General features: G+C 36.8%; 2 protein-coding genes, 2 non-coding genes and 2 pseudogenes across 8 annotated transcripts; 4 read left to right on the top strand and 2 right to left on the bottom strand.

Annotated features, from left to right (window-relative positions):
- Positions 1 to 1,233: 1,233 nt before the first annotated feature.
- FGF14 (fibroblast growth factor 14) lies at positions 1,234 to 892,315 on the bottom strand. Of its 2 annotated transcripts, none has more exons than XM_090258946.1 (5): positions 891,742 to 892,315; positions 191,943 to 192,053; positions 188,092 to 188,195; positions 6,477 to 6,675; positions 1,234 to 2,334 (listed from the first exon to the last, which is right to left on the bottom strand). In XM_090258946.1, exons 1-5 carry the CDS (start codon positions 891,947 to 891,949, stop codon positions 2,198 to 2,200), a joined length of 759 nt encoding a protein of 252 aa, XP_090115072.1. In that variant the 5' UTR covers positions 891,950 to 892,315; the 3' UTR covers positions 1,234 to 2,197. The 2 variants fall into 2 exon arrangements, with proteins under 2 accessions (XP_090115072.1, XP_090115073.1); XM_090258947.1 differs by lacking the exon at positions 891,742 to 892,315 and adding an exon at positions 252,596 to 252,788.
- Positions 350,174 to 350,304, bottom strand: LOC149996256 (small nucleolar RNA SNORA18). Its single transcript, XR_016507541.1, has one exon. It is a non-coding gene; the product is annotated as a small nucleolar RNA SNORA18 (small nucleolar RNA).
- On the top strand, positions 774,280 to 774,709 carry LOC149996257 (NADH dehydrogenase [ubiquinone] 1 alpha subcomplex subunit 5 pseudogene; annotated as a pseudogene).
- Positions 892,316 to 936,681: 44,366 nt separating the features above from the next.
- LOC149996258 (U6 spliceosomal RNA) lies at positions 936,682 to 936,788 on the top strand. Its single transcript, XR_016507574.1, has one exon. It is a non-coding gene; the product is annotated as a U6 spliceosomal RNA (small nuclear RNA).
- A 100,459-nt stretch (positions 936,789 to 1,037,247) lies between these two features.
- Positions 1,037,248 to 1,136,461, top strand: TPP2 (tripeptidyl peptidase 2). Of its 4 annotated transcripts, none has more exons than XM_090258926.1 (30): positions 1,037,253 to 1,037,506; positions 1,042,756 to 1,042,884; positions 1,058,375 to 1,058,470; positions 1,060,167 to 1,060,271; positions 1,062,863 to 1,062,987; positions 1,067,673 to 1,067,836; positions 1,073,609 to 1,073,763; positions 1,074,343 to 1,074,419; positions 1,076,373 to 1,076,500; positions 1,079,087 to 1,079,186; positions 1,091,198 to 1,091,346; positions 1,094,761 to 1,094,876; positions 1,095,393 to 1,095,561; positions 1,096,247 to 1,096,404; positions 1,096,704 to 1,096,780; positions 1,099,065 to 1,099,171; positions 1,100,843 to 1,100,997; positions 1,102,430 to 1,102,546; positions 1,104,756 to 1,104,856; positions 1,105,455 to 1,105,551; positions 1,106,798 to 1,106,935; positions 1,108,277 to 1,108,521; positions 1,108,777 to 1,108,855; positions 1,110,708 to 1,110,746; positions 1,118,670 to 1,118,821; positions 1,128,575 to 1,128,671; positions 1,129,652 to 1,129,782; positions 1,132,050 to 1,132,257; positions 1,132,819 to 1,132,897; positions 1,134,142 to 1,134,250. In XM_090258926.1, exons 1-30 carry the CDS (start codon positions 1,037,342 to 1,037,344, stop codon positions 1,134,177 to 1,134,179), a joined length of 3,696 nt encoding a protein of 1,231 aa, XP_090115052.1. In that variant the 5' UTR covers positions 1,037,253 to 1,037,341; the 3' UTR covers positions 1,134,180 to 1,134,250. The 4 variants fall into 4 exon arrangements, with proteins under 4 accessions (XP_090115053.1, XP_090115052.1, XP_090115050.1 ...); XM_090258924.1 differs by lacking the exon at positions 1,132,819 to 1,132,897 and adding an exon at positions 1,136,279 to 1,136,461 and having other exon boundaries at positions 1,037,256 to 1,037,506; positions 1,134,142 to 1,134,261; XM_090258925.1 differs by lacking the exons at positions 1,110,708 to 1,110,746; positions 1,132,819 to 1,132,897 and adding an exon at positions 1,136,279 to 1,136,461 and having other exon boundaries at positions 1,037,257 to 1,037,506; positions 1,134,142 to 1,134,261.
- LOC149996260 (protein mago nashi homolog 2 pseudogene) lies at positions 1,087,898 to 1,088,333 on the top strand (annotated as a pseudogene).
- Positions 1,136,462 to 1,153,433: the final 16,972 nt, after the last annotated feature.

Below are 1,153,433 nucleotides of genomic sequence, written 5' to 3' on the forward strand. Positions count from 1 at the left end.
TGGGATAAGCAGTGTCTGTAAGCCCATTTACTTGGAATTTCAAGTTAAATCATTCATAGTTTGCCACATGTTATGGATTATATGTCTTCCCTAAATAATTAGTTTTGAAAGTAATCTAATGTATTTTAACCAATCCTGTTAAAAACCAATAGGCTTCTATATAATGTAACAAAAAACCAAGAATGGTCCAAGGAATAATTTTGTTGCATTTGTATTTTAGTATTATCAACAATAAATATACTCAAACATTATGCTAATGTTTTATTTATTAAAATGGAATCCAATATGAAAATTAAATAAGCATAAACAATTAAATTCATACTAAATCTTTAATCAGCTAAGCAGGTCAAGATTTTTAAATGCTGGGCAAGGACTGTCATGGAGAATTAGAAAAGCAGTGACAAAATAATTTCTCAGTAAATATAATGCAGATGTGCATAAATGGTGACTGGGTCATCCTTCCACGTGGAATTAAGAACAAGAGGCCAGTATAATGATCCTACATATAGTTTTCTATAAATGAGGTTCAGTTTGATCTCAACACTTCCGAGGACAAAACATTGAATTTAATTAAGTATACACAGAATTAACAAAGTATTTCCAAACAGTTCAGTATTAAACATTTTGAAACTCTTTATTTCCAGTATTGAACATTTTACATGGTTTCTTCACTGTATAGTCTCAACTATTCATGGTCTTTCTTGGAAGCTGTCTTCCCTAAGCTCAGAGTTATTTAAAATGAATTTAAGAAAGCAAATACAACAAAATCAAGTTGGTTGAATGGGCTGAAAATCTGAATTTGAACATGTTGGTCTGCCTTTAATTTTATCTAGAATAATTCAACAGACTGCATTCTGAGATCATGGCAAGGCACCTCTATCCCAGTCACTGGGCAGCCTGGGCCCCAAGAAGCTGAGTTAGAGGTATAGACTGGTGAAATACACAGTACCTGACTCAGTATGCTGAGCTAAAAAAAACCTTTTTCTTAATGTGTCCAGTTTTAAAACTTGTCATTAAACACCAAAAAATATTAAAGTCAAATTTATAACTAAGGTTTGGATTGCTGCTGCAGAAAAGAATACAGCTGCCTTGCCCATGCTCTGCTGAGTGTGAGTGGAACACAGCCAAAACCCGGGATGGCATTAAGTTTGGTTCATTAAAAATAGGAAGGATTATATCTGAAATGTATTTAGGTAGCACAACTCTTGTTGGTTGTAATTACTGATATTTTTCTTTTTTCTTTTTTCCAAATAATGAGGAATAGTAGATGAAAAATGAACCTTAATCAGGCCTACAAGGCCTACAGAGTTCTTTGGACCCACTTTCTCAAAAACCAGTGGGTCTTGCTCGCTGGGCAAGGCAAATGTTACCATTACCAGTAAGCTTGTGATATGTATAAAACACACACACACACACACAAAGAAACTATAGAGGGATGTCAAACACATATCATAGAGAACATCCCATGGATAGTGCTTGACCCATTTCTCACCCTGGCAACGCTGACCTCAGGAGCACAGTACCTGCCACTGAATAGAGCATATATGTGTGTTTATTTGCTAATGTGAACCAGAGACACCACTCTTAATCTTCATGATACAATTTGTAATAATAGGTTTAGAAGGCTTCCTGATTCCCTGATTGCTCTCTGAACTAAACCAACTGAAACATTTAAGGTTTAGAGAAACACAATCCCTGCAAAAGGTCACAGACAGTGGAGCAAGCAGCCTGTAAAAACAGGAAGGAGAGAAATCCATAAGAGCACAGGTTTACAGCTTCTACCTAGAAATTACTCAGTATCTGTGTGCTACAAAATTGAACTTAAACATAGAAGTTGCTAAAACAGGACTCAAAAAGGATTACAGGTAGCTGTCAGCAGGCAAGTTATCGAGTGTACGTTTGAAGTATATCATTCACATGAAGTGTCACAGTCACAGAAAAGGTATTAAAAAGGCATTCCATATCTGATAGGGCATTCCATGGTCTGAGTTTAGCTGGTTATCCAGGAGTCTCCTTGTTGTGGGAGGTGAAACAGGTTGAGATTTATCCATTTTCAACTAAGGAGTTTGAAACAGTAATGAGCAAGCATCCACTTACTTCCAGCTGCTCCTCAGCCACGGGAGCAGAAATGTCTGGCAAGGATAAATCACTCAACTGTGCTCAAGATGAGTAAGTCACAACACCTGTGAGGATCTGGCTATGTTGTCTTACTTTTGTTGACTGGTTTGCCTCCATTCATTATTGCAGATGCACTTGTGCTTTTACTTGGCGTCACCCCGGCCTTTGGGACTGTTTCTCCAACATCATGCAAAGATGGTTCTCGGTACATGGCAACTAGTGACAGGATGGAGGACATGTAGAAAGGAGGAAAAGGAAATGTTACCTAGTTTGGTTCGAGAATCCATATATGTGCAGATCTCAGCATTTTGCTCAGTCTCATTTCCCTGAAGTAAAGCAATCCCATTAAAAGGTACTCCTGTTTTAAAGTAATACCTTTACGCCCCCAAATGGTTTATATAACTAAAATATGTACATAGGTGTGCACGGACATATGTATAAGAGAGGTGGTATAAATGGGAGCTATGGCTTCTTTAAAAATGTGACAATTCACACACACACACACACACACACACACACACACACACACAAAGGAAGTAGAGAATGGCAAGCACAAACCGAATTCTCTCTGTACAGCAAGAAAAACTCAGATTTACCTTTTACTGTACACTGTCAACACTTGAACCACTCATTCATATTCATCTTCTCAAGTACTTACACCCTAGATTATAAAATTATTTTTCTCTCAAGTGGCTCAAAAGCAACTAGTGTCAACTTCAAAGCTATACGAAGCAATAACCAAGAATCTGCTTTCCCTGAGCCAGGGCCATCGGAAGATCATTGTGTAAATTTCCTCTCCAGAGATTATGAAGAGAGACCCTTAAATAACTGAAGGCAACTGTGTGGTATTTTCTATTTATTTTATGCTTCATTTTCTGATATGTTATTAAAAATCTAATAACTGATGTCATACAAAGCAGAAGCACACAATGGCAAGAGAGCAAGTGGGACTGACATCTGGTAAGCTCTGAGAAACTGCCTGGACAGTGTCTGACCACACAACCAATACGAATTAATATGGCTCGTTAGAAAATTATTCTCAGGAATTGTAGGAAAAAAACATTTAAGAGTGTCTGATGCTTGAAAAAGAGTAGTTGGTTAAAATCATCTGCCATCATAAACACATGTGTATTAGAACTGTCCAATCTGCTTTTGACTCTTTTGAAAGTTTATTATAAAGCAAGTCCTAGAATAACATCATTTGGCCAAGTTCATTGTATTATAATGCTTAAGAAAAAACCCCTGATTCTTAGATGGGACCACTGTGTGTGTGGAGTTTACATATATTTACATTTCTGTGTGTTTTTTCTCCAGGTACTCCGGTTCCCTCCCGCATACCAAAGATGTGCGCGTGAGGTGGATTGGCACATCTACATGTCCCAGTTCGAGAGAGTGTGGAGTAGGTATGAGTGCACCCTGTGATGAAAGGTGTGTGTTCCATCTTGGGCCTGGTGCTGCAGGGAGAGGCTCCAACCACCCTCAACCCAGAAGTGGAATGAGTGCTTCAGAAAGTAATTAACTTACTTGATTTTATTCATCTTTCTTTATGTATGTACAGCTCACATTCATTTCAGTGTTTAATTTTAAAAGTGTTATGAGTATTTAGAAGTTTGGTGATATTTTTGTGACCAGAAATATACAGTAAGAACTTATTTATATCAATTAGCTTAAAATTGGGTTCATTAGACTTTGTTTTGCTTAAAGTTGCAGTTCTGAGACCCATAGATAACATTAAGTGAGAACTTACTATACTTTATGAAGAGAACTTGTGTATAGTTAGGATGAACTACCATATATTGTACATTCTCCATATTCAAGGTGGTAGAATTTTAACTTTTGTATTGATGAATCATGTGATTTTCAGAAGCACATATATTTGTAAGTGCTTGTGTACATCAAACTTATATTAAATGACTTGGCAAGGTGGTGAAAGGGATTAATCCATATCCTTGAAACACTTTCCAATCTCTTAGTCCCACTACTAATTCAATTAGGAGACAAAAATCAGAACATTAACTTTGATTGTCTAGTATGAAGTTGTATAAGAGATATGAATGCCCAGGGCATCAATAATTAATCAGGTAGCTAATTTGTCCTAACATTTTCAATGATATAATTTATAACCTGTATGGGTTTTGAAAGCATGTAATTAATTTGTTTTATCAATTTCACTATATGATAACCTATGTCATTACAATACCTCTAATTTTTTTAAGAGTATTTCTATCTGCTAATTATTTGAAAATACGGTTTCTCTCTTCCTCATTTATACATAAACACAACACACACACAACAGTTCAGTGTGTGATTGAAATACCAAGTGATATTATTGCAGCACACATTTAGAGTCTCAGATATTTATTTTTTTTAAAGGGTCTCATTGCTAACTTCCCATTTTTAAAAAATAATTTATTCAGTTGTTTATTTATTTACTTATTTTTAGAGAGAGGGGAAAGGAGAAAGAGAGGGAGAGAAACATCACTGTGTGGTTGCCTCTCACTTGCACCCCCAACTGGGTACCTGACATGCAACCTAGTTATGTGCCCTGACAGGGAATTGAACCAGCGACACTGGGCTCACAAGCTGACGCTCAACCAATGAGCCACAGCAACCAGGGCTTCAGATATTTCTTATTGGACATACCAAATAGCTGGTTTCCATCTTTTGCTTCAGTCAAGATAGACATAAAGGGCTATTTGGTTTTCACTACATTTATGTAGCTAAGAGATAAAGTTTTAGAAATTCAGTCAATTCTTATGTGTCCATATTAAAAAATTAATGTAATGAGACAAAGTGAGATAGCAAATAAAGATTTCTTTAGAGCTACTTGCATTTGAATATTGGTTAATCTGATGCTTTCAAAATTCATTTAAAAGAATATAAAGCATATCAGAGAGGTTTTATTTTAGAAAAACAGAGAAACCCTCTAATCCCTAATTTATTCTCTAATTTTTCCTACAATTTATCATACAATGAGAATAATTTACTCATATTTTGTACTCTGGCATGAGTTTTATTTATTTTATTCTCTAATTTTTCTCTAATTTATTCTCTAATTTTTCCTACAATTTATCATACAATGAGAATAATTTACTCATATTTTGTACTCTGGCATGAGTTTTATTTTCCTAGATAGGTTAATTGTTTGGGTTTCAATGACTTGTTCTATAGGGATATTTAGTAAAGGGTGAGAAGAAGTCAATATCATTGATATTATAAAAACGGTTTTAGTCAACAAGAGTGGGTTTCCAAACTTAGGCAAACTGAAAGCTAAATTATAAATTCACCATATAATGAATATTTAACTTTCAATACTTCAAATTATCTTATTCTTATACAGAGAATGTGGATTATAAAACCAATGTCGATATTTTCTGATTGTTAAGGCTTTCCTGTAGAAATAAAAAACAAATAGAAAATCAAACTGTCTAAACTACCTTGAACTGTTTTTTAGTTATTGCAGATTTAATTTTCTGTGAAAAAGAAAAAAAAGTATTGAAATAGAAAACACTATTGAAAAGTCTCATTATCAATTTTTTGTAATTCTCAAGAAAATTTATTAGATAAAAGTAAATGACACTTTTGGCTGAATCCTTGATGAGAAAGGTGCAGATACTTCTGATTAACAAAAGTTTGTAACCTGCTCTCTGAGAATCTGATCGAAGTAAATGACTTAATTGTTTACAGGTGAATGTAAAAGAAGGTAATGCCACAACTAAGAATACTAAACAATTATGTAGTTTGGAAGGGAGATATGTAAATCAACAAATTCTTTAAGTGACAGGTTATTAACTCTTCATTTCCTGTAAGTACAATAATTCACAAGTATATGATTACTTTAAGCTAGATAACATCAAAATTGGCAAATATACTTACTCCATAACACAACTAAGTTTTTCTAATGTATCTATTGTCACAGTCACTGATTTGTATGTCATTACAAATTTAAAATTTTTTAAAGTAAATTAATCAAATTTTTCTAAGGACTAGAGAAGTTGGGGCAATGAGGATTTGACACATTACAAGGAGGTAAGAGGGAGTTTTCCTAGCATTTTTTAAATTACTGGAATATATATGTGTGTGTAATCTATCAACTTGTGTATATAAATTTGTGTATACACACACACACACACACACACATATATATATATATATATACAGAGATACACATATATACAAGAAAGTGTCCATATCTCAAATGTACAATGTAACTAGACATCTGTGCAACCACCATCCAGATCAAGATAAAGAATAATTCCAGCATTCCATGAGGATTCCTTATGGCCAAAGCACAGTTATCAATATGACAAATAAATGTATAATAAATTTGGTAAGGATAATGCACACATAACACTCACCTTCCAATGGCTTGGGTAGAAAATGAGCTGCTGGTTTTGTTTTCTTTACTCTGTTTCCTTTCATAGCTTGCCCTTCTTTATTCAATCCCAAAAACCAGGCTCTACCAGATTCCTGTTGTCTGTACAGCATAGATGAGTAGATTACATAATAGTTTTCAAAAACAGATTCTTTAAACTTGCATTCAGGGGTAAAAAGTTCCTGTTGAGAGAAAAGGGAAAAAAGAAAGTTAAAGGAAAGAATTATGGTTTTTCTTCCTTCCTCCAGAACCTTATCCACCATGGTGAAGGAGTCAGCTCTTGGGCAGGAATGACCAGACACTTCTTCCTGCATGCATTAATTGTCCATACACTTTTATTCAATATACAATGAATGTAGAATCTGCTATTATTGGGGATATACTTACAAGCAAAGGTATAGATGTTCTTTAATAAGAAACTAGAAGACATAACCAGACTCAAAATCCTTTTACTTAAACTAAAACAATGTAATTGGAGTATAACCAGAAAGAGAACTTATAAAGTAGTATTGTACTTACAACGCACTAAACAAAAATCAAATATATTTTTATGGTATTTGCTAATCTGTTTTCAATATTTTTCATAGTAATAGTATATGATACCCTCACAGTTGCTAGTTGTTCATTAGATCACTGATGTTATAAAGTGATACAAGACAAACTGAAACCCTAAAGTAAAACCATGACAGTCAGCTGGCACATCAACTAGACACTAGAGCTGAGGCCAAGAGTTGTGTTACCTGGTCATAGTGACAGAAGCTGAAAATAATGACTTAATTTCATGGTTTAGAGTCCCACTAGAACTCTTGAAGAAAAATATCAAAAGCTGCCCTGACTGAAGTCCACACTGCATTTTTGGGAAGAGAATGAGTTAAATGCCATGACTCTCAAAGCCATGACCTATACTGATTAATGAGTAGTACAAATCTTTACTACTTTATGGATTATATCATTAATAACACAAATATTCATAGATGACTTTTACATACTTCTGAGATTTAACCTATAAAGGCATTTCTGATAGACCTCTATTAAAATTAATTTAAAAATTCAACTTCTTTAGTTAAAGAGCACGAAAGCCCCTTAACTTGTTTTTATGGCTATTTTAAATAGACTCAACAAGGTAATAATATATATTGCAAAAGGGAGCTTTATAGTCATTACTCTTTTTAAAAATATCACTGTAGACTGATAGCTGTGGGGGGGGGGGTATGAAAGAAGGTGAAAGGAGTAGCCAAAGAACATATATGCATAACCTATAGACACAGACAGACAATAGTGTGGTGATGGCCAGACAGAAAGGGGGGGTGGGTGCTGGATAGAGGTGGGCACGGTGAGGAAATGGGGATATCTGGTAATAGTATCAACAATAAAAATGAATTTAAAAATAAAAAATAAAATAAATAAAAATAAAACAAAAATATTACTGTACTTGAAAATAATTTACCTTAATATATTTTTTATGACTGCAGAAATAATAACTTTTCTTTTTTAACAGAAAGCAATTTTTATACACATTCTGAAAAACATATCCTTTAGGATCTAAAAATTAAAATGTTTAAGAGTTGAAGTTATGCTAACTATAATTAGGAATATGACATTATTGCCAGTAAAACTTTCTTTCAATATTTCCCATGAGAGTGTGTGAATTATCAAATAGTGTCTCTTCTCTTGAAGGTTATAATTTATTCAGAGTACCCCATAACTTTAAGCAATTCACTGAAAGCTAATACTTTTCCAAGAGGAACAGGTTTTGTTAATGGCAGATGCTTTTCATGACAAAAATGATGGATCCAATGATTCACTTGATATTAAAATAACCAAAAGACAGGCTTAGACTCCTTCTAAAGAAATTTATGTTGACCTTCATTTCTTCTAGATGATTCTATCTCAGGCTTAATGAAGATCTCATCTAAATAAATGTTCTGGCCTTCCACTAAGTTTTACTTCTCCAAATGCCATCTTATTAGTTCTCTCACTAATAATTAACAATCTCACTGAGTTAATCTCCAGAGGAAAAAACTAATAAAAGGGTGATTGTTCATACATTTGTGGTGAAAGAAAAAATAAAATGCTGTAAATCTAGCTTATCTTTAAAAGACTAATAAATACAATATACTGGTTGAAAGCATACCTTCTAGGATAAACAAATGAAACATATTTTTATTGAGCTATACCAAGGCATCCAAGGATATTACTTATTAGTTCAAACCTATCTCACATACAGCTGGAGTAGGATTGGTGAAAGCTGATGCAGGCTGAGGTCACTCATAGATCAGAGGATCACACATCTGCCTTCAAAGATACAAGGTCTTTGCCACCACTGAATCTCATAGATCTCCTACCACATAAGTTCATACTATGAAGAAAGGGAGTCAAAGCAGATAAATCTAAGAAGCAGAGAGAAACAAGAAGAGTTACCTAAAATGGGGAGACAGAGAAACAACCCCTAATAGAAAGGAAAGGAGGGGTCCCCAAAAAGAATGCCAAATTAAATATAGGCAAGCAAACTATCAGATATCGAGTTCAAAATAATGGTTATAAGGATGCTCAGTGAACTCAGAGAGAACTACAAAAACTCTAAGGAAGCTACAGGGAATTTATTGCAAACTACACCAGCATGAAAAACAACATAGATACTATCAATAAGAGCAAGGAGGAAATGAAGAATACAATATCTGAAATGAAGAACACAGTAGAAGGAATTAAAAACAGGCTAGAAGAAGCAGAGGTTTGAATCAGCAAGCTGAAGGGAAAAAAATAGAAAAAAAAATTCAGACAGAGCAACAAAACAAAAAAGATTAAAAAAGAATGGACAGTTTAAGGGAGCTACAAGACAAAATGAAACACAATGATATCCATATCATAGGGGTACCTGAAGGAGAAGAGGAACAAGGGATAGAAAAACTTTTGAAAAAGTAATGACAGAAAGCTTCCCTAAATTGATGAGAGAAAAAGTAACTCAGTCCAGGAAACATAGAAGATGCCCATTAGGATGAACCCAAAGAGACCCCCTCTAAGACACATCATGATTAAAATGGAAATATTTAAAGACAAAGAGAGAATCTTAAAGGCAGCAAGAGAGAAATAGCTAGTAACACACAAGAGAGCTTATATAAAGTTATCAGCTGATTAGTCAACAGAACCATTACAAACCAGTAGGGAACATCAATAAAAATCCAAGTAATGAAAAACAAAGGCCTACAACCAAGACTGCTTTATGCAACAAGGCTCTCATTTAAGATGGAAGATGAAATAAGAAGCTTCACACACACACACACACACACACACACACACACACACACACACACACACAAAAGGCTAAAAGAATACATCTGTACCAAACCAGCATTGCAAGAGATGCTAAAGAGATTGTTTTAAGGAGATGAAGAAAAAGAGAGAGAGAGAGAGATGAAAACAGGCACAAAGGAAAAAATCGTAATGAATAAGTATCTATCAATAATAATCTTATATGTATGTAAATAAATTGAATGCTCCAAAGGACATAGGGTAGCTGAGTGGATTAAAAAAACAGGTCCCGCATATACGCTGTCTACAAGAGACCCACCACAAAACAAGAGACCTACACAGACTGAAAGTGAGAAACAGAAAAAACATTACATGCAGAAGGGGAAAAAAAAAGCTGTGGTAGCAGTACTTATATCACAAAAATAGCCTTCAAAACAAAGGTCAATAAAAGAGGCAAAAAAAAAAATCACTACTTAATACTTAAGAAAACAATCCATCACCAATATATAACCCTTGTAGACATATACTCACCCTACATAATAGCACCCAAATATATAAAGAAAATCTTGGAAGACTTTAAGAAAGAAAATGATTGCAACACATTCATTGTAGGGGATTTTAACTCCCCAATGTCAATAATAATTATATATTCCAAGCAAAGAGTCAACAAGGATATTGTAGCATTGAAACATTCTAGATCAAATGAACTTAATTGATATATACAAAAACGTTCACCACAAAGAAGCAAAATATATACATGCTTCTAAAATGCACATGGAACATTTGCAAAGATAGGCTATATGGTAAAATTAAAAAAAAGCCTCAACAAATTCAAGAAAATTAAAATCATATCAAGTGTCTTCTCAGATTACAACTGCTTGAAACTAGAAACCAACCTCAAAGAAAATAAAAAATCAAAAATATTAAAATTCATGAAGACTGAATAACATGTTATTATATATTGAATGGGTTAACAATGAGATCAAGGTAGAAATCAAAATATTCTGGAAACAAATGACAATGAACACACAACAGCCCCAAATCTATGGGACACAGCAAAGGCAGTTTGAGAGAGAAGTTCGTAGCAATACAGGCCCACCTAAAAAAAGAAAAATCTGAAATAAACAACCTAACCCTACATCTACAAGAACTAGAGGAACAACAACAAACAAAGCCCAGAGCAAGTACAAAGAAGGGAATAATCAAGATCAGAGCAGAATTAAATTACAGGAAGACTAAAAGACCAATCAAATAATCAATAAATTCAGGAGCCAGTTCTTTGAAAAGATAAGCAAAATTGACAAACCTTTAACCAGATTCATTGAGAAAGAAAAAAAGAGAGAGAGGACCCAAATAAATTAAATCAGAAATGAAACAGAAGTCAGAACCGATACCACATAAATGTGAAGGATTGTAAAAAATTACTATGAACAACTATATGACAGGAAACTTCACAACATGGATAAAATGGATAAATTTCTGGAAACATAAACCTCCAAAACTTAATCAAGAAGAAGCAGAAAGCCTGAACAGACTGAAAACAACTAGTGAAATTAAAGCAGTAATCAAAAAACTCTGAACACACAAAATTCCTGGACTGGACAGCTTTACAGGTGAATGTTACCAAAAATATAGGAAAAAGCCAACTCTTATCCTTCTTAAAGTATTCTGAAAAATTAAAGAGAGGGAAGACTCCTAAAAGCCTTTTAAGAGGCCAGTATTATCCTAATCCCAAAACCAAGTAAAAACACAACAAAGAAAAACTACAGGCCAATATCACTGATGGACATAGATTCTAAAATCCTCAATAAAATATTGGTAAACAAGATCCAGCAACACATCAAAAATATCATACAACATGATCAAGTAAGATTCATCCCAGAGATGCAAGGATGGTATAATATTTGCAAATCAATAAATGTAACATACCACATAAACAAAATGAAAGACAAAAATTACAGTCATGTTATTAGATGCTGAAAAGCATTTTAAAAAGTACAGAACCCATTTATGTTAAAAACATTCAGCAAAATGAGAACAGAGAGAGCATACTTCAGCATAATAAAGACCATATAGGAGAAACCTACAGCCAACATAATACTCAAGAAGAAAAAAATAAAAACTTTCTCCCTAAGATCAGGAAAAAGACAAGAGTGTCTGCTTTCACCACTTTTATGCAACACAGTACTGGAAGTTCTAGCCACAGTGATCAGACAAGAATAAGATATAAAATGGATCTAAAATGAAAAGGAGGAAGTAAAACTGTCATTTGCAGATGACATGATAGGGTATATAGAGAACCCTAAAAGGCTCCACCAAAAAAAGTTCTACCTAATAAGTGATTTCGGCAAAATAGTGGGATACAGAGTTGATATTTAGAAATTGAAGGAATTTTTCTATACAACACTGAAAGTCAGAAACAGAATCTAGGATAAAACCCATTTACTATAGCAACAAGAAAAATAACATACCTAGGAATAAACTTAACCAAGGAACTAAAGAACACTGAAGAAAGAAATTAAGGAAGATACAACTAAATGGAACTTATACCATGTTCATGGATTAGAAGAATTAACATCACTAAAATACCCATACTACTCAAAGCAATCTATAGTTTCAATGCAACCCCTATTAAAAATCCAATAACGTATTGAGCAGATTTAAAACAAGTACTTCAAAAGTGTATATGGAACAACAACAACAACAACAACAACAACAAAAACCCTGAATAGCCTCATCGATCTTGGGGAAAACAAACAAAATAAGAAGGATTACAATACCTGATACCAAACTATATTACAGAACCACTGTAACCAAAACAGTCTGGTACTGGTGTTAGAACAGAACATAGATTAATGGAACAGAATAGAGAGTTCAGAAATAAACCCATGTCTCTATCTTCAATTAATATTTGACAAAGTGAGAAAGAGCACAATAAAATTGAGTAAAAATAGCCCCTTCAACAAGTGATGTTGAGAGAACTGGAATGGTACATGCAAAGAAAATGAAACTAGACCACCAATTTATATCATACACCAGAATAAACTATAAATGGAACTAGAACACCAATTTATATCATACACCATAATAAATTCTAAATGGATAAAATACTTAAACATAAGCTGTTGACACCATAAAAGTCCCAGAAGAAAACATAGGCAGTGAAATGTCAGATCCTACACAGCAATATTTTCACTGATATATCTCCTAGCCAAGGGAAAGAAAAGAAACAATAAACAAATGGGACTCGTCGTCGGCAGCCAATAAGAGGACACCAGAAATTTACATTCACCATGTGTAAACAAAAGCCAGGAATGGGACCAAAGAAGAATTATAGAGGGGCTCAGCATTCAGAACTCTTTTCTATAAAATATTTTGACTCTTTTCTAGTTAAATCTTCTTATATAGTTTTTTAATGTAAGTAGAGCGGGGGTGACAATTTGTAATGTACATGGAAAGAGAGATTCCTATATCAGGAAGGAGTTGCAAGGCATGACCTCTAAGGAAAAAATGACTATATTATAAAAGCTATGAAAGAATTAACTTAATATATGTATATGTATATATATTCTCTCTCTCTCTCCCTTTCTGTGTGTGTGTGTGTTATATTCATTTACTTAGAGTGCCCAGAACCAAACTTAATAGAAGAGATCAACGAGAGAAATATGTTATTTTAAAATAAAACAAATGGGACTATGTCAAACTAAAAGCTTCTACTCAGCTAAAGAAAACAACAACATAATGAAAATAGAACCAACTATATGGGAAAACATATTTGCCAATGATACCTCAGAAAAGAGTTTGATATCCAAAATATATAAAGAACTCATATGACTCAACACCAGGAAGATAAACAAATAACCCAATTCAAAAATGGGCAAAGAACCTGAACAGACACTTCTCTAAAGAGGACATATAAATGGCCCATAGATATATGAAAGAATACTCAACATCATTAGCTATCAGAGAGATGTATATTAAAACCACAATGAGATATCCCTTCACACTGGTCATAATGGCCATTGTTAAAAATCAACAAACAAGAAGTGCTGGTGAGGATGTAAAGGGAAATCTAGTGCTCTGTTGGTAGGATTGCAGATTGGTGTAGCCACTGTGGAAAACAGTGTGAAATTTCCTCACAAAACTGAAAATGGAACTGCCTTTTGATCCAGTGATTCCACTGCTGGGATTATACCTTAAGAATCCTGAAACACCAATTCAGCAGTGCTATTTACAACATCCAAGTGCTGAAAACAACCTAAGTGCCCATAAGTAGATGAGTGGATCAAAAAACTGTGGTACATTTACACAATGGAATACTATGCAGCAGAAAGAATGAACTTCTGCCTTTCAAGACAGGGATGGTAGGAACTGGAGATTATTATGCTAAGAAAAGAAGCTAGGTGTTGAAAGATGAATACCATATGATCTCACCTATAAGAGAAACCTAATTGAACAAAACAAACGAAAGAGCAAAATAGAACCAGAGGCATGGAGACAAGGAACAGACTTACAGTGACCGGAGAAGAAGAGGGAAGGGGAAGGGGAATAATCAGGGTAAGAAAGGGAAGGGTCTAGTCAAGGAACAGGTAGAATTATGACACATTATAAATTGAGTTCTGAACTTCTTGGTAGCCCAGACAAAAAGAGAATGCTATAGGTTTTAAAAATTATAAAAGAAAGAAAATATTTTCTTTTCCTTGGCACTAACTTCAAAAATGCGTTTTTTTGCAAGGAAAAAGTGACATTGACCAAGATAAACAAAAAACGTTCTTTACAATAATTGTACAATTAATGACTTTAGATTTTTTTTTTAGTATAATATATTAATTTGTTGTTACAGTAGTCCCAATTATTTTCCCTTTGCCCCCCTCCACCCAGTATCTCCCTTCTCTTCAGCAATTCCACCCCCACACTTAGTTCATGTCCATGGGTCGTGCATATAAGTTCTTTGGCTTTACCCTTTCCTATATTATTCTTAACTTCACCCTGTCTATTTTGTACCAATTATGCTTGTGATCCCTGCACCTTTTCTCCATTTCTCCCCTTTCCCCCTCCCAGCTGATAACCCTTCAAATGATCCCTATACCTATGATTCTGTTCCTATTCTGGTTTGCTTAGTTGCACTTTGCTTTTATTTTTTAGATTTGGTTGTTGATAGTTGTGAGTTTGTTGTCATTTTAATGGTCATAATTTTTATCTTTTTTTCTTAAGTAATCCCTTTGACATTTCATATAATAATGGCTTGGTAATGATGAGCTTTACCTTGTCTGGGAAGCACTTTATCTCCCCTTCCATTCTAAAGGATAGCTTTTCTGGATAGAGTAATCTGGTTGTAGGTCCTTGCTTTTCATCACATTGAATACTTCTTGCCAGTCCCTTCTTGCCTGCAAAGTCTCTTTTGAGAAATCAGCTGAGGGTCTAATAGGTACCCTTTGCAGGTAACTCCCTGTTTTTCTTTTGCTGCTTTTAAGATTTTCTCTTTATCTTGAACCTTTGTCATTTTAATGATGATGTTTCTTGGCGTGGTCCTCCCTGGGTCTAGCTTGTTTGGGACTCTCTGTGTTTCCTGGACTTGTATGTCTATTTCTTTTGCCAAATTTGGGACGTTTTCCTTCATTATTTCTTCACATAAGCTTTCAATTTCTTGTTCTTCCTCTTCCCCTTCTGGCACTTTATGGTTTGGATGTTGGCACATTTAAAGTTGTCCCAGAGGTTTCTCTCCTCATTTTAAAAAATTATTGTTTCCTCATTCTGCACTAGTTGACTGTTTTTTTCTTCCTTATGCTTCAAATCATTGATTTGAACCTGGTTTCCTTCCCTGCACCATTGGTTTTGTGAGGATTTTTCCTCATTTCATTTAGCATAGCCTTCACTTCTTCCCTTCTGCATTTGCAATACTTAAGCCTATCTGTCAAGACTGTGAGCATCTTCATCACTGGTATTTTGAACTCTTTGTTAGCTTCACTATCTCCTCATATATTAGGTTGGCTATCTCCTCATCGCTTAGTTCTCCCACTGGAACCTTGATCTGTTCCTTCTTTTGGGCCATATCTCTCTGTTTACTCATCTTGACAGGCTCCTGTATTTGTTTGCCTCTGTGTCTGAGGTAGAGCTGTTGCAACTGTTATATTGTAAGGGGCAGAGCCTTAGGTATTGGTCAGTACAGGGCAACCTGTTTCACCATGTTGTGGTGCTATGTGTGGGGGAAGGGTCTGAGGGGGATCAATGCTGCCTGCTCAGCACTCAGACCTCTTCCAGGCACTTCTCCTGCATCCCGTAGGGACTGGTGCCTTTGCAGCTGCTGCCCCAGCCATCATTCCTAGAATGGGCGTGTCTGTGGATGTTCCAGGAATGCAGGACTCTGCTGAGAAACTGGCAACTCCCACCTCCACCCCAACTCCCACTGATTTGTATAGTCAGAAGCAATGAGGCTTTATTTTCCCTGGCACTGGAACCGTGAGCTGTGTGGTCTGGTCTGGTGCTTGGAGCACTCCCTAGGTGTCCCTCCCTACTTTTTAAAACATGTGATTGCACTTTCTGCCAACCTGCTGCTGCCACCACCACACTGTGTCCTCTCTGCTCCAGCTCCACCCCTCCTACCTAGCTGGATGATTATTTCTTCTTTATATCTTCGTTTGTTGGACTTCCATGTAGCTTGATTTTCTGGAACTTCTGGTTGTCTCTAGTTTTGAGGTAGTTGTATTCCTTCTTAGTTGTGGAGGGAGACACAGTGTGTCTGTCTAGGTCTCCATCTTGGCCTGAAGTCCCTAATGACTTTAGTTTTGTGTTTAAGTTGAACAATATGGTTTAGGTAGAGAGATGAAATAAAAAGTTCCTTAGGTGGGACTTGAAGTAATAATAATTGATGAGAGCCCCAGGGATCATGTACATAGCAAGGACCACAAACTCAGTGTCTTACACTGACCAGGCAGGTCAAGAGTGAATCAAAGTGGTGTAATCATAGTACCCTTATGAGAATGAATGTCCCCTTACTGAGCTCAGTGGAAGAGACAGAAAGAATAGTAGAAAGGATGGTAAAAGGAGAAGGTAGCTGTTCCTTACATGACTTTCATATGAAAATGAAAGCATTAGACCTTTAGTAGAACTGAAGAAAGTAAGATATCCAGGTTTCTACGTAACATCCCCTTTTAATTGTGATGATTATTTCTTGTTTTTTAAAATTTTATTTTTATTTTTTAAAGTATATTTTATTGATTATGCTATATGGTAGCCCAAATATTTTTCTCCTTGCCACCCTCTGCCCAGTACCTCCCTTCCCTCCAGCAGTTCCCCTCTCCCTGAATTCATGTCCATGGGTCGTGCATATAAGTTCTTTAGATTCTCCATTTACTTTACTATTCTTAATGTCCCCTTATTTTGTACCTACCAGTTATGCTACTTGATCCCTGCACCTTTTCTCCCATTTTCCCCCTTTCCCCTTTCCATTGATAATCCTCCATAAGATCTCCATATCTGTGATTTTGTTTCTATTTTAGTTCTTTGCTTAGTTTGTTTTTGTTTTATTTTTTTAGATTCATTTGCTGATAGTCATGAGTTTGTTGACATTTTAATGTTTATAGTTTTGATCTTTTTCTTTTCCTTAAATGTGTCTCTTTAACATTTCATATAATAAGGGCTTGGTGATGATGAACTCCTTTAGCTTTACCTTGTCTGGAAAGCACTTTATCTGCCCTTCCATTCTAAATGGTAGCTTTGCTGGGTAGAATAATCTTGGTTGTAGGTCCTTGCTTTTCATTACTTTGAATACTTTTTGCCAGCCCTTTCTAGACTGTAAAGTTTATTTTGAGAAATCAGCAGACAGTATTATGAGACCTTCTTTGTCAATAATTCTTTTCTCTTGCTGTTTTTAAGATTCTCTCTTTATCTTTAACCTTTAGCATTTTAATTATGATGTGTCTTGGTGTGGTCCTCTTTGGGTCTAGCTTCTTTTGGACTCTTTGTGCTTCCTGGACTTGTATGTGTATTTCCTTTGCCAAATTTGGGAAATTTTCCTTCATTATTTTTCCACATAAGTTTTCAATTTCTTGCTCTCCCTCTTCTCCTTCTGACACCTGTGTGATTCATATGTTGGTACTTCTAAAGTTGTCCCAGAAGTTCCTAAGCTTTTCCTCATTAAAAAAAAAAAATTATGTCTTTGTTCTGTACCGTTTGACTGTTTGTTTCTTCTTTATGTACCAAGTCATTGGACCCTGACTCCTTCACCACTGGTTTCCTCTGGGTTTTTCTTCATTTCACTTAATATAGCCTTCACTTCTTCCCTAATGCATTTGCTGTACTCAATCATTTCTGTGAGCATTGTTATCACCAGTGTTTTGAACTTTGTGTCTGTTAGATTGGCTTTCTCTTCATCACTTAGTTCTCCCTCTAGAGCCTTGATCTTCTCCCTCTTTTGGCCCATATTTCTCTATCTCTTCAACTTGACACACTCCTGTGTTTGCCTCTGTATATTAGGTAGAGCTGTCACACCTGCTATGTTGTAAAGGGGAGCCTTAGGTATTCATCAGTGCTGGGTGACTGGTGTCACAGCTTTGTGGTGCTGTATGTGAGGGAGGAGTCAGAGAGGGAAAAATGCCACTTGCTTGGCACTCACCCTTTTTCCAGTCATTCACCTGCTTCCAATATGTGACTGGCATCACTTTAGTTATTGTCCTGGTGATGGCTCCCAGAGTGGGTGGGTTTTCATACATTCTAGGACTGTGAGGGCCCTCTAAAAGACTTTCCTAAGATATCACCAGTTTATTCCACCGACCCAACCCCCACTTGTTTTCACAGTCAGAAAAAATGAAGTTTTATTTTCCCGGCACTGGAACAGTGAGCTGTGTGGTCTGGCCACAGCTGCAGCCACCACATGATGTCCTCTCCACTCCAGCTCCCCATCTCTGACCCTCCTACCCACATGGATGAATATTACTTCTTTATATCTTGTTTGTTGGACTTCCATGCAGTTCAATTATCTGATAGTTCTGGCTGTTTTGTTTGTTTTTGAGGTAAATATAATTCTACTTATTGTTGTGGAAGGAAGAGAAGTGTGTCTACCTATGTCTCCATCTTGGCTGGCAGTAAACTTTATTTTTATTGTTTACCTTATTACAGATGTCTCTATTTTCCCCCTTGGCCCTTCTCTACCCAGGCCTTGCCCCTACTTGCCCCAGGTTATTACCACACTGTTGTCTATGTCTATGGGTTATGCATATAGTATGAACCAGGGGGCTAATATGGGGTTTGTGAGCCCCCAGTTTGAGAAGTCCAATGTAGAGTGGCAAGAAAAATACTAAAAAAGAAAGAACTACAGGTGGCTAATCAAAGCATCCTTAACCTCACTTAAGGTTTTTATACACTTGAGTAATACGATGATTGTGTCAGCAAAACACACAAAATAAGCAGTGAAAATATATGAGACTGTTCATTAAAATTTAAGCTTAAAGTAAAGCTATTTGAAACCGTGAAAGAAATAGATAAGTAGTTGATGACTCTTCTCATCTTGCCTCTCTATTTGGAACCACCAACACCAAAACAACAAATTCAACAACAGATGAGTTACAGCAGAACCTTAAATATTAATTTGTATCCTTGACAAACTAATCAAAACATAGAATAGGAAAACACAACAATTAAACAGAAACTTCATATCTCTTTTTATGTTGTGGTGGTTTTTGAAATGAAAGGACCATCTGTGGGGGTCTTACTGTCTTAACAGTAGCAGCAGAATTCTTCTTCTAAGGAAAATGTCTTTGTTTAGAAGAACCATTTGTGTACACAGCTAGGCTTCCAGGTTCAGGATAAATAAAAAAAAAAAGTTGGAGGGAAAAAAAAGTCCCAAGTTTCTTAAATTATAACAAATGAATTAGCCATGAACCCAGTTAACTCAGCATAACTATTACCTAAGAACTAAAAGTGACATTGAGAATCTAACTTAGTGGTTGGCAAACTGTAGCCTGGGGGTCAAATACAGTTGCCACCTGTTTTTGTAAATTCACACCAAAAAGTTAACAAGTGAGTTGTTGATAGAGAAACTTTATGGTCTGCAAATCATAAAATGGTTACTGCATGATCCTTTGCCAAAAAACATTTGCCAACCCTATTGTAAGGTAAATTTTGAGGGCTTTCCAACATTGGTAATTAGGAGAGAGATTGTCAATCTAATTCCAAAATTCCAAATAGCTAAGAATTCCCAGATTAAACTTGGATTTCACGTATTTTCATACATATATATGTATATAATTTGAGTCAAGGTTTTCATCAGAATTTCATCCCTGAAAAGCCTTTATAGTGTTATGAGCCTGGGCTTCCAGTAAGAATACACAAGTAGCATTCCAAAAATTCCATTTATGTAGTTAATGCATTATCTTTGGTGTTACCTGTGACTAAATTAAAATTGTATTTGGTTAATATATGCGAGTGTGCCTTGCAACAGCATCAGCATCACTGTTTCAAAGGAAAAACAAAATATAGGCATTCCACACAAATTTACAGCATTTACTAGAATACAACATAATTCCAAAATAAATGTAAAAAGGGGATAGAATAATGATATTAGGATATCATACATAACAAATAACATATAATAAATCCACAATAAGTAAGATGTTAGCTTCTATATTTTAGAGTCATTAAAAAATTCAGTCCCTTTATGTCATCAATAATGATTTCACCCTGGATTTATTATGAATATTTCTCCACCACCTTAAATTGAGTAGAGAAGTCTCAAATTCCAAGTTCTTACTTGAAGAATAGTAAATCACAAAGATTTTTTTGCAAATATTATATAAGGTAATAGAGGTGCAAAATGATTTGTAAAATATAAGTTGAATTACAAACTATAGCTATATTTATAAACTGAATTGAATCAAAAAGTACCACTCAACCACTCAGATGTAAATTGCTATTATGACCAGAGTAGTAGTTATTTAATTTTTCTTAACAGGTTTCAACTTAATTACACATAACTTTAGGTGGGAATCCCAATGATTCACTTAAACCATAATCTCTTTGTAGATGTAGTCTACTAGAGTTAATCCTGAAATCAGCAGAGACTTATCCCACTTTCCCTCATCTTTTTTAGTAATTTTTAAAATAATTCATGGCCTTTAATGATACTGTTAAGACACTTCCAATTTTCTTAAAAAATACAGAGCATTCTTAAGATTACGTATAAAGGAAAGAAAATTCTGACCTTTTAGAAGATTTTATTGTTATAAACTTTTAAACAAAAAAAAATTTATACTTAATACTCAAAGGTAAAAAATTTAGTTGTCTAATGTGTCTTACTTATCTAAACATAATCAAATATTTATAATATTGGGCTGTAACTAAAGCCCTCAGGAAGAAAAATAGTAAATTGTTTGTGTATATGCTTCAAACTAAAGTATAAATATTATGTGTTTAAGAGACCACTTTTATTTAATTACAGGACCCAGTAATTTTAACTATATTCTCACTAACAAAACAATTTCTAGAGTACTTATATATAAAGGGCCAAAGCCTGTTACTTAACTAATTTCTAGGGAAGAAAGATTTTAAATGAATGTGGTTTTTTTGTCAGTAAAAATATTATTTAACATTTAGAGATATTACAGATTTACAAGTAAATACACACATATATATCTTTAGACATATTATTTTATTTATGAAATATATTTTAAATTTAATATGTGGTATTTAATATGTACTTTATTTTTATGATTATTGACACAGCTTTTAAAATTGTGGCAACTACATTATCATAATGACTAAATAATATTTTATTTTATTAACATAAAGATATATATTTTATATATTTTATTTTATTTTTTTTGTTTTGTACATTTTTTTTCAGATTTAATGTGTTTTATTGATTAAAATATTACATTTGTGCCAATTTCCCTTCCCTCTGCTCCCCTCCACCCGGTGGCCCCCCTCCCTCCAGTTGTCCCCCCCTTTTAGATTATGTCCATTAGTTGTGCATACAGTTCCTCCCAACCTCTCTCCGTCTATTCCATTCCCTCCTACCATGATCCCCAATTCCTATATCATCTCCCTCCCTCTCCCCACTCCCCCTCCCTGTTGACCTCCCCCCAATATGCTTCCCGTACCCACAGTTCCTTTTCCACTCTCGTTGCCTGTTTAGTTTGCCTTTGTTTCATCTCCCTAGCTTCTGTTTTTTAAACCAGTCCCTTTAACATCTCATATAAGAGTGGTTTGGATCTAATGAACTCTTTCAATTTTATTTTGTCCTGGAAACACTTTCTCTGTCCTTTTATTCTGAATGACAATTTCGCTGGATAGAGTATTCGTGGTTGTAGGTTTTGGATTTTCATTACTTTGAATATTTCTTGCCAGTCCCTTCTTGCCTGTAGGGTTTCCCTTGAGAAGTCAGCTGATAGTCTAATTGGGACCCCTTTGTACATAATTCTTTTCTTCTCTCTTGCTGCTTTTAAGATTCTCTCTTTATCTTTAATTTTTGACATTTTGATTATAATGTGTCTTGGAGTGGTTCTCCCTGGGTCCAGTCTCTTGGGAACTCTCCTTGCTTCCTGGACCTGCAAGTCTATTCCCTTCCCCAAGTCTGGGAAGTTCTCCTTTATTATATTTTCACTCAATTTTTCAAGTTCTAGTTCATCTTCCTCACTCTCTGGCAAACCAATGCTTCTTATGTTGGGCCTTTTATAGCTGTCCCAGAGGTTTCTGATCCTCTCATTGTTGCTTCCCATTTCCTCTCACTACATGGGTTAACTGCTTGTTCCTTCTCCATATTCCAGTTTGTTGAAATGAACTCTGGATTTGTTTTCCTCACCTTCTGTCTCGTATGCGGTTTTGTTCCTTTCGTTATGAAAGTTTTTCACTTCTTTCTTATCTTTTTCCTGCTCTTTTGTGAATTCTGTAAGCCACCTGCTAACAATGGCCCAGAACTGAGCCTCTGACAGGTTTCTTATCTGTTCATCTGTCAGGTTCTCTATCTGTTGTCTGGTGAGCTATGCTACCGGGATTTCTATAGTTGTCTGCCTCATTTTGACAGATACGTTTTGTTTTCTTGAGCCGGCTGTCGGGGGCAGTGCCTGTGTACGCGTCACAAATCAGCGACCCGGCGCCTGCCTGCGACCTATTTCGCAGCCCTGTGGCGCTTTCTTTCTTTGGGGGCGGGGGTCCAAGATGGATTCACACAGTTATTCAGCTAGGAGACCGGGATCCGTCCTCCCGCCCCCCTGGGCCTCACTGTTCAAGGCGATGCGGTGGCTGCTCTCCCCAGCGCTGGAGTCGCGCACTGCCAGGGGCCGCCCGCAGCCGGGATTTCTTGCCGCCCCGCCGGGTCTCAGGTGCGATCGCAAACAGCTCTGTCCTCTTTAACTCTTACCTGCCCAAATGTCACCGCTGGTTTATAACTTCAAATGTTGGGCTTCCGTGTAGTTTTATTTTCTGGAATTTCTAGTTATCCTTTGTTTTGAAGTGGTTGTATTCCTCTCTAGTTGTAGAGGGAGACCTAGCGTGTCCGTCTAAGCCTCCATCTTGGCCGGAAGTCTATATTTTATATATTTTAATACATCTCATATATACATATATATATAAAATCTTTAAATATACATTATTTATTAAGGGTACAATAGCAACTTTTTCACCTGGTCACTCTTTAGAGCTGCATAATCACAGGCCTCTTCTCAGACCTACTAATTCTGAATTTGCATTTTAACAAAACCCCAGGTGGTTTGTATGCACATTACAGTTTGGAAGCATTGGCACATGTTCCTGTTACCATACAGAACAAATTAATATATGATCACAGAATTTTTGGTGCTATCCATAACTTGCTACTTTTCTTAATATTGGTTTAAAATGTGTTAAACTAAGAAAATTGAAACAAATGAAACTGTCAAGTACTTACAGTAATATTTGAGAAATTTTAAGATTATAAATAAAAACATACGTCAACTGGCAGGGTAATGTTAAATCTGTTTTCTCTAGAGCATAGACTTGTATAAATTGCTGAAATAATAATGTTTATAACAGGGAAAGATGGTACCTGGTCTATAAATACTAGCAGAAATATCACAAAGAAACACACAGGAAGATTTTGATATAACTGTATACCATCTCCATTGTATGTAGAGTCATATATTAAATCTATAAAAATTTGTCTAAAAGAGAAATGTAAAACTGATAATGCTAGTGCTTTATGGGAAAGGAATCAGATTGAATGTATCTAATAAACTCCAGAAAAAAGTGCTGTCATGAGTTTTAAATTTTTTTCTGGATAATCCAAATGAATAATCTAATTATGTAACAGATACACCCAGTGATATACAGAGTTTCATGATCTGACAAGTACTCAGAGACTTCATCAAAGTAGAGATTAGTGATGTCGTCTTGAAGTCAGATTATCTATAGTTCCTCATCCTTCATTTTAAGGGTTTTCAGATCGTTAGTGATTTGTACTTTTGTTACAGCACAAAAGTCACATTAAGCCAATTACATATATATTTACTAACCAGATAATATCAGTGAACATTTCAACATTTTAGAAATGGGATTATCTCGCTCAAGAGATAAATAGTAAAATATATTACATAGTCTCCATTATAGTATTATTTGACAAACGGTCCATGAACCTGGCCCTGTTTACAAATTATTCTTGTTTACAATGAAACAAGTGCAGAAATTGAGCAAAAACATTTATAAACTTCTACAGCAATTTAATAGTATTTATATGTGTTAAATATAAAAATAAAAAAAATCTAGGGTTTTACTCTGTATTTTTAAAAATACTTTCCTAGTAATTTAATATTATTAGATTTTATAAAAACATATCTATGCAAAAATATTGGAAATTAAAAAAATACTCTTCACTATAAACAGTCTAGGGGACACTGTTCTGTTATATACAAGAGTGAATATAAATCTAATTAAAGGAGAAGCAAAGTGAGAATTAGTAATAATTATTATTTACTTGTTTATCAGTGAAGTTGCTAGTCACAACATTAAGTGTTCTACATGCATCATCTCATTTTTTTCTTTATAACAGTCCATGATGCTACAAAGTTAATTATCTTGATGAGAGTTTTTATAGCTAGTAAATGGCAGAGCAGCTTTTCGATCTCAGGCTATCTGAGTCCATGGCCTGGATTCTTAATCACTAGCTATCCCACTGTTCATCCCAAGAGGTTCTAAAATAGAATCAAAGAGAAGAATGTGAATTTATAACAGCTAGAGGAACGACATGGGACGTTAAAGTTCCAAAACAAAATTTCTGCTTCAATGAATGACACTTAAGAAAGGAGTGAAAAGGATTATCATATCTATTTGGATAAAGTATTTAAAAATTGTAAGTCTTAGCATTTATTTTATTTTTTAGCCTTATTTCATTACTTTTCCCTAATATCTACTGAATGTTAAATTTGGAACAGGACTTGACCCGGTATGATGGTCTATCTGGTCTAGTTCTGTCAGACATTACATGTATCAGAAATAGAAGAAAGAAATACAGAGATATATTATTTTAAAAATTAGTGCATAATCAATGGGTTCTAAGGCAGTTGGGGGAAACAACAATGAAAAACGGTGTCACCAGACACCAGAGTTGGTACTAATGGTGGCTGTGATGGAGGAGTGAGGCAAGCAAGAAGTTCAACTAAGGCATTCCTGAATGAAACAAATGCTGCAGAAAATATTCAGCCCTCTTGTATAAGCTAGACAAATATATCACTTGTGCTAGCAAACATTTTCAATTAATTACACTAGAAGCTTTGTTGACCAAAACAAGAGCAGAATTTACAGTGTAAAAATTGAATTTTTTAAGTTTATGCAGTTAAAATAGATCAATTCAGTATCATGTCATGACCTATCAAAACCTACTCTAGTTGCTTTATCTTTCTTTATCAGTATTTTCTTTCAGCTACTTGTACTTCTCAGCCCATGTTATCTTAAGTTATTGAATATCAAATGACAAATATTTAGCTGTGACTTTAACTATGCTAGATGTTATGTGTGAAAATGTTCTTGTTTTCATCAGTTTTTTTTCCACTTAACTCTTTGAACTATATTTTAATACTATTCCTGCAATTTTATATACTTGTCTTCTTAGGCCTATTTCTATATGCATCATCAAGCTTTTTCTACTTTCCTTTATTTAAACCTCATTCTAAATTAGACATTAAACATTTTTTGTATTAAGCCTATGTGTTATAGATGTTTCATAATAAAATGTAACCAGTCAAAACCACTTACTTATATAAAGAACAAACCAAAATCAAACAGATCAAAAGTGTCTTTACCCAACCTTTAAAATGCAAGCTTCCATAGAAAAATAAAGGAAGCTATATAAGCAGATTCTACAATTGAATGGTATTTGTTTGTATGAAGCTTTATTATTTTCAAAGACTATTGACATATTTTTCTTGATTCAATAATGCTATTAAAAATGCTTTAAGAAGATAAATAGAATTACCACATGTCATCGATGATGATTTTCAGTCTCAGAGAACACAAGTCCTAAGAAGCGATGGATTAAGATGTTTTTAAATATTTCTCTGAATGTGATATTTTACCTATACTATGCTACTATTTAGCACATAGTTATTAGTTATAACAGTGTTGAAAATAGAACCAAATAAAAAAGGTCCATTTTTTTCCCAAAACATCAAAGAAATCATCTTACTCGAATAAGAGGAAAGTCAACAATAAATGTGTGGAACACAGAGAAGTGCACATGGTGCTAAAATTAACACCTGAGGATTGTTATCTTGATTTTGCTTTATTGGTTAGAAACATGTTGGCCATGATTTCTCAAATTCTGATAACAATTTGTTTGATAATTCCAAAGGTCAACACAAAAGGACAAATATTGAACATGAAAGAAAGAAGCCAAGAAAATAAGAAAAGAGGAAATAGCAATACCCTTTGGGGAAGAAGAACAGCTACGAGAGAAAGATGTCAACCTGTTGGCTCAATAACTTGGTGAAGCTGAAGCCCCTAATGTTCATTTCTACTACGAACTTAATTACCTCTAAATTATCCCTGGATTATTTTAATGTTATATTATGAAATATTATAGGCATTGATGAATACATTGTCTCAGTTTCTAGGTTGTTGGTTGAGAATATGACACTATGAAATGAGAAGAATTATTTTATTTAAAATCAGTAAAAAAAAAAAAAGTACCATCACAAATACTAAACTTTCTGCCCCAGACATAAGATAATAAATTTTATTTGAATATTTTATTTGAGTTATATTTGAAAAATAAAATTTGAATACTATCAGCACATGGAAAACAATTTTTCACTTATCCTATAAGTAATGGTGTCTAAAATTCATGCATTCATTTATATAATAAATATTTAATGAGCTTTTAGTATTTGCCAGTCATTACGGCGCACCTGAAGCCAAGCTGTATTGACTCCGTCTTTCCCTTGGACCCTTCAGCTGCGAAGAGAGGGAGGGTCTGCTGCATAGGCAACAGCAGACCCTCCATATCACCCTGCCCAGGCTCTGTAGCTTCAGCTTCACTGGAGAGGACACTCCAGCATCATCGCAAGATGTCGATTCAACATGGGAGGAGACAGATACCATGTCACTCCCGAGTCAGACTGCACAGCCATTCTCGGCGGTGCAGATAGACTCTTAAGAAGCTACACCATCGTCTCTCGAGACGGACGGCTGCCGACGATTCTTAATCTTGAGACATAACAATGAGCAAAAATTGATATAATATGTCCTCTCTTGGAGTATACAGTAGGGGAGACAGACATTAACATTAATGATCATATCATTACAAAATAAGACATGTTCTCTGAAAGGAATGATTTCTATAAGAAAATATAACAAACAAATGTGACTAAATCTGGATTGGTAAGGAAAAACATTAAATTCTGATCTGAGGTCTTGAACATCAGTATGTGTTAACTAGGCTTAGAGCAGGATGAAGCATATCTCTAAAAAGGATAATATCATTTGCCAAGTCTCTGGGGCAGGAGTAGGTACAGATCATTTGAAGGACAAAAGGAAACAGTGACATTGTAATGCAGAGTGTGAAGGAGACAGCAAACAGGAGTTGAGATCTGAATGTTAGGTTTGAGCCAAACTAGGTTGTCATTTTAAAGACAATGGGAAGACATCAAAAGTTTTTTATGCAAGAGCATGTCATAATCAGGTAGGCATTTGAAAAGACCACTCCAGCTAATTATGAAGAAGGAGAAATAAGAGTTAGTCTGGATACAAGAATGCTAGTATAATTACTGTAATACCCTGGACTTTGGCAGTGGAGATGGAGAGAAAAGGGCATACTGGAGAAATATTTAGGAGGTTAAATAGTCAGTGCTATGTAATTGTATATGGCAGCTAAGAAATAAAGAGTATCAAGTGCAATGTGTAGGTTTCTTGCTTGTGGAACTGGATGGCATTTGGTATGTGTTCATTGCTATTTGTGAAAGGTCAAATATTGCAGTTTTGTATTCTTGGGCAAAGTAACCTTTCATGTATAACAAGTTTACACAGTGCTTTCTGTCCTTTTATAACATATTATTTTAAATATCCATAGGGTAGTTTTCCACAGTGTTTTATTTTCAATTTTATCCTGAAGTAGCCTGTTTTGTGCCTGTATATATTTTTAATTCCAGATTACTTTTTAAAAATGTATTTGTTCCTAGAACAAAAACAAATCACAGTTGAGGAACTATTATTAGTTGCAGAGCAAATAAAATTGGATGAGAAAATACTGGAATTTGGTGGAAATAGTTTCTTAAATTCTTTATCATTTTTTAAAAGTCCCAGTCAGTAAACAAAGTGGTCCCCAGATTAACACTAAAACATCATATCATGATGGCCACTATAGACTTCCCAGTCAAGGGAGAGAATTGCAAAATGTTTATCTCACAAGTTTACTACAATAGGAAACTATTCAATTTCCAGTCACTTCAGTTAAATACATAAGAATGATCCAAAAACTTTGTCAAAAGAAGTGTATTTTGTGACATTTTCAGAAAAAATATGAAGCACAGTTATTCTTACTGATGCCAGAGCAAGGTATTAGAGGTAGGATCCTATTTTTTTTTCTTAGTAGGTGTTATTTATCCATCATATATGAATTTATATTTATCTAACCCTTTTAAAAATAATTTTCACTTTTATGTTCTATTACTGTAAAACAACACATATTCAATCCCTGTTCTCTGCATTGGCCTGTATACTCTGATCCTTACTTCCTATATTTATCTTTCTTGATTGAATTGTGTAAACTTTCAGATCTAGTTTCATAGATTAGTTCTTTCATTCACTCAATCAGTCCAATTTGCTCTTGCAACTAAACAGATCAACCAAACGGTAGGCCCTCTGCGGATGAAAACTAAAAATAAATTAGCAAGTATCACCACATCTTCTTACAAAGCACCAATGAGCTCGCCCTTGGAGAATTGTGTGGTCCCTGAGTCATTACACTTTTTAGGATAATATGTATCTGCAGAGGAAGAAAACTAAATTAATCCAGAGTCAGAAAGTTGTTGGAACTAGGAGGTCAATAAACACTAATGTGGTTGCATTAAAGTCATCAAGAGAGAAAATTACAGATGAAAACCAATGATCATTGAGCCCAGCTCACCCAAAGTGTAGTTAAGGCTAAGAATTTGGAAGCTAAATAGACATGGATTTGCATCCCACTCTGGCCTCTTATAATAATGATCTTGGAAAAGTCATCTAACTTTCAAAATAAAATAGTTATTTCTGCAAAATTGTTGGATTTAACAAGAATTTTGGTACAAAGTGCACTCAATAAATTTTAGCTATTGTTCTTATGAAAAGACTAAAAATGAAGAGAATTCCAATGTCTAACAGAACTCCCCAAAATGAAGAAACTATATAAGCAGGTCCTACAATACTCCTAGTTATTATATTCATTGAATAAAGTGAATTTAAATCTGTTTATCAATCATGTAATTCCATAAATAGAAACAAATGCAAAGAGAAAACTAATTTAAAAAATGAGTGGGAGTGACAGGAGAGCAGGGGAAGTGGAAGTCACTAGGAGGGAGTGTTAACAAGTAAGACATTGGATAGTCTTAAAATTGGTGAGTACTAGAGGGGAAATGGTTCAATGGAGGGTGCCAAAGAGACTATAAAAAATAACTTGTAAAGAGCACCTGGTACATGGCATCTGAGGATACTACTGAGAAACTGGTCAGATTTGGCCTCTGTTACTGATTTCGCCCTAGAAAAGGACAATAGAGGGAGAGATTGGCAGAAGGAAGTATAAATGACCTTTCAGTAGTAACCTGTATTTTATGATTGGGTATCAATTTCAGTTAATGAGGCAAAGCTCACATTTGTGTTTAAATTTCTTGCAATTTTGATCTGATAATATTGATTTCATGCCCCATCCCTAATAATTTTAACCTAAGCAAGTCTTTTTGTATAAAACAATATTCTGTGTTTTGCCAGTCTGGCAAATGGACAGGCATATGGTAGAATAAAGGGAAATTGTGGGTCAGCTCAGCAGTGTCATTATAGTGTATACAAGACAAACATATTGAATATGAAACTAGCTTTGAGTAGCATATGGAGAATTAAGCTTACAGCAAATACTGAAAGACTTAGTTTTGTTTCTATTTTTCCAATGCTATCCAATCCATTCATTTATTTGACAAATATTTGACAAATGTATGTCTCCTCTTTGCTACACATGTACTAGGTACTGGGTGCAGGAAAAGAGGTAACATGTAATCCCTGCCCTCTAAGAATTTCAGTTTCATTTTAGTGAAGGAAACCAATATCACATTGCAATCACAATACAGACTCAGTGCTATTCTGGGGACATTAGAATGAGTGTCTAGAGGGAATAGCTATGTCTGCCTAGAGAAATGGGAAATAATTTTTAATTTTACACTTTTTGTTTTAAATTTTTAAAATTATTTTATTATGATAAAATACAAATAAAATTTATCATTTTGACCATTTTAAAATGTACAGTTCACTAGCATTAAGTACATTCACATTGTGTAACCATTAACATTATTCATTCCAGAGTTTTTCATCATCCCAAACAGAAATTTATATGTACTATTTAATTAGGGCTTGAAAGGTAAGTTGGATTTTGTGAGGTGAAGGGAAAAGAGTAAGACATTCCATTTGAAAGGAAAAGAACTGCATAAGAAGCTCTCTGAGGTAAGAGTGGTTGGAAGTTTACATACTGTGTGATTTCAACTCTATGATATTCTTGAAAGGGAAAATTATGGAGGTAGTACAGAGATTAGTGGCTGAAAGAAGCTGTAGGGTGAGGAGTGACTAGGTGGAGCCCTGGGTATTTTTAGGGCAGTGAAACTATCTGTATAATATTACAGTGGTAGATATATGTTATTATACATTTGTCAAAATTCATAGAATGTACAACAACAAAAGTGAACTCTAATGTAAACTACAGACTTTAGTTAATAATAGTGTATCAATACTGGTTCATCAATTGTGATGTTTGTTAATAAGAGAGAAATGGTGGGTGATGATGGTGGCAAGGGACATATGCGAACTCTCTACTTTCTGTTCAATTTTTCTGTAAACCTAAAACTGCTATGAAAATAAAGTCTTTAAGTTAATAAAGTCTATTAATTTAAAATAGTTTTAAAAAGAACTTGACTTATGGTGGAGGAAGATTTTAGTTCAGAGGTGGAGATGTTGCAAGCTCTGTATAGGTCCCTTCATCAATGTCAATAAACCACAGTAGAGATTCTTAGCACTTATGCATTAAGGAAGATGCATATATTAACAGTTGCCAAGAACAATATTTGAAAGCCCAGGTTAATGAGTCAAAAATGAAACCTCTATACAAGGTTGAGCAAACAACAGCCTGTACACAGGCCAAATCCAGCTTGACAACTATTTATGGAAATAAAGTTTTATTGGAACACAGCCAAGCTCATTAATTTACCTATTATCTAAGGATACTTTTGAGCAATAACAGCAGTAACTTACAAGCAACTGAGACCATATGACCTACAAGCCTAAAAATCTTCACCTGGCCCTTGACAGAAAAGTTGGCCAACCCCTACACTGGTCTCTGAATTGAGGCTGGCTGAATATAGCTTTCATGGTATTCCTTCATTTTAGAATAAATAATATGGAGCTACAGAAACCTCCTCTTAAAAAAAATAACCATCTGTGGACAGATTCCTCTGAGAATATCTGGATTTGGAGATGTGTTCTGGAGATCTATAGAAGTGTTCATTTTGATTTATTAAATAGCCCAATTATGAAACAGATTGAGCAGCATTCTACACTATATATTTTGTTTCTATTTTAATTATTATATGGATATACTTTAACTGTTATCAGTAAATTCATAGAGGAATATTTCAAATGAAATCTGTAATTAAAAAAGTATCAATAATTAAAAAGAAAAATAGAAACTGAAGCATTTGCTTTTGCTTAACCAGAAACAACATTCATAAGACAGATTTATATCATGTTTATCCTTTCAATGGTCTCATACATGGCTTAGAGAAATAAAAATGAGATAATTAGAATTTTATGTAAATAAGAAAATAAATACCTGTCAATAGTAACCTTAAATGTAAATGGATTAAATGCTCCAATCAAAAGACATAGGGTAGCAGATTCTATACGAAAACATGACCCACATATATGCTGTCTACAAGAGACAAAAGATCTACACAGACTGAAAGTGAAGGAATAGAAAAAAGTATTCCAAGCAAATGGGCATGAAAAAATAATTTAAAAAATATTTAATACAAATTTTTAAATTAGTTCCACAAAGTACAAAAGGAAAAACAGTAATTTCCATGTATAAAATACTGAACTAGTCTTGTTGTTAATGAATAATGATACAAAAGTGATCCCGTGAATAATTAAAAGTGTTTGGTAGAGTCAATGTCTGTCATTTTAGAATGCAGAAATGGACTGTCTAAATTGTAGTAGTTTCAATAGTAAATTTTGAATTTATCTGTCTTGTAAAAAGTCTCTAGAGGTCAGTGACTGATTTCACCAAGGACTCGTTCTCTCTTTCTCTTTTGTTTTCACCATCCTAAGTATTTTGACAATTTTCTCTCACAAAGTAGTTGGAGCTCCAATCATCACATTTTCAAAGAACAGCATCCCAATTAAGATAGAGGGAGGGAAGAGCTTTTCCTTTTTTTTTTTTAGGGAGGAAATATTTATTATTTTTGAAGTTGGAAATATTATTTATTTTATTGGTCAGAATAGGGGCACATACATACACCTAGAATAACTGCTGGTTAAATTGAATGGGGCTGCTATAATATGTGTGCAAAATTTAAGCCTTAAACCAAGTATTGTTAGTTTCCTTGATTAGAGCATATGTCACTCGAATAAAAGTGGGACTCTGTAATTGAAAAAAAGTTACTTTGGAATTTACGTAACATTAAAGTAAACTAAACTTTTATTTATCTTATAACATTTTAAATATATGATTGATACCTATTTAATGGCATGATTTTATTATATATAACTCAATTTTAAACCAATGGCATGCTAATGCAACTCAGTAATACAATGTATTATGTATGTGCAAACACATATATACACATATACCATATGTATTTGAACATACATACATGTATCATACATAGGGTTTGAACTGTAATAAAGGAGGAAATAAATTCCATTTTATTTATAATTTTTGACTTAAAATTCTAAAGCATTTAAAAACATATTGCTTTTATTTCTTTCAATTTTGTGATTTGCAAGTCTTTATTTTTGCAAGCTTAATTTTAAAGATGATCTTTACTGGTGGTTTAAGATATTCTGTGACAACATAGAATACTCTTTCTAAATACTATTCTTAGATCTATTTATATAAAAGATATGACAGAAAAAAAGTTCTATTATGAAGTTATAACCAGAACCACTCATACAATTTAACAAAACAAGCATTGTTAGAAAACAAAAACAAACTATTTTCATGCCTGACAGATATGGCCATATAATTATGATTTATTATGGATTAAACTATTTGTTTGTGTTCCAACTTATTCCCAGTGTGATATTTGGTGATGGTGCCTTTAGGAGGTAATTAAGTCATGCAGGTGAAGCACTCATAAAAGCGATTAGTGTATAAGGGGCCACAGAACTACTTCACTGCCCTTCTGCCAAATGAAGATGCAAGGATACCACGCAGTCTGCAACCCAGAAAAGTGCTCTCACTAGGACCCTACTATGTTGGGAACCTGATCTTGGACTTCCCGTCTCCAAAACTGTAAAAAATAGATTTCTGTTGTTTATAAGCCTCCCGGTCTTGATACTTTGGTATAGCAGCCAAAACAAAGAATGGAAACACTTATTTATTCTCCTTTCAAACAGTTTTGGAGTAGACTCTTTCAAACTAAATATTTTAGTTAGTGCGTTGGTATTAAATGGATTTTTCTTTTTCCAATACTTATTGAAATTTAATGCCATTATACAATATGCAGAATTCATCAGGATAGTAGATATTAATAAACTTAACAGTTAGAGACCTAGGAAATTAAGAAAATTCACTTAGGTCATCCAGGTAAGGGATTGACCAACTTATTGTTTTGTAAAACACTGGGTAGTAAATACCATATTTCAGGCTTTCTGGACCATATGGTTTCTGCTGGAACTACTCAACTCTGTTATAGTATGAAAGCTGTCACAGATAATAGCTGTGTTCTAAGAAAATTTAATTTATGGACACTGAAATTTAAATTTTGTATTATTTCATGTATCATAAAACATTATTCTTCAATTTTTACAATAAAAATTTAGAAACCATTCTTAGCTCTTAAGCTATACAAAAGCAGAAAGGTTTCTACCAACCCCTCATCCAGGTATTTCATATCAGAAGGACCTCGTCGGCAGCCGTCCGTCTCGAGAGACGATGGCGTAGCTTCCTGAGAGTCTATCTGCACCGCCGAGAATGGCTGTGCAGTCCGATTCGGGAGTGACAATCCCTGCCGCACTTGGTACAGGTGAAGGCAGATGGCTGTTGTTGCTGCTGCTGACGCTGCTTCCGCCTCGATCTTTTCTGGACCGCCTCCTCGTTGCGCGCAGCCTCCGCGCGTGACGTACCTTGCCTGACCGCGAGCCTCCAGGCTAGGCGGTCGTCTGCTTGAACTTCCCATGTGTTGAGATTGATGGAGCATTGTGTCATGTCCTTTTTGCAGATGTCTTTGAACCGCAGTTTTGGGCGCCCTGTCATCCTCTTGCCTTCTGCTAGCTCGCCGTAGAGGAGGTCTTTGGGGATACGGCCTGCATCCATTCTTTTGACATGGCCGAGCCACCTGAGGCGTCTCTCGCTAAGAACTGCATGCAAACTGCTCATATTGGCTCGCTTCAGCACCTCGGTGTTGGGGACCTTATCCTGCCAGGCGACATGCAGGACGCGTCGCAGGCACCTCATGTGGAAGCTGTTGAGTTTCCTTTCGTGCCTTGCGTAGGTGGTCCATGTCTCGCTGCCATAGAGGAGAGTGCTGAGTACGCAGGCTTGGTAGATGCGCAGTCTGGTTTTCTCAGTGAGGCTGGAATTGTTCCACGCTCGCCGGTTCAGTCTGGCCATAACTGTGGCTGCCCTGGCGATTCTCCGGTTGACCTCCAAGTCGACTGACAGAGAGCTCGAGATGGTGGACCCGAGGTAAGTGAAGTCGTTGACAACCTCCAGGGTGTATCCGTCGATGGTGATGCATGGGGGAGTCCCCGTGCCTTGAGCCATAACATTCATCTTCGTCAGGCTGATGGCTAGTCCGAACTCATTGCATGCGTGGGAAAGGCAAGTGACTAGCTGCTGGAGTCCCTCTTCGGAGTGTGATGTCAAAGCTGCGTCGTCGGCGAAGAGCATCTCACGGATGAGCACCTCTTTGACTTTGGTCTTGGCTCGTAGATGGGCCAGGTTGTAGAGCTTGCCATCGGATCTGGTGTGAATGAAGACACCCTCGCTGCAGTCCTTAAAGGCGTATTGGAGGAGCATGGAGAAGAAGATTCCGAACAGCGTAGGCGCGAGGACGCAGCCCTGCTTTACTCCGCTGCTGACTGGGAAGGCCTCAGAGGTTGCGCCGTTGTAGGACACCGTGCTGTGCATGTTGTCGTGAAAGGACATGACCACAGCAAGCAGATGTGGTGGACAGCCAATCTTCCGTAGCAAGCTGAAGAGTCCGCTTCGACTGACCAGATCAAACGCCTTCGTGAGGTCGATAAAGGCGAGGTAGAGTGGTTTATGCTGCTCGTGACACTTCTCCTGCAGCTGGCGTAGGGAGAAGATCATGTCCACTGTTGATCGGCCAGGTCTGAAGCCACACTGGGACTCTGGGTAGACGCGGGAAGCAAGGGTCTGCAGGCGGGCAAGAGCGACCCGGGCGAATACTTTGCCGACGACGCTGAGGAGAGAGATGCCCCGGTAGTTGTTGCAGTCGCTGCGGTCTCCTTTGTTCTTGTACATGGTGATAATGTTGGCGTCTCTCATATCCTGGGGGATGTAACCCTCCTTCCAGCAGAGACAGAGTAGATGGTGGAGCGGCTGTAGCAGGACTGGTTTCCCGCTCTTTAGGATTTCTGGAGGGATTCCGTCGCTTCCTGGTGCTTTCCCGCAAGCAAGGTGGTCGATGGCTTTGCCGAGCTCTGCTGCAGTAGGTGGGGTGTCTAGCTCCTCCATGACTGGTAGGTCTGGGATGGCTTTAAGAGCAGTGTCTGTTACGGTGTTCTTCGTTGCGTACAGCTCGAGGTAGTGCTCGGTCCACCGCCGCATTTGCTGTTCCTGGTCAGTGATGACCTCACCTGTCTTGGACTTAAGGGGGGCGATCTTGGAGGGGATTGGGCCTGTTGCCTTCTTGATACCCTCATACATTCCTCGTGCGTTGCCTATATCGGTGGCTTCCTGAATGCTTCTGCACAGGTATAGCCAATAGGTGTTGGCACAGTGGCGGGCGGTCTTCTGGACTTTGTTCCTGGCAGCCCGTAGAGCTTGAAGTGTACTGGGAGTGGGCGTGACCTTGTAAGCCAGTAGGGCCTTCCTCTTAGCCTCGATCACGGGTTCCATTTCTTCCCAGTGAGCCTCGTACCAGTCAGCGTTCTTCCGCTCTTTCTTCCCGTAAGCAATAATGGCGGAGTTGTATATGGCGTCGCGGAGACGTGGCCAATTGGATTCGATAATGTCATCTGCTGCCACTCCCTCGCCGAGTGCATCTTCCATCTTGTTGATGAATTGCTGGGTCTTAACTGGGTTGCTGGCACAACTGGTGTTGATGCGTGGGCGACCCTTCATCTTGGAGTGGTGCAACCTCTTCGGCATTATGCGCACCTTGCTTACCACAAGGGCATGGTCCGTGTCGCAGTCTGCACTGTGGTAGCTACGGGTGAGGAGGGTGCTGCCAATATCCGTTCTTCTGGTGATGACGAGGTCAAGCTGGTGCCAGTGACGGGAGCGGGGGTGCCTCCATGACACCTGGTGGATCTCTTTGCACTTGAAGAATGTGTTTGTCACGCACAGGCCATGGTGACACAAAAGCTCAAGCAGTCGCTGACCATTCTCATTGATCTTTCCTCTCCCAAAGTTTCCAAGGCAGGTGGGCCAGGCCATGTGGTCGGCTCCTACTCTTGCGTTGAAGTCTCCAAGGAGATAGAGAGCGTTACTTCTGGGAATCTTGGATAACGCTTCGTCCAGTGCATGGTAGAACTGTTCTTTCTCTTCAGTGGTGGCGCAGAGGGTTGGGGCATACGCGCTAAGAATGCTGACTGGGCCGAAAGTTGTTGACAATCGGAGGGTAAGTAATCTCTCTGTGCCTCCTGTGGGTGGCTCTATGGAGTTAACAAGCGTGTTCTTCACAGCGAACCCAACACCGTGCTGTCTTGGTTGGTCCGGAGACTTCCCTTGCCAGTAGAAGGTGTAGTTGGTTTCTCTGATAGTTCCGTTGTCGGCCAACCGGGTCTCCTGTAGAGCCGCAATGTCGATGTTTAGTCGTGCCAGTTCCCTATCGATGACAGCGGTTTTCCTGGCACCCTTGATCCACGGAAGGTCTGCAGTAAGTCTGGGGCACATGGTCCTGATGTTCCAGCTAGCGAGGCGAAGAGCCGGAGGCTTCTTTCTTGTTGTTTGCTTGGAATTAACTGGTGCGGGTGTTTTGTGGCCCACTTTTCGAGAGGCGCCTCTCTGATCCCCACGCACCCAGTGGGGCAGGCGAGCCATGGCGAGACGGTAGCTGTCCAGTGAGGTGCGATGACCTCTCCCACCGTCAGAGGAGACCCCTGGCACTCGTTTCCTTCGCCAATCGGATGAGCTTATAACCGGTATCTGTCTCCTCCCGTGTTGAGTCGACATCTTGCGATGACGCTGGAGTGTCCTCTCAAGTGAAACTGAAGCTACAGAGCCTGGGCAGGGTGATATGGAGGGTCTGCTGTTGCCCATGCAGCAGACCCCCCCTCTCTTCGCAGCTGAAGGGTCCAAGGGAAAGACAAAGTCAATACAGCTTGGCTTCAAGTGCGCCGCAGGAGTTGCCGGTGTTGACTACAATGTCAAACCGCCTTAGGGACTCCGGCTCCGGATTTTCTGTCGGGGTTTACTCCCTTAGCCTTTCCCCTGAAGAGGTATGCCGCAAGGCAGCGGAGGTTTTTTGGAGTCAGAGTTTTCCTTCTCTGATTTTAGAGATGTCCTTCCTCTTTCCTCCTTTACAGTCTTGAGGGCAGCATTTACAGGCTAAAATAGAAAACTGGCAGTGTAACCTTCTAAGCAGATACTACCAATACCCTGCTTGGGTATACTCACCCAACAATAAACATCTCTTAAAGGACCTAATTTGTCAATAATTTAAGTCTGTTCTGTTCACAGCCATTGATAATTTTTTAATATGGGAGAAGCTTGCTGACCCCTGACCACTCTGTTTAATGTTACAACCCACTTAAATCCTCCTCAGTACACCCCAAACTCTTACCCCACTCTCTTCATTTTTATTTCTCTCTTTACATTTTTTTTTGTTTAATTCCCACTCTAATGTAGCCTCCATGAAAGAAAGGATCTTTGTTTTATTCCCTTATGTATCCCAAGTGTGTAGAAGAGCACCTGGCACATAGTAAGAGCCCTATAAACATCACTGTAAACATCAGGCAGGGATGATGATTGGAAGACCATCCTATTTTGGGAGAACATTACAGAGTATGGTTGTTACAGAATGGGGGTCCAAAAACCCCCAGAGCTTGCGGCTGGGGGATGAAGAAAAGGAAGCAGCTTTTAGGATGTCTTTGCATGCCTGGGGCTAGTGACTGGTAACTTTGTTGCGCAAATGGCTTTTGATGATTCCAGGGCCCAGGAAGATGGGAGGGGTCTTGGACCATGGGGTGGTATTGAAAGAATTTACAGAGCTTGCCTAAGGTTCTGTTAATGGTCAGAACTGGTTACCACACCCATGAGTCAGAGAACACAGTCGGGGATTTTAAAAAGCAACTGCAGACATTTTAGCGGAGCTCTCCATGCTGTTTTAAGAAGGACCCTCACCATACAGCTTGGTGAAGAGGTTCTCCATGCTGCTTTGAGAGGGAAACACCATGCGGCTTTGAGAAGGCAGTTTACAAGGAGGCTGAGAATCCACACGGTTCTGCATTGGAAGCTGGCGGGCACCACAACACAGAAAGACCTCCCCAATCAGAATTGAATGATTGGCAACTACCAGTAAAGCTGAACTGTGTCTAGGAAGTAGGGAAACAGTATTTCTAACTTTTCTAAAACTAGCCTGGTTTGGTAGGGGAAGGCAGAACTATGTGTTTGTGGGTGTTTTAAAGGACATAAGACTTAACAGCAGAAATCCGCAAATAATCTAAATCTATATAACTGTTAAATAAACAGTTCTTTTTCTTCTCACTAAACTCTGGTATTGAGAGTTAAAATTCTGGCGGCGGGCAATCGGGCCCCTAACTAAACAGCCCATGGGTTCTGTTTCAATTGAAGCAGCCCAGGAGTTCTGTTACATGGTGACCATGCACTCCAGTGCCTGAAATCATCCTGTTTCTTTGGCTTTTGTCCCAGTTAGGTTACTTTTACTCTTAACCATGTCCCAGTTTGTGGCTGAATGCTATGATCATTCCAGCTTAGAAATGGGTTAAGTGTCTCCTAGGCCATTTACCTACTTCCCTGAGCTGCACAGCCTCATGACCCAGGACCTCACTCAGGCTCTGAGGCTGGCAGTGGCTAGTACAGGCTGCTGCCTTCTAGAGAGTCAGCATTTCAGTGCAGATGGCTGAAGACACGGGCAATCTGCACACACGTCCGTCCTCCTGCCTCAAGGTAGCCATGAATCAGGTGAAATAAATAAGCAGAGAAAAACCTGCTGCTTCTTTGTTGCCAAGAGTTATAACAGAGTTCTGCCTAAAAGATATCTTTCCCTAATTCTCTCTCATTTTTAGTGTTTTTAATGCTTTTAAGCCACATAGTTAGAGTGCACTTTTATTCTAATGATAAAAATGAAGTTGCCTTTTCTACAAAAATTTGACATTGCCTATGATTTTAGTTTTATAAATGGAGAAACTGAAAATCCAAAGTGGCACTACTGATAAGGAGAAAGATAATAGTTTTAACCTGTTGAAGATCAGTAACCAATTCTTTTCATTTACCTATTATAAACTAGGGTTAAAATGTGAAGTGCAATGCTCTTTTAAGAGAAATGGAAATTAAAGTACTCAGATAAAAAGATATTCTATATATCACACCAGCATTGTTGGAAATAACAGAGAAAATATATATCTAAGTATATATAGGAATATATATATATATATATATATATATATAACAAATACTATAGAACTATTACTGCTTATAGAAATCATTAAAATCATTGGAAACATAAGTAGTCAAAACTATTTTTTAGGTTTGTCCACTAATAATACAGAGAAAACATTCTATTAATATTTGGAATAAACTTATATGTAGTTTTTTTCCTCACAAACATGAACAAAATAAGAATCAAATGAAACTTGACAATGCTTACTCCACACTCCTGGCTTCTTAACCCTCATCTCTTCTAGCTAGCTTTCTTTATGTCTTACAATTGTCTCTTAAACTTCACCTTAAAAATGAAGAATAAAAACATTTGGCTAAAAATAAATAAATGAAGCCTTAAACTTTCAAGGAATTTAGAAAAATTGGAGCAACCTAATCTTAAACTGGGAAGAGAATTAAAGAACCTTCTTTATAAATGACTCATGGACATGGACAACGGGGAGGGATATGATTACGGGAGAAGGGGTGGGTTGGGTGGGGGAGAGAAATTAGAGGAAAAGGGGACAACTGTAATTGGAAAGCCAAAATAAAAAAATAAAAAAATAAAAAGAACCTTCTTGATTAGTTGTACAAGAACTGTCAAATGTTAGCAGGTGAGAGACAATTAGTCATATTAGTCATATAGTTTAGTCATAGGTTACAATTGGAAGGAAAATCTGAAGTAATTAAACTGCATGTTCTTTTCTAACTCCTAATTTGCAGATGAGAATTTAGTTGCACGTCATCACTAGGCTGGAGGGTTATAAGATATACTTAGCCCTGGCCAGGTGGCTCTATTGGTTGGAGCGTCATCATGTACACCAAAAGGTTGTGGGTTCAATTCCTGGTCACAGCACATACCTAGGTTGTGGGTTTGATCCCTGACCTGGGTGCATATGGGAGGCAACTGATCGATGTCTCTATCACATTGATGTCTTCCTGTCTCTCTCTCTCTCCCTTCATCTTTCTTTAAGATCCATAAGTATATGCTTGGGTGAGGATTTAAAATAAAAAAGAGTGTATGCTTACACATAACCCCACATAATTTTCAAGAATGTCTTTTATAGTTTTAAAATGAGTTATTTAATTAATGAAAAAAAAATGCCTACTCTTAAACATAGAAGTAAATGTTAACAGCTGAATAGTGTATTAACTAGAGAATTGCAAAGTTACCACAGTAGTTCTTAGCAATTCTATATAAAAACATATGCAACTGTACATAGATACTATTTTAGTATAAAGTTACAGCAAAATTTTTTTTCTGAAAAGAAAGGTTTCAGTTCAGGCTGTGACCTGTTCCTTCAAGAATATAACAATAATAAAACTACCCATCTTTCCTTTTGCTAAAGGAATTTTCTAGTCGTGAATTTAGATGTAAGTTAAACACTAATTCAGACTAATTCATGCCACAGAAAACCCTTTTTAATTTAATATGTGTGCATTTTATAAGATGCTGTTTTTTTCCAGGTTCCTAGGGATGGATAACTATGAAGATCTGTATCTGAGACCCCAAGTTTAATTACTATACTCTCCTTTTGCATGAGGTTAATTGATTTTCTTCTGGCAGGATAGCTATCCTGTGTTCTAGAAACATTCTTTACAATACTCTAAGAATATAAGCAAATTTCAGTACAACCTACATGTTTTAATATAATTAGAACTATCTTATGCTATGCTTTTATATATGTTAAGTTATTAAAAAGCAAAATAGAAAATATCTAGTATCTAAAGCATGTGGAATACATAAATACTATTTGAATTCTTTGGGCTGCAAAACGTTAATTGTACATGCTAGAAAAAGGTATTTACCAAGATGGTATTTAAAATATCATTAGATTCTGATGTTTAATTAATAAATTTTTAGCAATTATAAATTTACAAATATTTCACTTCTTGAATCTAAACTTTGAAAAAGAAACCCAATCTGGATTTTCTTAGGATTTGATTGAAATTGATCTCTTTCATTATGGTCTGAATGAACATCCTGATAGCGTCCTTGTTCTCTGGTATATAGAGAATTTGTTTGTCTTACTTTTAAATTACAAAATGAAACTTAACAATATCCTGCATCCTTTTGTTTTATTTTGTTTTTATAAATCAAACAGAGTTCTCTTTTTTCACATTTTCAGTTGTGTCTTTTCCCTGGGAGGTGGTGAGGGGTGTTTCAGAAGGGACATTGGAGAAGAATTGAAATAGATACAAAATTTGTTTAAAATTATACCTGCAATTATTAATAAAAAGTCTACCCCAAAGTACAAATTGAGATTATGCAACAGCTCAGCTTTAAATGTCCTCACCAAACAACTAGGTTACTTAGTAAAAGGCGGTAATTCAAGTCTGAGTTGGCCTAAGCAATACGTACCTTCGGCATCGCCTCACCTTGACTAAATGATAGCACAATTTAATCTTGAGAAGGCTGTGGAAGATGCCCTTAGTATATCTGCACCCTGACTTAGATAAAAGTCACCCTCTAGTGGGGTTGACGTATTTCAATCTCAGTCTCCACACTTGGAGAAGAAATGTCACTGCACATCCATTTGAGTTGGAAATAATTGATTTTGAAAATCATAGGCAAATCCATATCCAGAGATTTTTACTTGGATGTTAATGATAAAGAGGGAGAGATTATTGTACTTATTCCCAAGAAACTGGTCCCCACCTAGGAGTAAGACATTGAAAGATCCACTAAGCTTAGTAATGCCATGCTGAAGTCAAGTAATCTGTGAATGTCTTAAAATGGCTTTAAATAATAGTAAAAAACTAGATGGCTTGGTTCTAATTGTTAAAATGAAAAATTAAAAGAAAAAGATAATTTCCCTTGTTAAGTACCATAATTTTACAACATCTGGATCCCTTCTATAACCTTTATATGAAACTTGGAACATGACTGCTTATACTATAGGCAAACTATGGATTTACCTAAAATTAAGCAATTAGACAATTGGAAGAGCTTTAGAAAATTAAACATAGTCTCAATGATATTCTTACTATGTATTGAACACTTACCTTGGGCCAAGTGCTTTTTGGCCCATTAGCTTAGTTTAACAACAATAGAAAATAATATGAATAATAACTATAAAGTGTGGATAATGATGATGATAATGATGATCACTATTATCACTATGTTACAGAAAAGGAAACTTGGAGCAGCAGTCTCAAACTTTGACATGCATCAGAACCACATAGAAAGCTAGTTACTACATAGGTCTGGGGTGTTTCAGTTAAAAATTCACATTTCTAACATGTTCTTGGGTGATGCTGATGCTGCTTGCCTTGGACCACATTAGAAAGTTACTCCAGTAATTGAGAATACATATATGACTTTGCAAAGGCAATTCCTTCAGCATAGATGTGATAAGTGCATAGTAGCAGCTTAATATATTTTAGCTTTCTTCTCTTGTAGACCATGAAGATGTAATAACTATAAAGACAAAGTAACCACAAAGACAGCAGTGAAATCATTGCAGGGGCTTTGCACAAAGGAATCTAAAGCTAACAATTTTCCCCATTCCTGTATCTAGTTGTTGAACTCCCTAGTGCTCGGTGTGACTGGCAACAAGTTGGGAAGTTAGGGAAAGGATGCAATGCCCTACCAGAATATAGATGCTTGAATGGAGTATAGGTCAATGGTTCTTAAAATTCAGCATGCATCTATATCTAGCCTCCCCCCCCCATTTTGATTCAGCAATTCTGAGTTGGGATTAAGGGATCCGTTTTAATAAGCAGATGATTCAGATGTAGGCAGTATTCCAATGTGCTTTGAGACACTCTGACTTACAGATTTAACAGATGTCAGGTTGCTTCTGATATGAGAATAACAATAACAATGACAATAATCACAATAGTGAATTTTCTACCAGGGCTGTAATTTTGAGCCAAATCTTGTTTTAAGCTGCCTGGTCATGCTCTCCCCAAGCCTTAAGACTGCCTTATGAGTCAAGTGAAAACAGAGTTATATGCAGAAGTGTACAGATGTGTACTGGGCACTGGTAATATTGACTACTCCAGATATGGAAGGAATCTCAAGATGGGTTAGAGGTAGGGACCCATCTGTTCCCTCTTCACACCCCTTCTCCCACTTCTAACTGCTAGGGCACTGCACATAATCTAGGGTTACCAGTCAAGTGTTCTCACATGGGAGTCTGAATCTAGAGGGAATGAAGTACAAACCAAGTATATTAGAGCCTGAGTAGAAAATGAAATCACAAATCAAAGTGTGACTGTGATTGGGGTGGCTAAGGACCATATCATCAATGTGCAGTAAGTGGTCAGTGGAAATGGTATCAATGGTACATCACAGGCAGAATGCGTCTGACCAGACTGTACTTCTCTTGCTTCCCATCAAAGCTTGGTTATCCAGCATGTCTGTTAGTGCTCAGTAAGCTGTCAATACAGTTCTATAATTCTTAACCTCTGATCCCTAGGTGGGAGTGGCAGGTTGACATTATTCAATGAATAATTTTCACATCTATTTCAATTTTACATAGGACCTTTCTATTGGTGTTAATTTTGAGGAAATTATCTAATCTTTTGGGTCTAAGGTTGCTCAACTGTAAAATTAAAAGGAAAGGCACACCGATCTCTAAGGCATTTCCAAGTCCTCAGATTCTGTTCTATTTTGCCTTAGAATAAATGTCCTTGAATGGGAACTATTACTGTGGAGCAAAGAGAATCAGATTTAATATCTAGCTCTTTTCAAAAGAAGAAGAAATGAAATTTAGATAAATGAAAGGGTCACCCTGGAAGTTTCAGAGGCTGCTCCTTTCTATTATATACTAAATTTAGTGGCAGTTAAATAACCTAATAAACTCTTAAGATGAAAAAGGATTTTCCAACTGACAGTGGAATCTCATATCAATTTATCGAATACCAACCCTCAAATCCACCAAAAATAGGGGTGACTCCTTTTTTTTTTTTTTTGCACAGATTACAGCACTAGCAACTCATGAGAAGATCTACATTTTTTAGTCAAGGCAGTGTAACAAAGTGTCCTTATATGAAACTTTTTTTGACAGAGAAAAATTTGAGTGAAATATGAAGCAGTTCTGAGAATTAAAGGCAAGACTCTTCCAATTAAATTCATTGCAACCTTTTCAGTTCCTGGAGTCTTGGAAATAAATTATATCTATATGGGGCTTACTCTATGTTCACCGCTTCTTGTCTAGCTTCTACCCTCCATTAAAAACACCTTTATCTAAGACCTCAAGTTGTCTGTTGCCATAATTACCTATCAACATCTATTGTTGTCTATTCACATAATTTCCAGATTCACAAAGACTGTTACAGAGAGAGTTAAGGTGGCAGCAAAATATATGAGAAAGAAGCATAACGTGCACTTTTAAAATGGCTTTCCAGTGTGCTCAAAGTACTGTTTTGCTGTTCCCTTGATCAAAAGCCATTAGTGGCTCCTCACAATTTAAAGTATAAAATTTAAATATCTCTTGACATGCGATGTGATAAAATTGCCTTAACCAACCATCTTGTCCATCCATGTATTTATTCAATAGCTAACAGGTAGTTACTGAACACCTTTGTGTGTTAATTGCCTGGTAATATTATTTTTCTTTAATTCTTTCTAACATACACTCACACCCCAGCAAAATGTCACTTTCTCATTACCATGTTTCCCATGACCTGAAATGTGCTGTTATTCTTTTTACCTTCAACACTGGTAAATCCTCCAAGCCTCAAATCATGCCACTTACTGCATGAATTCCTCTACAATGTCCATACTATAAGGAACACTTCACTGTATTTTCCTGATAGTGGTCTTATAATTGTATTATAATAATGGGGGGGGTGAAAAAAGTGAAAGGACTTAGCAAAAACAGCAACTCATAGACACAGGTAACAGTTTGGTGATACCAGAGGAAAGGGTTTGGGGGAGGTATAAGAGAGTAAAAGGAAATAATTGGTGATGGAAGAAGAAAAAATAGACCTTGTAACTATTCCACTTATTCCAGTGTATATTGTGAGCAAAAATTTAGAATTGATTTTTAAAGGAAATGTTCTGTGAGTAAATACAAATAGTCATCCTTAAAACCTGAAATGTGTACACCTAAAGAAATCATTTCAGACTTTCAAATTTCTTCCTAGAGGATTACCAAATTGTGAGTAAGAGTCATAATGTATGTACAACATGAGACATTTGACTAGGGAATATATCAGCTAGAAGTTAGCAGTAACTTACATGGTTGTATCTAAATAATTTTGAATCTGTGTCAACCTGAGCAAAGTTTATGGTGGTTTACCTTTATCCTTCATTTTTGTTCTAATCTTCATTAACACTTGTCCTAGTGAGTATGAGATATTTGGCAAATTGAAGATATCATAGAACTAAGAGGTTCAGTACATATACAGGATGGGCATAAATAGGTTTACAGTTGTGAATACATGAAACCATTTATTCTTGTATCATTATTTAATATTGCATTATTTTCTATACAAACAACTGTAAACTTACTTTTTTTTAACTCTGTATTGAATGATAGTCTAAATCTAAAAAAAATCTAAGACATTGGGAGTGCTAAGTTAGATATAATAAAATGAGTTTCAGTGAGGATAAAGTTCTGCCCTTGGGTCTAAGTTCACTGTTCACAGTGCCTGATGGCATACTCATGGAGCAGTAGATCTTAAAAACATTAGAGGCATGTAGTTGAGAGTAGGTCCAATGACCCAACAGAGGGATATGACTGCCAAGTCAACAAAATTCAGCCTTAGGCTCTACCTGTAACAAATACTATTAAGACTGTATTTCTCTGAGCACTCATTGACTAGAAGAGCTACTTGGGAAATAGATTGGCAATTGCTATGTTAGCTGAGCAAGCCTGCTTAGAAATTGCTTCTTAGTAATATCTAAAGTTGTTCCTCACTTAACTCATTACTTCTTAGGATATGACAGAGTTCAATGAGAAGAATGAAACCTATATTTTTTAATTAATGATACTTGTGTTCAATGGATAATTTAATCTATATGTACTCATTTATATTTAGGCACTTGTGAAAAGAATGACTCCATTAAATTCTTTACCAATTGGTTTAGTTCACATCTATCCTCTTTTCCTTGGTCCTCAGTTCCTCACTCAGAGAAGACAATAGATGATGTGAAACTAACATGGGCATAAGAGAGAAGATGACATTCTCATTTCATGCAGCTTTAACAGTGAGAATCATTGAATAAGACTCATCTTGTAACAACTTTTGTCCTAATATAAGGAAGAATCTTCTGCCTGAAATAGAGCATATAGTTATGGAAGTTCATCATTAGAAGGGAGAAAACCATGTGTTATTAATGTGTCAGAAAAAAAGAGATCAATCATTTGATGGATGGTTTTTGTAGGTCATGTTATGTATGGGCTGATTGCTTGTATTCCCCCCAAATTCATATACTGACATTCTAATCCCCAATGTGATAATATATGTGAAGGTGGAAACTTTAGGAAGTAATTAGGTTTAGATGAGGTCATATGGGTGCGACCCTCATAATGGGATTAGTGTCCTTAAAATAAAAGGAAGAGACATGAGAACTATATCCATGCACATGGAAAGATGGGGAAAGGCAGCCATCTGCAAGCCAGGAAGAGTCTCACAAGGAACCAATTATGCTGTCATCCTTATCTTGTACTTAAACCCTCAAGAACTGTGGGAAATAAATTTCTGTTTTTTAAGCCATACAATATATGGTACTTTGTTATAGCATCTTGAGCTAAGACAAGAAGACTTTGGGCTCTCTCCTGATGCCTTTGTCATTTTAATATCAACAGAAGCAAAAAGAAAAAAAATGCCTATGTTAACAAAATGCTACTATAATTTATTTTTTCTTTAAATGTTACTATTTCAACTGTATTATAGTAATCTCCACAAAATACAATTTTATAAGTTTTATTTTACTTCAACTGCCAAAAAATTAATTACAGTCAATTCACTGGGAATTAATATAAGGTTCTAGGTGATCTAGAGCTCTGATAGTTCTCTGCATTCACCTTGAATCAAATCCTATTTAGCCCATGTTGTCTTCCAGGGCTCAAAGGTCTCTTTGTACTTTACCCTGCATTCTAAGGACTTCTCCACCATGGGGCCTCTGCATTTGCAATTTCCTCTTCCCAGAATGCTCTAGCCCTCATATCTATAAGACCCTCACTTTCTTAATGTTTCTGCTTAAATGTCCCCTTATTAGAGAGATTTTCAAGATCACCTTTTATAAAACAGACCCATCCTTTCACATTTTATATGCCCTCTCTTGCTCACTTTGCTTTATTTTTCTCTTGCCAATAACCACCGTGTTTTTATTTATTTCTTTAGTATCTGTCTCTTTCCACTAGAATTTAAGCTTTAAGAGAGCACAGACTGACTTATTCACTAGTATTGTCAACACCTAGAATAATCCTTACCTTAATTTAAAAGTTTTTTATTTTTAATTCCAAGCCAACATGCTCGATATTTTGTAGAAAGTGTTAAAAAATAGTGTAAGTTCACCCAAACTCCCATTAAGAATTTAGGCCTTGGATAAATTTCTAATATAGTAATCTCATTGTCAGACCAAAATATAAATTTAGCATATTCCTTTTCCAATACTGTTTATAAACAATGGTTATAAGTCCAAAGATTTTAAACTAGAAACATTCATTATATATAAACAACCAAATACTGGTGTATGAATCCGTGTTTAATTTATATTAAAAATAATTTTAACTCAAATAATACATTTTGTAAATCTCTAAACAAGCAGATTTTATAAAAGAAGACATAAAGCAAAGTCCTTGCTCTAATTTAAATAATGTTTAAAAACGAAGTAAAATAAGATGACATACAGATTTTCTAGCTAATTGAAAAACTCTTAAGAGAAAGTCATAGTATCGTATATGTTGTACATCGGGATATTTTTAAAGCCCAAATGACTAGTGCCTGTTACTTGTCCAGCCGGGGGAGAGATCAAAGCTTGGAACATGCTTGACCAAGAGTTCTCTCTAACAAGAGTCCTTTTAGTGTCCTGAACTTTGCAGGAAGTCTGATGGCAGACAGATGCTTATTTAGGTTTCTTGGTGAACTTCATAGCAATGAAATACCTCATTATTTCTCACTGCCTGCAAATGAGTGGACATTTGTCTGCAAATATTCAGTTCACAACCACAAGACTTTAATCATAATTAAAGACTCTCATCTCTGTAGAAATAAGCCAATAGAAGAATCCTAGTCTGAGAGAGGGTGTGGGAAGTAAGAGGGAAAGGGAGAGGAAGAGAGAGAGAGAGAGGAAGGGAGAGAGAGAGAGGGAGAGACACAGAGAGAGACAGAGACAGAGAGAGATTCTGCCAAAGAATTAGAATTGGGGAGAAACCTTTGATTCTGCTAATTTCAATTTACATTTTTAACACAAACAATATGTACTGATGATCTGTATAGGAAGCAATACCAGGTACTGTATTATACTATAGATTGGTCCACAGTGAGAAGACGTGTAAACTTGAAGCCAAAACCCAAATGTTGTGCCATTTTGTCCAATCCCTAATTATAATCTTAAACTTGTTTTGAAAAAGCTTAGAAAGATATGTGTTTACTTCAAAGAGGGTTAATTACAGAGTGCTACATAAAATCTCACCCAGTAATGCAATGTTTTGAAATAGCATGCCCTAATACCAAATACAGAGAAGGAAAACTCTGACTCCAAAAAACCTCCGCTGCCTTGCGGCATACCTCTTCAGGGGAAAGGCTAGGGGAGTAAACCCCGACAGAAAATCCGGAGCCGGAGTCCCTAAGGCGGTTTGACGTTGTAGTCAACACCGGCAACTCCTGCGGCGCACCTGAAGCCAAGCTGTATTGACTCCGTCTTTCCCTTGGACCCTTCAGCTGCGAAGAGAGGGGGGGTCTGCTGCATGGGCAACAGCAGACCCTCCATATCACCCTGCCCAGGCTCTGTAGCTTCAGCTTCACTGGAGAGGACACTCCAGCATCATCGCAAGATTCAACACGGGAGGAGACAGATACCGTGTCACTCCCGAGTCGGACTGCACAGCCATTCTCGGTGGTGCAGATAGACTCTTAAGAAGCTACACCATCGTCTCTCGAGACGGACGGCTGCCGACGAATACCAAATAGGTGATATTTGCTTTCAGCTGGATAAATTTTTCAGTGCATACTTCTAACCACAGTATAGGAAATCCAGACTTTCAGACTGAGTTTAAGGTCCTAAACAATAAACTTACTAATTATTATACCAAAATAGCTTTTTTTGAGCATTACACTCAAGTAAAAGCAAGTATCATTGTCCTTTTCACTCCATGTGGTTTAAGCTATCCATTTAGAAACTAAAAAGAAATATAATCTTAGGTAAAATATATAAACTTAATATCAACTTAGTCAGCTCTTCTTCATCTGCATTATTATATGAGTGAGGAAATTTTAAAAACCACAAAATGAAAAACAGCTGGACCATAAGGCATTATTGTAAATGATGCTCCCCTAGTCAAATGGAGATAACTATAGTGCTGTCAAAATAACTTTAACATTTTTTACACTTTAATACCTGTGCACTTTTATATACACTTAAATACCTGTTGGGAATATGAAATATGCCAGTTTCATTAAACTACATGGTATTAGCAATTGTCACATTTCATTTTCACAGATCTGTATCATGTCAAATCCTACCTCCTGCCTTGTTATATTTTTCCTCTTACCCTGAGGGATATTTTTATGCTAGTCAAGGAGTTGTATTTTGGCAGGATGCTGACACAGCCATAGGGAGTATCTGCTGGTGCCAAACACACACTCCGACTCCAGCCTTTAGCCTTCATCCCATAATGAAAAGGTCAGTGGCCATCTTTTAGACTACCAACTGCCATTTCTTTGTCTCCTCAAAAGGAAAGTCAAATATAGGGCATAGAGTATACTGAAAGTTTGCAAAATGTGCAGAAGTAAGAGTGTTTGGCCTAATGAGTTTGGTTAGGTTAGAAGTTGAGAGAATAAAGAGAGGAAATGGAAGGCACAGAACAAAGACCTATAATTACAGCTATAAAAAATTACTTTACCTGTCATAAAATAAATGACCCATAATATTCGCCAGCCAGTCATCCCTAACAGTGGCAAGGCTAACAAAAAGGGAGGGAGAACTTTCTGCATCACTGATTATTATAGAAAGGTTAGTTGACTCAACTTGACCCAATATACCACTATTAATATGTAATCTGCCCAACCTATTGGATTTAACAATATTTTACTGGCCTATGTCTTCTTTCCTTTAAAAAAAGTATGTTACTTCAATTATAAGATTTAGATTGGGATGGTGAAGGAGCTTTGTGTGCATGTAAAGACACCAGATGTGAAATTTGATCCCATATCTATGAATTCCCATTTACTCTCTAGTTTTTATTTGGGGTAAGGTGCTTAACCTCCCAAAGCAGTGGCAGACAAAGATGGGAAACTAGAAAAGCTCTGTCTCATGGGAATTTTTATTTTTTGTCACTGACAATGTTTAGAATCGGTAATCAATACAAAGCACAGTACATTTCAGTTGGTTTCACTATTACTCTTCCTTAATTCTCTACAGACAATGCACTCTCCTGATGCATGAACCCTGGGACTGCTTCCACAGATGAGGGACCATGCTACCTCCCCTTAGTGGGTCTCTAAGCTGTCCATAAGCTTCAGTTCTATAATTTGTATAAGACAAATTCAGTACCTGCCCCTATGCCCTTACCGAATTGTGAAGATCCAAGGTAATAAGGGGTGAGAAAGTGTTTCATAATTGTTAAGCAAATTTTAGCAGTTCAGCTCTTATTATTTTTAGGTGTAGAACAGAGTAAATATGACAAAAAAACTGAAACCTCACCTTTGCTGCTGGTTTAGAACAATCTTCTAGCCCACAAATATGTAACAATAAAATGAGAGTAACTTAAGACCCAACTTTTTCATCTCCTTGCTTATTTTTTTAAGTATATTTTATTGAGTATGTTGTTACAGTAGTCCCAATTTTTTTCCATTTGCTCCTCTCTACCCAGTACTCCCCCTTCCTTCCAGCTATCCCATCCCCCTTAGTTCATGTCCATTGGTCATGCATATAAGTTCTTTGGCTTCATTCTTTCCTATATTATTTTTAACTTCCCCCTGTCTATTTTGTACCAACCAATTATGCTTCTTAATCTCTGCACCATTTTCCCCTTTCTCCCCCTCCCCCTCCCAGCTGATAACCCTCCAAATGATCCCCCTACCTATGATTCTGTTTCTATTCTTGTTTGCTTAGCTGGATTTTGTTTTTATTTTTCTAGGTTCTGTTGCTGATAGTTGTGAATTTGTTGTGATTTTAATGGTCATAATTTTGATCTTCTTTTTCTTAAGTAAGTCCCTTTGACATTTCATATAATAATGGCTTGGTGATGATGAACTCCTTCAGCTTTACCTTGTCTGGGAAGCACTTTATCTTCTCTTCCATTCTAAATGATAGCTTTGCTGGATAGAGTAGTCTTGGTTGTTAGTTCTTGCTTTTCATCACCTTGAATACTTCTTGCCAGCCCTTTTTTTCCTGTAAAGTTTCTTTTGAGAAATCAGCTGATAGTCTCATAGGCACCCCTTTGTAGGTAACTCTCTGTTTTTCTTTTGCTGCTTTTAAGATTCTCTCTTTATCTTGAACCTTTGGCATTTTAATGATGACGTGTCTTGGTGTGGTCCTTTTTGGATCTAGCTTGTTTGGGACTCTCTGTGCTTCCTGTACTTGTATGTCTATTTCCTTTGCCAAATTTGGGGAGTTTTTCTTCATTATTTTCTCATATAAACTTTCAATTTCTTGCTTTTCCTCTTCTCTTTCTGGCACCACTATGGTTCAGATGTCGGCACATTTAAAGTTGTCCCAGAGGTTCCTAAGCTCCTCTTCATTTTTTTTCCATCCTTGTTTCCTCATTCTGTATTGGTTGACTGTTTTATTCTTCCTTATGTTCCAAATCATTGATTTGAACCCCAGCTTCCTTCCCACCACCAATGGTTTTATGTAGATCTTCCTTTGTTTCATTTAGCATAGCCTTTACTTCTTCCCTGATGCATATGTCATACTTAAGTATATCTGTCAAGCCTGTTAGCATTTTTATCACCAGTGTTTTGAACTCTATGTCTGTTAGGATGGCTATCTCCTCATCTGTTAGATTGGCTATCTCCTTGTTGCTTAGTTTTCCCACTGGAACCTAGATCCATCCCCTCTTTTGGGCCATACTTCTCTGTCTCCTCATCTTGACAGGTGCCTGGGTTTGTTTGTCTCTGTGTCTTAGGTAGAGCTGTTGCACCTGTTACTTTGTAAGGGGCAGAGCCCTAGGTATCCATCAGTACAGGGTGACTTGTTTCACCACGTTGTCCTCCTTGCTTATTTTAAAGCAAAACATCTCAACATGGGCACTACTGACAATTTGGACCAGATACATCTTTACTGAGGGAGTTATTGTTTGAATTGCAGACTATTTAGCAGCATTCCTGGCCTCAGATGAGATGCCATCAGTGGCCACTCCCAAAATTGTGCCAATCAAAACTTTTTCCAAACATTGGCTAAGATTTCCTATAGTTCAAAATCACCCCAGGTTAATAACTGTTCTAAAGTAATGTCACTCTGTGACAGAAGATGGTTTGATTTTGGGTGGTAGTCACACTGTGCATTATACAGATCTTGTGTTATAGAAATGTATACTTAAAATTTATATAATTCTGTTAACCAATGTCAACCCAGTAAATTTAATAACAAATTTAGAAAAGAATGAAATGGGCCAAGGTAGAGAGGTACTCTAGTAGAGAATCCACACATTTTTCAAAGTATGTAATTATTTCCAAATAATCTCAATTTTATTTTTTAAGCAACTACTCCTCCATTTTTAAACTGCTTATATGGAGTTTAATTTGACCTTGAATGGGAATTAGCATTTTAATATACCACTAAGTGACAGTGATACAACTGGTTTCAATATAATTACTCATAGACAGTAATCTTTCCTATCTAGATTCTCTATGTATCTTCCCTAAAATAATGCATCATGCACACAATATGTAATTGGCATTTTGTGAGCCAGATGATCTCAGCGATCCATTTTGGTTTAGTTCATACATTCTAAAACCTATATATGAAAGAAGTAGCAAAGGATGGCTTAGGTCAGTATGACCAAGCAGTTGACTACATGATATTACTATGCTTCTGGCATAGAATACATTTTAATTCCATTTTTTTTCCTCCCTTGTTCATATTTCACTTATTGGAAAATTTTAAGGTAATAAAATTTGAGTTGATTTAAGCAACTCACACAAGACAAAAAAGAAAAGGAAATAATTTGAAAATTCCTTGTACATGCCAATTACATGCAGACCGTGACTTGGGCAGAGCTATTAACTTTTGAAGATTCTAAATGATGTGATTCAACAACTGAAAACATTGGACAAGCACCACAGATTAGGCCATAGATTAGGATAATGCTAGTAAAAATATGCATTGCTGTGAACTCTCAGACTGTGCTGGAAAACAAGGATACTCATTAAGATCTTCATGTAAACTAGGTAAACATTTCAGAAATGGTCTTTATTGTATGTTTCCACTTTTTCTGCTACAATCTATATTTGCTAAGTAAATATTTTATCCTACATATTCCTAAGTTGTGGAATTTAAGGTTACATAGCTGGATCAACATATAAGTCAAATCCTTTTTGTGCACATATAGAAAAAAGCCTTTTATTCCTTGAACAAATATGTGGAGATGGTATTTCCAAAAATCATGAACCTCAGTAATTGGGAAAATAGGCCTCAATAGTCATCAATCCTGACTTATATTTTTATAACCAAAACTGTACTAGCCAACCTTTGCCTTGTTGCTGTATTTAGGTGAATTGCCATATATCCTTCTCTATCATTCCCTCTGTCTTCCTTTCTTCCAAAACTTACCATGCAGGGGCTTGCATGAGCCAGAAAGCATTCTAGGTCTTCATGCACAGATGCTAATAAGACACTCCCCCTGTCCTGTAGGTTTTCACAGACTATGGGAAAAAGCAGATATATAACATATTTTGCAACATGTTGTTAGAGATTTTATGACAGAAGTAAGCAAAACATACAAAATATATGCAGAAGACATGGGATGGGGAAGTTTTAAGAAGGCTATTGGACTACATCAAAACTTGCAGAGAAACTAAGTAATGTAAGAACTGCAATGGGTTCAGCATTGTCCTTAAAATTTCATGTCCATGTGAAATTCACAATATGATTTGACTTTGAAGCAGGGTCTTTGTTATTAGCTAAGTTAAATACAGGTTACACTGGACTAGGGTGTAATAACTGACATCTCTATAAGGAGAGGACACTTTTAGACCTAGAGAAACACAGAGGGGACAATACTATGTGACAATGGATCCATAGATTGAGTTACTGCATCTACAAGCAAAGTATGGCCAGAAACTACTATAAACTAAGAGAGAGGCTTCCTCAAAACCACTAGAAAGAACCAACCTTAATTTCAGATTTCTGGTCTCCAAACCTGTGAGAAAATGAGTTCTTGTTGTTTTCAGCTACCGAACTGGTGGTTATATTTTACAGAAGACTTAGGAAACTAATATAAGGACTAAGATGCACTTCCTCTCTAGTAATTCTGTAAAGTAGTATTGTCAATAAAAGAATTTACCTATATTATACATTGGTAAGCTAGAAATACAATTTATCACTCTCCTGGACTTTTGTCAATCTTTCAATTTATATCAACAGGAGGTAAAATAATAGCTTTCCTAAAGCAGCTTAAATTATAGCCAACTTTAATTATCTCTTTGTTCCAAAATTTTTTCTAGCCACCTATGTGATGATGAATATAGACTATGATTAATGTTTATAAAAACACAGACTGTTCTATTGTATGGAGCCATAATTTGCTACCATTACTGCATTTAAGAATCACCATAGAAGTTGTTTTAAATACTATTGAAACTAGAATGCTGGCCCCTAGAGGTTCTGATTTAATTGTACTGGCACGATACCAGATCATACTTTTTTTAAAGCTCCCTAAGATTTCAGAAGTGTGGTGCATGTTGAAAATAATCGATATAGAGCAAAGTTTTACTAGAAGCCAATAATGTTAAATGATTCCCAGAAGACACTGAGTTGAAAATACAAAAAATAAACTTTGTGTTTATGTTTTACTATATCTCTGTTTTTATAAACTCATGCAATATTTTATTCTTATCTAATTTCAATAGAAACTGAGGAAAGTAAAAGATCATCAAATGTGAGCTGAATCAGTGAGAAAGCAATACCTCATTGGCTTAGAGGAAGGACAGACCACAAGGTGAGGGTAGAGAAAATGGTCTTCCCAGAGTAGCAGAAAAAAAAGGGGTGAGAAATGGAAGACAATAAAACCATTATTATCTTTTGGAACAAAACACTTCAGAATAAGCAACTAAACAAAAGGAAAATAATAATTATTTTTCTTAAAATGATTATATTATCTTTTACATTTATCAGTGTATATTTAAATGTAATGATCTTGTTACACAAATGAGGTACTTTGAATACAAAATTGAGAGTATATCTTGACAGCCTAAAATGTCTCTCATTTTTCTGTTTGATGCCCATATTAACATTTTATTGTTTACAAAAGTTATAGGAATCAGTGTTGTTTCTAATATAAACATTTAATTGAACCATAAAAATCAACAAATTGCAAACATTTCAGTGTGAACAGGGAAGTCTCTAATGACATAAAATATTTGTTACTTTTAGAACTGTACATTCTTTTTTTTTAATTTAATTTTTTTTTCATAATTTTTTTATTATTGATTATGCTGTTACAGTTGTCCCAATTTCCTTCACCCCTGCTCCCCCCTCCCTCCAGTTGTCTCCCCCCTTAGTCCATACCCCATTGGTCCTGCATATAGTTTTTTTCAACATCTTCCTGTCCACTCCACTCCCTCCCACTATGCTTCCCAATTCCTGAACCACCTCTCTCCCTCTCCCCCATCCCCTCCCCGCTGACCTCCCCCAGATATGCTCCCCTTACCTATAATTTTTTTTCCTTCTAGTTGCCTACCTAATTTGCCCTTGCCTCAGTTCCCTAGCTTCTGCTGTAGGTTGTTGTAATATAGTTTTCATTTTAATGTTCATTGTCTGATCCTCCTTCTTCTAAACAAGTCCCTTTAACATCTCATATAACAGCAGTTTGGACCTAACAAACTCCTTCAGTCTTACTTTGTCCTGGAAACACTTTCTCTGCCCTTCTATCCTGAATGAGAACTTTGCTGGATAGAGTAATTGTGGTTGTAGGTTCTTGATTTTCATTACTTTGAATATTTCTTGCCAGTCCCTTCTTGCCTGTAAAGTCTCCTTTGAGAAATCCACTGATAGTCTAATTGGGACCTCTTTGTACATGGTTCTTCTCTTCTCTCTTGCTACTTTTAAGATTCTCTCTTTATCTTTAATTTTTGACAATTTGATTATAATGTGTCTTGGTGTGGTCCTCCCTGGGTCCAGCCTATCTGGAACTCTCTGTGCTTCCTGAACATGCAAGTTCACCTCCTTCCCCAAGTTAGGGAAGTTCTGCTTCATTATTTTTTCACATAATTTTCCAATCTCTAATTCTTCTTCTTCACCCTCTGGCAATCCGATAACCCGAATGTTTGTTCTCTTATAGCTGTCCCAGAGGTTTCTGAGCCTCTTGTCATATTTCTCATTCTTTGTTTCCTCTTTCCACACTGGTTGACTATTTGTTCCTTCCCTATGTTCCAATTTGTTGATTTGATCCATGGCTTTCCCTTCCTCAACACTTGTTTTGTATGTATTTTTGTTCATTTCAGTGGGGCTAGCCTTCCTTCCTTCCCCGTCTTGATTCAGCTCTGCTGTTAGGTCTGTAAGCTGTCTTATAACTATGGCTCTAAACTGAGCTTCTGAAAGATTCCTTATTTGTTCCTCGGTCAAGGCTTTTATTTGTTTTTTCATTAGCTGTGTGATTGGTATTTCAATTATTAATTCTGCCATTCTGACCGTTTTGTTTATCTTTCCCTCTTGGGTGGGGTGCTGTCACACCTCCTACGCTGTATTGGGCGGAGCCCTGTGTGCTCATCCCAACCTGGCTACCTTTCTCACCACCCTGTGGCACTTTGCATGGGGGCGGGGGTCCAAGATGGGTTCCCGCTGTTACTCTCTGCTGGTAAACAGAGCTGCCTCCCAACAGGGTCCGCCCTCTTCGCTGTTGGAATCCAGAGCTGAAGGATTCAGTCTGCAACCAGGGCAGGCCCCTAGGTGCCTCTCTCCTCCCCCCAAACACAGGCATCTGCTCACCAGGTCCAGCTGTTTGCTGCTTCAACTGCCGCCTCAGGCACAGTTCGATATCTCTCAGCTGTGGGCTCACACTTTCTAGCCGTCTGGACAATCACCACTTGTTTATGATGTCATATGCTGGACTTACATGTAGCTTTATTTTCAGGAACTTCTTATTATTTTTAGTTTTGCACTAGCTGTAATCTTTTTAAGTTGTAGAGGGAGACAGAGTGCATCGGTCTATGCTTCTATCTAGGCCGGAAGTAGAACTGTACATTCTTAAAAGTCATTTTACTCAAAGAAAAATTTGAATCAGGTATAAAAATGTGATGAGTATACACCTAAAATATTAGAAAGATGTTTCAAAAAGTACATTTTTATCAATGTTTTTATTCCATTCATGGTGGTGGAACCATTTAGAAGTGGTTTGATCTGACCATAACTTTTGTACAAGCCAGTTGCTATGGACTAATGTGTACTGACACATTCAGCATTAGTAATATTGGGAATTTCCTCATCTTTTCTATGTATTTGCATCTCCATCATATCACAGTGCATATTAGTAAAACTTACAAGTACTTAAATACATTAATGGGATAATGCGTATTATTTTATAATTGGGATTTATTGAAAGTTTGAGTAACACATGACAGGTTGAATTTTACTTGATAATTAGCAAAATAACTATAATATTTTTTAAAGAATTAGCCTGAAATACTCGTGGCACTCCTATTGCCTAACCTGGTAGTTGAGTAGTTAAATTATTAGTAAGACTAAGCATATCTCTCTAATTATTTTCTTGTATGAAATTTCCATAACTACTATAAAAATGTAAACCATATGTTGTATTGATAAGTAATTACTATTAAATAGCATAGTCTAAAATACCAAGTAAGAAGCTTCAAAAACTAAAATGGTTTAATATAATGATTAGATATTAAACCTGATGCTTTAAAAAAATTTTTGTTTATGTTTTGGAGAACACCACACTTCTAAACAACTCAATTAATGGTATTCAGATATATATATATATATCTATATAGATATATATATATCAATGTTCCAGAAACATTATTTGGAATCAAATAATGACAAAGAATTGGCTATTTAGGAACTTACTGGGAAAAATACAAGAATAATAAGTAGTGACATTTAAAACCATATGGAAAATTAAAATGAAAGAATGCATTAGTAGTATTTTCAATCTGTCTTATCGTTAATATGAGAATGGTTTCTGTGACATCAATGTAACCTGGCAGCCAATGAGAGTGAACTGGAATGTGCATGCGTGAACAATGACAGCTTCACTATACTAGTCATAAGGGGGCAACAGACCTGTTGAGTGAGCATATGTACTCTGTGGCCATCACATTTAAAATGACTAAGCAAGCAAGACAGAGGAAGATGGTGGACAAGTGAGAAGAGGCTGCCCAGAGATTGGTCTATAGTTTTAGCTAAATGTGGACAGAGCATCTCAGTTAATATCTGGATACTGTTCAGAGTTGAACCTTGGCTCTGCTGGCAGTAGAGGAGGCTGCCTCTGAGCAACCTGTCTGGTGAGGTTTGTGGAGGAGACATAGGAGAGACATGAGTTCTGACTGGCTTTGCTCCCTGGGCAGCGGCTGGCAGAGCATAAAATTTTTTCAATGCCCCTGGGTCTCCCCTGAGAGAAATTGGAGGTGGAGATTCAGGCTGTGTCCACTGGCAGAGCCAGATGTCGGCCAGGTGGCATCTGGCTCTGGGAGGCTGGGAGAAGCGCTCTTTTATTTTTTTTTAATTTATTGATTGTTTTTTGCATATTGGGGAGAAAAGGCTAGCGCGGGGTGAGATCTGTGAGGAGCACACGCTCAGGAGCCCACTCACAAGGGTGCGCTCAACCCCTCGCCACTGCCCCAGCCCAAGTGCCCATCCAGGACAGCAGAATGCCCCTGCCCACCTACTGGTGCAGGGGAATGCCCCCAGTCAGGGCACCTGCCCGCTGGCACAGGGGAATGAACCCTGACCCTCATACCCACCAGAAGCCCCAGACTGCCTGCCAACTGTCAGGCAAAAGCACACTTGCCATGCTCGGCCTGGGCTGCAGCTGAAAGAGGGTGAAGTTAACTAGAGGAACTTTGAAAAATGCTGGGCGTTGGTTCTTGAGAAAGAGCTAGGGGAGCAGCAAACCAGGTCCCAGAGCAGAATCAACCACAGTGCTATGGGAGAAATCTCATAAGCAGACTACTCTTTTCCAAGAGGCATCAGCCAGAGGCAGATCAACAACTGTCTGAAGTGGGAAGAGTGACTCTCAGTCAGCTAATTTAAGGGAAGAACCCATCAAAGAGCAACACAACAATAACCAAAACCAAAATACTACAAGAGAGTCCAAATAAAAGGCATAAAGGGCATCTCAAGAGCATAAAATTAAGGGGATCAAGGAGTCTGCACCACTGAATCACACAGGATTCTTACCACAGAAGGACATACCACAAGGGCAGAAAATAAAAGCAGGTCAATCTCAGGAGCAGAAACTAACAAGAACAGCCACCTAAAAATGGGGAGGTGAAGAAACAGCAACCCACTAAAAAGAAAGGAGGAATTCCCAGAAGGAAGGATAAATAAAATAGAGGCAAGCAAACTATCAGACATGGAATTCAAAACAATGGTAATGAGGACGGTCAATGAACTGAACAAACTCAAAGAAAATTAAACCGAACTTCAGGGGAACTATAACAAACTCCAGGGAAGCTATAAGGAACATACTGAGAACTACACCAGCATGAAAAAGGATGTAAAAGCTATCAGTAAGAACCAGGAAGAAATGAAGAACACAATTTCTGAACTGAAGAACACAGTAGAAGCAATCAAAAGCAGGCTAAATGAAGCAGAGAATTAGAATATTGAGTTAGAGAACTACTTAGAAAAAAATTCCCACACAATGCAAAAAAATGAAAAAAAGATTTAAAAAGAATGAAGAAGGTTTAAGAGAACTGCAGGACAACATAAAACACAATAATATCTATATCATAGGGATCCCAGAAGGAGAAGAAGAAGAGCAAGGGATAGAAAACCTGAATGAAAAAGGAATGATAGAAAACTTCCCTAACATGAGGAGAGAAAATGTCTCACAAGTACAAGAAAAACAGAGGCTCCCAATGAGGCACATCATAATTAAAATGGCAACATTCAAAGACAAAGAGAGAATCCTAAAGGCAACAAAAGAAAAACAGCAAATAACATCCAAAGGAGCTCCAATAAGGCTATCAGCAGATTACTCAACAGAAACACTAAAGCCAGAAGGGAATGGCAAAAAACATTTCAAGCAATGAAAAACAAAGGCCCACAACCAAGACTACTCTACCCAGCAAGGCTCTCTTTCAAAATAGTAGGTGACATAAGGAGTTTCCCAGGCAAAGGAAGACTAAAAGAATACATCCCCACCAAACCAGTATTACAAGAGATGCGAAAGGGCCTGCTTTAATAAAAAGAAGAAAAAGAGAGAGGGAGAAGAACACAGGTACAAATGGAAATGAATACATACCTGTCAATAATAACCTTGAGTGTAAATGGATTAAATGCTCCAATAAAAAGATATACGGTAGTGGAATCGATACAAAAACATGATCCACATACATGTTGTCAACAGGAGACACCTCAAAATAAAAGATCTTCACAGACTGAAAGGGAAGGGATGAAAAAAAGTATTACAAGAAAATGAACATAAAAAAAACTGAGGTAGCAATACTTCTATCAGACAAAACAGATTTCACAGCAAAGGACATAAAAGAAGACAAAGAAGGACATTTCATAATACTTAGGGGAACAATCCATCAAGGAGATACAACTCTGGTAAACATATATGCACCCAACATAGGAGAACCCAAATATATAAGGAAAATCTTGGAAGACTACAAGAAGGATATCAGCAGCAACACACTCACAGTAGGGGAATTTATCACCCACTCTCAACAATAGACAGATCTTTAAAGCAAAGAAACAGCAAGGATATGGAGGCATTGAACAATACTCTAGGTCAAATGGACTTAGTTGATATATACAGAACTTTTCACCAAAAGAAGCAAAATATATATTCTTTTCAAGTGCACATGGAATATTTTCAAAGATAAACCACGTGGTTAGACAGAAAACAAGCCTCAACAAATTTAAGAAGATTGAAATTATTTTAAGCATCTTCTCAGATTACAATGTCTTGAATCTGGAAATCAACCTCAAGGAAAAAACACAAAGACAATCAAACTCATGGAAAATGGATAATATGCTACTAAATAGTGAATGGGTTAACAATGCATTCAAGGAAGAAATCACAAAATTTCTGGAAACAAATGATAATGAACACACAACAGCTTAAAACCTATGGGACACAGTAAAAGCAATCCTGAGAGGAAAGTTCATAGTAATACAGGACTACCTAAAAAGTGTAGAAGAATCTCAAATAAAAAATCTAACCCTACAGCTACAAGAACTAGAAGAACAAAAACAAACAAGCCAAGAGTGACTAGAAGGAAAAAAATCATCAAGATCAGAGAAGAATTAAATGACATAGAGACTAAACAAATAATTCAAAATATCAATAAAACCAAGAGCTGGTTATTTGAGAAGATAAACAAAATTGACAAGCCTTTAGCCAGGCTTATTAAGAAAAAAAAAAAAGAGAGTGGACCCAAATAAACAGAATCAGAATCAAAAGAGGAAAAAAATCACAACTGATATCACAAGAATACAGAGGATTATAAGAAATTGCTACAAACAACGGTATGGCAAAAAACTTGACAACTTAGGTGAAATGGACAAATTTATATAAACATATAATATTCCAAAACTGAATCAAGAAAAAGCAGAAAGCCTCAACAGACTAATAATGAATATTGAAATTGAATCAGTAATAAAAAAATCTCCCGGCACACAAATGTACTGGAATGGATGGCTTCACAGGTGAATTCTACAAAACATTTAGGGAAGAACTAACTCCTACCCTTCTCAAACTATTTCAAAAAGTCCAAGAAGAGGGAAGACTCCAAAGCTATCTCTATGAAGCCAGTATTACCTTAATTTCAAAACCAGGTCAAGACACAACGGAAAAAGAAAACTACAGGCCAATATCACTGATGAACATAGATGCTAAAATTCTCAACAAATGTTGACAAACTGGATCCAGCAACACATTAGAAAGATCATACACCACAATCATGTGGTACTCATTCAGAGATGCAAGGATGGTTTTATATTTGCAAATTAATAAACTTAATACACCACATAAACAAAATAAAAGACTAAAGTCACATGATCATATCAACACATGCTGAAAAAAACTTTGATAAAGTACAACACTCATTATGATGAAAACACTCAGCAAAATGGGAATAGAGGGAGCGTACCTCAACATAATAAAAGTCATATATGAGAAACCTGAAGACAACATCATATTCAATGGACAAATACTGAAAGCATTCTTTCTGAGATGAGGAACAAGACAAGGATGTCCACTATCTCCACTCCTATTCAACATATCTTGGAAGTTGTAGCCACAACAATCAGACAAGAAAAAGAAATAAAAGGCATCCACATTGGAAAAGAGGAAGTAAAACTGTCATTATTTGCAGATGACATGATAGTGTACAGAGAAAACCCTATAGACCCCGTGAAATAACTATTCATCATAATAATTAAATTTGGCAAAATAGCAGGGTACAAGGTCAATATTCAAAAATCAAAGGAATTTCTGTACACCAACAATAAATATCAGAGATAGAAACTAAAAAAAAATTCCATTTACTATAGCAACAAGAAAATAAAGTACCTAGGAATAAACTTAACCAAGGATGTAACAGAACTGTACTCAGAAAACCACATAACACTGAAGAAAGAAATTAAGAAAGATACAAATAAATGGAAGCATATACCCTATTAATGGATGGGAAAAATCAACATTATTAAAATGTCCATACTACCCAAAGCAATTTATAGATTCAATGCAATTCCTATTAAAATACCCATGACATCTTTCACAAACCTAGAACAAATACTTCAAAAATTTATATAAAACCCCAAGTGACCCTGAATAGTTAACAGCAAATTGAGGCAGAAGAACACAGTAGGAGGAATCACAATACCTGACATTAAACTATACTACAAAGCCACTGTAATCAGAACAGTCTGGTATTGGCATAAGAACAGATGCATAGATCAATGGGACAGAGTAGATAGCCCAGAAAAAACTCAGGTCTGTATGGCCAACTAATATTTGATAAAGGGGGAAGGAACACAAAATGGAGTGAGAAGAGCTTCTTCAACAAATGGTGCTGGGAGAACTGGACAGAGATGTTCAAAAAATGAAACTAGATCACTAACTAGATTATACCGCACACCAAAATAAACTCAATATGTATCAAAGTCTTAAATTTAAGCCAAGACACCATAAAAATTCTAGAGGAAAACAGGCAGGGAAATTTCAGATATCCCACATAACAATATTTTCACTGATATATCTCCAAAGCAAGGGAAATAAAGAAAAGAATAAACCAATGGGACTATATCAAACTAAAGAGTTTCTGTCCAGCAAAAGAAAACATCAACAAGATCAAAAAGGAAAATATATGGGAAAACATATTTGCCAATGATTTCTCAGATAACGGATTGATCTCCAAAACATATAAAGAACTTACAGGTCTCAAATCCAAGAAGACAGACAACCCAATGAAAAATTGGGCAAAGACCCTGAACAAACACTTCTCCAAAGGAGACATACAGAGGGTCCATAGACATATGAAAGTATGATAGACATCACTAGCTATAAGAGAGATGCAAATAAAAAACACAGTGAGACTTCCAGCCAATATGGAGTCCTAGATAGACATGCTGTGTCTCCCTCCACAACTAAGAAGGAATACAACTACCTCAAAACTACAGACAACCAGAAATTCCAGAAAATCGAGCTGCATGGAAGTCCAACAAACAAAGATATAAAAAAGAAATATTCGTCCAGACAAGTAGGAGGGGCGGAGCCCGGGTGGAGAGGAGTGGTGTGGTGGCAGCAGCAGCAGTGGCAGCAGCAGACTGGCGGAAAGTGCAGTCACACATTTTAAAAAGTCGGGAGGCACATCTGGGGAGCGCTCCCAGCAACAGACCAGATGGTGTAGCTCATGGTCCCAGTGCCTGGGGAAATAAAGCCCCATTGCTTCTGACTGTTTAAACAAGTGGGGGTTGGGGAAGATGAAGAAACTGCTGGTCTCTCAGCAGAGTACACTTGTGTAGAGGGCTCCCATGGTCCTAGAATGTCCATAGTCCCACTTGCTCTGGGAACAACGGCCATGGCAACAGCTAGAGAGGTGCCAGTCTCATACAGAACTGGGAGAAGTGCTTGGATAAAGGGTGAGTACTGAGCAAGCGGCATTGTTCCCTCTTTGACCCCTCCCTCACATACAGTGCCACAATGTGGTGAAATGGGTTGCCCTATACTGACGAATACCTAAGGCTCCACCCCTTACAATGTAAGAAATGTGACAGCTCTACCTAAGGCATAGAAACAAATAAACACAGGAGCCTGTCAAGATGAGGAGACAGAGAAGTAAGGCCCAAAATGGGGAACAGATCAAGGTTTCAGTGGGAGAACTAAACAATGAGGTGATAGTTAACCTAATAGACATAGAGTTCAAAATACTGTTGATAAAGATGCTCACAGGCTTGACAAATATTCTTAAGTATGGCAAATGCATGAGGGTAGAAGTGAAGGCTATGCTAAATGAAATGAAGGAAAATCCACACAAACTCAATGGTGAAGGGAAGGAAACCAGGGTTCAAACCAATGATTTGAAAAATAAGGAAGAAAAAAGTCAACTAGTACAGAATGAATAAACAAGAATTGAAAAAAATGAGGAGAGGAACCTCTGGGACAACTTTGACTGTGCCAACATCCAAACCATATGGTGCCAGAAATAGAAGAAGAAGAGCAAGAAATTGAAAGCTTATGTGAGAAAATAATGAATGAAAAACCACAATGAGATACCACTTTACACCCGTCAGAATGGCCATCATCAACAAATCAACAAACAATGAATACTGCCGAGGATGTGGAGAAAAGGAAACCCAAGTGCACTGTTGGTGGGAATGCAGACTGGTCCAGCCACTATGGAAAACAGTATGGAATTTCCTAAAAAAACTAAAAATGGAACTGCCTTTTGAACCAGTGGTTCCATTGCTAGGATTATGCCCAAAGAATCCTGAAACCCTAATTCAAAAGGACTTATTCACCCCCATGTTCATAGCAGTGCTATTTACAATAGCCAAGTGCTGGAAACAGCCTAAGTGCCCATCTATAGATGAGTGGATCAAAAAACCATGGTACATTTATGCAATGGAATACTATGCAGCAGAAGGAATAAAGGAACTCCTACCATTTGCGATAACATGGATGGAACTAGAGAGAATTATGCTTAGTGAAATAAGCCAGGCAACAAAAGAAAATACTATATGATATCACCTAATACAGGAAACTAATGAACAACACGAAGAAATGTTCAAAATTAAACCAGAGGCATGTAAACAAGGAACGAACTAACACCAGGCAAGGGGGGAGGGAGTGTAGGGGGGGTAAGTAGGGAAAGGGTTTAGTAAAGGAACTAGTATAAATAACCCATGGACATTTATAACAAGGTGGGGATTGACTGTGGGAGGAGACGTGGGCTGGGTTGGGGGGAGCAATGGGGAAAAAAGTCGGACAACTGTAATAGAAAAGCAATAAATAAATAAATATATAAATAAAATGTCTGAGCAATTAATGCTATGGATCTGCATAAAATTTTGTGTTAAGCTGAAACATTCCTCCTTGGAAACTATTTGGATGATTCAGAAGGCCATGGCTATGGGCAACGAGTGACTGGCAACTTCATGATGACAGCACACCCACTCATACATCATGTCTCGTGCAGATGTCTTTGGTGAAACATCAAATCACCCAGGTGACTCAGTCCCCCTATAGCCCGGATTTGGCACTTTGCATTTTCTGGTTTTTCCAAAACTAAAATCACCTTTGAAAGGAAAGACATTTCATATCATTGGTGAGATTCAGGAAACTATGATGGGGAAACTGATGGCAATTGGGAGGAGTGTGTGAGGTACCAAGGTGACTTCTTTGAAGAGCACTGAGTCATCATTGTCTTACGTACATTTGTATGTCTTGTTTCTTCTTTAATATATCTCTATTTTTCATATTATGTGGCTGGATACTTTGTGAACATAGGTCTTGTTTGTGCATATCTGTGTGTGTGTGTGTACATGTGTACATGGCTCTCTGAAGTTCCATAAAACTACAGTTGAAAAACTTGACAAAGTTTTACCTGAAAATGTTCTGTCAGCCCATTCCCTAAATTCACAGATCAAATAATTGGGCTATATTTTATATGGGGGACATAATAAATACTCCATACTACAACAACCCTGACTAAGTAAAAAGGAAGGCATTTATTTTTAAAGTCCAAAATTCTAAATAAATATAATTTCATTGAGGCTCTCTATGCCATGTTAAAAGGCTGCATTTTGTTGGCATAGAAAAATGTACACATAGTAAAATTGGTTCACATATATTATGAATATTAAATGTTTTTATATTTATTTTTAACCTACAGATAATGAGAAGAAATTGCTTATATCAGGTAAATACTTAAAAAAAGGGGGGGAGCCATTTCTCACACTAAATAATTAAAGCTAACAAAATGCAAAATTAACTTTTCATCATGTGTCTTGTTAACCTCGGTGTACTTGCTAAGGTTTTCTTAAACCCTCTTTGTGCATTGTGCATTGTGCATGGAGAGGTCAAATACTAATGAAATATGCTACCAGCAGAAGCCAAGTCCATAGAGGTTCGAATCTTTCCACATGGTGAGAAAATATGAATATCCATGCTAATTTGCACCAAAATATTTATGCACTTTTAAGTATTTTCTAAAATTTCTTGAATCCAATTTATACAAACTTAAAAAAACAACTTTAAAAAATTCTTACATTGTTAAATACTTGAACCACTTTATATTTGCATATATATTTATTAAAAAACAACACCTTTAAACAGATGCTTTTTGATGCCTGCCTTTAATACATTACAATAAAATACAGTAAAATAAAAATAAAATACTCGAATATATCAGCATTCACATTCCCAATAAAGAAAAGGCACTGTTGGAACGGGGCATGGATTTATGTGCTGACAAGAACACTGGGTAAGCTCTCTAGCCTGGAGACAGTCTAGCAACATTATGACAAGCCTTCAAAGAAATATGAAACTGAAAAGTGACAGAGGAAATTTTAACTGCAAAATCTAAAAGCTAATTCATTGCCAGTTGTTATTTAATCCATCGCAGTTTCATATAATTAACACAAAGTTATCTTTAAAGGAAGAAATGAAATATTTCCAATATTGCTCTTTATAAACGTGCATTCGGAGTAGTCTGTCTTTAATATTTTTTTTATATTTTATTTATTTATTTTTAGAGAGAGGGGAAGGGAAGGAAAGAGAGAGGGAGGGAAACATGGATGTGTGAGAGAGCTATCCATTGGTTGCCTCATGCACACCTCCAAGTGGGGACCTGGCCTGCAACCCAGGCACGTGCCTTGATTGGGAATCAAACCAATGAATATTCGGTTTACAGGCTGGCACTCAATTCACTGAGCCACACAGGTCAGAGCATAAGTACTCTGTGTTTAAACCAAAGTATTAGGATACAACTTTCTATGTAAAGAAAATGCTCATTACCTTTTGTGGTGGGTGGCCCTTTATTTTCTCTTTTCTTTGGTTTCTATAATTATCATTTATCTCTACCTGAAAGTGGGTGAAATTTTTATTAATTAAATTTCAAATTGCTCTTACCGACAAGTCTAAGACAATGACAGGAATAAATTGTAGCACATATTGCAACCAAAATAGAGTTGATGTAAAATAGATACATTATGTGACTTAATGAAGTACTATTTAAAAAAAACAATCCAGAAATTACTCAAGCTCAAAGATGTAAATAAATTGTAGCATTAAATTATAGTTAGAAAATAAGAATTGACTTTTACTAGGCTGTTGTTTGAAAGAGGCCTGTGAGGGGTACCAGCTGTAATCAAAGATCATTTTCTTACAGAAAAAGGGGACTATAAGAGAACCCAAATTATAGATCATTTCTAAATAGCTTATTTGGCTTATTTATAATAAGTCTATTCATTGTTGGTTTCTAAATATATTATATTTTTTATTGTTTATGCTATTACAGTTGTCCCACTTTGTCCCCCTTCCACCCAGCCTGCACAAAACTTCCATAATCTGTCACCTCATCATTGTCCATGTCCATGGGTCCTTTGTATATGTTCTTTTACTAACCCCTTTACCTTCTTTCAGTCAGTCCCCACCTCCCTTCTCTCCACTGACAGCTTTCAGACTCTCCCATGATTCTCTGCCTATTTTGCTTATTAGTTTATTTTTTTCATTAGTTTCCTCATATAAATAACACCAAGAAGACAAATAATACAATTAAAAATGGACAAAGGATCAGATCCAAGATGGCGGAGGAGTAAGTGGAAGCTACACTAACCTCCTCCCAGGACCAGTCTGGATTTACAACTTAATTTTGGAGAAATCATCTGGAATAACCAACGGAACACTAGCTGGAAAGAAGTCTTATAACCACGGAGAGACAGTAAAGGCCGCTACATCACAACGTGACCGGTAGGGAGTGCGGAGACGCGGAAGGGCTGGCTGGGCTCACACGGGTAGCTGCTGAAGGGACTGAGAAACAGCTCAGCAGCCGGGGATTCCCCCTGAGAAGGGCAGGGTCTAAACCCCCAGCTGGGCTTCCCAGCCTACAGCGACAGAGTGGAAAGTAAAATAGTATCAGCTGTGAAAAGCGAAAAGCCACAGGCTTTCTTGCTAGCCGGAGAGAAACAGCAGGAGAAAAAGAGCTCTTAAGTGGATCACATACAAAAATATTTTGGCCACCACTTACCCTGGGCTCAAGCAGAGGGAAGGCAGAGAGGGCTGGAGACACTTGGGGAGAATTTGGCACGGTGGCTTTGAGGGGAGAACTGGAGGAGCAGCTGACTGGGTCCCAGTGCTGACTCATCCCCAGTACTGCGGGTAGACCATTCCCCTCCAAGTGGCGTCAGCCTGAGGGGAAGCAAAAGCCCTGCCTACAGGAATTAAGCTGCCACACCCACGGTCCTTAAGCCTGACAGCTAATCACAGATTGAATAGATTAACAATCAAAGAAGACAGACAACAGCAGTAGATCCCTGGAAGTCTCCAACAGGCTGCCTAGGGCCAGACTGGTACATGATCTGACGTCACCAGAGGCAGATCCAGGAAGTGCAGATCATTCCAAGAAGCACCAACAAACAATAGGAGTCAAAAAAATGGGGAGACAGAGAAACAACCTCCCATCAAAAGGAAAGGTAGAATCCCCAGAAAGAGTGCTAAATGAAATAGAGGGGAGCGAACTATCAGATATGGAATTCAAAACATGGATTATGGAGAAGCTGAATGAGCTCAGTGGAAACTTCAAAGAACTCCAGAAAAACTACAAGGAACTCACAGAAAATTACGTGAGCATGAAAAAGGACATAGAAGCTATCAATAAGAGCCAGGAGGAAATGAAAAATACGATCTCTGAATTGAAGAACACAGTAGAAGGAATTAAAAGCAGGCTAGAGGAAGCAGAAGATCGGATCAGCGAGCTGGAGGACAACCTACACAAAAACTCCCAGACAATGCAACAAAATGAAAAAAGACTGAACAAGACTGAAGAGGTTCTAAGACAGCTGCAGGACAACATGAAACGTAATAATATCCGTATCATAGGAATTCCAGAAGGAGAAGAAGAAGAGCAAGGGATAGAAAACCTCTTTGAAAAACTAATGACAGAAAACTTTCCTAACATGACGAGAGAAAGAGTCACGCAAGTCCAGGAAGCACAGAGGGTCCCAATGAAGATGAACCCCAACAGGCCCACCTCAAGACACATCATAATTAAAATGGCAACATTCAAAGACAAAGAGAGGATCCTAAAAGCAGCAAGAGAAAAACAACTAATAACATACAAGGGTACTCCAATAAGGCTATCATCAGATTTCTCAGCAGAAACACTACAAGCCAGAAGGGAATGGCAAAAAAGTATTCCAAGCAATGAAAAACAAAGGCCTACAACCTAGAATACTATACCCAGCAAAGCTCTCATTCAAAATGGAGGGTGAAATAAGGAGCTTCCAAGACAAAAGAAGGCTAAAAGAATACATCTCCACCAAACCAGCAATGCAAGAGATGCTAAAAGGTCTGCTCTAAGAAGATAAAGAAACAGAGAGAGACAGAGAAGAACACGAGTACAAAGGGGAAAAATGACAATGAATAAGTACTTATCGGTAATAACCTTAAATGTAAATGGATTAAACGCTCCAATTAAAAGACATAGGGTAGCTGAATGGATTAGAAAGAATGACCCACATATATGCTGTCTACAAGAGACCCACCTTAGAACAAAAGATCTACACAGACTGAAAGTAAAGGGATGGAAAAATGTATTCCAAGCAAATGGACATGAAAAAAAAGCTGGGGTAGCAATACTTATATCAGACAAAACAGATTTCACAGCAAAGTCCATAAAAAGAGACAAAGAAGGGCATTTCATAATACTTAAGGGAAAAATCCATCAAGAAGATATAACCCTTATAAATATATATGCACCAAACTTAGGAGCACCCAAATATGTAAGGAAACTTTTGAAAGACTCCAAGAAAGATATAGACAACAACACACTCATAGTAGGGGACTTTAACACCCCATTGTCAACAATGGACAGATCTTCGAAGCAAAGAAACACCAAAGATATGGAGGCACTGAACAACACTCTAGATCAAATGGACTTAGTCGATATATATAGAAGTTTTCACCCCAAAGAAGCAAAATATACATACTTCTCAAGTGCACATGGAACATTTTCAAAGATAGACCACATGGTAGGACACAAAACAAGCCTTAACAAATTCAAGAAAATTGAAATTATATCAAGCATCTTCTCAGATCACAATGGCTTAAAATTGGAAATCAACCTCAAGGAAAAAATTCAAAAACATTCAAACTCATGGAGAATGAATAACATGCTATTAAATAATGAATGGGTTAACAATGACATCAAGGAAGAAATCAAAAAGTTTCTGGAAACTAATGATAATGAACACACAACAACCCAAAACCTATGGGATACAGCGAAAGCAGTCCTAAGAGGAAAGTTCATAGCAATACAGGCCTACCTAAAAAAGTTAGAGGAATATCTAATAAAAAATTTAACCCTACAGCTACAAGATCTAGAGGAAGAACAACAAGCAAAGCCCAGATCAAGTAGAAGGAAGGAAATCATCAAGATCAGAGCAGAATTAAATGACATAGAGTCTAAACTAACAATTCAAAAGATCAACAAAAGTAGGAGCTGGTTCTTTGAAAAAATAAACAAAATTGACAAGCCTTTAAGCAGGCTCATCAAGAAAAAAAGAGAGAGGACCCAAATAAATAAAATCAGAAATGAAAGAGGAGAAATCACAACTGATACCACAGAAATACAAAGAATTATAAGAAATTATTACGAACAACTGTATGGCAAGAAATTTGACAACCTGGAGGAAATGGACAGATGCCTGGAAAACTATAGTCTTCCCAAACTGAATCAAGAAGAAGCAGAAAGTCTGAATAGACCAATAACAGCTAGTGAAATTGAAGCAGTAATCAAAAAACTCCCAGCACACAAAAGCCCTGGACCGGATGGCTTCACAAGTGAATTCTACAAAACATTTAGGAAAGAACTAACTCCTATCCTTCTCAGACTATTCCAAAAGATACAAGAAGAGGGAAGACTGCCAAACTCATTCTATGAAGCCAGTATAACCCTAATTCCAAAACCAAGTCAAGACACAACAAAGAAAGAAAACTACAGGCCAATATCGCTGATGAACATAGATGCTAAAATCCTCAAAAAAATATTGGCAAACCGGATCCAGCAACACATTAGAAAGATCATACACCACGATCAAGTAGGATTCATCCCAGGGATGCAAGGATGGTTTAACAGTCGTAAATCAATAAACGTAATACACCACATAAACAAAATGAAAGACAAAAACCACATGATCATATCAATAGATGCAGAAAAAGCATTTGATAAAGTACAATACCCATTTATGATAAAAACTCTCAGCAAAATGGGAATAGAGGGAGCATACCTCAACATAATAAAGGCCATATATGAGAAACCTGAAGCCAACATCATACTCAATGGGCAAAAACTGAGAGCATTCCCCCTGAGATCAGGAACAAGACAAGGATGTCCGCTCTCCCCACTCCTATTCAACATAGTCTTGGAAGTTCTAGCCACCGCAATCAGACAAGAAAGAGAAATAAAAGGCATCCAAATTGGAAAAGAGGAAGTAAAACTGTCATTATTTGCAGATGACATGATAGTGTACATAGAAAACCCTATAGACTCCACAAAAAAACTACTCGACCTAATAAGTGAATTTGGCAAAATAGCAGGATACAAAGTCAATATTAAGAAATCAAAGGCATTTTTATACACCAACAATAAAAACTCAGAGATAGAAACTGAAAGAAAAATTCAATTTACCATAGCAACAAGAAAAATAAAATACCTAGGAATAAACTTAACCAAGGAGGTAAAAGACCTGTACTCAGAAAACTACATAACATTGAAGAAAGAAATTAAAGAAGATACAAATAAATGGAAGCATATACCATGCTCATGGATGGGAAGAATCAACATCATTAAAATGTCCATACTACCCAAAGCAATTTATAGATTCAATGCAATCCCTATTAAAATACCAGCAACATATTTCACAGACCTAGAACAAATACTTCAAAAATTTATATGGAACCAAAAAAGAGCCCGAATAGCCACAGCAATTTTGAGGAAGAAGAACACAGTAGGAGGAATCACAATACCTGATATCAAACTATACTACAAGGCCACGGTAATCAAAACAGTCTGGTACTGGCATAAAAACAGACATATAGATCAATGGAACAGAATAGAGAGCCCAGAAATAAACCCAGGTTCATATGGTCAACTAATATTTGACAAAGGGGGAAAGAACATCAAATGGAGTGAAAAGAGCCTCTTCAACAAATGGTGTTGGGAGAACTGGACAGGGACATGCAAAAAAATGAAACTAGACCACCAACTTACACCATACACCAGAATAAACTCAAAATGGATCAAAGACTTAAATGTAAGCCGTGATACCATAAAAGTCCTAGAGGAAAAAATAGGCAGGAAAATTTCAGATATCCCACGTAGCAACATTTTCACTGATATATCTCCTAAGGCAAGGGAAATAAAGGAAAGAATAAACAAATGGGACTACATCAAACTAAAAAGTTTCTGCTCAGCTAAAGAAAACATCAGCAAGATGAAAAGGAAACCAACCATATGGGAAAATATATTCGCCAATGACATCTCAGACAAGGGATTGATCTCCAAAATATATAAAGAACTCATACGACTCAACACCAAGAAGACAGACAACCCATTTAAAAAATGGGCAAAGGACCTGAACAAACACTTCTCCAAAGAAGACATACAGAGGGCCCATAGACATATGAAAATATGCTCAACATCACTAGCCATCAGAGAGATGCAAATAAAAACCACAATGAGATACCACCTCACACCAGTAAGAATGGCCATAATCAACAAATCAACAAACAACTTGTGCTGGAGAGGATGCGGAGAAACGGGAACCCTGGTGCATTGCTGGTGGGAATGCAGACTGGTGCAGTCACTATGGAAAACAGTTTGGAATTTCCTCAAAAAACTAAAAATGGAACTGCCTTTTGAACCAGCAATTCCATTACTGGGATTATATCCGAAAAATCCTGAAACACCAATTCAAAAGAACCTATGCACTCCAATGTTCATAGCAGCACTATTTACAATAGCCAAGTGCTGGAAACAACCTAAATGCCCATCTGTAGATGAGTGGATCAAAAAACTGTGGTACATTTACACAATGGAGTTCTATGTAGCAGAAAGAAAGAAGGAACTTCTACCATTTGCAACAACATGGATGGAACTAGAGAGAATTATGCTTAGCGAAATAAGCCAGGCAACGAAAGAAAAATACGTTATGCTGTCACCTATTACAGGAAACTAATGAACAACACAAACAAATGAGCAAAATTGAACCAGAGGTATGTAAACAAGGAGTAGACTAACAGTAACAAGGGGGGAGGGGGGAGGGAGAAAAGGGGGTAAGAAGGGGAAGTGTAAAATCAAAGAACATGTATAAATGACCCACAGACATGGGCAACTGAGTGGGGACTGAATGTGGGGGAAGGGAGGGGCAGGATACAGGGAAGCAAGAGGGGAAAAAAAAAAAAAGTGAGACAACTGTAATGGAAAAACAAAAAAAAAAAATTTTTTTAGTGGGGGAAAATGAAAATATGAAGAATGGAAATGCCAGTTCAGTGAATATTAGGACAAAGATTTTCCTTCACGTTGTATATTTTTCTCCCTATTTGATCTCTCCAGAGTTTGGCATTCTAAACAAGTAAGTAATGACTTAAGTTTCTTTGCATGGACCTAATAAGACCAGTTGTTAATAGAGGTTCCTTTTTCTGAACAAGCCTTTGACTGGAATGTCAAGCCTAAAGGAGACATGCTTGGGCTCATGTTGTTACCAAAAAGCCCTAAGGAACTGGGAATGACTTTCAAAGGTAATAAAAGCCCGCGAAATAAAAGGCCTGCTGCCATGGTTGGTTGTGCGGTCCACAGCAATCTCTCCAGGGAAGGAACGAAGGTTGTTTTCCTGAAAGATGGCTAGAAGGGACCTTAAGGCACAATGGAAAACCAGAAAGACTTGGAAAGGACAGGTGTGTACAGGCAAAGATGAATGCCAGGTATGTGGCCCAGCTTCTGTGCACTGAAGAGCAGACTGAGGGCCACCCTAAATGTTCCTTGGGTAAGTTCCAGCAAAACAGAACTAAAGATCATAAGTGATCATTTGCTGCTCTTGTTATGCTTATGCAAATGAACAGGATAAATTAAAAATGGACTTAATGTAGTCCCTTTAAAGACAAGGAGAGTAATCTTAGGGAGAAAAATCAGTATTCAAGGAAAATCACAATGATCAGTGGCAGACTGTAAAGTAGGGCAGCTAACCGTCTTTAAAGTTTCTTCTCATTTAAAAAATGGTTTCACTTGAAAATTAAACCATATCTGTGATATCACCAAAGAGATTCAAGTTGCAGGCAAGTAGAATGTCAAGTGCCTTGCAACTGTATGTCTTCCCAATAAGACAGTCTTACAGATTTAGAGACTTTTTTGTTGGTTATGTTACATAAATTAACATGTGTTTTCTGTTTTCAAAGGGCATAAGCCTATGACCGCATTACCTGAGTGATTGTCTGTACGCATAAGCCTCACTTAATCCTCTCTGCAGCGCTGCCTCCGGAGACTCAACAGTTTGGCTGAACTAAATGGCTGAGTTGGTGAAGAATGGGGTGGTCTGTGGGCTTCACTTTAAAACTGAATTCTCTTTTCTATCCTAATGGCTTGGACAGAAAGGGCCCAGAGGTCTGAGAGGGGGGAAACATAAACTATTTCCCTCAGCCCAAACTAAATAAAATGGGCAAAAGGGTTTTGGACAGGAGAGATGTGCCTAGCACACCTTCCTCCAAAGAAGCCCTTTTTTTTTTTTTTTTTCCTAATGTGGAACATTGAAAAATTAATCCCTGCCTTTTGCCACCTAGTAGTTATGGATTGAATGATGCTTTTTAACCCTTTTTGCCAAATCTGTTGCCCCCAGAACACAACAAGGATGCCAGCCTGCTAAACCAAGCACGCCGTTGTCCGGAGACAGCCAACTGACCTGGAGTCTGCACAATCCTTCCCCATGTGGGAAGGCCACCCTCCCCTCCACACCCCCACTGTTATTAGGGATTTCTGGACCCAAGGGTAGGTAGGACGACGACCATGTCCAGCTTGAAGCAGCTAGAGGAGCCTGAGACCTTCGCCCATTGTCCTTTACAAGATTACAAAGGGTCTTAATATCTGAGAGGGAGGGATAGTTATTTTTTACGAACCATGGGTATGGACTTGGGGGGGGATGCTGGGGGAGGGAGATACTGGGTGGAGGGGAGTAAAGGGGAAAAAATTGGAACTACTGTAACAACATAATCAATAAAATATACTTAAAAAAAAAAAAAAGAAATGTCACAAGGAAACTCGGTAAAAAAAAAAAAAAAAAAAAATGGACAAAGGATCTAAACAGACACTTCTCTGTGGGGGATATACAAATGGCCCATAAACATATGAAAAACTGTCTAGCCATCACTAGTCATCAGAGAGATGCAAATTAAGACCAGAATGAGATACCACCTCACACCTGCCAAAATAGCTATCATTAATAAATCAACAAACAAGTGCTGACGAGGATGTGGAGAAAAGGAAACCCTAGTGCACTGTTGCTACATATGTGGACTGGTTCAGTCACTGTGGAAAACAGTATGAAATTTTCTCAAAAAAAAAAAAAAAACCTAAAAATGGAACTACATTTTGACCCAGCAATTTCACTGCTGGGACAATATACCTGAAGAACCCCAAAACACCAATTCAAAAGAATTATGCTAAGTGAAATAAGCCAGCCAGTGAAAGACAAATATCATATGAACCAAATAGTTTTTTAAAAATAGGTAGCTGAAGAGCCTATTAGGTACTTCATGGATCCATTGTCTTAGAGTAAAGCAAGTTTGACAACTATTAAACTTTAACTGATCATTTTGTATGCTTTTTGGATCAGTATTTGCTTCCTTCCATTAGTGGTTGGGGCATGATGCTCATCAGTTCATGTTGGTGTATATTCTGCATTTTCTTCTCTCCCCAGCCAGAAAAAAAGGATTTTAAAACTCAGTATATCCCTTTAAAACATATTGGTTCATGAAACTTTTAATGCAGGACATCCGTTAAAAATTTTCAGCCTGGTTTTTCATATCACAGATGAGTAATCAGGTGCTCTGGGAGAGGATGCCATCTGCCCAAGGTCACTTAGCTAATATAAAATCTAATCTGCAACTAAGGACAAGTATATGCTCTTTATTTCAAACCAAACACTTGTGGATATTTTTGCCAGTGATATGGTTGAACACAATTTCATAAAATTTGCAGATGAATAGAAACTGAGAGAAAGAACTAATATTCTAGAGATGATCAAATGGGAGATTTTAAAATGTTGGCAAGTTAGAGTAATGGGAAGAAAATGATAAATTAAAACTTGGTAGAAATCTATGTAAATTTATATTTGGTATACTTCCTGTCTTTCTAAAAAAATCACTATATAAAATTCTATTTAGGAAATAATAATAATTATGCATTAATAGATAATATGACAGATTATATAGATATATAATGCATATACATGTAAACATACAAATAATGCAGTTACGTGGAACAATTCTCTGATTCAAAATTTCATTTTGGCGTTTATGTAAACTTAGTTGTCAAATACATTAACCTGCAGAAGACTCTTTGGAAGTTGATGAACTTTGAATCTTTATCAAATAAAAAAAAAAAAGTGTACATTTTTAGAAAAACGTTTGGCCCAAAAATAATATAAAGAAAAGCTTTTCCCTTTTAAATAGCTGCTATTTTTACAAATGGAACAAAATCAACTTCTTCATAAGGAGAAAACACTCTTGTGAAGAGCTGAGAAATTCTGGGAGGCTGGGGAGGGAGCTAGAGAAATTTGAGTTGCCAAGTAGTTTTCTCTTACATTTCAGCAACACATTTTAGGGGGGAAAAAGAGGTGCATTTAGACTTATTTCCTTGCACCTGTGGAGATTAGTATAACAAAGAGTGAAGTCTTAAGGGAGAATGATGACATTCAGAAAAAAGTGTGATTTTGCCTAAAGGATTTCATGGAAATCAACAGGTAATGTAAAATGAAATTGGAAATGCAAAGAGACTTTGTTCCCCTTGATGCCAGGATGCCCTTTCATTTGATATTAACAGGCATGGAGCCAAGGTGGAAAAGCATCTTTACCCTTTATAATTATTTGTTGCTACCAATTGTACATATGAGCTAGAATGCTCAAGCCACATACACAGACTTCTCAATTAGAAACAGTATATTTTTGTAGAGGAATTATAAATTATATCACATGGAAATATTTTCCCAAGATAAAGGAAATTTCATAAGAGCAATATGAAACTCCTTGAAATTAAAAACCAGCCCAGTCAATAGGGACTATCTTTTGAAGTTCTAGTTTCTTATTTACATGACACGCATAGCAGTTCCATTAATATACATGGAAATTACACCCAGGTGTCAAGATGTCTCAGGCTTTCAACTGTTCCCATTATTATCAGTGGGAATATCAGAGGGCAGTTTTCCTTCTGCATGATTTTTTTCTCTGAATGAAAGATTGTTATTTAACTGCATTTGTTGATTAATCGGTCGGAATGTGAAGACATTAAAAAGAAGAACAGGGCTCCAGAAAAGTGGCTTTTCTGTGAAACACAAAAAGAAAAATTGTTTGGTATTATGTCAATAATTCAAGCCACAATTATTAGGATTCATCTCTCAAGGGTATAGTCTAGGGAGCACACAGATAAGAATCAGAGTTTATTTTCCTGAAGATTGCCATTCAGGGACTCCACTTTCAGTTCAATAAATCCCTTCCCAGTCTATACAGCTCAGTTTCAGATCTCAGCTGGCAAAAGGCAGCTTTCAAGCTGACCTCTTCAAAATGTAGAAAGCCACGGTCCTGATATGGTCACTGAAAGCTGGGAAGAGCTGAAGGAAATTCTCACCGCTGAACAAAAACCACACTTCTTCAAATCACATCTCAATGTCAAACTCTGATCACACAGGATGCATTCTAAAGCTAAGCTTACATCTAAAGCTATGCTTCTGTGAACCTCCACTCCTCCCTCAGTAATTTCTATGTTATACAAAGCCTCAAAAGGTACACCACTCCTCCTACTGAATTATCAGTCATTAGAGGCCAAAGAACAAAGGCCAGTGACAAAACACCAGACTCAGAGTTCTTCCCCAATACAGCTCAATGCCCAGGTCTTTGCAAGTCTTTCAGAATATGGCCATAGGTTCTAATCCTGCCCAGAGAGTTTGCATGGCCCTTTCCGTCCACAGACAGGCATAGCAACTTAGCCAAGCTTGGAGGAAAAAGTGATAAAAACAAGGAAGAAGTGTTTGTATTGGTTCATGAGTCACTGTATGCCACAATTAATTTAAAACAACAAGCAGAATAAAATAAGTATCTTGATTTCTGAAGGGAGAGTACTGACACCATGAATGTCAGTCATCTCACCTTAGAACAACCCAGTCTTACAAATTCTTTTCTCCTGGTAATTGTCTCATCTCTAAATCTAACTCCTAATTTCCTAAAACATAGCACCACTGGTTTTGTACCCCTTTTACACTGAGATTTCTCTTGATGATTGCAGAAACCTGCTTTGTTACAAAAATGATTTGTTCTGCACTGGTGAAAAAAGGAGTAGTCATTAAAAATGGTTATTTGTTTAAGTGCCAGTCTTTGTCAGTCTTTGTAACATAACAATTGGCAAAATTAAGAAATTGATGTAAGAGACCTAGCATAACCATGTTAAAGACCAGGGCAGTCACCACAGAGCCAGGTTAACATCTGAATCTTACAGGCACTGCTTGCTTTGAGGCTGCCTTTCCATTTTATCTCTAACTGCGAAGGAGAATGACTTCCTGAGGGAAGACTTTGTAATTGCAAATGCATAAACATCTGGGATTCAAATCTCTTTCAATTACCTTAATGATCTACTATGTGTAGGAGAAAGTTCTGAGTTTAAAATAACATTAATTTAATCTCAAGGTCAGAGAGAGAGAAATTTTAAACTTTCTCTAAATCCCAAATGTCTTTTAAAACTCCAGAGGGTAAAAATCTACATGCATACAGTAATGAAATTCTGATTAGACATGCAAAGGGAAGCATATCTTTGAGCTATTTTGTGAGGTAGCTGATAAATCAAATGGCTATGATTCTTGCTTCAATAAATCAGGCAAAGCAAAATCCAGGCTGCCAAATTATTTACTTAAGAAGTGGCTGTATTATGTTATTCTATGCAATAGTAATTGTTTATCCACACATAAGATTATTGCTCAAATATAGTTAAATTCTGCGGGCTTTTCCTTTGAAATATCACCCTCAGTTTTCTGATCTAATGATGTCGTTGTCATCAGCTATGCCAAACTATTGTCTACTTCCTGCCAATATTACCCACACTATGTGAATATTAATTGTAGCATCATTTCCAGCATGGTTCTCCTTGTGTAAGTTGTCCATCTACAAGAGAGATTTCAAGCCTTCATCACATAGCCTAAGCTTGCAGTCAATGCTCTTTTGCACAATTCCTATAGGTAGCCTCTTCATACAGGTAGGCAGACCTCCTTGCTGATTCACTGACATTGACATAGCTGATTCATTGACTCGAGCCTTTACATCTACTATGCTATGTTCTCTGACCAGAATGCTCTCCTTCTTCCCTGCTTGCCATTATCAGATGCTCATCATTCCAATGGTCCAGTTCAAGTTCAACTCTATCTATGAACCACAGCTCTTCTGACCCTCACAAATCCTCCCTTCTCTGTAAAGTATTTATAGACTGTGTTATGGGTTTCGAATACAGTTACATGTTTTTGTGAATTTGTGTGAGTAAATGTGTATCTATAGTAGACACAAGTAGTAATTTCTTAAAGTGGCTTATAGTATTTTTATTTTTTTCAAACAATCTGAAACCAATTTGTGAATTCTTCTTTACACATTAAATATTCCCAACACCATGGATTAGTTCTATTCTACTGCCAATTAACAAAAATAAATGACTAAAAAGTCAAAATATGTCAAAACATCATATTTTCCTCTTGTCCTGGCACCCTAATTTTGAAGTACCTCTCCCAGTTATCTCAGTCCCTTATCTTTATGTGACATTAAAGAATTGTAAATGGGCCAGAGGTTGCAGCTGGGACAAAAGTTGGGTAGAGAGTGATGTCATTTGTACATATCAACAATAAAAATTTCCTCCTAATTTAGAAATAGAAAACCTAATATGTAAAGTCACTGACAGGTTCAGTTTCTCATAGTTTTAATCTATTTAATGACTAAGAAAACTATTAAAGAAATAGCAAGTGATGAAATAATGTACCTCAACAATGTTTTTAAATTAAAAATTGGGCTTAAGTTAATATTAACTCCATTTTTGAAATATTTATGTTTTTCATAAATATAAAACTTAAACATAAAAGGCATCAAAATAATTGCATTTGCATGTATCTAATATGAAGTTAAATTAGTACATATTTGGAGTTTAAACTATTAACCCGAATATTCCACTGAAGACACTTCTATTATTATTATCGTACTCTTTTAATGTCTAATATAATTTAACACATTTAATGTTCTCTAATAGTAATTTGATGATTATATTAATTTAAAAAAGTTATCAGGTTCTTTTATAGCAAACAGTAATGTTAAGGAGGAGCAGTGAGATAAATTACTTGAGCTATGTTTTTCACTACTAAAAAATTGAGGGGGTGCAAATTTAAAGTAGTATCTCTTTAGTTTCAAAAAGTTTAATGCTCTGGAAAACCTTTCTACTCCACTCTTCTATGGTAACTTATCAAGGGCATAGACTTTGGACCTCAATAAATCTGAGTTCAGGTGTTGGCACAGCTACTTATTAACTGAGTGGCATTGGGCAATTCACTTAATCTTGGAGCTTCAATTTTTGTATCTGAAATGAATAAGCTAGTGGTGGTTCAATATCTACTATTTAAAGTTAAGATAAAGCTAAGATAAGTAATTATTAGTAATTTGTCCCAGGTGTTTGATAGAAAGAATTACCTCTGCTAACTAAAGGGAAACAAGTTGTTAAAGACCACAAAATCTGTGGAGTTATGAAGGTATCCTTGGTTCTTTTGTTACCCTCTGTCTTTGGAAATAGTTGTCACAGCATCTCAGCAGCCAGAAATATTGCTGCTGATTTTGTGGTTTTCCAGTAGACACTTGTGAAATAGCATATGCTCTCACTTTTTAAAAGAAATTCTTAAAATATTTTTTAAAAATGAATTCATTATGTGAATACCAATCTACAACTTAGAGTCTTTGCTACTTTTCTTAAACATGAATTCAGTCTTCATCATTAACTGATAAAAACTGGTGTCTTTGTCTAAATAATAAAACTGTATAATGACATATACTGGGATATTTATGTATGGTCGTTTGTCTCTTTTAAGTAGCTTAAGGGAAAGATGTGGTGCCCTGGAAATTTGTTTTTCTTTTATTTAACTTTCCTAAACCCTTTAAACTAGTGTTTTTTTTCCTACTTTCAGACTTGGAAAGACCTTTGCTACAGTTCACCAAGAACAGAACTCATAGTACAGCACTGATACACAGGCTACGGAGTAGGGGAGGAAGTAAGAGACTCATAGAAGCACAATTTACCATAAGCATTACTTTAAATTTAGGAACTCTAATTTTCCTCCAAAGAACATAATGTTACCCCCTGTGTTCTTGCTGTTGCTCCTATTTTCCACACAGTGTCATCTCATGGATCTTACACTTGCCATCCATTCCACATGTGTTCTCTCCCCAGTCATCACCCCAAGGCTCTCTCTCTCTCTCTCTCTCTCTCATTTCATTTGTCTTGTCACTTGAGTGTTGCATATAAAATAGAGCCACTCCCACACAAATCTTGTCATTCTCTTACAGTGCTTTATTTTACTTCAAAGAATTGATCACTGCCTGGAGTTATATATAGTTTTGATTTATTTATTTTCTCTTCCACTACTCCATGACCCTTAAGAATATTAAAATTTGTTTATCTCTCTGTCTCTCTCTGATATATTCTTAGCATCAGGAACATGGCTAATCATGATAGAAACTCCAAAATTAAATGAATAAATTAATGAATGACTATTGTACATAAATATTGAGTAGTGGTCTTTTAACACTGTATTTTATAAAAAAAAGTAGGGAAGAGTCAGAAACTAGTCGGCAGCCGTCCGTCTCGAGAGACGATGGTGTAGCTTCTTAAGAGTCTATCTGCACCGCCGAGAATGGCTGTGCAGTCCAACTCGGGAGTGACACGGTATCTGTCTCCTCCCGTGTTGAATCGACATCTTGTGATGACGCTGGAGTGTCCTCTCCAGTGAAGCTGAAGCTACAGAGCCTGGGCAGGGTGATATGGAGGGTCTGCTGTTGCCCATGCAGCAGACCCCCCCTCTCTTCGCAGCTGAAGGATCCAAGGGAAAGACGGAGTCAATACAGCTTGGCTTCAGGTGCGCCGCAGGAGTTGCCGGTGTTGACTACAACGTCAAACCGCCTTAGGGACTCCGGCTCCGGATTTTCTGTCAGGGTTTACCCCCTTAGCCGTTCCCCTGAAGAGGTATGCCGCAAGGCAGCGGAGGTTTTTTGGAGTCAGAGTTTTCCTTCTCTGATGTGCCCTGACTGGAAGATCGAACCAGCGACACTTAGCTCGTAGGCCGACGCTCAATCCACTGAGCCAAACCAGCCAGGGGCAGTCAGAAACTAGTATTTACTAGCTATGCTGGAGACTTGGCATAGTCTCTTTATCTGTATTATAAGGGTATACACTTAGCAAGTGACTGTCAGAATTTGAGTCCTATGTGAAATAAGTAAAGGTATTAAGAAAAAGAAAAACCTTATGGTTTTTAAATTCAAAATTTGATCATTTTGTCTGTATGTTTTACACAGATATAGATACAAAATAAGTTTTAAAGAACCTTAGAGAAATTGGCAGGCTATTTTTTAGTTAAGTGGTTAACATTACAAGGTAACTCTGACTCAGAAGCTGGGATAAGAGAGCAATAATTAAATGAATGTTTATATAAGAGAACCAAAAGAACCAAACAAGCAAGTGAATCAATAAAACTTGGTATTTCTCATTCTTTTCTGGCTTTACTTCTTCCCATTTTTCCTTGAATGTAGGTATCCCTTAAGATTCAATATGCATTCTTCTCAATCTATAACTTTCCTTTACAGAATTCATTCTTTTTTACAGCTTCACAACCTTAATTCTGTATTTCTATGACAACTTCCACTTGAAATCCAGCTCTATCCCCTAATATCTTGTGACCATTCTCCCACTGAGTGCTAGCCATTATGCGCCCAAACATTGTTTCTCCATGTCCTCTACTGACACCTTGTCCTAAATTTTCTCTACCAATGCCATCATAATCCAGTTGCTAAGGATTAGCCATATTTAACTACTTAAGCAAAGAGTAGTTATATTTAATCAACTGTTATTTGAAGTATGCCTATGCCCTGTATTTATCTCATGTTTACTATTTTAACTGCAATATCATATTTCAAATCTATGTGGATTCACATGGATTACTAAATAGGTTCTTAATTTATTTCTCTGTTTTCCATGTCTCCCTGTTAAAATTCATCCTGCACATCACTGCAAATTAATATTCTTTAACATTTTCTGAACAAGTTACTATCTGCAGTTTAAAGTTTGCACACTGTAGCTTGGAAGTAGCCATCTACAATGTGATCCCAATATGCTCTTTCATCCTAACTCTATTACTTAATATCCTGCAGTTCAGGGAAGTCTTCTAAATAGCCCTATTCATCTTTGTTGGCAGGACTTTTTTTTCACACTCTGAACATTTCTTGGAATACAGTTCTTTCTTCTCTCCATTTGTTCAAATCCATCAAGGCTCAGCTTATGATTAACTGTCATGAATACTTTTTTGTTTGGCTTGCCACAGGACTCAACTCCAGGAGATACCATTAGCATATTTGTGCTTCAGGATATACATTTCTTTTTTATTCTTAGTCATTAGCTTTCTTTCTTTGTAACCTTTAATCTTATGTAATATTTATTTATTTTTTATTTTTTATTTCTTTTATTTTTTGGTTTTTCAATTACAGTTGTCCCATTTTTCCCCCATTGCTCCCCCCACCCAGGCCATCCCTGCTCCCACAATCATATCCCTCCCGGTTGTCCATGTCCATGAGTCATTTATACATGTTCCTTGACTAGACTCTTCCCTTACTTATCCCCCTTCTCTCCCTCCCCACTCCCCCCAATAGACTACTGTCCTACTCTTTGTCCTATTTAGTTCATTTGTGTGTGTTGATTTTTAGTTTCCTGTATTAGGTGATATCATATGGTATTTTTATTTCTTTGCCTGGCTTATTTCACTAAGCATAATTCTCTCTAGTTCCATCCATGTTGTCACAAATGGCAGGAGTTCCTTCTTTCTTTCTGCTACATAGTATTCCATTGTGTAAATGTACTACAGTTTTTTGATCCACTCATCTACAGATGGGCACTTAGGCTGTTTCCAGCACTTAGCTATTTATTGTAAACAAGGCTGCTATGAACATAGGGGTGAATAAGTTCTTTTGAATTAAGGTTTTAGTATTTTTTGAGTATAATCCTAGCAGTGGAATCACTGGTTCAAAAGGCAGTTTCATTTTTAGTTTTTTGAGGTAATTTCATACTGTTTTCCATAGTGGCTGCACTAGTCTGCATTCCCACCAACAATACAGTAAGGTTCCCGTTTCTCCAAATCCTCGCCAGCATTTGTTGTTTGTTGATTTGTTGATGATGGCCGTTCTGACAGGTGTAAAGTGGTATCTCTTTGTGGTTTTTATTTGCATCTCTCTGATGGCCAATGATGTTGAGCATTTTTTTATGTGCCTATGAACCTTCTGTATGTTCTCTTCGGAGAAGTGTTTGTTCAAGTCCTTTGCCTATTTTTTAAATTGGGTTGTTTGTTTTCTTGATGTTGAGTCGTATAACCTCTTTATATATTTTGGAGATCAGTCCCCTGTCTGTGATATCATTGGCAAATATGTTTTCCCATATGGTTGGTTTCCTTTTCATCTTGCTGATGTTTTCTTTTGCTGAGCAGAAACTCTTTAGTTTGATGTAGTCCCATTTGTTTATTTTTTCCTTTATTTCTCTTGCCTTAGGAGATGTATTCGTGAAGATATTGTTACGTGGGATATCTGGAATTTTCCTTCCTATGTTTTCCTCTAGGACTTTTATGGTGTCGCGGCTTATATTTAAGTCTGATCCATCTTGAGTTTATTCTCGTGTGTGGTGTAAGTTGGTGATCTAGTTTCATTTTTTTTTTTTTTTTTGCATGTCCCTGTTCAGTTCTCCCAGCACCATTCGTTAAAGAGGCTCTTCTCACTCCATTTTATATTCCTTCCACCTTTATCAAATATTAGTTGACCATAGAGGCCTGGGTTTATTTCCGGGCTCTCTATTCTGTTCCACTGATCTATATGTCTGTTCTTATGCCAGTACCAGACTGTTTTGATCACAGTGGCTTTGTACTATTGTTTGATGTCTGGTATCGTGATTCCTCCTGCTGTGTTCTTCTGTTTCAAGATTGCTTTTGCTATTCGGGGTCTTTTTTGGTTCCATATGAATTCTTGGAGGATTTGTTCTAGGTCAGTGAAATATGTCATTGGTATTTTAATAAGGATTGCATTGAATCTGTAAATTGCTTTGGGTACTAAGTCCATTTTGATGATGTTGATTCTTCCCATCCAAGAACATGGTATCTGCTTCCATTTATTTGTATCTTCCTTAATTTCTCTCTTCATTGTTGTGTAATTTTCAGAGTACAGGTCTTTTATCTCTTTGGTTAAGTTTATTCTTAGGTATTTTATTTTCCTTGTTGCTATAGTAAATGGTATTTTCTTTTTCGCCTCTGTCTCCGATATTTTATTGTTTGTGTACAGAAATCCCTTAGATTTCTGTATGTTTATTTTGTACCCTGCTAATTTGCCAAATTCACTTATTATATCAAGTAGTCTTTTAGTGGAGTTTATAGGGTTTTCTAGGTATACTATCATGTCGTCTGCAAATAGTGATAGTTTACTTCTTCTTTCCCAATTTGGATGCCTTTTATTTCTTTGACTTGTCTGATTGCTGTGGCTAGGACTTCCAAACACTATGTTGAATAGAAGTGCAGAGAGTGGACAGCCTTGTCTAGTTCCTGATTAAAGGGGGAATGATTTCAGTTTTTGTCCATTGAGTATGATGTTGGATTCGGGCTTCTCATATATAGCCTTAATTATGTTAAGGTATGCTCCCTCTATTCCCATTTTGCTGAGTGTTTTCATCATAAATGGGTGTTGTACTTTATCAAATGCTTTTTCTGCATCTATAGATATGATCATGTGATTTTTGTCTTTCATTTTGTTTAGGTGATGTATTATATTTATTGATTTTTGAATATTAAACCATCCTTGCATCTCTGGGATGAATCCCACTTGATCATGGTGTATGATCTTTTTGATGTATTGCTGGATCCTGTTTGCCAAAATTTTATAGAGGATTTTAACATCTATGTTCATCAGTGATATTGGCCTGCAGTTTTATTTCTTTGTTGTATCTTGACCTGGTTTTGGGATGAGGGTAATACTGGCTTCATAGAAAGAATTTGGGATTTTTCCCTCTCCTTGGATTTTTTGGAATAGTTTGAGGAGGGTAGGAGTTAGTTCTTCCCTAAATGTTTTGTAAAATTCACCTGTGAAGCCATCCGGTCCAGGGCTTTTGTGTGCAGGGAGATTTTTGATTACTGTTTTAATTTCCTTCTTTGCTATTGGTCTGTTGAGACTTTCTACTTCTTCTTGATTCGGTTTTGGAAGGTTATATGTTTCTAGAAATTTGTCCGTTTCTTCTAGGTTGTCAAATCTTTTGCCATACTGTTGTCTGTAGTAATTTCTTACAATTGTTTGTATTTCTGAGGTGTCAGTCGTGATTTCTCCTCTTTCATTTCTGATTTTGTTTATTTGGGTCTCCTTTCTTTTTTTCTTGATGAGCCTGGCTAGAGGCTTATCGATTTTGTTTATTTTTTTGAAGAACCAGCTCCTAGTTTTGTTGATTTTTTGGATTGTTTGTTTAGTTTCTATGTCGTTTAATTCTGCTTTGATCTTGATGATTTCCTTTCTTCTTATTGCCCTCGGCTTTGTTTGTTGTTGTTCTAGTTCTTGTAGCTTTAGGGTTAGATTTTTTTTTGAGCTTCTTCTATCCTTTTCAGATATGCCTGTATTGCTATGAACTTCCCTCTTAGGACTGCTTTTGCTGTGTCCCATAGGTTTGGGGCTGTTGTGTGTTCATTGTCATTAGTTTCTAGAAATTTCTTGATTTCTTCTTTGATGTCATTGTTAACCCATTCATTATTTAATAGTGTGTTATTCATTCTCCATGAGTTTGAGTGTCTTTGATTTTTTTCTCTGAGGTTGATTTTGAGTTTCAAGGCATTGTGGTCTGAAAAGATGCTTGATATGATTTCAATTTTCTTGAATTTGTTGAGGCTTGTTTTGTGTCCTATTATGTGGTCTATCTTTGAAAATGTCCCATGTGCCTTTGTAAAAAATGTACATTTTGCTTCTTTGGGGTGAAAAGTTTTATATATATCAGTTAAGTCCATGTGGTTTAGTGTGTTGTTCAATGCCTGTATATCCTTGGTGTTTTTTTCCTTGATGATCTGTTTATTGTTGATAATGGAGTGTTGAAGTCCCCTACTATGAGTGTGTTGTTGTTAATATTCTTCTTGTGGTCTTCTAGTATTTGCTTTATGTATTTGGGTGCCCCTATGTTGGGTGCATATATGTTTATCAGTGTTATATCTTCTTGATGGGTTGTTCCCTTAAGTATTATGAAATGTCCTTCTTTATCTCTTTTTATTGCCCTTGCTTTGAAATCCGTTTTGTCTGATATGAGGACTGCTATCCCAGCTTTTTTTCAGGTCCGTTTGCTTGGAATATTTTTTTATATCCCTTTACTTTCAGTCTATGTAAATCTTTTGTTTTGAGGTGTGTTTCTTGTAGACAGCAAATATGTGGGTTCTGTTTTCTTATCCATTCCGTTACCCTATGTCTTTTAATGGGAGCATTTAATCCATTTACATTTAAGGTTATTTATTATTGACATGTATTTATTCATTTCCGTTTGTACTTCTGTTCCTCTATGGTTTTTTTTTTTTTCTCTTCCTTTTTCTTAGAATATTCCCTTTAGCATCTCTTGCAATGCTGGTTTGGTGAAGATGTATTCTTTTAGTCTTCCTTTGTCTGAGAAACTCCTTATTTCACCTTCTGTTTTGAAAGAGAGCCTTGCTGGGTAAAGTATTCTTGGTTGTAGGCCTCTGTTTTTCATTGCTTGAAATATTTTTGACCATTCCCTTCTGGCTTGTAATGTTTCTGTTGAGAAATCGGTCGATAGCCTTATTGGAGCTGCCTTGTATGTTATTTGCTGTTTTTCTCTTGCTGCTTTTAGGATTCTCTCTTTGTCTTGGAATGTTGCCATTTTAACTATGATGTGCCTTGGAGTGGGTTTTGGGGGGTTTCTCTTTATTGGAACTCTGTGTGCTTCCTGAACTTGCATAACTTTTTCTCTCATCAAGTTGGGAAAATTTTCTGTCACTATTTCTCCTATCAGTTTATCTATTCCTTGTTCTTCTGATCACTCTTTAATTCCGATTACTCTTATATTGTTCTTCCTTATGCTATCCTGTAACTCCCTTACCTATTCTTCGTACTTTTTAAATCTTTTTTCATTTTGCTGTATCATCTGAGAATTTTTTCCTACATTATCTTCTAACTCACTAATACGATTCTCTGCTTTGTTTAGTCTGCTTTTGGCTGATTCTACTGTGTTTTTCAGTTCAGAGATTGCATTCTTCATTTCTTCCTGGTTCTTGTTGATAGTTTCTATGGCTTTTTTTATGCTGGTGTAGTTCTCTGCAAGTTCCCTGTAATTTTCTTGGAGCTGTTGGTAACTTTCTTCGAGGCTGTCATAGTTGTTTTTAAGGTTGTCGAGTATATCGAGCTTCTTCACCACCATTGTTTTGAATTCCGTGTCTGACATTTGGGCTATGTCTATTTCATCTACCTCTCTTTCTGGGGATTCCTCTTTTCTTTTCATTGAGAGGCTGTTTCTGCATCTTACCATGTTAGATTCTTCTTATTTGTTTTTGTTATTTGGATTTGTCTGCTTTGCCTTCCCACCTTTGTGGTATGAGATTCTTTATGGGAGATCTGGGGGTTTTCAGTGGTGCAGTCTCTTTGATCTCCTGAGCCTGATGTTCTTGGGGTACCTTTTATGTTGTTTGTTTATGCTGTCTGGTTATATTTCAGGTGCTTTTTGTTAGGATCTTCCTTCTGGCTAGTTGATTGAGGGTCACTCTATCCACTTTATCTTGAATTCTTTTTTGGAGATGTCAGTTCAGCCTTTGTGTGTTGTCTTGTTTTTCTGTATCCACAGCTGATCTAATGAGGTGGGTCGGAGGTTCCTGTTCCTTGCAGCAGTGGGCCCCCGCATGGCGCATTCCTTAGGTGCCTGTTGGAGCTAGCTGAGGTGTCCTTGCAGGCACGCCTGTGAGCCCGTAAGGTGGCCAGAGAGCTTGCCTCAGGCCTGCCGCGCAGCGTTCTGGGAGTTTCCGAAGATGGCTGGGGAGCTAGCCTCAGGCTTGCAGCACTGTGCTCTGGGAGTTGGTCTCTCGCCTGCCAGTGCTGGGCCCCAGACACTCGTACACAGTGGAAGTGAGCGATTGGTGCCTATTGATGTCGGCGAGGTGTTTCTGCACTTGCGTGCCCGTGTTAGCCCAAGGCGGCAGGGAAGCTAGCCTCCAGCCTGCCACGCAGCACTCGGACAGTTGGTCTCTCACCTCTTAGGGTGGAGCCCCAAACACTTGTGCTCAGTAGAAGTGAGTGTCTGTGAGTCGCTGCTGCCTGCTGTTCTGGCGCTGCAGCCGCCCACCATTCCCGCACCCACACGAGCAGAGCCTGAGCAAAAGCTTTGTGCTCCGGCCTGGCACTCAGGCCTGGCGCCCACAGGAGCTGGCCAGGGGCGACTGCGCATAGTGTTCTGCGTATCCAGTGGGCCTTCCCTGCGCCCGTTGGGGCACTGATCTCAGGTCTGTTAGGGTGTATCCGAGGGGCACCTGGACTCACAGCCCTGCGCACCTGGGCAAGTGAATGAGGGCACTTCTTTATGTGCGCCCTCAACCCAAGGGGAGGGTGGGGAGTGGGCGAGCTCACTTCTGCACCTGCACTCCTCAGGAATGTCCTATCACCCCCAAACTTTCCTCCCCTCTCTGCAGTTCACAAGAGAAAAATACAAAGGAAAAATTACAATTTCATTTGCTCAGCAGCACGCTGTCTCCCGTCTTCCAGAGCCAATGCCACCTGGTTGAGTCCCGTCTCTGCCAGCAGGCAGAGATCTGCTTTCCTCCTGGCTCCCCTCTGGGGAAGCCTGTGGTCGCCAAAAAGCCCTTGTGTCCTTTCAGCCACAGCTCAGGCAGCCACCCCAGTCAGGAATCCCGTTTTGTCCTTTTTTCTTCCGCTATCCTCACTAAACAGGTTGTGCCCAGATGGATTTTCTCTAATCCAGCAGTGCCAAGGCTCAACTCCTGCCAGTGTCCAGCTGCTCACTGAGATGTTCTGTCTGCAATTAGTCCAAACTACAGACGGGTCTCGGGAGCCTAAGAGTGCAGCCTCCCCTCACTCCTCTGCCATCTTCGACCTAATCTTATGTAATAATTAATTAATGTCATACTGAGGATTCTTTTATCTTTTCAATGCTTGACTTGTATCACATCCTGAATATAATCTTTCCATTCCCCATCTATTTGTTCATTCCTATCTAATCTTTCCCTTCTTCTACTTGCCAAATACTGCCCTGGATTTTAGGGGTCAGCATATATTTATTAAACATCTGCTTCATGCTTTGGATTGTTTAAGGCAATGAGTATATATTATTAAACAAATCTGACTGATCTTTGCTTTGGTGTGAAAAAAAATGTATCACTGACATCATTGTACGTTAGTATATGCACTCTACAGGACCAAGTCCTGATGTGAGGAAGGCATACCACATAGCAGAGGAGCTGAACAGTGGTCAAATAGGGTCATGAAAGGTCTAAGTATCTATTTTATAAATAGTCCTCAGGATCTCCTCTAGCTTTACTCAAAATGTTCTCCATAAACAGGAGTGACAGGCTCAACATCTGTCAAAATTTGTTCATTTTCCTTCATTGCCTCCTAAATGATCTTTATATTTGAGCAGATTAACAAGTGCAGTTATTACATCCTCCACATAAAAATACACCTCTCCCTAGATTATGTATACAATGTGCACATGCTTGTGAAATTCATATATCTTTACTTTTAATTTTTTAATTATGTATAGATATGTAAACTACTCAATGCAGGGAGCATAGCTTCTCTCTGCTTTGAAAGACACATTTGCAATGGAGTCAGCAATATCAGTTCATGACAGCCTCTACATTAATATTCAAAGTTTCAAAGGCCAGCTTCCCTCACAGGCTAAAAGAAAGAATAATCAATCAAAAATACAAAGTAAAACAATATTTTTTCTGAGTACTAGGCAATTTGATATATAGTTTTTTGCAGTTCTAAATGTTATTGCAAGTCGTTCTTGATGTTAGTTCAGTAACAGGGCACTGTAACTAAATATACCTATATTTAAACTTAAAAAATACATGTATTGCAACTCTATTCAATTGTTATGGTATCTGGCTTGGTAGTATTATATGTGTTAAGAGGGTTTCTTCTTACTTTCATGAATTTTTTCTGGCTCTTTTCTAAGGGGTAGAAAGAATCAAGGGTAAAAGATTTAAGTTAATTTATAGGACTTTTTGTTTGGCTTTCAGTATTATCCTAATGTTCTAATATTAACACGTAGGAAATCATGCTACCCATTCTTGAGAACATAGGTCAACTGCAAATGTTACTGAAATTTTATTATTACCAACCATGGTACTATCCTAGACAAACATTAAGTTCCTAAAGACCCTTCTCAGCCATCTGGCACATTCCTGGGTTGGTATCCAATATCCTGGCTGATATAACCAGTCACTGGATGTCATTCTTATGCTATACCACCGGACAGGACTGGCTGGAATAACTGACGCCAGTGCATCTATCACTGGCCTGGCATCCTGGTACCAAGGCATTGCTCCATGGCTCAGATAATGTCTTTTACCCCATTTTATGGAATTATAAAAGTATTGGTATTCACTAAGTATTATGAACTTTCTGTTCTATTTATTTACCCATTTATCTCTAAGAATAGGGCTTTTACACATGAAATATTTAACTATTTCCATATAGAGAGTTTCATTGATTCTCACTATGAAGATAAATCACTTTATCTATCAAATTTCTGGGATTGCTATAAAGTACCACAAACTGGGTGGCCTAAACAACAAAAACATATTTCCTCACAGTTCTCGTCGTCGTCGTCGTCATCGTCGTCAGCAGCCGTCCGTCTCGAGAGACGATGGTGTAGCTTCTTAAGAGTCTATCTGCACCGCCGAGAATGGCTGTGCAGTCTGACTCGGGAGTGACACGGTATCTGTCTCCTCCCATGTTGAATCGACATCTTGCGATGACGCTGGAGTGTCCTCTCCAGTGGAGCTGAAGCTACAGAGCCTGGGCAGGGTGATATGGAGGGTCTGCTGTTGCCCATGCAGCAGACCCCCCCTCTCTTCGCAGCTGAAGGATCCAAGGGAAAGACGGAGTCAATACAGTTTGGCTTCAGGTGCGCCGCAGGAGTTGCCGGTGTTGACTACAACGTCAAACCGCCTTAGGGACTCCGGCTCCGGATTTTCTGTCGGGGTTTACTCCCTTAGCCTTTCCCCTGAAGAGGTATGCCGCAAGGCAGCGGAGGTTTTTTGGAGTCAGAGTTTTCCTTCTCTGTATTATCCTTAGTATTTTTGTGACCACTGATAGCCCAAGTCATGTTGTTATTTAATCTTGTTTCACCTGCCAATATACAATGTTTCATCTTCAACATGATGTTGTATACTATCTAAAAATCAGAATCCAGAGCTAATTCTGCTCTTTTTCCTCCAAGTGAACATTAAAAATATAGAATAATAAAAACATAGAATAATAAAAAAACACTGGAATATAATTTAGAAAATGCAACATCCTGTGTTACTAATTAATGGTGTATCCTTCAACATAATTGTCCAAGAGTATATTGTAAAACTAAGCATAATATTTTCCCTAACTTTCTAATACTAATAATGTTCTAATAAAGAAAGTTAGAATCTGTATAATTGTCCTCTGAAGGTCATAAAACATTATTCAAACACTATACTGGATAACTATTACTATCTATTTTTGTGATGAATATTGCATAAGTGAATGTAAATTCAATTAGCTGCTCTCCCCATGTATTTTCATAGCTCTCTCAACTTACCTTTCTTATAGTGCCCATTATACTATACTTTAATTAAAGTCACTAATCTGTTTTCCTACTAAACTATAAACCTCTGGAGAACAGAGACAGAATCAAGGATACAGGGAGTATTTTGATGGTTGACAAATGGAAAGCGGGATGGGGAACAAGTGAAGAGGTGAGGGGATTAAAAAGTACAAATAGGTAGTTACAGAATAGCTGTAGGGATGTAAAGTACAGAATAGAAAATAGAGTAACCAAAGAACTTATATACATTACATATAGACATGAACAATGGTGTGAGGATTGCCTGAGGGTGAACGGGGGTGCTGCTGCATGGAGAGGAGCAAAAGGGGTGAAAAGTGGGACAACTGTAATAGCATAATAAATGTAGTAAAAAAAGAAACAGAAAAGAGAAAATGATCATATCAACAAGCAAATCTGCTCCTTCAATATATTACCCTATATGGTTCTCAGTAGGAACTCTTTGCTTTCTGATTATTGACTGCATCTCCTCAGAACACGTCAGCCTGATTTTCATTCTGGGTAGCAAACATCATGTCCTCCTTGCTTCCTCCTCCTGAGACAACGCAGGGCCTCCATTCACTTACAGTGGTTGTCTAAGCACTCTTCCAACACTGTTATACTGTAACCCACAGTGTATTGTATTGTCATTGTTCTTAGTATTTTCACTGCATTGTTCACCTCTGCCCTCTGAGAATATTAAATCACACAGAAATGTCTGGCTCTTTCCAATTACCTTTTGTTTTTTTCCCCCCTAAATCACAGGGGCAGTTCTGCTGTCATGTAGAACATGTGAACTGCAGGCACTCTCGTGTAGGGTGCCTTAAGATTTGGGAAAATCACCCAACCAATTTGAGGTTGCCAAAATATCTGCCTTCTGATTTCCCATCAGCCTGCCATGGTCATATCGGGGCAATTAACTGGTAATTAGGACTCTAAACGGGAAAATTAATTTGGGGGATTGTAATCACCATCCTTCCTCCAGGAAATCTACAGATGTGCATAAGCACTGAGGAAAATTCTGAAATATTTGCTAGTGTAATAAAAAGTAGCAGTCTTGAGATGGAATGCCTAATTAACTAATTATGAACCCAAAGCATGTAGTTATCAGAGAGAACTAATCATTTTAACGTAACTTGAACATTACATGCTTGCCTTTTTTGCTTACTTTGAATGTGACTAAATTTAAAACCAAATACGAAGGGAAAGAGATGTAAACACTTAATTGGATTTTTAAAGTGCATTTTCCATATTTTGTATTTATAATATCAACCAGAAGGTTTTGCTTTAACTTCTAGAAGTATCAACAGCCCCATCTAGTTAAGAGTTTTGGATATTCCTTCACCTTTAAAATTTTTTTCTCCAGGATGCTCCCTGATTTGAGGAAAATACATAGTCTTTCATTGTAATCTGTGCATTTTTGACCATACATTTTTAATATATTTATTATATATTTTTTTCTTCTATAGAAGGACCTAAAATTTGGTTTGACTTTCTCCCCATATACATCCTTTATTAGGGATTTATTCATTACTATATGTTCAATCACCATAATGCACAAATATCTATGATTTCAGATCTCCCTACTTCTCTTTTACTGTGATATAGTTGATCATGCTTAGGATTTCCTCCATTCTAATATTTCAGTATCTAGAATTCAGTGTGTCTGCAATGAGGCTAGCTTTCTTAAGAAATCATTTCTTCTAATTTGTATGCTTCCCATCAATAACATTGATTCTCTGCATCTCCAATTGTATAATTTTATAATCCATTGGGAGTTTTTTCCTACCTGTCTAGCTTCTGATCCTCAATAGGCACCCAGCACCAAATATTATTTCCTTTCAATTTATGAAAGTATCAGCTTTTTGGAGTTTCACAGGTGCCCTCGTGCCCTATTTTCTGATCTCCATGTTAGTCTTGTAAGGCTTGATGAAATGTTTCTTTCTATACATTTTGGGGGGGGGTTTATGGCTAGTAATATATATTGTAAAACCTCCCCCCCCTTACCTCTTATTTGAGCTTAAACTAGATGTTAAATGTATTCTGATTTTTGAGCCTTACATTCTGCCTCCTGGGCCCCATCTCCATTATCTTCTCTTAAAATTTACTCATTTTTTTCCCTAGATAAAGGTCTAATTCTAACATTTTCCTGTAGTTATCCCCGAATCTCATTTTTTACCTTTATTACTTTTATTTTTTTTACATTACTGTTCAGTCCCCTTATATCCCCTTCCCCCAGCAATTACCACACTGTTGTTCATGTCTATGAGTCATTTTTCCTTTTTGCTCAGTTTCTTCACCACCTAACTTTCCCCCACTTCCACTAGCTGTCATCCTGTGCTCCATCTATGAGTCTGCCCCCATTTTCCTTGTTGGTTCAGTTTATTAATTAGATTTCACATATGAGTGAAATCATATGGTATTTGTTTTTCTCTGACTGGCTTATTTTACTAAGCACAATATTCTCTGAGTCTATCCATACTGTTGCAAAGGGTAAAATTTTCTTCTTTTTTTATGGCTGAGTAGCATTCCATTGTGTATATGTCCCATAGCTGTTTTATCCCCTCAGCTACTGATGGAGGTCTAGGCTGCTTCCATATCTTGGCAATTTTAAATAGTGCTGCAATGAAGACATAGGGTAACTGAATGTATAAGAAAACAAGACGTACATATATGTTGCCTCCAAGAGACCCATCTCAGACCAAAAGATGCACACAGACTAAAAGTAAAGGCATAGAAAAAGATATTTCATGCAAATGGAAAAGAAAAAAAGCTGTAGTAGAGAGGCTGGAAGATAGTGGCAGAGTAGTTAGCAGCCCTGCCTACTTGCTCTCATTCCAACTGGAGTAAAAACATAGAGTGGAGAGTGAGTGAGAACAGCTGTGAGCAAGTGCAAACATGAACAAGAGCTGCAGGCACTGCATAGGAGTGAGCAAAAATCGGAGGCCTGTGGATCCACTAGGACTGCCGACTCCAGCACTTCTGGCTTCACAGTGTAGGGGCAGTTGCCAATTGGCTCAGGAGTCATGAGTTACTGGTGCAGAGAGAGAAGGCCTGGGAGATATGAGCCTAGAAAATGCATGGCCAATGAGAGCAGGCCCAACCTAGGCTGAAGATCTCTGAAGGGAGCAGGGTCAGCACTCTGCCACCTTCCTCTATTACTGTATCATGATAAGGCTCTCTTCCCAGCCCCACCCAGGAAGGATCCAGTAAGAAACTTTGTATGAAACTGTTGGAGGCTCAGGAAGGTGGAAACCAGCCCTGACCATAAGACTGTTATTTAGGGGGAGAGGGAGTGAATGAAGAATGGGGCCTCCAGAGACTGGTACTGCAGTGTAGGGACCACAGAGACATTTTTAAAAGGAGAACTGAGGCAAGATCTAAAACTTGACAGGGACAGGGCTCACACGCCTGTGAATTGGCACAGAGGCTCTGCTCAACAAAAATTCAGAGGGCTAGAGTGCACTTCTGGACCAGTGGGTGGGACTTGGACCAGAGTGGCTCAGAGTTTTGGGATATTCAGAGGGAAGAGTTTGGTAGACCCTCCAATAAGAGAGCAGCAGGCTTAGGGAAGCAGGAGCTGTATGCCTTGGTCTTGAAGTATCCAGATAGATCCCCTCACAGACAGGTGAAACCAGTCCCCATCTGTGGGATTCCAGGATCTGCAGATCAGCAAGTCCTGGCTCAGGAGTATTCTGCTGGGAATATTTCTGCAGGGAAAAGAAGAAAAATTTCTTAAAAGGCCCTTCACCAGACACTAGGAGCTACACAGTTCCTCAGGCTCTGCTCTACTAAACCCAACAGAGAAGAGAGAAGAGACGGGTGCAAAAAGGCAGAAACTTCTCCCCTGTATAGCTTTTTAACATTCATATATTGCCTTTCAAGTTTGGGCTTAATACATCACCAGGTTTTAACAAATGGTGCTGGGAGAACTAGACAGGGACGTGCAAAAAAATGAAACTAGAGCACCAACTTACACCACACACGAGAATAAACTCAAGATGGATCAAAGACTTAAATGTAAGCCATGACACCATAAGAGTCCTAGAGGAAAACATAGGCAGGAAAATTTCAGATATCCCACATAACAATATTTTCACGAATACATCTCCTAAGGCTAGAGAAATAAAGAAAAAAGTAAACAAACAGAACCACATCAAACTAAAGAGTTTTTGCTCAGCAAAAGAAAACATCAGCAAGATGAAAAGGAAACCAACCATATGGGAAAACATATTTGCCAATGATATCTCAGACAGGGGACTGATCTCCAAAATATATAAAGAGCTTATATGACTCAACATCAAGAAAACAGACAACCCAATTAAAAAATGGGCAAAGAAACTGAACAAACAATTCTCTGAACAGACTGAAGGTCACCCCAAATATTCCTTGGGTAAGTTCCAGCAAAGCAGAACTAAAGATCATAAGTGATCATTTGCTGCTCTTGTTATGTTTATGCAAACGAACAGGATAAATTAAAAATGGACTTAATGTAGTCCCTTTAAAGACAAGGAGGGTAACCTTAGGGAGAAAAATTATTATTCAAGGAAAACCACAATGATCAGTAGTAGAGTATAAAACAGGGCAACTAACCGTCTTAAAAGTTTCTTCTCCAGATTTAGAGACTTGTTTGCGGGTTATGTTACATAAATTAACACGTGTTTTTTGTTTTCAAAGGACATAAGCCTATGATCGCATTACCTGAGTGATTATCTGTACGCATAAGCCTCATTTAATCCTCTCTGCAGCGCTGCCTCCTGAGACTCAACGGTTTGGCTGAACTAAATGGCTGGGTTGGGGAAGAATGGGGTGGTCTGTGGGCTTCACTTTAAAACGGGTTTCTCTTTTCTATCCTAATGGCTTGGACAGAAAAGGCCCAGAGGTCTGAGAGGGGGAAAAACCTAAACTATTTACCTCAGCCCAAACTAAGTATAATGGGCAAAAGGGTTTTGGACAGGCGAGATGTGCCTAGCACACCTTCTTACAAAGAAACTTTTTTTTTTTCCCTAATATGGAACATTGAAAAATTAATCCCTGCCTTTTGTCATCTAGTAGTTATAGATTGAATGATGTCTTTTAACCCTTTTTGCCAAATCTGTTGCCCTCAGAACACAACAAGGACACCAGCCTGTTGAACCAAGCACGCCGTTGACCAGAGGCAGCCAACTGACCTGGAGTCTGCACGATCCTTCCCCATGTGGGAAGACCACCCTCCCCTCCACACCCCCACTCTTATTAGGGTTTTCTGGACCCAAGGGTAGGTAGGACGACGACCATGTCCAGCTTGAAGCAGCTAGAGGAGCTTGAGACCTTCGCCCATTGTCCTTTACAAGATTACAAAGGGTCCTAATATTTGAGAGGGGGGGGATAGTTAATTTTTACGAACCAGGGGTATGGACTTGGGGGGGATTGCTGGGGGAGGGGGGTGCTGGGGGGAGGGGAACAAGGGGGAGAAAATTGGAACTGTTGTAACAATATAATCAATAAAAAACATTAAAAAAAAAAACAATTCTCTGAAGAGGACATACAGAAGATCCTTAGATGCATGAAAGAATGCCCAACATCACTAGTCATCAGAGAGATGCAAAGAAAAACCGCAAAGAGATACCACTTTACACCAGTCAGAATGGCCATCATCAACAAATCAACAAGTGCTGGCAAGGATGTGGAGAAACGGGAACCCTACTGCATTGTTGGTGGGAATGCAGACTGGTGCAGCCACTTTGGAAAACAGATGGAATTACCTCAAAAAAACTAAAAATGAAACTGCCTTTTGAATCAGCAATTCCACTGCTAGGATTATACCCCCAAAATCCCAAAACACTAATTCAAAAGATCTTATGCACCCCTATTTTTATAGCAGCACTGTTTACAATAGCTAAGTGCTGGAAACAGCCTAAGTGCCCATCTGTAGATGAGTGGATCAAAAAACTGTGGTACATTTATACAATGGAATACTATGTAGCAGAGAGAAAGAAGAAACTCCTGCCATTTGCAACAACATGGATGGAACTAGAGAGAATTATGCTTAGTGAAATAAGCCAGGCAAAGAAAGGAAAATACCATATATCACCTAATACAGGAAACTAAAGAACAACATAAACAAATGAACTAAATAGGACAAGGAGCAGAATAACAGTCAATGGGGGGGAGAGGGGAGAGAGAGAAGGGGGATAAGTAAGGGAAGGGTTTAGTCAAGGAACGTGTATAAATGACTCATGGACATGGACAACGGGGAGGGATATGATTGTGGAAGAAGGAGTGGGCTGGGTGGGGGAGAGCAATGAGGGAATAATGGGACATCTGTAATTGAAAAATCAAAAAATAAAATTAAAAAAATACACACTAAGTTTTATATTATAGTTTATTTCAAACCTTATATATTGTTCTTCCCTTCTCTTACTCCATTTTACCTTCTTCCTTTCTCTTCTTGTCTTGGATTGAAATTCTATTATCTCTCACTAGCTATGACTTGTTTCCATTCTGCACTCTTATGATTTCTACACCTTCTAATCTCTCAAAACCATTTGTGATTGCCATTAGCCATCTCAAGTTCTCTTTCCATTCTTAAAATATTTTTATTCTCTCTCTACCTTTTTCAAACTTCCTCAGAAGTTATGGATAAGGTGGTTGTTGACACGTTATTTTTTCAAGCTTATATCTAAATAGTTACTATTTTTGTATTTCAAATCACAAATTTTATCATTCCTACTCCATCTTGCCTTCCTTCTGCCCTTTCTATTTTTTTTTTCAAATGTAAATATTTCCCTGTCTTAGCATGGTTTCCATTCCTCACTTTCAATATTTCTTCTCCCTTTATCCTCTCTTCCCTCTTATCCCCAACCCAACTAAATAAATCTTAGCTCATTTGTTGTGGTAGATCTTCCTCTTCAGTTAGGTCACTATTATTTGTTTTGAATATATATAATTTTTATTGTAATTTTTTCTTTTCTTTCTCTCACTATATATACATTTATATATTTTTTTAAAAATTTCAATCCTTATTATTTTTGTGTGTGTATATATATATATTTTTGAAGGTTACTTCATACAGTAAGGAAAGAATCCTTCAGGGAGATATAACCCTTGTAAACATATATGCACCCAACATAGGAGCACCCAAATATATAAAGAAGATCTTGGAGGACTTCAAGAAACATAGATATATACATCAACATCTTTATAATAGGGGATTTTAGCACTTCACTGTCAACAATGGGTAGATCTTCTAAAAAAATCAAGAGAGATGTCATGGCACTGAATGACACTCTAGATCAACAGGACTTAATTGATATATACAAAATCTTTCACCCTAAGGAAACAAAACACACATTCATTTCAAATGCTCATGGGACATTCTCAAAAACAGACCTCATGGTAGAACACTAAACAAGCTTCAATAAATTCAAGAAAATTGAAATCACATCAAGTATTCTCTCAGATGACAATGACTTGAAGCTAGAAATCAACCTCAAGGAAAAAATTCAGAAACATTCTAATTTGAGGAGACTGGATAACATGCTATTAAACAAAGAAGGGGTTAATAATATGATCAAGGAAGAAATCAAAAATTTCTAGAAACAAAAATGAACACACAACAGCCAAAAATCTATGGAACACAGAAAAGGCAGTCCTGAGAGGGAAGTTCATAGCAGCAATACAGGCCTACCTAAAAAAGATAGAAAATTTTCAAATAAATAGCCTAACCCTATATCTACAAAAGCTACCAGAAAAGCAACAAACAAAACCCAAAGCAAGTACAAGGGAGGAAATAATTAATATCAGAGCAGGATTAAATGACATAGAGACTAAAAGGACAATTAAGAGGATCAATAGATCCAGGAGCTAGGTCTTTGAAAAGATAAACAAAACTGACAAGCAATTAACCAAGCTCATCAAGAAAAAGAGAAAGAGAACCCCAAAAATGAAATTAGAAATGAAAGAGGAGAAATTGCAACCAATACCACAAAAATACAAAGGATTGTAAGAAATTACTATAAACAACTATATGCCAAAAAATTGACAACCTGGGTGAAATGAACAAATTTCTAGAAACATATAATCTTCCAAAATTGAATGAAGAAGAAACAGAAAGCCTAGTCTAAAAACAGCTAGTGAAATTGAAGCAATAATCAGGAAACTCCTGGCACACAACAGCCCTTGACTAGACAGCTTTACAGGTGAATTTTACCAAAGATTTAGGGAAGAGCTAACTCCTATCCTTCTCAAACTATTCTGAAAAATTCAAGAAGAGGGAATATTCCCAAACTCTTTTTATTAGACCAGTGTTATCCTAATTCCATAATTAAGTCAAGGCACAACAAAGAAAGAAAACTGCAGGCAATATAACTGATAAATATAAATGCTAAAACCCTCACCAAATATTGGAAAACCAGATCCAGTAATACATTAAGAAAATTGTATACTATGATCAAGTGGGATTCATCCCAGGGATTCAAGAATGGTATATTTACAAATCAATAAATGTGATAACATAAATGAAATGAAAGACAAAAATTATATGATCACATCAATAGATGCTGAAAAGCATTTGATAAAGTACAGCATCCATTTACGATAAAAATGCTCAGTAATGTGGAGGAGAGGGAGGATACCTCAAAATAATAAAGGCTATATATGAAAAGTCTACAGCCAAAATCATACTCAATGGGCCAAAACTAAAATCTTTCACCCTAAGTTCAGCCACAAGACAAGTGTGCTTACTTTCACCACTTCTGTTCAACATAGTATCAGAATTTCTAGCCACACTGATCAGACAAAAAAAAAAAGAAAAGAAAAGAAAAGCATCCAAAGTGGAAAGGAGGGAGTAAAACTATCACTGTTTGCAGATGACATGAGTGTACATAGAAAACCCTTTAGGCTCCACCAAAAGACTACTTGACCTAATAGGGATTTTGGCAAAATAGCAGTATATAAAGTCAATATTCAAAAATCAGAGGTATTTTTGTATACCAACAATTAAATATCAGAAACAAAAACTAGGAAAAAAACCCCATTTACTATAGTAACAAGAAAAATAAAATACCTAGGAATAAACTTAACCAAGGAGGTAAAAGAACTGTACTCAGTAAACTACACAACACCATAGGAAGAAATGAAGAAAGACACAAATAAATGGAAGCATATACTGTGTTCATGATGGGAAGAATTAACATCATTAAAATGTCCATACAACCCAAAGGAATCTATGAATACAATGCAATTCAAATTAAAATACCAATGACATATTTCAAAGATATAGAACAAATATTTTAAAAAATTATATGAACCATTATCAACTCTGAATAGCCTCAGCAATTTTGAGAAACAAGAAAAAAAGTAGAAAGGATGAAATACCTTGTATCAAATTATATTACAAGATCACTCTAATCAAAACAGTATAGTACTGGCATAAAAACAGACACATAGATCAATGGAACAGAATAGAAAGCCCAGAAATAAATCCAAGTCTTTAAGGTCAATTAATATTTGACAAAGAGGGCAAGATCATAAAATAAAGTAAAAATAACCCCAACAAATGGTGTTGGGAGAACTAGAAAGGGACATGCAAAAAAATAAAAATAAATCATCAAATTACACCATACACCAGAACAAACTCAAAATGGATAAAAGACTTAAGTTACAACACAATAAAAAGTCCTAAAGGAATACATAAGCAGTAAAATTTCAGATATTCCAGGCAGTAATATTTTTATTGATATATATTCTATGGCAGGGGATATAAAGGAAAGAGTAAACAAATAAGACTACATCAAATTAAGAAGCTTTTGCACAGCTGAAGAAAACATCAGCAAAATGAAAAGGAATCCAACCTTATGGGGATATGTATTTGCCAATATTACCTTGGACAAGGGTTTGATCTCCAAAATTTATAAAGAACACATATGAGTCAGCATCAGGAAAACACATGATACAATTAAAAAATGGGGAAAGGAGCTGAACAGACACTTCTCCAAAGCGGATATACAGAGGGCCCACAGACACATGAAAGGGCCAACAGGGTGGGGATTGACTGTGGAAATGCGGGGGGGGCAGGGCCTGAAAGAGTAATCGGGGAAAAATTGAGACAACTGTAATAGAAATTAAAAAAAAAAAAAAAGGAGAAGGATCCAAGATGGCAGAGGATTAAGTGGAAGCTACACTAACCTCCTCCCAGAACCAGTCTGGATTTACAACTCAACTTTGGAGAAATCACCTGGAATAACCAACCGAACACTAGCTTGAAAGAAGTCTTATAACTACAGAGAGACAGAAAAGGCCACTACATCACAACTTGACCGGTAGGGAGTGCGGAGACGTGGAAGGGCTGACTGGGCTCCCATGGGTGGCAGCTGAGGGGACTGAAAAACAGCTCAGCAGCCAGGGGTTCCACCTGAGAAGGGCAGGGTCTAAACCTCCAGTTGGGCTTCCCAGCCTAAAGCAACAGAGTGGAAAGTAAAAAAGTATCAGTTGTGAAAAGCAAAAAGCCACAGGGTTTCTTGCTAGCTGGAGAGAAACAGCAGGAGAAAGAGAGCTCTTTCGTGGATCACATATGAAAACATTTTGGCCCCCACTTACCCTGAGCTCAAGCAGAGAAAAGGCAGAGAGGACCGAAGACACTAGGGGAGAGTTTGGTGTGGTGGCTTTGAGGGGAGAACTGGGGGAGCACCCGACCCGGTCCCAGGGCTGACTCATCTCCAGTACTGTAGGCAGACCATTCCCCTCCAAGTGGCATCAGCCTGAGGGGAAGCAAAAGCCCTGCCTACAGGAATTAAGCTGCCACACCCATGGTCCTTAAGCCTGATGGCTAGGGCCAGACTGGTACATGATCGGATGCCACCAGGGGCAGATCCAGGAAGTGCAAATCATTCTAAGAAGCACTAACAAACAATAGGAGTCACAAAAGTGGGGAGACAGAGAAACAACCCCCCATCGAAAGGAAGGGTAGAATCCCCAGAAAGAGTGCTAAATGAAATAGAGGGGAGCAAACTATCAGATATAAAATTCAAAACATGGATTATGGAGAAGGTCAATGAGCTCAGCGGAAACTACAAAGAACTCCAGAATAACTACAAGGAACTTACTGAGAATTAAACCAGCATGAAAAAGGACATAGAAGCTATCAATAAGAGCCAGGAGGAAATGAAGAATTCGATCTCTGAATTGAAGAACACAATAGAAGGAATTAAAAGCAGGCTAGAGAAAGCAGAAGATCGGATCAGCAAGCTGGAGGGCAATGTAGACAAAAACTCACAGACAGTGCAACAAAATGAAAAAAGACTGAACAAGTCTGAAGAGGTTCTAAGACAGTTGCAGGACAACATGTAACATAATAATATCCATATCATAGGAATTCCAGAAAAAGAAGAAGAAGAGCAAGGGATGGAAAACTTCTTTGAAAACCTAATGACAGAAAACTTCCCTAACATGAGGAGAGAAAGAGTTACGCAAGTCCAGGAAGCACAGAGGATCCCAATGAAGATGAACCCCAACAGGCCCACTTCAAGACACATCGTAATTAAAATGGCAACATTCAAAGACAAAGAGAGAATCCTAAAAGCAGAAAGAAAGATACAACTAATAACATACAAGGGAGCTCCAATAAGGCTATCATCAGATTTCTCAGCAGAAATACTATAAACCAGAAGGAAATGTCAAAAAATATTCCAAGCAATGAAAAACAAAGGCCTACAACCAAGAATACTGTACCCAGCAAGGCTCTCATTCAAAATGGAAGGTGAAATAAGGAGTTTCCAAGACAAAAGAAGGCTAAAAGAGTACATCTCCACCAAACCAGCATTGCAAAAGATGCTAAAGAGTCTGCTTTAAGAAGATGAAGAAACAGAGAGAGACAGAGAGGAACACAAGTACAAAGGGGGGAAATGACAATGAATAAGTACTTATCGATAATAACCTTAAATGTAAATTGATTAAATGCTCCAATCAAAAGACCTAGGGTAGCTGAATGGATTAGAAAGCATGACCAACATATATGCTGTGTACAAGAGACCCACCTTAGAACAAAAGATCTACACAGACTGAAAGTTAAGGGATTGAAAAAAGTATTTCAAGCAAATAGTCATGAAAAAAAAGCTGGGGTAGCAATACTTATATCAGATGAAACAGATTTCACAGCAAAGGTCATAAAAAGAGACAAAGAAGGACATTTCATAATACTTAAGGGAAAAATCCATCAAGAAGATATAACCCTTATAAATATATATGCACCCAACTTAGGAGCACCCAAATATGTAAGGAAAATTTTGAAAGACTCCAAGAAAGATATAGACAGCAACACACTCATAGTAGGGGACTTTAACACCCCATTGTTAACAATGGACAGATCTTCGAAGCAAAGAAACACCAAAGATATTGAGGCACTGAACAACACTCTAGATCAAATGGGCTTAGTCGATATATATATAGAACTTTTCACCCCAAAGAAGCAAAATATACATTCTTCTCAAGTGCACATGGGATAATTCTAAAATAGACCACATGGTAGGACACAAAACAAGCCTCAACAAATTCAAGAAAATTGAAATTATATCAAGCATCTTCTCAGATCACAATGGCTTAAAATTGGAAATCAATCTCAAGGAAAAAACTCAAGCACATTCAAACTCATGGAGAATGAATAACATGCTATGAATGGGTTAACAATGACATCAAAGAAGAAATCAAAAAGTTTCTGGAAACTAATAATAATGAACATACAACAATTCAAAACCTATGGGATACAGCAAAAGTAGCCCTGAGTTGAATATGCCCATAGGACAAGAAAGATTTTGCTCTGAAAAGGCTAATAGAATTTGTGAATAATATACATCTTGCAAGTTGTCGTTTTAAGTGTTGTGTGGATATACTTAAGGCCTGTGTTTGCTTGTTTCTAAGGAAGGGTTGTTAAAATATGTGTCTGTTGAAATAACTAAAATATGGATTTAGGTAGAGCTGTGTGTGTGTTAGACTTATGACTGTGTGTTTGGAGTAAATAGAAAGGAATTCAGCATTACCAATGACTTTTTTGTAAAATTTTGTGCTAACTTCAATTTTGAAGTTTATTTCCTAAAACTAGTTACAATAACCTGCTATATGACAAAGATATTGTTAATAAGAGCATTAATTACCTGGTTAAAGAATTGATCTGAGGAAAAGATTGTCTTCTACAGATAAAAACAAAATCATTATTTACTGTATATGAAAAACTTCCATTGAATTTTTAATGCAACATGAGTATACAAAATGGTTATACGTCTACTCAAATCTCAATGTTATTTGGATTTCTCTTTTACTCAAGTCCATTTGGAGATGGAAGACTGGAGACATTTTTCCCTATCTGATATTTCTCATTTCACACTCAAGCTGTTCTCTTTAATATCTTCTTTGTTTTTTATATCTGAAGTTTCTTAGGCTATATGAGCCCAAAGGATAGAGAAGTAACATCAATGCCTTGGCGTGACATTGATGTGATGTCTCCTAAGTCTCCCTTCTCTTCTTTCCAAATTCAGTTGTTCTCTCACTAAGCAAAGTGGTGCCTGCAAGCAGTGAAGGCACATGTGCTGCTGAGGCAATTTGCTACAGCAAAACATATCTTTTCAGAGTTTGGTGCTGAGAGGGAAAAATAGATATGGAGCAAAGAAACATGGCTTCTGGTCATTTTGAATAAAGTGTGGCACTGACAGAAACACTGAGCAGTCAAATGTTTGAAGAAAAATTGATAAATATATGGCATGTATGTATTATTCTGTAATAACCATTACTTTTTTTTATACTTTGATTTCAGAATTTTGATTCTGCTGTACCTGGAAGAGCCCTTTCCACTCCCTTCCCAAAGTGAACTATTCTTAGGATAACAAGAAGTCTATCTAAAGCAAGAAGAAAAGTGAGAGGATAAATGATATATTAAAACTTGAGAAAATAAGACATTTACAAAAATCTTTAGAGAATAAATCAAGGGAAATAAAACACCTAAGAATGATCTGAATTGTCAACAGTAATAATTTCATGGAAGTTACAATGGGAATTATATATTAATATATATAGAAACACACATTTGGGTATTATCAGCCTTAGTATCTACTGCAGGGAATTGTATTGCCTTGTAGATAAACAAGATAGAATAAGTGTCTATTTTTTTCAGGATGCTGTCTGTCTAGCCCTCCACAGACATTAAAGCAGTGCTATAAGGTAATAGGCTTTTATTTGAATGAATTAGTATCTTAGGTTTTACTGACAAAAAGTGAGTCTTGAATAAAAACTGAGTATATTAAAAATAGCCATGGGTTTTACATTAGCTGAAAATTTTCTTATTTTCTTATGGAACTACCTTCTTCATTATTAAATGGTTTTCAAATTAACTTTTGATTCAAAGACTATTTCATCTCCTCAAAAATGATTCAGAAATATAAAATGTAAAAACTAATAAGAATTGAACTATTCATCTAATTTAATTGCTAACTATAAAAAATCATTATAGAGACCTGTCTGTAGTTTGGACTAATTGCAGACAGAACATCTCAGTGAGCAGCTGGACACTGGCAGGAGTTGAGCCTTGGCACCGCTGGATTAGAGAAAACCATCTGGGAGCCACCTGTTTGGTGAGGATAGTGGAGGAAAAAGGGACGAGAAGGGATTTCTGACTGGGGTGGCTCCCGAGCTGCAGCTGGAAGTACACAAAGACTTTTTAGCAACCACAGGCTTTCACAGAGAAGAATTGGGAGGAGTGGATCTCTGCCCACTGGCAGAGCCAGGAGTGGGCCAGGTGGCATCTGGCACTGAAAGACAAGAAACACTGTACTGCTGTGCATGTGAGAACATGATTTTCCTTTATATTTTTCTCTTTTGTACTGCGGAGAGGGGAGGAAAGGTTGGGGGTGATAGGACATTCTTGAGGAGTGCAGGTGCAGAAGTGCCCTCGCCCACTCCCCAACCCTCCCCTTGGGTAGCATGGGCACACACAGGGAAGTGCCCTCATACACTGGCCCAGGTGCATGGCCACGTCGCCTGCTGCACATCCCGGTGCCCCTTGGACACACCCCAACAGACATAAGATCAGTGCCCCAACTGGTGCAGAGAGGGCCCGCTTGGCATACAGAAGACTGTGCACAGAAACCCCTGGCCAGCCCCAATGGGCACCAGACCAGAGCACAGCCCACTTGTGCTAGCTCTGCTCATGCCCGCCCAGGCGGGTGCGGGAATGGCGGGCGGCTGCGGCGACTCACAGATGGTCACTTCCACCATGCACAAGTTTCCTGGGCCCCACCCCAAGGGGCGAGAAACCGAATCCTGGGGCTCCGCTTGGCAGGCCTGAGGCTATCGCACAGGCCACCTTGCACGTGCACGTGCTCGTGCACATAAGCACCCCGGCCTGCTTCAAACAGGTACGATGGGTGCACAGGAGTAACCGGGGCATGCGATCAAGACCGCACACAGGAGCACACCACTGCTGCAAGGATCAGGAACCTCTGGCACGTCTCATTAGACCAGCTGTGGATCCAGAAAAAGAAGATGACACACAAAGACTGAACTGAGTAAAAACTTTCCTTTTGTATTTTTTAAAATTTTTTATTTCTATTTTAGTTATTTTATTTGTACTTTATTTTATTTTAATTTTTTAATTTATTTTAATTTTTACTTTTATCTAAAAAAACTTTTTAAAAACTATCTCTTTACTTTGTTTCATACCATCACTCCTTCCCATCCTTCCTCTTTAATTTTTGTTTATTTGTTTGTCTATTTTGTTTAGCTGCACTTTCACACTAAATAAATAGAATATAACTACTATATAAATCTAATACTATACAATTCCACTTCCTTACTATATTCTATATTCTTCCCTCTTTTTCTTTTATTATTATTAACATGCAATGTAAATATTACCTACTGTCTTGCATAGGCTCAACACTACTTACTACTATTACTAATCTATCATCCCCTCTCTCAAATATCATATTTTTCCTCTTTAAAAACAACTCTTATCTATTCTTTCTACAGTATAAAACCCCTAACCTCTCTACGTTTATATTAACACTGGCTCATTTGCTGACGATAGCAAAATAGAGGTTGGGCGATATTTTTGAGGGTGTGGGTTTCCTGCCTGGGCTGTGTGTTTATGTTTCTAACAGCATCTCCACAGAACTCAAGACAAAGTGGACAGCGTGGCTCTCAATCAACTAGCCAGAGTGAAGATCCCACCAAAGAGCATCTGAAATATAACCAGACAGAATAAACAAACAACATAAAGGGTACCCCAAGAACATCAGGCTCAGGAGATCAAAAAGACTGCACCACTGAAACCCCCAGATCTCCTATAAAGAAGTTCATACCACAGAGGTGGGAAGTCACAGCAGACAAATCCAAAAAACAAAAACAAACAAGAATAATCCAACATGGTAAGACGCAGAAACAACCTCTCAATGAAAAGAAAAGTGGAATCCCCAAAAAGAGAGATAGATGGAATAGATATAGCCCAAATGTCAGACATGGAATTCAAAACAACAATGGTGAAGGAGCTCAATATACTTGACAACCTCAAAAACAACTGTGACAACCTCTAAGGAAGTTACCAACAGCTCCAAGAAAATTTCAGGGAACTTACGGAGAACAACACTAGCATAAAAAAGGACATAGAAACTATTAACAAGAACCAGGAAGAAATGAAGAATACAATCTCTGAACTGAAAAACACAGTAGAATCAATCAAAAGCAGGCTAAACGAAGCAGAGGATCAGATCAGTGAGTTAGAGGACAATGTAGAAAAACATTCCCAGACAATACAACAAAATGAAAAAAGATTGAAAATGAACAAAGAAGATGTAAGGGAATTACAGGATAGCGTGAGGAAAAATAATATCCAAATCATCGGAATAAAAGAGGGAGAAGAAGAAGAACAAGGAGTAGAAAACCTGATAAGAGAAGTAATGACAGAAAATTTTCCCAACCTGATGAGAGAAAAGTTATGCAAGTTCAAAGACAGAGACTCCCAATGAAGAGGAATCCAAAAAAATCCCACTCCGACACATCATAATTAAAATGGCAACATTCAAAGACAAAGAGAGAATCCTAAAAGCAGCAAGAGGAAAAGAGCAAATAACATACAAGGGAGCTCCGATAACGCTATTGACCGATTTCTTAACAGAAACACTACGAGCCAGAAGGAAATGGTCAAAAATATTTCAAGCAATGAAAAGCAAAGGCCTACAACCAAGACTACTCTACCCAGCAAGACTCTCATTCAAAATGGAAGGTGAAATAAGGAGTTTCCCAGACAAAGAAAGACTAAAAGAATATATCTCCACCAAACCAGCATTTCAAGAGATTCTAAAAAGAATGTTTTAAGAAAAAGAAGAAAAAAAAAGGAGAGAAACACAGGTACAAAAGGAAATGAATAAATACATGTCAATAATAACCTTAAATGTAAATGGATTAAATGCTCCAATTAAAAGACATAGGGTAAAAGAATGGATAAGAAAACAGGACCCACATATTTGCTGTCTACAAGAAATACACCTCAAAACAAAAGATTTACACAGACTGAAAATAGAGAGATACAAAAAAGTATTTCAAACAAATGGACATGACAAAAAAAGCTGGGGTAGCAGTACTCATATCAGACAAAACGGATTTCAAAGCAAGGGCAATAAAAAGAGATAAAGAAGGACATTTCATAATACTTAAGGAAACAATCCATCAAGAAGATATAACACTGATAAACATATATGCACCCAACATAGGAGCACCCAAATACATAAAGCGAATACTAAAAGACCACAAGAAGAATATTAACAGCAAAACACTCATAGTATGGGACTTTAAAACTTCATTATCAACAATAGACAGATCTTTGAAGCAAAACACCACCAAGTATATACAGGCATTGAACAACACACTAAACCACATGGACTTAACTGATATATATAAAACTTTTCAACCCAAAGAAGCAACATATACATTTTTTTTCAAATGCACATGGGACATTTTCAAAGATAGGCCACATAATAGGACACAAAACAAGTCTCAACAAATTCAAAAAAATTGAAATCATATCAAGCATCTTTTCAGACCACAATGCCTCGAAACTAAAAATCACCTCAGAGAAAAAAATCAAAGACATCCAAACTCATGGAGAATGAATAAAATGCTATTAAATAATGAATGGGTTAACAATGACATCAAAAAAGAAATCAAGAAATTTCTGGAAACTAAATATAATGAACACACAACAGCCCAAAACCTATGAGATACAGCAAAAGCAGTCCTAAGAGGGAAGTTCATAGCAATACAGTCATATCTGAAAATGATTGAAGAATCTCAAATAAAAAATCTAACCCTAAAGCTACAAGAACTAGAACAACAACAAGAAGCAAAGTGTAGGGCAAGAAGAAGGAAGGAAATCATCAAGATCAGAGCAGAATTAAATGACATAGAGCCCAAACAAACAATTCAAAAGAAAAACAAAACTAGGAGCTGGTTCTTTGAAAAAATAAACAAAATCGACAAGCCTTTAGCCAGGCTCATCAAGAAAAAGAAAGAGAAGACCGAAATAAACAAAATCAGAAACGAAAAAGGAGAAATCATGACTGATACCACAGAAATACAAACAACTGTATGGCAAGAAATTTGACAACCTAGAAATAATGAACAAATTTCTAGAAACATATAACCTTCCAAAACTGAATCAAGGAGAAGTAGAAAGTCTCAACAGACCAATAACAAAGAAGGAAATTGAAACGGTAATCAAAAATCTCCCTGTACACAAAAGCCCTGGACTGGATGGCTTCACAGGCGAATTTTACAAAACATTTAGGGAAGAACTAACTCCTACCCTCCTCAAACTATTCCAAAAAATTCAAGAAGAGGGAAAAATCTCAAACTCTTTCTATGAAACGAGTATTACCCAAATTCAAAAACCAGGTTAAGACACAACAAAGAAAGAAAACTACAGGCCAATTTCACTGATGAACATAGATGCTAAAATCCTCAACAAAATATTGGCAAACATGATCCAGCAATACATCACAATGATCATACACCACGATCAAGTGGAATTCATCCCAGGGATGCAAGGATGGTTTAATATTCAAAAATCAATAAACATAATAAACCAAACAAAATGAAAGACAAAAATCACATGATCATATCTATAGATGCAGAAAAAGCATTTGATAAAGTACAGCACCTATTTATGATGAAAACACTCAGCGAAATAGGAATAGAGGGAGCATACCTTAACATAATTAATGCTATATATGAAAAACCTGAAGCCAACATCATACTCAGTAGACAAAAACTGAAAGCATTTCCTCTGAAATCAGGAACAAGATAAGGATGTCCATTCTCTTCACTCTTATTCGACACAGTCTTTGAAGTTCTAGCCACAGCAATCAGACAAGAAAAAGAAATAAAAGGCATTCAAATTGGGAAAGAAGAAGGAAAACTATCATTATATGCAGATGACATGATAGTATACATAGAAACCCCTATGAACTCCACTAAAAGACTACTCGATATAATAAGTGAATTTGGCAAAATAGCAGGGTACAAAATAAGTATACAGAAATCTAAGGCATTTCTGTACACGAACAATAAAATATCAGAGACAGAGACAAAAAAGAAAATACCATTTACTATAGCAACAAGAAAAATAAAGTATCTAAGCATAAACTTAACCAAGGAGGTAAAAGGCTGTACTCTGAAAAGTACATAACATTGAAAAAAGAAATTAAGAAAGATACAAGCAAATTGAAGCAAATACCATGTTCTTGGATGAGAAGAATCAACATCATCAAAATGGCCATACTACCCAAAGCAATTTGCAGGTTCAGTGCAGTCCCTATTAAAATACCCATGACATATTTCACAGACCTAGAACAAATACTCCAAAAATTCATATGGAACCAAAAAAGACCCTGAATAGCCAAAACAATCTTGAGACAGAAGAACACAGCAAAAGGAATCACAATACCAGACATCAAACAATACTACATAGCCACTGTGATCAACAGTCTGATACTGGCATAAGAACAGGCATATAAATCAATGGAACAGAATAGAGAGTCCAGAAATAAATCCAGGACTATAAGGTCAACTAATGTTTGATTAAAAATGAAGGAACATAAAATGGAGTAAGAAGAGTCTCTTCAACAAATGGTGCTCGGAGAACTGGATAGGGACATTCAAAAAAATGAAACTAGACCACCAACTTACACCACATATGAGAATAAACTCAAGATGAATCAAAGATTTAAATGTAAGCCATGATATCATAAAAGTCCTAGAGGAAAACATAGGCAGGAAAATTTCAGATATCCCACGTAGCAACATTTTCACTGCTACATCTCCTAAGGCTAGAGAAATAAAGAAAAAAGTAAACAAATGAGACTACATCAAACTAAAGAGTTTCTCCTCAGCAAAAGAAAACATCAGCAATATCAAAAGGAAACCAACCATATGGTAAAACATATTTGCCAATGATATCTCAGACAGGGGACTGATTTCCAAAATATATAAAGAGCTTATATGACTCAACATCAAGAAGACAGACAACCCAATTAAAAAATGGATAAAGGAACTGAACAAACACTTCTCCAAAGAGGACATACAGAAGATCCATAGACACATGAAAAAATGCTCAACATCACTAGCCATCACAGAGATGCAAATAAAAACCACAAAGATATACCACTTTACACCTGTCAGAATTGCCATCATCAACAAATCAACAAACAACAAGTGCTGGTGAGGATGTGGAGAAACAGGAACCCTACTGTATTGTTGGTGGGAATGCAGACTGGTGCAGCCACGATGGAAAACAGTATGGAATTTCCTCAAAAAGCTAAAAATGGAACTGCCTTTTGAACCAGCGATTCCACTGCTAGGATTATACCCCCAAAATTCTAAAACCCTAATTTAAAAGAACTTATGCACCCCTATTTTCATAGCAGCACTGTTTACAATAGCTAACGGCTGGAAACAGCCTAAGTGCCCATTTGTAGATGAGTGGATCAAAAAACTATGGTACATTTACACAATGGAATACTATGTAGCAGAGAGAAAGAAGGAACTCCTGCCATTTGGATGGAACTAGAGAGAATTATGCTGAGTGAAATAAGCCAGGCAAAGAAAGGAAAATACCATATGATATCACCTAATACAGGAAACTAAAGAACAACATAAACAAATGAACTAAATGGGACAAAGAGCAGAATACCAGTCAATAGTGGGGAGGGAGAGAAGGGGAGTAAGTAAGGGAAGGGTTTAGTCAAGGCACTTGTATAAATGACTCATGGACATGGACAACAGGGAGGGATATGATTATGGGAGAAGGGGTGGGCTGGGTGGGGGAGAACAATGGGGGAAAAATGGGACAACTGCAATTGAAAAACCTAAAAATAAAATTTAAAAATAAAATCATTATAATTTATGTATGCAATAATGTGATAATTAGGTACTGTATATAATAATAATAGGTATATATTATAAGAATCCTAATGTGTATCCTAACCTAAAAATACCTAGCCAACATTGCATTCGTGTAACAATCTAGTGCTCAATCATCCCTTAATAAGTACAGCAACTACACATAAAACTTCTTTTGACCATATATAAAAAATATTTTCACCTATAAAATGATATATACTTCACCAAAACTAGATCAGATTTATCAACAATCTCTATAGCTTGTGAGCATTTCTGTCTGGCATATTTTGGTGATGTAGATGGCAAGATATTTTGACAAAGAGCAGCTCCACTGCATTGTATATAATTTTCAACCTCCTTCTTGAGAGCTTTGGATATAGAGTTAGCACCTTAATAGGGCACCTTTCACCACCATAATCAAAGGGTGAAACAGCCTGAACTTTCACAAATATTTACTTAATGATGAAACTGCCTGGAGGATGGGCTGTTAAAGAGTTTTAGAAAATATGACATAATACTCTGGCATAGTTCCCTTAAAAGATACATCAAAACAGGGTACCTGTGTCTCAGTAAGAGACAGTGTCTTAGTTCATTCTGGCTGCTATAATGGAATTCCATAGATACACATTTATAATTTCTCACAGTTCTGGAGGCTGTAAAGTCCAAGATCAAGATGTGGGCAGATTCAATGTCTAGTGAGGGCTTTCTGGTTCATAGACTGCTAACTTCTTGATGTTTTCTTTCTTGGTGGAAGGGGCAAGGGAATTTGGGGGGATCTCATCTGCAAGTACACTAATCCCATCCATGAGGGCTTCACCCTCCTAGCTTAATTACTTTACAAAGGCCTTAGCTGTAAATATCAGCACATTAGGTATGATGTTAGGATTTAACATGTGAGTGTTGGAGGGGACACAAACATTCAGTCTAGAGAAGACATAAGCTGACTCTCAAAAAGCACATATCTGAATGCTACTTCCAAAAACTCTTGGGCTCTGTTATCATTGATATTAAATGCATAATTATTTTGCTCATGTGACTGAGGTCTGAACATAACATAAAGTCTGAATGGAACATGAGGTCTTTGTCTACAAGGAAAACTATAAATAACCATGTAGAGTTCATACAACAAAGAGTCTTATGCTGCATTCAGAGCATAGAATATATAATAATTTATTAAATATTTACATATTTAACATCCAGTAAATGCAGGGGTCAACAAACTTTTTTCTCTAAAGAGTTGGATAGTAAATATTTTGGGCTTTCTGGGACATAAAGTTTATGTCACAACTTTTCAACTTTGCTGCTTTAACATTAAAGCAGCCATTGATAAATAATATATAAATAAGTGTGGCCATTTTTCAATAGAACTTTATTTATAAAATTGAAGGACTTTCTGAGTTTGGCCAGAGAATCATATCTTGCCAACACCTGCTTTATAGTATCAAAGAAATAAAGGGGCAATATGGTGAGGTTTGGATGTTCTTGAAAGCTTGCTCTGACTGAAATGTTCAGTGGGTTAATTAGAAGACAACTTGAAAAAAACAGTTAAGGACTAATTTGCAATAGAGACCTTAGAAAGAATAAAGATTGACTTGGATATGTTATCTTGTTGGTGGCAGAAATGGAGAGTAGTTCATGTATTTAAGAGCTATGAAGTTGGTAGAATATGTATATAAAACATGGTAAACAACTGACTCTATGTTCTGTAGATGTGTCCCCCTGGATGGCACCCAGGCTTCTGGCATTAGGAATTGGGTAGATGTTGCTGCATTTACCAAACCAGGAAATGCTGGAGAAAGCTAGGTTTGGGGCAGAAGAACATTAATTAAGTCTAACACATATTGCATTTCAGATGTATATGAGGCATTGATGTAGAACTTTTGAGTAGGCAGTTGAATTAACATACAAGTCTGGAATTTAGAAAAGAGACTAAACTAGAAATATAATTATAGAAGCTATTGGCATTTAGATGGAAATTTCAACCATGAAACTAAATGAGTAAAATTAGGAAGAGAGTAAGATCAAGCCCTAGGAACCATAATATAGTCTAACATTACAAGAAGGAATTATCCTGCTTCCTACACAACTATTCAATGTCTCACTGGACACTTGTATTGATTTAAAATTTACTTACAGAAAAACTGTACTTAAATCACAACTCCATTTTACACACACACACACACACACACACACACAAATTCACCTATTTAGGGTGATTTTTCTTTCTCTGAAATAAAATACAATTTATAGCTTTCCATGTGAGCTTTTCTATCCAGTCTAACATATCCCTCTAAATTCAGGAAAAGGCAGAGGAAATAATAAAGAGAAAAAAATAGAATGAATGCTACAAAAAAATAATATAAAAATTGAAGGAAAAGATGTTCCATGACCTTATTCTAAACTTTCTCCCAACAGCACATCACTTTTAGTGAAATAGCCCTTAATATTGAACATAAACATATATTTTTTATCATATCCTGTGATATAACCACTACTCATTCTCATTGTGATTTTTGAGGAAAACCAGAATTGCATTAACATTTTAAATTTTAGTACACACCCATAAATTGATCATTAGCTACTCTGCTGAGCAGAATCAGTTTCTACCTTAGAATAAAAAGTTAGTAGGCTCAATGGCTTCATAACATTATGTTTTTTCATGGAATGCAATGAAAATTATTTACCTTACATATTCTCTCTGAAAGCTAAAGGCTATTTCAAAGCAATATGATATACATACTCAAAAACTACCTCCTATTAAGCAGGCTTTTTCTTCTTCTTCTTCTTTTTGGTACTATATGTGCACTTTTCTGTGTTGGGCTTTGAACTAAAGTATCATTTTTTCCTCTAGCATTTTATAGTTTGGAAAAAAGAAAACCGAGGACTGTGCAATGAGTAGGTACATAAGAAAAATAATTGCTAAATATACATAATTTTTTAAACTGGAAAGGCATGCTAATTTTATATCACTTTCAAACAAAGGAATGAGTGGAAATAAACTGGCTAGAATCACAGGTTTGAATTGAAGGTAGTTTGGAGAGATTGTCACTTGATTCCAATGCAGGGAGATATTGCAATTATTCTGAGATAATTTTGTTTTTAATAACTTCCACAATAATATATCATAGAAGTAAGAAAAATGCTAAATTTTCAGGTTCTCAGCTGGGTTTTATGTGGGACAGTGATAATGATTTGTCACAATTCTGGTTATGATCAGAAGTAGTTTGTGTCTGGCAATTCATTCTGAATGAAAAATGTAATGGTTTAAAGGTTGGAGCAGTTAAAAAGTTGTAAATAATCGCTAATGAGCAAGAAATATGCTTGACAGCATTCTCCTTCATGGAGTTTAACAATGTGTATTATATCTACTACATACAATATGTGTTCATGGAATGAATAAAATAAATTAATAAAGAATTAAAAAATAAATAGCAAACAGCAGCTGAGAGCTCAAAGATTTGCAGTATATTACAGGTAGTTAAATAAGAGAATGCCATTTATTTATGATTTGTGACTCTACTAAATATATTTGTGTCTGTTTTTCTCTACCACTCATGTTGTCCTTCTCTTTTTCCTTTTCTTTCATGTTTCTCTCTTTCTGTGTTTCTTTAATTATAAGATATCTCCATTAATTAGTCATTATTTAGAAATAGTGATGCATTAATCATTTTAATCTAATATAAATTGTGGAATCTCATTCTTAATTTTACAAGACTGTTAATTTAATGTTTTCTGCATCTTTGGAAATTACAATAAGAAATTCACTTGATATTCCTTAATAATTTATAAGAAATACTGTCTCTACCCCAAATCTAGAGTATGATATATCAGAATGAACTATTATTAATGAAAATATGGCTTGGTGGTTATAACTTGACACTACTCTCTTGTTGGAAGACATGATTCTGCAACACACCTACTATGAATTGGAAATACCTACAGAGCAGTAGGTATCTAAATAGATAAGACATTGAGCTAATTTATTACTTTATAAATTTTTCCAGGTAAAGGTTTTATACATATACTGAGATTGGTGATGTCTGAATATTAGACAACTAAAAAACTCATGTTATTCTTTAGTACTTTATATTAATATAGGGAAAACATCCATAAAATATAAGAATTTAGTACATGATGCAATTCACATTTTTTTATTTTCTTATATCACTTGAAAATCATATTTGGGTCCTTGCATATAATTCCTAGGTACTCTGTTCATCAACTCATATTACTCTCTTCCACTCTAATTAGTAACCAGAGCGTTGAGAACATTTGAGTGTATGTGTTAAAACTCCCTGGAGTTCTTTGCTTTCAATAAGTTGGAAAATTTATCTAGTGCTATTTTACTTGAGTATATGCCCTGTATTAAAAGTGTGAAAGTGGCATCTATTTTTTTCAAAATTCAGGCAAATATTTCATCTGTTTTATATATTTTACAGTAAAATAATATGTCAAGATGAATTGATAAAAGTGCATATATCTAGAAAAATATAGAAAAAAAACAGTTTGGATTCTAGAATTTTATTATTGTTTTCAAAAAAGATGATTAAAAATCTTTAACCATATGCATTTTTACTGATGGCCAAAAACCACCACAGCAGTCTATAGCCTCATGTCATTTATAGATGTCATTGCATATACCTGGCTGTCCCAGGTGCAAGTTATGAAAAGCTTATCATAAAACATAAAACCCTCAAAACTTACAATAGTGAAACAGGACTTTACTTGTCTATTCTAATTCACTATTATATCAGTATCAGTTGTCCTACAAATGAACACAGAGGACTGTAACCAATTAAGATGACCCAAAATAGTAATACTAAACAGAGAAGCATAACAGTTCATAACAATGCCACATTTTAGATTCATTCAACATGTATTAAGGATCTTAATATAACAGAACATAAAAAATTCATCCAGAGTTCTCTAGAACTCTTATGATTTTTAATTCCTAAAGACCAGGTAGGTTAATTCTTGGGAAAATCAACCATGATGTTGATTGATAGCTGTGAATTTATTAAATAGAGCTGGCTATCCTATTAACTTATCTATTCCTCACAACAGCTCTATAAGATGTTTCAAGTAATTCATATTTTGTAGAGGAAGAGACTCCCTAGGTTATGCAGCTAGAGAACTGGCTGAGTTTGTATTTGAATTGAATTTGATCTCTTAACTACTTGAGATTGTAAGTTTCTTGAAAACAGAATCCACATCTTAATCATTTTTGTTTCTTATTGTATTTACAAATTAGTAGGCTTTTGGTCCTTGTACACCATTGTACTAAGACATGATTTCAAAAATCTCACTTCATTATTGCCTCCAAAATGTTCACTTATAATACTGTTCCGTCCTTCCTAAAATTTATTTCAAATAGACAATACTAAAATTTACATTATACACTGTTACTTGCATTTGATAAAGCTCTCTAACTGGGCTATCTAACAACACTGGTGCCCATACAGTTGCTCTCATGCTCTTTAGTTTAGAAATCTGCTTAATTGGTTGATCACTCTTTTTGGGAGGCATCCACATCACTTCAGCCCTTTCTCATTCTGCTTTTTTTCAGTGTCGGTCTTACCACCTTCTCTTCACATTCCACATGCTCAACCATTGTGGAGATCGTTAATGAACCCTCAAAGGGACTAGTTCACAATCTATTCCTACAGAAACAAAGACTTGTTTTATAGTTTCAAAATATCCTGTTCTTTACTATTTCTAGCCTTCTTGGATTTTCAGAGAAGTTTCTGAATCTTTTCCTTTTGGGATGAGATACTGAAGTGCAAAATTAGAAGAGCCTGGGCCATCTTTTGACTGTTGTGATCTTGGGAATAGCAATTAATATCTATGATCTTCATGTTTTCATTCATAAAATCAAAGGACTGGCCTAAATATTTCAGCTTATCTTTTAGGTCTAAAGTTTGAAGGTTTCTATCAACTAATTTTGTTAATACTTGAATTATATAGTAAGCAAATTTCAGTGATTTAATTTCATGAATTAAGGAATGATATGAAAACGGTCCCAGAGACTTTCAGATTTGGTTCCAAAGGATTTATCACTAACCAGTCATATAACTTATGTTAAACCACTTCAACTTTATCTAAATTCTTTCACTTATAATAAGAGTGATTATGAGACACACTATTTCCCCAGTAGGGTTGCTCTCTGGAAAATAATTTAGCATTCTAAGTTACTTAACGATATTTCAAGATAAACGCTCTTTAAATTATTACTCAAATCATCATCACTTAATTGCTAAATTTTAGATTTTGTAGGGTTTCTAGAGCTGATGTTTTTAAACTGAGGACCACAGACTCCCAAGCAGTTAGTGAACAGAATTCAGAGGACTTGCAAACTAAAATGAAAACTAATGTATTTTTTTATTAGCCCATTACTGAACCTTAGCATTTCTTCCCATTATGAACATAAGTAGCAAACTACAGTGGTATTATCAATATTGAATATTTTTTTATTAATAGAAATTATAGGTACTATCATATTATATTTAGTATTTGCAGATATCTTAAAATATTTATATTTATTATTACTTAGATTTGCCACTAGACCTTATTTAATATGGTAACTTGAAAAGGCACTTTACAGGGTAGGACCAAAGTAGGTTTACAGCTGTTTGTGTGGAAAATAATGAAATAATTAATCAGTAATAATACAAAAATAAACTGTTTCACCTACTCACAACTGTAAACCTACTTTTGCCCCACCCTGTATATCACTATATCATTTGTATATTTTGAAAACTGTATTTCAATATAACTGCTTTCCTTAGCAATCCTATGAACTTCAATTTTTCCTTACAATGGGTCCTAAAATTTCAACAGACTTGCAACGGGGAGAGTTCCATAGCAAAAACATTTCTAATTTGCGGGTGAAAAGAGATGTTGTAACATCTACACAGTAGCACATAAAGATTGCAGCAGAAACTCTGCCTATACCCAGATTTCCTGAATGTCAGACTAGCTAGTGTTCTTTCTCCCATGCCATGTCTTCTCACTAAGTCATCACTACAATGCCCTTGGGCTTTGAATCTTAAACATTATTTAGGCAAGAAAAAAAATGATTTCAAACTGACCCAGTATAAAATCTTCTAGAAATAGATCTATTTGAAATTAAAAAAGGATTTCAGGTATTTGAATTTCATTTCCTCTATCAGAAAAATGTAGGTAGGCAAGTTGCTGCTTCAGAATTGTACTGAGGCACTTGTTCCTTAAACAGCATCAACAGAATTTTATGGGGAATCAGAGGGGCTGAAACAATAATTGGGCTTAATTTAAATGTCCACTGAGAGAACTGTAATGATGATTTAGTCAGAAGACATGGCATGGGAGAAAGGACACTAACTAGTCTGACATTCAGGAAATCTGGTTACAGGCAGAGGTTCTGCTGTTGCCTGTGTGTGCTACTGTGTAGATGTTACCACATCTCTTTTCACCTGCAAATTAGAAATGTTTTTGCTATGAACCTCTCCCCTTTGGAAGTCTGTTGAAACTTTTGGACCCATTCTAAGGAAAAACATTTTGAAATTCCCAAAATAGACATTCATAGAATTGCTAAGGCAGCAAAAGATATTTTAAAGGTCTAAGGGCCTAGTACTGAAATAGTTAAAGAATTTATTCATCAAACAGATTCTGTGCATATCATAAACTATGTCAGATGGAAGTATGAGTGTTTCCATTTATTTATAATGGAAGACAGTTAATCCTTACAGGACACACAAGTGGAGAGACAACAAAAGATTTTCTAAAAATGTTGTTCCCAGTCCAGAAACATAGTTACCACCTGGGACTGGGTAGAAATGCAGAATCTTAATTCTAGTCCCAGAACCCCTGAATCATTAAACATTAACATTTAAGAAACATTGTCCAAAGAACAGTGGAGTTGGGGACAAAAGGGGGAGGAGATATTTAACAAAAATATGCAAGACAGAACCATGCAAAAACAGCTTTGGAGATACTTAAAAAATTATATCTTCGCATTTCCAATAGCTTTTTTTTGAAGCAGTATTTGTATACCATAAAATTTACCCATTAATGATACAATTCCATAAGTTTTAGTAAATTTGTACAATTGTGCTTTCATATAACCACAATTCAGTTTTAGAATGCTTCCATCATCCCCCCAAATTCCCTCATGCCTCTTTGTAATCAATCCTCCCTGGATAACTACTTACATGCTTTCAGTGGTTATAATTCTGTCTTTTGTAGAAATTTCATATAAACTGGTCATACAATATTTAGGATTTTGTTGTCTGACTTTTTTCACCTTGCATGTTGTTTTTAAGGTTTACCTAATGGCAATCAGTAATGTATTCCTTTTTATTGTTGGATAATATTCCCTGTATAGACATACCACATTTTAATTATGTATTTACCAGTTAATTTATATTTAGGTTGTTTCCAGTTTGGAGTTAACTATAATACAATGAATACTTGCATATACATGTTTGTGTCTCCACAATGGTTTTGATAACTATCAATCAACAATCCAATTTACAAGTAATATGAAAGTAAAAACAAAAAAATAAAAGATCTAAATAAACTTATTAGTCTCCTTCACAGTTTGTGCCAATAAAGTAGGTATCTTTTCATATGAAGAGAGAACCCCATACTGTCAAGTGGTGGAAAGAATGAAGTTATTGCGTGACTGTACAAAAAGGTTAGAGGAAGATTGACATTGCTTCTAGATCTGGATACTAATATTTGGACTGATGGAAAGGAGAAAAAAGTGGGAACCTACATTAAGCAACCATGTCTGGGTAAAAATCAAACAATTAGATTGGATTGTTGGAGAGGTAAAAGGGTGGACTGAATTTTAAGAATCAAATAACATATTTGTGAAAGACAATAGAGAAAAAGCACTTAGGAGGTAATTTTAAGATCAAAGTTAGGCTTACTGAAAGTTTCCAAGTCTTGGGTCTTTAAAGAATGCTCATTGACTGAACAATATGGCATTTCCAGTAGGCTAATTACAGAGAATGTCCATCAGCTCACAGATGCTCATTTGAAATTCTTTCATGAAGCTGCAGCTACTAAGAATGTGTCTCAGGTATTTCAGGCTGCACTTAATTAACCTTATCTTTTAAGAAGGACTAGAGACAAGAGGAGAACAGATCCAGGGTTTTGGCAAAAGAAGATAAATGAGACCAAGTAAGAAATATCACAATGTTAATCCCTTCCCTTCATTGATTTAAAAGGGATGTGTTTGTCTGCTATCCTGCTTACCCAAGACAGTTACAGCTGAAGGAAGATGTGATGCAGCTATTTTTTCTAATAAGGAACTAGATGTGAGATGTGGGATGCAAAGTTTCAACATGCCTGAGTATGCATAAGTCAAGAAAGACATGGGAAGAAACAAGGAGTAGAGAGCTGACAAATGGGTGGTGGGTTATTAGCCAGAAATGAGATAAGATCTTTTACCTACAGACAATAACATTTTTTTTTAAATTTAAAATCACAGGCAAATTCAAACACTGTTCTGGCATTAATGCAAAAGTTAGAAAAAAATTAGCTTGCCCGAAATCTAAAGAGAGATTCAAAGTTTGAACGTTTTATTTAACATTTACCTCTTTGATTTTTGGAACATCTTGTTCTATCTGCCCTACCTAACGTGGTGAAAGACAGAGATTAAAAATACACTTAAAAGTGAAATAATATAATTAACAAATAACATAATATAAATTTATTCCCTACAATATAATTATCTGGGTCACCATCTTGATCTAAGTTATTTATTAAAATAAAATTATGTAAAAAGCCCTATAACTAGAGATATCTAAAACAATTACAGAGCATAAAAAGTACTTTAGTTTGACTGGAAAAAAAATTCAGTTTATCTTATCATGATTTTTGCATATTTTAAATAAAAATATGTTGTTTTTGTACTTCATTAACCGTTTTATACCTCCATGCATAAGTATTCTATTATATAGATGTCTGATTACAAAATTATAGATTAAAACAAGGAAATCAAACATATAATTTATAATATTTATTTTTATCATAAAACAAAACTCATACATATTGATAATAGAAAGTATATTTAAAATAATCCTTATTCCTGTAAGATAAACACTGTTAACATGGGGAAATTTTCACTATTGTAATGTTAAGCATAATTATTCCTTTGCTGAATTCAACTTCTTTATCAATTTTTACTAAATGGACAGGTTTTGAAAACTACATAAAATAATTTTATCTTCTTTAAAACAAAACATGTTTAAGACCACATCTCAAATGCCTCTTCTTCTCATCTTTAAATAATTTTTTAAGAGGACAAACCAAGCATTCTATTTAGATTGTTCTGAGGACTTTAAGTGGCTATTTCCAAAAATGGTCATGAGTTTATCTATGGTTATATCTTCTCTAATGGTCATAGTGCCTGATTGTTCAAAGATATTCTGGAATACTTTCAACATTCAGGCCATACTCACTTCATTTAACATTCTAGTTTCTCCCCCCACCCCCCAATCTTAGCATGTTTTTTCTGTTTTTTTCCTTTAATAAATGGATGTGACATTATTTTTCTAATTAATTAATTAACCAACCAAAAAGCTTTGAGTATCTGAGACATAAAGAAGTGAAGAAAAACACCAAATAAACCTTAGATACCAGATATTCTCTAAAATGTAAATACTCGTTACTTATTTGGGACATTTTATACACATTTAAAAGAGACCGTCTTTACTCCATTGTGTGTTCCTGCCTCCTTAATTGACCATAAAGTTGTGGGTTTATTTCTGGGCTCGCTGTTCTGTTCCATTGATCTATATGCCTGTTCTTACGCCAGTACCAAGGTGTTTTGATTACACAGGTAGCATAGTTTAATATCAGGTATTGTAATACCTTGAACTTTGTTCTTATTTCTTGATTGCTGAAGCTATTGGTTCCATATAATTTTCTGGAATATTTGTTTTAGATCTGTAAAATATGCCATGGTATTCTAAAACTTCTTTGGACAGTAATATTCCTGGACCAAACCCAAACTCAGCAATTCTAATAAAGAAATCATTCCCAACTGTTGGGAACAAGGACATAGTGACTCCCAAACCAGTAAAAAGTCATTGGTAACAAAGGGCAAATGTAATTAAAGGGTCTTAAGGGCAAATGTAATTAAAGGATCTCTGAGAAGGGAGTAGACAGCATTAGCATATTCACAAATCACAATAGGGGCATTTAGATGAACTCTGGAGTATGCAGTCATGGAGAAACGGGGAAGAAGGAGAGGGGAGGGGAAACTAGCTGCATTAGGGCGGGGAAGCTAATCGCTCTCACTTTAGGGTGGCAATTTCAGGGTGGGGAAGCCAAGACTATAAAACCAGGTTCCTTTGTCTATTTGGGGCGCACATTCTTCTGGCTGTGAGGGTGTGCCCGGCTCTGCAGACTTGTGAATAAAGGCCTCGCTTTACTGCTCAAGTCCTGTGTCCCGGTTTTTATTGTGAGCATTTCTCACACAACCACATGATTAATTTATTTATCAGTGTTGGCTCTTCCAAAGAATTTGAGCTTGAATGCCTGCCAAAACAGGGTCTTCCCTTTGTAGGGGCACCAAATATTCCCTGTAAAAAGTTTCAATATGTAAGTATGTAAGGGCTTTAAATGTTCTTTGTAAGAAGTAGCAAGGACTTAATAAAAGGCCTTGGAAAAAAGAATGTAAAAGGAAGTGTTATGGCAATTAGTAATTTACAAGCTAAAAGGACCTCAGCCCCTATCACCTTCCATTTACTTGTGTCTGGTTTATAACATTTGTGAATGTTGTGCTTTGCAGAATGTCTAGCCCTTTGAAAATAAATTGCTTCACAGGGAGTTCATCCTTGGCTGAAAAGTTATGCTGCCTCCGGAGATAACCTTATAGCCTTGTGAATTTCTGTTCCTGTTACTGCCAAGACATTCCTGCAGTCCTACCCAGCCCCCTTTTTCTAAGGCTGTTTCCCACCAAAGAAGAAACAAAGAGACTGCACCAGTATGAAAACCCAGCATTTAGACTCCATTGTAGGTTGGAGCATGTTAGAGACCAGCTCAGGGTCTGCCCAACTCCTGACCATCATTAAAAATCTTTTGCTTACTTTATACACCACTTCAGAGTGTTCAATCTCACCTATGTAGCCGTAACATTTTGGAGGCCCCAGCGAGATGCCTCTGTAAAGCGGTGCCGCCTTCGGTGAGCCCCCGGGGCTTCATGCAGTCCTGTGTGTCTAGCTGACATGTGGCAGGACAGCGGCTGCAAGCTTTGGTTGGGAGCAATTCCCTGCACCTTCAGGAGACACTCGGGAGCTGCTAGAAGCCCTGACAGCCCAATCCAGAGTAAGCAAAGGACAGCGGACAGCCTCAGCGACAGGTGAGTGGCAACCCATTTGGGCAGCGAACTTGGGCCACTGCCATTGAGACTTGGTCTCTTTTGTCCTCTGGATGCAGAGGTACATATTCCCAAACAGGGAATTTGTTGAAGCCAGCTCAGCTAGCTTCATTTGGATTGTATAGAGCTCTTTTGGTTTGGGGTTGTGCTGCCTGTAGCCTACACTGTTTGTCTAATCTCAGAAGCCTAGGTGGGGTTTGGGTGGGATTGTTTAACCTCTGATTGAATGTTAAGGTTAAAGTTAAAAAAAGTTATTTCCTCCTTTTTGTGTGACTCCACAAACTTCAGTCTATGGAGTCTCTGAGTGGGCTCTAGCCTCGCAGGAGGAGAGGCCAAGCGGGCATTTGTTTGGCTTCCTTTGGGGGCTCCCAGCCTGTGTTTGTCTGCGCTGTGAGGGGGAAATTACTCTTGTGCCTTGTGTTCCAGATCCTAATTGTAATCCAAATTAAGTGCATGTTTGTAGCAATCACCTTAGCCAACATAAGGGGACACCAGTCTAAGCCTGCACCACAGTTCTTGACTGTGTGCTCCGGAATTTCCCCAAGTTCCTGGGACAAAACCCCTCCATGAACGCTGGCATCCTGAAAACATTATGTAGGTCAGAGTGGCCTGCTTTCGGGGTTGGATAGCCACCCCCCTTGGGAGTACTTTAAATCTAAATATTATAAGTGTAAAATGGTGTCTCTCGGGAAGCAAAAATGCAACAAGCAGAAGGGAGAGGGTTATTGGGGAAGTAGCAAGGCAGGAGGGAGCCATGCCTTGAGAGAGTGGCTCCTGCTCTGCACTTCTAAGGGAAAAGTGTTTTTTTAAGAAGAAAAAAGAAAAAAGGTATTATCTTGCAAATGGCTAGTCAAGGCCAAACAAATGTGGGTTAGTTTAACATATTCTGTAATCTGGGAAGGCCCCTGGTTCCCAGCTCAAATCGCTATCTCTCAAACAGCTGCAGTCGTGGGAGAGGGGGGTGGGAAACATAAAAACAAAGGCTATCAACATGGGCAGTGTCACAGAAAAAAAGCCTAGGACCCTCTGTGCTATTTCCCTCTGCCTTGTAGCCCTGGCCAGAGGGATGAGGCTCCTTAAAAATTTCCCCAGAGAAATTGCTTGCAGCATTTCTTTCCACCCCAGGTAACTTCTAGCAATTCAGTTTGCATCTGAATACTCCCTGCTAGAGGTGCAAGGAGGGGCAATGTTAAATTTGCTAGCGAAGGGGCTGTCTAATCCCCTTGCTACAGGTTACAGAAACAGCAGAATGTCTGTCTCTCTAACATGGAGGGAAAAAAAAAGTGACACTTTTAAAACTCAGGCCGCTCTTCTTCAAACTGGTGCAAGCTGCTTGGGTGCCAATCAACAACACCTCTAAAGCTGTAACTAAAGGACCCTCAATCTCCTCACTGCTTCAGCAGGGGGAATATGCCTATATCTTAAGGAAAAGTGTTGTTACATATGAATAAAACTAATGTCCATTCTAGGCATTCTCTTCAATAGAAAAGAAAAAGGAATAATCAGGTGGGCTGCTATAAGAATATAAAAAAAGCAAGCATCCTCCTGGTCAGGGAATTGTCCTGGCCAAACAAAAGGTTCCCAATATAAATCCCAAATAGAATAGTAATAGGCCAAATAAAACAATTGATAATCTTCTCAGGAAAGCTCAGAAGTGTATGTTAGAAAAAAAAGAAGAAGCAGGAACTTCAAAAAGCTGCATGATATCTCTGCAAATCTAGGAATTTTAGCTGCCAGATACTAAGTTTAAGTATAATCCTTCACCATGTGGAAAAAAAACAAGAATTAGAAGCTTGTTATGGTTAAATCTGAATGGGTAAAATATATAGAAAGTTTATAAATGTTGCAGAAGGTCTGTGGAAAGTTGTAATAATAAAAAAAAAAAAAAGAAAGGAAACCAGGGAAAGTGTAAAGCATGTAAATGCAAAGGTTTGTTAAAAGTTTATAAAGGTTAGAAAAAAATTGTATGGTTTTAATAATGAAAAGTATAAGACATGAAAATGCAATTTTACTAAATATTAAAAGGACAAGAATTTTCCTTCAGACTGTATATTTTTCTCCCTACCTAATCCTTCCAAAATTTGGCAATTTGAAAAAGTAAGTAATAACATTAGGTTTCTTTGCATAAAACTAAGACCAGTAGTAAATAAAGTTATTGTTAACCAAGACTTTGACTGGAATGACATGCCCGAAGGAGGCATGCTTAGGCTCTGGTTGTTACCAGAAAGCCCTAAGGAACTGGATTTAACTTTTGAAGCTAAGAAAAACCCATGAGAAAAAGGCCTGACACCTTGGTTGGTTGTGCAGTTCATGGTAATCTTTCCAGGGAAGAAACGAAGGTTGCTTTCCTGAAAAATAGCTAGAAGGAACCTCAAGGCACAAAGGAAAATCCAAAGGACTTGGAAAAAGCATGTGTTTACAGGCAAGGCTGAATGGCAGGTGTGTGGCTCAGCTTCTGTGCCCTAATGGGCAGACTAACAGTCAGCATGAAGGTTCCTTGTATAAGTTCCAGCAAAGCAGATTTAAAGATCATGTGTGACCAATCACTGCTCTTGTTGTGTTTATGCAAATAAACAGGCTAAATTAAAATTGGACTTGATACAGTCCCTTTAATAACAAGGAGGGTAATCTTAAAGAGAAAAATCATGACTCAAGGAAAATGACAATGCTCAATGGTAGACTAAACTAGTGCAGCAAACTATCTATAAAGTTTTCATTTAAAGTTCGTTTTCATTTGAAAGTTAAACCAGATCTATAACATTATCAAAGATGCTTAATTTACAGGCAAGAAGAATGTCAAGTGCCTCACAACTAAATGTCTTACTAATAAAACAGTCTCTTAAATTTAAAGACTAGTTTGTAAATTATGTAGTGTAAATTAACATGTGTGTTCTTTCTGTTTTCATAGGGCATAAGCCTATGATCTCATTACCTGAGTAATTGTCTGTACTTATAGGCCTCACTTAAGAAGCCCAACTGCAGCGCTGCCTCCTAAGACTCGATGGTTTGGCTGAACTAAGTGGTTGTGTTGGTAAAGTATGGGGTGGTCTATAGGCTTCACTTTAAAACTGGTTTTTCTCTTTTCTATCCTAATAACTTGGACAAAAAGGGCTTAGAGGTCTGAGAAAGGGGAAACCTAAAATATTTCCCTCAGCCCTAGCTAAGTATAGTGAGCAAAAGGGTTTTGGACAGGTGTGACATGCCCTGCACACCTTCCTCCAAAAAAGCCATTACTTTTCCTAATGTAGGACATTGAAAAATTAATCCCTGCCTTTTGTCATATAGTGGTTGTAGGTTAAATTATGCCTTTTACCCCTGTTGCCAAATCTGTTTCCCCCAGAATATGACAAGGATGCCAACTTGTCCAACAGTGCCAGCCCTTGGAAACCAAGCATGCCACTGCCTGGGGACAGCCAACTGACCTGGACTCTGCAAAATCCTTCCCCATAAGGGAGGGCCACACTCCCTTCCACCCCCACTCGTATTAGAAATTCCTAGACTCAAGTGTAGGTAAGACGATGACCATGTTCAGCTTGAAGCAGCTAGAAGAACACGAGACCTTTGCCCATTGTCCTCTTATAAAATAAAAAGTCTTAAGTCTAAGAAGGGGAATTATACAGGGGCTTCAACCATTCCTTATAAGAAAAGAAAAAATACTGGGAATTAGGCTAATTCCTCCCAAGTATACTGCACTACACTGAGAAAAGGGTAAGGCAAAAATAAGTAAAGTGCCATAAAATTTTCCATCATTTTGAATGTAGCGCTTTCTTAGTTGGGCATTTTCTTAATTGCTATTAATCTTTGACTAGTTTTCAAAGCTATAAAACTTATTTTAGTCAGTTCCTAGTTGTTAATTTAATGTTTCCATAAGGGTCTGGGAATTTGTTTTCCACCATCTTGCTAACATTCCATTTGCTCTTCTTATTAATCATTGAATCTACAATGCATGGCACATAACAAGTGCTTAACAAATATCTGCTAAATTAAATTGTAAGTATTTGCTTTAGGTCTATAAAATATGTTGCTGGTATTTTAATAGAAATTGCATTGAATCTATAAATTGCTTTAAGTAATATAGACATTTTAGTAATGTTAATTCTTCCCATCCATAAATGTGGTATATGCTTCCATTTATTTGTATCTTTCTTAATTTCTTTCTTCAGGGTCGTGTAGTTTGCCGAGTGCAGGTCTTTTGCCTCTGGTTAAGTTTATCCCTGAATACTCTTGTTTTTCTTGTTGCTATAGTAAATGGGATTTTTTCTCTTTTTTTTTTTTCTGGTTTGTATCTCTAATGTTTTATTGTTGGTATATAGAAACGCTTTTAATTTCTGAATATTAAATTTGTGCCCTACTATTTTGTCAAATTCACTTATTAGGTCAAGTAGTTTTTTCGTGAAGTCTGTAAGGTTTTCTATGTATACTATTGTGTCGTCTGCAAGTGGTAACAGTTTTGTCTTCCTTACCAATTTGAATGCCTTTTATTTCTTCTTGTCTAATTGTGTGGTTAGAACTTCCAACACTAGAGAAACAAGATGGCGGAGGAGTAGGTGGAAGCTACACTAACTTCCTCCTAGAACTAGTCTGGATTTACAATGTAATTTTGGAGAAATCATCTGGAATAACCAACCGAACACCAGCTGACCGGTAGGGAGTACGGAGACGCGGAAGGGGCTGGCTGGCATCACACGGGTAGCAGCTGAAGGGACTGAGAAACAGATCAGCAGCTGGGGATTCCCCCTGAGAAGGGCAGGGTCTAAATCCCCAGCTGAGCTTCCCAGCCTATAGCAACAGATGGAAAGTAAAATAGTATCCAGCTGAGAAAAGCGAAAAGCCACAGGGTTTCTTGCTAGCCGGAGAGAAACAGCAGGAGAAAAAGAGCTCTTAAGTGGATCACATATGAAAATATTCTGCCCCCACTTACCCTGGGCACAAGCAGAGGGAAGACAGAGAGGACTGGAAATGCTTGGGGAGAGTTTGGTGTGGTGGCTTTGAGGGGAGAGCTGGGGAAGCGGCTGGCCGGGTCCCAGTGCTGACTCATCCCCACACTGCAGGCAGACCATACCGGCCAAGTGGTGTCAGCCTGAGGGGAAGCAAAGGCCCTGCCTACAGGAATTAAGCTGCCACACCCACGGTCCTTAAGCCTGACAGCTAATCACAGATTGAATAGATTAACAACTAAAGAAGCCAGACAAAGGCAGTAGATCACTGGAAGTCTCCAACAGGCTGCCTAGGCCCAGACTGGTACAGGATCTGACGCCACCAGGGGCAGATCCAGGAAGTGCAGATCATTCTAAGAAGCACCAACAAACAATAGGAGTCACAAAAATGGGGAGACAGAGAAACAACCCCCCATCAGAAGGAAAGATAGAGTCCCCAGAAAGAGTGCTAAATGAAATAGAGGGGAGCCAACTATCAGATATGGAATTGAAAGCATGGATTATGGAGAAGCTCAATGAGCTCAGCAGAAACTACAAAGAACTCCAGAAAAACTGCAGTGAACTCCAGAAGAACTATAAGGAACTTACTGAGAATTATACCAGCATCAAAAAGGACATGGAAGCTATCAATAAGAGCCAGGAGGAAATGAAGAATACAATCTCTGAATTGAAGAACACAGTAGAAGGAATTAAAAACAGGCTAGAGGAAGCAGAAGATCAGATCAGCGAGCTGGAAGACAATGTAGACAAAAACTCACAGACAGTGCAACGAAATGAAAAAAGACTGAACAAGACTGAAGAGGCTCTAAGACAGCTGCAGGACAACATGAAACGTAATAATATCCGTAACATAGGAATTCCAGAAGGAGAAGAAGAAGAGCAAGGGATAGAAAACCTCTTTGAAAAACTAATGACAGAAAACTTCCCTAACATGAGGAGAGAAAGAATCATGCAAGTCCAGGAAGCACAGAGGGTCCCAATGAAGATGAACCCCAACAGGTCCACTTCAAGACACATCATAATTAAAATGCCAACATTCAAAGACAAAGAGAGAATCCTAAAAGCAGCAAGAGAGAAACAACTAATAACATACAAGGGAGCTCCAATAAGGCTATCATCAGATTACTCAGCAGAAACACTACAAGCCAGAAGGGAATGGCAAAAAATATTCCAAGCAATGAAAAACAAAAACCTACAACCAAGAATACTCTACCCAGCAAGGCTCTCATTCAAAATGGAAGGTGAAATAAGGAGTTTCCAAGACAAAAGAAGGCTAAAAGAATACATCTACACCAAACCAGCATTGCAAGAGATGCTAAAGGGTCTGCTTTAAGAAGATGAAGAAACAGAAAGAGACAGAGAGGAACATGAGTACAAAGGGGGAAAATGACAATGAATAAGTACTGAAAGAAAGAAGGAACTTCTACCATTTGCAACAACATGATTGGAACTAGAGAGAATTATGCTTAGCGAAATAAGCCAGGCAACAAAAGAAAATTACCTTATGCTATCACCTGTTAAAGGAAACTAATGAACAACACAAACAAATGAACAAAATTGAACCAGAGGTATGTAAACAAGGAATAAACTAACAGTAACAAAGTGGGAGATGAGAGGGAGAGAAGGGGTAAGAAGGGGAAGGGTCTAGTCAAAGAACATGTATAAATGACCCATGGACATGGACAACTGGGTGGAGACTGAATGTGGAAGAAGGGGAGGGGGCAGAGTGTGGGGAAGCAAGAGGGAGAAAAAAGTGAGACAACTGTAATGGAAAAAAAAACAAACAGAAAATTTTTTAGTGGGGGGAAAAATAAAAATATAAAGAATAGAAATGCAAGTTCAGTGAATATTAGAAGGACAAGGATTTTCCTTCACACTGTATATTTTTCTCCCTATCTGATCCCTCCAGAATTTGGCATAAATTTTCTTTGCATAAAACTAATAAGACCAGTTGTTAATAGAAGTTGTTTTTTTTTTCTTTTTTAACTAAGACTTTGACTGGAATGTCATGCTTAAAGGAGACATGCTTGGGCTTTGGTTGTTACCAAAAAGCCCTGAGCAACTGGGACTGACTTTCAAAGGTAATAAAAGTCCACGAGATAAAAGGCCTGGTACCTTGGATGGATGAGTGGTCCATAGCAATCTTTCCAGGGAAGGAATGAAGGTTGTTTTCCTGAAAGTTGGCTAGAAGGGACCTTAAGGCACAATGGAAAACCAGGAGGACTTGGAAAAGACAGGTGTTTACAGGCAAGGCTGAATGCCTGGTATGTGGATCTGCTGTGCCTTGAAGGGGAGGCTGAAGGTCACCCTAAATGTTCCTTGGGTAAGTTCCAGCAAAGCAGAACTAAAGATCATAAGTGATCATTTGCTGCTCTTGTTGTATTTATGCAAATGAACAGGATAAATTAAAAATGGACTTAATGCAGTCCCTTTAATGACAAGGAGGGTAATCTTAGGGAGAAAAATCACGATTCAAAGACGATCACAATGCCCAGTGGTAGACTATAAAGTAGTGCAACTAACCGTCTTTAAAGTTTCTTTTCATTTCAAATTTGTTTTCAATTGAAAGTTAAACTATGTCTGTGGCGTTATCAAAGATGTTTAATATACAGGCAAGAAGAATGTCAAATGCCTTGCAACTGGATGTATTTCCGATAAGACAGTCCTACAGATTTAGAGACTTGTATGTGGGTTATGTTACATAAATTAACATGTGTTTTCTGTTTTCAAAGGGCATAAGCCAATGATCTCATTACCTGAGTGATTGTATGTATAGGCCTCACTTAATCCTGTCTGCATTGCTGCCTCCTGAGACTCAATGGTTTGGCTGAACTAAGTGGCAGGGTTGGTGAAGAACGGGGTGGTCTGTGGGCTTCACTTTAAAACAGGTTTCTCTTTTCTATCCTAAAGGCTTGGACAGAAAGAGCCCAGAGGCCTGAGAGGGGGGAAACCTAAAATATTTCCCTCAGTCCAAACTAAGTATAATGGGCAAAAGTGTTTTGGACAGGTGAGATGTACCTGGCATACTTTCCTCCAAAGAAGCCCTTATTTTCCCTAATGTGGGACATTGAAAAATTAATACCTGTCTTTTGTCGTCTAGTGGTTACGGATTGAATGATGTCCTTTAACCCTGTTGCCCCCAGAATACAACAAGGATGCCAGCCTGTTAAATCAAGCATGCCATTGTCCAGAGACAGCCAACCAACCTGGAGTCTGCACGATCCTTCCCCTTGTGGGAAGGTCACCCTCCCCTCCACACCCCCACTCTTATTAGGGATTTCTTGACCCAAGGGTAGGTAGGACGACGACCATGTCCAGCTTGAAGCAGCTAGAGGAGCTCGAGACCTTCATCCATTGTCCTTTATAAGATTGTAAAGGGTCTTAAGTCTGAGAGGGAGGGATTGTTATTTTTTATCGTTAAAATATTTAACTAATTAATTATTTATTTTTTAAAAAGAAGAAGAAGAATATATGAAAGGGTGAGGCAGGAGAACTGTATGTATGACCCATGGGCATGGACTTGGAGAGGGGATTGTTGGGGAAGGGGGGTGCTGGGTGGAGGAGAGCAAAGGGGAAAAAATGGGAACTATTGTAACAATATAATCAATAAAATATACTTAAAAAAAAAAGAACTTCCAACACTGTTTAAAAAAAGGAAAAAAAGTGGACATCCTTGTCTTGTTCCTAATCTCAGAAGGAATGCTCTCAGTTTTTGTCCATTAAGTATAATGTTGGCCTCAAGTTTCTTGTATATGGCCTTTATTATTTCAAGTATGCTCCCTCTATTCCCATTTTGCTAAGTGTTTTCATCATAAATGGGTGTTGTACTTTATTGAATGTCATTTCAGCATCTATTAATATAATCATGTGGTTTTTGTCTTTCATTTTGTTATATAGTGTATTACATTTACTAATTTGTGAATATTAAACCATCTTTGCATTCCTGGGATAAATCCCACGTAATCATAATGTATAAGCTTTTTAATGTGTTACTAAATCTGGTTTGCCAACATTCTATTAAGCATTTTAGCATCTATGTTCATCAGTAATATTGGCTTGTAGTTTTCTTTCTTTGTTGTGTCTTGACCTAGTTTTGGAATTAGGGTAATACTAGCTTCATAGAAAAAGTGTAAAAGTTAGTTCTTCTCTAAATGTTTTGTAAGATTCACCCATAAAGCTATCCAATCTTTTGTGTGCTGGCAGTTTTTTTTGGTTACTTTTTAAATTTCACTCTTTGTTATCAGTCTGTTCAGGCTTTCTACTTCTTAATTCTGTTTTGGAAAATTATATGTTTCTAGAAATTTGTCCATTTCATCTAGGTTGTCAAGTTTCTTGCCATATAGTTGTTTATAGTAATTTCTTACAATCCTTTGTATTTCTGTGTCATCGGTCATAATATCTCCTCTTTTGTTTCTAATTTTGTTTATTTGGGTTATTTTTTTCTTAATAAGTCTAGAACAAGCCCCTGCTTTTGTTAATCTTTTAAGTTGTTTGTTTAGTCTCAGTGTCATTTAATTCTGCTCTAATCTTAATAATTTCCTTCCTTCTACGTGCTCTGGGCTTTGTTTATTATTGTTGTTCTAGTTCTTGTAGCTGTGGGGTTAAATTTTTATTTAAAGCTATTCTATCCTCTTTGGGTAGGTCTGTATTGCTATGGACTTTCCTCTCAAAACTGCTTTTGCTGTGTCCCATTGGTTTTGGGCTGTTGTATACTCATTATCATTTGTTTCCGGAAACTTCTTAATTTCTTTCTTGCAGCTCCTGAAAGCTAGCATTACAAATACCCAACTCCTTATCCTTTCTACTAAGCCCCTCCTGAAAACCAGGGTTTAAAAACCCTACTTATAGTCCCTAGACATCCCTAATAGGCTTAGTCTAGGGAATAGAGGGGTGGTTATGTAGGGGCACCAAATATTCCCTGTAAAAAGTTTCAATATGTAAGTATGTAAGGGCTTTAAATGTTCTTTGTAAGAAGTAGCAAGGACTTAATAAAAGGCCTTGGAAAAAGGAATGTAAGAAGGAGCGTTATAGCAATTAGTGATTTACAAGCTAAAAGGACCTCAGCCTTTATCACCTTCCATTTACTTGTGTCTGGTTTATAACATTTGTGAATGTTGTGCTTTGCAGAATGTCTAGCCCTTTGAAAATAAATTGCTTCACAGGGAGTTCATCCTTGGCTGAAAAGTTATGCTGCCTCCGGAGATAACCTTATAGCCTTGTGAACTTCTGTTCCTGTTACTGCCAAGACATTCCTGCAGTCCTACCCAGCCCCCTTTTTCTAAGGCTGTTTCCCACCAAAGAAGAAACAGACTGCACCAATATAAAAACCCAGCGTTGGACTCCATTGTAGGTTGGAGCATGTTAGAGACCAGCTCAGGATCTGCCCAACTCCTGGTCATCATTAAAAATCCTTTGCTTACTTTATATACCGCTTCAGAGTGTTCAATCTCACCTATGTAGTTGTAACACCTTTGCTACACAGGATTTTTGAACAATGCACTTCATCCTAACTTCTGTTAGTCTCGCAGCTTTCTTATAATGGTGAAAGGCCACTGAAAAAGATATACTCATATATATGTATGCTACACTCAACCAAAAATGAAGCAAATAAGAAATCTTTATTAGATTGTAACATTAACTTAAAATATTTCTGGCTTATTTTGGGTTTTATAAGTATATTATAAGTGTTTTGATGATTTAGAGTTTTATAAATACATATTAATATGTGTCGTAGGCAGAATTGCAATCCATCAGTAGTATTTCCCAATAAATTATGTTTCAAATTCTTTTAGAATAAAGTCTTTCAGAGAGTAACACAACTTAATTAATTAAAGATGGACAAAAATATATTTTACCAAAAGAAGCACAATATGAGCCTTTCAAATATAATGATCTTATATAAAGCTTAAAACTACCAGATTTGTTTTTATCAAGGATTTTTAGTCTACCTATTGTTCCCAACTTCAGCTTGTCTGGGCATTATCCTTCTGTTACTCCAGATTAAAAAAAAACAAAACCCAAAAAACCCAAAAACTTCTTTATCTATTTCTTTAGCTCTTTATCTGTAAGGCTTACCCCTGCTCCTGACTGGTCTTGAGCAGTTAACTATTTTTAAAAAATAACAAAAAGTGATGACTATTTGTTGAGTACTTACACCAAGTGCTTTGAATGCATTTGTCATAATATCAGGCCCATAAAGTAGTGAATATTTATTATAAATAGAGAGGAGAGAAAACCAAAACTTATAGTGTTTGGGAGCTCATCTGGTACTACAAGGTTTTTACATTAATTGGGATACTATATTCATCGTCGGCAGCCGTCCGTCTCGAGAGACGATGGTGTAGCTTCTTAAGAGTCCATCTGCACCGCCGAGAATGGCTGTGCAGTCCGACTCGGGAGTGACACGGTATCTGTCTCCTCCCGTGTTGAATCGACATCTTGCAATGACGCTGGAGTGTCCTCTCCAGTGGAGCTGAAGCTACAGAGCCTGGGCAGGGTGATATGGAGGGTCTGCTGTTGCCCATGCAGCAGACCCCCCCTCTCTTCGCAGCTGAAGGGTCCAAGGGAAAGACGGAGTCAATACAGCTTGGCTTCAGGTGCGCCGCAGGAGTTGCCGGTGTTGACTACAACGTCAAACCGCCTTAGGGACTCCGGCTCCGGATTTTCTGTCAGGGTTTACTCCCTTAGCCTTTCCCCTGAAGAGATATGCCGCAAGGCAGCGGAGGTTACTATATTAATTGGTGGCAAATTAAATTGTTTAGAGAAGATCAAAAAGAAGAGGGTGGAAATATAGAGAAACAGTCAAAATCTTTCCTTTATAGGGAGTTATTATTCTTATGAAAAATAGAATAGACTCAACTGAAAGATCCAGAAGGGTTGTATGTATTACCCCAGAGATCTATTATGATAGCCATGTGTAGAAATGGAAGGGCTTGCATCAAAATTAGGTCCACAGACTTGGGGTAAAGAGGAGAGGAATTCATGTATTAGGAAAGCAATAACTATCTTCCTATTATTATAATCAACATATTAATGTTAAATCTTTACCTATATTGCTGACAAGTAGGAAATGAATAATATGGTATAATTCTGGTATTTAGAATAAGAAAGTAAAATTCATTCTTTCAAGTAATAACTGCATCACCAATTACCTGCATAATTTTAATTCTGGCATTGAAAACTATGCAGGAATCTTCATTTATTCTAGTATTGTTGCCCCATTCATTCCCAAACTATTATAATAATAGATTTTTAGAATTTTTGTGAAGATACATGATAGATAAACTACAAGTCTTATAAGAAAGAAAACATGCCTTTATATCTTTTATCTTGGGGTTTTAAATCCACATTTTTATAGACATTAATGTCTCCCTCTGATGAAGAAGGCCCCCATTGATGTACGTACAAGGCACGAATTTATAATTACAAAAAAAGTAAAGTACTTGACCCTCAGTTTTTCACTTATTTTTATCATCTAACACCTAGGACTTTTTGGCCAATCAACTTTCCCTAGCTATTTCTTGTCTGACAGCAGGTGAAAGATTTAAGATGAGAATTAATTACACCATTAGAAATGTATGTACATGGATAAAGGAGGTATAGCAATCTATAGTGACTGGGAAAAATAAATTTTTTAGTCATGTTTATACCCCATTTTTCTTCTCTATCAAATTATAACATCAATATTAAATATTGCTTTTAATATAAAAGCATCCACATGTTTCCATGTATGTCTATATTATATACACATGAGTACATATACACACATATAAAAAACAGACACAACTAGATACACAAATCTACACATGCAGACACACATACACATACAAATATATGTGCGTGCACATACACACACACACACACACACCAGCTCAAGGTATAAAGCATTTTTAACTCCTCAGTAGACTCACTGTGCCTACTCGTAAACAATAATTTCTCTCCAAAAGTAATCGCTATTGTCACCTGGATCTTCAGAGGCTAGATTTTCCTGTTTTTCATTTTCATGGATTTTTGAATCAGTCAGCATGTATCCTTTAAGTTTTGGATTTCTTTGTTCCTTATTATTTCTGTGATATCTGTCCATATCCCAGGGCATTGAGTTTCATTGTGTGGTATTCCACAATATGAAAATATTATAACATGTATATGTTCTATTAGTGACGGACATTTAGGTTGTTCTAGTTTGGAGCTACTATAAATAATGCTGCTATTAACATATTTATGCATGTCTTTTTAGTAGAAACAAACACTCATTTCTCTTGGATATAAGCCAGGAATGAAATTACTATTTTTTAAAGAATATATGTAATGTTTGAATCAGTAGACCTTGTCAAAAATTTTTCCTAAATGGTTGTACCAAATGGCATCACAGTAGAAATATAAAAAAATATTTTCTTTTTTTCCCTTATTTTTGTTCTACATCATTGTCAACACTAGGTATTTTCAATCATTTTTATTTTAGCCATTCTGGTAGGTTCTGGGGGCATTACTTAGTCATTTTAGTTTACATTGCTCTGATAATTAATGATGTTGAAACTTTTTTATAAACTCATTGACTATTTGGATAACCTCATTCGTGAAAGACTATTTCACCTTATTTTCCCATTTTTTGAGTAATATGTCAATCATTTTCTCATTATTTCATATGAATTATTTATATATTCTGCACATGAGTTTTTATCAGATATAAGTGTTTTAGATGCCTTCTTCCAGTCTGTAGCTTCTTTCTCAGTCTGAATAATGTTGTCTTATAATAAATATGTTTTTGGTTTTAAGAAAGTTCAATGGATTGGTGATATCTTAAGAAGTTAATGCTATTTATATAGTGTAAGGAAACGTCTATTTCAGATCAAGATAAGTCTCTTATGCTTATACAAATATTTTCTTTTTTTATCTTTTTCATTTTGGTATTTTTAAGTATATTCATACATACACTTAAAATTAATATACATATGGTATGAATCAGGGATTAGGGTTTATTTTTCCCATATAAACTATTGACTCAAAATTTTTTTATTAAAAAGATTATCTTATTCCCACTGAATTGCATTGATAACCCTATAATAATTGATAAAACTCTATATTTGTGCAATTTGATATCACTTTTCTGTTCCATTATTCATTGCATATTCTTGCACCAAAAGTGTAAATTGTCTTACTACAATATTTTAATAGTAAATACTGAAATCTGTAGTACAAATCCTCTATATTTATTCTTCAATAACATTGATTTTTTTTATGACTTTTAGAATCAGCTATAAATTTCTTCAGAATTCCTATCTGGGTTTTGATTTGGCCCATAATAAATCTGGTTGGGGGATATATGGCACCTTAAGAGTACTGAGTCTTCCTGTTTATCATCATGATTTTTTCATCTTTATTTGGGCCTATCAGCAATGTATTATAGTTTTTCAGGAGTGAGGTCTAGAATATTTTAGTTAGATTTATTCCTAGACATCTGATGGTATTTTTGGGTATTGCAACTGACATTAAAACATTTCATCATGGGGATTCTGGATGCAAGATGGCGTAGGAATAAGTGGAAGCTGCACTAACCTCTTCCCAGTCTGGACTTACAAATTAATTGTGGAGAAATCATCTGGAATAACTAACTGAACACTAGCTGGAGAGAAGTCTTATAACCACAGAGAGACAGAAAAGGCCGTTTCATCACAACGTGACTGAATACAACAAGGATGTCAGCCTGTTAAAACAAGCACGCCATTGTGCGGGGACAGCCAGCTGACCTAGAGTCTGCAAGATCCTTCACCATGGGGGAAGGCCACCCTCCCCACTACACACCCACTTATGTTAGGGATTTCTGGCCCCAACGGTAGGTAGGATGATGACCATGTCTAGCTTGAAGCAGCTAGAGGAGCACGAGACCTTCACTCATTGTCCTTTATAAGATTATAATGGGTCTTAAGTCTGAGGGGGGAATTGTTATTTTTTATTGTTATAAAAAATAATTAATTAATTTAAAAAGTTTCATCACGTATTGGTCCATTGCTTTTATATAAGAGAGGATATTTTTGTATAACAACTTTGAATTCAATTTATTTATTAATTGTAATAGAGGGGTTTTAGAACCTTTTGGATTTTTTATAGTCACATTCATATCATTAAGAATAATGACAGCTTAAGAACATGTATAAATGACCCATGGACATGGAGAACTGGTTGGGGTCTGACTGTGGGAGAAGGGGTGGGCAGGGTGTGGGAAGGAATAGAAAAAAAAGTGGGACAACTGTAATAGGAAAACAAACAAACAAAAAATTTTAGTGGGGGGAAAAATGAAAGCAAAATAAAAAAAATAAATGAGTCAGCAAATCACACACACCCCAAAAAAATCTCACATGTAGGAAAGTGAACAAAATAAAATTTAAAGTATGGAAATGCAATTTGAGTGAATACTAGAAGGACAAGGATTTTCCTTCACACTGCACATTTTTCTCCTTACTTGATCCCTCCAGAATTTGGCATTCTGAAGAAGTAATGACATAAGGTTCTTTGCATAAAACTAATAAGACCAGTTGTTAATAGAGGTTTTGTTGACCATGACTTTGACTGGAATGTCATGCTTGGGCTCTGGTTTTTACCAAAACCCCCGTGGAACTGGGATTGACTTTCAGAGGTAATAAAGCCCACGAAAAAAAAGACTTGGTACCTTGGTTCATTGTGCGGTCCATGGCAATCTTTCCAAAAAAGGAATGAAGGTTGCTTTCCTGAAAGATGGCTTGAAGGGACCTTAAGGCACAATGGAAAACCTGAAGGGCTTGGAAAAGGCAGGTGTTTACAGGCAATGCTGAATGGCAGGTATGAGGCTAAGCTCCAGTGCCCTGTAAAGCAGACTGAAAGTCACCCTAAAGGTTCCTTGTGTAAGTTCCAGCAAAACAGATGTAAAGATCATATGTAATCATTTGCTGCTCTTGCTGTGTTTATGCAAACGAACAGGATAAATTAAAATTGGACTTAATTTGGTCCCTTTAATGACAAGGAGGGTAATGTTAAGGAGAAGAATCACAATTCAAGGAAAATCACAATCCTCAGTGTTAGACTATAAAGTAGTGCAGCTAACTGTCTTTAAAGTTTCTTTTCATTTAAAGTTTGTTTTCATTTGGAAGTTAAACTAGGTCTGTGACATCATCAAGATGATTAATTTACAGGCAAAAAGAATGTCAAATGCTTTGCAACTGGATGTCTTTCCAATAAGACAGTTTTGCAGATTTAGAGACTGGTTTGTGGGTTATGTTGTGTAAATTAACATGTCCGTTCTGTTTTCATAGGGATTAAACCCATGATCTCATTGTCTGAGTGATTGTCTGTATGTATAGGCCTCACTTAATCCTGTCTGCATTGCTGCCTCCTGAGACTCAATGGTTTGGCTAAACTAAGTGGCTGAGTTGGTGAAGCATGGGATGGTCTGTGGGCTTTACTTTAAAACTGTTTTCTGTTTTCTATCTTAATGGCTTTGACATAAAGGACCCAGAAGTCTGAGAGAGGGAAAACCTAAAATATTCCCCTCAGCCCAAACTAAGTATAGTGGGCAAAAAGGTTTTGGACAGGTGTGACATGCCTAGCATACCTTCCTCCAAAGAAGTCTTTTTTTCCCCTAATGTGGGACATTAAAAAATTAATCCCTGCCTTTTGTCATCTAGTGTTTATAGATTGAATGATTCCTTTTAACCCTGTTGCCAAATCTGTTGTCCCCAGAATACAAAAAGAATGCTAGCCTGTTAAACCAAACATGCCATTGTCCAGGGACAGCCAACCCACCTGGGGTCTGCAAGATCCTTCCCAATATGGGAAGGCCACCCTCCCCGCTACACCCCCACTCTTACTAGGGATTTCTGGATCCAAAGGCAGGTAGGACAATGACCATGTCCAGCTTGAAGCAGCTAGAGGACCATGAGGCCTTTGACCATTGTCTTTTATAAGATTATAAAGGGTCTTAAGTCTGAGTGGGGGAAATTGTTATAAAGAATTAATTAATTTTTTAAAAAAGAATAATATAGGAAAGGATGAAGCCACAGAACTTATATGCATGACCCCTGGACATGTACTAAGGAGGGTGGAATTGCTGGGAGAAGGCGGCTACTGGGAGGAGGGGAGCAAAGGGGGAAAAATTGGAACTATTGTAACAACATAATCAATAAAATATACTTAAAAAATTATCAGAAGCCACATGGTCTGAAAGGGTGTAGATGGAAGTCAGCGGGGAGGTCTGAGGTGTAAGGGAGAAGCCATGTGGTTTGGAGAGAGTCCACCATGAGGTCTGGAGTAAGAAAGAGGAGATCCACTGGGAAACCTGCCTGGAGAACGTGACAGCACAGCTCACGAGGCTGGAATTGTGGAGACCTGCCTAACCAAGCATTGATTAGTCAGAGGGAGATGCCTGAAATGTTGAACTGTGACCAAGAATACAGAGCCATGGACTTCTGCTTTTCTGAAAGACAGTACCTCTGGTTGGCATATTATGTTCTGAAACTGGCCTGGATTGACAGGGGGAGGCAGTACAAATGTTTTGGAGGGTGTTTTAAAGGGAGTGGGACATAACAGTATAAATTTGCCATTATTGTGAATCTGTAAAACTTTCAAATAAACCCCCTTTCCTTTCCACAAAAAAAAAAAAAAGAATAATGACAGCTTATTTCTACTTTCTAATATTTATAACATAAATGTCTTTTTCTTCCCTTCAGCTACTGGCCAAAACTGCCAGTACAATGTTGAGTAAAAAAGATATTAGACAGACTTATTTTTTCCCAATCTCTATGCAAAGTATTGAATGCTTCTTTATTGAATGGGATGTTAGCTGTAGATTTTATGTATAAACATTTTACCATAAGAAAGTTATTACTCTTTATGGACAGAGATCTTTTATTTTTATTATAATATATAGCTGTCTTTTGATGTTATTTTCAATTATATACCTGTGTTTCTGTTTTACTGATATACTTTTAACAATTTTATTGAGGTATAATTTACATGCCATAAAATTCACCCATTTAGGATACAACAGTTTTTAACATACTTAGAGATACATGCATCCATTGCCACAGTTAATTTTATACTATTTTCATCACCTAAAAAATACCCTACACTCCAGTTATTGACTCCCTATTTTTCCAACCTCTTACTCCAGCCCTAAGCAACTACTTATCTACTTTCTGTTTTCATAATATCCCTTTTGTGGATTTTCATGTAAATTGAATCATATGTCTTTTGTGAATGGCTTCGTTCACATAGCATGATTTTATTCAAGGTTCATCCATTCTGTAGCATATTTTATGGCTAGATAATATTTCATTGTATGAATATACTATATTCTGTTTATCAGTTCAGGCCTTAATGGACATTTGGGTTGTTTTCATCTTTTGGGCACTATGAATAATGCTGCTATAAACATTTGTGTACAACTTTTTTGTGTGATCATATATTAGTATATCTGTTTGGTATAGGTCTATGAATAAATTTTTTTAGTCACATAGTTACTCCATATTTAATTATTTAAAAAAACTGCCTTCTGTTTTAAAAGGGGGTGCTCTTTATGCTATTGCTATTATATTGTCATTATATATTGACATATATATTCTATATATAAACTTCATGAGATATTATTACTCTTGTTTTAAATAATCAGTATTGTATTATATGTAGGTATATTTAACATTTGATGTTCTTCATAAGTCTTTGTTGTTTTTCATGCCTCTATCCTATTCTGTCCTCCCATTTGGTGATGACTTTATTTTTTCTTGAAGATTTCCTATAATAAACTTCGTAGTATGGCTTTGCTGGTAAATAAGTCACCCATATCATTTGCCCAAAAACTTATTTCAATTTATTTTTAAGGAAATTTTTGCTCATTATATAATTCTACATTGACTTTTAACATGTTATAGATGATTATTTTCATTCTCAATTCTAAGTTTTCTAATGAGAAGTCACCCTAACTTCTTTTTGTTAATCTGTTGTCCTTTTACTTTTCTGACTATTTTTAGAAATTTTTGTTTGCTTTGGTTTTCAACATTTTGAACATGATGGACTTAGGTAAGTTTGTTTGTTTGTTTGTTTTATATTTATACTTCTTGGGGCCCTGAACTTCTTACATCAAACTTCTTGTATCTTGTATTTGTTTTTACACAAGTTTTTGAAAATGCTCAGCTATGATACCTGCAATTATTACCTCTCCATTCTTTCTTTCCTCTTTTGAGTTGATGCCACTAAGTGTTTTGTTTGGTCATCTGTTTCTCCACTAAATAATCATTTTGATATTAAAATCATAAAATAAATTTAGAATTTAAGCAATTCTGAATCTGTAACTTGTTATTTTGTATCTATAATTTAAATCTTTCACTATAGTTAAAAAACTAAAATAGATTTTGGTAATGCTTTTCATACCTACATATTATGGTATATAATAGTCATCACTATGGTTAATCCTGCAGGAAAATCCACTCTGATATGAGCATGTATCCTGAATCAGATTCTGAGTTATAAATACTATTTGAATGCATTTTGAGTTAAAAATACTATCAGAATGCATTGTTTACCAATGGAACCTAAAATAGTTGAACAGATGCTATTAGAATACTGTGAGAAGGTATCATGCAAGTGTCACAAGCTCTTTGTAAGGTGGTCATCAATGTAACTTGAGATAGTGCCATCCAAGAAATCAGTCACACTAGGACTATCCCATGAGGACTGTAAAGTACTTAAAAGAAGAATTAAACATTTCCTAAAATAGAAATAAAATTCTAAAAATAAGAATTGTATCACATATACCCCTAAAAGGTAACATGAAGTCTTCTAAAAAAGAGTTGATAAGGCTATGGCATTCAATATATGCCTTTATCATATATTTGTAAGGTATATCTTGTTTATCAAGTGATAATCCAGTATGCATTGAGCGTCGGCCTGCGAGCTAAGTGCCGCTGGTTCGATCTTCCAGTCAGGGCACATCAGAGAAGGAAAACTCTGACTCCAAAAAACCTCCGCTGCCTTGCGGCGTACCTCTTCAGGGGAAAGGCTAAGGGAGTAAACCCCGACAGAAAATACGGAGCCGGAGTCCCTAAGGCGGTTTGACGATGTAGTAAACACCGGCAACTCCTGCGGCGCACCTGAAGCCAAGCTGTATTGACTCCGTCTTTCCCTTGGATCCTTCAGCTGCGAAGAGAGGGGGGGTCTGCTGCATGGGCAACAGCAGACCCTCCATATCACCCTGCCCAGGCTCTGTAGCTTCAGCTTCACTGGAGAGGACACTCCAGCGTCATCACAAGATGTCGATTCAACACGGGAGGAGACAGATACTGTGTCACTCCCGAGTCGGACTGCACAGCCATTCTCGGCGGTGCAGATAGACTTTTAAGAAGCTACACCATCGTCTCTCGAGACGGACGGCTGCCGACGACGATATGTGTTTGCATATATATATTTGTAAAGCTTACCTATCATTTAAATCTGCCTCTGTTTTCTTTTGAAATAAAGTAGAAGAGACATTATATATTTAAAAATTAGAAAGACTTTTTTTTTCTCAGTTAAAACATACAAACCTGGATATACAGGGTGACGCAAAAGTAGGTTTAAAGGTGATTGAACAGAAAATAATATAATAACTATTAAGTAATAATACAAGAATTAACTGTATTTCACATACTCACAACTGTAAATCTACCTTTTTCCCACCCTGTATTCATTTTCCAGCCATTCCTTTCTGCCATTACCTCAATGTTCCAATAATTCAGTACTCTTTCATCACTAAACTCTTCCCTTCTCACACAGAAACACCTGACAATAAAGCTTTATACTCAGGCACATTCAATGGAAATTTACTTGGGCTGGATCTTATTTAATTCATTTGTATAATCCTATTGCTAAATATCCATGTTGACATGCATCAAATTCTGAGCAGCCAGATCATAAACAGACAAACATTAAAAATAGCTCTGCTATTTAAATTACAGGCTTTTGTTGGTTAATTAATATTTATTTAAGTGAATTCATAAACTCAATCCTTCCATATTCCATATGCAAGGCTCTCAAAACTTTTTAGGGAAAATATAATATATGGAATAGAAAGAACACAGAATCATATATTAGTTTAAAATAAAAATAAATAAGAATGTCATATTTGCTCATGTAGTAAAATATATTAATTGGTAGTCTTAACTCACATGATAAACATAATTTGATGACAGATAAATGAGCCTGATAATTGGTGTAACTAATAATTTTAAATTATTTTAATTTAGTCTATGTTTAAAAGTAAGTGTGAAACTTTCAGGTAACTGAATCCTTCAAATATTTCTGCAACATGTTTATGAGATTTTAACTGGCTAATGTGAAGTAATACTAACTTTTCTGAGATGTATCACTTCGTAAGAATTTAGCTTAAGAAACAACTGTTTCTGTATTTGTAGCAATAACTTCTAATTAAAGATGTCTTAGATACAAGGGTAGCCTAATTTGTGAACATTTATTAAAACAGTAAAGTTTATTTATAAGAAATAAAATATTTATATGGCAATTTATATTCTTAATAAAGTAGTAATTTATAATCTTAAGCAATTTTGGGGGACTCTGCTCTGTAACACCACTATAAGCCACTTATTAATTATTGAACAATTCCTGGAGCTATTTCAAAGACTCCAAAAATAAAATAGACTCTTTTGGCAAGAAGGTAAGAGAATGTTTGCCTCATTATAACTGTTTCTGAGTTCACATGGTAATCAATGTTATCATGAAGTTTCCACACTGAGAACTGAAAAGATATCTGGAATTCTTTTAATAAAGCACTGTACACTACCACGTGGCCAACAATGACTTATAGATTAAATCCATCATAATCATGCTATCCCAAATGGATAGATTTAATCCATGGATTAATTCAATTCCTTACATGCTCTAATTTTATTCCAATTATGTTTGCTGGGTTGAGATAAAAATATCTCTGACTTTAAAACAGAAGGAATGCATTTTAAAGAACTCTCTGCTGATTTGCTTTTATTGCATTTATTTTTATACACACACTCAGCATGAGAAAGCCAGAAATGAAGCCCCACCCTCACTCTCTCACACTTTTCTTGTTTTCTTATTAGAAACTTTTTACCAGCATTACACTGATGGCAAACTTAAGTCAAGATCATTGAAACTCATTTGTGGTCTCTGCCCTGATCTGCAATGTTGTGTTTCTGGTGCTTCCAAATTCAAACCTTTGCTATGTATCCCTGATATAAGACACATCTAATTGCAGGTAAGTAATGACATCCAGGTTAAAAAAAGCAGAATCAAGGAATAATGTTATTCCCATTGTAAGAAACAAGGAAATAGACTCCCAAACCAGTAGAAAATCATTAGTAACAAAGGACAAATTAATTAGAGGGTCTTAAGGGCAAATGTAATTAGAGGGTCTCAAGGGAAAATGTAATTAGAGGATCTCTGAGAAGGAAGTTGGCAGCATTAGCATATTTACAGATCACAAAAGGGACATTTAGATAATGGAGTTAGATTGTAACTTCAGAGTATCCAGCATGGAGAAATGGGGAAGGAAAGAAAGAGGGAAGGGGCCTTTGGATGCATTAGGGATAAAATCAGCCAGCTCACTCTTTTTGGACACACATTCTCTTGGCTGAGGGTGTGCCCAATTCTGCAGACTCGTGAATAAATGCCTTGCTTTGATGCTCAAGTCCTGTGTCTCAGTTTTTATTGTAAGCATTTCTCACATCATCCAAAAATCTTCAGAGAAAGCACAAATAAAGTAAGTTGAAAAAAGAACCAGCAAGCTTACCACCAGCCTGCTTATTATACATCCCTGTGGGGGAAATACCTTTAAAATGCATATTTCAGGGAGCAAGGAGATATAAACTTTGATGGAATCTGTGTGAAAGTAGTTCTATTCAATATTATAAGGTGTTATAATAGGGTCATCCTGTGTATAATTTATAAAGAAATGCCCATCACAATATGAAACAATAAAAATTACATAATTGCAAACAATGAAAGTCTAAATAATTTTAATAGTGATTTAAAAGGTAGTGGGTTATATTTCTTGTACCAATTAAGAGTACATTAGCCAGTCATCATTGCCAAACCCTCTTCAGAGTGTTTTGTTCTTCAATTGTTCTGAAGGTATTGGGAATAAATAAGAGTCTATCCTACTTGAAACCTATTTCCAGTATCATAAAAAAAAATACAACTTGTTCTTTAGGGAAATAGATGACACAGGATGAAGTAAACAATAGGATTTGGGGGATTGGAAGAATTTCAGAAATAACTGATTTGGCTGAATAATCCTATCTCAAATGACCCTCTAGAGGATAAGACTCCGAAAACTTAACATTTAGTTAACCACTTCTATGATGCAAAATTTTAAGACATTATTCTATTCAACCTTCATAACAAATATATGAGGTGGAAACTTTATCTCCATTCTGCAGGCATTTTTAGACTCAAAATAGTTAAGTGACATTTCCATGATCTTTAATATAATAAGTACTAAGAAGTAACATGCCTTAGAATCAAACCAGGTTTATGGATTTCAAAGCCTTTGTCTTTCTCATTATAGCACAAGGCACTGAATGAAGAAAAATGGTGGTCCTTATTTCCATCTCTTACTCCCTGGGAGATGTTGGGCAAACTACCAAATCTCCTTGAGCATTACTTCCCTTACATGTAAAATTCATATAATAAAGTACTATTCCTCACTACTGCAGAGTTGTCATGTCTGAAATTTAAAAAAAGCCATAGTTGAAACCTGAGAAAGCAAAAGTCAGCTGTATAGAAGTATAGTGTCAACATTTAATTTTTCCTTCACATAGTTATCACCATAATTAAAAACATTTTTGAAGAGGCTCTTATAGTTATCTAGGAACTAGGGAGGAACCAGCACTAAGAGAGAAGTTGCTATAATGAAAGATAGAAGAGAGAGAGAAGCAGAGATTTTACATCAGTACCAACTAGAGGTAGACGCTTCATCACTTGTCATGTACCCTGGGAAGTGTTCGTCCCTAAAGGGTCCAAATTTTAAAGCTGCAGGAAATGATTCCAACATGAAACAATGAGGCGTAAATTCAGAAGATGGTTTCAGTTTTTTGTTTTAGATGGCTGAAAAGACAAATTATCATATGAGATTAAAAGCATTATCTCTAGAAGTGGACCACCTGAGTTTGAATCCTTCCTGCACCACTTCCTAGCTGTTTGACTAGGCAAGTCACATACTCTCTGTGACTCATTTTCCTAATTTATAGCATCAGGACAAAACTAGTCATCGTCATCTGTATTAATCTCTATCACTGGGACATGGACTTGGTGGCTTGATAAAGTACAAGTTTATCTTACAGTTTTTTAGTTTAGAAGTCTGATAAGGGTTTTACTGACTAAAATCAAGGTGTTAGCAGTGTGGTTTTACTTTCTGGAGACTCTAGGGGAATATTATCTTCTTATTGCCTTTTCCAGCCTCTAGAAGCTATCTGCACTCCTGGGCTTGTGGCCTCTTCAAAGCCAGTAATGACAGTCAAGTCCTTATCACATTGTATATATAACTTTGCTCCCCTCTTCTGCCTATCTTTTCCACTTTTAATGATTCTAGTGCTTATTCCACATAGATAATCTAAAATAACCACATCTCAGGCTCCTTAATCACACATGCTAAGTTTCTTTCACCACATAAGATAACATAGTCAGAAATCTTGAAAGTTAGAATGTGAACATCTGAGGGGCCTGCATTATTCTGACTACCTCACCATCTCATATAGTTTTGTGAGAATTGATGAGATTATATATGCCAGGCATTTAGAAGAGAGATAGATATGTTAAGTGCTATATATGTTATTATTGAATTTTCATGAGAGAGAGAGAGAGAGTTATAGGATATTCATTCATTTAACCACATGTTCTATAAATACTTTGTGAATACTTCCTATTGAAAAACTCAGGATCATTATGGGTAAGATCTGAATTCATAAACACTGCCACGTATGCATAGGGAGAGTATATAGGTTAAAGTCCAACCTAGCATCCTAGCTAACTAAAAAGTGAATTTTTTAGCATATATACATTGGCTTTGGTATCCCAAGAATTTTTTGGGTTTGGGAATTCATTCATTCATTTACTCATTAATAAGCACGTCTTTATTTACTGTGTTGAGATCTTTGTTTTGATTCACCTGTTATTAAGCTAGAAAGTTAAAAGATCAATTTCTGGATTCAAATAAAGGAGACTGTCAACACACTCTGCTGCTCACCTTGAATAGATTGACTGGTCTGTGCTGGAGTTAAGTCTGTAGGATTATGGAGAAATGGGTAGCAATCCAGTGCTGTTGTAGAAGGCTTGGTAAAAATTGTCCAATGTAGGGCATGACAGTGCTTGATTGGGCAATACAGTAAGTTGTATAATGGCTATTACAGAATCACAGATATCGGGTCCTAACCTCTGAAACTTATATATATCACTTTATAATGAAAAAAAAAAAAAGACTTTGCAGACGTGATTAAGTAAAGGGTCTTGACATGAAGAGATTATCCTGTATCACCTGCATAAGACCTGTGGTAAAGCATATGTCTCCTGTAAAAGACAGGCAGAAGGAAACATAATATACACAGAAGAAGAAGGAGCAATGTGACCATGGAGGTAAAATTTGGGGCCACAGGGATGCTGGCAACCACCAGAAATCAGAGGTAGCAAGGAAAAATGAATTATTCTCTAGATACTCCAGAAGGAGCATGGCCTGGGAATACTTTGATTTTAGCTCATTGAAACTTATATTGCACTTCTGGCCTCCAAAACTGTGAGAGAATAAATGCCTGTTGTTTTAAGTGCACATGTTTGTGGTAATTTGTTACTACAGCCACAGGAAACTAATACCAGCTGTATTGATCAGATGGTGAATTTAGATATTCATAGGGAAGGAAATCACCAAATCTAGGAATAAAAAAGTTGAGTTAGTAATTTCTCAATAAATTTTTCAGACCAGCTAGACTTTATAAAGGAAGAGGCAGAACAAGAGGAAGTAGAATGAGCTACAGAATGCTTTGGATTTTTTTAACCAGAAAAATTGAAAGAACTGAAGAGCAGAATAGAGTAGAATGAAGAAGACTTAGATGGCAGGTCAGAATGAAATAATACCACCCTCCCCTTCTATTGTGCACCTTGAAAATGGGACTACTTCTCCATGATAATGACATTATGAAGAGAAAAAGTGCATACACCTTTTAAATGAACAGTAAGATATGGTACCACAAGAGTTCCCGAGGACCTGTTTGTAGAAATGGTGTGGGATTAGTTTGTATCACAAAAATTAAGATAAAAAAGAAATATTAGAGTTGTTCATAAAAGGTATTCTATATTCTCCTAAAGAATTTCTTGATGTCGCTGTTCCCCTATGGTTTTCCCACAAATTCTGGTCAATTCTGTGTAAGTAAGTAAATGATACTTTGTTTAACCTCATTGGCACTATTGCCACGATGGTACCACAGGCCAGGGAAGCACCTGTTACTAGGAGTCTAACCTAGTAGTCCAAAGCAGACATTGTTTTTCAATTCTTGCTCTCCCTTAAGATAGCTGTGTCAAGCCAGTTTGGGTAGGATGTAGAATCCTTTAACACAGTACACAGACCCTGTTTTTATAGCTTCCCAAATAGGCATGGCATTAAAAACTTGTTTCCAAAGACTAAATATCCATGATTATTTTCATAAAAATATTATTCAGAATGAAAGCATTTTTGTGATAAATGCCTAAAAAAGACAGATATTGAGCAAGTCCACTGCTCTTTTATATTACTTTCCTTTTTAACTTGTGAGGGAAAAGAAGCAGGATTCCCATTTAAGCAACATTATCAACTGTATTGATTGAATGGTTACTATAGTCACAACCTATTGAATGCTTAAGGATTAAGAAATGAAGAAGTAGAGTTCTTGTCCTTCAGAAAAACATTCTGTCTATCAGTTTTGTTAATTTATAACTAGAGAACTTAAAATTTCTTACAAGTTATTCAGACATAACATGCTTTCATTTTGAAAAAGGACTATATATAAATATTGCTAAATATGTATCTATATATAAATGATATGTGCATATATATATCAATATACACATAGTCATATGCCACTTAAAAGTAGGGTATGTCGTTATGAGAAATGTGTCATTAGGTGATTTCATCATTATTTGAACATCAGACAGCATACTTATGCAAGCCTAATGGTATAGCCTACTAATGTAATTATATGTGCTACAGTTTTATATGACTGGCAGTTTAGTAGGTTTGTTCACAACAGTTATGTGAGTCATTCATTACACTATGATACTACAATGTCACTAGGTGATATACATTCTTCAGTTCCATGATAATCTTATGAGACCACTATCATATTTCATGGGGCCATCCTTGACCAAAATGTTGTTATGTGGCACATGACTGTATATACTACATAATAATATGTAATACATGCATCTATATGAGTATATATCAGTAGAAGAAACTGTAGACTATTTGCTTTATGTTGGCTTGTCTACATACTCTTTAAATCTGTAAGGAATTCATCAATAACACTGGTTTAATGACAATTCAGCATCTTGCCAATTGCCATTAAAATTCAAATCCTGTTGTTGTGTATTTTATTTAATCGTAGACTTGAGTAACTAAACTTAGGCTAAATGGAGAAGTTAGCAAACCTCTTAGGCTGATGAATACACGTTGTTATATCTTGATATAAATCCAAGAAACTTAATAGAATGTTCTCCCAAACAAGATCACAGTCTTAATTCATATGTATTCAAAAAAGAACTTCACAACTAATTCATCAAACCAATAATATATTCCCCTAGTGATCAAACAGTTACCTCTAAGTGAGTGTATGACACACAAGTTGAAAGATATAAAATAGCAGAACTGGAACTGAAATGTGAGTGTTCCTAGATAATTTTGATCTGTAGATAGCACATCTTTATCTGATATAAACTATCTCTGGCTTTGCATACTCACTTATTCTAGTGAGCAATGGCTTATTATCATATTATAGTGTAGATCTCTGGATACTTTTCATATTTGCATCACCTCAAAGCACTGTTATAATCTAAATGTTTGAGACTGTGATACATTAAAAACGTCTCCTTTCACAAAAAAATGAGACATTACATATCAAACAATAATTAAGGAGCTGACAAATGTGGGGATTTATGACCATAAATAGGCACCACCTGAAAAAACAAATACAGGCTTTTCATTAATTCAATATCAACTCATTAAATGAGGTAAAAAGGTTTTTCCATATATCCTCTTAAATGTACTAAGTAATAGGAAGTATGTGTTATTTTCAACACTAAAGTATCCTGAGTATCATTTGTCATGAAGTAGGACCTCAAAGAAAGATCTGGAGAAAGAACTGAGTACTTATAAATCTCCATTCTCAACAGAACAAGACAAAACAGAGCTGGAAATTATTGTAGAAGGCAGATAGTCACTCAAAATTTCCTAGATGTCAATGGTGACAAGCTGCAAATATCTATGAGAATTAGGGATGTGTTAGGTACCCAATCATACTCATTAAAATATCCTGGTAGCCCTGGCTGGTTTATCTCAATGGATTGAGTGCTGACCAGCAAACCAAAGGGTTGCCAGTTTGATTCGCAGCCATGGCACATGCCTGGGTTGTGGGCCAGGTCCCCATTTGGGGACATGTGAGAGGCAACCACAAATTAATGTTTCTCTCCCTCTTTCTTTCTCTCTCTCTGGAAATAAATAAATAAATACTTTAAATATATATATATATATATATATATTCTTATACCACAACTTTCTTGCTAATCTTGGTCAAGCCAAAGTACATATGTAGCATTTCTATAAGTAGTACTCATATTTATAAGCTACACATGGAATAGACAGAAAATATTGGCTGCTGGTTCCAAAGGGAGAATAAAAGTTTAACTATAATGGTATATATACATTTGGAAGCAAGAGAATAAGTTTTAATTCCAGCAAAGAATTGCATTTTAAGTCATTTATGATAACTTATATATTCGGCTTATTGTTTCAAAATAAGAAATCTTCGAAGATCCAATATGGCAGAGTAGTAAGTGAGATCTGCACTGAACTTCTCCCAAGAGCAGTCTGGAATTTCAGCTGAATTACAGTGAGGTCATCTGGAATGACCGACTGAGTGGTGGATGGGGAGAAGCCTTATAACTATGGAGAGACAGAATAAGCCACTTCATCACAGTGTGACTGGTATGGAATGTGAAGGAGATGCAAGAGGGCTGGGTGGGCTCCCATGGATGGCACCTGAAGTGTTGGAGAAATTATTCAGCAGTCAGGAGCTTTCCCCTGAAAAACGTAGGATCTAATCTCCATGCTGGGCTCCACAGCCTATAGCACCAGAGCCAGAGAAACACCCAGATAACTTGTGAAAAGTGGCAGGATTTCTGTCAGCCAGGGAAAGATAGCTGAAGACATGGAAAGCCTTTTAAAGGGTTAAAGCACAAAATTTCATTTGCAGCCACTTACCTTGGGTTCAGGCAAATGGGGACAGAGTGGACTAGAGATGCTTGGAGAGAGTTTGGGGACAAGGTTTTGGGAGAGAACGGAGGGAGTGGCCAATGACTCATTCTCCATACTGCAGAAGCCTTCTTGCTAAGGCAGATGACTCCCCTCCACATGGCATCTGCCTGAGGGGAAGCAATAGCCCCGCCCACAGGAACTATTCTGCCATACCCTGTGGTGTTTAAGCTTGACTGCTGATTAAAAACTGAAGGAGACAGCCACAGACTGTGGATCAGTGATAGACTTGAACAGGCTGCCTAGATACAGACTGGTGCATGATCTGACATCAGCAGGGATAGATTCAGAAAGAGAAAACAATGATAAAACTATATTCTACTGAGACAAATTCCACCATGGTCTTCTTAAAGATTTGTGTTATTTTCTCTCCTTACAGCTTTTTAACATCCATTTCTTGTCCTTCAAATTTGTGCCTGTTAGGTCACTAGTTTTTATATTATACTTTATTTCTAATCTTATATTTTGCTGCTCCCTTCCCTTAATCCATTTTATGTTCTTCTTTCCTCTAATTTTCATTTCAAATTTTATTTACTCTCTTGTTATGACTTGTTTCTGTTCTGCACTCATACTAATCTACCACTCTCCAGGTCCTCAGAACCACTTTTCTTGTCATTAATCATCTCATATTCTTTTTCCTGTTCTTAAAATACCCTTATTCTCTCTTCATCTTTATCAATATTTGCTAATTATGTGTGGAAATGGTGGTTGCTGTTGTATGTCTTCAATTTTATTTCTAGATCTTCACTATTTCTGTATTTCAAATCTCAAAATTTACCTTTCCCCCCTCCTACTCCATTTTGCCTTCCTCCTGCCTTTTTTTTTTCCATTTTAAATTTTAATTTTTCCCTATCTTAGCCTGGTTTCCATTCCTTACTCTTAGTATTCCTTCTCCCTTTATCCTCTGAAAATCACTTCTACTTCCTCTAGAAATATCTTAAGCTTTCCTTTCATTCTCTTTTCCTTTTATTCCCATCCCACTTATATTACTTTTTGCTCTGTTGTTGATATTGCTGTGGTGGATAGCTTTACTCAATTTGGCACTTATGTTTTTTCTTTTTCCCCCATTTTTTCTCTCTCATTACACACACACACACACACACACACACACACACACGATCTTTAAATTTCTGTTTTAACCTAAATTCTTCCTTCCCTTTTTTACTTATGATGTAAATTTTATTTCCTTTCTCTTTTGACTCTATTTCCTACTCTTACAATTATTCTTACTTCTGCCCCCTCAAGATCATCTTTCTTTCAGTTAGTCATCTCATATTCATTTTTCATTTCTTATAATACTCTTAATCCCTTTACTTCTTTGTTAATATTGGCTCATTTGCTGTTGATAGTGTGGATGTGGGTGGGTGGATATTCACTGATGTAGGTTTGTTTCCTGGGCTATTTGGTTTTGTTCTGGCAGCACCTGTACAACAACATACAAAATGTAGTTGGTGGATTGATTCTCAGCCATCCATCTGGAGGGAAGGACCCACCAAAGAGTGACTTAACAACAACCAAAACCCAATTACAACCAGAGAGCCTACATAAAGGCATAAAGGGCATACCATGAGCATTACAGTCAGGAGATCAAGGAGACTGCACACTAAGACCCATAGTTTTCCTGCCTCAGAAGGTCATACTATGAAAATAGGGAGTCAAAGCAGATCAATCAAATCTCAAGTAAGTAACCCAACCCTAAATCTACAAGAACTAGAGTAACAACAAAAAACAAAGTCCAGAGTAAGTAGAAATCAGGAAATAATAAAGATCAGAGAAAAATTAAATGATATAGATACTTAAAGAACAATTCAAAGGGTCAATGAATCCAGGACCTGGCCCTCTGAAAAAATAAACAGAATTGACAAACTTTTAAGCAGACTAATTAAGAAAAAAAAGAGAGGACCCAAGTAAATAAAATCAGAGATGAAAGAGGAGACATTACAGTCAATACTGTAGAAATAAAAAGGATTGTATTGTAAAATGGACAAATTTATAGAAATATATAATCTTCCAAAACTGAATCAAGAAGCAGCATAAATCCTAAATAGACCAATAACAACTAGTGAAATTGAAGGAGTAATAAAAAAATTTCTGGCACACAAAAGCCCTGAGCTGGATGACTTCACAGGTGAATTTTACTAAACATTTAGAGAAGAACTAACTCCTATCCTTCTCAAACTATTTCAAAAAATTCAAGAGGAGAGAAGACTCAACAAAGAAAGGAAACTACAGGCCAATATTGCTCATGACTATAGATGCTAAGCAAACTGGATCCAGCAATACATTAAAAATATCATACTCCATGATCAAGTGGGATTCCTCTCAGGGATACAAGGATGCTATAATATTCATAAATCAGTAAGCACCACATAAATGTAATGAAAGACAAAAATCACATGATCATATCAATAGAGGCTGAAAAGCACTTGAGAAACTACAACACCTATTTATGATGAAAACGTTCAGCAAAGTAGGAATACAGGGAGGATACCTCATAATAATAAAGGCCAAATATGAGGAACATATAGCCAAAATCACACTTAACAAGCAAAAACTAAAAGCTTTGCCCATAAGATCAGTAATAAGATGAGTGTACCTGATTCACTACTCTTGTTCAATATAGTATTGGAAGTTCTAGCCACAGATATCAGACAAGAAAAAGAAATAAAAGTCAGTCAAATTGGAAAGGAGGCAGTTAAACTGTCATTATTTACAGATGACATGATAGTGTACATAGAAAACCCCATAGAATCCATTGAAACGTACTCACCCTTATAACAGAATATGGCGAAATAGTGGGATACAACACAATATTCAGAAATTGAAGGCATTTTTGTACAACAAAAATAAAATATCAAAAACAGAATCTATGAAAAAAATTCTCATTACTATAGCAACAAGAAAAATATAGGATTTCCAACCAAGACAGAGGCCTAGACAGACACACTGTGTCTCCCTCCACAACTATGAAGGAATACAACCGTTACAGCTGCTTGGTGATTTACAAGCTGAGAAACCCTGGCCCTGCTCCTTCCCATAGTCCCTACCTCCACTTCTATGTCATTGTAACTTGTTTATAACTCTTGTAAAGTTATGTCTTACAGCATGTCTAGCCTTTTTGCAAAGGTAATTGCTTTACAGAGAATTCAACCATGGTTAAGAGGTTGCAGCTGCAGGTAGAGATAACCTTATGGCCTTGTTAATTTCTGTTCCTTTTACTGCCAAGACGTTCCCGCAGCCCTGCCCAGCCCCTGCTTCCCAAAAGCCATCTCCTGCCGGAGAAGAAGCAGAGCCCTAATAAAACCCTATCCCAACTTCATTCGTGGTCAGTGCTTTGTCAGAGACTCAGGTCTCAGCCCAGCCACCAGAAATAAACTCTTTTGCTTACTTTATTCACTGCCTCAGAGTGTTTAGTCTTGCTTGTGTAGCCACAACACAACTACCTCAAAACTGGAGACAACCAGAAATTTCAGAAAATCGAACTGCATGGAATTCCAACAAACAAAGGTATAAAGAAATACTCATCCAGATAGGTAGGAGGGGCCAGGCTGGAGTGGTGAGGACGTGGTGTGGTGGTGGCAGCAACAGTGGCAGCAGCAGTGGTGGCAACAGCACACCATTGGAAAGTGCAGTCACACGTTTTAAAAAGTAGATAAGAATACCTGAAGAATGCTCCCAGCATCAGATCAGACCTTGAAGCTCACTGCTCCAGCACCAGGGAAAATAAAGCCTCATTGCTTCTCACTGTGCAAACAAGTGGGGGTTGAGGTGGAGGAAGAAACTGCCAGCCTCTTAGTAGAGTCCACTTGTTCAAAGGGGCCTCATGGACCTAGAACATCTGCAGACACATCCACTCTAGGAATGATGGCCCGGGCAACAGCTAGAGAGGTGCCAGTCCCATATGGAAGTGGCAGAAGTGCCTGGAAAAGAGGCGAGTGCTCAGAAAATGGCATTGTTCCCTCCCAAAGCCCTCCCCTACATACAGCACCACAACGTGGTGAAATGGGTCGCCCTGTACTAACAAATATCTAAGGCTCCACCACTACAATGTAACAGGTGAGACAGCTCTACCTATGACACAGAGGCAAACAAACACAGGAGCCTATCAAGATGAGGAGACAGAGTAGTATGACCCAAAAGAGGGAACAGATGAAGGTTCCAGTGGGAGAACTAATCGATGAGCAGATAGCCAACCTAACAGACAAGGAGATAAGATAGCCAATCTAACATATGTAGGATTCAAAACATTGGTGATAAAGATGTTCACAGGCTTGACAGATATGCTTAAGTATGGCAAAAACAAAAGGGAAGAAGTGAAGGCTTTGCTAAATAAAATGAAGGAAAGTCCACACAAACCAACAGTGAAGGGAAGAAAACCAGGGTTCAAATGAATGATATGGAACACAAGGAAAAAAAAAAAAAGTCAACTGGTACAGAATAAGAAAACAAGAATTGAAAAAAATGAGTAGAGGCTTAGGAACTTCTGGGACAACTTTAAATGTGCCAACATCTGAATCAGAGGTGTGCCGGAAGGAGAAGAGAAAGAGCAAGAAATAAAAAGCTTATGTGAAGAAATAATGAAGGACCATTTCCCAAATTTGGTGAAGAATATAGACATACAAGTCCAGGAAGCACAGAGTCCCAAGCAAGCTAGCCCCAAGGAGGGCCACACCAAGACACATCATCATTAAAATGCCAAAGGTTCAAGATAAAGAGAGAATCTTAAAAGGAACAAGAGAAAAGCAGAGAGTTGCCTACAAAGGGGTACCTATAATGCTATCAGCTTATTTCTCAAAAGAAACTTTACAGGCAAAAAGGGACTGGCAAGAAGTATTCAATGTGATGAAAAGCAAGATCTTACAAAAAAGATTACTCTGTCCAGCTAAGCTATTAATTTGGAATGGAAGGGCAGAGTAAGTGCTTCCCAGATAAGGTAAAGCTAAAGAATTTTATCATTATCAAGCCAATATTATATGAAATGTCAAAGGGACTTAAGAAAAAGATCAAAATAATGAACATTAAAATGACAACTATCAACAACTGAATCTAAAAAATGGAAACAAAATCCAACTAAGCAAACCAGAATAGGAACAGAATAATAGGCATGGGGACCATTAGGAGTGTTATCAGCTGGGAGGGGGAGGGGGGAGAAATGCGGAAATGGCACAAGGATTAAGAAGCATAAGTGGTTGGTACAAAGAAGACAGGGGGAAGTTAAGAATAATATAAGAAAGGGTGAAGCCAAAGAACTTATATGCACAACCCGTGGACATGAACTAAGGAAGGTGGGATTGCTGGAGGGAAGGGAGGTGCTGCATGGAGCGGAGCAAAGGGAAAAGAAACTGGGACTATTGTAACAACATAATCAATAAAATACAATAAAAAATAAAAATGCAAAATAAACTATAAAAAAATACAGCACCTAGGAATAAACTTAAACAAGGAGTTAAAAGACCTGTACCTGGAAAATTACAGAACATTGAAAAAAATAATTCAGGAAGATACAAATGTTTGTGGACTGGAAGAATTAACATCTTTAAAATGCCCATACTACCCAAATCAATCTCTAGGTTCAATGCGATCTCTATTAAAATACAAATGATGTATTTCACATACCTAGAAAAAATACTTTAAAAATTAATATTGAACCAAAAATTACCTCAAATAGCCTCAGTGATCTCAAGAAAGAACAAAGTAAAAGGGATCACAATACCTGAAATAAATTATACTACAAGACCACTCTAATCAAAACAACCTGGTACTTGCATAATAACAGACACACAGATCAATGGAACAGAATAGAAAGCCCAGAAATAAACCTTGGTTTCTATGATCCATTAACATGTAATGAAGGGGGCCAGTGCATAAAATGGAGTAAAAATAGCCTCTTCAACTAATGGTGTTGGGAGAACTGGACTGGTACATGCAAGGAAATGAAACTAGACCATTAACTTAATGCCACACACTAGAATAAACTCAAAATGGACAAAAGACTTAAACATAAGCAATGAAACCATAAAAGCCCTAGTGGAAAACATAGGCAGCAAAATTTCAGATATCCTATGCAGCAATATTTTTGCTGATACATCCTCTAGACCAAGACAATGAAGGAAAGAATAAGCAAATGGGACTACATAAAATTAAAAAGCTTTTGCACAGCTAAAGAAAAAATCAGCAAAATGAAAAGGGAACCAATGGTATGGGAAAACAAATTTTCCAATGATACCTTGGACAAGAGTTTCATCTTTAAAATATATAAAGAACTTATATGAATCAAACCAGGAAGTCAAACAATCCAAGGAAAAAATGTGTAAAGGACCTGAATACACATTTCTCCAAGGAAGACATGCAGAGGGCCCACAGACATACGAAGGGATGCGCAACATGACAAGTCATTATCGAGATGCAAATTAAAACCACAATGAGATAACACCTCACATTGGTTGGAATGGCTATCAGTAACAAATCAACAAACAATAAGTGCTGTTGAAGATGTGGAGGAAAGAAAACCCTAGTGCCTTGCTGGTAGGAATGCCTACTGGTGTAGCCACTGTGGAAAACAGTATAGAATTTTCTCAGAAAAACTAAAAATGGACCTTTCCTTGACTCAGCAATTACACTGCACGAATTATACGTAAGGAATCCTGAAACACCAATTCAAAAGAACCTATGCACCCTTACATTCATAGCAGCATTATTTATAATAGCAAAGGGCTAGAAACAGCTTAAGTGCCCATCAGTAAATGAGTGGATAAAAAATGGAATACTACGCAGCAGAGAGAAGGAATGGACCCTTGTCTTTCATAACAGCATGGATGGAACTATAGAGTATTATTCTAAGTGAAATAAGCCAGGTGGTAAAAGACAGATGCCATATGATCTCATCCATAAGTGAACCAAATGAACAAAAGAAACAAATGGGCAAAATATAACTGAAGGCATGGAAACAAGGAACAGACATTAACAGTGACTAGAGGAGAGTGGGCAGGGGGAAAATGGGGGGAAGAAAGGAAAGGGTCTTGACTTCCGACTAAGAAGGAGGCTTAAGACAGTCACACTGTGTCTCCCCCCACAATTAAGAAGGAATACAACTACCTCAAAATGGGAGACAACCAGAAGTTCCAGAAAATCAAGCTGCATGGAAGTCCAACAACAGAGATATAAATAAGAAATACTCATCCCGGCAGGTAGGAGGGGTGGAGCTGGGGCAGAAAGAATGCAGTGTGGTGGCAGCAGTGGCAGGCTAGCAGAAAGTATGAACAAACATTTTTTTAAGTCAAGAGGGAGACCTGGGGAGCACTCCCAGCCCCAGACCAGACCGCACAGCTCCTGTTCCAGAACTGAGGACAATAAAACCTCATTGCTTCTGACTATGCAAACCAGTGGGGGTTGGAGCAGAAAGAGAAATGCCAGTCTCTCAGCAGTCTGCTTGTTTAAAGGAAAGAGCCTCCATGGTCCTAGAAATCCAGTGGCCCACCTACTCTGGGCACAATGGCCAGGGCAACTGCTAGAGAGGCGCCAGGCCCATAGGGAAGTGGCAGAAGTGCCTAGAAAAGGGACAAGTGCTGAGCAAATGGCATTGTTCTCTCTGAGATCTCTCCCTACACACAGCACCACAACATGATGAAAGGGATCGCCCTGTACTGATGGATACCTAAGGCTCTGCCCCTTACAATGTAACAGGTGTGACAGCCCTACCCAAGACACAGAGGCAAACAAACACAGGAGCCTTTCAAGATGAGCAGATAGAGAGGTATGACCCAAAATAGGGAATGGATCAAGGTTCCAGTGGGAGAACTAAGTGATGAGGAGATAGCCAACCTAACAAACAAGAAGGTAGTCAACCTAACAAATGCAGAGTTCAAAACACTGGCAATAAAGATGCTCCAGGCTTGACAGATATGCTTAAGTATGGCAAACACATAAGAGAAGAAGTAAAGGCTATGCTAAATGAGCAAAGGAAAAGCCACACAATACCAACGGTGAAGAGAAGAAAACTGAAGTTCAAATCAATGATTTGGAACATAAGGAAGAAAAAAGTCAACCAGTACAGAATGAGAAAACAAGAATTGGAAAAAAATGAGGGGAGGCTTAGAAACTTCTGGGACAACTTTAAACGTGCCAACATTCGAATCATAGGGGTGACAGAAGTAGATGAGGAAGAGCAAGAAACTGAAAGCTTATGTGAAGAAATAATGAAGGAAAACTTCCTAAATTTGGTGAAGGAAATAGACATACAAGTCCAGGAAGCATGGAGAGTCCCAAACAAGCTAGACCAAAAGAGGACCACACCAAGACACATCATCATTAAAATGCCAAAGGTTCAAGATAAAGAGAGAATCTTAAAAGGAACAAGAGAAAAGCAGAGAGTTACCTACAAAAGGGTGTCTATAAGACTTTCAGCTTATTTCTCAAAAGAAACTTTACAGGCAAGAAGGGACTGGCAAGAAGTATTCAATGTGATGAAAAGCAAGGACGTACAACCAAGACTACTCTATCCAGCAAAGCTATCATTTAGAATGGTAAGGCAGATAAAGTGTTTCCCAGAAAAGGTAAAGCTAAAGAAGTTTATCATCATCAAGCCATTATTATATGAAATGTTAAGGGGACTTATTTAAGTAAAATAAAATCAACACTATAAACATTAAAATGACAACAAACTCAAAACTATCAACAACTGAATCTAAAAAATGAAAACAAAAACAAACTAAGCAAACAAACAGATTAGGAACAGAATCATAGTGTGGGGATCATTTGCAGGATTACCAGCTGGGAGGGGATGGGGGAGAATTGAGCAAATGGTGCAGGAACGAAGAAACATAATTGGTTGCTACAAAATAGACAGGGAGAAGTTAATCATATAGGACAAGGTGAAGCCAAAGAACTCATATGCACGATCCATGGACATGAACTAATGGGGTTGGGATTGCTGGAGGGAAAAGGGGTACTTAGAAGAAGGGAGCAAAGGGAAAAGAAATTGGGACAACTGTAACAACATAATAAAATATACTTAAAAAAAAAGAAAGGGAAATGTCTTGTCAAGTATAAAGGATCCATGGACATGGACCACAGGGTAGAGATTGACTCTGGGTGCTGGAGGTGGTTGGGGAAGGGGAGAAAAATGCGGAAAAATTGAGACAACTGTAAAAGAAATATTAAAAAGAAAAAAAAAGAGCGAAAAACACTTAGGATTAAACAAAACATAAGAATGCTTCAAATTTGCCTTTTAGATTGATACATTGTAATTTGGATATAAATTGTTCTGAAGATAAAAATATAGTGTTGCTTCTATTCAACATTTTTAGTGGTTCGTGTGTACATGTGTATGATTTATTTTGTCTTTTGCAAAATCTTCAATGTTATAGAAACTACTTCTAGATTAACCCCATTCAGTCAATTTAGACAACAAACTTTTTGGCTCCAAGGGAATCCTAAGCATTTTAAAACCAAATATGACTATGTAGAGACATGATGAAGTTTTTCAAACTTATAAAAATGGGATAGAATGAGACAAAGACTATGAAAGGAGCAACAAAATAAAAATGTTCAATATTCTTTCAGTATATCATAAACCCGCTAACTTGGTGATAAACTTTACTACTTCAATTCAAATTTTCCTTCAGTTTGCTGTTTCTCCCTCTCCATCTATGCACACATACCACTCTACACTAGTATCTAAGTGTCATAAGGACAATGATATATGCCTATTTTCATCACTATTGTATGTATCTTCAACATGAAGAACAATGCATGGGACATAGTAATGATATAAATAAATAAAATATAAACTACTTGTTGAAGTGAATGAATGAAGAAATATATTATTGTTTAAAGTCAGATTTGAACATGCAAAGTGTACATGTTGAATTTCAAAAATATGTATGTTTCATTCATGTTGATTCAATAAAAGGGACAAGAACTTCCCTTGACTTGCTTAACTTCCTGTGACATAAAATGTATTCTGAAAGCTTTAATATTTCTTTCTTTGTGGTACCTAGTTAATGGAATGTTGTTTTTTTTAATTATAAAAAGAATTTTGCCTAATTAGTTTCTTAGGATAACAATGGATGGATTTTAATTTTAATCATGCTCCACTTATCAAATTACTTAATCTCCCCCCACCCCCTCTCTCTCATCTTAATGCAAGCTACTCTCAAGACAATCAGTCCTATTTTTGACTGATCTTGTATTTCACATTCTCATTTCTTGGGATCCTGGGGTGAGGAAACAGTCATGCTAAGTGTATATATTGCCAAAATGAATCGTATTCTGAAAATCTTGTGGACATTTATGGTTGCCCAAATAGAATGTTTCTTTATGATCATAGACAGTCTTAATTATCAGCTAAGTTAAAACTTCTATGACCAATAACTCGGTCCTCTCTATTTATTTTGATTGAATAAATTAGGCATATCAAATAGCTTTTATTTAAAATACTGACAGGTTGTATTTATGAGAACTGTGTGAACTTTTATATGTTTTAGAACAAAAGAATCTCATTTAAACCAGAAGAACCCATAAAACACTAACAAGCCTTATTTTGGTGGTTCATCAATTTCTTTGCAGTAAGATCAAATATCTGAACTCACATATTTATCAATAAAAATAAACACTTAATATAAAAATCATGCAGTGAAAGTCAATACAGATTCCTATGAGTGTACTGTAAACTATCAAAGTTAATTAGAGATCTAAAGATTATTCCCTATTTATTGCCAGCTGAGAGACCAGTAAAATTATTTAGGTTTCAAACACGTGCCAGCCTTACATTTCAGAAAAATTTGAAACAAAATATTCAGCTATAGCCTCCTAATGTTTTTTAAGAAAATAAGTAGTATAGCTCTTTACCATATTTTAAAAGAACACCACATTATTTCATCATTACATACTTAAAAAGGAATATTAACAGTAACATTATATAAAATACACACAATCTAAATTATCGCATTTAATCAAATATTTATTTTAAAGAAATATGTATTCTAATAGGAATTGTTTTAAAACACTGTGGCTTTTAAAATATTCTAATATGTATTTTCCTAACTGTAACACTCAAAAGACCTTATTTGTAGAAAGGTGGACAAAGAAGGAATTTTTAAACTACCCCCACTCCCATCACCAAAACAAACAATCCCCACAACACACATACTAAATCATTATCTTGATTTCCAAGTTTTTTTAGGTTCCTGAATTATTTAATCGTCCTAAACTATAAAATCAACAGAAAACTCTTTGAAGCACTGTCTATATATAAATTGTTTGGGAGTATAAAATTAATGTGTTGGAGATATTCAAGTGAAAAATCACTCATTTTTGATATGGAAATAACCTTATGCATGAAATTTCCTCATTTGGCAAAAATATAAACAACATTGACTAAAATTTGGATAGCACTTCACAAATTATAGAGTACCAGCAAGTATTGGTTTATCTAAATTATAACCCTAGAGACAGGTATTAAAAACTACCATTTCATATATGAAAAAAGCTTCAATGAGAAACTTAACTAGAGAGTAATTAACTTAAAATTTCTGAGATAGAGTTTAAGAAGCTTACACCTACACCTCAGTGATTGATAAAACACTGCTAAGTTATTTAGTAGCATATGCAAAATTACAACACACTTCTGTTCTTTCACATTACTATAATCCAAATGGAGAAACCAATGGAAACAAGAATGCTTAGTATATGCTTGAACTTACACATACTGAATAAACATGGATAGTAGTTAAATAAGAAGCAAAAATACAGCACCATACATATTTATACCTTAATGCAAATCATGGAAGCAAGAGCAAAATAACATAATAAATAGCATCAAAAATTTTTGAAAGAAAATATTACATAGAAAAATCAAGGGTTATCAAATTTAGCATATGCATGTATTTTATGTAGTGTTTCTTAAAATTTTAACTACAGTATTATAAATTTTACTGTATTTGAGGATTCCCTGGGTTGTTTTAAGAAATTCCAATACCCACGCAGAACCCAAAGCAAGTTAATCAGAGTGTCAGGAAGGAGCCAAACATCAGTATTTTTTTAAAGTATTTTTTCTCAGAGATTAAATCAGATTATTTAAATGTATGTATTTTGAAGGAAAATTTAAAATTTTTATATAATTACCCCAGTGTATTTTGAAATACAAGGTCTGGAAAAAGTCCACCCATTATTAATATAATAACAGTTTGCATGACATCAGTGTAACCTGGTAGCCAAGGAGAGTGGACTGGAATGTGCATGTGTGAACAATGATGACTTCACTGTACTAGTCAGTGGGGGTGGTAGATGCTTTTGAGTGAGCATGTGTACTGTGTGGCCATCGCATTCAATGTCTGAACCTGTGTAGAGCAATGAATCTGCATCAAAGCTTGCATTAAACTTGAACATTCCTTGGCAGAAACTATTGGGATGATTCAGAAAGTCCCAGCTATGGGCAACTGGTGATTGGTAGCTTCATTACTACAAGCTCCCACTCATGTATCATGTCTTGTGCAGTTTTTTGGTGAAAAGTCAAATCTCCTAGGTGAATCAACCCAGATTTGGCATCCTGTGACTTCTGGCTTTTTGCAAAATTAAAATCACCTTTAAAAGGGAAGAAATTTCAGACCCTGAGTGAGATTCAGGAAAATATGATAAAACATCTGATGGTGACTGGAAGAACTGTGTGAGGTCCCAAGGTGCCTACTTTGAAGAGGACTGAAGTGTCATTGTCCTATGTACAATGTTTCTTGTATCTTATATTTTCTTCAATAAATTTCTCTATTTTTCATATTACATGGCTAACTACCTTCTGGACAGACCTTGTAAATTTTAATTTTCCCTAATGCAAACCTAATACTAACTCTGTTTATATTAAAATATATATAGAAGAAGACGTGGTGCCATGTAAAACAGACCAAAAAAAAAAAAAGGCTTCACATAAATACTCTCTGGCATAAGATGAACTTAAACTAAGCAGGCAATTCAGAAAAACCAGGCTTTCATTAGAAGCAGGAACTAGTGTAAATGATTTTTACTTGGTTAACACTCCCAAATAATGATATTTATTTTATTTTGTTGTTGTTCAATTACAGTTACCCCAATATTTTCCTAATTGCTCTCCCCTGCCCCACCCACACTTCCACTACCATAGTCAATTCCCACCCTCTTGTTCTTGTTCATGGGTCCTTTATATTTGTTCCTTGATTAGACTTTTCCCTTTCTTTCCCCTGTTATCCTCCAGGTCCCCGCTCCCCCCAACTCTGGTCACTGTTTCTTTGTTCCATGTCATTGGTTCTGTTTTTCTTGTTTGTTTTTGTTCCTTAGGTTCAACTTATAGGTGAGATCATATGGTATTTGTCTTTCACTGCCTGCATTATTTCACTTAACATAATACTGTCCGGTTCCAAATAATAAAGTTGAAGAATTTCCAGGAAAAAATTCCAAGGGTCTGTATTACACTGGGGAACATCATTTTTGTTGAGTTAGATCTGACACTTATTTTTGATTAACTTTCTGCATCTGAATCAAAAAATGACAGTTTTTTTCTATCACGTCCACTTTTAAGGTACAGGATAGCCTCCCTTTGTCACAAAAAGCATACAAAGTGTACATACAAAGGAAAATAAAGAAAAAAATTACCTGAATAAATGTTTATTTAGAGTTATTTTATTCATATTAAGGTTATATATTGTTACTGTAAGTCAAATTGTGTACAAATAGTAAAGTTCTGCTATCAAACATACATATTAAGGTATTTTATCTCTCAAACGACAGGCTAGGAAATGCCAAAAGGAGATACTTAAAACAGTCTGCTTCAGTTGGCAAAGCTTTAGCAAATTGCTTCATGAGACCCAGTTTTATGTGCAGAGGTGGGAATATAATGTTCTTTCTGTCAACAGGTGGCTCATGTAGAATGTTTGGATCACCAAGTTTGAGGTCAGATCTTGAAGGCCAGTTTGACTCCACCCAATGCTTCTCATGAGCTCTGCTGTCCCATATACACAGAAAACAGGCATACTGGGTGTATCTGCATTGCTGACCAAGAAGGAAGCAGACCATTTGAAGGTCAACACAGACAATCCAATTGTGCTTGAGATATTATAACAGATCAATGACTCTCTTTATGTCTTTATATTCTTCATGAAAACAAACTGAATGGTCAATAGGAACTGCACCAACTAAATTGCCATTGTGGAGGAGTACACACTTCAAGCTCCACTTTGAGCTATTGATGAACAGTCGCCATTCAGTTGCATTATAGATTGGAATTCCTAATCCCTCCATTAAACCATGTATATTATGGCAATACACAAAGCCACCGTCACTTTGAAAGTACTGCAGAAATGCACTTTCTCTTGATTGAAGGTAGGATACTTTTGCTCCTTTTTCGAGCAAGTTTTCCTCATACAGTCTTGATGCTAGGAGTTCTGAAGCATTTTTGGATAGTCCTAAATCTAATGTCAAATCATTCAACCCATGCTGATCAAATCCCTTATGAACTGAGTCATCTTCAATTTCAAAATCTTCATTGTTGTTGTCACTTAGTTCTTCACCATACTTCTGTTTTTAGAAAGAGAGTAGTTCAATGAAAACTGGCACTGGGATTTCAGCTGAATGAGGCACTGGGTGTATAGCCAATGGTAGACTAGGATACTCTATTTTACATTTGTTTTTCTTGATATACCCTGACATATTCACTATACAAAAGTAACAGTCATTTGAATAATTTCTGGGCTTTCACCAAACCATAGGTATACCAAATGGCAGTTTATCACGTGTCCCCTTCATCCACATTTGTAAATTCTCAACACACTGCTTGCACACCTTGTGAGGGGCTGAAGACTTATCTTGATCACCAAGTTTTACTTTAAAATATGCAAAAGAGGCTTGCCTGACAAATGCGCTGATGTTTGTCCTTTGACTGGGAATGGTGAAACTGTCAGATATAACATAATGAATCAGGGTTGTTTAGGCACTTATGATGAGAAACAGCAGAGGGAGACATTATCTGCAGGAAAAGGAATAAGTACATATATAAATAAAAAGAATAAATTCTGCTAACTCCTTGTACACAGACAACAACTCAGACTACACTTCAGAATACAATTCACTATATAGAGTGGCACACAACCTCTCACCACACTCTCTCATGTGTAACTGAATAGCCTAGACAAGTATGAACCTGTTGTTGGTCTTCAAGGTCATCCCCCACCCCTCTCCACTGCAGGGAGGTTTGTTCTCAGCCAATAGGAGAGCACTAGTGTTTCTCTTGATTCAGGCTTGATCTAGCCTGGAGTGGTCACATTAAGATAAGCTGTAGAGAAAAAACTTGATGTGACAGAAGAAAATTAATTGCAGTTTTGAGATCAGCATGCCTATTTAAGTCTACAACAGCTAAAAAGTAGAAGTCGTCAGGAATTTTGTTAAAATTGTTTCCCTGTGTTATCAACAAGGCAGAAACATATTTTTCAATGGTTTTCAAAGATTTCTTTTTTTGACTTGTCTACTGTTAAAGCCATAGAAGAGGAAACCCAGGGTATCTATTAGAATTACCTAGGTAACTTTGAAAATTATCAATGCAAGTGACCATATCCCTTCCCAGACCAATTCTATCAGATTTTCAGGCAATAAAGCAAGGTATAAATATATTTTAAAAGTTGCTCATGTTGCAGCCAAGCCTGAAATCCAATATTTTAGAGTAATACAAAAGATATAATATTAATAATGGTCTATATTTAAAATAAACAGAACCTAAATACTTTAATGTTTTTCTATTTCTCTGCATTGTGCAGTATCCAATGAAACCTATAATCATAGTATTTCAAACACTTTATAAAGTTTAAATTGAATGCAAATATAGGGTTTTTAATTTTTTAATTCATTCTACTAATAAAGGCCCATGTAATACCATGTTAAATTTAATTTGTAACCCACATACAAATGTTATTTATAGAAAAGCCTTATTTTTTTTGTAAAGGAAATAAAAATTCACTATATGAAGAATATATTTAGAAATAAAGAAAAAGATAGAATCCTGACAATCAGATAAAAGGTAAAATTAAGGTAAAATTCAACTAGCAGTGATACCAGCGTAAAAAAGCTCAGACAGAGCAAAATATAATTTCAAGGATGTCTCAAAATCATAATTTGGATATAAAGCTCCAGCAAAGGGTTTTTTTTTTTCTACTGAATTTTCCCAATTGTTGTCTTTTACTCTTTAAGCAAATTATAATTCATGGAATGTTAAAGAAAACCTCAGAAATATACCACATGATTTAGAATATCAATCCCTCCATGTATACAGACTCAAAATGAATTAAAAAAATTTTTTTAAGTATGAAAAACCCAGTATACAGTCTTTCTTCACCCTAGAGGTGCCCTTGCCTAAAGATTTTAAATGAGAATCTACTCTCCTGGAGGGTAGGGAGAGAAAATAAAATCAATTCTACTCAGGAATAACAACTGATATGTTTTTGTGTGCCATTAACACTGGTAGTTTAATAAATACTTGTGATTCAATGCTCAATGAGAAAAAATTCTCCTGAAATGTAAATAACAGTTTAATTAATTTCAATGTAAAGTGGATACTTGTTGATATATCTGCTTAGAGAAAAAGTGTTGATCATATCTATTTAAGAAGGGATTCTAATGTTTTAAATTGTGAAGCAATTTAAATAATTGTGCAGTTCCTTTACTCTATCCTTCTATTCAATTAACAAAAGTTAATGTGGTCATTTTATACAGGTCATTTGTGGAGAAGCAATTTCCAATTTCTTATTGTTTATTTTATTATTTGAAGACTTCTTTTTACTTTTCATTACTTCAGATCTTAAGTATCTTAAGTGTCAATTATTTTATTTTCCTCACTATTTAAAATATTTATAAATGTCTTTTAAGTTATATGCAATAATGCTCTTATCAACTAATATAATAATACACTTTCTAGTAATGTTACAGGTTCATTATATAAATTTGATTTACAAGATGCACATTTATAATGCACATTTATTTATTGATAGTCAAAGGATGCACAGAAGGATATTATTGAAATAATACTGAAAAATTCATGGATTTAAGTCAAAGAATTTTCTATTTGCATTTAAATCTTTCATTCATAGTAGCAAGTAGATAAAACAGAGATAATAACATACATAGAACAGAGCATGTTTCTGTAAAATAGCTTATACATTCTGTTACCACAACATAACTATTCAAACCTACATATATCCAGAGACAATCAAGAATATGTGCTTTATGTTTTAACAAATATTTAAACCATAGTTTAGTAGTTTTAAAGTTGTTATCTCTATAGAAAGGATGGATTCATATGAAAATGTCATTATCAGGGCATTTATCATTTGAATCTCATTGTAATAAGAAGTTTACCCTTTCAAGTGTGGGATTGTTTATGACTTCAAGTGTGTGGTTCAAACAGAAATACTCCTTGGGAAATATAATGGATTAGTTTATAATTTTCAGTATGGATACTATAAAATTAGAGATCCATAAAATTTGTAAACACAATGCATCCTGTTGGTATTTGGGATAAAAATGGGTATCTTTGTCATTGTAATAGTTATCTTTTGATTTGAAAAATAATCTCATGTGGCATATACAATAGGGACCAATAATAAAGGGATATTTACATTGCTTATTTTATTATTTGGAACCTTCACACAATGTTTTTCACTTAGAATACACTGTGAGCACAGCATATAAGGACAGTGATTTACCAGGAAATACCCCATTGGACCACTGATTGAACTAGATTAGAGATACTTTTATGTTAGTTTCAAGAAATCAAAGATCTGTATGACTGTTTTTATAAAAGCTAAACTCTTTCTAAGTCAAAGACTTATTAGTTATTCTATTTTAAATTAGATGTTAGCAAATAGATTTGTTCTTAAACATAACTTGCTATTAAGCATCCATATTATTTACTCTTAAGCATATTGCAAAATTCTATCATGTTAAGTGCAAACAAATTGAGCATATTCCCATGAAGTCATGAAACCTAAGACAGAACAGATGTTCAGAGAGAGAAGGCAGTTGCCAGTATTTGCAGAACATTGGAACAGTGAGGACTGTCCCTAGAATTAGTGGTTAAGACATCAATAGTAACCCTAGAGTAGTTTCAGGGAGTCCAGGTTCTCATGACTTCTCCTCTGCAGTACACAAATTATCATTTTTATCAATTCTCTCTTTGAATCACACCTCACTTTCTGTTGAACCAGTGGATATGTTCATCATCAGAGGGTCCATGAGTCAGAAATGCAAGAATTTCTGCTTCTTTCAGATCTTTTTTGTCCCTCTGACTCTTTCTACTGGGACTCCAGGAGTGCACTTTTTTTTTTTTGTATGTGAAAAGAATACTCACTGTACTCATTTATGTAAACCATGTAATTATTGGAAGGAATATAACTGAGTGTACATGTAATTAATTATATATCAATGTTTAAATATTTCAAGTTTTTAAAATATATATGTTTTTTAAAGTATATTTTATTGATTATGTTGTTACAGTAGTTCCATTTCTTTTCCCCTTTACCTATGATTCTGTTCCTATTCTGGTTTGCTTAGCTGGATTTTGTTTTTATTTTTTAGATTCATTTGTTGAATGTTGTGAGTTTCTTGTCATTTTAGTGTTCATAGTTTTGATCTTCTTTTTCTTAAATAAGTCCCTTTGACATTTCACATAATAATGGCTTGGTGATGATGAACTCCTTTAGCTTCACCTTGTCTGGGAAGCACTTCATCTGCCCTTCCATTCCAAATGATAATTGTGCTTGATAGAGTAATCCTGGTTGCAGGTTGCCTTTCATCACATTGAATACTGCTTGCCAGTCCCTTCCTGCCTACAAAGCGTCCTCAACTCTCTGCCTCACTCTTGCTTCCCCCAGGGCTCTCTCTTTATCTTTTACCTTTGGCATCTTGATCATGATCCATCCTGGTGCGGTCCCTCTGGGTCCAGCTCGCCCGGGACCCTCCGTGCTTCCTGGACCTATATGTCCATCTCCTTCATAAAATTTGGGAAGTTTTCCTCAATTTTTTTTCAATTCTTGCTTCCTCATTCTGGTTGACTTTTTTTCTTCCTTATCTTCCAAATCATTGATTTGAACCCTGATTTCCTTTCCTTTACCACTGGTTTTGTGTGGATTTTCCTTCGTTTTACTTAGCATAGCCTTCACTTCTTCTCTTATACATTTGCCGTACTCAAGCACATCTGTCAAGCCTGTGAGCCTCTTTATCACCAGTGCTTTGAATTCTGAATCTGTTAGGTTGGCTATCTCCTCATCGCTTAGTTCTCCCACTAGAATCTTGATCCATTCCCCCTTTTGGGCCATACTTCTCTGTCTCCTTATTCTGACACTCTCCTGTGTTTGTTTGCCTCCACATCCCAGGTAGAGCCATCACTCCTGTTACATTGTAAGGGGCAGAGCCTTAGGGATTTGACAGTACAGGGAGACCTGTTTCACCATGTTGTGGCACTGTGTGTGGGGGAGAGGTCAAAGAGGGAACAGTGCCGCCTGCCCAGCACTCACCCCTTTTCCAGGCACCTCTCCCACTTCCACACTGGATTGGCGCCCTTCCAACTGCTGCCCTGGCTGCTGTTCCCAGAGTGGGTGGATCTGCGAGCATTCTAGGACCATGAGGGCCCTTTAAACAAGCAGACTATGCTGAGAGACTGGCAGTTTCTTCCTCACCCCAATCTCCACTGGTCTGTATAGTCAGAAGCAATAAGGCTTGATTTTCCCTGGTGCTGGAACTGTGAGCTGCAAGGTCTAGTGAGGAGCTGGGAGCACTCCCCAGGTGTTCCTCCTGATTTTTTAAAACATGTGACTGCACTTTCCACTGGCCTGCCGCTGCCACCTCTGCTGCCGCCACCACACTACATCCTCTCCACTCTGGCTCCGCCCCTCCTACCTGTTTGGATGAGTATTTCTCCTTTATATCTTTGTTTGCTGCACTTCCATGCAGTTTTATTTTCTGGAAATTCTGGTTGTTTCTAGTTTTGAGGTAGTTGCATTCCTTCTTAGTTGTGGAGGGAGATGCACTATCTGTCTATGCCTCCATCTTGGCCGGAAGTCTCTTTGTGGTTTAATATATATCTTTTGAGGTCTATCTAGAAGGTATCCAGTAATGTAATATGAAAAATAGAGACCTTTATTGAATACACAAGATACAAAAAAATGTACATAGGGCAATCATGCTTTGGTCCCCTTCAAAGTAGGCACCTTGGGACCTCACATAGTTCTCCCAGTTGTCATCAGCTGTCCTGATGTATTTTCCAGAATCTCATTAAGAGTCTGAAATTTCTTCCATTTCAAAGGTGATTTTAATTTTGGGAAAAGCTATAAGTTGCAGGATGGCAAATCTAGGCACTTAGTGAAGCTGAGTCATGTGTTTGATCTGATGTTTCACCAAAGAACTCTGAATGAAATGTAATGCATGAGCATGTGCATTGTCACGATGAAGCTGCCAATCACCAGTTGCCCATAGCTGGCACTTTCTGAATCATTTCAATAATTTCTGCCAATGAATATTCAAGCTTAATGCAAACTTTGATGCATATTTGTTGCTCTACAGGCTCAGTAATTTTGAATGTGATGGCCACATAGTACACATGCTTATTCAAGGGCACCTACCACCTCCACTGACTAGTACAGTGAAGTTGTCATTGTTCACGCATGCACATTCAGTCCACTCCACTTGGCTACCATGTTTCATTGATGTCATGCAAACCATTCTTAATATATTAGCAATGGTTGGACTTTTTCTGGACAGACCTCATATTGCTCTTATTATGTAGTCTTAGGCTTATAGCTAACCTTTCTGAGGATCCTTAGACGCTAAGTGATTGAGGAAAAAAATTATATTCTGATGGGTGCTAAATTTCTTCTGTCACTTTCCCAATATTGTTCCTTGCCCTCAGAAAACAGGCATCCATGGTTGTTGGTATGGCATTCTTTTTTCATCTTTGTGCCTCTTCTCTCTCTCTACTCTCTTAATTATTTTTATTTTTATTTTTTATTGTTTTTCTATAGCAATTGTTCCATTTCCCTCCCATTGCTCTCTCCTGCCCCACTCACCTCCTTTCTTGCTTATCAGCACATTAGCAATTCTTTTCATAAGGCTGACCTTCACCTGTCAGTGTTATTACCTGTGAAATATTAGTCTTACAAATGGTAAATGGTGAAATAAAGATGCTTCTCTAGGAAGAACTCCATAGGGTAGGAATGCTGATAAATTCAATAGGTCAAAATTTAGACCCAGAGAAGTGGGTGGGTGAATAAGTGTCAGAGCATGTTCAGGAAGCCTAAGGGTGATTGCTACTGGATGACTGGATAGGAGATGTTGAAAATACTCTGTAAAAGGAAAAGGGCTATAAAAGAGAATTATTTGAGTGTAAAATTAAATTGTGTTCATTTGTATACCATGTGAGGAAAGGACAGAGTTGAGAAAAAGAAGAAAACAGAGGTCAAGTAGGTCATGACAATGTGGTTTGAACTGCAACAAGCATCACTAAGCAAGTTTTATCACAGTTTATTATTCTGACTGAAGCATTGTTTATTTTCACCACATCATGCTTGTCAATACTTAATTTAATTACAGAACACTTTAAATATAATTATACTTGGGGTGACCACATAATGAATCCTTCAAATTCAGAAAAAAAGTTAGCATTAAAGAGGTCTATTAATGTTTATAACAGAACAGTTTATCTAAACCAGAACTGTTCTGAGAAAACTAAAACAAATAGTCATCTTAATTACTATTTATCTACATGGATACATACATATTATTGAGACTTTCAACAATAAATATGCATTATATATCTATAATATGCTGGGTATACAATGTTGGAACTGGCATTAGGGGTGATCAGATTCTAAAATTAGCAAATAAGGCAGAAAATAATTTTATTCAAAATTATTCTTAAGTACTTCTTAGGGCTATAACATTTTTGGAAATTAATATAACATTTTGATATATTTTCAATAGAGTCCGTGTTTCCTCCACACTAAAAACCAGTCATTCCACCTCTCTCTTCATTGTGCACCAGACAGCTTGCATTTGAACCAATGTATATTATAGTTTCATATTGTTACATATATTGTACACGATGAGCTATATTTCCTGGGAAGATACATTATGAGAGATCACAGAGTTAATTCTAAGAGAAGAAAAGCAGACCAACATACCCCAAGTATATTCACACTGTGCACATACACACATGTTCCAGCACTGCTTGTTAGATTCTAAGTCACTAAGTATGGGAACTTAGCTTAAGTTAATAATGATGCAAGACTATGCATAAAGTTGAATAATATGTAGTTAACCTGAGTAGTTCAATTTTAATTACAGAAAGATATGGTATGGCAAATGTCTTTATTATAAAACATAATGAAAAAGAGGATCATGCATCTAGATAGTATAAGAAAATATGGAAGAAATAATGGCTGAATTGATTGCAGGAAGATCAACAAATGTGACCTTAGTCCCAATATATGACCAACGAGTGGACATTTTTCTAACAGAGCAAATGAGTAGTGGCTTGGATAGGGGAAAAAAAGTATATTGAGAGACAGTAAATTTCATTAAAAAAAGAGCTCTCTCAAAATCTGGGATTTACAATAAAAACATCAGACATAACAAATAAGGAAAATAATGACAGTTATCTATATCTATAATTTTAAAACTATTATGAGAAAGAAAAGATCCTAATAAGAAACTCATAAAATTATAGTGCCCTATTATAAAGGCCTGTCATGGACAGACAAGAAAATAATTTATATTAAGTGAGTGTAAAGGGACAGAGTTAGTTTCAAAGATATGTCTTTTCTACTATGAACATAATTTTGCATGTCTTTGAAGTCTATTATGATAAATATCAGGACTTAAAATGAAACCACTAAAATAAAACATCCTTAAAAACATGAAAAATAAACCATAAAAAGATTGCTGCATTGGTGACATTCATGGGTTTACTAAACTAGGATGGCTGGACACATAACAAGACCAGTGTTATCAGTGATTTTTGACATTATATAACCTATATATGTCTCACTCTACCAAGATGTATTCACTGTACTTTCAACCTCACTAAAAAAGCAACACTCCTTGAAACTAGCTTGAAGACTTTGCATCACTGCTTCCCACTGAAACCTTTTTGCTTTGAAGCCCTGGTGACTAAAGGACATATATTTAAATCCATTTATCATAATAACCACTTATTCACAGGCTCTAAGCCTTTTATTTAACACATTTCACAGTCCTCCTCTCTCATAGAATGGCTGAGTTACTTTTAAAAAATTATTTGGAATATGGAAAAATAGAATAGTCAATTTTATGGTATTCTGGGTTTAGCATATGAAGATCTTTTGTGTTTCTCCTTTATAATCCCAAACATTAAGTGATAAAATGCAATCATTACATGCATTCTCAATGTGCACTCTCATTGACTTTTGATTTAGGAAGAATATAATTTGCTTCAATCATGTGCAGCTATGTGTTTGGAAGATATTCCCACAGAGATAGGTACCCATATATTCTTGAACATACTTGGCAAATTCAAGACAATTACTCAGAATACAGAGTTATGATGTTGGAAATCTGTAAGTATTGCAAGTGCCAGAGACCAACATTCCCACCTCCTTTTCATTCCATAAATTTACAGAAATGGATTTAGATCAAGAAGAGTCTTTCATTTGGGCTGATTCTTTCTAGTATTTGGTACAGCAATGGTAAATCTTCATGATCTACTTAAAATGAAATCCCAGCCTAGAAGGACTTGGCTTACAAGGTATTTTTCACCATGTATCTTTTAGAACTTTGTAAATGGCATGCCATGGAACAGCAATGCAGAAAATAGAAATGAAGTACATTTACAAAGAACATATTTATGCAATAATAAATATACTTTAGGACTTAGTGATATTTTTAAATATCTGAGATATGAGAAATTATTATGTCACTTGTAACTAACACAATTTTAACTGATAAAAGCAAAATTTCTTTAAAAAGCTAATGTTAGTTGAAATTTAGATGTTTTGGATTTTTTAATAGTCATCACAACAGCATAAACAGCCTGTTGCATGTTGAAAGCAGTTAATCCAAGACCTAAATGTTTTGCTTAATAAGTCTCCATGTGCACATAACTTGCAAAACAAAAAATAACAGCTCTAATCTGACATAAAAATTTAGGTAGCCATTCCCCTAATTATAACAGCTGTATAGGAAGTATTGCTGCTGGCATGGAAAAAACAGACTTCTAAAGTGGCTGTTACAAAGACACATATGAAAGTGAATAATTAACTTGAAAATATCCAGCAGCAGAAACTAATTATGACTTGGGGGTAGTGGTGAAAGTCACAGGGAAACAGAGAAACCACATTAAAGGCATGCTGAGAGAGAAATAAAATCAAGGATGCATAGGAGAATAAGGTGACCATGTGAAGGGATAACTTGAGAAAGAATCTGATACTCATAAACAAATGTCTGTAATCAAAGAAAGAATGTCATCAGAGACATTAATGAGGAAAAAATAGCATATGGGTGTTGAAACGTTACTCCTTGTTTTGGGATGTGGGGGGAAGAAAGTCAATAGATCAGAAAGGCTTCATAGATTAGATTGGCAGACAGCTTTGACTTCCAGGGCCAGGAGTCTTGGCTGTCCTTCACAGGGGGCAGTGCTGGTGGTAGAGGTCAGTGTACAGATGTGATAGCGTAAATAGTGAACATGTTTGTTCAAAATGCCAACAATCTGGTCAGTATACAACTGTGTATATATTTCCAACATTTCTCCACACCACTCTGTGAAGCTCACTGAAATCCTATGGACTGCCACTTTATCTAATAGGAGTTGTATCTATTTTATTAAGTAAACACACTTCATTAGTAATGCTGTCATGACACCTAAGACAAAACTAGAAGTTAAAAAGAAAGGATTACTAAAAATTAACTAATGGTACAAGAAAAATGATACAAAAGTATATAACTTAAAGTAATCCTTTTTTCTTTTGCAAATATTATGATTATTTTGAAAATGTATCAGTGTCTGGAGAACCACAAAGGATATAAAAGCAGACATTTGCACAGATAAAGTGTATGACAAGTAAACTTATAAGTGGTCTTAAGAGGAAGGAAAATGGAAATAGTTTGAAATATTATCAGGGTTTCCTCCCCACTCTCCTTTAAATTTATAGGAAGTTGAGCTGAACCTTACATAGGTGTTTTTCCTTTTCATTTTTTTCAATATTTTCCACAAAGAAAACATTAATATTTTACTCATCTTGGCAATCTGGATGGTCAGAAATTTCCTTAATTTTTAGACATACATTAAATAGAGTAAAAACAATTTTATTCTCCTTCATTATGACAGAATTACAATTAAGAAAAAACATACTGGAACCAACCTTATAGTTAAATATGAATAAAATACTTTTCTCATGCTACATACAGATCAGCCACTTAAATACTAGTATTTCCTTGTCACATTATTTCTCTCATTTAAATAAGAATAGAAATGAGTAACTTTTAAACAAATAATCACTGTTAGGAAGACCCAGAAATATATCACAATTAAATAAGTTTTATTTTAAAAATCACCAATGTAATAAAAATACAAATATCTTTTCATTAAAATAAGTTAGTCTTCTCCAAGTGAAGTGATGAAATGGCATAGGACACACACAAGTTGAAATAAAACTTTTCCTAAAATAATCATGAAAACAAAGTTATGTTCTCTTTAAAATCTTAAAAAGACATAGATTGAACCCATTTAACTAGTTTTCAAGTAGATAAATTTAAAAGCAGTAACAAGTAATCCTTAGAATCATTCTTAAACTTTGTAGTTTTATTATCTATTTATTTATACTATATTGACATTTTATCTACTTTCAAAACAAAAACAGATAATATGGACATGTCATTTTATAATATCTGCTTTCACAAAAAAATTTTCTGGTTATTTCAGTGACAGAGCAAAAGCAATTTGACATTAACTGGAATATCTTAGTAATAACAATTGTAATCATGAGATAAAGAAAATCTGAGGTCTACCGATGAAGTGAACTGAGTTGTAAATCTTTTAAAAATGAAATAAAATTTAATAATTTTAAAAGTACACTTTACTTTTTGCAACAGCATGGATGAATCTGCAAAGTATTATGCTAAATGAAATAAGCCAGTTAGAGAAAGACAAATACCATATGATTTCCCTTATCTGTGGAGTCTATTGTAGAAAATAAACTAACAAAACAGAAACAGTTTTATAGATGGAGAAAAATCTGACAGCTGTCAGAGGGGAGAGGATTGCAAGGGGAGAGGGTTGCAGGTGAAGGGATTAAGCCAAAACAACAACAAAAACCTCATGGACACAGACCACAGCATAGTGATTATCAGACAGAAAGGGGACTGGGGGGAGGTGGAATAGGGCAAAGTGGGGATAAAGGGTTATGGAAGGAGGCGGTTTTTTGGAATCAGAGTTTTCCTTCTCTGATGTGCCCTGACTGGAAGATCAAACCAGCGACACTTAGCTCGCAGGCCGACGCTCAATCCACTGAGCCAAACCAGCCAGGGTACCATTGATCTATATGTCTGTTCTTATGCCAGTACCAGACTGTTTTGATCACAGTGGCTTTGTAGTATTGTTTGATATCTGATATTGTGATTCCTCCTGCTGTGTTCTTCTGTCTCAAGATTGCTTTTGCTATTCAGGGTCTTTTTTGGTTCCATATGAATTTTTGGAGCATTTGTTCTAGGTCTGTGAAACCTGTCATTGGTATTTTAATAAGAATTGCATTAAATCTGTAAATTGCTTTGGGTAGTATGACCATTTTGATGATGTTAAAATAGAATGTCAATATTTTCAGTTGAATAAATGCTCATCATTCTTTCAATAATACTATAACTTCAAAAACACTGGAAATAATCTAAGGGCATAAAAAAGAAGAAACATTAAAAATTATCATTAAAAGAATGATGTTGCCAAATTTTAGTATAATTCTCTCTAGTTCCATCCATGTTGTTGCAAATGGTAGAAGTTCCTTCTTTCTTTCTGCTACATAGTACTCCATTGTGTAAATGTACCACAGTTTTTTGATCCACTCATCTACAGATGGGCGCTTAGTTTGTTTCCAGCACTTGGCTATTGTAAATAATGCTGCTATGAACATAGGGGTGCATACGTTCTTTTGAATTGGTTGTACAAGATTTTTTGGATATAATCTTAGCAATGGAATTGCTGGTTCAAAAGGTAGTTCCATTTTTAGTTTTTTTGAGGAAATTCCAAACTGTTTTCCATAGTGGCTGCACCAGTCTGCATTCCCACCAGCAGTGCACCAGGGTTTCCATTTCTCTGCATCCTCTCCAGCACAAGTTGTTTGTTGATTTGTTGATGATGGCCATTCTTACTGGTGTGAGGTGGTATCTCATTGTGGTTTTTATTTCAATCTCTCTGATGGTTAGTGATGTTGAGCATTCTTTCATGTATCTATGGACCCTCTGTATGGCCTCTTTGGAGAAGTGTTTGTTCAGGTTCTTTACTCATTTTTTAATTGGGTTGTGTAGACACCTCTCCAAAGAGGACATACAGAGGGTCCAAGAATGTTCAACATTACCAGCCATCAGAGAGAACCAAACTAAAACCACAATGAGATACCACTTAACACTGGTCAGAATGGCCATAATCAACAAATCAACAAAGAACAAGTGCTGGTGAGGATGTAGAGAAATAGAAACCCGAGTGCACTGTTGATGGGAATGCGACTGGTGCAGCCACTATGAAAAACAGAATGAAATTTCCTCAAAAAACTAAAAATGAAGCTGCCTTTTGATCAAGCAATACATTGTATTATGGCCTAAGAATCCTGAAACACCAATTCAAAAGAAATTATGCACCCCGTTGTTCATAGCAGCACTATTCACAATAGCCTAGTGCTGGAAACAGCCTAAGTGCCCATCTCTATATGAGTGGATTAAAAAATAGTGGTGCATTTACACAATGAATTACTATGCAGCCAAAAGAAAGAAGGAACTCCTACCATTTGTGACAACATGGATGGAACTAGAGAGAATTATACTTAGTGAAATAAGCCAGGCAGCGGAAGACAAATATCATATGATATAACCTAACCCAAGACACTAATGAACAACACAAACAAATGAGCAAAACTGTACCAGAGGCAAGTAAACAAGGAACAGACTGTAAGTGATTAGTGGGGAGTAGAGATGGGAGAAGAGGGGAATGAAGGGGAAGGGTTTAGTTAAGGAACTAGTATAAATTACCCATGGACATGGACAATGGGGTAACAAGGTGGGGATGGACTGTGGGAGAAGGGGTGGGCAGGGTGGGGGGAGTAATTGGAGAAAAAGTGGGACAATTGTAGTAGAAAAAAACAATAAATAAAAAACAGGAAAAAGAAAGAGAAAACTGTAAAAACAAAACAAAACTATTCCCTTTAATATTTTCTTTTTTTCTATTTAGAAATCATGTTACTTCTTTTTACTTTTTTTAAATAATATTTTACAAGACACTCTCTAAATACATTTCTAAATAGAAATAAAAACACTATATTGACTTCAACTCTCTCAAAATTACTCAATTTTCTATGAACTGAGTCACTTTTTAAAATATGCAAATACACAATTTTAAGAAGTAATATCACTTTTCTGCTTGATATACTGATATTAACAGAATGATGAATAATGAATAAACAGTTCCTACAATTCTGCAGTCAAGACCAAAAATGGCACAGTCAATATACACAGAGCTTTCTTATTTTGCTATTGCTGCTATTGTTTTACAAACATTGAATGAAGGACCAATAACTTAGGCACATTACTTACTGATGGGTAGAGGTAACCTTCTCCATTCATGGCTATGTACAACCCTGTCTTCACTCCCTGGATGGCAACAACACGCAGTCCCACTGGTATGAGGTTGAACAGTGCTGGAAAGATAAACATGGTCTATCACAAATAGGCAGAAAGAAACAAAGCACTACCATTGCTTTTCTCTCTCTCATTTATTTTATTTAAAAACATCATCTTTGTTACAAACTTATGAGAAGCTCCAATTAACTAAGTTTATTTCTTAAATTAACAACTTTCTGCTATGAATGAAATTAGCACTTGAACTTCAGTTTGTATATCTTCTTAGCAGTCTTCTTAGAGCATTTTGAAGAGCTGGTGGAAAAATGAACAGAATAAAGCTTGCCATCATACTTCTAGTATCATGATCTCTGACACAACTTGATACCAAAAGTAATCAGCTGTGAAGATTCTCAAAGAGTAGAATTTTAAAAGCCCAAGTTGACTGTTTATTCTGGTCTTTCATGCAGAAAGTGTGCTTTATTGTTATAATGGAGGACAGTCCAGAGTTAAAAAGGTAATTCCAAAACTCAATTACTCTTGCTGAACCAACATGATATGATAACAGAGCCCAGAAAAGACATGCATCTGCTAATGTGCTAAATTTAGAAAGAACTAATCAAACTGAATGCAATGCAAATTATAGAAAGGTGATTTTATTTATTAATATTTCATAAAACTAGAGTGCAAATTAAAATACAAGAGGGAAAAGTACTCAATTTTACCTGCCATAAAGAAAAAAATAATTTATGTTTTCATGTTTTATTTCTTATTGACCAAAAATATTTTTATATATTTTTCACATAGTGCAGATAACAATGTTATATTGATTTTTTAAAAAGTCTTAACATCTCTTTGACACATTTCCATGCCAGTTTCATGTTGACTGTTTAATAGGTATTCTAGCATTATCTTTAGTAAAACTTGATGATTTGGCAGACTTTATTACTGATATATTTATGAGACTATTAATTATCCCCGGTGTGGTTGTCTGCTCCCATTCAAGTTCTTTTTAAATTCACATCTAATTCTGAGCAATAGGCCAGTGCACAATAGGCAATGCAGCACTATAACGTTGAAGTAAATGTATAAATAAAATATTTTCAGGTTTAGGCATCAACTGTATTTCACAAAAGACAAATAATTTTTTAAAATGTGGGCAATTTTGACTTCAATCTATGGGTCTACTCAGTAGATGGCTAAAAATGGACTTTATAAATTGTGTTTAATTGTCAGGCATGTATTTTCTTTGATTAGGGTGGAGAAAGTTAACAGGTAGTACATTATATGTCATTGATCCCAGTACCCAAAGATGTCTGTGCTATACACATGAAGAAAGGAAAATGGCAGGCCATGGCTATAGATAATTACCTCTAGAAGGATACTCTCATAGATGAGTAGGTAGATAATTAGATTTCATGTTGCAAACTAACATTGAATTGCCTCTGTAGGATTCTAGGGGGGGCTTATGATATCTTTATGGAGGAATGAGGTTTATGTCTGCTTATCTCTATTATTTAATGTTAAATATGAGTGTGGAATTGATGATTACTATGAGGTACTGTGCCATTGTAACTCAGTATTTCTTCTTTCTAGAAGAAAACCATTAGCCATTTTTCACTCTGTCTAGAAGATCTGAACTATTCCACACTTTGAAAGGATAAGCACCAGGATAATTCATGATTTATGTGCAAAACGTGTTTGGAGAAAACATATTTGTATATCTGTTCATGCAAACTAGTCTAACCTAACCTATTTAAACTTAAGTATTCTAAACTTTATACCCCATAATGGTATAATTCTAGAAAATAAGTGCACCAAGAATTCACCAAAATAATTGGGTATGGGAAAGATAAAAATTATAGAAGATAGTATAAAATGACGACACTAAATAAAAACATACTGAGTTTTTCTTCCAGGGTTTTTTTTGGGATCTGGATTATAAATATAAGTTATTATGATTTATAAAATGATAATAAGTGAATACAATACTCATTGTCATGTGGAAGTCCATTCAGAGCTGACCATGATGAAGCAATGATGCTAATTAAAGCCACAGATCCCCACATTAATTAAAACATCACTATTTATTCATTTTTTTGTATTTTACATAATTATAAAGCAATGTCACAAAGCTTAGGGGAGTAAGCATAATGAAGAAATTCATGCTATTTTGTTTATTCTATATTCTAGTTCTCCACATAATAGTAATTTTCAATCCTGGCTGTACTTTAAAATTAGCACAACCATCCCCAATCCCAGACTAAATCAGAATATCAGGAAGTGGGTTTAGAGCATAAGAACAGTTTTTGAATGGTCCTAAAGTCTAGCCAAGATGAGAATCACTGTTCAAAGGTTTGTGGGGTGGTGGTAACTGTGAGCTATTGGCAATTTGACACATCAGACTGTTATGTTGAGAATTTCTAAGGTGTTAGGAATTGGTTTGTTTGAGATTTAACATTGCTATAGTCACTAGCATAATGACATTTCTCTAGTTCTATTCTGCTTACATTATCTGTTAAGTCTGATAACTGAAACAATGGAGTTTAGCAGCACAGAAAAATCTCATGGCATCCCCAAAAGCAAACTGAGGAAAAGAAAACCACTCCCTAATCAAAAACCACAGTTCATGATAATGCTGATGTTTAGTTAATAGAGGGGAAGCACTACAAATTTTAAAGAAGTTACCCCTGAAAATGTGTGTAAATCATGATGTAACTAGGATGTTCACTTCATTTCATGAAAGATCTTTCCAGAGTATACAGAAGCCAGTGATAAGCAATCAACTTGCTACAGCATCCTCTCTATTAGGACAATTATTGATCATCAACTATTTTCTTGCCATTTTTCCTCCAAGAGATTTCTAAATCTTGGGCTGGTAATACTGGGAAGACATCTCTATTGGGTTCACCTGCCTGCTGGTCTTTTTCCTCTTCTGAACTCATCTAAAATTTTTGACAAATGCAGCTTATCAGGGTGGTTCTGACTTTATCTAGTTCTAGATAATTTCATATAGAGTAGTGAGATATATGTTGAACTCAAATCATAAAGATTTGAAGGTTTAGCCTCAGGTTTGTTATTTGGTAACTTTTGGGTGTCATCAGGAAAACTTTTAGGTTATTTTTCCTACTTATAGATGACATCCTTGTTTTGTGTTCAGAGATTATCAAAAACTAAAACATGTTGTTGAACAATTATATCACACCCTCAAACCACAGGGACAGTGGTCTAATTAGAACATACCAGTATCTCTAATGATTGCTCTTATTTAACAATACTTTTCTGTGTTAATAATTTTCTTAAGATTCATAAGACTACTGTAATGAACCAGAGAAAAATATCTTAAAACATAGAAACTGTACATTTTAATTCAAAAGGTGATAGTACAGTAGTCCCTCTCTATATCATGGTTCACTTATCGTGGTCTCACTGTATCGCGGAATTTTAAAAAATATTATATTTAATTATTTATCGCAGATTTTTCACTATGTTGCAGGATTTTGCGGTACTGTATATGTTAAAGTTACGTAGATTTAAGAGTGTAGAATATGTTTAAGAACATAAATAGTGTTTATAAAAGTGTGGAAAATGTTAATAAGGGAGTGAGGAAGGTTAATAAGGGACTGGGAACAGTTTATAAGTGTGTGCGAAGGGTTTATAAAGCTTAAAATATATATAAATACTAAAATAAATGTAAGGTTCTTACTTTGTGGATTTTCACCTATCGTGGGGGGGGGGGTGTTCTAGAACATAATACCCTTGATAAGTGAGGGAATATTGTATCTTCTAGCAACCATGTCAACTGGAGGCCTGAGGTTGTCACTTACTAGAATTAGTGCTGTCATCCTTGGTTCCATCGAGAGCTCCATCAGGGTGCATTTGCAAGTAGTAGCCTTGCCTGCAGTATAACCTGGTCACTATACCCTTGAGCTGGGGATCTGAAAGGTAAACACAGTTATCATAAGCCTCACATGTATCACAATAAAAATTCTTTTCTGTTTTATATTCTTTCTTTTTCAGAAATGAGGGCATTTTATACCAGTACAATCTTTTTTCTTGTGTCTCCCAGATTTCCCTGTATTTATCAAACCTGAAGTATACTAATCATAGGAGATGAAGAAAATGCTGTTGTAAGCAGCATCTGTCAACTGCATAAAATAGTCATTTTATGAAACTAATATGTGCATATTTAAATTATTAGTTAAAACAGTTAAACTACTTAATAAATTAATTTAATTAATACTGAAGTTCTAACCTAATTAATTTAATAGTTTAAGCTAATATCGTTTAGGAAGGCAGTACAAGAGTTTTACAAACTTCTGGTTCAAACGAACTATATTAAAGGCTTCTTAATAGATTTAAAAAATTAATTTAGAACTAATCCCCAAATATGAAACTCCTGTATTGAAAAAATTCATGCTAACATTTTGATGAACATTCTTAGAAAAAGCCCCAATATGGAGAATGTTTCCTTGATGTCTAAAGGGTCACCGTAACTTGCATGGAGGGATATTTGGTACTTATGTATTGTCCATAGGAAAATGAGCAAACTGACTTATGAACTTAGGTGAGACCCAATAACAAATCTACATTGTGAGGTCAGCTTTGACTACAAGCTAGACAAATCAGACAAATTAAATAGATAATCCTATTTATTTATAGAACTAAAAAGGAGAGTAAAATTATATAATGTGGATTTTGATTCTTGGCCAAAAGGTCTTAGGGTAGAAGACAATGAAAATTTATTAAAACAGAAAGGGAAATTATATAATAACAGACTTCTCATTTAATGATTCATTGAAAAGAAAACCACCATAATGATCCAGTGCTTCACAAAGAGCCAGTTGTACCTTTGAAAATAAATATTTGCATGTGGCTTTTCAAAGGCCATCCCCAGTTCATGATTAGATTTGATGTGGGATATCATAATCTTTGCCATGGCAATTGGTATATCCACAATTGCTGAATGGACATGCAAATCTGATCATGATGTCAAAACAGTAGAATGTTACAGAATGATGAAGTCTAACATCTTGTAATTGATAGAAAAATTGTGGTCACCTTTCTAAGTCAAATCCCCTTCCATAACCCCCACTGAGGCGATATACACAAAATACAATATATATGTTTATAACATAGTGCTATACACCTGAAACTTACATAATTATATTAACCATGTCACCCAAATAAATTCAATAAAAATAATAATCCTTGCTATATTACAGGTTAAAATTTGTGAACTTGTAAAAAGGTGAACACAAAATACACAGATGCAAAAACAATAGAAAAAGACTGTTCAAAACCTGAATATTCTTAGCCTTTGTTTAGTCCTCTAAAAATTAAAAAGAATGCTAATATCTGTTTCATTGTACATCTGATAAAACTAATAACTTAAAAATGACTCCATGGCACACAGATTTTCTTCAAAAGTAGTATAGTATTGTAGAAAATGTGAAAAAATAATGCATGAATAGCACAGCATCACATCAGTGTGATTAAACATCAGAACATAGGTGTTTTTAGAAGGCTAGGATTTTAAAAACAAACATCTACATGATTAATAGATTGTGTTACATATGTTGCTAATTCTGTAGTATATAACTTTAAAAGTCACATCATTCCAAGATATGCATTAGTGAAAAAAATTACTCTTTTACCTTAGTCTGCCCATCACTCAGTAAAACTTGACCGGGCAATCAGCCCTCTAACTACTAAGGATTTCTTTTTTTAGGTTTGCTGCATCAGATTTGTGCTAGTCACTGAAAATGGAGCACAGAAAAGAAGAGAACAAAAGTAAAAAGTCAGAGGAAGGGGGAAAAATTCTTAATTGCCATGAAATAAAAAAATTTTAGACATTGACAAATTTTCTACAAAACCATTATGTCCTGAGTCACATACTTTAAATAATCATGTATTTTAACTACTATATCTTCTGAACTAGAATTAACTATGTCAGAAAAGTCAATAGAAGATGCAAGTTCCCACACACTTATACAAAGAGAAGCCTTCTTTTATGTTTCTTTCCTACTGTCAGAAAAAAAAAAAAACCCTAAGAGATAATAAGTATCAATGAAAATGTGGAGAAAAGGGAACCCTCATACACTTTTGGTAGAAATGTAAACTGGTGAAGCCACTGTGGAAAAAAGTATGGATGTTCTTCAAAGAATTAAAAGTTTTACTACCACATAATCTAGCAATTCCACTTCTGTGTATTTTTCTGAAGAAAATGAAATCAGTATATCAAAGAGCTATCTGCATACCCATGCTTATGGATTGCATTATTATTCACAATATCCAAGATATGAAAACAACCTGTGTCCACCAAACAGTAAATAAAGAAAAATATGGTATGTGTGTATGTGTGTATACACACCCACAATGAAATATTATTAAGCTTTAAAAAGAAGGAAATCCAGCCATTTGTGACAACATGCATGAACTTGGGGCCATCGTGTTAAGAGAGCCCTACTTGACTACACCTCATTTCTGATAAGAAAGTTTAAGTAAAACAAGAAATTGTGTTTTTTGAGCTTTAATTTAATTTTAAGGAAACAAAACCAAGTTAATTTCTATTTATCTAGTTTCATATTATTTTTAGAAACCATAATAATATTGACTGTGTTCTTCTCAGGTGTCAGGCACTGTTCTAAGCACATTACAGGATTAACTCATTGCATTATCACTGCAAATTACACAATAGGAAGCCCTTTTTGAAGATGAGGAAATGGAATCATAGAGCAATGAAGTAATATAATGAAGAACACATAACTAATATATGCAAATCTAGGGCTTAACATGATCCTGCCCTCTTAACTACTACCCTATATAGCTTCTAGAAATTGAACAATTGAAATAAACCATCTTAAAAACCTAAAATAAAACACAAACCAATCAGTTAGTTTTCTTAAACTAGGTTTGTAAAGATCAACCATATCTGCATCTAAACCCAAAAACTGCATAAATGAAGAAGAATCTGTGATATTAAGCAATAACATTAAATCAGAAAAGAGCTAAGTTCTTAAAAATCTATTCTAAGATATTCCCCCTTTGCCACTGGCTGCATTTCCAATAAATATCTCTACCCATGAAAGCCTCATCCAAATTGCAAATATAATACCTCTGGTATCATTTTCACTCTCATCTCCACCAACTCCATCCAAAAAGTATTTCTACCCCAGATATGACTACTCATATTAACAGTATCCGTCCTTTAAAGATGAACACCATGCTTACCTTTTTTATTCCACCTAATGAGTTGCCCAATTCCTACAGATCCTGTGTTCCCAATCTCCTTCATTCTTTTCCCTTTTTTCCATTTTCATTGCTGGCAGTAGTTAAGCCCCTCAGGGCCTCTTCTATATAGTCTTCTTATCTGCACTGTGCCTGTTCCAATCCATCAGATTCAGAAATACACAGGAACTCTTTGTTGCAGCCTAAATTACTCACAGGCCCTGCAGCAGTGGGGCCCCAATTAATCCACCTGGCTTTGTTTTCTACTGCTCCCATACCATTCCTTGCTTGTAGCCCAACCTGTGTCAATGAGGCCTGCTTACAAATATTCTATAATATCCCACATTTATTCTGTTCCCTTAACCTTACCTGTCCCAAATACTCCTACCTGCATAAAAATGCCTTTGCACATCTGTGCACACACAACCACATAAATACATCTTTGTTTAGTTAACTCTTTTTCCTCTTTCTCAAATTCAGCTCCATTAACATTTCCTCTAGTGCACTTTCTTAACACCTCAGACAAGGTAAGATTCCTCTTTGAATGCTATTATGGCAGAATTTTTCATAGGTATGACTTATTTTTTAAACATCAAATTTATTCCAATTTGAAATGTTTTTAATACAAGATACATAACATAATACAACCTATATCCAAAATATTAAATAAATATTTTGCTTTATAATTCACAATTTTAATTCCACACTTATTTGTTCAATTATGTAATTGATGTCCGTCTACAAATTGGGCTATAAGTTTCAAGAAGAAAATTAAAAGGTATGATATTGCTCACCATTACATCTCCAGAGTCTAGATAAGTAGGAACTATGCAATATGTGTTTCTAAGATGAATTCTGACAGGAGGTAATTTATAATTTCACATATTTCTGGTAGGAGTAAAAACTGGAACAAGGAAACCAAGATGGCAATGACAATGAAGCCTTAAAAATGTTCATGATTTTTGATCATATAATTGTGTTTTCCAGACTTCTCACATAAAAATAAATCATCAGTGTTAAAAAGTTTTATGTGATAATATATATGTACATCACATGGGCATGACTGTGTAAAAAATATTAACCATATCAAAAAATACATGGAGAAAAGACATCAAACTGTTAACTACAACTGTATTTTGATAGTTGAAACACTTACTTTTCAACATACTATTTGCAAAATTCCCTATGACAAAATGCTAATTTTATAATGAAAATGAAGAAATGTTAACAAATTAATCTAGAAATGAATAAAAATATCATCTCATAGATACTTGCAAATAATAGTGCATACATATATGCAAATAACCTAAAAACACATTATGGTTATAGAATAACTGCTCCAAATGTCAAAGATTCAATTTATCAGTTTCTTACTGTACATGGTCACAATCCATGAAAACCTTCACCATGATAATTTATTATTTCTAAAATCGGCCCTACCAGGAAAAGATTTTGTATTCAATATACAGATATATTCCCAAATTCTACAACTCAGACTTTAAATTAATAGTTAAGGAGTGAATAAATATCTGAAGTTCCACACCTTTATTTAAATTAGCCGTGTAAACTCAAAAAATATTTTTTAATTTATGAAATTGCTAGAGTTCTTCATTCACTTCCAAAACACTTATGAATTTAATATATAAACACTGCTTTAAAAAAAACAAAGCAAAAAAAAAACAAGAACTTAGGTTGTTTGGAGATCCAGGAAGTGCAGATCATTCTAAGAAGCACCAACAAACAATAGGAGTCACAAAAATGGGGAGAGAGAGAAACAACCCCCCATCAAAAGGAAAGGTAGAATCCTCAGAAAAAGTGCTAAATAAAATAGAGAGGAACGAACTATCAGATATGGAATTCAAAACATGGATTATGGAGAAGCTCAATGAGCTCAGCAGAAACTACAAGGAACTCCAGAAAAAGTACAAGGAACTTACTGAGAATTACACCAGCATGAAAAAGGACATGGAAGCTATCAGTAAGAGCCAGGAGGAAATGAAGAATACAATCTCTGAATTGAAGAACACAGTAGAGGAAATTAAAAACAAGCTAGAGGAAGCAGAAGATCAGATCAGTGAGCTGGAAGACAATGTAGACAAAAACTCCCAGACAGTGCAACAAAATGAAAAAAGACTGAACAAGACTGAAGAGGCTCTAAGACAGCTGCAGGACAACATGAAACGTAATAATACCCATATCATAGAAATTCCAGAAGGAGAAGAAGAGCAAGGGATAGAAAACCTCTTTGAAAAACTAATGACAGAAACTTCCCTAACATGAAGAGAGAAAGAGTCATGAAAGTCCAGAAAACACCGAGGGTCCCAATGAAGATGAACCCCAACAGGCCCACTTCAAGACACATCATAATTAAAATGGAAACATTCAAAGACAAAGAGAGAATCCTAAAAGCAGCAAGAGAGAAACAACTAATAACATACAAGGGAGCTCCAATAAGGCTATCATCAGATTTCTCAGCAGAAACACTACAAGCCAGAAGGAAATGGAAAAAATATTCCAAGCAATGAAAAACAAAGGACTACAACCAAGAATACTCTACTAAGCAAGACTCTCATTCAAAATGGAAGGTGAAATAAGGAGTTTCCAATACATCTCCACCAAACCAGCACTGCAAGAGATGCTAAAGGGTCTGCTTTAAGAAGATGAAGAAACAGAGAGAGACAGAGAGGAACATGAGTACAAAGGGGGAAAATGACCATGAATAAGTACTGAAAGAAAGAAGGAACTTCTACCATTTGCAACAACATGGATGGAACTGGAGAGAATTTTGCTTAGCGAAATAAGCCAGGCAACGAAATAAAAATACCTTATGCTATCATCTATTACAGGATACTAATGAACAATACAAACAAGTGAGCAAAATTGAACCAGAGGTATGTAAACAAGGACTAAACTAACAGTAACAAAGAGGGAGATGGGAGGGAGAGAGAGAAAGGGGTAAGAACGGGAAGAATCTAGTCAAAGAACATGTATAAATGACCCATGGACATGGACAACTGGGTGGGGATGAATGTGGGAGAAGGGGGGGCAGGATGCATGAAAGTAAAAGGGGGAAAAAAGTGGGACAACTGTAATGGAAAAACAACAACAAAAAATTTTAGTGGGGGAAAAAATGAAAATATAAAGAATAGAAATGCAAGTTCAGTGAATATTAGACGGATAAGGATTTGCCTTCACACTGTATACCTTTCTCCCTATTTGATCCCTCCAGAGTTTGATATTCTAAAGAAGTAAGTAATGACATAAGTTTCTTTGCATAAAACTAATAAGATCAGTTGTTAATAGAGATTTTTTTGACTAAGACATTGACTGGAATGTCATGCCTAAAGGAGACATGCTTGGGCTCTGGTTGTTACCAAAAAGCCCTGAGGAACTGGGATTGATTTTCAAAGGTAATAAAAGCCCATGAGATAAAAGGCCTGGTACCTTGGTTGGTTGCACGGTCCATGGCAATCTTTCCAGGGAAAGAATGAAAGTTGTTTTCCTGAAATATGGCTGGAAGAGACCTTAAGGCACAATGGAAAACCAAAAGAACTTGGAAAAGACAGGTGTTTACAGGCAAGGCTGAATGCCAGGTATGTGGTTCTGCTTCTGTGCCCTGAAGGGCAGACTGAAGGTCACCCTAAATGTTCCTTGGGTAAGTTCCAGTGAAGTAGAACTAAAGATCATAAGTGATCATTTGCTGCTCTTGTTGTGTTTATGCAAATGAACAGGATAAATTAAAAATGGACTTAATGCAGTCCCTTTAATGACAAGGAGGGTAATCTTGGGGAGAAAAATCATGATTCAAGGAAAATCACAATGCTCAGTGGTAGACTATAAAGTAGTGGAGCTAACCATTTTTAAAGTTTCTTTTCATTTAAAACTTGTTTTCATTTGAAAGTTAAACTATGTCTGTGGCATTATCAAAGATGTTTAATTTACAGGCATGAAGAATGTCAAATGCCTTGCAACTGGATGTCTTTCCAATAAGACAGTTTTACAGATTTAGAGACTTGTTTGTGGGTTATGTTACATAATTTAACATGTGTTTTCTGTTTTCAAAGGGCATAAGCCAATGATCTCATTACCTGAGTGATTGTATGTACGTATAGGCCTCACTTAACCCTGTCTGCATTGCTGCCTCCTGAGACTCAATGGCTTGGCTGTACTAAGTGGCTGGGTTGGTGAAGAATGGGGTGGTCTATGGGCTTCACTTAAAAACAGGTTTCTCTTTTCTGTCCTAATGGCTTGGATCGAAAGGGCCCAGAGGTCTGAGAGGGGGGAAACCTAAAATATTTCCCTCAGCCCAAACTAAGTATAATGGGCAAAAGGGTTTTCGACAGGTGAGATGTACCTGGCACACCTTCCTCCAAAGAAGCACTTCTTTTCCCTAATGTGGGACATTGAAAAATTAATACCTGCCTTATGCCATCTAGTGGTTATAGATTGAATGATGCCTTTTAATCCTGTTGCTAAATCTGTTGCCTCCAGAATACAACAAGGATGCCAGCCTGTTAAATCAAGCATGCCATTATCCAGGGACAGCCAACTGACCTGGAGTCTGCACGATCCTTCCCCATGTGGGAAGGCCACCCTTCCCTCCACACCGCCACTCTTATTAGGGATTTCTGGACCCAAGGGTAGGTAGGACAACGTCCATGTCCAGGTTGAAGCAGCTAGAGGAGCTCGAGACCTTCGCCCATTGTCCTTTATAAGATTATAAAGGGTCTTAAGTCTGAGAGGGAGGGATTGTTATTTTTTATTGTTAAAAATAATTATTATAAAAATAAATAAATAAATAATTATTTTTAAAAAAGAAGAAGAAGAATATATGAAAGGGTGAGACAGGACAGCTTGTATGTACAACCCATGGGCATGAACTTGTGGGGGGAGGATTGTTAGGGGAGGGGCGGTGCTGGGTGGAGGGGAGCAAAGGAAAAATAAATTGAACGATTGTAACAATATAATCAATAAAATATACTAAAAAAAACACTTAGGTTGTTTGAATTTAATTTTCTATCTTGTTTTTCTTTTATTTTCTATTTCCTGTGCCTGCACATTTTACTAAAAATATTTTGAGGATACTGTTTGTGTGAAACTCTGTTCCTTGCTCTCTGATATTAATTAAAATAGAAACAATGAAAACTAATGTGTATGCAAACCAAAAATAAGTGCTTCATAGTATATTAGTCTCAATGCTCAGAACTGAAAGAAATGCAAATCAGTCCAACTGTCTTCAGATACGGGGAAAAAATGCCCAACATTTTAAATTAAAACAACCATTCTTTCAGAAATGGGTTTATTTAAATCAATCATTGGTACAACATGTTTTCATCCAATATGCAATACTAACAAAAGAGAGAAATCAGGACCAGCTGTAGGATGATATATACATTTTAATCATTATTTAAATTGAAAAATGTACAGTATGCATGTATTTTTATATAGCAAATACATAAATACATACATAGTATGCATAGTATGTTTATTTACATACAAATCTTGGTGTAGGTTCTTGATGTCACTTTTCTGTTACTTATGGAAAATTATATGTTTTTTACAGGGTAAAAACAACTTTTAGAGTATACATTTTTGTGGTTTATCTGAATAAATTTGGCACTCCTAGTTGCAGAAAGTAGTATTGTGAATAATTTACTCAAAGCCAAGTTATCATATAATTAAATCATACAAATAAACCATGCCCATGAACTCTTCCAAAAGGCTGAGAAAAAGGGTGGGTTGGAGCACTAATGAAACTGATCAATGAAACTAAAAGAATCTAAAAATTCACCATATTAAAAAATAATTATTTAGGATGCTATTTAGTTTCTTCCAGGGATCGACCTTATGTTACCTTGAGAACTCCATATGTCTAGGAAGTTAGTTTGGCCATTTCAAATGGTTGCCCATCTCACCACCTCAATTCAATGCATTATCATGCTTGTTAAATTTTAATTGCTGATTCAACAACCCAGAATAGTCTCTACACCCTCGATTACCAGAATCCTATGTCGATAGGCACTAAGGATAAAATCTTACATTAAAAAAATAAAAACAGTTCTTTCCCTCAAATGGCTTGTTCTCTATTAAAGAGATTGGGAGAACCTATAAACCTGTGATACAGCTTTATGCCAATTAATCATGTGTTAAATTATTGATTTTATACATCTTCTTCCTTTTAAATACATTATAAATCCCTTGATGAGCTGCATCATATATTACTGAAAGTAGCTTATCACTATGTTTTGCACAAATATGCTCAACAAATACTTATTGAATTATATTCATTTTTTAAAATATTTTAAAAGTCTATATATAAGACTTAAAAGGCATTCAATTCAAAATGCACTTTTAAATGCCTTAATTTAAGAATTAGAGAAGCTGAAAATGCATGATATAAAGACAATTGTGGGTTTTGACATGAAAACACCAATACTTTTTTCTTCTCTTCTGGCCAAAAAAAAAAATTTCATTTAGGTAAAGTATTAAAAAAACAGTGAGTAAAACCTCTTCTTGTGAAAAATGTTTCAGAAGGTCACTAAAAGGAAGGTAGACAAGTAAATATCTTGCTTAATATTTGCCATAAGTTCCAAGGAGCAGGCAGACCTAAGAGTGGTATCTTGGGATTCCTAACCCAGGGTTGAACTCTTTGCTAGTTTTATAAATACATATTAAAGATCTACAGGCTACGGATGAAGCAAATATTTTGAGTTCAGTTAGAAAAGCACCTCTTTTCAGTAATACTTTCCAACAACTTTCTCTAATTGTAAGATTCTAACATATTAAAGACACTTTAGAGCTATTATCCCCACATAATCAAGAATTAGACAATAAAATTGCAAAACTGTTGGATCTATTGTTCTAATGTATTTATTCACCACATACAACGATGAATAATTCAATCATAAAACTTTGTGTACTTCAGTCCACTAATTTATTCCATCTAAATTGTAAATATTTAAAATTAAATTTGTTAATTACATAATTGCAAAGGTAATATACAAAATTCTTGTAAATAATTAAGAAAAATATGTGTCCTTTAGTGACAACATTTGGGATCCAAGTCAATTCATTGTTATTATTACACTTAGAAAAATATTTCCTGATAATATCCTGTATCAGGGATTCCTAATTTATAAGCAACTTTATTTGCTCTGTGCCAGAACACCTAAGTACATTTGCAAAGAAGCACTATGCTCTGTCTCATTTAGTGTGCTGATGTGTCACTGCATGGCATCTGCTGCATTTATGATATGAGCACATTATTCATGTTCAGATTCCTCATTAATATGTCAATGACACCAAATATTAAAAAGAAACAATATTATTTTGAATATATTTTGTATCTTCTTCATATTAGCATAAATATTAGGAGTGACTATACTGCCAGATAACAGAGCATAATATCTCCTAGATTGCTAAGTAAATAGACAAGCATTTTATTTACATTTTCAAATGCTATTACCATAGAAAGAGCAGAATCTGAAGTACATTAGTATAATTGCTATCTAGATATTATTATTTTTAACTCTAGGTTTTCCATTTGGTATTTGTGTTCCTAGTGTTGTTTTCAGATAAGCTCAAAAGAGGATTCAAAATCTTAGCAATATATTTGCACTAAACATATACAACTAAATATTAAATTATCAGAATATTTTGTACTTATTTAGCCAGTCTATAAATGTTTAGTAACAATCTTCTTTCTATTGTCTATTACAGAATTACTTTTACTACTAAGAAATCCACTATGGTAATAACTACTGCAGACCTCTTTTTTAATAACTGATTCTGAAAGAAAACTATACCATCTCAAAACACTCACAAGTTCTATGTTTAACTTGTGATATCATGTCACAATAAAGAAACACATGCACACATGCATAGCCAACAAATAGCGAAAATGAAGACAAAGTATTTACTTTGCCATATAAGTAACCAAAATTATATCCTTTAATTTTCATAGATCATCCTATGTATATATGATGGAATACTACTCAGCCATAAGAAAAGATGAAGTACTGCCAGTTGTGACAACATGGATGAACATTGAGAATATCATGCCAAGCCAAATAAGTCAGACAGAAAAAGTTAGGAACCATATGATTTTACACATATGTGGGCTATAAAAGTGAAAAAAACAAATGAGCAAACAAAAAAATCAAGCAAAACTCATAGACATAGACAACAGTATGATAGTTACTGAGGGAAGAAAGTTAGGGATAGTAAAGAGTAAATGAGGTCAAATGTATGGTAATGGAAGATATTTTACTTCAGATGATGAGCACACAATGCGATATACAGATAATACATCATAAAATATACACTTGAAATCTATATATTCTTCTTAACCAGTGTCACCTCAATAAATTTAATTGAAAAAAATAAAAATATACTATTCTTTTCCTTCTTATTGTTCAACACAAAAGCCATTTATACTAATACAAAATATAACTCCATATTAATTATACTTCTCATAACTGAATGACTTGAAGAATAAAGGGTCAAGAGTATTATCACTATTTGTTAATATTTTGTAGTCAAATACTACCATAATAAGCAAATTTCAATGCTGGGACTATGACTGAAAAAGACTGTGAATGTTACAAGGGTAATACACTATAATCTGAGAGAGCTCAATAATAATGCAAATTTTCAAGATGGAGTAAGAGAGACCAGCAAGTCCCACTCACATAAAATTAGCTAATTGAATTTTTTTAGAATAGTAGCCATCAGGAAATGAAGGACAGTTGTATCTGAGAAATGAGGAAAAACTGATGTGAGCCCTACTCTTGACTGAGTATAAAGCCTTGACAGAGATTCCAAGACATGATGAAGGAGAGAACCCCAGTGAACTCTCTAAACTGAGAAAATGGAATGGAGATTCCCAGGAGACCAAGGTAGACAGTGTACAGGGTACGTGAGAAGAGAGAATTGTAGAGATAGATAACTTTTAGGACCTTCAGAAGATTCCCTTGAGTATTCAGCTGTGTACTGATCAGCAATTTATGTAAGGAAATCACTCCAGGCTGGAGAAGACCACCTGAGAGAATTAGAGTTTAGAGCACTTCTTCAAAGACACACAGGACTTGAAATAGTATCTGTTACCACTAGTAAAATGAAGAAATAAATAATTCATGGGGCTTAGTGCAGAGTAAAAATAAGAGTCTTGCATCAGATGCGAAATAATTAGCTTTAGTATGATCATTAATTTAGTCTCACCTAACAAATTCTGAAAGAACTAAAAAGAGTACATATACTATTTCCATGTAGGTTAGTTGCATCCCAGAATAAGCTCAAGAATATATATAGAAATACAAAAATATCAAGCCCCCAACAAAATAAAATTCAAAATATTTTGAATCCAACAAATAATTTCCTGGCATAAAAAAGAAGCAGGGAGATGTGACCAGTAACAAGGTAGACAATCAATGAGTCAAAGTGACCTAGAACTGATCCACATATTAGAATATTAGACAAGGACATGCAAACAGTCATAACAGCTATATTCTATGCATTCAGAAGGTTAAGTACAGACATAGAAAATACAAAGAAGGCCCAAAATCAGCTTCTGTAGATGAAAATCACAATTTACTCAATGAAAAATGTACCTTGGGTAAGATAGATTGCTGATTAGAAATTGAAAAATGCAAGTGGTTCTATTTTGTCCATTAGTTTATTTTGTTCATTATATTCCTCTTATAGTTGAGAACATATGGTATTTGTTTTTCACCAACTGGCTTATTTCATTTAACATAATATTCTCCAGTTCCATCCATGCTGTCACAAAAGGTAGAAGTTCCTTCTTTCTGCTGCATAATATTCCATTGTGTAAATGTACCACAGTTTTATCGATCCACTCATTTACTGATGTGCACTTAGGCTGTTTTTAGCACTTGGCTATTGTAAACAGTGCTGTTATGAACATAGGGGTGCATAAAAATAGAAGCATGGGCACAGAAATAGGGAACAGACTGAAAGTGACCTGAGAGGAGGTGGTGGAAAGAAGGGGAAGGGACAAGACAAAGAACATGTATGGATGACCTATGGTCATGGGCAACAGTGTGGGAGTGGGGAGTGGGATGAGCAGAGGAGGGCAAAGGGGGAAAATTGGGACAACTGTAATAGAATAAAAATAAAATAAATGACTTAAGAAAAGAAAAATGCAAGTGGTAAACTTAAAGACACAGCAATAGAAATGGTTCCAAAAGAAACCCACAGAGAAGGGAGAATTAAAAAAATTAACAGAGCCTCAGTGAACTGTGGAATAACTTCAGGTGATTAAATATATATATTTAATTGGAGTCTCCAAAGAGAGTGTTAAGAGGACAAGATAAAACATATTTGAAAAAATAATGGCTGAATAATTTCCAAATTTGTAAAAACCATAAAACCAAAGATCTAAATAGGTTAACAAACTCTGTATAAAAAGAACATGAAGAAAACTACACCAAGACACATCATATTGAAAATACTCAAAAGCAGTGATAAAGAGACAATCTCTTCTTTTCCCCACAACAGAAAATTTCACTCTGTGTGTGTGTAGGAAAAAATATTTGATGGCAGATATCTTGTTTGTGACAATTGAAACAAGAAAACAATGAAGCAATATCATTGATATACTGAAAAAAAAAAGTCCTTTAGGTGACCTAAAAAGGGGACCATATCTTTCAAAAACAGAGCTACAATAATAGTATATCATCAGATAATAAATGTCAAAAGAAGTCCTTCAAGAACAAAGAAAATGTTACCCCAGATAAAAATATGGATCTAAACCAAGAAACAAAGAACCCTGGAGGTGGTCAATACACAAGCCAATACATACATATATTTTCTAATTACTTATATATGTTTAAAAGGTAATTGACTGTTGGGCAGGGATGGGTGGAGCAATGGGGCAAACTGGGACAGCTATAATAGAAAAACAGTAAATAAATTAAAATTTAAAAAAGAAAAAAGTATTTGAATAAAAAATAATAACTATATAATGTGGGTTTTATAAAACACATAAAGTAAAATGTCTGAACAATAATATAAAATAGGAGGGGATAAATGGAATACTATATGAGACTTTCCAGAAAGTGTCCAGCCATATAATATGAAAAATACAGACATTTATTGAAGAAGATACAAGACACAAAAACATTGTACATTGAACAATGATGCTTCAGTCCCCTTCAAAGCAGGCACCTTGGGACCTCACACAGTTCTCCCAATCATCATCAGCTTCCTGTCGTATTTTCCCGAATCTCATTCTTGGTCTGAAATTTCTTGTCTTTCAAAGGTGATTTTAGTTTTGGGAAAAGCCAGAAGTAGCAGGGCACCAAATCTGCACTATAAGAGAGGCTGATCATCTAGGTAATTTGATCTTTCACCAAGAAATAACTGCACAAAACATGATACATGAGTAAATGTGTTGTTGTGATGAAGCTTCCTTCTCAATTATCCGAATAGATTTCCCTCAAGGAAGTTCAAGCTTAATGCAAAATTTGATGCAGATTTATTGCTCTCCCCGCTCAGTAATTTTAAATGAGATGGCCACACAGTATACATGCTCACTCTATGGCATCTATTGCCCTTGCTGACTAGTATAGCAAAATCATTACTGTCCACACTTGCACATTCTAGTCCACTATCCTTGGCTGCCAGATTACATTGATGTCACATAAACATTTCTCATTATATTTACAAAGGTTAGAATTTTTCTGGATAAACCTTTTATGTACTCAAGCGCATACTATATATGCAATTAGAAAGGCCCCATTCTTAGTTTAATGGCCTGCTGACACTATCTTGAAATTCTTTTATAAACATTTATTTATCATTTATTTATTTATTTAGAGAGAGAGCAGGGAGTGAGAAAGACAGGGAGAGAAACATTGATGTGAGAAATATTGATCAGTTGCCGATCTCACATGTGCCCTAGACATGTACCCTAGCTGGCAATTAAACTGGAGACATTTTGCTTTGCTGGATGATGCTCAACCAACTGAACCACATGGGTCAGGGTGTAAAATTCTTAATAATTTTTCAAAATTATTAAATTTTCATTTTGCCCTGGTCTCCTAGATTTTTATATACCTGGTCTTGTTCTTAAACATGACACCAAAACCATGATCCACTGAAGAAAAAAGTTGATAAACTAAACTTTATAAAAATACAAAACTTATTTTCAAAAGAAATTGTTAAGAGACAAAAAGACAAGTCACAGACTAAGTGAAAATATTTGCTCATTTTATATCTGATTAAAGGCTTATATCCGCTAATATATAAAGACTTAAAACTCAATAACAAGAAAACAAACACAGAATGATGATGGTTTCTTATGTCAAAACTCATAAAATTGCAACTTCCAGCGAAGATGGAGGTGGAAGGAAGAAACAGTCAACCAGTGCAGAGTAAGGAAGCAAGAATCAAAAAAAAACTGAGGAAAACTTGCCAAATTTTGTGAAGAAGATGGCCATACAGGTCAGGGAAGCACGGAGGGTCCCAGGTGAGCTGGACCCAGTGGGGAACACACCAGGACACATCATGATTGAGATGCCAAAAGTAAAAGATAAAGACAAAGTCCTGGGGGCAGCAAGAGAGAAGCAGACAGTTGCCTACAGAGGGTGTCTATAGGACTATCAGATGATTTCTCAGAGGACAATGCAGGCAGGCAGGAACTGGCAAGCAGTATTTAATGTGATGAAAAGCAACCTACAACCAAGATTACTCTATCCAGAAAAGCTATCATTTGGAATGGAAGGGCAGATGAAGTGCTTCCCAGACAAGGTGAAGCTAAAGGGGTTCATCATTACCAAGCCATTATTATATGAAGTGTCAAAGGGACTTACTTAAGAAAAAGAAGATCAAAACTATGAACACTAAAATGACAACAAACTCACAACTATCAACTACCAGATCTACAATATAAAGACAAAATCTAACTAAGCAAACCAGAATAGGAACAGAATTAGAGGTATGGGGATCATTTGGAGGGTTATCAGCTTGGAATGAGGAGGTAGAGAAATGGGGAAATGGTGCAGGGACTAAGACACATAATTGGTTGGTACATAATAGACAGGGGGATGTTAAGAATAATATAGGAAAGGGTGAAGCCAAAGAACTTATATGCACGACCCATGGACATGAATTAAGGGGAGTGGGATTGCTGCAGGGAAGGGGGGTACTGGGCAGAGAGGAGCAAAGGGGAAAAAATTGGAACTATGGTAACAACATAATCAATAAAATATGCTTTAAAAAACCTCATAAAATTGTACAATTAAATATGTACAGAATATATCATGACAGTTATACTTTAATGGAACTATTAGGATTAAAATGGATAGGAAACTATAACAATACTAAAAATAATAAATATTAATAAAGGACAACATAGATTTTTGGGCAGAAGATCTAAAGATGAATAAAAATGGATCATTTCATAGTGGTAAAATGGTCAATTCATTAAGAATACATAACAATTCTAGATGTTTGTGCATCTACTGACAAAGCTTCAATTACATAAAGCAAAAATTGATAGAACTTCAGGGAAAAATAGAAAAAGCTAAAATTATAGTTAGATATTGGAACTCTGCTCAAAAAATTATCTAACAAATAGAAAATCCATTAGGATATAGAAAAATGTCTAAGGCTTGCAGTATCATATTGAATATGTTAAATTTATATGCTCAGTTAAATTTCTACAAAGTGTAATTCACTTCTCCTTTCAGAAACTAGAAATGGGATTTCCTAAATGCGAGGAATCTGAAAAACAATTCCTATTGACCTATTCACAGAATTTTTGCAGCCACTCAAACCTATAGCAGGCCATATAAATTTGCTCTGCAGCTATAAATGCATTATCTAAAATTGGGGATTAGCATTACAAAATCTATGAAGTTAAAGAATCAAGGGCATCTTCTGAAATTAAAATGTATTTTTGTTTAATAAAATCCAGTATCAAAGGCCGTTCGGTGAAAGTTATACTGTAATCAGAATATATCATATTGCATTAACCATAAAAAATGAATTATGACAGATGTGTATTTTTATTTGTTTTTGTAACAGAAATTGTAGAGCGTATACTGGTCCCTTTGCATGACAAAAAAAAAAAAAAAATTTCAATTTTTTTTAGCACACATTTGTTTTTGGGTTAGCAAGCATTTCCATAGAGGTAGTATAAGAAAATCATCAAGATATTGAAATTAAGAAAAAAATTGCATGTGACAATAATCAATACATTCTCCAGCATTCTCCAGAGTTGAGGCTCATACATTTGAGAAATAGTATTTTTCAGAGCAAGTATAAAACTCATCATGCCTGTTCACATCTAAAATGGCACAGAGACCTCCAACTAATGGGCAGTCAGCTTAGTAAATAGTTGGTAGTGGTACTGACAAATTCTTTTTTTGCATTCAATAAATATTATTATTATTTTTATTACAGTTGTCCCATTTTTCCTTCCATTGCTCTCCACTACCCTACCCACAACCACCCTCACAGTCAATCCCCACACTGTTGTCCATGTACCCGGGTCATTTATACTATTTTCTAAACTAGACCCTTCCCTTTCTCCCCCCCCCCTTCTCCCCTCTGGTCACTGTCAGTCCATTCCTTGTTTACATGCCACTGGTTCTATTTTGCTCTTTTGTTTGTTTTGTTCATTAGTTTCCTGTATTAGGTGAGATCATCTTTCACCATCTGGCTTATTTCAATAAGCATAACACTCTCCAGTTCCATATATGTTGTTGCAAAATGTAGGAGTTCCTTCTTTCTCTCTGTTGCATAGTATTCCATTGTGTAAATGTACCACAGTTTTTTAATCCACTCATCCACTAAAGGACACTTAGGCTGTTTCCAAAACTGGTCCATTGTAAATAGCTCTGCTACAAACATAGGGGTGCATAGGTTCTTTTGAGTTGGTGTTTCAAGATACTTCTGGTATAATCCTAGCAGTGGAATCACTGGATCAAAAGAGAGTTATATTTTTAGTTTTTTGAGGAAATTCCATATTTTTTTCCACGGTAGCTACACCAGTCTGCATTCTCACCAATAGTACACCAGGGTTCCCTTTTCTCTACAACCTCACCAGCATTTGTTCTTTGTTGATTTGTTTAAAATGGCCATTCTGACCAGTGTGAGGTGGTATATCATTGTGGTTTTAATTTGCATCTCTCTGATGGCTAGTGAGGTTGAGCATCTTTTCATATGCTTACAAGCCCTTTGTATGTCCTCTTTGGAGAAGTGTTTGTTCAGGTCCTTTGCCCATTTTTTAATTGGGTTGTCTGTCTTCTTGGTGTTGAATCATATAAGTTCTTTATATATTTGGAGATCAAACCTTTGTTTGAAGTATCATCGGCAAATATGTTCTCTCATATGGCTGGTTCCCTTTTCATCTTACTTTTGTTTTTTCTCGCTGAGCAGAAACTCTAGTTTGATGAAGAACCATTTGTTTATTCTTTCCTTTATTTCCCTTGCCCTAGGAGATATATTGGTAAATGTATTGTTTGTGAGATATCCAAAAATTTACTGCTTATGTTTTCCTTTAGGACTTTTATGGAGTCATGGATTACATCTCAGTATTATATATAGCTTGAGTTTATTCTGGTGTATTGTGTAAGTTGGTGCTCTAGTTTCTTTTCTTTTTTTTTTTTTTTGCATGTCCTTGTCCAGTTTTCCCAACACCATTTGTGAAGATGCTATTTTCACTCTATTGTATGCTCCTTCCTCCTTTGTCAAATATTAATTGACCATAAGACCTGGGTTTATTTCTGGGATCTCTATGCTGTTCCATTAATCTATATGGCAGTTCTTATGCCAGGACCAGACTGTTTTGATTATAGTAGACTTGCAGTTTAATATCAGGTATTGTGATTCCTCCTGCCGTGTCCTTCTTCATCAAGATTTCTGTGGGTTTTTGGGGTCTTTTTTTGGTTCCATATAAATTTTTGAGGTATTTTTTCTATGTCTGTGAAATATGTCATTGGTATTTTAATAGGGATTGCATTGAGTCTATAAATTGCTTTGGGTTGTATGGACATTTTAATGATGTTGATTTTTCCCATTCATGACCATGGTATATGCTTCCATTTATTTGTATATTCCTTAATTTCTTTCTTTAGTGTTCTGTACTTCTTTGAGTACAGGTCTTTTATATCCTTGGTTAAGTTTATTCCTAAGTACTTTATTTTTCTTGTTGCTACAGTAAATGGGATTTTTTTCAGTTTCTATCTCTGATATTTCATTTTTTGTGTACAAAAATGCCTTCGATTTATGAATATTGACTTTGTATCTTACTATATTTCTAAATTCACTTATTAGGTTGAGTAGGTTTTTGTGGCATCTATAAGGTTTTCTATGTATACTATCATGTCTGCATATAATGACAGTTTTACTCTTCTTTTCCAATTTGGATGCCTTTTTTTTTCTTTTCTGATTGGTGTGGCTAGGACTTCCAAGACTATGTGGAATAGAAGTGGAGAGAGAGAGGACATCCTTGTCTTGTTCCTGATCTTAGGGGAAAATCTTTTAGTTTATGCCCATTGAATATGATGGTGGCTGCATGTTTCTCATATATGACCTTTATTACATTGAGGTATTCTCCCTTTATTCCCACTTTGATGAGTGTTTTCATCATAAATGGGTGTTGTACTTTATCAAATAATTTTTCAGCATCTATCGATATAATCATGTGATTTTTGTCCTTCATTTTGTTTATGTGGTGTATTATGTTTATTGATTTGTGAATATTAAACTATCCTCGCATCCCTGAAATGAATCCCACTGGATCATGGTGTATGATCTTTTTAATGTGTTGCTGGATTGATTTGCCAATATTTTGTTAAGGATTTTAGCATCTATGTTCATCAATGATATTGACCTGTAGTTCTCTTCTTTATTGTGTCTTGACCTGGTTTTGGAATTAGGGTAATACTGACCTTGTAGAAAGAGTTTGGGAATCTTCCTTCTCTTTGGATATCTTTAAATAGCTTCAGAAGGAGATGAGTTAGTTCTTCCTTTAATGTTTGGTAACATTTGCCTGTGAAGACATCCAGTCTGTGGCTTTTGTTTGCTAGGAGTTTTTGGATTACTGCTTCGATTTCACTAGTTGTTATTGGTCTCCTCAGGCTTTCTGCTTCTTCTTGTTTCAGTTTTGGAAAATTATATGTTTCCAGAAATTTGTCCATTTCACCCAGGTTGTCAAATTTCTTGTCATATAGTTGTTTATAGTAATTTCTTAAAGTCCTTTGTATTTCTGTGATACTGATTGTGATTCCTCCTCTTTCATTTCTGATTTTGTTTATTTGGGTCCTCTCTCTTTTCTTGATGAATCTAGTTAAAAGCTTGTCAATTTTGTTTATCTTTTTAAAGAAACAGATCCTGGTTTTGTTCATCTTTTGAATTGTTTGTTTAGTTAATTCTGCTTTGATATTGATGATTTACTCCCTTCTACTCACTCTGGGCTTTGTTGTTGTTCTTCTAGCTTTTGTAGCTGTAGACTTAGATTCTTTATTTGAGATTAGGTAGGCCTGTATTGCCCAGAACTTCCCTTTTGGGACTGCCTTTGCTGTGTCCCATAGGTTTTGGGCTGTTGCATGTTCATTATCATTTGTTTCCAGGAACTTTTTAATTTGTTCCTTGATCTCATTGTTAATCCATTCATTATTTAATAACATGTTATTCATTCTCCATGTATTTGAATATTTTTGATTTTTTTTCTTGAGGTTAGTTTTCAGTTTCAAGCCAATTTGATCTAAGAAGATGCTTGATATAATTTCAATTTTCTTGAATTTGTTGAGGGTACTGACAAATTCTTAAAGGCTAGTTCCATTTAAAGATGGTGCAAGTATCTGAAGGCTATTCCCATCTATGTTTCCATCTCAAACATTTGTCTTTCAAATGCTTCTAGGAAAAGACAAGAGTCATGACCAATGCCACTCATCCAGAACCTCCAGAGCAGCAGGTAAGAAGCAGGAAAAAGAAGATATTCAGGAATGCCTATTTGTCACAGGAGACATGGACCCTTTCAACTAGAAGGGGAACATATTTATGTGAGAGGTTATGAAGAGAAAAAACAAAAAACTGGATATTGATTAAGAAGTTTCATATAGAATGATGTAAAATCCAGTCTGTAATTCAAAATTCATTTGTGGCCAGGTATATATATAGACATACATACATTGAAAACCAAAACATTCTGTATATTTTATCACCAGGAATCAGTGCATCTCCACCATTTTTATTTTTGGTTAAAAATAAATGGCTGATCATAAAAAATGTCCTCAAAAATTCTTAATGGCAATTTAATCACAAAAATTCAACAATATGGCAATAGGAATAATTTCACATTGGAAAAAAGGAGGAAAAATTCTTCCCATGTTCTGTTTAAAAGTATTTTTAAAAGCCAGCATACTTAACTTGCTTATTGACCAAGCATTTCTTAAACCTGTACTTTGTCCTAGGATCCTCTCTAATAACTGAGAGAAATTTATAGCCAAGTCAGATTGTTGTCCATTATTCTCAGCACCAGTAAGCTAAGAGTATGATGTGGGTCCTAAAACATGGTTACATAAATGGAAAAATAGCATCCAATATTAATTATAATGATAGTAAGAATAATTGTCATGTCTTGGGCATATGCTTAGGGCCAGGAACTACTCAAAAAAAAAAAAAACCAGAAAGTTCTTTATCTGCATTAACTCATTTGATCTTAGAGCAACTTTTTTGAGATAGATGGCATTATTATTTCCTCTTTACACCCAAGGAAACTGAGGTACATAGTGATATGTTACTTGCCTAATGTAACACACAAAGGAAATGATGGCGCTTGTGTTTACCAGGCTCTGGCTGAGGATCCCAGTGTACACAGACCACAATAAAGCCACAATGACTCATTAAAAGTACACAATGAGTTGGGGACAAAGACAGATTAGAGGAGTGCAATTAACACAATGTGTCATGGAAAAATTGTGTTAGAGAATGGGTAATCTGAAGGCGAAATGTATTCATTTTCCAATATTTATGAGGCTGGTATAAAAACAGAGTCAAATTAAATTTTGCTTTGGATTACAGAAAAAGAGCAAATAATTACAGCGACACCAGTACTAAATATAAACAAAGAAAGTGATTGCCATCTCTTTTGTCACTATTATATTCCAGGTGTTTAGAACAGTGCTTGGCATGGTATAGGCACTCAATATGTAAATAATTAATATTTGAATACATGAATTAATAAGGACAAAAACATTTCACCCTCTTAGCCGTCCAGTGTAACAAAAGATCAAATTTCCCACAAAGTCATGGTTCCCCGCCACTAAAAGTGTTCAGGAAGAGGTTGAATGGTTAGTTATTAAGAGGACTATGAAAATAATTGCTGATTTTTGGTCTAATTTCAGACTTACTTTGAAAAAATTACCTGAAGATACAAAACAAATATGGCAAAAAGCCAACTGTCCCTCCTCTCTCATACAGTGAAGTGTGGCAAGCACTGCTCCTTTCCTCTCCCTATGGTTGGGCCATGAACAGTTAGGAGTGAAGGAGAGTGGGCATAAGTGAGAAAGCTGGGAGGATAAAGGGAAACTTCCTTACTTGTTTGCTAAAGGAAAAAACACAGATCTTGCTTAATAGGACAAAGGTTTAAAAAGAGGAACTCTATAGCAATTGAAAGACTGAGAAGTTTTTATTCCTCACAAAGCAAACTGAGGTGTGGACCTGTAAATAAGCAAGGCATAATTTAAAAGTAGCAATGTGGACTTCCGGTCAAGATGGAGGCACAGACAGACATGCTGCATCTCCCTCCACAACTAAGAAGGAATACAACTACCTCAAAACTAGAAAAAAACAGAAGTTCCAGAATATTAAAGTGCATGGAAGTCCAGCAAATGAAGATAAAAAAAAAAGAAGAAATACTCATCCAGACAGGTAGGAGGGGTGGAGACAGGGCAGAGAGGACATGGTGTGGTGGTGACAACAGTGGCAACAGCAGCAGGCTGGCGGAAAGCACAGTTGCACATTTTAAAAAGTCAGGAGGGACACCTGGGGAGCGTTCCCAGCCCCTCACCAGACCGCCCAACTCACTGTCCCAGCACCGGGGAAAATCAAGTCTCATTGCTTTTGACTGTGCAAACTAGTGGGAGTTGGGACAGAGGCAGAAACTGCCAGTCTCTCAGCAGAGTCCACCTGTTTAAAGTGCCCCCACAGACCTAGAATATCCGCAGACCCACCCACTCTGGGAACGACGGCTAGGGTAGCAGCTAAAGGAGCGGCAGTCCAGTGCAGAAGTGGGAGAAGTGCCTGGAAAAGGGGCGAGTGCTGGGCAAGTGACTTTGTTCCTTCTCAAACCCCTCCCCCACAAACAGCACCACAACGTGGTGAAATAGGGCACCCTTTACTGACGAATACCTAAGGCTCCGCCCCTTACAACATAGTAGGAGTGACAGCTCTCCCTGGGACATGGAAGCAAACAAACACAGGAGACTTCTGGCCAAGATGGAGGCCTAGACTGACACAATCCATCTCCCTCCACAACTATGAAGGAATACAACTACCAAAAAACCAGAAATAACCAGAAGTTCCAGAAAATAAATGGAAGTCCAACATATGAAGTTATAAAGAAGTGGTGCTCATCCGGACAGGTAGGAGGGGCGAAGCCGGGGAGGAGAGTTCAGACTGTGGTGTCCGCGGCGACAGTAGCAGCAATGGAGGCAGGACAGCGGTAAGCACAGACACCTATATTTAGGGGGGGGAGAGAAGCACCTGGGGAGCACCCCTGGCTGCAGACCAGACCTGTCAGCTTGTGATTCCAAAGCCGGGGAAGGCAGACCTCCATTGCCTTGGACTGTGAGGCCCGGAGTGGGTGGGGATGGAGGAGGAGGCTCCCAGTCTCTCAGCGGAGAGTAAACCGCAGGAATCTATCTTGGACCCCCACCCCCACAGAAAATGCCACAGCGTGGTGAGACGGGTTGCCCGGTTGTGACAAGTGCACAGGGCTCCACCCCCTATAGTGTAGGAGGTGTGATAGCCCTGCCCAGGAAGCAAAGGTAAACACAAAATGGTCAGGATGGCACAGATCACGATAGAGATCCCAGTGACACAGCTGACCAGACAGCAAATATCTAATCTAACAAAGCAGCAGACAGAAAATCTGTCTGAGGCTCAGTTCAGAGCTTTGGTTATAAAAATGCTTACAGACCCCAAAGCAGGTATTAAACAAGATGGGGAAGGAAAGAAGGCTAGTCCTGCTGAAATGAACAAAAACACATACAAAACTAGTGGTGAGGGCAAGAAAACCAGGGATTAAATCAACAAATCAGAACATAGGGAAGGAACAATCAGTCAACCAGTGCAGAAAGAGGAAATGAGAAGTGAGGAAAATGAGGAGAGGCTCAGAAACTTATCAGACAGCTATAAGCAGGCCAACATCTGAATCACAGGGCTGCCAGAAAGTGAAGAAGAACTAGAAATTGAAAAATTATGTGAAAAAATAATGAAACAGAACTTCCCTAACTTGGGGAAGAAAATAGACTTACAGGTCCAGGAAGCACAGAGTTCCAAATAAACTGGACCCAGGGAGAACCACACCAAGATATATTATAATCAAAATGTCAAAAATTAAGGATCAAGAGAGAATTTAAAAGCAGCAATAGAGAAGAAGAGAATTACATACAAAGGGGTCCCAATAAGACTGTCAGCTGATTTCTCAAAAGAAACTGTGCAGGCAAGAAGGGACTGGCAAGAAATATTCAAAGTCATGAAAAGCAAAAACCTACAACTATGGTTACTCTATCTAGCGAAGCTGTCATTCAGGATAGAAAGGCAGAGAAAGTGCTTCCAGTACTAAGTAAAACAGAAGAAGTTCATCATATCCAACCCACTGTTATATGAAATGTTAAAGGGACTTGTTTAGGAGAAGGAGATCAAACCTATGAACATTAAAATAAAAACTGTATTGCAACAGCCAACAACATAAGCTAGAGAATTCAAACAAAGGCAGACTAAGTAGGCAATGAAAGTGGGAAAAGAATTATAGGTATGGGGAACATTTTGGGGGGGAGGTCAGTGGAGAAGGGGAAAGGGGAGGCAGGTGGTACAGGAATTAAGAAGCATAGTAGGAGGAAGTGGAGTAGATAGGAAGATGTAGAGAAGAACTATATGCACAACCAATGGGCATGGACTAAGGGGGTTGGACAACTGGAGGGAGAGGGGTCACTGAGTGGAGGGAAAAAAGGGAAAAGGAATTGGGACAACTGTAATAGCATAAACAATAAAACATATAAAAATTTTTTGAAAACAAACAAGCAAACAAAAAAGTAGCACTATCTACTCAAGCCTAGGAGAAAATTTGCAGTTGACTATGTATTCATTTTTTCTCTATTTTATTTTCTTACATTTTACTTTATTCAAAAATATATAGTTACATAGACACAGAGTGCTAATTTAATAAGGAATTTTGTTGTTTGGACATGTTTTCAGGGTTCAGAGTGGTGGGAGGAAGAGAAGTGGGGGTACGCTGCCTCACCCGACTTCTTCCAAATGTACACTGATGTCCTGAATCTTGATTTCCTCTGCTCAAATAAGAATTGTGGTTTGTGGCTTTGGTATCTGATTCATACCTTAATTTCTAAAAATGAAACAAAAAACCCGGGAAACGCTTATGTAGACAGCAGATTTTGGCATACTCTTTTAGAAATGGCAGAGAACTGTTTATTCCTTACCCCCATAGGTTCTATGCTCTCATCCACCCTCCAGCTCTGTTCAGTACATTAAGTTCTTGATCCAAAAGCCTTTCTGACCTGTAGCTGATCTAGAACTGGAAAAAAAATCACAATGTCCCAGAGAAGAACCAGAGAGGCCAGTGTAGCCTGAACCAACAGAGGAGGACAATATCTGGAAGGTTTGCAGTCACACCTCAGTGAGTCTGGTTTCAAAAGACAAAAACAGCAAGAGAAAAGGGAAAAGCAAAACTTTAAAACACTGCATTCAGAAACATCACTCAATGATATTCATGTCCATACCTGTCCTTTCTTTTTCATTTATAATATAATTTGGTAAGTTCTAGAAATTCCAATATTTGTACCAATTTAAAAATCTCAGTTCAGTAGTTCAGCACATGTATATAAAATGAATTAAAAACTTCTTTTAATTCAGTGCCTGCACAAAAGACAGTGTTAAGGTCCGAAACTACCAGGAATTTTAAAGTATTTTATTCCTTAAGAAATTTAGTTTTCTGTGGACTTTAAGTAGGATTCAATTTTTTAAAAAAAGCAGATCAATAATAATAAGAGACTTAAACACTCATTTATAGACTGTCACTGGCCAAAAAAGTTGGCCATTCTTCATAACTAACTGAAAAAATGTATGGTATAGATATTTATGCATGGTAAGAGCTGTCATTCTAATCCAGGTGGTTAATAGAAAACTTCACAGAGTAAATGAGATGTAAGCCAAGTCAGAGACAGTCAAGATATAGATGATGGAATGAGAAAATATTTTCAGGTAAGGGAAATGTCCTAATGGGGGAAGTAGTTTCTGAAGACATTTTGACTGACAGAATGAGTTACAGGGTTTAGGGGTAATGGTATATAAGGCTGAAGGCAGTCTATAGGTAGCTCAGGGCAAACATGAAACTCAAGCTAAGCAGTTGGCACATTAAACAGTGGAGTGACAGGAAGCATGTTTTCTCTTTTTTTCTGAATTGAGAACAGATCTGATTGTGTGACATTTTAGAAAACACCGTCAATTCCGAACTATTACTCTAAATACAATGAATGCTATCTAAAATGAATAAAATTTTTTAACCTTAGAAATTTGGAAATTTCCGAATTTCCAAATCCAAACTTCTAAGCTTTGTTGTGGAGAATTTTAGTATTGGTGTGTGTGTGTGTGTGTGTGTGTGTGTGTGTGTGTGAGAGAGAGAGAGAGAGAGAGAGAGAGAGAGAGAGAGAGAGAAAGAGAGAGAGAGAGATGAAATTTAATGACTTGATATAGTCTAGCATTGGAAGGCTTTTTAAATGCTGTGACTTCAGGTGATTCAAGATTATTGCTACTGACATTTCCACTAGGGATTGATTTAAATAATATAAGGGAAGCTTAGTGTGTTGTTTTATGAAGGGAGGATATGTTATAAGATCATCAATAGAAAGAACAAGCTTTAAATTCTTATCAACACTTTTCTGTGATGTGCTCATGCAGCTAAACAAATTAGTATCTCCCTGATCAAGTTAAAGGAAGACAACTTTAAAAGGCCATGTTTCCTTTTTGAGATTACTTTCTGATAAAAAAGAGCAACCAAAAAATCATTCTGTAAAAAATAATGATATAAACAGAACACCTTTAAATGGGGCTGAAGCTCCAGAACTGCTTTCCACAATTTATCCTTTCATATCGAACCTTTGGAATGTCAAACCAGGGCAAAAATACCTTTGGATTGGACCTAAAGCAACATTGTGACTAAAAGAATTGTTTGCAAAGATAACAAGAAAGTAGTTATTTTGACTACTGGATTGATGGCAACCAGAGTGAAAATTAAAAATACACTTTAAAATAAACATCACTATCTTATGCTAACTGCACAATAGAAATGTCTTTCTTCTATTGATGTAATTGGCCCCCTTTCCTTTCTCATCAACACACCTTGCCTTTATCTCCTAATTGGAACACTATTTGGGCTTCTGGCTGAATCAGTGTGTTCATATAACTATTCTCTTTGATCTGAAATGAATGCTTATTGCCTCTCACTTTGAAAGGCCTTTTATTTTTAGATTAACACTTCAAAGAGATTTATGTTTCTTACTTATGTGCAATAGTGTGAAAGCCTCAAAGGGACTACTGATTAAAAAATAATGTTTAACTGTCATGATTATTGACTTAGTATAGAAACAGATGAGAAAATCTGAGATACAATTTCCACCTCCCTGGAAAGCTGTTGTCTTTCTTTATGTACTAACATATTTGAAGAAATGAATTTCATGTAAATTTTCTGTCTCAACATCAGTAATATAATGTATTCTCCAGGGTTCAAAGTTCAAAGAAATTATAGAATTCTTATACACACAAACTTAATAATAGATTTATAAGTAAATATAAGAGACACAACTGACCATGTTTATAAAACTACAGTTGAATAAATCTATCCATTTCCATGTTGGAAAGTAAATTATAAACTGTGGTTCAAAAGCTAAATGTTAAGTTGGAGTTTCATTACATAAAAGAAAGGAAAATAGAGCTTCAGTATATGTATATGTGACCTGGAAATTTTAATGAATATTACCTATTTCAATCTATAACCAGACCCATGTAATACACAAAAAAACTTTAATCAGAGAACATATATCATTGTCTGTTGTCCAGTTAGTGAGAGAGAGAGCTGATTCTAAGTGTGGCATATTTTGGGCCCTGAGAGTGTCTTTGCTTTGTGGTGCTGATTTGCCTACACATACTCATATTTATCATATGCATATTTATTCAAATTATTTCCTATACCTTTAAACCTGTAGAAGTACTGCCGTACATCAAGGCCTTACCTACATATTCCACTGTTTATGAAATGTACTTTTATCCATCCTGTGGGGAACTAATCTTTGTTTCCTTGATTATATATTTTACTAAACCATCTTTGTTGAATTTTAAAGCTCAATTTATTTAGACAATACAAAGCAAAACAGAAAAAAACACATAACTTTTCCATAGTGAAAATGTTATAATTAAGTTCTGATATAAACCTTGACTTCTGCTCAGGCCTGAACAGAAAGTAAGAAGTGCTTGCTTATGTGCAGATTTCAGTGCCTCTTTTGGGAGGAGGTCTGGGACATTCTTGTGCAAGGGCTTTGTTTCTATCCTCATTAGCTCAAATCTGTGGAATACCAACAAGTTCTATTTGCAAAAAGCATTTCCTAGCTTACCTGATAAAACATTGATCTTGCGAATGGACTAATGTTGAGTTCTCAGGGCTTTTTAATAAAACTGTCTGCTTTGTTCTGCAGTATGCCAGGGAGAGCCTTTTGGTGACTTCTGTTCATATAAGTCTCCTGATTCAAAAGAGATCTGTACTTCATAAAGTCACCCAAGAGAGGCAAAGCTTTAAACAAAATCAAAACTTAAAAAAAAAAAAAAAAGAGCCCTCAAACTTCAGAGGGGACAACATAAAATAGGTTATAATAATACAAGTTTAACAACAATGCTCTACTCTCACACAGACAACACTGGAACAAAATGTTCCCCAGTCAAAGACCAGAGTTTATGTCTCTATATATTCATGAAAGCATACCAGAGCAATGGGGAAGCCTGTAACCAATTTCTTTGACCATGCCTTACACACTACAAGAGAGGTCCATGCCTCTCTGAGTGTCCTCTACTCAGACACCTGCAGTTCTCACTCTACACATAAAGGGATTTGGGGCAGAGGGAAAATAATTGGATTTGGGGCAAAGGAGGATAGACTCAGGTACTCTCTCTACAGTTTGCTTTATTGGATAAGTGCCAAAACTTTCAGAGAATGTTTTTGTATCTGCATGAAGACAATTGGAGTAATGTCTACCTATCAAAGCAAGACCAATGAGATCACATATGTACTGGTTTGAGGACCATACTTGACACTTAAGAGAAGCTAAGCAGGGGTAAAATTTCTCACCTCTACTTTTTATTTTCACCGCTCCTTTCATAGGAATTTAAATTAGTATCCCTAATCTCCAAATCTTGGTGGAAATTGGAAACAATATACAGTTGGATGGGTAGTTTGTGTGGGAGACTCTCTAGTCTCTTTTCTGTGCCTCTTCCTTTACAAAAGCCCCTCTGTTCACCACCTTACAGACACCTGGACCTGCATAAGTCTCTCAACCACCCTTCTCTCCAGCTGTGTGAAAAGTAACCCTATTCTAGTTACTCATAGGGAATACTAAGTGGGTTCCTTTGTTTCCCAGCATTCAGAGAGGAGCATCCCAGAAGAACAAGCCATAGCAGCCTACTTCCAAAAAGTACTCAGGTCTAGAAATAGCAGTATACTTTCTTCTCTCTTATTCTTCTGTGAACCCCACAGAGAGATCAGCCCTCATGTTTTGCTCCATATCTTCCAAAATGTAATAGATGTGGTGATGTTAATCATTTAGCTATCATTCAGTATGTATCAAGCACAATACTGGGTTTTATAAGCATTACTTGACATACTCTTCAGAAAAGCCATAAAAATTAATTATGACTACTCTAATTTTATTTTTTAAATGTATTTGAGACTTAACAAAATAAAGAATTTGATAATGTTTCCACAGTAAATTGTAAATCTAGGCTTTAATCCCTGTTTTCAAAGCTTCTAAATGTAGTGGAAAATAATTATAGACTTTTTATTTATTTCACCAGCTACAGAGAAATCTTCTAATTAATGCTTCTGATGAGTTGTATTAGAAATAAAGGGAAAATATGTGGGATGACAGCTACACGTGTAAGTGCAGAGCCCAAGAGTATGTATGTCAGAGGTAAAAAGACTGAGACATGAATAAAGAAAAAGAAAGTTACCCAATGATCTCATATGACTTACAGCATAATTGTTAATAGTATCAATGGTTAAAGTTTAAGATATTTAGAGTTTGCATAGCAGGGAAAAGAAAATAATAAGGAAATGGACAGCTCATAGTTAATATATCGGCAGCCGTCCGTCTCGAGAGACGATGGTGTAGCTTCTTAAGAGTGTATCTGCACCGCCGAGAATGGCTGTGCAGTCCGACTCGGGAGTGACACGGTATCTGTCTCCTCCCGTGTTGGATCGACATCTTGCGATGACGCTGGAGTGTCCTCTCCAGTGAAGCTGAAGCTACAGAGCCTGGGCAGGGTGATATGGAGGGTCTGCTGTTGCCCATGCAGCAGACCCCCCCTCTCTTCGCAGCTGAAGGGTCCAAGGGAAAGACGGAGTCAATACAGCTTGGCTTCAGGTGTGCCGCAGGAGTTGCCGGTGTTGACTACAACGTCAAACCGCCTTAGGGACTCCGGCTCCGGATTTTCTGTCGGGGTTTACTCCCTTAGCCTTTCCCCTGAAGAGGTATGCCGCAAGGCAGTGGAGGTTTTTTTTTTGGAGTCAGAGTTTTCCTTCTCTGATGTGCCCTGACTGGAAGATCGAACCAACGACACTTAGCTCGCAGGCCGACGCTCAATCCACTGCAAAACAGGTTCCTTTTTACATTTCTTTGTTACTAAAAAATGTGTACCTTATTAAAACTCATAATTTTCCCTTAAGTGCTATATATTACATAAACACTTTTGATTAAAGATTTCCATAAAAGTTCTCTTTGTAAATTCTTTAAAAATTCTTGTATAAACAATGAAAAATGGTCCTTACCCTAATTGTTTAGCAATTAACAACATATATTATTTGGGCATCAGAAAATGTTAGTAAAAGCTAATTAATATCAAGACATTCTTAACTAGATAATTCTCTTAATAGCAGAAAGGAAGTGCCTATGCTTTACAATTATGTGGGCCATTGAACATGTGAAGTAAAATGAATTGAACTTGTTATGACTCACTACAGTAATCCCCCAAACCCCAATCCCAGTGTTACCTGGTTTCAGGGAAAATGAATTTGCAGAAAAAAATGAGGCAGTTTGTTCCCAAACCTCTGAACTTCCCAGAAACAAAATAGACAGTTTGACAGTTGACTGGCCTTACCCCACTCTTGCAAAAAACACTGGGGCATCATCCATTTATTGACTGTGTGATTTGAGGTCAGTCATAGTCTTCAAAATATCTCTCTAAAAATACTTGGCCAACCAATTTCATACCTTATTTTAAAGAAGTGAGGAGCAAAACCAAGGAATGAGGTTGCAATGGTGGGTAACAGACTGTCCAAATCTTAAGAGGTCTGGTTATGTCAAAATGAATTTTATCCTAATACTTGGGTAGATCAACATTAAAGTAGGCAAGTGACAAGATCCCGTAGAGATGCTTAAAGTATTGTCTGGTCACTGAACTGTTGGATATGATGCATGCAGTTAAAATACTATCTCTGTGACCATTCTATATCTGGCAGGGCCTTTCTTGGAGGTGGGGGCAGTGGGATGGTGATGAATGCACAGATGTGAGAACTATGTAGGAGATAAAAATAAGATGAATTTTAACAGAGGCCTCTTCCCTGCACTGGCTGCCTGCTTTTTAAAGTCAGTCTCTGCATCTTTTCAAATGGCTATTTCTTATGCACTCAGTCAACACCTCTCCATCTAATACCTCCTTTCCCAGCTATTTCTGATTCCCTGCACCCAGAACTGCATGAAGTCAGCTTGCATTACATTCTCATATTACCTTATGACCAAGTTCTGAGGTTGCACCGATCGTGTTGCATTGTGATTATCTGTTCATGGAACTGTCTTGCTGTGGTCAACAGTATAATGTTTCCCCAAAGATATCCACATCCTATCTCCTGAAACCTGTGAACATGTTACCTTATATAGTAGAAGAGCCTTTGCATGTGTTATATTAAGGACCTTACTATGGTCGCCTGGCAGGATAAGGTCCCCAACACCGAGGTGCTGAAGCGAGCCAACATGAGCAGTTTGCATGCAGTTCTTAGCGAGAGACGCCTCAGGTGGCTCGGCCATGTCAAAAGAATGGATGCAGGCCGTATCCCCAAAGACCTCCTCTACGGCGAGCTAGCAGAAGGCAAGAGGATGACAGGGCGCCCAAAACTGCGGTTCAAAGACATCTGCAAAAAGGACATGACACAATGCTCCATCAATCTCAACACATGGGAAGTTCAAGCAGACGACCGCCTAGCCTGGAGGCTCGCGGTCAGGCAAGGTACCTCACGTGCAGAGGCTGCGCGCAACGAGGAGGCGGTCCAGAAAAGATCAAGGCGGAAGCAGCGTCAACAGCAGCAACAACGGCCATCTGCCTTCACCTGTAACAAGTGTGGCAGGGATTGTCACTCCCGAGTCGGACTGCACAGCCATTCTCGGCGGTGCAGATAGACTCTCAAGAAGCTACGCCATCGTCTCTCGAGATGGACGGCTGCCGACGACGACTATGGTGAGATTATCCTGGATTATGGGGCTGGGTCCAGTGTAATCACTAGGGTCCTCAAAAGGAAGGAAAGTGTATGAGAGATCACTGAGGAATAATTATCACACAGATGGCTTTGTGAGTGGAGGAGCAACCATGTCCCAAGGAATCCAGAGGGCCTCTATAAGTTGGAAAAGGCAAAGCAATGGATTCTCTTCTAGAGCTTCCAGAAAGGAATGCAGTCCTACTGACATCGTGATTTTAGCCCAGCAAGAGCTTTGACAGAATTCTAACACACAGAACCTTATAATAACATATTTGTGGTGTTTTAAATCACTTAATTTGTAGTAATTTATTATAGTAGCAATAAGAAACTAATACTAAAGCTCGCACTAGACTATGAGCATCTCAAGGAGAGGAACTATATCTTTGCCTCCCAGAGGCATCACAAGGGTAGGTAGACCCTTTGGTTTGTGAAAGCACTTTCACTGAATACCACAGCGTATCCCCATCTTTCCAGTCATGTCCTTGTAGAAATATGCAAAAACGTATAAGAAAGAGTGTTAATCACAACAGGTTTCTCCCTCATTTGGAATGGCCTTGTACAGTTTTAAGTGATTTTATAAACCTTAAATCAATTGATATTTGCTAATGTAGCTAACTTTGGATTGTATTCACATTAAAATTAAAATAGAACAATGAAAATGCTGCATGAGTGTAATTAAACTTTAAATTTGCGGGCTGGGAGGAAGATGGCGGAGGAGTGAGGGGAGTCTGCACTCTCAGGCTCCCGAGACCAGTCTGTAGTTTGGACTAATTGCAGACAGAACATCTCAGTGAGCAGCTGGACACTGGCAGGAGTCCAGCCTTGGCACTGCTGGATTAGAGAAAAACCATCTGGGAAAAACGTGTTTAGTGAGGATAGCAGAAGAAAAAGGGATGAAACGGGATTCCTGACTGGGGTGGCTGCCTGAGCTGCGGCTGGAAGGACACAAAGACTTTTTGGTGACCACAGGCTTCCCCAGAGGGGAGTCAGGAGGAAAGCGGATCTCTGCCCGCTGGCAGAGATGGGACTCGACCAGGTGGCATTGACGCTGGAAGACAGGAGACCGCGTGCTGTTGTACAAGTGAAACATAATTTTTCCTTTGTATTTTTCTCTTGTGAACTGCGGAGAGGGGGTGAAAGTTTGGGGGTGATAGGACATTCTTGAGAAGCGCAGGCACAGAAGTGCGCTCGCCCACTCCCCAACTCTCCCCTTGGGTTACGCGGGCGCGCATAGTGAAGTGCCCTCATTCACTGGCCCAGGTGTACAGGGCCGTGCATCCAGGTGCCCCTCGGACACACCCCAACAGACATAAGATCAGCGCCCCAACGGGTGCAGAAAGGGCCCACTGGACACGCAGAAGACTGTGCGCAGTTGCCCCTGGCCAGCTCCAGTGGGCGTCAGGCCAGAGTGCCAGGCTGGAGCGCAGAACACTTGCTCAGGCTCTGTTCCTGCCCACCCAGGCGGGCGCAGGACCGGTGGGAGGCTGCGTTGTGGCAACAGCAGGAAGCAATGACTCACGGACACTCACTTCTTCTGAGCACAAGTGTCCAGGGCCCCACCCTAAGAGGGGAGAGACCAACTCCCAGAGCGCAGCGCAGCAGGCCTGAGGCTAGCTCCCTGGCCGCCTTGGGCGCGCAAGGGTGTGCACAGGTGTGTGAGCGCAAAAGCACCCGCCAATCGCTTCCTTCCACTGTGCACAGTGTCTGGGTCCCAGCAGTGGGAGGCAAGAGACCAACTCCGGGAGAGCAGCTTGGAAGGCTCTCGGGCACTTTGCACGCATGGGCACCTCAGCTAGCTCCAATGGGTGCCAAAGGAATGCGCTGTGCCGGCCACTGTGCGCACACCGCTGCTGCAAGGAATAGGAACCTCTGACCCGCCACATTAGACCAGCTGTGGACGCAGAAAAATAAGAGGACACACAAAGGCTGAACTGAGTAAAAACATTCCTTTTTTTCTTTCTTTCTCCTTTTTCTTTTTCTTCCTGAAGAGAAAAAAAAATTATATCTCTAATTTGTTTCATACAATCTCTCCTTCTCATCCTTCCTCTTTAATTGTTGTTTATATGTTTGTGGGTCTAGTTTAGCCTCCATTTCACTCTAAATAAATAGAATATAAATACTATATAAATCCAATACTATACAATTCCATTTTCTTACTATATTCTGCACTCTTCCCTTTTTTCTTCTACAGTTATTAACATACAATGTAAATATTACCTACTCTCTTGCACAGTCTCAACTATTATTAATCTATTATCCCCTCTCTCAAAAATAATATTTTTCCTCCCTAAAAACAACTCACCTATTTTTCCTATAGTATAAAAGCTCTAATCTCTCTACATTTATATTAATACTGGCTTATTGGCTGACGATAGCGGGATACAGGGTGGAGGATATTTTTGAGGGTGCGGGTCTCCTGCCTGGGCTGTGTGTTTATGTTTTTAATAGCACCTCCACAAAAGAACTCAAGACAAAGTGGTTAGAGTGACTCCCAATCAACTAGCCAGAAGGAAGGCCCTAATAAAGAGCATCTGAAATATAACCAGACAGCATAAACAAATGACATAAAGGGTACCCCAAGAACATCAGGCTCAGGAGATCAGAGAGACTGCACCACTGAAACCCCCAGATCTCCCATAAAGAATCTCATACCACAAAGGTGGGAAGGCAAAGCAGACAAACCCAAAAAACAAACATAAACAAGAGGAATCCAACATGGTAAGATGCAGAAACAACCTCTCAATGAAAAGAAAAGAGGAATCCCCAGAAAGAGAGGTAGATGGAATAGACATAGCCCAAATGTCAGACACGGAATTCAAAACAATGGTGGTGAATAAGCTCAGTATACTCGACAACCTTAAAAACAACTATGACAGCCTCGAAGGAAGTTACCAACAGCTCCAAGAAAATTACAGGAAACTTGCAGAGAACGATACCAGCATAAAAAAAGACATAGAAGCTATCAACAAGAACCAGGAAGAAATGAAGAATGCAATCTCTGAACTGAAAAACACAGTAGAATCAGTCAAAAGCAGACTAAACGAAGTAGAGGATCGTATTAGTGAGTTAGAAGATAATGTAGAAAAAAATTTTCAGACAATACAGCAAAATAAGAAAAGATTGAAAAAGTATGAAGAAGAGGTAAGGGAATTACAGGATAACATAAGGAAGAACAATATAAGAGTAATTTGGAATCAAAGAGGGATCAGAAGAACAAGAAATAGATAAACTGATAGGAGAAATAATGACAGAAAATTTTCCCAACCTGATGAGAAAAAAAGTTATGCAAGGCCAGGAAGCACAGAGAGTTACAATGAAGAGGAACCCCTAAAAACCCACTCCAAGCCACATCATAGGTAAAATGGCAACACTCTAAGACAAAGAGAGAATCCTAAAAGCAGCAAGAGAAAAACAGCAAATAATTACAAGGGAGCTCCAATAATGCTCTCGGCCAATTTCTCAACAGAAACACTACAAGCCAGAAGGGAATGGTCAAAAATATTTCAAGCAATGAAAAACAAAGGCCTACAACAAAAAATACCCTACCCAGAAAGGCTGTCATTCAAAATAGAAGGTGAAATAAGGAGTTTCTCAGACAAAGGAAGACTGAAAGAATACATCTCCACCAAACCAGCATTGCAAGAGATGCTAAAGGGAATGTTCTAAGAAAAAGGAAGAGTTTATTCTCGTGTGTGGTGTAAGTTGGTGGTCTAATTTCATTTTTTTGCACGTCCCTGTCCAGTTCTCCCAGCACCATTTGTTAAAGAGGCTCTTCTAATTCCATTTTATGTTCCTTCCTCCTTTATCAAAGATTAGCTGACCATAGAGGCCTGGGTTTATTTCTGGGCTCTCTATTCTGTTCCACTGATCTATATGTCTGTTCTTATGCCAGTACCAGACTGTTTTGATCACAGTGGCTTTGTAGTATTGTTTGATGTCTGGTATCGTGATTCCTCCTGCTGTGTTCTTCCATCTCAAGATTGCTTTTGCTATTCGGGGTCTTTTTTGGTTCCATATGAATTTTTGGAGGATTTGTTCTAGGTCAGTGAAATATGTCATTGGTATTTTAATAGGGATTGCATTGAATCTGTAAATTGCTTTGGGTGGTATGGCCATTTTAATGATGTTGATTCTTCTCATCCAAGAACATGGTATTTGCTTCCATATATTTGTATCTTCCTTAATTTCTTTCTTCAATGTTGTGTAATTTTCAGTGTACAGGTCTTTTATCTCTTTGGTTAAGTTTATTCCTAGGTACTTTATTTTTCTTGTTGCTATAGTAAATGGTATTTTCCTTTTTGTCTCTGTCTATGATATTTTATTGTTGGTGTACAGAAATGCCTTAGATTTCTGTATATTTATTTTGTACCCTACTATTTTGCCAAATTCACTTATTATATCGAGTATTCTTTTAGTGGAGTTTATAGGGTTTTCTAGGTATACTATCATGTCATCTGCATATAGTGATAGTTTTATTTCTTCTTTCCCAATTTGGATGCCTTTTATTTCTTTTTCATGTCTGATTGCTGTGGCTAGGACTACCAACACTATGTTGAATAGAAGTGGAGAGAGTGGACAGCCTTGTCTAGTTACTGATTTCAGGGAAAATGCTTTCAGTTTTTGACCATTGAGTATGATGTTGGCTTCAGGCTTCTCATATATAGCCTTAATGACATTAAGGTATGCTCCCTCTATTCCCATTTTGCTGAGTGTTTTCATCACAAATGGGTGTTGTACTTTATCAAATGCTTTTTCTGCATCTATTGATATGATCATGTGATTTTTGTCTTTCATTTTGTTTAGGTGATGTATTATATTTATTGATTTGTGAATATTAAACCATCCTTGTATCCCTGGGATGAATCCCACTTGATCGTGGTGTATGATCTTTTTGATCTATTGCTGGATCCTGTTTGCCAATGTTTTATTGAGGATTTCAGCATCTATGTTCATCCGTGATATTGGCCTGTAGTTTTCTTTCTTTGTTGTGTCTTGACCTGGTTTTGGGATGAGGGTAATACTGGCTTCATAGAAAGAGTTTGGGATTTTTCCCTCTTCTTGGATTTTTTGGAATAGTTTGAGGAGGGTACGAGTTAGTTCTTCCCTAAATGTTTTGTAAAATTTGCCTGTGAAGCCATCCGGTCCAGGGCTTTTGTGTGCAGGGAGATTTTTGATTACTGTTTTAATTTCCTTCTTTGTTATTGGTCGATTGAGACTTTCTACTTCTTCTTGATTCAGTTTTGGAAGGTTATATGTTTCTAGAAATTTGTCCATTTCTTCTAGGTTGTCAAATTTCTTGCCATACAGTTGTTTGTAGTAATTTCTTACAATTGTTTGTATTTCTGTGGTATCAGTCGTGATTTCTCCTCTTTCATTTCTGATTTTGTTTCTTTGGGTGTTCTCTCTTTTTTTCTTGATGAGCCTGGCTAGAGGCTTGTCGATTTTGTTTATTTTTTCAAAGAACCAGCTCCTAGTTTTGTTGATTTTTTTGGTTTGTTTAGTCTCTATGTCATTTAATTCTGCTCTGATCTTGATGATTTCCTTTCTTCTTTTTGCCCTAGGCTTTGTTTGTTGTTGTTGTTCTAGTTCTTGTAACTTTAGGATTTAACTTTTTATTTGAGTTTCTTCTATCCTTTTCAGATATGCCTGTATTGCTATGAACTTCCCTCTTAGGACTGCTTTTGCTGTGTCCCATAGGTTTTGGGCTGTTGTGTGTTCATTGTCATTAGTTTCTATAAATTTCTTGATTTCTTCTTTGATGTAACTGTTAACCGATTCATTGTTTGATAGCGTGTTATTCATTCTCCATGAGTTTGGGTGTCTTTGATTTTTTTCTCTGAGGTTGATTTCTAGTGTCAAGGCATTGTGGTCTGAAAAGATGCTTGATATACTATCAATTTTCTTGAATTTCTTGAGGCTTGTTTTGTGTCCTATTATGTGGTCTATCTCTGAAAATGTCCCCATGTGCATTTGAAAAGAATGTATATTTTGCTTCTTTGGGGTGAGAAGTTCTATATATATCAGTTAAGTCCATGTGGTTTAGTGTGTTGTTCAATGCCTGTATATCCTTGGTGTTTCTTTGCTTTGATGATCTGTCTATTGTTGATAATGATGTGTTGAAGTCCCCTACTATGAATGTGTTGTTAATGTCCTTCTTGTGGTCTTCTAGTATTTGCTTTATGTATTTGGGTGCTCCTATGTTGGGTGCATATATGTTTATCAGTGTTATATCTTCTTGATGAATTGTTCCTTTAAGTATTATGGAATGTCCTTCTTTGTCTCTTTTTATTGCCCTTTCTTTGAAATCCGTTTTGTCTGATATGAGGACTGCTACCCCAGCTTTTTTTTTTCAGGTCCATTTACTTGGAATATTTTTTTATATCCCTTTACTTTCAGTCTATGTAAATCTTTTATTTTGAGGTGTATTTCTTGTAGACAGCAAATGTGTGGGTCCTGTTTTCTTATCCATTCCATTACCCTATGTCTTTTAATTGGAACATTTAATCCATTTACATTTAAGGTTATTATTGTCATGTATTTATTCATTTCCCTTTGTACCTCTGTTTCTCTACTCTTTTTTTCTCTTCCTTTTTCTTTTTTTTTTTTAAGTTTTAATTTTTTTTTTTTTTTGGTTTCTCAATTACAGTTGTCCCATTTTTTCCCCATTGCTCCCCCCTCCCAGCCCATCCCTTCTCCCACAATCATGTCCTTCCCCTTTGTCCATGTCCTTGACTAGACCCTTCCCTTACTTATCCCCCTTCTCTCCCTCCCCCTCCCCCCTACTGACTACTATTCTAGTCTTTGCCTATTTAGTTCATTTGTTTGTGTTGCTCTTTAGTTTCCTGTATTCGGTGATATCATATGCTATTTTGCTTTCTTTGCTTGGCTTATTTCGCTAAGCATAATTCTCTCTAGTTCCATCCATGTTGTCGCAAATGGCAGGAGTTCCTTCTTTTTTTTCTGCTACATAGTATTCCATTGTGTAGATGTACCACAGTTTTTTGATCCACTCATCTACAGATGGGCACTTAGGCTGTTTCCAGCACTTAGCTATTGTAAACAGGGCTGCTATGAACATAGAGGTGCATAGGTTTTTTTGAATTAGGGTTTTAGGATTTTTCGGGTATAATCCTAGCAGTGGAATCACTGGTTCAAAAGGCAGTTCCATTTTTAGTTTTTTCAGGTAATTCCATACTGTTTTCCATAGTGGCTGCACCAGTCTGCATTCCCACCAACAGTGCAGTAGAGTTCCTGTTTCTCCACATTCTCGCCAGCATTTGTTGTTTGTTGATTTGTTGATGATGGCCTTTCTGACAGGTGTAAAGTGGTATCTTATAGTTGTTTTTACTTGCATCTCTCTGATGGCCAATGATGTTGAGCATTTTTTCATGTGTCTATGGACCTTCTGTATGTCCTCTTCGGAGAAGTGTTTGTTCACGTCCTTTGCCAACAATAAAATATCAGAGACAGAGGCAAAAAAGAAAATACCATTTACTATAGCAACAAGAAAAATAAAGTACCTAGGAATAAACTTAACCAAAGAGATAAAAGACTTGTACACTGAAAATTATGCAACATTGAAGAAAGAAATTAAGGAAGATACAAATAAATGGAAGCAAATACCATGTTCTTGGATGGATTCAATCCCTATTAAAATACCAATGACATATTTCACTGACCTAGAACAAATCCTCCAAAAATTCATATGGAACCAAAAAAGACCCCGAATAGCAAAAGCAATCTTGAAACAGAAGAACACAGCAGGAAGAATCATGATACCAGACAATACTACAAAGGCACTGTGATCAGAACAGTCTGGTACTGGCATAAGAACAGACATATAGATCAGTGGAACAGAATAGAGAGCCCAGAAATAAACCCAGGCCTCTATGGTCAACTAATCTTTGATAAAGGAGGAAGGAACATAAAATGGAATTAGAAGAGCCTCTTTAACAAATGGTGCTGGGAGAACTGGACAGGGACATGCAAAAAAATTAAACTAGACCACCAACTTACACCACTAACAAGAATAAACTCAAGATCGATCAGAGACTTAAATGTAAGCTGTGACACCATAAAAGTCCTAGAGGAAAACACAGGCAGGAAAATTTCAGATATCCTACATAACAATATCTTCATGGATACATCTCTTAAGGCAAGAGAAATAAAGGAAAGAATAAAGAAATGGGACTACATCAAACTAAAGAGTTTCTGCTCAGCAAAAGAAAACATCAGCAAGATGAAAAGGAAACCAACCATATGGGAAAACATATTTGCCAATGATATCACAGACAGGGGACTGATCTCCAAAATATATAAAGAGCTTGTACGACTCAACATCAAGAAAACAAATAACCCAATTTAAAAATGGGCAAAGGACTTGACCAAACACTTCTCCGAAGAGGACATACAGAAGGTCCATAGACACATGAAAAAATGCTCAACATCATTGGCCATCAGAAAGATGCAAACAAAAACCACAATGGTATACCACTTTACACCAGTCAGAATGGCCATCATCAACAAATCAACAAACAACAAGTGCTGGCGAGGATGTGGAGAAATGGGAACCCTACTGCACTGTTGGTGGGAATGCAGACTAGTGCAGCCACTGTGGAAAACAGTATGGAATTACCTGAAAAAACTAAAAATGGAACTGCCTTTTGAACCAGCGATTCCACTGCTAGGATTATACCTGAAAAATCCTAAAACCCTAATTCAAAAAAACTTATGCACCCCTATGTTCATAGCAGCACGGTTTACAATACTAAGTACTGGAAACAGCCTAAGTGCCCATCTGTAGATGAGTGGATCAAAAAACTGGTGTATTTACACAATGGAATACTATTTAGCAGAGAAAAAGAAGGAACTCCTGCCATTTGAAACAACATGGATGGAACTAGAGAGAATTATGCTTAGTGAAATTAGCCAGGCAAAGAAAGCAAAATACCATATGATATCACCTAATACAGGAAGCTAAAGAACAACACAAAGAAATGAACTAAATAGAACAAAGAGTAGAATAGTAGTCAATAGGGGGGAGAGGGGAGGGAGAGAAGGGGGATAAGTAAGGGAAGGGTCTAGTCAAAGAACATGTATAAATGACTCATGGACAACAGGGAGGGATATGATGTGAGAGAAGGGGTGGGCTGGGTGTGGGGGGAGCAATGGGGAAAAAATGGGACAAGTGTAATTGAAAAACCAAAAAAAAAAAAAAAAACCTTTAAATTTGCTCTTGTGTGATTATTGTAATGAAAATTTGTTTTGTTTGCTGGACTGCTAATTGAAGAAACACCAGCTTTGTGGGCCATAGACATAAAATAGTCATAGTAGACAATTTCTTAGAGATTTTATATTAGTGCAGCAAGCCTGAGTTTTCATAGGAATTAATTGAGACCCATCTTTGTCTAAAGTATATGACAGCTGGATCAGACACAAAGTCCTGCCCCACACCCAGAGCTACTACCATGAAGTTGTAAGAAATGCTTATTCCCATCTTCTATCTATGTCAAAATGCTGTTTAGTCCTGGCTTCTGTCGCTCAGTGGATTGAGCATCAGCCTGCGAGCCAAGTGTCACTAGTTCGATTCCCAGTCAGGGCACATGACTAGGTTGCATGTCAGGTCCCCAGTTGGGGGCACAAGTGAGAAGCAACCACAGAGCGATGTTTCTCTCCCTCTCTTTCTCCTTTCCCCTCTCTCTCTCCTTTCCCCTCTCTCTAAAAATAAATTTTAAAAAAAGTATTTTTAAAATGCTGTTTATGACACATTATATTGCTCACATATACCTGTTGACAAACTCTGTTATGAATTAACTTAGAGTGAGTATCAGTTGGGGAACTGAGCTTCTCAAACTTTGTACAATGGTTTTGGATATTTAACAAGTTTTTTCTTCACTTTAAATTTTTTTAAAAGAAGAAGATAGGAAAATGGGGATAAATTATACTTAATAATAATGGTGTCACTAATCAAGACTGTCAAATATATTGGTGCTTCTTTACTCTAGTAGTAGTCAGCTTTTAGTTTTGCTTTTCCAGAACAATTTGCATTTGTATTATTGAGAGCCTACTATGGAAAAAAGAAAAATATTAACACTGCTGTAAACAAAGACAACAAAGTAAATTAGATGATAAAACTTATTTTCCCCTTTAAGAGACACAGAATACTTATTATTAATTATAGAACTTTTTTCAAATCATTAAATATGAAACTTTAAAAAATTATTTCTTTAAAATATCTTTGATAATTTAACTTTTCAGACTCAGTTAATATTAATATCTACCTCTAGAGTTCCTTAAATCAAGGTCTAAATGTACTTCATTTTGTCATAATTTTTATGTGGGTATAGGCTTTAGAAATCTTATGCCATTAATCTTCTAATGACTGCTTGAGAAGGATTGTTTTACTACTTTCAAAGAATATGGTCATTTTTTTAAATCTACTGGATTTTCAACATTTTGAAGTTTGATAATGTACTTTCAAATGCCTGGAGTCCTTTAAAAATGCAAAGAAGGGTCATCAATAACAGTACGTAATAGTATTAGGTGAAGCATTTTATGCATTTCTTATCCATTTTCCCTTTATTTTCTCCCCTGTTCATTTATTCAAAGTTGGCTTTGCACAATACAAATGTCTTGTTCTTATTATGGACATAGATATAACATAATCTTTCACTTTAGGCAAAGAATCATTCAAATTTGTAAAAGCTTTTAAAGATGGGTGAAAAATAATTACTCTTATTGGAAGAGACAGAAAGATACAAACATAGATGTACCAGAGAATTAACTTAAGCAAATTAAAGTGTAGAGTAAAAATATATTAACTCTACTGATGTTGAGCATTCTTTCATATGCCTATGGACCCTCTTCATGTCCTCTTTGGAGAAGTGTCTGATCAGGTCCTTTGTCCTTTTTTTAATTGGATTATCTGTCTTCTTGGTGTTGAGTTGTATAAGTTCTTTATATATGCTCGAGATCAAACCCTTGTTTGAGGTATCATTTGCAAATATGTTTTCCCATGTGGTTGGTTCCCTTTTCATCTTGCTGATGTTTCCTTTTGCTGAGCAGAAACTCTTTAGTTTGATGTAGCCCCATTTGTTTATTCTCTCCTTTATTTCCCTTGCCCTAGAAGATATATCAGCAAAAATATTGCTATGTAGGATATAAGTGAACTTGGTGAAATAGCAGGGTACAAAGTCAATATTCAGAAATTGGAGGCATTTCTGTACACCAACAATAAAATATCAGAGATAGAAACTAGAAAAAAATTGCATTTACTATAGCAACAAGAAAAATAAAGTACTTAAGAATAAACTTAACCGAGGAGATAAAAGACCTGTACTCGGAAAACTACAGAACACTGAAGGAAGAAATTAAGGAAGTTACAAATAAGTGGAAGCATATACCATGTACATGGATGGGAAGAATCAACATCATTAAAATGCCCATACTACCTAAAGTAATTTATAGATTCAAGGCAATCCTTATTAAAATACCAATGGCATATTTCACAAGCCTAGAACAAATATTTCAAAAATTTATATGGAATGAATAAATACCCTGAATAGCCGCAGAAATCTTGAGGAAGTAAACATAGTAGGAGGAATCACAATACCTGACATCAAACTATACTACAAAGCCACTGTAATCAAGACAGTCTGGGGAAGGAATATGGCAGAGGAACCAGTGGAGGCTACACTCACAAATTCCTGAAAACAGTCTGGAGTTTTGGCTAATTGTGAACAAAGCATCTCAGTTACCATCTGGATACTGGCGGGAGTTGAGCCTTGGGGCGGCTGTCAGCAGAGGAGACCTCCTGGGAGTGACCTGTCTAATGAGGATCACAGAGGAGACCCAGGATAGAGGGGAGTTCTGCTAGCTTGGCTCACAGGGCAGTGGCTGGCTATGCAGAGAGATTTTTCAATGACACTGGGCTTCCCCTGAGGGGAATCAGGAGTGGAGATCAAGGCTGTGCTGGCTGGCAGAGATGAGGTAAGGAGCAGCGTATTTTTTGTGTGTGTTTTTTCTTTCCTTTCCTTTCCTTTACTTTTATTTTTATTTTTATTTTTTTTTGTGTGTGTTTTTCTATTTTTGTTTTTTGGTTTGATTACTTTTTTTGCTGACTAGAGAAGAAAGACTAAGGGCGGGGCAAGATTTCTGAGGAGGGCACACACAGGACCATTCCCTGCCTTCCTGCCCCAGCAGCGCCCACGAACAGGTGCATTCAGCCAACCCATCTACCCTCTCCTAGCTGAGTGCACTCTTGGGGGTGCATTTGGCCCCCGCCCACCCCCGGCTGCATGCTCACAGGGGCGCATTATCCTGCCCCTGGCTGTGCTCTCATGGGGGCACACTCTGCCATCCCTGAGCTGAGCACACTTGTGGGAGCACATTCGGCAATCCCTGAGCTAAGCACATGCATGTGTGGGGGGGTGCATTTGGCACACCAGGCGGCACATGTGTGGGGGCGCATGCGGCCTGCCTTCCCTGGCTGCAGCCGGATGAGGATGAAGTGAACTAGAGATGCTTTGGAAGAGTTCTGGGCACTGGTTTTGGAGAAAGAACTGTGGTAGCAGTGGACAGGATTCCAGTGCAGACTCATCCCCAGTGCTGTGGGAGAAATCACTTAAGCAGACTACTCCCCTCCAAGTGGCAGCAGCCCCTCCCAGAGAACTTACTCAGCCCTGCCTCTCCCATAGTGCTTATCCTGACTGCAGATTACAGAGTAACTAGAGAAAAACACAACTGAAATAGATATGTATAGGAAGCAGAACACTAGTATGCTTGAATAGACTGCCTAGATCCAGAGTGGGATATCAGGGACAGATCCAGAAAAACAAGAAAGTAGAAAAATAAACAGATTCTACAGAGACCAATCCCACTGAGATCTTCTATAGGAGTTTCCTGTCTCTTGCTCTCTATACACCCTTATTAATACTGGATCATTTGCAGTTGATACAGTAATAGAGGGTGGGAGATATCTTTGAGATCATGGGATTCTTGCCTGGACTTGCAGCTCTGTTTTAGCAGCAGCTCAACAACTGTTTATAAGATGAGGTGGGCGGAGTGACTCTCAGTCAGTTAATTGGAGGGAAGGACCCACCAAAGAGTAACACAACAACAACCAAAACCAAAATACCACCAGAGTCCAAAAAAAAAGGCATAAAGATTCATCCCAAGAGCATAAACTGCAGGAGATTAAAGAACATGCACCGCTGAATCCTACAGGATTCCTGCCACAGAAGGTCACACCACAAAGGCAGGAAATATAAGGAGATCAACCTAAGAAGCAGAAACAAAGAAAATCCATCTAAAATGGAGAGATGCAGAAACAATACCCCATCAAAAGGAAAGAAGGAATTCCCAGAGGGAAGGATAGATAAAATAGAGGTAAGCAAACTATCAGACATGGAATTCAAAACAATGGTAATGAGGAAGTTCAATGAACTCGAAAAACTCAAAGAAAACTACAACAAACTCCAGGGAACTACAAAGAACTCCAAGGAAACTACAAAAAACTTCAGGGAAACTACAAAGAACTACAAGGACACTAAAAGGAACTTACTGAGAACTACACCACCATTAAAAAGAACATAGAAACTATCATAAGAGACAGGAAGAAATGAAGAATACAGTTTTTGAACTGAAGAACACAGTAGAAGGAATCAAAAGCAGGCTAAATGAAGCAGAGGATTATATCAGTGAGCTAGAGGACAACATAATAAAAAAATACCCAGACAGTGAAAAAATATTTAAAAACTTTTAAAAAATGAAGAGGGTTTAAGAGAGCTGCAGGACAACATAAAATGCAATAATATCCATATCACAGGGATACCAGAAGAAGAAGAGGAGCAAGGATAGAAAACCTGATTGAAGAAGTAATGACAGAAAACTTCCCTGACTTGAGGAGAAAAAAAGTCTCACAAGTACAGGAAGCACAGAGAATTTCAATGAAGAAAAATCCAAGGAAGCCCATTCCAAGCACATCATAATTGAAATGGCAATATTCAAGACAAAGAGAGAATTCTAAAAGCAGAAAGAGAAAAACAGAAAATAACATACAAGGGATCCCTAATAAGGTTATCAGCAGATTTCTCAACATAAACACTACAAGCCAAAAGGGAATGGCAAAAAAATTTTAAGCAATGAAAAACAAAGGCCTACAACCAAGAAACTCTGCTCAGCAAGGCTCTCATTAAAAATAGAAGGTGAAATAAGGAGTTTCCCAGACAAAAAAAAGACTAAAGAATACATCTCCACCAAACCAGCATTGCAAAAGATGCTAAATGGAATGTTTTAAGAAGAAGAAACATAGAGAGGGAGAGGAACACAGGTACAAAGGGAAAAAGTCACAATGAATAAATACCAATCAATAATAACCCTTAATGTAAATGGATTAAATGCTTCAATGAATAGACATAGGGTAGCAGACTAGATACAAAAACATGACCCCCATATATGCTGTCTACAAGACACAGCCTCAAAACAAAAGAGCTACACAGACTGAAAGTGAAGGGATGGAAAAAAAGTATTCCAAGCAAATGGACATGAAAAAAAAGCTGGGGTAGTAATACTTTCATCAGACAAAACAGATTTAACATCAAAGGCCATAAAAAGAGACAAAGAATGATAGTTCATAATACTTAAGGGAATAATCCACCAAGAAGATATAACTCTGGTAAACATGTGTGCACCCAACATGGGAGCACCCAAGTATATATGGAAAATCTTGGAAGACTATAGGAAGGATATTGACAGCACCATACTCATAACAGGGTACTTTAAAACCCCATTGTCAACAATGGACAGATCTTCAAAGCAAAGAAACACCAAAGATATTAAGGCATTGAACAACACTCAAGACCAAATGGACTTAATTGATATATATATATAGAACCTCTCACCCCAAAGAAACATAATATACATTCTTTTCAAGTGCACATGGAACATTTTAAAAAACAGACCACATAGTAGGACACAAAACAAGCCTCAACAGATTTAAGAAAATTGAAATTATATCAAGCATCTTCTCAGATCACAATGCCTTGAAACTGGAAATCAACATCAAGGTAAACACTCAAAGACATTGAAACTCATGGAGAATAAATAACATGCTATTTAAATAATGAATTGGTTAACAATGGTATCAAGGAAACAAATGATGATGAATACACAGCAGCCCCAAACATGTGAGACACAGCAAAGGCATTCCTGAGAGGGAAGTTCATAGCAATACAGGGCTACCTAAAAAGATAGAAGAATTTCAAATAAAAAATCTAACACTGCAGCTACAAGAACTAGAGGAACAAAAACAAACAAAGCCCAGGGCCAGTCACTATGGAAAAGTATATAGAATTTCCTCAAAAAGCTACAAATGTAACTGTCTTTTGATCTAGCAATTCTATTGTTAGGATTATACCCAAAGAATCCTAAAACACCAATTCAAAAGAACCTATACACCCCGATGTTCATAGCAGCACTATTTATAATAGCCAAGTGCTGGAAACAGCCTAAGTGCCCATCCATACATGAATGGATCCAAAAACTGTGGTACTGTACATTTACACAATGGAATACCATGCAGCAGAAAGAAAGAAGGAACTCCTACCATTTGCAACAACATGTATGCAACTAGATAGAATCATGCTTAGTGAAATAAGCCAAACAATGAAAGACAAATACCATATATTACCTAATACAATAAACTAATGAACAACAGAAACAAACAAGCAAAGTTGAACTAGAGGAATGTAAACAAGGAGCAGACTAACAGTAACTAGGGTGAAGGGAGGGTTAGAGATGGAGTATAAGAAGGGGAAGGATCTAGTCAAGGAACTAGTATGAATGAACCATGGACATTGACAACAGGGTGAGGATTGACTGTGGGAGAAGGGGTGGGTGGGGTCAGGGCAGCAACGGGGGAAAATGTGAGACAACTCTAATAAAAAAATTTTTTTAAAAAGCCTGGTGCTGGCATAAGAACAGACATATAGATCAATGGAACAGAATAGAGAGCCCAGAAATAAACCTAGGTTTATTTGGACAACTAATATTTGACAAATGGGGAAGAAACATAAAATGGAGTGAGAAGAACATAAAATGGTGCTGGGAGAACTAGGCAGGGACATGCAAAAAAATGAAACTAGGTCACCAACTTACACCACACACCAGAATAAACTCAAGATGGATAAAAGACTTAAATGAAAACTGTGACACCATAACAGTCCTGGAGGAAAATATAGGCAGGGAAATTTCAGAGGTATCCACTTATTAACAGACATACTTGAGTTTATGCAGCTATTGAGAACTCAGACAGTAAGAGGCACAGTGAGGCCTAGGGTTTCTTACTTCCGAATCTACACTTTCACCATTACCCCAGTGCACTATGGAGAGTGGGTGTGTTTTGTGGAGTGTTGGGCTCTACAAGGATAATGGTATATAATAGCAATGGAAGTGTGTGAGAGAGGTAGCGCGGGTGAGATTTGGGTATTTCCTTTAATTCACATTTTAAGAAAAAAATATCAATCAATGGGACAAACTCAGAAGACCATAAACATTTGTAAGGGAAAACAGAAAAAAGGGAACAGCAATATGAAGCAAACCAACTATGACAGCATTTCAGTTAATGTTAAAAAACTTTGAGGATGCAAAGTGTTGCTGTTATCTTTTTTAAAAAATGAACCAATAAGAATATTTATGTAAAAATGAATGTGTCTAGGTAGATTGTGCTGAGATAATCTCTTGCTACTACTATCATAGGACAAAAGAAAAACCCATGCAGATATGAAATTTTTACCTTTAGGCTAATTTGTTGGTGTAGAAGTTGCTAAAAATGCTTAATATTGTACTGTGAGTCTCAGTCTTACTTAACTATACCACAATAAACCACCAAGAAAGTAAAAAATGCTAACAGTCATGGGAGCATTTGGGTATCAGGGACATTGCTAATGATAAAAATTGCATCAGATCAGTAGCAGTAGCATGGGAAGAGAAAATGTTTGCTTATTATTGTTATTTTCTTGAAACTTTAGTAATTTTTATTGCTTTTATAATTTTCCAAAATGTAAAGGCTTTGGGCTAAATAAATAAAAGTTCCACAAACATAAAATACATGAAGTCTTATAGGAAAACCTCAGCATTGCTACACACTCTATGATGGCTTACTCCAAAAAGAAAATCTAAGTGATTATGGGATGATTGTGACTGAGTTCTGCCATTATATACAGCTTGTTGAATTTGTGTCCAAATTATTGGAAGGAAATGGAAAATATATGCATAGCCAATGACATCACTTTTATGTCAGATGGTCCATGAGTGCAATATTGTTGGTCACAGTGGCTGCTGAAGCACCCTTGTTCTATCATAAAGGAGGCTGCAGAATAAACAGAGGCAAATTTTGTATTTGAAATTCTAGCCCACCCCAGATATGAACCCAGCAAACACTGGAATACAGTGTTGAATTTTATTATTATGTAGGGTCTACTTAGTTAATTTTTAAAATGTACACCCTGTGTCAGTTAGACCTGCAATTAAATACTATTTTTTGCCAAGTGCAAATCACTGAGAAAATTATTTCAGTCCCTCTCATATATGAAAATGAAAACAATGTCACCTACTTCCTGTGACTGGAAGAAGGAAGAGAAGTGCCATATAATGCCTCTAATCCTAGAAGATGCAGTGAAGATGTTTGTTTACTTTCCTTACATTTTTCCTTTTATTTTTGAGGTGTGAAGCCAAAGCACATATGTCTGCATTGCAGACTTGCCCTATTTCCTCATCCCTCCATCCCTCCATACAAGTTCGATCCCATCCCCAGAGAGTAGGGATACAGCAGATGAATTCAGTCTTCTATACCAGGGTTGGTCTCAGCATAAAATTCTCTTTGCGAAAACAGCAGTCATCTCATTTGATGGAGTAAGGATGATGTAATTATTGAACAATCTAAGCCACAGAAATGATTAAGGTGCTGGTGACATTTACTTATGCAGAAAGATTAATGGAGTTAAACAACGTTGAGTTTGGTGTATGGTAAGGAGGATAAGAAGTCATGAACAAATATTTAAAGGGCATAATGTAGCTAAGGCTAGGCTGGAATTATTTACAGAGATTTAAAGAGGTAAAATGAGGCATGTGGTAGATTAAACAGACATTAAGCAATAAGATTCTGACTATTTTGAAGTCCTTTTCATAAGGAAAAAAATTATTGGATCTGGAGAAAACAAATAATTGCCCACCAAAATTCAAGAGATCCCTGAAAAAAAAGGAGCATATTCATGGATTAGCCACTGAACCATGTGGTTACAAATCACCCTGGAGAACAAAAACCAGGAGAGATGTCAGAACTCTGTCTATAAATTTTTTCTTAAGCTCCAATTGCTAGTGCTTCATCATTTCTCACTCATCAGAAGCTCAGAAGATTTTTAAAAATCAAAAAGGCAAATGTAAAAACTTAACTATGTTACCAGAGTTCATTATCAGGTACCTACAAAGTATGTCCAGAAAATATACAGTGATGTAATAAGAAAAATAGAAACATTTATTGAAGAAGATACAAAATACAAGAAACACTGTACATAGAACAATGATGCCTCAATCCCCTTCAAAGTAGGCACTTTCAGGGACATCACACGGCTCTCCCAGCGTATTTTCTATAGTTCAAAACATTCTGCAAAATCCTTTGTTGGAATCATCATCAGTGCCCTATTGTATTTTTGTGATTCTCATTGATGGTCTGAAATTTCTTCTCTTTCAAAGGTGATTTTTAGTTTTGGGAAAAGCCAGAAGTTGCAAGGTACCAAATCTGGCCTGAAGGGGGCTCAGTCACCTGGGTGATTTGATGTTTTGCCATGAAACCTTGCCAGGAAACATGGTACATGAGCAGATGTGTTGTTGTGATGAAGTGGCCAATTACAGTGGTCGTTTTTTGTTGTATTGCATCTTTCAACCGATTAAGATATTGAGGTAGTACTCCTTATTAATTGTTTGTCCTGGAGGGGCACACTTGTGATGGGCAACACTTTCTCAATCAAAAAACACAGTTAACATGCTCTTAAGCTTGCTGTGACTTTGCTGCACCTTCCTTGGAGAACCAGGTGAATTTCATTGGGACAACAGGGCCTTTGTTTCAGGATTATAGCCATAAACCCATGGTCCATGTATAGTTTTGACCTTCTTGAGGAGGTTTAAATTAAGTCATTAGCAACTGCACCATGATGTTTCTTCTTCTCTGGTAGCAGAAGCCATGAAATAAAATTTGCCATGACATGTTTCCTGCCAAGATACTGCATCAAAATCTCAGATACAGTAGTTTTTGGAATCCCCATATCAGCTTCTAGTTCTCACACTGTCAGTTGCTGATCTTTGTGGATTGCAGCCCATACATGTTCAACATCCTCAGGTGTTCTGGTTGTTGCAGGGCTTCCAAAATGTAAATCACTTTCAAAATATTCTCAACCATCTTTGAAGCATTTGTGCAACAGTTTTATTTGAGCTGAGCTAATTGCACCATCCCTGAAAGCCTTCTGAATCATTTGAATTGTTTCTGGGGAAGAGTGTTTAAGCTTAATGCAAAATTTGATGCATATTTATTATTCTACTTACTCAGTCATTTTGAATACGATGCTCCCACTGACTAGTACGGTGAAGTCATCATTGTTCACATGTGTGCATTCCAGTCCACTCTCCTTGGCTGCCAGGTTACATCCATGTCACACATTGTTCTTATTATATTAATGATGGTTTGACTTTTCCAGACAGACCTCATATATCAATGGTCCACTTGATGTTATTATTAAGAACTTAAAGTAGTTCTAACTCATGTGTATGTGTGCTTTTACTTCAGCCAAAATCAGCTGTATAGGTGGAGGCACAAAGTAGATTGGCCATTTGGTTAGCCAATTAGCTTTACCATGTAAGATAACAACAACAGCAAAAAAACCATTACATCAATAAAATATTCTAGTAACATATAACTAGATTCGTCAGGCTGTCCCAGAGTTAAATATTCATCTGTGTGGAATTTCTACAAAGTGTACGATATAATTCACAAACAACTTATATGTGGCTATATTATGTCCTGATATCAGTATTAAGAACAAGATCTAATAACTCACTAGAAGAGGACTCTAAACCAATGTGTTAATTCAAAAGCAGCATACAATGCACAGTATCCTGATTTCTAACAATCTGTAATTTTTGTGATTAATTTATAACCTTAATGATTTGCTTATACAATGCAGCCAGTAACAAATGTAACATAAGGCATCTTATTATAAATGGGAAATGTCTAAAATACATAGTCATGAAAAATTAATGAAAGACCTAACAATGAAATTCATTGCATGCTAATGAAAGCATTTTAAATCCTTTCAGATTTTTGGATCTATGTTGTAATTTATTAATAAGGTAATATCAACATTTGTCACATTCAAACACATGTTGGAAAACCAAAGTAACATTTTTATGTCAAAAAAGGCTTGGTAAAATTTAGCACTTTTTTAGCTCTTCTCCCAAATTCCAAAAATATGTCTCTTTTGAAACAAACGTTCTCATACTCTCAATTAAATTAAAAAAAAAAAAACTCTATTGCATGCATCTAATCAACAGATATATGTTAAACATCTACTTTCCTTGAAGTAACATATCTTCTATTAATGATGAGTTCACAATGTCATAAAGAATTGAAAGAGTGTAAAGTAGCGAGAGAACAGAAAATTTAAGCACATATTGTTTTTGAACTTTTGTTGTGTAACTTGCTAGGTTTAGTAGTCTAAAAATATATAAACTTTTTGAGCCCCATTTTCCTTTGCTGTGAAATGGTGGTAAGTCTCAACTAATTGAGATGATCAAAAATATGTGGTAACTGATAAGTGGTTTTGGTTAAAAGCAAGGACTGTGGGGTCAACAGGTAACCTGCGTTTTAATCTCAGTCCCACCCTTTGAAGTTCAATGGACTTAGGCAATTTATTCAATCTTTTTGTTGTTGTCCATTTTAGATTCCTCATTTATAAAATGGATGGATGGATAACATTAGTGTATCATTCATTAATAGTTAATTTAATGTATCAATGGATGGATTCTGTAGTGGACCTACTACATATGTTTGTTGTGAGGATAAAATAGTACTCAATGGTATAGAGGCTGGCACAGTCATGTAAATTAGTTGTGAGACACATTAATAAGAACTCAGCCAATCATAGCTATTGCAATCTGCCCACTGATCTCAACTGTCACTCTATACTACTTCTACATGTAAATCCTGAGAAATACAGGATTTTTCCTTCACTCAACAAATGCTTATGGAGTGTTAGTTATATGTCAGGCACTGGTGAGACACTGACTTTGAAGTGGTTGTCTGCCATCACCATTCTATATGGGTCCCTATTAAACCTGATATCAAAGAACTATAAAAGCAAAGGATGAAGCATATATTACACACACACACACACACATACACATTTCAGACAATATAGCTTTATAAAAAGTCTTTTCCCTGAATGAGAAAATAGTAATTACCATTAAATGATTTTTTAAAAAGTATCTAGATTCCTGCTAATACTGCCTACTATAGTCCTTTCACCCACAATAAATTGTGACATACGTAGGTAATACGACTGTCTTTGTTTTCTAGTCATGTCAACAAATGTTACTCACTTTAAATTGCATCATCCCCTCCCCCAGAACTGTCTCCTATGTGTTTCAGTTTACCATTATATTTTTGTTTTTGTGTTTTTAGCTCTTAATTGGTAAAATGACAATACCTAAAACATCATCTACAACTAATATCAAAACACACAGTCATTTCCAGCTGAAGTTTCTCACCATTTGGGTAAAAATTAATATAAAGTATACCTAGGAATAAACCTAGATTTCCAGAATTAAATGGATAAATCAGACTGAAAAATACTGCATCTACATTATCCTGTAAGTTTTTGCCACTATTTCTAAATTAAATAAATAAAATTTAGAAGGTATCATTTTACACTGAAGATAGGGAGAGTCATGTCTATTTGAAAAAAATTCTTATGGTAACATTATATAGAACAAAGTTATTAACAGAAAAAAAAACAGAATTTGGGGGCTAAACATAAAGCTATACTAATAATTCTACTAATACAAAATATAAAGTGAATCCTGTAACTGATACTGGTAACCAAGACAGTGGTTTGGGGGGAGTTGGTGCTTCTATAATTTTATATTAGAAAATGCCAAAGGTTATCTTTACCAGCTAACAATACTGTTTTCTCAATATATGTAAACAATTAAATCTATGAATTTATCTCAACCCAAAGCAAACCATTTTACTTAACCTTACATCATACCTAACCTACTATGATATTTTACACTTTACTTATCACACAACTTCTGAAGTTACCACATCACTGTGGCAATAACCATTTTCAGAAGCCTATAGAAAATGTGGAATATTGAAATCATAAAAATTAAGCCTCATGAAAAATACATAAGCAATGGCAATGTTTTTTAAAAATCTTTAGCATTACTTTATTTACCAGTATTCCTGTACAGTGTCTCACTTAGAAACCCTGCATTTAACAAAATATGCTTGTTAAAATATTGGGCCTTTCAATTTAAAAAATATTTAATTTTACCTTACATTAATACAAATAATAAAACTCTGATTATTAAAAAAGTATTATCAAAATATATGTAGGAAGACTCTTACAAAATGCCTTTAGAAAACTAAAAGAATAGACTTCCAAAAGAAAACAAGAATGATCCTTTGGGGAAAAATATTCTCTTGTCTTATTTTGACCTAAACAGTCAAAATAAGCCTGTGGTCATTGTATTTTCACATGGTAAGTCTCTGAAGAAGTAGCAGAAGGAAAGGTGGCCTTTAAAAATATTTTATTTATTTATTTATTTTTAAAGAGAGGGAAGGGAGAGAGAGAGGGAGAGAAATATCAACATATGGTTGTTTCTCACACACCCCTAAAAGGGGACCTGGCCCGCAACCCAGGCATGTGCCCTGACTGGGAATCGAACTAGCAACCCTTTGATTCACAGGCTGGTGCTGAAGCCTCTGAGCCACACCATCCAGGGCAGAAAAATGTCCTTTTGAGGACTCTTTTCTGTTGATTATTCTCTGAGGGGTGGACAAGTCTTTCCTTATACAGTACTTTATAGGAAGGACGATGACTTCTCTTAAGCTCACTGATGGGTTTCACTAGTATACTGGAGCAAAGCAGTTTTGCTTTTATTGGTGTACATGCACTTATGCTTTTTATAGTACAGAATAACTTGAAAACAAATTTTAAGTAGCTCATTTTTTCATTCCTTACTTCTTATAACACCCTGTAATTTATTTATGGTAAAATGTGTTAGTGAGAAACATACACAATTACTGATCAAACATATATGATACATGAGAGCATGGTTCCTACGACAGCAGGAAAAAAAAAAAAAAGGAAAAATAGATTGCAAGAGCGATTGCATTAGCCATACTGAAGATTTTAAAATGTTATTATCCTACAGGCAATAAAGGTATTGTTTGGATTAAAAACTAATAATAAAAATATAACACTTTTAGGATAACATGTTCATTATACATCACCGCATGCAGTTTCTATTTTAGTTTCATTTTTGTTTATGATTCAAATGATAAAAGTATTTGTGAATTGTTTATTGCCTTGTGCCTTATTTGTTTAGCTAAATTAGAAGGTATTTAAATATCTATTATTACAAATTAGTTAAGCCTTAAAATAAAGTTGATTATATTCTTCCATTTTTGAGAATAACTCTCAAATATTAACTTTATAATTCTTTAAAACTCTGGTAACTTATATGTATGTTTTTATGGAAAGCAAAAAATATATAAAATTTAAAAGATACATTTCTAAAATGGTTAGTTAGAGCACTATGGTTCGAGGACTTTTTTTTAGCTTTAGACCTGTTGACCTTCCTTATTTCATTTCAACGCAAGGTCAATGATGAGTGTCCAGAGCATGGAAGACACTGTATCAATGTTTGAGAGTCCATAAAGTGCAGAAAACAGACTTTTCTCCTAACTACAACCTATTGAATATGCATACTGGATTAAACAACACTAGTGAGGTATAAAACGCCACAAGAGTAACATTTTACTTATCTTCAATGAGGAGATAGCATTTTCCCCAAGCTTTAAGAAATGTGGATAGTTTCAACTGGTAAAAATGGGAGACAGAAGATTTTATGCATAAAATAAAGCACAAACAAAAGCACAGGGATTTGGAAGCATGTGGCTACTTGGGGAACTCTGAATGGTGTTTATAGTCTATAGAGGTAGGAAATGATAGAGGGAAATTAATCTTTTAAGGTGAGATAGAGTTGTGGTGCCCACAAACCACAAAAGGCCATCTTGCAAATTCCTGTCCTTTATAAGAAGACAAAATGTTACAACTTGTATTCAACTGGTACAAAAGTCACTTTTATAGGGATCAGAGATGATCAGAGTGGGGGATAGTGCTCTACCCAAAAAGGTATAAGTAAATATATCATACTCTTCACATTAAATTAATTATTACTTAAGATTTAAAAGAAATATACTCTACATTTAAGAAATGTGTATTACCCTTCTCAAACCCACAAAATATGAAACTACCCTTTATTCTGTTTGCCAATGTGTCAAATATATTTGTATTTATGTGGCAAAATGTAAACTTCAGTCAAAATAGTGTATAAGGTAGAACAAGTGTACTTAGTTTCTATACCTCCTTCGCTTCTCCCAACAGGTTAAGATTTTGCCCACATTAGGGTCTTCACATACACACACACATACACACACACACATTAATCAAAATCTTTGGATCCCTCTCAGATATCAGCCCTCAATCTGTAACTCACAATGTGGTTCACCCTAACTACATGATCTAATTAAGTCCCTGTCTCCATGGACCTCAACCTTAGCCTTTTTAATGCTCTTATGCTTCACAGGACTTTGAGTTTTATAATTTCTTTCTTTCCATGTTCAATGACTTTCTACCACATAGTTGTAAGCTCCACGACAGAAGGAACTTCATCTGTTCTATTCACTGCTCTACATAAAATACCTGAAACAGAATCTGACATACTATAAACATTCAATAACTTTGTCAAAATAATTTTCAAATATGAAGACATATAGAGCTGTCACACCTACACATTTTATCTTTAAATTTACAGAACAGAATTTTTAAATTTTTTGGTGGTTATTCCTATGCAAAGAATGAGCATTGTAAAAAAAGGTAAATATGCATTAAAATTTTATTAAAATAGTATTTAATAAACCATTGAAATAATTATATAGTGACATATAACATAAATTCATGTAACTATATTAATATATAATTTACATACTAAAGTGTTAATATTTAATTTGCTTAATTTAATCACAATAAATTAATTTTTCTGAGACTCAAGAGATATATCTACATTTTTCTTCACTAAAAATATATTTATTTATATATTAAAAATATAAGGAGAATAAAAGAAGAAATTTTGATGAAATTGCCTTCTAGCCTATCTTCTTTGCCATTCTCTCATCAAAAATAAGGGAAAAAGAGTGACCTCAAATATAATTATATTACAGATTATTGAGGCATGCATATCACTTTGAACTCATGAATATCAACAAAGCAGGCAGGGTTGAAATGGTGAAACAGACTGTTAGGGAACTCAAATGTCTTTCTATATCTGGGAAAATGTATAACCTCTTCTTAAAATTCAAAAATGTAAAGCAAACCTTCATTCATTACTCAGTATGACACAAAATGTTTATTATACATATTCATAAAAATATATTGTGTGTATTTAAACACAGTAAGTTTTAATAATTGTCTAGAAGACAACATATTTAGTTATTTCAAGTAAATGACAAATTTGTAGTTCTACATATGTAATACAATTTTATGTTTCTTAAAACAGCCACTCTGATTTTTTCTCAGATATTTTCTTCTTAAGCTTGATTCTAAGAGCAAGTAATCTCCAATTTTTAATTGTCACATAATAAGCTGTTGTGATTTAAAAGTATTTAGCTTTAACCTTTTTAAAAAATGAGCATTAAAACTTTTGGTCATAAATCTGTGGAACACTTACATAGATTTGCATGTGTAGCATATGCTTCTGTCTCCTGTCTTTGGAACAACAGGACACTTAAAACAAATACAGCTGCGCACTGAGAATACAATGTGCTGGGCAAACATATACTCCTATTTATGTAAATACATCCTTTGATGTTTTCTGATGAGCCCACATGGTTACAAAAAGCAAGCAATCCCCGTTTTTCCCACAGAACACCCCACATTCTCTCAAAGAAACTGCTCATAGCAACTCAATGTGGAGACAAGCAGAGACGAACAAAAGCCACTGGGCTCTGGCTCTTTAGTGAATTGCTTTCTCAGACACTGACATTTTAAAGGAAGCAAAAGAAGGTTATGCTGGGCACTAGTTTCTTGGGAGGAAAAAAAAAATATATATATATATATATATTTACAGTAAGGCAGCTACTGTAGTCGTCCATATGTGGTAACTGTTTGGTTTGCCTCATGTAGCTCCTGAGTCCTTGAATTAAAAATGATACATTTTGGGGATATATACTTCACAAAACCCCCAAATAAGACTCATTCTGCCATAGCCTGTGTCTTTCTGTGCCTCTGAAGATATTCCCCAAGGACTTCGAAATGCTAAATGCTGCAGGCTAAGCAGCTTTCCCTAAATCTCAGTTGAACTAGCCCTTACACACACACCCTCCACACACTACTTACACTCTACTGAAGGCAGTGAGGAGATCACTACATTTCACCGAAGTCTAGGAGCCAGGGAAGTCTCCAGAAGACCTGGGAGGCCAACTGAGACCAGACACAAAGAAATTTCTGACACTTCCAATCAGACTGAAAACTGTCAGTGAAACCCCGAGGTGTTGCAGAGATCTTTGCCCAGTATTCTGGAGTCAGACTCTATCCCTGGAGGAAGCCAAGACCCTCTGAGTAGAAATATTTTCTCTGGAACCCAGCACACATGAGACTCAAGAGCCAAGAGGCAGCGGTGGGAGCTGGCCAACTTGCCAGCTTCGGGCAGGGTTGAGTTTTCAGGGGCTACAGGTTGCCTCAGAACAGGTTCCCAGCTCCCGCGGTGGGCAGGCGCTCGCGGCGCTAGTAAGGGAGACTTTGGGGATGGCGGTGGATACTGGGAGACTGAGGGAGGAAAAGGGGAGCCCAAAGAGGCCCATGCAGGCAGGGAGATCCGAGGATGCACCTCCCAACAGTGACCCACACAGACCTTGGCGTCGCAACCTGCGCTTCTTGAGACCGAAGATGCGCACTTTGGAGAAGATATCCACCAGGTTGCCATTGCAGAGTCCGCGGTTCTTGCTAGGGCTGCTCCGCCTCCGACTGGCAGAGGGCCGGTCCCAGTGCTGCTCCCGCGCCTGCCGCTTCTGGCGAATCAAGCCACTGGCGATAGCCGCGGCCATGGTGGCCCCGGAATGGGTCCGGGGGAGGTCAGGGGCAGAGGGAAGAGGAGCTAGGGGCACGAGAGAGGGAAGAGGCTCCGTGACCCGGGGCTCGCTCCCAGGAAGGCGAATGGGGGAAGCCGGAGGGGCTGGGGAGAGGAGTGGGGGCTCTCAGTCCCGACTGGGATCCATCGTTCTCTTCGCGGATCGCGGGCCAGGTGCGCAGATGCGCCCCAGGCGCGGCTGGATGAGCCCGGGAACCTTAGGTCGTGTCCGCTGCCTTCCGGTCCAGTCGGAGCCTGGAATGGGGTTGGGGCTGCGGGCGCCGCAGGTCACTACGCGACGCTGGAGCCCTCTTGGGGGCCGCCACCACCCCTAGCGCTGCGTTTTTGCCCTGCCCGCTTTCTCAGCAGTTGGTAGAACTGGCTGCCTTCTTCCAGGGCAGGGATGGAAGGCAGGTCCCGGGTTGGACCTGGCGCGTCAGTCTGACCAGTTAGCACTGGGCAAGACTCAGCACCTGGCTGGAGCTGCCCCGCTGTCGCCGCCCGCTCTTGAATTTTTGCCGGTGATTGTCAAGTGCCTTGGAAATAAGCATCTGGAGAGAGCAATCTTCTCTTTGGAGATCTCTAATCAAAGCATTTCATTCCCACCCCACTACATTCCCCTCACGTCCCCCTCCTCTGTCTCTCTTCAGAAAGATTTAAAAAACGTGTGTGTGTGTGTGTGTATACCCACACATACATATAATATTTTTAAAATATTATCATTAATAATAAAGACATCTAAAATGGATTGCAGAGATTGGGTGGCTAAGAGGTTGAAACAAAGCAGATGGAACTGAAGGACTATCGCTGCACTTTTTCTTAGATGAAACTCGTAGGCCTCTGAGGCATCCGTGGCCTAGCTGGGGCTTCTAGATCTTAATGTGTCTCCGGGTCCACAGAAACTCTAAGATGCGGTTGGAGGATGAGGTGGTTTCCGCCCTCCCGGCTAATCCCTTAGGCACCAAAGCCACCCCACCCTGGGAAAGGAGGAGGAGGAAGGAGGGAGGCAAGGAGGGAAGAGAATGTGTCCTGAGGAGGGAGGTGCCTCCAATCCTTACCTACTGCACTCAAACTTGTCGGAATATCCCTTCTGCTGCCACGAAGAGTGGGCTTGGTATTTTGAATCGGCAGCACAGAGCAAAAAGGAGGATGGAGGGGAAGGTGACAAGATGTGGCAACGTGATTTGGAAAGAACCCTTCCCAAATTTGCTCTCCAGCAGTTGGAGGAAGAGATACAGCCACTGTAGCTGCCATAAAACAGCAGCTGGATAGGATAAATGACCAATGGAATATTGAAGAAGTCACAGCAGAAATATTAAGGGTTGGGGAGGATGTCACAGTATTCCAATGACAATAAAAAGCAGTCAGACTGAGAAAGAGTCTAAACTGAGTTTATCAACTTTGGCATCCGTGGGTAGAGAAGCTTTGTCGAAGGGCAAAGTGAAGCCATAAATACTATGTTTGAAATTCAGATACAACAGTGCTGCCTCTTCTCCTTGATATCCTATCTGTGCCTTGACAGTGTTCTGTCTTGGATAACTGAAAATATGAGGCCCAGGAAGAAGGGATCATGTGGAGTGCAACCTAGGAAGGAAGTTCGGGAGAAAAAACAAAACAAAACACTTCACGCTTGGATGAAACAGATCCGTGGTTTATAGGATACAGTGCAAATGACAGACTGAGTGTAGCTTTTGCTAGTGTGGTTTACCTTTCCCTCTGCCTTTTAGCTGTTTTGCTTATCATTACAAGACAGTAAAGAAAAGAAATGCCCAACCTATACTTATTTGGTAATCACACTTGTAACAATCACTTATCTGGTGACTGCTTTACAGCTGGAGTGAAGAAGCACACTCTAAAAGCAACCCTGGGAGCAGTTTTTCTTTGTCTCAGGAATAAGCAGTAAAGCACTACAAAGACTTGCAACAAGGCCAGCGAAAGAAATTCAGCCAAGGGCTGATTACAAAGAGGCTAGACACTTTCTGCTCTACAGAAATTTTCCCACAATCTTTCCATGTAAGAGATTATTGCTAGGCTGTTATTTGTTCTATTCACTCCATATTTGCTAACAAGTCTCTTTGGGGAAGAGAATTTAATGTAAAGGGAGTATGTGGATTTGAGTCCAAAGCAGTTAGAACAATGTATATCATATTCAACATTCTTGCCTTGCTATATCTATAATATAATAACAATTATTAAAAGGAACATGAAGGATTAATTTTCCAGAAATTTACAATCTCTAATCATCCATGAGATAGTAAAAGTAAGAAAAAGGGGTGTGTTAACTATTTTGCTCTATCTCTACCACTTTAATTGCTCTTTTACATGTCTTTGTTCTTTTATGCTGTGTTGCCATTTTCTTTCTTTTTTTTTTCTTTTCTACTCAGAACTTAATAGTTCTCCGCCATTTTCTTGATTAAGAAGGAAAGAACATCTGCAGACATAGATACATCTAATAAAAGTCTATTAAAGTATGACTTTAAAACAAATTCACTAAAATAAGTCCCATTGAACATGAAGAGTAGCTACTCCTGCCTTCCATTATTGAAGACAGGCCGTTTGGACATTTCAGGTGTTATGGTTTGGAATATCCAAATGACTTTACAATAAAAGCAAACATATTTACTCAAAGATACTAGTGATTTTTTCAAAGAAATATAGTACAACTTCCTCAATCAACTTATCCTAGTTTGTTTTGCAAGGTGTTGTTTTTTTTTTTTTTTTTTTTTTGTCTTTATATGGATCTATTACATTAATTTAAACACAGTGACATTAAGATTAGCATTATTATAACTGTGTGAATTGTTTCTTTTCCAGGCATTTTCTTATGCTGAAGTCTTATCCCCAATTCTTTGGTTTGGAAAATTGGGGAGGTTAGTTTTTTGTCTCCTTCATTGTTCCGGCAACCTACAGACAGGCTGCGATTCAGTACCATGGACAGGGATCCTGCCCAAGCTGTGGCTCTCACAGCGGAAGCAAGTTCCCCTGAGTGCAGGAGCACTCTCTTGAGTCGCTCTCATACTGTCCACCCTTAAGAGCGCTATCTACCTTTTCTCCCTTGTTTTTCAGAGTGGAAAGAAAATTAATTCTCACTGCTTCCGCTGACCTTAGTAACACACATCTTGGATTATAAAGCTTTTCAGCTTTTTGAAAACCGATAAATACTACTTCTTTCCTGATGTATTCCTACCACTGGCGCAGCGCCTGAAACAGTTAACAACTCAGTCTCAGGGCTTCCATTCATACTGTGAATTTCACAAGCCTTGAATGGTTGTTTCTACGCTACGTGCTTTCCTGTTTTGGTTTCCTGATTTTAAGGGAGCTTGAGGTAGGGGCAACATTAGAATAATCAAGGTCATTTAGCTTAATCCCTGCGTTTTCCTTTTCCCTTCCCAAAATTTTATTTAGTTGTTTACAGAGAGGGGGTAAGCTAACGAAAACGCAAGAGAGCCATCTGCTGTTTTAAGCTGTGAAAAAGCATGTGCAGAACTAAAGTGAAAAGCCATTCAGGGCCGGTGAACACAAATCCGCGCTTTATTGTGATTTAGAAAATAACTTCTCACTCATGAGAAGTTCCTCAAAGTTGTTAATTTCACTTTTGACTGTATAAAAACAAACAAAAAATGAAGTCTTGCCCCGGTAGAGTGGCTCCTGACCAACCTGTTAGGAGTCTGAACTCTTATTCAGACAGTCTTGGTTCACGTCTTCATTTTGCTACTATCTGGCTATATAATAAAACAACTTCATCAAGTGTCTTATTCTCTCTCAACTTAAACGTCCTTATCCTAAATTAGAGATCCTGATAGAATCTCCTTTTCAACTCTTGTAACATCAAATTTAGTAAATCAATGTAGACCTAGTACAGTGTCTGGCACATCCTAAGTGCTCAAAAATGACAGCTATTATTTTCGTTATCTTTCAGATCACTTATTTCTATCTTGTAAGTTATTTTCCTTTCTGTGGTTTTTCAGAATCAAAATATATGTATTCTCGTGTATATTTCCTCACCTCCTAAATAGATACTTTGGCAAGAGTTTTAAAAATCAGAAATGTAAAAATTATTTTAAGTTTTGCTGAAAGAAGTCCAAGTTGAAACCTTAGTTTGTAATTGACTAAATTTGTGAATTCAGCCTTATAAGTCTATTTCCCTACTCATCAAATATTAATAATAAAAACATTTTCCTTCCTGACCTGGCCTGTGTGGCTTAGTTGGTGTGGAGTGTCATTCCATAAACTGAAAAGTTGTGGGTTCAATTCCCAGTCAGCTCACATGTCTAGGTTGCAGGTTCAGTCCTCGTCCTAGTGCATGCAAGAGGCAATCAATTGATGGATTGATGCTTCTCTCCCTCTTTCCCTCTTCTTCTTTTCTCCTCTCTCTAAAATCAATAAGTATGTCTTTGGGTGAGAATTAGAAAAAAAAAACACGTTTTTCTTCCTTACAGGGATTAATACGTGCACATACAAGAAAACAGGTCCAAACTGTAAGGTACCACAAAAGCATCAGTTCATTGGAAACTGATTATTTGACCACTTCTCTGTGTTTTCAGGTCTCCTGAAGATGTCATGCCCATTGGCCCCTCTACTTTACATATGCTGTTCTCTCTGCCTGGACATTGTAATTACCCCTTGTCCATACTCCTCTTGGTAATACAAAACTGACTAAAACCACAATTGGAGTAAGGTAAACATAGGCTTGACTGTATGTCTCTGAGCAATTTATATAAGCCTAAGCCTCAATTTCCTGCTCTGTAAAACTATCATAATAATATAATAAAGCTATTATGATGATTAAATGAGAACATTTATGTAAAACACTTAAAGAAGTGCCTGCCACATAGTGCTAATTCAATAAATGATAGCTACTGGTAATCACTTAACTCCTCATCATTCAGGCCTTCATTTTTTCAATGACCAAGTCTTTCATTGATAGCTCTGTGAAGATGTCTGAAGCTGTCTAGTGAGCATTTCATGCTTAACATGGGAAAAATAAATTCTAATTATAAATTCTCATTCTTCTTTCTCAGACCTGGTCTCTTCACTCTTCCCTATCTCTGGAATGACAGCTCCATTCTTCTTGTCCCTCAAGGCCCAAAACATTGACAATTTATTGATCTCATTTCTTTCTTTAATATTCCATATGTAATTTCTCAACAAAATCTATTCACTCTATCTTCATAATAAATTTAAAATATAATTGTTTCTCACTGTCTCCACTGCTACCTACTACTGTCATCATCTGGACTATTACAATAGCTACCTGATTGGTCTCTTGGGATCTAACCTTGCTCTTCTTTGATATACTCTCAAAACTGTGGCTAACATGTTAAAGGTATAAATAAGATTACAAGGGACCAAAAAGAAAAATAAAACAGAATTTATTTATTAAAAAATTGTGTATTCAGTCTTACATGTCACCTTAAAAATACTCTCCATTTGATGCATTACACATATTGAAACATTTTTTTCCATTGCTCAAAACAATTTTTGGACTAGTTGGTATTGATCCCTTGTATTGCTTATGTTGTTTATTTGTTTCACCTCTTCCACATCAGCAAAACGTTTCCCATTGAGGACTTTTTTCATCCAGGGAAACAACAACAACAAAGTCTCTCAGTGCAAGATTGGTGAACAGGAAGGGTGGGCATGGGGGCCATGCCATTTTTTGGTCAAAAGCTGTTGAACACTCAGCATGGTGTGGGCAGGTGTGTTCTCAAAACACCTATCATAAAATGGGCAAACACATTGAAAGAGTGTTCAGAAAAATTTCACTGAAGCATAACATAGTCTCTCACAACAATGCCAGATGGTACACTGATACAGATGTGTTCCTAGAACACGAACACTCACTTAGCAGGGAAAGCCTGTGCTACGCAGGAACTGGACTCCAGAACATAATTCAAAATTCCACACTTTGATAGAAACCTAAGACCTCATAGGTGCCTACAATGCCCAATATAATTTCTATTTCATTTGTGCTTTCATTTGGTATCAGAAATCTCTACTTCTTTCTTTATTCACCAGTTACTATTTCTCAGACAAACTGGCATGCTCCTATGGCAGGACATTTATACTTGATCTTCTAGCAGATTCTCTCACTCCTTCAGTTCTTTGCTCACATATTATCTGCTCATTTGAGATCTTCTCTAAAAAATCTACTTAAAATCCCAACCTCCAAACACAATCTCTTCTTCCTTTCCTGTTTTCTGGTTCTACTTAGCACTTCAAACTTTTAAAAATTCATTTCATTTTTAAAAAAAATTTATCTGGTCTATCTCGCTCTCTTAACATATAAGCCTTTGTCTAGTGCCACATGCCCAGTGCTTAAAATAGTGTCAGGTAGAGTAGCTACTCAAAAATTTTTTTTTGTTGATAACATTAAATTGTATATATAGACATAAAGACAGTTAATACCAAATAAGAGGAACAGAAAATCCTGCTTAGCCAAGTCTTTCAAGGACAAATTACTCTATGGTGCTTGATCTCTTTAAGTACTAAGACATCTGAAATTCTATTTGAATTATACACAATCTCAACTCCATAAATAGGACATAGAGAGTACTTCAGTCATTGCTTGATGACTTAGACTCAACCTAACAAGACATGCAGTTTGAGTTCTGAATTCCAGGGCCAAGGGCAGTGATTTTCAACCTTTTTTTAATCTCATGACACGTGTAAACTAATTACTAAAACTCTGTGGCACACCACAAAATGAATTATAGTTTTTGCCAATCTTATTTTTAAAAGTTAGTATAAGTTTGATTTATTCACACTAGACAGCTATTTTTGTGTTGGATATTGTCATTTTTTATTTAACAGTCTAAGAGAAAAGAGTTCAGTTACCCCTGACTAATTAGCCAGATAATGTATTTTAAAATTTATTGCAGCACACTGGTTGAAAATAGCTGTCCTAGGGGCTCCCTGAAAGATGTGAGACTAATTCCACCTCAATTAGACAGGACTATATTACTGACCTTTGTCATGCATCCCCCACACCCTGTTTCTCCCTTGCTTTCAGGTTGCCAGTTGACAATATGCCCCTCTTCAAATTTGTCACATTGAATCTATCATAAACTGAAAACTGATGAATATACTTATTAGAATTATCTATAAATATGAAAGGAACTGAGTATATAAACAAATATAGCCTTACTGATATTGATTTAATTATTAAAGAAGCCTTTTTCCCATTGCCCCCTTAGTTTTTGTTATGCTCCAATGGATTTTGTTGCATAGATTGCTTAAGTTCCAAATAGATAAGTTTCTGCATGGCTTACCAAAAACGAGTACACAATTTTGTGTTTATTTCAACTTTAAATAAACAAAAAGACCAAAGAACATATTTTGTGACATTGATGTTTATATCAAATGCTATCACTTCTTATTTTTCACAAAATAACAATCTTATTTTTTCTTTTATTTCTGCCATTGCCACAGGCATTATTTAACCTTAACCAAATTCATCAAATCTAAGAAATCATTTAAGATACATCATTATTTTAGGTAGGACAAGAAAAAAAAAAACCCATTTTATTAAATGATTTTATATCATAGATTATGAGATCTATGGTATACTGATTCCAGAGATGTTTACACATAACATTTATTTGCATCTTATAATTAATGAAATTAGAATTTTTAAGTCTATAAATGGAAATTGTACTCTTATTAACTGTTTTACTCTATTTTCTTAGATCTCTCACATGTTTAATATTTTAAGTGCCTCAGAGCATCTGAATTCTAAAACATCTTTAGTTTTGTGATTGTTGTTGTCCTGTTGTTAATTCGTTTATCTTTCAGTGGTTCTAAGTTGAAGAGATACATAGGGTGGAAAAAATATTCCCCAAATGTTTCCTGTTTGCTTATTTGATCATCTCCATACAGTGAGTGACTCACTCCATTTTGTCACATGGTCTTTTTTGTGAATCACTTTTGAACACTTTAAACATCTCTTAAATTAAGGATAAAGCATGAGGGTGCAACCTTTTTTTTCTCAGAAAAAAATATTATAGACTAATTTGGTGCTAGCTGGAGCAGGGTTTTTAGGATAATTGGCATTTATGTCTTTATCCATTTTTCTGGATAAATGGGTTTTATTTAGAAGTGGATGAGGTAATTCTGGGAATGTAGGCAATATTGATTTTCATTTTTCTCTCATTTGGGAAAACATCAAAAAGAAATGTTAAGTTGTACTTTGAACAAAATTTCAGCTAATTACAGTTCAAATTCAAAATTATATTTTTACAGTTCAAATTCAAATCATATTATATTTTCATTACAGTTCAAATTTAAAATAATTTTATATTTTTCCTCTGATGGTATTATTGATCTTTAGAGTCAAAGGATAATCTAAATAAATGTTAACATATTTTAAATTATATTTTTAGGATGTGATTGTATTAATGGTATAATGGTCTTATTAATTAACTTTGATGTTCATTTTTATAAGGCAACAGATTTCAATCTATTTTTTTAATCTGGAAGGAATTTTATTGCTGCTTAATATTTTGATTCAATAAAGAAAAAGTGCAAACTATTGGTATCAAAAACTTGTGAACATTCTTCCCTATATAAGTAATACTAGACGGATAATAGCAGCTGGCTTAGCTTTACAAATCTAGTGTATTTTTTAATTAGCTAATATGTTGAAAAAATATTCTCAGTGGCTTCCAGCCTTCTATATTAAAATGAACCTAAAATGTGCATAACATTCATTTCAGAGCTGTGAATATTGACTTATATTTTTATACTCTATTATCAGCAGTGGGAGATGATAACATCTATTTAAATGATATATCAGTGAGTTGGCTGTTTAAAGACTATTGAATATTTCAACAAATTTTTACTTAATTTCCATAAAAGTCTGAGAAATGAATGTTCATTTTATAGCTTCAATGCAAAGATTCTGTGGCACCTATGATATAATTTTAGCAATATTGAACACTGTGACCAATTTCTATTTAATGATTACTATAATGACTACTTTCATAACAACTAATTGTTCTGGATTAATTATGTTCTTTGTATTCAGTAAATATGAGTTAAACGTGTATGAAACATATGCATCTGCACATACTCACATAAACACATGCATGCACAAAACAGATAACTAAATTCTTGATTCTGGCACAGATAATTGTAAAACATTAGTGATTTCCAAAGAAAATTGACTCCCAAGAGTCTTACAAATCTATTTTCATTACCACCTAAGAGTATAGGTTACTGGGACTCAAGGGAACGATATAAGGATCTGATTTTTCAGTTCTTATACACAAAGTAAAGACTAGGCTCATGAATATGGCATTAATTTATAACAACATCACATCTCTTAATTAAAGTGTATGACCTGGAAGTCCATCAGGAATTATTGTATTCTTCACACCTCAAAAATCTCTTGACAACTCAGAGATCACTTTGTTCTAAATTTTGGCACCAATTCTTTTCTTAGTGTTCAGAGTTGTTCTGAAAAAGTTGCTATTAATCTGTTTCTGATCTTGTAATCTACTTCTAAAAGATGTACATGAAAGTAATTTGCAAAGTGCAATGCACTTTAAAGGTGTTATTATTATAAATTAATGTCATATTCCCGAGCCTAGTCCCTACTTTGTAGGTAAGAACTGAAAATTATATCCTTAAGTGTTCCCAAATCCCAGTAACCTACAAGATGTTTCCCATTGCTTCTGTAACAAATTACCACAAATGTAGTTGCTTAAAACAATACATTTATTCTCTTACAGTTCTGTAGGTAATAAGTCCCAAATAAGTTTCACTGGGTTTTGGTCACGATATCTGCAGTGCTTGTTCCTTTTGGAAGTTCTGAGAAAAGAATCAGTTTAATTTTCCTTTCTTTTCTATTCTTTTATTTTCTGTTCTTTCCTTTTCTTTTTTCTTTTCTTTTCTTTTCTTTTTTTCTTTTCTCTTCTTTTCTTTTTTCTTTTCCTTGGCTCATGGCCTTTTTATCACAGCATTCTAAACTCTTGTTTCTATGTTCACATCTCCTACTACTGATTCTGATCCTTCTGTCTCCCTCTAGTATGAACCCTAGTGGTTACATTGGATATACCTAGATAATTAATGATCACCTCCCTATCTCTAAATCTCTAATTTAACAACATGTGCAAAAGCTTACCATGTCAACTAACATATTCACAGGCTGCTTGAATTAGGACTTGGACATCTTTGGAGGCTATAATACTGTCTACCATATCTACCTTATATCTAAAGCACATGGAAGTAGAGCCTTGCTTAGCCTTTGACAATCACCCACTCAACCCAACTACCATAGTTAGGATAATTGCTCCAAAATGTCAGTTTAAATCAGAATCCACTTTCCTGCAAATATATACATTTTAACAGCAGCTTCTTACTTGGTTGAATCTCTAGATCACTATCTGCTTCTGCATTCCCATTGCTTTACTCCCCGCTCTGAAAGATGTCTTATTATTGGCTAGGTCTCTCTGATATCACATGCTACCTGAATTTCTCAACTTTAATTATTGCATCTCTCAGAAAGAAATGTACAGTAATTCACAATAGTTGTAGAAACAGCCATTTTTCTCCCCTGTGAGTTATGAGGATGCATTTTCTGAGTCCCACATAAATCCATGAAGGATTTAATTTATTGAGTTTATAGCATGCCTTTCATGAGATTTAGGACCATAGAATTGAGCTGAATACAACTAAAGTTAGATACGTGATGCTGTATGAGATGATATTTGGGGCCTAAGGCTATCACCAAATGAAGGAAATAGATTCTGAATGTCTTTTCTTCCCCCATTCCATTTTCATTCTTATGTAACTGTAGAAGTGGTAGATAATTGCTGTTCCCTTTTAGAAATTTATGCTAGCTCCTTAAGTAAGAATTTGCCTTAACTGTAGATTTAACACTTAGTACAAATTAAAGTAGAAGATATTTAAATGAATCAGAAATATTTTTCACTGAGTTTGATGTGAACAGAGGAGGAGGAATCTCAGCAAAAGAATAATTTCAGTCATAACATCATGGAGAGTTTTACATAAACAAATATTAGGGCCCTGGTCTCTAAATTTCTCTTTGCTCCTCCTTTGTCCTTTTTGCCCTTTCATGTTGTCACTTACTTCACCTTCCTCTTGGTCCCTCTAGAGATTTGGAACTGGTTTTCAGAGATGAGAGTACCTAATGGTTGTAAAAAAATCTTTGGCTGTGAGTTAAGAAGAGTTGGTATTCTATTTTTCAGATAGATATATATACAGATATATAGGTATAACTGCATAGACATATAAATTTGAAATAGCAAGATCTTTAAATACATAGATCTCTCCCCAGTCAGTAGGAATAAAGTTTCCAAACAGAATTATTCTTTCCCAGATGCCTAACTGATGCAGTCAGCTGGGCTAAGGAGAGAATAGCTTTGGCCACGCTCATAAGCTTGTGTTCCTCTCTCCATAAAATGCACGTAGTGACCCTTTCAAAAGATTTAGTTCTGGCAGGACAAGTCTCAGGGATTTCTTACTACAAACAGGAGACAGCACTTTAACATATCTTTTTACTATAAAGTTTCAAGTTTAGCCCTTAATGTCCTCCTACAAGAGTCAGAGCAGATGTTCAAATGCTGCCTTATACTTTTCAGGCTTACTTAGGCAGAGATAAACCAGGTGTCCTGATTCCCAGACCTTTGTTGTAGCTTCCATTTCATTACTGAGAAGTCCTCCTATACTTGTAGTTTGAAGAGACAGTCTACCATCCCTCAATAAATTCATGCCATCTACTCCAAGCTTCTCAAGCTCCTCTGGAATTATCTGTTTGGTTCCTAAAAACTCCCAGACACCCCAGCTCTTGGCACAGTTGACAGACCATAAGTCCTCAATCAGTGGTTGTGGAAAGAAGGAAGAGAATAAGAAAGAAATAGCCTTGGTTTCTAGACTTTAGATCTCTTTAATTCTTCACCCAACAATAAAATATACCTACCCTTGGTCCCATTTCCCAGGTAACACTGTAACTGTGGGGGTGGAAGGGGCAGTCTTCAGATCCCTGATTTTGGCTAATCTCAATAAACTGGAAAATTATTAATAAGTACATAAGAATCATATTTCATTTCTCAATTCTAATTATTTATGGATGTCAACTGAAGTCTAATTTGTTACATTATATTATTGTTCCTTATCTTTAAAAATTAGAACAGGAAGTAACCTTAAGAATGATCTAATTTAATAATCACATTTTACTCATCAATACACTCAACCTAAAGAGTTAATTTATTTACTAAGTTAATTAATAAGCTAACAGGAAGCAGCTCCAGGTCTGGATTCCTCGTCTGCTGATATCATATGCAAGGGCTTCTTGATTATACCTCTCACTTTCTTAGAAGAGCTTGGCTACACTAGAGAAGAGCGCTCACTATATTGTTCCCAGAGCAATTCTGGAACACAATTATTCTTCTCCCTTCTCATTTAACATAGCCTTTTTCTTTTCCTATGTATAATATATACTATTTTTATATAACCTGAGTTGTCTATACTTTATTGCTTCTATTGTTTGGAAAACATTTTCCTTTGTTTAATATATTTATTAAAAGTTACATTTCATAAGGCATATATCTTAGTTTATATGACCAGCCTTCATTCATTCATTCATTCATTTGTTCATTCATTCACAGAATTAAAAAATCTATTGACCACTAACTCTCCATCAATATGCTTGACCCAGTACTCAGACTTCAATAAGTAATTCTACCCTCAAGCAGCTCAGAGTACATGTTATTGCTACATACATATGTCAGACTAATTGTTACAGGTGTGGAGTATAAAAGTAACTCAGGAGTGAAAAGAAGGGTCAGTTCTACCTGGTGTGGGTCAGAAAAGGTGTCCTGGAAACAAGTAATACTTCAAGCAAAGATTGAAAAGATGGTAGGTATTTACAAGATAGACAAAAGGAATGATGGGATTTCAGAGAGAAAACATAAAATGAGAGAAACCCCCAAGACACAGCTTAATGTGTAAAGGTAACCGAAAACAGTTTTGTCACCAAAAACACCCAATCTTCATGGAGTACAAAGAACCTCAGATTGTGACCATGTTGGAAATCATATTCCATTGGGAGGAATTTGCACCAGCTTTATAACCAAGAGAGTAAATAAATGTTATGCAATAATTCACTGAAACATATTTTCAATATGACCCACTTACCTGGGTATTTTCATGTCATCTCACTATTCTCACATAGCTTTCCCCCATGCTTTTCTATTACTCTGAGAGGCAGGATCATTGGAGTTAAAATGTACACAAAATAAGATTTATGTTTGATATATCATTAAATATATATTGTACTTTTCCCCCAATTCTTTGCAAGGAGTATTGCTACCTTCATAATCATAAAAAGTTATATTTTTTAAACAGAGAAGCTGATTTAGAAGAAACAGGGAGAAAACACATATATAAAGGAGGAAGTATTTATGTTTAGCTATGGATGTCCATTAGCTGATTAGATTATTCTTTCTTCTAAATTTCACATAATCCTGTTACATCTTTTAAAAGCATATTCTATTTATGTGGTATCAAAAGCATTGTATTTAGAATTCTTAAATATCAAAAACTATCCTTTTACCTTTCTATGTTGAGATATGAAATATTACTGTTCCAATAAGATTATTATAATAATATAACAAAAACAATAAAATAATTTTTCCTTGAAAAACAAGATTGCAATCTTATAGGTAACCTTCAATATGGCTTTTTAGAATATGGGTAATATAACTTATGGGTTGAGGGTATTTAAAAGTTTAGTATCATAAAGAATAAAGTTAATTTCCTGCAATAAAGTATTAGTCTCTTTATGACCATACCCTGACTCTTAGGTTGATGACCTGATTTTATTTATAAAACACTCATGTTCCTATAGTCCACTATTAATGTTGTACAGATAATCAGAGCTATACATCTCTGTCACTGATATACTCAGTTCTCATGATGCTTTCTGTATGGTTATGCAATCACACAGATTTTTTTTTGTTGTTTATTTTTTATTTTTAGAGAGAGGGGAAAGGAGAAAGAGAGGGAGAGAAACATCACTGTGTGGTTGCCTCTCACTCGCGCCCCCAAATGGGGACCTGACATGCAACCTAGTCATGTTCCCTGACTAGGAATCAAACCAGCGACACTTGGCTCGCAGGCCGACGCTCAATCCACTGAGCCACAGCAGCCAGGGCTCAGATTTTTTTTTAACTTATTTTTTACCTTAGAGAGAGTCACTTGCAAAGTTTCCTCCAATTTTCCTGGCTAGTTGGTTTGAACAGTTCAATTTCATTTTTTTCACAGATATAACTTATTTTATTCTTTGACAGTCCTTGCACATTCAGTCTAGATTAAAACTCACATGCAGCTAAATAAGTATTGCTAAATCCTCTGGGTCTGTGAAGGAAAAGAAAAATAATGGCTTCTGTGCAGAGTGCCAGAGACTAGTTTGTTAGATTCATATTTACTCTTCTGCTCAGAATTTCCATAGAATGGGACTTTATATTCATCTAGTGCTATTTTGTTCTAATGATGCTGTTAGAGGAGGTCTGATTTCCTCTTATATTCTCCAATGATTTAGGATCCAACAGGTCCAGTGGCACCCTCTCCTTTTCAGATGATTCTCTTTAGAAGGCTCTTCTCAGGATTGGTTTTAAAGCCTGATTTTGCATTGCCCACTAAAACAAAATGTTTCCCTCTTCCATATGACAGTATTTAAGTATTTTATCACAACACATACCCTCTATTTATTTCTGTCCCTCTAGTTTCAATACATTTAAATGGCATTGACCTATCCATGAGAACTATCAACAAAGTCACACAAAATCTGTAGGCTTTTTAACTGTTTGTGTATAGACGTTTTCTACTTGTTTCTAGAATTCAAATGAACTCTTGCACTCTCAACTTCTCTTCTTCCTTTCTCTTGCCTTCTTGAGTCCTTATGCCCCACCCTCATGTTGTCTCAGACGACACACTTTGATGTTCTTTTTAGATGCAAATATTGAGACCTTAAAATGAAGCTGCATTTATTTCAATTCTCTTAAAATTTTGGCTGGCTGCTCACTTTACTTCTCTGCCATGTTGGAAAGATGGAGATTTTCAGCTTCACTAAATCAGGGAACTTGTCTATTTTATCACTGCTCATACAATATGCCCCCAAAGCCTAGTATTACCCTTGGCCCCAGAAGTGATTCAGTGACTGGTTGTTGCACAACTTTGGAAGGTTAATTTCCTCTGAGCAAGTTGGGCAGGGTATAATGACCATATGAATCCCTCAGTTCAGAATTTTGAACTTCAGAGACAAGCAAGGTAAATATCTCAATGGGTATGTACCTTTTGTACCTTTCACTGGGCTAAATGGCTAATGAACATTATTGACTGATCCTGAACTTTCTCATTGAATGATGCCTTCTTTACATTATTTTTTATTATAAATTAGTGTATTATTTTAGTCTAGTCAAGCTCCACACCTGCTGCTCATTGAGAATCACAATTTATAAAAAGAATTTCTGGGGGTGGGTACGTACTAAGCATGAAAGCCTTCTCCAAAAGTTCTCTAAAATCAATTAAAAGTTAAGATATGTCAATGGTTAGAAAATTATATTAAAAATAAGAGTATAGCTATGCAAAGATGCTGTGGACACATGATTGCTTTCATGTGCCAACTTGTAGCTTTGCTCTGTAATTTTTCTCTTAACATATGGTAAACAAAGTCCTTTAGTGGATGTTAGTTGGGCCCTTATTTTGAGCCCATTATATAAAAAGAAGGATGTTCTTTTCATCGTTTTAAAAAGAAAATTATAAATAGATAAAATAGACACTATTATCACAAAATTTCATGAGAATAGTTATGGGAAAGCTTTGATTCTTGGATCTCATGTTGAGTTGAATTAGGCCATGGATAAGTTTTCTAAAATAATGCATTCACATATGAAGTTATTTGTCAATCAGTTACCCTTACTTTTGTGAAGCTTCTTTTTTTTTTAAGTAGAGTGAATTTTTTTTTTAGCAAAGCATTTCAGAATTCTAAGGACAAGAAGCAGGTTCTAAAATTTCATATCAGGACATTTTCTTTTTGCTTCAGTGTTTAACACAGGGGACATATTTAGAGGGAATAGACACTCTCAATCAAATGACTTTGAGGTCAAATTTGGTGAGGTATAAGATAGAGGCAGAGAGGAAGGTGGAACAACTAACCAGCTACATTGACACCTGAAGTCTTGTTTTCTCTCACTTGTTTATTTCCTTTTTTATAAACAACCATTTTTAGCCTTAATTTTTTACTATATCTATCCCTATATCTCCTGATAACTAATGGCTGATAACTAATAACACTGGTGATATTTTCTGTATTTTCTTATTACCATTTTAAAAGTGGAGTTGAATTATTGTTATCCCACAAAATATATTCTAAAGTAGATTAAAGCAAACCAAAATTAATGATGTCATTTTTCCTTAAAACATAATTTGTATGTGTTAATTGTCAGATCCCTTTATATTTGTATCTCTAACCTCTCATTGTTCATAGAACAAATGCTATAACAGCAATAAATAAAAAATTGTTCACTATAAAATTCTCTTTCATGAATATATTTGTTGAATTAAATTAATGTTATTAATTATCTATCAGTATATTTACCTAATTAATTTGTGATTATAATTTTACATTATTATACTAATCTTTTCAATTTAGGTAACTGAATATTAGTCTTATTATTGCTTCTCTGTACACAAATATGCAAACTACATATATATACATACACATACTTTAATTTGTTTTTTACAAGTAAGACTTAGAGTAGAAAACACATTTTAATTTCACAACTAATTTACTTTAGATTATCATTGTTAGTGGAATATGAAACTATAAACTGCTCTATCCAACTTGACTTTTCCAATAACCAAGGGAAGATAAAAAATATTTTAAGTACTTACTAGTTTCAAACTTAATTTGTTTTATTACGAAGGCAAGAAAGTAGATCTTGAGTAAGTCAATGATACACATATTGGAAATGTTCAATATATATTTCAATCTTCAAGAAAGGAGATACCAAGGAGTACAGTAACTATAAAACCATTGCTGTAATTTCCCACACATGCAACACAGGTTACAGCTTATATAGAGAAACAAGTTCCAAGTATTCAAGCTGGGTTCAGAGAAGGTGCTCAAGATATAATTGAGAGCACTTTCTGGGTACTGGGATGTTCCAAATAATTTCAGGATATCTATATTTTATATGCTACCATAAAGCCTTTGAGTATATGGATCATAAAAGCTATGGGTTGTTCTGAAAGAAATTGGTGTGCCTCAGCATTTGATAGTGCTGATGTGTAATCTGCATTATCGACAAGAAGCCACTGTAAGGACAGAATATGAGGAAACAGAATGGTTTTCTGTAGGCAAAATTGTCAGAGAACGGTGCATTTTATTTCCTTTTGTTTAATCTGTGTGAAGAACATATCATATAAAAAACTGGACTAGAGTCTGAAGGTGGACAGAAAATTGGTGGAATAAAGATCAGTAATAAGATAGATAGATTACACCATCTTACTGACAGAAAGAAGCAATAAGTTGAAATAACTTCTGATGAAAGTGAAAGAAGAAAGTACCAAAGCAAGACTGCATCTGAACAGCAAAAAGACAAAAATTATAACAACAGAAGAAACACAAAATTTTAATACAGACAAAAAGACACTGAAATTGTTAAAGATTGTGCTTACTTTGGTTCAGTCAATTCAAATGGAGACTGCAGCGAAGAAATCAAGAGAAGGCTGAGATTCTGAAGGGCAGCAACAGAATTAGGAAAGATCACCAATAGCAAAGATCTATCATTAGATATCAAGGTTAAGATTACCTACACCCTCGTATTCCCAATTACTATATATGAAGTTGGAAGTTGGGCAGTGAAGAAGGCTGATAGGGAAAAAATTGATTCACTTGAAAGATGCTTTTGCAGGAGGGTTCTACAGATACCCTGCACTTCCAGAAAGATGACAAAGCAAGTCCTAGAAAAGATGAGGCCTAAAACATTGCTAGAGGCAAAAATAACAAAATTGAAGCTGTCCTACTTTGGACACATCATGAGCAGGCAAAGTTCTTTGGAAGACATTACTGCTGAGAAAAATAGAAGGTAGAAAGAAAAGAGAAAGACCAAATATGGCACAACTGACTCCATAAAAGAAGCCATAGGCATGAGTCTACAGCTGAGCAGGGCAGGTAAGGACAGGACATAGTGAACATCACTCATAGAGTCACCAGGAGTCAGAACAGACTCAACAGCATATAACACACACATTATGCTCCAATAAAGTAATATTAGAAGAACAAAACAATAACAAAATCATATATTTAAATGAACCTATAACCCTGTGAACAATTACAGTGCACAGAGGTTCTCTGAAAGTCCATACTGCCCCATAATCTGAACTTTCTTGTTGCACCCTAAGTCATCTTTACAAGGCTTCTTCATTGTCTCCATTAAAGACTTTTTGATAGTACATTGAGATTTGGGGGATATAATGTTCTTCTGCTATAGACTGTCAACTGGTTGGGTAGTTTCAGAGTCCAAGATGTAGCAAAGAAAACTCAGTACTAGATTTGTTTTAGACTCATGAACATATAAAGAACTATATCTGCAGCTATAGATATGGTATATTAGAGTCAACAAGAAGAAAAGGCAGTTATTCTAAAGAATACATTTTAGTAAAACATTTTCTACTAAACTTGAAACGATAACTGAAGTTCATCACTTTCTACAATTAGGCTTAGGCAAACTGTGACTGAGTTGATGTGAAACCAAATTCTTCTTTTCACTGCTTCAGGGCTGCATCCAGCAGCCTCTTGGACTCCTGATATTTACTGTTGAAAGCTCACTAACCAGGTAAAGTTGCCCTTTCACACCATACCAACAGACCTGCTGTGTTCTTCTCAGTACTGATACCCTAGGCTCCCCCAACCACAACCCCAATACCCACACAACATATACAAAATCCAGAATGTATACAGATGACTGTCCAGAAAATTGTCTCTTTTCTCCATAGGGCTTATAATCTGTCATCTAACTATTGTGACCAGTTAACCTGAGAATGCATTAAATATATTCTCTTTTATATTTGAATAAGATGTTTTAATTCTTAATAAAATATTTTTAAACATAATGTTTAATCTTGAAAGAATAAGATATTGGTAGACTTGTAGAGATTAGTTAATGAGGTTTTGAAGGCTGAATGGTGGTGGTGGTGTAAAGGGTCATTCAGGGTCTCAAACACCTCATATAATCTAAGATTTATTGAGTGCCACAGTATTAGACCCTTAACAGACATTATCTCTTTTAATCCTTGGAACAACCTTATGAAAGAGAAATTCCTTTCAATTATCTAGATAGGGAGGGCAAATATACTCTGGGCTCAGAGCATCAATAATCTTCTGAGACAAGATCAAAGCTGTTACTAAATGTCCAAATTATGAAGGCTATAAGCATTTATGTGGTCCAGAAATAAAAAGAATTTCCCAGTGTATTTGTTTGGAATGCTACTTATAAGATTACTTAATAAAAATAGTTGAGTTTTGAGGGATTCTCAATCCTTCCACATGCCTCCAAGATCCCCAAATGCGATGTTTCGAGCCATGTCCCATTTCTGACACAGTGCTGAGTAATACATAATTTCCAGAACCCAAGTATCATCCTTTGAAATATAAGAATTAGGCCATTGTGGATACCAAAATGTAAGCATTTCAGGGGCATTTCAACTATTTGTAGAAGTCATAGAATAAAATATTTTAATTAGTGTCTCATCCAAAATAATCTAGGGCCATCATGCCAAGTTAGAGTCAGAAATCTATTCTAGGGGAGTTTAACTGCTCTTGTCCTGTAGCTCTCCTGTTTTCCAGAGCAAAGTGAGTCATGTTCTTTGTTTACCATAAGTATAGTCTCCCCTCTACTTAGTATATGCAGGAAATTGTCCAGGATATTTGTTGAAAGAATAAATAGATGATTGAACGAGAGAATATGCCCAGAATGCATGGTTGAATCAGTTGCTACAAAATTTACTCTCCACGGGATGTTTACAAATATATGTTCTTTTTCTCGATGGGAAAAACTAGTAAGTATAGAGGAGTAACTGGGCTCAAAAAGGCCAGATTAAAGGGTGGAGATGAGGATTCCTGGAACACCAACAGAATGAAGACTGTTTTATAAAACTTGAAGCGTAAATTTCTCTTGCTAGAAAGGATGGAACAAATTTGCCTTAGCCCTGAAAGACATTTGGGAAGCCCTGAAATCTTTTGTCACTATAGATGAAATTCTATCTTTGCACCTACCTCCTTGAATGGATTAATGGAACCAACCGAGGATAAAGAAAGTATTAGGACAATTATTCACTTATTTGTCATTAATATGCAAGCTCTTTGTTACGGACTGTATTATGTTTAGCCAAGAACCATATATTGAAGCCATAATGCATAGTACCTCAGAATGTGAATATATTTGGAGATAGAGTTTTTAAAAAGGTAATTAAGTTAAAATCAGACGCTTAGTGTGTACCCTCATCCAGTATGACTGGTGTTATTGTAAAGAGATAAAATTTGGACACACAGAAAGACACCAGTGATGTTTGTCCAGAGGAAAGACCAAGGGAGCACACTGAAAAGGTGGTTATCTGCAAGCCAAGGAAAGAGGCTTTAGAAGAAATCAAAACTTCTAATATCTTGATATTGGATTCCTGGTTTCCAGAGCTGTGAGAAGATAATTTTTGTGGTTTAAGCCATCTAGTCTGTTCTGTTTTGTTATGGCCACCTGCAAAACTAAGACACTATTGAAAACAAACTTATACTTCTGTTAAAAGAAAACACTCCGTAATAAAAAAGCCTAGTCTTCACACTGGTGATACTACTTAGACTAGCAATCACTTTGTGCACACTTTCTGACAAAGTGCGCCTGAGGCTAGATCTTTCACTGGTTCTACCAGCAAGGTACTACTGTGTTGACATCAGTGAGTGTAAAAATAATCAATTCACCGGGTTTTCACTTGTGACTTTGAAGGCTGGTCTTGGAAACCACATTCATTTGTGAACATAAAGCATCATCCTCACAGAGCCAGAGATCACTTTCAGCTACTTGTTAAATGCACGGCAATGAAATTCATAGGTATATAGAGAGACTCATTGTGTGTATTTGTCAGGAATAATTTTTATTAACCCAGAACTGTTCGATTTAATCAAGATGAACACCTGTAAGAAATGTATTCATGAAATTGATGCTTATAATTATTTCCTCTGCACGTATCTCTTGGGTTAATATTAGATATGAACATAGGAAGAATATTTATTTAGGTCCTAATAAAATTTACTACTAAAATAACATCATGGAATGTTTCTATTAATTAAAAATATCAAAAAGAAAATCCTACTCAAATAAAACTATTTATTTTTTACCAATAAGTATTATATAACTTATTTTCCTTTAAAATTTGTCCCCTTGGAATCTCAAAGCTAAATGAATTTTTCAAATATAATTGGTAACTTTGGCCTAGATTTCTGGTACGTTTCTCTTCCTAAATGACTTTTTAAATTTAATCTTTAGTCATGAAACTAATAAATATGCTAAACTATGATTTTTTCCTATGAGCTTCTTCAATTTTTTTTCTGGAATTAAATAGGACATAAATAATGAATAAAAAGTATCTCTCCAAAAAAAAAAGGAGCATTGATTCTCCACTGGGATGATTTTACCTTCTACCCCAGAACTTATTTGACAAAGTATGAAAACATTTTTAGTTGTTACATTTGGGAGCTGATGGTTGCTATTGGTATCTACTGGATAGAGGCCAAGGATTCTGCTAAACATCTTATATTACTTCCCACAGCAACAATTTATCCACTTAAAATATCAATAGCTGCCTTACAGCTAGCATATTTTCAGCATTAGACATACTTCATAAAGTCATGGTTGATCAATGAATGCTTGAATGGATTCTGGTAAGTTTTGGGTTCTTGATCAATCTCTAACTTTTCCCATGCTATACTTTCCAGTTCTAGAGAAGTAATTCCTTCTTATAATTCTGTGCATTTCATAGACATTTTTGCTTTGGCCTCTTTTTTTCTGATTATTTGTGGCAGAGTTTCTCCAGTCCTTCTGGAAATAGCTTTAAAGTTATCAGCAGCATCAATATACATACTCATTGAAAGATGATGATAAATGCCATGAAGTGGTTGCTGGCTTACTAAACAATCTTAGTTCATCACTTCCTTTATTTTTGTCTGACTTTCCATGATCCCAAGAGTGAAAGCACGTCTCCTCTCTACATTACTTCTGATTTGTAAGCCCAACTCTTACTTTGATTACATGACCTAAAATACACAACTAGCCACTGTTAGATTTGCATCTTGAGTAATAAAGCTTGGTAAAATTCTCTTCCCATGTACTTCCATCTTTTTCCTTGTTCCTGATTTATGGACTGAAAATGCCAATCAGTTTTATACAACTGCACTATCCATCTGAAATAATTTCTATGTGAGGAGGATTAAATGTGTGTGTGGTTTATTATTTGTATTTAATCTAGTTCCTGGAGAAAAAATCTGTCGGGTTTAAAGGTCACCAAACACTCTTATTAAATAGAGATGGGGCAAAGACTGGCATGCTTCGGAAGGAAATAATATGAAGAGAAGTGTCAGAAAGTAAAAGAACCATGAGCTCTAAGTGAAGAGGGAAAAAGGGTTGTGGAGGAGAGAAGCAATGTTGCACAGTGATATAGTATAGCAGACACAACAAGGTAATTCAAAGAGCTCTGGCATAGAATGCAGAATTCCTGGGTTCTTTTCCTCCTTAAATTGGCTAAGTGGCCTTGGCCAAGTCACTTAACCTCTCTAAATCTGTAAAATAAAGGACTTAGCATGAATGATCTTAATTAAAGTCCCTCAAGGCAGTGAATACTTAGTTCTATCTGTGCCTTGAGTTGGTTATGAAGAAACACAGGAATCAAGAGAAGTATGGCCCAAAAGCAGAGAAGGATCAAGGTTCCAGTGGGAGAACTAAGCATTGAGGAGATAGCCAAACTCACAGATGGGAAGAGAGGCAACCTAACAGATGCAGAGTTCAAAACACTGATGATAAAGATGCTCACAGGCTTGACAGTTATGCTTGAGTATGACAAATGCATAAGGGAAGAAGTGAAGGCTACACTAAATGAAACAAAGGATAATACACACAAAACCAATGGTGAAGGGAAGGAAACCAGGGTTCAAATCAATGATTTGGAACATAAGAAATAAAAAATGAGTCAACCAGTACCAAATGAGGAAACAGAACTTGAAAAAAATGAGGAGAGGCTTAAGAACCTCTGGGACAATTTTAAACATGACAACATCCAAACCATAGGGGTGCCAGAAGGAGAAGAGAAAAAGCAAGAAATTAAAAGCTTATGTGAGAAAATAATGAAGGAAAACTTGCCAAATTTGGTGAAGGAAATAGACATATAAGTCCATGAACACAGAGAGTCCCAAACAAGCTAGACCTAAAACAGACCACATCAAGACACATCATAATTAAAATGCTAAATGTTAAAAGCAGCAAGAGGAAAGCAGAGAGTTATCTACAAAGCGGTGCCTATAAGACTATCAGCTGATTTTTCAAAAGAAACTTTGCAGGCAAGAAAGGCTTGGCAAGAAGTATTCAAGGTGATGAAAAGCAAGGACTTACAACCAAGATTACTCTATCCAGCAAAGTTATCGTTTAGAATGGAAAGGCAGATAAAGTGCTTCTCAGACATGGTAAAGCTAAAGGAGTTCATCATCGCCAAGCCATTATTATATGAAGTGTCAAAGGGACTTACTTAAGAAAAAGAAGATCAAAATTATGAACATTAAAATGACAACAAACTCACACTTATGAACCTCTGAATCTAAAAAATAAAAACAAAATCTAAGTAAACCAGAATAGAAACAGAATCATAGGTATGGGGATCATTTCGAGAGTTATCAGCTGGGAGGAGGAAGGGGGAGAAATTTGGAAATGGTGCAGGGATTAAGAATAATAATTGGCTGGTACAAAATAGGGGGATGTTAAGAATAGTATAGGAAAGGGTGAAGCCAAAGAACTTCCATGCACAACCCATGGACGTGAACTAAGGAAGGATGGGATTGCTGGAGGGAAGGGGGGTACTGGGTAGAGGGGAGCAAAGGGAAAAATATTGGGACAACGTAACAGCATAATCAATAAAACGTACTTAAAAATAAATAAAATAACTAAAAAGACTGATAATAACCAAGTGCTGGCCAGGGTGGGTCGCAACTGAAGCTCATATATCATTGATGGGAATGTAAAATAGTACAACAACAGTGGAAACAGTTTGACAAAAGAAAAAAGAAAAAGAAAAAGAAACAGGAATCAGCTTGTCTAAAAGAGCTGGCTTTTACATATAGGCTAAAATGAGAAGACTAGTTTAAAAAAGTGCTTGAGAGGGTGAAACAACATTACCTCTTTCTCTGGAATTACATAGGGGAGGCAGCAGTTAGGGAGAAAGAGAGGCACAGATTTCAATGGAGCTATATTTCTCCAGTGAGAGATGAATGAATCAAGTCTTCTCTATGCTCCCTTCTCTTTTCTCCTTTCCAAAGGTGAAATGGAAAACAGTAGAGGGAGATAGTGTTGCCTACTTTCTATTCCTCCAACAAACAAAGTTTGTGTTCATCTTGAGGCTTCTATACAAACCTGAAATTCATGGTAGGGCCTGCTCTTTCTTGTCATTCAGGTTTCTACTCCAGTATCATCTCATGAGAGAGACTTCCTTATCCATCCAATCAAAAGTAAGTACTGTCTCTGTTTAGAGTCCATCCTTTTTTGTCTGCTGATATCTGATATCTTTTCTCAGTAAGATAGCTCATCTTAATATTTGTCATTATGTACTTTTGATTTCTCTCCCTCCATGAGAATAGAGAACTTGTAGGTCTTGTTCATTGCTCTGTTTCCAGCCCCTGATATAGAGAAAAATTTGGTAAATATTTGTTGAGTGAATACATGAATAAATGCATAAGAAATGCAGCAAATAAAACTTTCATATGCGAAGATCTAAAAGATAGGAAATGGAAACAGACTGTGGTAAAAACATAAAGTCCTAGGGAGATAAGGCTGCCGGTGGGAGGTGCCTATGAGACTAGAAGGAACAGAAATTAATCTTGCATGAGACCTGAAGAGTCATGGAAGAATAACCTTGTTAATTGATATTGTCAACCTACCTAATCCTGGTAGCTATAAGTAAACAGCTTCAAATCTCAAAAACTTGAATTAATTACAAAACAACCAGAGACAGGGTAGCAACATTTCCATATAACTGAACAATCTTTAACAGTATCTTCACATAGGACGCATGATCCTTGTAATAACTGTAACTACTCGATCTCAAAGCTAATAAACACTCAAATTCTACACTGGCTTTTAACTATCCAAGCTAGACTCTATAACTAGAATAAATCACTATTTGCTGATTTCCATAAATTATTCAAATACGATAAGACCATTTTATCCATGCAAACTAATCATTTTTCCAATAGAAAAAAAAAATCCTCTACCTCTTACCACAACTACAAATTTAAGGAGAATTAAAAAAAAAAACACACAAAAACAAAAATATCTATCCTCAGTTTTAATAAGTCATCTGTTAGTTAAAATTTTCTGGGCCCTCTGCTGTCTGTTTTTGGCATCGAAACACTAAGCTTTTCTAAAGCACACAGAAATCTTTGAAAAGAGGCCATTTCCACTTAGGCTTTTATCCAATTGTCCAATTAAACAAATTCAATTCTTAGATGACAAAAAAGTTCTTCAAAGATATAGCAAACTAAATTGTCCTTAATTATTTTGCATAAATTAAGGAAAAATGTTTTTTTTCAATTGTCTTCTACTCTTCCTTTCCCAAACTCATGATAAATGCCCTGAAAAGGATAAACCCAAGTAAATTTTTGGTGAAGTATTTAAAATGATGAAAAATCATTTGGATCACCATTAAATAATAATTGATTTTGTTATTTGGTAACATTAAATATACTAAAGTTCTTTGTATAAAATTATATTTTCTGTCCTCTTACTATATAAAAGCTAACAACTTAAAATCAAAACTGTCACTATGTCTGTATTCATTAACTGATTATTGAACTAAAAAAAGACAAAAATTTTTTTAACCATAGTGGTATCCTTTCAAGATTTATGCCTTAAAACACTTACCTGACAATGTATCCTGGCAAAGATAAAATGTTATTCCTCGTATACAATGACTGTGTAAAGAATGTGCAATTATCTGATTTGCCAGCAGTGGACACTGTTACTCTATTTATCACCATAGAGTGACTTGGGAAAAACCTGCTTAATATCTCAGGAAATGTCTGCCCTTTATTCCCTTAAATAAGTAGGAGTCAGTAACATTGGTAACTTTTCTGGAAAAATAATAAAATCAATTTTGTAAAAAAAATCAGTGTTATTCTTGGGTACCCAAGAATTACTAAGAAATAAATATTTACATTAAAAATATGGTTTTCAGGCCCTGGCTGCTGTGGCTCAGTGGATTGAGCATCAGCCTGCGAACCAAGTGTCGCTGGTTCGATTCCCAGTCAGGGCATATGGTTAAGTTGCACATCAGGTCCCCAGATGGGGGTGTGAGTGAAAGGCAACCACACAGTGATGTTTCTCTCCCTCTCTTTCTCCTTTCCCCTCTCTCTAAAAATAAGTAAATAATAAACCAAAACAAACAAATAAATAAATAAAATTATAAAAAAATATGGTTCTCATTAGATGCTATTTTTTAGCATATGAAACGTAGTTATTAGCTACAGAATATCCAATCATCACTCTCAAGTGGATCTTATGTGTATACAGAAGACCTCTCTCTTAGGAAATGTTGTAAAAAAATACACTGCACTATAACTGAAAATAAATAAATTAATAAGAAATATACTATCCTGACAACCAGTGACCTCAATCTCAGCCCTGGGTTCCCAGGAACTAGCTCTGGAACTCTAGATAGATCATTTGTCTCCCCTTATCTTGGTCATCTCACACTTATACAGGAACTACCTTATCTAGCAATTGCCAAGAACTCCTACATTGATGTCTATGCTTCTTTGACTCTCTCAGGGTAAACTAGTGCAAATAGCCCATGCTACACTCTCAAAACCCAATATAGGTGTTATTTGTTTAATCTCCATCCAGGAAAAAATGCCTTCATAAAACAGTTATTCTTTCTGTGATGAAACCAGAAACATAAGCTCCATTCCTGGGTAAGAATAATTGAAATAAACCTTCCGAGCTGATAAAAATCAGGCAATGGGCTCAAAATAGAAAGCCACTTCCTCTCCACTGTCTACCTTGCCCTGCAAGGAGTGTATGTTGCCACATCAGAGAGTTTACATTGCACTAAGAGTTTACTTTCTATTATATATTATCATTATTCCCATTTTATAGATGATGAAACTGAGGCACAGAAGATCAATATATACTCCATGGATAATAGCTACTAAGTTCTAGGTCTGACTCATGAATCAAGGCAGTCTAACTCGAAATTCTATGCCATTAAAACAACCAGATCTACTTTTCTGGGTTTCATCCTGACTCTCAGTACAGTATCTGCATATGTCCACTACCATTGACTAGATTGGTGGAAAGACCACTGGTTCTCAACTCTGGGTTATTTCTCACTACCAAGGACATTTGGCATTATCTGGAGACTAGGTTGTCACAATGGAAGGAGAGGTGCTACCGAGATCTAATGAATAGAAGTCAGAGATGCTGCTACACATTTTATTGATATAATGCTCAGGAAGCCCCTCACAACAATTACCCTGCTGAAAATATCAACAGTATCGAGCTTAAGAAAGAGTTCTCTAGAGTAAGAGAAGCTGGATTTGAATCTTACCTATGCCACTTACTAGTTTTATGAGTGAGCCATTTGCTTAAGCTCCCTGAATCTGTCAGTCTCCTCACTTAAAAATTGAAAAAAAAAATGTTACAATTATGTTTGTGAAAAGGACTGTATCCTTTTCAACTGAGAATTTATTTATGTATTTTTGAAGACAGTCCCATAAAAACAGCAGAGGGTTTGGAGTCAAAGTGATATAAGTCCTTAAACAAATCCTCCAAGCCCATTTTCTTTATCCATTGAAAGATGTGGTGGGGAATTTCTTCTACTCTACGCATTTTCCTTAGAATTAAATGAAGATTGTAAAGATTTTCTTATAATATTTGACAAATAATATATCCCTAAAATTGTTAATTTCTACTCTCCAAAGTAAGCATGTATATATTGTTTACTTTCTGTGTGCAAACCTCACTCTCTACAAGCCACATTCCTTCTTTTCTAAGTCAAACCCAATTTTGTTTAGGTATCTATCCTTAGCTCAGGCAGCCAAGTGTTTCAGGAAATGACTGAACTCCGCAAAATTCAGAAATGAGCCTCCATTAAGTTGAGTGACAGAACTAACATCAGTCATATGACCTATTTCTGACCAGAATACTCAGGGGACTTTGGAGAACCAGGTTTACATTTATTAGTAGTCTTAGGAAGAGAAAATCTCATTTTCCCCCCTGGATGTTACTTCTGTTTATGGAGCCAGAAATTTCTGTAGATATTTTGCTACCAACTGAACAAATGACAGAACAGGAAATTGGGCAAATCTGAAGGATGCAGTTTGAGAACATAGTTGAACTACTGAGTCAGCCATATTGACTGCATTTACTTTGGACTTAATACAGTGCTCAAAAATAAATTTTTGTTTTGTTTAAGTCAGTTTGATTCAGAGTTTCTGTCATGTGCAATCAAAAAACATCCAAACAAATGCAAGTGAGGCCTGGGACCCTGCCTCTGTGCCACAGTCTACCAGTATCATTGCCTTCACATAGGTTTCATCCCCTTTCCTGCAATAATTTTATGTGGCCAACTAGTTTAACAGTTATTAAATAATGGAAATGGAGTAAAGCAATAGTGAGTAATTCTTTGCTCCTGTACTCATTTACTTGTTGTTTATAAATTGTGGCAAAAATATACAAAACATACAATTTAGCACTTAAACCATTTTTAAGTGTGCAGTTCAATGGCTTTAGGCATATTCACACTGCTTTCTAAACAGTACAAGCATCCATCACTAGAATTTTTTCATCTTGCAAAAATCAAACTATGGGTCCATTAAATTCCCCATTCCCCCTACCTCAGGCTTAGGCAACCACTATTCTACTGTCTTTAAGAATTTTACTACAATAGGTACCTTAAGTAAGTAGAATTATTCACTATCAGTCCTTTTGTGACTGACTTACTTCACTTAGTAATATCTTTTTATGCAGTTACAACCTTAAAATACCTTTTACCTCTGAAAGAAATGCTAGTTAAACAATGTCTTTTCTCTCAGCAGGTTTTGTTCTTGGATACCCAATTCAACTTTAAAAATAGGTTGGATCATAAAATTAAACACATGTAGGTCATGCCTTTAAGGAATTTTCAAACTAGTGGGAGAAGCAAAGATCTGCATAGGTAGAAAGAAAATGATTAATTAAAATAGCCAAACTAAAACATGGCTTGATTGCAGAAAAAGAAAGGGTTTATTCCTGACAGAGAAAAGAGTTGAATTCTTCTTTGAAAGTAGGTTTTCAATATGCAAAACACATCTAATCCTGTTAAAGTCAGAGTGAAGAATGAAGACTTTAACTAAAGGTTGTACAGTAATAGCATGGATTTTGGACAAAATACTTGGTGCAAAGGAGTATAGTAGCATAAACAGCTCTTTGATATCATGTCATAGAAATACTTATAGTTCATGCAAAGAAAAGACATGATTCTTCATTAAGAAAAAGATGCAAAAATTGCCTAAGTATGTGCCAAAATATTACATTAAGCTGATCTGATGCATATTGTAAAACATAGTTATACAAGTAAAGAGCTGTCATCAGCAACACAGAGTACAAGTTATTAGGCTTTACTAGTCTAAGAAGAGGGTAATTAAAGTCCAAGCATAGATCATGGCAGTGGTTTTCCCTGTACTCATAATCTTTAATTATACATCTTTAGAAATTATATTAATAAGAATATCATTACTTGTATGTATTAAATGGAGACTGGAAGCTAAGAAACATTAAGAAATGAGGTAGAAGAATTAGGCTCATATTTTCTAAGAAGATGAATATCCCTTTTCTTTAAAATAGATGAATGTCAACATTTAGTCATCTTTTTATGAATGCTCAAACTTGTTTTTCAAACGGGATAATTTCAAGACTTCAAATTTCACCAATATACAATTTGGTATCACCCACAAATAAAACCAAGAATTTTAATCAGAATTCCAGTTTGGAAATCAATTAAGTATGTAACCCTGTCCTAAGAATAATATGGTGCATCATTATCATTATTCACTTATCAGTACTGTTCTTAATAATAGCATTAATAACACAGATTTAATTTTAATACCTGAAGGACAATAAAATTACATATTAAATTTCTTTGAATCACCTATTAAATTTTTGACACTGACCAATATATCAAATTTACAACTTACATCATAGAGTTTTCTAGCTATATCAACAAACATACTCCACTTTGATAACTTGTGCTTTATAAATTTGATATAATTTATTTAACTAAACCTAGTCAATATTACTAAGGTGCCTACTCAAACATTGGATGATATTTTGTGCATATTTTTATTATATCCTTAAATTAAGCACACAAACTATATATTATTATTCCATTTCACAGATAAGAAGATTAAGAATGAGATGATAACTTGTCCATAATTATAAAATAATAAATAGTATAATTGAGACAGGCTTTTCACTGAAAATTCGATATGAGTTTGTTTGCCACACTATATGATCATCAGATGTTTTCCCTTGTTGTATGCCATGAAGTTAGATTTTAAAAACAGGGCTTCTCTAGACTCTTCTTTAATGCATTATTCCTCCTGCCTTCATATCTAGCACTTCACCACCCCACCCTTTTTACTTTCCTTCATTTTATGACTATTGTCTAAAAGAACTAAGTGCAAACCAAATAATAAAATTTGTTCTAGGTTGGTTTGTCTATGGTATAAGAGTAATAAATTTAAATGATGAAATTACATAATTGGCAAAAATAAATTCCATGGTTGTTTCCATAGACAGTTAAAGTTATTATGTCAAGTACTTGCCTCCATGTTGTTCTAGCTCTATTTTATTTCCTGGCATGTCAACAAACACTCAAGTTTCTTGAGTAGACAGGATTAGCATAACCTCTGCCAGATTTTTGGTCTCTGAGGTTTGTACAATGCATACAAAGATAACGTTCTCAGTGGAGTAGGTAGAAGAACCTTAATTAAAACACGCAGAAGAATCATTGCAATTGTATTTTATTGAACAGTGTCCTGTCATTTAGAGAAGTCTGTCACCATCTCAGAACTCCTTTTTCCTACTTTTACTTGTTCTGTTTCCGAGATTGAAAACCGTCTTTTCTTCAGATTAATCTGTAAACAAATAATTTTATATTCTCCTTTTTCTATTTACTTTTTGTCTTTTTAATTCATTCCACTACCTACATATAGTTGTCAACTCTCTCTACTCAATCAGGATGGTCAACTGAGTACCCTAAGTGTCTGCCTTACCCAACAGGAAATCTGGCTGTCATCCAGGCCCAGCAGAGATGAATGAACCTGACAGCAAAGTGACAGATGAGTGCACTATTGAAGTTCAACTAGGTGATGTCATATTTACCCCTGGATTCCCCTTTATCTAAATGCTCAATTCATTGCTGTAGATGCCATGAGATGTTGTTTGGTCAGTTACTGGCTTGCCAGACCTTCCTGATTTTTATTATGAATTTTGGATCAAGATATCTGTGTTTCAACCAATAAAGACTAACTGAGCTTGGGTGAATAATTAGGGAATGCTCTAGTAATTTCTGTGGTCAAAATTCTTTCTATTACAGTAATGTGGCTTGTAAGAAGACAGGCCTTTTCTAATTTCTTGAAGAAGCAGGTAAAAGCAAGGCTAGATTAGGTTTTACTGCTCAATGCTTAGCATTGATAGCATTCCTATAAAATTGAATGTGTCAGCTAATTATGAGGGAGCAGATGATGTCAGACCCAATCTTTGTGGACTGTCAAGGCCCAGGACAGTCTACCCCAAGATATTCCTTAGTAGTATTTTTTATTTCCAACTAAAGTAACCTGAGAAGAAGGGGGAGCAAGAAGAGCTCTCTAACTTTCTTCTGTTCCCCTAAAAGCAGGAAGTAGGTGCACTTTCTGCTTCTGAAGTTCTGAGTGACAAGCTTATCACAAGACTTATAAAATCCAGAGTCAAAAAGTATGTATAAGCAAACCTTGTAACATCTTTACTAATTTACTACCGAAGTCCAAACTTTGTTGAGATTCCTCACTAATCAACACCCAAACCTTGCTTAGATTCCTTTCTAATGAGCCCAACTTTCTTTGTCCTGTAAATTTCTCACAAATGTATTGTTTCTTTGTCTAAAATGTATAAAAAGATAGTTTGATCATTTCATTGAGCCTCATTTTATGATTTGGGCATCATATAATGAGTCTCCTGTGCACACATAGTAAAACTTGATTTTCTCCTGTTAATGCTCATTCTGTAATTTTAATAATTCTACCATCCAGAAAAACTTAATGGCATAGATAAAAGTTTTTCCATCCACAACAGTACCACAAGGAATGCCTGATTGGGCCTGACCTTGACTCAGCTAGACCATTAATTGTTCTCCTTAGTAACATTAGTCAGTCTGTAAATATTTGTGGAGCCTCAATGATATATGTGGCACTGGGGAGGGCTTAGCAGTAGAAAAAGTTTAAGTTATAATTTAAGCTTGCATGAAACTAAAACTGAGAATGAGAAAGACTAATGGTTTTCATACATCTATTAACTGTAGACCACTTTCTTCAATAAATAGTTATTGGGAGTCAAACGTAAAACAGAGACACTGAGCTATGCTCCCATGGTCCCTGTGAGGACTTAGCAGAACTGTTTAGAATTGAAACTATGTGTGTATGCATATGCACGGGTGTGTTTGCACATGCATAGTCCATAAGGCAGCAAATTTTAAGTATAATGAAACAGTGGTACACATTTTAATAGCTGTGGAAGATCAGAGGCTAGAGAAAATAAGGACTGAGAGTGGCTGTTAGGCTTCTCAGCTACATATCATTTGGCTTGAGTCCCCAAAAAAATATTTAGTATTCAAATAGCTTCTGCCATGAAGAATAGTGGTTTAGGCAGAAGAAATAGTTAGTCAACTTGGTCCCTTGTTGACTAATCACCCTTGACTCTTTAAATTAAATGTGAAATAAGGATTGTTTCCAAAATAAAAATTAAAGAAAAACTCTTGCTCTGGCCTTTATCAACCATTGAGCTAACATTTTTAAGTTCTTTCATTTGGACAAAACTGCCACCTGACCTGTGGCCTCTAGCTCTTATGTAGAAAATGCTGCTTCAGACATTTTTAGTTAGAGGCTGTGGGTAGATCTAGCAACCCATATTAGCAAGATCAGAGTTCACTGCACCCAGATCATTTTTATTTTGGATGTCTAAAATTTGCAGCAATACTCCAATGTTTTTTCCACACTTTTCGGGCATGTCCTTGAACTGGCAGACAACTGCCTAGAAACAAATCTACACTGCAAATGATTTAGCTTCTAAAATGCTATTCTAATGTGGCTTCAGTGGTTCTCACAAGTATCAGGTCCACACCTCCTTCTTGACTGTGACTATGCTTTATGGCTTGCTCTCTTAGTCATAGAAAAGCTGCCTTCTTGTGAAGCTACAAAAGATTACAAGGCCATTAAGACAAAAAAAATATCTGTAAAAGGATTTATTATACTGCCTCATGTCAATAAAATAAAAGAATGGCTTAAAATATTATAAAATATACACCTATTTATATTTTAGTTTTATGTGCTTTAATGACAGATAGTACTGAATGTGCATCACAGACTACCTTCAAATTCAAGTCTCTTGAAAAGAAGGATGAGACATAAGCAACAAGTATTGAGCAGACATTATCTGGAAAATTCATTTCATGGTATTTTCTGTGGTAAAAATTACTTTTATGGCATATGGATTTCTGAAATGACTGCTTCAGAATTAAGACCTTTTCCACTCAAATAACAGAAAAACACATTTGATTTAAGAATATTTGCATAGATACTTGATAGAGCTATTTGCTACCAAAGTTAACTTTTATTCATTAACTGAATATTTATACCAAATTAAACCTCATATTGGCATTTAAACTAAAGAGAGTCACTGCCTATAACTATCCATGTAAAACAGAGGGTCAAGAAACAATTCCTTAATTTTATTTTTGTTTTTCATTCAGGTACTTGGCAAATAGGTTCCTTGGTAAAAACCCAGAGGGAAATGCAAGGAAGAAATTAAATATATTTAATATATTTAATATAATATTAAATATGTAATAATATTGTAACTTTATCATTTTAAACTGTTTCATATCTTCTTTTCAACGCCCTGAAACTCATCACCCTGAGGGAAGAAGTCAATTCCACTAATTTCCCAGATATGAGAAAAATTGCATGAAAGATTTCTATCTAGCAAATGGCCCATTGATTCACAAATACATGTGACAAATTTTGTTGTTAATATGAATTCTGAAACTCAGATATAGATCTTAACTGTTAATGGCTCACTTTATTCATACATACAGCTACACCTATGGTATTTCACAGTATTTTTTAACACTTTTCCAATTTTAGAATACATTATTATGTTATAGTAGTACACACTTTTTGAAGAAAATAGAGAAAATCTGAATTTTCCCAATAGCTATATTAGAAAGTAATTATTCTGTAAGGTGGAATGTTCAAGGCCTGAAATTTATTAGGAGATTGGCAGTTTATTGCTGAATTCTCCATGCATCAGCTAGATTCCTTTGATCTAACCTTTAATTTGTACAAAATAAAACAAGAAAGCCCAAACTATATACCTTCTAGAGTTGATGAGATAAAAGATATAATATTCATGTGCTGTTTAAATAGTAAAACAACATACAGAGTAGCTATTATAATTATTATTTGATTTACAAAAGGAGCCTCAATTGGTGGCCCTTAAAAGCAAAGGTTCCTGATGCACTTTACATATTATTTATTTTACCAACCCCAAAAAATGCAGAAATGGAATTTTAACACCAATATTTAAGACTATAAAGAAATAGGTGGCTGAGATGCTTCTGATGAAAGAGAAAAAGAAATAAAATAGACCTCCTCTGTTCTTGTGGTCTGTCTCTCTGTTATCAGTAAACGAAGAATAGAGTGCTTAGTTGAAAGGGGACATAAAGCACACACACATCACCTCTCACCCTCCTCGATTACCCACGATAGCTAACAAGCTCTGACTAACACACCATCACATGTACTAGAGGAGATAAGTCGTAACAAGGTAAGCATAATGGAAATATATATTTTATTATTTCATTTTTAGATGTAGAAAATTAAACTATTCCTAAAATTACACATTTAATTGAGAGACTGACACCATAGCTAAATGTAATCAATATATTCATGATAATCAAGATGATAAGTTGAACTATAATGAGGAATTTGCAATCATGAATGCTGATGGTTTCCAAGCTGTAAAGAACATATAGAACTCCAAGGAGAAATACATGCCTAGAATTTCCATTCAGGTACTCAAATTTGCAATTAAATATGACAAATAAATGCAAAATAAATTAATAAACAAACGATATATAAATCATTAGAATCCAAGATGGCAGAGGAGTAAGTGGAAGCTACACTAACCTCCTCCCAGGACCAGTCTGGACTTACAACTTCATTGTGGAGAAATCTTGAATAACCAACTGAACACTAGCTGGAGAGAAGTCTTATAACCATGGAGAGACAAAAAAGGCCGCTTCATCACAACGTGACTGGTAGGAAGTGTGGAGACGTGAAAGGGCTGGCTGGGCTCCAATGAGTCACAGCTGAAGGGACTGAGAAACAGCTCAGCAGCTGGGGTACCCCTTAAAAAGCGTAAGCTCTAAACCCCCAGCTGTGGAAAGTAAAATACTATCCAGCTGTGAAAAGCAAAAAGCCACAGGGTTTCTTGTTGGCCTAAGAAAAATAGCTGAAGAAAAAGAACTCTTAAGTGGATCATGTGTGAAAATATTTTGGCACCCACGTAACCTGGGCTCAAGCAGAGGGAGGGCAGAGAGGACTAGAGATGCTTGGGGAGAATTTGGGGCAGTGGCTTTGAGGGAGAACTAAGGGAGCAGCTGAATGGGTTCCAAGCTGACTCATTCCCCATACTGCAGGCAGACCACTCCCCTCCAAGTGGCATCAGCCTGAGGGGAAGAATAAGCCTCACCTACAGAAATTAAGCTGCCACACCCTCGGTCCTTAAGCCTGATGTCTGATGACAGATTGAATAGATTAACAACTAAAGGAGACAAACAAAGGCAGTAGATCTCTGGTAGTCTCTAATAGGCTGCCAAGGCCAGACTGGTACATGATCTGATGCCAGCAGGGGCAGGTCCAAGAAGTGCAGATCAATCTAACAGGCAGCAACAAACAAGATCACAAAGATGGCGAGAGAAACAACCCCTCATCGAAAGAAAAGGAAGAATCCCCAGAAAGAGCACTAAATGAAATAGAGGGAAGCAGACTATCAGACATGGAATTTACAACATGGATTATAGGGAAGCTCAATGAGATCGGCGAGCTTAAAGAAAACTACAAAGAACTCCAGGGAAACTACAAGGAACTTACTGAGAATTACACTAGCATGAAAAAGGACATAAAACCTATCAATAAGAGCAAGGAGGATGACATCAAGGAAGAAATAAAAAACTTTCTGGAAACGAATTATAATAAACACACAACAACCCAAAACTTATGGGATTCAGTAAAAGCAGTCCTGAGAGGAAAGGTCATAGCAATACAAGCCTACCTAAAAAAGATAGAAGAATCTCTAGTAAAAAATTTAACCCTCCAGCTACAAGAACTAGAGGAAGAACAACAGACAAAGCCCAGAGTGAGTAGAAGGACGGAAATCATCAAGATCAGAGCAGAAATGAATGACATAGAGACTAAACAAACAATTCAAAAGATCAACAAAAGTAGGAGCTGGTTCTTTGAAAAGATAAACAAAATTGACAAGCCTTTAACCAGGCTCATCAAGAATAAAAGAGAGAAAACTCAAATAAATAAAACCAGAAATGAAAGAGGAGAAATCAAAACCGACACCACAGAAATACAAAGGATTGTAAGAAATTATTATGAACAATTGTATGGCAAGAAATTTGACAACTTAGAGGAAATGAACAAATTTCTGGAAACATATAATCTTCCAAAACTGAATCAAGAAGAAGCAGAAATCATGAATAGACCAATAACAACTAGTGAAATTGATGTAGTAATCAAAATAATCCCGGCACACAAAAGCCCTAGACGGGATGGCTTCACAGGCGAATTTTACAAAACATTAAAGGAAAGAACTAACTCCTATCCTCCTCAGACCATTTCAAAAAATCCAAGAGAGGAAGACTCCCAAACTCGTTCTATGAAGCCAGTATTACCCTAATTCCAAAACCAGGACAAGACACAACAAAAAAAGAAAACTACCGGCCAATACCGCTGATGAACATAGATGCTAAAATCCTCAACAAAACATTGGCAAACCGGATCCACGAACACATTAGAAAATTATACACCACGATCAAGTGGGATTCACCCCCGGGATGCAAGGATGGTTTAATATTCGCAAAACAATAAGCATAATACACCACATAAACAAAATGAAAGACAAAAACCACATGATCATATCAATAGATGCAGAAAAAGCATTTTATAAAGTACAACACAAATTTATGATGAAAACTCTCAGCAAAATAGGAATAGAGGAAGCATACCTCAACATAATAAAGGCCATATATGACAAACCTGAAACCAACATCATACTCAATGGGCAAAAACTGAGAGCATTCCCCCGGAAGTCAGGAACAAGAGAAAGATGTCCACTCTCTCCACTCCTCTTCAACATAGTCTTGGAAGTTCTAGCCACAGCAATCAGACAAGAAAGAGAAATAAAAGGCATCCAAATTGGAAAAGAGGAAGTAAAATTGTCATTATTTGCAGATGACATGCTAGTGTACATACAAAACCCTACAGACTCCACAAAAAAACTATGCGACCTAATAAGTGAATATGGCAAAATAGCAGGATACAAAGTAAATATTCAGAAATCAAAGGCATTTCTGTACACCAAGAATAAAATTTAGAGATAGGAACTAAAAGAAAAATCCCATTTACCTTAGCAACAAGAAAAATAAAGTACCTAGTAATAAACTTAACCAAGAAGGTAAAAGACCTGTACTCAGAAAACTATATAACACTGAAGAAAGAAATTAAGGAAGATACAAATAAATGAAAGCATATAGCATGTTCATGAATGGGAAGAATCAACATCATCAAAATAGCCATACTACCAAAATAACTGATAGATTTCATGCAATCCCAATTAAAATACCAATGACATAATTCAGAGACCTAGAACAAATACTACAAAAATTTATATGGAACCAAGAAAGAGCCTGGATAGCCACAGCAATCTTCAGGAAGAAAAACATGGTAAAAGGAATCACAATACCTGATATCAAACTATACTACAAGGCCATGGTAATCAAAACAACCTGGTGCTGGCATAAAAACAGATATATAGATCAAGAGAACAGAATAGAGAGCCCAGAAATAAACCCAGGTCTATATGGTCAACTAATATTTGACAAAGGGGGAAAGAATGTGAAACGGAGGGAAAAGAGCCTCTTCAACAAATGGTGCTGGGAGAACTGTGCAGGGACATGCAAAAAAATGAAACTAAACCACTAACTTACACTGTACAACAGAATAAACTCAAGATGGATCAAAGACTTAAATGTAAGTCATGGCACCATAAAATTCCTAGAGAAAAACATAGGCAGGAAAATTTCAGATATCTCACATAGCAACATTTTCACTGATATATCTCCTAAGGCAAGGGAAATAAAGGAAAACATAAACAAATGGGACTACATCAAACTAAAGAGTTTTGCTCAGCAAAAGAAAACATCAGCAAGATGAAAAGGGAACCAACCGTATGGGAAAATATATTTGCCAATGATACCTCAGACAAGGGATTGATCTCCAAAATGCATAAAGAATTTATACAACTCAACACCAAGAAGACAGACAACCCAATTAAAAAATGGGCAAAGGACCTGAACAAACACTTCTCCAAAGAGGGCATACAGAGGGTCCATAGACATATGAAAAAATGTTCAACATCACTAGGCATCAGAGAAGCAAATCAAAACCACAATGAGATACCACTTTACACCTGTCAGAATGGTCATCACCAACTAATCAACAAACAACTTGTGCTGGCGAGTATATGAAGAAAAGGGAACCCTGGTGCACTGCTGCTGGGAATGCAGACTGATACAGCCACTGTGGGAAACAGTTTGGAATTTCCTCAAAAAACTAAAAATGGAACTGCCTTTTGATCCAGCAATTCCATTGCTAGGATTATATCTGAAAAATCCTGAAACACCAATTCAAAAGAACCTATGCACCCCTATGTTCATAGTAGCACTCTTTATAATAGCCAAGTTCTGGAAACAGCCTAAGTGCCCATCTGTAGATGAGTGGGTCAAAAAACTATGGTACATTTACACAATGGAGTAATATGCAGCAGAAAGAAAGAAGGAACTTCTACCATTTGCAACAACATGGATGGAACTAGAGAGAATTATGCTTAGTGAAATAAGCCAGGCAATGAAAGAATAATAACTTATGCTATCACCTATTACAGGAAACTAATGTACAACACAAACAAATGAGGAAAATTGAACCAGAGGTATGTAAGCAAGGAATAGACTAACAGTAACAAGGGGAGAGGGGGGAGGAAGAGAAGGTGGTAAGAAAGGGAGGCGTTCAGTCAAAGAACATGTATAAGTGACCCACGGACATGGAAAACGGGGTGGGGACTGACTTTGGGAGAAGGGATGGGCAGGGTGTGGGGAAGCAAGAGGGAAAAAACATGGGACAACTGTAATGAAAAAAAAAGAAACAAATAATTTTTAGTGGAGGAAGAAAAGAAAATATAAAGAATAGAAATGCGATTTTAGTGAATATTAGAAGGACAAGAATTTTTCTTCACACTATATATTTTTCTTCTTATCTGATCTTTTCAGAATTAGGCATTCTGAAGAAGTAATGACATAAAGTTCTTTGCATAAAACTAATACGACCAGTTGTTAATAGAAGTTTTTTTGACCAAGACTTTTACTGGAATGTCATGCCTAAAGGAGACATGCGTGAGCTCTGGTTGTTACCAAAAAGCCCCAAAGAACTAGGATTGACTTTCAAAAGTAATAAAAGCCCATGAGAAAAAAGGCCTCGTACCTTGGTTGGTTGTACAGTTCTCGGCAATCTTTTCAAGGAAGGAATGAAGGTTGCTTTCCTGAAAGATGGCTAGAAGGGACCTTAAGACACAATGGAAAACCTGAAGGACTTGGAAAAAACAGATATTTACAGGCAAAGCTGAATGGCAGGTATGTGGCTCAGCTTCTGTGCCCTGAAGGGCAGACTGAAGGTCACCCTAAATGTTCCTTGTGTAAGTTCCAGCAATACAGAACTAAAGATCATAAGTGATCATTTGCTGCTCTTGTTGTGTTCATGCAAATGAACAGGATAAACTAAAAATGGACTTAATGCAGTCCCTTTAATGACAAGGAGGGTAATCTTAGGGAGAAAAGTCGTGATTCAAGGAAAATCACAATGCTCAGTGGTAGACTATATAGTAGTGCAGCTTACCATCTTTAAAGTTTTTTTTCATTTAAAATTTGTTTTCATTTGAAAGTTAAACTATGTTTGTGGTATCATCAAAGATGTTTAATTTACAGGCAAGAATAATGTCAAATGCCTTGCAACTGGATGTCTTTGCAATAAGACAGTCTTACAGATTTAGAGACTTGTTTGTGGGTTATGTTACATAATTTAACATGTGTTTTCTGTTTTCAAAGGGCATAAGCCTATGATATAATTACCTGAGTGATTGTCTGTACATATAGCCCTCACTTATTCCTGACTGCATTGCTGTCTCCTGAGACTCAATGGTTTGGCTGAACTAAGTGGCTGGGTTGGTGAAGATGGGGTGGTCTGTGGGCTTCACTTTAAAACTGGTTTCTCTTTTCTATCCTAATGGCTTGGACAGAAATGCCCAGAGGTCTGAGAGGGGGTAAACCTAAAATATTTCCCTCAGCCCAAACTAAGTATAATGGGCAAAAGGGTTTTCGACAAGTAAGATGTGCCTGGCACACCTTCCTCCAAAGAAGCTCCTTTTATTTTCCTAATGTGGGACATTGAAAATTTTATCTCTGCCTTTTGTCATCTAGTGGTTATGAATTGAATGATGTCTTTTAACCCTGTTGCCAAATCTGTTCCCACCAGAATACAACATAGATGCCAGCCTGTTAAACCAAGCATGCCATGGTCCGGGTACAACCAACTGACCTGGAGTCTGCAAGGTCCTTCTCTGTGTGAGAAGGCCACACTCTCCTCTATACCCCCACTCTTATTAGCGATTTCTTGATCCAACAGTAGGTAGGACAATGACCATACCCAGACTGAAGCAGCTGGAGGAGCACGAGACTTTTGTCCATTGTCCTTTATAAGATTATAAAGGGTCATAAATCTGAGATGGGGGAATTGTTATTTTTTATTTTTATAAAAACAAATAAATAATTTTTTTAAAAGAAGAATATAGGAAATGGTGAAGCCTAAGAACTTATATACACGGACAATGGGCATGAACTAAGGGGGGTTGGATTGCTAGGGGAAAGGGGGTACTGTGCAGAGGGGAGCAATGGGGAAAAAATTGGAACTCTTGTAACAACATAATCAATAAAATATACAAAAATATATGAATCATTATCTCTTTAAGGTATAATTTTAAAACAAGTTTACTATTTAAATGAAGCATCAAAGTCAATAGATTTACTGAGGTTATCATTTTGGGCAAATAAAGCAGAGGTGAGAGTGAAAGAAAGAAAAAGAGAGAGACCATACCTATTAGACAAAGGTAGGAGGGATGAATAAGAAAATACATAATCTTGGGAGAAATTGAATGAGAGCTGATAAAAGTATTAAATAGTTAACAAACTACGTACAAAGACAAACTGAGCCTTGTCACTCAGCATGTGGTCCCCAGGCCAGCAGCACTGGCATCATTTGGTAACTTGTTAGAAACAGAGCAGCTTGGCATTGTCCAACATACTAAATTAGAATCTACATTTTCAACAAGATCTCCAGGTGACTCATATGCAGGTTTTCATTTGAGAAGCATTAGATTAGAGACATACTTTTTGCTTGCTATGATTTAGAACTCAGTGTTTTCTAAAACTTCATCTCACTGTCTCATAGCCAGATAAGTCTTCCCCATAAGCAATCTTCATGCATTTACCTAGGCCAACAAATATGCTAACATATATAAGAACGCTTCAAAGTAGGATGTGTCATATATAGCTTAAGGAAATCATTTTCACTCCCTTAATACCCATGTCATATGTGACTACATTTCCCCTCCATCCATCTGACTATGACAAAAAAAATGGCAAAGGGCATTGAATTAAAGTGCCAGATGAGTCCAAAGTCATGAATTAAAATATAATAAGTAGCCCCATGCTTATGACAGACCTGTTAACATTAAAATACCACTCTCACGATTCAAGTTGACAATCTATAAAATGAGGTGGTTCATTGCTTCAGAAGCAATGCTCAAAATGAATTAGAAAAGAGACATCATTCCATGATTGGCAGCTCTTAATTTTGGCAGAGATTTTAGGATGTGAAGCACATGGGAGTGCTGGCCCCTGGCCAGACTGTAAAGTAATATTCCCACCCATTTACTTTGCCTTTCCTTCTTCCCATCCTGCTTCTGAATTCAAGATCTTGTTTGTCCTCCTGCATTCCAATGGTCCTGTTGTTCATTCAGTCCAGTTTGGGCCATCTTATTTCTTTTCTTTTTGTATATTTTATTGATTATGCTGTTACAGTTGTCCCAATTTCTTTTCTCTTTGCTCCCCTACACCCAGCAATCTCCCTCCCTCCAGCAGTCCCCCACCCTTAGTCCATGTCCATGGGTTGTGCATAAAGCTCTTCTCAACATCCCCCTGTCTATTCCCCACCCTCCTACCTTGCTTAATTCCTGTACCATTTCCCCCTCCCCTTTCCCCCTTCCCAGCTTCCCTCCTCAATATACTTTCCATACCTATAATTCTGTTCTCACTCTAGTTGTCTGCTTAGTTTACCTTTGTTCCGTTCCCTAGCTTCTGTTTGTTGATAGTTGTGATATTTTTATTTTAATGTTCATAGTTTTGATATCCTTTTTCTTAGATAAGTCCCTTTAACATTTTATATAATAATGGCTTGGTGATGATGAACTCCTTCAGCTTTACTTTGTCTGGGAAGCACTTTATCTGCCCTTCCATTCTGAATGATATCTTTTTGGATAGAGTAATCTTGGTTGTAGGGCCTTGCTTTTCATCACTTTGAATATTCCCTGCCAGTCCCTTCTCGCCTGCAAAGTTGATTTTGAGAAATCATCTGACAAATGACAGTCCTATAGGTATTCCTTTGTAAATAAATCTCCTCTTCTGTCTTGCTGCTTTTAAGGTTCTCTTTATCCTTAACCTTTGGCATTTTGATTATACGTCTCGGTGTTTTCCTCCCTGGGTCAGTTTGTTTAGGACTCTCTGTGCTTCCTGGACCCATATGTCCATTTCCTTCCCCAAATTAGGAAAGTTTTCCTTCATTATTTTTTCACATAATTTTTCAATTTATCGCTCTCCCTCTTCACCTTCTGACAACCCTACGATTCGAATGTTTGCATGTTTATAGCTGTCCCAGAGGTTTCTAAGCCTCTCCTCATTTTTTAAAAATTCTCATTTCCTCCTTCTGTACTGGTTGACTGTTTCTTCATTATGTTCCAATTTGTTTATTTGAACCCTGGTTTTCTTTTCTTCATCACTTGTTTCATATGATTTTCCTTCATTTCAGCCAGCATAGCCTTCATTTTCTCCCCATCTTGTTTAATCTTTGTTGTCAGAGTTGTGAGCATCCTAATCACCAATGCCTTAAACTGTGCTTCTGTTAAGTTGTCTATCTCCTCATCCATTAGGCATGCTATCTGCTCGTTGCTTAGTTGTGCCACTGGGACCTTGATCTACCCCCACTTCTGGGTCATACTTCTCTGTCTCCTCATCTTTCTGTGTTTGCCTCTGTGATTTGGGCAAGGGCTATCATACATCTTATGTTATAGGGGGTAGGGCCTTAGGTATTTGTTAGTGCTGGTGACTGGTTCTCTGCGTTTTGGTGCTGTATGTGGGGGAGGCGTCTAAGAGGGAAAAGTGCCAGTTGCTGCAGTTTTTCTAGGCACTTCTTCCCCTTCCCTTACTAAGCAAGCTGCTTCCTTTTCGAGACAGGCAGCTTTTTCCTGCACCCCTGCCCCCACTTGCTTTCACAGTCAAAATAATGTGGCTCTATTTTCCCATGCTCTGGAACTGCAAGCTGTGTGGTCTAGTTTGGGGTTTCAATGATTTCTCGGGTTTAATCAATATGACTGTGTTTTTTGTCAGGGCTGCTGCTAGCTCTGCCTGTCTGCCACTTTCCTGCATGCTGTGTCGCCTCTAGTCACGCTGCCAAGAAGCACCACCCCAGCAGCCGCCGCTCCTCTCCTCTTTCTCTCCATCCCGGCTTCACCCCCTCCTATCTTTCTGGTTGGTTATTTCTTCTTTATTTCTTGCTAAACTTCCCTGTAGTTTTGATTTTTTGGATTTTCTGGGGTTTTTCAAATTAGTTTTGAAGTGGTTGTGCATTTCTTCTTAGTTGTGAGGAGAAGCAGTGCGTGTATTTATGCCTCCATCTTGGCCGGAAGTCCTCATTTCTTGTCTGGACTATTGTCACTGATCTCCTGACCTCCATTCTTTCCATACTTCACTTTCTGCTATCCAACAAAAAATGAGGCCAGAAGGTATTAATTCTTAGTTCACAAGTCTTCAATAACTTTCACTACCTATAGAAAATTATCTTCTTTTTGGATAATCTGGTAATTTTTTAGTGAATGAAATTTATTTTAAAGGCAGCAAATTACTATTATTTCTATTATTAATATTTTGATTAGTTTTTAGGCTATAATCTTGATAGAAAGTCAGAAAAGGAATTATAAAAGGTTCCCATGTAATGATCTACTTTCTAACTTTTAACCTTTTTATTGAGATATAATTGACAAATAACATTTTATTAGACTAACATACACAATGTGATTGATATGTGTATATATTGCAAAATGGCTGGTTTAGCTCAGTGGATTGAGCGTCGGCCTGCGAGCTAAGTGTCGCTGGTTCGATCTTCCAGTCAGGGTACATCAGAGAAGGAAAACTCTGACTCCAAAAAACCTCCGCTGCCTTGCGGCATACCTCTTCAGGGGAAAGGCTAAGGGAGTAAACCCCGACAGAAAATCCGGAGCCGGAGTCCCTAAGGCGGTTTGACGTTGTAGTCAACACCGGCAACTCCTGCGGCGCACCTGAACCCAAGCTGTATCGACTCCGTCTTTCCCTTGGACCCTTCAGCTGCGAAGAGAGGGGGGGTCTGCTGCATGGGCAACAGCAGACCCTCCATATTACCCTGCCCAGGCTCTGTAGCTTCAGCGTCATCGCAAGATGTCGATTCAACACGGGAGGAGACAGATACCATGTCACTCCCGAGTCGGACTGCACAGCCATTCTCGGCGGTGCAGATAGACTCTTAAGAAGCTACACCATCGTCTCTCGAGACGGACGGCTGCCGACGGATATTGCAAAATGAATACCACAACAAATTTAGTTATATCCAATACCTCATGTAGCTGCAAATTGTTTTTCTTGTGATGAGAACTTTTAAGATCTATTCTCTTAGGAATTTTTAAATATACAATACAGCATTGTTAACTATAGTAACCATGCTATCCCCAGAACTTACTTATCTTATAACTAAAAGTTTGTATCTTCTGACTACCTAGACCTATTTTCTCCCACCCTACCCATACTGCCCACCTACCCCTGGAGATTATATATATATATATATATATATATCGTCGGCAGCCGTCCGTCTCGAGAGACGATGGTGTAGCTTCTTAAGAGTCTAGCTGCACCGCCGAGAATGGCTGTGCAGTCCAACTCGGGAGTGACACGGTATCTGTCTCCTCCCGTGTTGAATCGACATCTTGCGATGACGCTGAAGCTACAGAGCCTGGGCAGGGTAATATGGAGGGTCTGCTGTTGTCCATGCAGCAGACCCCCCCTCTCTTCGCAGCTGAAGGGTCCAAGGGAAAGACGGAGTCGATACAGCTTGGGTTCAGGTGCGCCGCAGGAGTTGCCGGTGTTGACCACAACGTCAAACCGCCTTAGGGACTCCGGCTCCAGATTTTCTGTCGGGGTTTACTCCCTTAGCCTTTCCCCTGAAGAGGTATGCCGCAAGGCAGCGGAGGTTTTTTGGAGTCAGAGTTTTCCTTCTCTGATGTGCCCTGACTGGAAGATTGAACCAGCGACACCTAGCTCGCAGGCCGACGCTCAATCCACTGAGCTAAACCAGCCAGGGCTAATATATATATATAAAATTACACACACACACACGCACACACACATATATATATGATACATATATATTACATTGTCTTTATTCTTTCATTCATTGATGGACACAGATAGTTTGTATGTCTTGGCTACTGTAAATAATGCTACAATCTTCTTCTTCTTAAAGGAGACTCTTTTACATTCCATATAATAATGGTTTAGTGATGATGAACTCCTTTAGCTTTTTCTTGTCTGGGAAGCTCTTTATCTGTCCTTTAATTCTAAATGATCTCTTCACTGGACAGAGTAATCTTGGTTGTAAGTCCCTGCTTTTCGTCACTTTGAATGTTTCTTTTCATCAGTTCTAGCCTTCAAAGTTTTTTTGAGAAATCAGCTGACAGTCTTATGAGAACTCCTTTGTAGGTAACTAACTGCTTTTTTCTTGATACTTTTAAGATTCTTTCTTTGTCTTTAAACTTTAGCATTTTAATTATGATGTGTCTTGGTGTAGGCTTCTTTGGGTCCATCTTATTTGGGACTCTCTGTGTTTCCTGAACTTGTATATCTATTTTCTTCACCAAATTAGGGAAGTTTCCTGTCATTTTTCAAACAGGTTTCTGATTGCTTGCTCTCTCTTCTCTTTCTAGCACCCCCATGATGTGAATATTACACTTGGGACACTTGAAGTTGTCCCAGAAACTCCTTAAATTATCCTCATTTTTTTCAATTTCTTTTTTGTCTTGTTGTTCTGATTGGGTAGTTTGTTTCTTTATATTCTAAATCTCTGATTTGATACTCATCTCCATCCTCTCTACTGCTTATTCCCTATAAATTTTCTTCATTTTAGATAGTGTATCCTTCATTTATGACAAGGGTATTTTTTATGGTTTCTATGTGCTTTTTTTATGCTGTTGAGGTCCTCCCTAAGTTCAATAAGCACCCTTTTAACCAGTGTTTTGAACTCTATATATAGCAGGCCACTTATCTCCATTTTGTTTAGTTCTCCCTCTGGAGTTCTTCTCCATTCTTTCATTTGGTTCATGCTTTTTTGTCTCCTCATGTGGCAGCCTCCCTGTGTTTGTTTCCATGTATTAGGTGGAGCTGCTACAACTCCCTGACTTGGTAGAATGACCTAATGTAGTGTCCAATGTAGCTGTCCACTGGGTATGAAAGATCTGGAGCCTCCCAGGAGGTTCAGGCCAAGGTCAGCCACCCCATGTGTTCTATCTGGGGCCACCAAATAAGCTACTAAGCAATATTCAGTTGGCTGCTATTTGTGCTGGGCTTGGAGGTGCCGAAGTGAGTCCAAGCTGTAAACCAAAGCTAGCTACAACTAATGCTGATCCTGGAGCCACTTTTCAATAGGCACAGGGTATGCTGATGCCAGATGCTATTTGTTTAAGAGGATTTAGGAAGGTTTGAAGCATGAGCCAATATAAGCCATTTGTATGGAAAAGTTACTGGAAACATGCTGGGTGAGTACAAAAGCTGTGTTGGCGTAAAGCCTCAGAGAATTTCCAGGGCAGGGCAAATAGTATGAGACAGGATGATGGAGTCTCAGATACGGTGCCCACTTGCCAGCTCTGTGTCTTTCTCAGGGGATTGCTCAGAAAAAGAACAATGGCCTGTGCCATCAATTTTGTCTTGGAGAAATCTCGCCCTGACGCTGGACAATTCAGGTCCTCTCCATATATCTTTGATGCCTTTCAAGCTACTTCTCCTCTGTTGGAGCTGAGAGGGAGTGAGTTCAAGAAAGTCTGTATGTGGGCTCTTTAACAGAAACATCCTGAGACTCTACCAGTTCGTCTTCCATAGCTTCAATCCCCACTGGTTTTTACAGCCAGAAGTTATCACTTGTCTTCCTGGCATTGGAATCCTGGGCAGGGGGTGGGGGTTGTTGTGGGGATGCAACCCCTCACTCCTGCAATTTTTATCCATGACACATGTGTGTGGACCATCCCATTCCACATCTCTGCCCCTCCCATCAGTCTCATTTTGGTTTCTTCTTTAATTCTGTAATTGTAGGACTTCCATTCAGCTTGATTTCTGATGGTTCTGAATGGTGGTTTTCATGTTGTTCAGTTGTAAGTTTGATGTGGATGTTTGAGGAAGTGAGCTGTGTTTACCTATGCTTCCATCTTGAAACTCTCCTCTGATTATGTCTTAACAACAACAACAGCAAAGAACATTTCTGGCACTTATAAGCTAGCCAATGCTCATAAATAGCCCATGAGGATCTCTATGCATCAACAATCTCACAAAACTTCCACCACAGATGCCATAATGAAGTGAGACAAAGCTAATGTACTTCAGAATTTTACCCAAGCATTGATGAAAATAAGATCACTGTGCCACCCCCAAAATACCAAACTCTTTCTTTCTTCACCAAATGAGCAACTGCTACTGCCTTATGAATCACAACTCTGTCTTTGTTCTACTCTCCTCTCCCTACCAATAAGATTATTGAGATCCAGAGCCACAGACTTGCCCCAACTGTCTGACATCATCCAATCTACAACACACCCCTAAATGCTTAGACCTTCCACCAAATCACCCGACAAAAGTCTTGATCCTATAATAGGTTCCTAATAGCAACCTGTTACCAATAAAGCCCATAATTCTCCACAGTGTGTGTTCTCACTCAGTGTAATGCATAATAATGCATTTGTTTATCCACAGGTATGTTCCTGGGAGTCCATGGCTGATGTTGAATGCCCTCTCTGACTTGTTTTAGTAATTTTCCAGTCTCACAGTCATCCCATTAGACTATTTACATTTCCCTTACCATACACTATATTTTCACAGCTCTGTATATGCTGAGCTGTTATTTCATCTTGTAGTTTCTTCCTCTAACTTCCAGCCATTGGAAACTTGTTTATATTTTAAAGCTCATGTTAAATTCTACAAGCAGTTTTCTCTGATTTCTTCATGTCACTTTCTCCTCAGTGTTTTGTTTATACTTCATTTTTGACACTCTATCTTGTACATTATTTGTTTATGTACTTTTATTTTTCACTAAATTTGGAAGTTCATTGAGAATTCCAATCAGGCCTCATATATCTCTTTTCCCTAGTGACTTCCCAGCTCTCTACCTGGTATATAATGCAATTTTAATAAATATTCACATAACTGGATTTGTAATAGAAAATCAAATATCTCTGTTAAAAGTTAAAAATTCTGAGAGGCACCTATAAATAAATTTAAGAATCTTAGTTGGCATCCTTATAAAAAGGGGAAATTTGCACATAGAAACAGACATGCATATAAGCAGTCCATTAGACAGTCACTTGAATGAAGGCAGAGACTGGGTGGTAGTTTATAAGACAAGAAGTGCCAAGAGTTTGTTGTGGTCAACAATTACTTTCAGAAACTACTTTCAGAAAAGGCAAGGAAAGATTATCCCCTGCAGGAAGAAGACTGGCCCAACCAATGCCCCGGCTTTCTAATTTCTGGCCTCCAAAACTATATGAGAGAATAAATATTTGTTGTTTAACAATCCAGCTTGCAATACTTTGTTAGGGCAGTCCTAGAGAATGAATACAGAAGGATTATGAGATAGTTGATTCTTTTCTCAAATTGCATAAGGAATATTGATCTAATGAAGCATTTTAGGAACTCAAAAAAAAATAGAAAGAAAGAATGATGGGTGGGGGGAAATGGTCAGATGTAGGCCAAATGGTACAAACTTCCAGCTATAAGGTGAGTAAATTCTGGGGATCTAAAGTATTTGCCAAACTATAATAAACTATACTGTATTTTATACTTCAAAGTTGTTATGAGAGTAAATGTATTCTTTCCCCAGCTTTATTAAGGTAACTGCCGAATAAAATTGTAAGATATTCAATATCTTATTATATGTGATAATTTGATAAACATATACATTGTGAGTATGCCCCCTCCCTCTAGATAATGAACACATCCATCACCTCATGTACTATTTTTTGCTGTTGTTCAGTTCTCTTCTCTTAACAAATTACAATGGTGTGATACCATGTCATCAACTATAATTACCATGTTATACATTAGATCACTTAACTTATTTTTGTTATAATTGAAAGTTTGTATCATTTTACCTACCTCTCCCAATTTCTCCCACCCCTCAGCTTCTGGAAACCACTGTTATACTTTGCTTCAATAAGTTTGACTTTTTTATTTTTTTACACTCTATACATAAGAGATGCCATGCAGTACTTGTTTTTTTCTGTCTGGTTACCTTACTTAGCATACTGCCTTCAAGATCCATCCATGGTGTGATACATGACAGAATTTCCTCCTTTTTTAAGGCTGAAAAAACATTCCATTGTGTGTGTGTGTGTGTGTGTGTGTGTGTGTGTATTACAATTTCTTTATCCATTCATCTGTCAACAGACAGTTTGTTTTTAATACCTTGGCTATTGTGAATAATGCTGCAATGAACATGTGAGTACAAATATCCCTTCAAGATAATGCCTTCATTTCCTTTGAATATATACTCAGAAGTGGGATTACTAGATCTTAAATGCTATCTATACACACACATACATATACACACACACACACAGTGATAATTATGTGATGGGATGAAAATGTTAACTACCCTTACTGTGGTAATCATTTTGCATTATATACATGCATCAAATCATCATGTTGTACACCTTAAGTTTACATATGATATATGTCAATAATTCTCAATAACGCTGGAAAATATAAAGAAAACAAATTTTAAAAAATGAATAGAGGATTGAAGGAATGCCTAAGAAAATCACCCATGGACTATTAAAGTTTGGTTAGTCAGTTTAAACCCACATTAATAGCTAACTAACCCAGTCTTTGAATAAGAACGCCAAGCATCAACACACTGCTATGGTTTTTAATTCTTTGAAAAACAGCACCAAGTCAGCATTTCTTTGACATTCATCAGGTTGTTCAACAGCAGAACATCTCCACATGTGGTCCTGGGTTTCCTGCAACAGTCACATAAAATAAAACTTAAAAATCACATTTCCAATGTTTATCCCAGACCTACTGAATCATACAGAAGAATATCTGAGCTTCTTCTATTGAATAAGAATGTGTGAAGGCAGGGTCTATTGAATCAAAGTGCCTAAAGGTGTTTTTAATTACTCTTGATAATCCTTGTACATAATAATTTTGAGAAAGACTGTCCTATATTTTCCTTGACTGTTTTCATAATAATTCCTCTTTGGTTATGCTAAATGTAAAATTGTTGAGCTAAATGTATGCCAAAACAAGGTTTTGCGGAACAGGCAAAGCATGATCATTTCAAGGTCATGTGATGGGAAGAAACTGCTTATTCCTTCTCATGAATAACCAAAACAAAATTCAAGAAAAACAATGTAAACACTAGAAGTCATATGTAAGCAAATAAATTTCATAAATATTCTCCTCTCATAGGCTTTCTAAATCAAGGGTGTTTCTTTAAAGATCCTACACACGGAATTATTTATGCACATGTACTTCTCTATGATGCTATCCTCAGGGGGCCAGGACAATGTCTTGCTCGCGATGTCTTTGTATCTCCTTTGAATTCTTCATAAAATCTATAACATGTTACATTAAAAGTCATTAGTTGCCTTAAGGGCCCAATAAACACTTGCTGCCTAATTAGAAGAATGGAAATCTGATAAGTTAATACTCTTTGAATAAAAATGGAGATAACATTACCTTTTTTTGAATTTCAAGCTCACCTACAACTGTAATGAGAATGAGTCTCTGGGTCAATGGTCATATTGTAAATTTGTAACTCTCTAACAACATTTTAAAGATAACTTTTAAAACAGCTGCCTGCATTATTAGCTAAGATTGATTACCTGGATGGGAAACTATAATTGATTACACACTATAACCAAGTATGTTTCCCAAAATGAAAGTTTAACCCTAGGTAGATAAATATTATCTCAGAAATGAAGATAAATGAATGTTAGTGAGTAAAGATGAAACTGTAATGTAATGCCTATGCCCAGTTTATTAGAAACATTGTCATAAATCTGACAAAAAACCTGAAAATATTTCTCTAATTTTTTTCACTCTATCAAACTGTGACATGACATTTTAACTGTTGGATATATAAAATCTCATTTTCTTATAACAACTACTGAATGCAATATTTTTAAGTCAAAGAAGAAAATATTTAGGAAGTCCTCATAGCTCAAGATTTCTAGTATTTTGTATTTAAGAATACCCAATGGCAGAAGAATCAGAGAATATAGTTGCTAAACTAAATTCCCTCCATTTCTCCATTATCTCTCTTTGCATCCATTCTTTAATCATTTATTTGTCCCAGCAGTTAACTTTTTTTAAATCTAAGCATTGTTTGAGCTGAACAAAAATGAAGGACATGCCTAGCATGAAATCATCACAGAACCCACCAACTGTGAGGTAAAAGAACCGCTAATGGGTGGGAAGATGGGGGACATTTGACCAATGGGCTCCAAGTTTGGAGATATTCATGGATCCTTCTTTGTAAAGGGATGGGATGCCTAGGTCTTCTTAACTAACTTTCCAAATACTTGGCTCATAATTAACACTGATAATGTGCTGGTAAATTAACAAATAACAAAAATTAATCTGATTCTGTGACTCTGGCTGAAGGATAAGAAATGGATTAGCTTAGTATTTCTGGCTGTCTTCATTTGAACAGTCATAGGTAAAAACGTCTGCTTTTGAAGTTCTGTGGTGCCTTGCAAACATTCTGTGTCAAAGTGTTACAGAAACAGGGGTGTCAAAAAAAACCCAGAGGTTGCGGCTAGGGGATGGGGAGAAGGAAGCAGCTTTCAGAATGCCTTCACATGTCTGAGGATAGGGGCTAGTGTCTTTGTTATGCAAAATAGCTTTAATGCATCCAAGACCTCAAGGAGATGGGATGGGCTTGGACCATGGGATAGTATGGAAAAAGCACACAGAGCCTGCGTGAGGTTCTGTGAATGGTCAGAACTGGTTGCCGCGCCCATTTCATCACAGGATGCAGTCAGGGATTTAAAAATAAGTGGCAGACATTTTAACGGGGACTGATGATGCAGATTTAAGGAAGAGATGTACCTTGCTGCTTTGAAAAAGAAGGCTCTCCATGTGGATTACAGAGGGCTAACCATGCAGTTTACAAGGAGGCTAAGAATCCATGAGGTTCTGGATTAAAAGCTGGTGGACACCATAACACAGATGAGGTCTCCCCAATCAGAATTGAATGATTTGCAGCTACTGGTAAAGCTGAACTGTGTTTAGAAAGTAGGGAAACGGTTTATCTTACCTTCCTAAAACTAGCCTGGTTTGGTAGGGGAAGGCAAGGATATGTGTTTATGGTTGTTTTAAATAACATAAAATTTAACAGCAGAAATCCACAAATAATTAGATCTATATAGCTGTTAAATAAACAATTCTTTTTCTTTTCATTAAACTCTGGTATTGAGAGTTATAATTTTGGTGGTGGACAATCAGGCCCTTAACTCAATGGCCCATGGGTTTGTTTCAATTGGAGCAGCCCAGGGGTTCTGTAACAAAAGCAGTGAAGGAAGGGGGCAGTTCAAATAAACCACTGTGGAAACCTGTGCAATAGGCTCCCAGTTCCCACTCTTCATTTCTTACATCTCTACACAGAGTTCACATAACTTTTTATGACTATTTTTTCACTGCAAATTAAACAAAATTGGCATAGTTCCAACTATTTAAAATTGTGACATGTTAATTTTTTTAAAATACTTCTGCTTAAAATAAAAAACTAACATCCAGTTGGGTAGAAAGAAAAGAAAGAAAGGAAGGAAGGAAGGAAGGAAGAAAGAAAGAAAGAAAGAAAGAAAGAAAGAAAGAAAGAAAGAAAGAAAGAAAGAAAGAAAGAAAGAAAGAAAGAAAGAAAGATAAAAATAAGTCCTTATCTGATAAGGTGCTGAGTTATGACTGGAGGGAAGTAGGGGGGGTTGGCTAAAATGTTGTTCCTTTGTTCTAGTGCACAAAATACTTCCCATCCTGAAAAAGAGTGAGTTCAAAAGACCAAAAGGCAGTATTCCTCTTCTGTTATTTTTTCATTATTTGTGCATGTAACAAATAATCACTTTTTATAGATCGGGACACTCAGGATGCTTTTTCTGAATTTGTTATTATTTCCCCATAACAAACTCTTAATCACTCTTGCATCTCTTTAGCTCTATTTAAAATGAATATAGTATAACATCTTTTTCTAATTGTCTCAGTTGTTTTTCAATTATGGGGCACTATACTTGGATCTCATATTTTGAAGATGAGGAAACTGAGGCAAACAGAAACTACATATTTGTCAACTCTTACAGTGACAATACATGGGAGATCAAGACCTTGAACTCAAATCCTTTCTTTTCTATTTCTATGTTTATCATAATCAGGAAATATTTCTTCAATTCAGTTTGTTCCCATTATATTTTTTAAAGAATTCTCCCTGTACACAATACATTTTGCACTTGACGTATGGTCCCTCATGCAAAACATTTTTGAGATTCCTTGTAATTTTCTCTGGAGGATCTTCTCAGTGACATTTAATGATGTCTGATCAATCAGCTATGCAGATACTGGAACACTCAATGAGAAATTCACAAAGCATTGATTTTATAGTTTTCTGTGATAATGTCTCCAGTTACCTAATGAAGCATGTAGATATACTTTATGCAAAATTACATTTTAATTCAGTTACATGTGTTTTTAAACGTTTTAATGATTATGCTGTTATAGTTGTCCTAATTTTTTCCCCTTTTCTCCCTTCCACCCAGCACCCCACCTCACTCCATCAGTACCCCTCCTTGGTTCGTGCCCATGGGTCACACATATAAGTTATTCGACTTTACCCTTTCCTGTACTGTTCTTAACATCCCTCTGTATTCTGCACCCTCCTACTATACAGTATTCCCTCACTTATCGCGAAGCAGGAACTTTACATTTATTCTACACTCTTAAACCTATGTAATTTTAACAACATACGTATACAGTACCACAAAATCCCATGATATAGCAAAAAATCCACGATAATTAAATGTAATATTTTTTTAATTCACGCAATACAGTGAGGCCGCAATAAGTGAACCGCATTATAGAGAGGGACTACTGTATTTCTTAATTCCTGCACCATTTCCTTCCTTCTTCCCCCTCCCAGCTGATGTGCTATCCATACCTATGATTCTGTTTCCACTATGGTTGTCTTCTTTGTTTATTTTTATTTTTATTTGTTATATTCTGTCATTGATATTTGTGATTTTATTGTAATTTTAATGTTCACAGTTTTGATCTTCTTTTTCTTAAATAAGTCCCTTTAACATTTCATATAATAATGGCTTGGTGATGATGAACTCCTTTAGCTGTACCTTGTCTGGGAAGCACTTTCTCTGTCCTTCCATTCTAACTGATAGCTCTGCTGAATAGAGTAATCTTTGTTGTAGGTCCTTGCTTTTCATTACTCTGGATAATTCCTGCCAATCCCTTCTTGCCTGCAAAGTTTCTTTTGAGAAATCAGCTGATCATCTTATAGGTACCCCTTTGTGGGTAACTTTTCTTTTCTCTTGCTGGTTTTAAGATTCTCTCTTTATCCTTAACCTTTAGCATTTTAACTATGATGTGTCTTGGCTGGTTCTCCCTGGGTCTAGTTTGTTTGGGGCTCTCTGTGCTTCCTGGACCTGTATATCTATCTATTACCTTCCCCAAATTAGGGAAGTTTTCCTTCATTATTCTTTCACATAATCTTTCAATTTCTTGCTCTTCTTCTTCTCCTTCTGTCACCCCTATGATTTGGATATTGGCATGTTTAAAGCTATCCCAGAGGTTTCCAAGCCTCTCCTCGTTTCTTAAAATTCTTCTTTACTCTTTCTCTACTGGTTGACTTTATTTTTTCCTTATGTTCCAATTCATTGATTTGAACCCTGATTTCCTTTCCTTCACCACTAGTTTTGTGTGGATTTTGCTTCATTTCACTTAGTATAGTGTTCATTTCTTCCCTGTCATGCTTAATCTTTTCTATGAAGTCTGTGAGCCTCTTTGTCACCAGTACTTTGAACTGTGTGTCTGTTAAATTAGCTATCTCTTCATCTGTTAGGTTTGCTATCTCCTTGTTGCTTAGTTCTCCCACTGGAACCTTGATCTGCCCCCTCTTTTGGGCTGTACTTCTCTGTCTCCTCATCTTGACAGCTTTCTGTGTTTGCTTTTGGGTCTTAGGTAGAGCTGTCACATCTGTTACATTCTAAAGGAGTGGAGCCTTAGGTATTCATCTGTGCTTGTGACACATTTCACCATGCTGTGATGCTTTATGTGGGGGAGGGGTCTGAGGGAAAAATGCTGCTTGCCCCGTTCTCACTCCTCTTTCAAGCACTTCTTCCCCTTCCCATTTTAAACAAGCTGCCTCCTTTGAGAGACCAGTAATTTCTTCTTCTGCCCCAATCTTTCACTGGTTTTCAAAGTCAGAAGCAATGTGGCTCTATTTTCCCTGGGGCTGGAACCGCAAGCTGCACGGTCTGATCTGGGGCTGGGATCAGTCTGGTTTTGGACTGGGATCACTTCTCAGATTTAAAATGTATGATTGCACTTTTCACCACAGCTGCTAGCTGTGCTACAAGCTGCTGTCACCAAGCACTGCCTCTGCAGCTGTTGCCACTGCTGCTGCATCATACCTCATTCTCTGTCCCAGCCCTGGCCCTCCTAACTTTCTGGCTGAATATCTATCTCTCCTTTATTTCTTTGTTAAACTTCTCTATAGTTTCAATTTTCTGGATTTTCTGTTTTGTTTTGTTTTTTGTTTTAGTTTTGAAATGATTATAAATTCCTTCTTAGTTGTGAGGGAGATGCAGCATGTCTACCTATGCCTCTGTCTTAGTAATGTATTTTTCACAGCCCATTTATGTGTTCTTAAAGCTACATAGCTATTTCAGGATAGGAGAAGTGATTTTTTTTTTGCTAAGGGGGTCTAACACAGAAGTCATTTTCATTTTAAGGTGGCTTCTCTTATAAAATCAGGTCAGTGATAATGTATGTATCAAATGCATAAACATTTTAAATATTATAGTGCATCCAATACATAAAAGTATATATTATATACAGCAGGTTAACAGTGACATTTTCTATCTTTGCATTTTCCATAAAAATAGTAATCAAAATGGGAGTTTAATGCTAAGAAGCATGAGGGGTAGAGAGGCAAGGTTCACCCCTCTAGCAATATACATTGAGCTTCAAGTAAATTTCCTTTATTAATCAGACTCAGTATAATGACAGGTTAATAAAAGATTATATGCTTCAAATAAAAAGAATGCTTTCAATGGTGCTCTGTTTGTTCCTTTGTGAACATAGCATGTAGATTTCTTTTGTCTTGTCTCACCTGGACTCCCAACTCCAAACAGTTACTGACTGGCACAATAGTAGCTATTCAGGAGTTCCCATTCATGCTCCCTGACCCATGCTATTTCAAAACAACCAATTGGAATTATTTAGAGAAAATTCAAAGGTCTCACTGTTTAGTTATGTGAAGATTGACAATCATTTATTTCATGGCAATTTTTGCCTGATGCTGCAATATTTTGGCAAAGAGAAGGCAGAATTTGGAAGCAATTGTCTCATCTACAGGATGGACTCACTTAAAATTTTCTCTAATTTCCAAATGGTTTGGAAATTAGAGAAAATTCTGAGAATTAATTGAATCAGCTTTCTTTTCTCATACTTTAAGAAAAAATTTTCCTTTCACCCTCATTAATCATAGTAATTAAAAAATTAAATTCATTGGGTTGAGATGAGTTAGTAAAATTATACAGGTTTCAAATATACAATTATATGATCATCATCTATATGTTGCATGTGTACTTATCATCCAAAGCCAAATCTTTTGTCTTCACATATTTGACCCCCTTTACAGTTTATTATCCCCCAATCCCCTTTTCTCTGATAATCACCATACTGTTGTCTGTGTCTGTAATTTTTTGTTTGTTCATTGTTTGTTTTCAGTTTTATATCCCACATATGAGTAAAATCATATAGTTCATGACTTTTTCTCTCTGATTTATTTTGTTTGGTTTAATATTCTCAAGATCCATTCATGTTATCACAAATGGCAGTATTTCATTCTTTCTTATGGCTAAGTAGGTTCATTGCAGGAGCACACGGAAGGTTCAACATATGCAAATCTATCAATATAATATACCACATTAACAAAATAAAGGGTAGAAATCACGTGATTATATAAATAGATGCACAAAAGCATTTGACAAGATACAACATCCATTGATCATTAAGACACTCAATAAAATGGATATAGAAGAAAGTATGTATTTCCACATAATAAAGCTCTTAAATGACAAACCCTCATATAATATCACATTCAATGGTAAAAAACTGAAACCTTTTCTTCTAAGATTAGGAATCAGACAGGGATGTCCGCACTCACCACTCTTATTCAACAGAGTACTGGAAGTCCTGGCCATAACAATCAAGCAAGGGAAAGTAATAAAAGGCATCCAATTGGGAATAAAGAAGTAAAAATGTTACTTTTTGTAGATGACATGATCCTTTTATATAGAAAACCCTAAGGACTCCACATACACACACAAAAATAACTATTATAAACCATAAACAAATACAGCAAAGGTGCTTGATTCACAAGCAATGTACAAAAAACCATTGCATATATAAACAATGAAGTTTCAGAAAAAGAAATGGAAAAAAGCAATCCCTTCTGAAATTGTAACAAAAATAATAAAAATACCTAGGAATAAACATAGCAAAGGATTTGAAGGACCTGTACACTGAAAACTATAAAATGTTATTAAGACAGGTTGAAAAAGACACAAACAAAATATATTCCTTATTCATGGATTGGAAGAATCAACATAGTTAAAGTGGCCATATTACCCAAAGCAATATACATATGTAATGCAATCCCCACAAAAATCCCAATTATTTTTTTTTTAAATAGGACAAAAAATCATCAGATTTACATGGAACCACAAAGGCCCCAAATAGCCAAAGCAATCTGAGAAAAAAGAACAAAACTGAGTTATCACACTCCCTGACTTCAAATTATACTACAAAGTGACAATAATCAAAATAGCATGGTACTGGCAGAAAAACAGACACACAGAACAATGGAACAGAATGAAGGGCCCAGAAATAAACAAACATGTACATAGGGAAATAATTTTTGACAAAACAAACAAAAACACACAACGAAGAAAAGAAAGCCTTTTCAAAAAATAATGTTGGGAAAACTAGAAAGCAACATGCAAAAGAATAAAACTAGACCATTATTTGTCTCCATATATAAAAATTAACTTAAAATGGATCAAAGACCTGAAATAATAAGTTGCATAGAAGAAAACATAGGCACTAAAGTTATGGCCTTGGTATTAGAGAGCATTTCACAAATTTGACACCAAAGAAAAGAGAAGGCAAAAATAAGTGAATGAAATTATATCAAACTAAAAAGCTTCTTCTCAACAAAAGTAAACATCAACTGCCCTTACTGGTGTGGCTGCTTGTTGGGCATCATACCACAGGGTAAAGTGTCACTGGTTTGATTCATGGTTAGGATATATGCCTAGGTTGCAGGTTTGGGCCCTAGTGGGAGCACGTGCAAGAGGCAACTGATCAATGTTTCTCTCTCACATTGATATTTTTCTCCTTCTCTTTTTCACTCCTTCCCCTCTCTAGAAAAATAAATAAAATATGTTTTTTAAAAAGTAACCATCAACAAAACAAAAACACAACCAACTGAATAGGAGAAGATATTTGCAAATAACACCTTGATAAGGGGTTAATATCCAAAATACATGAAGAACTCATGAAACTCAATAACAAACAAACAAACAAACAATCAAATTAAAAAATAGACAGAGGACCTGAAAAGACACTTCTCCCAAGAAGACATACCAATGGCCAACAGATATATGAAAAGATGCCCAAACTATAATGAGATACCACCTTACACCCTTTAGAATGATTATAATCAACAACACAAATAATAACAAGTGTGGAGAAAAAGGAACCCTCATTCATTGCTGACAAGAATGTAAACTGGTATAGCCACTACGGATAACAGTATGGAGGGTCCTCAAAAAATTAAGAATACAGTTACCATATGACCCAGCAAATTTCTTCTGGATATCTACTTAAAAAGTATGAAAACATTTATTTGCAAAGATATTTGCACTTTTATGTTAATTTCAGCATTATTCACAGTGAACAAAAACTGAAAATAACTGAAGTATCCTTTGATAGATGAATGGATAAAGAAGATGTGGTACATAAATAAAATCATAACAATCTTATTGATAAAGTCTTTACTTTTTGGGGTTTTAGTTTGGGTGGATAAGCCAAACTCAGGAATATTGGCATAGAACTTCCTTTGCTGAAGGACATGTTTAGTTATATTGGGAAAAGCTGATTTGACAAAGAAAATTATAAAGTGGTGATCTGAGATTTATTTTCAAAAATGTTAACTCGGTAGAAGTATTGTACAAATAATCCTTTATAATGGAAAACTTATCTTTTTTCACCTTTCTCATACAGACTACCTCTAGTTGATGGGACATATCAAAAAATGCCCTTAATTTTACTTTTCTTATTTCTGTTTTTAAAGTTCCTGAGAAAGCATTTAACTAGCTGGTTTGGTACATAATGAGAACTGAAAAATATACATGCATGTTTTAAAAAAGCCCCTTCCTCTAGAGGTTGTAGTCATGTAAACCTTCTAATATCTTTAAACAAATTATAGTTATTCTTTCAAAGGAAAACTATAAGATCATTAATGAAAAATAATACAGGTTGGCTTGGAAATATCCTCCTTTGCCAAAGTAATTATTTTACTTTCCCTTGCATGTTTGATAAAGAAGTCCCAATTTGGTGATGGTGGTTGTTTTGTTATTTTGCTTAATTATTGTCATACCTGCTTCTTTATCCATTCCTTTAATGATTTTTTTTACTTATAAGCATAAAACTCATTCAGTATCACTCATTGCAATCATCGAATGCTGTGCTATTGACAACCTTAAAGTCTAGTTAATACAGTATATGTGCCTTGTCAATTCATTTTAATTTGTTTTAGCATCTACTATTTATTTATCATTTTTAATTACTATTTTTGCTGTATTTTTTCCATTAGCATTTATCCCCCTTATACTCTCTTCTACTTCCACACACCTCCTCCTTCCCCTGCAATCACCACTCAGTTGTCCATGTTCAGTAGCTTTTTTTCCTTTTGCCCAATACATTCACCCACATTCTCACTGACCAGAGCTATCAGCCTGCTCTCTATCTATGAGTCTGTCTCTATTTTGCTTGTTAATTCAGTTTGTTCATTAAATTCCACATATGAATGAAATCATATGGTATTTGTCTTTCTCTGACTGGTTTATTTCACTTAGTATAATACTCTCCAGGTCCATCCATGATGTCAAAAGAATAAAATTGTCTTATTTTTTATGACTGAGTAGTATTCCATTGTGTAGATGTACCAAAGATGTTTTATCCATTCATCTACTGATGGACATTTGAGCTTCTTCCAAATCTTTGTTATTGTAGATAACACTGCTAGGAACCTAAATAGACACTTCTTCAAAGAGGACATACAGATGGCCCATAGACATATGAAAAGGTGCTCAACATCACCCATCATCAGAGAAATGTAAATTAAAACCACAATGATATATTATCTCAAATACACCAAGCATTTAAACTGTATTAATATAAACCAGCTTTAATGGCTGGAGAGTCCACAACGGAAACTGCAATGCTGAATAACAATATTTTAAAATATCAATTATTCTAAAACAATACACCTCAGTTATCTGAAATACAGCCACCTCATTGCATAACTCCAGGGGGGCACTAATCCATTTTATTTTATAGGAATGACCCGTCTTTGAGGGATCCACTCCACAACCTGCAGAGACGTCCTTGACAACCCTGAGGACAACGTCTTCCTGACTAACTGGTTAAAACACAACCCCATGGGTAGTGGGGGGAAAAAAAGAGAATAGTACCACACAAATAATTTAGTTTTGATAATTTTCAAGTCAAGGACCTAGACAATGAACTGTACAGATATTCAATAAATTCCTATTGAATGAACGTGTGTTCAGGCTTAAATCAGAATAAGATTCCTCATTGTGTGGTGGTAGAAAAATAGGACAAATTTCTTGGGGGGAAAGCAGAGAAATATAACAGAAGGATGAGGAAAACAAGCTTAAATACCAGAAAAAAGAGAGACACACACACACACACACAGAGAGAGAGAGAGAGAGAGAGAGAGAGAGAGAGAGAGTGCTACAGAGGGCAATAGGAGACCAAGAGACTGAGACTGAGAGCAAGAAAGGTGAGAAGACAATAATAATCATAAAGAATGAGAGAAGACTGAAGGCTGAGTTTATTGACATGTCTCTGGTTTCCCGTCTACCTTTCCTGAGAGTTCTCTCCACAGAACTACTGAAGTTTTCCCCATCTCTGCTTAAAATCTTCCATTGCAGAATTAAACACGACCTTCAGAAAATAACAATATCTACCCAATCTTGCATAAGTTGTATTCTTAGTCTCATTTCAAGCTACTCTTCTGCCTTTCTATCTCTTTCTCCGCAAGGATTGCTACCCGCACCAGCTGCTTCAGCCACATGGTCCTCAATGAGCCATTGCAAAACCTCTTCCCTCCATCTCAGATGGTTTCAACTCCAGTTTAGTCTGAATAAATCCACTCATATTTCAAACATACCATGGATATCATCTCCTCTGAGTATTCTCTATTCCCTTCATTAAGAAATCATTGTTTGCTTGTCTCTGTTCTCATTACACTTAAAACCTCCATCCAACCACCTTCCACTTCCTGCCTTAATCATTTAACCACACCCCAGCTCTCTTTATTTCATGTTTAAGCATCTTAAAGACATAGCTATGTCTTAATCAGGATGGAGCACAGATCAGACACATGGTAGGTATATTATATATTTACATTGACAGTGTTTTAAATGCCTGTCATATGACAGGCTATGTGCAAAGCCTTTCACATTGAAACATAGGCCTTCCTGGCCTCCCTTTACAGCAAAGATACTGAGCTTCAGAGAGGTAACATACTAAAATTAAAAGGATAGTATTAGTGTTACAGAGAGATCTGATTAAGATCACCGGGGAGAAGTAGGGGAGTTTGATGAGGCAATAGAAAGCAGTCTAGGATGAGATTGGCTGAGAAGCTAAATGACTCCAGAGTCAATGGAAATAAAAAGAAGGTTAGCTTTTGTCTCAGGGGCCTTAATGGCTCCTGATCTGGCTATCTCTCTCTCTCTCTCTCAGGCTCAGTCTTTCTTTCAGGCTCTCGCTCTGGCTAGGGCTCCCAGGCTTGCTCTCAGGGTTTTCTTCCTTGAGAATGCCTTGGGTGACCTTGCTGCAACTGCCTGCATTTTCCAATGGACCATATTTTTGTATGGGAAGTAACTCTGGACACAGCATTGGATCAGGCTGGCCTGGCAGAGGGTGGCAGGGTTATACTTTGTGTCTTCTAGAGGGGACAGGCTCTGATGGAGAAGGCTGTCATTTTTCCAAAATTGTGTAACTTTTCTATCTTATGTTGTTTTAGTTTATAAACTAACCCTATAAAAATAAGATAACTAAAAACTAATGGGGAAATGATAGGAAAACCCAGGTGTTAGAGTTTAGCCTTAATTAACAGGCTTAAGTGACTAATGTATGTGGAAAGCTGTTATTCCAAAATTGTGAACCTTTTGAATAACAAATTGTTTCCTTTATCACCAAACCTTTGCCTCTAGAATTCTGCCTAGAGAGCAGTCGTGGTCAGCAGGACCGTAAATTGCTCTTCGGTAACATTAAAACCAGAATCTCCCTGAATAGCCAAAGCAATCTTGAGACAGAGAACACAGCAGGAGGAACCACAACACCAGACATCAAACTATACTACAAAGCCACTGTGATCAAAACAGTTTGGTACAGACATAAGAACAGACATATAAATCAATGGAACAAAATAGAGAGCCCAGAAATAAACCCAGACCTATATGGTCAACTAATATTTGACTTGGTGAAGGAACACAAAATGGAGTGAAAATAGTCTCTTCAACAAATGGTGCTGAGAGAACTGGACAGGGACATGCAAAAAATGAAACTAGACCATGAACTTACACCACACACCAGAATAAACTCAAGATGGATCAAAGACTTAAAATGTAAGCCATGACACCATAAAAGTCCTAGAGGAAAACATGGGCAGGAAAATTTCAGATATCCCATGTAGCAATATTTTCACTGATACATCTCCTCAGGCAAGAGAAATAAAAGAAAGAATAAACAAATGGGACTACAACAGACTAAAGACTTTCTGCTCAGCAAAAGAAAACATCAGCAAGACAAAAAGGAAACCAACCATATGGGAAAACATATTTGCCAATGATACCTCAGATAAGGGATTGCTCTCCAAGATATATAAAGAAGTTATACATCTCAACACCAAGAAGACAGACAGCCCAGTTAAAAAATGGGCAAAGGACCTGAACAAACATTTCTCCAAGGAAGATACACAGAGGGTCCATAGACACATGAAAGAATGCTCAACATCACTAGCCATCAGAGAGATGCAAATAAAAACCATAATGAGATACCACTTTACACCTGTCAGAATGGTCATCACCAACTAATCAACAAACAACAAGTGCTGGTGAGGATGTGGAGAAATGGGAACCCTAGTGCATTGTTGGTGAGAATGCAGACTGGTGCAGCCACTTTGGAAAACAGTATGGAATTACCTCAAAAAACTAAAAACTGCCTTTTAAACCAGCAATTTCACTGCTAGGATTATATCCAAAGAATCCTGAAACCCCAATTCAGAAGAAGTTATGCACCCCTATGTTCATAGCAGTGCTATTTACAATAGGCAAGTGCTGGAAACAGCCTAAGTGCCCATCTGTAGATGACTGGATTAAAAAACTGTGATACATTTACACAATAGAGTACTATGCATCAGAAAGAAAGAAGGAACTCCTGCAATTTTCAACAACATAGGTGGAACTAGAGAGAATTATGCTTAGTGAAATAAGCCAGGCAATGAAAGAAAAATATTATATGATATCACCTGATACAGGAGACTAATGAAGAACACATAGAGATGAGCAAAATTGAACAAGGAACAGAATAATAGTTATCAGGGGAAAGGGGGAGGGAGAGAATGGTGATAAGTAGGAGAAGGGTCTAGTCAAAGAACATGTATAAATGACACATGGACATGGGCAATGAGGTGGGGAATGACTGTAGGAGAAAGGGTGGGCTGCGTGGAGGGGAGCAATAGGTGAAAAAATGGGGCAACTGTAATTGAAAACAATAAAAAAAACAAAACAAAAACAGAATCCTAGTACAGGCCTATTGAAAGTTCAGATGCTTCCATTCCTTTATGGGGAAGAAAAGCTGTTTAACTGCAGTTAAAAACTGCCAATATTAGCCTAAAATATATACATTTTATTTTCTCCCCCAAAAGCCACATTTGGATCCTAAGGCCTACCATATACATCTAGTTTTGTAGTGATGCACCTGAAAACTTTATGAAAGATAAGAGTAAGCTTTGGTGTTTACAATGATGAATCTGGGCTATTATAAAAATGTTTAATTTATTAAATATGCTCTGCCCTACATCATCTGTAAACTGAAGGGTTACGAGTTCGATTCCCAGTCAGGGCACATGTTTGGATTGCAGGTTCAGTCCAAGGTCAGGGTGCCTGGGAGAGGCAACCAATTGATGTTTTTTTCTTGCATTGATGTTTTTTCTCCATCTCTGTCTCCCTCCTTTCCCCTCTCTAAAGTCAATAAGCATGTTCTAGGGTGAGGATAAATAAATACATTAATAAATATGCTTTGCCCTAGAAGTCAGAGAATTGACAATTTATTAATTTGCTAAACTAATTGTTCAGGAAACAGTAGAAGCTAATCAGCCAGCCCCAAAATAGTACAACCTGGTGATTTGCAAACTTTCTCAATTCATAGCACTCTTATGTGTCTTTGTACTTTTATCACTATACTCCAGGCCAAAATAAATACCTAAGTTACATTTATTAAGTAATTAAGTCCAAAAAACTTAATAAGCCTTGTTGTCCTAACAATTTATTAGTCAATTGAATAAAAGTAATGCAATCATATTTTTATTTCACTCTTTGTTAGCTACAGTAACTAATGGTGTATGTTCTACAAAGCACTACATGACTACTTAATCCTTGGAATTAGATTGGATACTGTGCCACCCTCATTTTCTATTCTTTATTGATTTTTCATGCAGTGATTGCTTTTTATCAAAACCACTTTCAACAAATCAGGTTTTCAAAGAGGGAACGTTATTGAAATGAAAATAATAAAGGGACAAAAATTTTGTCACCCCCAAAATATGTTTTCTGTAATGTTTACTTTAGGCTGGCTATTAACAAAGATTCAGAAAGAATGTTTGACCATCACCCTTTATTTGCCTAAAGGAATTTAGATAGAGGATCTACTTGAGGGAAAGAGATATTACCACAGAGCAGAACCTAACAAGGTCCATTTGTTCAAAGGTCTCTCTGAATTCTATTGTTAAAGATGGCCCAACAAACATTTATTTAGCAAACATTTACTATTCCATCTCCATGTGAATTGGCTTCCTGCTCTTTGAAGTCCCATACCACAACTCACCTTCCTCCATAGCTTAAGATGGCATATAAACTTCAACTTTCCAAACAGTCCTTGGGTCTCATTATGGTACCCGTAAATGTGCATTTGTATAATAAACTTTGGACATTTCCTCCTGTTACTCCATCTCTGCTAATTTGATTACTATCCCAGCTAAATGAACTTAGAAGGTGGGAGGAAAATTAATTTTTAGCCCTTACAGTTGCATGATCTAATATGGAAGCTCTAAACTACTCCAAGCTAGTAGTTTATAGTATTCAATAAATATTTGTTGCATAATGCTTTGTTTCATTCACAATTTTAAAATAGCCTATGGCATCACTGTTTTCCATGATGCCCTGGATGCTTCAAACTATAGTTTGGGAACCTTTATATATAATCACTATGTATCATTATATATCATTATAATCTGTATAGTCATTATATTTACATATGTTATTTCATAAGTAACTTTATAGTCTTTTTTATCCAGGTTAGGTTTATATTTAATCTATTTATAAAAACATAGTTACCACAGAAAAGTATATAAACAATAAACATACAGCTAAATGAACTTTTAGAAAGTGAATGCATCGATATAACCTCCACTGAGATCAAAGGGTAAAACACTAACAACAACCCATGGGAATCCTTCATGCCCCATATCCAGCAACTGCTCCCTCCCTAAAGGAAATTACTATCCTGCTTTGTAACATTAAAGATAAGATTTGTCTGTTCATGAATACACAGTACTCTTTTTGAAACTAGTCATTTTTAAATTTCATTTAACAATATGGTTGCTTCTTGATCACATTTTCCACCTCTCTGACATTGTGAAACAGTTTAAAAAGATTGATCCCAAATCAGTCTAAGTGGTCAGTGAAGGACTTGTTTGTTACCTTAAACCTAAACCCATCACACCATCACATTCCCAGTCATGATGGGCAAGTGAACTAAGACAATCCAATCAGAAAAAGGTTCCCAAAACTTCCTCCCTCCTTCTCTCCTTTTCCTTTCCCTCTTTCTTTCTTTCTCCCTTCCTTCCTCATTCTTTCTTTTTGCCTTTTGTGAAGACTCTCTGTTTGAAATGAATAAGAAAGTTGGTAATCCCAGAAATTTCTGACATTAATCTTGAATCTGGAAAGTGACCTAGCCTTGGAACAGAACCAATATTACAGAAGGCAAGTGGAAAAAAAGAAAAACAAACAAAAACAAAATATATTCTCTGTTATGGTTAGAACCACTTACAAATATGTAAGCCGGTAAATACCAATTTATTGTGTCTATTTGAATTGGAGTTTTCTTTAACTTACATACTTACCAAATCATAAGATCAGCTAAATATTCAGCTAACTAGAAACTTTAGTAACAATCAAGTTCTCAATATGGAAAAACTAGAATATGATTTTCCCTACAAAAAAGAAAATGCAATTGAACTAAAATTTTTATCTAAGAGAAAAAGCAGCTAAGCCAGGTTTGCTACACTACTTTATTTTACTAAGGCATAAACAATTAACTCTCTACTCATCCCTCTTTCAAAAAGGGTGATTTAAACAGATTAACAAAAATTGGGGTGCTTTTGAATGGGTTCAATTTATTCTGTTTAGTGACACCTTCCAGCTTAGATAGACATATATCCTATTTATTAGAATTGCATTTTTAAAGCAAAAGGTAAAGCTGTCTTTATCTTGCTAATGATGTTTTCCACTTACCTATAATCTGTGTAGAACTGGAATATTTGATGTGGCATTTTATTGACATTTCTATCCTACTATAATTACATTCTTTAATTATGTCTGCCTTATTTGTATAGTAGAACTGATGTCTCATCCTAGTTTATAATTATAATAATAATTTTGCGAAGCCAGAAATGTCACTAAATAACATTCAGAAAACGCTATTATCAAAGACATTTTCCAAAACTTTAAAAGGACAAAGCCAACTATTTATTTCTTGAAAAAGAAAAGGAGGGCATTTGCATATGTAGAAGAAAATAAAGGAATGGCTCTTAAATACCAAATGGTCTTTATAAACATTAAAATAGGATAAATGCAAAACCAGACTAGAAGACATCTCTTAAATTATTTGGCTGATAATATCTGAATTGATTAAGGCATTTGTGGAAAACAATGATTTGAGTAAGTGCCAGATCTATTCTCATAGTATCTCTGTTGAAATGAATACATTACCTCTGTGAGGCCACTAAGGGGTAGTGTAGTACTAGCAGCAACAGTGACTCTAATTGATGAGAACTCCTTTGAGAAGATTACAGTGATTTATTTCCCCCACTTCTCCAAAGTCCAGTTCTTGCTAGATATCACATCAGACATATCACAAAATGATGTGGAGAATTTCCTGAAGAAATGGCCAACATGTAATGAACTTCTAAATAGTAAGTAGAAGCAGACACAACGCTATAGACAGGACTAACAGCTAAGGTAATAGCCATGGGTAAATCCTCATATAATAAGACATGTCACCTTAAATCCAGTTATCTTGAGCAGGAAATAAAGAGAGGGCATGACCACCAAGAAGGGGTGGTGTTGTGGCCAAGACCATGACCACCCCATAGCCAGACCTCCTAACTCAAATTCTACCTGGGAAGTTCAAAATCTCTATGGCCTACAACAAGATCATTAATTTTTTAATGATTCAGTATTCTCAGGAATCAAAATGAAGATTACAAATGTGTATATGTGAAAACACATTATGTCTACTCGGCGGATGGGTTACAACTGATCACAAGAGGAAAAATGTAAGTTTATTTGTATTTTTTAAAAAGAGTACAAATGGGGAAAGTAACAGGAAAATGGAAAGAATATTATTGGAGGTAGTATAAAAATTAAAAATATATATATTTGTAAATGTATTTATATATTTTTATTTTTAACTGCTTTTCTATACCAGTTGTCCCACATTTCCCCCCATTGCTCTCCCCCACCCCGTCCACCCCTTCTCCCACAGTCAGTACTCACTTTGTTGTCCATGTACATGGGTCATTTACACTAGTTCCTTGACTAGACCCTTCCTCATCCTACCCCCCTTCTTGCACCCCCTGCCCCCCAGTCACTGGGTCACTGTTAATCCACTCCTTGTTTCCATGCCTATGGTTCAATTTTGCTTGTTTGTTTTTATTGTTCATTAGTTTCCTGTATTAGGTGATATCATATGTCATCCATATTGTCACAAATGGTAGGAGTTCCTTCTTTCTTTCTGCTGCATAGTATTCCATTGTGTAAATGTACCACAGTTTTTTGATCCACTTATCTACAGAGGAGCACTTAGGCTGTTTTTAGCACTTGGCTATTGTAAATAGCGCTGCTGTTATGAACATAGGGGTGCATAGGTTTTTCTGAATTGGTGTTTCAAGATTCTTCGGGTATAATCTTAAAAATGAAATTGTTTTAACAAAAGGCAGTTCCATTTTAAATTTTTTTAGGAAATTCCATACTCTCTTCCATAATCGTTGCACCAGTCTGCATTCCCACAAACAGTGCACTAGGGATCCCTTTTCTCCACATCCTCATTGGCACTTGTTTGTTGATTTGCTGACAATGACCATTCCAACCATGTGAAATAGTATGAAATGGTGTGAATGGTATCTCACTGTGGTTTTTACTTGCATCTCTCTGATGGCTTAGTGATGTTGAGCATTTTTTCATATGTCTATGGACCCTCTGTATATCTTCCTGGGAGAAGTATTTGTTCAGGTACTTTACCCATTTTTTTGGGAGGGGGGGTTGTCTGTCTTCTTTGTGTTGAAACGTATAAGTCCTTTATTTATTTTGAATATCAATCCCTTGGTTGAGGTACCATTGGTAAATAAGTTTTCTCATTAGGTTGGCTCCCTTTTCATCTTGCTGATGTTTTCTTTTGTTGAGCAGATACTCTTCAGTTTGATGTAGTTCCATTTGTTTATTCTTTCCTTTATATCCCTTGCCTTAGGAGATATATCAGTGTAAATATTGTTACATAGGATATCTGAAATTTTCTTGCCTATGTTTTCCTTCATGACTTCTATGGTCTCACAGTTTATATTTAAGTCTTTGATCCATCTTGAGTTTATTTTGCTGTATGGTGTAAATTGGTTGTCTAGTTTCATTTTTTTTTTTTTTTTTGCATGTCACTGTCCAGTTCTCCCAGCACTATTTGTTGAAGAGGCTATTTTCACTCCATTTTATGTTCCTTCACCAAGTCAAATATTAGTTGACGATATAGGTCTGGGTTTATTTCTGGGCTCTCTATTCTGTTCCATTGATCTATATGACTGTTTGTATGCCAGTACAAGATTATTTTTATCACAGTGGCTTTGTAGTATAGTTTGATATGAGGTATTATGATTCCTCCTGCTGTGTTCATCTCCCTCAGAATTGCTGTGGCTATTCAAGGTATTTTTTGATCCCATATAAATTTTTGAACTATTTGTTCTAGGTCTGTGAAATATGTCACTGATATTTTAATAGGGATTGCGTCGAATCTATAAATTGCTTTGGGTAGTATGGACATTTTAATGATGTTGATTCTTCCCATCCAAGAACATGGCATATGCTTCCATTTATTTGTATCTTCCTTAATTTCTTTCTTCAGTGTTATGTAGTTTTCTCAATACAGGTCTTTTATTTCCTTGGTTAAGTTTATTCCTAAGTACTTTATTTTTCTTGTTGCTACAGTAAATGGGATTTTTTTCTATCTTCTATCTCTGATATTTCATTTTTGGTGTACAGAGATGTCTTTGATTTCTGAATACTGACTTTATACCCAGCTATTTGGCCAAATTCACTTATTAGGTTGAACAGTTTTTTCATGGAGTCTATAGAGTTTTCTATGTACACTATCATGTCATCTGCAAATAATGATAGCTTTACTTCTTCTCTTCCAATATGGATGCCTTTTATTATTTTTTCTTGTCTGATTGCCATGGACATAACTTCCCAGTCTATGTTGAACAGGAGTGGAAAAAGTGGAAATCATTGTCTTGTTCCTGATCTTAGGGGAAGTGCTTTCACCTTTTGTCCATTGAGTATGATGTTGGCCCTAGGTTTATTATGTGGAGGTATGTTCCCTCTATTTTGATTTTGCAAAGTGTTTTCATCATAAATGGGTGTTGTACTTTATCAAATGACTTTTCATAATCTATAGATATGATCATGTGATTTTTGTCTTTCATTTTGTTTATGTGGTGTATTATGTTTATTGACTTGCAAATATTAAACTATCCTTGCATCTCTGGGATGAATCCCACTTGATCATAATGTATGATCTTTATAATGTGTTATTGGATCCGGTTTCCCAGTATTTTGTTGAGAATTTTAGCATCTATGTTCATCAGTGATATTGGCCTGTAGTTTTCTTTCTTTGTTGTGTATTGATCTGATTTTGGAAATAAGGTAGTACTGGCTTCATAGAAAGAGTTTGGTAGTTTTCTTCTTTTTGGATTTTTTTGGAATCGTTTGAGAAGGATAGGAGCTAGTTCTTCCTTAAATGGTTTGTAAAATTCACCTGTGAAGTCATTTTGCCCAGACTTCTGTGCACCAGGAGTTTTTTTATTATTGCTTCAATTTCACTAGTTGTTATTGGTATGTTCAGGCTTTCTGCTTCTCCTTGGTTCAGTTTTGGAAGATTTTATGTTTCTAGAAATTGGTCCATTTCATCTAGGTTGTCAAACATCTTGTTATACAGCTGTTTGTAGTAATTTTGTACAACACTTTGTATTTCTGTGGTATTGGATGTGATTTCTCCTCTTTCATTTCTGATTTTGTTTATTTGTGTTCTCTTTTTTTCTTGATGAGCCGGGTTAAAGGCTTGTCAATTTTGTTTATCTTTCAAAAAATCAGCTCCTGGTTTTGTTGATCTTTTGAATTGTTTGTTTAGTCTCTATGTCATTTAATTCTTCTCTGATCTTGATTATTTCCTTCCTTCTACTCGCTCTGGGCTTGTTTGTTGTTGTTCCTCTAGTTCTTATACCTGTAGGGTTAGATTTTTTATTTTAGATTCTTCTCTCCTTTTTAGGTAGACCTGTATTGCTATGAACTTTCCTCTCAGTATTGCTTTCACTGGTTCCCATAGGTTTTGGGATGTTGTATATTCGTTATCATTTTTTTCCAGGAACTTTTCGATTTTTTCAATGATGTCATTTTTAACCCCTTCATTATTTAATAGCATGTTATTCAGTCTCCATGAGTTTGAATGTCTTTGAGTTTTTCCCTTGACGATTTCTAGTTTCAAGGCATTGTGATCTGAGAAGATGTTAATATAATTTCTATCTTCTTGAATTTGTGGAGCCTTGTTTTGTGTCATACCATGTGGTCTATTTTTGAAAATGTTCCATTTGCACTTGAAAATAATGTATATTTTGCTTCTTGGAGTAAAAAATTCTGTATATATCAACTAAGTCCATTTGATCTAAAGCGTTGTTCAATGTCTCAATATCCTTGGTGTTTATTTGTTTTGAAGATCTGTCCGTTGTTGACAACAGGGTGGTAAATTTCCCTACTATGAGTGTGTTTCTGTCAATATTCTTCCTGTAGTCTTCCAAGATTATCCTTATATATTTGGGTGCTACTGTGTTGGGTACATATTTCTTTTACAAGGGTTATATCTTCTTGATGGATTGTTTTTTTTAACTATTATGAACTGTCCTTCTTTATCTCTTTTAATGGCCTTTGTTATGAAATATATTTTTTTCTGATATAAGTATTGCTACTCTAATCTTTTCCATGTCTATTGCCTTGGAATACTTCTTTCCATTCCTTCACTTTCAGTCCATGAGAATCTTTTGTTTTGAAGTGGGTCTCTGGTAGACAGCATATATGTGGTCATGTTTTTGTACCTAGTCTGCTACACTATGTTTTTTGATTGGAGCATTTAATCCATTTACTTTTAGTGTTATTATTGATAGGTTTTTATTCACAGTGATTTTTTCCCCCTTTGCACCTTGTTCCTTTCCCTCTCTCCTTTTTTTTCTTCTTCTTCGAACAACAGACACTTTAGCATCTCTTGCAATGCTGGTTTGGTGGAGATGTATTCTTTCAGTCTTCCTTTGTCTGGGAAACTCCTTATTTCATCTTCCATTCTGAATGAGACCCTTGCTGGGTATAGTAATCTTGGTTGTAGGTCTTTGTTTTTTATTGTTTGAAATATTTTTTGCCATTCTCTTTTGGTTTGTAGTCTTTCCATTGATAAATCAGTTAATAGTCTTATCAGAGTTTTCTTGTATGTTATTTGCTGTTTCTCTCTTTCTGCCTTTAGGATTTGCTTTTTGTATTTGAATGTTGACATTTTAATTACGATGTGTCTTGGAGAGGGTCTCCTTGGGTTCATCTTCATTGGAACCTTCTGTGCTTCCTGTACTCGTGAGACTTTTTCTCTCCTTAAGTCTGGGAAGTTTGTCATTACTTTTTTAATCAGATTTTCTATCCCTTGCTCCTCTTCTTCTCCTTCTGGTATCCTTATGATATGGATATTATTACATTTCTTGTTGTCCTGCAGCTCTCTTAAACCCTCTTCATTTTTTTTTTTCAGTCTTTTTTCATTTTGTTGCACTGTCTGGGAATTTTTTTCTATGTTGTCCTTTATTTTACTGATCCAATCCTCTGCTTCATTTAGCCTGCTTTCAATTCCTTCTACTGTGTTCCTCAGTTCAGAAGTTGTATTCTTCATTTCCTCCTGGCTCTTATTAATAGCTTCTATGTCCTTTTTCCTGCTGGTGTAGTTCTCAATAAGTTCCTTGTAGTCTCCTTGGAGTTCTTTGTAGTTTCCCTGAAGTTTGTGGTAGTTTTCTCTGAATTTGTTGACTTCAGTGGTCTTCCTCATTACCATTGTTTTGAATTTTATGCCTGATAGTTTGCTTGTCTCTATTTCATCTATCTCTCTTTCTGGGAATTCCTCTTTTTTTTTTTCAGTGGGTGTTGCTTCTTCATCTCCCTATTTTTAGGGGGATCTTCTTGTTTGTTTCTGCCTCTTAGGTTAATCTACTTTTATATCCTGCCTTTGTGGTGTGACCTTCTGTGGTAGGAATCCTGTGGGATTCCGTGATGCAGGCTTCTTAATCACCTGAACTTGATGCTCTTGTGATGCTCTTTATGCTTTTTATTTGGTATTTTGGTTTTGGTTGTTGTGTTGCTCTTTGGTGGGTCCTTCCCTCCAATTAGCTGACTGAGAGTCACTCTGTCCACCTCGTCTTGTAAACAGTTGTTGAGCTGCTGCTAAAACAGAGCTGTAAGTCTAGGCAAGAATCCCATGATCCCAAATATATCCCACACCCTCTATCGCTGTATCAACTACAAAAGATCTAGTATTAATAATGATGTATAGAGAGCAGGGGACAGAAAACTCTTGTAGAAGATCTCAGTGGAATTGTTCTCCATAGAATGCTTTTTTTCCACTTTATTCTTTTTCTGGATCTGCCCCTTATGTCCCATTCTGGATCTTGGTAGTCTATCAAGCGTACTAATGTTCTACTGCCCATGTCTATCTCTTTCTGTTGTTTATTGCTCTAGTTACTCTATAATCTGCAATCAGGCTTTAGCACAATGGGGGGCAGGGCCAAGTAAATTCCCTGGGAGGGGCTGCTGCTCACCCTCTGGCTGATGCCACTTGGAGGGGAATAGTCTGTTTAAGAGATTTCTCCCGTAGCACTGGGGATGAGTCTGCACTGGGATCCTGTCCACTACTCCCCAAACTCTTTCTCCAAAACCAGCACCCAAAACTTTTCTAAAGCAGCTCTTGTTCACTTCACCCTCCTTTGACTGCAGCCTGGGGAGGGCGGGCCGCATGTGACCCTGCACATAAGCAGCCCAGTTGGGCCAAATGCACTCCCACGCATGCGTTCTGCTCAGCGATGTCAGAATGTGACCCCGTGAGTGCACAGCCTGGGATGGCTGGGTAAGTCAAATGCGCCCATGTGAGCGCGCTCATCTCGTGGCAGGCGGAATGCGCCCCTGCCCCTGTGCTCGCTCCACTCTGGACCAGCAAATGCGTCCCTGGAAGCATGCAGCCCAGGGCAGGTGGGCCAAATGCGTCCTCATGAGTTCACTCAGCTTGAGGCAGGGTGCAGGACAAAGGTGCCCAACTTGTGCATGCAGTCAGAGCTGGGCAGTCCCAGATGTGCTCCTGTGCATGCGCTCCTCAAGTATCTTTCCCCATCCCTATCCTTTCCTCCCAGGTCAGCAAAAAAAAAAAAAAAAAAAAAAAATACAATAAAAATAATAATAATAATCAAACCAAATAAACAACAAAAAACAAAGAAAGAAAAAAGAAAAATACACACACAAATAAAATATGCTACTCATTGCCTTGTCTCTTTCAGTGGGCACAGCCCTGATCTCCATCCCTGACTCTTCTCAGAGGAAGCATAAAGGAACTGAAAAATCTCTGCATAGCCAGCTACTACCCCAGGAGCCAAACCAGCTAGAACTCCTCTCTCTCTCAGGTCTCCTCTGCAATCCTCACCATACAGGTCACCCCGAGGCAGCTTTCTCTGTCACTAGCAGTGCCAAGGCTCAACTCCTGCCAGTATTCAGACATTAACTGAAATGCTTTCTCCACTGTTAGCTGAAACTCCAGACCATTTTTGGGAGTAAGCAAGTGTAACCTCTATTCATCCTCCGCCATCTTCCTTTCTGTAAATTTCTTATTCGTCGTCGGCAGCCGTCCGTCTCGAGAGACGATGGTGTAGCTTCTTAAGAGTCTATCTGCACCCCTGAGAATGGCTGTGCAGTCCGACTTGGGAGTGACACGGTATCTGTCTCCTCCCGTGTTGAATCGACATCTTACGATGACGCTGGAGTGTCCTCTCCAGTGAAGCTGAAGCTACAGAGCCTGGGCAGGGTGATATGGAGGGTCTGCTGTTGCCCATGCAGCAGACCCCCCCTTTCTTTGCAGCTGAAGGGTCCAACGGAAAGACGGAGTCAATACAGCTTGGCTTCAGGTGCGCCGCAGGAGTTGCCGGTGTTGACTACAACGTCAAACCGCCTTAGGGACTCCGGCTCCAGATTTTCTGTTGGGGTTTACTCCCTTAGCCTTTCCCCTGAAGAGGTATGCCGCAAGGCAGCGGAGGTTTTTTGGAGTCAGAGTTTTCCTTCTCTGAAATTTCTTATTATACTATTAAGTATTACACATCTATTTGCTAAATAAGTAAACTAGGAAATAGAACCAAGTGATCCAAAATAGCAAGAAGTAAGAGCTGCACTGACCTTCTCTCAGGACCACTCTGAAATTGCAGCTGGATTATAGAGAGGTCATCTGGAATAACCAACTGAGGAGTGGCTGGAGGGAGGCCTTATAATCACAGACAGATGGAAGAAGTCACTCCACCACAGCATAACCAGTACTGATTGTGAAGGAGACATGAGAGGGCTGGTTGGGCTCCCACGAGTGGCAGCTAAGTGACAGAGGGAAATTTCAATGGTAGGGGTGGTTCCACTGAGAAGTGTAGGGTCTAAACCCTGGGCTGGGCTCTGCAGCCTCCAGCATCAGATCTGGAAAGACACTCAGATAATGTCTGGCTGTCAAAAGCAGCAGGGTTTCTGTCTGTTAGGGAGATGCAGCTGAAGATGTGGAGAACCTTTTAAAAAGAAAATGCACAAAATCATGTTTTCACCCACTTATATCTTCAGCAAAGGGAAGGCAGAGTGGACTAGAGATGCTTGAGGAGAATCTGAGGTTGGTGGCTCTGGGGAAAGAACTGAGAAAACAGTTTCCAGGATCCCTGTACTGAGTAATTCTCTGTACCACAGGAGCTATCTTGCTCAGGTAGACACTCCCCTCAAAGTGGCATCAGCCTGAAGGGAAGCTCCACCTACAGGAATTACTCTGCCCCACCCTGTAGTTCTTAAGTCTGACTGCTGATTATAGATTTACTAGGCGAACAATTAAAGGAGATAGCCACAGACTGTGGATCATTGGTAGTCTTCAATAGGCTTCCTAGGGTCAGAAATGGACACCATCGGACCTCACTAGGGATGGATCCAGAAAGAAAACAGTGGTAAAACTAGATTCTACTGAGACATCGTCTCCCATGGTGTTCTTAAAAGTTTGCATTGTTTCCTCTCCTGCACAGCTTGTTAACATTCATTTTTGTTTCAAGTTTGTGTATATTAGATCACCAGTTTTTTATTATAGTTTATTTTAAATCTCATGTTTTGTACCACCTTTCCCTTAATCCATTTTACCTTCTCTTTTCTCTTCTTATTTTCATTTTAAATTTTATTTACTCTCTTCCTATGACTTGTTTCTATTCCAGACTCTTATTAACTCTCCTCCATCCAGCCTCTCAAAACAATTGGTCTTGTCATTAGTCATCTCACATTCTTTTTCCAATTCTTAAAATACCTTCATTCTCTCTCTACCTTTATCAATCTTTGCTCGTTGTTTGTGGAAATGGTGGTTATTGTTGCATTTCTCCAATTTTATTTCTAGATATTCACAATTATTGTATTTCAAATCTGAAATTTTACCATTCTTCTCTCCTACTACATTTTGCCTTCTTCCTGCCATTTTTTATCTTATATTTTAATTTTTCCCTGTCTTAACTTAGTTTTCATTCCTGACTTTTAGTGTTTCTTCTGCTTCTATCATCTCAAAGTCACTCCTCTTTCTTCTAGACATCTCTTAAGCCTTTTTTATTTCTCTATTCCCTCTTATTCTCATCTCACCTATACTAATATTTTCTCTGCTATTGATATTGCTGTGGTAAATCTTTTTCTTAAACTTGGTTCCTATTTTTTTATTTACTTCTCTCTCTCTTTATCTATCTATATCTATATATATACACACACATATACACACACACACACACATATATATATAATTTGTAAACTATATTATATATATAGATAGATTAAAGATAGATAAATATATATATATATATGATCTCTATTTAAACCTAATACTATGCACTTTTCTTCTCTTCCATTTTGCCTTATTTCCTTCCTTTTTCCTTTATGATGTAATTTTATTTTATTTCTCCCTTCACCTAGTCTCTATTCCTTACTCTTATTATTGCTCCTACTTCTACCATCTCAATATAATTTCTCTGTCATTAGTCATGTCATATCCATTTTCCTTTCTTATACTACTCTTAATCCCTTTTCACCTTTATTAATATTAGCTCATTTGCCATTGATAGTGTGGTTGTGAATGAGGGTTATTTTTTGTAGGTGCAGGTTTTTTCCCTGTGCTATTTGTTTTAGTTCTGGCAGAACCTGTATGACAACATAAAAGATGTGGTAGGCAGAGTAACTCTTAGTCCTCCAGCTGGAGGGAAGGACCCATCAAAAAAGGATCAAACAACCACAGAAACCCAATTACAATAAGAGAGCACACATAAATGACATAAAGGGCAGCCCAAGAGCATCAAGCAGCACTAAGTTCAATAGGTCTGCTATCACAGAAGGTCACACCATGAAAATAGGTGGTCAAAACTATCAATCTAAGACACAGAAACAAAGAAGGGAGTCACATAAAATGGGGAGACAAAGAAAAAACCCTGGATTAAAAGGAAAGGAGGAATCCCCAGAAAGACTGCTAAATGATATAGCAGCAAGCAAACTATTAGACATTGAGGAGTTCAAGATAATGGTTATAAGAATGCTCAAGGAGCTTGGTGAAAATACCTACAAATAACTCTAGGAAAGTTACAAGGAACTTATTTCAAACTACACCAGCATGAATAAGGAAATAGAACATATCAATAATAGCCAGAAGGAAATGAAGAATGCATTATCTGAAATGAACAGCACAGTATAAGGCTAGATGAAGAGGATTAAATCGGCGACCAGAGGACAAGGTAGAAAAAAATTTCCAGACAGAGCATCAAAACAAAAAAGATTCAAAAATAATAAAGAGGGTTTAAGAGAGTTGCAGGACAACATGAAAGGTGTTATCAGTATCATAAATATATAAGAAGGGGAAGAGGAACAAGGGATAGAAAATCTGTTTAAAAAAATAAGGACAAAAATAATTCCCAAACTTGATGAAAGAAAAAGTAACTCAGCCCATGAAGCACAGGGGGTCCCAGTCAGGATGAATCCAAAGAGACCCACTCCAAGACATATCATAATTAAAATGGAAACATTCAAAGACAAAGATAATCCTAAAAGCAGCAAGAGAGAAACACCTAATAATATACAGGATAGCTCCAATAAGGCTATCAGCAGATTTCTCAATGGAAACACTACAAGTCAAAATGGAATGGCAAAACATATTTCAAGCAATGAAAAGTAAAGTGCTACACCAAGAAATTTTACCCATTAAAGCACTCACTAAAAATGGAAGGTGAAATAAGGAGTTACCCAGACATAAGAAGGCAAAGGAATACATCTCCACCAAACCAGCATTGCAAGAGATGCTAACAGCACTGCTTTAAAAGATGAAGAAAAACAGAGGGGTGGAGCAAAAGTACAAAAGGAAAAATGACAATGAATAAGCACCTATTAATAATAACCTTAAATGTAAATGGATTAAATGCTGCAGTCAAAAGATATAGGGTAGCTGAATGGATAAGAAAACATGGCCCACATATACGCTGTCTTCAAGAGACCCACCACAAAACAAAAGACCTACACCAATTGAAAGTGAAGGAATGGAAAAAAATATTCCAAGAAAAGGGATATGGGGAAAAAAAAAGTGTAGCAATACTTGCACCAGACAAAATATATTTCAAAACAAAGGCCATAAAAACATTCAAAGAGGGATACTATGTAATACTTAAGAGAATATTCTGTAAAGAATATATCACCCTTGTAAACATATATAACCCAACAGAGGTGCACACAAATATATAAAGAAAATCTTAGAGGGCTTCAAGAAAGACAATGACACCAACACACTCATAGTAGGGTTTCAACACCTCATTGTCAACAATGGATACATCTTCCAAGCAAATAATGAAGAAGGGTGTTGTGTCATTGAACAACACTCTAGATCAAATGGACTAAACTAATATTTACAGAGCCTTTCATCTCAAAGAAGCAAAATACACATTCTTTTCAAATGCATATGGAACATTTTCAAAGATAGATCACATGGTAGGACTCAACACAAGACTCAATAAATTCAAAAATATGAAATCATATGAAGCATCTCCTTGGATCACAATGGCTTGAAACTAGAAACCAACTTCAAGGAAAAAAATTCAAATTCATGGAGACTGAATAACATGCTATTAAATAATGAACGCGTTAACAATGAAATCAAGGAAGAAATAAAAGATTTTTTGTAAACAAATGAAAATGAACACACAACAGCCCCAAACCTATGGGACACAGAGAAGGCCATCCTGAGAGGAAAGTTCATAGCAATACCGGCCTACCTTAAAAAGAAAGAAAAATATTAAATAAACAACTTAACCCTACACCTAAGAAAACTAAAGGAAGAACAAAAAGCAAAGCCTAGAGCAAGTAAAATGTAGGAAGAAATCAAGATCAGAAGAGAATTAAATGACATAGAGACTGAAGGAACAATTTAAAGGATCAATGAATCCATGAGCTGGTTCTTTGAAAACATAAACAAAATTAACAAGCCTTTAACCAGACTCATTAAGAAAACGAGAGGACACAAATAAATAAATCATAAATCAAAGAGGAGAAAACACAACTGATACTACAGAAATACAAAAGATTGTATTACAAAATGGAAAAATTTCTAGAAACGTAATCTTCCAAAACTGAATCAAGAAGGAGCAAATAGCTTGAACAGACTGATAACAACTAGTGAAATTGGTGCAGTAATCAAAACACTCCAAGCATGAAAAAGTCATCCTGGACTGGATGACTTTATTACCAAACATTTAAGGAAGAGCTAACTACTATCCTCCTCAATGTATTCCATATAATTTCGGAAGAGGGAAGACTCCTAAACTCTTTCCATGAGGCCAGTATTATGCTAATTCTAAAACCAGGTAAAGACACAAGGAAAGAAAATTATAGGCCAATATTGCTGATGAACATAGATGCTAAAATCCTTAACAAAATATTGGCAAACTGAATCCAGCCATACATTAAAAAGATCACATACCACAATCAGGTGGCATTCATCCCAGGGATGCATGGATGGTATAATACTCACAAAACAATAAATGTAATACACCACATAAACAAAATGAAAGACAAAATCACATGATCATATCAATAGAGGCTGAAAAAAGCATTTGAGAAAGTAAAGCACCTATTTATGATAAAAACACTCATAAACATGGAAATGGGGCTTACCTCAACATAATAAAGGTCATATGTGAGAAACCTACCACTAAGATATAACAATGGGCAAAAATTGAAAGTTTTCCTCCTAAGATCAGGAACAAGACAAGGGTGTCCACTTACTCCACTTCTATTCAACACAGTACACTGTACTGGAAGTTTTATCCACAGCAATCAGACAGGACAAAGAAGTGAAAGGCATTCAAATTGGACAGGAGGAAGTGAAATGGTCATTATCTGCAGATGATGTTAGTGTACATAGAAAACCCTATAGACTCCACCAAAAAACTATTCGATCTAATAAGTGAATATGGCAAAATAAAGGGATACAAAGTCAATTTTCAGAAATTGAAGGCATTTTTGTACACCAATAATGATATATCAGACACTGAAACTAGGGGGAAAATTTTCATTTACTATAGCAACAAGAGAAATATTTAGGAATAAACCACCAGGGAGATAAAAGATCTGTACTCTGAAAACTACAGAACACTGAAGAAAGAAATTAAGGAAGATATACACTTTTGGCCAAGATGGAGGCTTAGACTGAAATGCTCAGTCTTCTTCTACAATTAAGGAGGAATACAATTCCCTCAAAACAAAAGGTAACTAGAAATTCCAGAAAGTAAAACTACATGGAAGCCCAACGTATGAAGTTATAAACCAGCGGTGCTCGTCCAAACGGGTAGGAGGGGTGAGAAAATGCAGTCCTGTCTGTAGTAGCAGTGGGCATAGCAGAGAGACTGTGAGAAGCACCAGGGGAGCAATCCTGGCTGCAATCGAGACCCTGCAGCTCGCAATTCCAATGCTGAAAAGGGCAGCCCCCTCCCCCATTGCCTTGGATGGTGAAGCCCAGAGAGCAGGGATATGGATCCCAGTCTCTCAGCAGAGAATAATGTCAGGAATCCATCTTGGACCCCTGCCCCCACACAAAGCACAATAGTGCGGTGAAAAAGGTGGCTGATCACTGCCGGTCGCTGGGGCAGTGACGAGTGCACGGGGCTCCATCCACTATAGCTTGCCCAGCCCAGGAAGCAAAGCTAAACACAAGGCTGTTAGAATGAAGCAGACAACAACTGAAATCCCGGTGATGCAGCTCACCAGGCAGCAAACGAGAGACCTGACAAACAAATAAAAAATCTTTCTGAGGCTCAGTTCAGAGCTATAGTAATAAGGTGGCTTACAGAGTTAACAAAAGATTTGGAACAAGACAGGGAAGGAAAGAAATCTACTCATATTGAAATGATTGAAAACACATATGAGACAAGTGGGGAGGAAATAAAATCCAGAAATCAAATCAACAAACTGGAACATAGGTAAAGAACAAACAGTCAACCAGTACAAAAAGAGGAAACAAAAAGTAAGGCAAGTGAGAAGAGGCTCAGAAACCTCTGGGAGAGCTATAAGAGAACAAACATTCAGATTATAGGATTGCCATAGGGCGAAGAAGAAGAACTAGAAATTGAAAAATTATGTAAAAAAATAATAAAGCAGAACTTCCCAAACTTGGGGAAGGAAATAGACTTACAGATCCAGGAAGCACAGAGAGTTCCAGAAAAACTGGACTCAGGGAGAAACACTCCAGGACACATTATAATCAAATTGTCAAAAATTAAAGATAAAGAGAGAATCTTAAAAGCAGGAAAAGAGAAGAAAAGAATCAGGTACAAAGGGGTCAGCTGATTCCTCAAAGGAGACCCTGCAGGCAAGAAAGGACTGGCAAGAAATATTCAAACTAATGAAAATCAAAAAACCTACAACCACAAATACTCTATCCAGCGAAACTGTCATTCAGAATAGAAGAGCAGAGAAAGTGCTTCCAGGACAAAGTAAAACTGAAGGAATTCATTAGATTCAAACCACTATTATATGACATGTTAAAGGGACTGGTTTAGAAGAAGGAGGATCAAAACTATGAACATTAAAATGAAAACTGCATCACAACAACCAACAACAGAAGATAGAGAATCAAAAAAATGGCAAACTAAATAGTCAACGAGAGTGGAAAAAGAACTATAGGTATGGGGAACATATTCGAGAGAGGTCAGCCGGGAGGGAGAAAGGGGAAAGGGAGAGAGATGGTACAGGAATTAAGAAGCATAGTAGGAGGGAATGGAGTAGACAGGAAGAGGTTGAGAAGAATTATATGCACAATCAATGGACATGGACTAAAAGGGAGGGACAACTGGATTGAGGGCAGCCACCGGGTGGAGGGGAGCAGAGGGATAAGAAATTGGGACACTGTAACAGCATAATCAATACAACATATTTTTAAAAAATAAGGAAGATATAAATAAATGGAAGCATATACCTTGTTCATGAATGAGAAGAATCAACATCATTAAAATGTCCATACTACTTAAAGCAATTTACAGACTCAATGTAATTCATATTAAAATACCAATGACATATTTTACAGATTTAGAATAAATATTTCAAAAATATATATGGAACCAAAAATGACTCTTAATAGCCTCAGCAATCTTGAGAAAGAATAGCAAAGCAGGAAGGATCACAGAACCTGACATCAAACTGTACTGCAAGGCCACTATAATCAAAACAGTCTGGTACTGGCATAAGAACTGACACATAGATCAATGGAACAGAATAGAGAGCCCAGAAATAAGCCCAGGTCTCTACGGTCAATTCATATTTGACAAAACAGGTAGAAGCATAAAATGGAGTGAAAAGAGTCTCTTCAACAAATGGTGTTGGTAGATCGGGACAGACTCATGCAAAAAAAAAAAAAAAAAAAAAGAAAAGAAAATAAACTAAAGCATCAACTTAAACCATACCAGACTAAACTAAAAATGGCTAAAAGACTTAAACATGAGCTGTGATACCATAAAGTCCTAGATAGAAAGGTAGTCAGTGAAATTTCAGATCCCACACAGCAATAATTTTGCTGATAATTCTCCTAGGGCAAGGGAAATAAAGGAAACAATAAACAAATGGGACTACATCAAATTAAAAAGCTCTGCACTGCTAAAGAAAACATCATCAAAATGAAAATAGAACCAATCATTTGGGAAAACATATTTGCCAATGTTAACTTGGACAAGGCTTTGATTTCCAAAATATATAAAGAACTCATGCAACTTAACACCAAGAAGACAAACAATTCAATTAAAAAATGGTTAAAGGACCCAAATAAATACTTCTCCAAAGAGGACATAGAGAGGGGCCATAGACATATGAAAGGATGCTCAACATCACTAGCCATGAGAAAGATGCAAATTAATACCACAAGGAGATATCACCTCACACCAATCAGAATGTCCATCGTTGACAAATCAACAAGTGTTGGTAAGGATTTGGATAAAAGGGAACCCTAGGGCACTGTTGATGAAAATGTAGACTGGTGCAGCCACTGAGGAAAGTAGTATGGGATTTTCTCAAAAATCTAAAAATGGAATTGCCTTTTGATCCAGTTATTCCACTGCTGGGATTATACCCTAAGAATACTGAAACACCAATTCAGAAGAACCTATTCACCCCTATGTTCATAGCGGTGTTATTTACAATAACCAAATGTTAGAAACAGCCTAAGTTCACATCAATAAGTGAGTGGATCAAAAAACCGTGGTACATTTACACAATGGAATACTATGCAGCAGAAAGAAAGAAGGAACTCCTACCTTCTGTGACAGCTTGGATGGAACTGTTGAGTATTATGCTAATTGACATAAACCAGCCAGAGAAAGATCAATCCCATATGATCTCACTATAAGAGGAACCTAATGAAGAAAACAAACAGATGAGCAACATAAAACCAGAGGCATGGAAACAAGGAACAGATTCACAGCAATCAGAGGGGAGAGGAAGGGGGATAAAAAGGGGAAAGTCTAGTCAAGAAACATGTATAAATGACCTTTGGACATGGACAACAGGGTATGACTGACTATAGAAGCAGGGGCATGGGTGGGGCAAGGATAACAATGGGCTAAAATTGGGACAAGTGTAAAGGAACAATAATAAAAAGGCAAAAAGGAAAAGAAAATAGGACTAACATTTACTGTGACTTTGACTGCAATTGTACTGTTTTTCTGCTACCATGAAGGGATAAGAAATTAAAGTGTATTAAATGTATTTAGTGAAGCAGGTATTTCACTTTCTCTATCTCATTAAATCCTCTTAACAAATTTCACAATAAGCATTATTACCCATTTTACAGAAGAGAAAAATGAGGATTGGAGAGCTTAGATAACTCTCCTCAGTGCATTATAATTTGCATCCATGTCTCTATGGCTCTCAAAGCTGATGTGATGTTTTTTGGTTTGTTTGTTTGCATTCTCTTCCATTACACATTATATGTAGAAGCTGGAATATGATGGTAAAGGCCTGCGACTGAATAAAGGAAGAAGATAAACAAAATAAAACAGATAAAGGCAAATACTGAATACTAATAGGTTGAGGGCAATTAGAGGATGGTCTCTCATTTCTTTGGGCAAAGAGTTAGAATGCCCCATAGAATAAGAAAGGAAGTAGCTTTACATAGAACTGGTTGATGAGAAAAGGAGATGCCAAAAAGAAACAATTTGGAAACTCATTTTGATAACAATGCAGAACCATGTATTACTAGCCAAGGGTGACGTGGAACCCCAAAAGGCATCAGAAGTTCAGAGTCATCCAGATTTCAATCTAAACTGTTAGTATTAAGTCAACCAATGCCATTTTAAATGACTTTTTACTACCTAGAATTACCATAATTCACAGTGTTATTGCTATTATTTATAAAGAGTGAAAGGATTAATTATCTATGAGTAAAGCATGCTGTGGGGGAAAAAAACACTCTGTTATTCCATAAACAGGTAAATGTGCAATAAAGTCTTATTTAATTAAATTACAAAAGAAAGACAAGATAGCTATATCTAATAATTTAAGTTACTGAAATAAAGGCTAGTGTATTTATTCTGACTTACATGGATTTAGGGATTAGTTTTGTAATATTTCTCAGAACAAAAATGACAAAAAACAAAGCTAGAAGACATTCTAAGTTTCTATAGTATTGAGGTGTTTTTGGAAGTCTCTGGATATATGAGAATGTAAAAGAAGTCTATTGGGTGGAAAATAGTAAAACCAAAACTACACAATCATAATGTTTTTGATTTTTTGGAAAGCAGTTGACAAGGGTATAACTTCTATGTGTGGATTTATATTTGATTTGTCACAAAATTTCAGGGCCTTAGAAGAAATCGCTATCTTCTCAAAAACACCTCTTATGAACTCCAAAATATTCAAATGCATCTGTTGTAAAAAATCAAGTTATCATCTACAGAAAAGTCCCCTTCCCTCTTAAGTACCAACAATCAATCAGAGATTTTGAAAACATCAATGTATAATCCATAATGTTACATCTAAGTTTCAAACAAAGGGCAGGACTCAGATGAATAGAGTAAAGACAAAGATGTTTTGGAACAAACCTATTCAGGACATGTGACAGAAATGGAAAATTTAGGTGAGGTCTACCCAACACCTTAGTAAAACAAGAACTGCAGACTATAGATTTGATAAAGATCAGAGGATGAAAAGCACAGGAGAAAAAGTTGCAATCATGAAAAAGATAAACTCAAAATTATGTTAGAGTGGGGAAAGAGAACATAGAGTAATTGATTCTCAAGCTTAGTTCAAGTTGGAGTCATCAGAGGTTCAACTGAAAATTAGGAAGACTTTTCAAAATATACAAACTTCTCAGACTCTTAGCCAAAAGGGCTGAGAAGGATAGACATAGAAAAAATTAGCCCATCCATCAGCCATTAGCAAGAGATAGTTGATGAAAGGCATTAGGCCAAATTAGCAATTCCAACCTTTGATGGACCCCATCTTAAATTCCACAGACTTAGCTACTATGGTACTTTCTACTTCTTATTTGCGAGAAACTCATGGAAGAAAAGATGGTTGGAAAGGAAACAGGAGCCTCAGGTATGGATGAGGATCCTTAGGTGTAGTCACTGGATGCAAGATGGGTAGCAATCTCGCAATTCCTCTGATATTACCAGTTAGTAGAGTGACCATAAAGTTTGGCATTCAGAGATAACTCTTTTGAGAAGTATTGTTCATAATGATTACAATGGGACATAAGATATAAACAAATTAGATTAATTCTTCTAACTGCAATGCTTTTTGATACAATTTTGCTCTGTCATAGTTATAGAATACATCAAATATATATTTCTAAATAATACATAGTTTTCAAATTGTCTTTCCATTGTACATAACAGGTTTATATTTAAATATATCAGGTTTTAAAATTAAATTTATCTTCAAAATATTAAGGCTTGGCATTATGAAATATTTTAAAATGTGTTACAGTGTAAGACAGAATTACAAAAGAGAAGTTCCAACAAGGTTTTGAATATTGCAGTATGCCAGAATAAGAGTGTGTATACCCTGCCACCCTGAAAGTAATGAATTAAAAGTTAACACATTTTATATGGATGTCTAACTTGTTGAATATTTTCTAAAAAATAGATCTCAAGAATCCATATGTTATCTAAAAGTGAAAAATTGCATTTTAAATATGTTTGAGAGCTAGATATGCTGGATCTTGGAGAAACCTAAGGAATATATTATAGAGGCAAAAAATCCCTTTACTCATGCTACTTGAGAGACACTATGAATATAGTTGGCCTACCTTGACCTGGAAAACAGAAAAAAAACTGAATAAAGGAAAATTGTACTTATGGTATGGTCTAAATAATCTGCAGAAGGGTGTATTTAAGTTATTTTAGTCAAGTCAATTGTCCAGCAAGTAGATGGAAAAAATGGAAAAAAATGTTTTTATGTATAAATCCTCACTACTTAAGAGACATGATATACTTGCATTGTTTAGAAGCAATAATGTTATGCAGAAGTTCCTCTGTGCATGAACTTTCTACCTAAAAGTTATGGGCACAATCAACCCATATGTCCATACAAAAGCATACCAACTGATTACTGTCAACAGTTCATATGACTGGTTGTTTTTAGAGTGTTTCTGAAGTTATACATGAACTGATAAATAGTTTTTCAGAACTAACTTGTTAAGATGTAAACGTTTATATAGCCATTTATTACCCAGAACCATTCATACCCAAATATCCTTCCAAGTCAGCACCATCATTCAGTAGTCCTGAGAAAAGAATCAACCTATAGCAAAAGGTTAGTTCTTTATACCAAAATTATAAAACATCCCACTAAATATTGAACTATGTTTGTGACATACAACATTCATATATTATTAAAATATTTCCTATACTGTGTCATTATAATTCAAGCCTCTGGCCAGTTGTCAAACACTATTGAAAGCTAACTGTAAAACTTTAAAGTAAATATGGTCCTTATTAGCAATAGGATAATATGATTTTATCAGTCATGGATAAAACACACACCCACACTTTCAAAAGTTTCATTGTTAACCCACCCTAGATCCTCCCCAAAAGGTAGGAATAGCAAGCCCACTTAATTGAATTTTCTGTGAGCGTTTTACAAGTTTCCTGGCATTGGATTTCTTAGTGATTAGAATATATTATTTCTGTGATCCAAGGAGCTGACCCCCATGTTTCCCCTAGGTGGCCCTGAAGCAGCATCAACAAAAATATTTCAAGACTCAAACCTAGAGCTGTGTTAAGGGTTTCTGGACCTATATCAATTACCTGAAAAGTAAGACAAAGCCTTGGGCTTGAATAAGGATTGGGCCCTGCCATTGTCCACCTGTCCCACACCAACATGAAACTGCAGCACCAGCTAGGTTCTCTGTAAGAGCAGAGCTTGTGAACAGCTGGCCATTCAGATGATGGCATTTCACAATGATCTGGGTTCACTGTTTGTACAACTTGACCGTCTACACTTTAGAGTCAGAGATATCTGAATTCATTTAGTATTGCCACTTCTTATTCCTGTGAACTCATCATCTCTGTTTATCTATCAACATAATAGAGATAATATCATCTTTCTCATGGCATCACTGTGGGAACTAAATGAGACAATGCATAGAAAGTAACAGACCCAAAAAATATTTATAAGACTGTCTTTTATATTGATCTAATAAAAGACCTGGCACTGTGATGCTTTTTAGTTTTGTATTTTTCTCCTAAGTATTTCACCCCTAAAATGTGGAAGAAAATAACTATATGTATAAGCTATAATAGTAGTGATAAACTTTATAAGAACCTGGCTAATTCAATCCATCATCTATGGTCAAAATGAACATTAAAAAATACAGGTGAATAATGTTCAAAAAAATTTTTGCCAATTACTTAGTTCTGGATTTCACTCTATTCAATAAGATGAGGGAATCCCATGAAACTGCTATTCTTTGAAAGTCATTTAGATATAAATTAATAAAATATATTTTACTAAAACTCATTTTCAACTGAAATACTTAATGAGATTTAAATGTGGGATCCATTCAATTCCATAATATTCCATTATTTAACTAATACTAATCTACATTATATTATCAGATTATCAGAATTACCAGCTCCTATAAAATGAATTGAAAAACAAATCATGAAAACCAAAATGCACTGAAGATGTGTTCCTAAAAGTGTAAGAAAGGTAATATTTTTGGGGAAACAGCATTGAGTTGTGAAAATATTACAATTATATCTATGCAGATAGCATCATAGAATCTGGATAATCTATAACAAGAAAAGCACATAATTATTCCTCAAAATATTGGACTATGGATTAAACTCTGTAATTTTATAGACTAGAAAGACAAATATTTAAAATGTAAAAATAATTGCATCAATACTCATTTTAGTAATTATGAGTGTCTATAAGAACTAATCATAAATTGAACAATTTTTTCACAACAAAATTATCTCAGAAATTTGCTTTAGAAAACAGTTTTTATAGTTCCTATATAAGCAGATTGACAGGTTACTCCTTATCAACTTCTAAAAGGATTTAGCCCTGAATGGATGCTTAGGTGTTGGAAAGAGTGCTCAAATATACTAGCATTTTTAAGTTAGCTTAAATAAATTGACTGAATTCCCATGTGTGCATGTGATGTCCATTTAGAAAAAGAAGAGTTACAGTTATGTATGTGTTTTATTGTTTTCATACAACTAATTTTCTTGTTAAATAACTTTAAGAAATCAAAACAGTACACCTATAAAAATATCTCATAAACCATGTGTGATTGCATTTTGAAAATGAAACAGAATCTCATTATTTTAGTATGTTTCTATGATTCACTGAATTATCAGAATTAATCATAGGTGACATATTTCTAATGCATTAGTGTTATCTTTCATGGTGTGAAAACATCTATCAGGGAAATAACTTTTTCTTTGTTGAAAAAAAAATCCATGGATCAGATGATGGAAACTGAAAATATGTTTTTCATTTTTATCTTTGATGCTTTTTGCAGCTCAAAATGACATCCTGTAAAATGCTATGCAGAGCTTTTTGAAGTTTTTACTATTCAGTTCACAATAAAAATTACTAAAAATATAAGCCAAATAATCACAGGGACTTTGATGTAGCTTGAATATTTAAAAGTAGTAGAAAATGGTATGCCAGGTTTTGATTTTCTCCAAAATTTTGTCAAAATAACTACTTATTAGGATCTGGTATTTTTACCATGCCAAGTCTGAGAGGATGAACAAGACCTTCAACTTCTACTCAAGCTTGTGGTTATATCCATAATTTTTTTGTATAATATGCTTTATTGATTATGCTGTTACAGTTGTCCCAATTTCTTATCCCTTTGTTCCCCTCCACCCAGTGACTCCCCTTCCTCCAGTTGTCCCCCCTTTAGTCCATGCCCATTGGTTGTGCATATAGTTCTTCTCAACATCTTCCTGTCTGCTCCACTCCCTCCTACTATGCTTCTTAATTCCTGTACCATATGCCTCCATTTCCCCCTTCCCCCTCCCTGCTGACCTCCCCCCAATATGTTCCCCATACCTATAATTCTTTTCACACTCTTGTTGCCTACTTAGTTTGCCTTTTAATGACTGCTCTATGTGTACTCAGAAGACAAACAGAAAAATCCAATTTCAGGCTCAGTAATTAATTTTGCTCCCCCTACCTCACCCCACCATGACTCTGATCTGTTAGGGAATTCTGTCAACTCTACCTTCATAATATACTTAGGACTTAATCACTTACTATCACTTCAACTGCTACCAACTTAATCCAAGCCATTAACACCACTGGTTTAGATTACTGTAAAGATCCCTAACTACTGATCCTAATTCCACTTTGGTCATGTACAGGCTATAGTCTGCACAGGTGGCATGTACTATACCATCTAAACATAATTTAGAATATATTACCCTTCTATTAAAAATCCTTAGTGTAAAAATGCCACATTCTCACCCTATAACCTTATCTCCTAATAGTCTTCTAGTCCCAGATTGGTCCCAGAATGCCAGTCTTCTTGCTTTGTCTCAAATGCTCCCAGTGAACTCCAGTCCCAGGGTGTCAGCCTCTCCCTACAACTCTGTTTCCCAAAATATTTTTCATCTCTTTTATTGATTGGTTGATTGATTTTAAAGAGACAGAAACATTGATTTGTTGTTCCATTTATTTACATATTTATTGGTTGATTCTTGTATGTGCACGGACTGGGGATTGAACCTAAAACCTTGGCATATCAAGATGATGCTCTAACCAACTGAGCTACCTGGCCAGGGCCAAGTATTTGCATCTCATGCTCCCTTATTCACTTAAGTCTCTCCTCAAACATCACCTTATCTGAGACACTGTTTCTGACCATCATATATATAAAGTCTTTGTCGCATCACTCTCTTCCCGCTGCCCTGCTTTAATTTTTCATAGCAACTTTTAACACTTAATGTTACACATTTATCTTTTTTAATTAGTTCTATTTTTTCTCTACAATAGTCTTAGCCCCATCAGAGCATGACTTCATGTGTATTTTTTTTTCACAATTATTGTCAATACCCAGAAGACTGCTTTGCATGTGGATATTCAATAAATATTTACTGAATTAACCAATGTGAATACAATATTTAATATAGGTTTTCAAAGAAATATCTAGGAAGACAAATCTATTTTAATTAGTAACTTTTAAGGCAAAATTATTGTAGACATGACCTGAGTCACTGCTGAAATGATTATGTCTCTCCATTAGAGCATAAGATCCATAAGGATAGAATTGTACTTTTTCTTGATTGTTGACAATGTCACAGTGCCTGCAACTAATTCTGACACATTTGTTAAATACTAAGTGAATATCTCTGATTTATTTTCATTTCCATTCTTAGAACCATAAATGAAATGCATATAAAACAATATTGCTAGCATAAAAAGCCATAAAGAAATCTTTTAGAGACACTTAAATTTAGATGGAAAAATACAACAATATAGAACAGGGAAGGTAAGAAGGATCCTGAGCCATTAGCAAAGACAAGTGATTAATCATGATCTTAGATTGTTGTAGCAGAGATGGAAATCGATGGTGATCAAACCAGCAGAAGTTAGTTCTAGCATGATGAACAAAATAACTAAGAGGGCATGTATAATTGCAGACACGGCAAGCATTGCCAGAAAGACATGTATTGTAGAAGTAAGCAAGCTAAAGCACAATCTAGTGACTGATAGTCAAAATAGATCAGAAAGAATTGGCAACAGAGTAACTATAATTAATGCCATGAATAGCACTAAACAAACTGACATTCTCCAATAAGTTGAACCCAACAGAGATACATGCTTTTTATCCACAGGGAGACAACTTGTACCTAAAGAATGTTATCCCCGAGATAAAACTCTATTGCTTTTTCTGTATCTCTTATTTCTTTTATTGAATTTTTTTTTTTTTTGGTGACATTGGTTCACAACACCATATAGGTTTCAAGTGGACAACTCAATAAAACATTATCTGTACCACATTGTGCACCCATCACCCAAAGCAAAGTCTATTTATGTCCCCATTTATCCACCCTTTGACCACCTCCACCTATCCCCTCTCCCTTTCCCTCTGGCTATCACTGCACTGCTATGTGTGTCTATGTAATACACAAATGTATATATAGTTTTGTTCTTAATCTCTTTGTTTTCTTTCATCCAGCCCCACAACCCCCTCTCCTCTGATTGCTATCAGTCTGTTCCATGTATCCATGCTCCCATTTCTATTTTGTTCATCACTTTATTTTATTTATTAGATTCCACAAATAACTAAGATCATGTGGTATTATAAAGATCATGTGGTATTTGTCTTTCTCTGACTGGCTTATTTCACTTAGCATATTATCTATGCTGTTTGCAAAAGTAAGATTTCCCTCATTTTTATGGCTGAGTAGTATTCTATTGTGATGCACATTTAATTTCCTACCTTGTAACATTTTTTCTTCTACTTCATAAATACTTAGTCAATTTCACAGTGAATAATTTCTAAGTTCATAGAGGGGTAGTTAAGTCAATTAAAGTATATAGCTATTTCTTCAGTATAAAAACCTTTCTTGAATCCTGCTATATATGCATACATATATGTTTTTGTGTCCATAATATATGATTATTGGTTTGAAGCTTACAAATCTCAATTTGGTTCATATTCATAGGTTCAGTAATAGTTTTTCAATTTTATAAATGTGTTTCAGTCTTAAACTGCTTGGTAAACAGGTAAGCAAGCCTTAGAATTTTTCCCATGAAAACCTTTATGAGTTTTACCTGAGTTTTCTAATAGGGAGCCTCCCATAAGAGCTAATTAGATATCACACTGCACCTATTGTTTTTCATATTTTTGAATATTATCCTGAAATTATTTCACTGGAAAATTCTAACTATAAATTCATCCCAAGTTCTATTAACTCATCCCACGACACAAGCCAGATGTATTATAAGATTAATAAATTAGCCCCTAAAAGAGATCTATCTCTGTTTTTTCCTCAAATATTTTTGTCAACTTTTTATTTGAGAATAACTTCTCAAAATCACAGGAGATGTGATGGTCTTAAAATATTATGAGTCAAAGCTCAAAACACAAAGAAGAAACACTGAATTGACGCTATGTCCAGATTTCACAAATTGTGGCCTCAGTCAGAGCAAGGCTGGCAAAGATGGAGCCTAAATGCTGCCTCTTCCTAATATGCAGACACAATCCATTAATATAAACTTATTTTTGCCTAATGAGTCTTTTTCACACAGAACCACAGGCAGCTGCTACAAACTGATTGGACTGGTTCACCTACCAGGTGATCCCTATTTGCTATCCCTGAGCTATCTCATTGATTCCAAGCTTAGTGGCAATGGTCTATGCAATTAAGAAAAGGTATGCCATTTTTTCATTTTTACTTTTGTTTTTCAATTACACTGTACTTTCAATATTATTTTGTATTAGTTTCAGGTGGTTAGATAAATCATATACTTAATAAAGTGTTCCTCTAATATTTTCAGTACCTACCTAGCATCATGCATAGTTATTAAAATATTAACTATATTTTCTATGCTATATTTTATATTCCTGTGACTATTTTCTAACTGGAAGTTTGTATTTCTTAATCTCTTTACCTTTTTCATCTAGGGCTCCCACTGCCCTCCCCTCCAGCAACCACTAGTCTGTTCTTTGTGTCTATGAGTCTGTTTCAATTTTGTTTGTTCATTTATTTTATTCTTCAGATTCTACATGTAAATGAAATCATATGGTATTTGTCTTTCTCTGGCTGACATTTAATTGAGCATAAAACTTTTCCAACATTAACTTAGGATGGGTGGGTATCAAAATTCTTATGTTTACTCTAGTTTATGTTCTAATGAAAAGCCCAGTCATATCTATGCCTTGTAAGACATACTAAAAGAACTTCATCAATGAGAAAGAAAATAATATAGGTGAGAAACTCAGATCTACATTTTAAAAAGGAGTTGAAGAAGTAATAAGTGAAGATAAAAGTAAATCTTTAAATTTTTTGTATCTCAATTTATCTAATATATAAAAGTTTGTTCAAATGTTATTAGCAATGATATATGAGGCAATTACAGCTTACAAATTTTAGTGAAATTAGTGACAGCAATGTAATGACAGAGAGAAAGGTGAGAATAGGATACTCTAAGTTACCTGTACTACCCATGAAGTAGTTTAGTGTTATTTGAAAGTGGATTTACATCAATTGTAAATGAACACAGAAAAATTCTGGGCAACTACAAAAATACATTTTTAAAACAGTAGTGTAATCAACAAAGAGAGGAGAGAAAATAAATTTACATAAAATGTTCAAGTAAAACCATAGAAGACAGTAAGGGTGGAAAGAAAAAAGGAAAAAGAACTCCCTAAAATATATTTTTGGAACAGTGGGAGAAATATCAATAATAAGCTAGATATTAAATAATAATAAGGAATTATTTAATTTCTTAATGTGATAATGGTATTGTGGTTACATGGGAATAAGCCTTATTCTAAGAATATGCATAATGATTTACTTAGAAATGAAATGTTATGATGTTGAGAATTTACTCTCAAATGTTCAGCAAGTGCATGTGTCGCTGTATGTGTGCATGCACTGTATTTGTGTACAAACAAAGGGATACAAAAAAATAGAAGTTCCAACAACTATTGAATGTAGGTGATGGTTATATGGTATTTGGTGTATAGCTCCTTCAACATTCCTGTATATTCTAAATGGTTAAAAATTGTTTAATAAGTGGCAAAATGAATAAATGAGCTAACTGATGTCAATATATACTTCTTGTATTTATTCTTGAGTAGGCTTTACAGCAAAAACATTAATTAAAACCCACATTTTAACTTTTGAAGAATCTCAAGGCAGAGTATTTATTGTCAATGTGATTATTTCTGAACTTTAAATTTAAAAATAACAAAATCTTTGGGTGTGTGATGCTGCTTATTTTTCCTCTAATTTCCAGCGCAATTGGTTTTAACCACAAGAGATTACCAAATCATTAGCTACTGGTTAGTTAAACCCATGAATTTCAGGTTGTGCAATTTCCATTTTACTTTCTCTATCCCCCCCCCTTTTTTTTCATTTATTTTCTTTCTTTCTTTTTTTCCCAACTCTGTCTTGTAGTTCCTTCCCACAGATCTAACACACAGTTCTGTGAATAAAGGAAGCAACATATTTACTCTATGAGGCATTTCCAATGATGTAGGTCTACAGAAAAAGCCCCATCAGGATAGACCTCAACCATTTTACTTTCTAAGTACAAGCTCTGTTTAGAAGGTATCCAGTCATGGAATATGAAAAACAGAGACATTTATTGAAGAAGATACAAGAAACATTGTACATAGGACTATGATGCCTCAGTCACCTTCAAAGTAGGTATCTTGGGACTTCACACAGTTCTCCCAATCACCATCAGCTGTCCCATCATATTTTCCTGAATCTCACTGATGGTCTGAAATCTTTTCCCTTTCAAAGTTGATTTTAGTTTTTAGGAAAATCAGGAGTCACAGGGTGCCAAATATGGGCTGTAGGGGAGCTGAGTCATATGGGTGATTTGATGTTTTGCAAAAAAAAACTCTGCATGAGATGTGATGCATGAGTGGGTACATTGTTGTGATGAGGCTGCCAATCACCAGTTGCCCATAGCTGCAGCCTTCTGAAACATCCAAATAGTTTCCACAGAAGAATGTTCAAGCTTAACACAAAATGTGATGTGTATCCATTGCTCTACTTGCTCAGTCATTTTGAATATGATGGTCACACAGTATACATGCTCATTCAGTGGTGTCTACTGCTTCCACTGGCAAAGTCAAGTCATCATTGTTCACATATATGCATTTCAGTCCACTCTCCTTGGCTGCCAGGTTACATTGATATTACACAAACTGTTCCTGTTATATTAGCAATGGCTGGACATTTTCTGGAAAGACCTCATAATATAATAAAATTTCACAATGAGAAGTAATCTGAGTCTTATAGAAACTATAGGAAATTGAGTTTATTATGTAAAATTTAAACTGAGCTAGTATACACATTTTGCTAAATTTACAATTATACCTCTTACTGAAAAACATATTGTCTCTGAATCAATTTTCTAGTTACCTGAAAGATGCCTTGTATTCTATAGTACATTCTCACCATGATTAAAATATCTGTTACAGCATTACAATGAACCTTGTTATGTAATTAGGCATGACACATTAATATATGGCTACGCAAACCACAAGGCTCTTACAAATACCTATCTTTCTTCTTTGAATTTTTAATGCTTGTATCTTAACCACAATAATAAATGTAATTACAGCAATTTGAAAAGTACATCTGCTAGTTAATCTAAGGATCAAGCTGTCCATTATCAACTGTCACATATAACTGGTCATACATATATGAGAATTTATTGAAAGTTTCATTTAGCTTTTTGCCTTTTCATCATCCTTAGAAAATAATACATTTACTTGTGCATATTTTAGGTGTGCTACTAAACATAAGATGAATATGTGAGGAATTTCTCTAAATAGTATGAAGCTAAACCAAAAAGAATCATATTTTAAGTGAAAGAAAAAATGTTATCAATGAGTAGAGACATGTGAGTATGAATGTAGTGTTGTACCAGAAAAAGAAGATAACTGTTTTCCAACTTTGATGCCACAGAAGTGTGGCAATTAGTCAAATATTCTCTTCAAGAAATAGCTAAATCATATTTTTATTTTATAACATATGTCATGCCAACTTCCAATGTTTAATTAAATTCAATTTAATAATTACTTACATCCATAATATTATTCTAAGAATTGAAGTGATATAAAAATAACTAAAATGTGTTCCTCATTCTAAAATAAGTCATAAACTAATGAGGAATAACAGGTAAGTCAACACCTAACTGTAATGCAAAGTACTAAATAGAAGTAAAACTCACCACAGCAGAACATAGAAGAGCAACCACTTTAGTTGGAAAATCAGGGTATCCTGCATGGAGAAGTTGGCATTTGAGCTATACCTTGATGTGTAAAAGAGGTGTTGAAAACTGGATTAGAAAGGAAGAACAGCTTATTTGGGTACTGAATTGGTATAAATTGTAGAAGATATGGTAAATGAGTTTGAAAAAGTAGCTTGGGGAAGATTATGAAGGGTCTTGATTTGGGAACTGAATAGATTGGATAGGGCATTGTGTCAATGGAGAAACTTTCTGAGGAGGGTTGTAATCAATGCTCACATTTTGGGAATCCAACTTTAGTGGAAAAGTAGATGCTGAATTGGAAAAGGCAGAGGCTGGAGGCACAGACTCCAGGTGGTTATTAGAATAATCCAAGTGAAAATATTGAGTAAAGAAAAAGAGAGGAGGTAGTTACAGAAACATCCAGGAGATACAACTGATACACTGATGTGAGTGAAGAAAATGAAATAAAGAAAAAAGACAAGGTCAAAGATAATTTGAGATGACTCACTTGAAATCTTGCCCCTGAAACAGAATATAGAGAAGAGCATACCTGAGAATAAAGAACTGAGTTTTGTGAATTCATGTTGTAGTCACCTTCCAGATCTTGTTTGCAAGTAGATTAGGAATCAGTGGTCAGTAAATGAAAGGCATTCCTGATGCTCCAGGTGACCTTTCTTAAGTTTCCTTTGGTCTTATTTTCAAATTTATGAGTGACAAAAAAGAAAGTTGGCTTTCAAATTTACTATTGCATGGAACCATTTCTTCCACTTCCCAAACACAAGCCAACAGAACCCACCAGTAACTTAATAATAAAACAATGTAATATATGTGTTTTCTGATGCCCAGCATATCCCTGTCTCTAGACATTGGCACATATAGTTTTCTGCCCAGGTCACAACCAGGTAACTGCATGGTGCTCTCCCTCACCTCATCTAAATGCCTTCTGATTGGAGAGATTATGTAGACAGCTGAATTAGCAGTTTTCCCCACCCCAAGCATTATTCATCCTTTTAATAATTTTCATAGCACTCCCTACAATCTCTCACCACTAATCTTGACACTATATACTACTCAGCAAATATTAATTTGATATTTCTTTGTTGTCCATGTTCCTCTGGTTGAAAAATACTGTTACACAGGAGCAGGTCTTTTTACTTTGCCTACAACTAACTGCACCCCAGCATCTAGAACAGTACTCACTATGCAGTGGGTCCTAAATAAAAACTGATTGAATGAGTATTGCTTTCATTTTGGCCTAAGAACTATCAGACATCTGAGTCTCAGATTTCTCAAGATGATTACTTGCTACATGTGCAATTCTCAACCAACTGCACATACTGTAAGGCAAATAGATACTTAGTTACTAAATAACTTTCTTAGTTACTAAGTCTAAATAAAATTATTTTACATGCTTGATGCTACTATTTCACTCATGGAGACAGCAAATTAGAAAGTTACTCACCATTACAGGGATGGTTTTCAGACCTGAGTGTGCCTCAGAATTGCTTGTTGAAACAGATTGCTGGCCTCAGTCCTAGAGGTTCTGATTCAATGGATCTGGAGTAGGTCCAACAAGCTCCCAAAGGATATTGCTGGCAAGGACCACACTTTGAGAAACACAGCATTACCAATAATAACATAACTGCAGCAGAAGAATGAGAGAAGTCTGCACAGTCAGGGAGTTCAGATGTTTCAATGTTTTGGTGATGGAAGAGTAGGTCCCAAAGGGGAACAGATGACTGCTCCTTTGTTTGCAAAGCTTATAGCTTTCTAACCTACTTTAAAATACCCAGAAACAATTTTTGTTTTCCTAACTGGATTAAAATGATACACTCCATTTCTTTAAGTTGTATTACATTACTTAAAAGGACTAAACTCACATTTTACAAAAGCACTGAAGATATAATAGAAAACAATAAAAGTTATTGTTAGAAGCATATGACTTTTAGTTACTATCAAGACAACATGAAGACAGCATCAAAGACTGTTGGACGATGTCTTTGATGCACCTGTACACTATAAGGCCCTGAGGATTTCTTCTTTGATATGATCTCTTGGGCTTTTATTGATTTCTGCCCTAAGACTATACATTTTAATGATTACAGAGAAATAGAAATAGAAGGATCACATTATGTATCATTAAAACCAGGACACTTTTGTAAGAGAATGTAGTACTTTTAATTTTACTGAATTAATAATAGGTATCAAACAGGACTTTTGCAAGGAATAAAATAATCTGAGATCAGTGAGAAAATTTTATTAAATAAAATTTGGATCATGAAAGTTTGTTTATTGGTTGGCTTTTGTTTTATCATTTTGAAGGATATCTGAAATTATTTTACAGTTGCTAGGTGAGACCTACAGAAAGTCTTACTTTTCAGGCTCACACACTGCAAATCTTCAGGTTAGAGGTTCCCATTTGTTGTATGCATATGATTATGGTTCAACAGAAAGAACTTTGGAACTGGGTAACATGTATCCCAGCTCTGCTGGGTGACCCTGGAACTCTCTGCAGCATTGTTTTCTAAGGAGTAAGTGATGAACAGCAATACCTGTCTCACAGAATTAACTACATAGACAGCAAGAACCATCTAGAGAGTTCCCACTTACTATAAAGTCTATGTTTAGTAAATGTTCATATATTTTCTTTTTCCAAAATGTATGTAAGGCAAAAATTTAATCTTACTATTCAAAGAGATTAATATAATGTATAACTTTAGTAAATAATTTCAACTGTGCTTCTTAGACTCTGGGTAAGAAATCAAGAGGTAGGGGTGAGGAGAAGTAGACTGGGCATAATTTAGAAAGCAACCTGTGAGAAAACTTCAAATGTGTTACTAAGAAGTCACAGTATTTAATTCAGATTTGGAATTCCATTAAAGAAAAAACTGAGTTTTTAAATGTTCATCAAAGGTAAATAGTAACAAAAAATAAAGCATAACTAAATTTCTTCAAGAAAATGAAGAAAACCAAGCAAAGTGTAAAGTCATCTAAAGGCCAGGGAGCCACAGTGCGATAAACAGGTCACCCACAGTGTCACCTAACTAAGCTCTTTCTGCTTTTTTATGGCTTATTTTTTTACTCTTATATGAACACACAGGTTCTCTAAAATAGCCCAATTAATTTTCAAAGTAGGTATTCTAGGTGGGAGCATCTGCCTACTGGAGACTGAAAGGAAGGATTGCGAGGACAGCAGAATTTGTCAATGGGTGACTTCGTAAATGGGACAAGGTGTATTCTCACTCCAGGAGCTTTGCCCCAAGTTCCATATTTCTGGGATTCCATTGGCATCCATGCTACACAGCCAACCATTCTTCATATATTATCTTCAGTCACTTAGAATTTTAAAATGTCAGAGCTGAAAGAGTCTGAGAGGTAAACTAAACCAAGACTCTAATTTTATAAATAAAGTGGCCCAGAGACATGTAGTTTATCTAAAGTAATGGAGATGGTCAGTGAAATAACAGGCCTGGAAGTCTATTATCTTTAGGCTCTTGGCAGTATGTTATTTTCAGTGGATGAGCCTTCCTTTCCTTCACTTCAGCTGTCAAAGTTCAACTCAAAAAGGTTTCTCCACAAGTCTCTGAAATGGTTACTTAGTTTCTTAAAGGTCTCTCTTAAAGAGCCTAGATATCCAATAATAGGGTATTCGCTAAATAAATTATGTAAGTCCTATATTTTAAATCACAATATAATTACACTAGAATATTTCACAGCATGTGAAGACGTTCACAATATTTTGTTTAAAAAGCAGGTTACAAAGGTGGTTACAATATGATGCATTTGTAAATGAAAAGGAAGAGTACAGAAGGTTATACACCAAAATACTATATTAACAACCATTAACTTTAGGTGTTGATACCTCAGGTAAATTTAGTGTCTAATTTGTTTTGTAGTTTTCTATAATTTCTGCATTTTCTTCAAGAATATGTATTATTTGGTTGATATAGAAGATGGCAGAGGAGTGAATGGAAGCTGTTCTTGCCTCCTCCCAGGAATAGTCTGGAATTTCATTTTATTTTATTTATTTATTTATTTTTTTGTAAATAGTGAAGTGTCTTACTTTGAGTAGGTGGTTTTCTTTTTTTTTTTTTTAATGTGTTTTATTGATTACAGTGTTGCATTTGTTCCAATTTCCCTTCCCTCTGCTCCCCTCCACCCGGTGGCACCCCTCCCTCCCCTTGTCCCCCCCCTTTTAGTCCATGTCCATTGGTTGTGCATATAGTTCTTCTCAACCTCTCTCTGTCTATTCCATTCCCTCCTACGATGTTTCTTAATTCCTATACCATCTCCCTCCCTCTCCCCCTTCCCCGTCCCTGCTGACCTACCCCCAATATGCTCCCCATACCTATAGTTCTTTTCCACTCTCGTTGCCTATTTAGTTTGCCTTTGCTTCAATTCCCTAGCTTCTGTTGTTGTTTCTTGTGATGCAGCTTTCATTTTAGTGTTCATAGTTTTGATCCTCCTTTTTCTAAACCAGTCCTTTTAACATCTCATATAACAGTGGTTTGGATCTAATGAACTCTTTCAGTTTTACTTTGTCCTGGAAACACTTTCTTTGCCCTTCTATTCTGAATGACAGCTTCGCTGGATAAAGTATTCGTGGTTGTAGGTTTTGGATTTTCATTACTTTGAATATTTCTTGCCAGTCCCTTCTTGCCTGCAGGGTCTCCTTTGAGAAGTCAGCTGATAGTCTAATTGGGACCCCTTTGTACATGATTCTTTTCTTCTCTCTTGCTGCTTTTAAGATTCTCTCTTTATCTTTAACTCTTGACATTTTGATTATAATGTGTCTTGGAGTGGTTCTCCCTGGGTCCAGTTGTTTTGGAACTCTTTGTGCTTCCTGGACCTGTAAGTCTATTTCCTTCCCCAAGTTTGGGAAGTTCTGCTTTATTATATTTTCACTTAATTTTTCAATTTCTAGTTCATCTTCTTCGCCCTCTGGCAAACCAATTATTCTTATGTTCGGTCTTTTATAGCTGTCCCAGAGGTTTCTGATCCTCTCATCATTTTCCTTGCTTCCCGTTTTTTCTCTCTGCACTGGTTGACTGTTTGTTCCTTCTCTATGTTCTGGTTTGTTGATTTGAACTCTGGATTTTATTTCCTCACCATCTGTCTCGTATGTGGTTTTGTTCCTTTCAGTATGAGAGTTTTTCAATTCTTTCTCATTTTTTTCCAGATCTTTTGTTAATTCTGTAAGCCACCCGATAACAATGGCCCTGAACTGAGCCTCTGACAGGTTTCTTATTTGTTCATCTGTCAGGTTCTTCATCTGTTGCCTGGCGAGCTGCGCCACCAGGATTTCTATAGTTGTCTGCCTCATTTTGACAGATGTGTTTTGTTTTCTTGGGTCGGCTATAGGGGGCAGTGCCTGTGTACTCATCACAACCCAGCGACCTAGTCTGGAATTTTAGCTTGATTGTGGAGAAATCATCTGGATGACCAGCTGAACACTGGCTGGAGTTAAACCTTGTAGCCACAGGCAGGCGGAGGAGGTCGCTTCATAGTGACCTGTCATGGCGCAGATCATGGCCACGAGTGCCAGCTTGGATCCCACAGACAGCAGCTGGGCATGTGGAGAGATTTTTCAGTGCCACAAGGATTCACCCTGAGAGGAGCGAGGGTGGAAATCAAGATGGCCCCATTGGCAGAGCTGAGAATGAACCAGGTAGCATCTGGCTCAAAGGGGCATAAAACAGCTTTTTCTTTTTTTGGTATGTTTTTTGCTAACAGGGGAGGAATGGCTGGAAGCATGGTGTGATTCTTGGGAGGGTGTGCAGGATTGCACTGGTGCCCACTTGCCCTGGGATCCAGCAAAGGGAGGGTGAAGTGGACTAAAGATGCTTGGGGGAGTGGTGTCGGGGAGAGTTGGGGGAACAGTGGCCCAGACCCCAATGCAGACACATCCCCAGGCCTGCAGGAGAAATCTTTTCAGCAGACCACTACCCTCCAAGTGGAATCAGCTGGAGGGGAAGCAAAAGCCCCGCCTGAATAAATTACTTGGGCCTGATCCATGGTGCTTAACCCTGACTACAGATTACAGAGTGACTAGAGTAAAAATCAGAAGAGACAGACACAGGCAGCAATGCAGTGATAGTCTTAAATAGGCTGCCTACTTCCAGACTGGGACATGATCTGACATCACCCGGGGCAGATCCAGAAAGAAAAGAAAGTGGTAAAAACCAGATACTATGGAGACAAATTCCACTGTGATCTACAGGAGTTGTCTCCTGCATATCATTTCAACAGTCATTTCTTGTCCTCCTAGTCTGTGCATTATAAGTAACTAGTCTTTATATTATAGTTTATTTCAAATCTCATATTTGCTCCTCCTTCTTCTCATTCCATTATACCATCTGATTTCTTCTTATTATTTTTGTTTTAAATTTTATCTTCTCTCTTGCTACAACTCATTTCCAATCTTCACTCATTAATTCTCATCTCTCTAGCTTCTCCATAGCATTTTTCTTGTCATTAGTCACCTCACATTCTTTTTCCCCATTCATAAAATATACTTATACTCTTTCCACTTTGATTAATCTTTGTCCATTGAGTGTGATATGGTGATAGTTGTGGCATTCTGGCAACTTTATTTATAGATTTTCATTATTTTGGTATTTCAAATCTCAAATCTTATCATCCCCTTCTCCTGCTCCATTTGTACCTTCCCCCAGCCCTTTCCTTCTTTCATTTTAAATTTACATTTTTCCTTGTCTTAGCCTGATTTTCATTCATCATTCAGTATTCCTTCTCCCTCTATCATTTCAAAATTACTTCCCTTTTCTCCCGACAAGTTCTCTTTCTTTTTTTTTTTTTTAGCTCTTACTCCTATCCCTCCTATATTTATCTTAGCTCCTACATTGTTGATAGTGTGGTGATGAAACTTTGTAACTAAGTTGGTGCCTATTTTTTCTTCTTATTCATTTTCCATGTATATAAAACTACTGTTTAAACCTAATACTACACGCTTCCCCTCCTTCACTTCATTCTGCCTTCTTTCCTCCCTTTTTGTATATGATATAAATTTTACTTCCCTTCTCTCATTTCCTTGTCTGTACTTGCTACTATTATTGCTTCTCCCTCTCCCCTCTCAAAAATCATTTTTCTGTCAGTTAGTCAATCCTTATTTGTTATTGCTTTATTATAATAGCCCTAATCTCTTTACATCTTTATTAATACTGGCTCATTTGCAGTTGGTACTGTGATTGAGGGTGGGGATATCTTTATGGGTGTGGGTTTCTAGCCTAAGCTGGTGGTTTTGTTTTAGCAGCAGCTCAACAAAAGTTTACAAGACATGATGGGTAGAGTGACTCTCAGTCAGCTAGCTGGATGGAAGGACCCACCAAAGAGCAACACAAAACAACCCAAACTGAAATATTAACAGATTGCAAAAATAAACAGCATAAAGGGCATCCCAAGAGCATCAAGTTCAGGAGATCAAGGAGTCTCCACCACTGAATACCAGAGGACTCCTTCCACATAGAGTCACACCATGAAGGCAGGAAGTCAAAGCAGATCAATCTAAGAAACATAAACAAAAAAAGAAGAGTCACCTAAAATGGGGAGATGAAGAAACAACACCCCATAACAATATAATCAATAAAATATACTTAAAAAAAAACACCCCATCAAAAAAGAAGGAGGAATTCCCAGAAAGAGCTGCTATAGATGGAATAGAGGCAAGCAAACTATCAGACATGGAATTCAAAATAATGATAATAAGGAAGCTCAATGAACCTAACAAACTCAGAGAAAACTGCAATAAACTCCAGGGGAACTAAAAGAACTCCAGGGAAGCCTCAATGAACTGATTGAGAACTATACCAGCATTAAAAAGGACATAGAAACTATTAATAAGAGCCAGGAAGAAATGAAGAATACAATTTCTGAACTGAAGAACACAGTAAAACAAATCAAAAGCAGGGTAGATGAAGCAGAGGATCAGATCAGCAAGCTGGAGGACAACATAGAAAAAAAAATTCCAGACAGTGCAACAAAATGAAAAGAGACTAAAAAAGAATGAAGAGGGTCTAAGAGAGCTGCAGGACAGCATGAAACATAATATCCATATCATAGGAAAAGCAGGAGAATAAGAGGAGCGAGGGATAGAAAACATGTTCGAAAAAGTAATGACAGAAAACTTCCTGCTATGATGAGAGAAAAAGTCACACAAGGCCAGGAAGAAAAGAGGGTCTCAATGAAGATGAACCTAAAGAGGCTCACTACAAAACACATCATAATTAAAATGGCAACATTTAAAGACAAAGAGAGAATCCTAAAGGCAAGGGAGAAACAAATAATAACATAAGGGTATAAGTTGATATCTCAACAGACACAGGAGAAACCAGAAGGGAATAGCAAAAATATTTCAAGCAATGAAAAACAAAGGCTTACAACCAAAACTACTCTACCCAGCAAGGTGCTCTTTCAAAATGGAAAGTGAAAAAAGGAGCTTCCTAGACAAAAAAGAAGAAAAAAAGGCTAAAAGTATCCATCTCTACCAAACAAACATTTCAAGAGATGCTAAAGGGACTGCTTGAAGAAAAAGAAGAAAAAGAATGAGAGAGCGGAAAACTGGTACAAAGGGGTAAAATCACAATGAATAAACTTAAATGTAAATGGATTAAATGCTCCAATCAAAAGACATAGGGTAGCTTAATAAGAAAACATGACTTACGTATATGCTCTCTACAAGAAACCCACCTCAAAATAAAAGATCTACACAGACTGAAAGTTTAGGGGTGGAAAATGTATTAGAAGCAAATGGACACACACAAAAAAATCTGGTGTAGCAATAGTTATACCGGACAAAATAGATTTCACAATGAAAAACATAAAAAGAGACAAAGGACATTACATAATACTTAAGGGAACAATCCATCAAAAAGATATAATTCTTTAAACATATGCACCAAACATAAGACCATCCAAATATATAAAGAAAATCTTGGAGGACTTCAAAAAGGATACTGACAGCAACACACTCATAGTTGGGAATTTTAACACCACATTGTTAACAACAGATATATCTTCCAAGCAAAGAAACACCAAGGATATTGAGGCATTGAACAAGACTCTAGCTCAAATGGACTTAATTGAAATATACAAGACCTTTCACCCCAAGGAAAAAAATATACACATTCTTTTCAAGTGCACATGGAACATTTTCAAAGATATACCACATGGTAGGACATAAAACAAGCTTCAAAAAAATCAAGAAAATTGAAATTATATCAAGCAACACCTCAGATCACAGTGGCTTGAAACTGGAAAACTACCTCAAGAAAAAACTAATAAACATCCACATTCATGGAGAATGAATAACATGCTATTAAATAATGTTGGGTTAATAATGAGGTCAAGAAAGAAATCAAAAAGTTTCTGGAAACAAATGATAATGAACACACAACAGCCCCAAACCTATGGGACACAGCAAAGGCAGTCCTAAGAGAAAAGTTCAGGGCAATACAGGCCTACCTAAAAAGAATAGAAGAGATTTCATTTGAACTTCAGGTCAAGATGGAGGCATAAATACATGTGCTGCTTCTCCTCACAACTAAAAAGAAGTTTACAACCACTTCAAAAAAACAGAAAAACCCACAAATTAAAACTACAGGGAAGTCCAGCAATAAATAAAGAAGAAATAATCAACCAGAAAGGTAGGAGGGGCAAAGCCAGAATAGATAGAAAGAGGGGCGGAGCAGTGGCTGTGAGGGTGGTGCTTGGCGGCAGCATGGCTAGAGGCAGTGCAGCTCTCGGGAGAGCAGCGGGTGGGCATGGCTAGCAGCAGCCCTGATGAAAAACACAGTCATACCAGTTAAACCCAAGACACGATCCCAGTCCCAAACTAGTCCACACAGCTTACAGTCCAGAGCCTGGGAAAATAGAGCTGCATTGCTTCTGATGTGAAAGCAAGTGGGGGCGGGGGTGCAGGAAGAAGCTGCCAGTTTCAAAAAGGAGGCAGCTTGCTTAGTATGGGAAGGGGAAGAAGTGCCTGGAAAAGCGACAGCAACTGGCACTTTTCCCTCTCAGACCCCTGCCCCACACATAGCGCTAAAATGCAGCAAACTGGTTGCCAGCACTAACAAATACCTAAGGCTCCGCCCCCTATAACATAAGAGGTGTGACAGCCCTTGTCCAAATCACAGAGGCAAACACAGAAAGATGAGGAGACAGAGAAGGACGACCCAGAAGTGGGGGCAGATCAAGGTCTCAGTGGCACAACTAAGCAATGAGCAGATAGCACATTGGATGTGCTAACCGATGAGGAGATAGAGAGCTTAACAGAAGCACAGTTTAAGGCATTGGTGATTAGGATGTTCCCACAACTCTAATAACAAAGATTAAACAGGACGGGGAAAGAATGAAGGCTATCCTGGCTGAAATGAAGGAAAATCATATGAAACAAGTGGTGCAGGAAAGAAAACCAGGGTTCATACCTATAAATTGGAACATAATGAAGAAACAAACAATCAATCAGTACAGATGGAGGGAATGAGAATTTTTAAAAAATGAGGAGGCTTAGAAACCTCTGGAACATCTATAAAAGTGCCAACATTTGAATCATAGGGTTGCCAGAAGGTGAAGAGGGAGAGCAAGAAATTGAAAAATTATGTAAAAAAATAATGAAGGAAAACTTCCCTAATTTGGGAAAGGAAATGGACATATGGGTCCAGGAAGCAGAGTCCCAAACAAACTGACCCAGGGAGGACCACACCAAGACACATCATAATCAAAATGTCAAAGGTTAAGGAATCATAAAAACAGGAAGAGAGAAGACGAGAATTATGTACAAAGGGGTACCTATAAGATTGTCAGCTGATTCCTCAAAAGAAACTTTGCAGGCAAAAAGGGACTAGCAGGAAATATTCAAAGTGATGAAAAGCGAGGCCCTACAACCAAGATTACTCTATCCAGCAAAGCTATTATTCAGAATGGAAGGGCATATAAAGTGCTTCCCAGACAAAGTAAAGCTGAAGGAGTTATTCATCACAAGCCATTATTATATAAAATGTTAAGGGAACTTATTTAGGAAAAAGGAGATCAAAATTGTGAACATTAAAATGAAAACAGTATCACAGCTATGAACAACAGAAGCTATGGAATGGAAACAAAGGCAAACTAAGCAGACAACTAGAGTGGGAACAGAACCATAGGTATGGGGAGCATGTGTGGGGAGGGTTGCTGTGAGGGGGAAGAGGGAGAGGGAGGGAAATGGTTCAGGAACTAAGAAGCAAGGTAGGAGGTTGGGGAATAGGCAGGGGCATGTTGAGAAGAGCTTTATGCACCACCCATGGACATGGACTAAGGGTGGGAGATTGCTGGAGGGAGGGGGTTTGCTGGGTGGAGGGTAGCAAAGGGAAAAGAAATTTGGACAACTGTAACAGCACAATCAATAAAACACACAAAAAGAAAAAAAAAGATAAAAGATTCTCAAATAAAACATCTAACCCTCAGGTACAAGAACAAAAGGAACAACAACAAACAAAGCCCAGAGTGTGTATAAGGAAGGAAATAATCAAGATCAGAGCAGAATTAAATGACATAGAGACTAAACCAACAATTCAAAAGATGAATAAAACCAGAAGCTGGTTCTTTTAAAAGATAAGCAAAACCCACAAGCTTTTAAACAGACTCATCAAGAAAAAAAGAGAGAAAACCATAATAAACAAAATCAGAAATGGAAGAGGAGAAATCACAACTGATACCACAGAAATGAAAAGGATTGTAATATATTACTATGAACAGCTATATGACAAGAAATTTGACAACCTGGGGGAAATGGACAAATTTCTGGAAACATATAATCTTTGAAACTGAATCAAAAAGCAGAAAGCCTGAACAGACCAATAACTAGTGAATTTGAAGCAGTAATCAAAAAACTTCTGGCACACAAAAGCCCTGGACCAGATGGCTTCACAGGTAAATGTTATCAAACATTTAGAGAACTAACTCCTATTCTTCTTAACCTATACCAAAAATATCTAAGAAGAGGGAAGACTCCCAAACTCTTTCTGTGAGGCCAGTATTACCCTAATTCCAAAACCAGGTCAAGCCACAACAAAGAAAGAAAACTATAGGCCCTTATCACTGATGAAGATTGATGCTAAAATTCTCAACAAAATTTTGACTAACCTGATTCAGCAACACATTAAAAAGATCATACACCATACTCAAGTGGAGTTCATCCTAGGGATGCAAGGATGGTTTAAAATTCACAAATCAATAAATGTAATACATCATATAAACTAAATGAGAAGCAAAAATCACATGATCATATTAATAGATGCTAAAAAAGTATTTGAGAAAGTATAACACCCATTTATGATGAAAAACACTCAGCAACATAGGTACAGAAAGCACATACATCAATATAATACAGGCCACATATGAGAACCTACAGCCAGCATCATACTCAATGTGCAAAAAATGAAAGCTTCCTCCCTAAGATCAGGAGCAAGACAAGGATTCCCATTCTCTCCACTTCTATTCAACATAGTTTTAGAAGTTCTAGCCACAGCAGTTAGACAAAGTCAGCAATCATAAATGAAGGCATTTCTGTATCCTAACAATAAAATATCAGAGATATAACTAGAAAAAAATCCCATTTACTATAACAACAAGAAAAATAATGTACTTAGGAATAAACTTAACCAAGGAGATAAAAGACCTGTACTCAGAAAACTATAGAACACTGAAGAAAGAAATTAAGGAAGATACAAATAACTGGAAGCATATATCATGTTCATGGATGTGAAGAATTAACATTGTTAAAATATCCATACCACTCTAAGCAATTTATAGGCACCTGTAATAGAAAAACAATTTTAAAAAGAATATGTATTATTTTTGTAAGTATAAAAGAAAAATCAACCAGCTGTATAGCAAGTTAATATTCTTGTACATAAATATTCTGATCTTTTTCTTATCCTTTGTTATTGGCTTTCTCCCTTTATTCCCGAATTTACTCTTCTCCATATTTTTATCCTTAAGTCTTCTTGTAACTGCTCTCAATGTTTCTGAACACAAATGTCCATATTCATCTTTAGCTCACTCAAAAACAGCCCCCATTATCTCAGAGAAACACAAAGTTCTGTCATGTACTCTGATGATTTGTCTGTGCTAGAATATTCCAATGGAAATGCTCTTGAATCAACTGAAACTGTGAGTGAGAGATTATGGCTGGAGGAGAAGGCTGAGAAGTCATCTACATACAGAGAACAGTAAAACTCTAGGAAGCAGAAGTCAAAACATTCCTAGAGTGCTGAGAGACCAGAATAGATGTTTAAGGCAGCAGGTTAGGGAGAGAGCTACCATTCGTAGTTGGGAAGAAGGACAGAGTCATGAAACAGAGAAAAATCTGCAAAAAGTGATGTCATGGAAACCAAGATGAAAGATCAAGAATATTGAATGCTGCTTATTTATGTGCAGTAGCAGAATCCGGGAAATTAAATAAGTTGAAAACATTTAAAAGGAATGATGGACAAAACATTATTTTAATTATTTAAGGACATAGAAGAGCAATTCTGTGAAAGAACACATTGAAAAATTTGCATATGTTGTTTTTATGACTAGAAATTAGAAAAATTATTCTGAGCATAAAACCTGGTCTTAGAGAGGGAATAAAATCCAGTAAGGAAATTTATGTGTGATGGATGATCATTCAGAAAGCCTTATGACAGAAAAACCAGTCTCAGGCTCAAAGAGATGTTTAGAAACCATATGCTGGATCTTGGAAATTCTACTGATAGACACTATATAAGAACCGTCTTAGAGGTAATAGAAGATTGCACCCCACTCCTCTCTCTGAGCTTCTGTTGGAGGACTCCAGATTGTTGAAATTACTACTACCAAGATAGTATTGACCTGCTGTCATTTATTTTAAACCATGACTTCCTACCAGTCTTCATATTACATGATGATACCGCAAATTCTTTTCCTTTTTCTATTTTTGCCTTTTCTTTTTCCCTTTTGTCCACCTTCTCTATCTTAACTTAACAATGAAAGTTTGGTTAATTATGGAAGATAGTTAAAACATTTTTTTCTTTTAATATTGAGATACTTTTTAAAAAACTGGAATTTAAAACAATTTAATAATTTATTGCTGCAATCAAACCATAACTTGTTCCATGTAGAAGGATTGTGCCTTTAAGTCATGCATGCAAAGATTATTCTTTGGCTGATATTATTATTAATCTCTCAGTTCCCACAGAAAACACCTGGAGTATTAAAAGCAGCCTTTTTATTACAGCCATCACAATGATTACACCAATATTTGATGAGTGCTCCCTATGTGCGGAGTGCTATTTTAAACATACATATATTGATCATTTAATCCTCACACCACCCTATGAGGTAAGTGCTACAATTGCCTTCATTTGTAAAAACTGAGGAGAGAAAGTTTAAACAATGCATTCTGTGTCACAGAGCCAGTGACATAAGAACAAGTTTTTTGTTTTTTTTTTCACATAATGAAGTTTCAAAGCTGATGCTTTTAACCATTATCCTAGAGGGGCTCTCTACAAAGTAGTCCTTGTATATCATCCACAAACAAGTAGATTGACAGTATAAAGGCCGTTTTTACTCATAAAATTAATTACAAATAACTCTGTCAAGAGATAAGGCTAGAAGTTATTTTTATTATCATCAGTTATTGTTTCTTTGACTTTGTTTTCCTACTCATAGCCTATGAAATAGATTTGTGATGCTCTCTAGCCAAAAAGACTCAATATCTTTTTTTCATTCAAAAAGTACCTGTCAGCGGCCTGTAATGTACCTGTCAGGCACTGTACCTGGTTCTGGGAGACAGTATACACTAAATCAGCATCAGCTGGCCCCCAAAGAGTTTACAATCTACTATCATAGTGGTTCCCAAATATTTTCATATCTTGGCACCAAAAAAAAATATATAGGTAATATTTGTACTGGAGTAAAGAGATGAGAGTGTATGGAGCTACTCAAGCTCTACAAATGCTAAGAAATCAAATGATCCACAAACCTGCAACCCCTTCTAAGTACATGGGTATATTCCACCCCCTTAAGGATAACTTTGGAGTAAATAATGCAGATAAATAGATATGTTATAACATTGTAGCGGCCTAAGTCCTAGGCTAGGGACATCACAAAGGATTATGGAACCATTTAAAAGGGAAGCCTAATTCCTTTTAGGATAGGTCAGGAAATGACTGCCAAGGAAATAACACCTAAAATAAAAACCAGTGGATTGGTTTTTTGTTTGTTTGTTTGTTTTTTGCCAAGTGACTAAAGAGGAAAGGGAAGACAGTTCCAAGAAAACAGGAGAGGAAGGGACTTCAGGAAATTTGGTGTGAGCTAGTGTGCTTAATGGTGCACAGGGGAATGAAGGGGATGAGCTGACTCTGGAATCATGTGCCTATTTTGTAGAAATATGATGCTAAGAACATTCACATTTTGAGACTGTGGGCCACAATGTAAGCTTAGTTAGTTACATCAATGTTATAAGCAAGGGGTCATTTATTGTTGCAAAGGGTTGACTTTCTTTTGTTAATGTGGGCATGGGAGCAATTTACATAGAAATCACACCTTAATGCCAAAAATACCTGAAGGAGCAATGCATGCCTTTTTCTTTGCCAGCTTTCTTCTTCTTTCGAAAATGGTAACCTGTATCTGGGACAAGTGAAATTTGTAAAATGATTCTATTGCCCATGTGTACAGTAAAAATAGACAAATTCAACAAGAAAACTGAAGTCACTATCCTGTTATTAAACAAGTGGAGAATAGAGCTCAGCCTTTCAACTCACTGACTGGTGTTTTTGTTATTGTCCCAGATGTCCCTCTCTGTTCTCATTCCTTTCTCTAGAGAGTTAGCTATATTTTATCTGCATTGACAAAAGAGCTGTCAACTTGAATCAAGTGCAGTTGAGTCTTAGGTTTCATCAGGGAATTTGTAGCCATTGCTTCTGCACTGACTGACATTATTCAAGCAAACATGTACATGTGTTTAGAAAAACTGTTACTTGCTCATCAAGTTGTAAAATAAAGCATCCAGTGTTTTCAGCGAGGAGAAAGGGATATAATAATAGGCTGGATTATTTCAGAAATTTTCTATCAGTCTGGATATGTTTGGGGAGAGAAACGAGATGAGTCACTATAACATTTTATGTTGATATGATTCAACACAGGCATAGAATATAGTTGTTTCATCAGCTCAGATATGAACATGCCAGGTTTTCCATCCTGCAGACAAAGCTCTGGCATAAGCAGGAGTTTGACCTGGAACCTTGTTTTGAAACCAGGGACTGACTCATCAGCCAAAGCAATTCCTAATCTCCATCAGAATGTCTGTCATCATAGGGATATTTTCCCTCCCTATCTAGAGCAGCAATTTTCAACCTTTTCCATTTCATGGCATACTTAAACTAATTACTAAAATTCTGTGACACACCAAAAAATATTTTTTGCCTATCTGACAATAAAAAGAGGTATAATTTTGATTTATTCACAGCAGATGGCTATTGTATTGGCTGTTGTCATTTTTTAAAATTTAACAGTCTAAAAGAAAAGAGGTCAGTGCTCCTGACTATATAGTGGGTATTGCATGTTTAAAAATTTTTTCAGCCACAGGCTGAAAATTGCTGATGTCGAGTCATGGCTCCTCCCAACATTGATTAACCTGATTAACTCCTGAACCTGGGCTATCTCATTCCTCAGTAATGAAGTTGGCTGATTTGCCCTTGGTGAAGCAAGCCTTTAAATAAAGGCATCAATTCTTTTCCAAAAATGAGATTGTGTTAGAATGTCAGGTAATGAATGACATTTTGATATTTTGGACATTTGATTTAATCTATCCCTAGGATTTATCCTAAGGAAGCAATCCAAAATTTAAAATAAATTGTGCTAATTTTGCTTTATTTTCTGTTTTCCTCAGAGAAATTTTTAATTCTTATACCCATTTAGTGATGCTGTTATAAAAATTCTCACATAAACAGTCAAGTGCAAACAAACCCAAGAAATCTTGATTTTGCTCTTAAAGTATAGCATTCTTTATGCTAATAGTAGTTTTTTAAACTTACACACAGCTTCCTCTATTCAATGCCAGCACCATACAAAATATCTTAATGTGGCTAACCTCAGCTTCAAGATTTTATTGCTTTTCATTTAGGGACAATATAAGTCTTCTAATCTTTCCAAAATGCTCTGTGTGCTTTCTGATTGGATTTTGAAAATCAGTGCACATCAGAACCTGCCCTCTCTGAGTTGATTAAAAAGACTGTTTACAAAGATGACCCCTTAAAATTCCAAACCCAGATGGAAAGGACATAAGGTGACATATCTTTTGACAGCCTCTCATCACTAATCAAATATGGAAATGTCTGGTGATGTAAATTAATCATATAGAACTAGCTTGTAAAATATATTACTTAGATGCAATATTTAAAATAAATGTCAATCTTTTCTGAAAGATTATTCCTGTCATAATTTGTAATCAATTTGGAGAAATAGATGAACTTTTAACTCTCTAAAAGTTGTAGGTAAAATTTTTGTAAAACCAAAGCCACTATTTTTATCAACTAGAAGAGACATAAGAAAGTTTTAAACTAATGACAGCTTGTTCCTGAACTTGCAGTTACATTTTTGAATCATATTTGTAATAACATTCTCTCTTATTTATCTATAAAATATAAATCAGCTAAAATGCACATCTCCAATTATCTATTTACCCTCAGTTAATGAAAACCAATGAGTAAGTACTAGGTAAAAGTTGAATTCTTAGTGCTATGAGGGGCTTTAAAGATAACTGGGGCATGTCCTCTGTTGACAGGAGTTTAAAGTCTTACTAGGAAAAATGTTAGCAATGGGGGAAGTTGTGGAAAGCATATACAGGAGTCCTCTGTGCCATCCCGAAACTTTTCTGTAAATTTAAACTTTTTCCAAAATAAAAGTTTTTAAAACCTTATTGGGAAATAAAATATATTTATATGAAATTATGAAGAGATAGGACATAAAGACAGCTGAGGAAGTTTAACAGAAGGTGGTTCTACTTAATTGTTAAATCAATTATATTAAAAGTAGGTGCTAGAGAAGCTCAGGTATTTTGAAATGACATTTTGAATAAGTTCAGGTTTACTGAAAAGTTTCAAAATATCATCATGTAGAAATTATCTAGTGAAATTCTGAACAAAAACTGATTTAACAGATACCACAAGTTATCATTAAAGAATTATAAAAATTCTCCATCTTTTATAAAAGTTGGCTTTTCATCTACCAAAACATATAAACAAATCAACCAAATGTAGCCAAGCTAAATTTTGAAACATATAGGCCTTTTAACACCTTAAATAAACTCAATAAACAGCCAAAAGCCTTGTAAAGTAGCAAGGTCTGAAATGTGAGTCACAAAATCTCTCTTCTGAGAGGCAGACAATAATCAATAGGTCAAAAAGAAATCAATTTCCTAGGAAACTAAGAATATGATACTTAAACAACAACTTTTAACTATAATTTTCATTTAGTTTTTTAAGTTAGCACAACCCTTGGAATTTATTTTAGAGGAAAAGAAATGAAAGGAAAGGAAAGGATAGGGAAGGGAAGGCAAGGGAAGGGAAGGGAAGAAAGTAGGGATCCAGAATAATAATGATTTCAGGTTTAACTCCCTCTGAATCACAAGATGGTCCAAACTGGATGCACAGTGAACAGTGATGTGTTAAGGTAAATCTGAGTCCTTATTAACAAATTTCACTTTATGGCAAATGTGCCCAAAGACTAAAGAACGATGAATACATTTAGAATACAATATAGATGAGAGGAATAAGATAAAAACAAAAGTGAGAAAACAGCAAAAGTATGAGCATGTTTCTTAACTTGTAGTGAGAACACAATAAGGCACTTATGAAGACTGAATAGGGAAATCTGAGTATTATCATTTTTCTGCCACAATCCATCAGGCAGTGACAGTCAATGACTTAATGACTCTATTTTGTAATCTTCCAAACAGCATTACTCAAACTCTTTCTATCAACCAAATTGTGCTGTGGTGAAATGCTGAAGAGTTCATCTCTGTGAGAGCACACTCTGATTAGAGGAGATCTGTGAAAATACCTGTGATTTTGTTATTTTCATAATAATGACTGGTGGTTATTGATCTTTCATTCTATATTGTTAAGTTCCAAAGGCATGATCCTCCTGGTAATGTGAGTTAATGTAATAATGAGAAAGCTATAATGAGGACCTACTGTATTTCCAAGACATTTCATTATCTCTTAGAATAAACTAAAGCAAAAGAAGAAGAAAGAAATCAAAGAATTGGGGAGTAAAATGATGAGTTTTAGATTCCATGAGCCTCATGAAAGAGAAGAGACTGGGCTAGAGGACACAGCGAGTCATCCTATTTCACTGAATATGTACCCATAATTCATGCAGAAATTACCACAAAAATAAAGAAAGTTAATTTTCTAGAAGTTTAGACATCTAATTCCACCTTATTAGACAATATTTTTATGACAAACAACTAAGAGAAAATGACAAGAAAACTATTACAAAATATCACCTAATTGATGCGTACATGCTGTGTAAGCACCAGCAGCTGGACATTCTGGTACAAATATTTTTCATACTTGAAAGCTATGGAATAGTCTTCTTATCCATCTGCCTTGAAAATATATTGATCCCATTCCCATTATTCATTGCTCACACTTACTGAATTTCTTATTACTTCCCAAGTGAAGGAAGGCCTTTCTGAAGCACTTCATCTTTATTAAAATCATTTCTGTTGAATGTCCGTTTGATGAAAAGACCTCAGTACTGAATGGTGCCATTCTGCATTTCCTGAGGCATTTTTGTACTTTTGGAGTTACATAAGTCTTGCCATTAAACTGTGCATATAATAGGGGAGGTGCTAGAAAAACTTTTACATCTTACACTAGGAAAGATAATAATGCTGATGCTAAATCATTTAAGTGTCCTATTGCCTTGAAGTTCACACAGTAGTTCAATAGACTGCCTTTAAATAGCAAAATGATTGGTATAGTTCTCAGGTCTTTGAATGTTACAATTTGATTGCTCTGTTGAACAACGTAAGTCTGAATGTGGATATAAACGTTGGTGTTTTATCTGTTAGTGAACAGATGTTCTCTTGAATTTGTTATGAGAGCTAACCTATATAAATCAAACACACTTTTAGTAGAGAGATTTAAGACCAGTGAAACTGATATGCGATCATAACCTAATTTAGTTGCTGAGTGGAAAAGATTGAGAATCATTTATCAGTTATTTCTGCTATATGGTCTAATTTTACAAATTCTATATCTATACTATTTCATCAATGAGAATCATATATATCCAACATAATCTGCAAAAAATAATTTAAAATTTAGACCAATTTGAATATTTGTTGGTGATGAGGAGGGAATTACAAAAAAGATTCTCCAGTAATATATAAGCCATACGTATTATTTAAAATAAATATGAAAAAATAGATAAATGAGAAAAAACTCATCGTTCCATATATATTATATTTTAACACCTTGCTTTATAATCTTTCATACCTTTATCATATAGATTTGTGTTTGCATAAAATCATACTGAACATCATATATTGTAACCTTTAATTTCATTTTTAAGTATATTTTATTAACTATGCTATTATAATTGTCCTAATATTTTTCCCTTTTGCCTCTCTCTTCCTGGTACTTCCCTTTCCTCCAATAACACCTCCAATAATCCATGGGCCATGAATGTAAGTTCTTTGGCTTCTCCATTTACTTTATTATTTTTAACATCCCCCTGTCTATTTTGCACCTACCAGTTATGCTTCTTGATACCTGCACCTTTTCTCTCATTCTCCCCCTTTCCCCTCCCCACTAATAATCCTACATGTGATCTCCATATCTATGCTTCTGTTACTGTTCTAGTAGTTTGCTTAGTTTGTTTTTGTTTTAGATTCATTTGTTGATAATTGTGATTTTGTTGTCATTTTAATGTTCATAGTCCTGATCTTTTTCTTAAATAAGTTCCTTTAACATTTCATATAATAAGGGTTTAGTGATGATGAACTCTTAGCTTTACCTTGTTTGGGAAGCATTTATCTGCCCTTCCATTCTAAATGATGACTTTGTTGGTTGGACTAATCTTGGTTGTAGGTCCTTGCCTTTCATCATTTTGAATACTTCTTGCCAGTTCCTTTTTGCCTGCAAAGTTTCTTTTGAGACATCAGCAGTCTTATGGGAACTCCTTTTTAAGTCACTCTCTTCTTTTCCCTTGCTGCTTTTAAGATTCTGTCTTCATTTTTAACCTTTGACAATTTAATTATTATGTGTCTTGGCGTGGTCCCCTTTGGGTACAACTTGTTTGGGACTCTCTGGTGCTTCCTGGACTTGTATGTTTATTTTATTCACCAAATTAGAAAGTTTTTTTTTTATTATTTTTTCAGATAAAATTTCAATTTCTTGCTCTTCCTCTTCTCCTTCTGGCATTCCTATGATTAAGATGTTGGTACATTTAAAATTTTCCCAGAAGTTCCTAAGTCTCTTATTTTGTATAATTCTCAGTTCTTCATTCTGTGCTGGTTGGCTATTTATTTTTTCCTTTTGTACCAAATCATTGATTTGAACCCCAGCTTCCTTTCCTTTACCATTAATTTCATGTGAATTTTTTTTATTTCACTTAGTATAGCCTTCACTTCTTCCCTTATGCATTTGCCACACTCATTTCTGTGAGCATTGTTATCACCAGTGATTTGAACTCTGTCTGTTAGCTTGTCTATCTCCTCTCCGCTTAGTTCTCTCTTTGGACCCTGATCTGTTCCCTCTTTTGGGCCATACTTCTCTGTCTCTTCAACTTGACAGCTTCCTATGTTTGCCTCTGTTTATTAGGTAAGTCTGTCACACCTGTTACATTGTAAGGGGTAGAGCTTTAGGTATTCATCAGTACAGGGCGACCCATTTCACCGCCTCATGGTGCTGTTTGTGGGGAAGGGGTCTGAGAGGAAACAATGTCACTTGCTTGGTACTTGCACCATTTCTAGTCACTTTACTACTTCCTGTATGTGACCGGCACCCCTCTAGCTATTGTCTTGGTTGTGGTTCCCAGAGTGGGTGGGTTTGCATATGTTATAGGTCCATGGAGACCCTCTAAACAGACTCTCCTGAGAGACCAGCAGTTTCTTGCTCTGCCCCAACCCCTACTGGTTTTCACAGCTAGAATAAATGAGGATTTATTTTTCCAGAGCTGGAACCATGAGCTGTGTGGTCTGGCCTGGGACTGAGATCATTCCCCACATGTCCCTCCCAGCTTTTTTAAATGTGTGACTGCTTATTCCGATGGCCAGCTGCAGCCACTGCCTTGCTTCCACTACCACAGCCACACTGAATTCTCTCTGCCTGGTTCCCCGTATCTGCCCCTCCTACCCACCTGGATGAGTATTGCTTCTTTACAACTTTTTTTGTTGGACTTTCATGCAGTTCAGTTTTCTGGTAGTCCTGGTTGTTTTTTCTTTTGAGGTAGATGTAATCCTTCTTATGGTTGTAGAAGGAGATGAAGCATGTCTACCTACACCTCAAACTTGGCTGGAAACTGTAATACCTTTTTAATTTGTAAGCATCTTTCTATGTCAACAGAGTAGATAGATATACATTATTTTTGTTAACTAAATACTATTCTGTTTTATTAGTAAATTTTCTAGCCAATTAGCTATTGTTAATTAGCTGAAGTTTGTGTTTTATAAGTTTCATGTTCTTGAGTTTGTGGTCTCAATGGGCCTTGTAATAAACATATATGCAGTTGTATCTGTATTCATGTTTTGAATTATTCCTTTGAGAAATAATCTTAAAAAGAGACAATTTCAGTCAAAATAGATATTCCTTTAAATACTTTTATAGATATTCAAAAGTGTCCTTCAAAAATTCTCTGCCAATTTATGTATCTACTTCACTATGTGAGCTTGAAAAAACTAGTTATGTGTTGCTTTAACATTCTATTAATAATTTTAATAAAATATTTAACTTGTTTGTAATTAAGTATACTATACATTGATTATAAAATTCCTAAGGAAAGTAATCTAAAGTAGTAAGTACTCTTTCTTCCCTTTTCCTGCTTTCCCCCAATACATATATTATATAAGATAAAGCTTTTTAGACAGTTTTCCAAAGCCAGACAGAGTTTATATAAAGAACATTGTTCCTTTCCAATTCTTTATAGAAATCCTGCCAAAACTGACCACAAAATTTTATAATCCAAAAGTTCTTGAATTTTGAATGATGAAATAATAGAGACTGAAATGGAGGAGTCAAGTCATTCTAAAATTAAGCCACAGAACAGTAGAGAAAAAGAAGATGGTATGGCTGATACCTCAGGATCTTATTTTATTTCTTTCATACTTTAAATGAACCAGCTCTTTTTACTAAGTACATTGTGGAAATAGCATGAAATCCTCATTTCAGTTTAGAAGCAGAACATTCTCTCACAGTGGATTTATATTATATAACAGGTTTGAAACAGAAAATATAAGTGCTGTATACCATTAAACCAAAAGTTAAAATGGCAGCAGATGGCACCAGACATGAAGGCAGGGGTCAAGCATACAAAGAGGGAAAGAAGCCCTGTGGACAAGGATAATTTCAGCCTGGTTCAGTCCATATTTCAGAGTATGAAGATCTGCATATTCCAGAGACCTAACAACTGGGCCTAGTCAGCAGGTGCTTGGTCCAGAATCTACTTCTTGCTCTTGGGTGTAAACATGGAGAAGAAAAGGATAGATAGTGTGTTTTATTTTTTTAAAAACAAGGTTTTCATCCTTTTAGTTAATACTTGATAGGTTGGTTTTTTTTTTAACACTTTTTATGTTTCCGTTGCAGAATGAGATCCCAAGGAGGCAATCACAGCTCAGTGTCTGGAAAAAATAGTTTTTAAAATCAAGAAGACATAAGTCCAAAATTGTTTTCAGCACTTACCAATTATAAATATTTTAAATTCTTCTTATTTCAGCTTTGTCTTTTGCAAAAAAAATGATAATAATGTTTTCTTGAAGAATTACTGTATTATAGATAATTCACTAAACATGGAGTAGAATGATGAAAGCTAGAGGTGGCATATTTGAGTGACATTCATTAGCTCAATTTCAATCATCCATGTGCAGGGATGAAAGGTAAGAGAAGGTAGAGAAAAGTACACTTCAGAAAATCAAAGTGTGTTGTTGTTTTCTTGACACTGAATATAAAAGTCAGAAAATGCTAAATTTAAGAAGTGAATATTCTTAGACTAGGTTTTCTATTTTTAATAATGCCATTGTTCATTTTAGGGTATTATTTTAGTGATGTGCCCTTTATGAGAAGCTGAGTCCCATCTCCATGGGAACACAGTTTAAAAACTTGAAGGCCTTGTCTTTGTTATAACTCAGCCATTTGGGAATAATTTAGAATAGCATTATTATAAAAACATTTTATTAATTGCTTAATTGTTCATTGTTTTCTCCTAAAAATTGTATGGAGAGAATTACTATGGTGACATACTTTGATCTTTCTCTCAATAAAATCCACCCAACACATAAAAATATCTTTACTTACAAACCACACTCCTTCCCGCTTCTTAGCTTCACAATACCCAATAAAAAGACAAGACTTAGGTGTATTTTTTTCTTGTGTTGCATGAGTATTTAGCTGAGCTATAGAGCTTAAAGAGAAGCCCTCCAAAAGATGGGTAAGGTTACTTCAGGATGCTTTTTAAAATATGTCTGCCATCTAGAGAGTGGCAATCCATAGAAAAGTGTTTCTGGAATACCATAAAAGTTCAAGGTCTCGGTTGCCCGCTTACAGTGCACTTTCTTTGGTAATGTGATTGGGCACTCTGATTCTACAATTATGCATTTCCAGTTTTCCCATCTTCCAAGAGAATATTTTTTCTTCCCCTAAGTAAAATGGAGAACTGCTTCTCTAAAAGTGGCTGGAGCAAATCATCCATATTTAGCTGTCATTCCCAACTTTGCTCATGAATAATAATTTGTGGCAATGTATTTATTATTTCCTTGGCACCAAATATAAATATTGTTTGTTAAAATTTTTCTCAGTATAACTAGGAAATCAAACCAGGAACAGGGGTAAAATAGTAATGATCACTTATGTTGCCATGAGAAGATATATCTCATTAAGCTCTTCTAAACTTTTAATTAATCCATTAGTTTGCAGCTCTAGTGACCTGACAGTGCCTTATGGAACTGGAGAGAAAACAGGGATGATTGGTGGCAGGTTATAATGCTGACATCAGGCATATAGTGTAATGAGTAGTATTAAAATTAGAGTTGCTCTATAATTATAATATTTCTCACTCTTTGTACTTGGGTTTCAAAAAAACAAAACAAAACTGAAGTCCTTGATACTAACATGACAAGTAGTAACTCATAATAATTTAGGTCTCTTCTGAGGGTTCTGTTGTTCTGGGTCTCTGTAGGACTTTTCTCTAAATTATTTTGACTGCATGTGGAGGGTTCATACACACCCTTCCACCAAAGCTAGTGATCTGAAGAACTAGTTGTAGTTTCTGGCAAGATATCGCAAGATAAACATGAAGCAACTGATAAAAGACAGCAGGACATATGATCAGAGTATTTCAAAATAAGTTGGTGTTCATAGTGAAATAAAAGTGTTTTATGAGCAAATAAGCTACATAGATTAAAAATAAAATCATGTAGTAACATAATCACTTGGGTTTTCAGAACTTGACAAAGTTAAGATGGTGAGAGAGAAGAGGAACCATTCTCAAGATGGAGTTTGTGGGGATAAAAAGAAGCTAATCTGTGACACCACTTACCTCCCTATTCCTAGTGTCTCCATCCAGGGATCCTGTTCTGGCACCTGCATAAAATATGCCTCTTCTAGTTGTCTTATATCCGTTATTAAGCCTTCTTTTCTTATTCTCTCAAAGTGATGCCAAGTAATCAACTATTGATTTGTTATAAGTTGATATATTAATAATGATAGTGGTGTGACAAATCACCACTTTATCATTCCTATTAAAACAGAATTACTAAAAAAAAAATGGCCACACAAAAACCTGCATGCGGATATATAGCAACTTTATTTATACTTGCCAAAACTTGAAAGCAAGTAAGATGCCCTTTAGTAGGTGAACAAATAAATAAACTGTGTTATCCACATGACAGAATATTATTCACTGTTTAAAAAATGAGCTATCAAACCATGAAAAGACACAGAGCAACCTTACATGCAAATACTAAGTGAACAAAGCCAATCTCAAAAGGTTATATACTATATGATTCCAATTTTATGAAATTCTGGAAAAGATAAAACTATGGAGACAATAGAGATAGTGCTTGCCAAGGGCTCTGGGAAGAAAGGATGAATAATAAAACACAGAATTGTTTGGGCAGTGAAAATACTCTATATAATACATGTCATTATACAACACCAAAATTCAACCCTAATGTAGACTATGGACTCTGGATGAGTATGATGTGTTAATATTAGTTCATCAATTATAACAAATACACCACTGTGGTACAGTATGTTGATAATGGAGGAGGCAGGGGATCTCTGGGAAATCTCTGTACCTTCTCAATATTTCTGTGAACCTAAAACTGCTCTAAAAAAAATTCTTAATTAAAAAAAAAACAACAGAATCATAAAGAGGAAAAAGAAGCAGGAGAAGTAAAGGAGAAGAGGAAACAGAAGATGAAAAAATTAAAACCACTATTAGCCTTCCATAGCTAAAATTTCCTACTTAGGTGTATTCAACTTTAATTTAAAATAATGACTAACCAGAAACTTTTCTGAGAAAACTATTAGAAAAAAATGTCTAAACTACAGAGACTTCATGAAATATTACTGATTGAATGTATCACAGTTATTTAAGGATCATCTTCTTGGGAGAAAAAACCCTCAAATATTATTTAACTTCCTGTCACAGATTTTGAGATGCTCATAATCTTTATGCCTTTGGGCTGTTCAAAATTTTGCACTGGAATGTAAATTTATAAACAGGTTCTTAAACCCAAAGGAATTGTGCAAATTTTGAATTACAGAATCCATTAACTGACACAAGTTGACAACTTAAATACAATAAGCAATATCTTAGGTTTAGCTATCTTCCCTCCCTAAAAATACTGAAGAAACACAAATTCACTTGCAAGGATTTATTTTTGACATCTTTTTGTTTCAAAGCTCTCTACTACATACCAGGCACTATCATATATGTCATTTTACTTTGTCCTTAGGACAGTGTGCCAGGACAAGACATGATAGAACTTGCTTAGAGACTACAGTTTAATAAGTTTTAGAGAGCAGATTACCCAACAAAAAGAGCACAATAAAAGATAAATACCTAATATTTACTGAGTGGTTTCTATATGTCAAGTACTTTTAATGTAATATTAAATTTAATCTTCACCACAACTTCATTAAGCATTTATAATTTTAATGTAAATGTTCAGTAAATGTGGCAGAGAGTAGTTCAACATAACTAATGTCCAAAAGCTAGATGGTGGAGCCAGAATTTGATTACGGGCAGTCTGACTCTAGAGCCTGAGCTTTGGATCACTACACATAGTGCTTGAACATATTAGTGGAAAGAGAAAAGCACAAGTCTATAGTAAGCATTTAAATATACTGTGTTGATTACAAAACCGTTGATCTCTTCTGACTTTTTAACCTCTTTTGTTTAATTTTTTGGTTGACTGACATAAGTAAAATGCAAAAATTAATTTTAATTTTTTAAATAAAACATTTCCTTTACCAATTTAAAAATTCTGTAATATTTAGTATAACCTTAGTTATGTATATGATGATAAGAACCAGACATAATCCCTAAGGTGCATGTGAAGTTTTGAAAGTCCTAGGAGAGGGTCCTTTTTAACACTGCAAAATGTCAGAAAAGAGAGGAGATATTGGATTCAATGGCAAGACATGCTCTTTGTAAACATGTCTTGTGAGAATCTCTGGGCTGAAGAGTGCTATGTTCCAATTAGTATAAGAACTCAAGAGCTGTATGCCTTTGCTAATGCCACCTCCTCCTCTGAACATGAGTGTTATGGTCTATAAAGTAGAAATTATGATGTCATGAGGCTATTCAGAGAACAAAATGAGATTATTCAAATGCACTTTGAAAAACATAATATGCAATAAAAATATGTAATATTGTTACACAGGCCAGTATTAAGCTGGCCTCTATAATGTCCTCTGCATTCTCACCAATGCAGGTAATGACAACCAATCCTAGAGGAGCTGAATATGTAGCTAATCTCTCCAAAAAAGTTGTTCTGATAGACTAGAAATGAGATCAGAAGTTATATAGTTGCATTGTCTATTCACGTATTAAACTAAATAAATCACAAATTAGGAGAAATGTATAACACAAAATCTATATTTTACACAAAAAGTATATAACTTCTAACCAATAAAAATGTAATAATGCGGACTTCTGGCCCAGATGGAGGCTTAGACGGACACACTCAGTCTCCTTCTACAACTAGAAAGAAATACAACTACCTCAAAAGATAACCAGAAATTCCAGAAAATAAAACTACATGGAAGCCCAATGTATGACATTATAAACCAGCAGTGTTTGCCTGGATGGGTAGAAGGGGTGAGAAAACACGGTCCTGTCTGTGGTAGCAGCAGGGATAGCAGCAGGACTGTGAGAAATGTCAGGGGGAGCGATCCCAGCTGCAGTCAAGCCCCAGCAGCTCACGACCCCAATGCGAGGAAAGGCAGCTCCCCCATTGCATCGGACGGTGAGGCCCAGAGGGCGGGAGGATGGATCATAGTCTTCCAGTGGAGAATAATGGCAGGAATCCATCTTGGACTCCCACTCCCACACAAAGCGCCACAGCATGGCAAAAAAAGGTCAGGTCTGCTGCTGGTTGCTGGGTAGTGACAAGTACATGGGGCTCTGCCCCCCACAGCCTGCCCAGGAAGCAAAGCAAAACACAAATCTGTCAAAATGAAGGATACGACGATTGAAATCCTGGTGACACAGCTCACCAGGCAGCAGATGAAGAACCTGACAGATGAACAAATAAGAAATCTTTCTGAGGCTCAGTTCAGAGCTATAGTCATAAAGTGGCTTACAGAATTAACAAAAGATTTGAAACAAGACAGGGAATAAAAAAAAGCCACCCATATTGAACAGAATGAAAACACATACAAGACAAGTGGTGAGGAAATATAATCCAGAGATCCGATCAACAAACCGGAACATAGAGAAGGAACAAACAGTCAACCAGTGCAGAGAGAGGAAACAAAAATTAAGGAAAGTGAGGAGAGGATCAGAAACATCTAGACAGCTATAAGAGATTGAACATTCAGATTATAGGATTGCCAGAGGGCAAAGAAGAAGAACTAGAAATTGGAAAATTATGTGAAAAAATAATGAAGCAGAACTTCCAGAACTTGGGGAAGGAAATAGACTTACAAGTCCAGGAAGCACAGAGAGTTCCAGAAAAACTGGACCCAGGGAGAACTACTCCAAGACACATTATAATCAAACTGTCAAAAATTAAAGATAAAGAGAGAACCTTAAAAGCAGCAAGAAAGAAGAAAAGAATCATGTACAAAGGGGTCCCAATTAGACTATCAGCTGACTTCTCAAGGGAGACCCTGCAGATGAGAAGGAACTGACTGGCAAGAAATATTCAAAGTAATGAAAATCCAAAACCTACAACCACGAATACTCTATCCAGTGAAACTGTCATTCAGAATAGAAGAGCAGAGAAAGTGCTTCCAGGACAAAATAAAACTGAAGGAGTTCATTAGATCCAAACCACTATTATATGCAATGTTAAAGGGACTGGTTTAGAAGAAGGAGAATCAAAACTATGAACATTAAAATGAAAACTGCACCACAAGGACCAACAACAGAAGCTAGGGAATCGAAACAAAGGCAAACTAAATAGGCAACGAGAGTGGAAAAAGAACTATAAGTATGGGGAACATACTGGGGGGAGGTCAGCAGGGAGGGGAAAGAAAGAGAGGGAGGTAGATGGTATAGGAATTAAGAAGCATAGTAGGAGGAAATGGAATAGACAGGAAGAGGTTGAAAAGAACTATATGCACAACCAATGGACATGGACTAAAAGGGGGGGGACAGCTGGAGGGAGGACGGCCACCAGGTGGAGGGGAGCAAAGGGAAGGGAAATCGGGACAACTGTAAGAGCATAATCAATAAAACATATTTTTTTAAAATGTGATAATGCTTAAACAAAGATAAGTCAACATATAAAAACTGGAGGTGTTTTCAAACTCTTTAATATGTTAATATGCATTGTGAATTAGAGAGAGGAGGAAGATGGGGAGCAGGAGGGAGGCAACTTAAGAGAGACATATGTATATAGAATTACCCAAAGTTAAAATCATGGCCTCTCCAGGAACCATAGGCCTTTATTAGCAATGAGTACTCTGAAGGAAAGCTATATCAAAGTAACTGAGTCAAAAAATGAATGAAGAAGTCATGAAAATTGTGTCCATATCATATACATTGTGAAAAATACATTGACTCGGGTTTCAGGAGGTCAACTAAAGCAAAGAGAAATGATGAACAATGCATAGGGCCAGATCATAAAAAAGTAATGTATATTTAATTGAATGAAAAAGGACATTTTTTACCTCTTTTCTCACTCCATATGAGTTGGTAATTTGAATTTAAAAATACATAAAATTGTTGTTAATGACTCAAATATATGTCCTCCATTTTCTTAAATGTTAATTCCTTTTACAAGGTAATGATTATATTATAATACAGAACAGCTAAAGAATATAATAATTAAAATATAACAATCTTATTTTTCAAAAAAAAATTAATTACTATGACTCTTTGTAACAAAAGAATCAAAATAGTCAGAATTAAGAAAAGTCATTGTGTGTAAAATATGGTTGAAATCCAGATCTACTAAAAAAAAGTTACTTTTTTTCTGCTAAAATTCAAATAAAGAAGTCTCAGCAAAATCTGAATTTTGCTTACATTTCTAAATACTTTTATTCATCAAATATTTATTAACTCTACTTTGTAATAAATAGTAAAAATTTCTTCTTTGGTGTCAACATAAGAGTATTTTAACCCATTAACTTATGTCACATCATCACAGGCCCAATAATTATGAATGTTTGGATTTCAGAAAACTCATAGTGGAAAAAAAGTTTAAAAACAATTACCATTAATACTATCAATAAAAATATGTACCACCAGTTATACATTAATTGGTCTCTGTATTTGTTCTTATGCACAGAAGACTTTTAAAATAAATTATTTAGATGAAAACGCATTATAGGTTATTTCTAACGTTTTGAACCTAGATATGCTGTTGGCACTAATTATAACAGATTTGTTTGTGCACATCAAACGTAGAAGCTATATAAGTCCAGATTCTAAACTTCCTGTGACAACAGGGCCTGGAAATGGTGTAGTAGTAGTAACAGCTCCTACTTCTGTACTATTTTCCAAAGAACTTGAAGCAGCATTCTTAATAAAATTAAAAACTCAATGTATGTTATTACCTGAATAAAAACAAATTTAACTATGAAATCTGTTTGCCTATTTTCCCCTGCTCTGAAAATAGTCTTTTAAAAAAATATTTATTTCTTTTTTCTTTTTTTTTATTGTTTTTCTATTATAGCTGTCCCATTTTTCCCCCATTGTTCTTCCCTAGCCCGCCTACCTCCCCACTCTCCCACGGTCAATCCCCACCCTGTTGTCCATATCCATTGGTCATTTATACTAGTTCCTTGACTAGACGCTTCTTCTTTCCCCCCTTACCCGCTTCCCACCACTCCGCTGGTCCCTCTCAGTCTGTTCCTTGTTTACGTGCCTCTGGTTCTATTTTGCTCATTTGTTTGTTTTGTTCATTAGTTTCCTATATTAGGTGAGATCATATGGTATTTGTCTTTTGCTGCTTAGTTTATTTCACCAGGTATAATACTCTCCAGTTCCATTCATGTTGTCACAAAAGGTAGGAGTTCCTTCTTTCTTTCAGCTGCATAGTATTCCATTGTGTAAATGTGCCACAGTTTTTGATCCACTCATCCACTGATGGGCACTTTGCTGTTTCCAGCACTTGGCTATTATAAATAGTGCTGCTATTATCATAGGATTGCATAGGTTCTTTTAAATTGATGTTTCAGGATTCTCTGGGTATAATACTAGCAATAGAGTGTCTGGGTCAAAAGGCAGTTCCATTTTTAGTTTTTTGAGGAAATTCTATACTATTTTCCACAGTTGTTGCACTAGTCTGTGTTTCCACCAACAATGTACTAAGATTGCTTTTTCTCCACATCCTCACCAGCACTTCTTTGTTGATTTTTTTTATGATGGTCATTCGGACAGGTGTGAGGTGGTATCTTATTGTGAATTTAATTTGCATCTCTCTGAAGATAGTGATGTTGAACATTTTTTCATATGCCTATGGGCCCTCTGCATGTTCTCCTTGAAAAAGTGTCTGTTCAGGTCCTTTGCCCATTTTTAATTGAATTATCTGTCTTCTTGGTGTTGAGATGTGTAAGTTTTTTATATAATTTGGAGATCAAACCCTTGTCTGAGGTACCATTGGCAAATAGTTTTCCCATATAGTTGGTTCTCCTTCCATCTTACTGATGTTTTGCTTTGTTTTGTTTTGTTTTGATGAGCAGAAACTCTTCAATTTGATGTAGTCCCATTTGATTGTTCTTCCCTTAATTTATCTTGCTCTAGGAGATCTATTGGTGAAAATATTGTTGTGTGGGATATATGAAGTTTTACTGCCTATGATTTCCTCTAGGACTTTCATGGTGTCATGGCTTACATTTAAGTCTTTATCCATCTTGAGTTTGTTCTCGTGTATGGTGTAAATTGGTGGTCTACTTTCATTTATTTGCACATTCCTGTCAAGTTCTTCCAACACCATTTGCTGAAGATGCCATTTTCACTCCATTTAATGCTCCTGCTCCCTTTGTCAAGTACTAATTAACCATAGAGACCTGAGTTTATATCTAGGTTCTCTATTCTCTTCTATTGATCTATATGTCTCTTCCTATGCCAGTACCAGACTCTTTTGAATACAGTAGCCTTGTAATATAGTTTGATATCAGGTATAGTATTCCCTCACTTATCGTGGGCATTATGTTCTAGACCCCCCTGTGAACTAGGAACCTTACATTTATTCTACACTCTTAAACCTACATAACTTTAACAACATACGTATACAGTACTGCAAAATCCCATGATATAGCAAAAATCCACGATGAAGTATTATATTTTTTAAAATCCCGCGATACAGTGAAGCCGAGATAAGTGAACCGCAATATAGACAGGGACTACTGTAGTGTGATTCCTCCTACTTTGCTCCTCTTCCTCAAGAATGCTGAGGCTATTTTGGGTCTTTTTTGGCTCCATATAAATTTTTGAAGTGTTTTTTCTAGGTCTGTGAAATATGCCATTGGTATTTCAATAAGGATTGCATTGAACCTATAAATTATTCTAGGTAGTATGGATATTTTAATGATGTTAATTCTTCCCATCAGTGAACATGGTATATCCTCCCAGCTATTTGTATCTTCCTTAAATTATTTCTTAAGTGTTCTGTAGTTTTTTGGGTACAGGTCTTTTACCTCCTTGGTTAAGTTTATTCCTAAGTATGTTATTTTTCTTGTTGTTATAGTATATGGGATTTGTTTCTAATTTTTACTTCTGATATTTTACTGTTAGCATACAGATGCCTTCAACTTCTGAATATTGACTTTGTACCCTACTATGTTGCCAAATTCACTTATTAGGTTGAGTAGTTTTTTCATGGTGTCTGTAGGGTTTTTATGTACACTATCATGTCATCTGAAAATAATGACAGTTTCACTTCTTTTTTTCCAACTTGGATTCCTTTTATTACTTTTTCTTGTCTGATTTTTGTGGCTAGAACTTCCAAAACTATGTTGAATAAAAGTGGAGAGAGTGGGTATCCTTGTCTTGTTCCTGATCTTAGGGAGGAAGCTTTCAGTTTTCTTCCCATTGAGTATTATGGTAACTGCAGGATTCTTATATATGGCCTTTATTATTTTGATGTATTCTCCCTTTATTCCTACATTACTGAGTGTTTTCATCATAAATGGGTGTTGTACTTAATCAAATACTTTTTCAGCTTCTACTGATACGATCATGTCATTTTTGTCTTTCATTTTGTTTATGTGGTGTATTAAGTTTCTTGATTTGTGAATATTAAACTACCCATGCATTCCTGGGATGAATCCCACTTGATCATGCTATATGATCTTTTAATATGTTGCTAAATCCAGCTTGCCAATATTTTGTTGAGGATTCTAGCATCAATGTTCATCAGTGATATTGGCCTGTAGTTTTCTTTCTTTGTTGTGTCTTGACCTGGTTTTGGAATTAGGATAATACTGGCCTCATAGAAAGAATTTGGGGGTCTTCCTGCTTAGACTTTTTGGAATAGTTCGAGAAGGATACAAGTTAGTTTTTCCCTAAATGTTTGTTAAAACTCACCTTTGAAGCCATCTGGTCCAGGGTTTTTGTGTGCTAGGAGTTTTTTTTTATTACTGCTTCAATTTCATTAGTTGTTATTGATCTATTCAGGATTTCTGTTCTTGATTCAGTTTTGGGAGACAATATATTTCCAGAAATTTGTATATTTCCCCCTGGTTGCCAAATTTCTTATCACATAGCTGTTCATAGGAATATATTACAATCCTTTGCATTTCTGTGGTATTGGTAGTGATTTCTCCTCTCTCATTTCTGATTTTATTTATTTGGGTCTTCCCTCTTTTTTTCTTGATGAGTCTGGTTAAAGGCTTGTCAATTTTCTTTATCCTTTTGAAGAACCAACTCTTTGTTTTATTGGTATTTTAAATTGTTTCTGCAGTCTCTATGTCATTTAATTATGCTCTGATCTTGATTATTCCTCCCTCTTCTTGCTCTGGGCTTTGTTTTTGTTGTTTCTCTAATTTTTGTAGCAGTAGGTTTAGGTTGTTTATTTGATATTATTCTATAATTTTAGGTAGGCTTGCATTGCTATAAACTTCCTCTCAGGACTGCCTTTGCTTTGTCCCATAGGTTTTGGGCTATTGTGTGTTCATTATCATTCATTTCCAGAATTTTTTAATTTTCTCCCTGATCTCATTGTTAACCCACTCATAATTTAATAACATTTTATTCATTCTCCATGAGTTTCTATGTTTTTTAGTATTTTCCTTGAGGTTAGTTTCCAGTTTTAAGCAATTTTTATCTGAGAAGTTGTTTGATATAATTTCAATTTTCTTGAACTTGTTTTGTGTCCTACCATGTGGGCTATCTTTGAAAATGTTCCATGTGCACTTGAAAAAAATGTATATTTTGTTTCCTTGGGGTGAAATGTTCTGTATATATCAACTAAGTCCATTTCATCTAGAATGTTCTTCAATGCCTCAATATTCTTGGTGTTTCTTTGTTTGGATGATCTGTCAATTGTTTACAGTGGGATGTTAAAGTCCTCTACTATGAGCGTGTCACTGTCAATATCCTTTTTGAAGTCTTCCAAGATTTTCCTTATATATTTGGGTGCTCCTATGTTGGGTGCATATGTTTATAAGGGTTATATCCTCTTAATGGATTTTCCCCTTAAGTATTATGTAATGTTCTTCTTTGTCTCTTTTTATGTCCTCTGTAGAGAAATCTATTTTGTCTGGTATAAATATTGCTTCACTTGCTTTGTTTTATTGTCTGTTTACTTGAAATATTTTTTCTTCCTTTCATTTTCAGTCTGTATAGATCTTTTGTTCTGAGGTAGGTCTCTTGTAGACAGCACGTATTTGGGCCATGTTTTCTTATCCACTCAGCTGCCCTATCTCTTTTTTGGAGCATTTAATCTATTTACATTTAAGGTTATTACTGATTGGTACTTATTCATTGTGATTTTTCACCTTCGTACCTGTGTTCCTCTCTGTATTTCTCTGTTTATTCATCTTCTTAAAGCAGACCCTTAAGCACCTCTTGCAATGCTGGTGTGGTGAAGATATAGTCTTTTACCCTTCTTTTGTCTGGGAAGTTCCTTATTTCACCTTCTATTTTGAATGAGAGCCTTACTTGGTAGAGTAGTCTTGGGTGTAGATATTTGCTTTTCATTGCTTGAAATATTTTTTGCCATTCCCTTCTGGCTTTTAGTGTTTCTGTTGAGAAATCAGCTGATAGCCCTATTGGAGCTCCCTTGTATCTTATTAGTTGTTTCTCCCTTGCTGCCTTTAGGAGTCTCTCTTTGTCTCTGAATGTTGCCATTTTAATTATGATGTGTCTTGTAGTAAACCTCTTTGGATTCATCTTCATTGAGACCCTCTTTTTCTCCAGGACTTGTGTGACTTTTCCTCTCATCAACTTAGGGAAGTTTTCTGTCATTATTTTTTCAAACATATTTTCTATCCCTTACTCCTCTTCTTCTATTTCTGGTATCCTTATGATATGGATGTTATTATGTTTCATGTTGTTCTGCAGCTCTCTTAAACCCTCTTCATTCTTTTTCAGTCTTTTTTCATTTTGTTGCATTATCTGGGAATTTTTTTCTATGTTGTCCTCCAGCTCAATGATCAGATCCTCTACTTTATCTAGCCTGCTTTTGATTCCTTCTACTGTGCTCCTTTTCAGAAATTGTAGTCTTTATTTCTCTTGGCTCTTATTAATAATTTCTATGTCCTTTTCAATGCTAGTGTAGTTCTCAATAAGTATTGCTTCCCTGTAGTTCTTTGCAGTTTCCCTGGAGTTCTCTATAGTTTCTTTGGACTTGCTGAGCTCATCAAGCTTCCTTATAACCATTGTTTTGATCCATGTATGATTGTTTGCTTGCCTTTATTTCATTTATCACTCTTTATGGGGATTTCTTCTTTCTTTTTTATGTGGGATTGTTTCTTTGTCTCCTCATTTTATGTGACTGTTTTTTATATCTGCTTCTTGGATTGATTGTTTTGACTCCCTGTCTTTGTGATGTGAACTTCTGTTGTAGGAGACCTGTTGGATTCAGTGTTGCAGTCTCCTTAATCTCCTGAACTTGATGCTCTTGGGATGTCCTCTATGTCATTTATATGGGTTGTCTAGTTGTACTTGGGTTTTGGTTGGTATTGTGTTGCTGTTTGGTGGGTTCTTCTCTCCAGCTAGCTGACTGAGAGTCACTCCTTCCACCATATCTTATATACTATAGTACAGGTGCACTTTCTTTCCTTCCTGGGTCTGTCCCTTGTGACTTCAGATCATGTCCCAGTCTGGGCCTAGGCAGCCATGCTGCCAGGTTTCTACTGTCTTTGTCTGTCTCCTTCAGCTGTTGATCTATTCAATCTGTGATCAGCTGTCAGGCTTAAGCACTGCCAGGTGGAGCAGATCAATTCCTGTGGGCAGGGCTGTTGAATGCCCTCAGGCTGATGCCACTTGGAAGAGAGTGGTCTACTTGCACTATGGTGGATGAGTCAGCACTGAACCCCATTGGCTGCTTTCTCAGTTGTCTCCTCAAAGCCATGGCCCCAAACTCTCCTTAAGTGTCTAGTCCACTCTGCATCCCTCTTCTGGAGCCCAGGATAAGTGGGTGGCAATATATTTTCAGGCATGGACTCTTTAAGTATTTTTCTGTGTCTCCAAACATCTTGGGCCAGCAAAAAAATAAACAAACAAACAAACATGAATTTTCACTTTTCAGAGCTGGACGCTGTTTTACTCTTGGCTCTGTTACTGTAGGCTGGGAAGCCCACTTGGGAGTTTAGACACCACCCTTTTCAGGGAAAACCTCCAGCTGCTGAGAAGATTCTCCATCCTTTCAGCTGCCACCCATGGGAGCCCTTCCAGCCTTCTCACATCTCCATACTTCTTACCAGTCATGTTGTGATGAGGCAGCCTCTTCTGTCTGTCTGTAGTTATAAGTCATCACTCTAGCTAGTGTTTGTTTGGTTATTCCAGATGACTTCAAATTAAATTGTAGTTTCAGATTGGTCCTAGAAGGAGGTTAGTGTAGCTTTCACTTACTCCTCTGCCATTTTGAATCTCCATATTTTATTTCTTTATTTCCTCTATGCTCAGTGAGGGTTTAATAAGTACTCTATGTCCAGTGGCGATCTTATCAATGTGGTCACTCAGGAACTTAGACTGATAGAAGTTTATCGTATCAAAACTCATGAATGCAGGAAAAGTAGAGTTTATGTAGCAGAGTGAAATGCTTTCTTTCTCTGCCCCTATATTAATTCCTTGAAAACAGTCATAGTTCAAGATTTTTTTTTGCTTCAATAGCAATCGCAGCAAGTAGTGTGTCATCTTTTCAAAAAAAATTGCCAAAACAAATGGAAATATTTCCTCAAATTTGATACCTCATTAATTTTGAAAACTGAGCTGATAGAATATAGAATTATTAGTCTCTGTTTCAAAGTTCCCTTTGGAAGACAGTTACAATGGATCTTTGGCATAAATAATGTATTTTCTTAATGAAAGAAAATAAAATACATTATTGTCAAGAATAACAACTATGATTCAAGTAGCCAATATAAGTTAAACCATCATTTTAAGTATTTTTAATAAAGTAGCTCATTTAACCATAAAAATGGTCCTATGAGGTACTTCAATTTTAATCCATATAGTTCCAATTTTAAAGTTGAGAAAATGAGGTTTAGAATGGTTAATGAAAACTTATTCTTGTTTTCTACATCATCATATGTATGACTACATGTATTTAGACATTTTAACCTGCTATTAGGATAATTTGAAAAGGTTTTGAAATTTTAAACATAATGCATAAAGAGCATTTTAAAATTAACAAGTTGAACAAGACCACCTAGAAGAAACAGGGAGCAATGTGAAAGAACTGAGATGAGTTAACTGTTACAGATTATTTTCCTAGGAGTTTTCATTGTTGTACCAAAATCCATACAAATCCATTGGCCTACAGAGCTTAGTTACCCAGACACCTTGGGCACCCACCGCTGCTTGAGCCAAAAAAAACACGTTGAGGGCTTTCCTGGAGCGCAGCACGGCCTGCTTTCCTGGAGCGCGGCGCGGCAGACCTGAGGTGGGCTCTTGGCTGCCTTGCATTGCGCCCTGCCGGCCACCTCACACACACCACTGCTGCAAGGAATAGGAATCTCTGACCCATCACATTAGACCAGCTGTGGATGCAGAAAAAGAACACGACACAAGAAGGCTGAACTGAGTAAAAACATTCCTTTTTTTTTTTTCTTTTTCCCTTTTTCCTTTTTCTTTTCTTCCTGAAAGAGGAGGGGAAGAGGGAGGAGGGGAAGGAAGGAGGGGAAAAAGAACTATATCTCTAATCTGGTTTATATAATCTTTCCTTCTTACCCCTGTTTTTCAATTGTTGTCTATTTGTTTGTGGGCCTAGTTTAGCCTCCCTTTCACTCTAAATAAATAGACTATAACTACTGTATAAATCCAATACTATATAATTCCACTTTCCTACTATATTCTGCACTCTTCTCCCTTTTTTTCTATAGTTTTTAACATACGACGTAAATATTACCTACTGTCTTGCACAGTCTCAACTATTATTAACCTATTACCCCCTCTCTCAAAAACCATATTTTTCTTTCACTAAAACAACTCTTATCTATTCTTCCTATAGTGCAAAAGCTCCAATCTCTCTACATCTATATTAATACTGGCTCGTTGGCTGATGATAGCAGGATAGAGGGTGGGGGATATTTTTGAGGGTGCGGGTCTCCTGCTGGGGCTGTGTGTTTATGTTTTTAACAGCATCTCCACAAACCAATTCGAGATAAAGTGGATAGAGGGACTCTCAATCAACAACCCAGAAGGAATATCCTAACAAAAAATAAAATCTGAAATATAACCAGACAGCATAAACAAACAATATAAAAGGTACCCCGAGAACATCAGGCTCAGAAGATCAAAGAGACTGCACCACTGAAACCCCCAGATCTACCATAAAAAATCTCATACCACAAAGGTGGGAAGGCAAAGCAGACAAATCCAAATAACAAAAACAAACAAGAAAAATCCAACATGGTAAGATGCAGAAACAACCTCTCAATGAAAAGAAAAGAGGAATCCCCAGAAAGAGAGGTAGATGGAATAGACATAGCCCAAATGTCAGACATGGAATTCAAAACTATGGTGGTGAAGAAGCTCAACATGCTCGAAAACCTCAAAAACAACTATGACAACCTCCAAGGAAGTTAACAACAGCTCCAAGAAAATTACAGGGAACTTGCAGAGAACTACACCAGCATAAAAAAAGACATAGAAACTATCAACAAGAACCAGGAAGAAATGAAGAATGCAATCTCTGAACTGAAAAACACAGTAGAATCAGTCAAAAGCAGACTAAAAGAAGCAGAGAATCGATTAGTGAGTTAGAGGATAATGTAGGTAATAATTCTCAAATGATACAGCAAAATGAAAAAAGATTGAAAAAATATGAACAAGATGTAAGGGAATTACAGGATAGCACGAGAAAAAATAATTTAAGGATCATCGGAATACGAGAGGGAGAAGAAAAGGAGCATGGAATTGAAAATCTGATAGGAGAAATAGTGACAGAAAATTTTCCTAACCTGATGAGAGAAAAAGTTATGCAAGTCCAAGAAGCACTGAGAGTTCCAATAAAAAGGAACTCCCCAAAACCCACTCCAAGGCACATCATAGTTAAAATGGCAGCATTCCAAGGCAAAGAGAGAATCCTCAAAGCAGCAAGAGAAAAACAGCAAATAACTTACAAGGGAGCTCCAATAAGGCTATCGACCGATTTCTCAACAGAAACATTACAAGCCAGAAGAGAATGGTCAAAAATACTTCAAGCAATGAAAAACAAAGGCCTACAACCAAGAATAATCTACCCAGCTAGGCTCTCATTCAAAATAGAAGGTGAAATAAGGAGTTTCTCAGACAAAGGAAGACTAAAAGAATACATTTCCACAAAACCAGCATTGCAAAAGATGCTAAAGGGAATATTCTAAGAAAAAGAAAGAGAAAAAAACAAAAAAAGAGTAGAGGAACAGAGATACAAAAGGGAAATGAATAAATACATGTCAATAATAACGTTAAATGTAAATGGATTAAATGCTCCCATTAAAAGACATAGGGTAACGGAATGGATAAGAAAACAGGACCCACATATTTGCTGTCTACAAGAAACACACCTCAAAACAAAAGATTTACATAGACTGAAAGTAAAGGGATATAAAAAAATATTCCAAGCAAATGTACCTGGAAAAAAAGCTGGTTTAGCAGTCCTCATATCAGACAAAACGGATTTCAAAGCAAGAGCAATAAAAAGAGACAAAGAAGGACATTTCATAATACAAAAAGGAACGATTCATCAGGAAGACATAACACTGATAAACATATATGCACCCAACATAGGAGCACCCAAATACATAAAGCAAATACTAGAAGACAACAAGAAGGATATCAACAACAACACACTCATAGTAGGGGACTTCAACACTCCATTATCAACAATAGACAGATCATCCAAGCAAAGAAACACCAAGGATATACAGGCATTGAACAACACACTAAACCACATGGACTTAACTGATATATATAGAACTTTTCACCACAAAGAAGCAAAATATACATTCTTTTCAAAAGCACATGGGACATTTTCAAAGATAGACCACATAATAGGACACAGAACAAGCCTCAACAAATTCAAGAAAATTGAAATCATATCAAGCATCTTTTCAGACCACAATGCCTTGAAACTAAAAATCAACCTCAGGGAAAAAAATCAAAGACACACAAACTCATGGAGAATGAATAACACGCTCTTAAATAATGAATGGGTTAACAATGACATCAAAGAGGAAATCAAGAAATTTCTAGAAACTAATGACAATGAACACACAACAGCCCAAAACCTATGGGACACAGCAAAAGCAGTCCTAAGAGGGAAGTTCATAGCAATACAGGCATATCTTAAAAGGCTAGAAGAATCTCAAATAAAAAACCTAACCATAAAGCTACAAGAACTAGAACAGCAACAACAAACAAAGCCTAGGGCAAAAAGAAGAAAGGAAATCATCAAGATCAAAGCAGAATTAAACGACATAGAAACCAAACGAACAATCCAAAAAATCAACAAAACTAGGAGCTGGTTCTTTGAAAAAATAAACAAAATTGACAAGCCTCTAGCCAGGTTCATTAAGAAAAAAAGAAAGGAGACCCAAATAAACAAAATCAGAAATGAAAGAGGAGAAATCACAACTGATACCACAGAAATACAAACAATTATAAGAAATTACTACAAACAACTATATGACAAGAAATTTGACAACGTAGTAGAAATGGACAGATTTCTAGAAACATATAACCTTCCAAAACTGAATCAAGAAGAAGTAGAAAGTCTCAACAGACCAATAACAAAGAAGGAAATTGAAACAGTAATCAAAAATCTCCCTGCACACAAAAGCCCTGGACCGGATGGCTTCATAGGCGATTTTTACAAAACATTTAGGGAAGAACTAACTCGTACCCTCCTCAAACTATTCCAAAAAATCCAAGAAGAGGGAAAAATCCCAAACTCTTTCTATGAAGCCAGTATTACCCTCATCCCAAAACCAGGTCAAGACACAGCAAAGAAAGAAAACTACAGGCCAATATCACTGATGAACATAGATGCTAAAATCCTCAATAAAATTTTGGCAAACAGGATCCAACAATACATCAAAAAGATCATACACCATGATCAAGTGGGATTCATCCAAGGGATGCAAGGATGGTTTAATATTCACAAATCAATAAATATAATACATCACCTAAACAAAATGAAAGACAAAAATCACATGATCATATCTATAGATGCAAAAAAAGCATTTGATAAAGTACAACACCCATTTATGTTGAAAACACTCAGCAAAATGGGAATAGAGGGAGCATACCTTAACATCATTAAGGCTATATATGAGAAGCCTGAAGCCAACATCATACTCAATGGACAAAAACTGAAATCATTCCCCCTGAAATCAGTAACTAGACAAGGCTGTCCACTCTCCCCACTTCTATTCAACATAGTCTTGGAAGTCCTAGCCACAGCAATCAGACAAGACAAAGAAATAAAAGGCATCCAAATTGGGAAAGAAGAAGTAAAATTATCACTATTTGCAGATGACATGATAGTATACCTAGAAAACCCTATAAAATGCACTAAAAGACTACTCTATATAGTAAGTGAATTTGGCAAAATAGCAGGGTACAAAATCAATATACAGAAATCTAAGGCATTTCTGTACACCAACAATAAAATATCAGAGACAGAGACAAAAAAGAAAATACCATTTACTATAGCAACAAGAAAAATAAAGTACCTAGGAATAAACTTAACCAAAGAGATAAAAGACCTGTACTCTGAAAATTATGCAACACTGAGGAAAGAAATTAAGGAAGATACAAATAAATGGAGGCAAATACCATGTTCTTGGATGGGAAGAATCAACATCATCAAAATGGCCATACTACCCAAAGCAATTTACAAATTCAATGCAATCTGTTTTAAAATACCAATGACATATTTCATTGACCTAGAACAAATCCTCCAAAAATTCATATGGAACCAAAAAAGACCCCGAATAGCAAAAGCAATCTTGAAACAGAAGAACACAGCAGGGGGAATCACGATACCAGACTTCAAACAATACTACAAAGCCACTGTGATCAAAACAATCTGGTACTGGCATAAGAACAGACATACAGATCAGTGGAACAGAACTGAAAGCCCAGAAATAAACCCAGGCCTCTATGGTCAACTAATCTTTGATAAAGGAGGAAGGAACATAAAATGGAGTGAGAAGAGCCTCTTTAACAAATGGTGCTGGGAGAACTGGACAGGGACGTGCAAAAAAATGAAACTAGACCACCAACTTACACCACACACGAGAATAAACTCAAGATGAATTGAAGACTTAAATGTAAGCCGTGATACCATAAAAGTCCTAGAGGAAAACATAGGCAAGAAAATTTCAGATATCACACGTAACAATATCTTCATGGATACATCTCCTAAGGCAAGAGAAATAAAAGAAAAAATAAACAAATGGGACTACATCAAACTAAAAAGTTTCTGCTCATCAAAAGAAAACATCAGCAAGATGAAAAGGAAACCAACTATATGGGAAAACATATTTGCCAATGATATCACAGACAGGGGACTGATCTCCAAAATATATAAAGAGCTTATACAACTCAACATCAAGAAAACAAACAACCCAATTAAAAAATGGGCAAAGGACCTGAACAAACACTTCTCTGAAGAGGACATACAGAAGGTCCATAGGCACATGAAAAAAATGCTCAACATCATTGGCCATCAGAGAGATGCAAGTAAAAACCACAATGAGATACCACCTTACACCTGTCAGAATGGCCATCATCAACAAATCAACAAACAACAAATGCTGGCGAGGATGTGGAGAAACAGGAACCCTGCTGCACTGTTGGTGGGAATGCAGACTGGTGCAGCCACTATGGAAAACAGTATGGAATTACCTCAAAAAACTAAAAATGGAACTGCCTTTTGAACCAGTGATTCCACTGCTAGGATTATACCCGAAAAATCCTGAAACACTAATTCAAGAGAACTTATGCACCCCTATGTTCATAGCAGCCCTGTTTACAATAGCTAAGTGCTGGAAACAGCCTAAGTGCCCATCCGTAGATGAGTGGATCAAAAAACGGTGGTACATCTACACAATGGAATACTATGTAGCAGAAAGGAAAAAGGAACTCCTGCCATTTGCGACAACATGGATGGAACTAGAGAGAATTATGCTTAGTGAAATAAGCCAGGCAAAGAAAGCAAAATACCATATGATATCACCCAATACAGGAAACTAAAGAGCAACACAAACAAACGAACTAAATAGGCAAAGACTAGTATAGTTGTCAGTAGGGGGGAGGGGGGAGGGAGAGAAGGGGGATAAGTAAGGGAAGGGTCTAGTCAAGGAACGTATATGAATGACTCATGGACATGGACAACGGGGAAGGATATAATTGTGGGGGAAGGGATGGGCTGGGAGGGGGGAGCAATGGGGGAAAAATGGGACAACTGTAATTGAATAACCAAAAAATAAAAATTAAAAAAAAATACAAAAAACAATCCATTGGCCTAAATATAGCATGCCTGTATTGCACAGGTTTTGGAACCAGGTGACATAGTAAATAATATTTTCAAATATGACAGCTCTTTTTAAATATGGACCTTCTGAATCAATTATGGAATTTATATAATTACAGATTCCCAGATGACATTCCAGATATGCTAAATCAGAACCTCCACCTATAGGGCTTGAATGTGTACAATATTTTACAAACATTCACAATGAGTTTTGAAGCATAGACAATATATCATTATAATTTACTGCATTCAAAACACTTCCTTATGTACCAATCCTCTCTAAATGCAAGCTGCTAAGAAATTAACACTCAATTCTGGCTCAAAGAAGACATTTGGCAAAGCATTAGAACAAGATGCCTAGCTTTGGAATCAGCAAAACTGACACAGTCATAACAATTTTGAGAATATACTTAGTAAGTCAAACCCTCACCTCATATTCTAATCCTTCCAAGTTCTTCATCTTGAGCTCCAAGAGAATTAGAAACCACCCAACCTGCCTTAGAAAAGGACATCAATAACTCATGCCCTACCACCCAGTAGGGCATATAAATTATTTCTGCTACTCTCTGATCTAAAGATTTCAGTTCTTCTGACCCTCCTTCCAGGCATGACCACAACATCTTATGTGCCTAATTACCTGCCTTCCCCTACTGGTCAAGACTTTTAGGAATCCAAATCCCATTCCATTGAGTCTTTCATGCCAGGCTTGTGCCAGTCATCCTTGATTCCCATAAGGAGTAATTATCCCATTTTTCCTTAATGGTTTTTCCTCTCCCTTGGAGAAGTTATAACTTGCTTGAATCATTATACATAGTAAGTTATAGAGTGGGTTTTCAAATTCAGGTCTCTGATTGTAAAGGTCATAGTCTTCCTACTTTTACAACATACTAATTAGATATTTCTCTCAAAAATGAGATATTTGAATACTAAGACATTCATAATTAAATGCCTTCTATGTTGTACTTTTTATTGAAGATATCCTCTTTTGTTTGTCTACTTAATATAAAGGATAAATGCTGGACTTGTATTATTGCCCAGAAGGAAGGTCCTCCCATTTCAACACAGGTCTGAGCATTGCAGATACCTTCATTTAGAGATGATATTGTAAAAAAGAAAATAATAATTTCATTTTTGTCAGATGTTTGCCTACAGCAAAAAAAAATAACAGAATGAAAGTCTACATTATTTTTAAAATATTCAGGAAAATTATACGTACTTACTATTCTTATTAATTTATAGAAAGTATCATTTAACAATCATGATGTTGATTATTAATAGTGTAAGCATAGTAGTGTTAAATTTTTTAATTGAATATAATTTATTTATTTTTAAATGTATTTTATTGATTATATTGTTACAATAGTTCCAATTTTCTTCCCCTTTACTCCCCTCCACCCAGCATCTCCCTCCCCCAGCAATCCCCCCCCAAGTCCATACCCATGGTTCGTACATACAAGCTTTCCCGCTTCACCCTTTCATATATTCTTCTTCTCTTTTTTTTTAGTAAATATGTGATTAATTAATTATTTTAACAATAAAAAATAACAACCCCTCCTTCTCAGATATTAAGACCCTTTGTAATCTTATAAAGGACAATGGATGAAGGTCTCAAGGTACTCTAGCTGCTTCAAGCTGGACATGGTCATCGTCCTACCTACCCTTGGGTCCAGAAATCTCTAATAAGAGTGGGGATGTGGAGGGGAGGATGGCCTTCCCACATGGGGAAGGATCGTGCAGACTCCAGGTCAGTTGACTGTCTCCTGACAACGGCGTGCTTGGTTTAACAGGCTGGCATCCTTGTTGTGTTCTGGGAGCAACAGATTTGGCAAAAAGGGTTAAAAGACATCTTTCAATCCATAACCACTAGATGACAAAAGGCAGGGATAAATTTTTCAATGTCCCACATTAGGAAAAAAAAAAGGAGTTTCTTTGGAGGAAGGTGTGCCAGGCACATCTCACCTGTCCAAAACCCTTTTGCCCATTATACTTAGTTTGGGCTGAGGGAAATAGTTTAGGTTTCCCCCTTCTCAGACCTTTGATAAAGGGATGGAATCTAGAGAAAGTATGGAGGGAATGGCCTTATTAGAGGAAAGGATATGAGTGGATAAAGCGATGGCAAGATTTGTAGACGCAGTAGTGAAAAGTTGAGGGCATTTACTTTCTAAATTTTCTCTGGGAGTAGGAGAGTATGACATAGAATAGCAGAAAGGTCTGATCTTTGAAGAGTAGAAAAGAAAGATAACTAGAAAAATGGAGCCAGATTTTAGGTATTGTTGAGGGTACAATTGTGGTTGGTCATGATGAATTTAGATTTTTCCCAGAGTTTGTGAATTTCTCTATTAAAATTTAGCAACTAGAGTACAGGAACAATGGAAGTGGATAACTGGGTTGTTCCACAGTTGGGGTATTGTCTGACAAGAACAATGAGTACTAAGAGTCAAAAGAGTTTAGGACATTGGCATAAAGACCATTGAAATGGTGCACAGAAGGGTAATGAGAAATGAAGTGTCAATGAACATGGGGCTTCAGATGAGGGTGAATAACGGTACCAGTGGAAGAAGATAAGCAAAAGATGGAGGGAGAGTATTGTGGTCATGTTACAGAATGGGGCCCCAAAATTCCCCAGAGCCTGCTGTTTGGGGATGAAGGAAGGGAACATGTTTCAAGATGCCTTTGCATATCCATGGCTGGTAGCTAGTGTCTTAGTTATGCAAATAGATTTGGTTCTTCCAAGACCCCAAGGAGATGGGAGAGGCTTTGACCATAGAATGGTGAGGAAAGAGCATACAGGGCCTGCACAAGTTTCTGTGAATGGTCAAAACTGGTTATCCTGCTCACTGCATCATAGGCTGTGGGCAGGAGTTTAAAAATAAGGTAGCAGCCATTTTCAGGGGGGATGGTTTTAGAATAAGGAGAGCACCATGTAGTTTTAGAAGGAAAGAGAGATCCATGCAGTTTTTGAAGGGAAGAGGGAGACCCATGTGGTTTTGAAAGGGAAAAGAGAGAAGCATGAATGATCCAGAGCAACACAGAACATCTTTTGCTGGACTGTTATAGGGAGGCTGATGACATCATACCAGATCCTGAAGGAGAGAGCTGACAGATAAAGGATGTGGAATTATTGGCTTAGTTTTGGTTTATAGCCTTTTGGGGAACAAGAGAAGTGCTGGGTCCCATGGAAGAACAGGGCTCTGAGCTGAAGTGCTCACTGCTCTCCCCAGGTTGGAATATTGTAAATAAATACCTGTTTTCCTCAACAGAGGTTGTTGGGTTTTATACCAAAGTGCCATATGAAAGAACACCCCCTTGCTCTGTAACTGTCAAAACACATGACGTTTGAATGAGTAGTTTTGGAAATGGATAGTTTTCAATAATCACAGTGCTGAGGGTATGGCCATAGAGTGGCATGAAGAAAGAAATTGGAGATGAGAAAGTCAATGAACTAAAAGCCAAGCATATAATGGATTATACATCACTAAAGATGAAGCAGGATTTAGACTGTGAGTCTGGTGCCAAAGACTTGGATACTTGAAGAGAAGAAAATGGATAGTCTATAGGTCTATGAAGAGTAGAGGAAAATAATGATACACTTAAATAGCAACTTTCTTGAAGAAGCAGAGGTTTTTACAGGAGGTTAAGGTATAAATGGTCTGGTGTAGGGAAGTTCAATAGAGAAGTCAACTCATCTCCTGATTCTGAGAAATGTGTTGGAATGAGAAAGAGCCTTATGAGAGAACTGCAAAAGAACTTAGGCTTTCTAAATCTCACTCTCATGGTTCAGGTCCTTTGAGTGTAGCTCTACACTGTGTCTCACTCAGCAGCAGCTCTGAGCCACAGAATAGAGATGCAGATATCCTGGAGCAGTTAAAGCTAAGGAAGAACAATTGACAGAAAAAATGGACCAGCAAGTGGAACTCTTGATCAATTAAATTCAACAGATGTTTACCATGAAATTACCTTGGCCGAGAATACACAGATGAGTTCATTCATACCTACTTCCAGGAATGTCAAGCTGTTTCCCTGAGCCTGTCAGCCTCACAGTCTAACACACTCATCCAGTACATGAGGCAGTGTGTTTGTTATCTCTAAGTTTCACAAAGGGAAGAATCAGGAGCTATGACTTCTATTAATGTTTTTTTCTACTAATTGTCAGACCTTGAATAACCACTTAAGCTTACTGATTCCTCACCTGCATAATGAGTGATAACTGATTAGATGATCACTCATTAGCTTTCCAGTTCTCAGGACCAATGACACCATTCATGATTCACTGGGAATCTGGAGATAGACCAGCCACATCTACTTGACTTCCACTTTGGCAACTACTCTGGCTGAATTTTACCTACTCCGTGGGCCCCTTCCCACAAACATTCAGAGTCACATTGGGTGGGGACCTCTTCACTAAATGGTCTTACTACACATTCAAGTACAGCCTGATTTGTATTATGGGCAGGGGAAACTTCTTTGTTATTTAGAGGGCACAGCAGGTTGCCTCTCCTGGCACTCTAAACAAATACAAAAGGGCATCACACTTTTCTAGTGCAAGAAATAATCTCTTTGAATAGAAATAAGCTGGGGTAGGGAGTAAGAGAGATTAGATTTCCTAATAAGCCTTTTAAAAAGAGATAGATGAACTCTTCAGATCATACCAGCAAGAAGTCCCAACAAATAAAGACAAAGAGCTAAACTCTCTCAAACAAACAGTAATATCAATCTCTCTTTTTTGTTGCTGTTTTTTCTCCCAATGCTATCTTCTTAGAGGGGCCAAATATTTCTCAGTTGCCATGAAGACTGCTAGAAAATTAAAAATAAGTGAATAAATTCACAGAAGATAGATGAATGGCACAGTTTCAGTCAATAAGTCTGCCTTTACTCAGTTTAATATCAAAATGAAAAGCAAAGGTATTCATTTAATATATTTTAAATGCCACAAATACTAAGAAGTATATTAAAGTGTATTCAAGTAAAATTAAAATTACATTTTGAATATAAAAATAGACAAAACTTTTGAAGAAACATCTGGATATTAATTTTAGACTCTACATAAATGCTTTAGATATCACTTCTTACATGTACACTCAAAAATACCTATTTCCATCTCAGCATTTTAAACAAATTTCTCATTCATGAATAAACCAGAACAAGGCTCTTGTGTGAAGAAGCCTAGTGCTGGGCTCACTAGAAAATAGGAAAGAGTACAAGATAGGACCTCTAATACGAAGTAATTTACAACCTATTGGAAAAACTATACACACGTAGTAAAATTTTCTTCAAAACACATATATACATACATACAGTACACCCACACAACATAAATAGCAGATGGACATTGCCAGGTAGTGCTTATCTAATTGCCAAATGATTATTAAAGAAAAGCAAGAGTAACATTTCAGAGATGGGATATATCAAATTGGTCGAAGAGGTTCTTAGAGAAATATTTGAAATAAGTACACCAATTAAGCAACTGCCATTTCATTTAGTAGCTACTATGTGCCAAGAAATTAGATAGATGATAGATAGGTTATATATTTTTAATTTAATCATAATATTTGTCTTTTAATACTCATTAATTCAACAAGTGAATTAATTCTCCAGGTTATATACCTGATAAGAAACAATCTAGTATTTGAACTTAAACTCAAATTTGGTCCTCCTTTCACTGTATTTTGCTACCAAACTTAACTTTAAATAATGGAAAGAACTTTTAAAAATAGTGTTATATAGGATGTAGAATTATTTTTATAATTTTAATAACAGTTTTATTGCTATATAATTCACATACTACAATTTTTACCGTTTAAAAGTACATTTCATGTATTCACAGAGTTAAGCACCCATGACCACGCTCTAATTTTACATAACTTGCATTATTAAAAAAACCCTCATATTCATTAGGTGTAACTCCCCACTCCCTGCCATCCCCAGCCCTTGAAAACCATTAATTCACTTTCTTCTCTAAATTTTATTCTCTAAACCATCAATGTGCTTAATGTTCAGAATAGGCTATATCTTGTCTCCACTCCCCTCATAAATTCCCAAATCAAAATTGGATTTGAAGTTGAAGTTAGACTTTAAAATAAGAGTAACTAATAAATCAACCTCCTAACAATAATTCACGTGATTTGAGAAATATAATAAAAAGAATGCATGCATACAAACATACACATATATATACATATGCAAACACACACATGCATACTTACAAAATGGTATAGTGTGACATTGACATACATATGTTATAGTCCATATATTTCATTTTTAAACTTTAAAATAAAAATACTATTTTTTCAGAATAAATGAAAATTAAATGAGAATATGTGAGCAATTGACCTTAATACATTCATTGGTTAATGTCCTAAATAGCTAACCAGAAATAACTTATCTTAATTAATTAATTTAATTAATTTACACACTCACTTTCTTTCAATTGTTGCTTATCTTGAGTTCCTCAAATTTTTCATTCTACACATAAAAAGTCAAAAAATGGCAGGTGAATTTTCCTAAATCTGTTAAAATCTATGCTGGAAATTTAGAAACATTTTAGCATTTGACAATCTCACTTATGAAGTGATCCACCCTTGTCTCAGAGTTAGGTTGGCCAAAAGTTTATTTGGATTTTCCCATAAGATGGCTCTAGTAGCACTTCGCAGTCTTTAACTTCATTCAAAACAGTTTTGTAGGATTGTATTGTGACAGCTGTCACATCAGCATGAATTTAAAGAAACTTATCAAAATTAGTGAATTTTTGTGTAGTCATATTAATATTGAAGATGGAAGAAAATATCCAACAGTTTTAGCATATTATGCTTTATTATTTCAAGAGACGTAAAAACCCAACTTAAATGCAAAGAAAGGTTTGTACATTGTATAAAAAACATGCTGTGGGTGATCAAATATGTCGAAAGTGGTTTGTGAAGTTTCATGCTAGAGATTTGTCACAGGATAATGCTCCACATTTGGATAGATCAGCTGAAGTTGATAGTGATGAAATTGAGACATTAACTGTGAACAATCAATGTTATGCCATGCAGGAGGTAGTTGATATAATCAAAATAATCTAAATCAATAGTTATTGGTGAAAATGAGTCTTTTATTTTATGGAAAAAAATACTAAACAAACTTTTGAGCTAACCCAATATAATCTGATTTGTCAACTAGTGTCTTGTAGATAAAAGAAATTTAGATATAAATGAAATTCAGGTGTGTGTGCGTGCGTGCGTGCGTGTGTGTGTGTGTGTGTGTTTGGTCACCATTCTCAAATCTTACATGCATTTATTTCTATAGCAGCATCTCTCAAAGTTTATTACTTTTGTGTCACCAAAGAAAATGCTTAGAGAAACTAATAGAAGCAATTATGTTCTCTGATTATTCATCAACCTTTACTTGGAAAATAAAGCTCTGTGTTTTGATTTGGTATCACTTGGTCCCAGGAACACCCAACTTTCTCTTCCACTTATTCTATAAGCACTATATCAACTCTCTATGCAATCACCCCAAAAGAGGAAGGAAAAGAAATTAAGTAAAAACGAAGAAGGAAAGAAAAGTATGTCTTTTAAAAGACAGCTGTGTCACGCCAATGCTTTCTCTCTTCCCTGCCTTCCTTCCTCAAGCATTTATCAAATGCTTACTATGTAAAATCAAATGAAACCCTGGCTGGTTTGGCTCAGTGGATTGAGCTTCGGCCTGCGAGCTAAGTGTCGCTGGTTCGATCTTCCAGTCAGGGCACATCAGAGAAGGAAAACTCTGATTCCAAAAAATCTCCGCTGCCTTGCGGCATACCTCTTCAGGGGAAAGGCTAAGGGAGTAAACCCCGAAAGAAAATCTGAAGCCAGAGTCCCTAAGGCGGTTTGACGTTGTAGTCAACACTGGCAACTCCTGCGGCGCACCTGAAGCCAAGCTGTATTGACTCCGTCTTTCCCTTGGATCCTTCAGCTGCGAAGAGAGGGGGGGTCTGCTGCATGGGCAACAGCAGACCCTCCATATCACCCTGCCCAGGCTCTGTAGCTTCAGCTTCACTGGAGAGGACACTCCAGCGTCATTGCAAGATGTCGATTCAACACGGGAGGAGACAGATACCGTGTCACTCCCGAGTCGGACTGCACAGCCATTCTCGGCGGTGCAGATAGACTCTTAAGAAGCTACACCATCGTCTCTCGAGACGGACGGCTGCCGACGACGACGAAAATCAAATGACCCATGCAAAAAACATTAGCCATTGTCCTGCTGCTTCACAATAGGGGATTTTCCCCCTTTTTAAGCTTTAAATAATGGATCCCCTTCTTCTTTCAGAATAAATGAAGATTGAGTGAAAGAAACTTGAAGGTGTAAACAAATTTCTTCTAATGAACCATTTTATCTAAAACCCTCTTCAACTCAATCTTGTGCACAGTATGCAGATCTCCTAGGCTTTGCAAGTCTCCTGCTTTGATGGCCCTAGGTTCTTCCAGGAAGGAGCATTTTCTCCTTACAAGGGAAGGAGCAATTAGCTGGAGACAAGATTGAGAAGTATGCACTCTCTGAGCTTGTTAGAAATCCACAACTCATAAGTACAGAAACCAAACATGCCTCATTTATGTACAAACAATGCTGACAAGATTGTCACAGCACACATGGTGATTTCACTGGCTTGGAAAATTATCAAAAAACTGTTAATAAGCACTTCAAAGAGGAGGGCAGAATAGGGCTCTTGTGTTTCCTGTTATATGTGTCTTTCTTCAAAGTCAAGTGGCCAGAGCTACTTAGAACAGATGTTCTTACATCTAATCATTCTTCACCCAATCTTAAGATCATTATCAATTGCTGTAAATTATAACAAAAATATTCCCCATTTTAATACTTATTTTGAAAAATTAAGTAAAAACGAAGCAACACAGGAAGCAGGGGATTACATCTACCAATCACAGAGTTACATCACAAATATTTTCTTGTACTAGATTTAATCAAATGAACAAATAAATGCATTTGAGAAATGAAATAACTTGAGCCACTATAACCTCATGTATGTAGATGGATATAAACTGTATCATTATAAATAACTTAGAGCTTAAGCAATATTAAAAATCTATAATTCTCATTGTAGTTTTTCATTCTATGATTTAAAAACTCTAACCAAAATTAGAAGGCTAGAGAAATATTTGACTTCGAGATTTTTATAAAAGAAAAAATTTAGACATTTTTGGAATAGTATAATTTATGGAACACGATTATTTTTTCTCTCCACTCCCACCATTTATCCATATTGAACAATAGCAAAAATAGTAACAACTATTATTTTCTTTGGGAGTCACTACAACTACTTAATAATAATGATGGGAAAGGTTCTGGATTGTTCAGTTCATTGGATTATTTATCATATATTAAACCTCTGTTATGTCTTAGGCTCAATGATAAATGCTGGAAATATAGGCATAAGCAAAATGGAGATGATTTTCATCTTCATAGAGTTTTTGATCTTGTGTGAGAGAAGTCAATAAATGAGTTTATATATATATATACATATAAATATATATATATTTATATGTATAATGAACTCCCTTGTAAAAGGTGAGAGAGAGAGATTATTTGTCAAGTACACAATAGAGTTTTTAACAATACTAGGTAAACTATAAGAGATTTTCATTCATACTACCATTACTTATTGAAACCCAAATCCATAAGAAAAAAATATCATTTAATAAAAGAAATATGTCTTTGTGGATAATTTGTCAAACAAACTTACTGGAAGCCAAGAAAGAAAAACACAGCTTAAATTTGTGAAGTCTACTGAGTGGTAAAAATTAATGTGCTAATATAATCAACATGCCTGAGTTTCAGAGATCAGTGTCCCAGGAAAATCACACTATCACATACCTTCAAAGATGAATGAAGCAAGGAGACCAAGGGGGAAGTTTGTGTAGACATGGCTCTGAACATTGTCATCATGAAATAGCTGCAACCAATCAACCATCTTAACAGATAGGGCTGCCAAAGCACAGAGGAAAGTGGTTAGAGAAATTCACCAGGCAATGAAACGGGGATGAAATGAATGTATTCAGAGGAAAGATTAACCTAAACTTTATGGTCCCAAACCAGAATGGGTCCTAAAGAGTTTCTGATCCTTTTCTTTGCAAATGTTTGAACTACCAGAGTCCATTTCAAAGAGAGCTTAGACATCCAACTTTACAAGGGTATTTGGTTGATCCCTGTCTCACTTATGTCACAGGTAAGTTAAAACACTGGGAACTCTGGAAAGGTGAAAGATGGCAGCCAAGTAGATGGAAGCTGAGCCCACTTGCTCATGCTCCCAGCGCGGATTTTAAAACCATCTTCCACGGGTGACCTGAACAATCAACGGAATCTTAGTTGATATGAATTTTTGAAGCCAGAGAGTGCAGAAGAGGCTTTGCACCCTCCAGTAAGAAATTTTACATGTTGAAGGAGAAATACTCTGTGTGAGGTGCCTGAAGCAAAAGAGAGAGCAGAGGAAGAAAGTGCAGCTTGGTGGCTCCACCCCTCCCAAAGCAGGGGGCCTTGGTTCCACACAGAGAGCCACAATCCTAATTGGAAGAGATTTAGGAGAATATATGGAGACTGGGAGACTCAGACTACATGCAGAGTGAGCAGACATCCATAGCTGCAGTGCACCCACCGGGAGAGTCCAGGAGAGAAATTCTGGCTTCTAAGACTGTCAGAGGAACCAGAAGGCTGTGGCCAGTCCTAACCAAAAAGACTTTTTGCATTTTAGAGCCAGGAATTAGCTCAGAGCTGCAGTGTGGATGTCACACAGGGACTTTTTAAAGAAGGGAGTTGAGGCATGGCTGAGCAGGGAACCCACGGAGGTGCAGCTGCCCTGCCAGCAAAGACCAGATTAAAAGCTTGGTTCATGCCCGATGAACCCAGCTGGCCATGAATAGTAGAAGGATGCATAGTGGGGATTGTGCAGCTGGTGAGGGGGGTTCAGGGGGACAAGAAGGGGTGGGCTGTGTAAAAAACAGAGGGTATGGATCTGAGCCTCCTGTGAGAGCAGTGAGCCAGGAACTGGATAAGCTAGAGTTGAACATTGGAGATTCCCTGCAGCCAGGTAGAGCCACCCAAACCTTGGAATACAAACCTCTGGGAAGGGAAAGTCATGCCCATAAGTCCAGGCTAAAGAACCCCCTGCTGGGTGTATGCCCACAGGGGAAAAGAAGAGAATCTCCAAAGGAGCCCATTATAAACTTTTTATCTGACACTATGCTGGCTCCTTCTTGGGCCCTATTAAATTGAAAATAGCAGAGCAGAGAGATCAGAAATTGAAGCAGCAGGAGGTATTCAGGACCCTTCCTAGCTTTGATTCTCACACAGAGCTGCCATCAGTGCCAAGCAGAAAAGAGCTGACCCTTTCATACATATTGGTACCACACATGAAACAGACAGCTAATTCATCAGACCAAGACATGTGGCACAGGAATAGGGAACACACACCACCCTGAAGGCTGAATAGCACCTCCCAGGGATGATCCAGGGAACCTACCCTCCTGATCCCACCAGAGGCCCCTTCTGGAGGCAGGTGGAGGTGGCAACCACCCTTGGGCCTGTGCTGATAAAAATCCAACAGGGTAGGATAGTGAGGACCAGCCACGCCTCAAGGAGACAGCCACAGACTGTGGATCACTTGTAGCCTCGAACAGGCTACTGCTAAAGCTAGACTTGGACACCAGCTGACATCAGGGACAGGTCCTGAAGGAGAAAACAGTAGCCAATAAACACTAGACTCTGATGAGATGAATTCCAATTCATTCTTTTTCCTTATTTGTGCTATGTTTTCTCTTGCATAGCTTTTTAACATTGAATTTTTGTTTTCAAGTTTGTTCCTATTACTTCACTGTTTTTTATTTTTTATTTTATTACTTCATTATTTTTATTTTAGTTTTAATTCCAATCTAATATTTTACTCTTTCTTTCTCTTACTCCATTTTCCCTTCCTCTTTCTCTTTCTTATTTTTGTTTTAAATTTTATTTTTTCCCTTTCTATGCCTTGTTTCTATTCCTCACTCTTACTATTTCTCCTTCCTCCCCCTCTCAAAACCATCTTTCTTTCAAGTAGTCATTTCACATTCTTTTTCCCTTTCTATAATATCCTTATTGTCATTCCACCTTTATTTGTTCAATTGTCATTACTATTGCGGTTGTTGTATTTCTTCAATTCTATCCCTAGGTGTTCACTATGTGTGTATGTATTTATTTATTTATTTACTTTTAAGGCTCATATTTTATTGTTCTCTGTCCTACTCCATTTCACTTTCCTTCATCCCTGGCTTATTTTTATTTTAAGTTATATTATCTCTATTTCTTAGCCTGGTTTCTAACCCTTATGCTTATTATTTTTCCTCCTCTATTCTATCAAAATTAGTTCTTTCCTTTAGACATCTCACAATCTTTTTCTTCTTTTCTTTATTTTCTCTTTCTTATAATATTATCATTCTATTTCCACCTTTACCAATCTTACTCCTTTGCCATGGATGTCACCAAGGTGGTTGTTTTACTGCATTTTGGTTCCAATTTTTTTCAGTATTTTTTTCTCCAAACCTCATATTGCAATATTCCCTTGTCTTATTTGCCCTATTCGCTCCATATTTTATTTATGTGGCAAGTTTTACTTTCTCCTTTTCTTTGCCTTGTTTCTATTATCTACTCTTATTTTTCCACCCCCTATCCTCTCAAAATCATTTTTCTTCCTGTTAGTCACCTCATATTCTTTTCTCTTTTTGTATAATTTTCTTATTCTTTCCACCTTTATAAATCTTAGTGACATCTCAAGACCCCAGACTCCTTGGCCCCTTACCCTGCCTGCAGTTGTCTATGCAATGACAGGATGTATCAAGCTGAAATCATGTCCTGTTTTGATCAGCCTGTCACACCCGCAACTGCCAGAAGGTCAGACAGTTGAGATGGCTCACAAAAAAATCCCCCCTTTCTCTCTCTCCCTATAAAAGCAACTCCCTTCTCCCCTAGAAAGGCAGAGTCCTGACCACCCATGCCAGGTCTCCCACTTGCTAATTTCCCCAAGGAACCTCTGCTTCTCAGCTCGCTGCATCTTAGTGGTCATCTGAGTGACTCCATTCTTACGTTTTGGTGCCAAAACCCGGGATTAGGACACCAGCTCGATCAGGTCTCCTGAGTCGGACTTGGGCCCAGAGCCAGCCCCTGTTCTTGGACCTGGAGTCTCTCAGATTTCCATGAGCTGGTGGCTTGAGCTTCCCCTCTGGCTTACTCATCCCATCTGTCTTTTTTTTCCTCCAACCTCTTTTACGACTGCCATTTACTCTCAGTCAACAACGGTCATTAGATTCACAGATGAATCTTTGCCCCCATCTCCCTCACACCCAGTGCTTCTGTTTCCTGGTCTAACCAAGACCACTCCAGGCAGTTCTGCCCTGAATCTGAGCACTCAGTCAGAACCACTCCTGGAGTCTCCTGACTCCTCGGGTCAATATGGACCCATCCTCCTTGGCCTAACAACCCCTGGGGATGCCCGGGATGACTCAGTGCCTCTGCTGTTGGCCTTGGTCTGCTAACTCTCTGGTCGACATGGGGATGCTCGTCTCCACAGATTGTCCTTTATAGGTCTCTGTCTGTCCTGTCTGTCCATCTGTCCATATATACACCTGTGTATTTCTATAGAAGGGGGAAGTGCTCATGTAAAAACCCAAAATACAATTTCACTGTGAGTGCCCATAGTGCTGGTCAGTCCGGTGTGGCTGTGAAGCCCCAAGCAAGTCATGGCAAGTGGAGCTAGGGCCCTCACTAAGGATAGAGGCCTCTGGCTCTCCTCCTGGGCCCTCTAGGAGACAGTGGGGTCCTTGGCTTTGGAGGGCTTGGAGTCCATCAGCAGGGAGATCGTGGGTCATCTGCATAGTCATCCCCCTCTGAGAAGTAGGAGCCCTCCCCCAGCTCAAACAGCACGGGCAGGTCATTGCTCCCAATGTCCATGAGGCCCGGCTCCATCAGGAACAGGGCTTGTGCCGTGTAGTGCACCAGCTGCTTTCCTGAGTTAGCACCACTGTCCTCTGCCTCAAGAGGCTTAAAGGGCTCCTGGGGAGACAGAAGCTCTTGGATATTGCCCAGGTTGCTGTCCAGGTCAGGCAGGTTCATGCCTGACAACAAGGGCTGAACAGATCCAGCAGGGTGGTGGTGTCCTCGCTGAAGCCGTGGCTCGTTAACATGGTCCGTAGGTTGTCCAGGTTGGAGTCCAGGGTGTTCAAATGCTCACTGAGCTTGGCCTTGTCCAGGCAGGCTATGATGAGATACTTCTCAGGGGATGAGGTTGTTGGGGTTGAAGGGAGCTGGCCCCCCACATCTGTGAGGTGGGGACATTGGCTTGGATTCGCCCTCCTCTTCTTTCTTGGACTCACAGTAACTTTAGTCATCCCCATGGGAATCGACCAGTCTCTCCCAGTCTGTAATTTCAGACCTCTCCAACTAAATGGAGAAGTCAAGACCTGTCAACTTGTCTTCCTGTCCACTGTCACATGGCCTCAATATCTTCTTGATAACCAGAGTCAGTGGCCATAAAATGACACACTTGACTACAGAGTTCTCACAGATCTTGATAACTTTTTCCAGCTGTCGGGAAAATGGTTGGAGATTCCCTATATTCAGGCTTTCTGGACCCTCGGGGCAAACACTCTCTTTGCCAACAATTCATTATCCACCAAATTCTCCTTGTCCAGGAAAAGCCACCTTCCTCTTGACCTTCTGTGCCCCCTCTAACCCCTCCTCCTTCTTCCTTGAACACCTTTGACACCCACTGACCTCCTACCTCCCTACAACCCTGTGCCAGATGCTTCCTTGTCCTCCTCAGAACCCCAGTCACCTGACTCCTCACAGTCCCCAGTCCCCCAAGACCCTGGAACCTCACCTCCTTATACCTGATCCCCAGTGGGCCCATCCCTACCTCCTCTTCCCTGGCTCCCTCCCCCTCTGATGAGCCTCGACTTGCTGGCCTTTGTCCCCTCCACAAGGTCGCTGGTAGAGACAATGTCATGTGAGTTCACATCTCCTTCAGTTTGACTATCTTTCCCAAATTGAGCAGCGTCTTAGTTCTTTCTCTAAGTATCCCACTCATTTTATCAAAGAGTTCAGATACTTAACCCAGATCTATGACCTTACCTACCTGGATGTTACCACCATCATTTCCTCTACAATCCCAGAAAAGAAAAACCGTATCTGGGTGGCTGCCAAGGCTAATGCTGGTGAATTACATGCCAACAGACTTGCTGATGCTGACTATCCCATTGGGTCGGTAGCAGTCCCTGCAGCACCCTCTCACTGGGACTACCAGATAGGTCCATCCCACTTCCTTGCGTGTCTCCTTGCTGGGATGAGCAAATCGGGCTTCAAAGCTGTCAACTATGACAAAAGCCTGGAGGTCACCCAGGGTCCCAGTGAAAATCCAGCCTCCTTTTAAACAAGGCTCTCAGAATCCATTTAAAATTATACCAACCTAGACCCCACTTCACCTGAGGGATGCCTCTTTTTACACAACCACTTCAGTAGTCAGTCAGACCCAGACATTTGAAAAAAGCTCCAAAAGTTAGAAGCGGGCCCTGAGACCCCCCAAAAATGAATTTATTCAGGTCACCTTCCAGGTATTCAACAACTGGCAGAGCGAACAGGAACAGAAAGAAAAGGAGAGGGAAAAGGAGCAGCAGGAGTGGGAAGACAAGTGGTATCATTTTCTGGCTAATGCCCTGGGGAACTCCCCCAAGGGACAAAATAAGCCTAAGGGCAAAGCCCCCACCATCAGGCAGCCTCCAGGCCCCTGTTTCCAGTGTGGTCAGGAGGGACGGGACATTGGGCAAAGCTCTGTCCAAATCCTCACTTACCTCTCCCAGGTCCCTGTCCTCTTTGTCAAAAGACAGTTCACTGGAAGGTTGACTGTCCAACAACCTCTAACCAGGGGACTAGACTGCCTATCCCATCAGTGAATCTGGATGTAGGCCTCTCAGTCCCAGACCTCCTCAGACCTTCCACTACCTGATGGGGCCGACGTATAGGAGCCCAACCTCTCACCATCATGGCTGCAGAACCCAGGGTAAACATATTGATGGTAGGTAAGCTTGTCTCCATTATTCTTGATATGGGAGCCACGTATTCTGTCCTGCCTGAATTTTCAGGGTTCCTAATTTCCTTCACCATATTGGTTGTAGGAATAGACTGCAAGGCAACCCAGTCCGTAAGTACCCCTCCCCTAACTTGTCTCACTGGGCATCAGGCATTCACCCACTCTTTTCTAGTCCTTCCCAGCCCCACTTTTTAGATAAGATATTCTAACCAAACTGCATGCATCTATATCCCTTAGTTGTTTTCACTCCATGCCCTTGCCAAACAATTCCACCCCTCTTATCCTTCTTCTAATTTTAGGGGAGTCCCTTTACCCTGTCCCAGACAATCCCCCACCATCCTGGCTAACAGCAGTCAAACCCAATGTCTGGAACACAAACAATCTTTCCATTGCCTCCCGCCACATTCCAGTCTCTGTAACCCTAAAGGACCTCTCCCACGTCCCCAACAAACTTTAATACTCATTAATCCCCTTGTTCTTAAACAGTCTGAAGATCATTATAGACTGCTTACTGGGAGCAGGCCTCTCCTGCCAACTTCCCCATCCTAGCAGTAAAAAAAAAACCCAATGGGTTTGTCTTGTCCAAGATCTCCATGCAATCAATGAGGCCACTGTCTCTGTCAACCTCCTCATCCCTAACCCTTATTCTCTCCTGTTGCATGTCCCATCTCAAACCTCCCACTTTACTGTCCTGGACCTCAAATATGCCTTCTTCAATATTCCACTCTCCCCTGCTTCCCAGGACCTCTTTACCTTCACCTGGACCGACCCAACAATAGAAATAACCCAGCAACTGATGTGGACAGTCCAGCCTCAAGGGTTTCAAGACAATCCCCACCTTTTTTGCCCAGCCCTAGCTGCCAACTTGCAGCAGCTTGACCTTTTCCCAAGCATCCTCCTACAATACATAGATGATCTCCTCCTTTGTAGTCCATCTGAAAACCTTTCTCATCTCTGTACTGGCCAACTTCTAAACTTTCTTACCAGTCAGGGGTACTGCATGTCACGAAACAAAAGCCTGTTCTCTCAGACTAAGGTCACATATCTCAGACTCTCCATCACCCCCACTCACAAAAACCTGACCCCAGAAATACAGGACCTAATAACAACCGTCTCCCTTCCCCATACTAAACAGGAACTCCTATCATTTTTATGCCTTGACAATTTTTCCAGAACTTGGATACTTAACTTCAGATCCCTGGTCAAACCTTTATATAAGGCAACAGCCAGAGACCTGTCTGAGCCCCTAGAAGATCCTCAAGCCCTCTTTAATCCTTTTACCACACTCAAAATGGCTCTTGTCCAAGCCCCAGCCTTAACCCTTCTGTACCTGCAATTGGGCTATTAGCCCAACAATATGGACCAGATCAACAGATTATAGCCTATTTTTCCAAACCATTTGATTCCCCCTTCCTAGGGTGGCCAGCCTGCCTTTATGCCTTAGCAACAGCAGCAATTCTCAGCTAATAAACCCTTAAGCTAATTCCCTTTTTCCAGGTAACAATTCACTCTTCCCATGCTATCTCTGGCTTATTAACCCACCAGCTCATCACTGCAGCCTCCCCATCTCAAATTCAGTTCTTACATGTGCAACTACTTCAAAATCTCCAACTCTCCCTACATAAATCACCTCTTCCACTCAACCCTGCCTCATTTCTTCCCCACTCCCACTCCCGCACTCATACCCATGACTGCACACAACATCTCTTCTCCTTTTTACATCCCTTCCCCAACATACAAGACACCCCTCTCCCCCAGGTGGAATCCTGGTTCATAGATGGAAGCTCCTACAAGACTAGCCCAAAGGGAGCAGGATATGCCATCACTACACTTGCCTCCATTATTGAGTCAGGACACTTGCCCTCCAGTACCTCTTCCCAACAGGCAGAACTTATTGCCCTAATGAGGGCCTTAGCCCTCACAAAAAATCAACAGGTCAATATATGCACTGAATCCAAATATTTCTATCACATCATACATTCACACCTCCCAATTTGGAAAGAAAAGGAATACCTCACCTCTAAACACTCTCCCATCATCAGCAAACATCTCATTCTCAAACTTCTTGAAGCATCTCAGCTCCCAATGAAAACAGCAATTAACCACTGCAAGGGACATCAGGCCAAGACAGATCACATAGCTCAGAGAAATGACAAGGTAGATACTGAGGCAAAAATACAAGCCCGTGCCTCTTTTATCCTAATCACAATGCCTACCAAGGCATCCCCTTATGCAGAGGAAGAAAGATGCACCCTAGCTAAGCTTGGAGCAACCCAAGAAAACAGTGATTCTATCTTCATAACAAAATAATTCTCCCCAATAATCATGCTCAATGTATTCTCACCAGACTCCATAACCAATCCCACATAGGTGCAAGACCACCTGTTATCCCAAACAATACATCACACTGCTTGATAATCCAGCTAGAAAAAATATCCCCAAACTGCCCTATATGCCAAGAAGCCAACCCCCAGGGAAAGTCAATACCTCCTTTTCGCACACACCAAGTTCAGGGACATCTTCCAGGTCAGGACTGCCAAATAGACTTTACACACATGCCAAATAGACTTTACACACATGATACCTCTTAGTCTTTATTGACACTTTTTCCAGGTGGATTGAGGCTTTCCCCACCGCTATGGAAAAGGCCTCAAGAGTAACTGAGGTGCTCATTAATTACACCATCCCCCGATTTGGACTTCCCTCCTTTTTTCAGACAATGGTCCTGCTTTTGTTTCACAACTATCCTAGCAGGTAGTCCAGGCATTAAATATTAAGTGGTGGCTTTACATCCCATACCAACCCCAGTCATCAGGGAAGGTAGAATGAGCTAATGGCCTATTAAAAGTCCACCTAACCAAACTTAGCACCAAAATGCATCTCCTCTGGACCATATTACTGCTTCTATCCCTCCTCCAAATTCAGTCAGCCCCCCAAATGCCTCACAGGCTCAGCTCCTTTTAAATTATGTATGGCAGACCCTTACTTTTAGGCAATACCCCTCCCACCAAGTCGGACTATGGGGACTACATTTCTATCCTCTCACACCTGAGATCTACCCTCCAAAGCCAAGCCAATTTGACCCCCGCCCCATCCACTGATCACCAAGAATCCCCCACTTCACGAGGAGACTATGTCTATCTTAAAACCCTTACACTTAAAGCTCTCACTCCGCAGTGGTCTGGCCCACATCTGGTCCTCCTAGCCACCCAACAGTGGCCCAACTCTTAAATATCCTATGTTGGGTATATTTCTGCCATCTCAAACCTGCCCCTCAGTTACCTGAACTCCTCTAGCCTCGGATCTTGAACCCACAATCACCCGGCTTCTACCCATTCAAAAGAGAAACAAATAACACTGCCTACATATTCCTGCACCTCCACCAGAAACCTCATGCTAAAAATCACCCAAGCCTAACCCCTCCTCTGAATGAACCTTCAACAGGCCCTACCTAGTCTTTACTTATCTCATCTCACAAGACCTCTTACTACACAAAAAGCACCCCCCACACTATTTGTCAGTTTCCAGAACATTTCTCGGATGTCTGGCTACAGGGGACTCTCACTGACCACACCTCTGATGAAATTTACTTTTATACTTTCGTCCTAGTTATATCACTCACTGACTTACTCAAATCCCCCCAACCATGCTGACTCCCTTCATGATTACAGTTATCACTCTCCTAACATTTGCCACCTCATATTGACATCCTCTAGCCCCCACAATACAGTGAATGGCATGCCAAACCAACAAAACCAACTGCTGGATCTGCCCTCACTTCTCCCATCACCCAGGCATCAAGGTCACCACCTTCCCACCCAATATCACCACCTTATATAACCTTACTTCCCATTTTCTCCTTTCCCTCTACTGGCCCCTTCACTCTCACAAGAGTCCAGCAGATCCTTCTGGAGTGGCCCAACCAGTGATCACCATCACCCATGTTATTGGTCCTACAACTCTCTGCATCTGCTTCAGACATATCAATGGCACCCACATCCAACCTCGCTTTGTGGGCACATTCAACTACTCCCTTTTCTGTAATCACACCCTAGACCTAGCCTCCATCCACCATGGATGCCAACCAGGCAAGCCTCCTACTCATGTTTACAGTACCTCCCAAGTTCACAATCACACCGATGCTTCAGACTTTCTTACCACCCCTCAGTGTATCATGGATTTTTGAAATAACCAATACAAAAATCATCAATAATGTTTGGTGCCAGTCAATAAAAACCAAAACTCACCACATTTGCATCACCATCACCAATGCAAAATATAGCACTGTTATTTCCCTATAAGGAGCAGGATATCAGTTCCTATGTGGTACTAAAGCATACCTAATAATTCCTTCTTCCTGGACTGGCACCTGCATAATAGTCACTTTAATACTAGATGCCTCCATACAGAACCTCCAGAAAATAGCCACTTCTGAGGGAATCCCTAATCTTGGCACCTTCCTCAGGACCTCCCTCTTGTCCCGCCCCTAACACGAATGAGACCGACAATGGTCTGAGTTTGATGAACATGCATACAGCAACCCTATACTTGAACAACTGGGAATAGGGGACTCCATATATAGAGGCTTCTTCTGGTTTATAGGAATACCCCAACTAGAGAAATCAATCCTAAATCTCTCTCTATTCCTTCAAGAAACTTGGAATGCCACCCTCCAAGCCCTAGAAAAATAGCAAGTATCCCTAAACAGCATAGCAGATGTAGTTCTTCAAAATAGGAGGGCCATAGACATTCTCATAGCCAAGGCAGGGGGAACATGCGCCATGCTGAATGAAACCTTCTGTTTTTACATTAACAATACAGGCATAATAGAAGAAAATTTACAGGTACTTAAAAAACACATTAACATTATTGCCCAAGCCAGGGAATGGGCATATGGAGAATCCTGATTTGGAACCTTCTCTCATACTTCTTTTCTCCTTTCAAAGAAATCCTAGTGCCTCTCATAATCCCACTGCTTCTCTTCCTATATTCCTCACCCTGGCCCTTGCTTTCACAAAATGCTAGTTAAACTTATTTAAATAATGGTTCAATCCATGACAACCTTTACCATCCATAACATACTCTTAAGATCTTCCAGATACCAACCTGTGGCAGAAAATGATCCCAAGCCAGCAATCAACCCCTTCCCATCATCCTAACTCTGCAGGAAGTTGTTACAGAAGAGAGATTTGATGACACTTTTTCCCATCCTGTCTCTGCCACACAAAAAATCACCATGCCACCCTAAAGAACAGCCTACCTTTCACCTCCTTTTATTAGAACAAAAAGGCTGGAATGACATCTCCAGACCCCAGCCTCCATGGCCCCTTACCTTGCCTGCAGTTGTCTGTGAGATGACAGGATGTATCAAGCTGAAACCATGTCTTGTTTTGATCAGCCTGTCACACCTACAGCTGCCAGAAGGCCAGATGACTGACAAGGCTCACAAAATTACCTCTCTTCCCTCTCCCCCAATAAAAGCAACTCCCTTCTCCCCTAAAAGGGCAGAGTCCTGACCACCCATGGCAGGTCTTCTCATTTGCCAATTTCCCCAAAGAACCTCTGCTTCTCAGCTCACTGCGTCTTAGCGGTCATCTGAGTGACTCCGTTCTTACACTTAGCTCATCTGTTGTTGATATCATGGTAGTTGGTTGGGGATTATATTTACTGATGTGGGTTTTGTTTGCCAGGTTGTTTTGTTCCAGAAACTCTTGTAAAACAGCATACAAGACATGGTGGAAGTTGTGACTCGCAGTCAGCCGGCCAGAAGAGAGAACCCACCAAGGAATGAGCCCAAAACAACCAAAACCCAATTACAATATGAGAGCCCACAAAACCTGCATAAAGAGCATTCCTAGAGTATCCAGCTCAGGAGTTCAGAGAGAGTATGCCACTGAATCCAACAGAACTCGTATCACAGAAGGTCACCCCACAAAGACAGGGAGTCAAAGCAGAGCAATGTAATACACAGAAACAAACAAAAAGAGCCATCAAAAAATGGGGAGACAAAGAAACAACACCCAAACAGAAGGAAAGGAAGAATCCCCAAGGAGTGCTAAATGAAATTAAGGCAAGCGATTTATCAGACATAGAGTTCAAAATAATTTTTATAAGGATACCAAAGGAACCCAGTGAGAACCACAAGGAACTTAATGGGAACTACATCAGCATGAATAATGACATAGAGACTATGAATAAGAACCAGGAGGAAATAAAAAATACACTAAAGGATTTAAAAGCAAGGTAGATGAATGAGAGGATCAAATCAATGAATTGGAGGACAAGATAGAACAAAAGACACAGTCAGTAAAACAAAACAAATAAACAAAAAAACTCCAGAGACAAACAGGATGGCAGAAGAGTAAGTGGAAGCTACACTAACCTCCTCCCAGAACTAGTCTGCATTTACAACTTAATTTTGGAGAAATCATCTGGAATAACCAACCGAACACTAGCTGGAGAGAAGTCTATAACCACAGAGAGACAGAAAAGGCCACTACATCACAACGTGACCAGTAGTGAGTGCGGAGACCCAGAATAGCTGGCTGGGCTCACACGGGTGGCAGCTGAAGGGACTGAGAAACAGCTCAGCAGCCAGGGGTTTGCCCTGAGAAGGGCAGGGTCTAAACCCCCAGCTGAGCTTCCCAGCTTACAGCAACACAGTGGAAAGTAAAATAGTACCCAGCTGAGAAAAGCGAAAAGCCACAGGGTTTCTTGCTAGCTGGAGAGAAACAGCGGGAGGAAAAGAGCTCTTAAGTGGATCACATACAAAAATATTTTGGCCCCCATTTACCCTGGGCTCGAGCGGAGGGAAGGCAGAGAGGACTAGAGATGCTTGGGGAGAGTTTGGTGTGGCGGCTTTGAGGGAAGAACTGGGGAGGCAGCCAACCGGGTCCCAGTGCTGGCTCATCCCCAGTACTGCAGGCAGACCATTGCCGCCCCCCCTCCAAGTGGAATCAGCCAGATGCCACAGGAGCCCTGCCTACAGGAATTAAGCTGCCACACCCACAGTCCTTAAGCCTGGCGGCTATTCACAGGTTGAATAGATCAACAACTAAAAAAGCCAGACAAAGGCAGTAGATCCCTGGAAGTCTCCAACAGGCTGCCTAGGCCCAGACTGGTACAGGATCTGACACCACCAGGGGCAGATCCAGGAAGTGCAGATCATTCTAAGAAGCACCAACAAACAATAGGAGTCACAAAAATGGGGAGACAGAGAAACAACCCCCCATCAAAAGGAAAGGTAGAATCCCCAGAAGCAGTGCTAAATGAAATAGAGGAGAGCCAACTATCAGATATGGAATTCAAAACATGGATTATGGAGAAGCTCAATGAGCTCAGTGGAAACTACAAGGAACTCCAGAAAAACTACAAGGAACTTACTGACAATTACACCAACATGAAAAAGGACATAGAAGCTATCAATAAGAGCCAGGAGGAAATGAAGAATACAATCTCTGAATTGAAGAACACAGTAGAAGGAACTAAAAGCAGGCTAGATGAAGCAGAAGATTGGATCAGCGAGCTGGAGGACAATGTAGACAAAAACTCCCAGACAGTGCAACAAAATGAAAAAAGACTGAACAAGACTGAAGAGGCTCTAAGACAGCTGTAGGACAACATGAAACGTAATAATATCCATATCATAGAAATTCCAGAAGGAGAAGAGCAAGGGATAGAAAACCTTTTTGAAAAACTAATGACAGAAAACTTCCCTAACATGAGGAGAGAAAGAGTCACGCAAGTCCAGGAAGCACAGAGGGTCCCAATGAAGATGAACCCGAACAGGCCCACCTCAAGACACATCATAATTAAAATGGCAACCTTCAAAGACAAAGAGAGGATCCTAAAAGCAGCAAGAGAGAAACAACTAATAACATACAAGGGAGCTCCAATAAGGCTATCATCAGATTTCTCAGCAGAAACACTGCAAGCCAGAAGGGAATGGCAAAAAAATATCCCAAGCAATGAAAAACAAAGGACTACAACCAAGAATACTCTACCCAGCAAGGCTCTCATTCAAAATGGAAGGTGAAATAAGGAGTTTCCAAGACAAAAAATGCTAAAAGAATACATCTCCACCAAACCAGCATTGCAAGAGATGCTAAAGGGTCTGCTTTAAGAAGATGAAGAAACAGAGAGAGACAGAGAGGAACACGAGTACAAAGGGGGAAATGACCATGAATAAGTACTGAAAGAAAGAAGGAACTTCTACCATTTGCAACAACATGGATGGAACTAGAGAGAATTTTGCTTAGCGAAATAAGCCAGGCAACGAAAGAAAAATACCTTATGCTATCACCTATTACAGGAAACTAATGAACAACACAAGCAAATGAGCAAAATTGAACCAGAGGTATGTAAACAAGGAATAAACTAACAGTAACAAAGGGGGAGAAGGGAGGGAGAGAAGGGGGTAAGAAAGGGAAGGGTCTAGTCAAAGAACATGTATAAATGACCCATGGGGACTGAATGTGGGAGAAGGGGGGACAGGGTGCAGGGAAGCAAGAGGGGGAAAAAAGTGGGACAACTGTAATGGAAAAACAAAAAAAAATTTTAGTGGGGGAAAAAATGAAAATGTAAAGAATGGAAATGCAAGTTCAGTGAATATTAGAAGGACAAGGATTTTCCTTCACACTGTATATTTTTCTCCCTATCTGATCCCTCCAGAGTTTCTCATTCTAGAGAAGTAAGTAATGACATAAGTTTCCTTGCATAAAACTAATAAGACCAGTTGTTAATAGAGGTTTGTTTTCTTTTTTAACTAAGACTTTGACTGGAATGTTATGCCTGAAGAAGACATGCTTGGGCTTTGGTTGTTACCAAAAAGCCCTGAGAGAACTGGGAATGACTTTCAAAGATAATAAAAGTCCATGAGATAAAAGGCCTGGTATCTTGGATGGGTGTGCGGTTCATGGCAATCTTTCCAGGGAAGGAATGAAGGTTGTTTTCCTGAAAGATGGCTAGATGGGACCATAGGCACAATGAAAAGCCAGAAGGACTTGGAAAAGACAGGTGTTTACAGGCAAGGCTACATGCCAGGTATGTGGTTCTGCTTTTGGACCTTGAAGGGCAGACTGAAAGTCACCCTAAATGTTCCTTGCATAAGTTCCAGCAAAGCGGAACTAAAGATCATAAGTGATCGTTTGCTGCTCTTGTTGTGTTTATGCAAATGAACAGGATAAATTAAAAATGGACTTAATGCAGTCCCTTTAATGACAAGGAGGGTAATCCTAGGGAGAAAAATCGCGATTCAAGGAAAATCACAATGCTTAGTGGTAGACTGTAAAGTAGTGCAGCTAACCATCTCTAAGGTTTCTTTTCATTTAAAATTTGTTTTCATTTGAAAGTTAAACTATGTCTGTGGCATTATCAAGGATGTTTAATTTACAGGCAAGAAGAATGTCAAGTGCCTTGCAACTGGATGTCTTTCCAATAAGACAGTCCTACAGATTTAGAGACTTGTATGTGGGTTATGTTACATAAATTAACATGTGTTTTCTGTTTTCAAAGGGCATAAGCCTACAATCTCATTGCTTGAGTGATTGTCTGTCTGTATAGGCTTCACTTAATCCTGTCTGCATCGCTGCCTCCTGAGACTCAATGGTTTGACTGAACTAAATGGGTGGGTTGGTGAAGAATGGGGTGGTCTGTGGGCTTCACTTTAAAACCAGTTTCTCTTTTCTATCCTAAAGGCTTGGACAGAAAGAGCCCAGAGGCCTGAGAGGGGGGAAACCTAAAATATTTCCCTCAGTCCAAACTAAGTATAATGGGCAAAAGGGTTTTGGACAGGTGAGATGTACCTGGCACACCTTCCTCCAAAGAAGCCCTTCTTTTCCCTAATGTGGGACATTGAAAAATTAATACCTATCTTTTGTCATCTAGTGGTTATGGATTGAATGATGTCCTTTAACCCTGTTGCCAAATCTGTTGCCTCCAGAATACAATAAGGATGACAACCTGTTAAATCAAGCATGCCATTGTCCAGGGACAGCCAGCTGACCTGGAGTCTGCACGATTCTTCCTCATGTGGGAAGGCACCCTCCCCTCCACACCCCCACTCTTATTAGGGATTTCTGGACCCAAGAGTAGGTAGGAGGACGACCATGTCCAGCTCGAAGCAGCTAGAGAAGCTCAAGACCTTCACCCATTGTCCTTTATAAGATTATAAAGGGTCTTAAGTCTGAGAGGGAGGGATTGTTATTTTTTATTGTTAAAATAATTTTTTTAAAAGATCATATATCATGATGCAAGGATGTTACAGTATTTGAAAATTAATAAATGTAATACACCACATAAACAGAATGAAGGATAAAAATCACATGATCATATCAATAGATACTAAAAAAGCTTTTGATAAAAATCTTGCACCACTTATCATAAAAACACTTAGCAAAGTGGGAATAGAGAGAGCATACCTTAACACGATAAAGACTATATATGAGAAATCTACTGCCAACATCATACTCAATTGGCAAAATCTAAAATCTTTCCACTTAAGATTAGGAATAAGACAAAGGTATCTGCTCTAACCACTCTTACTCAAAACTGAACTGGAATTCTAGCCATAGAGATCAGATAAGGAAAAGAAATAAAAGGCATTCATATTAGAAAGAAGGAAGTAAAACAGTCATTATTTGCAGATGACATGACAGTGTACATAGAAAATTCTATAGTCTCCCCCATGTTGTCCATGTCCATAGGTTTTTTTAATACTCGTTCCTTGGCTAGACCATTTCCTTTCTTTTCCTTGTTATCACAACAGGGGTGTTGACTGTTGGAGTTGGGTTGGGCAGGGCAGGGGAGAGCAATGGGGGAAAAATTAGGACAACTGTAATTGAACAACAATAAAATAAAATAAAGGTAAAAAATAGACTGTGCACCACAATGTGAATATATTTAACATTGCCAAATTGGACACTTAAAAATAATTAAGATGGCATATTATATTATGTGTTTTATACCATAATTTTAAAAAGTCAGAGAACTGTATAATTAAATATGTGCATTATATCATACATAATCACAATAAAGTAGATATTTTAAAAAGAAAATCTTATAGTCTCTAGCAAAAACTATTTGATCCATAAGTAAATTTGGCAAAGTAGTGGGATACAAAGTCAATATTCAGAAATTGATAGCATTTTTGTATAGCAACAATAAACTACCACAAAGAGAAACTAGGAAAAAATCCTATTTACTATAGCAATAAGAAAACTAAAGTACCTAGGAATAAATTTAACCTAGAGGGTAAAAGGCATATACTTGGAAAAGTATAGAATACTGAAGAAAATTTGAGGAAGATACAAATAAATGGAAGCATATACCTATTTATGGATTAGAAGAATACTGCTCAAAGCCATCTATAGATTTAACACAATCTCTATTAAAATATCCATGACATATTTCACTGACCTAGAACAAATACTACAAAAATTTATATGGAATGAAAAAAGAACCGAATAAAGTTGGATGGATCACAATACCTGATATAAAACTATACTACAGGCCCACTGTAATCAAAACAGCCTAGTACTGGCATAAGAACAGACACATAGATCAATGGAACAGAATAGAGAGCCCAGAAATAAGTCCAAGTCTCTATAGTCAATTAATATTTGACAAAGGGGGCATGAGCACACAATAGAATAAAAATAACCTCTTCAATAAATAGTGTTGGGAGAACTAGACTGGTATGTGCAAAAACATGAAACTAGACTATCAAATTACACCGCACACCAGAATAAACTAAAAATAGATAAAAGGCTTAAATGTAAACCATGACACCATAAAAGTCCTAGCAGAAAACAAAGGCAGTAAAATTTAATATATCCCTTGGAGCAATATTTTTGCCAATATATCTCTTAAGGCAAGGGAAATGAAAGAAAGAATAAACAAATGGGAGTACATCAAATTAAAAAGCTTCTGCACTGCTAAAGAAAACATCATCAAAGTGAATAAGGAACCAACTGTATAGGAGAACATATTTGCCCAATATACATTGGATAACGGTTTGATATACAAAATATATAAAGAATCCATATGACTCAACACCAGAAAGACAAACAACCAAATTGAATAATGGGCAAAGGACCTCAATAGATACTTCTATAAAGAGGAGATACAAGAGTGCCCATAGACATAGGAAGGGATGCTCAACATTACTAGCCATCAGAGAGATCCAAAATAAAACCACAGTGAGATACCGCCTTACACAGGTTAGAATGGCCATCATTACCAAATCAACAAAAAACAAGTGCTGGCGAAGATGTGGAGAAATGAGAACCCTAGTGCACTGTTGGTGAGAATGCAGACTGGTGCAGTCACTGTGGAAAACAATATGGAATTTCCTCAATGAACTGAAAATGGAACTGCCTCTTGATCCAGCAAATCCACTCCTGGGAATATACCTTAAGAATCCTGAAACACCAATTCAAAATACCTTATGCACCCCCATGTTAATAGGAGCATTATTTATAAGAGCCAAGTGCTGCAAACAGCCGAAGTGTCCATTAGTAGATGAGTAGATCCAAAAAATGTACTTTTACACAACAGAAAAAAAGAAGGAATTTCTACCTTTTGCAGCAGTGTGGATGGAACTGGAGAATATTATGCTGAGGAAATAAGCCAGCTGGTGAAAGACAAATACCATATCATCTTATCTGTAAGAGGAATCTAACAATAAAATTAACTAATGAACAAAATAGAACCACCAATATGGAAACATGGAACAGAATGACAGCAACCAGAGGAAAAGGGTAGAAGGATAATGGTAGAAAGAAGGTGAAGGAACTAGTCAATGAACATATATGAATGACCCATAGTCATGGACAACAGTGTGGGAATTGACTGCAAGAGTGGGAGGTGGGTTTGGTGGAGAAGGACAAAGGGGTAAAAATTGGGACAACTGTGATAGAATAACAATTAAAAATCCTAAATAAACAAATAAATAAATAAATACTGGAAACTCTGATGCTGCCATGAGGTAACATAACTATAGTAATAGCAAAAGCAGAATACCTCTATTTCTCTTATATATTTCTCTCCTGTCACAGTAACTTTGAGCCTTGCCTTTGCTTTCAAAACTGTCTGGGCTTCTGAGTTATTCTCAAATGAAAATATGTTGTAAGTGAACACTCAATTCTGGACTTACAGGGGGAAATTAATATTCACATTTCAAGAAATGCACTAAACATTACTACCTCCATGTGAAGCATGACTTAAACACAGGGTGTTTGGCAACAGCTTTATAATGGGAGTCAAAATAAAACTGGTTTCTACACCTCCCATATAATTACATAAAAATTGTAAGTAGCCAAACTATTCATGCTTTAATTTATGGCTTACCAAGCAGTTATGCATTGTCATATTATGTAACCACCCACAAAGAATACATGAACTGGTTAATTTTCACTTCTTCTATACATCTGTTTACATTTTTTATAACTAGGGGCCTGATGGTGAAAAAGACCCAAGCATAAAATATTTTTGTAGTGAAAAATGAAATTTAAATTGCACTAAAAAAGAATTAGATGAATATGGCTTGCAGTTGAGTGATGCATTTGATTATCATTTATTCCTCACAATGAGATAAGAATTCTTATGCAGCGATGATGCTTAAGGCTCAGATATACTAAGTAACTGGACCATATTTATATAGCTAGTTTTGGGATTAGAACACAGATCTGAGTTAGTATAAAGCCCACATTCTCTTCACTAAAAGTTGTTACTCCTAATTTATTCATAATTTGCTAAATTTTTGCATATTCAACTCTTTCTATGAAATTAGAAATATAATTATTCTTCCAGGTGAAAAATCTGTTTTCTTATTAGGTTGCATTATGGCTACAATCCCATTAAAGATACAATGAAAGCATAAAACAGAAAAAATATATATAGTGATGCCAGCACTCTCCATTTTGGAATTTTAAATAGATTTGAGTCCATAAATGGGTCTCAAAGGACATTTAGAGATTTATTTCCTTAAAACTAAATGAGTATAAACAGCCCATGATGAATGTCAAGTATCTGTAGCTCAATCTATTCATGTGATTATTTAATAAAACATTTTTGTAAAGGAGTGAAACATTACTTTAAAGAATCATAATGATGTGGTTTCTACTCACTTATTTATCAAGTTTTCTTATAAGTGACAATAAAATTGAAGTCCCAAGGGAAGACAACAGTTCGATGTACATTTCTGAAATTACAAACCTATTAATTAGCTTACTGGGAATAGAATCATGAAAATGATGGGATAGGGACACTTGAATTCATATCATTGATATAAAGATTATACATATGCTGCTCTTGATATTCTAAATAAAGATGATGAGTGCCTGACTCCAAAACTTCTTTTGGTTCATAGCTCCACATTACCCCTCATACTAAGCATCTGTCAGTGCAAGGACCCTGCCCACTGGGTGCTTATAATCATAATGGAATAAAAATTACTGTAATTTAACTGATTTCAGCTTTCTCTCTCCCTCTCCCACTGAACATAAAATCTATTTGGTTTTAATTAGCCTTTTCATTCTGCTCCCTTCCAGGGAGAGCTCTGATTTGTCTGCCAAGCTGCTGTGCTCTGTGATTGAGAAACAAAGAGAAATAGAATGACAGGATAACAAGATGGGCAAAAGAATGAGGACTGGTAGAATTTTACTGAAAAAAAAATTCAAAGTAAAGGAGAGAGAGTAGCCACAGTACATGAAGGCAGTCAATGGGGAAGAAATTTTTAAGATTTTAAGATATTTTAAGGAAATACATATTTGTTCCCTTTATGGTATTTGAGAGATTCCAGTATAGATCTTTAGTTAATATGTGATATGATTAGTTTTCATCCACTATGCTCCTTAATGCTTATACCCCTCTAGGGCTACACTATGTGGGTCGCTTGTGTGTAGGATGTGCACAGGTTGTGGGGGAACCAAGCATGAAGACAGACCCTCTCCAGAGACAGCACTGTCCTGCGGAGTTGCTCTGTGGTTACCATTTACAGATGACATCACAGTAAGGCAGAGATCCATGAAAATGTCCCAAAGGAAGACAATGGTAATACAAGATGTGTCCTACTCATCCTCTCCTGGATGTTCACCTCTTACCATCCAAGGTTTTATTCCCTGGGAGTGTCCGTTATAAAATCTACCTGAGAAGGAACAGTAACTAATTGCTCAGAGGCCAACATCAGTCCACCACTTTTCAGAAGAAAATACCTAAAGTAAACATTCGGAATTCACTTGACACAGACTGTATATTTTCTTTCTGGAACTTCCTCATACCCTAGAATAAAATGACTTGCAATAAAAAATATCCTTGAATACTATACTCATAGATATTAAAACTTAGAATCTGTTTTCATGAAAACAAATGCTAGTCTTCATAGTATCTTCCTGATTATTGTTACTTTTTCATTGCATTTTAAGCATGCTATGGTTTATAGAATATTTTGAATTGTGATTGTAACTAACCTTGTAAAATCACAAAGTGTGTCAAACAGTAGCAATATCACATAGCATAACACAAAAGAAAAAAAAATAGTTCTATGATAGGATCATCATGAGGAAGTGACTAGTCTAACAATAAAGTTTAGATTAGACCAAATCCTAGGAGAAAAGAGCACTCTATATTTTAACAGAATACTCAGTTTAACAGACTCAATAGATCAATATTTCAGTCTACCCACCTACACACAAAACACACACACACAAGCACACTACACAGATGCTCATGCATGCATACAGAGAGCCACCATGAAACTCAAAGGGAACTTTAAAGGCCTATACACATAAGCTTGTCACTGCCATATTACTTTTTCTTGATTTGTAAAATCACTTTGAGGGCAATTTATGAGCTGTCAGTGCTAAAATATATGCTCAAGAAACGGAAGGAGAGCCTGGTCCTTAAGCTGTATTAGGATGCGGTATCTATTTTACAAGAACTCTCACTAGTTCTAAGGCATTTATATAAATTCTAAGGCTTCTATGGAAGGAGTCATTTGGTTTTAATGAAACAGACATTAAAAGGATTTCAAAGTTGCAATTCAAAGCACTTGAAGATGTTCAGGATGGGGATGTGGGGCCCATATACTGCAGGTGACTCTGTGGCATCTAACTGAAAAGTAAAATTTTGCATCTCAGGAAAATAAGTCCAGAAAAGTGAGGCCCTTACATCAGAGGAAAATACAAACTTTGTTTTCACTGTGGATCGATGCATTCTTTTATCTCCCAGCATGAAAGGAGGTGATTATATAATATGGCAGCAGATACAAAAGGAGAGAATATTAACACAGAGGCTACAACTCAATTTCCCTAAAGACTGTAATCTCCAGAAGCCCAGGACTCTAGGACCCAACAGATGAGATAGAGCTGACTCAATAGACTAGGACAAGTCATCACTTTATAAATCAGCTGGAATCTGATGTAGTCAGTGTTTTCTGGTTGCTGGGAGAGATCAATGAATTATAAGGCTCTTAAGAGAAGCATAACTAGAGGCAGGTGATTTGTACAGATTACTCTTTCATCTCCTTCATAATGCTAGCTGGTTAGGCAATCAGGGGATGACAGTGGCAGCATTAATCACTGCATTTAGACTTTCTATCTGTGAATTAAGGAAAACATCCTTCCTTCCTCCTGTTTGTCCATCTCACGGCAGGAGTGAGGGTTAGGCAAGTGAGGCATTAGCCTTGGGCACCAAATTTAAGAGGGTGCCAAACACTGAGAATCAAGATAAATTTTCCAATACAATATTTTGCAATAAAAATCAATGCAAAAATATTCATAATAAACAAAATATCACATTTTAAAATTAAAAACAGAAAATAACCCTGTTTTTACACCATTCAACTCACCTGCCTTACCCTAGTTCTGATCCTGCTCTTCAGAAGGCTGTCAAAAGCATTAAATAATGGATATGCTGGGTAGTTCTCCAAAGAAAGAATACTGTTACCCTTGAGCTCCTACTACAGTTCCTACATAAACCTATGGGGCTCTTTATAAACAATATCCCATTTAATCCTTTTTAACCTTTTGAGGTCACCAATATTGTTTCATTTTACAGATATTGGAACTAAAATTCTCATAAGTCAAGTAACTGGTCTAGGATTTGAACCTTGGGTGTCAACTTCATCTGTGTTCTTTTCACTCTATAGTATAATAATTAAAACTGTACTTAAATTTTTGATGTGTTCTAAAAATTTTAAATAATACAGAGAAGGAAGGTGAGGGTACTCTGAGACTGAGTTGATAGTTCAACAACTGAGTTACCCACCCTCCCCCCCAAAAGAGCCTTATGTTCCAGTATAAAGAGTCTGTCAGCAAAATTTATGCCATAAATAAGGCTCTAAGGATACTAAAGTGTGAAATTTGAAAAAGAGAAGGTAGGGGAGAAGGTATGGGTCCCTTTTGGTGTTTGTTTACTTTTTCTTTAACTTATTTTTGAAGGTTGGTTCAAATAAACCACTTTGTTTTATTTAAATGTGAAACTTCCAGAAAAGTCTCTCATCCCTTGTTCCAGTGTCCTGAAACACGTTCCAATACAGATTGGCCATTTCCCATCTAGTTCTCGACTAAGCCAGCTCTTGGATTCTGGAGTGTGTCTGGCTGAAGAGGTCCATGTGGCCTTATAACAGATGTAAACATAGCTACCCAAGAGGCTGTTGATCTTATGACCAATGTTTGGAGGGCCACTGCACGAAGCCTACTGGCTGACCCTGGATAATAAGTAAATCCAATAGCTGCTCCTGGACCTGTTCCTAACATTTTAACTGCTAGAGTTACTCTTATCCACCCTCATCTAATGGAGAAAGAAGTTAGATTTTTGTTACATCTTGATGTATTTTTTAACATATTTATAATTATTTAAGTTAATTCATTTCAATATCTTCCTGTATCTCTCTTTATCAGTGTCCTAGGTAAAAAGGAAGTGCTCTACACATGGAAATTTGCAACATCTGACCTGAGAGTCATTAATAGTTCTTCTAGCTCTAAAGTTCTCTGTGTGTATTATAGGGAGATATACTAAAGATAAACATATCAGAAACAAAAACTGGAGCACATAATGGGGAGAATAATCAGAAATAATGTCCTGGAGGAGAGAGGACCAAGTTAAAAGATATCACTGCAAATATTATAAATTCAGCAGAGTGATTAATTTTTAACAGAAGCAGAAGAGGAACAGCTGCCAGGCTATAACCTGGGCTGGGGTGTGAGGCTTAGGTAAGCAGAGGGAGAGAGACTTTTCCAGATGTTACAGACACAAAAAGGTGTTTTAGCATACCATTTAGATGATTCCAGTACTCATTAAATGTTAAAAACCATTGGGTTCAAGCATAGTACCAATGTATTTTTAAGATATTTCCATTAAATTACTTGTAGAGGGAAGTCAGAGAGCTTTAAAAAAAGGTAAGAGTATAATAAGCGTCTGTGGCAAATGGGAATGTGACAGCCCATTTGCATACTAATTTCACAGACATCCCTAGGAATGTGGTAAGCATTATATGCCTCCTGAACTTCTGATAGTTGGATGCAAAACTATGGATCACCCCAGGATCTAGACTCTGTGACCAAAAGGAAGGTCCCCTGAAGTGGGCAAAAGGAAAGGTACTCAGGTTCAGTGTTAATTGTGGTGAGAAGCAATTTTGAAAAGAACAAACCACACCATACAGTGCTACTGGTAAAATTATCCGATTCTATATTATAACATAAACTTATCACAAATTTTAGAGAGATAAGGAGACAATAAGACATGAAAAGTTTATATCAAAAACAACAACCAGTATAAAAACACATTGTGCCCTGGATCAAAATTATGGACTTCTATATTCAACTTCTGAGAACTGCAGAATTCTCTTTCACAAATAGGAGAGCAATGAAGAATATTAACTTGTGAGGAGAAAAAAGAATGCCAGTGTTTCTGCTCAAATTTTAATAATCTTGAGAAGATGAGATCAAAGCAGAAAAGGAGACACCCTTCCCTATTACCAAGCACAAGATTTGAGAGTGAACATAGCAAAATACACATAGAAGCAAATTTCCAGAGGAGGTTACTGTCTGAATTCTATACACTCTTCACTCTGATATGTGACTTTAATGATGAGATAGCATTACGGAAAAATTATGTCTTGAGTCTTTAAGAGTTTGTTAGGTCAAAACAAAGGCTCTAGCTCTGACTGGTGTAGCTCAGTAGATTCAGCACCAGCCTGAGAATCAAAGGGTTACTGGTTTTATTCCCAGTGAAGGTACATGCCTGGGCTGTGAGCCAAGTCCCTGTTTGGGGGCGTGTGAGAAGCAACCACACATTGATATTTCTCTCCCACTCTTCCCATCTCTCTAAAAATAAATAAATAAAATCTTAAAAAAACACAAAAGAACACAAAGGCTCTATAACTTTTTACTAGTTTTTATTATTAAAATATGTCCTACAGTTTTACTTTATTGTATTAATTTTCTGTTGTTGCTGTAATAAGCTACCACAAACTTAGTGGTTTAGAACAACACAAATTTATCACCTCACAGTTTTATATGTCTAAAGTCTGACACAGGTCTCAAATGGGCTAAAATCAAGGTGTCAGCAGTGTTGTGCTCCTTTCTGCAGGCTCAAGGACAGTCTGTTTCTTTGCCCTTTCCAGCTTCATGTGGTCACTGGTTCTCTTTGGCTCATGCATCCTTCCTCCTACATCTAATCCAGAAATACCACATCTTTCTGTGGCCTTTCTCCTAAAGTCACACTTCCCTCTCTGTCCACTTGTAGAGATCCATGTGAGTGGATTAAACCACCAGAAAGTTATAGGATAATCTTTCTGTATCAAAGTCCTTAATTTAATTAAATTTGCAAAATCCATTTTTTCAGGAGAAGTAATATCCACAAGTCCACAGGTTCCATAAATCAAGTCGTGGATATCTTCATAGGTGAGGGATGGGAGAAGCATATTATTCAACTGACCACATAGATCTTCTTTTATTCATAACAGATGTAAGCATATTTGTAATATGAGTAAAATGCTTTAAATCCCTGTCCTAAATGTTTAAAATTGTGACTTTCTCAAAAATTTTATCCCGACATTAAAAATGCAAAGGGCAACATGAGAGCATTCATAAAAAAAACAGAATAAGGGAATATAAAAATATTATAATAACTGCTATAATTATCAACATTGAATAAGTTGCTAGTGTGTGCCAGAGTGAGGTGTAACAAGGTGTAATCCAGTGTTGGAGATGACTTAGAAGCCAATTGAGAACTTCTAGGCTGGGAACGTATAGTACACCATTATTCTGCATGACATGTTATAATATTCAAATTCAGAAATGCCCATTTTGTACTATATGATCATAAATTCATACTAAAGCCACATAAAATATTTTGGATCAACCATCATTGAAAAGACTTTTTAACTTCCTTCATTAGAAATTGGAGAAGGAATAATAGTACTCACTGTGCCAGTTTGTTTCAGAATATATGTTATTAGTAAACATAGCCATTTTGAGAAATTTTGAGATTCCTCTGCACTAGAACTATCCACACAAAAGGAAAGTGCATATTGACTAAAGTCCTGCTCCCATTCTGTGCAAAACTTGAAAAATCAATATGAAGGGCCTTTACCAGTGAGTATTGAGAACAGTTATATCAGCCATTTTTTCTCTCTTCAATTTCCTTGATGTTTTAAAATATCCAATTATAACAATGTGAATCATACATTTTCATTTCATTCATCAAGGATAATCTACATTCAATAAATTCATTAAGCAGGGAGTTGGGGTGTGCCCAAGCATGCAAGTGATTTCCTCTTAATTTGGTTTATCTTATTAATCTCTGGTTGGCTATTTTGGTATATACACTAATTTTTTACCCCTGCATGGCGGTGACTGAAAGAAAGGCAGATCCATAGGCTTTTTACGTCATTTATAAAGCTAAGCCAGTTAACTCTGCATTAAATTTTTAATACAATATTTCCAAATGATTGAGTAAAATGTACATTTTATTATATCACAGTTCTTGTATTAATACTTGTTCTTAAGAAATGAAGCAATTTAGACTTCCAGCAAAGATAGAGGCTTAGACAGACATGCTTGGTCTCCCTCTACAACTAAGAAGGAATACAACTACCTCAAAACAAGATATAACCAGAAATTCCAGAAAATAAAACAACATGGAAGCTCAACATATGAAGTTATAAACCAGCGGTGCTCACCTGGACAGGTAGGAGGGGTGAAAATGGAATCGGGACGGAAAGGCCGGGCTAAGCTGTCTGTGGTAGCCTCAGGAATAGTGGCAGGACTGTAAGAAATGCCAGGGGAGCAATCCTGGCTGCAGTCAAGCCCTAGCAGCCCGCGACCCCAACACTGGGAAAGGCAACCCCCCCTTTGTATTGGACGGTGAGGCCCAGAGGATGGGAGGACGGATCCCGGTCTCCCAGCAGAGAATAATGGCAGGAATCCATCTTGGACCCCCGCTCCAGCACAAAGCGCCACAGCATGGCGAAAAAGGTCGGGATCACCGCCCATCGCAGGGTAGTGATGAGTACGCAGGGCTCTGCCCCCCACAGCCTGCCCAGGAAGCAAAGCAAAACACAAATCTGTCAAAATGAAGGAGACAACGATTAAAATCCTGGTGATTCAGCTCACCAGGCAGCAGATAAAGAACCTGACAGACAAACAAATAAGAAACCTTTCAGAGGCTCAATTCAGAGCTATTGTTATAAGGTGGCTTACAGAATTAACAAAAGATTTGGAACAGGACAGGGAAGGAAAGAAAGCCACTCATACTGAAAAGAACAAAAACACATATGAGACAAGTAGTGAGGAAATAAAATCCAGAGATCCAATCAACAAACCGGAACATAGAGAAGAAATGAACAGTCAACCAGTGCAGAAAGAGAAAACAAAAAGTAAGGAAACTGAGGAGAGGATCAGAAACCTCTGGGACAGCTATAAGAGATTAAACATTCAGATTATAGATTGTCAGAGAACAAAGAAGAAGAACTAGAAATTGAAAAATTATGTGAAAAAATAATGAAGCAGAACTTCCCGAACTTAGGGAAGGAAATAGACTTACAGGTCCAAGAAGCACAGAGAGTTCCAGAAAAACTGGACCCAGGGAGAACTACTCCAAGACACATTATAATCAAACTGTCAAAAATTAAAGATAAAGAGAAAATCTTAAAAGCAGCAAGAGAGAAGAAAAGAATCATGTACAAAGGGGTCCCAATTAGACTATCAGCTGACTTCTCAAGGGAGACCCTGCAGATGAGAAGGGACTGACTGGCAAGAAATATTCAAAGTAATGAAAATCCAAAACCTACAACCACGAATACTCTATCCAGTGAAACTGTCATTCAGAATAGAAGAGCAGAGAAAGTGCTTCCAGGACGAAATAAAACTGAAGGAGTTCATAAGATCCAAACCACTATTATATGAGATGTTAAAGGGACTGGTTTAGAAGAAAGAGGATCAAAACTATGAACATTAAAATGAGAACTGCATCACAAGAACCAACAACAGAGCTAGGGAATTGAAACAAAGGCAAACGAAGTAGGCAACGAGAGTGGAAAAAGAATTATAGGTATGGGGAACATAGTTGGGGGAGGTCAGCAGGAAAGGGAAAGGGGGAGAGGGAGAAAGATGGTACAGGAATTAAGAAGCATAGTAGGAGGGAATGGAATATACAGGAAGAGGTTGAGAAGAACTCTATGCACAACCAATGGACATGGACTAAAAGGGGGGGACAACTGGAAGGAGGGGGGACCAGGTGGAGGGGAGTAGAGGGAAGGGAAATTGGGACAACTGTAACAGCATAATCAATAAAACATATTTTAAAAAAAGAAAATGAAGCAATTTTAAAAATGTATTACATTAACAGAGTCCGATTTATAATGTCTTGTTTTAAATTTGCAAGTCATTTGTTTCCATCAATATAATATATTTTAAACAAAATATTTAAGTGAAGTGATTCGTGTTTGTGTAAAATCATTTACCGTGTTATTTGCAACATTAAAAAAACACTATAGACTAAATAGCTAATTTTATTAAGGTCTGATCACAAGACTGGTGGCAGCAGCAGCTGGATATATGGGACGCAAGTTTTTCACATGTAAGGCAGCCCTATTGAATCAGATCATTAAGGTGACACCTATTAATTATTTTTTCACACTTTCAGGACAAATTTATCTTTTTTTGCTGATGTAAATGTGTATCAGCGATCCTTGAACTTGCAGGAACATCAAAGTCACTTGGAGGTTTTATGGAAACGCAGACCCCCAGAGTTCCCGATTAGGCAGAGTTCTATTAGAGCTCTGCATACAGTGTGAGTGACCAACCTACCTCTTCCAGCTTCTTCCCCCTCTTCTCACTGAATGCCAGAATGATCATGACATTTACTACTATCTTATCAATGTGGTGTTAAAAGTTGCTTTTCTCCTATATTTCAGACCTAGTGCTACTGCTTGGACATGTAGGCCAACAGAGTTTTTAAGCCTAAAGGCAGAAAACAAAAAAAAAAGCTGAAGTTTCCAAGTTATTCTACCTCCTTCTGTAAATTTAAATCATTTGGGCCTTAGAAAAGCTTCCTTATGACATGGTCAAAAATCTCTGAATGTAGCCAAGTGGAAAGGAAGGTTCATGGAAGCAAACCATGTGTAAAAGGACAGGATCAAACTAGTTATTTTTCCCAGAAGTGTAAGTTTAGCAGAACTCTCTGGAGCTTCTCTGATAAACACTTCTGTATAAAGAATTATTTGTCCCAAAGTACCACTCTAAACTTAGAAAAACACACCAAAAATAAGGAATTGTTTGAGGGCACAAAGCCAGGCCTCTCCCAAGTCAAGAATCAGATGGGCTTTCTGGGCACAGGGCTGAGATTGCTGAGTTCCAGTTTGGGCTCTTGGGTCTGGGTGTAGTAGCAGAAATTCATCTTTTGACCCACCCAATATTTAACCATGCACAAGTCTTAGTCACTATAAAGAGTGTATTCAAATTCTTATACTTTTATGTGTGCATTACTAAGATTTGGTGTCCATAGGTCAAAGCTGCCAGACAGGAAGGAATGATTGGCAAGAGATGGGTCCTCACATAAAAAGAGAGAATTGAGATAATAAATCTAGCCTAAAAATCTGTAGAAAGAATGGAACCTCCCAGAAACTCATCACCTGCCCCTGTCAAGGCCAGAATTACACTGACTACAACCAGGTAGAGAAGGAAACAGAAGAATGAGAGTCTGGGGTAGTTTCTAGCAGAATATGATGCCTCACCCTGGCATTTAAACTTTAAATAAACCCATATAGAATTATATGTCTATCTAAGGCCCTGTAGCTTTCCTGAGGTTCTAGGAGAGCTTTTCTCATCTCATAAATACTCCTTTGGTAGTACAAAGCTACCATAGCACTGCTGGCTGACAGTTATTGAGTACCAACCACATCAGGTGCTATGCTAGTGTTTACATAGATTCCTTCTAATTCTCACAGCAGCAATTTGAAATAGAGCCTGTTATTTTTATGATCTAACAGATAGAGGAACTGAGACTCACATCAAGAACACAGAAGTTTCCCAATAAGGTAAAGTAGCAAAGTTGGAACTTGAATTCAAGTCTGTCAGATTTCAAAGTCCACCCTCTGACCCACACATTATGATATCTTCAATGTTTAGGTTGCTCCCATTAATTAAAGGGAAGCTTTCTGAGCCACTTCTATATTCCTTCTAGTTTCCTATCTGAAAACAACTTTCTTTTCCTTTGAACAAAGCAGTAAAAAGAAATCGTATCTATGGAGTGGGATTTTAACCTGGGAGAAGAGAATGCCCAGAGTTTCTATACTGGTTTCCAGGGAAACTGGGAGACTTAGAAAAACAGAAATGTATCATCTCACAATTATGGAGATTAGAATTCTGAAATTGAAGCATCAGTCCAGTTGGTTGCTTCTGGAGGTGTCTGAGGAAGACCATGACTCTCCTGGCTTCAGGTGAGTGTCAGCGTTCTTCAGCATTGCTTGACTTGTGCAGCCTCATTAAAATTTCTGCCTCTGTCATCACAGTGTTCTCTATATGTCTGTGTCCAAAAGTCCTTCTTTTTCTTTTTTTTAAATATTAACTCAAGAAAAAAAATTTATTGCTTTTTAGAGAGAGAGGAAAGGAGGGAGGAAGAGAGATAAGTGTCATTGATTGGTTGCCTCCTGTACACACCAGGACCGGGGATCATATGCACCCGGACTGAGTATGGAAACTGCAACCTAGGTATGGGCCCTGATCAGGAATTGAACCCACAACTTTTCAGTTACAAGATGATGCTCCAACCAACTTAGCCACACTGGTGAGGACCAAATGTCCTTCTTCTTATAAGGACACTAATCATATTGGATTGGGGCCCAACCATATTTCTTCATCTTAACTTGATTACATCTGCAAATACCAAATTTCCAAATAAGGTCACATTAACAGGTACCAAAGATTAGGATTTCATCATATCCATTTAAAAGTCACAATTCAACCTATAGCAGTTTCTTACTCCTTAGGAAAAAACAGTTATTTTTGATTTTACTCCTTTTTGTAGCTTCTCCAACCACAGAAGTCTGTCCACATAAACTCTAAAATTTTCCTGCTGTAATGCTGCTCTGAAGCTCATCACTCTGCTGCTCAAAGCCTTCATCAGGGATCCTCTTCATCTTCTGTCATGTACATCATTCCAGGATTTCCAAAACCAACTTAAACTACTGCTATCCCTAAAAATTTCACCTGAGTTTTGTCTCAGTATTATTAAAATCCTATGCATTTTTCACGCCCTTTTAAAATTGTGATTTTCCATTATCCTAAAATTTTCCATCTTGTTTCTCTGCTTCCAGGTGTATTATTTTCTTGGTGATGTTGAACTTTTTTCTGTTCTTGGTCTGACCTAAAATTTCATCATCAGGTTCTTTTCTTTTAACCCTTATTATCTTATAATTCACTACCCCAGCATGAAGCAAGCAATCAAGTTTGTCATCCCTTACATGTACTGATATATAATACCTTTCATATAGAGGATGCTAATTAAATGTTAGATAAGTTAACACATATACTGTTAAGACTTTCAGGAAAGTTTGCATTTACACAAAGATAGTTGTTATTCTAAGAATAATGAAGAATCTAAAGTTACTTTTTATCTTTGAACACTGACTTTCACATATGTGAAAAAGAGCCAAAGACCTTAGCAAACGCCCCACCAAAAAATATATGCAGATGACAAATAAGACAAAAAAAAAAAAAGCTCTATATCATATATTTTCAGGAAAACATAAACTTAAACAACAGTACGATACAACTACATACCTATTAGAATGGCCTAAATACAGAAACTGACAACAAATGCTGATGAGGATGTGAAACAATAGGAGCCCTCATTCATTGCTGGTGGGAATGCAAAATGTTACATTCTCTTTGGAAGACAGATAGGTACTTTTTTATAAAACCAAGGTAATCTTATCATATATTAAAGCAATCTTGTCTCTTGGTACATGCCCAAAGAGGCTGAAGACATGTCCATACAAAAACCTGCACACAAATGTTTACAGAAGCTTTATTCATAATTACCAAAACTTAGAAGCAACCAAGATGTTCTTCAGTAGGTAAATGGATAAATAAACTGTGGTACATCCAAAAATGGATTATTCAGCATTTATTTTTTAAATGACTTATCAAGTCATAGAAACACATGAAGGAATCTTAAATACATATTGCTAAGTGAAAGAAGCTAATCTGAAAAAGCTACATACTATTTGATTCTAACTATATAGCATTCTGGGAAAGGCAAAACTATAAAATTAGTAAAGAGATCCGTGTTTGCCAGGTCTGAGGGAGGAGGAAGGGATAAATAGAAAGAGCAGAGATTTTTAGGGCAGTAAAACTATACTGTGTGACACTATAATGGTGGATACATTTGTTTAACTTCATAGAATGTTTAATACCAAGATTGTTCCCTAATATAAACTATGGATTTTGAATGATTATAATGTGTGAATGTCAGTTCATCAATTATAACAAATGCAGTACTTTCCCAGGGGAAGTTTTTAGTGATAGAGGTTATGTATGTGTTAGGGCATGAAGTATATGGGACATCTCTGTATTTTCCTCTTAATTTTAATGTAAACCTAAAAATGCTTTAAAAAAGACTCCAAACAACAAAGTCAATGTTTCACATTAGGTTGTATTATTATTAACAAACTCTTTACCCTATTTAAAGTATAACAGGAAATCTGAAAGTCAGAGTATGCAGAGCAATTAATTTTCAGTGTGCAAAGCTATCTTCCATTTTAAAAGACAATTTAGAAGAAGGGAGATCCTTAACCTTGTTGAACGCCAGAGTGCCAGTCTTCCTCTATTAGTGTCCAGACCTCCCCTGGGGGTGCCTGTACCCTACAGGGAATCAGAGACCTAAGTGAAAATTTCTTTAGACTGTTGCCTTCTAAGTGATTCCCTAACCTTTCATCAGCACCCACAATACAAGCCTCTAATTTTCTTCCCATTTCTTTTGAAGTCCTTTTACTTGAGGATGTATATCTTAATATCCTGACATGCCAACACAGCTCAACTAGGGAATTTATCTAGAGACCCAAAACAATAAAATTTATGATAAAAATGAACATACTTAAGAAAAGCAAACTTCTCTTCACAAGTCATTTCCTTTTTGCATAAAATATTTTTCTAAATACAGTATCAGTTTTCACAAGGGAGTTCTGCTTCACACACTACCTAGGACACAGTAAAAGCCAATATGTCAAATGAAGGATGGTGATGACAGCTAACACCAATGCAGATTAAAATATGGTATCACTTGGAATAGGCACTTCTATGCATAACACTAAACTGTAAAAATGTGCCAATTCATCACATTGCCAATGAATTAGTGCACATTACTCATCATCTCTCACTTATTAGTCAGTGTAGCTTAGCTCAGTGAATTTAGAAGTTGTTCCTTTGTGACCTTGTCTATTCTTATGCTTAATATTAACTCTAAGAGGCATGTTACATAGTAAGAAATCTCCACTTGCTAAAATAAATTCCAATTGGCCAAATATTTTGTCATTTTTGTCTATCTGGTGATACATTCCAGAATCTAGAAGGGGGCCTGACATATAGACTCTTTTTAAAAAGTTTGGAACAAATGAATAAACAAATAAATACTGTGTCCAATATATGTAAGGTACCATGATAAAAAAAAAAAAAAGGTAAAAACAAAAACAAAAGAACACCTCCCTTCCCTCTTAAAATTCTGTCAACTGGGAAAATTAACTTCTATTAGTGATGTGCATGACATTATGTGTTTGTGTATTTTCCTAAGATAATGTAAAAAGCAGAGTACTAACATTTCCTGCATGTCGAGGGACACTTGATAAATTTTATTCAAACTAAAGCATAGTGTCTTACCCTCAGTACTGCTGGAATTTCTTTGTTTCAGAGGGCTGTCCTGTGTATTTTAGAATATTTAGCATCATCTTGTCTCTACAAAGTACATGCCAGTACCAAGCCCCCAGTTGTGACAACCAAAAGTGTCTGGAGACAGATGTTCCTCCAGATGGTCTAAAGAATATGAGTTTACTAGACAGAAAAAAGGAAGAGGAAGAAATCATGAGCTTCTAAATGATTGTATTTACCTTTGAATTCTAGCAAATAATGAATAAAATAAATAATAAATGCTTTATATTGCTTTTTTATTCTATTTAAGTCAATTCATGCACATGTTATCAATGCAATAACATTGTGAGAAAATAAGGTTGATATTTACTTCTTTCTTTATACAGTAAAAACACAATCTAGAAAAGTAAAATGGCATGCACAAGGTCAACCTAAGATTTTGGCAGACTTTGTTCTTTTCAAGATATTCCTTTAAATTTATTGCATTTTAAACCACTTTAACAACCACAACTCTTTCTTCTTCCAATATGAACCTGGCTGCATTAAATCACAATTTTTTAATAGCTTTCACCTAACAGGTTCCATCTATTCCACAATGTCTACTCTATGTCACTTTGCTGAATGCTGAGGCTAAAACTCTTAGCAAGAGGCTTCTTATGCCACAGACAAGAATAAATTTAAGATGGTTTAAAAACTTAAATGTTAGACATGAAACCATAAAAATCCTAGAAGAAAACATAGACAGTAAAATCTCAGACATTGCTTGCAGCAATATTTTATGTGATAAATCTCCACAGGTCGTAGAAACAAAAGAAAAAATAAAAAAAATGGGACTGCATCAAACTAAAAAATTTTGCACAGAAAAGGAAAAAATCAACAAAATAAAACGACAACCCACAGAATAGGAGAACATATTAGCCAATACATCTGATAAGGGGTTAATATCCAGAATTAATAAAGAACTTCTAAAACTCAACATAAAAAAAGTCCAATTAAGTAAATGGGTAAAAAATTTGAATATACACTTCTCCAAAAAAGGACATACAGATGGCCAATAAACATATGAAAGGATGCTCAACATCACTAATTATCAGAGAAATGCAAATTAAAACCACAATGAGATATCACTTCACACTTGTCAGAGTGGCTTTCATCAATAAATGAACAAATAACAAGTGTTAGAGAGAATGTGGAAAAAGGAGAACCTGTTTACACTGTTCGTGGAAATGCAGATTGGTATAGCTATAGTGCAAAGCAGTATGAAGTCACTTCAAAAAATTAAAAATGGAGTTGTATGGTCCAGCCAAGATGGAGGCATAAACTGACACACTTGGTCTCCCTCTACAACTAAGAAGGATTACAACTACTACAAAACTAAAAATAATAAAAAGTTCCTGAAAATAAAACTACACAGAAGTCCAACATATGAAGTCATAAACAAGTGGTGCTCATCCGGATGGGTAGGAAGTGCGAACCTGCAGCTGAGAAAGATCAAACTATGTTGGAGGTGACAGCCACAGCAGCAAAGAGCGAGACCCAGAGGAGAGAAGTGCCCAGGAGCTGGCCTTGGCAGCAGACCAAACCCATCGGCTTGCGATTCCAACACCCAGGAAGGCAGACCCCACTGGGAAACGGCCCTGTTCCTCAGTGGAGATTAACAGCAGGAATCTACCTTGGATCCTTGCCCCCACTCAAAGCACCACAGTGTGGTGAGAAAGGTCACCAGCACACAGGGCTCCACCCAATATAGCGTAGGAGGGGTGATAGTGCCCCGCACAAGAAGAAAAGATAAACAGATTGGTCAGAATGGCCAAATTAATGATTGAAATACCAATAACACAGCTAACGTAAAAACAAATAAAAGCCTTGACTGATGAACAAATAGAGAATCTTTCCAAGGCTCATTTCAGAGCTATAGTCATAAGACAGCTTACAGACCTAACAGCGGGGCTGAATCAAGACAAGGAAGGAATGAAGGCTAGTCCTGCTGAAATGAACAAAAATACATACAAGACAAGTGGTGAGGAAGGTAAGCCATGGATCAAATTAACAAATCAGAACATAGGGAGGGAACAGTCAACCAGCGCAGAAAGAAGAAACAAAAAGTGAGAAATATGAGGAGAGGCTCAGAAATCTCTGGGACAGCTATAAGCGATTGAACATTTGAATTATAGGATTGCCAGAGGGTGAAGAAGAAGTACTAGAAATTGAAAAATTAAATGAAAAGATAATGAAGCAGAACTTCCCTAATTTGGGGACAGAAATTAACTTACAGATTCAGGAAGCAGAGAGAGTTCCGGATAGGCTGGACCCAGGGAGGACCACACCAAGACACATTATCATCAAAATGTCAAAAATTAAAGATAAAGGGAGAATCTTAAAAGCAGCAAGAGAGACAAGAAGTATTATGTACAAAGGGGTCCCAATTAGACTATCAGCAGATTTCTCAAAGGAGACTTTACAGGCAAGAAGGGACTGGCAAGAAATATTCAAAGTAATGAAAATCAAAAACCTACAAACGTGGTTACTCTATCCAGCGAAGCTGTCATTCAGGATAGAAGGGAAGAGAAAGTGTTTCCAGGACAAAGTAAAACTGAAGGAGTTTGTTAGATCCAAACCACTGTTATATGAAACGTTAAAGGGACTTGTTTAGGAGAAGGAGAATCAAAGCTATGAACATTAAAATGAGAACTATATCTCAACAACCAACAGCAGAAGCTAGGGAATCGAAACAAAGGCAAACGAAGTAGGCAACGAGAGGGGAAAAGAATTTTAGGTACAGGGAACATATTGGGAGGAGGTCAGTGGGGAGGGGTAAGGGGGAAATGGGAGGGAGGCGATGCAGGAATTAAGAAGCATAGTAGGAGGGAGTGGATCAGACAGGAAGATGTTTAGAAGAACTATATGCACAACCAATGGGCATAGACTAAGGGGGGGGGACAACTGGAGGGAGGGGAAAGCAGAGAAGAGGGAAAAGAAATTGGGACAACTATAACAGCATAATCGATTTGTTTTAAAAAAGGAAAAAAATTAAAAATGGAACTGTCTTTTGTCCCAGCAATCCCATTTTTTGGAGAATATATCCAAAGGAACCAAAAACACTAGTTCGAAAAAACACAAGAACCCCTATGTTCATTGCAGCATTATTTATGATTGCCAAGCTATAAAAGGAGCCCGAGTTCATCAGTAAATGAGCGGATAAAACAACTATGGGACATTTGCACAATGGGATACTACTCAGCCATAAAAAGAAGAAAATTTTACCTTTTGCAACAACATGAATGGAACTAGAGAGTATTATGCTAAGTGAAATAAGCCAGTCAGAGAAAGACAAATATCACATGATTTCACTCATATGTGCAATCCAATGAACAAACTGAACTAACCAGCAAAATAGAGACAGACTCATAGATAGAGAGCAGGTTGACAGCTATGGGGGCTGGAGGTCAAGCAAAAAAGGAAAAAGGACTCATGGACATAGATAACAGGGTGGTGATTGCAGGGGAATAAATGGTAATGGAAAAAATACAATAAATGTTTTTTAAAGAAAGGTTTCTTTTTAGAATTGCAAATATTTGATAGTTTGTTGGAATTTGGGGGAAAGGGGCATTTTTCTCTTAAAGGGATACAAATAAAGTGAAAAGGGCCCTTACCAATGCGGCTCACAGTAAATTGGTCATCCTACCATAAAGCCAAAGGTAGACAGTTAGATTCCCAGTCAGGGCACATGCCTGGGTTGTGGGTTCAGCCCTGATCTGGGAGCATAAGAAAGCCAACCAATCAATGTTTCTCTTTTGCTGTGATGTTTCTCCTTCCTTTCCCCTCTCTTCCAAAATAAATAAATAAAATCTTTTTTTTTTTTGCTTGTTTTAATGAAAAGGAAGTTCTTTTAACTCTAAGAGCAAGTTTTGGGAGAGATATTTTAAAGAGAAGGAAGGCAGTGTGACCCATGAAAACTGACAAACTTCTCAAATAAAGCCAGAGAAGTGCAAAGCAGGATAAAAACAAATACCTGACTAAAAGAGTGGCTCATAGAAGAAACCTGAAACTTGATCAGAAACTAGGAAACTTGGCTTCTCCTTCTAGTTGTTTCACTATTTATGTGTTGATCTTGAGCAAGTCATTTAATCTTTTTGGGTCCCCTTTCAGATTATCTCAGACTCACAGGCCAATTTAACATGGATTTGGAACATGCAGTTGTTACATGTTACCTATATGCTAGGCTACTGTTACTGCCACTACATTGTCATTGTACAAAAGCAAGGCAACCAGAGGGATCTGCCAGCTTACAGTTGGTCTCAAGTTTTGTTAAGCTTGACTCTGGGCTGCAATGAGTTGGCTGAATAAAAATGACACTGTAGTGTGAAAACCTAAATTCAAGGCAGAGTGGCTCCAGTCAGCTGTGATAATTGATCTTGAAACATATTTGCACTGGAGACACTGCCAGAACAATTGTGTTTCCCCCACTGAGTCTTACCCAGGGTCAAGATCCAGAATGACAACTGATATACCTTATTACTCCACAGGGAGCTGCCATTGAAGACACTCTGATTGGATTCTACACTTCCATAGTACTTTTTCTTTCCTATCAGGTTTTGCTTCAATTGCTAATTATCCAAGAGAAGATTTCCTCTTTTTGTTCCTTCCTCCACTGCAAAAAAAGTGATTTAAACTATGAAACCTGCTTTTATTAAGTAAATTATATGGGTTCTCTACTTTTGGAGAGAAGAAAACATGTAAATAAATTAATAGTAGGGCATAGAAACCTGTGCTGCATATTCATTGTGGAGTGGCAATTGTTTTTTTAGATCATTGATCCTATTAAGAAAGCAATGAAAGCCAAGACTTCTCTTCTTTAACTGCCCTCCTCCAAAATACGGAAGCACCAAACTTTGTGTCCTTGTCAGGTGACATGGAAATACTCTGAAGCACTGAGTTAAACCCAGTTTTAAAAGTGGTTTCATAAAGTGACTGTAATTATTATTATTTTATTATTATTATCATTATTAATTATTTCCAAACCCATGGTTCCCTCAAAGTTTTTCATTGTTGCTTATGGCAGTTTTAAGAGGAGATTTTAACTTCAGATTATTCTGCACCATTCAAGAAAAGAAAAGAAATACATTGGTAGTTCCCTGGCATCAAATCTCAAATGTATTTCTTGAACAGATACATGCAAATTCCTGTTATTTTAATTAAAATATTGATGAGACATTTCAAGCAAAATATTCTAGGTCTGTTGGGGGAAATGTCATTGATGGGCTGACTACCCACAATATCCTGCAAATTAGGATACCTTCTTATCATCATACTTGCAAAAGAATGGGAAAGCAATAGTGACAAAAACATGTGGCTGTATCCTTACTGACATTCCACATCCACGTCAGTTAAGCTGCCTTCAGAGTATGAGGTTATCTATAGCTTTTGCTCATATGTTAATTTTGATGTTTAATTTGAGTAGTTACAACATACACTGGAGGATGAACTTCCAAGTATCATCTCAAATACTACTTCCAATCAAGCCCCTAGGTTAATGCACCGGCAGAATGATAATGTCACCACATCAGCTAAGTATGAATAATTTGCGAACGATTCAAGGGAAAACTGTGGTACAGATGAGAGAAAGGCTGTAACACAGACCTAAATATATATAAGTACACACAGAGATTTCAATTTTCACAGGATGCCTGAAACAGGAATATCTGATCTCTTCCACAAGTATTAAATTTATAGAATTCCATAGAGTGGTGAAAATCTGCAAAACAGCACAAGACTGGTGTAGAAGGACTCAATTAAGATATAAAGAAACAATCAGCATGGCACTGTGACATCATCAGCTCTTTCTTCCAGTGCCTCTCTCTAATATCTAGCTGTTCTTTAGAAACATATTCAGAATAAAATTATTAACATGAAGAAAGATACATTGATACAACAGAAATATAAACACCAATGGATTATGTTTAACTATACCCATGAACAAACATTTTAGTATTTGTCCATAATGAGTGGGAAAAATTAATGCGTATTATCAGGAAATACTTTAAAGTTTTATTTACAGAGCACCATGTTATATTATTTTATAGAAACATGAATTAAACATGAAGAAACATAAAGATGGGGAGAATAATGATGCAGCAAATATGAAAAATTAGCATAGATGCTTAGGTTTAAAGTTTGGGTCTTAAGTCATCAAGCTTTACTTGATAATTTTACTCATTGTGGTGTTAAAATACTATTTTGCTTTCCTTGGTCTTTCCTCAAATGGCTCAATGAACAAGTTGCAAGTATTGTTTTTGATATCAAATTAAAGGTGAACTATTCTGAAAAGATTTATTAAGCTTACTTTATCTCACCTTCAGACAATTGGTGTAAAGCATAAGATTTGTGTTAATAGATTAACAGATTTAATTTTTTTTCTACCATCAATAAGTGAAGTATTTTTTTAACATAAATGCATGGATTTACTGGACTAGAAACAAATTTTCACATCAATAAATTAGTTCAAAATAAATGTTGCTGTCCCAATAATTTCATCCCTCCATATCCAACATTGCCATACTTACTTTGGAAAACAAAAAACAAAAAAACATTAATTGGGCCAGCAAACCATCTTATTAGGTGGATCTTTTAGGGTGGTATCAGGTTAGTGTTACATTTTAGCATAAAACCATTAAAAGTCTGTTGTTTTATAGCATTCTTAAGAAACAAACACATGCAACTCCAGATATGAATTCAAAACTCACTTATCAAAAAAAGTATCATATATTCTTCTTGCTTGTAGCTCAGATATGAAGAGAATAAGAAATTTAAATGAGAAATTTAGAAATAAAATATATCTACACTTCATGAATGATCATCATCCAGAGGTTATTTTTGCTTTATTAAACAAAATTAACCAGTTCATACCTCAAACCCATTTTTCTCTCCTCCCCCTGCCTTGTCTCTCTTTCTCTCTCTGCCTCTCTCTGTCTCTCTCTGTCTCTCTCTCATATATACACACACACACTTACATGCATATATCTAGTCAATTACAAACTTTTGGTTTAATTTAGGAATAATTTAGATGATAATGTAAGGATGAATGATTCTTACTGTAGTCATTTCTTCTCTTGAGAGCTATTTAGAGATATTCATTTTATATCACTGGCCTGTGAAGGACAGCATAAGAATTGGAATGTTTTAAACATTTTCATCTTTCCCAATATATTTTGTCAGCATGAAAAAAGAAAGGTCAACCTATGCTTTTTCTGTCTTTTATTTAGAAGGAAAAATATATTTTCATAAGAAAAGAGAATGAGTCTCTTTAGTTGGTATGGTGTAAATTCCTTTGAAATGAGATTTCTTAAAACCAGGCTTATTAATTTGGTTGTTAAAAAAGCAATTGACAGAATACAAGTTTGAGTAAACATTAATCTAAAACATGCTAGAAAATCCTTATAGGCCATATATAACTTAAAAGGCACAAACTTTGACTTAAATAATATAATTTCTTTTCCTTTATTACTCCCACATTCTTGAGTTTAATGAATCAATAAATGTGCTTTTCCTCCATCTAAATAAGTCAGAAAATCCAATTTCTTATTGGCTCTAGAATCATTGTTCCAGGACAAAGCACCCAGACTAGACACTTCATCATAGGACTTCACTGTCACTGTAAACCCTTCTTTCTGTTCTAGATAAGCTTAATAAATTTGCATCTTCTAATAATTTGTTCAGTTCCAAACTAAAAGTATTAGATGACATAAATCATTTTTAAGTGCAAATCATCACTAATATCCACTATATGCCTTCATAAGTGTTATGCTTTGAATTGTATCCCACCCCCTAAGATTCATATGTTGAAGTCTTAGACCCCAATACTTCATAATGTGACCTTATTTGGAAACTGGGTTGTGACAGATGTGATTAGACAAGGTCATACTGGAAAAGGGTAGGCCCCTAATCCAATATGGCTAGTATCTTTAAAGAAAGAAGAAATTTGGATACAGATACATATATAGTGAAAATGCCATGTAAACATGAAGTAAGGGATGGGGAGAGGCATCTCCAAGTCAAACCACAAGAAGCTAGGGGAGAGGCATGGAACATATTTTCCCTCACAACATCAGAAGGAACCAACCCTGATGACACATTGGTTTTAAATTTTCAGCCTCCAGAGCTGTAACAAAATAGATTTTTGTTGTTCAAAACCTGCAGTTTGTGGTACTTGGTTACAACAGCTCTCTAGTAAAGTAGCACACAGAGGTTGTCTTAGAAATGTGTTCCTGAGACTTGGTATTCTGACTTTTTTAAAAAAAACTGTAAAAATACACAGGCAAACCAAGGCAAAGTCTAGTGTAGTATGTTTTCTTTAAAGGCTAAGTGAACAATTCAAACTTGTTAAGAGGAAAATAAATGAGAAAACTCTATAGCATACAGCATACTTCTTTCTGAATCAGGGTCCAGTATAACTCAATAGATTAATAAATTCATAAAACTACAGTCTTTCTGGACCATATATATCAAACTGCCTTTGGGGTTGGCAGAAGCTCTCATAATCAAAGAAATAAAACTTTATAGCTCTGGAACAACAGTTCATGGACATCATGTCTACAATCACCATAACTCAGTGTAAACAATCATAGCTTTACTGCAGATATACTAAAATGTTAGTTTTGGGGACATTTCCCATATCCTTCTGGTTTTATATAATATAGTATATGGTAATATATAGATATAATAAGATATATATCTAAATTTTTTAAATCTAAACTTTGAAACATATGTTTCTACCCCAAAAATTTTGAATAAGGGGTTATAAATTATGTTCATTTAATACCACCTCACACCAATAACAGAAATTAATCAACAAATTCTTATTGGACATCTGTTGTGTACTAGATTCTGCAAATAAAACACAATGCATCAGAGACAACTCTGTAATGTATATGATTTCCTAACCACTTTGCTGTACATGTGAAATACACACACAAAGTCATAATTCATTAATAGTTTGTAATCCAATTCAGATGATAAAAACATAAATCTACTTAAAGAAAAGTTATTCTAGAAAAAATGCCACAGATTATTCAAGATTAATTACTATATCAGATATATCAAATCTTTCATTTCTCTATTTGCTGTTTCTTGGTGTCATCATTTTTCCTCTCTGAGCAAGAAAATGCCTGAAAATACTCCTAAACCAGGCACTCCAACTCATACATCAGAAGAAATTACCTGTCACTATCTTAGGCAAATAAACATTAAAAATAAGGTTATCAATTCAAAATGCAATAATGGATTAGGTTGAGCTAAGTTTAACTAAGACCCATAATAACCCTGCGGGGTTTAGTGCAACCTATCCCACCCTCCACCCCCTCCTCTTATGAACCAATATTTATTCTAGCACTGTTTCAGATACTTGCTCAGTGCTTTATAAATATTTAATACTCACACAGCCCTGGGATAGATATACATTAGATTTATTTCCCAGAGGAAAAACTTCAGAGAAATTAAGCAACACATACAAATGACATAGCACTTGTAATTTGTGGAGTAGGGATTGGAAAATGAATTAATACATTTGGTTCAAAGGTTTACATTTTTCATACTAACTTCCTTCACAGGTGACAGTTAGAATGTATTACAGGGAATGAGACCAAAAGGGTCCAATTTACAAAATTATACCTGGAACCCAGATCTCAAAGTTACACCTACCATGACATTCCTCGGTGATTATATCATTACATACAAAAGTAAGCAGATTTTCAATTCTATGTTATGTTCTGGTTCCTTTGTTTTTTTACTAGATTGCAAATTGCATAAAGCCCACTCTTTTTTAGGTGATACAAAATAAACAGGTTTTTCTAGTTTTATCATTTTTATTTTCATCTATGCTTCTCAAAGTGTTTCCTAATTCCTCTCCTCCCAACTTGGATAACAACAAGTTTTCTGCTATTTTGTCTTTGGCTTTTCTTTTTGTCCTTTTTTTATTTTTATTTTTACTTCCTTATTTTCTTTCTTTCTTTCTTTCTCTCTCTCATGCTCTTTTTCTTCCTTTCTTCCTTTTTGATAAGTAATGATAGATCAGATTTACTTTTTATATGACATCCAACACAAATGTTTGGTGAACATTAGAAAATCATGCAAAATTCAGGATCTCTAAATCATATAGAATCAAGGATATTTTTTTGACATCCCAAATGTATTGCCAGTGTTGAAATACAAAGATTAATAAGGTAAAATTTCCTCTCATGGAATATATAACTGAGAAGGTAACTAGAAAAGTAAATACCTATTTTAAAACAATATATTCTTAATTATGTAGAACTGTTCTCACATTGCAGAGTCTAGCATCTGTGGCCCCATCTACTAAAATTCCAGTAAATTCCACTTCCCATCACAATAGCAATAAAAATGCTCCACAAATGTCCAAAATGCCCCTCCCGGAGCAGTACCACTGAAGGATCTGGCTTTGGCCTTCCTCTCCACCCTCCTTTGCTGTTCCATCTGCTTCTAAACACACATAACTATCCATGGTTCCCTAAGAGAACCACATGTGTCCATTGGCCTAAATGTCTTCTCTTCACTGGTCTTCTAACTATAGAGGCTCACCATTTTATACTCAACATTTAACACAGTACCTGGCACACAGTACTCACTTAACAAGTTTTAAATAAATGCATAAAGAAGACTGTACTGGTCACATTCCTTTAGATTGCAGGCATGTCAGCAACTTTTACTTAATGGCTGATACATGTCTCCATAGTTGTGAACATTTACTTATGGTTTTTATAGTGTCCTTTGGAAAAAAAGCAAGAGAGAATGAACTAAATTTAAATCTCTTCCTTATGTAAGAAAATACTGAGTTCCTTTTTAAAAATGTCCCTTGATGAGTTAGATTACATTTTGAGAAATAGTAGTCAACCATGATATTGCAAGGCTGCAACTTTTGACCATATCTTTTGGTATAAGATAGTATAGTAATAATTTTTTTACAAAAGTAAATTTTTTTAAATGAGTGGGCTTAGAGATTTTCATTCCTGAAACTTTAGATGGGAATATATAATGGAAATCAATTGTGGACTATTGAAATTACACTTAACTAGCCATTGTGTAATGTGAGGGAAATGCCCATACACCTCTGCTTGGTCATCTCCCCTGTAAGATAATGGATGATGCATACTGAGCCACAGAATTATTATTGGGATTAGAAAGAGTCCATTTTTTCCATGTCCTCCTTTCAGGCCACTCCTCAGTGGTTAGTGTTAATCTGACAGTCATTTTTACCCCTTCTTGGTCTTCAGATGGCCCCTGGGTTTCCTTATCCTCTTCGATGGAATCAGCTGCTACCACTCTTGGCTAATTCCCTTATCTTCAGCATTTTGCTAGACTTGCACCTGAATGCCTCAACCTAAATTCATCTTCAGTGTTCAAACCATCAATCACTATGTTCTCCCCTCCTCCTTCCTCTGCCCCAGATCTTGCCGCCACAGGGCAAGGTGTCACTTCTATACTCCCTAGGTAGTCACCAATCATCCTTCCTTTTAAGTCATCCCAACAGAAAGCCATCCACCAATCCCATCACTGTTACTTCCAAAGTACCTTCTAAAACTAGCTTCCCTTTCAGTTCCCACAGACCCACCTTCATTTTCTCCATGTGCTGCATCTTGGAATCACTCTCTTCCATTACAAGAGTATTTTGAGTTAATTTGTACAAGCCTATAAAACTCTTGTGCTAACAATTATATAACTGTATTATGGTTGTATCTCAGCCACCAGCTCAAAATGTCATTTGCTAAAAAATTATTCAAAGCAGATGGACATAAAATATGTGAAGCTTTTATTATTTTATTAGTGCTTGTTTCAAAGGATATGAGCTTCTATAATCAAACATTGCTGCAGAGAAGCTGCAGCTCCCTGACAACTACAGCCACTATGACACAAACCCTGCCAGTATGAGGCTAATTGCTACTAACACAATCAGAGATCTTAGTCGAGTGCAGAAAAAGTGGACTATTTTATTAACAATGCCCTGGCTTTCCAAGAACATCCTTGACAAATACATGAAAGCTGGATAAAATGAAAATAAAATCTAGACAAACTCCCTTCGCTTAGAGGATATCTGTATCATTTTCTCAGTAACTCTCAGCACCCACTTTGGCACCTCTTTTGCTGTTGTAGAACAGTAGCCTTTACAGTGCACATTGGAGGATAGAGAATTCACTTCTGCCATGAGTGCCCAAATAAAGCAGAGTGCAAGACGTGGATTAATGAAGGGAAAATACTGTGGCTCAACATTTAGGAATATGCAATGACTCAGAAAATGCACCACCTAAGAATGCCTCTTAAATAATCCAATTGATGAATAGGAGAATAAATAAATTTAAGTCATCAAGGATTGGTGAAAAGCATGAAAATTATTAAATATAGAGAAATAAATTCTAACAAATATTCTAAACAGTGTTACAAAGTTAATGCCTCACGATATTTTGATAGAGACCCCAATTATTTACAAAAATGTTTTTATAGCTCTAAATTAATAAGGAAAAGAAATGAGCAAGTTAATTTAGCAAAATCTTATGATATTCCAAAAAGAAGACAAAATATTAGGGAGTTTTAATAACTTTTATAGGTGGATAATTATATTTAAGAATGTCTTGAAAAATATTTGTAACTATTAGTAATAATTTACTGCATATTATGGCATATTGTATTTTCCAAACATGATCACAACAATGTTTCCTAGATGCTCTTTTAGAACCCGATATGTTTTTGTGATCACCTCAGCTAAAAGATGAAGATGAAAGTAGCACTATATAACTTTAATGCTACTCAAAAGGCAATACAGTGCTGCATGTTTCTGCCTGTCTCTTTCTTGGGCCACTTGTACTTAGAATAGGCAATACTATTCTGTGAAAAAGCCCAGGTCACAGAGAGAAGTCATATGTAGGTGTTTTGGCTGAATACCCTGATGTGGTCAATCTAATATGCAGTATCAACTGCCAGACATGGAAGGGAAGAAGCATTTAAGAAATCTCTAACCTGAGCCACTACCTGACTGCAGCCTCCTGAATACCCAACCCAGAGCCACCTAGCTGAGAGGAGTTAACCAGGATTGTGAGACATAATGATAATCAACAATTGTTACATTTCATTCCACAATGTTTGTGGTGGTTTGTTAAGCAGCAACAGATAACTGAATAATAACTAACAAAGAGTCTGTGCATAAAATGAAATGGATAAAAAGCAGCAGAGAAACTAAACTACAGAGAGCATAAAAATCATAAATCAAAACCAATAATATAGTTTTTACAACAAATTTCCTTATCAACTGTAAAAGATACTCAGGTTGTATTAAGGATGATAAATCTGTGGGGGAAAGATGGTTGAGGAGTGAGGGGAGGCTGTACTTGCTTGCTCCCCAGAATTGTCTGTAGTTTAGGCTAATTGTAGACAGAGCATCTCAGTTAAAATTTAGATACTGGCAGAAGTTGAGCCGTGGTGCTGCTGGCACCAGAGGAGATCATCTCAGAGTGACCTGTCTGGTGAGAATTACAAAGGAGAAAGGGGTGAGATGTGAGTTCTGGCTGGCTTGGCTCCCCAGTCTGCAGCTGGAAGAGTGCAAACATGTTTTAGTTACCTTAGGTTTCAAGGACTCAGTGGTGGAGAGAGAGACTCTGCCCACTGGCAGACACAAGAGTGGGACAGGTAACATCTGGCTTTGAGATGCATGGAGCAGCATAGTTTTTAGTTTTTAGTTTTTGGAAAGTGTGCGAGTGCATGCTTCTTTTTTTTTTTTTTTAATTTTTTTTTAAGACCATGGAGGACAGACTAGGGGTGGGGCAAAATTCTTGAGGAAAACACACGCAGAAGCTCACTCGCCCACTCCTCCACAACTCCGTTCCATGTTGCGCATGCAGGAGCACCCCAGTCCACTCATCCCAGCCAACAACGAGTCCTCCCACAGCAAGCCCCAGACCAGTGTGCAGAAGAGCCCATGGTCCACTGACGCCGGTACACAACTGGCTAGTGAGCAGCCTGTTCCTGGCTGTGTGAGGGAGCGCACTCAACCCTGGCTTTGGCCAAAAAAGGGTGAAGTGAACTAGAGATGCTTTGTAAAAGTTTTGGGTGCTGGCTCTGGAGAAAGAGCTGGGGGAACAGTGCAGAATCATCCCCAGTGCTACAGGAGAAATTGTTTAAGCATATTATTCTTCTCCAACTGGCATCAACTGGAGACAGCAGCTCAACAACTGTATACAAGAAGGTCACACCACAAAGGCAGGAAATAAAAGCAGGTCAATCTAAGAAGCAGAAACAAACAAGAAGAGCCACCTAAAATAGGGAGACAAAGAAACAACCCTCCATCAGAAGGAAAGGAGGAATCCCAGAAAACAGGATAGATGACATAGTGCCAAGGAAACTATCAGACATGGAATTCAAAAGAATGGTATTGAGAAACCACAATGAACTCAACAAACTCCAGGGGAACTACAGAGAACTCCAAGGAAGCTACAAGGAACTTACTGAGAAGTACACGAGCATGAAAAAGGACATAGAAACTACCAATAAGAGCTAGGAAGAAATGAAGAGCACAATTTCTGAACTAAAGAATACAGTTGAAAATCAAAAGCAGGCTAAATGAAGCAGAGGATTGAATCAGTGAGTTAGAGAAAAAAATTCCTAGATAGTGCAACAAAATGAAAAAGAATGAAGAGGGTTTAAGAGACCTGCAGGACAACATGAAACATAATAATATCCATATCACAGGAATACCAGAAAAAGAAGAGAAGCAAGGGATAGACACCCTGATTGAAGAATGACAGAAAACTTCTGGAACAAGAGGAGAGAAAAAGTTTCACAAGAATAGGAAGTACAGAGGGTCTGAATGAAGATAAATCCAAGGAGGCCCACTCCAAGGCACATTATAATTAAAATGGCAACATTCAAAAACAAAAAAAAAGAACCCTAAAGGCCACAAGAGAAAAACAGAAAATAACATACAAGGGGGCTCCAATAAGGCTATCAGTTGATTACTCAACAAAAAATACTACAAGCTAAAAGGAAATGGCAAAAAATATTTCAAGTGATGAAAAGCAAAGGTCTACAACCAAGACTACTTTAACCAGCAAGGCTCTCTTTCAAAATGTAAGATGAAATAAGAAGTTTCCTAGACAAAGGAAGACTAAAAGAATACATCTCCACCAACCAGCATTGCAAGACATGCTAAAGGAATGCTTTAAGAAAAAGAAGAAAAAGAGAGAGAGAGAGAGAGGAACACAGGGACAAAGGGAAATGAATAAATACATATCAATAATAACCTTAAATGCAAATGGATTAAATACTCCAATCAAAAGACATAGGGTAGTGGAATGCATTCAAAAACAGGCCACACATATATGCTGTCTACAAGAGACACACCTCAAAACAAAAGATATACACAGACTGAAAGTGAAAGATGGGAAAAGTATTTCAAATAAGTGGACATGAAAAAAAAAAAGCTGGGGTAGGAATACTTATATCAGATAAAATAAATTTCACAGCAAAGTCCAATAAAAGAGACAAAAATTGGCATTTTATAATACTTAAGGGAACAATTCATCAAGAAGATCTAACCATGATAAACATTTATGCACCCAACATAGAAGCACCCAAATATATAAGGAAAATCTTGGAAGACTACAAGAAGGATATCAACGGCAACACACTCATAGTAGGAGACTTTAACATCCCATTGTCAACAATGCATAGATCTTCAAAGCAAAGAAACACCAAGGATATTGAGGCACTGAACAACACTCTAGATCAAATGGACTTAGTCGATATATATAGAACTTTTCACCCCAAACAAGCAAAATATACATTCTTTTAACATAAACATAAAATATTTTCAAAGATAGACCACATGATAGAAAAAAAGCAAGCCTCAACAAATTCAAGGACATTGAAATTATATCAAGCATCTTCTCAGGTCAAAATGCCTTGAACCTGGAAAGCAAACTCAAGGAAAAAACTCAGAGACATTCAAACTCATGGAGAATGAATAACATACTATTAAAAAATGAATTGGTAAACAATGATATCAAGGAAGAAATCAAAAGGTTTCTGGAAACCAGTGATAACGAACAAACAATAGCCCAGAACTTATTGGACACAGCAAAAGCACTCTTCAAAGGAAAGTTTATAGCAATATAGGCCTACCTAAAAAGGATAGAAGAATATCAAAGAAAGAATCTAACACTACAGCTACAAGAGCTAGAGGAACAATAACAAACAAAGCCCAGAAGGAGTAGAAGAAATAAAATCACCAAAAGCAGGGCAGATTTAAATTACATAGACCCAAACAAACAATTCAAAAGATCAATAAAATCAGGAGTTAGTTTTTTGAAAAGATAAACAAAATTGATAAGCCTTTAGCAAGGTTCATTACAAAAAAAAAAGAGAGAGGACCCAAATAAACAAAATCAGAAACAAAAGAAGAGAAATCACAACTGATACCACAGACATACAAAGAATTGTAAGATATTACTACAAACAACTGTATGGCAAGAGACTTGACAACCTAGGAGAAATGGACAAATATCTGGAAACATATAATCCTCCAAAACTGAATCAAGAAGAAGCAGAAAACCTAAATAAACCAATAACAACTAGTGAAATTGAAGCAGTAATCAAAAAATTCCTGGCACACAAAAGCCCTGGACCAGATGACTTCACAGGTGAATTTTACAAAACATTTAAGGAAGAACTAATGCTTATCCTTCTAAAACTATTCCAAATTATCCAAGAATAAGGAAACTGCCAAACTCTTTCTATGAAGCCAGTATTACCCTAATTCCAAAACCAGGTCAAGACACAACAAAGAAAGAAAACTATAGGCCAATATCGCTGATGAACATAGATGCTAAAATCCTCAACAAAATATTGGCAAACAGGATCCAGCAACACATTAGAAAGATCATAAACCATGATCAAGTGGGATTCATCCCAGGGATGCAAGGATGGTTTAATATTCACAAATCAATAAACATACTAAAGCACATAAACAAAATGAAGGACAAAAACCACATGATCATATCAATAGATGCAAAAAAATCATTTGACAAAGTACAACACTCATTTATGATGAAAACATTCAGCAAAATGGGAATAGAGGGAGCATACTTCAACATAATAAAGGCCATATATGAGAAACCTGAAGCCAACATCATAGTCAATGAGCAAAAACTGAAAGCATTCCTCCTGAGATCAGGAACAAGACAAGGATGTCCACTCTCTCCATTCCCAATCAACATAATTTTGGAAGTTCTAGCCACAACAATCAGACAAGAAAAAGTAATAAAAGGCACCCAAGTTGTAAAAGAGGAAGTAAAATTGCCATTATCTGCAGACAACATGATAGTGTGTGTAGAAAACCCTATAACCTCCACAAAAAAACTACTGGATCTAATAAATAAATTTGGAAATATAGCAGGTTACAAAGTCAATATTCAGAAATTGAAGGCATTTCTGTATACTAGTAACAAAATATCAGAGATAGAAACTAGAAAAAAAAATTCCGTTTACTACAGCAACAAGGAAAAATAAAGTTCCTAAGAATAAAGTTAATCAAGGAGGCAACAGACCTCTACTCGGAAAACTATATAACACTGAAGAAAGAAATTAAGAAAGATACAAATAAATGGAAGTATATACCATGTTCATGGATGGGACAAATCAACATCATAAAAATGTTCATACTACCCAAAACAATTTATATATTCAACACAATCCCTATTAAAATACCAGTAACATTTCACAGACCTAGAACAAATACTTCAAAAATTTATATGGAACCAAAAAAGGCCCCAAATAGCCGAAGCAACTCTAAGAAAGAAGAACACAGTAGGAGGAATGACAATACCTGATGTCATACTATACTATAAAACCACTGTGATCAGAACTGTCTAGTATTAGCTTAAGAACACAGATATAAATCAATGGAACAGAATAGAAAGCTCAGAAATAAACCCAGGTCTATATGGTCAACTAATATTGGACAAAGGGGGGGGGCATAAAATGGAGTGAGAAGAGTCTCTTCAACAAATGTTGATGGCAGAACTGGACAGGGACTTGCAAAAAAATGAATCTAGACCACCAACTTACACCCTACACTAGAATAAATTCAAGATGGATAAAAGACAAATGTAAGCCATGACACCATAGAAGTCCTAGAGGAAAACATAGGCAGGAAAATTTCAGATATCCCATGTAGCAATATTTCTGCTGATATATCTTCTAAGACAAAGGAAATAAAGGAAAGATTAAACAAATGGGATTATATCAAACTAAAGAGTTATTGCTCAGCAAAAGAAAACATCAGCAAGATGAAAAGGGAACAAACAGTATGAGAAAACATATTTGCCAATGATACCTCAGCCAAGGGTGTGATCTCAAAAACATATTAAGAACTTATACAACTCAACACCAAGAAGACAGACAACCCAATTAAAAAATGGGCAAAAGACCTGAACAGACACTTCTCCAAATAGGACATGCAGAGGGTTCTTGGGCATATGAAAGAATGCTCAACATCGCTAGAGTTGATATATTCTTACCTCTACATTTTAATTTGCTTAAGTTACTTCTCTGGTACATCTATGTTTATATTTTTGTGTCTCTTACAATGAGAGTAATTATTTTTGACCTCCCTTTAAAAAAGTTTCACGATTTGAATGATTCTTTGCCTAAAGTGGAAGACTATGTTATATTTATGTCCATAATAAGAACAAGGCATTTGTATTGTGCAAAGCCAACTTTGAATCAATGAACAGGGGAGAAAATAAAGGTAAAATGGATAAGAAATGTATAAAATGCTTCACCTAATAGAATTAAGTACTGCTATCAAAGACCCTTCTTTGCATTTTTAAAGAACTCAAGGCATTTGAAAGTAAATTATCAAACTTCAAAAAGAGGACATACTGAGGGTCCATAGACTTATGATAGAATGCTCAACATTACTAGACATCAGAGAGATGTAAATAAAAACCATAATGAGATAACACTTCACACTCATTAGAATGACCATCATCGACAAATCAACAAACAAGGGCTGGTGAGGATGTAGAGAAAAGGGCACCCTAGTGCACTATTGGTGGGAATGCAGAGTGGTGCAGCCACTATGGAAAACACTATTGAATTTCCTCAAAAAAACTAAAATTATAACTGCCTTTTGATCCAGTAATTCCATTGCTAGGATTATACCTGAAGAATTGTGAAATACCAATTTTAAAAAAACCTATGCACCCTTATGTTCATAGCAGCACTATTCACAATAGCCAAGTGCTAGATACAGCCTAAGTGCCCATCTGTAGATGAGTGGATCAAAAAACTGGTACATTTACACAATGGAATACTATGCAGCAGAAAGAAAGAACTCCTACCATTTGTGACAACATGAATGGACCTAGAGAGAATTATGCTTAGTGAAATAAGCCATATGCCAAAAAACAAATACCATATATCACCTAATACAGGAAACTAATGAACAACACAAACAAAGGAGCAAAATTGAACCAGAGGCATGTAAACAAAGAGCAGACCAACAGTTACAGGGAGGAGGGTAGAGAATGGAGATAAGTAGGGGAAGGGTCTAGTCAAGGAACTAGTATAAATGACCCATGCACATGGACAATGGAGTAAGAATTGACTGTGGGAGAAGGGGTTGGCTGATTGAAATGGGAAGCAATGGGAGAAAAGTGGGACAACTGTAATAGAAATATAATTAATAAATCAAAAAATAAAAAGTTTTTAAAAGAGGAATATAAATCCACTTACAGCTACTGATAAAACCTCTCCCTCTCCTCCCCCCAAATTACAAAAAAAAAGAGTCAAAAATAGAAAAATAATAAAATATGCATTAAACTTGACATAATTTGAGAAATTTACTTGAAGTATTATAGTTGTTGTTATTGATCTGAATAACTTCTAAGTTTATAATAAAATAATGTGAATTATGAACCTTCAAGAGTATAGAACTCAGTGCTTCCCAAACCTTTTTTATTACAAAAATGCTTTTATTCACAGAATATTATTTATGTGCTATAACAATGGTGGAATGAATGATGATAGGGCACAGGTTAAGAAATTTTGTTATAAACCAACTTTACTTTAAACATGGATGCAAAATATGTCAAACTCAAGACGTTAACAATGATATGTGCATATTCCTATTCATAATATCTAAAACATTATGTTAAAAATAAGTATTTCTGTTATAAGCAAGTAACATTACCCATGTTAAAACATTACACAGAATACCATTAAAATCATTAAAAAGAATGTCTATTATCATGACTATGAGGGTGACTAAAAAAATCCAGAATTATTTTCTGGAGAGTGGGCTCCTTATAGTACAGTCTTCCCTGGTTCAGCTTCAGTGAGTTTTTTTTTTTTTTTCTTTTTTTTAACACTCAATATATTTGCCCACTTCATGATGGGTGATTTACAAGTGCACCCGCCCATACTGCACTGAGTATTCAGCAGTTTTTGACCAAAACTTGGGTTTCATCTTCCCTATTCAACCAATCTCACCCTGAGTGACATTTTTGTTTGTTTCTTTTCCCAGATGAAAAAAAACCCTCAAAGGGAAACATTTTGCCAATGTGGAAGAAGTGAAAGAAAAAATGGCAGAAACACTGAAAAATATCAAAATTGGTTAGTTCAAACACTGTTTTGAGCAGTGAAAAAAATGCCTTGAAAAGTGTATTGCATCAAATGGAGAGTGCTTTGAAGGTGACTGAAGTTTAAACATGTAAGAATAAATATACAATTTTTTATAAATAAATTCCATCTTTTGGGTTTGCCCTTGCATTTTCATTTTATCTAACATTGAAAGCAAGGTAGTGAGACAAGAGGCATGAGTAAGATGTGCAGATTATCTGAAAAGGGAAATAAACTGATCAGAATTTACAAAATAATATGCATATATCCTTCCCCAAAAGCTAGAGGATTAACTGAAAAATAGAATATATAGTACCAACAATTAACCTGGCATACCGATGTGATGGATTACTAGGCATCCACTAGAAATAATGTTTTTGAATAATTTAGAAATTTTTATTTAAGTAAAAAAAAGGTTAGTAAACTATAATTATAATTACAAGTATCTTTTCAAATACAAATTTAAAAAAATTAAAGCAAAAAGAAATTAAAAGTGATCTCATTCATGAAGTTATAAGTAATTCTAATTTTACTCTTTATGCTTTTCTATACTTCTGTTTTTTAAAAGGAGCATACTTTACCAGTATATTCAGATTTTAACTTTATTTTTATTAATACTCGTATTTTAATTTGCTCCTTTATTATATGTAGTGCAATCTATGGGTCCTTCCCTGATGTTCAACTTATCTCACTATACTCATTAAATGGACTTTTTCAAAGCCTGAACTTCAGATAGCATCTGCATTCTGATGACATATCTAAACATATTTAACTACTTATTAAACATCTTCACTTAGTTGATGTGGTAGAACTTTATTTAAATAATATACATCCAAACTGAAACCATTCCCCTTCTAGAAGTCATTATTCTTTTCTAGAGTTAACTAAGCAAAAGATATTTAATTACCTAGTTATTGAAGACTAACAAAGGCTGTTGAAGAATTATTTGAATGAATAATGGCATTAGAGAAGAACAAATATTGGAAATGAGCCTCAAAGAATGACTAAGGTACCACCAGATATAAACCCCAAAAAATTATTTGTTCAAAAAAAAGAACTACATCTTATCAGTGGCCAGAGTAAAAACTGAAGTAAGGCATAAAAATAAAGTATCTTTAATTTTAGGTATGTAAAAACAGATTATTGGCTACAGATGAATTCCTACTTAGAGAATACTGAGCTGACCATCAACAGAGTTGAAAAAATTATTGCATGTGCTCTTAAGACACAGAGTGTAAAGTGAGCCTCTGCTGATAGTGACCTAAAGAGATAATGACTCATTCTTTCAGAGATCTGAAGACAACATGCTTCATAGGCTTAAAGAGGTTTAAATGTTTCTTTAAAATCTCAAAGATTTATTGTTCATGTCAATATAAAGAATGTCACATATAATAACTTGGATTTTGATGTCAGAAAATATTTATTTTATGTAATATTTATTTTATGTAATATTTGTTTTATAACATTTAATACTAAGTGAGTACCTTCTTTGAGACAGTTTTAATCAGTTTAAAAGAAGAAATATCTAATACCTGTATTATGAGAATTTTTTAAATGTACATGTAAAACTTAATATAAATATACAGACTTACAATGGTTTGAATTATAAGTTTTTACTTTATGATGATGTAAAGCCGTACTCAGTAGAAACGATCTCTTCTGAGCTAATGATATGTAGTACTATTCTCTCACCTGATGCTAACCAGTGGCAGTGAGCTGATTTTGCCAAACTGTAGGCTAATATAAGTGTTCTGAGCAGGTTTAAGGTAAGATAGTCTAAGACATGAATTTGTTCTGTTAGTTGTATGAAATATATTTTTCATGTACAATATTTTCAAATTACAATGGGTTTAATAAGACATAATTCCATCATAAATTGAGGAGCTTTAGTATATTATATTTACAGGAAAAACATAAATTAAAATAAAAGGTAGCCCTAAAATTAAGACATTTATATAGCATACAATTCAAGTATATTTCATTTTTTAACAAGCTATAAAACATAAAAAATTGAATGTTAATTTATATCATATACATCAGATGGGTAACAGTATAATGTCACACTCTTTTCAAAACTAAAGTAATTCCATGAAAAGCAATTTCAGAAGTTCAAACATGTCCTTCATGCCAAACATTATTATTGAAATAATCATTTTTACCTCAGTTTTCAGATTTATCACCATCTATTAGATCTGGATGAACTTCATGTGAAGGAGAAAGAAGATTAAACTTCTAAAAGTTTTCAGCATAGAAATATCTTTTCTCAGGTAATATCCCTATCATCCTCTTAAGGCTTTACAATGTCTAACTTGTAGTCCAAGGCAAACCAATCACTTATGATCTATTGTGCTCTGTTCCTAGGAACTGAAGTCAAATAGAGGCCAGATTCCTTAACTTCTCCCATCATAATTTGATCCAATCAGCAGGAAAGCTCGAAGAGTCTCTGAATATGTAGTAACCACGGCTTAAATGCTCTTTCAAAATATTTCTCCTATCCCCTCTGATTTGAACAGGAATTTACCAAAACACCAAGTAACTTAAAGGTGTATAAACTAATCACTTTTAATCATTATCTATGGGCATCTAATTAAGAAATATTCAGGAAGTTTTGTGTTCAACATATTGAAAATAATTTTCCTGATGTAGATTTTGAGTAGATGAATATAGCTCTTGATTCTATTTAACAATATTCCAGATGTAACTAGTTAAGAATATCAATACATAAGAAAACACTTAAGTACTGAATTAATAATAACATTTGGCTTGAAATATATTCTGACTTTAAGCAGGGGATGTTTAGTGTATTACAAATCCATACTAATTATCATAGCAGAAAGTTCAGGATTTTAAATAGAAGGCTAATTCCTATAGTTAATTTTTGTTTAAAAAATGTAAGCTCAGTTTGATGCCTAATAAGTGCCTTACAATGTACTTTATTTATCATTTTTACTGTAGCATATGATTTGAGAACATCTTAAAAAGCTATTGCTTTTCCTGACATCTAATCTGAATCAGGTCCTTAATATTCAACTGGAAACCAATCAGGTACTCAAAAATAGAAGGGACATTGCAATTACCACACTGAGCAGTAAAGGCACCAACAGACATGTTTTTCACTGTCAAACATAAAGCTCCTGTCAAAAAAGCTCATGAAGTCAAATAAATAACACATAAATAACACAATGCTTCTCCCCTCAATATGCCTCTCCATTTCCAAATGATACATTCAAGTTGTATTTCCAAAGTTTCTAGAAGGAAATAGTCCCATTCACACACATTTCTCTGTCTATTCTTATGAGTTTTAAGTTCACTGTCTTTGATTAATTACTGAATCATAGTTATACTTCCATTAAAATCTCTCTTGAATCTGTAGAATAGTTGCTTTGTCTTGGTCCAAGAGCTGATTGCTTTGTATCTAGACTACTGCAAATCTAGACAGGCCTCTGCTCCTGTCTTTTTTTTTTTTTCTACATATATTCAAAGTTTTCCACAGACCTAACTTACCTTCTCACCATATCTCCCACTGTTTTTCAGCAAAAGCTTGAATCCCACTTCATTCCTTGAAACTGTGTCTTCTGAGCATACCTTGGTCTACTTTAAAGTCACATATCTCTTCAGGTTTCCAACAGAAGTTTTCACAAATCAAGCAATATGTATGGTAAGTTTGAATTTATCCCGTGTCATAGAATCAGTGTTACAGTCACAAGAGAATTAGAAAATTAAGGGAACCCAGACCCATAAGAATGTACTTGCTCATTGTAAAGTTAACCTTTGTGCAAGTCTCTTGTTTTTGCAGAAACCAGCTCTCTTGGGACTAGCTAGTTTGCATAGTTTCCTGAGTTCCCTATACTCCAGGCCAGCTACCCTGAAGCTATTTCCTTTTGGCTAACCAAGACCCCAATATCTGGTTGTTGCAACTGTTCTCACAAGATATCCCAGCTGATTACAGCAACTTTAGTCCTACTGCCCCCACCCACCCACCACCAAGAAGCTGTCTATATAAACCCTGCCCTAACCCCATTCGGGGTCGGTGCTTTGTTAGAGACTCTGGTCTCAGCCCAGCCGCTGGTAATAAACCTCTTGTCTACTCTATTCATTGCCTCAGAGTTATAAATCTCATCTCTATAGCCATAACACCAGCACATTCTTATACTGAAAAGGCCATTGGCAATTGGGTGGTTCAAGTTTATCATCCTATAAATACAAATGTTATTAGTAGTGTAAGATAATTAAGTTAATTGTACATCATCATCTAGTCTGATTTTGGCAAATCAGATCCAGAATCTGTCTACCCAAATAGCTATTCTTTGGTTATTTCATATTCAGCAAAAAATCTAGAAACATTACTAATGGTGATGAATAAGAAGTAGTAACATGCTTTCATTGCCCACTGAAAAACTGTTGAGATCCTGTTCTCTGAATGCCCAATCCCCACATTTAAGCTATTCCATAAAAATATTTCCATTTAACAGTAAGAGCAATATTTCAACAAAAGAATTGAATTATACCAGTAGGTTGTCATGAAACATAAGACAACTATGAAATATCTATTTAAGTAAAACATGTTTCATCAGCAACTATTTATGATAAAAATACTCAGGAAGGTGGGAATAGAGGGAGCATACCTCAATACAATAAAGCCCACATACAATAAATCTTCAGTCAACATCATTCTCAATGGGCGAAAACAAAAAGCTTTCCCCCTAAGATCAGGAATAAAACAAGGATGCCCACATTCACTGCTTTTCTTCAATGTAGTATTGGAAGTTCTAGCCACATTGATCAGACAAGAAAAATAAATAAAAGGCATCCAAATTGGAAAGGAGGAAATAAAAATGTCATTATTTGCACATGACATTATAGCATACATAGAAAACTCTATAGTCTCCACCAAAAAACTACTCAAAATGATAAATGAATTTGGAAAAAATAGTGGGCTACAATGTAAATATTCAGATATTAAAATTATTTTTGTATATCAACAATGAAATATCAGAAACAGAAACTAGGGGAAAATACACATTTACTATAGCAACAAGAAAAATAAAGTACCTAGGAATAAACTTAACAAAGGAGGTAAAAGATCTGTACTTGAAAAACTACAGAATATTGAAAAAAGTAAGAAAGATACAAATAAATGGAAGCATATACCATGCTCATGAATTGGAAAAACTAACATCATGAAAATGCCCAAACTACCCAAAGTAATCTATAGATTCAATGCAATTCCTATTAAAAAACCAATGGCAAAATTCACTGATATAGAACAAATACTCCAAAAATTTACATGAAATAAAAAATGACCTCAAATAACCTCAGCAATAATGAGAAAGAAGAACAAAGTAGAAGGGATATCAAACTATAAGGCCAGTGTAATCAAAACAAGCTGGTGCTGACATAAGAACAGATGCATAGATCATTGGGTCAGAATGGAGAGCCCAGAAATGAACTCAGGTCTCTCTAGTCAATTAGTACTCAACAAAGGGTGCAGGAGCATGAAATAGAGTAAAAATAGCCTCTCCGATAAATGGTGTTGGGAGATCAGAACAGATACATGCAAAAAAATGGAACTATATCATCAATTTATATCATACACCAGAATAAACTCAGGATGAATAAAAGACTTAAATGTAAGTCATGACACCATAAAAGTCCTAGAGGACCACATAGGCAGTAAAATTTCAGATATTCCACAGAGCAATATTTCCATTGATGTATCTCCTAGGTCAAGGTAAATAAATAAAAAATAAACAAATAGGACTACATCAAATTAAAAAGCTTCTTCACAGCTAGAGAAAATATCAGCAAGATGAGAAGAGATCCAACAGTATGGGAAAACATATTTGCCAATCATACCTCAGACAAGGGTTTGATCTCCAAAATACATAAAGAACTTATACAACTCAACACCAGGAAGACAAACAATCCAATTAAAAAATAGGCAAAGGACTAAAAGACACTTCTCCAAGGAGGACATACAGAGGGCCCATAGACATATGAAAGGGTGCTCAACATCACTAGCCATCAGAGACATGCAAATTAAAATCACAATGAGATACCACCTCACACCTGTCAAAATGGCCATCACTAACAAATCAACAAACAAGCGCTGGCAAGGATGTGGAAAAAAGGGAACCCTAGTGCAATGTTGGTGGGAATGCAGACTGGTGCAGCCACTGAGGGAAACAATATGAAATTTCCTCAAAAAACTAATAATGAAACTCCCTTTTGACTCAGTGATTCTACTGCTGAGATTATACACCAAGAATCCTGAAACACTAATTCAAAAGAACCTATGCACTGTTAGGTTAATAGCAGTGTTATTTACAATAGCCAAGTGCTGGAAACAGCTTAAGTGTCCATCAATAAATGACTGGATAAAAACAAAAACAAAAACTGTGATACATTTACACAATGGAATAGTATGAAGCAGAAAGAAAGAACTCCTACCTTTTGTAGCAGTATAGATGGAACTGGAGAATGGTATGCTAAGTGAAATAAGTCAGGTGGTAAGAGACAAATAACATATAATCTTACCTATAAGAGGAACTTAATGGACAAAACAAACAACGGAGAAAAATAGAACCAGAGGCATGGAAATAAGGAACAGACTGACAGGTACCAGTAGGGGGAGTAGTTAGTGGAGGGGAATAAACGTGGAAAGAAGGGGAATGGACTAGTCAAGGAACATGTATGAATGATCTATGGACATGGACAATAGGGTGGGATTGACTCTAGGAGCAGATATTGGGATGGGCAGAGGAGAAAATTAGGATAACAGTAATAGAACAACAATAAAATATTTAACTAAAAATAGAATAAATAACATGTTTCTTAAATAGAATTTAAGTTTTCCTCCATGGTGTCTGACATATATGCTGTCCTTGTAAATAGTGCCATGAAATTAGCTCCAGTTGGTACTGATTCTCTAGGGATAGCATACTTATCAGCCATCAATGGCCTGAAACCATCAGGAAAGTTTTTGGTTGATGATCTTACACTCTAGCTATGTCGGTTTTAAATTACTGAAATGATCTGATATGTTATCCCTCTTTTTAATTTTTCTACTGGTCCCCCTCTGTTTGTGGAATAAACCTTTAGTTCCATTTTTCTATCTTCTTGGTATTTTATACAATTATAAGGGCAATTCAAAAACCAGAAAACTCTCAACCTCAAAAGGAACAGTGAACTGAGATTCATCACTGTCTTTTTGTGCATATTGGTATGAGCAATTTTTCTACTTGTAATAGAAAGGGATCAATTTATTTCCCCCTTTTCTGCATTCCATCTTTGTACACCAATAGTAGATAACTAGACACAGATACCTCCTATCTTTATTCTTCACCCCTCCTTAGAATACACCTACTGGGTAAAAAAAATGTGGCAATAGTTTCTATTTTTCATCATTTAAGTAAAACTTGAATCGGAGATATCTGAACAAAAATAATAGGGGAAGTCCAATTTTAGTCCTGAAAAATAACAGATAAAAACTTGCTATTGGGTTTATGGGAATTACATGGTTGTAAACAGACTTACTATGTAAATGGGGTTAGAACCATGTCCCACAACACACAGAAAGTAAGTGAAAAATAAAAATACTATAGTTTCCATCTAAACTACTACAAAGAAAAATCATGAAAATGAAGAGGCAGACCTGACAGCTGTGATATAGCCTTCTCATAAGGATGCAAATAAGTATAGTCTCAGTGAAAGAAGAACAGAAAACCATAAGGCAGACAAAGGTGGAGAATAAAAGTATTAGCAAAAGATGCAGGGAGAGATGGAGAGAAAGGTGAATTTCACATCACAGGACTGTCATCCTCATTGGAGGCAGCAAAGAGTAGCAGCATTAATTCTTGGGGTGAAGTGAATCACTGATGTAGAGGACTAGCTACAGAACCATTTATAGAAGCTATTAGAAAAGGAAAATTTGATTTGTAAATAATAACGTAGAAGCTTATTTAAAAACAAAGGATGAAGAGCAAGACATCACTCTCAGAATTATAAGATTACTAAATATTCATCAAGAACAGAAGCAATAATTAAAAACCTAATGAAATGTGTCCTAACTAATGTCAATAGAAGTTACTTATATACAGAGCTCTACAAATTCTAAACAAAATGGATATCTTCCTCCCCAAATCTTAGCAGCATTGTCAATCAACTAATATAGAGCAATGGAGCAACACTGTACAGAGTTCTGAGGCAAAGATTATATGACTAATATTTCAGAGTTGAATTGCTTGAATGTGTGAGGAATTCAGAAATACTTTCCTGGATAAGCAAGCATTGGACAACATCTCATTCATTTTCACGTCTTAAAAAAAAAAATTACCTCACTCAGATGATAGAAAGAAAAAAAAAAAACAAAGAATTTAGGGAATACAGAAATAAAAGTTGCAAAACCAAATTTTTTAAAGGAGGAGGCTTAGTAATAAAAATGTGCTAATTGGCTGATGCAATACTATACAAAATAATCATATTTGTGGCAAACCAGAAATTTTATGCCCCACTTAAATTCATTGAAACTCAAATGTTGCAAATATGTCCAGAAGGGCATCACCACTTTTTGACCTCTGATATGAAAACGCACTTCAGTTTTCCCTTTATGGGTTCACATCTCTAACTCTGCATTCTGCTTGGAATATCAGGTGGATTTTTAACTCATGAACAACATTAGTTCCCACAGGGTTTTCTGAGTTTGCCCCTGTTTCTCATCCATTTATTTCCCCTGTCAAAATGCATCACACCACATCCTTTACCTTAAAGTTCAAGAGGAATTTGGTACCACCTTTGACAACAGTTAAAATCACAAATTTTGTTATATTCCACTACCCATTAACAAAGCCTAACATTTATACATGATTGGGACATTCTGCCAAGAAACTTAAATTCACCCAATGAAACATATTTTTGCCTTTTCAAGCTGCAAAGAAACATTATTACCAATCTTGATTACACAAAAGTTTTGCAATACCATAAAGATCAGAGATTCATGGGTTCGCTAAACCTTATATTAATTGGCTATATCTTTCATGCTAAACATAAAAAAGCATTAACCATCAAGATTAAAATCTGAGGGTTCCAAGATGGCAGAGGAGTAAGTGGAAGCTACACTAACCTCCTCCCAGGACCAGTCTGGATTTACAACTGAATTTTGAAGAAATCATGTGGAATAACCAACCGAACACTAGCTGGAAAGAAGTCTTATAACCACGGAGAAACAGAAAAGGCTGCTAAATCACAACTTCACTGGAATTCCAGAAGGAGAAGAAGAAGGGCAAGAAATAAAAAACCTCTTTGAAAAACTAATGACAGAAAACTTCCCTAACATGAGGAGAGAGTCATGCAAGTCCAGGAAGCACAGAGGGTCCCAATGAGGTGAACCCCAACAGGCCCACCTCAAGACACATCATAATTAAAATGGCAACATTCAAAGACAAAGAGGGAATTCTAAAAGCAGCAAGAGAGAAATAACTAATACAAGGGAGCTCCAATAAGGCTATCATCAGATTTCTCAGCAGAAACACTACAAGCCAGAAGGGAATGGCAAAAAATAACCCAAGCAATGAAAAACAAAGGCCTACAACCAAGAATACTCTATCCAGCAAAGCTCTCATTCAAAATGGAAGGTGAAATAAGAAGTTTCCAAGACAAAAGAAGGCTAAAAGAATACATCTCCACCAAACCAGCATTGCAAGAGATGTTAAAGGGTCTACTTAAAGAAGATGAAGAAACAGAGAGAGACAGAGAGGAACATGAGTACAAAGGGGGAAAATGACAATGAATAAGTACTTATCGGTAATAACCTTAAATGTAAATGGATTAAAAGCTCCAATCAAAAGACATAGGGTAGCTAAATGGATTAGAAAGAATGACCCACATATATGCTGTCTACAAGAGGCCCACCTTAGAACAAAAGATCTACACAGACTGAAAGTGAAGGGATGGAAAAAAGTATTTAAAGCAAATGGACTTAAAAAAAAAAAAGCTGGTGTAGCAATACTTATATCAGACAAAACAGATTTCACAGCAAAGGCCATAAAAAGAGACAAAGAAAAACATTTCATAATACTTAAGGGAAAAATCCATCAAGAAGATATAATCCTTATAAATATATATGCAACCAACTTAGGAGCACCCAAATATGTAAGGAAATTTTTGAAAGACTCCAAGAAAGATATAGACAGCAACAAACTCATAACAGGGGACTTTAACACCCCATTCTCAACAACAGACAGATCTTCGAAGCAAAGAAACACCAAAAGTATTGAGGCAATGAACAACACTCTAGATCAAATGGACTTAGTCAATATATATAGAACTTTTCACCCCAAAGAAGCAAAACATACATTCTTCTCAAGTGCACATGGAATATTTCCAAAGATAGACCACATGGTAAGACCACAAGGTAGGACACAAAACAAGCCTCAACAAATTCAAGAAAATTGAAATTATATCAAGCATCCTCTCAGATCACAATGCCTTAAAATTGGAAATCAACATCAAGGAAAAAACTCAAAAACATTCAAACTCATGGAGAATGAATAACATGCTATTAAATAATGAATGGGTTAACAATGACATCAAGGAAGAAATCAAAAAGTTTCTGGAAACTAATGATAATAAACACGCAACAACCCAAAATCTATGGGATACAGCAAAAGCAGTCCTGAGAGGAAAGTTCATAGCAATACAGGCCTACCTAAAAAAAGCTAGAAGAATCTCTAATAAAAAATTTATCCCTACAGCTACTAGAACTAGAGGAAGAACAACAAGCAAAGTCCAAATCAAGTAGAAGGAAGGAAATCATCAAGATCAGAGCACAATTAAATAACATAGAGACTAAACTAACAATTCAAAAGATCAGCAAAAGTAGGAGCTGGTTCTTGGAAAAGTTAAACAAAATTGACAAGCCTTTAACCAGGCTCATCAAGAAAAAAAGAGAGAGGGCCCAAATAAATAAAATCAGAAACAAAAGAGGAGAAATCACAACTGATACCACAGAAATACAAAGAATAGTAAGAAACTATTACAAACAACTGTATGGCAAGAAATTTGACAACCTAGAGGAAATGGACAAATTCCTGGAAACATATAGTCTTCCTAAACTGAATCAAGAAGAAGCAGAAAGCCTGAATAGACCAATAACTAGTGAAATTGAAGCAGTAATCAAAAAACTCCCAGCACACAAAAGCCCTGGACCGAATGGCTTCACAGGTGAATTCTACAAAACATTTAGGAAAGAATTAACTCCTATCCTCCTCAGACTATTCCAAAAGATACAAGAAGAGGGAAGACTCCCAAACTCATTCTATGAAGCCAGTGTTACCCTAATTCCAAAACCAGGTCAAGACACAACAAAGAAAGAAAACTGCAGGCCAATACTGCTGATGAACATAGATGCTAAAATCCTTAACAAAATATTGGCAAACAGGATTCAGCAACACATTAGAAAGATCATGCACCACAATCAAGTTGGATTCATCCCAGGGATGCAAGGATGGTTTAATATTCACAAATCAATAAACATACTACACCACATAAACAAAATGAAGGACAAAAACCACATGATCATATCAATAGATGCAGAAAAAGCCTTTGATAAAGTACAACACCGATTTATAATGAAAACTCTCAGCAAAATGGGAATAGAGGGAGCATACCTCAACATAATAAAGACCATATACGAGAAACCTGAAGCCAACATCATTCTCAATGGGCAAAAACTAAGAGCATTCCCCCTGAGGTCAGGAACAAGACAAGGATGTCCACTCTCTCCACTCCTATTCAACATAGTCTTGGAAGTTCTAGCCACAGAAATCAGACAAGAAAGAGAAATAAAATGCATCCAAATTGGAAAAGAGGAAGTAAAACTGTCATTATTTGCAGATGACATGATAGTGTACATAGAAAACCCTATAGAGTCCACAAAAAAATTTACTCTAATAAGTGAATTCTGCAAAATAGCAGGGTACAAAGTCATTATTAAGAAATCGAAGGCATTTCTGTACACCAACAATAAAATCTCAGAGGTAGAAACTGAAAGAAAAATCCCATTTACCATAGCAACAAGAAAAATAAAGTACCTAGAAATAAACTTAACAGAGGAGGTAAAAGATCTGTACTCAGAAAATTACATAACACTGAAGAAAGAAATTAAGGAAGATACAAATAAATCGAAGCATATACCATGCTCATGGATGGGAAGAATCAACATCATTAAAATGTCCATACTACTCAAAACAATTTATAGATTCAATGCAATTTTTATTAAAATACCAATGACATTTTTCACAGACCTAGAACAAATACTTCAAAAATTTATATGGAACCAAAAAAGAGCCTGAATAGCTACAGCAATTTTGAGGAAGAAGAACACAATAAGAGGAATCATAATACCTGATATCAAACTATATTACAAGACCACGGTAATCAAAAGAGTCTGGTACTGGCATAAGAACAGACATATAGATCAATGGAACAGAATGGAGAGCCCAGAAATAAACCTAGGTCTATATGGTCAACTAATATTTGACAAAGGGGGAAGGAACATCAAATGGAGTGGAAGGAGCCTCTTCAACAAATGGTGTTGGGAGAACTGGACAGGGACATGCAAAAAAAATGAAATTAGACCATCAACTTACACCATACACCAGAATAAACTCAAAATGGATCAAAGACTTAAATGTATACCGTGACACCATAAAAGTCCTAGAGGAAAAAAATAGAAAGGAAAATTTCAGATATTCCACATAGCAACATTTTTACTGATATATCTCCTAAGGCAAGGGAAATAAAGGAAAGAATAAACAAATGGGACTACATCAAACTAAAAAGTTTCTGCTCAGCTAAAGAAAACATCAGCAAGATGAAAAGGAAACAACCATATGGGAAAATATATTCGCCAATGACATCTCAGACAAGGGATTAATCTCCAAAATATATAAAGAACTCATATGACTCAACACCAAGAAGACAGACAACCCAATTAAAAAATGGGCAAAAGACCTGAACAAACACTTCTCCAAAGAGGACATGCAGAGGGTCCATAGACATATGAAAGAATGCTCAACATCACTAGCCATCAGAGAGTTGCAAATAAAAACCACAATGAGATAACCACCTCACACTATTCAGAATGGCCATCATCAACAAATCAACAAACATCTTGTGCTGGAGAGGATGCGGAGAAATGGGAACCCTGGTGCACTGCTGATGGGACTGTAGAATGGTGTAGCCAGCATGGAAAACAGTATGGAATTTCCTCAAAAAACTAAAAATGGAACTACCTTTTGAACCAGCAATTTTATTGCTAGGATTATATCTGAAAAATCCTGAAACACCAATTCAAAAGAAACTATGCACCCTTATGTTCATAACAGCACTATTTACAATAGCCAAGTGCTGGAAACAACCTAAGTGCTTATCTGTAGATGAGTGGATCAAAAAAGTGCGATAAATTAACACAATGGAGTACTATGTAGCAGAAAGAAAGAAGGAACTTCTACCATTTGCAACAACATGGATGGAACTAGAGAAAATTATGCTTAGCAAAATAAGCCAGGCAACAAAAGAAAAATACCTTATGCTGTCACCTATTACAGGAAACTAATGAACAACATAAACAAATGAACAAAATTGAACCAGAGGGCATAAACCTATGATCTCATTACCTGAGTGATTATCTGTACATATAGACCTCACTAAATCCTGTCTGCAGCGCTGCCTTCGAGACTCAAAAGTTTGGCTGAACTAAGTGGCTGGGTTGGTGAAGAATGGGGTGGTCTGTGGGCTTCATTTTAAAACTAGTTCCTCTTTTCTATCTTAATTGCTTGGACCAAAAGAGCCCAGAGGTCTGAGAGGGGGGACCCTAAAATATTTCCCTCAGTCAAAACTAAGTATAATGGGCAAAAGGGTTTTGGACAGGTGAGATGTGCTGGGCACACCTTCTTCCAAAGGAGCCCCCCCCTTTTTTTTCCCTAATGTGGGACATTGAAAAATTAATCCCTGCCTTTTGTCATCTAGTAGTTATGGATTGAATGATGTCCTTTAACCCTTTTGTCAAATCTGTTGCCCCCAGAATACAACAAGGATGCCAGCCTGTTAAACCAAGCATGCCATTGTCCAGGGACAGCCAACTGACCTAGAGTCTGCACGATCCTTTCCCATGTGGGAAGGCCACCCTCCCCTCCACACCCCCACTCTTATTAGGGATTTCTGGACCCAAGGGTAGGTAAGGCGATGACCATGTCCAGCTTGAGGGAGTTAGAGGAACTTGAGACCTTCGCCCATTGTCCTTTATAAGATTATAAAGGGTCTTAATATCTGAGAGGGAGGGATTGATATTTTTTATTGTTAAAATAATTAATTAATAATTTATTTATTTAAAAAAAAGAAGAAGAATATATGAAAGGGTGAAGTGGGAGAGCTTGTATGTACAAACCATGGGTATGGATTTGGTGGGGGAGTTGTTGGGGGAGGGAGGGTGCTGGGTGGAGGGGACCAAAGGGGAAAAAATTGGAATTATTGTAACAATATAACCAATAAAATATAATTAAAAAAAAATTAATATCTACCTGGTTGTGTAATAGTTTCTATCAAAGGTCTGATTGTATCGCATCAATCATGTTTAAAAATCCATATTAATAGTTGAGTTTGAATTATATAAATATTAATGGAAAAAGAAAGATTAAGGGAATATATAAAAGTATTATATTAAATTCTGAATTAGCTCCATATTAATATTTCTGTATTCAAATTTTCTTACATTGCATTTTTTTAAGTTTATTTATCTATTAATTTTTTTAGAGGGAGGGGAATACGAGTAGAAAGAGGGAGAGAAACATCGATGTGCAAAAGATACATCAGATACATCAATTGGTTGCCTCTCACAGGCTCCCAACTAGGGACCTGGCCCACAACCCAGGCATGTGCCCTGACTGGGAATCGAACTGGCAACATTTTGGTTCACAGGCTGGCACTCAATCCACTGAGCCACACCAGCCAAGGCTACATTGCACTTCTTTATGTATAAAGCAAGTTCAGTTTTTAAATGATCTAAATTTTTCAATAAATACAAATTATTTTTAAATAGGTAATATTTAAATTATTTGTAAGAATTTATTATAAAATCAAATAAAATAAACAATGTTCTAATCTGATCATTCAACATGTGATCACATATTTTCTTTCAGAACATGCTTCTTAGAATTAACGGTATAATTATTCAAATGTTCTAAACATTCCAAGCCCTAATTAGTAGTCAACAGTGTGAAACACTTTTTGTTTAATTTATTCTTTAAAACATTTTGCAAAAATAAACTCTAAATTATTTAAAAGGTAAATGTTAGAATAAATTAAGATAAGGTGTACTGGTAAATATATTGTGACTACATTATACATTTTAACTGTAAACAAAAGGAAAAGTTTTGAAAGCAAAATTATCAATAATTAGAACCAAATATGAAAAATGTTGCTATCATTGTTAGATAAAAGTCTTTAAGTTCAATAAGATACACATCGGAATAGTAAAACATACAAAGGACAATAATACAAATTCAGATATGAACCAATTCAAAACTCAAATTAAACATTAATACGTCTATTTTAATTTTTAACAGATTTTTGCCTAGAAACTTGGCAAAGGATTTTTAAAATCTTTATGTTGGTAAGTATGTAAGGAGTTTGATCAGTTTTTACTTTATCAATATATAGTAAACTATTATTTTTAGGAAACCAATTTGGCATAAAGAGTCTCAGATTTTCTTCATAACTTTAGCTCAGTAATTCCACATAAGGGAAGTCATACTAAGGAAATGTTCAGATCCACGAAAATGTGCATGCATATTTATGTTCATTGCAGCCCATACTTTATAGAACTAAAATCACTAAAATGGTATAATAACATAAGAATTAAATTTATTTTGGTAGTCCATATGCTAAAGTAGTATACAACCATCAAAATCTTGTTATCAAAATAGCTGAATGATAAAATTCTCATAATAATATGTTAAGAGAAAAAGTATATATACAGTATGAGTTTAATTATTTAAACACATATATCAAAATTACCATCATGGTTATCTCTGAGTCATGGTTTGCTAGAAAAAAATTTTTATATTCTTAAATATTCTATGTTGAATGTACCCAACTTCCATAACAGTAAGTTAACTTTCTTTTGAGGGTAGATATTTCATTCATTCATTCATCTTCTGGGTTTCTCTTGGCTTCTCCAGAGCAGAGAAGCCAAAGTGCACTCACATTACATGTTGTGTCTGCCCAAGTAGGATGGCCAGAGAAAATTTAGATTGCAAGTAAACAATGAAATTTTTTTAGTGTAAGTGTGTCCCAAATGATTTCCTGGCAACCCTATCCAGATGGCATCTCCCAGACTTGAAGTGGAGCTTGTTGGTGAGAAGACTCACTGGTTCTTAGTTCTTTAGAACAAAACTTGGTGTGAATTCTACCAGGTATATTCAGCTCCCCTATAGACAGAACACCTGCATGCAGGAGGCAGCAGTGGATAGTGGATTCAGGGCTGTACTAAGTCCTTGGTCATCTTCAACCACTGCAACACTAAGTGGCTTAAAGGGAGGCTGAGTACCCAGCCTCTCTGGACAAGGCTCCTGGTCAGCAGGGTACAGAACCAGCCTCCTTGCATGAAAATCAGCTGCATCTTGCCAGTAGAGCTGTTTCATGGCACACCAGAAATATTAAGGCTCTGCATAAGTCATGGCTATGACAAGGATGGATGGATATTGACGGCAATCAGGAAAGAGACACAATGGCCTATGAGAACTGAAAACTCATTGATCATACATATCCTTTAGAATTTTTCCCTGGGCATTCTTTATGTTTTAATTATATTTATTGGGGGTGAGATTGGTTAATAAAGCATATTATTTTCAGTTATACAATTCTACAATATACCACCTGTATATTGTATACTGCAATGTTTACTGCAATGCAAGTGATCTTGGACTCATAAAGATATCTGGCTTAATTAAGCAGGTATCAGGGGAGGCTTCTCATCCAGGATGAGATATGGAAGATGCACAGAGTGATCCACAGAAGGATAAGAGTCAGGCTGTGGGCAGACTCATGTTCCTATAGGCCTGGCAGTCTGAGAGAATGTGGCCCAGCTTAAGAGTGTTAAATCTGGAAGAATAGTGTGCTGTGAAGTCAGAAGCTCCTATGAAATGTATTTAGAAGTTGAACTTTATTCTCAGATAAATGGGGTAGCTATCAAAGGGTTTGTAAGCAAGGATATGACATGATCACATTCACATTTTAGGAAAAAGTTCTTCAGCCATGATAACAAAGAAGTGGCAAAATTGAAGTCTGGAAAACTCATTGTTAGAATACAGAAAGATTGTGTGGACAATGGGAAGTAACAGTGAGAATGGAGAGGGTAGAAAAGGCTACAGAACTATTTAGAAAGGAAACCTGACAGACTTGGTAGTTCTTTGGAGACCACTGGATCTGGGTGATGGTCATATTTTTCCTGCTCTTCTCCTGCTCTTTTGTCTTTACAGGTTGTCACCTTGAGAGCTCTTGTATAGCTGACCTTTGTGTCTCTTCCCCAGAGACACATATGGACTCTATCATTGACTCTTGTCTTATCATGCTCTCTTTTCTGTTATTCTTCTTTCTGTAACATTTGGTGTATTTCAAAAATCACTATTTAGAATTTATGCTTTTTCTGCAGAATGAAATACAACTCAGTCTGAACTCCCAAGGAGCCATAGAAATAAAGTATTAGCATGTTTTCTTTCCCAAAGCAAAACATATTAAAGATAAAAGCAAGTTGTCCATTGATCTATTCAACATAAATTATTCTGAGTCTGTTATATGTGAGGCACTGTTCTTGGTGTTGAGGAAGAACAGTAAAAATAAGAAAACAAACAAACAAAAAACAAACAAACAAAAAAAAACAGGTAGTCTGTCTCATGGAGAAATAGATTATCTAGATCTAGACCTAGATTTATATCAATAGCTACAACCTAGATATGCATACATAATATTTCAAGATGTACTATACTAATATATAATGTGACAAGTAGTGATAAAAGGGGAGGTGTTGCTATAGATACAAACTAAGAAAAACCTCATTGTGAAAGTGACATTTTAACAGAGACCTAATGAAAGTGACAGAGGAAACACAGATATCTTGGAGAAAAATAGTCTGGAAATAGGATCAATAAGTGGTGACATGTGTGGCATGTGTGACAAATGGGCAGATATTAGAGCAGAGTGAGCATGAGGGAGAAATCTAGGAGAAAAATTTAGTGAAACAATGGGTGGATGGAGAGAGAGCTAATTATAAGGGCTTTGGTTCCTACTCTTAATGATTTTGGAAGCCATTGGAGTGTCTTGAGCAGAGGTGTGACACCATCTGACTTGGGTTCTAACAGACTCCAGATGGTTTCTGGACAGAGAAGAGATTATGGAAGAACAGAGTGGAAACAAAAAGATCAGTTAGAGAGATTTTGCAATAATCCCAGAAGACGATGGTATCTTGGACTGAAGTTTTCTCAATGGAGGTAGTGAGAAGTTGATATTCTGGATACGTTCTGAAGAAGTGTCCACAGACTTTGCTAAAAAAACCAAGGTGAGGTGTTAGAGAAAGGAGTCAAGGATGATTTCCGGGTTTGGTGCTACAGTCATCTTAGACGAGTCCTTTAGACAAGTCTGCTGGAAACTCCCTCAGTTCCTCAAAACATGCTTTCTCACCCTCTGACTGCTGGTTATTCTAATAGCCATTAATTTTCTCCTCTTTAAATATCACTCTCTCAAGTCTCTACCTGATCCCCTTCCTAAATTAAATCATCTACATTCCAAATGCATATAATGTTTGGGAAGACCAAGCTTTGATTGATTGATTGATTTCCTCACTCAAGGACATGCTTATTAATTTTACAGAAGGAGAAGGAAGGGAGAGGGAGAGAAAAATCAATGTGAGAGAGAAACCTCTCATATGTGCACCTACTAGGGACCAAACCCACAACCTAGTCATGTGCCATGACCGGGAATTGAAGCCACAATCTTTCAGTTACAGGACGATGCTTCAACCAACTGAGCCTCACCAGCCAGTGTGAGACTAAGCTATTTTTAAAAGTATTATAAGTGATTAAGGTCTAAAAGGATAAATGTTGATCTTTTGTTTGCACAGTTCTTTTCCTCCCTCTTGAACCAATGGATACAGCAGAATGAGAAATCAGTCTGGCTCTAGAAGGGTTTGTCATATTCTATAGGTAATGATCTAATTTACCTTACATTTTTTAAGTTTATTTACTCAATATATCATATTATGCCATTGAATAAAAAACCAAATAAAACTTGCCTCTCAGAAGAAATCTAGGAAACAGAAAGCAATAAGAGACCATCCGGGAAGGTCACTAGGCAACCAAGGTCAGAGAGGACCTGGATGTCCTGCAGCTCCAAGAAAATTATTCATTTTTTTGGATGATGGATGCTCTAATGAATTTATTCTCCTCAAAAACTTCTTCTCACTTTCCAGTTCCATTAAAAACATTTTAAGAGACTACTGAAATAGGAGGAAGGAAAGTGGTAACTCATGTGAAAAACAGACAAAAAAAAAAAAAAAAACTTGAATTAATGTACAGAACAAAAAAGGCCCCTCATACTATTTAGCTAAAATCAAGTTGTTTCTTCTCTTCCCCATCATTCATCAAAGGCCTAACCCTTAAACCAATCAAAGAGAAAATTGTTTCATCTTGCTTTTTGATACCTTTAGAAGTCCACAGATTATTTGAAGCTTCTTAAGTATGCATGAGGTAAAACAATAAAACTCTGATTACAGAATTTAGACATCAACCAATCAAGAAGAATTATAGGAATATCTAAAGTAATATCAAGGACTCTCTAAAATGTCTTACATTTTACTTTACCTTCACTCAGGCTATGATGCTTTGATCATCTCAACTCAACATTCTTCAGCCCTATGTGATTGCTCATTCCAAGAATCCCACAGACATTTACTGAAATATTTCCAGGGTTATTTTCTACCATCTTTCACTGAATGGGACTTCTTTTCCCTTTTCATTATGACCTAACAATTAATTTGAATGCATGCTCATGTTCTAATTTTTATCACTTTAACATTCTTACATAGTTACCATATGAGTTATCTATATGAGGCTTGCCTGAAAAAAGTTCAGTCATTGTTAATATAAGGAGAACAGTTTGCATGACATGGATGTAACCTGGCAGTCAAGGAGAGTGGAGTGGAATGTGCATGCCTGCATGATGATGACTTCACTGTACTAGTCAGGGGAGGGGCTGTAGATGTCATTAAGTGAGCGTATGTACTGTGTGGTCATCACATTCAAAATGACTGAGTGAGCAGAACAACAAATTTGCATCAAATTTTGCTTTAAGTAACTGGTGATTGGAAGCTTCATCATTGACAACGTGACCACTCATGCATCACATCTTGTGCAGAGTTTTTTGGCAAAACATCAAATCACACAGGTGACTCAGCCCCCCCTATATCCCAGATTTGGTGCCCTGCAACTTATGGCTTTTCCCAAAACTAAAATCACTTCTGAAAAGGCAGAGATTTTAGACCATTGATGAGATTCATATGATGAGGCAGCTGATGGTGATTGGGACAACTGTGAGGCATTATTGTCCTATATAGAATGTTTATGTATCTTGTATCTTCTTCAATAAAAGTCCAGTTTTCATATTACATGGCTGAATTCCTTCTGGGTAGACCTTGTATATCTTACAGACTTTTAGTTGTTAAAAATTTGTGCTTTTGTCTTCCACCTGAAACTATAAACTCTTTATATGTAGGGATAATGTATACGATTGCTAAAATGTGCCAAAAATCTGAGGTAATATTACATAGACCTACAGATTAACTGCAATTATAAAAGCAAAACTAGAATGAGTTTCCAACTATAAAATTATAATGTTTCAGATGTATTATTTATAAATCAAATCATATGTATACAGCAACATTTTATTTCAGGTAAAAATATCTAAAATAACAATTGTTTTTTAAATTAGGCATCATTATTTAAGCAACCAAAACAAACAGAGAAAACAGAAGATCCATATTGGGATATTTGAATTTACCCATGCTATTATTACTATACAGGAAGTACATTTAAATTACCACCAAGAAATTCACGATGTGAGTCCAATATGGAAAAGGAAAAAGCAAAATTAAGATCATAATATTTTGTCAGTAGCACTCTAAAGAGATCATGGTAATGAGAAATGTGAAAAAATATTGTAAAATGCTATTTATCTCATAGAAGGGACTTGAAAGGAAAAACATTAATAAAATATACTTTAGTTCAGTTGGGATTTAGTAACCTCTGCTATGAAGCTATTCCTAGCATTATTAAAACAAACAAAGAATCAAAAAATCTTGCATCCTTATCTTCTCTTATTAGCCCATGTTCAGCATAAAAGAGAAAGCTGTGATAAGAGCCAAATTACTATAATTGACTAGTTCTCATTCATTTCAGGAACTAAAGTTACAACCAGAAAATTAACAACAGTAAAAAAAACGATGGGCCCTGAATTCTGTTCAATCCAAATCTGAAATACATGGGAAAAATATTAACATGAAAATTGATAAATAAATTACTGTGCTTTGAATGATACATAAAATAACCTAAACTTAAGTTAATGGTTAACCTCTTGGAATATACCTCAGCAATTTATATAATAATTCAAGTGAAAACAATTTTCCTATAAAATCAATTGATTTGGTTTGTTTATTCTGTTTCAATATATTCAATATATTGAAACCAAAAAAATTGAATTCATTTTTTCCTTTTTTTCAATTTTATTGTATTTTTTCATTACCATTTATTTCCTTATACTCTCTGCCACTTCCACTCCCCACCCCACCCCAGCAATTATCACATTGTTTCCTGTGTCCATGAGTTTTCTTTTTTTTTTTCTTCTTTGCTTGATCCCTCCACTGAACTAACAAGCAAAATAGAGACAGATTCATAGAGAGAGGGTGACTGCCCAGGGTGTGGGGATCAAGGGATGAATTCATTATGATGCTTTTCTATCTCAATATTCCACCTAACTCATTAGCAAGTTTTGTCTGCTCTATCTTCAATTATTTCAGGGCTACTCATCATCACCCCCATTGCTATCACTCTGGCCCAAGCTTCCATCATCTTTTATCTGTATTACCAAAAAAGCTTCCTATTTTCACCTTGTTACTCCATTAGTCTAGTTTCAGCCTTGCAGCCTTTTAACAACAATGGAGGTTGCCATTTATTTCTTTAAAACCATGAAATAGATAAAACAGTTTTCTATTCACTCAGCTTGAAAGCCAGGTCCTATAATGGTCTTATATGCCCTGTAAGATTAGTCTCTCTGAACTCAGGGAGCTAATTTTCTACTTCTCTACCTCTCTCCACTCTAGTAACTGGCCTCATTTTTCACATAACTCATGTCCCATCTTGAACAGAGATGGGAAGCAAAGGATCATGACATTCTCTCATCCTAAAATGCTCTTTCCTCATGCTCACAAGGTGAACTCTCTCATGACCTCTAAATATTTACTTGCAACTTCCCCACACATTTCCTAACCCTTACTCTGCTACATTTATTTCATTTCCATTCTCCATCTTTTAACATACTATATACTTTTTCATATTTATTGTGATTATTCTTGTCTCACTAGAATATAAACTCCATATTAGTGGGATGTTTGGGTCTGTTTTGGTTCACAGATATATCCCCAGCAACAAGAATTAGGTGTTAGTATTTGTTAAAAAAGAAAAATCTGTGAATGAAAGGACATCTTTTTTTCTTTCTTGCATTTAACTTTTCCATTAACAAGGCATTTTTAGTTCCATACTTTCCTTTTGTTTTCTAACAGGCATTCAGTGAGGAAAAAATTTATAAACTGGTAGTTAAAATGACTTATGTTACCTGCTGATCACTTTAAGTTAAAGCATAAAATTAAGGCTGGCTCTGAAACTGAGAGATAAATATCATCATAATAATGGCATAAGTTATATATAGTCAAAGGAAGCAGGAAGTTTTTGAGGCAATCACAGAAAAAAATGGTACAGGAAGGGCTTTGAAGATGTTTTCCTCAGATAACTTACAATCAAAATGAGCTCTAGAGAAATGCATTTTGTAGGATAATCTCCTTGCCCATGTGTGAATTTTCTCATTAGCATGTTAAATGGATTGCTTTTTAAGAGAAATGATTATGATAGTCCTTATTACAAAGAGCTAATCTGTCAGAAATGTGTCCCCAAAATACTCCTTAATATTGATTCTATGTGCCTCCTACTATCACAATTTTTGGTGTTTATTCTTTAAATGGAAAATCCCCACAAAGCTCTCAATATTTATCCTTTAACTAGTTGAACTTCTCATAGAAATACTACTGACCAAGTATGAAAAAACCAGAGTTTAACAAAGAAAATTTAAAAAGTAGTATAATTGGCTTTAACCTCTATCACATTTTCTCTGAACACTGTCATAAACTCTCTATATATGTTTCTGATCAGTTAAATAACTGAGTTACCATTTATCAAGTTTTCTGTGCTTAATCCAAGTTCATTTAACCTGAAAACAATCTTATACTGGAGATTCTTTGCATTTAATCCTTCTACTACTTAGTGTTACAGAAATTATTTATCTGTTTTGCTATTTATAATTTTGTTATTTTTTCTAAACAACCTTACTGTTTCTATTAGAAACTATGAGGGTGATGCCAGTCCATTTTCTACTTAATTATTAAGAGATGAATTCTAATGGAATTAACAGTGTGTATGACAATATTTAGGAGTGGAAGACAGACAACTTTGTAATTTCATATTCAGAATACAAAAGCAAGTTCACTAGTTTCTTTGACAATGTATAATCCTGGGGAGTTAATAGTTTATTTTTACTAAGGAGAGAGAGAATGTCCTCAGGTGAAATTAAAAATTTGGGTGCCCAGAGACATGTGCAATGGAACTAACCACCTGACTTTCTTTTTGGCTATTGGAAGATCAATCATAACAAGAGAACTTCCTCACCTGAACCTTAAAGTTGAAAATCTTGAGTCACTCTACCTCATGTATGGAGGAAAAACTGAAGATGAGGTAAAAACAGAGATAAGAAAGCATTTTAATTTCTATTCCTGGAATTTAAGTAGCTGTCTTGAAAATCTAGCCTCTGATATTTTCACAGCTCTATTAAATTGTAACTTATTTTAAAGAGGTTGTATGTGTTTACTATCCATGGTCCCTAAAACAGATGGAAGGTTAGGCTACTGTTTTGAAAATTCATGATATTAATCAACAGTTAGAAAAGTTATGACTATGGAGTTATACTAAATGACAAATTTGATTAAAAGCTATAGATAATGCTTTTCTTAAACCTGATTTTCAGGGGCTGTAGTTGATGTTAACTTTAAATGCAATTTGCTAGTTAAACTCAATTCCAGTTAAATACAGACTCTTAGAGTTGAGAGGTACTGCAGGCCTCATTTCATCAAATCTCTTTAATTTACAAATGAGAATGTGACTTTCTCAAGAAAATTAAACAACAAGAAAACAAATGTATATATATTTTTAAATCTCAGACTTTGAAGATCACATGCGCTAGTATTGTTGTATATTTTTTCCTTTCCTCCTTTTCTGATTTTAGGCCCAAATAGTTGATCCAGTTTGATTGAAATTCAACATGTATAGTTGTAACTATCTTTGAAGATGGGTTGACAAACATAAAGCTATGCATTAAGTTTTTAAAGTTGCCAGAGTTATATAGGGTGAGTAAAGGCAGCTTAGACTGGAGGTGGGTTAAATTGAGAACCACAGAATTCCCCAAAGACTTCCGTTACTGACCTTCAGCATTCCCTGGAAGTTCTGGTATGAGCCTTACTTAACAGGATTTGTGACACAAGAAACTAGTTTTCGGGAAGCAAACATATCCTTCTAAGGAGGAGTAAAGGGATCCAAAAATAGCTGTGCCATAATTTAGTTCATCAGATTAGTCAGCTCATTTTAATGTTCATAGTTTTAATCTTCTTTTTCTTAAATACCATAGGTCCCTTTAACATTTCATATAATAATGGCTTGGTGATGATGAACTCCTTTAGCTTTACCTTGTCTGGGAAGCACTTTTCTGCTCTTTCATTCTGAATGATAGCTTTGCTGGACAGAGTAATCTTGGTTGTAGGTCCTTGCTTTTCATCACTTTGAATATTTCCTGCCAATCCCTCTTGCCTGCAAAGTTTCTTTTGAGAAATCAGCTGACAGTCTCATAAGTATCCCTTTGTAGGTAACTCTCCTCTCTTGCTACTTTTAAGAAATTGGGATAACTGTAACAGCATAATCAATAAAACATATAAAAATTATGTTTCAAAAACTGACATATGTATTATTAGGGGCTAGCTAATTTAGCAAGCCATCATAAGAATGTAATTCTAGTCAGGATTACTGCCTAAGGGTTCCACATTTTCCCCAAGCTTTACTTTCAAGGAAGCTTACATTTAATGTTCAGTTACAAAAGTCCTTTCTATCCACAATAACACAATTGTTCATCATAATATTCTCTTCAAAAATGATTCTGCTTTATTGAAGCTTAGAAGACATAGAACTAGAAAACAATGGTAGTTTTCATATGTCTGATTTTCTGAGTGGCTGAGACACATAATTGCTTCAGTTCATTTTAATTACTGGTTTTGTCTTCTAGGTAAATTCTTTTCTGCATGGCACAGATATGAAAATATTCTATTTTGTGTCCAAGGTTTATACTTGGAAACTCTTTGGGAATAACTGTCATTCTTATGGCCTTGTCTCATTTTCTCTAGTGTTCTGAAATTCCATTTGGCACACTTGAAGCTAAAATGACAGGCAATTATGTTAAAGAATCATTTTTTAATGTTGGGTGATTAGCTTCACTGCGTACATCTAACCTTTTAGAAAAAATAAATAATGTACTCAAGGTCAAAATAGATCAACTTGAAAATTATCATTTCAACAAAAATTCTTATCAGTATACTCATATATATTCAACATATATTTAGTAATATTCTAATAGGCATCAGGCATTCATATCATGATTTATTGACTCCAATTAATTACTATCCATTAGTCTGTCAAGTAATGAGTTTTATTACTAGAAAGCAGAGTGCAAAGGATAATTATAAATTATAACAACAGGCAGAGTGAACCTGGGTTCTCTCATGTACTAGCTGTGTACTCTTAGACAAGTCTCCAGATCTCTACAGTTAGTCTCTACATCTATAAAACATGAATGGTATTTACTCTTAGAAATTTTTGTGGATAATTATATTGTGTTTACCATTCCTAACAGAGTGTCTAACTGCTGTAGAAGCTCAACAACTGTAACCATTATTCTTAAATATGATTTTCATAAAAAGCCCAGGCCCTGACTGCAATGGGCACTCAGAATTCCACCAATAAAATGGTTTAACAATAGCACTAGGGTATGTAATTTCCCCCATGGACCTGCATAGTCTTTAAAAGTAGTACTAAAAAGCTGGGGACAAAGAGAATGACAGCTGAGATTCACATTTTTATTAATGCATGTCCCATGCCAAAAAAATAAGATCAATGTACACCAACTATGAGATTGTACCTTCAATGTAGTCAAATTCTAAAAGCACATGAAGTCCTTTTTGTACTCAAGCCTTGTAGCTGAGATCGAATAGTTCTGCCAGTCCAAGTTGGTAAGGAGCCAACAGTCAAAAGTCTAAATGTATATTATATCATCTGAACCAAGGCAGGGGCTCTTAATACTATCATACTCTATACCCACTTTTTATAACAAATATTTTGTAATGTCTCCTTTGTTATTTGGAAATAAAATTTACTTTCACTAAACATAATTATAAACCACTGTAACGTTAATTATAAAAGAAAAAGAGAAAACTAATATATAAAATACATATCTATATTTATTTTATATATATTATATTCATTGTTATATATTTATAATACACATATAGATTCATATGTATGATAATGAAAATGGCTGAGGTACAAGTATACTAGGTGGCATGGTTATGTAAGTTTAGATTTAGAAAATATAAGACAATAACCAAATATGCTAGTATTTATTGTCTCTCCACTCCAGACTTACTCTCTCCCATGCTCTTCTTCCTGATGCTAGACCTGAGACCCTGCACACTCCATTTCTGCTTTGCCAAGGTTCTCTCTGTTCAAATCTGCCATTAGGGACACTAGATACTTCAAAGCTGGAGGAGGAAGAGGAAATGTGCTCCAATCCTCACCTTCAGGGACCTTCTTAGCTGTTTCTGGCTCCTGTGATCCTCACCCTGCAATGCTTCAACACCCTGGCAGCAGCAAAACCTCTTCCTGGCAGCATTTGAATATAGTTTGCAGTTTTGTCTAACACTTGGAGAAGCAGCTTCATCAGGCTATGCCTCCTTCAGACAGCAGCCAGCCATTGTTTCTTCTTCAGAGGTCTGGATCCCAGCATCGGGGCCCCTCCTCTGAGCTCAGACACACCAGCACCAGCCACACTTCCTTCCTTTCTAGAGCTCTGAGAGTTCTGAGTTTGAGCTTCATGAAGTCTTCCCTCCAAGTTCCTGTGTTTCTCTCCATCCCCTCAACCCCAATAGTAGTAGTTGCTTCCTGACATTGCTGCTTCCATGATACTTTTGAGTTCTTTTTTTACGTTTTTAAGATATAAATTGACAGCTTATTACTAATTAAGAATTTTTTTAAGTTTCTCTGTTCATATAACTGATGTCATTTCTCTGCTGACCTCACTCTGACATCTACTGAAGATTATTAAGATAATTTATTTTTCTATTTGAACATTTAAAATAAGGAGTTAAAAAGTATATATATATATATATATATACACATAAAATGGTCATAAATACAACTGTTACTGATACTGACATGAGGATGACATATTGGTGATTGAAAAGCCACCAGCAACATTGCTATTGATGATGCCACTTTCCAAAATGGAGAACAATTAAGCAAAACAAACTATGACCTTCCCTGATTTATAGTGCAACTTATTCCTGAGAAATTCAGCACATTTATTAACATGGTGAAAGAACACTTTGTGTTTATATATGAAAAAGGGTAATCTGAGATATGGAAAAGTTATCTGTGCAAGATTGTCATGCATTGTTATACTTTTAATGACTCAATCCTGAACATTAATCACCAGTGCACTTCTACAAAAACTGCCCCACAATCTCTAAAAACACCTCTGGGAGTAATACCATATTGTGCTACAAAAAGAAGAAAGAAGAAAGAAAGAAAGAAAGAAAGAGAAAGAAAGAAAGAAAGAAAGAAAGAAAGAAAGAAAGAAAGAAAGAAAGAAAGAAAGAAAGAAAGAAAGAAAGAAAGAAAGAAAGAAAGAAAGAAAGAAAGAAAGAAAGAAAGAAAGAAAGAAAGAAAGAAAGAAAGAAAGAAAGAAAGAAAGAAAGAAAGAAAGAAAGAAAGAAAGAAAGAAAGAAAGAAAGAAAGAAAGAAAGAAAGAAAGAAAGATAATAGTCAAGTGAGGCAATTTCCTTTATGAAGTGAGTTGAAAGGCAAATTGCCCCATTGGCCTTACACATGAATAGAAACTGCCTTCATATTTCTTTCCAGTTAACAAAAGTCTGAATTGAAATAAAGAGTTTCTCTAGGAAGGATAAGACACTAAACTAAATTATTAACTACATTTTACACAATGGAATCTACAGTCTTAAAAAGAAGGAACTTTTACCTTTTACAACAGCATGGACGGACCTATGCTAAGTGAAATAATCCAGTCAGAGAAAGACAAATACCATATGATCTCACTTATATGTCAAATCTAATTAACCAAATAAACTGATGAATAAATTAGAAACAGAGGCATGGTTACATGAAACAAACTGACATTTGTCAGGAGTGGGGAGGGGTACTGAATGAAAGAAGGGAAAGGAATTAGCCAAAGAACATATATACATAACCCATGGACACCGACAACTGTGTGGTGAAGGCCAGAGGGAAGGGGGGCGGGGCTGGGGCTGGGTGGAGGAGGGCAAGGCAAAGGAAAATGGGAACATTTATAATAGGGTCAATAATAAAAATTTTAAAAAACAATATGTTAATTTTAAAAGAAAAAATTAATACATAATATTAACAACGCACTAATTTATATTAATACTATAAGACACAAATGCTTTGGCACAACTACATTGGATCCAGAGAATGAATATGATTATCAATCTAGTTGTCCTGGAGGCCCTAACACAGGAGACTGTTGGGGACAGAGAGGCATGGAGAGATGTGGGAAGCAGACAGGCTTGGTTTAAAAGACTCTGACCACTGTGCGGAGCTGCCCTGCAGAGCCACCCAACGGAGCCGCACCCCCTCCAGGCCTGCTCTGAATCCCACCCTCCTCTGGGGAATTTTAAAAATAGAATAGAAATACAAAGTGGCTTTTAAGGAAAAGGGAACCTGTTCTGTTTTTTTCTGTAAAAACCTCAAATCCTTGTCAGTAAAATGTAAAGAACAGAACAATTAAGAGGAAATGCTTTTGACCTTGTGTAAAATACCTGGATGTTTCAACCCTGTATTGATCTGCATTTCCCTTTCACTCCCTACCATTTGGGGAAGGGCTGCATATTTTCCTTAAGTACTTCCGCATGTGGAAAGTGGAAAAAAACCCTGGCTAATAAAGAAACGAGGGCAATTTTTCACTAGAGAAAACCCCCTCCGTTCCTTCTGTTACAGAAACAGGACTGTCCAAAAACAAGCCCCAGAGTTTGCGACTTGGGGATGGGGAAAAGGAAGCAGCTTTTAAGAGCCCTTTGCAAGCCTGGAGCTAGTTGCTAGTGTCTTTGTTATGCAAAATGGCTTTGAAACTTCCAAGGCCCAAGAAGATGGGAGGAGTCTTGAACTGTGGGATGGTATGGAAGGAGCCTACAAAGCCTGCGTAGGGTTCTGTGAATGGTCAGAACTGGTTGAAACACCCGCTGTGTCAGAGGATGCAGTCAGGGCTATATAAGCAGCTGCAGACATTTTAGCAGGGTCTCACGCTCTCTGGCTCTCTCTCACTTGCTCTCTTTCTCACACCCCCTCCACGTGGCTTGGTGAAGGGGCCTTCTCCATGCAGATTAAAGAAGCTGAGTTCTCCATGCGGTTTTGAGAGGGCTCTCAAGGCTGCTTTAAGAGGCTCTCGGCATGCAGTTTTGAGAAGGAGAGGAAATCCATGTGGTTTGCAGGAAGAAGGCAGTTTACAAAAAGACTGAGAACCCAGGCGGTTCTGCATTGAGAGCTGAAGGGCACCGCAGCACAGAAAAGACCTCCCCAATCAGATTTGAGTGATTGGCAGCTACTGGTAAAGCTGAACTGTGCCTAGGAAGTAGGGAAACGGTGTTTCCAACTTCTCTAAGGCTGGCCTGGTTTGGTAGGGGGAGTCAGAACTATGCGTTTGTGGGTATTTTAAAGAACATGAGACTCAACAGCAGAAATCCGCAAATAATCTAAATCTATTTAACTATTAAATAAACAGTTCTTTTTCTTTTCATGAAACTCTAGGACTGAGAGTTGTAATTCTGGCGGCGGGCAATCGGGCCCCTAACTAAATGGCCTGTGGGTTCTATTTTAATCGGAGCAGCCCAGAGGTTCTGTTACACTTCCTCAGATGGAGAGTGTCTGAGTAGTTTCTTCATCCAATCCGAGGGACCCAGAGTCTCTCTCAGGTGGCGCACCAACATGGGGCAGAGGACTCACTTAAGTGCCACCGGCTACGAGCCAAGGACTGTGAACAGCACGCCTAGATGGAGGAGAAAATAGGCCAAATCATTCTGAACAGAGGGACAGCGGCACCGTCTTCATTGATAAGGCTGCTGGCATGTTTAGTTAAAGGAAGCGAGCTTTTCTTTTCTAAATTTTCTCCTTTCTTCTCTAAAAATTTCTCAGCTATTCTGTTCCTTACTATATACTCACATTCATTCTCACTCTCTCTCCTCTCAAAAAATTGCCACAACCCTACAGGCAGGCACGGGATGAGTAGTGAACATGCCCGCTAGGGGTGCTCACCGATACACAAGACTTTCATGACAGGATAAGCTGGAATGTGGACCGGGTGACAGAAACATTAGGTTTCCCACCAGCCAGAAGACGAAGTCCACCCAACACTAGGAAAACTGTAAAAACAATCACGGCCCTATCCCCGTGGTACTTCCCAACTTAAGATTTATATATAAGAGAGAGAGAGAGGTAAATAACTTTCTTTCATAAAAATTCTGTTTCTATTTTCTGTCTATCATGGGGATGGGTCTTTCTAAAGAACAGGATGTTTATTTCCTCTAGCTCTTTCAGTTTTTAAAAGATGCAGGATGTCAGGTGGAAAAAATAATTTACTCAATCTATTATGAGCAGTGAATCTACACTGCCCCTGGTTACCAGGTAAAGGGTCGTATGATTTAGAGGTTTGGGAAACAGTAGGACAGAAACTTAAATGTCTCCAGGAGAATGGGATCCCCATAGGTCATCAGAATTTAGTTACTTGGGGTATAATTCATACAGCTTTAACTCCCCTGCACATTCCTTCAGTAAAAACTAAAAGCAAAGTAAGCAGGGAGGAAATTATCAGTTTGAAGGATAATCCTGCCACCTCAAATATTTAGGAGAAGGAAAAGGAGAGATTAAATATCTATGATGAGAACTTTGCCAAGAAAGCATTAAATCCGCCACCCACAGGGGTTGTGGAAGCTAGGACCACCCAGCCCATGGCGCCTCTCCCACCCTGGGACAAAGAATCTGAAAGCTGGGCTGTGGCAGCGCCCCCACTGCCACAGCTTGTTAATGAAACCCCCACAGCTATACACAGCTGCCTGCAGGAAGCGGCAAAAGTCAGTGACTGGAAAACTGTTTCAGCTTTTCCCATAATCGTGAGGCAAGATCAGAGAGGACAAGTAACTTATGAGTCCTTACCTTTTGAAATATTCAAAGAACTAAGAAAGAGTGTTCAAGAGAATGGGCCCCAGTCCCGTTTTACATCTGGAATTATTGAGGCAATAACAGAGGGGCACACTATGACTCCCTCTCACTAGAAAAGCTTAATTAGAACCGTTCTCGCTCCAGCTCAATACACATTTTGGCTCACTGAATATACTGACTGCTGCCGTCAGCAAGCAGCAGTAAACGCAGACCACCAAATTCCCACTGAATTTGAAATACTCACTGGCACTGGTGCGTATAATGCAGTCAACGCGCAAGCCACTTTAGATCCCCAGGTTTTTGCCCAGTGCTCAAAATCACCTTGAAGGCATGGATGCGAGTCCCAGAATCCAACATCTGTGGTCCCAACTCACTTGTTAACATTTACCAAGGGGCCATGGAGGCATATATGGATTTTATAGATAGATTGCAACAGGCAATTCAAAGGCAGATAGAAAGCCAGGAGGCAGCTTAGACCTTACAGCTTCAGTTAGCTTATGAAAATGCCAATAATGATTGTAAAAAGGTGCTAATCCCAGTAAAGTCTACTTTTACTGACATAGGACAATATTTAAAAGCATGCCAAAATATAGGGACTGAGGAGCACAAGGCAACCTTGCTAGCCACTGCCATTTCTACAAACCAGAAATGCTTTCGGTGCTGCAAACCCAGCCATATGCAGCAAGAATGCCATTCTTCGCCTAAGAATTCAGAAAAACCAAGAGCTCCTAATCAGATGTGCCCCTGCTGCTGAAAAGGCAAGCATTGGGCCAATCAGTGCCGATCAAAATTTGATAAGGACGGCAACCCCTTACAACAACAGGGAAATGGACAGGGGGGCGCAAGCTCCCGTGCCCCTGCCCACAACAGGAACTCTGCAGAGACAGGCACAAGCAGTTATTTTGGATGCAGGGAGATGCTGAGTTGCAGAGCTCAGCGCTGCCACAGGGGGGAAGCACAGGAATGGACCTGGTCTCCACCTAGGAATTAATCTTAAAGGAACAGGATCAAATTTTTCTGGCTCCTACTGGGGTATGGGGACCATTGCCTAAAGGCACAGTAGGACTAATTATAGGAAAATCTAGTGTCATTACTAAAGGAATTTTAGTTCAACTAAGTATTATTGATTCAGACTATGAGGGAGAAATTAAAATAATGCTGTAGGCTTCAGGATATCATGTTATCCCTCCAGGCACCTGTATAGTGCAGCTCCTTCTCCTCCCCCTTGTTGTACCTAAAACCCAGAATGCTATACAGGGAGAGGGGACTGTTAGAAGTGCAAATGGTCAATCTATCTTTTGGACAACCTCTATTCAATTAAACAAACCTATAATTGAGGTTAAAATTAAGGGTAAATTCTTCCCTGGACTATTAGATACTGGAGCTGATGTTTCAGTGATTTCTAACCAATTCTGGCCCTCAGAATGGCCCATAATAGAGACTGATACTCCCCAAACAGGTACAGGAGGTCTTGCCCAACCTAAGAGAAGCACCTGGTCACTTCAGTGTTGTGGTCCACATGGCCAAGACGGGCGTATTCAACCCTATGTCCTCCTGGCTCCATTAAATATATGGGGAAGAGACCTTCTTACTCAATGGGAAATGAACATTACCCTACCACATTTTCCCTAATGGCCACTGTACCAATATCTCCTCTACCTCTCACCTGGCTTAAAGACATGCCAGTGTGGCCACAAAAGGGGGAGAAATTAGAAAAACTTCATGAATTAGTTCAACAACAACTTGAGGCATGGCATATAGAACCTTCTAACAGCCCCTGAAATACTCCAGTCTTTGCAATTCCTAAAAAATCTAGAAAATGGACACTTGTACATGACCTTAGAAAAAATTAATGAAATTCTTCAACTGATGGGATCTTTACAGCCAGGCATCCCTAACCCAGCCTGCATACCTAAAGATTGGCCACTCTTAGTCATAGATTTAAAAGACTGTTTTTTTTACAATACCTATAGCAGAAAGAGATAGAGAGCGATTTGCTTTCTCCATCCCAGTACTTAATAATTCTCAGACATTGCAACAGTTCCAGTGAAAAGTCTTGCCACAAGGCATGCTAAATAGTCCTACTATTTTTCAGCATTTTGTACATCAGACTTTACAGCCCACTAGAGAGCAGCATCCCAAGTCCATCACATATCATTATATAAACGATATTGTGGCTGCTGCCCAATCTCAAGGGCAATTAGCTAATACCTTTGCTCATTTACAGCAATCTATAGCCCAAACAGGCTTACAAATTGCACCTGAAAGGGTACAGCAGTCAATGCCTTGGAAGTATTTAGGTTATGTGATCTCTCATAGAACTATTCGGCCTCAAGTAATTCAAATTATTCCACCAAGGCCCTTAAGTTTTAATAATCTCCTAAGTTTTTAGACACTATCAGTTGGATACAGCCTAGCCCTGGCATTACTACCCACTAATTAACTCATCTTTTTAACACCTTAAAAGAAGACTCTGATCTTAATTCTCCCCAGACCCTGTTTCTATAGGCAATAGAAGAGTTAAACCTTGTCAACCAGCATATCAGTAATCGGCAGCTAGAAAGAATTAGCCCTCAGTATCCTGTCAGGCTCTTCTGCTTTCCAACCTTAGATACTCCTACCAGATTAATAGGTCAATTGCAGCCACACCTAAGCATGATCAAATGGCTATTTCTTCCTCATCAGCCTCAACGCACTATCACCATTTATGTAAGAGTTCTTTGCCACTTAATTGTAAAAGGCCATGAGAGGATTCAGCAACTTCTTGGCCAAGACCCAGCAGTCATTCATGTTCCTCTCACACAGCTTTATTTACAGCCAATTTTTAGTCAATCTTTAGAATTTCAGTGTGCTATGGCTGATTATGTAGAAGAAATTGAACTCAGTCTTCCTTCTGACAAACTTTTGCAAAATATTCCAAAATTAAATATTTAGCTAAAGGATAAATTAAGGCAGACATCACTATTGGGAGCAAAGACAATATTTGTAGATGGGTCAGGAAAGTCAGGAAAATCAGGCAAGGCTGCCATTACCTGGCAAGAGGACTAGAATGGAAACATTGTGTCACCCATGGACATTCAACTACACAATGGGCGGAGCTAGCAGGAGCCATTATGGCTCTGCAGCAGTGACCCCATGAGCCCTTAAATTTAGTTTGTGACTCAGGGTATACTGTATATACCGTTATTCATCTAGACCAGGCCCTAATTAAGGGGTCTCTTGATCCTCAATTACTCAATCTGTTTTTGTCTTTGCAAAACCTAATGGATAAAAGGGAGCACTGTTTGTTTATCACCCATATTCGCTCCCATACAGGCCTTCCTGGCCCTATGGCAGAAGGCAACAGCTGAGCTGAGCCTTAGTAAGTGTCATAACCACCTTTCAAAAGGCAGTTGCCTCGCATCAGTTTTATCATCAAAATAGTCAAGCACTTCTAGAATTTAGCCTTCCATGCTCCCAGGCTAAGCAAATTATCAGAGAATGTGCAGAATGTCAGGCTGTGGGCAAGGCACCCCCCAGCATGGGTGTAAACCCTCGGGGACTAGCCCCACGAATAATTTGGCAAACAGATGTCACTCATTACCCTCCTTTTGGAAAACTTAACTATATTCATGTTTCAATGGATACCTATTCTGGAGCATTACACACCACTGCTCTTGCAGGAGAGTCAGCAAAGCATATTCAAACACACTGGCTCGAGGCATTCAGCTACTTAGGATGTCCGCAACAAATAAAAACTGATAATGGACCAGGCTATGTAGTTCACTCCACCCAGGAATTTCTACAAAGATGGGATATTAAACATAAAACAGAGCAGGAGACCAAAAAAAGCCAATTATGGTTTGAGAAAAAAAGGGAGGGAAAAAGATGATAATAATAGTTCAAAATCTGAGCACAGATATTATATAGCAAAAGTATTATGAATAACGGGGCAGCATAAAAGCATAAGGTTAGGAAGCCCTAAAAATATAGGTGGAGTTAGATGAGAGCACACACATGCACATATATATTCAGTCTATTTTCACTCTGGAAATCTATTAACGTGGAGACAGACATATATGTATTGAGTACAATTACACACATACTTGTACTTCTTTGGCATGAAAGAGATATTTTTTGCATCAAAATTGTTAGAGTTGGGATAGGATATATCATTTTGTGTGTCCATCATATCAAATATATTAAATAGGCATTATTAGGGTAAAGTAGAAATAACTATGAATTTTAGCAAAGGTTAGCTCAAGAAATATCTGCAATCTAGTAATAAATGGCAAGTTATAGAGGAGCAGTAATCAAGTTAAAAGTAAAATTGCTTTTAGAAATTTTTTATCAGATATATCTCCCCAAGCAAGGGAAACAAAAGAAAAAATAAACAAATGGGACCACATCAAGCTAAAAAGTTTTTGCACAGCAAAGGAAATTATCAACAGAATAAAAAGACAACCCACAGAATGGGAGAACATATTCACCAATACATCCAATAAGAAGTTATTGTCTAAAATTTATAAAGTAGCTACAAAATTCAACACCATAAGAAGGCAAACATCCCAATTAAAAAATGGGCAAAAGACCTAAATACACACTTCTTCAAAGAGGACCTACAAATGGCCAATATACATATGAAAGGATGCTCAACATCACTAATCATCAGAGAAATGCAAATTAAAACCACAGCAGTCACGATGGCCATAATAAACAAATTAACAAATAAGTGCTGGTGGAGCTGTGGAGAAAAGGGACGCCCAGTGCACTGTTGCTGGGAATGCAGACTGGTGCAGCCACTGTGGAATGCAGTATGGAGATACCTCAAAAAATTAAAAATAGATTTGCCTTTTGACCCAGTGATTCCACTTCTGGGAATTTATCAGAAGGAACCCAAAATACTAATTCAAAAGAACATAAGAATCTTTATGTTTATTATAGGGTTATTTATGATTGCCAAGATATGGAAGCAGCCCAAGTGTCCATCACAGGTAAGTGGATAAAATAATTATGGAACATTTACACATTGAAATTCTACTGGGCCCTAAAAAAAGAAGAAAAAGTTACCCTTTGTGACAGTATGGATGGACCTGGAGAACATTATGCTAAGTGAAATAAGCCAGTCAGGGAAAGACAAATACCATATTATTTAACTCATATGTGGAATCTAATGAAAAAACTGAACTAACATGCAAAACAGAGACAGACCCATAGAGGGAAAAGAGATGATAGTTAGTGGGGCATGGAGAGGTTGGGTGGAGGGATTGAGCAAAAAGGAAAAAGGACTTATGGATATGGACAACAGCATGATGATTGCTGGGGGAGGGGCTCTAAGGGGAGTAAATGGTAATAAAAAAATACAATAAAGATTAAACTTAAAAAATTAAAGAAAAACAAAAAAAGAGAAATATCTGTAAATCCCATAATGAATGAATAGTTATAATGGAGTGAAGTGAAAAGAAACAGAATTATAAAAAGTTAAACTTCTGTTCAGATCACGAGAAAAGATAACTAGTGGTAAACTTCTAACTTCATCTTGACATTAGAATTGAAGATTAGATCTCACAGAAGAATGGTATGCAAAAAAAAGAAAAAAAGTCCTGATTTATGTTTGTCATCTTGGTGTTTATTAATTTTCATTCTAAAAAGCAACAACAACCAAAATAAACAAACAAACAAACAAAAACCTTAGATGAAAAACTTAAAATGATTAAATTTGATAAGAACAAGTAATATTCATTAAAAACTTAATAGGAGCCAGGGAGTACACTCCCAGGTTTCCATCTGTGATTTTATATACTCATTGAAACAACCAAGAACAGAGGTGTATTTACCCTATTTTGATCTGAGGACTCAGAGACTCAAAGATGGTATCTGACTTTTCAAAGGACATGCAATTTCCAGCTGTCAGTAGCAGGATTCCAACCCAAAACTATTAGACTTTAAACTGCCACTTGACAAGCCTGGACTATTCTTTTTGAGCAAAAGGTGGGCACAAATGAAAACTAACCAGAAAATAAAGATTTCTTAGGAAGCCAGGAAGGGAAGAAACTGAACCATATATAAGTCAAGACCTTGTTTGAGTAATGAGAAATTTAAAAAGTCAAGAAATAATCCACCAAATATAGACCAATTTGTGTCCACTGGCAGTGCCTATTTATTTGTATAGAGGTAATTACATATGAATACAAAGAGTCTGTTCTCATAGAAACCCCCACATGTGTAGCCGTCGGCAGCCATCCGTCTTGAGAGACGATGGTGTAGCTTCTTAAGAAGGGGGGGGACCAAGATGGCCGCAGAGTAGGAACAGTGTTCTCAGCTCGCTCCTGTTAAGGAGACAATCCAGGAGGAACAAACTCGGGGAGGAATGACTGAGTGAGTGGGAATATCTGATAACGTGAATGGGGAGGAGATCGTGGGAGCAGCGTGGAGGGGGGTGGAGGGGTTTATCACAAACTGCAGGCTGAGTCATTCTGAGACTCCGTGCATTTGCAGTATCAAGCCGGAGAGCTCACTAGCTGGGAGTGAGTTCTTGTAGGGAGCTAGGGAGAGGATTTGGCCGAAAAAGCCAGAGGAGGGAGAGAACAGTGAACAACCAGGACTGGGAGAAACTGTGTGACCTGAGTCTAGAGAGAAACATCCTCAGCTGCAACCTCCGATGGAAAGCTGGCATCCCGGGCGCGCCCAGCACTTGCGCTAGGGCCCTACAGAACAAAGGAGCAGTTTTGGGGCAAGGAGACGGGCCGCACAGAAAAGCTGCTGCGGGACTCCGGACCGGGGGAGAACTGTGTTCTTGAAATCAGTGTTTGCTCTTTAGTCGCGCTAGAATCCCACAGAACAAAAGGCAGGTTTGGGGCTAAGAGAGAAATAGGACGTGCAGGGTGTGTAAGTAGGGAAGAGAGCGGAGGCGGAGGTTCTGGAGGGGAGACGGTTTTAGGGCAAGGAGAAGGGCCCGCAGGGAAGGGCTGCTGCGGAGCTCCAGACCGGCAGAGAGCTCCGGGGAAGGAGAGTGCTGCGCTGACCGACCACACTAGAGTCCCACAGAACAAAGGGACGGTGCTGTGGCGGGAAGAAAGATAGAGCACGCAGGCCGATAGACAGGAAAGCCAGTGGAAGCGGTAGCTCGGAATAGAGAAAGTTTTGGGGCAAGGAGAAGAGCACAGGCAGGAAAGTCACTGCAAAGCTCCAGACTAGGGGAGAGGCCCTGGGCAGGAAAGGGCCACTGGGCCCGGCACTTTGACCGACTGTGCCAGAGTCCTGCAGAACAAAAGGACGATCTTGAGACAGGGAGAGAGATAGGGTGCGCAGGCATATAGACAGGAAAGAGAGCAGAAGCTGTAGCCTGGGAATAGAGACAGGACTGGAGGCAGGGCGGGGATTGCTGGCAGGCACAGGCTGGACCAACAGAGGGAAGGAGTAGCTGGACAAGCCTGAGGAGGGCTGAGGTTGCCTCAGGAGGGAACAACTAAAGGCAGCTCACAGCAGAGCGGTGGTAGGCCCACGAAAAAAAGACTAGCAACCCCAGAATCAAGCAGAACCCTCCCACAGCCAGCCAACCAACCAGAAAAGATTTGAAACTCATGGAATTTTGAATAGGAGCAGACTCAGGAAGGAAGCAAGGAAAAACCAAAAAACAAACACACCAAAAATACCCAGAGACTGTGCATAAAAGTTGAATTGAGTTAAAATCCTCATTCTTTTATCTCTCACTCTCTCTCTAACTACCCCTACCGTCAGTCCCTTCTTATTCTTGCTCCTTTTCTCCCCTCCCTTCCCTCCCTTCTCTCCCCTTAGCATTCTCCCCTGCATCCTATTCTCAGTTAATTTTATAATTTTAAGTTCTCTCTCTTTCTCACCCTCTCCTTTCTCTGCGCTACGCACCTTCAACTTTATTAAATTTCTTTCTTTCTTTTGTCCCCCTTCAGTCTACATTCATTTTTCTTTCATCTCTTGTCCTTCTTTTCCTTCTCTCCTTATACATAATCTCTCTCTCTCCCTATTACACTTTATATTCTAATCTCTTAATATTCAAATTATAATTCTAATCTATCCCCCTCTCCCTTTACTCTCCCATTCTTACCCCTTCTCTTTTTCTACCCCTTCCCCTCACTTCTTTCCCTACCTCTTGTATTTCTCTCCTTCATCCTACCTTTTGCCAACTCTTCAATTTCAATCCTCCCCTCCCTAATATCTCCTCTTCCTCCTGATTTCCTTCCCTCCTCTGAGCTCTTTTCCTCCCAAATCCTCTTGCTTTCCTATCTCCTATTCCTCTCTCTCTATATTCACCTTTTCTCTCTATCTTGCAACTTTATATCATGTTTTAATCTCCTAATCTTTTTTATAACATATAATTTAAAAAAGAATTTTAATCCAGTCCCCTTTTTTCTACCTCCCCTTCTTCTTTTGTTCTCTCTCCTACCCTTCTCTTCTCTACTTTCTCTCTCTCTTTCCTCTCTCCCTTCCTGTTTTGCTATTTTCTACTCTGTATTTTTATCCTTAAAAAATCCTCTCTCAATCTATTTCCTACCTTCTAACCTCCCCAGCCCTCTCTTTCAATTTCTGGCTGTCTGTCTACCTGGATATCTGTTGTGTCTACCCTACCTCCCACGCTAATCATATAGTATATACCGATTATATAATCCTAATACTATACACTTCAACTTTCACACTCCACACTGTAATCCTCCCCTCCTTTTCAAACAGACAGTGTAAGTGTTAATTGCTCTCTTACATAACCTTGATCCCAATTGCTAATATTAATACTCTATCAACTTCCAGCTCAAAAATTACCCTTCCTTCATTTAAAACAACTCCTTTCTGTTTCTCCTACGACATAAGAGTCCCAGTATCTCCACAAGTATATTAACACGGGCTCATTTGCAGCCTATAGTGGGATTGTATTTGGGGGAGACATTGCAGGGTGTGGGTTTCTTGCCTGGGTTGTGTAATTATGTTTTAGCAGCACCTTCACAAAAGATCTCAAGACAAGGTGGGCAGAGTGACTCTCAATCAACTAACCAGAGAAAAAGATCCACCAAAAAGTAGCTGAAATACAACCAGACAGATTAAAGAAATATCATCAAGGACAACACAGACGGAGATCCAGGAGGGCGGAGGAGTAAGTGGAAGCAACACTAACCCCCTCCCAGGACCAGCCAGTGCTGACTCAGCCCCAGTACAGCAGACAGACCATCCCCCTCCAAGTGGTGTCATACTAAGGGGAAATAAAAGCCCTGCCTACAGGAATTAAGTTGCCACACCCACGGTCCTTAAGCCTGACGGCTGATCACAGATTGAGTATAGTAACAACTAAAGAAGAGAGACAAAGGCAGTAGATCCCTGGAAGTCTCCAACAGGCTGCCTAGGGCCAGTCTGGTACATGATCTGACGCTACCAGAGGCAGATCCAGGAAGAACTGATCATTCTAGGAAGCACCAACAAACAAAAGGAATCACAAAAATGGGGAGACAGAGAAACAACCCCCCATCAAAAGGAAAGGTAGAATCCCCAGAAAGAGTGCTAAATGAAATAGAGGGGAGCAAAATATCAGATACAGAATATAAAACATGGATTATGGAGAAGCTAAATGAGCTCAGCAGAAACTACAAAGAACTCCAGAAAAACTACAGTGAACTCCAGAAGAACTATAAGGAACTTACTGAGAATTATACCAGCATCAAAAAGGACATGGAAGCTATCAATAAGAGCCAGGAGGAAATGAAGAATACAATCTCTGAATTGAAGAACACAGTAGAAGGAATTAAAAGCAGGCTAGAGGAAGCAGAAGATTGGATCAGCGAGCTGGAGGACAACGTACACAAAAACTCCGAGACAATGCAACAAAATGAAAAAAGACTGAACAAGACTGAAGAGGTTCTAAGACAGCTGCAGGACAACATGAAATGTAACAATATCCGTATCATTGGAATTCCAGAAGGAGAAGAAGAAGGGCAAGAAATAAAAAACCTCTTTGAAAAACTAATGACAGAAAACTTCCCTCACATGAGCAGAGAAAGAGTCATGTAAATCCAGGAGGCACAGAGGGTCCCAATGAAGATGAACCCCAACAGGCCCACCTCAAGACACATCATAATTAAAATGGCAACATCCAAAGACAAAGAGAGAATCCTAAAAGCAGCAAGAGGGAAACAACTAATAACATACAAGGAAGCTCCAATAAGGCTATCCTCAGATTTCTCAGCAGAAACACTACAAGCCAGAAGGGAATGGCAAAAAATATTCCAAGCAATGAAAAACAAAGGCCTACAACCAAGAATACTCTACCCAGCAAGGCTCTCATTCAAAATGGAAGGCGAAATAAGGAGTTTCTCAGACAAAGGAAGACTAAAAGAATACATCTCCACCAAACCAGCAATGCAAGAGATGCTAAAGGGTCTGCTCTAAGAAGATAAAGAAACAGTGAGAAACAGAGAAGAACACGAGTACAAAGGGGGGAAATGACAATGAATAAGTACTTATCAGTAATAACCTTAAACGTAAATGGATTAAATGCTCCAATTAAAAGACATAGGGTAGCTGAATGGATTAGAAAGAATGACCCACATATATGCTGTCTACAAGAGACCCACCTTAGAACAAAAGATCTACACAGACTGAAAGTAAAAGGATGGAAAAATGTATTCCAAGCAAATGGACATGAAAAAAAAGCCGGGGTAGCAATACTTATATCAGACAAAACAGATTTCACAGCAAAGTCCATAAAAAGAGACAAAGAAGGGCATTTCATAATACTTAAGGGAAAAATCCATCAAGAAGATATAACCCTTATAAATATATATGCACCCAACTTAGGAGCACCCAAATATGTAAGAAAAATTTTGAAAGACTCCAAGAAAGATATAGGCAGCAACACACTCATCGTAGGGGACTTTAACACCCCATTGTCAACAATGGACAGATCTTCAAAGCAAAGAAACACCATAGATATTGAGGCACTGAACAACACTTTAGATCAAATGGACTTAGTCGATATATATAGAAGTTTACACCCCAAAGAAGCAAAATATACATATTTCTCAAGTGCACATGGAACATTTTCAAAGATAGACCACATGGTAGGACACAAAACAAGCCTCAATAAATTCAAGAAAATTGAAATTATATCAAGCATCTTCTCAGATCACAATGCCTTAAAATTGGAAATCAACCTCAAGGAAAAAACTCAAAAACATTCAAACTCATGGAGAATGAATAACATGCTATTAAATAATGAATGGGTTAACAATGACATCAAGGAAGAAATCAAAAAGTTCCTGGAAACTAATGATAATGAACACACAAAAACCCAAAACCTATGGGATACAGCGAAAGCAGTCTTAAGAGGAAAGTTCATAGCAATACAAGCCTACCTAAAAAAGCTAGAAGAATCTCTAATAAAAAATTTAACCCTACAGCTACAAGAACTAGAGGAAGAAAAACAAGCAAAACCCAGATCAAGTAGAAGGAAGGAAATCATCAAGATCAGAGCAGAATTAAATGACATAGAGTCTAAAGTAACAATTCAAAAGATCAACAAAAGTAGGAGCCGGTTCTTTGAAAAGATAAACAAAATTGACAAGCCTTTAGCCAGGCTCACCAAGAAAAAAAGAGAGAGCACCCAAATAAATAAAATCAGAAATGAAAGAGGAGAAATCACAACTGATACCACAGAAATACAAAGAATTATAAGAAATTATTACGAACAACTGTATGGCAAGAAATTTGACAACCTAGAGGAAATGGACAGATACCTGGAAAACTATAGTCTGCCCAAACTGAATCAAGAAGAAGCAGAAAGTCTGAATAGACCAATAACAGCTAGCGAAATTGAAGCAGTAATCAAAAAACTCCCAGCACACAAAAGCCCAGGACCAGATGGCTTGACAAGTGAATTCTACAAAACATTTAGGAAAGAACTAACTCCTATCCTCCTCAGACTATTCCAAAAGATACAAGAAGAGGGAAGACTCCCAAACTCGTTCTATGAAGCCAGTATAACCCTAATTCCAAAACCAGGTCAAGACACAACAAAGAAAGAAAACTACAGACCAATATCGCTGATGAACATAGATGCTAAAATCCTCAACAAAATATTGGCAAACCGGATCCAGCAACACATTAGAAAGATCATACACCACGATCAAGTAGGATTCATCCCAGGGATGCAAGGATGGTTTAATATTCGCAAATCAATAAACGTGATACACCACATAAACAAAATGAAAGACAAAAACCACATGATCATATCAATAGATGCAGAAAAAGCATTTGATAAAGTACAACACCCATTTATGATAAAAACTCTCAGCAAAATGGGAATAGAGGGAGCATACCTCAACATAATAAAGGCCATATATGAGAAACCTGAAGCCAACATCATACTCAATGGGCAAAAACTGAAAGCATTCCCCATAAGATCAGGAACGAGACAAGGATGTCCACTCTCTCCACTCCTATTCAACATAGTCTTGGAAGTTCTAGCCACAGCAATCAGACAAGAAAGAGAAATAAAAGGCATCCAAATTGGAAAAGAGGAAGTAAAACTGTCATTATTTGCAGATGACATGCTAGTGTACATAGAAAATCCTTTAGACTCCACAAAAAAACTACTCAATCTAATAAGTGAATTCTGCAAAATAGCAGGATACAAAGTCAATATTAAGAAATCGAAGGCATTTTTATACACCAACAATAAAAACTCAGAGATAGAAACTGAAAGAAAAATCCCATTTACCATAGCAACAAGAAAAATAAAATACCTAGGAATAAACTTAACCAAAGAGGTAAAAGACCTGTACACAGAAAACTACATAACACTGAAGAAAGAAATTAAAGAAGATACAAATAAATGGAAGTGTATACCATGCTCATGGATGGGAAGAATCAACATCATTAAAATGTCCATACTACCCAAAACAATTTATAGATTCAATGCAATCCCTATTAAAATACCAGCAACATATTTCACAGACCTAGAACAAATACTTCAAAAATTTATATGGAACCAAAAAAGAGCCCGAATAGCCACAGCAATTTTGAGGAAGAACACAGTAGGAGGAATCACAATACCCGATATCAAACTATACTACAAGGCCACGGTAATCAAAACAGTCTGGTACTGGCATAAAAACAGACATATAGATCAATGGAACAGAATAGAGAGCCCAGAAATAAGCCCAGGTTCATATGGTCAACTAATATTTGACAAAGGGGGAAAGAACATCAAATGGAGTGAAAAGAGCCTCTTCAACAAATGGTGTTGGGAGAACTGGACAGGGACATGCAAAAAAATGAAACTAGACCACCAGCTCACACCATACACCAGAATAAACTCAAAATGGATCAAAGACTTAAATGTAAGCCGTGACACCATAAAAGTCCTAGAGGAAAAAATAGGCAGGAAAATTTCAGATATCCCACGTAGCAACATTTTCACTGATATATCTCCTAAGGCAAGGGAAATAAAGGAAAGAATAAACAAATGGGACTACATCAAACTAAAAGTTTCTGCTCAGCTAAAGAAAACATCAGCAAGATGCAAAGGAAACCAACCATATGGGAAAATATATTCGCCAATGACATCTCAGACAAGGGATTGATCTCCAAAATATATAAAGAACTCATACGACTCAACACCAAGAAGACAGACAACCCAATTAAAAAATCGGCAAAGGACCTGAACAAACACTTCTCCAAAGAAGACATACAGAGGGCCCATAGACATATGAAAGTATGCTCAACATCACTAGCCATCAGAGAGATGCAAATTAAAACCACAATGAGATACCACCTCACACCAGTCAAAATGGCAATCATCAACAAATCAACAAACAACTTGTGCTGGAGAGGATGCGGAGAAATGGGAACCCTGGTGCACTGCTGCTGGGAATGCAGATTGGTGCAGCCGCTGTGGAAAACAGTTTGGAATTTCCTTAAAAAACTAAAAATGGAACTGCCTTTTGAACCAGCAATTCCATTGCTAGGATTATATCCAAAAAATCCCGAAACACCAATTCAAAAGAACCTATGCACTCCAATGTTCATAGCAGCACTATTTACAATAGCCAAGTGCTGGAAACAACCTAAATGCCCATCTGTAGATGAGTGGATCAAAAAACTGTGGTACATTTACACAATGGAATTCTACGTAGCACAAAGAAAGAAGGAACTTCTACCATTTGCAACAACATGGATGGAACTAGAGAAAATTATGCTTAGTGAAATAAGCCAGGCAACAAAAGAAAAATACCTTATGCTGTCACCTATTACAGGAAACTAATGAACAACACAAACAAATGAGCAAAATTGAACCAGAGGTATGTAAACAAGAAGTAGACTAACAGTAACAAGGGGGGTGGGGGGGAGGAAAAGAAAGGTGTAAGGGGATGGGTCAAGTTAAAATATATATATATATATGAATGACCCACAGACAGGTGCAACTGAGTGGGGACTAAATGTGGGGGAGGGGAGGGACAGGGTGCAGGGAAACAAGAGGGCTAAAAAAGTGAGACAACTGTAATGGAAAAACAAACAAAAATTTTTTAGTGGGGGAAAAATGAAAATATGAAGAATGGAAATGCCAGTTCAGTGAATATTAGGACAAAGATTTTCCTTCACGTTGTATATTTTTCTCCCTATTTGATCCCTCCAGAGTTTGGCATTCTAAACAAGTAAGTAATGACATAAGTTCCTTTGCATAGAACTAATAAGACCAGTTGTCAACAGAGGTTCTTTTTTTTTTTTTTTGACCAAGTCTTTGACTGGAATGTCAAGCCGAAAGGAAACATACTTGGGCTCAGATTGTTACCAGAAAGTCCTGAGGAACTGGGAATGACTTTCAAAGGTAATAAAAGCCCGTGAGATAAAAGGCCTGGTACCATGGTTGGTTGTGCGGTCCACAACAATCTTTCCAGGGAAGGAACGAAGGTTGTTTTCCTGAAAGATGGCTAGAAGGGACCTTAAGGCACAAGGAAAGACCAGAAAGACTTGGAAAAAACAGGTGTGTACAGGCAAGGATGAATGCCAGATATGTGGCACAGCTTCTGTGCCCTGAAGAACAGACTGAAGGTCACCCCAAATATTCCTTGGGTAAGTTCCAGCAAAGCAGAACTAAAGATCATAAGTGATGATTTGCTGCTCTTGTTATGTTTATGCAAACGAACAGGATAAATTAAAAATGGACTTAATGTAGTCCCTTTAAAGACAAGGAGGGTAACCTTAGGGAGAAAAATTATTATTCAAGGAAAATCACAATGATCAGTAGTAGAGTATAAAACAGGGCAACTAACCATCTTAAAAGTTTCTTCTCCAGATTTAGAGACTTGTTTGCGGGTTATGTTACATAAATTAACACGTGTTTTTTGTTTTCAAAGGACTTAAGCCAATGATCGCATTACCTGAGTGATTATCTGTACGCATAAGCCTCACTTAATCCTCTCTGCAGCGCTGCCTCCTGAGACTCAACGGTTTGGCTGAACTAAATGGCTGGGTTGGGGAAGAATGGGGTGGTCTGTGGGCTTCACTTTAAAACGGGTTTCTCTTTTCTATCCTAATGGCTTGGACAGAAAAGGCCCAGAGGTCTGAGAGGGGGAAAAACCTAAACTATTTACCTCAGCCCAAACTAAGTATAATGGGCAAAAGGGTTTTGGACAGGCGAGATGTGCCTAGCACACCTTCTTACAAAGAAGCTTTTTTTTTTTTTTTTTTTTTTCCCTAATATGGAACATTGAAAAATTAATCCCTGCCTTTTGTCATCTAGTAGTTATGGATCGAATGATGTCTTTTAACCCTTTTTGTTACAGAAACAGGGGAGTCCAAAAATCCCCAGAGCTTGCAGCTGGGGGATGGGGAGAAGGAAGCAGCTTTTGGAATGCCTCCACATGCCTGAGGCTGGTGGCTAGTGTCTTTCTTATGCAAATGGCTTTAATGCATCCAAAGCCTCAGGCAGATGGGAGGAGTCTTGAACCAGGGGACAGTATGGAAAGCACACAGAGCCTACGTAAGGGTCTGTGAATGGTCAGAACTGTTTGCAACGCCCACTGCGTCAGATGACGCAGTCAGGGATATATAAGCAGCTGCAGACATTTTAGCTCAGACTCTCTGGGACTGTCTCTCAAGCTCTCGTTCAGGCTCTGGCTCTCACTGGCGCTCTGGCTCTCGCTCTGGCACTCTGGGACTCTCTCTGGCTCTCGCTCGTGCTCTTACTCTGAGACTCTCGCTCTCTGACTCTCACTCGCGCGCTCGCTCTCGCTCTCGTGTGCTCCCTCCACGTGGCTTGGTGAAGGGGCCTTCTCCATGTGGCTTGGAGAAGGGGTCTCCAGGCTGCTTTAAGAGGCTCTCGCCATGCAGTTTTGAGAAGGAGAGAAGATCCATGCGGTTTGCAGGAAGAAGGCAGTTTGCAAGGAGGCTGAGAATCCAGGTGGTTCTGCATTGAGAGCTGGAGGGCACCACAGCACAGAAAGGACCTCCCCAATCAGGATTGAATGATTGGCAGCTGCTGGTAAAGCTGAACTGTGTTGGGAAAGTAGGGAAACGGTTTCTCTGACTTCCCTAAAACTAGCCTGGTTTGGAAGGGGGGGAGGCAAGGATATGTGTTTGTGGGTATTTTAAAGAGCATAAGACTTAATAACAGAAATCCACAAATAACTAAATCTATATAACTGTTAAATAAACAATTCTTTTTCTTTTCACCAAACTCTGGTATTGAGAGTTATAATTTTGGCGGCGGGCAATCGGGCCCCTAACCAAAGAGCCCGTGGGTTTGTTTTCAACTGGAGCAGCCCAGGGGTTCTGTAACATTTTCACCAAATCTGTTGCCCCCAGAAAACAACAAGGACACCAGCCTGTTAAACCAAGCACGCCGTTGACCGGAGACAGCCAACTGACCTGGAGTCTGCACGATCCTTCCCCATGTGGGAAGGTCACCCTCCCCTCCACACCCCCACTCTTATTAGGGTTTTCTGGATCCAAGGGTAGGTAGGACGACAACCATGTCCAGCTCGAAGCAGCTAGAGGAGCTTGAGACCTTCGCCCATTGTCCTTTACAAGATTACAAAGGGTCCTAATATTTGAGAGGGGGGGATAGTTAATTTTTATGAACCAGGGGTATGGACTTGGAGGGGATTGCTGGGGGAGGGGGGTGCTGGGTGGAGGGGAACAAGGGGGAGAAAATTGGAACTGTTGTAACAATATAATCAATAAAAAACATTAAAAAAAAATGCTACCAAAATAAAGCTACAAATTTAAAGCTTTACAAAGATTTAAAAAAAAAAAAAAATGAGTCTATCTGCACCGCCGAGAATGGCTGTGCAGTCCGACTCGGGAGTGACACGGTATCTGCCTCCTCCCGTGTTAAATCGACATCTTGCGATGACGCTGGAGTGTCCTCTCCAGTGGAGCTGAAGCTACAGAGCCTGGGCAGGGTGATATGGAGGGTCTGCTGTTGCCCATGCAGCAGACCCCCCCTCTCTTCGCAGCTGAAGGATCCAAGGGAAAGACGGAGTCAATACAGCTTGGCTTCAGGTGCGCCGCAGGAGTTGCCGGTGTTGACTACAACGTCAAACCGCCTTAGGGACTCCGGCTCCGGATTTTCTGTCGGGGTTTACTCCCTTAGCCTTTCCCCTGAAGAGGTATGCCGCAAGGCAGCGGAGGTTTTTTGGAGTCAGAGTTTTCCTTCTCTGATGTGCCCTGACTGGAAGATCGAACCAGCGACACTTAGCTCGCAGGCCGACGCTCAATCCACTGAGCCAAACCAGCCAGGAACATGTGTAGTAAATGGCTTCTATCTGTCTCAGGCAGTCAAAGGTCATACTTTTTTTCACTGACTATGAACTGGATCATAACCAAAAAAAAGCTATGTTCTTGAAAAGATTCCTCTCATGTGGAATTTCAAAATCCTGATACCAAAAAATCTCTTAGACAAATCTTCATTGCTTTGCAATTTTGACTATGTTAAGCTGTAGGTGGTCAGCAAATTCCTTTTAAAATACAGTCATGTGCTGCCTGTTTGAAACTGCGTAAAATTTTTATTTCAAAAATATTCAGAATTGAGCATTTTCCTAAATTTCCATGGATAGAGACTTAGAAACCTACTATCACTTGGTGACTCTAAGATAAAAAAAAATTTCCAATATGCTTCTAGACAAATTTACAGTGAGTTAATAAATAATTTTATCCATTTGATTATATGACAAATCAGATATATTCATCATGTCTCCTTTGAGTAAGCAGCAAAACAGACTTGACTGACACTTTGTCATATTCTTTATGATCAAAGATATTAAGAACTCGGTATCTCAAGCCAACTCAATAGCACTCAGATGCCCTAAGGTAATGGGAGCTGAGGACCAAACTGTTAACAACAAAATCTCCTGGTGATATTTAAAATGATTGAAAGAGTTTACAGTTTTCCTATTTCCAAATTACCAACCTTGCCTCCTTCACAGGGGAACTGTTTTTGTCTTAAAGCACACCTGTCAAACAATATTCCAAGGAGTGTTTGAGGCCACTGTGTGAACAGAGCAGAGGCTATGGGAGCATAACAACTGCCATATGTATAACACTCACTATGGACTGAGGTCTGTGTCCCAACCATAAGTTCAGAGCCTAGCTCCGTCTTGTCACAATGAGCAGTCAACCGAAAGAAAACTGCTGAACATTAGTCCAAATCTGGGAGACGAGTCACTTCCCTGAAATGCACTTACAGCTCCCAGCGCAGCCCAAATTGCATCCTGGAGTCATGTATACGTTCAGGGTGAGAACTAATCTTATCTCCAGCATTACCTGTACTTCTCCAAATGGACCTGCCCTAATTCTGCACATTTGATAAAACTGTCTTGAAACTGGGCTAGTTAGCTCTGCGTACTATTATCAATAACAAATAAGAGCTTCCAATCTGTATCACCCACCTAGGGGTCTCTATGAAGAAAATAAGTAGTCTGTCACCAATTTGTTTATTTAATAACCCATTTCTGGAAAGGCGAGTCTCTGGACATTTACACTTAGAATGATAATATGGCTAATATATCCAGAAGTAACATCTAATACAGGTTTCCCCTGCTATCCAAAACTAGAGCATTTGTAGAAACCTTTCCTAATCTGAAATGATATAAAGTGAGGAAGCAGTCACCTTAGGACACATCTGCTAATGGATGCATGAATCGCAATAAAGCACAGATACTCTCAGATACAGTTTAGAGATATAGCAGCTTGATGCTGAGATGCTTAAGTGGCCTTGCAGGGAAGGAGATTGGTGGACCACTCTCACTATTCTGGGTGTTCATTGCCTGGATATGGGCCCTCTACAAAACAAACACTGAATGCTATTTTTGTTTTTCACCTTCTTTCCTAAGAGTAAAAATCATCTTTGGATTTGTTTGGGTTAGCAAAAACATGCACCAGGTAGGTCTTTTGTAAAAGTGAAGGGGCATAAAGCAAACTTTTAAACAAAGGATCAATTGTTTTTTTTTTTCCCTCAGCAAATTCTGCAGTATTATGTATGGATTTTTTCAGCAATTTATGAGGGAGGATCCCACCCCAAAACAGAATTTATTTATAAAAAAATTGTGTATTTATTCTTACATGTTTAAACTTCAGTCACCTTCAAAGTACTCTTCATTTGATGTAATATACCTTTCAAGATATTTTTTCCACTGCTTAAAACAATTTTTGAACTCATCAATTTTGATGCCTTTTAGTGCTTCTGCCATTTTTTGTTTCACCTCTTGCATATCGGCAAAACATTTCCCTGTGAGGATTTTTTTTTCATCCAGGAAAACAAACGAACAAACAAAAATCACTCAAGGTGAGACTGGTTGAATAGGGAAGGTGGAGCATGGGGATCATGTTATTTTTGGTTAAAAATTGCTAAACACTCAGCACAGTGTGGGCAAATGCACTTGTAAATCACCCATCATGAAATCGAGAAAGCACAGTGTGGGCAAATGTACTTGTAAATCACCCATCAAAATCGAGAAACAGACTGAGTCTTCAAAAAATTTTCACTGAAGGCAAACAGAGCTTCTAACAAAAATACCAGCTAGTTCACTGATACGTATGAGCTCCTAGAACACTCTCCTAGTGGGGGAAGCCTGTACTACATACAAGGGGCCCACCCTCCAGAATATAATTCTGGGTTTTTTTGGGTCCTCTTTCATACATATAACTTTTGTGTTTTTATGTTAAAGCAGTATGTGACAGTTGAGAAATATATTGCATTCACAGTAACTAATAATTTACTCTTGCTACATTCTATTAAAATATTTAAACAAATACACTGTGCATGATAAATAGCTTGATTAGATTTAGATACTGAACCATGAAACAAGCAAGAATTTGTTCAGAAAGGAGATGTAAAGAATGTTGCTGTTATTAAAAACAACTAAGACTAAAGGAGGTCAGACACAGGGCATGAGCTAAGTCCTGGGGTCTGCATGTTCAGGGATTGAGTATTCTTCACCCCCTCACTTTGGGGCTGACATGTGGGTGGACATCAATTAGTGTGCTTTTAGTACAGAAAGGCTATCTTAATTCCCATGTCACCTTCAATGGACCAGATGCCTAAACTTATTTTAAAAGGGGTAATTACTTTTACACCAAATTATACTTAGGCCTCAAAACATAAATACCCAGAAGAAAGGAAGCAGATCTACTTAAATCCACAGTAAGTTGTAAAGGGCATAAAACTGGTTTCTCTCAATTTTGATAGAACTGAAGTGGGAATTACAGGCTACTGAATATAAATTTCTTAGAGAGGGGGCCTCTGCAAAAAGACAAGAATACAATATGGAAGGGTAAGGCTCAGGAGGTAGCCATTTCAAAGTTTTGCCAAGGGGTGCAGCAACTTGCTCTCTCCCCCTCCACGTTTTCAGTTAAGGGCATTTGCCAATTAACTATACACTATATTTACATGGCTCTAAAAGTCCTGTTTTTGAAGCAAGAATAAAAATGGATACAAAGGGAAGATGAATAAATGGAGAGAAAAAAAAAAGAGTGCACGATATATTTCAAGGACCAAAATTAATGAAAGACAGACAATAATAACACAGTGCTTGCAAACTAGGGTACTTAAATATGGAGAAACAGTATGTCTTCACCACTAAACACTGTCCTCTACAGGTCTTCACAACTCAGTCTCTCAGGTTCTTAGCCACCTGCCTCTTAATCATACATGACTTTTTAAAAACTAAGTTGTCAGTGATAATGAAAATAGGTTTAATTTGTTAAGTACCAACTTTAGACTGCACAATGTGTTAGAAATTTTATTTGGTTATATCACCTAATTCCTATGAAACATTATTCAACAATAGTGCCATTTTTTCAAGTTCAACAATGTATACATCAAATTTACACAATGTCATATGCCAAATATATTTAATAAAAAATATGTAAGTAGCTTATTTAAAGTCATAATTAGCAAGTATCCAGCAAGGATTCAAAAGCAGCTTTCCCTGGCTCTAAAGCCAAAGTTCTTTTCCATTCCTTACACATATTAAAATGATTTGCCAGTAAAATGCATTATGTTATTGATTTTTTTTGTTAATAAGTGCATGTGTTTATCAGTATGCTGTTGTCTGATAAAATTTTAATAAGTATTTGTTTATAAAATTAATAAAATAATGATGATGGTGGCAGTGATGATGATGACATATGTTATTATTTCTAGTAGGACCTTATCTGATATGAAATTTGATATTTAGGTATGTCCAGGAAAATTCTTCTCCCTAGAATACTTACACCCATGGATTTATATGGGGCTGAAGAGCCTTCTGAAGAAAGCAAAAATGCAACTTCACTGGCATTCCAGTCCTAATTCTACCATGGTGGTGGTAGTGGTGGTGAGATACACAAATAAACAATTCTCAGAACACCAGCACAGTGTCCAAGAATTTAACTCAATTCTGACACTGTCTACTTGAATATCGAATCATATTTCACAGGTTAAATAAGGATCTAGTCCTACAAGATTGCCCCACCTACACACATATACCTGAAACACCAGACACAAACCAAGGTTACTTATGTTTCTGACTGGCCACAGATGACAGGTATCAACAAATCCCCTCCAACTCAGAACGGTTCCTATACTTCTGACAGCTGGCTATAAATCAGATGTTTCCACAACTCCCTCCTTGGGTTTAATTAATTTTCTAGAAAGGCTTACAGAGCTCAGAGAAACATGCTATTTACTACATCATTGGTTTATTGTAAAAGAATAGAACTCAGGAACAACTAGATGGAAGAGAGGCATAGGGCAAGTTTCCATGTCCTCTTTAGACAAGCCACTCTCCCTGGGTCCCCAGGTGTTCACTACCTGAAAGCTCTCTAAACCTCATCCTCTTGGATTTTTATGAAGGCTTCTCACACAGTCATGATTAATTAAATCATTGGCCATTGGCTGTTGACTCAACCTCCAACCCCTCTCCTGTCTGTAGATGTCACAGGGGTGGGGTTGAAAGTTCCAACCTTCTAATCACATAGTTGGTTCCACTGGCAATCAGCCCCATCTTTACATGTTTTGCAAGTTACTGCATTAACATGACAAAAGACACATTTTGCCACTCTCAACATTTAGGAAATTCCAAGAGTTCAGAGCTGTAAGACAAGAATTGTGGTCAAAGACCAAATATATATGAGAACTACATTTTTATCATCTAAATGACAAAATATATATTTCTTATTAAATCACTATTATCACAGTAACTCATATCTTAAATTAAAGCTTACACATATGTAGACATTGCTTGATGAATTGGGGTAAGCTGAAGAAGAGAAGATAAAAGGTAGATTTTATTTATCCCATGAAATAAAATGCATCATTAAACTGTGGCATGATAAGCCAGACTCAGCACCAAGGCCTGAGAATCAAAGGAAGTGGTGAGTCAGGTAGAAGATTGCAGACAAAAACAAATGTAGCCAAAATTCACAACTTAAGCCTTTTTAAAAATTGGCTGCCAAACATAAGAATTATGGTATAGTTTTAGAAAGCCAATTGAGCATGCTCATTCTAAATCTCAAACACATTTTGTATTTATTCTAAAGTAAAGTGTATTTCAAGAGAGTATAACATTTGTAGATAAATAAGAATCAGTTGTACAAGATACATCCTTTAAGAATAGTATCTGTTGATATTTTGCCAATCTTTCCTTTGTGAAAGACAACTTCCAACAGAAGTAAGTTGCCAAATATTCAATACTTCTTGTATGGATCATCCTCTTAAGGAACAAAAGACAAACTCTACTGAAAACTAATCTAATAAACTGGGCATAAGTGATTTATTTTGCACAAATGATAATATATGTATTGGCTATTTCTTTTTTGTATTTATTTATTTTTTGTTTAGTTATTTTTTATGTAATTTTTATTGTATTTTTTCCATTATGATTTAGTCCTCTTGTACCCCTCTTCCCCCAGCAATCATCACACTCTTGTCCATGTTTCTCCCAGTTGCACCACTTAAAGGGAACTCTAAACCAGTAGTAATGAGAACAAAATATAAGAAGAAATGGCAGTGAAAAGAGTTTTCTTGCCAAAAGCCACCATGATACATAATGGGGTTAGAAGTAGGTTCCTTACCATTCTGGATTGCTGTTGAGTTAATACTTGACAAATAATTTCTGACAAGCAATGTTAAGGCAGAAAAATGGAAGTTCTCTTTGTTGAGAACTATTGTCAGCTTGATAACTTTGTGCTTATTTGTTGTAAGCAGCAAAGTTGAGGGTGAGAGGGGTTGGAGCTATTGCCCAGCCTTCTCATCAGGGAAAACTTTTAGAGGCAGAAGACCATGGTTTTGCCAATGGCTTGATCAGCCTTGATGATGAGTCAAGACCACATGGAACCCTGATCTTCCATTGAATAACAGAATAATTCAGATAGACCAGTGAATGACAGAATCTCCCATGACACAAATACTAATAATATAATTAATTTTTATATACACAAATGACAAATTTTCCAATGCATTCTTCATGTTATCCTTCTAACCCTCTCTAAGTAAAACAGGTACTATTACCCCAATTTACAGATAGAGTAACTGATGCTCAGAGAGTCACATAGTAGGAGAGAAGTAACTCATATTCAGTTCTCTTCCTTATCTACTGCTTGCAGGAAACTGTTTTGTGTGGTATAGGAAATTGTAACTGCTATGGAAGCCAGTCCAGAAAATGGGATTATAAGACTTGACCAAAAATGGGAAGCAGCTGGTGGCATGCTCCAAATACCACATCCTGGTCATGCAGTAGGGGAAAGGAATGGGAATGTGATGTATCTTTTGAGGTCTGGCCTGCTTTATCCAGCTTTAGATCTGTATCAGCAGGATGTTTAACTATCAACACAATGCTTAACTCAAGAAGTACAATCTAATCTTCTGCAATGTGCTTTGATGCCAGAAAGTCTAACCAATTGTAAAAATGTATTGGTCTATGTTCCTCTTTGTTAATCCTCCTTATGGTTGGGTGGAGGGCTTTTTTCACAAGCCAAGCATTTCTGCATGTAGCTAACTCAATAAAAGCTCTACTGAGAAAGGTATCAGCAGCATTCTCCTCTGAGGGGTGTTTTCCCTTCTTCTCCAGGTCATTCATCTTTGGGTCAATTTCTTCATCCACAATCATGGCACTGTGGGTCCAGGAACGCTGGCAACTGCTCTTCTCAAGACACTGTCTCCACAAATCTCAAAGAGAGTAGTAACCTTTCTACTCACAGCGTCCTCAGGGATGAGAGACATGGGCGAATGCCCAAGCCTGCAAGTCCTCATTCTATTGCACTGCCAGAAGGAAAGAAATGCAGAAAAAGATCTTAAGTCACAGAGGAATCACTGTCAAATCTGCCTTGCAAAATATTGTTTCTTCAAAAATCCATTTTTCAGAGATGATGTTGAAGGTCTATTAGCCATCCTTAAAATCCGGATGAAATTCACTGAAGAGATGACAGGAAGAATGACTAAAGATTCCTGTTTAAACCCTCTGTAAACTTACCAAGCAAGAGAGTGAATCATGGTAAATCATGGGCTCACAGCTCAAAAACTGCTAAAAATATTTCTGCTCTGGAAGAAAATAAAAGTTCTAGAAGCAAATAAACATTAACTTTCTAATGGGGTAATAGAAATAACTACATAGTTTTAGATCACAAATTTTACACAGTAGAAGGAAAAGGCTAACTGGACTGTTAAGTATCTTGATTATTTCATGCTGGTACTCAGATACAGTGTGAGGATATTAATAAAGTTTTGTTTATTATTATAAATCTAGGCTCCTTTTGTCAAATGAAAAGGGAACGCACTGAGTGGTAGAACATATTTGTTAATTATACATTTGATAAAGGGGTTAATTTCTAAAATATATGAAAAAACTTATACTACTCAATACCAAAAATAAAAACAACCTATTTAGGAAATGGGCAAAGTACCTGAATAGACACTTCTCCAAAGAAGACATATGGATGGATGGCCTCTTTGAAAAAATATTCAATGTCACTAATCATCAGGGAAATGATAATTAAAACCACAATGAGATTGTCACTTCACACCTGTCAGAATGGCTATCATCAATAAATCAACAAACAACAAGTGCTGCTCTGTTGGTGGGAATGCAGACAGGTGAGGCCATGATGGAAAACAGTATGGAGTGTCCTCAAAATATTAAAATTGGAATAGCCTTATGATCTAGTGATTCTCACTTCTGGGAATATATTCTAGGAAACCCAAAACACTAATTGTCCAAGGGTTCAAATTTCCCCAGGTTATGAGTAAAATAATGTTTTCATTCCTTTCAAGACTTGATTTGCTTATGTTAACAAATAATCAGTGTTTCTAGGCATGACAACTCAGTGTGTTCCCCCCAGAGGCAACATCAGTATCCTCTGAGAACTTGCTAGAAATGCAAATCACAGGCCCCAATCTTGACCTGTTCTAGGAGAATTTACATTTTTACAAGGTTTCCAGGTGATCTTTATTCACTTAAAGTTGGAGAAGCACTGTTTTAGAGGAACTTTGGGTTCTTACCTGCCCTGCTGTAGGCTCTTTCCCCCATTCTCAGTCATAGTACAATGCAGAAGTCATTGAGAATCTTGCAATAAAGGATTATTAGTTCCACAAAGTCCTTCTGCATTATCAGGATCCAGGCACCTTTGCTCTGGTCATCTAGAAAGTTAGTGATGGAGGCTGAAGTTTAATCTCTTTTCTCCAACTTCCTACTGCAGGGACCTTCCCATTTATTGTGTTGCTAACCCTGCAACATCCCTCCTCACACTAAGCATCCTCTCCTTAAATAAAAGTCATTAAGCAGGGATGATTACAGTTAAGACTGTAAAACAATATGTTTATCTCTAGTATACCTAAGCACTAGAATCTTTTTTGTTCCATTCTTTTCCTTAAATTAGTCATCAGCAGCATTATCATGATTATACTCACCAACAAGATTTTACTGTGAGCTAAGCTCTGGACTTGTACTGAGGTTGCAAAGAAGTTTCAATAAGAATGAAAGTAACAGCAGCCAACATCTATTAAATAAGCAACACTTGCCAGGCATTGAGCTAAGCACTTTACTTAATTAATCCTCACAATAGCTCCATAATCGTCACTTACCATAGTAGTGAATTTTATCCTTATTACATTTCACAGGTGGAAAACAGAAGGTAAAAATCTGCAGTAACTTGCCTTGGGCCACACAATTAGTAACATTTATTCAATTATTCCTGACTTGAAATGATTAGTAAGTTAAGAGCCCTCTTTCCTAAAGGCACTTGCATTTTAGCAACATTAGAAACCTTAAGCTAAAGAATGAAATTTTAGCAGTCACAGGGATGAGTGCCTTCTTTGACCCCCAAAAGCACAAGCACTGCAACACTGCCCTATTTACAAACATAAAGAGATATTTAGGAATTAAATTAAAAGTAAAACACATTTCCAGAATATAAAGTAGGTTACAAGCAAAGATTGTGTTTAAAATTCAAGTCCAGGGTGTGTAGCAAGATATAATTTAGGTAATGAACATGTCAATTTATTAATGTAAAGAGGTTCTAATTCACCAAACTGTTACCATGTTTGATTGAGAGGATATTTGCTAAGTTACTTAGGAAAATGAGACTGGTTGGCTCTTCTTTTTTTCTTTCTTTTTTTTCTTTGTGTGTGTGTGTGTGTATTTGTGTGTGTGTGTGTATGCTTTATTGTTTATGCTATTACAGTTGTCTCAATTTCTTTTCTTTTTGTTCCCCTCCACCTAGTGACCCCCCTACCTCCAGTTGTCCCCCCCCCTTAGTCCATGCCCATTGGTTGTGCATATAGTTCTTCTCAACACCTTCCTATCCACTCCACTCCCTCCTACTATGCTTCTTAATTTCTGAACCATCTCCCTCCCTTTCTGCCCTTCCCCTTCCCCACAGATCTCCCGCCAAAATGTTCCCCATACCTATAATTCCTTCCCAATCTCGTTGCCTACTCAGTCTGCCTTTGTTTCAATTCCCTAGCTTCTGTTTTTGGTTTTTGTGATACAGTTTTTATTTTAATGTTCATAGTTTTGATCCTCCTTCTCCTAAACAAGTCCCTTTAACATTTCATATAACAGTGGTTTGGATCTGATGAACTCCTTCAGTTTGTCCTGGAAGCACTTTCTCTGCCTTTCTATTTTGAATGACAATTTTGCTGGATAGAGTAATCGTGGTTGTAGATTTTTGCTTTTCCTTACTTTGAATATTTCTTGCCAGTCCCTTCTTGCCTGCAGAGTTTCTTTTGAGAAATCAGCTGAGAGTCCAACTGGGACCTCTGTGTATGTAATTCCCTTCTTCTCTCTTGCTGTTTTTAAGATTCTCTCTTTATCCTCAATTTTTGACATTTTGATGATAATGTGTCTTGGTGTGGTTCTCTCTGGGTCCAGTTTTTCTGGAACTCTCTGTGTTTCCTGGACCTGTAAGTCTATTTCCTTCCCCAAGTTAGGGAAGTTCTGCTTCATTATCTTTTCACATAATTTTTCCATTTCTAATTCTTCTTCATCTTCTAGCAGCCCTATGATTCGGATGTTGGCCCGCTTATAGCTGTCTGATAAGTTTCTGAGCGTCTCCTCATTTTCCTCACTTCTCGTTTCCTCTTTCTGCACTGGTTGACTGTTTGTTCCTTCCCTATGTTCCGATTTGTTGATTTGATCCCTGGTTTTCTTTCCCTCACCACTAGTTTTGTATGTGTTTTTGTATTATAGCAAGACTAGCCTTCATTCCTTCCCTGTCTTGTTTAAGATCTGCTGTTAGATCTGTAAGCATTTTTATAACCAAAGCTCTGACCTGAGTCTCAGAAAGATTTTTTATCTGCTGCTTCATTAGATTAGATATTTGCTGTCTGGTCAGCTGAGTCACCGGGATCTCTATCATTTTCTGTGCCATCCTGACCATTTTGTGTTCAACTTTGCTTCCTGGGCAGGGCTATCACACCTTCTGTGCTATAGGGGGCAAGTCCCCATGCACTCATCACAGCCGGGCGACCCCTCTCACCACGCTGTGGTGCTTTCTGCGGGGGTGGGGGTCCAAGATGGTTTCCTGCTGTTCACTCTCTGCTGAGAGACAGGGAACTTCCTCCTCTGTCCCGAACCCCTCTGGGCCTCATAGTCCAAGGCAATGGAGGTCTACCTTCCCTGGCTTTGGAATCCCAAGCTGATGAGTCCGGTCTGCACCAGGGGTGTTCCCCAGGCACTTCTTGTCTCCCCCTAAGTATGGGTGTCTGTGCTTACCACTGTCCTGCCTCCATCATTGCTGCTGCTGCCACGGGCAGCACAGTTTGAACTCTCCTCCCCGGCTTAACCCCTCCTACCTATCTGGATGAGTACCACTTCTTTATAACTTCATACGTTGGACTTCCATTTATTTTTTGGAACTTCTGGTTATTTATGGTTTTGCAGTAATTGTATTCCTTCTTAGTTGTGGAGGGAAAAGGGCCTGTCAGTCTAGGCCTCCATCTTGGCCGGAAGTCTCCTGTGTTTTGGTTGGCTCATTTTTAAATGCTGGTCAAGTAATGATTATATCCTGAAGTTGGTGTATGTATTATGATATGCTGCTGAAGGTTAGAATTCCACATTTTAACTGAAAATAAAGTATTTTTTCACTGCTTCAATCAAAGTTTTATTTTTATTTTTCAAAGAGAAAAGAAAAAAAAGCTGCCAGTATTAAGTAGGTCTAGAGAGATAATTAGCTACTTTTCCCTGATCATTTAATTGACCATCGTTGACCTCTAAGGGAGACAATTAATTTTTTTTTTCAGGAAGAATCACTGACCTATTTTATTCCTTTAAATGCCTCTCAAAATTTGACAAGAAGGTGATAAAAATCTAGTTTTATTACAGTGTAAGTGTTTAAAAATCTCTAATCGCTAAAAATTCTAAAACATTTCCAGGTATTTTTATTACTGGTTATCACTAGCTTTGGTGGAGAGGGTTGGTTTTTCTTTGTTTTGTTTTGTTTTTTGCATTATTGGAGAGTAGATTTCTAAAAGTATTAAGTATTACAATGTTAAATACAGCTAAGTGGGACATGAAGGCTGTTTCATTCAGGTTTTCCAACAGGGTTTGGCTGATAGTGTTCTTGCAATACATTTAGTGATCCAGAACCAGTAGTTTTTAAAGTGGAAAAAGTTAAGTGAGAGCTCCTTGTCATTTTGTAAAGTCAATTTTCAGAGAATTTCAGTGTACTCAACCTGATGAGTTTGGTAGTCAGAATGTTACAGAATGGGGCTGTCCAAAAGTCCCCAGAGCCTGCAGGCTGGGGAAAAGGAAGCAGCTTTCAGGATGCCTTTGCATGCCTGGGACTAGTGGCTGGTGTCTTTGTTACACAAATGGCTTTAATGCTTACAAGGCCTCAAGAAGATAGGAGGGTCTTAGACCGGGGGATGGTATGGAAAGAGCACACAGAGCCTGCGTGAGGTCCTGTGAATAGTCAGAACTGGGTACCATGCCCACTGCATCACAGGACACAGTCAGGGATTTAAAAATAAGTGGCAGACATTTTAACCGGGTACACTATGCGGCTTGGGAAAAGAAGGTACACCATGCGGTTTTGAGAAGGGTACACCATGGGGCTTTGAAAAAGGAGAACTCCATGCAGTTTACAAGGAGGCTGGGAATTCATGTGGTTCTGGATTAAAAGCTGGTGGGCACCATAACACAAACAAGGCCTCCCCAATCAGAATTGAATGATTGGCAGCTACCAGTAAAGCTGAACTGTGTCTAGAAAGTAGAGAAATGGTATCTCTACTTTTCAAAAACTAGCCTGGTTTGGTAAGGGGAGGCTGAATTATGTGTTTGTGGGTGTTTTAAAGAAAATAAGACTTAATGGCAGAAATTTGCAAATAATCTAAATCTATATAAATATTAAAAAAACAATTATTTTTCTTCTCACTGAACTCTGGTATCGAGAGTTATAATTCTGGCGGCAGGCAATGGGCCCCTAACAAAACCGCCTGTGGGTTCTGTTTCCATCAGAGACCCCAGGGGTTCTGTTACAAGAATATCTTGAGATACTGAATTATACACAGAAGGTATTTAATTTTAAATATTCAATGCCATCATCCATTAGTAATTTTAAGTGCCAAAATATACTGCCACATATTATAATAAATACTTTGTTTATTAAATGAACATCCATTGAATATAATGATAGGTTCCAGGCTGCACTAAATACATCAATTACAGGTTCTTTACCTAAAGTATTTTACATTCAAACAGATCAACAGATTTTACATTGGGTCACAAGGTTACTGGTGAGAAGTAACTGAAAAAATATATATGATTCAGCCTCAAAAGAAATATTTTCTAGAGAAATACAACTTCCATTACAAAATATTTAACTTGAATATTTTTATGTTCAGTGAACCAATGTAGTAAAACAATCTGCATGTACCACTAAGATTATAAAATATCTAACATTAAATCACTCTTAATAACTGAAAAAGCTTTATCCTTAAAGACATGATCACAAGGTAGATAGTTGCATATAAATAGTAGCTTTACATACATATTTTCAACAGGGGTGGTTTAAGAGAAAATATGCTTGGGTACTTTCTTGAGAGCTTAGAGAAAATATATGATGGCTTTAGTTAATAAATAAAATAGATAACTGTATACTCATTTCATCTTTATACTAAAATAATATTCTGTTAAATATTAGTCAAGGGTGAGGCAAATGAATCTGGTAGCCTATACGGAAGACAATCTGAATAGTTCATAGAGCCATTTTAAGAAACTTATGATGTGGACTATTTTGGAGCGTAAGCAACACACATAAGTGTCCTGTTAATTTTATCTCTTTATTAAGCTCTAACATGCCTTGTATCACATAATTTTGGAATTCTGGCAGATTCGATCTACTTTTGAACTTCAGTTTGATGAGGACTACTTATATAAATTTTATATAAGAGATGCAGTTTAGGGACAACTTTCATAAAAATTAGTCAGAAACAGAGTTGGGTATATAACTTCGGCAAAGTGTTCTAGTTGCTGATCCCTTTAAAATCTTGCTCCATGGTACTGTTGAAGTGTTGTTATAAAATTTAAATGAATGCCACACTATTTAAGCTCAGTTAAAACTGATAAAACCATATTGAAGAAGCAGGCTTGAATTATAAGGAAAGACAGAAACTGGGCAGTCTCTTTTGATTTCATTTGTCCCATTACATCTAGTCAGTCACATGTTTAATAGTGACAAATTTAATTCAATACATACTTTGAACACCAAAGGCATTCAAAGATGAGGAAAACAAGGAAAATGTTCTCTGAGGAAGAGAATAAGAGAATGAAGATAAATGTGTTATATTTATTGAGCACTTACCATGCCTTAGATAATTCCAAACACTTGTTATAATTTAATACATAGGAAGAATTGTAACTCTTAATGCATGTTTGTGTGTAGTTAGTGCAAGCTGGGGAAGCAGTATGTCTTAATGAAGTCACTGGCATGTAGTCTTACTTTAAAGATGAGGTGTGATTTCAAAGGCAGAAGACAAGGATAGCATTCAAGGAGGATGTAGCTACAAAAGTAAGGCACACATGCAGCAGATATTATAGGACATACTCAGGAAACAATGTCTTATGGTTTGACTGCATCATATGCATGTTGGAGCAAAGGAGGAATTTTTGCCTTCCTTAGCATTAATGATAGAATTATCTTCTATAGTTATCGAAAAGATGCAATTTGATTTGGGGATTCAGTACATATAAAACATTCTCAATGAGTTTAATGAGTTATATAAATATACTTTATAACATCTCCAGAATATTTATAAATTATTTAAATTAATGACATTAAATTTAATTACATTAAATAGTAACTCATTAAATACTCATTAACTTGAATTCATTATTATGAATTATATAGTTTGTGATGTTTCTCATCTCTGAAAGTGATCAAAATTATTTTTTACTATAGACTGACTTTTTAAATCTTATTTATTGCATCAATTTTGGAGAAAGTAGAGCTTTTCTTCATTTTCTTTTCACACCATAAGCCTTCATTACACATTTAAAACTTTCCTCTCTATGAACTAGCCAGATTTTCCTACTTATTACAACAGATGTGATTAGTTTTCTATTTTACTTGCCATCAGTTTACTTCTCGGTGATTTGTACCAGAAAATTGTATTTAACACATATCTGTATTTCTAACACTATATCTGGAAAACACAAAATTATGTAATGATTGATACTGCCCAAATAAGCAAAATATTGGAAATATTTACTGGACTGTAATGTTTGCTAAGAAGAGATTTGTGTCCGAATATCAAATCTGGGATGTAGTATGAGTGAGAACCTTAATCACTCATGTATTGGTAATTAGTTGTGTTCTACACTCAAAAAACCCTGGGCATCTTAAATAAATGGCAGGTCTATCAACATTGAGAATAATTCAAGACATATTTTAATGGATATCTTGTTGTTCTAAAAAACAAATAATTGTTCAAACACTAATGAGGGCTTTTCATAAAGACTTAAAGGGATTCTCACTGAGTAATTTTGGAAAAGCCAAACAAAAATTATAAACAATGTTATAGTAGATTATAACATATAAACTAAATGAAATAAATTCATAATTATACCAAAAATTAAAAATCAACTTATTAACAAACACTGGATGTAACTGCTACACTCACTTATTCTGAACATTGGTAGTCAAAAGAAGATAATTTTACTTTTACCCTGCATTTTAGGGGTCAGTGTAGCTCATTACCACCTAATGAATGTAAGAGAATCATAATTAGAACTCAAATTCTATAGCCTGTAATAAAATTGTTGATTCAGGCAAGGTCATAATTGGATGCCAAGATCAGTATCAAAGAGGGATCTGTCCATCACTTTAAGCATCACCTTAAGACCTCATGGGATTCTGATATGTTGCAACATGAAGTCCACAGCATCATCTATGAGACATCTTGACAAAAACGATTAATCTAAATCTAATCAATCATTGAGACTTAATGTCCCTATTATCAAGAATATAAAGAAAGAGGAAAAAATTAGCTTATAATTTGAGAAAGCACTCAGATCAATCTTGAACATGTGTACTCTATAAGACAATTCTATAAGATAATATCATGGTGTGAAGAGGAGTTAGGGAGACTGTTCTAGATTGAAAGAGACTAATGAGACACAATAACCAAATGTAATGTATAAACTTTGATGATCCTGGATTAAAATATAGTTAGGAAAGACAAGATAGAAAATCTGAATATAGAAGAATACCAAAAGATATTAAGAAATTGTGTTTAATATTTAGAAAGAATAATGATATATGACTATGTTAGAGAAAGATTTATAGTTTACATATAAAACCACTTATTTATTTACATATGTTAATATATTGACATGTTTACAAATGCAAATGGTTATATATAAAAATGTGATGTATTTATGTGTGTGAATGTATGCATGTGTTCCCATACATGTGTGTACCTACCCCAAATATAACAAAATGTTACAAGTTATTGAAGCTGAATAGTGAATAAAGATGTTTATTGCCCCAGCTTTTAAAATCTTTATCATAGAAAGCCAGAAAAAGTACAGACATCAGGCCTCTGCACAGAGATTTAAACTAGTTGGGATGAGGCTTGAGCTTTCATGTTTTTAATAAACTTCCATGAAATATTGTGTAGCCAGTTCTCTGCCTTGCCCTCTCCTTTCAGCCTCCTTCAAAAAAAACCTCATTTGATTTGGAATCTCTAAATCCTAAAGACACCTTGTCAGACTTCCTGGTAACTTGCTTGAGTCAAATTTTCAGACTGCCTTGCTAGAGAGGCCACTTCTTCATCTCATTACAGTGCACATTTTTGTATAGTTGAACAAAATCCCACAAGGAAGAGAGACATTAAGAAGAGAAGTGCTGAAACAAGATGGCGGAAGAGTAAATGGAAGCTACACTAACCTCCTCCCAGAACTAGTCTGGATTTACAACTTAATTTTGGAGAAATCATCTGGAATAACCAACCGAACACTAGCTGGAGAGAAGTCTTATAAACACGGAGAGACAAAAAAAGCCACTACATCACAACGTGACCAGTAGGGAGTGCAGAGACATGGAATAGCTGGCTGGGCTCACATGGGTGGCAGCTGAAGGGACTGAGAAACAGCTCAGCAGCTGGGGGTTCCCCCTGAGAAGGGCAGGGTCTAAACTCCCAGCTGAGCTTCCCAGCCTACAGCAACGGAGTGGAAAGTAAAATAGTATCCAGCTGTGAAAAGTGAAAAGCCACAGGGTTTCTTGCTAGCCAGAGAGAAACAGCGGGAGGAAAAGAGCTCTTAAGCGGATCACATACAAAAATATTTTGGCCCACACTTACCCTGGGCTCAAGCGGAGGGAAGGCAGAGAGGAGTAGAGACGTTTGGGGAGAGTTTGGTGTGGTGGCTTTGAGGGGAGAACTGGGGAGGCAGCCAACCGGGTCCCAGTGCTGGCTCATCCCCAGTACTTCAGGCAGACCATTGCCCCCCCTCTCCAAGTGGCATCAGCCTGAGGGGAAGCAAAAGCCCTGCCTACAGGAATTAAGCCACCACACCCACAGTCCTTAAGCCTGATGGCTAATCACAGATTGAATAGATCAACAACTATAAAAGCCAGACAAAGGCAGTAGATCCCTGGAAGTCTCCAACAGGCTGCCTAGGCCCAGACTGGTACAGGATCTGACACCACCAGGGGTAGATCCAGGAAGTGCAGATCATTCTAAGAAGCATCAACAAGCAATAGGTGTCATAAAAATGGGGAGACAGAGAAACAACCCCCCATTAAAAAGGAAAGGTAGAGTCCCCAGAAAGAGTGCTAAATGAAATAGAGGGGAGCCAACTATCAGATCTGGAACTGAAAGCATGGATTATGGAGAAGCTCAATGAGCTCAGTGGAAACTACAGAGAACTCCAGGGAAACTACAAAGAACTCCAGGGAAACTACAAGGAACTTACTGAGAATTACACCAGCATAAAAAAGGACATCAAAGTTATCAATAAAACCCAGGAGAAAATGAAGAATACGATCTCTGAATTGAAGAACACAGTAGAAGGAATTAAAAGCAGGCTAGAGGAAGCAGAAGATTGGATAAGCGAGCTGGAAGACAATGTAGACAAAAACTCCCAGACAGTGCAACAAAATGAAAAAAGACTGAACAAGACTGAAGAGGCTCTAAGACAGCTGTAGGACAACATGAAACATAATAATATCCGTATCATAGAAATTCCATAAGGAGAAGAAGAAGAGCAAGGGAGAGAAAACCGCTTTGAAAATCTAATGACAGAAAACTTTCCTAACATGAGGAGAGGAAAAGTCATGCAAGTCCAGGAAGCACCAAGGGTCCCAATGAAGATGAACCCCAACAGGCCCACTTCAAGACACATCATAATTAAAATGGCAACCTTCAAAGACAAAGAGAGAATCCAAAAAGCAGCAAGAGAGAAACAACTAATAACATACAAAGGAGCTCCAATAAGGCTATCATCAGATTTCTCAGCAGAAACACTACAAGTCAGAAGGGAATGGCAAAAAATATTCCAAGCAATGAAAAACAAAGGCCTACAACCAAGAATACTCTACCCAGCAAGACTTTCATTCAAAATGGAAGATGAAATAAGGAGTTTCCAAGACAAAAGAAGGCTAAAAGAATACATCTCCACCAAACCAGCATTGCAAGAGATGCTAAAGGGTCTGCTTTAAGAAGATGAAGAAACAGAGAGAGACAGAGAGGAACACGAGTACAAAGGGGGAAAATGACCATGAATAAGTACTGAAGAAAGAAGGAACTTCTACCATTTGCAACAACATGGATGGAACTAGAGAGAAGTATGCTTAGCGAAATAAGCCAGGCAATGAAAGAAAAATATCTTGTGCTATCATCTATTACAGGAAACCAATGAACAACACAAACAAATGAGCAAAATTGAACCAGAGGTATGTAAACAAGGAATAAACTAACAGTAACAAAGGGGGAGATGGGAGGGAGAGAAGGGGGTAAGAAGGGGAAGGGTCTAGTCAAAGAACATGTATAAATGACCCATGGACATGGACAACTGGGTGGGGACTGAATGTGGGAGAAGGGGCGGTCAGGGTGCAGGAAAGCAAGAGGGGGAAAAAGTGGGACAACACTAATGGAAAAAGAAACAAACAAAAATTTTTAGTGGGGGAAAAAATAAAAATATAAAGAATGGAAATGCAAGTTCAGTGAATATTAGATGGACAAGGATTTGCCTTCACACTGTATATATTTTTTCCTATCCGATCCTTCCCAGAGTTCGGCATTCTAAACAAGTAAGTAATGACATAAGGTTCTTTGCATAAAACTAATAAGACCAGTTGTTAATAGAGGTTTTTTTGACTAAGACTTTGACTGGGATGTCATGCCTAAAGGAGACAAGCTTGGGCTCTGGTTGTTACCAAAAAGCACTGAGAAACTGGGATTGACTTTCAAAGGTAATAAAAGCCCATGAGATAAAAGGCCTGGTACCTTGGTTGGATGTGCGGTCCATGGCAATCTTTCCAGGGAAGGAATGAAGGTTGTTTTTCTGAAAGATGGCTAGAAGGGACCTTAAGGCACAATGGAAAACCAGAAGGACTTGGAAAAGACAGGTGTTTACAGGCAAGGCTGAATGCCAGGTATGTGGATCTGCTTCTGTGCCCTGAAGGGCAGGCTGAAGGTCACCCTAAATGTTCCTTGCATAAGTTCCAGCAAAACGGAACTAAAGATCATAAGTGATCATTTGCTGCTCTTGTTGTGTTCATGCAAATGAACAGGAGAAATTAAAAATGGACTTAATGCAGTCCCTTTAATGACAAGGAGGGTAATCTTAGGGAGAAAAGTCATTATTCAAGGAAAACCACAATGCTGAGTGGTAGACTATAAAGTAGTGCAGCTAACCATCTTTAAAGTTTATCTTCATTTAAAGTTTGTTTTGATTTGAAAATTAAACTATGTCTGTGACATCATCAAAGATGCTTAATTTACAGGCAAGAAGAATGTCAAATGCCTTTCAACTAGATGTCTTTCTGATAAGACAGTCCTACAGATTTAGACTTGTATATGTGCTATGTTACATAAATTAACATGTGTTTTCTGTTTTCAAAGGGCATGAGCCTATGATCTCATTACCTGAGTGATTGTCTGGACGTATAGGCCTCACTTAATCCTGTCTGCATAGCTGCCTACTGAGACTCAATGGTTTGGCTGAATTAAGTGGGTGGGTTGGTGAAGGATGGAGTGGTCTGTGGGCTTCACTTTAAAACTGATTTCTCTTTTATGTCCTAATGGCTTGGTCAGAAAGGGCCCAGAGGTCTGAGAGGGGGGACCCTAAAATATTTCCCTCAGCCCAAACTATAATGGGCAAAAGGGTTTTGGACAGGTGAGATGTACCTGGCACACCTTCCTCAAAGGAAGCCCCTCTTTTCCCTAATGTGAGACATTGAAAAATTAATACCTGCCTTTTGTCATCTAGTGGTTATAGATTGAATGATGTCTTTTAACAATGTTGCCAAGACTGTTGCCTCCAGAATACAACAAGGATGCCAGATTGTTAAATCAAGCATGCCGCTGTCTGGGGACAGCCAACCAACCTGGAGCCTGCATGATCCTTCCCCATGTGGGAAGGCCACTCCCAGTCTTATTAGGGATTTCTGGACCCAAAAGTAGGTAGGACGACGACCATGTCCAGCTTGAAGCATTTAGAGGAGCTCGAGACCTTCGCCCATTGTCCTTTATAAGATTATAAAGGTTCTTAAGTCTGAGAGGGAGGGATTGTTATTTTTTATTGTTAAAATAATTAATTAGTTAATTAATTTTTTAAAAAAGAAGAAGAAGAATATATGAAAGGGTGAGGCAGGAGAGCTTGTATGTACGACCCATGGGCATGGACTTGGGGAGGGGGAATTGTTGGGAGAGGGGCAGTGCTGTGCGGAGGAGAGCAAAGGGGAAAAATTGGAACTATTCTAACAATTTAATCAATAAAATATACTTATAAAAAAATAAAAAAGAAGAGAAGTGCCATTTGTACTAACACCTCTAGCCAATATGGAGGTGTAGACAGACACGTTGCATCTTCCTCCACAACTAAGAAGGAATACAACTACCTCAAAACTAGAAGCAACCAGAAGTTCCAGAAAATCAAACTGCATGGAAGTCCAGCAACAAAAATATAAAAAGAAATACTCATCCAGACAGGTGTGAGGGGTGGAAAAGGGGTGGAGAGAACATGGTGTGGTGGTGGCAGTGGTAGGTTGGCAGAAAGTGCAGTCACACATTTTTAAAAGTCAGAGGGACTCCCCGGGAGTGTTCCTAGCTCCTCACTGAACCTTGCAGCCCACAGTCCCAGCACTGGGGAAAATCAAGCCTCATTGCCTCTAACTGCAGACCAATGGGGGTTGGGGTGGAGGCAGAAACTACCAGACTCAGCAGAGTCCACTTGTTTAAAATGCCCTCATGGTCCTAGAACATCTGTCGACCCACCCACTCTGGGAACAATGGCCAGAGCAGCAGCTAGAGGGGCGCTAGTACATTGTGGAAGTGGGAAAGGTGCCTGGAAAAGGGGTGAGTGCTGGGCAGGCAGCATTGTTCTGTCTTGGACCCGTACCCCACATACAGCACCACAATGCGATGAAACATGTCGCCCTGTACTGATGAATCCCTAAGGCTCCGCTCTTTACAACATAACAGGAACAACAGCTATACCTGGGACCCAGAGGCATACAAACACAGGAGCCTGTAAGAATGAGGAGACAGAAAAGTATGGCCCAAAAGGGAAATGGATCGAGGTTCTATTGGGAGAACTAAGCAACAAGGAGATAGCCAACCTAACAGATGAGGAGATAGACAACCTAACAGATGCAGAATTCAAAACACTGTTGATAAAGATGCTCACAGGCTTGACAGATATGCTTGAGTATGGCAAACGTATAAGAGAAGTGAAGGCTATGCTAAGTAAAATGAAGGAAAATGCACACAAAACCAGTGATGAAGGGAAGAAAACCGGGGTTTAAATCAATGATTTGGAACATAAGGAAGAAAAAAACAGTCAACCAGTGCAGAACAAGGAAGCAAGAATTGAAAAAAGTGAGGAAAACTTCCCAAATTTTGCAAAGGAGATGAACATACAGGTCTGGGAAGCATGGAGGGTCCTGGGTGAGCTGGACCCAGAGGGGACCACACCAGGACGCATCATGACTGAGATGCCAAAGGTGAAAGATAAAGACAGAGTCCTGGGGGCAGCAAGAGCGAGGCAGAGAGTTGCCTACAGAGGCGTGCCTATAGAATTATCAGCTAATTTCTCAGAGGACACTTTGCCATCAGGAAGGGACTGGCAAACAGTATTCAATGTGATGAAAAGTAACCTACATCCAAGATTATTCTATCCAGCAAAGCTATCATTTGGAATCAAAGGGTAGGTGAAGTGCTTTCCAGACAAGGTGAAGCTAAAGGAGTTCATCATCAGCAAGCCATTATTATATGAAATGTTAAAGGGACTTACTTAAGAAAAAGAAGATCAAAACTATGCACACTAAAATGACAACAAACTCACAAATATCAACAACTGAATCTAAAATATAAAAACAAAATTTAAGTAAGCAAACCAGAATAGAAACAGAATCATAGGTATGGGAATCATTTGGAAGGTTATCAGCTGGAAGAGGGGAGGGGGAGAAATAGGGAAATGATGCAGGGGCTAAGAAGCATAATCCATTGGTACAAAATAGACAGGGTGAAGTTAAGAATAATATAGGAAATGGTGAAGCCAAGGAACTTATTTGCATGACCCATGGACATGAACTAAGGGGGGTGGGATTGCTGGAGAGGAGGGGGATACTGGGTGTAGAGGAGCAAAGGAGAAGAAATTGGAACTACTATAACAACATTATCAATAAAGTATACTAAAAATAAAAATAAGAAATGTGCTATGGAAAATTGCAAATCCACACAAGTATAAAACATAGGGGGAAGTATGCACTAGATATGGAAGGAGCAACTTTAAACAACTGAATAAAAATCTAAGGGAAAACAGCAAAGAAACTAGAAACCTAGTATAGTGAGAGTCCAAATGTGTAGCTAAGATGTGAGATTATGATTACTATGCTTATGAATAAACACATCAATACAATGTGTAGCTTTACAACAGAGAGATCTTTCAAAGAGAGCTCTGTCTGTTTGAGGGATTTGGAAGCTGAGATTTGGGAAAACCTGGATAAAAATAGATATTCTTGTTCCAGTAACTGTTCTTACCAGAAGAGAAAATAATTTTGAAAGTGGTACAGGCATGAATTCCCAGGTAATATGCCTCACCTATTTCCCACTAAGACTTCTTCCAGAACCCTGATAAATGATGATTTTCAAAAATTGGCTACTAGTTCAAAACTTGTAAGAGATTTGAAAGTACAATATGGCATTGCTTTGTAGCTTATGTATCATAGAGAAGAGATTTACAAATTAGGAGGTGTGTACCCTGAGGTATACACAAACACTTTCCAAGGTACTCCAGCATGGATGGTTTAAGGAACTCAGATTCCAAATCTTTAACATCAATGGGAACTCTTTTCCAAAATTCTTCTGCCTGAGACAGCACCTGTCTTAGAGGTTTCATTCCCACCCCTAATCTGTTTGCCTATGATTGCCTTCCACATATTGGCTTCCTCCACTTCACAAGAAAAACCACTGTTCTGACTGGTCAGGAATCCTACTGTTGTGCATTGTCCAGCAGTGGAAAATCTGGTCAAGAAATAATTCAGAACAGTAGTGCTGGCAAAGTCACCTTTACCCATTCCCACTGTACATCTCAAGAAACTATAAATACCTAAAACAGTTAATTTTTCTATGTACAAAAGATTTTTATTTACCAGTAATTACCAAAAAATGTTTAAAAGGCATTCTATTTTGATTCATTGTTTACTACTAACAACTGTAATAAGATTCTAGTGCAGAGGAAAATTTTAATCATTGGAACCTTGTTTTCAAAGAAAAAATTTTAATTTAGTTTTTATTTGTAATCATATTATACTGCTGTGTACTATATGCTCTAGGCTGTTGAGTATTTGGGTAGAAATGGTTGCTTATATTATTCTATAAACTCTTGTATTTTTCTATAGAAATGTTCTTAAGTGTATAAATTGAACATACCCAAATACCCTTACAGAATTTAGGACTATGTCTTTGAATTGAGAGTGGGACTATAAGATAACCAATAACACAGCTAATAAAGTATAAATGTCATCAAGCTCCTAATGAAAGGTCTGTGCCTTCTGGCATTAAGGCAACTAAATATCAAATTCAAGATGTCTAACAAGCAAAACTATCAGTATAGGTTATTGAGGGCGGGTGTCTAAGAAAACTATTTTCTGCCAAGGGAAACTTATTTTGTCATTTAAAAGGTATGATTCAATTAAATGTTATCAAATATAAATTGACCAAGACAAAATGAGAAATTATTTATGACTAAAATATTGTTTGTAACTGCAACCATTCCTCAGGCTAAATTGGAATTGAGAGTTTTGTTCTCCTGGAATCTTTTTGCATTTAAGAACAACAGATTAAAAAGCAATTTATATCACTCACAAGCTCACCCAGGCAAAATGTCATCCAACACACTAAGGACTTCATATATATTCTTAAACGTTCTAGTTTATGAAAAGTAGTAGGATTTCTGTATCCTACTTGATGTTCACTCCTGTTTTCCATTATGGTTCTTCAAACTTCCGTAATTCTGTTGAAAGTCTCACCACATGCCTTCCCCACCTCAACCTTCATACTTTCAGCAGGCACCTTAACCTTTTATCTTAGAGTATTTCAACAATAAGCCCCTATATCTAGTTTGTTTGTCTACACACACTTTTTCCACTTTATGGATATGATGATGGCAAGAATATTTCACCTATATGGTAAGTACTTCCATATGTTCACTAGGAAAAGCCCTTTTAATCCTTTAACCAGCCTCCCTCCAAGATTTCCAGCCTTCACTTTATTGTTAAATCCAATAGATACTTTTCTCTCCTTATGAACCTCGACTATTTTTAGGTAGCATTTTATATTGCTGAAAATTAGGACACAACTTCTTATAAGCATTTTGATTCAAAAAGAAAGATTTAGTTATATCCTCTGGATTGCATTTACTCTAGCAAGAGAGTGAGCAGTTTGGTTTCAGAAAGACTATTGAAATTAATTTTGAATTAAATATTTTTTAAAATAACAGCAAATATGAAGAACCTAAATGTTCCAAAGTCTTTTTTATATATTTTATATTTATTAATGTATTTGAACCCAAAATAATTTATGAGATAAGTATTCTTTCTTTTTCAATTTTACATAAGCTAAAGAGAAAGTTTAAATTGCTCAAGTACTTAGAAGCAGCAAATGTTCAGGCTCAGACTGCCTGACTTCAAAACCTGTCCTCCGACCCATCAAATAATGCTGAGTCACCCACAAAATTCACATGACCAGAATACTTCATGCCACCAAGTAATTAGATGAATTGGGATTTGGTTCTAAAGTTCATAGCATTAAAAAAAAAATTAGATACAGAAGTTGAAGGAGAAGGAGAAGGAAGAATGAAGGAAGGAATAAATGAAGGAAGGACGGAAGGAAGAGGAAGGAAGGAAAGAAGGAAGGAAGGAAAGAAAAGAAAAAGAAAAGAAAGAAAGAGAAAAGGAAAGAAGGAAAGAAAGAAAGAAAGAAAAGGGAAGGAAAAGAAAGGAAGGAAGATAAAGGGGAAGCAGAGGGAATGAAAGAAAAGGGAAGGAAAAGAAAAGAAAAAAAAAAGAAACAGGTAAGTCTGGTGAAAATAAACTAATTGAGAAGACATCTCCGTCTCAAGTAGCTTTACCATTAAGGATTCTGAAACAAATGAACAAACAAACAACAGAAAGATTAAATAACTTGTTGAAGGTCATAAAATCAAGTCTGTAAGAGAATTTTCTAGGTCATATGCAGATGACCATGCCTGGTACTAACTAGATTGAGAAGAAGCTACATTTTTTTAAAGCACTTTGCTAAGTAAAATTACAAAGATGGTAGGAGGAAGAATGAAAGGTTAATAAATAATTAAGAAAAGTTAGAAAATAAGCTTTTGCTTAAGAAAAATATATTAGAGAAAAGCATTAGAGCACTTAATTAACATGCATATAATACTGCTGATACAGGGATATTAGTAAAAAATTACTTTTCTTGAGAGACACCAATATTTAGAATATCAAGGAGTGGACAAAAAAGAAATGATAATAATTTTTTAAAACCTATATGATCAAAGTTTTGCTCAATTTTCCAAATTAAAACAATATGAGCATTCAGAGTCTTTAGATATGGCTCTCCCTTTCACCTTCCATCCCCATTACTTTTGTACTTTCATATCACTCTATACATCTTTTGTCTGTTTGCTTTCTCAGTTCATGTTTGTTTTTAAATATGTTTTATTGATTATGCTGTTAAAGTTGTCCCAATTTCTTTTCCCTCTGCTCCCCTCCACCCAGTGATCCTCCTCCCTCCAGTTGTCCACCCCCTTAGTCCATGCCCATTGGTTCTGCATATAGTTCTTCTCAACATCTTCCTGTCTACTCCACTCCCTCCTACTATGCTTCTTAATTCCTGAATCATCTATCTCCCTTTCTCCCTTCCCCCTCCCCCCTCCCCACTGACCTCCCCCCATATGTTCCCCATACCTATAATTTTTTTCTACTCTCGTTGCCTACTTAGTTTGCCTTTGTTTCGATTACCTAGCTTCTCTTGTTGGTTGTTGTGATACAGTTCTCATTTTAATGTTTATAGTTTTGATCCTCCTTCTTCTAAACAAGTTCCTTTAACATCTTAAACAACAGTAGTTTGGATCGAATGAACTTCTTCAGTTTTACTTTGTACAGGAAGCACTTTCTCTGCCATTCTATTCTGAATGATAGCTTCACTGGATAGAGTAATCGTGGTTGTAGGTTTTTGCTTTTCATTACTTTGAATATTTCTTGCTAGTCCCTTCTTGCTTGCAGAGTCTCCTTTGAGAAATCAGCTGATAGTCCAATTGGGACCCGTTTGTACATAATTCTGTTCTTCTCTCTTGCTGTTTTTAAGATTCTCTCTTTATCCTTAATTTTTGACATTTTTATGATAATGTGTTTTGGTGTGGTTCTCCCTGGGTTCAGTTTATTTGAAACTCTCTGTGCTTCCTGGACCTGTAAGTCTATTTTCTTCCCCAAGTTAAGGAAGTTCTGCTTCATTATTTTTTCACATAGTTTTTCAAATTCTAGTTCTTTTTCACCTTCTGGCAACCCTATAATTTGGATGTTCACTCTCTTATAGTTGTCCCAGAGGTTTCTGAGCTTCTCCTCATTTTCCTCACTTTTTGCTTCCTCTTTCTGCACTGGTTGTCTGTTCCTTCCCTATGTTCTGATTTGTTAATTTGATCCCTGGTTTTCCTCCCTCACCACTTGTTTCATATGTGTTTTTGTTCATTTCAGCAGGACTAGTCTTCATTCCTCCTCTGTCTTGATTAAGTCCCACTGTTATTTCTGTAAGCATTCATATAACCAAAGCTCTGAACTGAGCCCCAGAAAGGTTATCTATCTGTTCGTCCGTTAATTCATGTATTTGCTTTCTGGTTAGCTGTGTGATTGGGATCTCTATTATTATCCTTGCCATCCTGGTAGTTTTTTGCTTCCTGGGACGGACTGTCACACCTTCTATGCTATAGGGGGTGGATTCCCATTCACTTGTCACTACCTTGTGACCCTTCTCGTCACTGTGGCACTTTGTGTGGGGATAGAGGTCCAAGATGGATTCCTGCCATTCTCTCTCCACTGAGAGACTGGGAGCCTCTTCTCTGTCCCCATGCCCTCTGGACTTCACAGTCCAAGGCAATGGGGGTCTGCCTTCCCCAGCATTGGAATTGCAGACTGACGGGTTTAGTCTTCGGCTAGGGGTGCTCCCCAGGTGCTTCTCACCTCCCCTTCAATACAGGTGTCTGGGCTTACCGCAGTTCTGCCACCAGTTGACACTGCTGCTGATGCCAGCACAACCTGACCTCTCTATGCTGGCTTCGCCCCTCCTACCCGTCCGGATGAGCACCACTTGTTAATAACTTCATACATTGGACTTCCATGTAGCTTTATTTTCTGAAAATTCTGGTTATTTCTGGTTTTGCGGTAGTTGTAGTCCTTCTTAGTTGGAGAGGCAGACAGAGCGTGTCAGTCTAGGCCTCCATCTTGGCTGGAAGTCCTTTCACTCTACATCTTTAAGGAGTTTTTGAACTGCATGTAGCTGATGTTGCCAACCGTTTTAAAGGTAAGTGGTTTTGATAGGTCACATTCCCCTGCCCTCACCTCCAACCAAATTTTGCATGCTGAGACTCGTAGTGTTGGATTTATTTTTAAAGAACTTCTGCCTGGCTATGCCCATAACAGGCATGAAACAAGAACAATAACAACAGTCATTTCTGTGAATTAAATACTTTAAAGTGGAAGTGTTTTTGCACCTACAAACATACACATAAGTGACCTAAGGAGAAATATTGCTATCCATAAGATCGTTCAGCCTTCTCCAGAAAACAAAGTATTTTCAAAGTCAAGCAGAATTACATGTAGATAAAAGACTCTCTGGCCTTATTCTCCAAAATCCAAGGAGTAGCAGTGGGGCAGGAATGAGAAAAAATGGTGGCATAAAAAGTATTTGAGGATAAAAAGCAAAAATGAGAACTGTTCATCTCTGGTAGATTTTAGGGAATTAGGTACTTTAATTAAAAAAAAAGAGAGAGAATAGAGAGTAGTAATAATTAAAATCACTGAAAATTAAAAAGCTTTCCCATTTGAAAGTATTAACTGGGTTAATAAAATAAACCTGTAAAAATTACTATAGACTGTGAAATGAGGATCTGGGACAAAAGATGGCATAGGAAAATGTAATTTATAGAGTAAAAAAATTAAAGACTTTTAATTTTTTTTTAATTTTGGAGAGACAGGAAGAGAGAGAGAAATATTAATTTCTTGTATGTGTCCTGACCAGGCATGAAACCTGCAACTTTGATGTATCAGAATGACGCTCTAACCAACTGAGCTACCTGACCAAGGCTAGATAGATTTTTTAAAAATAACATTAATTTTGACCACCAAGATGGAGATAATTATTCTCTCAAGAAGAGGGAAATGTTGTGATGCAGACATACTGGGGTTCTGTTAACAGCAAAAGTAGAGAAGAATGAAACATTTAGCTCTTAAATTATGGTAGAAAGGCCAATTTGCTATATCACTAATTTGAGAATATTTGTTGAAATTGAAAAGATTTAAAGTTAAAGGGAAATCAGACTCCTCTCACACTTAGACTAAGATCAGAATAAAAATCAGAACCAGAAACACTGGGTTGGTCATTTGTTCAGCCCTTTGCTATGCTGAAAAGATTTTTGTTTCTCCTCATCCAAGAGCTGCAGGGCCAGCACATTTCTTACACCAATCTGAGATTTCCAATATTTACCTCTTGTCCTTTTCTATAAGTTCTAACTTTTTCTTGAACCCATTTGTTTTTACTCTATTTTCTATATTTACATATGTTTATGAAAAAAAATTCTGTGGCATTTCTTTTAAGCATCCATAAAGAGCTTATGATGATAAATAATAATGCTACCTTTAGCCTCTTTATCTATATGTTTAAAAATAGTAATTCCTTTACCCTTTACTCTTAGAAATACTTTTTTACTAATTTAATATTCAGAACATGCTTCAACTTTTATAGGTTATGTTTATGAAGTTCAGCAAACTACATGAAATCCCAGTAATTCACAGTGAAATAAAGTAGCCATATTTTCCATAAGATGTTGCTATTGTTTTTATACTTCCTTTTTAAATTTAAACTATTGACTGCTTCTTTCTTTTGTAAAAAAAACCCTCAGATATTATTGTTTAATACATAATCTTGATAAAACTTTCCCCATATTGTATTACTAATAACTTCTTTTGCCAAGGTTGTCAAGCTAGTTCTCTAGTTCATCAGTCAATTGATTGTTTTTTGCCAGACTAAAATGCTTTATCAACTTTTCTTGTTATGTATGTATTCAAGTTATAAAAATAATACATACTCATTGTAAAAATGTTAGAAAACATAGAAAAGCATGAGAAAATCAGTCACAATTCCTCACCCTACATATAGCCATTGTTAAGATTCTGCTGTGCATCATCATTTAGAATTGAAGTGCTACTTCTCAAAGAGTAATTAGACAAAGCACTTCACTTACTGATGTGTGAAAACTAGTCCATAATTAATATAGATAAGAAGAAAATTTTGGTTAATAATACCTGTTGATGCATGAGTGCCTCCATCAGCCACTGGATACTAGCCATTCTGGCTCTGGAAACTGACCTCAAGACCTGTAGTTAGACATAACTTACCATAACAGATCATCCTCAAGATCTTTAGTTAGATGTAACTGCTTTTAGAAAAGCTGCTCTGACCCCCACAGCCTAGAGCTCTATGCTCTTGTAGCCCCTGACTCTATCCCTACTATTGTTGACCCATCTCTGCCAAGGACTAAGGCTTCTTGAGAACATGAATTGAGATTTTGTTCTCTGAGTCCTTTTATGCAGCACGATGTTGTGCTTTTGTAGGACCTTAATAAATATAAATAATAAATTAAAATTATTTCACTTATATCCAATACAACTTTCATTATTAACCAAAATCACAATCCCTAATTAATCAGAAAAACTCATTTCAGTAGAATGCAAAAGATGGGTCATCATTGCGCTCCCCTGTCTGGTCTACTCATCTCAGACATATGCTCAATTCATTCTTGCTTTCTGGATATTATTATGTTATTTGGCCTATAATTAGTTCCTTTTCTCTAAAGCATTATAATATCTCAATCCCATTTTCTATATGAAGCCTAGGTCAAATACTGCAACACACTTTAATCTCACACTCCAAAATCCTGTCATTTTAGGCCACAGACTGGTTCTCTAGTAGTCACAGAAACATAATTTATAATAATAAAAATAATAAAATACATTAAATCCATCAAAATGGTAGAATTTAGAAAAGTCGATATTATCAACTTAGTAAGAATATCAGACATCAGGAACTCTTATGTATATGTGGATATAAAGTAGTATAGCTATTCTGGAAATCAAATTGGCAGGATTTATGAAATTAAGAATTTGTTTACCTTAAGATACAGCAATTTTACTCTTGGGTATATATCCCAGACATATTCTCACAAATTTTACTAGAGACGTGAATGAAAATGTTTACTATGTCCTTTTATGTGGTAATGGGGACTAGGAGATACACTAATAGAATACAGTGGAAGCCCACTTTAGAATAGTATTCAGCAGAGATAAGCAACATGATGAGTTATTAAACACAGGACATTGAGAAAAAAAAGACAAAATTTATAGCACAATACTACTTTTATAAATTTAAAACATACACACACAAAACAATACATATTGGTGTACTTAAGAACATTGAGTATGTATATTAGCAGAAAATAATAAGTAGGTAAATGATAGGTAGAGTAGATAAATTAGACAGATGATAGGCATATATATTAAATATATTAGATAGATAGAGAACCTTACTAAAACAGTTTTTAATATAGACTATACAATTAGAATGCTGATTAACTCAGTTTGAGTTCTAAATCAAACAAGCTGATGACAGGTGTTTTGGGCTGGCCAAAAAGTTTTTTTGTTTTTTTCTGTAAGATGGCTCTAGTAGACTTAGTTGTTTTTAACTTCATTTGAAACAATTTTGTTATATTGTATTGTGACACCTGTCATATCAGCATGCATTTAAAAAAACATCAAAATGAGTGTATTTTTGTGTAGCAATTTTAATATTGAAGACGGAAGAAAATAAGCAACATTTTTGGCATATTGTGCTTTATTATTTCAAGAAGGGTAAAAATGCAACTGAAACACACACACACAAATGTTTTGTGTAGTGTATGGAAACAGTGTTGTGACTGATAGAAGGTATCAAAAGTGGTTTGTGAAGTTACAGTGCTGGAGATTTCTTGCTGCATAGTGCTCCAGTTGGGTAGATTAGTTGAAGTTGATATTGATCAAATTGCAACATTAATTGAGAACAATCAACATTATAAAATGTGGAATATAGTCAACATACTCAAAATATCCATATCAATGAAGTTACAGGTGAACAATGAAAAACGTGTCTTTTATTTTATGGAAAAATACTAAACAGACTTTTTGGCCAACCCAACAGACACAATAATTCTATGACTTATTTAAAATATATAAGCAATTTTCTGCCTCTCAATAGAATTTATTTTTTGATTAAAGATAACATTACTTATCTCTATTTAAATCTAAAAATGACCAATGAAACATTTTGTAGAACTATTGAAAAACATTTTTACATGTTTTGTTACCTAAATACATTTGAGCAGTTATATTTATCCCTGAAAACATAGCCAGCAGGGTGCTTTGAAATATCTACTATCTTTGATGAAAGAGAAGGCCTTTTCTATTCCATGTCCCTCAGTTACATTGAAATGAATTGCTGACCATTCCTTTCTACCTTCAACACATTCTTTTCCATCAACAATTTCCCACAAGTATAACTATAATATTTTCATGGAAGTGTTATTTTAAAATAATTCTTTTTATTTGTGATTCTGTATCTGCACTGCTTTTAATCTGACAAACTATTCTGAATAACTCTTTGTTCAAGTTATTATATAAAATTTAGAATAACATGACCAGCTTGGAATTGTTTCTCCTAATTAGTCAACTTTTTGCACTTTAAGAAATAAAAAAGATTCAGACTTACAAGGTCTTACTAAAATGGACTATGATTTAGGCCATGCAAAATGAGTTTTCTTATATATACAAAGTCTGTCCAGAAAAAGTCCAGCCATTGTTAAAATAACGAGAACAGTTTGCATGACATCAATGTAACCCAGCAGCCAGGAGAGTGGACTGGAATGTGTATGTGTGAACAATAATGACTTCACTGTGCTAATCATTGGGGGACATCTATGCTGTTGAGTGAACATGTGCATTGTGTGACTGTAGCATTGAAAATGACTGATAAAGTAGAGCAACAAATCTGCATCAAATTCTGCATTAAGTTTAAACATTTCTTTGTGGAAACTATTAGGATGATTCAGAAGGCCACAGCTATGGGCAACTGGTGACTGGCAGCTTCATCACAACACATCTGCTCATGCATCATGTCTGGTGCAGAGGTTTTTGGCAACAAAACATCAAATCACCCAGGTGACTCAGTCCCACTAAGGTCCAGATTTGGTGTCCTGTGACATCTGGTTTTTCCCCAAACTAAAATCACCTTTGAAAGGGAAGAGATTTCAGACCATCAATGAGTTCAGAAAAATATAACAGGACAGTTGATGGCAATTGGGAGAATATGTGAGGTTTCAAGGTGCCTAGTTTGAAGGGGATTGAGAAGTCATTGTCCTATGTAGTTTTTTATATCTTGTACATTCTTTAATAAATGTCTCTATTTTTCACATAACATGACTGGAGACTTTCTGGATATGTAGGATAGAAATATATATATGCATGCAATACTATGAAAGACTATATGTGGTAATATATGGCATATATTATTCTTCTATAAAAAATAACTGTTAACTGACAATTGACTTAAAGAAGGAAGACTTAATTAGTTAAGCATTTTATTAGGGCTCATTAAGAGCATGTTTTTATTTTCTCTTTGTCATACAGAAGCATTGCACCTGTCTGCCTTGTTTAGAATTCCCTGGTTTCTGCCATGTAGAAGTTAATACCCATGTCATGAGCACAGGATAGCCTGGATGATGTGCACATTGATTGGCCTGTTTACATATTTCCTTACTATCTATTATGGCACAATGGGCATACCATACTTTCTTTGATTTCTTTCTGAAAATTGCACAATTAGCAAACATCTGAAGCATCAAAAAACAAAAGCAATGAAATAAACAAGCTCTAGATTATTTCAGTCCTGTTTTCCATGTCACCTTAGTCTTTCCAGGGTTTAGGAAGCATCACTTAGACAGATATGTGGAATTTTCTTGAATGTGCTCAGGAAAATGACACAGATATATATCTGCGACCTCAAGATAATCAAGTAGAGTGGAGAGCAAAGTGGTGCCTATGACTGGCACCACCCCACAAGCACGCATATATACTCTAATAGAACTCGGTAATTAAGTAATGACATAAGGTTCTTTGCATAAAACTAATAAGACCAGTTGCTAATAGAAGTTTTGTTGACCAAGACTTTGACTGGAATGTCATGCCTAAAGAAGGCATGCTTGGGCTCTGATTGTTACCAAAAAGCCCTGAGGAACTTGGATTGACTTTTGAAGGTAATAAAAGCCCATGAGAAAAAAAGGCCTGGTACCTTGGTTGGTTGTGTTGTCCATTGCAATCTTTCCAGGGAAGGAACGAAGGTTGCTTTCCTGAAAAATGGCTAGAAGGGACCTTAAGGTACAATGGAAAACCTGAAGGACTTGAAAAAGACAGGTTTTACAGGCAAGGCTGAATGCCAGGTATGTGACTCAGCGTCTGTGCCCTGAAGAGCAGACTGAATGTCACCCTAAATGTTCCTTGCATAAGTTCCAGCAAAGCAGATGTAAAGATCATATGTGATCATTTGCTGTTCTTCTTGTGTTTATGCAAATGAACAAGATAAATTAAAAGTAGACTTAATGCAGTCCTTTAATGACAAGGAGGGTAATCTTAAGGAGAAAAATAACAATTCAAGGAAAATCACAATGCTCAGTGGTAGCCTATAAAGTAGTGCAGCTGTTTTTAAAGTTTCTTTTCATTTAAAGTTTGTTTTCATTTGAAAGTTAAACTAGGTCTGTGACATCATCAAAGATGCTTAATTTAAAGGCAAGAAGCATGTGAAATGCCATGCCACTGGATGTCTTTCCAATAAGACAGTCTTGCAGATTTAGAGACTGGTTTGTGGCTTATGTTGCATAAATTAACATGTGTGTTCTGTTTTCAAAGGGCATAGCACTATGATCTCATTACCTGAGTGATTGTAGGTATAGGCCTCACTTAATCTTGTCTTCATCACTGCCTCCTGAGACTCAATGGTTTGGCTAAACTAAGTGGCTGAGTTGGTGAAGTATGGGGTGGTCTGTGGGCTTCACTTTAAAACTGGTTTCTCTTTTCTATCCTTATGGCTTGGAGAGAAAGGGTCCAGTGGTCTGAGAGGGGGGAAACTTAAAATATTCCCCTCAGCCTAAACTAACTATAGTGGGCAAACTAACTATAGTGTGACATGCCTTGCACACCTTCCTCCAAAGAAGTCTTTCTTTTTCCTAATATGGGACATTGAAAAGTTAATCTCTGCTTTTTGTCATCTAGTGATTATAGATTGAATGATTCCTTTTAAACCTGTTACCAAATCTGTTGCCCCCAGAATACAGCAAGGATGCCAGCCTGTTAAACCAAGGATGCCATTATCTGGAAACAGCCAACTGACCTGGAGTCTGCAAGATCCTTTCCCATGTGAGGAGGCCACCCTCCCCGCTATATCCCCACTCTTATTAGGGATTTCTGGATCCAAGGGTAAGTAGGACAATGACCATGGCCAGCTTGAAGCAGCTAGAGAAGCATGAAACCTTTGTCCATTGTCCTTCAAAAGATTATAAAGGATCTTAAGTGTGAGAGAGAGGAATTGTTACAGAGCAGGGGTACCCCCCAAAATAAAAACTAAAAAAAGAAAATAAACAAAAAAAAGATACTATGGGCATTAAATATATTTAATCTGTTTGAGAATTTGTGTCTTTGCACATGATAGAGTTAATAATCTTAATCACCTTGGTGTAGAAATTGTAGGAACAAACTTACAGTGCCTCCTGGCAAAGAGGTTTCTCCCAAATGACAAATTGGGCTAATTAATAATGGTTGCTTGGGGAACCATGCTGATATGCAACAATATAAACTCAAGAATATTCCTTAGTGCCCTGACCGGCATAGCTCAGTGGGTTGGGTGTCATTTGGTAAAGTGAAAGGTTGCTGGTTTGGGCCAGGTCCCTTGTTGGGGGTATGTGAGGGGCAACTGATCAGATGTTTATCTTGCATATTGGTGCTTCTCTCCCTCTCTTTCACCCTCACTTCTCTGCTCTCTAAAAATAAACAAAATCTTTTTTTTTTTTTTTAATGTTCCTTAATAATGATTGAAATGGCATCCAAAATGGGGGAACTCAGTATTTATGATTTGTGGTTATCTTTTTACAAAGTTGTTTAAAATAAGGATTTTTTAATTAAATGAAAAAATCTCTGTTGTTACAAATGTTTCTTAGACATATCTAAATTCTAAAATGCAAACCATTTCAGTGAATTCTCAAGCCAAGTTTCTCTGTACTAACAAATCACAGAAGGAATCTCCTAGAAACTCTTTGCACACTGGCTAAAAAAAAAAAAGTGACAATTGTTTCCTTTTAGAATCTTTGCATCTATTTGACTCAACAGAGCCACTCATCTAAAACTAAGTCTATTTGTACTATGAAAAATCTCAATAGCATTTAGGTTCTGCAAGTCAAATAGTCAAACAGCATGTTTGTAGGAAAGCAAATACAAGAAATCTTTATCTGAGTTATAGTCAAAATTTTCATTAAAAATTCCCTGTTCTTTTTATTAAAACTAGCATAAAGAGTGTTAAAATGGGTAAGATATAACTTTGGAAGAAAGTTCTATAACAAAATATATATTTAGAAAACTGCCTATAAGCTGTATTGCACTACATGTGGAATTTGTAACTCAATTACAGTGGAATTTTAAATAAGACTTAGGCTCTATTTTTTTATCTTACTTTACCTATCTCAATGCATTTGCTTTGCAAAGCTATGTTCCCTGAAAGAAGTAAGATCTCCATCTCAAGCCAACAATAGCTTTTTAACACTCTATTCTACATCAGCTTACATCTTAACAATAAAAATGTTTTTTATATCTGGAATTCCAACTCTGATAAAGCATATTTATCATGCATTTCTTAGGCTGCAAGTACTGATTTAAACATTTTATGTGTTTTAGATCATACAATCCTTACAGCAACCCTATGAAGTAGGTACTATTATAATCATCATGATCTCTATTTTAGATATATGGAAACAGACTTACAGAAAATTCAAGTAACATTTCCAAGTCTGCATTAAGTGACAGAGCAGAAACTGAACTCAGATGATCTTATTACAAGTTTGATCTTATGATGATAAAAACTAATCTGCTTCCATATTAACAAACAAACAAAAACCCTACAGAATATAATCAGCTCCAATATACCCACTGCATTGCATAAATTTTAAGAAAAAAAGCTGAGATTGAGTACATAAATTAATCTGAAGTAAGAATGACTGATATTAATATGAAAATTTAGTGTGTCCAGTTATGGGAAAAAAAGCAAAAAAAGTAACATATGCTTCTCTATGATTAACTAGCTCATATACATTTTGTTTATTCCTGCTAAAAACAAAATAACAAATGCTTAACATAATGTGATTGCTTCACTGAGTTGTTAAACAGCCATATAATAATTCTTCCAGCACCCATTGTTTATCTGACACTCTTGAATAAACTAGATTTTCAAATTGTTTTTCTAATGGTCACGATGAATATGTTGAAGCAACCCCATTTCAGACATCTGCTCTCTTGGCAACCAAATCAGGATAACTGACAAAAATTAAAAGTCAAAATTTATGATCAAATAATGTTTTCTGTCTTCACAAGTTAATTACAATCATATCTTCTAGAGACATTTGAGCAAGAATACCCGGAGGCTGTATGCACATAGATGTCTAGAATTTGGATTATTGCATCATAATAAATAATATGCAACCAAGGTGTTTGTTCATATACTTGATGTGTCCTGCATAAGAGTAAACAAGTTCTTGAGAAGAAATGGACTTAAGTTGGGTATAACCCTGCTTGTTCTGGTCTGTCAACACCCCAAATTTATAGGAAGATGCATACATCCCAATTTTTGTTTACTCTCTTGACATAGTTATTAATTGCTCATTATTCACTCTCAAATATCTTGATTTGGTAAATGAATTCCATAGTCAACATACATCAGTATCCTTCAAGTCTGATGACACAAACCTTGAAAATTATACACATATTTTACTACAGTGTTATTGTCTTGCTAAGGCCATGGGTTGGGTACCACTCATCAGGTGGCTTGAGGCTTTGTGTAAAAGGAATGGATGATCTCATTGTCAATTATGAAAGGTGTAAGTCCTAGGATAAGATATGCTGACAGAGGAAATGGGCTTTAAGCTAGAGTAAGATTTCTATTTCAGGTTGACTCAGACACTGAAGTATTGAGAATTCCTTATGGTGGAAAGTGAACTGCCCTTTGACACATGGAGGTGAGTCTGAGGTGAGAAAGGAAACCTGATAAAACAAAAGCTATCCTCATCATCACAAGATACTTCCATGGTTTCTCACTGCTAGTTGCAATGTGGGAATTAAGGAAAGAACCTCCATGTTCACATGGCAAAAACAGTGGAGAGCTGGATCCCTGCTACCCACAGCCAGAGTGGCAACAGCCGGAGTGGTCAACAGTTGAGGGCTGGGTACATGGGGAGGTCTCAGACCGTCCAACATCTCATTACCTGAGGCAGCCCTCTAGTGGCCTGAGCAGGACCAAGGAGCAGGACTCTGGACATGTGTTCCTGAATAGGATAGTGCAACACATTTCAATAGAAATTAATTCCTAGCAATAAATATAAGAATATTTTGTGCCATTATATGAAGCACAATTATTGTAAAATATGGGAATTGTTCACATAATAAAAATGACTGTAATTGGTATCATTTTTACACAGCTAAACCACATTTTAATTTTTCAATTTTTACTTAGTAATTGTTCCAGGATCTATAATCAAATGAAAAACTTACAGTATTTCTGAATACCAAGTCCTTTTAAATTATTCATCATGATACACATTTTTTAAGACAAAAATCATGATTTTAACTGCCTAGTATGTAGAATGAATTCCCTTTGACAGCCCGGCTGTGAGCTTCATTCATATAAAGAATTTAAATGCCCCTTGTGGCCTTTTTTGAAGGGAGAGGCAGTTACTGCTGTCAAGATAGCAAGTCCCTGTGGTCAACAGACCTGAGTGTGAATGTTGGATCTTCCAACTGGAACTTCAATTGGAACTTTGAGGAGTTCAAAAGCTTATGACTCCTTTGAGTCTCAGTGCCCTTATCTATAAAATGAAAAAAATGAAACACTCTACCTTGTAGAGTTGGTGTGAAAATTAGGGAAAAAATATGTTAAACACTTAGTAACATGATTAACAAATGATAAGATTATATCAGTAATCCAGAGCAGTTGTCCCATCATCACCTGGTATGTCCCAGGAACTATGCTTCATGGTTGACTGGATGATGAAACCCAGGGGAGGCAAAAGAATCCTAGTTAAGAATGAAAGGATAGGAACCTAGAATAGGCTCTCAATTTACTGAGTCAGGGTGTACTTGGGCAGAGGAATGAGAAAATCAAAAGTAGTTAGTTACAGGAGAAAAGACTGGGAAGTCTCTATGCCACAAAGTTTTCCACAACAGACTGGTGCTCAGGAGTGGCCAGCTATTGGAACTAATTCACCCATCAATATCTCAGCCTGATAGCCTGCTAAAAGCCAAGCCATGGGTAAGCATAGCATGCATATCTTGCAAGAGTGTAATAAGTATAATAGTTTCATTCTACTGTAACTATCTTGTATGAAACTTAGTGGAGTAAAATTTTTACAGGACATTTTATTGTATACATATCTTAAAGCAACATCAAGTTTAAGGTGGTAGCTTTAGGCCAAAATCCTCCAGACCCCTATAAACTGATTACTCATCCATGTTTAGTGCTTTGGTGGAAAACTGTGACAGAGTAGAAATATTTGGAAACAGTTCAGCTTCTTATTAGCTGTACAATCTTTGACAAGGACTTCAACTTTGCTCATTTATAAGGAGGATAACAATGGAAGCTTTGAAAAGTTGTAAAAACTAAAACTTATTATAAATAAAATAATTATACACCATCTGGCATATAGTACACAACAAACATTGCTACTATGTTTCACTAAAACTTATCAATGTTCTTTGTACTAAACACAATGTCCAATGTTGGATCATTTGAGAAGCAAAAGAAGTATGCCCTCAACCAAAGAGTTTTATAGTTTCCCTCCTGTACTTTTCAAAATTACTTGAAAAAATAAAAGACAAAGTTTATTATTCCACAATTTTAGAAATAAAAGGCTGAAAATTACCTGGAAGAGATGACACAGTGCTATGAATGAACTCCAGTGTGCTTGTAATTTAGTATTATATAGTCTTATAAGGGAGAGTGAGAAAGTAAAAATACTGTAGGCATTTAAAGAAGAGAGGGAGTGCTTCTAATTAGGAGTGAAGTATCAGAAATTGGGCTTGATATACCTCTATAAAGAACATGAGACACGTCATAATTTTGTAAATGTTACTGCCTGCTACTTTAGTAGAAATTCTGCCTCCAATTTCTCTCTCAATATTTAATCTATAAAATGGGTTATGACAAAATTTGAGAAGTAAAACTGACAGTATATCCAGTAGTATTATATTAGTTTGGTGAAAAGTAATGGAGACCAAACTTAAACTTAAATTTAACTAAGCACATCTAAGAACTTATTGAATTATAAAATCCAAGAATAGATTGAGAAACAGGAAAAAAAGTTGTAGAGATATGGAAAGGGCAGACAGCTGGATCTCAGTAAAAGTACAAATAACAGATATGAGTGTCACCAAAACTTTCCCATCTTTGATTTACCATCCCTTACTCAAGTCTAGCAGTTAACACGGTGAGACCACTATTTTCTATATGTTGTAGGGTATCAGGTATCCTTTACTAGAAATACACTAACTCCCTTTCCCAGTTCTAGTTTCAAAAACCCCAGGATAGGATTCTAGTTGGCTTGGTTTGGATAAAAAGTTCATTCCTGTAACAATCAACTTTGGGCATGTAAGAAAATGTCTGTTTCAGATGAGGGCAGTGGCAGTGACAGGAAGAGAAAGAAGAACTAGGTATCAATTCAGTAGAAGTCTAGCAAAACCATGAGGCTAGGATCTAATTCTGTGTGGATATTTTATATCAGAGTCAATTCTTGCTATGTTAAATAAGAGTTTCCTTTTCTATGCAGTTCTTTCTAGATAGTCATCAATACAAAAAAAAAGAAACAGGTTATGAATGAATTAAGAAACTTATAAGAATTTTCATGAAGTAAATTCTAAGAAGAGAAAATGCATTTGGAAAATGTGTTTACTTTTCCTCAAAGACTTACAGCACTTTGCTGGACAAATAAACCATAAAAATAATAAGGAAACACGCTATTGTGATCTAAGAATTTTCTTTAGCTAAATGATGGGTTTATTTTTTAATACATAGTTTTGATGCATTTTGAAAATATATAAAGCTCAATTACATAAGATCCTTCTCTATGTACTTGTATGGTGTAGTATTATTTAGTTATTTAGGTGCTGAATCATTATGCACCAAAAGAAAAATAAGTCAGCTTTCTCTAACTGCAAAAATATATACATTTACCACTAGAGGGCACAAATAAGGCTGCTTTCTGGGGAAAGGGGTTTTGTAAAAGACAAAATTCCATACTTAAAACAGTGACTGAATTAAGATATGTAGACATTGCATGTTTTCTTTAAATTTGAGGAGAAAACTCAAAACATATATTTAACCATGGATCATTTTGTTCTAGTCTCTCCTTTCTTCTCAGAAAAAGGGTGGGGGGGGGTGATTCATATGTGAGGAGAATAAGAACTATGAATGTTTCATAAAATTTCAGACACATAAAGTTATTGGAGTTTAAATGATTATTAAAGAATAAGCTAACTGGTAACAGCAACATGGCAAAAATGCCACAAATTGGCAAAACTATTCATATTTATTTAAACCACACTTAGAATCTTCAGAGAAATTCTCTCCTAAAATCATCAAGAACAATATAGTTCACAAAACTGATTCTAAATCTTGTAAATATAAGGTATGTATTGTGTCTCTTCTTAGCAAATATGGCACTGTAGTAAAAATATGATTTGGTTGCTATCTTCACACAACAATATGTTTGAATCATGCTTCCAGAATGCCTCCATTATTCACCAGCTGTTTTATTCCTAAAAATAAAAAAAATAAAAAAAAAAATAAAAAAACTTACCCAGAAAAAGTAAAAAATCCTGAATCTTTTCACTCTGGCTACTTGACAAGTATTAATAACTATGGTTAGGTTTGCTGCCTCCAATGATTTTTTTGGGGTATTCTACAAGGAAGAAGACTTTTCCAGAACCAACGATTCTACTGGAAATAAAAACAGAACAAATGAGCACAAAAATTGCTGAGATGCTTTTAAGGTTAAAAAAAGTAGCAATGTAAATGACATATGACTTAAATTCAGTGATTAAAAAGGAAATGCCACAGTGAATTGTATAAAAGTGACAGGTTGGTACATCCTATCTTTGCCTTTTACATCTTGATTTCTCCCCTGATATGTTTCAAATCACTAGTTCATCAAGAATGTATCAAAATATAGGTGTCTAATTTCTCTAACAAGCGCCCTAGTAAGGAGAAGAATGAGACATGAGTCTTCTGGTAGACTTCAGAGATCCCCACGAACAATCTAGCTGGCAGGGGTAGTGTGATTCCTTCCAGAACTAAGGAGAATGTCTGTACCCAGCTCTGTCTTGGCTGTCATACCTGGAGCAGCTGAGTTTATAAATGCCATAAGATTACCTGGGTACTCTAAGACAGCAATGTTTATTTTTTTAAAGATTTTATTTATTTATTTTCAGATCGAGGGGAAGAGAAGGAGAAAGAGGGAGAGAGAAATATCAATGTGTGGTTGCTTCTTGTGCACCCTGAACTGGGAACCTGGCCTGCAACCCAGGCGGGTGCCTTGACTGGGAATCAAACCAGCAACCCTTTGGTTTGTAGGCTGGTGCTCAATCCACTGAGCCACACCAGTTAGGGCAACAGCAATGTTTATTATGAAATAGTTTCCTATGATATGGAAGTTGTCCAGATTATCATGAGAAATGCCCCCAAGTCTTAAAACCTAAACATCATGCATCATCTAACATGATTAAGGAGCAAAATAACATGAATGAATCATATGTTACAACTTAGTCTCTGATGGGTTCTATTGTATCCATAATTTTCCATGATAATCTTTCTAAAACACTTCATTAGATCAGGACACTTATCTTTGTGCATAGAACTGTTCTTCTCCCCACCCCATCCCACCCAAAAAGCATAAGTAAAAGTCTGGTACATAAAATAATTAAAGTGGCATTTTATTACTATAAATGTGTTTTATCTATACATCTTATGATAGCTATTTATATAGTAAGTAAATGAGAACAGGGTCCATATTTACAAGAAAATTTGAAATGACTAGTCTTCCTTCTGTCTGTTCCTCCAGTTTATTTCTGTATACTATCTTAGCAGTAGAGAAATTGGAAAAATACTGAATCATTCAGGTATTTGTAAATTGTAATAGTTTTTTTTTAACAGTTTGCCTTGTAAACAGAATAGTCTTCCATTATATTGATCCAGAAGCCTCTGAGAAGACTGATAGGAAAATTCTAATCTAAAAAGAGAGTTAATTAGAGTATTTATAATTTGGCATAATTCTTTATCATATGCTATGAACTGAATATTTGTGTCACCCCAAATTTCATATGGTGAAGCTATAACCTCAAATGTTACTAATATTTCAAGGCCTTTGGGAAGCAATTAGAGTTAGATGAGTCATAAAGATGAGGCTCTCATAATGGGATTACTACCTTTATAAAAGAAACACTGGAGAGCTGAGCTAGCATGTATTGTTTCTCTCTCTTCCTCTCTCTCTCTCTTCCCCTGCCATGTGAGGATCTGGTGAGAAGTCAGACACCTACAAGCCAGGAAGAGAGCCCTTACCAGTATTCACCCATCTTGGTACACTGATCTCAGATTTCCAACCACTAGACTGTGAAAAAATAAATTGGTGTTCTTTAAGCCACTCAGACTAGACTATGCTATTTTGTTATAGAAACCTTAGTAGACTAATACTTTATCAAAAAGACAAAAGACAAGTATCCAAAATTATAAATATGTACACAGCCATTTAAATTACAACAATTTCATAATATGTATATGTACAATGCCATAAGTGCAAAGCCTTGTCTGGAATTTGATCAAGCAAGGTATAACATATACTATAGGAGCAATTGTAGCATTTTACACATGATGTGTATAAGCCTAAGTCAAGATGAGTGAGACCAGTATAGAATCACAACTTCTATAACGAATCACAGTCTATCAGAAAATCAATTATATGCAGTCATATCTAGATTCATTTTTAAGAGTTTTGTCTCCCAAAATAATTAAAGTGTGAGCACAAGTTGGTAGTCTCCAATAGATTTTTAAGATATGCTTCAAAATAAGTTAAAATGCATTATTAACAGAATCTCTCAAGAATCTCTTCAGAATTGTGTTATTTCTGAAGCACAATTTGAATATTCCTGGGTGAAATTATAAATATTGCCTTTTGTAGTTATTGCATGATCAACATGAAATGATACCAAATTCCATTTTGCTATTCTCTGCCCACCTAAGTATCCTAGCCCAGCCACATGTATTCATAAGTACAGCATTCATTAATACATTACAATAGCACTTTCTAACTTGAGTGCAATTCTCATTCTATCACACTTTGTCCTCTACTCTTGATATTATACAACGGAAAGCTAAGTAACCAACATAAAAAAAGTGAATATACATCAAACAATTTTTATCTAAATGAGCATCACACAAATACAGATGTAATAGATTTCAGAAGTATCTAAATCAGAAAAATTAAGTAATTTCAATAATGAACAGCAAAAGTGTCACCTATTTTAACTAAAGCAAATATATGACTATCAAGTAATTCTCCAGGAATACATTATAAAAATTCCAAAATTAACATTCTCATATTTTATGTTATTTGGCTAGTGCAAAGGATGATCTTGGTTGCAACAGCCATTATGTTCTTTTTTCAATTTTAGCAGAACCTCAATTTTGTTCAATATATGAATTGTGGGTAGATATATGAATTGTGCCACCAGAGGAGAAGGAACCCTCCCTAGTGATACTACGTGAATCCTAATTAAGATTTTTAAAAAACTGATAATTGTTTTTTCTTGACAATGATTGGTTTAGGAATATGTAGGAGATGAAATTCTGGACAATGCATCATATAAATTCTACTAGGGATGGAAGTGTGCTTTGGACAGTTGCAGCCATAAGGAGAGAATGCAGCAAAACAGCAGTTGTGTCCATGGTGGTAGAGTGGGAAGATGAAAAAAGTAGATCCTTGCTGAATGTCATTGAACTGGTGAATTAACAAAGTCTAGAATTTCTGTACCTCCAGACTTCTTTTTATATTTAAGTCAATTTTATTTTGTTATTTACTTTTTTAGATTTAAACTAAGTTAATAATCTTTTTGTTATTTTCCTTATTGTTATTCTATTACAGTTGGCCCAATTTTTCTACCATTGCTCTCCACTGCCCAGCCCCTCTACTCCCACAGTCAATCCCCACCCTGATTTCCATGTCCATAGGTCATTAATATTTGTTCCTCGACTAGACCCTTCCCCTTCTTTACCCCTTTCTCCCTCCACCTCCCCTCTGGTCATTGTCAGTCTGTTTCTTGTTTCCATATCTCTGGTTCTACGTTGCTCTGTTGTTTGTTTTGTTCATTGGGTTCCTGTATTAGGTGCAATCATATGGTATTTGTCCTTTGCCACGTTGCTTATTTCAGCTAGCATAATACTCTCAAGTTCCATCCATGTTGTCACAAAAGGTAGGAGTTCCTTCTTTCTTTCTGCTTTGTAGTATTCCATTATGTATATATACCACAGTTTTTTTTATCCACTCATCCACTTATCAGCACTTAATTGGTTTCCAGCACTTATCTATTGTAAATAGTGCTGCTATGACCATAGGGGTGCACAGGTTCTTTTGAATTGGTTTTTCAGGAATCTTCAGGTATAATCCCAGCAGTGGAATCACTGGGTCAAAAAGCAGTTCCATATTTAGTTTTTTGAGGCAACACCATACTGTTTTCTACAGTTGGTGCTCCAGTCTGTTTTCCCACCAACAGTGCCCTAGGGTTTCCTTTTCTCCACATCCTCACCAGCACTTATTGTTTGTGGATTTGTTAATAATGACCATTTGGACCAGTGTGAGGTGGTATCTCATTGTGGTTTAAATTTGCATCTCTCTGATGGTTAATGATGCTGAGCATCCTTTCATATGCCTATGGGCCCTCTGTATGTCCTCCTTGGAGAAGTGTCTGTTCAGGCCCTTTGCCTATTTTTTAATTGGATTGTTAGTCTTTCTGGTGTTGAGTCATGTAAATTCTTCATATATTTTGGAGATCAAACCCTTGTCTGAAGTATCATTGGTAAATATGTTTTCCCATATGGTTGGTTCCTTTTTCATTTTGCTGATATTTTCTTTAGCTGAGCAGAAACTTTTTGGTTTGATGTAGTCTCATTTGTTTATTTTTTCCTTTGTTTCCCTTGCCCTAGGAGATATATTGGTGAAAATATTGCTATGTGGGATATCTGAAATTTTATTGCCTATGTTTTTCTCTATAACTTTTATAGTGTTACAACTTACATTACTACTTTTATCCATCTTGAGTTTATTCTGGTGTATGGTGTAAGTTGGTGGTCTAGTTTCATTTTTTCTTTTTGTATGTCCCTGTCCCAATCTTGCAACATCAGTTTTTAAAGAGGTTATTCTTACTCTATTTTATGCTCCTGCCCCTTTTGTGAAATATAATTTTACCATAGAAATCTAGTTGGGTTTTCTGGTTTTTCATTTTGAAAATATGTTAAGTCATATGAACCATGTATATCTCAAAAAAATGCACTTTCCTTCAATGGATCAGTTATAATTGTTAATAACAGTCTTTATTCTTCAAAGTCAATGTAGTTTTTCTCATGGTACTCATCAATAGAGAAGTAATATATCTTTTCCCAAGAGCTTCATAAGGACCTCAATAAAATTAACCATTTTATTTGATTACTCTAATGCATTTTTGAATAAGAAATCCTGTCAAAAGAGAGATAATATTTAGAGAAATATGTAAATACTATTTTGAGTGCAAAAGATATGAAGTCCATTTATAGTGAAAGAAACAAACCAGAAAACATACTTGAAAATATCACACATATAATTTTTTCAATAATGTTCTACTTTGACTCCAAAGATTCTGCATCAGGGAAAATAAAAGTGAGTATATCACAAAAGAGTAAGTCCAATGAAGCACACTGATAAGCAAAGCAAATTACTTAATTCAATTACTCACCAAAGACTTTTATATTCTGTAAGTCTTATTTTTGTGAGTCATAAAACTCCTTGGTTTTTGTCCAAATACACTTAATATTGACTATCAATGTCAATGGGGAAAAAACTTTTCCCCCCTTTACAATATAATGTGTAATTTATATCCAGTACATGGTAGCATAGATCAATTTAGTAGCTCTTGATAGGATTTTGAAGAATTAACTAGCTAGTGAAGGTGAGTGTTGATTTTAGCAGTTGCCAAGGCATTCTGTGGGCTGAGCACCAGAATCACATTAATTCCAAGGTAAACATAAATATTGTATGATAGCACTACATGTTTACCAACTCATTAAGAAAGGTGACCCCTTTTTCTATGCTTGCCATGTGTTAGAGAAACCAATACAGTAATATGTCATTATTCCACAACTCAACAAAAACTTTAAAGAGACTGCCTCTATGACAGGACTGTAAAGGAATAAATATTGTAGTTAGAAAATACTGTTTGTGAAGCTCTTTATAAGTGAGAAAAATGGAGGCCCAATGAGTCTTGAAGTAATTTACATCAGTACAGCATCTAGGGACAGCATCAGAACTCAATTCTAAATCTTCCACCTCCCAGGCCACTGCTTTTTCAATCACAACATGTTGCTTACACAGTAATAGTAATCTCCCAAATCAATGCCTATGTTCAACTACATCAAGCAAGAGATGAATGATCAAATAAAAAGAAAAAAATGTTTTTTCAAGCCAATCCAAATTATCTGACTCATTCATGAAGAGTATTAATGAAAATGTATTGTACAAAATGCAAGGAAGATTATCACATAAAATAACAGCCACCATGAGGGGAAAGAATGAAGTCCAAAAGTACTGCTGAAACTTACTTATCGATGCTTGCCTTTATTTTAGCTTCTACTAGTGGGTTGGGGCTTAAACTCTGACATCAAAAATGTTACCAGTAATGTACATATATTGAAGCTGAGTTGATAAATAGATATAACACTCATAGCATGTTTATAGAATGAAATAGGGTGGTTTTATTTTGTTGAATTATTTTACATCACACTTAGGCAAGTACTAATTGAAAATACTCAAATAAATAAAAATTTACTTATGTCTAGTCAGTCAAGATTCTTTATTAGCAGATGGAGAAAGTATGAATCAGAGAGAAGAGGCTTACCCAATGTGAGCAAGAGAGTAACTGATAGGACTTGAATTTGGATTTTCTGAACTCTAAGTTGCATTTTATTCTGTCCTGTGTTTGACCAGGTAAGATTCACAGGCTTGTTGTGAAGGCAGAACAGACCTTATGAATATACAGGTGCATATATTTATAGTGCAAGCTTTTGCTTCAGTATTTCCACATACCAGACACTGGTAAGGGTGTCTGATATAAAGATGACTAAGACAGGGTCTACTTTCAAGGGCTTATGTGACAAAAGGGTAAAGACACATAAACCATAAATAGACATTTCATTATCATGTGGTTAAGTGCTATGACAGTGCAGTGATTTGAAAGAGTACCGAAAGGATAACTTTTAAAAACCACCTCTCCTTGTACATGTTAAAAATATCATTATCAAAAAAGTAATTTTCTTTGCAGTAATCATTGGTCTACCTTTCAAAGACCTTTAAAATGCAAATATTTCAGCATAAATCTCAGAGTCTTGGGACTACGAGTGGCCAGTCTGCCTGGTTCCTGAAAGGGCAGAGGTTGGATAGAGGCTCAAAACCCTAAAAGAAGACAAACTTTACTGAACCTACCTTTCAGTCAGTGATCTTGTGCTCACCCAAAAGGAAGCTTTTGCATGCTAAAACTGCTTCTCTTGCTGAGTAGTGAAAAAAAACTGCAGGTTTTTTAAAAACATGTTCTCTATGTTAGGCCATGCTTTTGGAGAATTGCTGTGCATACACACAATATAAGTAAAAATTACTCTTCCAAATTTGGTGATTGCCCAACATGCAGTAACTCTTCCATACCTAGAAGATATGCAATTTTTAGCAAAGTTTTTATTTAACAAATCTGAACTGAAATGTTTTTCTAAGCATAGAACCTTCAAGGCTATACTGGATAATGTGTCAATGGTCCTTGCATTAAAAATGTAAGTTTTACTGTACATAAAATGCTCATTTATCTTCTGTTCATCTACCTTCTAAAATCTTATACATAAGGCCAATATAATTTTTAGAGGAAAGCAAGTCATTTTAAAACTTCACAGAAAGGATTTGGTAGAGCAATCAATTATTTTTCCAAAAAAATATAAAACTTTAATTCTCATATTGATTAAAAGCAAAAACAATTTTTGAATCTGATTGTTTACATTATATTATATATCTTTTTAATCTACTTGGAACTTGGATTACAACTACTTTTTAAAAAAATGACAGAATCATAATAACATATAAAGTGGGGCTCAAGTCTGTGTTAGGAATAGAATTTTAATGAAAAATTTCATAAGGCACAATTTTATCTATATGCTATAATTCCATTTTTATAATAATACTTTGAACAAATAAGCACATTGGTTACTTGGAAAAGATTCTAAATTGGAATATAGATACTGAGGCTCTTTATGTGCACTGACCAGCATATATACCTTGAATGCACAGCAGACCACACACATGCACACACAAATTTATATATATATATATATATATATATATATATATATATAATTAAGATGTGAGTAAATTGATCATAAAGATACAGAAAAGTGCAGCTTACTACCAATAATTGCTCAAATTTATTGAGTAGCTACTATATGCCAGGTTATGTGCTCAATGCTTTACTTGAATTATCTCACTGTTTATAAAAATTCACTTTGGTAAAAATAGAAATATCTAAGGCATCATATCATTAATTAAAATAATTGATTTTCAGAGAGGAGTGAAGATGGCGGCGGAGTAGGTAGCAGTGTTGTCTGCTTGCTGCCATTGTGGAAAAACTTGGGAGTAGAAAAATGAAGAGGAGTGAGTGAGTGCGGATTTCAGATAGCGCAAACAGGAAAGAGAGTGTGGGAGTGGCATGAAAGAGGGCGGAAAGCTCACCCGCACTCCTAAAAGGAGTCCCTGGGCCCACCAGCCCAGTCGCTGGGCATCCCAGCCCGGCACCGCTAGAGCACCACACCCCAAAGGGAGAGCTGCAGACTGGCTCATTAGCTGAAATCTACTTACAACCTGCCTCCTGCCATAGGCACTGGGACCAGCAAAGTGCCGAAGGGAGTCAATGAGAAGGTTTACTTGAAACAGTGGGAGGTGTGGGAAGACAGTGAACAGCCCAGACTGTGGGAAACTGTATGAACTGAGCCTAGGTGGGGACTCCCTCCCTGGGCTGGCAATTCTGCGCCCCAGGAGCACGCATCACGGCACCACCAAACAAAAAATCAGTACTGAACCGGGAAGAGGGGCCCATGCAGGAAAGCTGCTTTGGAAACACAGACTCAGTAGGGACCCCAGGCAGGCAAGCAGTAGCATAGGCAAACAATAAGATGCTTGTGGGGAGAGACTGAACTCAGTGCAGCTCACAGCAGAAAGCTGCAAGAGGCCCATGAGTGAGAGCAAAGCAACCAAAAAAAACTACCCAGATCTCCTCACAGCCAGCCAGCCAGAAAAGATTTGAAACCCATGGAATCTTGATGAGGGGTGGATACAGAAAAAGGAGGACTGCGCCCAAAGGTTGTACTGAAGTAAAAATCTTTCTTTAATCTGTTTCCTACCCTCTCTCCTTCCTATTCTTTAATTTTTTTTGTTTCTTTGTCTGTTTTGTTTATTCTCCTTCTCGCACTAACTATATAGCATATAACTTATAAAAGCCTAATACTATACACTTCCCACTTCCACTTTCTCACTTCATTCTTCATTCTTCCCTCCCTATTTCAACATACAATGTAAATAACTACTTATTGTCTCACTCAGCCTTGACCCTACTTGCTACTATTATTATTCTATCATCTTCCCTCTCAAATATAATCTCTATCAGTTAAAACAACTCTTAACAGTTCTGCAGATAGTATAATAGTCTTAACCTTTTTACATCTATATTAATACTGGCTCATTTGCTACTGATAGTGTAATTGTGTGTGGGGGATATTTGTGAGGGTGTGGGTTTCTTGCCTGGGTTGTGTGTTTATGTTTTAACAGTATCTTCACAAAAGAACTCAAGACAAGGTGGGCAGAGTGACACTCAATCAACTAGTCAGAGGGAAGGTTACACCAAAGAGTAACTGAAAAATAACGAGACAGCTTAAACAAATGACATAAAGGGCATTTCAAGAGCATCAAGCTCAGAGATCAAAGAGACTGCACCACTGGATCCTTCAGGTCTTCTATACAGAATCTCATACCACAAAAGTGGGAAATCAAAGCAGACAAATCTAAAAAACAAAAACAAACAAGAAGCATCCAACAGGGGGAGACACAGAAATAACCTCCCAATGAAAGGAAAAGAGGAATCCCCTGAAAGAGAGCTAGATGAAACAGAAGCAAGCAATCTATTGGACATGGAATTCAAAAGAATGATTAGAAAGAAGCTCAATGAACTTGAAAAACTCAGAGAAAACTATAACGAACTCCAGGGGAACTACAAAGAACTCCAGGGAAACAATGAACAACTCCAGGGAAGCTACAAGGGACTTATGGAGAACTACACCAGCATGAAGAAGGACATAGAAACTATCAATAAGAACCAGGAAGAAATGAAGAATACAATTTTTGAACTGAAGAACACAGTAGAATCAATCAAAAGCAGGCTAAATGAAGCATAGGATCAGATCAGTGATTTAGAGGACAATGTAGAAAAAAATTCTCAGACAATAGAGCAAAATAAAAAAATTTTGAAAAAGAATGAAGAGGGCTTGAGAGAACTGCAGGACAACATGAGATGAAATAACATTAGTATCATAGGGATACAAGAAGGAAAGAAGAGGAGCAAGGGATAGAAAACCTAATTAAAAAAGCAATAACAGAAAATTTCCTTAACTTGATGAGAGAAAAAATCATGCAAGTCCAGGAAGCACAGAGGGCTCCAGTGAAGGAGATCCCAAAAAAGCCCACTTCAAGGCACATCATAATTAAAATGTCAACATCAAAGACAAAGAGAGAATCCTAAAAGCAGCAAGAGAAAAACAGCAAATAATATACAAGGGAGCTCCAACAAGGCTATCAACTGATTTCTCAACAGAAACACTACAAGCCAGAAGGGACTGGCAAAAAATGTTTCAAACAATGAAACGAAGCCCTACAACCAAGACTACTCTACCCAGCAAGGCTCTCATTCAAAATGGAAGGTGAAATAAAAAGGTTTCCAGACAAAGGAAGACTAAAAGAATACATCTCCACCAAACCAGCATTGCAAGACATGATAAAGGGAATGCTTTAAGAAAAAGAAGAAAAAGAGAGAGGGAGAGGAACACAGATACAAAGGGAAACAAATAAATATTTGTCAATAATAACCTTAAATGTAAATAGATGAAATGTTCCAATCAAAAGACATACAGTAGCAGAAAGAATAAGAAAACATGACCCAGATATATGCTGTCTACAAGTCTTAAAACCTTAAAACAAAAGATTTACACAGATTGAAAGTGAAGGGATGGAAAAAAGTATTCCAGGCAAATGAACACACAAAAAAAACTGGGGTAGCAATATTTATATCAGACAAAACAAATTTCACACAAAAGGCCATAAAAAGAGACAAAGAAGAACATTTCATAATACTTACGGGAACAATCCATCAAGAAGATATAACCCTGGTAAACATATATGTACCCAAAATAGGTGCACCCAAATATGTAAGGAAAATACTAGAAGACTACAAAAAGGATATCAACAGCAACACACTCACACTAGGGGACTTTAACACCCCATTATCAAAAATAGATATTCGAAGCAAAGACACACCAAGGATATTGAAGCATGAAACAACACAATAAACCAAATAGACTTAATTGACGTATATAGAACTTTTCACCCCAAAGAAGCAAAATATACATTCTTTTCAAATGCACATGGGACATTATCAAAGATATACCACATGATAGGATACAAAACAAGACTCAACAAATTCAAGAAAATTAAAATTATATCAGGCATCTTCTCAGACCACAATGCCTTAAAACTAGAAATCAACCTCAAGGAAAAAACTCAAAGACATTCAAACTCATGGAGAATGAATAACATGCTATTAGAAAATGAATGGATTATCAATGACATTAAACAAGGAATCAAAAAGTTTCTAGAAACTAATGATAATGAACACACAACAACCCAAAACCTATGGGATACAGCGAAAGCAGTCCTGAGAGGAAAGTTCATAGCAATAGAGGCCTACCTGAATAAGATAGAAGAACCTCAAATAAAAAATCTAACCTTACAGCTACAAGAACTAAAACAACAACAAACAAAGCCCAGGGCAAGTAGAAGGAAGGAAATCATTAAGATCAGAGGAGAGTTCAATGACATAGAGACTAAACAAACAATTCAAAAGATCAACAAAAGTAGGATCTGGTTCTTTGAAAAGATAAACAAAATTGACTAGCCTTTAGCCAGGCTCATTAACAAAAAAAAGAGAGAAGAACCAAATAAACAAAATCAGAAATGAAAGAGGAAAAATCACAGCCAATATGAAAGAAATACAAAGGATTGTAAGAAATTACTACAAACAACTGTATGGCAAGGAACTTTACAACTTAGATGAAATGGGCAAATTTCTAGAAACATAAACTTCCAAAACTGAATCAAGAAGAAGTAGAAAGCCTAAACAGACCAATAACAAAGACTGGAATTGAAGCTGTAATCAAAAAACTCCGAGCACACAAAAACCCTGGACCAGATGGCTTCACAGGTGAATTTTACAAAACATTGAGGAAAGAACTAATGCCTACCATTCTCAAACTATTCCAAAAAACCCAGGAAGAGGGAAAACTCCCAAACTCATGCTATGAATCCATTATTACCCTAATTTCAAAACTAGGTCAAGACTCAACAAAGAAAAAAACTACAGGCCGATATCACTGATGAATATAAACGCTAAAATCCTCAACAGAATTTTGGAAAACAAGATCAAGCAACACATTAAAAATATCATACATCACGATCAAGTGAGATTCATCCCAGAGCTGCAAGGATGGTTCAATATTTGCAAATCAATAAATGTAATACACTACATAAAAAAACTGAAAGACAAAAATTACATGATCATATCCATAGATACTGAAAAAGCATTCGATAAAGTACAGCACCTATTTATGATGAAAAATCTCAGCAAAAAGGGAATAGAGGGAACATACCTCAATATAATAAAGGCCATATAGGAGAAACCTGGAGCCAGCTTCATACTCAATGGAAACAAACTGAAAGTATTCCCCCACAGATCAGGAACAAGACAAGGATGTCCACTGTTTCCACTCCTATTCAACAGTGTTGGAGGTTCTAGGCATAGCAATTAGACAAGAAAAAGAAATAAAAGGCATCCAAACTGGAAAAGAGGAAATAAAACTGTCATTATTTGCAGATGACATGACAGTGTATATACAAAACCCTATAGATTCCACTAATAAATTACTTGACATAATAAGTGAGTTTGGCAAAATAGCAGGGTAAGAAATTGAAGCCATTTCTGTACACCAACAATAAAATGTCAGGGATAGAAAAATTTTTTAAAATTACATTTACTATAGTAATAAACAAATAAATAAAGTACCTAAGAAAAAACTTAGGCAAAGAGATAAAAGACTTGTATTCAGAAAACTACATATTTCTGAAGAAAAAAATTAAGGAAGATGCAAATAAATGGAAGCAAATACCATGTTCATGGATGGGAAGAATCAACATCATTAAAACGTCCATATTACCCAAAGCAATTTAGAGATTCAATGCAATCTCTATTAAAATACCAGTGACATATTTTACAAATCTAGAAAAAATACTTCAAAAATTTATATGGAACAAAAAAAGACCCCGAATAGCCATGCAATCTTGAGACAGAAGAACACAGTAGGAGGAATCATAATACCTGACATGAAACTATACTATAAGACCACTGTGATCAAGACAGTCTGGTACTGGCATAAGAACAGACATATAGATCAACAGAACAGAATAAAGAGCCCGGAAATAAACCCAGGTCTATATGGTCAACTAATATTTCACAAAGGGGGAAGAAACATAAAATGGAGTGAGAAGAGCCTCTTCAATAAATGGTGGTAGGAGAATTGGACAGGGAAGTGCAAATAAATGAAACTAGACCACCAACTTACACCACACACCAGAATAAACTCAAGGTGGATCAAAGACTTAAATGTAAGCCGTGACACCATAAAAGTTCTAGAGGAAAACATAGGCAGAAAAATTTCAGATATTCCACATAGCAATATTTTCACCAATACATCTACTAAGGCAAGGGAAATAAAAGAAAGAATAAACAAATGGGACTACATCAAACTAAACAGTTTCTGCTCAGTCAAAGAAAACATCACCAAGATGAAAAAGGAACCAACCATTTGGGAAAATATATTTGCCAATGATACCTCAGACAAGGGATTGAGCTCTAAAATATATAAACAACTTACACTTCTCAATAACAAGAAGACAAAAGCCCAATTAAAAAAATGGGAAAAAGACCTAAACAAACACTTCTCCAAGGAGGATATACAGAGGGTCCATATCCATATGAAAGAGTGCTTAACATCACTAGCCATCAGAGAGATGCAAATAAAAACCACAATAAGATACCACTTTACACCAGTCAGAATGGCCATCATCAACAAAACAACAAACAACAAGTGCTGGCAAGGATGTGGAGAAACGGGAACCGTAGTGCACTGTTTGAGGGAATGCAGACTGGTGCAACCACTATGGAAAACAGTGTGGAATTACCTCAAAAAAACTAAAAATGGAACTGTCTTTTGAACCAGCAATTCCACTGCTAGGACTATATCCGAAGAATCCTGAAACCCCAATTCAAAAGAACCTATGCACCTCTATGTTCATAGCAGCACTGTTTACAATAGCTAAGTGCTGGAAACAACCTAAATGCCCATCTGTAGAGGAGTGGATTATAAAACTGTGGTACATTTACACAATGGAATACTATTCAGCAGAAAGAAAGAAAGAACGCCTACCATTTGCGACAACATGGAGGGAACTAGAGAGAATTATGCTTAGTGAAATAAGCCAGTCAATGGAAGAAAAATACCATATGGTATCACCTAATACAGGAGACTAGTGAACAACACAAATAAATGAACAAAATTGAACAAGGAACAGAAAAACAGTTATAGGGGGCAGGGAGAAGGGCTAAGTAGGGAAAGGGTCTAGTAAAGGAACTAGTACAAATAAACCATGGACATGGACAACGAGGTGGGGAATGACTGTGGGAGAAGGGGTGAGCTGGGTGGGGGGGAGGAATGGCGGGAAAATGGCACAATGTAATAGAACAACAATAAATTAGAACCTTAAAAAAATAATAATTGATTTTCAAATAAATGTTTCAAAGATTTATTACCATAAAACAATGTCTCCTATGGTGGATTCTAAGAAACAATAGTTTCTTTGACTACTAATAGGTGTTTGTTTGTTTTTTAATAGACATGATGATTAATTTTATTTGTTAATTTGACTGGAATAAGAGATGCCCAGACATATGATAAAACATTATTTCTGGGTGTCTGTATGAGGATGTTTTGGGAATTTATTAGCATTGTAATTAGTAGGCTGAATAAAGCATTCTGCTTTTACCAAAATGGGTTGCATCATTTAATCTGTTGCAGGACTTGAATAGAAAAAAAGGAAATTAAAGGGGAAATATCTCTCCTTGAGTTGAGACACTTTTCTTCTCCTGCCTTTGGGACATCAGAGTTCCTAGTTCTCAGGGATTTGCAATCTAGGATTTATTTCAGAGTCCCACCCACCCAAACAGTCCCCTTCCTCAACCCCATAACATTGGCTCTTCTGCTTCTCAGACCTTCAATTCAACTGATTTATACCACTATTTTACTGTTTCTCCAGCTTGCTAACAGTATATGGTGGGATTTCTCAATCTCCAATTGCATGAGCCAATTCCCATAATAAATTTATATATATATATACACATACTGTATATATATATATACACTGACTAGTTCAGATAGCAAATATGTTTAAGAAAAAATAAGGTAAAGCAAGTCAAACACATCTTTGTACTATAGCATTTAAAGCCTTTATTATACAACTACATATGGAACTCTGCAAGGGAGATTTCAGACCTTGACTCCCATGCTTATGCCAAGGTACACTTTACATTGTAGAGCATCTCTCCAACATAGTATGCTGCAGAACACACTGCAAGAAACATTAACTAATACAGAAACTCAAAATGCAATATCATATCTGTGTCAGGTGGGAGAGACATGTTCCAGAAAGACATTAGATATGAAATGTATTTAAAAGGAGACTTTCAATTTAATTGAGGGAAGGAGATGGGAATAATGAGGTTGGGTGGAAAGACATGTTGCCAGGAAGGACAAGGTAGATAGATGGGAATTAGAAGACAAAAGCAGACCAAGTCAGATTTGGAAAGGCTTTGTAAATCAAGTTAAGAAATGGAATAATAGTCTTACTCTATTATGCTTGCTTCTCTTCCCTTTACTGGAGATAACAGAAAATCACAGAGCCCTGTTCTACAGCCTCTACTTAGTCATGATAAAAAAGCATAGGCCTCTTTGTTTAAAAGAAGTTGACAAATCAAGTCAGAGACAAAAATGTTCGTATTTTTACACTTGTAAAAGAACCAGTCTCATTGAGATGTATGCGCTGGTATGTCTTAGAATGTGAATAAAAAAGCTGCCCTGGTTTAAGCAGCAAAAATTATGGAAAAAGCAGTGATCAGGGAATGGAGAGATTTGTTCTGGTCCTGATTCAACCTTCTGTGTGACTTCAGGAAATCCCTTAACATCACTGAACCTTACAGGGCTCATTAGTAAAAGGTAGAGATGTGGCTGAGTGGTCTACTGTCATGATATCCTAATAGTCTTCTTTAGAGCTTATTTTGTTTTTTGTTTTTGTTTTTGTTTTTGTTTTTGTTTTTCAAATATCAGCACACAAATATTGGAGTAGGCAGTCTGGAAGACAATACCTACCCAGAAGACATGATACAAGGTAAGAGATTAATAATACAATATAAATGGTACTATTATTTCTCTTATGCAGGGCAACTTGTGCACTGACTTCTCCATAAGCCTATCATCCTCACTTAAATAGTCTTCCAAGTCATACTTTTCCTCCATGCTTTTGGTCATACTTGCCCCATCACTTACAATTCCCCTATCTCCCTGAATATGACAAATCAAGGAGTAAGGCAGTGAGAAAGAGTGACAGCACTAAGTGGGGAGGAGGACTGAAGGCAAAACATAGTTTTTTCCTCATCTTGGCATCAGTCTGCTCTTCTTATTTTCATATTCTTCTCGGAGACTCTGAAAATATAATTTCCTTGATCAAGACTAATGGTTTTCCATTTTCAGCAATTTTCCCATCAGCAGACATTTGCCAACATCTGGGGGCATTTTTGCTTGTTACAGATGGGAGAAAGGGATACCACTGGTACATTGCAGGTAGAGACCAGGGATGCTGCTAACCACACTGTAAAGCACAGGACACCCCCACAACAAATAATTATCCAGCCCCAATTTTCAATAGTGTTAAAGCTGAGAAACTTACTAGTTGAAGTTTGCAGTTTAGCAAAGATTTTTTTGTTGAGAATAAGGGGAAAGGATATATTAGCAGAAGGTAACACAATTGTGGGTATTATCCTTTTTATTATTTGAACTCTTTTGCATCTTTAAATATTTTTCAATAAACTAATATTAATTTTACTTTTTTCCTACTATGTGGTAAAGCAAATTAAAAAATGCCACTGAAAAACTCAATTGCTTTTGAGTTTTTCTCTTTTTTATACTAGAACACCAAGAGTCAGGTCACCATGAAACTAATTTCCAATCTCTTTGATTCTTTTCCACTGTGATGAGCTATAACTTATGGGCCAATTTCTAAATCCATATGGCAGTGGAAGCTGTGGGCCATGTAGATTATGTGATGCTGTGGGCTGAGTTTATCCAAATCATGCCTGTAAATCCATTTTCTTTCACATTTTCTGGGATCCTCCCATCATCTTAAGCCTCATTTGAAGTCAAAGAAAACAATGAGAAATTTAACAACCATACTAACATTAAACCATATGCCAAAGGTGAACTGAGTTTAAATGCCTTCAGTTAGATCTACTTTTACCTTCAACTGAAGGGTCCACATGAAATAATGACTCATACAATTATATAACACTTATATAACATTTTCTTTATATAACTGTTGTTTACATGGTGCAGTTTTAAATAGCCACTAACTTGCCTATTCTCACAATATTACAATACATTACTAGCCCATTTTACTATTGAGAAAACATCCAAGAAGTTTAAGTTTACACAGTTCACAAAGTCTTTAAACAAATACTGATTCCTAAGTGGCTTCTTTTTCACAATGCTCAACATAAATCATGAAAGTGTTGACAGTATTTACAATATCCTATCACACTCTATACTCAGGAACACAAATGCTGGGTTTGTACCCCTGTAAATGAAAATGGTGATTTTCTTCACCAAAGTTATGTTAGTGTTACTGCTGATGACCTTTCACCATCATTTCTTTGGAACTTTAAGATCTGGTTGAGCTCCTAAACACCATGGCCAAGGCTCTGGTCACTAGTTGCCCTATTTTGCTAAAGCTTCCATAACAAAGTACCACAAACTTAACAGAAGTTTATTTTCTTATAATCAAGAGCCTAGAAGTCTGAGATCAGGTGTAAGCAGGATTGGTTTCTTCTCAGGTCTCTTTCCTTGGCTTGTAGTGAGTCATCTTCTTCCTGTGTCTTCACACTGTCTCCCCTATGTATGTTGGTGTCCTATTCTGCTCTTGTTGGAGCAGTGTGCAAAGTGGGGTCTTGAGAATATAGGAGGAATTCCTACAGCCCATGGTTGGGGAAAGGGGAGCAGATGATATGGCTTAAGACACTTTGTATAACAAAAGGCAAGTTAATAGCTTTGCTGCCACCCTGGGTAAAAGGTCTAAGTGATTTTCAAACATTCAGTGACTCGTGACATAGTCATGGGAGGTGGCCCACTCTGAATGCCCATGTGTCACAGGAGACTCTTGCCCTGACAAAAGACAGCAGCCAAAAGAAGGTAAAAGACAGGGGAACTGACAATAGTAGCACATTGTAGGAGAGGCCAGATATGAGGTCAGGTAGGAAGCTCTGGGTCAGCATTTAAAAATGAGGATGGGGAGCCATGAGCACCAGCCGTGTGGTTTGAAAGGGTGTAGAAGGACCCCTTTACCTGTCTGCTATGAGATCTGGTGTGAGATCTGGTGACATGCAGTTTGGGTTAAGGAGGTGCCAGGTGGTTTTGGATTAAGAGCTGGAGTAAGAAAAGGTAGGCCCACTGGGAAACCTGTCTGGAGAACACAGCAGCAAAGCTGATGTATCTAGGAACTGCGGGAACCTGCCTAACCAAGCACGGATTAGTGAGAGATGGCTGGAATATTGAACTGTGACCAGGATTGCTGAAACCTGGTACCTCTGACTGGCATATTCTGAAAGTGGTCCGGGTTTGGCAAAGGAAAGCTGGATTATGTGTTTTGGGGTGTTTTAAAGGGAGTAGGACTTAACAGAAATCTGCCATTATTCTAAATCTGTATAACCTTTAAATAAGCAACCCTTTTCCTTTTTTACCAAACTCTTGCATTGGGAGTCATGCTTCTTGGCTGCAGGCAATTGAATCCCACAGCTGTTTTAGAAAAGCATAGGCAGGGTTCTGTAAAATTATTACAGTAGTAGGAAAACAGTTATACTGAATTAGGAAAGTTATACCTCATTTTGACTTAATTTCCTTTCAGAAATTTCCTCCAAATACTGTCACTATCTGAGGCACTGGGATTTAGGAATTCAACATATGAATTTTGGGGGAATGCAATTCAACTCATAACACTGATGCCAGCAAATGTTTTACAGCTCAGATTTGGGTCCCATAAATAGTTAAAACCTCAATTCCAAAACTGATTTTTCCAGAGTTATGCCACATTCTGCTTTCACTTATAATTGTTTAATTGGTTGAAAAAATTACCTAAACAGTGCACTCCATTCTTAGAGCTTAGCTTTGTGCAAAGATGTGGAAAATGTATTGACATGTTAATTAATTCTTCAAATTCTGCTGAATATTTAATTTTAAAAGCTGTGAGAGGGTTGTTAAAGAGGTCTTTATCTGGCTGCTTGGGAAACCACCTTTAGACTTTCTACATGACTTACTCTACCTCCTACAACTACACCATCAGAGCCCCAGGTCCTTCCCTAATGTCAGCCTTCAGTAGGAGCTACTATGAGCAGAGAGGTCCCTGCTGTCCTTTATCCTAGGTATATTATCCTGAATTTTTCCTATATAATGAAGAGATCAACTGATTTAGAATTGTCTCAAATAAAATGAAGCTTTTCAAAACATACCTGGCCTGACATTTTCTCAAATTCTGAGAGCGTATGGAGGAGAGAAAAAGAACATCATAGAAATGGGAACTTCCAAGTAGTGCTGCTCTGTTGAGGGAGAATGAAAAAGAACTAGAATTTTATATATAGATTCATATATATATATATATATATATATATATATTTGTTTAGCTCCAAAAAATAAAAAGATAATATTAATAGATCTACACAATAACAGCACATTATAGAAATAAAAGAAACTTGATGCTTGGGTCATTAAATCTGAATTATATGCCTAAATCTGTCATATGCTCCTTGTATGCTATTGGGAAAATTACTAATCTTTTTCTGATTAACTTATTCCTATACAGTAGAGTGGTTAATAATCTCAGTACTGCCAATTATACAGGTTTTATATGGAACAAACAAGGTAGCCTATGTGACAAGGTAACAGAAGCTATTACTATTTTGAGAAGAACTTTGGTTAACAGTATATTTCCACAGAGTTCATGGTATACAACTTTCTACTCATTTTTTTGATGACAAATTTTGTCATAAGGAGTTAAACATATACCACAGTAGTTCAGCCATTACCCAACTCCAAATATGGACTAAAGTTGAAATGAAACTTGACTGTATTTTCAAAATAGAATGGTGGTACATCTGGTACACTTCTTTTGTTTGTTTTTGTTTTTCAATTATAGTTGTCCCAGTTTTCCCCCACTGCTCTCCCCTGTCCCACCCATGCCCCACTCCCTTAGTCAATCCCCACCCTGTTGTCCATGTCCATGGGTCCTTTATACTAGTTTCTTGACTAAACCCTTCTCCTTCTTTTCCCATTATCCCCCTGCCCCTCCCCTCTGGTTGCTGTCACTTTGTTCCTTATTTCCATGTGTCTGGTTTTATTTTGTTCATTTGTTTGTTCATTAGATTCCATTTATATGTGAGATTGTATGCTATCTGTCTTTTGCTGCCTAGCTTATTTCACTGAATATAATATTCTCCATTTCCATCCATGCTTTCATGAAGGGTAGGAGTTCCTTCTTTCTTTCTGCCATGTAGTATTTCATTGTGTGAATGTACCATAGTTTTTTGATACAGTCATTTATTGATGGGCACTTAGGCTGTTTCCAGCACTTGACTATTATAAATAATGCTGCTATGAACATTGGAGGTCCAAGGTTCTTCTGAATTGGTGTTTAAGGACTCTTAGGGTATAATCTAGCTGTGGGATTACTAGATCAAAAGGCAGATCCATTTTTAGTTTTTTGAGGAAATTTTATACTGTTTTTCACAGTGGCTGCACCAGTCTGCATTCCCACCAACAGTGCACTAGGGTTCCCTTTTCTCCACATCCTCACCAGCACTTGCTGTTTGTTGATCTGTTAATGAAGACCATTCTGACCAGTGTGAGGTAGTATCTCATTGTGGTTTTAATTTGCATCTATTTGATGGCTAGTGATGTTAAGAATCCTTTCACATGCCTATGGGTCCTCTGTATGTCCTCCTTAGAGAAATGCCTGTTAAGGTCCTTTGCCCACTTTTAATTGGATTGTGTTGTCTTCCTGGTGTTGAGGTATATAAGATTTTTACCTATTTTGGAGGTCAAACACTTGTCTGAAGTTTTATGGGCAAATATCCCATTTATGATAAAAACTCTCAACAAAATGGGAGTAGAGGGGACATACCTCAACATAATAAAAGCCATATAGGAGAAACCTACAACCAACATTATACTCAATGGGCAAAAATTAAAGTCTTTCTCCCTGAATCAGGAACAAGACAAGAGGGTCTGCTTTCAACACTTCTATTTGACATAGTATTGGAAGCTCTATTCACAGTGATCAGACAATGAAAATATGTAAAAGGCATCCAAATTGGAAAGGAGGAGGTAAAACTGTCATTGTTTGCAGATGACATGATAGTGTATATAGAAAACCATACAGGCTCAAACAAAAAACTACTGGACTTAATAAGTGGATTTGGCACAGCAGCAGGATATAAAGTCAATATTCAGAAATCAAAGGTATTTTTGTACACCAATAATGAAATATCAGAAACAGAAACTAGGGGAAAATTCCACTTACTATAGCAACATGAAAAATAAAGTTTCTAGGAACAAACTTAACAAAAAGTAAAAGAATGTACTTAGAAAACTACAGGACACTGAAGAAAGCAATGAAGAAAGACACAAATAGATGGAAGCATATACTGTGTTCATGGATCAGAAGAATTAACATCATTAAAATGTCCAAGCAATCTGTAGATTCAATGCAATCCTTATTCAAATGCCAATGGCATATTTCACAGATATAAAACAAATATTTCAAAAATGTATATAGAACCATAAACAACCCTGAATAGCTTCACCAACTTTGAAAAAGAAGAACAAAGTAGGAGAGATCATAATACCTGATATTAAACTATATTACAAGGCCACTGTAATCAAACAGTCTGGTACTGGCATAAGAACATACACATAGATCAATAGAACAGAATAGAGAGACCAGAAATAAACCCAGGTCTCTATGGTCAATTAATATTTGGCAAAGGGGGCAGGGGCATAAAATGGAGCAAAAATAGCGTCTTCAATAACTGGTATTGGGAGATCTGGACAGATACATTGGGTACTCTTTTAAGGAACAAATTTACCACTATGTAGATCAGGGTTTTCAATCTTGTAATTGTTTCCATTTTTGTTCTCCACTGAGGATACTAGGAGGGTACAGGGAAAGGGGCATTAATACAACTTTGCACACCAAATGACACAAAATAACCTATTTCTCCCTCCTTTAGTGAAAATTCACCTAATCTCAGAGAATGAGAAAGAAAGAAGAATCATAAATGATCTTACAGGAACTATAACAACTAACGCTTAATAACTCTTCCTTTGGCCAGGCAATATGTTTAAAAATTTATTAACATTGCCTTATTTTAGGACTCCTGGCTAAGGCGGAGGCCTAGACAAACATGCTGCATCTCCCTCCACAACTAAGAAAGAATACAACTACCTCAAAAGTAGAGACAGCCAGAAGTTCCAGAAAACCATGCTGCATGGAAGTCAAAGAAACAAAGATATAAAGAAGAAATCCTCATCCAGACAGAGACAAGGATTGGAGCTGGGTTGGAGAGGATTCAGTGTGGTGGTGGCTGTGGTAGGCCAACAAAAAGCAAGTCACACTTTTTAAAAAGTAGGGAGCACTCCCAGGATCAGACCAGATCGCAAAGCTCATGGTTCCAAGGCAGGGGAAAATAAAGCCACATTGCTTCTGACTGTGCAAACAAGTGGGGGTTGGGGCGGAGGCTGAAACTGCTGGTATCTCAATAGAGTCTGCTTGTTTAAAGGGCCCCCATGATCCTAGAACATACGCAGACCCACCCACTTTGGGAATCACAACCAGGGCAACAGCTAGAGAGGCACCAGTCCCATATGGAAGTGGGAGAAGTGCCTGGAAAAGGGGCAAGTGTTGAGCAAGAGGCATTGTTCCCTCTCAGACTCCTCCTCCACATACAGTGCCACAACATGGTTAAAGGAATAGCCCTGTACTGACGAGTACCTAAGGCTCCGCCCCTTACAATATAACAGGTGTGACATCTCTACCTAAAAAACAGCGGCAAACAAACACAGGAGCCTGTCAAGATGAGGAGGCAGAGAAGTATGGCCCAAAAGAGGGAATAGAGCAAAGTTCTAGAGGGAAAACTAAGTAACGAGGAGATGGCCAACCTAACAGATGAAGAGTTCAATACACTGGTGATAAAGATGCTCAGAGGCTTGACAAATGTGCTTAAGTATGGCAAACGCATAAGGGAAAAAATGAAGACTATGCTAAATAAAATGAAGGAAAATCCGCACAAAACCAATGGTGAAGGGAAGGAAACTGGTGTTCAAATCAATGATTTGGAACATAAGGAAGAAAAAAATAGTCAACCAATACAGAATAAGAAAACAAGAATTGAAAAAAATGAGGAGAGGCTTATAAACCTCTGAGTCAACTTTAAATGTGCCAATATCCAAATCATAGGGGTTTCAGAAGGAGAAGAGGAAGATCAAGAAATTGAAAATTTATGTGAAAAAAAAATGGAGGAAAACTTCCCAATTTTGGTGAAGGAAATAGACATACAAGTCCAGGAAGCACACAGAGTCCCAAACAAGCTAGACCAAAGAGGAACACACCAAGACATATCATAATTAAAATGTCAAAGGTCCAAGATAAAGGGAATCTTAGAAGCAGCAAGAGAAAAGCAGAGACTTAGCTACAAATCGGCCAATTTCTCAAAAGAAACTTTGCAGGCAACAAGGGACTAGCAAGAAGTATTCAAAGTGATGAAAAGCAAGGACCTACAACCACGATTACTCTATTTAGCAAAGCCATCATTTAGATGGAAGGGCAGATAAAGTGCTTCCCAGACAAGGTAAAGTTAAAGGAATTCACTATCACCAATCCATTATTATATGAAACCTTAAATGGACTTATTTAAGTAAAAGAAGATCAAACCTATGAATACTACAATGAAAACAAACTCGCAACTACAATGACAACAAACTCACAACTATCAACAACTGAATCTAAAAAATAAAAACAAAATCCAAGTAAGCAAACCAGAAGAGGAACAGAGTTATAGGTATGGGGGTCATTTGGAGGGTTATCAGCTGGGAGGAGGAAAGGGGAGAAATGGGGAAATGGTGCAGGGATTAAGAAGCATAATTGGTTGGTACAAAATAGACAGGAGGAAGTTAAGAATAATATAGGAGATGCCTAAGCCAAAGAACTCATATGCATGACCCATGGGCACGAACTGGGAATGGGAAGTTTCTGGAGGAAAGGGGGTACTGGGCGGAGAGGAGCAAAAGGAAAAAATGGGACTACTGTAACAACACAATCAATAAAATATAGTTAGAAAAAATTTGCCTTTTTTAATTCTCACAAAAAAATCCTTTGAGGTAGCATTCTCCTTCCTTTTCTAGCTCTGAGGAAACAAAACTAGTGTTTAAAGTGGTAACGGTCAAAGGCAGGATTTGTCTGACCTTAGCACCCCTGCTTTACCTCCTGGGTAGATGGCGACCATAAAAGATAACAATAATATTATTCTTATTATTAACAGTTAAATCTTTGAGATCAAACAGTGGCTTTGTTTAAAGAATTCTAAAATTGCTTTATAGTTTTTATATTGTGAATCGGAGTTAGTAGACAAGGAAACCACTGTAAGTTATTTAATATCAATCAAAATTATATTATTTCCCATTATTAACAAAATTCATGGAGTTCACACATAGGTTTTCATATGAAAGTATGCAAAACTAAACATAATATGGCATAAAATATGGCAAATGTAATAATTAGTGATATGAACAAAGTATCATCAAGGCAAAAAAGAAGGCATTAATTGACTCTGATATCGTCAAAGAAAATGTCATCGTACTGGCATTTTAGTTGGGTTGCAAAGGAGAGATAGGTTTTCTCCAAATAAATAGGTTTTCTCAAAATGGTGAGATGGGGTAGCAGAAAGAAATGACATCAGTACAGAGTACAGAACTGAGAGATGATTGATATAATTCCTTATAAATTACAGCTTAGATAGCTCCCCCAAAATTATAACACTTCTTCATTATTCTTAAGTGTGTTCTCAGAAAACCAATCTTATAATGAAATCTTAAATATTCAGAATACTTACCAGCAGTAAAATCAAATATATAGCTCATTTTTCATTTCTCTATTTTTAGCACTTATCAAATTGTAGCATACTGATATGCTTATTGCTCTATGAAATCCTATCTAATTTACCTTTGTATGCCAAGCACCCTGCATGGTCCTGATCCACAGTAGAATTTAACACACATTTGATTAATTAAATGCTAATTGCAATTTTAACTCAGCATTGGCTGAATTTCTATTAAAGCTTTATTTCCTCTTTTAAATTTGTATCGTAACAAATCTTAAAATTAAAAGTTTTCTCTGTCAGACACTAAGAAAGTTAGCATTTGTCACCAGTTTATTGAACTGTCTCATCTCAGTGAGGTATATTCATAAAAAGTTTATATTTTACTCATGAATACTCCTTTAAAAAATGCTATGTCAAATCCTCCTTTCCAACTGGGTAGAGTATTTGGTCATTAAAACTTAGTCCAGGTCAATTTAAAACTTAAGTCTTATCTACAGTCAAAGTTTTCCCTCTCTGTACACAGAATGCTCTGCTCTTGGCTCATCACTCTTCTATGCTCCAAAACATGGACTCCAAGAAGGGAAGGAGAAATAAGTATATATTTTTTCTTTTCCTTGTCAGTTCTTGCAAGCAATCGAAGGCAGCACATGTGTGAGCTCTTCTGAGAGGCTTCCCATGCACAGTTCCTTGATGTGGAAGTCCTGATGCCTCCCAATATTCAGCATTCTTATTCAAATCCTGCCACATATGGTTCACTGACTCTTTCTTTCTTTTTTTAATTTTTTTTTCAATAGAGCAAAGATCTTACTGAACAAAATAAAGACAAAAGCAGATGTCAAAATCAAATATATGAATGAGTTTCATAAAAAGTGAAATTACACTCAGTGAAATAAATATTCTAGGAATTTTTTCAATTGAAATTATTGTCACTATAATCACAAAACTTCAGTGCCATACAACAATAAAGATTTGTTTTTCCCTTGCATCTATGGGACAGCTGAATAATTGACTTGGGTGATTTTGTCTGGGTGTGTCCACACATCTGCAGTCAGCTGGCCAATGTGGTCTCTCATCCTCCAGCAGGTAAATCTGAGCTTGTTTTCAGAGTGGAAGTCGGCATCCAAGAATTATGGAAGTGTGTGAAGCTTCTTGAGGCCTAAGCTTGGAACTGATACAACATAATTTCTGGCATATTCTATCAGCTATAGAAAATCACAATGCAATTTCAGATTCAAGAGGTGGAGAAATAGACTCCACCTCTTGATGGGAGTTACTTCAAAGACATATTGAAATGGTCATGAATCAGGAAGGCGTAGAGAATTGATGTAATTTTTATCAATCAATATGCACAGGCATTTTACATTTAAAAAAATAAAATGTTGTCACTTGTTGATAACACTAATGATTTCTGGATCCTTTTCATTAAGAGTGGCTTCTTGGATACAGGATTTTTATAGTTTCTCAGTTCATGTTTCATGAACCTGAAGTCCACATGAATGAGGTACATTCATGATAGATATAGGGTTTGTAGTTCCCATAAAGGACAAGAAAACATAAGAGGAGGCAATGCCTTAATTTTTCAATTAGACTTTTGTGCTTTGCTTAAAAATTATGGTATTGACACTAAAATGTTTTGTCTTCTTTTTTTCTCTCTTTCATTTTGACTTTGAGTAAAATATTTAAAAATGTATATAATCATAGAAATGAAACATAAGAAAAGATATGAGATTCCATATTGTCCAACTTCATCAATGAAGACACTGAGACCTGGAGATATAAATGAGTATATCCATGACTTTATCTTTAAAAAACTTAATACCCAAAAACATTTTAAAAAACCTCCAAGAATACAGAAATAAAGATATTTCATCTACTCTCCCTAGGACAGCCCTCTAGATATTGTCATAGCAAGATGCTCAAGCCCAATTACAGTCCCCACCACCCCATTCACTCCCAGGCTAGTCAGCATGGAAATGAATGAATGAGTAAATGATATTGCTCACTCTAAACATTGATTTTAAATTTCTTATCAAGAAAAAGCATAATCTTGCATTATTTCTCCATCCTAAAGGTAAGTTGTGGTTTAAAGAAATACCTCTAAGAGCATTTCTAATATATTAATACTACTTAGAATCTAACTGCAAACACTAAATGGAATAATGACAATCTGAAGCATGTAAGCCATCTTAGTTATAGGCAGTTTTGGGTATGTTATCTCTTGGCTTTTAAGAGATACTAAGAGAAGGGACTAGAATCAGTTGTTGGTTTATTAACCTAGAACTAAGTAAAAGCTCATTAGTAGCACATTTCAGCTATTCAAATAGTGTTGTTTTAAAAGGCAACTGAAGTCCCAGCAAACACAGAATCTCTTGGTCAGAAGTTGAACAAAACCTGCTCTTTTCATTTTGTGATAAATTATTAGACTGGATTGCAGGAATATATATACTGGAAAGCAAATGAAGAAAAATCTTTTAGAAAAACAGATGTTCGGCAAAAGAAGCCATGAGCTTATTATGGTCTTTGGAGTTATGAAGCTCATAAAGCAAATTTCTGAAGCAGTTAATATAAATGAACATTATATTTAAAAATGAATTATTTTATATGAAATGCAAGAAGAGAGACTAATATCTAGTCTTATGAATGAGACCTTTGCATTGTTAAAAGTATCACAAAGGCTTAAACCAAAAGTTTATCAAGCATTACTTCACAGATTCCCTGATGTTCGAATATAACCGGTAAATTTTGTGGCATCTCCCAATGTAACATGAGATTATGTTATGTGTTAACTGAGAGCGAAGTTGGATTTAAAATAGAAGTAATAGGGAGTATTCATCTGAGAAGTGGTAGCTCTGGTTCCCTGGGTTCTCTTGTGAGTAGAAAGCTGTCAAAAATGTGTTCCTACATGAATTATGTTTGTGCCCAGCCTTGTATGTGAGAAGCTGCCCTGCCTCTTTCTATTTTATGTTTAGTAAATACTTTTCTGGAAGGATGTTATAAGTGTGGGTAATTTTCCCCTTGTCAGTTACAGTGGTTAGCAGTGCCCATTTCATCTGTATGTAGGTTAGTGATAAAGACAATAAGGAGAAGATAAATGATATTCCTAATTTGGGAAAAAAACATACCTGCTTTGAAAATGTCTCTAAATAAATACCTATACTGTTATATAGCATACATACACATATTTCATATGGAGACATTTATAAACGTTAAACGTTTTTGAATGTATAAAATGTTTGATTTTCTTTTATTAACAAAGCTCATCAAATGCCAAACACACAGCCAAAACTCCCAATAAATGTAAATACTTTTATATGTTTTCTGTCCAATTCCACAAATAAGCTTGTACAGATAAATTCTATCTGTGGTAACAAGGGCATACTGGGTAGTTTATGTGAATTATACCCACTCTGCTTTAATTTTATAAATTATCCTCTAGCACAGAGATATTACATATCAAGTGAAAAGTCTTGTGTAATGTGCCATGTTTTGCAACAGACACCATACCAGGCACTAAGCTTGTAAATATTAGTAAAGTAGTGTCAAGGCTTTGTGACAGGGACTTTAGAGCAAATGGGAGGACAACTATGTAAACCCACACATACTTAAAAAAGAAATGCACTAGCAAGGGTGTAAATCTCTCTGAAGTGTTTCTGGCCATAATTCTCAGAGGTCATTTCATGCTAGCTCTCTCTGCAGGATGGTTAGCAGAGATAAATATTCTAGTAGGTGATCTAGCTGGTTCAAAAGATGGGCAATCTGAGGCATAGAATCCCAGGGTATAAAGTGGGAACATGACTGAGATGAGGCTGGACTGTGAAGATGCACAAGTACCAGGCTTAGGAGTTTAGGATTTTCATATACAAAATGGAGATCCTTCAAAGGCTTTTGCATAGGGCAAGGAAATGATTAGATATGTACCCCTGAAAAACATGCTGGAGGCTACTTAAAGAAAGTCTGAAGCAAGGAGAGATACAGAGAGGTGGATTAATGGAATTATTCCAGAAATACAGGGGAAATGGCAGAAACCTAACAAATGTCTGATTCCTAATCTAGATTATATTATTTTTTACCAACTAGACTGATGTCCTCCTTCCAGAAAAATTATACATTTCCAGCAGTGGCCAGATGATTTGCTTTGGCCAATTAACTGTCCCTTGTCACTTACAGGCAGATTTTTCAAGAGACTGATTCATAGCTAAGGCCCTGGATAAAGCCATTACCAGGTCACAAGGAGTATATAGCATGAACAAGAAGTAAATCTCTGTCTTTGCATGCTGCTGATACCTGGGAGTCTTTTCATGCCAGCTTAGCCTGACTCTTCAATCTCCAAACAGCAGACATTTTGTTTCTGTTATATTTTTGTGCTGCAAAGCACCACTGATAATCAATCAATAAAAAGTTATTGAACACCTACTTGAATGTTAGAAATTGTGTTTACTGCTGACCAGTTTTCAACCTTAAATAATTTATGCTCACAATAAGAAGAACTGGCTTTAAACAAAACAATCTCTTTGGGAATTCAGAAAGCTTAGAAATCTCTTCCACCTGGATGGAGGGGGTCATGGGTGGCTGGTTTCCCTCAGGGTAAAATGTGAATAGGGAAAAATGAAGAAAGCAGATAACAAGCACCAGGATGGGGAACAGGAAGAGGGTGAAGTCATATGGGCAAAGGAAAGAAAGAAAACTTGTAAATCATCTTTTGGACAGAATAGCAGATCATTCCTAACAATTGATAATTATTGATGTCATTTCTGTCCAATACATTGTCTGGTGCTGGAGTTCAGCCCTAATACTGTAACCACTCCTCAGGTTCATTGGCCATGGTTCAAGCACTTAATAGTCACATGTCGCTATTTCTGTGCTGATATAGAACATTTCCATCATCAATGAAAATTCTATTGGACAGCATTGACCTAGGAGTAGTAAGATGTAAAATGAGAAAAATACAGAACCAGAGAGTCTGTGAATGCCAGGATAATAGTTTATTTAATTCTAAAAGTTTAAAACTTGAAAAGGACGGTGACAATATAAAAATCATCAAAAAAGTTAATCTAATGGTAACAAGGAGAGGGGATGCATAAGAGACAATTTTGGCGGGATACCACACACAACATGAAGGGTTTCTGCAGCAACTTAAAATTGAATAACTGGGACCTAGATCAGAATGTGATGGTAAGAATAAAGACAAAGGAATACAATTGATTTTTATTATTTACCAATTCTGTATTTGCCAATTTGCCTACTCAATAAAATTATTTGCAACTCCCCAAATCAATACTCATTACACTTTCAAGGTTATTGTGAGACAAGTGCAGTGTAAAGAAAAAAATGTCATCTCATGGCCATTCACATTCCCAGCTGAGGTTGAACTCCGCTTTCCTATTTCAGCTCATATTTTATACAAGTGTCCTTTCTGTGATCTATATACTGCAGTGTCATGTTTTCCTCATTCTTGTTCTTTTTGTGGTAATTCACTGTTTAAAATGGCCCACAAGTGCAGTTCTAAAGTGCTGTCTAGTGTTTCTAAGTGAGAGAAAGCTATAATGTACCTTACAGAGAAAATATTTGTGTTAGATAAGCTTGGTTAAGGTATAAGTTATAACAGTGATTTTTAACCTTTTTCATCTCATGGTACACATAAACTAATTACTAAAATTCTGTTACATGCCAAAAGAAATGTTTTTTTTTGCCAATCTGACAAAAATAGGTGTGATTTTGACTCATTCTCACCAGATGGCTATTGTCGTGTTGGCTGTTGTCATTTTCTTATTTGACAATCTAAAGGAATAGAGGTCAGTGCCCCTGACTAGTCAGGTATAGCTTGTTTTAAAAATTCTTGCTGTACACCAGTGTGCCTGCTGCAGCACACGAGTTGAAAATTGCTGAGTTATAGTATTGTTGGTCATGAGTTCAATGTTAATTAATCAAGTATTTATTAAAGGTTATTTTTTAAAAGAAGCCACTTATAACTAGATTTTTGGACATGCCTACTCAGACTATTTTTTTCTTTTTAAAATATTCTATCTAATTATTTTTAGAAAGAGGAAAAGGGGGGTGGTGGAAAAGAGGGAGAGAGACATCAATGTGTGGTTGTCTCTCGCATGCCCCTAACTGGGGACCTGGCCCATAACCAAGGTATGTGCCATGACTGGGAATTGAACCAGTGACACTTTGGTTCACAGGCTGGCTCTCAATCCACTAAGCCACACCAGCCAAGGCTCAGACTATTTTCTTTAAGTCTACTATTACTGAAAATCCAAGCAATACTTTCAATAGTTTACCTTTTAAGCTTTAAAAAACAAACAAACAAACAAACATTGGGTCTAGCAGGAACTTTTAACTTATGCCTCTCTGTGAATCATACTACCTGGATTAATTTTCACTCTATTTCTCTACCTGAACAGTTAGCAAGTAGTAAGTGTGAGAAGTAGAGGGATGGGATCTTGAGCTATATTTTCCTTAGACCTGATCCCCCTCTTGACTTCTGTTGATGGCTGAGGGCATCAATAAGATTATATATTTGCTTAAGATGAACCCTTGCACTCCACAGCTGAACCAGTGTAAGGGGATTTCTAGATGAACAAAGGGAGATCAACCAGACCCAGTGACTACATGTCACAGAGCCTCTGGAAAGAAATGCAAATGTTCCCAGGAGAAAATGACCCCAGGACAAATGCCTACTCCCTTCCTGAGCTATTTCAGTGAACACACACACACATTAAAGATTTACCCTGTGCTAAGGAATATCCAAAGCAGTATAAGCTCTGTGTCAGGGCACATCAGAGAAGGAAAACTCTGACTCCAAAAAACCTCCGCTGCCTTGCGGCATACCTCTTCAGGGGAAAGGCTAAGGGAGTAAACCCCGACAGAAAATCCGGAGCCGGAGTCCCTAAGGCGGTTTGACGTTGTAGTCAACACCTCCTGCGGCGCACCTGAAGCCAAGCTGTATTGACTCGTCTTTCCCTTGGATCCTTCAGCTGCGAAGAGAGGGGGGGTCTGCTGCATGGGCAACAGCAGACCCTCCATATCACCCTGCCCAGGCTCTGTAGCTTCAGCTCCACTGGAGAGGACACTCCAGCGTCATCGTAAGATGTCGATTCAACATGGGAGGAGACAGATACCGTGTCACTCCCGAGTCGGACTGCACAACCATTCTTGGCGGTGCAGATAGACTCTTAAGAAGCTACACCATCGTCTCTCGAGACGGACGGCTGCCGACGATAAGCTCTGATCCTTGAGCTTAAGGTACTACAATATATTTTGAAGAATAACAGAGATTTAGAGTCAGTTAGATGCTCAATTGTATCTGGAACAATGCAGAGAAAGGGGAAAAAATACACACTCAAAGTTTACCCTTTTACTTCTCTGAGACTGAGAGTACTGCTGTATCATTCACTCCAGGTCCTATCTTTGGATTTAAGATGTGTAAACTTCAGACAACTATGTTATACTAGTAATGCCTTTAAGCCAGTAAGCCTGCTCTTGCTCACAGGTGTGGCTCCTTCACAACTTCATTTGTGGAGTGACATTGCCCTTATTTTTGTTTCAAAATATATCCCTAATATTTTAAGTCCAAGAGCTCTCACTTGCTACTCTGTTTCTAGTCTCCTAATCACCCTTCTGTCCATCACCTAGTTATCTATCTCTTCAGCCTCCCTGAGATACTTGTCCTTGGTTTGGCAGTCAGTTTCACTCAGATCTCTGGAAATAGAACTTAGACCAGATCATCAGGCCCATGTTTACATGTGTTTCTTACCTGAACCAAGTGTAAAGGAAATAATAAACCCCAAGTGGAAATTTATAAAAGGAGAGGTAATTATCATTAAGCATCATTCCATTCAACATTCCAGAAAGCAAAAATAACAACAAAAGTCTCTCTGCAAGAAAAGGAAATAATTCAGTTCTTTAAAGTTTTATGACCAATTTTGCAAATTCACACTGCTGTTCAAAGATGTACAAATAAAACACATATATGTAGTTTTAAAAATATCAATTTCAAATATATTTTAAGTATATAATTTTTGTGAATATAGTTTAAATAATTATATTTTAAATTTATGTATGTATATGCAGTAGTTCTCTTGTTTCTTATTAACTGATCTAGCCCTGCTTTTAAAGGCCCAATGAAAAGTAATTTAATGGGGTAAGTTTTGCCCCAACTAATAGGAGGAAGTTCTTCCATACACTCAGCTTCACTGTGGAAGCTTTAGACAGATGCTGTCCTATAAAACTTTCTTCAATGATGGAAATATTCTAGGGCTGTATCATCCAGCACAGTAACCATTAGCCTCATGTGGCTGTTGAGCAGCTGAAGTGTGCATGGCTAGCGAGACTGAATTTTCAAAATATAACTTCTATCATAATAGTATTTATCTTATAATCGGTTCAATATTTCAGTTCATTGAAAGACCTATAATTACCAAGAACATAAGGCAGCTTGTGTTATCACTGAACTATAGGTGGGCCAACAAGTTCCTTATCAATTGTTTGTTTTTAAAAAACAAAACAAAAAATCATCCAGTGAAATTCAGTTACTCAGCATTATATTCTTCCAGACCATGGAAACCCAAGGTAAGTTTTTTGGAATGGCAGAAAGTATGGGTTCTTAGTCTTCTAAGTTCCTCATAGCTGATGCACATCTGCATCTTATAACACTTGTTCTACTCTAAATTCTGGATTATTTGCATCTATATTTTTAGCCACTCCTCTCGAAAAAGGCTTCACATGAGTAACGCACAGAGCATAGTGAATTATAAAAACTGTATTGAAGTAAAAAATAATAATTTTAAAAAGTGCAACAGGAATTTTTTTAAATAACTGATTTTCTTAAGATTATTTTAGTAAAAATGAAACTACAGTATGGTATCAATTTACAGCATTCTATATCTCAAAAATAAGCATAACTGGGGATATAAATGTATATATTTGAGGCAATACGGATGTGGGCATTTAAAAAATACTTGCATAAAAATGTAATGTATTAATAGACCCTTCTTTTTCAGACCAGTGTTTTCCATGTACTATTCCAATCTCAGTATTAAAAAGGTAAAATCAGCTGTAAGCAAGACACTATTTCCCACGAAGAGCAATGAAAGAACAGTTGAGTTGATAAATGAATGATTGCATGGTGAAACACTCTAGAACGATATCTGCTAATAGTGTCTTTAAGAAATCAGACAAGTAAGCACTTAAATTAATCAGAAATGAGAAATAATAATGTGGTTTTTAACATCAAACTCTTCATTTAAGCATAAAAGGAAGTTTCTTACTTTAAATTAATTATTCCTTAGATGAAAAATCTTTCCAGGAAGAAACTAAAAGTCTAACTTTTATTTTTAGCATATGAATAAACAGAAGAAAATAAAAACAGCAAATCTTAAAGTTTTTCATTTCTCATTTTAATCTTGCTGAAATATATTTAATTATTTGTAAAAAATGGATAAAATCATTGCAAGCAATAAGTAGTTTTACGAAAGAAAGTTGCTTATTTTGTTCTGAAAATAATTATGTGATGCTGAATAAAAAATCCATATTGAAATAATTTATGTTGCCAATTAATAAAACATTTTAATAACAGTCTTTGATAAGAGTTATCCCCTTAAAAAGCACCACAAAATACCCCTATATATTGATAACTGGACAATGTCCACCCTCCAATTACTCTTGAGTAAATAAAAACCCAAACTCTTCAGTTTTCTGTTTTTTTTCTTCTTCCTCTACCGTATATTTCAAATATTTCTGAATAAACTTTGCAAATAAGTATAACTGTGTACTTACCATTTTTACCTAAACCTATATATTTCCAAGACATTATGATAAAAATACTTGTATCAAATTTCAGGGAAAAATGTAAATAGTAAATCATTTCTTGCCAGTGATTTTAAACAAATCTCTTCTACTCAAATAACCCAGCCTCTCCTCAGTCTAGTTTGGAATGATTGTCCTTCAATACTATTTTTATTAGGGTGCTCATGATTACAGGCCCTTAGAAGATTGTTGGGAGAGGGAGCAGATTGGCACAAGAATAGGAAGGTCAAATTTCAAAAGATAAAATTGAGACATTTTGATAAACATAGAGGAGTTAAGAATAGCTTAGTCTCCAGTCCAGTAACATAGTGACATACATTCACACTACTCTGGTACCTGAATCTGAATCAGCTGAAGACCTTTGGTCAGTTGTTCTGGAAAAATGTTCTTAAGCGCTCTGATAGAGCTTCGCTCAGTCTTCCTGACACTGCCCATGAATAACTTTATGTCTTAAGGATGCCCTGCAGCTGCTGCCCTGTCTTCACACCTCTCTCAAAGTGTTTAACCACACTGAAGAGTATCAGTCTGACAGGCCCTTATTTGTTCACACAGATAAACATTTTCTCCACCAACACACTTAATACTTTTTGCCTGGAACTAGAGATCATCTTGCAAATATGTACCAAATTAGAGAGGCACACTTAAGTAACCTAACACACAATTTGGTAGTACCATCAGGCAAGTTTCTTGACCTTAGGTCAGTTACCAAGCATGGGTGATACTTAATATACGTACCAAGAGGTAGACACAGAAATCAAACAGATCTTTGGCTGGCTATGAAGTACCAGCATAGCAAAACTGGGGCAGATGCCTAGCATATGAGCCCTAGACAATGTTTTATCAACTCGAATCTTCTTAATTCAAAGCATCCTATAGCTCAAAAATAAGCATAAATTGAAAGTAAATACATAATATTTGAGGCAATGAGAACTTGGATTCTTTCAATACTTCACAAATCTATAATGTATTCATTGTCCCTTCATATTTAAGTTGGAGCTTACCATGTGTTCTTTCTATTTCAGCCTTAGAAAAGGAGGTCGGCTGTGAAAAGGGCCTCTACTGCTTCATAAGAACAATAATAGAAAAATAACTGAATTGATAAGTGAATGATTGCATGGCAAAACTTATACAAGTACTTGGATTTACTTAGATAAAATCCAAAGCATTCCTACTTATTCTTACTAAGGAAAATATGTCTTTATGGAGCTTAAAGTTCAACAATAGAACAAATAAATTTGAAATATTCACATTTTCCATAAAATAGATGAATTGTCCATTCATTGACAGTATAGAGAAGAGAGCAAGGCCTTTTGACTATGTGGCTGGCTCCTTCAGAAAGCCCCACACTGTCTGATAGAACATTCAAATGTCAAGTGGTTTTAGTCGTAGTGTCCTTTCTCCAGATTCTTGGTGTGTGTCATTTTCTAGATTGCGGTCTCCTCGTGTAACTGAAAGAATAGTGTTCATTGCTTCTTTCTTTCTTTCTTTTTTTTTTTTTTTTTGAGGGAAATCATTAGCTTTTTAATTAATATGTGCCACAGGGACTTCACTTTTCTGAAATATCATTCCTTTTCTACATTGCCTCTTCTTCCCTATTTTGCATCCACTGATGTTTGTGCACCAAATCTATCCTAACCTGTTTTTTTCAGCAAGTTATTTGCAGAAAAAAATACAAAATTCTCAGTCTGCTTGAGTGATTTCTCAGGAACCTCATCGTTCACTGAAATCCCACATTCATTCAAAGGGGAGTCTATCACCAAGAGCTATTTAAGGCAAGTGTGACAAAGAAGAAAAAAGTGCCATCTCAGAAAAAAAAGGTGCCTTTAATTTAATAATTTACACATGAAAGTAGATATTGCTATATTCCTTTAAATCTGTTATTAAATAAAATAGACAAATATTTAAACATATCTCCAGTAAGCACATGAGATCTATCCAGAAGATATCCAGCCATATAATATAAAAAACAGAGATATTTATTGAAGAAGATAAAAGATACAAAAAACTTTGTATATAGGACAATGACACCTCAGTTCCCCTCAAACTAGGCACCTTGGAATCTCATAATTCTCCCAATTGCCATCAGCTGCCCAGTCATATTGTCCTGAATTTCTTCATTGAGGGTCTGAAATTTCTTCCCTTTCAAAGGTGATTTTAGTTTTGGGAAAAGCCATAAGTCACAGGATACCAAGTCTGGGTTGTACGGGAGCCAAGTCACCTGGGTGATTTGATGTTTCCCCCAATAACTGCATGAGATATGATGCGTGAGCAAGCACGTTGTGTGATGAAGCTGCCAATCAGCAGTTGCCCATACCTGTGACTTTCTAATCATCTGAATAGTTTCCATGGAGAAATGTTCAAGCTTAATGCAAAATCTGTTGCAGATTCATTGCTCTACCCCCTTAGTCATTTTAAATTCAATGGCCACAGAGTGCACATAATCAATCAGCGACATCTACCTCTCTCAATGACTAGTAGTTAAGTCATCATTGTTCACACATGTGAATTCCAGTTCACTCTCCTGGCTACCAGGTTACACTGATGTTGCACAAACTATTCTCATTATATTAACAATGGCTGGACATTTTCTAGACAGACCTCATATGCAAAAATAACACAGGCCACGATATTTGTCCATCACTTCTGACACACAGCACTTGTCTCTCATCTCATGTTCTGTGCCTCCCCACACAGTACACATTACACTTCACATCAACATCCTAAATCAGCAATCCCTCATTATCACACCCTCATCTCCAGCACGAATACAGGGGCCAAAGCTTCCTTGATCAGCTTCTCTGGTTTAATTGAATCATCCCCTTTCCCTAGTCCAGATTTAACTTCTAGAATGCCAGAAGCCTAGTGCCACTGCTCTGCTTAGGTTGATGAGAGAGTAAGGTGAAGATTGTGGAAACGTAAGCAACTGTCAATGGGAATTACAGAAACACTATTATGAATCAGAAGGTTGGAAAACAAAATATCTGAAAACCAAATCATAATCTTCTCAGAGTGTAAAACATTACTCCAGGGTCTACTAAAAACTGACTGCAGATTTGAGTCACCAATTTTACTGAAACCTCTAACTCTCTAATATATGTACTGAATACTTACATATTACTTATTTTAACTTTAATTTCAAATTGCATTAACCATTGTACTTTAGACTCAAATTTATATATTTTATGTAATTCACTTTCTATAATCATGGAGCTAAGTGTCCCTTGGGGACTTGATATCATGCAAACAAAAAATAGTGATGAAGAAGAGATACCAAGGAAACCATGTCAGTGAAGGGTATTTTTCAAAAGAAATAAATAATAAAGGAAAGATAAAGAAATCCTAAATGTATCCTGAAGAACTGAATTCAGTAACGCAGCCTAAGGCTATACTGCGGCCAAATGTCAAATAGCAGAGCAGCGGATCTATAACGTGAAATCCCCACTTTCTCTTGGACTATTGCAAGTAGTAAAGAAATAGGAATACTGTGGACAAATATCCAGTTTTCCCCAAGGATCTGCGCTGTCCCAGAGACTGCCAAGGATGGCCTGATCTCTGTTTCCTCTGCCATCCAGCACAATTCTGGTCTCCATGATTCTGCAGATGATGGCCTACCCTCCTTCTCCAGCAGGCTGCCTTCAGTCCTGACTCAAGGGTTTCCATAATAATCCAGTGTCTCTCAAGCTACTCAATGGTATACTTAATAATTTGGGGAATACATAACACAGGGGAACAATTTTTAATCTAATTCCTGTTGAGTTTGATTTTTTCAGCTGTTTTAGACTAAAATAAGCATGCTGATTTCAAAACTGCAGTTAGTTTTCCTCTATCACATCTAGTTTTTCTCTACAGCTTATCTAATGCAACCACTCTAGGCTGAAACAAGCCTGGATCAAGGGAAGCACTAGTGCTCTCCTATTGGGTGAGAGCTAACCTCCTTTGAGTGAGGAGGGGTGGGGGATGACCTTGGAGACCAGCGACAGGTTCATATTTGTCTAGGCTATTCAGTTACACATGAGAGAGTGTGGTGAAAGGTTGTATGCCGCTTTGTATAGTGAATCGTATTCCCAAGTATATTCTGAGTTCTTGTCTATATACAAGGAGTTAGCAGAACTTATTTTTTTATTTACATGCATACTTATTTCCTTTCCTTCAGATCATGTTTGCCTCTGCTATTTCTCATTGTAAGTGTCTAAAGAACCCTAATTTGTTTTGTTATATCTGTGGCAGTTTCACCATTCCCAAAGGACAAGCATCAGCACATTTGTCAGGCAAGCCTATTTTGCATACTTTAAAGTAAAACTTGGTGATCAAGGTAAGTCTTGGGCCCCTCACAAGGAGTGCAAGTAGTGTGTCGAGAGTTTACAGATGTGGACGAAGGGAACACGTGATAAATAGCCATTTGTTATACCTATGGTTCAGCGAGAGCCCAGAGATCATTCGAGTGACTGTTACTTTTGTATATTGAAAACGTCAGGATATAACAAGAGAAATAAATGTAAAATAAAGTATCCTAGTCTACCATCAGCTATATGCCCAGTTTCTCATTCAGCTGAAATCCCTGTGCCAGTTTTCAATGAATTATTCTCTTTTGAAAAACAAGAGTATGGTGAAGAACTAAGTGACAGCAATGATGAAGATTTTGAAACTGAGGTTCATAAGGGATTTTATCAGCATGAGTTGAATGATTTGGCGTGAGATTTGGGACTATCCAAAAAGGCTTCAGAAATCCCAGCATCAAGACTGCATGAGAAAAACTTGCTTGAAAAAGGAGCAAATGTATCCTAGTTTCGATCAAGAGAAAGTGCATTTCTGCAGTACTTTCAAAATGATGGTGGCTTTGTGTATTGCCATAGCATATACATGGTTTAATAGAGGAATTGGGAATTACAATCTATAATGCAACTGAATGGTGACTGTTCATCAATAGCTCAAAGTGGAGTTTGAAGTGTGTCCTCCTCCACAATGGCAACTTATTTGGCACAGTCCCAATTGGCCATTCAGTTTGTCTTCACAAAGAATATGAAGACATAAAGAGTCATTGATCTGTTGCAATACCACAAGCACAATTAGGTCATCTGTGTTGACCTTCAAATGATCTGATTTCTTCTTGGTCAGCAATACAGATACACCAAGTATCCTTGTTTTCTGTGTATCTGGGACAGCAGAGTTCGTGAGAAGCACTGGGTGGAGTCGAATTGGCCTCCAAGATCTGACCTCAAACCTGGTGATCCAAACATTCTACATGAGCCACTTGTTGACAGAAAGAACATTCTATTCCCACCTCTGCACATAAAACTGGGTCTCATGAAGCAATTTGTGAAAGCTTTGCCAACTGAAGTATCTCCTTTTGGCATTTCCTAGCCTGTTGTTTGAAGAGATAAAGTAACTTAATATGTATGTTTGGTAGCAGAATTTTACTACTTGTACACAATTTAACTTACAGTAACAATATATAGCCTTTATATGAATAAAATAACTCTAAAAATAGTCTATTCAAGTAATATCTTCTTTATTTTGCTTTGTACGTACATTTTGCATGATTGTTGGGACAAAGGGAGAGTATCCTGTACCTTAAAAAGTTGATGTGATAGAGAAAAACTGGGGTTATTTTTTTATTCAGATGCCAAAAGTTAGTCAAAAACAAGTGTCAGCTCTAACTCAGTGAAAATTGTGTTCCCCAGTGTAATCTTAAGATAGCCCTAAGCTTCCACTTTTCTTAACAGTTCTGTTCATTAATGAAGATATTGTACTATCACCACCACCAATAACCTTACTATTACTGCTACTACTATTAAACTACCACATTTAATAATAATCATAATTAGGCAAAGAGCACTTACATAATGTTTGTTACATGCCAGTAACTCCCCTATACACTTTATATGCAATATCTTTGTACCCATTTCACAGAGAAGTAAATCAAAACTTAAAGAGGTCAAATGATCTGGTAGGCAATAGTAGCTCTCAAATTTAAACCCATGCAGTCTGGTTCCAAAGACCATGTTCTTTACCATTATTCTGTGATAACTCATAAGTATAAAATTAAATAATAAATTTAAAATGGTCTAAATATAAAACTAAATTTTTGAAGAATGTAATTCCTCCCTCAAGAAAGACTTATGAATAGGATCAAGCAGGCAAATGGACCATAGTTCTTATATTCCCTTTCAAAATACCTTAATGATGGGTTTGTTTCTTTATGTCATGTTGATTCTAAAATATATTTGCCAGTGAAACTTGATCATATATATAAATATGATCACTCCTTAATTTTAACTAATATTCCTCATCCAAATTAGACCTCCCTAACTTCACATTTTATTACAAAGAAAAAACAAATATGTTTATAGCAAAAGATATAGAGTTTCCATGGAAATCTATTGAGAAAAAGGTTATTTAACATTGACTTTGAAGGTAGAACCAAAGGCTAGCCAGTTAAATGTCAACAGATATAATTTTATTTTTTGAAAACACACTATTTAAAACTGATGATGTTTTTCTTTTGACACTATGCACATTAATTAGGATTATTGACCATCATTTCCATGACTTAATTCTACTTGAAGTTTTTCAATACAATTAAAATAAGCTATTTTACAAATGATATATATGCTTTTATAAATTAAGTAATCTTACTAAGTGAGAAGTCTGATCATATTATCCTGCTTACTAGTAATTGCTTGGAAAGAATGTATGTAATAAATTAAATTCTTTACTGAATTATTCATATTAGCCTTGAGAAATACAAAGTGAACAAAAGTAGTTTTACAGTTGTATGTGAAAGTTTATTCTTGTATTATTATTTATTTATTATAGTATTATCTATTACTATTATTATTAACCTACTTTATCCACTCCTGTATTAACAGGTGGTAGGATATTAACATTCTTTTGAAATAAATCAACGATAAATATAAAACATCCTGAATTGAAAATTTTGTTCAAACTACTCGAGTCCACTTTACCATGTGGTCACTCCCATGTATGTAATCCAGCTAGACTAGGACTATAATTTCTAATATACAAGGTTTATCCAGAAGGTATCCAGCCATATAATATGAAAAACAGAGGCCTTTATTGAAGAAGATAAAAGACACAAAAGACATTGTACAAGAGACAATGACACCCTTCAAATTAGGCACCCTGGGACCTCACACAGTTCTCCCAATTGCCATAAGCTGCCCTGTCATATTTTCCTGGATCTCATTGATGATCTGGAGTCTCTTCCCTCTCAAAGGTGATTTTAGTTTTGGGAAAAGCCAGAAGTCACAGGCTGCAAAATCTGGGTTTAAGGAGTCTGAGTCACCTGGGTGATTTGATGTTTCATAAAAAAACTGTAGGAGACATGATGCATGAGTGGGTGCATTGTCATTATGAAGCTACCAATCACCAGTTAGGCATAGCTTCAGCCTTCTAAATCATCGGAATAGCTTCCACAGAGAAATAGTCAAGCTTAATGCAAAATATGATGCAGATTCATTGCTCTACTCCCTCAGTCATTTTATTTTTTATTTTTTGCTTTTGTAAAATTGTTTATATTTTTATTTTAATATTTTATTTTATTTCTTATTTTTTCAATTACAGTTGTCCCATTTTTCCCCCATTGGTCCTCCCCACCCATCCCACCCTTTCTCCTACAATCATATCCCTCCCCGTTGTCCATGTCCATGAGTCATTTATACACGTTCCTTGACTAAACCCTTCCCTTTCTTATCCCCCTTCTCTCTCTACCCCGTCCCCCCCTATTGACTTTTATTCTGCTCCTGGTTCTATTTAGTTCATTTGTTTATGTTGTTCTTTAGTTTCCTGTATTAGGTGATATCATATGGTATTTTTCTTTCTTTGCCTGGCTTATTTCACTCAGCATAATTCTCTCTAGTTCTATCCATGTTGTCACAAATGGCAGAAGTTCCTTCTTTCTCTCTGCTGCATAGTATTCCATTGTGTAAATGTACCACCGTTTTTTGATCCACTCATCTACAGATGGGCACTTAGGCTGTTTTCAGCACTTAGCTATTGTAAACAGGGCTGCTATGAACATAGGGGTGCATAAGTTCTTTTGAATTAGGATTTTAGGATTTGGGGGGTATAATCCTAGCAGTGGAATCACTGGTTCAAAAGGCAGTTCCATTTTTAGTTTTTTGAGGTAATTCCATACTGTTTTCTATAGTAGCTGCACCAGTCTGCATTCCCACCAACAGTACAGTAGGGTTCCCGTTTCTCCACATCCTCACCAGCACTTATTGTTTGTTGATTTGTTGATGATGGTCATTCTGACTGGTGTAAAGTGGTATCACATTGTGGTTTTTATTTGCATCTCTCTGATGCCTAGTGATATTGAGCATTTTTTCATGAGTCTCTGGAGCTTCTGTAGGTCCTCTTCAGAGAAGTGTTCTGTTCAGTTCCTTTGTCCATTTTTTAATTGGGTTGTCTGTTTTGTTGATATTGAGTCGTATAAGCTCTTTATATATTTTGGAGATCAGTCCCCTGTCTAAGATATCATTGGCAAATATGTTTTCCGATATGGCTGGTTTTCCTTTCATCTTGCTGATGTTTTCTTTTGCTGAGCAGAAAGTCTTTAGTTTGATGTAGTTTCATTTGCTTATTTTTTCTTTTATTTCTCTTGCCTTAGGAGATGTATCCGTGAAAATATTGTTACGTGGGATATCTGAAATTTTCCTGCCTATGTTTTCCTCTAGGACTTTTATAGTGTCATGACTTACATTTAAGTTTTTGATACATCTTTAGTTTATTCTCATGTGTGGTGGAAGTTGCTGTTCTGGTTTCATATTTTTGCAAGTTCCTGTCCAGTTCTCCCAGCACTATTTGTTGAAAAGGCTCTTCTCACTCCATTTTATGTTCCTTCCTCCTTTATCAAATATTAGTTGACTGTATAGTCCTGGATTTATTTTTGGACTCTCTATTCTGTTTCATTGATCTATATGTCTGTTCTTATGCCAGTACCAAACTGTTTTTATCACAGTGGCTTTGTAGCATTGTTGGATGTCTGGTATTGTGATTCCTAATGCTGTGTTCTTCTGTGTCAAGATTACTTTGGCTATTCGGGGTCTTTTTTGGAGTGTTTGTTCTAGGTCTGTGAAATATATCATTGGTATTTTAATAGGGATTGCATTGAATCTGTAAATTGCTTTGGGTAGTATGGCTATTTTGATGATGTTGATTATTCTCATCCATGAACATGGTATATGCTTCCATTTATTTGTATCTTCCTTAATTTCTTTCTTCAACGTTACGTAATTTTCAGAGTACAGGTCTTTTATCTCTTTGGTTAAGTTTATTCCTAGGTGATTTATTTTTCTTGTTGCTATAGTAAATGGTATTTTCTTTTTTGTTTCTGTCTCTGATATTTTATTGTTGGTGTACAGGAATGTCTTAGATTTTTGTATATTTATTTTGTATCCTGCTATTTTGCCAAATTCACTTATTATATAGAGTAGTCTTTTAGTGGAGTTTATATGGTTTTCTATGTATACTATAATGTCATCTGCATATAATGATAGTTTTACTTCTTATTTCCCTACTTGGATGCCCTTTATTTCTTTTTCTTGTCTGATTGCTGTGGCTAGGACTTCCAACACTATGTTGAATAGGAGTGGAGAGAGTGGACATCCTTGTCTTGTTCCTGATTTCAGGGGGAATGCTTTCAGTTTTTGTCCATTGAGTATGATGTTGGCTTTAGTTCATATATAGCCTTAATTATGTTAAGGTATGCTCCCTTTATTCCCATTTTGCTGAGTGTTTGCATCATAAATGGGTGTTGTACTTTATCAAATGCTTTTTCTGCATCTATAGATATGATCATGTAATTTTTGTCTTTCATTCTGTTTAGGTGATGCACTATATTTACTGATTTTTGAATATTAAACCATCCTTGTATCCCTGGGATGAATCCCACTTCATCGTGGTGTATGATCTTTTTGATGTATTGCTGGATCCTGTTTGCCAATATTTTGTTGAGGATTTTAGCATCTATGTTCATCAGTGATTTTGGCCTGTAGTTTTCTTTCTTTGTTGTGTCTTGATCTGGTTTTGGGATTAGGGTAATACTGGCTTCATAGAACGAGTTTGGGATTTTCCCCTCTTCTTGGATTTTTTGGAATAGTTTGAGGAGCGTAGGAGTTAGTTCTTCCCTAAATGTTTTGTAAAAATCACCTGTGAAGCCATCCGGTCCAGGGCTTCTGTGTGCCGGGAGATTTTTGATTACTGTTTCAATTTCTTTCTTTGTTATTGGTCTGTTGAGACTTTTTACTTCTTCTTGATTCAGTTTTGAAATGTTATATGTTTCTAAAAATTTGTCCATTTCTTCTAGGTTGTCAAATTTCTTGCCATACAGTTGTTTGTAGTAATTTCTTATAATTGTTTGTATTTCTATGGTATCAGTCATGATTTCTCCTCTTTCATTTCTGATTTTGTTTATTTGGGTCTCCTCTCTTTTTTTCTTGATGAACCTGGCTAGAGGTTTGTCAATTTTGTTTATTTCTTCAATGAACCAGCTCCTAGTTTCATTGATCTTTTCAATTGTTTGTTTGGTCTCTATGTCATTTAATTCTGCTCTGATCTTGATGATTTCCTTCCTTCTTTTTGCCCTAGGCTGTGTTTGTTGTTGTTGTTCTAGTTCTTGTAGCTTTAGAGTTAGATTTTTTTACTTGAGATTCTTCTATCCTTTTAAGATATTCCTGTATTGCTATGAACTTTCCTCTTATAACTGCTTTTGCCGTGTCCCATAGGTTTTGGGTTGTTGTGTCTTTGTTATCATTAGTTTCCATAAACTTCTTGGTTTCTTCTTTGATGTCATTGTTAACCCATCCATTATTTAATAAAATGTTGTTCATTCTCCATGAGTTTGGATGTCTTTGATTTTTTCCTCTGAGGTTGATTTTTTAGATTCAAGGCATTGTGGTCTGAAAAGATGCTTGATATAATTTCAATTTTCTTTAATTTGTTGAAGCTTGTTTTGTGTCCTATCATGTGGTCTATCTTTGAAAATGTCCCATGCGCATTTGAAAGGAATGTATATTTTGCTTCTTTGGGGTGAAAAGTTCTGTATATATTAGTTAAGTCCATGTGGTTTAGTGTGTTGTTCAATGCCTGTATATCCTTGGTGTTTCTTTGCTTCAATGATCTGTCTATTGTTGATAATGGAGTGTTAAAAGTCCCCTACTATGAGTGTGTTGCTGTTAATATTCTTCTTGTGGTCTTCTGGTATTTTCTTTATGTATTTGGGTTCTCCTATGTTGGGTGCATATATGTTTATCAGTGTTATATCTTCTTGATGGATTGTGCCCTTAAGTGTTATGAAATGTCCTTCTTTGTCTCTTTTTTATGGCCCTTGCTTTGAAATCCATTTTGTCTGAGTAGTGCTACCCCAGCTTTTTTTTTTTTTTTCATCTCCATTTGCTTGGAATACTTTTTTATATCCCTTCACTTTCAGTCTGTGTAAATCTTTTGTTTTGAGATGTGTTTCTTGTAGACAGCAAATATGTGAGTCCTCTTTTCTTATCCATTCCATTACCCTATGTCTTTTAATTGGAGCATTTACTCCATTTACATTTAAGGTTATTATTGACATGTATTTATTCATTTCCCTGTGTACCTGCATTCCTCTCCTCTTTTTTTCTTCTATTTCTTAAAACATTCCCATTAGCATCTCTTGCAATGCTGGTTTGGTGGAGATGTATTCTTTTAGTCTTCCTTTGTCTGGGAAACTCTTTATTTCACCTTCCATTTTGAATGAGAGCCTTGCTGGGTAGAGTATTCTTGGTTGTAAGCCTTTGTTTTTCATTGCTTGAAATATTTTTGACCATTCCCTTCTGGCTTGTAGTGTTTCTGTTGAAAAATTGGTCAATAGTCTTTTTGGAGCTCCCTTGTATGTTATTTGCTGTTTTTCTCTTGCTGCTTTTAGGATTCTCTCTTTGTCTTTGAATGTTGCCATTTTATTTGTGATGTGCGTTGGCATGGGTTTTTTGGTGTTCCTCTTCATTGGAACTCTCTGTTCTTCTTGAACTTGCATGACTTTTTCTCTCATTAGGTTGAAAATATTTTCTGTCATTACTTCTCCTATCAGCTTTTCTATTTCTCGCTCTTGTTCTTCTCCTTCTTTTATTCTGATGATGCTGATATTATTTTTTTCATGCTATTCTGTAATTCCCTTATACCTTCTTCATATTTTTTCAATCTTTTTTCATTTTGTTGTATTGCGTGGGAATTTTTTTCTACATTGTCCTCTAACTCATTGATCCAATCTTTTGCTTCATTTAGCCTGCTTTTGATTGATTCTACTGTATTTTTCAGTTCAGAAATTGTGTTCTTCATTTCTTCCTCGTTTTTGTTAATAGTTTCTATGTCATTTTTTATGCTGGTGTAGTTCTCTGTAAGTTCCCTGTAATTTTCTTGGAGCTGTTGGTAACGTCCTTGGAGGTTGTCCGAGTTATTTTTGAGGTTTTCGAGTATATTGAGCTTCTTCACCACCACTGGTTTGAATTCCATGTCTGACATTTGGGCTATGTCTATTCCATTTACCTCACTTTCTGTGGGTTCCTCTTTTCCTTTCATTGAGAGGTTGTTTCTGTGTCTTTCCATGTTGTATTCTTCTTGTTGTTTTCTTTATTTTTTGGATTTGTCTGCTTTGACTTCCCACCTTTGTAGTATGAGATTCTTTATAGGAGATCTGGGGGTTTCAGTGGTGCAGTCTCTTTGATCTCCTGAGCCTGATGTTCTTGGGATACCCTTTAAGTCATTTGTTTATGCTGTCTGGTTATATTTCAGATGCTCTTTGTTAGAATATTCTCTCTGGCTAGTTGATTGAGAGTCACTCTGTCCAGTTTGTCTTGAGTTCTTTTGTGGACATGCTGTTAAAAACATAAACACACAGCCCAGGCAGGAAATCCACACCCTCAAAAATATCCCCCACCCTCTATCCTGCTATTGTTAGCAAATGAGCCAGTATTAATATAAACGTAGATAGATTAGGGCTCTTACACTATAGGAAGAATAGATAAGAGTTCTTTTTAAAGAGGAAAAATATGATTTTTGAGGGAGGGGATGATAGATTAATAATAGTAGCAAGTAGTGTTGAAACTATGCAAAACAGCAGGTAATATTTACATTGTGTGTTAATAATAATAAAAGAAAAAGAGGGAAGAATGCAGAATATAGTATGAAAGTGGAATTGTATAGTATTAGATTTATATAGTAGTTAAATTCTATTTATTTAGTGTGAAAGAGAGGCTAAACTAGACAAACAAATAAACAAAAATTAAAGAGGAAGGATGAGAAGGAGAGATGGTATGAAATAGATAGTTTTTTAAAAGTTTAAAAAAATAAAAGTAAAAATTAAAATTAAAAATAAGAAATTTAAAAATATTAAAATAAAATACAAATAAAAATACTAAAATAGAAATAAAAAATTTTTTTTAAATACAAAAGGAAAGTTTTTACTCTGTTCAGCCTTTGTGTGTTGTCTTCTTTTTCTGGATCCACAGCTGGTCTAATGAGGCGGGCCAGAGGTTTCTGTTCCTTGCAGCAGTGCTATGTGCCTGCGGTGGCCGGTGTTGGGTGACTTTTGGAGTCAGCTGGGGTGCTTGTGCACGCACGCACATTGGCACATGACGTGACCTTCGCGCTAGCCTCAGGCCTGCCAAGCCGCATCCCGTGAGTTGGTCTCTCGCCCCTTGGGGTGATGTCCCAGACACTTGTGCACAGTGGAAGTAGCGTCTGTGAATCGCGGCCGCCCACTGTTCCTGCACCTGCCTGGGTGGACATGGGCAGAGCCCACACAAGTGGTCTGCGCTCCAGCCTGGCGTCCACTGGGGCTAGCCAGGGGTGTCTGCGCATGGTCTTCTGTGTGCCCAGTGAGCCCTCCCTGCAGTTTTTGGGGCAGGGATCTTATGTCTGTTGAGGTGCGTCCGAGAGGCACCTGGACATGTGGCCCCACACACCTGGGTCAGTGAATGGGGCTCTTTTCTGTGTGCACCCACGCAACCCAAGGGGAGGGTTGGGGAGTGGGTGAGCGCACTTCTGCACCTGTGCTCCTCAAGAATGTCCTATCACCTCCAACCTTTCCTCCCCTCTCCACAGTACACAATAGAAAAATATAAAGAAAATCACATTCTCACATGTACAGCAGTACGCTGTTTCTTGGCCCACTCCTGGCTCTGCCAGCAGGCAGAGATCTGCTCTTCTTCTGATTCTTCTCTGGGGAAGCCTGTGGTCACCAAAAAGCCTTTGTGCACTTTCAGCCACAGCTCAGGGAGCCAACCCAGTCAGAAATCCTATTTCATCCATTTTTCCTCCACTATCCTCACCAAACAGGTCATTCCCAGATGGTTTTCTCTAATCCAGCAGTGCCAAGGCTTGACTCCTGTCAGTGTCAAGCTGCTCACTGATATGTTCTGTCTGCAATTAGTCCAAACTACGGATGAGTCTCAGTAGCCAAAAAACGCAGCCTCCCCTCACTCCTTTGTCATCTTCTCTCCCTAAAATTCCCTCAGTCATTTTAAACGCGATGGCTACACAGGACACATGCTCACTCAGCAGTGTCTACTGCCCCCATTGACTAGTACAGTGAAGTTATCATTGGTCACACTTGTGCATTCCAGTCCACTCTCCTTGTCTGCCAGGTTACAACAATATTACATAAACTTTGCTCATTAGACAGGACTTTTTCTGGACAGACCTTGCATATTTCATATTATGTTTATCGTTACACTTATTGGCATTTTTTAGTAACACTCTCATAGATTTTGGCCTAAATAATATTTTGTTTAAAGTAAGAGTCAGCAAACTAGAACCTGCTAAACAAATGCAACTTTCTACTTATTTTTATATGACTCAGCACAGAATGCTTTTTTCAGGTTTGCAATTTGATGATTTTAGACACAAATTTTAAATCACTACACCAAATGTTATCTCCCAAGGAAAATAATTTTACTGCTCTTATCAGTAGGTGTGGAAGGCAAAATAATGGTCTTCCAAAATGTCCATGTCCTGCCCTGAGCAGTGTGTCTCACTTGGTTGGCCAATTTAATTTCTGGTCAGGGCACATGCCTGGGTTGTGGGTTCAGTTCCTAGTTGGGAGGCATATGAGAGGCAACTGATTGATGTTTCTCTCTCATATTGATGTTTGTCTCTCTCTCTCTTTCTCCCCCCCCTAAAAACTATGAATTTTTAAAGAAATGTCCATGCTTTAATCACAGAACCTGTGAATATTGTCTTATACTAAGTAAAAATGATTTGGCAGTTGTAATTATGGTTACGAACTGTTATGGGTTGGATCAGGACCCTAGAATGATATGTTGAAGTTTTTATCCCCATTACCTGTAAATGGAATCTTATTTGGAAATGGGATCTTTGCAGATATAGTCAAGTTAAGATGTGGTTATTAGAGTGATACCTAATCCAATATAACTAGCCCTTATAAGAAGTCAGAAGAGAAGGAGACACACAGGGAGAATACCCTCTGATGAGAGAAGGAGATGTGGAAATGATGCAGCTACAAACCAAGGAACACCAAGGATTAATGGCTACCACTAGAAGCTAGGAGGAGGCAAGGAAGGATTCTGTGTAGAGACTTAAAGGGAACATGGCTCTACTGACAACTTGATTTTGGAATTTTAGCCTCCAGTACTTTGAGACAATAAATTTATTGTTTTAAACCACCCATTTGTGATATTTTGTTACAGCAGCCAGGGGAAACTAATTCATGGGCCTAGGATGGGAAGATTATCCTGCATTATCCTGGTGGACCCAATGGAATTGCATGGGTTGTTAAGAGTGGAAAACCTTTCCAGGCTATGGTAAGAAGAAAAAATTATGGCAATGAAAGCAGGATTAAAGATATGCTATGTTGCTGGTATTAGAAATGGAGGAATGGGGACATGAGCTAGAGGATGCAATCAATCTCTAGAAGCTTAAAAAGACCAGAAAACATTCTACAATAGAGCCTTCAGAAGGAACACAGCCCTGCGAACACCTGTTTTAGTCCAGTGAGACCTGTGTTAGACTTCCGACTTCCAGAACAGCAGGATAATAAATATGCATTGCTTAAGTCACCAAGTTTTTGATAATTTGTTATGGTTGCAATATAATATTGTAGTATAATAAATTTACTCGATTATCATTATTATTGTTACTATTTAAGTTCCATAAAATTTTATGAAACTTCATGTTTTATTGTTATATAAGTACCTACATAATGTCTTTGATTTATCATCTTGGGCTACGAAGCCTAAAAAATTCTCTATCTGGCTCTGTACAGGCAAAGTGTGCTGACCCCTACTTTTCAGTGTTTGTAAGTTTCAATTTTGTTAAAAGGAAAATAAAATATAGATCTTTTATTTTTTGACACTTCTTGCTGAATAATTTACTGAAGTTCAGATGAGAGATGCAGATTTATTGTATAGAGTTGCATAAATACACACCACAAAAGAATGAAAAGAAACTGTTACTATAGTTATTGATTTTAAAAATTCATTTATGCAGTTTATAATGTGTCACTGTTGTGCAGTTGGCCCAACAAACATCTGAGTCAAGAGTCAGAGTATTCAATTCTATTTCCAGGGACACAGGCAAGCTGATTTGACCCAGAGAAATGGATAGATAATACACCATTTCTTCCCACAGGTAATTTTGTAGCACTGGCAGTAAACACTATATAAAATCCATGTGTTTTACAGGAATGTTGCAAAACTGTGGAAATAATAAATATTTTCCTGTTTGAAAAATAATACCTATAATATGTTCATAATTCATTTTTCTCAGCATTGCTTCAAAATTTAGAAATTATAAGTTAGATAATCAGTAAAGTTAAATAAAACATTATTTTTACTTATTAACCATTTAGTCAAAGTGTTCAGAACTTATTTATCTTAATCACATTATTGGAGCTTGCTGGCCTCATTTTGAAGAACTGGGAGTTAAGAAAACATACATAGATTGAAGAAAACAGGCTGAGTTACTAAGAAAGGGTTGATAAGCACTGCCAGTTTTTCTCTACCCTACAGACTGGTTAACCCTGCTTTCATTTGAGAGAATATGGTATGTTAAAGAGACGTGTGTTTCATTCAGTAATAACAAATAGTGCCTACTATATTCTGGGAACAAAAAACCCAGACTTGCCCCTGCACCTCAATGATCTCTGCCATTTGCTGGCAGAACAGAAGGTTCATTCGACATTTGCTTCCCTCCCTCTTCACTCTGCCTTATTGCACCCAAACCCACCCTGCATGAATTGGTATGTGTGCCACTTTAGCAGAGAACAGGAACAAGTTGGAATGTATCCACCCCTTGCCAGACAGTCCAAGAAATATAGCAGAGAGGCCATCCATGAATTTCAGACTCAGTCAGACTTAGATTCAAATCACTCTCCTTATTAGCTATGTGACAGTGGGCCAGTTTAATATAAGTGGGCCAGTTTTCTAGAACTCAGAGATAAAATGATGAGCATAGCATCTTCATGGTGTTGTTTTAAGGACCGATTGCTTACCATAGGAGGTGTTCAGTAAAATTGAACCACCATGAACACCTTTGAAGGAACTAAAGAAAATGTTTAAAAATATAATGAAAACAATGCTTCTTTGCTTGGTTGTATAAGGCTTATTTTTTCAATTTTATTTATTTATTTATTTATTTATTTATTTATTGTTTTTCCCTCACATCTTCCCCCGCACCCTGACCATCTCTTCTCCCACAGTCAATCCCCACCTCATTGAACGTGTCCATGGGTTATTTATACTAGTTCCTTTACTAAACCCTTCCCCTACTTAACCCTCCCTTCTCCCTCGCTCCCTCTCCCCTGGTAACTATTAGTCTATTCCTCGTTTATGTGCCTCTGGTTCAATTTTCACGTCGGTTTGTTTGTTCATTAGTTTCCTATATTAGGTAATATCATATGGTATTTGTCTTTTGTTTCTTGGCTTATTTCACTGAGATAATTCTCTCTAGTTTGATCCATGTTATCACAAATGGCAGGAGTTCCCTTTTTCTTTCTGCTGCATAGTATTCCATTGTGTAAATGTACCACAGTTTTTTGATCCACTCATCTACAGGTGGGCACTTCGGTTGTTTCCAGCACTTGGCTATGGTAAATAGCACTGAACATAAGGGTGCATAAGTTCTTTTGAAATGTGTTTCAGGATTCTTTGGGTGTAATTCTAGCAGTGAAATTGCTGGTTCAAAAGGCAGTTCCATTTTTAGTTTATTGAGGAAGTTCCATAGTGTTTTCTATAGTGGCTGCGACAGCCTGCATTTCCACCAACAGTGCAATAGGGTTCCCTTTTCTCCCCATCCTCACCAGCACTTATAGTTTGTTGATTTGTTGATGATGGCCATTCTGACTGGTGTAAAGTGGTATCTCATTGTGGTTTTTATTTGCATCTCTCTGATGGCTAGTGATGTTGAGCATTCTTTCATATGCCTATGGACCCTCTGTATGTCCTTTTTGGAGAAGTGTTTGTTCAGGTCTTCTGCCCATTTTTTAATTGGGTTGTCTGTCTTCTTGGTGTTGAGACATATAAATTCTTTATATATTTTGGAGATCAAACCCTTGTCTGAGGTGTCTTTGGCAAATATGTTTTTCCATATGGTTGGTTGACTTTTCATTTTGCCAATGTTTTCTTTTCCTGAGAAGAAACTCTTTAGTTTGATGTAGTCCCATTTGTTTATTCTTTCCTTCCCTTGCCTTAGGAGACATATCAGTGAAAATAGATATGTGAAATATCTGAAATTTTTCTGCCTGTGTTTTTCTCTAGTACTTCTATGGTGTCACAGCTTACATTTAAGACTTTGATCCATCATGAGTTTATTCTGGTGTGTGGTGTAAGTTGGTGGTTTAGTTTCATTTTTTCGCCTTCACCTTCTGGCAACCCTATAATTCAGATGTTGGCACATTTATAGCATCCCAGAGGTTTCTAAGCCTCTCCTCATTTTTTAAAATTCTTGTTTCCTCCTTCTGTACTGACTGTTTATTTATTCCTTATGTTCCAATTTGTTGATTTGAGCCCTGGTTTCCTTTCCTTCACCACTTATTTCATATGGATTTTTCTTCATTTCAACTAGGATAGCCTTCATTCTTTCCCCATCCTGTTTAATCTTTGCTGTCAAATGTGTGAGCATCTTTATCACCAATGCTTAAACATGCATATGTTAAGCTCTCTACCTCCTCATCCATTAGGTGTACTCTCTGCTCATTGCTTAGTTGTACCGCTGGGACCTTGATCTGCCCCTTTCTCTGTCCCCTCATCATGACAGCTTTCTGTGTTTTGCTCTGTGATCTGAATGGGGCTGTCACATCTATTATGTTATAGGGGGCAGAGCCTTAGGTATTCGTTAGTGCTGGTGACTGTTTCACTACATTTTGGCACTGTATGTGGGGGAGGGATCTGGGAAGAAAAAGTGCTGGTTGCCACTACTTTTTCAGGCACTTCTCCCTCTTCTCATATTAAGCAAGCTGCTTCCTTTTTTGAGATTAGTAGTGTCTTCATCCTCCCCAGTCCCACTTGCTTTCACAATCAGAAGCAAAGTGGCTCTCTTTTCCCAGGCACTGGAACTGCAAGCTATGTGGTCTGGTTTACAGTTGGGAACATCTCTCAGGCTTAAACTTCATGGCTGTTTTTTGCCCCAGGTACAGCTAGCTGCGCCTGCCAGCCATGCACCCACCAAGCACTGCCCCTGCAGCCACTGCTCCGCTCCTCTTTCTCTCCATCCTGGCTCTGACCCTCCTGCCTTTCTGGCTGATTATTTCTTCTTTATTTCTTTGCTGAACTTCCCTGTAGTTTCTATTTTCTGGATTTTTCTGGGGGGGTTTAGTTTTGTAGTGATTGTAAACTTCTTTTTAGTTGTGAGGAGATGCAGCAAGTGTATTTATGCCTCCATCTTGGCCCGAAGAGTATAAGGATCTTTTTCACTAACTAGGTTTTAGTCTCAAAGGGGCCTCTGCTATATACATAGGTACCTTATTTGTACACATGGTGGAACTGCCATGGTGGTGAAACATGTAAGGGAAGGGCAGAATAGCACATTAGACAATCTGAAATAAAGGCACACTATTGACTCCTGTTTTCAGAGATGCATGCAAACATACTAATCTTACTATACCACTAGGATGTCAAAATTTTTAATTGAGGAGAGAACAAAATGGTGAGGAAAATGCATGGTAAAGAAGGAGGGAATGGGTAAAAGGAAGAGCGAGAGCTGTAATAAAGACTGGCAGGAATCATGTAAGCACATACCACTAATTCCCCAAGAGATGGTGGTCCAATCTCTAAACTGACATATATAGTGATTGGTTAAACATCCATCTAGACCCTTATGTATATAATGAGGGGTTGACCATGTTCAGTTAGACTTTCAAATTCTATGATTGAAATAATTCTATTTTTCAGAGCTAGAATGGTAATAACTGATGATAGAGGAGGTAAGATGGTTTAGACCATTTTCAAAAGGAGATGATAAATGGCTAGTAAATATGAGGAAAACAAATGGTCCACCTTTCTTAATAATGCAAATTAAGCCAATGTGATACAATGTTTGTCTATCAAATGAACAAAGAATTAAGAAGAATATTAATACACATGATAGCCCAGTGAATTAGATGCATTTAGACATTGCTGACAGAAGTATAAATTGGTATGAGTCTAAAAAGCAATTGGTGATACTTATCAAAATAATTTAGTATGTCTATATCTTTTGACTTATTAATTTTTCTTAGAAACTACTATAAGGTAGTTATAAAAAGGTAAGCCAAAATGCCCAATGAAATGTTATATACAGAAGTACAGTACAACAGTGAGAAAATGAAAATCTGCCAAGTGTTCAATATTAGGATGCTTTAAAATGTCAGATTATATCCATATGGTGGAATACTTTATAGTCATTAAAATGAAGGTTTTTCAATAACCTAGGGAAATTCAATAACATTAAAATTTCCAAGTAAAGAAAGCATACATTTTCACGTAAGCTAAAAACGTATTGGATATATACACCAAGAAAGTAATATTGCTATAATTATGAGCACATATTTCTTGATTCTCCATATTTTGCCAAATTCTAACAGCACAAACACTATCTTTAAGCTCAGAAAGGACATAAAGCGAATTAATTACAATAAGAAAAAGAAAAGATAAAAGTGAACTGTCCTCTTAGGTTTTCTTTCATAGTTCTGAGAACATAAGAAAAGGCTCAGTGGAAAAATAATTTTATTTATTGACTTCAGAAAGACCATGAAAGTGGGAGAAGTTAAAAGACGGCATCTTAAGTTCTTGAAAAAGGAACTATTTTCATAAGAAGAAACTTTCTAAACCTTTCCACAAACTATATGCCATATAATGCGGCATTTTTTTATTTTCATTTTTTATTTTAAATGAATAGTTATGTAAAAGCTTCAGAATATATCTAGGCTGTGCTCTCTTCCAAAGATGCTTCCTAAAGATATTTCATTTCCAATAAATTTCTTAGAAGTAAGGGGGAAAAAACTTTCTCTCTGCAAAAGTCTTGAGTTTCATTGCATTAGACTATACATCATTTGCTCTTAACACCTAGGAAGTTAAGAGCAAATTCTTATGATATGGTTTTTTATGCTGTGGTCTTTTAAGTTGTTCAGCACAAACCTTGTAAAAAAAATTATCTCCTTATCTTTTTCCTATATTATTTGACTTTTGTTTGATTTTTATTTGAGTTAAAGGGTCAGTTGTATATTACTGTGTTTTATCTAAGTCCTTTTTGGTAATCAGAAAGAATATATTTCTTAAATAATAATAGGATGGGGTGCCAAAAGTGAAGCAATTAAGAGGTACAATTGGCAGTTAAACATAATCATGAGATATAAAGTACAACAGAGTGAATATAGCCAATAATGTTGTAATAATTATGTATGGTTCCAGTCAGGCACAAGAATTATTAGGTGGATTGCTTCCTAAATTACATAAATTTCTAACCACTATATTCTACAACTGAAAGTAACATAATATTGAAAAATAAAAAATAAGGCTATAATAAAAATAATATTAATCAGATATATATTAATAATATACACATATATCAAATCACTGTGTTTGCCTGAAATTAATTTTAAATGTCAATTATATCTGTAGACAAATGATAATAATAATGATTCTAAATATAGAATAAATTTATCTTTTAAATTTTTTAATGAGTTATTATTGTACCTTTTCTAGATATTTCAGTTTCTATAGGAAAATTAATTTAAATTTTATTTCAAGAAACCACTTGCTAGATAAAAGAAGCCCAAAGTTTGAAACTGAAACACCTCTATTCAGAGCTACATCCTTCAGGTTTATAATAGGGACAATTCATTTGACTCCTCAACCCCTATATTTGTTATATGTTCAATGGAAACTGTGTGTTCCTCACAGAACTGCTGTGATGATATAACATAACAGATATGGATGTGAGTATAGGTTATGAAGTTATAATTTTAATATCTTCACCATGGAAAAAGAAAAAGGCTTTGATAAGGTTCTTCTACTCAATTAACATGGTATATTTATTCAGATAAGAAAAGCTTAAAAGTAATCTTTGGTGACCCACCCTGGAAAAAGGCCTTACCTTGGACAAATTACCTTAAATATGGCAAAGGACCTGAATAGACTCTTCTCCAAGGAAGACATACAAATGGCCAATCGACATGTGAAAAGGTTTTCAATATCACTAATCATCAGAGAAATACAAATTAAAACCACAATGAGATACCACCTCACACTAGTCAGAATGGCCATCATTAACAAATTGAACAACTGCTGGCAAAGATGTGGAGAAAGGGGAAGACTTTTTGCACTGTTGGTGGGAATGCAGATTGGTGCAGCCACTGTGGAGAGCAGTATGGAGATACCCCCCAAAATTAAAAATGGATCTGCCTTTTGAACCAGCAACTCTGCATCTGGGAATATATGCAAAGGAACACAAAACACTAATTCAAAAGAACATAAGCACCTTTATCTTATTGAAGAATTATTTACAATTGCCAAGACATGAAAGCAGACCAAGTGGCTATCAATAGATGAGTGGATAAAACAACTATGGGACATTTACACAATGGAATACTATGGAACCATAAAAAAGAAGAAAAATTTTACCCTTTGCAACAGTATGGATGGACCTGGAGGACACTGTGCTTAGTGAAATAATCCAGTCAGAGAAAGACAAATCCATAAAATTTCACTCGTATGTGAAATCTAATGAACAAACTGAACTAACAAGGAAAATGGGAACAGACTCATAGATGAAGAGCAGGGTAACAGCTAGTGGAGGGGCAGTTTAGGAGGTGGAGGATTTGAGCACAAAGGAAAAAGGATTCATGGACATGAACAACAGTGTGGTGATTACTAGGAGGAGTAAAGTATAAGGGGACTAAATAATAACAAAAAAAATACAATAAAGATTTTTAAAATTTACCTTAAGAACTTAAATGAAATAAAATAAAATAAATTTACCAATATTAACATGGTGCAATTTTTTCTATGTAAAAGAATATGTGATTCAATAAATGACAAGTTACAAAATAAAAAGACTAGCTACTGTAATAGTAAATGAAATATTGTTATGAAATAGTTTTAAATTTCCCTGGGTGACATAAACATTATTTTCTCTAAAATACCTCATTGAAGTCAACACATAAGACTTACATGTACTTCAACACAGAATGGTATATTGTTTTTCAAATGTCAGTAATGTAAACACCTTTTTTAAAAGAAAACATTATCTCATTAACTGCCAATATTAACAATATTTTATAACAATATTAATATATAAAGCTGGGTATAGTTTTCCAGTTCTGTCTTTACAGTTCATTTACAACTATGAAAGTAAAATTTACTTTATAAATTAAAAGGTAAACTAAACTACAAAAATAAGTTTTAAAAAGAATAACTATAATATGTGGGACAATATCATTTTGCTAAAGCTAAGTAACTATTCTCAATGTGAATAAGATAACACACATGCACATTTAAAGTATGACAAGTCTATAGACACAATATTTTCATACCTGCAATGTACATATAGAACACATGCGAACACATGCTTGGGTTACATATGAAGAGCAACTCTAGTTTTTTTTCATTAACTTAGGAAAATAGATAGTACTCTCTTGTACCAATTATATGATCAACCCATTAAAAATTGTGGGTACTGAAAATGTAAGAGCATATTTCATTAAGAGCTCCGTATAATCCAGAACATGCTTGTATTTAAACTATAATCAAAATGCAATAATAAATTTGGTCATTTTCTTGGGGAACACAAAGACACTGGGGAAATGTTTATATACTGCTGTTTGAGAAACACTAGTATTTATATCATGAATTAAGTCTACATACAGGTTTTGGCAAAAGTAGGCTTACAGTTGTGAGTATGTGAGACACAAAGTTTATTCTTGTATTATTATTTATTATTGTATTATTTTCCATATAAATGATATAAACTTACTTTTGCCTTACCCTGTGTTTTGAAATTTTTTCATGATATAAAATCCTACAATTTCTGATTTAAATAGACCTCTTGGGGTACCCAAGTCCAGCCACATCAGACAAATTGATTTATTTTTGCTTATTCAGGCCAAAGCATCACTGGGTTGGTAGCTCTGGGATGTAATTTAGTCTAGTTTCCATCCTTGCCCTTTATCTTTTTTTATTTCCCAGCTTCTTCTCTTCTCTATTCTATCTTAGTGCCCTGTCCTTGCTCTTCTTAAATACCAAATACATTTGGGGACAGGCAAAACAGACACACAATTGAAAAAAATTTTTTTTCATACAGACAACCCATAAAACATCTCCTCTGTGGACAGAAAGCCACAGTTACATTATAGCTGGTTGCATAGCTAGAAATTCCACATCCCCCTGTTGCTTTTAATAGTAAGCACTTTTCCTTTGTTAACTACAAAATAATAGATTCTCTAGGCCTGGTCATCTGCACTGATTCGTCGGCAGCCGTCCGTCTCGAGAGACGATGGTGTAGCTTCTTAAGAGTATCTGCACCGCCGAGAATGGCTGTGCAGTCCGACTCGGGAGTGACACGGTATCTGTCTCCTCCCGCGTTGAATCGACATCTTGCGATGACGCTGGAGTGTCCTCTCCAGTGAAGCTGAAGCTACAGAGCCTGGGCAGGGTGATATGGAGGGTCTGCTGTTGCCCATGCAGCAGACCCCCCCTCTCTTCGCAGCTGAAGGATCCAAGGGAAAGACGGAGTCAATACAGCTTGGCTTCAGGTGCGCCGCAGGAGTTGCCGGTGTTGACTACAACGTCAAACCGCCTTAGGGACTCCGGCTCCGGATTTTCTGTCGGGGTTTACTCCCTTAGCCTTTCCCCTGAAGAGGTATGCCGCAAGGCAGCGGAGTTTTTTTGGGGTCAGAGTTTTCCTTCTCTGATGTGCACTGATTAACACAGAAAGTAATGAACATTCCATATATATTTGGTAGATGACTTAACAGCTTGCACTTACATATATAGATATGGTCATCATAAGGGAAGCACAAAGGAAATTAGACACCCTGCAGCTGATCTATTAAATTTTCAGCAATTTATTCAACTTTAAAAAGTCATTAAGTGTCTATCATCTGAAAAATACTATGTACTTTTTACTTTTCTTTTTATATCTTGAAATAAAAAAGAATACAAAATCTCCAAGTTTTATTTAGCCATTTCCTTAATTTAAAATTATATTGACCTTCTAACATTATATAACAGTAAGAAATTAAATAGAGGAAAGATTGTTTCTGTATTGAAACACTGGGGTACATATTATGGATGAATTGGCATATACGTTTAGACTAGAAAATATCAGAATTGCAACACAGAGAAATAGAAGAGGAAGAATGAAAGGGAACAAAGAGAAATCAATATAGTATTTTGGTGAAGAACAAGAACTGGAAACATCCATGGTTAAGTTCCAGTTTTATTATTACTATCTGTGTGAACTTGGTAAATTATTTAACTTCCCCATGCTATAATTTCCTCTATGTGCCAGAGGCCAAACAGAAGTACTTAGCAAATTGTCTTGTTACTTTTGTTTTGGAGAATTAAATGAGATAAAGACAATATCTGGAACAGGGCTTGTGTTGAGTGAAGGCTAGTTTTTTCATTATAATTACTACTTTTAATATCATAGTGTCAGAAATAGTATAAGAAAATGCACAAAGACAGAGACTATAGCACCTACTCTAGAAATTATGAGCATTGATTAAGTTAATGTTTGTATCCTAGAAGAGTAGAGAATAAAAGGTTTGTGTAGTTAGTAAGGGAACCTTGAAACATTTTGAGCAGCATAGTGAGGAAATCAGAAGTGTGCTTTGGGAAGACAACTGAGGGGAGTAGGATAAGCTGAAGTAGAGAGATGTAAGAAAAGAACAGAGCATTTCTTAAAGTGTTTCAGTTAAACAGTTAGTATGCAAGGCAAAATGTGAATTAGAGAGTCAAAGAGATTTTAAAAGCAAGAATTGTGTTTTAGAGAGATACTGTGAAGGAAGAATCCCTAGAACTTTTAATGACACCTTTAAGTTCAGTGTTTGTCTAAAGTAGGTCTGAGATGAAAAGGAAAGGTCATGACATAGGCCCAATATGTGTTATAATAATCAGTTTAAAAATCTACAGTTGCTGGGCACAAGTAATATACCATTTTAGCTTCATGCTAAGGCTGTATTCCCAGGAGATTTAACAGCCCCACAAAACCAAATCTAAAAGAAAAATGAACCATTGCCTCCTGTTGTTTCCAGCAATCTCCCTCATATCTGCTTGGCTTGAATTATTTATATCTCCATTCCATAACCAATAACTATGATTGGGGGATAATCATATGCTTTAGAATGTAAGCCTTGTTTACCTGAATCAACCATTGTATCTAAAAAAAAATGAGATGATATTAATGCAGTTAGAATATTGGTGCTCAATTAGGGACAATTTTGCCTGATAGGGGACATTTGGCAATGCTTAGATAATGTTTTGGCTATAATTGGGAGGGTGTTACTGGCATCTAGTGGTTACAGTACAGGGATGTTGTGACAGCCCCTCACACACACAAAAAAAATAATTGGACCCAAAATATCAATAGTGTCAAGGTCAAGAATGCTGAATTGGAACAATTAGGGGTTACCTCTGGATCTGAGGGTGGCATCAACTCCAAAACCAACTTTACATTTATAGAAAAGGACATAATCAATGTTACAAAGACAACCACAGAGTCCACTGAATTTATATAGTCATCAAAAATTAATTGGGGAGGGGAGCACTACAGAATTGTTTGAGTAAAGATTTCCAAAAATCTTCTCCTTAATAAAGGCAATAAGAAAACTAACAATATTGTCAAAATTAACTTTTTCAGAACTCAAGAAATTGGCCAACAAAAGAATCTAAGGAATGTTTATAAAAGAAAAAGAGCTGAATCTCAACAAGAACAGTAAACTTTGTGGTGTTTTACTTTGCCCTACTCCTATCCTCTTTCCCCAGCTCCACAGTAGCCTGGAAAAACAATAGCTTTGCAAACATGATTGTGATAAAAACCAGCAACCACCAGCCACTGGATAGGAGAGAACAGGTTCAAGATCCCCCATGACCATATATTGTTATTATTTAACCTGTCTGGAAGTTTCCTAGAAACCTTCACTATCAGAGCTTGCCTTCATTTGAACTGACTCAGAGATCAGTCATTGTAAACAATCTTTTCCCAGAGCATTTGTTAAAAACAATCAGCAGTAATTGTTTAACATTAGAACCTCACAGAGTTGAGGCAAACAAGAAGCTGAGTAAAATACTTAATGGGCAAATCTGGTGATGAGCTGCCCATGGGGATCTTAGTCATCTCATGATGCCATAACAAAATGTCATAGAGTAAGTGGTTTAAAGAACAGGCATTTATTTTTATCACAGTTCAAAAGAGCAGAAGTCTGAAATCAAGGTGCTAGCCTGCTTAGGTTCTAAACAAAAAATATTGTCCATTAACAATTTTCTATGTAGCAAAACTACTCTTCAAAAATGAAGAAACAGTTAAGATATTGCCAGATAAACAAACTGAGATAATTCTTTGTTCATAGACCTACACTATAAAAAATATTAAAGGTGTTCCTTCCAGGATGAAGTAAAAGGACAAAAGACAATAAAAATATCTAAATGTAGAATATTAAAAACACTAATAAAAGTAAAAATAAAAATCAATATAAGACAATAGAAGTGTAATTTCTGTAACTATTATCTCATATTTTATTTACAAGAAATTTTATAAGGCAACAATTGTGTTAATGAACTTATAATGTATAAATATTTATACTTATAATGTATAAGAGCACAAAGGTGGGGGAGGAATGGAGCTACATGGCTGCAAAGTTCTATATACTACTGACATTACATTGGTATTGAACCAAACTAGATTTTTAAAGTAAGATGTTAATTTGTAATCCTAAGAGTGACCATTACAAAATAACTGAAAAAATAATTAAGAAACAATAAAGAACTTAAATGGGATACTAAAAAAGATGTATCTAGCAGCAAATAAGAAAGTAATGATAAAATAGAGAAAAAATAAGATATATAGAACACAAGTAGAATAATGGCAGATGTAAATCTACTTTATCAGGAGTTACACTGCATGTAAGTAGAATAAACTCTCTAATAAAAAGGCAGAGATTAGCAGAATGAACAGAAAAACATGACTCAATTATACAATTTCTACTAGAGACACAATTTAGCTTCAAGTCACATATAGGTTAAAAATAAAAGAATGGAAAAATATGAACCATTCAAAAGTAACCAAAGTAGAGTTAGTGTGACTATATTAATATCAGAAAAAATACTTTAAGACTATACTTGATACTAGAGACAATGGACATTTTGTAAGGATAAAAGTATCAATCCATCAAGAAGCTATAACAATTATAGACACGTAATTCATCTAACAACAGAGTATAAAAACACAAAAATCAAAAACTTATGGAATTGAAGAAAGAGTTAGACAATTCAGCAATAATAGTTGGAGACTTTAATAACAGCACAACTTAACAAAATTTCAATAAGAAAATAAAAGAATTGAATAACACTATAAAACTGCTAGATCCAACAGGAATACATAAAACAGTCTTTCTAACAAAGTCAGAATACAAATTTTTCTCAAGTACACACAGAACATTCCCAGGATATACCATCTATTAGGCCATAAAACAAGTTTTGATAAATTTAAAAGGACTGAAATAATATGAAGCATGTTATATCACCACAATGAAATGAAGTTAGAAATTAATGACAGAAGGAATTTGTAAATTGACAAACATGTAGAAATTTAAAAACACATTCCTAAATACAATAATCATTGAATTAAAAAAAAAATTGCCCTAGCTGGTGTGGCTCAGTAGATTGAGCACCAGTTACAAACCAAAGGGCCGCTGGTTTGATTCCCCATGATGGCACATGTCTGGGTTACAGACCAGGTCCTTAGTTGAGAGCACGTTAGAGGCAACCACACATTGATATTTCTCTCCCTCTTTCTCCCTCCCTTCTCCTCTCTCTAAAAATAAATAAATTATATCTTTTAAAAAATTACAACTTAGTTTTTTCCATAAAATAAAAGACACATTTTTTCATTTTCACCAATAACTTTATTGATTTGGATATTTTGAATATCTCAGCTATCTCCTGTGTGGTATAGCATTGATTGTTCTCAATTAATGTCTCAATTCGATAGCTATCAACTCCAACTGATCTACTCAACTGTGTGGCATCCTCCAGCATGAAAATCGCAAACCACTTTCAACAACTTTGATCAGTCACATCACCTTCTCCATACACTGCACAAATCATTTGTTTTTGTTTTTGGTTGTTTGTTTTGTTTTGTTTTTTTGCCTTTCAGTTGTGTTTCTACCTTTTGTGAAATAATAAAGCATAATATGCCCAAAATGTTTATTATTTTCTTCCATCTTCAATACTAAATGACTACACAAAATTTCACCAATCTTGATTAAGTTTTTTAAATGCATGCTGATATGACAGCTGTCACAATACAATCTAACAAAATTGTTTCAAATGAAGTTAAAGACAACTACGTGTACTGGAGCCATCTTATAGAAAGAACAAAAGAAACTGTTTTTGCCAACCCAATCAATAATGCAGTCAGGCAAACAAACACAAAAAAAGGCATCAGATCGAAAAAACAGAAGTATAAGAAAGTATATCTAGTCACTGATGACATGATCTCATGCATAGAAAATAAGAAGGACTCTACTAAAAGTTGATTAAAACTAATGAACAAGATTAGCAAGTTTACAGGATACAATATCTATATTAAAAATCAAATGTGATTCTACAGACAATAAATGAACACTACAAAAATAAAATTGATAATACAATTTCATTTATAATATCATCAAAAGGAATAAACTATTAAGGAATAGAGTCAACAAAGGAAGTGTAAGACCCACACACTAAAATCTACATGACTAAAATAAATTAAAGAATACATAAATAAATGGAAAGACATTTATTTCACTTTCAAGAATCATACTTAATATTTTTAAGACTGAAATATTCCTCAAACAGATCAGCACAACCCCTATCAAAATCCTACCTGGTTTCTTTGCATAAACTGAGAGGCTTATCCCAAAATCATAGGAAATGCAAAGATTCAAAAATAACCAGCACAATTTTGAAAAAGATGAACATAGTTGGAAGACTTATCTTTCTCAATTTCAAATTTAACTACAAAGATAAGAAATCATGCTAGTGTGAGTATGGCATAAAAACTGACATTTTCCATCTATCAATGGAATATAATTGAAAGTCCAGGAAAAAAAAAACAACACTTATGGTCAATTGATTTTATAAGAGTGTTAAGAAAACTCAAAAAAGAATAAATAGTCTTTGAAACATATGATCTTTGTATAACCGATATTCATATGCAGAAGAATGAAGTTGGCCCTCTACCTCACACCATATCCAAAAATTAAAAAAAAATTCATGGAAGACCTAAATGTAAGAGCTTAAAAAATGTAAATCTCTTAAAAGAAAAAGGGTTTCTTTTTGTGGCTTTAGAATGAGCAATAGTTTCTTAGATATGACTCTCAAAGCAGTAGCTTTTGAGAAAAAAGTAAGTTGAACTTCATCAAAATTTAAAGACCTTTGAGGGGGAAAGATGGTGACAGAGTAAGTAGCAGTGTTATCTGCTTGCTCCCATCATGGAAGGACTTGGAGTACAAACACAGAATGGAGTGAGTGAGTGCAGCTTTCAGATAGGGCAAACAAAGACAGGAGTGTGGGAGCAGTGTGGGAGAGGGCAGAAAACACGGCCTGCACTTTCCGACCTGAGTTGCCAGGTTTCCCTGACTGGTGCCTCCCCTGCACAAAAAGGGGCAGCTTCTAACACTGGCTCATTAGCTGTGATCTGCTTGGAAACTGCGCCCCCTACTGGAGGCACCCTGATTAGCGAAGTCCCAGAGGGAGTCAGCAAGAAGGTTTGGTGAAACAACTGGATGTGTAGGAAGACAGACAACAACCTGGACTGTGAGAAACTGTGAATTGAGTCTTGGTGGGGACCCCCTGGGCTGGCAATCCTGCACCTACAAGTGCACACAACAAGGCTCCACCAAACAAAAACACAGAACTAAGCTACAGAGAAGGGCCCACACAGGATAGTTGCAGTGGAACCCCATATTTGGTGGGGACCCCGGGCAGGAAACCCAGCACATGTGCACACAAAGGCTCTGCTATACGAAATTGCAGAACTGAGCTGTAGAAAGGGGCCCACATGGAAAAGATATGGTGGAATCCCAGACTTGGTAGGAACCCCAGGCAGGCAAATCTACGCACGCTCACACACACCAATGCTTTGCCAGGCAAGGACGCAGGCTGGTACTGCAGTTTAGAGGCAACACAGAGACTTTTTTGGAGGAGGAGTAGAGACAGGACCAAAAGCTGAGCAAGGACTATGGGCATGTGCACAGGCTTGCCAGCAGAGTAGCATTGCTAGACAAGTGCGAGGAACACTGGAAGGTGCTGTAGGACTGGGTAAGGGAAACCCAACTCAGTGCAGCTCACAGTGGAGAGCTGCAGCAGACACACAAGTGAGAGAATAGCAGCTTGAGAATCCAGCTAGATCTCACAGACAGCCAGCCAGAAAGGAAGACATGAAACCCATGAAATTTTGACCAGGGGCAGATCCAAAAAGAGAAAACAGTACCCAAGGTTGTACTTGGGAAAAGCTCTTTCCTTAATAGGTTTCCTACCTTCTCCCTTTCTTTTTATTCTTTTTTAATTTTTTGTTTGTGTGTTTTGTTTATCCTCCCTCTCACACTAAATATATAACATATAACTGCTGTATAAACCTAATGCTATATGCTTCCACTTTCTTACTTCATTCTGCCTTCTTCTTTCCCTTTTTCAATATACAATGTAAATATTACTTGATGTATCACATTGCCTTGTCCCTACTTGCTACCATTATTACTCTACCACCTTCCCTCTCAATAATTATCTTTCTTTCAGTTAGCCAACTCTTATCTGTTTTCCTTTAGTATAATAGTATTAATCTCTTTACATCTATATTAATACTTGCTCATTTGCTGCTGATAGTGTGATTGTGAGAGGGGGATATTTTTGAGGGTGTGGGTTTCTTGCCTGGGTTGTGTGTTTATGTTTTATCAGCATATCCACAAAAGAACTCAAGACAATGTGGGCAGAGTGACTCTCAATCAACTAGCCAGAGGGAAGTTTCCACCAAAGAATAACACAACAACAACCCAAACTGAAATACAACCAGAAAGCTTAAACAAACAGCATAAAAAGAAGCCCAAGGGCATTAAGCTCAGGAGATCAAATAGACTGAATCACTGAATCCTCCAGTCTCTTATTAGAAAAGGTCACACCATGAAGGTGGGAAATCAAAGTAGAAAAATCTAAGAAACAAAAACAAACAAGAAGACACATCTAAAATATGGAGACATAAAAGCAACCTCCCAATGAAAGAAAAGAGGAATCCCCAGAAAGAGTGCTAGATGAAAGAGAGGCAAGCAAACTATCAGTCATGGAATTCAAAAAAATGGTGACGAGGAAGCTCAGTGAACTTGACAAACTAAGAGAAAGCTATAACAAACTTCAGAAAATTACAGAAAACTCCAAGGAAACTACAAAAAGCTCCAAGGAAATGACAATGAACTCCAGGGAAGCTACAAGGAACTTACTTCGAACTACACCAGCATTAAAAAGGACATAGAAACTATCAATAGGAGCCAGGAGCAAATGAAGAATACAATTTCTGAAATGAAAAACACAGTAGAAGAAATAAAAACAGGATAGAGGAAGAAGAGAATTGGATTAGTAAGCTGGAGGACAATGTAGAAAAAATTCCCAGACAGTGCAAGAAAATGAAAAAAGGCTTAAAGAGAATGAAGGGGGTTTAAGAGAGCTGCAGAACAACAGGAAACATAACAATATCAGTATCATAGAAATACCAGAGGGAGCAAAAGGGGAGCAAGAGATAGAAAACCTGTTTGAAAAACTTCCCTGACTCGAGGAGAGAAAAAGTCACATAAGTCCAAGAGGGATAGAGGGTCCAATTGGAGATGAATTCAAAGAGGCCCACTTCAAGGCACATCATAATTAAAATGTCAACATTTAAAGACAAAGAGAAAATCCTAAAGGCAGCAAGAGAGAAACAGCAAATAACATACAAGGGAGCTCCAGTAAGACTATCAACTGATTTCTCAACAGAAACACTACAAGCCAGAAGGAAATGGCAAAAAATATTTCAAGAAATGAAAAACAAGGGTCTACAACAAAGACTACTCTATCCAACGAGGCTCTCATTCAAAATGGAAGGTAAAAAAGTAGTTTCCCAGTCAAAAGAAAGCTAAAAGAATACATTTACACCAAAGCAGCATTGCAAAAGATGATAAAGGGACTGTTTTAAGAAGATGAATAAAAAGAGAGAAAAGAAGAGAAGAACATAGGAACAAAGGAGAAAAATGACAATGAATAAGTACCTATCAATAATAACCTTAAATGTAAATGGATTATATGCTCCAATAAAAAGGCAAGAGTAGATGAATGGATAAAAAAAGATGACCCACAAGGACTTCTGGCCAAGATGGAGGCGTAGACAGACACACTGCATCTTTATCCACAACTGCATGGAAGTCCAGCAAACAAAGATATAAATAAGAAATACTCATCTCGACAGGTAGGAGCGGTGGAGCCAGGGCGGAGAGGACACGGTGTGGAGGCAGCAGCAGAGGCGGCAATGGCAGGCTGGCAGAAAGTGCAGTCAAATGTTTTTGTTTGTTTGCGAAGGCAAACAAACACAGGAGCCTGTCAGAATGAGGAGACAGAGAAGTATGGCCCAAAAGGGGAAACGGATAAGGTTCCAGTGGGAGAACTAAGTGACAAGGAGATAGCCAACCTAACAGACACAGAATTCAAAACACTGGTGATAAAGATACTCACAGGCTTGACAGATATGCTTGAGTATGGCAAACACATAAGAGATGAAGTGAAAGCTATGCTAAGTGAAATGAAGGAAAATCCACACAAAACCAATGATGAAGGGAAGGAAACTTGGGTTCTAATCAATGATTTGGAACATAAGGAAGAAGAAAAAAAAAAAACAGTCAAACAGTGCAGAACAAGGAAGCAAGAATTGAAAAAAATTAGGAAAACTTCCCAAATTTTGCGAAGGAGATGGACATACAGGTCCGGGAATAATGGAGGGTTCCAGGTGAGCTGGACTCAGAGGGGACCACACCAGGACACATCATGACTGAGATGCCAAAGGTGAAAGATAAAGACAGAGTCCTGGGAAGCAAGAGAGAGGCAGAGAGTTGCCTACAGGGAGGTGCCTATAGGACTATCAGCTGATTTCTCAGAGGACACTTTGCAGGTAGGAAGGGACTGGCCAGCAGTATTCAATGTGATGAAAAGCAACATACAACCAAGATTACTCTATCCATCAAAGCTAACATTTGGAATGGAAGAGTAGATGAAGTGCTTGCCAGACAGGGTGAAGCTAAAAGAGTTCATCATCACCAAGCCTTTATTATATGAAATACCAAAGGGACTTACTTAAGAAAGAGAAGATCTAAACTATGCACACTAAAATGACAACAAACTCACAACAATCAACAACTGAATCTAAAAAATAAAAACAAAATCCAAGTAAGAAAACCAAAATAGGAACAGAATCATAAGTATGGGGGTGATTTGGAGGGTTATCAGTTGAGAGGGGGTAGGAGGAGAAATGGGGAAATGATGGAGGGATTAAGAAGCAAAATTGGTTGGTACAAAATATATAGGGGGATGTTAAGAATAATATAGGAAAGGGTGAATCCAAAGAATTTATAGGCACAACCCATGGACATAAACTAAGGGGGGTGGAATTACTGGAGGAAAGGGGGTACTGAGCAGAGGGAAGCAAAGGGGGAAAATATTGGAACTACTGTAACAACATAATCAATAAAATATACTTAAAAAAAGTAAAGATGACCCACATATAGGCTTTCTACATGAGACCCAACTCAGAACAAAAGAGCTGCACAGAAGTTAAGAGATGGAAAATAATATTTCAAGCAAATGGACTTGAAAATAAAAAGTGGAGATAGCAGTACTTATATCAGACAAAATAGATTTCACAACAAAGGCCGTAAAAAGAGATAAATAAGACATTTCATAATACTTAAGAGAACAATCTACCAAGAAGATATAACCCTAGTAAACATATATGCACCCCCAAAAAGGAGCACCCAAATATATAAGGAAAATCTTAGAAGACTACAAGAAGAATATCAACAGCAACACATTCATAGTAGGGGATTTTAACACCCCATTATCAACAATGGACTGATCTTCAAAGCAAATAAACACCAAGGATATTGAGGCATTGAACAACACTCTAGATCAAATGGTCTTAATTGATATATATAAAACATTTTATCCTAGAGAAGCGAAGTATACATTGTTTTCAAGTGCACATGGAATATTTGCAAAGATAGATCATATGGTAGGACACAAAACAATAAACATAATACACCACATAAACAAAACGAAAGACAAAAATCACATGATCATATCAATAGATGCTGAAAACACTCAGTAAAATGGGAATAGAGGGAGCATACCTCAACATAATAAAGGCCATATAGGAGAAAGCTGAAGCCAACATCATACTCAATGGAAAAAAAACTGAAAGCACTCCCCCTAAGATCGAGAACAAGACAAGGATGTCCACTCTCTCCACTCCTATTCAACATAGTTATGGAAGTTGTAGCCACAGCAGTCAGACAAGAAAAAATAAAATAAAAGGCAACCAAATTGGAAAAGAGAAAGTAAAACTGTCATTGAGGATGACATGACAGTGTACATAGAAAACCCTGTAAACTGCATTTAAAAAACTTCTCTACCTAATAAGTGAATTTGGCAAAACCACAGGGTACAAAGTCAATATTAAGAAATCAAAGGCATTTCTGTACAGCAACAATAAAGTATCAGAAATATAAACTAGAAAAAAAAATCCCATTTACTATAATAATAAGAAAAATAAAGTACTTAGGAATAAACTTAAACAAGGAGGTAAAAGACCTATACTCGGAAAACAGCAGAATGCTAAAGAATGAAATTAAAGAATATACAAGTAAATTGAAGTATATACCATGTACATGGATGGGAAGAAGCAACAGCATTAAAATGTCCATACTACCCAAAGCAATTTGTAGATTTAATGCAATTCCTATTAAAATACCAACGGAATATTTCATGGACCTAGAACAAATACTTCAAATATTTATAAGGGACCAAAAAAGAACCCGAATCACCACAGCAATCTTCAGACAGAAGAACAGAGTAGGAGGAATCACAACACCTAATATCAAACTATACTATAAGGCTACTATAATCAATGCAGTCTGGTACTGGCATAAGAACAGACATATGTATAGATAAATGAAACAGAATAGAGAGCCCAGAAATAAACCCATGTCTATATGGACAACTAAAATTTGACAAAGGGGGAAGCAGTGTAAAATGGAGAGAAAATAGCCTCTTCAACAAATGATGCTGGGATAACTGGACAAGAACATGCAAAAAAATAAAATTAGACCACCAACTTACACCATATAACAAAATAAACTCAAGGTGGATTAAAGTCTTAAATGTAGGCTATGACACCATAAAACTCCTAGAGGAAAACACAGGCAGGAGAATCTCAGATGTCCCATGTAGCAATATTTTCACCGATATAGCTTCTAGAGCAAACCAAATAAAGAAAAGAATAAACAAATGGGACTACATCTAATTAAAGAATTTCTGCTCAGCAAAAGAAAACATCAGCAAGATAAAAAGGGAACAAACAGTATGAGAAAATATAGTTGCCAATGATACCTCAGACAAGGATACCTCAGACAAGGGTTTGATCTCCAAAATATATAAAGAACTTATATGTCTCAACACCAAGAAGACAGACAACCCAATAAAAAAATGGGCAAAGGACCTGAACAAGCATATGTCCAAAGAGGACATACAGAGGGTCCATCGGCATGTGAAAGAATGCTCAACATCACTAGCCATCAGAGAGATGCAAATTAAAACCACAATGAGATACCCCCTCAAACCGGTCAGAACGGCCATCATCAAGAAATCAACAAACAACAAGTGCTGATGAGGATGGGGAGAAAAGGGAACCTCGGTGTACTGTTAGTGGGAATGCAGACTAGTGCAGCCACTATGAAAAACAATATGGAATTTACTCAAAAAAAAAAAAAAAAAAAAAAAAAGGAGTTGCCTCTTGATCCAGCAATTCCATTGCTAGGATTATACCCAAAGAATCCTGAAACCCAATTCGAAAGAACTTATGCACCCTTATGTTCATAGCAGCACTATTCATGATGGCCAAGTGCTGGAAATAGCCTAAGTGCTCATCTGTAGATGAGTAGATTAAAAACCTCTGGTACATTTACACAGTGGAATACTATGCAGCAGAAAGAAAGAAGGAACTTCTACCATTTGTGACAATATGGATGGAACTGGAGAGTATTACGCTTAGCAAAATAAGCCAAGCAGTGAAAGAAAAATACCATATGATATCACCTAATACATGACACTAAGGAACAACACAAACAAATGAGCAAAATAGAACCAGAGGCAAGTAAACAAGGAGCAGACTGACAGTGACCAGGGGGAGGCTGTAGGAGAGGAGGAGGAAAGGAGGAGGGTCTAGTCAAGGAACTAGTATAAATGACCCATGGACATGGACAACAGGGTAACAGGGTGGGGATGGACTGTGGGAGAAGGGGTGGGAAGGGTCAGGGGTGAGCAATGAGGGGAAAAGGGCGACAACTGTAATAGAAAAAAAGCAATAAATAAATTTAAAAAAATTAAAGACATTTGTGCTTCAAAGGACATCATCCTGAAAGTGAAAAAAATGTTTTCTATGGAGTAGAAAAAGCATTAGCAAGTTATGTATCTGCAATGGTCAGGCAATGAAGACTATATGAACACTTAACATTTCAACAATAAAAAGAGAAATGACCTAGTAAAAAAATAGGCATATGACTAAATAGACATTTCTCTAAGAAAAATATAGAAATAATCAGTAATTACATGAAATATGCTCAGCATCATTAGGTATTAGGCAGATGCAAACCAGAACCACAGTGATATAATACTTTACACCACTAGAATATCTATAATCAAAAAGACAAATTAACAATTGTTGGCAAGAATGTGGAGAAAGAGAAATATTCCTACTCTGCTCCACTTTGGAAAACAGTTTTACAACTCCTCTAAATCTTCAACACGGATATATCCATATAATTCAACAATTCCACCCCAAGTTTACATGCAAGATTATTAAAAACATATGTCCACACAAAACTTGGATATAAAAGTCTATAATAGCATTAGTCATAATAGATGAAGTATAGAAAAACTTAAATGTCCTTCAGTTGATGAGCAGCTAAACAAAATGTAGTATATATGTACAATGCAAAACTTCTCAGCCATAAAAAGGAGTGGAATATTTATTATTGCTATAATGTGGGTTTGAAACATTATGTTAAGTGAAAGAAATCAGACAGAAAAGACTACATATTGCATGATTCCATTAACATGTCAACTCTAGGAAAATATAGACAGAAGGTAGAATTCATGGTTGACATGGACTAGGGGAACAAAAAAGGAAATAAAGAGTGACTGTTAATGAAGAAAGAATTTTCTTTTTGGAACGATAAAAATCTTTCAATTCGGATGTTTGCATAGCTTTGTAAATTCTCTTAATGTGACTGAATCATATAATTTTGAAAGGGTGAATTTTATGGTATGTAAATTATATATTAGTAAAGGAATGTGAGGAACTGAAAGATTTATTGATATGAAGAAAAAGTAATTTATTTTAAAAAATTGTGTTTTATAATGTCTATATGCTCATGAATATGAATATGATAATAGTAATGATCATAGTTAAGATTAGATAACATGTACACAAATCCCATGAAGCAGATATTCTTTTGACCCCTGATTTGCAAATAAAGAAAATTAAGCTTAGGATGGCAAGGAAACCTGCTAAAAATGACCTCAACAGGAAAGAAAGTAGCAAAAATAGAATTTAATCCCAGATCCTTGTTTTCTTGCCCTCTAACAGTGATAATGACCCTACTTGTGAGGTCAGATTTTACTGGTATAAACAAACAAGTAGACAAATAATAGTCATCAAATAACAGTAGTTTCACTGTAGAGAGCTATACACAATGTGCTTTGGTAAAGAGGGGCAACACAATGGGTGATTTCGGATTCCCCAGGCAGAAAGGCCAAGAACATTCTTTGCAGATAACTAGAAGAACTGAAATCCTACAACCAGGATTTCAGACACTTTCTTGATGCCTTTTGGCATCTGTTCTCCCTTACTACTCTACTACCTTATTCCATTGCACATATCCCCTCTCTTCACCACACACATACAAGAGCATGGGATGGACAGTTTAAATATTAGCTGGGCTTGTTACTATATAATTTACTGCCCCACACTTGGATTGGTTTGTTACTGAGGTTGGTTTCAAGGCTGAGCTTATATACTTGAATATAAGCCTTTTGGTACACAGGTCTATCTCCTGAACATTGAACTCTTCAAGTTCTTGTTTGAAAAGAATTAATTTAAATTCATTTTTGCAATTAGTAGCCTATACATTATTCTACCATCCCTACCCTGAAAAAATAATATGTATAGATATGTTAATCACATAAAAGGAACAGGACCAGGAATGTACAGAGACAATAGCCACTGTCTTGAACACAGAGAGAACATCACATTTGGACAATGATTTTTCTGATTAAATTTGTTGCAGAGAGACAGAAAACTGAATTAGATCAGTAGTGAGTTTGCAGTGCAGCATTAATGAGAAAAGAATTGAATCCACAAATGTCACTTTGGAGAGAAGAAGCAGAATGTATGTTGCCTCTTAATAGATTAATTATGATAAACTAAATACCATGTTCAGAAAGTTTATAGGATTGGCAAATAATGTTTTGGTAAGGTCATTATAAACCATTCAATGGCTGTGATGATGGTAATTTACCACCGTGACAATTATCTAGACAAGAGAATTGACATTACTAATTCCAATTACAATTTGAAACAAAGCTAACCACATCATATTAAGTGTCCTGGTCTCCTGACCTCCAGCTACTGCCTGCAAATGTTAAACTCATTTGCTGTTTTTCCCAGAACAGCTCACAGGAAGGAGCAAGGGCAGGATAAAAAAAAAATGAGTCAATTGTGAAGAAAGTTGGATTTAAGCAGAAAGATCCTTTCTGCAGAGCAATGTTATCCAATGTGCTGAGATTGCCTGGTAGTGAAGGCCATCCCACAAGCTGCTTCTGGTAAAGGGATGAGTAGGGGGTTATCTTTGAAAAGAGCCAATAACTGAGCTTAAACTCTGTTTCTTTTGCTCTTACAGGAGACTAGTGGTCTTAATTAATAGTTTTAAAAAATTGAAGGTTTTACTATAATGATACATCAAGGTATCTTCCGTGTAATTCTAGAACAAATCAATCTACACCAATACAAAATATAACACAAATTTCTTCTAGAGCAGATGACCAAATCATTGTTAATAATTCAATGATAGGATATTTCAGGCATGTGAGCCTTTCTACTTTTACGATTATATTCTATTGGCAGCTGCCTACTCCTCAAACTGCCTTTGGAAAGCCACAGGAGACTGAACTGTAAGATGTAGCCAGGCTATTCATGCTGAAATTAAAAAGAGCATACTTTTGAGTAGGGAAATAGGGGTGGGTGTAAGGTAATTTTATTTTAGATCCTCCTTCTGAAGACCAGAGAAGATTTCTGTTCCATCTGACAAATTCTATATCCTTTGGAATTTTTAACTATTGCTCCTGGAACTGACTGTCATTTAAATATTGAGAGGAAAATCTACCAAAGTGATTTGATTATTCAAATTCTTTAAAAGTCATTAAAATCCTGACACTTTGGAATGAGAGGAGCCTCCCTGCTCTTGTTTGATGCTGTCTTCATACAGTCTGACATACCTAATAGACACCCTCAGCCTTTCATAGGGCTTAAATATTTAAGTTCATTGAGCAAGTGGAAAGCACTAACTCTGCCAAATTCTAAATCTAAAGCCACCTTCATAAGGGCCCAAATTAACCTCCTATATCTAAATGTTGCAACAGGGACAAACATCTTGTTATGCCAACTGAAAGGAACTGACTCAAAAACATGGAATACTATTATTATTTTACTATGACATACTTCTGAAGCTTTCTAGGATGCATAAGTGGTTCTGAGTTTTATTTGTCATATATAATTAACATTGCATCATGGTAGAAACTCTCTAAATTAAAATAATCTTATCCACAGAGAAGGTATGTATTGGTTGCTTATTAGTAAAAACAGTATAATGCCTTGATGTAATAAAGGATTGTTCCTTCAAGGAATTAAAACATTCTTGTGCAATATGTCATCTTTAAAAAATTTCACCTCCTGCAGTTATAAATATAATAATAGTTACATATATAACAGTTAATGAGTGTTTACTAAATGCTAGGTATGGGGTTAAGATTATTTTTATATTAACTATTTTAATTATTTTCAAAACAAATTAATTAAGCAGGAACAATTATGACTTGGGGAATATAAACAACTTGTCCAGGTCACAAAACTAGAATCCAAATTCTTAACACTAGATTAGCTGATGGATTACAAAGTTCTTCAAAAGAGTCCTCATATCCCAGCCTTTTTTTCTTCACCTTTTCCCATCGCTGCAAAAGTCATAACCTCTCTGACTCCATGTCCACATACAGTCCCCCTAATATTCCTAAAGTGTTGATTTCATTCTGTACTATGTTATATTCACACATGTATACAATCCTTCAGAAAAATATCCAAACTCATACACTCTCCACATTCAGACACTATGTATAGAAACAATAGCTCTATTTTCACTCAAAACACTGAGTAAAGTTCTTTGTTCTTTCACAGCATGTCACCTTCCAAACTTTACTGCAAGTTCCTCTCACTGTCTGAGGTTTGCTTTCCTTCTGCACTCTTCAAAGTTCTCTTCAAGCCTTACTTCTTCCAAGCAAGCCTTACACAGCATTTACTTGTTATATTTTGCTTAGGGGACTCATCCTTATACTGGTTTAAGAAAAGAATTTTTGCTTTGATAGAAAGGCCACAAGGGCTTATATACTCCAAAGACTTGTGCTGATAATTTTACTTAATATCATGTAGCTTCAGGTATTTCATCTATGATGTGGAGTCACAGGGTTGTTACAAGAATTGAACAAAATTATAAATACACACACACACACACACACACATATATATATATACACACACATGTATACAAACAAATACATTTACATGTTAAATAATTCATTTGTTTATATATAATTTCATACATGTGGTTCATTTAATCTTCATATAATACTTATACATAAGTATATACATGTAATTGTATACACATACATATAACAGTTTTGAAAACTATAAAACGCTCTGAAGAGGTTTTCAAAAAGCATTATTATGTCTTAACTGCTATATATTTTCTCAACTAGACCTTGGATGTCTAGAGAGTAGCAACAGTTTTGTTGATTTCCTTCTCAGCTTCTAGCATAGTGCTATATACCATAAAGAATACTCAGCACATACTTGAATAATTTTCCAAGACCCCTAGAGAAAAGTCATTATTCTTATACTACATTTCAGAAAATTGTAAAAGATAGAAAAACACATCTGTAACCAGCCAACTAGTTTGTAGCAAATGCAGATCTCCTCATGATCACTGGAGGTTTTTTTCAACCAGGCTGCTCTGCCAACTTTTTAATTGATGTATGGGACTTAATTTTTACTAATGACTCACTGTTAGTAGAGAGCACTAAGTGGGTGGAATATCAACTCCATTTGGATAGTGTGACTGCAATTCAAAACAACACTGACAACTTGAAGTTTTGGACAGATATATACAAAAGCACTGAGAAGACCACACATTAAAAAAAGTGTAATGACTTCTTTATCAAGCTTTAAAATGTTAATGTTAAAATTTAAGATCTGGTAGACAACCTCTCCATGCTAGCAAATATTATTTGGAAACTTTTGAATCCATCTCTTCTTTAAGATTCCCCCAATTTGACAAGCATAGAGAATATAGAGAGGGTTGACAGATAGTAAGAGTCATACCTAATGGATTAGCAAACTATCCCTAAACACAATATAGGACATGGAAAAGAAAATGACCTCATTATATGCCCCCTAGAAAAGTAGCTACCACCTTTTCCATATCCTTCCAAAAGATTTACAAATTCCTCAAGAATAGGGTTTGACTGAAAAATTTCTCTGAAGAATAATACTGTGATCATAATTCTTTTATAGTGTCATTGAATACGCTTTCAGGGCAGACAATGAAATATCTTTTGAACATATTGAATATGTATCATTCTTTATCAAGAGTTTACATGATGCTAAATCTTGGATGGTCCAGATGTTGAATGATTGAGAATGATTCATATGACAAAATGGAGAAGATAGTTGGGAAAAACATTTAAAAAATATTAAGTTGGCACAGTTGTGAACCTGAGGCTGAAGAGAATACCAAGGAAGCAAATATCAAGAGAGAGAGAGAGAGAGAGAGAGAGAGAGATTGAAAACTAAACAGTAGTTTTCCCATTTCCTGTCACTGGTGACAGACAACATGAACAGCTGTGCCTCCCATAAACCAGTGTATTGAATAAAGTTTTCATGGTTCCTGTAACATTTAGTTGGTCCAAAGAGCATGTAAGTATGCAGACACTGACTAGCACAGGCAGTGCAGAAGTTGATAACACTTGTTCTCATTCACCTGCAAGAACAGGAGTGTTATTAGCAAGAAGCAAAATGATATTTCATACCATAAGGTTCTGGGATGAGCAATGGAGATGAGCAAGGTTGATGACCAGAGGGAAGAAAGAGGAATTACAAGACTTCTTGAATCATCACTAGGCTGTTGTTAATATTACATGGAAAACCTTCTTTTTATGCACATATTCTCATGTATTGGAAAAAATATTTTTTAGCTGTTTTTCAGAATTAAACTTTATCATCCCAAGAGTATGGCTATTGTTGACTTTACAAGCTTCCTTGTGAGGGCAAACTCACCTTAGAAAAAATCTGACCCTCGTGTTTTAGAGTTATTGTTTTTCACTTTTAAATCCAGACCTTCAAAAATATTTGCAGAGATGTGCTATCCTCAAGCTATAGACAATTTGGCAAAATATCCACTTCTAAATTCATGTCATTAGTCTGACCACCAGCAGCAACAAAAGGGCTCAGAGTCAGAATACCACAATGCTGATGGCTGTCACGCTTTGTCTAAAATTGTCTGAGAGATGGAAAATGGGGAAAGCAATTCTTAGGCCTCTTTATCAGAGCTATGATGGCAGTACTGACCTTAATGTTACCACTGGGCTCCATGAAATTTCTTCAATCTCAGCATAGATTACTAACAACCAGATAAGAATTTCCATAAGTCCAAAAATGAGATAAAACAGGTAAAATAATTATGAAGAGTTGTGAACAAAATAATCCAAAGCATGGGGAAAATGCCACATCAGTTTGACATCATAACATGGCATTTGTTTTCCTTTGTTTTGATAGCAGTGGATTTGCCTTCTGAATTGTATCTTGTTTAAGCAAATACTATAATAAATTAGATTGTCTCTTTCAAGTACATAATAACAGATGCAGTAGCCCTCCCAAAGACTTGAGTGGTGACAAAAAGGGAATCTGCCTCTTAAATATATATTTACATATCTCAGATTGAATGATGTATACAATGCAAAATTTTGGCATAGATTTTATAAGAAAAAATATAAAATCTTGAACATTTGTGAGAAAATATCAAAGCAACTCTAAGTCATTCCCTCTAGAGAGAGGCACTGGGTAACTCTCTTTTCATATACTTGAATTACTATTTAGTAACATGCATCTATTTAATCTTTGAAAATATATAACATTGTTTTTAATAAAGAATAAGACCAATGTAAGAACATTAGTTGAATTAAAATTATATTTATTATTATTAGAATCTAGAAGTCTCAAATCTAGAATGCTTATATTAATTACATTTAAAAATTAAAAATAAATAAAATACAATTTTAAACACTTTTCAACTTTGTTTTTAAGTGAACTTTTTCTTGTGGAAGTTTGCAATTTCTAGTTTTTTTCTCTCAATTAACACAGTTTTGACACCAATTTGCCAATACAATTTAATTCAGTGAGACCATTTTCCCTTCCTTCCATTTAAATTTGACTATACAACTGAAAACTGCTTTAATTTTTACCTACTGTGCACTTTTCACTGAATTAGATAAGTGGCTTCTGTTAAAACAACTAGCCTAAATATACTCAGTGGAAATGACTATATAGTTAGGTACTGTAAATGGGTGAGGTCTCCTCTTGCAGAACATGGATTCCCACGGTGTGCTCCAATTAAAACCTTTCAATTAGAAAATGAAAAAGTAAACCAATGACTACAATAATCAAAAGTGTGATGACTCAGCTTTTAAATTCAGTCAGGTTCCATAAGGACCTAGGTAAACACTTGTGCTTAGCACTCTGCCCCTCTGATTTGCTTCAGCTGTGACACTACCTCATGGTTGCCCAAGACCAACTTTTTCTAAGCCCACTTAGTTCCATTTTCCCAGAAGGCATGCACCCTCCCCTCCTTACTCCCCTATGCACTATCTCAGATATCTCAGTTAAGATTTGGCCTGGATAAAATGAACACCCTCCACTTCCCATCACCTCTCTGTGCCACATCTCACTTTAGTGGTTAGAAAGTGTAGGAATAGAGTGGGTTGACTTTATACTTCAAGGAAAAAAAGATGCAAATAAAACTGGAAATATTTATCTTCTCTGCAGACACTCACTCCAGGTCCCATCATAAAAACAGTAACAAAATAGCTTGAGAGAAGGGCTTGGGCCTGCAGCAATGGTGTATATGTATGTATGTGTTCACAGAAGCACATGCTTATTAACTCAAGTGTGTTATTTAACCTCTATGAATCTTGGTTTTGCCATCTATAAAATGGGATTATTTCTAACAGCAACTTTACAGAACTGACAGAAGCACTAAATAAGATGATGCATGTGAAATACTTAATATGAAACAAGGCTTAAAAAATAAAAACTGTCAATAGAAACTATTATTATTATCATAGTTAATAAAAGGTACCTAGATTCTTGGTATTATGTATCATATGTCATACATGTATTGCATTGTGTCATATATGTGTCACATGTGTATCGTGTCATATATGTATATAATAGTGTGGGAGATATAAAGTATAATATATGGTCCCTGATCTCAGTTTGCCTTCAAAGGTTGGGGATGGAGGAATTTCTAAGTCACAGGAAGAAACAAGTGACCTGGACTTGATATTTTCATAGGGAAAATATCTCATTTGGACTCAGAAAGGAAGAGACACATGACAGCACATTGCCATCTCTCCCCAAAGTAAGAGCTGAGAGGCTTAAGAATCCTTCATAAACAAGCTGCTTAAAAAATCTATTAATCTATTGTAATCAGTGTGTCTTCAAAAAAAAAAAAAAAAAAAAGATGGAGCACATCCAAAATGGTGAGTCGGAAGTGGGTATCTCATGAACAATGAGCAGCATACTTGTGCTGGAAGCAGTGGGGATTGTCACTCACCAGACTGTTCAGCCAAAGACACATTGATTATCTTCTCCCTCAGACTTTGCTTCCCACAGAAAGTAACTAAACCTGTGGTTTCTACAAAGGTTACAGAATAAATGCATTTAGGTGTTTGAATGAAAAAAAGCATTTAACCAATTCACACCAGTAAAATTTCAAAACACACACACAACTATAATATATGATGTTTACTTTTTAAAAGAAGATGTTGATAGACCTAAAGAAGTAGTATATGTTGTACTTTCAGTTCAGTGTGGAAGAAATATTTGGAGCATTGTTTTATCCTCAGTCATACCACTGACTACCTAAGTGTCAATAATTCATGACAAGCTGTTTTCACAAAATACTCAAAAACAAATGTGCCTCTTCAACACCTTGGATTTCACATTTTCTTATTTCAGTTAATGTGAACACTTCTAATAAGTCATCTTATGCCTCTGTATCTCTAAATCCAAGAAAACTGTCAGAAGACACTCATCAAAAAATAAAAGAAAAAGCCAGATTTGAAAATACACAAACTGACCTCTTTCCAGACTACTACAATTATCCCCAAAATGGGAGGGAGGCAGGTTCCAAGCTATTTTATTAACTGTCCTACCTCACTCCTCCAAAAAAGAAAGAATCAAAATACCTAAAACACATTTTGGCTTGAAAAATAACAAGAGCATTTTAACAATTTTTACAACATTGAGCCTTAAGAAAGAAAATAACTAGTTTTAATGAAAATTAGATAGCTTTTATGGACCTAGGAGGGCCTCTAAATATAATATCTCATTATGAATGCATTAAGGTGAAAATCAAGTATGTCTAATATTCTTTAAAATGTTTCTGCCAAAAGAATGTTTGAAATCATCTAGTCCAAACCAATGGTGAAATTCAAAGACATTAAATGACCTACTCATAGCCACATGGTGAACTAATGCTTTTTCTTACTCAGTGAAAGAAGAAGCTGGTTGTTCTGTCAGGACTACTTTCCGCCAAACTACAGTAACTCAGAAAATCTATAGATTATAGATTTAACAAAATTGAGGTGGGGCACTTTTGGTTATGAAGAAGAAAATGTTTTTTGTGCTATTTTCTCTAAGGACTCTCACTTTATTAAAACTTTAATTTCCAAGATAAGTTCCAAGATTAATATAGCATTTGAAAAACAAAAAAGTAATCCTTCCTCATTCAATTGATTCAACACACAGCCAATAAGAAGCTGTGCTGGTGGGAAGTCAGCAGGGGAAAGACAGAATCACTGAACTCGGATAGTTCTCCTTTGTCATCATCTAGTATGCAATCAGAAACCAGTGCTGGCAAATACTTTGAGATCCTGGAATGGGATAAGACACAAATCAAGTATTGTTCATTAAAAATAAAATGCCTGGTTGTTCAAAAGGGTTTGTGTTGTTTCTATTGCTATTTTATTCCTAATTCTCATAAAACCAGGAATAAAAGCTTTTAAATATATACATACTAGATCATACACTCTTATCAGTTTATGTTGTGAATATCATAAATATCATGTACACAACAGATGGAAATGGCATAAACAGCAAAATTCTGCATTATTCATGAACTGTAGATAGCTCTTTCCTAGGTTCTATGCTGCTGAGTAATATATGTATGTGTGTATATGTTCCCTGTTAAAAACCAAATCTTTAACAACAACATAGTTTGTATTGAGGCATTTTTAATTTGAAGATTATTAAATTATTAAATTTGAGTATGTTACACACTCAAGTTTACCCTACCTCTCATATCAGTATGAAAATGGATCACCCAAAAGGCATAAGCCAAAATATTTTTGGCTCAGGAAAATATAAAGGAGAATATTTTTAAGAGTGGGTCATATTTTCTACACCTGTCATCCACTGAACATAGATGTCTCATACTACAAATACCACACACACAAAAAAAGATGCCACCAAAAATAATCAAAGTAAGTGAAATAAGTTCACTGGATCCTTTCCACCCAAAATAGAGTGCTTTTTTGTTGTTGTTGTTGTTGTTGTTTGTTTGTTTGTTTTTTTTACTTCCTTTGCAGAAACACAATTTGAAGTGCAAGTTCATGAATGGGTGTCTTACAATAGGTTTCCTGGGAAAAGATTCAGAAAGAGAGACAGGCATATGGAGTGGAGCTCCCAGGAATACACCTGCAAGGATGTGAGGAAGGCAGGACTGGGCAGAGTGAAAAATAAGCCTCAACATAGTTGGCCTGGAAGCCTCAAGCCGATTCCACATGGTGCTCTGGAGCTAGGAGGACCCTGCAGTTTGTCTCCAATTGAAGCCAGGCTGTGTATCTCTGCACCATCCAGACATTAGCTGCAGCTCTGCAGGCACCAGGTCTGATTTTAAACCATAGCACTACAGATTCAAACTTCAGGACCTATGATATTCTTTAAGGATGCCTAGCCAATGAAAAACAAGCATCTACTAAACAAAGGAGAATATACGATTTTAAAAATTATATACAGGAGAGGAAGGGTAGATAAATCCATTTTATAGTAACTCATTTAACTTCTTTTAAAAATTTTATTTTTTGGTTTTTCAATTACAGTTGTCCCATTTTTTTCCCAATTGCTCCTCCCCACCCAGCCCACCCCTTCTCCCACAATCATATCCCTCCCTGTTTTAACTCATTTATATGAATATATTCTTAGCACTTGAAACTATACAAATTAAAATAGAATTTATTCTGAACCTTTTTTAATTCTAGCAATAGTAGTGTTTACTCAAGATACGTGAACTAATTAAGCTTTTTTTAAAAGCCTCATACATTTCATCAAGACATACATTTTAATATAATTTAAATTTTTATGTTTACTAATAATCAAATCTATAAATTATAGTTTTGATCAATGATTCTCATGATAAAATTTTTAAAAATAGCCTTAGTTATATAAATATTTTCATTGCAGAGAGAGATAAAAGGATAATTAATAATATACTTTCAAGAATAGATATATTATTTTAAGTTCTGTGAGGGAAGTTAAAAATGGAAATGGGAGTTATGAAGGAAAAGAAATGACGGAAAATTTCCATATGTTAAAGAAAAACTTGTCATATGCTTTTTAAGTGGAAAAGGTGATAAATAACTGTAGCTTCCAGATATAATCATTACTCTGGTAAAAGAAATGTTATACTTTTATTTTAACATGAAAATACTTACAGTACATTAAAAATTATATACTTTGCAACTATGATATAAAATTTAGGTTTCATTGTAAAATGTATAAGCAACATATTTTCAAAACTTTTTGTAATTAGCAGTTTGAAATCAATGGACTTTAAAGAGCACCTATTTTAAAGTCCCTACCAACTTGTAGTTACTCATCCCCAAAGTCCTGAACCTATTGCCTATGTAGCACCTCAGAACTACCAACAGAAACAAGTTTAATTGAATTTCAAGGAAGCATCTTAGGAATCCTACTCAACACAGTAAAGGATTGAAAACTGATCACATTCAAAACAATCTAGGAGAGACTGTAACTGGAAAATAGGGATTTTGCAAGGTAGAAAAAAATCTAGCTGGCTGAAATCAAGAAGGTCAAAGTGGTTCATTGTGTTGAGCTAAAAGAATCATACTCAGCTTCTCATCCATACTGTATGCAATCCCATTCAATGTTTTCTATCTGGGAAGACAACTCTTGTCTTAGAAGGTGGAGGATTTTTTGGGACGGAAGCAAGACCCCTCTAAGTGATCTCACCATCCCATCACAGCTACCTTTGTTTATTTAATATTTTTCTTACAGTCCTTCCTCCCTTTATTTTGTCCTCCTCCTCCTCTCCTCTTCTTCTACTTCCAAACCGTCTCCCCCCTTCTTCTTTCCTTTCTATATCTAGCTCTAGCTCTCTGTTTAAAGATACATATCTCAGTAAAAAAGAAGAGGTTATGATTATAAAGCAAAAATGAGCTTTGTGAAAATCACTAATTATTTTGCCAAAAGGAAAGGCAGATTTGCAAGAAGTACCTTATGGAAAGAAAGAGTATATTAATAACATACCCTACTAAATCTCTTAGAGCCTTATATCTACCTATTCTTCAAAAAAATAATTATATACAAACAATGTGCATGTGATTAATGCCTCCTATGCCTTAGCTAATAAAATATTTAAAAGGATGCCTTGCCATATAGCAAACTTGTTTCTTTTCCAAGATTATTTTGGTGTCTGCTATTTTACCTTGAAACTAATTAGATTTCTGTTTCAATTACTTCTGAAATTTTTGAAGTTGGATTTAGAAGCATGCACATGCACACACATGCATACACACACAATGTAAGGAAGTTTGCCCTTCTTTGTACCACCACTTTTGCCACTTGGATAAAACATCCATGCTGGAGTCCTTTGTGCCAAGAACATTCTGGACCCAAACAAAGCATGGCTCAGAAATCTAGCTTAAAGTCTATTTTTGTTCAATAATTTTTCAATAAAATGTCATTCCTCTTTAAACTCTATTGCTAAAAGCATTCAAGATTGACAATGTTAGACATGACTCTATTCTTATCCCAGAATAATGACCAAAGGCAGTCAAGGACCTGAGAGAAAACCATCTCAAGTAGTCAGTAGTAAGGGGTACACTTTGAACTGATTTTCTTAAAAAGAACTTTGTTTTGAGGTTTATTTTTTTATTATTTATTATTTTTTCTTAGTGTAATTTGATGTGTGTGTAATTTTGCCCTATTTTTCCTATTGCAAGCTTAAATTCCTGTTCTGTTAAGTCAAATGCTCTGATTTTGCTTAAATTTCTCTTATTAGAAGATATTAGGGAGTGTGCAGATGGCCCCAATTTCAATTTTCTAACAGATTCCATAATGTGCCTCCCAAGAGTCAGCCTTTGCACATTTTACTGCATACCAGTTCTCACTGACTTTCTTCTCAGTAATTTCAGGCCTCCTCACAAACTTTTGGTGTTGTTTATTTAAAATCATTCATTTTTCTTAAATCTCTAACGTAGGCCAAAAGCAAATGGAGGAAGAGTCTCCACCTAGAGCATCATGCAAATCAATTGCACACAGTGCATCTAGAATATAATACTCCAGAAACTTACCAAAGGGATTTTAAAGCATCCTTGAGCCTGGATCTCCCTCCCTCCAACTCCCCATCTCAGAGTTATGCACGCCCTGGGAAGCACTCTTCACCTAATTTGGGGTTATTTCAGCATATGCCTTTCTCTACTGTCAGACATTTATGCTTCTGGAGATCACAAGCCATATATTTCTTCTACTTTTCTAGACTACTTTATAGTTACAAGTGACTTACTCTACACACTAAATGCAGAAAATGGAATGATTCTGACATCATTCATTATTAGATTAAAAAGAACTCATTACAAGACTGATCATTAAGGAAAAAACTATCTTCTTCTTCAAACTGAACAGGTACCCAAAAAAGTATGGATATCTCAGCACATAGTATAGTTGAAGCTAGATAGGCTTGCCAAAAGCTTTGCTCAGGTAAAAGTCTTCATTATAATCATGCAGTCTGCTGACCCTAAATCAAATCAAAATAAAGTCTGAAACTCCTCTTCCCCCGAAAGTGTGAAACACAGTAGCTTTCAATGAAAGGGATAGAGAAGTAAACTGAATGATGCCAGTTGCCAGATATATATAACTGCAACTTTAAAAATTATAAATATATATGCAACTGCAACTTTAAAAAATTATTCAACACCTTGAAAGAAATAGTAACAAAGATGGTGATTTCTTAGAGATTCTGGCCTGCAGCCAGCATTTACCCAGCCTCCTTTGCAGTTTAAGGATCAGTGTACATTAAATGAAGTAAGCTGCCCAGGGAATTCTGCCCTTACCTTTTTTTTTTTTCCCAAAAAGCATAAATATTAACAGAGCTTTACTTCTTTTCAATGAAGGGGCACTATATGTTAATACAGTAATTCATATGTGAAAGTGTTTATAACCTTATGCTTAGAAAATAACATTCTCTTCCTAGAATGTATCTTTCACTTGTAGATTTCAAAGCACTTTACATTTCTTCAGCTAGTGGCAGGGCTGGGAATAAGGTCAAAATATTTAAATGGCAGGTGAAAGAACTGTCATAGACCATATATATTAAGTTGATGTTTTAGGGATATGTGAATAAATTCATATAGTGACTTTAAAGTTAAGAATATGTTAAATTAAAAGTTTGTCAATCTTGTTTGTTTTGGTTTCACTAATCTTTTGTATTTTTCTTAGACTGTGCTCCATTTATTTACCTCTGATGTTTATTATTTCCTTTTCTTCTGTTCACGTTGGGTTTGTTTGTTTTTTTCTAGTACATTTAAATGTAAAATTAGATTGTCTATTTGAGATTTTTCTTATTTCTTGAGGTAGACTTGTAATGCTATGAAGTTATCTTTCAGGACTGCCTTCACTGTATCCTATAGATTTGGGGTTGTCGTGTTTTCATTTGTTTCAGAGTATCTTTTGGTTTTTTCCTTGGTCTCATCTTAAACTATTTATGTTTAGTAACATGTTATTTAGCCTCCATGTATTTGAGTGTTTTTCAGTTTTTTTCTTGTGATTAATTTATAGTTTCACACTATTATGGTCAAAGAAGATGCTTGATATAATTTCAATCTTCTTAAATTTATTCAGGCATCTTTTCTGCCCTAACGTGTGGTTTATCTTATAAAATCTTCCATGTGCACTAGAAAAGAATGTATATTCTGCTTCTTTGGGGTAAAATTCTCTGAAGATATCAATAAAATCCATCTGATCTAGTGTATCATTTAAGGCCATTGTTTCCTTGTTGACTTTCTGTCTGTACAATATAATACACAGATAATGTATTATAGAATTGTACGCTTGAAGTCTATATAATTTTATTAACCAATGTCACTGCAATAAATTCAATAAAAAATAATAATAAATATGTTGGGAGTAGCTGCCAATACATGAAGGACCAAAGGAGAAAGTTCTTGAGAAACCTTGGAATATTGTACATATTAATAATTAATATTGTTGTTAATGTTAATGAAACAAGAAATAAATTAGATGGAAAGCATTGATGATTTAGAAGAAATAGGCTGAACAATTTAAATGGAATCATTCTTTATTCTCCTTCATCAAGCAACTTTAATAGCATCTGTTTTTACCTACCAGACAGTCTAGCCAACTCAGAGAACACTTCTCTCTCTATTCCAGGCACCAAATAAATCTGCAAGTGGCAGAGCTTCTTTAGACTGTACTAATAAAGAATAGCTCATGATTCTTCCCATATCCTTTAATTAGAAGGTATTTCAGTCTATGGTATCAATAGGCATTGTTTAGAATGACCCTGCCTCAGAAATGAGGAAACACTGTTGCTATTTTGCCTGAGAGAACCTGAATGTGAGATTTCTAATCATTACTCAAATGTCAGGTCCTATAAAATAAGATGCCCTTCTCTTGAAATGACTGACCAGTTGGGAAACAAACATTGAGTCTAAAACTTCAGAACAATCTTTAGCATTGACCTAACCTTTGCTTTCACTGTGTTGAACTACACAGGATAGCTTCTAAATTTTGACTTAGTTTCCCTCAGCCATACTAACAATATTGTCCTGTAGTAGTCTCCTGGGAAAGACTCTTCCACTTTCTCCATTTTATCATTAAATCCCTTTTTTTGTTATTAATTATGTATAAATAAATAATAAGTACTGTAATTAGAAAAGGCCCTATTTATTTAGAAGCAATGTTTGTGAGTTATCTCATTGTTTTCTTATGTTGTTTTTAAAAATTACATTTTAAGACTTCTGGTCAAGATGAGGCATAGGTAAACATGGCTTGCCTCCCCACACAACCACATCAAAATTACAACTAAACTATAGAACTGTCAAAAATTGATTTGAATGAAAGTCTGACAATTATTTTATTAAAGAGACAATATCCACTTAGACTGGTAAGAAGGGTAGAGATACAGAATAGGCTATTCCCACATCCTCATGTGGTAGATAAAAATTCAAAAAGGATATCTCATGATCAAGGAGTCCCAGCTCCATATGAGGCCTCCTAGCCCAGGCTTCCAATGCCAAGAAGGTAAGTTCCCATAACTTCTGGCTGCAAAACTCAGCAGAGGTTGAATCAGTGGAAGAAATTACTAAAGCCCTAAGTAGTTCCTCTTAAAGAACCCAACACAAGAACTTACTCAGACTTACTCCCTCTGAGCTCCAGCATTGAGGTAGCAATTTGAAGGGCACTAGTGGCATACAGATATGAACTGAAGTGTCTGGCATCAAGGCAAGAGCTGGGGGATAGTTTTCTGCCAGACAGAAAGGCAGGCAAAGACCGTTGTCCCTTTTCTGAAACCTCCCCCCACAGAGCCACAGACATGGCAGGGTCTCAGATTATATCTGAGACATAATCAACCTGGATAACACTGTTTGCCCCATCCTAAAGAGCCCCTGATGGTTTGTCCCACCCAACTTACAGGCACACCCAAGCCATTATCAGTGGCTTTTCCATGTGAATAGCTGGTTTTGGCACATGCTTCACAACTTTCTAAGTCCTCTCAAACAAGCAACAGCCAGCTACAGTGAGCCCCCCAGCCCATGTACCTCTTGTTAAGTGGCTTCAGGCTCGGCACTACCAACAGCCAGCTTAGTTTCATAGCTTGACTTTGCCTGGGAACCTCCAAACCCAGCACAAATAGCAGTTATCTGTAGACTGCTTTATACCTCATGACAGGTGGCCCCAGGAAGAACACAGGTGGGGACTAACCTTGACCTGCACCATTCAGGAAACTTCAGAGCCTGAACACCCAGTGGACAGCTACAGACCATGTCAGAGTACCACCACCCTGCCTCTGCACAGCTGATCTTCCATGGAGAGTGGAGGTTGGTGGGAAGTGGTCACAGCCAATATTTGCAGCTGACTGGCCTGCATAAGTTCCTCCCATTGGCCTGCTAACAGCAATTAAAGCTCAACTATAAGAGGAGGGTGTGTGTGCTCAGCCGACATGAGGGGTGTACCTTGAGCACCCAGCTTGGGTGATAGGGTAGCCTCTGCCACTGGACCCTACAGGACACCTACTATATTAGGTCACACTACCAAGACACAGAGTCAGAGAAGCTCTACTTAATATATATAGAAACAAACACAGGGAGGCTGCCAAAATGAGGAGACAAAGAAACATGGCCCAAATGCAAGGATAGATCAAACTCCAGAAAAAGAGATAAATGAAATGGAGATAAGCAATCTATCAGATGCAGAGTTCAAAATACTGGTTAGAAAGATGCTCAAGGAACTTAGTGAAAACCTCAGCAGCATAAAAAAATCCAGTCAGTAAAAGGAAGAGGGAGGATGGCAGCAGAGTAAGTAGCAGTGTTGTCTGCTTTCTCCTATCATGGAAAGCTTGGGATATGCACAGATAGACGGGTGAGTGAGTACAAACTTCAGACAGCTCGAGTGGGGAAGGGAGAGTGAGAGTGGAGGGAAAAAGGGCAGAAGGCCCACCAGCACTCTCGGGAGGAGTCACTGGACCCACCAGGCCCCACGCTCCTACCAGACCGCACCCCAGAGGGATAGCTGTAGACGGCTCACCTCCTGAATCTGCTTGGAGATTGCTGCCTACTGTGGGCAAGGCGAACAGCAGAGTCCCATAGGGAAACAATAGAAAGGTTTCTGTGAACCGGCCAGAGGTGTGGGAGGACAGCAAATGGCCCAGACTGTGGGAAGCTGTATGATATGAATCTTGGTGGAGATCCTCCAGACAGGTAGGTCTGGACTGGTGACCCCGCACCCTCAGGTGTGTGTCATGGTGCCACTTAAAAGAGAGAAGCAGAATGGGCCAGAAGAGCTGCGTTAGGAACACGGTCTTGGTCAGAGTTCCAGACCGGTGGGCAGGGTGCGCAGCGCAGGCAAACAGGGAGACAGCGAGTGACCCAGACTTTGGGAAGCTGTGTGAACTGAGACTGGTGGTGGTAGCACCACATACCAGGTGCACACATCCATCGCGGCGCCACTGATCAGGAAAAAGTGGAATTGGGCCGGGAAAGCTGTGTCAGAAACACGGTCTTGGTCAGGACCCAAAGTGGGTGGGCAGAGAGCGCAAGCGAATGGAGAGGCGCTGCCAGCCAGGGACCGACACAGCTCGGTGCTGCGGCTCGGAATGCAGAGACTTCTTGGGAGGGGACTGGGAACATGCGCACTGGCTTGCCAACAGAACAGTGGTACTAGAGAAGCTTGAGGACTGCTGGAGGGTGCCGCAAGACAAGTGGGAAAGGACTCAATGCTGCGGCTCACAGCAGATAGTTATAGCAGGCTTCTGTGTGAGAGAAAAGCAGCCGCAGAAACCAGCCAGAGCTCCTCAGAGCCAGCGAACCAGTAAAAAAAATTGACACTCAAGGAATTTTGGCCAGGTGTGGATCCAGAAAAAGAAAACTGCACACAAAGGTCGACCTGAGTAAAAACTTTCTTTTTAATTTTAAATTTAAGTGAAAGAAGGAAGGAAAAAAAATTTTTTTTTTTTTTTTACGGAGAAGAAAGGAGAAAAAGGGGAAAGAAAAAAAATTTTTTTTCTCTTTATCTCTTTAATCTGTTCCATACCATCTCTCCCTCCCATCCTTCATCTTTAATTGTTGTTTGTTTGATAGTTTTGTTTAACCTCCCTTTCACACTAAATATATAGCATAAAACTACTATATAAATCTAATACTATACACTACCACTTTCTTACTTTATCCTGCATTCTTCCCTCTCTCTCTTTTCTATTTTTATTTTCATTTTCATTTAATTTTATTTCTATTAACATACAATGTAAATATTACTTACTGTCTTGCATAGTCTTGACACTACCTGCTACTATTACTACTCTATCATACCCATCTCAAAAACCATCTCTTTCTTCATTTAAAACAACTCCTACATATTTCTCCTATAATATAATAGTCCTAACCTCTCTACATTTATGTTAATACTGGCTCATTGGCTACCAATAGTGGGATAAAGGGTGGGGGATATTTCTGAGGGTATGGGTTTCTTGCCTGGGCTGTGTGTTTATGTTTTTAACAACATGTCCACAAAAGAAATCAACACAAGGTGGACAGAGTGACTCTCAATCAACTAGACAGACGGAAGGTCTAAACAAAGAGTAAAAGAAATATAACCAGACAGCATAAATAAATGACAGAAATGGCACCCAAGAACGTCAGGCTCAGGAGATCAAAGAGGCGGCACCACTGAAACCCCCAGATCTCCTATAAAGGATCTCATAACGCAAAGGCAGGAAATCAAAGCAGACAAATTCAAAAAACAAAAACAAACAAGAAGAATTCAAGATGGTAAGATGCAGAAACAACCTCCCAATGAAAGGAAAAGACGAATCCACAGAAAGTGAGGTAGATGGAAGAGACATAACCCAAATGTCAGACATGGAATTCAAAATAATGGTGGTGAAGAAGCTCAGTGTACTCGAAAACCTCAAAAATAACTACAACAACCTCCAAGGAAGTTACCAACAGCTCCAAGAAAATTACAGGGAACTTACAGAGAACTACACCAGCATAAAATAAGACATAGAAACTATTAACAAGAACCAGGAAGAAATGAAGAATACAATCTCTGAACTGAAAGACACAGTAGAATTAATAAAAAGCAGGCTAAACAAAGCAGAAGATCAGATCAGTGAATTAGATGACAACATAGAAAAAATTCCCACACAATACAACAAAATAAAAAACGATTGAAAAAGTATGAAGAATGTCTAAGGGAATTACAGGACAGCATGAGACAAAATAATATCCGGATCATTTGAATACAAGAGGAGGAAGAGGAAGAACAAGGAATTAAGGGCCTGATAGGAAGAATAATGACAGAAAATTTTTCTACCTTGATGACAGGAAAGGCCATGCAGGTCCAGGAAGCACAGAGATTCCCAATGAAGAGGAACCCCAAAAGGCCCACTCCAAGGCACATCATAATTAAAATGGCAACATTCAAAGACAAAGAGAGAATTCTGAAAGCAGCAAGAGAAAAACAGCAAATAACATACAAGGGAGCTCCAATAAGGCTATGAACCGATTTCTCAACAGAAACACTACAAGCTAGAAGGGAATGGTCAAAAATAATTCAAGCAATAAAAAACAAAGGCCTACAACCAAGAATGCTCTACCCAGCAAGGCTTTCATTCAAAATGCACGGTGAAATAAGGAGTTCTCTGACAAAGGAAGACTAAAAGAATATATCTCCACCAAACCAGCATTGCAAGAGATGCTAAAAAGAATGCTTTAAGAAAAAGAAGAAAAAAAAGAGAGGGAGAGGAACACGGGTACAAAGGGAAATGAAAAAATACATGTCAATAATAACCTTAAATGTAAATGAATTAAATGTTCCAATTAAAAGACATAGGGTAGTTGAATGGATATGAAAACAGGACCCACATACTGCTGTCTACAAGAAACACACCTCAAAATAAAAGTTTTACAAATACTGGAAGTGAAGGGATTAAAAAAAATATTCCAAGGAAACAAACATGAAAAAAAAGCTGGGGTAGCAATACTCATATCAGACAAAATGGATTTCAAAGCAAGGGCCATAAAAAAAGATAAAGAAGGGCATTTCATAATACTTATGGGAACAATCCATAAAGAGGATGTAACACTGATAAACATATATGCACCCAACATAGGAGAACCCAAATACATAAAGAAAATACTAGAAGATCACAAGAAGGATATTAACAGCAACACACTCATAGTAGGGGACTTTAACACTCCATTATCAACAATAGACAGATATTCGAAGCAAAGAAACATCAGGGATATACAGGCATTGAACAACACACTAAACTACATGGACTTAACTGATATATATAGAAACTTTCACCCAAAAGAAGCAAAATATACATTTTTTCAAATGCACATGAAACATTTTCAAAGTTAGACAACATGATCAGACACAAAACAAGCCTCAACAAATTCAAAAAAATTGAAATTATATCAAGCATCTTTTCAGACCACAATGACTTGAAACTAGAAATCAACCTCAAAGAAAATAATCAAAGAAATCTAAACTCATGGAGAATGAATAACATGCTATTAAATAATGAATGTATTAAAAATGACATCAAAGAAGAAATCAAGAAATTACTGAAAACTAATCATAATAAAAACACAACAGCCCAAAACCTATGGGATACAGCAAAAGCAGTCCTAAGAGGGAAGTTCATAGCAATACAGGAATATCTGAAAAGGATAGAAGAATCTCAAATAAAAAAATCTAACCCTAAAGCTATAAGAACTAGAAGAACAACAACAAACAAAGCCTACGGCAAGTAGAAGTAAGAAAATCATCAAGATTAGAGAAGAATTAAATAACATAGAGACTAGACAAACAATTCAAAAGATCAACAAAGGTAGGAGCTGGTTCTTTGAAAAAATAAATAACATCGACAAACCATTAGCCAGGATCATCAAGAAAAAAAGAGAGGAGACCCAAATAAACAAAATTTGAAATGAAAGAGGAGAAATCACAACTGATAACACAGAAATACAAATGATTGTAAGAAATTACTACAAACAACTATATGGCAAGAAGTTTGACAACCCAGAAGAACTGGACAAATTTCTAGAAACATATAACCTTCCAAAACTGAATCAAGAAGAAGTAGAAAGTCTCAACAGACTAATAACAAAGAAGAAAATTGAAACAGTAATCAATAATCTCCTGGCACACAAAAGCCCTGGACCGGATGGCTTCACAGACGAATTTTACAAAACATTTAGGGAAGAACTAACTCCTACCCTCATCAAACTATTCCAAAAGATTCGAAAAGAGGGAAAAATCACAAACACATTCTATGAAGCCAATATTACCCTAATCCCAAAACCAGGTCAAGACACAACAAAGAAAGAAAATTACAGACCAATATCACTGATGAACATAGATGCTGAAATCCTCAACAAAATATTGGCAAACAGGATCCACGAACACATTAAAAAGATCATACACCACAATAAAGTGGGATTCATCCCAGGGATGCAAGGATGGTTTAATATTCACAAATCAATATATATAATACATCACCATAACAAAATGAAAGACAAAAACCACATGATCATATCAATAGATGCAGAAAAAGCATTTGATAAAGTACAACACCATTTATGATGAAAACACTCAGCAAAATGGGAATAGAGGGAACATACCTTAACATAATTAAGGCTATATACGAGAAACCTGAGGCCAACATCATACTCAGTGGAAAAAACTGAAAGCATTCCCCCTGAAATCAGGAACAAGACAAGGATGTCCACTTTCTCCACTCCTATTCAACATAGTGTTGGAAGTCCTAGCCACAGCAATCAGACAAGAAAAAGAAATAAAAGGCATCCAAATTGGGAGAGAAGAAGTAAAACTATCATCATATGCAGATGACATGATAGTATACATAGAAAAGCCTATAGACTCCACTAAAAAGCTACTTGATATAATAAGCAAATTTAACAAAATAGCAGGGTACAAAATAAATATACAGAAATCTAAGGCATTTCTGTACACCAACAATAAAATATCAGAGACAGAAACAAAAAAGAAAATACCATTTACTATAGCAACAAGAAAAATAAAGTACCTAGGAATAAACTTAACCCCAGAGATAAAAGACCTGTACTCTGAAAATTATGTAACATTGAAGAAAGAAATTAAGGAATATACAAATAAATAGAAGCAAATACCATGTTCCTGGATGGGAAGAATCAGCATCATCAAAATGGCCATAGTACCAAAAGCAATTTACAGATTCAATGCAATTTTTATTAAAATACCAATGACATATTTAACAGACCTAGAAAAAATGCTTCAAAAATTCATATGGAGCCAAAAAAGACCCCAAATAGGCAAAGCAATCTTGAGACAGAAGAGCACAGCAGGAGGAATCACAATACCAGACATCAAATTATACTACAAAGTCACTGTGATCAAAACAGTCTGGTACTGGCAAAAGAACAGACATATAGACCAATGGAACAGAATAGAGAGTCCAGAAATAAACTCAGGACTACATGGTCAACTAATATTTGATAAAGAGGGAAGGAACATAAAATGGAGTGAGAAGAGCCTCTTCAACAAATGGTGCTGGGAGAACTGCACAGGGACATGCAAAAAAATGAAACTAGACCACGAACTTACACCACACACAAGAATAAACTCAAGACAAATCAAAGATTTAAATGTAAGCCGTGACACCAAAAAGGTCCTAGAAGAAAACAGGCAGGAAAATTTCAGATATACCACATAACAATATCTTCTCAGATACATCTCCTAAGGCAAAAGAAATAAAGGAAAAAAATAAACAAATGGGACTACATCAAAATAAAAACTTTCTGCTCAGCTAAAGAAAACATCAGCAAGTTGAAAAGGAAACCAACCATATGGGAAAACATATTTTCCAATGATACCCCAGACAAGGGACTGATCTCCAAAATATATAAAGGTCTTATATGACTCAACATCAAGAAAACAACCCAATTAAAAAATGGGCAAAGGACCTGAATAAACACTTCTCTGAAGAGGACATACAGAAGGCCCATAGACACATGAAAAAATGCTCAACATCACTAGCCATCAGAGAGATGCAAATAAAAACCACAATGAGATACCACTTTACACCTGTCAGAATGGCCACCATCAACAAACCAACAAACAACAAGTGCTGGCGAGGATGTGGAGAAATGGGAACCCTGCTGCACTGTTGGTGGGAATGTAGACTGGTGTAGCCACTATGGAAAACATATGGAATTACCTCAAAAAACTAAAAATGGAACTGCCTTTTGAACCAGCGATTTCACTGCTAGGATTATACCAGAAAAATTCTAAAACCCTAATTCAAAAGAACTTATCCACCCCTATGTTCATAGCGGCACTGTTTACAATAGCTAAGTACTGGAAACAGCCTAAGTGCCCATCTGTAAATGAGTGGATCAAAAAACTGTGGTACATTTACATAATGCAATACTATGCAGCAGAAAGAAAGAAGGAACTCCTGCCATTTGCGACAACATGGATGGAACTAGAGAGAATTATGCTTAGTGAAATAAGCCAGGCAAAGAAAGAAAAATACCATATGATATCACCGAATACAGGAAACTAAGGAACAACACTAACAAATGAACTAAGTAGAACAAGGAGCAGAATAACAGCTATTAGGGGGAAGGGGGAGGAGGGAGGGAGAGAAGGGGGTAACTAAGGAAAGGGTTTAGTCAAGGAACGTGTATAAATGACTCATGGACATGGACAATGGTGAGGGGTATAATTGTAGGAAAAGGGGTGGGATGGGTGGGGGTGAGCAAAGGGGAAAAAAATGGGACAACTGTAATTGAAAAACAAACAAACAAAAAATATCCAGTCTGACACAAAGGATACATTAATTGAAATGAACCACAATTTACAGGGAAACAACAGTAGGGTGGATGACACTGAGAATCAAATCAATGATTTGTAACATAAGGGAGGAAAAAGCAACCAATCAGAATAACAAGAAGAAAAAATACTCTTTTAAAAAAGAGAAAACAAGAATACTGTAAGCAGCCTCTGGGACAACTTTAAGAGGTCTAACATTCACATCATAGGTGTGCCAGAAAAATAAGAGAAAAAGCAATGAATGGGAACTCTATTTAAAAAAGTAATTAAAGAAAACATCCCTAATTTGGTGGAAAAAACAGACGCAAGTCCAGGAAGCACAAAGAGTCCCAATCAAGATGGATGCAAAGAGGCCCACTCCCAGACACATCATAATTAAAATGCCAAAAGTTAAAGATAAAGAGAGAATCTTAAAAGAAGCAGGAAAAAAACAATTAGTTACCTAAAGAGGAGTTCCCATAAGGCTCAACAGACTTCTCAAAAGAAACTTTGCCAGCCAGAAGGAATTGGTAAGAAATATTCAAAGTCATGAAATGCAAGGACCCACAGCCAAGATTGCTTTACCCAAAAAACTATCATTTAGAATTGAAGGGCAAATAAAAAAGTCTCAAATGAGAAAAAAACTAAAGGAATTCATCATCACTAAACCTTTAATATATGAAATGTGAAAGGGACTTATTTAAAAAAAGAAAATCAAAACTACAAACAATAAAATGGCAATTAAAAAAATCTATCAACAATTGAATCTAAAAAACAAACTCTGCAAGCAAGAAGAACAGAGACAGAATCATGTATACAGAGAGTGTTTTGATGATTCCCAGATGGGAATGTGGTTTGGGGGCATGGGTAAAGAGGTGAAGCAATTAAGAAGTACAAACTCATAGTTACAGAATAGTCATGTGGATGTAAAGTACAGTATAGGAAATGGAGTAGCCAACGAACTTATACACAAGACCCATGGACATGGATAATGGTGTTGGGATTGCTGATGGAGTAGTGTGTTCTGGGTGGAAGGGCATAAAGTGGTAAAAATTGAGACAACTGTAATAGCATAATCAATAATGTATAATTAAAAATATTTTTAGGTTTAAAAAAATTAAAATAAAAATTATATTTTAAATTTATTTTTAATAATAGTTGACATGCAATGTTATATTAGTTTCAGGTATACAACAGAGTGATTGGACATTTGTATGCCATATGAAGTGATCAGCATAATAAGTCTAGTAACCACCTGTCATTGTACAATTATGATATTATTGACTATATTCATTATGTTGTGCATTATATCCCCATGATTTACTTTGCAACTGTATGTTTGTGCTTCTTAATACCCTCCCTTTTTATTTTTAACTTGAGGGTCTGACCCACCTTTAAATATTCAAAAGTTTTAAAAATGTTATGTTTTCTTTCTTAGAGCCCCAAGATGGATTCAGTCTTCTATGAAATATGGGAAGAAATTGGTCATCACACAGTAAACATGACAAAAACAGCCACTGAGTTCATTAAGGTCACCCTTTAGAGTTTCATTCCCTGAATATCATTTAGTTCCAGCCTTCAGCACTCCTTGTGGAAGCTAGCTAAACATCTGGAATGGTCTCCTCCAACCATATAGTTAAAAAGTTCATTATTTACCATTTATATTTCTATATCACAGGCTCTCAACTGAAAGTGACTTTGCCTTCTTGTCCCCTGTGAACATTTGGCTACTTGTGGAGACTCTTTTGATTGTCACAACTTGGGGACTGCTAATGGCATCATGGATAGAAAGCAACGATACTGCTACACATCCTACAATGTACAGGACAGCCCTCCCCCTGTCAAAAAATAATTATCTAGCCCAAAATGTCAACAGTGTCAAGGTTGAAAAAGCCTGTTCTAGATATACTCATGAATGCCTTGTTCATATTTGTTGTGGAAAACTATTTTATTCATCAGCTAAAAAGTTCCCATAAATTTTGAAAGAACAACTCACCTATAAATAAAGGAGTGAGAAACAGGTATACTGTTTTGGTGGGAAATGAATGTCACCACCCATATCACTATTTACTCTTCTAAGAAAATTAAGTTGAAATTTTCATAATTTACTTATTTTTAGTTCAGATGCAAATTGTAATGCACTAAAAATGGAAGACATTAACAGGCTAATTATCCCTACTCCTCTAGTCCAGCTGCATATAACTAATGTTGAGGAATCGCAGAGCAGAAAGGGACATCAGATAGGTTCAGCCTGCTCTGTGTGCCTGGGTGATTCAGCAATTCTTGAGCATTAACCTAGACTTACTGTTAATATAATACATGTACTTGACATTCGCTGATTTAATTCCAGTTTTTTTAAAGTCTTTTAAGAAGAAGCTAGCAGTGCTTTTACTCCTGTATTTTTTCTAGTACTTCTTAAAAATAAAATAAAAATGCAACATATGTTTCAGGCAAATCGGCTCAGAACCCTGAAAAGGTAAAAGAACTCTCCTAGATAGCCAGTATTCTCAAATAAAACTCATTTACAGTCCTAATGGCTGCATCGAGCATTTCTAGTTGAGTGATATTTGATCCCAACATCCAGATTAAACCACCACACATTTCTATTAGCACTGAGCCCTTTCCCCATGACCAGCAACATATTTATCATCCATGCTACCATTTGTGTATATTCAAGCATTTTACATAATTCTGATTAGAACATTTTGTATCCTTCTTGAGATGATAAGCTTTTCAAAAACAAACTGTGAATTTTTGAATCATCTCAAACTCTGCTTTTTCAAGTACATGGATATATATACAATACTCAACACATGTTGTTTGATGATTTTTATTTTTGAGTAAAAGTGGAATAGGGAGATTATGTACATTATTTTAGATACATGTCTCCTCTTCATACAGCACTGTTCTTATTCATAGTTTGAGTCTGAGTTGACATTGTAATGTCCAAGTGCCTATAGCAATTGGAAAGAGAGGAATAAAAGTCAGAGATGGAGGTGTGGGTTCCAGACATGTGAACTTAAGGCACAACAGAAGATGAGCTGAGCAGAAGAATATGTACAGAAAGGAGCCAAGAGACTAAATGGAGCATAAAGTTAAGTGGTAAGAGAAAGAAAAACAATAAAACCTGTGCAAGCTTGACAGGAGAAGAAAGGAGTATTCACATTGCTTGGAGATAGTATTCTCAGGTGCTATGTCGATCTCTCAATATGCAGCCCAAATCTATGATGTGTCTCATTCCCGGGTATCAGCACAGCTTAAGGGAAAGTATGAGGTAGTTGAGAAAAACAATAACCACTTAACTAGATAGAATAGGCTGTCAGCTAGATGACCTCAGATAAGTCACTGAAATCTCCCCAAACCCCATTTCCTCACCTTCATAATGGGGACAATCATGATTAATAACAGGACTGAGGTAACATCTGTAAAAAACTGTATGCATTAAAAAATGTTAGGTGGAGGGTTTTATCATCATATCATAGAGAGGAAACTTTTTAGTACTAGTAATGCAAAATTGCATTAAAAACATTCTTAATTCAATAGCAATTTAAACTTTTTGGGCTAATGACTAATTACCATAAGAGAAAACTTGTTGGTCTCTGAAGATCACTTTAAAGCACTAAACTAAGAATACTTTTTTAAAAACTGTTTTACTGCTATTTCTTTCTTGGGGGGGCGGTGAGGTGGGCAATGGAAAGCACATTAAAACTTCATAGCAAGACATTTCTATTCTAATGGAAACAGGAGTCCTTTACAGAAGTTTTCAAGCCCAACATCAGTGTTACATACATTGTGCAGAGAATACCTCAATTTATTGCTAACCAAAAATGACTCGTATGTGTTAAAAAATATTTTCTAAAAATGAGGTAAGTAAATATTTCAACACTCAGGAAATAACATTTGATTCTATTGACAAGTATCAAATAAAAGCCTACTCTGTGTATTGAAATGAGAATTAAGTTCCTGGAATAGTAGCAACCATAAAAATCAGGAAAAAATATTGACAGGAAAATAAAGATAATTCGTAAGTCAAAAGTCATCCCCCTCTCTTACATAGCTCCACAGACCAAGAAACATGCAACCAATGCCAGCAAATTCAAGGTCCTACTGGCAAAGCCTTACAGGTTGGGACAGCTTCAGAAGTTCCACAACTAGCAACCATGCCCATTAGTAGAAGTTGTGAAAACTAGGAGGACTAAGGATGACATTCAGGATCAGCCTAACCTAGTCATGGTTATGAAGAGCAAGTCAATGTTGCAAAATAAAAAATAACGTCTAAACTTTAGCACTTAACATGATTTAGAAAAATCCTCCTCAGGAGTAAAATTCTGATCCTGTTTCAAGAGAGTCCTTTCTAACAGTCATGTGTCCCATTTTTTAGCAGCACTATCTGCTTTTGTACCCTCATCAACTCCAGCTTTGCCCAATGCACTATTGATTGATTCCTGGAGGAAATCAACCCCAGCTTAAAGTAAGATCTTTCATCAAATCCCCATTTTTCTCCTAAATACCAGATCTCTGCTGGAATACAAAACACAGACCACAAAGCAAGCATTTCTTTCCATCTGATTTATTCAGCAAGTATAACTGAGAGTTAAGAGCTCTGGCCATCTCAGAATGGCCCTTGACCAAGGCACAAGATGGCCACCAAGCACACATCTGACCTGTAGTACTTAGGCATGTGAATTAGAATTCAAGGTTAGAGAGCAATTTTTAGTTTGAAAATTTTGACTGGAATATGTATAATTCCTAGTTGAATTTTAAAAAGCTCAAAATCTGTGTAGTTCAAGACAATTTAAAGGAAAGGGAATATTATATACTAAGGGTAAAAAAATCCCATCACTCAGAGCTTACATTTATTTCTGTATTAAAAAGGCATCAAATTAAGCTACAGTGCTAATGACCCTCAACCTCATCTTTTTTTTTCCCTGCATGCATAGCACAACAAAATAAAACTACGTCCTTCCCTTCATCCAATACAACCATTTTGGTGTGTTTTCATCCACACTTTTATGCTTGTTCATAAAATAGCATAGTGACATTATACATATATATGAGTGTGTATATGAGTATGAAGAAATATAAACATAGAATGTTTTTAGCTTTATTTTTACAGACTTAAGGTTATAAATTGATCTTTTCAATTAAGAGTAAATTCCTGTTTAATTTATTATCTTTTGTGCTTAAATAATATTTCAGCTTCCCTTCTTTTTTGAATTTTCCCTTGATTCAAAAGAGGTATAGTGAGTGGATAAAAGACAATTTTTTTCTACTGCCCTTGTTGTTCAGTGTTGCTTTGCAGACCATCCACTCCAGTACGCCAGCAGTCCTCTGACTGTCTATTTACATAAAGGCATATTCCCTCATGATAGCTCCTAAAGGAATTCTTGGCTTCAGGTCCCATGCTACTAATGCTCTCTTAAGTTTCTACTGTCAAGTGAGATTCTTTCATTTCAAATCTTATTAAAATTGTTTGTAGAGTTGAACCTACTGAACTTGTTGTGGGGATTGATTTGGAACTTGAATACATAATGTTCCAAAGAATGAAAGAAAAATAATGTTTCAGGTAAGAATTTATAATGTTTACTTTTTAGCTTCCTCCTGTAATCAGAAGGCTGTATTACCATTTTGGTGAGTGAGATTTATCTGTTAAAATTGATAAAAACATGCTCTCAATTTATATATCTCAAGCCCCAACTCAAAATTCACAGCTCTGAATAGTATAAAATATCTCCAACATAATAATCAATAATGGCAATTAAAAAACAAAAGATATCTATTTAGTTAATCTTGAACCATGTTCACAGCTTCTCAAAAAGTATTTACTCACCAAACTTAACTTGGGGATAATATTTTTACTTTATGTAATCTATAAATGCAAAGCTTTTATCAAGTCACCTTATATTTTCAGGTTTTCATTTTCTCTTTTATGAAATCTAAAAGTTGAATGAGAATCAAATTTATAAATTTTCTTCATATTTATCATTTTTTAATTCTCAGCTCTGCATAGAGAAAGATGTTTTTACCTCAGGAGAAGTACTTAAGTTTAATCTTATTTTAATAATTTTTCTAACAAGAATATGTGGTTATTTTTGTCATTAAAAAGGTAAATAAATTGTTGATGGGAATTTAGACTGGTGCAGCCACTGTGAAAAACAGTATGGAATTTCCTCAAAAAACTAAAAATGGGACTCCCTCTTGATCCAGTGATCTGACTGTTGGGATTATAACCTAAGAATCTTGAAACTCCAATTCAAAAGAACCTATGCACCGCTGTGTTAATAGCAGCATTATTTATAATAACCAAGTGCTGGAAACACCTTAAGTGCCCATCAGTAAATGAGTAGACCAAAAAACTTTGGTACATTTACACAATAAAATACTACACAGCAGAAAGAAAGAAGAAACTCCTACCCTTCTCAACAGCATGGATGAAAATGGAGAGTATTATGGTAAGTGAAATAAGCCAGGTGGAAAAAGACAACTACCATATGATACCACCTATAAGTGAAACCTAATGAACAAAACAAACAAATGAGAAAAAATAGAACCACAGGCATGGACATAAGGAACAGACTAAAAGGGGAGTGTGAGGGGGAATAGGTGGGAAAGATAGGGAAGGGTCTAGTCAAGAAAGTAGTATAAAGGACCCATGGACATGGACAACGGGGTGGGGATTGACTGCGGGAGAATGGGTGGGTGGGATGGGAGGGGAAACAATGAGGGAAAAAGTGGGACAACTGGATTAAAAATAAATAAAATTTTTAAAAATTAAAAAAGGAAAAGGCAAATATGTGGATTATAACTGCACTATGATGTTATGCTCATAATTTCATAAACCATAAAATTGTCAATACAGAAAATGATACAATGATAAATAATAAATAATACACGCTGTGTTTTGTGTACTAAAAAAATGAAGGTAAATAAAGATGATATACAATTTAAAATCCAGATATATTATGAAGAAAAAAATTCTAAATAACCTCACTTCCAGTTTTCAGCAGGATACAGTCTAGATCTATACACAAAATACAACATTGGAAATTTTATGTAGTCATTATTAAAAACAGATGCAAAAATTTAAGGAAGAGAGTTAAATATCTAGAAGTTTCAAGACATTAAATGTATTTTTACTTATATTTTCCATAGTACAATTTAAGTCATTAGATATGGTTAATACATTGGTATGTTTCTCCTTTTTAGCCTCCTCTGCCTAATGCATGAGAGTTAAATATCTGATCATGTTCTTGTTCTAAAACACAGCAATTTTTCAAGTTATACACATTTTTCAAAATCACATTTTGATGGGTGTTATAAGTTGGCACCAAGAGACCTTCATACAATGTTCACAGCTAATATTTATTAATATGTTTCCCTATTGAATTTCATAACATGTGCACATTCCACAGCATGAGAACATACATGTTAACATCATTATTTATGCATGGAGTAAGAAAGAGTCCAAAGCCAAAAGTTGCATGTTGGTCTTGGCTCAGCCCGTCTTAAATCACATAATCTTGGACAAATTACTTAATTTTTCCAGCATCTTTTTCCCCTTCTATAAAATAAAAAAATGCACTGCTCATGGGTGTTAAGATAACAACTATAAAAGTGAGTTAAAAGAAAACTACACATCACAAAAACTTATGCAAAACTGTTTCAGACTTTCAGAATATTTTCTTTTATTTTATTGATTATGCTGTTACAGTTGTCCCAATTTCTTTTCCCCCTGCTCCCCTCCACCCTGTGGCCACCCCTCCCTCCAGTTGTCCCCCCCCTTAGTCCATGACCATTGGTTCTGCATATAGTTCTTCTCAACATATTCCTGTCAACTCCACTGCCTCCTACTATGCTTCTTAATTCCTGCATTATCTCCCTCCCTTTTCCCCCTTCCCCCTCCCCACTGACCTCTCCCCGATATGTTCCCCATACCTATGATTCTTTTTCCCTCTTGTTGCCTACTTTGTTTACTTTTGTTTTGATTTTCTAGCTTCTGTTGTTTGTTGTTGTGATACAGTTTTCATTTTAATGTTCATAGTTTTGATCCTCCTTCTTCTAAACAAGTCCTTTTATCATTCCATATAATAGTGGTTTGGATCTAATAAACATCTTCAGTTTTACTTTGTCCTGGAAACACTTTCTCTGCCCTTCTATCCTGAATGACAGCTTCGTTGGATAGAGTAATCATGGTTGTTGGTTTTTTATTTTTGTTACTTTGAATATTTCTTGCCGGTCCCTTCTTGCCTGTAAAGTCTCCTTTGAGAAATCTGCTGATAGTCTAATTGGGACCCATTTGTACACAATTCTTCTCTTCTCTCTCGCTGCTTTTAATATTGTCTCTTTATCTCTAATTTTTGACAATTTGATTATAATGTGTCTTGGTGTGGTTCTCCCTGGGTCCAGACTATCCGGAACTCTCTGTGCTTCCTGGACCTGTAAGTTCATTTTCTTCCCCAAGTTAGGGAAGTTCTGCTTCATTATTTTTTCACATAATTTTTCAATTTATGGTTCTTCTTCTTCACCCTCTGGCAATCAGATAATTTGAATGTTCATTCGTTTATAGCTATCCCAGAGGTTTCTGAGCCTCTCTTCATATTCCTCACTTTTGTTTCCTCTTTCTGCACTGGTTGACTGTTTGTTCCCTTCCTATGTTCCAATTTGTTGATTTGATCCATGACTTTCCCTTCCTCACCACTTGTCTTGTATGTATTTTTGTTCATTTCAGCAGGACTAGCTTTCATTCCTTCCCTGTCTTGATTCAGCCCCACTGTTAGGTCTGTAAGCTACCTTATGACTATAGCTCTGAACTGAGCCTCAAAAAGATTCGCTATTTGTTTATCAGTCAAGGCCTTTATTTGTTTTTTTGTTAGCTGTGTGATTGGTATTTCAATCATTAATTCTGCCATTCTGACTGTTTTGTTTATCTTTCCTTCTTGGGCAGGGCGCTGTCACACCTCCTACGCTATGTTGGGCGGAGCCCCATGTGCTCGTCACAACCTGAAGACCTTTCTCACCACCCTGTGGTGCTTTGCTGGGGGCTGGGGTCCAAGATGGGTTCCTGCTGTTAGTCTCTGCTGAGGAACCAGGTGCCTCCTCCATTTACACAGTCTGAGACAATGGGGTCTGCCTTCCCCGGCGTTGGAATTGCAAGCCAATGAGTCTGGTCTGCAGCCAGGGCCGGCTCCCAGGTGCTTCTCTCCTCCCCCCAAATATGGGTGTCTGCTTACTGGGTCCTGCTGTTTGATGCTGCGGCTGATGCCTCCAGTACAGTTCAATCTTTCAGCTGTGGTTTCACCTTTCCTACCTGTCCAGACAAGCACCACTTGTTTATGGCTTCATACGTTGGACTTCCATGTAGCTTTATTTTCTGGAGATTCTTGTTATTTTTGGTTTTGCGGTAGTTGTAGTCCTTCTTAGTTGTGGAGGGAGACAGAGCGTGTTGGTCTATGCCTCCATCTTGGATGGAAGCCTCCAGAATATATTCTTGAGTGCTGGGTTGATGGAGCTGATATCTTGAAAAAATAGGACCACAAATTCTTTGAATTAACAGATAATTGGCAAAAAAGTGAAATTAAAGTCATAGTTGAAGTTCACTTGTAAATGCATAATTATGATGTGATAAAGAATAGTTAAATTTTTAATTATTTGAACATCTCATAACATTGCTGACTTTCCCAACTAGAATACAAGTTCTTAAGGTAGAATGCTTGTCCATTGTTTTTACATCCCCACTGCTAACTAGAACATACTTGTTCTATAAATAATTATTGGTTAATTGTCTATCCTAACCATTTAATTACATAGGCAATAGAAATTTTTATGACTGATTCAGAGATTATTAAAAGCCAGAAATGGTTTGTCTTTATCATAAGCAATAACACTTTTTGGTACTCAACAACAACTGATAGAATTATAGAGTTTATTTGTAGAATTTCAAACCCTCCCCACTCTGTACCAACAAGTCTTTGGGAATATGAAGCTCAGTTATACTGTGAGCATAGAACATAGTAAAATGCTTGTCAGTAACGTAATAGGTGAGTAATATTTGATGAATTCATTAACTTCTATTCCCTGGGTTCCACTAGGACTTTACACTGTCATTAAAACACTTACACCATATTATATTCAGTCTTAAACATGTCATTTCCTCCAATTAGATTGCTAGACCTTTTGACAGGGTTTGTGTTATATTCAGCACTGTGTTTTATAGTACTAGGACAGTGTCTGGTATATACCTTGTCAACAAATACTTGTTCAATAAAGTATAAAATTTCAAAAATAGAAAGTATTGCTTAAAAACCATCTACCCAGTTAAGACATTATACCCAATGGTTTTCCAGTTCCAGCTTAAATACCTCCAGCAGTCATAACCTCCTGAGACAGCCCTGGTTGTTACACAGAGGAGCAACCCTGGTGTTCAGAGAATTCTCTTCCAAGCTGAAAGTATTTTCCTTGTATCTCCTGTTTCTGGGCCTAACTCTTTATTAAAATAGAAAGGAAAATAGCTTGTTCTACTACTTCTAGCTGATGTTCTTTTGAAATATAGGTCAGCAGTCTTGTCTTATTCAGGTGTTTCTTCCCCAGGGTAAGTGTCCTGTTTTCCTTGAGTAGTCCTTGTGGTATGCAGACTCTAGATCAATGACCAACTTAATCATTCTCTCCAAACTATGATCTTCTTAAAATTCAGCATCAGATAGAAACACAGTCCTCCTAAAGGTTCTGATTACATACCAAGATCCAAGGAGAAGTAAGTCCTCCATTAACATAGCCCATGATCCTACTTAGGATAAAATGAAAAAAATAAACTTAAACCACATTTTCTGAGAATATTTAGAAATCAGCTTTTGATAGACATTTTTTATCATCTATCAGGGTGCTATCTGGGTCAATTAAACTACCTTGAAATGTGCTTGCTTCTACTTTGTTTAAAATCTAATTTTCTACATTACCAAATATAGATTTCAAATTGTCTGGAGAAAAACCACCCTAGAAAAATGCTAATGCCACACACTCACACCTGTAGCAAAATTTCATATGGGTGGTGGTGGTAAAAGTGTATGCAAGACAACTTTAACAAAATATGTGGTTCATGGTTCAGGGCAAGCACCATCAGTGACTAGATACAGAGACAGACAGGTATATTTGGCTGCAAAAGAGGGCAGTGCATAGAGAAGAGGGAGCTTGTTAATGCAAGAGTAATAATTATCATTGCCACTAGAGGTACAAAAGCAACGAGAATTATCAGTAATTTTTATACCTTCCAAATTAAATCTACTTTGAGTGCTATCCCTGGGACCACATCACATATTCTTGACACTTTTTTGACTTAAATATTATTTAAGAAGGACTAGAATTTTGTTAGGACCTCTCATCTAAATTTGTATAATTTTACTCTCCTTCTTTCCCTCTGCACAGTGAAATTCATCTATTATGGTCCATTGCTTTCAAAAGAGTTTCCCTTATTTTTAAAACATTTTTAAATCACCAGGGTCTTACTTCATCTTTTTAATCCACTGTTACAATCTACATGTATCCTGTTTTAATTTCCACCAACATCTGTCCTACATTTTATCCTATAGTTCACCAGAAAAACATATAAAATGAACTACTTTAGAATATATTAATTTTATTTTTTATTCTGTTGTAAATGATAGAATAACATAATGTAATAAGAACTTGCATTGAACTACAGCTATTAGGACAGTGAGAAGTGAGTTTCCCCAGCCTGAAAGGGCACTTTGATTTTATCATATGGCTTTTCATATATAAAGAAATTGAAACTAATAAAATTTTATCAAAATTATTTTATCTCATAGCAGTCCCCCATTGTTAATAACAGAAAAAATGGAATATAGATAATGTTCCACCCAACATGTTCTCATGCATCAGGGCACATTCAAACATTCCTTAGGTTGAAAGAGTCTGTCTTCCATATCATATTGACAGATTCTAGTCAGCTTGCAAAGAAACTCCAGATTAAAGGTTTTTAGTATTGTGGAAATATTATTTAAGAATCAATCCCATGATCGTAACTCTATAGGGAATCTTTTTTCCCTAAAAAAGCAATATTTTAATTGTACTGTGTTAAGGGTTATTAAAATACTAACTTTTTAATGCAACATTATATGATACTTGGTTGCTATGGTAAATTAATAGAGTCCATTTATCATTTTTACAGGTTGTCCTAGAACAAAGAAAAGGTATTATTCAGGGCCCTTTCCAACTGAGATTGATATAATAATAATAATAATTTTTTAAGCAACAAATAGTGCTAAATAGTAACTTGTGTCATGTATACATAATAGATTTTAAATTATTAGATAAGCTGCTTTAAGTATCCTCAAACTTCTGAGTCTAACCATCAAATATTAGACATGATACAATTATTCAAATATTAGCTATATTTCTATCCTATTGAGTAAATACTTTGATAATCAATTATTACAGCTATCTTGAAAGATGCCTCAGAGAGATAATGTTTTAGCTCAATTTTGGTGTGTTTTCCATCTCCTAGTAACTATATTTTTGTGTGTGTGCTATGTCCTATGACTTCCATTGTTAATAATTGATCATTTATACATTCTATTGCTTCCCACACTCCTAAAGTTAATTTTAAAAAGTCAAAATCTCTTTCAAGTATTTTTACCTAAGTTAGTGCTTTAGAACTCTTCACTGAGTCCTTAATGCTGAGCAGCAAACATTTTACTCTCTTATTGATTCCCTTTCTTCACAGAAATGTTTCAAATACTTTTCTGATCCCAAGTCTAAAGTCAGTCCCCAATTCCCAGCAGAATATCTGGCTCTTACCTCCCTGAGGACAGAGAAGCCCTTTTAAGCATAACAGTCCTTCCTCCACAATAGCACACTTCCCAATAACTCAGCCTGCCTTTCCTCTGGACTAAGAAAGACTTCCTCAGCCCATGGATAAAGCCTTCCACCTGAAGAATCTATCTGCAACCATGTATTTCCCCTAAGTCCTCAATACTTCAATACTACATACCTAGATGTAGTAACTGCTGCCTGCACTTTTAACTATACACTCATTCAAGATAGACCAGATATGGGAATGTTCAACCAGCTAATAACTTCAAGCCCTGTCAAACCATTATTTTATTTTCCTTTATTTTATGATCTCCAGAGGAAATAGTTCTCTATTAATTCAAACTGCATGCCTCTTTGTCGTTTCAAAATAAAAGATTTATTTCATGCACTAAACCTGTATTCATATTAACTGGTTTAGAATTACCTTTCACTTTGCACTTTTAAATTACCTTTAACTAAAAGATATTAGTCTCTGTGTATATTCTAAATATAGAGGTAAATTATTGATTAAAATGTAATTCCAAAAATGTATAATTTATTCTTCTTACAGGTCAGAATTTGTTTGATTACAGAATTTACAAAATATGACTAGAAACTTGTGGCAGCTATAACAGACAGATGTGTTTCTCTACCTACTTGCAAAGGAAGATCTACTCAGTCTTCTTCAATGAACGGCTCAAACATCTAGTTTTCATTGAATCTCTCCTTCAGCCAAAATTAATCACAGACTTGGGGTATTTGCTATTTATTGTATCTTTATATTGTGTCTTCCTCTACTATCTTGCAATCTTCTTGAGGGTAGAAATAATATATTTGTCTCTCCTGCCTCTCCACCTTGATAGCTATCACAATGTTTGGCATGTAGTTGGTATTAATTTTTGGCAAATAGAACCATAAATTTATGCCACCATAAATACTAGTCTACATGACACAAATCTACCCAATGTCAGTCACACATCTGTTTCTAACTCAAAAGTTTTACTCATCCTTGTACATTTATAAAATTATATTACTTATAATCTGCCTTCCCTAAAGGACTTACTCCAATCTAGAATAATAGATACAGGTAATATAGAAGCATTACGTATTTAAAAAAATAAGAGCCTAGATATATAAAACTGACTGATGGGTGCCACAGGGGAGAGGGGTTTGGGATGGGTAAAAGAAGTGAAGGAATTAGAAGTACATGTTTATCAGTAGTTAAAGAATAGTCGTTAAAATCTAAAGTCATCGTCGTCGTCGGCAGCTGTCCGTCTCGAGAGACGATGGTGTAGCTTCTCAAGAGTCTATCTGCACCGCCGAGAATGGCTGTGCAGTCCGACTCGGGAGTGACACGGTATCTGTCTCGTCCCGTGTTGAATCGACATCTTGCGATGACGCTGAAGCTACAGAGCCTGGGCAGGGTAATATGGAGGGTCTGCTGTTGCCCATGCAGCAGACCCCCCCTCTCTTCGCAGCTGAAGGGTCCAAGGGAAAGACGGAGTCGATACAGCTTGGGTTCAGGTGCGCCGCAGGAGTTGCCGGTGTTGACTACAACGTCAAACCGCCTTAGGGACTCCGGCTCCGGATTTTCTGTCGGGGTTTAAAATCTAAAGTAAAGCAGTAGGAATATAGTGAATAATATTGTAATAACTATGTATAGGGCTAGATGGGTACCTGAAATACCTGGGGAAAACTTTGCAAAGTATATGATTGTATAACCACTATGCTGCACACCTGAAACTAATACAAAACAATGTGGAATGCAAATTGTAATTAAAAATAAAATTAAAAGAAAAATAAGAATAATCAGTGAAGGGGATGTGAGAATCTAGGATTCTACCCATAGTGTTCTCAGAGTAACAGGCGGCACTTTCTCCTCCTGAGTGCCATTCACTAAAGCATACATACCATCTGAATGCTGAGCTACGTAAACCACCTGCTTTTATTTTACATCATATATTGTTATGGCTACATAGGTGAGATTGAACACTCTGAAGCGGTGTATAAAGTTAAGCAGAGGATTTTTAATAATGGCCAGGAGTTGGGCAGACCCTGAGCAGGTCTCTAACATGCTTCAACCTACAATGGAGTCTAAATGCTGGGTTTTTATACTGGTGCAGTCTCTTTGTTTCTTCTTTGGCGGGAAACAACCTTAGGAAGAGGGGGCTGGGCAGGACTGCAGGAGTGTCTTGGCAGTAACAGGAACAGAAATTTGCAAGGCTAAAGGTTATCTTTGATGGCAGCATAGCTCTTCAGCCAGGGACGAACTCCCTGTGAAGCAATTTATTTTCAAAGGGCTAGACACTCTGCAAAGCACAACTTTCAAAATGTTATAAACCAGACACAAGCAAGCAAATGGGAGGTGATAGAGGCTGAAGTCCTTTTAGCTTGTAAATCACTAATTGCTATAACACTCCTTCTTACATTCCTTTTTCCAAGGCATTTTAGCAAGTCCTTGCTACTTCTTACAAAGAACATTTAAAGCCCTTAAGTACTTACATATTGAAACTTTTTACAGGGACTATTTGGTGCCCCTACAATATAACATGCACCATATTTTTTTACTCATGGACACATCCAGATTTCTTTATTTGAAATATATTCACAAAGGAATCTTTGCATATGACATTCTCCATTCCTTATGGAGTAACAACTAGCTTGTCTTATTGAATGTTTATGTTGACCAGCATTCATTTTCATGTTTACCAACTATAAAATAACAACATAGAAACATACTTTTTTGTTTCTTTCTCATGGCACTTTCTCTTATTTCAAAGATTTGTTTTCACTAGAAATGAAAGATGCTAACTTTATTTTATTGTATTTATCCTCATGTATGTTGGAAAGTTTTACTTCTTTACTAACACAAATGTTTTATAGTCATTAGATGGGAGCTTCAAAATCAATATTCTAATCCATATGGCAGAGGACACCACTAAGAAATGGTGAAGGTAAAAGTTATAGAATTCTAAGCCACTCAGTCTAAATGTCTTCCTTTATACCCTGACACTGATGGGGTTAAATTTACTCAGAGGTATGTATTGAGTGATTATGTGATTAAGGAAGGTTAAGAGTAGGATTGCCTAATTAATATTTAATATCTGTTTTCCTGAGATTGCAATATCTATCTATCATCTATTTATCACCTATGTAACTATCCATTAATCTATTCATCATATTCTATACTTATTGATCCCTCTCTATGCATCGGGTCCTCTGCTAAGATTTTACTAATATTATCTAATTTCATCCTTAAATTAACCAAGTAAGATAACTATTATAAGTCTCATTTTACAGATAAGAAAACTAAGACTTCAATAAGAAACCTCCCATGACCACATGATAAATATGTGCTAATGCTGGGATTTTTGTCTCAGGTTTTAGTTTGCTCTTCACCGCTCTGCTCTACTGCCTTCCAAACATAGCATAGCTCTGTCCTATGCAATATATTTTATATTAAAATATAAAACCTCATCCTCCTTTTGTATTTTAAAAAAGTCTCAAATATACCTTCAATTGAGTTAAAAATTACATTTTCAAAAATTTGATACTGAATTTGATCTCTTTCGCTGACTTCCTCCTCATATTTATTTTTAAAACTAAATTCATTGGGGAGACATTGATTAATAAGATTATATAGGTTTCAAGTGAACATTTCTATGATACATGATTTGTATATTGCATTGTAGAAGAATCAACATAGTTATGATGTTCAAATTACTCAAAGCAATATACTGATTTGATGCAATCCCTATCAAAATCCCAATGACATTTTTAAAAGTAATAGAACAAAAAATAATCAGATTTGTATGGAACCACAAAAGACTCCAAATAGCCAAAGCAAGTCTGAAAAAAAAGAACAAAGCCAGAGGTATCACATTCTCTGACTTGAAAATATACTACAAAGAGACAATAATCAAAACAGCATGGTATTGGCAGAAAACAGACACATGGACCAATGGGGAAAAACTAAGGGCCCAGAAATAAACCCACATATATGTGGACAGATAAATTTTTGCGAAGTAGCCAAAATATGCAATGGAAAAAAGAAAGGCTCATCAATAAATGATGCTGGGAAAATTAAAAAGCCACATGCAAAAGTATTAAACTAGACTACTGTTTGTTTCCATATAAAAAAATTAATTCAAAATGAATCAAGACCTAAATATAAGACCTGAAACAATAAATTACATAGAAGAAAACATAAGTACTGAGCTCATGGACCTTGGTCTTGGAGAAGTAAAAACAAAAATAAATGAATGAGACTATAGCAAATTAAAAACTCTGCATAGCAAAAGATACCACTAACAAAACAAAAAGGCAACCTATCAATGGGAGAAGATATTTGCAAATAACAGCTCTGACAAAGGGTTAATATCTAAAATATATAAAGAACTCATTCAACCAGAACAGAATTGAGAAACAAGAAATCAAAGGGGAAAAAAACAACAATGAGGGTTTAAGAAGACTCTGAGACATCTCTAAGTGTGCCAACATCTGAATCATAGAGATAATAGAAGGAGAACAGAAAGAACAAGAAATTGAAAATGTGTTTGAAAAAATAATGAAGGAAAACTTCCTTAATTTGGTAAAAAAAAATAAAAATAAAAAGACATACAAGTCCAGGAAGCACAGAAAGTCCCAAACAAGTTGTACCCAAAGAGGGCTGCACCAAGACACATCATAATTAAAATACGAAAGGCTAAAAATAAAGAGAGAATCTCAAAAGCTGCAAGGGAAAAGCATAGATTTACCTACAAAGGAGTTCCCATAAGACTATCAGCTAATTTTTCAAAAGAAATTTTGCAGGCAAGAAGGGACTGGCATGAAGTATTCAAAGTGATGAAAAGCAAGGACCTACAACCTAGATTACTCTATCCAGCAAAACTATTATTTAGAATGGAAGGGCATATAAAGTGCATCCCAGACAAGGTAAAGCTAAAGGAGTTCATCATTGCCAAGCCCTTATTATATGAAATGTTAAAGGGATTTATTTAACACAAAGAACAAGATCAAAACCATGAATATTAAAATTACAACGAAGTCACAATTATCAACTGAATTTTAAAAACAAAACAAAAACAAACTAAGCAAACAACTAGAACAGGAAAAGAGTCATAGATATGGAAATCATATGGAGGGTTATCAGCAAGGAAGGGGGTAGGGGAAAAATGAGGGACAAGATACAGTGATTAAGAAGCATAATTCATAGGTACAAAATTGACAGGGGGGTGTTAAGAATAGCAGAGAAAATGGAAGAGCCAAAGAACTTGTATGCATGACCCATGGACATAAACTAAGAGGCGGCATTGCTGGAGGGAAGACATTACCAGGTGAAGGGGGACAAAGGGAAAAATTGGGACCACTCTAATAGCATAATAAATAAAACATAATTTAAAAAGAAAAAAATTGTGTGTATCATATGATAAGTGAAATGAGGAAGGCTTTAACCAAATTATATGTTAGTGTAAAAGGGTCATTGACTCACGTAAGCTTGAGACCTTCCAGAGAAGTGCCAGATGCAGAAATAGACTTGTGTGTCTGCCTTGGCAAGTAACAAATGCCATGCTCAGAACTCAGAACCCACTTTTTTGAGGTGACACACAGAACCAAGCAATAATTATGTCTGAAATGAAGTCAAAACACTCTTCAATTGGTTTCTAGACTACCATATGCTCCTAGGCTTCTTCCTCACTTTCTTCTCCTCCTTTGCTGATTCCTCTTCATCAACACACACTAACCCACCATAAGTTCTAGTGCCATAGTGCTCATTCCTTGACCATTTCTCTTTTCTAATGACAATTACTTCTTTCATAATGATATTTTCCAGTCTGGTGAATTGTAATACTTTTCAGAATTAATGCCAATCTAGCCATCTCCTGAAAACACCAGACAAATTTTTGGTACCAACACCTGATCCTCATCTCAACCTGGATGACCAACAGGTTTATCAAGTTTAACAAAAGTCTGGATCTTCCTTCTCATACCAGCTCTTCTGAAGCCTTCCTCATTTTAGTGACAAGTCTGTTCTTCCAGTTGTTCAGGCTGAAAACTGCAGACTTAGACTTTCTAATCTTTAGGGAAATCCTGTTGTCTCTACATTCAAACCATGGTTCACCACTTCTCTTGATACCACCCTGGTCCAAGCCACTGAATATAGATCAATTGAATTTCTGAAGCAGTCTCCTTACCATCACTCCTACTTCTGCTCTTGCCCCCTTCATCAGCTAGAGTGACTTTTCTAATACAAATCAGATCAAGTTATTACTCTGCTAAAGGCCTTTCAGAAGCTCCCATCTCACTTCAAATAATAGCCAAAGTCTGTATAATTGACTAAAAAGGCCTATGTGCTCTGACCAGAGCACACTGGCCTTCTGCTGTCTCTCCAACCTCATCACCTCCCACTCTTCCCCTCAATCTCAACTCTGACCACAATAAGTCTTTGCTGTTCCTGGAGTGGGTCAGGCTATCCCACCTCAAAGATTTTACACCTTCTGTTCTCTCTACAGGAGACACCCACTCATTCCCCACACTCCTCTCTCTAAGGTGTGTCTTTCTCACATTCCCTTGTTCTACCTAACACAATATTACCTATCCTTTCCTACTTCATTTTTTACCAAAAGCATTCCTTACCAGTTAACATATGATATATTTTTAATATTTAGCTTACTTTTTGCCTAGCTCCCCCAACTAGAATGAAAGTTTCCTGAGGATTGGGAGTTTGAATCTGTTCTTTTTTACAGAGTCTATACAGAGCCTGACAAAAGAAACAAACTCAAATTAAATTGGCAAACAAATGAGTGAACTTGGAAGATCATCTCTCATTCAAACCCCTAATTTTGTAGATGAAATATCTGAGTTCCCCTTTTCTGAAGGCACAGTCAGATGTGCAGGTCTTCTATGACATTGTTCTTGCACCCATGCATTTGCATCATGATGACTTTTAATGTGCTTCTAATTGGTTTCCTATCAAGTTTTATATATCTGTCTTCAACTATTACATAAAATACGCTCTTCCATATTTGACTGCAAAACGGTACACAATTTTCCACTTATATGAGGTACCTAGAGTAGTCAAATATATAGAGACAGAAAGTAGAATGGTGGTGGCCAGGGGTTAGGAAGAAGAGGAATAAGGAGTTATTATTTAATGAATACAGAGTTTCAGTTTTGTGAGATGAAAAAGTTCTGGAAATGGATGGTGGTGATGGTTGCACAAAAATGTGGCTATATTTAATATTATAGAGCTGTACACTTAAAGGTTGTTCATATGGTAAATTTTATTGTAGGTGCATTTTAACACAATTAAAAGTAAAATATAAATTTAAAAGTTAATAGGCATTTTTCAACAATTTTTTCTGAGGTGGCTAGATATTATATTACTATCTTCAAAGAGGGCACAATGATTGCCTCAAGTTCTGTACATATTTTTGATATGTATACATATATGTACATCAAACCCATTAAGTAAGTATTATTTATTAATTATACCTGAGCTTATAAAAGTTAAAGCTTTGATATTTTCCCAGTGGTGTATATGAGTTATAATACATAGGAATTTAGAATCCCACTTATTTTCTATAGATAGTCAAACAGTATGTAGGAAAGACTCTAAAGAGTTAGATGAAGCTTTAAAAAACTGTTTGAGTGGGGGAAGTAAAATTTTTTTTCTCAGAGAAGCATGAATTCTTTTTCATATGTATCTATGGCTAAAACTTCTACATAGAAGATACTGTCCACAGTTATAGTGAAAGAGCTCCAAGAAGCGAGAAGCGAGATCTCTCTTTTCTGGTCAAATCAATGTATCATTTGATATTTTTCTGATTCAGAAATATGGTTTATTAAAAAATACCATTGCATATAAATCCAGTAAATTTCTGAAACAGAAATCACAAAATTATTTTGCAGGATTTAATCCTTTGTAAATTATATTCTTGGAGTTATTTATATTTTTCTGTAATATTTAATAATGCTAAATAATAATATTTATTATTATCAATCATTTATGATAACATTAAAATTCCATGTCATTAAAGTTTTACAAATGAATAAATTAAAAACCATAAATAATTCATAAATCTAATCTCCACTAAACTAGCAATATAGTCAAACATAATTATTCACTGAAAATTCTCTAAGTGCTGAACCTTAAGGTCCCACCCCCCCAGGCCTTGTTTCATAAGAACATAAGATTTGTGTGCATTTTAAAGCTTAATAAAGACTGCCCTAGAGATATGTAAAGATATACAATAAAACTTGATTTTTAATATTGGCCTCTTTTCCAATCTTATGATTATAGGTGAACCAAATAAAAGAAACATTTGTTATTTTTCTGATATCTTGAACCCTTATTTCTTACCTGGTAAAACACTTTCTAAGTAAAACAGGCTCTTCAGGGCAACAAGATATTTTAACAAAAGATCCTTGCCTTTAATCTTTGGAATCACCAGGTCAGGGATAAAAACAAGAAAAAGTAATTAGAGATGGCCTAAAAATGCAGATCTCTTCAGAAAGAAAATGCTTCAACAGACTCAGGAAGAATTCTGCATAAATAACCCATCAGTGCTTGCTGACGAGTTGACCAGTTAGACTGATGACTCTCCCAGTAAACAATTTTCCCCATCCTGACAGTAAGTCTACAATAAATAAATACACACATAAATAAATAATCACCAATTTGTAGCAAGAGTATCAAAAAATGCACAGCCCTGGGAAGCCAAAGAAAACCCAGAAAACTTTAAAGTAAGTACAGCTACCTTGGGAAGTTGAAAAGAAGGCCCCATTCTGCACGTTGCCTGGGCTCCTCAACATTCACCCATAGTGTCCACAGCAACCATGTCATATGTGTACCTCAGTGCTGTTCACCCTCTTAACAAGAAATTTGATGACTAAGAGTTAGAAGTATGCCTCAGTTCATAAGTCATAAACTGAGCAAAAAGTACAAACGGCAAAGAGTATGAATATTTTCTTTCAGTCTACTGATGTCAATGGGTGTCTAGTGAGTCAATGTGGAGGAAGGATCTTGTTTGCACCACCAGTTTGGAGCTGGCACAAGATTTCCTTCATTTGTGCTCAAGTGAGTTCATCAGAGAAGCAAGAGAGAAGACTGTGCTGGTGAGCCCTGAGCACTCAGAGGGCCCCCTCCTGACTGCACCTTCCTTCTGGAGGGAAGCAAGGCAGAAAGAGGAGCACAAATGCACAGGGCCAATGCCATATATTCCACCTCCTGTGTTTGATCCTGTAATGACCTCGACTCACAAGTCTTCTTTCCAAACAAGGACTAGAAGAAGAAGTGATGAAGGGGTCAGGACTCTCTAATGTCTTGTGGTTTGTGAGGAACATTTTTCTGGTCAAGCTTTATCTCATACTCAGTCACTCACTTGAGACCATTTTTCCCACAGACACTTACCTATAGTTAGGTACCCTAGAGGCTCACATTTTGCTCTCTCTGAGAACATTAAAAAGCATGGGGTGGGCTATCTTCATTCAGGCCAATGAAACAAGTACAAGCATGCATTCCCTGCAGAGGAGTGGGAACTGGACCTGACATGCCTTTCTCCCATGCCAGAAAAAACCCCAGAGAGACTCTGCAACAGAATCAGTCAAGGGAATAATAGCCTATGCGAGCTGGATGGAAAAGGGCACAGCCATCCCCTTGAGAAGCAGAGTGTCACAACATAACTTGGAAGGGCAACCAACTGGTGCAAACTCTATTTCAGCAGAACCAGTAGTTGCACTTAGTTTCCAAACCATCTGGCATTTTTTCTCTCTTAGAAAGAAAGGGTTGTTACCTGGATCAAATCAAGCAAAACAGAAATGTTTTTTAAATGTTACTGAGAATATTTAAGTCACCTAAGCCATAAATTACATGTATTTTTAAATTATCTTCAGGCTTTTAAGGTAAACACAGTGTACAACACATAAAAACTCTAATCTGAATATTAACAAAAAAATTCAAATCTAAAGTAACAAATCTAAAGGATCTCTTAGAAGTAAAATGCTGCATTTGATGTGATTGGTGTGACTCAGTAGATTGAGTGCTGGCCTGTGAACCAAAGGGTGCTGTTTCGATTCCCAGTCAGGACACATGCCTGGATTTTGGGCCAAGCCCGCTAGGGGACTGTGAGAGGTAATTGATTGATGTATCTTTCACACATCAATGTTTCTCTCCCTCTGTCTCCCTCCCTTTCCCTCTTTCTAAAAATAAATAATTAATTAAAATGTAAAAAGGAAGTAAAATGCTGAATTTAATAGCAAAATGATTTGATTTATAATTACAAATTGAGAGGCAGATATTTGGACCACATATATTGAAATATCAGTTTGTCAGCATCGAATCTAAACTAGTATTAGTGCCAACTAGTACCTGAATAGTTGTGTTTTCAAGATCTACTTAAATTTTAATTATACAGCATTTATACCCCTCCTGAATCTAATTATTTATCATTTATATGCCTGGTTTGCACATAATAAGCAACAGTCTTTTATCATCATTACATTTGTCTCTTTACTAAATTGACATGCTTACTAAATAAAATAATTGCAACATAAGAATTCAGGAAAATATATTCATTGATACATCTGATAAAGGGTTAATATCCAAAATTTATAAAGAACTTACAAAACTCAAAACCAAAAACAAAAAGCAGAAACAAAAAAGAAATCTAATTTAAAAAATGGCAAAGGACCTGAATAAACGCTTATCCAAAGAGGACATACAGATGGTCAATAGACATATGAAAAGATGCTTAGTGTCACTAATCATCAGAGAAATGCAAATTAAAACCACAATGAGATACTATCTCATACCTGTCAGAATGGCTATCATCGATAAATCAACAAACAACAAGTGCTAGCGAGGATGTGGAAAATGAGGAACACTTTTGCACTATTGGTAGAATGCAGATTGGTGTAGCCACTGTGGACAGCAGAATGGAGATACCTCAAAATATTAAAAATAAATTAGCCTTTTGACCCAGAAATCCCACTTCTAGGAATATATCCAGGAACCTAAAACACTAACACAAAAGAAAATAAGCACTCCTATGTTCATTGCAGCATTATTTACAATTGCCAAGATATGGAAGCAGCCCAGTGTCCATCAGTATATGAGTGGGTGGATATAACAACTATGGGACATTTACACAATGGAATACTATTTGGCCATAAAAGAAGAAGAAAATTTTACCCTTTGGGACATATGGCTGGATCTGGAAAACATTATGCTAGTGAAATAAGCCAGTCGGAGAAAGACAAAGAACATATGATTTTACTCATATGTGGAATCTAATGAACAAACTAAATAACAAGGAAAATGGGGATAGACTCATGGTTGGAGAGCAGGATGACAACACGGACTGAAAAAGATTAGGAAACGAAAGGAATTGAGCAAAAATGAAAAAAGACTTATGGACGTGGACAACAATGTGGTGGTTGCTGGGAGGAGAGTGGTATAAGGGAACTAAATGATAATGGAAAAATATATTAAAGATTTTTTTAAAAGAAATTCATATTGTAAATGCTGCAGTAAGTCAAAATATCCTGAAAATATTATTTAACAAGAAAATATAGTGACAGCTTTAAGAGATGACATAAAAATTAATCCAATGATTAACAAATGCCAAGAACGACTAAAAATAAAATAGGTTGCAGGCACTCTTCTAAAGACAATTAAAATGTATAGGATATAAAGAATGTTTCCATCTTCTGTATTATTTTGTATATCTTGTCTTTCTATCTCCACATAAATCACAGAACTATTTTCATTCTGAGATGTTATTCTAAATTACAAGAGATATACATTTCATCAGCATTCCTGGCACTATATCTTTTTCAATGAAAACTCATCTACATATCTCATCTAAATCAGATGGCATTTCAGAAAAGATAAGACACTCTTTGTCTTTGTCATTTATTTATGCACATAGTTCATAATAATGTAAATATTTAAAATTCATCAGTGAGTCAAAGCATCATGTCTGCACCAGAAGTTCCTCCATAATATTGTAACCAGAAAGTCAGGTTAGAAAAAAAAATAAGTGGTACAGCTGACAGCCAAGGTCACTGATTCATTTTTAGACCAAATTAGCAGAGTATTTGGTTGAAAAAATATTAATGTAATTTAAACTATTAAAATAACTTAGTAGTGCAGATTTCTCTTACTCCTAGCTCATTTACACATCTGTGTGCCTGGTTTATGTCTCTGCCCTTAGCAAGGCAATAAATAGAGAACAGTCATTGAAAACAATAGCATGACTGAATATCACTCTATTTTATCAGCTTATTGTAGTGGAAAGCTGTAGGGAACCACTCCTCATGGTTTAGAGAATTGTAGCCCCGGCCTGAGCATGACTGCTACCGGCATTTTGGCTGTGCTTGTCTTTAAGTCTCAACATAAGGCTGTGTGTGAAACATAACCAAAAGCCACTCAGAGGGTTTCCATGGAGATTGGATTTAAAGAATGCTTATTATGCTTTAGAACTTGCTCTGCTTTCTTTATCATTGATGTAACATAAACAATCTCTAGCAAGGAATGTATGAAACTTTGCACCTACTGCCAGTGAGGCGTCAAGATGTTTGATAGACCCTGACACAGACTGGTCACTGTGCCCTCTGTACTGGTACTTGTAATCTGTTATTGTCAACTGTAATCCTAATGCCTCTAAGCTATTAATGATTCATGAATCTTTACCTTGTATCTCTCATGTGTATCCTCCTCAATAATAGGCATGAGGGAAGAAGGTCAAATTGCTGTTCTCCACTAGAGAGAGCAGTTACCTTCCTTCCCCAGACATAATGAAATGTCCTGAGTAAAAGTTTGTTCCGCCGTGGTCACGAAGCCCCTGCTGAACAGAGCAACTTCCAACCAAGTCTAGGGTGTGCGAGGCACCTCCACCATAGAAAGCATTTTGGAGTCAAAAAACTATGGAATTAAGAGTCAGAACACTTAATTTCAGTTGGGTTGGAGAAAAAGTTAAATAATTTAATTTATAACAAAACTGGGAAATCACAAAACAAGAGTTCTAGCCCCGGTCAACAGACTGCAACGCCCTGAGCCAGCTATTACTGTAGATATTTTCCTTTTATCCTACTCCAGCCAAGTAGAGCTTTATTTTTCTTTCCTGATTGAAAGAAATATCTGATATACTGTTTATCAGATAAGCTAAAGGTAATAGAAATTAAGATACAAGCTATGTTTGCTCAATTAGTGCTGCAGAGCAGTGTTTCTCAAACATTAATCTTCTAGAAGAATGCAGATTTTTATTTACTAGGTCTGGGGATGGGGTACTGCTAGCAAGTCCCTAGGTGATGCTGATGCTGCTGGTCCAGGGACCACATAGAGCAGCAAGGTTATGGAAGACCACAGCCAATGTCTCCTTTGGGATTTGAATGAGGTTGACTACACTGCTAAATCGGGTGTATGCACTTATAGCATTAGCTATGCATTTGACTAACACAGCAATCATCTGCAAGTTAAAAAAGCAGATGAAGGTTATGAAATAAGGTTCTTATCCAAAATCAGTTCCTTTGGCTTCTAGAACTACAACAAACGAATGGAGCCACTAACTGACCATGAAAATCTGAACACAGTTTTACTGGGTTCTAAAACTTAGCACTTATTTACTTTTCCCTCTAACATTTTCTTAATTATTTTTTATTCTTCACCCAAAACTGCTCTCATCCAACACAAAGTTTAAGAAAATATATCTTCAACAAAAAATGCCAAAAGAAGCAGGAAAGGCTTCCAAAAGCATATGACATTCTAATCAAAAAGTCTAGAATGTAATTCCATGAGGAAAACACAAAGAATATATGAGTATCTTACTCTAATTAGAAAGGGACTCTTTTTAAAAAAGAAACACTCCCAAAATGTGCTATTTTATGATGGCAACTTTAACAATGCATTTACCACTTCATGGTACAGCGTATCTCAAGAATATTACTAAAAACAATGGCTGTCTCCTTGCACCTGCATTATTATTTTTTATCAACATCGTAGGCAGAAAACACTTCTTATAGATAGCACATATAACTTTTCAGCAAGATTATGAACAGGTGCTCAGAGGTTACAGATAAAATATCTCTATGTATAGAGATCTTAATTCAAGACAGAACAAAAGCATATGGACAACCAAATGCCATCATTCTGTTATCCCTGCTCCATAAATCATGCTTTCCCAACTCACCCATTATATACTAAAGGCTTGTATCCACTCTGAGAAGCACACTTTCCTTTTCTACCTGTCCTGTAATATTGCCCAACTAGAATAAATATTTTCAGCAAATTTGAGAGTAGATATTTGCAATTTCTAGAAACAATAAAACCATTTTCTATGCTTCCAATGACATCTGGTTCCTTTAGCCCCCACTTTTTTTCACAGAGTAGCATTGTGGAAAACACGTGGCTTTTAAAATTTAGCAGCTGTAGTCCCAGTTCTTCCCAACAAGGAGCCATTCAGTAGCAAATGTTTCTGGATAAATGGCTTAGAGGGGCAGATAAGAAAGGAACATAAACTCTTATCACAGTACAATATATGTGAACTCCAGAAGGACTGAAGATTCAAACATCAATGAAAATATATATATATTTAGAAGAAACAATACAACAATTTTACTCTCTTATTGAGGGAAATATTACAAAATATAAAATAGTGAATTGTTTAAGGTCTGCAATAGGAAAAGCACTTCTACAAGTCATTAATAACCAATATAAAAATGGACAAAAGTCTGAAAAGATAATTCCCAGAAAAAGAAAGTAAAAGTCCAGCAAACATGAGTAAAGATTTTTGTCTTAATCATAACTGGAAAACACAAATTTAAAAAATTGAAATTTATAATTCACACCAGATTGATGGTAACTTGTGGTTGGATATAGAAAATTAGATATTCATGCACCTCTGAGCTAAAGGAGTCTATCTCTCAGGCAATCCAATACCTGTTTCTCACCTTTGGGAAAAAAAAAAAAAAAGACTACATGAATGTGTGAATTACTTGGCAAAAAAAAAGCAAGCATAATTCTATATAAATCCCATATACCTTTACCCTAGTAAACAAGAAATGATAGGAGTACATGATACCTTCACTTTTCTGGGGTTGTCCTACACAGAAATTGTATCCACACAACCCATGCAACCAAACATGCCAACTCTATTTGTTCTTTCCCCACCATGAAAAGATGCTTTAGAAGAAATAACCATCAAGTTAAAACATGCTAACTTATTTGCTGAGTAACAGTAAAAAGAAACTGGGACAACTAACAGAGACAGCTGAGAATCCCTCTGGGGTTATGTTATAGAGAAAATATAATCTGTCCACCTGCTTTGTTATTATGAGCTCAAGAACTTCAACATCAAGATAGTCTATTTTTTTCCATTATTAAAAAATATTTTTCATGAGCAGCAGCCAACCTGTCTTCCCATTACCTACAGAACAATTCACTTAATGAAGAAGAAAAGTGCTTGGTTAGAGTACAATAAGGATCAACAAACCACTGGAGACAAGTTTTTGCCAATGAGAAGCCCTAAAGCTCTGATCCAGCAAATAGCTCCTGCCAGGAAGTCATATTTTAAGTTAAGAAATAATTTTCTATAAACCATGCAGGTTTTGCTTGCTTTGTATTTAAGATTTAAAGAATCTCTGTTTCTGAAACCTGAAAATAAACAATAAACTAAATGCTATCTTCAGGATCAAAGATCCCCATGACAGGTAATGCAAGGTATGGGGTTTTTCATTATGAAAAATTAAACCCTTGCTCCTTCCTCTCATTGGCCTAACTTTCAAGTATAATGCATTTGTGTGATGAACATTATCATAATAACCTAGTTTGGGAGGTTAAAATAAACTACATATAAAAGATTTGTAAACGACATACCTACATTTAGAGCTCACAGAGGTTCTAGACAATCCTACTCCCACTTACTTTTTCTCTAGTATTCTTCAGGCCATAGGTAAATATTATATGTAAATATAATATTTAAATGTTTATTTGTATGTCAAAGATATTTAATATTAAAATATGTTTACATTTATAATTTTGATACAAATTATCTGTGGGCAGGAAGAGCCAAGCTCTGGCCATACCATGAAGTGATGTAGTAGTGTTTCTTCTGGACATATTCACTTTGCATATTTAGCCTTTGTCTTTTTCCTAGTATGTTGCTTGGAAATCATTTTTTGTTCATCCAATTCTATCTTTTTAGAGTACTATTCCTTTCAATGTGCGGGAGGCTACTAGCTTTCCCTCAAAATTTTTCTCTACTCTTGCCCTGGGAATCTGGCTGCACTGCTAAAGACTCAGCCTCTTTTGTATTAGCCATGTTGTGACTAAGTTTTTATCAGTGGAAATGAGTAGAAATATGTGCTACTTCCGAATTGTAGCCATAAAACTCAGGGAATGCACTCTACCACTCTTTCTTCCATTTCCTACAAGCTAGAACAGTGACCCAGTTATAACCATGAAGATAAGGACAGGCCCGGAGGAGACAGAACAACACCATGGAAAGAACTTGAGTCTCAGAATCACCTCCAAAAGTAGAGCTAACCTATCAGACTAAATTGGTTAAACTATTACATAATAGAAAAATAAATCTCTATCTTCTTTAAGTGACTGTCATCTGGGGTTTCTGTCACAGGAGCTTAGCCTTTATCTTAACAAATGCAGAAAAAATCAGTTTGTGCAAAGCTTGCTCTTTAGAATGCTACCTTTCCCAACACTAACTGCATTTGAATATGAACTTCAGGCCATTAAAAAATGTAAGGACAAAATAGATTATCTCATTTTTATAGAGCCAAATCAAATGTCTAGGCCTGACATTTATTTATAATAACACCTGATCAAATTATTCAACTAAAACTAAATAAAGAAGAAAAAGAATCAATTTCCAATCATTTCTATAAAATAACTTGGGGTGTCAGCGTGGTAAAAATGAAGTGAAATGGGAAGAAGGCAGGCAGGCCATGGTTTAAAGTTAAGATCTCACAAATATTAACAGTGTAACCTTTCATATGTGAATTAATTTCTCTGAGCCTTCATACAATGCAATATAATACATTTTACAGGGGGTAAAGCAATCCATCATATGAGATTATAATAAATCTTTAGCCTGGAAATTGGAAATAGTAGGCAGATGAAGGAAAGGGTGTAGCTACTAGCAGTAGTCCTTTAATTAATAAACTTATTTATATACAACAGCTATAAATAACAGTCCCTTTCACTAAAACATGAGTAAAACTCCTTTGACACAACTATGTAAATGAGAATTCTTTCAAGTCCCAGTCTGCTTCTTCTTCTTGGGTTATCTACATTCAGCTGATCCTCTTGAGTACCTCTCCTTCTTCTCCTCCCATATGTTCTCACCAGGATGTTTTCTTCTCTATAGAATGCCCTCAACATTATATTTTAAAAAAGCTAATTCTTTATTTGCAATTGCTTCAGAGTTTCCTCTAAATTCTAAATGTTTAAAAAGGAGATTTGTCTCTTCTGTGTATCCTATAAAATCTAAAATGGTACTTGTTACTCTGAAACTGAACTTTCTCGGGGTTTGTGGAGCACTGTGGATCTGCACAGGGCCTAAATTCTTCTGCATTTTCGGTTCTAGATTTTGTTCTGAGTTCTTCTTTTATTGAAAAGTATAATTTGCAAGTTGTGTGTGAGGTGAAAATGAAAACCTCATCCCAATGTATAGAAATTGGAAAGCAATGGTTCTTTCTATGCAGATTTCACATCCTCTCTGGTTTCTCAGAATTCTTCAGCCAATTCACATGCATAATTATGTGAGTTAAATAAAAATAAAAAATAAACAGAATTTTAAATAAAAACTCCCTTAAATTTATAATATTATTAAACTAAAAAGCTCTGAAGCCTTTGGTGAAAACAACAGATAAGAGAACTGTGTGTAAAAATATCTAAGTCCTTTAGATTTTCCATGCTGTGATATATATCACAAGCTAAATATTTTAATCACATGCAAATGAAGGTATCATTTGATCACTCATTTATTATTTGATCATAACTGGTTTTTTGAAGTAAATACATTTTCTCAAATAAAGAATTTTGAAAATAACAGTGAAATGTGCCTGATCTGGCACCGTGAAGGAGACTATGCCTCAATCCAAAAAAAATTGTGTGGGCTGGACCATTATCATGAATATTTTAGGTTCCCTTTCTAAGGAAGAAATACATACATTTCTGTGAATGCGCATAAGTGCACAGAAAAAAGATTTAATGTATCTGGACCATAAAATAAAATAACATCACAATGATAGCCAAAACATGGTAGAAAATTAACTTTTTCTCATTGCATAAAATGTAGAAACTACCAACTGTCTGTAGTCAATGTCAAAGGGAAAATTTAAAAAAGATGCTGCACACCACATAAAGAATGGCACCGATGATATATATTTCTTCTACCCTTCAGAAATCTCAACCAATAGGCAGATCAGCCTTGGGTGTGTGCCCCTTCTTTAACAGATCTCATATGCCTTCTACTGCTGTCTGAACAAAGTGAGTTATAATCATATCTAAAAATAGACATGATACAACTTGAACCATTTCTCCTATAGGTAACTGCAAGAATTGCTCCAGAAGAGTAATGGAGGTATGTCTTGCCAAGTTTATAGCAATATGTAAATATAAGCACCTCTGTTAGACTCAGAACTTACTCTTGTTTAACTGAAACTTCATGTCCATTGATTAGCAACAGATCTGATGTACAACACCCTACCTATTGTCAACAATAATGTATTGTACACTTAAAATATTTATTAAGAGAAGATCTCATGTTATTATTTTTACCACAAAAAAATAAAATTTAGAAGAAGAATCTGTTAGTTAGAAAGCATAGAAAACAATCATTAGAACTTTTTAAAAAGTTCTTCTGATGAGTAATTGCAAAATGTAAGCCAAGTTTTACTAGGAAAGGGGACATGTTGGTCCTACTCATATTTGGGTGAGTACACCTTAGCAAAGCAGCTGCCACATAGTAGGCATTCAATAGAATGGTTTCTAAATGAAAGAATGAATTAATTAGATAAGTAATAACAGCTTGGAATTAGAAAACTAATCTCTAAATCAACTACCATTAACATTTTTATATGATTTCTTCCAGATTTACAGGATCTTCATAAAAAATAATTTTATAATATGGTAATAATTGCTACATTTATTATTTATTGAACACACTATCCATTATATTAAGTAAATACCTGATACCATTATCTCACTTAATAAACACAACTGTATGTATCAGAGTCTTCTTTTATCTTCAAAAAACAAATACAGGAATTGAGATATGGATTTAAAGTGTTATTTGACGTCTAAAATTTGGGTTTTGTTCAATATTCAAAGACAAACCCAAGTGCTATAATGTCATCATTTTTCTTACTTAAATCTTGAAAAACTATCTGCAATTGAACATAGTACATAAATATTTTCTTATTCCTTTATTTTTAAAATAAATTATATAATAAGTGAACTATAATTTTCCTTTGTCTTAGGAAAGAAAGGAAACACAGAAATTTCAACTAACCTGGCAACAATATCTAGCAGGCTAAAGGGAGATTTACTACCGGAATTCACCTCTCCTTAATTTCTAATCTACTAATTTTTAATCATTTTTTATTGTTATTCTATTATAGATATCTCAATTTTCCCCCTTTGCCTTCCTCTACCCATCTCACCCCCAACCCCGACAGTCAACTTCCACACTGTTGTCCATGTCCATGGGTAATTCATCATGTTCTTTGTCTAGTCCCTTCCCCTTCTGTTCACCATTACCCACCCCACCCTTAGTCACTTTCAGTCTGATCCATGTTTCCTTGCCTGCGGTTCAATTTTGTGCATTAGTTCATTTTGTTCATTAAATTCCTGTTATAGGTGCCCTAAGTCACTGGTTCAAAAGAACTTGTGCACTCCTATGTTCATAGTGGTGCTATTTACAATAGCCAAGTGCTGGAAGCAGCCTAAGTGCCCATCAGTAAATGAGTGGACTGAAGAACTGTGGTACATTTACATAAGGGAATACTACACAGCAGAAAGAAAGAAGGAACTCTTACCTTTTGTGACAGAATGGATGAAACTGGAGATCATTATGCTAAGTTAAATATGCCAGGAAAGTAATAGATAAACTACTACTTTTGCTACATGCCCTCTCAAAAAATTAGTAATGATCATAATAAATATTAAAGTTCCAAAAGCAAATGATTATCTGTGTTAAGTTGTTACACTACTTGCTGTTATAACAATGTTAAGATTTTCAAATATTAATTAGTCCTCAACTGTTGAACTAAAAAATGAAAGCAGTGTTACACAAATGTATCTATGTCAACTTTTACAAATCAAGATACGTTGGCAAACACATTAATCCACACATGTGCAAAAGCACTTGGAAGAGATGGAGTTGGCACTGAAACAGAAGGTAAAGCAAATTTGGATACAGGAAAATAAAAATCCAAGTTATCCTGGGAGACAAGTGAGGAAACTTCATATCTAGGCTTGCTAGACAATTTATGACTGACTCTATGATGTTTCAATCAATTAATATTAATTTAGTATATAGTCCACTTATAGGATACAGTATTCTCTCACTTATTATAAGTATTACATTCTAGACATCCCCCCCCGGTGGGGGAAGGGGAAGAAATTTGGAAATAGTGCAGGGATTAAGAAGCATTATCGGTTGGTACAAAATAGACAGGGGGAAGTTAAGATTAATATAGGAAAGGGTGAAGCCAAAGAACTTATATACATGACCCATGGACATGAACTAAGGGGGATGTTATTGCTGGAGGTGGGGGTGTAATGAGCAGAGGGGAGCAAAGGGGAAGAAATGGAACTACTGTAACAACATAATCTATAAAATATACTTAAAATATATATAATGACTGAACAAAATGGGTAGTAAAAGAAAGAGAAAAAGTATTGAGAGGAAAGAACTATTGAGACTTGGTAACTGGTCACATATAAAGCAAAGAAACAGAAGTCAAATACTGACATTTAAAACCTAGATGATCAAGAAGAAAGCACTGCCCATTATAGACTAAGGGATCCCAGGAAGGAGTGTTCTGGGAAAGAAACAATTAATTTAGTTTGGGGTATATGGAGTTCTAAGTATAGCAGGGCATCTATGTAGAGATATGTATTATCCATGGGAGACACTAGATGGTGCCTGTAAATGGACTCTAGAAGCACTGTCAAGGCCTAAGATGAAGATTTAGGAGCATCTATTACATTGGAGGAGATTTCCAAGAATAGGAAGGCTCACAAAGGGCTGAGAGTTTGTCTCTGTGTTATTCCCTATGTGGGAGCAAGGGAAAGAAGAGATACTGAAGAAAAACTCGTTAGAAAAATATAGAGAACCCTGATAGTATACTGGTGTTACAATCAAAAGAGAAAATTTTGTGATGGTCAGAGAATATGAATACTGAAAGGCAAATAGATTACACAATCAGCAAAACACTGATGATCTTGCAGGTACCACTTTTGCAGAATGATGGTAGCAGTAACTGAGGCTCAAGAACACAATAGATAGTGAGGAATAAAGATGGAGCATGAAAATCACCAAGTATTCAGAAACTAATAGTGTAGTACTGAGAACAATGTGTGTATGTGTGTGTGTGTATGTGAGAGAGAAAGAGAGAGAGAGAGAGAGAGAGAGAGAGAGAGAGAGAGGTTGAGAGAGAGAGAGACAGGTGTGTATCTTCCGTGCGAGGATAAATGACCCCATATGTTGGAGTCATTTTGACCTATTTTTATTTCAACCAAGTCACCAACCTGCTAGTGTTCAGATAACTATAATACATGAACAAGCCGTATTTAGGAATAGAATGATCCTAGAAATCTTTTTCACATCTTTTAAACTCTTTGGTGAGGCTACGGATACAAAAAGGATTTTTTCAGAGTTAGAATGCAGTAGCACTGCTTTCTTCCCCCTCATGAGAAACTTGAAGTGAATTATAGAATCAATTACTGTGAGCTGGGAAAAGAGTCAATCATCTTTTTTAAAGGCAGACCCAGGGCAACCAGAGCACCCGGACTCATCAGAGCAGGGTTGTACAAGTGCATCCCTAAGACCAGATCCAAACTAAAAAGGATTGGTTGCATTCATATAAGTCTCCTGGAAGAAGGGGAGACCTAAGCAAAATGAGGCATAAGCAACAATGGTCCAGGGTTTAGGAGGAGACCACCTCTGGCTATAAAGCAGCATGTGTACCATGTCAATAAAACTATGGGAGAGGAAGCCTATGAAAACACCATTAGGAGAAAAGGATGAGCTTCAATATGGGCCAAGATAAAAGAAAAGCAACAAATCAAGGCCACACCTTTTTTACCCATCCTATTACCTACTCCCCACCACTTCAGGGAGTTAAGTGGCAGCTGCCAAAGGGAGGATATTTTCATTTGCTCTTAATCTTGGTCCTCCATTCAGCCCTTCTCAAACTCAAATTTTGCTCAAATTTAATCAGAATAAATTGCCAAGGTACTTACAAATTATAGGGGAATCATTTGCTACCTCAGTAAGGCAATGATGAAAGAAGGAAATTTTGAGGCAGCCTACACTGTGTTTCTGGTTGAAAAGGACAGAATGTTTTCCATTTAATTGATGGAAATAGAGCACTGAGAACAATAATCAAAATACAAAGGGATAGAATTTGAACTTCTGTTCTAGAACAAGAGCCATTTGAGGATCTAAAGTGATGGAAAAAATTTACTGAGCTACATTCAATTAAACAAACATACAACAGCAAAAAGAAATGAAATAAAGCAGGGAACCAATCCATTTAAGGAAGTAAATTATAATTTAAAAAACAGGAAAGAAAACAGGCTCTCTTGTACAATCAATTGACTTACTAACTTATAAACAGAGACATTTATCATCACTAAGGTCTGTGATGGAAGATTTGCCCTTGCTAGTAAACAAAGCAAGATTACGAAGTAATGTAATTTTCTGGATGAGTTGTAAATAATTTTATCATCAAGAAATTCAGCTTCTTGAGGGCAATTCAATAAGGAAACACAGCCTTTCATCTCTCTCAGAAACTTCTTCTGGGAGCCCAAAGAGTACGACCAACTGACTTAGCATGTGTCTAGTTCAGTTAAAATCATACATCTGCAGAGAGTAAAATGTCACCCACCATAACAAAATTTCTCAAGGGTTAGTCTTGTGACTGAGTATGTTCATCTACAACTATAAATCTTGATATGTCAATGCATGCTTCCTCTAACCTTTGCCATTCTTACAAGCCACAACTGATGTGGAACAGATTCTGGAAGAGAGGTAAATTTCAGAAGATAAAGTTGGATTTTGACAATGATAAGAAAATATACTCATTGATGATAAAAGTATCCAAGACCACTCAACTGCTACTCAGGACTTAGGTTGGGCAAGGCACTCACCCAGACTCCAAATTATTACTAAGTGTAATTTTGATTTGAAAGTGTGAAGAAATGGTATGAGTTGATAAGAGAGAGAAAATGAAAAGAACATAGAGAACCTCAAGTCACACATCTCCAAGAGGTCTTTAAGGATACCTAAAGGAGCCCAGACTGGTGTGGCTCAGGGGGTTTGGTGTCATCTTACAAACCAAAAGATCACTGGTTCAATTCCCACTTAGGGCACATGCCTAGGTTGTGGGCCAGATCCCCAGTTGGGAGTGTGAGAGAAGCAACCACTTGATGTTTCTCTTGCACATTAATGTTTCTCTCCATCTCTTTCTCCCTTCCTTCCCCTCTCTCTCTAAAAATAAATGAAGGAACTTTGGTGGCGTAGGCAGACATAGCTCACCTCTTCACACAACCATATCAAAATTATAAATAAAATATAAAATATCACTTAGAACCATCAGAAATTGAGAGAATGAAAGTCTGACAACTATAGAATTAAAGAAATTACATTTATCTTGATGAGTAGGAGGAGCACATACATGTAACAGGCTGGTCCCACATCCAGGTGTGGTACATAAAAAATTGGAAGGGCTATCTTGGGAGTGAGGAGTCCCAGCACCACAATAGGGCCCACAGCCCAGGGTCACAGTACCAGGAAGATAGGTCCCCACAATTTCTGACTGCAAAAACCAGCAGGTATTGAGTCAGTGTAAGAAACTTCTGGAGCCCCAAGCAGTTTCTCTTAAAGAACCCACACATGGACTCACTTACACAGACTCACTCCTTCTGAGCTCCAACACCAGGGCAGCACCTTGAAAGGCACCAGTGGTATACAAGGAGAAACCGAAGTGACTGGCATCAAGGTGAATAGAGACCATTGTCCCTGTGCTAAAAACTCTTACCACAAAGCTAGCAAGCTGGTGCCATATCCGAGACTCCATCAACCTAGCTAACACTGTTTGACTCACCTTGGAGATTTCTAGGGACTCCGCCCCATCCAACTTATGGGGTCACCCAAACTGCTTTTCCAAATGAATGGCTTGTTCTGGCTCATGCTTCACAACTTCCTAAATTCTATCAAACAAACAATAGCTGGCTTCATAAAGCCTCAGGCCCAGCACTAGCAACAGCCTGTTAAGATTCAACTGTTTCATTTTGTCTAGGAATCTCTAAGCCCAGCACAAGTAGCAGCCATCTCACATTGCTTTATAGCTCAGGCAGGGTGCTCCAGGCAAAACACAGGTGGGGGTTGAACTTGGCCTGCACAACCTGGGTAACCCCAGGGCCAGTGCACCCAGTGGACAGCTACAGATCATGTCAGAGCACCACAACCCTGCCCCTGCACAGCTGATCCTTCATGGAGTGTGGAGATTGGTAGTCAGTGGTCACAGTCAGTCCTTGCAACTGAATGGCAGATCAGTAAATTCCTTCCATTGATCTGCCCACAGCAACTAAGACTCAACTACAAGAGAAGGATATACTCAGCCCATACAAAGGGTGCGCCTTGAGTACCCAGCTTGGGTGATAGGGGAGGCTATGCCACTGGACCCTACAGGACACCTACTACATTAGGTCACACTATCAAGACACAGAGTTAAAGTAGCTCTAACTAATATACAGAAACAAGCATAGGGAGGCTGCCAAAATGAGGAGACAGAGAAACATGGCCCAAATGAGAGAAGAGATCAAAACTCCTGAAAAAGAGCTAATGAAATGGAAATAAGTAATCAATAGATGTAGAGTTTAAAACATTAGTTAAAGTATGCTTATGGAATTTAATAAGGACTTCAGCAACATAAAAAAATCCAGTCAGAAACAAATGATAATTAACTGAAATGAAGAACAACTTACAGAGAAACAACAATAAAGAGGGTTAATCTGAGAATCAAATCAATGTTTTGGATTATAAGGTATCAAAAAGCAACCAATGAGAACAAGAAGAAGAGAAAGAATTTTTTAAAAGTGATAGTATAAGCAGTCTCTGGGACAACAAGAGATCCAACATTACATTCTAGGGGTGCCAGAAGAAGAAGAGAAAGATCCAGAAATTGAAAGTCTATTTGAAAAAATAATGAAAGAAATCTTCCCTAATTTGGTGAAGGAAATAGACATGCAAGTCCAGGAAGCATAGAGTCCCAAACAAGATGGATTCAAAGAGGCCCACTCTGAGACACATCATAACTAAAATGCCAAAGGTTAAAGATAAAGAGAAAATCTTAAAAGCAGCAAGAGAGATGTTAGTTACCTACAAGGGAGTTCCCATAAGACTGTCAACAGATTTTTCAAAAGAAACTTTGCAGGCTAGAAGAGATCAACAAGAAATATTCAAAGTCATAAAAAGCAGGGACCTACTGCCAAGATTGCTCTAACCAGCAAAGCTATCACTTAGAAGAGAAGGGCAGATAAAGAGCATTCCAGACAAGAAAAAACTAAAGAAGTTCATCATCACCAAACCACTGCTATATTAATTTTAAAGGGATTTATTTAAGAAAAAGGATATCAAAGCCATGAACAATAAAATGGCAATAAATAAAAATCTTACAATTTAATCTAAAAAAATAACTAAGCAAAGAAGAAGAACAGAGACAGAATCATGGATACAGAGAGCATTTGGATAGTGGCCAGATGGAACGGGGTTGCGGGGGAAGGAGTGAAGAGGTGAAGGGATAAAGAAGTACAAGTAGATAGTTACAGAATAGCCATGAGGATGAAAAGTATAATATAGAAAATGGAGTAGTCAAAGAACTCATATGAATGACCCATGGACATGGACAATGGGAGCACGGATTGCCTGAGGGAGTGGGGATGCTGGGTGGAGGGGGGCAAAGGGAGAAAATCAAGACAACTGTAATAGTATAATCAATAAAATATAATTTTTAAATAAAAAATAATTTATTTAAAAAGAAGAACTAAAGGAGAAGACCAAATAGAGGTGCCAGCAACCTATCAAATTTGCTGTACTGTTTCCCAAACTTCTCTTGGAAACTCCTGTATTAGAGGCTCTAAAAAGTGGACAAATCTCCTGCACTTTCTCACATCTGAAGCAGAACTCACTTCCTCCAGAAGATCTGGTGTAAATTATTATATAAGTTACAAGCAATTGCTCATGCTAGAGCATAAGAAAAGCTTAATAAATGGGTGACAATGCTTGATTTAAAATTAACAGTTGATGCTGGTAATATAATAAAATTAGTCTATATAGAACATAATTTGATTGTAAGGTATGTGTTATGCAATATCAGTTTTATTAATTAAATTTTGTTTCCTTGGAATGAAGCAAGACACTAACTTTAAATTTGTTGAAAAAATAAATGGTATTTCTTCCCCATAAAATAATATTTATTTGCCTTAACTTTTTTAATGGGATTAAAACATCTTTATCTAAATTTAGTGGTTTGTTTGAGCTTGTTTACTGGTATATAAGGAAAAGAAAAGATTGGTTTATATAGTAATTGACATAATAAATACAGTAAGATTATTTCAAAATTAAGCATTGGCTGGCTTAAAATTTACCCATTTTCCATGACAATAGCATCAAAATAAATGATAGTGGATATATACAATTTATCATTTGGAAAAAATATTCCCCACCAGGTAGAAATTCATTATGCCCAAGAATAAGTCTTCAGAATAATGATGCTTTTCTAGAAGTAGATTCTTTCAATAGTTTCTAGAAGTAGATCATTTCAATAATTTACTGATGGCTTTAATTGTCATTTTTTTTCCTTTTTATGGTCATGTACATAGCTAATCAATAGAGTTTCTATTTTGTGAAAATGTGTATTTTTCCATATGTACTTGCATTTTTTTTTTCATAATCGCTTCCACTAGGCCACAAGGAAAGGTAGAACTTTGTGCAAAAAATAAAGAACTTTGACAGGACTACTAAGTCTGCAGTTTATTGGGGGATCACTTTTATTTTTCTCATTTTTTTCCTCCCATCTCTTCAAGTTAGGTTTACTGATGTCCCTCCATGCTCCAATTCCTCAGCCAGTTATGCCTATAGGAGCACAGTTGCAATCTCAGCCCACTGATAGAGCAAGAGAGGGGTAATATATTTCTCTGTACCCTTCTCAAAGGTGAGTCAGGAAGCAGGGAAGCCATGAACTCTGCTTGCCTCTCATCCCTCCTGCTTGCCCTAACTACTGCTTCCTTCCTCTTGCCACCTGGATCTCGGTTACTTTGTCTTAGCTCCCTTTTAGGACTGTGCCCTTACCCTAAATACTGATCTACTAGCTTAGGACTCTAACAGCTTGCCTATTGCTTGTCAAATCCCTACTTCAGTAGCCATCTCCCACCCCTTTGTACCTATCGTAAGAGGCATGGGACCATATGTGAAGAATATGGCAGCAGATTGATGACTCCAGCATTCCCTGAGCCTGAGTCCCTGAAATGATACCTGTCTCAGTAAATTATTTATTCTATCTATTTTATGCTGTGGATAAAGTCAGAGTAATTACACATGAACTGTGAGAGATGTGCTCTCAGTTTCATTAACTGGATGGAGGATGTGAACGATAACATAAAAATTTCATAATCAGTTAAGCACATTTGGGTTAAATCCCATTGAAGTAAAACTAATAAGAACACTAAATGTAAAGTGTTAATACTGGGATTTTAACCACCTGTGATCCATGAATGAATTTTATAGGCTCTTACTATAATTACATCAGTATACTTTTATCTATAAATTTATTTTTTCTGGAGATAATTTTAATATTCTTTAAATAGAACATGATCTGAAAGTTAAAAACCATTTTCCTCATTTATCTGCTCATTTAGTGCCACAAGGCACTAAGAAATTGTCATGAAATGCAAATGTAATTATCTCACCCCATCATTGGAAAGATTTTAGTAGCTCCCCAACATTCTCCAGATAAAATCCAAAGCATGACATACTTTGCCTGCCTAGGGATCTGGCCTTCTTAGCTCACCTCTCCAGCTTCACTCCACAACATGCTTACTCTGTTTTTTTTTTTTTTTTAATATGCTTTATTGATCATGCTGTTAGAGTTGTCCCAATTTCTTTTCCCTTTGTTCCCCTCAACCCAGTGTCATCCCTCCCTCCAGTTGCCCCCCACCCTTAGTCCATGCCCATTGGTTGTGCATATAGTTCTTCTCAACATCATGCTTACTCTTTGCAGACAGACTGAATACTCACAGTTCCGAATGCGCCATTCACCCCTTTATGAGCACAATTTCCCCACCTCCACCTAGATAACTTTAATGAATCATTGTAGGTTTATCTAGCATGACTTCCATTGTAAAAAAATTCTCAATGGCCTCATTTTTCCAATATCTATTATTTAACAGTCTTCCTTATTTTGTAGCAACTTGTGTACATTCTCTCATAGAACTTATCCCATCCCATTATTGATGTATATTTGCTCATCGCCAGATATATAATTCCTGTGGAAGCCTTATTCCCCAACCCAGTTTTTTGAAAGTAGAACTTCTCTTCCTTCACAATCCCCAGACCTTACATAGCTCCAGAACATTCTAAGTTCTCCAAAAATGTTTGTTATATGAATGAATGAATGAACAAAAACATGAAATTTGAATGACAGAAGATTGAGGATAAAGCACTGAATGTCTTATACAAATATTATATTTTATAGATGAAACAGCTCACCTAAGATGCCATGTAGCTAGTTTGTGACAAACCCAGGACTAGCAGCCTCTTATTTCAATATTTCTATTGTGTCCCACTGCTTTATGTCTTTGCTCTTTAAAAAAAATCAGGAGCATCTTTTTCTGCATCTTTTAAAAACATAAATGTAGTGGCTGCCTCCTCAGACCTCACCAGGCAAAGGGAATTATTCTTCACCTTCTCTACAGGGATTACTCTCTGCCTACTCCCCTTCAGGGGCTCTATGATCTACAAATTGGCTAAGTGTGAGTGCATCACTAGAGAAGCCATTGATCTTCCTTCACTGGGGGTGGGGTGTGCATGAGAGAGAGAGAAAGTAGGAGGAGGAAAGGGGAGGAGAAGGAGAAGGAGAGGAAAGAAGAGGGGAGGAAAGAGGAGGAAGAGGTGAAAGAAAAAATAAGTGAAGAGGAGGGCAGAAATGGTGAGGAAGAATGAAGGGCGGGGGAGGAGGAGGGAATAAAAAAGAAAGGAGAGATCGAGGAGCCAGGAGAAGAGAGGAAAGCAAAGAAGAAAATAATTTTAGGCAAATTATTTTCAAGACAGCAGTTGAAGCCTAATTACCTTTTATATGGGTAATTGACCCTCAAATCCTCAGTTATTTATATATCAAGTAAAAACTAAATTTCAAGAGCAAAATAAATTGGGTCACCATTGATCATGGTAATCCAACCACACCTTCTGGAAAACAGAAAGTTTGAGTATCAAATGAAGATTAAGCAAGTGTAGAGCAAAGTGATATCCTAATAGACACTGCGATTGCCCTACTCCAGTTTGCTGGGTTGTCCTGAACTACTTTGTACTGAGCTCTAATGATAGTTCCAAAAGGAATATCACCAACAATGTATGTTTTCATTCCCTCTGCAAATATTCAGTTATTTCCCATCTCTAATTTACTGCAGCATACTAATAGAGCAAGTAAAAGTAAATTCTTTTCCTTTCTGCTTACAGTGTTCTTCCTTGCCCCATGCCACATCTCTGAATAGCACCTATTTTATTCTATGTCTCTGCAGAGTAGTTACTTCCCCAGGAAGCCTTTCCAAACTCCTCAAAAGAAGTGAGAGGCCCCTCTTGGGTGCTCCCATAGCTCCTGCTACTGGAATTCACTTTTTTCTAGGTCTCTCTCCCAATACATTGTCAATACTCAGGGGAGACTGTATTCATAAGAGACACACAAAAATACCTGAAAAGTTTATAATTTAGACTGTTTTTACAAATAAAATTTATGTAATTATATTTGAGATCAGTATCTGGGTAAAATAGCATCACCCTTCAGGAAAAGGACAAAGGAATCCTAATAAGATCTATTGGGACAGTCTTAAAGTAGAATACAAGCACCAAAAACAAAGAAAAATTCCTGCACAAGGCAAGTAGAGGATTTTGAGAAATATTTAAGGAGCTTTTACCCTTAGATTCTTGGCTGGTTTAGTAACTTTTCATTCAACTTGGCTGCAAGTTGTAGAGAAAAATCTTTGATATATTTCAACCAATAGAAATGTAGACAGTTATAAAGAAATAGGAAGAATAAAAACCAATATGAATGTAACATTTTTACATTTTCTCACTTATTTTATTTTATTGTTTTTCAACTGCAGTTGTTCCAATTACCCCCATTGCTCTCCCTTGTCCTGTCCCACCCCTGCTCCCAATGTCAATCCCCACCCTGTTGTCCATGCCCATGGGTTCTTTATACTATTTCCTCAACTAGACCCTTTCCCTTCTTTCCCTTGTTATTTCCCTGCCCCCTTCCTTCTGGTCACTGTCAGTTTGTTTCCACTTCCATGTCTCTGGTTTTATAAAGAATAATAAATCAGCTGGAAACAGCATCCAAAAAGCAGTTCCCAAGGCATCATTATATAATTATAGCTCATCAGCAAATGTCTTGCAATTTTCAAAATAACCTGTTACACTACCTTCTTTTTCCCAAAATGGGAAAGGAAGATGACTACAGACCTCAAAAATAAAAACTAAGTGGTTCCTTTAAACAAGGGTAACTATTAGCTTTGAATTTCCAACATTTCTACAAATACTTCACACATAAAGAAATCTGAGAGCATTCCTAGAATTCACAAATTAGCCTTGGTCAATTTTCAATGATTTTCATAATGCTTTAGAGACAAAATTATTTTTCCTGCTCAACTTCAAAATAAGATAGAGGTTATTACCATTAAAATAGAGGGTAACTAACAGGTTTTGTTGAGTTGGGGATCTGGAGGAGCCTTTCTGCCCTTGGCTTCATTGGTGTGTGATCATCCACATGATTCACAAGTGATATGAGCAGCTTCATTAGTGAGTGATACCAGGAGTCATGGAGGGTTGATGTGAATTTCAGTACTCACATATTTGACTGCCTAATTATCCCTAGAAGCAGTTGTCTCATGTGTTCTCTCAGTATCAGCTGCAGCTGAGGTCTGGGTAAATTCCACTAGACAAATATATTTGAATATTATAAAGCAGATGCTAATCTTCAGTATCACAAAGTTGGGGAAAACTGTTCCTCATGGATAGTTCAAGATACACTTGCACTGCTTTTAATATTTTTAAGTGCTTAAGATAAAACATTTTAAGATCTTCACATTAAAAAACAAATAGGCAATTAAATATTTAAGATGAAATATTTAGGTTAAATCCACTAAAACTTTTCAGAAGCAGTCATTTTTTATCTAAGATAGAAACAAAAAGTCAAAGTCATTATTTTCTTTTTTTTTAATGTGTTTTATTGATTATAATGTTACATTTGTCCCAATTTCCCTTCCCTCTGCTCCCCTCCACCCAGTGGCCCCCCTCACACCAGTAGTCCCCCCCTTTTTGACCATGTCCATTAGTTGTGTATATAGTTCTTCTCAACCTCTCCCTGTCTATTCCATTCCCTCCTACCATGATCCCCAATTCCTATATCATCTCCCTCCCTCTCCCCATTCCCCCTCCCTGTTGACCTCCCCCCAATATGTTCCCCATACCTATAGTTCTTTTTCCACTCTTGTTGCCTGTTTAGTTTGCCTTTGTTTCAATTCCCTAGCTTCTGCTGTTGGTTCTTGTGATGCAGTTTTCATTTTAGTGTTCATAGTTTTGATCCTCCTTCTTCTAAACCAGTCCTTTTAACATCTCATATAACAGTGGTTTGGATCTAATGAACTCTTTCAGTTTTGTTTTGTCCTGGAAACACTTTCTCTGCCCTTCTATTCTGAATGACAATTTTGCTGGATAGAGTATTCGTGGTTGTAGGTTTTGGATTTTCATTACTTTGAATATTTCTTGCCAGTCCCTTCTTGCCTGCAGGGTCTCCCTTGAGAAGTCAGCTGATAGTCTAATTGGGACCCCTTTGTACATGATTCTTTTCTTCTCTCTTGCTGCTTTTAAGATTCTCTATCATTAACTTTTGACATTTTGATTATAATGTGCCTTGGAGTGGTTCTCCCTGGGTCCAGTTTTTTTGGAACTCTCTGTGCTTCCTGGACCTGTAAGTCTATTTCCTTCCCCAAGTTTGGGAAGTTCTGCTTTATTATATTTTCACTCAATTTTTCAATTTCTAGTTCATCCTCTTTGCCTTCTGGCAAACCAATGATTCTTATGTTGGGCCTTTTATAGCTGTCCCAGAGGTTTCTGATCCTCTCATCATTTTCCTTGCTTCCCGTTTTTTCTCTCTGCACTGGTTGACTGTTTGTTCCTTCTTTGTGTTCTGGTTTGTTAATTTGAACTCTTGATTTTATTTCCTCAGCATCTGTCTCGTATGTGGTTTTGTTCCTTTCAGTATGAGTGTTTTTTGATTCTTTCTCATCTTTTTCCAGATCTTTTGTTAATTCTGTAAGCCACCTGATAACAATGGCCCTGAACTGAGCCTCTGACAGGTTTCTTATTTGTTCATCTGTCAGATTCTTCATCTGTTGCCTGGTGAGCTGCACCACCGGGATTTCTATAGTTGTCTGCCTCATTTTGACAGATGCGTTTTGTTTTCTTGGGCCAGCTATAGGGGGCAGTGCCTGTGTACGCGTCACAACCCAGTGACCGGCGCCAATCCGCAACCTTTTTCCCCACTCTGTGGCCCTTTGTCGTCACAACCCAGCGACCGGCGCCTATCCGCCACCTATTTCGCAGCCCTGTGGCGCTTTCTGTGGGGGCGGGGGTCCAAGATGGATTCACACAGTTATTCCACTAGGAGACCAGGATCCGTCCTCCCTCCCTCTGGGCCTCACTGTTCAGCGATGTGGTGGCTGCTTTCCCCAGCGTTGGGGTTGCAAGCTGCCGGGGTTCGACTGCAGCCGGGATTGTCCTCCCTGCCGCTGGGATTGTTCTCCCTGCCGCTGTCCCTGGTGCGACCGCAAACAGCACCGCCCCCTTTCGCTCTTCCTACCTGCCCAAATGGCGCCGCTGGTTTATAACTTCATACGTTGGGCTTCCGTGTAGTTTTATTTTCTGGAATTTCTAGTTATCTTTTGTTTTGAAGTAGTTGTATTCCTCTCTAGTTGTAGAGGGAGACCGAGTGTGTCCGTCTAAGCCTCCATCTTGGCCGGAAGTCCAAAGTCATTATTTTCTATTATTGCTTAGACCTCCCTTTCAAGTGATTAAACTCAAAAAGTTTTATTTCTTTTTCCTTGCTCATTCTGTCCCTACGAGACATAGTATGGAAATTGTACTATAATTCTTCTTGCTGAGAATCTTTCAGCCTTACTACTTCTGGGTAGGCAGTTTTTTATTTTGATAGTCTTCCTAAAATTCCTAGCACAGGGAATTACTTTTGACAGTTTTTACATATATACAGCTCAAAGAAAGCTTTATGCCCTCTTTTATTACAACATGTAAAAACAATCCAATATAGCCAATTTTAGCCAAAATTTAGAACCTACTAAAGAGGTGGGCATATGTTAGATCTTGAACACAATGTAATAATAAATTCTCACTGGTATTTGGACTTTTTATGAGTGCCCACTAGTTCATTTTTACCTGTATTGTATCAATTTTCATTTCATATCCTCTTAGTAATTAGTGATTCATTTCTAAGTTGCAGATTTGATAGATATTCTTTTGACATTAAGAAAGGTGAACTTATATTCATTTTACATATGAAGCAAAGAAGCATAAACAGTGAAAAATTCCATGGTATGATTTAATGAAAAAAGCTAAGATTCAGTCCCAAATGTAAAGGGTTTATGTAGTGTGTTTTGTTATCACTAAAAAATAAAATGAAAATTAAAGAAAGAAGTATTCACAATATAGATAATATCTATTGTGCATGAAGATTAAATAGGTTATGAAATTAATAAATGACAGTATTTTCACTTTATGTGAACTTTTATCAAAACATAAGAGCTTTTTTGTTGTTATTGTTTCTTATGTTACCAGTATTTATAATTTAGACTCAGTGTATTTCTTTGTAATCTGAAATAACATTCTGTTTTTATATAGTAAATACTAGCAGAGATAAAAATGCTTTGGAATATAATATTGTCTTTAATTCATAAACTATTGCTAAAATTCAGATTAATTTTTTTAAGTGATTCAAAGAAAACATTGTAATAAAATCTTTTACATGGTGAAATAATTTACTCTCTGGTATATGGTTCTGTTTAAGGTGATAGAAGAAAGTTCAAATTAAAAAATAAAGAAATTAAAATTTATTGTAATTTAAAAGCAGAACAAATCAGATGCATTGGCTATGTCTTTCAAAATCTAGCTGCATATAAGAATAGCTTTGGTCAAGTGGATGCTTATAAGAATATCTGTGTATATATATATATATACATATATATATATATATATACATATGATGCATATATATCTTATTTATATTATCAGAATATATCCATATAACCCCTCAAGTTTTTTCAGCAGGTCTGAGATAGCCTTGGCAATCTGGATTTTTTCAAAGAGCCTGCTATGTATTCCTGAGGTACAACCAGCTAGGGGAACCAGCTTTTGGTGAATTGAGCTAAAAAGTATCTGAAACATAGCTCAGCCCTTTAGCAGTTCTGAGACATTGGACAAACAACTTAAGACTATAAACTTCATTATAGTCATCTATATGAAGGAAAAAATTACCTTTCTTATAAGTGTCTTACTAGGATTACATAGAATAATGAAATGTTGAATACTGATACCAACACAAAATGGATGCTCAAATGGTTTATATTCTTTCTTCTCTTTCCATGAAAGTAACATCTATGATTGACACTGAGGCATACTTCTAGTTCTCTACCTTGATGAAATAATATTATGTAGGCTCCCATTTAAAGTATAAAACCTGGCCCAAAATAAATGTTTTGCCCATTTCAAGTGATTAAGCTATATGTGGCCACCAAGCCATCTGTGTTTATTCTAGGGTTGAGTTACATGAGGGGGACCCAAAAAAACCCTGCATTTATTTATAAAAGAATTATGTATTTATTCTTACATACTTAAACTTCAGCCATCTTCAAAGTACTCTCCATTTGATGCAATACACCTATCAAGATGTTTTTTCCACTGCTCAAAACACTTTTTGAACTCGTCAGTTTTGATGCCTTTTTAGTGCTTCTGCCGTTTTTTGTTTTACCTCTTCTACATTGGCAAAACATTTCCCTTTAAGGACTTTTTTCTTCAAGAGAAACAAAAAAATTGTGCTTGGTGCAAGGCAGGGTGAATAGGGAGGGTAGGGCACAGGGGTCATGCTGTTTGGGGTGAAAACTGCTGAACATTCAGCACGGTGTGGGCAGGTATGTTCTTAAATCACCCATCATGAAAGGAACAAACAGATTGAGTCTTCAAAAACAATTCACTGAAGCCAAACGCAGCTTCTCACAACCCCAGCTAGTACACTGATAAAGATGGGTTCCATAATACTCACATAGCAGGAAAATCCTATAATACAATGGATCCACCCTCCAGGAGAAAATTCTAGTGGTTTTTTCGGGGGGGAGGAAAGGGAGTATTTAAACCAAATAAGTCTAAAGGGCTCACATGGTCCCATATTGTTTAGGGGTTCCAGCATAAAACTATACACTTAAATTGGGTAATTTGAAAAGGAGGTTATAAAGGAATTGTTTATAAGAGTGAGGGAAGATTGTACAAAAACCACAAGGGATAGTTAAGTACCCTGGGGCTAAAGATGGGGCCAAAGACAACACCCTTAGGTCAATGGCACAAGGTAATGAATGATTATTCAAACCTGGAGTCAGAGGAGTCCCTCATAGAACTTGTGGCCTTAGTCAAGAGACACAGATAACCTACAATGGAAGAGAATGTAAAGAATAATTTTCCACCCTCACTCCTCTCTCTTGCTAGTTGCTTGCTAATGTTCCCCATTCATCACAGGTCAGTATCACCCTCCCAGAGCAAGATGAAGAGCTGAGGGTAGATAGGAGTAAAGGAAAGGTGTCCTGCATAAACACTAAGTCATTTTTTCAAAATCACAAAGAAACATAGTCCCTCACCCTAAAGTAATTAAAAATGGTTCTAATGTTTACTTGTATATTAAAAAAACATTAAAATGTCAAATTCATAACCTAAAATAACTTTAGAGGCCTCTTGTTTCTTCCTCTCCCATTCTCAAAGTCTCCCTGGAAAATGAAGTCCTCACTACTCTATTACTTTTTTTTAAAGTAACTATTAGTTCTTTCTAGTACAAACTCCCAACTCCATTTCAGTTCTCTTTTTCAGCACTTCTGCTTTGCCACTACTTAGAAACTGTATTGTTTCTTTCAGAAAATACAGAGGAAGGTGAGGTTAAAGGGAGAATAACTGCAAGCACTAACATGTTGGTATGTACTTCTGTGTATAATGCTTAATAAAAAAAAAAGGGAGCTCATCTGAAAATAACACAGGCAAAAAGTAAAGCTATTATTGTCCTCTGTAAGCCATGACTTGGATTTTTTCCATATATAAAATGCAAAATGTTTCCATATGTATTATAAATTTTTACTGTATCTGATACATGCATTGGAATTGGTAGCATTCAAAACTTTCACATGTCTTATTCTATTTGATCCTCACAAAACAGTCTGATAAGTAAGAATTTTTATCCTCAACACTAAGAAACATTAAGTAAATAAATAAAAGAACAACAGCTGGTTAAGAATCAAAATTAGAATCCAGAAAATATATATACATATTTGTTCCTAAAAACTATATGTATATACATATATTACCACATTTACTTAGATCTAGTTTTTAATTTACATTGATTCAGCACTAGTCTTTTATAGTGTACCCATTATTTTGATTATCACTTGGTTTGAAATGTATGTGTGGTGTGTGTGTGTGTGTGTAGAGAAAGGCAGAAAGAAAGGAGGGGTTTATAAATCAATACAAATACTTCAACTGCCTTTTTTTATGTTTAATTTTAAAATTATTTTTTAAATTTAATTTTATTCTTTTTCTATTATAGTTGTCCCATTTTCCCCCATTCCCCCCCACCCCGTTGTCCATGTCCCTGGGTCATTCATACTAGTTCCTTTACTAGACCCTTCCCCTATTTACCCCTTTTCTCTCCACCCCCAATAACTGTTTTTCTGTTTCTTGTTCAATTTTGTTCATTTGTTTGTGTTGTTCATTAGTCTCCTGTATTAGGTGATATCATATGGTATTTTTCTTTCATTGCCTGGCTTATTTCGCTGAGCATAATTCTCTCTAGTTCATCCATGTTGTCACAAATGGTAGGAGTTCTTTCTTTTTTTCTGCTGCATAGTTTTCCATTGTGTAAATGTATCACAGTTTTTTAATCTACTCATTTACAGATGGGCACCTAGGCTATTTCCAGCACATGGCTATTGTAAACAGCCCTACTATGAACATAGGGGTGCATAGCTTCTTTTGAATTGGGGTTTCAGGATTTTTTGGGTATAGTCCTAGCAGTGGAATCACTGATTCAAAAGGCATCAACTGCCTTTCTTTAAGTAAAAGAATGCCAATGGAGATTTCTGGGAATATATAAAAACAAAATATTTGTATCTTCCATGCATGGACAAAAATTAATAAAAACAAAAATAGGATACAATTGTAGTTGCAAGTCAATTATAAGAAAGACTAAGAAGACTCAAAAAATACAATATAACTATGATAAAATGGGAGAATAATTGGTGGACAATTCATATTTTCCTAGATCTTGATCAAGATGGTGATTTCTTAAAAGTCAGTCATAATTCACAAGTTCAAAAAAGCCTAATAAGTGATCCCTTCATTGAAAGGACTATGGTCAACTTCCACTTTCCAAAACAGCAGAAGGGGCTGGACTAAAGATGAGTTATATACACTGGGCAGTGAAGTTTTTTCCCATTAAAACTCCTGATATCAAGAAACTGCTCAATATTGAGTGGGGAGGACAGAATAGAGGATCACCTCTTCTTAGATTTGCTGACCAGATTCAGCAAATGAGTGATAAACACTAAATTACAAGATAAAAATGCATGTGATATAAATTTCAATAACAAGTCTAATGTTCTATGTGGATGATCTGCTCATTCCAAAGAGAGTATAGAAGAGAGAGAAAGAGACAGAAACAGAGACAGAGAAACAGAAAGACAGAGACAGAGGATATCAAAGATCAAATCAATTTTATATTTCAGAAAAGATTACCCACAATAAGCAGAAGAAAATTTAAATAAGATGATATTCTTAAAGGATGTCATCAACTCAGAAGAACCTATGCACTCCTATGTTCATAGCAGCATTATTTACAATAGCCAAGTGCTGGGAACAGCTTAAGTGCCCATCAGTAGATGAGTGGATCAAAAAAACTGTAGTACATTTACATGATGCAGCAGAAAAAAAGAAGAAACGGCTACCTTTTGCAACAACATGAATGGAACTGGAGAGTATTGTGCTTAGTGAAATAAACCAGGCAGCAAAAGACAAATACCATATGATATCACCTAATACTGGAAACTAATGAACAACACAAACAAACGAGCAAAATAGAACCAGAGGCATGTAAACAAGGAAGAGCCTGATACTAACTAGGGGGAAAGGGGGAGGAGGAAAAAGGGAGAAAGAAGGGGAAGGGTGTAGTTGAGGAATTAGTATAAGTGACCCATGGACACGAACAATGGCGTGGGGATTGACTGTGGGAAAAGGAGTGGGTGTGTTGGGGGGAGTAGTGGGGAAAAAAGTGGGTCAACTGTTATAGAAAAACTAAATAGTTTTTTTAAAAAAAGAATGTAAATTGTGGGCAATTTTTTTACTATAAAAAAAGATAAAAGGAAGTCAAGGCAACAAACAAAGGTAAAGAATAAATTGATCAATTTCAGGAAAGAAAATTGAAAATATCACTATAGCCATTTTTCATATGAAATCTATATTTCATATGAAATAGAATATATATTGTTGAAACAATAATATAGAATATATATTGTTGAAACCAGTAAAAACTTAAAGGGAAGGCTTGAAAATCAAATCACACAAGACAAAAATAAAGGAATAAAAGTATAAACTCATTGAGAGAAAATAACAGCTACATAAGATAAAAACATTCAAATTTACAAAATTAATATTCCTGAAAAAAATGGAACAAAAAAATCAAAGATTTAACTAAAGAAACCTTTCTTAAAATACAGAATGACTTGAAATTAAACAATCATACTTATGTTCACAATAAATTATGCAGAAATATTAACATCTAATATTCTGGGATATTTGCTAAGTCTCAAGGGAAAAGGCAAATCTAAAACTATTCGGTTAGAGTGATGTCCATAAACCATAAAATTAATTTTGAACTCAATCACATTCTAGTCTTGACACTTCTAAATGAAAGAGTCATATTTATCTATCCTCGTTCCTCTAACACCTGACATTCTATTCAGCACAGTGTAATGTAGGAATAGAAAATTAGGAGCATTTCACATGGGACTTAAATATTTCCACACCAACTTGCTATGTGCAATACAGTGAAGAAATGTCTTCAAAATTCTAACAGAAAAAAATACAATTCCCAAATTTTATACCCAGCTATGATTCTTTATCAAGTAAATAGACAAAATAATGTTTAATCTTTCAAATGCATAAGAAATCTATTAGCAATTCTTTAAAAATGTATATACCATACATATAAATACTACATATTATACACATATACTTCCAACCAAGTAATAAATCAAAATAAGGTATACTATATGAAGAATTAGTGCTGAATCAATATAAATCAAAAACTAGATCTGAGTAAATATGGGAATTATGGTTACAGAACAGAATGCAAATATTATAATCCTTGATAATGTAAAAATAACCGTGCAAAATACTAAAATTAGGAAGCAAAAGAAAATATAAACAACATTTCTCTCATTATACAAGACAGGCAAAAATTATATAAACTTAATTATTAAGAAATGGTTATTCAAATTCATTATATGAGAATATTAAGCAAACTACTAAAAGAAACTGGTTAGGTCAGCCAACATTTTTTATGTCCCAAAAAGCACAAAAAAGAGTACAGTCAATTTTACTAAAAATAATAGGGAAAGCAATAAATCATGAAATACAGCATTCCAAGATATCAGAATAGTACCAAACACACTTAAGAAATCAGTAAGTGTAAATGGGATACAATTGATTATCGAAAGAAAAATGTAATAGTAAAAAAATGAAAGCATTATGTAATAAATGCCTAAAGTATATTTTATTGATTATTCTGTTACAGTTGTCCCAAATTTCTCCCTCTGCTCTCCTCCACCCAGTAGCACCCTTACCTCCAGCAGTCCTACCCCATTTAGCTCATGTCCATGGGTCATGCATGTAAGTATTTGGTTTCACCTTTTCCTATACTATATATCCTCCTGTCTATTTTGTACTACCAATTATGTTTCTTAATCCTTGCAGCAATTAAATGCACTTTGAGGACAGGGATCTACCTACTTGTCTTGTTGATTAGAGCATGCAGCATAGACCCACACACATTTCAGGAATGCAAAATAATTGACTAACTCAATGGTTAGTGAGATAACTCATAATAATCTACACAACGGAAACAGTGTAGCTGTGAAAAATACTTAACTTCTAAAAATAATAAATATGAAAAGTTTTTCATGATTTTCTAAGTCAGAAAAGAACACTATGATCTCATATATACAAAAACAATATGTCCCATGATCATCAATGTCAATTTTTAAAAAGTTATATAGATACTATATGTTACATGAGCATTACATTATATAATATTGCTTTTAAAAAGTCTAGAATAATATATACTAATATATGAAAACCCCAGTAGAGGTTCTGATGAAGGAAAGAATGATGGCAGGAGGAGAAGAATTTCATTTTTTATTTCTGACCTGTCTGTTGTTATAACTTTTTGCAATGATATGTTGATTTTATAATTTAAATAATTTAGATTAAAAATAAATAAAGACTACAATTTTGATCTGAAAATTTCAGTCACTAATCACGGGATCACTAAAGTATTTGGGAAAACACACACTGTATTTTCAAATAGAGAAAAATTAAGAAAAATGTTTACATCATAAACCTGACTAATATTATAATAAGCCTAATGACAAACTCACCCTACTAATTTTATTCCTTCAATAATAACAAAATGGTTTAATAGATAACCAGGGAGAAAGAGATGTCATTTATGCTGACAAGGCAGGCTTTAGATTTTATGCCATAACACCTAATAGAACAATCTGGAGAGATAGAACGTTTTCATTAAGTGTTCAAATAACATTCAACTGGGGAAGTCATAATTCATACAGGAAAGGTGGTCTGAAGCAGGCAGTAAAAGATATGTTAGGTACAACTATGCATAAAAATGAAAAATATGACAACAAACACAACTATCAACAACTGAATATAAAAAATAAAAACAAAAACAAACTAAGCAAACAACTAGAATAGGAACAGAATCATAGGTGTGGAGATCATTTGGAGGATTATCAGCTGCGAGGAGGATGGGGGATAAATGGGGAAGTGGTGCAGGGATTAAGAAGTATAGTCCGTTGGTACAAAATAGACAAGGGGAAGTTAAGAATAATATAGGAAAGTGTGAAGCCAAAGAACTTATATGCACAACCAATAGACATGAACTAAGCGGGGTAGGATTGCTGGAGGGAAGAGGGGTACTGGGAAGAGGGGAGCAAAGGGAAGAGAAATTGGGGCTACTGTAACAACAGAATCAATAAAATATACTTAAAATGCAAAAACAAAAATGAAAAACAATTAGAAAAGGGAAAAGATTTGTGAATTCAACAGTTGAGGCAATATCTGTGAGTATATTACAAACTGCAGACTGCAAGTGTAAAACTTTATTAGCTCTACAAATGTCTCTCACATGGATAGTATGGACAGGCATTTTGGAACAACAATAGAGAATGTAATTCTATTTTTTAATGTTAGGCAGGTTAGTATATAAAGAGTGGCAATCAACTTTTCTTCTCTTATGAAGACAGTTTCAGGGAAAATTAGTTTAAACTATATGATAAGACTATATGTTATATATAAACTATAAAAACTATATATTATTCAGGCATAAGTAGGGAAATGTTGAGTTTCTTGGGTAAATCAAATGAACACCCTGGAAGTCTTTAAAACAAATGGATGGATGCCATCTGTTTAAAACTCCTAGGTTATAATGATACCCATGAACTGAAGCTCTGACCAGAGGCTTTGTAGCTGACCATACCTAATTCTGGGAGCTCCTTTTAGGACAAGTACCTGATCAAGTGAAAAAAAAATCCCTAGTGTTAAATTTCTATAAATTTAAAATAGACTTAATCTGTCATTAATATGAGAAGTATAAAATTTCAAATAAAATAGTATGTTATAAAATTATTAGCTCCTTCAAAAAATATATAGAAAATTCAGGAAAAAATAATATCCTGTTATCCCTTCACCTAAAAACAACTATGTACAAAAATGTCATTCATTTTACTCTCTTTCTCTGCCTAAGATATTTCAGATATTTAAACCTTAATGTAATTTTACTCTGATTTTTAAATTTATGTCAGAAGCATTTCTCATGTTATTACATATTTTTCACAAATCATATTTCAAAATCATATTACATGAAGTGACTTTGACATTGATTCCTAAAACATTTCCCAATAGTTGGAAATTTAAGTTGTTTTCAATTTTTCCTGGCTGAAACATAATTATTATACATAAATATTTTCCTGGTTAGTTTCATTTTCTTAGGATAGATTCTCAGAAACACAGTTAGTTAGCAAATATATAACATTTTTAAGGATATTTATACATATTGTCAAACTGCTTTCTAAGATAATAATCTGATTAATAATTTCAGTTGAATTTTAATTTTCACACTTTCAAATAAAAACTACTTATATGTAAATAAAAATATATTTATATGTATATAATATATAATTACATTTTGTTTTATGTCTTAGCCACTTGTCCTTCTTTCTGAATTTTTTGTTCAAATTCTTTGTTCATTTATTTGTACCTTATTGTTTTTCTTATTGTTATGAATTCACTGTATTATTGGTAGCAGCTAATGTTTGTGTATATTTTTCATGAGTGCTTTCAAACTTTTTATGATGAATAAAATTCATTTAATTCCAGTAATATTATTGTTACCATTGAATAAATATGTACATTAAAGTATTGTATCTTTGCTATACTACTTGTTTAAAAAAATGAGTGAATAAAGTCTTGTATAATAAGTAGTCAATATGATCTATAAAAGATAAAATTTATGTATTTATATTAATTACACATGCTCTGAGAGATATTAGTTTTATCTTATTCCGCAGAGGAGTCATTTGGTCGATTGTACTTGTTAGTGTGGCAGATCCTTATTAGAATCAAAATGAAGATGTATATTTATGGGTATCTGGTAAACTTCTTCCTCAGATTAAATTCTGAATCTTTGTCAGTTTTTTTTAAATGTTTCATATGCTTTTCAGTTCCCCAGTACTCTTTTTTTCCTGCAAAATAAAACTCTATCATATGCATACTTCTCTTATGATTCTTACTCTGTATGTAGCAAATGTATGATTTGCCACTATATTACAGTCACACCAATTAACATACTTTTCCTCAAATACTTTATGAACATCCATAATTCATGGTCATGCTCCTCCATTCTCACCTGGAATGCATTTCTGCCCATTTCTCAACATGGCGAACTTCCACCTATCATTTGAAACTTCAATCAAGTTACCATCTCTCTCTTTTTTTTAATATGTTTTATTGATTATACTGTTACAGTTGTCCCAATTTCCCTTCCCTCTGCTCCCCTCCACCCTGTGACCCCCCCCCTCCAGTTGTCCCCCCCTTTTAATCCATGTCTATTGGTTGTGCATATAGTTCTTTTCAACCTCTTCCTGTCTATTCCATTCCCTCCTATTATGCTTCTTAATTCCTGTACTATCTCCCTCCCTTCCCCCTCACTGCTGACCTACCCCAGTATGTTCCCCACCATACCTATAGCTCTTTTTCCACTCCCGTTGCCTACTTAGTTTGCCTTTGTTTCGATTCCCTAGCTTCTGTTGTTGGTTTTTGTGATGCAGTTTTCATTTTATGTTCATAGTTTTGATCCTCCTTCTTCTAAACCAGTCCCTTTAACATCTCATATAACAGTGGTTTGGATCTAATGCACTCCTTCAGTTTTACTTTATCCTGGAAGCACTTTCTCTGCCCTTCTATTCTGAATGACAGCTTTGCTGGATAGAGTATTCGTGGCTGTAGGTTTTGAATTTTCATTACTTTGAATATTTCTTGCCAGTCCCTTCTTGCCTGCAGGGTCTCCATTGATAAGTCTGCTGATAGTCTAATTGGGACCCTTTTGTACATGGTTCTTTTCTTCTCTCTTGCTGCTTTTAAGATTCTTTATCTTTAATTTTTGATAGTTTGATTATAATGTGTCTTGGAGTGGTTCTCCCTGGGTCCAGTTTTTCTGGAACTCTCTGTGCTTCCTGGACCTGTAAGTCTTTCCTTCCCCAAGTTTGGGAAGTTCTGCTTTATTATTTTTTCACATAATTTTTCAATTTCTAGTTCTTCTTCTTCGCCCTCTGGCAATCCTATAATCCGTATGTTCAATCTTTTATAGCTGTCCCTAAGGTTTCTGATCCTCTCCTCACTTTCCTTACTTTCTGTTTCCTCTTTTCGCACTGGTTGACTGTTTGTTCCTTCCCTATGTTCTGGTTTGTTGATTTGATCTCTTGATTTTATTTCCTCACCACTTGTCTTGTATGTGTTTTCATTCATTTCAGTATGAGTGGCTTTCAGTCCTTCCCTGTCTTGTTCCAAATCTTTTGTTAATTCTGTAAGCCACCTAATAACTATAGCTCTGAATTGAGCCTTTGAAAGGTTTCTTATTTGTTCGTCTGTCAAGTTCTTCATCTGCTGCCTGGTGAACTGCGTCACTGGGATTTCTATAGTTGTCTGCCTCATTCTGACAGATTTGTATTTTGCTTTGCTTCTGGGCAGGCTGTAGTGGATGGAGCCCCGTGTACTCATCACAACCCAGCAACCAGTGGTGATGCGCAACCTTTTTCCACCGCGTTGTGGCACTTTGTCATCACTACCTAGTGACCAACAGCGATCCACAACCTATTTTGAGGTGCTGTGGCGCTTTGTGTGGAGGCAGGGGTCCAAGATGGATTCCTGCTTTTATTCTCTGCTGAGAGACTGGGATCCATCCTCCTGCTCTCTGGGCCTCACTGTCTAAGGCAATGCAGTGGCTTCTTTTCACAGTGTTGGGGTCGGGAGCTGCTGGGACTCAACTGCAGCCAGGATTGCTCTTCCTGCCACTGTCCCTGGTGCTATCGCAAATAGCACCACCCACTTTCGCTCTTCCTACCTGTCTGACGAGTGCCACTGATTTATAACTTCGTACATTGGTCTTCTGTGTAGTTTTATTTTCTGGAATTTCTAGTTATCTTTTGTTTTGAGGTAGTTGTATTCCTTTCTAGTTGTAGAGGAAGGCCGAGCATGTCAGTCTAAACCTCCATCTTGGCCGGAAGTCTCTCTTTTCTTTTTTTCCATTTCAACTCTCACCTCCTTAGACCAGGCCCCCATCATTTCTCACCTGGCCCATATTTGGTAACCTCCTACCTGGTCTCTGATTCTTCAAATTGCTCCAACCAAATGGTCTAGTCTCCTCTAAGAGCTCATAAGAGTCATTTTAAAAACATATTTGTATGTGATCAGTCTCTCCTCTCCAATGACTTCCAGTTGCATATAAAACAAAATCCAGATACCTTATCTTGGACCAACAGTTTCCCATGTGCCTACCCAGATCAAACTTTTTGCCTTTCATGCTTTTGCCTACTCCCTCCAGCCATTCCCTCCCTTTGCAATGTATTTTGCACTAACATCCTCTTCACATAATTTTTATTATTACAAAGATTTGAAATGTCACAGACTCAGAGAGTCCTCACTGAACCACTAAGTCCAAAGTACTCCCCATCTTTAAATCATATCACCCCATGTTAATTCATGCACTTCTTATTGTTTGCTTATTTGATTATTTCTTTTTTTCTTATGTATTCTCACTTATTACTTGCCACTCCCATGTAGAATGTAAGTTCTAAAACAGCAGATAACATGACTATAAGTTTTTTCATCATTGTAATCCTGGTGCTTGACACAAACTAGATACATAATACATATTTCTAATTGTGTACATTTTAAAAGTGTTGGCATTAGTAATAATAGCTAAAATTTATTGAATGGCTACTACACACAAAGTACTATTCTAAATACTTCTTATGTGTTAACCTATTTAATTCATGCAAAAGCATACACACACAAAACTATGCAGAGAAAGAAGTACTCATTGTCATTATCCACATTTTAGAGATGTAAAAACTGAGGAACAGAAATGTTAAATAACTAGCCCAAAGTCACACTGCTATTGAGTGGTAGAGCCAGAATTTGAATTATGTCATACTGACAGGAGACCTCACTCTCTCAACAATTGTACTTGTAATATATGTATCTTATTTTAAAATAAGGGGGAATATTCATCTGAAAGATTTTATACTTTAATTTTACATCTATTTTGACAATAAAATAATATCTGAGTGCAAAGAAGTACATCTTAAAAAATAAAGCAGATTAACTTGTCATTCTAGAAATCATACCTTTGAGCCTGTCATAAGACAAATTAAAAAAAACAGTGACATGGAAGCTAAATCCAAACTCTGTCCTTGAAAAAAATGCAGACTTTCTTTCCCCTTAACCGAAGGAACTGCATTGTATTATCTTGACAAAAATGTAGCAACCTTGGACATATGGTGTATTTCAAACCCATGCTGAGTAACTTTTGGACAGAAATACTATAAAATGAAACTAACTTGGTTAATAATAGCAAATTACTTATCCATCACCTAATGGTGTTTATAGGAAGTAGAATTCATGAGAAAAAGAAATAGCAGCATGAGACAAAATTAATCCACAATATACAATTTCCTTCTCTGTGCATAGCCTTCACCGAGAGGAAATCTGAAGATGCACCACCTGTTCAGATATGCCTTTCATTAAGTTCAGAATGGCCTATGGCCAATATGACTGAAGGCATTCATTAATACCACATGATAAAAACAAATATTGTGTTTGCAGAAAGGTGAATTTTGTGATCTAAATAATTAAGTAAAAACCAGTTACATTCTCAATTCTCAATATCTTAATTTTAGTAGCAGATACTTTGTATATACTAATTTAGAGGATGTAAAATTTAATCTGCAAAACATAGTGATTTTCAATGCCTTTTTAATAATCAATCTGTATTTCCAACTCTCAGTAATACTTTACTCATCTTAAAATTCTTGAACTTTATTTTTGAGCAGGTGCAGTTTAAACAATTTTTTCAACTAAATGTTTCTTTTTCTGCTTTTTTCCTCCCTCTTGGTTCTCTCATTTATTCTTTTTTTTTAAGTATATTTTATTGATCATATTGTTACAATAGTTCCAATTTTTTCCCCTTTGCTCCCCTCCACCCAGCAACCCCCTCCCCAACAATCCTCTCCCCAAGTCCATGCCCATGGGTCATACATACAAGCTCTCCTGCCTCACCCTTTCATATATTCTTCTTCTTCTTTTTTAAAAATAATTAATTAATTAGTTAAATATTTTAACAATAAAAAAATAACAATCCCTCCCTCTCAGACTTAAGACCCTTTACAATCTTATAAAGGACAATGGACGAAGGTCTCGAGCTCCTCTAGCTGCTTCAAGCTGGACATGGTCGTCGTCCTACCTACCCTTAGGTCCAGAAAACCCTAATAATAGTGGGGGCGTAGAGGGGAGGGTGGCCTTCCCACATGGGGAAGGATCGTGCAGACTCCAGGTCAGTCGGCTATCCCCGGACAACGGCATGCTTGGTTTAACAGGCTGGTATCCTTGTTGTATTCTGGGGGCAACAGATTTGGCAACAGGGTTAAGAAACATCATTCAATCCATAACCACTAGATGACAAAAGGCAGGGATTAATTTTTCAATGTCCCACATTAGGGAAAAGAAGGGCTTCTTTGGCGGAAGGTATGTCAGGTACATCTCATCTGTCCAAAACCCTTTTGCCCATTATACTTAGTTTGGACTGAGGGAAATATTTTAGGTTTCCCCCCTCTCAGGCCTCTGGGCTCTTTCTGTCCAAGACATTAGGATAGAAAAGAGAAACCAGTTTTAAAGTGAAGCCCACAGACCACCCCATTCTTCACCAACCCAGCCACTTAGTTCAGCCAAACCATTGAGTCTCAGGAGGTAGCAATGCAGACAGGATTAAGTGAGGCCTATACGTACAGACAATCACTCAGGTTATGAGATCGTAGGCTTATGCCCTTTGAAAACAGAGAACACATGTTAATTTATGTAATATAACCCACATACAAGTCTCTAAATCTGTAGGACTGTCTTATCAGAAAGACGTCCAGTTGCAAGGCACACTTGACATTCTTCTTGTCTGTAAATTGAACATCTTTGATAATACCACAGACATAGTTTAACTTTCAAATGAAAACAAATTTTAAATGAAAAGAAACTCTAAAGACGGTTAGCTGCACTACTTTATAGTCTACCACTGGACATTGTGACCTTCTTTGAATCATGATTTTTCTCCCTAAGATTACCCTCCTTGTCATTAAAGGGACTGCATTAAGTCCATTTTTAATTTATCCTGTTCAATTGCATAAACACAACAAGAGCAGCAAATGATCACTTATGATCTTTAGTTCTGCTTTGCTGGAACTTACGCAAGGAACATTTAGGGTGACCTTCAGTCTCCCCTTCAAGGCACAGAAGCAGATCCACATACCTGGCATTCAGCGTTGCCTGTAAACACCTGTCTTTTCCAGGTCCTCCTGGTTTTCCATTGTGCCTTAAGGTCCCTTCTAGCCATCTTTCAGGAAAACACCCTTCATTCCTTCCCTGGAAAGATTGCTATAGACCACTCATCCATCCAAGGTACCAGGCCTTTTATCTCGTGGACTTTTATTACCTTTGAAAGTCAGTCCCAGTTGCTCAGGGCTTTTTGGTAACAACCAAAGCCCAAGCATGTCTCCTTTAGGCATGACATTCCATTTAAAGTCTTAGTTAAAAAAGAAAAAAAAAAAAAAACCTCTATTAACAACTGGTCTTATTAGTTTTATGCAAAAAAAGTTAGGTCATTACTTACTTCTTTAGAATGCCAAATTCTGGAGGGATCAGATAGGGAGAAAAATACACAGTGTGAAGGAAAATTCTTGTCCTTCTAATATTCACTGAACTTGCATTTCTATTCTTTATATTTTTATTTTTCCCCCCACTAAAAAATTTTCTATTTGTTTGTTTTTCCATTACAGTTGTCTCACTTTTTTCCCCCTCTTGCTTCCCTGCACCCTGCCTCCCCTTCTACCACAGTCTCCACTCAGTTGTCCATGTCCATGGGTCATTTATACATGTTCTTTGACTAGACCTTTCCCCTTCTTACCCCCTTCTCTCCCTCCCCCTTCCCCCTTTGTTACTGTTAGTTTATGCCTCGTTTACATACCTCTGGTTCAATTTTGCTCATTTGTTTGTGTTGTTCATTAGTTTCCTATAACAGGTGATAGCATAAGGTAATTTTCTTTTGTTGCCTGGCTTATTTCGCTAAGCATAATTCTCTCTAGTTCCAATCATGTTGTTGCAAATGGTAGAAGTTCCTTCTTTCTTTCAGTACTTATTCATTGTCATTTTCCCCCTTTGTACTCGTGTTCCTCTCTGTCTCTTTCTGTTTCTTCATTTTCTTAAAGCAGACCCTTTAGCATCTCTTGCAATGCTGGTTTGGTGGAGATGTATTCTTTTAGCCTTCTTTTGTCTTGGAAACTCCTTATTTCACCTTCCATTTTGAATGAGAGCCTTGCTGGGTAGAGTATTCTTAGTTGTAGGCCTTTGTTTTTCATTGCTTGGAATATTTTTTGCCATTCCCTTCTGGCTTGTAGTGTTTCTGCTGAGAAATCTGAGGATAGCCTTATTGGAGCTCCCTTGTATGTTATTAGTTGTTTCTCTCTTGCTGCTTTTAGGATTCTCTCTTTGTCTTTGAATGTTGCCATTTTAATTATGGTGTGTCTTGAAATGGGCCTGTTGGGGTTCATCTTCATTGGGACCCTCTTTGCTTCCTGGACTTGCATGACTCTTTCTCTCCTAATGTTAGGGAAGTTTTCTGTCATTCGTTTTTCAAAGAGGTTTTCTATCCCTTGCTCTTCTTCTTCTCCTTCTGGAATTCCTATGATACGGATATTATTACGTTTCATGTTGTCCTGCAGCTGTCTTAGAGCTTCTTCAGTCTTGTTCAGTCTTTTTTCATTTTGTTGCACTGTCTGTGAGTTTTTGTCTACATTTTCCTCCAGCTCGCTGATCCGATCTTCTGCTTCCTCTATCCTGTTTTTAATTCCTTCTACTGTGTTCTTCAATTCAGAGATCGTATTCTTCATTTCCTCCTGGCTCTTATTGATAGCTTCCATGTCCTTTTTGATGCTGGTATAATTCTCAGTAAGTTCCTTATAGTTCTTCTGGAGTTCACTGTAGCTTTTCTGGAGTTCTTTGTAGTTTCCGCTGAGCTCATTGAGCTTCTCCATAATCCATGCTTTCAATTCCATATCTGATAGTTTGCTCCCCTCTATTTCATTTAGCACTCTTTCTGGGGACTCTACCTTTCCTTTCGATGGGGGGTTGTTTCTCTGTCTCCCCATTTTTGTGACTTCTATTGTTTGTTGGTGCTTCTTAGAATGATCTGCACTTCCTGGATCTGCCCTGGTCCTCTCATTTATTCTTCATAACTCCCTACTTCATATAAAACCAAATCCATTCAAGGGGCAATGTGAATTAGATCCAAATCCAATTCTCACCTCTTCTAACCAAATGACCTTAAGCAAATTAGCCAATTTCTCAGGTTTCATTTTCTCATATGAAAAGTAGTGAAAATTACACTTAGTTCATAGGGTTTTGTTAAGAATAGTAAATACTTTGAAAACAGCATCAGGCATAGAGTGAAGATGCAATACTGCATCTGTGATTGTTGCCATTGCCCATACCTGTCTACATGGTGGAGAGCCCACTTCATGCTGCAACTCTTTATCAAACATTCTCCTGAAAACATTCATTTTGGGTACTTAATACAATAGCAACTCCAAAAAATATAATTGTTTTAACACAGTATATTTCACCTTAAGATAATAGTACCTCTGGGGGTCAAAAACATTTTTTCATTTCTAAATAAATGCTACATTTATTTGTGAAATCTTGGATAAGCCAACTAAAGCCTCAAGTTTCGTTCCAGTGGATCTAAAATTTTATCAGTCAAACTATTAATTTGCTAGATACACACACATTATAATATTCATTAGAGCAAAACCCCATTTGTTTAGATTTCTGAATACTGTGCTCAGCAAAATGCAGGTGATAAGTGAAAAGAATAAAATGTCAACTCTCTAATGTTATTCAGAGGCTCTCATTAACACTCATATAACTAATATATTATTTTAGGAAAGTGACTTGTTTAGAGATTAAAACCTGTCAAACAAGAGGTCCAAACACACACGCACGCACACACACACACACAGACACACACACACACACACACACAGGAGACCTTGGTGGAGAAAATATTGAAAAACACTAATTTAACCCATGTCTTCATTATGTCTGACCTGCTATGTTTCACCTTTGATTATCAGCTACAGAGTATAGGAAACATTCTTATACACTTAGTGCCAAATGTGGAGTGTTTTGTTTTGTTTTCACTAATCATTATTTAATAAATTATTTAGATAATGGTGATGATGAGATTCAACACACACACATCTGTAAAATCTACAATAATTAAATGAACATGCACACACCCAATTACATGTTGCCTACAACAGTCTTAGCATATATTTGAGACATTTCCTCCTGAGTGCTTTCAGTTATGCCCTTCTATCTTCATATTCAAGTGACAAATATTAAATATTTTCTTCACTGTGTGAACTTATAGATAATACTTTCCGTGATATCCTGAAGCCACTCATCTACCTCTTAACACAACACCTCTCTTTGGTCACTCTAAAATTACAAATTGTTCACTTTTGGTATTTTTTTAATTAGAAAATATGCAAAAAATATACTATCTAATGAAGAATTTATACAATGATGTCTGCACTAGCAGCTATAGAATTTTTCTTTTTCACATTCTCTGAAAATTTTTCATTTAACACTGAATTTCCCCCCCTAGTTCTAACTTTAAAATAACATTTGAAATATTTGAAATGTAAAGAAGGTAAACATGAATTTGAAAGAAATGAGCTTGAACTTTCAGACAGGAAGGCACTCCACTGAAGTACTTGTAAATAATTCCAATGGCTTACAGGGACAGGTATTCCTGCAAAGAACATCAGATATAGAATTTAGGTCTTACACTTTTGTGACTAATGAAGGCCCAGATTTAAAAACAAAAGTGGTAATTCTAGAGTCCTGTCCTATGATGTAAGTCCAAATTCTGGATTTTCAAAGATTTTCCTTAGCAATTTCCACTTCTACTTAGCCCAGTAAACTATTCTGCCTCCAATTTAACTTCCTCTAAAAAACTCCCAAGACTAATAAAAAGGAAGAATCATTTAAAATAATTTTTGTATATTAAATTTCAATTGTTTTAAATTTACTTTGCAAAGTGAATTAGATATGATCTCAGCTGTGTATCATATGGAGTCTAACAGATAATAATGACTAGAACTGAGGTACTAAGAATGACAGAATGAGACCACCAATTGTTCATAAATAAAAGCAATATATTCTCAGATTGGATTGAAGAAAAATCGTAAAAAAATAAATAACTTGCATCATACACACTTCTTGAGCTACAATCTTACTATTATTCAAAGACGGAAGTGGAATATACTAATATTGGGCATGAAATGACTATGAACTTTGGAGACAGACTTGATGGAATTGTTTTTAAAAAATTATTAAATCTGATATTTAGTTTTTCCATTGTTAACATGGAGACTCAAGGTTGTCCTAAGGATGCATGGGATGACATAAGAGAACACTACTGCATAGATGAGGTCTCAATAATTGTGCTGTTATATGAATGAGGGCTTTCTAGTTATGTGTATAGTTTATCATCATTAAATCAAAAGCACAGCAGCAAAGATCTCTTAGAATCTCTACCAAACTACTGACATATTTAGACTATGGATTCTTTCTTATAATTTCTTACATTTGCTGCAAGCCACCAAACAAAATTTCTGCAGCTCTGTAAAAATTGTTCACTGTCAGTTGAAAGAATTCTTTTTCCCTTTGAGAAGAGTTTTAAAGCCTTTGGTACAGTATTCGAGTTGCTTAAAAACTGTAGCTGTCATGACATGCAGTCCTTTTTTCTGAAATTCTGCAAAGAGGTCTATATATCTGGCCTTTAATGATTTTAGGGGAAAAAAATTATTTAAGCAATGTCTTATATAAAAAACAAAAAATATATGAATCACATGTTTTGTCACTAACATGACATTTTAAATCTGACAGTAAGTGATGAAAAGAATCAGAGGTTGCAAGATCTTATTAGTGTCACTAATAACAGGAGAATGTGACTTTGAATAATTTGGTAGCATGGTTGTGGGTATCTGTGCTAATGGCCATTCATAAAATTAATGGAGGTCAAGAGTATCAATTGTGAATTCAAGAATGCTTGTTAAAGAAGAACTAGAAATTGAAAAATTAAGTGAAAATATAATAAAGCAGAACTTCCCAAACTTGGGGAAGGAAATAGACTTATAGGTCCAGGAAGCACAGAGAGTTCCAGAAAAACTGGACCAAGGGAGAACCACTCCAAGACACATTATAATCAAACTATCAAAAATTAAAGATAAAGAATCTTAAAAGCAGCAAGAGAGAAGAAGAGAACCATGTACAAAGGGGTCCCAATTAGACTATCAGCAGACTTCTCAAGGGAGACCCTGCAGGCAAGAAGGGACTGGCAAGAAATATTCAGAGTAATAAAAATTCAAAACCTACAGCCACGAATACTCTATTCAGCAAAGCTGTCATTCAGAATAGAAGGGCAGAGAAAGTGCTTCCAGGACAAAGTAAAACTGAAGGAGTGCATTAGATCCAAACCACTGTTATATGAGATGTTAAAGGGACTGGTTTAGAAGAAGGAGGATCAAAACCATGAACATAAAATGAAAACTGCATCACAAAACCAACAACAGAAGCTAGGGAATCAAAACAAAGGCAAACTAAATAGGCAACAAGAGTGGAAAAAGAACTATAGGTATGAGGAACACACTGGGGGGACGTCAGCAGTGGTAGGGAAGGGGGAGAGGGAGGGAGATACTACAAGAATTAAGAAGCATAGTGGGAGGGAATGGAAAACACAGGAAGAGGTTGAGAAGGACTATATGCACAACCAATGGACATGGACTAAATGGGAGGGACAATTGGAGGGAGGCGGGCCACCGGGTGAAGGGGAGCAAAGGGAAGAGAAATTGGGACAACTGTAACAGTATAATCAATAAAACAAACCAGAACACAAAGAAGGAACCAACAGTCAACCAGTGCAGAGAGAAAAATTGGGAAGCAAGGAAAATGATGAGAGGATCAGAAACCTCTGGGAGAGCTATAAAAGGCCCAACATAAGAATAATTGGTCTGCCAGAGGGCGAAGAAGATGAACTAGAAATTGAAAAATTAAGTGAAAGTATAATAAAGCAGAACTTCCCAAACTTGGGGAAGGAAATAGACTTACAGGTCCAGGAAGCACAGAGAGTTCCAAAAAAACTGGACCCAGGGAGAACCACTCCAAGACACATTATAATCAAAATGTCAAAAGTTAATGATAAAGAGAGAATCTTAAAAGCAGCAAGAGAGAAGAAAAGAATCATGTACAAAGGGGTCCCAATTAGACTATCAGCTGACTTCTCAAGGGAGACCCTACAGGCAAGAAGGGATGGCAAGAAATATTCAAAGTAATGAAAAGCAAAAACCTACAACCACGAATACTCTATCCAGGGAAATTGTCATTCAGAATAGAAGGGCAGAGAAAGTGTTTCCAGGACAAAACAAAACTGAAAGAGTTCATTAGATCCAAACCACTGTTATATGAGATGTTAAAGGGACTGGTTTAGAAAAAGGAGGATCAAAACTATGAACACTAAAATGAAAACTGCATCACAAGAAACAACAACAGAAGCTAGGGAATTGAAACAAAGGCAAACTAAACAGGCAACGAGAGTGGAAAAAGAACTATAGGTATGGGGAGTATATTGGGGAGAGGTCAGCAGGGAGGAGGGAGGGGGAGAGGGAGGGAGATGATATAGGAGTTAAGGAGCATGGAAGGAGGGAGTGGAATAGACAGAGAGAGGTTGAGAAGTATATGCACAACTAATGGACATGGTCTAAAAGGGGGGGACAACTGGAGGGAGGGGGGCCACCGGGTGGAGGGGAGAAGAGGGAAGGGAAATTGGGACAAATGTAACATTATAATCAATAAAACACATTAAAAAAAAAGTGCTTGTTAAAGGCATGTCAACCAGGAAAGATGATGCAAGGGTTAACACTTAGCCTATTTTTTTTCGTTAATTATTTTTATCTGTTTAGGTATTCTTGTAGATTAATTTTATCAACCTCCACTTTACCATAATATGGAAAATTCATGAACCTTATTTTTAGACAGATGCTAGACAACAGAGAGATTGTGGTTGATGAAATTCTATTTTAGAATTACTCTTAAGAAAATTATTTGTAAAAACATCATTGACTTTATATTCCTATTTTAAACATATACAATATCAGTTTGCCTTAAATTTATACATTCTATTTTATTTTAATTATATTTAATTGATTATTCTATTATAGTTGTCCAAATTTTCCCCCTTCCACCCACTCCACCCAGCACCCCGACTCCTTCAGGCAGTTCCCACACCATTATTCATGCCCATAGGTCATGCATATAAGTTATTTGGCTACTCCCTTTCCTGTACTGTACTTTACATCCCCATGACTATTCTGTGACTATCAGTTTGTACTTCTTAATCCCTTCACCTTTCCAGGCATTCCCTCAGACCCCCTCTTCCCTCGGGCAACCAAACGTTCTCCATATCTATGGTTCCTATTTCTGTTTTGCTTGTTTTCTTGGTTTGTTTTTTAGATTCTGTTGTTGATAGATATGTATGTATTGCCATTTTATTGCTCATAGTTTTGCTCTTCTTCATCTTAATAAGTGCCTTTAACATTTCATATAATAATGATTTGGTGTTGATGAACTTCTTTAGCTCTTTCTTGTCTGGAAAGCTCTTTTTCTGCCCTCCTATTCTAAACAATAGCTTTGCTGGGAGGGACATTCTTGTAAGGAGTCTCTGGGACAACTTCAAGTGTACCAATATTTGCATCATTAGGGGTATCAGCAGGAGAAGAGAAAAAGCAAGAAATGGAAACCTATTTGAAAAACCTATTTTAAAGCTTCCCTAATCTGGTGAAGGATATAGATATGCAAGTACAGGAAGCATAGAGTCCCAAACAAGATGGACACCAAGAGGCCCACACCAAGACTCATCATAATTAAAATGCCAAAGGTTAAAAATAAAGAGATAATCTTAATAGCAGAAAGAGAAAAGCAGTCAGTTACCTAAAAGAGAGTTCCCATAAGACTGGCAGCTGATTTCTCAAAAGAAACTTTTAAGGCTAGAAAAGATTGGCAAGGAATATTCTAGTGATCAAAAGGAAGGACTTACAACCAAGATTATACATTCTATTTTAATTCTAAAGTTGTGTTTAAGCTGAAAATTATTCAAAACTTGGAAAAGCAAGCCACTTATTAGCATATAGGAGAGGTTGCCCCACTATCAACTTTCTGTCTCAAACTTCCCTTCCTCCTCTGGAGAATATCCAGTGGACTTTATGCCCTGTGTCACATGTGGGAACACCATGTTGATTTCATTTCATGCCCACTGGTGTTATTTAGAAGATTCTTCCTAAGTTTAATGTGTAACAGTCTAATGTGTAACCTGCAGATTCACTCTTGCATTTCCCAGGGGAAGGGACTGGGCAGAGATCTAGGCAGCATCAGGAGGCCAGGCACAGGCTCTGCTCAATTGTCTTCCATTACCCTCCTCAAAAGTATCTCATGCAGGAGAGAAGGTCAGGAGAGGAAAGACATTTTATAACCTCAGTCAAGGGAAAAAATGGAAGAAGCCAAATGCTTTCTACCCCCTTTTCAGTAATTTTTCAGCTGTTCAAATGCTTTTCTGATACGTTTGCATCTGCTAATGTGAACCCAGAAAAGTGCTCTTGAGCTCAGTGAGTTCTTAGCCTATTTATATAACTAATTTAATTTAATGCATTTTTTAAAATTTACATCTTTCCTATCCCTGTCCAGGTCATTATTATCTGTATTAGACTGCAAATGATAAACAGCTGAGATCATATCTGTTTAATTTACTTTGCAATTTGACTAGCCCACAATAAAATGTGAACCTTAGGGTAATTCTTCTCTTGGGCTGACATTGGTCTTTGAAAATCCCTTTTAAGAACTGCAGTCAAAGTGGGAGCCCACCCATCATTCAGCTTAAATGTCTCTGCTACCATATTCCCTAAATAAATTCTAATGAAATTACACAAATGCAACTGAAGTCCTATTTACAGGCTAAGGGTTCTAAAGAGCCTCTTTCTTCACTGAGGAAGTGATGGAGGCCTGAAAGCTAAAATGGTTTGTGCAAAATTACTGAACTAATTGGCAATCATCTCTTAAGTCTCAAGGGTTTGTCCAGCAGAGAATGAGTTGCGGAGAAGTTAAAAATTCTAGAAAGGTAAGGTAAAATAAGAAGGAGGCAAAACAGCAATATATATTCACATCAGTTTCTGACTATTTCTAAAGTTATTCTTTTATAACCTAGGGTACCTAATCAACAAACTGTCTGAAAATAGGCTCAAAATACATCATTTTTTCAGAAAATAAAATCAACATACTCTAAAATGCAAAATTTTAAACACATAACCCCAAAAGTAAATTTTACTCTCCATATAATAAGGGTAAAAAATATATTAATATTTCATTAAACTCCAGTGTATGTATTATTCTGAAAATTCCTCTCTGCTGCTAACAAAATGTTCGTTTGTTAATTTTTAAGCTAAATTATTGAAAGCAAACAACAATTGTGAAAGAAGGATTCACATTCCACTAAATACACAGTGCCTATCACCATCTGTTCTAGGGTGTAATAATGAAATATACTGTGAGCCCACACATAAACAGAGAGCACATCTGAAGTCCCTAATGGTGTGACTTTGCACATAGTTTCTGATAAGAGAAGATAATGTGACAATGTGTATTATATATTTTGTGGTTTATATACTGACTGGGTTAATTCTTTATTTCAATGGTATTTTGTAACTATAAAATATCAGGAACTTGAAGGACAAAATTGGGGAAAAGCTAAATTACCCATGATTGCTTGTCAAGAGATTATTATAGATAGATATGATACAGTTGTAATTCCTTCCAGGCCTTTATGTGTGTATATATGTTATGTATTAATAGATAGATGATAGATAGATAGATAGATAGATAGATAGACAGATAGATGGATAGACATATAGATCATTCATTCATAAAATGTTTTAATCCTTTTTCAGTATAATGCATTTAGGTGGAAACATGTTATTTTGAAAACATGATATTTTGGTAGATACCACCATATATAAGCTTAGCTGTTTAACTATTTCTCTATTTTTCAGATTCAGGTTATTTCTAGCTCTTGGTTATTAAATTAATACTGCAGACCCTGGCTGCTGTGGCTCAGTGGATTGAGCATCAGTCTGCTAACCAAGTGTCGCTAGTTCAATTCCCAGTCAGGGCACATTACTAGGTTGCACGTCAGGTCCCCAGTTGGGAGCACATGAGAGGCAACTACATATTGATATTTCTCTCCCTCTCTTTCTCCTTTCCCCTCTCTCTAAAAACAGATAAATAAAATAAAATAAAATAAAATAAAAATAAAATAAAATAAAAAGTAACTTTGTTAAAAATAAATAAATAAAATAATACTGCAATAGCAATATTTTAACAAAATTTAAATGTTACATTTAATCAGTTTGGTTGCCTGGTTTTTTTCTTAATGTTCTAACTATGAATTATGTATTATATGATAATTTATTACTATTGTCTATCCTACCTCATCAACTTATAATACTAATAAACATTGTTTCTTTACACTAGACACTGTTCTAACAACTTTTCATATATTTTTCATATTTTAATCTCCACAAGGACCTTATGAGATAGGACAATTATTGTCTTTTATCATCTCAAAGAGAAAAGGAAACAGAGATACCAAGAGAACCTCTAACTTTCCAAAGATTACACAGCCAACATTGGATGGATTGGGCATTTCAATCCAGGAGTCTGGACTCCTGAGCCCTGCTCTGAGTCAGGTAAGTACACCATTTCTCTAAAGAATAAGATCACATGATTGTTACTATACTATTTTAATATATTTCCAATTTTTAAAAAACAGCATTAAAAACAGGAATATTGATGTATTTAGATAATGAATAGTTGTAGAAGAAAAAAACCATATAAGGGAAATAGACATAGTGACTCACTCCTGTATTGAAACAGCTTTATTGTCCCCAGAAATGGCATTTGTCTTCTTTCTCCTCTTGTAGAATTACAAAGTGCTGTGCTCATATTTTTTTGAGAAAAAGAATGGAAACACAAAGAGGTTCAAGAAGTGAATAATGGAGAATTGCAATTTTGATATTTGAAACTACCATGGCAAGTTGGACCTGAGTTGAATTCTTTTCTAAATGCAACCATAGAAGAGATACTTAGCTCTTTTAGTCCCGTGTTTCTATTCTTAAAATGAGAATGTCAATCTCTCAGTATTGAAGTGAGGATGAAATCAATGCTACACATAAAGCAACTGGCACACTTGGCCAGTGTATATTAAGCATTTTTTTTTTTGCTTTCCTCTGCCTTGCTTCACTCAATCAACCAATCAAACAATAACCCCTCCTGAAAACAACACAGTTTAAAAGTCTAAGCTTTTATATAATAGTTATTACATTTTTTTCAGAATAAAATCCTTTGGGAACTCTATTTGAAATATACTCAGGCTGCACTGAAAAATATCCAACCATTCCTTCTCCCGGCTGAATGCACAGAATGCTTTCAGAGTCTGCTCCTAATTTTACACTGTTTGTTTGCAGTTTACATCTCACTAGAAAAAGACAGACCTGGGGAGGTGATACATAGGAAACAAACCTAAAGATGAACTCAGGTGTTTTGATTCAAATTATCAGGGAGGAAGCTAATTCTCTACAGGGTAAAATAACAATCACAAGCTTCATTTGAGTATACTGTGGATGCAGCTCTATACATGTTACATAATTATCATTATTTCCCTTATTCATTCTGTTTAAATAACAGTCTTGACTTAGATGACATGCTGCAGGAAAAATAAGCAATTATTTCAGCAATATCAAGACAAGTCAGACACTGAAGAATAAATAACATATTTATCTTTACACAGTTATGCAGCAGGTTGAAAAAAAATGTCATTTTAACAGCTGGCACCTGAGTTCCCCTAAGGGAGAGAAGTGTTTTTGTTTAGAAAATTATCTGGAAATTCTGTTTAAGCAAGCAACTATGGCCTGAAGAACTGTTTTATGTGAAAACAGAAAAGCCCAGTAATAGCATGACTGCTGTATGATGTGTTAACAGAATCTGGAGTGTGGAAGAGGCATCTAGAGAGCAGAGGGAAGTCATCAGTGAGAGTGTATGGGGCAGTGTATAGTAACATAATAGAAGGTTTAATCATGCAGAAAAGGAAGTTAGTAAAAAATAGAAATTAAAGTAGCAGGGGGTTCAGTGAATTCATCTATTAACAAATTTAGAGTTTGGTTCTACAAAGTAAACCACCTTTATCACTGCAAACCTTCAGTAAAGGCATTATACACACCAGTGCCTTCTTTGAATAATGGTTTTAGTTTCATTTCTGAGTATGCATGAGACAAAAAAGTTAGAATAGCTCCAGGGGCTAAGATTAAAATGAGATCTAGAGCTCAGAAAAAATATGAAAACAAATCTAGGGTGAATATGAGCATAAGAGCCACTGGAAAGTAACAGGAGTTGTGGGGAGGACATTGAGCTTGCTATACAGTATGTATGGAGTAGAGGGTTTGAGTCAACTCTATGTAAATTTCAAAGGGAAATAACACCAAGATTACATGAATGAATAGAAGCAATCTCCAGCCTACAAGCATAAAAGGAATAGAATAAAGAGGAACATTCAAAGGTGCTTGGAAAACTAAATTTGTATTTCATCTAAAGGTGCTTGGAAAACTAAATTTGTATTTCATCTATTTCTGCTGGAAAATTCTATTATTTTTTCCAAATGTTTGATATGTCAAGAGTAATAGCTTCATAAAGGTAAATGTAAATTGAAAAGCATTCTAAATAAAATCAAGTTATTGTTTTGGTTTTTTTAAAAAGTAAGGCAGTTCTTTTACTGGCTGTAAATAGAATAATATCAAAACTGAGTTTCCTGGTTGTAGGCTCTTATTACCACTCTTCCTTGAACACTTTTATATATTTGGAAATATCCAGTAGCCCTCTCCCTGAAAACCCTATTCAGTATCTCTGCAAAGTGAGCATGTGCATAGACTATCGCAGTCCTACTTCATCTCTCTCATGATCATCCATTCTTCAAAGGAGAGCAACCAAATCCTCACCCCTAATACCTTTCTGTCCTGACCTACCCCTCAATTGTCATCAACAACCTCCTAATTACCCAAACTAACAATATTCCCTTTGTCCCCATGTCATTCCTCTGTCCCTCGGTAGTAGAACATTGACCATAGCCTTGGAAATCCTTTACTCCATTTTTCCTGTTTATCCCATTATTACTCTGATCCTAACTTATCATTCTACAGCTCTTATTCCTTCACTAGGCCTTAAATGGTTTTTGTTTCCCAGATCCTGTCTTCTGTTTATTCCACAATGTTCCATGCTTCAACTCTCACTGAAAATGACTCCTAAACTTACTTATCCAATTTGCCATCTTTTCCAGCTTCAAACCCATAAAACATGCTACCCATGTCCATCTAGATATCTCACCAACTATCTCAGTATCTGTATGCCCCAAACAGTGGAGGCAACAAGGGATGATCTGGTCAGGATTTATGCTTCCTCCACCAGACACCTCTCAGAACTATATACCAAAGAAGCAAAATCACATATTTGCAATGTAAACATAGTACCTTTTTCTAGCCATATAATGACCAATAAATCCCACCCATACATAAATTCAGAAGATGCTGTGGATCCCAACCTTTCTTCTCCTTCTAATCCTGTATCCTTACAGGTCATCACATAAGGAAACTGACTCACTTCTTATTTGGAAATTATTTCATCTGTCTCATCAATAGTTAGCTGAATACCTGTAACAATCATTGGTTTTCTTTTCCTTCCAAATAAATGTAACTTTACTTCCACAATAAATAGTGTTTCCTAACAATATGGTGAATTGAATGACTCCCTAGACCAAAACTTCCTCACACCCCCATTTACCTTTAATGTCTCAACATATGTCAAGTTTATCTGCTAATAGCTTTCTGAAGTTGCAAGTTTTCAAAATGCATTCTATATACATTAGTCCACAGAATGCCCCATTAAAAAACTATTTTCAACCCTGGCTGGTGTGGCTTAGTGGATTGAGCACTGGCCTGTGACACAAAGGGTCACCGGTTCCATTCCCAGTCAGGCACATGCCTGGATTGCAGACCAGGTCCTCAGTTGGAAGCATGGAAGAGGCAATGACTTGTTGATGCTTCTCTCCCTCTCCTTCTCCCTCCTTTTCTCTCTCTAAAAATAAATTATTTTTAAAAAATTAGTTTCATAGTCAAAAAATATTAGAAATGCCACATATCACCTTTTGAAGATTCTTGCCAAACACTTGTATAATAAAAGCTCTAAAAAGTTCTACAATTAAAAAAACAACCTTTTTAAATTTTGATTAGGTAAATATTTGCCAAATATTTTTGTCTATAGATCCCTTTTCTCAACTCACACTTATAAATGCCTGAACACAGTTAGGATACAAAGTGTCTTATGTAAAAAATAGTGATAATGGCTTCAATAAGATAGCAGTTTATCCCTTTCCCTGAACAGCCCAAAGCTGCTATAGTGGTTCCAAGGTAGAAAGGACCAGACTCCATCTATTTTATTGCTTGACTGTCTGCAATAGGCATCTCTCATTCCATGCCATAAGATGACTGCTCCAGCTCTTGCCATCACATTCACATTCCTTCTAATGGAGAGAAGGAAATGGACATATATTACCTTCTCTTTTAAGCAAATGGCTTAGAAATTGTTCACACTATTTTTACTCCTATGCCATTAGTAATGGCTTGATAACATGATCACAACTAGCCACAAAGGAGGCTGGGAAATACAGTCTTCATGGACACAGACACAGCCATGTGCTTAGTTAAAACCTGCAGTAGAAGAAGAGAAAAACAGAGTGCAGAAGAACTAGTGGTTTTTGCTATATCTACAGAATCTATCTGGGGCATGTTGACTTAAAAACCTGATTAATGTGAATGAGATTATGGGGAAACAATACTAACCAAACTAGAAGAAAGTACTTTACTAGCATATTCAAAAACCTCCAAAAGTTCACACTATAAAATAATTATATTTCACAAATTTTATTTTTAATATCTTTCATGTTTAGTATAGATTCAAAACATTCTTAAAAATATAAATGTTTTCAAAGATTCATATTGAAATATTTCTCTGAACTCATTATCTACTTCAACTTTCCTACATTAAAAAGATGCTATTGAAATTACTTTCTCTAAGGTACATGTTCATACAGGAGATTTTTAAATAGCATTAATTTATTTCATTCCCTAGTCCTTAAATTGAAAACAACCACTCACTAGGAGTATGACCTTGGGAGAGTTAACACTCTCAAGTCTCAATTTTTCCACTGTGAAATGAAGATGATATAAGCATGTTGCAATATCATTGTGGGGTTTAAATGGAATAATGTGTATAAAGTACCAGAATACAGTAGATAGTCAATAATTGTTGACCTTACTTTCACCTGCAAAAATGTGGGTATAACTAGATGATCTTTAATATTATGTTTCTATGACAACAAGATAGGCAAGGGCAGAGAGGTGTTACATAAACAGTACTGGCAATGGAACTTCAGAAAACACTGTAAATTTTTAATTTCTCTTTCAACTTACATAAAAGTTTTCAATGATATTTCTTACTAACTAATGAGTACAGAATACCCTAAATAATATAATCAGTGTTTCTTTATTTTTAGGTTTTTAAAATTGTTTTTCTATTATAGTTGTCCCATATCCCCCCAGTTACTCTCCCCTCCCCCACCCAATCTCATACATTCAATCCCCACCCTGTTGTCCATGTCCAGGGGTCATTTATATTAGTTCCTTGACTAGACCCTTCCCCTTCTTTCCTCCACTTTCCCCTTACCTCCTCCTCATTGGTCACTGTCAGCTGTTTCTTGTTTACATGCCTCTGGTTCTATTTTACTCATTTGTTTTGGTCATTAGTTTCCTGTATTAGGTGCCTGGCTTATTTCACTAAGCATAATAGTCTCCAGTTCCATCTATCTTGTTGCAAAAAGTAGGAGTTCCTTATTTCTTTCTGCTGCATAGTAGTCCATTGTGTAAACGTACCACAGTTTTTTGATTTGCTCATCCATTAATGGGCACTTAGGCTGTTTCCAGTACTTGGCTATTGTAAATAGTGCTGCTATGAACATTGGGGTGCATAGTTTTTTTTGAATTGGTGTTTCAGGATTCTTCAGGTACCGTCCTAGCAGTGGAATCACTGGATCTAAGGCAGTTCCATTTTTAGCTTTATGAGGGCATTCCATTCTGTTTTCCATAGTGGCTGCACCAGTCTCTATTCCCACCAACAATGCACTAGAATTCCCTTTTCTCCACATCCTTGCCAACACTTGTTTGTTGATTTGTTCTATGATAGCATCCTGACCAGTGTGAGGTGGTATCTCATTGTGGTTTTTATTTGCATCTCTCTGATGGCTAGTGATGTTGAGCATTCTTTCATATGCCTATGGACCATCTGTATCTCCTCCTTGGAGAAGTGTTTTTTCAGGTCCTTTTCTCATTCTTTAACTGGATTGCCTGTCTTCTTGGTGTTGAGGCATATAAGTTCTTTATATATTTTTGAGATCAAACCCTTGTCCAAGGTATCATTGGCAAATATTTTTCCCATATAGTTGGTTCCCTTTTCATCTTGCAGATGTTTTCTTTTGCTGAGCAGAAACTCTTTAGTTTGATGTAGTCCTATTTGTTTATTTTTTCTTTATTTCCCTTGCCCTAGGAGATATATTGGTGAAAATATTGCCACATGGGTTATCTGAAATTTTATTGCCTATGTCTTCCTCTATGATTTTTATGATGTCATGGCTTACATTTAAGCATTTTACTCATCTTGAGTTTATCCTAGTGTACAGTGTAAGTTGATGATCTAGTTTCATTTTTTTGTATGTCCCTGTCCAGTTCTCCCAACACCATTTGTTGAAGAGGCTATTTTCACTCCATTTTTATGCTCCTACACACTTTGTTAAATATTAGTTGACCATAGAGACCTGGGTTTACTTCTGAGCACTCTATTCTGTTTAATCATTGTTTCTTATTGCATGTTTATAGATCTTTAGTCTGTATCTCTCTTTCTCTCACACACACATACACTCAGTGTTATATGAAATATATTAATGGTAACTTTTTCTGGAGGTAATAAAAATCTAGAAAAGTAACCTTCTTGGAATTATTTACATATGTCTGTTTCTAGAAGCAGAAGGGACTAATAATTGGTAGGATAAAAGCTAGTTGTCATGGTTTCACACCAGCAATAAACTTGGTTCCTGAAAAATCTGGAAAGTTACACTAAGAATTAATACCACACAATGTTTGCCTTGAATTTTTCTCTTAAACACTTTTGTTATTAAACTCGGTTTTTAGTCAGTGAATGAATAAACCAGGTCTCTATAAACTAGCCTAAATAATACTTTGATACTTTTTAATACTTGTATAGCACCTAATAAGTTCTAAATGTTCTTAACACTTATAACTTCCAATAAGGTAGATGGCATTTTATTCCCATTTAAAAAATTATAAAATGCAAGCAAGAAAGGGTGAATAATTTGTCCAGAGTTACAACAAGCAGTAACACAAATCATGAAGCTAAGTCAGATACTTCAAGGCAAACAAAAATGTAATTGCAGAAATTGTAATACAAAATAGGGTCATGGTAACAAGGACCAAGGAGATGGTGACTTCACAGAACAGGGTTGAAGAGCTAAGTGGCAGCAAAAGCCAATGTCTTTGAACTGTTGTTCTGAGATTTCTAGAATATTTTCTGAATAAGGACAAAATAGGTTTCATTGTTTAGGGCAAGCTCCAACCTTATAGATGGAATAATCTAGCTTATCAGTGGATGCTTTAATTTAAGGAACCGAAGATCCTAGACAATCATTAAACATTCTTGCCAGATGTCCACATTCTCTTTCTGAATACATTATGAGCATTTATTCCCCAACACCATCTTTGCTTATTCCATTCTCCCCATCACTACTCACCTGTCCTACCTTAAAAGAAATTTCCTGCATCACAAAGCTCCCCCATTACAAAGGAACTGATCAATTTCCACCTCTTCCATAACATTCTTCTTTTCCTTTGAAAAGCTAAAATAGCCACAGTACTTATTATCTGTATATTGCACTTAGTCATATATTTTATCAAAATGTGTTGTTTTTATGCATGAGCATCTCACCTGGCAATTCTCTGTGGCCAAAGACTATGTAAGGTTACTTCCCTCTAGCCCTCATAATGTTGATCAGTGTGAATTGCTCATATAAAACACCTAATGGACATTTTTTAAGTGAGTGTATCAATGGAAGTCATAATTTATATGTTATCCTACTTTTTTCATTAACTCATTCATCTGTGGTACACAAAAAATGTTCAATAAGTAGTTATTAATTACTTCACTGTTGAGTGAAGAAATCACTTGTGGTATAACAAAAGATTATTATTATAATCTAGTATTTGTTAATTTAAATAAATAATATTTAATAATATGAAGTACCTAAAGCACTTTGTATAATTCGACAAAAGCCATACTGTGAACACTATCCCTGAGATTCATTTCTAAAGGAGGTAAGTTTTTTTTCCTTCTTTCTTGTCACATATTTTGTCCCCTGTAAGTCCTCCCTAACTTTACACATAATTGCTAAGAGTTGAGATATTTAAGTTTTAATAGTGATAATAATTGGAAAGAAGGCTTATAATGCAAGGCCACCAAGTTCCTTACATAATTATACCCTGAGGTTTTTGAAAATGTTGTGCAGTTATGCAGCATGTTTACATGTGCTCTGTCTGGGATTAGACTAAGTATGAAATTAAATGTGACTGGAGCCTAGATATCCAAGCCACATTAGTTTATGACATTATTTGGGACATAATCACTATTAACATATGTGCTTTGTAAGAACTGATTAGTAATGCTTTATTAAAATATTTGTGTTGATGCCAAGACACTTTTTCCTTCTCCCCAAATGGGTTCTCCTTGTAACTTTAAAATTTCAGTCCAGAACTGTAGGGCAGATCACATAACAACTTACTTCTTTATAATAAGAAAATATCTTAGTTGATCAAATGTCTAATATTAAATGTTTAATTTTTTAAATGTTATTTTAATATAAAGGGCTCAAGAAGACATAAAAATATATCAAATGAAATTTTAAAAAATAAGACTGGTAAAATTATTGTTATACATTAAACTACTTACCCAATTAAACTACTTACCCAATTATTTCAAGCATCAGGCACAAAGCATGGCACACTTCAGGTACTCAATACTTGTTTGATCAATAAGTACATGAGAAATCTTTTAAGCTACACAAATGAACTAAAATCTTTTGAGGATGAGTGATTTTAAAAAGTTTGCATCAGAGAAAAAAGTCATCTTTGAAGTTGAATTTGTCTAAGAACATAAATATTCAATCTTTGCTACATTACCCTGGTATTTTTATTTTATATCACTACTACTTTGAAACAAGGATTTTATTTTATCTAGCTTTATTTCTCTCAATTATAATCAGGAAAGATTGATAAAGTGGTTTGTATTAATGTAAACCTGAAAACTGGAGCCTATTTCAAATTCATGAAAACAACTGCATAATTAGGTGGACAACTTTGTTCTCACATGTCTTTGTATTCTCTACAATTAATAGGAAAATTGATTCAAGGTTCAAAGTTGAATTCAAACTGACTCAATTTTGTACTGATTTGAAAATGCAAACTAAGATATTCACTAACCTTTTTCTATATTCCAAAATAATAGAGAACTTTAAAAAATGAACTATCAGAAAGAAAAAAAATCCCATATGCAATTGCAACAACAACAAGATGTATCTAGGAATAAATTTAACAAAGAAGATAAAGGAGCTGTACTCAGAAAATAATAAAGTACTTAAGTAAATGGAAAAATTAAAATAAGTGAAAGCATATACTGTGTTCATGTACTGGAAGAATTAATATCATTAAAATGTCTGTAGAGCCTAAAGCACTCTACAGATTCAACACAATTCCTATCAAAATGTCAATGACATATTTCACAGACAAAAATGAATATTTCAAAAATTTATATAGAACTATAAAAAACTGAATAGCCTCAGAAATCTTGAGAAAGAAACTCAAAGTCGGAGGTATCATGCTACCTGGTAAGAACTATATTACAAGACCATTATAACCAAAACAGAATAGACATATAAATCAGTGGAGCAGAACAGAGAGCCCAGAAATATATGCACACCTTTATGGCCAATTAATATTTGACAAAGAAGGCAAGAACATACAGGGGGTAAAGACCACCTCCCTACACCATGCACAAGAAAACAACTCAGAATGGATTAAAGACTTAAGTGTAATACCTGGAATCATAAAAATCCTAGAAGAAAATGTAGGTAGTAAAATCTCAGACATTTCTCATAGCAATATTTTTTCTGATGGATTTCTTTGGGCAAGGGAAACAAAGGAAAAAATAAGTAAATGGGACTATATCAAACTAAAAAGTTTTTGCACAGGAGAGAAAACCATTAACAAAATGAAAAAACAGGTCACTGAATGAAAGAACATATTTGGCACTGATACATCTGATAACAGGTTTATATGCAAAATTTATAAAAAGCTCAAACAACTCAACATCAAAAAATAATAATCAAAAAATTTTTAAAGGGCAAAGGACCTGAATAGATACTTTTCCAAAGACAACATACAGATGGTCAAGGGACACATGAAAAGATGCTCAATGTCACTAATCATCAGAGAAATGCAAATTAAAACCATAATGAGATACTACCTCACACTTGTCATGATGTTTATCATCAGTAAATCAACAAACAGGTGCTGAAAGGATGTGGAGAAAAGGCAACCCTTGTGCACTGTTGGTGGGAATGCAGACTGGTACAGCCACTGTGGAAAGCAGTATAAAGTTTTCTCAAAAAATTAAAAATGGAATTGCCTTATGACCCAGTGATTCCACTTCTGGGAATTTATCTGAAGAAACCCAAAACAATAATTCAAAAGAACATATGCAGCCTTGTGTTCATTGCAGTGTTATTTACAATAGCCAAGATTTGGAAGCAGCTCTAGCACCCATCAGTAAATGAGTGGATAAAACAACTATGGTACATTTACACAATGGAATACCATTCAGGCATAAAAAAAGGATATTTTACCCTTTGCAACAGCATGGATGGACCTGGAGAGTATTATGCTAACTTAAATAAGCCAGTCACAGAAAAATAAAAACCATATGATTTCACTTATATGTGGCATCTAATGAACATAAATAAGCAAACGAACAAAATAGAAACAGACAGAGATACAGAACAAACTGACAACTGTTGGGGAGTGGGGGCTGGGGGAATAGGTAAAATAGGTGAAGGGGGTAAGCAAAGAAAAAAAAAAAACAACCCTCATAGGTACAGACAACAGTAGAGTGATTACCAGAGGGGAGGGCAGGGCAGGTAGAAGAAAATAAAGCAGGGATAAATGGTGATGGAAGGATGCCAAACTATATGGTAAAAACCCAATACAATATACAAATGATGTATTATAGAAATGTACACTTGAAACCTATTTAATTAATCAATGTAACCCCAATAAAGTCAATAAAAATATTTTAAAGTTTTTTAAAAAGTACTTTGAATCCCTCAGAAAAAGATATTATTCTCATAAAATTTAAAGTCACCTCATAACACAAAAATAAGAACTTTTTGTTTATTTATGGGACAAAATACATTTCTGTCATTTCATATATCAAAATACATTTTGATCATTACATATATCTGCCATCTTTTCCCATTTGTAAAAGCGGGTATCCTTCAACATTTTTCTCTGTACTCTGAATTTGTCACTTTCCTGAGCATCACAGGATGTTATAAAACTTATGTCTGGCCCTTTTGCCTTACATATCTTCAACACCAGGTTAGAATAAAATCATTCAAAAACTCCTAAACACTTAGTATTACTAGAATTACATTACCAATTACAATTTGTGCATCATCCCTCAAGTGTGTGGTCTCTTGTGAGGCCTATAAAATATTAGACAAAAAGTGATGAAGATATTTATGCCAATGTGGGCCTCCTTACCATCATTACATTTCTATGTCACACCAAACAACATTCATGTATGTGTACACCCTTCTTGCCCAGCACTCACCACATACTTATTTTAATGGTGTTATAATCCACTTAATGTCTTTCTAACCAATTAGAAAACCCATTGACAAACTTTTAAATCTTTATAAACCAAAAGCTCTCTAATTACTTAGGCAGGTTTATCTAATGTGAAAACTGTCATAAGCAATACATAGATGAATAAGTGTGACTCTGTTCCAATAAACTTTATTTCAATATCCTTATATCTAAATTTGAATTTCACATAATTTTTCACATATCACATAATATTAGACTTACTCTGATTTTTTTAACTCTTAGCTTGTGACTAGTACAAAACAGTTGGCAGTGGGTTTGACCCATGGGGGTAATAGTTTGCTGATCCCTGCATTAGACTATTATGATCCCTAGGAACAGATTCTGAGTTACCTTTTACTTGCCAACAAGGATTCAGGCTTTGAACAGTTCTTTGTATGTTGCAGATGCTCAACACATGTTTATTAGTGAAGCCATTGCTGAATAATTTATGGTGCTCTTAACACCATGGTTAATTTATGCATGAGTGAATTTGTTGGCACCCTTTTTCTCTCTCTTTCTTTTGGACTCCAATGAGGCCAAAATATGCCAATTTTAAAGGGTTAATTAATTTCCATTAAGTTCAGGATATTTAGAAGTGACATAATTGTCAAAGGAAAGTTTAGTTAAATAAGTAAAATAGGTCACATGCATGTTATTAAAATTGTAACACTTGGTCCCTTCCCAGCCCAGCCTCTGGATGCAATAGTCAACAACCCTTAAGGCTCAGAGGGACATTTCATCTTTGGTTCTCTGGACCTGATCTACTTTGTTCTGGTGCTAACTACCATTTTTTCCATTAAATTCTAGTTCTGTCCCTGAGTCCAGCCTCAACATAGCATCATGTCCCTTTGCATGTACAAGACCTGGCTGTAGTCTTGAACTATATCTGAGTGATGGGGTACAACCTCGAGGTAGATTCAAGGCCAAATTAGCCTTGCCTAGTAGTTTTAGTGCCTTGTTCTTGCACATCCTTCTTTATATCACACAATGGCTTCACCTTTAGCAGTTGTCACCACCTCTTGTCAGCACAACTATACCCCAGAGATGACATATCAGCAGCATAGTATAACCCTATCTTGGTGAGAGCTATATGCTCCATAGCCTTATGCAAACTTATATAGTTTGAAATTGTCCTTTAGTGGGACATACTATGTTATAGAAATCAAATATGCTATATAACAAATTACATTCTGGAAAAAAAGTTATTCTTTTTTACTTTGTATCACTTTAACATAAAGTGTTTTTAAAATCAAAACAAAGACATTATGAAAATTAACCAAAATGTTTATTTAAACTGAATATTTCGTACCCGACTCTAAAAATATTAAAAAGATGTATTTGCAAAAATGAGTAATTAATACAGATTCTCTAACTTTTTAGCTACAAACTGTTAAAATTATTTAACTAACAAGTAACTCAAAATAACCTTATAAGTTCTTTTCATGCCTATGTGAACTATCTTTGAAATTTAAAACTAAATATTTTCTTCTTTTCAAATTTACACATTTTAAATACCACCTGAGTTGTTTTATACACTGGGCTCAATCCTAACCTTCTTAGGAAACTATTTAGATTTCTCAGGAATGCAGACAAAGGAACTTGCTAGCATGTTCAGAAGGTTTGAGAGAAAAAAGTCTGGAAGATTTCTAAGAGAAACTTAATGCAGTTTACTTCTTCCCTGCCTCAATTTTTATTCATTCATTGAAGTAAATAAATAAATACATAAATATAAATTAAAATAGATTGAGAAATAAAAATTTTTAGAACCAGATAATCATCATCCACCAAGCTGAGGGACCCAGATGATATCAAGCTATACTGGGGAAACTGAAGGAAGAATTTCAAGAATATAATCTGAATAAGAGCCCTGGCTGGTTTGGCTCAGTGGATTGAGCATCGGCCTGCGAGCTAAGTGTCGCTGGTTCGATCTTCCAGTCAGGGCACATCAGAGAAGGAAAACTCTGACTCCAAAAAACCTCCGCTGCCTTGCGGCATACCTCTTCAGGGGAAAGGCTAAGGGAGTAAACCCCGACAGAAAATCCGGAGCCGGAGTCCCTAAGGCGGTTTGACGTTGTAGTCAACACCGGCAACTCCTGCGGCGCACCTGAAGCCAAGCTGTATTGACTCCGTCTTTCCCTTGGATCCTTCAGCTGCGAAGAGAGGGGGGGTCTGCTGCATGGGCAACAGCAGACCCTCCATATCACCCTGCCCAGGCTCTGTAGCTTCAGCTTCACTGGAGAGGACACTCCAGCGTCATCACAAGATGTCAATTCAACACGGGAGGAGACAGATACCGTGTCACTCCCGAGTCGGACTGCACAGCCATTCTCGGCGGTGCAGATAGACTCTTAAGAAGCTACACCATCGTCTCTCGAGACGGACGGCTGCCGACGAATCTGAATAAAATGGAATCCTAAGAATGAATCTGGCAAAAAAAAAGACAGAACACAGGAACCAACAGCTACAGTACCCTTGGAAGGATTCAACAAGTCCCTGGGCAAGTCTCCTCCTATACTCTGGTTTTAACCACCACATATGAAATTGGAGGACCCCAGGCTACTCCTCGCACTTGCCCATGTGAATCCCATTTAGCCTTCTTTGAACACAACTTGGAAGCACTTAAAAGAGGAAAGAAATATTTCAGAGTGGCTGCAATGAGTCAGCACTTTAATGTTGACTCCACATTTATATGATTTAGAGCTAGCCTAGTTTGTGACCCCAGGGCCCTTTTGCCCAATCCCAAATGTTGCAAAATGGCCAGCTAATCAGAGCCAGTAATAATTTGTTCCTCTGGCTTGCATTTAATTATTTAATATAAATCAGTGATCAATACTAAACTAGCCCTCTTATTCTTAATTCTTTCCTCATAGCAGAAATATGGTGATAAATTTTTAAACATGGCTTGGCCATATTCTACTAATGGAAGCCCCAATTTTGTGGGGCTTTGTTATTGTTAATAAAAGGTCTTCTTGTTGTGAACTTAAATGAATTGATAAAAACTCACAGGGTGCAAGAGAAGTTAAATTTTACCTGTCAAACATATTTTAATATACACTCCAAAGCAAAATAAATATGGACATTTTCAAAGAAAGATTTTTAACTGTATTATTCTTCTTGAGGGCAAATCTTTTATGTTATTATTTTCTAGATTTTGAAATATAACACTTTCCACAGATAAGATTAGATTACTATTTTTAACAGAGACATGCACATCTGCTTGCTGTGGGCTTCCATACATAAAGTATTTACTACAATGTCATACACCTACTAAATACTCGGTAAACATGAATTCTTAGCTTTTCCCTTATGGCTTTGTAAGACTTTGTGATCTCCAAGTCAGAATTTAGAAAAACATTATATGCCAGACAAAAAAAAAAAAAAAAATCACTTCACCTACAACAATGAATACTTTTTATTTTAATGTGGAGTTAACCCATGTAATGAGCAGCAAGATGGATAAGAGCCATGGAGTTAGTATCTCTTTGGAATACAGTCAACCATAGCAATGGCTCTGATTTCTTTCCAGTTGATACATGTGACATTTGGCCCCCTCTGTTAAACTGAAATTACAGCACTCTGTGCAGGAACCATAGCATTAAGGAGAACTTGATATGTATTCATCAAGCTGAGATGAAAACTACCTTTGTCCAGTTCCAGCCCTTTGCTACCATTCTCTCTGGGATCATTGAAGAAGGGGAGCAAGATTATCACTCCCAGTTTTTCAGGCAGTAGAAAAAGAATCAGAAAATTGCAGTTCCCCTGCTAACCCTACTTTCCCATGTCTAGTAACCACACCTCCATCTCTACTCCCCAATCCACAGGCTACATGTTTCTTTCTCCAGAAAGTGAGAGGTCAGGTGTTCAAAAATGCCACTGAACACTCTTTCTTCTTAGCCACAGCATGTTCTGGCATCTCATCAGTTGGCTACCAAGTCTCAGCATTCACTTTGTAAAATGAGTTAACTTATGAGAAACTTGCTGACAGTTACAGACTCAGCACACTCAATAATAAAAAATGACAAATCTTGTTTATTGAATTTGTATGTTGTCTTCCTTTAAAGAAAGTCTTCCACCCACCTTGTTGCTACCATGAGTATTTTGTTTGTCATGACCAACATTTTAACATAAAGAGGCTCTATCTTAGGCAAATGTAGGTTGCACATCTCATTTCATGGTTCTCTGCTGAGGGTATTCTTATTTCCAGATGTGTAAATAGTTTGTCCCTTAGTGTAAGCAAAGACTGAAGGAAAATGCCACTCAAAAATCATTTGGGAAAAGGAGAAGGGCAACAGGCCTCTGAGATGTTATTTATAATGCAGTACTGATTTCACATGACCTTCACAAAAAACGAATCACATGTTTTACAACATTTTACCAAGGCATCATTTTCTAATAAATCTCCTTTTGTGTTGTATTCCTTTTTGCTGTATAATATGCAAAAATAGCAAAGAACAATGGCTGCAAATTCTGTCTCTGTGAAGTGCTCTCACTAGCATGCTGAGAAGTGTTATAATGAATATTTTTGGCATCAGCTGCTGATGGCAGCTTGGTGCTAGCAGCATTTGATTCAAAATATCATGTGATACAATAACACACAAACTGAGTGTGCAGAGGGGGTAAAAATCATGCAACCTGTCATAGGTACAGCAGTTTTTTGTGAACATACAGGGAGAAGTATAGAAATAGAAACCTAAAAACTAAAATGTGAAAAAAAAAACACTCAAATCCACAAATACCAGGAAAAAAATTACTAACAAATGGAAACAGCAATTTTTATGTAATAATAACACAAGTGTTTTCTTTAAGTCAAAATCTTATGGCATAAATTTATAAATGATCTGGTACAACTAAAGTGCTTAAGTAAATGAGAAAACATATTTACTCAAATATGATCAAATACATTTCCTATTAATTTTAAACAATTAATTTTCTTAAACTAACAGTCATTTTTTCTGTTGCTTAATCTTTGTCTTCCACTGGTCTTTCTTCTGAAGATTTTTTAAAAATTATTTCTATAACCTGAATATTATAACAGAAATTGCCTTATTCAAAAATGTTTAACTATTAGTAATGGATTGTCTAATATTTACTTTAAAATAAATATATTCCAAATGCTAATTTCAAGGACATTTATTTAATAAAATGTCATTCCCTTGTCTTGATTTTATTATCTGTTTCACTATTTAGTAGTTACTAGTATTGGATTGTCAATTTGTGTTTGCCACTCCTCCTTTTTATTTCCACTATTTTTCCAATTGTCAGAACAGCACTTTTTTTCATTAAAGGAGCCTATTAGTGACACCTTCCCAATTTAATTTTTGTTTAATACTTATTGTTGGACTGTCTTTCCCAAATTCTGCCTCCCTCAATACCAGCTATCTGACCTTAATCACATAATTTTATCATCTCTTTGTGCCTGTTTTCTTATCTTCCTCATAATGTTAGTGTGACTATTAATGAGTTAGGGTACTATTTAGAACAATGCCTGGCACACAGTGAGCTCTGTGTTAATGTTCTCATCTTAAAAGTTGAAGTGATTTAAATATGAACAGATTATTATTCAAAGTATTATCAACTATCTATTTTTATTTGTTTTTCCATCATTAGGCTATGGATTACATCAATTTAAGTAACTGATTAATTGGCCATCCATTGGATTTTAAATACAAGAAGCACACTAAATATCATGTTGTTCAACTTCCAATTTCTATAGTGTGTTCCTAATCATCATGATTATTGTTGTCATCAGGCATTTTTTAAACAGACAATTGAACTTCTCATGAATTCAGATGCCACTGAAGTACCTATGTAGTCTAAGCAGGGGTTTTGGAGATGGACTCAACATTATTGACAAATTCATGTCTACTCCATCTTTCAGGTCCACATATTTTTAACAGCACAGATCCTCACCACAACTGGCAGTGTGGTACCTAACTGTGCATGGTGTAGGTAGAAAGGATTCCTGTAGACTTTTCCTTAATCCTAAGCAGTATTTCATTCTTCCTCTTTCTTTGTCCAGTAGTGTCTAGTTTATAATATATTTGCAGAATTATCATGCACTAGATTCTAAGGCCACTTTTCTAAAGGTAAGTAAGGCAGTTATAATTGTCCTTTCATTCTTCCCTAGGAAACACAAATAAAAGATTAAGATCTTTCCCAGGGTCACAGAATTAGAAGTACCAGAGAGAACCATAAAGCCAGCTCTCAGGATTTCCTCTTCAAAGCTGTTTTCACAGCACCATGCTGCCTCTCTCCAAAAATGTTTTGCATCATACTTATGTGCTTTTCATATCAGTGCAAGCAAATAGTCCAGCAATGGGCAGAGAACTAAGACACCAACATAGAAACAATAAGATTAGATCTGAATGAGCAGTAAGCTATTCACATTATTTAGCAGCCCAAGGTCAAGTTCACACTGAAGCTATCTACGTGATAAAAATATTGGAAAAATAGATGCATGGAACACATATTTGGCCAACATGGAGTTGGAAATAAAGGCTACAGAAGAAAAATCTTGAAAAGAATTAGCCCCAGCCTTATTTTACGTTCATATTGATAATGTAAAACTAAGTTTAAAGTGCCAGGACCACTGTTTCTGTTCTTTTTTGAGGGTTAGAAAACCATTATTATTTAGGTAAGGTAAAAAAAAGAATTTCAATTCTAAAATAAAGTATTTTCACATATTATCACAAGAATTTAGGTAAAAGGAACTTTGTGTAACATCCTCATGGTATCTCCAGGCTCACAAAGGCAACAGATGGTCTCTGAGTTTTAAAGATCTCTCTGTGTTCTATTTTAAAATATTTCCAATAGACTGCCATAGTGTAGGAGTCTGATTCCTTATTAAAAGATTGTTTCTCAGGTTTTGTGCAATTTCTCTAAAGTATGAGATATGAACTTTTGTGGTTTTCAGCTTAGGTCAATGGCACACAACTTCTCTTTATACCATAAGGAAATCACTTTCCATATTAGGGATGATCTGCAGATAGAGCAATGAATTTATCAATGCTTCATTAGCTTTGGTCATCCACTGATAGGCCAAAAGGTGATTGATTATCAAGTACGTTTTTGCTAAATGCATTCAAGAGTAGTAAAAATTTTTTTAATTGTCATAAAATGGTAACCACAGATTCAAATAAAATTGAATTAAGAAATGGCATATGTAGTCTTGAACTTGAAATCTTCAATCATGCAACTAGAAAAACACAACTGTGTAACCATAGTGCTCCATTTTCCTTCCAAAGCATCTCTGGAGTCTATGTTTCCTTCAGTTAAATATTAAAGCTCATGAAACATGAAACAAGGTAGCAAAACCAGAATTCCATAGGAATGCAATGATGATGGCATTCATTATACTTATTTCAGCTCTTCACAAATTCCTTATAAAGAGGCCAAACTATATAATTCTATCATGAAGATAACATGGTTGAAAGAATTTACTGATCTGTACATGTTCCCATTTTGGTGTAGTAAAGCATCCAAGTATAAAAATCACACAAATGCAGCAGAGGAGAAATCTGAATATACTATCTAGGCCAGGTGATCAAAGGCAACATCAACAGTGGTAAGTCATATTAATGTTATTGATATCATAAAAAGGGCACTTTACCTCTGAAATCTTCTTCACAAAAACCTATATTACGAGGCTAAACGTGAGGAAAATGTCAGACAAACCCAAAGTGAGGGACATTCTACAAAACGCTACTAGCGCTCTTCAAACTGTCAGAGTCATCAAAAACAAGGAAAGTTTGCAAAACAGTCAGTCTAGAGAAGCCTAAGGAGTCATAACTACTAAATATAATGTGGTATCCTGGATGGAATCTCAGAACAGAAAAATAATATTAGGTAAAAACTAATGATATCCTAATAAAGTGTGGAATTTGATTAATAATAATGTATCAATATTAGTTCATTAATTATAACAAGTGTACCACACAAATGTGAGGTGTGAAGGGAAAGCCAGGTTCAGGGTATATAGGAACTTCCTGCACTCTTTGCAAATATTCTGTAAATTTAAAACTATTCTGAAATAAAGTTTTCTTAGAACTAAAAGAGTCATTCATTTCATTTTACTGATATCTCTGCATCAGAATAATTCTGTTAAGCAACTATGTTTTAGTTTTTTAATTTCATCTGTTCTACAGAGGAATGTAATGAATGCCATAGGAAACTGACAAAGTGGCTGGGATGTGCTCACAGATTTTCCAAGCAGTGCAGTTTGCTTCCAACTATCACATGATTCTAATCTTGTTTACACAAATTGTACTTATTGTTTTTATTACACAATTTAATTATTTTAGAAATCACAAGTATAATGGCAAAGGAGAGTTATTATTTTCAATAAAAATAGATTGAATTATTAGAAAATACTCAATAAAGGAAAATGGCTAAAATACTCCTTTAAATATGTGTGTTCTTATACCATAAAAGACTGAGAGAAAATGTCGTGAAAATCAGGGATTCAGTACTCAGATTGCTTACATCCTTCAAGTTTTGCTCCACTTAAAGACACCAAAATTAAAACTCATAAACCATGGGTGTGATTTCTGCAGGAATGCAAAACAGTTCAATCATAATTAAAGAAAACATGGTGGGTTTATCTCAAAGTACTGGTGAATGACCATTTATATATTTAATATAAAATAAAATGTTTAAGGCACACATGTATCACTTTTAATAATTTCCCTGTTGACTGTCTTTATCATTACCTTATCTTTTCAATTACCCAATTACTGCTAATCCCAATAGACTAATGAAAACATTCTATTAAAGATAATTTTTACTTCTATCTTTCATGCACTAATATTTCACAGTAAACTGTGACTGTATTTCTTTTAACTTGTAAATTCAGGTTTTTATTTTGCACCGTTTTATAATGAGCCCATTGTACAATTCTGTCACCATTTTCCCTAGTGACTCTAGACACAAGGGTGATTGCCTAATTATACTGTGCTACTCATAAGAAGCAAATTTGTTAAAGTGCCTTCTTAGATGAACAGTGTAAAGCATCATGCAAAAGGTGGAGGAAAAACCCCCAAGAACAAAAGAGCTTGACATATTTTTGTTTTTTCATTAATTCAGTGTCCTAGAAAACAATGTCATTTTCTGAAAATTAAGTGAGTCAATTTTTAAAGAACTCTAAGAAGGAATGAAAATAAGAACCGGATAAATGTGATGTGTTCCTCTCTTGCTAATCAGGTAATAAATTCTGCACCAGATGATTACACTAGATGTGAATCTGTTTCTTATATTATGCTGAGAGCAGGATCACTAAGACATACCTTACCTTTCCCAATAGAATCTATCTTTCTCAAAGATGGTTAAAAAGCTGTTTCTTTGTGCATTAGTAAAAAATACCTTCTAGTCAAAGTTGAATGCTACCAAGATGTTAGAATTTTCTAAGCAAAATAACAGCAAGATGTTCTAAGGATACAAATGATATTAAATGGTTACTTAAAAATTCAGCTGTTCAACCAAAAATTTTTTTCAGAAGTTAATGTTATTTTTGTCTATAATATGCTTCAGAGAAATAATTTTTAAAATAGGAATTTTATAAAAATATATTTGAGAAAGAAATTGCAGAAAGTCCAAACAGATTCTAAAGTTAAAATGGAAAATCAGCGACTGTTAGGTCAATTTAATTAAATGTACATGGATCAAATCAAAGAGTTCAGGCCAAATACTTTATTAAAATATTTAGTTTCATCCATCTACTTAATGACAAAATTGACCATATTGCCAAAAGTTTAATTTACCTTAGATATGCTGAAACATCTTTAATCAAAAGTAGCACTTTCAATATTTTTTAGATGCAGTCGATTTTTTTAAAAGTTTTCAATAAAGTTCATAAAATGTTACTGATGTATAATGATTAAGAAAACTATGAAAACTCAATTCAATTGACAGTTATGAATTTAATGCTTTGGAGAAGAAAAACTGCTACAGAGTATATTGGAACCATCAAGGAATGAAATATGAGCTAATAAGCAACTGGGGGAGGTAGAGATAAATATCAATTAATAAAGGAAGTATATTATAATCAAAGGCAAAATAAAACTGAAGGCTTTGAATTCTTTCCCTCACTTCCTTCTGCCCTTTCTTCTCACCCTACCTACTTAGATTTCATGGTATATCATCAAAATCACCCTTCCTTACCTAACCTTCTTCACTTTGACTTAATCAGCCAAAAACTACACCACAACTTCATCCATGCACCTGAATATAACTGGAGAAAAACAAACAGTTTCCTTGGCACACTCTCCTTAAAGTCCATGACTGCTAACCTCAAATGGGTGGTTAATGCTGCCAGGCAATCTTACAATATTCCCCAGAGATTATTTTATACTTCCTGTCTTCTCAAAACTCTAGTACTCTCCTCCACCTTTACTCCCAGCTGAAAGCTTCACTGTAGCTGTCACTGAGAAAAAGGAGACTATCAGAAGAAGACTACACATCGTCACCACCATATCTTCCAACCACCTACATTTGTGCTCAGATAGGCTGTCTTCCTTACTATTGCTTCTGTTAAAATGTCCAAACTTTTATATAAAGTCTTCTCTATTTGTATGCCAGACTCCTTCGCATATTGACTACTCAAGAATGTTACCATAGCAATTTTTCTCCTGTGAAATACCTGCTTTCTTGACAGCTTATGAATAATTCAAACAGATTTTAAAATATTATATCTAGCTTTTTTGTGATTTTCTGCATATGATTGAATGGAACAACAATTTACCATGCTGCAGATATATTAATGGTTAATTCTCAGTTATTATCTCATGTGATAAATTAGCATCATTGAATATAATTGGTCTCTCCCTCTTTTTTGAAACATTTCTTTCTGTGGCTTTGGGAATCTTACTTTCTTAGCCCTTGTAACAGAGGTTCCTCTTCATATCTGTGTTCTATAAACTTTTTCTCATTTTCACACCATTCTTCCTCCCCATCTACCCTGTTTTAATTAACCAATCACTTCAGCTCCCAAATTTAAGTCTCCAACTTGCCACCCTGTCCAATGAATTCTAGACTCAGAGTTCCAACTCTCTACTCACCATCTCCACTTAAATGTCTGTAAAGTGCTTCTTAAACTTAGCGTGTCTGAAACCAGACTCTGATTCCAGAGCTCAGACACCCTCTCACAAACTCCCCCATTTCAGTGAATAACTTCATCTTTTCAGGTGCTCAGGCCAACAAACTTAGGAGTTCTCCTTGACTCCTGTCAATGCTACTATAAATAATGTACATAATTTGACTTCTTTTCTAACACCTCCACCAAAACTTCCCTTGTTAAAGCAGCCATTATTGTGTATCTGGACCATTTCAATAGTATCAGTTTTTAACTCTGACCTCTGCAGTCTATTCCAAAACAATAGCTAGAGTAATCCCTGTAAAATGTAAATCAGACCATGTACTAATTTGATTGAAATTCTCCAATGTCTTCCTATGCCCTAGGAGTGAAAAGTAAACTACCCACTAGGACCTACAGAACTGTAAATGAGCAGACGACCCACTGTCTCTCTGACATCATCCCCTACCATTCCTTCCTTCCCTCCCTCTCTATGCTCCATCCTAAGTGAGCTCCTTAATGTTTATCAACATGCCATACATGCTCCACCTCAGGAGCTTTGTACCTGCAGCTCCCTTTGCCTAGAATGTCTTCCCAGATACCTGCATAACTCTTTTCCTCACTTCTTTCAGTTCTCTGGGAAAATGTCAGTGAGGATTCCCTTGACAACTATAAAAAATAGCACCCCATCCCCAAATACATCATTTGCTTTCATCCTTCTCAGTCTTATTTTCCTTATAGAATTATCACCAACTTAAACACTTCATATATCTCTGTGCCTACTTTATGGCTATAAGCACAAGACCATGAGGATAGGCATCTTAATTGTTTTTATTTATTTATCTTCCCAAGAATCCAGATAAAAAGAGATCAATGAATAAAATAACCATTGACTAAATAAAGAAATTTAATTTTGAGGGAGATATTTATGTAAATAATAAGAGTTAACTTAATGAGTGTTCACTGTTAGGCACATTAAGTGCTTTACATGTATTGTCTTACTAAACTTCACAACAATCTTTGAGGTTCTTTTAATCCCCAATTTTACAGATGAGGAAATTAAGACTTAGAGAGATCAAATAACTCACCCAAAGCACCAAAGCCAGTATCTGGTGGACTTGAGACCAATATTCAAGCCTGTTTCATGTGACAGCTCATTGCTTTTCTAAATTGACTCTGAAAATCTCTTAGCTGTGTTGCTAGGATAAACCTCTGTAATGACCTTAGTGTGCATTAAACACTTAATAAACGTCATCAATTAGTATTATTAAAAATCAAACTCCACACAGTAGGTAAACATTAAATGATAACTTATCAGATTCTAAAAGCTATGTAGATTGCTAAGCACCACATTTCCCAATTTAGACATTTAATATAACTTTATTTATTGCCTTGCTAAGTGGAGGGATAGCACTGCTGTAACTTTGGAATTAGCATATCTTTCATTTAGTTCCAAAAGGATACTTGGTCTCTCTTTGTTCACGTTGTTCAAGTCTATTTGTAAAGATGCTACTGAACCAATTCACCATCATCACATACACAAACTAGAAAAACCCATTAGATTAAATATCCTCTCTAAGGATAAATAGCAAGGTATGTTTATTGCCTTCCATTCTAGAATCTGTTTCCCAGAGTCCTGCCTTCCTGCCTTACCACACAAACTCCCTTAATCAAAGGACGCATTTGCCCTGAGATGTGCTTTGTTAAATACCTACTTTTATTCTGATCTTGTCTTCCTGACCCAGATTCTTATTCTAAATTTAGTCCTACATTTCAAATACTAATAACCTTTTGTTCTACTAGCTCCTAATGTTTTACGTGACATGGGTTTTCTATTCAAGCTTAAATAAATTTAAATAATACAGCTAGTTAGGCTTAAAGAATAAGGAAGATGAATAGGTGTATGATAGCCAGCCTCCAAAACCTATGAGTATTCACATTCTTATACAGCTGTCTCCCATATTGAATAGGGAAGACCTGTGTGGCTGAGGCTAGGTCTTAAAGGACATTGCGAGGTCTGCCCTATACTCTTAGATCATTCAAACTGGAGGAAGCCAGATCATGTCATGAGGACACTAAAGCAGCCCTATGGAGAAGTCCAGGTAGGAAGGTAACTCAGGCCTCCTGCCAACAGCCAGCACTAAATTGTTATCTATGTCTTTGGAAAGGATTTCCCAGGCCCAGTCAGTCTTTACATGACTGTACCCTCAGCCAACATCTTAACAGCAACCTCATGAAATGCTCTGAGCTAGAACTATCCAGCTAAGACCCTCGTTAATTCCTGACTCACAGAGACAATGTGAAATGATAAATGTTTGCTCTGTTTGAAGGCACTGAGTTTTAAAATAATGTATTATACAGCAAAAGATAACTAAAACAACATGCATACAAAATCCGTTTGTAAGGAAAATAAACTTAAAACTCATGAGCCCTATAACAAAGAAAATTGTGCATAAATTTAACTCAGCATTAAACTATATGTGGTATAGAAAACAATACATAAATTTGTCTTTTAACAGAGCTTAGAGTTTTGATTATGGGTTTAAAAATGGTTATTAGCCAACTTTAGTAGAGCTTTCTATGCCAGCATTTCAATAAATTTGTGTAATAGCACATGTAGCTTAAACTATGGAAAGTAGACTCAAAGACTTTGAACTATAAACTATCAACTCTGAGAAATATTAAGAAACATAATTTTTGTCCATTAATGCAATAACCCTGATTTAAAATATAATAACCAATCAAATGAAGATTGTCTAGGACAAAACAAAAAAATTAAATTGGAATACAGAAGATTAAAAACAATGCCAGGCCATGACTCTAAAGAAAACATCAAGATCAGAAATATTCCTCTTATGGTTAAAAGCTTGGCAATAATACCAGACTGACATTGTAATTAGATCTGTATACTTATTGTACTTTCTTATATAACTTTGCTTTAGGTAACTAATTAGAAATCTTAACATCAGTCATTGTCAAATGATCTTTCTTGTCTGAGTTACAAGACTGATTATCCTTGGACCGATCTTAAAAAGAGCAACCTGAACCAAATGAATTCAAATTGCCAATTGCAATCAATATAAGATATTCAAGTAAACAGATGAAATGATGTACACCCACATTATAGAGACATCTGACACTGTAATTATTTACCCTGGTCTTTATATATTACACATTACAGAAATAAAACTGTTATAAATATGAAATTGAAAATAGATGACCTGAAATGATATTTAGCCTCTGTTTTGAAGTTCTGGAAAAGCATCTAGGAGATATAAGTTAATTTCAATGACTCCTCTTGACCTCAAATAAGGCTTTTAACATTCATATCTTCATGATGGATTTACACTCATTTTGTCAAAGATGTATCACTTTGATGTTTCCCTACTAATTAGGCTACAAACCCCTAGGTTACTAGAATTGTGTCTATTTCTGGCTCTGCCTCTGGTCCCAAGTTTTACATCCCGTGTTTTGGCCAATAGATAACTGTTCAGTGACAGGTTAAACAAATATCTGTCTTCTAATCAGTGCACTGGAATACAACCAACAAACGTTACATGTTTATCTCTATCATGCACTGTATTAGGTGCTAAGGATACAAAACAGTTTAAGGAACAATGCTAGCTTTGAAGGAGCTCAGAGTGTAGCAGGGGACCCAGGCGTGTACACAGACAACCACAGGGCATAGAAAACATGTCTTGACTCAGAGAAGATAAATGACGGAGAGAAAGACAAAGAGAAAAATCTTAAATTCTGGGAAAAGGAGGGGATAGAATGACTAAAGAGACCAGTGCAGAAAAGAGTATGACAAAAACAATGACCTTTGATCTTGATCTGTAAGTGAAAGTTCTCCTGATGGATAGTTGGCTTTTGGCAAGGCAACGCTATGCCACAAATCTGAAGCTTCTAGAAAATAAGACACACTGTGTCCTAGAAATACTGCCTAAATTGTAATCATCAAATAAATGTGTCTCTAAGGACCCATAAGACCAAATGAATAAAGAGATAAATCAACACATCTTCTAGCAAGATACTTAGGCTTTTTCACACTTTAAACAATTAAATTTGGAGCTCATAGTATATTTACTTTGAACTACCCAAAATTAATCAGGTTCAAAGGCCAGAGAAACTTTTTGTATTCTAACTGGTATGCAACATATGCCCCTCCCAGAGATGCCCGCACCGTAATCCCCAGAACCTGTGTATATATGATCAAGGTTAAGGACCTTGAGGTTGGGGAAAATAGCTTGGATGATCCTGGTAGCTCAAATCTAACCACAAATGTCCTTAAAAGCAGATAACATTTCTTGGCTTGGTAATGAAATAGATTTGGTACACTGTAGGTGATTCTGAGAGGTAGGGGGCTACATGTAAGTGCAAGAGGGAGTCTACTAGATGCTAACAGAGAGCCTCAGCTGACAGTAAGCAAGGCAATGGAGACCTGAATCCTACAACTACATGGAACTGAATTCTGCCAAAATCTAAATGATCCTCTAGAAAAGAAGGCAGTGAGCTGACACTTATTTTTAGCCATATGAGATTTCCATGGTACTTCTAATCTACTGAATTGTAAGATAATAAATTTAGGTTGTTTTATATGACTAAAGTTGTGGTAATATGTTATAGCAGTAATAGAAACATACAAACACATTTTATTTTTAACTTAAAAATAGTTACAAATACAGGCTTATAACTTAGTTTTATAAAAATGAATACTGTTCAAAATCCAGAAATGTTGTTACAATACTACCACTTATTTTTATAGACCAGTTCTTCTAAAAGAGAAGAAAGAGTAAATAAGAGCTGCTGTTTACTTAATAGATACCATATATTAGTTCATGCACTAAGTGCTTTACACAGCAATAGTAATCACCAACTTTTTTTAGTATATGAGTATGTGTATGTACATTAGTAGGTGATAGGCATTGTCCTAAGCACATTTTGTGTTCTGATTCATTTAATATTCTCAACAACCTTATGAGGTAACTACTATTATCATCCCCATTTTATAGATGAAGGGATTGAGATGCAAAGAATGTAAGTAATGTGCTAAGGTCACACAAATTGTAATCACTTAATTCCCATACATCTAACAGCAGTGAGCATTTAACAGGAGCACTCTGTGTTCCAGGTCCAAAGCCAAGCATGTCCCATTCATTTGAGCACCTCTGTCCCAACAGCACCTCATTTTGCAGATAAGAAACCTTGGATTTGAAAAGGCTCAATAACTTGTTCAGTGTCTTACAACAAACAAATAGCTAAAGTTGGAACTGACTCCAGAACAGACCCTCTTAATCATCCAGTGTATTCTAGAGAAACCCAGAAAGGTGGGGCCAACAGTTACTTGAGGATGTCCTTTTCTGAACAAACTTTAGCAGAGCATTTTAGTTAAAGTTTTCCAAACACTTGAATCAAACCATATCTCTCCCAAAGGACATTTGTTTTTGGCAGAGGGTGGGCTTCACATTTGCCAAGTCAATTGGGAACATTTGTATTTAACAACAAAAACTATAGTCACCTTCCCACTTGATTACACTGTGATTAGTTAACATCTAGTGAACACCTATTATGTGCAAATCAATATGATGAGCATTAAGGAACATTCTAACAGGTATAATTTACCTGAGTGTACTGATTTCTACCTTATAATTCAAGAGAAGTTAAAAGAGTTTGAGTTATCTGTTGCTTAACAACCATGAACTTAGAAAAACTTTTAGAACATGATGAGGGGAATCCAATTAATGTCTCATAATATTCTAGAAAAATTAAATGAAATTATGTCAGAAAGAAAACTGGACTACAAGTCAGCAGTCCAGGTTCTATCTGAGTGACCTTGAACAAGCAGTTTCACTTGTAACCTCAATGTCCTCATTTGTAAAATAAAAAGATTGGTTTACAAGATATCAAATATCATCTTAGTTCTTATCTTTGTCCTTGTACAGGAAGAATGTCTAGATTCAGGCAGTGTGCTAAGTAGCAGACTGGAGTACCTGGGCTGATACCACGGACAGAAGATGGCAAATATCCAAACCCCAGAGCCACTCATATATAAACTACAAAGGTTACTTATGTATTTGTAAAAAAGACCCTGGAAAAAGAGCACTCTGAAGTATCAGCAAAACTGTAGTGAATTTTCCAAGACCTGAATAAAAATGGGACACCAGAAATAGTAACTTTGCTAAGTAATCGCAGATGTACTTGAAACTTGCTTAACAGAATTTAAAGAAAAGTAAACATACACCCACACAAATGCATACATGCATATAATACACATGCGTCCCTTCACACAGAAATGGAGTGCTTCTCACACTCTCAAGCGGAATGATGAGCTGATCCAAGCATCAACATGGAGCTGTTATACAAGCTTCCTGCACTGCACCAAACTCACTAAACACACGCTCTCCTGGAAACATTACCCTGGTTTTCTACAAGCACAAAGGAGGCCCTGGAACCCTTCCAAACCCTGATGCTTTCATCAGCTAGGTAAAGGCATTTGCATAACCAGTTTCAAAGATGCAACTATCAGCCTGTATTTGGCAGCCCTGGAAAATGCAGTTTCACAGCCCCACTCTACAGCCCAGAGAGGAAAGGGGATTCTGCCTGGATCCTGCTAGGAATGAATCAAAGACAGAGAGAAAGTTGCATTTTAGTGCTCACACATGATTTTTCTTGTACAAAAAGATCATGCAGTTTGGACACAAAGCATAAAATCATGAGAAAGTACATTCAATAGTAAACTGCACAAATAAGGAGAGCACTGAAAGGTTTAGTAAACAGAATGTAAAACTGGTGTTGTCTATTGCAATATTGCAAAAGATGCTACAACTACATCATCTATTGAAGGGATTATAAAAATTCTGCAGAATTAAATAATAAAAATCTTCTCAGAGCACATATCTTAGATCATCCCCCACTGTTCTTCATAAATGATGTCAGGATCATTTTTTAATCTTCATCATGAATTTAGTTTAGTCTTTGAATGTCAGTAATTCTTGAGCCACTTAAACCTGAATCTAGCGTACAATGGTAACCATTGATAAGGTCTCCATGACCTTTAATTTTTCACCCATGCATAAATATCTCTCACAAAATATAGAAGGTGCTCACTGTCCACAGTTTAGGACTAATTTTCTTACCCTATCAAAGAGAGGTTTGCTTCCTTCTAGCTCTGTGATTCTGGGATCAGTTTATCTTTAAATGCCATGGCTTTTAATTAGGAAAACCTTAGAAGGGCTTTAACTCTAATATGTCCAAAAGATAAAAAGAAGGGAAATGGGAACATAGTTTTATTCTTGCCCATTTGTTCTTGGTTAAAGAACACACATATATACATATCTTTTCCCATTCCTCAAGGTCTTTTTTGGTTTCTATTCTTTATTTGGCTTATCAACTATTAAAAGTGAGGAAATCTAACAGACAGAATCCTAGAATTCTAAAGATAGATGTGATCTTGAAGATCAGGGAGAATGAATGAATGAAGCCAATAAATATTAAAGGAGAAGAGAATTTACTTTTTAAAATTAGAATGGAGTCTTTTCTCTTTACTAAGAGCTCTGCTTTTCATATATATCTTCATTGCATCTGTCCTTAGAGTTTGTGCCCACAAGGAATACAAAAGTATCTTTTCAGGCCAGGAGATAAAGTAAGGCAAGAAATAAAACCTTCCTTTGTTGTTGTTTTAACTGTAAAAAATGCCCCCTCCTCTATCTGTGAGTTAATAAGCCCTAAAGTACTAGAGAATGAAGCTTGGCCTGAGGTTCATTCTGTCAGGAATTAACCATTCATTTGGGGGCAGATGCTAGACCAGATTGTTCCCCCTTGGGGGGAGGAAGTGACTGCCAGTGTCCCATCTTCATGAGCTGAGAACTGCATCCAGGGCATGACCTAATTCAAGCCTATGTCCTTCTATTATGCCAGTATTACCTCTTGATATCACCAGCTGTGTCCCATATGGTCCACTTTTGTTCACTTGTACATGTGCGCGCACATGTGCTTAGACACACACACACTTCAGAAAATATTTGGTCAGCCATTTAAATAGGCTAGCTGCTGCAATTACATCTTCATTCAGTGTTTTCCATTAATTATGTGGCATGGGCCAGGGGAAGAGGTTATTTCTTAAGGGTATGAGGAGAGACACATTTGAAAATGCATTCCTTAGGGAGAACTGAGATGTTCTTTTCTAAGAAGGTCATGAACAGATCACATTGCATTAGGAGTTTCTTTTGCCCTGGTTTCTGGACCCTGGAGAGTTGAGCTTTATGATCTACTAGGTACAGTTATCTGATTAATGTTGAAGAAAACATCTTTTCTATGTGAGCTCTTTAAAGCAAAACTTAGTTTTTCAATCATTCTTCCCAGAAAAGAACATTTGAGCTCCAATGTCCCTGCTGACAAGTGTCCATACTTTCCCATAGCTGAATCTGGCCAATTTAGAAGTCACCTCATGAATTTGGGATGGGTTGGAGATATGGAAAATCACCATCATTACAATTTAGAAGTACTATCATACTACCCATAACCAAAAATAAAGCTTTAGAAAGGAGAGGGGAAAGGAAAGGGTAAGCAAAAGAAACTCAGGCATAAAGCAAAGCATTTAAAAAAGTGTACAAGCCCTGGCTGCTGTGACTCAGTGGATTGAGCATCGGCCTGCGAGCCAAGTGTCACTGGTTTGATTCCCAGTCAGGGCAGATTACTAGGTTGCATGTCAGGTCCCCAGTTGGGGGCACGAGTGAGAGGCAACCACACAGTAAATAAATAAATAAATAAATAAATAAATAAAAATAAAAAAGTGTATAACGTAAGATATTTAAAATCAAGAAAGATCTTGGCTATTGTAAAGCATAACTACAAACACTCTTCTCAAATATCTGTGACCAAACATGAGAGAACAAGTTATCCTTCTCTCTTCCTATTTCTTAGAAATACACAATTTATATCACAGTTCTCAAATAAAATGTAAGAATAAGTAGAAACCATACTGGTGAGCTAAAAAGTTTCTTCCATGTATTGAGGTAAGCCAAACAGAAACAAGTACTTAAATATTAACATGGTCTTATTTTTTCAAGATTTGTTTAATATAACTCATACAAGAAAGCTTTCACTGAAAACGGAGGGTGTGGAAAATTTTTACTTTCATATTTCAAAGTCTGAACTGTATTTTGCCATTTTATACTTACGGGTAGTAAAATTTGATTTAGAAGTCAAGTGACCTGAGTTTTAGTTTAGTTATACAGCTAAGGGCTGTTAGGCTTTTCATAAATTACATACTCTGAGATTCTGTTCCTCTTCTGCTAAATACAGGACTCCATTCCCTTTGAGGCTGCCAATGATTTACAGAATCATTATTATCCTCTCTTTAGTATTCTTCATGTTTCCATTTTATTATATAATAAACAATGTACAAAACAAGGTAAACTAAGATTGTCTATTTAATTGAAAGAGAGAAAAAAATATCAAAAATGGCAGGGAACTTACAATAGCAATTTATGCCTGGAAAATACTAAAATTTTATTGTCAAAGAGGCTTTATTGATATAGTCTCATTTGATTCTTTTTTTAAAAATATATTTTATTGATTATATTGTTACAGTTGTCCCAATTTCTTTTCCCTTGGCTCCCCTCCACCCAGTGACGCCCCTCCCTTCAGTTGTCCCCCCCTTTTAGTCCATGTCCATTGGTTGTGCATATATTTCTTATCAACCTCTTCCTTTCTACTCCATTCCCTCCTACTATGCTTCTTAATTCCTGTACCATCTCCCTCCCTTTTCCCCTTCCCCCTCACTGCTGACCTTCCCCCAGTATGTTTCCCATACCTATAGTTCTTTTTCCACTCCCGTTGCCTACTTAGTTTGCCTTTGTTTCAATTCCCTAACTTCTGTTGTTGGTTGTTGTGATACAGTTTTCATTTTAATGTTCATAGTTTTGATCCTCTTTCTCCTAAACAAGTCCCTTTAACATTTCATAACAGTGGTTTGGATCTGATGAACTCCTTCAGTTTTACTTTGTTCTGGAAGCACTTTCTCTGCTCTTCTATTCTGAATGATAGTTTCACTGGATAGAGTATTTATGGCTGTAGGTTTTGGATTTTCATTACTTTGAATATTTCTTGCCAGTCCCTTCTTGCCTGCAGGGTCTCCTTTGAGAAATCAGCTGATAGTCTAATTGGGATCCCTTTGTACATAATTCTTTTCTTCTCTCTTGCTGCTTTTAAGATTCTCACTTTATCTTTAATTTTTGACAGTTTGATCATAATGTGTCTTGGAGTGGTTTTCCCTGGGTCCAGTTTTTCTGGAACTCTCTGTGCTTCCTGGACCTATAAGTCTATTTTCTTCCCCAAGTTGAGGAAGTTCTGCTTCATTATGTTTCCACATAATTTTCCAGTTTCTAGGTCTTCTTCACCCTCTGGCAATCCTATTATTTGAATGTTTGTTTGCTTATAGCAGTCCCAGAGGTTTCTGAGCCTCTCCTTGTGTTCCTCACTTTTTATTTCCTCTTTCTGCACTGGTTGACTGTTTGTTCCTTCCCTATGTTCTGGTTTGTTGATTTTATCTCTGGTTTTCATATCCTCACCACTTGTCTTGTATGTGTTTTCATTCATTTCAGTATGAGTGGCTTTCAGTCCTTCCCTGTCTTGTTTCAAATCTTTTGTTAATTCTGTAAGCCACTTTATGACTATAGCTCTGAACTGAGCCTCAGAAAGATTTCTTATTTGCTCATCGGTTAGGTCCCTCATCTGCTGCCTGGTGAGCTGTGTCACCAGGATTTCAATCATGATCTGTTTCATCCTGTCAGTTTTCTGTTTACCTTTGTTTCCTGGACTGGCAGTAGGGGGCGGCACCCTGTGCACTTGTCACTACCCGGCGACCTGTGACCTTTTTCACTGCTCTGTGGTGTTTTGTGTGGGGGCGGGGGGGGGGGGGGTCCAAGATGGATCCCTGCCGTTACTCTCCGATGAGAGATCAGGAGGCTCCTTCCCCATGGCCTCACCATCCAAGGCAATGGGGAGTCTGCATTCCCCAGCATTGTAATCGCGAGCTGCCAAGTCTAGACAGTAGCCAGGATAGCTCCCCTGGCGTTTCTTGCTGCTACCGCGGACAGTGCAACCCAACCGTCCCATCCTGATTTCAATTTTGCCCCTCCTACACGTCCAGATGAGCACCACTGGTTTATAACTTCATACGTTGGGCTTCCATGTAGTTTTATTTTCTGGAATTTCTGGTTATCTTTGGTTTCGAGGTAGTTGTATTCCTATTTAGTTGTAGAGGGAGACAGAGTGTGTCAGTCTAAGCCTTCATCTTGGCTGAAAGTTCAATCTCATTTGATTCTAACAACAAATTTTGGAGACTAATATTCATTACTGTTTTACCAACAGAAAAATTCAGTAGTTATCTAAAATCACCAAAAAAAATCTTATTTAAAAGAATATATGACTGAAACTCAGCCCAATGATTTCAAATATCTGTATATTCTTTAATAAATCAAATCCACCAGAAATTATATTTCTTACAAACATTCATTGCCAGAAGTATATTATTTCACTATTAATCCCAGTACTATTAGACATTCCAACTACCTCATGAATAGCTTCAACCAATAAAGATAGTCAGTGCTAGTCCTGGAAAAATGTAGTCATGGTTATTCATACTCATATGACTATATTTTCCTCATCAGGCTTAGGTTGGAAGCTGCCTACACCAGGAAGCTATTGCTGATCATTTTTGGGACCAACAATGTCCTCAGAAACATACAGAGAATAAAACAAACTAGCTCTTACATAAAAGCACTGATCTTTGTCTATACCCCTCTTGGTCTGGTTAAAAAGAAGGTAGTTGGCTAGAGAGGAGATGAAACCTGAGAAAGACAAGGGGTCCCTCTCATAGGCCACAGGACTGCATGCAGACCAGCCTGTCCCTTTCTGGGCCACAGATATAGAAGTAAAGTTAGATTTAGTTCACGGACAGTGGAGCACCTTCAGAACATTGATAGCCTTATGGTTACCCAAGGGAAAAGGAAGTACCAAGCAAGATTCCATAACAAGGCTACAACTAATTTAGCCAACAATACATTCAACAGTGTATTAAACCTCAACAGTGAACAGGGCACTAAGCCTTGGAAGTATGACCCAGAAGAAAACATAATCCTGAACCTCAAAGAACTTGAAGGCAGATAAGGCCAGAATATAAATAGTCAAACTATAGGTATGTGTTTTATCTCTATAAATTACAACAGAAGCAGAGAACACAGAAACTGTCTGAGACCTGGAGGGTAACACTTGAGCCTAATCTTGAAAGATGAGTGGCAGTTTATCAACAGAGTTGAGGAACAGGTATTCTCCTCACAGGGAAAGGCATGCAAGAATGAATACCAACATTTAGGAAATAGCCTATATTAACAGAAATAGTGAGTTCAGTGTTAGAATTGCAGTTGGTGGTGCAAACAAGAAATTCTTTGGGAGTTCTCTCAGAAATGCACCAGTTACATTTTAAAAGGGAAGGAGAGTCAAACACTTCAAAGTCTTAGTTTAAATTCATTTTTAAATTAATAACAGAATGAGATTTCAATTGTCTATTTCCATCACTAACACAAGGAGATGTATTTTCTTTTAACTAATTTCCATTAAATTATGGGAAATCATCCATAGTCATCAATCCTACTATTTCTTCAACAGTACAAATGGAAGAGTAACAATATAGTCTAAATACTGCCTAAATCCCTCCACAAACTAACACATGATTGTTCAAGACAGAGACATAAAAAAAGCTTTAAAGCAATAACTAAACAACAAGGTTTTACTGAATACCAATTATTTTCTCTGAAATCACCAAACCTGGTTTCCATCACCAATTAGGCAGGAAAATGCAGCAATTACATAACAGCATTGCCAGAATGAGGCAGAAAGACACAGCCAATATACACATAGATGTTTATGCCATTTAAGAAAACGCTCCAGGACTTTCAGCCAAGATGGAAGCCTAGACTGATACACTCCATCTCCCTCCACAATGAAGAAGGAATACAATTACCACGAAACCAAAAATAACCAGAAGTTTCAGAAAATAAAGCTACATCAAAGTAGTGCTCACCTGGACAAGTAGGAGGGGTGAAGCTGGGGCAGAGAAGTCAAGCTGTGCTGCCTGTGGCAGCTATGGCAACGGCAGTGGGACAGAGGTAAGCACAGACATCCATATTTAAGGGGAGGCAAGAAGCACCTGGGGAGAATCCCCCAGCTTCAAACCAAACCCATCAGCTAGCAATTCCAATGCCGGGGAAGGCAGTCTCCCGTTGGCTCAGACTGTGAGGGCAGGAGGGGTGGGAAAGGAGGGGGATGCTCCCAGTCTCTCAGCAGAGAGTGAATGGCAGGAATCCATCTTGGACCTCCGCCCATACGCAAAATGCCACACCATGGTGAGAAGGGTCATCCAGAAGTTATGAGTGCACAGGGCTCTGCTCCCTATAGCATAGGAGGTGTAACAGCCCCACCCAGGAAGCAAAGGTAAACACAAAACTGTCAGGGGGGAGCAGCAAGAGAGAAGAAGAGAATTACATACAAAGGGGTCCCCAATATGGCTATCAGCTGATTTTTCAACAGAAACTCTGCAGGCAAGAAGGGACTGGCAAGAAATATTCAAAGTAATGAAAAACAAAAACCTACAACCATTATTACTCTATCCAGCAAAGCTGTCATTCAGAATAGAAGGACAGAGAAAGTGCTTCCAGGACAAAGTAAAACTGAAGGAGTTCATCAGATCCAAACCACTGTTATGAAATGTTAAAGAAACTTGTTTAGGAGAAAGAGGATCAAAACTATAAACATTAAAATGAGAACTGTATCACAACAACCAACAACAGAAGCTAGAGAATTGAAACAGAGGCAAACTAAGTAGGCAATGAAAGTGGGAAAAGAATTATAGGTATAGGGAACATTTTGGGGGGAGGTCAGTGGGGAAGGGGAAGGGGGGAAAGGGAGGAAGATGGTGCAGGAATTAAGAAGCATAGTAGGAGGGGGTGGAGTAGATAGGAAGATGTTGAGAAGAACTATGTACACAACCAGTGGGCATGAACTAAGGGTGAGGGACAACTTGGGGGAGGGGGGTCACTGGGTGTACAGGAACAAAGGGAAAAGAAATTGGGACAACTGTAACAGCATAATCAATAAAGCATATTAGAAGAAAAAAGCACACGACAGGTGGATTTCCATGTAAATACACTTGGAGGGAGCTCAAGAATCTCTGTATGTATTATGGAAATAGGCAAGGATGATGACATTTGGAACTTCTATTATCAGCTTTATATGCATTGAGACTGAACAGTTCATAGCATGTGCATAAAAAAAATCTGGCTTCTATCACAGTCCTTCCATGAACCCCTGTGGCTCCATGGTCTAGTGAAACCAAGCCATTTACCTTTACTAAACTTCTCTTTTATTCCCCTGATCATTTGCATTTAAAAAAATACAAACTTCAATATTTTAATTGTTATTAATAGCATTGTTTTCAGCAGATGCCACCAGTGACAGTTCATAATGGAATGCCATGAAAACTTAGTTGAATATTGTGGCTGAAGTCTTGGGAGTTTAGGGTTTAAGAAAGTTAAGTTTTTCTTTAGGGTTACTCTTCTGCCAGTTTCTGGTTGTAATCCCCTGGGTTTAATAGGGAATTCCAAGGGGTCTTCTAGTCTTCTAGTTTAGAACCTTGCATCCAAGCAAGACATATTTCCCCTAATTATATTGCACTGCTCTAATGCTTTATTCTTCCCTGAATAGTATTGCTAAGGGATTGCATAGTACTTACTATGCACCAAAGTAGTTATGTTCTAGTTTCTGTTATTTTGCAGTGCCTGGTATATTCATGAAAGAGTGTAATATAATATAAAACAGGTTTTTAAAAAAATATTCTGGGGCAGTTTGCTAGAAATATAAGAGGGAATTAAGGCTTTAATAAATCGGTGTTAGGCTCACTGCCTTGCTGTATTTGAGGTCTTACCTAGTGTATTCCAGGCCCGGGGCTCTCCCTAAGGTACACAGAACCCAAACTAATATAGTTTAGAGTCATGATATTTGGGACAGAAATATCCAGCTCTGATTTTGTGGGGTCAACTATTTCAAGGGGGATTAAAATTATCTCAAAAGAAAAGGCATTTTAAATTTAATTTAATAATAATAATAATAATTTAATTTAATAATTAAATTTAATAATAATAATAATTTAATTTAATTTAATAATAATTTAATAATTTAATTTAATAAACCAACCAAAGCCATTGCATTTGCTTTGTTGTATGGGTGGGATCTGATCTGGATGGTGCTTAAGTATTGGACATTTAAAATTCAATGGTTCACAGTGCCACCTCTCAGGGAGCTAAGTCAAGTAAAACAGACCTGCAAAAAGGGTGCTGAAATGTTACAGATTCTGCTTACAAGGGAGGATTGATGGCTGTGACAGTTCGTGAACTTGAAATAAGACTAGCCTTCTCTGCTTAGGCAGGATGCAGGCTGGAAGGCACACTGGAAATGTGGTTGCCTATGCCTAGATATGTGCAACTGACTTTTAGAGTAATCTGTGTATTTTTTTAAAGATATTGAAAGTTTGTAAAAAAATTTTAAAGGAGGAAAATAGCAGGTGTTATGATATTCTCTCTTTACCACTGATTTCTTTAACATAAGTATGTACACTTATATGTATGTATGTAAGTAGTCCCCCCTTACTTATGGTTTCCCCTTCCATAGTTTTGGTTATCCTTGGTCAACCACTGTTTGAAAATATTAAATGGAAAATTCCACAAATAAACAATTCATATGTTTTAAATTGCACATTGTTCTGAGAAGTACGATGAAATCTGAGCTGTCCCTCTCTATTTAGCCAGGGATGTGAATCATACTTTTGTCCTACGTGTTCACTCTGTAGATGCTACCCACCCATTATTCACTTAGTAGCCATCTTAGTTATCAGCTCAACTGTAGCAGAATCACATAACCTTTATTTTACTTAATAATGACCCTAAGCACAAGAGTAGTGATGATGGCAATTTGCATATGCCAAAGAGAAGCCATAAAGTCTTTCCTTTAAGTGAAAAAGTGAGTATAGTGCAATAAAATATTTTGAGAAAGACCATATTCATGTAACTTTTATTATATATTAGTTATTATTACTGATCTCTTACTCTGCCTAACTTATAAATTAAACTTTACCATAGGTATGTGTATATAGGAATATGAGGCCTGTCCAGAAGGTATCCAGCCATGTAATATGAAAAATAGAGACAACTATTGGAAAAGATACAAGACACCAGAAACACTGAACAGAGGACAATGACGCCTCAGTCCCCCTCAAAGTAGGCGTCTTGGGACCTCACACAGTTCTCTGAATAACCATAAGCTGCCCCATTGTATTTTCCTGAATCTCATCAATTATCTGAAATCTCTTCCCTTTCAAAGGTGATTTTAGTTTAGGGAAAAGCCAGAAGTTGCAGGGCACCAAACCTGGGCTGTAGCAAGGATGAGTCCCTGGGTGATTTTACATTTTACAAAAAAACTGCATGAGATATGATGCATGAGTGGGCATATAGTCATGGTGAAGCTGCCAATCACCAGTTGCCTATAGCAGTGGCCTTTTGAATCATCCAAATAGTTTCCATGGAGGAATGCTAAAGCTTAAAACAAAATTTGATGTAGAGCCATTGTTAAACTTTCTCAGTCATTTGAATATGACGGCCGCACAGCACATATACTCAATGGCATCTACCACCCCCAATTACTGTACAGTGAAGTTGTCATTGTTCACACAAGTGCATTCCAGTCCAATCTCCTTGGCTGCCAAGTCACATCATGTTGTGCAAACTGTTTTCCTTGTATTAGCAATGGCTGGACTTTTTCTGAACAGACCTCAACAACAACAAAAAAGGAGTATATAAAGGGTTTGGTACTATTTGTGGTTTCAGGCATTCACTAGGGGTTTTTGAATATATCCCCCATGGATAAGGAAGGCTGACTGTATATGTTTGTATGTGTATGCATGTATGTGCATTGTTTGGTATTATATGTTACATAATGATATTTATATGTATATGTTATATATGAATAATTTTGCAGCTAAAACTAATAGAAATGAATCAACAAAACATACTGTCATATTGAAAAACACCAAAACATCCTGGAATGTGTGGACAAGTGCTTGGTTTCAGAGTCTTATAGGTAATCCCTAAGAGTCAATATACTAGAGAACATTTTTTTTTTTTTTACAAACTTGCAGAATGAAAGAAGTAACTTTGTTATATAAATACTTTTGAAATAGTGGTCAGCATTTATTTACTTGCATGATCAATAATTTACCAACTATTTCTTGAGTATTTACTATGAATAATTGCTTTGTGAGTTACTGGGATAATTAAACAAGGCTGCCAATTCTCTCAGGGAAGGAACAGTTTCTTATTAATTGTTGGAGCCTTGATCTTAGTACAGTATCTGGGAAATGGAGACATTCAAGATATGTTTGGTTGGTCGAAATCATCTATACTGTAATGAGTTAAGGACATGGCCTCTTCATTTCAGAAAATGTATATGGCAATATTGAGAACATACTCAGAAAAAATTAATAGTAAGTGGTTGGTATAGGATATGGACTGCTTGGTTTTTGTAAATAACACATGTTTTGGAAAGTCTTTGGAAAGAGAGACAGTTTCATTTGAGTAAAACCTGATGATATACAAGTGGAGATGTTGATAACTTCAACTTGTAGGCTCACCATGTCAGGCAAACTGTAATATAGCTAGTTTATTTTAACTCAAGATAGATTTTCTATTATTGTACAAGCAATACTCCCTCTTATTGACAACTCAGAGAATATGCCATTTCTCTCTAATATGTAATGCTTCATGACAACAGCTCGCATGGCACATGGGACTTTTTTTAAAGATATACTTTATTGATTATGCTGTTACAGTTGTCCCAATTTCTTTTCCCTTTGTTCCTGTACACCCAGTGAAATCCCTCCCTCCAGTTGTCCCTCACCCTTAGTTCATGCCCATTGGTTGTGCACATAGTTCTTCTCAACATCTTCCTATCTACTCCACCCACTCCTACTATGCTTCTTAATTCCTGTACCATCTCCATCCCTTTCCCCCCTTCTCCCTCCCCACTGACTTCTCCCCCCAAAATGTTCCCTATACTTATAATTCTTTTCCCATTCTCGTTGCCTACTTAGTTTGCCTCTGTTTCAATTCCCTAACTTCTGTTGTTGGTTGTTGTGATATAGTTCTCATTTTAATGTTTATAGTTTTGATCCTCTTTCTCCTAAACAAGTCCCTTTAACATTTCATAACAGTGGTTTGGATCTGATGAACTCCTTCAGTTTTACTTTGTTCTGGAAGCACTTTCTTTGCCCTTCTATTCTGAATGACAGCTTAGCTGGATAGAGTAATAATGGTTGTAGGTTTTTGTTTTTCATTACTTTGAATATTTCTTGCCAGTCCCTTCTTGCCTGAAGAGTTTCTGTTGAAAAATCAGCTGATAGCCATATTGGGGATCCCTTTGTATGTAATTCTCTTCTTCTCTCTTGCTGCTTTTAAGATTATCTCTTTATCCTTAAGTTTTGACATTTTGACTATGATGTGTCTTGGTGTGGTTCTGCCTGGGTCCAGTTTTTTTGGAACTCTCTGTGCTTTCCGGACCTGTAAGTCTATTTCCTTCCCTGAATTAGAGAAGTTCTGGTTCATTATTTTTTCACATAATTTTTCAGTTTCTAGTTCTTCTTCTTCACCTTCTGGCAACCCTATGATTCAGATGTTGGCCTGTGTATAGCTGTCCCAAAGCTTTCTGAGCCTCTCCTCGTTTTCCTTATTTTTCGTTTCCTTTTTCTGCAATCATTGATTGTTCCTTTTCTATGTTTTGATTTGTTGATTTGATCCTTGGTTTTCTTTCCCTCACCACTAGTTTCATATGTGTTTTCATTAATTTCAGCAGGACTAGCCTTTATTCCTTCCCCATCTTGTTTAATATCTGCTGTTAGGTCTGTAAGCATTTGTATAACCAAAGCTCTGAACTGTGCCTCAGAGAGATTTCTTATCTTCTGAGCCATTAGATTAGATATTTGTTGTCTGGTCAGCTGTGCCACTGGGATCTCTATCATGATCTGTGCCATCCTGACAGTTTTGTGTTTACCTTTGCTTCCTGGGTGGGGCTGTCACACCTCTTATGCTATAGGGGGTGGAGCCCCATGCACTCGTCACAACAGGGAGACCCTTCTCACCACACTGTGGCATTTTGTGTGGGGACAGGGGTCCAAGACGGATTCCTGCCATTCACTCTCTGCTGAGAGACCGGGAGCCTCCTCCTACATCCCCACATCCTCTGGCCCTCACAGTCCAAGGCAATGGGGGTCTGCCTTTCCTGGCATTGGACTCGCAAGCTGATGGGTTTGGTCTGTACCTGGGGGTGATCCTCAGGTGCTTCTTGCCTCCCCTTAAATACAGGTGTCTGTGCTTACCACCATCCTGCCACCATCACCACAGCTGCTGCCACCAGCATGGCTTGACCTCTCTGCCCCAGCTTCGTCCCTCTTACCCATCTGGATGAGCACCACTTCTTTATAAGTTCATATGTTGGACTTCCATGTAACTTTATTTTCTGGAACTTATGGTTATTTCTGGTTTTGTGGTAGTTGTATCCCTTCTTAGTTGTGGAGGTAGATGGAGCATGTCAGTCTAGGCCTCCATCTTGGCCGGAAGTTGTCTCGGTGATGTATTTTTAATAAATTAAGGCAGATTCAAAATGACCTCTACAACATCACTACTATCACTTGCATTCCACTAGGTTTTCTTGATGGAAGAGAGGAGACTGCCACAAACACATCAAGGACTGAGCATCCAAAAGATAGTGCCATGTACCATGCAGGTTTACCATGAACTTAAACACATTGCAATGTGGAGAAACGCAGGGAAGAAATTAAACACAATGTTTCCATATCGCCTGAAGTAGCTCTCACCTGTGTGTGTAAAATATTATAAATGCTCCCATTCTATTTTTCAGCCATTATATTAAAGAACTTGATGATTTGTTCAAAAACCTCAAGTAAGCCTTTTTCAGATTCAGAATATTTTTAACTTTAGCTATTTTGTAATAAGACTAATCACATAAGTTCTGAGATATCTGAAAGATTATAGTAAAAATAATGTAATCATCTTTCAAGAGTAATCATTACAATTATCAATAACACTGAGATGTGGAAGGTACCTCACCTGTGTGAAGTGGGTCCACAGTATTACACTTCTTTAGGTCAGCTGGCTGCTTTAAATTGTTTTTGTGGGTCATTACACACTCATTAATTAAGTTGACTTTTCAGACATATAGTATATAGAAAGGACACCTCACTAGTGTCAGTATACCTGCCTCTAGTAGGGATGCATTTGTCCTCCATGTGAATGATTTTCTTCCTTACTTTATAGTTTTGAGATGTGCTGGTTTCTAAACCTTCAGTTCTTCTACATACTTCACAAAATGCCAAATTGAAATCTCAATGTGCCTAGAAAGCTTTAACAAGCACAGGAAGCTTGAGAGCTGAAGATGACTTTCCTGCCAGGCAGCACGTTTCCATCATTTACTACTGAGGAGGGAGCATCCCACCCCATATGCCTTCCACCCAATTCCACTACTTGCCTGACTGACCCTCTGCCCAGTATATGAATTCTAGTCCCACTCCCACATTTAGTCTAGGTTGCAGCCAGGTTCCAAATTCCAGTTTGACCAAGAAAAACCATTGCTTTGTTCCTTCAAGGTCCTTTCAATAAAATGTCCTATTTACAGTACCTTTCCTCAACTCAGATATACCCTCCCATCACCAATTTAGCTTCCTACAACAACTGCAAGATTGTAAATCCCTGCAATGGCAAAATCTAACATTACAATGTGCCTTGGCCTTCACCCTAGATTCTTGGAAATCAAAACTGACCCCAAACACACTTTACTTTTTATTTTTGGATGCTTAGACTGTTTTACCTCTATGTTTCATCATACCTTACATAAAAATTGATAATAGTATTTGGCATTGTCAGGAACTTAAGGAAGCCTGAGGCTCCAGCAACTCTAGGTTTTTCCAAGTCACCTTGAGGGCTGAGAAGATAAACACCTGGGGAGTCCTGTAGGCCATTCAATGCACTGAGTGAAGAAGGTGGGCAGAGGAGCAGATCTGAGAAGGGGTTTTAAACTCCTGGAAGTGTCAAAAATTCAATTTGGACTTTATCCACAGAGGGAGTTCCTTGGATACTGTATGAGCTGCCAGGAGCAGAGGGTGCCAGCTATATTAGTTTGCTAGGGTTGCTGCAACAAAGTACCATAAATTAGTGGACTTAATCAACTGAAATTGATGGACAGTTCTAGAAGCCAGAAGTCCAAGATTAATATGTCAGCAGGGTTGATTCCTTTGGTGGGTTATGAAGGAAACCCATTGCATGCCTCTCCCCAGCTTCTGGTGGCTTACTGGTCATTTTTTGCACTCTTTGGCTTGTAGAAGCAGCACCCCAATCTCTACCTTCATCTTTATATGGCATTCTCCTTGTGTGCATGTCTCTGTGCAAATGCCACCTTTGTATAAGGATACCAGTCATATTGAATTAAGGGCCTACCCTACTGCATTATGGCTTCATCTCAATTACATCTGTAACAACCCTATTTCCACATAACGTTCACAGTCGGAGATACTGGGGGTTAGTGTTCAACTCGTAAAAACAAAGATATTTACCACTACTTGTGAGTTACCTAAAACAGGGCCTGGCACACAGAGCATAAGCACAGAGCAATACATGTATGCTAAATAAATGAAGACATGCATGTATTCACTCAGGATTAGTAATCTGGTTTGAGGTGATAAAGAAGTATCTAGTTTGGGGTGATGTGGTTTTATGAACACTGTTGAACACAACACTACTGAAGAAAAAAGCTGCTGCTGTGAAAAAATTTCTGAGACTGTTTCCTGAAAAACTGAGGCACTCAGTTGTCTGATCATAGCAGAAGGCTCTGAATTTGATGTTAGAGTGCTATAAATAGCAGTTAATATTATCCTTCAAAATGTCATATGTACTTATAAAAAAAAATTTTAATGTCAGATAAGAGTCTCTCAGTAATTTGATTTCTAGGAAAAGAAAACCAGAGAAAAAATAGCTATATTACAATTAATTACATATGCAAATGGTAGACCAAATTTAGATGCCCAATTACATGTCTAATCATAGCTGGCAAAGGTTGTAAATTGCATGCTTGGACTGAGGAGCATGTCCTCCTCTCTGCTCAGGTGTCAGACGCCATCAGTCACATCTCTCAGGACCACACTGGCTCTTAATGCAAAAGAGAAAATCTTGGAATATGGTCCCAGAAGGGCCCATCTTCCAGCCTTAGGAACCTTGATAAGAGAGAGAGGAAGGAGAGAGGGAGTGAAAGAGAAAGAGAGAAATTACAATTTGTTGCTCTCTCTCTAGAAATCAATAAAAACTTTTTTTAAAGTAGAAGTTGGAGTCAATGCAGTATTCCTACTTGGAGCATGTGCTCTTTTGAAAGAGAACTGGCAAAGACAAACCTGGGAGCACAAGGAGAAATGCTGACCAACCTCTATTTACTCACATACATGCCCCACACCAACATAATTATGTCTCCTTGAATGATGCTGAAATCTGGAAAATAGCAATGTGACATATGATGAAGCCATGATATATGTTTATTATGAACCCCTTAGGGAATAAGAGCTCATTACCTTTTCCCTTTGCACCTTCCACCAAATTCTTAGCTAACTACATTTAAAAGAGCCCCTATAGAACAAGTATTGCTGTACTCTAAATAGCCTTTATCAAATATGGCCTCAATTCATAACATGGGTAGTTGACACAGTTCAATCACAGAGAAACTTTAGGCCAAAGTGTTAAAATTTTTTATTTCAGCTTGACAGGCTGGAGAGGAATGTTCAAGTCAGGTGGCCAGAGGAAAGTCTCTCCTTAACTGCTAAACTGCTCCCTGACTGGGGAAAACTCCTTCACTGCTATGGGTCTCATTTTTTTCATCAGTAAAATGACTAAATTGAAATTTATAGCTCTACTATTCCTTGATTCAGTGTTAATAAGAAGATTAAGTAGACTCCTATTGACTATTGAATATGAATAAAGATAGATAGATAGATAGCTTAAAATTCAAGTTATATGGACTATTTTAATTTCCAAAGTATGGATAAATGGCAGCTCATAGTACACAAAAATTAGATGGTATAATATTTTGGTTAATTTGCAGTTACTATGTAATAATTAAAAATTTTTAAGAAATCATAAGGCAAAAACTATGTATTAACAATATATCTACACAGAATATAATTTTTCAACTTATAAATATGAATTTGAAATGTAATATCTCCCAGGATCATTGTAATAATTTTTAATTACTAGTGAAACTTGAAATGCTAGTTAATAAAAAAATTTTGATAAAAATTTTCTATACTTTATTTTTCAAGTGTATGTGTGCATATGAGATTATGATAGATGAAGATAACTGAACATTTAGACTACTGCCAAAATGTGCTTATATTTCACTAATTTTGATTGGAAGTCTGTGTTTTCTAACTTTGGGCAGAGCATATTAAATACAACAAAATTAGATTCCACATATGCTTAATTACAAGCAGTATTCCAGTAGTTTGCGATTCCATAACTAATTAAAAAATCATGGTTCATCCTTATTAATTGGTTCAAATTAACATCCCCTCCTCCTCCTCACCTTACATTTTAATTATCTTCAAACCCAAAGATTCAAAGTGACTTTAAATTTTTAGGGAAAAAAAATTCAACCCAAACTGCCCCAGGAACAGACCAAATTTCTCAATGCATCCAGCTAGGGTTGTCTGAGCCAGACAGGTTGAGCCCAGAAACACCAGGATCTGAGAGAGACACCTGACCACTAGAACATAGGGTGGCTCACCAAGCACTCGCCTTTCCAGCATTAACTAGAATGAAAAGCTAACAGGATGGAGATATGTCTTCTAGGAAGAGCTCAATCATTACTTGTCTAAACACACCTACATACTGCTTTCTAAATGTTATGCCAAGATGCTCAGTGTATTGCTATAAACTATTTGAGCAGTTAAGTAAGTGGCTTAATACTTACAATTTTAACAAACTTAAACTTTAATTGCCAGAAACACACTTTCTTACCAAAACTGAGGCCTCATCATGGTAATAGAAGAAATCAATAAAATATACAGTGGCATGCAGTACAGGAACATATTTATTATGATTGGGAAAAACCTATTAGACCTGTCCATCATAATGCCAATATCTAATGTATCCATAAGGCTTTGCAGATCACATAAATGCCATGATTTTAATAGTGGTGAGCCATGGGCATTTATAACATGGAGTACTTCAGTGACTATCAAATTGGACTCGAGATGCACATATTCTTTAAAACGATTATCCAAAATACTGTATCTCCTTCCCTGCCCCCTACATGATTTCTTTTAGGTAAATTGTCATTATTAACTTAGCAAAAATAATGTTAAACAAGAGCCCACATGGAACTTTTGTAATTCCAGAAGATTAATATGTTTGTTGTTCCATACTAAAACTTTCATAAAATTATTCCTAAAACAGGCATTATAATGTGTTCTAATCCCACATACTTACTAAAGAAATAAATATACATCCTTTACCTTTCTTTCCAATCCCTACCTCTTCCTAATTTATTTTCAAACTAAAAAAAATTCAACATGTGATATTAAAAATAAAACAAAATAAAAGTTAGCAAAATATACTAGTTTGACATCTTCCTGCTTTTCTCACAAATTGATCTTTATGTCAGCATTTCTTAAACTGGCAAAGAGCATAAGGGAGAAATAAAGCACTATAACATAAATTTAGTTAGCATTGACTCCAGTGAATTTTTTCCTTTTTTTTTTCACCCAAGTGTAAGGTTTAAAAAGTTGCTCCAAGGTCAATTTATAAATTATTGTTAATATTGCGTCAGCATATGACCCATTCCAGTAGGTAAGGAATACTGAGAAAAATAGCTACATGTCAGTTTGAGTCCTTTAAATCTGCATCATTCTCAGCTTTCTCTAAGAATGCCAAGAATTGTGCCTCTTCAAATGAAAGAAGGATGATATGTAGTTATAAAGGATTTATAGGTTTGTGTTTTCTATGGCTTATTAAACTGCCCTTTTTATTCTGTTCCTTGTCTTTACTATTGATGAAGTAAGCTAATTGAATACCATTAAAGAGTCTTTTCATAATCTTCATAAGTTATCTACAAATAAATACATAAAAAGCTAGTTTAACCATTCAAAAATTGATATGATATTCCCAAGGACAAAAACCTATCTCAGAATCAAAGTGAAATCCTATTATTTTGTAGAGTAATCCAGATGAAAAATTCTTTTCTTTTAAAAAAACGTTACGGGCTCCTTTGTGAATATAAGCATTAAGGTCTTATGAGTTTCTCCTTGATTTTTTTAACCTTTGAGCATTGAAAAAGACATATGACCTACAATAACTGACATCTTGTCAATCATTAAATAAAAGTTTGTAGTAAAATTAACTTCATAGTATCAATGAAATGTCTTAACTGTGGGGCATTTAAATTGAGGTTTTGAGATTCATTTGCAACTCTTCCATTTGTAACATACAACTAATGGAAACAAATTTAATCTAGATCATTTCCCTGAGCCTTCAAACTACTACTGAACTGCTATTAAAAGATTTATATAACATATGAATCTTCAAAGGACCCTACTGTGCAGCCTGTTTGTGTTCTGTGACTCTGTTTTTGTATGTGAACACATGCATATTTGGAGGTATTACCATATTTATCTTTGGCATGTGTTATGGAGAAAAGAGAGAAACAGAGAGAGACATAATAATTATTTTACACTAAGGACAATAATAATAGCTATAAAATTCAGTGTACCTAATACATGTCTTTACTATAAGATAAAAGTGGTAAGGACAAGCTGTGAACTTAAAAGAATAGAAAGGGAGAGCTCTCTGCCTCTGTCACACAACACTCATAAGAACCTGCGGGCATCATGATTAAGAGCTACTAGGACTCTGGTGTCAGCCTGCCCAGGTTCAAATTCTGGCTCCACCATTTACTCAATGTCCCCTTGGATTAATTTACATATCACTTATGTAATCTGATCAAACCTCAGTTTCCTCATCTATCATTTATTCAAAACATGTATTCAGTATCTAATATATGCCAAGCACTATCCTCTATACCAGATATACAATACAGATGAGATTTATTCCTTTGTGGAGCTTTCATGCCAGTGGTTCTTGCAAGGATGAGATCAAGCCATGAATGCAAAGTGGCTGAAACAGAGCAGTCATTCAATAAACATGTCAATTAATAGGATTATTATTTTTATTATTACAAGGCACTAGACAACATGCAAGATACTCAAACACATGATATCTAATCTTTAAAACAACTGGGTAAAATAGTTATGAACCCTGTCTTACAAGAGAGAAAACTGAGGTTAGATGAGGTAAACTGTCTTACCCATTCACAGCTCCTTTTTCCTCTTTTAAAGATAGATATTACTTTTATGTGAGAAATTCTGTGTTCTGTAAGCACATTACAAATATTAACACATTTATATAACTCCTTAAAACCCACCATCTTCTCTCACTCTACCATATTGTCTGCTGACAATTAATTGATATTTGTTTTTTCTGTTCTCAAAAAAATTTTAAAGTCTACTGCAATTCTCAATCTGCTATATCATAAACACACACATAAACACATATAAACAGCAGTCATATTTATATACATATATGTATATCTTTGAAATCAAAGTATATCAAAGAGAAAATGGTCAAATGGAATAAAAGGAACCCAACAAGAAATGATAGGGGCTATCATGGCGGGCTTGCTAAAGAAGACTACTGGCCTTGTGGGGTTGGCTGTATATGAGAGTCCGCACGAGAGGTTAAGAATATTGTACACAAAAATTCTTGATGTTCTTGAGGAAATCCCTAAAAATGCAGCATATAGAAAGTACACAGAGCAGATTACAAATGAGAAGTTGGATATGGTTAAAGCGGAACCATATGTTAAAAAATTAGAAGACCAACTTCAGGGTGGCCAAATAGAAGAGGTGATTCGTCAGGCTGAAAATGAACTAAGTCTGCCGAGAAAAATGGTACGATGGAAACCATGGGAGCCTTTAGTGGATGAGCCTCCTGCCAACCAATGGAAATGGCCAATATAATTGTCATCAAATGAGTTGTGTGTTGAAGGGAAACTGATGTAATTAAATGTTCTGTTATATCAAAAATATTTCCATATTATTGAAATCTAAAATCAAGAAAAATGATGGAGAGCATATTTAGGAGAATTGTTAAAACTGATGATTATGGTAATAGGAACATCAGTTTTTGTGAAAGCATTCATTCAAATTATTTCAAATACGATATTTTTTAAAACAGGTTCTAAAAGATTTGAAAATAAATTGGAAAAATTTCAATGCACAGGCCATATATTTGATAGGTAAAATATTTTTAGTAGTGTCTCTAACACATTTGATTGTTTTTTTATTATGAAGAAATCATAAACTTATTGCTTAAACAAATGCATAGGTCATTGTTTGAAGTGAAGTAGTAAGAGTAAAAACCATTAAATTACAATTAATTGTACAGTTGAGGAAATTGATTTTGTATCTGAAAGAAAGATTTCTTATTTACAGTGGTAGCTGGGAAACTTAAAATTTTGTCTCATTTAAGGAAGTTAGCTTTCTGGTCCTTAATCACACTACATCAGGATAGAGAGTTTCTGTAAAAGAAGAGATAATAAGAGTTCCTAAAGTTTATCTGGCATATGGATAGGCTTTTATTCAAAACATCTTAGTTGTATGGTTATAACTTCTAAGTAGAATCACTAAGTAGTTTTTACTAAGTTTCCAATATGAGTGTACCTGGTATCAAATGAGATAAAGCTATTCAAGGAAAGAAGTGACTGACAAGTTGAAGGTTAAACAAAAATAAAATTACTTTTCAGGTGAAAAAAAAAAATGAAATGATAGGGCCAGATTTCCAGAAACAGCTCTCAAATATCACCCTACAGAAACAAGAAATGAAAGATGCAAGGGAAAGATGAAAAAATATATACTGATTTTTAATCAGAGCTGGAAATAATTTTCCAAAAATTTTGAACAGGAGCAGATTAACATTTAATCAAATCAAGGTTATCAACAGAAAAAAAATTTAGAAAAATATTACTATGAAATTATTTTTCTCTTATTGTGCCAAGAAACAGTATCAACATTCTTTACAATACCACTTTGGGCCATTCCCAGACATATTTTTTCCCTTTGCTGAACATTTCTTGATGATCTTGTTTCCATCACACTTCTCTTGTTCACATAACTCAGCCATTCAGGTAGCCCTGGTATTGTATAAATGTTCAATGAGATACTCAGGCTGTTGCTGCTGCCTGGGATTCTATTTTCCAAATAGCATCATGGTTAATGTACTCTCCCCCTTGAAGAGACCTACCATAACTTATTTATTCATTTATTTATTTATTTATTTATTTTTTGGTTTTTCAATTACAGTTGTCCCATTTTTCCCCCATTGCTCTCCCCTACACAGCCTACCCCTTCTCCCACAATTATATCCCTCCCCATTGTCCATGTCCATGAGTCATTTATACACTTTCCTTGACTAGACCCTTCCCTTACTAATCCCCCTTCTCTCCCTCCCCCTTCCCCCCTATTGACTGCTATTCTGCTCTTTGTCCTATTTAGTTCGTTTGTTTATATTGTTCTTTAGTTTCCTGTATTAGGTGATATCATATTGTATTTTTCTTTCTTTGCCTGGCTTCTTTCACTAAGCATAATTCTCTCTAGTTCCATCCATTTTGTTACTAAGGGCAGGAGTTCCTTCTTTCTTTCTGCTACATAGTATTTCATTGTGTAAATGTACCACCGTTTTTTGATCCACTCATCTACAGGTGGGCACTTAGGCTGTTTCCAGCACTTAGCTATTGTCAACAGTGCTGCAATGAACATAGGGGTGCATAAGTTCTTTTGAATTAGGGTTTTAGGATTTTTCGGGTATAATCCTAGGAGTGGAATCGCTGGTTCAAAAGGCAGTTCCATTTTTAGTTTTTTGAGGTAATTCCATACTGTTTTCCATAGCAGTTGCACCAGTCTACATTCCCACCAACAGTGCAGTAGAGTTCCCATTTCTCCACATCCTCGCCAGCACTTGTTGTTTGTTGATTTATTGATGATGGCCATTCTGACTGGTGTAAAGTGGTATATCTTTGTGATTTTATTTGCATCATTCTGATGGCTAATGATGTTGAGCATTTTTTCATGTGTCTATGGATCTTCTGTATGTCTTCTTCAGAGAAGTGTTTGTTCAGGTCCTTTGTCCATTTTTTAATTGGGTTGTTTGTTTTCTTGATGTTGAGTCATATAAGCTCTTTATGTATTTTGGAGACCAGTCCCCTGTCTATGAAGTCATGGGCAAATATGTTTTCTCATATGGTTGGTTTCCTTTTCATATTCCTGATGTTTTCTTTTGCTGAAAAGAAACTCTTTAATTTGATGTAGTCCCATTTGTTTATTTTTTTCTTTTGTTTCTCTTGCCTCAGGAGATGTATCCATGAAGATATTGTTATGTGGGATATCTGAAATTTTCCAGCCTATGTTTTCCTTTAGGACTTTTATGGTGTCATGGCTTACATTTAATCTTTGATCCATCTTGAGATTATTCTCACGTGTGGTGTAAGTTGGTGGTCTAGTTTCATTTTTTTGCACGTCCCTGTCCAGTTCTCTCAGCACCATTTGTTAACGAGGCTCTTCTCACTCCATTTTATGTTCCTTCCTCCTTTATCAAATATTAGTTGACCATAAAGACCTGGGTTTATTTCTGGGCTCTCTATTCTGTTCCACTGATCTATATATCTGCTCTTATGCCAGTACCAGACTGTTTTGATCACAGTGGCTTTGTAGCATTGATTGATGTCTGGTATTGTGATTCCTCCTGTTGTGTTCTTCTTTCTCAAGATTGCTTTTGCTATTCAGGGTCTTCTTTGGTTCCATATGAATTTTTGAAGTATTTGTTGTAGGTCTGTGAAATATGTCATCGGTATTTTAATAGGGATTGCATTGAATCTGTAAATTGCTTTGGGTAGTATGGCCATTTTGATGATGTTGATTCTTCCCATCCAAGAATATGGTATTTGCTTCCATTTATTTGTATCTTCCTTAATTTCTTTCTTCAATGTTATGTAATTTTCAGAGTACAGGTCTTTTATCTCTTTGGTTAAGTTTACTCCTAGGTACTTTATTTTTCTTGTTGTTATAGTAAATGGTATTTTTGTTTTTGTCTCTGTCTCTGGTATTTTGTTGTTGATGTACAGAAATGTCTTAGATTTCTGTATATTTATTTTGTACCCTGCTATTTTGTCAAATTCAATTATTATATCGAGTATTCTTTTAGTGAAGTTTTTAGGGTTTTCTAGGTATACTATCATGTCATCTGTATATGATGATAGTTTTACTTCTTATTTCCCTACTTGGATGCCCTATATTTCTTTTTCTTGTCTGGTTGCTGTGGCTAGGACTTCCAACACTATGTTGAATAGAAGTGGAGAGAGTGGACATCCTTGTCTTGTTCTTGATTTCAAGTGGAATGCTTTCAGTTTTTGTCCATTGAGTATGATGTTGGCTTCAGGCTTCTCATATATAGCCTTAATTATGTTAAGGTATGCTCCCTCTATTCCTATTTTGCTGAGTGTTTTCATCATAAATGTGTGTTGTACTTTATCAAATGCTTTTTCTGCATCTATTGATATGATCATGTGATTTTTGTCTTTCATTTTGTTTAGGTGATGTATTATATTTATTGATTTGCAAATATTAAACCATCCTTGCATCCTTGGGATGAATCCCACTTGATCATGGTGTATGATCTTTTTGATGTACTGCTGGATCCTGTTTGCCAAAATTTTGTTGAGGACTTTAGCATGTATGTTCATCAGTGATATTGGCCTGTAGTTTTCTTTCTTTGTTGTGTCTTGACCTGGTTTTGGGATTAGGGTAATATTGGCTTCATAGAAAGAGTTCAGGATTTTTCCATCTTCTTGGATTTTTTGGAATAGTTTGAGGAGGGTTGGAGTTAGTTCTTCCCTAAATGTTTTGTAAAATTTGTCTGTGAAGTCATCCGGTCCAGGGCTTTTGTGTGTTGGGAGATTTTTGATTACTGTTTCAATTTCCTTCTTTGTTATTGGTCTGTTGAGACTTCCTACTTCTTCTTGATTCAGTTTTGGAAGGTTATATGTTTCTAAAAATTTGTCCACTTTTTCTAGGTTGTCAAATTCCTTGCCATACAGTTGTTTGTAGTAATTTCATGTAATCGTTTGTATTTCTGTGTTATCAGTCATGATTTCTCCTCTTTCATTTTTGATTTTGTTTATTTGGGTCTTCTCTCTTTTTTTCTTGATGAGCCTAGCTAGAGGCTTGTCAATGTTATTTATTTTTTTCAAAGAACCAGCTCCTACCTTTGTTGATCTTTTGAATTGTTTGTTTAGTCTCTATGTTATTTAATTCTTCTCTAATCTTGATGATGTCCTTCCTTCTACTTGCCATAGGCTTTGTTTGTTGTTGTTGTTCTAGTTCTTGTAGCTTTAGGGTTAGATTTTTTATTTGAGATTCTTCTATCCTTTTCAGATATACCTGTATTGCTATGAACTTCCCTCTTAGGACTGCTTTTCCTGTGTCCCATAGGTTTTTTGGGCTGTTGTGTGTTCATTATCATTAGTTTCTAGAAATTTCTTGATTTCTTCTTTGATGTCATTGTTAATCCATTTATTATTTAACAGCATGTTATTCATTCTCCATGAGTTTGGGAGTCTTTGGTTGTTTTTTTTTTCTCTAAGGTTGATTTTTAGTTTCAAGGCATTGTGGTCTGAAAAGATGCTTGATACGATTTCAATTTTCTTGAATTTGTTGAGGCTTGTTTTATGTTCTACCATATGGTCTATCTTTGGGGTGAAAAGTTCTATATATATCCGTTAAGTTCATGTGGTTTAGTGTGTTGTTCAATGCCTATATGTCCTTGGTGTTTCTTTGCTTCAAAGATCTGTCTATTGTTGATAGTGATGTGTTGAAGTCCCCTACTATGAGTGTGTTGTTGTTAATATCTTTCTTGTGGTCTTCTAGCATTTTCTTTACATATTTGGGTGCTCCTATGTTGGGTGCATATATGTTTATCAGTGTTATATCTTCTCGATGGATTGTTCCTTTAAGTATTATGAAATGTCCTTCTTTGTCTCTTTTTATTGCCCTTGCTTTGAAATCCGTTTTGTCTGATATGAGGACTGCTACCCCCAGCTTATTTTTCAGGTCTGTTTGCTTGAAATATTTTTTTATATCCCTTTACTTTCAGTCTATGTAAATCTTTTGTTTTGAGGTGTGTTTCTTGTAGACAGCAAATATGAGGGTCCTGTTTTCTTATCCATTCTGTTACCCTATGTCTTTTAATTGGAGCATTTAATCCATTTACATTTAAAGTTATTATTGACATGTATTTATTTATTTCCCTTTGTACCTCTGTTCCTCTCCTCTTTTTTTCTTCTTTTTTCTTAGAACATTCCCTTTAGTATCTCTTGCAATGCTGGTTTGGTGGAGATGTATTCTTTTAGTCTTTCTTTGTCTGAGAAATTCCTTATTTCACCTTCCATTTTGAATGAGAGCCTTGCTGGGTAGAGTATTCTTGGTTGTAGACCTTTGTTTTTCATTGCTTGAAATATTTTTGACCAATCCCTTCTGGCTTGTAGTGTGTCCATTGAGAAATCGGTCAATAGCCTTATAAGAGCTCCCTTGTATGTTATTTGCTTTTTTACTCTTGCTGCTTTCAGGATTCTCTCTTTGTCTTTGAATGTTGTCATTTTAATTATGATGTGCCTTGAAGTGGTTTTTGGGGGGTTCCTCTTCATTAGAACTCTCTGTGCTTCCTGAACTTGCATAACTTTTTCTCTCATCTGATTGGGAAAATTTTCTGTCACTATTTCTCATATCAGTTTTTCTATTCCTTGTGCTTCTGATCCCTCTTTAATTCCAATGATTCTGATATTGTTTTTCCTTATGCTATCCTGTAATTCCCTTACATCTTCTTCATACTTTTTCAATATTTTTTTAATTTGTTGTACTGTCTGGGAATTTTTTTCTACATTATCTTATAGCTCACTAATTCGATCCTCTGTTTCGTTTAGTCTGCTTTTGACTGAGTCTACTGTGTTTTTCAGTTCAGAGATTGCATTCTTCATTTCTTCCTGGTTCTTATTAATAGTTTATATGTCTTTTTTTATGCTGGTGTAGTTCTCTGCAAGTTCCCTGTAATTTTCTTGGAGCTGTTGGTAACTTCCTTGGAGGCTGTCAGAGTTGTTTTTAAGGTTGTTGAGTATATAAAGCTTCTTCACCACCATAGTTTTGAATTCATAGTTTTGACATTTGGGCTATGTCTATTCCATCTACCTCTCTTTTTGGGGATTCCTCTTTTCCTTTCATTGGGAGGTTGTTTCTGTGTCTTACCATGTTGGATTCTTCTTGTTTTTGTTATTTGGATTTGTCTGCTTTGACTTTTCACCTTTGTGGTATGAGATTCTTTATAGGAGATCTGGGGGTTTCAGTGGTGCAGTCTCTTTGATCTCCTGAGTCTGATGTTCTTGGGGTACCCTTTATGTCATTTGTTTATGCTGTCTGGTTATATTTCAGATGCTCTTTGGTAGAATCTTCCTTCTGGCTAGCTGATTGAGAGTCACTCTATCCACTTTGTCTTGAGTTTTAGTTCAGCCTTTGTGTGTCATCTTCCTTTTCTGTGTCCACAGCTGGTCTAATGAGGTGGGCCAGAGGGTCCTGTTCCTTGCAGCAGCGGTGTGCACCTGAGGTGGCTGGCATGGCATGTTCCTTTGGCTCCTGTTGGAGCCGGCCAAGGTGCTTTTGCGCACACGCCCCTGCTCATGCGACATGGTCCGAGAGCTAGTCTCAGGCCTTCCGAGCCAAGCTACGCTTTAGGAGTTGCTTTCTCGCCTCTTAGGGTGGGGGCCCCAGACACTTGGGCACAGTGGAAGTGAGCATTTGGCACCTATTGGATACGGCTGAGGCGCTTTTGTGCACACACGCCTGTGTGCCCACAAAGCGGCCCGAGAGCTAGCCTCAGGCCTGCTGAGCTGCGCTCCAGGAGTTGGTCTCTCGCCTCTTAGGACCGGGCCCCGGACACTTGTGCACAGTGAAAGTGAGTGTCTGTGAGTTCCTGCCGCCCACTGTTCCCGCACTGCAGCTGCCCACTGCTCCCACACCCACCTGGACGGGCACCAGCAGAGTCTGAGCAAGTGGTCTGCAGTCCGGCCTGGCACCCACTGTAGGTGGCCAAGGGTGTCTGCGCATGGTCTTCTGCATGAGCAGTGGGCCCTTCCTGCACCCATTGGGGCACTGATCCTATGTATGTTGGGGTGTGTCCGAGGGGCACTTGGACACGCGCGGCCCCACGCACCTGGGTCAGTGAATGAGGGCACTTTTTTATGCGCACCCGCGTGAACCAAGAGGAGGGTTCGGGAGTGGGCGAGCGCACCTCTGCACCTGCACTCCTCAAGAATGTTCTATCACCCCCAAACATTCCTCCCCTCTCCACAGTTCACAGGAGAAAAACGTAAAGAAAATTACATTCTCACATGCACAGCAGTATGCTGTTTCTTGTCTTTCAGCGCCAATGCTACCTGGTCGAGTCCTGTCTCTGCCAGCAGGCAGAGATCCGCTCTCCTCCTGATTCCTCTCTGGGGAAGCCTGTGGTCACCAAAAAGCCTTTGTGTACTTCTAGTGGCAGCTTGGGTAGCCACTCCCGTCAGAAATCCCATCTCGTCCCTTTTTCTTCTGCTATCCTCACTAAACAGGTTGTTCCCAGATGGTTTTTCTCTAATCCAGCAGTGCCAAGGCTCGACTCCTGCCAGTGTCCAGCTGCTCACTGAGATATTCTGTCTGCAATTAGTCCAAACTATAGACAGGTCTTGGGAGCCTGAAAGCGTAGCCTCCCCTCACTCCTCTGCCATCTTCTCTCTCCCTAACCTGATTATTTAAAATTTAAAATTTGCAACCTCACCTTTACCACAATGTTCCTAATCTTACCTATCCTACTTTGTATTTTTTCAGAACACTACCATTCTCTATAACACTGTACACTATACTTATCTACCCATGTTTGTTTTTTATTTCATCTACTTCTCCCCCACCAAAAACTGAATATAAGCTCAATGAAGGTACAGACTTTTTGTCTTTATTCATCTGTTAATTGATTTACCATGACTGTATATAAACAATGTTTGGTATAAACAAACAAAATGTATTAAATAAACTTAAAATGCCAATTATTTTTTTTTTGCACTTGCTCCAATGGACACAGGTGATGCTTAAAGACAAAGAAAAACAAAACAAAACAGTTCTTGTTCTTCTGGTTGAGCATTCTTGAGAAGAAAGGTTAAGATATACAATATTCCCTCACTTATCATGGGTATTACATTCTAGACACACACACACACACACACCCCATGAGGTAGGAACCTTACATTTATTCTACACTCTTAAACCTAGGTAACTTTAACAACATACATATACAGTACCACAAAATCCCGTGATATAGTGAAAAATCCGTGATAAATAATTAAATATAATATTTTTTAAAATCCTGTGATACAGTGAGGCCGTGATAAGTGAACCACGATATAAAGAGGGACTACTGTTGTCTCTTTTATTTAAGGGACTCAAATGTGATATGAATCACAATTATTCTAAATATTCTGAATTCAAGTCTTTTGTTTTATTTTAATTGTTTATTACTTGTGCTATTACAGATGTTCCATTTTCCTGCTTCACCCTCCTCCACCCAGACTACCCCCACACTCGATTTTCTTAATTCAAGTTTTAAACAACTAAATGCAAAATATAAAGAATTATTCAGAAGCCCAGGAATAATAACTAAAATATTAGTTGCAAAGAACTAGAGAAAACAAATTTCTCCTCTAAAACGACGTCAGTCAGATTATATTTTAAGGTCAATTAATATGCTAAAACCACAAACTGCACAATGCAAAAAATAAATTTAAAAAACTATCAGTATAATCAGGCCAAAATTAGTAAAAGATTATTCTGTAGTCTAAATTTAATTTAAATAAGTCAAAACCAAAAGAAGAATGTTGACCTCCTACTTATGATTTGCTTGCCCTTGTAAATTACTTTTAAGACAAATTCATGATTTAGTAAGTAAATAGTGAACAGGTCATTTAGCACCATTTCCTTATCATTAACAGGAGGAAAAAGTACTTATCACATTGATTGTGAAATAGGGTGGAGATGACAACAACTCAAAATGATTATAAAGTATTTAAAAATCTGATATGCTACATAAATGTTACATTTTAAAATAAAAAGGGAAAGGGTAAAAAATATTTTAAAAAATACATGTGAGGAAATGAATGTTCCAGGGTCCTGGAGATTATAACTGAAAAAGAATTTCCATAAAGGCTAAAATAGATAAACTATGCATCAGTAGCATATGAATAGTACAAAATTCAAGATAATAATCCCCATTATTCCTAAAGAAGGAGGACCTGAAGGGAAGGATCTGTTCAGCTCATGTTGAGCTAGAACAATAATTCAACCTAGTTTAGGATAAACACAGCAAAATTTTGAAAGGTCAAATTGAAAAAAACTAAGTGGACAATTAGTTTCCCAGCATCTTTGCTCACATTTCAAGGCACTGTCATCAAAATAAAGCTTAAAAATGCCAAGTAATTGCATGCCAGCCTAGGAATGGATTGCTGGTTCTCCAATATTACATGAATTATTTTAGTACCTATTTCTTTGCATTCAGTAACATTGACATTGATATAAAATGATACATAGAGCTCCTCACATTTGGCTGTCTTGTGACACTATCTGCTAAGGATACAAAGGTTCAGACTACTTGAGAGGAGAGAGAAAAGGAGGGGAGCCAGCACAGAACAAAATAAAAGCATTTGAAAATCAAAACTAGTAATTATGACTATTTCATATAAGCTCTTGTATCAATTTATGATGTAGGGTAAAGTATCCCTTAAATTACTCCAAATTATTTTCTGAATTCAAGTAAATATGTCCAGGTGGCCATATCACCACTATAAATCTCTTTTATCTGATAGAAGACAGAGAATGGATTCATTTTTTTAAATGTGATCTAAGAATCTATAACCCAAGAATAGCTCTTCTTCATTATCATGGGTAAAAACATAAAGAAAGAAGACTAAATTTAATTATCTCAAATCAAGGTACAAATGGTCTCTTCCCCTCCATTCTCCCTTCTGAAGTTAAAGGCAATGAAGGCCAACTGTTCCATCTTGTACTCACATTTTAATGTAAACAAGAAATACTGCAATTGATTCATTAATAACCTTAAAAGTTTGAAGTTCTTCATAAGTATACAATATTTATCATCTGTCCATCTATTCATTTATTTATCAGAAATATTTTGAACACATATGACATAGAAATATTGTGCTAAGTACTATGTAACTTCCCAGAAATCAAATTATTTGCAGGTGGCTGCAAAATTCTTTTAATGACCTGACAAAAATGGATAAAATTTGTCATCTAGATAGGATGTTTTATCTTCCATATTTCTAGGAAAAATAACATCTAAAGTTGTCCCTACTTCCTCTATATCCCTACATAGATCACAAGTTTCTATCCTCTTTGTGGTTATTTGTTAAGGTGCTAGTCTTGCCTCTGGACTGTAACCTCCTCAAAGCAAGGACTCTATCCATCCATGTAGCTCCCACCTAGTCCCTCACTGAAAGAATGAATGCAGTGCCTGGTACATTATGTAGGTTTAAAATAGCTGGATTGTGTGAGACATCATGAGGAAGCAATAGCATGAACTGCTAAAGGGGTAAAAAATCCATAGTGCCATAGCTGAGCATTCTCACAAATGAAGAAAATGAGTTTCTTAGCATAAGCACCTAGTATAAATTAAGAATGCAACATAACAATGCTCAGGGTCAAGGAGTTAGAAAAGCATTCCAGACATCCTGGTGCTCCAGGTGAAACTGACATCTCCAAGCCTCTCTACTCAGCTTCTTTTTAGCACTGTGAGTGAAAGCTGCTTCCTTTTCTATACTACCTTAATTATAATGCCAAAAGGAAGGTTGGTGCCCTCCTTCTGTATGTCAAATGATTCTCCTTTCCTCTTCCTAAAAGCTCCAAAGCTCCTCAGGGCTGCTACTGAGAAATACTCATTATGAGCAGACCATTCTTTCTCCCTTAAAGCTTTTCAAAACCTTGATCCTTCTTGCAATCATCTCTGACCCCTGGCCACAACCCCTTTCCTTTTGGACTTCTTTAACTTTTAATTCACCATTAATTCCTAAAAGAAAACCTGAAATAATTCCTCATGATTCCTTTTTCCAGTTAACAGTAGTCTTTCAGGTCTTTACCCTTTTCCTCCAATGATCTTGGACTCTGCCTAACTTCAGCTACTCAGACCTAGGTATAGACAAGAAGACTTAACCCCTCAAATAACCTCATTATCAAGAATCCCACTCTTAGACCACCACCTCCTATTTTCCATCTCAGTCCCTCACTCTTGGACCCTAGCAAGACTTAAAGCCCATTGCTATCATTACCCTGCCCATGTCCCTAACACCCAGTTGTGTCCTCACTTCCCACCACCCCAACTTAAATTTTATAATTATCTCTTTTCTTTATTATGATTATACTCATTTTGGTTTTTGAAAGTATATATTAACACATTTTATTTGCTCAGTACAAGTGAAATCTTGGGCAAATTACTCAACCTCAATAGGTCGCAATTTCTCTTTTTAAATTGAATTTATTGGGGTGAAATTGGTTAACAAAATTATATAGGTTTTAGGTGTGCAATTCTATAATACATCATCTATATATTGTATTGTGTGCTCATTGCCCCAAGTCAAACCTCCTTCTATCATCGTTTATCACCCCTGCATCTTCTACCTCCCTTATTTCTCTCCCTCTTGTAATCACCATACTGTTATCTGTGTCTATGAGTTTTTTCCTTGAATAATCCCTTCATCTTTTTCCCCAATCCCCAACACCCTTTCCATCTGATAGCTGTCAGTCTGTTCTCTGTATCTGATTCTGTTTCTATTTTGTTAGTTTATTTCATACATTAGATTCCATGTATGAGTGAAATCATATGGTACATATATTTCTCTGACTGGCTTATTTTACTTAGCATAATACTCCCCAGGTCCATCCATGCTGTCACAAAGGTATGATTTCCTTCTTTGTAGAATTATCTCTTTATTATGCTCATATGGTAAAATATTGACCACATTTAAACCCAACTTTCCACCTATTCTGTTCATTGAGACCTGGTTTGATAAGCATGTTTACTCGTCAGAAATTAAACTCACAATCACACAATCATTCTCACTCTGAACACATGACCATTAACCCCAGTGGACCCTTAGTGCCAGTGGGCAATGAAACTATAGAGGTGTGCTCTGGTCACTCTACTACTCTTCTGGAGGATAATGCTGCACTGTTCCCTCCTCAGATTTTCAACACAGCCTCTCCCATTTGCACCCTCACTTCAAGATTTGATTTTATTTTTCAATGATAAAACAGGAACAATCAGAAGAGAATGTGTTCAACTCCCACATATCTTCACCTACCAGTACCATGAACCTATTCTCTAACACTTCTCCTATCATTATAAATCATTTTCTATGCTCCTAAGATTGAGCCTTCAACCTCTGCACTAGGTCCCATCCCAGTTCACCTACTCTGTAACACTAGAGTAGCAAGTCTCATGTCTCTCTCCTGCATTATCAATGAATTTGTTATTTATACTAGACCCTTACCATTTAGCACTAAATTATGCAATATCTTGTCTAAGAAAAAAAAAAAAGATCTCACATTCTCCTGATGCAGTACCAACATTTTGACATGTGACTCTAAAGAGCTGTCTCTACTCTTACTCTCTGCTATTCTCTCTCCTCCCAGTTTCTCCTGAGCACTCTCCCACTTCAGATATGCCTTTGCTCATGGCTTTGCTCACATATTTGTTCCAGTGTGGCCTTTTAAGCAAGGCCTTCCAGATCACTCCATACTGGCTTCTCTGCTTTGTTTTTCTCCAAAATTCCCATTATCATATAACATCCTCTATATTTTACCCATTTCTAAATTTAGCCTCTGTTTTGCTGGCATATCAAATAGTAAAATGCCAATAAAAATGTGGTGAATTAATAAATAGGTTTAGGAGAATTATACAATAGCATAGTGATAAAGAGTAAGATTTTAAAATCAGACACTCCTCAAATTGAATAGCAACTTTAAGCCCTCAGACATGTCATTTAGCCTTTCTACAATTTGGTTCCTGTTTCTGCAGGAAACTTCTCTGGTTTCTGAAATTCCAATATGCCAAGGCATCAAAAGACATAGTTCCAGCTTATGCAATTTAACATAGATATTAGTATAATCCAATGCCTTGGGCCCAAAAAGAAAATGTTGTTCTACTCTATTACATATGTGAATGATCACATTTCATTTATTAAGCTTAACTTTTGCCTCATTATCATACATTCACATTTTGCTTGACCCTCAGGACAATATCTCATGATACTGCTACTGAGTCCCTACATAGAGTACCCAAAAAGGCACAGAGAATCATGACAGTGATACAAATCCTGGCTTGTTCACAAAATGGGACCTGAAGCAAAAGGTAATCATCTGTTTAAAACCCTCTGTTTGAGCACTGTTATCACTGTAGGGCATTACAGTGTTACTTCTCATGCCGTCTTTAAGAATAAGGTGAAATAAAAGTTAATAAAATGGAGTATGGTGAACACATGCTGCATAAAATACAGAATGAAGGATTTTCAGGGTTCAAGTGCATTTTCATGTATAATTTATTAAAGAATAATGGAATCAAGACAGTTTGGAATTGGTGGTACAGCATCTCATTTTGTTGATAAGGAAACTGAGTAATGTACAGCATAGGGAATACAGTAAATACTATTTTAATAACTATGTATGGTGACAGATAGTTACCAGACTTTCTATGGGGATTACTTCATAAGATATATAAATGCTGAACCACTATGTTATATACCTGAAACTAATATAATAGTGTATATCAACTATAATTAAATAAAATTTTAAAAAATAAACGAGGAGACTGAGGAGGTCTGATGAGTTAGTATAAAGAGAATGGGTATGGCAAAAATGCTTCCTGGTAGAAAGAAAAGTTACTTCTGTGGAGCAAATTCCTCATAGCAGAGACAGGCAGGCAGCATGATAAAATAGAAAGGACAGAAATAGCATTCATCACAGCACTCAGTGCAATAAATATTTGTGCAAGAACTGAACTAAGAGTAAAATGACCTGAATTCTGGTTACAGCTCTGCTCAAACTCCCAAATAAGTTACTTCACCTCTTTATTCTTATTTTTCTCATCTTTGTACTTACAACACAATTGGTACTTTCTACCAACTTAAGGGTATGTTTAGAGGGCTGGATGTAATTTGCAGGAGTAGGGAAAAAGAGAAGAAAAATTTTTGTGCTAAGACTCCCAGGACTGCTCTGGGATATGAAGGCCCAAAGCTCACATTCATTCAATAAATTTTTTTAATGTACATTTAAACAAAATGGTAAGAATAAACAAATAGTTGACTGTCCATTTTCCCAAAGAAAATACATATATAAAGCATTGGGAGTTAAACAGTCATTATGCTGAGATGCCATTATATATTAATATTTTAACATATATTAATGCTAAGATAGCATTTTTAATTTTCACAGATTTTATTGATTGTGTGTGTAAAACCTTAATGAGAATCCAAAAATGCCAAATAGAGAGACTCCCTTCTGCCACATTTGTAAAGCTAAGAGAAAATTCCATTTTCGCAAAATTTGAGGATGCACTCCATGACTCTTCCAGAAAGAGCTTTACTAACAATTTTTTTATATAAATCCAACTGCTGTACATCATGTCCTTAAATACATCATCCACAGATGATGACTAACTCACAGCAGATCTCTCTCTTCTCAAGGGCTGGTTGAAACACTGCCATCCTTTTTGAGAGTTCTAAGTATTTTAGTCATTAACAACAATTTTACATATAAGTTTCTTAACATTTATAAAATAACCCCCCCAAAAAGCCTTGCAAGTTAGATAGCTTTACTTTGCATATACATTTTAAGTAGTAGTGAAGAGACATGAAAAGTGGTATTTCTCAAGAAATAGCTCCATTATAACCAAATCATATATAAGGCCTGAAGTCCCAGTTTTAATTCTCTGACATAACCATCCCAAAATGCTTTTAGCTAACTAGTGAGACAATTTAAAGCATGTCACAACATAAAGACCTTATGCAGATATTTATATTTATGGTATTACTAGAAACATTATCAGTTCTATGTGTCAAGCTATGTAAAACTTAGGAACTAGATTATCATACTGCACTAAGTGAGTCTTGGGAAATCCAACATGCCACCCATGTGCCATATGAAGCTTTCAAAATTGAAAAGCCTCATACATATATAGCAGATTTATTCCAAAAAGTAAAACTTCCCTCTACCTTAACCCAACATGGTTATCACATATGGGAAATGTTTATGGTTTGAAAACACACTAATTGGCCATGATTTATAACTAAAAATCAATTGGCATCTATGAGAACATGACTTATACACTTTTAAGTATGGTGAGGGGTATCTTTCCAAATAAATATAAACTGGGCCATGAAATAGTCTAGCTTAGTGTCAACTGGCCAATATACTAATGATTAACATTTTATGCAATGATATCTCAATTCTTAAAAAAGATCCCACACTCTTCTTACGCAAGACCAATTTTTGACATGTGACTCTAAAAAGTCACCTAGCTCAGGGTTGAGATGTTAATATTCAAAGATTAAATATTAAATAAGATTTGAAGATTAAAGATTAAACAAGTTAAAGTTTGTGTCTTTGGTCTAAAACTGAATCCCTTGCTATACAATTCCCTTGGACTCAATGAAGAGTCAAAAATGTGCATGTTACACAAGAAAAGGCCCCTCAGCTTTCAATATAGTGAAAATACAAAGTCACTGCCAGGGGTATTAAGAATGATTCCTGTTTATGATTTCTTGTGTTCTGATGATGGGATAAATAAACAGTTACCAATCAGTTACCAAAAATACTGAGAGGAGTCACAAAGGATGCAGAGCATCTGGGAGTGAATAAACAATGCTCCCTCCAAACCTGCTGCTGTCCATTCAGTGCCAACATTTGATCCCTGACAAAAAAAAAGTCCTTTCTGAGGTACTACTACCTGGCCATTTATTATATTAATCTCCAGTGTGTGAAGAGCTCTTCCTATCAGATAAATCACACAACAGTCACCACAGGATTTTTCTTATTTTGATGACTAAAGGTACATGCTTGGTTTGGAGAAGGGAGTCATTGATTTATTTTAACCATATTTTTCCTGACCGACAGCAATTTGAGAGAGAAGGAACAAGCTAGATCATTCATCTGCTTAGTTGGCATGCCTGGTAGTCATGGGAGACCATATCAAGGCGATCTGTTCAGGTCCCAGCCTTTCCAAACCTACCCAGAAAGATGATGTCAAAAAGGTGTGCTCTAGTCTTGCTGATGATCTACCAGAGGTAAACCAGAAGACCCAGGCTGATCAACCCACTCATTTCACTTCTCTCTCAGCAGTCAGGTCCAATCAAGTCATAGATTTGGGCTGAAACAATTATTTTTAAGTTAATTTGCCAAACAAATGTTCAGTTGACTTGAACATAGCTGTCTTAGCGAAATCTCATAGACACGTAGGTAAGTGGGTCTAGTGAATCAACAGAAATGCACCTTGCACACAACCTACAAAAATGAAACCTGCCTCAGAGGACTTCGTGCTCAGCAATTGCCTTCCTGGTGGTGTGCTCCTGTACCTTCACACTCAGCTCTCAGGTGCCCCTACATTACTGCAGCCAGAAAGGCTGTCTGCAGCATGACAATGATGTCTGATCTTCAGAAACAGCAGTAACTTAGTTCTACTCAGTGACAAAGAAGAAAACAAGATATTCTGTCTTGCCTCAACATCACCCTGTTGCACAAACATTCATGATCTATTAAAAAGAACTGCCAATCACTACAGATTAGACTGAGATAAAAGAATGCATTGGTATTAGTGTTGGTAATCAGAATTCTAACTTTGTGTTACATACACAGTACTTATCAACTCTACTGGAAATAATTTAGCCATCTAAAATATTCTAAATTTTGCTTGTTGTTCCCTAAAATGTCTTGCTTTTTTAGTTACCTTTGAGATGATCATGTGAAGGATGTCCTAAATTTTTCAAAATAACCCATATGAAAAAAAAGGAACTTCTGGGATCAAAGGCCACTTTAGCAGCTGTGTTGGTGGCAACCCTCCAATCCCAAGAAAGCCGCTGTTTTCAATCTACAGCAACACCTAGAGTTACCTGACCAGGCCACACCATGTTTGACTAGAAGCCACCATATTAGAACCATCACTACATCTTTTGGATATTTTCCCTCATCATACCCCTTTCAACCTAAACTACCTGCTCATCTATGCACATTCCCCCATTCTTTCAGGGACTTTCTTATATCTCACAACAGGAAAAATAATTCAGGATGACATGTTCATACGTTACATATCTGTTTAAATATCTGCATTTCCAACTAGGCTTCCTGTTTATAAAGCCCAATCTCTAAAGCTACTGTACAAAGAGACAATAACTGTAACATCATCATAGATATACTGAAGTACCATAACATTAGCCTTCATATCACCATTCTTTGTTAATTTTTCCATACAGAGTATTTTGTTTGGTCTTTCTGCTAAAACTTCCATGAGTTAGGTTTTGGACCTTGTGGATTTTCTAAGTTACTTCTAGTTGAATTATCTCTATATCTATACACCAATATATGTATAATGTAAGTCTTCTCAATAAGACCCATATTTTGTTAAGATCCAGTAATTTTAGCAGAAAAACCCCAATCCAACTTCTACCAAGAAATGAGATTCAGTCAAATTTTAATAGAAAAGAGAAAGTAAAAACCCAAACACCCACAAAAGAAAGACACCAATGAAATGCACTCCACTTTACCCTGCAGAATCTAGAAAAAGTTCAAGAGTTGGAAGCATGAGGTAGAGTGTAAAATAAGAGTATATTAGAGAGAGAAGATTTGAAAATCACTCTAAGAAACATTTATTTTCCTGTGTCCCTACTGCCAACACAAACTGTTACATGTTTACCCATCCCTCATTCCACAAGAGTGTTGAAAAATAGTCTACAGAGAAATTGAGCCTGAGAACTCAGGACATCAGAGACAGTGGATGATGTGGTGAGAAAACATCAAGACATCCAATCCTTCCCCCTAACAAGCAATAAAAAGTAAAAAGCCAGGTTTGTACTTCCTAAAAAAGATATTAGAGGATCCTGATCTAGAGAAACTGGGAAAAGATATAAACATACCTTTAGTGGTCCCCAACCAAGAATGATCACAGAACAGTTGGTCAATGAACAAACCTAACTACCTCACAAAGCTTATATCACTGTTCAAGCAGCAACATGAGAAATCAAGTGAGAATTCTCAAACATTGAGAAAAATCTCCAAATGAAAGACATGGAATAAAATATGGAAAAACATGAAAATCTCAAATAATTAGTAATTGATATAAAATTTAACATCAATTAATTAAAAATAAGATGTCATAAAGAGGAATAATAAAAAACAAAAAAGAGCTCTTTGAAATGAAAAAAATAGAAAAGTAAGATATTTTTTAATCCAATAACTAGGTTGTTGCTAAAGAGGAAAAAAAAAGACAAAGAAAGGGCTTATAAAGAAACAAAAAAGAGAGAAGTAATTTAGAAAATCCAAGTAGTCAAAAAATCTAATAAGAGTTTTAGTATAAGAGACCAAACAAAACAGTCTATATAGAGACTATCAAAGAAATAATAAAAACATTTCTCAGAACTGAATTCTGTGGGTTTCTAAATTGACAAGTCCTTAAAGAAAATATACCAAAATCAATAAAGGTCCACATTATATACTTAAAAATTTCAGGGAATGGAGAGAGAAGATGCTGTATAAAGAATTAGGAAAAAGTGACACCAGACTCTTAACATTAACATTGAAAGCTAGAAGACAGGTGGAGTTATATCTTTAAAATTTTAATAAACAACATGTGCTGCCAAGGATGTGGAGAAAAGGAAACTCTTCTGCCCTGTTGGTGAGAGTGCAGACTGATTGATGCAGCCACTGTGGAAAACAGTATGGTGTTTCCTCCAAAAATTAAAAATGGAGCTGCCTTTTAACCCAGTGATCCCACTTCTGGGAATATATTTAAGAATCCTGACTTGGCTGCTGTGGCTCAGTGGATTGAGCATCGGCCTGTGAGCCAAGTGTCGCTGTTTCAATTCCCAGTCAGGGAATTTTTTTTTTTTAATCCTGAGACACCAATTTGAAAGAATATATGCAGCCCTATGTTCATAGCAGCATTATTTATAATAACCAAGATCTGGAAACAACTCATGTGCCCATCAGTAGATGAGTGGATTAAAAAGCTGTGACACATTTACACAATGGAATACTATGCAGTCATAACAAAAGAAGGAAGTCTTACCTTTTGCGATGGCATGAATGGACTTGGAGATTATTATGCTAAGTGAAACAAGTCAGTCAGAGAAAAACAAATATTATATGATCTCACTTCTATGTGAAATCCAATTAACAAAATAAACTAAAGAACTAAATAAAATACTGAGGCATGGATATACGAAACAGACTGACAGCTATCAGAGGGGAGGTGGGAGGTGGGACTAGATGAAAGAAGGTAGGGATTAGACAAAGAACATATGCATATATGCATAACCCATAGACACAAAAAATAGTGTGGTGATGGCCAGTGGGGAGGGAACATGAGGGCTGGATGGAAGTCGGCAAAGTGCAGGAAAATGTAGACACCTATAAGAGTATCAACAATAAATCAATAAAGTTAAAAAGCAAAATCAAAAAATTTTAAGGAAAAATAACTTTCATTCTAAAAGTATAAACTTAGCAATATTACCAGGCCAGTGTGAGGATAGAATAAAGTTACTTTTAGGCATGCAATGTTACATATTTTTCCTTTCTTAAGAAGTCACCATAGTAAGGGGTGATATAAGATCTTAGAGTTAGAGGGTTCCACATAAAAAACAAATTTCAATAAGTTTAAGAAGATTGAAATCATATCAAGCATCTTCTTGACCATAATTCTATGAAACTAGAAAGCAATCGCAAGAACCACACTGAAAAACACACAAAGATATGGAAGCAAATAATGTGTTATTAAACAATGAATGGATCAACAATGAAATCAAGAAAGAAAAATCAAAGAATACCTTGAAACAAATTAAAATGAGGACACAACAATCCAAACTCTGTAGGACACTGGTAAAGCAATCTTAAAGAAGTTCATAGCATTACAGGCCTATCTCAGGAAAAAACAACAAAAAGCTCAAATAAACAATCTAACTTTGTGCTTAAAGAAATTTGAAAAAGAACAGCAAACAAAACTCAAAGAGAGTAGAAGGAAGGAAATAATAAAGATCAGAGCAGAAATAAAAGAAATTGAGTAAAAAAAAAAAAAAAAAAAAACTACAAAAGATCAAAGAATCCAAGAGCTGGTTCTTTGAAAAGATAAACAAGATTTGACAAACTTTTAACCAAACTTATCAAGAAAAAGAGAGAGGACCCAAATAAATAAAATCAGAAACTAAAGAGGAGAAATTACAACTGACATTAAAAAAAAAGAAGAATTGTAAAAAAATATTACAAACAACTGACAACTATATGCCAACAAACTGGATGAAGTGGACACTAAAAACATAAAATCCTTCAAAACTAAATCAGGAAGAATCAGAGAATCTGAATAGACATATTGCACATAGTGAAACTGCAGCAAGTAATTAAAAAAAAAAAAAACTCCCAACAAACAAAAGCTCTGGACTGTATAATTTAAACAAATAAATTTTACCAAGCATTCCAGGAAGAGCTAACACTTCTCCTCATACTATTTCAAAAAACTCAAGAGGCAAAAAGGCTCCCAACTTCATTTTACAAGACCAGAATTATCCTAATTCCAAAGTAAGATAATGACACTACAAAAATATGTATATAAAGGACAATATCCCTAATGAACATAAACACTAAAATCCTCCACAATATTAGCAAACTGAATACAGCAATACATCAAAGATCATACACCATGATTAAGTGGGATTTATTCTGAGAATGCAATGTTGGTACATTTGCAAATCAATAAATATGATTCATCAATTTTAAAAATGAAGGATAAAACCCAATGATCATATCAATAGATGCAGAAAAAGCATTTGATAAAATTCTGCACCCACTTATGATAAAAACTCTCAGCCAGGTAGGAATAGAGGGAACATACCTAAACATAATGGAGGCTATTTATGACAAACCCACTGCCATATATGACAAACCCACTGCCATACTCAACAGACAAAAACTACACGTGTTTGCCTTAACATCAGGAACAAGACAGGGATGTCCACTTTCACCTGTCTTACTCAACGTAGTACTGGAAGTCCTAGCCACAGAAATCAGACAAGATGAAGAAACAAAAAGCATCCTATTTGTAAAGAAGTAAAACTGCCTTTATCTGCAGATGACATGATACTGACAATAAAATCTCCCAAGATTCCAGCAAGATACTACTAGAATTGATTAATGCATTCAGCAAAGTAGCAGAATAGAAGATTAATATCCAGGAATCAGTTGCATTTTTATATGCCAATAATGAACTAACAGAAGGGGAAATTAAGAAAATAATTCTATTCACATTTACTTCAAAAAAAAATAAAATACCTAGGAATAAGACACTGAAGAAAGAAAATTGAAGGATACAAATAAGTGGAATCATATACTGTGTTCACGGATAGGAAGAATTTGCATCTTTAAAATGTTCATACTATGGAAAGCAAGGTATAGATTCAATGCAATTCCTATCAAGATTCCAGTGATGTATTTCACAGAACTAGAACAAATATTTCAAAATTTTATATGGAAATACAAAAGGCCCCAATAGCAAGAGGGTTCCTGAGAGAGAAGAAGAAAGTTGGCAGAATCATTCTACCTAATATGAATCAATACTATAAGGTCATAGTAATCAAAGCAGCATGGTATTGGCATAAAAACAGACACATAGATTAATGGAACAAAATAGACCCACACCTTTATAGCTAATTAATATTTGACAGAGGAAGCAAGGACATACAATGGGCTAAAGATAGTTTATTTAATAAATGGTATTGGGAAAATTGGACAGATACATGCAGAAAAATGAAACTTGACAACCTTCTTACACCACACTCAAGCATAAATTCAAAATGGATTAAAGACTTGAATGTTAGACCCAATAACATAAAAATCTTAGGAGAAAACATAGGCAGCAAAATCTCTTAATATTTTTTTCTGATATACCTCATCAGACAAAGGAAACAAAAGGAAAACTAAATGGGACTACATCAAACTAAAAAGGTTTTGCACAATAAAGGAAAACATCAACAAAATAAAAAGACAACTCACAGAACCGGAAAACACATTCCCTGATACATCTGATAAGGAGTTAATATCCAGAATTTATAAAGAACTTACAAAACTTAACACCAAAAAACCCCAAAGAAGCCAATTAAAAAATGGGCAAAGGACCTGAATAGACACTTCTTCAAAGAGGACATACAGATGGCCAGTAGAAATATGAAAAGATGCTCAATATCACTAATCATCAGAAAAATGCAAATTAAAACCACAATGAGATATCATTTCACACCTGTCTAGAATAGCTATCATCAATAAATCAACAAACAATAAATATTTGCAAGGATGTGGAGAAAGGGAAACCCTTTTTCAGTTGGTAGGAATGAAGATTGGTGTAGTCACTGTGGAAAGCAGTGTGGAGATACCTCAAAAAGTTAAAAGTGGAGTGACCCAGTGATCCCTTTTCTTGGAATATATCTGAATATATCTGAAACTATATGAGCACCTCTATATTCATCACAGCATTGTTTACAATCACCAAAATAGGGAAGAACTCTTAAGTGTCCATAAATGGATGAGTGGATAAAACAACTATGGGACATTTACATGATGGAATATTACTTGACCATAAAAAAAAAGAAAACTTTACCCTTTGCAATAGTATGCATGGGCCTAGAGAACATTATACCACGTGAAGTAAGCCAGTCAGAGAATGACAAATACAATACAATTTTAGTCATATGTGAAATCTAATGAACAAACTGAACTAAGAGGCAGAACAAAGACAGACTCATAGTTAGAGAACAGGATGACAGCTATGGGGGGAAGGGTTAGGGGATGGAGATAGAGCAAAAATGAAAAAGGACTCATGGACATGGACAAAATTATGGTGATACAGGGGTGGGCATAGGTGGGGGTATAAGGGGACTAAATAATAAGGAAAATACAATTAAAAATTAAGAAAAAGTTAATATAATTTTGAATGCACTTTGATCAGTTCAGCTTACTGAAAAAATCTAACAATAGTATCTTCGAATTTCTCGTAGGCTTACAAAAATTCAACCAAATTCAGTTAATTTGCAATTTTGTCCAATGGTGCATGTCTCTGAATTTCTTTCCAGAACTATTGTTTTTATAATCAATTGCCCCTATACTCTCATGTTTTTTGGCATTTCAACCAATCCTTTAGAGAAGAGTCATATAGTTTGGAACTGGAAATAATTTGATTCCATTTCAAAAAGCATTACCTTTAAGAGAAACTGAGAAAAGAAAGCATAGCAGCAATGCTAGTTATAACCATGATTCACCTCTAGTTACATATAGGACTATTAGTGACTCTTCACCTTTACATCCTTGCCTCAGAATACACATACAAGCAGGTGCACACACACACACACACACACACATATATATACATACACACACTCCAAAGAAGAGTGTTAATCAGTTCTAGAAGGTCCACAAATTTTGCAAGTGTTTTACCCTAAATATCTTTTAGTTTACAATCAGAGATTCTCTGTTACCTTGCCAGTCGTTTTGTTTATCAATCATATTTACTGATTATGAAACAGTATCTCATAACCAAGAAGACATTTTATACATGGAAAAAAAACAAATCTTAAACAAACAAAACTTAAAATCAATATATGGATCAAGAAGACAGTAATTAATATGCAAATACTTCTTATTGTAATAGCTAAAGATCCTGTAAGAAGAAAACATAATCACTAAATTTTTATAATGGATGTATTGTAGTGGACAGAGTCCTTAATAAAATGGCAATCATTATCCCAAAAGTATAAGAGTCCCCCATACATCTGTAATATTTAGTCAATTGAGAAGTATTTACTAATTACCTACTATATATTCAGCACTGAATCAGATGCTGAGATTTTTAATGAAGTAAAACATGTGCCATCACATTGCCAAATATAATTATTGTAAGAAAACAAAGCATCAAGTAGAAACAGGAATAAAGTAGAATAACCAAAGAGAATCTTCCAGGAAGAGGTGCAGGTGGAGCTATACCTTGGAGGTAGAATTAAGGGGTAAAGAGAAATTCTTTAAGCCTGGGGAGAAAGAAGACTTTTGTTTGTGAGAATTGTCAACCAAAGTCATTATAATCAGAGAAACCACCTATCAGTTATGTCCAGACAAATAGTAAAAATCACTTTGACAGGGAGTATCATTGTTTCCATTTTAAACATGGGGATATTCATCCTCACAGAATGGGAGGCAAGTTGCAGAGAATTAATGAGTAGATTAAAAACACTCTGTGGTACATTTACACAATGGAATACTATGTGGCAGTAAAAAGAAGAAACTCACACTTTGGAACAGAATGGAGAGACCTAGAGAAAATTATACTAAATTAATTCAGTCAGTGAAATAAAAATACCATATGATCTCACTTATATGTGGAATCTGATGAACATATGTGGAATCTGATGAACATATGTGGAATCTGATGAACATAATAAACAAATGAAAAAGATAGTAACAAAAGCTTAAATACAGAACAGACTGGCAGCTGCCGTAAAGGAGTTGGGGTGGGAGGACGGGATGAAAGATGGTGAAGGGATTAACCAAAGAATATTTATGCACAACACATGGACCCTGACAACAATATCAAGACTGGATTCGGGTAGGGAGATGGTAGGGCGGTGGGAGGAAGGGAAAAGGGAGAAAAGTGAGAACAACTGTAACAGCTTAAACAATAAAAAAGAAGCAGAAGTAATTGGGAGGATCCCTGACCAGTGTGGCTCAGTTGGTTGGATGTCATGTAGTACCAAAAAGCAAAAGGCTACCAGTTGGATACCTGGTCAGGGCACCCTGCCTGGGCCAAGTCCCAGGTTGGGGCAAATGCGAGAAACAAGTGATCAGTATTTCCCTCACACATCAGTGTTTCCTTCCCTCTATTTCTCCCTCCCTTTTCCACCTTTCCCCATCTCTAATATATCGTCGTCGGCAGCCGTCCGTCTCGAGAGACGATGGTGTAGCTTCTTAAGAGTCTATCTGCACCGCCGAGAATGGCTGTGCAGTCTGACTCGGGAGTGACACGGTATCTGTCTCCTCCCGTGTTGAATCGACATCTTACGATGACGCTGGAGTGTCCTCTCCAGTGAAGCTGAAGCTACAGAGCCTGGGCAGGGTGATATGGAGGGTCTGCTGTTGCCCATGCAGCAGACCCCCCCTCTCTTCGCAGCTGAAGGGTCCAAGGGAAAGACGGAGTCAATACAGCTTGGCTTCAGGTGCGCCGCAGGAGTTGCCGGTGTTGACTACAACGTCAAACCGCCTTAGGGACTCCGGCTCCGGATTTTCTGTCGGGGTTTACTCCCTTAGCCTTTCCCCTGAAGAGGTATGCCGCAAGGCAGCGGAGGTTTTTTGCAGTCAGAGTTTTCCTTCTCTGATGTGCCCTGACTGGAAGATCGAACCAGCGACACTCAGCTCGCAGGCCGACGCTCAATCCACTGAGCCAAACCAGCCAGGTGTATCTCTAATATATATATATATATATATATATTATATATATATATATATATATAATATATATATGAGCAATATGTAAGTACCACAACTTTAAGGTGCTGAACATCAAAAAAGAAGAGATGGTATGGCAGAGAGCCTGGCCCTTTTGAAGGTGCAGACATTATGAAAGCTAGAAAGATAAATAAGGAATTGGGTCCCAAAGTAAGATGAATGTAATCCAGGAAAAAGAAAAAAGATGGATAGCTTTACAGAGAAGAGATTTATTTTTCATATGAAACTAGAGAATAATAAGAGGCTGTTTTTATTTATGCAAATAAAATAGAAGAAAAAGTGTTCCATTATGAGGAGACAAATTTATTTTAGAGATCCTGTATCATTGAAAATGACACAAAGCTGATGTAAAATATCCATCCATTTACCCGTTCTTTGCCCATCCAATACACCAATTCACTCATTCTGCAAATACTTTAAAGAATAGATTGTTTTTAGCGCTATTAGAGGTTTTATAAGATACAAAAATGTACAGTTCCTTCCCTTGATGTGCCCTTGATGTATAAGTAAAGGCTCTTCTTTGCTCATTCCCATAGCTCATCCGATGTCCCTATTATCAGCTCAAAGCAAGAAGGTTCACAATGATGCTATTTGAAATATTTTTATGATGAAAAAACAGGGCATTTTTCAATAACTTGTTATGTTTATGAATAAAAGGCATGAAGCTAACACAAAGCTATGGTAATAACTTTTTTTTTGACTTGAAATTGCAAAATGGTTAGAACCACCTACCAACAATAGTTGACCTATTGAGGAAGAATTCCGGTTTGGTGGCAGCCAGAGATTGGAATGGAGATACATTTAGAAAGGATCCCCAAGGCTATTTTATCTGTTTCTGAAGCTATTTTCTCTCCCTTGCCTAGGTTATTAACTTATTCATAATTCCACACTGCCACCCAAGCTGACACTACTCAATATGAAGTTTCCTAAACCACAGGGAAGCCACAGGCCCACTTGTTAACAGAAGTAATTGCAATTTGAGATATTCACTCACTAGTCAAAGTTTCTGCTAATTTAAGTAGAAAGTATTTCAGATACTTTTAAGGTCTCACCTAAAAGGATATAAGCTATTTTGATAAAGCCAGAACATACAAGGCACTTTTGTGCTTCAGTTTCTTCATTGAAGGACTAATTATTTATGTAGCACTCTTCTACAATGGGACAGTAAAAAATCAGTGGAAAGCAAGCTATACTGTAACACACATTTTCAAGCCTGGTATCTCCTGAATAGTCAGTTCCTGCACTGTATTGACACTGGAATGATTTTCAAATACAAAAGGCAAGAGAAGCATTTTGGAAATACTTTTTATAAGACTCAGTGCTTCTCTGAATTGGCCATAAAATCCAACATAAGTCACTTAAGATTCTGGGCTTTTGTTTTCTCAACTTTATGATTCTACCTATGCCCCAGTGATTGTGTCTACTTCAGAACTTACTTTTTAGCCTGCAGGCAATGGCAATGACTAATTCTAAGACTATGCATAACACCTAACATGCTAATCTATTATTTTACATAATTTAAATAACTCAGACATAACAATAATCCAGTAATCAAGATTATAGTAGTTCAAGGTAAAATAACACAGAATCACTCTAAATAATCATAATATAGAATCACTCTAAACAGAAATCTAACTAAAACTGGTGATAGCTTTCCCATATTTGTTCCCAACAGTATCCTAAACTCATCCAAAAACACCAGTGGATAGCAAAATGGGCCTATGGACACATTTTGGAAAACAAATCTCCATGGCAGAAAAAGATCAAAATTGATAATTTTGCTGACCATACTTGTTCTCTTAGCCAAAATATTTCTTCTGAAGAAATAGTAATGTTTGAGTATGAGTTGAAGTTATAGAACAAAATTACTAGTGCCTCATGTTTTCAACTACAATATTAAAACAAAATAATAATAAAAGCTTAGGAAAACATGCCAAGCTGGAGACAATTTATTTTGAAATTGTTAGAAAAATTTCCATGAAAGACATTGTTTTGTTTTTAAGATAGGCACATTCAAAGTCTCTCAGGTATTGGTGACTCCATTCATAAATCTATTCAACCAAGTGTTATGCAGAGATAATAAGAGCTTAAAGTCTAAGAGAGAAGGGTAATTACATACACAAAATGTTAAGTGAGGCTGGAAAAAATAGTGGTGTAGAGGTAAATTATAAGCATAAATTATAAGTGCAAAGGATGGAGTGATCAATTCCCCTGGGAAGATGGACAGAGGTCACACATTCTAGGCAGATGGAGATGGTTTCCAAATAATAATAAGTACCAATAGCTGAGGTGTTCTGGACACTAAATTATATAGCTCATGCAGGAATTTCAAGGGTAATTATTGCAAGTCCTTTTTAGCGAGGACCTCGTTTGTTAAGCTAAGGCATCTAGATTCCACCACTACAGGACTTTAAACAGATGAATTACATACTCACATTGGTTATTAGAAAGAAAACTGCATGAAGAATAGATTGGAGGGGTATGATATTAGAGACAGATATATGCAAGAATATTGGCTTTCAAACTCAACTTAAGTTTGAAAATTATACAAATTCTTTGGGTCAAAATTTTTAAACATAGCTCTAATATTCTCATATATCCTCTTTAGAAGCATAGCAAAATCTAAACATATTTTGAAGGTTAATATGTTTTTTAATATCCTGTTAGATTTCCCTAACAAAAAAAAATGCTACTCAATGTTAACATTAAGATATATTCCTTGAATGGCTGTTTTAATTATTCTAACCCAGTCTTTCTCTGTCTGTACTATTCAATACCATGGTGAAGCTTTTCCAGAAAATAAAAAATCTAACAACCATATTCTCTGTCTTGTGTTTTAATACTTTGTCACAGAAAGAATATGAAGTGTTTTTTAAACTAATTATGTAATTTATGGCAAGATATGTTCCAGTCTTAGTTATAAGTAAAATTATTTAAGTAGGAGCTGCAATCCACATGCCTTCTTTTCTATTCCTACTAGAAAAGAGGGAATGAAATTCATCATAAATGATCTTCCACGAATAAAGTATCCCATGGGTATAATATTTTAAAATTCATTCATACCTATTAAAAACTAAATTAGTCAAATCCCTTGCATGTCAGAATGGCTTAAAAAGGTAGATATTGTCAAATGCTACAATTTCTAGTAAAGATTCTTCTAGCCTGTTAAGATATCTGAATTAAAATAGAACTGCTTCCTTAAAGAACCTTACTAAACACATTAGCCATTGAAATTGTAACACATGTTGCTTCTGGATAAAAAATACTCATGTTTGCCCATTTGGGCAAATCACTATTTAGATGTATAATATGAACAGTGGCTATTTCTAGGATAATCTCATAATTTCAAAACTAATAATTTCCAAAATAAAACTGATTTTTTTCCTAAATAGAATATGCTCTAAGAATACTTATTTTTTCATTGATTTAGATTTACTCTCATATCTTATTTGGTACAGCCAGTTTGTCAGTTTAAGCCTTTAACATATTTGAGCACTCACCACATGATACTCTGGATGTACAAAGAAAATATAGTAAAGTAGGGGAGAGATGCAATGTGAAATGCTTTGCAATATCAAGTGCTAGGAAAAATATACATGAGCCCTATCTGGAGGTTCAGAGAATGCTTCCTGGAGGAAAGGAGTTAAAGTAAGAATATTCCAGGTAAAGAAAGGTGTGAAGGGCACTTGATGGACTTATATGGCGCAAGACACAAGGCATGAAACAGCATTGGTGTGAGGAAAAATTACTAGCGCATGGATGTTCCTGGAACATGAGATATGGAATTAGGAGCTGTGGGAAAAAAGAGTATGGAAGTAACAGGGAACCAGATCCTGGATGTTTTATAAGAACTGTTTGAGACTGGCTCACTCTCCCAGAATAGAAGGAAAGAAAATTTTACTGAATTCCAGGTGAGGATCTTTCTAATATAACTTCTTGTCTATGGTCTTAATGCCACTAATAACTTACTGTGGTCCTATGGGAAAAAAATATCACTTAGTATTTTTATGTCTCTTTTCCCTTTTGAGAGATACCCTACTAACCTACTGAGGTATATTAAAGAACTTAAATAAATAAATAAATAAATAAACAAACAAACAAAAACTTAAGTAGTGTATGTAACTACAATATTATTTAAAATAATCATGTTACTTTAGAGATGGCAGATGAGTGAGGAAAGGCTGTCCTTGTTTGCTCCTGAGACTGGTCTATAGTTTCAGCTAAATGTGGACAGAGCAGTGCAGTTAACATCTGGATACTGGAGGGAGTTGAACTTTCGTGCTGCTGTGGCAGAGGAGGCTGCCTCTGAACAACCTGTCTGGTGAGATTCACGGAGGAGACATGGGAGAGAAGCTAGTCCTGGTTGGCTTGTTCCCCCAGGCAGCAGCTGGTAGAGCACAAAGTTTTTTCAATACCTCTGGGTCTCCCCTGAGAGGAGATCCAGGCTGTGCTTGCTGGCAGAGCCAGCAGTTGGCCAGGTGGTGTCTGGCTCTGGAAGGCTGGGAGCAGTGTTCTTTCTAGTGGTTTGTTTTTGTTTTTCTTTTTGTTTTTTTTATTGATTGTTTTTTGTTGATCAGAGAGAAAAGATTAAGGGTGGGGTGAGATCCTTCGGGAGTGCACGCACATAAGCCCACTCACAGGGGCGCACTCGCACCACCCCCCACCGCCCCAGCTAGAGCACCCACCCACCCAGTGCAGGGGAACGCCCCCTGGATGCCCACGTACAAAAGCAGGAGAACGCTACTGGCTCCGCACCTGCAGGCGCAGGGAAATGCTACCGGCCCCGCGCAGGCCAGACAGCACAGAGGAACGCCCTCGGCAAACCCTCCAACACAAGGAAATGCCCCCGGTCAGAGTGCCAGCCCTCCCATGCAGAAGGACACCCTTAGTCAACGCACCCACCCACCCACCGGCACAGGGGAACACCCCAAAGCCCTCGTGCCTTCCCACCACCCCAGCCTACCTGCCCAGCCAGCTGGCAGGCAAAAGCGCACTTGTCACACTTAACTTGGGCTGCAGCTGAAAGAGGCTGGAGTAAACTCTAGGAGATTTGGAAAACTTTGGTTGTTGGTTCTGGAAAAAGAGCTTGGGAAGCAGCAGACCAGAACCCAGGGCAGACTCAACCCATGTACTATGGGAGAAATCTCATAGGCAGACTACTCCCCTCCAAAAAGCATCACTCTGAGGCAGCTCAACAACTGTCTGAAGTGGACAGAGTGACTCTCATTCAGCAGATTAAAGGGAAGGATCCACCAAAGAGCAACATGACAAATAAAAGCAAAATTCTACTAGAGATTCCAAATAAAAGGCATAAAGGGCATCCCAAGAGCATCAAGTTAATAAGATCGAGGAGTCTGCACCACTGAATCACATAAGATTCATACCACAGAAGGTCACACTACAAAGGCAGAAAACAAAAGCAGATCAATCGAAGAAGCAGAAACAAAAAAGAACAGACCCCTATAATGGGGAGGCAAAGAATGAATACCTCACCAAAATGAAAGGAGGAATCCACAGAAGGAGGGATAGATAAAATAGAGGCAAGCAAAACATCAGACATGGAATTCAAAACAATGGTAATGAGGAAGCTCAATGGACTCAACAAACTCAAAGAAAACTATAATGAACTCCAGGAGAACTACAAAGAACTCCATGGAAACTAAAAAGAACTCCAGGAAGGCTACAAGGAACTTACTGAAAACTACACCAGCATGAAAAAGGATAAACTATCAATAAGAATCAGGAAGAAATGAAGAATACAATTTCTGAACTGAAGAACACAATAGAAGTAATTAAAAGCAGGCTAAATGAAGTAGAGGATTTAAGCAGTGAGTTAGAGAAAAACATAGAAAAAAATTCACAGACAATGCAACAAAATGAAAAAAGCCTAAAAGGGAATGAAGAGGGCTTAAGAGAACTGCAGAATAACATGAAACACAAGAATATCCACATCATAGGTATACCAGAAGGAGAAAAAGAGGAGAAAGGGATAAAAAACCTGGTTGAGAAAGTAATGATGGAAAACTTACTGAACATGAGGAGAGAAAACATCTCACAAGTACAGGAAACACAGAGGGTCCCAATGGAGATGAAAGCAAGAAGGCTCACTCTAAGTAACATTATAATTAAAATGGCAACATTTAAAGACAAAGAGAATCCTAAAGGGAGCAATAGAAAAAGAGCGAATAATATACAAGGGAGCTCCAATAAGGCTATCAGCTGATTTCTCAACAGAAACACTATAAGCCAGAAGGGAATGGCAAAAAATATTTCAAGCAGTTGAAGCAAGCTAGGACCTCTGGCCAAGATAGAGGCTTAGACTGACATGTTCGGTCTCCCTCTACAACTAGAAAGGAATACGACTAACTCAAAACAAAAGATAACTAGAAATTCCAGAAAATAAAATTACACGGAAGCACAACGTACAAAGTTATAAACCAGCAGTGCTCATTGGACAGGTAGGAAGAGCAAAAAGTGGGCGGTGCTGCTTACAGTAGCACCAGGGACAGTGGAAAGGAGAGCAAACCCGGCTGCAGTCGAGCCTCAGCAGCTACCGACCGACCACAACACTGGGTAAAGCAGCTACTGCATTGCCTCGGACGGTGAGGCCCAGAGGGCGGGAAGACGGATCCTGGTCTCCCAGCAGAAAATAATGGCAGAAATCCATCTTGGATCCCCGCCCCCACACAAAGTGCCACAGCGCCGCAAAATAGGTTGCAGATCATCAACGGTCACTGGGTAATGACAACAAGCACCACAGCGCAGCGAAAAAGATTGTGGATTGCCGCCGGTTGCCAGGTTGTGATGAGTACACAGGCTCCGCCCCCTATAACCTGCCCCAGAAGCAAAGCAAAACACAAATCTGTCAAAATGAGGCAGAAAACTATAGAAATCCTGGTGACACAGCTCACCAGGCAACAGATGAAGAATCTGACAGATGAACAAATAAGAAACCTATCAGAGGCTCAATTCAGGTTATAGTTATTAGGTGGCTTACAGAATTAACAAAAGATTTGGAACAAGACAAGAAAGGATTGAAAGCCGCTTGTACTGAAAAGAACAAAAACACATACGAGACAAGTGGTGAGGAAATAAAATCCAGAGATCAAATCAACAAACCGCAACATAGGGAAGGAACAAACAGTCAACCAGTGCAGAAAGAGGAAACAGAAGGCAAGAAAAGTGAAAAGAGGGTCAGAAACCTCTGTGACAGCTATAAGATATTGAACATACAGATTATAGGATAGCCACAGGGCGAAGAAGAAGAACTAGAAATTGAAGAATTAAGTGAAAATATAATAAAGCAGAACTTCCCAAACTTGGGGAAGGAAATAGAAGCACAGAGAGGTCCAGAAAAACTGGACCCAGGGAGAACCACTCCAAGACACATTATAATCAAATTGTCAAAAATTAAAGATAAAGAGAAAATTTTAAAAGCAGCAAGAGAGAAGAAAAGAATCATGTACAAAGGGGTCCCAATTAGACTATTAGCTGTCTTCTCAAGGGAGACCCTTGCAGGCAAGAAGGGACTGGCAAAAAATACTCAAAGTAATGAAAATCAAAAACCTATAGCCACAAATACTCTATCCAGCAAAGCTGTCATTCAGAATAGAAGGGCAGAGAAAGTGCTTCCTGGACAAAATAAAACTGAAAGAGTTCATTAGATCGAAACCACTATTATATGAGATGTTAAAGGGACTGCTTTAGAAGAAGGAGGATCAAAACTATGAACATTAAAATGAAAACTGCATAACAAGAACCAACGACAGAAGCTAGGAAATCAAAACAAAAGCAAACTAAGTAAGAAACGAGAGTGTAAAAAGAACTATAGGTATGGGGAACATATTGGGGGAAGGTCAGCAGGGAAGGGAAGGAAGTAAGGGAGGAAGATGGTACAGGAATTAAGAAGCATAGTAGGAGGGAATGGAGTAGACAGGAAGAGATTGAGAAGAACTATATGCACAACCAATGGACATGGACTAAAAGATGGGGACAACTGGAGGGAGGGGGGGCCACTGGGTAGGAGGGAGCAGAGAAAAGGGAAATTGGGACAACTGTAATAGTATAATCAATAAAACATATTTTTTAAAAAATATTTCAAGCAATAAAAAACAAAGGCTTACAACCAAGACTACTGTACCCAACAAGGCTCTCTTACAAAATGGAAGGTGAAATAACAGTTTCCCAGACAAAGGATGGCTAAAAGACTACATCTCTTCCAAATGAGCAATGCAAAAGATGATAAATGGAATGCTTTAAGAAAAAGAAGAAAAAGAGAGGGAGAGGAACACAGGTACAAAGAGAAATGAATAAATACCTGTCAATAATAACCTTAAATGTAAATGGAGTAAATGCTCCAATCAAAAGACATAGGGTAGCAGAATGGATATGAAAACATGACCCACATGTATGCTGTCCACAAGAGACATACCTCAAAATAAAATATCTACACAGATTGAAAGTGAAGGGATGGAAAAAATTATTCCAAGCAAATGGACATGAAAGAAAAGCTGGAGTAGCAATAATTACATAAAAAAAAAAAAACAGATTCCACAGCGAAGTCCACAAAAAGAGACAGAGAAGGACATTTCATAATACTTAAGGGAACAATTTATCAAGAAGGTATAACCCTGGTAAACATATATGCACCCAACATAGGAGCACACAAATATATAAGAAAAATCTTGGAAGACTACAAAAAGGATATCAACAGCAACACACTTATAGTAGGGGTCTTTAACACTCTGTTCTCAACAATGGACAGATTTTTGAAGCAAAGAAACACCAAGAATATTGAGGCATTGAACAACACTCTAGATCAAATGGGCTTAATTGATATATATAGAATTTTTCACCCCAAAAACGCAAAACACACATTCTTTTCAAGTGCACATGAAACATTTTCAAAGACAGTCTACATGGTAGGACACAAAACAAGCCTCAACAAATTCAAGGAAGTTGAAATTATATCAAGCATCTTCTCAGATCACAATGCCTTGAAATTAAAAATAAACCTCAAGGTAAAAAGTCAAAGACACTCAAACTCATGGAGAATGAATAACATGCTATTAAATGATGAATGAGTTAACAATGACATCAAGGAAGAAATCAAGACTTTCTGGAAACAAATGATAATGAACACACAAAAGCCCAAAAACTATGGGACACAGCAAAAGCAGTCCTGAGAGGAAAGTTCATAGCAATACAGGCATACCTGAAAAGGATGGAAGAATCCCAAATAAAAAATCTATCCTACAGCTATAAGAACTAGAACAACAACAAACAAAGCCCGTAGCAAGTAGAAGGAAGGAAATCATCAAGGAGAACAGAATTAAGTGACATAGAGACTAAACAAACAATTCAAGAGATTAACAAAATAAGGAGCTGTTTCTTTGAAAAGATAAAATTGACAAGCCTTTAACCAGGCTCATCAAGAAACAAAGAGGACCCAAATAAACAAAATCAGAAACAAAACAGGAGAAATCACAACCGATACCACAGAAATACAAAGGATTTTAAGAAATACTACAAACAACTGTACAGCAAGAAATTTGACAACCTAGGTGAAATGAACAAATTTCTAGAAACATATAATCATCCAAAACTGAATCAAGAAGAAGCAAAAAGCCTGAAGACTGATAACAAAGAGTAAAATTGAAACAGTAATTTAAAAACTCCTGGCACATGTACACTCTTGACTGGATGGATTCACAGGCAAATTTCTCAAAACATTTAGGGAAGAACTAATGCCTTCTCTTCTCAAACTATTCCAAAAAAAAAAAAAAATCAGAAAGAAGGAAGATTCCCAAACTCTTTCAATAAAGCCAGTATTACCCTAATTTCAAAACCAGGTCAGGACACAACAAAGAAAGAAAACTACAGGCCAATATCACTGATGAACATACATGCTAAAATCCTCAACAAAATATTGCCAATCCAGATCCAGCAACACAGTCAAAAGATCATACACCACGATCAAGTGGGATTCATCCCAGAGATGCAAGGATGGTTTAATATTTGCAAATCAATAAATATAATACACCACATAAACAAAATGAAAAACAAGAACCACATGATCATATCAACAGATACTGAAAAGGCATTGGATAAAGTACAACACCCTTTTATGATGAAACACTCAGCAAAATGAAAATAGAGGGAGCATACCTCAACTTAATAAAGGCTATATAGGAGAAACCTGGAGCCAAAGAAGGAATCAAAAGCAGACTAGATGAATAGAGGATCATATCAGTGAGCTGGAGAACAAAATAGAAAAAAAATTCCAGACAATGCAATGAAATGAAAAAAGTATGAAAAAGAATAAATAGGTTTTAAGAAAGGTGCAGAACAACGTGAAATGTAATAATATCCTATCATAGGGAAAGTGGAAGCAGAAGAAGGGGAGCAAGGAATAGAAGACCTCTTTGAACAAATAATAACAGAAAACTTCCTTAACTTGATGAGAGTAAAAATTATGTAAGTCCAGAAAGCACAGAGGATCACAATAGAGATGAACTCAAACAGGCCTTCTCCAAGACACATAATAATTAAAATGCCAAATTCAAAGACAAAGATAAAATCCTAAAGGAGCAAAACAGAAACTTGAAAAACTAAAATAAAAATAATAAGATCTATTTTTTAAATGAAAAGGGAGAACATATTTGCCAATGATACATCAGACAAGGTTTTCATCTCCAAAATATATAAACAATTCATACAACTCAACACCAGAAAGGCAAACAATCCAATTAAAAATTGGGCAAAGGACCTGAATAGATACTTCTATAAAAAGCACATACAACTTTTGGTCAAGATCTAGGGGTAGACAGGCATGCTGCATCTCCCTCCACAACTAAGAAAGAATACAACTACATCAAAACTAGAGACAACCAAAAGTTCCAGAAAATTGAGCTGCATAGAAGTCCAACAGGTGAAGATATAAAGAAGAAATACTCATCCAGGCAGGTAGGAGGGGCAGAGCCAGGTAGGAGAGGACGTGGTGTGGTAGTTGAAGCAGCAGCAGAAGTGGAAGGCCAGCAGAAAGCACAGTTACACATTTTAAAAAGTCAGGAGGGACACCTGGGGAGCGTTCCCAGCTCCTCACCAGACTGCGAAGCTCACGGTCCCAGCACCAGGGAGAATCAAACCCCATTGCTTTTGACTGTGCAAACCAGTGGGGGTTAGGGCACAGGCAGAAACTGCTGGTCTCTCAGCAGAGTCCATTTGTTTAAAAGGCCCCCACAGTTCTACAACATCCACAGATGCATCCACTCTGGAAACAACAGCCAGGGAAACAGCTGGAAAGGCACCAGTCCCATACAAAAGTGGGAGAAGTGCCTGAAAAAGGGGTGAGTGGTGGACAAGCGGAAGACTCCTCCCCCACATACAGCACCAAAATGTGGTGAAATAGGTTGCCCTGTACTGATTAATCCCTAAGGCTCTGCCCCTTACAATGTAACAGGAGTGACAGCTCTACCTAAGACACAGAGGCAAACACACACAGGAGACTTCTGACCAAGATGGAGGCCTAGACTGACACTCTCTGTCTCCCTCCACAACTAAGAAGGAATATAACAACCACAAAACCAGAAATAACCAAAAGTTCCAGAAAATAAATGGAAGTCCAACATATATAGTTATAAAGAAGTGGTGCTTGTCTGCATGGGTAGGAGGGGGAAACTGGGACAGAGAGGTCAAGCTGTGCTGTCAGCAGCATCAGCAGCAAGAATAGTGGGACAGTGGTAAGCACAGATAAGAAGCGCCTAGTGAGCACCCCTAGCTGCACACCAGACCTGTCAGCTTGCGATTCCAACACCAGGGAAGACAGACCCCCATTGCCTCAGGCTGTGAGGCCCGGAGGGGGTGGGGACAGAGGAGGAGGCCCCTAGTCTCTCAGCGGAGAGTGAATGGCAGGAATCCATCTTGGACCCCCCTCCCCACAGAATATACCACAGCATGGTGAGAAGGGTTGCCTGGTTGTGACAAGTTCATGGGGCTCCACCCCCTATAGCATTGGAGGTGTGACAGCTCTGCCCAGGAAGCAAAGGTAAACACAAAACTGTCAGGATGGCACAGATCATGATAGAGATCCCTGTGACATGGCTGACCAGACAGCAAATATCTAATCTAATGGCTCAGCAGATAAGAAATCTCTCTGAGACACAGTTCAGAGCTTTGGTTATATGAATGCTTACAGACCTAACAGCAGATCTTAAACAAGACAGGGAAGGAATGAAGGCTAGTCCTGCTGATATGAACAAAAAGACATACAAAACTAGTGGTGAGGGAAGGAAAACCAGGGATCAAATCAACAAATCAGAACAGGGTGTAGGAACAAACAGTCAACCAGTGCAGAAAGAGGAAACAAAAACTGAGGAAAATGAGGAGAGACCCAGAAACCAGTGGGACAGCTATAACCATGCCAATATCTGAATCGCAGGGTTGCTAGAAGGTGAAGAAGAACTAGAAATTGAAAAATTATGTGAAAAAATAGTGAGGCAGAATTTCCCTAACTTGGGGAAGGAAATAGACTTACAAGTCCAAGAAGCACAGTTCCAAAAAAACTGGACCCAGGGAGAACCACGCCAAGACACATTATAATCAAAATGTCAAAAATTAAGGATAAAGAGAAAATCTTAAAAGCAGCAAGAGAGAAGAAGAGAATCACATACAAAGGGGTCCCAATAAGACTATCAGCTGATTTCTCAAAGGAGACTCTGCACACAAGAAGGGACTGGCAAGAAATACTCAAAGTAATGAAAAGCAAAAACCTACAACCATTATTACTCTATCCAGCTAAGCTGTCATTCAGAATAGAAGTGCAGAGAAAGTGCTTCCAGGACAAAGTAAAACTGAAGGAGTTCATCAGATCCAAACCACTGTTATAAAATGTTAAAGGGACTTGTTTAGGAGAAAGAGGATCGAAACTATAAACATTAAAATAAAAACTGTATTGCAACAACCAACAACAGAAGTGAGGGAACCAAAACAAAGGCAAACTAAGTAGGCAATGAGAGTGGGAAAAGAATTATAGGTATGGGTAACATTATGGGGGGAGGTCAGTGGGGAGGAGGAAGGGGGGAAAGGGAGAAAGATGGTACAGGAATTAAGAAGCATAGTAGGAGGGGGTGGAGTAGATAGGAAGATGTTAAGAACTATATGCACAACCAATGGGCATGGACTAAGTGGGGTAGGGGGGACAACTGGAGTGAGGGGGTCACTGGGTGGAAGGGAACAAAGGGAAAATAAATTGGGACAACAGTAACAGCATAATTAATAAAATATATTAAAAAAAGAAAGAAAAGTACAAAAAAAAAAGAGCACATACAGAGTGCTTGTAGACATATGAAAGGATCCTCAACATCTCTTGCCATCAAAGGGAGGCAAACTTAAACCACAGTGAGATACCACCTTACATAGGTCAGAATGACCATCATTAACAAATCAATAAACAAGAGCCAGTGAGGATATGGAGAAAGGGAAACCCTAGTGCACTGTTGGTGGGAATGCAGAATGGTGCTGCCACTGTGGAATTTCCATAAAATATTAATAATGGAGCTGCCTTTGACCCAGTGATGCTTAGAATATAACCTAAGAATCCAAGCCACTGATTCACAAGAATTTATTCACACCTGTGTTCATATCAGCGCTATTACAATACCCAAGTGCTGGGAGCAGCCTAAGCATCTATCAGTAAATGAGTCAATCCAAAAACTATGATACATTTATACTACCCAGCAGAAAGAAAGAAGGACCTCCTACCTTTTGCAACAGCATGGATAGACCTGGAGAATATTAAACTCAGTAAAATAAGCCAGTTGGTGTGAGACAGAGACCATATGATCTCACCTATAAGATGAGTTTAATGAACAAAATAAACTAATGAACAAAACAGAACCACAGGCAATGAACTATGGATCAGACTGAAAGTGACCAGAAGGATGGGGAAGAGGGATAATAGTGGAAACAAAAGTAAGGGACTAGACAAAGAACATGTATGAATTACCCATGGACATGGGCAATCGTGTGGAAATTGACTGTGGAGCAGGGGGTGAGATGGGCAGAAGACATCAATGGGAGAAAAATTGAGACAACTGTAATAAATAATAATTAAAAAATTATTTAGGGGACTTCTGGCCAAGATGGGGGTGTAAGTAGACACACTGCATCTCCCTCCACGACTAAGAAGAAATACAACTACCTCAAAACTACAGACATCCAGAAGTTCCAAAAAATCGAGCTGCATAGAAGTCCAACAAACAAAGATATAAAGAAATACTCATCCAGACAGGTAGAAGGGGCCAAGCTGGGGTGGAGTGAAATCAGTGTGGAGGTAGCAGCAACAGCAGCTATAGCCAACAGAAAGCACAGTCACACATTAAAAACAGAAGGGAGGAATAACTGGGGAGCACTCCCAGCACCACACCAGAACTGGCTCACAGTTCCAGTGCTGGGGAAATTAAAGCCTCATTACTTCTGACTGTGAAAACTAGTGGGGGTTGGATCAGCAGAAAAAACTGTTGGTCTCTCAGCAGAGTCAATTTGTTTAGAGGGCCCCCACAGTCCTAGAACATCTGAAGACCCACTGCCTCTGAGAACCACAGCCAGGCAAAACTACAGAGGCACAATCCCATACAGGAAATGGGAGAACGGCCTGGAAAAGGGGTGGGTGCTGAGCAAGCAGTCTTGTTCCCTCTCAGACCTCTGCCCCATATATACAATGCCACAACGTGGTGAAACATGTCACCCCATACTAACGAGTGCCCAAGGCTTTACCCCCTTCAATATAACAGCTCTATTTAAGACACAGAGGCAAACACAGGAGCCTGTTGGATTGAGAAGACAGAGAAGTATGGCCCAAAATAGGGAATAGATCAAGGTTCCAGTGGGAGAACTAAGCAAAGAGGGGATAACCAACCTAGCAGATGAGGAAATAGCTCACCTAACAGACACAGAGTTCAAAACACTGGTGATAAAGATGCCCACAGACTTGACAGATATGCTTGAGTATGGCAAATAATAAGGGAAAGAGTGGAGATTAGGCTAAGTAAAATGAAGGAAAATCTATACAAAATCCACACAATGATAAAGGGAAGGAAGCCAGGTTTAAATTAATTATTTGGAACAAAAGGAAGAAATAAACAGCCAACCAGTGCAGAATGAAGAAACAAGAATTGAAAAAAAAAATAGGAGAGGCTTAGGAACCTCTGGGACAACTTTAAATGTGCCAACATTCAGATCATAGGGGTGCTAGAAGGAGAAGAGGAAGAGCAAGAAATTGAAAGCTTATGTCAGAAAATCATGAAGGAAAACTTCCCATTTTTGGTGAAAGAAATAGACATACAAGTCCAGGAATCACAGAGACTCACAAACAAACTAGATCCAAAGAGGACCAAACCAAGACATATCATAATTAAAATGCCAAAGGTTCAAGATGAAAAGAGAATCTTAAAAACAGTAAGAGAAGAGAGTTACATAAAGGGGTTCTTATAAGACTATCAGCTGATTTCTCAAAAGAAACCTTGCAGGCAAGAAGGGACTGGAAAGAAGTATTCAAGGTGATGAAAATCAAGGACCTATAACCAAGATTACTCTATCCAGCAAAGCTATCATTTAGAATGGAAGGGCAGAGAAAGTGCTTCCCAGACAAATTAAAGCCAAAGGAGCTCATCAACACCAAGCCCTTGTTATATGAAATGTTAAAGGATCTTATTTAAGAAAAAAAAAGGATCAAAACTATAAACATTAAAATGGCAGCAAACTCATAGCTATCAACAACAGAACCTAAAACAAACAAACAAACAAAAAACCAACTAAGCAAACAACAAGAAGGGGCAACAGAATCATTGGTACAGGGGTCATCTGGAGGGTTATCAACTGGGAAGGAGAAGGGGGAGAAATGAGAGAAATTGTGCAGGGTATAAGAAGCATAAATGGTAGGTACTAAATAGAGAGGGGGAAGTTAAGAATAATATAGGATAAGATGAAGCCCAAGAACTTATATGTGCCATCCATGGACATGAACTAAAGGGAATGGGATTGCTAGAGTGAAGGGGGGTACTGGGCAGAGGGGAGCAACGGGAAAAGAAATTGGGACAACTATAACAGCATAACCAATAAAATATACTTTTAAAATAAAAATAAAATAAAAATTATTGAAAAGAAACAAAACTTTTTTTTATGTAAGACCTCCCTGAGACAAAAATATGAAGCCCTTCCAAGAAATTATGCCAGGTGCATGTTTGTTTACACAGGAGTATTCCAGCCAAAGTGTGTTAAGATCAGAAATGTGAACCAAGCATAGAAAAAAAGCAAGCAGGATTAATAATGCAGTTATGATAAAGTCCAAACTCAGATAATAACAGTGTTCAGGATAGATCAGTCATTCAGTGTCTATTTGTACTCAGTTATATAAAGTTACAATTGGGAATTTAAATAATATATTTTTATTATTTAATCATTTTTATTGTTATTCTATTAAATTTGTTATTTTTAAATAAACTCATTGCTTCTGCATTTATGTCATTATGTATTTAACAGTACCAACCTATTTTAATGCATTAGTATAACATAAAAAGAAAAGAAAAAGAAAAAGGATTTGATAAAATCCAGAACCCATGTATGATAAAAACTCTCAGAAAAGTGGGACTAAAGAGAACATGCCTAAACATAATGAAGGCCATATATGACAAACCCATTGCCAGCATCGTACTAAATGGGCAGAAACTACAAGTGTTAACCTTAAGATTGGGAACAAGACAGGGATATCCACTTTCTCCTCTCTTACTCAATATAGTACTGGAAGTTCTAGTCCTAGCAATTAGACAAGAAGAGGAAATAAAAGGCCTCAAAATTAAATAAGAACAAGTAAAACTATCATTATTTGCAAATAACATGATACTGTACATAGAGAATCCTAAAGATTTCACCAAGAAACTACTAGAACAGATAAATGAATTTAATAAAGTAACAGAGTACAAAATTAATATTTAGAAATTAGTTGCATTTTTATAAGCCAATAATGAACTATCAGAACAGAAAATTAAGAAAACAGTTTCATTAACAATTGCTTGAAAAAGAATAAAATATCTAGGAGAAAACCTAACCAAGCATGTAAAAGACCTATACCAAAATCATGGATAGGAAGAATTATCATCATTAAATGTCCATACTATTGTAAGCGATCTATACATTCAAAGAAATTTTTATGATGATTGCAGTGGTGTATTTCACAGAATAGAACAAATATTTCAAAAATTTATATGGAACCACAAAAGGCCCCAAATGGCAATAGCAATCTTGAGAGAGAAAAAGAGCGAAGTCGGAAGAATCACGCTACCTATATCAAGCTATACTATAAGACCACAGTAATCAAAAGAACATGGTACAGGCATAAAAACAAGTACTTAAATCAGTGGAAAAGAATAGAAAGCCCAGAAATAACCCCACACCTTTATAGTCATTAATATTTGACAGAAGAAACAAGCACATAAAATGGACTAAATGTAGTTTATTCAATAAATGGTGTTGGGGAAATTGGACAGATATGTGCCCCCCAAAATGAAACTAAACCACCTCCTTATGCCACACACAAGAATAAATTCAAAATAGACTAAAGACTTCAATGTTAGCTCTAAAATAAAAAAAAAAAATCCTAGAAGAAAACACAGGCAGCAAAATCTCGGACATTGTTCTTAACATTTTTTCTGATATATCTCCTCAGGCAAGGGAGACAAAAGAAAAAATTAGCAAATGGGACTACATCAAACTAAAAGTTTTTGCATGGCAAAGGAAATCATCAACAAAATAAAAAGACAACCACAGAATGGGAGAACGTATTCACTGATACATCTGATAAGGGGTTAATATCCAGAATTTATAAAAAACTTACAAAACTCAACATAAAAAAAAAGAACCCCATTAAAAAATGGACAAACAACCTGAATAGACACTTCAAAGAGGGCATAAAGATGGCCAGCAAAAATATGAAAAGATGCTCAACATCACTAATCATCAGAGAAATGCAAATTAAAATCACAATGAGATATTGCCTTACACTGGTCAGAATGGCTATTATCAATAAATCAACAAACAGCAAGTGCTGGTGAGGATGTGAAGAAAAGGGAACCCTTTTGCTCTATTAGTGGGAATGCAGATTGGTACAGCCACTGTGGAATGCATCATGGGGTAATCTCCAAATATTAAAAATGGGACTGCCTTATGACCCAGCAATTCCACTTCTGAAAATTTATCCAAAGAAACCTGAAACACTAATTCAAAAGAATATAAGCACTGTTATGTTCATTGTAGCATTGTTTACAATCACTAAGATTTGGAAGCAGCCCAAGTACCTGTCAGCAGATGAGTGGATGAAACAATGGTGGTACATTTGCATAATAAAATACTATTTGATCATAAAAAAGAAGAAAATTTTACCCTTTGTGATAGTATGCATGGACCTGGAGAACATTATACTAAGTGTAACAAGCCAGTCAGAGAAAGAAAAACACCCTAAGATTTCACTCTTTTTTTTTCCATTTATTTTCTTTTGTATTTACTTTTTTTTCTTAATGATTTCACTCTTATGTAGAATCTAATGAACAAACTGAAGTAACAAGCAAAATAGAAACAGATTCATAGATAGAGAGCAAGCTAACAGCTTGAGGCTGGGGAGTTGGGGTGGAGGGACCAAGCAAAACATGAAAAATTATTCATGGACAACAGTGGTGGGGTGGGTGTAAGGGGGATAAATGGTAATGAGCAAAAAAGCAATATATTTTTTTAAATACTGAGATATATCTAGGCAACATCACAGATTTACATTGATCCAAGGAACAGGAATGGGCTTTACAAAACTCACAGGCAAGTGAATTATTCATCATATTATAACAGATAGTTAAATAATTACATTGTTCAAAGTTTTATGAAAAAGAAGTGTAGGTACTCCAGGAGCAAACATCAGGATGACTTGGCTTGAGTGTCACAGAAGACTCTTCTAAGGTGGTGAGGTGGTCAAGTGCAAACTAACAACTGAAGGATGACCAGGAGTTAGCTTGACAAAGAGGAGGAAGATATCTGAAAAAGTGGAATGCAGCTTTGGAGAATGTGCAGAGCAAGGAGGATCTATCTGCAGAAATCAATAAAGTTCTCTCTCACTGCTGCTTAAGGAGCTATTTTTTCTAATGGTACTTGCAATCTAAATTGTCCCAGCTATGAAACATGCCTAAAATAAGTATACTGCAAGTTCCAGGGTGATGGAGCTGTCACTTTATGGTGATTCACTGGGGTCAGCTCTTTGAATGGAATCAGGTCCAGGAAAATTATATGGGGCTGTAGAAGAAATAGTCTTCTTGTGACACAAAATTGGAATGGGATAGAAGGGTAGCAGATATGCCACCCCAAAATATGTTGCTTTGATATATTGATTATTTTGAGCTGTAAGTACTTGCAAAACAGCAAATGCAGGGAGAAGTTTTCTACTTAGACAGACTTTCCTAAAGAAACTCAATTGTCATAAATCTTCCCTGGAGTTTCACAGGACAGAAATCTAGAAATTGATACTACATGCAGACAAACTTTATCACTATCATACCTCCTATCTACTCTCCTCAGATCTCATTCATCTTTAATAAGAATCCCCTAATCTCCCCTAAGAGGCCTACATCCTCTCTTCCCTTTTCCTATTAAAATGTTATTTAAGTCTGAATTCTAATACACCACTGAGAGCTACTCATTTTTTTTCTGTCTCCCATGTATACATGAGATATACATGGTAATAAACTTGTTTGTTTTATTTTGTTAACCTGTGTTTTATTACAGGAATCTCCACTAAGAACTCAGAAGAACAGAGAAAAATAATTTTTTCTCTCCTACAGGATCTCATGAGTAGGGAGTTTATTATCAACATCCAGCAAAGGGAATTGACACATAAATATATAAATAGTGATAGTCTCCCCAGGACCAATTATAGGTTCCCCAGGCAGGCTGCCCCAAAATAACCTGCAACTGCAAATTGATTACTTTGATTCAAGTTACTTGACAAACTTGGCCATAAAAAAGAAAATTTTATGCTTTGCAACAGTATAGATGGACCTGGAGAACATTATGCTAAGTGAAATAAGCCAATCAGAGAAAGAAAAATACTATATGATTTCACTCATATGTGGAATCTAATGAATAAATTGAACTAACAAGTGAAACAGAGACAGACTCATAGATTGAGAGTAGATGACAGCTAGTGGGTGGGGGGGCGTTAAAGGGTAAAGGGATTGAGCAAAAAGGAGAAAGGACTCCTGGACTTGTACAACAGTATGGTGATTTCTGGGGGGAGGGGCCATAGGGGACTAAATGGTAATGGAAAAAATACAATAAAGATTAAATCAAAACAGGAAGTTATTGTCAAAAATATACAGAGAAGTGAAAAAAATATGCTCTGGAAAAAACCCGCTGATGATTCAAAATGTGTCTTTCATGATACAGTCATTGATGTCAAGCTGCCAGTTAAAACTTAGTTATTTATAAAATATTAAAAAAGAAAAGAAAAAATAAAGTTACTTGACAAGCAACCAGTGCAAGAGAGGAACATTAACCCTCCATAGTATCCTTGAATGCAGGAAATAAATCTCCCCTGTAAAAGGTGCTCCTCTTGCTCCAAGAGTAGGGCTGAAAAAGACACCCTTATCACTAGAATTCAGGAATTCCAGGGTCAAAAAGCTTTTATCAACAAACCTTGTTACTCCTTTACTAATTTACTATGCAAGCCCAAACTTTGCTTAGATGCTTCACTAGTGAACACCCAAACCTAAATTTCTTTATCCTTTAATTTTTCATATATTTATTATGTATCTAAAAAATATAAATAACTGCCTGCTTCAATTATTTCTCTGAGGTTCAGTTAAAAGCTCCTGTGTGCTTGTATTAAAATTTTTTTACTCCTGTTAATCTGGTTTTGTGTCAATTTTATTATAAGTCTAGCTGGAAGAAATAAAGTGGGATAAAAGGGGAATTTTTCTCCTTCCCAACATAACCTATGTTTTAAAAAAACATTTTAATAGCTGATAAAGGAGGATAGAATATCAAAATACCTCTAAGAATGCATATGATACTAAGTAATATTTAATAAGTAATAAAATGTAACCTGATAGGTACATCTCTTAAGAATATTTGAGTGGGCAGGAAATTCACAAATAAGTTTTGATGTGGCCAAATGTAAAATTATAATTATGCAAAATAATTGAAAGGTCCCTTGTAGAAAGATGAGTTCCAAGAAATCACTTACAGATTAAAAAATGATTTAAGCCAAGTAGGTATTCTCTAAAAATATGTAAAATTAGCATATCAAATGCTAAGTGACCCCATATTTTTGACAACTGTGGTATATATACATAATTCATCCTTAAGGCAAAATGTCCTGAAAAATTAGCAACCTTGGGAGATGATACTGATGTAGTATGAGAAAACTGAGTCTCACATGATATGAATCAAAGGGAAAAATGCCCCGTGAAAGAAATAAAAGAAAGAGGAGGCATTTTCCCTTCATCCATTAGTACAGACTGTGAATTAAGGAAGACAGTTAAGGACCATGGGAAGTAAATAATGCAAAGATGAAATAGAAAGAGCAAACGTGAACAAGAAAATCTAAAGGTAGCAAGCCTGCCCATAAAGAAAATAATGAAGGTAATCAAGAGAGTTCTAACACCAGTTAGAACCAAAGGTTCTTTATTCTAGAAAAGTGGTTTTCAAAATGTGGTCTCTTTGTGATGTCACAGATTCAACTTGGAATCTGTTAGAAATGCAAAGCCTCTCTTGGGCTCTTAGATCAGCTGAATGAAATCTCTTGAATTAAAAATTATGGAGGACAAATAATCTGTGATTTAATAAGCCCTCCCTGTGACTCTGATGCACACTCAAATTTGGAAACTACTACTCTAGAAGCTAACATTCAGGAAAATATCACAAAATTTAAGGAAAGCACCCTACCACCCCCAGGCCTGGGTAGCTAGCTATCTGGGAAGTTGAGTTTGTAGGTGTCCTCATCAAAGGGCCTTTGACTTCTCCTTATAAAAAAGGTACTTTTCCTCAGCAATCTCCTCTTACTGCAACTGTAAACACAAGTTTCTGTCCCAATACAATGTTTCCCACAGGCTTATTTATGACTCTCAGGGAATATATGGCAAAATGAGAGACATTTTTGGTTGTCAAAACTGAGGATGGGGTGGAGTGGTGCTATTGGCATCTAAGGAGTAGAGGCCAGGAATATTCTATAACACACAAGACAGCCCCACAAAAAAGAATTATCCAGCCCAAAACATCAGTGGTACAACTGTTGAAAATCTCTCATATAGATCAGTTGTACTGTGAATTAAATTCATAATAAATATCACCTAATTGTTACTCCATTCTTCCAATGCAAATTGCTTTCACTAAAGTTGTGAAAGCTTGGTTCCATTTATATGGGCAATTTCCCATTTATAGTCAAATGTTTTTCATATGTTCCTTCCATCTACTCACCTTAACTATATGAGGCTTTTCTCAGGTGACATCACCCTCTCAGAAGCACCCTCCATGAAACATTCATTCTATCACTTAAAACTCTCAAGAGAAAACTGATGTCATGTTATTAGCACATCTTTTCTGACTTGAACGTTGTTTAAACATGAAAAGATAGTTTCTATATGCCACTTTGTGGGGAGTTATAAAAATCTGCAAAATTTTATTCTACAAAGATAATACAAAATGCATATCTCTACAAAAACTCTTTTAATTTTTTATCAATAAAAACTTCAAAGCCAGGAAGCTGAGAGTTGAATTTTTTTTCAAGTAACAAAGTTACAAAAAACCCTGACCATATTTGGTTTCTTGGTTTTATCTTAATATAAATATTATGAGCCCACTGAATTGGGTCAAACTGAGATAAATTCTGAGTTCTCAATAGGAAAAATTAAACCTATAAAGTATTTTATAGCTCACCAGATCCAGAAAAGTGACAGATCTTATTTTTCTCCCTCAGAGTGAATGTTAAGTGATACTAAGAAAACGTGTGTGTGTGCACGCGCGCGCTGAATTATAACCTGATGTTTTCATATAGAAACCTAAGAAGAAAATGGAGACAAGAATAAACATGGATATTATGGGTGACCTGTAAAAAGACATCGTTGTGAAAGTATTCATTAGCAATGAATTAATATGATATTTACCAAAGTCCTGTGCAATAGCATGCAGCAGGAAATTTAACTTGTCAGTAATCATATTCATCTGAGCACAGAGGCTGCCCAAAATACTACCAGAACCATCGGCAAAAATTCACCCCTCTGAAGAGCTTGAAGAAAGAAGCTATGGGCATTACAGAAATTATCTTTGAGCTCATTTGAAGTAAGGCAAATTTATCTCTCTACATTTTCAACCCTGGTAGAAATTCTGATGTCTCTCATTTTTAATCATCTCAATTTTCCTATATCATATAATTAACTTAAACATCTTCCTTTGCAAATTGAAAAACTTATTAGGATGAGAAAATCCTCTTTGTACTTGGCAACAATCAATCTGGTTTTTATATAAAACACATGAAGCAGGCAATCAGTCAATTGACATATATTACTGACAATAATCCAGGAATTCAGGTATAAAACAAAAATATGGAAACTCATTAAAAAGCTAGGTGGGATAACAAAATTTATATTGAAGTAAGGAGTGGTTTAAGAACCAGTCATATTTCATAAGCAAGGTTTCTACATATGAACGGTCAGTGGCCACTGCCTCCCTCTGACCACATTAAACTCAAGGTCATTTGAACCTAACTTGCTTCAGGGAGCAATGGATTTTCCTCTTATTAGGGTGGAAGTACTGCATTAACAACACCTTTGTTCTTTTTCAAATGGACTTGCATGCACTGAGTTCTTTACTCCTCTGCTTCCCATTACTGGCTGCCAAATGGATCCCACTTCTTTCTCATACTTCCCTTCAACGTCCTTTTTCCTTCACATATCTCTCCCAAATCTTGCCTTGGGAAAATCATTCTTCCTCTCTCACTTCACAATACCTCATTATAATTTTTCAATATGTGAGTCAAAAAAAGACAATTTTTAAATTTAATGAAAGTACAGTCATAAGTAAAATAAAATTATATCCAATTTGCAAATTTGAAAGAGCCACTGAAAGTTGCCAAAATTCCCATTTAGAATCTTAAAACAAAAAGGCCCATCTCCTTCCTCATCTTTCTCTAATTTAATGAGCTTTCCCCCCTAACAAAAATGTATTCAAATCATACTCTATCATTAAGCAATGTCTATGTTGCTTAAAATAATATTTTAAAATAGTGTTTCACTGAAAATCAAAGAGTATTTCAGCTCACTAAACAGGTTTTGATAAGTGTATTAGTTATAGATAACAAATTATTATAAAATTTAATGGCTTAAAATACACGCATTTATTATCTGACAGTTTCTGTGGGTCAGTAGTCCAAGAGTGTCTTAGCAGGATGGTTCTGGCTCAGTCTCTCATGAGGCTGTACTTGGGTTACCAACCAAGATTATTGTCTTTTCAAGGCTTGACAGGATCTAGAGGGTCCATTTCCAAGATAGAATACTCACAAGCTATTGGCAGGAGGCCCTGTTGCTCAGTATGTGGGCCATTCTGTAGGCCACCTGAGTGCCCAGAAGCAGCTGCCTTCCCTCAGTGAGAGTAACCCAAGAGAAAGGAAGAAAAGGGAGCTGGGTTGCCTTTTATAACCTAGTCTCTAAAGTCACACTTCTGTCACTTGTGCTTTTTTATTCTATGTTTTACAAATAAATCACTAAATCTGAAAGGAGATAAATTATTAGGCTCCAAGGTTGGAACTAAGTGTCAAAGAATTTCTGGATATATTTTAAACCACTTCTGTAGGCAAGGCTTGAATTCAAGTCCCAAATATAACACTATTTCCATTGGGAAAACATGTACTATAATCTACCTGCAAACATAGGTTTAAAACACAGCTTTTTTATAAGGAGAATATACTCCATGTTGTATGAATATATGGCTAGGAAGTTGTCAAATATTATAATGTGTTATTGAAACTTTCCAACTTGCTGAAAGCTACAATGTTATACCCAAACAATCAGAATATCTGTGTCTAGACACACACACACGCACATCTACAACACATTAATCCAACAATTTTATTTGAAAATTAAAATAACTAAAGAGCACTACCCTAACTGGTATGTTTCAATAGGTTGGGCATCATCCTGCAAACCAAAAAGTCATTGGTTTGATTCCTGGTTGCAGGCCAGGTCCCCATTTGAGGGCATATGAGAGGCAATCAACTGATGTTTTCCTAGCACATTGATGTTTCTCTCCCTTTCTTTCTCCCCCCTTTCCTTTCTCTCTAAGAATAAATAAAATCTTTTTTTAAATATCTAAAAAATACAAATAGGGCTCTATAGCAAATAACAGGATTAGATGACCCACTGATGAAAATAGGGGGGAAATTTTAACAACTAAGACGCAAGTTTTTTTAATAGCTCATAAACTTTATCTACATTTACTCATACTAGCACAAGTCCATTTTCAGCCTGCAGTGATCACATAATTTAGGTATTCTTTTACAATACATTTTGTAAAGGAACAATGTGTCTTTAGGAGATAAAAGATTTTCTCTCAAAATATCCTCTTTTATAATACATTGTTCTAATTCCCACCTTCTTCCCACTCCTTTTTTCTCTCTCTCCTATCCTGAAGGAAAGGAAGGTGTCTTAAACTGTCACCATGACTGTAGGCCCCAGATGCTGAAACCTTGTGTACTTATCTTTCCAATTCAGTTACAGGAAGAAAAAAGAAAAGGAAGAAGGCTTGATAGCAAAAACTGATCAGAGCCAGCCTGAACCAAGATGGCATTGAATCTGACCTTCAAGAGATGCTGAACCTCATTATACTCTGATTATAATACATTTCCATGCTAACATATTCACTGGGCTGTGGCAGATCCCACTTGGATCATATAAGGGAAGAAAGGGGGTGGTGCCTCTATCCTGGGGAGAGCTGAGCTCATTCCCTGAAAACTAATGCATATGCCTCCCCCTCATTATGATGCCCCCATAATAATCTCCCACAGACTCCTCTAGTACAAGGAGTTGATCTGTGAGTCAGACTCCCTTCTGCAGTCTCCGGTCATTAAATACAGCTTGTGTTCAATGCTCAGCTTCAGTTTCATTTTTTGGCTCTGAGACACTGAAAGGAAAAATGACCCTTAGAACGTCACTAGGTCTTTCCAGGGAACTGGATCCCCAGTAGGATGCCTGGTTTTAACAGAACCAAAAGAGTTTAGATTTACTTTCTTCCTCTAGAAATACCACATGAAATTATGGTCCAAATTCTAAAGAGTCTTGTCTAAAATAGTTGGAGCCCAGTGTCTAGTTCACAAGGAATCAAAAATCATTTTGTCTAAAAATAAAAGCAACGTACCTGGCAAGAAAGTGTATTTGACTAATATGAAAAATATCAGACACAGCTGATGAATGCATGAACAATAATACATTTAGTTTGCTAATAAACTGGGTTTTTGTTTGTTTGTTTCTTAATGTATTCTTTCTCAATCTTCTTTGCTGGCTCTTTTTCACTATTAAGGTGTTCACTGTTGGTGTTATTCAAAGTTCTGTGTATGATCCCCTTCTCTCCTCATTTAGGATGCTTTCCCTGGTGATCTCACCAATTCCCACAACTTCAATTCCAGCTAAATGCAATCACTCCCAAAGCTGAATCCCAGCCTAGGTCTCTGTCCTAAGTTTCTAACACAGATATCCAACTGCATTTTCAAAACCTTCACCAAAAAGTCCCAAAAGTGCTTTGAACTCAAATGTCTAAAACTGAATGTGTTACCTTATCCACAGAAACTGTTCCTCAGGTATCTATCTCCTGGTGCCATTACCCTGAATTCAACTTCCCTTTCACACCTTCATTCTCCAATATTGAATCAATCCCCAATAATCTCTCACTCTACTTTGTTGCAAAGTAGATGATCTCTTCAATCTTTCTCCAGTTCTAGGATGGCATTATCTCCCACTTGAACTACTGATTGCAACAGTCTCTTAACTGGTCCTTTCTTACACTTTTGACACTGCAAATTCATTCCTCAAATTGCAACCTGAGTAATTTTTCTAAGGTTATAAGTCACCTACCTAAAATTTTATGGATTCCAGATTAATATAAACTGAAAGTTCATTCCCCCACCAAATTCATATGTTGAAGCCCTAATCCCCAATGTGCTGGTATTCGAAGGTCGAGCATTGGAGAAATAATTGAGGTAATAAGGATGGAGCCCTCATCAATGGGATTAGTGCTCTTATAAGAAGAGACACAAGAGAGATTACTAATCTCTCTCAGCCATGTGAGATAAAGCAAAACGATAGCTGTCTACAAGTCTGTAAATGGGCCCTCACCAGACATCAGACTTGTCACCAGCCTTGATCTTAAGACTTTCCAGCCTTCAGAATTGTGAGAAACAAATGTTTGTTAGTTAAGCTACCCAGTCTATGGTATTTTGTCAAAGCAGCCCAAACTGACTAAGACATACTTCAACCACAAGGTAGAGTCTAAACTCATTTTTATAGTTATACAAGGCCAACTTTGGCCTCATTCTAATTTCTTCTCTAGGTGCCCTTTCAGTGGCTTGCTGCCCTTAGCTCTACATTACAGTCATATTTGGTATATATACTCAAATCAAAATTGTTTTAAAAATCATTTGCAGTTTCCCTTATATAATATGTTGAATACACACCTCTCTGTTTATTCTCTCTTTGGAGAGGTAGCCTTTTCCTTTTCATTCCTTTGGTAAGATTTCTTCATCCTTCAATACTTAACTTCCTTGACTTCTCACAACACAGCCAGAGCTGATCACACCCTTCTATGGGTAATCACTGACCTATATTCTTACAGATATTTTTGCCTTTTTCTCACAAAAATGTAATTCTTTGCCTTTTTAACAGGCTTGAGGAAAAGAACCATAATTTTTACCTTTGTATTCCCAGTATCTATTACTTAGAAAAAACAAGGTCTGCCCAGAAAGTATCCAGCCATGCACTATTTTTACATTTCTTGAAGAAGATACAAGAAACATTGTAATAGGACAATGATGCCTCTGTCCCCTTCATAGTAGGCACTTTGGAACCTCATGTAGTTCTCCCAACTGCAGTACAATGTTCCCTCTACTCTGGTAGCAGAAGCTGTGGAATGAATTTTGCCATATGTCCCATGCCAAGATCCTGTGTCAAAATCTTGAACATAGTAGTTTTTTGAATCCCCAGATCAGCTTCTAGTTCTAGTACTGTCAACACTCTCAGGAGTTCTGCATGTTGCAGGCCTTCCAGAATATGGATCACTTTCAACAGATTCCAAGCCATCTTTGAAGTACTGCACCACAATTTTATTTGCACTGCACTCATTACATCATCCCCAAAAGCCTTCTGAATCACCCAGATATTTTCTGCAGAAGAATGTCCAAGCTTAAAACACAACTTGATGTAGATTTGTTGCTCTACTTGGGCAATTATTTTGAATGTGATCATCACACAGTACACATGGTCACTCAATGGTGTCTACCACTTGCATTGACTAGTACAGTGTAGTCGTCATTGTTCACACATGCACATTCCAGTCCACTCTCCTTGGCTGCCAGGTTACATTAACATCACACAAATCATTCTCATTATATTAACAATGGCTGGACTTTTCCTGAACAGACCTCATACCCAATAAATGTTTGCTGAATGAGTAAAAGTTATGTAAGTAACAAAATCACTAAGAAGGGGTGATTAACATGTTTTCTAACATTGATTCTAATAAAGTATGTACTTACAAAGACTGTAGAAAAGGAACAAATGTATTTGGCTTTTTAGATCCCATTAGCACAATTTTCAATGAAATTTGCACAACCCTTGTAAATATTTTATAAGCATCACAACCAAAATTCTTTAAGTTTGCTAAGAACTTTGGTTGTGATGCTTACAACAAGGGTTGTGCAAATTTCATTGAAAATTGTACTAATGGGATCTAAAAAGCCAAATACATTCATTCACTGCACCTTGACCAAGAATGCTCACTGTGTTCCTTGCATTGTTATCTATAATCAATAGTTGTTGATAGTAAGCCAAGTGTTTGAAGCTGGTTAGTGATTTACACTCCCATACATACCTTTCTCAATAAAAGGCATGGGAAAAGAGAGTACGGGTGGCAGTAGAAGCATTGGAAGGCCATTGGAAAGCACAGTCACACATTTTAAAAAGTGAGGAGGGACACCTGGGGAATGTTCCCAGCTCCTGACCAGAACGCACAGATCACAGTCCCAGTGCCAGGAAAAATAAGGCCCCATTGCTTCTGACTGTGCAAACCAGTTGGGATTGAGGTGGAGGAAGAAACTGCTGGTCTCTCAGCAGAGTCCACTTATTTAAACAGCCCCCCACAGTCCTAGAACATCCTTAGACCCACCCACTTTGAGAACCACAGCCAGGGCAATAGCTAGAGAGGTGCCAGTCCCATACAGAAGTGGGAGAAGTGCTTGGAAAAAGGGTGAGTGCTGAGCAAGTGACATTGTTCCCTCTCAGACCCCTCCCCCATATACAGCACCACAACGTGGTGAAATGAGTCACCCAGTATTGATGAATACCTAAGGTTCCACTCCTTACAATGTTACAGGAGCAACATCCCCACCTAAGACACAGAGGCAAACAAATACAGGAGCCTGTCAAGATGAGGAGACAAAGAAGTGTGGCCCAAAAGGGGGAACAGCTCAAGGTTCCAGTGGGAGAACTAAGCAATGAGGAGATAGACAACCTAACAGATTCAGAATTCAAAACGCTGGTGATAAATATGCTCACAGGCTTGACAGATATGCTTAAATATGGGAAATGCATAAGAGAAAGAGTGAAGGGTAAGCTAAGTGAAATGAAGGAAAATCCACATGAAACAAATGGTGAAGGGAAAGAAGCCGGTATTGAAATCAATGATTTAGAACATAAGGAAGAAATAGTCAGCTAGTATAGAATAAGGAAATAAGAACTGAAATAAATGAAGAGAGGCTTAGGAGCCTCAGGGACAACTTTAAATGTGCAAACATCTGGACCATAGGGGTGCTAGAAGGAGAAGAGGAAGAGGAAGAAATTGAAAGCCTACATGAAAAAATAGTGAAGAAAAACTCCCCAAATTTGGTGAAGAAAATAGACATACAAGTCCAGGAAGCACAGAGGGTCCCAAACAAGCTAGACCTAAAGAGAAGCACACCAAGATACATCATAATTAAAATGCCAAAGATTCAAGATAAAGAGAGAATCTTAAAAGCAGAAATAAAAAAGCAGAGAGCTATCTACAAACGATGCCTCTAAGACTATCAGCTGATTTCTTTAAAAAAACTTTGGAGAGAAACAAGATGGCGGAGGAGTAAGTGGAAGCTACACTAACTTCCTCCCAGAACTAGTCTGGATTTACAACGTAATTTTGGAGAAATCATCTGGAATAACCAACCGAACACCAGCTGGAGAGAAGTCTTATAACCATGGGGAGACAGAAAAGGCCACTACATCACAACGTGACCGGTAGGGAGTGCGGAGACGCGGAAGGGCTGGCTGGGCTCACACAGGTGGCAGCTGAAGGGACTGAGAAACAGCTCAGCAGCTGGGGATTCCCCCTGAGAAGGGCAGGGTCTAAACCCCCAGCTGGGCTCCCCAGCCTACAGCAACAGAGTGGAAAGTAAAATAGTATCCAGCTGAGAAAAGCGAAAAGCCACAGGGTTTCTTGCTAGCCGGAGAGAAACAGCTGGAGAAAAAGAGCTCTTAAGCGGATCACATACAAAAATATTTTGGCCTTCACTTACCCTGGGCTCGAGCAGAGGGAAGGCAGAGAGGACTGGAGACGCTTGGGGAGAGTTTGGCATGGTGGCTTTGAGGGGATAACTAGGGGAGCAGCCGACCAGGTCCCAGTGCTGACTCATCTTCAGTACTGTAGGCAGACCATTCCCCTCCAAGTGGCGTCAGCCTGAGGGGAAGCAAAAGCCCTGCCACAGGAATTAAGCTGCCACACCCTCGGTCCTTAAGCCTGACGGCTAATCACAGATTGAATAGATTAACAACTAAAGAAGCCAGACAAAGGCAGTAGATCACTGGAAGTCTCCAACAGGCTGCCTAGGCCCAGACTGGTACAGGAGCTGATGCCACCAGGGGCAGACCCAGGAAGTGCAGATCATTCTAAGAAGCACCAACAAACAATAGGAGTCACAAAAATGGGGAGACAGAGAAACAACCCCCCATCGAAAGGAAAGGTAGAGTCCCCAGAAAGAGTGCTAAATGAAATAGAGGGGAGCCAACTATCAGATATGGAATTGAAAGCATGGATTATGGAGAAGCTCAATGAGCTCAGTGGAAACTACAAAGAACTCCAGAAAAACTACAGTGAACTCCAGAAGAACTATAAGGAACTTACTGAGAATTATACCAGCATCAAAAAGGACATGGAAGCTATCAATAAGAGCCAGGAGGAAATGAAGAATACGATCTCTGAATTGAAGAACACAGTAGAAGGAATTAAAAACAGGCTAGAGGAAGCAGAAGATCGGATCAGCGAGCTGGAGGACAATGTAGACAAAAACTCACAGACAGTGCAACAAAATGAAAAAAGGCTGAACAAGACTGAAGAGGCTCTAAGACAGCTGCAGGACAACATGAAACGTAATCATATCTGTATCATAGGAATTCCAGAAGGAGAAGAAGAAGAGCAAGGAATAGAAAACCTCTTTGAAAAACTAATGACACAAAACTTCCCTAACATGAAGAGAGAAAGAATCATGCAAGTCCAGGAAGCACAGAGGGTCCCAATGAAGATGAACCCCAACAGGCCCACTTCAAGACACATCATAATTAAAATGGCAACATTCAAAGACAAAGAGAGAATCCTAAAAACAGCAAGAGAGAAACAACTAACAACATACAAGGGAGCTCCAATAAGGCTATCATCAGATTTCTCAGCAGAAACACTACAAGCCAAAAGGGAATGGCAAAATATATTCCAAGTAATGAAAAACAAAGGCCTACAACCAAGAATACTCTACCCAGCAAGGCTCTCATTCAAAATGGAAGGTGAAATAAGGAGTTTCCAAGACAAAAGAAGGTTAAAAGAATACATCTCCACCAAACCAGTATTGCAAGAGATGCTAAAGTGTCTGCTTTAAGAAGATGAAGAAACAGAGAGAGACAGAGAGGAACATGAGTACAAAAGGGGAAAATGACAATGAATAAGTACTGAAAGAAAGAAGGAACTTCTACCATTTGCAACAACATGATTGGAACTAGAGAGAATTATGCTTAGCAAAATAAGCCAGGCAACAAAAGAAAATTACCTTATGCTATCACCTGTTAAAGGAAACTAATGAACAACACAAACAAATAAGCAAAATTGAACCAGAGGTATGTAAACGAGGAATAAACTAACAGTAACAAAGGGGGAGATGGGAGGGAGAGAAGTGGTAAGAAGGGGAAGGGTCTAGTCCAAGAACATGTATAAATGACCCATGGACATGGACAACTGGGTGGGGACTGAATGTGGGAGAAGGGAGGGACAGGGTGCAGAGAAGCAAGAGGGGAAAAAAGTGAGACAACTGTAATGGAAAAACAAACAAACAGAAAAATTTTTAGTGGGGGGAAAAAATAAAAATATAAAGAATAGAAATGCAAGTTCAGTGAATATTAGAAGGACAAGAATTTTCCTTCACACTGTATATATTTTCTCCCTATCTGATCCCTCCAGAATTTGGCATTCTAAAGAAGTAAGTAATGACCTAAGTTTCTTTGTATAAAACTAATAAGACCAGTTGTTAATAACGATTTTTTTGACTAAGACTTTGACTGGGATGTCATGCCTAAAGGAGACATGATTGGGCTTTGGTTGTTACCAAAAAGCCCTGAGCAACTGGGACTGACTTTCAAAGGTAATAAAAGTCCACGAGATAAAAGGCCTGGTACCTTGGATGGATGAGCGGTCCATAGCAATCTTTCCAGGGAAGGAACGAAGGTTGTTTTCCTGAAAGATGGCTAGAAGGGACCTTAAGGCACAATGGAAAACCAGGAGGACCTGGAAAAGACAGGTGTTTACAGGCAAGGCTGAATGCCAGGTATGTGGCTCAACTTCTGTGCCCTGAAGGGCAGACTGAAGGTCACCCTAAATGTTCCTTGTGTAAGTTCCAGCAAAGCAGAACTAAAGATCATAAGTGATCATTTGCTGCTCTTGTTGTGTTTATGCAAATGAACAGGATAAATTAAAAATGGACTTAATGCAGTCCCTTTAATGACAAGGAGGGTAATCTTAGGGAGAAAAATCAAGATTCAAGGAAAATCACAATGCCCAGTGGTAGACTATAAAGTAGTGCAGCTAACCGTCTTTAAAGTTTCTTTTCATTTAAAATTTGTTTTCATTTGAATGTTAAACTATGTCTGTGGCATTATCAAAGATGTTTAATTTACAGGCGAGAAGAATGTCAAATGTCTTGCAACTGGATGTCTTTCCGATAAGACAGTCCTACAGATTTAGAGACTTGTATGTGGGTTATGTTACATAAATTAACTTGTGTTCTCTGTTTTCAAAGGGCATAAGCCTACGATCTCATTACCTGAGTGATTGTCTGTACGTATAGGCCTCACTTAATCCTGTCTGCATTGCTGCCTCCTGAGACTCAATGGTTTGGCTGAACTAAGTGGCTGGGTTGGTGAAGAACGGGGTGGTCTGTGGGCTTCACTTTAAAACTGGTTTCTCTTTTCTATCCTAATGGCTTGGACAGAAAGAGCCCAGAGGCCTGAGAGGGGGGAAAACTAAAATATTTCCCTCAGTCCAAACTAAGTATAATGGGCAAAAGGGTTTTGGACAGGTGAGATGTACCTGGCATACCTTCCTCCAAAGAAACCCTTCTTTTCCCTAATGTGGGACATTGAAAAATTAATACCTGTCTTTTGTCATCTAGTGGTTACGGATTGAATGATGTCCTTTAACCCTGTTGCCCCCAGAATACGACAAGGATGCCAGCCTGTTAAACCAAGCATGCCGTTGTCCAGAGACAGCCAACCAACCTGGAGTCTGCACGATCCTTCCCCTTGTGGGAAGGCCACCCTCCCCTCCACACCCCCACTCTTATTAGGGATTTCTTGACCCAAGGGTAGGTAGGACGACGACCATGTCCAGCTTGAAGCAGCTAGAGGAGCTCGAGACCTTCGTCCATTGTCCTTTATAAGATTGTAAAGGGTCTTAAGTCTGAGAGGGAGGGATTGTTATTTTTTATTGTTAAAATATTTAACTAATTAATTAATTATTTTTTTAAAAAAAAGAAGAAGAAGAATATATGAAAGGGTGAGCCATGGGCATGGACTTGGGGAGGGGATTGTCAGGGAAGGGGGGTGCTGGGCGGAGGGGAGCAAAGGGGAAAAAATTGGAACTATTGTAACAATATAATCAATAAAATATACTTTAAAAAAATTTAAAAATAAATAAATAAATAAAAAGCTGACACAATTCAGTAAGAAAGGGAAATAGCCTGAAACCACTTAGCATTTAAGAATAAAATTCATTACACAGGAAAAAAAAAATTCAGACGAACAACAAAACAATAAAAAGTTTGCAGTCTTGTGCATGACCTTCTAACATCAAAAAATAAATAAAAAGAAAAAGAAAAAAGAAAAACTTTGGAGGGAAGAAGTGACTGGCAAGAAGTATTCAAGGTGATGAAAAGCAAGGACTTACAATCAAGATTACTCTCTCCATCAAAGCTATCATTTAGAATGAAAGGGCAGATGAAGTGTTTCACAGATAAGGGAAAGGTTAAGAAACTCATCATCACCAAACTATTATTATATGAAATGTCAAAAGGACTTACTTAAGAAAAAGAAGATCAAAATTATGAACATTAAAATGACAACAAACTCACAACTAACAACAAGTGAATCTAAAAAATAAAAACAAAATCTAGCTAAGCAAACCAGAATAGGAACAGAATCAGAGGTACAGGGATCATTTGGAGGGTTATCAGCTAGGAGTGGGAAGGGGGAGAAATGAGGAAATGGTGCAGGGATTAAGAAGCATAATTGTTTGGTACAAAATAGACAGGGGGAAGTTAAGAATAATATAGGAAAGGGTGAAGCCAAAAAACTTATATGCACAACCCATGAACATGAACTAAGATGGGTGGGATTGCTGGGAGAAGGGGGCTACTAGACAGAGGGGAGCAAAGGGGAAAGAAATTGAAACTACTATAACAACATAATCAATAAAATATACTTTAAAAAAATGCCTGGAACTTAAGTGTTGAATAAACAGCATTTTTTGCTAGTGTTTTCGTCTTTACACCAACAGGCAGAGAGGGCATGGGGAGGCATATTATTGAAAATGGGCCTGGTTGTATACACTTTAGAAATGTCTCAGACTAGCTCATAAAGAAACATAAGCACAAGCCCTTGGTGTTTGGCACAGCATTCTCTAGAGTGATTTGTACATATCTGTAGGTGTATATTAACTTTACTAGTCATTACATGCCAAAGAATCCTATGAGTAGACATATAATAATGAAAGGATTTTTCAGCAACAGGAAGTCAATTATTTCATTTTGATAAGCATATCTCACAACAGAAAACTCTTATCTCTAATGAGCAAAACTTGAAGTTTATAGAGAATTAAAAACTGGTTAGTTGCTTTTGAAAATGATCATTTAACCTAATTTTTAAAATGTTTGGTTTCTCCCAAATAGTGATTACCCATGAAGTAGATAAAATTTGAACCATTAAAAAAATTCTTGTCCATGGATATATTTTCAGAACTATATCTATTATATGAAACAAAGAATTCCTCTATCATGATTGTTTATAACATTCACTGAGGCTCTTTAATTAGTGTAGAAAAAAGAAAATTCACATCTTGCATGTGTTAACTTTTTAAAAATCTAAACATAATTCCACTGGGAAACTGTTACAGTGGTTTACAAGAGAAACAAACTCAGATTAACTTCATATTAAAAAATAAGCAGTCCTAAGGGAAATAACTTAATTTCTATATCGTCGGCGTCGTCAGCAGCCGTCCGTCTCGAGAGACGATGGCGTAGCTTCCTGAGAGTCTATCTGCACCGCCGAGAATGGCTGTGCAGTCCGACTCGGGAGTGACAATCCCTGCTACACTTGTTACAGGTGAAGGCAGATGGCCGTTGTTGCTGCTGTAGACGCTGCTTCCGCCTCGATCTTTTCTGGACCGCCTCCTCGTTGCGCGCAGCTTCTGCACGTGACGTACCTTGCCTGACCGCGAGCCTCCAGGCTAGGCGGTCGTCTGCTTGAACTTCCCATGTGTTGAGATTGATGGAGCATTGTGTCATGTCCTTTTTGCAGATGTCTTTGAACCGCAGTTTTGGGCGCCCTGTCATCCTCTTGCCTTCTGCTAGCTCGCCGTAGAGGAGGTCTTTGGGGATATGGCCTGCATCCATTCTTTTGACATGGCCGAGCCACCTGAGGCGTCTCTCACTAAGAACTGCATGCAAACTGCTCATATTGGCTCGCTTCAGCACCTCGGTGTTGGGGACCTTATCCTGCCAGGCGACATGCAGGACGCGTCGCAGGCACCTCATGTGGAAGCTGTTGAGTTTCCTTTCGTGCCTTGCGTAGGTGGTCCACGTCTCGCTGCCATAGAGGAGAGTGCTGAGTACGCAGGCTTGGTAGATGCGCAGTCTGGTTTTCTCAGTGAGGCTGGAATTGTTCCACACTCGCCGGTTCAGTTAGCTGTCCCAGAGGTTTCTGATCCTCTCATTGTTGCTTCCCATTTCCTCTTGCTGCATTGGTTGACTGCTTGTTCCTTCTCCATATTCCAGTTTGTTGAAATGAACTCTGGATTTGTTTTCCTCACCATCTGTCTCGTATGTGGTTTTGTTCCTTTCGTTATGAATGTTTTTCGCTTCTTTCTTATCTTTTTCCTGCTCTTTTGTGAATTCTGTAAGCCACCTGATAACAATGGCCCAGAACTGAGCCTCTGACAGGTTTCTTATCTGTTCATCTGTCAGGTTCTCTATCTGTTGCCTGGTGAGTTGTGCTACCGGGATTTCTATAGTTGTCTGCCTCATTTTGACAGATGCGTTTTGTTTTCTTGGGCCAGCTGTAAGGGGCAGTGCCTGTGTACGCGTCACAATTCAGTGACTGGCGCCTGTCTGTGACCTATTTCGCAGCCCTGTGGTGCTTTCTTTGGGGGCGGGGGTCCAAGACGGATTCACACAGTTATTCAGCTAGGAGACCGGGATCCGTCCTCCCGCCCCCCTGGGCCTCACTGTTCAAGGCGATGCGGCGGCCGCTCTCCCCAGCGCTGGGGTCGCGCACCGCCAGGGGCTTGACCGCAACCAGGATTCCTCCCCGCCCCGCCGCTCCAGGTGCGACCGCAAACAGGGCTGCCCTCTTTAACTCTTACCTGCCCAAATGGCACCGTTGGTTTATAACTTCATATGTTGGGCTTCCGTGTAGTTTTATTTTCTGGAATTTCTAGTTATCCTTTGTTTTGAAGTAGTTGTATTCCTCTCTAGTTGTAGAGGGAGACCTAGCATGTCCGTCTAAGCCTCCATCTTGCTCCTAAGACAGTATCTTAGAGAACACATAAAAAGCAATAGTCTGTGTGTAAAAACTTGGCTTGAAGGGACATCAAGATGATGCCTTTAGTCAGCTAATGGTGATTAAAACCATAGCATATAATGTTCTTTATATCAAATTTATGGACGACATATGCATACAATTATAAGAAGAACTTGTTAGGAAGATTCTATAGATTTGAAAACTAACCTATAAAAAACTTAAACTACTTACCCCCAAATGTGCTCTGTTTACATATACTCAGGGGTAAATAAAACCAAGCATTTTGGTTTAAAGTATTTTGAATCAAAATTGTTAATGTCATGGTTGAGGTGGAGCAGGTTAAAAAGAAATGACAGAGATGGTCCACATCCTTTAAAAATTAGGAAGGCAATTTAAGGCAAAATGAAATTCCATGTAGCATTAGTTATTTAGTGAACTTACTACCCCAAGAGGTAGTACAAGATGAAACTATAAGTACTCAAAGTTTATAACAATAAGTAGTTTTAAAAAATTAGAACTGATAAGGGTACAAATATCTTTGGAAGTCAATGTTCAGGAAGAAAATGACTGCATCCCCCTACCAACCATTCATACCTATTATAAGAATATTCTAACTATTCTAAGAAGACTCATCCCTAGGTAAACATTTGTTCTCCCTTGAAATATGATTCTTTATTTTCTCAGGTCTTAGCCAAACCAATTTCCACTGAATATTCCACTTTAAATGTTGTGCAGTAAACACACACATACACACACTAGCATCATCAAATTCACTCTGATTGTTCACAGAGGCTGTCAGCTGAATAAGTGATACAGAAAATGGACTATGAACACCAGGACATAACCTATCATCTCTACACATAGGCAATAAAGTGCATAGCAAAAAGGATATTAGAGTCTGCTATATTTGAAAGTAATTCTAAAATATCTCAGTTAAATTACATTATTTGATTTAAAGAACTTATAAATAGGAAAAAAAAGGATAGTTGGTTAAGACCTCCATGTCAAAATTACTGAACAAATAATACGTCAGTGTCTTAAAATAATAAATTAAGGAATAAATTTTAAAACACAGCCATATTAATTGATATGCTCTTTTCAGATCATCCCATTTCAAGATAGTCAGTCAAATCAAATCAGTCCAAAAGTTAAACAAGTGTCATTGCCAAAGCATGTCATGTGTCCAGCACTCTCATCTGTAACTATCTGTGGCCCAGGAAAGGGAGTCAAGAACAGGTGGGAACATTGTTTACCCTCAGGGAAACAGAGTTGAGGAAGGCAGAATGGAGGAGGCAGGAAATTAACCAGGTTCCAAAGGTGGACACCTAAAAAGTGCAAAGCATGCAGGCTCCAAGATGATTAATAAAGTGTTGCCAAAAAATATAAACTAGCCTCAGATATTATAGCTCTCAGACTCAAGCAGAGTTGGTGTGGGTTATGGATGCTCTTTACGGCACACTCACTGACCAGCACTACAAAAAGGTGTAATAGAATTTGTTTCCAGAAAATAGAAAAATGGCAAGACCTTGACAGAACATTAAGGTATGAGTAAGACAGGAGAGGTTCAGAACAAGGCACCCATCTTAAGGCAGAAGGAGAGTTTGAGGCAGACTACAGAATGGAGATGAAGACAAATACCCTGTTCTAAAGGCCAATGGGACAAAGGGGGAGAAAATGAGAAGGCTGGGACTCAGGACTACATGTGTTACAAAATGGGGGTCTCCAAAAATCCCCAAAGCCTGAAGGTTGGGGGATGGGAAAAGGGAACAGCTTTTAAGATTCCTTCACATGCCTGTGGCTAGTGTCTTTGTTATGCAAGTGGCTTTGGTTCTTCCAAGGCCCCAGAAGATGGGAGGGGTTTTGGATCATGGAATGGTACACAAAGAGTACACAGAGCCTGCACAGGGTTCTGTGATTGGTCAGAACTGGTTACCATGCCCACTGTGTCACAGGACACAGGGATTTAAAAATAAGCAGCATTTTTAGGAGAGAACACCATGCGGCTTTGAAAGAAAAGGGAGAACTCCATGCAATTTACAAGGAGGCTGGGAACTCCACGTGGTTCTGCATTAAAAGCTGGAGTGCACCACAACACAGGCAAAACCTTCCCAATCAGGATTGAATAATTGGGAGCTGCCAGTAAAGCTAAAACTATATCTCTGACTTTTCTGAAACTAGTCTGATTTGGTAGGGGAAGGCAAAACTGTGTTTATGGGTGTTTTAAAGAAGATAGGACTTAAAGGCAAAAACCCACAAATAATCTAAATCTATATAATTATTAAATAAACAATTCTTTTTCTTTTCATCAAACTCTGATATTGAGAATTATGCTTCTGGTGGTGGGCAATCAGGCCCCTAATAACTGAACAGCCAGTGGGTTCTGTTTCAATCGGAGCAGCCCGTAGGTTCTGTTACACATGGACCTTCCTATCACAGGAGATTCTGTGTCTTAATGGCAGGCAGCACAACTAGAAGGTTAGGCAGAGAGATGGACTAAGTGGTGAGATCCATCAGCAGATCCAGCTTCAGGCAGCTGCATAGGACAAAGGCTAGGAAAATGAGTCAGGGACAAATTAGAAAGGGTTTCTTTACACTCTAAGGTTTTATTATTTCAACTCTTTTCCACAAGTAAATGCAAAAACTCCACTGTAGATAGTAAAAAGCACCAGAATCAGACTGACTTAGATTTAACTTTACACTCTACTCTGAGACTGTTGGTAACATCATTTGTGTGAGCTTCCCATCTTCAGTCCAGGGATAATGAAAAAATAAAATAGGACAATGAAAGGGAGAGATTTAGTTAATTATGACTATAATTTTTCTGCATGTTGTATAAATCCTTTGAAAAATTCTCCAAAAAGTTAGATGCCTCCTCAAAAGTATAAGACACTGAATGAAAATTCATGAGACTTGATTTCTTTTATTATACACTTTACTAGCAGGAAGTAACTTGAAGAGTGAAGACCAATGGTATTTGTTTCAACCAAAATGCTTTTAAACCCTAACCAGCTAACTGAGAAGGTTTCCACTGCTTACTCAAAGCTCTCGGTAAGATGATGGCATTTTATCACTTTTTTAAAATCCTTCTTTTTCCATGTTGAAGCCTTTTAAAGGAAATTACAGACATTAGGATATCCTACACCTAAAATTTTTGGCATATATTTTTATAACATTTTATACATACTCAAATTAATATTATCACACATAAAAATAAGTAATTTCCTTGGCATCTTCTAATGCCCAGTCCTTATTCTAATTTTCTCTAATTGTCCCTAAGATGTCTTTTATAGCTGGCTTATTCAAACTAGGATCCAATCTAAGACTTCACATTGCATCTGGTTGCCATGTCCATGAATTTCCTTTTAGTCCAGCAATTTTCAATAGGTGTGCTGCAAGAGGCACAGTTGTGGGGCACAAGAATTTTTAAAATATGCAATGTGTGTGTAGTAAGGAGTACTGACCTCTGTTCCTTTAAGTTGTCGTTAAAAAATTACAACAGTCCCCTGGCTGCTGTGGCTCAGTGGATTGAGCGCTGGCCTGTGAACCAAGTGTCACTGGTTTGATTCCCAGTCTGGGCACATGCCTAGATTGCACGCCAGGTTCCCTGTTGGAAGTGCATGAGAGGCAACCACACATTGATGTTTCTCTCCCTCTCTTTCTCCTTTCCCCTCTCTCTAAAAACATAAATAAAATAAAATAAAATAATTAAAATATTAAAGAAAAAATAATAGTAGTGAATCCAATCACTGTCTGGTGTGAATGAATCAAAATTATACCTATGATACATATTTTTAATCAGATTGGTGAAATATATATTTTGGGGCATACTACAGAATTTTAGTAATTGAAAATTGCTGCTTCAGTTTATAAACTATGATATTGCAACACTTTTTCTCTTTGCAGTCAAACCTCTTCCTATTTGCTCTACAGTAAAATAACTCATTATGATCAGCTTCTACTCACCACTATTCAACTAAAACTACTGCTTGTAAGATTGGTCATGTTCTCTAGTTCCCAAATCCAGTGATCTTTTCTCAGTTCTACTTCTTCTTGACCTGTCTGCAGCACCTGACACCAATGACCACATACTCCTTAAAATGTTGCTCTTTGCCCCTATAACCCTGACTGTTCTTTCTCTGTACCTTTTGTTGCTCCCTCTTGATCTGCCTTCCCTTTAAATGATGATGTTCCCTGGTCGTTTGGTTTGCTTCCCTTCTAGCTCCACACTTTCTTCCTGTACAATTTACTCACTCTTTTGGCATAAACTATGAATTAAAGTGTAATTGACAATTAACTTCCAAATTCTTTTTAGCTTTGATTACTATTTTGAACTCTAGATGCTTAAAACAACTTCAGATTTAACATTTCCCAAAGTGAACCCATCATTAGTTCATTTTACCTGATATAACAGAGACCACAAACAGTACTGGCTTAAACACAATAGACTTTTTCTTAATCAAATAACAGTCCAAGTATAAGCAGTCCAGGGTAGTTAGTTTTATGGTGTCAGGATTTCAGGCTCCTTCCAGCTTCTTTGTCTTTTGAATTTGTGTACTCTTCCCCATTCCTATGGACAGTGCCTTAGATCTTCTCTTATTTGGACTATTGTTATGGCCTTATTTTTGGAGTCTTTGCTTCTGGCAGCTTTCTCACTACTTCTAGAAACTGACCTGACTATTTCCAGAAGAATGTAAACAAATTACCATGATAGTCAAGGCCCTTCATATTATGGTTTGGATTTACTATTTCATCTTTATTTCCAGCCACTCCCTCACACTAAATCACCATTTCCAAATGCTTCACAAACTTCCTTCCTTCTTGATTTTGCTAGAACTGATCTTCCCTCCTTACTTCTGTTTTGTCCTTTCTCCACTTCATCATATTTGAAGGTCCACTTTGACATATTATCTCATTGGCTAAATGTTATCTATTCTATTAACTCCCTCAACTTCTGTCCAGAAAATTAAATTCAATAGATATTTAATGAGTATAAAAAATGGTAAGAAGTAGAGATATTGAGATAAATAAAATTGCTTTTGCCCTCATCGGTTAAATATTTAGATGAGATAGGAACATTATTCATTATAATAAAACATTATCAACAAGACAACTGCAAGATAAATGGAATGATATAGGGGCACTTAATCTTGGCTGCAGGCAAAATAAGTTGTTTTGCTTCTGTACACAATAGCATTCTGTTAATGTAGTACTTGTATGTTCAATAAATATATGTTTATATCTGTCTTCTTTACCAAATTATGAGTTTGTTGAGAATAGACACCATGTTGTTTATACCACTATTTTATTCATCACCAAAAGAAATGAAAACTATTTCATCTTGATACCCATTTGTACAAGTATAGGAAAAAAATTTCAAACTTGAAATAACTGTGCAGTGTAAAATTTTAAAAACCAGATTAAAATAATACTCAGATATTTTTAGCCATATTTTGAAAAGAAAAAAGCTTACATGTTAACTAAATGCAAGCAGAAAAGATTATTTTTTGAGGTGTTGAAAAAGAAAATTATTTACCTTCCATAAGAAAAAATATAAAAAAATAACGACAATGTTAAGAAAACTAAACCATTAATGCATAATGCTTTTTAATCTACTGAAGATTGATTTAATTTTAATAATAATTTATGGTTATCACATGAAAAACAATAAAAATAGTTATTTTAAAAAGACATATGAAAAAGTCTGTCAGGAAATAGTCCAGCCATTGTTAATATAAAAAGAACAGTTTATGTGACATCAATGTAACCTGGAAGCCAAGGAGAGTGGACTGGAAGTGAATGCATGAACAATGACGACTTCACTGTTACTATTCAATGGAGGTGGAAGACACCACTGTTGACTGTGGCCATTGCATTAAAAATGACTGAACGAGAGGAGAGAAAGATGGTGGCAGAGTAACTAGCAGCCCTGTCTGCTTATTTCCATCATGGAAAGAACTTGGCGTAAAAGCATGGAGTGGAGAGTGAGAGTGGCTGTGAGTGAGTGCAAACAGGAACAGCAGCACCAGAACTGTGCAGGAGTGGACAAAAACCATGGCCCATGCTTTCTATGCAGTCACCAGAGCTGCCCTACCCAGTGCTTCTGGCTGCACTATGTAGGAACAGCCACAGATTGGCCCATTAGCTGGGAGTTGCTGAAGCAAAAGAGAAAAGGCCAGGGTGATGTAGCACCTGGGAACTGCGCTCCCCCTGTAGGTGCCCTTCCCAGCGATGTCCAATAGGGATTCAGGGATGTTTGGATGAAACTATCAGAGGCATGGGAAGACAGAGGCCAGCACTGACTGTGAGAAACTGTGTGATTTGAGGAGACAGGGAGAGCACAGAGAACAGGGCTGCCAGGAACTGGTGCTGCAGTATGCGGGTCACACAGAGACTCTTCTGGAAGGAAAGCTGAGGCGGGACCAAAGACACTGCAGGGACTCTGGGCTTGTGGGCCAGTGTGCAGGAATGGCAGCTCTGCTAAACAAAAATGCAGAGGAACTGGTACTGTAGCATGAGGGCCACACAAACTCTTTTGGAAGGGGAGCTAAGGCAAGACCCGAGATTCGGCAGGAATTCTGGGATCACACAGCAGCATGCAGGCACAGTGGCTCTGCTAAACAAAAACACAGAAGACTAAAGTGCACCAAAGGACCAGTGGAAGGGACTCGACCCAGTGCGACTCACAACAGAGAGCTGCTGTAAGAGGAGGTTGGAAGACCCATAATTGAACAGCAGCAGCAGCAGCAGCATTCAGGTAAATCTCACAGACAGCGAGCCAGAAAGGAAGGTATGAATCTAAAATCCTATTGTCTCCCTTTCTTACTCCATTAGTACCTTCCTCCCGCCCTTTCTTTAATCTGTAATTTGAAGTTTTTCCTTCTCTCAGCCTGAATTTCATTCCTCACTCTTAGTATTCTTTCTCCCTCTATCCTCTCAAATCACTTCTCTTTCCTCTAGACATCTCTTAAGCTTTTCTTTCTTTCTTTTGCCTTCGTATTCCCATCCCATCTATATTAATCTTAGCTCAATGGTTGTCAAAAGTACTGGGGAAAAACTTTTTCTCTAGTTTTGTTCCTACAATTTCTTCCTCGTTTTCTTCTTCTTCATTTTTTTTGTTTCATTTATGTTCTCTCTCACACTGTATGCATATATTTATTTATAACTTCTGTTTAAACCTAATACTATATACTTGCTTCCTTTTACTTCATTCTGCCTTCTTCACTCTATTTTTTACATACAATATAAATTTTACATTCTCACACTGCTTTATCCCTACCCCTTACTCTTATTGTTCCTCTCTATCTCCTCTAAAAAATCATTTTTTTAAAAATTAGTCAGCTCTTATATTTTTTTCCTTTAGTATAATAGTCTTAATCTCTTTACATCTATATTAATACTGGCCCATTTGTTGTTTAACCCAAGGAGGTCCACTCTAAAACACATCATAATTAAAATGGCAAAACTCAAACAAAGAGAGAATCCTAAAAGCAGCAAGAGAGAAATAGTTAATAATGTGTAGGGGAACTCTGATAAGACTATCAGCAGATTTCTCAGTGGAAACACTACAAGCCAGAGGGAATGGAAAAAAATATTCCAAGCTATGAAAAACAAAGGACTACAACCAAGAATACTCTTCCCAGAAAGCTCTCATACCAAATGGAAGGTGAAATGACTTTCCCAAACATAAGAAGGCTAAAGGAATACATCTCCACAAAACCATCATGTTAAGAAATATTAAAATGACTGCTTTAAGAAGATGAAGAAAAAGAGAGAGAGAAGAATACAAGTACAAAGCGGGAAAATGACAATGAACAAGTACCTATCAATAATAACCTTAAATATAAATGGTTTAAATGCTCCAATCAAAATACATAGGATAGCTGAATGGGTGAGAAAACATGACCCACATATATGCTGTTTACAAGAGACCCACCTCAGAACAAAAACGTACACATATTGAAAGTGAAGTGATGGAAAATATATTTCAAGCAAATGGACATGAAAAAAAGCTGCAGTAGCAATACTTATATCAGACAAAACAGATTTTACAATAAAGGCCTAAAAGAGAGACAAAGAAGAACATTTCATAATACTTAGAGGAAAATCCATCAATAAGATATAACCCATGTAAACGTATGTGCACCCAACATAGGAGAACCCATATATATAAAGAACATCTTGGAGAACTTCAAGAAGGATAGCAACATCAACACATTCATAGTAGGAGATTTTAACACCCCATTGTCAAAACAGATACAAATTCCAAGCAAAGACACACCAATGATATTGACATTGAACAGCACTCTAGATCAAAATTACTTAATTGATATATACAGAAACTTTCACACGAAAAAAGCAAAATATATATTCTTTTCAAGTACATAGGGAACATTTTCAAAGGTAGACCACAAGGTAGGACATGAAACAAAGCTCAACAAATTCAAGAAAATTGAAACTACATCAAGTGTCTTCTCAGATCACAATGGCTTAAAACTAGAAACCAACCTCAAGGAAAAAACTCAAAAACATTCAAATTCATTGAGACTGAATAACAAGTTATTCAATAATGAATCAGTTAATAATGACATCAAAGAAGAAATCAAAAAGTTTTTAGGAACAAATAAAAATGAACACACAACAGCCCAAAACCTATGGGGCACAGCGAAGGCAGTCACGAGAGGGAAGTTCATAACAATACTAGCCTACCTAAAAAGGATAGAAGACTCTCAAGTAAAAAATCTAACCCAACAGCTACAAGAATTAGAGGAACAAGAACAAACAAAGCACAGAGCAAGCAGAAGGAAGGAAATCATCAAAATCAGAGCAGAATTAAATGACATAGAGAATAAACAAAAAATTCAAAAGGTCAATAAAACCAGGAGCTGGTTCTTTGAAAAGATAAACAAAATTGACAAGCCTTTAATGAGACTCATCAAGAAAAAGAGAGGACCCAAATAAATAAAATCAGAAATGAAAGAATAAAAGTCACATCAGAAACAACAGAGATACAAAGGATTGTAAGAAATTACTATGAACAACTATATGATAAGAAATTTGACAATCTAGGGAAATGGACAAATTTCTGGAAACATATCTTCCAAAAGTGAATCAAGAAGAAGGGAAAAGGCTGAATAAACCCACAACAGCTAGTGAAATTGAAGCAGTAATCAAAAACTTCTGGCACACAAAAACCCTGGACTAGATTGCTTCATAGATGAATTTTACAAAACATTTAGGGAAGAACTAACTCCAATCCCTCTCAAATATTCCAAAAATTCCAAGAGGAAAGATCCCCAAACTCTATCTATGAGGCCAGTATTATCCTGTTTCCAAAACTAGGTCAAGACACAACAAAGAAAATAAAACTATAGGCCAATATTGCTGATGCTAAAATCCTCAACAAACTATTGGCAAACCAGATAAAGCAACACGTTAAAAAGATCACAAACCATGATCAAGTGAAATTCATCCCAGGGATGCAATGATGGTATAATATTCATAAATCAATAAACATAATACACCACATAAACAAACTGAAGGGAAACAATCAAATGATCATGTCAATAGATACTGAAAAGGCATTTGATAAAGTACAACACCTATTTATGATATAAATGCTCAGCAAACTTGGAATAGAGGGAGCATACCCCAACACAATAAAGGCCATATATGAGAAACTTGCAGCCAACATCATATCAATGCGCAAAAAAATGAAAGCTTTTTCCCTAAGATCAGGAACAAGACAAGGATGTCTATTCTCTCCACTCCTATTCACCATAGTTTTGAAGGTCTAGGCAGGGCAATCAGACAAGAAAAAGAAATAAGAGGTGTCCAAATTGGAAAGGAAGAATTAAAATTGTCATTATTTGCAGACAACATGAAAGTGTACATAGAAAACCTTATAGGCTCCAAAAAAACTACTCAACCTAATAAATAAGTTGGGCAAAATAGCAGAGTACAAAGTCAATATTCAGAAATCAAAGGCATTTCTGTACACCAACAATAAAATATCAGAAATAGAAACTAGAAAAAAATGTCACTTACTATAGCACAACAAAAATAAAGTATTAGGGAATAAAGTTAACCAAGGAAGTAAAAGCCCTGTATCTGGAAAACTACAGAACACTGAAGAAAGAAATTAAGGAAGATACAAATAAATGCAAGCATATACCGTGTTCATGGATGAGGATAATTAACATTATTAAAATGTCCATAATACCTAAAGCAATTTATGGGTTAAACCAATGGTATATTTAATAGACCTAGAAAAAATCCTTCGAAAATTTATATGGAACTAAAAAAGATCTCATATAGCCTCAGAAATCTTGAGAAAGAGGAAAAAAGTAGGAGGAGTGACAATACTTGATATGAAATTATACTATAAGACCACTGTAAACAAAACAGCCTGGCAGAGGCATAAAAACAGACACTCAGATAAATGGAACAGACTAGAAGGCCTAGAAGTAAACCCATGTCTCTATGGTCAATTAATATTTGACAAAAGGGAAAGGAACATAAACTGGAGTAAAAATAGCCTCTTCAAAAATGGTGTTCAGAGAACTAGACAGGAACATGCAAAAAAAAAATGAAACTAGAGTACCAACTTACACCACACACCAGAATAAACTCAAGATGAATAAAGACTTAAATGTAAATCATGACACCGTAAAAACCATGGAGGAAAACATAGGCAGTAAAAAATCAGATATCCCATGGAGCAATATTTTTTGCTGAGATATCTCTTAGGGCAAGAGAAATAAAGTAAAGAATAGACAAATGGGACTACATCAAACTAAAAAGTTTCTGCTCATCAAAAGAAAACATCAGCAAGGTGAATAGGGAACCAACTGTACGGGAAAACATATTTTCCAATGATACCTCAAACAAGAATTTGATCTCTAAAATATATAGAAAACTTATACAACTCAATACCAAGAAGATGGACAATCCAATTAAAAATGGGCAGAGTACCTGTTCTCCAAGGAGGACATGGAAAGGGCCCATAGGCATATGAAAGGATACTCAACATAACTAGCCACCAGAGATGCAAATTAAAACTACAATAAGATACCATCTCACACCAGTCAGAATGACCATCATTAACAAGTCAACAAACAACAAGTGCTGGTGAGAATGTAGACAAAAATGCATCCCTACTGCACTGTTGGTAGGAGTACAGACTGGTGCAGCCACTGTGAAAAATAGTATGGAATTCCTCAACAAACTAAAAATGGAACTTTTTTTTGATGCAGTGACTCCACTGCTAGGATTATACCTGAGGAATCTTGAAACACCAATTCAAAAGAACCTATCACCCCTGTCTTCATAGCAGCACTATTTACAACAGCCAAGTGCTGGAAACAGCCTAAGTGCCCATCAGTGGATGAGTAGATCAAAAAATGGTGGTATATTTATACAATAAAGTACATACAGCAGGGAAAAAAAAGGAACCCCAACTTTTTTGCAACAACATGGATGGAATTGGAGAGTTTTATGCTTAGTGAAAGAAGCCAGGCAGCAAAAGGCAAATACCACATATCTCACCTAATACAGGAACCTAATGAACAAAACAAACTAATGAGCAAAATAGGACCAGAGGCGCGTAAACAAGAAAAAGACAGACAGTGAACAGAGGAGAGGAGGAAAAGGAGTGATAGAAGGGGAAGAGTCTAGTCAAGAAACTAGTATAGACTTCCAGCCAAGATGGAGGCATAGACAGACATGCTGCGTCTCCCTCCACAACTAAGAAGGAATACAACTACCTCAAAACTAGAAACAACCAGACATTCCAGAAAATCAAGCTGCATGGAAATCCACAAAACAAAGATATAAAAAAGAAATACTCATCTAGACAGATAGGAGGGGCGAAACTAGGGCAGAGAGGACGCGGTGCAGTGGTGGCAGCAGCAGGCCGGCAAAAAGCACAGTCACAAATTTTAAAAAGTCAGGAGGGACACCTACGGAGCATCCCCAGCTCCTCACCAGACCTAGCAGCTCACATTCCCAGCACCAAGGATAATCAAGCCTCATTGCTTCTGACTGTACAGTCCAGTGGGGGTTGGGGTGGAGGCAGAAACTGCCAGTCTCTCAGCAGAGTTGGCTTGTTTAAAGGGCCCCCACAGTCCTAGAATGTCTGCAGACACACCCACTCTGGGAACGACAGCCAGGGCAGCAGCTAGAGGAGCACCAGTCCAGTGCGGAAGTCGGAGAGGTGCCTAGAAAAGGGGCCAGTGCTGGGCAGGTGGTATTGTTCCCTCTCGGACCCCTTTCCCATATACAGCACCACAACGTGGTGAAACAGGTCATGCTGTACTGACGAATTCCTAAGGCTCTGTCCCTTACAACATAACATGAGCAACAACTCTACCTAAAATGTGGAGGCAAACAAACACAGGAGCCTCTCAGAATGAGGAGACAGAGAAGTACGGCTAAAAACGGGAACAGATCAAGGTTCCAGTGGGAGAACTAAGCGATGAGGAGATAGACAACCAACCTAACAGATGCAGAATTCAAAACACTGGTGATAAAGATGCTCACAGGCTTGACAGATATGCTTGAGTATGGCAAACGCATAAGAGAAGAAGTGAAGGCTATGCTAAGTGAAATGAAGGAAAATCCACACAAAACTAATGGTGAGGGGAAGAAAACCAGGGTTCAAATCAATGATTTGGAACAAAAGGAAGAAAAAAAAACAGTCAACCAGTACAGAATGAGGGAGCAAGAATTGAAAAAAAAAAAAATGAGGAAAACTTCCCAAATTTTGTGAAGGAGATGGAAATACAGGTCTGGGAAGCACGGAGGGTCCTGGTCCAGCTGGACCCAGAGGGGACCACACCAGGATGCATCATGAGTGAGATGCCAAAGGTGAAAGATAAAGACAGAGTCCTGGGGAGAAGCAAGAGAGAGGCAGAGAGTTGCCTACAGGGGTGTGCCTATAGGGCTATCAGCTGATTTCTCAGAGGGCACTTTGCAGGCAGGAAGGGACTGGCAAGAAGTATTCAATGTGATGAAAGGCAACCTACAACTAGGATTGCTCTATCCAGCAAGGCTATCATTTGGAATGGAAGGGCAGATGAAGTGCTTCCCAGACAAGGTGAAGCTAAAGGAGTTCATCATCACCAAGCCATTATTATATGAAATGTCAAAGGGACTTACTTAAGAAAAAGAAAATCAAAACTATAAACACTAAAATGACAACAAACTCAACTATCAACAACTGAATCTAAAAAATAAAAACAAAATCCAACTAGGCAAACCAGAATAGGAAAAGAATCATAGGTATGGGGATCATTTGGAGGATTATCAGCTGGGAGGAGGGAGGGGGAGAAATGGGGATATGGTATAGGGATTAAAAAGCATAATTGGTTGGTACAAAATAGGGGGGAGTTAAGAATAATATAGGAAAGGGTGAAGCCAAAGAACTTATATGCACAACCCATGGACATGAACTAAAGGGGGTGAAACTGTTAGAGGGAAGGGGAGTACTGGGTGGAGGTGAGCAAAGGGGGGAAATTGGAACTACTGTAACAACATAATCAATAAAATATACTTAAATTTTTTAATTTTTAAAATTTTTAAAATTAAATATTGTAAACAAACAAACAAAAAAAGAAACTAGTATAAGTGACCCATGGACAAGGGCAACACAGTGGGGATTGACTGTGGAGAGGGGGGAGGTGGATGGGGCAGGGAAGAGCAATGGGGGGGGAATGGGACAACTGTAATAGAAAAACAACTTTAAAAAATGACTGAATGAGTAGAGCAACAAATCTCCATCAAAGTTTGTGTTAAGCTTGCACATTCCTCTGCAGAAACAATTTAGATCATTCAAAAGGCTGTAGTTATGGGCAACTGTTGATTGGCAGCTTCGTTACTACAGCACATCCACTCATGCATTATGTCCAACGCAGAGGTTTCTGGCAAAACATCAATACACTCAGGTGACTCATCCCCCCTACAGTTTAGATTTGGCACCCTGGAACTATGGCTTTTCCCCAAAATTAAATCACCTTTGAAAGGAGAAAGATTTCAGGCTGTTGACAAGATTCAAGAAAATATGACTGCACAGTTAATGTTGACTGGGAGAACTGTGTGAGACCCTAACATGCACAGTGTGAAGGAGACTGAGGTGTCATTGTCCTATGTACAATGTTTCTTGTATCTTGTATCTTCTTTAAGAAATAGCTCTATTTTTCATAGTGCCTGGCTGGATACTTTCTGTACAGACTCATGTGAAAGAAAAACTTAAATATCAGGTATTGAGATACAATTCTACACCAGTTTCTTATAATCATATGCAAAATTAACATACTTCAAAAATCAAATTAAGTGAGTAAGTGGCTTGACATTTAGGTCAGCTGATTCTGACCTTTAGTTATTGTGGTTGCTGACTTATTTATAGAGAAAACAACCTCTTATTAATTTACTTTAAAAGCATTCATTTAGGATGGCATTAATTTTCTCACTGCGCACAAAAAGAGATTCTTGGAGAGGCTTAGCAATTTTAGCATTTTACATAGTAGGTCAACTAGGAAGTCAAAAATAGAACTCTAGCCTATTCAAAGAGGTAATAAATATTATGCTACAAAAGACTCCTTTTCCCATAGCATAATATTGCTGTTAAGATGAATGTTTATTGTTATTATGAATGGAAAAACAAAAGGCATTTCCTTAAACTGGAGAAAAAATATTTTTTGAGCTTTTGTTTTTTTATTTTATTTTTAAAATATATTGATTACGCTATTACAGTTTTCCCAATTGTTCCCCTTTTACACCCCTTTGCCTGGTACCCCCCTTCTCTCCAACCACACCCCCCACTTAATTCATGTCCATGGGTCATGTATAAAGTTCTTTGCCTTCTCCATTTCTATATTATTCTTGTCATCTCCCTGCATATTTTGTACCTAGGAATTGTGCTGCTTAATCTCTGCACCTTTTCCCTAATTTTCCCCTTTCCTCCTCCCAGCTGATAACCCCCCAAATGATCTCCATATCTATGATTATGTTCCTGTTCTATTTGTTTGCTTAGTTTTTTTGTTAGAGTCAGTTGTTGACAGTTGTGAATTTGTTACCTTTTGAATGTTCATAGTTTTGATCATCTCCTTTTTCTTAAGTAAGTTTATTTAACATTTCATGTGATAATGACTTGGTGATGATGAGCTCCTTTAGTTTTACCTTGTCTGGGGAGCACTTTATCTGCCCTTCAATTCTAAATGATAGCTTTGCTGGATAAAGTAATCTAGGTTGTAAGTCCTTGCTTGTCAACAATTTGAATATTTCTTGCCAGCTTCTTCTTGCCTGCAAAGTTTCTTTTGAGAACTCAGCTGATAGTCTTATGGGTACTCCTTTGTAAGTTGCTGCTTTTAAAATTCTCTATCTATAGCCTTTGGCATTTTAATTATGATGTGTCTTGGTGTGATCCTCTTTGGGTCCAACTTGTTTGGGACTCTGTGCTTCCTGGACTTGTATGTCTATTTCTTTCACCAAGTCAGGGAAGTTTTCTTTTATTACTTTTCAAGTAAGTTTTCAATTTCTTGCTCTTCCTCTTCTTCTGGCACCCCTATGATTCAGATGTCTTCATGTTTAAAATTGTCCCAGAGATTCTTAACGCTATCCTTGTTTTTGTGAATTCTTTTTTCTTCCTGCTGTTTTGTTTGAATGCTTTTTCTTTCTTTGTGTTTCAAATAGTTGATTTGATTCTCAGCTTCATCCTCTCCACTATTCGTTCCCTGTATATTTTTCTTTATTTCACTTAGTGTTACCTTCATTTCTCCCTTTTATGTTGTTGCTATAATCAATGAGTTCTTGAGCATCCTGATCACCAGTGTTTTGAACTCTTCATCTGATAGGTTGGTTATCTCCATTTTATTTAGTTCTTTTTCTGAGTTTTTGCTCTGTTCTTTCATTTGGGCCATATTACTTTGTCTCCTCAATTTGGCAGCCTCCATGCGTTTGTTTCACTGTATTAGGTAAAGTTGTTTTGACTCTCTCTTAGAAAAGATACCTGTAAATTGTGTGGGGTGGAGCCTTAGGTAATAACCAGGACAAGGTAACCCACTTTACCATTTTGTGGCTCTGTGTAGGAAGAGGGTTCATAGACCAGCAATGTGGCTGCCTGGATTCTGGAAGTTTGCCCTGCATTTGCCCCATTTCCTGTCACTTTATTCACTTCTTTATGCAACTGGCACCCTTCCAGCTATTGCCCTGGTGATAAACCCCAGAGTGGGTATGTTCATGTATGTTTTAGGTCCATGCGGGCCCTTTACACAGACCCTCCTGAAAATCTGGCAGTTTCTTCTGCCATACCGATCACCACTGGTTTTTACAGCCAGAAGTTAGGGAATCCTTCTTCCTGGTGCTGGAACCCTGGACTGTGTGATATGGCCTGGGGCTGGGATTGCTCACTCCCAAGGTATCCCTCCATATTTTTATCCACTACATGTGACTGTGGGACTGCCCATTTCACCACCACCACTGCCTCTCTGCACCACACTACATCTCTATGCCTTTCCACCCATCTCTCCTTGGTTGTCAGACTTCCATACAGCTTGATTTTCTGACAGTTCTGGTTGTTATTTAAGATATAGTTGTAATTCTCTTTGTAGCTGTGCAAAGAGGCAAAGCATGTCTACCTATGCCTCCATCTTGACCAGAAGTCATATTTTGTATTTTAATGTGATGTCTCTATCTTCTTATGACAGCTGTTGGAAACTCTATTTGTCTTGTTGCCATTTTGAATAGTTTGATTTCCTCTTTCTCTACCCCTACAAATTTATAACCAAACTTCTTTACCCTGGTATTTAATTTTAAACACTGATATACTTCAATTTGGAACTCGATGTCCTGCAGCATTCTGACAGGAGACCCTGCATGGATCCTTTTTTTGCTTTTTGTGGGTTTTTTTTGAAGAAATGTTTTGACTGTGGATTAGTTATATTTGAATATATTAGCCCCCAAACACACTTTCAACTTCCTTGTCTCTATCCAAAATGAAGCAGGGTTAAACAAGCAATTTTAGATCATTTGGATACCCTGGTTCACGGTAGTGGATCTGAAGGGAATTATGTTGTTATATTTTTATTACAGGGAAGATGCTGTGTCAGTAGATTTTCCTCTAAGCTTTTTAAGTGACTTGCCAACAGCACAAATGTGTGCATCCATGATAATGTAATAGTGCTGACTTCCTTCATAAACACTCAAGCAATCAAAAGCTGTTGTGCTGTAAACCATATTTCAGAAACCATGCTTGAGGTTAAGAGTAATCTTGGATGCTTTACCCTGACACCAGTTTCATGCCAATTTGCTCTTATGGCTTTGAATTTTATATAACAAGCTAAATAAAACCTCATGGTGGACTCAATTTAACATTAGAAAGTTCCTAGCATATTTTTAGTAACAACAACAAAGTATTCTTCTGTAGGCTAAATTTGTTCATGCAGTTTCAGATTCCAGCCCTACCACTTTAATTCTTCACTGTTTAACATTTAACTATGTTCCCTGTTTACTACTCATGAGAAAAAAGAAATTGTGACAAAGGAATTCTCCATAGACATTTCTCCATATTACCAATTTAACCTACTACTTTACTTATGGAGTATAAACTTAACCATTGAACTTTAGGTTATAAAATGGCAGAGATAAGCCCTTGATAACAAAACTTAAGCTTATTTTTAACAAAAGGCACCCACCCCTCAATGGAACCATCTACAGCAGCATACCGACCGCAGTCAGAAACCACAGTCTCCCCAAACTTCCCCATTCATTTCCCCTGCAGTTAATCATCAGCACACAGCAGAGTGTAAAATTCACTGTCTATAGAAATGCCAGACAACATGAGAAACTTTATGCATATTGGGGAGTTCAAAGTCCTTTGCTTTGTCACAAAATCTCTGTGACCTAAACTCTTAAATTTCACGTTTTTCTAATTGAAATTCTAAGCTAGATTAGCCCCAAGAAAAAAGTTTTCCTTTAAATATTCACTGAATTCCAACATGCTTCCTTTTTTTTTATCTATTTCACACTTAGGATTCTTCACACTAGGTGCCTCTACCTCTGGAAATGCACTTTATCAGGATCTAGTTAAGTAAGGTTATCCCTCCGGTTTCATCACCCTTTTAGTCAGTGGGGCCAGAAGATAACCATGGTGAAACAGAGTTCTTATACGGTGTGACATATTTGTTACACAGGTCAGTACCATTCACTTAAGGAAGAAACTACACGAGGGCATGAATAAAGGAGGTTCACTAGAATTACCTTGGGGTGGGCTACTCCAAGCACATAACACATAACTCTAAACCACTAAAATATACTCCAAGTGTGTGGAAGGGTAGATGTACAGAGCATAAAAAGTTTCCTTGGACTGAAAGAAACTATTTCAAAAACTAAGTCTACTAATTACTAAGTGTGTGATTAGGAACATGATCTAACTACTTTGAATTTCAGTTTTCTCACTTTTAAATCAAGGTTGCAATATTGTGGCAGACCATTGTCCTTTTACTTCTTTACACTTTCAAACTTCTTACAGTGAAGTGGGAACATGTGACAAGCTCTAGTCTATAAACTATAAAAGAAAGTAATATGTGTAGCTTCCAGACTGAGGCCTTAAAAATCAATGCATGAGTTTCCTGTCACTTTTCCCCTACCACAGTAATCAAGGAGGTGTGTGCTAAGGGCAGTATAACTGAAGGGCAACATTGTTTCTCTCAGCCTCAACTACTGTTCTAGAATATTTTTCAAGGAGGAATTGCCTGGGAAAGTCACCTGGCACCATAGTAAATGTGGTGTAAGCAAAAAATAAACCTTTACATTATAAGGTCACTGATATTTGGGATCTGTTTGATACTACACTATAATCTTAATCTAGCCTACTCTAATTTACATACGTAAAAGAATTAAATTGATTTTGAGAATTAATTGATAAAATAGCTGTTATGCTTCTAACATAGTATCTGACACATGATAGGTAACACATGTCAGTTCTTCATCATGTCAACTCTGAGTCTGTTTCCGCGTTAACAAAATTTTAAAAAGATAAATATGTATCTCACACTATTACTTTCAAAATTAAAAAAAATAAAATACATAAAAAAAGTTTATCACATACAGTGAGATAATAAACATTAGGTTGTTTATTTTCCCTTTATTCCTCTGAATTGTTATCAGAGGGAATTTAAAAGGTCTTTTGCCTCCCATTAAAACTTGCTTTCCTCATGTTCGAAGTCTCAGAGTCCTTGGGAAGCTAAAATACTAAGCTTATTTCATAGTTCTAGGAAAAACATCACGTTTTCTACTTAAGACAAAAAATGCATGACAGAAATGATAACAGTTTAAAGAACTTACTAATCATAACCACAAATAAAATGACTTCATTTCATAATTACTCTGATTAGTCATTATTTCCTCATTCAAAAAAAAAAAAGAAATTAACCTTCTTTTTACTATTGATATTAAAGGCCCATAAATGCTACCTTTCAGGACTTTTGTTTAACCAAGAGAACTAGGTAAGAAGTGATGTGACCTCTGTCATCTCTAAACTCAGTAACATTAAAAGCTGAAGTATAATTGGAACTACTGAACCAAAATGAATATGATTTAGAAACAATAAGGAGAATTATTTTAAAAGAACCCAGTCATTTGTGTGCCAACAGTTATTATACCATTTCACAGGATTTGTTCCAGAGAAATTTTATCAAGAATACATTGTGAACTCTCAATTAACAGACTAGTATAATTCATCTGTTTCCTCAGTAAAAACTAGTTTCATGTATGTGTCTTTGTGATGTAAGCTATGTATGTGATCAATGGCCCATCTCTTCCAAGTCTAGGTCCCATAGCCTAACACTGGAGTGCTGGTGTCATTGGAATGGGGCTTTTCAGTCACATGGAGTCTCCAGACATGTTAGTGTTCTTCTATCCTTCACCAAAAGACTCCCAACAACAGCCAACATGGCCATTGCAGCACAGAAAAAGTAGAAGAGCATGCATTCTGCTGCTCTCCCTCTCCTTAGCAGAAGTGGAAAAATAAAATGCCAAGACCCATTCTGCTTTCCTCTGCTGTAGCCTAACATACAGGGCAATGAAAGATGCACTGTTGAGAATACAGGTGCAAACTAACCTCATTCTGACAGACCAGCTTAGCTCTTCTGTGTGTTCTCTGTGCTGTAGAATCAATATGTGAGTGGTGCTTAGTCATAGTGACATAGTAACTCACTGAAGGTATTAACAAATGAGTTGTTCCAAGGTCGCACTCTCTCCCTATTCCATGGCCATGTAGTTCTTTATCTGTTCAAGGTTAAGCCTTGCTGCTTTATAGTCTGAGTGTTTGAAGACCTCACACAAGACCTCCTCAACTGATGTGCACCATGTACAACTAAACTTACAATTGAACAGCATTGGATGTCATCTAAGTAAAAAAAAAAATTATACAGAAAAATAAAGTATAAAAATATTTAACTAGCACATTATTTTTCTGTATAAACTAATATCCCTCTTGGTACATGAAGCCCCTTCTACTAGCATCACTGTTTATTGCTTCTTTATCTTGGGATTTATGATTTAAGCATTGAGCTATAAAACAACCACAAATGCACTGTCCACAATTTGATCTGTCTCATATTTCCCTAGCATAATTCTTTAATAGTAAGATGGAAAGAACAATTCTATTGACACAACAAAAAATTAAAAGGAAAACAGACACATTTTAAAGAAAGTGGTAACAATTAAAAGGCAGAAGACATTATTTAACACAAAGATTAATTTTAATGAGTTCATTATGTTATCAGATACTTAGATTATTTTATTTAACTGAATGGGGTCGTCGGCGGCGGCAGCCGTCCGTCTCGAGAGACGATGGTGTAGCTTCTTAAGAGTCTATCTGCACTGCCGAGAATGGCTGTGCAGTCCGACTCGGGAGTGACACGGTATCTGTCTCCTCCCGTGTTAAATCGACATCTTGCGATGTCGCTGGAGTGTCCTCTCCAGTGAAGCTGAAGCTACAGAGCCTGGGCAGGGTGATATGGAGGGTCTGCTGTTGCCCATGCAGCAGACCCCCCCTCTCTTCGCAGCTGAAGGATCCAAGGGAAAGACGGAGTCAATACAGCTTGGCTTCAGGTGCGCCGCAGGAGTTGCCGGTGTTGACTACAACATCAAACCGCCTTAGGGACTCCGGCTCCGGATTTTCTGTCGGGGTTTACTCCCTTAGCCTTTCCCCTGAAGAGGTATGCCGCAAGGCAGCGGAGGTTTTTTGGAATCAGAGTTTTCCTTCTCTGATGTGCCCTGACTGGAAGATCGAACCAGCGACACTTAGCTCGCAGGCCGACGCTCAATCCACTGAGCCAAACCAGCCAGGGCTCAGCAAGAGAATTATCTCCTTCTTATTAGGTAGTATCTCTTGTATGCTGATATATCCTGCCTTACTCAAATTATGTCCCAGCTCTGAATCCACTTTTGGCTTTCTCTTTGGTGTAATTTTGTTTCTCTGGTTTGAATTAACCTCTAACTGAATGGGGTAAAGAATGAATTTTCTACTATGCATCCTGGGTTATTCTCATAACACCAAATATAATTATATAATAATAAAGTACAGATGTACAAACATGCCCCATCTTATGCATTTTTTGTGTCTTGTTTAAATGTAACAATAATTTATTAACCATTGTTTAATGTGCTATGGGGAGCCAAACAGAAGTGTTAGCAGAATTTCCTTGCCTCTAATGACCTAAGGCCTTAGGGAAATAACACATGTGCACATGTGCACACACACACATGACTTATGTCTTTTCTTCCTCAAAGCTTCTGCCCCACCAAAAATAAATAAATATAATTAAAAATAAACACCATAAAAAACGTTCAAATCCTAATTATTCTTAGAGATGTATCCCACTGAATATCTCTTAAAACCTACAACTACTCTATTCCTATACCATCATGTCATTGCCCATAAACTATTGCAACAACTAGTCATCTGCCTTTATAAATTCCAGGTATATTCCAGAAACAAAAGCAATTAGGTGTTGCTAATTTAAAACTTTAGGTAATTTTCTGTTAATTAGACAACAAAATCAAAACTCATAACCTGATAGGACATGTTCTTTAACAGCTCATCTTGCCTGTCTTCAAACCTAATCACCAACTTCACTTATACTACTGGGTATTCCCTCCCCTACCATCTTCATCTTCTTACACTTAAATTATGCCAGGTTATTTCAAAAGCTGAGTTGTTGCGGATTTTTCAACTCATTCTCTCTCTCTCTCTCTCTCTCTCTCTCTCTCTCTCTCTCTCTCTCTCTCTCTCTCTCTCTCTCTCCCTTTCTCCCTCCCTCCCTCTCAAATGGCCTTAATTCTCTTTCTGTCCAACAAACTTTTATTCATCCTTGAAAAATCAATTTTGATGTTACCCATTTAGTGAAGACTTCATCAAGCTACTTTTTGTGAATCTAGAAGCAATTCGTTTTATTGTTATAACACATCACATTGCATTACAATGTTGAATTACCTCTCTTTTTCCAGAGTTACACTGTGTGTTCCATGTGGGAGTGATTGTGTCTTGTTTATTTTTATAGCCCCAGTACCAAGCACAATTCTTCACAAATAGAAGATACTTAGTCATATTGAATGAATGAATGAATGAATACCAAATAAGTGCTTGAAAAGTTTACATAAAGGAGAATTTGATTTTTTCTGGTGTGATCAGGAATTACTACATTAAAATTTATGTAAACAAAATGTTTGTACATAACATTTTAAATGCACTAATAAAGTAGGGTATGTTCAGAAGCATGTATAATCATTCTTCAACCCTTTTTAACTTCAGACTTTCTCAAAATAAGACACATACTATATCGCACATGCTCTTAACATGCTGTAAGTATGTAGTTGAAAGAGACTTATGTAGAAGTTCATTTAAATTCTTGAAACTAGAGAAGTAGGATGACTTTCTCCTGTCTGCATCATTATTCTCTAATTGTATTTATTAGTATTAATCTGTAACAATTATATTTATAATATTTAAATAAATGAAGCCATTTTAATGCTATAATTTAGCCTGTTCACTTATTTAAGCAGTATTTCTCTCTACTTAATTCAGAAATATTACCAACCTACTTTAGGATAAAACCTGCCTAACATTTAACCCAAAAAAGTCTTATATAGCATGTAGGTAGAATTGCTAAATTTGGAAAAAAATAAAAATAAGAAACTTACAGGATACCCAGTTGAATTTGAATATCAGGTAAATAACGAATAACTTTTTTAGTGTAAATATGTCCCATGCAATATGTAGGACATACTTATACTAAAAAAAATTATTTATCTGAAATTCAAATTTAAATGGCTGTCCTTTATTTTATCTAACATCTCCACATGTAGTAGACAAGAAGCCTATGAACAAATCAATGCAAAGAGGGTCTTAGCTGACCAAGGAATTCCACCTATAAAGACTAACTTTCCTGGTACCCAGAGGAAACCTAAAGAACTCAACCATCCAATGCTCTATGATATTTAGGAAACACATCATCAGCCATGAGCTATAACATTAGAGCTCTCAATAGGAAACTCAGTTTGGTGAAGGCACTATCAAAGATCAAGTCTGAGGGCATTTTTTTATAAATCAGAATAAAGATGATGTTCTTTATAGAACTAGACTCATGAAGTTGTTCTGCTACTTTCTTAAAAGACCTTATTTTATAGCTATTGTAATCTGCTCAGTAATATTGATGAGATACAAAAGGCCAATAGGTAAATGAAAAGGTGCTCAACATCACTAATCATCAGAAAAATGCGAATCGAAATCACAATAGAATATAACCTGACACATTTTAAGATGACTTTGTTTTTAAACCAAACATAACAAGTGTTGGGCATTTGGAGAAAAGGGAACCCTGGTAACATGGTTGGTGGGACCTATAAATTAATAGAACCATTATGGAAAACAATATGGAGGTTCCTCTAAAACTTAAAAAGATAATTACCATATGATATAGCAATCTCACCTCTGGGCATTTATCCAAAGGCATTGAAATCTAGATTTCAAAGATATACTCCTATGTTTATTGCAGCATTATTCACAGTAGCCAAGCTATGGAAACAGTATAAATGTCCATCAAATGAGAAGAAGAAGAAATCTTGCCCTTTATAACAACATGGATTAATCTGGAGGACATTATGCTTAATGAAGTAAGTCAGACATAGAAAGACAAATACTATATGATATCACTTATATGTGGAATCTAAAACAGTCAAACTCATAGAAGCTGAGAATAGAATGGTGATTGCCAAGGGCAGATAGTAAGGGAATGGGTACAATTATGCAAGATAAATAAGTTCTGATACCTCCTACACATAAAGGTCTGTCCAGAAAATATCCAGCCATGTAATATGAAAAATAGAGACCTTTTTTAGGAAATATACAAAATGCAAGGAACATTGTACATAGAACAGTGACACCTCTGTCTCATTCAAAGTAGGCACCTTGTGACTTCACACAGTTCTCCCAATCACCATCAGCTGTCACATCATATTTTCCTGAATTTCATCAATGGTCTGAAATCTATCCCCTTTTAAAGGTGATTTTAGGTTTGAAAAAATCCAGAAGTTGCAGGGCACCAAATCTGGGCTATAGTAGGGCTAAATCACCTGGGTGAACTAATGTTTCACCAAAACTTCTGCACAAGATGTGATGCATGAGTGCGTGTGTTGTTGTGATGAAGCCGCCAATCACCAGCTGCCCATGACTGTGGCCTTCTGAATTATCTGAATCGTTTCCACATAGAAATTTTCAAGCTTAACACTAAATTTGATGCATAAGGTAGATTTTTGTGCTGTTAAGAAAATATTTTTGCCTGCTTTATCTATTCTTCACAACTGGCAGGCAAAAAATATTTTCTTAACAGCACAAAAGCCCACCTTATGTGTTTTATTGAAGGAGAATAAATATCAAAGTGAAATTTAAAGTTGCAGGTTAGACTTTATATATATATCAATAAGCAGATGTGTGATGTGTCAAACTCTTTCACCTCACTAAACATTTACTGAAAGGAATTACTTTGCAAAAACCAAATTTATCCCTTCTAGAGATTTTTTTCAATAAAGGGATGAAGTAAAATTTTCTAAAGTGGCTCAAGATATATTACTAGTTTACACAAATTTTAAATTCTCAAGTTGAAACAATTCCATTAAAAGATAAGCTTGTTAGTGAATTATGCTAATTCCACAGTATAAAGAATACTTGAGAAATGAGAGAATGTCAACTAACATTTGCTAAACTTTATTTCAGACAACTGAACTCTCAGAAACAGGAGGGAAGAAAGGCAAAGCAATGTATCAGAGCCAGTGTTAAAAGAAGATTTTGACTAAATAAATCCTAACATCATTTCAGCTGACTATACCTAAATGCAACTGAAAATTCAGAGAGTAGTAGGAAAGGTCACTCACTCTGATCAAAAGTAATACCTATGCTACCATAATTACACTCCACAAATAAAATCCACATTTATATGTGGTCTTAGTTAAATTTCATTACTAGATACAGGATCAGTCTAGGGGCAGGTGCTCAGCAGGAACCAAAAGCAAATTCTGTTCCTTGTTCCCTAAATCCAGCATAGTGTACATATCACACCTGTGATTGAATCAGAGCCAACAGATAGTGAGATACAAATAACAAAATGTTTTAGCTTTGGAGTATACAGTTGTTTTGGAAAGTCAACTTTAGACACAAATTATAATTCTTTAATGATAATGATGCAGAAAGCTAAACAAGGTTTTATCAATTTTTAAAAATCAAATTAAACCTATCATATAAAACCTAAACTCTAAGTGAAGTTGATTAAAGATGTGAAGTTCAAAAGATAAGACTGCTTATGTGGGAAGCTGCATTTTGAAGTATAAACTTTAGTTTCTATTTTAGAACTCTGTCCTTTAAATTTCAGTAAAGAAAAACATTCACTTGAGGGGTTTTTTCCATACAAGAAACAATTCTTAATTTAAGAAAACCCAACCTCAATTCAGCCTATACAATCCTCCATAAAAAGACCAATAACAAATTTAAAGCTATACACTTAAAACCAAAACCATAACCAAAAGAAAAGGGTATCTTAATGTATCTTCTTTCTTTAAATGTTTCCTTATTAAGTTCAAACTTGACCGAAATGAAAAACTCTATTACTTCTGAAGCTGTAGTATCTAGAGTTCAATTCTCACACTGATATTCAAATTTTAGTCAGTGAATTCTGCTAAGAATAACGATGTCTGACTGGTTTATTATTTCATTAAATATTGAAGTTCTCCTTCCACTCTTTATGTCCTCTGAACCCTCATTCATTCCTAATTTTTTACCCATAGTTATTGTCTATGTACTGATAATGACAGCATACCTTTATGCAACCCAGGCCTCTCTTTTGAGTGTTAGATACAACTGCCTAGAATCTACAATGCTTTTAAAGATATATTTTCCTCACCCTCAGCCTTTCTGGGAAAGAAACCACACTCCTACATAATTCTAACTAAATAAAGTAACTAAATATCAAAAAAAATGTATAAAGTAACTTTAAATTCAACTTCACTGTTCCTGGTATTATATCTAACTTTCAATAGAAAACCAATTATATGCTTAGTTGATTGACATTTTGAATCAGGTCATCTTCACTTCTTAGGTTCCCTAAATAATGTTTTTTCAGAACATTTATATTTTGTGTTTTCCAATAGTATTAACCAAAAAAAAAGGGAAGTTTGTTATTTATTGTCACTCCCATGAAAAATGTAGCCATCACAAGCTTAGTAGTGCCAGGCATTAGAAATTACCCCAGTCACCTGAATCCTGAAATAGGAAGTGTACTCATTGGATGCAACATCTCTGCCACCAAAGTCAAGATCTACAAGGCAGTGCATTTCTACAAGGCCCTTGAAAGAGGCAAATTCAAGCTAGATTTTAAATATCTAGTTTATTGTTTTCTAAAGAAAATGAATGAATGACAGAGCCTATAGTAGTCAGGTAGGAGCAACGAAGGGGTTACAATTTTCATGAATAATACAAAATTGACAAAATAGGCTATTTATAGTGTTCAGAGTGTAAGTAGCATGGACACTAACTAAGACTTAAATGCACAATGGGGGTGGAAGGAGGAGTTGAAGTAGTAAAAAGAAATAAAAGTGCAGTAGCAAAATAAAGAGTTCAATGCTGCAAATGAGATTTCTAAATCCAAGGAAGTAAAAGAACAGTTGGGTAGAGAATCTCTTAGCAGAACAATGATAGGAAAAGATTGCTTTAAAATGTGCTTCATTCACATCAGATGAACAACCCATAGAGTTTTCCTCAAAGTTTATGAGGTAATTATTCTTGGATATAAGCATTTAAGGAAGATAATAAAAATGAAGTAAAATATACATATTAGAAAAGCTGTAAAAAAATTTTAAATATTCATTTTGGTATATATATAAATGATTAAGACAACTCTACAAGATATAAAGGAAAAGCATATTTTGTAATATTCTAGCACAGATATCTGACAATGTTCTTTTGCTCAAGAAAACTGTAAGAGCTTCAAAACTATCTGTTTACAGGTAGTCCCACTGTAGGCAAAATACAAGATGTTCCAGGCTCCTTTAGGCCCTGTAGGCTTACAGTAAACAACTAGTTAGGTCCATGAAGTACAAAAGAAGGCTCAATGAGAACATGGCTTCTACTAGGCCTTGCTTCAAGCTTTACTTGGACACTTTTTTGAAGCCTTTGTAACCAAGATTTAATAGTTACTGAGAACTGAAAATATGTAGACATAAATAGTGATTCTTTTTAACATAGTACCCTAGGTATTTATATACACATCATACTCCTTGCTTTTTAAAGTGACCAAAATGGAGGCATAGTGTTTGCATTAAAATTTAAATAAGGAGATATCCAAAGATAGAACATATAACTTAAGATACTTGAGTATTTACATTAATTGTGATTTATTGGCAAAGTACAAAAGCCCTACACATAGTGTTAGATCGATAGATGGCACTCATTCTGACATGAACTTAGTGTTGGATTGCACATGGTTGATCAGTGCACATCTATAGAGTTGATATCAGGAGGAAGTTAACTTCCCAGAGTCCCTCAGAAGAGGACAAAGATAAATAAAGTACAAACTGATTAGAACAACCATATGACTAAGGGTAAAAAAAATTCCTTTTAATGATTCACTAATTCCCATAGTAATTATTTCCAGAGTATATACTGTTTGCAGAGGTACTAAGGCAGAGTCTAGGGTTACCACCACGTAATGGGGACACAATTCCTCTAGAAAATTAGTGGTAATCAACATTTGTGGATCATTTTAGAGAAAGCAAAACAGGATAATTAGAGGAGATATTTAAGGGGCAGCTAGTAAAAGTAATGGTATGGTTTGTTCAGGGCCAGAATTGAATTCTTCCAGAACTCAATTCTTGCAGAACTTTCTGTAATTTGAGAAGGTGGGAAATAAAGTACCATGCATTTTTAAGAACCCAGTGAGATTAAATTCTTATAGTCAACAGTGATTTGCACTCTCTTGGTAGATTCATATTGTGCCTAAGTTAGCATAGACCAACTAAGTCACTTCATCTTAATTCATTCAGTTTCCTGATTATGATAACTATGTTTAAGAATGCAAATGTCAAATTTATGTGAGTCCACTTAACAGTGGTTAAGCTGTATTTATGTTTCCTAAAGCATTAGCTATACTTAAATGCTTTAAAATATTAATTAATAAAATAATAATTGTATTATAGGTCACCCACCAGAATATGTAAGAAATAAACTAATATTGTATCTGGCAAGGAAATAGGGAGAAAAAAATTAATAAATAAATGTCTATGTGCTAGGTATTGTGTTTGGCACTTTACATATTTATCCTCTGAGTCAGTACCAATATATAATGGAGGTATTCTCCATCTACTACCAAAAACAAAACAAGTGAACAAACAAAAAACAACTTTAGGTACAGAAAAATTACAGCTAGGATCCCAATCTACATGTAACTCCAAAATTCTCATACTTCTATAGCTGTCTTTCCACTGTATCAGTAATATATATATATATATATACTTTAGATAGATGATAGATAGATAGATAGATGATAGATAGATAGATAGATAGATAGATAGATAGACACAACTACCTAACAGCCATGTCAAAGAAAGGCAATAAGAACACAAAGAGACACTGAGTGGCCTTTAGATAGGGTTTACACAAAATTAGCCCCTCTAGATCAATAGGAACAGGGACATCTTGGTCAGTGCTAGCCAAAAGTAGATAAAATCATCTGGCTTGAACATGTATGAAAAGATTCCTCTATAATATAGAGAAGCACATGAAAGACCAAGGCTTTTTTTATGTTTCCTATTAGAGAGAAATATGTAGGAAAATCAAACTAGAGAATTTTTATTATTTTATTTTTAACTTATAATAACTATTAAAAACCACTAATAAAGGGATTATTTTACTAAGACCTCTATTTTCAAGTTTAGGTTGGAGGTAGCTAAACTGAGCACCTTAATGAAAATATGACCAGAGAAATCAGTTATTCTAACCATCATTCATTGAGTAAACCCCAAGCAGTATGTTTGACACTGGAGATAAAGAAATAGCATAGAGATATCTCAATGATTCATTCAGCTGTATATCACCTATACACATAGGTAATGTAGATACATATATATAAATATATGTGTATGTTAAAAGTGCAATTAGATTAAGGCAACAGGAATACCAGCATGTTAACAATTCTACTTTGTTCTAAAGTTTAGGGGCCAAAGCAAAACAAGTTAGAGAGGTGAAACAAAATTCATCTCACATAACTGCACACTGCCCTGGCAAAGTAATTTAAAATAAAACATTTTTTGATATTAGAAAATCAAAAAAATTATATTTTGAGAAATAATTATCATATTTCTTAAGAAAATAAAACCAAGCACTTCCAAGGTTTTCACTGAAAAGCCACTGGGTATCTTATAGCTTTATTTATGTCTCCTGAGATTTATCTCCTTTTTGGGAATCTCACTAATGAGGCTTCAAGAGAGAATATTGGCACTGTCCTGAATTGAATACTCTGGTTCAAGCAAAAGTAAATGGCCCTTCTTCTTTTAATTCCTCAGTGTACAGCCAAGGCAAGGCTGCAATACTTAAATATAACATAATTAAATATTTGTATATAACACAAAGGAAATTAACATAGAATATGTTATGGAACTAGATAACCTATCATATAGTTTACCTGTTTTTCAGTTTAGAGTTCAGTACATGTGTGCCACCTTACTGACCTTCTAATCTGCTCAAAATACCTAATTACATCTAGCAACCTAATATCTAAATCTAAGAGAAATATTAGCACATAAACTTTTCTTTCCTATGTAGTTAACTCCCACTTACAGAGTCCAAGTTCATGGCTGAACCTTTCCTCAGATCGCTGACCCTGAGAATGTCTACCTGTTTGAGGAGAAAGTCTACCTATTTATAATGGCAAGGATTTAATCTGCTAAAAAAAAGTGTTGTGTTTTTTTTAAACAAAACACAATTAACTGTAGCAGGAAGGTTTGTTCTGTTACAACTTTAGATGACATTCATATCAAAGAATGTTTAAGTTATGCATGAGCTATTTAAGAAGTGAACCAGAATAAATATAAATAAAAGAAATATAATTCATATCTCAGAGTGAATTTTGACATTTATTGCATTAACACTAAAGCTACAATAAGTAGATACATTAAATGTAAATATAGTATATTGTCAGTATATTAATGAAATTCTCATGCTTTGAAAATGAACATAGATAAGAGTCAGAGCAATTTTCAATCAAAGATAGATATATAAAAATTGTTTAGTACATATACCTACAAATAGTCTAAGTGTTCTATTTCACAAGTGTATTAATTTCTTGAAAGGGCTTATAAGTTTCACAAGAGTATTAATATTTTTAGTGCTTTTAAGCTAAACTACAGAAAAAGTAGGTATACATTGCTACTAAAAAATTTTACAGTATCCTTATGACACTTTCACGTAATATATAATATAATTTATTTTTTGAAATACTAAGATATTTTTAGGTTGTTTTAAATAATAATAAATTAAGAATGTTACAGAGATCTTTTGGTTATATATTAATGCAAAATGATATTTATGTCTCATTAGATTTTTAACAAATATTACAAACAAATGAGCTTGGACCCCTACCTTATAACATATATAAAAATTAACTCAAAATACATCATAAACATAAATATAAGGCTAAAACTCTCAGGAGAAAACTTAGAACTAAATCTTCATGATATTCAAATAGGCAGTAGTTTCTTAGACATGATAGCAAATGCATGAATGTCAAAAATAAATAAATTAGATATCATCAAAATTTAAAACATTGTGCTTCAAAAGGCATTATCAAGAGAGTGAAAAAAAAATCCACAGAAGAGAGGAAAATATTTGTATATCATTTACTTGATAAGAGACTTGTATAATATACAAGGAACTCTTCAACTCAAAAATGAAAAGCAAATAACCCAATCAAAAATGGGAAAGGATTTGAATGGCCATTTCTCCAAAGAAGATATACAAATATCATTAAGAAAAGATATTCAATATTATCAGTCATTAGAGAAATGCAAATCAAAATCACAATAACATACAATGTAACCACTAGGATGGCTATAGAGAAAAAAGGAAGAAAATAACAAAGAATGGCAAGAATGTAAAGAAATTGGAACCCTCATATGTTACTGGAGGGATTATAAAATGGTGTGGCAAAAAAAAAAAATGGTGTGGCTATTTTAGTAGACAGTTTTATGGTCTCTTTAAATATTAAACATAGAATTTTCATCTGATTCAGCAAATGTATTGCTTAGTATATTTCCAAAAAAACTGAAACATATGTCCATATAAAAATTTATACACAAATGTTCATAGTATTATCTACAGCAGCAAAAAAATATGAAAACAGTACAAATGTCCACCAACTGAAAAATGGATAAACAAAATTTGGTATATCCATACAATGTAATACAATTCAGTAATTAAACAGGATTAAGTGCTGGTACATGCTAAAACATAGATGAGACTTGAAAATATTATAAGTGAAAAAAAACCTACATATTGTAGGATTCCATTTATATGAAATATCCAAAATAAGCAAATCCATGGAGACATAAAGGATGTTTATGGTGGCCAAGGTATGAGAGAAGGTAAAAATGAGGAATGAATGCTAATAAGTATAGGGTTTCTAAGTTAATGAAAATGTTCTAAAAATAGATAGTGATGAAGGTTGCACAACTATGTAAATATACCAAATTTATTTAATTATATGATTTAAAATATAGATAAGGTATATAAATGATATCTCAATAAAGCTATTATAAAAATAATATTTATAACATAATCTGGGTTTCAGAAATGTAATTACAAGTATATTATAATAGCACAGAAATTATTTTAGATTTCTTATATTACAGAAAATGTTCTTTAAGTTTTCTTTTTATTTATTTTCTTAAGTATGCTTATTGGTAAGTATATTTAAAAGAACAAAAAAATGCACAAAAACGCCAAGGGCATTGTTAATCAACCAAACTCTAGACATAATCTATTTTACAACTATTATTATCTTTATTGTACTTTTCAACTTAAAAATATACCCAACTTATCATGAAATACTATCTAAGAGCAACTATGGGCTCATCATCTTGTTTGGAATACTTCAGTCCAAATCCATCCCTCATTTGATCCAATGAGTAGAATATTGTGACATGACTGTGAATGGCAAAGGGAAAAGGGAAATGAGAGAGAGAAGAGGAAGAAGGGTGGATCACCTTATTTCTCTAACTCTATCAATATTGCTTCTTTAGCTCCAGGAATGACATTACCAGCAACCTTCTATTTTTAGCCAACCTTCCAATACTTTCTACTCCTCCTAAAAGAACTAAGATCTTGTCTTCTTCATGAATCTTCAATTGGGCCAAACACATCATTCTTCACACAGTAGGAATTCAGTAAGTGTTTGGTATTCAATATGCCTGAAACAGGACTTCACACTTTTAAAATAATACAAAATAATTTTAATAGCTCTCTTGAAAAGGAGACCAACCCTCAAATGTTAAAATATAAAATATCCATTCTCAATCATGGTTTCCCATCACTCATATATCATGATCGGCTGCAAGATATTCCCCAAGAAATGTGTTACTGTTAAAGTACAAATTTGTCGATGATTAACTTCTTATATAATTAAAGTATATTAAAGTTATTTTTCTAATAATGTCTTTGTTATATTTCTAATTGTAGTTCTTGAGAAATGAAAAAGACAGCTACAACTAGTGAGCAGAGACAATTATTCATGAGTGTATTAGAGAGGAGGATATTATATATCATGACTCAGTTTCATTCCTTCCAGGAAGCTCTCCATGCCCTCTTTGTTGGCTCTATGGCACCAGAACCACAAAAATGTAAGATCATGCTACAATATTACTTGCACTCTACAATACTAATCAAAAGAAATTTGTAAAATGTTACCCCTGCAGATATATACCATAAATCTACTTATTTTGTTTGTTATATTAAACTATCACTTCTAATAAAATTGAAGGTCAGTCCCCAAAATGATTACAGGTGATTAATTTTGAGAGAGTCTTAGAATCAAGTCTGTTATCTCCTCCCTCTTTACCAAGTATCTAAAGAAAAATCAAACCAACCAAACAAAATAAATAAAAAAATAGTGCATGAGAGCATCTAAAAATCAAATAACCAAGGCCTTTCCTTTTTTGTTCCTTTAAATGGAAAATTAATGAGGAAGTATGGCAGATTCAATGCAGTTCTTAGGAGATTATAAAGTAAAAAACTATTGGCACCTATTGTCAAGTATGACATATATTTGGAGGTAACAATTCTGACTTTTAAGTTATCTGTGTGGCCTACTTGAGGGAAGTTTAAAGTTCTTGTCACACTGTACCAATCCTTAACTCAGGTACCAAGATACCTGACAAGTAAACCTGATATAGAAGATAGGCTTACTTTAAAAATGTCTTGTTCAGCCACTGCCTCCTATGGTGCTGACATTAGCACCTAATTTTAATTTAAAATTACCTCAACAAAAGCTACTTTAAAGTTATGAAATAGACTTCTATGGATATAAAATATTCTGCTATCTCATTTCAAAATCACAAGTTTAAAAACACAAAATATATAATCTATTAATTATTTTTATATTGATTCTACTTCCTGGCTACTTCTTTCTGTACTAACATTTACTGTTAATATGAACCCTCTCTATCACTTTCATTGGTAAAAGATTCTAATAGCATACAGATTGGTTGGTGCACAAACATCTTGGATTTGGCCATGAACTAAATGTCTAGCATACATTCACACCCATAAATACATCCAACAGACTTAGTTTTTGCTTGTAAAACTGGAAAAATTCAAACCAAAATTTAGTTAAAACAGTATTTTACCATTCAGCAGCTCAAAATATGCTCATTTTTCCTAATGTAATATTGCAATTAGAAATTGCTATATTATGTATACTACCTAAAAAATGTGTATTATCTAAAAATAACTTTTATGTCTTTTTAAAAGTTCTTGCACCTGTATTGCTATATTGATTAGCAGTACCAACTTCTATCATTTTCCTTAATTTTTTTGTAATTCTAAAGTGGAGAGGGATAAGAATAGCAACTAACAAAATATACAATAATATTTAAAAGTATTTCTACTAATTATAAATTTCAAAGGATACAAGAAAGAAAGATTCAAAGATCTGTCTGATGTTTAAACTGTAACAGTGAAAGGAAAAACATAGTTAGGCAAAAGCTGTTACCAAGATTCACAGAGATAATAGCTCCTTCTTCTTTGGATAAGAAAAATAAGAGAGAAAGAATATGATTCACAGAGGGAGTAGAAGAACCCTAACTTTCTCTTCTCAAGGCTCTCACAAATACATGTTAGTGGGCACCAGAGAGACTGGATAGAAAAGTGAACATATCTGTGCCAGTTCATAAAACACAGCTTGGACTGTGATTCTGAAGTGGTGTCTTTATAAGCAAAGAGTGTACATTTTAATTTTTTATTCAAAACTATGCTAATACAATACATTAGGACCTTTTAAATAAATCTACAGTATTCAGACCTTTCACATTGTGCAGCTATCTATCGCTTTTACCCTAATTTGCAAAGTGTTTGATTAAAATGCTTCCTTATTCACTCACTGAAATGACAGAATTCAGGTTTATGCTGCCAATTTGCTCCCAACACAGTGTGTTTACTACTGTTATCACATCCAAAATGAACCCCCACCCCTTTTGTATGAATTATGTTCATGGCCCTATAAATGTCAGTCTCATCAACTGTGATATCTAATAAAAATCCTAGCTTTAAATCAAAGAAATGAAACTACTCCTTATAAAGTATTAATAGTTACATTTTATAAAGTTTGAATAGCCATTAATAAATTAATTTGTGCATTTGTTTCAACAAAAATTATTTTTATACATTTTGTGGTTTTCTTAAACATTAAGACATCATGAGACAAATATTGACCCCTTAAAAACAATTCAAATTTTATAACAGAAAGGAGTCAAAAATCAAAATTCAGTCCTAAAAGCTGTACTTTTAGCAGACTTTGTTCCTCAGTGAAACTCTTCACTAGTCCTGATCCACTAATGGTCATCAAGAGCTACTAAAACACATGGCTACAACTAGAGCCAAAACAGTATGTTAGGATTATTATAGGGGGAAAAAACGTGATCCAAGTTGTTCAAGTTCCAAATAGCTTGTGATATTTTTAGCCCTCCCAGTTGTGGGATTTTACAAGAAAAGATCATCTTGTAGGGAAATAAACTACCGCTACAAGAACCTAAGTACCACAAGGATATTTAGTACTACACCTTGGAGCAAATAGTCAAAACCATTCTCCCCTTATTTAGAAAGCCAATAAAGCCACCAAAACAACAGAATTTAAACTATGAAATGGGCCTCAATTTTTTTTTAAAAAAAGACATAATATATGCTCATCTAACTATCAGCTACATGTAACTACCAACAGTATATAGCAACACTTTCTGTCACATTCTCAACAAATCATCTGTGACTTAAAGGAGTAGACTGAAGCCACCATCCCATAAGCCTCCAAGTGACCCCTGCATAACTCTCATTTATACCTCCAGAATTCAGAGGAAACAGTTCCTTTCCTGCCCTGTGATTTCTCCATGTGCCCTTGGTTTATCCCTTCCAAACTGCTGAGTAGTTTTTCATCTGCCTCTGTTCTGCCACACTCAGAAGAACAATCCTTTCATCCAAGTTCTTGTTTCTCCAGCTAATGAAAGAACATTTTCACTTGATTGAGAAATTACAAATTATTTCTGACCTTCCAGTACTATCCCTCCCACAATCAGTTACACTCTCCAAATGTAATAAAGCAATTCTAAAGCATTTCACTCCCCATTTTGGAAATGTGCTCTAGTTCTTTTTTAACATATCCAGTCTTACTCTCCTCCCAGACAAGTTTTTATTCTCTTAGTCCTTCAAAATATATTGCATTAACATTCCCAAAAATCCCTAAACATGTACCTTTCATGCAACCTTTGACTTTACTACGCTTGGAAAAAATATACTTATCTCTCCTGCCAACGGAAACATGCATTCAAGAGTCAGCTCAGGTCACACTTCTCTAAAAGATTTCCCTGACTTCCCCTTACATCCCAGATGGTTCTCCTACAGCACTCCAGTTAGTCTTCAGTTGCTCAGGGCACTCTCATTTCTAGTATTCTCCATACATTTAGCTGAAGTACTTATGAGACAAGAACGAAATCTTTATAGAATGTTTTAATATTTCACAGTAGCTATTAAGTTTATTGTATAAGGTTATATATATTGTCTACTGAAAACCTCAGAATCATTTTTTATTTTCCAAATAACAGATATTTTTCTATAGATTAAGTTTATTTTTGGAAAAATAAGAATGTCAGTCCTGAGAAAAATAAAAAGGGAGGAAAGAGTTGCTTTGCAGAGACATATTTAAGTGATGAATTATCCATGGAATTTCTTTACATCTTGTAACAGCTTTTGTCTCAGACTATCTTTGCAAGGATATCACAACCTTGGAATCTGGGGATAGAGCCTCCTTTTCAATTAAAGAACAGGTTTGTTTCCTCACCAAGATAGTAGCTTCTTCAAGATAATGTCTTCCTGCAGGGCAAAAGTTGGGCAGCTTAGCTAGGAACTCCTTAAAATGGACTTCTGGCCAAGATGGAGACATAGACAGATATGCTACATCTCCCGACAATTAAGAAGGAATACAACTACCTCAAAACTAGAAATAGCCAGAAGTGCCAGAAAATCAAACTGCATGTAAGTCCAACAAACAAAGATAAAAAGAAGAAATACTCATCCAGACAGGAAGGAGGGGTGGAGCTGGGGTGGAGAGGATGCAGTGTGGTGGTGGCAGCGGCGGCAGCAGCAGCAGGCCGGCGGAAAGCACAGTTACATGTTTTAAAAAGTCAAGGGGGGTCACCTAGGGAGCATTCCCAGCTCCTCACCAGACCACACAGCTCACAGTCCCAGCACTGAGGAAAATCAAGCTCCATTGCTTCTGACTGTGCAAACTAGTGGGGATTGGGGCAGAGGCAGAAACTGCCAGTCTCTCAGCAGAGTCTGCTTGTTTAAAGGGACTAGAACATCCACAGACCCACCCACTCTGGGAACAACAGCCAGGGCAACAGCTAGAGAGGCACCAGTGCCATACAGAAGTGGGAGAAGTGCCTGGAAAAGGAGCACGTGCTGGTCAAGCAGCATTGTTCCCTCTCTGACCCCTCGCCCACATACGGCACCACAACGTGGTGAAACAGGTCACCCTGTACTGATGAATAACTAAGGCTACACTCCTTAAAATGTAACAGGAGCAACATCTCTGCCTAAGACATAGAGGCAAACAAACACGAGCCTGTTAAGATGAGGAGACAGAGAAGTATGGCCCAAAAGAGGGAACAGGTCAAGGTTTCAGTGGGAGAACTAAGTGACAAGGAGATAGCCAACATAACGGATGAGAAAATAGCCAACCTAACAGATGCAGAATTCCAAACACTGGTGATAAAGATGCTCACAGGCTTGACATATATACTTGAATATGGCAAGTGCATAAGAGAAGAAGTAAAGGCTATGCTAAGTGAAACGAAGGAAAATCCACACAAAACCAATGGTGAAGGGAAGAAAACCAGAATTCAAATCAATGATTTGGAACTTCAAATCAATGATTTCGAACCTAAGGAAGAAAAAAGCAGTCAACCAGTACAGAATGAAGAAACAAGAATTGAAAAAAAATGAAGAGAGGCTTGGGAACCTCCGGGACAACTTTAAACGTGCCAACATCCGAATCATAGCAGTGCCAGAAGGAGAAGAGGAAGAGCAAGAAATTGAAAACTTATGTGAAGAAATAATGAAGAAAAACTTCCCAAATTTTGCAAAGGAAATAGACATACAAGTCCAGGAAGCATGGAGAGTCCAGAGTGAGCTGGACACAGAGGGGAACATGTAAAGACACATCATGATTAAAATGCCAAAGGTTAGAGATAAAGAGAGAATCTCAAAAGCAGCAAGAGAAAAGCAGAGAGTTGCCTACAAACGGGTGCCTATAATGCTATCAGTTGATTTCTCTAAAGAAACTTTGTAGGCAGGAAGAGACTGGCAAGAAGTATTCAATGTGATGAAAAGCAAGGACCTACAACCAAGATTACTCTATCCAGCAAAGCTATCATTTAGAATGGAAGGGCAGATGAAGAGCTTCCCAGACAAGTAACGCTAAAAGAGTTCATCACCAAGCCATTATTATATGAAATGTCAAAGGGACTTACTTAAGAAAAAGAAGATCAAAACTATAAACACTAAAATGACCACAAACTCACAACTATCAACAACTGAATCTAAAAAATAAAAACAAAATCCAACTAGGCAAACCAGAATAGGAAAAGAATCATAGGTATGGGGATCATTTGGAGGATTATCAGCTGGGAGGAGGGAGGGGGAGAAATGGGGATATGGTACAGGGATTAAAAAGCATAATTGGTTGGTACAAAATAGACAGGGGGAAGTTAAGTATAATATAGGAAAGGGTGAAGCCAAAGAACTTATATGCACAACCCATGGACATGAACTAAAGGGGGTGGGACTGTTAGAAGGAAGGGGGGGTACTGGGTGGAGGGGAGCAAACGGGGGAAATTGGAACTACTGTAACAACATAATCAATAAAATATACTTAAAAAAAAAAAGAAACTCCTTAAAAGATTGGGATTGCCTAATCTTAGTGTGCCTTAGCTGTGAAAAAAAACTATTGTGTGCAAGCATCCACTTGGGCCAATTCATCACTGTCCCTGGAATTTGGGGACAAGGAGAATCAACAAGAACATAAAGCTTGTGCTGTCTGATGTACCATGAGAAATATAGCCCTTTACCTTTGATTCAGGAGTCTCCTGTCTTCAGCCATCATCGATGTAACTGAAGCAGGCTAACTTGTTAGCTTGTAAGCTGTCAGCTCTCAAACATTTTGTAGTTTTGGACAACTTCTGGATATTAAGTTAAAGTGAGCCTGTTCATTTAGGAGTTTCTAGTTAAAAAAAAAAAATAACCTGAGGCAACCATATCAAATTCTACATATCTTACATGCAATGACATGGGTGAATCTCAAAAACAATATACTAAGAGAAAGAAGCAAACTCAGTGTGAGGTTTCCATGATTTAATTATATGAGGATGGTATAAGTTAAGATAGAGAGAGAGACAGCACAATGGTGATTACTTCTGAGAGGAGGCACAGATGTGAACTAAATGGAAGCAAGAAGGAGTTTTGAGATAGGAAGGTTCTATATCTTGATTTGGGTGGCAGTGATAGGGATACACGCAATATTCAAAAGACATCAAATGCTACATTTAAGAACTGTGTGTTTTAATGTATATAAATTTTGTTCTGTAAGAAAGTATTACAAGTTCCGAATATCTTAACAGTGACTATGTTGCACATAAAGACAGCACTGGCCACTTTCACATACATTCTTAGAAAATCTTCATTAGAGAGGTAGCTGCAATCCAGGGACTTAACAGTATGCGCTGTGGAGTAAGACTGGGTTTGTACCCAGATATTTCAAATACTAACCAAATGCCATCAGGACACTTCCTTAACCTTTTCACACCTGGGCTTCACCCTTTAATGTAGTATAACAAAGGTTCCTTCCTGTGGTTTTGAAGATTAAATTAGGTAATGTAGGTAAAGCACTTAGTTCACAGAAAGCAAGTTCAAATTAGTTGTTATTATTTCTTATTTGGAGCATAGATAATAACACAGGATTCAAAATAATTCAATGTTCCTGTTAAAGTAGAAGAGTACTGTAGTCCCTCTCTATAACGCGGTTCAGTTATCGTGGCCTCACTGTATCGCGGGATTTTTAAAAATATTATATTTCATTATTTATCGCGGATTTTTCGCTTTATCGCTGGATTTTGAGGTACTGTACAGTAAATACCAAAATAAATGTAAGGTTCCTACTTCGCGGATTTTCACCTATTGCGGGGCAGAGGGCGTAATACCCGCGATAAGTGAGGGATCACTGTAATGTGCTTTTTAAAACCTAGTAAGTGGCATTCATTAGTAGGAATAGTAGGTGGAATGTTAACTTGTAATAATAGTACAAAATCATTTAATGATATAATCCAAAAAAGCAATAGATCCACATAACAGTTTTTTAAAATACAGTATTCCCTCACTTATCACAGGTATTACATTCTAGACCCACCCTCCCCGCAATAGATGAAAATCCGTGAAGTAGGAACCTTACATTTACTTTAGTATTTATATATATTTTAAAGTTTTATAAACCCTTCCCACACATTTATAAACTGTTCTCAGTCCCTTATTAACCTTATAGCGAAAAATCCACGATAAATAATTAAATGTAATATTTTTAAAAATCCCACGATACAGTGAGGCCATGATAAGTGAACCATGATATAGAAAAGGACTACTGTATTATTTGAAGCACAAAAAGAAATAAATGAAGTCAAATAAATGCTACTCTGCATAAATGTCTCAAGTTCAGACAGATGTGTCTCATTTGCTTTCTGACAGCTGTATTGTTAGAATTTCTTTTTGCCTTTTTCTCCTGATGTGCATGTGAAAGTTGAAAATCCAACTGAATTCTAATCCTGACTTGTCTAAAGAATAGATTAATGACATAACTTTTGAAACACATAACTGAAGGAAATATGTGAAAGGACAAGATCTTGGGTATAGTACTACAAATACAAAGACAGCAGGACAAGGGGGTGAATTCTCAGTGATAAAAAAGTTCTTTGCTAAAACAAAGGACAAGAGGTCATGGCTCTGAAGATCAGGCCACACTCTATCTTTAGCATGTATGCCCCTGGCTAACATCCCCTTTAAGGCATCTGTACCACAGATGTAACAGATCACCTCAGCACTGTATTCTCTAAGATTATTCTTAAGATGTTAAAAGGACTAAACTTAAAAAAAATAAAATAAACAATAAGCAATAATGATTAAAAATGTCTTTTTAATTTTTGTTTTGTTACTGCATCATTAAAATATTTCTAACATCCAATATCCAATTCATAAAAATATTTCCAATATTTTATATCCATTATTATATGCCTAACATATGAGGAATTTTATGTTATTTAATCGGCATGTCAGTAGACAATCAAAATGTAAAAAAAAATTATTATGTTAATAAAAAATGTAAGTTCTTGGGAAACAAGTCAAGTCATTGTATAATGAAGGATAAAAGAACATAATGGGTTTCTGTTTTGATCTGCCCCACCAATAATGTTGAGGCAAATGATGATTTCTACTGAGAGTTTAATTAGGAAACTTACTCAGACCTCTTAGCAAAGTTCTTTCTTAAGAATTAAGATTATATACACTTGGTATATAACAGTAATACAGCCAAAGAAGATGAGTTTCAGACATTGAAATAAGTGGCTGTTTAAAAAAAAATTTTAACACTACAATTATTTTTGTCTTTAAGCCTTATTTTCATATTTCTTCTTTTTTAAAGCACAACAATAGTATATCATGTACCCGATGCAGGAAGTGGAAAGAATAGAGATTACAATCCGTCCCAAACTACACTTTACATAAGAGGCAGCATTACAGAAGAGGCTACCACACACTTCAGTGATCCACTATAATTGAACAGACAACAAAATGTTATAGGGAGAAAGAAAGCATTTTAATTACAATTACATTCATTTCTATCTAAAAAACAGGTGCACACAGTTACATATATAACCTGAATAAAGTTCACACTTCCTTCTCTTTTCTTCTAAGGCTTGAATAGTTAATCTGAAAACTTTGCTTTTAAGTGCACTACTTGAATCCTCAAACTGAACAAAGTATTGTGCACAAAAACATATGCTGTTGACAAATAATTGTATAGTGTCATAAAAAGAATATTTTGACTTTTTTATATAGCATATTTTCCATCTCTAAGTACTTATAGGTTTGAAGTCAAGAAAATGTACTCTTTGTCCCAGAGCAACTCTCCTAGAACTGCTTATTTAAATTTTGATCTAGAAAGAGAAGCTTTTTATAGGTGTCTCCTTTCTGTTAAAACCTACCACAGCCCTTTGAATATAAGCAGTGTGAAGAAAGCCAAAGTTTTACTCCATGTCTCAAGGAGACAGGGGTGTTCTATTGGCAAATGGTCAGTGGATCAGGATCAATAGATGTCCAAATCAAGAACCTGTGGTCAGAACCACTAGTTCTCTGCTTCCTTCCCAAATTCAAACTGACCACTGAGACATTTGGACTCCACTTCCTCTCCAGCACATCACTGCCTTATTTTGGACCTCACTACTTCTATTTTAATTGCTTCCTCTGTGGCCTTTCTACCATCAGTCTTGCCCCACTCGCAGCTATTTTCCATACTATAGGTATAACGATTGTCTAAAGGGTAACACTGACCATCACGCAGAACACATGATCTGCTCTTGACTACTGAAAGTTAATTGGACCCACAGAATGGAGATTGCCCCACTGCCCTGTCCCATGTCATAAATTTAAACTTAAGTCAGCCTGTACTTATGGGAAATAACTGTCAAGGGAATCTAATATATACCAATCACAATCCTCCTGCTCAGCTTTACTGGACTATTTTACCCTAGAAAATAGCATCTGCTAGCCTTACAAGAAAATTTCAACCTCCTAGACAATCATTCACTGTTTCTAATGTTGCCTCTTCTAACGCACTCCATAAAACTCACTCTTGCCCATAATCTCTCAGGAAAAATGCTCCTTTGCTTGTGAGGCACTATATTCCCCTCATTCATGACTTGTTTTCACTTAGATAAAGGACATCAAACTTATTAATAAATAGTTTTAGTTTTGTCAGCTGACAAGATGGGACCCAGACAGATACGGGAACAGCTCCTAAATACAAGTGAAGGTACCCACAGAGGCCTTTGGTTTGCTGCTTCTTTGGCCCCTCTTAGGGGTTTCCTATAAGCTTCACTCAGATTGAGCTCTGCTTGTTTGTGTTCTGAGTTCCTCAAGTTTGTCTGTTCTAATCCTTCTGGGTGGAAAACTGGGGTGTGAGAGACTCCAGATTTTCATGGTGAGACTTAGTGAGCCACCACCTTTGGGTTTGTGGCCTACTTCAGCTACAAGGTAAACACTTTTAGGAGAGCCTTACAAGTCTCAAGAACTGGGCACAGGCAGCCAGAAATTCAGTCTGGTTGAATTAAAGGGGATTATTTCAAGGGAAAACAATGAATGGATACTCCACAATCTAAAGAAAGCAAGATGGCAGCTGTAGGGGTCTCACAAAGTCTCAAAGTTAGCCCACAGCTTAAACAGCTGGGGAACTTATGGAAATAAAGTAAGACAGGAAACTCAGACTTTTCTAATCAACAGCACATCAAAATCTAAGCAGACACAAGTTGGATTATTAAAAGGCAATAGGGCATCTGCTACTATAAATAAATCTTTTCATGAAAAGAATAGATCTATTGCTAACAAGAATCTTGAAAACCAAAACCACAAAAGTGTTGGGCACAAAATTGAGCTGTAAAAGCTGTTAGAGTGCTCACCACCTAACTCTAAGATTACAATAAGTTGGTCATAAAAGATGTTAGATCAACACGAAGTCGCCCACCGACCTCAAGAAAAATCCATGCAATGTGGTATGCTGTAAATGCCACAAAATTCCCAGCCCAGCAACATATCCCTCATAGGTATTAATTTGGCTTCAAATTAATTAATTTAGCTAAAGAAATGGTATCCCCAAGTTTCAAAGAATTAAGCATGCCACCAATTTAGTTTATGTCTGAGAACTATGATCCTAGAAGCTGTAGATATCTACAAAAGTGGCAAAAATCTTACTAAGACAGCCTGGAGCGACAATGGTCTTTATGAGGAACATTTTTAATAAGACAAGATCATTTAATAAGAGCCCTTGAAAGTAAGTGTTCCCAAGTCAAACAAACAGAATGGGATACCTATTTTAATTGGCATAAAATCATCCAAAAGGCTTAAAGATTTCAAAATAGCTTCATGGAAATATTAATTACAAATAGCTAAAGAAAAATTAATGATACAAGATTATAAGACTGACATGATTTCTACTACTCCTTTCTATCCTCCTTTACCTCGGTACTCACAGTCTATTAATGCTCTATCTGAATTGCCTTTCCACACTAAAGAGACTATAAGACCATAAACAAAAGTCCACCAATTTAGTGACCGTATAGATGTCCCAATATCTACCCTCTCAGGATTGACAGGACTCTGATTCTCCAGTATACTAATACCTAAACAGCTGGGGAAACTAAAACTACTATTAATGCAAAATCTTACCAAATTCTGGTATATACAGGAGCTAAACTCTCTATTTGAAATACCACTCACTCCAAAGCCTTCATATGGGACCCTGCAAAAACTGGCAGAACTGAGCAAGGGTTGAGAATTCTTACTAGTCAGTTCTCCTGGATCTGTCTATAGTGAATGCCCAGCTAAGAGTAGAAAGTAAAATTTCACATTGTCCCTTCCTTTCCAAGTGCTATTTATTATTCATCCTTTTCTCCCAGGGATAGCTAATGCCTTCTTGTTTGTCTCGTTATGTTGTCCTGAGAATTTGCCTTGGTAACCATCTCATTGGGTGTCCTCAAATATGGCCAGAAAGAAATGTGAGCTTCCCTCCCTTTGTAGACAGATATGGCTGTATAGAAACGTCGGTTGCACTCCATTTTTGACTAGTGTCCTAGTGATTGTTGCCAGACCTCAGGGGAATTGTCTAGGTCTTTCTTCTGGCTATCTGGGAGTGGCTCTGACTCTTGAGGTATCTTTTGTGTCTTCTTTGGGGACACCTCTTGCATCCAATGGATTGTGCAATAAAACCAGGAATATTTATCATTTGCCCCAACTGAAACCTAACAAGATATTTGAAAGAATTTTTTTATTGTTGTTCTTTTACAGTTGCCCGATTTCCCCCCATAGTTCTCCCCTGTCCTGCCCACTGAAAGGATATTTTTAAGTAGTCCTATGGTTAAAAGGTGGCCAAATTGAAAGCTGATATTTCGGAGTCCGATAGGAACATTTTTTAGGCCTTCTCCTGTGAACTAAATAAAACTACATACACAGAAGGAAAGAAAAATATTCCAAAGACAAATAGCTCTAAATCTACAACCCAGAAATCTTTTGATTTTCATCTTAGCGGAAGATCTTCTCCCTGATCTAAAGAAGCAAAAAGAAGATAATTAAGTAGAATGTGTGGTCAGTCCTTTTATGTCATACAGGTCGCCACCCAAATCTTCGAGGAATTAAAAACTGTCCTTGTCTTATAAATAGAGTCTTTACAAGAACAGAAATGCAGCTCTAGAAGCAATTGAAAGCCTATCTATCCTTTTTTTCAATTTCAATACCTCCCCTATTTATATATAAAGACTTGTAGGTATTTTCAAAAATCTTTCTTGAAGGAATTTGCATTATTTTCCTGTGCCTTTGAGATGTAAATGTTCTACCCAGTCTTCTCTAAGAACCGAAGGCCACCTCTTTGAAATACAAACTTCAGGGAAGTAATTTTTATCAGAAGGAAAAGCTTTTTGGAAACCAGGTCAAGAAAAAAATCTTTTAAAAGTTTAAAGCTGCCTGTGCAGGTAACCTTAATTTATTACATCTGCCAGAAAGACAATTTGAATCCAGCTGTTCTTTTATAAACGAGTGAGTTTTGCAACATCATGCCATCAAAATAGTCTTTTTCAATTTTCAAATTTACAATGAAGTTTGTTGTTGTTGTTGTTTTTTAAGATTTAAAACCTTTGTGATTTTTTTTTTCCGGTAGCCCAAAGATGATAGAAGGAAAAACAAGCCAGTGTAGATAAGACTCCTACTCAAAAATATTTAGAGATAGGAAAAGATATGGGGAATATAATGGATCTAATGGAATACCATGTTTCAGCACCAACCACTCAACTCTATAAACTGCCTGAAGAGGTCTTGGCGGTGGTCACCTGTAAAATACCATGTTTCATTTCCCCGAGGGTCTAAGGTGCTGTGCTGCGTCTACAATTCAATATTAACTCGTGAAACAGTCACTTTGCTGTGAAGGAGCTGACACACCTCTAGAAGGAGCAGGTCATGCGTGATCCCTGAAATGATCCTCCATCTCTGATTGTCTCTTGATTTTAGGAATACAACTTAAATACTCAACAACATCCAGGAGAAATACAGGGAAGGGGGAAAAGTTCATTTACAGCCCAAATTGGGTGGAGATTTACAGAACCCTAGAACATGAGAGGTGAGGCCGACCTGCAATTACTGTAATAATCAAAGCCATTAGTACTAAAGCCCACAGAACTTAAAAGAGCCAGCCACGCTTTCCTAGTAACGAGTAGAGAAACTGTGACCACACTTGATAATCTTCTCCCTGTTTTAGGCTTGGGTGCAATCATCAGCAAGACGGAGACTTCATCCTGTGCAGTTCCCTTTCCTCTAAGCCCTGGAGAGTATTGCACGGCGGTGGGGTGGAGACCCACGCCTGAGGCCTGGGACCAAACTCTTTTGCACCCCTTCGCGCCAGTGTCGCATGGGGGCGCCCCTGCATGGCCGCTGGCCTCTTGAACCGCAAACAGGCGCAGCCAAAGGGGCCCGCGTCGGGTCCTCGCGCAATGCTGCGCCAGCACCACGGCTTCCGGGCACGTGGTTTCCATAGCAACGGCTGCGCCTGCCGCTAAACTCCCCCAAGCCCAGAGTACCCCCCCAAGGTCAGAGGTCATCTCTGTGGCAACACAAACTTCCCGCGCTACGGTGGCTCGCACGGGCCTCTTCCGCCGCAATGCGCAGCGGAGGCCCGGCTTCTCAGAGTCTAGGAATATGTGTGGTGGCCAGTTCCGGGGACACTAGCTGGGGGTCATAACACGAAGGAAGACGGTGCCTGGCCTTCTTATCTTTCTCCTCAGCCCTCACTTAGGCCGACTCCGAACCCGGCTTCGGCCGTATCAACGAGGGGCCCGACTCCTGAAAGGAGATCTGAGGTTCAGAGGTGTCCGGTTCTAGGCTTGCAGAAAACAGATGACAGACTCCCTGAAAACCAGGGGCTCTGGCCCAAGCCGTACATTCTGCCAGACCTCGTTCCTCACACAAACCGTGTCTCCCAACTGGAGGCCACAGAGGCCCAGTGCCCTCCACCTTTGACAGTGGGTCCAGAAAGGTGGAAGCTAAATCGATCAGTGTAGTTGTGGAGAGTGCAGGGAACTACCAAATGTGAAGATGACTGCTTTGAAACAAATAAGCAAAGTATTAAGGGAGGAGGGCACCTCCTTTCCAAACAACTGGAACTAGAAGCTTTTGAGGTACAAACTCCCTCAAGAACAAAAACAATCCACAAGGGAGGGTCCCAGTTACCGTCTTCAGAAAAACGAGTTCATGAGTTCATAAAAGAAACAAGGAACCCAACTGTTCTTGCGGAATGTCTTCTTTTCAAAGAAGAGGGAAAAAAGTGAATGTTTTTCCCCCTTGCAGAGTGAAACGAATGGTGGTGCCCTAACAGTTACCTTTCTCAGAGAACCGTGTTTTTCACTATTAATTCATTTAATAAAAATGTATTGAAACCTTGTTATGTGTCATAACCAGAGTTTTTGTCAGGGGACAATGATAAAGGCAACAGTCCCCAACAATTGTTGGGTGCCTTAGATGGTGTTAGTAGATTAAATAAACAAAAACTTCCCTGTTCCCTATAAAACATGCCTGCATTGTGCCGCTTTTTACCTTCATGTTTAGGAAGGCCCTAAGAATTTTTCTTTCAACTTCTCTTCCTTCATCATCCTACTTTTTACATTTTGACCAAAGCAGCAAATTAGTTTGTAGCAACTAGAGAAATAATACCAAAAATAATAATAATCATCATCATCATCAGGACATACTTGGTCCATATAAGGCAGAATAGCAAAAACAGTGTATCTCTAGATGCATACGGAGGAACTGAGAAATCTCCCTCAGAAAAGTCCCTGCCCTTCAGTGCTCAGGTTCGACTCAACAAAATCTGGCATGGTACACCAACTAAAATCACCCAGACTATGGTGCTGGGCAAGTAGATGGGTCAGTATGAATATCCCTGATCCACAGTCCCTCCTGGAGATGGTACTAAGTTAAATTCAAAGGTTTTATTAACAGTATAGGGATAATGCAATGTTTCAATATACCATTCAAACATTCCAACTGTATCCCTTATTTTGAATAAATGCTTCCATTTTGAGACATCTACACCGTATTTATAGAAAGCTTATGAGTCAGTTGAGTGAATTATGACGCCAAAATATGCAAAGGAGCAGAAACTTTGGTCGTTGTTCTTGCTATCATATGCATTACAACACTTCACAGAAGTCCCCAATGTTTATGTTGCTAAAACATGGAAGATTGGGTTTGAACATTTTTAATGGAATGATTCTGTGTGGGAAAAGTGAAATATAGTATAGAATTAGCTCTGGCACCTTCTGAAAGCAATGCAAAAAAAAATGTTGTTGGTTACAGATGTTAAGATAATAACAGGCTGGAAATGGGTACAGCTAAAATCATCTTCATCGTCAAAACCTAGTTTAGATGATCACACATTAGATTTCACACTTTCTAACTTGGATATAAATTTCAAATAAGAAAAATACACTCTCCCAACAAGTCAATATTTGGAAGCCTATTTAAAATGCCATCCTTCGGTTCATGGAGTGGTATTGCTCTGCAAACTCATTTTACAACTTCAGTAACTAAAGCTGCCTGGATGGAGTTCAAGCATAACTCATACCACACAAAATCCCACTTCAAAGACAAACATATGAAAAGGAGAAGAACCATACATTTGTATGGTATTTCAGCCTTGCAGTTTGAGTTTAATCTCCCCATCTGATTTATGCTCAGTGTTTAGAAATTCAGATTTGTGACCCATTTGTGGCTCACCTAGCTTTACAGAAACCCAGGATGAATCGACAGGCTGAGAAGGAGGAGTAAAAATTGCTTATTCTTTTTTCTTCCCTCTCTCCCTATTTCCTCACTTCTAAATGTTATGACAGCCCTAGATGTAAAGAAAATATCTTTAAAAAAATAAGGTATATTAAAGTCAGTTTCAGTGACATATCAGGTGATAACCTAAAACAGCTTAGTGAAAGGCAAAAGCAGAGCTGAAAGACAGCAAAACAAGTAGGAAAGTGCCAGTGAAGTCTTCCAATACCCCTGTTTCATCTCAAAGTTACATGGCAGAGAAGGAAACTGCATTCAGGAAAGGACATTATCAGAGCCTCAAGTGTGTGGGATTTTCTAAATATGCTCTGCAAAAGTAGGTCTAGGGCATCTGTTTCCTACCCTCCTTAAAATTGGTACTCAATAAAATTAACTTCAATTACTATTTACCTTAAAATCTGTGCTTTCCAAAATCCTATCACTCCGTGGAATTTTGGGGGTCTCCTGTGTGTGGTTCAGTGGCTGTATGTACTTGAGGGTCTGTGCATTTACTTGTTGTAGATTACGTGTCCGAAGAGATATCCATGACACGACCTCAGTGTTTATCTGTATAGTGGACTTTTTCTTTTTCTTTTTCCTTTTTTTTTTGCAACCATATTTTTTTCTTTAGCGGCCATCACTCAAAGTTCAATGTCCCAGATTATTTCTCACACTGGCTGGTGATACACATTGACCAGCCCAAAGTATTATTACTGGCTTAAAGAAACCTATGAAGCCCTCCTCTAGGAAAAATAAGTGCCTTGGACTTAGTATTTCTTTTTAATGACCTACTTAAAATATAGTCACCTTGCATGACTCAGAAAATGAAAGTTGAAGCAGGTAACATTTATTCTAAACATATAGCTATTGCTCTGCTAGGGAAGTAGGACATTTAAATTGCATGTGTGTGTGTGTGTGTTCTCTGATAACAGTTGTAATGTGAGATTTTGTTCATTTTTAGTAAGATAATAAATGTATGTTCAGGATCAATAAGCTATCACCATTTATTTTTAAAAGCACATATTGTGCAAATATATTCTTCGTGTTTTATGTAAAAACAACTACCAAAAAACTTTTATTAACACCTCTTATTTAAATACTAATTACTAACCTGGGTAAATGAATAACTCTGCCCTTAAGTTCATGGCTCTGTTGGTTGCTTATTTTCACACCAAACTGATTATATAGCAGTGCTCTGAAATTCCTCACAGTAACCCTTAACCAAACTACCTACACTTGTTGACAAATCTAATAAGAAATCTTTGCACCAAGTTCATGATTCAGTACTGTTATTTTGTGGTATTCTGCCAAGCTTTCAGTTTGAAAACAGTTCATTGTCTTCATTTTAGATTTAAGATAAAATAATAGGTAGTAGTCAATCTGTTCTTTTTTGTTTTAACAGTCAAAAGGGTTATAGTCTTTGTTTTATTTAATTACCCAATTAACTTCTAAGTCGTATTGTTATCTTGGGATCAAAAACCTGCAAATGATTTTAGGCTCAATGTTAATAGCAGAAAGAGAATAAAACTTGTGAATTACAATATTGAAAGGGAATGACTAGGCATGAGTTTGATTCCAGCTCAAAAAGCAAAAATTTTTAGAAGGTGAGATTGATGATGTGACTTATTCATGTCCCATTATTAAAATAATTTACAAAATGCTCCAACTCCCAGGTAAGAATAAACTACCCTGTTAGAATAGTTGGTGATATTGTTAACACACTTTGAATTAACCCATCAATTCACATCCAAGTACTTTAGCATTCATAAGCTGCAAAATAAATTGCTCTAAAAACAATGTCATTTCTTGACACCTTCCAAACCGCCTTGGAAGAAAAAAATATATACCTACGTTATCCCAGAAAGATGAAAGTGGGCAAGGATGGGGAAGTGTAATGAAAAGACCTTGCATCTTGTATTGGGGGAAATTAGCCTTTCCAGTAAAACTATTTACAAAAAATAAAAAGTTTTTTTTAAAGGCTAGTAAGGAAACATACTATTCAATGCTGAATTATTTCCCCCTCTCTAGTACAAAAAGCTGAGTCTTAAAAACAAAAACAAAAATGCTTTTACAGTACTCTTTTCCTAGATGGGGGTTAAATCTTTTCAGAGAACATAAGGAGGCTTCAAAAACCACTGTTTTTACTGTGTGAAGGAGTAACCCCTCCCCTCCCAGATACAGCTTGTCCCACTTTGGGAAGTCTTGCAAAAAGGGTGTTCACGTAACTTTTGAGATAACGTTGCAAATCTAGGAATGGTCAGGGAATCGGCAAGGGTTGGGGTACACCTCACAGCTGAATTGTAAATGCGGATGGTAATACGACAACGTCGCGTTCTCTTTGGGTAATGTTCAGAATGGTAGTATCAATTCAGAGTTGCTAAACACTGAGTTGAAAGAGAAGGGTAAAAGGACAGGGGAGAGAGGAATAAGAAGAGGCAGAAACAGAAGGGTAAGGAATGAAACGGTAGAACTGGAAACACAGGGATAATAATTCCAGGACAGAGGCACAGAGGCCACTGCAGCACCGCGCTCGCGGACAGCCAGAGGCTACTTCTTGAACCTCAACAGACACCCAAACTTCCCCTCTGGGAGCAACTGCCCAGGCGTCCTCCGCCAGCATGGGAGCATCTGTCATTTTGGACCGGACCGTCTAACAACCCTCAGTTTCTCTTTTGAGGCAGTTGGGGCGGCACACTGGGCTCAACCTCCACATCCACCTCCTCCACCTCCATCTACCCACACCTCCTCCTCCTCTCGCACCCGGCACCCGCAGGCGTATACCCTTCGGAGAGCTCCACCCCAGTTACACTGCATTTGCAAGGTTCCGGAGACAGGGAGATAGCAGCCACTTGCTGCCCAGCGTCTGGGGCTCCGGCCAGCGCGGTCCCGGGTGGAGCTCCGGACGTCAGGGAGGCTGTGTGGACCCATGATCTACTACACCACAATGCCAACGTTAAGATCCTCCAGTGCCTGGGCTGCCACTGCAAGGCCCAGCCCCCGCTCCCCTCAACCTCCATGCATCCCCAGACACAATCACCTGGCCCCTAGTTCCTTCCCATCTTGAACCAAACCGGTTGACACTACACACCCCCGATGCCAGCGAGCACCGCTCCAGGACCCGCTGCGCCTAGCCTTCTCGCCAGCATGCCGCCACCACCACGCAGCCCTCCGCCCTGGCCTCCTTGGGCTTCTGTCCCATCGTCCTGTGGCCGCCCCCCAAACACCTCAGAGTGAAATATCGGGAAGTAAACCCAGGCACCCAACTCCCCGAATCGCCTGCATTTGCATTTCTTATGTAATGTACTGCAAGTTTCCCGGTTGTAGCCCTTTAGAATGGGGGCGCATGATCACCAGGAGGCTGAGACAGGGACTCACGGCCGTGCTTATCCCACCCGTGGTACCCGGACGCGGGGCTTTAATACTGCTTTTTAAAGGGGGGGGGGGTTAATTACATATACTAGAGGGGGCCGGGCTTGTCTTCTCGTTCTGGGGTTCCACCCAGGCATATAAGCCCTACTGCTCAAGTAGTCCCAGTAGCAGGAGGTGTTGGAGGCAGACCCGGGAATGAGTTAATACTCGGGCACCTAGAGCAGACAAGGGAGGGAGGCGGGGGCTGATTAAGGAACGGGGCAGCGAAGGAGGGGGTATCTTTTACTTTGGGTAGAGGTGATGGGGTGGCGAATATTGTGCAAGCTAATCAGAAAGTCTAGAACAGGTTCTCGGCACTGAGCTGTGTCCTCCGAACCTGCAACAGAAGTAAAGAGAGCTCGCGGTTCTTCTTCCTGGCAACTACCGAAGCTTCATCTGCCTCGGTCAAAAGCGTAAGCCATAGCCCTCCAATATGCCACCAACATCGGCAACAAAATAGTTTTAAAAATAAAAATAAAAAAGTTTCCTCCTCCCTCCTAGTGATGGATTGTGTCAAACCCAGGAGGAGCTGATAATGATATTCTGACTAACAGATGCTGATCCAGCTGTTACTTATTTATCCATGCAACACCTCTATATGCAACACTGTCCTGGTTCCGTTTCTGTTCCCCTGCCTTCCTACATAGCAGAACTGCAGATCTAACTCAATGAGCAACAAACAGGTTATTATGATGAAAAAGATAACATGATGCATGTTTTGCTTACCAGTTGGGTTCTTGTTTTTCTTAAGACTCTTGCCACAAAGACACTGCAGCATATGCGTTCCTTTGCTGAAAATGTTCCAAAGAAACCACATTGATTTGGGCGAAAAGCAATCCAGCAGCTTAGACACCCTGAGAAAGAAGAGATCCTTGTGGTTGCATAATAATAATTTGAAATCAGTTCTCCTGAAGAGGGGCACCGGTTTTACCATAGGAAAAACGATAATATTCCGAATCTTCTCCCAGTTTTTTCCTCTCACGTGGTATATTTCTTTGAGACTTCTCAGTGATTGTTTTTTTTCGGCCAGGGTGAATGATTTATCCCTTTTGATCAGCACTGGATTATTATCAAAGGGTTGGGGAAAAATCCTTTTTCAGCATGAAGCCAAACAAAAAAGCAAAGAAATCCCAAATGAAACCAGAACTAATCAGGGAGAACAGTAATGCACAAAAGGTCCCCAAAGAGAAAACCATAGCCTTTTACTTGATTGCTATGAGGATGGGTGGGTCTGCAGAAGACGAAGCAGGATTCATCTCAGTGAGAGAAGACTGCCATTGTGTAGCCCCTAGGAGAGAAGGAAAAAAAGAAAAGAAAAAGAAAAGAAAAGAACGAAAAAAGAAAGAAAAAAGAAAGAAAGAAACCACCAGCACACACACTCACACACCAATACCACCTCCGAGATCTAGTCTGACAGCCGAAGACGAGCCTCCCTTCTCCCAGTGTCGATTTTTTAAATATTCAATCTCCAATGTCCAGTGAGATCAGACTCAACCTGCAGTTCTTAATCACTACGAAGAAAAGATGCAAATCTAGAGGTCTCCTCCCCTGGTCAGGGGGGTAGTAGGTAGAGATCGCCGCAGATCCCCTTCCTCCTTCTTCTCACTCTCCCAGTTCCCAAACGGTGAGCATAAGGAAAATATCCCCTTCAGGTTCCTCGCCCAGCCTCGGATGTGAGTTACAAGCATTAGAGGAGGGAGGAGGAGGAGGAGTTGAAGTTTGCATTGAAAAGACTGGCTTTCCATGACGTAGCCACGTGCTTTCAGACCCGTCACCAGTGAGATGCTTCAACCGACCCAGGGAGGGCAGTGTCACTGCAGTCTCTCTGCTAGTTCCTCTCTTGAAATCCCCCACTGCCAACACCGGGCCTCAGCATTGGACCCTCTCCCCGTTCTGCCCAGCATGAGTTGGCTTCCTGGTTGCTCTTGGAGCCACCTAATAGAGCCTTCTGTTAAAAGTGAATTTGGAAAAGAAAAATTACCATTTTAATTAGTAAATCTTAAAAAATACATGGCTGGGACCAACATTAGTTCCACCTTATATTCTCAAAAGCAGCATCTAAACCATTAAGGAAACCTCAAGTTCCTTTAGTTCTTATTATTGGAACTCCACTTAAAGTGTTGTTTGCAAAATATAAACTAGGCATATGACAAATATGTACTTGCAAAAACAGACTGTTAAGAGGGCAACCACTAAAATCTAGGTGGCAAGATATATTTTGGTAAAGATAGTCATATGTACATGGGGAAATTTATGCCTTTTCTAGACAAGCAATTCATTATAATAAAATAATTTTTATATGAAAAACACATTCTAATTAAATCACACCTGATTCATTGCTTGTTTCTGTAGCCCTTAATTGAACATTAAATTCACCCCTATTCTCTTCTCATCCATGTTAATATATAACCTTGTCACCAGCCACCACAATCTAACCTAGTAAAACTGAAAAATTTTCTGTTCCACCAATATATAAACCAGCTCCCTTCTTTCCCAGAAAATCAGAAGACTTAGGTCAGAGATGTTACTTATTTTATCTTATTTGGGGAAATAATGCTATGTACAAAAATAGTCCAAACTGTTAAAAAGAATAAGTAACAAACTCCAGTGTACTCACCACTCAACATATGTACCTTAACATTTCATCATATCTGTGAACTGAGGATTTTGGAAAAGTAAAATTGACCACTCTCATTCTTGTTAGGTAAATAAATTAAAGTTATGCCAGCTTATTTACATTTTTTAGGAAAACGACATAAACATTTTAACTCTAATTTAAAAATGTATGTTTAGAAGCTCCACTTTAATTTTAAAAAACTAAAACTGTTTCTGCTGCCTGGAATTTCAAACTACCTTGTAAACAAATAGATGTAGTTGTATGTTGTTGAAGATAAATAGAAGACACTGACCTTAAATAAAATTAACTCCTCAGTTATGAAAAATGAAAATGTAGTAAACTTCTCCAGTGCTAGAGTTTTCTAATATTGTGAGATGCCAAAATTTGCACCCAATATATGGAACCCTTTGGGGAAACATCAGTCAATTTTAGGTAAACTAGAAAAGGAATTTAAAACAAGTAATTTCTATTAAAGTAAAAGAAAAAAAAAACAGAAAGTTAAACAGTGATGGCCTCAATGTGCCAAAATAATAATAATAATAACAACAATAACAGCACACAGCTTTTGAAAATTACTATGACTAATTGGAGTCTAAATAAAGTTTGGGAAGTAAAGAAAAAGGGAATACTGAGAGTTTATGAATTTAATGACAAATGACTTAAGGAAAGCAAGCTGAAGAAATACTGAAGACTAGAATTCTTTTTTTGAACGAGTAATACTGGCATAGCATTGCCAAATAATTGGGGAAAAAATTGATAACAGTCAACCAAGGACGGGTACTATATGCTGCTTTTATCACATTCTGGTGTTCTGTTGGGGAATAGGGGTTCCTGAATATCACAGTCTATTACCCCTGGATATCTGCCACAGAAACAGTTGGATAAAAAAAAATTCTCCATCTAGTTCCTTTGAACTCCCACAGCTTTAAGGTTCCCTAAAAGCTTGCTGAGTCCCTGGGGTACTTTACAAATAGAATAAAATCTGGGGAGATGTTCTATAATTATTGGATATTTTTGTATGTTAAGTTTGTGTAGAGAGTATTTCTCAAACCAGCTTTCCTTGCATTTCCAAATTAGACTTTATATTGTGAAAGTGAATTTGATCCCTATTACAATAAAAGAATGACTGTCAGGAAGCTATGGGTTGTTTTGCTATATATTGGTGGAAACCTGATTACTTCTTTGTCCAGTAACCAACATTAAAGGTAATTAACTCTGACTACTATTTATTGAGATTTCGTTATTCCAGGCACTATGTTAACTTCTTCTCATCTGTTATGCTGTTTAAAGGAAGGAGTAATATTTTATTACAATGTATAAAATGTTTGTAATTCTTTTCTATATTTACTCAGTTTACATAGGCTCTTATTCATATTATTAAACAAACAAACAAAAACAAATATTTTTTTGTCTAGAAAGGATGACCTAACACTGAATCAGGTAACATTTAGTCCAAAAGGCTAGCAGCTTCTGATGAGCTCCAACTGACACAATTCAATTATTCAACCAATATTTATTGAGCATCTATATGGGGAAAATAACTGTATAAGACTCCATATTACATGATAACTCACAAAATTAAAACAAGTTTTCAGTTATACAATAAAAAAGGCCAAGAGTGGTCCCAAGAGTTAACCCAGGTTTCTAGGGGCCTCCAGTTAAGGATGATTCAAAGATATTTACATTTATCTGTGTTCAAACCATATTTAAGTTGGTGATTTTTTTTAAGATATGAAAATGTTTACTTACCCTTTGCCATGCTACATTCAAATCAATATTAGAATGAAAAGTATTAGAAAGTAAATGTAAGTTTTAGAATGCATGTGAGTAAAGATAAGGTAAGGAAAACCTTGTAGTAACTGTAAAAATGAATAGTAAAATATGTAATATATATAGGTAGAAAAATCTTAAAACTTTTTATAAGGCTGAAATAAGATAAACCCAGTACTTATGATTGAGTTCATTTAAAATTGAAGCTTACCTTCTACCATATCATAGTAAAGAGACCTAAAAGTAAATGTAATGACCAGAATTTCAAGTCATAATAAAATATTGGTTTTATTTTAATATAGGATATGTGAACTTCCACAAGATTATTAAATATCGTTGTGACTGCCTTAGCTTGCTTTTTCTAATTGTTCTTAATACTCTTCTATTTTATTCTTCCTTTCAGTAATAAAACCCCACCCCCACCACAACTTTGGAAGGGCACATGGGTACCCAGATAAAAAATATAACGTCCAGCCTACATTGCAGTTAAGTACAATCACATGACTAGATTCTAACCAGAGATGTGAACAGAAGTGATGCATTGAACTTCCTGGTCACATTACTCAAAAAAACTTACTTGTCTCTCACTTCTCTCATTTGTCTTTTCTGTGAGCTGAAAGTAATGGTGTGAGCAGCTTTGACATCATGGACAAGAGCATATCCCAGGAATAAAGTAACAATATAAAAGAAACCTGTGTCCTTGGACAGAGCCACCAACTTATCCTGGACTGCCTGCCTACCTCTGCACTATTAGATGACAGAGAAACTTTATTTTTAAGCCATTGTACTTTTGTGTGAATTTGTTATAACAGCTTATCGTCTTACTGTCAATGGACTGGTTTGAGATTAATAACAAAACACTTATATTTGGATTATTTTTGAATAAAGAAGATTAAAAAACACCAAGAAATCACATGTGACCCATGGCTTTCATTACAGTATGACACTCTTACTTTCTATTCACTGTAGTAGCTACTTATTTCCTAGCTGCCACTTATAAACCACTCTTACTTATTCTCATCACCAGTGCAAACACCCCATTGTCAGATCTTATTTCCTTCTGTCTCTTCTTTCTTGCTCCCTGCCCATCAGATGTAACCCATGACAGGTTAGAGCTATAATGATGACAATGAAACCTTGATAACTAAAGGGGAAGAAAAACAGATGGAAAAGTGATCAGAAGAAAAAGTTGGTTAGAAAGAGAAAAAGATCAATGTGTAAATAAGGCCTGTGTCCAAATTTACCTTGTAAACCCTTTCTAGAAAGATGGTACCATTTGTTTTTTCACACTTATTCCTCCTCTATTGTTGGTGTTAACAATTATTATCACTTTGTAAGGAATAAGTCTATTACTCTTTAATATTATTTTCTTCCTCTCCCCCTGTTCCTATGTTGATTCATGGCATAGGAAACCTCTGTTTCTTTCTCCTGGAGGCAACAGTCTGGAAAGGTAACTCCAGGGTTTCTTTCTCTGCCCCTTCCCAGTTTCTCAATGAAGAAGGAATGACATAAGTGGCTCAGCCACTTCTTTTCTCTGTCTCTTTGGGTCTGCCCGCCTGCAAAGAAGTTTTCAGACTCCTCTGCTTCAGTTTTCTTCTACAAAAAGCATTGGGTCAGCCTTGAGGCTTATCCTCTGTCTTCTACAAATAGGTCTGGAGACCAATTTTTCTCTGAATTCATCATGGGGATTTGTAGCAGATATCATCAGTATCTCATATACATCCTTTTCAGCCTACCATATCAGTGTTCTTTTTTTTTTTTGTCCCAATTTCCCTTCCCTCTTCTCCCCTCCACCCGGTGGCCCCCCTCCCTCCAGTAGTCCCCCCCTTTTAGACCATGTCCATTAGTTGTGCATATACTTCTTCTCAACCTCTGTCTATTCCATTCCCTCCTACCATGCTCCTTAATTCCTATATCATCTCCCTCCCTCTCCCCCTTCCCCCTCCTTTCTGACCTCCCCCCAATATGCTCCCCATACCTATAGTTCTTTTTCCAGTCTCGGTGCCTGTTTAGTTTGCCTTTGTTTCAATTCCCTAGCTTCTGTTGTTGTTTCTTGTGATGCAGTTTTCATTTTAGTTTTCATAGTTTTGATCCTCTTTTTCTAAACCAGTCCCTTTAACATCTCATATAACAGTGGTTTGAATCTAATGAACTCCTTCAGTTTTATTTTGTCCTGAAAGCACTTTCTCTGCCCTTCTATTCTGAATGACAGCTTCACTGGATAGAGCATTCGTGGTTGTAGGTTTTGGATTTTCATTACTTTGAATATTTCTTGCCAGTCCCTTCTTGCCTGCAGGGTCTCCCTTGAGAAGTCAGCTGATAGTCTAATTGGGACCTCTTTGTACATGAGTCTTTTCTTCTCTCTTGCTGCTTTTAAGATTCTCTCTTTATCTTTAACTTTTGACATTTTGATTATAATGTGTCTTGGAGTGGTTCTCCCTGGGTCCAGTTGTTTTGGAATTCTCTGTGCTTCCTGGACCTGTAAGTCTATTTCCTTCCCCAAGTTTGGGAAGTTCTGCTTTATTATATTTTCACTTAATTTTTCAATTTCTAGTTCATCTTCTTCGCCCTCTGGCAAACCAATGATTCTTATGTTGGGCCTTTTATAGTTGTCCCAGAGGTTTCTGATCCTCTCATCATTTTCCTTGCTTCCCTTTTTTTCTCTCTGCACTGGTTGACTGTTGGTTCCTTCTTTGTGTTCTGGTTTGTTGATTTGAACTCTGGATTTTATTTCCTCACCATCTGTCTCGTATGTGGTTTTGTTCCTTTCAGTATGAGTGTTTTTCGATTCTTTCTCATCTTTTTCCAGATCTTTTGTTAATTCTGTAAGCCACCTGATAACAATGGCCCTGAACTGAGCCTCTGACAGGTTTCTTATTTGTTCATCTGTCAGATTCTTCATCTGTTGCCTGGTGAGCTGCACCACCGGGATTTCTATAGTTGTCTGCCTCATTTTGACAGATGCGTTTTGTTTTCTTGGGCCGGCTATAGGGGGCAGTGCCTGTGTACTCGTCACAACCCAGAGACCGGCGCCGATCCGCAACCTTTCTCGGCGCTTTGTCGTCATTGCCCAGCGACCAGTGGCGATCCGCAACCTATTTCGCAGCCCTGTGGTGGTTTGTGTGGGGGCGGGGGTCCAAGATGGATTCACACAGTTATTCCGCTAGGAGACCGGGATCCGTCCTCCCGCCCCCTGGGCCTCACTGTTCGAGGCGATGTGGTGGCTGCTTCTCCCAGCGTTGGGGTCATGAGCCGTCGGGGTTTGGCTGCAGCCGAGATTGTCCTCCCTGCTGCTGGGATTGTTCTCCCTGCCGCTGTCCCTGGTGCAACCGCAAACAGCACCACCCACTTTCGCTCCTCCTACCTGCCCAAAGAGCGCCACTGGTTTATAACTTCATATGTTGGGCTTCCGTGTAGTTTTATTTTCTGGAATTTCTAGTTATCTTTTGTTTTGAAGTAGTTGTATTCCTCTCTAGCTGTAGAGGGAGGCCAAGCATGTCCACCTAAGCCTCCATCCTGGCCGGAAGTGATCCATATCAGTGTTCTCTGGTTGGCTTCCAGCTTCTAGTGTTTCCATCTCTGAATCTGAAGGGATTTTGTCCAAACCATTGAAAGACCCCTCTGTCCATGCACCCTAAGAAAAATCTGGGAATTAACTCTTCCTCGGGGGCTTTTTACAAGACGAAACAACCCAACAGCCTTACTGTGCAGGAGGTATGTGTTTGACATCCTTTTGCAGATTTACTTTGTGTAATTAAGACAGTCTCCCACCAGGATAGCTGGTTTATCAACACACTATTGGCCCTCTCTCCTTCCTTATATCCATTCCCCATTCATCTGCTATATTCTCCCCCAAATAAATTCCTTGTACTAGACCTTCATCCTCCATAGAAACTAAAACCGAGACAGGGCTTCTGTGTAAATGCATACGCTCTCCAAACTCTTCCTTGAGTGATTATTGCAATTTCCAGGTATGCAGGAAGTATTTAGGGAGATCAATTCTTGTCTACAGGTCAAATTGCATTTTATAAAATAATTTTATCAGTAATAAACTAATATCGTTATTATTTTTATCTTCCTAAGTCACATAATCATATTTCTTAATTGAATCTGAACTCTGAAGTGGTAGAGGAAGAAGAGGCAGATTTAATTATCACGTCTTAAGACCCCCAATTACTTTGTTCCTATTACATCCAGCAAGTGTAGTGTAAAACACTGAGGAACCTGCCAACAGATACAAGCAAAAATAAGTGAGTTCTCTTGAGTCCTCAGAAATATGAGCTTCTCTTGACAAAATACCACAAGGCTTCCTTTCATACCTAAAGAAACTTTATCTCCGCCCATATAGATATGCCTGACAATAAAGCGCCAACTCCCTGTTCAGCTTCAGTAAGAGTCCAGAGGACCTTCGTTTGTTTTGAGGCAGGTGACAGTTAACCTTAAACAAGATTGGCCTTAAACAATTTGAAGACTTATGCAGTATGACCCATTTCATCAATGTCTCTAGATCTGTATAATACATGCCTCTTATTAATAAACATATTAAACCTTCTTTAATGTGATTTAAATTTTAATATGAATTAAATATATTGGCTAAAACCGAATCAAATCAATGGTAACTTTTTATAGACTACTTAAATTACACTCTATTTTATCTCCATTCACCCAAGATTTTGTTATGCCTCAATAGAGGGAAGTATGCTCCCAGCTGAAAAACATTGTCCATGATTTGAAGTGTTCTAAAGGGAAACTACATTTTCTATAAATAAAATTCTGTTCCTTAATCTCTATAACTATTGAGTAGAACAGCTTTAAATATATAACTTTAAATGTATCATTTTAATTTACAGTGGAGAAATTTGTCCACTGAATTTTTTCAATATGGAGAGAGATTTATATATTCCAAAATTTAGAATATTTACTCTGGACAATATTTCACTTTTTAAAATTTGTGTAACTGAAGAATAAGAATAACATTATTAAAGAGGGGCCTAAACAGAAAAGGTACATCCTCTGTATAATTGCCTATGATCAGATCATCACCACCAGTACCACTTTTCAAGCTGCCTAAAGAATCTAAGAATATATGTCTCGAGATACCCTTTCTATGTAGCTCCATGTTAGCTCTCTCCAATGAGAGACCCTCAAATAGATTTGGAAGGGAGAAGTGATGAAACGGTCCATTCTCTGAAGGCAGTCACCAGTTAATGTGAGACTCACAGTGGATTTGCTGCTGCATCCTTGAGAAATGTAGCTCTCCTAAGACTCACAGCAGCAAACCAATCAGCCCTTGAGGTTGCCCATTTTCAGTGCTTCAGGGTGATATCATGGATAAGAGATGACCTGACTTTCATTTCCAGCTTTTCTTACAGTTCTAAGTCTCCAATTCCTTACTAAAATATTTTTGAGGAAACTCCATACTGATTTCCATAGTGGCTGCACCACCAACAGAATCATATGATCTTACTCGTATGTAGAATCTAATGAATAAAATAAACTGAAGAACAAAATAAAACCAGAAGCATGGACACATGGAACATATTGATAAACCTCATAGGGGAAGGAGGTGGAAGGACTGGAAGAGATTATCCAAAGAAGATATATACATATGTGAAAGGCCCATGGACACAGACAACAATGTGTTGAAGGGGTAGTGCGGGGGGATTGGTGAAAGGGGGAAAAGTTGGGGGAAATGCAGGACATCAGTAATAGTGGCCGCGACAAAGAAAAAAAATTCTTTAAACACATTTTCAAGCCAGAGTACATCAAAGGTTTCAGTTTTTCTTACTTTTCCCAGATGAATACACTATATTTTCTCTGCCAAGTTTCCAAGCCATTACAGGTACCTGGTACCTCATTGATAAACAATTTTCTTTGACTTTGTGATGGTTTACGTGATACAGATGACAATGAGACCTTCACTCCAGTATCCACAGGCTTTATCATACATTATTGAATATATAAACAGCTTATTTCCTCCTATAAGTACTTGTTGATTATCCCACCCAACATGGACTTCCAACAGGCCACTTCTTAGAGGAAATCAAGCTGAATCTGTAGCACTTTTCACTTTCAATGGAATGAAAATTACTTGGTTGGACTATTTCTTATATTTCTTTTAAAATAGGTTTATAAAATCAAATTTAATTCTCACATAAAAGAATGCATAAAATTATTTTACATGTAAACCAAAATTCCCATCATTAAGTTAAAATGTGTCATATACAAAGCAATTTACCAAAATTAATGTAAAAATTACAATTCAAAAAATGAATCTTTTTTTAATAACAATTAGGTTACAAAGTAAACAAAGAAAAATGCCAACTTATCATCAGTTTGTTTCTTATTTCCATGTCTCTGGCTCTATTTTGCTCATTGGTTTGTTTCTTGATTAGGTTCCACTTATAAATGAGATCATATGGTATTTGTCTTTTGCAGAGGAGAGCAACAGGGGAAAAATTGGGACAACAGTAATTGAACCACAATAAAATAAAAAATATGAAAAAAGGAATTTATAGCAAAGATATTATTACAAGTGAGCAAAAAAATTTAAAACTACAGCTATAAAAATTGTTTAATACATCACCTTAATAACATCAGATGTATACATGTTTAATTATTCATGTCTTGAATTGTAATTTCCACATAAATTTAGATTTTATAGATTACATTGTGAGAAATAAGATCCCATTCATTTGTTCACTTCAACAAAATTCTCTTGAACATTTATAATATCATACGTTGAAGTGTGTATCATTGAACTGCTGTCAATGCAGATGTAAAAAGTGTCTGAAATATTGCATTTGAACATTGATTTAGTGTAATGTATTATTGGCATCTGGACAATAATGCACTTTCGCTTTATTACTTGTCTGAATGAAATAAACAATATAATACACACATATGTATAAAGGCTCAAAATATTTACTATTTAACACTAACTTTGTTTTTTTTAAGTAAATATTTCAATAAAAATACATAATTAATTAGTCAAGGATATCCAGGCCAATATTGTAGGTTATATTTAAGAACTTTATAATTTGAATGTAATTAAAATAAAAATATACAAAATCCTATTTTAACTTCAATATCAACCACTTTCCTTTAATGAAAAGTCATTGCTTAAGTTCTGATACACAATAGGATATACTTTTTGTTTATTCATGTTTTAACTCAATAAGTAAGCATATGCTTGATACAGAGCTTCCCGAGTTTTTAGATGTGTTCATTTTAAAGCTCCATTAGTAAGTTGAGTCTGATATTATTCCAGTGAGGAAATTTTCATGCAAGATTTTCAAATATGTCCAGGTGGTGGAAGGCAGAAGTCATGGTGTTCAGTGGACAGCAGCATGAAATATTGTTATAATAAACAAAGTTACTAAATAGGCTTCTGATAATATTTCTACTATATTTATTAGGTTATGATATGAACATTAGTAGCAGGTACCAAAATCTCAAGTCAATTTGGAAGAAAAAATAAAATTGAAAAAATACATTAATAATGTTTCAGTTTTCTTTTCTACAATATGGGAGAAAGAAAACCACAGCTTTGCAACAAAACATGGTGGCTTAATTCTTGAACACTGAAACGTCAAAGGCAGTTAACCAAAGGGGGAGTTAGTCAGGACTAAAATGCAAACTGTGTTCCATTTGTTAATCCAGTGCACGAGGCATTAGCTTAGACTAGGAATGGCATCTTCTTCTAATTGGTTCAGCTCAGAGCTGCCTTTTATCATTGATCCAGAGGTAGTGCTTTTTTCTAATTCATCAGTGCAGAGGGTATGCTTTTTCTGATGGGTCAACCCAGAAGGGGTTCCTTTTCCCCAATTGGTCCATGCAGAGAAGATGTTCTTTTCTCATTTGTACACAGCATTGGATGCATGACCTTCCTGCCTATATACAGCCAGACCAAGGAAACTAATGAGAAGTACCCACCAAAAAGACCCATCCTGAGAAAAGAGAGTATCAAAACACATAAGACTGATAAAAGAATACAGACTCAGATTCAGTGGAATAGCAAATATTGAATACAATACAAAGTTTGAAATTTAGATTATGGCTCCTTTCCCACCTTTTTCTAATTGGTCAGCCCAAAGGATAGTGTACCTGATGGTATTCCAAATAAGTTACTTGTCATTCCTTAAAATATGAGTGCTAATCACTGGAAAAATTAAAGTTCCTAGTACCATAGTCTACACATCTCTCAACCTATTATATGAGATCTGTCCAGAAAAAGTCCAGCCAGTGTTAATATGATAAAGCGAGAATGGTTTGCGTGACATTGAAGTAACCTGGTAGTCAAGGAGAGTGGACTAGAATGCACATATGTGAGCAATGAGAACTTCACTGTACTAGTCAGATGCTGCTGTTGAGTAAGCATATGTACTGTGTGGTCATCCATTTAAAATGACTGAGTGAGTAGAGCATTGAATCTGCCTTAAATTTTGCATTAAGTTTAAACATTGCTCCACAGAAACTATTTGGATAATTCAGAAGGCTGCAGCTATGGGGAAGTGGTGATTGACAGCTTCATCATGACAATGCACCTGCTCATGCATCATGTTCTACTGCAGAGTTTTTTTGGTGAAACATCAAATCACCCAGGTGATTCAGCCCCCCTACAGCTCATATTTGGCACCCTGTGACTTCTGACTTTTCCCAAAACTAAAATAACCTTTGAAAAGGAAGATATTTCAAACTGTCAATGAGATTCAGGAAAAAACAACAGGGCAGCTAATGACAATTGGGAAAACTGTGCAAGTTCCCAAGGTGCCTACTTTGAAGGAGACCAAGGGTCAGTGTTCTACATACAATGTTTCTTACATTTTATATCTTCTTCAACAAATGTCTCTATTTTTTCTTTTCTCTTTTTTTAAGTATATTTTATTGATTATATTGTTACAATAGTTCCAATTTTTTTCCATTTGCTCCCCTCCACCCAACACTCCCTCTCCCCCAGCAATCCCCCCCCCAAGTCTATGCCCATGGGTCGTACATACAAGCTCTCCCGCTTCGACCTTTCATATATTCTTATTCTTATTCTTTTTAATAAATAAATGATTAATTAATTATTTTAACAATAAAAATAACAACCCCTCCCTCTCAGACTTATAACCCGTTATAATCTTATAAAGGACAATGGGCGAAGGTCTCGAGCTCCTCTAGTTGCTTCAAGCTGAACATGGTTGTCGTCCTACCTGCCCTTGGGTCCAGAAATCCCTAACAAGAGTGGGGGTGTGGAAGGGGCGGTGGCCTTCCCACATGGGGAAGGATCCTGCAGACTCCAGGTCAGTTGGCTGTCCCCAGAAAATGCCATGGCTTAGATTAACAGGATGGCATACTTGTTGTATTCTGGGGGCAACAGATTTGGCAACAGGGTTAAAAGACATTGTTCAATCCATAACCACTAGATGACAAAAGACAAGTATTAATTTTTCAATGTACCACATTAGGGGGAAAAAGGGCTTCTTTGGAGGAAGGTGTGCCAGGTACATCTCACCTGTCCAGAACCCTTTTGCCCATTATACTTAGTTTGGGCTGAGGGAAATATTTTAGGTTTCCCCCCTCTGAGACCTCTGGGCTCTTTCTGATTAAGCCATTAGGATAGAAAAGAGAAACCAGTTTTAAAGTGAAGCCCACAGACCACCCCATACTTCACCAACCCAGCCACTTAGTTCAGTCAAACCATTGAGTCTCAGGAGTCAGCGACGCAGAGAGGATTAAGTTAGGCCTATACGTACAGACAATCATTCAACTAATGAGATCATAGTCTTATGCCCTATGAAAACAGAAAACACATGTTAAGTTATGTAACATAACCCACAAACAAGTCTCTAAATCTGTAAGACTGTCTTACTGGAAAGACATCCAGTTGCAAGACAATTGACATTCTTCTTGCCTGTAAATTAAACATCTTGGATGACACCACAGACATAGTTTAACTTTCAAATGAAAACAAGTTTTAAACAAAAAAAAACTTTAAAGACGGTTAGCTGCACTACTTTATAGTCTACTACTGATCATTGTGATATTCCTTGAATCACGATTTTTCTCCCTAAGATTACCCTCCTTGTCATTAAAGGGACTGCATTAAGCCCATTTTTAGTTTATCCTGTTCATTTGCATAAACACAACAAGAGCAGCAAATGATCACTTATGATCTTTAGTTCTGCTCTGCTGAAATTTAAACAAGGAATATTTAGGGCGACCTTCAGTCTGCCCTTCAAGGCACAGAAGCTGAGCCACATACCTGGCATTCAGCCTTGCCTGTACACACCTGTCTTTTCCAAGTCCTTCTGGTTTTTCATTGTGCCTTAAGGTCCCTTCTAGCCATCTTTCAGGAAAACAACCTTTGTTCCTTCCCTGGAAAGATTACTGTGGACTGCACAACCAACCACGGTACCAGGCCTTTTATCTTGTGGGCTTTTATTACCTTTGAAAGTCATTCCCAATTCCTCAGGGCTTCTTGGTAAGAACCAGAGCCCAAGCATGTTTCCTTTAGGCATGACATTCCAGTAAAATTCTTGGTCAAAAAAAAAAAAACAAAAACCTCTATTAACAACTGGTCTTATTAGTTTTATGCAAAGAAACTTATGTCATTACTTACTTCTTTAGGATGCCAAACTCTGGAAAGATCAGATAGGAAGAAAAATATACAGTGTGAAGGAAAATCCTTGTCCTTCTAATATTCACTGAACTGGCATTTCCATTCTTTATACTTTCATTTTTCACCCACTAAAAACTTTTTTGTTTGTTTTTCCATTACAGTTGCCCCATTTTTTCCCCCTCTTGCTTACCTGCATCCTGTCTCTACCTTCTCCCACATTAAGTCCCCACTTAGTTGTCCATGTACGTGGGTCATTAATATATATATTCTTTGACTAGACACTTCCCCTTATTACCCCCTTCTCTCACTCCCAACTCCCCCCATTGTTACTGTTAGTCTACTCCTTATTTACATACATCTGGTTCAATTTTCCTCATTTGTTTGTGTTGTTCATTAGTTCCTGTAATAAATGATAGCATGAGTTATTTTTCTTTCATTGCCTGGCTTATTTCACTAAGCATAATTTTTCTCTAGTTCCATCCATGTTGTCCCAAATGCTAGAAGTTCCTTCTTTCTTTCTGCTACATAGTACTCCATTGTGTAAATGTACCACAGTTTTTTGATCCACTCATCTACAGATGGGTATTTAGGTTGTTTCCAGTACTTGGCTATTATAAATAGTGCTGCTATGAACATAGAGGTGCATAGGTTCTTTTGATTTGGTGTTTCAGAATTTTTTGGATATAATCCTAGCAATGGAATTGCTGGTTCAAAAGGCAGTTTCATTTTTATTATTTGAAGATATTCCATACTGTTTCCCATAGTGGCTGCGCAAGTCTGCATTCCCACCAGCAATGCACCAGGGTTCTCATTTCTCTGCATCCTCTCCAGCACAAGTTGTTTGTTGATTTGTTGATGATAGCCATTCTGACTGGTCAGAGGTGGTATCTCATTGTGGTTTTTATTTGTATCTCTGTGATGGCTATTGATGTTGAGCATTCTTTCATATGACTATGGACCCTCTGTATGTCCTCTTTGGAGAAGGGTTTGTTCAGGTCTTTTGCCCATTTTTTAATTGGGTTGTCTGTCTTCTTGGTGTTGACTCATACGAGTTCTTTATATATTTTGGAGATCAATCCCGTGTCTGATATAGCATTGGCAAATATATTTTCCCATATGGTTGGTTCCGTTTTCATCTTGCTGATGTTTTCTTTAGCTGCGCAGAAACTATTTAGTTTGATGTAGTCCCATTTGTTTATCCTTTCCCTTATTTCCCTTGCCTCAGGAGATTTATCAGTGAAAATGTTGCAACGTGGGATATTTGAAATTTTCCTGCCTACGTTTTCCTCTAGGACTTTTATGGTGCCACAGCTTACATTTAAGTCTTTGATCCATCTTGAGTTTATTCTGGTGTATGGTGTAAATTGGTGGTCTAGTTTCATTTTTTTTGCATGTCCCTGTCCAGTTCTCCCAACACCATTTGTTGAAGAGGCTCTTTTCACTTCATTTGATGTTCCTTCCCCCTTTGTCAAATATTAGTTGACCATATAGACCTGGGTTTATTTCTGGGCTCTGAATTCTGTTCCATTATCTATATGTTTGTTCTTATGCCAGTATCAGACTGTTTTGGTTACCGTGGACTTGTAGTATAGCTTGATATCAGGTATTGTGATTCCTCCTACTGTGTTCTTCTTCCTCAAAATTGTTGTGGCTATTCGGGCTCTTTTTTGGTTCCATATAAATTTTTGAAGTATTTGTTCTAGGTCTGTAAATAATGTCATTGGTATTATAATAGGGATTGCATGGAATCTGTAAATTGCTTTGGGTAGTATGGACATTTTAATGATGTTGATTCTTCCCATCCATGAACATGGTATATGCTTTCATTTATTTGTATCTTCCTTAATTTCTTTCTTCAGTGTTATGTAGTTTTCTGAGTACAGGTCTTTTACCTCCTTGGTTAAGTTTATTCCTAGGTACTTTTTTTTCTTGTTGCTATGGTAAATGCAATTATTTTCTAGTTTCTATCTCTGAGATTTTATTGTTGGTGTACAGAAATGCCTTCGATTTCTGAATATCGAATTTGTAATCTGCTATTTTGCCGAATTCACTTATTAGGTCAAGTAGTTTTTTGTGGAATCTATAGGGTTTTCTATGTACACTATCATGTCATCTGCAGATAATGACGATTTTACTTCCTCTTTTCCAATTTGGATGCCTTTTATTTCTCTTTCTTGTCTGATTGCTGTGGCTAGAACTTCCAAGACTATGTTGAATAGGAGTGGAGAGAGTGGACATCCTTGTCTTGTTCCTGACCTCAGGGGGAATGCTTTCAGTGTTTGCCCATTGAGTATGATGTTGGCTTCAGGTTTCTCATATATGGCCTTTATTATGTTGAGGTATGCTCCCTCTATTCCCATTTTGCTGAGAGTTTTCATTATAAATGGGTGTTGTACTTTATCAAATGTTTTTTTCTGCATCTATTGATATGATCATGTGGTTTTTATCTTTCATTTTGTTTATGTGGTGTATTACATTTATTGAATTGTGAATATTAAACCATCCTTGCATCATGGGACGAATCCCACCTGATTGTAGTGTAAAATCTTTCTAATGTGTTGCTGGATCTGGTTTGTCAATATTTTGTTGAGGATTTTAGCATCTGTGTTCATCAGCAATATTGGCCTATAGTTTTCTTTCTTTGTTGTGTCTTGACCTGGTTTTGGAATTAGGGTAATACTGGCTTCATAGAAAGAGTTTGGGAGTCTTCCCTCTTCTTGGATCTTTTGGGATAGTCTGAGGAGGATAGGAGTTAGTTCTTTCCTAAATGTTTTGTAGAATTCACCTGTGAAGCCATCGAGTCTAGGGCTTTTATGTGCCGGGAGTTTTTTGATTACTGGTTAAATTTCACTAGTTGTTATTGGTCTGTTCAGGTTTTCTGCTTCTTCTTGATTCAGTTTGGGAAGACTATATGTTTCCAGGAATTTGTACATTTCCTCTAGGTTGTCAAATTTCTTGCCATACAGTTGTTCATAATAATTTCTTACAATTCTTTGTATTTTTGTGGTATCGGTTGTGATTTCTCCTCTTTCGTTTCTGATTTTATTTATTTGAGTCCTCTCTCTTTTTTTCTTGATGAGCCTGGTTAAAGGCTTGTCAATTTTGTTTATCTTTTCAAAGAACCAGCTCCAACTTTTGTTGATCTTTTGAATTGTTAGTTTAGTCTCTGTGTCATTTATTTCTGCTCTGATCTTGATGATTCCCTTCCTTCTACTTGATCTGGGCTTTGTTTGTTGTTCTTCTTCTAGTTCTTGTAGCTGTAGGGTTAAATTTTTTATTTGAGATTCTTCTAGCTTTTTTAGGTAGGCCTGTATTGCTATGAACTTTCCTCTCAGGACTGCTTTCGCTGTATCCCATAGGTTTTAGGTTGTTGTGTGTTCATTATCATTAGTTTCCAGAAATTTTTTTATTTCTTCCTTGATGTCATTGCTAACCCATTCATTATTTAATAGCATGTTATTTAGTCTCCATGAGTTTGAATGTTTTTGACTTTTTTCCTTGAGGTTGATTTCCAATTTTAAGCCATTGTGATCTGAGAAGATGCTTGATATAATTTCAATTTTCTTGACTTTGTTGAGGCTTGTTTTGTGTCCTACCATGTGGTCTATCTTTGAAACTGTTTTATGTGCACTTGAGAAGAATGTCTATTTTGCTTCTTTGGGGTGAAAAGTTCTATAGATATCGACAAAACCCATTTGATCTAGAGTGTTTTTCAATGCCTCAATATCTTTGGTGTTTCTTTGCTTCGAAGATTTGTCCATTGTTGACAATGGGGTGTTAAAGTCACCTGCTATGAGTGTGTTGCTGTCTATATCTTTCTTGGAGTCTTTCTAATTTTCCTTACATATTTTGCTGCTCCTAAGTTGGGTGCATATATATTTACAAGGGTTATATCTTCTTGATGGATTTTTCCCTTAAGTTTTATGAAATGTTTTTCTTTGTCTCTTTTTATGGCCTTTGCTGTGAAATCTGTTTTGTCTGATATAAGTATTGCTACCCCAACTTTTTTTTGCATGTCCATTCGTTTGAAATACTTTTTTCTATCCCTTCATTTTCATTCTGTGTAGATCTTTTGTTGTAAGGTGGGTCTCTTGTAGACAGCATATATGTGGATCATGCTTTCTAATCCATTCAGCTACCCCGTTGTCTTTTTATTGGAGCATTTACTCCATTTACATTTAAGGTTATTAACAATAGGTACTTATTCATTGTCATTTTCCCCCTTTGTACTCGTGTTCCTCTCTGTCTCTCTCTGTTTCTTCATCTTCTTAAAGCAGACCTTTTAACATCTCTTGCAATGCTGGTTTGGTGGAGATGTACTCTTTTAGCCTTCTTTTGTCTGGGAAACTCCTTATTTCATCTTCCATTGTGAATGAGAGCCTTGCTGGGTAGAGTATTCTTGGTTGTAGGTCTTTGTTTTTCATTGCTTGGAATATTTTTTGCCATTCCCTTCTGGCTTATAGTATTTCTGCTGAGAAATCTGAGGATAGCCTTATTGGAGCTCACTTGTATGTTATTAGTTGTTTCTCTCTTGCTACTTTTAGGATTCTCTCTTTGTCTTTGAATGTTGCCATTTTAACTATGATATGTCTTGAAGTCAGCCTATTGGGGTTCACCTTCACTGGGATCCTCTGTGCTTCCTGGACTTGTGTGACTCTTTCTCTCCTCATGTTAGGGAAGTTATCTGTCATTAGTTTTTCAAAGAGATTTTCTATCCCTTGCTCTTCTTCTTCTCCTTCTGGAATTTCTACGAGATGGATATTATTACATTTCATGTTGTCCTGTAGCTGTCTTAGAGCCTCTTCAGTCTTGTTCAGTCATTTTTGATTTTGTTACACTATCTGGGAGTTTTTGTCTACATTGTCTTTCAGCTCGCTGATCCGATCTGCTTCCTCTAGCCTGTTTTTAATTCCTTCTACTGTGTTCTTCAATTCAGAGATCGTATTCTTCATTTCCTCCCGGCTTTTATTGATAGCTTCTATGTCTTTTTTCATGCTGGTGTAATTCTCAGTAAGTTTCTTGTAGTTTTTCTAGAGTTCCTTGTAGTTTCCCTGGAGTTCTTTGTAGTTTCCGCGGAGCTCATTGAGCTTCTCCATAATCCATGTTTTTAATTCCATACCTGATAGTTTGCTCCTTCTATTTCATTTAGCACTCTTTCTGGGGATTCTACCTTTCCTTTTGATGTGGAGTTGTTTCTCTGTCTCCGCATTTTTGTGACTCCTACTGTTTGTTGGTGCTTCTTAGAATGATCTGCACTTCCTGGATCTGCCCCTGGTGGCATCAGATCATGTACCAGTTGGGCCCCAGGCAGCCTTTTGGAGACTTCCAGGGATCTACTGCCTTTGTCTGTCTTCTTTAGTTGTTAATCTATTCAATCTGTGATTAGCCGTCAGACTTAAGGACCATGGGTGTGGCAGCTTAATTCCTGTGGCAGGGCTTTTGCTTCCCCTCAGGCTGACACCACTTGGAGGGGAACAGTCTGCCTGCAGTACTGCGGATGAGTCAGCACTGGGACCCGGTCGGCTGCTCCCCCAGTTCTACCCTCAAAGCCGCCGCACCAAACTCTCCCCAAGTGACTCCAGTCCTCTCTGCCTTCCCTCTGCTTGAGCCCAGGGTAAGTGGGGCCAAAATATTTTCGTATGTGATCCACTTAAGAGCTCTTTTTCTCTAGCTGTTTTTCTCTGGCTAGCAAGAAACCCTGTGGCTTTTTGCTTTTCACAGCTGGATACTATTTTATTTTCCACTCTGTTGCTGTAGGCTGGGAAGCCCAGCTGGGGGTTTAAACTCTGCCCTTCTCAGGGGGAACCCCTGGCTACTGAGTTGTTTCTCAGTCCCTCCAGCTGCCACCCATGGGAGCCCAGCCAGCCCTTCTGCATCTCTGCACTCCCTACTGGTCACGTTGTGATGTAGTGGCCTTTTCTGTCTCTCCGTGGTTATAAGACTTCTCTCCAGCTAGTGTTAGGTTGGTTATTCCAGATGATTTCTCCAAAATTAAGTTGTAAATCCGGACCGGTCCTGGGAGGAGGTTAGTGTAGCTTCCACTTACTGCTCCGCCATCTCTCTATTTTTCATATTACATAGCTGGATACCTTCTGGACAGACCTCATAGTCAATTTCTGCACATAAATACTATTTATCTCAAACATACAAAAGGCAGCATTGAATGGGATTCAACCAAAAGTAAAGTGGACCACTGGTCCGTATCTAATGTATTTGAAAATTAATAGATCAATTTATTTAATAAATATTTGCAAATCTGTATCATGTATGCCTGCCGATTTTATCTGCATTATTAAGCCAGCCAATTCATTAGAAATTTGGTAAGCCTCTAGGATTGTTAGAATAACTGTGCCTGAGTCTCTAGATTTCAGCTTTTTCTATGTGAGACCAACCAATGAAAGTTTTAAAATTCAGGCCATCTTTGTTCATTGTCTCTCTCTCTCTCTCTCTCTCTCTCTCTCTCTCTCTCTCTCTCTCTCTCTCTCTCTCTCTCTCTCTCTGTCTCTCTCACCTCCCCAATTCATCTCTCATCCTCTCTTTCTCTCTAACATGTAACTTGCATACACACAAATAAACACAACTATTTGAATTTAATTTTTTCTAAATTGACCATTAATTTTTATCATGTTTAAGAAAGAACTAAGAGACATGGTGCTGCCAGCACAAAGGACTTTGTTAGTGTTTTTTTTAAAACATTAGCCTTAGGGACATAAAGATGTGGGCAAAAGAGAGCTAAGTAAAATCCTATGAGGTTTGGCTTTTAAATAGTTTTTCCACCCTATCTGGGTTAGAGCATTGTCCCAATATGCCAAGGTTGTGGGTTCAATCCCTGGTCAGGGCACAGACAAGAATCAACAAATGATTGCATAAATAAGTGGAACAACAAATCAATGTTTTTCTCCCTCTCTCCCTCTTACCCCATTCCTCCCTTCCTGTATCTCAAAAAATAAAATAAAATCCCACTGAAGAGGAAAGCCAAATAGCATCCGCAGGAGGGCTTGCATGCAAGCCCCATCATTCAGGTGGTCTGTGACTCAGCCTGCAAGAACTTGCAAATGAGTCTTGCCAACGCCAGCAGCTGCATGCGGCTCCTGGTGGCCAGGTCACAGGCTCCTGATAACAAAGGGGTCCTATGAGAGGGTGTCTCCTTTCCCATAGTGATAACATCTAAGGTAAAATGAACCCTTGTCACTTATTACCTTTCTTTGTAGTTTTTAGATAAAATGTTGTTTAGTATTGCAGGCCTAATAGTTTAAAGTTTAAACTATCCACAGAAGCTATGTTGCTCCATAATCCCGTAAGGAATGTATTCTATACATATACATCCTATTGATTCTATTTTTAGTAACTTTTGTAACCCAATAAAAGGAAAAGTTGGACTGCTAGTCTTCGCTGATAGCCTGAGTGAGTTACAGCCCTCTGTTCGTTGCTGATCACTCATTCTGCCTGCTGGAATTACTTCTGCATCTCCGTTCCAAACAAACTACAGCAACATCCCATAAATAGTTTTTCCAAAGCAAACTCATTATTTCTCATTTCTCTTGCTCTCTTTCCCCACCTCCATCCCCACTGGAATTACAGAAAATAAGCAAGTTAAGCAGGAAGTCATAAGCAAAATGCCTCATTAATCCTTTCCACTCTACAATGTTATATTTGTATATCTAAAATTAGACTCATTTGTAGAAAAGTGTCATAAACTGTATTTTCCTTTTAATCTGTTCTTAATAATAATTTATAAAATCTCTCTTTTAATTATTCATCTATTATAATTTCCATCTTTTTATTATCTCTCTGTCTTTGAGTACTCTATCATTTTCTTTTTATTAATGTTCTCATTTAAAAGTGTGGTGTCTTAACCCTGGATGGTGTGGCTCACTTGATTGGAGCGACACCCCATAAACTGAAAGGTCACAAGTTACATTTCTGGTCAGGGCATATGCCTAGGTTGTGGGTTCAGTCCCTGGTTAGGGTGGATACCAGAGATCTTCAGTCAAGAGGCAACTGATTGATCACTGTTTCTCTCCCTCTCTCTCTACCCTCCCTTCCCTTCTCTCTAAAATCAATAAGCATGTATTCAGTGGAGAATTTAAAAACAAGTATTGTGCTCTGAGCACACAGTGTGTTGAGACGTCAGTAGGATCTGGTACATGGTTAATTCCTGCTCTCTAGTAACTCATAATTTTTCTTTCTCTCTGATAATCTGCATTTCTTGATGGTGTGCTTATGGGTGGATTTATCTTCTTTTTTTAAAAAATTTTATTTATTTATTTTAAAGAGGGGAAGGGAAGGGGAAAGAAAGGGAGAGAAACATCGATGTTTGAGAGAAACATCAATTGGCTGTCTCTTGCACATGCCCCAACAAGGGACTAGGACCACAACTAAGGCATGTGCCCTGCCTGGTAATAAAACCGATGACCCTTTGCAGAATGATGTTCAACCAATTGAGCTATGCTGGCCAGGGCTGGGTGGATTTATCTTTTTTCAGCTTACATTCTATGCAGTATATACTCTCCTTCAATTCCAAAATTCTCAGTTACAATCTCTTTTTTTAAGATTTTAATCAAATTTTAAACATATTTTATTGATTATGCTATTAGAGTTCAAATTTTTCTCCCTTTGCCCCCCCCGTCCAGTACTCTCCTTCCCTCCAGCAATACCCCCCCTTAATTTGTGTCCATGGGTCATGCGTTTAAGTTCTTTGGCTTCTCCCTTTCCTATATCATTCTTAGCATTCCCCTATTTTATTTCTACCAATTATGCTTCTTTTTTTTTTTCCTGCAGCTTTTTGAAGTTCCTGCTTTGGACTCCTTGATTCCCCTGATGACAAAACTCTTAAGGTCTCTCATCTGAGCCCCATCCTCCAGCCTGTTATTCCACTCAGGGTCTATACTGGGAAACTTTTGTTAGGCCAGGAAAATTCCCTGACCAGGAGGATGTTCCCTTTCCCGTATCCTCATAGCAACCCGTCTGATCACTCCCTTCTCTTCCCCACTGAAGATGTCTAGTATAGACATTAATTCCATCCACATGTATATGCTGGGTCCAGAGAACTGATCTAATTGTTCTGCCAATCCAAAAGGGTCCTCTACCAAGAGCTTCATATTGCGCTTGAAGTTTCTAACTTCAGTGCTTGTTGAAGGAGCATTTGACATATCTAATATGTCCTGAACCCATGGAGACCTCCCTAAGAAGAAACATCGGCTGCTCTGAGGGAATAGGGAAGTTCTTTAGGTCTTGCTTACATTGTTCCAATTCCTTTCTTCCAATTATGCTTCTTAAACCCTGCACCATTTCTCCCATTCTTCCTCTTCCCTCTCCAAGATGATAACCCTAGAAATAATCTCCATACTTATGATCCTATTCCTGTTCTGGTTTTTTGCTTTGTTTTTGTTTTTTAGATTCAGTTGTGCATTTGTTGTCATTTTAATGTTTATAGTTTTTTCTTAAATAAGTCCCTTTAACATTTCATATAAAAATGGCTTCAGGATGATAAATTTCTTTAGCTTTACCTTGTTTGGGAAGCACTTTATCTGCCCTTCCATTCTAAATGATAGCTTTGCTGGATAGAGTAATCTTGGTTGTAAGGTCCTGGCTTTTCATCACCTTGAAGGTTTCTTGTCAGTCCCTCCTAGCCCACAAAGCTTCTTTTGAGAACTCAGCTGGTAGTCTTATAGGAACCCTTTTGTAGGTAACTCTCTGCTTTACTCATGTGGTTTTTAAGATTCTCTCTTTATCTTTAACCTTTGACACTTTAATTATCATGTATAGGTGTGGCCCTCTTTGAGTCTAGGTTGTTTGGGACTCTGTTTCCTGGACTTGTATGTCTATTTCCATCATCAAATTAACAAAATTTTCTTTCATTATTTTTTCAAAAAAGTTTTCAATTATTTACTCCTCCTCTTCTCTTTCTGGTATCCCTATGATTCAGGTATTGATACATTCAAAGTTGTCCCAGAGGTTTTTAATCCTCTTCTCATTTTTTCAATTCTTGTTTCTTCTTTCTGTTGCAATAAATGTTTATTTCTTCCTTTTGTTCCAAATCGATTTGAATCTTGGCTCCCTCCTCATTACTGTTGGTTCCCTGCATATTTTTCTTTATTTCACATTGTGTAGCCTTCATTTTTGTCTTTTTTTTTTTTTGCCATACTCTATGAGTTCTCTGAGCATCCTTATTACTAGTGTTTTGAGCTCTACATCTGATCGTTTGGCTATATCCATTTCATTTAGTTCTTTTTTTAGGGTTTTGTTCTGTTCTTTCATTTGGGCCATTTTTCTTTGCCTCCTCAATTTGGCAGTCTCCCTGTGTTTGTTTCTGTGTACAATATTGGGTAGAGCTTCTTTTACTCTCTGTCTTAGTGGTATAGTCTATGTAGTAAAGCCACCTATAAATTGTGTGGAGCAGAGCCTTAGGTAATTACCAGGGCTGGGCTACCGGCTTCTCCATTCTGTGGCTCTGTTTGTGGTGTGGGGCTTGGAGAGGGAACAATGCCGCTTCTTGGCTTCTGGCAATTTGCCTAGCACAAACCCCATTTCCAGTCATTTCACCGACTTCCTGTATGTGATTGGCACCCTTCCAGTTGCTACCCTGGGGTTTGCATATGATCTAAGACCAAACAGGCCCTTTAAGTGGGAAAAATGTGGCAGTTTTTTCTGCTACCCCAACCTGCACTGGTTTTTACAGCTGGAGGGAACTAGGGGGTGTTATATTCCTGATGCTGGAATGTTGGGCTGTGCAGTCTGGCTTGGGGCTGGCAGTGCTCGATCCCAAGGTATCCCTCCCAATTTTTATCTGCCATATGTGAATGTGCAACTGTCCATTCCTTCTATGCTGTTAACACTTGTCTGAGCCACACTACCTCTCTGCTCCATTTCCATGACTCTGCTCCTCCTAACCTTCTGGATGATTGTGGCTTATTTAAATCCCTGGTTGTTGGATTTCCATATAGCTCTATTTTCTGACAGTTCTGGTTGTTGTTTGTTTGTTTGTTTGTTTGTTTGTTTGTTTGTTTTCTGAGATCTTGTTGTTATTCTTTCTATGGCTACCCAAGGAGGCAAAGCATGTCTACCTACACCTGCATCTTGACTGGAAGTCCCTCAGTTATTATTTCTTGAGAGATTTATTCTTTTCCATTATCTCCATTCCCTTTTTGGAAATTCTAATACAGAACTATTGATCTCTTACTTTATGTCTTTGGTTCATGATTTCTTACTTGATGTAAGCTCTGCTTTTATTTATCTATTGTAAACATAGTCACGTTAAAGTTCTGCCATATTGCTCTTTGAAGTAAATGTAATATGGATTGAATTCACATTCTCATTGTTGTTTCTGTTAGTGCTCTTTTTTAACATGCAATTCAAAAGTGTTGTAATTTTGGCTTTTAGAAGGTGGGCAGGAAAGCTTCTGTTTAGATTTTTGTTTTTCTCTCTTCCCTGTTCTCCCTCACTCTGTTTAACAGTTACCTCCATCCACACTTCCTGTCCCACAGTCAAAACCAGAACTGATGGCATTCATTGCTGGTACCCATAAACTTCAGTGATATCCAAGATACTATACATTAAACCACAAGACAGTACTTGACCATGAGGACTTTTCTTTATCCTCCCCACTCCCTGAGCTCATAACTGTTTCAGTCTCAGGTGGTAGCAAGAACAATTGTGTTTCAGGGCACATTAAAAATAAAGGGAGTCCCATCCCAGTCACTGGCCTCCAGATCTCAGTACCTCTCAAGAACCAAACTCTCAGCTACTTCTGCTGGATTTGAGGCTCTACTGTGGCTTTAGTCTCTACCTCTGGTAGGAGATTCTATTCAATTTCAGGTCCATGAAAATACCAATCTTGATTTTTAACCTTAGCTATGTAATTTTGGTTTCTGGGTCTTATATCCATTGCTTCCATTTGATTATAATAGAACAAGAAACATAAGATGTGAATTTAATGCTCTATGCATATTAACTATCTAAATATGACCAACTTTAATCACGCTGTTTATTAACAAAGATTAAATGGAAGGAGCAGCAAGGGTGGTGCATCTACTTATTTCTGATTAATATGGGAGATATCAGCCCTCACTTCTCTACTGCCCCGTTCTTTTAGTAATCTCTCTGACTTTATAAACTTTCGTAAGGCTCTAACATTTGTATGGCCTATGGCCAACTGCACACTAGCCATTGCCACTGGACAGTTTCATTTGGTTTGAAGTAGTTTTTTAGTATTCTAGAATTTTTTCATTGTAAGTGACAGAAACACAACATTGACTCCATCAAGTATGAGAAAAGGAAACAATTCTACTGATCCTCAAAGTTGAAAGGAAAACAGGTTTTCTGTCTATTGTCTCTGTTCTCCACAATGTGTCAGCTTTACTTTATCAGAGCAACTTGCCCCAAAAGTTGCGGAAAAATTAACCAAGGAAACACCTTGGTCTTACAGCTTTAAATTTCAGCACCAGAGAAGCACTGAGACTTGTTCTTTGGGCCCAAATTTAGAAATTCCAGGAAAATGTTCTAATTGATTCAGCTTAGGTCACTTTATCATGTCAGTACTAATTAACATTGCTCATGGGTATAGTGTATATAATAACATGGCAGCACTCATTCAAACCACTGGGTAAAAAGGGATGGTACTCATCTTGTTAGGCAAAAGAAAAGATTAGCATCATCAATTTTATTTACTTTTTAAATTAATTTTTATTAAATTTATTAGTGCAATATTGGTTAATAAGTTACACAGCTAAAGAGTAAAGGGGGCAAATATATGGAAACAGAGGATTACTCAACTTTGGGTAGTGGGCACACAGTGCAATATATTAATCACTTATCATAGAAATGTGCACTTAAAACTTTCATGGCTTTTTTAATGTTTATTTTTATGGCATTTTTTCCATTACCATTTCTGCCCTTTATACTCTCTATCACCTCTACCCACCCCCATACCCCCCAAATTACCACACTGCTCATGAGTCCCTTTTTATTTTGCTCAATCCTTCCATCCTCCAATTCCCCCTCCAGTTCTCAGCCTGCTCTATATCTACAAGTCTGTCTTTATTTTGCTTGTTAGTTCAGTTTCTTCATTAGATTCCACATTTGAGTGAAATATATGGTATTTGTCTTTCTCTGTCTGCCTTATTTCACTTAGAGTAATGTTCCCTCAGTAAAATTTTTGTCTTTTTATGATTGAGTAGAATTCCATTGTATAAATGTACCAGAGTTGTTTTATCCACTCATCTACTGATGGATATTTGGGCTGCTCCCAAATCTTGACTATTGTAAATAATGCTTCAATGAACACAGGAGTGCTTATGTTCTTTTGAACTAGTGTTTCAGGTTTCTTCAGATAAATTACCTAAAGTGGGATCACTAGGTTATAAGACAGCTCTAGTTTTAATTTTCTCAGGTAACTACATAATGTTTTTCACAATGACTGCACCAATATGCATTCACATCAACAGTGCAAAAAGGTTCTTTTTCTCCACATTCTCACCAGCACTTGTTGTTTATTAACTTATTGATGACAGCCATTCTGAACAGTATGAGGTGTTATCTCATTGTGGTTTTTATTTGCATTTCTCTGACGATTAGTGCTGTTGATCATCTTTGCATATTTCTATTAACCACCTGTATGTCCTCTTTGCAGAAGTGTCTATTCAGGTCCTTTGCCCATTTTTTTATTGGATTCTTTGTGCTCGTGTGTGTGTGTGTGTGTGTGTGTGTGTGTGTGTGTGTGTGTTGAGTTTTGTAAGTTCTTTATAAATTTTGGATATTAACCTCTTATTATATGTATTAGCAAATATGTTCTTCCATTATGTGGGTTGTCTTTTCATTTCACTGATGGTTTCCTTTGCCATGCAAAATATTTCTAGTTTGGTATAATCTATTTATCTTTTGATTCCCTTGGCTGAGGAGATATATCCAATAAAATAGTTATGAGCAATGTTCAAGATTTTACTGCCTATGTTTTCTTCTAGGATTTTTATGGTTTCAGGTTTGACATTTAAGTATTTAATCCACTTTGAGTTTATTCATCTGTGTGGCATAAGAAGGTGGTCTAGTTTCATTTCTCTGCATATATCTATCCAATTTTCCCAACACCACCTATTGCATAAATTATCTTAGCCCATATTATATCCTTGCTTCCTCTGTCAAATATTAATTGGCTAACAAGTTGTAGGTTTATTTCTGTGTTTTCTATTCTGTTCCATTGTTCTCTATATCTGTTTTTATGCCAGTACTATGTTATTTTTATTACTGTGACCTTACAGTATAGTTTGATATTAGGTAGCATGAATCCTTCAACTTTGTCCTTCTTACTCAAGATCACTGTTGTTATTTGGGCCTTTTACAGTTCCATATAAATTTGTGAAATATTTGTTCCAGTTCTGTGAGATATTTCATTAATATCTTGAGAGGAATTGAGCTGAATCTCTAGATTTCTTTGGGTAGTATGGACACTTTAATAATGTTAATTCTTCTTATTCATGAACACAGTATGTGCTTCCACTTATTTGTATCTTCTGCAGTTTCTTTCTTCAGAGCCCTATAAATTTCAGAGTACATGCTTTTTACATCCTTGGTTAGTTTATTCCTAGATATTTTATTCTTTTTGTAGCAATTGTGAATGGGATTATTTTCTTAATTTCCCTGTCTGATAGTTCCTTAATGGCATATAAAGCTGAAACAGATTTCTACATATCATTTTGTATCCTGCTACTTTACAGAATTCATTTATCTGTTCTAGTAATTTCTTGGTGGAATCATTAGGTTCTCTATGTACAGTATCATGTTATCTGCACATAATAACAGTTTTACTTCTTTCCAATTTTAGTGCTTTTTCTTTCTTCTCCTTGTCTGATTACTGTGACTAAGACTTCCACTATTGTGTTGAATAACATAGGTGAAAGTGGACATCCCTGTCTTGTTCCTGATCTTCAAGGGAACACTTGTAGTTTTGTCCACTGGGTATGTTATTGGCAGTAGGTTTGTCACATATATCATTTTTATTATGTTTAAGTATGTTCCCTCCATTTCCACTTTTATGTGAGCTTTTATCATAAATGTGTGCTGTATTTTATCAAATGTTTTTTCTGCATTTATTTGATAATATTTTGGGATTTTTATTCTTTGTTATTTTTATGTTGTGTATCATATTTATTGGTTTGTGAACATTGTCCCTACCTTGGATCCTAAAATAAATCCCATTTGATCATGGAGTATAATTTTTTTGGTGTATTGCTGTATCTGGTTTGTTAATATATTGTTGAGGATTTTATCATCTATGTTCAGCAGGAATATTGGCCTATACTTCTTTTGTTGTGTCTTTATCTGGTTTTGGAATTATTATAATGCCGGTCTCATAAATGAGCTTGAGAGTCTTCCTTCCTCTTTAATTTTTTGTAATATTTTAAGTAGAAGCGGCATTAGTTTTTCTTGGAATGTTTGGTAAAATTCACCTGTGAAGCCATCTGGTCCAGGACTGTTGTTTTTTGGGTATTTTTTTTATCACTGTTTCAATTTCAGTAAGTGGAATCTGTCTGTTCAGATTCTCTGCTTATTCCTGGTTTAGTTTTAAAAATGGTATGTTTCTGAGAATGTATTCATGTTTTAAATTTTTTTATAAATCTTTTTAAATTTATTTTTATTGTTTTCTTATTACAGTTGTCCTACTTTTTCTCCCATTGCTCCATCCCCCACCCAGCCCACTCCTTCTCGGACAGTCAATCCCCACCTCATTGTAAAGTCCATGGGTTATTTATACTAGTTCCTTTACTAAACCCTTCCACTACTTGCCCCCCCCTTTTTCCCTCCCCTCCACCATCCTGGTAACTGTTACTCCGTTCCTTGTTTACATGCCTCTGGTTCAATTTTGCTCATTCGTTTGTGTTGTTCATTACTTTCCTGTATTAGTTGATAACATATGGTATTTGTCTTTCATTGCCTGGCTTATTTCACTAAGCATGATTCTATCTAGTTCTATCCATGTTATCACAAATTGCAGGAGTTCCTTTTTTCTTTCTTCTGCACAGTGTTCTATTGGGAAAATGTAACACAGTTTTTTATCCACACATCTACAGATGAGCACTTAGACTGCTTTCAGCACTTGGTTATTGTAAATAGCACTGCGATGAACATAAGGATGCATAAGTTCTTTTCAGGATTCTACAGGTATAATCCTAGCAGTGGAATTGCTGGTTCAAAAGGCAGTTCCATTTTTAGTTTTTTGAGGAATTTCCATACTGTTTTCCATAGTGGTTACACCAGTCTGAATTCCAAACAACAGTCCACTAGCGTTCTCGTTTCTCCACATCCTCGTCAGCACTTGTTGTTTGCTGATTTGTTGATGATGGCCATTCTGACAGGTATAAAGTGGTATGTCACTGTGGTTTTAATTTGCATGTCTCTTATGGCTAGTGATGTTGAGCATTCTATAATATGCCTATGAACCCTCTGTATGTCTTCCTTGGAGAAATGTTTGTTCATGTCCTTTGCCCATTTTTTAATTCAGTTACCTGTCTTCTTGGTGTTGAGACATGTAAGTTCTTTATATATTTTTGAGATCAATCTCTTGTCTGAGGTATCATTGGCAAATATGTTTTCCCATATGGTTGGTTCCCTTTTCATCTTGTTGATGTTTTCATTTGCTGAGCAGAAACTCTTTAGCTTGATGTAGTCCCATTTGTTTATTCTTTTCTTTATATTCCTTGCTTTAGGAGATGTATCAGTGAAAATGTTGGTATGTGGGATCTGAAATTTTTCTGCCTATGTTTTCCTCTAGGACTTTTGTGGTGTCATGGCTTACATTTAAGTCTTTGATCCATCTTGAGATTATTCTAGTGTATGGTGTATATTGGTGGTCTAGTTTCATTTTTTTGCACATCCTTGTCCAATTCTCCCAGCACCATTTGTTGAAGAGACTCTTCCCACTCCATTTTATATTCCTTCCCCCTTTGTCAATTATTAGTTGACCATACAGACCTGGGTTTATTTCTGGGCTATCTATTCTACTCCATTTATCTATATGTCTGTTCTTGTGCCAGCACGAGGCTGTTTTGATTACACTGGCTTTGTAATATAGTTTGATATCAGATATTGTGATTCCTCTTACTGCATTCTTCTGTCTCAAGATTGCTGTGGCTATTCAGGGTATTTTTTGGTTGCATATAAATTTTTGAAGTATTTGTTCTAGCTCTGTGAAATATGTCACTGGTATTTTAATAGAGATGGCGCTGAATCTGTAAATAACTTTGGGTAGTATGGACATTTTAACGATGTTGATTCTTCCCATCTATGAACATGGTATATGCTCCCATTTATTTGTATCTTCCTTAATTTCTTCAGTGTTATATAGTTTTTCAAGTACAGGTCTTTTATCTCTGTGTTTAAGTTTGTTCCTAGGTACTTTATTTTTCTTGTTGCTATAGTAAATGGGATTTTTTTTCTAGTTTCTGTCTCTGATATTTTATTGTTGGTGTACAGAAATGCCTCTGATTTCTGAATATTGACTTTTTACCCTGCTATTTTGCCAGATTCATTTATTATGTTGAGTAGATTTTTGGTGGAGTCTATAGGGTTTTATACGTACACTATCATGTTATCTACAAATAATGACAGTTTTACTTCCTCTTTTCCAATTTAAATGCCTTTTATTTATTGTTTTCTTGTATGATTCCTATGGCTAGAACTTCCAAGATCATGTTGATAGGAGTGGAGAGAATAAATATTCTTGTCTTGTTCCTGATCTCAGGGGAAATGCTTTCACTTTTTCTCCATTGAGTAATGTTAGCTTCAGGTTTCTCATATATAACCTTTATTATGTTGAGGTATGCTAAATGTTTTCATCGTAAATGGGTGTTGTACTCTATCAAATGCTTTTGCAACATCTATTGATATGATCATGTGATTTTATCTTCCATTTTGTTTATATGGTGTGTTATATTTATTGATTTCTGAATATAAATCATCCTTGCATTCCTGGGATAAATCCTCCTTGATAGTATATGATCTTTTAAAATTGTTCTTGGATCTGGTTCATCAGCAATATTTATCTGTAGTTTTCTTTCTTTGTTGTTTCTTGACCTGGTTTTGGAACTAGGGTAATACTGGCTTCATAGAAAAAGTTTGGGAGTCTTACCTCTTCTTGAATTTTATGTAATAATTTGAGAAGGGTAGGCATTAGTTTTCCCCTAAATATTTTGTAAAATTCGCTTGTGAAGCCATCCGGTCCAGTGCTTTTGTGTACCAGGAGTTTTTTTTATTACTGCTTCAATTTCACTTTTTTTATTGGTCTATTCAGGCTTTCTGCTTCTTCTTGATTCAGTTTTGGAAGATTATATGTTTCAAAACTTGTTCATTTCATCTAGGTTGTCAAGATTCTTGCCATACAGTTGTTTGTAGTAATTTCTTACAATCCTTTGTAGTTCTGTGTTATCAGTTGTGATTTCTCCTCTTTCATTTCTGATTTTATTTATTTGGATTCTCTCTCTTTTTTTCTTGATGAGCCTGGTTAAAGGCTTGTCAATTTTGTTTATCTTTTCAAAGAATCAGCTCCTACTTTTGTTGATCTTTTGAATTGTTAGTTTAGTCTCTATGTCATTTAATTCTGCTCTGAGCTTGATGATTTCTTTCCTTCTACTCACCCTGTGCTTTATTTGTTGTTGTTCTCCTAGTTCCTGTAGAAGTAGGATTATATCTTTTATTTGAGATTCTTCTGTCCCTTAAAGGTAGGCCTGTATTCTATGAACTTTCCTCTCAGGACTGCTTTTGCAGTGTTCCATAGGTTTTGGGCTGCTGTTTACTCATTATCATTTGTTTTCAGAAATGTCTTGATTTCTTCCTTAATATTATTGTTAACCCATTTATTACTTAATAGCATATTATTTATTCTCCATGAGTTAGAATGTCTTTGAGTTTTTTCCGTGAGGTTTATTTCTAGTTTCAAAACATTGTGATCTGAGAAGATGCTTGATGTAATTTCAATTTTCTTGACTTTGTTGAGGCTTGTTTTGTGTCCTGCCATGTGGTCTATCTTTGAAAATTGTCCTGTGCACTTAAAAAGAATGTATATTTTGCTTTTTGGGTGTGAAAAATTTATCTGTATGAACTAAGTCAATTTGGTCTAGAGTGTTGTTCAATGTCTCAATGTCCTTGGTGTTTATTTGCTTCGAAGACCTGTGCATTGATGACAATGGGGTGTTAAAGACCCTTACTATGAGTGTGTTGTTGTTGATATCATTCTTGTAGTCTTCCAAGATTTTCCTTATATATTTGTGTGCTCCTATGTTGGGTGCATATATGTTTACCAGTGTTATATCTACTGATAAATTGTTTCCTTAAGTATTATGAAATGTCCTTCTCTGTCTCTTTTTATGGCCTTTGCTGTGAAATCTGTTTTGTCTGATGGAAGTAATACTACCCCAGTTTTTCTTTCATGTCCATTTGCTTGGAATACTTTTTTCCATCCTTTTCCTCCCTCTCCCTCTCTCTTTTTCTCTTTTTCTTAAAGCATCCCCTTTAGCATCTCTTGCAAAGCCTGTTTGGTGGAGATGTATTCTTTTAGTCTTCCTTCATCTGAGAAACTCCTTGTTTCACCTTCCATTTTGAAAGAGTCTTGCTGGGTAGAGTAGTCTTGGTTGTAGGCTTTTGTTTTTCATCGCTTGAAATATTTTTTGCCATTCCCTTCTGGCTTGTAGTGTTTCTGTTGAGAAATCAGTTGGTAGTCTTACCAGAGCTCCTTTGTATGTTATTTGGTGTTTTTCTCTTGCTACCTTTAAGATTCTCTCTTTGTCTTTGAATGTTGCCATTTTATTTATGATGTGCCTTGGAGTGGGCCTTTTTGGGGTCATCTTCATTGGGACCCTCTGTGCTTCCTGGACTTTCTTGACTTTTTCTCTCATCAAGTCAGGAAAGTTTTCTGTCATTACTTTTTTAATCAGGTTTTCTTTACCATGCTCCTCTTCTTCTCCTTGTATTTCTATGATATGGATATTGTATCATTTAATGTTATCCTACCATTCTCTTAAACCCTCTTCATCCTTTTTAAATCTTTTTTCATTTTGTTGCAATGTCTGGGAATGTTTTTCTTCGTTGTCATCTAATTGATCCAATCCTCTGGTTCTTTTAGCCTGATTTTGATTCATTCTACTGTGTTCTTCAGTTCAGAAATTATATTCTTCATTTCTTCCTGGTTCTTATTGATAGTTTCTGTGTTCTTTTTTATGTTGATGATATTCTCAGTAAGTTCCTTGTAGCTTCCCTGGAGTTCTTTGTAGTTCCCTTGGAGTTCATCATAGTTTTCTTTGAGTTTGTTGAGTTCATTGAGTTTCCTCATTACTCTTATTTTGAATTCCATGGCTGATAGTTTGTTTGCCTCTATTTCTCCTTCTGGAAATTCCTCCTTTGCTTTTGGTGGGTGTTTTTCCTGTTTGTTGGCGTGTTATTCTGCCTCCCCATTCTGGATGGCTGTTCTTGTTTGTTTCTGCTTCTTAGATTGATCTGCTTTTATTTTCTGCCTTTGTTTTGTTACCTTCTGTGGTAGGAATCTGTGTGATTCAGTGGTTTAGACTATTTGATCTCCTTAACTTGAAGCTCTGGGGATGGCCTTTATGCCTTGTATTTGGACTCTCTAGTAGTATTTTGGTTTTGTTTGTTGTGTTGCTCTTTGGTGATCCTTCCCTTAAATTAGCTGACTGAGAGTCACTCTGCGCACTTCTGACAGTTGTTGAGCTGCTTCTGGCTGATGCCTCTTGGAGGGGAGTAGTCTTCCTATGAACTTTCTCCCATAGCAGTGAGGTTGAGTCTGCCCTGGGATTTGGTCTGTTGCTCCCCCATTTTTATCTCCAGAACAAGCTTCCGAAGTTTTCCAAAGCTCCTCTAGTTCATTTTACCTTCTTTTGGCTACAGCCCAGGTCGAGCATGGCAAGTGTTATTTTTCCTGACAGCTGAGAGGTGGGCTGTGGTGGTGGGCATGCATGAGCTGTGGGGGCTGTACCCCTGTGCTGACACGCTGTCCAAGGGCATTCCTCTGCACGCAGGCAGGTGGGCCAGGGGCATTCTTCCACACTCGCAGGTGGGCAGGGTTGTTCCCCTGCACTGGCTGGGGCTAAACGGGCCAGTCACATTGCCCTGCACCTGTGTTGGGCAGGCTGGGGACATTCCACCTCACTGGCTAGTAGAGGCATACTCCTGTGCTGGGCAAGCACTCAGCCAGGGGCAGTAGGTGTGGGAGCTTAGTGGACCCCTGCAAGTGGGCTCCTGCATGCACACTCCTCAAGGATCTCACCCTACCCCTAGCTTTTCCTCCCTGATACACAAAAAACAATCACTAAACTTTTTCTAAAAAGAAAAAGGAAAAAGAAAACAAACCACTAAAAAATAACACTGCTCCCAGTCTCCCAGAACCAGACGCCACCCAGCCAACTCCTAACTCTGCCAGGAGGCACAGCCTAGATCTCCACCTCTGGCTTCTGTCAGGGAGTCCCAGGGGCATTGAGAAAACATTGTGTTCCTCTGGCCACTGCCTGGGAGCCAAGCCAACCAGAACCCGCACCTTTCCCATGTGTCCTCCAAGAACCTCACCAGACAGGTCACTCAAAGGCGGGCCTCCTCTGCCGCCAGCAACATCAAGGCTCACCTCCCACCAATTTCCAGATGCTAACAGATTCTCTGTCCACATTCAGCTGAAACTAAAGACCAGTCTCAGGAGCAAGCAAGGGCAGCCTCTCTTCACTCAACTGCCACCTTTGGTCTTCTCTTGGGATGTATCAGTCTTTGTCTAGGTTGTCCAACTTGCTGGCATATAATTGTAGTATTTTCTTACCATCCTTTGTATTTGTTCGGTGTCATTTTTTAATTCTCCTCTTTCATTTCTAATTTCATTTATTTGGGTCCCTCTTTTTTTTTCTTGATGAGTGTAGTTAAAGGCTTGTCAATCTTCTTTATCTTTTCAAAGAACCAGCTCTTGGATTCATTGATCTTTTGTATTATTTTGTAGACTGTTTCATTTATTTCTGCTCTGATCTTTATTATTTCCTTCCTTGTACTCACTTGGAGCTTTGGTTTTGTTTTTTTTTTGTTTTGTTTTGTTTTGTTTAAGTTCCTTAAAGTGTAAAGTTAGATTGTTTATTTAAGTTGTTTCATCTTTCTTTCTTTTTTTTTTTTTTTTTTTGGATATAAGCCTGTAATGCTATGAATTTCCCTCTTAGAACTGCTTTTCCAGCGTCCTACAGATTTGGGCTGTTGTGTCCTCACTTTCATTTGTTTCAAGGTATCTTTTGATTTCTTCCTTGATCTCAATGTTGATCCATTCATTGTTTAATAATATGTTATTTAGCTTCCATATCTTTGAGTGTTGTTTAGTTTTCTTCCTGTGATTAATTTTGAGTTTTATAGCAATATGGTCAGAAAAATGCTTGATATGATTTAAATCTCTTAAATTTATTGAGACTTGATTTGTGTCCTAACATGTGGTCAATATTGGAAAATCTTCCATGTGCACTTGAAAAGAATATGTATTCTGCTTCTTTAGAGTGAAATGCTCTGAGGATATCAATTAAATCTATTTGATCTGCTGTGTCATTAAGGCCATTGTCTCTTTCTTGATTTTCTGTCTAGAAGATCTACCTGTTGAAGTCTATGGGGTGTTAAAATCCTCTACTATGACTGTATTTCTGTGGATATCTCTCTTTATGTCCATCAAGATTTGTTTCACATAATTAGGTGATTCTTTGTTGGGTCCATAAATGTTTACTAAGTTTATATTCTCTTGATGGATTTCTCTCCTTATGATTATGTAGTGACCTCTTTGTCTCTTACTATAACCTTGGTTTTTAAGTTTACTTTGTCGAATATAAATATTTCAGCCCCAGGGTTTTTTCCTTTGCATTTTCATGAAATAACTTTTCCATCCCTTTTGACTAGTCCTATTTTTGTTCTGACCTGGGTCTCTTGGAAAAAACATATATATGGGTCTTCTGTTCTTATCCATTCAGCTACCCTAAGTCTTTTGATTGGAGCATTTAAGCCATTTACATTTAAAATGATTATGTATAGATACATATTTATTGCCATTTTACTTATGAACTGCTTTCCCTCTATTTTTTACCCTCTTGTTTTTCTTCTTCTTCTTCCTAACAAGTCCTTTAACATTTGTTGTAATACCAGCGTGCTACTTAAAAACTCTTGGCTTGTGTGTGTGTGTGTGTGTGTGTGTGTGTGTGCGCGCGCGCGCCTGTGAGTGTGTGAAGCTCTTTATTTCTCTTTCAATTTTAAATGATAGCCTTGCTGGGTAAAAGCCTTGGTTAGAGTTTCTTGTCTTTCACTACCTTGAATATTTCATGCCAGTCTCTTCAAGCCTGAAATGATTCTGTAAGAAATCTGAAGACAGGGGATATGTACAAGATGGAACATGGCTCACCTCTTCACACAACCACATCAAAATGAAACTAAAATATGGAACAACTATCAGCCAGAAATCAAGTTGAATGGAAGGCTGTCAACTAAGCAATTAAAGAGACCATATCAGTTAGTCTGAAATAATTCACACACTAACTCATCTATGCAGACTCACTCTCTGTGAGCTCCAGCACCAGGGTAGCAGCTTAAAAAGCACCAGTTGTATACAGGGAGAAACTGAAGTGTCTGTAAGCAAGGCAAGTGGAAGCCATTTTTTCTTTTCTAAACTCTCCCTCAACAGAACCAGCAAACTGGTGACATATATTAAACTCCATCAACCTGGATAACACTGTTTGACACGTTTTAGAGATTCCTAGAAACACCACTCCACCCAATTTATGAGCCTATCCAAGCTGCTTTTCCATATGAATGGCTAGTCTTGGCTGATGCTTCAAAACTCCCTAAGTCTTATCAAACAAGCAACAGCTCGCCTCACTGAACTCCAGGCCTGGCACTAGCAGCAACCAGATAAGATTCACAGTTTGACTTCCCTTGGAAATATCTAAGCCCAGCACATGTAGCAGCCATTTAAGGTTGCTTTATAGCTCAGGCAGGGTGCCCTAGGCAAAACACAGGTGGGGGCTGACCTTGACCTGCACCGCCTGGGAAACAGCAAGGCCAGAACATCCAATGGACAGCTACAGATCACATTGAAGTACCATCACCCTGCCCTGCATAGCTGATATTCCACAGAAGGTGGAAGTTGGTGGTCATTGGTCACAGCCAGTCCTTGCAAGTGGCTGGCCTGGGTAAATTTCTCCCATTGGTCTGCCAACAGCCACCAAGGCTCAATTACAAAACGAAGTTGTACTCAATCCACATGAAGGGCACACATTGAATAACCAGCTTGGGTGATAAGGGGAGGCTGTGCCACTGGACCCTACAGGATACCTACTACATTAGGCTATACTACCAAGACATGAAGTGAAATAAGCTCTACCCAATACACAGAAACAAACACAGGAAGTTTGCCAAATTAGGGAGATAAAGAAATATGGCACAAATGAAAGAACAGAGCAAAACCAAAGAAAAAGAACTGAATGAAACAGGTATAGCCAACCTATCAGATGTAGAGTTCAAAACACTGGTAATAAGGATGTTCAGAGAACTCATAGAGTATGGTTAAATAAATAAATAAATAAATACAGACATACAGACAGACAGAAGTAAAGGATACACAAAGTAAAATAAAGAAAAATATACGGGGAACCAACAGTAATTTGAGTAAAGTCGGGATTCAAATCAATGATTTGGGAAAAAAGAAAAAAATAAACATTCATTGCAATAGAAAGAAGAAACAAGAACTGAAAAAATGTGGAGAGGATTAGGAACCTCTGGAACAACGTTGAACGAAGCAACATCCAACTCATAGGGGTGCCAGAAGGAGAAGAGAAATAACAAGTAATTAAAAACTTATTTGATAAAAATAATGAAAGAAAATGGTCTTAATTTGGCGATGGAAACAGTCCAAGAAGTAAAGAGAATCCCAAACAAGTTAGATGCAAAGAGGATCACACCAAGACACCTCATAATTAAAATGCCAAAGGTTCAAGATAAAGAGAGAATCTTAAAAGCAGCAAGAGAAAAGCAGAGAGTTACCTATAAAAAATTTATATTAAGACCATCAACTGATTTCTCAAAAGAAACTTTGCAGGTAAGAAGGGACTGGCAAAAACTATTCAAAGTGATGAAAAACAATGACTTGCAACCAAGATTACTCTATCCAGCAAAGCTATCATTTAGAATGAAAGGGCAGATAAAGTACTTCCCAAAGTAAAGCTAAAGGAGTTCACCATCACCAAGCCATTATTATATGAAATCTCAAAGGGACTTATTTAATAAAAAGAAGATCAAGACTATGAACATTAAAATGACAACAAACACAACTATCAACAACTGAATATAAAAAATAAGAACAAAATCCAACTAAGCAAAGCAGAATAGGAACAGAATCATAGGTATGGGGATCATTTGGAGGGTTATCAGCTGGGAGGGGAGAGGGGAAGAAATAGGGAAATGGTGCAGGGATTAAGAAGCATAATTGGTTGGTACAAAATAGACAGGGGCAAGTTAAGAATAATATAGAAAAGGGTGAAGCCAAAGACCTTACATGCACAACCCATGGACATGAACTAAAGGTGGTGGGAGTGCTGTAGGGAAGGGGGGGTACTGGGAAGAGGGTAGCAAAGGGAAAATAAATTGAGACAACTTCAACAGCATAATCAATAAAATATATTTTTAAAAATCATTGGGACCAGTGGAGAAACTGACAGCACGGGGGACTGGTACTAAACTATTGATTCAGGAACAAAATAGAATAATGAGTTATAGAAGTTTTAGGTCATCTAGATTAAAAAGTCAGCAATAATTACATAGATAGTGAGTCATTTCTTTAGATTATGGGAAGATTAATAAAGTATTATCAAAAACTCCCTATTATTCCTTCAAAAAAGAAGAAATGCAGATAAGGACTTATTCAGATAAACATTACATTGAGTAAGATCTGGAGTATGATCAGTAACCTTTGAAATTTTCAGAACTATATTCTACATTCTTAACTATTTTGTGTGATTTCAAACCCTGCTCCCTCATGATAAAAGACTACATTTTTTAATCTATGACTTGTATTTTTTATGAGTTATCTGTTTCTGCCTCTTTTCCCATTTTATGTAACAAAATCAGCTTATTAAAAGATCTTTGCAAGTTATACATCAATAAATTAAGTAAAAAGTCAACCCAAGCTCAACCTGATCATTGTGTTTTAAGTTTCAATTTTGAATTCTCAGACAGTCAGGGCAAATAAATAAATAAATAAATAATGAATTAGAAATGTTTTGTTATAGTAAATAGTGAAGCATATCAAATCACTGAGGAAAAATAAAATGTGGTCAATACATGAGAAATGTAGTAAGTGCCTCCATAAGAACATGAAAATATAGGGAATAAAATGTTACTTTAGTTAATAGTAATGGAAGACTAGATTGTTCATTCTAACACTCCAGTTTAAGACATATTCTTCTTAATAAAAACTGTAATATATTTACACAATAAAATATGCTATGTGGTCATAAAAAAAAACCAAAATCTTATCTTTCATGACAGCATGGATGGACCTGGAGATTATGTTAAGTGAAATAAGTCAGTTAGAGAAAGACAAATACCATATGATCTCATTTATATGTGGAATCTAAAGAACAAAATAAACTGATTAACAAAACAGAAACAGGCATGGATACAAAAAACACTCTGACAACTATCAGAGGGGAGAAGGGAGGGAGAAACTGGATGAAAAAAGGTAAAGGGATTAGCCAAAGAACACATATGTAAAATCCATGGTCAAGGACAACAGTGTGGTGATGGCCAGAGGGAAGGGGGAGTGGGGTCTGGGAGGAGGAGGGCAAAGTGGGGAAAATGGAGGCATCTGCAATAGTGCCAATAATAAAAATAAAGAAAAATTAATATAATATAAATATACAATAAATTTATAATATAATATAATAATGTAATATAATAATATAATATGCAATTGCTATGCTAAGATCTTGGGTGCAAAAAGAATTGAGACTTGAGCTCTATCTATGGTTTAGCACCTACCCTATGGGCATTTCCAAATTAAAAACTAACTACTAAAAGGTTAAATTATACTTGGGAAAATATTCCAGAGATATGGGAGTAGTAGTCAGAGAGTCTAGAACCAACCAAGGGTTGGATTCTAATAGGCTCTACTCCAGGAAAAAGGGTGACTTTAAGGACTCTATGTGAGAAGCCCAGCTTTGGGTCAACTGGGTAGACAGATAATCTCAAATTCTGGAACTGTTTTAAAGAAATCCTTGTTGTTAGTGTCCCAGAAGGGAAAAAAAATATATCTACAGAGGAATTTAACATTACCCTAGCTTCCAAAATATTTTTACAAATAATTTCACCACCTGTGTCATCACTCAGAAACTTTATGTGACAGGGTATTTGTTATCTGGAATATGTCCAGTAACTGTGGCAGCTCAAGACAGAGCATAAAAATGCATGTACTCGCTTTAAAAACCTCTTAGAAGTGACACGTATCAGTTCTGCTCATATTTCATTGCTTATTGAAATTTGTATAACCACAACTGGGTTTGACAGAGTTGGGAATCTTCCTATAGGATGAGAGACCAGAAATGGTAATTAGTAATACAACTTTTCAGTGCAGAGTACATTCAACCCTTTCTTTAGAGAGATATCCAAAATTCCCATCTAATCAATGCTCAGATCCAGATTCTCTGAGTAATTCATAATAGTTTCTATGTCAGATCTAGATGTGGCTTTTGATCTGGAAATTCAGGAACTAAAGAAAAAATTTGCCCCTCACACTCCTAAAAGACAGTGGGAAAGTATAATACCAGTACAGTCTCCTATACTCAAAGATCAAAAATATGAGACATACAGAAGTTACCAGTAAGTAGCAATTTCAGAATCATGCTGAGCAGATGCCATGGGAGACTTTGTATTTTGGGAATGGGATATGTTCTGTTTTCTGGGAGAACCTCACTAGCCCTTTGTTTTCCATGCAGCTTGGCTCAGCTCTCTAGAGGTCTTCCTTTTCTCCATTATCTTTAACCACAACTTGAAAGAGCACTGAAAGATATGCCTTCCCTGAGGGCTGAACTACTAAGCCAGCCTCCTTCTGGGAAGTATGGATGCTGTCTTATTCTGTTTGGGCTGCTATGATGGAACACTATAGACTGCATGTCCTATAAATAACAAAAATTAATTTTTCACATTTCTGGAAACTGAAAGTCCAAGGTCATTTACCAGTGGATTTGGTGTCTTGAGAACTCACTTCCTGGTTCATAGATGGTCATCTTTTCACTATATCTTCATATGACAGAAAGATAAAGGGATCTCTCTGGAGTCTCTTCTATAAGAGCACTAATACCATTCATGAAGTCCCTGTCCTAATCACCTTCCAAAGATCCCCTCCACTAAATACCATCACTTTGAAGATTAGGTTTCAACACATGACTTTTGGGAGGACATAAATATTTAGTATATAGCAGGCATCTAAGTGACTTCTTAAGTATCAATCACAATCTCATTAAGTTTCAGCTGCTTGCTCTTTGTGTAGTAAGTTTTCTTAAAAATGTAGGCAGTTTATCATCTATTTTTTTTTTCAATTAATGTTTTTTGTACCATGTCCCACAACAATATAAATGCAGCTATCTTGTGTCTGTAAGGCATTTGTGGGAGAGCCACACAATTAGTCTCTTTTTCTTGAGCTGTTTTGTCCAACTATGAGATGGCTAAAAGGTTTGTTTTTTTCCATGAGGTTGCTCTAGTAGTGCTCAGTTGTCTTTAGCTTCATTCAAGACAATTTTATTAGATTATATCATGACAACTGTCATGTCACCATGCATTTAAAAATACTTACCAGAATTGAATTTTTGTGTAGCCATTTTAATACTGAATATGGAAGAAAAGATTCAACATTTTCAGCATATTACTTCAAGAAAGGTAAAAATGCAACTGAAATGCAAAAATACATTTGTGCAGTGTATGGAAAAAGTGCCTTGACCGATCAAACACATCAAAAATGGTTTGTGAAGTTTCATGCTGGAAATTTCTCTCTGGATGATGTTCCATGGTTGGGTAGACCAGTTGAAGTTGATAGTGATCAAATCAAGACATTAATTGGGAACAATCAACATTGTACCACATGGGAGATGGCTGACATATTCAAAATATCCAAATCAATAAAGTTATTGCCGAAAATTAAAAGTGTGTTTTATATTTTATGGTAAAAACTAAATGGATCTTTTGGCCAACTCATATAAGTATTTACTAGGAGCATCTGAGTCTATTTTAAAATTTTGACAGACTTCTAGCCAAGATGGAGGCATAGGTAGACATGCTACATCTCCCTCACAACTACAAAAGAATTTAAAAACATCTCAAAACTAAAACAAACAAACAGAAAACCTAAATTATATGGAAGTTCAACAAAGAAATAAAGAAGAAAAATTTATCCAGAAAGGTAGGAGGGGTAGAGCTGAGATGGAGAGAACAGGGTGCAGTACCAAGGCAGTAGCGGCAGGAGCAGTGCTTGGCAGAGGCAGCAGGCAGAAACGGCAGCAGCACAGGGACGGTAGCCATGGCAAAAAGTGCAGTAATGCATTTTAAAACTGAGAAGCAATTCCAGCCTCAAATCAGACCAATCCCAGCCCCAGACCAGACTGTGCAGCTTGCAGTTCCAGCACCAGGGAAAATAGAGCTACATTGCTTCTGACTGTGAAAACTAATGGGGGATTGGGACAGAGGAAGAAACTACTGGTCTCTCAATGGAGGCAGCTTGATTAAAATGGGAAGAGGGAGAAATGTCCAGAAATGGGGCAAGAGCAAGGCAAGCAGCACCATTCCCTGTCAGATACATCCCCCATGTACAGCACCACGACATGATGAAACAGGTCACTAGCACTAATGAATACATATGGCTCTGCTCCTTACAATGTAACAGGTGTGACAGGTCTACCTAAGACACGGAGGCAAACACAGAAATCTGTCAAGGTGAGGAGACAGAGAAGTACAGCCCAAAAGGGGGAGTAGATCAAGGTTCCAGTGGGAGAACTAAGTGACAGTGAGATAGCTAACCTAACAAACAAAGAGTTAACCAGCATAACAGATGCATAGTTCAAAGTACTGGTGATAAAGATGCTCACAGATTGACAGAAAAGATTAAGCATGACAGGGAAGAAAAGAAGGCTATACTAAATGCAATGAAGAAAAATCCACACAAAACTATTGGTGAAGGAAAGGAAACCAGGGTTCAAATCAATGAATTGGAACATAAGAAAGAAAAAATTGTCAATCAGTACAGAAGGTGGAAACAAGAAATTTTTTAAAGTGAGGAGAGGCTTAGAAATCTCTGGGATAGCTTTAAACATGTCAACATATCAATCATAGGGATGTCAGAAGGAGAAGAGGAAGTGCAAGAACTTGAAAAATTATATAAAAAATTAATGAAGGAAAAATTTCCTAATTTGTGGAAGGAAATAGACATACAGGAAGCACACAGAATCCCAAACAAGCTAGACTCAGGGAGGCCCACACCAAGACACATCATAATTAAAATGCTAAAGATTAAGGATAAAGAGAGAATCTTAAAAGCAATAAGAGAAAAAAAGAAACTTACCTATAAAGGGGTACCTATAAGACTATCGGCTGATTTCTCAAAAGAAACTTTGCAGGCAAGAAGGGACTGGCAGTGCTTGCTTTGGCAGCACATATACTAAAATTGGAACAATACAGAGAAGATTAGCATGGCTTCTGCTCAAGGATGACATGCAAATATATGAAACATTCCATATTTATTGCCAGACAGGATAACAAAAGAAAAAAGAACTGAAAAAGAATGAAAGGTTTAAGAGAGCTGCAGGACAACATGAAATGTAACAATACCCATATTATAGGGATACTATAATATGGATAAAAAACCTGTTTGAAAAAGTAATGACATAAAACTTACCTGACTTGAAGAGAAAAAGAGCCTAACAAGTCCAAGAAGCACAGAGAGTCCCAATGAATATAAACCCTAAGAGGTCCACTCCAAGAGACCTCATAATTAAAATGGAAACATTCAAAGACAAAGAGAGAATCTTAAAGGCAACAAGAGAAAAGAACAAATAACATACAAGGAAGCTCTGATAAGACTGTCAGTGGATTTCTCAATGAAACATTACAAGCCGAAAGGAAATGGCAAAAAATATTTCAAGCAATGAAAAACAGAGGCCTACAACCAAGATTACTCCACCAGCATGATTCTCATTCAAAGTGGAAGGTGAAATAAGGTGTTTCCCAGATAAAATAAGGCTAAAAGAATACATTTCCAAAAAAACAGCATTGCAAAAATGTTAAAGAGTCTGCTTTAAGAAGATGAAGTAAAAGAGAAAGAGAAGAACACAGGTACAAAAGAAAAAAAATCACAATGAATAAATATCTATCAATAATACCCTTAAATGTAAAAGGTTGAAATGCTCCAATAAAAAAGCATAAGGTAGCTGCATAGATAAGAAAACATGACCCATATATATGCTTTCTACAAGAGACCCAACCTCAGAACAAAAGGTTTACACAGGCTGAAGGTGAAGGGCTGGAAAAAAGTACTCCACGCAAGTGGGCATGAAAAAAAGAGGGGATAGCAATACTCATACCAGACAAAATAGATTTCACATCAAAGGCCATAAAAAAAGACAAAGAAGGACATTTCATAATATTTAAAGGAACAATCCACCAAGGAGACATAACCCTGATAAACATATATGAACCCAACATAGGAGCACACAAATATATAAGGAAAATCTTGAAAGACTACAGGAAGGATATTGACAGCAACACACTCATTGTAGGAGACTTTAACTCCCCATTGTCAACAATGGACAGATCTTCAAAGCAAAGAAATGCCAAGGATATTGAGGCATTAAACAACTCTCTAGATCAAATTGACTTAATTGATATATATAGAACATTTCACACCAAAGAAACAAAATATAAATTCTTTTCAAGTGCACATGGAACATTTTCAAAGATAGACCACTTGGTAGGACACCAAACAAGTGTCAACACATTCAAGAAAATTGAAATTATATCAAGCATCTTCCAGATCATAATGGCTTAAAACTGGAAACCATCCTCAAGGAAAAAACTCACAGACATTCAAACTCATGACGAATGAATAACATCCTATTAAATAATAAATGAGTTAACAATGACATCAAGAAACATATCAAAAATTTCTGGAAACAAATGATGATGAACATATAACAGCCCAAAACCTATGGTACAGTGGAGGCAGTCTTGAGAGGGAAGTGCATATCAATACAGGCCCACATAAAAGGGATAGAAGAATCTCAAATAAAAAAAACTAACCTGACAGTTACAAGAACTAGAAGAACAACAACAAACGAAGCCCAGAGCAAATAGAAAGAAGGAAATCGTGAAGATCAGAGCAGAATAAAATGACATAGAGACTAAGCAAGCAATTCAAAAGATTGATAAAAGCCAGAGCAGATTCTTTGAAAAGATAAACAAAATTGACAGCCTTTAAACAGGCTCATCAAGAAAAAAGAGAGAGGACTCAAATAAACAAAATCAGAAATGAAAGAGGAAATATCACAACCAATACCACAGAAATACAAAAGATTGTAAGAAATTACTATGAACAGCTTTAAAACAAGAAATTTGACAACCTGGATGAAATGGACAAATTTCCGGAAAAATATACTCTTCCAAACTGAATCAAGAAGCAGAAAGCCTGAACAGACCAATAACAACTAGGAAAATTGAAGCAGTAATCAAAAAAAAAAAAAAAGAAAGAAAAAGAAAAATCCTAGCACACAAAAGCCCTGGCCTGGATGGCTTCACAGGCAAAGTTTACAAAACATTTAGGAAAGAACTAACTCCTAACCTTCTCAAACTATTCCAAAAAATCCAAGATGAGGAAAGACTCCCTGACTCTTTCTATGAAGCCAGTATTACCCTAATTCCAAAACCAGGTCAAGACACAACAAAGAAAGAAAACTACAGGCCAATACTGCTGATGAACATAGATGCTAAAATCCTCAACAAAATATTGGCAAATGGATCCAGCAATGCATTAAAATTTATACACCACGATGAAGTGGGATTCATCCCAGAGATGCAAGGATGTTTTCATATTCTCAAATCAATAAACTTAATACATCACATAAACAAAATGAAAGACAAGAACCACATGATCATATCAATAAATGCAGAAAAAGCATTTGATGAAGTAGAACACTGATTTATGATGAAAACACTCAGCCAAGTGGGAATACAGGGAGAGTACCTCAACATAATAAAGGCCATATATGATAAACCTGAAGCCGACATCATATTCATGGACAAAAACTGAAAGCATTCCCCCTGAGGTCAGGAACAAGACAAGGATGTTCACTCTCTCCACTCTTATTCAACATAATCTTAGAAGTTCTACCCACAGCAATCACACAAGAAAAAATAAATAAAAGGCATCCTAATTGAAAAAAAGGAAGTAAAACTCTCATTTGCAGGTGACATGATAGTGTACATAGAAATCCCTATAGACTCCACCAAGAAACTACTTGACCTAATTAATACATGAATTTGGCAAAATAGCACAGTACAAAGTGAATATTCAGAAACCAAAGACATTTCTGTACACCAACAATAAAATATCAGAGATGTAAACTAGAAAAAAGATCCCATTTACTATAGCAACAAGAAAAATAACATACTTAGGAATAAACTTAACCAAGGAGGTAAAAGACCTGTACTCACTGAAGAAAGAAATTAAGAAAGATACAAATAAGTGGAAGTATATACCATGTTCATGGAAGGGAAGATCAACATCATTAAAATGTCCATACTACCCAAAGTAATTTATAGATTCAACACAACCCCTATTAAAATACCAATGGCATATTTCACAGACCTAGAACAAATACTTTAAAAATTATATATAGCCTCAGCAATCTTGAGGAAGAAGAACAAAGTAGGTGGAATCACAATACCTGATATCAAGTTATACTACAAGGCCACTGTAATCAAAACATTCTCATACTGGTGTAAGAACAGACATAGAGATTGATAGAACAGAATATTTGACAAAGGGGAAGGAGCTTAAAATGGAGTAAAAATAGCCTCTTCAACAAATGGTGCTGGAAGAACTAGATAGGGATATGCAAAAAAATAAAACTATAGCACCAACTTACACCACACACCAGAATAAACTCAAGATGGATAAAAGACTTAAATGTTAATCATGACACTATAAAAGTCCTAGAGGAAAACATAGGCACTAAAATTGCAGAAATCCCATCTAGCAGTATTTTTGCTGATATATCTCCTACAGCATGGGAAATAAAGGAAAGGATAAAAATATGGGACTACATTAAACTAAAGAGTCTGCTCAGTGAAAGAAAACATCGGCAAAATGGAAGAAGAACCAACTGTGTGGGAGAACATATTTACCGATGATACCTCAGACAAGGGTATGATCTTTAAAATATATAGAGAACTTATATGACTCAACACCAAGAAGACAGGCAATCCAATTTAAAAATGGGCAAAGAACCTGTTCTCCAATAGGACATAGAGAGGGCCTGGTCAGAATGGCCTTCATAAACAAATCAACAACAACACGTGCTGGTGAGGATGTGGAGAAAAGGGAAGTCTAGTGCACTGTTGGTGGGAATGCCTTTTGATCCAGTGATTCCATTGCTAAGATTATAACCAATGAATCCTGAAACATCAATTCAAAAGAACCTATGCACCCACCCCTATGTTCATAGCAGCACTATTCACAATAGCCAAGTGCTGAAAACAGCCTAAATGCCCATCAGTGAATAAGTGGAACAAAACACTGTGGTACATTTACACAATGGAATACTACACAGTAGATAGAAAAAACTCCTACTTTTTGCTACAGCATGCATGGAACTTGAGAGTATTATGCTAAGTGAAATAAGCCAGGTGGCAAAAGACAAATGTCATATGCTCTCACCTAATACAGGAAGCTAATGAACAAAACAAACAATTGAGCTAAATAGAACCGGAGGCATGTAAACAAGGAACAGACTGACAGTGATCAGAGGGAAGGAGGGTGGAGGAAAAGGGGGGAAAGAAGGGGTAGGATCTAGTCAAGGAACTAATATAAATGACCCATGGACAGGGACAATTAAATGGGGATTGACTGCGGGAGATGGGGGCGAGGAGGGCAGCAGGGGAGAGCAAAAAGGGGAAATGGGACAACTGTAATAAAAAATAAATAAATAAAAATAAAAATATTCAACAAATTATAAAATAAACTACATATTAAAATATATTGGATACAGCTAAAATAGTAATTATAGGGAAATTTTTAATCTAAAATGGTTATATTTGAAAATAAAGAAGGTTGAAATTTTTACGAGCTGAGTCAACCACAAAAAAATGAATAAAAAAATAGTAAATTGCCCAAATAATTTGGGAGGAATAAAGGAGAACAAGTGAATAAAACTGAACATAAAAATAAAGAAGATGAACAACCTTTGAAAAATTGGCAAAACAAACTAAATCTGCCTCCCAAGAAAATAAATAAATAAATAAATAAATAAATGGAGGAAGCTCACACACAAACACATAGTGCATAGTGTTAGGAATGAAGAAGGGACTATCACACTGATTTTGCAAATATTGAAAAGATAAAAATAAAAAATTATGAACAACCCTGTATGGATAAGTTTTTAATGTTACTTACTTGCTTGACATAGCTTTGTCAATACCAAGCACAGCTCTTCTCCTCCAAAGGAACTACTCTCCTAGCTTTTATACTACTCATTTCCTTGCAGGAAATTTCAGGAAAGGAACCTGAGGAAAATATTCCAGAAAAGGAGGAGGAAATTATGGAATGGAATGTAACAAGTGAAGACAAAAGAAGTGAGGTAGATCAATAGAGTGATAGTGGAAGGAAGGGTAAAGGACCAAGTATTGTCAGATGGGAGGGACCAAAGATCACTAGTACTTCTGTGGGGATGGTACAATTGAAAGAGAAACAAGTAAAGTTGTAGAGTGGAGAACTACCAAAGAGTGAGGAAGCTGAAAGGGATGAGATGCAGAACCCAAATGAAGGATTGGAGGCATTGAACGTTTATAAAATATGCTCCCTCCTTTGGCAGGGAAGAAGTACATGGGTTTAGATGCAGATAGGTTTCAGGACTTGGAAGTCAGGAGATAAAGAAATTTCTAGATGATAATTTTAATATTTTGGTGAAATAAGAGTCAAAGTTAAGAGTAAGAATGCAAATATAGTAAGGGAGAATGAGATGTTCATGGAGAAAGAAAAAGGAACAAAATAGTTAACCCAAACAATGAGAAAGCAACTTACAAGACAAATCCAGTTAAGTTGTCAGTCATGTTTGAGTGCCCTCCTTTGAGTTTTATTAATTTGCTTAAAGGGAAACCAATTTGCCTGATTAGATTTCTCTCCTCCTGCAACATTCATCTGTCTATATGTAAGCACAGAACTCATGGTTGAAGAGTTGAGTCATCACAGGCAGGGATATTAGCAGGCCAAAAAAAAAAAAGACAGAAGGAGAGAGAAGAAAGTTAAAGAGATTGCAAGGAGTAATTATAATGATAAGCCAGGGTCTCTGATTTGCACAAGGAAGAAAGTGAAAACAGGAGGGGTTGTAAGAAAACTTGGGGTTAGATTAACTGAAGAGAATTCATTAATATAAATTTCTGTAGTAAGATCAGTTGAGCCATGAGCATTATGAAAGGAAGTGGTTGCAGAATTGGGATAAATTGAAGATTTCAAAGGCAGTGCAGTTTCTACAAGTGACGATTTCCAGGCTGGGCTGTAGGAGTGGAAGGAAAGAATGGTTGGAGAAATATTGGTCAAGGAACTAAGAGGCCGGAATGTTGGTTGGGACATTTACCAGTATGTTGAAATGAGTTAGAAGGGTGGCATGAGTCCAGAAGAAGGATGAGAGGCCAGGTGGTCAGGAGACAACAGCAGTGAGGGAGAGAAGAGAACGATTGCACTAGCTGTTGTCTGTGTGCCTTGGAGGTTCCCATATGGAATGAGGAATACCTCCAGAGGATCCTTTATCCTCTGGTTTCTGGTTCAGTCATTGGAAAGCCTCTCCTGAGATTGGAGGCTGAGCAACCTGAGTACTTATTCCCCAGGTTGCATCAGAGTGACTGTGTACCTTGATGAGGGTAGTAATTGTTCAAGGCAGCCAATCCTACACAAGCCTCTCATTCTGGATTTTGATAACAACTCCTCCCTCCCTCTCTTGAGGTGACCACTGTTACTAGCTCCAGCTTCCTGCCCTATTTCACATGGTTTCCCTACATTCTACTCGTACCATTGAAAATGCCCTCTTTTTAAAACCCTCTGAATTTTCCTACTTTGAGTGTGCCATCTTTTTTTTTTTAACTGTGAATCTGAATGATACCATGATAGAATCCAATGGTGTGAGCATCCAATTTGGGGGTGGGGGGAGGGCCTAAGGATCCAGAAGTGGTGATGAGGATTACCAAGAAAAATACCCTACAATGTGGCTCAGAACTATGACCTATTCAGTTCTGAACATACACTATTCATCAAGACAACGCAAAAATGACTCCAAAGGCAATACAAAGACTATTAGGGCTACCTTCTCAGTTTCAACAGGCAAACTGGCAGTCACCTGAGACTTGGCTCACACCCAGCAGAGCAGCAAAGGCAGGACCTCTGCCCCAGTGGATTCTTTTCCTGCTTTCCTATTTCTCACTTTTTGGATTAGAAATGTCTGTCCTACCACTGTATTCTGGAAGTACTTGACTTATCTGGTTTCACATGTTCATACTTGGAGATGAATTTGCCTCAAGTGAATCATGCCCTGATTCTTATCCACTTCTTTCATTTTCTTTTTAATGAATTTATTAGGCTGACACTGGTCAACAAAATTATACAGAATTCAGGTGCAAAATTTCACAACACATTATCTGTAACTGTAATGTGTGTTTACCACCCCAAATCAAGTCTCCTTCCATCACCATTTATCCCCCCATACCCTTTTCCACCTCTCCTCACACTTGCTATCCCTGGCAATCACCACACTGCTGTCCTGGTCCATAAGGTTTTTCTCTTTTTTCTTTTTTGCTCAGTTCCTCCAACCCCCCTACACCCTTTCAATAACCTCCGACAGCTGTCAACCTGTTCTCTATCTATAAATCTGTCTCTGTTTTGCTTGTTGGTTCACTTTGTTCATTAAATTCCATATATGAGTGAAATCATATGGTACTTGTCTTTATCTGAATGGCTTATTTCACTTAGCACAATGTCCTAGGTAATATTTAGACTTTGGACTTTAAACTTTAGGGTTGATGCTAAAATGAGTTAAGACTTTTTGGGCTATTGGGATGAAATTAATATATTTTTCATGGGAGAGTAATATAAATTTGGGGGATCCAGAAACGAAATGTATGGGTTAAATGTCTGAGTCACTCAAAAATGCATGTTGAAGTCCTAATCCCTAATATGATGTTATTTGGAGGTTTTACTTTTGGGAAGTAATTAGGTTTAGGTGAAGTTGTGAGTGGGATCTCCATAATAAGACTGGTGTTCCCACACAAGGAATTGACTGGAGCTCATTCTCTTCTATATGAAGACACAGTGAGAACATGGCTTTCCACAGTCAGGAAGAGAGCTCCCACCTGGAATAGAATCTTCCAGCACCTTGATCTTAGACTACCCAATCTCCACAACTGTAAGAAATAAATGTTTGTTGTTTGAGTCACACAGTTATACCTCCTTATTAAAACATCCTGAGCTGACTATGGCCAAGGAGAGGTGGCCAGTTACAGAGCAGGAATTACAGAAGGCAATGACATGAACAGAGAAAGTGGTTGCAGGCTGGGACAGATTAATAGTATACAGAGAAGAACATAAAGGAGATTTCAAGTGGTAGTAAATGTTTGCAACAGTTTGGACTTCTTTGGGTAACTGAAGCAAACAAGGAATTGAGACACATAGGCTTAAAAACAAATGGGTCTGAGGTTCTAGCATTGCACTATGGCCCCAAATATTTCACTTGTTGATATTGCAATTGATCACTAAGGTCATAAGTAGGTTTTGTTTTCTTTTGTTTTGTTTTGCTTTGTTTTGTTTGGCAGGCAACAAGGCAAGGTCACCATTGTAAGCTTTAGTCAGGCTTCAAATGAAGGACATTATTCTAAGCATGCAAAGATTATTTGGCAAGTAGTAGAGAGATTTTTTAAGATAGAAGATACTGGAATGTGTCTAAAAGCAGATGGAACAGAGATCAAGACAAAACAAGAAGCTGAAGACACAGAAGAGACAGGGTAATTAATGACAGAAGTCTCAGAGGCAACTGGATCCTGAAAGTAGGTATTAGGACCCACCTCTACATTTTGACAGGAAAGAAGTATTTTGCTAAAATATGCCACAAGAATCTGGTGAGAATGTCATATAATTTACTATACATAATATTGACTCTCAGTAAAATAATAATGACACACTGAAGTAACAAGCTCTGAGCTGGGCATATCTGTATCCTCCTTGGTGTATTATTTGCTCCCAATTTGACCTGTCCAGGGATGTCTGCTTCTTTCTTTTTGGTCACTACGAATGTTACCTGTGGTTTTGCCTGTGAGCAGAGCCATGCAAGGCTGTATATCTTCCATGTGCATGAACACTCAAAGTAAAAAAATTAAATAGGGGTCGTCTGTGCCCTCTTTTGTGCAGCAGAAACATTCTCTATGCTGTGACGATGTTAAACATCTTAAAGCTCCTATAATGGGAGGAGTCCTTAACTGCTTGGAGTCCAAACATTGTACTATGATGTTTCTTGTAGAAGATAATTGCACAAGACCATGCATTATCAACTAAGGAGATAACTAGTCCCACTAACCCCCATTAAAGTAGTAATCATATAGCACTCTGAGAACAGAGACAGAAGAGTCAAAATCAGGAGATCAGAACAACAACAAAAAAAAAAAAATGAAAAGGGAGAAGTAGAGGTATTTGCCTAAATGACCTCAAAATTAGACACCAAGTCCAAAGTAAAACCAGACAGATCTCATTTTCAAAACTCGGCTCCAAGGGAGGCAGAGTTCAAACTAAAGGGAAGATGGAATGAACTAGTCTAATGTACAGAACAAGGACAATGAGACCATCCAGGGTTGTGTTACAAAATAAGAAAGTGAAACATAAAAGGATAAGGGAGCAGAAAAGTTTTCCCAGCAACTCTCTGAGGACCTCCTGCAGGCATAGAGCCACGAGGAATAAGAGGAAATCCCCAAGAGGCCCACAGAAAAGGGAAAAGAAATATCCCTACTACTTCAGGAAGAAAAAGTGGAGTGGGGAGGTCATCAGCTTAGAGCATAGGAAAGTTCCTGACACCCCTCTTGAGCACAGATCAGCATCCTTTTACAAATAACTTCTATGACAAATGCTATTAATATTTTACTATTAGTTTAAGGGAAATATTAAGTAGGGGTTCAAGGGTGGGGTTCTGTTCTGTAGGAATAGTCATCTTCCCACACCACAATGATCTGAATACAGTCAGACCTCCATATTCATTGACTTCAGAACTCATCAAACCCTGTACTAGTCACATTTGGATGAGAAAAAAAATGTTTCAGCACTCAGTGCATGTTCAGGACTCATCAAACTTGCCAGAACTTGTATGAGTCACCACCCTACAAGACAAAATGCTTCATCATTAAGTACTCACTGGTGATGGCACTAATCACAAGTTTGAGAATGAATTAATGACAAGTACCAAGGTACCACTGTATATCTATGATATATGTATACCTTGAGATAACTTGATTAATGTACACAACTATGTATATATTTCTTCTGAGAAAAGTGTCTCCCACTCAAGGCACAGAAAGTGAAGATGACCTAAGAAAGGAAAAGATTTATTTTATCCTTGAGATAAAGCTGCTGAGGTTGAAAATATAGGACTCTGGTTCAATGAGATGGTGAAACTTTTCAGCCTGGATAAGCTTGAACCTGGATGGGTAGCTGTGTGCATGTGGATAATACTATTGCTATTACTCTACAATAAGATTCAGTTTCACACAAGTTTAATGTTGACAAATAAAATTTAATTTGACTTCGTACCCAAATGCCAGATTGGCAAAAAGTCATTTCTTAAATTATTAGAGTTTTCCCACTTTCCCTTGGATAGTCAAAGAAATTGGATATCCAGCATGCCCCAGAAGGTTTTCCTCCAAATGTACACTCTCAAGAAACGAAAAGGCTCCTTTTGACTTAGCTTTTCCAACATGTCCTCCTGATGTCAACAAAATAGAGCAGTCACCAGCTGCAGGCTCAGGCCAGTCAAATCCTTTGAAAGCTGTGTCTCAGCCATAGCACCTGGATGCAGTGTTAAGGTTTGTACATCAGCAATTCTGCAAGCCTGAGGCCACAGCAGTGTTGTGCCAGAACATGTCATCTGCTTATAATAAAAATATAAGCTCACCTCCCCCTTTCCTACTGAAATTTTTGGTACCTTGAAAGTCAGGTTGCTTTTGTTTTCAACCCCTGGATTTTTGAGACACAAAGAAAATCTTCTCTTCACAAAGGGGAAGACCCACACCTTAAAACAATAAAGACTTTTATGCCCTCTCTGAGAATGGGGTTGGAAGGAATAACCTCCATCCTTCATTCTTTCTGTGTGATTAAAATGACTCCCTGATTTTTAAAAAATGTTTTTGACTAAAAGAAAATAAAAATAGATTAAACTATCTTTACCAGATCACCCCCACTACATGTCTACACTCAAGAAGCTTCATTACCAATGAGCAGAGATGAACCGAGATCACTGATAGGTAAGGAGGTCCAAGAGTCCATGTTGCAAATGTGAGGCAAGTAGTTCAAGTGCCTGTGTGTCATGTATGTTTGTATAATGAATGATGATGACTCAGCTCCATGGAAAGAAGTGTCTCAATGGAGGACCAAAGACAATCAGCAGCCAGGGATTGCATCGGACTTCCAGGTAAGCAGATTGTTCAGGGAGGAGATGATGAGGTTGGGATTCTCATGCCCAGTTTTGAGACAAAGGAGACAGCATCAGGCAGCAGGTCAGCCTGTGTTTCAATAGTGACACCATGTGGCAGCAAGAGCTATAGGGCCAGCAGAAGATCATTACACTTCTGGTTTTCTCTCTGACACTCTTTAGTATTGACTAAGGTGGCTGACACTTGAACTGAGAAAGGCCCCTTATATTCTCATACCTGTCACATATGTGCTCTGAGCAGGAGAGTTGATAGGAGTAAAATGCCAGGGACAAGGAAGAAGACCTTCAATAATGAGGAGAGAAGAACTAGATTCATTTAATTGGAAGAATAAAAAAGATAAAATTGCTCTATACTATTGGTGAAACAGGTTACTAACAGCTGTGAGGCAGGTCTTATTTTGTAATATCCATGATACTCAGGAGCCCCTCTGGGGTTACACAGTAAAATCTCATTAAGTCAGAAGAAGCACAAACACTATAGAGAAGAAAGTGTGGATTTTGGTGAAGCCAAATTGGGCTCAAATTGTAATTCTTCCACTGATTAGCGCTGTGACCTTGAATACATTTCTTAAAATATCTGCACTTCAGTTTCCATCTTACCAATGGAGATGATGTACAGAGTCAGTGTGATTGTTATAATTTCTGGTCCCGATGCTGTGAAATTTTACAACTTTTTCTCCTCAGGACATCTTGATTTCCTGGTTTGGCTGTAGGCATAAGAATAACAATACAAGAGGAGATGGCAGAGAAGTGAGGGGAGGCTGTGCTTGCTTGCTCCCAAGACCTGTCTGTAGTTTAGGCTAATTGTGGACAGAACATCACAGTTAACATCTGGATACTGGCAGGATTTGAGCCTTGGCACTGCTGGATCAGAGAAGACTGTCTGGGAGTTACCTGTCTGGTGAGGATAGCAGAGGAGAAAGGAATGAGGCAGGATTTATGACTGGCTTGGCTCCCCAAACTTCAGCTGGCAGTGCACAAAATTTTTTTAGTGACCTTAGGTTTCCCCAGAGAGGAGTCGGGAGGAGAGTGAGGTTCTGCCCATTGGGACAAGATTCTTGACGAACGCAGGTGCAGAAGCGCACTTGCCCACTCCCCAACCCTCTCCCTGGGTGGCGCGAGCATGCACACAGAAGTGCCCTGGTATGCCCACCCAGGCGCGCAACCAACCTGCCTGCCAGCATACCCAAGCGCCCCAGCCCACCCCAATAGGCATGAAACCAACCCGCCTGCTGGCGCTCTGAGGCATCCCCGGCCCGCCACAACAGGCACAAAACCAACCCACCTGCCCATGCACTGAGGTTCCCCCATCCACTGGAACAGGCGTGCAACCAGTCTGTGCGCAGCAAAGCCTTGGACCCGCCCTCCCTGGTGATCAACAGTGCAACCTGCCCCTTGCCTTCCCGATGGAGTGCACTTGCCCCTGGCTGATGCCAAAGGAGGGTGAAGTGAACTAGAGGCACTTTGTAATGAGTTTTGGGCACTGGCTCTCGAGAAAGAGCTAAGAGAGCAGCAGACTAGGTCCCAATACAGAATCATTCCCAGTGCTATGGGAGAAATCACTTAAGCAGACTGCTCCCCTCCAAGTGACATTAGCAGGAGGCAGCAGCTCCACAACTGTATACAAGAAGGTCACACCACAAAGGCAGAAAATAAAGGTTCATCAATCTAAGAAGCAGAAAAAGACCAGTGTCCAAAATGGGGAGGCAGAATAACACCCCACCAAACAGAAACAATACCCCATCAAAAAAAAAAAAAAAAAAAAGGAGGAATTCTTAGAAGGAGGGAGAGATGAAATAGAAGCAAGCAAATTATTAGACGTGGAATTCAAAACAATAGTAATGAGGAATCTCAATGAATTCAATAACAACAACAAAAAAAAACACAACGAATTCCAGGGGATCTATAAAGAACTCCTGGGAAGCTACAAGGAACTTACTCAGAACTATACCAGCATAAAAAGGACATAGAAACTATCAATAAGAACCATGAAGAAATAAAGAATACAATTTCTGAACTGAAGAACACAGTTAAATCAATCAAAAGCAGGCAAAACGAAGCAGAGAATCAGATCAATGAATTAGAGGACAACATAGAAAAACATTCCCAAACAATGCAACAAGATAAAAGAAGACTGAAAATGAATAAAGAGTGCTTAAGAGAATGGTAGAACAATATGAAACAAAACAATATCTGTATTATAGGGATAAAAGAAAGAGAAGAAGAGGAGCATGGGTTAGAAAACCGGATTGAAAACATAATGACAGAAAACTTTCCTACCTTGATGAGAGAAAAAGTCATGCAAGTCCAGGAAGCACAGAGGGCCCCAATGAATATGAATCCAAAAAGGCCAACTCCAAGGAACATCATAATTAAAATGGCAACATTTAAAGACAAAGAGAGAATCCTAAAGGCAGCAAGAGAAAAACAGCTCCGATAAGACTATCAATTGATTTCTCAACAGAAACACTACAAGCCAGAAAGGAATAGCAAAAAATATTTCAAGCAATGAAAAACAAATGACTACAATCAAGAATACTCTACCCAGCAAGTCTCTCTTTCAAAAAGGAAGGTAAAATAAGGAGTTTCCCACACAAGGAAGACTAAAGGAATACATTTCCACCAAACCAGTATTTCAAGAGATGCTAAAGAAAATGCTGTAAAAAAAAAAAAAAGAAGAAGAAAAAGAGAGGGGTAGAGAAACACAGGTACAAAAGGAAATGAATAAACACCTGTCAATAATAACCTTAAATGTAAATAGAGTAAATGCTCCAATCAAAAGACATAGGGTAGCAGAATGGATATGAAAACATGATCCACATATATGCTGTCTACAAGAGATCCACCTCAGAACAAAAGTTTTACACGGACTAAAAGTGAAGAGATGGAAAAAAGTATTCCAAGCAAATGAACATGAGAAAAAAAGGGGGAGTAGCAACACTTGTGTCAGACAAAACAGTATTCACAGCAAAGGCCATAAAAAGAGACAAAGAAGGATATTTTATAATACTTAAGGGAACAATCCACTAAGATATAGCCCTGGTAAACATATATGCACCAACATAGGAGCACCCAAATATATAAGGAAAATCTTGGAATACTACAAGAATGATAACAACAGCAACACACTCATTGTAGGAGACTTTAACTCCACATTGTCAACAATGAACAGATCTTCGAAGCAAAGAGACACGAATGATACTGAGGCATTGAACAAAATTCAAAATCAAATGGACTTACTTAATATGTATAGAACTTTTCACCACCAAAAAGAAAATATACATTCTTTTCAAGTGCACATGAAATCTTTTCAAAGATAGACCAAATTGTTGGACACAAAAAAAGCCTCAACAAATTTAAGAAAATTGAAATTATATCAAGCGTCTTCTCAGACCACAATGCCTTGAAACTAGAAATCAACCTCAAGGAAAAAACTCAAAGACATTTAAAGTCATGGAAAATGAATAAAATGCTATTACATAATGAACGGGTAAGCAATGACATCAAGGAAGAAATCAAGAAGTTTCTGGAAACTGATGATAATGAGCACACAATAGCCCAAAACCTACGGAACACAAAAAAGCAGTCCTGAGAGGATATAGTTCCTAGCAATACAGGCCTACCTAAAAAAGATAGAAGAATCTCAAATAAAAAATCTAACCCTACAGCTATAAGAACTAGAAGAACAACAACAAACAAAGCCCAGAGCAAGTAGAAAGAAGGAAATCATCACGATCAGAACAGAATTAAATGACATAGAGACTATACAAACAATTCAAAAAAATCAACAAAAGTAGGAGCTGGTTCTTTGAAAAGATAAACAAAATCAACAAGCCTTTAGCCAGATTTATCAAGAAAAAAAGAGAGATGACCCAAGTAAATAAAATCAGAAACAAAAGAGGAGAAATCACAGCATATATCACAGAAATACAAAGGATTGTAAGAAATTACTACAAACAACTGTGTGGCAAGTAACTTGACAACCTAAATGAAACATATAATCTTCCAAAACTGAATCAAGAAGAAGCAGAAAGCCTGAACAGACCAATAACAAGTGAAATTGAAGCAGTAATCAAAAAACACCTGGCACAAAAAAGCCCTGCACTGGATGGCTTCACAGCCGACTTTTACAAAACATTTGGGGAAGAACTAACACCTACCCTTCTCAAACTATTCCAAAAAATACAAGAAGAGGGAAGAAGACTCCCAAACTCTTTCTATGAAGCCAGTATAACCATAATTACAAAACCAAGTCAAGACACAACAAAGAAAGAAAACTACAGGTCAATACTGCTGATGAACATAGATGCTAAAATCCTCAACAAAATTTTGGAAATCTGAATCCAGCAACGCATTCAAAAGATTATATACCACGATGAAGTGGGATTCATCCCAGGGATGCAAGGATGGTTTCATATTCGCAAATCAATAAATATAATACAACACATAAACAAAAGAAAAGATAAGAATCACTTGATCATATCAATAGGTGTTAAAAAGGCATTGGATAAAGTACAACACCCATTTATGATAAAAACAATCAGCAAAATGAAAAGAGGGAGCATACCTCAACTTAATAAAGGCTGTATACGAGAAACCTGAAGCCAACATCATACTCAATGGACAAAAACTGAAAGCATTCCCCCTAAGGTCAGGAACAAGACAAAAATGTTCTCTCTCATCACTCCTATTCAACACAGTCTTGTAAGTCCTAGCCACAGCAATCAGACAAGAAAAAGAAATAAAAGGCATCCAAATTGGGAAAGAGGAAGTAAAATTGTCATTATTTGCAGACGACATGATAGTGTACATAGAAAACCTATAGACTCCACCAAAAAACTTCTCAGCCTAATAAATGAATTTGGCAAAATAGCAGGGTACAAAGTCAATATACAGAAATCCAAGGCATTTCTGTACATCAACAATAAAATATCAGAGATAGAAACTTGAAAAAAATTCCATTTACTATAGCAACAAGAAAAATAAAGTACCTAGAAATAAATACATCCAAAGAGGTAAAAGACATGTACCTAAAAAATTACATAACACTGAAGAACGAAATTAAAAAAGATACAAATAAATGAAAGCATATACCATGTTCATGGATGGGAAGTATCAACATATTAAAATGTCCATACTACCCAAAGTAATTTATACATTCAGTGCAAACCCTATTAAAATAGCAGTGACGTATTTCACAGACCTAGAACAAATATTTCAAAAATTTATATAGAATCAAAAGAGACCTGAATAACCACAACAATCTTGAGGCAGAATGCAGTAGAAGGAATCACAATACCAGACATCAAACTATACTACAAAGCCATTGTAATCAAAACAGCCTGGTACTGGCATAAGAACAGACATATAAATCAGTGGAACAGAATAGAGAGCCCAGAAATAAACCAAGGTCTATACGGTCAACTCGTCGGCAGCCGTCCGTCTCGAGAGACGATGGTGTAGCTTAAGAGTCTATCTGCACTGCCAAGAATGGTTGTGCAGTCCGACTCGGGAGTGACACGGTATCTGTCTCCTCCCGTGTTGAATCGACATCTTACGATGACGCTGGAGTGTCCTCTCCAGTGAAACTGAAGCTACAGAGCCTGGGCAGGGTGATATGGAGGGTCTGCTGTTGCCCATGCAGCAGACTCCCCTCTCTTCGCAGCTGAAGGGTCCAAGGGAAAGACGGAGTCAATACAGCTTGGCTTCAGGTGCGCCGCAGGAGTTGCCGGTGTTGACTGCAACGTCAAACCGCCTTAGGGACTCCGGCTCCAGATTTTCTGTCGGGGTTTACTCCCTTAGCCTTTCCCCTGAAGAGGTATGCCGCAAGGCAGCGGAGGTTTTTTGGAATCAGAGTTTTCCTTCTCTGATGTGCCCTGACACGGTCAACTAATATTTGACAAAAAGGGAAGGAATAAAAAATGGAGTGAGAAGAGCCTCTCTGGTGCTGGGAAAACTGGACAGGGATGTGCAAAAAAAATGAAACTAGAGCACCAACTTACACCACACATTAGAATAAATTCGAGGTGGATCAAAGACTTGAAAGTAAGGCGTGACATCACAAAAGTTCTATAGGAAAACATAGGCAGAAAAATTTCAGATATCCCACGTAGCTATATTTTCACCAATACATCTCTTAAGGCAAGGAAAATAAAGGAAACAATAAAGAAATGGGACTACATCAAACTAAAGAGTTTCTGCTCAGCAAAACAAAACATCAGCAAGATGAAAAGGGAACCAACCATATGGGAAAACATATTTGTCAATGATACCTCAGACAAGGGACTGATCTCCAAAATATATAAAGAACTTACATGTCTCAACACCAAGAAGACAGACAGCCCAATTAAAAAATGGACAAAGGACCTGAAAAAACACTTCTCTAAGGAGGATTCACACAGGGTTATAGACACATGAAAGAATGCTCAACATCACTAGCCATCAGAGAGATGCAAATAAAAACCACACTGAGATACCACTTTACACCAGTCAGAATGGCCATCATCAACAAATCAACAAACAACAAGGGATGGCGAGGATGTGGAGAAACAGGAACCCTAGTGTTTTGTTGGTGGGAATGCAGACTGTATAAAAAAGTGTGGAATTACCTTAAAAAACTAGAAATGGAACTGCCTTCCGAACCAGTGATTCCATTGCTAGGATCATATCCAAAGAATCCTGAAACCCCAATTCAAAAGAACCTATGCACCCCTATGTTCATAGCAGCACTTTTTACAATAGCCAAGTGCTGAAAACAGCCTAAGTGCTCATCTGTAGATGAGTGGATTAAAAAACTGTGGTACATTTACACAATGGTATACAATACAGCAGAAAGAAAGAAGGCACTCCTGCCATTTGGAACACGGATAGAACTAGAGAGAATTATGCTTAGTGAAATAAGCCAGGCAATGAAAGAAAAATACCATAGGATATCACCTGATACGGTAGACTAATGTATGACAGAAACAAATGAACAAAATTGAATAAGAAACAGAGTAACAATTACCAGGGGGTGAGGGGGAGGGAGAGAAGGGGGATAAGTAGGAAAAAGGTCTAGTAAAAGAACATGTATATATGACACATGGGACTTCAAAAATATATGGAACCCCAGCGTATGAAATTATAAACCAGCAGTGCTCACCTGGACAGGTAGGAGGGGCAAAATCAAAACCTGAATGGAAAGGTTGGTGGTGCTGTTTGCATTAGCAGGGGGGAGAGTGGCACGGGGAGAAATCCCAGCTGCAGTCGAGCCCCAGCAGCTGGCAACCCCAACGTGGGGAAAGGCAGCCCCCCCCCAATTGCATTGGACAGTGAGGCCCAGAGGGCAGAAGGATGGATCCCAGTCTCCCAGAGAAGAATATCGGCAGGAATCCATCTTGGACCCCCAAACCCCACACAAAGTGCTGCAGCACGGAGAAAAGGTCGAGATTGCTGCCAGTTGCTGTGAGGAGTACACGAGGTTCTGCCCCCCACAGCCTGCCCAGGAAGCAAAGCAAAACACAAATCTGTCAAAATGAAGGAGACAACGATTGAAATCCCGGTGACGCAGCTCACCAGGCAGCAGATGAAGAACCTGACAGACGAAAAAATAAGAAACCTGTCAGAGGCTTAGTTCAGAGCTATTGTTATAAGGTGGCTACCAGAATTAACAAAAGATTTGGAACAGGACAGGGAAGGAAAGAAAAGCACTTATACTAAAAAGAACTAAAACACATATGAGACAAGTGGTGAGGAAACAAAATCCAGAGATCAAATTAACATTCCTGAACATAGAGAAGGAACAAACAGTCAACCAGTGTGGAAAGAGGAAACAAAAAGAAAAGAAAGCAAGGAGAGGATCAGAAACCTCTGGGACAGCTATAAGAGACTGAACACTTGGATTACAGGATTTCCAGAGGGCGAAGAAAAAGAACTAGAAATTAAAAAATTATGTAAAAAAAAAAATGAAGGAAAACTTCCAAAACTTGGGGAAGGAAATAGACTTACAGGTCCAGAAAGCACAGAGAGTTCCAGAAAAACTGGACCCAGGGAGAAACACTCCAAGACACATTATAATCAAATTGTCTAAAATTAAAGATAAAGAAAGAATCTTAAAAGCAGCGAGAGAGAAGAAGAGAATCGTGTACAAAGGGGTCCCAATTAGACTATCAGCTGACTTCTCAAGAGAGACCCTGCAGGCAAGAAGGGACTGGCAAGAAATACTAAAAGTAATGAAAATCAGAAACCTACAACCACGAATGCTCTATCCAGTGAAGCTGTCATTCAGAATAGAAGGGCAGAGAAAGTGCTTTCAGGACAAAATAAAACTGAAGGAGTTCATTAGATTCAATCCACTATTACATGAGATGTTAAAAGGACTGGTTTAGGAGAAGGAGGATCAAAACTATGAACATTAAAATGAAAACTACATAACAAGAACCAACAGCAGAAGCTAGGGAATCAAAACAAAGGCAAACTAAGTAGGCAACAAGAGTGGAAAAAGAACTATAAGTATGGGGAACATACTGGGGGGAGATAAGCGGGAGTGGAGAGGGCGAAAGGGAGGGAGATGGTACAGGAATTAAGAAGCATAGTAGGAGGGAATGGAGTAGACAGGAAGAGGTTGAAAAGAACTATATGCACAACAAATGGACATGGACTAAAAGGGGGGAACAACTGGGGGGAGGGGGGCCACCGGGTGGAGGGGAGCATAGGGAAGGGAAATTGGGACAACTGTAACAGCATAATCAGTAAAACATATTTTACAGGAAACGAATGAACAACAAACACAAAAAAGCAAAATTGAACCAGAGGTATGTAAACAAGGAATAAACTAACAGTAACAAAGAGGGAGGTGGGAGGGAGAGAAGGGGGTAAGAAGGAGAAGGGTCTAGTCAAAGAACATGTATAAATGACCCACGGACATAGACAAATCAATGGGGACTGAATGTGGGAAAAGGGGGGACAGGGTGCAGGGAAGCAAAAAGGGGGAAAAATGGGACAACTGTAATGGAAAAAAAATTTTAGTGGGGGAAAAATGAAAATATAAAGAATGGAAATGCAAGTTCAGTGAATATTAGAAGGACAAGGATTTTCCTTCACACTATATTTTTCTCCCTATCTGATCCCTCCAGAGTTTGGCATTCTAAAGAAATAAGTAATGACAAAAGTTTCTTTGCATAAAACTAATAAGACCAGTGGTTAATAGAGGTTTTTTGACTAAGACTTTGACTGGAATGTCATGCCTAAAGGACACATGCTTGGACTTTGGTTGTTACCAAAAAGCCCTGAGGAACTGGGAATGACTTTCAAAGGTAATAAAAGTCCATGAGATAAAAGGCCTGGTACCTTGGTTGGTTGTGCGGTCCACAGTAATCTTTCCAGGGAAGGAATGAAGGTTGTTTTCCTGAAAGATGGCTAGAAGGGACCTTAAGGCACAATGAAAAACCAGAAGGACTTGGAAAAGACAGGTGTGTACAGGTAAGGCTGAATGCCAGGTATGTGGCTCAGCTTCTGTGCCCTGAAGGGCAGACTGAAGGTCGCCCTAAATGTTCCTTGCATAAGTTTCAGCAAAGCAGAACTAAAGATCATAAGTGATCATTTGCTGCTCTTGTTGTATTTATGCAAATAAACATGATAAATTAAAAATGGGCTTAATGCAGTCCCTTTAATGACAAGGAGGGTAATCTTAGGGAGAAAAATCAAGATTCAAGGAAAATCACAATGCTCAGTGGAAGACTATAAAGTAGTGCAGCTAACCATCTTTAAAGTTTCTTTTCACTTAAAATTTGTTTTCATTTGAAAGTTAAACTATGTCTGTGGTATCATTAAAGATGTTTAATTTACAGGCAACAAGAGTGTCAATTGCCTTGCAACTGGATGTCTTTCCAATAATACAGTCTTACAGATTTAGAGCCTTGTTTGTGGGTTCTGTTACATAAATTAACATGTGTTTTCTGTTTTCAAAGAGCATAAGACTATGATCTTATTACCTGAGTGATTGTCTGTACGTATAGGCCTCACTTAATCCTGTCTGCATTGCTGCCTCCTGAGACTCAATGATTTGACTGAACTAAGTGGCTGGGTTGGTGAAGTATGGGGTGGTCTGTGGGCTTCACTTTAAAACTGGTTTCTCTTTTCTATCCTAAAGGCTTGGACTGAAAGAGCCCAGAGGTCTCAGAGGGGGGAAACCTAAAATACTTCCCTCAGCCCAAACTAAGTATAATGGGCAAAAGGGTTTTGGACAGGTGAGATGTACCTGGCACACCTTCCTCCAAAGAAGCCCGTCTTTTCTCTAATGTGGGACATTGAAAATTAATACCTGTCTTTTGTCATCTAGTGGTTATGGATTGAATGATGTCTTTTAACCCTTTTGCTAAATCTGTTGCCCCCAGAATACCACAAGGATGCCAGCCTGTTAAACCAAGCACGCCGTTGTCTGGGGACAGCCAACTGACCTGGAGTCTGCACGATCCTTTCCCATGTGGGAAGGCTACCCTCCCCTCCACACCCCGACTCTTGTTAGGAATTTCTGGACCCAAGGGTAGTTAGGATGATGACCATGTCCAGCTTGAAGCAACTAGAGGAGCTCAAGACCTTCGCCCATTGTCCTTTTTAAGATTATAAAGGGTCTTAAGTCTGAGAGGGAGGGATTGGTAATTTTTTTGTTAAAATAATTAATTAATTAATTAATTTAAAAAAAAGAATACATGAAAGGGTGAAGTGGGAGAGTTTGTATGTATAACCCATGGGCATGGACTTGGGGGAGGATTGCTGCGGGAGGCGGGGTGCTGGGCGGAGGGGAGCAAAGGGGAAAAAGTTGGAACTATTGTAACAATATAATCAATAAAATATACTTTAAAAAAAAGAATTACTGATGACATTCACCACATTGCACAGATTTGAGACTTAAATCTATGCTACTTGTTTAGTAATTTAAAAATAATATAAATGATAAGATATATCCATGATAAGGTATATCAGCGCTCCTCATAGGATGTGGTGAAAGGGGTAATTCACCACTGTGGTCGTCCTTCCCAAAACCCATTAACACTGGCTAACCATGAAAAAGAAAGAGAACATCGTCCAGTTACAAACTTACCAGTAATCCTCAAAATTGTCAAATCACCAAAATAATTATTTTTAAAAGATGGAAAAACAACCATGCACCAGAGGAGCTGAAGGAGATGTGAGAAGGAAAAGTAGTATGATATCTTGAGTGGGATACAGAAAGAGAAAAAAAGGACATTAGTAATCACAGAAAAAAATATATTTTAATTTTTTTTTTTAAATGACACATGGACATGGACAACAGGTTAGGGAATGACTGTGGGAGAAGGAGTGGGCTGAGTGGGGGGACCAATGGGGGAAAAATGAGACCACTGTAATTGAAAAACAATAAAAAAAATATGTATAATTATCTAAATCATAGAGATATACATAAATAATTAAATAAGTGTTGGTGAGGATGTGTACTGTTGGTGGAAATGCAGATTAGTGCAGCCACCATGAAAAACATTATGGTAGCTCCTTAAAAAATTAAAAATAAGACTGCCTTATGTCCCAGCAATTCCACGTCTGGGTAAATCTGAAAAAAACAAAATGCTAATTTGAAAGGATATATTAATAATCACCCCTGTGTTCATTGCAGCATTTACAATAGTCGAATTATGGGTGCAACCCAAGTGCCCATCAATAGAAAAGCAGATAAAAAGCTATGGCACATATATACAATGGAATATTACTGAGCCATAAAAAGAATGGAATCGTACATTGCAACACCATGGATGCACCTAGATTGTATAACACCAAGTGAAATAAGTCTGACAGAGAAATACAAATACAATAGGATTTCACTGTATGTGAAATCTAAAGAACAAAATAAATGAACAAACAAAATTAAAACAGATTCATAGATGCCGAGAACAGATTGATGGTTGCTAGAGGATAGGAGAAATGGACTGACAAGAAAGGTGAAGGAATTAAAAAGTACAAATTGGTAGTTACAAAATAGTCATGGGGATGTAAAGCCAAGCATAGGGAACATAGTCAATGGCGGCGGCGGCAGCCGTCCGTCTCGAGAGACGACGGTGTAGCTTCTTAAGTGTCTATCTGCACCGCCGAGAATGGTTGTGCAGTCCGACTCGGGAGTGACACGGTATCTGTCTCCTCCCGTGTTGAATCGACATCTTGCGATGATGCTGGAGTGTCCTCTCCAGTGAAGCTGAAGCTACAGAGCCTGGGCAGGGTGATATGGAGGGTCTGCTGTTGCCCATGCAGCAGACCCCCCCTCTCTTTGCAGCTGAAGGATCCAAGGGAAAGACGGAGTCAATACAGCTTGGCTTCAGGTGCGCCGCAGGAGTTGCCGGTGTTGACTACAACGTCAAACCGCCTTAGGGACTCCGGCTCCGGATTTTCTGTCGGGGTTTACTCCCTTAGCCTTTCCCCTGAAGAGGTATGCCGCAAGGCAGCGGAGGTTTTTTGGAGTCAGAGTTTTCCTTCTCTGATGTGCCCTGACTGGAAGATCGAACCAGCGACACTTAGCTCGCAGGCCGACGCTCAATCCACTGAGCCAAACCAGCCAGGGTTACATAGTCAATAATATTGTAATAATTATGTATGGTGCCATGTCAGTACTTGAAATATCAGGGGGATCACTCTGTAAAGTATATGACTGTCTACCACTATGCTGTACACATGAAACTAATACAAAATAATATTGAATGTAAACTAATTGAAAAATAAAATTTTTAAAAATCATAGAGATATATACACTTCTATGCATCAACTCAAGATTAAATGTGAAAAAGAAATATTAGGAAAGATTAGAATTGTTCATATTTTTATGGTAAAAGGCAAATGCTTTGAGTAACATAGCCTGCCTTCATTTCTGTCTTACCATTATTTCATAAAATATTATTTTAAAATAACAGTTTCAAAACAAGTAAATAAAGAGCCACATGTCTCTAGTGACCACTTGAAATGTGGCTAATGCAAATTAAGATGTTCTGTAAGTGTGAAACACCCACCAGGCTTCAAAAATGCAGCCTGAAAAGGTAATATAAAATATTTCAGTAATCATATTTTGATGTTGATTATAAGTTGAAACATATCTTTTAAGATATAGTTTTGAGGTAGAGATGCCTCACACACCCTAGGCTCAGTTGGAAGTTGCTCTGTCCAGCAGAGGTTTCGTTACCACTGCAGAACAAACTTTTACCCAGGACATTTCATTATGTCTGGGGGAAGGAAGGTGGCTGCCTCTCTAGTGGAGAACAGCGATTAGACCTTCTTCCCTCATGCCTTTTATTGAGGAGGATACACATGAGAGATACAAGGTCAAGATTCATGAATTATCAATAGTTTGGAGGCATTAGGATTACAGTTGACAGTAATAGATTACATGTACTAGTACAGAGGGTATAGTGACCAGTCTGTGTCAGGGTCTATCAAACATCTTGACGCCACACTGGCAGTAGATGCAAGGTTTCATACATTCCTTGCTAGAGATTGTTTATGTTATATTAAAATATAAGCAGAGCAAGTTCTAAAGCATAATAAGCATTCTTTAAGTCCAATTTCCATGGAAACCCTCTGAGTGGCTTTCAGTTATGTCTCACACACAGCCTTATGTTGAGACTTAAAGACAAGCACAACTGGAATGTCGGCAGCAGTCATGCTCTGGCCGGGGCTACAATTCCCTAACCGAGGAGCGGTTCCCTACAAGGTTTAAATAAAATATCTTCTTAAAATTATCCACCTATTCCTTTTATTTTTATTAATGTGATTGCTAGATAACTTAAAGTAACTTAGTAGTTTGCATTATACTGAGAGAGCACTGATTGAAGAATACCAAGAAAAGTATTTTAAACATTATCAAAAACAGGAGGGTGCTGACCTTTGTGGGCAGAGCAGGTGGGCTGCATGGAGGAGGCAGCAGGCACAGCCCAGCCATTATGGAATGGCAGCCTCTATTGCTCATGGAGTGGTTCTGTCTGCCAGATTTCATCAGTCCAAACCATAGATCCTTTTTTATACAAGACCTTCCAGAAGGGACCAGGAATGTATTGATTCCACCTCTCCCAGCCCCCTTGGACCAGAATAGGCAACTATTTGAAAACATGAACCAACACTTTCTCAGGCTGCTTTTGAATCTTTGAGTGTAGTCCCAAGATGGCAGAAACTCTAGGGACCCAAAGAGCCAGTCTGAAAGGGATCTTCAATCCCAGTTTCTACCACCCCTCCAAACTCAGCATTCTGCAATAGCTTCCAAAGGATTCCTGTGTTCACAGTTTCTTCTTTATTTCTATACTTTCAATAGAATTATTTTCTTAATCTTAACAACTCTGGTTAAAAAATTTTATTGCCTCTCCCTTACAATATATGTGTGAAGCAAAATAACACAAAAGCCATATAATAAATATTCCACAAATAAAACAGAACCCCTTTTGCTTTCCCTAAACAATCCACACAGTACTTTATGGATGGTATACTTCACTAAAAATGGGAGCACAAAGGAAGGGCTACGGTGCAGGAATGCAAACAACCTGAAATTGAGAATTAAACATCTTTGTTGTTCAAGTTACCTTCCTCTTCCTTGGATTACACACCAACTACTTTCTGGGCAGACCAGGCCTCAAACCATGCTGTGGCTTCCTGCCCTTCTCTGACCACTTCCATCTCCATGCTTCTCCCCTCTCTACATTTCTGTGTCCTGTGCTCCCTAACTTTGGGACTCTGTTTCTCTTAACTGGAAATTCATATACAGTTATTCTTCACACACTATGAAACCCTGAGTCTACTATTTCATATCCTAAATGTTAATATTTCTACTAAAAGAAATGGCTTTCTAACTTGTGTCTTACCCAACGGCAATATAGATTGGCTATTATCAAAAACACAGAAAATAACAGAAGGGTATTAAAGACCAGGCTGGGGAAGAAAGGGATACTTTTACACTTCTCCTTCTTAACAAATGGATTTTGTTACATGCATATGTCTGAAAGTTTTTGTTTTATTTTGTTTATTTTGATTTTACCCTTCATTTGAATTCAAATATCCCTCTGCTAATTTCTAACTAAGGAATACTTTGCTATAATTACCTGATTAACAGAGAAATTAATAAACATTTTAGCTTGGATCATAAATCACAAATTTCTACAAATGGGAGACTTTCAAATAAGAGGCAAGACTCTGCTTAGTCACTCTCTTGTCTGCTTGAATCAGTTTTAGAATGTAACAGCACTTTATGTTCACAGGCATATAAAGTATTGACTTTCTTTGAGATGAACATTATGTTCTAATGGCCAAAAGTGATAAATATTATATTAAATGAAAGTAAGTCTAATATTTCACATGACTATAAATCTTTATTTTTTCCCAATGACAATACATTCCTATTTTATTACAAGAGAACAATTAGAAAGATGTAAATTACAAAAGACTCCATAATCTTGTGTCTGGTAAAAAAACTTAGATATTATTATATCCAGCAGGGTTTATGGCTTAGAGAAGTTGATATTAAAGAAAAATTGAGTGGATGCCAGATTCAGTTCATGAACCAAGAGGAGAAACTATCAGGACACATCCTGTACAGCACCAGGTTGAGATATTCTAGGGAGGTTGCTAAGGACAATAAGCAAGGATTATTTACTGAGAAAGCATGTGTATTTGGAACACAGGAAGCAGTGGCTGTTAATACTCAGTTTCTTATTGTGTGAATTGTTTTTCAGCAATGCAAGCTGAATGGCCTCTTATTATCAATCACCCGAACCACTTAGAAAGTTAAATTTAGCTAGTTCACCCCACAATTTCCTTCCCTACACTTATACACCTTTGGCATTATTAAAGAAAATTTTATAAGAATATGCATTGGGACCTTTTTGAACCAATTATTTCTCATTTCAATTGGTGCCAATATAGGGCCAGTGAAGTGCTTAGTCAACTCCATCTATAATTTTCTTTAGAGGCCTTTTCAAAATACATATTTAATTTTGCAGAAAGATGGCCATATCACACTAACTTAAAGTTTTATGAAAAAATGGTAAAATGGGCCAAGATGGAGGCTTAGACGGACACGCTAGGTCTCCCTCTACAACTAGAGAGGAATACAACTACTTCAAAACAAAGGATAACTAGAAATTCCAGAAAATAAAACTACACGGAAGTCCAACATATGAAGTTATAAACCAGCGGTGCCATTTGGGCAGGTAAGAGTTAAAGAGGGCAGTGCTGTTGGCGGTCGCACCTGGAGCGGCGGGGCGGGGAGGAATCCTGGCTGCGGTCAAGCCCCTGGCGGTGCGCGACCCCAGCGCTGGGGAGAGCGGCCGCCGCATTGCCTTGAACAGTGAGGCCCAGGGGGACGGGAGGACGGATCCCGGTCTCCTAGCTGAATAACTGTGTGAATCCATCTTGGACCCCCGCCCCCAAAGAAAGCACCACAGGGCTGCGAAATAGGTCGCGGACAGGCAGGCGCCGGTTGCTGATTTGTGACGCGTACACAGGCACTGCCCCCGACAGCCAGCCCAAGAAAACAAAACGCATCTGTCAAAATGAGGCAGACAACTATAGAAATACCGGTGACACAACTCACCAGACAGCAGATAGAGAACCTGACAGATGAACAGATAAGAAACCTGTCAGAGGCTCAGTTCTGGGCCATTGTTATCAGGTGGCTTACAGAATTCACAAAAGAGCAGGAAAAAGATAAGAAAGAAGCGAAAAAATTTCATAACGAAAGGAACAAAACCGCATACGAGATAGAAGGTGAGAAAAAATCCAGAGTTCATTTCAACAAATTGGAATATGGAGAAGGAACAAGCAGTCAACCAATGCAGCGAGAGGAAATGGGAAGCAACAATGAGAGGATCAGAAACCTCTGGGACAGCTATAAAAGGCCCAACATAAGAATCATTGGTTTGCCAGAGAATGAGGAAGATGAACTAAAACTTGAAAAATTGAGTGAAAATATAATAAAGGAGAACTTCCCAGACTTGGGGAAGGGAATAGACTTGCAGGTCCAGGAAGCAAGGAGAGTTCCCAAGAGACTGGGCCCAGGGAGAACCACTCCAAGACACATTATAATCAAAATGTCAAAAATTAAAGATAAAGAGAGAATCTTAAAAGCAGCAAGAGAGAAGAAAAGAATTATGTACAAAGGGGTCCCAATTAGACTATCAGCTGACTTCTCAAGGGAGACCCTACAGGCAAGAAGGGACTGGCAAGAAATATTCAAAGTAATGAAAATCCAAAACCTACAACCACGAATACTCTATCCAGCGAAATTGTCATTCAGAATAGAAGGACAGAGAAAGTGTTTCCAGGACAAAATAAAACTGAAAGAGTTCATTAGATCCAAACCACTGTTATATGAGATGTTAAAGGGACTGGTTTAAAAAAACAGAAGCTAGGGAGATGAAACAAAGGCAAACTAAATAGGCAACGAGAGTGGAAAAGGAACTGTGGGTACGGGAAGCATATTGGGGGGAGGTCAACAGGGAGGGGGAATGGGGAAAGGGAGGGAGATGATATAGGAATTGGGGATCAAGGTAGGAGGGAATGGAATAGACGGAGAGAGGTTGGGAGGAACTGTATGCACAACTAATGGACATAATCTAAAAGGGGGGGACAACTGGAGGGAGGGGGGGCCACCAGGTGGAGGGGAGCAGAGGGAAGGGAAATTGGCACAAATGTAATATTTTAATCAATAAAACACATTAAATCTGAAAAAAAATGGTAAAATATAAAATACTGTAATTAATAAACCTTTTGAACTGTCATTGAGTTTGGAACTTATGGGGAGATAAATGCAAGCATCTAATGAATAGAGGTTAAATTACCTGTATTATTGGTAGTGCTAAATTGGCGGGAACAGCCAGTATCTCAATACCTTATATGTGACCTCATGTCTACATCTCATGATTACACACCCAATGGAGAGTGTGAATCTTCAAAACAGATACACTTACTGAAATAGCTGTTTCCCACCAGCAAGGACATAGATAAAGACATAGATAAATGCTTTATATAATGACATAATTATTTCATGAGCAACATGTAGATGTAAAGAGGGATATTTACAAAGAAATATAATCCATTCAATAAACATCTAATGAGTATCTACTATGTACAAGGCACTGTAACTAGTGCTTGGCACACAGCAATGAGCCAAGTAGGAGACTCTGTGTGTGTGTGTGTGTGTGTGTGTGTGTGTGTGTGTGTGTGTGTGTGTGTCTGTGAGAGAGAGAGAGAGAGAGAGAGAGAATACTAGAACCAAGAATTACTAGGGAGCACAGAATAAAGAAATAGAGTAGAATGAACTTGTTAAAAATCAAATCATGAGTTTATGCATTAACAGTATAAAATAACTAGTGAGTCCTGACTAAAGAAAAGGAAAATTTAACATCTATCAAACCACAAAGAAATAGAAAATTTCAATAAAGGGAATCAGTTACAAAAGAAAATATAAAAATATTTGTTCTGAGTATTCTATGATCAGATTTCAACCAAAGTAGAACCATTAGGAGATAAATATTTATTGAAAGGGACTTCTGGGAGTTCAGTAGGCAAGTCCAAAATTCATGGGACAGGTTGTCAGGAAGGGCACAGGCTGTAGCTCCAGTTCATAGGCAGAATTTCTTAGGAAAGCCTCAGTTTTAACTGATTGAAGCAGGCTCACCCAGATTATCTAGGATAATGTCCCTTACTTAGAGTCAACTAGTTATGGACTTTACATCTAGGAAATACCTTCACAGCAACATATAGATTAATGTTTGATTTAATAACTGGGATGATAGCCTAGCTAAAATGACATTTAAAACTGACCATCACAAGTATGAAGTTCACAAAAGAGGACCCTGCTGCATCAATAACTATGTGAGTTAATTTTATGAATGAAAGAGATGAAGCCCACTCCCCAACAAAGTAAAATGGCTGCCTTTAGTATCTGTCTACCGTGTCACACAGAAATCTTCCTGATACCTGTAATAAGTTTGAGGTCATTATGGAACAGAAACCATAAAATCTTAAAACCTATCATTCACATTATATAAACCACAGCAGTTAGAAGCCAATAGCATTTTTTTCTATATAAGCAGTAGCCTCTACTCAACTGTTGTCACATCATACCTTGGGTTCTTGCCTCTTTTGCCATCCATGCTCTTCCTTCCCTTAAGAATGACATTACCAGCTCTTTCTCCAGCACACTTGCTAGTCTGCTACCACTTAACCTATCTTAATTCTTGCTGGACTTATCACTTGCTTATTTTTACAGTATTTCTCATGTGCATCTTACTTCCTCTACTAAAGTGTGACATCTCTGAAGACATGCACCAATTCTTATTTACCAAGGTATATGTTGCATATAGAAGAGAGCCAAAATAAGTTTGGTAAATAAATAATGAGTGAGTGACTAAAATAATTACTATAAGTTATACATTTTAAACATAAGATTTCAATTCAAAAACTCAAAAAGCCTCTAAATAATTAATAGTAAGTCTTCTACCAACTCGAGTTACATTTAAACTCTATAGTTTTGCAAATTGCCTTGCTTTCTTATGCAATATTAATTTTCTAATTGAATGATACAGTTAATGTCTGACTAACTTAAAAGAAAAGACTATAAAATAAAAGTGTTGCAAAATGAATTCAAAATAGTGACTCATTTATATATTTAGAAACAAATATCACATACCTTGTAAAGAAAATTTGGTAGCTTTTCACCACATTATTGATATAACAATATCTGTAATAAACAACATAATTTTTTATTAAAGTTACCATTAAATCTAAATTGAATTTGCTGTTTTCTCAGTCATGCTTTCAATACTGACATTTTTGCTAATGGAACAAGTTCAATAAATTTTCAAAAGGAAAAAATACTTGTATATCTAGTATACTTAAAGATAAAAAATTAGAAAAAAAGAGTAGAAGATGCCCTTCCAGAATAGCTTCCATATGAGAATCCATATGACCTGAAACACTCACTATTTGTTTTATTATTGGGACATATATCTATCCAGTCACTCTATACATTTGTTATTATATTCTTGACTATAAAAGTAATACATACACATTGCGGCAAATTTAGAAAACATAACAAAGAATCAGTCTACCTCTATGACCAACTTTCCTCTCTGTTCCACCCCTAATAATTTTGCCCTCTGCCACAGTTAGAGTTCTTTTTGCCCAAACACTGTTCCATCCCTGAACTAATCAAAATGTGTCAAAGTTTTAACCATGAAGTTAACTCTTTCCCGAAGGCTTGGGATATCAGGAATAATACTTCTATTCACAGCTACCTTAAAGGGGCTAGGGTCCTAAAGCCCATTCAGTGTTTTTCTTTCTCCTGCAAGCTCTCTCTCACCAGGTAGAAATCCACGTGACCCTACACTAAATATATTTCTAGATTTAAATTCAGCTTATTTCATTGAGCTTACATTGAACTCAATGTCTGTCCATAGGCATATCTTGATTAAGAAAATAAATCCAAAGAATTCAAAAGAATACAATCAGTAGTAAGCACAGGGGCCTGGCTACTCATAAGGTTGGGCCTGTCCAGGTTAAGCCCTTGGAGGGAAGGAATGGCAGACAGGCAGGCCTCACTGGAAGGGAAGGCGGTAGAAAAACGCTAAAATTGTGTTGCTGGGGCAGGGAAGGAAACTGCATGACATGATGAAGAAGTATGAGATTCTCATTTATTTTACCTGCCTGGGAATGGCCCAAAATGCCCTCATGCCCATATCTGAAATCCCCATATTTTAAAACACAGAAATAGAAACCTTTATAAAAAGAAAAGAAAAAAAAAAGTGCAACCTGGCAGATGGCCTTTTATAACTTGTCTCCTGGGAAAGACTCTTACTCACTGGGTCAGCAACCTGAGTCAGCCCTGAAGAAAATGTGGCCATCTGAAGTGAACACCAGATTGAGAATAATTGCTCCCCCAGGGCCTCTCAGAATTTCAAAATGACTAGGTGTCTACATACCTCTAATTTGGGGAAACAATAGCAGACAAAAAACTGAATGCTAAAATTTCCCATTAAGACACTAATAATAATTGGCTTCATTAAAAATCTTTAACTTTCTAATACTCTCACACTTAAAGAAAAATTTAAGTACAATTTATTCCCCTTGAAGTATTTGAGAGTCTATCCTTGACCCTATTGCAACTGTATACTTCAGGGTATATTTTCTATATATTAGGAAGTTTTCTTAAAATCCACAATTCAATTAAGAAATTAAGAGCGATATATCACTGCTTTGTTTTTTTCAGGAAGTATTATATTCATAGAAAAAGTGGGAAGAAGGTACAGAGTTCTCATATACCCTGTAGCCACACATATGCACTACCTCCCCCACAATCAACATCGCCCACCAGAGCAGCACATTTGTTACAGTCCATAAACCTGCATCAACACATCACTATCACTCTAAGTCCACAATTTATATTAGGTTTCACTTTTGGTATTTTACTATCTATGGGTTTTGACCAATGTATAATGACACGCACCTACCATAGTTTCACTGCCCTAAAAATCCTCTGTGCTTCGCCTATTCGCCCTTCCTCTCTAACTCCCAGAGACAAGTGATTTTTTACCGTTTTCACTATTTTGCCTCTTCTGAAACTGTCACATAGTTGAAATTATACAGTATGTAGCTTTCTCAAGTTGGTTTATTTCACTAATGCATCTAAGTTTCCTTCATATCTTTTAATAACTTGATGGCTCATTTCTTTTGAGTGCTGAGTAATATTCCCTTGTCTGACCATACCAGTTTATTTATCCATTCACCTACTCAAGAACATCTTGGTTGCTTCGAAGTTGAGGCAATTTTAAATAAAACTACCATAAATATCTGTGTGCAGGTCTTTGTATAGATGTAAGCTTTCAACTTACCAGGGAGTGTGACTGATAGATCATATGGTAAGAATATGTGTAGCTTTGTAAGAAGTCGCCACGCTGTTTTTCAAGGTGGCTATACCATTTTGCATTTCCACCAGCAATAAATCAGAGTTCCTATTGTTCTACATCCTTGCCAGTATTTGGTATTGTCAGTGTTCTGGATTTTGGTTATTTTAATAGGTGTGTAGTGTTACATTTTCATATCTTTAGTTACCATCTGTATGTCGTCTTTGGTGAGGTATCTGTTAAGGCCTTTGGCTCATTTCTTAGTCTAGTTGTTTACTTTCTTGTAATTAAGTTTTAAGAGTTCTTTATATATATTGAGCTATATCAAATATAGCTTTTGCAAATATTTTCTCCCAACCTGTGGCTTGCCTTTTCATTCTCTTGAGAGACATGAATTTTTATTGACATTTAAACTTGACTCTTTGAAATTTTCTATAATGGGAATTTTTTCCTATTTGAAATGTATTATTTAATATACGAAACATGAAAAATATGCAAGACATAATTTATAAAGCAAAATATTAAAGTGAATTGCTATAAACTCATAGCTTAAGATCTAGAGCATTGCCAAGAAGCATGATTCTGCAACATATGGTCCTCCTTTCTGTAATTACCCTGTGTCCCATGCATCTGCCTGAGCCAACAATTAACTCAGAGGTAATCTACCCTGAATTGTGGATTTATTTCTGCATTAGAAATAATTTAATAATATACAATAAATACAATGTATTGTTTGATTTTGTTTTTCTTAAAGGTTTATAAAATGGTGATATATTAAAGGTTGTCTAGCACAAGTTGCTTGTTTCACTTTATAGGACTTTTAAGATTCATTAAAATTTCTCATTGTGAATCTATTTCATTCATTTTTTTTTTGCTGTGTACTATTTTACTGCATAAAATTACAAAAGTTTATCATTCTGCCTATTGATGACCATTTATGTTGACTTCATTTTTTGATATTGCAAACAATGTTATAAAGAAAATGTGTATGCACATATCCTGACATATGGGCAAGAGTTTCTCTAGAGTGTTCTAAAAATGGAATTGTGGTTACATAGCCTATGTGAATATTTAACTTTACCAGATAGTATTTAATTGCATTCTAAAGCAAGTGTAGCCATTTATACTTTTTATACCAGTAGTGTGTAAAAATCACCCATTATTCCACATCCTAACAAACATATATTAATAAACTTCTCTGCTTTTTCCAATCTAGCGATATGAAATTATCACATTGTTGTCATAATTGGCATTTTCTGATTACTCATAAAATTAAACAACTTTTCATACGTTTTCTGGACATTCGTTTTTGCTTTTTTACATAATGTCTATTAATGTGTGTTGCTAATTCTTCTACTGAGTTGACATTTTCTTATCAGTTTGTAGTTCATACGTTGATTTTCTACATCGTAAATATTTATTGATTTTCTACATTGTTAATATTTTCTTCCAGTTTGAGCTTTGAATTTTGTCTTTATAGTGCCTTAGTGAACTGAAGTTTTTAATTTTCATTTTGTCAAATTTATTAATCTTTTCTTCTATGTTAGTACTTTTTGTATCACATTTCAGAAATTCTTTTTTTTACTTTTCTCTGTACTTCCTTTTTTCACTTTTATTGTTATTCTATTACACAGAAATTGTTTACTACCCTATGTAATATTTTCCTCCAAAAGGTTTTATATTTAAGTATTTAATTTTGTGAAGATCTAAAGTAATAATCTAATTTGAGTTTTATTTAAATAACCAAATGTCCAACACAATTTATTAATAATCAAATTCTTCCTTATTAACCCAGAATGCTTGGGACTATTATAAATAAATTTACATAGGTGCAATACTATTTTCTAGGCAATTCGTGCCTGACCATAAGTACATGGTACTGATTACTATAGCTTTATAGAAAGTGTTCAAATTTGATAGCGTAAGCTCCTCCATCTTATTCCTCTTTAAAGGTATTTTAAATATTCTTGCATTTATGTACTTGAATATAAATTTTAGAATCAGTTTGTCAACTTCCTCAACAAATTCCTCTGGGATTTTTATTGGATTTATGGCTCCATTAATATCTTTATGATATTAAGTCTTCCCATCAGAATCATCCCTTTATTTATTTTGATCTTCTCTGATGTCTCCAAATACAGTTTAATAATTTTTTCCATTCAGTTCATGTATGTTAAATTTATGCTTTAAACAGGCATATTTACTTTTTTATTTCCATACACTGCACAATTTTTTTTGCATTTTATTATTTTTAAGTATATTTTATTGATTATGTCATTACAGTAGTTCCAATTTTTTTCCCCTTTGCTCCCCTCTGCCCAGTACCCAACTTCCCTCCAGCAATCCCACCCCCCTTAGTTCATGTCCATGGGTCATGCATATAAATTCTTTCACTTCACCCTTTCCCATATTATTCTTAACTTTCCCCTGTCTATTTTGTACTAACCGATTATGCTTCTTAGTCCTGGAACCATTTCCCCATTTCTCCCCCTCCCCATCCAAGCTGATAACATTCCAAATGATCCCCATTACCTATGATTCTGTTCCTATTTTGGATTGCCTAGTTGGATTTTGTTTTTATTTTTTAGATTCAGTTGTTGATAGTTGTGAGTTTGTTGTCATTTTAGTGTTCATAGTCTCGATCTTCTTTTTCTTAAGTCCCTTTGACATTCCATATAACAATGGCTTGGTAATGATGAACTCCTTTAGCTTCACCTTGTCTGGGAAGCACTTCATCTGCCCTTCCATTCCAAATGATAGCTGTGCTGGATAGAGTAATGTTGGTTGTAGGTTGCTTCTCATCACATTGAATATTGCTTGCCAGTCCCTTCCTGCATGCAAAGTGTCCTCTGAGAAATCAGCTGATAGTCCTATATGTACCCCCCTATAGACAACTCTCTGCCTCTTGCTGCCCCTAGGACTCTCTCTTTATCTTTCACCTTTGGCATCTCAGTCATGATGTGTCCTGGTGTGGTCCCTTCTGGGTCCAGCTTGCCCGGGACCTTCCGTGTTTCCCGGACCTGTATGTATTCTCCTTCGCAAAATTTGGGAAGTTTTCCTCATCTTTGTCAATTCTTGCTTCCTCATTCTGCACTGGTTGACTGTTTTTTTCTTCCTTATGTTCCGAATTGTTGATTTGAACCTTGGTTTCCTTCCCTTCACCATTAGTTTTGTGTGGATTTTCCTTCGTTTCACTTAGCATAGCCTTTACTTCTTCTCTTATGCGTTTGGCATACTCAAGCATATCTGTCAAGCCTGTGAGCATTTTTATCACCAGTGTTTTGAATTCTGTGTCTGTTAGGTTGTCTATCTCCTCATCTGTTAGGTTGGCTATCTCCTCGTCACTTAGTTCTCCCACTGGAACCTTGATCCATTTCCCCTTTGGGGCCATACTTCTCTGTCTCCTCATTCTGACAGGTTCCTGTGTTTGTTTGCCTCCACATCCCAAGTAGAGCTGTCGCTCCTGTTATGTTGTAAGGGGTACAGCCTTAGGTATTCATCAGTACAGGGCGACCTGTTTCACCACATTGTGGTGCTATATGTGGGGGAGGGGTGTGAGAGGGAACAATGATGCTCGCTCAGCACTCACCCCTTTTCCAGGCACTTCTCCCACTTCCACACCGAACTGGAGCCCCTCTAGCTGCCTCCCTGGACATCGTTCCCAGAGTGAGTGGGTCTGCCGATGTTCTAGAACCATGGGGGCCCTTTAAATAAGCAGACTCTCCTGAGACTGGCGGTGTCTTCCTCCACCCAAGCCCTCACTGTTCTGCACAGTGATAGCAATGAGGCTTGATTTTCCCTGCTGCCAGGACTGTGGGCTGCAAGGTCTTGTAAGCAGCTGGGAATGCTCCCCAGGTGTCCTTCCTGGCTTTTTAAAATGTGGGAATACGCTTTCTGCTGGCCTGCTGCCGCCGCCGCCACCACCACCACCGTCACTACTGCCAGCACCACACTGTCACCGCTTCACCACAGCTCCACCCCTCCTACCTGTCTGGATGAGTATTTCTTCTTTATATCTCTGTTTGCTGTACTTCCATGCAGTTTGATTTTTTGGAACTTCTGGTTGTTTCTAGTTTTGAGGTAGTTGTATTCCTTCTTAGTTGTGGAGGGAGACACAGTGTGTCTGTCTATGCCTTCATCTTGGCTGGAATTTGGCATTTTTATTTTGTTTGGTTTTTTAATTTAATTTGGAAATAATTATAGATGCACATTCAGTTAGAAGAAATAATAGAAAGAAATATTGTATACTCTATTGTATACTCTTCACTTAGTTTCACCCAGTGGTAACATTTTGCATGACTATTGCACAATAACTCAACCAATAAATTAATATTAAAAACCCACACATCTTATTTGGATTTTGCTAGTCTTACATGAAGGTGTGTGTGTGGCGAGGGGACAGGGGGTTGTCTGTGTATCTAGTTCTATGCAGTTTTATCACATGTATAGATTCATGTGACCACAACCATATTCAAGATACAGAGCAATTCTATCACCACAAGAATCTTTCATGCTATTGTTTTATAGTCACATCATTCTCCCTTTCTCCCCACTCTCTAAACACTCCCTAACCCCTGGTAATCACTAATTTGTTCTCTGTCTCTAAAATGTGAGGTCAAGAATGTTATCTGAATAGAAGTACACTGTATGTTATTTTTAGGGCTTGATCTTCTGATTCAGTATAGTTTCTCTGAGATCCATCAAAGTTGTTGCATATGTCAACAGTTTCTTCGTTTTTATTGCTGAGTAGTATTCCATGATATGGATGTACATATGTTTAACTATTCACACATGGAAGGACATTATAATTGTTTCCAGTCTGGGGCTATTATGAATTAATCTGTTATAAACATTTATGTACATGTTTATGTGTAAATAGAACTGTTCATTTCTTTGGGGTAAAAGCCCAAGAATACAATGTTTGGTTTTATAAAAAGTAGCCAAATTATTTTCCATAGTGTGTCTATGCCATTTTATACTGCATTTGTGAGATTAACCTAACTTGCTTATGTTGTGTTATCATATATGTGTGTGTGTGTGTGTGTGTGTGTGTATGCAAGCCTCATATATGTTTTATATGTGGTGGGTGTGTGTGTGTGTGTACAGCTGATCTTTTTGGATAGCTTCTTACTATTTTATTTTTTTGGTATGTTTCACTGATTATGCTGTTGCTATTGTCCCAATTTCTTTTCCCTTTGCTTCCCTCCACCCAACAACTTCCCTCCTTCCAGCAGTCCTCCACCCTTAGTCCATGTCCATGGGTGGTGCATAAAACTTCTCTCAACATGCCCCTGTCCAGTCCCCACCCTCCTACCTTGCTTCTTAATTCCTGCACCATTTCCCTTCTTCTCCCCCTTCTCCCTACCAGCTGACCTCCCCCAACATGCTCCCCAATCTATGATTCTGTTCCCACTCTAGTTGTCTGCTTAGTTTACCTTTGTTTCCATTCCCTAGCTTCTGTTGTTGATAGTTGTGATACTGTTTTCATTTTAATGTTCATAGTTTTGATCTTCTTTTTCTTAAATAAGTCCCTTTAACATTTCATATAATAATGGCTTGGTGATGATGAACTCCTTCAGCTTTACTATGTCTGGGAAGCACTTTCCCTGCCCTTCCATTCTGAATAATAGCTTTGATGGATAGAGTAATTTTGGTTCTAGGGCCCTGTCCTTCCATTCTAAATGGTAGCTTTGCTGGAGAGAGTAATCTTGGTTGTAGGTCCTTGCTTTTCATCAACTTGAATACTTCTTGCCAGTCCCTTCTTGTCTGCAAAGTTTCTTTTGAGAAATCTGCTGACAGTTTTATAGCTACTCCTTTGTAAGTAATTCTCCTCTTCACTCTTGCTGCATTTAAGACTCTCTCTTTATCTTTAATCTTTGACATTTTGATTATGATGTGTCTTGGTGTGGTCCTCCCTGGGTCTAGTTTGTTTGGGACTCTCTGTGCTTCCTAGACCCATATGTCCATTTTCTTCCCCAAATTAGGGAAATTTTCCTTCATTATTTTTTCACATAATTTTTCAATTTCTTGTTCTCCCTCTTCACCTTCTGGCAACCCTATGGTTCGGATGTTGGCACGTTTATAGCTGTCCTAGAGGTTTTAAGCCTCTCCTCGTTTTTAAAAAATTCTCATTTCCTCATTCTGTATGGGTTGACTGTTTGTTTCTTCATTATGTTCTAATTTGTTGATTTGAACCCTGGTTTTCTTTCCTTCACCACTTGTTTCATATGGATTTTCCTTCATTTCAGCCAGGATAACCTTCATTCTTCCCCCATCCTGTTTAATCTTTGTTGTCAGAGTTGTGAGCATTCTAATCACCAATGCCTTAAACTGTACTTTTGTTAAATGTCTATCTCCTCACCCATTAGGCATGCTATCTGCTCATTGTTTAGTTGTGCCACTGGGACCTTGGTCTGCCCCTGCTCCTGGGTCATAATTCTCTGTCTCCTCACCTTTCCGTGTTTGCCTCTATGATTTGGACAAGGGTTGTTGCACCTCTTACGTTATAGGGGGCGGAGCCCTAGGTATTCATCAGTACAGGGCGACTCGTTTCACCACATTGTGGTGCTGCATATGGGGGAGGTGTTAGAGAGGGAACAATGCCACTTGCTCAGCACTTTCCCCTTTTCCAGGCACTTTTCCCACTTTCATATGGGACTGGTGCCTCTTTAGCTGTTTCCGTGCCTGTCATTCCCAGAGTGAGTGGGTCTGCAGAAGTTCTAAGACCATGGGGGCCCTTTAAACAAATGGGCTCTGCTGAGAGACTGGCAGTTTCTTCATCTGCCTCCACCCCCACTGCTTTGCATAGTCAGAAGCAATGAGGTTTGATTTTCCCTGGCACTGGGAATGTGATCTTTGGGGTCTAGTCAGAAGCTGAGACCACTCCCCAGGTGTCTCTCGTGACTTTTAAAACATGTAACTGCACTTTCCACCAACCTGCCACTGCTGCCACTACCATACCGCATCCTCTCCACCCCAGCTCCACCCCTCCTACCTGTCTGGATGAGTATTTCTTCTTTATATCTTTGTTTGTTGGACTTCCATGAAGCTTGATTTTCTGGAACTTCTGGTTGTCTCTAGTTTTGAGATAGTGGTATTCCTTCTTAGTTGTGGAGTGAGACCCAGCATGTCTGTCTAGGCCTCCATCTTGTCCAGAAGTGTTCTTACTGTTTTTTTTTTTAAATGTTCCTCCTCATGTTGTTTAACGTTTTATATATTGGTATTTTATATTCTGTATCTGATGATGCAATATCTGAAATGTTGGAACCTTAATTCAATTATTGTTTTTTATGATGAATTTCATTCATGGCGATTTATTTCTTTGTGTGTTGATGATTTTCTTAGTTTGAGCTCATATTTACTCAACCTTAATCTCTAGTGATCATAATTGAAAATTATTTCCCTCAGGAAATATTTGCATTTGTTTCTTCTAGGATTCAGGGGTACTGCCTGCCTGGGGCTCTTTTACAACAAGTCTTCCGTTGAAGATCATTGGGGTTATATACATTCTTTTGCTGATACAAGAAATTATCAGACCATCCACAATAAAATAATTTATACTTTATACAGCAAGGACGCCAGCCTGTTAAACCAAGAACGCTGTTGTCTGGGGACAGCCAACTGACCTGGAGTCTGCACAATTCTTTCCCACGTGGGAAGGCCACCCTCCCCTCTGCATCCCCACTCTTATTAGGGATTTCTGGACCCAAGGGTAGGTAGGATGACGACCATGTCCAGCTCAAAGCAGCTAGAGGAGCTCGAGACCTTCGTCCATTGTCCTTTATAAAATTATAAAGGGTCTTAAGTCTGAGAGGGAGGGAGTGTTATTTTTTATTGATAAAATAATTAATTAATCATTTGTTTACTTTTTTAAAAAGAAGAATATATGAAAGGGTGAAGCGGGAGAGCTTGTATGTACGACCCATGGGCATGGACTTGGGGGGTATTTCTGGGCGAGGGGGGTGCTTGGTGGAGGGGAACAAAGGGGAAAAAATTGCAACTATTGTAACAATATAATCAATATACTTTAAAAACATTAAAAACATGAAACAAAAAAATATATATAGACAGTCTTTTAATTCTATTAAATTTATTGGGGTGACATTGGTTAATTAGATTATATAACTTACAAGTGTATGATTCTATAATACATTTTTTAAAATAATTTACTTATTTATTTTTTTTTTTGTTTATATATTTTTAGAGAGAGGAGAAAGAAAGGGAGAGAAACATCACTGTGTGGTTGCCTCTCACTTGCACCCCCAACTGGGGACCTGATGTGCAACCTAGTCATGTGCCCTGACTGGGAATCGAACCAGCAACACTTGGCTCACAGACTGATGCTCAATCCACTGAGCCACAGCAGCCAGGGACTTATAATACATTATTTGTATATTGCATTATGTGTTCATTACCCAAAGCCAAGTCACCATATATTTGACCCTCTTTACTCTCTTCTACTTGCCTCCACCCCCTTCCTCATTGGAAATGACCGTATTGTCTTCTGTGTCTATGAGTTTCTTTGTTTTGCTTGTCCATTTGTCACTTTTTAGAAGTTTAATTTTGGTTTAGGCTTTCCTGACAACATATGTATGTTTTAGACATGTCGGTCCCCCTGTACGTAACCTGCTATGGATTTTGTCAGGAAGAATAGAGATTGTGTTTGTGAAAGAGTTTCTTGTACTGGTGCATTTTGGTTTCATTAGATGATGATGACTAAAGTCAATGGCATACAGAAAAAAGTGGTATAAAACATGTAATTTATAAATAGAAACAAACACAGCCTCTGGTCACCCTAAAAAATATAATTCAAACTATTTCCTGCTGATTTTAAAAAGAAGAAATCTTGGAATTTTCTCAATTTTCTTATAATCTAGCAGTTATTGGCCTCCACTTCCACGAGTTCTTTTTAATCAAATAAAGCTTTTGAATATGAGTCAGCATTGGGTCAAGTGGCATATTTTTATGTTCACCATTTGTTCAGTGAAAAGGATCTTTTAAAGGCAGTCAATAATTCACTCTGTCACTTGAAAAGTGAGCTAGAAAAAAAAGATTATATGAGTGCTAAGACAAATCATACAATGTCAAATATACTCACTGTAATTAATTAATAAAACAAAATAGAACTTATTTCAATCTTTGAAGCATAATTCCAATATAATATTTTTTTTCTTTTAGTCAAGGAGTTCAGAGAATCAACCTCAGCTCCGATGTCTCTAAATATAGAAAATCAGTTAAATGGGAGAATATAGCACTGTAAAATATTAGTAGCATTTTATTTAGCTGCTGCAGTCCCAGTTTTCACATGTACACTACATTTCTAATATAAAAGATAAATAATAAAGCTGTTATTTTCAACTCTCATTTATCCAGGGCAGGTCATTTCCAATGAGAAAGAGGGTGGAGGCAAGTAGAAGAGTAAAGGGGGTCAAATATATGGTGACTTGGCTTTGTGTAATGAACAATATACAACAAAGTTTAAGTACCCTATTGTGCTAGTACATGTAAATATCTAGGGCACTGCCTGTCTCTCAGTAGACTTTCAGTCAGTGGCAGCTAAAAATTATTATCTCCTTTAGAATTTCCAAATGACTTCTCGTCTGCCCTTTCTTTCTATCCTCTTACTTGAGGTGTCTCCAGACTGTTAAAGTAAGTAAAATTTGACCTTAGAGCTTCCTTGCCTGTTGAAAGTCTCCTTTCTTTTCTTATCTCCCCATCTACCCTATTTAAAAAATAGGAATCTAATATGCCCAAAATTAAAAATACCAGGAGAGTGTAGAAAATTACTCTTTCTAAGTAAAATTCCATACTGCATGGGTTCAAAGAGTAAGCCACTCTAGAGATTAAGCGTTATCCTGTTAACTCTTAATAATAAATTTTGTTACCACCTACTGTACCAGGGTAACAATAAGATTAAAAATTATGATTCATCATTACCAAGTCTGTTCAGTGACACAATTTGGCTGTTTTGGTTCTTTTTTCACAAAATTACATATTTTATTCCAATTTCTCTTTGCTCAATTAAATAAAAATTTTCCTGGTTAATTTCAGCTTACAGTTCTCATGGGTGCCATGGCACATGGACAAAAAAACAATGGAAGCATCTGAATTAAGGAGTATCCGTATTTGGGGTTGCTAGACTGGTTTGTTTGTTTTTCACTGGATCAAAAATATAAGTTAATTAAGATTAGATAATAAGTAATGACTCTGTCCTTAGTTAGGGAAATATTGCTCCAGGAAAACAAGAGCTACTATTGCTCCATACATAAGCCATTTTTACACTGACATGCATAATGAGTGTGTGTCCAGCATTCATAGTATGTTTCTCAGACAAAGGTGAGTAATTTTCTGCAAGACTTGTTAAACCAAGGTTAGGATTGAAAACTAACAGATGAAAAACGGAGCCTCCCAAGTAAGTCAAACACTTGAACTAAACAAAGTGAAATTTCAATCTTTAAAGAAGTATGTCTCTTTAAAGTCTCTGAATTCTTCTATCAATTTATAGCTCAGATTAATAAAACTAATTGACAAAAAATGTTTTATTAGTTTAGAGCCATTTCTGAATTTATGAAAATAAGACTTCAAGAAAATGTGCACAGCAACCTTAAGTTTTCAACATTTTATGCTTGGGGTTCAATAACTTCAAAGAGTGGTCTACATTTATATCATCCATATCTGAATTCCCATTTACTTTTCAACTCCCTGCGATAAGTGGATATAATAAGAAACAAGTGATATATGTAATCATAAACACATGCAACAATGTGGTGATGGTCAGAGGGAACAGGGCCGGGGACTCACTAGAGGTGAGCAAAGTAATGAGGGAATGGGCACATCTGTAACAGTGTTAACAATAAAAATAAAAATAAGATAGACTGATGGTAGACATGGAGGCATGGACATATATGCTCCACTTCCTTGCGCAACCACATAAAGCATAAAAGAATTACTACTAGAACAACAAACAAAGCCCAGAGCGAGTAGAAGGAAGAACATCATCAAGAGCAGAGCAGAATTAAATGATATACAGACTAAACAAACAATTCAAAAGGTCAACAAAAGTAGGAGCTGGTTCTTGGAAAAGATAAACAAAATTGACAAGCCTTTAACCAGGCTCATCAAGAAAAAAAGAGAGAGGACTCAAATAAATGAAATCAGAAATGAAAGAGGAGAAATCACAACCGATACCACAAAAATACAAAGGATTGTAAGAGATTATTACAAACAACAGTATCACAAGAAATTTGACAACCTAAATGAAATGGAGAAATTTCTGGAGACATATAATCTTCCAAAACTGAATCGAAAAGAAGCAGAAAGCCTGAACAGACCAGTAACAAAGAATGAATTTGAAACAGAAATCAAAAATCTCCTGGCACACAAAAGCCCTGGACCAGATAGCTTCACAGGCAAATTTTATAAAACATTTAGAAAAGAACTTACGCCTATCCTTCTCAAACTATTCCAAATAATCCAAGAAGAGGGAAGACTCCCAAACCCATTCTATGAAGCCAGTTTTACTCTAATTCCAAAACCAAGTCAAGACACAACAAAGAAAACTACAGGCCAATATTGCTGATGGTGTTAAAATCCTGCACAAAATATTGCCAAACCAGATCTAGCAACACATTAGAAAGATCATACACCACGATCAAGTGGGATTCATCCCAGGGATGAAAGGATGGTTTAATATTTGCAAATCAATAAACTTAATACATCACATAAACAAAATGAAAGACTAAAACCACACGATCAAATCAATACATGCAGAAAAAGCATTTGATAAAGCACAACACTCGCTTATGATGAAAACACTCAGCAAAATTGAAATAGAGGGAGCATACCTCAACATAATAAAGGACATATACGAGAAACCTGAAGCCAACATCATACTCAATGGGCAAAAACTGAGAGCATTCCCCTGAGATCAGGAACAAGACAGGGATGTTCGCTCTCTCCACTCCTATTCAACATAGCCTTGGAAGTTCTAGCCACAGCAATCAGACAAGAAAGAGAAATAAAAGGCATCCAAATTGGAAAAGAGGAAGTAAAACTGTCATTATTTGCAGATGACATGATAGTGTACATAGAAAATCCTTTAGACTCCACAAAAAAACTACTCAACCTAATAAGTGAATTCGGCAAAATAGCAGGATACAAAGTCAATATTAAGAAATCGAAGGCATTTTTATACACCAACAATAAAAACTCAGAGATAGAAACTGAAAGAAAAATCCCATTTACCATAGCAACAAGAAAAATAAAATACCTAGGAATAAACTTGACCAAGGAGATAAAAGATCTGTACACAGAAAACTACATAACACTGAAGAAAGAAATTAAAGAAGATACAAATAAATGGAAGCATATACCATGCTCATGGATGGGAAGAATCAACATCATTAAAATGTCCATACTACCCAAAGCAATTTATAGATTCAATGCAATCCCTATTAAAATACCAGCAACATATTTCACAGACCTAGAACAAATACTTCAAAAATTTATATGGAACCAAAAAAGAGCCCGAATAGCCACAGCAATTTTGAGGAAGAACACAGTAGGAGGACTCACAATATCTGATATCAAACTATACTACAAGGCCACGGTAATCAAAACAGTCTGGTACTGGCATAAAAACAGACGTATAGATCAATGGAACAGAATAGAGAGCCCAGAAATAAGCCCAGGTTCATATGGTCAACTAATATTTGACAAAGGGGGAAAGAACATCAAATGGAGTGAAAAGAGCCTCTTCAACAAATGGTGTTGGGAGAACTGGACAGGGACATGAAAAAAAATGAAACTAGATCCCCAACTTACACCATACACCAGAATAAACTCAAAATGAATCAAAGACTTAAATATAAGGCGTGATACCATAAAAGTCCTAGAGGACAACATAAGCAGGAAAATTTCAGATATCCCACGTAGCAACATTTTCACTGATATATCTCCTAAGGCAAGGGAAATAAAGGAAAGAATAAACAAATGGGACTACATCAAACTAAAAAGTTTCTGCTCAGCTAAAGAAAACATTAGCAAGATGCAAAGGAAGCCAACCATATGGGAAAACATATTTGCCAGTGACATCACAGACAGGGGACTCATCTACAAAATATATAAAGAGCTTATACAACTCAAGATCAAGAAAACAAACAACCCAATTAAAAAATGGGCAAAGGACCTGAACAAACACTTCTCCAGAGAAGACATACAGAGGGCCCATAGACATATGAAAGAATGCTCAACATCACTAGCCATCAGAGAGATGCAAATAAAAACCACAATGAGATACCACCTCACACCAGTCAGAATGGCCATCATCAACAAATCAACAAACAACTTGTGCTGGAGAGGATGCGGAGAAACGGGAACCCTGGTGTATTGCTGGTGGGAATGCAGACTGGTGCAGCCACTGTGGAAAACAGTTTGGAATTTCCTCAAAAAACTAAAAATGGAACTGCCTTTTGAACCAGCAATTCCATTGCTAGGATTATATCCGAAAAACCCTGAAACACCAATTCAAAATAACCTATGCACTCCAATGTTCATAGCAGTACTATTTACAATAGCCAAGTGCTGGAAACAACCTAAATGCCCATCTGTAGATGAGTGGATCAAAAAACCATGGTACATTTACACAATGGAGTTCTATGCAGCAGAAAGAAAGAAGGAACTTCTACCATTTGCAACAACATGGATGGAACTAGAGAAAATTATGCTTAGTGAAATAAGCCAGGCAACGAAAGAAAAATACCTTATGCTGTCACCTATTACAGGAAACTAATGAACAACACAAACAAATGAGCAAAATCGAACCAGAGCTATGTAAACAAGAAATAGACTAACAGTAACAAGGGGGGAGGAGGGAGGGAGAGAAGGAGGTAAGAAGGGGAAGGGTCAAGTAAAAAAAAAAAAACATGTATGAATGACCCACGGACATGGGCAACTCAGTGGAGACTGAATGTGGGGGAAGGAAGGGGCAGGTTGCAGGGAAGCAAGAGGGGGAAAAAAAGTGAGACAACTGTAATGGAAAAACAAACAAAAGATTTTTTTTAGTGGGGGAAAAATGAAAATATGAAGAATGGAAATGCCAGTTCAGTGAATATTAGGACAAAGATTTTCCTTCACGTTGTATATTTTTCTCCCTATTTGATCCCTCCAGGGTTTGGCATTCTAAACAAGTAAGTAATGACTTAAGTTTCTTTGCATAGAACTAATAAGACCAGTTGTTAATAGAGGTTCCTTTTTTTTGACCAAGTCTTTGACTGGAATGTCAAGCCTAAAGGAGACATACTTGGGCTCAGGTTGTTACCAAAAAGCCCTGAGGAACTGGGAATGACTTTCAAAGGTAATAAAATCCCGCGAGATAAAAGGCCTGGTACCATGGTTGGTTGTGCGGTCCGCAGCAATCTCTCCAGGGAAGGAACGAAGGTTGTTTTACTGAAAGATGGCTCGAAGGGACCTTAAGGCACAATGGAAAACCAGAAAGACTTGGAAAGGACAGGTGTGTACAGGCAAGGATGAATGCCAAGAATGTGGCCCAGCTTCTGTGCCCTGAAGAGCAGACTGAGGGTCACCCTAAATGTTCCTTGGATAAGTTCCAGCAAAGCAGAACTAAAGATCATAAGTGATCATTTGCTGCTCTTGTTGTTTATGCAAATTAACAGGATAAATTAAAAATGGACTTAATGTAGTCCCTTAAAAGACAAGGAGGGTAATCTTAGGGAGAAAAATCACTATTCAAGGAAAATCACAATGATCAGTAGTAGACTGTAAAGTAGGGCAGCTAACCATCTTAAAAGTTTCTTCTCAGTTAAAATATGGTTTCACTTCAAAATTAAACCATGTCTGTGATATCACCAACGAGATTCAAGTTGCAGGCAAGTAGAATGTCAAGTGCCTTGCAACTGGATGTCTTCCCAATAAGACAGTCTTACAGATTTAGAGACTTGTTTGTGGGTTATGTTACATAAATTAACATGTGTTTTCTGTTTTCAAAGGGCATAAGCTTATGACTGCATTACCTGAGTGATTGTACGCATAAGCCTCACTTAATCCTCTCTGCAGCGCTGACTCCTGAGACTCAACGGTTTGGCTGAACTAAATGGCTGGATTGGTGAACAATGGGGTTGTCTGTGGGTTTCACTTTAAAACTGGTTTCTCTTTTCTATCCTATTGGCTTGGACAGAAAGGGCCCAGAGGTCTGAGAGGGGGGAAACATAAACTATTTCCCTCAGCCCAAACTAAATATAATGGGCAAAAGGGTTTTGGATAGGCGAGATGTGCCTAGCACACCTTCCTCCAAAGAAGCCCCCCCCCTTTTTTTTCCTAATGTGGAACATTGAAAAATTAATACCTGCCTTTTGTCACCTAGTAGTTATGGATTGAATGATGTCTCTTAACGCTTTTCGCCAAATCTGTTGCCCCCAGAACACAACAAGGATGCCAGCCTGTTAAACCAAGCACGCGGTTGTCCGGAGACAGCCAACTGACCTGGAGTCTGCACAATCCTTCCCCATGTGGGAAGGCCACCCTCCCCTCCACACCCCCACGCTTATTAGGGATTTCTGGACCCAAGGGTAGGTAGGACGATGACCATGTCCAGCTTGAAGCAGCTAGAGGAGCTTGAGACTTTCGCCCATTGTCCTTTACAAGATTACAAAGGGTCTTAACATCTGAGAGGGAGGGATATTTATTTTTTACGAACCATGGGTATGGACTTGGGGGGGGATTGCTGGGGGAGGGAGATGCTGGGTGGAGGGGAGTAAAGGGGAGAAAATTGGAACTGTTGTAACAATATAATCAATAAAGAAAAGCTGGAAAAAAAAACTGGTTTCTCTTTTCTATCCTAATGGCTTGGACAGAAAAGGCCCAGAAGTCTGAGGGGGAAAACCTAAACTATTTCCCTCAGCCCAAACTAAGTATAATGGGCAAAAGGGTTTTGGACAGGTGAGATGTGCCTAGCACACCTTCGTACAAAGAAGCCCCCCTTTTTTTTTCTTTCTCCTAATATGGGACATTGAAAAATTAATCCCTGCCTTTTGTCATCTAGTAGTTATGGATTGAATGATGTCTTTTAACCCTTTTCGCCAAATCTGTTGCCCCCAGAACACAACAAGGATGCCAGCCTGTTAAACCAAGCACGCCGTTGTCCGGAGACAGCCAACTGACCTGCAGTCTGCACATTCCTTCCCCATGTGGGAAGGCCACCTTCCCCTCCACACCCCCACTATTACTAGGGATTTCTGGACCAAGAGTGGGTAGGACGACGACCATGTCCAGCTTGAAGCAGCTAGAGGAGCTTGAGACCTTCGCCCATTGTCCTTTACAAGATTACAAAGGGTCTTAATATTTGAGAGGGGGGGGATAGTTATTTTTTACGAACCAGGGGTATGGACTTGGGGGGGGATTGCTGGGGGAGGGAGATGCTGGGTGGAGGGGAGTAAAGGGGAGAAAATTGGAACTGTTGTAACAATATAATCAATAAAAAACATTAAAAAAAAAAAGACGCAGAATAGCCACAACAATCTTGAGGAAGAACACAGTAGGTGGGATCACAATACCTGACATCAAACTATACTACAAGGCCACGGTAATCAAAACAGTCTGGTACTGGCATGAGGAGAGACATATAGATCAATGAAAAAGAATAGAAAGTCCAGAAACAAACCCAGATCTGTGTGGTCAACTAATATTTTTAAAAGAGGGAAAGAACATCAAATGGAATAAAAAGAATCTCTTCAACAAATGGTGCTGGGAGAACTGAACAGGGACATGCAAAAAAATGAAACTAGAGCACCAACTTACACCGTACACCAGAATAAGATAAAGAGGGATAAAAGATTAAATGTAAGCCGTGACACCACGGAAGTCCTAGAGGAAAACATAGGCAAAAAATTTGGGGATATCACACGTAGCAATATTTTCGCCTATATATCTGCTAAGGAAAGGGAAATAAAGGAAAGAATAAACAAATGGGACTACATCAAACTAAAGAGTTCCTGCTTGGCAAGAGAAAACATCAGCAAGTTGAAAAGGGAACCAACCATATGGGAGAATATATTTGCCAATAATACCTTAGACAAGGGATTGATCTCCGAAATATAAAATAACTTATATGCCTCAACTCCAAGAAGATAGACAACTCAATTTAAAAATGGGGAAAGGACCTGAACAAACACTTCACCAATGAGGACATACAGAGGGTCCATAGGCATATGAAAAAATGCTAAACATCACTAGCCATCAGAATGGTGCAAATAAAAACCACAATGAGATACAACTTTACCCAGTCAGAATGGCCATCATCAACAAATCGACAAACAAGTGCTGACAAGGATGTCGAGAAAAGGGAACCCTAGTGTACTGTTGGTGGGAATGCAGACTGGTGCAGCCACTATGTATGGAAGTTCCTCAAAAAAATAAAAATGGAACTGCCTTTTGATTCAGTGATTTCACTGCTAGGATTATAACCAAAGAATCCTGAAACACCAATTCAAAAGAACCTATGCAACCCTATGTTCATAGCAGCGCTGTTTGCAATAACCAAGTGCTGGAAACAACCTTAGTGCCCATTTGTAGATGAGTGGATTAAAAAACAGTGGTACATTTACACAATGGAATACTATGCAGCAGAAAGAAAGAAGGAACTCCTACTATTTGGGACAACATGGATGGAACTAGAGAGAATTATGCTTAGTGAAATAAGCCAGGCAATAAAAGAAAAATACTATATGGTATAGTTACTTAATACAGGTAACTAAAGAACAACAGAAAAAAAGGAGCAAAACTGAACCAGAGGCATGTAAACAAGGGTCAGACTGACAGTGAGGGGTGAGGGAGAGAAGAGAAGAAAGAAAGGAAAGTGTCTAGTCAAGAAACTAGTATAAATGACCCATGGACATGGACAACGGAGTTGGGATTGACTGTGAGAGATGGGATGGGTGTGGTGGAGGGGAGCAATGGAGGAAAAAGTGGGACAACTCTAATAGAAAAATAATAAACTTTAAAAAAGTTTTTTAATTAAATTCAGAATCTCAAAAAGATACTCTCCCATGTACATTGCAGTATTATTCATAATAGCCAAAATATGGATACAACATAAATCTCCATGGACAGATTAATGGATAAAGAAAACATGACGATGCCCTGGCCAGTGGCTCAGTTGGTTGGAGCATCCTCCCATACACCAAAAGGTTGCAGGTTAGATTCCTGATCAGGCCACATACCTAAGTTTCTGGTTTGATCCCCAATCTGGGCAGGAATGATCACCAGTCCAGGCACTTTCAGGAGGCAACCAATCTGTATCTCGCTCTCCCTCCCTCTCTCTCTAAAAGTAAGGAAAAATAAAATTTAAAAAAACATGATATATACATACAATGAAATACTATTTAGTCTTTAAAAAGAAGGAAATTTTTCAATACACACCATGGATAAACCTTGAGGTCACTGTGCTAAGCGAAATAAGCCAGTTACAGAAGGACAAAAACTGCACGAGTCCACTTAAACGATGTCTCTAACATACTCAAATTCATAGAAACAAGTATTATAATAGTGGTTTCCAGGGGCTATGGAAAGACAAAATTGAGAACTACCAATCAATAGGCATAAAACTTCAGTAAAGCAAAATAACTAAGCTCTAGAGATAGGCTGTACAACATTGTTCCTGTAGTTGTTACAGAACCCCTGGGCTGCTCCAATTGAAACGGAACCCACGGGCTCTTTAGTTAGGAACCCGATTGCCCACCCCCAGAATTATAACTCTCAATACCAGAGTTCAGTGAAAAGAAAAAGAATTTTTTATTTAATAGTTATAAAGATTTAGATTATTTGCGGATTTCTGCCATTAAGTTTTATGTTCCTTAAAACACCCATAAATGCATATCCTTGCCTCCCCCTACCAAACCAGGCTAGTTTTAGAAAAGTTAGAGATACCATTTCCCTACTTTCTAAACACAGTTCAGCTTTACCGGTAGCTGCCAATCATTTAATTCTGATTGGGGGCACCTCATCTGTGTTATGGTGTCCACCAGCTTTTAATCCAGAACCTCATGGATTCTCAGCCTCTTTGTAAACTGCAGTTAGTTCTTTGTAATCCACATGGTCAGTCTGTTCCTTTTCGAAGCACAAAGGTACATTCCTTTCTTAAAACTGCATCGTCAGACCCTGTTAAATCCTCATAACCAGCCTCCCCCCAGTTAAATTCACATGGTCAGCCTGTCCCCAGTTAAATCCGCACAGTCAGTCTCACTAAAATGTCTGCGGCTCATTTTTAAATCTCTGACTGCGTCCTGTGATGCAGTGGGTGTGGTAACCAGTTCTGACCATTCACAAAACCTCACGCAGGCTCTGTGTGCCTTTTCCATACCATCCCCTGGTCCAAGACCCCTCCCATCTACCTGAGGTCTTGGATGCATTAAAGTCATTTTGCATAAGAAAGACACTAGCCACCAGCCTCAGGCTTGTGGAGGCATCTTGAAAGCTGCTTCCTTCTCCACATCCCCCAGCCACAAACTTTGGGTTTTTTTTGGACACCCCTGTTTCTGTAACATAGTCAACAATGTATTGTATTGTACACTTAAAATTTTTTAAGAGATTTTATGTTGTATACTTATCAAAAAAACTCTCTTGGGGACTGATACAAGCTAAAGTTTAAAGCCTCTAAGGTTGAGAGAAGTCAGGAGAAGCTATTTTGGTGTCTTGCAATGACCTGAAAGTAATAAAAGAAAGCTAAACTTAAGTAGTTGTAGGAAAAAATGTGAGAACACTGAGGAAAAAATTTTTAACATATCAGATTTACATTCAGATTTACAATCTGGCTCTTTTCAGACAACTGAATTAATTCCCTTTAGAGAATCCTATCCCCATCCCTGTTGTATGTGTTCCTCCCACTGGAAAAAATCCTTAGGTTCGATTTACTTAACATTATTGTTTACAGTGTGTTCATACACATCATCTTATTTGAACTTTAGGCAAGAATTCTAACCATTTTATAAGGGAGACAACTGAAACAGAAAGATTAAAAATTGACCTGAAATCATGCTACAGAACCCCTGGGCTGCTCCAATTGAAACAGAACCCACGGGCTCTTTAGTTAGGGGCCCAAATGCCCGCCACCAAAATTATAACTCTCAATACCAGAGTTTAGTGAAAGAAAAAGAATTGTTTATTTAACAGTTATATAGATTTAGCTATTTGCGGATTTCTGTTGTTAAGTCTTATGTTCTTTAAAACACCCATAAATACATATCCTTGCCTCCCCCCTACCAAACCAGGCTAATTTTAGAAAAGTTAGAGAAATCGTTTCCCTACTTTCCAAACACAGTTCAGCTTTACCAGGAGCTGCCAATCATTCAATTCTGATTGGGGAGACCTCGTCTGTGTTATGGTGTCCACCAGCTTTTAATCCAGAACCTCATGGATTCTCAGCCTCCTTGTAAACTATATAGTTAGTTCTTTTGTAATCCACATGGTCAGTCTGTTCCTTTTCGAAGCACAAAGGTACGTCCCTTCCTTAAAACTGCATCGTCAGACCCCATTAAATCCGCATGGTCATCCTGTCCCCAGTTAAATTCACATGGTCATCCTGTCCCCAGTTAAATTCACATGGTCAGCCTGTCCCCAGTTAAATCTGCATGGTCAGCCTGGCTAAAATGTCTGCCGCTTATTTTTAAATTCCTGACTGCGTCCTGTGATGCAGTGGGTGTGGTAATCAGTTCTGACCATTCACAGAACCTCATGCAGGCTCTGTGTGCCTTTTCCATACCATCCCCTGGTCCAAGACCCCTCCCATCTACCTGAGGCTTTGGATGCATTAAAGCCATTTTGCATAAGAAAGACACTAGCCACCAGCCTCAGGTATGTGGAGGCATTCTGAAAGCTGCTTCCTTCTTCCCATTCCTCAGCCGCAAACTCTGGGGTTTTTTGGAACACCCCTGTTTCTGTAACAATCGTACAATTATTAACAGAACTAGAACCTAAATTTTAAGTATTTGCTCATTTCTGTGAGTAACGCTCACAATAAAAACTGGGACACAGGACTTGAGCAGTAAAGCGAAGCCTTTATTCACGAGTCTGCAGAGCCGGGCGCACCCTCACAGCCAGGAGAATGTGCGCGCCAAGTAGACAAAGGAAACTGGTTTTATAGTCTTAGCTTCCCCACTCTGAAATTGCCACCCTAAAGTGATTATCTTCCTTGCCCTAAAGTGAGAGCGATTAGCTTCCCCGCCCTAGCGCAAGTAGCTTCCCCTCCCCTCTCCTTCTTCCCCGTTTCTCCATGACTGGATACTCCGGAGTTACAATCTAACGCGTTCATCTAAATGCCCCTATTGTGATTTGTGAATATGCTAATACTGTCAACTCCCTTCTCAGAGATCCTTTAATTACATTTGCCCTTAAGACCCTTTAATTACATTTGCCCTTTGTTACCAATGACTTTTTACTGGTTTGGGAGTCACTATGTCCTTGTTTCTTACAATGCTATAGCTAAGCTTCAAAGTAGAGAATATCATAATCTAACAGAATTATTAAGATCTGATCTTAATTTAGAACAAAATTTGCTTTTAAATTTGAGTCTAGATGATTTTCTGGTTCAATTTTTTTCTGAACTGAATAGCTGATAGACTAGATTCATTCAAATAGGCAAACTGGCTATCTAAATTTTATTTTCTTGTTAAAATAAAGTTTCACAGCTTTTTCTTCCTCTATACTTTATTTTTATTTTATTTTATTTTTTAAAACTAAAGTTAGGTTTTATTTCATTTTATTTATTGCTGACACTATTATGGCTGTCCTCCAATTCCTCTCCCCTTTTCCTCTGCTATCTTTAATTTTTTGTTTTGTTTTTTAGTTTCTTTTTAAGTTACTTATTTTGTATTGATTATGCTATCATAATTGTCCCAACTTTTCCCCTTTCCTGCCCTCTATCCAGCATCCCCCTTCCCCTTCCAGTGACCCCCCTCCTTTGTTCATGTCCATGGTCAGGTGTATAAGTTCTCTGGCAACCCCATTTCCTATACTTGCTCTTAACATCCCCCTGCCTATTCTGTAACTACCAATTTGTAGTTCTTAATTCCTTCACCTTTTCTCCCATTTCCCCAGATACCTCTCCCCTCTGGCCACCATCCCAAGTCCTCCATACCTATGATTCTGTTCTGTTCTGTTTGTTTGGTTAGTTTATTTATTAGAGTCCATTGTTGATAATTATGTATTTATTGCCATTTTAATGGTCATAGTTTTTATCTTTTTCTTAAATAAGTGGCTTTAAAATTTTATTTAATAATGGCTTGGTGATGATGAACTCTGTTACCTTTATCTTGTCTGGGAAGCACTTTATCTGCCCTTCCATTCTAAATGATAGCTTTGCTGGATAGAGTAATCTTGATTGTAGGGCTTTGCTTTTCATCCCTTTGAATACTTCTTACCAACCCCTTCTTGCCTGCAAAGTTTCTTTTGAGAAATCAGCTAAGGGTCTTATAGACACCCCTTTGTAGATAATTATCTGCTTTTCTCTTGCTGCTTTTAAGATCCTCTCTTTATCTTTAACCTTTGGCATTTTAATTATGATGTATCTTGGTGTGGTTCCCTTTGTCCATCTTGTTGGACTGTGTGCTTCCTGGACTTGTATGTCTATTTCCTTCACCAAATTAAAGAAGTTATCTTCTATTATTTTTTCAAGTAGTTTCCAATTTCTTGGTCTTTCTCTTCTCCTTCTGGCATCCCTATGATGCAAATTTTGGAATGCTTGAAATTTTCCCAGAGGCTCCTTACACTATCCTCAGTTTTTTTGGATTATTTTTCTTCTTGCTGTTCCAGTTGGATGTCTTTTATTTCCTTATGTTCCAAATCATTGATTTGATTCTCTTCTTCACCCACTCTAATGTTGATTCCCTGTAAATTGTTCTTTATTTCAATTAGTGTAGCCTTCATTTCTCACTGGATCTTTTTTATGCTGTTGAGGTGCTCACTAGGCTCCTTGAGCATCCTTATAACCTGTGTTTCATACTCTATCTGATACAGTGCTTATGTCCATTTTGTATAGTTCTTTCTCTGAAGTTTTGTTCTGTTCTTTGATTTGGACCATATTTCTTTGTCTCCTAATTTTGGCAATTTTCCTGTTTGTTTTTATGTATTAGGTAGAGCTACTATGTCTCCCAGGCTTGATAGAGTAGTTTAATGAAATAGGTGTCCTGTAGGATACAGTGGCACAACCTCACCTATCCCCCAATCTGGGTACTCCAAGTGTGTCCTCTACGTGGGCTGAGTACACCCTCCTCTTGTAAATGAGACTTTATTGCTGTCAGCAGGTAAATGGGAGGGATTTACCCAATCCAGACAGCTGGTAGGACTAGCTACAACCTCTGGCCAGCAGCTACCGCCCTCCATGGCTTGTGGAAGTGATTGGGTAGTACTCTTGTTACAGAAAGGGGGTGTCCAAAAACCCCTAGAGCTTGCAGGCTGGGGGATGGGGAAAAGGAAGCAGCTTTCGGGATGCCTTCACATGCCTGAGGCTAGGGGCTAGTGTCTTTGTTATGCAAATGGTTTAATGCCAAGGCCCAGGAAGATGGGAGGGGTCTTGGACCGGGGGATGGTATGGAAAAAGAGGACCATGCTGACTGCGTCACAGGGCACAGTCAGGGGTTTAAAAATAAGTGGCAGACATTTTAACGAGACTGACCATGCGGTTTTGAGGAGGTGACTGACCATGTGGCTTTGAGAAGGGAGAACTCCATGCAGTTTAAAAGGAGGCTTAGAATCCATGAGGTTCTGAATTAAAAGCTGGTGAACCCCTTAACACAGACAAGACCTCCCCCCAATCAGAATTGAATGATTGGCAGCCACCAGTAAAGCTGAAGTGTGCCTAGGAAGTAGGGAAACAGTTTCTCTAACTTTTCTAAAACTAGCCTGGTTTGGTACGGGGAGGAAGAAATATGTGTTTGTGGGTGTTTTAAGGAACATAAGACCTAATGGCAGAAATCCGCAAATAATCTAAACCTACATAACTGTTAAATAAACAATTCTTTTTCTTTTCACTAAACTCTGGTATTGAGAGTTATAATTCTGGTGACAGGCAATCAGGCCCCTAACTAAGCAGCCCATGGGTGCTAGGTTTCAATTGGAGCAGCCCAGGGGTTCTGTAACACTCTGACATGGTCTGTAACTGTCTGCTGGGTGTACAAGCTTGTGGGGTTTCCAGGGTGGTGTAGGCCTAGGTCAGCATCCACCTGTATGCTGTCTGGGGCCCCTTGGTGTAAGTTGTAAAGCAATCTGCAAATGGCTGCTTTTAATGCCTGGCCTGGGGCCACCCAATGAGAGGGATGGGGACTGGGCTCAGCTGTTGCTTGTTTGAGCAGATTTAGGAAGATTGAAGCCTGTGCCTAGCCCAGCCACTCATATGGAAATACCACTGTCACCAGCTTGGGTAGGCCATAAGTTGGATGGGGTGGACCCTTATGTAATCATCAGGATGGGCCTACCATGTGAGCCAGATTGATGGAGACTGAGGTATAGTGCTGCTACACTGCAGTTCTGTGTGGGGGAGGGCTCAGAATAGGTACAATGACTGCTATCTGCAGTTCTCTCTAGGAAGAAGCTGTCCCCTAGCCCTTGCCCTGATGCCAAATACTTCACTTCCTCCCCGTATGCCACTGGCGCCCTTCAAGGTTCTGCCCTGTGCTGGAGCCCAGAAGGAGTGAGTTTGAGTAAGTCTGTGTGCAGGTGGGTCCCCCAAGAGGAGACACCTGATAATCTCACAGTTTCTTCTGTCAACCTACCCTCCACCACTGGTTTTACAGCCAAAGTTATGGGGACTTATCTTCCTGTCACTGAAACCCAGGGCTGGGTGGTCGGTGTGGGCCTTGGATCCCTCACTCCCAAAATACCCCTCCATTTTATATCCACCACACATGGGTTTGGGACCTACATTTTCTGTATCTCCATATCTCCACCCCTCCCTCCCTCACTCCTACCCATCTGGATGCATGTGGTTTCTTTAATTCCTTTGTTGTCAGACTTCCATATGCCTCCATTTTGTGACAGTTCTGAGTGATATTTGTTTTGTAGTTATATGAGGAGGAGAGCTGCATTTACCTATGCCTCCATCTTCCACCTTTATTTTTTAATTGATATTCAGTAGGCCAATCACCTATACATAGATTTTGATATATTTTAAAGTTTTTATGAAAATAATGAAGAAAGCTGCATCTTTTTCCATGTTAATAGTTAATAGAGAAAAAAGTGATATTTGCATAACATGATTATTAATTATTTTACTTTGATGGTGCTAATTGAAATACAACAAATACATTTCTGTTGCATAACTTCTTTTTTGGATTTACTTTAACATTTTAAAAACTAAGCATTCACATTTTAGCGACCACTAATTATGTAATTAAAGTCTGTGTATTTTAAAATGATTGACTGGCTAATGGCACAGGACAAATGTCTTAATTAATTGAATATTTTATATAGAAAAATAGCAAAGTGACTCAAAGTTAAAATAAGGCAAATTAGCAAAAAATTTTTCTTATACGTAAACTCACTGCATATTTCAGTTAACTGGAATATAAATGTAAAATGGATAATTCAATCAAATGTTTTACAGCTTATTCAGTTGATAGAAGAGCTATTTTTAACATTCTGGGTAATAAGTAGATTGATGTTCAGGGTTAAAAAAAATTCAGGCAAAATTTATTTTCAACACATATTCACCCATTTTTCTTCCCCTTCAGCATGTCCTTCTTTAGATGTCTAGCAACTCAAAGTGGCTACATCAACCTTGCCATCAATGATTCAACAGATGCTTTACCAGAGAGCTGTGACACACTGACATGCACTGGATGCTAGCTTTCCAAAATATGAAGTGCATTGTCATGACAGTTTTCATTGGTCTGCACTAAAGGAAGCCCTTTAAGTCCTAGCTCCCTTGAATCTTCTTTTGTGTAGTCCTGGTGTTACAGAAACAGGGGAGTCCAAAAATCCCCAGAGCTTGCAGCTGGGGGATGGGGAGAAGGAAGCAGCTTTTGGAATGCCTCCACATGCCTGAGGCTGGTGGCTAGTGTCTTTCTTATGCAAATGGATTTAATGCATCCAAAGCCTCAGGCAGATGGGAGGAGTCTTGAACCAGGGGACGGTATGGAAAGCACACAGAGCCTACGTAAGGGTCTGTGAATGGTCAGAACTGTTTGCAACGCCCACTGCGTCAGATGACGCAGTCAGGGATATATAAGCAGCTGCAGACATTTTTAGCTCAGACTCTCTCGCTCTCTGACTCGGGCTCTCGCTCTCACTCTTGGGCTCTGGCGCTCTGACTCTCTCTCTGGCGCGCTCGCACGCTCACGCGCTTGCTCTCGCTCTCTCGCTCTCTCGTGTGCTCCCTCCACATGGCTTGGTGAAGGGGCCTTCTCCATGTGGCTTGGAGAAGGGGTCTCCAGGCTGCGTTAAGAGGCTCTCGCCATGCGGTTTAGAGAAGGAGAAGAGATCCACGCGGTTTGCAGGAAGAAGGCAGTTTATAAGGAGGCTGAGAATCCAGGCGGTCCTGCATTGAGAGCTGGAGGGCACCACAGCACAGAAAGGACCTCCCCAATCAGGACTGAATGATTGGCAGCTGCTGGTAAAGCTGAACTGTGTTTAGAAAGTAGGGAAACGGTTTCTGTGACTTTCCTAAAACTAGCCTGATTTGGAAGGGGGGGAGGCAAGGATATGTGTTTGTGGGTGTTTTAAAGAGCATAAGACTTAATAACAGAAATCCGCAAATAACTAAATCTATATAACTGTTAAATAAACAATTCTTTTTCTTTTCACCAAACTCTGGTATTGAGAGTTATAATTTTGGCGGCGGGCAATCGGGCCCCTAACTAAAGAGCCCGTGGGTTTGTTTTCAATTGGAGCAGCCCAGGGGTTCTGATAACACTGGTTTCATTGGAAGTACCAGAGACTCAAATTGCTTTGTCGTCAAGAAGCCTCCTGAATCCCTGCTATTACTGTTGGGGAAAATAATGACCCGGCGAGTTCAGAGGGCAGTGAAGGGGTTTTTATTATGCATTCGGGCTCAGAGGCGTTCACTCCAAACTCTGAGCCCCGAATAACTGCTGTACATTCCTTTTATGCAAGCCTATAGGGTGGAGCAGGGTTTTGGCACAGAGCAGGCTACAGAAGCAGAAAAGCTTTGTTCTTCCCCGTTTCTCCATGCTGGATACTCCGAAGTTACAATCTGACTAAATTAACTGAGGTGCTAATTAACCGAGGGTGATCAGGTTATAAGTCTGTCTCCAGATCTTCTTTGAAATTTCTTTATCTTGTTTTCTGGGCTGTTTAGCTACAATCCCCCACTTCCCAGAGTCCGGCAATGACTATCTTCCACCTTTGATCTCAAGAGATCCTTAGTGCTCAGAAGCATCTGTGCTGAGCTGCAGAATGGGTCCCCCTGACCCCGCCCCCTCTTCCTGACTTGTAAGTGTGCTGATACTGTTAACTCTGTTTCAGAGAGCCCTTCACTCAAGATTTAATTACATTCTGACTGCACCTGATGATTTACACAGACATGGCAGGGAAGAGAAGCAGTGATTTTTACATTTCTGTATATTCCTTTACATTATGAGGATTTGAATATATAGTGAAGACCAGTCTCACAGCAATTATTTCCACATAAATAGTTCTACTTCTTTTTCTCCTGAAATGTCTGTTACAGGACTCTTCATTATCTCCTAACCAACTGACCAATTAATTTGTTATCATTTAGTGATAAAATGTGAATCTAATTCCCTGAATCTTATCAATTGGGAAAGGGATCCTGAAAAGCATTATCTGGGTGATGCAAACTAATGCTTTAGTTGTATCTGCCTAACAGAAAGAAACCAGACTTGGAGATTATTTGATAAAAAATAAAGTAAGAAATCTGGGCATTTATTATATTACCCAAAGTGGATTTTATTTTTAATGAGCCATTTGTGCTCTTTATTTACCCTAAATTAAACAAATAATGTTTAATCTACATCTCCCATAAAGCTTGAATGTGCTCAGACTTCACTGTCTGAATATTTGAGGGAAAGTTGTTTCTGTCTTAAACCATCTGCATAATTCCCTTGTTTGTGTACTTCACACTGGGGTGGTAGACCACCTGAGAGGCATTTTATCCCATAATCTCCTTTCCAACATAGGAATTCAACAAGAATAAGGAGCTAGTCATATCATCAGCACTTATAAAGTGACGTGGGAAATCTAGTACTGTTTAACATGTAAACACTTCAAATGCAGCCATGGAAATTTTTTAAAAGAAAACTGAATTGGAAAAAGTAAGCCATACATTCCTTTATTTTGTTCCTTCAGTACAAGTATTAAAGATGTGCACAAACTGCTCATGATGATGGACACAAAAGTGAGTGGGATACAGCCTTTGCCTTGAAACACTTCATGCTCTAGCACAAAAGACATAGATAAGCTAAACATCAATCCTTGTAGATGTTGATCATGATCATATGTACATAAAAATGCCCATAGCTTTAAGAGCAGAATTGAAGATCACTAAAGTACTCTGGGCAAGGGATGGTTGAGGGGAGCTAAATTTGAGTAGAAGAATGGGGAAAGATTTCAGAAGATTTATGGCATGATAAAGAAGCTGTATAATTAACCTTGGGGCTTTTACAGTAGTGATTATAGAGGGCTGTCAGTTTTGTGTTGACATAACTAATTCATATTTTAAAAGGGAAGGTACACACAAAATGACTTAAGGACAGCCTTGAACCTGAGGGGTGTTTAAACACAGTAATTTTACCCTTTTAATATTTAAAGCCTAAGTAAGCCTTGCTATGTGTCAAGCTTCTGTGTTTATGAATCTCCCAAGGTTGTTTATATTAAACACCTTATTTTTGAAAAAGCTGATACTCTCCTATATTTAAGTCGCTCAGCCTCTAAAGAGCTTTTTCCCTTTACATATTAGCTTTTTACATTTCTTTGCTCCCTGAGGTTAATAATGAGTCAATATGAAGCCTTCACAAAACACATTAAATTGCTCTAGAAATGGAAGTCCCAATTATTGTGATTAAATAACCCCTCTACAGAAAAATGGAGGATAATTTGGGCCTGCTAACAAATTTAAGCAGAACAATGTCCCAAAACATAGTTTTCTCTTTTTTAAAGATTTTATGTATTTATTTATTTATTTATTTTTACATGGAGGGGAAGGAAGGGAGAAAGAGAGGGAGAGAAAGATAAATGTGTGAGAGAAACATCAATTGGTTGCCTCTTGCACACCCCAAATGGGAACCTGCCCACAGCCTAGGCATATGCCCTGACCAGGAATCAAACCAGCAACCTTTCAGTTTGCAAAATGAAGCCCAACCCACTGAACCACATCAATGAGGGTGGGATATATAGCTTTCAATGTATATATTTATAAATAGATATCTATTTATATGTATAAAGTATATGTACTATATATCTTATATTGTATATATCTATCATATATTTATATGCACACATTTATACATTATATGAATCTATTATATATACATATATACCATACATATACATATGTGTGTTGCCCTGGCTGGTTTAGCTCAGTGGATTGAGCGTCGGCCTGCGAGCTAAGTGTCGCTGGTTCGATCTTCCAGTCAGGGTACATCAGAGAAGGAAAACTCTGACTCCAAAAAACCTCCGCTGCCTTGCGGCATACCTCTTCAGGGGAAAGGCTAAGGGAGTAAACCCCGACAGAAAATCCGGAGCCGGAGTCCCTAAGGCGGTTTGACGTTGTAGTCAACACCGGCAACTCCTGCGGCGCACCTGAAGCCAAGCTGTATTGACTCCGTCTTTCCCTTGGATCCTTCAGCTGCGAAGAGAGGGGGGGTCTGCTGCATGGGCAACAGCAGACCCTCCATATTACCCTGCCCAGGCTCTGTAGCTTCAGCGTCATCACAAGATGTCGATTCAACACGGGAGGAGACAGATACCATGTCACTCCCGAGTCGGACTGCACAGCCATTCTCGGCGGTGCAGATAGACTCTTAAGAAGCTACACCATCGTCTCTCGAGACGGATGGCTGCCGACGACGACATATGTGTGTGTATCTATAACATGTATATATATCAGTATGGTGTGTTTGTGTATATATATTTATATAATGTGTGTATATTTACATATGTATATCACTCTCATGTCACTTCTTAGTTGCACAGAGAAAAATTTACAGGTTTTTTAATTCAACAGTGAGGTTCTTTTATGCAATGGCTACCAAAGCTTTGTGACTACAATAATAAGACATTGCTTCAAAGCTCTTAGATATTTGAAAATCACCTTCTCTCATAGAACATTCTACAATATATCTCAACCTACAGAATTTATTTAACTTTTTGGAAAACATGTTTTTTTTTTCTTTCACTAAAAAAAATACAGATTAAAAATTTGGCTTCAGAGGTTGTATGTTTAACCATTTGTAAATGTCTAAATAGAAATATTTCCTTTTTCACATGTGGATGATTTTCTGAGACAATCTTAAAGCAGTTTCCAAAGGCATTCAATTTGGGGAAAAAAAAAAAACAAAAAACCTCAGCTGTAAAATGATCACTGTTCCCTAGCCAGCAGTCAATTCTCCCCCTTCTTCCTCCCTAATAGATCCCAAAAGTAATTCCTGTGTACAAGGGAGGAACCCCCCCAAAAAAAACAGAATTTATTTTTTATTCATTTATTTTATTTTATTGTTGTTCAATTACAGTTGTCCCAATTTTTCATCCAATGCTCTCCCCTCCCCTGCCTATCCTCCTGCTCCCACAGTCAATCCCCACCCTGTTGTCCATGTCCATGGGTCCTTTATACTTCTGCCTTGACTAGAACCTTTCCCTTTTTCCCCTATTACACCCCCCCCACCTCTGGCCACTGTCAGTTTGTTCCTTATTTCCATATATCTGGTTCTATTCTGCTCATTTGTTTGTATTGTTCATTAGGTTTCACTTATGGATGAGATTATATAATATTTGTCTTTTGCCACCTGGCTTATTTCACTAAGCATAATACTCTCCAGTTCCATCCATGCTGTTGCAAAAGGTAGAAGTTTCTTCTTTCTTTTTGCTGCATAGTATTCCATTGTGTAAATGTACCACAGTTTTTTAATCCACCCATTTATTGATGGACACTTAGACTGTTTCCAGCATTTGGCTATTGTAAAAAACACTGCTATTAACATAGGGGTTCATAGTTTCTTTTGAATTGGTATTTCAGGATTCTTTGGATATAATCCCAGCTGTATAAACACTGGATCAGAAGACAGTTCCATTTTTAGTTTTTTGAGGAAATTCCATGCCGTTTTCCACAGTGGGTGCACCAGTCTGCATTCCCAACAACAGTACACTAGGATTTCATTTTCTCCACATCCTCACCAGCACTTGTTGTTTGTTGATTTGTTAATGATGGCCATTCTGACCAGTGTGAGGTAGTATTTTATTGTGGTTTTAATTTGCATCTCTCTGAAGGTTAGTGATGTTGAGCATCATTTCATATGTCTATGGGCCCTCTGTATGTCCTCCTTGGAGAAGTGTTTGTTCAGGTCCTTTGCCCATTTTTAAATTGGATTGTTTGTCTTCAGTGTTGAGTCATATGAGTTCTTCATATATTTTGGAGAGCAAACCCTTGTCCAAGATATCATTGGCAGGTACATTTTCCCGTATGGCTGGTTCCCTTTTCATTTTGCTGATGTTTTCTTTAGCTGTGCAGAAGCTTTTTATTTTGCTGTAGTCCCATTTGTTTATTCTTTCCTTTATATTCCTTGCTCTAGGAAGTATACTGGCAAAATATGGGATATCCTGAAATTTTACTGTTTGTGTTTTCTACTAGGACTTTTATGGTGACATGACATATTTAAGTCTTTTATTCATCTTGAGTTTATTATGGTGTAAGTTGGTAGTCTAGTTTCATTTCTTTGCATGTCCCTGTCCAGATCTCTCAACACCATTTGTTGAAGAGACAACTTTGTGTTCATGTCCCCTTTGTCAAATTTTAATTGACCACAGAAACTTGGGCTCATTTCTGGGCTCTCTATTCTGTTCCACAGATTTATGTGCCTGTTTGTATGCCAGTGAGTGAATATTTTGATTATCATGACCTTGTAATATAGTTTGATATAAGGTATTGTGATCCTTCCTACTCTGTTCTTTTCTTTTTTTTCAAGATTGCTGAGGCTATTTAGGGTCATTTTTGGTTCCATATAAATTTTTAAAATATTTGTTCTATGTCTGTGAAATATGTCATTGATATTTTAAAAGGAATTGCATTGAATGTGTAGATTGCTTTGGGTCATATGGACATTTTAACAATGTTAATTCTTCCAATCAATGAACATGGTATATGCTTTTATTAATCTGTGTCTTTCTTAATTTCTTTCTTCAATGTTCTGTAGTTATCTGATTACAGGTCTTTTACTTCTTTGGTTAAGTTTATTCTTAGGTACTTTATTTTTCTTTTGCCATATTAGCGGATTTTTTCTAGTTTCTGTTTCTGATATTTCATTGTTGGTATATGAAAGACTCTGATTTCTGAATATTGACTTTGTGTCCCACTATTTTGCCAAATTCACTAATTAGGTCAAGTAGTTTTTTAGTGGAATCTATCTAGATTTCTGTGTACACTATCATGTCATCTGCAAACAATGACAGTTTTACTTCATCTTTTCCAAGTTGTATTCCTTTTATCTCTTTTTCTTGTCTGAACACTGTGGCTAGAACTTCCAATACTATGTCAAATAGAAGTGGTGAAAGACACCCTGGAATTTATTTATTTAAAAATGTGTATTTATTCTTAAATGTGTATCTTTAGAACCCTTCAAAGTGCTCTCAATTTGATGCAATACATGTATCAAGATGGTTTTTTTTTTTTGTTTTTTTTTGCTGCTCAAAAGTTTTTGAATTCATCAATTTTGATGCCTTTCAGTGCTTCTGCCATTTATTTTTTTTTCATTTAAGTAACAAAATAAGTTACTCAGGGCAAGATCAGGTGAATAGAAAGAGTGGGGGATGGCAGTCGTGCCATTTTTGGTTAAAAATTGCTGAACACTCAATGCAGTGTTAGTAGGTGCACTTGTAAATTATCCATTATGAAATGGGCAAACATGTTGAAAGAGCCTTCAAGGATCCAAGATGGCAGAAGAGTGAGTGAAAGCTACACTAACCTCACCCCATAACTAATGTGGGATTTCAACTAAATTGTAGACAAATCATTCTGAATAACCAACTGAACACTAGCTGGAAAGAAGCCTTATAACCATAGACAGACAGAAGAAAACACATCACCACATCAATACTGGTAGGGAATGCAGAAGTGGCACAAGAGGGCTGGCTGGGCTCCTAGCAGCTGAAGTCCTATAGGAATATATCACAATCCAGGGGCACCTCTGAGAAGTGTGGGATCTAAACATCAAACCAGGCTACCCAGCCTACAGCATCTGAGCTAGAAAAGAACACAGATAACATCCAGCTGTGAAAATCAGCTGGGTTTCTGTCTGCCAGAAAGAGACAGTTGGTGTCTCAGAGAGCTTCTAAAAGGGCCAATACACAAAATTTCATTTGCAGCCACTTACCCTGGACTCTCACAGAGGGAGGGAAGAGTGGACTAGATCTCTTGAGGAGAGTCTGGGGTTGTTGGCTCTAGGAGAGAACTGAAGGAATAGCTGACAAGATCCCTGTGATGAGTCATTCCCCATACTGCAGAAGCTATTTTTCTCAGGCAGAGCACTCTTCTCCTAATGGCATCAGCCTGAGGGGAAGCAATAGCCTCACCTACAGAAATTACTTTGCCCTACTTGTGGATCTTAAGATGGTCTGCTGATTATAGCTTGAGACCATATCACTGATTAGTTTAACAACTAAGGCAGATCTATGGGAGCTCTATGAGACTTTGGCTGACACTCCCCAGAGCCCAAACCTGATAAAAGCCAGCCTTGGTGTGCAGCCTGATTCTTTCTGTACACAATAGACCCAGCAGAGGGAGCCACATACTGTGGATCACTGATAGCTCCAAACAGGTTGACCAGAGCCAGTTGTAAGCAGTGTCTGACAAATGCCTACACCAGAGTCTTTGCCGATCTATCAAATACATAGAAACAAAAACAAAGAAGCAGCCAAAATGAGAAGACAAACAGATCCCAAATGGAAAAATAAGAGAATTCTCCAAGAAAAGAGCTAGATAAAATGGAGGCAAGCAATTTATCAGATAGAGAATTTAGAGTAGTGATTATAAGGAGACTCAACAGCATGAAAAAAGACAAAGAAATCATTTTTTAAAAGACGTGTCAGAAATGTGAGAAACGCTCACAATAAAAACTGGAACAGAGGACTTGAGCAGTAAAGCGAGGCCTTTATTCACGAGTCTGCAGAGCCGGGCGCACCCTCACAGCCAGGAGAATGTGCGCCCAAGTAGACAAAGATGGCTGTTTTTATAGTCTTAGCTTCCCCACCCTGAAATTGCCACCCTAACGTGAAATTGATTAGCTTCCTCGCCCTAAAGTGAGAGCGATCAACTTCCCCGCCCTAATGCAATTAGCTCCCCCTCCCCTCTCCTCCTTCCCCATTTCTCCATTACTGGTTACTCCGGAGTTACAATCTAACATTTAAATGTCCCTATTGTGATTTGTAAATATGCTAATGCTGTCAACTCTCTTCTCAGAGATCCTCAAATTACATTTGCCCTTTGTTACTAATAACTTTCTACTGGTTTGGGAGTCGCTATGTCCTTGTTTCTTACAGAAATAAAGAATAAAATATTTGAAATAAATAATACACTGGAAGGAATAAGCAGTAGGTGAGATAAAAAGGTAATTGAATCAATAATTTGGAAGATAAGGTAGAAAAAAACACAAAAACAGAGAAGCAAAAGGAAAAAAATTATTTTTAATTGAGGAAAGCTTAAAAAACATGTTGGAGAACATGAAGCATAACAACATCCACATATGGGAATACCTTCTGGATCAAGAACCTATTTGAAGAAATAATGACCAAACACTTCCCTAATCTGGTAAAGGAAAAAGACATACAAGTCCAGGAACCTCAGAGAGTCCCAATATGATGGACCCAAAGAAGCCTATACTGAGATGTATCATAATTAAAATGACAAGGCTTTAAAATAAGGAGAGAATTCTAAAAGCCACAAGAGAGAAGCAGTTAGTTACATACAAGGGGCACTAATTAGACTGTCATCTGATTTCTCAACAGAAACATTTCAAGCTATAAGGGCATGGCATTCAAGGTGATGAAAAGCAAAGACCTACAACAAAGGCTATTTTACCCAGCAAGGCTATCATTTAAAATTGAAGGAGAGATAAGGAGCTTCCCAGACAAGTAAAAGGTAAAGGAGTTTGCTAACACCAGAACAAGGACTACAACAAATGTTGAAGGGCTTGTTAAGAATGAGGAGGAGGAGAAGAAAGAAGAAGAAGAAGAAGAAGAAGAAGAAGAAGGAGAAGAAGAAGAAGAAGAAGAAGAAGAAGAGGAGGAGGAGGAGGAAAATAGTCTAACAATACAATGGCACTAAATGTGCATCTATTGATAATCACCTTAAATGTAAATGGCTTAAATGCTCCAATCAAAAGATATTGGGTAGCTGAATGGATAAGAAAACAAGACCCATATATATGCTTCCTCCCAGAGACAGATCTTAGATTGAAAGATACACATAGACTAAGCGTAAAGGGATGGAAAAGATATTTCATGCAAATGGAAATGAAGAAAAAGCTAGGGTAGTAGTACATATATCTGACAAAATAGACTTTAAAACCAAGGCTATAGTAAAAGACAAAGAAGGACACTACTTAATAATAAAGGGAATAATCCAACAAGAGAATATAATCCTAGTAAACATTTATGCACCCAACATAGGAGCACCTAAGTATTTGAAGCAAATCTTGAAGGACATAAAGGGAGAAGTAGACAGAAATACAGTCATAACCAGGGATTTTAACACCCCATCGACTTCAATGGGTAGAGCTTCCAGACAAAATATCAATAAGGAGACAGTTGCCTTAAATGATACCTAGATCAAATGTACTTAATTGCTATCATCAGAGCATTTCACTCCAAAAGTGGCAGAATATACATACTTTTCAAATGCACATGGAATGTGTTCTAGGATAGAACACATTAGAACACAAGTCTCAATAAATTTAAAAAGATTGAAATCATGAAACATCTTCTCTGACCACAATGCTATGACACTAAAAACAATCAGAAGAACACTGAAAATCATACAAAGGCATGGAAGCTAAATAACATGTTATTAAGCAATGAGTGCATCAACAATGAGACCAAAGAAGAAATCAAGATACATTGAAACAAATGAAAATGAGGACACAACAACCGAAAGTCTGTGGGACACAGAGCAAGCAATGCTAACTGGGAAATACATAGCATTGCAGGCCTATCTCAAAGAAAAACAAAAAACAAGAAAAAGTTCAAACAAACAATCTAACTTTACACTTAAAGGAACTTGGAAAAGGACAACAAACAAAGCCTTAAGTGAGTAAAAGGAAGGAAATAATAAAGATCAGATCACAGAAAAACAAAATAGAGTCTAAAAATAATACAAAAGGTCAATGAAGACAAGAGCTGGTTCTCTGAAAAGATAAACAAGATTGGCAAAATTTTAGCCAGACTCATCAAGAAAAAAGAGAGGACCCAAATAAATAAAATCAGAAATGAAAGAGGAGAAATAACTGATACCAAAGATATACAAAGGACTGTAAGAAAACATTATCAATAGCTATGTGCTAACAAGCTGGACAACATGAAAGAAATAAATTCCTAGAAACATACAATCTTCCAAAACTAAATCAAGAAGAATCAGAGAATCTGAATAGACAGGTTACACATAGTGAAATTGAAGCAGTAATCAAAAACCCCCCAACAAACAAAAGCCTTAGACCAGATGGCTCATCAGGTGAATTTTACCAAGTATTCTAAAAGGAACTAACACATCTCCTTCTTAAACTATAGTTTATCATGAAATTCAAATGGAGGGAAGATTCCAAAACTCATTTTACAAGTCCGCATTATCCTAATTCCAAAACCATAAAAAGACCCTACAAAGAAAGAAAATTATAGGCCAGTTTCTCTGATGAACACAGACACTAAAAACCTCAACAAAATATTGGCAAACAGAATACAGAAGTGCATCAAGAAGGTCATACACCATGATCAAATGGGATTTATTCCAGGAATGCAAGGTTGGTACAACATTCACAAATCAATAACTGTAATTCACCATATAAACAAAATGAAAGGCAAAAAACACATGATCATATCAATAGGTGGAGAAATAGCATTTAATAAAATCCAGCGCCCTTTATGATAAAAAAAACCTCAGTTAAGCAGGATTAGAGGGAACATACCTAAACATAATAAAGGCCATATTTAACAAACACATTGCCAGCAGCATACTCAATGATCCAAAACTATAATTGTTACCTTTAAGATCGGGAACAAGACAGTGATATCCACTTTCACCTCTCTTATTCAATATAGTACTGGAGGTCCTAGCCACAGTAATCAGACAAGAAGAAGGAATAAAAGGCATCCAAATTGGAAATGGAGTAAAACTGTCATTATGTTCAGATGACATGATGCTGTGCATGGAGAAACCCAAAGGTTCCACCAAGATACAGCTAGAACTGATAAATAAAGTCAACAAAGTAGTAGGGTACAAAATTAATATCCAGAAATCACTTGCATTTTTATATGCCAATGACGAACTAACAGAAAGGGAAATAAGAAAACAATCCTATTCATAATTGCTACCAGGGGAAGTAAAAAACCATACGTGGAAGATTATAAGACACTGAAGAAAGAAATTGAAGAAGATACAAATAAGTGGAAGTACATACCATGTTATGAATAGGAAGAATTAACATCATTAAAATGTCCATACTACCCAAAGCAATCCATAGAGTCAATGCAATTCCTATCAAGATATCAATGACATATTTCACAGAACTAGAACAAATATTTCACAAATTTATATTAAACCACAAAAGGCCCCACATAGCAATAGCAATCTTGAGTAAGAAGAACAAAGTTGAAGGAATCACATTACTCAATACCAAACTATACTATAAGGCCATAGTAATCAAAACAGCATAGTACTGGCATAAAAACAGACAAATAGATTCTTGGGCCAAGATGGAGACATAAATACACACGCTGCTTCTCCTCACAACTAAGAAGGAATTTACAACCACTTCAAAACTAAAAACAAAAACAGAAAATCCAAGAAATTAAAACTACAGGGAAGTCCAGCAAGAAATAAAGGAGAAATAATCAAGCAGAAAGGTAGGAGGGGTGGAGCTGGGACAGAGAGAAAGAGGAGCGGAGCAATGGCTGCAGGGGTGGTGCTTGGCAGCAGTATGGCTAGAGGTGGGAGAACAGTGGGCGAGCATGGCTAGCAGCAGCCCTGATGAAAAACAGTCATACCGCTTAAACCCAAGAAATGATCTCAGCCCCAAACTAGTCCACATAGCTTGCAGTTCCAGAGCCTAGGAAAATAGAGCCACATTGCTTCTGACTGTGAAAGCAAGTGACGGGCTGGGGTGAAGGAAGAAGCTGCCAGTATCAAAAAGAAGGCAGCTTGCTTAGTATGAGAAGAGCAAGAAGTGCCTAGAAAAGTGGTGGCAACCGGCACTTTTCCCTCTCAGACCCCTCCGCCACATACAGTGCCAAAATGCAGTGATGAACCGGTCGCCAGCACTAACAAATACCTAAGGCTCTGCCCTCTATAACGTAAGAGGTGTGACAGCCTTACCCAAATCACAGAGGCAAACACAAAAAGATGAGGAGATAGAGAAGTACTACCCAGAATCAGGGGCAGGTCAAGGTCCCAGTGATACAACTAAGCAATGAGCAGATAGCACGCCTAATGAATGAGGAGATAGAGAGCTTAACAGATGCACAGTTTAAGGTGTTGGTGATTAGGATGCTCACAGACTTGACAGCAAACATTAAACAGCACTGGGAAAGAATGAAGGCCATTCTGGCTGAAACAAAGGAAAATCTACATGAAACAAGTGGTGAAGGAAAGAAAACCAGGATTCAAATCAACAAATTAGAACACAATGAAGAAACAAACAGTCAACCAGTACAAAAGGAGGAAATGAGAATTTTAAAAAATGAGGAGAGGCTTAGAAACCTCTGGGACAGCTATAAACTTGCCAACATCTGAATAATAGGGTTGCCAGAAGGTGAAGAGGGAGAACAAGGAATGAAAAATTATGTGAAAAAATAATGAAGGAAAACTTCCCTAATTTCAGGAGGGAAATAGACATACGGGTCCAGGGAGCACAGAGAGTCCCAAACAAACTAGACCCAGGGAGGACCACACCAAGACACATCATAATCAAAATGCCAAAGGTTAAGGATAAAGAGAGAATCTTAAAAGCAGCAAGAGAGAAGAGGAGAATTACCTACAAAGGGGTACCTCTAAGACTGTCAGTTAACTTAGCAAAAGAAATTTTGCAGGCAAGAAGGATCTGACAGGAAATATTCAAGGTGATGAAAAAAGCAAGGCCCTACAACCAAGATTACTCTATCCAGCAAAGCTATTATTCAGAATGGAAGGGCAGAGAAAGTGCTTCCCAGACATAGTAAAGCTGAAGGAGTTCATTATCACCAAGCCATTATTATATGAAATGTTAAAGGGACTTATTTAAGAAAAAGAAGATCAAAACTATGAACATTAAAATGAAAACAGTATCACAACTATCAACAACAGAAGCTAGGGAATGGAAACAAAGGTAAACTAAGCAGACAACTAGAGTGGGAACAGAATCATAGATATAGGGAGCATGTAGGGAGAGGTCAGCTGGGAGGGGGAAGGGGGAGAAGGAGGGAAATGGTGCAAGAATTAAGAAGCAAGGTAGGAGGGTGGGGAATGGACAGGGGCATGTTGAGAATAGCTATATGTACAACCCATGGACATGGGCAAAGGGTGTGGGACTGCTGGAGGGAGGGAGGTTGCTGGGTGGAGGAGAGCAAAGGGAAAAGAAATTGGGACAACTGTAACAGCATAATCAAGAAAACATATCCCCCCCTCCCCATAAAAAAGACAAATAGATCCCTGGAACAGAACAGAGAGCCCAGAAATAGACCCATACCTTCATAGTCAATTAATATTCAACAGAGAAAGCAACCATATACAATAGGCTAAAGACAGCTTATTCAATAAATGGTGTTGGGAAAATTGGACAGATATGTGCAGAAAAATGAAACTAGACCATCTTTTTACACCACACATAAGAATAAATTCCAAATGAGTCAAAGACTTAAACATTAGAATTGAAACCATAAAAATCATAGAGGAAAACATTGGCAGCAAAATCTTGGACATTGTTCATAGCAATATTTTATCAAATATGTCTCCCCAAGTAAGGGAAACAAATGAAAAAATAAACAAATGGGATTACATCAAACTAAAAACTTTTTTTATAGCAAAAAGAAATCATCAACAGAATAAAAAGACAACCCACAGAATGGGGGAACATATTCACCAATACACTTGATAAGGGATTAATATCCAAAATTTATAAAGAACTCATAAAACTCAGCACCAAAAAAACAAACAACCCAAATAAAAAATGGGCAAAGGACTGGAATAGACAGTTCTCCAAAGGGGAAACACAGATGGCCAATAGTCATATGAAAAGATGTTCAACATCACTAATCATCAGAGAAATGCAAATTAAAGCCACAATGAGACATCATCTCACACTGGTCAGAATGGCCATCATCAATAAATCAACAAACAATAAGTATTGACAAGGATTTGGAGAAAAGGGAACCCTTTTGTACTGTTGGTGAGAATCCAGATTGGTGCAGCCACTATGGAAAACAGTATGAAGACACCTCAAATAATTAAAAATAGATCTGCCTTGTGACCCAGCTATCCTACTTCTGGGAATATATCCAAAGGAACCCAAAACATTAGTTCAGATTCTTCTGACTTAATAAGCACCTCCATGGTCATTGCAGCATTAATTACAATCACCAAGCTATGGAAGCCGCCCAATTGTCCATGAGTGGATAAAACAACTATGGAATGTTTATACAATAGAATACTACTCGGCTGTAAAAAGAAAATTTTACCTTTTCTGACAGTATGGATGGACCTGGAGAATATTATGCTAAGTGAAATAAACCAGTCAGAGAACGACAAATATCATATGATTTTACTCATGCGGAATCTAATGAACAAACAACTAACAAGGAAAATGGGGCCAGACTCATTGATGAAGAGCAGGATGACAGCTGGGTGGTGGAGGGAGGTTAGGTGGTGGTGTAGGGGCACCATATATTCCCTGTAAAAAGTTTCAATATGTAAGTATGTAAGGGCTTTAAATGTTCTTTGTAAGAAGTAGCAAGGACTTGCTAAAAGGCCTTGGAAAAAGGAATGTAAGAAGGAGTGTTATAGCAATTAGTGATTTACAAGCTAAAAGGACCTCAGCCTCTATCACCTTCCATTTACTTGTGTCTGGTTTATAACATTTGTGAAGGTTGTGCTTTGCAGAATGTCTAGCCCTTTGAAAATAAATTGCTTCGCAGGGAGTTCGTCCCTGGCTGAAGAGCTATGCTGCCGCCTGAGATAACCTTATAGCCTTGCGAATTTCTGTTTCTGTTACTGCCAAGACATTCCTGCAGTCCTACCCAGCCCCCTCTTCCTAAGGCTGTTTCCCGCCAAAGAAGAAACAAAGAGACTGTACCAGCATAAAAACCCAGTGTTTAGACTCCATTGTAGGTTGGAGCATGTTAGAGACCAGCTCAGGGTCTGCCCAACTCCTGGCCATCATTAAAAATCCTCTGCTTACTTTATACACCACTTCAGAGTGTTCAATCTCGCCTATGTAGCCGTAACAGTGGAGGGTTGGAACAAAAAGGAAAAAGAACTCATGGACATGCACAAAAATGTGGTGATTGCTGGGAGGAGGGGGACATGAGTGAACTAAATGGTAATGGGAAAAAAAACACAATAAAGATTAAATCAAAAAATAAAAATTTTAAAAAAGTCTTCAAAAACATTCACTGGAGCCCTGGCTGGTGTGGCTCAGTGGATTGAGCGCTAGCATGTGAACTGATGGATCGCTGGTCTGATTCCCAGTCAGGTCACATGGCTGGGTTGCAGGCCAGGTCCCCAGTTGGGGGCATGCAAGACACAACCACATATTGGTGTTTCTCTCCTTCTCTTTCTCCCTCTTTTATCCTCTCGCTAAAAATAAATTTTAAAAAAATTTTTTTTTAATTCACTGGAGCTGAGTGCAGTCTCTCACAAGAATGCCAGCTCATACACTGATACAGACGGGTTCCTACAACACTCAACTATAAGGTCCACCCTCCAGGAGATAATTCTGGGGTTTTTGGGTCCCCCTTCATATGTCCTTCCTCAGGCAGCCACAGACCATGAGGCAGCTGACTCTACCCCATTGTGGTATAATCTCATTCTTCTTGCCAGCGATAGTCTTATGAGTCTAATTTAGGTGGGACTGGGTGGAGGGTGGGGGGGGATCTGCAGCAACCATCATGCCACCAGTCTAACACCAAGAATTTAAGAGCCATTGAACCAAATCTTGAAAGCTGCCTTGCCTCTGGACTTTTATTATGTTCAGAGAATACATTTCCACATGGTTTGAATTGGTATTTCTGTCATTTGAAGCTGAAAGTGTACTAAAAGATATTATTAAAGTGTACTAAAAAAATTATTAAGGTTTCATTTAAATGATGTTCAAACTATTCTGTTTTATGTAAGTGAAACTACTATCTTAAGTCATTAATGAAGACACATTAAGGAGGTGCTATACACTGAATGTGTTGCCCCAAAATTTTTATGTTGAGACCTGATTTGAATGTGGCAATATTAGGAGGTGATTTGGTCAATACAGTCGAGTCTTTATAGAAGATACCTCAGAATGATTCCTTCCTTGTCTCTTTTGCCATGTGAGGACACAGTGAAAAAAGATACCCATCTATGAACCAGGAAGCAAATCCTCACCAGACACCAAATCTTGTGGCACCTTGACCTTGGATTTCTCAGCCTCCATAACTATGATAAAACAAATGTTTATTAGTTATAACTACCCTGTGATTACACTGGGCCAATAGAAATAATCGTGGATTATCCCCCATCTCAAGACCCTTAATTTAATCACATCTGCAAAATCCCTTTTGTCATGTAAAATAACATTCACAGGTTCAGGGATTAGGTGGCTACATTTGGGAGGACATTATTCAGCATACCACAAAAGGGAAATCAAAACAAAGATAATAGATCACAAACCCTAGAGAATGAAAAAAGATAAATGTAAAAGGAACCTGGGTAAGAAGCTTACTACAAATCGTCGTCGTCGTCGGCAGCCGTCCGTCTCGAGAGACGATGGTGTAGCTTCTTAAGAGTCTATCTGCACCGCCGAGAATGGTTGTGCAGTCCGACTCGGGAGTGACACGGTATCTGTCTCCTCCCATGTTGAATCGACATCTTGCGATGACGCTGGAGTGTCCTCTCCAGTGAAGCTGAAGCTACAGAGCCTGGGCAGGGTGATATGGAGGGTCTGCTGTTGCCCATGCAGCAGACCCCCCCTCTCTTCGCAGCTGAAGGATCCAAGGGAAAGACGGAGTCAATACAGCTTGGCTTCAGGTGCGCCGCAGGAGTTGCCGGTGTTGACTATAACGTCAAACCGCCTTAGGGACTCCGGCTCCGGATTTTCTGTCGGGGTTTACTCCCTTAGCCTTTCCCCTGAAGCGGTATGCCGCAAGGCAGCGGAGGTTTTTTGGAGTCAGAGTTTTCCTTCTCTGATGTGCCCTGACTGGAAGATCGAACCAGCGACACTTAGCTCGCAGGCCGACGCTCAATCCACTGAGCCAAACCAGCCAGGGTCTTTACTACAAATAAACATACATATATTGGTGACTTAGTGGAAGTTACAGGCTGAAGAAAATACAATATACAGTGTTTTGTTGGCTGTAATAACATGCCAAGAAGCTCAGCAGTTACAGAAACAGAATTTGCTCATTTCTAGTTGTTACAGTCAACAGTGTCACCTAAGTTAAAGGCTAGAATGACCACACCCCCTCCCTCCCAAAGTCAGGCGAGCCTCTTCCCTGGTGCCAGTCACCCCTGGTACTTCCCATGCCTGTGTAACTAAAGGATTTGCCCTGGCTGGTTTAGCTCAGTGGATTGAGCGTCGGCCTGCGAGCTAAGTGTCGCTGGTTCGATCTTCCAGTCAGGGTACATCAGAGAAGGAAAACTCTGACTCCAAAAAACCTCCGCTGCCTTGCGGCATACCTCTTCAGGGGAAAGGCTAAGGGAGTAAACCCCGACAGAAAATCCGGAGCCGGAGTCCCTAAGGCGGTTTGACGTTGTAGTCAACACCGGCAACTCCTGCGGCGCACCTGAAGCCAAGCTGTATTGACTCCGTCTTTCCCTTGGATCCTTCAGCTGCGAAGAGAGGGGGGGTCTGCTGCATGGGCAACAGCAGACCCTCCATATTACCCTGCCCAGGCTCTGTAGCTTCAGCGTCATCACAAGATGTCGATTCAACACGGGAGGAGACAGATACCATGTCACTCCCGAGTCGGACTGCACAGCCATTCTCGGCGGTGCAGATAGACTCTTAAGAAGCTACACCATCGTCTCTCGAGACGGACGGCTGCCGACGACGACGACGACGATGTAACTAAAGGATAAAAGGGAGCAGACACTGGTGGAGCATTACAAGAAGTTGAGCCTGTGTACATCCCTACTTCCTGGAAAGCCTCAGTTCCCCCAGGGTGAAGGTCACAGTCTGGTAGATCACATAGGGTTTTGTGGGCCATCCTAACCAAGGTTTTCACTAAGAAAACACCTGAAACCCCTGGATAATGTAAGGAGAGAAGTGCTATGATCTGACTCATGGTTAACCTTGGACTAAAGAAAGAACAGAGTGTGCAGAGCTAGGAGAAGTCTCCCCCACCTAGACTCTGTACTGTGTCCCTCATCCATGCTCTAGCCTATTCCTCCAACATCTCTCTTTGAACCACAGCAACAGTCTTCTAGTCCAAGCCACAAATCCCTTCCAGCTCTAGATAGTCCCCAATGTGGCCCCAGCTGTGTCTTACACACAGGCCAAACTCTAACCTGTCCCCACTCTCCTGCTAATGAACTGTTATTTGCTTCACATGTTCTATACCATAAACTCCTAACCCTCTTCATTGTCGTAGAAGCCTGTTCTCAATCTATGCTCTAGCCTCATTGCCCACCACTCTATCCATGAGCCTTGCTCCTCTGCTACACTGAATCTCTGAGTATACCAGGTATAGTCATGTTTCTTTATGTTTCTTAATGTTTTTATTTGTTACAAAGAAAGGTAACTACAATCTCATACATTGTTGGTGGGACTCCAAAATGATATGGCTCCTATGGGGGAAAATGTTGCAATATTTCCAAATTTACAAAGGTAAATCTGATGGCTAGAAATTTATATCTTGCACACATACAAAATAATATATGTACGAGATTGCTAATTATAGGTACTGCATGGTTTATGATCATAAAAGGTTGGAAGGAACCCTAGTGTTTCTCATTAGAAAATTGTTTAAACCAGAGGTTCTCAACCGGGTGATATATTTTTGTCACACTGGGAAGGGGTGCTTCTGGCACCTAGCCAGTAAAGGCCAGAGATGCTGCTAAACATTCTACATTGCAAAGGTCACCTTCATAACAAAAAATTATCCAGCCCAAACTTTCTATAGTGCCAAGGGTAAAAAATCCTGGGTTAAGCAATTATACACATAATGAATATTATGCAGCCATTAAAAATAGGGTAAGAACATTATGTACAGATATAAAAAGCTCTTCAGAGTACATTTAGTGTTTAGGTCAGAATGGTTTATATGCTAACTTTTTTCTGGGGAAAGAAAGAAAATAAGAAAATATATATGTGTATATTTGCTTGTGTCTCCATGAAGAAACACTAAAGGACACATGGAACTAGTAAAGATGATTGCTAACTGGGGATTGATTGGACTGGGAGGGGAATGGGCAGAGATGCAAGTAGGAGCTACATTTCTCAGTGTAAATCTTAATACATTGTGCTGGGCTAGTTAAAAAATAAATGAAAAGTATAACTTGTAGCCTTTGGCCTTGTGGAGGTTGCAGTCAGGTATGGAAACAAACATATAAAACAGTTAAAGAACAATCCAATTCTTTGGGTGATTTATACACTTCCAGAAAAAATGAAAGTGAGCTAAGTTAATCTGTGAGCCAATTTATCAGCTGCTTCTTTCATTGAACATACAAATTTGCCCTCTCTTAATTTACAAAGATACCTGATTTTGATTCTATAGGTTTGCTATTTTAGTTAATGGAATGAAGCATAGAATTAAAACAGTGACATTATAATACACTCTAATAGAGAAGACCAAACAACTAAACCAATAGGGATTCACTTAAAATAATTAACATCATTCCACCTGGAACAATGTCATTAAGTACTGAGGGACTGCCAATCCCAAGAAGTAAATCAATAAACTCCAATATAAAAAAGGATGACATTTAATTTCAAAAACCAAGAAGCTGGGAAGTAACGACAGGAGGAGCCTTGTTTTGTAAGGGAGTGAGACTCAAGCCCACTAATTCTGGAAGAAAAAGGAAAGAGAAGGTTGTCTGGAACTTGTAAGAGTACAGAAGGATTTGTAGCGAAGGAAAGATAGAGTGGGTTCTTGCTCATTGCATCAAATGAACATCCTAGGCAACCTTTTCAGGGGAGACATTAGCTTGCCAGTTTTTACCTTCTCCTTGCTTCTGCTCCATATTTCTTCATAGATTCTAGTGGTTAACAACCATTAAGCATATCTAAAGAGCTCCATGCTTATTTAGGAAAAACTATGAAGTTTTGTCTCCCCATAAGAAGAAAGACTCTTAGTAGAACGGTCTCTCTACTGAACCTCAAACCCATGTTGTGTCCAATGGACTCTGGTACATCTCTTTTGGGAGATAGTAAGAGAAATAATGTGACACTAATGCCTTCTCTTCTTGATAATTCTGCCTTGTTTTTCCTTTCTCCAATAAAGACTGTGCCATATGAAATAATATAATTATTCTGAGCCCTGTTGTATGTTAGTGACATCCAACATAGGCTACTAATAGACCGAACAATAAATAACACAAAAATAGCCACCTTGCACCTGGTACAGCCACCTTACTGTAGATTTCAAAAAGAAAGTAGGTAGATATTCTCCTTAATCTCTGAACTTCACTGGTGTACATAAAGAAAATACAAAGGGTAGTGACTATGGCTTCTTACAAGATAAAATTTTCATGACAGATGTGGAGCATCAATTTCTAGAATTCTCAAATATGTAGTATTTGAAAAATTTAAAATATATCTGCATATCATCATTGACATGAAAACAAATCTTGTTCAGTTTAGCAAAAATCATTTTAGCATCTATTAGGCACTATTATTTTTGACTGCCTGACCCTGAAATCCAAATGAACCACTGCCCTCAGGCATTAAAATATAAAAGACTTTACACCTGATACTGGAGAGAGCTAAAGGGCATTCTTTCTTTAGTGGCTGAAACTGTGAAATGTAAAACTTGGGAAGTTAGCAAATGTGTGCCCCATCAAGTGGAGAGAACATATAAAATAAGAGAAATGGAAGCCACTCGTTGGCAGCCGTCCGTCTCGAGAGACGATGGTGTAGCTTCTTAAGAGTCTATCTGCACCGCCGAGAATGGCTGTGCAGTCCAACTCGGGAGTGACACGGTATCTGTCTCCTCCCGTGTTGAATCGACATCTTGCAATGACGCTGGAGTGTCCTCTCCAGTGAAGCTGAAGCTACAGAGCCTGGGCAGGGTGATATGGAGGGTCTGCTGTTGCCCATGCAGCAGACCCCCCCTCTCTTCGCAGCTGAAGGGTCCAAGGGAAAGACGGAGTCAATACAGCTTGGCTTCAGGTGCGCCACAGGAGTTGCCGGTGTTGACTACAACGTCAAACCGCCTTAGGGACTCCGGCTCCGGATTTTCTGTCGGGGTTTACTCCCTTAGCCTTTCCCCTGAAGAGGTATGCCGCAAGGCAGCGGAGGTTTTTTGGAGTCAGAGTTTTCCTTCTCTGATGTGCCCTGACTGGAAGATCGAACCAGCGACACTTAGCTCGCAGGCCGACGCTCAATCCACTGAGCCAAACCAGCCAGGGCAAATGGAAGCCAACATACTGAATAAAGCAGAATCAAGAATAGAACAAAAATACCTCGTGACATTTGTGTCCCTGTTTACCATTGTCCTCAGGCTCTGCTGCATCTTTTCTCTTCCAGGGTCTTGTATGGTTGACACTTCCGTAGACTCCTTTGGGGCCCTCAGCTCTCAATCAACAGAAAGCCATTGCATCTTTAATCTAATAGATTCCTAAGTAACAGAGTCCTGCTGTGCGCACCTCAGTAAACAGAGGCATGTTTGTAGATGTCTTCCCATCATTGTGACACCCTCAAGGAAGATGGGAAAATCAGAAGTGGTCAAAGGCACTACAAATTGCAAAGGTTGTTGTACCCTGATGCATCTATACCAGACAAGTTGGCCTGCCTCTGATGGTTGCTTCCACAGACTCCAGCCACTGCTTCCCCTTACCTCAACACATTCTCCCTCCCCTACAGAGAACATTCTGGTTCTCACCCTGGACCCTACCTTTACTGCTGCAAATGGGCCCCTCATCTCAACTCTATGAAGGGTGACACACATCTGATATTTAGGGTACATAACTGCCCAATGGGGAAAAATCACAACTGCCTCAAATCTGGCAGAAATCCCAAACACGAGTGAAATCCCCTACTGCATTATGAAATGTAAGTCACAATTCTGTCAGTATTTTCTCACAATAGCACACAAACAAAAAATAAAGGACTACTAGTACTCTCTTGGAGAGAGACCTTCCACTATCAAGACATCGTTGATTCCAACATCTATGATGTCACCAATTACTAGGTCATGTACACTCATCTTGTCACATTGAATAGCTCTCATCTAACACTAAACTCCAGCATTACTATTACAGATACCAATGAGGAGTAAATTCTCACATACCAGTACAGCATTAAAAAGTGACCTGTTAATGCTCCCTTTATTAGCAATGTTACATATTCTAACTAAATAAGTGAACTTGTTACTTTATGAAGATACAAAGAGCTTGAATCAGTCTCCACTACTTAGAAGTAAATTTTTAGCTTATCATCAAAACCAGTTATGAAAATCCTCCTTTAGGGTTAACTTTGTTACATGGCATATTTTTGTCTTGGGATGAGAGGTGATCTTTCTGTTAAGCTAATATATCCCAATATATTCATGATTTTTATATGAAGAGCAAATTTTTTCAAGGTGGAGTTAAGAAAATTCTCCTCAGATCATTTTACATTAAAATTAAAAGTTACTATATTTATTTATACTAAACCATGTCCTCACATTCACATTTAAGTTAAATGCAATATGCAAAGTTCCTGGTTCCTCCAGAAGTAGATTATAAACCTGAATTACTTTGCTAAAAAAGAAAAGTAAGAAACATCTATTTTGAAGTGTACCCTCTTCCAATAAGCTGATTAAATGCCGAAGTGAAGATGTTTTTAGCATTCTTTCCCAACTAAGACCAAACAGATGCCTTTTCATCTGAAGAGATATCACAGGGAATCATCTGAGCAGTCATCACATATGTATGCTCAACAGAATTAATCATAAACAATTGAAAAATTGTGGTCTGGTAGGAAATGTATGATATTTGACTATTTTCTTAAGTATATTTGTTCTGAGAAATATAGGGCTGGCTTGGTTTCTCAAAATTTCCATTTCTCCAGCCAGAATGGTGGGCCACAAAGATGGCATCCACAATGCAAGTCCTAGAAACCATTATTCATAAATATTTATAAAGTATCTATTGTGCTCAAGGCACTTTGCTAAAAAAAAAAAAAAAAAAAAAAAAAAAAAACACCTAAAAGTCTCTTACATCAAAGACTTCTTTCAACACATCGTAGCTTTCACTCAGTGCATGGCTTTACCTAACTGTGAAGAAGAGTCTGTACTGTGCATGGCATCTGCTGTGGAAGGCATGCCTCCCAGTGCTGGCAACTTCCTCAATACTCAAGTGAACGAGCTGTACATCCTGGGGAATTTAGAGAAATGGTTACATTTGAAGTACAGGGAGGACAATTCTCCCATAAAATGTGGAAAAGACATAAGAACCGTGGCTGACAGTCCACAAAAGAGCATGAGCAAAAGTTAGACCTGAAGATCTCATTGCCCGGCTCTCCTGTGGTTCAAGGACTGTTCCGTTCCAGCTGTCCCTGATACTGCATGTCTTTCCTCTGCTCAGCCTGCTGGACTATATGCTGCATTCTGCTGATGACCTCACACCCTGAGTATGGCCCCCCAACAAGAAACATCTTACTTGTTAAATTTTTTTTTTAAATAGTTACTCTACATCCTGCTTCCATTACTTCTCCATCTGATCCCCTAACACTAACCTATGTAACTGCTTTACAAGAGCCTGAGTGTCTTATTTTTTAAAGGAAAAGAATGTTCCTGCAAATAACATTTTTTGGCCTATTTACTGTATCAGAAGAAAGTATCTCCCCTGACCACTACCTGCAATTGAGCCTTGGCGTTAATTTCTTCAGAAATATGATCTATTCATTTTCCCTTACAGTCCTGCAAAAGAATCACTATACACATACAGTATTTTTTTTTTCCAATCTAAAGATATTGAACAGCCTTCATAGTAGTGAACTTGTACTATAGACTGCATGGATGTCTCAATTCTATGAGATTCTACCACTGGGTCTCTTGAGATGGTGTATTAAAAGCCCTTGCTAAAATTAAATTGCATTTGTAGGAGGCTTTGAGAGTCAGACTTGTGGAGTATTTGTTGATTGGCAGAATAAGTGCAAACACTTCTATACGTAGTGACTTTTGAAAAAATTTTAAGCGGGTTAATATATAAATTAAATTAAGGCAAACTCCATTACTGGCTGCAAAGAAGATTAGAATGCAGATGTAGACATCAAAGGTGATATTTCTCTGCTACTTTCCTTGGCTAATAACAGAGAAAGGATCCAGAACAATATCTGCTAGAAACAGGGTTGGGGAAAGCAGGAGAGAAGACAAGATGGCATGCTACAGCCAGAGCCAGAAAGCGAGTCCAACAGCAAAGGTAGAGATGAAAACAAACCAACCAACCAAAGCCACGATGCACTAGGGGAGGAACTGGCAAAGAACCACTGGTGGTATGGTTCATTTTAGTGGTCAAAAGGACTTGCACCATTTGTTGGAGGGAAATAGTGAAGAAAATATTGTCAGAGGTAATGTTTGACGATAACAATGCCAGGTGAGGAAATCAGATTTGGAGTGACAGAAAAGAAATCCAATTTAGTGATGTGGAGCCCTTGGAACCTGCTGCAGTCACATAGAAGACCAGGTACTAGTTTAATAATTCACTTTTAAGGTAAAATTTGTAGGAGACCTTATTTGAAGCAGAACCACAATTATATGAAAATGGTTTATTGTTTTATGGTAAATTAGAGTTTAGCACAAAATATCTCCTCCTGTATAAATAATTATTTAACTGAATTAAATTGTAGTTCTCAATTAAAAAATACAGAGTCTGGCCCTGGCCAGTGTGGTTTAATTTGTTGGAGCATTGTCCTGTAACCAAAGGATTGTGGGTTCAGTTCCTGATCAGGGCACATAACAAGGTTGAGAGTTCAGTCCCTGATCCTGGCACATGCAATTCCCCAGCCCAGTCATGTACAGGAGGCAACCGATTGATGCTTCTCTCTTACATCATTGTTTTTCTCTCTCCCTTCCTCTCTCTCTAAAAACAATGAAAAAATGTCCTCAGGTAAGGATAAAAAAGAAATGTAGAATTTCTGGAATTTCAAAAGGTCCAGGAAAGCCATATGAGTTTAAAGGCCTAAACCTGTTAACACCTGCCCCTTATTCTTATTTTATCATGCTATGTGATGCTGTAGAAACTCTCAGAGACTTTCAAAAAAAATTTCTTTGACTCTATTTTTTATTGTTGATAGGCATGTGAATTCAGGTCATTGAAAATGGTTAAAAGAGGACAAATAAGAAACTTGATTTTCTTTTCTTTTTTTCATTGACATAACATTGTGTAAGCTTAAGTTGTACAATGTGTTCATCTGATACATCTATATATATTGCAAAATGATTACCATATCTGCATCACGTCACATAGTTTTTCATGGTGGGATCATTCAAGATCTACCCTCTTAGCAATTTTCAACTATAAAATACAGTGCTATTAACTGTAATCAAGGAACTCATTTGTCTTTAAAAAGTTTTTGCCAACTTGAGAATCTGGGAAGCTGTAAATTGAGAGAAATAAAGATTGATCGACCTTAGCTGGACAAAACTCCCACAGACCTTGAAATACTTTTGTGTAGGAGATGAATAATACAGCTGACTAATGATCTCACAAGTCCAAATATAGCAGGTGAACCTGTGGCATCTATAGGCTTTTCCTTGTTTGGAACACTGTTCAGGTCCTTTGCTCTTTGAGGAAAATTTAAATTTATGAGCTACCAGATTGTCTGTCAAGTCTACTTTTAATTTCCTTGAACAACTGATGTCCAGATAACATGAACAGTTTTTGCAAGGGAATATATAAATATGTGTGTGTGATTTAAGAGGTTTGCTCACCATCAGATTTAGAAAAGGAATAAAAGGAAAATATCATATCAATTCCTTAATATTCACATATATCAATTCAGAAAAAAAAATTTGGTTTGTGTGCTTCAAACGAGATGAACAGGCCCTTCAAGTCTGCTTTTATTTTCTGTGGAGGAGTTTGACAACTTTAGAAACAAACAAATAAACAAAAAAGCCAGTTAACTCATTTTTTAATCATATTTTTTCATTACCATTTATTCCCCTTATACCTCTCTTCCCAGAGGCAGATCTAACGGTGGGCACACTGGGTGTGGTGTGCCCCGGGCCCCAATTTCTGAAGGGTCCTGCAAAACCTCAACTTTACACTTTTTTCTAATGACAGCAAGTTTGGTTTCATATGTGTAATTTTAATTACGTAAAGTTTACAATCAGTGGTAAAACCTGATAGTATGTTTATATTCACTTATTTTCATTATTTCATTGCTATGCTGCATACTATACACATACTACACTGCATAAGTCCCACACGGCTGTGCTACTGTTCATCAAAGCAATAGAATTGTATTCGCTACTTTGTACTTACAAAGGTTCTCCTGCAGTGCAGACTTTACAATATACACAAATACTCAGGGATGTAAATTAGTTTGTGGGTATGTAATTGTTTCATTTACGGTTTTAAAATAGTTTTCTGTGCGTATAAATAAATATTTTTATTTTCCTTGTCTCTCTCTTTTCTTTAAGGGGCCCAATATTTTCTTCTTTGCCTGGGACCTCAACTAACCTTAATCTGCCTCTTCCTCTTCCCCCCACAATCACCACACTGTTGTCCATGTTCATGAGTCCTTTTTCTTTTTTGCTCAATCCCTCCACCACCTAACCACCCCCACCCACTGCCAGAGCTGTCAGCCTGCTCTCTCTATACATGAGTCTGTCTCTATTTTGTTAGTTCAGTTTGTCCATTAGATTCCACATTGTGAGTGAAACCATATGGTATTTGTCTTTCTATGACTGGCTTATTTTACTTAGCATAACGTTCTCCAGGTCCATTATACTGTTACAAAGGGTAAAATTTTCTTTATTTTTATGACTGAGTACTATTCCACTGTATAAGTGCTCCATAGTTGTTTTATCTACCCATCTCCTGATGGACACTTGGGTTGTTTCCATGTCTTGGTGATTGCAAATAGCACTGTAATGAACATAGCAGTGCTTATGTTCTTTCTAATTAGTGTTTTGGGTTTCTTCGAATAAATTTCCGGAAGTGGAATTACTGGGTCACAAGGCAGTTCCAGTTTTAATTTTTGAGGTATTTCATACTGCTTTCCACAGTGACTACACCAATCTGCATTCCCACCAATGATACAAAAAGGTTCCACTTTCTCCACATCCTCACCAGCACACAAAAACATACAATCCAATTTAAAAACAGGCAACGGATCTGAAGAGACACTTACCCAAAGATGACATACAGATGGCCAAAAGACATATGAGAAGATGCCCAGTTTACTCTTTTAGGTGCCCATTTTTATCTTTTAAAGTACCCATATTATTTTCCATGATTGAGAATTAGTATATATTCTTGCATAAAAGTATCACAGTACAACAAAGGATTTCATGCATCCATATATGAATTTAGTGAGCTGTTAGTGGCCTTGGCTTAGGAAAGTTTTACTTTATGTATATTTTTTGAAAGATTGAATAAATGAGAATAAATAGTGCACCTATAGTCATTGCATTTGGAACATTGAGATGGAAATTCTCTAGCTGAGAGTCTCAATTTAAATTGTGTTGATCATTTGTGAGGTTTATTTCAAGTAAATTGTTGCTACAAATAAAGGGCCACGTTTTTTGTTAAACAGGAGTAACTGAGGGATGGGGGTTTTCTTATTCTTATCCTTAGACTGGATCCAAGAAGTGGTCTAATGGGAACTCCTTGAGTTTATACATCAAAAAGAATTCAAGTGTTTTCCTATAACAAAGAGATTCTCATTCATGTCTGCAAGCTTCTCTGAGTGAGAAGGTGAACAATGGAGATGGGGAACTGTGCGTATCATGTACTCTAGGAGTAAGTAACTTTTACTGTTGAATTTGAATAATTCTGTTGAATACAAATTGCTATAATGTATTATTTTTACCAAAATAAAAGTGGGAGGAGCTTTATTAAAATCTGGGTATGCTAAGGCAGTTGTCTCAAGTTTTAACTTCATACTTAAAAGATAAAAAGGTGAGGGGACTGAAACTTAAGATGTATAACTTTATATTTACTAAATTTCAACTTGGCATCATTCAAACGTTTATATGAAGTCGAAACAGGTGTCTAGTGGCCTCCAAGACCCATCTGAGTGCTTCCTGACTTACTTACACCCCAGATTTTGAGAGAGAGAAAGTCTCTTGGACACAAAGGTTTTATTTGACTGCTTCTGCAACTCTTTCACTTCAATGGAATCTTTCCAGAGGAGAACTGGTCAATCAGAAGCAAAATCATTCTAGTTTAAGCACATTATTGGTTTGTTTAAATACTTGCCATAACTTCTTAGTTCTCTCTTCTTTATGTTTCCTGCATTCTGTGTGCTTTTTTGACCTCTAGAACCTATCTGGCCAGCAACTTTAGGGGGTAGTCTGCTGGGACTGATTTACGACGGCTCACTCACAAAATATCCCCTGGAACAAAATCACAACCAAGCAGGGTGAAATGAGTCTGGACATACCAGCTTGTAAAGGAAAGATCCAACCAGAAGGTGGCAATGTTGCAAAACTAATGCTGAGTTAAAAAACTAAATTGTTTTTCATTATCTACATGTTCCAGAATTTACTCACACACACATACAGATATCAAATCAAAGTTTATATAGATGAAAGAATTTATAGACTTCCAGCCAAGATGGAGGCCTAGATAGACACACTGAATCTCCCTCCAAAAGTAAGAAGAAATACAACTATCTCAAAACTGGAGACAACCAGAAGTTCAGAAAATCGAGCTGCATGGAAGTCCAGCAAACAAGATATAAAGAAGAAATACTCATTCAGACACATAAGAGGGGCGGAGCTGGAGTGGAGAGGAAGCAATGTGGCAGAGGCTGCAGCAGGAGCAGCAGAAGCTGCGGCGGCAGGCCAGCAGAAAGCACGTTTACATGTTTCAAAAAGTAGGGAGGGACACCTAGGGAATGTTTCCAGCACCAGACCAGACTTCCCAGTCATGGTCCCAGTGCTGGGAAAATAAAACCTCATTGTTTCTGATTGTGAAAACCAGTGGGGATTGGGGCAGAGGAAGAAACTGCCCATCTCTCAACAGAGTCTGCTTGTTTAGAGGCCCCCCCCCCAGTCCTAGAACATTTGCAGACCCACTCACTCTGGGAACCACAACCAGAGTGCAAAGCTAGAGGGGTGCCAGTCCTATATAGGAAGTGGAAGGAGTGTCTGGAAAAGGGGCAAGTGCTGAGCAAGCGGCATTGTTCCCTCTCAAACCCTTACCACACATACAGCATCACAACATGGTGAAACTGGTCACCCTGTACTGATGATTACCTAAGGCTCCGTCCCTTACAATGTAAGAGGTCCAACAGTTCTAAAGACACAGAGGCAAACACAGGAGCCTATCAAGTTGAGGAGACAGAGAAGTATGGCTCAAAAGAGGGAATGGATCAAGGATCCAGTGGGAGAACTAAACAATGAGGAGATAGTCAACCAAACAGATGTAGAGTTCAAAACACTGGTGATAAAGATGCTCACAGACTTGACAGATATGCATAAGTACAGCAAATGCACAAGGGAAGAGTGAAGGCTGTGCTAAATGAGAAAAAATCCACACAAAACCAATGGTGAAGGGAAGGAAACGGGTTGAAATCAATGATATGGAACATAAGGAAGAAAAAACAGTCAACTGGTACAGAATGAGGAAATAAGAATTGAAAAAAATGAGAAGAGGCTTAGGAACCTCTGGGACAACTTTAAATGTGCCAACATCCGAATCATAGGGGTGCCAGAAGGAGAAGAGGAAGAGCAAGAAATCGAAAGTTTATGTGTAAAAACGAAAGAAAACTTCCCAAATTTAGTGAAGGAAATAGACATACAAGTCCAGGAAGCATAGAGAATCCCAAACAAGCTAGACCCAAAGGAGACCACACCAAGACACATCATAATTAAAATGCCAAAGGTTTAAGATAAAGAGAGAATCTTAAAAGCAGCAAGAGAAAAGAAGATATTTAACTACAAAGGGGTGCCTATAAGACAATCAGCTGATTTCTCAAAAGAAATTTTGCAGACAAGAAGGGACTGGCAGGAAGTATTCAAGGTGATGAAAAGCAAGGACCTACAATCAAGATTACTCTATCCAGCAAAGCTATCATTTAGAATGGAAGAGCAGATAAAGTGCTTCACAGATAAGAGAAAGCTAAAGGAGTTCATCATCACCAAGCCATTATTATATGAAATGTTAAAGGGGCTTCCTTAAGAAAAAGATCAAAACTATGAACACTAAAATGACAACAAACTCACAACTATCAGCAACTGAATCTAAAAAATAAAAACAAAATCCAACTAAGCAAACAACCAGAATAGGAACAGAATCATAGGTATGGGGATTATTTGGTGGGTTATCAACTGAGAGGGGGAAGAGGGAGAAATGAGGAAATGGTGTGGGGATTAAGAAGCATAATTTGTTGGTACAAAATAGGGGGAAGTTGAGAATAATATAAGAAAAGGTGAAGCCAAAACAACTTATATGCATGACCCATGGACAGGAACTAAGGACAGTGGGATTGCTGGAGGGGAGGGGGACACTGGGCAGAGGGGAGCAAAGGGAAAAGAAATTGGGACAACTGTAATAACTAATCAATAAAATATACTTAAAATTTATTTTAAAGAATTTGTAAAGTTTCACTCCTGTTAAATATAAATATAATGGGATAGTAATTCAAAAACACATTTCAAGTTTGTGACCACACTAGCATGCTTTTCTGCAATGTGCAGATTTGCACTTTACTTCCCACTGTAGCCAATTTTCAGTTGTAAATATTACAACCATATAGGCAAAACAGCAAACACTTTCCTATCCCTCATGCTGTGTGAAGACTAGTTCTAAGCATTTTACACACAGTCAATTCATCTTTAGGGTGGACCACTTCTGAGAACACTCCTTGAGTGAGAACCCTCTCTGGCTGTTTTCTACCAAATGCTTCACTCTATTTCTGCTGAGCTATATTCTAGTATCTGAAAATGCCCTTGGATCATTTGCCTTGAAATTCTCTCAAAAATCTAGCCACCTAGATTCTTTTGAGAAAGTCACCTAATTAGAATCTGTTTGCACTCATACTTGTATTTATTTCTTGTCAGTTCATGAACAGTTATTTTCTACAAGTTTAGGCTTTTTAAATTCAAACAGAATTTTTTTTCCATGTATTACGACTAAAGACCTTTAAAATTTTCATGTACCTGTCTGAGAAATTCCAAAATTCAGGGATTTTTTTCTAAGGAAATAATCAGATACAATTAAGATTTTGGTTTCGTAAGGAAGTTTGTTATAGCATTACTTATAAAAGCAAAACCTTAGAAACAATTTAAGTTGCTCAAAAATTTGAAATTACTTAAAAATTTGATATATCATTCAAACTGTGTATAAATCATGTTATAACTAAATTTTTAAACACTGGAAATGTGAATGATATAATGTTAAATGAAAAATAAATGTATGTATGAACTTGGTCATTGTCCTCTATTTCAAAGCAGTGGAATTAGGGTGTTTTTAATTATACTCAAAATCACAGAGATATCACCTCACATCTCTTAGGCTGGCCTTTTTTTTTTTTTTTTTTTTTTTTTAGTGTTGACAAGGATGTGGAGAAATAGGAACACTTACACACTTTTGATGGGAATGTTAAATGGTGCAGCAGCTATGGAAAACAGTATGGAGGTCATTAAAAAAATACCCCTGGCCAAGTGGCTCAGTTGGTTGGAGCATTGTCCCCTACATGCCTTCTGCATATGTCCCCAGTCGGGGCATATGCAGAAGACAACCAACTGATATTTCTCTCTCTCCTTCCCTCCCTCTCTCCTTCTGTTCCTCTCTCTCTAAAATCAATAAACATATTCTACAGAAAGTATTTAAAAAATAAAAATAGAACTACCATATGCTCCAGCAATCCTATTTTGGGGTATATATCCAGAAGAATTGAAATCTGGATTTCTAAGACACATCTGCACTATCGTGTTTACTGCAGCATTATTCATAATAGTCAAGATAGGGAAATAACCCAAATGTTCATCAAGAGATAAATGAATAAAGAAAATTCAGTATATGCATACAATGAAATATTATTTGGCTTTCAAAAATAAGGAGATTCTACATTTTTGACAACATGGAGGGACCTGGATGATACTACACTGAGAGAAATGTCAGTCACAGAATGACAAATACTGCATCAGTTATCTTATATAAACACCTATATCAAAGGCATAGATGTAGACAACAAAATGGTGGTTATCAGAGGATGGGAGAAGAAGAAATGATAAGTTGTTCAATGGGTATAAAGTTACAATTATATGAGACGAATACATTCCAGACATTTACTGGACAACACAGTGCCTATAGTTAACAATAAGTTATTGTGTATTTATAATCTGTTAAGAGGGTAGATCTCATGGTAGTGTTCTTAATACCCACAAACACCAAAAGGACACAAAGCACCTTTTGGAGATAATAGGTATGTTTATTATCTGTATTGTGGTAATGGTAACATAATTGTATACATTAATTATATGCAGTTTTTTGTACACCAATTATACCTCCATAAAGCTGGGAAAAGGGGGGGAATTCAAAGTATTAGACACTCAATATAACTCATAAGGTGGTGTTGATAACAGCCAAAAGGGAGATATAAAGAGCTATTCTGTTTTTTAACTGAAATATATTAGACACATAACATTTTATTAGTTTCAGGTATATAACATAATGATTCAATATTTGTATATATTGCAAAATGATCACCATAGGAAGTCTAGTAAATATGTCACCATACATGGTTACACAATATTTTCCTTGTGATGAGAATTTTTAAGACCTACTGTCTTAGCAACTTTCAAATATATGCTACATTATTATTAAGTATAGTCATCATACTGTACATTACATCCCCATGACTTAATTTATTTTATAATTAGAAGTCTGCACCACAAAATTCTACTCTTCATTTTTTAAGGAATGTTGTTATTCTATAAGTATTTTTATTGTGAAAAAATTATTTCTATGCCTAATAAATTCTATTGAAAATGGAATAAAATATATTTTTTGAGAAATAGAACAAGTAAAAATATATTTTACAGCTTCTTCACTCGACTATCTATTCCCAAATAACCAATTTTTGGAGGAATTTATGTATTTAATGCTTAGTTTTTGGTGGGGATAATGGACATTCTAAAATAGTTGTTGAAAGGTGTGACACTGTTAACAGCTCTAAATAAGATCTTGAGAATGGCCCACAATGAAGTGATAATAGAGAAAATGAACAGTCTAGGTTTCAATTCCAACTTTGTTGTCAGTTATAACTATCATTTGCTGAGCACTTACTATGTACCTAGTACTGTGCCCTTGGTTTATGTGTAGCACCTTTGTTAGCGTACAGCATTTTTTGTGAGCAGTGGACTGCCCTGTTAGAGGAGAGTGATATTGGCAGTACTAACATGAGCTCTAAGCATCAAATAAGTGCGACACCACTGCTCTAGCTTTGAAGCCATTGCCATTACAAAAGTCATCCTTTTGCCAGTCTATGGTATTTTGATATTTTGTTATAGCATCCTGAACAGATGGAGACAGGTCATTTTGATGACAACATAATCTAATTTATCCAGATAGAGGAAGCCACTGTATAATCCACACAAAACATCCTGTTGGCTTGGGTGCAAGAGTTAGATGCGGAGGGTATGAGAAGTGATGAATTATGGGTGTATTTTGAGGACAGAGCCAATAGATTTTGCTAATGAATTGATTCGTGATAAAAGAGTAAGAAGTCAGGAAGATTCCAAGATTTTTGGCTTAAGTGACTAAAAACATGTTTCCGGTAAGTGAGAAGGGGATCACTGGAAGAAGAGGTGTGGGGAAAACCAGCAATTTTTGGAGCATGTAAATTTGATATTCCTATAAGGTAACCAAGTAGATATCAGACATTAGGTAACAAACAGGAAGATGGAAATTTAGGAAAGACAAGTTAGAGATTCAAATTTTGGAATCTTTACAATGCAGGTGATACTAAAGGCCATGCACCAAGATTTCATCATCTGGGAGTTAAGTGTAGGTAGAAAAGAAAAGACCAAGAACTTAACCATAGTATACGCTCCAATTCAGAGGTCACGAGAAAAAGAGGGAGACTGAAGCAGTGAAACGAGAAGACAGGAAGCAGAAAAACAAAGATTTTGGTTTGAAAATCAAAGGCAGTCTATTAAGGAGAAAGCAGCATTCAGCTGTGTCAAATATTGCTGATAATGTTAAGTAAAAAGATGAGAATCAGCCTTCCCATTTACCAGTGTCCTTGAACAAATAGTTTCAAAGCTGGGGGAAAAAAGACTAATCCTAGTGGATTCTTAAAGAAATGTGAGGAGTTAAATTGGAGACAACAACTATAGGAAACCAGTACATTTAAGAGTGCCATCTGGTGACTTCCAGCCAAGATGGAGGTCTGGACTGACATGCTACGTCTCCCTACACAACTACGAAGGACTACAACTACCGCAAACCAGAAATAACCAGAAGTTCCAGAAAATAAAGCTACATGGAAGTCCAATGTATGAAGTTATAAACAAGTGGTGCTTGTCCGGATGGGTAGGAGGGGCGAAGCCAGGGTGGAGAGGTCAAGTTGTGCTGGCAGCAGCAGCTGCAGCAGTGGGCGGCGGGACAACAGTAAGCACAGACACCCGTATTTAAGGGGAGGCAAGAAGTGCCAGGGGAGCACCCCTGGCTATAGACCAAACTCATCAACCTGTGATTCCAACGCTGGGAAAGGCAGACCCCCATTGCCACAGACTGTGAGGGCTGGAGGGAGTGGGGACAAAGGATAAAGCTCCCAGTCTCTCAGCAGAGAGTGAACAGCGGGAATCCATCTTGAACCCCTGCCTCCCAACAAAGCGCCACAGTGTGGTGAGAAGGGTTGCCCTGTTGTGATGAGTGCACGGGGCTCCGCCCCCTATAGTGTAGGATGTGGGACAGCCCCATCCAGGAAGCAAAAAACTGCTAGGATGGCAGGTATCATGATAGCGATCCCAATCATGCAGATGACAAGACAGCAAATATATGATCTCACAGATCAGCAGATAGGAAATCTTTCTGAGGCTCAGTTCAGAGCTATAGTTATAAGAAAGCTTACAGACCTAACAGTGGATCTTAAACAAGACAGGCAAGGAATGAAGGCTAGTCCTGCTGAAATAAAAGAAAACAAGTGGTGAGGGAAGGAAAACCAGGGATCAAATCAACAAATTGGAAAGAGGAAACAAAAAGTGAAGAAAATGAGGAGAGGCTCAGAAACCTATGGGATAGCTATAACCGGGCCAACATCCAAATCATAGGGTTGCCAGAAGGTGAAGAGGAAGAACTAGAAATTTAAAAATTATGTGAAAAAATAATGAAGCAGTATTTCCCTAACTTGGGGAAGAAAACAGACTTACAGGTCCAGGAAGCACAGAGAGTTCCAAAAAACTGGACCCAGAGAGGACTACACCAAGACATATTATAATCAAAATGTCAAAAATTAAGGATAAAGAGAGAATCTTAAAAGCAGCAAGAGAGAAGACGAGAATTATGTACAAAGGGGTCCCAATAAGACTATTAGCTGTCTTCTCAAGGGAGACTCTGCAGGCAAGAAGGGACTGGCAAGAAATATTCAAAGTAATGAAAAGCAAAAACCTACAACCATGATTACTCTATCCAGCTAAGCTGTCATTCAGAATAGAAGGGCAGAGAATGTGCTTCCTGGACAAAGTAAAACTGAAGGAGTTCATTAGATCCAAATCACTGTTATACAAGATGTTAAAGATACTTGTTTAGGAAAAGGAGGATCAAAACTATGAACAATAAAATGAAAACTGTATCACAACAACCAACGACAGCAGCTAGGGAATCAAAACAAAGGCAAACTAAGTAGGCAATGAGAGAGGAAAAAGAATTATAGGTATGGGGAACATATTGGGGGGAGGTCAGTGGGAAGGGGGAGGGTGGTAAGGGAGGGAGATGGTGCAGGAATTAAGAAGCATAGTAGGTGGGAGTGGAGTAGACAGGAAGATGTTGGGAAGAACTATATGCACAACCAATGGGCATGGACTAAGCGGGGTGGGGGGGACAACTGGAGGGAGGGGATTCACTGGGTGTGCGGGAACAAAGGGAAAAATTGGGACAACTATAACAGCATAATCAATAAAACATATTTTTAAAAAAGGGAGAGAGAGTGCCATCTGGCAAGGGAGATATATTCACAGGGTCTAGCTCCAGTATCACAAAGCAGGGCAGGGAAGAGTGGATTTGAACCTGAGAGGCAGTACATTGGCAACTGGCACTCTACCCAGTGGAATAAAAACATCTTAAAGGAACCTTTTAAGTTTAATTATCTGCTCTGTGGAGCTATCTTAGAATAGGGTATAGCAAATCTGTTCAATTGAGCAGTTTTAGAAACTTCCTAATGAGAAGAATCACCTGGATCTTTGTTAAAAATACAGATTCTCACAAACTTCCCCTAAAGATTCTGGTTCAGCAGAGCAGAAGTAGAGCCTCACATAACCTGTATTTTTAACTAGAGCACTGGGTAATTCAGATCACAGGGCTGGTATGAAGACACTGTTTGAGGAAATATTTTCTTCAGTATTCAAATGATAACTGGGTTTTGATTCTCAATGTGATATGTATGTGTGTATTATACAAACACACATAATGAAGTTTTTGTTAAACTGTTTTAAATTAACAAATATATAGTCAAATGCTGTTAATTAATAAACAATGACTTTATTTTAATGAAGTATTTTCTCTTTCCTCAATGCCTTCTGCATTCCTGAACCCACACCAGAAAGCCCAAAAAAAGCTTTCTGAGTTTATGGAAATTAGTTTTTCCAAGCAAATACTTAAAGTCAGTTTCAGAAGACTTTAGAGAATTCTTAGTTTGTCACCCCAAATACTACCACCCCAGTATATGTGGACACACCCACACACAGAGAGAAGTGATTTTTATAACCTGTCCTCCATTTGTCATTATTTCATTAAAGGAAAAGACAATAGTTCAGTGAGATTGGAGATATATTTTGTTTTTAAAAATAAGTTCTAGGAACATTTAAAAAACTTACCTGTCCACATTACATTTCAAAAATTATGGAATAAATTGTTTGATGTACTTATCTCAAGGACACAGGCTAATAAGGTCTTGTTACTATATTTCTAAGTTGATTTAAAAAAAAAAATTTCTTGCAAACTAAAAAAAATTTTTAATTTGGTTTGCCTACTTTATCTCAGTCCTAACTTTAGGTAGGCCACTACCTAAATGATACAATCAGCCTCAGTGCATTGAATTTCTAGTACCTATAATACCTATAATTGGTATTATAGTAATATCAATTATTTATTGCCATTGTGGAAGGTACCTTTTCCCACTTAACTCTGATAAAACCCTCAGATTTGTTGTTGAGGACACTGAGGTTTTGTTAAAGGTCATGAAGCTAATTAGTGGCAGAACTAGTCCTAGAAGATGAGGTTCCTTAACTTCTAAGTGCTTTTATTAGCATATTCTCTGCTTCTTTGTTCAAGTCAAGGTATTCAGGATCATCATTTGAAATAGCTTTTAATTAGAATCCTAAACCTAACATGTTTTTCTGGCACTTCAAGTTTGGGCAGATGGATGGGACTTACGAAATCCCATGCCAATGCTCCAGATAACAAGACTCAGCCAATCCAGACCTGTACCTATCCAGAGATCCATGACTCTACGGAAGTGAAGTAATAGCAAGCAGGAACTAACCCCTGAACAATTCCTGCCCTGCACAATTTAATTCAAGTCTGTAAACATAAGCATGATTTACTGTCCTAGAATTCAGTGGGAGTATGTTATTGCTAACTAATGTATGTCAGGAATTGGGGCAAAACCAAATGAGTACTGTATGTGTATCACATTCTTCCTGCCCACTTATCAGGGACTGAGGGTTGAATTCCAGGCTGAATTCCTCCAAAGATGGAAGTGAGGCTGATATAAGCTATTTATGGAAAGCTGACTTTGTCAGAACTAAATGAAGCATTTTATAGCCAAAAAGGTTTATAATTTGGAAACAACTATACTTGCAAGGAAGTACCCATTTCCTACTTCACAAAGATTTTAAAACAAACTGACATTGTCAAGTAAATGATGACATGCCCAACCAAATAAATAGTATGCAGGTATTAAAAAGAAAGAATTCTATGTACTAATACTCATCGGGAAATATTGTAAACAAAAAACAAAAAGAAAGATGCAGGACAGTGCAATGTTACCATTGCATAAAAATAGGATAGAGGATGAATGACTGATATCCACAGTGTTCAGTACTCAATAGCCCTGCTCAGCTCCTATAGACTCATGCCTATCACTTCTTTTATGGAGTCAATCCAGAATTTCTCTAAAACATTTTTAAGGGATCCATAGGAAAAAGAAAAAAAAAAAAAAGATTGAACAACACCGTTACAGGAGTCTAATGAAAAAAAGTCTGCCATTTTGGTTTCATAATGAACAGTTCCTCATCCACTCATTGGGTGATGCTCTCGCAGGGGAGCACAGCTGGTATGGTAGAAAATGTTGGCGACACACTGTGAGAACAGAAATACAGCTTTTTTCATAAACTCATTTTGTAACACATGACAGTGAGTTAACCTGCCTAGCTTTGCTTCCCCATCTGTAAAATGAAGTGATTGGACTATCGTTCATTTGAAACTGGGAGCTTTCTATTCTGTCACTATAAAGGTCTCTTTGAATATCTTCTAAGGAGTTTCTCATTTCTTTCCTGTTAGTTTGAAGTTCTTTTCTAGAGGTAACACAAGCAGTTGGGAATAGGAAGGAAAACATTAACTACTAATATTCTCCTTTTCCTCCCCACTAAAAAGGACATGCTTCTCTTAAGACTTATGGAATAAATAAATGGTCAAGTAATCAATTAAAATTATTGTACTGCCATTACACTAATTTTTGAAGCTTCATGGAGGATCCCCTAAATCCTGTGTATTGGGAACAGGAATACATAGGGCTTCCCTGTACACTTAGGATCCATGATAGAATCCAAGGGGTTCAAAAAACTTATGTAGAAAAAAAATACACTTTGTTTTCACTAATCTCTTATTTAGTTTCCTTCAATTAGTAATGTAGGCAATAACCAGAGTAGTATTAGCACTTACTATTTGTTACTGTTACAAATAAAAATCAGTTTCTTATAGCATGTTGTTACAGATGTCTCAAAATGTAATTTATACTCACCATTTTGAAGTTATGGGAATTTGTTAGATTTGGCTCTAGCTCCTGTTATTTAAGCACACATATAACTATACACACACACATATAAAACAACTGCTATTTAACAAAGATGGTTTTAATATTTTTGATAACTACATTTCAACATAATTTTCTTTACCACATATTTTATGTGTTTAAAAACATTACTCTGTGAAAAGAATCCATAAGCCTCACCAGGTTGTCAAAGAAGTCTTTGGCACACATACGCAAGCACACACAGAGACTAAGATTATTCTGGCATGGATACAGACATAAAGATAATTAAAGGGCTACTACTGCATTATGGTACAATTGATAGCTGCCACTGTAAATCTGAAAAACTGCAAAGTATGGCTCCGTATTGAGTGGAAAAATTCCCCTCCTTAAGAGCAACCAAGAACTGCAATTTAAAGAGAAAAAAATTTTCAGAAATCCCAGAAGCCAAGAATGAACAATGGGGATAAGGAAGGGCCCGCTTCAGTTTTTCTTTTTCTTTCTCACATTTCATTTATTTTTAGAGAGAGGGTAAGGGAGGGAGGAAGAAGGAGAGAAACATGGATGGCAATCCACTGAGTCACACCAACCAGGGCCCTACTTCAATTTCATACTTTGTTACTGGCTACAAGGACTGAAGGGCCAACAACCACATCCTGTTGCCTGAAGCTAAGACCTATCCCACACTATTCCTCCATTACCCTGACCAAAGGTCTACACTGAACACAGGCAGGGGAATACACACCACTGAATCAAAGAACTCTCTTTCAAAATTTATGTCCGGGCATTTTGCTGATATCTTACGACTACTACTGGGGTAAAGTGTGTGAGTTGGCTCCCTTCCTTTCGGTGGGCTTGAGCTTCTTTAGCAGTTGACAGAAAAGTTCCGTCCACAACCTCAAGTTCGGAAACCATCGCTTGCCAGCGGGGGTCGGGGAGAGTGTTCCACACTTCCAGGATGTTGGCTCATTTCTTTTCCCATCCTTAGGCAAGTGCCTCGGCCCCGGACTCACAAACCCTTTGCTTGGATTCCGATGCTCTCCTAAAAATTCCAAGTGAGACCCTCTTTAAGGGCACAGGTTCCAGAACCGAATCCTCCAACAATGTCTCCGACTCCGCCTCCTTCACTGCGCCAGGGCTACACTCCACACCGCTCCTGAGAGGAGCGCCGTTACCTTACGTACAGAGCCTGATTGGCCACCTCCCCCTGGCGGGCCCGGATTGGCGGCAGGCCGTCCCGCCCCTCGCTCCCGCCCAGGCTAGTGGCAACCCGGGTGGCCTCGCATCGCTAGTCCGCGCGCAGCCTGGCAGTTTACGTCTTCCTCTTCCTCCAGCTTGCGTTCATGGCCACCGCCGCCACTGAAGAGCCCTTCCCCTTCCACGGCCTCCTGCCCAAGAAAGAGACCGGGGCCGCCTCGTTCCTCTGCCGCTACCCGGAGTATGACGGGCGTGGGGTACTCATCGCTGTCCTGGACACGGGAGTTGACCCCGGGGCTCCGGGCATGCAGGTGCAGTAGCCGCGGAGGGCGCGGGCGCGGGCGGCCGGCGGGCCCTGGACACGAAGGGGAGCAACCTCCGACCCCGGAGGCCGAAGCCAGCTCTGAGGCCGAGCGGGAGCCGGGTACTGCAGGGAGACAGAGGGTAGAGCGTGTGCGGAGGCCGGGTGGTGTGCCAGGGGCGCGGGGCCCGCAGCACGGGCGCCCGATGGCAGTGATCCCGGACCAGACAAAAGCGGCATGCCTGGCGCGGCTGGTCGGGTGCCTGGGTCCGCCTTTCACCCGAGAAGCCCCTTCCTGCCCAGGCGCTGCGAGGCCCGGGCCCTCGGGCTCCTCCCCATCACACTACCATCCCCCTCAGATTCCTCTTGTCCCGGGCTCCGGCCAGTGCCTATTTTCAAACGTGGATTTCACAATTTTTATTATGTGTTAAGGGAGATGGGCAAATGACCTACGGGAACTCATTTTTATCACAGAGTTTGGGAGATGTGCTTTTGGGAAGAATTGTTTATCTTTAAACACGAAAGCCGGGTTTCCTGAAAATAACTCGGTCAACTTCCGGAATTGTTTCCTCTGGTAGTTTATGTATTCTGCTTTTAAACCATCTATTGCAATGTACTTGTTCAGGGTCATTGAAACGCATGTCTTATTTAGTTTTTTAGTTTGGTTTTGGCTAACTTCAGACTATTAAATTGTACTCAAGTTAATTTTTAGCCTCTAAATATAAGACAACATTCTTTAATTACAATTTTAAAAATTACTTAGTTTTGTCTCGGGGACCTTTATAATCATTGGTTCAAGGAACCATGCTGAAAGGTAATTGTAAAGGATGGTCCTCTGAAAAATTCTGCTTAAAGTATACAAAGTTTGACTTTTGTAAATTTAACCTTAGCCTGTTACTGAAATCCAGTAATAAAATTTCACTCTCTTGTTCAGGATTATCTCCTGTGTGCTGATCTCTGTCATTGCAGTCCATCTATGAATCTTATCTACACTAACCGCTGAAATTTAATAATGCCCCCCACCCCCGTACCGTTTTTCTCCCGCTTCTGGACTCTGTTGTGCTCTGTAATCATTGAGGTAGCATTTTGGAAGTTCAGATGTAATGCAGGGGGAAAAGGGAACCATCTGACTGTGTAGACTCTCTCTGGTTCCTCCTGTTAATTTTTCTTCAGCAGCATTCTGGAGTACAACACACCTTATGGTGGTCCTGCCAGGCAGTTTTGGTGAATCAGAAGAGGAGCAGGTGATGAGTACCCTCCTGGTAGCTCTAGTGGTACAGTCGTATTAAAACTCTGAAGACTTAAAACAATGACAGCTCTCACGTCATTGAGGCTTTTTTTACAGAGTAGTAATGGTTTCCATTCTGTTGTGGTGTTTGTTTACTTTTCATAGGGATAAGTGGGAGCAGTACACAGCTGAGGAAAGTGGTTGACTGGGTCTTTTGTCAGGATAATAGGATCAGAAGAATTTGGAGGAGTACTGTCGCAGTAAAAATACTTTTGTAGAATTTCCCATATCTGCTTATCAAATTATTCTGTTACTCCCTGTAAAATAACAGTAATTCTCATCCCACACTATCGTTATGAAAACTGATTGAGATTAATTCATGTGACTTTTTTAAGTGTTCAAGAAAAGTGTTAAACACTACTTTTTTAATCAAGGATATTTAGTTAAAGGTGTTTATGCTGGGTCTTAAATCACCTATCTGAAAGATAAATATTCATGTAATAACAAACATTTGAGCATTAAAATATGGTAGTAAAATAAAAGCCTAACTCTTCTAACACCTTTTAACTCTGAGAGGTTGACCTAAACATGACTAGTTAAAAGAGATTCAGTATGGTGGCTTGCAAAAATAGTGACTTTTTAAGTTTTTTCCCTGTAACATTTATTTTGTAATCTTTGAATACCTATGTCATTAAGATAAAGTGGATAGACATAAAAAAGAAGGAAAGAGTGAAATAAGGGCAGAAGAGGCCAAACTGGAAAATTGGAAAGCCAAATGGGGGTCTAAAGAGAGGACTAGAGGCACAAGTGAAAATTTTCAAGAACACAGTGGACTGTCTTATTCTTTGGTAATGGTTTTGGGCCCAGTTCTCTTATGCGACAGTTGTGTGGGCTTGTTGGGATGTAGACAGAATAACAAGAGTAATAATTATATAAATGATTAAATCTTTCCTCAGCCAATATTTGGGCACCTGCTAGGTGCTTAATGTTGTGTTAAAAAATGATATAGTCCTGCAGACTCTGTTACAGAGGTTGATCAGAGAGCACCAGTGAGAGCTGGGCCAATCAAGCTTCATAGATGAGACATGGTACTTGGACTGGACCTGGAAATAAATATGCAGTGGCCAAGGTGTCTCCCTGCTACCTGTGTTGCTTTACATTGATCCATTCTTCACATTGCCAAAGTTATTTTCCTGTACAAAAAATATATATATGTCCATCTATATATGTATTTATATATTTTTTTAATATATTTTTTTCACGTTTGTCTGATATAAAAAACTGTTTTGGCATTCTAATTGCCTTTGCTGAAAAATCCAAAAATTTGAACCGGGTACTATATATGGCCCTTGACCATCTAGCTCCACCTCCTCATGTAGCCGCAGTTCTCATCTCACCATTTTTTCTGTCCATATCCTCAGTTACCCAATGCTCTGACCTGGAACATGTCACCCTCTTTCTTTCACCCAGTGTTTCAGGTCTTTCTCCAACACATGTCTTTCTTTGCATGTGGCGTCTAACCTGCAAGCCTTCCACAATCACCTGTATACTCCTGCTTAATACTTTGAAACCCAGCTGGGTCTTGTCCCTGTTACCTTTTGGGATTTCTGTTGATTTAATTCAGCACCCCGCTTCCTTCCTAACTCTAAATTTCCTTTTGTCTTACTATCTCCAGTGTAGTGGTTGCTTTCACCTAATTGTGAAGTAAGAATTACATAGATACATATATAAGAAATAAGAGAGAGAGATCCTAATAAATAAAGCTATGTCAGTAGTACTATTGATGGTAAGTAAGCCATTAAATCCCATTAGGCTTTCTTCCTTTGCTCACATACTGATAATGAGGTTTCTAATGAGAGGGATCTGTGTCTGACCTGTTAGTGATCTCTTGTGATAACTTGATCTCTAGTCACTGATGTTGTTTACTCATTGAATGAGAATGATATGTGTGACTTGTGTTCTTAGTGCTATTAAAATACTTGTATAGACAGCCCCTGAAGAATAAATATCCAGATTAAGAACTATCATACGTAAAAACCACAGCTGTGCAGCCCCTAACAAATCTATCAGCCCTCGGTGGTTTGATGGCAATTGGAGTGAGATTTGGAGTCCACCAGCCACCCTTTGCTTTGCTTTATAGAGAAAAGAATGTGTGCCCTTGTTTCCTCCATAGAGTGATTTTCCTTCTCCTTTCAGGTATACCTTAACTAAAGAGCTTTAAGGACACTCCAGTTGGTATTAGGGAGGGAGGCAGGTGACTCATAGAAAGGGACACTAAGCTTCATCTTAAAGAGCATGAATTCTCCAGGTGAAAAAGGAGCCCCAAGGCCTTGTATTCTTGTCACACCTGGCATTTTTTGATATTCTTATTTCTTTCTTGAAGGTAGGGGGTCTTCTTTTTTCAGTATCTGTTTGCACATATTCCTGATAGTAACTCAGCACATATATGTTGAATGTTACAGATTCCCTAGTCCAGGAATATCCCAGAAATGATTTTTCTCACAAAAACAATATGAAAATATAGTCCTGTTACCAGTCAGCATGGCCCAGATGAAAGTTTATGGACTGGCCAAGAAACTATATCTTAGAAAAATAAGTCTTAATGCTGAGTAATTAGTATCAGGTCATCCAGTAATTATATATGTATTGAGTACCTATAGGCACTTCTAGGTTTGGTGAATAAAATAGTAATACTCCTAGCTCTGTGGGGCTTATCTTCTAATAGTGGAAATGGAGAAGGAGTCATCCCAACTGTTTAGTTACACAGTGAGTTAAGTTCTGTAAGGGAAACAAGGTAATACTGAGAAAGAATGGATGGCAGCCTCTTAAAGGAAGTCATAGGGAGGTCTTTCTGAGGGGTGGCATTTTAGTAGAAAACTAAGATAATATTGAAATTTTTTGTAAAGACTATAAAGAGGCAGAGAATTCCAAGCAGAAGGACCCTGTGCAAATAAGTTGTGAAGCAGATAAAACTTTTGAACATTCCAGGAATTGAAAAGAGGCGAATGTGATTAGAGCCATGAGTGGCTGAAAGTGGCAGGGTTAGGATCTGGCAAAGGTTTTTTATATTGAGCACTCAGTGAATGCATAGTGGGGTGTGAAGTGGAGGACTGGATAATACAATTCATTTTGCTATTGATTTTTGTGGACGCCAGGAAGGGACATTGGAGACACTGGCATCACATCATGAAGGCAAGAGAGGATCGTGGTGGAGGGTACCAGTAGTAAAAATCAAAGATGAAGATGGAGATTTGAACTACATTTTAGAAGTAGGATTAAGAGGACTTCCTGACAGATTTGATGTGAGGAGTAAACTAAATAGTTAGAGAAGGACTTTGAGTTTCAGGCTTGAGCAACTGGCTGTCTGTTGATTTCCTGAGATGGCAAAGCCTGGAGCGAAACAAGCTTTAGTGTTAAGTTTGAATTTCAACTTACATGAAGTCTTGAGTGCTTATTGTGGCATCTAGGAATGAATTATTATTATTAAACATTTTTCCCCTACAGTTTTGTTCTTGTCCAGCCCCAAGCTCATGTTCTTCAAATCTTTTCTCAACTGTTGCCTCTTCAGTGAGATCTTTCTTGACCATCCTGATTAAAATCAAACACCTGTACCTCTTGTCTTCTTTCCCTGCTTAATTTTTCTCCATAGTAATTATCACCATCTGACATTTATGTATTTTACCTTATTTTGTTTATGGACCATGTATAATGCAAGATCTGTGAGGTCAGGAATTTTTGTGTATTGATCATTACTATATCCCCAACACCTAAAAGAGAGTGTGGCCTGTAGTAAATGCTCAGTAAATATTTGTTAACTGAACATATGAAACCACTTGAAGGATTCTATGATGTTTTTCATGACTAAATTTTCTTTTAAGGATTGTTAGGCTTTTGGCTTAAAACAATGCAGATATTATAGAAGGTTTTATATATGTGTACATATATACGTGCACACATGGGGATTGACATTACTTTCTTTTAAGGATAAAAAGCTAAATCTATAACTCATTTTAATTTTCTTTAATTTTTAGGTTACATCTGATGGAAAACCAAAAATCGTTGATATCGTTGACACAACAGGAAGTGGTGATGTGAATACTGCTACAGTAGTAGAGCCAAAGGATGGTGAAATTATTGGCCTTTCAGGAAGAGTGCTTAAGGTTGGAGCTTTTATCTTTTTATTTAATTTTTTACTTGTCTTTTTTTTTTTTTTTTTTTTGTATTGTCACCTCAGACCATCTAATGTTTTTAGCTTACATTTGATGGCATGGTGAGTGTTAGTAACGTTGCTGTGTAACAAATTACTTTAAAATTTCATGGTTTAAAACAATAAACAATTATTACCTCATTTTCTTTGAGTCAGGAATTTTGGTGTGAGCTAGTTCGTTGCCTCTTGTTCAAGACCTCTTCTGAGCTTGTTGTTAGCCAGGGCTGTGGTTTCAGATGCAGGCTCAACTTGGGTCAGAAAGAGGAGTCTTGTTTCCAGGTTCACTCAGACCCAAGATATAGGCTGTGGTCTTTTTATAAATTAATCTTGGAAGTGACATTTCATTACTTCTGCCATATTCTTTTCATTACAATGAGTCATTAAATCTAGCACACACTTAAGGGGATGGGGTTTTATAAGGGCATGAATACCAGGATGTGGGGTTCATTAGGGGCCATCTTAGAGGAAGTCATTGTTTTGTTATTTGATAGTAGGCTTAGAATTGTTTTGTTTTGTTTTTCAGTGTGGTTGCCAAATACTAAAAATTTTAAGTTTTGAATAGAAAGGTGGGAAAAATGACCAGATGACAGTTTTGCCTTCATTTTTTTCTGTCCTTTCTGGGAACTTGAACGTGAACTATTTAGGCTTTAATAATTATGGACTTAAGTAATTAGCTTTGTCTTATTCCTTGTACTTGGTAGAGAGGCTGGAGTAAGCTAACATGAAAAATAATTAGAAAACAAATAGTGCACTTCATGAAATATTAGCTAATGAGTTTGTTAGATGGCAAGAATTTGTGATTCATCTTTTAAACTAATAAGCAGAATTAGTTTGGGAAATAAATTTGTGGTTGCTTATATGTGTAAAGAGCTATATTTTACTTTTCCATCTTTTACCATCTGTCTGAATTAGGTTTAGGCATTGTCTACTGAATTGTTGTGGCAATGGATTAGTTATCTAACAAAGTAATAAAAACCTAATGGTTTAAAATCACATCACATATGTTCTTATATTTATTATCTTACTGTTCCCATGGGTCAGAAGTCCAGGCATGGCTCTTTGTGGCTCTCAGCCCATGGTCTCACCAGACTCCAGTCAAGTATTGGTTGGAACTGTGGTCTCGTCTGAGACTCCTCTTCTAAGTTCACATGGTGGTTGGCATAGTTTATTTTATTTTATTTTATTTTTCTGTCCTGACAACTTGTTTTTTGAAGGCCAGCAGAAGAATTTCTCTGTCCTCAGGGAGGACCTCAGTCTCTCTTTCAAAGAGCTCACCTTATTAGATCACATACACAAGGCTCATCTCCCCTTTGATTAACTCAGTCACCTGATTAAAGACCAAAATGTACTTGCAATATCCTTCACCTTTGCTATATTACTTGGTATAACATAATCACAGAAGTAATATTCATAGATCCTGCCTTCACTAAGCAGAGAAGACTGTATAAGGAAGGGCATGGATTATCTTAGAATCTACCTACCACAGGCAGACAGCAGACATTAATATTTTGCTGCACTTTGGTGCACTTTTCCTGTGCTATGGACTGAATGTTTGCGTGCCCCTGATATTCATATATTGAAGCCCTAACACCCAGTGTGATGATGTTTGGAGGCAAAAAAGACCTCTTCAACAGGATTTTACTGCATAGAACATTAACAGTAAGGTTGACACTTGGCTCATTAAGAAAATGTTCAATTCCCTGCTTGGCATTTATAAAAGACTTGGGAAAGAATTGCGAGTAAAGAGATTCTGTTTCTCATGTGACAGTCCGTCTTATTACATTGTAGTTACCATGTAATTAAAGCCATTTTAAAGTTATGCAACTTAAAATGGTCAAAATATAATATTTTGATTCTTAAAGAGACAAAGTATATTCATTTGTAAAGAATTCTCAAATACTGTAAGTAAAAAGATATTTTTCAAAATTACCTCATAGAGAAAAGTTAGCTTTATTCTAACTTGGTTAAAATTATAGATAACAGAAACATGATCTATTTTCTGATTTTTTAAAAAATATCCTCATTTAAAAAAAAAAACATTTTATTTATTTTTGTGGGGGGAGGAGAAAGGGAGAGAATCATCAATGTGAGTTAGGAAGCTATTCTTTAGAAAAGGTTGATTAAGTTTTGAATGAAAAGCACTAATTTGTGTGCCAACATATTCTAGATGTTCATTTCATTCAGAAATGATTAGTGATATACAGGCTTTTAAAAAGTCAATAGATCTTTTAACTTCTGTGAATGATTGTTTTTCTCTGTTTAGCTGTGAGAAAGTTTTATCCGAAAGTTTCCTACCTGGGAATAATTTGATGAGGGACATGGGGGCAAGTTGGTTAAAGATGCTGCACAAATGAGAATTGATGAGTGAACCAACTCTCAGTAATTGATAGTTTAACTTCATAATTTATACACATTTAAAAACTGTTTTTAATGATTATAGGTTCTATGTTTACAAAGAGTGTGAATCTTCCACATTTTATTTTTATTTATTGGTTTGAGAGAGAGAAGCATAGATTTGTTGTCCTACTTATGCATGCATTCATTGCTTGCTTCTTGAATGTCCCTGACTGGGGATTGAACCTGCAACTTTGGTGTATTGGGACAATGCTCTAACGCACTGAACTTCCTGGCCAGGGCCCTCCACATTTTCTTTATTGGCATTTCAAATAGGTTGATGTTCAGTGCATTTTGTTACTGATCAGAATCATAAAGTAGGGGTTACTTTTTACACATAAGAAGCTAGAAGCCAGTGGGTCCCACTTAGTTAATAGTAGTGTTTGGTTTCATATGGTTTATATGACTTTATTTTTTAAATATATTTTATTGATTATGCTATTACTGTTATCCCAATTATTTCCTCTTTGCCGCCCTCCACTCACTACACATATTCACTACAGCATTGCACCAACCCTTAGTTCATGTCCATGGGTCATGCATATAAGTCCTTTGGCTATTCCATTTTCTATACCATTCTTAATAGCCCTCTGTTTATTTTGTACCTAATAATTTGTACTTTTTAATTCCTCCACCTTTTCCCTGATTCTCTCTCATTTTCTGTCTCAACTGATAACTCTCCAAATGATTTCCATTATCTGTGATTTGTTTCTGTTCTGCTTAGTTTGTTTTTTAGATTCAGTTGTTGATAGTTGTGACTTTGTTGCCATTTTAATGTTTGTGGTTTTGATCTTTTTCTTATATAATTCCATTTAACGTTTCATATGATAATATCTTGGTAATGATGAACTCCTTTAGCTTTACCTTCTCTGGGAAGCACTTTATCTGCCCTTTCATTCTAAATGATAGTTTTGCTGGATAGAGTAATCTTGATTGTAGAGTGCTTTTCATCACTTTGAGTACTTCCTGCCAGTCCCTTCTAGTCTGCAAAATTTCTTTTGAGAAATCAGATGACAGTCTTATGGGAACTCCTTTGCAGGTAACTCTGCTTTTCTCTTGCTGCTTTTAAGATTATCTTTAACCTTTGGCATTTTAATTATGATGTGTCTTGGTGTGGTCCTCTTTTCATCTATCTTGTTTGGGACTCTCTGTACTTCCTTGACTTGTATGTTTATTTCCTTCACCAAATTAGGAAAGTTTTCTTTCATTGTTTTTTGAAATAAATTTTCAATTTCTTGCTCTTCCTCTTCTCCTTCTGGCACCACTCTGATTGATATGTTGGTATGTTTGAAGATGTCCCAGAGGCTCCTTAGCCTGTCCCTGTTTTGAAATCTTTTTTCTTTTTGCTCTTCTTTTTTTTTTTTTTTTTTAATTTTTTTTATTGATTATATTGTTACAACAGTTCCAATTTTCTCCCCCTTGTTCCCCTCCACCCAGCGCCCCCCTCTCCCAGCAATCCCCCCCAAGTCCATACCCCTGGTTCATAAAAATTAACTATCCCCCCCCTCTCAAATATTAGGACCCTTTGTAATCTTGTAAAGGACCATGGGCGAAGGTCTCAAGCTCCTCTAGCTGCTTCAAGCTGGACATGGTCGTCGTCCTACCTACCCTTGGGTCCAGAAAACCCTAATAAGAGTGGGGGTGTGGAGGGGAGGGTGGCCTTCCCACATGGGGAAGGATCGTGCAGACTCCAGGTCAGTTGGCGGTCTCCAGACAATGGCGTGCTTGGTTTAACAGGCTGGCATCCTTGTTGTGTTCTGGGGGCAACAGATTTGGCAAAAAGGGTTAAAAGACATCATTCAATCCATAACTACTAGATGACAAAAGGCAGGGATTAATTTTTCAATGTTCCATATTAGGGGAAAAAAAAAAAAAAAAAGGCTTCTTTGTAAGGTGTGCTAGGCACATCTCGCCTGTCCAAAACCCTTTTGCCCATTATACTTAGTTTGGGCTGAGGTAAATAGTTTAGGTTTTTCCCCCTCTCAGACCTCTGGGCCTTTTCTGTCCAAGCCATTAGGACAGAAAAGAGAAACCCGTTTTAAAGTGAAGCCCACAGACCACCCCATTCTTCCCCAACCCAGCCATTTAGTTCAGCCAAACCGTTGAGTCTCAGGAGGCAGCGCTGCAGAGAGGATTAAGTGAGGCTTATGCATACAGATAATCACTCAGGTAATGCGATCATAGGCTTATGTCCTTTGAAAACAAAAAACACGTGTTAATTTATGTAACATAACCCGCAAACAAGTCTCTAAATCTGGAGAAGAAACTTTTAAGATGGTTAGTTGCCCTGTTTTATACTCTACTACTGATCATTGTGATTTTCTTTGAATAATAATTTTTCTCCCTAAGGTTACCCTCCTTGTCTTTAAAGGGACTACATTAAGTCCATTTTTAATTTATCCTGTTCGTTTGCATAAACATAACAAGAGCAGCAAATGATCACTTATGATCTTTAGTTCTGCTTTGCTGGAACTTACCCAAGGAATATTCGGGGTGACCTTCAGTCTGTTCTTCAGGGCACAGAAGCTGTGCCACATATCTGGCATTCATCCTTGCCTGTACACACCTGTTTTTTCCAAGTCTTTCTGGTCTTTCCTTGTGCCTTAAGGTCCCTTCTAGCCATCTTTCAGGAAAACAACCTTCGTTCCTTCCCTGGAAAGATTGTTGTGGACCGCACAACCAACCATGGTACCAGGCCTTTTATCTCACGGGCTTTTATTACCTTTGAAAGTCATTCCCAGTTCCTCAGGGCTTTCTGGTAAGAATCTGAGCCCAAGTATGTTTCCTTTAGGCTTGACATTCCAGTCAAAGACTTGGTCAAAAAAAAAAGAACCTCTGTTGACAACTGGTCTTATTAGTTCTATGCAAAGGAACTTATGTCATTACTTACTTGTTTAGAATGCCAAACTCTGGAGGGATCAAATAGGGAGAAAAATATACAACGTGAAGGAAAATCTTTGTCCTAATATTCACTGAACTGGCATTTCCATTCTTCATATTTTCATTTTTCCCCACTAAAAAATTTTGGTTTGTTTTTCCATTACAATTGTCTCACTTTTTTAGCCCTCTTGTTTCCCTGCACCCTGTCCCTCCCCTCCCACACATTTAGTCCCCACTCAGTTGCACCTGTCTGTGGGTCATTCATATATATATATATTTTTTAACTTGACCCATCCCCTTACACCTTTCTTTTCCTCCCCCCCGCCCCCCTTGTTACTGTTAGTCTACTTCTTGTTTACATACCTCTGGTTCAATTTTGCTCATTTGTTTGTGTTGTTCATTAGTTTCCTGTAATAGGTGACAGCATAAGGTATTTTTCTTTTGTTGCCTGGCTTATTTCACTAAGCATAATTTTCTCTAGTTCCATCCATGTTGTTGCAAATGGTAGAAGTTCCTTCTTTCTTTCTGCTACATAGAATTCCATTGTGTAAATGTACCACAGTTTTTTGATCCACTCATCTACAGATGGGCACTTAGGTTGTTTCCAGCACTTGGCTATTGTAAATAGTGCTGCTATGAACATTGGAGTGCATAGGTTCTTTTGAATTGGTGTTTCGGGATTTTTTGGATATAATCCTAGCAATGGAATTGCTGGTTCAAAAGGCAGTTCCATTTTTAGTTTTTTGAGGAAATTCCAAACTGTTTTCCACAGTGGCTGCACCAATCTGCATTCCCACCAGCAGTGCACCAGGGTTCCCGTTTCTCCGCATCCTCTCCAGCACAAGTTGTTTGTTGATTTGTTGATGATTGCCATTTTGACTGGTGTGAGGTGGTATCTCATTGTGGTTTTAATTTGCATCTCTCTGATGGCTAGTGATGTTGAGCATACTTTCATATGTCTATGGGCCCTCTGTATGTCTTCTTTGGAGAAGTGTTTGTTCAGGTCCTTTGCCCATTTTTTAATTGGGTTGTCTGTCTTCTTGCTGTTGAGTCGTATGAAGTTCTTTATATATTTTGGAGATCAATCCCTTGTCTGAGATGTCATTGGCGAATATATTTTCCCATATGGTTGGTTTCCTTTGCATCTTGCTGATGTTTTCTTTAGCTGAGCAGAAACTTTTTAGTTTGATGTAGTCCCATTTGTTTATTCTTTCCTTTATTTCCCTTGCCTTAGGAGATATATCAGTGAAAATGTTGCTACGTGGGATATCTGAAATTTTCCTGCCTATTTTTTCCTCTAGGACTTTTATGGTATCACGGCTTACATTTAAGTCTTTGATCCATTTTGAGTTTATTCTGGTGTATGGTGTGAGCTGGTGGTCTAGTTTCATTTTTTTGCATGTCCCTGTCCAGTTCTCCCAACACCATTTGTTGAAGAGGCTCTTTTCACTCCATTTGATGTTCTTTCCCCCTTTGTCAAATATTAGTTGACCATATGAACCTGGGCTTATTTCTGGGCTATCTATTCTGTTCCATTGATCTATATGTCTGTTTTTATGCCAGTACCAGACTGTTTTGATTACCGTGGCCTTGTAGTATAGTTTGATATCAGGTATTGTGATTCCTCCTACTGTGTTCTTCCTCAAAATTGCTGTGGCTATTCGGGCTCTTTTTTGGTTCCATATAAATTTTTGAAGTATTTGTTCTAGGTCTGTGAGATATGTTGCTGGTATTTTAATAGGGATTGCATTGAATCTATAAGTTGCTTTGGGTAGTATGGACATTTTAATGATATTGATTCTTCCCATCCATGAGCATGGTATATGCTTCCATTTATTTGTATCTTCTTTAATTTCTTTCTTCAGTGTTATGTAGTTTTCTGTGTACAGGTCTTTTACCTCTTTGGTTAAGTTTATTCCTCGGTATTTTATTTTTCTTGTTGCTATGGTAAATGGGATTTTTCTTTCAGTCTCTATCTCTGAGTTTTTATTGTTGGTGTATAAAAATGCCTTCGATTTCTTAATATTGACTTTGTATCCTGCTATTTTGCCGAATTCTCTTATTAGATTGAGTAGTTTTTTTGTGGAGTCTGAAGGATTTTCTATGTACACTATCATGTCATCTGCAAATAATGACAGTTTTACTTCCTCTTTTCCAATTTGGATGCCTTTTATTTCTCTTTCTTGTCTGATTGCGGTGGCTAGAACTTCCAAGACTATGTTGAATAGGAGTGGAGAGAGCGGACATCCTTGTCTTGTTCCTGATCTCAGGGGAATGCTCTCAGTTTTTGCCCATTGAGTATGATGTTGGCTTCAGGTTTCTCATATATGGCCTTTATTATGTTGAGGTATGCTCCCTCTATTCCCATTTTGCTGAGAGTTTTTATCATAAATGGGTGTTGTACTTTATCAAATGCTTTTTCCGCATCTATTGATATGATCATGTGGTTTTTGTCTTTCATTTTGTTTATGTGGTGTATCACGTTTATTGATTTGCGAATATTAAACCATCCTTGCATCCCTGGGATGAATCCTACTTGATCGTGGTGTATGATCTTTCTAATGTGTTGCTGGATCCGGTTTGCCAATATTTTGTTGAGGATTTTAGCATCTATGTTCATCAGCGATATTGGTCTGTAGTTTTCTTTCTTTGTTGTGTCTTGACCTGGTTTTGGAATTAGGGTTATACTGGCTTCATAGAACGAGTTTGGGATTCTTCCCTCTTCTTGTATCTTTTGGAATAGTCTGAGGAGGATAGGAGTTAGTTCTTTCCTAAATGTTTTGTAGAATTCACTTGTGAAGCCATCTGGTCCTGGGCTTTTGTGTGCTGGGAGTTTTTTGATTACTGCTTCAATTTCGCTAGCTGTTATTGGTCTATTCAGACTTTCTGCTTCTTCTTGATTCAGTTTGGGCAGACTATAGTTTTCCAGGAATCTGTCCATTTCCTCTAGGTTGTCAAATTTCTTGCCATACAGTTGTTCGTAATAATTTCTTATAATTCTTTGTATTTCTGTGGTATCAGTTGTGATTTCTCCTCTTTCATTTCTGATTTTATTTATTTGGGTGCTCTCTCTTTTTTTCTTGATGAGCCTGGCTAAAGGCTTGTCAATTTTGTTTATCTTTTCAAAGAACCAGCTCCTACTCTTGTTGATCTTTTGAATTGTTACTTTAGACTCTATGTCATTTAATTCTGCTCTGATCTTGATGATTTCCTTCCTTCTACTTGATCTGGGTTTTGCTTGTTGTTCTTCCTCTAGTTCTTGTAGCTGTAGGGTTAAATTTTTTATTAGAGATTCTTCTAGCTTTTTTAGGTAGGCTTGTATTGCTATGAACTTTCCTCTTAAGACTGCTTTCGCTGTATCCCATAGGTTTTGGGTTGTTGTGTGTTCATTATCATTGGTTTCCAGGAACTTTTTGATTTCTTCCTTGATGTCATTGTTAACCCATTCATTATTTAATAGCATGTTATTCATTCTCCATGAGTTTGAATGTTTTTGAGTTTTTTCCTTGAGGTTGATTTCCAATTTTAAGGCACTGTGACCTGAGAAAATGCTTGATATAATTTCAATTTTCTTGAATATATTGAGGCTTGTTTTGTGTCCTACCATGTGGTCTATCTTTGAAAATGTTCCATGTGCACTTGAGAAATATGTATATTTTGCTTCTTTGGGGTGTAAACTTCTATATATATCGACTAAGTCCATTTGATCTAAAGTGTTGTTCAGTGCCTCAATATCTTTGGTGTTTCTTTGCTTTGAAGATCTGTCCATTGTTGACAATGGGGTGTTAAAGTCCCCTACGATGAGTGTGTTGCTGCCTATATCTTTCTTGGAGTCTTTCAAAATTTTCCTTACATATTTGGGTGCTCCTAAGTTGGGTGCATATATATTTATAAGGGTTATATCTTCTTGATGGATTTTTCCCTTAAGTATTATGAAATGCCCTTCTTTGTCTCTTTTTATGGACTTTGCTGTGAAATCTGTTTTGTCTGATATAAGTATTGCTACCCCGGCTTTTTTTTCATGTCTATTTGCTTGGAATACATTTTTCCATCCCTTTACTTTCAGTCTGTGTATATCTTTTGTTCTAAGGTGGGTCTCTTGTAGACAGCATATATGTGGGTCATTCTTTCTAATCCATTCAGCTACCCTATGTCTTTTAATTGGAGCGTTTAATCCATTTACGTTTAAGGTTATTACTGATAAGTACTTATTCATTGTCATTTTCCCCCTTTGTACTCGTGTTCTTCTCTGTTTCTCTCTGTTTCTTTATCTTTTTAGAGCAGACCCTTTAGCATCTCTTGCATTGCTGGTTTGGTGGAGATGTATTCTTTTAGTCTTCCTTTGTCTGAGAAACTCCTTATTTCGCCTTCCATTTTGAATGAGAGCCTTGCTGGGTAGAGTATTCTTGGTTGTAGGCCTTTGTTTTTCATTGCTTGGAATATTTTTTGCCATTCCCTTCTTGCTTGTAGTGTTTCTGCTGAGAAATCTGAGGATAGCCTTATTGGAGCTCCCTTGTATGTTATTAGTTGTTTCCCTCTTGCTGCTTTTAGGATTCTCTCTTTGTCTTTGAATGTTGCCATTTTAATTATGATGTGTCTTGAGGTGGGCCTGTTGGGGTTCATCTTCATTGGGACCCTCTGTGCCTCCTGGATTTGCGTGACTCTTTCTCTCCTCATGTGAGGGAAGTTTTCTGTCATTAGTTTTTCAAAGAGGTTTTCTATCCCTTGCTCTTCTTCTTCTCCTTCTGGAATTCCAATGATACGGATATTGTTACGTTTCATGTTGTCCTGCAGCTGTCTTAGAACCTCTTCAGTCTTGTTCAGTCTTTTTTCATTTTGTTGCATTGTCTGGGAGTTTTTGTGTAGGTTGTCCTCCAGCTCGCTGATCCGATCTTCTGCTTCCTCTAGCCTGCTTTTAATTCCTTCTACTGTGTTCTTCAATTCAGAGATTGTATTCTTCATTTCCTCCTGGCTCTTATTGATAGCTTCCATGTCCTTTTTGATGCTGGTATAATTCTCAGTAAGTTCCTTATAGTTCTTCTGGAGTTCACTGTAGTTTTTCTGGAGTTCTTTGTAGTTTCCGCTGAGCTCATTTAGCTTCTCCATAATCCATGTTTTAAATTCTGTATCTGATATTTTGCTCCCCTCTATTTCATTTAGCACTCTTTCTGGGGATTCTACCTTTCGTTTTGATGGGGGGTTGTTTCTCTGTCTCCCCATTTTTGTGATTCCTTTTGTTTGTTGGTGCTTCTTAGAATGATCAGTTCTTCCTGGATCTGCCTCTTGTAGCGTCAGATCATGTACCAGACTGGCCCTAGGCAGCCTGTTGGAGACTTCCAGGGATCTACTGCCTTTGTCTCTCTTCTTTAGTTGTTACTATACTCAATCTGTGATCAGCCGTCAGGCTTAAGGACCGTGGGTGTGGCAACTTAATTCCTGTAGGCAGGGCTTTTATTTCCCCTTAGTATGACACCACTTGGAGGGGGATGGTCTGTCTGCTGTACTGGGGCTGAGTCAGCACTGGCTGGTCCTGGGAGGGGGTTAGTGTAGCTTCCACTTACTCCTCCGCCCTCCTGGATCTCCGTCTGTGTTGTCCTTGATGATATTTCTTTAATCTGTCTGGTTGTATTTCAGCTACTTTTTGGTGGATCTTTTTCTCTGGTTAGTTGATTGAGAGTCACTCTGCCCACCTTGTCTTGAGATCTTTTGTGAAGGTGCTGCTAAAACATAATTACACAACCCAGGCAAGAAACCCACACCCTGCAATGTCTCCCCCAAATACAATCCCACTATAGGCTGCAAATGAGCCCGTGTTAATATACTTGTGGAGATACTGGGACTCTTATTTCGTAGGAGAAACAGAAAGGAGTTGTTTTAAATGAAGGAAGGGTAATTTTTGAGCTGGAAGTTGATAGAGTATTAATATTAGCAATTGGGATCAAGGTTATGTAAGAGAGCAATTAACACTTACACTGTCTGTTTGAAAAGGAGGGGAGGATTACAGTGTGGAGTGTGAAAGTTGAAGTGTATAGTATTAGGATTATATAATCGGTATATACTATATGATTAGCGTGGGAGGTAGGGTAGACACAACAGATATCCAGGTAGACAGACAGCCAGAAATTGAAAGAGAGGGCTGGGGAGGTTAGAAGGTAGGAAATAGATTGAGAGAGAATTTTTTAAGGATAAAAATACAGAGTAGAAAATAGCAAGACAGGAAGGGAGAGAGGAAAGAGAGAGAGAAAGTAGAGAAGAGAAGGGTAGGAGAGAGAACAAAAGAAGAAGGGGAGGTAGAAGAGAGGGGACTGGATTAAAATTCTTTTTTAAATTATATGTTATAAAAAAGATTAGGAGATTAAAACATGATATAAAGTTGCAAGATAGAGAGAAAAGGTGAATATAGAGAGAGAGGAATAGGAGATAGGAAAGCAAGAGGATTTGGGAGGAAAAGAGCTCAGAGGAGGGAAGGAAATCAGGAGGAAGAGGAGATATTAGGGAGGGGAGGATTGAAATTGAAGAGTTGGCAAAAGATAGGATGAAGGAGAGAAATACAAGAGGTAGGGAAAGAAGTGGGGGGGTGGGGTAGAAAAAGAGAAGGGGTAAGAATAGGAGAGTAAAGGGAGAGGGGGATAGATTAGAATTATAATTTGAATATTAAGAGATTAGAATATAAAGTGTAATAGGGAGAGAGAGAGATTATGTATAGGGAGAGAAGGAAAATAAGGACAAGAGATGAAAGAAAAATGAATGTAGACTGAAGGGGGACAAAATAAAGAAAGAAATTTAATAAAGTTGAAGGTGCGTAGCGCAGAGAAAGGAGAGGGTGAGAAAGGGAGAGAACTTAAAATTATAAAATTAACTGAGAATAGGATGCAGGGGAGAATGCTAAGGGGAGAGAAGGGGGGGAAGGGGAGGGGAGAAAAGGAGCGAGAATAAGAAGGGACTGACGGTAGGGGTAGTTAGAGAGAGAGTGAGAGATAAAAGAATGAGGATTTTAACTCAGTTCAACTTTTATGCACAGTCTCTGGGTATTTTTGGTTTGTTTGTTTTTTGGTTTTTCCTTGCTTCCTTCCTGAGTCTGCTCCTATTCAAAATTCCATGAGTTTCAAATCTTTTCTGGTTGGTTGGCTGGCTGTGGGAGGGTTCTGCTTGATTCTGGGGTTGCTAGTTTTTTTTTTTCGTGGGCCTACCACCGCTCTGCTGTGAGCTGCCTTTAGTAGTCCCCTCCTGAGGCACCCTCAGCCCTCCTCAGGCTTGTCCAGCTACTCCTTCCCACTGTTGGTCCAGCCTGTGCCTGCCAGCAATCCGCGCCCTGCCTCCAGTCCTGTCTCTATTCCCAGGCTACAGCTTCTGCTCTCTTTCCTGTCTATATGCCTGCGCACCCCACCTCTCTCCCTGTCTCAAGATCGTCCTTTTGTTCTGCAGGACTCTGGCACAGTCGGTCAAAGTGCCGGGCCCAGTGGCCCTTTCCTGCCCAGGGCCTCTCCCCTAGTCTGGAGCTTTGCAGTGGTTTTCCTGCCTGTGCTCTTCTCCTTGCCCCAAAACTTTCTCTATTCCGAGCTACCGCTTCCGCTGGCTTCCCTGTCTATCGGCCTGCGCGCTCTATCTTTCTTCCCGCCACAGCACCGTCCCTTTGTTCTGTGGGACTCTAGTGTGGTCGGTCAGCGCAGCACTCTCCTTCCCCGGAGCTCTCTGCCGCCCTGCGGGCCCTTCTCCTTGCCCTAAAACCGTCTCCCCTCCAGAACCTCCGCCTCCGCTCTCTTCCCTACTTACACACCCTGCACATCCTATTTCTCTCTTAGCCCCAAACCTGCCTTTTGTTCTGTGGGATTCTAGCGCGACTAAAGAGCAAACACTGATTTCAAGAACACAGTTCTCCCCCGGTCTGGAGTTCCACAGCAGTTTTTCTGTGCGGCCCGTCTCCTTGCCCCAAAACTGCTCCTTTGTTCTGTAGGGCCCTAACGCTAGTGCTGGGTGCGCCCGGGATGCCGAGTTTTCCGTCGGAGGTTGCAGCTGAGGATGTTTCTCTCTAGACTCAGGTCACACAGTTTCTCCCAGTCCTGGTTGTTCACTGTTCTCTCCCTCCTCTGGCTTTTTCGGCCAAATCCTCTCCCTAACTCCCTACAAGAATTCACTCCCGGCTAGTGAGCTCTCCGGCTTGATACTGCAAACGCACGGAGTCTCAGAATGACTCAGTCTGCAGTTTGTGATAAACCCCTCCACCCCCCTCCACGCTGCTCCCACGATCTCCTCCCCGTTCACGTTATCAGATATTCCCACTCACTCAGTCATTCCTCCCCAAGTTTGTTCCTCCTGGATTGTCTCCTTAACAGGAGCGAGCTGAGAACACTGTTCCTACTCTGCGACCATCTTGGTTCCCCTCTTTTTGCTCTTCTGATTGAATGCTTTTATCTTCCTTATGTTCAAAATCATTGATTTGATTCTCGGCTTCATCCCCTCCATTGTTGTTTCCCTTTATAGATTTTTATTTATTTCACTTAATGTAAACTTCATTTCTGCCTGGGTCTTTTTTATGCTGTTGAAGTACCCAGTGAGTTCGTTAAGCAACATTATAACCAGTGTTTTGAACTCTGTATCTGATAGGTCGCTTTAGTTCTTTTTCTGAGTTCTCTTCTGTTCTTTCATTTGGGCCATATTTCCTTGGCTCCTCATTTTGTCAGCCTCCGTGTGTTCTGTGTATTAGGTAGAGTTGCTTTGACTCCCTGACTTAGTAGCATTGCCTGTTGTAGAAAAGCTCATCTGTAAGTTATATGGGGTGGAGTCTCAGGTAATCGCCAGGATGGGGCAACCTATGTCACCACTCTGTGGCTCTATTTGGGGGAAGACTCAGAGAAGGGACAATGCCACTGCCTGGTCTCTGTAGTTTTTCCCCAGAGCAAGCTGTCTCCGCCACTTGCTCTGATGCCAATCACTTCACTTTCTCTCTGCTTGCCACTGGTGACCTTCCAGCTGTTGCCCTGGTGCTAAATACCAGAGGGAGTGTAAGTCAGTCTGTTGTGGGCCCCTTAAGAGGAATCTCCTAAGAATCTCACAGTTTCTGCCACTGCCCCAACCACCACTGGTTTTTACAGCCAGAAGTTATGGGGTTTATCTTCCTGGTGCTGCAACCCTGGGCTGGTGTTCTGGTCTGAGGCTGGTATCCCTTTCTCCCAAGATACCCCTCCCGATTTTCATCCACCACATGTTGATGTGGGATTGCCTGTTCTGCACCTCTGCCCCTCCTACCTCTCTCGATGAATGTGGCTTCTTTAAATCCTTGGTTGTTGGACTTCCATACAACTTGATATTATGGCTATTCTGGGTGGTATTTGTTTTGTAGTCTAGTTGTAATTTTTTCTGTAGTTTGAGGAGGTGAGGCATGTTTACCAATACCTCCATCTTGACCAGAAGTGTTTCTGTATGACTAAATTGCATATCATTTACACTGAATTTTTTGGTCCCAGTGATAGACCCAGATTCCAGTTTTCTTTTCCACCTTTCTGTTGTTTGGGCAAACAATTTAATTTCTTTTTGCTTCTTTGTTTTCTTCATTTGTAAACTGGGCATACTGTTTACATCATTCTGTTAATTAAAAACTTTAAGTGTTATTTTTAAAGACTTTGAGATAGTTGAAGAAGCTATTGTAAAATGTTACATGTAATTAAAATGACTTTATAGAACTTTTTTCATACGAACTCAAAGAGTTCTTATTTAGTTTCTAGACATTATTCTTGTGGTATCTTAGAGCTGAGTGAAGTTCTTCTTATTAACAAGAACTCTAAAGGTAAGTAGTTGCATAAATTGCTTCCCTTCCCCACTAGTCGATGAGCTATAGGGTGGTGAAAGGAGAGGCAAGGTGTTATTGATGCTTTAAGAACTAAAGATTTTAGTGGTTTAATGAGGTTGCATATATTGAAAGCAATTTCTAAACTCTGAAGCATTGTGTAAATGAAAGGTATTCTAGTTGAACCATCTTATTTATAGTTGAGATAAAAGGAGCCAGAGAGATATTAAGTGACACCTTAGAACATTAAAAATAGTGCTCTAATATGTGAGCCTGCTCATCTACATTGAACCATTAGGATAGGAGTGAAATACCTTTTTCTCCAATAGTAAGTAACTGGCATTGGGAAGCATTTAGTGAATCAATAATTTGTTTTTTTCTGTAGATTCCTGTGAGCTGGACAAATCCCTCAGGCAGATATCATATTGGAATTAAAAATGGCTATGACTTTTATCCAAAGGCCCTCAAGGAAAGAATACAGGTAATGTTCAATCTAGTATCACTGACTTAATCTTCTTTCTCAAATTTTATTCCTACCAAAGAAAAAAGTTCATAAAATCTCACTAACAGTTATTTTGGTTGATTGAGATGTTCAATGGAATGTTATCTATTTAAGTCATGGTTCTTAATCTTGAATACATGCATAAACTTAGGGAATCTGTGGATACACCAAAATTCATTTCAAATCTTTGGTATTTGTGTTTTTCTTGGGAACTGGGCTATAGCTTTCACTGGATTTTTGAAGGACTTTACTTTTTAACCTCAAAAAGGCTAGAGACAATGATTTAAAGTCCAGACTTTATAGTCTTTATGATAATTTGTCCCATTTTTCTTACTGTTTAACTAGCCTTGATTCCAGTTAGTTATCATTCAGTATTAAGGAAAAGGTTACTCACCCCTTAAGACAGAATATGAAAGACAAATCTGTCATTAGAAAAGTAGAGTTAAGTGATAAAGAGGCTGCTTTAAAATAGCACCATTCAATAGACCTTTCAGTGATGATGGAACGGTTCAAAATATTCTATATCTCTCCATTACAGTAGTCACTAGCCACAGGTAGTTATTGTAAACTTGAAATGTGACTAGTATAACTATGGAATTGAAATTTTAATTAATAAAATATTTTATAATTCACTTTACATAACAACATGTGGTTAGTGGCTCCCATATTTGACAATGCTACTTTAGAAGATTGCTGTGACACTAGTTATTGATGTAGACAAGTTCAGGGTTTCAACTGTAAAATAAGATGTAATCCTTGAAAATGAGCCTGAGAGGTAAGACCTACAGTTCCTTTTATCTAATCATAATATTATCTACTTCTCCAGGGGTCTATAAACTGTAAGAAGTTATATTACATATATAATAATTTTTACTTATTAGTCAGATCTCAATCATTATTACAAAAAAAATGCACATGGATTTTATTGGACACTATTTTAAAATTTTAGGCTGAAATGCACATATATAGCAGGGTATTTTTATTCATTATGTTAGATTTAATCACTGTTGATAAGGTAAAAAGTAACATGCAGATATAGAGTGTTTAAGTTCTAGTTGAGCCTCTCGCCTGCCTTAGCTCAGTCAAGTTGATGATTTTACTAGAAAGGATTTTTCCATTGGGAGGCACTCCGCGTCAAAGAGTGGAGATGAAGGTAAGACCAATTTCATTAACAAAAAGCCTAGCAAGTCAAAGAAGATCAGAAAAAAATAACCTGGGGGCATGGCAATATGGAAATTGAGGAAGCCTGCATGTCCATCAAAATGCAGCTGCAGTCTTATTCCTGTCCTTTGCTTGCACTTTAAGCTCTGTAAGGTCCTAGAATACACTATTTTCTATTACTTTATATGACTGGAAATTTAGTTATCTGACATAGTATTATTTAAGTCCTCTGTCAAGGATTTAAATTGGGGCAAACAATGTGTAAAAATACATTTGGGTGGGCCTTGGTAAACTTTTTCTCCTAAAATCTAGGTGCAGGTAATGAACTAAACAGTTTTTAATAATTAATTCATTGATTTATCAACTTGATTATTAATGATGTATTTTTAGCCTCTATCTGAGAATCACATAGCATCACAACTGATAACAACTAAATCCCCATATAAATGACTGTCTAGGTTTACCTCTGAATATTTTTCAGCCCCATTGTGAGGTAATTTTTTTGTCTTTACAGAAAGAACGGAAGGAAAAAATCTGGGACCCTATTCACAGAGTGGCCCTGGCAGAAGCTTGTAGAAAACAGGAAGAATTTGATGTTGCCAACAATTGCCCTTCTCAAGTTGGTGCTCGTCATTTGTATTTACACATCACTGTAGGACCATGTACCATAGTTCTTAGATAATTATTAATAAGACTTTTTTTTTTTCACCACAAGTGTTAAGTTGTTTAGTTTTACTCATTTTTCCTTTATTATCAATCTGAAATCCGAATGTATAATTTAAAAAAACTGATTATTGAACATATAACATATATAAAAGTGCTTAAATCATAAGTGTATAGCCATGAATTACCACAAAGTGAACACTCCCATCTCATGTCTCTCCCTACTTATTGCTTTCCTGTTCCTCTTTAAAGGCAATCACCATCCTAACTTCTAAAACTATTAAATGATTACACCTATTTCCAATTTTGTAAAACGGAATCATACAATGTGCATTCTTTCATGTGTAGTTGCTCTCAAAATGTTTGTGAGATTCATCTATTTTTGGGGTGTTGAAATAGTTTCACTTTCCCTGCTATTTATATAACCATTCTGCATATTGATATTTTCTTTGTTTTTAATTTTGGGTATTATGAAAAATACTATTTTGAACATTCTAGTGAATGTTTTTGGGGAGTCATAATTGGTCATCCCAAATCACATGCCTGTAAGAACTATACAAGGGGGGGATCCCCAAAAAACTGGAATTTATATACTAAAAGATTGTGTATTTATTCTTACATATTTAAACTTCTGTCACCTTTAAAGTACTCTCTGTGTGATCAGTACACCTATTGAGATGTTTTTTCCACTGCTCAAAATAGTTTTTGAACTAATCAATTTTGATGCTTTTTAGTGCTTCTGCCATTTTTTGTTTCACTTCTCCCATTTTTTGTTTCACTTCTCCCATATCAGCAAAATGTTTCTTTTTGAGGGCTTTTTTCATCCAGAGAAACAAAAAAAAGTCACTAGGGGTGAGATCCGGTGAATAGGGAGGGTGGAGCACAGGGAGCATGCCACATTTGGTAAAAAAACTGCTGAACACTCACCACGATGAGGGCAGGTATACTTGTAAATTCCCCATTGTGAAATGGACAAATGCATTGAAAGAGTCTTCAAAAAAAATTCACTGAAGCCAGATGCAGCCTCTCAAAACAACGCCAGCTTATACATTGATAAGAATGAGTTTCTAGAACACTCACATAGCAGGAGAAGCCTATACTACAGATGCCTGGCCTCCAGAAGATAATTCTGGGTTTTTTTTGGATCCCCTCTCAGATGAGAGCTCCCATTGTTCTCCATCCTTAAATAGCCAGTAAATTTTTTTGAATCAATTCATAAAATAAAAATGTCTTTATTTATTATGTAGAAATATTTGCTAGTTACAGAAACTTTTGGGCAACACAGGTGGATAAAGCAGCAAGTGAAAGACTCCAAAATGCCACCCTCCAGGGATAATAACAACTCTTATGTTTAGCCTTCTAAATTTTTTTTTTTAATGCATGTGTGGACCTTTTCTTAATCAAAAATGGAATTGTATTAGTGGTTCTCCACCTTGGCTGCATATTAGAATTATATGAAGAGCTTTAAAACTGCCAGTGCTTGTGTCCTAGAGAGGAATTAAATCAAAACCTTGCAGAGAGGCAGACATTTTTAAAAGCTCCCCGTGAGCTTTAAATAACATACAGCAGGGGTTGAAAACCACTGGCCTGTATAGATCTGTATACACATTTAATTTATATTTACTGAATCTATGTACAGCATCCTTTCATTAAACAGCTGTGTAATTTTCTATTAGATCACTATTTGTCCTGATTCAGCCTTTTATTGGACATAATAAATGTAGTATTTCAGGTGCTACATATATATGGCTAACTTTATATGGATTTAATTTTTCATTTTATTTTATTGTAGGCCAAACATGTCTACATAATTGTCTTTTCCCTTTAAGGGGGAGTAAAAGTTCAGTATGCTAAATAATTAAAAACCAAGCATAGCTTAAGATTTTTGGAACATGTGAAAATTAAATTTTTATTTACTAGGACCATTCAGGTGAATGTATCACAGTCTAAGATAGTGTGTAGTTAAAAAAATACTTAGGTTGAAGCATTTGAAATTCTCATTTTTATAGATCAAAATGGTTAAACAACAGCTTATATATTCATGGTCATGAATATAGTTTGTATTTTACTTAGTATATTCTAAAAGAGATAAGAGAGTTCATGATTTTTATTATTTATTTGAGTTCTTAAGAAACACATTTTAAATGGAAACAGTCCTGATATAAAATCTAAAAGTTGATAACCTATTTTATAGCAATTTTAGAATTAATTTTGTAACTGGGTTATACAGTTACAGATAGATGACCAACACATGTTTTGGCCAAAAGATATCACTAACATATAGTGTCTTTCTCAAAGCAGGTAGAGTGAGTAACTGAATGAGAAATTGAATAAAAGAAGTATTATTTTTAAATGTTTAATATTAATTGATACCTGAATCATTAAATTGAACTACAAGTTGCATAGATATAAAGAGAATATTTTCTCATATTTTTCTAGGGTAAAATGACTTTACTGTTAAGTCATACTGTGTCTTTGGTTATGTGTTAATATAACATTTCAAGAGTACAAAATGTGCTAATATTAATGTATGTTCTAATTGATTAGGCAAATAAATTAATCAAGGAGGAGCTTCAAAGTCAAGTGGAATTGCTAAATTCTTTTGAGAAAAAATATAGTGATCCTGGCCCTGTATATGACTGCTTGGTATGGCATGATGGTGAAGTCTGGAGGTAAACTCTATGTATTTTATAGCTCTTCATAATATTTTTATCTACTCTGAGGGACATTAAACCCTCTGAACTGTCAGAGATGTGGTTTATTATGACATTAACATCACTAAGCAAAACTATTTGAAAGCCAGATTGGCTTTTGGCTAGTTTTGGACAAGTCTTTTGAACTTCTTAGTACTTTAAACACTAAACCTGACTCTTATGTGTTTTAAAGAAGCTTATTTGACTAACTAGTTATCATTAAACCTGCTTTTAGCAGGTTAATCACTGATATATCTAGAAATGTTCCCAATTGATTTTGGGCAATTTGGAAAGTAACTGCAAAAGATTATTGCAAAATATCTACTTTGGGTAAATGAAGAAAGTTGAATGAAGATATCTCCATAGAGATAAGGTAGTTAAGTTGAACTAAGGCAGTATAATACAGACAATATGATACAGAATTCAGTCTCTGAAATGGAATCCTAGCTGTGTGACCTTGAACACTTTACACCTCTCTAAGCCTGTTTCATTACTGTTAATTGAGGTGATAATAATAGCTTCCTAAGGGATTTTGTAAAAAATCATTCGGGTGTTTCTAGACCCAGTATGCACTCAGTAAATGTAAGCTATTACTTCTGCTGCTACTAATGATAATAATAATCTTGGTGATTTATACCAAGTTTCCTATACTGTACACTTTCAGATTCTTTCTTATTGAATTGTACTCTGAAGGTGTGTTTCTTGGAGTTCGGTGGTATGACTTTTTGAATTTGTCTGCATGGAAATAGAAATATGTTTTTAATACAGATATTTAGGCATATGCGTGTTTTAGGGTACCAGCAGTAAACTGTATCCTTTCTTTAAAACTATTTTTGCTTTTGATAGAATATATTTCCCTTTTTTTAATCCCTAAAACTTGAAATTAAGTATAGTTTTGTAGTTTAAGTCCGTCTTCCTATACAGAGAATCATTTCTCAAGATACAGAACAAGATATGATGACTTGATTATTTTTCTCAGATTGTTTACATTACAATGTACCTTTTTTAAAGTATATTTTATTGATTATGCTATTAATAGTTGTTCCAATTTTTCTCTTTGCCCACCTCTACCTGGTACCCCTCTTCCCTCCAGCAATCACCCCCCTTAGTTCATATCCATGGATTGTGCATATAAAAGTTCTTTGGCGTCTCTATTTCCTTTATTGTTCTTAACATCTCCCTATCTATTTTGTAGCTACCGATTATACTTCTTAATTCCTATACTTTTTCTCCGATTCTCTCCCTTCCCCCTCCCCACTGATAATCCTCCATGTGATCTCCATCCATATCTATGATTATGTTCCTGTCCTAGTTGTTTGCTTAGTTTGTTTTTGTTTTTTGTTTTAGATTCTAAATAGCTTTTTTTCTAAAAGCTATTCAGGAAACTTTGATAACAGTGTTTCTTCTTTTTTTATAAGTATATTGTATTGATTATGTTGTTACAGTAGTCCCAATTTTTTCCCCTTTGTTCCACTCTGCCCAGTAACCCCCTTCCCCCAGCAGTCCTCGCCCCCTGAGTTCATGTCCATGGGTCATGCATATAAGTTCTTTGGTTTCATCCTTTCCTATATTATTCTTAACTTCCCCCTGTCTATTTTGTACCAAACAATTATGCTGCTTAGTCCCTGCACCATTTCCCCATTTCTCCCCGTTCTCCCTCCCAGCTGATAACCCTCCAAATGATTCCTATACCTATGATTTTGTCCTATTCTGGTTTGCTTGGTTGGGTTTTGTTTTTGTTTTTTAGATTAAGTTGTTGATAGTTGTGAGTTTGTTGTCATTTTAGTTTTCATAGTTTTGATCTTCTTTTTCTTAAGTCAGTCCCTTTGACATTTCATATAATAATGGCTTGGTGATAATGAACTCTTTTAGCTTTACTTTGTCTGGGAAGCACTTCATCTGCACTTCCATTCTAAATGATAGCTTTGCTGGATAGAAAAATCTTGGTTGTAGGTCCTTGCTTTTCATCACCTTGAATACTTCTTGCCAATCCCTTCTGGCCTGCAAAATTTCTTTTGAGAAATCAGCTGATAGTCTTATAGGCACCCCTAAGTAGGTAACTCTCTGCTTCTCTCTTGCTGCTTTTAAGATTCTGTCTTTATCATTAACATTTGACATTTTAATTATGATGTGTCTTGGTGTGGTCCTCTTTTGGTCTAGCTTGTTTGGGACTCTCCATGCTTCCTGGACTTGTATGTCTATTTCCTTCACCAAATTTGGGAAGTTTTCCTTCATTATTTTCTCACATAAGTTTTCAGTTTCTTGCTTTTCCTCTTCTCTTTCTGGCACCCCTGTGATTTGGATGTTGGGATGTTTAAAGTTGTCCCAGAGGCTCCTAAGCCTCTCTTCATCTTTTTCAATTCTTGTTTCCTCATTTTGTACTGGTTGACTGTTTTCTTCCTTATGTTCCAAATCATTGATTTGAACCCCGGTTTCCTTCCCTTCACCATTGGTTTTGTGTGGGTTTTCCTTTGTTTCACTTAGCATAGCCTTCGCTTCTTCCCTTATGAGTTTGCCGTACTCAGACATACCTGTCAAGCCTGTGAACATCTTTATCACCAGTGGTTTGAACTCTTGTGTCTGTTAGGTTGGCTACCTCCTTGTCGCTTAGTTCTCCCACTGGAACCTTGATCCATTCTCTCTTTTGGGCCATACTTCTCTGTCTCCTTATCTTGAGATGCTTCTGTGTTTGTTTGCTTCTGTCTTAGGTAGAGCTGTCTCACCTGTTACGTTTAAGGGGTGCAGCCTTAGGTATTCATCAGTACAGGGCAACCCGTTTCACCACGCTGTGGTGTTGTATGTGGGGGAGGGGTCTGAGAGGGAACAATGCTGCCTGCTCAGCACTTGCCACTTTTCCAGGCACTTTTCCCACTTTCCTATGGGACTGGTACCTCTCTAACTGTTGCCTTTGTTGTCGTTCCCAGAGTGGCTGGGTCTGTGGATGTTCTAGGACCATGGGGGCCCTTTAAACAAGCAGACTTGAAAGACCAACAGAGTCCCCAACCCCCACTGATTTGCATAGTCATAAGCAATGAGGCTTGATTTTCCCCAGCACTGGGACCGGAAGCTGCACGGTTTGGTCAGGAGCTGGGAGTGCTCTGCAGGTGTCCCTCCCCACTTATTAAATGTGTGACTGCACTTTCTGCTGGCCTGCCGCTGTCAGCGCCACCACACCACATCCTCTCTGCTTGGGCTCCACCCCTCTTACCTGTCTCGATGAGTATATCTTTGTTTGTTGGACTTCTATGCAGCTTGATTTTCTGGAACTTCTGGTTTTCTCTAGTTCTGAGGTAGTTGTATTCCTTTTTAGTTGTGGAGGGACACCCAGCATGTCTGTCTAGGCCTCCATGTTGGCTGGAAATCCATACATTTTACTTTTTAACCATTTCCTACCTCCAGTTGATATGCTTCTTGTTTTCTCTTTACCTAATTTTCCTCCTGAGTGTTCACTCTTCTGTATCTTGCTGTATTGTATGTCATTTCTTTGAAATGTCGTAAAACATTTTAGGTATGCATTGATTGAGGTATATGAGGGGGGACCCAAAACACCCAGAACTATCTTCTGGAGGCCGGGACCCTGTAGTACAGGCTTCTCCCACAAAATGAGTGTTCTAGGAACCCATCCTTATCAGTGTGCCAGCTGGTGTTGTGAGAATCTTCTGTGAATTTTTTTGAAGACTCTTTCAGTGTGTTTGTCTGTTTCATGATGGGTGATTTACGAGCACATCTGCCCATACCATGCTGAATGTTCAGCAGTTTTTTTACCAATAACGGCATGACCTTCATGTTTCACTGTCCCTATTCACCTGATCCCATCCTGAGCAATGTGTTTTTGTTTCCCCAAATGAAAAAAGTCCCCAAAGGGAAACATTTTGCCATGTGGAAGAGGTGAAACAAAAAATGGCAGAAGCACTAAAAGGCATTAAAATCAATGAATTCAAAAACTGTTTTGCGCAGTGGAAAAAAGTCTAGATAGGTGTATTGCATCAAATGGAGAGTACTTAGAAGGTGACTGAAGTTTAAACATGTAAGAATAAATACACAATTTTTGATAAATACCAGGGTTTTTGGGGGGTTGGGTTGGGTCCCCCTTATATACATAAAATCAGTTTTAGAGATCCTTCTTTCCAATTTGTTTTTGTTTGTTAATGAAATATGTACCTTATCATTTATAAAAATACCCTCTGTCAATTAAAAAGCTAAAATTAGGAAAGAGCAGACAGGAGGACAGCCATATAACCATGTAGAAAATGCTTTCTGTAAAAAATAAATGTTTGCCTAAAGTTTCTACAACTGTGGGACGAAAGCTTGATAATAGTTCTTGCTTCAAGGAGACTGCATATGTTGTTGAATTCATGAAGCCAGTTCTAGAAGAAGCAGGAAGTAAGGCCTAGGCTATGTGTTAAAAATCATCCTAAGCTATTCTAAATCTCTAGGTTAAGCTTTGGTCTCATTTCTTAAGTGGCTGTAATGCTTTCTGCCTGGAGTTTTCTGAAGCTGTATTAATTTTTGCTAATGTCTGTAAAACAGAAATCTTAACTGGGTAATTACTGTTTGCTGTGGTAGAAACAGATTGGGTAGTAAGACTGAGAAACAGTATTATATGATTTTTAGTGAGGTAAGAAAATAGAGTTCATTAACTATTCTGTATTCTGAATTTATAGAGCCTGCATTGATTCAAATGAAGATGGGGACTTGAGCAAATCTACTGTATTAAGAAACTACAAAGAAGCCCAAGAATATGGCTCTTTTGGCACAGCTGAGATGCTGAATTATTCCGTTAATATATATGATGATGGAAACCTGCTCTCTATTGTGACCAGTGGAGGTATTCTGTTTCATATTTGTTAATTATAGTTAAATTTACAAAGTGCAAGATGATAAATTCATATAGCCAAAAGCAGCCTTATGGGGAATTTAATTTAGATATTCCAACTAAAGAACTATATCTGGGCTGGGCTAATAAATGGGATTTAATTCCCTGGCAAGGTATTGTTTCTTAAAGTCATAGTCATGTAGGATCCACTCTAAGAATACAAGCATGATCCAACCACAAAAATATCCATTAGCATAATTCATCTGGTGAACAGTAATTTTACTTCCAAATATTAACCTTGAGAAATTCCAACTTTTTTGAATTGACAGAATGTATAGGGAAGATCTTTCTTCCTGACTGTTTGTACTTTTGGGTGAAACAATCTAAATACCCATGAACAAAAGAATAAAGTTTTAAAATTGTGTACTATTCATAATGGAATATTATATTTTACAGCAATCAAAACAAAGAAATATGTATATACTTATCTCAGATACTTAAATTTATAATTAAAAATATACTAATGATAAGACATTTGTATAAAATATGCAAAATAATACCTTACAATATTTATGAATGTGTGTTTTTATGATAAAAGAATAGATGTGAAAAATATACACACCAGTTTCTGGATAGAGGTTATTCCTGATGAGGAAGCAAGGACAATGAAGTAGAAAGGCTTTAACTCTTTATCACCCCTCCCTGAACTTTATTAAGAAATAGCTGAATAATTGTAGTACAGTAATATATACTCTGTGTGTGTATACATTTGGTAAGTTTTGATAGATGTGTACTCTCAGGAAACCATCACCACTGTCAAGCTAATGAACAAATTGCCCTGGCTGGTGCAGCTCAGCGGATTGAGTGCTGGCCTGCAAACCAAAAGGCTGCCAATTTGATTCCTAGTCAGGGCACATGCCTATGTTGCAGGCCAGGTCCCCAGTTGGGGGTGTGTGAAAGGCAGCTGATGGCACCAATGTTTCTCTCCCTCTTTCTCCCTCCCTTCCCTTCTCTCTAAAAATAAATAAGTAAATAAATAATTTCAAAAAGATAATGAACATATCTATCACCCGCACAATTTTGCTTGTCTTCCTTTGTAAATCAGCCTTGTCTCCACCCACAACCCAGGTAGCCACTGAACTGCTTTTTGTCACTTTAGATTATTTGGCATTTTCTAGAATTTTGTGTAAGTGAACTAAAATTATACTTTTTTTGCTTGCCTTGTTTCAGAGCAATTGTTTTAAGTTCACTTATATTATGCTTATAAATAGCTTGTACCTTATTAATGAGTATATTTCATGATATGAGTATATCATGATTTATTTTATTTATTCACCTATTGATGAACATTTTGATTGTTCCAACATTTGTATACAAGTCTAGATGTGGAAATATGTTTTGGCTTAATTCAGTACATCTAGGGGGACTGGTTAGTCATAGTAGGTATATATTTAACTTCTTAAGAAAATTGCAAGTTATTTTCCACAGTGGCTGCACCTTTCCACATTCCACCAGCAGAGTAAAGAGTGAGTGCTCCAGGAGCTCCACATTCTTGTCCACACATCGTGTGGTCAGTCTGCTGAATTTTAGCCATTCTTAACTGGTAGGTGGTGGTGACAAAGTGGGTTTTTTTGTTTGTTTGAGGGGAGATGGTTACATTAAAATCCAGCTTTCTTATTTTTATTGGAAAAAAATATGAAAGGAAGAATTGGTAATATTGGGTTCATATTCCTATATGACTATAGTTGCCTAGAGCTGAGGAGTCTCAACATTGCAGCAAACCCAGCTGGAAGAATCATATGCTCTCATTTATCCATGCACTCCCAACTATAGTGTCACACAAACATTACGGCCCAATACTAGTTGTCATTCATCATTATGTTTGTGTGATTGTTTATCTGGCAATATGAGATATTTCTCTCTACCCCTGCTTTTTTAAGAAACTTTTTCACTTTTACAAAAGGCCTATTTTGGGTTTATTTCATTGGTATATAACATATGTAGAGAAAAGTATACAAATCACAAATTGTATGTGCATTGAATTATCACAAAGTGAACACTTCTGTTTGACCACCACCCAAGTGAAGGAATAAAGCATTGTCAGATCCCTTATCATGTCTCTTCCTAACCACCAACGTACCTGCCATCCTCCCAAAGTTAGCTACTGTCCTTATTTTTATTAGCACATTAGTTAGAACGATCCAGTATTGCTGTTTTAATAGGTCAGAAATTATTAAATAGTGGTGATTACACATGGTTCAACCTACTATGGTGATTTTTCCACTTATATAAATTGATTATGTATATATAATATTTTTTTGCATGTGACTTCTATAAATCAGTCTCATTTTTGTTTGCTCTATCTCATAGTGTGTAGATGTGTACACTACATATATTGCTGTGTAATATGTAATATTAAATTCTGTGAATATGCTGTGTATCCATTCAAGTTTTTGAATTTTATAAACAATGCTGTCATGAACATTTTTGCATTTGTCTTTTGGTGTTCATGTGCACACATTTCTATTAGGGTATAGCTAGAGGTGGAATTGCTAAATCGTAGGGTAGGCCTGTATTTAGCTCTCCAGATGCTAGTCTTCTCTCCCACCAGCAGTGTGTAAGTGCACATCCCCACCCACAGTTGCTGTTGCCAGCCTTAAAGTTTTACTTATTTTGAAAGTTATGTGGCTTTGATTTGCATTTCCCAGACAGACCAGTGAAGTTCAATATCTCATATATTTATGTGCCATTCGCTTTTGCTCTTTTGTGAAATGCCTTCAAAGTGTTTTACCCATTTTTCTTTTGCATTCTGTCTTTTCCTTTGTTTTTTTTTTCTCATTTATTTCATTTTATTGTTGTTCAGTTACAGTTGTCTCAATTTTTTCCCCATTGCTTTCCCCTACCCTGATCACCTACCCACCCACACTCCCACAGACAATCCCCACCCTATGTCCATGTCCGTGGGTCCCTTATACTTGTTCCTTGACTAGACCCTTCCACTTCTCTACTATCCCCCCTCTCCCCTGGTCGTTGTCAATTTCTTCCTTATTTCCATGTCACTGGTTCTGTTTTGCTCATTTGTTTTATTCATTAGGTTCCTCTTATAGGTGAAATCATATGGTGTTTATTCACCACCTGGCTTATTTCACTTAGCATAATACTCTCCAGTTCCATCCATGCTGTCACGAAGGGTAGGAATTCCTTCCTTCTTTCTGCTGTGTAGTATTCTATTGTGTAAATGTACTAGTTTTTTAATCTACTCATTTACTGATGGGCACTTAGGCTGTTTCCAGCACTTGACTACTTTAAGTAACACTGCTGTGAACATACAGGTGCATAGGTTCTTTTGAATTGGTGTTACAGGATTCTTAGGGTATGATCCCAGCAGTGGGGTCTCTGGGTCTGAAGGCAGTTCCACTTTTAGTGTTTTTTTAATATAGTTTATAGATTATGCTGTTAAAGTTTTCCCAATTTCCCCCTTCTGCATCCCTTTACCTGGTACCCCTCATTCCCTCTGGAAATCCATACCCCTTTTTCATGTCCATGGGTCATCCATATAAGTTCTTTGGCTACTATATATTCTCTACTGTTCTTAACATCCCCCTGTCTGTTCTGTACCTACCAATTTGTACTTCTTAATCCCTGCACATTTCCTCCCATTCTCCTGCTTCCCCCTCCCAACTGGTAACCCTCCAAATGATCTCCATATTTATGATTTGTTTCTGTTATGCTTGTTTGCTTAGTTTGTTTTTTAGATTCAGTTGCTGATACTTGTGATTTATTGCCATTTAAATGTTCATAGTGTTAACCTTCTTTTTCTTAAATAAATTCCTTTAACATTTTATGTAATAATGGCTTTACCTTGTCTGGGAAGCACTTTATCTGCCCTTCCATTCTAAATATATCTTTGCTAGATAGAGTATTCTAGGTTGTAGGTCCTCGCTTTTCATTCTTTTGAATACTTTCCAGTCCCTTCTTGCCTGCAAAGTTTCTTTTGAGAAAGCAGCTGACAGTCTTATGGGAACTCCTTTGCAGTTAACTCTCTGCTTTTCTCTTGCTGCTTTTGATATTCTCTCTTTGTCTTTAAGCTTTGGCATTTTAATTATGGTGTGTCTTGGTGTGGTCCTTTGCATCCATCTTGTTTGAGACTCTGAGCCTCCTGGACTTGTGTGTCTATTTCCTTCACCAAATTGGGGAAGTTTTCTTTCATTATTTTTTCAAATAAGTTTTCAATTTCTTGCTCTTTCTCTTCTTATGGCATCCTTATGATTCGAATGTTGGTTCATTTCAAGATGTCCCAGAGGCACCTTTGCGTATCCTTGTGTTTTGGGGATTCTTTTTTCTTCTTGCTGTTACGATTGAATGTTTTTTTCCTTCCTTGTATTCCAAATCATTGATATGATTCTCAGCTTCATCCACTCCACTGTTGGTTCCCTGTAAATTTTTCTTTATTTCAGTTAATGTAATCTTCATTTCTGCCTATGTCTTTTTTATGCTGTTGAAGTATGTATTGAGTTTCTTGAGCAACCTAATAGCCAGTGTTTTGAACTCTGCATCTGATAGATTGCTTATTTCCATTTTGTTTAGTTCTTTTTCTGGAGTTTTGTTCTGTTCTTTCATTTGGGCCATATTTTTTGTCTCCTTAATTTGTCAGCCTCCCTGTGTTGTTTTGTTTTTTTCTATGTGTTAGGTAGAGCTGCTTTGACTCCCTGTCTTAGTAGCATGGCCTATTGTAGAAAAGTACAGTGGTGAATTGGAAGGGGTGGAGCCTTCCATAATCTCCAGGGTGAGGCAATCCATGTGAACCAGGTTGATAGTCTCTTAATATAGTGTTGCTACTCTGTGGCTCTGTGTGAGGGAGGACTGAGAAAGGGGACAGTGCCACTGCGGTGCTTCTGTAGTAACGTCTGGGAGGAAGCTGTCATCTGGCATCTGCCTTGATGCCAGACACTTCAGTTTCTCCCAGTATGTCACTGGTGCCCTTCAAGCTGGTGCTTGGGTACTAGAATCTAGGGGGAGTGAGTCTGAGTAAGTCCTAAGTCCACTGCAGGCCCTTTAAGAGGAGATGCCTGGGAATCCTGCAGTTTTCTTCCACCACCCCAATCCCCACTGGTTTTTATAGCCAGAAGTTATAGGGACTTACCTTCCTGGAATTAGAACCCTGGGCTGGATGGTCAGGTGTGGGGCTGGGATCCCTCTCTCCTAAGATATCCCTCTCGATTTCATCCACCACACATGGGTTTGGGACCACCCGTTCCATTTCTCATAGTCTCCATGTTTCCGTCCCTCTTACCCATCTGTATGAATGTGACTTCTTTAACTCCTTGGTTTTCTGGCTTTCATACAGCTGGATTTTCTAACAATTCTGGGTGATAGTTGTTTTGTAGTTTAGTTGCAGTTTTTGCTATGGTTGTGCAAGGAGGCGAGCTGTGTTCACCTACACTTCCATCTTTATCTTTTCCTTTGGATTTGAAAGATTATATTCTGGATGTAAGCTCTTTTTCAGTTATATATATTGCAAATACTTTCTTATCCTTGTAACTTGCATTTTTGCTCTCAACGAACAGGCTAGAATCCAAGTTAGCAGAATAGTGTATGTAATTTAAAGAGTTTAATTTTTGTGAATTATTGATAAAAGAATTAAGGTAGCATGTTATTAAATATTAAGATTAGAGTATGTTTTTATTTTATTATTTTTCTTTGATTGATATAGAAATTGAATGGAATGATTGAAAGTTTGAATCTGTGAGACTTTTTATCATATTCCCCTCTTTTTCCCTCTAGGAGCTCATGGAACACATGTAGCTAGTATAGCTGCTGGACATTTTCCAGAAGAACCTGAACGGAATGGTGTAGCTCCTGGTGCTCAAATTCTTTCAATCAAGATTGGTGATACAAGACTGAGCACAATGGAAACAGGCACAGGCCTTATAAGAGCTGTGAGTTATTTTGAGGTCTTGATTTAGAGGGTTAATGATTGACAATCTTGGATAGTTTTAGTTTTATAAAGTACTCTGAGCTTGCCAAGAATATTTTTTAGTTATTTTTATTAAAATTACTAGAATTGGAGAATATAAAAATACTATGCTATACTTATCATTTCTAGTAAATCTTCTAGCAAGCTATTTTGAGATACTTTAAAACAACAAAAAAGGCCTCTTAGCCAGCTTGCTCCATCAGCCTAAGAAGAATTTAATGATCTACATTTCATTTTAACATATGAATTATATTTTAATTTTAGTAATTTTTAGAATTTAGTAAGAACCATTCCCTTTTCTCTTCCTCTCCCCTACTCCATTCTGCAAATACTAGTTTTGTTATATAAATTGCTTACTATACTCTGTCTACCCCTACCTCTTTAAAAATTTATTAACTATATGCCTAGAAGTAACTTATATATTTAGATTTGAAGTAGAATATGATTGATTAAGAAACTATGGGATTCTCTGCCTTTTTTTTCCTGGCTAATCTGTTTCTGAACATTGCTGCCTAAATTAGACTCTTCATCTTTTTAATAGATGATAGAAGTTATAAATCATAAGTGTGATCTTGTCAACTACAGTTATGGAGAAGCAACTCACTGGCCAAATTCTGGGTGAGTGTTCTTTGACACTTGTTAGCCATAGACACTTAGCTGATGAAGAATATGAAATGCTTTTCATAACTGGATTGAAAATTATGATTGAGAAAAAGCAGACACTGTGGTTAGATGATAACTATGTCTCCCAGACCTATGGCCCTCATTCCAGTGGTCATATATCCTTGATGTTCTTATTTCTTCCTACCCAGGGACGCCCACCTTGTCCATCACTAGAATTCCTCATCCACAGGCAGCCTGAACTCTTTCATATGTAACTACCTGACAAAACTCACTCTAACTTCCTTCGCAGATCCTGCACCTGATCCACCAGACTTTGCTAGAGACCTGCACTGATCCGCCTTAAATTTCAGACCACAAATGTCAGATGTTTACACAGCATTGTCTTTTATCACACTGCATTTACCCTTTAACTCCTATATGATCATTTTACACCTTTTCTTCTCAAAGACCTTCAGTGTCCTTCCATTTCTTCCCTCAGTAAAGTCTTCACCTCTTACTCTCCCAAAGAGAATAAAAGCACTCAACAGGGAACTTGTGCCCTTTCTTCTCTGCCTTCCCTATTGTGTCCAATCAGAAGTCACTCAAGCACTTGCGATCTGGTTCCTATTTCCTCTCCCCTTTCCTGGTTTATTAGCACTACACATACATGCTCTAGAGTCACCAGCTTTAAAACAGAGACAAACCCTCTTCATTTCATACTGCTTTCACTCATTTTTTCAGCAAAACTTAGTTGTGTATGTTCACGTTCTGAGTCTCATCCTGAGCCCTCCTCCCTGCATCGTCGTTGTCTTCCTGCTGCCGAATCCAGTGGCTTACTCTTGACCTCATGTTACCTCACTTTGTTTTCTTCATAGTAACAACTTCGAAATTACCTTATTTAGAGTATTTTCTTATTGATCACTCCCCCCACCATTCATATATACCTATCATCCAGTGTCTTAAGTTTTTCATAAAATCCTGCCAAAATGCAAATTTTACAAAGCCCAGACCCTGTATTTTGCTGTACACAAATAACTTAATTTTTCCAGATAACTAGTACTACTAGGTTTCTTGTGACACATCCTTTTCCTGCCTAACAAGTACCCTGTCATCTTCAGTCTTTTCATTTGTGAATGCCATCTTGTCCCTTTTTTGCTTCAGTATTTTATTTACCTAAGTGTATTTCTTTTCTCCTTTTTTGATATTCATGTATTTCAAGTCATCTTTCCCTAATTCCCTTCTTTTATACTTGGAGTGTTTTGGCCCCATTCCTTTGTTACGTTGACTCCATTTTCTTCATGGTCTAACTTCATCTCCTTTAATTAAACCACTACAATTGTCTTGTTTGCTATCAAGCTCTAACAGATTTCTTATATTTTAAATCTTACTCTTAAGTTCTCCCTAGTGCTTTATTTTCCTTTCACCTTTGTCAATAATCACAAATATAATATATACTTACAGGAATGCCCCAAGGAGTTGTTTCTGAATACATTAAGTGGGGGATGGAAGTGAAACCGCCTGTCGCCCCGCTACCCAGTCACTGCTTTTCATTCAGTATTTGCTTTCAGCCCTTTTGTAGTTTTCCTCACATATATTCAGTTTGTATTTGGCATTTCTCCGCATTTAACCTAGGCTCGTAACTGCTTCCCAACACTAAAACCCAGCTAGGGCTGTATCATATCCCACCAATGGTGGGTGGTGTTAAAAGTTACCTAACCATGCATTTGAACAATATTTTGGTATGATAAATACTTTGGGAATAGAGGCTAAGCATTTATATTTTCAGAATGTCCCCTGAGTTTCTAATGCACGCTTCCTTATTTGCAGCCACTGTTTTAGTTCTACTTGCAACCATATTTTAGTTTGTTTTTTTATAAACCATATTTGCAAATATTCTCACATAATGATACTGTTGTTCTTGAAAAGCAGGACAGCTTTTTATGTTCAAAGGAATTTTCTCTCTTTCAGGAGGATTTGTGAAGTAATTAATGAAGCAGTGTGGAAGCATAATATAATTTATGTTTCAAGTGCTGGTAATAATGGCCCATGCCTTTCTACAGTCGGTTGTCCAGGTGGAACTACATCAAGTGTAATAGGTTAGTTTCCTATTTTAGAAGTGGACTTGTTTAAAAATAAGCAAACAAAAACCCCTTAGTTAATTCAATGTTAATTGGATCTCTGTGTATTGCAAGCTGCCATAAACCTTAAATACACCCCCAGGAAACTAAAATCTTATTGGGGCCTGCTGATCTGGAATTTACTTTACAGTAGACTGGAGTAAGTGGTTTAATGGAAGTACAGATACAGTGCTGTAGGAAACAAAAGTGCAGCCACTTCTGATTTGAGAATTTAGATGAGGCTTTCTGGAAGAATATAATTAGCTGCCCTGGCTAGTTTAGCTCAGTGGATTGAGCGTCGGCCTGCGAGCTAAGTGTCGCTGGTTCGATCTTCCAGTCAGGGTACATCAGAGAAGGAAAACTCTGACTCCAAAAAACCTCCGCTGCCTTGCGGCATACCTCTTCAGAGGAAAGGCTAAGGGAGTAAACCCCGACAGAAAATCCGGAGCCGGAGTCCCTAAGGCGGTTTGATGTTGTAGTCAACACCGGCAACTCCTGCGGCGCACCTGAACCCAAGCTGTATCGACTCCGTCTTTCCCTTGGATCCTTCAGCTGCAAAGAGAGGGGGGGTCTGCTGCATGGGCAACAGCAGACCCTTCATATTACCCTGCCCAGGCTCTGTAGCTTCAGCGTCATCGCAAGATGTCGATTCAACACGGGAGGAGACAGATACTATGTCACTCCCGAGTCGGACTGCACAGCCATTCTCGGCGGTGCAGATAGACTCTTCAGAAGCTACACCATCGTCTCTCGAGACGGACGGCTGCCGACGACGATGGAAATAAATGTTTTAATTAGTAGAAATGATTGAGGAAAAGGCTTTTCAGACTAAGTGAACAACATAAATATACTTGCTTTACTTTTTTTTGCAGTTTAAGACTACTTATTTATAGTATAGTTTTTCCTCCTTTAATTTCTCTTGGGACATGAAGAAAGAACCAGATGTGGAAGAAAGCTTTAATAATGAGAAAAGCAGTTGAAACACATTTGTTCCATGAATGTGGCTTTTCTTCCACTTTTTGGTCTTTAGATATGATGCAGTATTGTCTGTTCCACTGTACTCTAATGGAAAAAAAAATGTCCATCACCAAGTTTTATAGGAAATCAAAATTAGTTGCAGTCATAGCATGAGAATAATAGTTAACTTACATAATAGTACAGTGGCTGCCAGCTTATGCAGAAAAACCCACAAAATATAAAACCCTATCTCCTGTTCTTTTTAAATGTGCAGCATGAATGAGGATGAATTAAGAAAAACAAGTATGTAGTAAATGATGCCTAAAAATTTTTTTGTTTATTTTTACTTGAAATCAAAATAAGACTTCTTGACATTTGTTGTTGGATACATGACTATAAAAACTGTTTGGTTCCAAATAATTTTTCTGGTGTATATATCAATAACTGCATAGACATATATGTATTATTTATATCATTGGTATGTAGTTACTGTAGATGTATATATAATATTTGGGTATCAACATTTCAAAATTGGTCCTTTTTAAAAATTTGTTTTAAAATGACAATGATCTTACAGATACAAGATACATGTAAATATGACATGTTTTTATTCATAGTTTCTACATTTTAAGATATAGCTTACTTTATGTAATTTAAAATTTGTTGTTTCAAGTAATTTTGGTAAATAATATGTTAAGACAACAGTGCCTACCAGTAATATAGTTATCTAGATATTTTAAGTACACACAAAAATGAAACAAAAAATAGATCTAAAGGGTAAAGATCAAAGTTTACTACTCTGCTATAATACTCAGTGTTTTGTTGTTTACTTACCCCGTAGTCACTGAACATTTTAAACTAAATTTTACAAAATGTAGTTTTATGTAGCAGCATTGTTAACCTAAATCCTCTTAACTCACACATGTTTTATCCAGTCTTCTATTCTGAATATGTGTATGTTGTAAAGAGGAATTAGAGGCTGGTAGACCTGGATTCTAAACCTTTTCTCTACCAATCATATATGTGTATTTTGTACTTTTTAAAATCTCTATAGGCCATGTTTCCAAATTTCTAAAATGAAAAAACCAAGTTTGATCTCTATATTGTGTTTCGGAGTCTAACTAGACCTCTTTTGCATATGTATGTAGGAGACTGGCATGTTATGTCTTTGTTTTTTGCTCTTTATTATAACCATATTTGAGGAGAAGGATACTGCCAACTTTATGGGTAGAATTTTGGATAGAATGGTTATTTAAAAATGACCAGTAAATTAATTCTTTTGTATTTCTAATATTATATCTTAAAGTTTGAAGCATATTCTTCTTTTTCTTTCATACCTCTACACACTTTCAGATACATTATTTTTAATTCACATAATAATCCTGATAGATATTTTTATATCCCAGAACAAGGCACATGGTATCATGTCTGGTACATAGTAAACTTTCCTTGGTTAAGTTTTCTTTTTTAACTTTTCATTTTATGACAGAGCTATGCCCTAGAGAAATCAAGCAATTTACCCAAGGTCACACAGCCAAGTGAACAGTGGATTAGAATTAAGATTTGTATTTTGTGTCCTTTTTGTTAACGATGAAATCTATCCCACAGGTGTTGGTGCTTATGTTTCTCCTGATATGATGGTTGCTGAGTATTCTCTGAGAGAGAAATTACCTGCAAATCAATATACATGGTCTTCTAGAGGCCCCAGGTAGGTCGAGAGTAGGACATGTGGACTATTACAAATATTTGGTTAAGCTTAACATGATTAGGCAGAGTTTTGGTAATTTTACCAATTCTTTCTATTTTTACTTTTCTAGCATTTTTATTTTGATTCAGAATTTCATCTCATGGAAACTAATAATTAAAGAAGTAAAATACAGTTATTTCATTATTAGATGTATATAACTATTCTGAGTGTAAATTCTTAGGCCTGTGCCTCAGATTTTTCATTTATTAGGATCTAAATACAAAGTAAGGACTAGATTATCTGTAGAAAGTAGTGAAGGCCTGGTTTGTCATAATTTTCATATTTGAACTTAGGTAAAACAAGAGCCCTAATCTTTTGTAATGTGTCAGTTATAGGTCTGCATACCCTCTGTTTGTGTTTTTGAAGTTATAACCTATTAAACAATTATAGGTGCAATCCATAGTAGGCAAGTTCTGTTTGATAAGTGAAATTCATCTATTTTGGTTCCCTGAAGGCCCTCTGTGAACTATATTTATCTGCTTCGAGAAACTGATTATCTTTCTCAAGACGTATATTAAGTCCTAATTTATATAATCCCTAATTATGATATCAGTGGGCACCTTCTGGAAACTAAAGCCTATTTTAATTCATCTCTTCACCTCTTTGGAATTATTTTTTTAAAAAGAGAATCAACTTCGAATTTATTTTAAATCTCTTATTGCCTGTAATACTCAAGGCATAACTGAATAGGTTGTGATCTGAGTTCACAATTCCATTTTAGGACAATGGGATTATATAGGTGGGAGCAATCATTTCCCTCTTTATTTTTATTTTTTTATGTTTTTCAATTACAGTTGTCCCATTTTTCCCCCATTTCTCTCCCCCACCCAGCCCACCCCTTCTCCCACAATCATATCCCTCCCCGTTGTCCATGTCCATGAGTCATTTATACACGTTCTTTGACTAAACCCTTCCCTTACTTATCCCCCTTCTCTCCCACCCCCCTCCCCCCTATTGACTGCTATTCTGCTCTTTGTTCTTTTTAAATCTTTTGTTTGTGTTGTTCTTTAGTTTCCTGTATTAGGTGATATCATATGGTATTTTTCTTTCTTTGCCTGGCTTATTTCACTAAGCATAATTCTCTCTAGTTCCATCCATGTTGTTGCAAATGGCAGGAGTTCCTTCTTTCTTTCTGCTACATAGTATTCCATTGTGTAAATGTACCACAGTTTTTTGATCCATTCAACTACAGATGGGCATTTAGGCTGTTTCCAGCACTTAGCTATTTTAAACAGTGCAGCTATGAACATAGGGGTGCATAAGATCTTTTGAATTAGTGTTTTAGGATTTTTCAGGTATAATTCTAGCAGTGAAATCGCTGGTTCAAAAGGCAGTTCCATGTTTTGTTTTTTGACGTAGTTCCATACTGTTTTCCATAGTGGCTGCACCAGTCTGCATTCCCACCAACAGTGCAGTAGGGTTCCCATTTCTCCACATCCTTGCCAGCACTTGTTGTTTGTTGGTTTGTTGATGATGGCCATTCTGACTGGTGTAAAATGGTTTCTCATTGTGGTTTTTATTTGCATCTCCCTGATGGCTAATGACGTTGACCATTTTTTCATGTGTCTATGGACCTTCTGTATGTCCTCTTCAGAGAAGTGTTTGTTCAGGTCCTTTGCCCGTTTTTTAATTGGATTGTTTGTTTTCTTGATGTTGAGTCGTATAAGCTCTTTATATATTTTGGAGATCAGTCCCCTGTCTGTGATGTCATTGGCAAATATGTTTTCCCATATGGTTGGTTTCCTTTTCGTCTTGCTGATGTTTTCTTTTGCTGAGCAGAAACTCTTTAGTTTGATGTAATCCCATTTGTTTATTTTTTCCTTTATTTCTCTTGCCTTAGGAGATGTATCCGTGAAGATATTGTTACGTGAGATATCTGAAATTTTCCTGCCTATGTTTTCCTCTAGGACTTTTATGGTGTCATGGCTTACATTTAAGTCTTTGATCCATCTTGAGTTTATTGTCGTGTGTGGTGTAAGTTGGTGGTCTAGTATCATTTTTTTTGCAAGTCCCTGTCCAGTTCTCCCAGCACCATTTGTTAAAGAGGCTCTTCTCACTCCATTTTATGTTCCTTCCTCCTTTATCAAATATTAGCTGACCACAGAGGCCTGGGTTTATTTCTGGACTCTCTATTCTGTTCCAGTGATCTATATGTCTGTTCTTGTGCCAGAACCAACTGTTTTGATCACAGTGGCTTTGTAGTATTGTTTGATATCTGGTGTTGTGATTCCTCCTGCTGTGTTCTTCTGTCTCAAGATTGCTTTTGCTATTCGGGGTCTTTTTAGGTTCCATATGAATTTTTGGAGTATTTATTCTAGGTCTGTGAAATATGTCATTGGTATTTTAATAGGGATTGCATTGAATCTGTAAATTGCTTTGGGTAGTATGGCCATTTTGATGATGTTGATTCTTCCCATCCAAGAACATGTTATTTGTTTCCATTTATTTGTATCTTCCTTAATTTCTTTCTTCAATGTTACGTAATTTTCAGAGTACAGGTCTTTTATCTCTTTGGTTAAGTTTACTCCTAGGTACTTTATTTTTCATGCTGCTATAGTAAATGGTATTTTCTTTTTTGTCTCTGTCTCTGATATTTTATTGTTGGTGTACAGAAATGCCTTCGATTTCTGTATATTTATTTTGTACCCTGCTATTTTGCCAAATTCACTTATTATATCGAGCAGTCTTTTAGTGGAGTTTATAGGGCTTTCTAGATAAACTATCATGTCATCTGCATATAATGATAGTTTTACTTCTTCCTTCCCGGTTTGGATGCCTTTTATTTCTTTTTCTTGTCTGATTGCTGTGGCTAGGACTTCCAAAACTATGTTGAGTAGGAGTGGAGAGAGTGGCCAGCCTTGTCTAGTTCCTGGCCTCAGGGGGAATGCTTTTAGTTTTTGTCCATTGAGTATGATGTTGGCTTCAGGTTTCTCATATGTAGCCTTAATTATATTAAGGTATGCTTTTTCTATTCCTATTTTGCTGAGTGTTTTCATCATAAATGGGTGTCGTACTTTATCAAATGCTTTTTCTGCATCTATTGATATGATCATGTGATTTTTGTCTTTCATTTTGTTTAGGTGATGTATTATATTTATTGATTTGCAAATATTAAACCATCCTTGCATCCCTGGGATGAACCCCACTTGATCATGGTGTATGATCTTTTTGATGTATTGCTGGATCCAGTTTGCCAAAATTTTATTGAGGATTTTAGCATCGATGTTCATCAGTGATATTGGCCTGTAGTTTTCTTTCTTTGTTGTGTCTTGACCTGGTTTTGGGATTGGGGTAATACTGTCTTCATAGAAAGAGTTTGGGAATTTTCCCTCTTCTTGGATAATTTGGAATAGTTTGAGGAGCGTAGGAGTTAGTTCTTCCCTAAATGTTTTGTAAAATTCGCCCGTGAAGCGATCCGGTCCAGGGCTTTTGTGTGCAGGGAGATTTTGGATTACTGTTTCAATTTCCTTCTTTGTTATTGGTCTGTTGAGACTTTCTACTTCTTCTTGATTCAGTTTTGGAAGGTTATATGTTTCTAGAAATTTGTCCCATTTCTTCTAGGTTGTCAAATTTCTTGCCATACAGTTGTTTGTAGTAACTTCTTACTATCGTTTATATTTCTGTGGTATCAGTCGTGATTTCTCCTCTTTCATTTCTGATTTTGTTTATTTGGGTCTTCTCTCTTTTTTTCTTGATGAGCCTGGCTAGAGGCTTGTCGATTTTGTTTATTTTTTTGAAGAACCAGTTCCTAGTTTCGTTGATCTTTTTGATTGTTTGTTTAGTCTCTATATGTCATTTAATTTTGCTCTGATCTTGATGATTTCCTTCCTTCTTTTTGCCCTAGGCTTTGTGTGTTGTTGTTCTAGTTCTTGTAGCTTTAGGGTTAGATATTTTATTTGAGATTCATCTATCCTTTTCAGATATGCCTGTATTGCTATGAGCTTCCCTCTTAGGACTGTGTGTTCATTATCATTAGTTTCTAGAAATTTCTTGATTTCTTCTTTGATGTCATTGTTAACCCATTCATTATTTAATAGCATGTTATTCATTCTCCATGAGTTTGGGTGTCTGATTTTTTTCTTTGAGGTTGATTTTCAGTTTCAAGGCATTGTGGTCTGAAAAGATGCTTGATATAATTTCAATTTTCTTTAATTTGTTGAGGCTTGTTTTGTGTCCTATCATGTAATCTATCTTTGAAAATGTCCCATGTGCATTTGAAAATAATGTATCTTTTGCTTCTTTGTGGTAAAAAGTTCTATATATATCAGTTAAGTCCATGTGTTTTGGTGTGTTGTTCAATGCCTGTATATCCTTGGTGTTTCTTAGCTTCGATGATCTGTCTATTGTTGTTAATGATGTGTTGAATTCTCCTACTATGAGTGTTATTGTTAATATCCTTCTTGTGGTCTTCTAGTATTTGCTTTATGTATTTGGGTGCTCCTATGTTGGGTGCATATATGTTTATCAGTGTTATATCTCCTTGATGGATTGTTCCATTAAGTATTATGAAATGTCCTTCTTTGTCTCTTTTTATTGCCCTTGCTTTGAAATCCGTTTTGTCTGATATAAGGACTGCTACCCCGGCTTTTTTTTCAGGTCCATTTGCTTGGAATATTTTTTTATATCCCTTTTTCTTTCAGTCTATGTAAATCTTTTGTTTTGAGGTGTGTTTCTTGTAGACAACAAATATGTGGGTCCTATTTTCTTATCCATTCCATTACCCTATGTCTTTTTTTTTTAAGTATATTTTATTGATTATATTGTTATAATGGTTCCAATTTTTTCCCCTTTGCTCCCCTCCGCCCAGCACCCCCCTTCCCCGACAAACCCCTCCCCAAGTCCATGCCCATGTCTCACCCTTTCATATATTCTTCTTCTTTTTTTAAAAAATAATTAATTAGTTAAATATTTTAACAATAAAAAACAACAATCCCTCCCTCTCAGACTTAAGACTCTTTACAATCTTATAAAGGACAATGGACAAAGGTCTCAAGCTCCTCTAGTTGCTTCAAGCTGGACATGGTCGTCGTCCTACCTACCCTTGGGTCAAGAAATCCCTAATAAGAGTGGGGGTGTGGAGGGGAGGGTGGCTTTCTCTTAAGGGGAAGGATCGTGCAGACTCCAGGTTGGTTGGCTGTCTCTGGACAACAGCATGCTTGGTTTAACAGGCTGGCATCCTTGTTGTATTCTGGGGGCAACAGGGTTAAAGGACATCATTCAATCCGTAACCACTAGATGACAAAAGACAGGTATTAATTTTTCAATGTCCCACATTAGGGAAAAGAAGGGCTTCTTTAGAGGAAGGTATGCCAGGTACATCTCACCTGTCCAAAACCCTTTTGCCCATTATACTTAGTTTAAGCTGAGGGGAATATTTTAGGTTTCCCCCCTCTCAGGCCTCTGGGCTCTTTCTGTCCAAGCCATTAGGATAGAAAAGAGAAACCAGTTTTAAAGTGAAGCCCACAGACCACCCTGTTCTTCACCAACCCAGCCACTTAGTTCAGCCAAACCATTGAGTCTCAGGAGGCAGCAATGCAGACAGGATTAAGTGAGGCCTATACGTACAGACAATCACTCAGGTAATGAGATCGTAGGCTTATGCCCTTTGAAAACAGAAAACACATGTTAATTTATGTAACATAACCCACACACAAGTTTATAGATCTGTAGGACTGTCTTATCGGAAAGACATCCAGTTGCAACGCATTTGACATTTTTCTTGCCTGTAAATTAAACATCTTTGATAATGCCACAGACATAGTTTAACTTTCAAATGAAAACAAATTTTAAATGAAAAGAAACTTTAAAGACGGTTAGCTGCACTACTTTATAGTCTACCACTGGGCATTGTGATCTTCCTTGAATCTTGATTTTTCTCCCTAAGATTACCCTCCTTGTCATTAAAGGGACTGCATTAAGTTCATTTTTAATTTATCCTGTTCATTTGCATAAACACAACAAGAGCAGCAAATGATCACTTATGATCTTTAGTTCTCCTTTGCTGGAATTTACGCAAGGAACATTTAGGGTGACCTTCAGTCTGCCCTTCAGGGCACAGAAGCTGAGCCACATACCTGGCATTCAGCCTTGCCTGTAAACACCTGTCTTTTCCAGGTCCTCCTGGTTTTCCATTGTGCCTTAAGGTCCCTTCTAGCCATCTTTCAGGAAAACAACCTTCGTTCCTTCCCTGGAAAGATTGCTATGGACCGCTTATCCATCCAAGGTACCAGGCCTTTTATCTCGTGGACTTTTATTACCTTTGAAAGTCAGTCCCAGTTGCTCAGGGCTCTTTGGTAACAACCAAAGCCCAAGCATGTCTCCTTTAGGCATGACATTCCAGTCAAAGTCTTAGTCAAAAAATCGTTATTAACAACTTTTCTTACTAGTTTTATGCAAAGAAACTTAGGTCATTACTTACTTCTTTAGAATGCCAAATTCTGGAGGGATCAGATAGGGAGAAAATATATACAGTGTGAAGGAAAATTCTTGTCCTTCTAATATTCACTGAACTTGCATTTCTATTCTTTATATTTTTATTTTTTCCCCCCACTAAAAATTTTTCTGTTTGTTTGTTTTTCCATTACAGTTGTCTCACTTTTTTCCCCCTCTTGCTTCTCTGCACCCTGTCCCTCCCTTCTCCCACATTCAGTCCCCACCCAGCTGTCCATGTCCATGGATCATTTATACATGTTCTTGGACTAGACCCTTCCCCTTCTTACCACTTCTCTCCCTCCCATCTCCCCCTTTGTTACTGTTAGTTTATTCCTCGTTTACATACCTCTGGTTCAATTTTGCTCATTTGTTTGTGTTGTTCATTAGTTTCCTTTAACAGGTGATAGCATAAGGTAATTTTCTTTTGTTGCCTGGCTTATTTTGCTAAGCATAATTCTCTCTAGTTCCAATCATGTTGTTGCAAATGGTAGAAGTTCCTTCTTTCTTTCAGTACTTATTCATTGTTATTTTCCCCCTTTGTACTCGTGTTCCTCTCTCTCTCTCTCTGTTTCTTCATCTTCTTAAAGCAGACCCTTTAGCATCTCTTGCAATACTGGTTTGGTGGAGATGTATTCTTTTAACCTTCTTTTGTCTTGGAAACTCCTTATTTCACCTTCCATTTTGAATGAGAGCCTTGCTAGGTAGAGTATTCTTGGTTGTAGGCCTTTGTTTTTCATTACTTGGAATATATTTTGCCATTCCCTTCTGGCTTGTAGTGTTTCTGCTGAGAAGTCTGATGATAGCCTTATTGAAGCCCCCTTGGGCACAGTGGAAGTGAGCGATTGGTGCCTATTGAAGCCTGCCGAGGTGCTTCTGTGCTCGGGAACCTGTGTACACACAAGGCAGCCCGGGAGTTGGTCTCTCGCCTCTTAGGGCCGGGCCCCGGACACTTGTGCACAGTGGAAGTGAGCGTCTGTGAGTCGCTGCCATCCCTGTTCCCCCGCCACAGCTGCCCGCCGTTCCCACACCCGCCTGGGCGGGCACGAGCAGAGCCTGAGCAAGTGGTCTGTGCTCCGGCCTGGCGCCCACTGGAGCTGGCCAGGGGTGTCTGCACACGGTATTCTGCATGTTCAGTGGGCCCTCCCTGTGCCCGTTGTTGCACTGATCTTAGGTCTGTTGGTGTGTATCCGAGGGGCACCTGGACTCGGCTCCGAGCACCTGGACCAGTGAATGAGGGCACTTCCCTATGCTCGCCGGGGCGACCCAAGGGGAGGGTTGGGGAGTGGACGAGTGCACGTCTGCGCCTGCGCTCCTCAAGAATGTCCTATCACTCCCAGACTTTCCACCCCTCTCCGCAGTCCACAAGAGAAAAATATAAAGGAAAAATTACGTTCTCACTTGCACAGCAGTACACTGTCTCCTGTCCTTTAGCGCCAAAGCCACCTTGTCAAGTCCCGTCTCTGCCAGTGGGCAGAGATCCGCTCTCCTCCCAACTCCTCTCTGGGGAAGCCTGTGGTTGCCAAAAAGCCTTTGTGTACTTCCAGCCACAGCTCAGGCAGCCACCCCAGTCAGGAATCCTGTCTCATCCTTTTTTCCTCTGCTATCCTCACTAAACAGATTGTTCCAAGATGGTTTTCTCTAATCCAGCATTGCCAAGGCTCGACTCCTGCCAGTGTCCAGCTGCTCACTGAGATGTTCTGTCTGCAATTAGTCCAAACTACAGACGGGTCTCGGGAGCCTGAAAGCGCAGCCTCCTCTCACTCCTCCGCCATCTTCTATCTCTGTCCCATTTCCCTCTTGAGTGCAACCCTTCAAGGAGGAGTTGGTATTAGAGTTGGCCTTGAAGGATGGATAGGGTTTTGAGAGAAGAAGGGAGTTTTATATGGAATAGCATGAACCCAAAGATTAAGCAGCTTTTAGTGTAAGGGTTTAGGGGAAATAACTAGTCCTTGGATTTATCTAAAGTATAAAAAATATTAAAGGGGATATTGGCAGATAAGAACAATTGTTTGGGATCACATCAAGTGTGGTAATGCTAAATTTAATCCTCTGAGTTACAGATCTCTTCCTAGCCTTGTCTAGGTAATTAAAAAATATATATTTCAGTAGTTTATTATAACTGTCAGTCAAAGCAATCAGGCTATGGATCTCCATGTGGTTCACAGACTGCTCTCATCAGCCCAACTAACTGACCTGAAACTCCACATCACTAAATAAGAGTGGCTAGGGACGTCGGCTGAGCCTTCCGCGGGCTTTCAGGGAACAAAAATGGCTGTGGCCAGCGACTTCTACCTGCGCTACTATGTAGGGCACAAGGGCAAGTTTGGACATGAGTTTCTGGAGTTCAAGTTTTGTCCGGACGGAAAGCTTAGATATGCCAACAGCAGCAATTATAAGAATGGTGTCATGATCAGAAAAGAGGCTTATGTACGTAATAGTGTAATGGAAGAACTGAAGAGAATTATTGATGATAGTGAAATTACAAAAGAAGATGATGCTTTATGGCCTCCCCCTGACAGGGCTGGCCAACAGGAGCTTGAAATTGTAATTGGAGATGAACACATTTCTTTTATTACATCAAAAATAAGTTCTCTTATTGATGTAAATCAGTCAAAGGACCTGAAATGTTTAGTTTTTAGTCTTATTGGATTACATTTCAAGATTAAACCAATCTAAATTATACGTTTTTTGAAGCTGTTTTTATATTTAATTAAGGGATTGGTAAAGGGGGCGTTTTTTGTCACTCACACACAGTATTTGGATTTTTATGTATGTAAAGCAAACTTTTTTTGTATGTAAACTGAAAATAAGAAAATACATAAACAGGCTTAGTGGTCATCTTCACTGTGTCCAAGTGGGTTGGACTGACCCCACACACCTTAAGTTCTGAAAATAAAAGCTACCTGTTGTTGAAATTTTGCTCCAATAAAACTTACAAAGCCTGAAAAAGAAAAAAAAGAGTGGCTAGGAATAAGACTAAGACGAAATTGGCAAAGGTTAGTAAATGTATTAATTATTAAACTTGTTCTTTTCTAAAATTGATTTTAAAATGTTGTTTAATCTTATAGTCTGTGTAAAAGCAAAGTATTAGAGAAGTTTCAAACCAGCCTTTGTTAGTCTTGTTCACACATAGCATAGTTGAATAATTATTTTAAGAAAATGAGTTTATGAATTTTGAGGGAAGCTTGGGTTGAGCAGATAATGGTTCACAGACCAGTCTTTCCAAGAACTGAGAGAATTGATTTCATTTTTACTGCACTAGACACATTGAGGAGACAGATACCATGTCACTCCCGAGTCGGACTGCACAGCCATTCTCGGCGGTGCAGATAGACTCTTAAGAAGCTACACCATCGTCTCTCGAGACGGACGGCTGCCGACGACGACGAGACACATTAAATATTGTTGCAGATACATGGTTTTAATTATTAGGGCACGAAATATAAAACATTGACTAATGATCATTGAGTATATTCTATAGCACTATTTTTAAAGTTCTCTTTATCAGGAAAGATTGTCAAAGAATTGACTTTCTATTGTTTGTAAGTATATCATATATCTTAAAGGCAGATTACCAAATAATGTCTGCATAAACATATTTTGAATTTTTGTTACATGTTGTATTTTAGAAGAAAAATATCACCTGCTTTTTTATTTAAAGGAGACCTTTATATAATGTTTATATAAGGTTTGTTTTTTCAAATCCTCACCTGAGGGTATGTTTATTCATTTTAAAGAGAGAAGGGGGTGGGGAGAGGGAAAGAGAAGGACAAAAATATCAGTGTGAGAGAGAAACATCTATCATTTGCTTCCCTTACATCCCTATACCAGGGATCAAACCCACAAACTACCTTTGGTGTACAGGACAATGCTCCAACCAGCTGAGTCATCTGGCCAGGCACATAAGATTTTAATAACGAACATGTAAGGTTTATATTAGGAAATTTTTATTTTATTTTTATTATATTTTATTGTTTCTGCTATTACAGTTATCCCCACATTTTCCCACTTTGCCCACCTCTACTCAGCCCCACCCCACTAGTGCATTCCCCACACTGTTGTCCTTGTTCAGGGGTCATGCATATATGTTCTTGGGCTAATCCCATCACCTTCTTCAAGGAAAACTTTATTTTTATTTAAATAAAATTTTATTTACATTTTATGGAAGCCATTTTTAGAATACTAATTAAATGCTGTATGGTTAGCCACTGTGACAGACTAGTGGGAAATAAATACAGAGCAATAGGACGTAAGTTTGTTGGAATTCATGGCTCTTCTCAGTTTTTTTCTAGTAATTAGATACCAAGTGCTCGTTGTGAACATTGGTAGTTAATATAGAGAATGCAAAGAAGAAAATAAAAACTACCCTAAATCTGATCTATAATAATGTTCGGGTGATATTTTGGTGAACGTCCTTTTAGTCATTTTGTGCATAAATAGGAGATCAGACTCTTCAGTTCCTTCTGTTACTTGATAATACTTTATGGAAATTTTTACAGGTCTACAGATATTTAAAACCTCATAATATTTGTTTTAAGGTAGTCACTAAAGGGATGCCACTAACCCAATTCAGGAGGAAGATGTGATTTGCACTGCTTTCAGTTCTCTGTGTTAAATTATGAAACCAAATTGTACTAGTATTCCTACCCAAGAATAAAAATAATTTAGTCAGTTGGAAGAAGAATGGTAGATAAGAGAGGCCAGCACCTTCTGTGAGGAATTTATGGCCACTCTTGCAGGTGGGAGGAAGTGTAGTGTTCCCTTACATTATTCCTTTACTTGCAACAGAAGACAGAGCATATTCTGGTGACAGTGCAATAATGAACTCTATAGACTAACTCATTAAACTTTGCTTAGCCAAAGCCCTAAACAAGGCAGCCCTATTGACTTAAGCTGTCCGGTGTGGCAGTCACTAGTCCCATGAGGTTAGTATGAATTAAGATGTGCTGTAAGTACAAACTATACCCCAGATTTTTAAGACTTAATACAAAAAAAGAATGTAAGTTAACTCATGTTTTTCTGTCAATTACATGTTGAAATTATATTTTGGATGTAATTGGTTAAATCAAATATGTTAGTAAAATTAACATCACAAAACTCTTGTTACCTTTTTTTTTAAATGAGGTTTGTAGAAAATATAAAATGACATGTCCTGCATATTTCTATTGGATGATGCTATATTAAACTTCAGACAAAGGCAAAGCTTATACTCATTTTGGACAAGAGAAAAGTGCATTCTTCAAGGAATCTGAGCAATGACATTTATTTATTTTTCCTCTGTAAATATACCTGATCACCTTTTACATCTGAACCTAATACACATACACAAACACACACACACACACACACACACAGATTTTGTTCACTTATGAGGGGGAAAAACTGCTGTTTAGTGGGGAAATAATTGTACTGGGTATTTTTCCGCATTGATTCGAATGACTGTAAATAGTTCATGCTATGGTATTTGACCATTGACCTTTTTATGAACACGCATGTTTATCCAGTTCTCACCATTGTAAGCAAACTTTTTCTTTGTTCAGTGCTGATGGGGCCCTTGGAGTGAGTATCAGTGCACCAGGAGGAGCCATTGCTTCTGTTCCTAACTGGACATTAAGAGGAACTCAGCTAATGAATGGGACATCCATGTCTTCTCCCAATGCATGTGGAGGCATTGCCCTGATACTTTCAGGTAAGGACATTTCTTAGTGCTCTACATGGTACTAGTTCTAAATTTCCAATATAGTGACGGTGAATTGTTGGCTGCCCCACATATATTTTATTTATAGTGTAATTACTTATCTTAATTAGATAGAAGTAGCATTGTAAAATGGATTTTAAATGTATCATTTTATAATTTACCTTAGCCCTCATTCTAAAAATTTATTTATAAGGTTATGTCAGTAGGTGTTAAGTATCTAGACAGTTTTATGTTTATAGCATTGAAAAAGTTAGATAGTAGCCATAAAAATAATTGAATAAGTTTACCTTACCTTATTGCAGACAGATGTTTTCATTTTTTGAAGGTCTTGTGGTGAGAAAATGTGGTGGAATTGGCAATGTTCTGGCTCAAAGTAAAGTTCAAGATGGAAAATAATTTATGTGATAATGATTTGGATATGTATTCATTCTTTCAACAAATATATTTATTTATTAGCTGTTAATGACTGTCAAGCATTGTTTTAGCTCTGGAGCTAAATTAGTGAACAGAACATCAAAAATACCTACCCATTTGGAATTTATATTACAAGGGGAACCAAAAAAACTTCAAATTCTCCTCTGGAGGGCGGACCCCTTGTAGTTATGGCTTCTCCCTCTAAGTTAGTGTTCTGGGAACCCATCTGTGTCATTTTACCAGCTGGCATTGTGAGAGCATGTGTTAAGCTTCAGTGGATTTTTTTTTAAGACTTTTTCAACAGGTTTGCCCATTTCATGATGGGTGATTTACAAGCGCACCTGCCCACATCATGCTAGTGTTCAGCAGTTTTTGACCAAAAACAGCATGACCCCCATGCCCCACCTTCCCTATTCACTGGATATCACCCCGAGTGACTTTTTTTGTTTCCCTGAGTGAAAAAATCCTCAAAGGGAAACATTTTGCTGATGTGGAAGAGGTGAAACAAAAAACAGCAGAAGCACTAAAAGGTATCAAAATCGACAACTTCAAAAACTGTTTTGAGCAGTGGAAAAAACATCTCAATAGATGTAGCACATCAAATGGAGAATACTTTGAAGGTGACTGAAGTTTAAACATATAAGAATAAATACACAATTTTTAAATAAATGAATTCCAGGTTTTTTGGGGTTGTTTTTTTGTTGTTGTTGTTGTTGTTCCCCTATTGATAGTTGGGGGAGACAGACCATGAACAAAATGAGAACTAGTTTATATTACATGTTATAGGGTAATGAATATTGCTATGGAGCAAAATGAAGTGGAAAGGGAAGTAGGAATTTTTAGGGTGGTATGCCGGAGGCTTACAGTATTAAATAGGGTGGTGTCAACATTGACTAGGAATCAAAGTTAGGGTACCCAGACTGTGGTGGCAATTTCACTTCAGAGGTGTCCCTCTAATCTGATTCTCTGGACTCTACCCTTATTATTAGTCCTGTTCCACGTCACCAAATATTTCTTTTTTTTCCTTTTCCATCTTTCTCTTTATTTAAACATTTATAGATACTTACATTTGTAGATAATAAAATAGAAACAAAACAAAAAATGAGCAAAGCTGATACTAAATTTATCTCATTTTAGATTTAATTAATAACCACTGATAAATACACAAACTAACTGAAAAAATCCTCTTTTGTCTAATTAGAGATGCATTTTAAATACTGATTAATATATCAAAACTGCTAACATATTTATAGTTGTTAGTCGATTATGTATAAAAGTTCACTGAACTAAATTTAAGAATTTTTAAATTTTAACATTTTATTTTGAAATCATTTGAAAAATATGAATAATAAATATAAATCCTATACACCCTTTCAGCATTCCCAAATGTTAATTTCAGATATAACCATAAATGCAATAGAAGAAATTAAGAAATTAACATTGATTCAGTACTAATCAACATCTTATTCAGATAGCCTCCAGCTGTCTGATTCATGTCCTTTTCCTAGTCCAGGATCCAATTCTTGATTACATGTTGCATTCAGTTATGTGTCCCTAGTCACCTTTAATTTAAGACCATTCCTCAGTCTTGCGTTTCATAGTCTTGATCAGCACTAGACACTTATTTTGTAAAGTATCTCTCAATTTGGATTTATATGATACTTCTTTATAATTAAATTTAGGTTATACATTTTGGGCAAAAATACAACAGAATTCCTGTTATGTCCTACTCAGGGCATTGTACGACGAAGCACATAATATCAACATGTCTAATTACTAATGATTTATTTTAAAATGTCAGTGTGCAAATATTTTATTTTTTGAAAGTATGCTTATAATGGCAAAAACTAAAAGTTAATTGAAGCGTGCCAGGGAACATGCAGTTTTTCAAAATTCTTTAAAAATGTTTTAAGAATACTTACGTAGATAAGTATACTGAGACAGTGAATTATAATGAGATACAGGAATTGAGAGGAATGTGTATGGTCGAGAGATTAATGTTTTTAAATATTTACCAAATATTTCAAGGTTGCTCATGCCTCCTGTCTTTGGTCATACTGCTCTCTCTGCCTAGAATTCCTTCTGCCGTTTTTTGGCCTTGCAAACTGCTGTACATTTTAAAGATCCAACTCATGTATCTGTTCATCTGCTAGAGCTTCACCTTATTTGCTCTTACAGCAGCATGATATTTCCAGGTTTGTTTTGCTCATTTCTTAACTATCATAAGTGTTTACATTTTAGTTGAGCTCTGGAGAGAGCAGGAATACTATATTACTCATTTTTTATCTTTAACAACAGGCATTAATGCAGGGTTTACAGATTGGTGTCCTCCATATCCTTCCCACAGAACTGCCATTCCCAGCTTGGATGCTCCCTAGCATTACCCAGGAAGCTTTAATCCATACCAATGCCTGGGATCTAGACTCAAAGATGCTAATTTAATTGGTCTGTGGTGAGGCCTCAGCATTTTTTTTTGGCTTGTTTAAGCTCCGCTGGTGTTTATATAAACATGTAGCGAAGTTGAAAAATACTGGGTGGACACAAGTAGGTTTACAGTTGTTCATATGGAAAATAATACAATAATTAATAATAATAATACAAGAATAAACTCTGTGTTTCACATAACTTACAACTGTAAATCTACTTTGCACAACCCTGTATCGTTTGACCAGCCATGTTTTAAAGCAAATGTCATTCGAATGCCTTTAGGTATCTGCTTCATATATTTACATTATTTCTGCATAGCCTGCATTAGGGCCATTGCATAATGGGAACACAGTAATTTTTCTTAAATAAGTCTTTGTGTGATGCCAGCGGTTTTTGTCAGACTATTTAGTTCAGTTTTGTTTTGTTTAGGATTTAAAAATGAGTGCTGAAGCACAAGATTTTTAAGCCAAGGAATGTACATGTTATCTATATTGGTGAGGGGGGGTAAAGGTTTCAAGTAGTGAGCTCTCTAACACTTTATTTTGTTTTTGTTTTAAATTTTAGGTCTGAAGGCTAATAATGTTAACTACACAGTTCATTCAGTCAGAAGAGCTCTAGAGAACACTGCAGTGAAGGCTGACAATATAGAAGTATTTGCCCAAGGACATGGTATTATTCAGGTATTGTTTATATGAAAAATGTGTTGTAAATCATTAAGATAATCTCTTAGCTATTTCTGAATAATATATCCTATTATAATGATGATTGGCTATATCTAATTCTAGAATATATCATCACAGGGATTTCTGAACTGGGAGCAAAGATGTGAACTTTTTTTTAGTTAAAACATATTTATTATAGTAGAGAAATATAATAAATGTAGGACACATAGATGGTAGAAATTCAAAGCAGAGTTACAGGGAAAAACTGGTAAATCGTAATGGCATATGGAAGAGTTCCTAACTTTGGTTACTTGGGAATAATAGTGTGAAAAAAGAGAGTGGAGGGAAAGGTGAGTCCAGTAGTTAGACTAGTAATTTGTCTAAAAAAGTAAAATTGCCCTCCTAATTTTAGAGGGCTGAATGCAGAAACTTCTTGCTTGTACTTTGCCACAAGTGAATCAGATTGGTAACTTGTAACAAAATATTTTCTTGACCTAACCATTTATATCTTACACTCTGTATTCTTTTAATTAGGTCGATAAAGCCTATGACTACCTCGTTCAGAATACATCTTTTGCTAATAAATTAGGTTTCACTGTTACTGTTGGAAATAACCGTGGCATCTACCTCCGAGATCCTGTTCAGGTGGCAGCACCTTCAGATCATGGTGTTGGCATTGAACCTGTATTTCCAGAAAATACCGGTAAGTAATAAGTGGATGGTAAGCTGAAGTGCTTACATTTATTGTTTGAATGAATAGTTTCATAATAGAGAAGTGCTGTTTGGGCTTATGTTCTAAAGAAAAAACATGAATTGACAATATTATTACTTAAAATTTCATAGAGTTGAGGGGAAAGATGATGGCACTTAGGGATTCTAATACTATGGCAATTCAGTTAGCATTCTGACTATCAAGGAGAATAGCAGAATGGGTCTTCCGTGATGTACATTTTCATTAAATTGTGAATAATAAGATATCCGCTTCCTTTTCTTTTCCCACTTTTACTACTTGGGTATAAGAGAGTTTTTAGTTAGAGAGTGGGAAGTAGAAGCAGCCAAGAGAGCCTCAACTAAATGAAGTATAAACAAAAAAGTTATCACCGTATAATTTCATAGTCTTCATGTTGGTCAAATGCTGTTATCCACATGCAGTAATGAAAAATAGCCACAAAAACTTACGTCAGGGTTGGAGTAGTGTTGGGTGAAAGTGTGAATGGATCACAAGTCTACTAAAGCGTAATGAAGATTTTGTGATTTTTATTTAAGTGGCTTTGGAAGCTTATGCCTAGTGCCTTTTACAAATTTGCTAAATATTCTTGAGAGAAGATAGAACTTTTTTGAATGAAAGAGAAAGTACTAATCTTTAATTTTGGTCTTTTTAATGCCAGAAAACTCTGAAAAAATATCCCTTCAGCTTCATTTAGCTTTAACCTCAAACTCCTCTTGGGTTCAGTGTCCTAGCCATTTGGAACTCATGAATCAATGTAGACACATAAACATACGTGTGGATCCCAGGGGCTTAAGAGAAGGATTACATTATACAGAGGTATTGGTGTATCTTCATTTTTTGACTTTCTTTACCTTTAAAAAGTTTTAAAGTACTCTGTGTGGCAGTCCTTTTCCCCTTTAGTCTAAATTAGTCAAGAGTTGTCCTGCATGTATTTATTTAGACTGTTTGCCATTTATTTTGTGACCTGACATCAGAAAATTGATGTTAGATTGTGCTTAGGACCTTTAAGTTTTAATATTAGATTAATTCTGTGAATAGATTACACTTTTTTTTCTCTTTTCTCTGTTTAAAGTTTGTTTATGGATACTGAAACTTAACATCATTCTGTTTTTAAGGTATGTGGCTATGATATAGCATCCCCTAATGCGGGTCCTCTGTTCAGAGTTCCAATAACTGCAATTATAGCAGCAAAGTAAGTAACAAGTTACCAACAGCTTACTATTATTATCTGTACAGTAACAGTCGACCCTTGAACAACACAGGTTGAACTGTGTGCATCCATTTATAGGTGGATTTTTTTCAATAAATACCTGTACTGTTTCTAATTCGCAGGTGGGAGTCCACAGATACGGAGGGCTGACAACTCTCCACTGAACTATACCTTTTTATACAGGGGGCTTACGCATCTGCAGATTTTGGTATCCATGGGTTGTCCTGAAACCAGTCTTCCATGGATACTGAGGGACAGCTAAGTTTTGGGGAGTCAAAAGTTACTTGTGGATTTTCAACTGCTTATAGGGTAGTGCCCACAACCTCCACGTTGTTCAAGGGTTAACTTTAATTTTTAATAGCTATTTATGGAAATAATGTGGACTTCTAAAGGATTAATAGGCAAAAACCAGATAACCAGACTTCAGTTCTGCTCCTTGGTCAAAGTTCAAGGTGGCATAGTCAGTCATGTTATTCCTTGTTCACTGTGAGAATAAGCGATGGCATCTGTTCTCTACCCTGAACTGAAGGCAGGCCCTGCCTGCACTGAAACTGCTTTCCCCCAGGATGCTGATGCCCTTCTAATTACTCATTTCAGAGGGCAGTTTAGCCTTCATTTGCCCAATCCCTCTGTAGTATTTGAGATATGACTTCATCCTCTTCTACCCTCACTCTGTTTTAACCCCCTTGTCTCTGGGATCACTATTTTCTCCTGGTTCTTCCACTTCTCCAGTCACCTGCTCTTTGCAGGCTCTTCACCTTCCATCTTTTCTTCTACCTGGAACCAAGCAACTCAAGTCTGATTGTATTGCTTCCTGCCTAGGTATATCAGTGACACATACAAGGATCAAGTTTTGCTCCTTAAAATAGAAAACAATAATCCTTTATAAACCAGTGTTTTCTGTCATTTGTACAACAACTTATACATTTCCATAAGGTCACAGGTGTTGACTGGGTGCATTTGCAGAGCTGATTTCTTTGCTTGGTTTCTTGTCTCTTAACTTAATGACCAGGCATATTCCTGTTCATACCCAAGTGAAGTGAGTTCCTTCTTGCTTCTTCCTAGTGCTTTTTGCATGTCTCTGCTACAGGTTTCAGTGAATATATTGTCCTTTTCTTTAATTTACCCACTGAAGACACAGGGATTGTATCGTACATGTTTCTACATGGAACCCATTATACAGTATTTCCAAAACAAAACAGATTGTTTAGTAGAATGAATGATAAAATTGAGATTATGTAAGTATTGGAAACCACAGAAAGTTCTAAGGTAACAGTTTCTGTAGAGTTAATTTCACTGGTAAGTATTAACTATCCAAAAGGTCTCAAGCTTTAAGAAACATAGGATGAAACTGAGGAGATAAAAGTGACATATGCATGAAGAATTGCAGGACAATTAAATTAATTCTCAGCCTTATGTTTCCTGAAAGTTTACTACAAGCTTAGATAAGGTAATTAATGTATATAATTCAGGAATCAGCTGAGACATTATCTTCTTCTGGAAGCTTTCCCTTGTCCCTTTGCATGAACTAAATCTCTTTTCTACCTAGAGCATATTACATTAAATGTCTCAGGTGATTTTTCTAACTTATTTAGATTGTCAATGGAAAAGAAAAATATTTTATTCATTGTTGTATTTATAACTCCTAATAGCAGTGCCTATATATATAATATAGTAGATTCATTAAATTTTTGTCACACTGACTAGAATTTGTCTTTAGCATGTACTTGAGGTTTTTATAGTGGATAAATATACATTAACCTTTATGTTTTGTTGATTTCTTACAAAAATGATATGAAAGTAGTTTCTTTCTTTACTATGTCATTATGGTATAGAAGCATTTTGGAACTACAAAAGTGATTTATTTAATACCAGTCTCAGAGCTGCAATCAGCATCAACGACATAAAACATTATCTTTGATTTTAATATTTAGACTCACTATAGCCCAGATTCTGTTAATTGCAAAATCCTGTGAATGTAGCACAATTTCTTTAATGAAAAAAAAGTGGCTTTCTTATTTTGTGTGTGTGCATGCATGTACTCATGTGTGTGTTTTACAGATTACAAAGCAGGCAAGTAAAAAGTAGAAAAATCATCTATACTGGGCTAGCCAGAGCTAATCTCTGCTAACATGTTGCAAAAAGGAGATTGTATTAGGCATACTGTTTTGTAACCAGCTTAAAATCTAGAGTACCATCAGGCTTATAATTAATATATAACCTTTTTATGATAGTATCACATTTAATCATTAATTTGTATTTTCAGAGTAAATGAATCATCCCATTATGATCTAGCCTTTACAGATGTACATTTTAAACCTGGTCAGATTCGAAGGCATTTTATTGAGGTTCCTGAGGGTGCAACATGGGCTGGTAAGTAAAATTGAAGTCTGTCTTGACCCCTTATCTTTATATATATCTTATCTCTTTTATTATTATGACTATATAGAGTTCATATATTTGTAATACATATTTTTCTCATAACAATACTACATCTGGCACTCTAGCATTGCTGTTAGGTTTAAAAGTTTTTAAGATCTAGCACTATTTTGCATTGGCTCATACATCTAGTCATCTGGGCCATCTTAAGATATGTTAATATTCAAGATTTTAACTTAGTTTAGAATAATGCCTTATCTGTTAATTATTAGAGTCAGAGTTGCATTGTTGAACAACTCTGGACTGCCATGTGTATACATAGATGCCCTTATAGTTATTTAATATTTGACTAATAAAATGTACACTAATCATTTTAAAGAATAAAAGTCTACATTTAATATTGAATCTGAAATCTTTTCAATGGTAAATGTCGGTGATTATAATGCCCTAATTAACATTTGTTTAAGTTGGTGTTGAAAATAGTTTTTTTGTTTTTTTAAATAAAAATTCATCAGATGATCCATAATGGAAGTAGATCAGAGTATTTAACAATCTTTGATTAGAAATGTATTATGGGGGTTTGGGGGGTGGAGGAAATTAAATGTTGGTCAAAGAGGACAAACTTTGAGTTATGAGTAAGTCTGAGGGATTTAATGTCCAGCATGATGACTATAGTTAACAGAACTATATTGTATACTTGAAATTTACTAATAGAATAGATTTTAAATGTTCTCACTATCAAAAGAATTGGTAACTGTTCGGTGATATATGTGTTAACTAACCTTATTGTGGCAAACATTTCACAATATATGTTTTATCAAATCATCATGTTGTATACCTCAAAACTTATACAGTGTTATTGGCCAATTTTATCTCAGTCAGGCTGGAGTGGGGGAATTCAAAAGAAAAAAGAAAGAGAGAAAGAAAAGTACTACAGATGATTCCCATTTCAAATAATTAGAAATATAGTTATTGTATTCTTAGCAATTATTAGATTCATAGAGCTCCGTGCCAACTTGACCCTTGTGAACCAGAGAATTAAGCCTTGCTTAGTTCTCTGTATTAGAATGGATATTTATAGATAAGCTGCCAGTCTTGCTTCACAGTGATTTGGGCTTACCTCCATTTCTGTCTCAGAATAAAGCTAAGCATATGTAGTTCTGACATTATCCCTTCCAGAAGCAAACAGGACACAAGTAAACCAAAAGGGAGAGACTAGGAAAAGTTATCATAAAGTTGAAAAAATAGATAACTAATGGAATTTAAGCATGACGACAAACTGAAGTTTCTGAAATTAAAATCCTCTATCAGGAATTGCTTGGCTTTTGACTAAAATAAGAGTAAAGGTTGAGTTTAGTAGAGGAAAGAGGAATTTAAAAGGTACCTGATTAGGATAATTGAGTGTCTACCTATGGAAAAGCTTGTTGTTTCATGGTGTTTGCAGCATAATGGTTGTTTATTTTAATATTGATTTATTTATTTGCCATAACTGAATCTTCTACCCTTTCAGCTTTATTAATACTCTACTGATTCTTTGTTTTTAAGGAAATATGCATATTTCATTTGAATATATCATTTTATTATTGATAAGTAGGCATTCTTAAAACCATTTTATGTCCATTTTAAATCTTATCAATTTGAAATTTTGCTTCTTTTTTATTTTAGAAGTTACAGTGTGTTCATGTTCTTCTGATGTGTCAGCCAAGTTTGTTCTTCATGCAGTACAGCTTGTGAAGCAAAGAGCATATCGAAGCCATGAATTCTACAAGTTTTGTTCCCTTCCAGAAAAAGGAACACTAACTGAAGCTTTTCCTGTTTTAGTAAGTTTTAATTAATAGCACAAAATCCTAAAATGACATTTTTTGGTTTTTGGTATGGACTAAGTATTTGAATTTGATTTTACAGTTTATATTCAGAGTTTATTAGGTCTGTATATTTTGTTAATGTCAAATAAATGAAGTAGGAAGATAGGTACAGTAGTCCCTCTCTATATCGCGGTTCACTTATCACAGCCTCACTGTATCGCGGGATTTTAAAAAATATTATGTTTAATTATTTATCGTGGATTTTTCACTATATCACGGGATTTTGCAGTACTGTATATGTATGCTGTTAAAGTTACGTAGGTTTAAGTGTAGAATATGTTTCAGAACATAAGTAGTGTTTATAAAAGTGTGGGAAAGGTTAATAAGGGACTGGGAACGGTTTATAAGTGTGTGGGAAGGGTTTATAAAGCCTTAAAATATATATAAATACTAAAATAAATGTAAGGTTCCTACTTCACGGATTTTCACCTATCGCGGGGGGAGGCTAGAACGTAATACCTGTGATAAGTGAGGGAATACTGTATTCTAATTAGGATACTTGAGACCATGTCTGAGGTAAAGATTAATCTCTTTTTAATTCTTAAATAATCTAATCAAAATAAAATTCTGGTCTGATATATACTGGCGCCTTGCACCCAGACTGGTATTTTTTTCTCATCGCACAGTAGGTATTTTCTTATTTAAGATGGTTCTACATGTCACTTAAATAATTTTATTACTGCTCTGTTGTCAAGAATCCATGACATTAATTTGCTTTATAGGAGAAACTGCTACTACTTCCTACAGAAATTAATTATGGCAGGTATTTCCTATATCTTAACGTTTCTGATAACTTTCACTTCTGTTCATGTATGTGTGAGTGTTATGATTCACCTTTAAACTTTCTAATGTACTAATTTCTAGAAAACTTAATTTAAAGCTGAGCACGAAGAAGTTTTTTTTTTCATTATTTTAATAGGGACAAAGCTGTAAGTGACCACAATATCATTTTGCTATGGTTGCCAGGCATGTCTGAGCTTGAAACTCAGATGTAGCTATTGAATATGCCTTATGAAGCTGTTGTACCCTTTCTCCTGTCATTTTCTTGATTATTTTTCCTTTGGTCCTAGGTTTCTTATTCTAGTTTGTTTTCACCATTATTTTATTGTATATGTTTTCAAAAGCTACCTCAAAACTTTTATGCCAAACATGTAGGATTATAAGAAAATAACTGTGTATATTTAAATGCCTACACTATATCCATGCAACTGTAATTTGCATCACTCCAAACATAGCTGATAAAAGTTATTTATTTGCATTTTCTTACTGTATAAATTGGAAAAGTTTGAAAGCCCAGAATTGCTTTGACACAAACACTACTTATGTTATGTAATTTGAAAGAAATTGAGAACAAAGATTATTTACACATATATAATTTTCTTTGCAGAGTGGGAAAGCAATTGAATTTTGCATTGCTCGTTGGTGGGCAAGTCTTAGTGATGTCAATATTGATTACACCATTTCTTTCCATGGGATAGTGTGTACTGCTCCTCAGTTAAACATTGTGAGTACCACACTTTCATTATTTTTTTTTTTAAGATTTATTTTTACCCTTATTCTTGAATGATAGACTTAGTTTAAAATTATTTTCCCTCAGAACTTTGAAGATATTGCCCCATGGTTTGCTAGTTTCCATTGTTGCTGGTGAGAATTTTGATGTCAGTCTTCTGATTCTGTCTTTTTTTTTATAATGTTTTATTGATTATACTGTTACAGTTGTCCCAATTTCCCTTCCCTCTGCTCCCCTTCACCCGGTGGCCCCCCTCCCTCCAGTTGTCCCCCCCTTTTAGTCCATGTGCATTGGTTGTGCATATAGTTCTTATCAACCTCTTCCTGTCTACTCCATTCCCTCTTACTATGCTTCTTAATTCCTGTACTATCTCCCTCCTTTTCCCCCTTCCTCCTCCCTGCTGACCTCCCCCCAGTATGTTCCCCATACCTATAGTTCTTTTTCCACTCTCATTGCCTATTTAGTTTGCCTTTGTTTCAATTCCCTAGCTTCTGTTGTTGGTTCTTGTGATGCAGTTTTCATTTTAATATTCATAGTTTTGATCCTCCTTCTTCTAAACCAGTTCCTTTAACATCTCATATAATAGTGGTTTGGCTCTACTGAACTCTTTCAGTTTTATTTTGTCCTGGAAGCACTTTCTCTGCCCTTCTAGTCTGAATGACAATTTCGCTGGATAGAGTATTCATGGCTGTAGGTTTTGGATTTTCATTACTTTGAATATTTCTTGCCAGTCCCTTCTTGCCTGCAGGATCTCTCTTGAGAAGTGTATAAGACTATAAGGGGTCTAATTGGGACCCCTTTGTACATGATTCTTTTCTTCTGTCTTGCTGCTTTTTAAGATTCTCTCTTTATCTTTAATTTTCGACAATTTGATTATAGTGTGTCTTGGAGTGTTTCTCCCTGGGTCCAGTTTTTCTGGAACTCTCTGTGCTTCCTGGGCCTCTAAGTCTAGTTCCTTCCCCAAGTTAGGGAAGTTCTGCTTCATTACTTTTTCACATAATTTTTCAATTTCTAGTTCTTCTTCGCCCTCTGACAATCCTATAATTCTTATGTTCGATCTCTTATAGCTGTCCCATAGGTTTCTGATCCTCTCCTCACTTTCCTTGCTTTCTGTTTCCTCTTTTCGCACTGGTTGACTGTCCCTTTCCTATGTTCTGGTTTGTTGATTTGATCTCTGGATTTTATTTCCTCACCACTTGTCTCGTATGTGTTTTCGTTCTTTTCAGTATGAGTGGCTTTCAACCCTTTCTTGTCTTGTTCCAAATTTTTTGTTAATTCTGTAAGCCACCTAATGACTGTAGCTCTGAATTGAGCCTCTGAAAGGTTTCTTATTTGTTCATCTGTCAGATTCTTCATCTGTTGCCTGGTGAGCTGCGTCACTGGGATTTCTATAGTTGTCTGCCTCATTTTGACAGATTTGTGTTTTGCTTTGCTTCTTGAGCAGGCTATAGGGGGCAGAACCCGTGTACTCATCACAACCCGGTGTCGGACAGCAATCTACTATCTTTTTCGCCACACTGTGGTGCTTTGTCGTCACTGCCTGGCGACTGGCGGCGATACGCAGCCTTTTCCCCCCATGCTGTAGCACTTTGTGTGGGGGTGGGTGTCCAAGATGGATTCCTGCCTTTATTCTCCGCTGGGAGACCAGGATCCATCCTTCCGCCCTCTGGGCCTTACCTTCCGAGGTAATGCAGGGGCTTCCTTTCCCAGCGTTGGGGTCCCGAGCTGCCGGGACTCGATTGCAGCCAGGATTGCTCTCCCCACCACTGTCCCCAGTGCTACCACAAACAGCACCACCCGATTTCGCTCTTCCTACCTGTCCAACGAGCACCACTGGTTTATAACTTCGAATGTTGGACTTCTGTGTAGTTTTATTTTCTGGAATTTCTAGTTATCTTTTGTTTTGAGGTAGTTGTATTCCCTTATAGTTGTAGAGGGAGAACGAGCGTGTCAGTCTAGGCCTCCATCTTGGCCGGAAGTAGTTTCATTATTTTTAATGTCAGTTATCTGTTATTGTATAATAATGTCACTGGTTGGATTTAAACCTCAGTGGGGAAATTACCTGTGGTTCTGAAAATAAGTAGTTTTGTTCATGGTTGCTTATAAACTTTGCATTAGACATTTACTTTAAGTCCAAATATTGTTTTAAAATAGTTTATTTTCAATTAAGTTTGAGAAACTAATTGATAAATATCCTTCATAGCATGCATCAGAAGGAATCAACCGTTTTGATGTTCAGTCTTCCTTGAAATATGAAGATCTGGCTCCCTGCATAACTTTGAAGAGCTGGGTCCAAACACTACGGTATCATTAAATGTTTTAGGACTATAAATGTTGGGTATTAATGTGGTGGGGGGTGGGAGGATCTCTTACACTCTGAAGAGAGAGTCATTTTCTTAAATCTATATGAATGTTGGAGGTGAAAAATCAGTGTATGACAGCCTTACCTAGGAATCCTGGCAGGTCTCTGAGAGGCAGCCCAGCAGTGGCTTCTAGCATTAAATAACATGGATGTAAAATTCTCAGTGCACCTGGAAGGACCCATCCTGTGAGGAGTGAACACCATCTGCAGTCAAAACCTTTCTTTCAGCACTGTTAGTAATTGTTGCCCTAGCATTGGGACCTGATTTTATTAAGAACTGTTAGTTGACATTTGAAAATGCTTTTATCATGAAAAGATTACCTTTGTAATATTGCAAAGTTTAACTATATTTTTTGCTATGGTTCAGTGAGTAAAGAATTAGGTAAGTTAATGATTAAAATATCAAAATATACTGAAAAGGACAGTGTTTACAGAATGCATATTTGTCATTTGTGTTACGTTACAGATTTTGTTAATTATAGTTTTGTCTCATTACATGAATTCTTGAATCAAATCATTTATGCAATTGTCTCATTATAGCCCACTGGGTGCAAAAACAAAACCTTTAGGATCAAGAGATGTTTTGCCAAATAATCGCCAACTTTATGAGATGATCCTTACCTATAACTTTCATCAAGTAAGTGTCTTTATAATAAACTACTTTTACATTAAACTTTTGTGTTTTATTTATGAATCATAAAATTTAAAATGGAATGATGATGGGTATACATGAAATAGAATCAAGTAATCAACAGTGGTTGCATTTGGAATTATTCTTTGGAAAAATTATGATTTGCAATGATCTAAGTATCATTCAAGTCTGAAGTTACAAATTCAAATTTATAGTGACCTGGCCTTTGAACCATAGTTTTTGTAATCACTGAATCAATCTATTCAGTGGCACCTATCCAGTATTACCTGTCCAATGGTTAGGTGCCTTATCAATGCCGGATATCTTCTGATTACAGTACTAGTTGGCATAACTGTTTTCCGTAAAGCAGGCGTCGAAGCAGTGAGACATTAGAATAATTCCTAGGTTGAAAGAGTGGTAAATGTTGGAACAAAGAGTTGATGTAGGATCCATAAGATTTCTGTAAAATTCTTATTAAAACATAGTATCTGGTTTAAATGTTCAGGAGATGATTGATTTCAGTGAATTTTAAAAAATTCAGTTTTATAAAGAAAATATGTATTGCTGCCCTGGCCAGTGTAGCTCAGTTGAATGGGGTATCCCATAACCAAAAGGTCACTGGTTTGATTCCTGGTCAGGGCACATGCCTAGGTTGCAGGGTTGATCCCCAGTCGGGGTACATGGGGGAGGCAACCAATCAATGTTTCTTTCTTACACTGATGTCTCTCTGTCTCTCTTTCTCTTTTTCTCTCTTCCCCTGCCCCTCTCTCTCAAATGAAAATAAAATAAACCTTAAAAAATTATGTATTGGTTTATTAATGAATACAAATGGCTAGGTTTGTATTTTTTTTAAGATTTTATTTATTTATTTTTAGAGAGATGGGAAGGAAGGGAGGAGGAAAGGGAGAGAGATGTTGATGAATGAGAGATACATTGACCTGTTGCCTCTCACATGCCTCCAACCAGAGAGCAGGCCCATAACCCAGGCATGTGCCCTGGCCAGGAATCAAATCAGTGACGTTTTGGTTCACAGGCTGGTGCTTAATCCACTGACCCATACCAGTCATGGCATGTATTTTTAAATTGTAAAAGAGAAGTACCTGTTATTAGTGCCAAAATACTGAATGTTCTACATTTTTAAGATAAGCTACCACCAGAAAATATTTTAATGCTTTTAATGTAAAAGTCTCATCAATAAATATTATAAATCATGTAAGCCATGTAAAGTAATTATTTTTATTTTTCTTTATAGCCCAAGAGTGGGGAAGTAACTCCAAGCTGCCCACTACTTTGTGAATTATTATATGAATCAGAATTTGACAGCCAACTGTGGATAATATTTGACCAGAATAAAAGACAGATGGGTTCAGGTGATGCCTATCCACATCAGGTATGAAACTGGCAGTGATTTTTAGAATTAGCAGAACCTGTTTTATGAACTACTGAATTTCTGATTTCTTGTTATGGTAACGTTTGGTTTTGTTTTTAATATCATAGTTTTGAATTTAGTACTTTGACACATCATGAGTAGCTCAGATGTCTGTTGTAGAAGAGACTGGGACAATTTTCTAGCCATGTAGTTCAAATGAATTAAGTGTTGGAGTAGAGGAAGGCAAGGATGATATAAGCACTGACCAGCATAGCTTTTTATTTTTAGTATTTCTCCTTCATACCCACTGCTTCCTCTCATTTGAAGGTTGAATACTAATCACCTAATACATGTGAGCATCTGGAAATGATCTAGGTCTTAACTGGATAGAGTACTGCAGCAGTGCCCAGTGTCTTCAGTTTATTAGAAATTTCAATTTTATTTTTTCATTGGACAACTGTATTAAGCCCTTCCTATATGCCAAGAAGTCTGCTCGCAGTGTTGTACTGAAGAAAAAGAGCTTTTAATCATAATTTACAGAAATTTTATCCCTGATTGAATATTGTTACAAGGAAATAAGTCCTATAACATTTATATATTTATATTACATAATGAAAATAACTTATGCAAGTTTTTTTGGTTAGTCATTCAAGAAATGATTTCCTTTTATTCTCAGAGCAAGCCCCAGTCACATCTCCCCAGTACAGGCTGGATTACTGCAGAGCCATTACTTTGGTTGCTTTTAAAATCTCGTCAGAAGAAACTGCTCATGCATAATACAGCATCCCATCCTCTTGAGCAGGTTAACTAGATGGAGCATAGTAGACTTGTATTCCTTGATCACTGTTTGTTTGGCTCCCTATTTTTCTATCAGCAATAAAGGGATGTGGCATTTTACAGTAGAAAGATTTCCAGTCATGTCTATACACACATTTGTGTATCTCTTTCTTAGATATTATATGGCCCCTCAATTTTACTATTTTGCATGTTGTTTTTTACATGCCTTGAGTAACCATGAAATAGAAAATTCTAGCTTTTCTCAGCCTTTGACAGACTAATTTAGCTGAGAATGGCCTGTAGTTGTGGGAAGAATGAGGCCTTGAGAGTCAGACGTGCCTTCAGCTCCCTTGTCCTTGACTACTCTACTTGTAACCTTGAAAAGTTCACTGAAGTCTCAGGTCCTGCTTGCTCATCTGCAAAATTGGGATTTTGTGTGTATGTAAATGTGCATAGTAACTTGCACTGTACCTCATATATTGGAAGCACTCTTAAGTTGTAACTGTTTCTGTTTATCCTCTTACTGTAATTTCTGTATACTTGGCTAAACTTTACTTTTTCTAAATGTTGTTTTTCTTTTTTTAGTATTCTTTGAAACTGGAGAAAGGAGATTATACAATTCGACTACAGATTCGTCATGAGCAAATCAGTGATTTGGAACGTCTTAAAGATCTTCCATTTATTGTTTCTCATAGGTTGTCTAATACCTTGAGCTTAGATATTCATGAAAATCATAGCCTTGCACTTCTAGGAAAGAAGAAATCGAGTAATTTGACACTACCACCCAAATATAATCAGCCATTCTTTGTTACTTCCTTACCTGATGACAAGTAAGTGATGACATTGCTTACAACTTAATGCCCATCTTGTACACTGTAGTATGTTAATGCTAGTGCATAACATTATGCTAAATTTGCATTATGTTGTCATTTATCATTTTATACTGAAGTTATTTCTCTCTTTGATTTTTGAAATCTTAGTTGTGGGAATTATTTCAGAATGCAGTTGTATTGTTGTTTTTCCCCTTAATTATCTTTGTGAAGCTTTCTCTTTTGTTCCTTTTCTTTTCTGAATCTTTTTATTAGAATACCTAAAGGGGCAGGACCTGGATGCTACCTTGCAGGATCTTTAACATTGTCAAAGACTGAACTTGGAAAGAAAGCTGTAAGTACTAGTTGTTTTTCTTTTTTTACACTGAAATTACCTATTCTAAAATTTCCCTTTCTTTAAAGATGGGATTAGTTTTACATTTTAGAATAGATAAAAGAAGATCTCACTGGCAAAAAAATTCCTTAAAAGTTACAGTTTTTTCCCAAGTTACTAACGAGGTCAAATTAATATTCAATTGTATTTCAAAATGTTTAGTATTATTTTTTCCCAAGTGTAAGTTACTGTGGCCCTGAACCTGTGCTATCTTGCATGGCTAATATACTTGAATTACCCATGAAACATACATCTAAATTAAAGTTGGTTTAAATGAATGGGATGTTTAAAATTAGAGCATTTTATAGAATTTTAACCAACATAATAGTGGATATTTTGGGATTACCCTTAAAAACTAGTCAGAACAATTATTACTAATGAACTAAATTTTTAACACTGTACAATTTCTTGTTGGAGTTTTACATAATTATGTTGATAATTACAAGGTATTTCTTTTGGCAATGCTTTTTATTTAGGAGTTTCTAAATTACAGGGGTTTTTTTTGTTGTTAAAAACATGTTTCTGGTTATTATATTTTAGAGCTAATATTACAGTTTTATAAGTCCTGTTTTAACTTTTCCATCTGTGTTCATTACAAATTTATTATGAGAATAGTGTTTATATAGCTCTATCACCTTTTGTCATATCATTTCGCTCAATGCTAATAAAAGTTGTCATTCTTACAGTTTTTTATTTCTCATTAGTATAAGTTCTTACAAACTAAGCTACAACCAGTAGTTTAGAAATGCTGTTATCAAAATGAATAGATCTCATACATCTTAAGAAGTACGTTTATTTCTTCTCACCGTTGAACCAAATATAATTTACTTGCTGTCACAGCAGTATAACTTAGGAATTTTGTGCCCCTGACATTTCTTGAGTCTCATTTGTCTATCTATTTATTTATATATTCTTTAGTATTTATATATTCTTTAGTATTTATATATTCTTTAGTATGATTTGAAGAGAATGAGTAGTTAATTGTATTGGATTCATAGATGTACTGATTTAAGAAGTCTCAGTAGTCTTTTTTTGTAGACTTCATTTCCTGGATACTATGGCTACTTCCTCTGTGGGGCTTCAGCACTGAGGCTTCAGTGAAGAGATCCACACCCAGATAACTCTTCTGAAGCGTCCACTTCCTTGTTATGAATATGACAGAAAAGCATTGTTATTAAAAGTATGCTTTTAGCAATTCAGAGATAGTTACTACTTCCTGGCTGCATTCTTTCAGAGGCAGTTGTAAAATTATGAACGTGGGATTAACCACAGTTATTACTTATCAAGATAGATTTTGTTGAGAGAGAGCAAAAACATAAAACTACAGAGTTAATTATAATTCCCAACACATTGTTTATTTAATCTTACCTCAGTAGTTGTGCATTTCTTATGATTTTGGTAGTTGGGAGGGTTTATTTTACTTCTCTTTGACTTGAGTGATGCCTTTTCTAAGAGAACATGAGTGTGTGTGATTGTTGTGATGGTCTTAAAAATCAAACTCTGTAGGCTGTCAGCTCAATTTAATGTTTCCAGAAGTGTTTTGATAAAAGTTTTGCCCTACTAAATTTTTGAAATACACAGTTGAAAAACATTCATCCTTAGGAATAACATTTCATTGCATTTTTATTTTTTTAAAAATGAAAGCGGCATTGTTGCTTTCTTTAAAAGCCTGCCAAATTCATCACAGACCTGACCCTTCTAAGTATGTGACATATAGGTGGAACATAAACTGGGAGAAAATTAGGCGGAGGTGGTGTCTCCATCCTGTGTAGATTATGCATGTTTTCTTACAGAATGTCGTTCTAACTCCCAGGGGCAGTCTGCAGCAAAACGACAAGGAAAATTTAAAAAGGTACTACTGATTGTCAGTTCTTAAAAAAGATGTCTTAAAGCCTTATTTGCATATTAAATTTTTTTCTGTCACTATTATAAATCTTTTTTTAAAGAATCTCTCCCTTAGTTTCTTTTCTTTAAGTTCTGTAGTATAGTGCTCTTATCTTATCAATGATGACATAAAGTTTTTTTTTCCTACCATAAATTCCTGAAAGACCCCTGTTTTATATGTGTATAAAAAATTTTGATGCTCATTTCTTAACAGATAAGTAATAATATTTGAATTTTTGCATATCTAAAATCCTATAGAGTATGATTTATTTTCAGCTATATAGACCAAAGAATTATTTTTAAAGTCTAAAAACATTCTTAATTGGATGAATTGATTAAAAAACATTATTTAAGTATTACAAATGAAGTTTATTCCTTGCTCTTGCGTCTTCTTAGTTCTTAAAGGGCAGAGACAAACAGAGCAGTGGGCAAGGCAAAAACAGAAATAAGGACTGTTGACCTAAAATTAAAACTTACACTGAGGGCATAAGCAAATATTCAGACCATAACTAGTAAGTAATGAATCGAATCTATTTTCTGGCAACTTATTTGACAGTCCCTGATTGACTACTAGAGCCAGAATTTACTCAAAAAAGAAAATTTCTACTTCAGGTGTACTTTTGAAAAAGGGGGATACATAATCAGTGAGCTCTCTGGTGAAAATCTGCTGGCATCATTTAGCATTTAGTGATTTTTTTCATGTTCAAGGAGGAAGTATCACAGTGGGAGAAGTAGCACTTTAAGGTATAAACAAAAGTTAACCTCTTTGTTTCTTAATTCATAGTGATATGAAACTGGAGCTCACCATTTTATAATAGGTTAAATTCCTTTATTAAAGTCTTCTGTAATGTCCATAATACTATGTAATGACAAATAATTTTTTCAAACAGGACACACCACTGGTAGTCACCTTTCCAGATTTAAAAACAAAACAAAACTGCTTCTCTGTAGACCAGTATTACTCAGCTGAGTTTCTTGATCCATTTGGGGGCTATGTAAATTCATTTAATGAAACATAACCAGCATTAAAACAACAACAGAAGAAAGCAGAAAATGTCCATTTACTAGACTCATAAAACTGTACTTCCATTTTATCTATAGATTGTCTTTGGGTCAGTGTGAACATAGCTTGTGAGCCACTGCTTTAGAGAATGAGGAAAAGATTCTAGGAGCCCATTAAAAGTAGAAGATGCATATCACAAAGGCATGGCTGGGGGTTTTGTTTTTTTGTTTTTTGTTTTTTCTTCCTATTGTATGTTTTGGTTGTTCTTTTGGGAGTTTTCATGGATTCTGTTTGGATAAGGTTGTGTGAGATAGAAAACTATCAAATTAATAGTAGACTTATTATTTGATGGTTGGTAAAGCTTTGTATTAAGAACTTACCATATGATTTCACTCATGTGGAATCTAATGAACAAACTGAACTAACAAGCAAAATAGAAACAGAATCATAAATAGAGCAGGATGGCAACTATGGGGGCAGTGGAGGGATCGAGCAGAAGGAAAAAGGATTCGTGGACATGGACAACAATGTCATGATTGAACAGTGGGGTGGTGGTGTAAGGGGGATAAATGATAATGGAAAAAAATACAATAAAAACAAAACCTTAAAAAAACCTACCTCTACCCATTTCTCTCTTTCTCTTCAGTGCAGGTACATGTGAGGCTCTTATTATAAAAATAATTATTATTATAGGTTTATAATCACATTACCAAAACATGTTATTAATTAATTGAATAAAATACCAACTAGATTTTTCTGTGAACTTGTTCTTTGGGTTTTAGTGGTTTTTTGACAATGTGTTACACCTTTTTAAGCTCATTATAATATGAAAATATATGGTTACTTTTAACAGATCATGAATAGCATTGAAATATGATATTAATTGTTAAAATAGCTATTTTAGTTTATGTGAAGATACTATACTTTTAAATTTGCTGTTAAAAATTTAAAAACTAAGGAAATTGTTTTTTGAACCAAAATTTCAGTGATGGTGTTTTATGTCACCCAAAGAAGAGTTCATTATTGATAATTTGGGTATATTTGTCTTTCTAAATAATACCATTCGATAGAGGACTTCAGCATTCCTGCTCTAAAGAGTCTTCTTGACTGTGTTTTAAAGTCATAATCAAAATTTCTCAAAATTTACAGGTATAAAATAATTTCTGTTAAATTGACCCTATGCTGAGACCTTAGAAATGAGTTGTAAAGTACTTATTGTCAAAAAAAAACCAAACAACAGATGACTATGGTAAAGCAAATGAAAAATAACTTCATTTTTCTTTGGATTAGGAATTAAAACTACCATATTCATAATTATTAGTAATAAGAAAATGATTGCCATGGTATAAATTATGGGGTTATATTAACATTTATAATTTATTTTTTAATATATTTTATTGATTATGCTATCACAGTTTTCCCAATTTTTCCCCTTTGCCTGCCTCCAACCAGCACCTCCAATTCCCTCGGGCAATCCCCACCCCTTAGTACATGTCCATGGGTCATAAAAATGAGGTCTTTGGCTACCCCATTTCCTGTACTGTTCTTAACATCACCCTGCCTATTCTGTAACTATCAATTTATACTTCTTAATCCCTGTACCTTTTCCCCCATTTTCCCCCTTCCCCCTCCCACTTGGTAACCATCCAAATGATCTCCTTATCTATGATTCTATTTCTGTTCTGCTTTGCTTAGTTCGTTTTTAGATTCAGTTGTTGATAGTTGTGAATCTATTGCCATTTTAATGTTCATGGTGTTGATCTTCTTTTTCTTATGTAAGTCCCTTTAACATTTCATATAATAGAGGCTTGGTGATGATGAACTCCTTTAGCTTTACCTTGTCTGGGAAGCACTTTATCTGCCTTTCCATTTTAAATGCTACCTTTGCTGGATAGAATAATTTAGGTCCTTGCTTTCCATCCTTTTGAATACTTCTTGCCAGTCCCTTCTAGCCTGCCAAGTTTCTTTTGTGAAATGAGCTGACAGTCTTATGGGAATTCCTTTCTAGGTAACTCTCTGCTTTTCTTTTGCTGCTTTTCAGATTCTCGCTTTATCTTTAACCTTTGGCATTTTTATTATGATGTGTCTTGGTGTGGTCCTCTTTGTGTCCATCTTGTTCAGGACTCTGTGTTTCCTGGACTTGTATGTCTATTTCCTTCACTGAATTAGGGTTGTTATCTTTCATTATTTTTTCAAACAAGTTTTCAATTTCTTGCTTTTCCGCTTCTCCTTCCGTCACCCCTATGATTCGAATGTTGGTACGTTTACAGTTGTCCCAGAGGCTCTTTAGCCTGTCCTCGTTTTTCTTGGACTTTCTTCTTCTTGCTGTTCTGATTGAATGTTTTTCCCTTCCTTATGTTTCAAATCATTGATTTGATTCTTGGCTTTATTCACTCTACTGTTGATTCCCTGTAAATTTTTCTTTATTTCACTTAGTGTAACCATCATTTCTGATTGGATCATTTTATGCTGTTGATATACCAGTGAGTTTCTTGGGCATCCTGATAACCAGTGTTGAGTTCCTTGGACATCCTGATAACCAGTGTTTTGAACTCTGCATCTGATAGATTGCTTATCTACATTTTGTTTAGTTCTTTTTCTGGAGTTTTGTTCTTTTATATGGGCCATATCTTTGTCTCCTCATTTTGGCAGCCTCTCAAGTATTTATTTCTATGTATTGGATAGAGTTGCTTCAACTCCCTGTCTTAGTAGCATGACCTAATGTAGAAAAGCCATTGTTAAATACTTGGTGGGCCAGTAAGTTGGATGGGATGGCGCCTTAGGTGATCCCTGGGGTTGGGCACCAGGTTGATTGTGCCATAGCTCCTTGGCTCTATGTGAGGAGGGACTCAGAAAAGGTACAGTGGCCGCTGCCTGGCCCCTGTAGTTTTGTCTGGGAAGAAACTTTCCTGTGGCATTTGCCCTGATGCCAGATACTTCAGTTCCTCCCCATATGCCACTGGTGTCCTTCAAGCTGCTACCAAGGTACTGGAGCCCAGAGTGGGAGTGAGTCGAGTAAGTGCTAAGTCCACTGCTGGCCCTTTAAGAGGAGACACCTGAGAATCCCACAGTTTCTTTCACTACCACCCCAACCCTCACTAATTTTTATAGCCAGAAGTTATGGGGACTTATCTTCCTGGTACTGGAACCCTAGGCTTAGTGGTCAGGTGTAGGGCTGGGATCCCTCGCTCCTGAGATATCCCTCCTCATTTTTATCCACCACACTTGGGTGTGGGACCACCCATTCCTTGTCTCTGCCCCTTCAACCCATCTGAATAAATGTGACTTCTTTAACTCCTTGGTTTTTGGATTTCCATACAGCCTGATTTTCTAATGGTTCTGAGTGATAGTTGTTTTGTAGTTTAGTTGTAATTTTTTCTGTGGTTGTGCAAGAAGGTGAGCTGTGTTTACCTATGCCTCCACCTTGACCAGAAGTCCTATAATTTCTAATTTGATATATTTAACATACAAAAAGCTGGTTACAAAACCTTGATTTTCACACACACACACACACACACACACACACACACACACACACACACACACACACACACACACACACACACACACACACACCCCAAGGTCATTCATCATAAACTGTCCCTTTCCCTTTTGTGCCTTCAGTGCTAGTTTATGGGTGCTGTGATATAGGGTTTCTTCCTATTTATAGATCTTTGTGAACAGTTTATTGTTAATCACAGTTTAACTTTAATGAATTGCTCATTTTTAATTAAATTCTATTTTCTTTCTTCTGTACTAAAACATAGTAGCAAATACCTTACTTCTGAGCTTCAGAGGAGGAATTGGCCCACAACAGAGGCTTACCATCTGGAAGTTTGTCTCTCTTACTAATCAGGCAAGGAGGGGAAAATTAAGGGAGGTTCACATTAGATCAGAATAAATGTGGACTACCAAGTTTTCTTTCCCAGGCAAATATTCACATTTTAGCATCCTGGATAGTTCAAAACCATGATTGCAAAGAGAATAGGAGAGTAAAGGTTGGAGACCATTTATACCTTTAATTCTCAGTTGTTGTCTGTGCTATACAAATGATATTGAAGCAGTGTGTTCAGGTAAGAATTTGGTGGTAAATTATCAATTCAAATTTTGCAGACACTTTAACTTGGTTTTTTTCCCAGGGCAGTGCCCAACTAGGAGAATGAACCTCAAGAAGGAGAAAAGGGTGGGTGGCAGGGTCCAGAAGATCCTAGCCCAAGCAAAATACCTGTTTTCTTTTCCCAGTCTCACATGTTACATAAGATATTTGCTTGCACACTCTGGCTCCCTAACCTGAGGGTGCAGGGCAGGCTGGGGGTGGGGCGGGGTGGGGAGGGACCTAAATAGCTAAAAATTTGTGGTTATTTTATATCAGTGGTTTTCTGTCCTTAAAATGAATCATATTGAAATAGTAATTATTTTATGTTGGAATACTATTAGAACAATTATAACAGTAGTTCCTTATATTTACTATTATAATTAAACCCCCAAATAAAGTTTAATTGTGAAAAAATTTTAATGGGCCTGTTATGTAGTATTTATAGCTAAAAATCCTATTTGGGAGAAGGTTGGGGCTTCTAATACTATTTTTTAACTCAATCTGTGTAAAAGTTTGTCTGAAATTACTGAGATTAGAGCAGTAAAAGTCATACTTGGTAACAAAATTTGATCCCGTTTTAGAAATTTTTTAAATTAAAACAAATATAAGGACTTAATTTAGCAGCATTTTTAATGTAAACCTGAAGATAGAATTTGAGAAACTGATCTAATAAAAAATGATACCTAGTTATTGTTTTAAAAACAGAACTAGTAAGTATAACATGATTTTATTTCCCAGGTAATGCATTACTTTTCATATGTAAAGACTTAATGTGCTTTAATAAAATAGATGGAAATAGATGTAATTAGATCATAATTGCATATTTCTCTTCTCTCTACAAAGCAAAACTTTTCGAAAGACCTGTCAAACTTGTTTACTTTGTCTCTTTCTTAGCCTTTACTGTCCACTGAAACTGGTCCTGTCATGGTGATCAGCAGTCACTGCTGCCTGTCTTTCCAGTTATTGCATTCTCCTGTCTTACATTACCTCTCAGCCACAGTCATCAGTTAACCTCTCCCTCTTTCTTCACACTGGCTTTTCTCAGGACTTCTGTTACCTCAGATTCTCTCTGGACTCTGTCTTTTTCACTCCAAGCATCTAGATGGTATTGGGTTGGACAAAAAGTTTATTTGGTTTTTTTTCTGTAAGATGTCTCTGATACAGCTTAGTTGTCTTTAACTTCATTTGAAACAATTTTGTTAGATTGTATTGTGACAGGTGTCATCAGTGTGCATTTAAAAAAACATCAGAATTGGTGATTTTATTGTGCAGCCATTTTAATATTGAAGATGGAAGAAAATATGCAACATTTTCAGCATATTATGCTGTATTATCTCAAGAAAGGTAAAAATGCAACTGAAACACAATAAAAAGGTGTGTGCAGTGTATGGAGAAGATGCTGTGACTGATCGAATGTGTGTGTCAAAAGCGGATTACAAAGTTTTGTGCTGGAGATTTCTCTCTGGACAATGCTTCCTAGCCAGACCAGTTGAAGTTGGTAGCAATCAAATCGAGACATTAATTGAGAACAATCAACATTGTAACACACAGGAGATAGCTATCATACTCAATATTCAAATCAATAAAGTTATTGGTGAGAAAAAAATGTGTTTTTATTTTACGGAAAAAACTAAATGGACTTTTTTGCCAACTCAATAGAATGCTTTGGACCAACTCCTGGGCTCACTCTTCCCCATCCCCCATGCCTACCAATTCTTGCTCATCCCCTAATTTTAAACATCATCAACAAACACTGTTGGTTCTACTGTCACGGAATATCTTAAGTTCACCCGTTTTTTTTCTACAGTCTATTAGTTCAAAGCAGTATTGGGATGCCTAGATTTGTTGCCTAACTTGTTTTTCTTTTTTTCTACTTTTGTCCTCTAAAAACAAACCCAAACTTTTAATTCATACAGGATTCATTAAACAAAAAAGCAAAATCATGTCACTGCCTTGCATAAAACTTCTGATAGATTTCCTATTGCACTTAGAATAAAATCTATATATTTTTTACCATATTTTATCAATCCTACTTAATATGGGTGCTGTCCATTTGCTCAGTACATTAAGCTCTGCTCTCCATGCACCAAGCTCAGGTTCTTGTACATGCTCGTCTTCTACCTTCAAACACTTCTTCCTCTACTCATTTATTTGAGGTTTGTATTTTAGGTCATTTAAGTTCATTTAGATTGATTGATATCTCTTTAGAGTGGCTTTCCATAACCACTTTGTCTACAATGGTTCCCCAGCCTTACAGTTTTATTTTCTTCATAACATGCATCAATATCTGATATTATTTACTTATTTATATGTTTGTTTTCTCTGTTCCGCCACTAGCATATATGTTCCGTGAGGGCAAAAAAGGGCCTTGTCTCCTTTGTCTTCAACTCTCAGATCATTACCTGGCATGTTAAGGGGCTCAATAAGTCCTGTTGACTAAATGAAGAAATAAATTTCTCATTAAATGCACTTAGAAAAGAGGATCTTTCTGTTGTTGTTCTAACTTATTTTCTCCTTTTCTAAGAAGATACAAAATGTGGAAAGCTCAATATACTTTTGTTATTAGTCTCTCAAGTAAAACTAAGAATATCATATATACTCAAATAGAGTAGTTTATTCTTATCTCTTATTGTAAAAGAGATAGTAGAAGCCATGGTACTTTAAAGTTGGGGAGAAAATTACTTTGATTGCAGATTGGAATTTTTATGTATTGTGTTGGCTTGTTCAATTATTAAAGATTATTTTAAAATATGTGAAATTATGTTAATCTAAGACTGTCTCAACATTCATAGGATGTAATCCCTGTTCACTACTATCTAATACCTCCACCAACAAAGACTAAGAATGGCAGCAAAGATAAAGAAAAAGATTTAGAAAAAGAGAAAGATTTCAAAGAAGAGTTTACTGAAGCATTACGAGATCTTAAAATTCAGTGGATGACAAAGTAAGTTAATGGATTTTAATTCTCTGAGAGTTTACTTTTATTTTTCCATTTACAGCAATATTGTGTATACATGCACTGGCTATATTCAAAAATGTTAACTGTAGATGATAGGATTATAGGTGCTTTTAAATTTTCTTGGAACTATATTTAATTTTGAATTCCTTTTTGGGATAAGAATTTTTTTAAGTTTTATGTTAATCACTTATTCTGATTTACTGTTAGAAGATAATTTTATTGGAAAATATAAAGAAAATAAAAATCGGTTGGCCCACTCTGCAAAGATAATCATTGTGCTATTATTATTTACCTCTGTACTTATAAATGTAGCAGTGAATGATACTGGTATTGTTTTCTTGTTTTCCAATTATTGTTTGATATGAGTATTTCCTATATCATCTAATAGCCCTTTAAAACACCATTTTTAATAACTTTGTAGTATATAGTCCTATGGATGAAATATAACTAGTTGAAATACTCTTATTTCATATGTACATTTATAGGGTTTTTTTTGTGATACTCTGATGGGTGTTTTTATACATAAAGATTTATTTTTAAATTTCCATCAGATAGCATCATTCAAGTATAATTATTGAATCAAATTAATTTTTAAAAATCATCTTATTTTGCCAAGTTGCTTTCTAGAGCGAATATAACAATTTATACTTGATCCAGCAGTTTAGGATGGGACCTGTGTTATTCTTGTACCTTTGTCCATGAGCCATATAATTAAGAATAAAGCCTTACTGCTATAGGGTACAAAAAAAGAAAAGGCCGTTATTGCATTTCTTTAGATGTTAAATTCAAGCTTTTTTAGTTTTTCTTTATTTTATTGTTCATGCTGTTACAGTGTCCCAATTTTCCTCCTTCACCTCCCTCCACCCAAACTGTCCCCCTACTTCCATAGTCTGAACAACATTGTCCATATCCATGGGTCCTTCATATATGTTCTTTGACTAATTCCTTCACCTTCTTTCAAACAGCCCCCAATTTCCTCCTCCCCACATACTTAACCACTGTCATTCTATTCCATGTACAGTAGTCACCCTCTATATCGTGGTTCACTTATCGTGGCCTCACTGCATCATGGGATTTTTAATACATATGTATACAGTACCGCAAAGTCCCACAATATAGCAAAAAATCCACGATAAATAATTAAATATAATATTTTTAAAAATCCTGTGATACAGTGAGGCCGCGATAAATGAACCGCGATATAGAAAGGGGCTATTGTCCTGTATTTTTCTTGGTGCTATAGTAAATGAGATTATTTTTCTTGGTTTCCAATTCTGATAGTTCATTGCTGGTGTACAAAAATGCCATCAATTTCTGAATATTGACTTTGTATCCTGCTACTTTGCCAAATTCACTTATTAGGTCAAATAGTTTTTTGGTGGAGCCATAGGGTTTTATTTGTACACTATTATGTGCTGCCTTCAAATAATGACATTTTACTTCCTCCTTTCCAATTAGGAAACCTTCTATTTCTTCTTCTTGTCTGATTGCTCTGACTAGAACTTTCAGTACTATATTGAATAAGAGTGGTGAAAAAAATACCCTTGTCTTATTCCTGATCTTAAGGAAAACAATTCTAGTTTTTGCCCAGTTAGTCTGATGTTGGTAATGAGTTTGCCATATATGGCCTTTATTTTTTCTTTTTTTTAAAGTATATTTGATTATGTTGTTAACAGTAGTTCCAATTTTTCCCTTTTGCTCCCCTCTGCCCAATACCCCCTTTCCAATGGGTCATGCATATAAGTTATTTGGCTTCACCCTTTCCTATGTTATTCTTAACTTCCCCTGTCTATTTTGTACCAACCGATTATGCTGCTTAGTCCCAGCACCAGTTCCCCATTTCTCCCCCTTCCCTCTCTCAGCTAATAACCCTCCAAATTATCCCTGTACCTCTGATTCTGTTCCTATTCTGGTTTGCTTAGTTGGATTTTGTTTTTATTTTTTAGATTCAGTTGCTAATAGTTGTGAGTTTGTTGTTATTTTAGTGTTCATAGTTTTGAGCTTCTTTTTCTTAAGTCAGTCCCTTTGACATTTCATATAATAATGGCTTGGTGATGATGAACTCCTCTAGCTTTACCTTGTCTGGAAAGCACTTCATCTACCCTTCCATTCTAAATGATAGCCTTGCTGGATAGAGTAGTCCTGGTTGCAGGTTGCCTTTCATCACATTGAATACTACTTGCCAATCCCTTCCTGCCTGCAAAGTGTCCTCTGAGAAATCAGCTGATAGTCCTATAGGCACCCTCCTGTAGGCAACTCTCCACCTCTTTCTTGCTGCCCCCTGGACTCTGTCTTTATCTTTCACCTTTGGCATCTCAGTCATGATGCGTCCTGGTATGGTCCCTTCTGGGTCCAGCTCGCCTGGGACCCTCTGTGCTTGCTGGACCTGTATGTCCATCCCCTTTGCAAAATTTGGGAAGTTTTCCTCGTTTTTTTCAATTCTTGCTTCCTCATTCTGCACTGCTTTAACTGTTTTTTTCTTTCTTATGTTCCAAATCATTGATTTGAACCCTGGTTTCATTCCCTTCACCATTTGTTTTGTGTGGATTTTCCTTCATTTCACTTAGCTTAGCCTTCACTTCTTCTCTTATGCGTTTGCCATACTCAAGCATGTCTGTCAAGCTTGTGAGCATCTTTATCACCAGTGTTTTGAATTCTGTGTCTTTTCGGTTGTCTATCTCCTCATCTGTGAGATTGGCTATCTCCTCGTCGCTTAGTTCTCCCACTGGAACCTTGATCCAGTTCCCCTTTCAGGCAATACTTCTCTGTCTTCTCATTCTGACAGGCTCCTGTGTTTGCCTCCACGTCCCAGGTAGAGCTGTCGCTCCTGTTATGTTGAAAGGGGCGGAGCCTTAGAGATTCGTCAGGGCAGGGCGACCTGTTTTCACCACTTTGTGACGCTGTATATGGGGGAGGGGTCTGAGAGGGAACAATGCCGCCTGCCCAACACTCGCCCCTTTTCCAGGCAGGTCTCCCACTTCTGCACCGGACTGGCACCTCTCTAGCTGCTGCCCTGGCTGTCATTCCCAGAGTGGGTGGGTCTGCGGATGTTCTAGGACTGTGGGGGCCCTTTAAACAAGTGGACTCTGCTGAGTGACTGGCAGTTTCTGCCTCCGCCCCAACCCCCACTGGTCTGCACAGTCAGAAGCAATGAGGCTTGATTTTCCCTAGTGCCTGGACCATGAGCTGCAAGAGCCGGTGAGGAGTTGGGAGCGCTCCCCAGGTGTCCCTCCCGACTTTTTAAAACGTGTGACTGTGGTTTCTGCTGGCCTGCCGCTGCTGCCGCCACCACATTGCGTTGCTCCTCCCCAGCTCCACCCCTCCTACCTGTCTGGATATTTCTTCTTTATATCTTTGTTTGCTGGACTTCCATGTAGTTTGGTTTTCTGGAACTTCTAGTTGTTTCTAGTTTTGAGATAGTTGTATTCCTTCTTAGTTGTGGAGGGAGATCTAGTGTGTCTGTCTACGCCTCCATCTTGGCCGGAAGTCCATATATGGCCTTTCTTATGTTGAGGTATGCTCCCTCTACTCCCACTTTGCCGAGAGATTTGATCATAAATGGGTGCTGGGTTTTATCAAAGGCTTTTTCTGCATATATTAATATTGTTTTTTACTATGTGGTGTATCACATTTATTGATTTACAAATATTGTACCATCTTTCCATCCCTGGAATAAACTCCACTTGATCATGATGTCAGATCAGATCTTTTTAAATGTATTGCTGGATTGGTTTGCTAATATTTTGTGGAGGATTTTTGCATCTCTGTTCATCAGAAATATTGGCCTGTAATTTTCTCTCTTTGTTATATCTTTACCTGGTTTTGAAATTAGAATAATACTGTCCACATAAAAAGAGTTTGGGAGTCTTACCTCTTCTGAATTTTATGGAATAGTTGCAAAAGGGTAGGAGTTATTTCTTCTTTGAATGTTTGGTAAAATTCATCTGTGAAGCCATCTGCTGCAGGGCTTTTGTATGTTAGGAGTTTTTTTATTATTGCTTCAATTCTTATAGTTATTTTGGTCTATCAAGGTTTTCTGCTTCTTCCTGATTCAGTTAGGGAAGATCATATGTTTCTAGAAATGTGTCCATTTCACCCAAGTTGTCCGATTTCTTGGCATATATTTGTTTATAGTAATTTCTTACAATTCTTTGTCTTTCAGTGGTATCAGTTGTTACTTCTCTTTCATTTCTGATTTTATTTTTTGGGGTCCTCTTTCTTTCTTTCTTGATGAGTCTTGTTAAAGGTTTGTCAATGTTGTTTATCTTTTCAAAGAACCAGCTCCTGGATTCATTGATTGTTTCGATTTTTTTTTTTTTGGTCTCATTTAATTCTGCTCTGGTCTTGATTATTTCTTAACTTCTACTCTCTCTGGGCTTTGTTTTTGTTCCTCTAGTTCTCTCAGATGTAGGGATAGATTGTTTATTTGAGAATATTTTGTCTGCTTTAGTTAGTCCTGTAATGCTACAAAGTTCTTTCTCAGGACAGCCTTCGATGTGTCCCATAGGTTTTGGGCTGTTGTTTTCATTTGTTTCCATATACTTTTTGATCTCTTCCTTGACCTCATTGTTAACCCATTCATTATGTAATAACGTATTATTCAGCTTCCATGTATTTGAATGTTTTTTAGTTTTTTCCTTGAGATTTGTTTCTAGTTTCAAGCCATTGTGATCAAAGAAGATGCTTGCTATGATTTCAATTTTCTTGAATTAGTTGAGGCTTGTTTTATGTCCCACCATGTGGTCTGTCATTGAAAATGACCAATGTGCATTTGAGAAGATGTGTATTTGGGGTGAAATGTTCTGTAAATTTCAATTAAGTTCATTTGATGTAGAGTGACCTTGAATGCTGCAATATACCTTTTTGATTTTTTGTTTGGAGGATCTCTCCATTGTTGACAGTGGGGTGTTGAAATCCCCTACATTGACTGTATTGCTGTCAATCTCTTAAAATCCTCTAATATTTTCTTTATGTATTTAGGTGCTCATATAATGGGAACGTATATCTTTACAAAGGTTATGTCCTCTTGTTTGACCACTTCCTTAAATATTATGTAATGACCTTCTTTGTCTCTTGTTATGACCTTTGTTTTGAAGTCTGTCTGGTGTATGTATTGCTACCCCAACTTTTTTTTTTTTTCATGTCCATTTGCATGGGATATTTTTTTCTATCCCTTTACTTTCAGCCTGTGTAAGTCTTTTATTCTGAGCTGGTACTTTTAGACAGCATATATGTAGGTTATGTTTTTGTTTATTGTTCAGCTACCATATATCTTGTTTAGAGCATTTAATCCATTTATATTTAAGGGTATTATTTGTAGGTACTTATTCATTGACATTTTTCCCTTGTACATGTGTTCCCCCCTCTCTCTGTCTCTCTCTCTCTGTCTGTCTCTCTCTCTCTCTCTGTCTCTCTCTCTCTCTCTCTCTCTCTCTCTCTCTCTCTCTCTCTCTCTCATTCTTCTTAAAGCAGTCCCCTTAGCATCTCTTGCAATTCCGGTTTGTTGGAGATGTACTCTTTTACCCCCCTCCCCTTTTTTCTTTTTGTCTGGGAGCTCTTTATTTCCCCTTCCATTTTAACTGAGAGCCTTGCTGGGTATAGTAGTCTTGGTTGCAGGTTCTTGCCTTTCATTACTTGGAGTATTTCTTGCCATTCTCTTCGGGTTTGTAGCATTTCTCTTTAGAAATCAGCTGATAGCCTTATCAGAGTTCTCTTGTATGTTATTAGCTATTTCTCCCTTGGTGCTTTTCACATTCTCTCTTTATCTTTATATTTTGCCATTTTAATTATTATGTGCCTTGGAGTGGGCTTCTTTGGGTTCATCTTAATTGAGACTCTCTGTGCTTCCTGAACTTATATGACTTTTTATTCACTAAATAAGGAAGTTTTCTGCCATTATTATTTCAGCCAGGTTTTCTACCCCTTGCTCCTTTTCTTCTCCTTCTGGTTTACCTCTGATGTGAATATTGTTATGTTTCATGTTGTCCTGAAGCTCTGTTAAACTGTCCTCAATTTTTAGTCTTTTTTTCATTTTGTTGCTCTGATTAGGTGTTCTTTTCTACCTTGTCTTCCAGCTCACTGATTCGAGCCTCTGCTTCATCTAGCCTGCTTTTAATTCCTTCTCGTCTATTATTCATTCCAGATCTTGTATTCTTCATTACACCTGGTTCTTATTCATAGTTTGTGTCCTTTTTCATGTTGATGTAGTACCCACTAAGTTCCTTATAGCTCCCATAAAGTTCTTATAGTTCTCACTAAGTTCCTTGAGCATCCTTATAACCATTACTTTGAACTCTGCATCTGATAAATTGCTTACTTCAATTTTGTTTAGCTCCTTTTCATGGGTTTCCTACTTTCCTTTTGATTTGGGTTGTTTATTGTCTCCCCATTTTAGGTGACTCTTTTTGTTTATTTCTACATATTAGATTGATCTGCTTTGACTCTCTTTCTTTATGGGTGGACTTCTGTGGTAGGAGTCCTGTGGAACTCAGTGGTGCAGTCCCCTTGATCTCCTAAATTGGGTGCTCTAGGGATGCCCGTTATGCAGTTTATGTGCTCAGCTGTTATATTTGGATTTTGATTGTTGTTGGCTCATTTATTGGTGGGTTCTACCCTCCACCAGGCAGATGGAGAGTCTCAACCTCCACCATGTCTTGTATGATGTTGTACAGGTGCTAACAGAACAATACAAAACTACACAGAAAACAAAACCCACACCAGCAAAAAATACGCACCCCCCCCCAATAACTACAGCAGTATCAGTGACAAATAAGCAAGTGGAAAGAGAATAAGAATCTTATAAGAGAGGGAAAAAAGAGTATGAGATAAGTAAAGGAAAGAAAAATGATTTTGAGAGTATAAGAGGAGAAATTATAAGAGTAAGGAATAGAAACAAGGCAAAGGAAGGGGAAAAATTAAAATAAAATAAAGAAAAGGCAAAATGGAGTAAGAAAAAGGAAGAGTATAATATGAGACTTGAAATTTTAAAATAGTGAAAAAATAGGAACAAAATTGAAGAAAAAGAAAAATGTTTAAAAAGCTGTGTACAAGAAAAAAACACAAATAATGAAAAAGATTGAGGCGAAATTTGTCTCAGCAGTTTAGTGCTTGCTTGCTGACTTCTTCTGGATAAGCCTCTGGTTTTCTGAAGCTTGTGTAAGCCAATGTCGGATGCTGTCCCTGTCTAGCTCTAGGCAGCCTGTTTGAAGCTATTAGCAATCCACAGTCTATGGGTTTCTTCTTCAGGTTTGGCTGCATTGGGGGTGGTCCTTGCTGCTCTGCCTATTGGCTTTTTATCAGCACAAGGCCCAGGGTAGGTCAACTGATAGCTGAAAGCACCACAGTTACTTTCTCCACCTGCCTCTGGCGTGCAGTCTTGCCTTTAGTCTGAGTTTAGCTGCTGTTCCTTCTGTTTCTGAGAGGGCTTCTAGTAGAATTGGAATGATGGGTCCCCTGGATCTCCCATGGAAGGCACCATTCAGACTTCAGGGAAGATGATGGGTGCATTCATACATCTGAGTCTGTCCCAAATTAGTTCTCTGAACTCAGTAGTGTAGGAGGTGGGTGGGTCCTCCAGAGCCCAGACTTCGGGCCTGTGTTCCTAAGCTCTCCTGTGAGGTCAAAGCGCCAACCTGGTTCCCAGGAAAGTGTATGGAATGCTGTGCCCTAAAGCCAATCTCTAACACCCCTGAGTCCACCTGTGTTGCTATCTACTGGGCTGGGGATAAGGTACAGGTTGGGGGAAAATAAGGAAGATGCTGTGTGGGGCAGGCAGGATTTCAAAGGGTGCGGTAAGCAGGATTCCAGAAGTTGGGGCTAGGAGGCTTTCAGAGGCTGGGGCAAATGGTTTTCCCACAGGGTATGGTCATTATTTTTCCCCTGGAAGGCGCTTGCTTTTCTGAAGAGAAATGTCTACTGTGGTATGGTGTTACATCCCAGCACCAGGAACCCAGCAGCCTCTCCCCCATGCTTCTCCCCCAAGACTCCCACTCCTGTCTCTCCTCACACAACTACAGATCGTGCTGCCCTCCCTTGGGAATGTGAAACCTATGCTTTGGCCCTTTATAACAAAAGAAAAGGGGGTGGGGAGGTGGCTTTGTCTTCAGGAGGCTTCCTCTTTCTCTGGCAGGCAAAAAAAAAAATCAAATTTCATGGCGTGTCACCGCTGGATGCTGTGTGGCTGGGTGATCCCAACACTGGCACTCTGTTTGGGAGCTAAGTCTGAGTTCCAGGCCTCACTACTTGTGGGCAGCTCCCTGAGCCGTGCTGTTGCCTCCACTACCACCCATGAAACTGGTGCTGACTGCCACCTGTAAAAGCAGTGCCAGCCTCTTTCTCATCCCTGCCCTTTCTACCAGTCATAAGGTGGTTTCCACCCATCCTTGCTTATGTATCTCCCCCTCAGGTAGTCCTCAGTTTATTTTGGGTGATGTTCCCCTCTTTGTTGTTATTCACAGCTTGGTTCTAGGAGGCAATGCAAGATAAACTCTCCTATTTTGCCACCATCTTGCCACTCTGTCTCAATTTGAGCTTTTTGAATGTTTATTTCATTCTTTGTATAGCTTCTGGCAGTTGAACCATGTTCCTTGCCCATTTTTCTCTTAACATCAGGTTTTTTCTTTAACATAAAAGATATTAATGGTCTGTAGTACTTGTCACAGAATTTTTCCCAGCTTATTCTTTGACTTTAGCTTACTTAAATTTATTATATGTAGCCAAATGATTTTTTTCCATTTGTGTTATGCAATATTTCTTTTATCACTTAGAGCTGAATATGTGTGCACGCCTGCAGTCATGAGGTCTTATAGAGAGAGCAGACATCATATGATGAAAATAAGTCCCGTTATGTCAGTCCATATTCAGACTTAGCTTTCCACTTAAAACTAGGTTGTATCTCCACCAGGAGTCAAAGTCTTTAGGTCAGTTTCTGCTGATTGTAGGATGTTATAAACAGTTGAAAGTACAATGTAAATCATTCCAAAGTGAGATTGCAGTGATTGACTTCTGGCATGATAGTGATGCAGAAACTATATTCCAGGCTGGTTTTCCTCAGCTCCCAGAGGACTTTCTTCCTAGGAGGAGCAGGATTTCAGCTTTTCTCATCCAGCCCAGCTTCCTGTTGCTGAGGCTAAGTTACAGGCAAATGTGATCAAGAAGTGGGGGCTCTTTTCTTCTGCTCAGCCCCTACTTTTGTCTGCCTTAGTTGTGGCACTGTGAAGGCCCCATTCACTCCTTCCCCAGCTCAGGAGGCAGTGGTCCCGGGTCAGGCAAGGCAAGCCAAGAAGACTACAGGCTACTGCTTCCCACTCTACGTAATCAGAAAGAAATGACCTAGTTTTATTCAGTTTCCCTGTCTGGGAACATGGAATGTCTCTTCATTCATTCAAGACTTCAGATTTTTTCAGAAAAATTTAAATTTTTCTTCTAGATCTTGGACATTTCTAGATCTTTATTTTTTCATTTGTGAATGTTTTTCCTCTTTTTAGGAGAGCTGTTGATGCTTATTTTTATCTTCCATTCTATTAAACTCTCAATTGAAACAATTTTTATTTTTTATTTTATTGGTTTTCTAGGTAAGCATATTTATACTACCTGCAAATAATGATTAGTTATACTAATATTTCAAATTAAAGCCTTACGTTATTGACTGGAACTTCAAAACAATGTTAAATAATAGGAAAGATGGAAATTTTCTTTCTAAAAGAAATAGATAATGTTTTCTCTTTCTTATATACATAGGCTGGATTCTAGTGACATCTATAATGAATTAAAAGAAACATATCCTAATTATCTTCCTCTGTACGTTGCACGACTTCATCAGTTGGATGCTGAAAAGGTTGGGCATGATAACTTTTAATATGAGTATCTTATTTTATTTGTAATATTAGATAGTTGTATTTTGAATTAAAAAACAAACTTATATTTGACTAACTGTTCTGTTAAGCTATTTTTATTTATGAGGAACCTGATGATTACTATAAGTTTAAGATTCTTGCCCTTTGGTCACAGAGAGGAGTAATTGTTAAGATACCCTAAGGGTTGCTTTTCTGACCTTAACCTATGAACAAGGAGCAGACGATGATGGTCCTGGACTGCTGCAAATCTAAACACCTTCAGCAAAAGAAGAACCCCCTACTTTGCATTAACTTTGTTAACGATTCTTACTTTTAAGAATTAGCTATAGTTCCAGACTTTCTTAGCATGGACTAGCTCTCATTAGTAATCATGGTAGCAGGAATGTGCTAGCCATAATCAATTAAAAATTATCAAGGGTTTAGAGTGAACTAGAAAGTGTTGAAAGGAGGCCTACCTCTAAAAGATTTGAACAAGAAGCAAATTGCTGAGAATACCATGAATACCATGAAAATCATAGATTTTATTAGTTATATTCTTGTTTACTTTCATCTTCATGTTTTTAATAATAACCAGAATTTGTTTCATCAGCTAGTGCTTATTTTACTTCTGTTTTCATGTGGCATGGTGGCGTGGACTGAAGTAACATGGCCAATCTAAAATTTTTTCTGAAGATACCCAGAACAGGAGTTGCCTTTGTAGAAAACACTTTACATTTTATGAAATGTACCTTTTGTTTACTCTCACCATTTAACACCAGTGGGGAATGTAAATTAGGTACTTTTCTGCCTAAGCTCAGCTTTTGTAGAAATGCTGAAGGTTGTAAAGATCATGGTAGGAGATAGCTAAGACCCACTGAGCTGCAAATAGACTGCATAGTCCCCCTCATGCTGGAGTTGAGACAACAGAAATGAAAATGCTTCAGTGTACTCATTGATACATCCATTTTTATTTCCTCTCCAGGAACGAATGAAAAGACTTAATGAAATTGTTGAAGCTGCAAATGCTGTTATTTCTCACATAGATCAAACGGCCCTAGCAGTTTATATTGCAATGAAGACTGACCCCAGGCCCGATGCAGCTACTATAAAAAAGTACCTAACCAGTAAATAATCTTTCTTGCATCTCATTTCTTAGTTACTTTTTTAAAAGTAGGGGTTGATATTGAGAATATTTTTCCTGGTATTTGTTATATCATAATTACAGTTATCAATATTTAGATACTCCCTCCTTAGATACTTTGTAATAATTTTCTTTAATCATTTTAAAATGAAGCAGAAGAAAAGGAGTTTGCTTCCTCTACCATAAGGTGCTGTCCTGGTGGAGAGATTTGAATAGCTGTGATCAACCAGTCGAGCGATTTGGGATTTCTTTGAACTGAGTTTGTGGAAAGGACAAACACATAACACCCTATAAAATTAATTTTTAAACTCTTTATTGACCAATAGCATGAAAAACCTTATATTTATTTTGTAATGCCTCGTAAGTAAACATTAGGTTAAATTCATTATCTAGCAACTTCAGTTTTTATGGAACTGGACTTACAGTATTACCTGAGGAGAAGGGAAGGGAAGAGTTTATAGTTTTGCCTTTATGGACCTTAATGTGATAGATAAAACAGAGAAGCTGAGCTGGGTGTATTAGTGGTATGATTCCTTTCATGTGAGAGTAGGTTTCCAAATGTCAGTCCAATAGTCCAACAACTCTTTCACTTTCCCCCTTCCATGAACTCTTACTATCACCTCATAGTGTTTCTCCCAATAACAGTTTTTTTCTCTATCACATTGGTTTATTTTCAACTTAGGGGATCACTGACTTATAAGGGTAGATATCCTTATTATCACATAATTATTATAACTGATAAAGTGAAACTGTTCGTGCTTCCTAATAGTACTATAATTTCTCTTAAAGATTCCATCAGCTTCCTTCAGAAGTTTTTTTTCTGTAAAGAATACTAGCATTCTAAACTGCTAGAACTCTGGGCATTACTTTGTTTATACTGATACCATAGGATCTTATGAATCTCACAAGTGATATTTTTCAAGTGGAATAAAATTGGCGAAAGTTGGTTGTTGGTCATTGTCAGCACCCTTTCACACTTTCCAAAAGTCTCAAAATACTCCATTTTGTCGTTATTGTAAATAATAATAATGGGGAAAAGTGTAGCCACTACTTATGAAGTGTCAATTATGTATAAGGGATTATTGGGGCATTGTCTCACTCAAATTTAATCCTCTAAACAGCATGCAAAATAGGGACATTTTTAACCCATTTTTCTAGAAGAGGAAACTGATGTTCTGAGAGATTAAATGCCTTGCCTATGGTGACAGTACTGGGTAGTGGCAAAGCCAGTACTCCAACCAAGATCTCTCTCCCAGCCTGTGCCCTATCATTTCTTGATAAGCAACTCCTTATATTCCTATCCTAATCTTGAAACAATCACTAGGCCTCATTCTTTCTCACATACGCATTGTCTTCACAAGCATCTAACATGAGTTGGACAAAACACCTCAAATAAGCAAGCATTCTAGAGACTAAACAATGCCCCATGGATCGTAGGTTGTTATTATATTTCATTCAGTGGTGACTTGTCTGTTTTGTTCCAGGCATTGTTCTGGGCATTTGGAATATATTAGAAGAAAATAAACATACCTAACCTGGAGCAAGGCAGTTTATAGTAGAGATTAAGAGCAGGGATTCCAGAAACAGACTATGTAGCTTAGAATCCTGAATCTGCCATTATTTAACTATAAGACCTTAAACAAATTACTTAATCATTTTGTGCCTCCATTTCCTCCTTTGCAAAATGGGGATAATTAATAGTATCTTACTTACAGAATTGTTTTGAGTGTAAATGAGTTAATATTTTTAAATGGTAAAACAGTTACTCCTGGCACATTCAGAGTAAGCACTATATTTGTTTGCCCTCTACATGCAAGATCATGACTAAAACAACCTCTGTACATCTATACATACACAGACAAATATGTAATAATTTCAATTCATAAAAAGTCCAAACACTTGTACTATTCTGATTAAGAGTTAATGTAACTGACGGAATCTAGCACCAAATAATTTTCAGCTCTATTGCTTATGGCATTCTGTTTCAACAAAGTCCAGCTATCCTAACTTATTTAATCTGTGTAAAAATAGTGGCTCACTTGATGTTTATTAGAAATAAGGAATATTATTTGATGTATAAAACCAATGTGTGTGTGTGTGTGTGTGTGTGTGTGTAGCTACATAAGATCTCTGCATTGTAAATATTAAGCAAAAGAATACATGGATTTAATTTCAGACAAGGCTGTGCTTCTAAAGAAATTTTATTGATCTGTAAAATTTTTTTTGATTTGGTGTACAGTGACATGGACAAACAAAAATCCACCCTCGTAGATGCCCTTTGTAGAAAAGGATGTGCCCTGGCTGACCATCTTCTTCAAGCACAGGATCAAGATGGGGCTATTTCAAGTGATGCAGAAGGAAGAGAGGAGGAAGGAGAAGGTACTTTGGATTCTCTGACAGAAACTTTCTGGGAAACTACAAAATGGACTGATCTTTTTGACACTAAGGTAACCTTTCAGCTTCTTGGTTTTTGCACAGTTTTTGGTGGTTACTTTACAAATTTCTCTTGTGCCCCATTGCCTAATATTTACTGTTTCCTAGTTATTGGCCAGAAGAGAATAAATGGAATGAGGCTAAGCTTGGTTCTGAAGAAGACATGTTTAGCACTATATATTTGTCATACCTGTTTTAAAACTATTTTTTACTGTCTGCAAAGTGGCTGTGTGGCCACACTAATTTAGAAAACAGTTTAAAAATGTATGTAATGGTCTTTTGGTTGTTAAGCCAGCCAGTTATGTATGAAGCTAAAATTAAGAACATCTTCTAGAAATTGTCTTCCTGCTTTCCCACATATATTTATGTGCTAATTTCTCAGGGATGGGGGAGCTGATATCCTGGTTAGTTTAAATATGATTTTTCACGAAACTCTTTAACTTCTAAATAATTATCATCTTGATTTACAACTTGATTTACTCAGTTTAGAAAAAGTAACATTGATAAATGTTTGGATTTTGGTTATAAAAACATTTTTTTAAAGCTTCACCTGAGGGTATTTTTATTGATTTTAGAGAAAGAGAAAGAGAAAGAGAAACATCGATCAGTTACCTCATACGCACCCCAACCAGGGATCGAACTTGCAACCTTCTGGTACACGTGATGACACTCCAACCAGGGCTAAAAACATTTTTAAATCCTTTTAGCTCTCTACTATAACTTGTTAGAGATTATATAAGTACAAGTTTTTTGTCAGTCTTCCTTTCCTCTGGAGATTTAAAATAAATAAATAAATAAATCAGTGGAATACTCCTCACCCAACATAAATAGTTGTTTTGTTTTACTAGACAGATGCTTGTTTTTAGCATGAACTATGGTTATTTTTAGGAAAGAATTCTGGAATTAGGGGAAAGATTCTTCCCATTTTTTCACCACAGCACAGAATATGTAGGAGGAACTCAGTTATATTCAGAAAACTGCACCAGATATTAAGAATTTGATTTGGAATCTGACCACTGACTTTGAATCCTGCCTCTGCCTCTTTTACCAATGTGACTTCATTCTGATTCCTCAGTTTTTTAACTATTGAGTGAGGATAGTAAGTACATGGGAGGACCTCAACAATGTTTGCTGTTACTAACAAATAATTATTTCATGTCCAGTTTATGCCAAACACTAGAAAAAGATTGCTGCTGAAAAAAGACCAATAAGATCCTGGTCCAACAGAAAGTTAATGAACATCATAATAAAGTTGTTATAAACAATTCTGTTTTTTCCATAATACTACTTTATTAGTGACCTGTCTGTTTATGTTCATAGCAGCAAATTGTTGAACGCTTTGCTTGGCTCTAATAAATGTGACAGGATTTCTTTCTTTGAGAACATTTTCCACATTCTAAAAGTGGAGAGGAAAAATATAAATAAATTGTTACAAGTATATTTGACAATATAATACTTAAAGGTACAGAACTTGTATAAAAGGAAGTAGTGGAGAGTTTATATAATCTGATACTTTTTTTAGCTTTTATTCTCATTTGTAATTTTGATAATTTATGATGACTGTAGTTTTGTACTTCTACCATAGTTTGCATTTTTGCAATCAGTTAAGTTAGCCCTGCTTCCTTTTTCATGAAGAAGTATTTTGATATGGATTTCAATAGCTAACGATTTATCATAATAATTTTCTTCCCCAAAATAAATTATCTATTCTGTGGGATACCCACCTCTTTGAAAGACATAAATTGTTCCCTTAAATTTTTTTTTGAAGTTTACTTGATATAACATGTTTATTTTTAAGACTATACTTGTGTAAAAGCCTTAATCCTTTCATTACGAAAGCTATATGCCTTAAAATGTAAATATTTCATAGATAAGCTCTATCTTATTTTACATTATAGGTTTTGACATTTGCTTACAAGCATGCATTAGTAAATAAAATGTATGGGAGAGGCCTTAAATTTGCAACTAAACTTGTGGAAGAAAAACCAACAAAAGAAAACTGGAAAAATTGTATTGAAGTAAGTGATATTTAAATTGTCGCCATTAAGGCTCACTTCAGTACTGCATAGTAATGAAGATAATTAAAAAGTCTCGTGGTAATGATATAACAATACTGACTTTATTGTGGCTAATTATTATGCTAATTAATGTAATTTGAACTGTAAAATAAATGCATGAAGAAATAACCAATAGCCATTTGAAGTTTTGAAGCATTTTGTGCTTCTGTCCAGAAAACATGTATTTAGTTTCGTGTATTTTCAAGAGAGGCACAATGCATTGTGAATTTTGTACAGAAATAAGATGAAGTTTTCTTTTATGAAGGAAGCAAATAATTCCTTTAAATACATATTGGCTTAATTCTAAATTGGTTGAACTTTTAGAGTTTTATAGTTGATTTTAGTCTTCATTTGAAATGATAAGCCATTATGTTATTTTACCACATATTATATTATATGCAGAAAAATTCTGTGATTGTCTTTTTACAGAAGTTAATTATCAAGTATAAAAACTTACTGAATTACACAGAAATTAGTTTAGCCTCACCTTGTCTTTGTACATGCATAATTTATTTATGCCTAAAGGATATAAGGAGGTTGGGAAATGTTGGTTCTGCCAAATGCAGCCAAGGGTCTTCTCTTTATATTTAAGGTATTCTTTAGATGTAAAACTGACCAGGAGGTTCCTGGGAAAAATTTTTATTAAACTGTAGGATATCTTTACCCTTAGACCCTTTTTTGTACTTTCGCCAATCAGTCTAAATTGTGTGACATTTTAAATTAGCTCCTTCAGATCTTTGAATAGGTTAAGAAAACTTTCTGGAATTGTTAATAAATCCAGTCTCATCATGTAGGCTCTAATCTGCAACTTCTTACATTTGTGAAGCCCGTGATACACCCAGACATTCACCTCACCTCAGGGATGTTTTATAACTTGTCTCTCCTCCACTCTACTCCATTTTCCAACTAGCGATCAGAAATGATGGCTTTAGGCACCTACTGCTGAATCTTAATCACATTTAAAATAAAATCTAAACTCCTCACTGTAGCCCATAAGGCCTCATGTGATCTGGCACATGCCTTCCTTTCTAGCCATGTCTCAGATCACACTTACCGTATTCACTCTGCTTCTGCCACATTAGTCTCCTTTCAGCTAAGCTAACACAGGAGGAACCTATCAAAAGTTATTCCAGCTAATATGGAAAGCTCTTCCCCAGAGTGTTTCTTATCATTCAGGTTTCAACTTAAATGTTACCTCCTCAGAGATCCCTTTCCTGGCCATTTAACTTCCCAGTCACTCTGTACTATATATTTATTATACTGTATACCTGATATATATCTTAATTATTTACTTATTTATTCATATATTAAGTTGTTGCTTTATTATTTGGTTTTTCTAGATAGAACATAAATTTTCTCAAAATGGGAACGAGTTTGTTCAATGCTATTTTCCCAATGCCTAGAATAGTGTTTGACTTAGAGTGGGCACTCAAAAAAATGAAGTTTTCAACCATCTAGAGTTTGAAGTTCATTCATGAACAGCTACATAACTGTTCCCTCACAAACATATGTACTTTCACCTACATACATACAGGTCCCCATATACACAGATTCAGTCCAATAAGGAAATTGAGAAGCTCAGACAAGATAGTGATTTCCCAAGGTCATACTGCTGATTGACTGATTGCTAATTACAGTACAGGCTTTACAATACAGGTTTTGCCATATCTGGTAAGTACTCCAAGGGAAAGTAGATTGGTAGGAAGAATGGGAGCAAGTAAGTTAATTGGTAAGGAAAACAGAAAGGTTAATAGGAAGGAGGGAAAGAAAGAAGGTTGGCAAGGATGCTAATAATCACCAGGATAAGCTGGCTGATAAGAAAGTTTATAGTTGGTAGAAACATTGGTTGGTAAGAAGAAAAGTGGGTAGACTGGATGGAAGGCAATTTCTACATACTACCACTTTAGTGCAGAATTCACCTTAAATTTTGAACTTGAAGATTTGTTCTCTAATGATATATTACTGTGTTTTGTTATAGCTGATGAAGTTACTTGGATGGACCCATTGTGCATCTTTTACTGAAAACTGGCTCCCCATCATGTATCCTCCTGATTATTGTGTATTCTAAAATGGGAACCAAGACTTTAAATTTTAAAAAAGAAAATTTTATTGTGAATGGATATAAAAACAAATTTGTGGCATTTTTAGTCTAATGCATGTTTTCATCAAATACTGATTATTAAAATGATGTGTATTTATCAGACTTTGCTGGTGTGTGGCTTCATACATGTGAATCTAGACCTCTGACATCATGGTGTTTTCCTAATGCTGGCAGAGGGCTGTGCCCTGATTGCCAGCACAAAGGACTTTCGGTTGGGTTGAGCTACTACATGCATGATAGGTTTTGAACAGTAACTTTGAACTGTAAACCTGTAAAGTTCTATTTTTTATTTTATAAATTAACAGAGTTTTAAGATGTTTGACTTTAATTTTTTTCAGTTGTATGAAGGCCTTAAAAAAGCTACATTAAGTGTAGCTAAAATTATTTATTGAACTAACAAGTAACAGAACTTCTCTTCCAGAATTTTTTTTTTTTTCGCAAACATTTAGATTTAATTAAGGGGGAAAAAATTAAAGGGGCACAAGTAAATACGTGGCAATTGATGGAGCATAACTGCTTCAGAAATATTCACCTTTGGAGTAATTTCAAGCCAATCATTTTTAACATCCTCTTGACGTGCAGAGCATCACAATGAACTAATAATACATGTATAAGTGCCAGACAGCTAAATCTTTATTAACTATTGTAAAGACACATATGGTGTGTTTATTAAAGTTGAAATAATGTAAACACGTGAATAAATGTGCAAAACCAAGATCACAGTACATCATATACACTCTGATACCTTAATTTTTTTATAAATAATAAAAGTGAATATTGAAGCTTCTTAAAGTTGGTCTTAATTTTTCGTAAGTAAAATTTGGGATTAGAACAAAAGTAATATTAAATCCATAGACAAAAAATTCAATGTGAGATCATTTATTTTATAATGTTTCTTATAGGCTTGCAATTATTTGAATGTTTCCAATTCTTACTGTGCTTAACTTTTGTGTATGTTTAACTTATTTTTATCTTTCTGGCTATTATTCTTGTTTCTTTCATCCTTTCTCTGTAAAATAAACAGACACATGTAGACAATATTAAAAGCCTCTACTCACTTTATAGCAAGTGTGTGTGTGAGATTCTAAAATCTTATTCCCTTAGAATTTACTACTATAGAAGACCTACCAGTAATCTTTTCTAGTAGTTCATAACTAGTTTTTGGGAATTTATTCCTTTATTTGGTTCAAACATAGAGTCTTTATGAAAAAATAGAAAAATGCATGCAAACACTTTGCATACAACTTTGGAACCATCCATGAGTTTGAAGTCCATCCATGAACAGCTACATAACTGTTCCCTCACAAATGTACGTACTTTCACCTACATACATACAGGTCCCCATATACACAGATTCAGTCCAATAAGGAAATTGAGAAGCTCAGACAAGACAGTGATTTCCCAAGGTCATACTGCTGATTGACTGATTGTTAATTCCAGTACGGGTTTTACAGTATAGGTTTTGCCGCATCTGGTAAGTACTCCCTGCTTGCACAGAGCCTCTGGTTGAACCAAAGAGCTTGGGTGCTTCTCACATCTTTTCGGAGGATGTGTACAACTCTGCCATATGCATGGCCTTCTAGATGCTCAGGAATATATCAGCTTTCAAAGCCCCTATGAACATTTCTCAACATTTCCTTTAACCTTTTTTTTTTTTTTTTTCAGATTTAATGTGTTTTATTGATTAAAATATTACATTTGTGCCAATTTCCCTTCCCTCTGCTCCCCTCCACCCGGTGGCCCCCCTCCCTCCAGTTGTCCCCCCCTTTTAGATTATGACCATTAGTTGTGCATACAGTTCCTCCCAACCTCTCTCCGTCTATTCCATTCCCTCCTACCTTGATCCCCAATTCCTATATCATCTCCCTCCCTTTCCCCATTCCTCCTCCCTGTTGACCTCGCCCCAATATGTTTCCCGTACCCACAGTTCCTTTTCCACTCTCGTTGCCTATTTAGTTTGCCTTTGTTTCATCTCCCTAGCTTCTGTTTTTTTAAACCAGTCCCTTTAACATCTCATATAACAGTGGTTTGGATCTAATGAACTCTTTCAGTTTTATTTTGTCCTGGAAACACTTTCTCTGTCCTTCTATTCTGAATGACAATTTCGCTGGATAGAGTATTCGTGGTTGTAGGTTTTGGATTTTCATTACTTTGAATATTTCTTGCCAGTCCCTTCTTGCCTGTAGGGTCTCCCTTGAGAAGTCAGCTGATAGTCTAATTGGGACCCCTTTGTACCTAATTCTTTTCTTCTCTCTTGCTGCTTTTAAGATTCTCTCTTTATCTTTAATTTTTGACATTTTGATTATGTGTCTTGGAGTGGTTCTCCCTGGGTCCAGTCTCTTGGGAACTCTTCTTGCTTCCTGGACCTGCAAGTCTATTCCCTTCCCCAAGTCTGGGAAGTTCTCCTTTATTATATTTTCACTCAATTTTTCAAGTTCTAGTTCATCTTCCTCATTCTCTGGCAAACCAATGATTCTTTTTTTTTTTTTTTTTTTTAAAGTATATTTTATTGATTATGTTGTTACAGTAGTTCCAATTTTTTCCCCTTTACTCCCCTCCACCCAGTATCTCCCTCCCCCAGCATCCCCCCCCAAGTCCATACCCATGGTTCGTAAAAAATAACTATCCCTCCCTCTCAGATATTAAGACCCTTTGTAATCTTGTAAAGGACAATGGGCGAAGGTCTCAAGCTCCTCTAGCTGCTTCAAGCTGGACATGGTCGTCGTCCTACCTACCCTTGGGTCCAGAAATCCCTAATAACAGTGGGGGTGTGGAGGGGAGGGTGGCCTTCCCACATGGGGAAGGATTGTGCAGACTCCAGGTCAGTTGGCTGTCTCCGGACAACGGCGTGCTTGGTTTAGCAGGCTGGCATCCTTGTTGTGTTCTGGGGGCAACAGATTTGGCAAAAAGGGTTAAAAAGCATCATTCAATCCATAACTACTAGGTGGCAAAAGGCAGGGATTAATTTTTCAATGTTCCACATTAGGAGAAAAAAAAAAAAAAAAAAAAAAGGGCTTCTTTGGAGGAAGGTGTGCTAGGCACATCTCTCCTGTCCAAAACCCTTTTGCTCATTTTATTTAGTTTGGGCTGAGGGAAAGTTTATGTTTCCCCCCTCTCAGACCTCTGGGCCCTTTCTGTCCAAGCCATTAGGATAGAAAAGAGAATTCAGTTTTAAAGTGAAGCCCACAGACCACCCCATTCTTCACCAACTCAGCCATTTAGTTCAGCCAAACTGTTGAGTCTCCGGAGGCAGCGCTGCAGAGAGGATTAAGTGAGGCTTATGCGTACAGACAATCACTCAGGTAATGCGGTCATAGGCTTATGCCCTTTGAAAACAGAAAACACATGTTAATTTATGTAACATAACCAACAAAAAAGTCTCTAAATCTGTAAGACTGTCTTATTGGGAAGACATACAGTTGCAAGGCACTTGACATTCTACTTGCCTGCAACTTGAATCTCTTTGGTGATATCACAGATATGGTTTAATTTTCAAGTGAAACCATTTTTTAAATGAGAAGAAACTTTTAAGACGGTTAGCTGCCCTACTTTACAGTCTGCCACTGATCATTGTGATTTTCCTTGAATACTGATTTTTCTCCCTAAGATTACTCTCCTTGTCTTTAAAGGGACTACATTAAGTCCATTTTTAATTTATCCTGTTCATTTGCATAAGCATAACAAGAGCAGCAAATGATCACTTATGATCTTTAGTTCTGTTTTGCTGGAACTTACCCAAGGAACATTTAGGGTGGCCCTCAGTCTGCTCTTCAGTGCACAGAAGCTGGGCCACATACCTGGCATTCATCCTTGCCTGTACACACCTGTCCTCTCCAAGTCTTTCTGGTTTTCCATTGTGCCTTAAGGTCCCTTCTAGCCATCTTTCAGGAAAACAACCTTCGTTCCTTCCCTGGAGAGATTGCTGTGGACCGCACAACCAACCATGGCAGCAGGCCTTTTATTTCGCGGGCTTTTATTACCTTTGAAAGTCATTCCCAGTTCCTTAGGGCTTTTTGGTAACAACATGAGCCCAAGCATGTCTCCTTTAGGCTTGACATTCCAGTCAAAGGCTTGTTCAGAAAAAGGAACCTCTATTAACAACTGGTCTTATTAGGTCTATGCAAAGAAACTTAAGTCATTACTTACTTGTTTAGAATGCCAAACTCTGGAGAGATCAAATAGGGAGAAAAATATACAACGTGAAGGAAAATCTTTGTCCTAATATTCACTGAACTGGCATTTCCATTCTTCATATTTTCATTTTCCCCCACTAAAAAAAATTTTTTTGTTTGTTTTTCCATTACAGTTGTCTCACTTTTCTTTTTTTCCCCTCTTGCTTCCCTGTATCCTGCCCCTCCCTTCCCCCACATTCAGTCCCCACTCAGTTGCCCATGTCTGTGGGTCATTTATACATGTTCTTTGATTTTACACTTCCCCTTCTTACCCCCTTTTCTCCCTCCCTCCTCCCCCCTTGTTACTGTTAGTCTACTCCTTGTTTACATACCTCTGGTTCAATTTTGCTCATTTGTTTGTGTTGTTCATTAGTTTCCTGTAATAGGGGACAGCATAACGTATTTTTCTTTCGTTGCCTGGCTTATTTCGCTAAGCATAATTCTCTCTAGTTCCATCCATGTTGTTGCAAATGGTAGAAGTTCCTTCTTTCTTTCTGCTACATAGAACTCCATTGTGTAAATGTACCACAGTTTTTTGATCCACTCATCTACAGATGGGCATTTAGGTTGTTTCCAGCACTTGGCTATTGTAAATAGTGCTGCTATGAACATTGGAGTGCATAGGTTCTTTTGAATTGGTGTTTCAGGATTTTTCGGATATAATCCCAGTAATGGAATTGCTGGTTCAAAAGGCAGTTCCATTTTTAGTTTTTTGAGGAAATTCCAAACTGTTTTCCATAGTGGCTGCACCAGTCTGCATTCCCACCAGCAATGCACCAGGGTTCCCGTTTCTCCGCATCCTCTCCAGCACAAGTTGTTTGTTGATTTGTTGATTATGGCCATTCTGACTGGTGTGAGGTGGTATCTCATTGTGGTTTTTATTTGCATCTCTCTGATGGCTAGTGATGTTGAGCATATTTTCATATGTCTATGGGCCCTCCGTATGTCTTCTTTGGAGAAGTGTTTGTTCAGGTCCTTTGCCCATTTTTTAATTGGGTTGTCTGTCTTCTTGGTGTTGAGTCGTATGAGTTCTTTATATATTTTGGAGATCAATCCCTTGTCTGAGATGTCATTGGCGAATATATTTTCCCATATGGTTGGTTTCCTTTTCGTCTTGCTGATGTTTTCTTTAGCTGAGCAGAAACTTTTTAGTTTGATGTAGTCCCATTTGTTTATTCTTTCCTTTATTTCCCTTGCCTTAGGAGATATATCAGTGAAAATGTTGCTACGTGGGATATCTGAAATTTTCCTGCCTATTTTTTCCTCTAGGACTTTTATGGTATCACGGCTTACATTTAAGTCTTTGATCCATTTTGAGTTTATTCTGGTGTATGGTGTAAGTTGGTGGTCTAGTTTCATTTTTTTGCATGTCCCTGTCCAGTTCTCCCAACACCATTTGTTGAAGAGGCTCTTTTCACTCCATTTGATGTTCTTTCCCCCTTTGTCAAATATTAGTTGACCATATGAACCTGGGTTTATTTCTGGGCTCTCTATTCTGTTCCATTGATCTATATGTCTGTTTTTATGCCAGTACCAGACTGTTTTGATTACCGTGGCCTTGTAGTATAGTTTGATATCAGGTATTGTGATTCCTCCTACTGTGTTCTTCTTCCTCAAAATTGCTGTGGCTATTCGGGCTCTTTTTTGGTTCCATATAAATTTTTGAAGTATTTGTTCTAGGTCTGTGAAATATGTTGCTGGTATTTTAATAGGGATTGCATTGAATCTATAAATTGCTTTGGGTAGTATGGACATTTTAATGATGTTGATTCTTCCCATCCATGAGCATGGTATATGCTTCCATTTATTTGTATCTTCTTTAATTTCTTTCTTCAATGTTATGTAGTTTTCTGAGTACAGGTCTTTTACCTCCTTGGTTAAGTTTATTCCTAGGTATTTTATTTTTCTTGTTGCTATGGTAAATTGAATTTTTCTTTCAGTTTCTATCTCTGAGTTTTTATTGTTGGTGTATAAAAATGCCTTTGATTTCTTAATATTGACTTTGTATCCTGCTATTTTGCCAAATTCACTTATTAGGTCGAGTAGTTTTTTTGTGGAGTCTATAGGGTTTTCTATGTACATTATCATGTCATCTGCAAATAATGACAGTTTTACTTCCTCTTTTCCAATTTGGATGCCTTTTATTTCTCTTTCTTGTCTGATTGCGGTGGCTAGAACTTCCAAGACTATGTTGAATAGGAGTGGGGAGAGCGGACATCCTTGTCTTGTTCCTGATCTCAGGGGGAATGCTCTCAGTTTTTGCCCATTGAGTATGATGTTGGCTTCAGGTTTCTCATATATGGCCTTTATTAAGTTGAGGTATGCTCCCTCTATTCCCATTTTGCTGAGAGTTTTTATCATAAATGGGTGTTGTACTTTATCAAATGCTTTTTCTGCATCTATTGATATTATCATGTGGTTTTTGTCTTTCATTTTGTTTATGTGGTGTATTACGTTTATTGATTTACGAATGTTAAACCATCCTTGCATCCCTGGGATGAATCCTACTTGATCGTGGTGTATGATCTTTCTAATGTGTTGCTGGATCCGGTTTGCCAATATTTTGTTGAGGATTTTAGCATCTATGTTCATCAGCGATATTGGCCTGTAGTTTTCTTTCTTTGTTGTGTCTTGACCTGGTTTTGGAATTAGGGTTATACTGGCTTCATAGAATGAGTTTGGCAGTCTTCCCTCTTCTTGTATCTTTTGGAATAGTCTGAGAAGGATAGGAGTTAGTTCTTTCCTAAATGTTTTGTAGAATTCACTTGTGAAGCCATCCGGTCCAGGGCTTTTGTGTGCTGGGAGTTTTTTGATTACTGCTTCAATTTCACTAGCTGTTATTGGTCTATTCAGACTTTCTGCTTCTTCTTGATTCAGTTTGGGAAGACTATAGCTTTCCAGGAATCTGTCCATTTCCTCTAGGTTGTCAAATTTCTTGCCATACAGTTGTTCATAATAATTTCTTATAATCCTTTGTATTTCTGTGGTATCAGTTGTGATTTCTCCTCTTTCATTTCTGATTTTATTTATTTGGGTCCTCTCTCTTTTTTTCTTGATGAGCCTGCTTAAAGGCTTGTCAATTTTGTTTATTTTTTCAAAGAACCAGCTCCTACTTTTGTTGATCTTTTGAATTGTTAGTTTAGACTCTATGTCATTTAATTCTGCTCTGATCTTGATGATTTCCTTCCTTCTACTTGATCTGGGCTTTGCTTGTTGTTCTTCCTCTAGATCTTGTAGCTGTAGGGTTAAATTTTTTATTAGATATTCCTCTAGCTTTTTTAGGTAGGCCTGTATTGCTATGAACTTTCCTCTTAGGACTGCTTTCGCTGTATCCCATAGGTTTTGGGTTGTTGTGTGTTCATTATCATTAGTTTCCAGAAACTTTTTGATTTCTTCCTTGATGTCATTGTTAACCCATTCATTATTTAATAGCATGTTATTCATTCTCCATGAGTTTGAATGTTTTTGAGTTTTTTCCTTGAGGTTGATTTCCAATTTTAAGCCATTGTGATCTGAGAAGATGCTTGATATAATTTCAATTTTCTTGAATTTGTTAAGGCTTGTTTTGTGTCCTACCATGTGGTCTATCTTTGAAAATGTTCCATGTGCACTTGAGAAGTATGTATATTTTGCTTCTTTGGGGTGAAAACTTCTATATATATCGACTAAGTCCATTTGATCTAGAGTGTTGTTCAGTGCCTCCATATCTTTGGTGTTTCTTTGCTTCGAAGATCTGTCCATTGTTGACAATGGGGTGTTAAAGTCCCCTACTATGAGTGTGTTGTTGTCTATATCTTTCTTGGAGTCTTTCAAAAGTTTCCTTACATATTTGGGTGCTCCTAAGTTTGGTGCATATATATTTATAAGGGTTATATCTTCTTGATGGATTTTTCCCTTAAGTATTATGAAATGCCCTTCTTTGTCTCTTTTTATGGACTTTGCTGTGAAATCTGTTTTGTCTGATATAAGTATTGCTACCCCAGCTTTTTTTTCATGTCCATTTGCTTGGAATACATTTTTCCATCCCTTTACTTTCAGTCTGTGTAGATCTTTTGTTCTAAGGTGGGTCTCTTATAGACAGCATATATGTGGGTCATTCTTTCTAATCCATTCAGCTACCCTATGTCTTTTAATTGGAGCGTTTAATCCATTTACATTTAAGGTTATTACCGATAAGTACTTATTCATTGTCATTTTTCCCCTTTGTACTCGTGTTCTTCTCTGTCTCTCTCTGTTTCTTTATCTTCTTAGAGCAGACCTTTTAGCATCTCTTGCATTGCTGGTTTGGTGGAGATGTATTCTTTTAGCCTTCTTTTGTCTTGGAAGCTCCTTATTTCACCCTCCATTTTGAATGAGAGCTTTGCTGGGTATAGTATTCTAGGTTGTAGGCCTTTGTTTTTCATTGCTTGGAATACTTTTTGCCATTCCCTTCTGGCTTGTAGTGTTTCTGCTGAGAAATCTGATGATAGCCTTATTGGAGTACCCTTGTATGTTATTAGTTGTTTTTCTCTTGCTGCTTTTAGGATCCTCTCTTTGTCTTTGAATGTTGCCATTTTAATTATGATGTGTCTTGAGGTGGGCCTGTTGGGGTTCATCTTCATTGGGACCCTCTGTGCTTCCTGGACTTGCGTGACTCTTTCTCTCGTCATGTTAGGAAAGTTTTCTGTCATTAGTTTTTCAAAGAGGTTTTCTATCCCTTGCTCTTCTTCTTCTCCTTCTGGAATTCCTATGATACGGATATTATTACGTTTCATGTTGTCCTGCAGCTGTCTTAGAACCTCTTCAGTCTTGTTCAGTCTTTTTTCATTTTGTTGCATTGTCTGGGAGTTTTTGTGTAGGTTGTCCTCCAGCTCGCTGATCCGATCTTCTGCTTCCTCTAGCCTGCTTTTAATTCCTTCTACTGTGTTCTTCAATTCAGAGATCGTATTTTTCATTTCCTCCTGGCTCTTATTGATAGCTTCTATGTCCTTTTTCATGCTCACGTAATTTTCTGTGAGTTCCTTGTAGTTTTTCTGGAGTTCTTTGAAGTTTCCGCTGAGCTCATTCAGCTTCTCCATAATCCATGTTTTGAATTCCATATCTGATAGTTCGCTCCCCTCTATTTCATTTAGCACTCTTTCTGGGGATTCTACCTTTCCTTTTGATGGGAGGTTGTTTCTCTGTCTCCCCATTTTTTTGACTCCTATTGTTTGTTGGTGCTTCTTGGAATGATCTGCACTTCCTGGATCTGCCTCTGGTGGCGTCAGATCATGTACCAGTCTGGCCCTAGGCAGCCTGTTGGAGACTTCCAGGGATCTACTGCTGTTGTCTGTCTTCTTTGATTGTTAATCTATTCAATCTGTGATTAGCTGTCAGGCTTAAGGACTGTGGGTGTGGCAGCTTATAATTCCTGTAGGCAGGGCTTTTGCTTCCCCTCAGGCTGACGCCACTTGGAGGGGAATGGTCTACCCGCAGTACTGGGGATGAGTCAGCACTGGGACCCAGTCAGCTGCTCCTCCAGTTCTCCCCTCAAAGCCACCGTGCCAAATTCTCCCCAAGTGTCTCCAGTCCTCTCTGCCTTCCCTCTGCTTGAGCCCAGGGTAAGTGGTGGCCAAAATATTTTCGTATGTGATCCACTTAAGAGCTCTTTTTCTCCTGCTGTTTCTCTCCGGCTAGCAAGAAAGCCTGTGGCTTTTCGCTTTTCACAGCTGGATACTATTTTACTTTCCACTCTGTTGCGGTAGGCTGGGAAGCCCAGCTGGGGGTTTAGACCCTGCCCTTCTCAGGGGGAATCCCCGGCTGCTGAGCTGTTTCTCAGTCCCTTCAGCAGCCACCCGTGTGAGTCCAGCCAGCCCTTCCGCGTCTCCGCACTCCCTACCGGTCACGTTGTGATGTAGCGGCCTTTTTTGTCTCTCCGTGGTTACAAGACTTCTTTCCAGCTAGTGTTCCGTTGGTTATTCCAGATGATTTCTCCAAAATTAAGTTGTAAATCCAGACTGGTCCTGGGAGGAGGTTAGTGCAGCTTCCACTTACTCCTCCGCCATCTTGGATCTCAAACCAATGATTCTTATGTTGGGCCTTTTATAGCTGTCCCAGAGGTTTCTGATCCTCTCATTGTTGCTTCCCATTTCCTCTCGCTGCATTGGTTGACTGCTTGTTCCTTCTCCATATTCCAGTTTGCTGAAATGAACTCTGGATTTTTTCTCACCTTCTATCTCGTATGCGGTTTTGTTCCTTTCGTTATGAAATTTTTTCGCTTCTTTCTTATCTTTTTCCTGCTCTTTTGTGAATTCTGTAAGCCACCTGATAACAATGGCCCAGAACTGAGCCTCTGACAGGTTTCTTATCTGTTCATCTGTCAGGTTCTCTATCTGCTGTCTGGTGAGTTGTGTCACCGGTATTTCTATAGTTGTCTGCCTCATTTTGACAGATGCGTTTTGTTTTCTTGGGCCGGCTGTCGGGGGCAGTGCCTGTGTACTCGTAATGACCCAGCGACCGGCGGGCGCCGTTTGGCGTCACAAATCAGCGACCGGCGTCTGCCTGTCCGCGACCTATTTCGCAGCCCTGTGGCGTTTTGTGTGGGGGCGGGGGTCCAAGATGGATTCACACAGTTATTCAGCTAGGAGACCGGGATCCGTCCTCCCGTCCCCCTGGGCCTCACTGTTCAAGGCGATGCGGCGGCCGCTCTCCCCAGCGCCGGAGTCGCGCACCGCCAGGGGCTTGCGTAGCCGGGACTCCTCGCCGGGGTCGCGCACCGCCAGGGGCTTGCGCAGCCGGGATTCCTCGCCGCCCGCAGCTCCGGGTGCGACCGCAAACAGCACTGCCCTCTTTAACTCTTACCTGCCCAAGTGGCACCGCTGGTTTATAACTTCATATGTTGGACTTCCGTGTAGTTTTATTTTCTGGAATTTCTAGTTATCCTTTGTTTTGAAGTAGTTGTATTCCTCTCTAGTTGTAGAGGGAGACCTAGCGTGTCCGTCTAAGCCTCCATCTTGGCCGGAAGTCTCCTTTAACCTTCTTGATTAACCCCAACTATTATCCACAATCTCAGGCAACCACAAAGTTACACAATTGCCTGTAACTAGACAACCACCACTAAGGAAAAGGGTTCTGGGCCTAAGATCTGAGACCAGTCTTAATAAAGATGGCCTTGTATTTGGGGGCATCTAGGGAACAACCAGATAAGTCAAATAATGACAGTTCTCTGGAAATAGAGATTTGGTGGAGCTCCCAACCCTATTTGGCTTCCTCAGGTGACTGCCAGGCTGCTTTTTAAGACTACCGTGGAGATGGAGATGGAAATGGAAGGGGGACAAGGCAGTTTAAAACCTTACAAAATACACCCCTCTTACTGAGATTCAGCCATTTTCATTGAGTGAACACACCTCAAATTGCTACATACCTTTGGTTAATTTCTAGAATTCTGAAAAAGTTGCTTCTGATAATGTTGCCAGTTTCCCCATAGCTTTAATGGAGAGAATTTTCAGAGGTGCTTCTGCACTGATGAAGTGGTCAGTGGCATACACATTTCTTTCTAGCACAAGAATTTAGTATCCAATTTTAATGAACTTAAGATTAGAAACTTGGTAGTAATTTATGTTGAAGTACTACCTTCTGAGTTTCATCAAAATACAATAAATTCTAGGGTACTTGAAATATGAGTTATTTTTACACAAAACCACCATCATTCCAGAGCTCCCAAATTTCTCACTATTCCTCAGGGGTTTATTGTTTGTTTGCTATGTTGTTTTTTTTTTTTTGTTTTTTTGTTTTGTTTGTTTTTCAATTACAGTTGTCCCCTTTTCCCCTAATTTCTCTCCCCCACCCAACCCACCCCCTCTCCCGCAATCATGTCCCTCCCCGTTGTCCATGTCCATGAGTCTTTTATACGGGTTCTTTGACTAAACCCTTCCCTTACTTATCCCCCTTCTCTCCCTCTCCCCTTCCCCCTATTGACTGCTATTCTGCTCTTTGTTCTATTTAGTTCCTTTGTTTGTGTTGTTCTTTAGTTTCCTGTATTAGGTGATATCATATGGTATTTTTCTTTCTTTGCCTGGCTTATTTCACTAAGCATAATTCTCTAGTTCCATCCATGTTATTGCAAATGGCAGGAGTTCCTTCTTTCTTTCTGTTGCATAGTATTCCATTGTGTAAATGTACCACAGTTTTTTGATCCACTCATCTACAGATGGGCACTTAGGCACTGTTTACAATAGCTAAGTGTTTGCTATGTTTTTTAATGTGGAAGTAGAGTTTAAAACCTTGGTAAGTTTGGGATATGCTCTTCAAGAAAGGTATGGAGACTTCCGGCCAAGATGGAGGTGTAGGTAGACACACTTCACCTCCTTCCACAACCAAAGGGATTACATCTACCTCTAAAAGCAACCAGAATTACTGGGAAATTGAACTGCATGGAAGTCCAATAAACAACAAAATAAAAAAGAAATATTCAGACAGGTGGGAGGGGTATCGCTGGGCTGGAGAGAACAAGATGTGACAGCGGCAGCAACAGCAAGGCAGTGACTGGCCAGTAGGCCAGCAGAAAGAGCAGTCACATTATAAAAGTCAGGATACCTGTGTATAGATCCCAGCCCCAGATCAGACTGCACAACTCATGGTTCCAGCGCCAGGGAAAGTAAAGCCTCATTGCTTTTGACTGAAAACTAGTGGGGGTTGGGATGGCAGAGGAAACTGCTGGGCTCTCAGTAGAATCTGTGTAGAGGGCCTCCACAGTTCTAGAACATCTGCAAACCCACCCACTCTGGGAACTACAACCAGGGCAACAGCTAAGGGGGCACAAGTAAAGTGCCTGAAAAGGGATGAGTGCTGAGCAAGTGGCATTATTCCCTCTCTGAACCCTCCCCCACATACAGCACCACAACAAGGTGAAATGGGATGCCCCGCACTGACAAGGCTTCACCCCTTACAATGTAACAAGTGCAACAGCTCTACCTAAGGCACAGAGGCAAACACAGGAGTCTGTCAAGTTGAGGAGACAGGGAAGTATGGGCCAAAAGAGGGAGCAGAACAAGGTCCCAGTAGGAGAACTAAGTGATGAGGAGATAGCCAACCTAACAGATGAAGAGTTCAAAACACTGGTGATAAAGATGCTCAGAGACTTGACAGATATGCTTGAGTATGGCAAATGCATAAAGGAAGAATTGAAGACTATGCTAAATGAGATGAAGGAAAATCCACACGAAACCAATGGTGAAGGGAAGGAAGCTGGGGTTCAAATCAACAATTTGGAACATAAGAAATAAACAGTCAACCAGTACAGAATGAAGAAACAAGAATTGAAAAAAACGACAAGAGGTTTGAGAACCTCTGGGACAACTTTAAACATGCCAACATCCAAACCGTAGAGGTGAAAGAAGGAGAAAAGGAAGAACAAAAAATTGAAGACTTATTTGAAAAAATAATGAAGGAAAACTTCCCTAATTTGGTGAAGGAAATACACATTCAAGTCCAGGAAGCACAGAGAGTCCCAAACAAGTAGGACCCAAAGAGGATCACACCAAGACAAATCATAATTAAAATGCCAAAGGTTGATAAAGAGAGAATCTTAAAAGCAGCAAGAGAAAAGAAAAGTTACCTACAAAGGAGTACTCAAGACTATCAGCTGAGTTCTCAAAAGAAACTTTGCAGACAAGAAGGGACTATCAAGAAGTATTCGAAGTGATGAAAAGCAAAGACCTAAAATCAAGATTACTCTATCCAGCAAAGCTATCATTTAAGTGGAAGGGCAGATAAAGAGCTTCCCTGACAAGGTGAAACTAAAGGAGCTCATCATCACCAAGCCATCACATGAAGAGTTAAAGGTACTTAAGAAAAGAAGATCAAAACTATGATCATTAAAATGACAACAAATACTATTATAAACAACTAAATCTAATAAAAACAAATTAAGCAAATAACCAGAGTAGGAACAGATTCATAGATATGGAGATCATTTGGAGAGTTATCAGCTGGGAGTGGGAAAGGGGGAGAAAAGGGGAAATGGTGCAGCGATTAAGAAACATAATTGCTAGGTATGAAATAGGGGGATGTTAAGAGTTGTGTAGGAAAGGATGAAGCCAAATAACTTACATGCACGACCCATGGACATGAACTAAGGGGATCAGGATTGCTGGAGGGAAGGAAGGTACTGGGAGGAGGGGAGCAAAGGGGGAAAAAATTGAAACAACCATAACAACGTAATCAATAAAATATACTTTAAAAAATTATAAAAAAAATAAAGAAAAACTAGGTATGGAGTTCCAGGTGCAGTAAGTGAATGGGCCCTACCTACAGGTTGCATCCAGTGGCAGCTTGACTACCTATAATGCAAAACAGCCTGACCACTGCACAGCAGTGAGCTGGCTACACACTACTCTGCCAAAGTCTTGCTTGTATGAGAGGATTTCAGAGAATTAAACATATAATTAAACTGTAACCTCTCAAGGATCGTAAGTGAATAACCACAGTTCCAATATCAAGGCAAGATGCCACTGTTTTCCCTATGCAGATAGGACTGCCTGCATTTTCAGACATGTAAACCAAATTCTAGAATCTGACTATGCCAGGTCATATCCAAAATGAATATAAATCAAATCAACTGGAAATATCTTCTATAACTTTCTTTCATTTTATGTATGATTTTAAAAGTTATTAACATATGCCTCAAAGATTCTCTATACCAAGTAACCTAATAACTCATTGGTTTTAACATCACTACTTTGCACTCATGAGTGTAACTTGACTGGAGTTGATTTAAGCTGGGCTTTGCTTCTATGGTTCCACACCCAAGTCATGAAAACATGTAACTTGCAGAAGAACAGGAGATAGAGGGACACATTAAAGAGTATCCTGGTGATGCAGTCAGCATAATGCAGCAGGTAGAAATGCTACATGAAAAACAACTCAGCTTCAACAAATAAATGGCAAGAGGAAAAGGCAAGGTGAAGGGAGACTCTGAAGATTAAAGAAATGTAAGAGACATGCCAATCAAGCAATTAATCAAAGGTGTACCTTATTTGGATCCTTATTCAAATTCTAAAAATAAATATAAATGTCATAACATTTATGAGACAATTGGATAATGGGATACTTATTAATTTTTAAATTATTAATAGTATTAACACAAACATTAACTGATTGCAAAAATCTGACATGTAGTGTACAAGTCCCAATGCTATAGTTTTCTTAACAAATTTCTCTACACAATGGACTTGAGATTTAAAAATCAAATTTACATGAGATTTTAATTGAATTTATGTGATGACATTGGTTAATAAAATTATATAGGTTTCAGGTGTATCATTCTTACTATATTATCTATATATTGTACTGTGTGTTCACCACCCCAAGTCAACTCTCATTCCAGCACCATTTATCCCTGTTTTATATTCTTCTATCTCCCTCCAACCCCCTTTCCCTCTGATAATCACCATACTGTTGTCTTTGTCTGAGGTTTTCTTTGTCTTTTGTTTTGTTTCTTTCTTTTTTTTTGCTAAATCCCTTCACCTTTTTCATCCAGCCCCTCAACCCTCCTCTCCTCTGACAGCTGTTAGTCTGTTCTTTGTATCTATGATCTGTTTTTGCTATGCAGGGCTTTTTGTGGTTCAATATAAATTTTTGAAATACTTGTTCTAGTACTGTGAAATACATCATTGGAATCTTCATAGGAATTGCTTTGAATCTATAGATGGTAATATAGGCATTTTAATTTTAGTTCTTCCTATCCAAGAACACGGTATGTGTGCCCACTTATTTGTAGTTTCCTCAGTTTCTTTCTCCAGTGTCTCATAATTTTCTGAGTACTGGTCACTTACATCCTTGGTTAAATTTACTCCTAGGTATTTTATTCTTTTCTTAGCAATTGTAAAAGCAATTATTTTCTTAGTTTTTCTTTCTGATAGTTCATTGTTGATGTATTAAAATGCAGCGAGTTCTATATATTTATCTTGTATCCTGTTACTTTACTGACTTCATTTATTAGTTCTAGTAGTTTTTTGATACAATCTTAGAGTTTTCTATGTACAGTATCATGTTATCTGAAAATAATGACAATTTTATTTCTTCCTTTCCAGTTTGGATGCTTTTTATTTCTTGTCTGATTGCTACGGCTAGGACTTCCAATACCAATTTGAATAACAATGGTGAAAGCACACATTTATGTCTTGTTTCCAGTCTTAAGGGAAATGCTTGTAGTTTTTGTCCATTGAGTACGATGTTGGCTGTGGATTTGTCATATATGGCCTTTATTATGTTTTGATATGTTCCCTCTATTCCCACTGTTCTGAGAGTTTTTATTATAAGTTGTTGCTGGATTTTATCAAAAGCTTTTTCTGCATCTATTGATATGATCATGTAGTTTTTATCCTCCATTTTGTTTATGTGGTGAATCACATTAATTGATTTGCAAATGTACCAACTTTGCATTCCCAGAATAAATCCCACTCGATCATGGAGTATGATTTTTTGATGCATTGCTGTATTCGGTTTGCTAATATTTTATTGAGGATTTTAATGTCTATGTTCATCAGAGAAATTGGCCTAAAAGAACAATACAAAAGATCAAAGAATCTAAGAGCTTGTTCTTTGAAAAGATAAACAAAATAGGAAACTTTTAACCAGACTCATCAAGAAAAAAGAGAAAGAACTGAAATAAATAAAATCAGAAATGAAAGAGGAGAAATAACTGACAGTAAAGAAATACAGAAGACTAAAAAAATATTGTGTTTTTTTTTTAGTCCTTTCTTGTTTGTTTTTTCAGATAGGCCCTCTTAAGATTGCTTTCCCAGTGTCCTTCTTTGTCTCTGACTATAGCCTTGGTTTTAAAGTCTATTTTGTTGCATATAAGTACTGCCACTCAAGCTTTATTTTATTTTCTATTGGCA

Source organism: Furipterus horrens, unplaced genomic scaffold, assembly GCF_987537825.1.
Source record: "Furipterus horrens unplaced genomic scaffold, mFurHor1.1.pri manual_scaffold_12, whole genome shotgun sequence".
Classification (NCBI taxonomy): domain Eukaryota; kingdom Metazoa; phylum Chordata; class Mammalia; order Chiroptera; family Furipteridae; genus Furipterus; species Furipterus horrens.

Excerpts from the sequence above, each read along its gene's own strand:
- FGF14 (XM_090258946.1), bottom strand. The coding sequence starts at position 891,949 with ATGGTAAAACCGGTGCCCCTCTTCAGGAGAACTGATTTCAAATTATTA. Across the intron at positions 192,054-891,741 it reads GAAAAACAAGAACCCAACTG|ATCCCCAGCTCAAGGGTATA; the intron begins GTAAGCAAAACA and ends TTTACCTTTCAG. Across the intron at positions 188,196-191,942 it reads GGATGACAGCACTAATTCTA|CACTGTTCAACCTCATACCA; the intron begins GTAAGTGACAAC and ends TTATCTTTCCAG.
- TPP2 (XM_090258924.1), top strand. The coding sequence starts at position 1,037,342 with ATGGCCACCGCCGCCACTGAAGAGCCCTTCCCCTTCCACGGCCTCCTG. Across the intron at positions 1,079,187-1,091,197 it reads TGGTCTTCTAGAGGCCCCAG|TGCTGATGGGGCCCTTGGAG; the intron begins GTAGGTCGAGAG and ends TTCTTTGTTCAG. Across the intron at positions 1,096,781-1,099,064 it reads ACTGCAATTATAGCAGCAAA|AGTAAATGAATCATCCCATT; the intron begins GTAAGTAACAAG and ends TTGTATTTTCAG.